The sequence below is a fragment of the Helicoverpa armigera genome, chromosome 20, assembly GCF_030705265.1.
Source record: "Helicoverpa armigera isolate CAAS_96S chromosome 20, ASM3070526v1, whole genome shotgun sequence".
Classification (NCBI taxonomy): Eukaryota; Metazoa; Arthropoda; class Insecta; order Lepidoptera; family Noctuidae; genus Helicoverpa; species Helicoverpa armigera.
The window spans coordinates 3,749,314-4,902,746 of record NC_087139.1 but is presented as its reverse complement, the minus strand read 5'-3'; the positions used below and the strand labels follow the sequence as shown (position 1 = coordinate 4,902,746).

Genomic DNA, 1,153,433 nt, shown 5'->3' with positions numbered 1-1,153,433 from the left:
GTTAGCCAAGAGAAGACGGCTGAAAATATTCTCACATAGGTGTTTAACTGCGCCAATTGCTATTCACCCTGCTTTGTGAAAGTTCCTGCAAAGCTAGCCATTTCGGCGCACCTTGCCAGTCGAACCTGAGACCCCATGCACCACTTGATGAACGAGGCACTAAAGTCTAACTTAATTTGCAGTTCTAAATAAAAATTCCGAATTTAATAATAGAATAGTCTCAAAAGAATACAGTAGTCAATTAGACATCTAAACGAAGCAGATTTATAAGAAAATAAATCCTTAGAAAGGTTTCTTGGAACAAGACCTATTTTCAATAAACTATTTTCTCTAATAAACTTACCTAAAAGTAATTCATCAAAACAAAAGAATACTGAAACCCACGAATCCGCTGCATTCCAAAAGGCTTTGTAACTTTAAAACAGATTATTTGTAATAAAGGAGCGATAAATTAAGCGGCTCATTTGAGCGAATGAATGGCTCGGTAATAGACTGGGAACTGTCGTCGACTCCCCACAAAAGAAAAGTAGGGGAAAGTCGTTTCTTTGTTCTTAGTAAATCGAGTACTGGAGTCGTTTGTCGGCCTTATATCACGCTGATTCGACGTTTATAGCCGACCTGCGGAGTCTAATAGCCACCGTTGATTTGAGAGTGCCTACTCGATTACCTTATTATGTACCGCCTAAAAGCTATAGCATATTATGCTTAATATTTTATCTTGGGTGATAAACTTTACGTGGAATTTGAAATTATGGGGAAGAACTGCGTTTTCTGAGGTAAGTTTTAAGAGTAGCTACTCTTAAAACTTACCTCAGAAAACGCAGTTCTTCATTGCAGGGCACATTCTGATTGGTACAAAATATATACCTACGATTCCAGGTCGGAGCGTAGATACATAATATGTTGACCATTGAATAAATAAACTAGGTAGGAAAATAAGGAGCAATTTATTTATCTCGACAACAGTTATCGCGTACATTCACGTTGCAAATAATTAACTGTCACAAAGATGAAATTATACAAAAATAAGTTCACCTTTTCCTTACCTACTTATAGCCAGTTTCTTCATCACAGTAAAAGCCAAAGTAATGACATAAAGTAAAAGTAACGGTCAAATTCGTTTTTTCAAGGCTAAAGTGACAGCAAAACTAATAGGTAGACAAAACGAATTTGACCATTACTTTTACTTTATGACATTATTTTGACTATTACTTTTGATGATGAAACTGGCTGTTAGTGTTGTATAGGTTTTATACTGAAAATCATTATTAATCTTATTTGTTTTTATTACTTCAGGGATTTACTTTAATTTGCTTTACGTCTATACATGTTTTACCACCTGTAAACTGAATATGACTTAACTTGTCATGTAATTTGTCATAGGAATCATATAACTGTAATTTTCAGTATTTTTCCAAGTAAATAGTGAACCAAATTAAGATTTACATACATATGTACATTATACATAAAATTCATAGAAACCTTATCGTTTTCTTGAAAAATTAATACTTGGAAAACTCTATTGCGTCTGCACCCATTGTAGCATTTTATAACGCTATTAAATTTTTAATAAAAATATATTTTGTTATTCAAATGTAACCACTAAATTGGCCTAGTGGGCAAAGAACCAACCTCTCGAGTATGAGGGCGCGGGTTCGATTCCAGGTCAGGCAAGTACCAATGCAACTTTTCTAAGTTTGTATGTACTTTCTAAGTATATCTTAGACACCAATGACTGTGTTTCGGATGGCACGTTAAACTGTAGATCCCGGCTGTCATTGAACATCCTTGGCAGTCGTTACGGGTAGTCAGAAGCCAGTAAGTCTGACACCAGTCTAACCAAGGGGTATCGGGTTGCCCGGGTAACTGGGTTGAGGAGGTCAGATAGGCAGTCGCTTCTTGTAAAGCACTGGTACTCAGCTGAATCCGGTTAGACTGGAAGCCGACCCCAACATAGTTTGGGAAAAGGCTCGGAGGATGAAATGTAACCACTAAATACAGTTTTTTAGACATGTCCATAAGAAACTTGAAACTCATATTTATTCACTTTACATACATACTCGTACATTCTTGAAATATATTTTCTAAAATTGACGTTAACATCAAATCGTAAAAAAGAACCGCAGTGAGTGGGACGCGAAGGCGAAGTTATTACTTTTGTACGTACCTGAAGTACGGATCGATGTCACCAAATTTTGACTTGAAACTGTAAAAGTACTATAAATTCCCTAAGTTCAGAGACGGATAAAAACAGGGCAGCATCTATCAGTCAAAGTTCGTCGACTAAATAGAAAATTAAAGTGCAATCTCTTGCTCCATTCGTCAGTTGAATATTAATCAAATTTGCTACATATCTAGAAGGAGGTTCAACTAGCTGGTGATTTATGAAGTGTACATTTTTATCGAAACAATCGATCGGATATAGACGGGCCCGGGTGCGTCAAAACAGTCATTTATCATAGTTATCTCACTCAACCACCCGCATTGTCTGGTGGCTGCAATGGACCTCACATACTATTTGTGCTGAAAAACTTTATGTGGTATACTGTATTTGTTTTAGGCTTCAACTTTTTGGGAATAAAAGCGATGAATTTGCTTGAATACAATTTCACAGTCATCGAGCGTGGGTTGATGGCGATATCTCACTTTAGCCTGAGCTTAGACAAAACCCACGTTACCTAAAAATGGGAATCTTAATTTAGTGTTAGTGCGATGTTAAAAATTCCTAGTTATGGCGACATTATAATCATAGGCCACCTACTCATTATCCAAAGGAAATACGAAAACCAAGTATAACAAGGCGATACTTCCAGGACCTTCAAACTAATCATTTCCTAAAAGCATCCCAAAAACTAGATTAAAAGGAAAAACCTCATTTACCGGCCGCCCAATGACAATGAGTTTATTTTCCCGACAAAAACTAATAAACCGTAAGAAAGGGGACATTTCCTTTCGGACATGTTTCGAGTTGGTAACTACGGGACATAGCAAGGCCGATCACGTTTTGCTTTTGTATTTTCTGTACATCATACCTAGTTAGTCCTCTTGAAAGGATATTTCAGCTTCGAAGCTAAAGACAGTTTTTGGGCAAATGTTTCTGACACACGCTATGGAGGTGTCGTCTTGTCAATTTGAAATACGAATTGGTTTTATTTGTACTCCATTTTTTTTCGTTCGGATACTTTTTTTTGGACAAGTGTGGCCTTTGAACATGTTGGAGGAAATCGAAAAAATGATAATAATTTTAGGCTTTAGATCTGTTGGTTGACCATGAAAGAAAGTACTTACCTACTAGAAAAAAAATATGTGTAAAATGTGAGTAACTCAATCTTTACTTGGATAACGTAAGTCAGGAAACAAGCTGAGCTTAGGATTCAATATGTCATATACTACAGGCTGAATTACATATACAATGTAGTGAATAGATAAATTAAAATAAGTGACTGCTAAATATCCACTTGAATATCATGTTAATATCTAAAATTACCATAAAACAATAAATCGAACATCAAAAATGATGAATTTGACTACTCTATTACCCAAAAACATTGACCAAAGATGCCCAGAGGCAGATAACAAACGAAATTTTCTCCTCCGTTACCCAAAGTAGGTTCCGATAAATAACCGTGAGCCTTCTACCACTGATAATAAATAAGCAATTCCTTTGCAATAATTCGCATAAAACTAATGGTTTGAAAACGTGACAACTCAAGCGAGAAGTGGCGATAAAAGTAATCAAAGTGTCGTTAAAATTATTTTAGTACGCCATCGCTGGGAACAATCCCTATACTCATTGAGCTGATGAGTTCAAGATAAACTATATTTACTGGACGCCGTTCAATAGGTTACTGGGAAATCCTGAATACAATTATACGCTTTATTGTAGGCCCTAAATATTCCTATACAATGATTCATTTATATTTCTTTTTTAATTAACTGTGTGCATTCATCCTCCGAGCCTTTTCCCAAACTATGTTGGGGTCGGCTTCCAGTCTAACCGGATTCAGCTGAGTACCAGTGCTTTACAAGAAGCGACTGCATTGTGAGTTAAAAATACGGAAAACGGTGATTTTTGTGTTTGTGTGAATTGGTAAAAATATCTACATATTAAAATTTTGATGACTTCATTCACAAATATTTTATTTTTGAAACTGCATGCAATTTTTTTTATATTTGTTTAGTGACCATACAATTGTACACTATATTAATACGGGCAACAAACAATTGAAGAGGCACGTATGAAACAATTTATTATCACATTTTGTTTTTGTCTATAATACAGTTCTGATGTACCTTGTCATAATGTAGTTTCACTGAAGCTAATCAAAATTTCTACAAAACACTTCATATTATTGAATGTTCCAAACAATTTAGTTTAAGTTACAGTTCAGTTTTTCTGCAACTGCTAATAAAATACGAGCATAAAATTCATGTTGACTTAGCAAATTCACTCGTCCTTATTTGTTATCATAGTCCGTCCACGTAGCACTAGAGGCACAATATAAATACGCTCTTACTAAACGGTGCGATGTTCATATTCATAGGCAATTTCGTCGGGTTTATGTGAGCGTTTAACTCGATTCTCTTGTAAATAGTCGTAAATTCATGGCGGCCTGTACGCGCACCATATCGAAGATCGGTCCAGAGTGAACGTCAAATATTTGTTTCATTTTTTCGTTTTCACGAAACAGTTTTCAAATTTATGACACTCGACTTGTCTAGTGCCCTGGCCCAAGGGGCTTAACCTGAAATGGACGCGCGGCCGCCGCCGAGGAAAATATATTTCCAAGTTTACTGGTCCATAAATAACTGTGGAGTGACGGGGCGATGATAAACTCTCGAGCGAGAGTTCATCTCGCGTCGGTTACTGAATATTGAACGGTCGCACGCCTAATGTAATGCGGCGACCATACGTACAATAATTGTGCTAATTACCAATGTGTGGACGCGCCAGCCGCGCGGCTAATTGGACGGATCACGGCACCAATGATCGTTGTCATTTTAGATACCTATTTAACGCTGGTCTTTGATGGGATATTTAATTAGTGTCCTAATTTTCAACCTGATATAGCAAACCAATGTATTTACCGTACTCACTGACGTGATTTTGACGAAAGACTATCAAACCGTTCTATCAAATAATGGGTGTAAAGTCCAAAGTCGCTCCAGTTATTTTCAAGCTGATCTTAGCAACAGTAAGATTACTGTAAGCAAACATAATTAATACGTACTTCATAAATAATAATATGCAGAAAAGCAAGTTTGTTTAACATTTATTTAAATGTCAGCGTCTGTTGTTTCCGCGAAGTACGAGCGCAACTCTTAACAAGAACAAACCCAAAATGTATAAATGAATTTGTTTACAATGTTGGCAAACAAAGATAGCAGAGTCAAACAATCCGAACAGTGCTATGAACCGAACAAAATAAAACTATTTGGACTAAAGTTAGTTTTTATTTAGCGCAACGGATGTATTTTGCAGCTCTCCAAAGAAACGGTAGTCCACTGAAAATCTGCACTAAATACTGTTTTCAAGTAAAGTTCCTTTGTCTTGGTACTCTTTGTTTACTTTACAATTGTGAGTGGAACAATACAAAAAGGTCCGAAATTCGCTAACAACCTAAGCCCCAGTGGAAGTTTTAATTGCTTCGGAATAAGTCCACACGTAACGGTGGCCTGGGCCCGATTGGACAAGTTCCTCCCAAGAACCTAGCTTCAAGCCATTTGCCTAAAATGTTTCGTTAACCTATGTAGCTTGTGATTTTCGGGGCTTGGTGGATAGAAGTCGTGTTACCATTTCAATCTTAAAATTTCATATGTGATACATCAAATCGCATTAACATTTCTTACGTCACAAAAGTTTGTAATTATAACCACAACATTTACGCGTATCAATATCGTCAAGACCGGTACCGAATCAATAGCAGCTCCTAAATCACTGTTCCGAAAACAACTCAATAAGCTCACACAACCCTTGAAATAACAAAGTATACGGACGCCGCAGGTGTAGCAAGGCAATAAATTCCTAAGTAAATAACTAGTGCATTTATTAACACTAATAAACTTGGTAACAGTTCACCGTCGCCGTCGCATTTACGACGGAACCTGAGTTTTGCAATTGACGTACAAAAATTATTCGCTGTTCTTTTGTAACAGTGCCAACCGCGGAACGCTGTGACTGTTATGAACAGTTACTTTGTGTTGGTACCACACTGTTGCGGTTTGAAGTTGGAACGTATTTATTTGCGTGTGCGTGGATCTTTTGTACGTAATGCGGTTGAAAGATAGATGTGTGTGTCATTCAATTGTTTGTTGATGCCGTGTGGTGCTGATTCTCTTTTTGAATTTGAATGGACGTCATTAATGTCAAGCGATATCATAATTTTCATGGAATTAATATGCTTATAAATTGATCTTCTTATCACTGTTTGTTCCATCAAACATTTTATTTCAATAACGTACAACTTTTAATTTAAAACTTTTTACTCGATGACTAAAGTAAACTTTATACCAGTCCACAAAAATTACATCGTCCCGATATCGGCTACGTTAAAGGGTACTTTTAACGAATTACAACTAAAATACTCAATCTGTTCAAAATTATCTCCGTCCCGTTTTAAATTGATAAAAGATAAAAATCTTTTGAAATCCAATCAAACTGATAATGGATCTCTTTCTGTCAGAAAGTAGACTGAGATTTTTAGAGCAATTTTCTCATTTTGTAAAGTTTTTAATTCATAACGCACATATTTCATGTTAAATCCATTTAAGTGTAGTTTTAACTTTTATTCTAATTTAATAGGACGGACTGCCCTTTGAAATTTCTAGAAGCTTTTTTGTGGCTAACAATAGTTTAAGTGTAATAAAGTAATTGTGTTTGTATGAATTTAATAAAACTTTTGTCTGAAATAATAAACATTAAGCTACGTTTAAAAGTATTCTTCATTAAAATTGCGAACTCTTTACAATTAAAATATGCGTCATGACTCTAAAACGTGGTAAAAATAATAAAATATTTTCATTAGCCTCAATAAGTGTATGCGACAGCTTATTAACTCAATTTCAAAAATCGAACAACGATTCTTTTTTTTAAATGGCTATTTCTTTTTAAAATTACTTTTTCGTCAATCGAACATTCAAAATTCAAAATATGAATTGCAACCAGCCAATCTAGCAATATACCAACTCATGGTTGAAACCTTTATGGTTGTGAGACATCAGGCTCTTTGTGCTGTTGACACAAAGAGATATGCAGGAACTATCGTCTATCGTACGGGATGTGAATTAAAGACGCCATGTCATGTATCTGTCATTACAGCTGCGGCAGATACTATTGTAAGGGGCAAGTTGATTAGTTACGACCAGATATTGCGTATATGTATAGTACCTACAAAAATTACAACGTAGATACAGTAAGCTACACATCATCTTCTTCACCATTTTTATCGTCCAACTGCTAGGTACAGGTCTCCTCTTATACAGAGAAGGATTGAGCGTTAATCACCGCTTGCTAAATGTGAGATTTCAGACTTTATAGTCCAAATTGTCTTAAGATGGACCTGTTTAACGTCGAATAACAAAAAGTTAGCAAACTTTACCCAGTCTAGACTTTAACAATTCTCTTTTTTCTTCATAACAATTACAATAGAGAATCGAAAGTACCACATTGCAGTAGTTAAGAGTGGCAGGTTACGACTGGCAAACAGCTGTGCAAAGTTCACACGTCCTCTAAGAAATACAACCAACCTTATTAGTCCATATTACTTGGATTTCGTTCCTTGTTGCCAATATACTTAGCTGTATTTCAGCACATGTGTTTTGACGATGTACGGTTATTGGGGAAAATTATTTTTAGTCTTAAGTTTACTTTGAAAAGTTGACTGTAGACGAAATTTTCTTAACTTTGAGATGTTGATTTTAGGACCAATCTCAATAATATTTGAGATCATTACTGCCGTGCAAATAAATATGAAGAGATTTTTGCAAAATTATTTCAGTGTTGGATAGCCCACTTACCGAGGAAAGCTATAAGGCTACTTTTTATTCTATATTTTTTTTCATAAAAAACATACGAAAAAAGTCGCACAGAAACCTTTTGTCTGGCACCTCCTTTGTTCGCTAAATGCATTTCCCGCCCAAACGCACTACAACAAACAATCAGCTGATTTTATCATCATGGCGTTTTCTTTCCTTCAACGGAATATTCTGGAAAAGGACAAAAACCCACAAAAAGGAGATACATCTAACCAGATAACTTCTTTAGTAGGTCAATGTACTCGCGTGACGACTTTCGGGTGCAATACAGATAAAATTGTAGTAGGCTGACTTAGATCAGTCTTCGTAACAAATACGATGATATAAGGATAAGATGGCTTGAAATACCGTAGCAACCAATATTCTTTTTACATAATTCATTTCATTATTCATACTTAACATATAAGTTTTTGTAATTTTTCAATTTTGCGCACGGAAGATGCGTGTTTTAGATGCAAATACGGTAATGGTAATGCAAAGTTACATCGTTGAAAAAATCGGAATTATAGACCTTTTAGCATTTCTGAGGTAGCTTAGAAGGAAATCGCTGTAATAAGATTCACAATAATTATTATTTTATCAAATTAATATCTAGCTATAATCTACATTCTTATACGTTTTATGATATTATGTGTGTATGCGTCTATTGTTGCGCAATAAAATTTATTTTCTTTCTTTCTATGAATGTTTTACTGTCTCAGTTACTTCAGGCTCTAGAATGAAATGAACCTTCTGCATAACTTGTACAGTACGTTTTGCGGTGGAGCCAGTAAACATAGCTACTTTAGGTTCAACAATAACGTAGCAAGTTGACTCGTTTCCGCTTTCACGAAACTTTTCCAAGTTACTGGTAGCAACATTACCCACCTCGGATTCGAAGTTACTACCTTTTTATTTTGTTTTATCTGGTATGTTGCCTAAAATGGCCGATACTTTGTCTTTTGTTCGGTTAGTGTTCTGCTAATTGTTCTTTAGGATTATGTAGATACTTTGTTTAATGTTGATGTTGCAAATGAGTGTTAAGGTAAGTTACAACAGTACTAGCGGCGTGTAGGACACAAATATTTCTTCTGATCTAGTCTAACGCTGTAACACTCGGTAACAAATTGAGACTCCTAGGTCACCCGCGAGACTTGAGACGAACTTGCAAACAAGATTTCTGAGGAATTGTTTAGGGGAAAGCTAAACTAAGAGTAAAAATTAAGCTTGTTAATAAAACACAAGATCCACTTTACTTCCCCGGTAATTTTCTGTTTAGTCCCATATTTTGATTTAAAATGCCCATCACTAAGAAAACACCGTATAATTTATTAGACCATAACTCTCAGAATAAAGAATAAAAACTGTAAGCCATGTGTTTTGTCTCGAAAGTTGTAAACGTCAGTCGGGGAAATTGGTGCGATGTTACCCTTGGTTACGGACACCCTGGTACCTAATTTATTTTGTTCTGTCGACCCCACACATTACGTAAGATAAGTTGCAATACATTTGCTGTCTTTATTCAAAGGTTACAAGTGAAAGGAGTCCTGTTGCCGCAAGGGTTCGCTGAATATTGTGACATGTTACGTCACTACTTTGACATTTGTTGTTTGGTGCTGTCAATGAGTGCAACAACCCATGTTCCTGATGAAATTATAAAGTTCACAAGATTGTGGGAATTAATTTTATGTCATCAACTTTAACAGTAGGCCCCATCTGTCATTGAACATCTTAGGCAGTCTTTACGGGTAATCAGAATCCAGTCTTACCAAGGGATGTCCGGGTAACTGAGTTGAGGAGGTCAGATAGGAAATCGCGCTTTGTAAAGCACTGGTACTCAGCTGCATCCGGTTAGACTGGAAGCCGATCCCAACTTAGTTGGGAAAAGGCTCGGGAGGTGATGATGAACTTTAAATACCTAAAACATATATTTGCAATCATCTCTTTCTTTATTACTAAAAAAATCTTAACTCTCTTCCACTCAACTTATTCCGTAAATAAAAACATTGTTGTCAGAGTACCCTGATCGATAACAAACATAAATGTTGTCAGCCCCTGCCTATTGTCTTGAAGATGAACGGACTCATTAGAGCAAGTCACGATGATCTTTGTGAAACCACTCGTTTCTGAACGTATAAGCGATTTTGTCATGACTCAGCGTCTATAGATGTTCAAAAGGAAAGTGGCTGCGACAAAAAAAGGTAAACTTGATATCCTGTGAGGAATGGACTGAAAAAGAGTGAAATGAACAGTCGAAGAATATTGTAATTATTGTTGTTTGAAAGTGAATAAATAATAAATTATTATTAGTTTTAGTTTTGACAATAAATATGCAACAATATTATTTTCCTACCAATAATAATAGGTATGCAGTGAGAACTATTTAACGCATCCAAACATTAAATAAAATATGTAAATAAAAGACCATCGCCAGATTAAACCTTAATATCGCGAAAGTAATACATTTATTTACGATTAAGCATTGCCATTCAACGTGGCAATGCAGCCAGCCTTTTGGGTACACTGCCGGGTGACAGCGATGAGGATCAATTTTTCGACGCCCTGTATTAGTTTTAAGTTTTTTTTATATATAAATATAGTTCATTCAGATTTAGTTCATTTTAAAATATGTACAGATTTTGTTGAAAAATAAATACATTTATTTACAGACCGACTTTATATAAATAAAATAAACTAGCTTTTGCCTTTACAATAGAATTCTTATTGTACCTATACAAATTACAGATGTATTTAGGTACAGTTGAATTTCAGCGATTTGGCAGTTAACAATACCTAACCAATAGATATCTATTTATATAAGTATTGTTATAACAGAAACATTTCCTGGGAACGGTTATTGTTTGTCTAATTTTGAGGTGAATATAGATTTCTAGAATTTAAACTTAAACAAATACGAATAGCATGGAAACGGAAATAAACAGGAACATTTATAAACAACCATACAATGTTCAAGAAATTGATTGAAATTGGAAAAACTCTGTAACAAAATTATAAAGCAGAAGAGTTTATAAACGCGCTAATTTTAAGAACTAGGTACTTGCCTAAGTCCTTAAAAAAACATTTCAATGTAAGATTTGAGCCATTGAAGAAGGCTATAAGCTACTCTTTACCCGGGTACGCGAAATAGTTCCCACGTGCGAATGAAACCAAAAAAAGATGACTTACGTGCTATATTTTTACAAGGTATTTTAATTTAGGAAAATTCATATTTCAAACACTCTTTTTTTTTGTACTGCCAACAAGTATTCTAGGTAGACGTTATATTAGTGAAAAATAAACAAAAGCACAAATATTGTACCATTTTACAATAAGGAGAGTTGAAGCCGCTGCATGTTATTAAATTTCAAGGTCCTCTGTTAATTAAAAACACCACTGTCTAGACGTATTTAGCGAGGTCTGTTAAGATAATAATTATTTTATTAACTAAGTAAAATTTTTGTTTTGTACGAAAATGTTGAGCTTACGAAGACTAAGAAAGGAACTGAAGAAAATTATAGAAGTCAAGCTTATTATGTCAAACATGTTTTATCATTATTTGCCTAGCCTTTTCCAGCTAGAAGCCTGACCGAATGCAGCTGGATACTTACCTACCAGTGGCGCAACTGTGTATCTGACCTTCTCGATTACATAGACAACGGATATCCCTTGATGAGACTGGTCGTCAGACTTTGCAATTTCCGACTATGCGTAACATATTCCAAAGATGTTCAAATGACAGAACAATAGCCAGATCTAAAATAAACGTCTATTAAGCAAACTTATTTGCTATACCCCTTAAAGGATATTTCTATAACTGCAACAAAAACTCCAACACCCAGTCAGCTTAACAATGTTCCAATTAATTTAAAAAGCAGAATTAAAGCGGACATGTCATAAATGCAATATCGAGCGCGCGGTGTATTTCATAGACGGAAAAACCTCATATGATAGGAAATTGAAAATAAATTCCTTTAAGCTTTCAATTACCTCAATCGAGAATATCGAGTTTCCGGAGACATAAATTTAAATCCGTATATCGTTGTAACTTTAGACGTGCCGTGTTACCAGAGCTGTGTTACTGTATTTGTAGCATTTCGTTTGTTTGTGATATTATTTTAATGGATAGTAAATGAGGTATTATTTTTCTAAAGGATAGTTTTCTTAATGATACCTTAATGAGGTATTTTGAGTTCTATGCATGTTATGTACCTATATAGTTCTCTGGTTTCTCTCTATCATGAGTTTGACTCCTTAGATTTAACGTGTAGCTTCATGTACTAACGCTTCAACAAATTCAATAAATTATTACTTAGCCTAAGTAATAGGTATATGTAGATTTGTCAATATACTCCAAAATCATATTCCTCCTTCTGTCACAGTCGAGTAAATATACGATAAACAGCAAGGTTCCAGTTTATAAGCCGGGGTTCCACTAAGTTATTTTCAGCCCGTTTTATAGGCTAGCAATAAAAATATCATAACATTTGACAGCTCAGGGCGCTGTTTGCAAAATATTTTATTGATGAATCGCTATAAAATATTCTCTATCAGTTAGCAGGCGAATATTTCATACACTCACCGAATGGACCGACTCTAAATGTGAGGCAGATTATGTTATAAATGTTCATAAATCCAAAAATAAATATTTTAATGTCATCATGATCATTACGGCTTTATGCCACCAGTAAGATACCTATATATCATAAAATAAGTAGTTAGTGCCCTGCTATGACATAAATCTACATACATTGAAGTGACTAACATACCCAAATACTAAATAACAATTGACGATCAAGCTCCTATAACCTACAAACTCGACACGCACAAAACATGGGTCAGTCCAGTACCGTGACTGGTCAAAAACTTGCTCTCAGATTTAGACGCGCGACTGATTCCTTACACAAATTATTAATGACACGTATTAACTTGTATACTAACTTGTGTTCGTAAGTTGGGTAATGGGGGACTGCAGGAGTCAGGCTTCAAGCCTTCAAAGGGGTCACTTGGTATGGAAATGTCAGGACCACGCATCAATATTAAGCCATCAACTTTGGCTTGCCGGTAAGTTTGTGCTCGGGGGAGGCGTTAACTACCGTGTTTAAGTTAAGGATTAATCAATGTTGTTTAATCCTGTGATATGTGACACTTCATTTTGTTTGATTTTGAGTGATTGGTTATTTTATTAATTAAAACAAATGGTGAGTAAAGTCATAAAGATTTCGAGATTAAAATTACCAAAACGGTTGAGATCTGAAAAAATACAAAACTAGATGAAGATACGCACTTATCGTAGCACTCCGTGGCACAATTTAGTAACCTTGGCCATCATCAATGGAAAACTGCATTTTCCATTAAGATACGACGACTCTTCTCAACTTTTCTCAACTTGCTCACAAAGTTCACTCTCAACTCAAAGCATTATATGATTATTTCTCATATTTACAAGCAAAGAAACATACCACAAACATACAAAATGCAATCTTGCCATACGTATGAGCGACTTGCATTAAAGTTTTCCCGGTGTAAACAAACAGCATATAGATCGGGAAGAATTTATGTACAACTAGCACGGACGAAGAGTAAACAAGTTGACACATAGATTTGTTTACATAGTCGGCTCGTACCCATTACTTGTGGGCACGAAAGTAAGCTTGGAACAAAGTATCGCGTTTTGTGAAACGCCTTCAATTATGCGGTAAGACAATTTAGTTGCAGTATTGACGGTGGAAATTGAAGACGGTGTTTGAAAGGCTGGTATAGGATCGGCTAGAAGACAGACCAAATTAGTAGACAAGAATATTTCCTTGGTTAATACGGTATAGGGAGGGGACAACTATTAAAATCATGATATTTGTAGAAACGTATAATATTCTGAAATCTTAACTTGCTTAGCTTAATATCTTTAGAACCTCGCCTCTGACTGTTAGAAGGGGTACTACCTCCATTATCGCTCGGCAAAAAAGGTGTTTAATGTTTTGTTTTGTCACATTGCGCTGGAGTGCACGACAATCGGCTAGCAGACACCGATAGTGTCTCCTCGCACGCCAGTTACAAATAACACAACGTGTTTCGTGAATTTGGCACAAGTCACAAGGCAATGTCTCTAATTAAACCGGGATCAGATGTAGCGGTTACAACGGCCCACTCGATGCCACGTTTTTGGTTTCAAGCCAACAAGCTTCTTGTTTAAATGATTCGCTTGTTAAGTTTTATGTTTTTATACGGCTCAGGCGGCTAATTATGGAGTTTAACTCTTTCCAGTTTTGCAGTTTTTACTTGGCCCCTTCTGCGAGCGGAATTGCATTTGTAATTGATACGTCACGAGCGGACGTTGCGTTGTTTTTGAACTTAAGTTGGCGGCCATTTGCATTACAAATTGTGTTTCGGTTTAAAGAATGTTAACATAAAGTATACAGAACAACATGACGACGTACAAATACATTAAACATTGTTCGTACAGCGTAAGTCAACATTTACATTAGCCTTTTGGTTTGATGGAAATATAGGTACAAGTTTTTAATTATTTTGATTCCTTCAATTTATGGCAACATAATCACAAGACAGTGCAAGAGTTGTAGCTTGTTGTAGAAATGTAAACAAGTTGTGATAAAACTTTCCATTTTTCAATCAGATTCAAGAAAGATGTTACTATTCAAAATCAGTACATACACCTGAAACCTAGCACCCTTCTTTAATATACCAAACTCGAACGAAACTAACAAAGACACCAAAACATGATCCCAATACAGTCTTGGTCATAGCTTTAGAACTTCCATCGCTGCCTTTGCGCGTTTCTGACCTCATTCTAGGCTAACAAGGCCAAAAAGTGCGGCGGTGCTATTAAAACTTGGAGCAAGCGGTCGTTAGAGCACGATGCACTGCACACTGCACACGATCGAAGAACTTTCACAAACTGCTCTAATGGGAACAATAATATACACACAAATAGCCAACAACATGGATACGTGGCTTTATGAGCTTCAAAAGTCAGTTGAATGCAATCGTATTATAAAGGCAACTTTGTACAGCAGTCCGAAATTTCCCAATTTCGTATATAAAAGTTAGTTGGGTTCATGGCGACAGTTTATGAAGCCAGTGATAGTTATTGCCCCACCTGTCATGTTTTGCGAGGCGCCATGCGGGGCAATCGTTCATCAAGATGACAGGAACGACGAATATTTTGGACAGAGTTGCATGGCATTAAAATAAACATAAATGCTATTTTTGTAACTTGTTGCCGTATTTCTGGATTCTTAATTGGTTATGCTTATACTCTTCTTGACGTAGTAATATTAGGATCAAAGAATACGAAGTAAACGCGTAGGATGTTACCAGATTTAGAGCTAAGTATCTTCGAGTGATGTGCCTACCTACCTAAGTGGGTTTCTAGGGCTTTTAATATTCTGTCAAAAAGGCTTCAAGTAGTTGAGTGTTCAAAAATGTTTAACCTTCTTTGTAATAGTTACCTACATGCTCGTTGATTTTAAGCAATATCTTTTTGGAGTGGCTGTGATCTATAAACGTGTAATAAATGTTAAATTCAATTGTTTTTTTCTTGGTATGAGTGAGTCTTCTTGGTACTGCGTGCGTATTATTGCTTAGAATTTTCTCAGAAAGTATTCTGTGAAAATTGTGTGTACTCCCCACATGGTTGAAAGCCCGATTCTGTTTATGCTAATAAAATTCAAATTAAAGTACCTTTGTAAAACTTAATTTTATTTATATTTTTTAATGAAATGAGATAAGTATCAAAGAATCGGCCTTTTACCTTTGATATGAAACAAATTAATATAAATACAAAATATACCAATAAATCAAAACTATATTAAACACACGATTTACGTAACCCTATATTTAAATAACCCAAAAAACGGGCAAATACGCGCATTACATAACCGTTTCATACTACGACAAATAAATACGAAAACATTTTAACTTAACAATGAAGGTTTAATACGATCGCGGTGGATGCAGCTGCATTTTAATTATAGATTAACCTCCATGCAAACATGGGCTACCATGTAATCATCATTGTATACAACCTCGTTGGTACATAGCATAGCTGTGAGGTCTTGCAGGTTCTACGGGATTGTTCGAAAGAGTTACCGCGGCCCTGGTACATAAAAGGTCTACGACGGAACACGACGGTTTTTAGTCAGTAAGAGTCTGACACTCCCTCACCGCTGCTAACCCACAGCTGAAGGGGTCATTTGATGATTTTTGACGTCGTTAAAAAAAAAGGTCTTGCGGGTGTGATTGCCGGGTCAAGCCGAAATCGCACTTAGAAACTTTCACAAATCAGCCCGGAGCCTAGAAGTTGGTGATTAATACAGTCGTGCATCGGAGAACATGTATGTAAATGTCAGTCCTGCGATTGATCTCTAACCGGTCGTGTTGGATTACGGAATTAACGAATAGCGAGTGCACCTTTGTCTGCGCAAATGCTTGTGCACTATAATATATCCTGCGCAGCTTGCTGGCCTTATTTGTGAACAGCCGCCGTGGCTGATAATCGGCTAGGAGGACATCATCTTCATTGTATACCTTATGTATTTCATTAATTCCCCTGTGACATGAGCTCATAGACTCGCTTTTGACTGACAAAATAGTCATAGTACATAGTTTGTAGTCACTTTGTGTTTGAGTTATTAAATTTGCATTATTATAAGAGCTATTTGGCCTTAGAGTCCGTGGGTGTAATAAAGCTCCTAAGTCTAGAACCGTGGTCTCGTTATTGTTTAAACTATTTAGTACAGTAGTTAAAATAACACTGTTGAGTATCTACAACAATATTTTTAAGAGGTTAACTTAATAAGGGTATCGTTTACATTACCCATAGTCTCAATGCACTGTCAACTCACCCATCTTTGTTGCAGGTTTTTTATATAAGAATGTATCGTAATAATGGTACTAAAACTATCCTGTTATTTCCTTAATTACAAAGAATGAGATACCATACCATAAATCATTTGCTGCGTATCTCACTGTTAAATGAGAATGACAAAACTACTTAACTATGGTTCTTCAGTACTAGAGTCTAATTTACATTAATACTTCATAGCTTTAGATGTCAAGGAAATACAATAATGCCAAGAATAATGTTCAAGGTATATTTAATAGACATACACACAATAAGTTCGTTGACTGGAATCACACGCCGACAAAACTGGCAAATGTCAGCTTATGGGATTATGAATTTCGTCTACATACGTTCTTTATGAAAAGTTCCGTAAAGACAGTTGTTCCCGAAAATTCATATACTGTATGATTAACTTTATCATAAAATTATTTCACCTATTTATTCTAACAATTAAACCAGTATGTAAAATTTAGGGACGCCGTTTAACGTAAGATAAATAGGCCTTTGTATTAACAGCCCACTTAAAATTAGAGCAAATTAATATTTATTTTAAAGGGCAAATTAATTTTATAAATTTTAATGACTACACCAAATTCTTATAAGCCTAACATGATTCATCTTTATATTTTGCAGACGTCACGACCAGACAAAGAGATGCCTAAACAAAATTAATTTTCTTATCCTTTGAGTTTTGTCTAAACAATAATTAAACTTCATTTAGTTTCATAATTAAGTTAATTGCAATTTAAACTAGCAATTACAGGCAGTCCAGTGTGGCATAGCGTAAATTATGGTGACCTAAATAAACAAAAATATTAATTGCGTATTATACAATATGTTATCTTGGTACAAAGATGTTTATCGACTGGAAGAGTACCGTAATTCAGCGAACTTTTCGCTGATATTGGACTTGCTTCAACTTTAATCATAAACCTTTGTTTATTGGGTTTATTACCTCGAGATTACTTTAGTCTCAAAGTGTATATTTAAACAAACTCAAAAGAAGTATATAAAGTACATGTTATAAATCTTAAATACGTTTTCATTAGTGCTTTGGAAGTGGTTACAGAATATTGGCAGATAAAAAAGTTTTTTATTAAATTACGTGGATCTCAAGCCTAGTAACTGTTGCAAGGGTTCTTATACAGAATATCAAAGTTTAATAGCTAGCTTTAGTTATAGAAATGGATCTCAGTGAAAAATCTCTTATGAGTAATGTCCAGCTAACAGTCAATAGTACTTATCCTGCCTCGCTAACAAAATTAAACATCACGAGGTGTTTTATTTAGTCAACATAATTTTTAACTAACTTACCAAAAAATTATAATTCCTCAATTTGTCTGTTCGGTTTTTATGTTCCAAGATTAAGAAAAGTCTGTGAATCTGATGTTATGCTGTGTAGACTTTAATTTTTTTGGTATTCCACACACAAAGTGCGGTTATGCTTATTCTCCATATACGCCCATTAACTGCATAATTAATACTATACATGTAACGTTCTCACTAATGGCAGATCTGTCTGTCCTATTATACGTTTATTGCTAACGTGAAGCCATCGCATTGAGTGTAAAGCGGTCGTTTGAGATTGGTATCTGAATTCCTGGCTATCTTCGGTCTAACAAACATTCTATGTATTACTCGTATTTTTAAGGTAAGTATTTTTAGTATAAGATTGGGATGCCCGCGTAACTGTGTTGAGGAACTCAGACTGCCAATCACTTCTTTTAAAACACTGGTTCTCGGCTGCATCAGGTTTAGATTGGAAGCTGACCCGAACAAAGTCGAGAAATGGCTAGCTGAAAGATCTTGTAAGATGTAGAATTTCACATAAACTTTACACTTATTCTTGAATGTAATATGTAGGTATATATATTCAATACAAAATTATTTTTATTTGCCCCTCTCACTCAAAAATATCAAAGACAAATCAGCTTCTTTTACCTAAAAATTTAAAATTAAATGCAAGCAGCTGTTAGATCATGTAAATCAAAAATTGTTGACAAAGCGATCCAAAATATTAAAAGGTACCAAAGGTACCACATACGTGTATAAATTTTAATAAGCTTCTTATATAAAAAGTGTTGAGCCTTACGAAAAAAAAAATAAGGTGTGTCCATATTGAGTGTAGTTGGTATTTTTACTAAGTCTACATAGAAGATATTTTTACTAGTCTACGTATTTTATCTACATAGAAGTGTACTCCAAATACACAAAATAAAAAGTACATATTCTTTACTCTATGTTTATTTACATACAAGTTTCACGGAAAAGAGAGATTAAGCTCGAATATTCTGCTTCCTAGATTCTCTTTCAGTATAATACTTACTCTTAACATTTGAGTGAGGCTTGCAATCCCGGATTGTATTCTTAATTCCATTTTCTAATTCATGGAATTGTTATTTGGCAAACTTAAAAAGTAAAGAATTCTTTGTACGTATACCAAATATTTATGAAAACTATTATTTAAAATCAAAATTAATTTAACATAATAATGTATTTGTTAACTACAGTGTTGCAAGCTCGTTAAGAACACTCCCATAGTGGTTACAAAAACGCTCGGGATGATGACAGCTGGCAACACCGTCCCGTGCGAGCTGGCCAGGTTGTAGCGAAATGTATAATAGGTAGACTCAATATCAAAAAAAAAAAAGTCGCTTTTGTCACTCTTTATAAGTAACTAGCTTTCGCCCGCGGTTTCACCCGCGTCCCGTAGCCGGATGGTGACAAAAAAATATCCTAAAACCTTCTCCCGGGTCTAAGTTACCTCCCCTCTAATTTTCTGCCAAATCGGTCAAGCCGTTTTCATGTTATGTCGTGATAACGAAAGCGGGTTTCATTTTTATATGTAGGTATTTAAACAATTACGGTTAAACATAAAATTTACATTATTTAAATTAATATTTACAAACTTATGGTCTATAAATAAATAATAAGAAAATTGTCGCATCTAGTATCAAAGCATGCGTGTAACCTTCCCGTGGTTGGGCAAGAGTGGCAAGTGTAGGCAAGTACACAAAAGAGCTAATTGTTAGCGACGACGGGGGCATCAGCAAACAGATACAAAACACTGCCGGTTTTGTTTGCTTTTTATTAACCAAATTCATCCTTATCCGGGCAAACATGTCGCTTAACTTGACACTTTGTGTGAACATGCTTGTGCTTATTTATAGCCATAAATAGTTACGAGGGTTTTAATTATCTTATGTTTTATGGGACCCTTCGATGGATCTAATTTTGTAAAATTGTGAACTACATACGTAAATCTTCCCTTGTCTGCCTGGTTTTGTATAGTCATTATTGTGTCCTACGTTCATCCTTCGCCTAGCCTTTTCCAAACTATGTTTCTCTCGGCTTCCAATCTAACCAGATGCAGCTGAGTACCAGTGCGTTACAAGGAGTGACTGACTATCTGACTTCCTCAAACCAGTTACCCGATAAACCCAGTACTCCTCGGTAAGACTGGCTTCGGACGTTTATCATGCTATATAATATAATATGTCTGCTAAGATGTAGGTTGCTCGATAATAGTCTTCACTCAAGCATGTAGTGGGTATGCCATAATCGCTACACTTGCCAAGCGGAATGATGATCTGAATATGGTCATGGTCATATTATTGATAATTTAATTATGCAACATTATCAGTCCATTTTCTCTTAAAAGTCAACCTTCACATGAATCCATTTTAAACTTTTTAACCATGTATTAAAAATTTTATAACCTATTCCTATGAAAAATATATTTTACACTCCAATAAAAACGCAGAAATTTTCCAAAAAATCCGAAACAAAATTTATCACTCAGGTCTTTGTTATTTCAAACTTCAAAGCCGTATTTCGCAATACAACGCAGCTTTGCAAAAGAAGTTTTTTGTACGTTATAAACAAAAATATTTCCACTGGGTTAGTCAATTAAAACATCAAACGCAAAACAGATTTCTTACTTAATACTTTAATTTCAATTTTTCAACTCGAAGAGTTGCACACTGCAGACTTAACAGTCGGCCGACAGTTGTCCTGATAGCTGGCAATTTTTTTAAAAGAAAATCTTGAGATTCAAATCAAAAACGAAAATGATTCCAATCAGCTTTCAGTCGCTCTGATACCGGTCAAAATACCTTATCTTTGTAATGTGTGTACTACCAGTCGTCTTTAAACTCATTTGTAATCCCAAACAAACTATCGGCCGACTAAAAGTTTGCAGTATGCTCGCGTGCGGGTACTCTTATGAATAAAATTTAATTATGCCTTTTGGTGAGAAGCGATTGATTTTTCTATTAAATTCTGTTTCATCTACATTGATTTCGCCATTTAACATGAAAGTTATAATTGAGTTTCAAAACACGAATCCAGGTAAATTTGAATTCAGTCGCTGGTTTATGGAACTTAATCAGAAATTTTAACAACAACGCTTACACAAGTTTGGTTGAGCGACTACTATAAATTTTCATCACATAATAAGGGCGCAGAAAGACAAATGTCGCCATTACTAACCCTTACTTTTCCTAAAAAATATATGAAATAGTTGACAAGTAAATCTGAAGGATTAATAAAAAAAAGCTAAATTCATAGTTATACCTTCATTGGTTGTAATAGTGGTTCTGATAGACGCTTTTATCGAATAGAATGCTTTTAAACTGTACTTTCATACATCTAAAATATCAATCAGAATTCAGGTTTTCGTTTAATTATCCGGCAGCTAGCTCCATTTTGCCATGCTATGACGCGAAGTCTTGCGGGCATAAACAAAAACATGGAAAGCTCAGCTTAATCCCCTGAGAACAAGGTAGAAAATCCCCTGCAGAGTGTTTAATGTTTTGTATTTTTTCGGTTTTACGGCTGAATGTTTGGGAAGTGCAAGAAAGGAGGCCGTTTATCGCGAACCCGCGTGGGACGTACATGTTACGTAGTAATGTACGAGCCGTGAAAGGTTTACGTACTATTGCGTTTTGTACCTGCAGATTGTGAATAGTGTTATGTTAGAAGTTTCCTGATGAGGTCCGTTCGATGTTACATGCTATGTTTTTTCCTTATGAGTGGAACAAAGTTATTAGGGTTTCTGATGTTGTGTTTCGGGCAGGTAAGCTTCGTGTACACTCGGAGTTGATAACTTTCACCTACAACTATACGAGTTTGGATTTGTATAGTTACATGAAGTTATAGTTTGAACGAAGCTTTTCTACGAGAATGGTAACACATTTATAGTTAACCTGAAAATAAATAAGCAGCTAAATTGATATTTTTGGGTGAGTAGTGTAGTAGTATCATCAAGTTAAGTTTTGCGTGAAAGCGCGACTGATATACAAAAAATAAGGTCCTTCGCGTTTATATTATACGTATCTATATCGTTTAAACAATTTTCTATAACCTGGAACAATTCCCTCGGATATTGATTTAATTCCATTACGTGCCAGAAATTAATGACACAATCCACAGTTCAGTGCGTAGGATTGTCGTTAGAGAGGCAATTAGACATTATATGCATAACCAGGCTTAATTGCGTATAACACAGCTTGTAATGGACAGTATGATGTAAAGCAATCAGACATGGTTTGGTAAACTCTAGTAGATAAGTTGGAATAATAAGCACTGGTAAGAAATAGATGAGGGAATTTAAATTATACCTTTTATAAATAGAAAATATAACTACTAAATATTATAATGCTATTTAAATACTTTTATAGATATTTAGATAATAGATGCCGTTGACTGCAAATTTTTAGTCGGCCAACAGTTTCATCGGGCTCATGGTAGTATGAAGATAAATTGTAGCACGCTCTTTACAACGATTGTTTGGTTTCATAATTAACCTTACCAAAATAAAATGTCAACTATCCATAGGCTGACAGTATATACGACAGAGTACTTGGGCTCTAATACACTGAAAGCGATAATTTACTTGTTTGTAAATAATAAAATAATCTTCAGTGATATTATTATTCATGTATTCTAACTGGTAACATATTATACTACCTGTGTACCATGGGTTCCCAAAATTTAATGTAGATAGGTATGTAAAGCTGACACGTATAGCTTTCCACAAGACCACAGTTGATACCATCTTAACCACAGAGATCAAGAGAGACGCGGTTGTGTTAGTTTACCTCCTTGCATCCAAATAAATCCATCCAACCTATATTTTATTCATACCTAAATACCTAAATTATGAATGACTGTGTTTCGGATGGCACGTTAATCTGTAGGTCCCGGCTGTTATTGAACATTCTTGGCAGTCGTTACGGGTAGTCAGAACCAACCAAGTCTAACCAAGGGTATTGGGTTGCCCGGGTAACTGGGTTGAGGAGGTCAGATAGTCGCTCCTTGTAAAGCGCTAGTACTCAGCTACATCCGGTTAGACTGGAAACCGACCCCAACATAGTTGGGTAAAGGGCTCAGAGGATGATGACCTAAATGATGAAACGAATTAAAAATCATAATTTTACTCGTAGTCTCAATAATGGTACTGGTAACCGTTAGAATTCCTGTATTTTAGAATTTCTGGCAAATTCCTAAAATTCGCAAAACATATACATTTCGCAGATAGATTGTAAGTACCGAGAATTGCATGGTATTATCAATGGTTCTATTTCAACGTATTTGTCGGGTTTAATCGTAAGTAGTTAGGTACCTAGGCAACGTGCAGTAAAGTAGATTGCAATCCATATTGAGTAATCTGTGCAGGTATAGAATATCTGAGTTCAGCCGGCTGTATGAAGCTTTGTTGATGTGTACAGTTGCGACCAATCGCTCACCAGTAATGGACTGAAGGTACATTAAAAAAAAATAAGAGTACAGATTGTGTTGTGAGTTTACAATATGTAATTAATATAGTATTCAAAATATGAAGATCGAAAGTTTATGTTGAACCATTTATCAAGTAACTAATATTGTTAAAGAGAGGATATTGTGTTATGTGATAAAGTATATTTATGTTCATAGAGTAAATAGTTTTATTTTTTTTCACTTTAATTTTTCTGTAAAGCTAAACGTGTAGGCAGACAAGTTAAAAATGTTTAATTAAAAGCTAAGCTCCCTTTTTCTCTTCAAATTATTATTATAAGTAAAATATTAAAATTATAACCATATTTGTCATCGCCAGTACTATTTAATACCTTAACACACACGGCCCGATTGTGCAGAACACCTCGAGGTTTCAGCAAGATGCGTCCATTGCCCAAAGCGTGAACAGAACAAAACCTAAGACCCCCTCGTATTCATAGCCCAACCGTAGATAGATAACCCTCTGACCACAGTTGCATACGCCACTAGTTTCATCCCACAGAGAACGACTAGCAGAGATTTCATAACTCAAAACTTCCTAAAACAGTAGCGCGCCAAAATGCTGGTGTTCTGGGGATGAGGAATGCTAGCTCCGACCTCATATGCCCCGCCCATATTTAAAAAAAATCATATCACCAATCAATCAAGATCATTCTTTGGAAGAGATGTCAAGGAACCTAAATGCCTCGTTAGTTTATCCTTAACGTTTGTATTAGTACGCTACTTGACCTACAAGAAAATCCACCCTTATGACATCTCTCATCTTTCCTTCCTCCGTGTACCATCCATATAAATTAAACATATCAATTTTGGAAAGCCGTTTCGTTTTTATGACAAGTCCGCAAGATTTTTCCCTCAAATGAGGTGCGTTGAGGTAAATGGTTCAATAGTGCGGAACCATACGGTTCGGCCAATACTGAGCATGTGTTTGGCACAACGTAGGTTCCTTTGTATTCATGGCACAGTTTGCCGAACAAGCCGGATTGGGGTAAGCCGATCTAAATGGTAACGTGGTGTACACTGCTAATGTTTTCCTAGCAATGTAGTTATTTTTGCTAATCAAGTGACGGGTTCTTTTTTGTTTTTTGGTCGATAAAAGGAAGAAGGTATTAAGAAAAAAACTATTAAAAGTGAGAAAGGAATACGTTTTTTTTTACTCAATTGCTACACTAGCACAGTGAACAATCCTTCAAAAACATATAGCTATATCATTATTCGAAACAGTTGACGTTTCGTTTCATTTCTTTTACTATTTCGTACTATTATTTCGTTAGCATGACCTTCGTCAATAAAAATGGAAGTTCTTTAAATAATAGGTAGCAATAAATATATTGAACTCAGTTATGCCATATTAAGTCGTACTCCAAAAATCCTAAATCTTAAACAAATCTTTGCCATATATAACCCGTATTGATAAATATTGCATCCATATGGTTCGGGATATTTGGCAGGTAGCTGTGGCGTTATTCCCCATGGAGTGAACTCATGAATATCCACGTATTCAGAGATTGTAGAAAGTCCACGTTTGATACCTGTCATTTTGATAGGGTTTAATGACAGTAAGCTACGATACAGACCCTTTAACTAAGAATTATAATAACTGAATTTCAACCAGTGATAAATCAAAAAAATAATGTGAATCTGAAATTCTTAAATGTTTTAGTAACCAATTTATTAAGACTTTTAAGATAGATTTATTTTTATGTTGTATTTGTCTTTGTATTTGGGCGTAATTATTTGATTTTTAATGCTACTGCATTTAACAATTTCAAACTTGTCACAAATAAACCTTTAAAATTCTCTAACTTTAAAACAAGATACACTTTATACTCATGTTAGAAACACGTAATCCAATAGTGTTGTCAGCACACTTTTTGAAAACCGTTTAATGAGTACCTGACACCAGTCAAGTATTAAGTGCATAACTTAAACAAATCACTTTTATTTTTCATCGAAGTTTAAATTAAAATTTTATTTTAAAGTTATGGTGACAAAGTCACACTTTGATTTAGATTTTATTAATAACTTTTCAACTTTGCAAATTATTATATTTTTTTCAATGATCTATAGTTAAATCAGTATTTAATATTATGCTTATATTCTTAACCAACTTTTAAAAAGTGGGTAAAATATGTGTCTAGAAAGAGATTCCAAAGTAAACACAGTCGATAGACCAGTCGAACACAGTAGTAGACACCGACATCTAGAACCATGTCAAAAGTTTTATTTTGTTGTGAAGTCGGGTGCCATTTTTTGGTAAAAAAGTTGTTAACTATTTACTATAGTCAGTATCTTATAGTATTCAATTATTATGTACTACCTTACTCAAGACGTGAGATTCTCTCATACCTGAAATTCAATCCGCTGAAAACACATTTAATAAATTACACCATTACAAACAAGTTAGTGGTGAATTAATATCACGTCTGCGGCTTGAGGAGCTAAGATAGCACACGAGGGTGTTCTAAAGACAAATCTCTACTCAACAATAATTATTTACTAAGAATATTTATGATCTCAAATAAAACGTACCTAACTTAAGTTATTTTTGGTTTTACTCCACAGAAGACTCGTAATATTTGAATGACGTTTGGTTAGATATGAGCTACATTATTTAGATATCTGGTTATTTCTTCTATTGTATACTATTTGATAATACGAACGAAAACTATGTAACAATATTTTCCAAGGATTTTACCTCCTACTACTTTGTCTGAGCTCCCTTATCTCCCTAAAGAAACTACTAATAATATAAAATGAACAGAGTTAGCCAGACACTGATTAACTGAAAAAAATCTAGCTCAAAAATCATAAAATCCTTTCAGTATAGAGGTATATACTGACTAGACAACTACCCACGCAGGATGCATACAAATAGTCGACAACCAGAAAAAAATAGGCATAGAAAGCGAACTCAATACTTCGGCAGTGTATACAAAGCCAAATTCTTTGCGTGTTGGGCATTCATGGCAAATACCACCGATCGGCTGAAACGCACTTTTTGGAAACCATTTTTGAATTCCAATCTGACCTCGGCAAACTTCAAAAGTGACTGTGCACAAAGAAATATTTTTAGAAAATGTAATAATCGTTCTTACGGAGAAAATAAATAAACTGCCACCATCAGAAGCACACACAACTTATAACTGTCATTAACTCTTCGCGAGGGCGCACACACAAGTTTGAACAAATACCAGAGATAAAATAATTACTGCAATATGGTGGGCACACTCAATAGAGCAAGAGTGGTGACTGCAATAAAACTAACATCCCAGGTTCCCGTAGCCAACTATTTTCTATCATCAGACTCAGCTATTGGAAAACTTTTTCGATCTACTGAATAGTGCTTCGTACGTGGGACATAAATGGTACAGATGGGCTCTCTTTTATTATTCTACACACAATGCTTAGGCAAGCTGAACTGTTTTATTGTTTCGCTTTGATACATTTAAATTGATTACTATTGTTCCTGATACGGTTAATGTTCGTGTTTTATTGCTGCCTAGGATTTAGGTTGTGGGAGTAGCCGAGATTTCCAAGTCGTTTAAAAGATTTCTTTAAAAATCTCCCTCTATTTACGCACTACGTATATTTACTTACAAATCCTAATATTTCCTCTGTCCTTAGATTAAAGGGAATCAATCAATATCAGTGTGCCATCAATAATGTATGTAGGAATAACTTGAGGACGTTGGTATGCAACACGTAATGTGTTACGTAAGCGATGTCGCCGCAGCGTCAGGCGTCCCCGACACGTGCATGTCATTAAGCGTGCTTCATTTGTGTCGATGCCTACAATTGCATGTGCACGCCGATGTAATGGCTCATTTACATTACGCGCTTAAACGCCCACCGCGATTACACCTCCCAATACGTACGAATGACTCATGAAAACGACCGCTCGTTTCACCAATCCCAAACTGATTTCTGCATTCGTCCCCGATACCGACTTAAAAGACCTGATACAGACACCCTCCATCTTACCCTGTTTACTCCCCAGAGACACCCAAATATCAAATCATAGTTACCCAATACCAATGCTGAAATATTTAAAATTAAAATGCTGCTACACTCCTCTGAATTTTGCAAGCAATTTCCACTCTCATGAAAGTCGTTAACGAAATCTAACACATGCGGGACAACGTATAATGTAAATGAGCCATTATGTTACTCGCCTTGGGACACTAAGCGATGCTATCAGAACTTACGTCCATGGATTAGTCGTAGCGATCGGTAACTATTGCTAATATGGCCGCAAGGCGCCCGGTACGCTGGGTAAATAGCAAATCTTTTCACAATATGGTATTACGGGCCGTAAAGTAAGATGTTTCATTCTGAAACCTTACCTTTAGGGAGCCCTGTGTTCTTGGGAATGCCAAGTTAGTAGATGCCGTCGTTTTCAAACCCACTGGCGCAAATAACATTAGCATAGTTATCGAACGCGCCGGGATGAGACCTCCGTAAAGGTCCCGTTGGGGCTGGGACGGCTCTTAAACCCGCTTTTCCGATAATGACTATCGATGATTCTACCCCGAATGCGGCCCGAGCACAATATTATTACGTAGTTTGGCCGTTGTGGGGAATTGCGAAATATAACATGCTCCCGGTATTCAGTTATTTGCGCTGAGGAATTCCTCTTGTGTATCACGCGAACGAGTGCGCCGCTGTTTACCTGGGAACGAATAGATTTTACCTACATATACGTAGCTTCGTGTGTTGTGATTTCAGTAATGCGCTGCCTATTAGTTTTGATGAATTCGATGATTTTGAAATGGTTTGTAATGGCTAATAATTTGACCACTAGGAATGTCTAACAGAGTGATTATTTAGAATTAATGCGTTTACATACCTAAATGAGTGTTATTTATTAGCATTACATTTTGATTACTGCGAGAATCATAAATAAATTACTTTAGCGTTAATTTGTGCTCTTAAAAGTCATGACTTGTCACCATATAATATTATAGTCGTAGTTTTTTTTATAAACTAATCATAATCAGACTAATCTTCAAGACCAACTTCCAACTTCAAAAATAACCATTCAAAACAAACTTCATGGCAAATCCTGAGGGCAAACCCAGGACCCAGCCAAGCAGAGTTGTGCCATCATAACTCTTCACCAGAACCGCTGTCAAAATGACTCGTTCATCTAAATTATCGCGTTTGATTCTACGTGTTTGCAACTAAATAGGGCCCCTGGGCAAGCGATTTGTTTGTGCTGCTCGTATTAGCTCCACTAGTACATATTTGTTTACAGTTATCAAATGTATGGCCACAGACATGTCAATTTTGTGACGAACTATTTTTGGTTTGAAATGTAATTTTCGTTTTAATTGTTTAATTGTTATGGCATATATTGTGAAAGTTATGTGATGATGTATCATATTGGTAATAAAAGAACGTGAATTAGTGCTTTATTTTTGTTTTGGGAGTTTAAGAAATAACGCCCCACCATGGTCGGCTAGGAAAAAACTTACCTGTATTTATACTGGGGCGCTTTATATTCCAGGGTCACGGCAACTCTCTCGAGCAATCCGACAGCCTTGCAAGGAGTTATCTTAATAAAGTCTAAAATGTTGGCGATCGAAAAAAGTTTACTGTTCAATACTAGAAACATTTTTGACACAAGAACACATATTGGGTCAGTGTTAACGATAAACATCTTCAGATCAACGAGGATAAAGAATTTAAATTTTTGTGGCACTTTCTAATTAGCACCAAAGTTTATCAAACAATATACAAATACCAAAGTTTATTAGACATTCCTATTATTTTTGAAATACTAATAAAGACTACTTTTTTCTTTCTGATCAAATGTTGATATCCATTAAGTTACGAATACAGATTGTCAATATTTATAAAATCAGTAATATTTTATCAATTTGAGGTAACTGCCATTGTAACGGCAAATTATTTAATAGCACAAACAAACGAATGGTTTAATTATAAAATATTATTGTTTGTCATTAATATGAGTGTTTATTCAATTAATTGATACGATTTGCAATGTTAATAAACATAAATACGAATTAATTATGATTGATTAAATAGGTAGATTTTATATTGACATAGTGCTAATAAAATAAATTTGATTTTAAGCTCGTCAACGCTAAAAACTGTTTGTGAATTTGATGTATTTTATTTACGTGAAAGTTTTCCGATTGGTCCTTTTATCGAGCTAATGGTAGAGATTAATACAATAACATTTTTGGAAATTTAATTGTATAGCTTTGTAGTGAATAGACGATTAAAAATAGCATTTGATATACAAAACTGTATTGTTTATTGATACAAAAACATAAAGATCTATTCTATATATTTTATTAATAACGGACCTTCATTTTGTGCTAATTGTTAATGAAAATGATAGCATTACTTCTATTATACATATATTTTAACACGATTATATCGTCTGGTTACATCACGAGTAAAAACTATTTGTGCTCCAACCTCTAAAACAATACCTATCTTAGATTCTTTTATAAATTGTTACCATTTACACGCTACCAGAGATTTGTCATTGCTAACACCTTTAACTCGTTCTCCGTCAATCGCAAGATAAAATAACAAACAAACAAACGATTTAGACTGAGAAAAGCCTCGTCTTTGACAAATCCAAACGGATGGTCCCGAACACTTCTACTAAGATGGAAAATTTCCGATTAATAATCTTTTCTTCGCATTAAAAGGAGGCGATGAAATAAAGGATTGAGCCGGCGTGAGATTCAATTTGTTACAATCCTTCAGGAAACGCTTTCAAATGAAACATTTTGTGTTCACGACGAAGTTAAATTGTATTTCTTACAAGACCCGTCGGTGGGCTTGTTTGTATCGCGGCAACTTAACATAAGCCCCTTTAATACTAAATAAATACATTCAATATATTTTTAAACCCATTTAAAATGCCCTGTTTAATGAAATGACGTAAACGTAATATGTTTTTCATTAATTTTCTCAATAACATATTATTTGACGTAATAAAATGCAATTAAAATCGTTTTTAAATATCGTTGCGTACAATTATCGGGTGATCGGTTTATAAGCCGACCTTCCCGGGGAAGTGAGGCGTGGAATATCGTAAAATATTTTAATATATAATAAGAGTAAATCTGCCACCATTTCACTGCTTGTTTGATTAAAATGCGAACACATTTGCGATTCAAATCTTTCTTTTTACTGATCATAAAGAATTCAAATGTTCAAGTTAATATTTTCGACACGTCGGTTTTCGGTGGTGGCGCGTTTTTTTATATATTTTTTGTTCTTCCCTTCCCAGCAGGCGCGCGTGATTTATCCCCGTGTACGCTTCGTTTTATCCTTTACAAGTGTAGTGACATTGAAATTATTAACGCCTATTTAATTGCAGCGTAATATACGAGCCTGTTGGCAGCGTACTGATTTTTCTGTCTTTGTAAAATGATTTACTATTGTGTAGTCACTTTATTTGATGCGGATAAGGATTCGTTTGTATGTATCTACTACTAAGAAGTTATCGCATGTACTTAATAAAATCTAAATAGTAAGCATTGCCATAATAAGTCATTATTCTTAACTTTAAAAAGTCAACCAATTTACAATTACCGACTACATTAACATATCCCACATTTAACTAAAATATATTCCCTAATGCTAATCAAAACCTATCATCATTAAAATCCTTTCTAACTTTACAGGTTACCAATACTTCTTCCTTAAAATTATCAAATTATGATCAAAAAGCACAACTAACCACATTTCAACATCACTTATGCAAAACAGTAACAACATATTTGTATTGAGAGCTACAAATGCAATACCTCTCAAGCAGGCACGCACTCAGGGGTTATTGCTGCCCCCTCCGCCGCACCGCCCGCCCCCTCCGTCGCCCCTCCGATCGGATGAATATGGCCCGAAGGAAATGATGAGAGTGGGCCTGCTATCAGTGGGCCCGTCGCGAAGTAATGTCATCAAAACATCACCGTAATGCGGGGCCATGGAATAAGCGGAAAATGATACTAGATATTTTAATATATTTTTTTTGTTCAGTTTAAAAAAAAGCACGATTAAAATGAGTTTAAAATATGGGAAGTATTTATTCTGGGATTCCATAGACTTAATTTATTGAGACAGTGATTCTTTCTTTGCATGTTTAATTCAATATAAAAAATAAGTAGGTAATCTTAGTGCTACACAAAAAAGTACATAAGTATCTACATAGGAAATACATAGGTACTTTCACAGTGATTATGGTGATTAGTATGTACTGGCTCAATCATTTATAGGTACATTATTTATAAATAGCCAATAAAGCTTTCTTTATAGGTATATTGTGAAAGTTTCCTACTGACTATTATAATAGATATTAATTTTACTTTCTTAAAATAGTACTTCAAGTTTCCTCTTCAGTGGTACCTAAGCTTTATTCAAATACTTTCCCAGAATCAAGTAACAGACTATTTTCAATTATCAGAGACCATAATAAAATTATATTTCATCAAATAAACGGTATTTATGATTTTCATTTCATTTGGTTTTTCGTCGAAATCTGTTCAATATACCTTATATAAATTAAAGGTTTGTGTATTACTAACTTCGTGTACAATACAAAACGGAAAACCCGGATAACTAAATATAGCTTTGATCACAAAAATAAACTAGTCTCGTGGATCAAAAGGAAACTATTCAACTTTAATTATTATTTTTTTTTGTAAAAAACTAAATCGTATCTCTTATGGCCCCTCAGGTTTTTATACAAATATTTATTATGAATTATTATTGAAACCAATTTTGTATTTTATAGAGGTATAAGTTTAGCTTGCAATTTGTAACACTGTATTTGTGATATTATTCATATTTGTGAAATACATACGTTAAGACGCATGTCAATTTCAATGAACTTGTAACTAACATCGAACATAAAGTACCTAGGTCGAAAAATATTATTATTTATACTAACATTTTCCCGCGGTTTCACCAGTGTCCCGTGAACGTGAACTACTGCCCGTACCGAGTTATATAGCCTATATAACTCGGGAAGAGTGTATCTTTCCAAAGTGAAATAATTTTTCAAATTGCTTCAGTAGTTTGGAGCCTTTAGGGTACAGACCAACAAACGAAAAAATGTTTCGTCTTTATTAGTGTACAAGAAATTCAATTGCCTACGGTTTAACTACGGCTACTGCTTGCTACGAAAACTCGTAGCGCTTGCTACGATTGCTATGACTTCTCAGCGTGAAAATTTTTATAATGACACCTGGAAGATACTGCAATTTTTTGCTCCTATAATAATTACGTTATTTATAGTAATAGTAACGTATTTAATTAAACCAATTTCTAAAGTATCTTCCCTACTCATTAATATTTGTTCTCATTTATCATCAATACCAGAAAAAACAGTCCCTAACACAAAATTAATCTCCAAATATTCTCCAAAATCGTTATTTTAATCTGAATGCTCGAATGCTCATAAGTAGAATTTGAACAGCGTTTCACGGCTCGCCTAGCACAATATAGAGATGCCTCATAGTATCAAATTAGCAAAGTCTTGCAGCAATAATTAAACGCTCCCAGCCAAAGTGAGGAAACTGCGTTTGACTAGTTCAAATTAAACTAAGTTATAGGGAACAAATTAACTTGTACAAACTATCTGCTGTACCTTTGACAAGTATTAAACCTACTTTCTTGGTTATCTTGACTAGTGTTTTTAATTAAGGGGAATATATTATTAGAGTAAATTATCTTAGTGTGTAGAATTATTTAATTTTGTGATATTTGAATTTACTTATAAGACATTTTAAAATTCTGGGTAGGTGTCACATTTTTTTATATTTCAATGAACTCAGAATACCGTTGTAAAATACACTGTAAACTTTTAGTCGGCCGATAGTTCTGTTGTGATCATAAATCAGTATGTTTGATCAACTGTTGGCCGACTATTTAGTCTGTAGTGAGCTGGTAATCTAATATTATAAAAAAAGTATTGGAAACATAACTAGACATGGTATATATGCAAAATACCTGTAAAATCTCGTTATCTTAAGTAAAAGTAAGGTCAGGTTGTAAGTATTACTCTATATGAGGTCCAAACCTATTCATATTTATATTATTTGTACTGCCAGCAACTAAAGCGAATTATGGAAAATAAATATCAAAGAATTACAGTATTAGAATTAATTTTGGTCAACAATAAGGCTCCTTTTGAAATTATAACAAAATTGTCAATCTTTATTAATGAACACAGGTACAAATGGGTCTTATATAAAAATATAGTTGAACTCTGAGTTCTAGCAAAGAAATAGGTATACAACTAGTTATAGATAGTTCAACTCAGATTTGCGCGCGGCCCTATGTGTGCGTCGGCTTGTAAATATACAACTTTCATTCGTGTGACAGTGACGACTGTACCTCTTGTCACGCACACAAAGTCACAAAGTCACGCACACAAGGGTTACCCACACATAAGGCCGCGCGCAAGACTGAGTTGAACTTACTATACAGTTCCCGTGAAACAATCATTTCATTTATACTATACTAAAAAATCATATTCATAATAAAAATAAATGTCAATCAATAGACTACTAATAAGCAACTATTGCTTAGGAAAATCTATTTTTTTCAACGTAATTTTAATCAGTAAAAAAATTGGTGAAAATGTTTTTCTTTGCAAACGCTACAGTGTTACAAACATACAGATCGGGTATCTTCGTATTAATTCGGTATTTTTCCGAGCCTATCTCCCATCACGGCCGCATTATATTGAATTGGGTCTCATTCCATTCAAACGTACACCGCGTATAGTTTCCATGTTTATTTATCCAAAACATGTTTGAACTTGTTTTTTTTTTATGGAGTTATGATTAAAGAAGATTATCAAAAATAGGTTCAGCATATTCTAAATATATGTAATTTTGTGATATAAAAAAACTTTCCATCATCTGCCATATACAACCTTTGATTATATAAAAATACTTAATATAACATAGTATTTAATAACATTACAAATATTCATGACTTAGTCCTTTTGTGTGTCTTATTAACTTTAAAAATCTATAAAAACAATGTACGTATATCATTAATTAACTCTTTACAACAAACCTTCATAACTTAATTCGGCAAGTTCGGTGATTCGATCCGATAACACAGTTTTATGTATTACCAATTACTCTCGATGTAATCTCGATTCTAAATTCAGTTCAATAGTTTTGAAATCAGTTTTAGCGTGTATTTTTAATAGATAGGTACATATTGAGAAGTATTTTCACATCTCCCATGCATTTATGTAAACAACTGAATTGCCATTAAGCCAGTTAATTTTGCTCCGCTGCAAAAAAATGAGAATTATTTTACATTTGAAAACTTTCCTTCATTCCCAAATCATTAAAAAATAAACAACTTCAAATTGAAACGTTAAACTGCTACTAAACGTCACTTTATTTTCCCCTTGACCTCCGACCACTCTGCAAATGAGAAAACACAAAAAGACGAAACAGAAATAAACTCAACTCATTTTTATTTAATTTATTTAATTACCTCCCTAAACATCTCGGTCAGAACGTCTCGGTGCCAAAGATAAAAGAAGAAATAAAACGTAAAATGAAATGAGCGCATAAAATTAACATAGAAACTTGAATTTATGTACAGACAGACATAACGCTTGACCGGTCACCGCTACAATGTTGTAATGGATAACTTAATTGCCTAAAGTTGTATATAGGTCCCATTTTTTATCTAAAGTAATAAATTATAGTATTTTCTGAAACTTAAAGTCAAAAATACAAACAAAGTTCTCCTAAAAATTAAGTACCAAAGTTAAACAATAGTATGTACCCCTATGAATCTAACGTAATTTATAACTGACATCAATAACTCAAATATAACTAAAACTGCACTTATCAGGTGTAACATTTGACATGACCAATGAAAATCCTAACAAATGTGACCTCAGAATATCGTATTACTCGGTATTTGAGTAGCAAAAATCAGGCGTAGGTCGTTCTATTTAAAATATCTAGTTCAATCTAGACCAGACAGAAACCCAACCTAGAGAAAATACTAGGTGAATGTTCACTCATTATATCTACGAAATTATTTTGACCTTGGCTAGCCGCAAGTCATTTATTTGGCTACCCCTGGCCTAAACAATTACTATTACAAAGACGCTTTGTAATCTATCCATCTCTAATTAACCATTTGGTTGGTTTAACTGCAATTAAATACTGAAGTAACAAACCATAATTACGAATTAGTTTGAAATGCGGTCTTGAAGATATCATGGTATAATTTCAACTGGTCAGTGAGAGGGTAGAAAGAGAAAGGGAATAGAAATGAGATGGTCAAAAGAGGTTTTCTTTAAAAGATTATAATTAGCTGTATTATGTATATTAGCTTCCATATAAGGGTTTTAAGTTTGGTGTTTATTTATTTATTACACTTTGCACATATGTTACAACAACAATGTACACTACCAGTCAACCTTTAGTTGGAGTGTTCAAGGCGTTTGGGATTGATCTTTTGCTATTAGAAAACTGTATAATGCTCGCTATAGACTATGTATTAAACACATAAAATGCCGAAAATACTGCGAGAAAAACTAGCTTTTACAAATCAACGACCTTGCAAACATCTAAAATTGTTCTCTACAAATAATAAATATGTTTGTACATACATCTTAATAACATAATAATTATCATCTAGTTACACCCATTAAATTCTTAACCACGTTTTCCAATAATTCCCTTTGACATACGAACGGTAAATGAACCCGTGATTATGGTACTTAAACGTATAATATTTTGTATTAATTGGAATAATAATGATGTGGCAAATGTAATCATTGCTTTAATTTCTACGCCTTGTTTCTGAGAATCACGAATGTTTGGTGATAATGGAATAGGTACTCAATTTAGGATATTTATAAGGAGTTAATACGAGTATTTGAGCATCAGCAATTAATAAGAGCATTAAGTACAACTAAAGTGATAGATAATATTCGTGTATGTGTTTAGAAGAAGAGAGAAGTAAGAATATTTAACTTGAGGTAACATGCTCCTTTTACGAGAGTGCTTGAAGAACAGGTTATGTATACTAACATCACAGTCAACTTTCAATCATAAGAAGATATTTTCCATCAGTCCAGTTCAATCCTGGGAAGTATCTATCTAAGTTACCATCAATGTAAAGAAGTTACGACTTTATTGCGGTTAATCTTTAAGATTAAGATGTGAAGTTACTACCTTAGATTTAACAATCAAACATTGTTAATTCTCTTTGAGATAATTCATCATTGTACCTTTGCCTCTCAAATTCTTGCCACTAGATATCACTTCTGATTACATTTCGTAATAGTGTAACCGTAGTAAGGGCATAGAAATAGCAAGGTCACTGTAAAAGTCAACCAAGTGGAACAGTTTAGGAAGTTCTCATCAAATCTCGGGCGAAGCCGAGCGGTTGACCTAGTCAAAGAGACGCTTTAATAACATTAGCCGCCGACGAACCGTGAGCTTAATTTGAATAAATCAAATTTGCTGTAATTTAAACTATATCCTTGCAAAATGTACATCTATTGGGAAACGCTTATATTGCCAAGATGTTATATAGGTAAGGAGTTTTGACGAACAAACCAAGTTAAGTTTAATATTGCTTTACATAGTCTTCACATTTCTGTCTTAATTTGTTTTGGATTGATATCAAAGTTGGAATCTGACGGGGCTTTATTAAACGCGTGTATGCTTTTTGAGAAGGTGTATAACTACCTGTATACTGTATACATTTATACTTGTATACAATTATGTTCGTCGTCAGAATTTCATTTGATGTTGCAAAGCTAAGGAATAAGTTTGTATTATGAAGGAAATATTAATCTTGTGCATATTTAAGTTCGAATCTTGGAATGGATTATACGGACGGGTCTCCCAGCGGTAGGACATTTTGAGTAAAGTTGCAGTCTGATACATATATCGATCTCAGTGGCGTGCACTTGGAGAGGCCTATGTCCAGCAGTGGACTGCGATAGGCTGATGACGATGATGATGATGATGATATATTTAGGTTGTCTAGTTAGCTATAAGTTATCTTGAGAGAGTAAATAAAGTTTGAAGAAGTATTTGTGCAATAATAATGCGCATCACTCCGGGACGTATAAAATATTTATATATACTGATATAATAAAGAGGAAATGTTTTTTACCTGTTTTTTTTTAGTTTTTTTCTGTTTTTTTTTTTAGTTGTTTTTTTTAAGTACACCAGATAGTCTAAAACCTGAGAAATTAATTAAACGGAAAGTTATTCACTTGGGAAGTGAATGAACAGCCCGTATTTATACATTTTAAGACACATCCCTCTGTCACATCCCCATCTAATTCCTTCAGCAATTGCATCGCCCATCTAATGCATCCGTACTAGATTCCATTAAAAAAGGAGTCTTACAAGATAAAAGTTACAAAGTCTTTCGTAACAGTAAAATGGAATCACGTAAAATATGATTTTGTCGAACGTGTCCCTGGATGTACGGGTGTACCGGGTGGTACCTGCAAGTGAAATGCGCTACGGAGTCACGTCACACAAACCGTACCGATAACGATTCCCGGGAAAAAATGCAGAAACAATTTATTTTAAGTTGGGGAATGTAGGGTAGGTGTGATGCGCGTTAGAATGTCTGATCTATGTTTTTTGTTCGTGAAGAAGTGTTTAATTAGTGAAATTGGTAATAGCAATTCGTATAAACGAAAAACTAACAGGAACAAACTAACCGGAACAGAAAACTGAACCATTATTTTATTATGTGATATTTACAGTAGTTACAACTAACTTGTGCTATTTAGGTATTGATTTTGGCAAAAAAGAGAAAACTATTTTCAAACAGCTTGTTTTAAATGATGCTTTCTATATTTTACTTTTTAATGATCAAATACAGTGGTATCTAACTATGTCCTTGAAAAGTACTTAACCCTCATACGATGTTACGTTACGAGCGATGCCCACTTTCGATTTTACATACAAATGATTCTTATTACAATAAGTACATTAACCACATTATAATGAAATTAATAGCAAATATTCTGATCTTAGTAAATCCCACACACGACAGACAAACGTGTCCATCTGCTAACCTGACTCCTGTCAGCACCACATCGCGTCTTTGTTATCATTGTAGGTACAATTTGTGTTAACAAACATACAACTGAACATTATGTTAATAGAACAATAGATAGACTATATCATTATTTTTTATTCATTACTATATCATTATTTTTTATGGAAAAGCAACTTTCAATCAGCTTGTTTTAAATATCTTGCTATCCATGTTTTACTTTATCGGGATAAAATTATATCTAGCAGGTTCGGTTATCAATTTGAACTATTCAGAAGATTTTTGATTTTACATACAAATGATTCTTATTACAATAAGTACATTAACCACATTATAATGAAATCAAAAGCCAGTATTTAGTTCTTAGAAAATCCCACACATGACAGACCAACGTTTCCATCTCCTAACCTGTCTCCTGTCAACACCACATCACGTCTTTGTTATCATTGTAAGTACATTTTGTATCAACAAATATCCAACTGTATATTATGATTGTTTTCACTACGGCAAATTATTACTGAGAATGACTTTATTTAATCTGGCATTTTCACACTAAGTATATTATGTGTGTTTAGTTAATACCTCTAAATTCATGGTTATTTTGACTGATTTTCTTCTACAAGCTGTTGATTTGCATCCGTGCCATAGTCAAGGACGTAATTATACTAATGATTCTCAACCCAAATCAACAAAAAAATTGATACGAAAATTTTTGATTTTAATTTTTTTTCGGAAATTTGTCAATGCCAACTACCCGTTTTCAAACTCGGCGCGTGTGTTACTGGCCTCAAAACTGTGCTGCGCCCTCAGACAAACGCAAACACAAAGCATTCGCAACGATCACTCATGAATTTCATTCATAAAATTGGATTATTTCTGAAATACTATGACATTACAATGACATAAAAAGCAGCGAATATTAAGTAACTATTTCCCGTTAACTGTAATTCCAATTGATTATTTACGTATTTTATGTCCTCCTCCTGAAGTATGGCACAAATGCAAATCAACACCTTGTATTTGTTGATTCTGTGTGCTTGTATTATAACAGTTTATATGAAGTATTGGGAAGTTATCACGAAAATGGTTTTAATGTTTTTGTTTTATTCCTATACTGTTGAAAAGCTTTAATAGAAAAAAAACAAGAATTGAATTGTTCAATTTTGAACTCTATATAATATTTTATTACCTACACAATATAATAATACTCATTGGCTAAAATTTTGACCATCCACTGTTTAAATAAGTTTTATGTGCTATTTCTCAGACTTATTAAAATAAGGTACACACTGAATACAATAAACTCGGTCCCCCACAAGTGCAAAGAGTATTGACGACATTAACTAACTTTAGGACTCAGAAAGAAAAATACTTGAAAGATAAAAAAAAATAGAAGACTGCGCGCTGATTGAATTGTACAGCTGTTGGGTAGTCCTTGACGAAATTATTTCTATTGGAACATTTTGTTCGGCGACAAAGTTAAATTGGATTTCTTATGGTGAAAGACTGGAAGTGTCTCATGAAAGTGGCAACGAAGCGGTCGGTTTTATTCAGCCTCGGCTGTTTTAGGTGTATTATGACAATAGGCACTTTTTACCGTCCGACGTCGACACTGAATTCGGCTTATATTATGTCTCCGTCTTTCCTTCCTTCGTGGAATTGTTTACTTGGATTTACCACGAAGTTCTTATCGTCTGATGGGATTTGGTGTAACCTCTTTTGTTTATTGTACAAACAAAGAATGTTTTTAGATCGCTCTTTGGGTGTTACGATGAGCTACTTTGGTTTGCTTCTTACTTTAGTAGCATTGATTGATGTTAAAAAGGTTATCAGATAATGCTTTGGATTTATAGTGTAGGGAAAAGGTATCAGTACACCTTTCTTGTCAGCAGGTCTTCTGCAATCCCTTGTTAATCCGAGTTATTTACGTCTTTAAATACACTCACAATAAAAGGCTAGGTACGAGAAAAATACCCCAGAAGAGACAAAGTAAGCCCAAATAAAAGGCTGTCTTACACGTAAAAACTGCAAGAATATTGCAAGACAAAACAGAAATTATTACACTACAACTTGTACCCCTATTTTTTTAATTTCGCTAACTTGTGACAATGTAATTGTGGATCGTCTTGGGACGGTATAAAGGTGTATACATACTGTAGGCATACATATTATAAAACGATCCATCACGTCTGTCTGCATTAAACTCAATATTTTACATGTCATTAGATGCATGGGAAAGTTTCAGAGATTTTAGATTATATAGTTATCGGCACGGATATCGAGCCATGACCTTCACCTGCGCAGAAGCGATTTATTGGTTTATTGCCTTATGTGTACAGTGCGCAAAGCGATCCCCACTCTTCCGCCGAGAGCTCAATATCCGTGCCGGTAACTATACCTACCTGTGCAAATAGAAACCCAGTCACTGACATGTAAAGTAAGTAAATGATATTATTCAATTATGAAATTAGACAAAGTACTAAAGTGGCGTCGTTCAAAAGGCCAACCAAAGGTTTAACCAGTTCACAGTAATATACAACGGTACATATGAGTCTATTGTATAGATATTGGGTAGAGATACAAACGACTGCGCTTGGTCCGGTCAAAGTGTGACAGATTGCTTCACTTGCGTTGCGGTCACTTTGAACAATGCCCAACTAAGGTATTGTTAACAATGTATCTATTCCGTATTTCGTACAATACCACGTTTGTCTTTCTTGATTGTATTCAACTGTTAGATCTAGAGAAATAATTATCAATTTGTTTATTGAAACATTATGAGTTTACTTTATTTACATAGTTATACACATAGATAGTTATTACACAAAAATAAACTATCCTAGCAAAACAATAAAAAAAAACATTATCTAAAAAGCGTCAAAAAATTCATCCCCATTGAAACATTATAAATCAATATGTTTTTTTACCCAACTTCCCAAAAAAGGAGGATCTTTATTTGGATATGTTTTTCAAACTTGAACGAATCTTTAAAACATGTATTTTCTTGAAAATTAATTGGAAAAAGAGCTTGGAAATTATACACATTCAGATAAGAAAATTGTACTGTAGAAATTGGAAATAATAAAATAGAAGAAAACATATATTTTCAACAAAAGCTTTATACATTGATCATGTTTTCTATAGCTGGTCATTCGTTTTGCGCTCTGAACGGCTAAGTAATTGTAGCATTTTTCAAAATCTTTACCAGCTGCCTTGATTTTAAAACTCTTTACCTATAATAATAGTCTTTTCAGTATTCCCATTCTTTTGTGGTTAGAATTGAAAGAAAGAATAAATAAACCCTTATGATTTAAAATATGTTTCTTTCTTTTCCGAAATATTTCACCCTCTATCTTAATTTATTCCGTGATTTCAGCCATGGCTGCAAATTTTTATTATTTTTAAGGAGTTTGAATACACACATTTTTAGAGTACCAATTAGGATCGAACTATCTATCACATGTAAAAACTACAACCATACTTTAAATGGCGGCCGAAACAAAACACAATCTACTTTCCTCACAAAAAAACTACATACACATACATACAAAAGAACTACCCCCACTACCACGCCGTAACAAGTGAAGTTGCATACCACAAGCCCGATACAAATGTCCGCCAGTGTGTACAAGCCACAACGAGTAATTTTTCTCTAGCAGCGAGCTCTTAGCTCAGAATCACGTAAAGTATGAATTCACTGAAGCACGCGCAGACTCCTGGACTATTCACTATTTTTACGACTTCGCTTTACGTGCTCGTCTGAGTTGGGTTTCAGACTCAACAAAATACGATCCTCATTATTGTAAGTTTTATGCTGTATGTTTGTTGGTTGTGTCATAATTTTTATATGTGTCATGATACGAAATTAATAATGATTTTAATAGTCTTCTATGTACTACTTCTCTCTAGCCATGCGCCGATTATCATTCTGAAACAAAATATCAACACCGCTAAAACTTTATTTCATAAAATATGTAAACTCTTAACAACAAATATCAAAACATAGTCTTTACCTATTCTATGTGCAGTGTTACATTACAGTGTGGCAGTAAAAACAATGCTGATTCCAACAAACAACGAATAAAACTCGGAACAACTACAGAAAAGTTCGTTTGAAGTCGATGCGACATCCGCATAAAGTCGTCCCGTACCCAGATTCACATAAACAAAATTTAAAACGGTTAGGTACGAAATTTAATCAAAAAATTTAAAATTAAGCCCGAGTAAAACGAACCGACATAGACGGAGAAGTAATTAAAAGTTGAAGCATTTCGCTGACGTTTATTTAATTCCCCTCAATAGTCGAACAAATAATAAAGTACAGGGTCAGCGCATATGTAGAGCAAAGGGAGCGAATCGTTCAATAAATTGTTCCACCGAACTTCCCACAAAGCAGCCAAATTCAAACATTTTGTTGCTTGCTTTACATTTACATAACGAGTAAATACATCAGAAACAAAAGTCATTCGTGAGATTCCGTTTGAGAAATTCTAATTAAATTACAAGCTCACAGGGCTGATACAGCCAACTACAGCCTCCCTTTATCTAAAGTTGCAGAGTTATTTCGACAAATCTGAAGTATTTGTTGGAAAGTCAACCAGATTGTACTAATGCTACATGCGTTGAATTTATGGGATTACGTAGTACATATTTTGGTTTTAACATAGATACGACAAAGGTTCGTATTGTTTCGTTATTCGCATGCCGAGTAAATGAACTTGACATTCAGATATAAATGTGTGTATGAATATTTATGGGTGTGATCCGGGCAGGCGGGCAACCCTCGGAATAGCTGTGGAATACATATTCGTGAACATTTGCGTTGGCCAGCACATATTGGCAGATCACAACAATCGTTAGCACGCCCCATTGTAGTTGATTCCGCACAATCGTGGCGGGCCCTTAGTCACTCGTCCAACTGGTTGCGGTGCCACTCGAACCGGGTCAGATGGCCGAGCGATACGGCACGACTCCGGCCGCGCCTGAACTATGACACTCCGTTAAGGAAGATGGATGTTTCTGACGAATATCATGCACTTAACATAATTTTGTATGGCTAGGTGGTAAATTAGAAGGTGCTAATATATATTATACGTTTACGAATAATTAAGTTACGGAAATAATGAATTTATGGGTGTGTAGTGTTAGTGAATCGATAGAAAATCTTGCAGCCTTGGCGGTCAATTTTCTGACGGGTGAGTGAAGACTGATGTCAACAAGAAAGCAAGCGAAAAGAGACAAACAAACAAATGCAAGATTCAAAGTTCCAATTTTGAGCGACGTTCGTTAATTAGTTGAAGACTGGGACAATGCGCAAGTACGCAATACACAACTCATTTCCAGTAAGAATCCTGAACCCCGATCAATTTGTCTACCGAACTGAGGAACGAGTTTCTCTTTAACAATTTCGTCTTCCTCCTTTATACCTGCTTTGTTCTTTAATTATCTGGGAGACCGTATTAAAAATTCAAAATGAAAAGCCCCTCCCATTTCCTGTACTGTAAATAAATTTAGTTTGTTTTCAAACAAGACTTGGAAACTTTCACTAATTGGCTACATAACAAATTGGCAGTGTAAGTTAAACATTGCTCTGCATCTTAGCTAAGTTCGCTTGACGCGGCACACGATAATAATTTATCTTTCTTACTGATGTTTTTACAAATATTTGAGTTAAGCATTACAGCTATTATCGCGACAAAGCCGAGCCGCTTAAGGGTTAAATCTGAGAGCCTGAAATCTGTTAACAATTATAAAAATTTATGACAAGATTTCGCAAATGCTTACCTAAATCGTGTCGTACTATTACGTAATCGTTTTAAATTCTATGAATTCATATTTGGGATTGCAATTTACATTCGCGAAATACTTATCTGAAATATTTCAACGTATTTGTTACTCGTCTAATCTACATTGTGAATTGGATATTCTATTTAATTTTGGTATTTAGAATTTACGCTGAAAACAAAAGCGTTATTTTGGCTATAGTCGACAAACAAATTTGGCTTATGTTTCCTGGGCGAAATGGTTGATTATACAACTTGTTTGATTGAATCCAGTGAAGTTTAATCCCTAAATAAATTGTTCGGGAGCTTGGAAAAATAGGTTCAGAGTTTCGGCCTGGTGACCAATTTAAATTCAAGAATGTTTGTGCAGTAAACGGGAGATTCAGTGCACATTTTACTGGCTCGCTTTGTTCCAACATGGCCGCGTTATAAAGATTGGTTCACTTAATTTTTTATCTCAGAACACAATGGCGAGAGGGTTTTATAGACTTTGTACTGTAATTAAATGTTATACTCTTTTCTTTTTTTGAACAAAAACATGTCGAGATTTTACGATCCACGATGGTATTTATAGTGCTACTTTCAAAAAGCTATCTAGTGCTTAAATTATTATTAATAAACTGTAAAGTTCTTCTACGAGTCTATAAAAATAATCTCAATGCGATAAGAAAAAAATATGGCTGGGCCTAAAACACTTTTCAAATTGATTTTACACGAAGTCTTCTACAGAAAAGGCCTTTTTACTGCTTAGAATTCCCGAAATACGTTGTAAATTAGGCTTTAATGCGTTTTTGAATTAGCAAGTTTCGGCTGGAGATAATTAACGTATAGATGTCCATTACTTGATAAGAATTACGAAGTTCGCAAACTCGGATCGCTTCGCAAAAACCCGATAGCGGAGTGTCACGTGTTAAAAAAAGTTAATCTAACATTCGATCCGAAAGATAATTCGTTGGACAATTAATTCCAACGGACGCCTGTTTTAGTCTGCGCAGTAAAATTTTAAATTCGCTCAGTGTCCAGACTTGCAAACGTAGCAGAAATGCATTGAATTCTTATTGAAGCACATAAAATGGCCAGGAGTAGGTGCCACCAATTATTCATTTATTTGAGTTGATAAAAATGAAATTATTTCATGTTTTTATTTAGATCTTTTACTTTCGGCTTTGGAAATATTAAGCCCAGAAATAACTTTTACTTTGACGTTCTAGATTCAATTATAGGCTTGAATATTTTCTTTCTAAAATTAGCCTTGAGAAAAAGGCATTTTATATTTTCGGCTTAGTACCTATTAAAGGCTAAAAAAACTAATTTTCTTAATTTCTTGCGTCAGAACTACTTTGTTACAAGTTGGCAAACAAATTGACTTTATCTAAACCTCTTAGTAAATATCACGCGTCTGTTCTCTTTAAATATTATAAAATGCAAAATAAAGATTTAAATCTTAAGAATGTTTATGATAAAACTGGGCACAGCTTTTGTAAAGTTTAATTTTACATTTTATTTTTCATATCTTATCTTCAGAGCCAATAAAGTGAACATCAGTCAAAAGATAAAAGAATTACAATGTCCTTTCAAAAAATTGAAAAAGCCTTCTTTTCAGAGGCGCACTAAATAAATTAACGCTTTTTTTGTATCGAATTTCCAACAGTTTCTTTTAAGTGGAATAACGTTGAAATAGATATTTTCGAGATTGAGAGATTTCCTTGAACTGATTGTATGAGCTTTAATTGAAATATCTTCACATTATATAACATTATTTAGATAAATATGACATTATAATTATTAGACTGTACGGTTGCCATATTTATCCATATGATGTTAACATATATTTATTTTTTAAACTATTGGTTTAAGGAACTTTCAGAAATATTATTTGACAGAATCTACAGATACGGTCATTTGCTATAGTGTGTGTTTCATGTTTCAGATGGGTTTTGCTATTGATTGGGTTTTCCTTTGCCTGCTCTCTAACTACGACTACCTACTATGTTGAATTTTACTTCTTGTCAAACATGATGAGAAATTGGGTTTGTATATCTTTCCATTTGTATTTATTTACGACCTTACTTACATTGAGACTGAAAGGTGCATAAAATAAATAACTTTTCAGACATCAATAACCACAAAAAAAACAATGTAAAATATCTTATAAATAAGCATGTCGACTACAGAACCATAACAGAAATAAATTCGAACGTTACCTATAATTTCCATAATCAAGCAGCATCATTTCACCATCCAAAAAATACAACAATTTCCATCAAACCACTTCAGTTATCTGAACAATACGTAATTACGAGCATACCGTTATCTGGGTACGAAACAGCTGTCTCAGCATTGTTCGACGTTATCTCTACCAAGATATACGCAAGCCCTATCCCTTGAGAAAAATCGGGGGCCCTGTCATTGTGGCGTGGGGGTGCCATTTCTCACGGACGCGACGCGGGGCGTATTACACATGTGTAGACACGGCTTAACTTGCCCGCTGTTCATTATAGTCGTTAAGTATAATTCGGTTCATCTATTTTCGGCTGGTCAGCAGTGGATCGAACAGGTATTTACTGAGGATTTAATGGGATCCTACTTATAGTACGGAATTTATTTTTGGATGTTGGGGTAACTTGTAAAAAAAGTGTTTTTGTTTTAAAAAGCTTTTTATCACACCCTTATTAGTAGTTATAAGAAAATGTGCAATTTTTGCAGACTAACTTTAATTGAATGTCAGATATTTACATAAAATGGAATTTAAAACATCTTTGTGGTACAGATAAATTTTAGTTTAAAACTATAAATAATTTGAAGGTTAAATGAGTATCCAACTCAGTAAGGTTCGTGCCTTATCGCTAAACACTGGCACAACGCTGATATTTCGCCTATTATTACACTAACTGGGTAATTTATTAACCCTACAATAAATTTACAAAACATTTCAGCGTATAACGTCAGGCGAAAACTGTTAAGTGATTATAAAATTAAAATTGAAGTGTAAAAATAATTATGTTGAAGCTTTGAAATCAATTTACATAATTTATGAGTATGGTTACCTATGACCTTTAGTTTATATGCTTGTATAACTTTGAACTATTATAGCTTCAGTTCAGCATATAAAAAGTAAATAAATAATCAACGTAATCATTATTATTCATAATGACGACTAGAGGAATTTCCAGTCACTTATAGAATGCTAACACTTTGTCTGTCCGTCATAGTGTCATCATCTTACACTCTTCATGGATCATGGATCACAGGATCACAGGACAGTCACCTCTTTCTCACTTAAGTAGGCACAAACATCATCTGCAATGGGTTACTAAAACTCGGAAGGATATGCAAATAACTCAGAGTAGCTATATTTGAAAGGTCTATTCGGGTTGTAAAGTCCAAACGAAGGTTCTTAAGCAAACTATAGGTACTTCAAAAGGATGTAATACGATTTAAATGATTAAATACAGAAATAGAATATTTACCTACCCTTCCCGGGTACCTGCCAGTCGGTCGTACGTCGAAATAAACAAAACGCCACAGGTATTTCAAAAAACCGAACGTAGGAAATAATATTATGTTTAATTTAGTTAGTCGTATTTTCTCTAACGAACGTGTTTACATAAAATTAAACAAGCAAACCCAAAATATACATAAGTCAAAAAGGTTTTTTCGATGTTACCAGGCGGGTTTGAACACATTTTGATTAAAATTTCATCAAACTTCGTCCTGTAATATTTTCTGTATACAGGGGGTATGCAAAAATCACAAACCCCGCCGTAAGCCGGCCGCAGCGGCGCGTACGCGCAAACAAACAAATTTAATTACACGCCGAGGTAGCTGTCTGCTATTGAAATTCGTATCAAACAATATTGTGACCCGCATGACAGTATTAACTGAACATTTCAATTTCCAATTACGTGGCCATACATTACGGCGCTCGCATAACGATTACTACGACTGAATTACTGTTAGAAATAGACGTCATTGTTAAACCGAAAGGGGAATTTTTGATATAATCCATGTCAGGACAAATTGCTCATTTAATTATTTAGCGACGGCTGTCTTATTTCAAACGGGTTGTAGGCCGATTCCGTATTCTGATAGAATATCTAATGAGCCGTGACACCTAGCGAGAGATTGTGACGTCACTTCCCGTTCCTTGAAATATTAGCGTACTTCCGCAATAGTCATGATGTTATAATAAATGGCTGAAGTTAAGCGCACTTCGCGAAGACGTCGTACGTACGTAGCGGGTCTTTCAAATCAATGAATAGTCTTCGCGTGTGAATTTATTGATGTAAGCAAGACTTTAGGATGTATGGAAGTACGAATATGTAGTGTGTATGTGTGGTTGTAACTTTTTCCTGGCAGAAACTAGGTACTTGACGAAACTCAGCAGCTATGTAGCTTATCTGTGAGTATCACAATGACATAAGGCTTCTTTTGTATTTAAAGTAAGTAGGCTACCGGTGAAACCACGGGCAGAAGCAAGTTTCTTATAAATAAATTACACAAAATCGGTGATTAAATTCCAGGAATACTTGAACTAATAAAAATATCTTATTTTATAGGTACTTCTATCTTCCCACGCAATCCAATAATATTTTAGCCTTAAAACGTTAATTATACTACGTTTCAGGAAAATGAAGTTTGTTCAAAAATACAAATTGATATCATGTTAACGATTTACTTTTATTTCTCGCCAACGCTATATTTTGGTAATCGAACACATTTTTCCTTGTAGGAACACCTTTTGAAATTACAATAAACACATGTAAAAGAAAATATGTCTGTAATCATAAACTGGAAATAGATTCAAAATTCATATGAATACTACTACCAAATTCCGCCTGAAAAAGTGCCCTCATCATTATTTTATTAATAAACCTACTGCAGAGTACAAACCACTTAAGAATCAAGAATAAATGGGCATTAATCACCACTTTTGTTCTAGTGGATAATCGATTTGATTGTGTGAGTGTCAGTGCTCTTCAAGTAGGGAAATTTAAGTCAAAGTATACGATAATAGAATCCTAATTTTAGAACATGAGTGTAACTTTAAAATGTTACTTTGGTGCCTGAATCCACAAAAGTAGTAGGAAGGAAGATCCTTAACTTAACCATTAGCACACAACGATGACAATGAGCAATTGAGTACTTACGGCCAGTTTCTTCATCAAAAGTAAAAGTTAAAGTAATGTCCAAAGTAAAAGTAACGGTCAAATTCGTTTTTTCAAGGCTAAAGTGACAGCAAAACTAATAGAAAAATTGAATTTGACCGTTACTTTTACTTTAGACATTACTTTGACTTTTACTTTGGCTTTAACTTTTGATGAAGAAACTGGCTGTTATTAGGTATAATATAACATAACCTAACCACCCTAGCAATGTCTAAAAATAAACACATAAAAACAATCCTAATTAATTAAATTACATTAGTACTAAAAGTTTTCAAAAGCTTTTTCTTCGAAAGAAATATCTAATTACTTATTTTTTAATTTTGTGTCGGATAGCTTTCAATTAACTTTGAATGACTTGACATTTCCTAAAAAATATACTTTATTTAACGCTATCATACTCACTTTAATAAAGTAGAAAATCAAATTATGACTGAGTATTTTTTACAGTAAAATAACCAGCTCCGTAGGTAGGTACTAAAATTATTAACTAAGTTTCTCACAAAGACGCCATTTTTGTAATGTGTATCTTCTTGCTCCAAATTAAAAGGCCGGTTATAAAAAAGTTTTCTTAATTCAAATCTTGTAAATTCGAAATATGTTCCTTTCAACGCTATCGAATCGAGATGAGTTACCCGAAGGCAGCCGAAAGTGGCCGAGGGTGCGCGATATCCTCACCTTTGGAAAACATCGTCCAATGCCGAATCAGTGCTCGTTCGCAGTTCCTCGCGAATGGCTGTGAGCTCGTCGGCTCGCCGTAGCGCGCGCGTTTTGACACTCAATAAAATAATCGACTATTTAATCTGTGCTCTGTGACGTAAATATTCTTCACCTGTTGAACGAAGTCTACCATTTTCTTTTTAATTAGTTTTTTTAATTAACTGTGTGTTTTGAAGTAAATTACATTGGGATTTAAATAGAATTTATTTTCTTGACTTTTATAAATAAAAAAATTAGGCTTCTGATTAAATGTATTAGTTATAATTATGTTTATTTTGTTTTAATACATAAAGGAATGGAACACGAATTATGACAATAAATAGGTACGTACATATTTACATTAGTGTAACATGGTAAAGACTATTTTTCATTGAATTTTTGAATTGTTAAGCTTTACAATTACATCAGTCAAATAATTGTTACTCTCAAATTGTTTTAATAAAGCTGTAGCCGTAATTATCACAAAGTTAAGAAAAAATAAAAATACTTTTTAGGTAGATCCATTCACAAAATGTATGTTTTACATTGAAATATTATTTTCACTGCTAGGTATTTTGATTATTTATATTTTGTTTTCTTTTACTTACTTGTCTCACATTACAGATTGCTTCAGAAAATACATATTTTCGATGAGTAAAAAAAGGCTTTCAGAAATAATTTTATTTACGTGTAGTCACCATTTAGTAGCAAAGTTTTCCCTTGGCTAGTAATAATAATTATGAAAACGGATTTTTCGATCATCTTCTGTTATAATTTTATCTTTTAAAATTATGTTGATCTATGTATTGAGGGTTTTCCTGTTGAATTCATGTTTTTGTCGAATCTTTCAATGTAGGTATATCCTATAAGGATAAAAGACAAAACTTACACCAAACAAGTCCACATTGCACTCGAGTGCAACAGTAGTAAAGAAATACACTCATTAATACAGATCTATTCAAAATCAAACAAATACATAGTGATTTTCATATCATCTGTTCATTTAGAATTTCAAAGCATATTTAACTGTGTATTTCAATCAGAACTACGAATTTAATCAAAATAACATAATGACACAATTATCTCGAACCAATATCAATAAAGATTAGAGCGACCAAAATAAATCACGACTATTTTCTTTTTGTTTCAATTTTCTCGGAATAGAAAAGGAGCTTTACAAATAAAGGTGTCTTGCCCATTCAACCGGCTAAACAGTTTCGGAGATTACCTCCAATACAATTTCTGTCTTTGCAGTCGGTAAATATAAACGGTAATACGGTCTTATTGTTCATCCAATAACATTTTCTCAAATTTTCCGTTATAGAAAAGTTATTAGTTATTGTCTCTGGCCTACGTCTTCTAGTCGAGCCGTGGAAGCGTTAAAAATAGAGTACCAACTACCAACGTAATAAAGGGGAGGGTCGGAAATTTTCTCATTATTTATTATTGAAATACTTTAAACGATAGAATGACGGAGCTATTATTAAATAAATGACAGTGGAAGTTATATAAAGAAATCTATTCATGGTGTAAGTTGTTTGTATGTGTGGAACGTTGTCCTAGGTTCTGTACGTGACTTTGTCTTTGTGAACTTTGAAACTGGTTACGATGATATTAATATGTAAAGTTAAACGATTATGTTTTAGAATCACAAGCATAAATCTAGACACTGAATCTTAACAAATATTGCCACTTAAATTCGGTCAGCTTTTCATTATTAGCCAACATTTGCATTCATTTTGTTAAAAACTTTTTTCTCAAATCATACTTCAACTAGTCTCTCTATCTCCCAGGATTCTCACTAGTCAGACTTCTTCTGACTTAAACCCACCGCTGATTCTTCTGAAGCCCTTCATATTCTTGTAACGCGGTTATTCTTTCGAACAATCTCACAGCTTTGGCAGACTTAAACCATAACCTCTTATGGACACACTCTGAGACATGTAATGGTTATTTAAGCCATTCCTTAGTGAAGGATTTCTTTGACAATCCGTGAGTAGGGAGTGATTTAAGTAATCATTAAATGTCTCTGAGTTTGGAGGTAAGAGTTTGAGACTCGTACTTGCGTGGAACAAAACACTCTCGACACGCAGCATGGGAGCACGCGCTTGAAAGAAATCCTTATATGCCAGCCATCGCGGTAGATGTACGAAACGTCACGTGTCCCGGATTTCGAAAATCGAACCCTCCGTAGGCGCAGGTCTGTGAGCGGTGAGCTATGGACGGCTCGCCGTCAGTCAATCTAGAGACGGCAGGCTCTTGGAGACTACAAGTAAGTACGCGGATTCAAAAGCCTGCTTACTCACGGTGCTGGTGAAACCGCGGGAATAGTGTAGTGAAACATATTTCTTTTTTTTTAGTTTGATCATACTTATTGTCACCGATATTGACGTCCCCTTCGAGTTACATAGGTAGTTATTTTAATTAAAAAGTTATAATTTTTTTTTAATATTAATCCGTTGTTTTGTGTTTATTAATAATACATAGTTTGGTATTTTAGTAAGCATCATGGCGAGCCTCATATGATTCGTGAAGAGGAAAAGAAAACGAAATTGAGTAACAATATTAGTCTCCTTAATTACTATGAAAAAATCGACTTAGAATTAGAATTTAATGATAATCCTTGACCTCATTATTAACCGAGTTTCTTACACAATTTGAACGGAATAATAAACCGAATAACTTAATGGAATTGTTACACTGTGATAAGAAATACCGAAGTCTATTATTAACTTAAAACAATTTGATGAACATAATAGTTTATTATTCAAGGAATTGTTGGCTTAGGTAATTAATTTCGTGACTGATATTTATTCGTTCCTCGAATTTTTGAATATTTGGTTGTCTTGGAGTTCCAGACATATCTAGGGTGCCGCCGAAGTACGGTTTCGTCTGGTATGACTCTTGGGATGGCAGACAAATATTTTAAAATGGTGTTTTTTTTTCTCAGGACTTTCCGATTCTTAAAAAAAATGATTTTCCAGTGTTAGGTAGTCCATTTTTGGGGAAAAAGCAATAAGTTACTTTTTTAACATAATTCTGCTTACTTTCCTACGCATACAAGCGTGATATTAAGTTCTAATTCAGAGCAGTTTACGTCGGCTCCAAACTTTACTATTTATTTAACATTTCCTCTAGTACCTACACTCGACCTATTTTTCTCCTTAAATGTATTTACCTAAAATCGACACTTCCCCGGCCTGAAAGCCGATTCACCCATTTTACCCTAACCGGGATACGCGATTTACCTATTATTGGCTTAATCATTGTGCCTACCCGGTTTTCCTTGTAACACAGCTAGCTTATCTAATGTAAGATATTGTGTTGCATTTGGTTTGTTCATCTTTCTTCGTTAGGAGTAGCTCCGGGTGTTAGGAACACATCAGTTTCTATGTTTACGGGGATTTTTTGTAAACGGATTAGGCGAGAAGCAGGTAGAAGGTATAATAATGTGTATGTATTTTATGTTTCATTGGGCTTAGTTTTGTATATCAAAACAATAGGCTGGCAAAGTATTATGTTCATATAAACGTTAAATAATGCACACATACATTTAGACATTTTCTTTCCGTCGCTGTTATTATCTAGTCCATTTTTTTGAAACCTCACTAAAACTCTCCATTATCGCTTAAATAATGCCTTGCATCACACAGCATAACTCTAAACTACGTAAACCCACAATAAATTTTCCCCGAACCCATACTTGCAATACATAAAACTTGATTAACAAACAACTATTTAACACGGAATTCCTGCAAATCGCATTCAATACTTAATGCCATTTCCCGCCTCGCACGCGTTTCGTGAACCTTAGCTGATTCTATTTCACCGTACTTATAACCAACTTTATAACGTAAGTATTTATATACAAACTTCGGAACGATTCAATCGGATCAAAGCGCAACGGAGCATAAAATATTAAATGTGTTCGACTTCGGGCAATGAATTCGGGCCAGTTACTTCTTAATGTCACCTAAACTATGAACTTATCTGCGCTATGAATCTTCATTAGTTGACTTGTTCCTAGCTTCACATAATTGTACAAAATATGAGTGTTTCATACACCATTTCCTATAGAGCATATAGCATGTTGTGGTTTCATCCGATTCCTGAGAAAACGACTTCTAGCACCACTATGTATGAGCTATATTAATGACAAGTTTTATAAATCGTTCAATCACTTGCACGTGAAAAAGTAACAAACATACATACTTATTACAAACTTTCGCCTTCATAATATTAGTGTGATTACACTCCATCTCTGAAATCTCCCCTTATGTAAATCTGCACTAAAACTACAAAATCAGCTCAACTATAATAATCCGGCGCCAAACCAAAATGTAAATATAACTACATCAAAACACGTTACCATACTATTATCAGATATCCTATTATCAGCTGATAATTATTAAAGGCTCCATCGAACTAAATGGCTTACACTAACACATATATACATATATAACAGAATTACATCACATGTAGTATGTGTTATTAATTATTGTTAGAGATAATGGAGGCAGAACCTGCTATGTTATTGCGTTATCTATTAAATTTATTCGCATTTTATTGATAATAATGTATGTAATTTCATTGAAAATGCTGTTAAAATTATTTTAAACAAGGCATTTCAGATTCAAATTCTTTTTCACGCAGATAAAGTCTCATATATGTACTTTCATAGCGAATTCATCTTTTTCGATTACCTGTTTTCCATAAAATGAAATAACAAAAGTACTCGATGCATACATATAGGTATTAGTAGGTACTGTGTACCTACCTACTTAATTAAACCTACTTAAAGTGGGACCAAAAAACCTACAGCACCTATTTATGAACAGGGGGCTAGTAATTTCATATTTTTCACCAAACACACGCAAAATTAAGAGTAAAAACACATAACTGCCATGAATAGCCAGTTCGGAACATTTTTGTTAGCTAAACGAATTTAGGCGTCAAACGGCCATTCAAAAACTCCGCGGATTTTGAACTAAAAACTGAAAAGCATTCGATGTTAGTAAAGTTTACAGCTGGCTAGATACATACGAGGGTATATGTAACTGTGAAAAAGTTACCGGTGCGGAATGGTTAAAAATATATTTAAAATCAACTGTTTCCTGCGTTGTCCCCAGCGTCATGTGAAAACGTCTTTTCGTATCTGGATAAAATGTAGCCTCTCTGGCACGCGGAGATAGTGTAGCTTTTCAATAGTGTAAGAGTTTTGTCAAATCTGTTCTATAATTTCAAAGTATTTCGGTTACAAACAAAGAAAAAACACAAAAACAATTTTTCAACTATTAAATTAAGCCTACAGAAGCACTGATCGATATTGTTTCATACTTTCATTTTATTCAAAAAGCAATTTAGGTATATGCCATTAAACCATACATATTTTCCATTTAATTATAGAATTCCTTACAATTAAAAATTCATTTTGCAAAAATGAGTTCAAAAAAACAATTTGCAATATTGTCGATAACCTTTGCTACATAAGTCAAGCCAAGATTTCATTCCATTAATAGCTTTAAGTAAGATAGATAAACAGAAATACAAAACAACAATCTTTCCATACTCAGTAATCGTGTATTCTAACATAAATATCGTCTTTAGTAAGAAAACAATGCTTTTATAAACCGTCGACATGGCAAATGACAGGCCTCTAATAGTCTTTAATATCTACATGTGTACATTTGATAAAACCATTCATATTTCTCAGTAAACATAGCTCGGGAGTAAATAAATAAAATTACAAGACATATCTATCTATTATGAATTCTGTGAAACTGTGAAAGTCATTGCAAAATAAATACGTTGCGAATATTTTATTGTTATTGCAACTTGACGCTTGTTTTTACAGAAATATCTGTAACATTTGCCTTTTAACAAGAATTCGCATAAAATCATACAGTTATAACAAATTGGTACAAAACAATCCACGTAAGCATATAAAGCTACTAGAGTGATTCTTTGCAGTCTGCAAAAGTCTTTCTAAAATAAATCAAATAAAAATGACATTAATACAGCTTACAACTATGCATTTTTTACTAAACTAGCTTCCGCCAACGGGTTCCTCCACTCCCTGATGGAACTATTTTCTGCACTCGGTTATTTGCGCACATACATATTTATAAAACATTCCAGCTCGGATATATTATGATATATTTTAATTAAATAGCAAAGATTATCACAAGAAGTCTTAAGGTCAGCTTTATCGGTACCTACTGATAACCTTAAAATAACCTACTGCAGTATTCAGTGGGCGATTATGATACAATTTTATATTAAAGGTCTTGAATCTATACTTACATACGACATACAATAAGATATTTTTATGAGCAATATTCAAGAACTGCTCTCACATCTCACAGTAATAATATTTTATTTATTGAATATTCCTATTCGTGGAAAATTCCAATTGGTTGAAATGTCATCGTTTTGTCCGATAGACTCATTCGATATTCGCCGTCAAAGAATCAGCTTAGAACGGGAGTCGTCTGCATACGAATGCAAGCGATAGATAGGTGAAAACCCGATTTTTTGTCCATTGGGAGTTACAGAGCTCTTCGTGAAAAAGTCACTGTAGAAGTAGCAAACCATAGGTATTTTAATTGAAAAATTGCCGTGTAATAAATTTTTGTAAAGACAATATTTTAGTCAAACACATGCTGAGTAGACTTTTTAAAGTTTATTACCGAACTTAGTATTTTGGATTAACATTTACTTGACATTAGCCATTAGTGAAGCCTTCTAAAAATATACTTAACATTCATTAATGTATGTACAATGTTGCCATAGCGATTACACGGTACAATCTGGCCATACAGTAAACTTGTGTCGACTTTTACGTTCGTACGCCTACGTAAAAGTTACTAAGTGAACGGCCTTATAGTTTTACGATCGCGGAAACGGAGCAAAGAATGACATTTGTCATGCAAAGCTATGACGCAAATGAAAAACAAATGCAACCATACAAAAACATGAACGAAAGAAAACATCTGAACTGTTACTTCGTTCAAAAAAACATCCAGAACTTTCTTTCGAAACGAACGACTAGGTACGTGACAGTTTTAATGAAAAGAAAATTAATATTCATATTATCTCAAAGATTTTAAATAAGTCTTGCGAGACTAAAACTGTTTTAAGTCACGTTGCGAACTTACTTTGATCTTTTAATAATGATTAACGTTATAAAACTTAATGTACACCTACATTATTTTTATTTAATATTGTTGGAAGTACCAAATCCACGTGATTCATTGTCATGATTTTATATAATAAACTGCAGTTACCGATAAAGTATAACAGCAGCAGTATAATTCCACGCATTAAGTTTAATAAACGTGACCTCCTAATTGGTGTGCAATAAAATTAACTAAATAAAAATACCTTTGGCATGTAGCCGAATTTTGTTGAACCTTTCGTCCAATGGGAGTGAGTGACGTGTCGTGCGTCCCCGTCATTTGCGTCCGTCACTTAACGTTTGGAGTTGTAAACAAACCCTCGTGGCACAAGATGAAGACAATTACTGCGACCCGCGCCGGCACGCCACAGTACCTTCGTGCTCGACGCTACACGCTTCTACACAGAATTTTTTCCAATCCGAATTTCCCGATACAAACGTTCGTGACTCACTCGAGTCGCTCCTGCCGTGTTGACTTATTACGACTCTCTACTTCTACAACGTCTATATACCGACCAACCTTAATGAAATTCCAAATTCAATTTAAAGATATAGCTACATAATTATTCAGGCCCATTACAATAAAGGATTTCTGGACTTAATGACCCGTTCACCCGTAACGAAATAATATAGTAAGATAAGGAAAATTAGCTGTCTCAAGCTTAATTAAACCGATAATTCAAATTTTATTAAAGTAGAATCGTCACCAAAACCATCTTAATAAGCCAAGGTTTAAAACAAATCCAGGGAGTTTTTCGTAAAATGAAATTAGCCGAAAAAGGCGGCGCCATTAAAATTACATTAGCATAAATAAGAGGAATGCTAATCTAAGGAAAATAAATCTTGGGCAAGAAATAAAAATAATCCTCGTGGCCAGCCGTTTAATGACGTCATGACAGATTTGCTTAGCGGCTTATTTTACGACTGTCGAATTTCCCTTCAGCAGAAAATAAAATGTTCCGCTCGGAGATATGGTGTCGAACAGTTTTGCCGGTGTTAAATATTTTATTGGAACCCAGAAAACCCTCAAGGTTTCCGTTTTAGATAAAGTTGATTTTTCTTTACTGAAATTGATTAGAAACTTTTCTATATTTTAAGGAATTGGCCGAAGGTAGTTCAAACAAAGAGTACCTGGATGAAACATAAGATAACATCAGCATAGCATCTTTGTATCTGTAATGTTCACGGTCAATAGTCACACGACTTATTAACAAAAATAATTACTTTGAGTCAAGCTTTTTGTCAAGCCGGGCACTCTCAACACGCAACCTCTTACTTGTTCCAACGGTAACAAATGACCCGCGTTTTAAATAAAACAGACCTGCCATTTACCGCAAAAAGGTTGAAAGGAAGGGAGTTGTAAAAACTTTTGAATTAAAAGTCAAACGGCTCATTACATTCCAGACAGCCATTTTATGGATGAGATTTATTTTGGTCTCTTTCAAATCATAGTCGTTATGTGAGTCGTATGAATAGATATTTAGAACTTAAATAAAATTCCTAATGCTTGGTATACCTATTGACTATTCTCAAAAAATCATATTTATACTGTGCTTTTTGAGTACTTTTTTCTTTACAAAGTGGAACTAAAAGCGACATATTCGCGTTTATGTTTGCATAAATGCAATAAATCAAATTATAAACACTTTAATGCTGTCGTCACAGAAGTAGGTTTCCAAAAAGGGACTCTCGAGGGGCCGAGCGAAGCCAAAGCAATGCCCAAAAGCGGCCATCAGTTAGAGCAAGTTTAACACTCTTTTATTCTAATTAGTCCGTGGGGGACAAACTCAGAGGGTCCGCGCTCCAAGCCACGGGATAGGAAACGTTGGCATTCCACCCTCCCGGGACACTTGTTTAATTCACAGAGTTATGATATATCTAGACTGTCCTTTTAGCTAATTAAACCGGTTTAACAGAAACACGACACACAGTAACAAAGTTAGCAGCAAAACGTTCAAAACAAGCTTTTAATTTATATACGTTTCTGACAAACATTTTCCTGATACACAAAACGAAGTATCGGCATATCAATGCGGGCGACTAATAAAACAACACCCCACGTCACACGCTACAACGGAAAACTATCGCATAAAAAGTAGTCCCAACAAACCATCTATTACAAATAAACTGATGACGCAGTGTAGGTACGGGTATATCTGCCGATTTCGGCAATTTTCTGTCCTGCACGGCGCCTACACGTATTCAACCGAATTCAATTCTGCCCTCTCAGATATTCCACGTGCACAAAAATAGTCGATTCGGCTCCCGGCCGGGATCGATGGAACTACGCCCTGGAAAAGATGGCGTAATATCACAACAGATGTCGACGACGGTTATGTCAACTGGCCGTCCATTCACGAAACTAATAAAAGATTCAGCATTGTCGTTTGGCCGAAAGAGGGTCCTTCCAAAGCATTGGCGCCCATTCCGCGCGGTGTGTAGCCTCATACCGGACCTTAGGCCGTCATTATCACTGGATATGGTTTAGAATGAACATGGCTGTAATCTCTCGCGTTATTCCTTTTTTTAGGCCCCTTTTGTATTAGTGGTTTTTGTCATATTGGGTGGGAATGTCAATTGCCGTGTATATTGCCTTGTGTGATCATCGCATGAATAGAATTCGAAGCTGTTCCCAGTAAACTGACTAGGTATACATACCTTTGTAATGTTATTACAGCAGAGATTGTGTTTTAGGAATTTCACATCGCTCGGATGTTGTAATTATCATGAATGTTGTTGCTTTGGCATTATACTTCCATTAGGTGGTTTTATAATACATACATCTTATCTTATCAACAAACTCATAACCAAGATGACCAAAAAAGTTCAACCTTCAAGGAAATAAAAATAAATAACATTGACCAAAACAATTGTGAAAACAAAATGCAATCATGTAAAACATCAGAAAAAATAGCAAGAAATATGAGATCGGAAAGTTACAGCATAAAGTATATATCAAATAGCAATTGGCAATTCCGGATAGAAAGGTTCGCCCTATAAAGTACGTGAGGCGGTCAAAAACAAACTTCTGCCATAAATAACCAGATCGGATAAGAGAAGGTACGCACTCAGCCATTTTATATTCAATAAAAAATGAGATAAACTAAATTGTCTTGCGATACAGTCGGTTACAAGATTTATGGGGACGGAACAATATTCATGTTTATTAAAAAGTTATCAGAGTATGTCCCTTTTAGTATGGGGGTCAGACACTTGTGGAATACGTGCCTTTGTATGGGGTATCAAAGATTTCGCATTATTGAGACTCTCTTTCTATACTACAGTCTATGTTCAAAATTAGATCTTGTAAAGTTTTATGTAGAACCTAATTTTGAAGGGTTTTATAACACGAGCTATATAATACGAATTTTATGAGTGTTGTGGTAAGAAAAATTGTACTATAAACAATGCTTTGGCCACAGTTTATGAATCATCTCGAAATATCCATAAAAAGATGCTCTGAATTTTTGTTCGCCACATCAAAAAATACCTATATTTTAACGTATATGGAAACTTAGTGAGAATTTCAAATGCTTTCCAAAAAGAATGTAGATATAGGTATCCTATAAACATCGGCCAATTGAAGCTACTAAGGGTAGGTTACCTACTACTTTTACGAAAGTAAACAAAAATATTTACCTATTTTCCATACTTCTAAAACGCCACAATTTCCCGCCACGATTTGCCAGCCATTACAAAAACGTAATCGAAAAATAAATTTGACATCAGTGTTCCAACCTCAGTGAAAAGTTTTTATTCGCCAGGACAAGGGTCAGAGGCTTCTGTTGAGATTAAAAGACATTATTTACCCGTATATATGCGAAACCAAGCGTCAAACTTTTATATTTCTGACAGGGGACTGAAAACAGACCCTTTGTATACATGTAGCTGTTTCAATGATTATCAACCAAGCGATTGCGTCTGAGTGGCAAATGTACTCTAATTAATTGAAGAGTAAATAAAAATATGTGACTTTCTTTACTCTTCGTCATTTTATACCCGTGTACGAACGTATTTTGTCTAGTACACTTTTCGAGTCCCTAAAATCGTTTTCATAAATAACTTTTATGGAAGTACGCAACGATTATCTGAAGATATTTAAGAATTATGTTTAGTGTGGCGGTTCCGAGCCCTTAAGGCAATAGATAACGCCTTTGTGTATTTTAGTTTGTAACTAGAGTCAGGCTTTATCTGACCGTAACGTCAACTACGATAAAAAAGAACAGTCTTTGCTTAAACTATATTTTTTTTTATACGAATGACAATATAAAAACTGACCAATTGTTTATTTGAGCACGATCAGTAATCTCAATGGAGCACTCAATAAAACCCTCTTTCGCTGTCAAAATACCCACAATTTCGTTCAATATGGAAGTGTTAAAAACAGGTAAAGGATTATGGAGCGTTCTCGCAAACTACGGGAAGGCAATTGACTGGAATAACTATATGGAATATTACATTTCCATTCAGTGTTGCTCCGGGACCAGCTTTTAATATTAAAAACGTACATTTTCCTCTCATTGCAATCATTCGACGAATTATTTTGTACAACAGTATAACATTGCGAATATTACCAGAAATAACTTAGTAACTCGGGGTATTAGGTAACTCAAACAGTTTTTAAGTCGGGGTTAGCTTTTGGTTTTAATGCTCAACATCTCTGTTTTTCATAGAATTGAAACAAGTTCTTGAAATAGAGCGGTTTAACTAGTTATCAAGCTTTGGAAATAGATAGCATAGAATCACACTTTCCTGGAAGAGCTCGGTAGATGCGCAATAAGATATAATGAGTACCAAGTACACCTACATTTAACCAATAATGTAACGTATCATGTAACGACTCAAAAGCAATCAGAATTCACAGAATTCTTAACTTAAGAAATTACTGGAAAAATCCTCATGGAAAAATCCAACAACGCATAACGACAAAATAAGTGTTCGTCTATTAAAATCAAGACTAAGTAGTCCAGTTCTACACGTGCCCCTTCAATCAACTGACATCTAATTGCCTAATCAATGATCAATATATTTATGTACATTTATAGTACGAGGACACTGCAAACTTTTAGTAAGCATAAATCAGTTTGAAAATGAATGGTAGTACGAACGATTAGGTACTTAGACGACATCAGAAATACTTAAAACTTTGAATGGAATCACGAAAAAAAAATTGTCAACCATTGGGTCAGCTGTAGGCAGATTGTTTAGTCTGTAGTGTGTCTCGCTTACCAAAATGTATTTATATGATCACATTTTTATATAGAAAATAAGGCTTAGTACAAAACGCGGAAAAAGATCGCTCACGTAACACTTTATTTTAGTCCGACAAAAGCTTTCGGCGCGTCAAAACAAAAGATTACAATATTGGCGCGCAACGTTTTTAGACGAACGATAAATCGAATGAAAGTCAATTTCCTATTGGGAATGATGTCCGACGTTTTGTTCCGGGCCTTATTAAGCGAGGAATGACAACTGAATTGGTTTGAGACAGGCCTTGTGCCTCCACGTTCCACGGCAGCTGCGGTTTTACCAAAGATCGACTTCCCAAAATAGTTCGTTCGAATCAAATGGTTCAGTTAACTGTTGTATTTTTAGACTCAGGATTTTATGCAGGCGTTTAGTAACAATTCATTCCCTATTTTAAGTGAGACAAGCCTTTACATGCGGTTTCTATTTTATTTCGTACTAGTTCATGTGGTCAAGACATAATTGTGTAAAGTTTCTACACTTTACATTTCTTTAAATTCAACATTGATGGAGTTTTGAGCTATGTCAATAAATCAAATATCGATATGAATTTATAAAATTTATACAATGTGTCCCGGGGATAAGTGACCGCCCGAAATTTTTTGAATATTTGTACAAAATTAAGGATAATTTCTTTTACATTTTTGAAAAAAATCATTAAAAAATTTTTATTGTCAGGCCTGTTAATAACAGGCTTTGCTCTTTTTTTTCAAATTTCAACTGACTGTATTTTTGCATTTGTTTGAAATAGCAGCAAACATTGTTCTGAGCTATTGTAGGAAATATCATGTAATTTATTAATAAATTAAAAGAAAGTGATATTAAGGGGGCATTTATTGGACTTATTTTGAAAAAACTGAAAAAAAGGCGTTATTTTCTTTGAATTTTTATTTTCTTTTTTAGGGTTCCGTAGCCAAAATGGCAAAAACGGAACCCTTATAGTTTCGTCATGTCCGTCTGTCCGTCTGTCCGTCTGTCCGTCTGTCACAGCCGATTTACTCGGAAACTATAAGTACTACAGTGATGAAATTTGATGGGAATATGTGTTGTATGAACCGCTACAAAAATATGACACTAAATAGTAAAAAAAAGAATTGGGGGTGGGGCCCCCCATACATGTAACTGAGGGATGAAATTTTTTTTTTCGATGTACATACCCGTGTGGGGTATCAATGGAAAGGTCTTTTAAAATGATATAAAGTTTTCTAAAAAACATTTTTCTTAAAGTGAACGGTTTTTGAGATATCAGCTCTCAAAGTCGTAAAAAGTATGTCCCCCCCCCTCTATTTTTATAACTACGGGGTATAAAATTCTAAAAAAAATAGAGGTGATGCATGCTAATTAACTCTTTCAACGATTTTTGGTTTGATCAAAGTATCTCTTATAGTTTTTGAGATAGGTTGATTTAACTGTAATTTACGGAACCCTTCGTGCACGAGTCCGACTCGCACTTGGCCGGTTTTTTTCTAATAAATGTTTCATTACATTTTTGTTATGTTTGATCATTTTAATTGATAAACTATGATGTCGGCTAGTCAATAAAGAAAAAAGAATTTAAAAAGATGTAAAAACTTAGGAAATATCTTAAAAAAACTGCAGCACGTCACAGTATTTACTAAAAAAATTAAAAAAATCATTAAAAAAAAACCAAAGGCGGTAAGTCCCAAATATAAAGGAAATTATCCTTAATTTTGTACAAATATTCAAAAAATTTAGGGCGGTCACTTATCCCCGGGACACATTGTATATTATATGAAATTTAAATTTTCAATTTTAAATACATTACTATTATTTATTTTATATGACCTTTGAGAAACATGATAAGGTAGTACCTACAGTAATTTCAATCACATTAAAATATTAAAACAAAAAGCATTTAATTAAATATTTCGTTATAAGTTTGGGTATAAAATAAGTAGGTACGTGCGAATCCATTCGGGATTTCCCGGAATACACTTTAAAGCTCACACTCATTTGTGTCTATATCCCAGCCTTAAAGCCTTTTAAAAAAATATATACATAATTTTCAGATAAATAATCATTAATTTTTTTTTTTTTAAGTTGGCTAGTCGCTATATGCGCATTGCCACCGACAAAAACGGGGAAACTTGGTAGGAATGAAATAAAATTTAGGTAACGGAATTTGGATAGGTATTGGATAGGATTATTCGAAAACTACAGGATATTAACCACTTTAAATACGTATGTTATTCAGAGAGATAAAAGCTACTAAATACATATATATATTGGGATCATTAGTTGCTAGCAAGACAGGGATAGAGGTAGGAAAAGGAATCTTATAGGATAAAAGACTTGATAGAAAAGGTTCGTGATCGAGAAGAGGACAGGAAAAAAACATGTGGTTTAAATCGCCAATCTCACCACATTCGCAAAGGGCACTATCAACGATCTGCAGTCGGGCGAGGTGAAGCTTGGAACAATTATGACCTATTCTCATACGAATTAGGCAACTGGTAGCAGCTTTATTAAAATGTAGTTTAGCGAACCACGGTTTTTTTGGAATGCATGATTGGATACGAGCGTAATAGCTACCTTTATTGATACTGCTATTTGCCCATGATTTACTCCAGTCATCCCAAAGAAAATTCTTTGGTAGACTAGCCAAGTCATGAGCAAAATTTATATATGGAAATAAATCACCACAATCTACCGCTTCGCTAGCCAGATGATCAGCTTTCACATTTCCTGTGATGTTGCAATGACCTGGAATCCACACGAAGGAAACTTGAAAACCTAATTTAATACACTGATATAACAGGCTTCTAATGATTAAAATAATCGGAAATACTGGTTTAGATTTAAAAGGATATTTTTTAATTGCTTGCAATGCACTTAATGCGTCAGTAAATATTACTGTCCTACCCAATTTCATTAAGCGGACGTACTCTAAGGCCTTGAGGAGACCAAAGCATTCTCCAGTAAACACTGAAGACTCAGGAGGAAGCTTAACTTTTTGTACTATATTATATTGGGAGTGAAAACGCCAACTCCGACATTACCAGAAGAAGAGTGTTTAGATGCGTCCGTGTAAATATGATGCCAATTGTCCCAGTGTATGCTCTTTGAAAAGTTGAATAACTCTTTTATACAATTATCATTTTTATTAATGCCTAAATTTAAAATAACATTCGGAGTAAACACTAATGATTCGTAAGAATTGCAAAAAAGAGGAAATGTTATTGATTTATAAGTTGGAGCTTGCAAAGCAAGGTACTTTTTATAGCTAACAACAAGACAGGGAGGTGATTTGTGAGACCAATAGTGAGAAGAGTTGGTTTCCTCTAAAAGAGACTCAAGTTTTGCGCGTAAAGGGTGATTGGAAAATTGTAAGGCACGGAACAAAAACTTGTCAGAAAGATACTGACGTCGAAGGGATAGAGGAGGATCAACCGTTTCGACCTGTAAGGCATTAATTGGGCTTGACTTCATAGCTCCGGTTACAATTCGTAAAGCCTTTGACTGAATAGCGTCCAATCTTTTAAAAGCAGCTAAATTACCAGGTTCTAGTAAGAATGTACCATAGTCTAATACACTTCTAACTATTGCATTATAAATTAATTTTAGTGAGAATGGATGGGCCCCCCACCACACTCCAGACAAACATCTTAATATATTTATTCTTTGTTCACACCTCGCTGCTATATATTCGCAGTGTGGAAGTCCAGAAAGTTTGCTATCTAATATCAGACCTAAAAACTTGACTGATGATTTAACAGGAATAGGAACATTATCATAATATACATACACAGGAGGAGGAAGACGCATCCTAGAAAAAAGTACAACAGTACTTTTTGCGGTAGACAGCTCAAGACCATTGTTATCCATCCATTTCTTTAAAAGAGTGAGACCCGATGACAATGAATCACAGGCCGTTGTAACAGAGTAATTTGGGCAATACAACAGAAGATCATCAGCATATTGGAGCACTTTCACTTCATTATTTAGAGAAGATTCAAGATCGTAAGTATAAATGTCATAAAGTAGAGGACTAAGAACTGAACCTTGAGGGAGACCTCTCCACACGACTCTAGATTCACAAGAATCCTCGTGAGTAAGTTTTATATACCTCTCAGATAATATATTTAAAATGAAATTTACAAGCATTATAGGCACATTTAACTGCAGAAGTTTATATTTTAACATAGAAATTACAACGTTATCGTAAGCCGAAGTGATATCCAGAAAAGCTGAAACTATGGAGTGATTGGAAGAAAATGCTAATCTAATGTCAGTGATAAAGATACTTAGACTATCTAGGGTACTTTTACCACGCCTAAAACCAAATTGACTTTCGCTTAATATTTTGTTACTTTCTATAAACCATTCTAATCTATTTTTAGCTAAGTGTTCCGAGATCTTTAACATTACAGATGACAAAGCTATTGGTCGATAAGATGAGCAGTCAGAAGGACTTTTGTTGGGTTTCAAAATTGGAAGGATATCTTGCGATTTCCAAGAAATGGGAACCTTACCAGAAATTACAATTTGATTAATTAATTTTAAGTAATATAAAAGAGATAAATCACTCATATTAGCCAGAAAAGAGTAAGGTATACCATCTGCACCTGGTGCACAGTCTTTGATTTGGTACAAAACACCTTTTAGCTCTTCTAAAGTAAATGGATTATCGAGTACGCAGGGAGGATCTGATAATGTGTAAGGCATATGATACGCAGATATATTATCTGGGACGTATGGGGGAGCTAATTTATCTAAAAAACTATTTCTTAATTGAGGTGGAAGGCATGCAGTAACCGGTTCAGAGAAAGCTGATCTGAATCTTCTTATGTTGCGCCAAACAAGAGAAGGTTTAACATTTGGTGATATGGAAAGACAAAATGATCTCCAGCCCTCAAACTTCTTTTTTTTTAATAACTTTTTGGTGTCTGAAATTACTTCACATAAAATGTCAAAATTTTCTTCGGTAGAATTTTCAAAGTAGAACAGTTCACACTGCTTTCTTTTGTGTATAGCATCTGTGCAATCCCTATCCCACCATGGTGGCAATGGGATTTTGTTTTGTGATTTTTTATGAGGGAAAAGATTATCGGCAGTTTTTATCATGGCATCTGATAAAGCATCAGCACAAGCCTGTTCATTCCCACTTTGAATTTCAGGAAGGCTAGAAACGATTTTATCCAAGTGTTCCCTATACGTATGCCAGTTTATATCAGTTAGTTTATACTTCAACCGCGGAGGGCGACTGGAATAAGATTTTTGGCTGGATGGAAATTTTAAAACTATGGGAAAATGATCACTACCATAAGTAGAAGGCATAACTTCCCAACTCAAATGCGAGGCTAGTTTATTAGTGCATAGTGACAGGTCAGGTGCACTGGCACCTTCATTTGGAGATGTGCGTCGAGTAGGTGACCCAGTGTTTAAAATACAAAGATTAATATTATCTAACATATCTAATAAAGTACTACCATAACTATTTGTTGTAGCACTACCCCATACTTCATGTTGAGAATTAAAATCCCCTAAAACTATAAATGGTTTGGGAAGAAGAGATAAAATATTTACAAGTTCATTAAAGATTGAAGAAGAAGGACGAGGAATATATACAGAAACGAAACATATACTATCTACAACAGCTGCAATTATGGAGAATGAATTATTATGAGATGGGAGTGAGAAAAGTGAAAATGAATGATGATGCCTGATGAGTAAGGCTACACCGCCATACCCATCAGAACGGTCTTCCCTAAGACAGGCGTAGCCAGGGATCTTAAACAAAGACCCTGGTTTAAGCCATGTCTCTTGTAGGGCAAAAACTATAGGTTTAAAATTATTGACAAGATGTATTATATCAGATTTCTTATTAATTGCGCTTCGACAATTCCATTGTATTGCCTTGGCTTTGTGTTCCATTATGAATATTCTTTTCAGAAACTGCATTAATTACAGTGGCAGCGATGGTCGGTGAGAGGTGTTGAGTCTGGGTTAAAGATTTAATTAGTGCTATGATTAACTCATTTACTGAGGCTGATGATAGATCATCTCTGGGGATGAGAGCACAACCATCTTTTGGTTGAGGCAGACCCCTAGCGAGTTCTTGATGGAATTGCTGATCATAACCTTTTGAAAACTGAGGGGGGGAACGAGGCTTAATAAATACAGTTTTTTTATAAGATGTTTTATTTTTTGTTGGAGAGTAATCCTGAGGAACAGAAGCATTTATATTGCTTGAAACTGTGGGAGAGGAAAGCAAAGCATCAGCATAAGAAATTTTGGAAATTGTGGGATGAAGTTTTGAGGCTTCAGCATATGAAATGCAGGATTTGGCCATAGATTCTTTTATGTTTTTCTGCCTCTCATATTCTAAACATTTCCTGCTAGTGGCCTCATGGAAACCTTTGCAGAGACAGCAATGCAAATTATCCTCAGAGATGGTGCACCCATCCCCAGAGTGACCTTGACCACATTTGTAGCATCTAGGGGTAGATCTACACTGACTTTTTACGTGCCCATATCTACAACAATTATAGCACTGAATAGTAGGGTAAATGTAAAGGTCAACAGCTAAAGAAGTGTAGCACATATAGACCCGCTTTGGTAAAACTTGGCCATCAAAAGTTAATATAACAGTTTCAGTGTTTTTAAACTCTGATTTGCCATCTACAATAGTCTTTCGTTTAATCCTCCTCAATTTTAAAATTTTTCCACAACCAATTGGGACTGAAATATTTTCGAGGACATCATCATCGGACCACTCCTTGGGAACGCCTCTAACGACGCCCATGCGGGTCACCGAGAAAGTTGGAATGAACGCTTTGAAATTTTCTTTTTCTAATATGCTATTGGTAATAAAAGAGTTGGCGTCTAAGTAGGTAGTAAAGGAAACAACCAGACGATTGCGACCAATTTTTTTTAAACTTCCGTTTACTATACCCTTAAAAGAATTCCTCCTTAAAAACCTGCCAAATGAAATTGGGTTTAAGTAGCTATTATCGTTGGGAGCAGTTTGCTCTCTCTGTATATGTACAAGAAATGGTGCCGCATCGGAAGAATTGTATACCAATCTGGCTACCGAAACCGGTTTCTGTGGAGATTCATTTGGTTTATAAACATGAGAACTAACAACAGACGCGCTATTTAAAGGATCAGTTTCCATGTCCACCACGCCACAACTGCAGTCGGACTGAGTTTTCGCGCCATTTTTGCGCCTCTTTTTATTGCATTGTTTGCAAAGGCTGCGTGAGGATACCCTCTTCCTCTTTGTATTAGTAGTACTGACGGCGGAGCCATCAGTGTCTACTCCGGTGTCGTTGTTCGAAACTGTTACATAATGCCCAACTTCGGGCGGCAATGTTCCTCCGGGGTCATCCGGAGGTTCCATTTCATTAAAGAAAAAACTAAATAAAAAACTTACCAAACAGAATTAACACTAACACTATAACTAAACTACAAAATATTACGATAGAATATATACAAAAACTTAATCTAATCCAATATAAAAATTATTTTTCAACTTGAGCAAAAGAAAACACGTCCGCCAAAGTTCAGGTTTCCCGCGCTTTTTTTTCATCATTAAATTGGAAACACCTATGTGAATATCTTACGAACAAATTCAAATAAGTTCTTAAAAAGAAAATGGTGACATCAAAACTGTCAATATTCAAATTAAGAAAAGAAACAAAACACTGGCACGATGCCAGGCAGTGTCAATGAGGTGTAAATTCAAAAGTGTTGTGTCTATGGTCGTGTGATTGTCTGTGCGATGTAAAGGAGTTTGGTATACGATGTGTTCAGTGATGTGGCTGCGGCTGCTGGTGATGCTGGCCGCCTGCTGGGCGCAGGAGGGGGAGTGGAGCGAAGACGCTGAGGACTTAGGTAAGAACCTCATATAATTATATTATACCTACAAATATTAAGGTTTCTAGGTACTAAGTTACGCGCCAAATAACTTTTCATTGCTTAAGTTGGCCATTTGAAGCCTCACGCATTCACAATAATATATTTTTTTAATATGGCAAAGTCACCAGTACACCTTTGGACGAGCAATGCGTTTTGACAAGATCTGAACGAAAAGAGCAATAGGCTTACTTCAGAGGCGCAAAGTTATTTGGCAGGAACTGTAAATGATAAGAAAGTGGGCGGATGAATTAAGCTGAGCAAATCAGTTTCAGTATTACTTCTTTGGATGTCTAATGTTCGCACAACGCAACTTCTATGCACATAAATTCTTAGATCGACAAAACTATTTCAGTCATAAAAGTAATCCACGACAATAGATACCTTTTCATTTGGTATGCAAAGTTGAATAAACACAAATCTAAGTAAATAAAAATAGAGAGTTACTCTGTGTACATCAATCGAATATTTTATTCTAAACTTTATATCCGCTTGTGGGCTGTCTGAGTCAGGCTGTCGGTAAATCCATGAGGATCGGAAATAATAGCGCTGAGACTAACTTTGAATGTATTTTGGTTTCGATTCTATTAATATTCAATTTAAGCAGAGATTCTATTTATCAATTCAATCGAAAAAGCTATTCAGAGCTTTGCAAAGGTTTTATAATTGTTTGTTTCTAAAAGTACAGTGTATAAGCATAATATAATGAATCATTGTTGAAAACTAAACCATTTAGAAATGGAACTGCACACACATCAAATTAATTAAACCACTAACCACAAAATAATGTAAACAAAATACAATCATGACCACGTCATCCCATGTGTAGTACATTCACTATTTGACTCTGTTAAATAACATTTGTAGCAAATATGGAGCTATTATTTCAAATATCTAGTTACCAACACAGATTTTAATGAATGGGAAATTATGGAATAATTAAAATGACTATTTTTACGGCCTTCCCAAGCCGCACCTCACCGTGAATCGCTGAAGCGATCAAATGAAACAAAATCGAACAAACTCAAGTGGGAATCGCGCTCAACCCATTAAACGCGATTGCTTGTCGAAAATGAAAATGGGGAAATATATTTTCGTTTGTTCGACGGATCGTTGTTCCATGTTTTTTGTCTGATTTTTATGCAATCCGTCGGGAGCTGCGTTTACACGCAACAAATTGCTCACTTTGATATTTGATTGAGAGCGCTGAACGTAACGTGTCGCTTCAATCGTACGTAATGGTTACAAAGGAAACTTTTGCATGAACGTTTTCGACGTTATTATCGAATAATCAAAGGCAACTTGAAATTTTATGTCAACAATTTTGCTAATAGTTCGATAAATCTAAATGAGTCTGAAGAGTTTTCAACAATGATTTGTAGTTAAAACAATACCGCAAACACCTCTTGAGGTATGTCTAAATGTAAACTAGAGAGCTGCTCAAGTTCGATTTCTCGTTTGGGTGCCTGCGAAAGGAGCAAAAAGAGCGACCCAATTAAAAAGTGTTCATGCATGGGTGGCTCTATTCGGCTCCAATTTTATTGGAACGATTAATTTTATTGCGAAAATTTCTGGACAGAGCGGAACGAATCGAAAACGAGAGTCGGCCGAGGTGGCTTCAGCGACCTTTTGTGGTCGCGGAATGGATGGGTTTGTTCACTACCGAATCTAATCAAAGGGCACACAGCCGAAAAAACTGCTCGGAGCTCTCATTGTGGCCGTGATGAATGAATTGAAATTTTAATGTAATTGGATATCGGCGATGATCGAGCGCGCCCGATGCCGCTATGTACGACAATAATAAATATCCGCCACTAGATATATTGCCTCGCCCGCAGCGGTTTATTACATTTTTTTCTTGCTCGTTTTATTTAGGCATAAATACGAAGCCTAGACTATGATTACTGTGAGCAAATAAGCGGATCGTTACTGGAAGCTAAAGAGCTCTAAATACTTACATTTAATTCGGCGTTAAATAATCGCTGTTATGTGGTTATACCGCATTACTTGTACAACTAAGGTAATTTGTATGAGTACAAAACCTTATTAGGTAATAAATCATTACTAGAGCGAGTTGAAGTACAAGAAAACACAGCACATGCTCGTTAATGAAAGTGCAAATTATTTGTTAGCGTCATGGCCGCGAGTTGCGGTACAGTCGCGCACACTAACGCTTCTCTTATTACCCGATACACTTGTGTGAGTGAGTGTACGCCCAGTGCTACTGGAAACTTTTAACGGGTACTAACGAGTAATTCCTAGAACCCATAATGTCCGCGTTGACCTTTATTTAGCCCCAAACAAAATATTAAGCGACACTGGATTTCAAGGAATTGCTATGGTCTTGCAAGTGACTGTGAAATAAATACAGTTATTTGAAGAAAATTAGTAACGTTAATTTTACTCTATTGTTTTAATTTTAAGCAATGTTTTAAATATATACTGAGGCTCTGACCACATGACGTCCCCACAATAGTTAGAGTAACAGTTAAACTGAAACTGCGCGAGTACATACGGTTCGGATGAGCAATAACGTGCACATGTGGTGTACAGTCGACAACAGAGTAGTTCGCGCGACGCGAGTAGGTCAGAGCCGGGGCTTGCGACGTGTCTCCACAATAATTTTATTAATATTACCCCCGGAGGCCTGTCACGCGCGAAACAACCGCTCGTATATCTTGAGAGTCTGCGAAAAAATATGATATATTGAGAGAACGAGAGACGAAAGAGCTTTTCTTAGCTTCCCTTCGCGGAGTTTAGCGTCATTTTAGTATACTTGAGTACGTTTTAAGGTTTTACTACACCTCGAAATAAAGTTGCCATCTTCAAATAAAATTAATAGCTTTTCTATCTGTTTCTTAAATAAACTTACAAAGTTCGTCAGCCACGATTGAAGCTATGTAAAATTGTTTTTCATTTCTACAAAAAATCGTTGCGAAATTCTAAAAAGTTGTCAAGAAGAAAGCCCTGAATATTTTTATCGTCCATTTTTGCTTTATGTTTACCGGCACGACATGCTTTGATCAAAGGCCCAACATCGCTACACGTCAACGTACTTGTAGGAGCTTACACTCAAACGACAAGGACGGTAGGTGGAACATTTTAGCCCGCTGCCTGTCATGAAAAAATGGAGCTCAAGGAATCGTTGCTCGTTTTTTTGCGTTGCTCTCTTTAATTATAAGAGAATTTTAAATCAAACCATTCCATCTTTACTTTCTTATTTTAACAAATATACCTTTATTTTACATTACTATGTGATCATACCAGTCGTCAAATAGACATAAAGTCCCAAAGCTAAGGTTTCGAGCGCACAGACTTCAAAATGCAGTTAGTTACCGAGCCAAAATATTCAGATCGCGTCGAACATTAAACGTGCGCAGATTGGCGAGGCTCATACGTGGTGGCGTGTCGTGACATGCCCCCACCACTCATCTGGCCACATTCGGCACCACAGTAATGAGTGGCGCAATTCTTTAGTGCCCTCCAACACGACACAATCTGCGGGCGCGTTATAGCCACCCATTACAACGGCAAACCACCAATCTAATATAATTTATATTTCCGATACATTATGCGTGACATTCAACGTCGAAAGTTGAGGCTTTGTCAGAACAGCTTTATTGTGCTGTTATTGTAAGTCGAACGCCGGTGATATCGAAATAAAGGGGCGGGACAGATTTGGAATTTCATTTCTGTGCTCTTATCTTAACGTGGGTAGGCGTTCGTGTCTCGCTGCCTAGCAGCGTCGCTCTTTTTCTTTCCATTGTTTACAAAAAACTTTTTGTGTGTTTTGTTTCACGACACTTTCGAAATAAAAAGTTTGTATTCAAATTGACGCATCAAGAGCTCGTTCTAATGTAAAACCAGCTAGACGTTTCTATGATGTATACTTTCCAGTAATGCTCACGTAATCCTTTCGATATGTTAAGGTTCACTAAACTTAATAGGAAACTACGAAAATTCTCACGTTTTATAGACCATTTTACCACGAAATTCACTTAGGTAACGAGCGGTAAAATAGAGCAGGTACGTAGTAAAGATTGTTTGATAAAAAACATATTACTGTTTTGGCACAGACGGATTTTATAAATAGCGACAAAGTACCAAGGTTAGTTCCCCCACTATGGGCGATTGAGCATAATTTGTCTACGGCATAAAAACTTACGCAATACATATATCGGGGGCACAATACCTCTTGGGTCTTCAAGCAAATTGATACCCTACTGGCACCGCGAGACCAAGTAATCCGTCTTTATTAGGGTAGTCTTCACACTGAGTAAATTGAAAATTCCTTCTAAGTATGACTGATGGTGTACATTACTTGGCCCCAACACGGTGACAGTTTTTCCTTAAAGAAAAGAAGATTATTTCATGCGGTGTGGAAACGGAGCGTTTTAATATTGCGTTTATTTATATTCATGGTCTCTTTATCGCCTCGAGAAAGGGAAGCCAGGAATCGTAACGATGTAAGTACAGAATAACAGTGATATTCACTTAGGCGTTCTTTTTGCTGGAGTTGTTCGAAGGCGGGACTTGTTACCGGCGTCTCGAGCGACTACCATGAATGTTTTGTGCCGACGACTTGGGGTACCGAAATTAGCTTTCGTCTACTGCGCTGTTCACGTATACACAGGTATGCATGCATTTTAATCTAACGAGCATCACGGCAGGTAGCAAGCTTGTACGAACACAATTTCGTAGATATTACCTAACAAACGACGTGTATTTTTATTTTTTCATTTCTTCTAACAATGATAAAACAAAAATGTGAACAAAATTATGTTTTTATGAAAAGGATTTTCGTGATAAGTTGTCGTCGGCTTAGGCTCGAGGCATATTGAGGTAAATTCAAAATGAAGTAGCGTTGAATATTTCGGTACCAGAGTGACGTAACACAGATAAGTAGCCCACGTACTCCAATCCTAGAATTTATTTGAAATAATCTGATCCTTTCCTTGTACAAGCAATTCGTTGCACAGCAAAAATGCGCTTACTTTTCCAGTTCTACAGGCACAATAAACAGTGTTCAGTATGCTAAGAATTTAGAGTAAAAGGCTGCAGACAAAACTTTCCGTCAGTATGCCTTGCGCTTTACTTATGCGGAGGGGTCGTAAACTCGTAACTTGTATTAAATTAACCAGACGGAAGAGGTAGTATGTATGAGAAAATTCTTGGTGTAATTTACGGCGCTTATAGTATAATTATGGTACAGGAGGGCCGACTATTGAGGGGTACGTAGGAACTTAAGACTATATTATACAGTAATAACGTGCACTAACACGCTTGCGGGGACCCTTAGTTGCGAAGGGTGCACGGATAATGAGGAGCTGAACCTAAAGGAGCAATATGGAACCCTATATAATAGCTAGACTGAAAATTAATTAAAGTTTAACTAAGAAGTCTGGACGGACGAAGCCAATGAGTTGTGATTGGTCGTTGGCGGTCGTTAAGACGATAACTATATCCTACCAATTGAAAACAGGGGAAAAGAATTAAGTTTTCTGGCTTCTCTGAATTATTATTATATTTGAGTTGATGTAACCTTATATGGTTACAAAAGTGGTGTTAAACATTCAATAATTTTGTAGGTCCAGAATGGTGATTGCATTCCATTAGACTTTAGACGTACGCGACTATAATATAGTTGTTATTCTTAAAAAAGTATTTCAGCAACATTCATCAAACTAAAGCCAGCCCTAAAAACAAAATAGAAGAAACAAAACTATTTTCCTCTTAATCTCTGAAATATCGAAAACAATTCAAATGCATAAAACTGTCGAGTTTCTTTAGGCAAAAATATTCGAACAATAGACAGACATTTGGTGATTGGTTGGATTAAAAAGTATTCAACAGTCACTTGCGCTATTTGCAAAGCTAACCCGCCATTTTATTTGGGGAAAATTCTCGAAGCTTTAACGTGTGTCGTTTCGACCGACTTTTGACTCGCATACTGGCAATTTGTTTGAACTGTCATTCTATGACTAAATGGAATGGAGTATAAATGGTTAAGCGCTCTTTGGTTGTCAACAATGCTCAATAATCAATTAGGACCTCCAAAATATACTTTTTGTATATACGACTTAAGGTGCTTTAAACAAATCTGCTACGGTTTTAATGCATGGTAGTATTGTGTTTATATTTCAGAGTGAAGACCAGAATACTACAGTTAAACTTAGACTGCGAGATGTTCTCTTTCAAATAAATAATCACAAATACGCAGTTTCAACTGTTTAAAAAAATACACAGTATGCTCATTAAGTTACCTTTACTCATGATAAATGTACATAATACTATCTTCTATTGCAGCCGTGGCACATATTTTTATAGTATACAGGTATACTTTTTGAATAAATCGGTCAATTAAATACATGTACATTGTTGCAGTGTCGACGGTCGACGTAGACGCAGTGCTGGGTCGAACAGCCTCCCTCCCGTGTGACGTCACACCCGACACTAACGAAGACAGGGTCTACATGGTACTCTGGTTCCGAGCCGGCAAGGCCACGGGAGGCAAACCAATATACAGGTACACTCGCTTTACTACAAAAATATTCATATTGATTACACTGCCTTTATTTGATTACAAATATTGACGAGCACAATTCTGATATAAAATCGAATACTACAAAAATAAATGGATTGATGTATTCACTGTGTACACACTTTACATAAATTACATGAACTTCATTAAAAACACAAAAATGTTAACTCAAACATAATTTGAGCAATCATCAAATGTCGTAGCGCTACGTAGCTACGCGGCTACGAAATGCTACGCAGCTCGTAGCGCCTGCTACGCGTTATCCGTGTTTGAAATTGATTAATTATAATTGTCAAACTAATCATAGTATGCAAATATGATGTTATTATTATTATTTGGTATTGTGTTAGCAATTATAATGCTGTGTTAACATTGGGTATTTTAACGTTTGACTATTGGAATATTGCAATACTGGCGAGATAATATTTTCTGCACCAATTAATTTCATATATATTTTGGTCGCTTTGTGATGGTATCATTTAAACTCAATTTAGATGTCTACGATATTTTTAGACCACAACATGTAATACAAAGGTAACATAACACATTTTCATTTTAACTTAACGTCACACATTTTATCACGGGTTTTATCTGGGTTGAGGAGGTCAGATAGGCAGTCGCTTCTTGTAAAGCACTGGTACTCAGCTGAATCCGGTTAAACTGGAAGCCGACCCCAACATGAGATTGGGAAAAAGGCTCGGAGGATGATGTCACACATTTTATGACAAGTCCCGACCAGATTTTTTTTTATCAATCTAAAAACGACTTCCCACCATTCATAAAAGCCCATACAAACTTCCTATAAATCTACATATTTTTCCTATAGCAAGTTAGTTCGATTAATTGCGTACAAGCTAGTTGGGGCTAGCCTGCGGTCTGAGATAAGCCGGCGTCCAAGACATCAATCATGCTTTGACAAATTTATGTGATTCCGAGAGCAGATCTTGTACGTAGTGTACTGTATCTGTATTGTAGATGAAGTGCTATGAAATATGCTCTCAGAATCGGTTGATAAGTTGCGTTATAAACGATTATGGTTGTTTGATAGTGTAGTGTGTTGTTTTGTCCTGATGGGGTGCTTAGATTTCGATAATACCATGTATCCAACTAAAGTAATATATTGTGGGAATGTGAAAAGTGAAAACGACTGGACCGATTTTGTAGATAATATTTAGTGTGTAGATAGGTGATACATAGGCTACTTTTTATCAACATACCATGCGGGCGAAGCCGTGGGAAGCTAGTATTTTATGCGTTTAATAAAGTATTTAAAAATGTTCACACAAATATTCCAGTTTACTGAACGTCGAGCTTAAAAAGGAGAAAAAAAGTATTTTCACATTAAAAAGTTTGACATCACTTCTAAAAATTAAGGATAAATAAACATGGGTATGACAAATACCTACATAGTAATAAAGATATGTACCTATATACATATCTATATATAAGATAAGCATAAAACGCGTTAGTACGCTATCTCAGACGCAAACTTCATCTGGTGCTCAAGAGTATCACGTTCACATTTCCGCACTGTGATGGCATACAATCCTATTTTACTATCCTCACCTAAACGGGGCAGGCACTATAATATATACTATGGTACCTGCTTTATCGTAAGGATATATAAAATATATATTTTATGTATAAATATATGAGGGTTAACTGCAAAACAGCAAATTACATCTAGCAACAAAAATAAAAAATACACGTTCAGGCATTTTCGTTTCGGAATCAAGATCAAAATTAGAACATCAAAACATTGGCTTATTTTTTCCAACTGTCAAAAACTGTCTCGTGCTATGTACCTAATTAGGGCACACTAGTTTCTCTATATTTCCCAACTTTTCACCGAATTGCGATTCAAAAAGAAACACACAAAAACATTCAAAACCTTAATGACTCGACCTTAACATCAATTGAAAACAGAACCCCAAAAAAACAAAAACAATAATTCACTCATGAATAAAATAAAAGGCAAGTCAGATAGCGAACGTAGAAAACAAAAGGGTGGATACAAGATTATGTTACATCTACAAATACACATTTGCACTAATGTCGGAGTAAATATGAAATATGAGATGGTACACAAAAATGGGGGATTGATTTACTGTAGCCGTCGGTGGCCGGATCTCGGGTAGATGGGGACTTCCGTGCTATAGATACACCGTATGTAATAGGGCTGTGGGTAAGATGTTTTTATGATTAGATACGTTTTTGATATGGAGAGATATTTTGGGTGGAGTGAGATTATATAAATACATATGTTTATTAGGACAAAAAGTATATTTACTTAAAGTACGTGTTCATTTACAGTCACACTAGTAAAGCATACTATGAGTAAACGTCAGCATTATAAGTTAAATAAATATTATCTGTGGGTAGGGTTATCATGTAAATCATACTATATATGTAGAGGCTTTTTAACGGCAACTAGGACATATTTAAATTATCTTTTTATCGACACAAAATATGGAGCTGCTGTGGCTTCTTTTTTCTCAAAAAATCTCCGCAAACACAAAACGAAAACATGACCTAACTTCGAAGCAACCCTACAACTTACACGAATGACCGACTGATACGATTGGAATTTGAATCAATCCAATTCCGTCCATATTTTATTTGTACTTGAGTTCATTATCGAACGAGCACAGTTGAAGTGGATTGAAATATCCGATAGAGATCACGTCGTAACTGGACCAGGTAGTATTCATATTTTATGAAGTTTTACGTTTGTACTGCGGAGATGTCCACGTTATTATTGTTTAATAACATGAGATCTGGTTTTGTATGAATAAAACTTGTTTGGTGCGCCTAGAGGGCGATTCTGATTAAAAGTAATAACTTATATTAGTTTTTCATTCATTGCGAGTTTCATATTGTTAATAGCATTTCAACCTATAGGTACGATTGTTATGAAAAGAAGATGAATCGGTCCTTATGCATGACATTGGTTGAAATAATGCCCTTTACTCAGTGTTAGGCTGACTTTAACAAGCATAGATCACATTACATAACAAGTTTAAAATGAGCGTGTTAATAACATTCAAAATGTTCGGAATCAAAGTCACAACTATACAACATTCGCAGCTAGAATTCATTTTTTAAACCAGCCAGCATTGCAGAAAAAAGGTTGTACAACGAAGTACGTATAGCACAAAATATAGGCGATTAAGCGTTTGGCTCAGACCTAGGCCAGGTATTTCTCGATTCTTTCTAGGTCGCCGACTGACCTGGTTCTGCCAACACTTGCTCTCTAGTCTTTTAGCAACTTTAATTTAGGTTTTGTTTTGCCTGCCAAAGCTACAGCCAAATGCTTTGACTTAATTTTTTTGTGAACTTTCATTGGGACGTGGAAATTTTATCAGGGTTTTTTTTTTAATTGTCGTACGTTTACTGTTGCTTACTAAATTTCCGTATTGAGTATTTAGTACTACTTAACTAGTTTACTGAGGGAACTACTTTTAGCAACCGGATAAAAAGTAACCTACATTTTAATATGATGTGTAAGCTATATTAGAGCCAAGTTTGATCCAATCCTTTTAATACTACGAGGAGATAGTATATATGTATTAGTTTTATTTGCATCTTCATTGTAAATCATTGAAAACTGCGTATGTATAAAAAAAACTGCACGCCATTTTACATGTTTTAAAGCCACATTACAGAATTTCAGCGAAATATTCAGTGAAATGATAAAGTGATAACCGAGTGTTTGTTGAAAACCGAGCCCATCCTTTGTGTTCCGCGTTGTGGACAATAATGACTAAAGGGATATCCAAACTAATATTACACTAGTTTACAGTACAGTTGTTGCCGGGATTTTTTAAGCTGTTGTTGACTACTCATATTTAACCATATTTAAAACTATTAGTACTTTTTTTTTATCAGCTCTAGTTTTTGAGATTCAGCTAAGTGCGGTTTAAAGAGAAAAAACGTGTATTTACCTTAAAGAATATTTGTTTAAAAATTATATTAATTGTTAAGTTCCAAAAAACTTGGCTTTAAAGCTCTTCTCTTATGTGTAGACTTTGGGAAATGGCGTATCAGAGACCAGCAATAGTCAGACATCATATTTACATCCCAGAAACCCTGATAACGTTCTTCCATGACACGTTAATCTTGATGCATACGTTCTCCCTGCTCTGCGCTCATATCTCCTAAATTTTCCGGAAATCTGTCCAGATGACTGAAGAGGAAGTGAGTTTATGCTCAAATTGCATCCCATATCTCTTAATTGTAAAAGCAGGTCTTCGACAAGTTCAACATAATTTTCATTATAATTTTTCAAAATTCAATATAATTTTTATTCTCTGAAAGTTCAGGTGAATGCTGCACTGGACGCTGAACACATGTACTACTTCGGTTTTGACATTTAGCTCGATTTTTGGTGTTTAAGCTGTTTATGATCACGCTACAAAAGTAAGAGTCGTCGAGATGATTTTTCGATTCTTTCCAAATAGTTGGTGTTTTAAGTTTAAAAGTACTTCTTTTACCACTTTTCCATAATCTTAAGTATTCAACGCACGATTTACAAACACAATCAGGAGCCCAAGATTTGTCATTTTTATCTAACAACATTCCAAAATATAAAAAAATAAGTATTTTTAAGCGTCTCTGATGACATTTCTACTCTTCTCAAACACATATTCTCCACATAAGTAACAAACATGGTTTGGATTGTTCAAACAACGCCTCCTTGAACTACTTGTGTTGTAAAAACTTCACATATTTGTATAATTACAATAAAATACGTACTTTAGCGACTGAAAAAGGTTCAGAAAAGAGAAAGTCAATAACAAGTAAAGTCGAGCTACAAAAAAATTTTTGCGGGTGTAATTAATAAAAACTAAACATAAGTGAATGTTACCAGCCATTAAATCCACGGCAACAGACAAAAAGTTTGATTTTGTAAACTAGTGTTATAAATGCGAAAGTAACTCTGTATGTCTGTCTGTCTGTCTGTCTGTCTGTCTTTTCTTCACGCCTAAACTACTGAACCGATTTGTGTGAAATTTGGTACAGACATAGTTTGAAACTTGAGAAAGGACATAGGATAGTTTTTATTACAAAAAATAAAAATAAAAAATAAAATAAAAAATAAGCAGAGAATTAGTTGCATATTTTTTTGCTGGTGGGATTTTTTTAGTTTACTGTGCAGGACAAATGTCTGTGCCTCAGAGAGCACGTAATCACGTAAATGTCGTTCCTGGGCCTAATCTCTCTCCGTTCGTGTCGGATTGCCGTCCCATTAGACTATGATAGTGATGATAATATAGAGAGTGCACCTATGACCTAGCAAATACTTGTGCAAATGTACACTATGACATGTTCTGGGTAGCTGACATCTTGTTAGAGAGAATAGCCAACTTAGTCGATAATCAGTCTGGACGCCGTTATTATTTATTTATGTTTTCTACACATTAAGTGTTTTTTTTTATGATATCGAGATAAAAAAGTTTTATATAATATTCAGTTCGAAGGCTTTTCCCACAGTATATTTCAATACCTACTGTACTTACGACTTGTACATTTATCTATGCAAATACTCGACGCGTTGCGCGGCTTCCGATACACGCACTGCTCTTACACCCGATAGTACTGTGAAGCCGACATTAAATATTAATGGAAAACTCCTTAGGGCTTACTACCTATGTTTCGAGAAAAATGAGAAAAATATTTTGAAAACAGAGTATAGATTTTAGGAACTCATATGTTCAAAGCAGCCTGGATTGCATACGTGTGTCATTCTTGACAATAGTCCTTTATTTAAGGTTTATTTCATCCAGATTTTATTTGTTTATTATGTGTTTTGCGGAGAGACTTGCCTTTAAATTGTGATGGTGACCTGTTGAAAACTCAAATACTTAAAAAAATATATATGCTGATGTCTTTAAAGACGTTGTCTGATGACGTCAGAAGCCAATCAAGTATGCTGCAGGTCCGACATAAAATAACCAGTAACCCATTCCACAGAGATTATGAAAGTGTACAATAACCAATTACCACAGAGTAGTTTAGATACAGAAGCTCCATATTACATGAAACTACTCAACACACCCGGCCCTGCCCGTCCCGGTCATTAATCACGGGGCGTCGTTTAGCCCTATTATTAGGGTAACTGCCGACGGCTTTTAAATATCCTCGTGAAGGTACTATAAACCTTCGGCGTCAAGGCGATAACAGGTCGTGGATTGAACCGTTTGAATGTACGACGGTTCCTTTTAGAATTAACCGAACAAATGCTACGATAGTTAATTTTGTGCTGACGATTTCAATGGTGACCTTGGTATTGAAGGTTTTTGGCTGAATTGTCGCAGGCCGTTTTTTATTTTGGTTGTTGTAGTCAAAGTATCTCTGTTGATTAAATTAAAAAAACACCTCAACGAAAAATAATTAGACGTAATTCTTTCCATCGCAAAAAATCTTCAGGCTTTATATATTTTCATAATAGGTAGGTACTGTATGATTTACTCGATTTAATCAAATAACCTTTATTTGACACATACTTGGATCAGCTAAGTAAAGTCTGAAAGCATGTTGCAGAAAATTTATAGAATGACTTAACTAAGTTAGTGTCAAACTTATTGACGCTAAGTTACAATCAAGTTCATCATTGATTACAAGTTCATTGTGTTTTATGTTGGTAGTTGTTCTTCTATTAATGCCAATCAATTTTTAATGCGCAAATGATGATCGACAACTTTACGAAGATAGTGAGTTACAAAATAAAATATATATGCATTTACTATAATAATTCTTAAAAATCGACGTGAAATAGAGATAAGCACTTACGGAACGTTGCTTCTAACGTAGCGTTTAAGTACTAAGTAACTTATGAACGCTACAAAATTCAGTTTTGCAGTTTTTTTTTTCAATCATAGTAACAATATTAGTTTGAACATCCAATAACACCAATACTCTTATAACCACAACATTTTTACGTCCTTAACATCTGTAGACAATACGAATATAGAGAGAGAATTAGTTCCTCCGCTCCACTTGTACACAAGAGGTTCATCAAAGAGGTTAGTGATGGCACAATGAGTTTAATCCTTCGTGAGGGGCGCTGTAGTGGCAAGCTACAATATTGTTTCAGCCCGGAGGTATATCGCTACTTATGTAGGCTTACCTGTAAGGATGATTTGCCAAATTGTGACTTACTAGCTGTTTTTGGGATGTTTTAGTCGCTTGCTGTGAAAATTAGTGTGGTATAGTTATCGGCACGAATCTTGAGCTCTGACCTACATCTGCGCAGAAGTGATTTATTAGCAAAGAACTAATCCCGATTGACGGCTATGACGCGATGCACTGCGGGCCAATCACCGCTTTAGCCCGCCCCCACGCCTCACTTCATACCACAAAAGGGACCCAATAAAGTATTTCTGCGTTGGTGAAGGTCAGAGCTCAAGATACGTGCCGATAACTGTATCTGGATAAAAAATAGACTATGACACCAATGACATACATTTATTATTGGTAAATATTGACAAAGTCAGTCATCAAAGAGGTTAGTGATGGCAAAATGAGTTTAATCCTTCGTGAGGGGCGCTGTAGTGGCAAGCTACAATATTGCTTCAGCCCGAAGGTATATCGCTACTTATGTAGGCTTACCTGTAAGGATGATTTGCCAAATTGTGACTTACTAGCTGCCATTGGGAGGTTTTAGTCGCTTGCTGTGGAAATCTGGATAAAACATAGCCTTTCTTTTAACGACATCAAAAATCATCAAATGACCCCTCCCACTGTGGGTTAGCGGTGGTGAGGGAGTGTCAGACTCTTACTGACTAAAAACCGTCGTGTTCCGTCGTAGGCCTTTTATGTACAGTAGACCGCACATCAGTGGTAACTGTCATGCACCTTAACTTAATAGTAATAAGTACGATTTTCCTATAAAACTGTTACCACTGATGTGCAGTTGACTGTACCAGAGCCGCGGTAACTCTTTCGAACAATCCCACAGCCCCGGCAGACCTTAGCCTCAAAATATAGCCTTTGACACCAATAATTTACATTTAAAATTGGTAAAATATTTTCGAAGTCAGTCATCAAAGAGGTTAGTGATGGCACAATGAGTTTAATCCTTCGTGAGGGGCGCTGTAGTGGCAAGCTACAATATTGCTTCAGCCCGAAGGTATATCGCTACTTATGTAGGCTTACCTGTGAGGATGATTTGCCAAATTGTGACTTACTAGCTGCCTTTGGGATGTTTTAGTCGCTTGCTCTGGAAACTATATCGCGTATTTGGATGAAATTATAGCATATGATACCAAAAAATACTGTTGGTAAATAATTTTCAAAATCGCTTCAATAGATCCAGAGATTATAACTCACAATTTATATGTTTGTATATTATTGTATAGATGAGAAGCGACGAAAAAGCTTAGTAAAACATGTGCATACCAATAAAATATTAATAAAATCATTTTTGAGAAAAGAATATGCTTAACATGATCGATAGTATAATACTCTTCATAAACCTTCTTATTTATGAATCTTATCTTTAAAAATAACGCTACAATTTCTGTATTATCTGTACCAATTTTATTCTGTTACAAAGCAGTATTTAAAAAGCAGCATCGATTAAAGCGGCCCATTCATCACTGTATGTAAATATAAGAAACCTTTCTTCAGCGTTTCGAGGCCTCGTTTTGACCTTGGGAGGTAACGTGAGGTCAAGGAGATCCTTTTACAAGACTCTATCCAAATACCGAACATGATTATTTATCGGAGTTTAATTTATGATAGTAAATGGTTTTGAAAGAACGAAACGAACATACTCGTATCTAGTTTCATACAATGATTGCATTAGAATAAAGTTGTCAGTGAAAATGCACATAATACCTGCAAAATCTTTTGAAGTTACTTAATGCCTACCCTACAACTACTACAAACTTTTAGTCGACCGATAGTTTGTTTGGGCTCATAAATCAGTATGAAGATGAATGTTAGTAAGCACATTACAAAGTTCTGGTATTATAAAAAGGAAAGACTGAAAAGATGTGAGTCAAGGTTTTCTTTAAGAAAACAATTGCCAACCATCGCGGCATCGTATCGTATCAAATGTTGGCCGACTGTTGTAGCAATTTTCAGGGTACTCTAACGCAATTTAATAAGCAACAAATAAGGCCTATATCAAAAAAAATTGTTACAATAAACACTTTTAACACTAAATGCACACCCCCAAAGAATCTCCTACAATTTTACGCAAGCCTTTAAAACAAACAGTTAACGCATCAAGTTAGACGTAACTGATAAGTTGCCGTGCGCGCTTACTGTTTATTTGCATCTAGTATTTACTGGCTGCTTAGCGTTAACAAGTTCTTACAACTTACGTTAACTGCCACACGCTGTAAAGTTACTGAGATTAGTTAGGCGGGGTTAGAAAGATAGCGACGCGAAAGTAATGTGGTTGCTAATTTAATTATAACTTTTGAATTACTGGTCTATCCTTTCGGGATATGTTTTTCTTGTAAGGTATATGTGCTTATCGAGCGACACATATTGACTTTCATTTTTGAGAGGTTGAATTCTACCGTAAGTTAAAAATTCATTCAAGGTCAAGGACCCTTTTATATTTTTTTTTATTTTACTCATAATCTGGGTTGTTTTTTTTTTACTTAACCTACCTCTTCTAAATATTTATTAAATAAGGAGCGACAAAAAAGCTTGTAAATTGGGTATTATTTTAAAATATACATAGCGACAAAATATACATTGGACACTTTTTGCGATACCTAATGCAAACCTATTCATATACCAACGTCGCAGAGTTTCTTTCATACTACTTAATCTTTTATTAATACACCGAAGTCAAGTTTCTGAAGGTGAATTTTAAATCAAGATTTGTTAGCCATCCTTTATTAATTATTAAAACTTCGCCTTTGTTACCTAATTAAAGTTTTACTTTAGTTACTGCGAATTTAATTTTGAATTACCTGACTTGAAACACCTGTGCTTTTGTCAAAAAAAAGTTCGCTAGATATGTTTCAAGTAGTGAATTGAAAATAGTCTGATTTTTAATTGCCGAAAGTAATAATTAATATATGATCCGTATAGGTAACTGATTCATATTTTCCCTGTAGATGGTGGGCCAAAATGGCTTGAACTGTTACTTGATTTCAACACAAAAGTTTTTTTGCACACGAGATATTCCCACTCCATATTTCACAACAAAAAAACTGAACCAGTACCTAACACAGAAAATCATTAGAAAAAAATAATTAAATACTATCACCCGCTACCGCTCAAACCCTGACCAAGCCCCAACCTTTTAAGTTAACGACGGCCGATAGTGGTATAAGCGGATAAATTGCAAGTATTGTGAAAGTTAAGTAACATCCTGAAGCCGTTTGCTCAAGGGCTGTAGTATCTGCATAACGGCAGGTGATTGGCATAATCACAGCGGCCATTTTGATTGCGGCCCCGAAACCGCCGGCCTGGATTATATACGATATGCTCTGTTTTGATTGTGAATGTTTTTTTTTTGTTTTTGTGAGAGTGTTTTGTTTTAGCTGCTGACTTTTTGGAACAATGCTTTTGTTTGTTTTACCAGCTAACTATAGTATGTGGTGTTAGTTATATAAGTTTTTATCTCCTACAATACTGTCGCATTTTCATTGTTTATATTATTTAGATGTTATATTATATTATTGCTTAATCATTTTTTTGACGATTGTTAACAGATTTTTTGTTTGTGGTATTTCCTCTACGTTATACAGCTTAGAGGCCTTTTTGTTTCCTAATGCTTGTTTTAATGGCTTTGGAAACCTGCTAATTTCGTAAAGTCACACTATAAAATTTCACGATTTTATAGCCACTCACGATGCACTAAATGACTCAACCATCTGCATCATATAGAAAACAGTACCTACCTATGACCGTATAACAGCCGTCTACTAACGAGCTAAGTAATAAGTTTTAATTATTCATTACTTGAACTTACAAATGTTTAATTATGCATTTCCTTCGCTTGACTTCTGAAACTTGGCCGCTGTGACAAGTGGGGTGCAGTGTTTGAACACACTTTACTTACTACCATTAAGAGTTCTTAGCTTTAATAAAAGCTTTAGAGTACACTCTACAGACTTAATAGTGGGCCGACAGTTGGCCGACAGTGGGCGCGATGGCTGGTATTTTCTTATAAGAAACTTTTATTATACTGAGTTTATAGTCGGTCGATCGTTGGTATGTGGTATTACCATTCATTTCCATACTCATTAATGGGCTCGAACAAACTGTCGGCATTCTAAAAGTTTGTATTGTATTCTTAGTGGAATAGAACTTGGAAACCTTATAAGTACTGTTTAAAAGATAGAAGAATACTGGGCTAATTTGTTGAAAGTTCCAGTGATTAATAATTGTGTGTTACTTTAAGTGTCTGTCATTGAGTGTTTTTTCTCAATTTAAAATTTAACTTCATTTTCTTTCAACTTTTTATTATAACATACTAGCCAATTTCCCGCGGTTTCGCGAAACTGCCCAGCCCATACCGGGATTCGGTGTACAAACGAACAAACAAAAGAAGTAAGATTATTACTCATCGCATATCTTTTACTTTTTAACTTAACATTGTCTTGTATGCTTTGCTATTAATAAACTCGTACTCCTCAAATTGATAAACAGCAGAAAGTTTAAATTAAATCAGCTTGTTTAATTCTTGCGGTTAATATATACAGTCTATTATTAGACAACCTACTTTGTAACACATACACACCCGTTACACAATATACATAAGTTTACCAAACTTTGTTCGGTTATACCATCCTTGGTAGCCGAGTATACACCCATTATTTCGAGACTTTGAGACTATGCACTCAATATGATCACAACAGACTAGAAAATCGTTGTTCTTCTGATTATATTTTTACATAAAACTGAGATTATCAAACCATATTATTAAACTACAGAAAGTCTTTCGATACAATATATTTCAACCTTATGTTCTTAGTTTTAAAGTTGAAAATGTTAGACCGGGAAGTTTCTGAGAGTTACTCAATAAGTACATGCTAACTTCTGCCGGTGTTAGTTTCTGAAAGCACGCTAACTTACTGCCCAACCAGTCTTGATCTCATCTTCTTTAGGCGTACTTATATCATGTACATAAAATATACCTATTATCCTTTTAGAAAAATAAACATAGTACAAATCCTTTTTGGAATTCACCTGTCCACTTATCTATGATTCTCTAAATCTAATTTGAATTCCACATTCAAAAAATAGAACTGTCTTTATCTAATACAATTCCAAATTCAAATCAAATAGTATTTAAATAGATCCGATTTATATAAAGACCTCCTTTACCAATTTTCTTATTATAACGACCCAGAGGTCAAAGTGCAAGAGCACTTAAATCTTCGATATAATATTTCGAAGGCGCAAGAATTTCCAAGTTACACGTAACAAGTTTAGAAACAGAGCATAAGTTAACAAAGTTTTTGTGCAAATTGTATTAAATGTGTAACAGCTCAACGTTTGAACGCTTAAATCGATTACATTTGCAATTTGTCGAACAATTTATGTGAGTATGTTTGGCAAGTTCAATTGATCGATCTTTGAGTTAAAAAGGCATTTTTTTTTTTTAACGACGTCAAAAATTTTCAAATTTTAATGACCCCTCCCGCTGTGTGTTAGCAGCGGTGAGGGAGTGTCAGACTCTTACTGAATAAAAGCCGTCGTGTTCCGTCGTGGGCCTTTTATGTACCGGGACCGCGGTATCTCTTTCGAACAACCCGCAGCCCAAAAAGGCAGGTCTCATATTATGTTATAACACTGCTAAAAGTAGTGTAACATTTTGAGTTAATGCGACTAAAATCTGATAACATGCACCTATATTTTTCCGGGGTCCAACTCCCTAAATTGGAAAAGTTATAAACCACTGATTGTCGGCAGCACTAATCATTTCCACATAAAAAATCGTCGAGGCCGGCAATAAAAAGCATAACATAAAATATACAGAAGCCTTTATTAAAGTAGAAATTAAATCATTTTTTATTAGTCAGCCATTATGGGTACAATCTTTCTTCCGCTATGTAATGAGAAACTATAAAATATCAATTAGTAATGCTATTTTCTATATGGTGGCATGTTATTCCGAATGAAGCATTAGGTTCGTGAATAACCTAAAATATTTTTGTGGCCTTTAAAGCGTAGGAAAACATGACTAATCCCAATAAAACCTTAGAAAACCTTTTCGTCGAAGTGTCCAAGAATAAAGTCTACTAGTGGCATGCTTGCGGTCAACATTTGAGCTGGGACAAATTTACACAGCTTATGATCGTTTTAGAAAGTCTACTATGGCTGAAAACAAACAAGTAAAGTGAACATAAAAAAATGTACTTCCTCACGGGTAAGAAGTGGGAGTAATTAGTATACATATTTATTTTATTAAAACTGTCGTTAAGATTACGTTTTTTTTTCTTAAATATAGTTTGTAACACTAAGATTTCAGACTTACAGACAAACACACATGTTTTCTGTACCATGTTGTTATAGAAATGGTGTTAGATACCTACAGTGGCAAGTCAAACTTACAAAATCAAAGAAGTGAAAATGATTAATAGGTACACTATTTTCTCACCGTAAAATTCTCGATATTTACAGAAAATAACTTCATTTGAAAGCAAACATCGTCAATCATGGAATATTTAGGGCATCATTTGTCGACTAATTGTCTACTTATTGTTGAGCTAGACCGGGGTTCGAGTGACAGTTATTTTTAACTAATGATGGGCCTGCTTTGTGTGTAGGCGGTGTCATTTGCCCAAGTGGAGTGATATAAATAGGTCATTGTCATGATGGTACTATAGCGCGTTGCGCGCTTGAATGCCAGGATCCCTGAAGATTCTCAAGATTGTCATAAATAAAAATTTTCAAGAACTTTGAAACTTATGTTTATTTCGACTGGTTGGCAGAATTGACATATTCGGTATCAAAAGTCATACTCTTTTTTCGATCTTTGGCAAACTGCATTAATTTAAACAAAAACATAGGTATATAAAACCTCTCATCCCTATTGTTGTGAGTTTATAAATTGCACGTCTATTACCAAATGCAATTTTGTCCTTATGTTGTCTTAGTACTATCGTTTACAATAACACGTAGGTACTATTCACAACGTGTTTTACCATTTCAAAGCTTTATTTTCATAGCCACTTTATTTGAATTACTTTGGATTTACTTAGTGAACATTTTCCATAAAATTAAGACTAATTTGTATGTGCCCAGACGTTCTCTAAATACCTTCTTCATGAAGACTTCATTTAGACGCTTACTCGTGGCGTCAATTAGCTTTAATAAAAATAAGCAAAAAGATTTTCTTGTTTACTTTTTATCTCTAATTCTGTTTATAATGTTTTAGTGTAGTAGGTATATCCAAAGTATCTTAATACATTCTTTAGTTTGTATATCTCCCCAGACTTTACTCCACCTAGCGCATAGGTACCTAATGTAAAATTGGCCCATCGTATTAAAATTCCTATAACTTTTTCCTTTGCAAAACCTGGGAACTAACGCTAACTCTTCTACATAACCTCGAAATTGTGATATACAAAAAACCGTATGTATACTCCATGAAGTGTATAACGACTGTCACCACTAAAAACACCTCTCTTTTCCAGTTTCGACGTACGTGGCCGGTCGTTCAACAAGGCGCTACAGTGGTCTGACCCGAACGCCTTCGGTCCTCGAGCCGACTTCGCAACGATCGCCCGCCCAGCCTCGCTCACACTTGACACGGTACAGCTAGATGATGAAGGCGTGTACCGATGTCGTGTCGACTTTAAGAACTCACCGACGAGAAATTTTCAGATACGCCTCTCTGTTATAGGTGAGTGTTCGGATTTTGAAATTTTGTTTGGCTTTTGTTTTGTTGTTTTTTTTAGATATGTAGATGTAAGGTTTTACGTTGTTTTGTATCATCAGTAAATACAGGTAAACCTACTTGCATGAAAAAAGTATTTATTTTATTTAAGGCATCCAAAAACCTTTTTTTCTTTTATACAGCAATAATAAATTATCGTGCCCATGCCAACGCTGAAAGTAAATATTGGACTTCATTTGCCGCTGTTACTTAATTTTTACAATTCGAAACAACTCCGCAAGACCGGTCTTTCAAAATTAAAGTCTTCTGCGGAGTTGTCTGGAGCTGACGAAAAATAAATTAACCACTTTAAAACATAAATAAAGTTCTCAGCAACAGACGCTCAAATAACTGCATCAACATTTCAGTCTAAATGTAAAATATATTCCACAGAATTAAATTAGGACGTTAGTATAAAATTCCTATCAACATCGTGTTCACGTATTGCAAGCAGAAACAATAATTTCCCGCGTTAAAAACTACTTAAGCCAGTACAACTAACATTTTCAATTACAGTCTGAATATAATTGCCCCCTAACGAGTGAAACGGTTTCGCAAATAACTCGGCCGCAAAACGTCGACCCTCCAAACTAGAATGGGAATCGCAGCAGATGTTCGCATTCCCACACTGAAAAACTTTAGCGCAAAATGTCTGCTCTATGCTGAAAATTTATAAGAGAACCTTATCTAAAAAGCCAGCCTTTCAGCGGCTTTCGCCGAGCGAGCGATGCAAAACAAAGCTTTGTTAGAGCTCCTTTGAATTTTGGTAAGGAAAATGAGAGGTTACACACGACCCCTACCCCGTCAAAGGAGCGCCGAGTGCTGTTATTACAATAATGTACTGAGATATCACGTTTGAGTGGCGCGATGGAGCCGCGCGGCAGACGCCCAGCCGACGCCCGCCGCGCTATCTCACTGCGCGCCGTACCTGCTGACTCCAGTACCTACGAACCTAGCCAGCGAAGGCCTATTCTCAACTTTATTCATTCGCCGACTCCAATAAAACGCCCTAATCAAAAGAGCTATTCAACAAAATTCAATACTTTCGCATTTGATTAATGGTCTGCTTGTTATCTTCATTACTCTTCAAAAGAAATGTTGTTTTATAGTGTTATTCATTTGGGCGAGTTTTTATTCAGTCTATCATATTTATCAAGCACGTTATAAAATCCGCGCAAAAAGTAAAGTGATTAACTTGCCTGTGTATGTGTGTGTATCGGCTATAGGCGTGCAAAACGTGGAATTGACTAACAAAGTGATTTTATTAACTCCACTGCCCTAGTATGTCGGGCGGCGTTGCCCGACCCGAGAATTTATTATACTCCCCTTATCTACATATGTTTATCGTGGAATTTTAAATTGTAAACGAGCTCCACTTGAAAATACCAGTTCAGTTTCCGCATGAATTTACGCTACATTTTGTTTGGCGCACCGTGTATTTTGCATCAAATTATAATGGCCATGATTCATTCGATTATGCGATTAAAATATCAAGTGCGCACAAACCACAAATTATTTCACTTATGAATATTTTGAATGTTGTTCAATCAAAATCGTAATATTATTATGTGGAGTCAAATACTGATGAATTCGGTGTTCGTTTGGAACGCATTCAAAAATTCATGGCAGGTAGTAAATCGGTCGCGGGACCAATTGGTCGGCATACACCTCTGGTTCATTAGTTAACGTTTAGCGGGCGGCGCAATTTATATGGTCGGCAGTGTAATGTATTTGTGTCTGTGTAGCGTACGTCCGCAGCCCGCGATCCACTTCCGTACGTAATTCTTTCCGAGGCCGGGTTTTGAGTTAAGTGAAGCAATATGTAACAGTTAAGTGGGGGTTGCAGCGGCGCTGTAATCGTAAGTCATCGCCTCTACGACCGCTGTGCCACGCCAAGGTATTGCACAGCAAACCGATATTTCACACTGTTTAAACGAAGGCTCTTTACGACTCTAGATAACTGCTTAAGAACACATGTATGTGGGTTGATTACGTAACCTGTGTTCTATTGATAAAGAGATCCGCATGGTTTACTAGATAGGTACGTTTGGATATAAGAGTACCCACAGGATGGACTTACCTCAAATACTAATCTCCTCGCTTTACATTGTTGAGGTCTACAGGGAAGTATTATATTCCAAGAAACTGTGCAGCCATGATTGACAATCATAATTAAAGAGATAACAGTATCCAATTACACTTGGAAGCCAGGATCCCAGGAGTAATATTCTTTAGTCAAAGATTAACAAAGTTGGGCACAGATACTCGTTCTATAATACGGAATACGGTACGGAGACAGGAAAGTTACTCACATTCTTACGAGAACTGAAAATAAATTCGCTCACAGAACGGCCTAATGGAAGTAGAAAATGTACCTAATATTGTTCCGAAGTTTCGGCTTCTAGATCAAAGTTCCGGACAAAGGGCATTTGAAGGTTGTATAGAAAGGTAGAAGATAAAAGACAACGTGTCTAAAGGAATTTTGAATACGTATGCGCCCTGCTTACGTCTTCATTGTTATTAAAAAATGCTCGCATTCGAGGAAATTCTCTTCCCACGTAAAATCGTTGAGGTTCTTAAAATAGGGTAGAGATACATCATGATTGACATATGCGTGCCGTTTGACGGGAAAGGTCAAGTGAAATCTTCTAAATTCTTCCCTGGAATGATATTTTTAACATTCCTATTACTTTTGTATGTGACATTTGGATTTTAAAGAGCCCTTTTACTTTTTATTTTTGAGGTTTTTTTAGAAGTCCAAAAACGCATATTTATTTGATAAGTTGATATATTATTTCATTCCAAAGACACAAGCCGTGCCATTTGCAAATAGAGCAGTTGGAACTCATCAGAGTACATGAGACAGTTTATTGTTCCTTTGGCGCTAAGTATAACGACGACGTTAATGAGCATTCACTTAAAAGGAATCTTCCAAAAATTTGTTTGCGTCTCAAGTATCTTGATCCATCATATTTCGTGGCAGTTGCCGAGCGCTTCTACAGAAACACGCCCAACTTTCAACTTTGAGAAATGTGATTATGTAGCGAACTTTAAGTGAATTGCTTTACATGAACTTGTGAAACTTAATGGTTCTAATATAAACGGCTTAACTGTTAACTTTGCTTTCGTACAATCTGACTGTGATACTCTGAGACAATTCGCGTAGGTATTCTGTTACTGTACAAAGTACAGTTGAACTTAAATAAGAGGTTTTAATAACGCTTATTTTATTAACAATGGATGTTAACGAAGGCTAATATTGTAATACAATTAAAGCCATATTGTAGACAAGTTCGGATTACCCAGCGGCGAAACAGAACAGAACTTTGCAATTATCGCGATGCGATATAGCGGAACCCTTTCGGAGAGCCTTCGAATTTCTCGAAAACTTCGTCGGCCCGACGTGGAGACGACAAGAATATAAAAAGCAGCCGCCTAGTCGCGGCCCGACGTGCGGGGAAAACGCTTGCCTGAATTAATAAGTACAACACGAAATTTGAATTTAATGAAACAAGTTAGCAGCAAGCAGCTGAGCGTGTATCGATCCTACAACAAATGTACCGACGAATAATTCGCGCCGCCATCGCGCCCTACTGAGGTGTCGTTCAAATTTATGTTAATGCCAAACCGGGTACCTGCCTTCAAAAATGTTTACGTCTTTTTTAACTGCCATGAATATAATCTAAGCGGTATATTCGATACGCTCTGAGCCCCTGTTATGAGTAGTTGTCCGACAATCAATCAAACATACTATGTACCTGGTATATTCGATCCACATTTCAACATATTGCAACAGCACTTGTCTCAGTAATAAATGTCAGGTAAGATCTCCTTTGAATGGGTGTAATATATTGGGCCATCACTGTAAAGACATGTTTGCTAACCGCAGACAAAGAAAAATACTTCACAACTTATCCTAGAAATTCCTAAACAAATAAAAGACAATCTACGCTGTCCAAAAGAAAGCCTGACTTAAAACGATAACAAACAGTTGAGTCAAACGACTGTATAAAATGCTAGAAAATTGCATGTCGTAAAAAGAGTCTCGGTTTTAAGTTACAGCTCATAGCGTATGGACAAATTCTCTACTTATATTAGGGAGTGTCGAAAACTCGTAAAATATAGTAGGTGTACCTAGTAGTAAAGCGGCCCACTATAAAACTGAAATGGGCAAATTACCATGGATTTGTTAACTGAATAATTCTGACAAATAGCAGTTTTGTGGAATAAAATATTCGACGGGGACTTCTGAGAAGGGACTGTCTCATTCGTGTTATTGATTTTGTTTATTTTCACACTCTTATTGGCAACAATCTGTGATTGGATCTGCATGGATACCAAAATACCTCGTAATTAAGTCGATCGATTGCACTCTCAAAACCCGATTTAACATAACATTACAACTGGATACCGTAACCATCTTTACCTACACTCGAGGACAAATCCTGATTGAGCTGCTTAGACTCCACACGGTGCAAACTCAATCCGCCCATGGAAACTTTGGATCTCATGCACTTGCTCTTGTGGTCACTCTGTACATACAACCACAACAAAAAATGGTATATACAAAAATGATAAACACATACAGCTGACACTGTGGTACAGTTGGTAACCCTAGTATAAACTAGAGCTATTTGTGTACAAATAGTGTTCCGCCGGCCGGCTGGCTCGACCCATCGACAGGCACTTTTACAACCGCTAGCGTGTTGCGGCTAATGCATAATTCAACAGCTATAATTTCAGCTGTAGTCTCAGCTATGCGATTTATCGTCGCATCAAACGCGTTATCGCACAACGGAGACCACGCGAATTGATCGTATCCCATGCTCCTTTATGATATATGAGTGGAATGGACGGAGTGCGGGCCAATTGTAAAACATGTTTTATAGCTCGTAGTGATACTAACTAGCCGTCTTTATTTATAGCTTCGATGTGATTATTACTATTGATGAGTTGCGGTTCTTAATTGTCAATGTTACCACTTTGTTAGGGCAGTTTTAACTGCCCTCCTGCCTGGGGGTACTATGGAAAGAAAACCTCGCAGCAATTAATAAGGGCAATGAATCAAAAACAAATTGGCTGGCAATAGTCTGCAAAACAAACGTCATATCGACGCCGACAGTCGTGTTTAATTGACGCCGTCGCCTATGAAATTCCGTTTAAATTGGATGTTGTTCCGTTGGCCACCGATTCCGCTATCAAGGACCAAGTTGCCGAATGGCTGCCTCTGTAATGACTACTAACTAGCCAGGACGGTCGGGCGGCCGGCCGAATTCGGCCTCCGGGGCACGGGGGTACACTTTCGGTACCAATAGTGGAAAGGGCCGTAATTCGGTTTTGCGGTGGTCCCTCTTAGTACGTGCTCCAGAACTATTGTTTTGTTTATGCGACCGTAATTAGTGCTGTTTGTCATGTTACGTTAGCGGTTTTTGAAGTGTTTATTCAGACGTGATACTGGTCATTAATAATAATTTTGTTTGCTTGAAAATATAGGTAGGTACACGTACATAGTTCGTATTTTTGGGTCCATTTTGTAAATGTTTTATATCGAACTGCGGCGATAAATTTTTATGCATTGCTTTGGTGGATTTCGCTTAGAGCTGGTGCGGTCTAGACTAGTCTTAGGCTAAAATATACGGTTAGTATCTTTACTCTGGGGAAGCTTGGGTTTTCTGTATTTACTTAGAAATCTCGCCATATTTTCAAAGTAGATGGTATTACATAAGAATGACATTATCTCGTGATTTTGTTTATTATATTTTGAAATCCATGTTACACTATGCTATCGATCCATGGACTGTATATTGACTATCGAATACTTTCAAACCAGTTAATCTAATAAAGTAGTGTAAGTTTCAATCAATCTCCACATTAACAACTAGTAACATGAGAATTTTTTAAATAACGCAAACAATTTCATCAGTTTCTTGACCAACAAGATCTCTTTAATCGACCATACTTACCAAGAGACACTCCAGAAATCTTAATCCCCCGTTTTTATAGTTTTCCTAACCCTACTCAAAACGCTGAAGTTACATCAGCACCCATTGTTGACATCGCTGCATTATTCAATTGCTCCATAGTATATATTAGTCGAGAGGTTTCTGGTATGTAATAGTGAGCATTTACAAGTGATGGGGAGCCGCAGTAAACGTTCCTTGTCTTGTTAAGTGGGGGCGCCATCTTAGCAATCTATTGTGTAAGGCGCCTAGGAATATATGCAGAGATTGTGTTTGCTTGCAAGTTATTTGGCTATAAAGTTTAGATTGAGTGGTCTATTGATTGCAAAAGGAAAACAACTTAGGACAAAATGAGCAAATTCACTAATATGTATTTAGTAAGTTGAAAAAAAAAAACAAACAAAATCCAGAAATCCGTAGAATATTAGTATTGTCGTATTGTATTGTAAAACACTGGTACTCAACTGCACCCGGATAGACAGTCAGCCGACCCGAACATAGTTGAGAAAACGCTAGGCAGGCAAACGATGTAGGCATAGTTTCTACTGCGAGATATAATTTAATGCAGTAATCAAATTAAACAGTAAGTATAACTGAACAAGTACTACATTCAGTGACACTCAATTTTAAGGGGCGTTGAAATGAGCGAATGTTGGGAGTATAACTTTTCACATAAGTATGATAATCACAGGATTTTACAAACACATACATTCTTTTTAGCTGAGAGGAATGCTCAGCAATGTCGTCTCCGGATTTTTACATTAATGCTCTAAGAGAAAAAAAGAACAGCAAATAGGAAATATTTATCCCAGTATTTGGAAGACGATACATAATAACCTCGGCGATTCATTCCCCCTTTGTACGCAATGTTCTGGCATCTACATAATGAGTATTGTCCTTTATTGTGCCTTCTGTAACTCTGTCTCTGTGTCATATGTTTGACTGTTCTACGGCTTTTATTGTTCGTAACAGCTGTGCTTGTGATCTTTGGTGGTATATGAATAAATAGGAAGGACAGGAAAGAAGAGATAGAATTGAGTACAGCATTATTAAGATGGACCTATTAGACCTATCGGTTGATGACTGAGAAAGAAATATTTAATTATATTGCTTCTAATATTTAATTTTTTAAATAAGGAATACCAAAATTAAAAAAAAAAAATACAAACTTTATTCGCTAAAGCGTGCCAATGGCCTCATCGGAAAGAATGAGAAATTAAGCGGGTAATTTAAAAATGGAATGTGGGGGAAACAATACAGCGGTGAACACAAATTGTATATTAAATCCCTATTGGTCATTTGCGAGCGTTTTCGGAAATCATAGACACTCAATTGTGTTCTCTTTTTTAACAAATTTATTTTATTTATTATTTAAAAAATTTTTGAATCGGAAAAAGACATTCTCAACAAGACTTTTGGCGCGAATATATTTTTAGTGGAAAATAAAATTCCTCACTATTTTTATTTTTGCTTCCCTGTATGATTTACTTTCCTTTGCACATTTAGTCTGTGGAACCGTGTGGATAATAAAAACAAAAACAATCGATCGGATACTTGCCGCGCGTTTGTTCATTTGTTTTTTGAATGAAAATTATGCGTAGATTGTGACAATAATAATTTAAATTCTTTGTTTTAACCTGTCTAAATTCTTACAAGGATCGTGGCGCCTTAAAATTGAGCAGTTGTGTGTAATTTTGCTAACAGTACAATATGGAAATGTCGAAATGATCTAATGATGAGCCAGAAGTATCGTGTCATAGCTATGTATGTATGGACTTGTTAGAAAAGTCATGTAATGAACTTTGACCGCATTTATAAGCGCGTATTTTTCTTGTATTTTTTCATTTATTGCAAGACCTAATGATTATATTGTTTGTTGCAGTGCCTCCTCATCAACTGATACTGTACGACAAATCCGGACGGGATGTGTCCGGAGTGGTCGGTCCTCTGGAAGAGGGCAATGAACTCGTCCTCGTGTGTGAGGTCAGAGGAGGTAAGACTTTAACACTATCATAATATTATTGAACAATAATAAGGAGTAAAAGTACCTAGTAACATATTATTTGTGGGGTACAAACCTACGTGGTATTAGTTCACATTAGTGGGTTCCAGGTATTTTATGATGTTTCTATTGAATTCTTAGTAAACTTTGCCGCTAAGTAAGTCAGCCTCATTTGACGCCTCTCGTATACGCTGTAGCGTTTTGTTTGTACATTTGTGACCAGCGTGAAGTCTAGTACACACCTACTAGTGATTTGAAGAAGTTACACAAAGGTATCACTGAGTATGAAAGTAGGAAAACTATGATGGGGCTATTGACAAAGCGAGTGTTTTTTTTTGTCTTTCCATTACCAGTGAGAGCTCATTTCAGGTACTTATTTAAATATAGGCTAGGTTATTAGAATCCCACAACACAAAAAACGTAAACAGATAATTTGAATTTTTATTAATAGATACTTAATAACTATTAGCTTTCGTTTATAAGTAAGTCTTTAGACTTCTATTTTAGTGGCATAAACAGATTTATATTTAACTTCAAGTGTATACATGGAATTTCCCAGCATTTATATTTTATGGTACCTATTTTTATAAAAAGAGTATCCTGTATTAGGTACTGAACCCAATTTTATTTTATCCGAGTAAAGAAGTAGGTATGCAAATTAAACATTAATCTGTTATTGATGTTTCCCCAGGGAAACTCCTGAAAAAGTATCGGCCTTCTAATTTAAATTATTTATAAATCATAATGGATCACAAAGTGGGGAATGGATACAAAAAGTATGGGAATAAACGAAATGAAAAAAACATAAATGAGTACAATATTTTTGACTGCGTAAGCATATTGAAAACTATTGCTTTTTCATGAAAATAAAACTTAGGTACTCTAAGCCAAAAATCTGTTACCTATTGTTGCAGCCTTTTTTATCGTCCAACTACTGGGCACAGGCCTCCTCTCACACGTAGAGAAATTGAGCCAAAAATATTAAGCCAAAATTGATTTTTTTTTAATACCAGTCCAATAAAGTCCAATAAATAATATTTATTTACAAAACTATGAACATGTTTATATAAAAAGCAAAACCTTTTTAAGGTTTAGGATAGAGCGAGAAAATTAATAAAAGTACAACCAAAAATCTCCATAACATAAATCATATGAATATTGTCCTGTCATTACAAAAATTATGGTCAGGCAACAAACGTTAGGGTGTACCCAATTTTACAAATTAATATTAACCGTCCGCTATTTTAATAGGGTGAGGATTAATGAAGAATAATGGGATACTGGCCACTTCCTTAATGTTTTTCTAATTATGGTACAATATATATTCATATTTTAATGGATATGCTTGGCTGTTTCTCGTAACAATATGAAGCACTCATGATAATTTGATTTAGTTCATATGTAATTGTTTACATGTTTTTAGAAATAATAGACAAGTGTTAACTGTTTTGCAAGATTAGCCAATTCTGATAATTATGAAATTGATATAAAACTCCCAACTAGCGATTGCCCTTTCTGACCTCCCCAACCCAGTTACCCGATATAAAAATATGCGCATAAGAAAAGTAACTAAGAAGCTAATTAACTACTACTAATTATCTACCAATCAAGTTATGACTGGCAGGCTCGACCTCAAAGGGCTCAAAACACAAATTTTTAAAGATCATTTATTATCCTTACCTTTAGCTACCTACCTAACTAAAATGAAAGACACCGTACATACTCAGCTTAACAGCCATTAGGTCCGTACACCCACGTTCCGTTTTCCCAGATTTACGTTACTTTTAGTATTAAAAACTATCTCATTCAACCTCAGACCTTGACTCCATTTCGATACGTGTCGAGCACGGAGCGTGTGTCACGCAGAACGTGTAAAAGCTTTTAAATAGTACTTATACCTTCTAGCAGGTACATTCGCTACTATATTATAGCATAATGTTAACTTTCAAGTAGGTAATTATTGCGTGTTATTTCAGCCAACCATATACCCACGTAACTTTCGTGGGTGTTATTCTAAAATAAGGATCGTTCCTTATATATCATCTTACCCCATAAACGTAACGAACACCATAATAAATAGTCAGCTATCATCATAAATATCTATGTAAAATCACACCACTTACCGTATTACAAACATAAAACTATCAAAGTAAGTACATGTTCACAAATCACGACGGTATCAGTCAAGGAATAAGCATAAGTTCTACCCCAAGTGGTAGATGAGAAATTAAAGCGATTACTTTGATATATCGCTCTTAAACTTATCGATAAGTCACTCTCTGAGAGATCGGCTCCAAATGGCACCCGGTGTAAAGTTATCCATCGCCCCAAGATACGCCAGTGGGGTGGGAGAATGGGCGGAAAATGGCGCCAAAACATTTTGCAAACTTTATATCAATTATCTTTGTGCCAATCTACGAGCTTTTTATTATATTGGGCCTATTTTAACGGATTAATAAGCGTTGAATTTGATATGTTTTTACATTTTAATAATAGTCAAAAGTAAATTTAATTGGCACTGACATAGCGTATGATATAGCTGCAATATACATACACTGTCGTATAAATACCCAAATATATATCTAGTCTTTCTCTGGCCAATCATCGAATAAAAACAAACACAAAAAACAAAATGAATAACATTCCTTTGCTAAACACTAAGGCTGACTTACACTTAGCTTCACTTTATTATTCGTATAAAAAGCGAAAAAGGACGGCGCAGTACTTGAGTAAATAAATAAAGTCTAACACAAACAAAGGGAGATAAACGAATTGAAAGAAGATGCCTCGTTTACTTCATTATGTACAGTGCCAGTGAAGAGACATGTGTCAATTCACACTTATACGTTTGATTGACTATCTACGGAGTCATGCAGTGTATGGTGCCTCGTTTAAGCGTTCCACTGGCCTATATACCTTTATCCAAAAACATTGAGAGTATGTCAAGCGCATGTAGGAAGGTTGCCCCCCTTTTTATCTCCGTCATATTAACTAGTACGAAATCAAAAACCTACGCATTAAAATAGAAATAAACATTGCTTTTCAATCAGCTGTAACCAAATATAAAAACAATATTCGATAAAGTCGAAATACTTAACTTAATTTAAAAATAGACTCAACCTAAATAAAGTAGAATAAGTTAATTGAGTGATGGCTTTTTAATATTTTGACTTGGTACGACTTTATTACTTTTGTTATAAATTATATAAGTGCTTCATCATAATCATTTAAGCATTAAAACCAGATAGAAAAATACTTGGATTAATGTTTTGATATAAATCAGAAACTTCTGTTTACATTCGATTACTCTTGTGTACTCAGATATTGTTATTGCAAGTCTTAGCAAAACTTACTTTGATTATTAAAGTTCGAAATATAAACTTTGAGTAAGATTCACACAACAGGCTTTATGTAGTAGTATCAACAGTTTCTGTAACAAAACTTATAATATGATTCGGAGCAAAACCTTCTTATATAAATCGCAACTAATCCTTGGAGCGCTTAATGTTTCGAGACGGAATTATGCATAGCCCTTGGGATTAGCGGCTTGTCATCCCGTGTCGGCCTAAAACGACTCGGCTAGATCATTTTCATGGTACAATGTGAGGACAAATAGGTAGTCTCCTAAAATGGCTGTACTTTACAAATATTACCACTGAAATTCTAGGAAACTCAAAATTAGTTTGAACTAGCTAAGCACGGAAAAGTAGATGCACTAATTGATCACTACTCACGACAAAGAAGTTCACATTCATCCAGGAGTTTATGCTGTATTGATATACTAATATCAGAACCTAATTATGCAATTCTACAGCTAATTTGGTATGTGTATGTATCATATTGCTCACGTCCTATTTCGCATAACCATACCTTCTAGATACGCAGATTATCGTACCAACTTATCAGTACTAGGAAACTCATTACAAGTTCAGTCTTAATTTAGCCACACAGAAATAACGCTTAGCAATTTTCCTTGTAATCATTGTTTACCTCAATACCTTGATTCGACGGCTGGTACGTCTCACGGTGCCTTCGGCGGAGGCCCGACAAGAAGTTGAGGAACAAGTAAGTTTGGGAGTAAGTGGCGTGGAATGATCAATAGCGCTGGGTCGGCCGGCCGCCGCGATAACGTAATTACAGCCAGAGCCTCGCCCTACGACAGACGCCTTAACATTGTTTCAGGCCCATAATCTATTGGCCTTTTTATGGGCTATTTTTCTTTTGTGGAGTGAATTTAGAAGGGATAGTAAAAGAGTTGTTTATCTGTATCGAAGTTGTTCTCTTTTCCTGTTCGAACGGAAAAGTTTTTGTGTATTTGTTCTTTGACCTTTGAAGTAGCAATAAGGTCGGGCTATTTAGAAAAATATGTTCGCTGAGGGTTTCTGGCCGTTCTCAGTTTAATTGTCTGACCCAATCAAAATCATTATAAATACAAATTGGTGGTAAAATATGAACAGTTTAATTTTCATTCCCTACTAGCATTTTGCAAAAATATGTTTCTCCAACTTTGTATTTCACAAAGATATTCGACTCGTTCGCTTTGAATTCATAAAAGAGTTCCGTAAAATATTCCCCAATCATAGTCAAAAGCGCATTGTTACTGCTCATAAAGAAAATACTCGTATTCCAAGAGATAGCTCTCAACAGCATCGCGACTTGCATTTCATGCTGCGTTATGATGCATTTTTAACCTTTATAGCTACAGTGCATGTCGCGTAACATTTATTTACGACTTGGGGTTGGTAGGTAGGGATGTAAAACGCACGTGGAACTAGCTTTGGCTAAAGTTGGTGAAGTTTGTTCCCACGTGTGTGGAATTGTGATGGGTTGACCCGCTGAGGACGATGCCCTCGGGACTGTATGATATATTATGTGTGACGGTATCAAACGGTGTGTGGAGGATTTCTAAACAGATTCTTGTATGCTTCCAATTTAAATTATTTAAGAGCAATGCTTTCTACAAACTTAGCTTCTTTTGTAGACTACCCTAAAATAAACTTGAAGACGCAAAAGAAAATGCTAATAATTTTTTTTTTACTGTTACGTATATCTTTCGGTTGACATTAGCGCAGCCTTGAAATGCATAATCTCTTTTAAAACAGTTTGATTATTTTTATGTGAATATGTAGGTTTTATTTATCTCACACCCTCACCCCTACGACTTGACCTCTCAACTACAAATACATACAATTTGGAGCTCATACAAAGAAATCATCAAATAATAACCCTCAATTTTTTCCTCTAAAACAAAAACAAGAAAACAAACACACATTTAACTTAACTTACTTCAGCAGTGCAGTTGCTGAGCGTGCTCCAGTTATTAATAACTGGTCATGAAAAGTAATAGGACGATCAAGAAATATGTCCTCAAGCCATTCTCGGAGGCGCACTGGCAGTCCTCCAAAGTTCGTGGCACAACTTGCCTCGGTATATGATAAGATCTACTGGCTGCAGGTTCGCGTGTTAAGTTTTTTTTTCTAAGAAGAACTGTAACATACGTTTAAGCACCTATAGGTACGAGCTTTTGAAAATGTGTATAAAATGAGTAAAAGTTTTTTATGTTTAGTTTTGACATGCGTAAAGTTGTTAAGTAAAATTGAAATATTTAAAATTAGCATTTTGGAAACTCTTGTGAATGTCAAGAATATAATTAAGTTTAATTTTAGTTGCCCATTCAATAAAATAGCTACCAAATAAGTATAGAAAATAACGTACGAGACCACAAGTACCATGTATTCGATTATTATTTAATACTTAACAAGAAAAGCGACGACTTAGAAGAACATTCGTTCCCTCCGTACTTAGTTCACAAATAATATCTTTAATCTAATCCGACGCTACTTACAATAAAAATAACTCTTACACCACATTTTGGCAATCATCAACACGACTGTTCATACCTTACCCTCTTGGCATACTTCCAAACTTTTCCTTTACCATTGCACTTTTCTAGAACCTTCCTAAAATGTTCCTACTATTTGTCGGCAGGTCGTCCAGCGCCTACAGTGATGTGGCTGATAGATGGTACTCCGGCGCCACAGTATGTTGGAGAGAAGACTGACACACACGTGGTGGTGAACCGGTTAGAACTGCCCCATGTGAGGAGAACACATCTCAACACCACGTTTCGGTGTCGAGCGTCTAATACGAACCTCGTTAGTCCTCAAGAGAAGACTGTTAGACTAGAGATGAATTGTAAGTTGTCATACTTTTTTACACTAATCTTTGACCAGTATTAATAAACAAGTGTGCATACTTATGCAATGAAATGAAGGGAATAGAAGTCTTATTGCAGACGCGATTAGTGATGAAACGAATTTTAAAGAGCGTATCTCTCTGAAGAACTATAAATTGTGAGTTACGGAATACACAAAAGCCAAATAACTTCACCAAAATCGAAAGGTATAAACAGTCCAATATCTTTTGAAATAATATGAATGTCAAGTTTCACAAACGTTGACAGCTTTAATATAAGCTCGTCGCCACAAACTTGCATGTAGATATGAAATATTACGGCCTGAATAGTGAACACGAACCTACTTGCAGTCATATAGTGAGAATCAACGGCGACCACAATTTATAAAGTTATGACGTACTGTGGTCAACACATCGGCCACAGACCATTAAAATTTTACATACCTTGCTTTATGTTGCAAGAGCTGGGCCGTATTTTTTTACTTTTTAATGCGATAACGCTCGCTGAGGGCAGGTCTTGCGTGTGATTAATGCTGTATACTGTTGTTAAAAAGTATATTGTTCAATCAGAACATGAACTTCTAGTGTCAAAAGTAGGTAGATATTGCTAGGTACAACTACAAACTTCGTTAATTATACAGCCTGAAAAAAAGTTTGAAATTTTTATGCAAGTATAAAGATATATTTTACTGTAAAACGGTTTGCTGGAAATCGGCAACAAGTAGTAATTATACTCGATTTGAATTGAGAGTTCAAATTACACTTCCGTGAACACAAATTACTGTGCGATTTAAACATTTCTGTTTATTATTTCAGCACGAATTGCAAAGAAACTTGTAGCATTAACAATTCACTTAATGAATCTTTCAAAGCTTTGAAAAAAACTCCGAATAAATTAGAGCATTAAAATATTTTAATGTAAACTTGTACTTTATAAATTACGGTGACATTTTACCCTGGGTACAGCTCTAAATTTTAAACTGTGTCACAAAATTCTGAAAATGTATCCGAACATAGTCCCGGGGCAACAACACGGGTTTGAAGTTTTTATTTTTATTTGTAACTGTGAATAATTTGCACAGTGCGACCGACGCTGGTGGAGATATTAAACAAGCCGGCTACGTTATCATCGGAACGTTACGTCACACTGACGTGCGTGTCGGAGGGTAGCCGGCCACCGGCGCAGCTCACCTGGTACAAGGATAACAGAATATTTAAAAGAGGAAAGGTAAGCATTTTATGAGAGCGTCATTTTTTTTTTCGTTTTTATGTCAGCCTTGCCGTTAATGTGGCATGTTTATGTACACCGTTCGGAGAGTCGGTTTTGTATCGTGATGCCTACTTTTTTACTTCGATTACATAGTCAAGGACCAAATTATAAAGAATGTGTTTAGCCTACCTTCATGCCCATGTAATTTAATAGCCTTGTCAATTTACAGATTCTGTATATAAAAAGTTGTTCCCTGAAATCAAAGTTACACAACTTGAAAAGTATAATGTTCGCCCTGTCTTCACTTAATGACTTCTACTGATAAATACATTGTTCCTAGATAATAGAATCCATGAACGAGACGTGGGTTCGGAGCCAGGTGCAGTTCATGCCGTTGCCAGAAGATGATGGTGTGCAGCTCAAGTGTCAAGCTGACAACAACGCACTGCCTGGACAGAGTCTTGAAGACTCCTTCAAATTGGATGTTGTGTGTAAGTATGAGTTTGAAGTTATGTATGTAGTATTTTGCAGGTAGACTGCCTCGTTGGTCTAGTGGTCGCAAGCGCAGCTGCTGTGTTGAGGTCTCGGGTTCGATTCCCGGGTCGGGCCGAAATCGCTTTATGGGTTTTCTTAAACTTTCACAAAACAGTGGAAGCTGGTGAGAGCACGTAAATGTCGGTCCTGCGCCTGATCTCTTTCCAGTCGTGTCGTATTGCCGTCCCATCAGGTTATGAGAGTGAAGGAATAGAGAGTGCACCTGTGTCTGCGCAAATGCTCGTGCACTATAATATGTCCTGCACCGCTGGCTGATCTCCTTAAATGAGAACAGCCGCCGTGGCCGAAATACTACGGAGGTTAGTAAATGATATAGCTTGTCATTTTCAACAGTGACTATCTCACGGTACCACGCGGGTGTGCGGGGGTTTGAGTGAAAAGTCCTACAAAAAGTGGAAATTAAAAACTGTTTTCCACTAAAAGTGGTAATTAAATAAACGCTAGACTAGTTTTTTATTCGGATAACACATATTTTCTGTGTAACATATTATGTTTCATCAAACAAAAACAAACATATTTCGTATTTATGTTCCACTATTTCCCTGTATCGTAATATAACGTCCTTAGGTAATACACGCGTCTGATGGAGGGATTTCATAGCAAATGACACATTTTCCTGTCCATTCCCGTTCCGCTCGCGTTTTGCCACGAAGAGCCTTTAATCCGCCTCTGTCCTATGTGATACGCATTTTCCTAACGCATTTTCATAAATCAGTTACATTAATTTGTAATTCCGTTTACTTTTCAAGGCTTTTTTGATGAACATACAAAAATAATAACTTCTCAAGTTTTTATCAATACTTTTCCAATAAAAAGTTGCTCTAAGTATATGAAGCTGAATCTGATAAAAACTTTTACTGAAATGTTGTTAAAATACCAATCTCTATGAAAATAATGTCGTTTCTGTGAAAAATCTTTTCAGGGCCCAAGTTTTTGATGGTGCCTTCCTTTTATTCGCGAGTGTTCAGCCAAGTTTTTATTTGTTTCAAGATGCCTTTTATTTCAGCGTTGAACGTTGTAAAGTTCACATACAGTGCGCGAACTTTGTGAATTTTACTATGAGGGTCTATTCTGTAAGATGAGGGAGCACAAACAGTTAAAACAAATACGAAGCTTATGTCTTAAGATGAGAATGTGTCGTAATTGTTTGTACAAATCAACAATCCCGTCTTCGTGCGATGACACAATTAGCGGAACTTCTTAATTCGTTAAGACCCCTTCCTTAAACGAATATTGCTGCAAAATAAGCAATAAAGGAGCTCGGGCTTAACCAGTTTGCACATCTCCAACATCATTACGCTTAATTATTATTGCTACTTAAGCATTCGCTCTGCATGTATGACACACTGCCGTCGAACATGGAGCCACCATACTACGCCCTTCTCTAAGAACAAGATGATATAATCAAATTATAAGTAGGTACATTCTTTTCTGTGGTACATAAATAAGTCTGACGTCAAAGAGAAATCGTTTGGCCATTGTTTGACTTCAAAAGTTTACCTGAACCAAAGTTGGACGCTTTGAAATTAGGGTCAATTCCGTGAATTATAATTGGTTTGTTAATTGTACAGTTTTATAAACTTGAATTTTGCCAATTAATTTGTGATTATTATTAATGCTTTTTCTAGGAGGCCGTGTGTCAGTACTTTGTAACAATAGGATTGGCGTGAGTCAGCCGAAAACCCAAAAAGCTCTCGCGTTCTCTCGTGTTGTTTGGGAACCAGCTGTGTACAGTTACAGCGAATACTCGCAATACCATGTCTTAATTAAAATACTTGTAATTGAAACATGCCTTTCTAGATCTCAAGTTAAATTTTACCTACCAGCGAAAAAACACGAAACACGTTTTAACGGAAAATGTCGGAGATTTTACGAAAAGAAATTCTGATGTAAAAATATTTTTAAAATTCGTAACCTAAGCCCCACTGTAAAAGATTTAAGTAAAGCTGAGCACTTAATTTAAATAAAGTTATTACTAACAACATTTCTAGAAATAACACTAATGATCGGACTTATATTTTTATCCTTTTAAATCTAAATGTCAGCCCTTAATCTCAGATTTTATAATAGAGCTATAAACCAAAGTAATGAATAGAAATCTCGGTACTAAACCCGGCGTACAAATCTTTAGAAAAAGCGACGCTATTTGAAAAAAACAGGTTCCATTTTACTAATGTAGGTAAGTTAAAAAAGATTTATAATGGCAAAGAAAGTTAAACGTATTCGTGTAACGGTTGTACATCCTTAATGTAATGTGCTTATCTTGGTACTTATCTGACGTGTCGGTTACCGTAAGCCGGCGTGACACAACACGCCCGCGGCGCGGCCCGCCGGGGCGAGGCGATGCGTCCCCCGCGGAACTTTGCTCACTGACAGTTTATCCTGCGCTACCAACTTGTTGGGAACTAATTCCGTCTAATTTAGTCTGCGGCAGGCGGACTCACAGACGCACGGCTTACCCGATGCCGTCGACTCCACGGTGACACCTTCCTGTCTGAAGGATTAATTTCGGCTTTGTCTGCCTTGCCTCTGCTTACAGTATGACATGCCGTGTTTAGCCGCTACATCGCCGTAACAGCGCTCAGCTTGTCCTTGTGGTGCTCCTCTGCCGAGCTATTAGACAAGCAATTTCATCGCAGGGGATTATGAATTGATGAGGGTTGTAATACCTCCCAACACTAAATAATTTACCGTACTATCTGTTTCAGGAGCTAAGAGTGGTTTCGGTTCTCAAAGCTCAGCTCGTGCCCGAATCATAAATGTTATTGAATTAGCAACTCTAATTAGCAACAGCCCGAAATATATCTATTTAAACGTCCCCCAGCGCGTAATTTAGTCAACTCATTTAACACGTAACAGGCCCTGTCAACATTTCGGAACAAACAACCTATCTAACAATATTAAAAGCTTGTATGCGCCAACATGAGAAACTCAGTAAAATGTAATTAAAACCTTGTTAGCGCCGGCGAGCACACAACATCAACACTTAACATCCGCTGAGGACTCGCCAAAAACTAATTCGGACTAGCGGGAACGACCAACCCCGCCCTGCCGCCGGATCCGGATCGCAAAACGCTCTAAGGGATTAAGCCGGCTTTACGTAGCCACTGCGTTTACATTCTAATAGCAGAGCATAACTCGACAACTTATTTGTGCGTGAACGGGTCATCCAATACGACAATTGTACCTTCAGTAAAATTTCCCGTATAAAACGCGCTCGTAATTTTTTCTTCGCTCCCGTTGACCATCCCATCAGTCAATCAAAGCATCTAATTCCTTAACGGGTCGGTCGATTTATGAAAGCCAGGAAACGTGCTGACTCTATTACGACAGAGGAAATTAATTTCCAAATATAAATAAATTCTATTTACTTCTGCTCGGCGAACCGTAACGCATTTAGAGCGGAGAGAATTTCGCCGCTCACGGCGTGAATCGTTTTGGCAACAATTTAAACGGAGGAATCGTAAATGTTTATTTGGAGAACGGGCGTTTCCTTCAGCCGCGGGGCGACGTCGTTATAGGTCTTTAATGGCCAATAAAGTGTCAACGCCCGCTCCTTGCCGCAGATAAGTGTTCACCTGAAGTAACAGCTTCCCAGCCGTGGACAGCTCGGAAATGGACCAACAATAACAACAAACCTTTGTCTTGGACCATAATAAAAATAGAATCGTTGTAAAAACAGAGTTCACCAGACGAGCTCAAAGATCTGATGTTATTCTTTTAAACGTAACTTTTCTAAATAAAACCTTTGTCGTGCCTTTGACTCTGTTAATTGGAAGGAAAAATTATTTGTAAAGACTTCTTAAAAACACTTCACTGTTGAAATGTATAGGTATAGGTAGGTAAACAAATTATTATTTTCCGTTGCTGGCCTTGATTCCGACTGAGAAAACATAGGCTTTTGTTGACATTAGGATATAAGCTTTGCATATTTGAAACTACTCTGGGCGAGTACGGTCAAAACCGCGATTACTGAGTAGACCGCAGATCGTTTGCCACAACAATCACAACACGATTTAATACTTATTTGCTCTATCTAGGGTAAACTCGTTAGAGATGGCCATATGGGAGAGATGGCCAATCGAATTATTTTTGGCATGCATAGCTAGATGGCTCTACAATACAGTCAGTACACCGCAAGCCACGCTCGGGAACACAGTGCGACGACGCTGCTGCGCGTATTTATGTTAAAAAGTAAGTAAATCAACTTTTATTTTACAGGGTATTGCAAAAATTGTATAGTGTGGTCATATATTATCATGTAGTACCACTTTTTATTGCATTTTTTTAATGTTTGCTTAGTTTATTATGTTTATCAAATGTTAACGTCTATTCTAACCTCAAAATGGCGCCTGCTAATGTTTAATTAAATCAAAAATTTGATATGGCCATCTCACCCGCACAAAGAGGAGAGATGACCACATAAATTCAGGTTGAGATGGCCATATTATTCTTGTTATGTGAAGTGATATTAATGCGTTTTGTGTTTTGTTACATATGCCAAATAATTATGAGAGAAAAGCCATAGCCACTCGTGGTTGTTGGAGTGAAGATTCACAAAAAAAAAAATGGTTAAACCCAAAGATAAGAAGACTGATACGAAAAGAACGATAAGAATAGAAAACGGAAAGCTGTAAGGCGTATTAGCGAAAGCAGTTCTGATCTCAGTGAACCAGTATTGTGTGATACATCTGACGAAGAAGATAAAGAAAACGAAGCAGATAACTGCGCTGGATGCGGACAAAATTATTATAAGACTCGTCTTGTGGAAGATTGGCTCCAGTGTCTTATTTGTGACAGGTCATCATGAAAACTGTACCGAGTTTGATGATATGTGCTCCAAATGTGGACAGAAGAAGAAAAAAGAAGCTAAAGGAGCCGAATTTCAGGACAAGGGAAAGGGAAAAGGGAAGTCAAGAACTGGTCATCTATCCCGTATAGCTATGGCCAACTTACCCTGATACCCCGGGAGAGATGGCCAATTCTATTTTTTTTTAAAAATTGTTTTTTAATATGTTTTCGAATTATAAAAAAATATTTGTCGTTGATTTTTACAAGACTAATAACTGTTAATTATGATAAGAATAAAAGACTGATTGTAACAACACTTTTTAATTTTTTTATTATGTCTAGATAAAACTATGGCCAACTCTAACGAGTTTACCCTACATATGTTGATTATTTTTGATATGACTGAGTAATTAATATTTTAAAATTATATATGTACTTCCCATTTATTCCTCGTGATTATACCAAAACAACTAATTTCTCGCACCCGGATAATAAGTAGCGTTATGATCTTTCTAAGGCTATAATTTCATTTTAATCAATTTAGTACATAGTACCTATAGTATATAATTCTGAGGCCAGCATTTAGTCTACAGCACAACTCACAACTCAACATGTATGTATATTGTCATAGACATAAATAAGATCGAAAAAGCCAAGATTGAAAGTACCCAAAACGATCCCTTACGAGTAGACATATAAGTAATCTCTATACAGGGTGTGTCGTTCACAATCACATTAAATCCTATCGCATATACATACTTTATGATATTCTATGGCAAATTGTAAAAAAAAATAACCTAATCCATTCAGTGGTTTAACCACAGTAGTCATTTTTCGTTTTTATAATTTACAACATCATTGTGTAAAGCAGAGATAAAGTTAGGACTATCGTACGATTTGATCAGTTGACAGCTGTCAGTTTTCAAGCGAGAATTTCACTTGTTTGTAATGACTGACTTTTATATGGTGTTCTAATTTTTGCACATTTTTATTCTATTTACTTTGTTTGAAAAAATCATTTTTTTTTATTTTTACGTATTTTTCTGTTTTGTTTGTGTTAATCGACATATATTAACCAGTATATTAACGCATTTAATTGAATGTGATTATGAACGACACACCCGATATACGATATTCCATCTTAAATTTTTCTATAACGACCAAAATCATATACTTTTCCTATATACTATTAAATATTTTGTATTTGACAACTAACAATTTCCTACAGATCCACCTGTGGTCTCCCTGTCTCTGGGCAGCACCCTAAATCCTCACGACATCAAGGAAGGGGATGACGTGTACTTCGAGTGCTCAGTGCGCGCCAACCCTAGAGAGCATAGGATATCGTGGTATCATAACGTAAGTATTATATTATTCAACCCCTTTCTCTCACGTTCTTAGTGAGTATAAAGATGATAAACTGGAGTGTAATATAGTAATAACTATGTGAAATGTAGTAGTTTAATTCTGTTGTTTTTCTTATGTATGAGTTTCATGCAAACAAGTTCAAATCAAATATGTATTTCAAAAAGACTAAATACAGGTTCTTATGAAAATTTAAATTATAAATACATTGGTGTAATGAAAAGAGATTTTTTAGAGTCAATTAATTTACAAATTCTGAAGTTAGTAATTTGACACTTCAAGTATCCAGGTAGTGTTTTGTTAATACATTTTTTGACTATCGTGAGGCAGCAACCTTTGGCCAAGCAACGCTTCGTATAAACAAAGGAGCAAGCAATCAATTGGCTGACTTCAGTAATACAAAGTTAATTGGCATCAACTGTAAATAACAAGGAACACGTGTATGTACATTATATCCAGCTTCTACTTACCTGCAAGCAACTAATGTGTATCATGTGCGTGAATTAGTGATAGAAATACGTTACTAATACGCCCCAGGAGGACGATTCGTCTTTCTTTTGTGCTCTCTGGCCCTTTATGATACACTACTTAGAAACTAGTTATTATCTAAACTTCTAAACATATTATAACGGTAATAATATACATGGGGTTGTTTGTTTACATATGATCTGAAGCATCTATGATTTCAATTCACTATTTGCCAGTTCATATTTGTAATAGATTGCAAGATAATAATTATGTTATGTATTATTATTATTCTATTTATTTATTGCTTAAAAGGTACATTTTACATTATAGAAAATATAAAATGTCCAACAAAACTGTATACACAGTTTATCTGTTGGATCAGATTTCTAAACTATTGACTTACTATTATAGGTTCTATTACGTTAAGTTTACAATAATAATAAAATTAATATATTAGTATTATATTATATATGTATTAGTATTATATATGTAATATTAGTATTATATATGTTAAGTTATATAAGTAGTATTAGGAGGTTAATATTAAGTACGTAAGTATGAAAATCAAAGATTAGATAGATATAATCGGAGTATAGATATAGCATAAGTAAGAAAAGTAGTCGGTAGTTAGGTAGTAGCAAAAGTTAGTAGGATAGTAATACAATAAAAAGTTAAGGCAGTGTACTGAGTAGGTGTTTTTTTAGTTTTATCTTAAATCTATTTTTCCTATTTTCGTTTCTGATGTCGTCTGGTAAGCTATTGAGTACGTATTACTAGCTTCTGCCAGCGGTTTCACCCGCATCCCGTGGGAACTACTTCCCGTACCGGGATAAAAAGTAGCCTATAGCCTTCCTCGATAAATAGGCTATCTAACACTGAAAGAAATTTTCAAATCGGACCAATGTGCAATGGTTCCTGAGATTATTGCGTTCAAACAAACAAACAAACTCTTCAGCTTTATAATATTAGTATAGATTTATTAATAAACAAAAAACATATATATAAATAAGTACTACGAACAACATAATGAGTACGGCTTTCATTCATTACCAATGGCTAATTAGCTATATTTATAATGAATGAATTGAGCGTAAATAAAATAATTAATTATGCCAGCTGTATAACCACTGGCCAAGTTTTAACATCATTATTGAACCACACCCTAATAGCACTTATATTAACTACTGGCTTCCACCAACGGTTTTACCTTCGAACCGACTGAAATACCCACCCTGCACTCCCAGTTAGCAAATATCCCATTGCCTTCCCCCATAAATAGGCTCAGGCAGTCATGTAACACAAAAATGTTCAAATCGGTCCAGTAAGCAATTAGCCATTCAAACAAACCAACTCGTCAGTTTTATATTTTCAGATTGAAACACAAAAAGACTTTAGTATGATACTAGCCATCATTCAATACCGATCAAATAAAAAAAAATAGTTTAAAAAACACTAGTCATGTATTGTCATCAGAACTCAGAGCATGTGCAAAATTTCATCCTAATCGAAGACTGGGAAGTGGGTCAAATTAAGATTCAATTAAATACAAGTGAAGCTAATAAAAGCGTATTCAAAAAAGAATAGACAGCAAATCCATAAACCCTTAAACTCTAACAAGATAACAACCATCTAAGATATTGAATGAATAACAAAGTTCCAATTGATTGATACGCCATAGATACTAGTTAACACAATAAAGGTTGTGATGAATTAGATTGCCGTGGCCAGGCGACAGGCTTGATGAATTGCTGGCTGCTTGAAGATCTGTTCATTATCGGACCTCTATAGATTATATCATCACCCTCGTCTAGCGACGGACTTTCGCAATGATGGTTGACGATTTATGTGAATAACTTAATTATAATTTAAATATAGATAACTGGAGGTACATAAGTCACGTATGAAGCCAGATCTCAATAAATTGGGAATAGGTAAATATCAAATTTTCAATTTTATGAAAATGTTTCAAGATGTTATTTAGGTTTTTGATAATTTACTTGTGGTGTCTGATAGTTGTCGCCGGTAGTTGAATTATTGTCTTAAATGAGAGATAGAGGAATAGGTCATCAAACGACCCCTCTCAACGAAGAGTAGATACGCCGCCGCGCCGTCTTACTTTCCACACTTTCACCTTTTTTAAAACTTTAACTAACTTATTAGAGAAACCCGTTTTTTTTTTAAATATCAACTCAAAACCAAAAACCGGCCAAGTGCGAGTCGGACTCGTGCACGAAGGGTTCCGTAAATTACAGTTAAATCAACCTATCTCAAAAACTATAAGAGATACTTTGATCAAACCAAAAATCGTTGAAAGAGTTAATTAGCATGCATCACCTCTATTTTTTTTAGAATTTTATACCCCGTAGTTATAAAAATAGAGGGGGGGGACATACTTTTTACGACTTTGAGAGCTGATATCTCAAAAACCGTTCACTTTAAGAAAAATGTTTTTTAGAAAACTTTATATCATTTTAAAAGACCTTTCCATTGATACCCCACACGGGTATGTACATCGAAAAAAAAAATTTCATCCCTCAGTTACATGTATGGGGGGCCCCACCCCCAATTCTTTTTTTTACTATTTAGTGTCATATTTTTGTAGCGGTTCATACAACACATATTCCCATCAAATTTCATCACTGTAGTACTTATAGTTTCCGAGTAAATCGGCTGTGACAGACGGACAGACGGACAGACGGACAGACGGACATGACGAAACTATAAGGGTTCCGTTTTTGCCATTTTGGCTACGGAACCCTAAAAAAGTAGAAAGTATATAAATTAAACGTTCTATAAGCACTTACATGCTAATCCAAAACTATAATCATAAAACATAGGCGGTACACACAAAACAAAATGTACCAGTCAGCATATAATCTAAATTACATTTGAATAACTTGGGTGTAATCACAACATAAGTTCGTGACCTTTATCAAGCCACATGAAAGCGCCCACGCAAAATTTTAGTTTATTGCCTCAAACATCGATTCCTTCATTTAAGGTGAGTATAGACTACAACATTTTCTGGAGCATTTCTGTGTAATGTAACGTTCTAGCAAATGGTACAATACAGGCAAAAGCTCAGTCTCCAAAGCATTTCCCTGTAATGTAACGTTCGTGCGAATGCTCGGCGTTATGTTACGGTTAAATGCTCGAAGCGAGTGTGCATTTACCAATCTTTCGTCCCTCCCCTTCCGCGTCACCCCGCAACCGCGCATCGCCCGCACTTGGCTCGACGAAATGTTACACCAATATGCTCGTTGGATTGTAAAAAACAGGCGAGCTCGAAGTTTAGTTCGTAAAAGGATGATACACTAGAACATCTCATAGAGCGGCTTGTAGTCTATACTCACCTTTATGTTGGGTATTATAAAGAGTATTAGGATGAGATGTGGGCCGAACTTATGTGTATTATCCTTATAAGTTAATGTAGTTTATTTGAGTATTTTTAGTACACTACACAATACACAATAAACCGTGTCCATTTTTCAGTCTCGACACTTTACTTGCATGAAACTAATTGAAATGATTCTTTGTACTCGCAGCTTAATTAAAACTTAAAAAAAAAACCAAGCCAAAAGTTATTTCATAAACACACTCCAGACAATACTATATCGTTTACTCGTTCATTTATATAACATCAATTACATAATACATTTCACTATATACCCAAAGCACAGAATAAATACGACTCTAGTACAAATACCACTTACACGAATAAGTTCTAGTTCTGTCTCAAGTAATGTTTAACACGACACAGCTTAATAGAAAATAGTGTTGCCAACAGCGTTTACTTAGATTCTATTGACTTTTATCGATATCGATAGCCAAGCTTGTTTATACTGGTCGGCTCTATTTGAACTAGTTTTAACCGTATTTGAATTCGCTGCTTTTACTAAGTCCAATATTGATGTGCTTATATTGTTTAATTTATATAAATACAAAGTTTAGGGTTTGTCCTAGTTTTTGTTTTATCATTGTTCAGCGCTTCAAACAAATTCATTGTTTAGGTACAGATTTTTTGAATTTTTCTACTGAATACTAAAATTCGATCCGGTTTTGTATCGTTTAATAGTGAATAGTTGAACACATGCCTGCATTTATTTGTAAACAGTTTGAAACATTGTTCAAATATTTTAAATATCAAACGCTAGCTAGATATTATGAGCACTTTTTGATTTACATAGTTACATAAAACCCATCATGTTCCTTCTTTAGTCCTTTATGGCCCAAGGCCGCGGTAAGGTAACTCTTTCGACCAATCCCGCAGCCCGAATAATAACATCTGATTCTATATTCTAAATGCGATATCTTTGTCACATTGTCCAGGAAAAGTTGGTGCTCCACAACGTGATATCAGGGATCATCGTGAGCACCAAGTCCCTGGTGCTACAGAAGGTGACGAGGGACCACGGAGGAGACTACTCCTGCAGAGCTACTAACGCGCTCGGGGAAACTGCCAGCCAGTCGACACAGCTTAGTATACAGTGTGAGTAGAGATAAGTTATTTGTTTCAGTAAGGACTTTTTGAGGGCAATTTTACAAAAGACAACCCCTAAAAACGCCCGCCGTATGATATGAGCTTTTGCTGGGAAAAAGAAATTGTGAAACAAGTGCCACGGCAAGAATTCTATGTATCTAGTTTTTTATTTTATGTAAAAAGCCTATATTTCCTTCACATATACTATTTATAACTATATTTATAACTACTATATATATAGTATAACTACCATAATAGGCCCATATCTACCACAATATGATTTTGTCTACCTGTAATCTTTGTCAAAAAAAGCTTAATAAAAATCGTTAAGAGACACAAAAACTGCGATACTTATTTGTTTTATAAACTTAAACACATTCTGTTTTCTTTTTTGGTTCACTAAACACTATATTATATGCTTTAAATCAATAAGATCGTGTCAAAAGCAATGCACCACTTATTTATAAAATGTGTATTTTTATGAATCGCCTAACTTATTTACAAATGCTCTTGATGACAGAATCGAAATACTAAAAGTAAAGTGTTCAAAGTTGCCAGCGAAAATATTTATCAACCACTACAAAGTAGATCACAGTCCATAAATAACACTCTAAAATAAAGTCGACGAATGACAAAAAATAGACTGGCTTCAAAAGTAAAGCACACCAATAAGTAAATTGTTATATAGATAAGTTCTCGCTAGAATCGCGAGTCCTTTGTTTTACAATAAACAGAATGCTAGCAAATTACGTTTCATTTCGCCGGAGGGTTTTCGCTGTCCACTGCCTACTGTATCAATCATTCTCAGAATGATCTTAACGTAGATTTGTTACAGTCAACACGGAGCTACAACAAAATATATTGAATAATTCCATTTACTGATAAACATGGCCGATAAATTACAATAAAGAGCTTAGAACGCCACGTCTCATAGTCGCACTGATGTATGTAATGTGCCGCCGGAATAATGCCAGGATAATGAGTTCTCCGTATATTTGCACAATATGGGTAATTTTTGTGCGAACACGAGCTGTATCAAGTAAAATAAAATTGTGTAATATTCATGAATAGGCGCTAATTACATTATGAAACCGTACAATCAGTACATACGTGTTATATTCACAGACGCTCACGATCGCAAATTACCAGCATTCAGGCGAGCTGTTATTTTTATTCATTTAGGTATTTATACACGTACGTATACGTTGGGAATTTCTATCTCCACATAAAACCAGAAACACCCCATTTTATGGATGAAAGAATCGTTCGTGCGCTTGCTAATGAGCGTGCAATCAGCTGCTTCACCAAAATAGTCTGGCAATAGGCCAGGAAACACTACGGTACAGAAGGAGGCTTATATCCCAACCATTACAGTTCTAACGATTACCAACTATTTGCTAAGTGAAAAAGTCTAGTTAGGTCTACAAAAGTCTGCGAACAATCAATCAATAACAAGTGCAAACTATCATCCTTGGGGATTAATTTGCCAGCAAGAGTGATCAATGCGTCAACAAACAACCCAAGTTGTATAAGTGAGCAGTGGTGAAGGTGTATTTCGGCGCACCCTCGGAGTCGGCGGCCCACTATCAATCATGTTGGAAGCTGGCTCGCGAAGATTGACGTCGTCTCCGTCACCGCAGGCGGCGGCCGATCTGCGACAAATGTACCGCTCAAGCCCTCCCCTGCTATTTGTAAAGGCACCGCTGTACTTTTGCACCGCTCGCTGCCGACAGTTTGTTTCCATTTTATTGATCCTTACCGTCACAAATCTACGGCGAAGAAAATGTACGTTGTTATTCGCACGCGGTACACGATCACTGGCGCCGGTGTTACATTAATCCACATACATATTTTCATATTCCCGCTACAGTAATCCTACCGAGGTAGGGCTGCTTAACGCGAGCAAATATTTGAGAGTTTAATGAAAATCTAAGGCAGCTCGGGAGCGCAGTTTTGCAAGTAGATATCTAAATGAATCACAGTCGCTGACTGCGCCTGCTACAGAGGGGAACAGTTGGCCGATAAAATTTATATATCGTCTAACTTCTGTTATGATTTAACGAACTGTATTCGGGTCTCTTTCAGCTCTTTGTTAATTATAGCATTCTTGCTTCGGAGCTTACAGATGGAATCTACGTTTTATACTACGCTTTGAATTGTTCGTTTTGCGGAATACAATTTAAAAGAATTTGAAATACGTTTTTCCGCATGTAACATTTGTCGCTAATGAGAAAATTCTTACTGAAATTCTGCATTGCAAAGTAGGTTTAATACGAACGTGTGAGTAATGTTGGCAATGCCAGTGTTGATTGCCTACGTATTAATTAGTAGAGTAAGTATTTACTGCTTCCGCGATGGAATCAATTAATCTTCACCTACTTTACGTATGCGTTAGGTTCGCTAATTGCTTAATTAATGAGGATCTTTACTGGACTGATACAAACTAGGAAACTAATAGATACATAATTAGATACGATTTAATTATCTTATTACAAAGTTGATTTCCAGCAGCTTGCGCTAATTAAACAATAATGATCGTATTGATTTACAAACTTTTTATGGGAGGGTATAAAAATTATATCGGTACTTCACACTTATTAAGAACTATAAGTAGGTTATCAACTTATGTATTTAGTTGATGATTTATTTATTTATTTCACATTGCATAGTTTTTCAAATGTAAGGTTGACATACAGATGCACCAGTATGCGCCCACGCATCTCCTCAAGTGTTGGGCGCGCAACTCGACGAGTCTCTGCGTGTGCGCTGTTCAGTGACGGCCAACCCGCCTGACGTCACATTCTTCTGGCAGTTCAACAACAGTGGGGAGAGCCTCGACGTGTCACCACTTAAATTTGGTAATTAATAACGCTTAAAATATTTTTCTGAGTTGTTAACTGTCTAATATAAACCTAAACAGATCTTTCTTCAATCAACGTTACATTACATCAGCTTAATTGACATTACTAAAGAATTATGCCAAACAACTTACAGATAAACTTTCTTCTAATTTGGACTAAATTAGATAATAAGTTTATTTCGTTTCTTAGAGACTGAATGCCTGCACTGAAAATCATTATTTTATTGTCATCGTAATGTTTAGTCACCTGCTTGACTTGACTAGTCCGCTGTTCTACATCTATGACTGGCGCTATATAGAACGAGTGTTATATTATGATAATGAATGACTAATATCATTTGCCTAGGAACAGCCAACGGCAGTACAAGTGAGCTGAGCTACAAGCCTCAGAGCGAGCGCGACTACGGCACGCTCAGCTGTCGCGGCACCAACTCTGTGGGACGCCAGCTCGAGCCGTGCGTCTTCCAGATCGTTCCCGCCGGTGAGTCATAGATACACTCACACTGTATGAGTATCAGCGAGCTGAGCTACAAACCTCAGAGCGAGCGCGACTACGGCACGCTCAGCTGTCGCGGCACCAACTCTGTGGGGCGGCAGCTCGAGCCGTGCGTCTTCCAGATTGTACCAGCCGGTGAGTCATACATACAGTCACACTGCATGACATCAGCGACCTGACAGTCAGCCAGTCAAAGTCGAAAGAAAATGGTGAGGTTACTCTAAACAACAGAGACTATCAAAAACAATACATAACGCCAGAGTATCGACATACCTACCCGTGTCATCAGAGTCGAAGTTTCATCAAACATGATCAGAGTCAATAATCACTATCGGAACCAATACCTAAATATCTCGACGTACATTTACACAATATATTGGAAATACAATGCAATAACTCGAGTATACAGCGGCCGAAAATGTCTGCACCGAAATGAACACTTCAATAAAAGCATTAATAAAACCGCGTGCACACAATTTGAACCAACAACGAGGCCGAACTTGCTCCACGTTTTATAATTCCGGCTTTCGGCTTTCCATGCCCGTGTGCCAAATCTCATAACTCCTCACTGATGACGTACAATTTCCCTGGAACATTGGCACACAAATGAGAAATACGATTTATGTACCAAAATAATTACAACAACATTATTGCTTATTAAATAAATATCAAATAACATTAAGATGCTATACACTATTTCATAAAGGAGAAATATTACTAACCCCTATTCTGAACCAAGTACATTACACAACGCGAAACAAAATTAATCTAACAGCACGTTTCAATTAGAGAAGAAAAATACCAACGGCTAAATTGAAACTTTGTTAAAATATATGAAACTGTACGCGAGCTACACGGAACGTACCACGTCGTGCATTATCTTTTTATTCTCAAATCTCGTTATTTCATAGTACGGTAGCAACGTGCTCTTATAGTTGTGATCCGCACGACTGCAGCAGGAAATATGACTTAGCTGTTGCGGGATGCAGCGAAATAACCCGAAACCCGCACAGTTTAATATCCCCGCAGTTTGTTATAACATATACGCGTTAAATTGTCACCCGCCTGCCATAAGTCAAGGCGAAATTAGTGAGTTTAGCGCTCTCTGCACTTAATTTTCATTTCCAACGCACCAGCCAGTTACGAACAACGAGCATTCCTTACCAGGCTCACTCACTTGACATACAATAATAATGTCGAGTAAGGGGCGTAAACTTTGATTTCTATTACAAGTTAGCTCCAAAGAAAATAATCTTGAAAAAGTTAAAATGGCTTCGAAGATTGTTTAAGTTCGCTCATGTCTAGCATTTTCAGCCACATTCTTGAAATATATGTACGGTTGTCAGAAAAGTTTTTAGTTGAATGCTTTCTGTTATTTTGTTTCATTTGGTATTGAAAATAGAGAGACATAATTACCTAAGTAAAAATTGAATATCAAACTTACTGTAAAACGAACTGTCTAGAACTTATTTTACAGGTCATATTTAAGTAGTGACCGCTTAAAGTTGTAAATTAATGGCGATCATTATCTGCTGGCAGCAGTCAAATTGATTTAAAACTTAGTGGTTCGTATTTCAAAGAGTTTAAAAGGGCAAGCGAAGACCTTTTCATCAAAGAGTAAGATAGGAACGAGAACTAATTCTATAAGACCTTTAGTGTCATTTACAAGGTACAGTATCTTAATGTTATCTTCTTGGTTTGTAACTATAATAGGGTATTTTAGTCTAGATGAGAAAAAAATTAAAAGTGTATTACAATGATTGTTTAGAGGAAAAGCAATCGGGAAATGTTAGTTTCACTTCGTAAGGTACATAAATATATTTTTTATTGCAGTTTAAAGTTTTTAGGTTTTTTTATCTGTCTTTAAACACTACGAAATGTCGCCGCCATGCTAATGACGTCATTACGGTAATAAACAAAAGTGTCAGTTAAAATTTTCAATACATATCAAAATATGTATTACTGACAGCTGTAGTTTTTTACTAACGTAATGACGTCATGACCAAAAAACAATCATGGCGTCCGTTGTGTGCCGCGTTTTCGCGAAATACGCGCGAAATTTGAAATTATGATAAAACAATTAATTTATATTCGTACATAACGTGAGAAAAAAAATTATTTTTAATTTTTTAGAGATATATTAAGACTAAAGAATTTATTTAAGATATATTTCAAAAATGCATGTAATACCCTATTTAATAGAGATATTACTAAATTAAATGGTTTTGAATAGAATTTCTAGCATCTTGGTATTCATAATTGTGTAAGTGTGGAAGTGGATTTAAACCATTCCGGTTAAGTATTTATCTATATTGCGATAGTTAAGATCAGTTTTACGATATAAACGTACGACTTTCTCAAAACACAGGTAACGAAGACAGATCTGTGTCGTATGCATTTTATAGCATCTGTATTTATAGAGGTATAACATTCATATGATGTTCATCATTTTCCGAGCCTTTTCCTAACTACGTTGGGGTCGGCTTCCAGTCATGTGATGTTATCTCTACTCACTATTATCATTGTAACCGAGTCTTTGTAAACGATTATTATTTTTGAAAATATAGAGCTTCTTGCCGGGATCCACTTTTTGGAACCATTCAATTACCTACTGGCTGGGTTTTTAATGACCCTCCAATGACCTTTTTTTAATAAGAACTTATAACATTTAACCTTTTTCACCCAGCTCGACCATCAGCCCCACGCAACTGCTCACTACAAGCTGGTAACACGAGTGCTGACGGGAACTCCTGGCTTCGAGTTTGCTGTGTGGCCGGCTATGATGGCGGGCTACCACAGTACTTCTTGCTGGAAGCACTGGATCCTGTCACTGGGAAGACCAGGTTCAATGGCAGCGTCAATGAAACTGGTTTGTGGGCTTTTTAAATTTTTTTTTTTTTCGTGTAAGGAGTCCTTGTTTTCTGTCTTTTGATGTTTAGAACATGCTATGCGATTTCTTGTTTTTTGTTTTTTCTTGGACGGGATGATGGCTTTTGGATCTAAGTTAGTCTTCTAACTTAGGTGCCATTTTCCTAAATGGAATCGTTTGACATTAATTTTGTAAAAAGAAACATAAAATTTCGTAATGCAATTTAAAAAGGGTCAGAGCACAATACAATTTAGATTTCCACTACAGATGGAGAAGGCCACTAAATAAAAAAGAATTAAATTGCTGACTCTTTTCTTTGTAAGCTCTTGACTTTCAAAGAAACCTGAAAATGATCTAATTGAAGTACCTAAAATGCGACTTTGAAGAAACATTTTGTTAGTTTGCAATTTTATTGTTTCTATTGTTTTTGATGAAAACCCTCATTTAATATCAACTTTACCTCTTACGAATATAGTTTGGAATTTCAAAACTTTTTAACTCGAGACCTCTTTAGGTTCTAACCTTCACAGTTCTTAATTATCTTGCACAGTTAGCGAAAACTATTAATATTCATGTCATATCTCCTAGATGGTCTGGCCATCTTCAAGCTGGATCTGTCCCAACTGTCCTCGGCTGGTCAAGCTTCAGGAGCTACCTTCAACCTGCTCATCTATGCGAGGAACCTCAAGGGAGAGTCCGAGAAGACCCTGCTTGAAAACATTGCGTTTAATGATGCTGCTAGGAGAACAGGTAATATTTTTTTATAATAATTATTATATTTTTTTTATTTCATAATAGATTTTAGGTGTACATAGTTTGTACAATAACAATGTATTATAATTTAGTAAATAAAACGTAAGTTTTTTTTATATTTATGCAAAGATAGGTACTGTAACGATCTCGATTCCTCTTTGCAAGCTAGTAAGTAGTAGTTGCAAGTAGTAGTAAGACTTTTTGACTACCCTTGACGACTGCTAAAAATGTTCAAATAAGAGCCGGTGCCCACCAATTTAACGTGCTTTCCGAAACACGCAATCATGGACGTTAAGCGTTGCTTAACCTTATGATAAATCGGTCAGTGCGGTTGCTACTTAGTATCCAGTTCTTTTACGAATCTGAATGGATATGTATGGATACCATACATAAGGATACGAAAATTGGTATCCACATAGTAAGTACTTTTAAAGTAACACAAGTTTTAAAGCCACATGTGGAATCAGCGGAAATATCCAAACTACAAATATTTACACTAAAATCATACCATCCAAGTTGAACATCGGTTTGGTAAAAGCTGAGTGAAAATACATTCGTTTTAAAATATGTATTTCGAAAAGAACAAACTTTTTATATTTTATACCAAAATGAATATTCAAAAATAACATTATTCATTGTGGGACTGTCATCAAAAATACTGTTCGAGAGATGAATTCCATTATTCAATTGTAAGCTGTGATGATATGCCATTATTGGTTTATTCATAACACGTTTTTACTTGCCTAATGAGGCATAAAACCAAAGCCGAGCCCTTATATTGTATGTAAACGCGTTTGTCATTTAATTGTTCAGTTTTCGATGGAGATTAATGCGCTTTTCATGTCTTAAGGCAATTTTTCGTTAGTTAAATTCGTCTGTGAAGGATAATAAAATTGTAAACTTAAACAGACATCGCGTTATTGTAATAGTTGTAAGCGCCGAGCGCGACAACTTATCAAGAACTTGATTTGTAGATACGTTTTTATTAGAAAGATTTATTATTAAGTCTTTATAATAGCTACTTGACTAAAAATAGACACAACAACGTGTCTGTTCATTGTATAATTATGCTGTTTATTTGTTTACAAAGATTGTTTAAAATCACGAAAGTCTAAGTTCTAATCTTTCAAAGGCAAAAGTTAGAAGCAACTTAGATTGTCGGTACCTACTCTTTAATTAATGCAAAGTTTATATAGTAACAATCCTTAACAAATAACATCAGTATTTAGAATCCCCTTAAAACAACAGTTGTTTAGGCTTTATTCATTATTACCCTCGGCTTTGTTATCGTAACATTTAAATTATATTCATTATCAATTTGAATAATAATATGATCGATCGGTCTGCAAAAAATGTTTGATAAATAATTTTGATTAAGAATTTCAAAGTCAAAGTATTTATTATTTGTATAATTTTGCTTATATAATTTTAATAAAACTAATTATCAAAGAGGTTATTGTGCCAATGACACAAAGCAGTATTAACTTATTTTTATTGGCATAAAAACGTAATCGGTTATAGTTAGCTTGTCATTAAATTAATGAATAACCAGTGCTTTAGTCAGTAGATCAGTAATGATATTTAGTGAACTCTGCTCCTACCTTCATTAAAATAATAATCATTCAGTAAAAATACTAAGCTAGATATAAAAAAAGCTTTTCAAATTCAGAACTAAAAAAAAAACATTGAAATTGAAGCCTTTTTCCTGTGTATTAAGCCTGAAATCTATTTATACTCTGTTTCCATGAACATCGACTCCCAGAGGTCAGGCCTATTGACTTTTACTCTCAACAATTTTTCAATTTTATTCAAATTGACGTTTCATTTTGATTGATCTCATTATTAAACAAATATGATTTTAGGCCTCTATTTGCTGAATTTATTTCCTTACGAATACTTTGAGTTCTTCTGTTCCTTTTAGTTGAAGCACTCGATAATAAATTAAAGATGAGTATTTTGTTTGAACAGTCTTTGTTATATTATGTTGTAATTGAAATACCTACCATGTTTTCGTAGTTATTTCAATAAAGTTGGTGTCAGCTTTTGTAGGTAAATGAAGAATTTACTACAACAATTACCTCTTCTGCCTTCCTCACTAGTGCCGAGTTTGTTTGAAGGTTCATCGTCTCCCAGCATTGTCTCTCGAGCCGTATTTTATACGAAACAATTGATAAAACTTCTAAGTATTTACTCAACCTTAGTTCAAAATACACAATCATTTCACTTTCTATATAATGTACTCTATAAACATTTTATTATATTTTATATATTTGAACATTTTCGCTGTCTTCAGCCAAAAAGCCCCCAACTTCAGACTTGTTTTAATCTACGCCGCACTTAACATGTCATTCCTTCACCAAACAGATGGCAAGGGCGCTATGAGCAGTGTAAGCGTGGGAGTCGCGGTAGCTGCTGCTTTAGGCGCCACACTGGCCGCTGGGGGCGTAGCCCTAGCAGCCCTATGTGCCCGCCGGCGTCGTGCCGCGCCCCCTCACAAGCACCCGCCAGGAGACATGTTGGAGCTCAGCGATGGTGGCAGACGATATGTAGTAGCGTACACTATCAAACCCTCACCGGATTTGAAGACTCCTGATCCGCAGCCTGATATACTTAATGCTCCAGGTAAGATTGTAGGATCATAACAATAACTAAAATTAGCGAATGTATTTTTTAGGCCGATTAAATCACAATTTTGATCTGCTAATTTAATTCTTTCCTGGGGTAGTTATATTTTTCGGCCAATTATTATGTAATGTCAACAAATACATACCTATAAAAATACGTATCTACTTTTGAATACTTTAAGAATCAAGTCAATAATTGCTTTAGCTGGATCTAAATAAATGAGACACTTGTAGCGATGTGTTTTCCAGATGGAGATAACCAACCATCAGCGCCTATTATAGACGAAACAGATGAATGGCCTAGTATACAAGAAGTCAGAGGTATGAATAGAACACTACACAGTACTTCAATTATTTAGGGCTTCTTTTAGAATATTAAACTAATGATATCTTCCTTGCAGGAGACTGGAGTAAAGCTGGTGCCGTCTTCTCAGCAGAAGATTTAGCATTATTAGATTCTACTGGGCGACCACAACAGGTAAGACTATTTCAACAAATAATAGTTATATCACCGTTAATATTCTCGAATTATGTACTGTTCAATGCGATCAATGACTTTGGAGATTACCTATCGTGATTAATAGGTCATGTATTAATAATAACGTTAGTTCATGCATCCGTGCGAACACCTACGCTTTTGTTGAAACTAATTTTAAACACATGCTATTCCCGGAATAGACCCGTCTTAGAATAGACGTGTTTTCGTGAGACAATCGACCATGTTTTTATGCAACTTTTTTCTCCAACAGCTGACTCCAAACAGCGACCTACTGCCCAGTAGACAAGAAGACGTTCTGAACCAGAACTTACAACCAGTAATAGGAACTAACTTTAGGCCTAGCTACGTAGTCACGAACAGTCCTACGTTGGGCAGTCCTAACTTTGTGTGTCCTAATGGGAACTTGAGCTCGCCTTTCGGGAGTCAGACTCTTAGTGGGCCGACGCTCAGTTCAGGGAGTCTTGCCACTTCTACCCTACATAGAAACAAAGGTAAAGGCAATGTGCGAAGAAGGGAGCATGTTCTAGCGGAGAACCTCCCAGGACCAGAAAGTTGTGTGTAAAGTGATGACTACAATGTGCTTCACGGATTTGAATTTCGAACTCTCATGAATTGCAACTAACGTAAGTGGACTCATAGCCTTTTTGTGTAGATTTTTTTACGAATCTAAGATACGCTTGTATTAATTTTGGACGGTTTTGTCAATTTTACACAATGGATGTATGTTAACGCTGTTTTGCCAAATTGAACCAATTGATTTGTTTGTATATTAGGTAACGTAATTTGTAAATAGTTCTATTAGTTTAAATATTTAGCTAACGTGTTCTATAAAGGGGGGATGCCCGTTTTATCTTGTACATTGCTGTTATATTGACTAATATACTGAGCTTGGTAGCGCTCACAATGAATTACGGCCTACATTTTGTGTTACTAATTTGCTCAAAAATTGGGAACTTGGAAAGTGCGAAGCACAAAGTTTTAAATTGTATTTCAAGGTTCCTCATAATTATATTAAATAGCGGAACAGCTCGAAACTTAGTGTTCCGTGCTTTTATTTTGTCCCAAAACAAACGACAACGTTATTATTTGTCTTCTTACTAATTGTTACATCAAAGGCTCATTTAAAATTTGTTATCATAAAAGCATATTGAAACATTTTGATGTTTTTAATTATTTAAAAATACGACTAAAAGGCTTATAGAATCTCCTAATTGATTTAACAAAATCGGTTGTGTGAATGTAAATACTGATAGTTGTATAAACGAGACTTGTATGTATAGATACAAATATTTAACTAGGGTAAGAAGCTTTTGTTGTCAATTTATTTATGTGAAGATTATTAGTGAAATTGTAAATATTGCATAGACCGTGACGATAGACGAAGCTCTTTAGCATACGAGATAAGGGGACCTCTAAAGCTGGTGTAGAGATACAACCCTATAATAGATAATATGTAAAACGTTTTACAACATTGACAACATTCTAGGTTCGAGCATAAAGTTTAAAATAAAATACGTACAAAATGTTCGTGTAATAAATCACAGTCACATTTCGAGAGCGTACCTGCTCCGGTCCTCCGTACGGCGGTTTCCACGTGGAAAAATATTTTCAAGACAAAATATTATCTTTCCTTTACCGTATATTTAAGGGTTAATTGAAATTTATTTTTAATACATCTTTTCTACTCGTGGGACCGAAATTGACTTATTTATTATTTTACAAGGAAAAATCTTTAAGTAAAAGTTTTTGCTTTAATCTGGCGCTGTATTCCAATACCTTGATATTAAATAACCTTTGGTATCTATTTTATTCTCAATCAGAAAATATTTTGGGACGGGTACTATTTCTAATTTTAACGTAGCCTGGTGATGTAGAAAATAAATATACACATATAAAAATAAATCAGCTATTTTACATTGAAACACGTTTTTAGAAAACGCAACATCTAGTTTCCATGGTAACGGTGACTTCCACATGAGACCCCTTATATCGTATGCGTAGAGCAACTCAGTAGTGCCATTTTATAACGAGAGCAAATTGTAAATGTTTCCATTTTGTGTTGATTCTATTATATAGAGTTTAACAAAGAGAACGGTTCATGTGTTACATGCAGTTCGCGTCAAATAAGTTTGCTGGTCTGAAGTTAGCTGCTTTATCCTTTCGCATTTGTTTGTACAGAATTCAGATATTGTCGATAACCTTTGCTTGTCCACAGTTGGTTACTATTACCTAACTTCACAATAATCAAAAATATTTACCGCAGCTAACTTCAGAGAAGCAAAGTTAAGTGGTGCGAAATGTAAGGCGAGCGAACTGTTTGTAGATGTCAGTCATCATTTTATGTGGTCCTACCAATCTGATATGGCAATTTTATATTTAATAAATAAATAATGGTTTATATAACTTTTTTGTTTAATTTCTACCTTCATATCGTAAATTGAAAGTAAAATTCATAAAAAAAATACAAACTTGCCAGCAAAATTATCCATTATTTAGGTAATCCATCTTACAAAATTTACTTTTTCTTTTATTTCAGACTATTTCATAAGAAAATTCTTAACCTAAAGAATTTCAGTTTTACCTGTCTCCTTCTTAGATTCAGTTATTAGGTCTGTATATCGGATTACGTGGCTGATAAGACCTGGCTGGGGCGAGCTTAGACATCGGACGTCTAGACCGAGCTTAAATAACAACCGCAACTCGTATTGTTATTAAATGTTTAATGTTTACACCAGTTTGCTACTAAATGTTATTGTCTTGTGAACGCATTAAATATTATTTTAGCTTTGTTTCATAATGCCAATGAATAAGGTAATAGGTGTACAAAAACATCGTGCCTGCCTAAACCTGGAATTCAAATATCTGGAATCACCGATTCACTAATAAGCAAAATATTCATACTTTTTACTTCTGTCAACATCTAAGTATTGAGACTTTTTTCAGTACTGTACTGCATTAGATAGTCAGTTGGTAAGTTACAGTAATGCTTACGTTAATTGGACTTACTTTAATCAGACTCACTCAATCTGGTCTTCAAGGCTTTATTACACAAATACACAACAAAAAAACAAAACCACTAATCTAAATAAAACAAAACAGCTGCCAAAATAAAGGCCTTTACAGCTTCCTGCTTTCATACGAACTAATTTCAGTATATTAAGTCAGTAACAGCAGATCTACTCATTGCGGTACAAAACTCAATTCTACAGAATAACAAACGCAGCTTCGTTCAAAAACAACGTTTGCTCCGAGCTCCGACCGGCTGAAACTCTTAAAAGCAGGCCGCAAGCTCTTCAAATGTTGACACAAGCCTAACAAATCGACTCTCAGGACCTAAGTAATGTTTGCAGTAAACAATGGCTAATTATAGCCAGCTGAATTATTTAGAATGTCCATTGAAATAAGAATTGTTAATGCTTGTGGTGTGCCTAAATTCTTCTATACTAATATTATAAAGAGGAAAACTTTGTTTGTTTGTTTGGTTGTAATGAATAGGCTCAAAAACTACTGGACCATTTTTAAAAACTCTTTCACCATTCGAAAGCTACATTATCCACGAGTAACATAGGCTATATTTTATTCCGGTATGGGCAGCAGTTACCACGGGACGCGGGTGAAACCGCGGGAAAACGGCTAGTATATTATATTCATACATAAGAATGTAGACGTATCAAGTAAAATATTGAGGGATATTCCTATTTCAACTAAAGTGTCCTAGAGTGGTTGTAATTCGTAATGTTATTATTTTATCATGCCACATGATAATCTCATACGAACCTTCTGAGCGAGTTACTTTACGCGTAAGGATAAAAAATGTCGCAAACTTTCTTCAAGTTTTTCATCTCGAAGCCTAAAAAGACTGACTATAAGTTGAGAATTAATGATAGTAATTAATGTAGCACATAAGTGACAGTCAAGTATATTAGACCATAAGTTTCAGTACCAAACATTAAATAATTTACCCATATCACTAGACTTGGCAACCACAGAATTAAAATCAGCTCAAAATAAATATTATCATAAAACTGACAGGCTTTGTTAGCAAGGAGCTCGTACTAGTCGTACTTACAACAATGTACTGCCTGGAATACCGAGAAATGTTGAAAACTATCTGAAAGTCTCCCGCCTCTATTTTGTTTATGGTTCATAACGAAAGAATTGTGGCTGCTGCATGTATTTTTTAAGTAAAATTCTCAGATCCTATAGTGATAGTTCTGAAAAATGGAATCTAGATGATACGATTTTTCCGTTTCTAGAAAATAGATATTTAAAACCACAGACCTTCTCATATTTTTGTTTTGGCATCAAATTATCCTACTTTCGAAATTAATAGATGTTTCACGCAAGTGGAACTACGTAGGTAATACATACACATTTTTTTCTCAAAACATAATTCTAAGTCGAAAAATAAACTACCAAAAATGACTACCAAATACACAATAAACAGGTACTCTTTAAACACGCTGACAATTCCCCAGTAGTCTCATTTATTTATTTAGGCAGAAGTTAAAGTGTGCGCTTCACGGCAGACGTGTAAACTGCCGGGGCTTGAATGAAATTACACTAAGAAATAGGCTTATTCTCGGCTGCCGTGCTACGAAGAAAAGGTATTTAAGTTACAAAACGGTTTTTTTTTAATGTGAATTAAGGTGTGAATATAAAGGAAATAGGATATTTAATTCCTTTTTTTTATGCAGTTGCACACTCTAAAATAGCAAACAGGTAATTTAAATCTTTTAAGAAATACATAACAATAAAGAAAATTGTTTTTTTATGAGACATTTTTCATCATAAACAAACGATTTAGAAGCAAGTGAGATTAAAAACAGATTACTAAAATAGAATAGGACTAAAATAGCGTAGAATCTTTGAGTACTTATCCAAAATCTACAAAATATAAACTTAGGTAAACGCAATTTGAGCTTCAGCAGGCCAACTTATTCGTCGTGATCACGCCTCATCGCCTTTCAAGGACTGGAATTAAAATGAAGTAACTATGAATGTAACATTATTAATGATTTTAGACGCCTTATTCTCTCGACAGAACTCGCGTTAATGAAGTAATTGAGTCTGTCGACGGCGTTCGTGCTTCACAGATTGATCAGGGATTAGGATTTTGTTTATGGATAAAACTGGTTAGTTTATAGTTAAATTAGTTACTGTAATGTATACCTAGGTATTCAATGTGTTGCCTAACTAAAAAAAATAGTATAAAGGTTTTTGGTTTACTATTCGCTTATAACCTAACCATTGAAACTAACGGACCTATTTCAAAAAATATTTCAATGTTAGGAAGCTACACTACTACCGGATAACAAGCTGTTTGTATCCGGGAATTAGAAGTAGTTTCCACAGGATACGGGAAAAAACCGCAATGAAAACCTATTTTAAAATGCCTATTTTGTAAACAATCGGTCTTATTGTAGCAGAGAAGAAATGGTTTGAGGATTAAGCAACCACACAAGTCAATCGATATAGGCTCGCCTAAGCTTGCTGCGGGTTTCCGTAAATGCACGCCATCCATTTCATACCCAGACTATGTACCTAGTTCTTCTAAAAATAGTAACACACTCAACCTTTCCCGTCCAAAGGCATGATATCCATTTTTGATAAAAAATCTTTCACTTATTATTATCCAACAGAAAACACAGTATAAAACCAAAAACAATGCCACAACAAAATACAATTATACTAAAATTCCTAACACAACCGTATGGAATGTTACAAAATAATTAGTGTGAATTTTCCTAATTAATGTAACATCACTGGCTTTCATTGTGTTAATAACGCATTGTGGCGGTTACACGTAAACCTGCGTGCACACAGCAAACTTTTCAGTCGGGCGACTAAAGAGCGATGTTAGGTTTTTTTTTGCGCCTTATCTCTCTCCGGTCGTGTCGGATTGCCATCCCATCGGGCTATAAGAGTCAAGGAATAGTAAGTGCACCTGTGTCTGCGCAAATGCTTGAGCACTATAATATGTCCTGCGCAGATGGCTAATCTTCGTTCATGAGAACAGCCGCCGTAGCCAGTAATCAGCTAGCAGGACGTCATCATCACTTCCAATGATTTTCATACTGATTTATGAGCCTAAAACAACTATCGGCCGACTAAAAGATTGTAGTGTGCGCGCTCTTACGGTCACTGTTCGAATATGCTCCAAAGTTTGGATGCACTATCAAATAAATGACTGCGGTTATATACTCATAAACTGTGAATTATTGTTTTGTTTAACTATGGGCTATGGATCTGTGTTTCCATCTTTTGTTGGTTTAGTGATTGTAGATTATTGTGACTGGAACGCGTGTTATTTTCATAGTTCTAAGCCTGATTTTTTGCGTGATTAAGCTGAACACATACATAGACATATAATCATAAACATCCCATTCATTTGTTTTATTTACTATAAAGGATTTTTGTTTATTTTTTAATATGAAGGTTTTCACAATTGGTTATGAATCTAAAACTGATTTCATGATTTTAAAAAATCGTTTAACTAATAAAGGACATAAAAAATCCTCAGCCCTGTCACCCGGCTATGTACCCAAAACGACTAATACTACATTTATTTTCAAATGATTTTTTAAAGTTAAAAATACTTGTTATTTCCATTTACAAGAGAAGGCTTAGCCCTATGCAGCTGTCTGCGAACAAACACGGGGGCACACAGTTGACTTGACAGCCTCACAGCTAAGCCTCCCGACGGGTAATGCTGGATGTTTTGAAATGGCATTGCAATTTAGATACTTAATAGGCATTAGTGTTAATTTTATGTGAAAATATTGTTACACAGAGCGAGGAAAATAAAAATAATAATTATGGGATAAATTGATTTCTAGAAAACCTAGCTGAAGAAAAGTTATAAAATACAATAGAAAATATTTTATTTATTTATGTATTATTTATTAAATACTTCTTACACATTTTGTACGACGGCAGACTTAACGCTTTAGGTGTTTTCTACCAGTCTATCTTTAGGCGGTCGAGAAAAAGCAGTAGCAGGTGAAAAGTTTCACAAGAAAAATCCTTTACTGCGATAAAAACCTCTTTCAAAAATCAAATCATCCCTATGACAATATTTTTATAGATCCTTTACAACAGCCTCATATTATTATCAACCAACATTTTACACTCAACCCCTCCAAACTTACCAATAACCATTAACAAAGTCGTAGGTCAAGATTGTTTTCCGAGGGCAAGCTCTGAAGCTTAAGTTGGGTAAACCGCTCGGCCGAGTCGGGGACACAAAGGGACGGAACACTGACATCCACTCACACAGCTAAGAGCAGGTGAACTATGACTTGCAGTGTATGAGGCTAAGCCCACTGTGCACAGAGCATTACGACGGACGTTTTAATTCTTACTTATAGATGTACTCGGTATGTTCGTTTTAATGTGTGTTTAGATATTTATATTCGGGATTCCATAAGTGATCTTAAGTTCATACTATTACGGATAGGTAAAGATAAGTTAGGTAAAGCTTAAGTTGAGTAAACCGCTCTGCCGAGTCGGGGACACAAAGGGACGGCCCACTGACATCCACTCACAGAGCTGAGAGCAGGTGAACTATGACTTGCAGTGCATGAGGCTAAGCCCACTGTGCACCGAGCATTACGACGTACGTTTGTAATCAGTTTTAATGTGAGTCTTTGTTTAGATATTTATTTTCGTGATTCAATAAGTGATCTTAAGTTTACGTCATTATATTACGGATAGGTAAATGGATTGGACTGAAAATACGGAATTAACATTTTACACACGAAATGTACCTACCTTCTTAAAATTTCAAGGCATGTGTTGATCACGATGAAGGTCTTAGACTTCTAAAAAACTTAAGTTAAGTAAGGCTTAAGTTGAGTAAACCGCTCGGCCGAGTCGGGGACACAAAGGGACGGTCCACTGACATGCACTCACACAGCTAAGAGCAGGTGAACTGTGACTTGCAGTGCATGAAGCTAAGCCCACTGTGCACCGAGCATTACGACGGACATTCTAATTCTTATTTATAGATGTACTTATTGTGAAGCTGTGGTAGGATTTAGTGTGTTTGTAATTAGTTTTAATGTGTGTTTAGATTTTTTTGTCGTTCTATTTAGGTGTTTAGGGACAAAATAATTAATTATAAAAAAGATTAAAGACAAACCGCGTTAGTTCATCACTATCAAAAACTTAAACACAGCAAACTTGTCTACTGAAAAACAAACATCCAATTAAATTGCGAAAATCGAACTCAGGGCCAGAGTCAACCATTAATTCAAGTAAAAACAACATTTTTAAATTTTACAAATCTGTACCTTTATATTTTTACATTCAACCAGTTGTAGGTGTTTAAAAACATGCATGTACAGAGAAGCCAGTACTCCCCGGGCAGTGATACCGGATGGAACCGGTTAAAACCGCCGGCTGCAGTAACATTCCGGGTTTAGTACGGAGTAGCTTAACCGGGTAACATCGCTGTGGCTCTTAAAGGCGAATACTACAAATTGTTTTAAAAAGCGAAAGGTAGATAAGCTGAATACTTTAAGTTTTATCAGTAGAACTTTGCATAAGATGTACTTTTGAAATAACTATGCGTAGGTGTGCCCACAATACGGAGTATTTTGTTTTCCATAGCCCGCAGCCTATAAGGTATCAGATAGTAAAAACCTTTCTAGATTACGGCGTAGGCGAAAACATGCAAAGTATTTTTGAGTGTGTTTTAAATATGTTTTTAGGTATTGCTTCATGTAGGTACATATTACATTTCATGCAAGATATATTTATGAACCAACTATTTTGCTGCGGTTTCACCCGCGTCCTGGGAGAACTTCTTTCCGTACCCGAATAAAATGTAGCCGCTATTACTCGGGGATAGTATAGCTTTCTAACATTGAAAGATTTTTCAAATAGGTTCTTTAGTGTAGAAGTCTTTAGGTTACAAAAAAAATAACAACGGTTTCTTCTTTCAAGATAGAAGATATAGAAAGCCACACTCTTTTCTAAAGTTAGACTAGCTTCTGTACGCAACCTATGTACGTATCTACAACAAAAATGCGGCTGTAATCTCAACCGCAGTTCGGAGAACAAGCGAGAAATACAAAAATAATACTCAGAGAAAACAAAAGAATAACACAAGCCACATTACAAGCGGCGCATTGAAATCGAAAACAATCGAATAGATTACAAAAACCAATATTATGATCCGATTAGAGTATCTGCACACTTCAAACTTTGAGTCGGCCGATAATTGCTATGGGCTCATAAATCAGTATACCTAAAGATGAATGGAAGTACACAGGTCACAACTATTAGGTATTTGTCCAGTATCAGACCGGCTAAAAACTTTAATTGAAATCACGATTTTCTAAAAAAAAAAGTGCTTTTATTTATTTATTTAAAGAGTACTACCACATCATAAACATGTTACATTTAAATTAACTTCAACTACTTAATAATAGTTCCTCTTTACCATTTATCTTCATACTGATTCATGAGCCGATCATACTATCGGCCGACTAAAAGTTTGTCGTGTGCTTACAGTGAGAACAGATATAAGAGAGAGAATATTATTTGTTACAGCACTCATGGTGACTATTGGGAGCAGGTGTCGGTATTAATGTGAAGGGCATTCGCTTCCTCAATGTGGCCATATTGGGGATGTATTACAGGGGTCATTTTGATGTACCTTTATATGGATGACGTCACGTTGGGAAGATAGACCTATGTTTTGGCCTCTTAACATTAAATGAGGAGTCTCTTTACTTGCTATCACATTGTGACCACATAATATTATTCGAGAATAGAAACAAACCCTAAAAGAAGCTTCTACCTTACATCCAGAATATTTGTAAAAATCTAAATGAAACGTCGTATTGCTTTTGCTTGAACAAATAAAAGAATACAGGCAAAACAAAAGAACTTTTCAATGGTAATCAAATTAATTGAGAACTATTTCAATAATTTCACTTAGCTTACCAATATAGCTGGAATAATATGTTATTGTCAATGTAGGACGTGTGTGTAGTGTAGGACGTCCTCAGGCACGGTGGAGTGATGACTTGCGCAAGACGGCTGGCAGGAGCTGGATGCGAGTAGCCGAAAATCGATCTCAGTGGCGTGCACTTGAAGAGGCCTATGTCTAGCAGTGGACTGCGATAGGCTGATGATGATGTCAATGTAAGGATTTGTAAGGATTTCTCGTAATCATACTCAGTGTAAACAAGGCAAGAATTATAAAAAAGTTGCCAGTTTACATACAAAGTTACAATTGTTAGCTTTTTTATATGATTCCATATTAAAATGCCCTTAACACGTGATAAAAAGTGTTTAATTTTCCATGTAAACACAGCTCGTTTAATAATATCCTGTTCGTATAATATCTGTTTTGTTTGTCTGTCAACCGTTACGTTAAGCAATTAAAATTCAATTAAAGTTAACACTTGTTATTATGGCAGATTGTTTGAAAATTGCTTTATTGCTATCATTTATCAAACAATTATTTTGTTTCCACGTTCCACCTCCATGGACGCAATCGTAATTTGATGACACTGTTTTGATTCAACTTATTAATTAAATTAAGTTGAGAACTTTTCATTTTGTTACAATATTCGATTCGTACAAATACGCAGTTACAATTATTACATTTCCATTCGATTTCTCTTGATAAGTTTTCGACTCAGTTATTCGGATAAAAAGCTTATTTTTTATCTGCCGTCTTTCACGGCACACAAAGAATATCAACACTCATATCAACTAAATAAAAAAGCGTATTAACATATCTGAATATTCCAGTGAGTCTTCACTATTGCGGATGAAATAAAATAACCCGACAAGCAAGAAAACATGAAAATGTACGCTTAGCTGAATAGATAAATATTTATCTCTAGCACAAAAATATGCTCTTATAATTTCAGTTCTGTGTAAATTCGTTGCCAGGCGAGAGACTCGGAGAGAAGTCATGTTATTTGGATCTTAAATATAAAAATATCATGTTTATGGAGTACAATAGTGATTGTTAGCGATATATATGAATATGTATTCTCAATAAAAGGTATCTGAAGTAAAGACGAAAATCTAGATTCGGTATTTTGTTGAATAGTAATAAAATTATTTATCTGAGAACTTTATTTGATTTAGAAACATTTTGCGCTACGAATATTTTCTTATCTTGAATTTCGAGCTCATTTCTTTAAAACAAACAATCCACTTCATTGAAATACTTGCATCAAAAGATGGTAAAAACAAATAAACAAATTGTCATCTGGAGAGATCGGTCAAAATATTCGGGGCGTTATCTCTAATTGAGAAGGATCCCATCGCTGAGGGATTGGGCTGGGATGCGAGAATCAGGGAATCAGATACCGAGCTCTGGCGGGTGTAGCGTACACATGGAGAACAAAATTACAAGCGGAGATGCCATAACGGAAAATCGCCTAAGAAAGTAGCGAGTCAAAATGCGGATGCGAGGGGGACGAGGACAGTTTCTGTTCTCGCCCTTACACGCCTTCTCTGGACCTGAAATTTTTTGTAATACCAAAAATCATTGACAGACGTCTCAAAGAATCCGAACACCTCTTTAGTTCACTTGTAACTGATCATTTTGGTCATGCCCGTACGTCTTTGACCTAGAAGAAGGCGCCTGACCTACCCGCATTATGTCATCCGCTGATCTTTCCTTACTCCGTGAGCGAACACTTGTTTGATTTGAAGGCTTTAGTCCGAGCTGGGCTTACAACCGATCACTTACAGCCCGAGTCGCTGTTGTTATTAAACATCGAGCGGTCACGATACTCGAGTACTCGAGTACGCGAGTATCGATTGGCGATTCGATTAGATTAATTATAGCGATACAATCGAAGCTTGCATAGTTTAATCTATATTGCCTGCTGATCATACAATGTTAATTATACTTGGTTTTTACTCACTGCGTTTTATTATGCGGTATTAATGTTAGAAATTACTTATTTATAGGGGGAGGTATAATATAAAATTATTTAGATACGGGTATCTCCACAGTGCTACGTATATAATCATCGGCACATCATAAAATTAGCGTGTTCTATTAAAATTAATATTTACGACATTTTTATTACAGAAAAAAAAATCGGTAAAAAAACTTTTAAGTTAAACGGTTTTATCTTATGTGTACTGAAAACTAGAAAATAAAAAAATAGTTACTTACCTGTCAACCTACGTAGGTGGTCCCGGTCATATTAGACTAAAATAAAAACGTGGGGCCCATTAAGTATTGCTGTAGTACTTTTTTCTAGAGGTATAATAGGTGTGGATTGCATGGAGTTACTACAATCGTAACTGGAGATTTTGATAATCAATAATCAGCCGTAGCGGCTTCACCAACGAACGCCGAGCTCACGATCTACCAAAGTATAAAGATATGCTTTGCCATAGGTAGGATTTCACAGGGGCCCCACGTTTTTATTTTAGTTTAATATGACCGGGACCACCTACGTAGGTTGACAGGTAAGTAACTATTTTTTTATTTTCTAGTTTTCAGTACACATAAGATAAAACCGTTTAACTTAAAAGTTTTTTTACCAATTTTTTATTTTCTAGTTTTTAGTATTTAATGAAAATGCCTACCGAATATTCCTCATTCTATCTAATTCATTTAGTGCATCATTATTACACGGTCTCTTACCTGACAATTTATTACAATCTAATTCCTCAATACATAGCCCTTCCAGAAACTTTTTTTTGTAACAACCCCAAAAATCATCACATGACCTCTCCTGCTGTGGGTCAGCAGCGGTGAGGGAGTGCCAGACTCTTGACTAGAAACCGTTTTGTTCCGTCGTAGGCCTTTTATGTACCAGGGCCGCGGTAACTCTTCCGAAGGCCTTGGCCCTGTTGGGCCCCGCTGGAGTTACTGACAGTATATACACTGACAGATACCTACGTTATCCGCCATTTTGTAGCGGCCGCCATCTTGGATTTCATTTTTTATAGTATATTGTATTCTGCTTGTTGAGCCCTCTCATTTGATACAAATATTGATGGGATTGATAAAATCTTAGTTATCCGCCATTTTGTAGAGGCCGCCATCTTGGATTTTAATTGTATATAGTACATGGTATTCTACTGGTTGAGAACTTTCATTTGATACCCATATTGATGGGATTGATAAAACCTAAGTTATCCGCCATTTTGTAGCGGCCGCCATCTTGGATTTAAATTTTTTATAGTATATTGTATTCTGCTTGTTGAGCCCTTTCATTTGATACCCATATTGATGGGATTGATAAAATCTACGTTATCCGCCATTTTGTGCCGGCGGCCATATTGGATTTACAATGTTATTGATATTACTATATTGTATTGTCATCGGAATTAAAGGTGTATACAAAATTTCAGATTAATCGGATGACAGGAAGAGGGTGAAATTTGAATTACTAAATTTGACCCAAGAATGAATAAAACAAACGGGGTGAGCTAAATAAAACCGTTTAATAAAATCTTACTGAGATCTTTTATTTAAAGTCTTTCATATTAGGTATCTTTGCAAAAACTATGGCACCGAAAAATTGTAGGTATTGTAGGTAATTGTGTATCATAGGTACTCGGTATGTCTGGAGTACTGTCAGATGAGAGTGGAAATGCTTTTTTTTTGCAATTATAACTTAAAACAAATGTAACTGCCATTGGCCGATGTTTAATGTAAATAATAATTTTGACACCACGTTAAATGGTTATGATGCATCAAATTCGATGGCATTTCTAACGTTTATTTGTTATAATTATTAACTAATTAAAATCTCTGCTGATTTAATCATTGAAGTCAGTCATTTGATTAGTTTTTATGTGCTCACAAATTAAATTAATGTTAATATGATTAATCTGTTTATCCTATTGGTGAAATATTTAGTTTGATTCATAAATTTCATTAATTGTTGTGTGAACAATTTTATTTAGATAATAATTTAACAGATTAATAAAACAGCACAAGATCGAATTGCCGCCACTAACAATAAATAGCGTGTGCGTGGTAAAGTACTAGACTTTTAAAATGTAAGTCTAATTGCCATTGACTCGCAGAGAAGAAGATTTAAATAATAGCCCAACAAAAAAAAAACATACCACAAAATATTAATTACAACATCACTATAAAATCTACTCATAAAAATAACATTAAAATTCCTAGACAAGACACAAAACGTCTTCGACAATGGACGCTTCGGACCGTCGCGATGCGTAAGAGCTTCCCCGGTCGGCGTCGTAATGGACTAGGGGAGATAACAGATATAATAACTGACATTGTGCTCCGATAGGGCTTCGGTACACCCGGAGAATTTCTTCCATTGCCTCCCAGGATATTTGCTGGAACGCAACACTGGATTTTCAGGCTGGTTTTAATGTATTTGATGACACACTAGAGATGCTGATGTCTTATCGCGGACGACGGAAATATTCTTGTTTGTTATTAAAGACAAAACAAAGGAAGCAACAGAAAATTAAAAAAATAAAAGAGAAACGCTCTATTTTTTGACAAGTAATTTCAATTTAATGTAAAAATAATTGGAATACCTTGATAACATGACTCTCACATTCGATCAGAAAGTTGGCAAAACTTTGCAAATCCAATTGTCAAGAACACGGAAATACATCAAACGAACGAGGATTACGTAACAACACGGAAGGAAAGTTATTAAAAGTAAAATTCTTCTGTTACGATCAAACAAATTCAAAAGACGAACATGACTGGCTTCTCAGTGTGGCGCCCGCTCCCGCCGAGAGCTTGCAAGAACGCGCCCTAATGTCTATGGAGGCCAACAGATGGTCTCACTGCCGGCAGTCATTACCCTTTTGTCTTATATCCTACAACCCACACCGCAATTTCAACTCTAACACCAAAATATTAAGCCCAAAATCCCTTGTAGCAAACGCAATCAGCGGCGAACGAGTATATTATTGAGCTGGAAAATGTTTCAGAACTCAAAACTGCACATTTTCTTTTCATGCAACTTAGATATCTGGGACGTAATGCTACAACATGGTACGTATACAACTTTGAGGTGGGTTCACTAATATTCCCAGGAGAGTTTCAAGCTGGTAAATGAGCTATTGTGGTTTTACTGGAACTGACTTTCCGCGTCTGCACGGAGAGCGTGTTAGAAAATGTTTAGAGAAATATCCTCGTGTTTAAACGTCGATAAACTGCAAGCGCATTATTACTTCAAGTTGATTTATATAGCTTGATATGGATACTTGATACACTACACAAGCTAACACATCTTCCCATAAGGTGTCGAACACACGCATTACCAAACACATTCAGAATTCCCAAGACACAGGGACGATGTTCAGAAAACCATTTACCACGTCTCGCCCTCAAATGGGTCACAACGATCCCCATATTACCCGAAATTGGTCTAATCTTTAGTTATGGTCCCCCACAGGAATTCGCTTTTCAACAAGACTAGGACCGCGACAACGTAAACTTAACTTAGCCGTAAGAATAAAGGAGGATATTCCCACACCGATAGAAATGTATTGTCACACTAACTTCGTATAAGCAGATACAATAAAATGCGTCTGTTTCACGTTTGCCTTCAATATCACTCGGGGGAAAACAAAAACATGAGCACGCCTATACAGATATTCGCCATTTTTGACATTTGTAAATAATGTTTTTTTTTTTGTGTATTATTTGTAAGAGAAATCGAATGGAAGGGTTCCCCTTTAGAGGTAAATAAAACAGAGTTACGCATTGTATCCTTCAGTGCGGACGCACTTAGGGACCGTTTTCTCTAGTAAAACATAAGAAAACGCACGATCATGGCCAACCCTTAGAATATGTACTGAGTCTGAAACTGTCGGGTCTGGACGCATAAACTGGGCCTTTTTATGGGCATTCCTGACCCTTTATATTCAGATGCTGAAATCTCTATCTACTCTGAATCGTAAGTACCTATGTACCTACTAAAACTACGTTCTTGAGAAATTCATGATTCTGTATAATACCACCATTATAATAATGACTTTCAAATCCTTCAAGATATACATACATATAAAACTACATAACATCATCTCTAACCATTACACAGGAATGCATCACATCGTCAGCGATGCTCAGCGAGTTTTCGCCTCGTCCCGTCTCACAGTCCCGCGAGACAGTAGCGTGACGCAAACACGTTATAAACGTGTACTGATGTACGATGAAACATTTCATGCGAACAGGAAAACCAAGAAACAAAAAAACGAAAAACTTAACGAATTTGTAGGATTTTTGAGAAATAAATACAAACTTTGTGTAATACTACAACCTTGAAGGGTTGCCGTATCTGTTTTTAGGTCTTGCAACGCGATTTGCTACTATTAAATGTGGTTTGCTACTATCAATTCATAGAACTTAATGCTGGTAAACAAATATAACGAACTTAACTAAACGCTCTCAAATGCCTCCATACTCCATACCCACTGTGAACATTAAGTAATTTACTCTTAATGTGTGCAACGTTCAGCGCAACACACGTGGAAACCCCTTGAACTAACTCTTTCAAATAAAAAAGCACATCACAACATGTGCAAATACGTTTACGAGCGAACATGTTGAGCTCCTGCCAGCCGACGACGCAGACAACATTCCAACACTCAAGTTATTGAAATGCTGAAGTATTTCTAAGTTTAAAGTGGCGGTAGGCAAGCCTGTACCAGCAAGGCACATGGGAAATGATTACCATATTCAACGCATTTCCTCGGCACGCCGGAGGTAGGCTTGAAGGAAATTATTTGTCATATTAACGTCACTCCGGCTCGAGTTTCGACGCCGAGATGTTAATATATTAAATTATCCTCGGCGGCATTTTCAAGAAGTCATTCTATATCGATACTGTTTGACAAATCGATGTTTGTATTTCCAACGTTTTGTCATCAGACTTCGGAGTTTGGCGATGTTTATGTAAAGCGGGACGCAATTAGAATTGGAAAGTAAGGCAATATCACTCAAGGGAGTTTCGGCATGAAATAATTTGGCACAGAATTTTGTTACCTGCGGAACATCTATTAAGCGTATTACGACACGGCAAGATTTTTTCGTTTTAATTAAACCGCAGTGGCCACACCAAACAAAACCCACGAAGCTAACAAATCAATTTCGCGTCAGGAAATTACTTTGTAAAGTTGAAAAGGGTTGCGCGATACGGTACCAAATTGAAATTCTTTTGTACGCCGCGCCTTTACATGTCCGAAATGTTACCTGACTCTTTGAATCATAGCGCAACAACATTTTTCGATCAAACTTTGGAATACACACTTTTGCTCAGCTATTCCGTATAAGTGATATCAAACGCCCTAACTTTTCAACAATTATGTTTAGATATACAAGGAGATATATCGCGCTTGAAGTTAAACCTCTTGGCTCAAGTGATGCACACAATATTCCTATATAAACGTATAACATTAAGATTTACATTCTCAAACAAACATGATCAAAACATTAACAATAAACAAACTTTTCCATTGTGCGCTGATTTGTGTAATAATTTAATTATGTTTAAGAGATAATTTTGAGCTATTAAAGAAACGAAAGCAAAAAGTTTTGGGTACCGAAGTTCATTAACAAAATAAGCAATCTGGCTAAAAGCACGCACCCACCGAGGTAAAACGCAATTACAAAGTTATGGAGTGTTCTTGACGATTATTTACGTATTATAGAAGAGGACTGGCTATTAGGGAGAGAGGAATTTCAGTAGTGAATGTATCGGGGCACTTCTAGACAATATTAGGTGCGTTCGGTGAAACTTGAGACTAGCCCGGCAGGAGCCAATAACCACACCTCGCGAGCATTACCTACTTCACTCCATATTGCCCTGATAAACGTGAGCTGCAACTTTTTACAACATACACTTTAAACAATGGAAAAGCTTTGATCATACACTATCATACACAAGTTTGAATTATTTTAATACTTAGTTGAGAAAAATTAACAAACAGGTTACATAACTGATGCATTTATTCTTTCACTTTATTTGAAGTATTATTGTAATATTTATTCATTCGTCTTCTTACCTACTTTACAATAAATTTTAAATGACCTCTATAGAACCTAAAAAAATCATGATTGGATTGCATTAGTGACTCATTACAAGATTGTCTAAATATTCGATATATTTAGACAATCTTGTAATGAGTCGAATAGAATACAATACAATACAGATGGACTCAACAAGCTCACATGCTACCTATTAAACTAAAGATATAACGCAGTAATACGAGTATTATATTGATTCACTAACCCAGATTAGGTTTGTAAGTGCATCAGCTAATGCACTCATAGTTGTTCAACAAGTTAGTGGAGTTTCCCCTTATCTTGTTAAGAACATGTTGCAATAATGATAAAATAATAATGTACCACATATGATTTAACAAATAGAGTATATACGTAATAGTCGTGGTGGCCTAGTATACACGATATTATATGGTACTCAGCTGCAACCAGTTAGACTGGAAGCCGACCTCAACATAGTTGCGAAAAGGCTTGGCAGATGATGACTCGTAGTGTCCTACTGGTTAAAGCGTCTGCCCCTTCAGAACGAGTGTGAGAGATCAATTCAAGTAACTTTGACTAGCGGCTCGCTCACTCACTATTCCCAAGCTCATACTCCTGGGTTCGTAACCGTACCAGCCCCTAGGTTAGGCCAGTACCAATGGAACTTTTCCAAAGTACCTATATTTACTATCTCTAACTTCATTGTAGTTTCATCACCAACATTATAAGCTAGAGCATTTTCCATTCCCAATACAAGCCTTCAAAATATATCTCGAGTTTAACAGCCAAAATTTTATATTCATCTCTAATGTTGCGAATATGGAACTCGTTCGCTTTTCGCTAAGAATCGAAGCGAAAGTTGCAAAGCGACGTATTCGATTATCGCTAACATTTGCACACTTTAGCAAACACCCGCGAATAGTCGCGAATCGGGCTAAAAGCGCAACGAGACAAGACTAGTATGTTTATAAACAGAGACACAACTTACCTGCATAGGAATAATTACAATTGTAGAAGAGGTTAATTTGGATATGGTTGATTGATATAAAAATACGGAATAGGCATATGTTAGTTCAAACTTCTCCTCAGTCTTGACTACGTGCACTTTTATCTTAAATTACAAGATTTTTCTCGTTAACACTTCGATCTTTGGTCTAATAGTGTGCAATAAAGAACATTCTATTCTTAATCATGAAGGCAATTTTAGGAAAAAGGTAACTCCGTTAAAAATTAAAGCGAAGGAAACACAAAGGCGAAACATTATCTCCAAACAAATCCTCTCAAATATAACGTCTGCTTACGATTACAAAATAATTCGCAAAGTATACTTGGAAATAAAAGGTAATTATTTTGGTTCGAAGTTATTCATATTCCGTATACGAGATGGAATGCTTGACGGATTATCCCTGGGGTACAATAGGCTTTTGTACAACCATCACCCTTAATTATACTCAAATTGTTCTTGTTATGTCTTAATCCTGTTGAAAACGGCTACAAATTGATAACTTTGTTTGATGTCAAAGCCTCTGCGAAAAGAATTGTGTTAATTCATTCACCTTTTCGTTGTTTCAAATGTTTTGTGAGAATAATTGGTAATTTTGTATTTGAATTATGTATAAGTACTTACCTATTTACATTTTTATAAAGTCTGCAAAAGATAAGAAAAGATGGGCCTCAGTACAGCTAATACGACTATCTTTTTGTGATTATCTGTTGAATAATATGTAAACTAAAGAAAATCATTGTCAACAAGTATTACTTTCTGAATAAATAACTACTATAAGATTTACATAAGTATAAAATATCCTATATTTCGTTGGGCCTTTTGGTCTAGTTTCTTTAAACGAAATGACCACACGTACATCTTGCAATTTTACCACGTTTGCTATGAAACAAAATGCATTTCCCTTGTTTCCTCAGCATCAGTCATCCTTTCTGTCTCAAAAAGATTTTACACAACATTAAATAGATTTCTCGCGAAACATAATCTTTTCATGAGATTTTTTTTTCTTTCCACCAAAGTATAACTTATTTTTAAAATAATTTACAGACTATATATCCTTTCTTTTTATAATCCACATCGATAACCAGATACATTAATTTCTTATTTTTGAAAGCCCCTGCAATAATTTCGCCCAAAAAGAACCAACCTCTACGGACCTTTTATGCAGTGCAACAGTTAAATTCCAAGCTAAGAAATAGAGTAACCAAAGAGAAAGTACACAACAACGTCGGAAGTCCCTCATCTGTGGAATTATTTATCATACGTACTCAAGGCTCCGTCGGACTTGAAATGAAAAGGAAGAGGCCTAAGCAAACAGGCCTGGTTCATAGCTGGTGCACCGCATACAACATTAAACTCCATTCAAACACACACAGCCGCCGAAATAACAATGACCGTAATTTATACACTCGAATTGAAATACCTTGCCGAAAATATGTCCGGAATAACATTATCGAAAAATTCATTAAATCCGTCTGTTTCTAGAGTATGTAGGTCGTTTGTGTGGTCGTATGATGTACTATATAGGTGTACTGGTGGATTTATTGTATAATTTGTCCTGTGTAGTATATATTTTAATTACTGCCTCGTTGGTCTAGTGGTCGCAAGTGCGGCTGCTGAGCACGAGGTCTCGGGTTCGATTCCCGAGTCGGGGCGAAATCGCTTTGTGGGTTTTAGAAGACTTTCACAAAGCAGCCCGGAGCCTGGAAGCTGGTGATTGATTCACCCGTGCATCGGAGAGCACGTAAATGTCGGTCCTGCGCCTGATCTCTCTCCGGTCGTGTCGGATTACCGTCCCATCGGACTATGAGAGTGAAGGAATAGGGAGTGCACTTGTGTCTGCGCAAATGCTCGTGCACTATAATATTTCCTGCGTAGTTGGCTAATCTCCTTACATGAGAACAGCCGCCGTAGCCGATAATCGGCTAGGAGGACATCATCATCATCATATTTTAATAATTAAATAAGATACAACGTTTTAAAAAGTCTGGTCACAGTATCTACTAGAAGGAAGTGAATCGAGGCTACGTGGGGCTACAGGATTGTTTGAAAGAGTTACCGCGGGTACCTGGTACATAAAAGGTTTAAAAAGGAACATGGTAGGTTTTAGTCAGAAAGAGACTGACACTCCCTCACGTTGCAATGATGCGGGTAGTGTCATTTGATCATTTCCCAGAAAATAAACGAATAATAATGTATTTTACCATCAAATATTCAATTAAACAACATAAGACTGAAATTATCTCTGCGTATTTGAGCAAAATATGAGCAAAATTATAACAATACAAGGATGTAATTAAGACTGACAATAATAACGAAGCGACTCACCATTCAACTCAAACTCAACTCCAAAACCATTGAATTGAAGGCAAAGTGACTCCATTAAAAATACTTAAGTAAACTCGTGTGAATAATTAGGCTACAGTGTGTTGCGAATTAGTCCTTTGCAACATTGAGCGTGATCTCCGGCGGCTTAAACGCTCCCCTCGGCAAACATCACTTAACAGCCGCTTTGTTGAATGCCGACGTACACATCTTATGAGATACGTTCAGGTATAAGCCTGACAGTTGAAACAACTGAAGTTACTTATTTGCTTTTGTATGAAACAAATGAAGTTAGGGTTTTTTTTATTTATATTGAGTGGTTACTATAAACTCGTCCAAAAAAAATTGATTTTTGTAAAAATCTTTAAATTTCCAAAGATACATTTAGACCTTCAACGCTTCACAGGTCATGTTATAAGTTATTTTTATTACCTCATTATTCAAAATAATATTACAAAGCACGCAAGCCGCCCACACCTACGATGCATGTCAAAGATCCCAAAATACGAAAGTAATGACTATACTTAACTTATATTTGCATAAGATAATTTAAACATCTCAAAATATCTCGAATAAAGAAGAAAATTTCATTTTTTGTGGAATTTATAGTCTGTACAAAAATATAATTTTGAATGGCAATACTAATAGATAAGGTAGGACATAAAAAATAGTTCGGAAATGATTATTTCAACAAACCAAGAGGAAAAAGGTGAAGTTCACATCAATCCAGTTCCGTGAACCATACAATTTCACTTGAGGAGAGGCTTACGGTCGCTTTTGTGGTTCTTTTATGTATTATTTGACATGCCTCGTCTTGACATGCCGTTACGTCATGTGACATCAAAGAACCCAAAGACCCAAAGACAATGTCTATGGGTACCTCGAGGCTTCTCAGGGCCCCCTAAGTACATAAAATAAATGTAAATAAAACATGTGACGCGACCACTTACGGCCCATTCCCCTTGTAAATACGTTAGCGGCCCACAAGCCGTCCTTGAGGCGTCCCTTATTACTTAAGTAGGCTTATATATAAAATTAATCCGAACCATTTGACACCTACATATATTGTGGGTGCCTCTTGTAAGAAAAAGATTTAAGAGGGTATGCAATCCGCGTTATGGGCGGATATTTAAATGTGTCCTTCGGGATAAACGGTCACGGGTACCATCTATTGGAGATATATCAGGACATTATGTCGTTAAAAAACTGCTAGGAAAAAAAATGATGTGTTCTCCCTCTTTCGTCACTACATTGTCCCACAGTATGTTTAAGCAAATTAAATCGCGATAGTACGTGTTCAAAAATGCAATTACCATACCTAGAGTAAAAGGTTCTCTCTTCCATTTTTTTCAATCGCCGACGTTTGCTCAGGCAAATTAATAAAGGTAAAGAACTAGCACCAACCAATTAAAAATTGAACTCCACTAAAGTTCCACTTTAAATACCAAGCGCAGCACATTTTAGATCCATAATTCAGTACTTTATCGCGTTTTTAATTATAACTTAGTTAATTTTATAGGTTTTCTGTGTAACTTGAGCTAATTAAATATTATTTTAATTTCAGTTTTTATAAGATTTCTTCGGCTTGCTACGTTTGTGTTATAGTTTTGAAATATTTAAACTAAGTTTGTTTTTGGATGGTTTAAGTAACTTAAATAAATCTTAATGAAGGGTGCACTAGATTTTGACTAATTGAACTTAAAATCAACTGCCTTTCATACTACAACATTTAAAATAAATATAGCCAAACTTAAAACTATTATTTGATATTACCGACTTTACCCCACAAAGTTTCTTAAATCCGTTTATAACTCATAAACGCTACGCGGTCGTAGCACGGAACATGCTACGGCGTAGCACGTTGCGTAGCGACACGTGCCGGAGGGCGTGAGGCGTGGGAATTTCTATTTTATGTGACCACGCGGGTAGTTTGTTCTGAAGTACTGTTATTCCCTAGTGTTAGAGTATTTTAATAGCTACGTATAGAATAGTTCAAGCCAATTTTAAGTTCTTGAATTTCTAAATTGCACATGGTAACTTCATTAGTTATCATCTTTCTTTGTCGTCATGAAAAGAAATAAAGAGGCACCATTAGCTAACAGATTATCTAAGTTTTACTATCAACGCAGTAAATATCTCTATTCGAGATCCGTCATCATAAAACTGCGATTGACATTTGAGTTCCGATTTGACGACACACTCAAACAAAATGGCGTTCACAAACAAACATTAACGACAGTAAGATGACTCTGTTAATATAAAGTGCGAGATTTTCATTTTATTACACACACGTTTGTGACGTCACTACGTGAATTTGCAAATGGCCGTTTTACGATTGCAAAACTCGTTTGGAATACGTTTTAGAACTGAAATAAAAAATGTTGACGAAATAAATTTTGTTTTGTGCTCGCTTGTTCAGAATTTTATGTCGTTGCAACCAAGTTGGATGACGAATTAAGAATTTGTTGCGTTTTGTGTTCCGAAATAAGTTTGGCTTTTGTCATTTTGTGAAATAATTTGAATAATAGGACAATTGTAAACCAGCTCGTCGATTCTGTTGTTTGACAACCTGAATTCAAAAATAAGTATTTCCTTAATTTTATTTGACATTTTTTTCCTTGGTAAGTTTTCCTATAAACAGTGTAATTTTAGAAATAACAATTAAACTTCGTCACTTTAATTCCAAAATCAATATCAGAAGCTAATAAAAAAACTCAAGCACCTCACATTAAAGAAATTACACAGCAAAACTTTACACCACTAATTAAAAGCAACAGTTCTTTGTTTCAAAACTACCAACTACCTTACATAGGTACGTTAACAAAACCAGATCTGCAGCACCAACAGATAGTTTAAATCTTTAACACAATGTTATCTGGTCGAAAACCACAGAAGTCGCGCTAACAAGCTCCCCGTCCCGACTGAAGCAAGTTGGGGCAAGTTGGGGCAAGTCAGCCGAACTCACAAATAAGGCCGAAGTGTACCTCGACTACCTAAAGCTGTCCACTTGCCGAGAATTGGGTACTGTTATAGCTGGAGCTGAATTGAGACTAGATAATGCTTTTGTTTACTAACTAATACTATAAAGCTGTTTGCTTGTTTGCTTGATCTCGGGAACTACTGGTGCGTCTTCAAAATTTATGTCAATGTAATACCTCTCTTATCGAGGAAAAGTTACTTTTTATGATCCCGGTACGCGACGTAGTTTCACGAGATGCGGGTGAAACCACGGGCTAGTAAAGTAGTCATATTACAAACGGGTATAATGCTACCTGAAAACTGTTTTAAGGAAGCTAGATAGCTAGTTAGTCATTATCCTAATAAACATAACCCAGGGTGATATTAAAACGACTATGACTATGTATGAACATGGTGAACCGAATTCTTTACTCACACACAGTCATCATACATAAGCTCAGATGCATCCAGTTTGGGAAATGACCTCTCTTTTAGTTTATTTAATGTGCATTTTAGTGCGCATCACACAATAGATCTTGAATAATAAAACAATAGAATGAACGGTTTTATAGCGCAATACGATCTCTTTCAAACTACCTTTGAATGGACTGAGAGAATGTTCAAAATCTATTTCGGGGAATAAAAAGTTTATGTTCATAAAAATGTAAATAGAAACAATCCTTGAAAACAATTAAATATACTTACAGAGCTAGCTTCCGCACGCGGTTCATTAGTAGTCTAGTAAGTACACGAATTCCCTTTAATTATAGATGATTTTATACATCTTTTTTTCTTACACGAACATCGTATCGTATCATACATTTTTCCCTATCCAAAACCTAATTATAATAGTCTTCAAAATAAGATTTTAGCAATAACAACAATCTCAATTGCTTCATTAACTCAAAGGCTTATAGAAAAACTGCTTTTCTCAAACGATGGGTATCTTCCACTACGCGTGGGCGCCGCACACAGATATCAAAGAAACATTCCTACCCTTGATAATAACTATTACTTTGAGAAATACAACTTTGTAGCACTGAAGTTAATTGATCAGCCACCAACGCAATATTGATGGAATAATAGAAAAGTTATTGTGTGGGCTGGGATCTTGCTTTCATCTTCAATAATATACTCAACAATATGAATCTTTCCCTTCATTTGTGGTATTAAGAAAGTCTGACCTATGAGCATAATAATTGGTGTACCTTTTTGCGACATGTGCATATCTCTTTTTTTTACAATGATATCAAAGTAGATGATTATAGTTATTGTATGGATACGCTTAGAAAGTACATAAAAGAAAAGTTACTTTTGTACTTGCCAGGTCTGGAATCGAGCCCGTACGTTTACTACGAGAATTTGTAACTACTACTTTGACCTCCTCACTTACCTAAAAGAAATATTTCTGTGAAATCATTAATTTATTTTATTACGGAAACATGAAAAATTAAAGTCAAAAGAAGAAAACCGAATTTTTATGTAAAATCCATTTCCATAATCCAAAAAGCATACGAAATAATTATAAAAACCGGCCAAGTGCGAGTCGGACTCGTGCACGAAGGGTTCCGTAAATTACAGTTAAATCAACCTATCTCAAAAACTATAAGAGATACTTTGATCAAACCAAAAATCGTTGAAAGAGTTAATTAGCATGCATCACCTCTATTTTTTTTAGAATTTTATACCCCGTAGTTATAAAAATAGAGGGGGGGGGACATACTTTTTACGACTTTGAGAGCTGATATCTCAAAAACCGTTCACTTTAAGAAAAATGTTTTTTAGAAAACTTTATATCATTTTAAAAGACCTTTCCATTGATACCCCACACGGGTATGTACATCGAAAAAAAAAATTTCATCTCTCAGTTACATGTATGGGGGGCCCCACCCCCAATTCTTTTTTTTACTATTTAGTGTCATATTTTTGTAGCGGTTCATACAACACATATTCCCATCAAATTTCATCACTGTAGTACTTATAGTTTCCGAGTAAATCGGCTGTGACAGACGGACAGACGGACAGACGGACAGACGGACAGACGGACAGACGGACATGACGAAACTATAAGGGTTCCGTTTTTGCCATTTTGGCTACGGAACCCTAAAAAGATATGAATTCACAATATTAAACGTGGAAAATGTGCAGTTTGCAATATAACCAGACAAACATAAAAAAGCCATAAGAAACAAATTGATAACCCTTCCCATTGACGTCACAAAAATAACAACAATGGGGACATACGACCTCCGTAATAACATTTTTATTATTATTTGTTTTTATCACGTACTTCTGATGCGGAAATTCCACGTGGTTAAATTTTATTATTCCATCATTTTATTCACAAATATTGGACCATATAATATGCAGATAAAGTAAAACATATTTATGCTCCAACGTATAAAGTAAGAGTTAAAATCTATTTTATGTCCGCAACGATTACTAAAGAATATGGGGCATCTATTCAACGCATACAAAACCAGAGCATCACATTTTCGTGTCGTTGAATTTCGAAAACATAAAATTATTTATATTTCTTTTCTCTGCGAATTATTCGTAATGGCCGCAGCAAAGCTAACCATACAAGTTCAGTACACAACCAAATGTATGTTCGTTTGAACACAAAGAACAAAATGCTAACGACCACTTCTAGGAAAATACCTACGAACATGCTTCAGACAAACCAAATTGTGAAGGGCTACTTAACAAGCCAGCAGATACAATGTCCAACTACTGCGAACGCGGAGAGCTCTCAAGATCGCTTGTTTCTTATTCACTTTAAATAACTTCCCAAACCACGGCAAGAAACAAAAAGATTCTCTTGGATGCACTCGGTTTTCTTGTTTCAAACTGCCTTTTTATTCGAAGGATTGCTATGATTTTTATGAGCTTACTAGCAGATTGTTCTGCGTTAAACTTCGCTCGATATTACAGGCTATTTCGTCGAGGACCTTTGCCGATCGTACCAAACTTTTTGTATTAAAAACTGTTGAATGTATGGAATGGAAATGTTATAAAGTGGATCTCGGATTAGATTGGGTTATTTGGTTAGATCTGTGAACTAGGTCAGTGAATTTGAATAAATAGTACTATTGGGGTTATCGGTTGCCTTACTTGCTTTTGGTCTAGTTAGTTTGACTTTAATGGTCTAGTGGTCGGGAGATTGAATAATAAGCGTAGGCTCTGTCGATGGTAGAATGGAGTCATTGTTTTTAAAAGTTTTGCTACTTATTGGTACTCTCATAAGCTTATTAACAAGTATTCATTGCAGTAAAAATGAAATGCAATCAAAAATATAATCATTCGACTATGTCAATATGTATCAGGTTGTCTAGCGTCGTCGCCACTGCTTAATTAAACTTGCACTGTGGGAACTCGTCTCTGTGCGGCCCGAATTACTTTTTCTCCTCCTTAATCGAGTTTCCCTTATCCTACCTGAAGACAGTTGCTAAGTTTGTTGCGGCTGCCGACTTTTCAAGATAACTTTTATCTGCTGGCTCGAAGCTAAACAAGGCTTTCGTTTTACTGCGCGCCACTGTTGTCACAAAACTTCACTAAACTTAAATTAGTTGTATTAAGTATCATCGACATTAAACGTCGCCGGCGTATGTCTACAGCTATACGTTATACATCCCGACGGTTATTAGATACGCAGACATCGCTCCCTCCTTCATCTCATTTGTAACACAAAAGTTGGCTTAGCATGAATACGTTCAGCGTAAATTATCATACCTGAACGAGGGAAATGGGTTGAAAAAACCCCTATATAAGGAATTTTAATCAACGCTCCCGAACACAGATTATCTTCTTTCTACTAAGTCGGGGAATAGCTACGAATGTTAGAAAGTTATTTAGAAATTGGATTCGACGAAATCGAATAAATAAGCGACACGGGTTTGTGGAATGGTTTTTTTTTCAAATCGCATAGCTTTTCACAAATTTATGAATATCGGCTCTCATACTTTTTTCCTTTAGGATCCGGGGCGGTAGTGAGGGGGGTCTCGTCGACCTTTATGTTCGATCGAGCGCACACAATGTCTGTAATGGCCGCCATTAGGAACATCAATTTGTTCAACCGTGACGCTACACTTGTCGCGCGACTCTATTTCACATGTTCTGTTTAGCACATCGCACTTGTACCATATGATTTAGGGTGCACGCACTTATTGAACTTACATTTTTCCAGATCAGAGACTGGCTTTACACTAATTATCGAAAAAGATAATACAGTAGCAGTACCATCACGAAGGTTAATTAAAAACTCATTTTACTAATTACAAAAAAGACAGCAAAATGCTTACTTACAAAAAAATGCGTTAAGTCTCAAAGTGCCGTTGTATGCGTATTCAATTATCGCTGATTCTAATAAGAGCATCACCCTCCCTCCAATTACACTTAACAGTGAGCAACCTTTGAATAAACTGAGTTTTCTTCTTGTTATTTACAGATTGTGAATCACAATTCAGCGACCAAATGTGGGTTCGTATTTACCCACCCGCAGGTAAACTTCGCTTCCAGTTAAAAAGGAATTCGGGGGAATTTTATCGCTCGTTAGGGACCTTTAAACGCTGAGAGCGTCCGGGCCGGGACCGAACAGTCCGGGAAATGTTCCTCGCCACCGACCCCCAGCTTTATACTTCCTAAGGAAATCAATGGATAATTCTTAGCGCCCAAATGTAACAGCTGAATAATTTATTTAGAACCCTCAATGAAGTTCAGGAACAGTTAATAAACGAGATCGGTTACCTCTAATTAGCCCTGTCGATTCCGTTTTGGTTAATCGACGAGATAATGCATTTGCATTATCTCGTCGATTAACCAAAACGGAATCGAATTAGACTTATTTAAGTCTAATTAATTTTCAAGTGGCAATCTATATTTAAAACGATTTTTCTTTCGATTATCGACTTTTCGGGATACCAAATATTAATATTAAAGAACCGTAGAAATAAACAAATCAATGTTGAGTAAGTACATATATTCAAGTTATAGAAGTACATGTGTGTCTTATATAACCCTGAAAAGCAATCAGTGTGACCTGTAACGAGTATTTGATTGCTGTTACCTCGCTGTCCGGCTGCTATGGACATTATTATTTTTTATGTATGACAGTACCCGCCAGTAAGAAAATATACCACATTTGGTATGAAAAAAGATAGTGAAAGGAATTTTGGTCATCAAATTTTATGCTTACAACTACTTAGAAATTATCTCGTCTTTAACATAACTTCATTACAACTTAATACGACTCAATTTACTCTTAAATAAAGCCTTGAACCTAAGTACCTAAATTGTACCTAATCAAGTAACAGGTACAATATTATTTACTTAGAGCGTTATTAACTAAAATAATAACAATCCAAAACAGAATATTACAGAAACGAAAATGTTCTTAATAAGTTTTTAATTGCATCGCTATCTGTTCTTTGACAACAATGAGAAAATGAAAATATCAAAGTAATGAACTCGGACATCTACCAAGAATTCATAATTAAATGTAGTCGATATTTTTAATGTCTGGGTACGTTTTCCCATAGGAGCATAAGCATTAAAAGCTTTAGCAAGCCAATAACACATACAATATTTGCACTATGTGTAAAACAAACTTCCTTAAATGTAAAAATATCACAAGCCCAAACAAATGGTATCACAAAAAACCTTCATTTCTAAAAAAATATGGCCCATAAATCCAGTATTCGGAAGCGCCGTCACTGTCACAAATAGGTCGTAAAACGAAAACAAAAAGCCGTAACTACGCGTTTACTAACCGATGTCGATAGCGATAAAGTCAAAAAGATCGAAATCACGTCACTAGCCGCACTTTAAACAGGACAAAACCACGAGTTGAGCCATCCGTGAAGAAGCTCTTACGGAGTATTAGCGGACAGAGTACCCTCTGGCCGAGGAATCAATTAGTTTTAGACTAATCATCCGAGAGGAGGGGTCACTCCGCAGGTCATCGGATGAATAATTTGCCAAAGGGTTGAGTTTAAAGGGGCAGTTGAGCGGTGACGCTAGAGACTTTTGACGTTTTCGGCGTCCTGTCTATAGTGATTTAAGGTGTGGCTTTATTTTAAAGTATCGATAAAATTTGAGTAGTAGAAGACCACAGATATTATGATTATCCATTATGTTTTGTGGTAACAAAATGTACTCTCAATATTTTTGTAGATTTAATCAGTTTTCAATAACAATGTAGGTTAATTCCGCATTATGATCAAACACACAAAAGGCTAACACTATATGCACCTTGTGTATCGATAAACATAGATATAGCACGTATACATAATGTAACATAAACTTAGCATATTCAATTACAAACAGTATCGCTCATACGCTCTGCAAGCAACCTAAAGCTAATAACTAACACGCAGTTACCGCGCTCGTATTAAATTAATTATCGCACCACATAACTGCTTCCTATACAATTCGGCACGTAATAATCCCACGTAATGCCCACTAATTGATACGAGATAATCTTTACGCTGAAACAAAAGCTGATAGCACTAATAACTTGGGTTAATCGAGTAACAGAGTGAAGTGTCATTGAGAGTGGGAGGGCGGAGGGCCCTTCAGCCGAGTGTGGCTACAACACTCCCCGCTCGCTCGCTCACAAAGCCCAGCGCTGGGCTCGCTCCATTTTCACCAACTATCCTACTCCACACGAATACCTTAGTAATTTAACTTGTCCACTTCATATTTGACGTCAGTGCTAAACTTTTAAATTAAAAGTGTCCGACTAAAGTTTTTCCTATATATCTGGTATTTTATTCGGAGCTGCGCTTCCATAAGGGATTTAGTGTGTGTCGATATTGGAATTCGTTTTCATTTGTCTGCAGTTTCACGGCTATTTGTTTTATGAGGTGTTAGATATGAGTGCTTTTATGAATAGGCCAGACTTTGATAAAAATAAATGGCAGGTATTATTGTAATTATACAAATTAACTCAACAAAAACAACAAATGAATAACGTTAACAACTAAAAAATAAAGCACAAAATATATGTATAGAAATAATGATGTGTGTGTTGAACAAAAACTGTGTAAAACTCTTTTGTTGAAATAATAACGAAATGATAATATTATCACAAAGGGCCATCAACATAACCCTTTAGAGAGACGTTATCCAGCGCTAATTAGTATCCAGTACAAAGGGAAAGTTGATTGTAAGCACAACATGTTTTTAAAGTCTTTAAAAGTTGGTCATAAGCTCCGCGCCGCGAAACTTTTAATTGTTTTACCATTTCATAAGATGGAAGCTGGCCAAATCTTTGTCGGGTTTGTTATAACTGTGTATATCAATTACGGGTATTTAAGCTGTTATTGTGTTATATCTTCTGCCGTCGCCGTCGCTTTGTTTTTGCTTAATTGATTTCATTTTGGGATTCAAATAAATCTTTTTGGAAATTAAAATTGCCGTTGACAGTCTTCAGTTTTTGAAGTAAATTTTTCCTTTGTTTCACATCTCTTCCTGTCATTTGTCCATCTACATATTACATGGATTTTGATTTAATTAAAAGAATATACTGAAGTATCTGTTCAAAACGATCCTTAACTTAGTTTGAAACTAGCCAACAGCATAACAGTACCTAAGCGTTATTGCAAAATCGACTTAAGTAGACTCATCGTTAGCGAAGCATAACCAACATCTGTCGATGAAACCAAGAAAACTTTCAACATCACAATGGATTTTACAATCAAAAAAACTTAATAAAAAATACTGAAAAAAAATAAAGTTTTCTTATGAAAATATCTGCAGTAAAGTCGGTGGTATCATTTTATTTCATGTAGTTACACTCGGACGGGTGAGCCGAAGGGCTTACCCGGCCCGGTGATAAATGTCCGAGTATTTTCCACAAGTAGATACCGTCTATTTTTAGTGAGAACATATGTATGGGTAATATGCCTGATACTCAATGTGGAAACGTGAAATATTGTGCCTAATCCTGGTCTTATCCTAATGTTTTCGAAATTAATTTTATGTTTGAACGATATTACCTAATAAATAATCAGATCTGGATCTGGATCTGGGGTCTACGAAAAGACACAGAAAACAATCAAAGCTCTAGTGAACTGTCAACTTTTAGTCGGCCGACAGTTTGTTCGGGTAAATAATTAGAAGTATATCTGTATTGTAATGAATGGGAGGAACCACATAACAACGATCAGGTATTTGGCGGCTATCAAACCGACTAAAAGGTTTAATTAAATTCACTATTTTCTCAAAACATTTTTTTTTTCAACTATCGGGCCGATTGTTTAGTATGCAGTAGGCTTTTATCTTTTAAAGAATAAAAATCGGAGAAATATTAAAAGTGTGTTTTCGTTTCGAGTGCCGAACGTAATTATAGTAGACATAAATGTATCTTCAATCGATCTTTATGTCTAGACTGGGTTAGATTTCTAAAGATTGGTAAAGAAACAAAAATCACTTTCCAATACAAACGCTAGTTTCGTACGTAATTTCATACAAGACATGTTGTTCGAACTGCAAATGTTTCGTTCGCGTGCCACAGCCAGCCATTTTACTCCTACACTTAACATTATAGGTAATGGAATTGATATCTATAACATATATGTTTAGTGATTTCATGAAATATTGCTAGGTATTCTGTAAACGAGATTTCTGATCGCCTCTATGCTACCTTTTATAGAAAAGTCCTAGTACAGTTTTTCTTTTGTTTGGTCGTTACCTTTCAAAATTATTAGGTTCCATGTACCATCATATCTATTTAATATGCTTATGAAATCGTATTCGTCCAAGTTTGTTTTTTTTCTACAGTAAATTCCTTTCACGGTCCAGTAGATCCGAGATTTAGGCGTTCAACCAAACCATACAAAAATATTTTTAAATACTGTTACTTAAAAATATTTTAGTATGACGATGAAATACGCTTGTTACGTTAACTCTCACGTGACTGGCTATAGATTTCTAAAAAATGTTTAAAAATAATTTCGAAAAACTAGCCTACGTGGAATATTTTAACTTTTGTTACGAATAAAAAATAATAAACAATAGGTATTCGATTCTAAAAATTGCTTCAATGGCCAAGCTCCATTATCCTTGATTGCTATAGGCTATTTGTTATCCCGGATATTTGTATTTACTATACAAACCTGTGGAAAATGGAATATATACGGGAATATGATATTTTTGTTGTATGCTAAATAGTAAAATTCTAGTTAAACGTTCTGATTGGTTAGGTACGTAGTGGTTTTAGTGCTAAATACTTGGGTTCTATTGTTTGTTTCATATTTAATTCTAGCAACTGTCATTATCACCTTTCAGGATTACTATAATAAGTTGTATTGCTCTGTTAATGTCTGTAAATTCATGTCAGATAATATCAGTTACTTCACTTATTTTCAACAAAAGACAGCAATTTACAATAACTATTCAAGGTTAAAAACTATAAATTATAAGTAAATTAATGTGCTGTCAGAATAGGAAAAACTTACTATGTACCACTTTGAATAAAAACAGCCCATTATCAATATTCCGATAAAAACATAATTTAATTTCGTCCGTAAGCAATATTCTGTCACGTGAATTTTCAATTACTCGCAAATTGCTATTTATGATATAGGCTATAGATAGCGCCGTTAACCGATTTAATTATTTTTTTATACTTTCACTTTGTTTTTTTCTCGTGTCGTGTAATTTACAACATCAAAAAACCTACAAACGTTGACCATTATTTATCTATTGGTATCTTATTACTTATGTATATTACAAAAAATAAGTAACTGATCCAATACAAAGACTTTCACAGCTAAAACTTATTATGACTCCAATAAAGAATGGTCTTATATAATTTTTGTATATACATATGTAAGTATGTGTAGAAAGCTATTACAAGAACACTTTTTCAAACATAAACAGTGATCAATGTGCAAAAGTTTTTTTTTTGTAATATTGTCTCTAAATACTCTGTAGTAACCTAAATGAGCCATCTCCCGTCACTTACAAAACTGCATTTTCTTTCCAAGAAAAAATACTTTTTCTTTCTTCGCAAAAAATGAAACGTGTCACTGTAATGTTCTAATGGTCTGACGTTCCTTCGCACTCAGCGGCTATCGACTAAGCGAAAACTCCGAACGGAATAAAAACTTTTCTTAGTCTTACACACATTATGACAGAGTTTTTGTAACCATCGTCATTAAGTAGGTCGCACAAAAAGTATTTTTGGGCTTCATAAAACAAAACTTAAAATCTAAATGATATCATTTTTGAAATAGAACACTTTATTTCAAAGTTTGGGTATATGAATCTCAAAGAGATCCTATTTCAACACTGATCCAAGACGTGCTAGCCACACAATCAATCACAATAAGAGAGCGATTCTTCATCCACCTGGTCGTAATGCCGCCAAAAATGCCACTCAATTTGCTATTAAGATAAGTGTAATTAATCAAAGCCCGCTCTAGTCAACAAATAACCCGCCCACGCTCACTCATGACGTAACTCCCGACTCAACTTTACGCTCCGCCCATAAAGAATGTGTTCTTGTTATATTTAATAGGTAATAACTCATTAATACCCCGCTAAAACGCTACAATTTTCTCTGGAAGAGATTGTGTTGAGACATTACAGAGGCAGTTAACTGCTACGAGCTATCATTTGAATGGGAAACCATTACGCGTTTATGTTTAATGATTATTTGAAGCTCCTCATAATTTTGCGCCATTTGTAATTCCGCCGCTCGAATGTCTGGTCGTTAAGGATTGTTGCTGCGGTATAATTGTTTTGTATTTTTTCCCGTACGTACTCAGTGTGTCGGACAGTATAACGCAGCGATGAACGGGAAAATAAAAAGTTAATTAACGCTCACAAAGAATTATACTGGCGGCCGGAGTACGTCTCACTCGGCTGTTTGCGTTCTCGACCGCAGCGCTCTCTCCTACAATGTTTTAGAAATCCGTTCGTGGGATTCATTCCTGTCCTTATAATTAAAAAGAAACATGTTCTTCCACTCTTTATCGCCGTATCTTACTTCGCCCGGAGAGAATTAAATCGAACGCTGTTAACGATAATGTAGCTATTCGTCAGTGACTGCTTTAAATCCAACATGGAAGTGAACATCCGTTCGCAATTCCTTTAGCGCGGACAGAACAATAAGTAACGCTTAGTTCCACGTCCTCGCGCAGAACACGGACCAACTACAACTGAACTCGATATAGTATCTTATTTGCGAGTGACACGCATCGGCCGGCACGTGCGAGCGCCACATATTGGACGAAAATTAATCGCAGTGGGAGCAGAACAGCCGGACAATAAATGTCACTGCTTAACGCGATAAAGTAAGGAGAGTCTGGGCCTTTGAACGTAGACGCAGAGAAGTGAATAATTAAACAGATGTCGCCGAAAAAGTGGGATAGGTAGGGTTGTCGCGCGATGTGATTGCGGTGCCAAGTGGGTGCAGCGACCGCTCATAAGTCATCGGTAGCGGCCCTGGCTGGCCGCACCTCGCCCTGCGTCGCAGCAAAACACATATTTCTATGTCTGCGAGCAAGCGGACTCCTTGGAACGGAACAACAGGAGCGGACACAGAAACATGAGAGGTGGAGTATAATAATGTGTCACGGTACATCTCACGAGCTCACTGAGCTTCAGTAAATATAGCGAACATTACCCACACACACACACAGCCAGCGCACGTCGACGATAAACTAATTGCAGTAATGGGTCAACCACTACCTATTAGATTGCTTTTTATTTCAATTCTAAGTACACAGCAACTGTGGCGACTTAAAACGATTTCAGTGTACACCAGCCACCTTCATTACTAGTCAAAAAACGTTTTCCTTTGAATATTATTCATCTAGTTTTTTATTTCATCGTCAATAAAATAATAATAGCACAATTTCAAATCAAAATTAGGTACAAGATAATAAAATCAATTTTCTTTCAAAAGTCCGATGGAAATCTATTATGATTACAGAATACAGTAATTTGTTTCGAATCGAATAATTTGGAAATCTCAAAAGAGATATCTATATTTTCGGAATTCTTATCTCAAATGAGATTTCTTCGAAGTTTTTTCTAACTGAAAGCTTTTAGCCCAATTAAAATCGTTATTCCCATCGAGTTGACAGCGAGTACAAAGTCACGAAATGATCACAAGCTGAGGTAGTTTGTTAGTACTCGGAGTGTAACATCGCAGACGTGTACGAGGCAGACAGTCACATGGTGAGCGCGCCCAGAACGTGTGAACTGAGGTAATTAATAATAGTGCCTAGGTGTGCACACACTAACGCTAAGAAAATTTAATTAAAATGCCTTATTGTAAAAAAAGCTATGACGACTAACGCTTTCAGCATATTTCTTACAGGTTTAATAATAAGTGAAGCTTTTAACGAGCACTTTTAGATGAAATTTAAACGGTAACATGTAAAATGAACATAGAAGGACAAGGGTTGATGTAAAAAGTTTTGCTCAGTTTAATTTAGAAAATCTGTTGATAATGAATTCCACATATAGCTTTATTGCCGCTGTGAAGTGGAGAATACGCTAAGTGGCTACATTATGCAAAGCTGCGCGCGGTGTCGTCGGAGCGCGCGACGAGTGCGGCGCGGCGCGCGTGCGGCCGCGGTGCGGTGCGGCGCGGTGCGGCGCTGGCATTCGCGCACTTTTGTTTCCACAGGGAACCGCGTCGGCATTTTAAATTTCACTGCGATATCCGTCCTTTCGCAGTCGGAAAATTTAAAGTGCGTCCCGCGAAACGAACGCCAGTGGCACTCTGTCGCATACCCCGAGATATCGCCGGATTTACTGGGTCGAAGGCTTTGTGGGGCTGAAATAAAACGGCCCGCGGAGAAATCCACCGCATGTTATTAGGAGAACGCTAGATTTATATCTTGTATTCAATTTGCGTGAGAGCTATTTGTTTGCGTCGGGGACGCGATGTCGTTACGACAAGCTTAACGCGATAACTTTGTTGTGATTAACAAATGATAAGGAATCCATTACGGCTATTATCTGTATAACAAGACTGGGGAATTGTTGCTTAGCTCTGGAACTCAGGGTCATTATCTTTATGAATGTAGGTAAATCACGGGGAAATCTAGTAGATGTACCTTCTAGATCACCGCTTAACGAGATCCATCGACTAATTCTATTCACAAATGATTTAGACAAACATCCTTAAACATAAAAAAATGAACACAGACACCTAACAAACGATGTAGAATTCGCACCTATCAACATTATCGCTAAATACTGCTTGCTGAAGTAGCTTCATTATTCTTTCACGTGACACGAGAGAGTGCCGCGTCATCGTATTGCGAACGCCGAGAGGAGGCGAGACAATGGACGCCAGATATTATTAATGGCCAAATAAATATGAAATTCAATTTTACATTTCATCTAGAATGTTTGTTTTGTACGTAATAATGGATTAGTCGTGTTGGAAATGTAGTTGCTGATGTGTACTGTAGTGTAATTAGTTGTTGTAGGTTTTTTTCTGTCTGGATATGAAATGTGACCTTATTTTTTTTCTATATTTTTATGTAGGAATAATAAATGATTCTCATTGTACAAGTATCTGTAATTATATTTCCATCATACATTAAGAACGCTGATAGACATATGCATTTAATTTCCTGCCTTAAAAATAACCACGCCAAATAAAAACGCTCAGTACTAACACAAGAAACTTTAGTAACAAAATAACTGTCTGAACAATACAAAATACATCAAAACGAATTATTTAACTTTCGGTAATTTCCTCTACAATAAAAATATTATGTTGCCAAAGCTTAAAAACTAAAAGCATGTTTGGGAGTTAGTCTACCAGCCCGATAATAAATAATCACGGATCTTATAAGACTTGTTTCTATTACTCTTATGATCAATCACCAACATGTCACTGAAATAGCATATGTATTTTAAAATTATGTACTTTATCATCAAACGTATAAACTTCAGCATAAACCTCCTACATTAGTTACATTTTGTAAGCAAGGTCTTAAAACCCCTTAAGAATAGCCACCTATGAAGATGTGTTCTCATTAGTATTCATTTAATAGTGATAACATGTTATGTGCGAGATTTGCCAAGATCAAATCAATCAACGTCACATTTACCTATGTAAACAATTTTACAAGCTAAACATCCCTTCAGAAATTACGTATTCATTATTAAAATGTAAACAATGACCTATCGATCATCTGTAAAACATTTTCCTCGTAGCAAGCCACAATGAGTGTTATAATAGTACATTAGTGCTGCGTAACGACGCGAGGGTTCAGGGGGGGGGGGAACAGACCTGAGGAGTCTGCTCCCTCACAGATATCGCCACTTTCGGGGTCGCACAACGACTTATTAATTTAATACGATATCGTTTATGTGAGGGGGAAAATATGCCCCCGAATGAATCGCTGTATTCATTCCTTTCTGATAATTGTATTCAATGTTACTTATTACATCTATACATCTATACATATAATAAATCTGTAAAAAAACTGTGTCTGTACATTGAATATATTAAAAAAATAATAATTGGGTGGGGTTTAGAAACAGTAATGGAGCACAAATCCAAAAAAAAAATTCTGTCTGTATGTCTGTATGTCTGTATGTCTGTATGTCTGTTTGTTTGTACACGCTAATCTTCGGAACCACTGAACCGATTTCAATGATTTTTTCTTTGTTGTGTCAGTATTAAGCCTGGTCAACATATAGGCTATAATTTATCTTCGAAACTTGAAGACCTGATGCAGAACACCAACAGACCAACAAAACTATAAGAGATACAAAAATGGTGCCATGGCAAAAATTGTTTCATATGATGAGCATTTTCAGCTGAGATAATAAATTTGAAGATCTGGAACACCTGATGTGGAACCCCAAGAGCCCAGCTTCTCTATACCATATACAGGTATGACGTTTTAGCAAAAGTTGTTCAATTTGATAAGCACTTTCTATTGACTTATACAAATTGAAGATCTAAAACACCTGATGTGGAACTCCAGGGGCCCAGCTAGACTATAGCATATAGAGGTATGACGATTTAGCAAAAGTTGTTCAATCTGATAAGCACTCTCTGTTGACGTATAAACATCGAAGATCTGGAACACCTGATGTGGAACTTCAAGAGCAATACTACACTTGAAATGTATAGAAATGAATGATATGAAATAGGTATGGTGAATCAAAAAAAGTAATTAGTCCGTCTTTTAGATAACCCTAAAATAATGGACACGTATTTTGTCATTTCTCTCTCACACAAACAAGACAATAACGAAGATATAACACGCTTGAATTTTGTGTTAAGTCACTCCTTAGTACAAATTTTACATACCTAGATGTGGCGTCACGAGCCCCCACTCTCCGAATTTGTTGCATTATATATATATCATTATTATTTCGTATGTCTCTTCCAGACCTCGGGACTACAGAATTCCGAATTTTCGGGAGGCAAACGTGACGCCGAAGCCAACATGCTGAAGCCCTTTCGAGACAACTTTAATGAAATGGTGACACAAAACCGACGATTATCCCTTTATACACTATAGAAATGAACCCAAGGACAATCCCCGGTGGACGTCGTTAAAAAAAAAAGTCAATCCCCGGTTCTGTGCTATACCATTGCTAACTGTGGATGAATACTACTGGGGCTATTGTGATGGGATGCTAATGGACTAGGAATGGGGAAACTACGGGAACTATGGCACCTGCCGATGACAATGTATTAGATACATGTAAAAATGGCAGGTGGAGACTAGGAGGGCAACAGGGACATGAGCGGCTGAAGTGTGAGGATACCTCGGCGGATTTCAAAGGCAGATTACGCGCTCCCTGTGGGTCACTTACCACGAGGCACCTATCCTCCGAGCAGGGCTACTAACCCTGCTCTAGCGATTCCACTCTGGACGGTCAAGCCAAGCCAGAGGCGTGAGACCTACCCCCGTCATGGTTCACTCCGACCGGCCAGAGATGGGGGACAGTATACTCTCCCTGGAGAATTCAGTATATATTCCTCGCGGGGTCGCTACTCCCCGTCATCAGCCTCAAATGCCCTGCGGTGCTTATATCTCATTATTATTGTCGTTATTATCTCAAGTGCCTTTGTCCCAATTATGTTAGGGTCGACTTCCAGTCACGATGCAACTGAGTACCAGTGTTTTACAAGGAGCGACTGCCTATCTGACCTCCACAAACCGGTTAACCGCTCAACCCTACGCCCCTTGGTAAAACTGGTCAGATTTACTGGCTTCTGACTACCCATAATGACTGCCAAGAATGTTCAATGACAGCCGGAACCTACAGTTTAACATCCCCTCCAAATAACGGTCATTGGTATCCAAAATATACATACATAGAAAGTACATACGAACTTAGAAAAGTTGCATTGGCAGGTACTTGCCAGACCTGGAATCAAAGACGCACGCTCATACTTGAGAGATTGGTTCTCTACCCACTAAACCACCACAACTTCCACTAAGTCATCACGACTTTGTCGGCTCAGTAACATTTAATGTTTTTTTACGTAATAATACGTGTAATATTTTTGCCACACACAACATAAATGCGGACTAATTAGAATCACTACTTTTATCCCTATGGTCACGCCTATTGCGCTTCAGTTCTCAGCGTTTTGTTTAGTCTGCTGTGCTTTTGCCGTTGAAGTACAAAAATTAAATATATGGAACGTTTCTAATGGCTATGCGTATTCCGTTGTTTACAAGTCACCGGCCCTTAAAATTCAATATCAGACGATTCAGGTCTTTGATTTTGCTAACCCCGTCGCTGGCATAAGGGACAGGATCCGCGTACGAAGTCGCGGGCAGAAGCTAGTTATACATAAACGGAGCCTACGTATATTGACGTAGAATTTCAGAAATGTAAGCTATTTCAGTCGACAGATTCAATATAAACTGGTCTCGTTAAATACGGGTTCGGATTCTTTTTCTTTCTAATGTCTCACATATATTTGCATTGGAATGTTTCTATTACCATAATGTAAACAAACCAAAAGTGCTTCGTACGAGAAAGACTAATGCGCATAGTTTATTGGAAGTAACATGCACAGTGCGCTTCAGATTACTGGCGTAAATCTTTCAACGTCTGGAAAAGTACAGGGGATTAAAAATACAGTGAGGATGTCTTAAAAAATAAAGCAATAAAGCGGAGGCTTCAAGTTGTCGATGTAGGTGGCAGTATATGACAGGCGTGCTATTCTGCGATCAAGAGGGCGTCATTCCCCGCATCTTTTCCGCGTCATTTGCGCGGGTCGCTCGCTCCCCGCAGCCGCCCCGCAGCGCCCCGCAAGCGCCGCTGCGAGCCGCCTCACACTCGTGGATAAGAAACGCTCCTAATATATGTCAGTGGCGGACCGTTAATGCGTTCTCGCCTCACTGGAGACTCAGCACCAATTTATGCCGGCGACGCGTTTTCTTATCGACATGTTATTACCTAATTCAGCATTTTCACAGTGTATTAAGTTTACCTTTCATATTTTTATCAGCGCAACCCCATAAACCTTAAATGGGTTAATTACACCTACTTAGGCATCTTGTTATCGGTTAAATATGCACCCCCTTTCATAATAGCTTGGTTTTTCTTCTTATCTTTTTAAGTTTTTTGAAAATAAAATCTTTACCAGGTTTCCTTTTGAAAATATTACTGAAAAATAAAATATAACACAAAAAGCCCAAACTAACCGACCTCATCAAAATAAATTATCCGCCATTTCCAGCACACCAAAGTGGCAAATCGGAATAAATGTAAACACATTCGCCCGCAGCATCTAATCCGCGACTCAACTCAAGCTGAAAATAATTTCATCGCATAGTGCAGAGCGGGGCATAAATAATTCCTTTCGGTGTCACGGTAAAAGGGCGCAGCAATCGTTAGGTGCTCACATCAGTTCCACGTCATTTGGCGCGGCTCGGCGCGACCCGGCGCGACCCGGCGCGACCCGCGGCTCACACGCCACTCGAGCACCGAGTGAGCGCTGTCAGTGTGAAGGTCGTTAGTCCGCCCCACCACCTCCACGCGACTTATTGGAAAGAAAATTGTGCTGACTGCTATCGTCGGCTTTTATCTCGTTTGTGACTGGCTTGTTATGAAACCTGAACCGTGTGTGGTCTTTGCTTTTCAAGATTTATAGTCAAAGCCATACAAAGTAGGAGAGCAATTACTTTTTAATAAAAGTCAGGCTCAGCTTTTCTTAACACAAAAATGTGTTTCTTTTATTCTGGCTCAATTTTTTAACTCAAATTATTGTTTAACTCGCATTTTCACTAAAAGTTTCTACAGAGGTAAAAAATCTGTTGAGAATAAACCAAACTTCAGTACTCGCGGTTTAGACCAGTATAAATGATTTTATATTTGGAATATGGAAATACTTTTCATCCAGCTGACCGAGTTTGGCTCGCCTCCTTCACATCAGTAGTGTTGCGAACACTACGCTCCTGAATATTGCATGCGTTAAACTTGTTCAACGCGTAAAATGAGGCCGAAATCGGCCTACTGCGATCATTTTTTTCCCCAGATTTTTATCTTTTAAAGTCTTAAAATATTTTGTAATTGTGAATCCTATTGTCTTAGCTTAGTCCAACTAATTCGTTCCAAAACTACTTAGATAGCCAACTCTAAATTCTATACGCTATTGTCTAAGAAAAACCTTACAATCTTCACCCAGAATAGCTTTATTTCGCAAGATAAAGCCTTTGAAATGATACCACGTCATGCTTGCGGGTTCAAACAAATGACTGAAAAATCCTTCTCTGTTTTTGCTTTCTGCACTGCAAATAATTTCTAGTGCTTCTAGAAACATAAATAAGTCGACGAAATTAAATTTTTCTTCATTAGTCTGTAGGGAAATTGAGCGAGCCTTCATCGCTGAGTGAAATGTATTAGAGTGTATTCATAGACAATGCTAATATACATTCCTTCAGAGACTCTGCTGAGAGAAGCAGGTTATAAATAACTGGCACAATAATTGTGAATATTAGCATTTAACAAGCCCCTAAGGAGACGTGTAAATAGTTACCGCAGAACAAACAGCGAAACATAACTCTTGCGAAACGAAACCAAATTAGCGTCCCATCGCACGAGCAAAAAGCGCGCTAAAGTGCGCACTATTTAAAATATTTTAGGTGACGTCGCGACGCAAAGCGCGCTAAATAAAGCCAAAGTGTCGCAATAACTCGCCGTGCACCGGTTTGTTTGTTCTGCTTTAAGTTTAAATGCGCTCTTGACATAATCCCGGGACAAAGGGGCCCGTGCTCATCTGCCCACAATGGGTGCACCTATTAATTATTTGCCGACAAAAGCCGAGGCGTGAGAACGCGCCGACTCGGAACGATCATCTTCGCGATCACACAAACGACCTAGTGAATATTATGTTATGGGTTATGAACAATCTCGCGCGTAATGTCTGCTATTATGGGCCACTAGATAACTTTGCTCATGTAGCTATGTACGTAGAACGTGTTCGATATGAAATGTTTATGTATGAGCTGGCTGTTCTTGAATTACGTTATATTTATCTTAGATAATGTAGATAATAGAACTAAGAGCAAATCGTGAAAATATGTATGGCGGTTAAGTTTGCTTCGAATTGAAGAATTGGCTTGCAATGGCTTCGCGCTTACGCTATTAGACTGATCAACATAAAACGTGCTACGGTAGCGTAGCAGTAGTCGCTCGCTCAAACACCTACGGCGTGGTCTAGCAACTACGGCGTAGGCATACGTAACGTCTCATTTTCAACATAATAAATACCAACAGTGTAAATTATAATAAAATACTTACATGTTTTGTATAAAATAACATATATGTTAGTCTTTAAGGTATGTATCTATGGGCCAATGTAACTTGAAAAGAAAGGTATTTTAATTTGTATGTTATTTTTGTTTCCCACAAAAATTACTAAGCTATTACGTAATTAAGCCAATAATGAGTCTAAAATCAAACAAAATAGAATATGCCATTCAATTTCAGTGATACACATTTTAGAAAAAATAAAAACAAAGTACGCGCAGTGAGCGCTATGTGGAGCGTATCCGGTTGACCGGAACTCGGCGCAATGTTGCTACATTCTATTTCGTACCTCTGTTTTATGAATTTCAGCCCCAAAAACAATTACTGACATTCCTCTCTCATCCGTGTGTAGGACAGATGCGTTCTCCAAAAGATCATAAAAAATATTTTTTTCCCAATATGCCGTATAAATCTGTGTCAAAGAAGTCACTTTCATTTATTAAATACTAGCTGTATGTGCGGGTTCACCCTCGTTGCAAAGAAATTATTTCCTTTAACTGCATCCTTTGACAGGCTGTAGGCCAGTGTAATATTCATCTAAATCGGCTCGGTCGTTTTGGTCTCAAATTTGGATAGACGGATAGAGTTACTCTACCATTTATAATACATTTATTTTTAAATATCATCCAACGTATTTAGGGAACTTCGCCTCAATAGATTTAGGCCCAAGTTCACCGACGTACGAAGTAAACGTCCGTTTTTAACCAACTTCCCAAAAAGGATTTTTTTTTTCATAGAACAGTTTTTTACTTTATTTTTTCGTTTGCATTGCCATCACCTACACATATCGTCACAGATTGCACAAGATCAGATGCAACTTACATACAGCTCAAACAAGTTTATAGGTGCACACCGGGCGATGTTCCGACTATTTGCATACAATTTAGATCGTCCGATGTCGTACGTCTGCCTATCTGTTGTGGCTGCACTTCAGCTTCAGTTGCAATTGGCTGTGCGATCTTGTTTCCTAGGATTGCGTAGAAAAAGTTATTTTGTAGTCCAAATTGGTGGGGTATTTTGGTTTATAAATGTGGTGGGAAATGATGGGGATGTGGGTAATTTTGTTTTAGATTGCAGGTAAGTTTAAAGTGCTACTGGCATAATTATTTTGGGGGTCGACCTTAAACGAAATAGTCTAACTGGATGCAGCTAACCAGTGTTTTACAAGGAGCTACTGCCCATCTGACCTCTTCAGTCCTCGGGCTGAGCAACCCAAGCATCCAAACACACCTAGGTGAGACTGATTGATAGACTTACAGACTTCAGACTACCTGTACCGACTGCCAAAGATTTCAAATAACAATTATTGGATTCGAAATAAGTACAATAATAACATATCTTTATCATCCTGAGTGGGTACACATATACATACATACAAAATATGGCTGCGGGAACACTCTATATACCAACTCTTAACCAAAAATCACACTTTCACAACAAACCTTAAAAGAGCAACTCAGCTAATAAAACCAACCAATCAATCAGACGATTCAAGATGGCGCCCACCTGCAGACACTTTCGTCCGTCCAACTCATCACAAACTACTATAAAGTTAAATTAATCAATCAAGACACTTTATAGCGGCCGTACAAGACCTCGCCACTTTATAAGTGTCCTTAGATTTCATTGCGCACTATCGAAGCGAGGTATAAATTCCGATCGGATTCAATTAGTTCTTACTTAGCTACCTACACAGATCTAAAGAAATATGAAGAATACTGGTAATATTGTATGATAAGGTCAAGCTTTGTAACTTTCTAGACTTATTATTGGCATAAAACTTGAAGAATTGCACTAGATTTTATAAGAGCCTAGATATTTATTTATAACAGTGAAGTGAAGTGACGTAGGCTTACTTACATTAATAATAGTTCAATACGTCACTTAGTTCTAGGAGTGGCCTCATATTTTTAAAGCAAATTAAATTCTATTACTAGTTTGTTTTCTACGTTCAGGTAGCGAGCGCATCTCCAAGTTGTAAATAGTAACCCAATTTTCCGTCTCAACATAAAAACAACACACCAAACTACCATTTAAAATAGAACTTAATCACCGTGAAAAAATAAAAGTATCCACGAGCACATATATTCAGTGCTGCGAACTAAAGAGGCTGCATTAAACTTTGATTGGCTTTTCATAGTCGGGGGCAGCGTAAGAGTGCTGTTAAGTTTAGTGGCGCCACAAATCGCCTGCTCATTGCTGGCGCAGAACGCCCATACAGTCGGACATAAACCTCCACCACACATGTTACAGCCCCCGGCTTCTCTTACACGTTAAACCCCACTTTTATCATTCCTCCTCGAATAGGCACCTCGGACGCGAAAACGTATTTCGTGCTCAGGGTAATGAATGGTTTTATCTTAAACAGATCACCTATTCTAACACGTGGGGTAAGGTATAAGAAAAATAAAATGTCGGGCCAAAGGGATCGATTTTCCGCAGACTCTCATTACATTGTAAGCGACCGTATCCCTTCAGAATTCCGAAATTCTTTGCAAGGATTACGTTTGCCAAATGTAGATATACATTTTAATGAAGGTATTACTCGGTTAATGCTTTATTTTTATCATTTTTACTGTCCCTTTCATGCAGCTTAGCATGCAATATATAAATTGGAACTTTGTAAAGGCTGCCTACTCAATTACGTTTACGTAGTTTTATTATTAGAGTATCTACTATCTAAACCTTGTCTTGACATCTCAATATTGAAATATAACGATATGTCAGCTTCATCTGATGTAATAACATCGTCCTAAATTACTTCCCTTGAATGTCAACTTACGATAGAGAAAATTACGAAAATTTTAATAAAAAATAACAAATTAACCTTACCTCTATAAAAAATAATGTCTGCTACAAAATTATCTCGTCGTCTCCAGCAACTTAAACTAACAAGAAACGGGCGAAGAAATCATCCAAATTAGATTGAATGTTATAGGGCAATTTTCAATTTAAAAGCCGCGGGAGATTTTATTACGTAACTGTATAACGTTTATTTTATTACAGGTACAATTTCGACAGTCGCCGGTTTTCCCTTTTACCGTGTTTATTAATCTGGGACTAAATAATTTGTGAGTAAAATTTTAGCTTGAACTAATTATGCCGCTGACTGTGATAAACTGAGATTAGTAGCGGCGCTGTAGAGTTAACGCTGACCATTCGGACGAATTGCTCCGATGTTTACAACCCCTGTAAAACGTAACCTGAATTTTGGGCGCTGCGATAGCGTTTTACGTCAGATTGAAAAGCATTCACTGCACGAAAACACCTATAAATACTGAGATTCGTTTTTTGAAAACTCGAACAGTCCATGTTTAAGCCATAAAACCACTGTTTTGTACGAAGTGAAGATTTACTTGAAGTGCACGCTTCAATCAACATTATGGACGTTTAATTACTCCATTAAGTTCAATTCTCTTTTATTGAGCAAAAAACAACGTGATGATACTATAAAACAGACTGGCAATTCAGTTCCAATACAGCAACCAATTAACATAAATATATCTGTGCGATTGATGCAAAAGCATTACCTTGCTTTTAGTCAAGTTGGGTATAAACTTAACCGGCAACTGATTGGCAGAGTCCGGGCAGGCTGGCCGAGTAAAGCAAACTTGCTTGGTTTCCACAACTCCACCTGGGTGTAATCTTTAATAGAGTTCTCTAACTTCATAATACTTTGACTAGCGACTGAAACTATTAATTTTCTCTTCGCACCCGGAAAAATGTCTCGGAGTGACTCACAGCCGATGCAAGTTAAATTAACTTGATGGAGTGAGGATTTTGTTTCTTAATTACAATCGTATAATTCATTAAAAGTTTTAAATGTATTACGACGCTATAGGTACATCCAGCAAACGAATGTAAAACAAATACAGAGCTACACAATATGAAATCCGTTTTCCATTTCAGGAAAATCTGTGTCCATTCCGCAATGTTCGTGGCTAAATCTACTCAAAATAAGAACAAGCTCTCTCAGATAGCAGTTTCGCGGTTCTGCGCCCTCCGCATGTAGGTCATATCGTCACCTGCCCTCTAGCTATTTGAGCTAAGCAAAAAAAATAAACGCCACTTTTTCTACTTTCATCAACAAACATGGTGGTATTTTTTCAAGTTCATGCGAGCTCATAACGGGTGAATTCCCAGTTATTTTCAAAAGCCGAGCAACAAAATGTAAATATTCATGAGTTCCGCGCTGCCTAAGTGTGAGAAGTCGTAACACTTCATTTTACGACGTAATAATATTTTGTCCACGATATCATAACCGATTTATTATTTGTAACAAAATGGCTACAAACTTTCGCTATTACGTGTAGTTGACATCGCTTTATACCATTGGCCTAAATTCTATCCCCCGAATCGTGGAATATTTCGTCGGAATTTTGCTTATTGGAAATAAATCCTGGATGAAATAGGATCATACCTATTCAGAGGCAGCGTCGGTGTGTACGTAAGCAATCACATAACACACCTGTCGCTTTACGCATTTTAAGATTACAATTTATATCGTAGTAGATGACATTAATAACAATAATGTAACCGCCATACTTTATCAGTTTACGGGAGATATAGAAGCAACAAGTTTATTAAACTTAATTTAAATGCAGTGGCTGTAACTCGGATATTCAAATCACTTTACAAGGAGGAATTAACATAAATCTGCTTACATTTATATGCGTTTAATAAAGTATTATGACTAGACAATAGAACAATGGTAGTGTAATCCAAACAAAGTGAAGTTCATAATGCTCATAGCGTAGGTACATTCATAGTCAGCTGGCACCTGTATTCACAAAAGGAGTAAGCAGGAGTTGTGGATGAGCGCTAACGTTAATTATTCAGCAACAAAGCAGTCAGGTATTTAATTTACGGAGCTGAAGTTAAAGACAGGTGCCTGATCGTCTTTATTAGTGTACAATGAACAACGTTCGTAACTTAACACACCGACAGAATGACAATTAGGTTAATTTGGAACAAGTGGTTGAAAAAGCTAGCTTAGTTAGTTATTTGTTTATTTGAAATTTCCAGGTAGCTAACAGCTTAGGAATATCCGCATTGATTGACCAATCGAGAGGACTCATTTATTTATTTTATTTTTATTTGTTCCTTTGTTTCAGGCAACTAGGGCCCATAAAAAATACAATGTCCGCGCTGTCATTTATTTATGTATAGCGCAGTCAATACGTAGATGGGTCTCTCCGTTATTCGGAGAACACGAAAGGCAGTGTTGTGGGATGCTTCATTCGCTTAGAATCCGTCCACAAGTTCAATAAAGCCTGGGCAGTTGGTGAAAAGATCTAAGAATATTCTAAGTTTCAAACTTATTAAATAATTCTACTTTTCGACAAATAAGCTATCGAATAACAGCTGAACTGCCAAATTGTCGCTATCACAGTTAAGCCTGCTGATTTTGACAACCAGCTTTAAAATGTCATTTTAGCCACATCACCTGGCTGTGAGTTCAATGTGTATCTCAATAGACCTGCTCATTGCATTGACAGTAATAACACAATACGACACAATTCGGATGTCTATTATGTTGCTTATGTTACAAATGTGACAGTCTGTATGTTTGTTAATCAATCAGGCGAAAACTGGTTAAATAAAATTTTCAAACTGATATTATGTAGACAGATATATTCTTTGTTCTATATATCAATTATTTATTTTATATAATCTAAATATTTAAAATTTTAGGTGACACCATCGGCGGTCTTATCACTGAAAGTAATATTTTATCAACGACCTTTATATAGATATTATGAAGTATAGGTAGTAGGTAGTGTAGTATTTTCATTATATAAGGTGCTTTAATATTACCTGCCAGGACTTGAATGGGGGGTAGTATTGCGTTTATAGGTTACAATAGTGAAGAAATTTCGTTCCCCGGAACAGTCAATTCAATTTGAGACATTAAACAAGTTAAATTAACATTGGCTCTACTCTGCATAACGTGGTTCACAAATTACGTTCGTAGTATCGCTTCGTCAATGAAAACAACTGCTATCTCTTTCTATCTGTTCTGTGAATGAAAACTGAAATCAGCTGACTAGTTTCGACTCTACCTAAGAAGTGTTTAAAATGTGTAATTACTTACCAGATAACGCATTCTTCCAAAAAACTGACGTAAATAAGATGATAAACTTCCCATCACACTTAAAACAGGCTTTGGACTGACAAGTTAGTGTAAAGAATCACATTTGTTTAAACTATCGATAACGATTATTATCAAATGACGATAAATTACAATTAAAGTCGCCACACGTAATTGTCGCTCACATTGAAGACACGAGCTGCACCCCTGGTACTCGCAAGAGGATGACGCCGGAAGAAATCCAGCACTTTCTCTTCAAGATGGGCAGAATATGGAGGCCTGCCTACGTCAACGGGTGGCGGGTCAAACCGGCAGTGTTCACTGAACCTGTACACGGCATTCAAAATGGTGTGATGGCTCACTCGCACACCAAACCTCAGCTGAAACAAGTTCACTACATGCGCAGATACGGAGTTAGACTCGCGGTAGCACAATACCATTTCAAGGTATTCTTTGTTGGAATACCGTCTCGGAGGCATTTTAAAAGGTAGCCGCAAACCGAAACCGCTAAAAAGCTACTTCCGAGCGTGCGGGCGGCGGGTCGCGACTAGCGAGCGGTCGCGGGCGGCGGTCGGCTGGCGCGTGCGACGAACGGGTGAGGGTGGGGGCGCGCGGGGCTGCGGCTAGACAGACGGTCGTCAACGCGCAGCCCCGCGCGCCCCCACCCTCACCCGCACTACCCCGTTCGTCGCATGCGCCGGCGCCAGCGCCAACGCCAGGCCGGCGGGGCTGCGCGTTGACGACAGTCTGTCTAGCCGCCGCGCGCCGGCGCCCGCGCCGTCTGATAAGTATGGCAACAGCATATGATCGGCGCCGCCGCGCTTTTTGCGAAATAAATTGAAAAGAATACGGTGAGGAGCGGCAACGCGGTAACTCCACTGGATGGTTGTATACTAATAAATTAAGTCAAATTTATACGTATTTTGTTTTTGTATGAAAAAAATATGACAAATAATCAATTATTTATCTTTACTATTGTGATCTATAAACGCAATACTACCCCCCATTCAAGTCCTGGCAGATAATATTAAAGCACCTTGTATACTAGCTTTTGCCCGCGGCTTCGCTCCCGTCAACTGACTTCTCTACTTACCCTATTTTTTTTTCATAAGAACCTTCTCCTGACAATAACAAACACAACAAAAAAAGAATTAGCCAAATTGGTCCAGGCGTTGTTGAGTTATGCGCTTACCAACACATTTTGCGATTCATTTTTATATTATAGAAGATAATGTCTAGTAACACATGCATTCACAGAAAATCGAAAACGAAATCGCAGGCAGCAACTGCTAAAAATATTTACAAAACATGCAAAAATGTAAAATGACCTATAAATAACCGTAATGGTTGTATTAATACAGTTGAAAATAGCAATCATTCGTGACTCGTGACTAATAAGGGCGACACACGTTTCTAGGTTTTATTCCTCACTTTAATTACGGACTATAAAGAAATTAAGTACCCGCATTTGAAACATACGTTTAAGAAGGAAATTACAATTACATACATACAACATATATTATGTAGGTACGAGTAAATAAGGGAACTGTAAATAAATGGTCGTGTTTTGTTTCAAAGGCTTGTTTCATGAATGGAAAGTAGATAAGGTAATTACTTGTACTTTGTACTGAATTTGTTTTTTAGAGAAAGAGGATTTAGCTACCGAAATTGAACTCAACATACCACTTTTTCTAGGTATTTTTTCAATCAAGAAACCTTACCGAGAGTCAATAATCCAAGAGTCACTCAAAGACTTTTTAACACTTATTTATTTCGTTTGTCCAAACTGAAATATGTGACCTATATGTTTTTAAAACTCATTAAATAAAACAGACAAATAAAGCAATGCGTAAACGTTTTCACATTTAAAAGTAATTACAACATAAACGTGTATATTTAAAGGATAGTTTAAATGACAATGCAGCCGGAGCACGTAGGAAAAACCCGACAGTTTTTCTTCACACCGTACATTAATCACTTTGGCTGCAAAATGCAATTCTGTACATTCGCTTACGTTAATGTCTTCTCGGTTACACAAGTCGTGTTGTCTTGCTTAAATGTAAATAATTTATTATTTCTTATGCTACGTTTACATTGCCGATTTCAAATAAAGGAAGTTCTCGGTTCGATTTGTATGCTTATGTGTGTATGTTTGTAAGCTTAGAAGAAGAAGATTTTAGGTATTTATTTTCCTCAAAATTATAAGCCAATGCCTTACTGCTTCACCTAGGCCCACAAGCGCTGTTACAACATTCCTACCTACAGTTTGCCTGCTCAAAATCAGCAGATAACTGACTACACTTACGTTCATTGCGAATGCGATCAGAATAGTCGTTCTATGCCCTCACAAATAACCATTAACATGTTCAATAAATATTGTAACAAATAAAACTCCTTTTATTGTAAAATATTCTCAATAACTTCAAAACAAAACCTTCGCGCTGCACTCATTTCTTCGATACGAAAACAAAGGACATCACCATTCTTCTTTACTAAAGAAGATAAAATATCGTTATATACGGTTGTATAGCAACCGTGGAGAACAAAATGATAAGCGGAGATATCGTAACGCAAAATCTCCTTAGAAAATAGCGCATCAAAATGCGGATATTCGGGGGACAAACGTTACTAATTTCGCCCTTACATGCCTTTTATAGAACGAGCCCATTATTTTCAATATAAAATATCCGATAAATAAGACCGATCTTTGACTTAGTTTTGATTTGACAAAGAACCCGAACGTCTCGTTTCTAGTATCTGATCACGCCCACCGTACGTTGCTTGACCTACAAGAATGCACCTGACCTACCTTCCTAGTGGCATCTCCGCTATCTTTCCTTCCTCCGTGATAGCAACAAATTCTCTTAGCAGGTTAGAAAAGAAGGAAAACACACCACGTCCTGAAAGTTTATTATGTCCGGACTATGTGTCATATCATAAAAGTGTTGCTGTGTACATGTATGTAGTAACAATTTTCAGTTCATTGCAAATACATTTTGTGTATACCAGTATATACTATGTATACTGCATATCGCTTTTACAAAGTGATAAATTTTATACTTGAATTGGCACGATATTTGTAGAAACGATTTTTTTTATTGATTGACTAATGATCTACATGTAAAAAGCTAAGACAATATAATTGAAACTATTTATTGATAATATATATATATATAATGAATCAAGTAATTAAATGATAAACATTAATATTCCATTAAATACTACTTTAAATAAAACGTATTTACACAAAGCACATAAATAAAACCAAACAAAAGGCATACAGGCAACAAGGCAAGGCACGGGACACATTCTATCTAATTATCATCTAACCTTATCCCAATTTCAGTCCACACCTCTCTCATCATCTCACAAGTGACATGAATACTTTCAAATACTCATTTAAGATCCTATAATATTATATTCTGATCAAAATCTATACTAGACAAGACAGAGTGATCGTAAGCCAACAGTGCGTGAAAACTCCAGCTGCCCAATCATTTGCACTAGATTAGCCGATTGTGCTACGAATGGATCGACTGACTTCTTTGTCGCGATTGTCATTTGTTGAAGAAAATTGTTCTCTAGTCGCCCGTGAACTTATGTATTTTTTATTGTTTTGGAATATTGTGTGAGAGAACCGGCCAAGTGCGACTTGGACTCAAACAAGAAGGGTTCTGTACCATTATTTAAAATGAGCAAAAAATCACGTTTGTTGTATGAGAGCCCACCAAAATATTTATTTAATTCTAGTTTTCAGTATTTGTTGTTATAGCAACAACAGAAATAGATCATCTGTGAAAATTTCAACTCTCTAGCTATCACGGTTCATGAGATACAGCCTGGTGAGAGACGGACGGACGGACGGACAGAGGAGCGAAAACAATGGGGTCTCGTTTTACCCTTTGGGTACGGAACCTTAAAAACCACATCTATGTGAACAAGGGACTTCAGTAATGAATATTGAAGAAAATATATTTTGAAAAAGTAAAGAGCTAATTCGTATTGCTTACATTTGCTACAAATAAATAACTCATTCATCAAAGAACTTGAAATGATGTTCAATATAATTAAACAACACTAAATCGTAATAACGTGCACATGTTGTACTTACGCCCTTCAATACATTTCAAATAAATTAAATAGAGTACGAGCTTTGTAATATTATATTTTATCATGAAATTCGTAGTACCACAGTGAATGGATATGAAATAATTTTAATGACATGTAATAGTTGTTATAATTATATTCAATCATATATTTGATTGCAAATAATAATTGTTACTTTAGGTAAAATTATTTGCTCAAACGTTGAGTTGCACTCAAATAAATTAAAGTCGTTGTTCTGTGAATTGGAAAGATAATAATTTTGTTTTGAAATAAAGAAAAAGGTTGAAAACATTTCAAGCCGACCGAAACGTCGAGATGTTAAACAAGAAGGCTATTTTTCAGTCGTTATTTCGAGCAGCAATTAAGTTATTAAGCGTGTGGGCACGAGAGCGTAAGGGAGCGGGAACAAAGGGATGCTTTAAAGGAGTCGCGACGCGCGCACCGCTGCCTCTCCTCAACGCGCACACAGAAACAAACGCTGCATGAGCATACTACCCTTCTACACCCACACAAACATAAACAGAGTACATTATATCAAACCACTTCGTTATTAATATTAAACGAAAAAATTGCCAATCTAAATCAACATTCATCCCAATACTTTCATATTTATTTACCAAATATCTGAACAATACAAATGCACACAGATTCAACCGAAGTTTAATCAAACAAATGAAAAATGAATGATTAATAGAACGAAACATTTTATCTCATAACAAACAGCGAGCTTCATCCATTAATGATTCTAATGAACAAATCCAACAATACTAATAACAGTAGAAATGCTTCGATCAGAATGTTGAATTAATTCTATGGAGACGAGTGTCCAGGTAAAGCCCATTATGCAATGAGATCACAGAGCTCGGTGCGCCAGGTGGCGGTTGTAGCACGTTTTAATTCGATCTCGTGACGAAAATCTTTTAACCAATTCGTCAACTCGCTTACGTAAAACATTTTTGTATCGATTCCTCGTTTTCTATAGGGCTAATGAGGGGTAGATACGGCTAGAGGCGTATGTAAGCGGCCGCGTGTTTACCGCCCCTGACGCGCGTGCAAATCGAATTATCACTACAAACGGACTGACGGGTTCCAATGTTAATTGTACGTTCAAATAATCATTATGGGGGACGGTATTTACAGTACAGATTCGAAAACATTTCGTCGACACACAATTTTGTATTTCGTATTTATATTGGCCAGTGTAAAGATTTGTTAAATCGACTTTATTCTGTTTGCCGCCGTAATTTTATTCGGACGTTTCGTGAATAAAATTAGATCTCTCATAATCTTATTCGTGCGAATTTCTTTTCATTTGACAAATTCACCTAGAGTTGTTTACTGTGACGGCTGTTCATTCGCTGGGTCCTCGTTAGACGTGAAAACATCTCATTTGTAAGGATAAACGTTATTCGTTTCGCTGTATTTTATCTCGTGATGTGGAAGCGGGGTTTATTTAGTGAATATTGTAATTACAGCGGCACAATGTAAGACGTAGTGCAGACAGACGGCGACGCCGACAAATGATTCACAAATCACGGTGAAGTTGCGCTGCTATAAAGTACGGCACACTTAATGGTTATGCACAGTTGCACCGTGCACACTAAACACGATGAATGACCTCGCGTTTAAATGCACTTTACTGGAGACATCTTAACCGCCTGTAAATGAATAAACTTGCTACTGTTGCTTTATGACACTTGTATGGTAATGAGACGATGTAGAATATTGCCTTTGTATCTCGCGTCCGACTCTACTATCGATCCAAATTATCTTGAAATATTCATAACCATAATATGTATTCGTTGTATAACATATTCGGGTACCATAAGTCTAAGTCAGCGACTGAAAATAATAGAACTTAGTGAAAATCTGGTGACGTAAGTAAAGATTATCCGCAGTAAAGCGTGCACTAATTACTAAACTCGACAGCGGGCCGGATTAACCTCCTCAGCCAGTTAACTAAGAGGGTAATATGTCGACAAAATAAACGGCAATCTGCTGCGATTCGTCTCCCTGATCTAGTTTGCGAGGACGATAAACTGACCAAACAGCTAACGAATCCCGCTTTATACATGGATCCTATTTACTATTTCTAAGACTTTAAGAACCAAGCCTCGGACGCGTTTTACGGAGATTGTAAAAAAACAAATGAAGCAATTATTCTGAGAAAATAAATTTTGTTTTATGCCCTTATTTTATTCTTTTGGATAATTTACCCTCTTCTTTTGTCCGAGCGTTATCAGTCCCGGCTTTGAGCAAGGTCCACCAGACTAATAATTCACCGAACACCGAAATTAATATCGTAACTTATCAACATACTCTACAGTCCAGACATTTATTTATTGGGCCGTAGCAGAAAAATCTCCACCACAAAATATACACACGAAAAGCCTCTCGCGAGCAAATGGCATAATAAGTAGAAGAATGTGTGCGAATGTGTCATAATTCAACGTTGACAGGTCTCGGCGGCGGCGGCGGAGGCGGGCGGCGCTAGTGCTGTGACTCGAGTAGTGGTGTACGCGGCTCATTTGCAGCGCCTCGTGGCGAGCAATGAGTGATCGTCGCACGAGCAAGCGGAAGCCGCTCGGAGGAGCGACGCCATGCCATTATCTGCACAGTTAATGCCTTTTGTCGGAGCTCTATTCACATCGGAATAATTAATAACGGCGTGCGATTGTGCCTCAACACCCCGCGGCCGAAGCTCCTAGATTACGTTAATGTTGATTTCTTAAACGTTTCTTTAATTCTATTGTTTAAGATTCATTGTGTGGTCGCAATTATTGAAGAAAATACTGCAGCTGACGTATTTCATTCGCGGAAATTTCAAGTATTAATCACTATTACAGGAGTTGAATGGACTTTTCCAACGAATTTACTGCTCGTGGAAACTGAAAAACTTTCAGCCATCAACAAAATCGGCTCCTATATTCACCTTTAGGATCGCTCAGATCGAGCTATAAATCGGCGCTGGTGATGCAAGTGGCTGACACTAACGGAGACACAACTCAAAGTAGTATGTCAGCGGCGACAACAGTGACGGCCGCACAAATGTAAATTCGCCGAAATAAATCGGTGACGACGATACCTATCACCAAACTCCGCACGAATTGAGGAAAAAGATCCATTTAAATGTAGATTGTCTCCGGTAATACTTCCATTTGTTTTTGTCTCGGAAGCCTGAGATACGATTGTAACCCTAAAGCAGTTTCGTGGTCTCGTACGACTAGCGCCGCGCCCGAATACATTCCGCTTTGCTCGCTCCCGCTAAACCTTTACACCGCGGAGGGAAATAACAAAATGATTGGTTCGAAGTTTACGAATTCACGTAAACCGTTTAATATTGCTTCGCTAAACGTTCCTGACCAATAAAAACTTCTAACTCATAAAACTGAAAGAGGAGTCGAAGGGGCCTCGTAAAAACTATAACATTGGAGGTAACAATCAATTTTGTATACGTGGCTATATGTATTATGTATTATGGATGCTCAGAATGTGTGTGTAAAACGACCATTATGTTCCCGATGGCTTTTTAAAAGGCTTTTAGGTACACATTTGTAAAGGAAGCTCATTACTCGAAGACAAAAGGGAGTGATGGAACACAAACCATGATTTAAGCACGATAACAGTATTGATTCGTGGAAATCCAATTACATCGTTACACTGAGCTTGAAGTAATATTCACTGAAGTGCTTTGTGATAAAATAACTGTAACCTAAACATAGTTTGCTATTCGTATACTAACTTCAAATAATTATTTTCGTTCCAATCAATGCGAAAAAAAATAGATAAAAACATTTTTTTTTCAGGATTTGATCACAAAGCCTTATTGTTCTGATGGGCCAGATTTCGTGCCTATTTTATGGACTTTTCCGTCCACACGTGAACCGCCTTGTAAACCAGTCTGATGTTGTAACCAAATTCGCTCTGACCAAAGGGTGAAAATAATTAAGCATTCTGCGATCAGTTGTTTCCTTTTTCACTTTAGTTAAAGAAGATTTATTTTTGTGGTTTATTTTTACAGCAAATAAATTTTCATATAAAACAAATTCGTAGAGTTCTCTTTAGTGTAAAATCCTTCGATTGTAGATACAGCGGAGTTCTTTATCCCTTACCTTATAACTCACAATGAGAGACAAAAATAAATATCAATCTGCAATGATTGAGAGTAATGCGGCCATTGCATTGGACTCGCTTTATTACCAAGCTTCTTAGGGTTCCGTACCCAAAGGGTAAAACGGGACCCTATTGTTTTCGCTCCTCTGTCCGTCCGTCCGTCCGTCTCTCTGTCACCAGGCTGTAGCTCATGAACCGTGATAGTTAGAGAGCGGACAATTTCACAGATTATGTATTTCGGTTGCCGCTATAACAAAAAATACTGAAAACTTGAATCAAATAAATATTTTGGGGAGCTCCCATACAACAAACGTGATTTTTTTGCTCATTTTTGCTCGATTTCGATAAATATATACTTATATATAGAATATTAGTTTGGATGGTACGGAACCCTTCGTGCGCGAGTCCGACTTGGCCAGTTTTATTATTTGTCCAATGTATATTTACGCTTTATTGTACAGTACAGAGATCGATGAAATTTGCAGTTAAAATTAGATCGAAATAGTTTTAAGCTTTTCCTAGAATCGATTCCATTAATTAGCAGTATCAAATAGTTTTTTGTTAGAGCCATGTATTCATATTGTTTTATGATGTATTTAAAAGGCTTGAGTTTTTTCACCGGTTCTGCATGAAATTAAATATTGAACTATAGACTTTTGAAATAATTATTTGATGTTTAATCGAACACTAAAACAATAGAGAGTATTAAATCCTTCTAACGAGGTGGCAAGTTGAGTAAGTAGATTGTAATAATGGGTTTGCCAAATATGCTCATGACGGTCCACACCTAACCTTTTGACACCAACACCATACGAAGTAAATGTTAAAATATTAGCACAGCTCTGAATCACAGCATAACCTTTCAGCCGGCATTTGGTAAAATAAAAACAGTATCCAACCAGATATTTCATATTCCATTTATTGAAACGCGAAATGAAGAAATTGCTGAGCATTACACAGCCGCATTCAATCCATTTGCAACCAAATTGCAGTTCGTTCGTTCTTGTAATGAGAGCTGGCGGGCATGCCAATGTACTTCGTGACTCTAATAGACCTTAATACTATCGTTGCTTAGTTAATTTAACCACATTTAAATACAACCGCAGTTTAATCCGTATTTTTCAATGTTCGTAATTTACTATGTGGGTTAATTTAAACAGTTTATTGCTAGAAATAATTTGTTTTAACTGCTTATTATGGACAGTTTTCGAATTAAACGAGAGTGAATTGTACATTAAAGTGATGTATGCGCGTTAGTTAAATTAAGTTAGGGATTGTGTGTGGCTTTGGGGAGACGAAAACAAACACTGTTAAATATAGTTCCCAGTAATGTATAGGCCAATCAAAAGGTGTTTCCCATGTAATAAATGTTGTTTCACATGTTATTTATAATTTCATTCATCAGATTGATGCACTAATATAATGCTAGACTGCCATCAAATTAATCAAAGAAAAGAACAATCAAATCGCAAAAAAACAACGCCTCGACATTATCACATTAAACAAGACAGCAAAAAAAGTACTTTCAATCACGTCATCAACTAAGGAAGTTTGCTAACGAATACGAAAACTCTTGAAAAGCTCTTAACCAGCGTGGAAAACATAAACCGGGCACACGGGCGCATTTTATAAAGTTAACGGCAACTCGATTAAGGAAGCAGTCAAAGAAAGTTGGCAGTAAGAGCGAAGTTTGAGTGGGAAGAGCCTGATTGAATTGTACGCAACTTAACGATACATCGCATGCCACCGGCGATATATGACGCGTAAAAATACGACTTTTAGTGTTATTGGAAAACGTTCGACGGCGTCATTATGTGCGCTCGACGCTCCGGGTGACACCAGTGTGCAGTCTGCTCGGCCAATCGTGCTGTCTTCTTATTGTAGATACAGTGTTTAATAAGTTTGTGAGTGGATTTTATAGAGTTTTAAAGATAATTAAATTAGAAAATCTTATAAAACTTAAATAATAGGCTGATAGTATATTTTTGAGGGTTCTACCATCAATCTCATCTACTTCTTTTCAACTTCATATGTGAACTTGACTGATGAAATTACCGGCTTGACGGTAAGTCTACACACCAACCACCAGCTTGGTGTGATAAAACAATCAGTTCTAGTCTGCTAATCCTAACTTGATAAAAGAAACCTAATGGCATTTATCAGGTAAGAACCTAACTCTAGATTACAACTTAGACCTTTTCTAATAAGCTGAAACTATCCCTGGTCTGACCTAATTAGTACTTAGGTGTTACCGTGGTAACACGTACCTGTGTCAGTTGGGTGTTTAATATTCTACACTTCACAGGTAAAAGGAATCTAGTTAGCACCTTTGGATTGATTTTAGTTCTACTTAAAAGCAGTTAATCCGAATGTGCTGGTTTTTTCTTTGAAGGTAACCGAACATTTTGCAGGTGTTTTGGTAGAATTGAAAACAGTCGTATCATGGTTGTACCCAAAAACATTTATGATTGTCCCGCGTTGTATAGGTAATTTTCATTAAAGAACTTTGCCACTCCGAAATATGGCAGAGTGACTTCATGATGAAAAAAATTTAACCGATTTCGAAAAAAATTGAAAAGGAATACTGTTGACTTGTAACAAAAATTTAATGTTTTTTTTAGAAACTCTAATCGGTTAACTTTTTTCACAGACTTTTTATTTCTGGTTTCCTAAGGTTTCTTGAAATAAACAGTCGTCGAAGCGAAGTTCGACGAAATTTAATTTTCAGTGCAAATTACTTCGTGTCTATAATTGAGGAAACCTATGCGATTGTACACAATTATACATTCTGTGCATTACATTTTCATTATTTTTATTTTACAGTTGAAATGACCACCAGCCTTAACAATAGGTATCGAGTTGCCCAGGGTTGAGAAGATTATAAGGTGGTCGCTCCATGTTCAGCAATGGCACTGGAGATTGGGAGCCAACTCCAACAGCAGATCATTTTTAGAGAACTTGCAAAACCAACAAAGTCTTCACAAGAATCATTAATTATGACTTTTATTACTTCAACAAAACATAATTTACTATACATACATATTATATCATTCATGTATTATCTCCAGTGTACCCCAGAGAGCCGTATTTTGGGATCCAGTGTTATTTTGGTACCGCGACGGTTCGTTAATGGACCCTCGCAAGTTCATGTTAAATGTTCTTAACTTTAAGATGATAGTAATCGGTTGAGCTCGTGTGCACAGTGTTAAGTTTCAGTGTTATATTTAAGACAATGGCGTGTTGCGTGAAGTATAAATAGAGATGAAAATAATGAGTTGTGTCATTATTTTTTGGGGAGTTTGTGTAGGTAAAATGTGAGCCGCTAAAGTCATTTTAAAAAGTATATGATTCATGTAAATTATTAATTAGTTGTTTACTGAATAACTAATTAACGTATTTAACACACAAAATTCTTGTTACAAATGCCAAGACCTATTTTAAGCTGTAGAAGACCAAGCTATTTTTATAAATAAACATCAATCATTTAATACCGATACACCTACAAATCGCTCATCAAAAGGAGTGCGATACTATTTATATCAGAGTTTGTATACATTATTGAGGCAGGTGTGTAATGTAACGTCATATTCAATTCGATATCACGGTAGATAGCATCGAGTAACGACCTCGTAATGCCGTGTACTCGCGCATATCATTACCAAACAACCTCTTTGGGACTACAAGCCACTAATTTCTATTAATAACTATCTATCGAACACTATAATGTCATTGTTAACTAAATTACATAAGCCGTACCTGTACTACATAATTTGCATGTACTATGTATAATGGAACATTGCGCGCTGTTCTTGTTATTGGCCATACAAGCCGACTTCAATTAATTACCCTTGTCCAAATATTAAGCTGTTGTGCGCTCAGCCTACAATGGGCCGCAAAACATACGATATACAGGTGCATTCAAATAATATTCCATTACCGAAGTTTTGGTAAATTGCATGTGAAATCGATGATTGAATATGTCAGCGCAATCCGTATTGCGGATGCTTCACACAAACAAATAGCTTGTAATCAATCGTATTATTTGACTGTCGCTTTGCATTCTGTTCAGTAAATGAATGTATGTAATAACAATGTAACGTGACAATTGCGGGCCAACTGTTTGTGCACCGTATTAATACCTACGTACACGAGTGTTTAAAGTAATGCTCATTGTTTTATGTTTCAATGTTTGTGCTGTTTTATGGATGGATACTTCTTTTGCGAATAATTACGCGCTTTAATACATTGTTTCGGTGATTGTGTTGCCTTACCTTCTGTTTTCAGTAGGGGAACTATTTATCCTAATACTTTAGAGTCACATAAGTCCTTCATAGTTCTTGAAATAAAATAAGCACATACACGTCTTAAGTTAATACCGATAATTTGTTGTAGATATACAAGACACGGGTACAAGAGGAGATAATGACTCAGGTCACCTATCACCCAAACACTTGAATCTACGAAGATTGCGAACTATGCGAAATTTCAGCGACGCTCACAAATAATATTAGAGCGGTATGACGTCACGGAGGGCTCTTGATCTGAATATAGAAGGGTTGGAACTACTTCAGTCCTCCGTCGAGGATAGTTCCACTTGTGGTTGCAAACAAACATTATGTACTGTGGAGAAAGGTAGACTACAGAGCAATCGGTGTAGCGTGATAAGTTATTTGGATTTGAAAGAAAATGTTTTTAACTATGTGTTAGTAAGTAGCTATTGAAACTGGCTTGCACCTTGCGCATACACTATTCCTTTTAAAAATATTTTTGTAATACGGTTATGAAATAAAGTTTTACAGAATTTTGGAGAGCATAAGTGATTTCAACTGAAACAAAATAACACGACGAGGTTTTTGAAATGTTAAACTTTATGCCAGTACATGCTTAGGTAATAGGAAAAAAATATAAGACAAATGTTCACGGTAACTCAAAATAATGCTTAAGATCACACAGACTTCAATTTTATAATAAAAGTTCCTACAATTATTGAGCATCCTTAAACATTATGGTAATTATATATAAACAAAGAAGTGCAATAAATGCATTAAGTTCCAATAAAAATGCAGCCAACGACCCGAAAGTGGACTATCAAATAAAAGTAAGAAGTTTGTTAGCGAGGTCATCGCCTCATATCTCGCCATCTGCCATCTGGTCCGGTGTCACCGCTCCTATATTGCTCTGGAACTTTCTATGAGCTCATATCTTTGTAATATCTTAATACTGAAGCTACTCAAGTACTTTGTGCATGTAAACTTATTATGATCAACGGGAGTTTGCGTTGGATGAGATGTGAAAGAAAGGCTGGTTTGACTTTTCGTTTTTTGCTTGCGTATAAACTGTACTCGTGTTTTGGTATAAGTGCGTGGTTTTCCGGGAATTATTGATGTACTTAGTTAAGAAATAGGCGAGGATAAAAGTTTAATTATCATGACCGAAAAAAGTGATGATGGGTTTTCTACACTGAATACCAGATTAGACCAGATTTATTTAAAAACCCACATTGAACAGTGGGCTTAATAAATCCCCACAATTTTTCCTTAGCAACGTTTACTGAAATTAATAAATAAAACCTTGTAACAATTTTAATTCTGTAACATAAAAGCTTTTTATAATTTGCTAAATTAATATAACTGTGTAAAATCATAGGGTTACGTTGTATTTCGTGACTTATGAGGCATAGTCACGTTTGTACATAATACAACCTCTATAAATTGGTACGCATTTAATCCATGTTGGTGAGTAACTGGTCGGAATACGAGTATTTTTAAGTAAAGAAAACCATATGGCAGGAGAGACTGTATCTTCTAAAATCACGTAAGCAGAATGGAAAAAGAAGACCAAGAATTTCATGGCGGCGGAAAAAACATATACTTAACGGAATCACCCAAGTAGAAATTTGGAGGATAATAAGAAAGATGATGGAAATGCATTACGTAGGTACTTATAACTGGAAAACCCGTAATAAAATATTGTGAATATCGTAGGAATGAACTTTATTTTATTTACTTACCAAATATTCTGAATCTGAAGAACGTGTTTTCAATACCCCATTAGATTATCCCAACGCAAAATAATCGAGTTACTCCTTTTAAAGCGGAACATAGAACAATTTTAACTTAGAGGGTGACAGTTTACGGCTGCGTAATGTAATTTTGCATGTGTCAGCGCGTCAGTTGGGTCGTCAGTTGGGTCGTCACGTTGGCAGTTGGCACATGGGCCGACATCGCCAAGTATTCCGTTTAATTGTTTCAGGATTATGCACGACTTCTGTTTCACTTTAACTTCAATGTTGTATTTTATAAAGTAAGTGCATTTTCAATAGGAGTACGATCATAAATGTAGGTTTGCAAAAAAGTGTTAGTACTTAAAGCTTCCTTATGTATCATTCTGTGTATTGGTAAATACCACAAGAAAATTCGTGCATTAGGTTTTGAGTTTATCGACGGACAGAAACGTAATATCCTAATAATATGTAGTGATTTAATAATTACTTCAAGAACCGGTTAATCTGATTCAAGATTTGCATCATTATCCAACAGAAACATGTACCGATTCTACCCAACTATTTCAAGTCATTAAGTGATAAGTAATCTAAATGTTACATAAACATAAGACATAACTATGACAGAATCACAAAAAAACAATTAGCAATTAGAACCAATTTTACTTTTAGCAAATCAAAGTAAATAAATAAAAAATATGTGCTTACACATTGGGACATTGGGCTACCGTAATTCATAACACCAAATACAACAGCTAATTTGAGTAACAAGCAAACTAAACAGTAAAACTCACATTTCACCTGCATCTAGGGACATAAGGCAAGACCCACACTGCAGTTATTATACCTCGTTTGTGTTAAGTGGGTGCTGCGATGATCCGGCTTAGCGCTTTATAATGAGCTCCCAAGCGATCGTCTTCACGCACGGAGTAAGGAAAGATTACGGAGATGCTACAATGCACGTAGGACAGGCGTTCTTCTAGGTCAATTTGGTGAGCATGACCAAAACGATCAGTTACGGTTTGAGACTTCTGTCAACGATTTTTAGAATTAAAAAAAATGGTCAGGTCCAAAGAAGGCGTCATCATCATCATCTACCGAGCCTTTTTCCCAACTATGTTGGGGTTGGCTTCCAGTCCAACCGGATTCAGCTGTGTACCAGTGTTTTACAAGGTACATTCCCCTTGGTTAGACTAGCGTCAGATTTACTGGCTTCTGACTACCCGTAACGACTGCCAAGGATGTTCAATGACAGCGGGGACCTACAGTTTAATGTGCCATTAGAAACACAATCATTGGTGTCCAAGATATACTTAGAAAGTACATACAAACTTAGAAAAGTTACATTTCCCAAAGAAGGCGTGTAAGGGTGAAAACAGTAGCGTTTCTCGTCCCCCGACCACCCGCATTGGCGCTACTTGCTTAAGCGATTTTCCGTTATGGCACCTCCGCTAGTGATTTTGTTCTCCATGTCTTCAGCACATGTCCTTGTCTGTGCCACATAAATATACCACCCTGTATCATGTTAGAGGGTGTTCAGTGCGAGCCGTGAGTTGTGACTTGTGACCCATTTTATAGAGATACAATGATTTTGTGATATTTTTGCTTTAGAATTCAGGATGTTTAGTTTCGTTTTAAGCTCTTTATTATGGATGTTTTCGATTTTCAAAATAGTTTTATTATTTGGCTTGGGAATTTTGTAGTATGTTTATTGCTATATTTTATGAGCTCTCTCTTAATCACACATTACATATCACAAAAGTGTTTCAGTACATATCACAAAATTATGAATTTAAAATGTACAGCTTTATAGAAACTCACCGGGAACTACATCTTAAGTACTACATAGATATATGACATATACTTGCACAAAACCTATGTGTTAATATTGTCTTAATACGCATAACCATAACAATATTGCTTTACATAGTTTACATCAACAAGCAGCGATTTAGTATCACTGTCATGTTGTATGTAACCTAATTAAGATAGTGTTATCGTTACACGGTATCTTAGATGGCCGGATTAATCGTCCGATTACGTCATAAGTTATCAATTAATGTCACAGGTATTCACAGCCAATCTAAATCTATGTGCGGTTTTAATTAAAAGCTTAACGCTGATAAGAACAAACCTACCTAGGTAACTATTGGAATCTACGCGCATGTCTGCAAGAATAAAGTTTAGGTTACTGCTAAAATATTCACGCTTATCTAACGCAACATAATGCAGCCTATCCCGGAAACATAACACAAAACTAAAAACCATCATAATCATAAAAATCAAATTCTAACATTTCATACAACGCGCGCATTCCGTTGCCCATAAAAATATATTAACTCCTATAAATTTAGCATCGTCAGCGATTTATTTGTCGCTTAAGCGATACGCTCTCGTCGCTCGTAAACAGGGCTCATCAAACCAGCTGGATTACTGCCGACATGCAAGACCGTATCCCGGGAACACCTCCTTTATTACACTGGAAAGAAATGACACTGGAGAAGAACTTACAACTATTCAACGCACAATCTACGCCCACTGCTACTCGATAAATCAGCTACCATACTTTCCATTTAAAATAAAAGGTTTTGACATGAATAATTCCACGAGAGCCAGTCCGACCGGCGGCTTACCGATCACCGATAACATAAAGTTACCATCCGATGTCGCCGAGTGTAATCGATTATTATAACCAATGAAACTCAAATGCAAATTTGTATTGAAAGATATTCCATTTAAAAGAAACGATGAGAAAACATCTCCGTGATGGATGTTCCCGCCATCGAGGCTTCGATTACATTTGACGAAATGTGATATACGAAGCAAAATGCATTAACATTCAAGCTGACTCATCCGCCGACTAACAACACGTCGAAGATCGGAGATAAAATATGTACCGCGGGTGTTTGATTAACCATTATACACACGGAATGACGTAAACACTTCCTATTCATGTAGCACGGGCTTTATGTGTTTGGAAAATAATAAAACTTGTAAGATAAATATCCATGAAATATGGTGAAGACATCGTCTAACTGGCAACTCTGAATTCGCGATCCAGCGTAAAAGTTTAGAACTTGAACGAGATGGCGGAGACTAACGACACTTTCTATAAAAAGGAGGAATTCTTTTCATTCAGTTTTGTTGATTTCACTCGATTTTGTCAACTTTATACAATAGATTTTATCATAATTTAGCAGTTTCGAAATTTTTGAAATATTATTTTCAAATCAAAATATCATCCAAACCACTTATAGAATAATTAGATTTAGGTATTGATCATCCATTATGAAAACTTTTATATCACCACTGGTTAAATAACACACGCGATGTTTCGAAATAGTCAACCAAGAGAGCGATTGACATAAATACAAAAGCTAACCTATAAAAATCAACAAAGAATCCAGGTACTAAAGCAACAGCAACACAGTAACAAAATTAAATAACTCTTTGTGCCAATCATCGCAATATCGTAACAGCTTCCGACAACTATGTCGCTTGTGTTCGTCATAAACATAGATTAAACATTAATCCCAACAGGCCATTATTTTGTTAGGTACCTAATAACTTACCTGACAAAGGAGAATGACAGCTTTACGCACCCTACCCGGCTTTTCCCACTAATTGTACGATGCTTTTCGTAATCATCTACAAGTAGTACAAGAAGGGTTGGCAAAACATTATTAATTCAAGCGCATCATTCGTATAAGTAATATTGTTTTGGAAGAATGTGGGATTTTGTATGGTTGGCCCTCTTGTTATTTAGCCTCACTGGGGAATGCAAGCTCCGAAACTTTATAATTACTTAGCAAAGATTAGTGAAACGATTGCGGACGTTTTGGTTGGACTGTAGCCGGAGGAATAATATGAATATGTGTGGCTTAACTGTGTCCTATCTTAGCAAGTGACACTACAAAGCGAGGCAAAACGTTTCACATAATATAGGTACATATAGTCACATAAAAATAAATGTACTTATTTGTTAAAAAAAATACCGGAAATTCGTCACATTAAATTAAGGAGCATTTCCATGTGAAAATGTAACCACACCTGAAATACTCGTACCATAGAAATGTTATTTATGAATTTCACGAAGTATAAAATAAAATGTACCTAGTAGCATGTCGATTTTCTTCTATAATATTTTCCCGCGTATAACAAAACATGTATCTTACATTTTCCGTTGAACTAAGACCGGGTAGCTACGCCCACCACGTCGGAAGGACCTATCTCGACATCACTCGCAACGTCGCTTATCTCGCGTGATATATTATATACGTTGTTAGCGCACTTGCTACTCGCTTATTATTCCTACGTGTAATTGTAGTATTACGACCAGTCTACATTTGCTGCTAGTTTCACTAAACGACGTTCACATAATACACGCCCGTAAAGAAGTTACAGTCAGATGATGCCTTCTGACGTCGACATATTTTAGAGATATTTCCAAGAGCTGTAGAGTTTATGACGCAAAAGACGTAATCAGACAGCTCCACGTATTTACCTTAAATCATGCGGTATTGTCTAAAGTAATGGCAAAATAATGTGAGTGCCGGCTGATTGCCGACAGGTGCACGCCTCGCCTGAATACTAAATACGCTCAACGTATTAATATATACGACATTCAGTTCAACATTCATTAGTTAGCGTTTCATTTCATTCGAACAGCTTTCCCGCGGTAAACGACGTTTTGTTCTACAATAATGTATTCAACGCTGAAGCAATATTAATGTTTCAATAGAACAGGAATAGAACAACGCTGTTGTACCCACATTCACACGTGTTGACACAATATCGGATCAGTACTATTCCATTGACATGCCTAATTATTAATAAGATTATAAGGTATTGAGGTCTATATTCTGATTGTGCCTCGGTTAACTCATGTTTCATTATGCAAACATATAACAAGCATGCCGAACCCGACCACGAGTTTCCAATTATTTTGAAGCTCCAAAGAGTCCGATACTCCTACCCTATTAGGTAAACTATAATCCCGCCTGTATAACACAGGGGTGAACAGTTACAAGGGAAGAAACTCCAAGTACCGGTGGTGGCCCAATTTTTGTAGAATCGTAAACCCGTAAGATTTAGTGAACGGTCAGAGTTTTAACGAGGGCCTGTGTCCTCAGTCCTCCGCCAACCCTCCTCGCCGACGAAATATAGTTTTACGACAATCGCTAGTGAGCCATTAAACAATTTTCACCGGCGCCCGGTTACAATGTTTATGCTTTACTGCCCCGCTTTGTGTAAGAATAATGATATCCGTAATGCATTTTGAATTTTATTATCTTATTGGATAAAGTCCAATATTTATTTAATGTGCGAAATTATTAATTCTCTTGGCGTTCCCCCCATAACATCGAGCTAAGTTAGGGATATAAACTGAAGAACTATAAAGATAATTTTAAAAATTCCTACGTAGAGTCGCTTCACCAAAGAATGGATTTATTTTGTTCCCAAATACCGAAGAAGAGAAATTGCTTTTTACCTCTATTACAATGACACTTACGAAACATGCCACAACGTCTATTCCTAGAAGTATGACATTACAACAAAACTAATGAACTACTGTCACGGGCGTCATCACTCACTGTTATTAACAAGTGAACCTTTCACATTTAGAACTTCTGTTTTCTATGAGCTCCTGGTATATTTAATGATGTACGAGGATCAAACTGTAGTATTAAGCTTAGGTTATGTGATTTTAAAAACAAACAAATCTGAGTGAATTAAATTGATGTAAGTCCGGACCATTTAATTGCATTCTCAAAATATTTTTACGCGACATAAAAATCCAGTAACGCAACAGCGCTTAATGTTTTGAAAATTTTCATGCAGCTCCTAACTTTAATTTAAATATTCTGAAAGCATGAAGCTCTTTATTCAAAAGATTACTGGTTACATAAAAAGGTCACGTGTCACGTGTATCAACACTTATTTAACACAAAAGCTTATCACTTAATGCAGCCAGCGCAGATGAAGACAATAACTGGGGAGTCGTCGCGACAAAACGGCACGAGATAGAAACCTCTCGTCTGTAACAATACGCTTTGTGTCACTCCAATCTCAAAAGGATATTCGAATGTATTGAACTCGGGAGAATTTCACTCACATTGAACCATTCAAGGGAATCTCACGGAAATTCCTCGTGAAATTTTCACATAATCCAACGCAGCACGAGGACAACCCCCATTGTTTAGAAAAAAATGTGGATATTCAGCTGGGACCCTCCGAAAATTCTTACAGAAAAACTGGGCCGAGTTGGAGGGTTTTGTTAAATGTTGAAAATGGAATGCGCTCAGAGATATGGCTGTCGAGATTATGATTTGAGAACACGTGCAATGGTAGCGCGTGCTCTTATTCTGTTACGAGTATCCCGAGATACCCTCGCCGTATCGCAGTCGGCACGGGAGCGGCAATATGTTTACAAGCTGTGCGACAATCGTCCCCGGCTGAGCTTTGTTTAATTAAGATAACTTTCCCACTCACATTAATGCGCATTAACTCAACGAATGTCGCCCACAATTAAAGCAACGCCCTAAACTTGTGAGCGATAAAATAAAGTTAGCGTTTGAGATACTTGACGTTTTCTACGATACACTGCGGGTTTATAACCTGATTTTAGATAAGTTATAGAAAAGATTAACAGAACAATGCTACAAATCTAGATTTTATGTAAACTTTGGTTGTGTCTAGAATTTAATTATTTCAGGTTTTATACAGCTTTTGAGTGAGGAACCGCTTAAGACTTGTAATAAATAACTTAAAGCAGCACAACAGCATGGACCTGATGAATGAAGTTCAAACAAAAAGTAATACTTGGTACAACAAACGCTCAGCCGGAACACTTTGTCGGGGAATTTCTTTGTGAGTGTCTGCCATAACAATAGTACTTCATTCAAACATTATTTTCTCATACAATTTCGCGAAGATAGTAGCGCCAACAATTGCTGGCTATTCACGATTCGTTACAGAAGATGTTACAAGTTTATCCAGTGGAGAACCATGCAATATGACATGGCTATAACGATAATTCTACCCAAAGCCCAATTTATACGAACATCTGTTATATGAACGACGTCTATGAACGTCTATACTTGTTATAAATGTATTAGTAGCTGGATATAATTCGACGTATTGTTAAATTCGTATTGTATTTTGGAAAATAGAGTTGTAATGTCTTGGTTTTTATCGTTTTAAGAAGGGTTATCTTTTTTTTACAAATACTACCCCACACCCAGGTATAAAGTGATCTGTGTACTTTCTCAGGCTTTTAGACTTAGATAACTATTTTATTTACATTGGTTTAGCAGTTTAGGCGTGAAAGCTCGACGGAAGACAGACAGAGTTACTTTCGCCTTATAATATTAGATAGTAAGGATAAAGTCGTGTAGGTACTTAAGTAATACTTAGACATCATAAATAAGCAATAGCGGTGTTTTTTACTCGTGTTACTAAATTCGAGAATTTAGTTTTAATTTCCTTGAAGTCTGCATAAACGAGTATCTAGAGAATTTACACGTGCGCACAAACATGACTACTCGTATTATTTTGGTTCCGCAGAAATGTCTATTGAACTAAAGTTTCAGAACTTTGATTGATATAAATAGTTTTCGTTGAATTTAGGAGTATTTGTAGCTTTTTCCTCATACTTTTATTCTATCTTATTCATAGAACGAGCAATACAATACATATAAGGTTTCTGCTGTGCTTGGTCTATCTAATTTGTCCTGGATAGAGAGTCACAGTAAGGTTTGGTTTGTCCAAATATTGGCCTGATGCCGGTTTGTGAAAATACATGAAGTATGTAGTAAGTTTTTTTGTTTAGTACTATCTCTATGCATAGTTTTAAAAACGACATTTAAGACTTTTAAAAGTACTGTCGATATCACTACAAGAATTGATATCGACAGTATTTTTATTACACAATACTTAACACTATACACATGGACTTACATGAAGTAGGTCGTTCAGAAAAATAGATAAAATAGGGGTAAAACTAGTACCAGACTTAAAAAGGTTTTTACAAAAAGGATCCCCAAAAATTCCACTTCAAAATTACCTTCCAATTTATAAAACAGACTTATTTGTATTAAGAGCTCTCAGGCGTGGATTATGTGAATAATTACTTCTTAAATATCATAGCGTCAATATTATTCATACTTTCTGTTTAATATAACTTAGAATTAAGTTTTAATTCGCTATAAGCTTTGCTAACTATCGTGCGTGATTAATAGGGTACTATGCTGAATTTAATTATTATTGTTTGCTGTTGTTTTAATAAATAATCATATTTTAATGTTTATAGGCTGGGAGTGAGGGCACTGTGAAGCTTATCGCAGGTTCAATTATCCCACTCAATTTATTATTTTATTTTATTTAGAATTTTAATGTACAGGGTATTGACAGTCACTATACTGATCTGTTTCTATTCGTGAGATTAGCGTCTATGATAAAGTAAAAAAATATGCTTGCTCTTCTGATTTATATTAGGCAAATCTATTTTTTTGAAAACGAAACAAAAGAATACAAGCCTTTGTTCTTAAACTTTTATTTGATAATTTTTAAAAATAACACGTAATGCACAGATATCCGAACTCATTCCTATCTTGAAGCGTTCTAACAAGGAAAACTCGTAGGAAACTCGACAGCGTCCCGCGGGTGAAAACTCCTCGATTTAACTAAATAATGTTAGACGTGATAAAGTCACAACGACTCCCTACTTCCTAACGCAACCCCAGCAATTTTCCTTTCCCTAATCACCACACTCCATACAAAAATACAACTAAAAATTCTTGGCAACAATATTAAATATTAAACATAATTCTCTTTGCGAAACAAACGACATCCCGAGAAATGATAAAATAGTAAATTATGTGGAGGGCTGAACACCTGCATAATGTCCCCGTCAATCATACAGGTGCGTGAAATTGAATCTCATGAGCGCAAATCACACAACCCTCTATTACCATACGCGATGGTGTCACTCACCTCTACGAAAACCGACAACCGAAAACCAACCATATACCTAAAGAAACAAAGTCTAGTTTGTATCCACAGATGAATTCTCACTGTATGATAAACGGACCGTATTCGCTCGTAATATATTTCATTTTTGTTTAGGGCAGCAATTTCGTCTTTAGGTTAATAATATACAGTATAGTCTGTGTTTAAGTTGTTATTTCTTATTTGCTTCACCTCATTCGTTCGTTCATTCAAAAGGATTGCTGTACCACGTGACATTCAATGGTGCCTATAAATATTTTTTCATATGGTATTATTATAAAAATAAAATTAAACGAACAAACATAATTAAAAGCGATCAGACCGATAAACATGCAAAATATAATTTATAAGAACATAAAAAATAAATAAAAATCAAATGCACTTTCTTATACGTAGCGCTGTTTTTAAGTGTTTGCATTATAATTTCCATTAATCTGTTAAGATTGCTATTTTAAGCACTTTTTTCAAAACGAAGATAGAATCAAATGTTTTAATGCCATCGATTAATTAAGTATATAATTTTGAAACTGACGTCATTTAGACCTGTTTTTTGTCACTTTTACGAGTTACTTATGTAGAGCACACACATCTGTATTTTTATCACTACACATTATGTGCAACTTGAGTAATATCTGTCCATAGTTCGAAACTGGGCGCATTTTATTAATCGCATCCTATTTCAACTACCTATATTTTGATTTATAAAACCTTCATTTTATTGTATAACCATGTCAATATTCAACCGATGCCCTAGATTTAACACTAATTTATTTCTGAAATAAATACGTTTGCCTTCACTGCAATTCTGATGATCAGTCGACAGTTGACACTGCATACAAAGGCCGCGTGTGTGTTCTTAAAAAAACATTATTATAACTAAAAATGTACACAACAAAGCGGCTGAATAACGTAGAAACTCGTTTAATAACGTTTGGTGATCCGTTCAAGTGCACTTCCGAAGTGATTGTTGTTATTACTGGGTGCCCGGGAATACCGGACTTCTACTGGGAGTTCGCGGACCAATTGCACCGTTGTACTCAACTACCTGTCTGCGTTGTTGGTAAGCGATTTTTGATTCAAACATTATTTGTATCCTCTTTAGCTCGGAGCAATAACAATTTCGAGCGAATACTCCTTGCTGTATTGTATGTATTACTGGCCAGCATTGTTGCGTTGTGTCGACGCTTTGAAATTCGAAGCGAGCTGTAATCAGGACACGTGATGAGTTCGGCTATTATACTGCAGTGTATTAATGCGGTTTTATGTCTGGAGAAAGGCCAACGTGATTGACTTGCATGTGTAACAGATGATACGGCTTGACCGACGTTGAATGGTGGAGATAAGTATGTGAAAGAAAAACTTGCAAGCATACTGCATTCAGTTAAAAGTGAGTCGAGAGATGTAAAATATACACTGCTATAGTCCGAATACAATTTTCGTTCCACGGACCACGACTATATAACTTAAACCCTAGATCTAGGCTAATGGCTACCTGTAAGAATGTAAATCTAAATGGCCCAATCTTATTGTTCAATCTCGTAATCAATCAATAATAATCGTAATTATTTACATATTTTTCAGGTCACGCTGGTCACGACGACATAGAATACCCGAATGCTGCCTCAAGTAAGAGCCTCTACGATATAAAAGGCCAGATAGAACATAAATTGGATTTAATAAACAACCATTTCGATAAAAAGAAGAAACTGCATCTCATCGGACACTCGATCGGAGCCTGGCTACTGATGGAACTCCTACACAAAAACGACCATCTCATAAAAAGAATATCTTCAGTTAACTTATTATTTCCAACGCTGCAAAACTTCTCGGAAACCAAAAATGGAAAACTCGTAAACAATTTTATAAGATACCTCCACGGAATTATACTTTTATTTTTGTTTATTATTCAGTTACTTCCATCAATTAGACTGGTCGGCATCAAAGTTTATTTGTACTTGAATTCATTACCTTCGTATTACGTGAAGCGAGTAACGATATATCTTAATCCTTTGTTGCAAGAAAAATCTATGCTGTTAGCTTATGAGTCAATGGGGAGGATAAGACAACTTAATACAGCAGCTATTAAGAAAGTTAAGCATATTAAGACTAACATAGTGTACAGTACACAAGATGAATGGGTACCGATGCATCACATACAAGATTTGAAGAACTTAGTACCTCACTTCACGTTCAAACAAGTCAATGTAGATCACGCCTTTGTTTTAAAATCGTCTGTGCTCGTTGCCAAAGTTGTGAGCAATTTAATTTTAAACAATGGTAACCGTTCAATACGTAATTAAACACTCGAAATAATTAATTGAGTTGTTTGAGTTAATAATTACTGAAACAGTTATTTGTACGTAGATTTATAATTAATTTATAATAATGTGTACAGAATTATTGTTGGAATATAAAGTGTAAGTCAATATTTTCTTTTTTTATTGTTTTGATTCGTCGGTATACTGCGCTTGTATGCAAATTGGAACGCATACGTACTTCATACATGGGTAAGCTCTACTAAGCTTGGCGTGAACTTCAGCTGAAAATACTATAACTGTATGGAGTTCCAAGAAACTTTAGCTTGTATTATCGTTTAAGATTTTTACTGAAAATGTATTAAATAATAACTGAAAGAAAATGTTATTACTCTGCTATTTACTTATATACTCGTAATATTCTACAGGTACTCATAGTTCTCGTCTTTTAAATCAATGTATTTTTGGTAATTTCTAGATTTTTTTTCCAATTTTTTTTTATTAAGCGCTTGCTTATATCATAGCATTTTAAAGAGAAGAAAGACACTTAAGTTTAGACTTTAAAAGACATCTACGATGCAAACTGTAATAAAGTTTCTCAACAAACATAGTTACTGGAAGATGAATAAAAGCGTTTGATAAAGTTGGATCGCAACAGGTCCCTTCGAAGAGAGCATATTGTCAATTTCCCATATTGTGAAGTTCCAAACAACAATTGAATCGGGGTCCCGACGTCTCGCCTTCAATCGGATCTAAAGGACTTTATCTGCGATATAAAACAGAGGTAGTTCTGTCACGTAAATCTTCTATATATAGGACGTAGGTACGCGTGGTGAATCCAATATATTTTCAGCATATAGAGTGACTTTACATATAGATGTATGTATGTAGTTGAAATACCAGATTTTGATATTTTTATCATTTCAGATAAGTTTAGAGATTTTAATTAATTATACCAATTTATGCAATTGCTGAAGATACCTCTAGGTTATCGACCTTTTCAATGTTAATTACGTACGTCATTTATTAATTTGCAATTTTATTTTAATTTATTTAAATAAAATTGTTTTAATTTATTTAAATAAAATTGTTTCATTTAATTTAATATGCTCCATTTTTTATTCTATAATGCATTTACAGATCTACCAAAATCTGAGTAAGTAAACAGACCTTCGGAACTCTCCACTTACCACAAACACGACTAGAAGCGGCAGAATCAATAATGAATACAGTATTCAATTGACTGGGATCTGTGGCGGTGTGGACGCCGGCTTACATATCGCAATGGATATGCTAATGCTGTATGTCCCGAGCCGATTACACGCAAACCCACTTGCTGGTGCGTCTTGATTGTTAGCAAGCATCCTGTGCTTAGATAATGCTACCAACTGGAAACGCCAATACCATGCTTTCTCTGCCTCTAGCTCTGCCAAAATTACGAGAGCACCGCACATACGATATGTACATGTATGTACAAATTTTCGCTTGAGTGTGTCAATTTTGGCGTACGTGTGTAACGATGTGATCGAAAGAGTATGCTATCATTTTTTGTAGTGTTGTCCCGCCTCTCGCACTTTAATTGGTAGACTTTTTTGCATAGAGATTTGGGCTCAAGGTGTGTCCGGTTGGTTAAATGCTCTAAGAGCCTATGCCAGCTACACTTGACTGTATGTAAACGGACCATGCTAGTGATGCGCAGTGGAGATAGTGAATAACGATGTTGCGGAAAACGTATGGAAATTAGCGTTTGCGGTTTTGTGTTAGTGATGTAATTGTTTTTATTTTGTTTTGTTAATTGATAGTTGTTCCTATGAAATTGCAATTTTGTTTATGGATAAACTAACAGAAATTAGTATTTTACAGTGGCAGTTTACAGTCGCATTAACTTAAATCATAATCTTAAATTGATTAATTGAGAAGTTCACATGTTTTTGATACATAAGTAGGTATATTATAAAATTACTACATCAGCTGCATGGTGCACCGAGAAATAACATGGTGTAATATAACATATTAACATTTTTATTTACTCTTCATAACCCGAGCTTTAATAACGTTGACAAAAATAAAAACAAAATCCAGCATACTATCCTCTTTCGTAGGTATCATAAGTTTCATGCCAGTGACCAGCAACTATATGAAAAGTTTAGTCAGCAAAGAGGCGAGTGTGGTTTTCATTAGACACCGTCATTTGCATGTTATTCATTAGCCGGCAGAGGGCGTTGCGCTCGTGGACAGAGCACGCCCTCTATGCACGGAAGTGGTCGGAAAAGTACAACGTTCTCTGTTTGACCATGCCACACTGGCTTCACTGGAAATGTCCGTAACAATTGTACGTACTCGGCTGAAAACAACTTTTTGTTTTGTTTTAGGAAAGCAGCATTTATTTTTTTATGAGACCGTATTTGACAAGGTAAATGGCATAATAAAAACATCTTTTTAACCGTCAAATCCGTAGCGGACCCCAATCGGGGTCTGAACATCAATGTCACCGTAAGCTCGGTTTAGACCCCAATTGGGGTCTGCGAATCAGTCATACACTTTCCTAATTATTTACGCTCATATTTATTTTATTTCCAATCAAACCACATTTGTGAGTACTAAATAAAATAACTAAATAAATTTAAATTATTTTTACGCATTCAAACCTTTCATATTTAGCATCCCGTTAGAAATATACCTTTTTAAAATCCAATCGTAATTACCGGGAATTCTGATCGAACTCGCCATGTTTGTTTACATTAGTTGTTTTTTTAAATTTGAAGACGCATAGACAAGATGGCGACGGTGATAGAAGTTTTGCATCGAATGATCCGATTCGTTAAAATAAAGAATCGATTTAATAATTTTATATTATAATATTACTAAATTGCACTTTTGTATAGGTACTTACCATAATCTGAAAATAAATTAGGAAAAGTAAAATGACTTAATTTATTTTGAAAAAAATGCTAGAAAATGGTAGTATGCAGTGGTAGAAAATACGTTGTAGCCGGAATAAAAAAAATCTTCGGTTTTTAGGGTTTCTGAAGACGGCAAATGAAGACTTATTTATTTCTTCGGGTGTTTTATGTGCAGGATTCCTGTAGACCTGCCAAACTTAATGGCGATTCGTTACTTCCAACTTTTTAACTGAGCGGCAAAGCTATTTGACGAGAGCCGTAGTTAGGTGTAGTTATCGCAAAATTTTATGACGATTTCATTGTTTGAAAGGGCAAATAGTTCGCTGTTCATCGAAAGCTGGTCCAAGATGGAAAGATGGCCGCCGCCGACTTATTTTAACCGACTTCCCAAAAGCGGAGGTTCTCAATAGGGTATTACATGCATTTTTGAAATATATCTTAAATAAATTCTTTAGTCTTAATATATCTCTAAAAAATTAAAAATATTTTTTTTTCTCACGTTATGTACGAATATAAATTAATTGTTTTATCATAATTTCAAATTTCGCGCGTATTTCTCGAAAACGCGGCACACAACGGACGCCATGATTGTTTTTTGGTCACGACGTCATTACGTTAGTAAAAAACTACAGCTGTCAGTAATACATATTTTGATATGTATTGAAAATTTTAACTGACACTTTTGTTTAGGGGAGAGCGGGGCTGAAAGTGCCGGGGGTAAATTGTGCCGACGCGAATATCTCAAAAACAGAAAGAGATAGATATGCGATCGTATTGTGTCGCGTAAGGCCTAACAGTCGCGCACACGCGGCTGCCATTTTAGTAGACCGAGTCGTACTGCATGTGAGGGTCCTCCAGCGCCACGTAAGTAAATATTTTCGTTTCAATACTTTTTGGTCTCAAGCTAGCATTTTTCGTGCTTTTAATATGTGAGTTTTTGTAAAATGTTTGTTATTTATCCTAGTTTGTAATTTTAATGCTTTGTGTACAGTGATTTTTATATGGGAGACAAAATATCACACTATCATAAACGGGGTAAAATGTGCCGTTCATGTGGGGCTGCTTGTGCCGCGGCACAACCAAACCCTAACCAACCTATATTGTTTCAGTATTGTTTATATTTACGCGAGCTATTATGAAAGAAAGAAAATATGCAGTTTCCAGCCTCCTCAATCAGTTGATAATAACACAGGAGATAAAAATGCAGCAGTTTTCTCACCAGAGCTAATAAGACCACTGCCTAAAGCACCTCCCCGACTAATTGGACATACTAAAGCACGTAAAGAAAGACAGCTGTTCTTACGGACACTCCAGAGAAAAATGCTTTAGCAGAAGAACAGGCTAGTAAAAAGAAGAAAAAAGAAAGCGAAACTAAAAAGAAGGTTAAGGGAAAAGGGACGGGAAAATGCAAGGGAAAGTAAGAAGAGTATTGCAAGACGACGACAGTTCTGATGACGAACAAGAATGGTTCTGTATCATTTGTTGTGATGCTTATTCTAACTCTGCCCCTGGAGAACAATGGATTGAATGCAGAGAATGTAAGAATTGGGCCCATTTGCAATGTATTGAAGATGAAGAAAACCAAGCATGTGTATGTCCTAATTGTTATTCTGATCAATCACCTGGAGAGTAACTAGTTTTGGCATATTTTTTATTTCTTAAAAAGACTCGAGACTGATTAAAAAGTTAATAATTTTGGAACATATTAATAATTGATCTCATTCGCATAAAAATAAGTACAAACTATTGATTAAAAATACGTTTTTATGTTTGAATAATTACATAAGAAGCTTCCTTGTTTTTTTTTTATTGTAATACTTAGTATTATACAATTAAACTTTAAAAACTGTTGATTTATATTAAAAAATATAACGAATAAATATATTATTATAAAACTGATGTGTTTTAATTTCCTAATTAATTTTCATTCATATAAAACTCCCAGCATTATCAACGGCACAACCGACCTCAGCTACGGCACAACTTGCCCCAGATTGGGGTTGGTAGTGCCTTGCCGCCTCTGTATAAAAAAATCGCATTTTCATAAAAACTATTAAAAATGTGCAAAATCTGAAGTTAAATTCGTAAAATAGAATCAGAATCCGAATCTTAAAAGGATTTGTCAAAATCGGCACTTTCAGCCCCGCTCTCCCCTACTACCGTAATGACGTCATTAGCATGGCGGCGACATTTCGTAGTGTTCAAAGACAGATAAAAAAAAACCTTAAAACTTTAACCTGCAATAAAAAATATATTTATGTACCTTACGAAGTGAAACTAACATTTCCCGATTGCTTTTCCTCTAAACAATCATTGTAATACACTTTTAATTTTTTTCTCATCTAGACTAAAATACCCTATTCGACCGTTTTTTTTTGTATGTTTGTTACGCGATTACTCAGCCATTTATTTATCGATTTTAATGATTCTTTTTTTGTTTGATAGCGTATACTTCCGAGGTGGTCCCGTTATCATCAGGTCAGGATCTGATGATGGAACCTTGAGAAATCGAGGGCGACTTTCGAAAGTTGCAGAAATACATAGGTTGAAATCTTATCACTCAGGTGTTTGCCTGGTAGCACTATTCAACAGTGAAGGTTTTGAGCTGATCTGATGATGGAGACCAGTGAAGTTCGAGGGAACTCGACAACTGAATATTTAAACTTTCTCGTGTTTGTGCTTATATTATTCGTATTTACGAGGCCTCTGCAACAGTGAAGGAGATGGAGACGAGAGAAGTTCGGTTGTCGAGATCCCTCGACCTTCTCTGGTCTCCATCATCAGGTCAGCTCCAAACCTTTACTGTTTCATAGTGTTATCAGACATACATCTGAGTGTCAAGTTATAACCTTATCTATGCTTACAATTTTCGAGAGTTGCCCTCGATTTCTCAAGGTTTCCATCATCAGATCCTGGACCTAATAACAAATATGGGGAATATACCCTTTCGACCAAAAACAAACATCCAAATTGAGAACCACCTCCTTTTTGGGATTCGGTTAAAAATATTTGGTGACTTTAAAATCAATCAATTATTATTAGGTATTGTTTCTCATCATCAAATAAGTACATTACTTTGGTAGTTACAAATTGCATTATATTTCAGAACACCAGGCTTACCCTCATCATCATCATCATCATCAGCCTATCGCAGTCCACTGCTGGACATAGGCCTCTCCAAGTGCACGCCACTGAGATCGATTGAAGTAGGCTAAATACCTCTATGGCAGGCTTACCCTCCGCCGAAACAAAAATCTTAGAATTGTTCAGAAATAATATCTATAAGAATAAATTAAAATTCCGTAATAGGTAATAAAAATTCAATTAAAGTTAAAAATTATTACGAATGACGCAACACCAAAATAAATAATACATATAAAAATTTAATGCTAAAAACTTTCATAAAACTTAAATATCTTTTTTCTTAACAACAAAAACAAATTGAACCTATAATTTAAAATTAATAAATAAAATTGAAATAAGTTGCTATTAAAAAAAAAATATATAAAATTGGTATTCGATTATTTATAATAAATATCCGATTTAGGTATCGAATACACACCGATGATTGAAAAAAAAAAATAAAACTCTATTCCAAACTCTACTTGTCTGTGACTTTGATCTTGTAAATATTGTTCATTTTTATTGTGTATTTTATGTGCTGATTTTTAGTTATTGAACATAAATAAGTGCACGAAATGTATTGCAATGGATTGAAAATGTTATAAATATGATGTTTGTGTTGTGTTTGAGAAAGTGATGCGATTATTTATTGGTAAGTTTTCACCAAATTTGAAATGCCTAACTTTTCGATAGACTTAAAAACACCGTAATTATTATATTTTTCTGAACTAACTGACCCCATTTGACCTTTGCACGTTGTTGTCAAATAAGTGAGCTCTAAAGTTATAGGTAAAATACTTCTAATCAGGCATTACGGACTTAGAATTCATGTGTTGAAAGTTAGTACAAATTTTTTACTTCCATGTCGCGATTCAAAATATCCCGCCGAATCAACGGTATAGTCATATGTCAAAATCTTGTCGAGCAGAGGGGTTAATACGCCATGCTAAGAACATTCCACATTCAAAAAAATAAAGAACAAAACAATTCAAACATTCAAATTTCGAATGCAATTTCTGCTAACATCGCACACGGCGCTCTTCTGATTTCCTTTGTAAATAGATTCGCAATCGTGAAAAATCGCAATAGACTTCGGAACGCTTCTAAAGTAAGCTTAGACGAGCGAACTAGTTGCTCAAACTCCATTCCTAGAGGGTAACTGACGTTTAGGCATCGTAGAATGCAATAACAGAGTATACGTGGTCTGTGGCAGTAAGTTTGAGCGGTTCGCTGCTTGCAAATGACCGGCCGTGGCCTAGCAGGCATCTCATGAAACTGTCATCGTAACAACTTGCTTCGTTTGCTAAGTTTCAAACCGCATTTTTGCTTATGTTTACATTTTATGTTTATGTTAAAGGGTACTTACCTCTGAATTCTGCTGTTATTGTGATACATATATATGACATGTGGATAGCTTATTTAAAATGTGGTACATTGCATAATTCACTAACCTGTGTTGCAGGAGCGGCAACGTCGCATCGCAACAATATGCCGGCAAATCAAACGCGGCTATCTTATTTTAATAGCAATTAGGTCCATAATAGCTAATAAAATAAGTTTCATTTTGCCTTGTTAAATATTCTTACTTCTTTTAGTTTAAGGTTTTGAACTAGGAACGGCAACCTTTATTTTGATTGCTAGCCGGGGTCATTGACTTGCGTACTTTATCTCTGCTGTGTCTCTGCTTTACACTAATGTTCAAAATTATGAAAACGAGAAGTAGGTAATTCCTGTGGCTAAACTACTGAATGGATTTGGTTAACATTTTAGTATATGTTAAAGGATTTAATGTGAGTAGGAATTGTTGAATTAAACATTAAATCCTATCACATAAACTTTAAGGTATTCTATAACGAATTCCAAAAAATACGGTATACCGTAAATTCTGAAAGTATACTTAATGTAAACAACATTTAAAATAATCAAGGAAAATCACGCAATAAATCAGTCCTTTTCAATTTTCAAATATTTCCAATGTTTTATTAACATGAAACGGCAAACTGTTTTTATGATTTATTTATGTTCCCAGGCCTACTATTAAAGTAATAAATTGTAATGATCATTAAAACCTGAGACACGCAATAGATTAAAAGTCAAAATTAGTTAAGCAGTAAGTTTATAACAGCTTTTATTGTGACGAAGTTATTAAAAACAAACAAATCAATGTATGCCTGGTTTTGAGTAACTTTGTGACATTATTTTTAGTCATGTGCCTTTGTGGGCGGTTTACCTCTTCCTTTTTCCATTCAAAAGTAATAGATAAACCGTCCTTTGTTCGTTTTGGTAATGATATTCGAATTTCGATTTTTTGTAGAGATGACCAACCTAATTCTCTCTGGATGTCTGCCTGATTAATTTAATGGCAACACTTGTCTCATAAATACACAGTTCACAGTTACACAGTTCGGGAAGTTGTGCTTGTTTTCATTATTTCTGGAAATCAAGTACTTACATAATTAATACTGGTAAACATTATTACTGCTAATAGCAAAAAAATATATAAGTATATGTTTCTCGATTCCACTTCAAAGTTGGAACTATAGGTACCCGATACAGTCACAAAGATAGAACGTCGTCTGCATTCAACTCCTGGTATTTCAATTTCAGCGCTATTCATAGTACGTACGACTCCTCAAAATATAATCGCTGATGGAAACCTCTGCAAAATGCAAGAAATACTCCTTTGATTCGTCAGTCTTCTCTCGAGCGAACAAAAACGAACTTTAATTAAAATAACTAAAAAAAGGTTAAGACACTTGAAAGCTTATGGGATCAGATATTTATTTGAAGGGCTCTGGTGAAATGAGCAGTGCTTTGATTGCGCCTGCCAACGTATCTGCATCACAAAGGCAAGTCTTTTTAATTAGGTGACTATTCCAAAGTCGGCCCGCATACAAATGAACGAAGATTGGAGCGATTTCGAGGGCAGTTCGCATTTTTCCTTTGACGGTAAATTTAAAGGTGCCACAGTTTGTTTTTGTACATAATTGAACGGAAGGGTCGATTTGTTTTTGGATTTTCGAACTCATTAAACGCCTCATAAATCCTGGTATAGGTAGGTGCTGTAGGGTTACTGTTACTGTTCACCTACATAGGTACTTTACGTACTATATGTTGAACAACAGATTACAGCCAACCATATTTACGGTTGAAATTATCAGTCAGAAATGCAGCTAAAGAAATTAATGTGTGGCATAATGCAAGTTGACTTCTCCTTAAAAAAACTAACTTCTTTCTGCACTTTGCAAAAATTCGCAAATCAACACTCCGTATTGTGTGAGGGCGAACAATATTACATTAAAATACAATAATCTGCATATTGAGTTACAATGTCGATAGATCACATTTCTAGGAAATTCTATACCTACATTATTAGTCTACTAATGGTAACTGTATCAAATATTATATTAGGTATCGAAAATTACATAATAGTTTAGATATCAATAACACATAGAGTCATATTACAACACAGTGACTAATAACAATACTTGTTTGAACTAGCATTTGATGAAAGTGCTAGGTATCCACGTGAATAACACCCTCCCTACCATTTCTAAGTCTGTGGTTGCCTTTTCATAATCCTTAACTTCACCAAAAATCTATTGGCAAAGCTAAAGGTACTGTTTCAGCTATGTCGAACTATTCAGACCCATATTTCACAACGTCGAGATTGCTGGCCACTAAGTTGTATACGTCAGTTCGGGCAAAAACTATATTTACTACGTGTGCAAGGATGTACCGCTTCTCTAGGAATAACTTTAAAAGATTAGAAAGTTTGCCTCGCGGTCGGTGTTGCCCTGTTCCATCTCTCGGCGGACGCATTACGGTACTACCAACCTAATGTTTACACATAAAAATAAAGTCACAACATTTGTTAGTTCTAGAAGTGTCCTTTTACACAGGTACGTGACTTACTACCTTCTGTCTCTGTTGTACATGGCCGTAACCAGTACAGTTCGGTTTAGTTCGCTTTTACGCGGATGTTACGATAGTGGAAAAAGGTGTTTCCGTTTGACCTCCTCGAATATCCTGCTTTTAGCTCATTGTATTTTTTAACCCTACAGTCCTTTTCCTGTTAAGTCAAGAAAAAACAACACGTTTCCTAAACTAAGAAACATATTATTCTGTAGTAACCTCTTAAGTTTGTCCTGAAATGAAAATAAAAACAAATGAACAAAATACTGGAATATAAAATTGAACAATAACACTATCTAATTTGAAGAATATTTCGTGAGGACACTTCATCTCAAGCCAGTCCTACGTAGTAGAAAACAATTTGCCTGAGTGAGCTGCTCTCACACCCACGTGCCTTTCTAGCATTATTGCATCTTCGAGGAGCGTGGAACCTTCATGGTACGCTAGACTTGTTCATAATATTGCAAAGTAAAACTCCTCGCTCATAAATTGACGTCTTCAGGAGTCGGCGAATGGGCGTACACTCCGTAGCTGCGATGCGTGAGAGCGGTGCACATACAACTTACACTGTGCAGCCAAAACAATAGGTCAGGTTTGTAAATAGAAGTTTGATTATCAATGCAACATATGAAGGGATTTATTTTAGTAAACTGGAATTTGCTAGTCACTACTTACGTAATTAGGAACTGTTGTAATGCCGACAGTACCGTACAAATGCTGAAATCTCATATTATGATAAATCAAACAAAAACTCATAATAAAAAAAAACATTGACGCAATTTCTTTAGCAATATAATGCTTATAAACTATTTAGATAGGTTAAAGAAAGGGAAAGTTGTAACCACTAATACTTCTGCGCATTTTTGACAACATGTCAGCCACTCACAGTTTTTATGTTTATGCTGCTCACAGTCGGAAACGATAAGAAAGCTCTACACTGTCACTGTATCCTTACTCCTGCTCGGTTTATATTTCATAAATGCCAATACAATAGGGCTTTAAAAATCTCTACAAAGAGCGCTTCATTGCCTTTCAATACTTATTTGAATGATTTTAAAATGTCGACTGGCTTTTCACTTTGAATAAAAGGAAGTCTTACAAGTGCAAATTGTCTAGACTATTCGGAAATACTGTTGTAATTAACTCGATAATAATGGCGGCTATGAAAATAGTTTTAATAGAAGCTTTAAATATAAATTTTCATTGAAATCTATTTTCATGTATCGCTATAAAATAGGTTTAACAATTTTATGAAAACTTGGCTCTCGTCAAACTGGTGCACAGCGATTCACAATATTTATTAGTACCTGTAAAGAACATGAGCTGCACATCAATAAACCGTCGGGTATAAAACCGCAATAACATCGTAAATCAAACAGTCGTCAAGAAAATGAAATGCTGAGTCGACGACAGTCGGCATGCATCCGACATATTGATAACAACGATCATAGCACATCAGCGGAACGGATCCAATCCAATAATGTAACTTGGGCAATAACACGCAGGTGAGCGGATTACCGTTACCCACACATCGCTTGCGCATATATCAATATGAAAGATAAATAATTGTCTTCTCCCCCTAAAATTGTCTCCGCGGCGACGTTTATTGGTTTGTTTGCGAAGAAACTTGGCGCCGTATTCTACCTGCGTTATTATAGTTAAGCGACTGCTACATTTATTGACTGCCGATATTAAATTTGCCTTTTTTCATTTCTCCCTCTCTGGCTATTATTTTCTCGCTGGAAATGACTTAGCGCTGTGCGAATGCAAATAAACTACACCTTTGTGTTTTGTTATTCGGACGTGAAATAATTTCTTTTCTTTCTCTGTTGTTTTGTGTATCTTTCTTACAAGACAATCGTTTCGCTCACTACTGAGCTTTTTATTTAAAAATGTTAAAGAAATGAAATGCATAATTGAGTGTTATAATATCATAGCTATTGTATAAGAGTCCTCACTGTCTGTTTATAAATTCAAAGTTATGCTCTGCGACTGCTTTTATTAATGTGAAGCCTTTCTTTGTTTCAAGCATTTTCGTATCTTCATTTTAGACTTGTATTTAAAATCGACTTCAAGATAAAGTCAAATAACAAAATATTGTATGACTGAACAAAAATAAATCATAAAACTGGAATTTAATTGTTTATCGGGGTGAGTAAAACTACGGGACGGAGTATAAAGAAGTTAAATAAAATAAGGTTTCCATGGGGAGGTGAGTACTGAGTGAGACGTCCAGAAAGTTCGGCAGGTTAGCGATAAATCGGAATTTATGTGGGCGCCGCTCCGCTCCTGCACCCCGCCGCCTCCCCGCTGCCGTCCCGCCGACGTCGCGCCGCGCTGCATAACAACACGCGTTAAAAGCATTGCTGCTCACCCTTCAACTTACCTACATCACAATAGTTTAGATATAAGCCTGAACCCATTTCATTAATTACTTTATAACATGAGCTATCTGTAGGTACCTATTAAATGATAGATGCCGAGAAAATAGCTCTGTTGTTTACTTGCTTTGTAATGTTCAAATTGGCATTGCTATCAGAACATGTATTTTATGGATTGTTGCTACGCCGTAGCATATTGATAGGCCTACGCCGTGTAAGAGCTCTGTTGCTGATGAATACTCGCGTACCAGTTTTTTATCGCTATGAAACATGTACCTAGCTATTATAAAAATAGCTGAATTTTGTGCGGTTATGTAATGATTCCTTTGGGCACACTTGGTCTATATTCGTAGTTTTATTATTAATATTTATTACATAAAACTCAATATTCGAGAGGCACATGACACACGGGAATACTTCAGAGCCGTCACGTTTGTAACCAATATCAGTGTGTGAGTAGCGGACAAAGTAGAAATATCAAGATGTCGCGACGTGCCCCAGCCTGCCTGACCGGAATCAATTGATCACAAAGTACTGACTGAAACAATAAAACCATTGCAACTGGTTGCTAACTCGCTGTGTAAATACTTACTTTGTTCCTGTGTCCGATATATCTGTCACTGTCTAGTAGCTACACAATACTGCAATGTATGGTTGGTTGGAACACAAACATGGTAACAATTTTTTTATTCACAGGAGATTGCACAATATGGCTTGCACTTAATGGCAATTATTCTTATTTAAGACCAGGTCATAAAATTGTAATAGAATTCTTTTCCAGACAGACAAGCAGATGTATTGTGTGCCTATGTAAATGCGTCGTCGTGATTCACACCAGCCGAGGTGATATCCAAGTTGTAACGGGAAGGACTCCTTGTTTTATGTATGAGGCCTTTTCAATTCATTTGGACGATATACTCTTGTACCTTTGTCCCTTCCGGGTCAGTTATTTATTGCTGGTATTTCGCACTAAATCTACCAAGTGCGTGTATTTTCATGAGGAGCCTCCGGTCGTCGACGCAACCAATACAAACGACAATCTCGTGGCTATTGTCCTCGTTCGGATTCCTGAAGCGGCTGAATCTACATAACTAATACACGCCCCTGCCAAGCCAGACACAGATGATACCAAACGTATGTACCTACTTTTACCAATCAAGCTTCTGGAATCGTGTAAGATTAGGACGTAACAGAGCAAATAAATTGAACACCTTACAGGAGCCGACACCTAACATCTGCCCTTGAATTATAGACGCGCTCAGCGCGCCGTCGACGTCGCCGACGCTCCAGTGCATAAGAAATTGCTCAAATCGGAGGTACGCGTAACCGTTTATTCATACAGCAACAATAAAACGCTTCATTGTTCCAAATTGTCATTCATGGCGGGCTGCATCTAACTATAAAGCAATATAAAATATTGTGCGACATGAAACTTCATGGTAGTACATAATTTGAAATTCATAACACGTGCAATCGTGAGCGCCGTTCAGCAAAATAGGAAGTGTAATAAAATATTTCTGACTGAAATGCTATAACTGAAATAGAGTGCATGCGCCGTAAAATTCACAACACCGTGGCATCCTCACAATACTGTGATATTTTTATTGCTTTACAGCTCTTCATATTAATAGACCGTATTTTATATGCCTACGTGTACGCCCAGTTTGGAAACGTGATCGAATTCCAAGAGGATTCCCACAGCTTCGTTTTATATTTACCTGTTATGGGGTATAAATAGTCAATTGAATAACCACTAGTAAATATATGCAGTTATAAACAATAATATCAATTAAGTAACATATAATACAACTACAGTGCACATTGCACGGGTGCCACGACTAGGAACGACCTCTGTACGAGTACTTTATTTGAACAGATGGAAGTGTACACGTAAGGTAAGGATTCCCTTCTCCGCCAATATGTTTCAATTTAAACTAAGCCGCTTGTCGATACGAGCTCGCTCCGGAATATCTTCCGATTCCGACTGGATTCCACGATAACAAAAATAATGTTGGAAAAAACTACCAGATAACAATACCTACACCGTATTTGTAAATAAAACATTGGTGAATAAAAGATATCGAAGCGGCTGTTGTTCCATTTGCGTCATCTACAGGGGATGTCGAGCTTTGTTTCATACGTAGGTCATAGAGTCAGAAAAAAAGGTAAAAAATAACGTAAAACTTAAACTATGCTAAATCTGTGTCCTCTAACAGTTCTGCATATATCTTGAGTTCTAAATTGCGAGGCTTTAACGTTGAACTTTGCTTGAGGAAATAAAAATTTCGTAGGACAAACAAGCAATCAGTAGCATTTGCGAACTCGCGCTAAGCAAACACAGAGCGCGGGCCCGCCCGTCCAAGTGCTTGTCAAAGACTGTACCAATTCTCCTACTGTATTTTTTTAACCAAATCGTATCGGACCATCCTTTAGAAGCTTTGAGCACTCTTACTTGTTCGTAAAGAAGATAGAACTGAGATAAAACTTAGTTCTACTGGTCACACTTAGTTTTATGGTGAATTTACTGTGATTTAGTATTTTTTGGTATTTCATTGTATCTACTTATTCATATACTTTTATATATTCCTATATTTTTAGCAAATAGGGCAGGGACATTATAAGAATATAACCTTGATGTTTTTTAACTCGTAAGTAATTTAAATATCATCACATTTCTTTCTTTACTTTCCTGGATATAATCCCGGAGGTCGATAGCATTGCTATACGTAGGCAATAGCTAGATATAGCCAGCACACAAAAGATTGTTCTGCTTTGACTGTTTCGAAGGAAAGTTTCGGACTTTATCGCAGAGAACTCAGTGAATCAGTCGAGTGGGGACTATTCATGCGTGAAGGTAAAAAGGATTCGGTAAACAACATTTCTACGATAAAAGTGATGGAGGATTGTATTTTTGTACATTTTATTCGGTGCGATTTAACGCTATCTCCTTTGACTAAATTGTCCGCAAAGTCTTGACTAAAACTATACCTACATAAGTACCTATACCTTTGCTGGCATCGTCGTGTAAGGTTAGATCCTGTTTTGAACTCCCGGTTAATTTAACAAACATCATAACTCATAATAACACGTTACCCGTTATTAAGTCTCATGGGAGTAATAAGTTTTCTCGGCGACTCTTCCTTCGCTGTTGAAACGGCAGTTAAACCTGATAATAGACTGTAAATTCAGCTATTTAATGATAATAAGATATTATAGTGTACATGAAAAAATAAACAGCCTAGATATATATATATTTTTAATGTAATTGAAAGATGTGCCCACGAATAAATGTAAAAGAGCATATACATAGATATTAAAAGTGAAATAAATATAACTTGAATGTAAGATGTTTGAATTTCAGGAGTGAAAGTGGTTAAAAGTGTACATGTATGGCTATTCAAAAAATGCATATAATATAGATTTCTTTTTACAGGGAATAAAAACAGAGAGTGGCCCCATCAATTTCCAAATATTTTTATTGTACTAGGAATGCTATGCAATCTGACCTCTGCATCCCGGAATAGGGAATATCGGTATCACGAAGTTTTTCACGAAAGGCTTCTTCTATTTTTATTCAGATGATTCTCAAAGGTGAGCTATTTAATCGGTGCTAGGAAAAAAAGTGATACCGCTAGACTCAAGTAATATTATCTACATGGAGAAAATATTGTAAGAGCATAATATGGAAGCAAAGATTAGCTTCACAAAACACAAATACATCCATCACCCGCAATGAAGCCCATAAAATTCTAATTCCAAACTCATACAGCCATAAAATCTAAAACGCACACATGCACACAACACATACACACATACAGGTACAAAACCGAATAGATTACGTTTCGGACGCGAATATTTCTGGCGGTACACGGCGGCAATGCGTCAAACGGCAATAACGTATTTTTCAATTACCGTGCAATTTCCATGAATCATTTTGTGCCGTTGAGCATTCTGCCGAACTGCCGCGATCTGCTGACCCAGATTGTAAATGTTTGCGTACACCTAGCACAACGCCAATTTCATGTTCAGAAATGCATTTGCTGTCTTAATTAGTTATTGATGGCGTTTGTTACGTCAATTGTGATTCTCGTCATGTGTGCCTTTTGCATTTTAGTGGAGGCTTTTCTGATAAAATTAACACAGAATTACGACAGCAACGATACTATTGTCTCATATTATAACTTCTGTGAAAATGAAAACATGCGATCCAATAATACAATAAATCTAAGTAACAAATCCAAAATTAACTTTAAAAAGCCGGCAATCAACCAGAAGACCGTTTTTATTTCTAGAACTAACAAAAGAGCAATCAACACTAACAATATACATTCACAAGTCCAAAGGAAGCTATTGAACCATAACATGGATATAGCACTAATTAGAAAGGCAGTCGATAGTGCGTTATGCCATGAATTGTTGCCAACAAAGCGACAACGCTCAAAGGCATCATCATCTTGTATAGCCCACCAATATTTATCAGACCCAGCTTCCCACACCACGCTTATTGAATTAATTTCTCATTTTAAAACCACTTATCTCCCGAACCAACAAGTTATTGTAAACAATTACCCATAAATAAATTTCCAGCCCGTAAGTAAGTTGAAGATTGGAAACAAAGGAAATCGAGTTTCCCACCGACACAAGTTGAGCGCGTGTAAATGTAATTTCGCTACAAAGCTTTTTGCCGAAAACAGGTAAGTGAAAAAAGGTTGTCTTTTTAACGTTTACTTGTATGTCAATAAGTTACGTTATATTGGTTTGAACTGCTCATCGCGATTGCTTATGAAAATATTTTACTGCTTTTACCAAATGTACGCATGGGTACTGCAATTGATCTTATTCTAAGGGAGTTGGTGTTGCTAGATAAAAATTACATTTCCCATTATATTTTGGTACTTCACTGCCTAGTTCTGCTCGTAGGACATTTCAAGGCACTATTGATCGTACACAACGACCCAATACATCTTTGAAGCACAAACAAGTAAATAAACGTGACTAATTACACCATTAAGATCCAGAAATTTGGTCCTAAACTGTCTAATATCTTATACACAGGGAGTTAGTTTACTGGATCGTTACAAGTAGCTTTCAAGTCATGAGGGGAATCTGATTACTAGTACTTACTCACTTAGGTACTTGGTGCTAACTATGTCAGCGCGTTAGCCAAAACGCTGGAAGACGATAAGTATATAATGTATGTATAGAAAACGGGCAAGTAGTAAGTGGAAATCTCCCTATATAGGAGCATTATATAGCAGTATAAACTCGTTGACTTTTAGCAACAATAACTGACACGATGTTATTTGTATGAAAATTATTCGTTTCCTACATATAACGTGTTTGATGTGGTCGGTGCTACACACCGAAAATTTCGTCGCCCTTTTATTTTTACTCGCCAACAAAACTTGAAACGTACATACATACTCAACTTTATGACCAAAAGTTGCATATTTTATTGCAACATTTCTACATCTGTAGCAACATTTTGGACAGAGCAAAGACGGTTTTGTAATAAATTGTAAATAATTTACATAACACAATGTTCGAGGTAACGAAGGACGAAGGCGAGGACAGTTATGAAATGAATAGGTATAACTAGGTACAGCTCAGCACTCTGCTAGAAACTTGTTTCATTAAATTTAAATTTACCGTCTGCTTATTAATTCAAAGAAAGACTCGACGTCGTCGTGAATTCAGGACTGGGGAAAAAACTTCCCTCCATTGATACGTTTTATTGTTCCAATTTTGGGTATCGCGGATGATTTTTAAATAGCTCGCTAATGTATTCGAGATTCTTATTCAGTTCTTTCATTTCCTACCTATTGTCAACGATTTTCTTTTTGGCCATCACTTTAGGTAAGGCAATGAACGGTTGATTTATTATAATCATTTCATAAACCCATCGGAGCGATCTCTTGAGAAACATAATCTTATCAAATATCAAGACAAGGTCTATAAAAATAATCTGCATTTACGTGTAGATTTTCACATCAGCACATTTTAATACTTCTACTTATAACATCGAGTTAACTCGGTTAAAAGTCCCTCTCGGTTCCTCCAATTAATTTCGAGACTAAGTAAAATATTTTTTTTACATCGAAAGGATCTAGATTGCCCAATTAAAAGTTTAAGCTTATTACTTCCAACGCCCGCCTTTTGAATACGTTTAATTATTTTGCTCTGACTCTGGTCTATATTTGCTAGCAATCGTTTTTATAGTGATTTCGAAATATTGTTTTTGATTTTGCATTTTAATAAATGTCATTACTGTTCAGCTATTTCAATTTATGGATGAGCTGGAATTGTTAGCCACAGTTTTTAGTCACGTATTTGTGTTGTAGATTTTATATTTTAACTGGAGTATTTTTTTTGGAAATAAAGTCCGTCATGCGTTTTGTGACATTATTTATAACTTTATAGCTAATGCGTATATGGTCTTATTATCTGTTTAATAGTAATGACTGGTACTTATAAGTATTTTGTACCAACCAATAAATCTAACAGGTACATTATAATTCACCTAACGAAACATCTTCACCTAAAATGCACACCTACGAAAACATTTGCCACTCGCTAAACCATTACTATTGACCAGTTTATCAGAGGTTGGTAGTCATAAGTGCATTTCCCGGGCCGGGCGTATCGGAGCTAATCGCGGCAGCTTCCTACCAACCTCCGGAAATTGGCTCGCCGACTCATCCGCTGAGAGGACATGTGATCCAACTGGTCTTGTTTCTTGCATATTTTGAATCATACAATTTCACTTGGAAATGGACCATGAGATATGGAGTTTCATCTCCGTTGCCACGTTACTGGTTGGAAAACTAGGGGGTAGGTTGTGGTGTTCGTATTGAGAACATAACATTTTCGTCAATTACTTTAGTAATCTTGGCTGTAAAAATCTCAGTATTAGGTACCTACTTATAGACGACGTCAACATCTCAGGATTTGCCAGCTTGATATATTATTAAATAATAATAATAAATATCTTATATTTATTTACGATTTTTTATCAATTTTAGTTGTAAGAAAGAAAAAGACAGTACGTGGATTTCATCACGACAATTGAAGCAGAAAGCATAAAATCTTCATTTTAGTTCTTATTTACATCATAGCGTATAATTTCAAATTTTCCCTCACAATTTTACTATCCCACCATGTATACCCGAAGCCCTCGGAGCGAATGGTGTATTAAGTTTAAAGTTTATAATATCACATAAGTAGTGGCAAGTTGCGGGACCGGCGCGACATGCACTAAGCAAACCCATTTCCTTGACAACTTACAGGGAGCGACTTGCTTTCTTACTGGCTTCCGAACATGCTAACTTTACTTTTGTTATACGTGAATCTTTGGACGTTTATACAGATAATAAATGTGAGTTAAGCTTTATTTAAAGTGAAATATTGTTACTTAATAATACTTAGTATACCTTAGTATAATTATGGTAGGTATATACAGTCCCTAGAAGTGGCAAATAAGTTCAAACCATAATAGATATAGAATGTATAAACACTTATAAAGTAAAAGATTTTGTTTCTCTCTGATCTCAGGAACTACTGGAACGATATGAAAAATTATATTAATGTTACATATTATTCTCATTTATCGAGGAAAGCTAAGCTTCTAATATTTTCCACGGGGGTCTAGAGTACCTAGATCCCACCGTACATGAGTAAAATTGCTGGCGTAAGCTAATTATGTTATGAAAATAATAATTAATTATAAAATAATCTAATCATTTCACACACCTAATTACGTACTCGATTTGATTTTGCGATCGTCAAATCTTCTGTCGATTCGATACCCGTAATTAGTTTCGAATGCATAAACAAGTGAACGGGTTTAGTAGTCCAATTAGCGTCGATCGTGTACATACAATGATTTCATTAAACATGCAAATTTGCGTCCATAGTCACGTATGGCATCGTAATCGGGAGCCTGGCTGTGTTATTGGTTAATAAACAAGGGTTTATTTCCATTAAAGGTTTCTCTTTACATGCTATTCCTTTGTGCTCTACGGCTTCGCTCATATCTGCTGCACATAAACGTTCTTTTTTCAAATTTTTTGATGATAAATGAGGTCGTGAAAGGTTATGCCTCCTTTATGCCAATATAAAAAAAAAATGTAGCTGCCAAAGACAACATACATAGAGCATACAATAATCGTTGACATATGAAATAATACTAGCGGTTAGAAAATAAATAGAGCGCGAGGGATGGACAATACTTATCTGTACCAAATGCGGTTATTGTCTTCCATAAATTATCCAGTGGGCCAGAACACAAGGCGTATGGTAACCAAACGTAAAATTTTCGATTATAGTCCCTTTAGCCGAGGAATATCTTGACAAATACCCTAATAAAAAGGCTGGCCGCGCACCCGGGACGTTTGGAAAACCATTTACAAGGTTTATCGTCGCCATGGAAATAATAACTGGAGCCGTTATCGTCCTAAATTGATCTAATTTAAAATTATTGTTATCGCGAACCTTTTATTTTTATTAGGTAGGATCATAATATTTTATCAGTGGCCACTCACGAAATCTTGTAATGTGGAATCTGAATGCGATACATTTGTGCCCGGTTCCGATTCTAATTCGAAATTGCAATGATTTCCTTTCTCATTATTTATATATTATATTAGTAGCATAGGGCCCATTCCAAGTAAGACCGTTTTTGGAAAGATAAACAATTATGGAACAACCCTGAAGTAAGAAGATTCGGTTATAAGTTACTCTTTCAGTTAATTTCTTTTCATCTTTTGATGTTAATTCATTTTGAATTCTCCATAACTTTTGGGCAAAGAAAATAAGACGTCCGCTTCAGGTCAAACAATATTCAAGGTTAAAAAACCTCAGCGATAATTCTATAGCTAGGTGTACCTACTCATGCTCAAAATTAAAAGCAAAATATTTTGATTGCGCTAAATATGCCTTGGTTCCTTCAACCTTTTACCACATACAGTCAGCGAAGCATACAATCATCGAGACGGGTAGTTGGGGGACCTGTGCCGTCGACACGACACTCACACCACGTTCCCCGCTCCTTTGATTGACGCTGTGCAAGCCGCGAACCCAGGCGAGGCTCCCCAGACGCAATAATTGCCTTCGAGACGAGAAAACATTGCTCCAGCGATAAAACATTATTTGTGTGTGACAGGCTTTGTAGTAGAATGTGTACCAGCCATATCTCAAAGACACCCGTTGTAATTAAGTAGACAATGAGAGTTCATATTTGGCGGTGGGCGGGATGGGGCGGCCATTGTGCTCAGCTCGTTATCTGCAGACCAGTCTTTTTGGCTTTGCACAACAAAGTGGCGGCCCCGGTTTGCGGCTGAAACTGTTTATTTTATAAGAAAGCCTAATGATTCGACAATTGGCTACAGCTAATGTTGACATGCGTGCTACTCAGTACTAAGTATGAATATGACAGCTTAACTCAGACAAATGAAGCGCGACATTTATTTAATGGCCGAGAGTAGGTTTAGTTGACAAATGTAAAGAGAAACAATAATTATTTAACGGCGAATCCAGAATTAATCCCGATAAAGTTCTTTCAGCTGAGCAGCTAATTCTGAAGGAAATAAAAACTTTATTTCTTTCATAAAACAGATACAAAGGACGAGATTATCCGGATTTTAGGGCCGACATCGATTCAGCGGCGCAGAAGGCAAACATTCGTCTTTTGTTGTGCGTACCTATTGAAGTTTGGGTAATTAATTATACCAGCGGCCGTCATTTTGCAGATTCACTTCTCCTATAACGTTCTCCGCAAGATTGACTGATTAGCTGCCTCACACCACTAGTGACGACCCTTCCGTGTTTCTGTGAGGCTAACGTGGAAGCCAGTAACATAAGTTTTCTATACATATGTAAGTGTATACGCGATATGTATTGATATCATAAACCATTTTAGTGGATAGTTTTAACAAGAATTAACATTAGTTTTCGACAAATGGCTACGGTTTGTTTGAGTACTAATCTGTGTAGGTATATGAAAATTGTCCTTTTTTGTCTATATTCTACGGTACAACAGAGCATATAATAACAATTTTGTCCACCTATTTCCCGCAACAAAACCACAGCAACTTATCAAAGCCAGGTAGATACGTAAAGGAAACCGAATATTGAAAAATACAAACGGAAAACTGCGTGCTAGCTACGTCCGGGGCAATACCTCACTGGCGCAGATACAAAGTAATTGGTGAAGAGAAAAATTACACCAGAGAGAAAAGCGGCGTGTTTAAAAAATAATAGAAAAAAAGGAATTGCTTCTGTTATAGTAGCAGGGAACAAAAGGCCGGTTTCATCTATTCCCGACAATGACGTGCCCGTCCAGTCGCCGGCGCGCCGCGTCCGACTCGTAAACGGCACGTGTACACACCGACATTTTGATCAACCTTAACGATGCCGCTTTTTTGGTGAACTCTTCAATTTGACCGAAAATTCCACGTGAAAAAAGATACCAAACGCGTTTCGACAACACTATTAAAATAGTTCAAGATGGTGTGCACAATTCAAAATTACACTTAGTTCAGATATTCGACAAATAAAGGCAATTTCAAGGTGTCAAGTGTCCGTGAGATAAGATCTTTTCTCGGAAGCTGGTCGCCGCCTGTGAGGTCGTTACCAAGTGTCTCGCTGGGTTCAACTTCGCTCTACTGAACTTTGATTATAACGTAAAATAAATTCGTTAAGTAACAGTCTTGAATTCATTCTTGTGCAATGTAACTAGTGCGAACGTCTTAGGTTGTTTTAATTTTACATTATAGAGAATCAAACGAGAAAGAAAAAGGATATAGCTTTACTGGGTAAGGCCATGTTCAAGAATTGTTTTTAAAACTACTGTTTCATGGAGTTTCCGTAAAGAACATGCATTATTTACGAGTTGAAAGTTCACCCAGGTATTGTTTCTGCTGATATTCTTTTATCTATTCATCTTCAAAACTCTCCGTATATCATGCAGCTAAAACCACAATTTTACACGAACTAATCCTAATTAATATCCTGCTCGACATCAAATCTTCTAGTTACATCATTTGCCCAGCGTTTTCCCAAGTGTGTTAGGGTCACCTTCCAGTCTAACCACATGCAGCTAAGAAATCTTCTAGGTACAATATTCTAGTAAACGTAGGTAGAAAGATTTTATAAAATTGCTAGGCAGACGAAACGGTTTAGTACCGACTTCGCACTTTCAAAGTTTTGGTAGACAGCTGTTCGCGCCGAACGACCATTAAAATCCACTCCTTAACTTAAAACCGGAGAAGTGTGAGTCGGACTCATACATTGAGGATTCAGTACAATGCGTTTTATTAAACGCATTGTACTGAATCCTCAATTTTTTACAGAGGTATTCCTCTGTAAAAAATAAAAGTAAAGGCTTAGAAAATTAATGGAAACGACATAAATAAATAGCCATCCATGACTGCAGATTTACAGCCAGTTTCTTCATCAAAAGTAAAAGCCAAAGTAAAAGTCAAAGTAAGTTACTTTTACTTTAGACATTACTTTGGCTTTTACTTTTGATGAAGAAACTGGCCGTAAATATAGTATCAACTTTAACTTCATATATCTACGCATTCCTGTGATAAAATATCGTGAATATAGACAAACGGACAACGAAGTGATCCACAAGAATTTATTTTTTCCTTCAATGGTACTGACCCTAAAAATGGAAAATTACTGAATGATAAGACTACATTTTTACAGAAAGCTAATCAAATATTTTTACACATAAAAGATGAATGTTATCTCTCATCTTTTAACTGGATTCTTTATCTTTTATATTTTTTCGAAGCGTAACGGATGTTTCATCTCATTAATAAGAGTTGTAGGGGCTGTTGTCATTCCGAGAATTTTAATCAGATGGAATATGTGCTAGTGAAAACATTGGAAATATTTCCGCCCCATGTGTATGAAAACATACTGATACAATTATTTTCAAATGAAATCTTCCCAGTTTTACGATGGGACGTAATAAATACTGAAACAAAGAATTTTTCATTTCTTTCGTATATGCGAGAAACTTCTACCTATAGATTTTTAAGTAATGTCTTTTGAAACGCGTGACGCTTCTCAAAAAGATAACTCCTTAAAATCTTTAACGTGGTGTAGGTAATTTGCGTCTGTCGAAAATATGAAGGCAAGGCCCACATCAAAACAGATTTGAATGGAACGCAAAATGAAGGCAGCAGCCGCGCGTCCGAGATAACGGCTCTTCAAAAAAGGGAAATGTTAAAAACAAAATTCAAAAGGGAAAGAGGAAGTAGGTACCTAAGTAAATTATAAAAGTGCGACGAGAGCCTTTTGTTTACGAGCCGCTACTGTCAGTGCTCCGCCATTTTCAGCCAGAGCGACCGCATTCACAAACAGACTGCCAACTTAAGATGACATAGTTAGGTTTTTTTGTCAAATCTCCAGTGCCTCCCCGAACAATACTCTACGCTACTTCTTTTATCTAAAATCATAAAGAAAATATTCTCAGCGTATTTTTTTTTCCTGATAAGGAAGTTAAAAACTCGCTTAACATCACCTATTTACTTGCAGGTGTAAAATATAGGTGCTTACGTAACCCGGCAGTCGTGATGAAAGCCAACTTGGTCCCCAGATACTAAAAAGTTTACGACGTTACGTAGGCATATATAAGCATTCACTTACCCAGGTTTTTGTAAAACTGTGGAATTATTATGAATTTTTATACGGCTACAAAAAGTTATATTTAAGTTATATTCTTAAGAGGAGTACGTACATAAATTAAGGGGCTTGAGCAAAGGGCATTGTTTTATACAACTCTGCTGCGTTAACCACTGGGTATCAATTCATGTATGATGAAGAAGATAGGAACATAAGGTACACTAATGATCTTAATAGCTTCTGCCAGCGGTTTCACTAGATTTACTGAGGGTACTATAACTTCTCCTCCAGAAACTGGCAAGTCTCTTCAGAATCCATTCAGTCCTAGTTTTTCCGTGAAAGAAAAATCAGCATCTATGTACACATTCATACGTACCTACATACAAGCCGCGCTCGACAATCTTTTAAAAAGATTTGTTTAAATAATTTGCTCAATATTCATAGCAGCAAAACCTATGTCCATGTTTCCAGAACAAATTAATACGAGGCGAAGTCGGCTCCTGATTCCTCAGTCCTAAGGGTGGCGGGAGGGTGGACACCGAGTTTTCATTACAGTCCCCATTTGCATGATATTCATTACCTTCATATATATATTCATGTTATTTCAGGATAATAAATGTTTTTACTACCTATTTCGTGGTCTTATTCATGGGAATGCATTTTTGTTTTTCTTTTATAAACGGTGTTGTGATAGAATGAAATCATTGCCATTTCAGAAACAGTTACGCTTTTGGATTCATTCCTGAATATAATAGATATACACTAGTATTATAACGCTGAAGAGTGTGTTTACTCGAAGGTTCTAATCTCCAGGACAGTCCAATGAATTAAAAAATGTTGTCAGACTATGAATACATACTTACCCTCTGATAGCTAAGGTTAAACAATGTAACCTGCTCAATAACTCTACACCCATCTCGATCCTACTTGGTTCAAAACTTATTCAACTAACAGAATTAATAGACGACATGTACACATAAACTGGAGGTAAATTGCATTAATTAATTACAATTACATTTACTACGCAATTCTAGAATATTGTATCCTAAATGATTGACAACAATACTGCATATTTCATATTGTTGTATTACACTTCGAGCCAATGAAATGAGGTCTTTACCAATCATTTTGAATTACAGGTATATTTATATTATTACAACCAAAAAACTAGTTGAAATTAAATGAAGAAATTGGCGACTATATTGAAATATTTCGTCAAATAATTACATGATCCTATTAAAATAACATTGAGAATTCGTTATTTATCTGACCCAAATAATCAGCTTTAAAGTGTATATCATAGTTATTCGAACATCGCTTTAATCAAATAGATATTCGAATATTCAGATATGGCATGTACTCATGTTAAAATACCAAACACAGCGAATGTAAACACAATGATCGGAGGCACACACTGAGCGTATCCATAATATTAATATTAATTTCAATTTGCACAAACACAAGCTCAGGATTACGTTAAGTAAGCCCACAGAATTACTACGACATTTTATCCAAATATATATTAATATGGAATGCCTACTGGAATATTTACGTAGGCGGTAGTATTCACGAAAGTAAACCGCTGTATTTTCAGAAGAAAGCCCGTTGAAGCAATCTTTTATGCAGAAAATTGGATGATTGAGGGTTTTTTGTGTTAATATAAACAAAATGTATGGTTGTTTGCTTAAAGATGAATAATGTGCATACAAAAATGAACTTATATTTACTTATCACACGAAATACTTTGACGTGAAGAAATTCTTCTTAACGAGCATAATAATAATTATTTATTTTTTAACCCTATATTGTAGACTCACCGTAAGTATCAGGTAAACAGACATACTAACACGGTAATACATGGTAGCAACACATGCATTATATGGCAAATACCACAGACTGCCACGGCTTTATGCTGGCTCCTTGAAGCATGCCCATCCCGTGGCACGCGCCGCAAGAGCTTACAAAATCATCTTTCACGGCATAAACAAATTAAATATATATGAAGTTATACATACAAAATGAAGACTTGATGCTTTTGAAAAGACAACAGTAGGAACTGTTGCGATAGACAGACATCTATGTACATGTATCGGTCTATTTCGTGGAATTCTAGTGTCTTGACGGAAACTCAATTTGCACTGTGGTCAGTCAATATTTGTGTCAGATATTGGTAACAACCATAATCCCCAATTATGCGTATTTATCTTATTGGGTAGGTACACGGAGGAGAAAAGACTAGAGGTACCTATGTATCTCTCTTCTTTACCTTCGCAAAAAAAACAAAACAAAATAAACTTTTATTCAAGACGTTTTTCTATTTTTACATGATGTATGTGTAACTCGGTATAATTAATCTTTGATCAGTTTTGAGCCTGTCAACATCTACAAATGTGAACAGTTCTTTATTGGCATCAAACAATTGGCTCGAATTCAATGACCTCAAGTGTATTCTTCGAAAAGAACACTGAAGCTAAAATACTTTCAACAGCAGAATACAAGTTTAAATACCTCTTAAATTTTCCTTTACCTTTTTCTCGTAATCAACGAGTGTTGCTAATTCATTACGTTTTCCCATTAGCTTAAGAGAAATATTAACATTTTACACTATTGGCTGAGTCTCCGCCAGCCTTGCTTTCCTTTATTAAGTTTATTCTCTTCAAATGAGTATAATTTTATACAAGTTTCTGGAATTAAAATGTTCTGTTGAGAATTAAACTGGGTCGCGGAATGATGTTCTTTTTTTAAACGTACTTTGTTTCTTTTTCTTAGGTGACCTGTGCATCGGAAAAGTCTTAGCTGATGTCAAAATAAAAAAAAAATGTGACTCAATATGGTTTTAAGAAATTACTGAGCGAAAGTGTTATTAAAGTTGTTTTCATCATTTATATTTCAAAGAGCCGATGTTTACTTCGTATTATTAAAACAATCCTACTGGTCATAATTGTCAGAGACCTTTTTGATATTTGTATTAAAAATAGTTAAAAGTACATTAATAAAGTGTTGAATTTCCATAGGTATTACAAATGAGCTGTTTTGATATTTAATATTGTAATGACTATTTAATATTATTATCTTTATCGCCGTGAAAACAGTAAGCAATAAATCCGCTGAGCCAGATATTTTGGCTAGAACATCTACATACTTACTTGCAAATGTTTTAAAGAGCCTTTTATGTCATAGTGCATTTTATTTACACATATTTCTCCCCTAGTCTGCACAATGTTACTTTAGATATAATTCTACATAAATAGATACTGTTACGATAGACATACATATTTTTTATAATTGTTGTGCCCAAATAGATCATTAAACACCTAGGTTCCTAGATTTTAAAGCTAAACCGTGGTATTAAAATGATTATATGTTATTAACACCAAGTTGCGTGTTTGACAATAGTAAAAAACTGAATACAGGAGAAACAACTTTATTACTAAGAGATAATCAATAATTTAACAATAAATACAGTTTAGTGACTGAACTTTTAATTTAAATTGGCATTGAACCTGTAAAGAAAAACGGACATATGTAATATTATTTCCGAAATAGAAATTATCGCGAATCTTAATGTAGAAGGATCCACAATTCCTGATTCATTAAATAGATTACAAAATAGACATTTTGAAATGAATAGGTTATAAAAGAGTAGGCATCTATGTAGGTATTTTTATCATTTATTTTCTTATATAAATCAATAAACGTTTTAAATTGTGTAAAAAAATAAATAATACATACAAAGCTACCTATAACAAAAGTCCAAATGGCTTATCCTATCAACTGCGACCCATATACAACCATCGTCAGGAATTATCCAGGTTCTCGTCACTGTCGGTCTATTATTCTAAACTCACCACCGTTAGGATGTATTGGCAGAGACAGCTAAGGGATTTGTCACACCATGTTATGTAGGCCTACCTACCTACCTACATAGGTATAGCAGCGATATATGGCTGAACTTGGATTCGATTGAAATATGTTATTTCTATCATAAAATGAACTTCGCGTTTTAAGAGTACCTAGGTACTAATTCTAATCAACTTAATTAAGATTCGAATGTGTTTCTGATTATTTGCGTAGGTGGTTTTACCACATCTGCAGCAGTCAATGACAGTTTTTTTTTTTTTTTTAGTCCGCATCAAAATCAATTCAAACGCGATATAATCGCGCACAAAGCACAAACATGCATGCATCAGGTCAAACTGAGAACCTCCTTTTTTTCAGTTCAAAATTTTCCATTTCTTTATAACCGAAATGGCTAAGTACAAACCATAAAACTCTTTTAAAACTCATATTCCAGCTTTCTAACTAGCCATAAAATCGTTCGAATAGGAATCATAAAGAATGCAAAAACAGCCGAATGTGGCGAAATCCGGTAAATGTTGCCGTATTTTTGGGCATTATTTTGCACCACAGATTCACACTACATTCTTCTATGTGACGTTACGTTAATTCAATGATGGCGGCTCCGCTGGCCATTGGTGTCAGGACCTCAATTTTTTAATCGCTTGTGAAAAACCTATCTCGAATTTGCAGCTGCTATTAAATTTAAAACCTGGACAATGTAATGTTTTAGGTTTTTTACCATCAATGTTTTGATTAATATACATAAAAATCATCAAATATCACAATAATAGGATTATTGATAACTAATTTCACACTCGTACGAGTACAATATATAAATGAAAATCCGTTGTTAAGTTCCGAAAATTCTTTTAATCCGAATCATTATTTCAAATCACAATCATGAAGAAGTTTATTTGTGTAAGAAAAATAAATATAATTTAATCGACCACCATAACCGCCCCAATGAGTAATAGCAAGGACAGAGGTATTCTTAATTCCCGAACTAGTCTCCAACACAAATTAACGACGATAAATTGCTTTGCAGTCGAGCATAACTATTATCAGTATAATAACTTAAACTAAATTGCCATTAGGTGCTATCCCTTGCTTAGATATTCACTAACGCGTATTACCAATTTGGCAGAGGCCGTTTATGATTATCATCAGGCATTGGGGTCGGATGGCCAATAGTGCTTTGGGAACAAATTGGACAGGGCCGCACATCGGTGGCTTGTGGCAACAATCCGTTAGTTAATGAAATGCCACGAACACTCGTAACGTCAGCCAACGTCACGCCGCGTCGACAAATCGCCCCACAAATACTTGTACCTATAATATCTATGTGTGATAAGTTATTACACGAACGTTGTGTGTTGAAATCTGTTTGGATACAACCGCAGTGCCATGGGACGCTGCGTTAATGGACACTGGACGCTTATGTTAGTTCACACGATCTAGCCCACAAATTGTATGAAATTATTTGGTTGTGTAAGCTGAAAACATTTTCAGTTCAAATGGGCAGGCTTCTCAGCTAGAGCATGTTCAATACTAATCAAAGATCCTGTAAAATCTGAATAGTAAGATTTATGCGCAGACAACACCCGTTATCTGTCCGTTCATTGAATTAACGACTTTATACAAAGTGTAAAACTTTAAATTAAAAGAACGACGTAGTTTTACTTGAGTATAATAGTTATAATTACGAGCAGATATTTCAAAGAAGAAAACAATGAAACAATGGCTTGGACTTAAATGTATGTATTTAGAAGGTTTAGAATTTAATTTAAACAAGAGGCATCTTAGAAAAAACGACAAAAAACCTCCAGATTTCATTAAATTACCTTTTAGCACGCACGAACTGTTTTGCATCCATTTCACATTGCACAAAATCGAAGTTCTAAAGCAAAGCTGATGGAAATATTCAGTTGATCAACTTTACTGCCTCCACAAGATTCTTGGGCCTGAAATCACAGATCATCTTTACGAAGGATCTTCAAGTCTCCCCAAAGCGTCATTTCGCATGCATCAAAATCACAAATCGGCTTACCAGTCACGGCAGGTTGCACCTCGCACCGAGGATAAGTCAGGTGCAAGGCGGTGATAACGTGTGCGATGTTTACCCGGTATAAATCACCAGTTACCCGGGTACGAACCTGCTTGCTGTCAATAACAGGCTGATGCGACGCGGCGGCTAAATGCAGATTCGAGCTTGTTTGCTTAGAGCCACTTTCCTGTGAATTCGGCTTGCTTACTAGGTAAATAGGTTAGTGTAGTGGTACTTCAAGAACGTTGTTCCTGAGTAGGTATTGTTTGGTTCTATTTATGCAATGATGTACTGAATATCAAAACCATATCAAATAGGATCTTAAGGTATCATAGATGTCAGATGATTCATATCGTTTGTTTGAATGATGTCCTATTCAACTCACGTCTCATCAGAGGAAAGCATCATCATCCTCCGAGCCTTTTCCCAATCACGTTGGGGTCGGCTTCCAGTCTAACCGGATTTAGCTGAGTACCAGTGCTTTACAAGAAGCGACTGCCTATCTGACCTCCTCAACCCAGTAACCCGGGCAACCCGATACCCCTTGGTTAGACTGGTGTCAGACTTTCTGGCTTCTGACTACCCGTAACGACTGCCAAGGATGTTCACTGACAGCCGGGACCTACAGTTTAACGTGCCATCCGAAACACAGTCAATGGTGTCTAAGATATACTTAGAAAGTACATACAAACTTAGAAAAGTTGCATTGGTACTTGCCTGACCTGGGATCGACCCCGCGCCCTCATACTTGAGGTTGGTCCTTTACCCACTAGGCCACCACGTCTCATCAGAGGAAAGCAAACCATGACAAATAAAAATGCCCTCAAAGGAGGTCTTATAGCCTTTTAATGCTAAAGAATCACATTCCTTTGGTTTCCAGCGCCGTCAGCACATTACCGCCCACCGCTCACGTGACATAGTAAATCGAGGTGTTCCAAAGAAAGTTGGCCGGAGCGGATTACGGCCGCCGAATGAAAACGGGCTGCTAATGAGCATAGCTAGTTAATTGCCGCGAGGGCGCACACTATTCAGTTAAGCATCTTGAATGCTGATAACAGCACAATGAAAGCGTACTGCCAAATTAAAATAAAGACAGTTGAAAGTTAATACTACAAAGGTGTTTCACTTTAACAATAGATTTAGAATTAAAATTGGGATTCAAAGAATAGCTTCTCATTGAAAAAGTTTGGTAGTTTTTAACGCTCTATTAGTTAAAGTTTAAAACGATTATTCACTCGGTTAAATGCATTTAAAATTAAGTTTTGAAACTTTTCTGTCTCGTTGCCTTCTTAAAGTAGGTAGGTAGGTTATAGAGGACTAAAACTTACCTTCTTTTCACCAAAATGAAGAAATAATTGGGTATTATTCCTGACGGCAAATTGATTTTATAAAAAGAAAGCCAAGCTTTTCAACTGTTTGATGAAAACTGAATATCTAGCCAATCCGACAGACATAATTGCCATTACGACATGAGGCCGGTCAAATGAAGATATCGGTCTGGGTGTACCTATTGGAATAAGATCCTAATATCGCATGCAGGTTCTGCTAAAGAGGCAGCACGCCTACGCACAAAAGCACTTAAATTACACCAACCTACCCGCTCCTACGTACGTAACGACAAAACCCCTTTGCGGGAATTACGAGTCTGGAAAATAAGCTTAAAATGACGCGAATGAGATCTGGCAGCCACCCTTCAAGCAAATTACAATCTCAAAATTGAACAAAATTGGCACCAACTTTGAAACTCGACTATAATAATTTGTTGAAACCAGTGCAAAACATCCAACAAGAAACGATAATGACCGAACAAAATGTTTACGCAAGAAATTGGCATTGACTTGGCAATGTTTGGCAAATAGGACCTGCGGCCGGCGGGCCCTGCGTGTGACAGGAAATCTAATAACCCTTGAACGAGTTCTACGTATAAATTTCTTACACAATCGCTATTTGCTTGTCCCTTTTGGAGGTACTCGTGTATATTGTCGGAGGACTTTACACATCAGGGGTTTACGGTATACATGGATAAGCTTATACATTTTGCTAGAACAAAACCTTTTGTCTTTTTATTCGTTGATTCTTACAATCTGGGCCCATTTGAACGTATGCTTTTTTTTACAAAGCTAAAAACTTAATAAAAAGGGCGCGTGTCTTTTACCAACGACAAGGAAAATAATAGTATCCAAATCCAAAAACCATACTTTGAATAGGTTTAATTCAAATACGCCACTCTGGTATACCCTATGTATTTTCATAAGTTATGGAAATACATAGGGTATAAGTATTTAAACTATGAATTTCATATCTCATTTACTTACCTGCCCCACCCAATACAGCATGCACCAAACAAGTTGTATCTCTACACACAATCCCATCTAGGTAGGTATGTTCCTATCTGTATAGGTCCTGAAGTTTATGGGCTACGTGCGGTGTGTGTTTAGACAAATGAGTAGCAAGGCGAGTGGCCACCGGGACAGGCCCGGACTGTGCCTCGATATTCGCCTCGCCTTGTGTCAATACATTCACGTCACGGCACTCGCAGACAACCTGAGACCTAGGTACATTTTGTTTTACTTTTAGTTAGATTTAGATCGAATTAGAGTTGATAGATTAGAGAAAAGTGCCTACTATGGTAATTTAGGTACATACCATAAGTGTTTCCCTAAGGGTAAGTATATAAGGCTCGATGGACCTACACCTACCTACAATATACAAGATACCATAATACACCATTATAACATCAGTTACAACACACAAGCCCACGTATCCTGAACATATTATCCCAGCGAAACAATGTTGATAAAAGAATTTCTCTGTTCACGGAATGACGTGTCCCTTGATCGTAACTCATCCCGACCTTCTCATATTACTTTCATATGTAGCAGTAGGGTTTATACCCAACTTACTAGGAGACTGATAAAAACCGCAAACGATGCGTCATCAGGATAACTAACAATATCCTTACGACGTGTTTTACTCATTAGTCATTATAATGTTTAAAGTTGACGATGCGTTACGAAACGTTTTTATGAACAGTGAACGTGGCAGAACATGACAAATTGGGTATTTACAAGTGTTGGCTGAAACAGCTGAAGGGTCGTGTAATATTTTGAGACCATAAAAAAATAATTTTTCATATAATTTGAGTGTAAATACTCTAGTACAACTCGATTTAATGCCATTAGTAGTAGGTATACAAGGCACTTAACATAAAATTTTACAATATTCCTAAAATAGGTTCATATTAATAAGTAGGTGCCTGCCTACTTTATTCATATTACTATATCCATACTTTAGAGTTTGGAGTAGCGCGGCGGTCACCGCCGGTGCCGGACGTGCGAGCAGGCTCTCCACAGTACCTGGCGTGTCCGCTGGAGGGCGCCACAGTGTCGTGCACAGTGTCGCACGGCGGCGAGCGCCGTCGGTAGCGTCGGTAGCGGATACCTCCCGCTTTATACGTAGAATCTGCTCCGGCGAAGATGGCACACCAACGCTGATAGGCAACCGGTAGTGGCGGATTCGGCGGGGCAGTGAAGTCTTGTGATAGGCTTAGGGCGACGACAGAGGTCAAAAGTGCTCGTCGGCCATTCACTGCATCCGAAACCTTCTCCAGTCGTGGCGGTTCTCCGTTCCACTGGGAATAGAGGGTGGAGGACGAGAGAGTGCGTCTGTGTTTGCGCAAACACTTACGCACTTAAATATTTCACGCGCAACTGACTGCTTCTGGTTACTGGATCCTGATAAAAGACCTGCGGCGATGGGCTGAAGTAGAGAGGTTGGGTGGTGGTGCACACCCGGCTTTGTCTGAAGCCTGCACGTATGGCAGCCTAAGGAGAGTGGTCGTTTCTGCACTGCACTTGGGACAACAGTGCGGATTGGGCAGCACCTTAGGTGATGAAGCAGCCCTATTTAGGGAGGCACTGCTTCCCCCGCTCAGCCGGGGAGGGGGCTAGAAAAGGTGTCCTAAAAAAATGCTTGTCCCGTCAAATTGGGGGAGTAGCAACCGCGGCTGCTTAGGCACCCCATTACTCGCGGTCGACGTAACAAGAAAAATAAGATAAAAACATCATTTATGACATTTGGCGCATGGAACGTGCGTACATTAATCGATAATGACGGAAACCTTTGCCCGGAGCGTAAAACTGCTGTCGTAGCACGTGAACTTGCTCGATACAATGTAGACGTGGCAGCTTTAAGCGAAACACGCTTAGCTGACCAAGGCGAACTCGAGGAAATCGGCGGTGGTTATACATTCTTCTGGAAAGGAAGACCCCAAAGTGAACGAAGGTTAGCTGGCGTAGGGTTTGCCATTAAATCCACCATCGTAAAAAAGCTGCCAGAATGTCCACAATACATCTCGGACCGCATTATCACATTACGCCTTCACCTACCAAACGACAACTTCCTGAATGTGATAAGCGTATACGCACCAACAATGAGTAACGAGGACAGTGTCAAAGATCAGTTTTATGAAGAACTTTGCCAATGCCTTACCAGCATACGTTCAAGCGAACAAATACTGCTGCTAGGCGATTTCAACGCGAGGGTTGGCAGAGATTCTGAGTCGTGGCCGGGCGTGATTGGAAATAATGGTGTGGGCAATATGAATAGTAATGGACAATTACTACTCACACTCTGTGCCCAATTCGACCTCACCATCACAAACACTCTGTTTAGGCTTCGCGACAAATTCAAAACCACCTGGATGCACCCGCGTTCTAAACACTGGCACCTCCTCGATTACGCGATAACGCGACGAAGGGACATCTCCCAGGTGCATATCACACGCGTTATGCGCGGCGCGCACTGCTGGACAGACCACAGGCTTTGGTAACTAAGTTGAGACTCCGCCTTCGTGAACCACGAAGACCCTGCAGGGCTAAACCAATATCTCTCAACTTAGATCGACTGGATTGTAAAGATCTTCAAGAAAAATACCAGAAAGGCCTAACAGATGCGCTAGATGTGTTTGATGCCCAGCAAGGTGACTTAATATCAAAATGGAAACAGATCTCATCCACCGTACTGGCTGTGGCTACGGAAACCATAGGATACAAAAAACGAAACAACGAGGACTGGTTTGACCAGAATGATAGGGCCCTAACTGAAGCATTCAAACAGCATCGTGTACTCATAAAGCGTAATGAAGGAAATCATAAATCCAGTCAAGAAGTCCGAAGTAGTGGTGATTCCTTAAGGAAATTAACGAGGAAGATGAAAGATAGATGGTGGCTTGAAAAGGCAAAAAAGATACAGTGGCTTGCAGATACCCACCAACTAGGCGCTTTCTATGAAGAAATGCGTAAGTTGATTGGCGTTTCCATAAAAAACTGCACTCCGTTAAGATCCCTAGATGGTTCCCAAAAGCTCACTGCTAAGCAGGATATACTTGATCGTTGGGCAGAGCACTTTAACCACCTGCTCAATGTAGATCGATCAGCAGATCTTGAGCATATAAGGGGTATCCATCCTCTGCCGCCGAATGAGTCGCTTGCTGAACCACTAACTTTTGCTGAAGTTGTTCAAGCCATCAAAGAGCAGAAAAATAAAAAAGCAGTTGGCGTTGACAACATCGCCGGAGAACTGCTGAAATACGGAGGGGAGCAACTTCATACTTACATCTGGCAAAATTTTTGATCGCATTTGGAACGAGGAAACAATACCACCTGAATTTAAAATATCCCGTATACAGACACTGTATAAAAACAAAGGAGACCGTTCCGACTGCAACTCCTACCGGGGTATATCGCTCCTCTCTGTCCCTGGGAAGATATTTGCCAGAGTTCTTCTCAACCGGCTTTTACCAGTCTCCGAAGCCATATTGCCAGAGACTCAGTTTGGGTTTCGACCTAACAGGGGCACCGGCGAAGCCATCTTTTCCATCAGGCAACTCCAGGAAAAAAGCCGAGAACAAGGCCAACCTTTGTGTATGTGCTTCGTGGACTTAGAAAAAGCTTTTGACTGCGTGCCGAGGGAAGCCCTCTGGACTTTACTGGCAAAATTAGGTTGTCCTGAGAAGTTTGTGAGAATGATTCGCCTTCTGCACGACGAGATGACCTGCTGTGTTACCTATAATGGTGACCAGTCAGAGTTCTTTCCTGTCACCTGTGGGGTCAAACAAGGTTGTGTGCTTGCGCCAACACTGTTTGCTCTCTACTTTTCTGTCGTTGTCAGTGAAGCACTCAAACAAACTTCTGCTGGAATCAAAATACGTTTCAGGACTGATGGGGGACTTTTCAACCTGGCCAGATTAAAAGCATATACTAAAGTATCTCATGCTCTTATAACGGAGATCATGTACGCTGATGATCTGTGTTTTGTTACCAACTCTGCACAAGAGCTCCAGAACCTGATGACTAACCTTCAGGAAGTCTGTTGTCGTTTCGGTCTAAAAATCAGTGTTAAGAAAACTGAGGTAATGGCAAGCGACTCTCAAGGAGCTACAGAACCTATCAAGGTAATCATTGGCGATACTGAACTGAAGCAAGTGAATACCTTCAAATATCTGGGCAGCACAATTACATCCAAGTGTGACCTTGATGCCGAAATAAACCATCGCATTGGCGCTGCATCAGCTGCTTTCGGTAAATTACGAGCCAAGGTCTTACACACACATGATTTGAAGCTTTCGACAAAATCTCCGTTTACAAGGCCATAGTCCTCCCAAATCTTTTATACTCGGCTGAAACATGGGTCCTCTATCGGAAACATATACGGGCGCTGGACCGATTTCATCTAAAGTGCATAAGAGACATTCTGAAAATCAAATGGTCGGATCGGATTAGAAATACCGAAGTGCTACGACGCGCGAATGTCTGCGGCATAGAAGCGTACCTGATGCGGCGACAGCTCAGATGGTGCGGTCATGTTTTACGCATGGATGATGATAGGGTGGCCAAACGCATCTTCTTTCTGAACTCCAGAACGGCAGACGGAAACAAGGTGGCCAGTTCTTACGCTTCAAGGATGTTCAGAAAAGACACATGAAAAGGTGCAACATTGATCCTCAGAACTGGGAGACAAAAGCCATTTGTCGCCCTGAATGGAGAGGCCTACTTAAAAATGCGATCAAAGATTTTGAAGAGCAAAGGAAATCCGCACTGGATGCGAAGCGTGATGCTCTTAAGGCTAAAACACCACTAGCCATTCATTATAACTACGTGGACGGTATCCTAACGTGCAGCCAATGCTCGCGCACGTTTACACATAAAATAGGGTACTGCAGCCATCAAAGGGCGCATAGAAGAGCTGATCATCCTAGTTCTTCTCTCAATGATAACTGAAAGCAGTCACCATAGCCGAAATCGGCAGGGAAGTATATATCCATACTTTATCTACGTTCTTAGAAAGTCCTGAGCCAGCTGTGAAGACCCCTGTATAAGTAACATCTGAACTATATTAATTTAATTAGTTCTTGAAACCTGTCGACTCTTCTCCATTTCATTTCAGGTGCATTCGGCGTAAGTAGGTAGGATACTTAATTTCTATACCTCCTAAGGTGTATTTTAACTAGAAGTGCCACAAATAGTTAGGTATTTGAATATTGAAAAGCATTTTAAATATGTAATGACACATTTTTTCATGAAGTTTTTCAGAAATTTCCTAATAGCCCACTGTCTTTTTTTTATTTTTATTTAGGAATGGAATCTGTTACTTCGGCCCAAATTAACAGCGTCAAAAAAAAATTAAATTCCAAAATATATGCGTGCCATATCTAGTTTTAAAGTCAAAGCTCTTTCATCGGACCCTTTCGTTAATTTTATATTATTGCTGAAATGGTGATTTCGTTGTTTAATTGAATATTATTTTTCTTAATTATGTGCCATCTATCTACAATATCAAGTAACATATTGTTTTAGTGTGAAGACCTTCGTATCACACCTACTGACATTGGTTTTTGTATGGGAAAATAGATGGCGCTAACATACGCATTGAATGAAATACTAACCTACAAAGTTACGCAGAAAGAGATGGAATACATAAATTCTCGTAAGAGCAAGCGAATAAAAATATCAATATTGAACACGAAACACAGTCACTTTGTTTCTGACGTTGGAAAACTTTGTGACGTCATCATAAAGCAGCTGTTTTTTTCCTTGCGTTACACTGGTTACACTCTACTGTGAATATGGCTAATAATTCGTATTATGGTGAAAATAGTGATGTTGCAGCTATATTTTTTGATTTGGACAATACTCTAATACAAACAAGAAAAGGGGACACGAGAGCCTGCAATAAGGTAAGATTTTTCTTAAAATTAATGTTGTGACATTGCCACGGTCATGGATTTTAGTTCGGAACGAAGTGCGCGCGCTGTCATCGTGGTATATCGCAATCAGATTTTACGTCGTTGGTTGGACTCGCTGGTTTGCTTGTTGCACCCCGCGTGTTTAGCGTTCACGTTCCAGCGTGTGTTTAAAAATAGTGTTTCATAGTTGGAGAACGTGAGCTCGACGTCCAGATTTAGATATTTTGGAAGAGAACTCACGCTAATTATAAACGTGATGTAGATCGAGCCGCTGTCGGAACGATTCAACTACGGAGCCAGCGCTCGCTCAGTGGAGCGCTCACTTCTGCGCTTTGTGACCGCGTCGGGTGATTTTCAATAATGGGTGATATATCGGAACCGATAAAGAAATGTATACTAATACTAAAAGCCGCCAAAAGCGACACGGAGAAATTCGCGGCGCTGTTTATGGTGACAAAACTTGTGAAGAGTAAGGACTGCCAATCGCAAGCTAAGAAAGCACTCTTCGAAGCCATTGGATTCAAGTTCCTGAAGAAGCTGCTAACCAGTAACTCTGTGCAGGATGACTGCCCGCCATCTGTGTACAAGTCAGTCGCCCTCTCAATCCTTACCACCTTCTGCAATGATCCTGAGCTTGCTACACACCCTGAAATGCTTGCCAACATACCGGTGTTCCTTGACATAGTGCAAACATCTGAAAGTGAAGACTATGATGATGACCTTATCATTGTCAGTGAAGCTTACACGTGCCTGCAGTGCATTGCTGAACATGAAGCCGGTCAAAAGGCTCTCATTGAGGTTGGTGCCATCACTAAAATGTCAGAAATTTACTCGGTTCAAAGTTTCCAAACTGATGAAGCTCTTAACATTCTTGTGAAGCTGGTGAGCAGGTATGGCCCTGCAGCTTGGGGAGATGATCCAAAACCTTTCCACGCTCTGGTTAATAAAATTGCACTAGACTTTGCCACTGACCAGTCCGAGCGCAAGTTTGAATTAGCAACTATCTTGAGTGCCCTTCTCTACAGCTGCAACAAAATTACTGTTGTACCTACCTCTGCAGAGGAAACATGGCCACAGAGTATCTACAAAGCCCTTCATGACATTCTTACCAGCAAGATTGGTAAAAATCAAAGGGATCCTGCTCTTAAATTGGCTGCAAATGTTGTTGATCTGCTTGGCATTGAGTGGACCTTAAATGATGAGGAAAACCCCAAGAAATTTTTCCTATTGCTGCAACAACTCTGTGCCATAGAAGTAAGAATGCAGTTGGAAGACAGGAGTTTCAAACAAGCTTATGGAAATGCTGAATTGGTGACAGCTTGCTTCATTGTATTAGAGTTATCTATCAACTATATGGCCACAGACCAACTGGACTTGGAACAAAAAGAGAAGCAGTCTGTTTACACTGGCCTCAAGGGTGCATTCAATGCAATAGTGTCTATGTTAACTAAAGTGTTTAATGACAAGAACAGAGACAAATTACCTGATGCTGAGAAGGTGTATGTTTGTGCCATGGTCAGAGTGTTGGTGGCTTGGATTGCTCAAGAAACAACAGCCATGAGGGAACAAATCTACACATTGATGCCCTTCATGTTCTCTCTTGCAAATGACTCCTTCCATGCCTACAGAGCCAGGAAGATGGCTGAGAAGACCAAGTCTGAGGGTGAGGCTATGGACACTGATGTTAGTCTGATGGGACAAATTGATCTTCTTCGCTTAATGTTGCCTGCACTGTGCCACTTAGTAGTAGAAGACAAGGCTAGAGCCATAGTATTAAATCTTAAACAAGAAGATATTTTATATGAAGCTATGTGCTTCCATTGGTCAATTGTACATTACAAGAAGCCACCCGTACCTAAATCGGAGAGGTTGAAAGTTATGAATCAACCCGCCCGTGAACTAGACCCTCAAGTATTAGAAGATATGAAAGATTCTAGAGCAGCTATGGTGAGCCTTTGCAACATTTTCATGAACCTCACAGTGTTGGCTCCTAAAGTGGTTGAAACCAGCATGTTATTCAACACCCTCCTCAAGTTCATCTTTAATGACTTACCTGAACTCAAGGACATACCTGAGAACTTAGTACTCCACGGACATCTGGCCGTACTGGGCTTACTTCTGCTTAAACAACAAGCTAGCAAAGTGAAGAAGAATGACTTCTCTATCTGCAGATATATCCAGTCCACAATCAGATTCTTGTGGGACGCGTACAACATTGATGAGTCAAATGATCCCAGTGCGCTGGTAGTATCAATGAGCTATAAAGAGCATTGGAATGAAATAGCTGACTTGTGGTTCTTGGGCATGCAGACTATGAGTGGAGTTCTCACAATGGTGCCATGGATATCTGAGTTTGCCATTGAGAGTGGATGGGCTCAGGGCATCGCTGAAATGCTTACCAAAGTTAAAGTTGGTACTCTCCCACCCAATGTAAAGTCAGCCTTTGAAGACTTCCTCTGTAGGCTAGTAGATTCCAATGAGAGTGTTATTCCAGTCCTGAAGAAAGCTGGTGCACTTAAGATGTGCAGGAATCACAGATTAATGGAATTAGGCAAAAAGTTGTTTGGCGATTAAATTGTTATTTGAATTAATAGGTAGGTATAATACCTACTTGTTTTTATACACACAGATTACAGTGTAATACATTTTTTCTAGGATGTACTTAAAATTGATTTTGTAATTACCACACAGTATAAGTCTAACAATTACTTTCAGTTACAATTGTTTTCAAGAAGATACTGTACATAAATTTTAACAAGTTTGTCTGTAATATAATTTGACTGGCTACTTTTTTTTAATAACAATAACATTGTTTGATATTCAATAAAGTTTTTGATATTAACTGAAGCCTTCTTTTTATTTTATCTAAAATTAAATGAAACCACCCAAATAACATGTAGAAAGTGTGATACTACTAAACAATTTATTCACTTTTTTGGTGTGGGCACCAAAGACTACACAATGAGACAATTACCATAGACTACACAACACTTTAGTACTGGACACACAGTAGCTACAATATAGGTACAAAATGACATAAAAATGTTCATGTCCCAGCTATTATTTTATTAGACGAATATAAGGGAGAGTAACTCATTAACAGCGCGGTATCAGTTTTCACGCGCACTGTGCCAACTGCCAAACGGCAGGTGAGTGAACGACGCCACGCAGGGATCGATGACCCCTCGCTATTCCTGGAACAGACACTTCCTTACGTCCAAATGTCATGCAGCATCTTGTGGAGACTTTTCGCTGAATTACAGGAAATGTAAGATTGCTTATCTTATAAGCTGAATTAGAACAGAACACACAAATACCTCCCAAAGTAGGTAGGTACATGTTACTTCTGGTAGAGACAGCAAAAGTGAATCTGTCTTGCAATAATTCACGGTAATCAAATTATTCAACACAATTATGAGTTAACATTCATTGCCGCTACATAAGCAGCGCATTAGCTTAAAATTACATCACACACTTGCATTTTTCTCGCTTCCGAACTAGTTTTTATTTTTATTTAGGAATGAGGTCAAAACCTACATTGTTGTAGACATTTAGTAACACTAGTAACAGCCACGTTATAAATAATGAGTTGTTGATGTACATAATGCTCGAAAAGTGTAGACACATTAGACTACACCTACTCTCTAGCTAGCGTCTGGCCCAGGCAATATGTAAATAAATACTTACCCATTTGGACAATTCCAATACAACCTAAGAATAGGTACCATTGTAAGTATTAATTTTATTTTCCTGGCTTGTATAAATTAGGTAAGATCTTCGGACTCTACGCACATGACCAGGCCACGTCAGAATTCTAAAAAGCCGAATGAACTGTACCGTAACACGCCTATCGACATAAATATCTAGGTACTCAATACACGAATAGTTACCTACTTAAAAAGGTATACTTATATTGCCAATCAGAAAAAATAAATATAAATGGGTTGATATAACCTGTACAGCTAAATTATTGATGGAGGTGCAAATATGAGCACTAGTTCCATGTAAATACCCCCCTATAATTTGGTCCTACTTTTGGTCTAACCATTCCACAAATTGTCCAGATTATAGAGATTCTGCAGCAACAATATGGGATGACTGAAGAAGCTGCAGTGGAGAGTGGGACAAACTTTCTTCGCGCCTTCAGAGCCCGACCTGACGATGACACATACGCTCTGGATGAATGGCCCGCTCACCTCTGGCGCAACTGCCTGCCAAAGAACTATAGACATATCGCCAGTAAGTCCTCTTTTCTACTTCATAATAATATTTCATTCAGAATTCTGTAGACTGAAGCTATTTAGAGATAACCTTTATCATATTTAAATGAAACGCTATGAACCTTGTCACGTGTACTAAGACAGATAAACAACATAAAATTACCTTGAAATTACATGTTATTCCAGCCCACATATTTCTCAAATTTAGTCAAGACCTGCGTGTTATTAGGTACGGTACATTATGTCGTTTGGCACGAGTATAATCCTTAATCCTGAGTAGGAATTTGTCAAAATATTTCCAGCGATTTATAAGCGCATAAAGTTTGTGCACCGTCATGCTCTATTCCGTTTCAGTGTCAGTAGAACTCGAGGTAACATAGCATTAACAACCCTGATGTAATGTTCATTTCGTGAATTGCACAAATTCTAAACTCGAAATTCCTTTTAGAATCTTTCTCCCTTTAACGAATAGTGTTTTTGTTTAATCCACAGTCTATTCTCGGTGATGGCAGTTTTGTTTTGTGTACTATGTGACGACTCAGGGAAGGGTCCTAACTTCTCAGGCAAGCCGCATTAAAAGCTTTACATGATTTAGATAAAGTTCAGATCAGAGTGGGAGGTGGAAGGTGATGTCGTAATACAGAAATAAGCTTGTACAATAAACAAGACATCTTTCTTCCTGTCTGACTCAGACCTACATAAAATCAGTGCCTAATTATGACTTATAGACTAATGGACACCTACAATCACATTGTTTTACGTCTACTATGTGCCAAACGGTGACAAAGAGAGTATGTCGTCTATAAACGACATGTTCGTACACTTCGACGAAATAGTTTTTACGATTAGACTTGGCAACGGGCCTAGAATGTGAATGCACTTCTACGTCTGCTACGTCCGAACGAAAGTACGTACCTGCACCTACTTTCAATGAGTAAGCAAAACTGAAGAGTACGACTATTCATGTAAACACCCAACACGTATATTGCGTGATGATATATTTTCATCATCTGCGTAAAATGTTACCATCGTTGCTAGGCGTGGGCGTATACAAGAGATTTATAAACGGACAGTAGCCACAGCTATAAATAATTGTAAAAAGACACCAGATTGTTAGATGAATGGGAATGACCGGGGCTAATTGTGAAAGTGAAAATAGAATATTCTTTTTCTTTGCTTCGAACTTGTAGTACTAAATGAAAGGTAGTTGACGGCTTGGTGTCACAAATGATAGGCCACAGAAAGGAAGGGATATCATAATGTCTTGAATTCGACGCCTGGCGTGCGCCAAAGTGTTTCTCAAACATTTGTACACAATTTATAAACATTTCATGGCGACTCTCACGTGTTTGTGGCAAGTTTAGATACTGCCATATTTACAGCGATGATTCTTGTGGTCCTATACTTGGATTTCCTGTACGAATGATATTAGACTGTTATTTTACACGCAAATGATCTTCATAAGCGTCCAAAGTCTAATAAAATACTGTTAGCAACTATGTAGCGTTTCCCTAGATTCATAGAGAGGAGCATTTGAATCCAAATTAATTCAGATAATTTTGCGTCAGTGTCCAGCATATTTAAACAGAAGGGCAATCTCAGCTTCTAAACCACCGGACCTGGTTCCTACAGAAAACTACTGCATAAAATTTTCGTAATATCTACAAATGTTATTTTGTTTCTATTACAGAAAATATATCAACCGAATGGGTAAAATTAAGGTTTCAGTGTTTGGCTCTAACGCACGAAGTAATACATCTGTTGGAGACACTGCGGTAAGTTGCTTACATTTTACAGTATTATGTGTTATGAAGAAATATTTACTACATATCCACGGATATCATCACACTAACAAATATTTCTCCATGATGTAATTTTATGTTATTTATAATTTGTAAATAATTTTAATTGGCAATTTCTTCCCTGTTTTATAATGACTCATGGTTCTATTCATGTCAATATAAAACAAAGAAATTACTGCAAATTTAGCGGACATTTGAGTTCTAAGAAGTTGTAAAGTTTAACTTTGATAAGAAATAGTTTCACGACCTTTGTCTAACCCTAGGGGAATTGCAGGTACGGCAATCATATTTAAATTACTTTATTTTAAATTATAATTAATTTACACCGTAATGCTTGATCTCAGAACAATATCACCTGCTACCATTTAAATTGTGCATGGTGTTATGTGGTACTAAATTGTTTTGGTCATTTTTCAGAAAAGTTTCATGTATATCATCGCTCACGTCCTGCCCACTACGCATTTCACTAGTATTACGACGTATTAATAGTTTGTTTTCGTTATCATTGGATCGTGCATGCCACATAAGACTATGAATAATCAGCGCAATACTGATTTCTCAATATCATAGCAAAGTCAGGACCAAACTTTGTGGAGGCATAACATTACACTATAGACTAGCCCAAAAGCAGTATATTAACAGTAAATATAGAAATCACAGATAGATAAATAAATATATGCACTGAAAGTAATAACGAATAATTCATAGATGCCTTTGCAAATGTATTGGGCTGGCTTTGAGCGCATGTTGCTAATAAATGACTTGTTTTTCAACAGTTCAGTTGTTGCTCAACGAGTGAGTTAACTCAGGGCGCGCGCGCAACACTTAGGTTTGAATTGTATTTGTAAAATATATGAGGGAGTACATCACGGCGAAGGTAATACATTACCTCAGAAAATTCTGTTACACAATGGAGATAGTTTTGGAATCTTTAGCAAATGTATCAATATTTACTTTAAAATAATTGGAACTAAAGCTTATGTCAGAGTTATGTAAAGTATCTCCATTGTCCTTTTAAACCTTGATAACTATGCTATTTTGAGATAACATTGAGAATTACTAAAATAACCTAAAACATTAATTTATTAATTTCCTTGCTCAACATAGCATTTATCCCTAGCTCGTAAGTTTCTATTTCCTGTGGAATTTATATTAAAAAGTATGAATTGCACTTGAAGTAATGTAACCATTTTCATGATGTGTATGGTATTTTAAATTCTCTTGCACAAACTGCAATAGTTGCTTCCTTGACATTGAGTATTTTATGCGATTATTTATTGTAATCACGAGAGTCGTTAACAAGTAAGCTCGTAAAAAGCTAGTTATCGTAACAGTAATATTAGTTGGTTTTATTAGCGGTAACAATTGCAGTAACAACCGTGCAAGACCATTTGGCTTTGTTGTATCATGTGCTGAGTTTCAGCATGAGAGGCAGCTAGAAATAACAAAAGGCTGGTGAATAAATGTGGACAGGGAGGATTACCTTCTCGGTCTGATCACGAACGGGCCGTCTCGCGCCCAGTGGCAGAAGATTGAACGCCTGGGCCTCCGCAAGTACTTCGACTGCTTGCTGGTGTCCGGAGACCTGCCGTGGGAGAAGCCAGACCAGCACATCTTCCTGGAGGCCTGCAAGATGCTCAACGTCGAGCCTCGCATGTGCATCATGGTTGGAGACAAACTGGAAACTGATATCAAGGTCAGTAGACAATGCACCGAAATGTATTTGCAACTGGTGGATGAATGAACATTATAATGAAATTGATTAGTGTCAATTCTCAGTGAATCTGTTATCATGCAATACATGCCTTGCGTGTTTAACGAATATTTCAAGTTCAAGTCATGAAAAGTTTGCGTTTTGTACGTAATACCTTATCTGTTAAAAAATAAATTGTATTACGCAAAAGATAAAAATAATAACATCGTATATACTTGTACTTGTACTTAAACCAGATAGTCGCCATAGCAATGTCATTGTCGCACGTCGATAAGCAACATGCCTCTTTGGTAGGCACGAGCGCTTCTATTTTACGATGTTGAGTCCACGCCAACTCATAAAATTGTTTGAACTTGCACCGATTCCAGGGTTGGACACAACAACACGCGATGATGGATTGACATTAAGATCTTGAAATATTTGAGCAATTACAACATCAACAAGAAATATTATTATTAATACAGTTTGATTTAGGAACTTGTTCGTCTTTTCAGGGAGGAAAAGAAGCTGAACTAGGTGGCACCGTGTGGATCCCGCTGCAAAAGGACATGGAGTCTTCAGACCTACCGGACTTCACGATCGACAAAGTCACAGAGTTGCCAGAAGTGTTACCAAACTCACCCAAACTGAAACGCTCCGAGCACACATCTAACATAACCTGCTGATAACTTACTTTTCGATGGCTGTAATATTCTACCTTTGGCAATGACTTTTTGGTACACGCAATTTTCTAAACAGTATTCGAACAAAGTACAAAATTTTGTTTTCAGTACAAATGTATAGGGTTTAGTTACAACGTTTAAATATTTATGAAGCATATGGATGCTATTACGAATTTATCTTATGCACAAGTTACCATACAGCGCTTGCATGATCCGTCTATACTTATCTAAGTATTAACAATGTTGAAAATATTTATTTTTCTGTCTTCTAGGTAGGAATATAAACGCCTGATTACTTTTAAGGATTGAAAGAAGCATATTTAATGCATATTTTTATAAAGAGATTTCAAATATTATTTTTTAAGTTTTGGTTGTACTCTAAGGAAACTTCTTAAGAGACTGTCTTATATGTGATACTGATAGTTGTAAATGTTCCTTGTAAGATGTCTTGCTCGGTTTGTGGTTACTGATTACAATTATCGAAAACTAAATTATGAAACGGGAGTTATGTCACATGGGTGCTCACAAAGTGATATGGTTCTAGGTGTTGTGGGTATATTTTTATCATTACCATACATTTTCGTTTAGAGTTAGCTTGTAAAATGTCTGTAGACTGATATGTATATGGTGTACATATTGTGTATATTCCTAGTTGTTCCTTGTAAATCTCAAACTTTAGTAGATATTGACTAGTCTTATGACAAAGTACCTTTGGTAGCAAACTTCAGCTATGCTTACCTGTTAATTATCAAAATGCCTATCTGTGCCATTTTTTGACTACACAATACCTTTACTTACAGGTATTACAAAGTTTATTAAAGTTACATTTTGACAATACTCTAAAATTTTGCTTAAATAAAAACATCCCATTATCCTACATTTTGGGTAAATACATGCAATTATGATCATTAGAAAGTTAATAAAGATCATTTGGGTATAAAACTTAGTTTCATTTCAAATAAAACACGAATTAAAACCGATTTCTTATGTATATCAAACTAATCACTAGTAACATTCACTACCTATAAGTATTTTATAATATAATTAAGCTGTTCTCAACATCTTGGCTTCTCGTTTCTCTTGTAATGCCTTCTTCTGTTCTTCTACAATCTTTTTTCTTTCTTGGAGGAACTCACCATATTCCTGCAAACAGATCAAATTCCGATTAGATTTTAGAAAGACAAATACTGAACCCAAAGGGTGTCTTAAATGATACTACTTCTTTTGTGGAAGACATTACTAGGCAAGAGCCATGGAAATCATATGAAATACAATGTTGAACACATTTTCTATTATTTGTTTATAACTTACTAAGATAAATAAATATTGTACTAACACAAGATTTTCTTTACTGTATGTAAGATACCCTCTACAACACAACCAAGTTATATATGAAACTAGCTTCCGCCCGTGGCTTTGCCCACATACAGTTCAGTATAAAAACGGTCAAAGTCTGTAAACGTCCAGGATAAAAACTATCCTATGTTCTTTCTAAAGTTCTCCCTCAGGTGAGTATCAGACTTTTACTGACTAAACTCATTGTTATTTCTACTGGAGCCCTTTGAGTACCAGAGCTGCAGTAACACTTAAGATCTTGCAGCCCACATAGTTTAACCCTAACAAAATCGTGAAATATTATAGAATAGTACCTTAGGGTCCAATTCTTTAACAATTTCTATTCCGCAAGTTCTTGCAGTGGCAATCAACATGACACAGATCTCCTGTAAAGATTTCCATTCCAGGGGTGGATCTTGAGACTTTATTTTTGCTATCTCGTAAAGATGTTTGTATGTTATTTTGCCACTGGTTTCCTTGACTGAAAAATATAAGAGCAATCATTAGTGGTAGGCGGCATTTACAAGTACTATATTATTCATTCATTTAAGTCATAGTTCACATAATCATCATCACATTTCCTTGAAGTCTCTATTTACTATATAAGCAGATCAAATGAACAATAAGAAAAACATAGCAATCAAATATTATAAATGAAAATTAAGAACTATGTATAAACCACCAATAAGTATAAATGGCTGGCTCTCTGCAAATACTTACCAGGTTCCATAGCTCCTCTACTTATGCCAGCAGCTTGCTTCAGAAAATATGATGCTGGAGGTTGATGTATTACAAGTTGGTAAGAACGATCAGCATTCACTTTGACCCTCGTCGGCAGAGGTATTCCTTGCTTTATATTAGCAGTACGCTCGTTGAAGTCCTTGCAAAACGCTGCTATATTGATATTACGCTGAAGTAAATAAAAATATAGGTTATGATTACAACATTGGTTACCTTACTATTATCACTTTACAAAGAAAACGTACGTACTTGACCAAGCATAGGACCTAAAGGCGGCCCTGCTGAAGCCATGCCAGCGGGAATGTTGGTTCGCAATTTCGTAGAATGATCAACTTTATCTGCTACTTTCTTCATGGATTTTAACCGAGCCACCGATTTAGACATTGTTATAAATTATAATCAGTTCACCGCCCGGAAACTAACTTTTGTAATGCTATTATGGAAATCAACACTTAACTAAAATTATTCATATAGTATTGCAGAATTCAAAACAAAATTAATAACCCCAGCACTAAATGGAAATTCTGGTTTTGATCATGACAGGACGGCAGGCTAGACAGATGATTTTGACATGAGATAAGCTTATTTTCCTAACGATTCTGATTATTATGACCTGAAACGCACCCCAGCTGAGTTTTGGCAATAGTGATGTTCCGAAAAATGCGAAAAAAGGCGGGAACCATTGAAGTGGAAAGGCGCGCTTTTTAATTTTTAAGCAAATTAAAATTAAAATATTAGGTTTTTTCGGGACTATATTTGTAAATAATAGTGTGAATATAGTGTAAATAAATAATTGTAAATAAATAGTTGTAAATATGGGGAAGAAGAGGCGGCGGAAAGATGATCTCATAGATGTCCCTCCAGACGTGAATCGGCCTGAGTCCGTAGATTCGGACTCCGAACTTTCGGTGGTGTCGGCATGCTCCAACTCCAAAGTCGAGGAGTCTAAAGATAAATATGCCATCTACAAAGTCAAAGGCTACGCACGGAAGTATCCGGAGGACTGTAAGAAGGAGGAGTTGGTTGTCTTCCTTAACCATATTGACGAAGGCAGGACTTTTACTGACAGAGATCGTATGGCTCTATCTAAGGGCATACGGGAGCATGGTGTGTCTGGGGTGATGCACTTGCGAAGCATTAATAGATACAAGGTTGGCGTCACTTTCGACTTACCGAACAACGCAAATATGTTCCTGAAGAAAAAACTGCTGGAGCAATTATCGCTCAGAGCGTCTATTCCTGCTGGTGATACTGAGGTCACCGGGGTACTCACTTCAGTACCAGTTGATATGGCAAATAAAGAAATTTTTTCGTTGATTGGTAGTTCAAAAAATGTCATCCAGGTAAGGCGTTTCATGCGCAGGGTAAGAGGTGATGGAGGTAAGTTCTCTTTCGTTCCTACACAGGCAGTAGCGGTTACTTTGCCTCAACCATCTTACCGCAATACATATATTTGGATTCTTGGCGGCATGAGGTAAATAAATATATCCCTCCTGTTAAGCAATGCCTTAAATGCATGCGATATGGGCATATCGCCAAATTTTGTAAAACTCGGAAGTCTGCTCGATCTGTTCTGAGCAACACAATTTTAAAATGTAACGTTGCTCCGCAGGATGCCAAATGTGCAAATTGCAAGGGCAATCACATTGCAATATCTTCAGCTTGTCCAATTAAAACAGCAGGTAGAGGAAAATAAAATAAAATCTCGAAACGCCACTTATTCAGACCTTTTTAATGTGAATTCATTCCCAGCTCTAACGGCACGCAATATTGACACGCAAATAAATAATCTTATGAAATCAGACAAATTTATAAATACATTAGTGGAAACACTTACGAAAATATTAAGCAATAAACAAACACCCATTAATTCAATGTCGATTAAAGAAGCTCTCAAATCAACTTTATGTGATAAATTTTCTTCTGCCTGTTAATGGATATTTCGGAATTAAATATTGTCCAATGGAATGCACAAAGCTTAAATAGTAACAAACATATATTTATTGACTTTCTTTATAGACACAATATTCATCTGGCAATCATTAGTGAAACGTGGTTAAAACCGCAACACGATTTTAAAATTAAACATTATAATATTGAAAGAAATGATATTGGTAACAAACATAATGGTGTTGCAATAATCATTCATAAAAGTATTAATTATACTCAAATTAAAACCTTCTGTGATAACTCATTACAAAATATTTGTGTTAAAATAAAAGTAAATAACAAAGAGTTATGTATAGTCAGTCTTTATAGTCCTTTGAATTGTAATCCGCAATTCTCAAAGGAAAAATTGGATCTATTAATAAAATCTATTCCTGAACCTTTCATATTGGCTGGTGATTTTAATGCTCATCACACATCTTGGGGCTGTGGCTCGGACTCTGTGCGTGGGCGCAGTATTCTACAGGTTATTGATGATAATAATTTGGTTCTGCTCAATGATGGTCAACCAACTACTGTTGGCTCCTTGACTTGGCGTCCTAATGCGTTGGATTTGACATTAGTTTCATCATCTTTAGCGCTGAATTGTGAATGGAACGTACATGATTGTCCTCTTGGTAGCAGTTATCACATCCCTGTAATCATAAAAGCAGTGATTAGCAATAATAGTTACATTAACAACAGTCATTATTCTTCTAATGTTGAGCATTTGCCTGTTTATCCAAATTACAAATTGGTAGATTGGAAGAGATATACCAGTAGTGTTGATGAATTGCTATATGATTTTGAAATCGACAGTTTACGTATTACTGACACATATCTTAGATTTTGTAGCATTTGCGCACAGCAGCCGCCAATTCTATAGTCAGTTCTGCACATTCTTCCAATAGATCTTGTTGCATTAGAAGTAATAAGCGACCTTCGCTTCCTTGGTGGAATCAAAAGTGCGCGGAAGCTGTAATAAACTTCAGAAACGCATATGTGGAATTTAAAATAATCCATCCGAAGAAACTTATTTGCAATTTAAAAGGTTACGGGCAGTTAAAAACTGGTTTTAAAAACAGAAAGGCAAAAAGTTGGTTTTCCTTTGTGAAACTTTTAATAGATCTACACCGATATCAATAATATGGAAATTTATGCGCAAATATAATAAAACATACAATGTCAGTGGTCATGAAGACGATACATGGATTTTAGATTTTCTTAAAAAATATACACCAGATTTTGTCCCATCAAGTGAAAAAATTTTCACTTCTGGTTGTAATTCTAGTAATTGCTACATGCTTGATCCCTTTACATTGCAAGAGTTGATGGCGGCTATAACTTCCAGGAGAGATACCACATGTGGTCTTGACGGAATGCCGTATATACTTTTCAAAAAACTTAATATTTCAGGTTTAAAATTATTTCTACAAATTTTGAATTTGTTATGGGAAAATGATATTATACCCCATAATTGGAAGGTTGATTGCCTAGTACCCATTCTAAAACCTGATAAAACTAAAATGAGTCCTGATTCTTATCGTCCCATAGCTCTTACTTCTTGTGTTGGTAAATTGTTTGAACAACTGTTAAAACAACGCTTAGAATTTTATATAGAAAAAAATAGTATCTTACCATCAAATCAATTTGGTTTTCGTAGGAATCGTTCCGCTCGTGAAAGTATTTGTCAACTGCAGCTTGATATTTATAAATCCATAACAGCAAATGAAAATCTGGTTGGAGTGTTCTTTGATGTTGCAGGTGCATTTAATAGTGTAAATATAGATATTCTATGTGATGAGTTATCACAGATAGGGATTCAGGGAAAATCATTAATTGGCTATCAAATTTCCTTAATAATAGGAAGTATTCGTAAAATTTAATAGGCACCTTTATGGTCCTAGACTATCGGCTAAGGGAGTTTGTCAAGGTGGAATATTGTCACCTTTAATATTTATATTGTATATACATAGATTAAATTTAATTTTAGGGGCTCAAGTTAAAAATCTACAGTTTGCAGATGATCTTGTGGTTTATTCATCTGGGAAGAACATTTCGCAAGTAGTTGAGACAGTCAATGTTGCATTAACACATTTGCACAATTACTTCTCTTACCTTGATCTCACTATCAATCCATTAAAGTCCAAAGTAGTCGTTTTCGGCAAGCGGAATCATAATTTACCCGCTGTGTTGTATCATAATTGTGCATTACCCAGCTCTCTTGAAGTTAGATTTTGGGAGTTATATTTACACACAATTTGTCCTGGAGTAATTACATTAGGAATATTGTTGCCAAAGCAAATAGAGGTTTTAATGTTTTAAAATCCTTGAGTGGAACTTACTGGGGAGCAGACCCAAAAATATTATTATTGTTATATAAATCTTTAGTACGTAGTCACTTTGAATATGGTTTTTATTGCTTTGCTGCAGATTCAAAACATGTAAATAGTTTAAATATTTTGCAAAACAAATGTTTGCGGGTTATTACTGGGGCATTCAGAAGTACTCCTGTGAACGCTTTGCAGATTGAATGTAATGTTGCACCTCTAGCTATTCGTTTTGATTTCTTATTGGAAAGATTCTTTCTGAAGCTTTATAGTGTTTCTGGTAATAGTCTTTTAAACAATCTTGTACATTTAGCTACACATACTACTTTAAAACCTTTTTATATATTACAAAGTCTTAAAAAATTTAAAGCTTTTATTGAAAATATTAACATTCATCAATCAAAACATATCCTGCCTTGTTATGAAGGTTCATTTAGTAGTAAATTTCCAGCTATAACTGTCATTATAAAGAAGAGAAAGAATTGTCTTCTAAAGAGGATGTGTATAATATGTTGTCAGAGTGGTCAGATCACAAATTTGTATATACTGATGGTTCCAAGAATGATAGAGCGGCTTCTTTTGCTATTTATGAGCCTACTTCAAATATCGGTATAGGCATGAAAATTGACAAAATGCCAGTATTTTACAGCTGAAGCTGTTGCAATCTTGAGTGCACTGAAACATATAAAAAAATCCAATTTAGAGTCTAGTAAATGGGTCATAATAAGTGATAGCATGAGTGTCCTACAAAATATAGCAAATAATAAATTCCATGCTAACACTAACTACATTATTCATCTGATTAAGGAAATGTGGGTACAATTGATTGAGTCAAATATTGAAGTTCAATTTGTATGGGTACCATCTCATATTGGCGTTAAAGGAAATGAAAAGCAGACTATCTTGCCAAAAAAATTGTCGAACTGGAGGATTCAATTCCCAGCAGCGATAAAAGTGTTTCCATACCTTACACAGATGTAGTTAGTCTCTTAAGGCAACGCATGTGTGAAGCGTGGGGGAGACATTCATATAATTGTGTGCACAATGAAAATGTGGGTTCATGGTTTAATACTCTCGATGTCCAAGTTAATACTGTACCTTGGTTCTGTAAAAATAACATTTTTTTAAATAGGAAATTTTATTCAATTATTTGTCGTATGCGTTTTGGTCATTGCAGATTAAATTATCACCTTCATCGTCTCAAAATGGTCAGCTCAGCATATTGTGATTATTGTCAATTGCAAAAGGTTCAAACACTACATCACATCTTTTTTGAGTGTTCGTCTTTCAACATTCAGCGCCTTGTGTTGTCGGATGAGCTTCTAAAAATTTACAAAAATCCTGAAATGGTCCCGCTTAGCTTACAGGAGTTGCTTATGAATGCTTCAACTTATATATATTTGTACAGATTCATATTGGAAACAGTTAATGACATTTAAATGTTCATAAAAGTTAGCATTACCTTTGTATATATAATTTATATATAGTTTTTTAAAATATTCTATTATATTTGTCTAATTTATGGTGTATATAAATAAATAATAGCATATGAATAGGGGAAAAAGGTGAAACCTTTAAATAACATCAACTTGACGTAAAAAATACGTTGACACTGTCTTTAAAAAAAAAAAAAAATTGATATGACTTGACATGAAATTATGCCTTTAACGGCTGGATTAGGAAAAAAAAACCTGGATAATAAAAGAAGACAATGACTTGACAAAAAATTATTGATTTGACATGAATTAAACACGTATGACAAAATTTTTAAAAAATATTACGAAAGAAATAAATACCTACGAAAGACTAGGCAGTATGGTCGAAAGACTTTAGCCTGCCCTATGGGCAAAAAAAAAAATAGTGATGTTCCTTTTCGTGTTTTCGGATATCTTTCCAAACTTTATGTTATCCAGAAATTCTGGAATAATAAAAATATTCGACTTATTTTTAAGAGATCGTCTTTCTTCCAAAAAAAAAAATAATCCTTTCTTCGTTATTTTTTATTGCTGCGAATACAAATTCAGCTGATGACGAATCTCACAAATCGTGTGTGTGTTGTCACTTGTCAGTTTTGCATTTGTCACCACTCTTTGTGAATAGTGAATAGAAAATAATTTATATTTTTATTTTATAAATTAAAACGTAGCTATAGTATCCACATCAATAGTTATATATTTCTAAAGATTATGGTATTTTGCACACCACTTATAGTGGATTGCATGGAAAAATATGTGTATATGTCGTGAAAAATAATTAAATAGTTCATAATGTGGTCGTTTTTCTCTCGGGATCCTACGAAGGATTTCCCCTACGAAGTAGGAGATCCTGTGCCTGGATTAGAAGACAGAAGCGTGTGGACTCTGCACAAGGGCAAGAAGAGAGGCACGCAAGATGAAGTATCAATATTTTTATTCGATGTTCAGAAGAATTCTGAAACACTTTTGACATAGCTAAGGCCTCCTTAAAGAAACTAAAGACTATGAGACACCCTAGCCTTTTACATTATTTAGATAGCTGTGAAACTGAGAAATTTTTATATGTAGCTACTGAGTATGTAGAGCCTCTAGCCACGCACCTAGAGCAAACAAAACTTGTAGGCCCACAGAAGCAGCTATTTCTTTCCTGGGGCATATTTCAAATCACTGTAAGTAATCTATGTATAATTCCACCAGAATGTCAGTTGATAAAATAGGCTCATTCATGGTCAATTATCTGATTGCATCATCAATAAAATAATGAGCACAAAAGTTTGTTGATAATTTAATTGATTCTTCACTGTGATTGGTCAAACATACAAATCATTTTAACAGCCATAATAATCTTTGTTCCTTTTTGTTACAGAGAGCATTATCATTTTTAAATAATGATGGAAACATGAGGCACAATAATGTGTGCCTGTACGCGGTTTGTCACGCTAGCGGGAGAATGGAAACTTGGCGGCTTTGAGTTCCTCACAACCCAAAGTCCGGACACTGGCAACTCTATACCTATTAAAATATTGCCAGCACTTGAAATATATGATCCTCCTGAGAAGAAGGACCCAGTCAAATTAAAAACAGTCACCAAGTGGTAAATATAGCATTACTCGTAATTTAGCCAGTTTTGTATTGTTTATGCAGCTGTATCTGGTTAACAATTTAAGCCTACCCATATATATATAGTTATATATAGTTTGTATATGTATAGTATAGTATATGTATAGTTTAGGCTAGGCAGATAATGTATTATTTGGCAACTTTGGTGTAGTTTATTTCTAGCTGAAGACTGTCATAATGTCAACAAATTTTTTGTTATGATTTATTATTGATTTATACAATACTTCAATGATGAGATATCTTTATTTCCCATAAGAATTACAATTCACTTACATGAGAAAACTTAAGAATATATTTACAAACATTATTGGTTGTGTTCAGTAACAGAGTTAACTACCTTTTAAACATAACACACATTAAAATAGTGTGTGGATAGACAATACATACTTGCATAGTTAACTACTAAATATACAGTACTGTAAAAATTTATTTATTTATTTTAAATACTTTTTGCACATTGTACAACAGTGGACTTAACGCCTTAAGCGTTCTCTACCAGTCTACCTTAGGGTGGTGGTGAAATAGAAGTGGTAGGTGGTGCAACACAATTTGAGCATCAGTGGAAGATAACAAAAATATATATTTATGCTTATATGAATATAATAAAAATGCTAATATGTTCTTTCCCTTGCTATAACAGTTCATCAGACATGTGGGGTTTAGGCTGCCTAATATGGGAAGCATATGACGGGCCCCTAAAGAACCAGCCTGCGCTCAAAACTACTGACAACATACCAAAGCAGCTATGCACGTTATATTGTGAACTGGTCAGTGCCAATCCTGCATCGAGGCCAAACCCTGCTGATATCATTACAAGGTAAATAACACCAAAATGCAGTTATATATACTTTAACAAGAGAGACTTGAAATATGTTACGTTAAGGTAACACAATACATTAAGATCCTTACATTCTCAATTTGTGGGTATGCATTAAAATACAAAAAAATTATTTATATAAGGATACTCATAACTTTTACGTCTATTTCTCCAAGAAGCCTTGTTTAAAAACAAACACCTCTTGGTAGCCTGCTATAAAATATAGCTATGTTATTGTAATAATATTATTTTTGCAGAATATGTGAACATATTTTAATCTCTCGTAAATCTATTATTTGATCACACAACTCCATTTTAATTATGTGAAAATAATCCTTGTATGTGTTTCAGGTGTAGAAAAATGGGTGGCTTTAAAAATGACTTGATAGACACAATGCTGTTTCTTGAAGAGATACAAATAAAAGATAAAGTGGAGAAGGGCAAATTCTTCTCCACGCTCAGTTCTTACTTGGACAACTTCCCGGAATCTGTGTGTGTTCATAAGATCTTACCACAGCTGTTGACAGCTTTTCATTATGGAGACGCTGGGTCATTTGTTTTGGCTCCCATGTTTAAGGTATTAATACTCATTCAAAAAAACTTATTGGTACAGATAAAACTTTTCATTGTAACTTTATTCAAATACCTATGCTAAAAATACTGCCTCTAAAATACATAATTGAGTTTGTATAAGTATCAGAAAATATTGTAACAGCTGTTTAAATGTAACCATATTAAAGAAGGTACATATTGTAAATAACATATTGTGCACCAATATATTCCATAAATATATCAATAAGTTAAATGTTTCAATTGAGAACAGAGTTAAAATTTGTTTTTTCTTGTTTCAGTTGGGTAAACTGTTAGACGATGCTGACTACCAGAAGCAAATAGTTCCATGTGTTATAAAACTCTTTGCTTCCAACGACAGGACAACGCGTTCTCGCTTGCTGCAACAGTTAGACCAATTTATTATGCATCTACAAAACTCTACTGTAAGTATTTTTTACTTACTTTTCCCACCAATTTGGTGGGACCTAAGGCACCAAACTCTGTCACCATGAAACATTGCTCAAGCACACAGATACAAATTATAGGTCAATTTAGGTCTGAATCGGAATTTAGGTCTAGACCGCAATCGAATTTTATGAAAACCATACTTACATCCCACATGAAAGAAACATACTGTAGTAAAAATCTGATCTTCAATGAAAGATGTACTACCAAATTGCATAATTGTTCATTTCTTTGTACTAACTCTTGGTATTGAGTGGCATTCAGTAAACATAAGTACGGCAGACTGAGCGCGATATCTAATACGGATGTGTACGTAATTCTGTCATTGTTACACTGGAAAAAACAATTGATAAGCCACTTACGGTATGCGTCATTTACTTTCGTATGAGCAAATATTACACGTTGATGCAAAGTGCCGGAATAAATTGTATTTAAAGACAAGCAACATAAATTGCATTTTATTTAAATAAATGTTTAAAAAAATCTGTCACGTACACAGTACAGACTTCTGAATCTGCCACATAATTAGGCATGTGACCTACAAAACATAGCATGAAATAAAATTGTTTCTTCTTTCTTTTCAATCATCGTTAAAATTGCAGGTAAACGACCAAATATTCCCCCAAGTGGTTCACGGGTTCTTAGACACAAACCCCATCATTCGGGAGCAGACAGTCAAGTCGATAGTGCACCTCTCCTCTAAGCTGAACTATAACAACCTCAATGTGGAGGTGCTGCGTCACTTCGCGAGGCTGCAGGCTAAAGATGATCAGGGGGGGATACGGTATGTTATTACTCCTGTCTTATGTAATTTTCCCTCAAGTGCAAGGGGTCCTAGGTTTGAACCCCATCATTCGGGAGCAGACAGTCAAGTCGATAGTGCACCTCTCCTCTAAGCTGAACTATAACAATCTCAATGTGGAGGTGCTGCGTCACTTCGCGAGGCTGCAGGCTAAAGATGATCAGGGTGGGATACGGTATGTTACTTCTTCTGTCATATTGAATATTCCCTCAAGTGGTACACGGCTTCCTCGATACGAACCCCATCATTCGGGAGCAGACAGTCAAGTCGATAGTGCACCTCTCCTCTAAGCTGAACTATAACAATCTCAATGTGGAGGTGCTGCGTCACTTCGCCAGGCTGCAGGCTAAAGATGATCAGGGGGGGATACGGTATGTAGCTTCTTATATCATATCTAATTTTCCCTCAAGTGGAAGGGGTCATAGACACGAACCCTATCATTCGAGAGCAGACAGTCAAGTCGATAGTGCACCTCTCCTCTAAGCTGAACTATAACAACCTCAATGTGGAGGTGCTGCGTCACTTCGCCAGGCTGCAGGCTAAAGATGATCAGGGGATACGGTATGTAGCTTCTTATATCATATCTAATTTTCCCTCAAGTGGAAGGGGTCATAGACACGAACCCTATCATTCGAGAGCAGACAGTCAAGTCGATAGTGCACCTCTCCTCTAAGCTGAACTATAACAACCTCAATGTGGAGGTGCTGCGTCACTTCGCGAGGCTGCAGGCTAAAGATGATCAGGGTGGGATACGGTATGTTGTAACTATTGTCATAATATTTAACCAGGAAATAAAAAAAATTACATTTTCTATGTTTCTGTACGAATATTATGAAGACGATGTGGTTTTTGTTAGCTCCGACATTTAATTGATTTGAAAAAGCTTTCATTGTTTGAAAACAAAGCTATCCCCGAGTGACATAGGGTTCACATAATCTGGCTATGAGGAAGCAGTTTCCACAGTAGGCGAATGAAACTGCGAGACAGCTGTTAAAAAAACCCTCTTTATAATATTTATTTATTTATTGCAAAATATATACTATTACAGATATGCATCCTTATCCTAGCTAAACATTTCCCTGTTAGGGCGCAACAAATTAACTTAATACTAGATAATTAGGTAGCTTTTTAACATTTATCAAAACTATTCCATTTCCAGGACAAACACAACAGTATGTCTAGGCAAGATCGCTCAACATTTGCACCCACAAATCCGGCAGAAGGTTCTAGTGTCAGCGTTTGTTCGCGCCACAAGGGACAACTTCCCGCCGGCCAGGCAAGCGGGAGTGTTGGCTTTAGCGGCCACGCAACAGTACTTCTTGTTAGCAGAAGTCGCTAATAGGGTGCTGCCTGCTCTGTGTCCTTTGACTAATGACCCGGAGAAACAAGTAAGTTTTCAATAAATAGTTTAAAACATAATAGTTAGTTACTAGTAAAACATAATTACTCCTTCATTTTAACATTAAGCTCGAGAGATGCGCGTAACCACGCGCGTAGTCAGCGTAGTAACCATGAGTTTAAATGGATGTATGAGACACACACCGCTTGCGTAACGACGCGCGTGTCTACGTTACGCAAGCGGTGTGGCCTGTCTCATACATTTCCATACATTACAACTCATGGTTACGCCGTAACTACGCGCGTGACTACGCGCGTGGTTACGCATACGCATCCGGTCTGCTCGAGCCTTCATATTTGATACCTACGTAAAAAAAATGTTAAAACTTATGTGACTTTTCTGCATACTTTTATGGAAGCCCTTAAATAATTCAGGATATATGTTGTTGGAAATGAGAAAAATCTTCGGTTTTTATTAAATGAAAAGATATAGATAAAAACATATTTTTGTGAATAAAACATGATGGTATTCACAGGTACGCGATGCAGCTTTTAGGACTATCAAAGGTTTTCTCGGCAAATTGGAGAAGGTTTCTGAGGATCCCAGCTTGAAAGAAGGAATGGGTAAGTTGCCATATTCTTAATCTTGCCTTAAACTAATGGTCTAATCGCAAATTTTGTGCAATCGTGACGTTTGAGTTTGCTCAACTTAGCGCATTTGCGCAATAGGCTAGTTTCCTAAAAAATAATAATTAGTCCGTCTTGTAGATTGGCCAAAATTAAGCGATACGTATTTTTTCTTTTTTAAATTGGATCAGAACTTGTTAAGATATAGCGTGTTAAAGTTGAGTGTGACGTCACAAGTTGCTACAATTTTCAGGACACTGTGACGTAAAAGGCCCCCACTCCTAATTTTTGAAGTGTATTATCTTTGTCATTTTATGTTTAATTAAAAAAAGAAAAAATACGTATCCAATATTTTTTAATTATCTAAAAAGCGGACTAAATATTATTTCATTATTTCGACCCTGGAAACTACCCTATTCACTTGACAAACTTTTGAAACTACATCCTTAACTGAGCCTCTTTCTAAAATGTTAAATCTCTTTAGAAGTTATAATTGACACGTTTTTTCTAACCCCTATTCCATCTTTAACTTTCTACAGAGGCAGACGTACACACAGCGACTCCGTCACTCAGTAACGCAGCAGCCACGTGGGCCGGTTGGGCAGTGACGGCCGTGACTGCCAAATTCTACCGTTCTCATTCCGATACTGCAAGAGTGTCGCATCCTAAGTCTGTGCTGTCGAAACCTGGTTCTTTAGGTAAGTTAAGCAATTATATTAAAGGAACAATGTATTGTTAGAAGATTAATTGTGATAAAGTAGTAGAATGATACTTAACTGTTTTCTAAATATCAGTGTTGTTTTGTATACCATTCATATTTCAATTTTGAAATATGTATTTCAATTTTATTAAATCTACGAAAAGGTTATCTTGCAGAGGCAGCTTCCAAGAAGAAATTGTGAAGCACAAAAAAATCTCACTTGTTATGAAAACCTTTAATAAAATAAGTTAAATAAGTGTGCTGGCGAACAATTCAAATGTCGAAGGGCCCTGTCCGTAAAAAGTTATATAATTTTTTTCTCATTTTAGTGAAGGAGAAAACATATAAATACCTCCCCTTTTACAGAACAACCGTCATCAAGCAGTATGTCGACGACTACATCATCAGTAACGTCGATGACGTCACTGGAGCACAGCGAGTCGGCGTCAGACTACGATCCCGATCACTGGGACATGGCGGCGTGGGGCGAGATCGACTCTAGCGCAGGTATGTTGTATATCCGGGGCTGCGGGTTGTTCGAAAGAGATACCGCGGCCCTGGTACATAAAAGGCCTATGACGGAACACGACGGTTTTTAGTCAGTAAGAGTCTGACACTTCCTCACCGCTGCTAACCCACAGCGGGAGGGGTCATTTGATGATTTTTGACGTCGGAAAAAAAAGGTATGTTGTATATCAAGCAGTATGTCAAATTGATAATAACTGGTATTAAATTAACTCTTCATTGTTTCGTGAGAAACATTCTAAACCATTCAATTATCTCAAAAAATATATTCTAAAGTTTTCGCTGTGTATCATCACTTATATTTCTTAATTTTATGGGCCGCTGTTTTAAAACAAAAGGAAGGAAATATAAAATTTCTTGGTTAGGTCTGATATTCTTTATTTCATTAATCACAGATATGTGTAGATAGCAGCTACGATAGTAAAATGATTGTAAAAATAGAAATGATTATTTTTCCGACCCAAATATCGACCAATAGAATTGCACCATTCGACGTCACGTGGTACAACCTACATGGTAATAAACTGATAATTTTTTTTGAATATTTTCTCTGGTCGTTGCTACGTCAAACTGACAGGTTGTGGCCGACATTTGGGACGGAAAAATAATCTCCCACACGAGCTTCATAATTATCTGGCATTTCCCTCAAGGTTTCTGCAACAATAAAGTCGTCAAGTTTTCAGGAAATCACTCGCGCTTCGCGCTCGTGATTTTTTAACCTGAAAAACTTGACTCCTTCATTTGTTTGCAACGAACCTATCGGGAAATACCCGATAATTTTGAAGCTCTTGTGGTATTATAAGTGAAAATTGCACTAGTTACTTACACAATAAAATCACAAATATTATACTGATTGACATGATATTTGAATATAAGCTACACGAATATTTTAATTTATTCTAATTGTACATATGTATTATCCTAACGAGACATACAAAATTGTTAGTGCTATTTTATAGCAATTAAATAATAATATCACTCATTTTCTTGGTTTTCACAGCTCTCAGATGGCAACCTGAAACAAAATAAATACATCTTATTATTTAATGTACTTGCGATTATATTACTTATAGTAACGTTAGACGAAATAACTTTTTCGCTCGTTTACTAAAGAATCCTAACACTATAAATGCGCAAGTAACTTTGTCAGTTTGCCCGCTGTCTGTCGCCCTTTCACGCCAAAATTACTGAACCGACCCTCACTTAACGTATACCACACAGATAACCAAGAGCCTGAGACCGGACGTAGGCTTTTTCCATCCGGTTACGAGAATGTACCCAGAGAATGTACGAGAAGGTTAGGGGATCAGCTAGTACCAGAATTACATATTGATTTCTGTCGTTTTATATAAATGTCAGTATTTCACAGTTGTTACAATGAATTTCTATGTATGTGATAGGTACCGGCGCGAGCGCAAAGTCCCCGCCGAGCAGCGGCAGTGCGCAAGCGACGCCGGCGCTGGCCGCGCTGTGTGAGGACGAGTGGGACAACGAGGAGTGGGGCGAGCTGCAGGAACAACCCGTGTGTAGCAATATTGTTATTTTTGTTTTCATTATTTGTTTGAGAATGTTGGATATGGGTGCAGGTGAGGCGAAGAAAAGACGTGTTTCCTTGACGACTGTTATATTTCGAATGAAAGAATGTACGATTGAAGTGAATATTGAATGATTGAATTTTTGACGAATGATTTAGGTAGGTATAAACTATATATATTTGTAAAGGAGGTATTATACGTACATGATGATATTCCAACATAGAAGGCTAATACTCGTGTAAAAATACGTTGTTATCAGTGGGTTTTAGTTTTGTAAACTGGGTCGTTAGATTTTCTGACTGTAAGGTTTCTTCATCTTAAGTTATTCAAAAATCTTATCAAAAAGTATGAAGTTTTGGATGAACATCTCATACTTTTTTATGCATTTATATGTATTATCATCTATGAATCTTTTTTATATGCAAACTCATTTTGTCTTTTAAGCATCTTTCTACCATATCATCTTCCTTAAAATGACTTTTTGGACGTGTTATAAGAAAGTTAATAACACACAATTCCAAAGAACCAGTACTCACAGTGTCCAATAAAAGACTTTGGCCTGACTCGAAATAACAAAATTCTAAATTCCACAGTGCGCAGAAGCCGAGCTAGCGAGTCCATCGGAAACGTGGAACAACTCGCAATGGACGGACCCGGTGCTGAACAACGCGAACGCGACGTACGTGCGCGGCGGCCGCCTCGAGCACCGCCCCGCCGCGCATCAGAACAGCAACGACTCGCTCGGCGGCTGGGAGGATACGGAGTTCGAGCCTATTGAGGAGAATGTTGATGGTAATTTAAGCTTAACTATAACTTTAATATATTATTATATCCTATATATAATTACGGATATAGATGTTTTATTTCTGACTGAGCCGTACTTGCATGTAAATGTACATGCACGTCTTTATATAATAAGTACGGTCCTGCGCCTGAACTCTCTCCGGTCGTGTCGGTTTTCCGTCCAATCGGGCTATAACATGTCCTGCGCAACTGGCTGATCTCTTTATATGAGAACAACCGGCATGACCGATAATCGGCTAGGAAGACATTTTTGTGTACTACAGATGTTTTATTTTACGGAAGCGTGTAAGCCCGTGTGTGATAAATGTACCTCTATTTACACATTGCGTATTTGCGACTCCCGTTGTACCATAAAATTGTTTCTGCACAGTGTTCCACGCGATTTTCACATGTTTGGCGAGAGCTACTTATATTCAAAAGGTGTTTATTAATTCACAGAAAACAACGCTTCCAAAATGGACGAGATGCGAAGAAAGAGAGAGGAAAGGAAGCTTCAGAGACAAAGAGAGATGGAAGCCCGTCGTTCAGCCCGGGGTCAGGGGCCCATGAAATTGGGAACTAAGATCACCACCGCGCCCCCACCCTTCTAGTGAAACTGCGCTTACGCATACACGGTGAACGATACTTGAAAAATAATCTTTTGAATTTGGGACTTTTTTCAAAATACTTTTTTGGATGTTGTCTAACTGTTAATTGAAGAGATCGCTACATTGGACTTAAAGGGCCTTACTACAAAAACTTTAAACCCTGTTTTACACTTGTCTAATAAAATTTTGGCTGCAAAATGAACCATATGTCAACGTCATAATTTGACATTTTTTTAGACAAGGCATAAACTGACGTTTAAAAGTTTTGGTGGTAAGACGGGATATGTTCTGTTTAGTCATTTTTGAGTGCTTATCTTGGATTAGGGATGGCAACACAAAATTATATCGAGGCTAATGAAATTGAGTAAAAATGATTTTGCATAAAGTAATGTATAACTGGTTATGTACTTGAACATCCAGCAAAATGAACTTTAAGATATTTTTAAATTGAGCAAATTACCCTGAGATATCTCGTCGATTAATTTAGTTGCCTTCCCCACTCCAAACATTCCCAGCATACATCTCGATTATTGGATATTCGATACTCTTCACATTTTTGTTCGAAAACGGTTCTGACTAAATCGAATGCAGATATATGACCAACTTGAAATGTTTAGTTAAAAATGTATTTCTCTAGATTAAGTTTTGCTTTATTTATTTTCTACATTTATCACTTAAATTACATACATTCAAATTGTATTCTTTACATATCTATCAACTTGCTGAATTTGACTACAATTATTATATTAGGCTCTACAGAATTCTGACACAGAACCATTTTTTTATTATTGTACTATATCTAGCTATAGTCTATGGATGAGTTTGGTGACTGTTTTTATAATAAATCAAAAGAACTGCTACGACGAGATTTACAAAAATATTTAATGCCTATTAAAAACATGAAATAATAAAAAAACATTGGTATTTGTTCGGACTTTACTGCAACGACCCCCGCAAACGTATAAATGGCTTTTGGAAAATATTATCGTATATATTTCACTTTAACTAAACGCTATTAAAATAATATATAACTCTAATTTAAATGCATTAAAATTCAAAATCTGGTGTAAAATTAACAGATATATGAACTGCCCGTAGATCGCTAGGTGTGGGCACAGCCTTAAATAAAAAAAAAACAAAATAATTCCATTCCATCGATTGTGAGTCGGTTACGTCAACATAGTGTTCTGATTGGTCGACATTAGGGAACAAATATTGTAAATTGATATGCACCAAATATAGAGCGCAGAAGTGAGACTAGACGCCAATAAGGCATAAAGTAATATTTTCAAATTGTTCGTAGCGAGACATTCGTAACGCTGTACGGTGATTTTTGACCCTGAAGTGGTGATTTTTAACTATATCGAGATATGATATTGAATTTTACAACTTTTGTATAGTGACGTGATTAAGTCGATAGGTTATCGATATTTTGTGGACATCCCTAGCTGGGCTTATGCACGTCACTATAAAAAAGTCGATGATACATAATCGATTGCCATGTTTTCCTCTAGCTTGTAACTATGCGTATTGTATTCAAATAAATGTACAGATATTGAAAAAAAAAATGAAAATGCTTTTTTTCCTGTGGTGATTATGGGATTTGTGCAATCGGCAAATGAGGGTGTCAATTCGATGTAAGTGCTTGTATGGCGAGTGAATGTTTTATTGATTAAACCGGTACTTGAAACTGTGGCTAAATTACTTGCGACACATCAAATATGTTACATACATATGAAACAGAATAGATAGATATAAGTCATAAGTATACATGTTTGTCTATTACTTTGATTTAAATCGATTTACTTTCACAAAGCTAATTCTGGATATCTTACCTACATGCTACTGATATTATAAATGTGAAATTTTAATAAGATGATGTTTCTTACTCTTCGAGGCTAAAACTACTGGATTAATTTTGATACCTATGAATATAACACAAATGTCTACTACTTTACTTTTTATCCATCCGTGGAATGCAGTTCCCTCGGGACGCGGGTGGAAGATACCCATTAAAACACCTCACAATTTCAAGTATACGGTATTCCTGACACCGCTCGTATGTATAGTGATCGCTATTTTATATGTATTATAAAAATATATATAAGTATATACTTACAATATGAAGTATCAGACTGGATCGGTCTATGATTTTATTATAATGTATTTCGCATTCTACATTGTACTTATTTATGTATTTTGTCAAGTGTAATACAGTCAAGTCTTTCACAGTTTTACAATATCTTTCCAATTTTCCCTTACAATCCATTTTACAGTATTATTCTTCAATAGGTAAACAAACTGCACAGACGCCTTTACATACAAACGCACAAGAAGCAGATATAATATATGTATGTAAATATATTTTCAAGACATAACAGATACTTCTCTCATGATATACAATTCTATTTTATTCATAATTTGAAGTTAATAGGCAGACAGCTTGGCATGTACCACTTCCATGATTTTAGATTTCCTGGCTCCATACATTGGTTCCAACATTCCGTTGGTACAAATGTTGGAGCCAGCATGGAGTCGGCTTTAGAAGTATACTTTATTTTTCTGACCGTCGACTGCAGGTAATTATATAAAGATGTTTATCGTACGAAATGAGGAATATTATTGAGAATGTTGAAATTAGGGATAGGAACTATTCTTAGACCAGTTTTATTTTACTGGTATATGTTATAGATTGCGATGTATGGAAATCAGATGTTTAGAAAGTGTTCGCTACTAACGCTACAGAATATACGCGGATAAATCCCTCGATACGAATTGATACTGTAATTGACTATGGTAAACGAAATTCTTATTCTATCCGCTAAATTTACACTTCTGTAAATAAAACATGTAAAAATGGCAAACTTGTTTTTATTTCTTTCGCAACTAGCATCCCACTACATGTGATATCTAGAGTGTGCTTTTGAAATAAAACAAAAAAATAAGCAATAATGGTTTAATAATGCAAAATGTTAGTAACACAAATGTTAATCTCTTAACTTACATGTTTTAAGTACATTTCTTTCTCAAAGCTAGCTTTGTATATTAGTATTTGTTCACATAGTTAAACTTAGCCAGTCAAACTTCCTCTTAGCACAGAAAATATTAGCACAACTGACTAGGTTTTAAACCAAGCATAATCTACAATTACAAATAAATTGGCAACACATTTAAAAATAAACGTTAGTATTTAGCTTTTTCATACATAATGTACTCTTAAAAAGCAAAACAAAACATTAAAATCATTAAAGCATGAAGCTACTTCTAAATATAACAAAAAAGGTCTTATGCGCGCTCCGATGATAAAACTACTTCTAAATTATGTGCTAGGATATCCATAATCAATTGGTCACCCCATCAAACATAGACATCACTTGTAAGTAGGTGATCCCCACTTTTGATGGATAGAAGAATTGACCCTGCGACTGTAACCACGCGAAAGACAAAACAGAGACCACAACATATCCAATGAAAGAGCAAATAGCGTGACGCAAGTGGTATATTTGAAGTGCTTTTAAATGCAAAGAAAAGTCAATAATATAAGTGAAAAACAAAGCCAAATCTTAAAAATATTCAACAAAATTTTATGACGAGCAATCAAGAACAATCTAATAAGGTAGTTACTTGCTTTCATAAGTTGCCCTCAATTTGTGTCACGTTACATTATGCCTCATAGAATTGTCAACTATAGTAGGACATACAGACTCGTTTGCGAAAATTGTGCGTAGCGCTGTATGTGCTTATTTCTCAATACACAATGTTAATTACGTAAAAAAAAGGTAATAGTCGTTAGACACCTTTCTAATCATTGTGAGGTCACGCCTGCGGAATATCTACGAAACGTGATACGAAGTTATTTTAATGGGCAAATAACGTGAAGTGCATGTATTTCTTTAAATGCGAATCGCATAAAAATAATAATTCGCATTATATTATTCTTGCCTTGACTGTAGCATATATAGTTTCAATGTCTACAACAAAGCGTAAAGCCTTCTTTTATTCAAATTGCTACTATAAAATATTGACGCAGGTGTGGTCTCACCACGCACATACAACAATATTAGTCTGTAGAAATAAACACAACGGCTCACAACAATAAGTGAACTATTCAAACAGTTCTAAAAGGCAATTATTGAAAGACAACGAATGCACAACCTTGGTTCACCTTTAATGACGTAAATTGATAAAACATTAGGGTGCGTCTACACGGTGCATGTAGCTGGAGCAAGTTAACATGCGCAAGTGACAAGAGCACAGGTGGGCATTTTGCTTTGGTACATGAGCGAGTCGCTGGACCCGCACGTAACCTGCGCATGCAAGCAACTTGAACCGTGTAGTTGCACCCTTAGGTACACAGTGACGTATTTCAGTACATAGAGATAGAATGATGGGTGCTGACTGGACGTGCCGTGATGTCTGCTCGGCCCCTTGCGTACTTACAGTTTAGAGCGCAGGTCGGATGTCCCAGCGGCTAATTGTCAAGATGGATCCTCGAACCTGGGGAGAAGAGAAACAAATTAAAGTATATAGACTTCTTTTTTATACCTCCAATTGATGAAGAGGACATCTATCATGTTCCTTTCACAGGGATAACTGGTATTACAAAACTTTTAATAATCAAAGGAAACTGAAAAACTCAATTATGGAACGATATTAGATACTTGAAGGAAATCAAATTCCTGAATAATATTTATAACTTTTTGCAACGCAAATTATTCTAGTTCGCCTCGACTGGTATTGATAAATCAATATAATAATAATCTCCTAATCTCTTTCCAGTCGTGTCGGATTGCCGTCCCGTCGGGTTATGAGAGTAAAGGAATAGGGAGTGCACTTGTGTCTGCGCAAATGCTCGTGCACTATAATATGTCCTGCGCAGCTGGCTGATCTCCTTAAAATGAGAACAGGCTCCGTAGACGCCATTGTAATAATAATATTCTTACCGCATATTCATAGCGTTAGAGTTTCCAGGCTCGAGCTTATAGCCGAGCGTCTCGTAAAACTTGATGAGTTTGTCCTTGCAGTCCAGAGACATTTTGTAGCAGCCCAACTCTTGGGCCAGTAGGGATACTGTCACTACGATTCTGAAAAAATAATGAAATTACGTGGAGGGCACCTAATAATAACGAGGTTCAGGGCCGGACTTGCGAGGTATGGAGGCCCTAATTGTTCTCAAAAACAATATTGAAAGTTGAAGAATTAGTATTACATACCTTTTGCCGATTATATAAAAAATAAGGGGTTGATCTAAGTCTTTCTTTAAGAAGTTGATTGATCAGGATCTTGTGTAAATATATTGTTTAAGTATTTTACTTTCATTCTACTATTTCAAAGTTATACTTACAATTTTCCCAACTGCTTGCCTCTGTAAGTATCATTGACCACCACGTCTTCTAGACGACCTCTCTGAAAATATACATTTCAAATGTCACTATAACTTCAACCAGTTATTATATTAATGAAACTAGTTTAGGAATTATAAATATGCTATGGTACTGGTTGTGCGAAATATAAACCGGTACTTAACTATGTATTTCGAAATACAACCAGGTTTTTTTACTTAAACGATAATTAATGTAATATTTATTGTCTTCTCTGTACAAAATATGCCAATTTCAAAAATCTATTATGGCCCGTGTCATATAAGATTTAAATCGTGTACAGGAATTACAGTTAAGGAGTCCAATACGTCACTTTTTTTTGGCATGCACGGTGCATCATGATTTCTTTAGGATGGCGGGTTAAGGAATACGAAACAATTCATCATCATCATCCTCATCCCCCGAGCCTTTTCCCAACTATGTTGGCGTCGGCTTCCAGTCTAACCGGAGCGAACTGCCTATCTGACCTCCTCAACCCAGTTACCTGGGCTACCCAATACCCCTTGGTTAGACTGGTGTCAGACTTAGATACTGGATCCTGACTATCCGTAACGTCTGCCAAGGATGTTTAATGACAGCCGGGACCTACAGTTTAACGTGCCATCCGAAACGCAGTCATTGGAGTTTCGAAATACGAAACAATTCATTCGTTATAAAATAGCATACCACAGCGCAGTTGTGAATGAACTTCTGTTCGATGGTGAGCGTGGCGGCTCCGATCAGCTTGGAAATGCGCGTGTCTTCGATCACGGTCACGTAGTACCCGCCAGACTGCTTCATCTTTGTGAAACGCTCTGAAACAAAGGCTTGGGTTTCGAATATTGCACTTTTGAATGTTTTTAAATAGTTAATTTTATTATAATTATTAATGTCGACTTTCTAAGTATAGCTTGGACAGTAATGGCTGATAAAAAGTGAAGGAAAACATCTTGAGGAAACCTGGACTACAAAGTCTGAAATCACCAACCTGATTAATGCTCAATCCTTCTCTGTGTGAGAGGAGGCCTGTGCCCAGCAGTGGCAGTGGGACGATAAAAGGCAGTAACATAATGTTTTAATTTTTTCAAGCTGCTAAGAGCAGAACCAGTTCTGTTTGAATTTTTAAAAAGTATTGTAGACAAAAATAAAGCTCCTGAAGTTCAAGATTTCAACCATAATAAGGAAACTTAGATTAACCAGCGACACAAAATTATCATCTTTTTTAAATACCAGTTAATAGGCAGGTCACGTGCTATTTTAAATACCAAAGCTTGAATTGTCTAAAGGTCATTCTGGGCCATCTAATCTAATATTTATTGGAAGACTGACCCCGTGACTTTTAAGAGGTAAAGCCTAGCCTAGCATAATATATTTAGGAAACCTTAGCAATAGAACGAAGTTGAGAATTTAAAGCTCTTATTAAATGCTTACAAGGGCATTTTTATCAAGTCACATTGTCCGGTCAATTTTTTCGCATAATTGATTTGCTTCTGTTACAATACCGTCTTAGATGTAAAATAAATAAACCAGCCGAATGAATTTCAAAAATAAGCCTAATTTACTAAAACATAAGTGCTAAATCCGCATAAATTGTCACCGATGTAAATAAATATCAGGAACTTGAGGCGTACAAAAAGGTCATTATCATTGCGGTTCCGTCAAGGTCGTCCGTTGAAATGCCGATAAGTTTCGCATACCTACCGCTATAACCAGTTTACTAGGACATCGTATTTGAGCACGATTTTATCAACTCTCGTGTTTGCCAGTTACGCAATGAACAATAAAGATCTTTCTGATTTGCCCCGTGAATGCTATTGATCTATCAAAAGTAGGTATTTCTAGATAATTTTGTTTACTATTTATATACCTCTCGTAGATTCGCGACATGATTTAAATATAATAATCTCTTAAATTTAATCAATATTTTTTTGGGTATAAAAGTATTTTTTGGGGGCCCAAAGGGTTATGGCCTATGACCCGACACTCGAAGTCTTTTGACTGTCTACAGTGTAGACAATACACAGTACATACCTAATGTATTTTCATTAACACTAGTAGTCAACCACCTACATACGGCTCTGTGGCATTTGAGAAGTATTGCGTATGAAACATGTTGAGGTAACTTTTCAAACACAGATTGCATAGTTTGGTATTTTTCATTTCATACATTGGTCACGCTCAGTAATTACGTGCAATAATATTTTGATACAGATTACGATAATTGGAACAATTTTAATTCTTGTGCCTGTTTCGCACCTCGTGTAATTTGTGTTCTAGAAAAAAAGTTATGTTGTCTTGCTGACTTACACGTTGAAAGTATTAATTCATACACTAGCTTATTTTATCTACCTCTACTCAACTTGGTAAAGGTATTCTATGTGTAATATGTTTTAATAAACCCATGCCATAAATAAACATTATTTATGGATCCACCAGGTAACTTACCATCAAACTGTTTCCGTGTGACATTGCCCACACTGGTCAGCTGTCCAAGCAGTTGCAAAAGCCTTTATCATAATCAGATCGCTGCAGAGGCCTCACTATCATCCAATCTTCACCAGGACTGGCCGCACTGATTTTAGGCTTGAATGTTGCTGGACTTTGTCAAAATCCAACCTCTTCAGTATCTCTGGTGGATAGAGGTACTCAGATGGCTTGCCATCCTGAAATGAGGTTGTATATTAAAGATGCATAGCAAAAAGGCCCAGTGCTATAAGAAAATGGTGGAGAATTCTTTATATTAGAGATTTGGAGAAGTATAAAGATATTTTACCAAACATTCTATAATAGCTAAATGATTATTATAGATAACAATGGACATCTATAATTAATTATTCTATCTATCAAAACCATATTTAAGGCAAGAACAGGAAAAACATATTATTATGCTATTTGACAACTTCAACAACTTTTATACAAGAGTTAAGCCCATGAAAGTTGTTCTGAGTATACTAATAACTGTTGACTAATAACTAAATATATAATGAATACTTCTTTTGAATTCAGAAGCTTTGCCTTAAATATTAATAGCTAATAAGCGATATTGTTGCTATTATTTTTTGAATAAAAAGACATTTATATGTGATACCTAGATTTACTACAGAATTTGAATAAAGGTGATAATAATATTATTCGCTTTACATTTTACAAGTTATCATAATTCCAATATTGGCAAAGGAAGAATGTTCATATTAACAAAAAGGAAACTTGTAAACAAAAAAATAATTTGTTCTTATCACTAAGTATGAAACCAAATTGATAAAATTTTGAGTGCTATGATATTCATCATTGATAGCAGATATAAATCATTTCCGGATTTTGTCCATTAGGTCCCTGATTTGAGTTGTTATCTTATCTGTAGATTTTACGATAAAAATAAATTAAATTCATTTATTTTTAGAGAAATTAGATAAACTAAACAAACAGAAAATTAATTATTATGTTGCATTTAAACACTTACCGCATTGTTATGTTTTTCCATGCCCATTTTCACTATAGCTTGCCGTTATATTTTAAACAAATATTTTTAGTACATGCTTATTTGAGCGAGGAATGCCCCGTTCTCTACGTAAAACAAGTCTATTTGTGTACGTGGCGGTAGTATAGTGGAACGCGCACTTCTGTTTCGTCAGAAATTAACTAAATACTATGCCACGACAAGCGCACCACGCTACGAGAACTATGTCCCTGAATATTCTTTAGAATATCAAACAAAAGTGAAAGTAATCTCGTCTCGCCACATATCACAAATTCATAACTCAGCGGGTGTCACAACTGTCAATTTATTTTCTAGGTGTCAACCAACAGCTGTATGTGATAACAGAGAACAACCATTATGAATTAAATCATTTAGTCGATTAAAGAAAAATCACATAACTTCTTTAATTTATTAGATGTCATATTATTGTATTCACTGTTTGTGTATTGTCAGTATTTGTCACCGATAGCCACTATTGTGAATCTTCTTGACACTTAAGCATAGACTATTTCTTAGTCGATTTTAGAATTCTGTGGGCACGTTATCATCCCTTCTCTAGTTGCTCTATGTTTATGGAAACATAAAAACAATATTTTGATGTGAATATAGGTTAGGTTGAAGTTATACAATGTATTTGAAGTAAAAAAAACTATATTTATTACTGTAATAATGTGTTAATTTGGTGAAAGATAAAGTAAAAGACAATGGCATTGTGTAAAACCAGCATTTTCATAAATATAATTAGAAACAATCGACATTACTCGACTTTATGTAAAAGTCTAACTAATATAAATAGTTTAAATTATTCTAAGCCAATATTAATTACTTCACAACGCTGGCTGTTTCACGAAAGTTTCAGAAAAGGTGGATATGATACAGAAAAAAAGGTATCAAATTTGGAACATTTGAAAAATGGTTTTAAGGAATTGAAGCAAGAATTGAAATTGTTTGGCCAGGAAGTGAAAGAGTTGATAATAACAGACCCTCTTCTTATTGCTAGACCAGGTAAGATAACAATAAAACTAAGATAGAAATAGAATTTAATTAACTAGGATACATAGTACTGAATGCGCCTCATTTTTTCTTGCTGCCATTTAGTTATTCTCAAATTATGATTACCAAATTTTTATAGTGACAATCGAAAGATTTTCCCATAACCTATCAGGTTTATTCCTTTACCCCACAGTCGGGAATATTTACGTAGTCAGTTAACTGGTTCTCATTTCCAAAAGGTAGTTATTTGGCACTTGATATCAATTAAAAGGAGTAATGTTCACCCCTTAACAATTTTTAAGCAATTGCTAGACTAAGCAATAGCCAAGTTTTTAAGACTGGTTATTAGAAAAGCCAATACATATTTCCTACATACAGAATTGTTTCTTTATCTACCGACCTACAGTCGCACTATTTTTACTGATACATGACTATCTCGTTTTTAAATAATTGTTTAGAAAGTTATTTTCAGAAAGAAGCTGGCTGCATACATAAAAACCATTGTCTAGTCTTATCTAGTCCTGTGGTTGAAAGACATAAAAAATAATTGTCAGTTGTCCTGTGTTAACATGTGATAGATCTATTGAAAACACTTGACTATGACCCCTACATCGATTTTCAATACTTAAAAGTTAAACCAAAGGGCCAAAATCAAAACTAACTCTGCAGTTTTTTAGAAGCTTTTTGTCTTTTTCTTAGATTTATTACTATTATTTTACTATTTCTAATAGTAGACTGTCTATCACAGTGAAATCTCCAATCTAACGGCGCGGCGCGTCGCTATGAACCGAGTCGATCCATTACACATTGATCCATACAAAATTTTCAACCTGGTCGGTGCAGCCGTTTACGAGGAGTTTTTTTTTACTTGGCTGTAACTTTTCGATGTATTTGCACATTTATGATTCCGAAAAACAAAATAAAATTAGTTGATTATATGAAAAATAGGCATTGCATTTAGTGGACTTTATATTTAGTCGATTTTTTATTATGGTCAGGTCGGCCATGTTAAACCAAATTTAATCTGTGGCACATACATTCAAAACTCAAATAACCGTTGAATTCGTTGAGCTAAGAATAAATTTGGTTCTTTTTAATTTGTTTTTGTTGATCCACAAGTTTTATTATTAGTCTCCCAAGCCCGATCTATAACTATCGGACTGTGTTTTCTAAATATATACTGGTCTCCACGATTAGAACGGGCGAATGTTTTCAAATATTTTATTGAGTGACTCTTCGTCTTTTGTATCACCTGATAAAGGTATCAAAACCATTTACAAGAAATTCCAAAACTTTTTGGGTCGTGGAGCAGAAGACAACAGTTCGAAAATTAATGAAGAAATGTTGTCTGTTGGCGGAAATGCAACTGCATCTGATGACAGTTTCATAACACCAGTTTCATCGGTGGGCGATCTTATGGCGATGTCACCAAAGAGATCCAATGATGTTTCGGAACAGAGGAACGAGACCAGCGATCTCCTCACCGGGTCGGACTTCGATAGCATCTGTGATGTAACTATGAAAGAGGTGCCAATGTCAGACGATATGTTTATTGATGCCACAAGTTTAGATTTTCTCGTGAAGTGTGCCGAATCTAACCGCAACCATAACCACATAGATCGGGGCAAGGAAAGTTTATTTGTGAAGTTCGACCCACTGTATGCACGTCAAAAGCTTGAAGACGCGAGCTCTGTTCATACAGATTCTGCAGCGGACTCATTGGAGTGTGATGTGGGCTACGAGACAGGCAGCACAGTGTCAGTTTACACTGATAACAATGTGATAGCACCAAAACAAACGCAATCCGCAGGTGCCATGCCTTCTCTGAGCAGAGATAAACCCATGCAGGTAGTACCACCAGTTGTTAACAGTGGAGCTCCAAAATCTGGTTGTAGTCACGCTAGATCTACACCAGGGCTGATGCGCAGCGTCTCTGCTATTCTCACCCCTTCTAGAGGTGTGGCCACTGAGAGACTCATTAGTATATCAGGTAGTACTCCTCCCACTGCAGCACCAAGAAGTCCTCGCTATCACAATTTTACAACCCAAGATGTGGATCATCTTCACACGCTCAGAATTATTTTACAAAAACAAGAACAAGAAGTATTGCAGCTTAGACAACAGAATAGGGAATTAAAGAGTACATTGCAAGATATGGAACACAACTACAACAGGGTCACAGAAGATTTGACATCTAAAGTTAAGAAATTGACTGATGAAAGGGACCATTCTCTTCAAAAGGAATTAAAATTACAGCAGCAAATCAATGATAAAACTATGAGCAACAAACAAATGAGTATTGTTATGGAGGAATATGAAAAAACAATATCTTCATTAATAGAGGAACAGCAGCGGGAAAAGATATTGAACCAGGAAACCTTGGAAAAGGTTACATCGGACAGAGACCAGGCTCTTAACCATCTCAGTAATATGGAGAGTTCTTTTAATGATCTGCTTACCAAGTACGAAAAATGCAAGAGCGTAATACTGGAAACAAAAGATAGAGAGAAGATGTATGAACAGAAAATGTCTGAATACCAGGCGGCTGTCAAGAAATATGAGGAGCTGTATGGGAATCTGAAACAAGTGACATCAGATGCACTTTCTAAAGCTAATGAAACTTTAGAGAATCTCAAGAAGAACTATAATATTGAAGTTACAAAGTTGAATGCTACTGTGAAGAAGCATGAAATTACTATAGCTTCCCTTCAGGAGTCCTTGGTTCAGAAAACAAGAGATAATGATGAACTGATGAGGTTATATGATCAGCTCATTAGTGAAGTGCATTAATGTCATTCAAACAATTTATCTCCATTTGGTGCTTTCATTCTTTCCATGCTTATATGTTAAACAGGCTGCTTTTCTTAGCTGACTTTCTCACTGTGATGAATCTCAACTTTTTTTATCTTAAATTATTAGTTTTAATAGTATTATTTATTAGTGTTTAGTTTTAACTTTTTGTGACATTTGTTTGTTTAAAATTTTGTGATTATGTTTCTCTTATTACATGTTTATGACAACAGTATTAGTTCCTGACTTTAAAATTTTGAATACATTGTTTACTGTATTAATTTGACACTAAAATGCTAATGTGTAGAGAAACTACTAAATTCAATACTAGTGACTTATCAATAATATCCAGACAATAAAATAATTTTATGCTTCCAGATAAGTACACGTTCTATGCATGCATTGTGTAATAGTATTAATAAAATAAAAATAAACAAAATGTTTCCATGTGATAAATTGATGTTTCATAGCAGCTATTTGTAGCAAGGTATTGTTATGTAGGCAGGGTAGATTTATTGGTTACTTAAAGTACCTAATACAACGCATAGGAAACCACAACATGAGAAATGGAACTAAAATATTAAATCATGTCAAAGATTTAACATTCTTCTAAAACTCATCATGTGGTATTTTGTGCCAATATTCCTAAAATTTTAACTTTTTCCCTCCAATAGGCTGTCATATTTATATCTTTCTATGTTATTTATTTATCATTTAAAATTGCCTCTTTTTAGTATTAATGTACATGCCATCATAAGTTTTTAACAATCCAGAGGTCATGAACATACATTCAAGGTGGTTGGGTGACTTGGCGACTTACCTAATGCTTATGACGCTTTGTTTCACCTTATATTATGAACAAAACCGAGAAACTCACTATGAGAATGATATATTCATGCCTGGTCCCACCACTTTTATGTTATAACTTAGAAGTACTGATCTGTATTCCATAACATAGATTTTAGACTTGTTACGCTAATTGTAGGGTGTTGGTAAAAGCCCTCGTATTTCATTATGTTAAATACTTGTGTAGTAATTGTCAAGAATAAGTCGTAATTTTTTTCTGTTTATTTTTGTGTTCTTCAAGTCCATATTATGTGCATTTTGTACTTAGATATTTAATAAATTTGTACATTAAATATTTCCTTGTTTTATTGAAAAATAGTTACAAATCATCCTCTGAAGGAGTCACCCGGTCATCATTTATGCTAGGATACAAAAAAATACAACCATTTGACGAGACATTAAAAATTCTTTCAGTCAATCTAGTGGGTGGAGTAATTATTAGAATAAATGTTCATGTTCATTAACAACAATTTGATAATTAAATTCCAGGTGAAACGGACCTCATCTGGTGTTTCAACGAGCCGGGCGTGTTGGACAAGTTCGTGACGACCAGCGACAGTGACCACAATGAAGGTTTCAGTAAGTGCAGCCTGGAAATGAGCAGTGCGGGCCGAGCTAGATTCCATGGCTACCTAGACGTCAGGGTGCCTAAGGACGGACGTATCAAAAAGGCGGGATATTGTGCCATGAGGTCCAAGAGAACCAGAGTAAGTTAATTACTGAAAACTATAGTGGAGGTGGAGAAAATATAAAAACTAAATTGAAAGATACAGATCTCCTAAATGCCGCTGAAAGTAGGTTGGATATTACGACGAGGGTGAATTTCTTTTTTTGTTTGCCATTCCGATGCTAAGTATACCTATTGTACAGGTGAATTTGGTTCAAGTCGCATTGCGGGATTTTTACATCGACTGCTACTACTGCATTACTGACCAATGCAATTAGCAAAGGCAAGATTACATAGAGCGCATTGCAGTGCTAACCTGTAGATCCAATGCGATTCTTGGTAAAAGTAAATGGGGTTTTATTCAAATAATGATTGAATTGTAATTGTTTTACAGAAATCATTCAAGCGCCCTGCAACATTCGACTGGAATTTGTATAATACACTAGTACTGAAAATCCGAGGCGATGGCAGATCCTATCTACTGAATATATCCTGTGAAGGGTACTATGATATCACATGGAACGATATATACCACTATGTGTTATATACTCGAGGTGGGCCTTACTGGCAAATCGCCAAGGTGTGTATATTTATGTATATGGAGATAGTTGACAAGACGCGATGTGTTCTGCATTAGCAATGAAGTAATTGAGTATATTAATTACGAAGTTGCTAGATATGAACCTCGCAATCGCTTTATAGTTAATGTTATAAAACTTTATGCTTTCTTTTTAAGAAATGTTATTATATTTTCAGATACCATTCTCCAAATTCGTACTCGGCTCGAAAGGCCGTCTACAAGACAAACAGAATAGAATGAGATTTGATAAAGTCACGCACTTCGGTATATCGTGCGGAGATAAGATCAACGGCCGATTTGATTTAGAAATCGAATACGTAGGTAAGATACATACCTGAACAACAGTACCTGATTCGTAACACTGGTTTATCTTTCTAACTTAGAACTTTCAATTGAAACGTGATCCTCCTTCCGAACGAAGTCGGGTAAAAAAATATGAAAAGGCAGGTGTACCTCTACCTCGGTGTTAAAAATGCTTATAATAAAGTATTTAACGAAACAGTACCTGAGCTACTCACGGCTGTAGAACTACAATCTTGAATGCGGTCTATTTCCAAAATATCCTACACTGTTTAAATGGCTTTCAATTAGTGTCTATAATAAAATTTTATATAATTTCAGGTTTGGAGTTTGATCCAACACATGAAGAAGAGTTTGCATATGAAATGTACAAAACAGATAAATATATTGTTGGAGTTTAAATGTTGTTATTTAAGATTATAGAATAAATAAATAACGTTGGTTTTAAAAGTTCTGTTAATTTTCTTAAAACCTCTGTAATATAAGCAAGAGAAAGAAAAAGTTCAACAAGTAGGTACCCCATTTTTTCCTTGCTTGCGCAAGGGCCTGGATCTGCACTTTCAAAGGTGTTCTTTGCTAAATATTCCTGCCCTGCAGATAGTGTGAGTGAAGCGTGCTAATGGCCTACAAAAATATTGGAAAAAGAACAACTGTTATAAAAAATATAAAAATGTGTTTGTATTGACCACCTAGATTTATAGTTCTGTGTTGAGGTATTTATTATGCTTTCGGTGTATTTTTTAGCTGGTTGCTTTTACAATAAAACGGCTGAGCCGATTGAGATGAAATCTAGCATAGAAATGCGTGGTCTACTTTCGAAGATCTATCCTATGCCGAGAGTCGTTTAGTCGCGGACGATATCTTATCTAGCAACAGCGGAATTAAAATATTCCTATTTTAGTAGGTTTAAATAGCAGTTTTCTCAAGGTACAAATTACTTATTACAATATAACAAGAATAACTTGAAATCTTATTTTAGGAACCTTTTTACGACATTTTATTATTGTTTAAGAACTGTTTATATTTTCAACATCCTAAATATCTCAGATGTTTTATTGATAAAAAATTCAAGAAAATGAAAGAAAAGAGAATACACATTTTTGGCATTCCATTCCTCTGAAGATTCCTTATTCAGAGTGAGTTCCATTCCATAAACGAATCATAGGTACGATTCGTGCCGTCTTGCTCACACGAGCATAATTCTTCATTATGCTATCCCGTTGTCAAAATTAAGAACAGTGATTTCATAGACAAAAATGGCTAACGCATCTGTGGCGTAAATGACCAGTGTTTCCACATCGAGGGGAACTTCCCCTTTTGAGGGGAAATTAGGGTCAAGAGGGGAGAGAAAAGGGGAAAGACTATAAAAGGGGAAATTGCGGGAAATCGTAGATAAATCCTTTCGGAAGTCATGAGGATTTTCGCGTATAATAAATGATGGCTCTAACTGCTACATGATTGGTGAATTTTGACATTATCTATCAACGCTATGCCAAAAATATTCAAGCATGCAGCACTCGGACGAACCTCACAAGTCACGCTGGCGTATTGCCATCTAGAGGATTTTTCATACGCGAAATATTATTTATGGACTCTACCGTGGACTAGCTAGTGTGTCACCGTATAAAAGAGACTGCGACAAGCGACAACACGAGCTGGTGGCGTATACTTAGTATACTTACCCTTATTTCAATTCTGTTTGAGGCCTAGAATATTATTGCGCCTGTACGACTGGCGCGAGGAGGCACAGCGTCGGGGGGAAACCCCATTGCCGCGGCAAGTTCTCGCGCAGCGGGTGGAACTCCGGCGCGATCCGGTGGCCTGGGTGGAGTGACTGTCGCAACCCAGTGCAGGGCACGCCACCATAGTGGCGGTAAGTCGCCTCTTTGAGGAGTGGCTCGGGAGGAATCACGGCGCCCTCACGTACCGCATGACGCAAGTCCTCATCGGACACGGTTGTTTCGGGATGTACCTACATCGAATCGGTCGTGAGGAGGCGCCCGGGTGTCACCACTGTGCGGACAGCCCCGAGGACACAGTTGAGCACACAGTCCAGGAGTGCCCTGCGTGGGAAGGACACCGCCGGGTCCTCGTCGAGGCTTTAGGCGGCGGCGACCTTTTGGGGGTGCTGTCGTTTTGTATATTTGACGTGAAAAAGTGCTAAAACTAGCCTTGCTTCAATAAACGTTTTGACTTTGACTCTGACTTTAGAGAGTTCGTACCTCTCATCCCGGCCGCCGCGCCAGACCAGGTAGACACCACGGGCGCCGGGTGTCGCGATGTCAGCAACCCAGCGGGGCCCAACAGGGCCAAGGTCTGCCGGGGCTGCGGGATTGTTCGAAAGCGTTACCGCGGCCCTGGTACACAAAAGGTCTACGGCGGAACACAACGGTTTTTAGTCAGTAAGAGCCTGACAGTCCCTCACCGCTGCTAACCTACAGCGGGAGGGTCATTTGATGATTTCTGACATCGTTAAAAAAAAGGCCTAAAATATTATGTGCAAAACTGAATGTGCTGACAGCGTAAACTGATTTGAAATAAAAAATAAGTATACAACTCCAAGTTTTTATTATAATATTTCTGGTCAGTCTGACCTGAAAACTACAGCAAAATAATTTTTGAGGGGAAAAAAATCCGTAGAAGGGGAAATCTGAATTGCCGTGTGGGAAAAGGAAATCTTTCCAGTGGAAACACTGTAAATGACTGATGTCATCGCCGTGATCATCATTCACGTTCATCGTTATTTTCCTGTATTCTGAAGTGATGTTTATATAAAATCGAGTTTATTTCTATACAAAAATCTTGTATAATTGTGTATAAGGCTTTTCGGTCATTGGTAGCTTTACATTGCTTTACGTCTCAAGGATATTGCGGTAGGTTATCGTATGCAACCAACGTAAATTAAAACTTTATTGTTCCTATTCATTGCACCTTGCGTGGGATGTTGACCATTTCACATATTTTAACATTCCTGACTATATTTTACAGTCTAGCGGAATAAAGCTAGTCATATTGGACAAGATTAATTTATATTAATCTAATTAAAAACTTGCTGATATTGCGCAAACCAGTTAGTCTTGAACAGTGACTTTTATGGTGCTAAGTGATATTGCAATCTGTCAATAAAACGTTTATGTACTTTCAGGTGAGACGATGTGAACAATAATAAATAAAGGAAACTAGTTCGGGAATAGTGAAAACAGTGTGTAGTACCATGTCAGGTACAGAGCAGAATATAGTGAACTCAATGCAGCAATTATCTGTGCAACCAAACATAAGTGGTCCTACTGAGAAACCTACGCAAGTTGTGACGCCTGCAGTGAACAGGAGTCAGCAGCCATCCACAGCAAAGGTAACCCCTGTGAAGGCTAACACTGTGTCCCCAGCAATAGCCACAATAGACCGGCTATTGAGCCTGGGAGCCAACATCCCACCTCCCCCACCAGTGATCACGCGGCAGTCAGACATGGACCCCCACACCATGGAACAGTTGCGAGCTGTCAAAGAGCTACTCACAGCTCAGGAGGAAGAGGCACAGAACCTTAGAGACATCAACCATGAGTTACGAGAAAGATTGGAAGAGTGTGAAACGAAAATCAAAAAGTTGTCTGAACAAAATGAAGAATATGCAGAAAAGGAAAAAGCTCTCTCTCAGCGGGTTGCTGAAAAAGTAAGAAACAATAAACAAATGAGTGTTGTCATGGAGGAATATGAACGCACCATATCTTCCCTTATTGGGGAACGAGAAGCAGAGGGTAAAAGATGGACTGATGAGAGATCTACCCTTGTTAGAGAACGTGATGAAGCTGCTGCCCATCTAGCTTCTATGGAACATGCCTTCAATGATGTGCACACCAAATATGAGAGGTGTAAGGTCATCATCCAGGGATACAAGAGCAACGAAGAAATGTTGAAGAGAACAGTTGAGGAAAACAGTGATGCTATTCAGAAACTAGAAGCAAGATATGAGACCCTGCGGCAGCATGCTATGCAGCAGCTGAACAAGGCTAATGCAGAACTTGATTCTGTAAAGAAAGCACATCAAGCAGAGATTCTTAAATTAAATGCTATGCTTAAGAAGAGTGAAGTGCATGCTTCGTCCCTGCAAGAGTCTTTGGCGCAGAAGATTAAAGATAATGAGGAACTCACAGCTATCTGTGATGAATTGATTAATAAGGTTGGTTAATGTATTCTAATCATGATACTTATACTCATTCAACTTTCATTTACATAACTAACATGCATTTTGTATTTATATGCAGTTGACTATAATAATATATTAGTGTAATAAGTAATATTATTACACATTGTGAACTTACTTAATGAAGCTAGTACTGTTACCAATATCGGAAATTAATTATTATTTTTTTATATAACAGTATGTGTATAATAATTTTAAATGTACTGTGCAATCATTTAATTTTGTCTGTTTTTTTTTTGTACATTTTTTAACATAACTTTAAGTCTTAAGATTTTAATTCCTTGTGACATTGAACAGTGAATTTTCTTTTTAAAATTTTTATGGTGCCTGACTTTATTTTTGTACATTTTATGTGCTCACATATTCGTCGTAAAAGAAATAAACCCCACAATGTAAAGCCTATTAGTATCGGACCATGCTTTTGTACCATTTATAAAGAATTTCTGAACATATTTTCATAAGATTCATACACAATGTAAACTTATCCAAAGATATGGTTACAGTCTGGTGTGTCTCTGACATCTGTCCCAGGAGACTAAGGTCAGGATAACATTATGGTTACTACTTTGTTAGTTTTCTGAACTAAACCTAGCTGCCATATTTAATTTTGAACTTTCTTTATGTATAAAAATGTAGGTATGTAAAGCTATAAGCGTGCTTAAAGTATAATTTAAATAAATTACTTGATATTATTGTTTATGATTAGTGTTAGCTGTTAAACCTATCAGAATTTGCTGGACTAATAGTTAATGATCCTCTAGTCTTTGATCTTTTCAAATTGGTTACAGTTACTTTTTTATGTTTATTTAAACTTTGTAAAAATATATGCAAGTAGATCAATAAAGTTAATAAAACAGAAGTAATTTTATAACAGAGCCCCCCAATCAAAGCTTATTTTCGCTATGACTATCTTAAATATTAAATAATTTACAATTGCTTTTCAGCTTTTATAAATTAGATTCATGAAAAGCAAAAACCAAAAAGTATAAGTCATTTAAATAGTATATAACTAGAACCATTGGACTTCAGTAACTGTGTTAATTTATTTCTTGTAAGTACATGAGTATTTGAAACTTAGACATTAGTATGTGCCTTTTGAAATTAAATCTTCACCATCCATATCCATTCAGTCCATGATTTGATAATCATAAATATCTAGACACCTAAAACTAGATTAATTTCCACCTCTAGCCTAGCCTAATGCAGTGCTGATATGTAGTTTTCTAAATTGTAAACTTACGTTTTGGCCTGAAAGTATTATTTAGTGGATGAGGTAAAATAAAATTAACCCTACTAAAACATGTTACATTTTATCCAAACATATGACATTCCACATTATTTTTGTAGATCTTTAATCCTAACAAAATGAGACTGCAACAACCACAGTCGAGTAAAAGACCATGTTTCATGTCATCTACATTCACAACTATGCATCTCATGAGAATCCCATTAAGCCTGAATTCTACATTACAATTTGTTTTGTCTAGAATAAGCATAATTTAGTTAATATTTACTATTACATATTTTTTATATCTTTGATTTTTCGCATAAATTAACTGCAATTTATTCGTATGAATAGAAATTAAAAATAAATTGTTTCCTTTTGTAATTGGTTTATATTTTTTTCTACATTATTCCTTAATTTCCTCAATCCTCACATTCAATCTAGAACTTGAACCAAGGTAATAAAAAATGTAGGTTTTGTATATCAATAATTTATTTACAGTTTTCAAAATATTATCATTAGTTAACACTTAGCTACAAAACTAAAATTTCATGGAAGACTATACAAATACAAAAATGATTGTACAAAACAAGAAGGGTGTTCAATTTACATGTTTCAGGACTTGTTCTTCAAAAATTTATATGTGTCCTTACTAACTAAATAACTGAGTGCTGAGACTATTGTTGATGCAGCTGTCACTCCACACAGGGCGTGAAGAGCTGGGTGGTCCACATAGCCAAACACTGGAGATGCTAGTGTTGTGCCCACCTGAAATATCACAGATTACATCAGTTTGTGTAATTCTATTCTATTATTATCAGAATAATAAATATTATTGTTATCTTTTCTTTATCTCTTACAGCACATAACTTGAATACTGAATGATAGGTAAACAATATATTTGTTCAACAGGGATATTTGAATAGAAGCCTTCTGAGGTGTTTCGAACAATGGTTAAAATTGGTTGTGACTCACCAGTAGAAGCTGTATTGCAGTGTTGACTTTACTGATGAATGTGGGGGCCAATTGGGCAGTCGCATGAGTCACATCAAAGTATCGGCTCAGTGTTCTCTGTAACAACATGGCAGGAAATTAGATTATTGATAATAAAAACAATATTATGTCTGATACAGCATGGAGAGTGTATACCTAGTAATAAAAGGTCTCAAAGAAATGATAATTGTTTGATAGTATTATCAGTTTTTGTGATACAAGCAATAAAATACTTACTGGAGGTGGTAAGCTCATGTATCTGATGACAAAGCCAGCTACAACCAATGCCACATCTCGGCTAACAATCAGAAGGGTAAGTGAGAGAGGTATCAGGTTCTGATAAGTCAGTGATATGAAGAGAGTGCCTACTAGGACCTTGTCTGCCATTGGGTCAAGGAAAGACCCCATTTTTGTTGATTGGCCCTTCCAGTTTCTGGCTATCCATCCATCTAACTGTGAATCAATCAAACAGTGGTTAGTAAATTACTTCCATTGCCATATGAATAAATAAAAATATGAACAGCAACACTAGATTGAAAGTAAGATTGAATTGTGAAAACAAATGATTTTATTTAGATGGGGCTAAAAGACTGCAAAATGAAGGTAAGAACAACATAGTAGCAGTTTTTGTTCATTTCTTTACATAATTCAGTAAAAAAGGCTGCAGATTCAATATCAATGATCTCTAGGAAACTTGGCCTTTATTTCAGCACGTAAACTTACCAGATCAGTGACACCAGCAAACACCAATAAACCCAGTGCAACATTATAGTCTTCTTGGAATATTGTGTATCCTAAATACGGAGACATTGCTATTCTTGTGAAACACAAGATGTTTGGTATTGTGAACACATTCTCTTTCTGTAACAAAATAGTTATTGTAGTAAATTCCAGTTCCAGTAAAATAGTCAAATCTCAAGAAAGATATACTAAGGCCCAAGTTGATCGACAACATTGAAATTGGTTTTCAGTTTACTATGACTTTTCAAGTTTTAAATGTAATCAGTTGTTTTATGAAGAACTGATGTTTATGTTGTTGGTGAACATGGGCCTTAGAAGATATAAAGTAAGAATGATTGGTAATTTCATGAATTTAGATATTATTTACCTCTACAACTTCTTCAATCCTCTCTTTTACTTTGGCTTTAGTTTCAAGTATATCTTTTATGATATACTCTTTCTTCACTCTCAGTTTCTGACCCGTTACTTCTTTTTGATGCTTTATGTCCCTCACAATCTCTTCACCCTTTTGTCTAATCCGGTGTTCTGTATCCTTCAATTGGTCTTTTTTGTGTTCAAATGCATCTTTTAGAGCGTGCGCTTTCTTCTCTAAGGTTAGGAACTGTTTCTTTTCATCAGAATAATATAAACATGACACGGACGAAACCTGTACAGGATGTCTTATCCTTCTTCTAGGATTAGAAAAGACTGTAACATATTCTCGGAGAGAGACAGAGTATTCTCGAGTAATATTGGGCCGGTACAAAAGCGAGACATGTTTTATGAAATTGCATCTTGTCAGTAGTTTCATAATAGCCGTGTTACACACCACTAAACAGTGATCGAGTTGATTTTATATGAAAGAAGTTCGACATTCGCTGTAGATACGAAACTGAAATTGTTACTATTTACTTGTAAATTGAGACAGATACGAATTTTCGGCGAAAATAATTCGCCATAAATTTATTTGTGATCTGTCACTGTCTGTCAAAGTTTCAAGTTGATAATAATGTCAACAGTGTTGCCAGATGAGGATCTAGCATTCTCCCCAAATCTCACCCAAAATCCCCCCAAAATGTTATTGTTTTGAGAAAAAACCCCCAGTTATTAGAAAAATATTTATAATACAATAATTTATAATAATTTAGCAATTGCTTCCATGACTGGATCAGCATCCCCACTTGCGTCATCGGCTGCAGTTCCATACATTTTCTCCGAGTTAAATCTCATGAGCATCTTTGAAGTTACTTTAAAATGAACACATCCTTCCGGCATTGGAAATCTTACACTCAAAATAGATTCGGGTGTGTTGATGGCTAATCTGTTTCTCAATTTGTCTTTAATAATCGCAACTTGCGAGAAAGCTTTTTTATCGTTCTCCGCACGCAGCATTATTGTGGTAGTGTGTGTTGTTTTTATGCGTGGTTCTATGGTGCGTTCATTAAGTAGTGAGTAATTTGTTCGCGTTCAATCATAAAACTTTTTCGAAAAATCCTCCAACTCCCTCCAAGCCAATTTTTAATCCCCCCGCTGATCCCCCCAAAGGATTTTGCCCCCCAAAAAATCCCCCGTGGGCAGAAAATACCCCCAACTTTGGGGGGAATCCCCCCCATCTGGCATCACTGAATGTCAATAACCTTTAACCTTTTGCTTGAAAAGTATGTGAGTAGGAAGCATGTAGGAAGTAAGAACTTTTCATCTGCATCTCAGAACTCTGTTTACTTTGTTGTGATATTGACAACTTTAGTGCCTGTAAAATGATAAAATGATATATTCAAAAAGCTAATCAGGTTCAGTTTCGCGAAAAATCTAGTAAGAAAATGATTAAGGTGCATCTCTACGAATAAAATTGCAAATGTCACTAACGTCAGTCATATGGTTTGACAAAAAAATGACAATGTCACTGTCGAACAGCTTGTTGAGTGTTTTGTGGTTTTGTGTTATTTTCAGAGTTCGTGAATAACTTCGAATGTTATGAGTATTTTTCTGCTGCAGCAAATAATATTTCAGTGATTATTTCGATTAAAAATTGTTTTATAATGTCTTTACCAGCATAACCACGCATGATTGTTTACAGAAAGGTATGTTTGTTATGTTTAGTTGTGGTTCTTATTTTTATGTTTATTTACATAACGTTGAAATGAACCTCGATAGCTATTTATATTTTATTGATAATTGAAGTAGAGCGATGTAATGGTTACAAAATACGTGATAGATTCAAAACAGAGACAGTTGTATCAGAATAATTGGTAGGTAAATAAGCTACCCTAATCTTATATTTCTAGATGTCGTTTGTTACTCTTTGTCTGCTGATTGCATTGCACTGGTCTTATTAACTAGTTACCATATAACCAAACATCTTGTATGTATAAGTTCAAAACTTACAGCATTTTCTTAGAAATATTTAGAAGTACAAAAAAAAAATCTTTTGTATACAATTTCTCCAATGTGAAAAAGTTTTGAATTGAATTAAGAATCGCATTATGGGCCTCTACCTCATAGTAACAGCTAAATGGGACATGTCAATGACTTGTGACCTGCAGTTCAGAAGCACAGATAACAAAGCATAATAATGATTTATTTACTCAACAAGGTACTCATTATATAAGTAGGAACTGTTTACCTAAGTTTGTGGGCACACAATTTGTTTTATCAAATATACGGAAAGATTTGGTCTTCCTGTGAATACTGGCTTTATGGTGTAAAGTTTGTTGATCTTTGTATTGCAATTGTTTTGGACACCTGTTTTAATACTTTTAAACAAAACAATAGTGTAAATAGATAGGCCTCTGTAATTGATCAATTGTTTAGAATGCATATGGACTATATCACTACATATTTTTATGTCAATCGGCAACAGTCCGGTGATCTGATAGAAGACTGAATTGCTAAATGTTTTTTTTTTGTTTTAGAAAATAAGAAGACTCCACCATGAAGGAAGAAGAGCTGACATACAAATTAAAACTCCTTGATCAACTTACAGGAGAAGTTTATGATGTAAGTTTGATAATACAATATCCTATTTTACTAATGTGAATTATTTTGTCAAAAAACATATATCAAATTCTTCTTTCCAGGAAATTTTACAGCTTTACTATGACATAGAAGAATCAAAACCATGCAAAGAATTTAGCAATGACACCATAGAATTTTTGAAACTAAACTTAAAGAACAATCCTGTGACCACAACAAGCATACTATCCTACATACAACAAAATGCTCACCAAGATGATCCAAATCTCAATAAAATACAAGTTCTATATTTGGACATCTTGAAATATGAGCTGACCGAAACAAACTCTATGGATAGACTCACCACATTGATATCATTAGTTAGATGGAATGATGCTTTCTTGCCCCAATTTGTTAGTCAGATACTGCAACATATTTCTGAGGAACATTACAGACAGTATAGAAAGCAGATCTTACTAAGCCTCATACCACAAGAGAAGCCAGAACTTTTGCATATAACTGCTGATCTCATGCAAAGGAATGAACCACAAAAAGAGTTCAAACTGACACCAGAGTACATGCTTGAACTGTGTTACCAGGACAGAACACACTGGCTGCTCAAAGCTGCCCAGGTGTACAAACAACAGGTTCATGACATGAAGAATGTCACATTCAAAATTAATAATTTCACCAAACAGATTTTAATCATGGTGCTCATTGATCTCACAAACAGTGCTGAAACATTTGATCTTACATCTCTGGTCCATCAGCTTACTAATATATTTTCTATTTTGGATACCTATACTACTGCTGATGACCATCTACAATTTTATATAACAGAAGTGAAAAGAGAATTGACTATAATCAAGTTTTGTTTGGAAAACAATTGTAAAATAATGACCACTTCAATATTTAGTCAAGTATTGGCACAGAGTGCTTTAGCTGTTATATCTCAAGTATGTAGGCTTTCTAAAGTAGATAGATATAAAGTATCAAGACTTTTGAATACAAACAATGACTTTATAGCTGAGTTGAAATCTTTGAAGAACAAGATGACAAATAAAAATCAAGAGAAATGTGCAACAAACTGGGACATAATGACGTATAATAGTTACTGTGCTATTACTAAAATAATTGACACAATAGTGAATTCATCTGAAGGTGTGGAAGGTAGTCAGGGCACTGTGTCTTCTCTGGATGAGTTGAAACGTCTTGTTCTGTCTATTCAACCTCTTCAAAGCTGTATTGAAGTGATTGAAAACATTTTCTCATGTCTCTTCATAAGGTACGAATATTTCTCATGTCATGAGCACACTCAGGACAACCCTTGTGGGGCTCATTCAGATTGTTCATACTTTTATGCAAAGAAACAAACAGCTAACTCGAAGAGCCCTAACACTAGCAATGCAGGCTTTATGTGCAACTCTTATACCACACAGCTTGTGCTGAACACTCTAAAACTGTGTTTGGAGAAATTGGAGGAGAAATTAGAAGTTGATAACGAGCATGAGGTATCTTTGAGGCTGAAGAAGTTGGTGAAAGTAGTGAACCATTCTATATGGAAGCTGCAGTTGGTTTCGACGTTATCTCCTGACACCAGTCCACTGCCTTTGAAGCTCTGTTTGGACTATGTAGAAGTTGATGAGAGCAGCGAGGACGAGGCTAGAGAGATGGACTTGAAGGTGTTTAGAAAAAAACCTAAGACTAGGAGAAAGAATCCGAACACTAAACACGATGGGGAACAAGTTATGTTTGCTTCTACTGTGTCAGATGAAAGTGAGTAGTAAATCAGCTATTAGTTTCCATAGTTTGGGTTCATTCCACAGTTGTTTATTAAAAAAAAAAAAACAATTATTTTTCCAGCATATCCATCAAAGAAAGGCAATGGCATAGACTTCATATCAATAATGTTGGCAAAACCTACGAGTCTTGTCGCGCTCGCGCTTTACCATAATGACTTCTCCAAAGCTAATCAGATATTAGAGGTATGTATTTTATTTTTTACGATCTTTTATTTTATACAAATATGTATAGCAAGCTCGAACTAACGTAAGCTGTTCTTATTGTTAGTCCCGTTTTGTCCGCGTCATGACGTCGCGAAAAAATTCGCGCCACCATATAAAAAGTAGTCTGTAGACTTTCTCGATAAATGGGCGACCTAAACATTGTTTTTTTTAATCAAAACAGCATCTAGTTCAATCAAACTCCTTAGCGTGTAATATTACACATAGAATCATGGATGACAACCTGTACCATTAAGAATAAGTAATAAAACGAAAGCAAAAAAGTTACATATAGGTAGTTATGTAATCTACAAAGTTTTAATGAAATGCTCAAACTCTTCGTAACACTCTCTCTCTCGTTCAGTGGGCTCATAGTAAATTATTCCAGACTTAGTTTTGAATATTCCTGGTGGATATAGAACAACGTATTTCTTGGCTTCCTCTATTGTCTGCCGAGGCTTGAAAAACTTGCAGCGGAGGCAGCAACAACACCAACCTTCGAAATAAGTAGATCAGGGTTAATTTGATTATGTGACTAGTTTTCACTCGAGTATTATCGGTGACTAGATGTTTCTCTAGATTTCGATCACATCCTGTGGAAAGTGCACGTATCAAGATAAAATATCTTATAGAATTTTTCAGATCGATTGAGTGTTTTAGTAGCCTTTTATCTTTAAGGTAAAAGGCTGCAGGCAACCAAAAAATCCCCAATCATATCATATCATATTTTTCTAGGCCCAGGGCACAAGCAAAGAGAAAAATCCTCTACATGGTATTAGTATAAAAAGAATCAGTTTTCGTGTTCGTGTACCTACAACGGCAAATGGCACATGTGTAATTTAAAACCTGCCCGTAACTTCGCCCCTTATCATTGCCGTAAAATGAGTCAGTGGATCTACATAGAAGCGTCATGATACCGTCATAACTATCCCAATTAGTCACAGTGACCAATGTTTTTATTTAACACCTAATTTATGTCCAATACATTCTAATCGCAATTTCAACACAGAACCCAGGGAACTACTATCTATATCCGGGCTAAAAGCCTGTCTATAGCGATATTCTGACATGTAAGAAATAATTATTCATTGCCAAGTTTCATCAAAATCAACCGCTTACGCATGAAGAAGTAACAAACATACATACACATTTTCAGAAATTTCTCGTAATTATTTGCGTGAACGTGAATATAATGATAGTATGATTAGAATAAAAGTATGTACGTTTTTTCCTATCCATTCCTTAAAAGTTATAATTATAACGCATAGGTCGGAAATCCTTGACCGTGTTTGTTGTATAGTTACTTATTTACTTCCTTTGTTATTTTTTAATATATCCATTATTGTGCCCTTGTCCATGCTCTACAATAGGAAGTTCCTATTACGAACCTACTCACCGTTCACGCTCTATTGTCACGCTAAAAATATAAATAGAAAATATGGTGACCCATATTTATCAAGAAACATCCCGTCTTATAACGAACCCATTGTGTATTATTATAACCATTTTTCTCGCTTTGAATAATGTCCTATGCACCTTAGCAAAAAAAGCATATCTCCATACCTACAAAGACATTGCTTTTGGTACATGCGCGGGTCACTGGATTCGCACGTTTTTAAAATGCATGTAACCTGCGCGAGTGCAAAGCTACTTGCACCGTATAGATGCACCCTAACCTCTTCAAAGAGTTACCCCGGCAACTCAATACCCCTAGGTAAGGTAAAAACAGTCTGGTCTCTAGATATACAATATTTAATTTATATCAGTTTGTGAACGCGTTATCAATGTACAAAATAACGCATATTAACTTTTATTATAGGTATAGCTAAAAGCTTAGTTGTTTAATTAATTAGTATTGCGGACTAACGACCTACGTGAGCACTATAACACAGTTTATCGGATATTTTTCCTTCATTGTAGGCAACTTGTTCTCAGATAATTATACAAAGTATAAACTCTAAACAAACATGTTTATATAGATGTACCTAGGTACTAGACTAAGAAGACTAGCTGTTTCTGTGTTTCATCAAATCCTGAGGGAAATGAAAGCATATTAAAAAAAAAGACTAAATAATTCTTCTTCAGGTTTCAATGAATCGAATGACCTTACAAAATTATGCCCTAAGTATGCCCTCTTCCCTAAACGTTACTTTCCTTGAACATCAATTTTCCCGAAAATCCAGTATTCATATTACCTAGGTCCGATTATGAAGGTTTTATAAGGACTCACCTCTCGTACACCACAGAGGTATAGCAATGACCAGATAGACAATAATCCAAACCCCGAAGATACTCCAAAACCGCGCTAGTACTTCGTTCATCGACTGACGTTGTTCCATGTAGTCTTCATACAGGCACTTCAGTGCTTCTATTCCTATGCCCCTTTCTTCTGAGCAGTTCGTAGTGGGGCTTATCAAAAATATTCGCTTTAGCGCGGGAAATGTTCCGTATTCTGATACTTCGAAACCTGAAAATAAAAATGGTCGAATTATATAAAGTTTAAAAAGAAGATTTTGGAGAGTGGTCAGCTATGTAGTAGGATTCATTGAATCCGCCTGCGACCCGTTTTCTCTTCCTTTTATATACCAGGGCCGCGGTAACTCTTTCGAACAATCCCATAGACTCGGCGACCCGTTTTCTCTTCTCATCTAAAAAGTTTTTGTATATTTTCTGAATAGCCCGACTAACATTCGCTTCAAGTAGTATGGACATAATGATTATCCAATTATTATCGTTCGTAGTTGTATTTAATAGTATCGTTTAATCTTGCGTTGCAACTCGATTTTTTTTTTACTTTGGTGCACGAAACTCTCTAAGGGTGAGTTGCACCCGTTGCACCATTAAACCAAACCATAACCAGCCGTGTACCTATCATTGATCAAATCGGCGATTTGACATTTTCAAATGATTCGGTCATCGTTATTGTAGTTAAATGGTGCAACTATCCGTAAGCGTGCGAACATTTTACTTTGGTTAATTTCTATTAGTGTTACAAAGAGAGCGTGCAATGTACCTGAGTTTCTCATGTGATACGCATTGCCGGACAGAGATTCGCTGTCCGCTTCATCATAATACTCGTTTATTAATTGATCGTAGTCGTATTCAGTTTCGTAGTTACGTTTTATTTCTCTTTTTATGCTTGTAGTGGCAGGAAGCTAGAAATTAAAATAACATTCGTAAACTTACACACAATAAAGGCATAATCCTTTCTTCTGAGTCATGCTTCCTTTCAGACTTAATAAAACCTTTTTTACCTTCTTCTACTTAAGAACAAGTTGCCAACATCTTAGTTCTAGATCAAACACAAGTGTATGCATCAAAATTTGTATTCCATGCCGTTACACAATATTTTTGCAGCATATTAAACGCATCAGTAGACTGGGGCATTCTTTGAATACCAATTAATTTAAAAGAGATAAATAAAGACCTGTGATATTAAAAAAATATTTACTATAAAGATGAATACAATGTTTGCTTTATTCACTGTATAGAGAAAGGCAGTTTACGCATAACTGGTTCATGCGACCGTTGGTGCCAAACTAACACCTGGACATGCAAAATACAAAGACTGGCTCGGCTGTAAAGAAAATACGATTCTTTTTTAAAATGTTGGATAAATATAAACAAAAGTAGGTTGATTTGAGTCGACTGTAGTAAGTCAAATGACGTTCCCTCAGCTCCCAGGGAAACTTTCCCATACCCTGATGAAATAGACCAAGCTAATGTCACTATTCAGAATAGATAAATAATTTTCAAATTGGTTTCGGGGAATTCACCCTAAAAGCAAACAAAACATAAGAGATCTTCTCTATGATTTTAGTTTAGATTAACAATTTGCCTGTATCTTGATCATGCCATAATAGGAGCGCTTCTCCCAAATTTCTTTTGAATAACTTCGACGTCATTTAGATACTTACTGTTCCTATATAGGTGGTCAAGACAGTGTTCTGTTTGCTCTTCACCACTATAATCGGCAAGATGGCTGCTTCGAAAGATGTTTCGGTAGTTTTTGGTTTTATTTTTGGCGCATATTTGTAATGTGCCTTTCTCGCCATTCTAAAATTAATGTAGGAGATTGTATTAACCATGGAGTAGATAATAAAATTATGTTCATAGTCAGACACCAGTCTTACCAAGGGGTATTGGGTTGCCCGGGTAATTGGGTTGACGAGGTCAGATAGGCAGTCGCTCCTTGTAAAATACTGGTACTTAGCTGCATCTGGTGAGACTGGAAGCCGACCCCAACATAGTTGGGAAAAGGCTCGGGAGATAATGCAGATAGAATGATGCATAAGTTTGCTACTCATGAACTTCTTAGTTAAATAGATAGGCGACCCAGTTTTCCAATTGCAACACCAAAATTGTCCACTTCATTGAACACAATATGACACAACGTCAACCATCCGTCATAACCGGTTGGCGTTCGTTGAGGAAGGCCTACGTTCAACAGTGGACGGCAATTTTCCGATATGATGATGATGAACAAGTATATAAAAACAGTTTACTTATATATTTCTCTGAATTTCCCCGCCTCTTTCTCTAATTTGAACGGTTTTAATTCTTTTTTGTGTATCATCTCGATATCATCCGCTGTGATGACGAGATCCACCTTGTATTTCTTGTTGTCTTTCAGCAATACGTTGAATGTGTCTTGCATAAGAAAACCGTTTATATGTATTAGCAGTATATTACTCAGCCCTAATGCAATTAACCAAAGCATTTTTACTTAATAATACAACATTTACGTGGTCAAGTTTACGTATTTGTAATAATATTTACAACTTTTTGACAGCTGACATCTCTAAATTACTTTTTTTAAAATCATTCCACATAAACTTTTTTTTGTCGAATAAAAAGGTTGACTTACCTACTTCAAATGATTAAGAATTAAGTAAACATCTTATTTATTGTATTATTTATTTGCAGATGTTCGACTTGGCGGACTCCGAAATTGCTACAGAAGTAACATTTACAGAGCACCTCCGTAATTTAATAGCTAAGATCAAAAACATAATTTACTATAGAGATGATACTCGCTACCCGACCAAAGAACTTTCAGCGTTATCTGTCGTGTCTACTGAAGTTATGGGCCTAGTAGAAGGGTTTCTGGCTTCGAATCGAGCTCCGAATTCCTTCGACATTATAGAGTTAGGAGCCCGCCATCCGCACTTGCAACTATATAACCATCAAAACGCTCCTTTCATCAACGCTGTTGACATATTGCTTAGTAGTGGCCTAAACAGGGAGATCACGTATGGCCTTATAAATGTTGTAGAGAGGAAACTTGCCGAAGTTAGGAGCTGCACAGATATTGCAGCAGTTAAGAAAACCAACTACATACGCTTTGTGGAAGACATAGCTAGTGTCACATTCGAAATATTTGGGAACACAGAAAAGTCATTTAACTTTATCGACAATATCTGTGGACTGATAACAGACTGCAGAATTCCAATAAAGCATAAAGAGTTTTGTAAATTAAACCAGCTTTCTAAGGAGTTAAGACAGTCTTGTGAAGACCTGATAGAGGTGGTGACTCCAAATGAGTCTGTTGAGCTAGACCACAGCCTGCTGCAGAAATATCATCAGATCTATATGAACGTAGTCGCTGCTTCTGACAAAGACTTGTGTAACATCAGTGAGGTGTCTCGCCAAGGGAGCAAGAAAGCAAGAATACCTTATCTACGAATGTGTTACATTTACTGCAAAACTGTGTCCCAGTTGGAGCAGGAAGATAATAGGTCTATAGACAGTGGCTCCGACGTGCCCTATTTCGCAGTCCTCGAACGACAGCTACATGACATATTCGGGAACATGATAAACAATAAAGAGATTCCGGTCACCAATTTGGAACCCATCTGTAAAAAGCTAAATGTAAATCTGATACCGAAACTAATACTAAACTTCTGTCCTTCAATCACATTAGCTGGGCCTCCTAAAGAGGCCAGCGAAGTTAATTTCAATAATTTACTTCATGCTGTGTACGATTATAAGAATCCGGAAGAAAATCTGTTTTTGGATCCCGTCACCAATTTTGCTCCATTACCTCGTGCCCCCGATACGCAGTGCCTTACCTATGTTGTATTACATAATTGGGTCTTAGCTCATATTATAAAAAAAATCCATACGTCTCCCAACGAAAATAGCTTACAGCAAAGTATGGACGCTCGTACGAAATGCTTGAACAACTATATGGAGTTGGATCGGTTCAACTGCACGAAGGATTTGTTTGGTAACAACAAGTATTTGGCGTCCCTTCACACTACGGTTGACTTAGACAAGCTATTCCTCTTCATGCCACAATTGTTGGAGTCGGGGAAGATTCTCAAATGTCTCAATATCATAGACTCGCTTTCGGAGCGTCAATTAATGTGTAGCGCGAATTTGTCTAATCTGAGGGATTTGATTCTTCTCAAATTGGCTACGAACCCAAAGATTCCTAACAATTGGAAGTATTGCCAATACTTGAAGTGTCCGGAGCTGAAGGTGGATTTAATTTTGAACAACTTAAGCGTTTGGCCAGCGGATGGTGCTCTCGAAGTTTTGGACTATCTCCGTTTTCTGCTGAACCAAGACGCTTTAGATGAGGGGTTGTATGAGAAATGTTCAGATTGGATAGTCAAGATACCTTTGTATGATCAGGTACGGTGTATATTTATCAAAAATGAGTATTTTATTTGAATATATTACTAAAGTAATTAGATATTAATTACAGATAGCGGCAATAATGGGAACGAACCACTGGTACACTATTTACGAAAGATCCATTGAAAATCCGGAGAGCGTTATCGAAGTCCTCATGGATAGTCAACAGGTGAACTCATGTTTGTTTTTCGTTCAATTATTCCCTAAAATGTCTATTTACTTAAACTTATATGGAAAAATATTTTGCTTCCAGTTTAAATTATGTCTGAGTGGGCAGATGCACACGAGGTGTCCGAAAACATGAAGAATTTAATAGTAATGAATCTCTTGCGCCAAATGTTTGAATACACAAACCAAGCCACTCCAGAACTCGTCCACCAACTTCTACTGAGACTACCAACATCTCAAGCTATGGACCTCATTCAAGACGAGATGTCCAAAGTACGGAACGTCGAAATACTCCAAGTTTGTGTAGACTTCATATCAGAAAACTCTTTCGACTGGAAGTCATTCGAAAACATCAAAATAGGACTCCAAATTATGCTCGAAATCGATCCGAACTGTCGACACATGTTTTGGGACCTAATTGAGTCTCCTTTACTCATGATTGAACAGTTCCTAATGAACGGGAAATTGGATATGCTCGCTAACATAATAAACAAGATATCCCCAAGCCTGAAAAAGGACCCGAGTGGCGACAACCTGTACTACAATATAAAATCGATTGAGAGTTTAGTCATATCTCGGAATGCTGTCGATGCCTTACTGAGATTTTATGCCGAAAAGGCTCTAGATATGAGGAATCCACGTAACCTTTGTCCTGTACCTCCAAAGCCATCAGACGACTCTTTACTACAGTCGATAGATTCTATCACCCTCGAGGCTGCAAATATGCCTTTTACGATGCCTGAACAGGTTCCAAGCAAAGAGCAATGGGCTGAGGACTACTCGACTGATCGATGCATGCTCTGTCATACATCGATGTTTTCCATGATCATTCGCAGACATCACTGTCGGCGATGCGGTCGGCTTGTATGCCACGCTTGCTCCCGACATAGGATGCAAGTCCCTACGTACCCGAGCGGGGTCAAATTCCGAGTTTGTGACGACTGTTATACTCAAACGATGAATAGAAAGGCCAATTCTGAGCATGATATGATGATGAGTAGTAACTCTGACTCGGCCGGTAGTGGGGTTACGTGCATGGATTGGTGTCTGTCTACCAATGCTAATAAGAACGATGCGGTTCGAACGGAGTTTAGCTACGAGTTCACACCTAATGTCACGCTGTGCTTGTCTATTATGAAGATGCATTCTATTAATTTGGACTATCCTAGGTGAGTTTACGTTCCTTTGTTTCTCTGTGTAAGAATCGAGTCTTGTTCTCAAAATTGCTATGACCTTTTACTCCTCTTTCAGTCAAGTAAATTGCTATCGAGAGGCTAGCGAACAAAAAAAAAATTCAAACCTCCTAATTGAGAACCTACTCCTTTTTGGGATGTTGGTTTAAAAATCGAATATTTAACTGTTTCCCATTACAAGCTGATATGATCAAAAGTAATATAAGCTTTTATATTTCTATCTTTACAGCTCTACACAATATTTTATTGAATTACAGGTTCCTGTTAGACCGCAGTGACGAGGTAGCTCGCGAGTTGTCTCACGGCGGCGACGCGCGTCTACTAGTCCGTGCGCGACGCTCGCTGCTCCTAGCAGCAGCTGAACTGTACTCCAGGACTCCTCAAGATGCTGTGTGAGTACATAGACAAAAGTATTTAGGTACATACTTGGTAATGAGTATAGTTCATCCGTGATGGAACAAAGCGAGATTAGGTAAGTAGTGTTTTGTGTTTTTCAAATAAAAACCGACTTCAAAAAATAAATATTTTTTATTGCATCGATTTTGAAATCTGTGTCTAGTTGATGCAGTTATGTTTATTTTGCCGTTCGTTTATTTTTGTTTTCTCATGGATTAACATAAGTACAATATTTGTTATATTGGATGTTCGTTCGATCGATGTTGGTGACAACAATGACGACATAATATTACCTAAGTTTGACAGTCAAATACGCGCTTCAACGAGTTCCGCCATACATGTGCCTGCTCTTATTACATGATGTCGTTTCAGTATGTCAGGCGGTCGAGCAGTGGTGGCAGAAACAGGCGCACTTCACGCAGCTCGCTGCTTAGCCCACGCGGACGCTATGGCCACCCTCGTCACGCATCAGGCTCAACACCTCGTGCCGCATCATGGCGCACATCCTAGTATGTACCTTCCTTATTTAGTTAAATTCCTCATGGATATGTTGTACTGTTAAGAAAATCAATGTAAATGCTGCTTTCTAAAAAAGTGTTTATGGATTTTGCTGCCGATTTTATAAAGATACATACATTTTCATAAAGATATACAACAGATACACAACTTAGAAATTTTAAATTTTCTAAGAGCCATAAGAGCTACGCAAACAAACTAGACCTTCCAAATGCTTCCGCTGTAAAACACAGTATTTTCATCTGCAAAATCTTATTTCAGGTCAAATAGTAAGATCTCTACTCGAAGCAGAAAATGGGAGTTAGCACTAGAAATTGCAACGAAATCAGGTCTCGCCCGAAACAGCGTGCTAGCCGCTTGGGGCAAAGCGTGCCTTAAAGCTGGCTGTTTCAAACAGGCCAGAGAAAAATTCGCACATTGCTTCAAAACGCCTTAAACGTCTGTGCCGAGGTCACAGAAGACTGCGAATTTGGTCGAGAAGCTTCGGAATCTCAGTTTATTAATAGAAGATTGCATAGTATGAGGTACTCGGAGCGAACTAGTTCCATGTCCAGTGTTCAGTCTGATGGACGGCCTAGGAACAACCCGCCGCTGCTGAATGAGATTATATCCATGCTGGAAGATATGAACTATCCTGTTAACCAACAGTTGCTGAATAGAGCTGAAACTATAAAGGTGAGTGAATTCTCTAAAGATAGAATATACATAACATCAAAAAATTAACCATTTTTAAACCTCAAGATCGATAAATTTAACCCTGTATAAGGCATTTTATTATAGAAGCTCTTGTAGGTATATAACTCATCCGATTTCAAAACTTTTTTTTTTTTTTTTTTCAAATTACCAATAATTGTCTTAAACCAACAATAATCTTATTCCCAGACCACAAACGAGAAACTAACGACACTAAACACCAACAAAAAGAAGATTCAACTCAGCGAACCAGCTCTAAACATTATGCACACATTAGCCAGCGTCAAGAAAATCAAACAGGGCGACTATAGCGACTTCCAGACTGCCACATTACCTCCCAAAAAAAGTCTAGCCCAAGGTCTATTAAGAAGAAATAATAACCATAATGAGCCTAAAATAGACCACCAACTTAAAAGACTGGATCCATTCTTTTATAAGGAATGTGTGTATTACTTGACAAACTATGGGTCCCATACGGCGAATATAGCGTTTTATATGAAGCATAGTAATTTGAGTGAGGTGATAAAGTACTGCTATGACAATCTGGTCGATAAGGAGACTTTCACGGATTCGGTGTATATGGAGTGCTTGAAGAAGGATAAGGTTAATGATTTGTTAAAGGCCATGACTGATATTGATAGCACGCTGGATATGTGGGCGGTAAGTGCAATTTTGATAATTATTTATTTGTATTATAAATACATTTAAAACTTGAAGTATTCGATTGCTACTTAAGCAGTCGAATAATTCAAGTTTCAAGGATTAACAATTTTTTGAAGTCGAAAATCAACAAAAGTCAAGACCACTTAAAATTATTGTCGCATTGCTGGGTACAGGCCTCCTTTCATATGGAGAAGGATTGAGCGGTATTTAAAAAATATATACGTAGGTACTGCCAGAAATAAATATATACTTTTGTTGTTGTGGTATTCAATACAATGTCCAACAGCTAGCAAGCTCTAAATTGAGTTCCCAACATTATCATTTTAATACAAGAACTAACTATAATTCAACTCAAATCCCACAGGAATACATAATGCACATCTGCCGCACACTAGAGATGTCGAAACGCCTAGAAGCGCTATACGCCGTCCAATGCGGCAGCGGGCAGCACGCCCGCGCGGCCGCCACGTGCGCGCTGCTGTACGCGCGGCCCGCGCCGCAAGCCGCCGCGCCGCACGCCGCCCTGCATGCGAGGCAGCACCATCTAGCGGCCGCCTTGCACCATCTAGCGTTACTAGTTCCTGCGCCTACTAGTATGTAGCTCTGTTGTTCTTTTTTTAAACCTGACTTACATGTGTTCTAAATTCGAAAGTGAGTGGGTAAAACTTTTTGCGGTAAATGGCATTTTGTGTGGAGATGGTCTGATGAGTTCCTTCTGTACGCTGGCCTTACCGCGGGATCATTAGTATTCATGATCATTAGTATTCTGATCTTTTTGCGGTAAAATGGCATTTTGTGTGGAGACAGATGGTCTGATAAGTACCGTCGAGACTCAGACCAAACCGTGGGAACATTAGTACCTATTGATAGATCTGCTAGATCATCATCGAGTTTGGTCTCTTAGAAAATAGAAAATTCTAAGCAAGTTTGCAATTAGTACCTACTTAACCAAAATACGGCTGCTCCATATGTTAAACAGTAAATAATCAGAAAATAGGAACATGGACAAAAATAAATAACCCAACTATTCCATACTAAAACAGAACTTACCATATTTTTTCAGAAACGAGTGATGCCCGATCCTTCCACTTCAACCTAGACAAGGCTACCATAGACAATTTAATCACGACCATAACTCGTCAGATCGAGCTCGCTAAATACCTAGCATCATGTGAAGCCAGCGGCAGACTGACTGAAAGAGTTCTCAATGAGGCCATTCCTATACAGAATAGAAAGGAGTCTGAAACGTCTGATATACGACCTCTGACGCTGTTTGGGTCTAATACAGATAAAATAAGGCTTGTAGCTGTCGTGTTAGCGAGTGGGCCTTCCATTGAAGTTGGTTATGAGTTGGCTATCAAGTGAGTCTGTACCTACTTCTTTATATTCATAACATATAAAATAATTCGTAAATATACGTTTTTTATATTTTATTTTTCTAATATGCCAACTTTACAAGTCACCAGCACATGTGGCTTTTAATGATTTTAGATTCTATATCAATGAGGATAATGTCCATAACAGTTTGACAATGAATAATGCTCTACTTTGCAGTTCTCAACCTTTGTTAATTGTCTATTTCCTTTCAGAATCATAACGGAACATAAGCTGGACTCGATGAACATTTACATCCACGTAGCAAGGTTTCTGGTGAACTCCGATAGGTTCATAGAAGTCAAGACTTTAGCTAAATGCATACGAGCGTCTAAGGAAACTGCAGCTAGGTAAGATATACCACTTTTTATAGGATTTAGTTCTCTTATATTGACTTAATATTTGTTTTATATGAAACAAGCCGTTGCCGGCGGTTGTGGCCGCAAAACTACTGGAAGGGTACTACTTCCCCACCAGGATAAGCACATGTCCTTTCTCAGGTTCTGGACTTTCTGTGTACTATATTTCATATAAATCAGTTAAATAATTTTTGTGTGATATAGTTGACCTTAACATTCATGGGAAAAGGCTAGGCAGATGATAAGTAGTTTTGGTGTAGAAGTGACAAAAGATAGACAATTTCTTTCACATGTAAAATATTAGTAGGTAATAAGATACCTATAAATATTTTTTTTCCAGTCTAATGAGCGACCAAGTACTGGAGTCCGGAGTGAGCGCAGTGGTGTCCCGATGCGAGTCCCGCGGGCAGCTGTACGACGAACAAGCTGAGATACTCATAGCCGATATACACAGCGTTACTATAAAGGTTAGATACTACATTCATTATGTATTATGAACTAGGTAACCTTTTGTGATAAGAAATCTGTATGCTGCTAGCTTGTTATAAGTTTGGTATGTAGGTAATGTTGCGATTTAATAATTAATTAGTTCCTACCGTATCGCCTTATTTTTTTAAAGTTATCTGTAATATTATTAACTTTTAGTACCACTCCTCGTTTTTTGGGTTTAAAGTTTCCTCTATATAGGTACCTAGTATTAGAAATATGACTTGACGATTCAGTAGGTACAACACTTCAAAACATATTATATTTTTTTCGTTTCCAAAATAAATTTTAAAATATGATCAGTTAAATACATATGATGCAATTTACCTTACCATACACCAAAACTCTATTTAACTTAAATCTAATTTTTTCCAGATATCATGTTACCTAGTCTGCCGTAACGTAAGTAGCGCGTATATATTAGCCGCGCGGAACGACCGCACGAATGATCTCCGTCGCGTATTGCAAGAGGCGGAACGACTCGGCAACGATCAAGTCAGGAACGCTTGCCTGAAACGACTCACCTCTAAAAACGTACTATAGCATCAAGGAGTTCCTATGCCCCTATGTCAAAATTAGTGATGCCCATTTTCATAGACTGTAGCTACCTCCTTTTTTGACGAAACCCCTTTAAATGACACGTAGTGGATACAACAGACATGTCCTTTAGTTAGTTTCTGTTTTACCATCACTTACCTGCCTAAAGGTTAGGTGACAAAATTGTTTCGAACGAATCTTTAAAGGGCTAGACGCTAGTTTTACTATTTTTTATTTAATAATCTTATTCTGTCGGCGGTGTTGGTGAAAATGAGCATCAGTGGCGGCGTAGCATTGGATGGCACCCGGGGCGGACGACTACTTATTGAGCACCCCCCCCACCCCAAAAAAAAAAACTACAAAATATAATTACGTAGTAAAAAAAGTCATACAGAATGAACACAAAAGTACCCAGACAAGTTTGACAAGTGAAGAAGGCGCGAGCGCAGCGAGCGCGAAATTTTTGATATTTGGGACGCAGAATTAAATCAGAGAAAAGCACCACAAAGTATACGGCGCGAGCGCAGCGAGCGCGAAATTTTTGAGTTTTGGAACACGAAAGTACTCAAAAAAGTTTGAAAAAAAAAACGACTGAAAGCAGCTGCGAGCGTCGCGAGCTCAAAATTTTTTGATATTTGGGACACAAAAGTCCTCCACCTCCGCTTACAAATAGCGCCTAAATAACTTAGAAATATTCACAGTAAAATGAATTATTTTATTGTTATTTTTGAGGACTCTCTAATTTGACTCAGAATTAAGTACAAATTAAAAGAAACCGTGATTGAAGCGAGCCTCAGTTGTTTTTGCTACTTCGGTGCTTTAACTTTTTGCTAGATTGAGGATTCAAAAAGTAAGCGCGGAACAAACTAGAAATGAGAGAAATCCGCGAGCGAAGCGAGCGAATTTTTTTTTCTAACTTTGAGGAATTAATTTCGTAAGTAATCAGATAAAAGCAAAATACAAGAGAAGGGTGACAGTCGGACTGAGGGGTGACCGCCTCGATGTCTCGCACATGCATTGTTGTAGTTTTGTTTAAAATTTGAATATCGCGCAGTAAATGGTAGTGAACCTAGGCAGATTAGAATAGCACCCTTAGTGACTTGTCCCATCTGCCCGCGCCAACCTGGTCATGCAGGTATGTGCCGACCGAGATGACACCCCCCGAGATGTGGCACCCGGGGCGGACCGCCCCCTCCGCCCCCCCCTTACGCCGCTACTGATGAGCATAACTCTCCTGTTACCTATCATAAATGTAAATAAAAATATTTTAAAGAATTTATGTTGAATCAAAATAATTAAGAAAAAATATAGTTTATGAAATACAGATGAATTGACTCGATAATATAATTTTGTACTGTATAAATAAATGGACAGTCATTGGCCAGATTGAAGCATTGTTTTTACGTAAATAATGTATGACAGTCAAAACATTTTGGTAACCTCGTTTTATTGTTGGTACATACATACATTAAAATAACATTATCATGTAATGAATTGTAATATTTGGGTATTCAATGTAGGTGCTTGTATTTTATAAGGAGCCTATAATTTAAAATATGGGATTGGACATAAAATTTCTCAAGACATAGGTATATGGATTATGGCTATAAAATTAAATTTTGCAGCTAAATAAAGCATTTGTTAAAAGTATGTGTGCCTGTTATTGTATGTTATCTTTTTACAGTTAATTAATCAAACACATTAAGGTTAATAAACATAGAAGAAACAATAATTTGATAGTGTATTGTGTAGTAATAACTCTTTGACTTGGTGCAATAAAGATGCATTTTTATATGTATGTGATAGTTGACGATATGCAAATGACAATTTGTTTATTGCATTGTATAATTATTAACAAATTAAAGGACAATGGGCGATTCCGGTCCAAATGTCCACCACGAACGAGACCTATATGGCTAGATAGCCCGTTAAATGTAGAACATTTTTTGTTATGAAAGTAAAAAAAAATATAATGCCAGAAAAAGGATATAGCAAAATCAAATACAACATTTTACAGATTTTTTCAATTTCATTTTTTCAATTACTTTTCGTGATGTTCGATTTTCGTACTTTCTGCAACTTCTGACAAAATAGAATTGTTTATTATTAAAGAGAAGACACCACCAGTTACCGCTGGAACCAGGAACCGCTGAGTATATTCAAGCACTTCTGGCGCCTCAATTGGTTAGTGATTCTTACATCCATCGGGCAAAAATATTGGCTGTTTATATGCAAATGTGTCTTACTCATCTTAGTTTTAGATAAAGTGCGGAAATGGAAGTGGAATAAAATAAAAAAATATAATGATAGCATACAAAAACTACCGAAAATTAGAATACATTTTTGGCTATAACTTTTTTTTTTGCATTGTTTTTTTTTACTTTCTTAGTAAAAGTTACTCTAAATTAAGTGGACTATTTAATTATATAGGTCTCGTTCGTGGTGGACATTTGGACCAGACTTCATACATTCTTGCCCAATCTCCTTTATTTATTTGATCATTATTGCATGTATAATTTGTAACCAGTATTATTTATTTTCAAAGTGTTCAGTTTTGTCTATAACTATGTATTGAAGTAAAATTGAAATAAATAACTATTATATTTCGTTAAAATTAAAAATTGATTCACTTGTATCAAATTATAATATTTAAAAGAAATTGATATTATTTTGATTGTATTATTTACAAAATGTATTGGTCTCATAATGTGATATCAGTGTAATTGTTAACTCATAATCTTCAATATTCATATTCTAAATAAAGTTTTTATATAACTCCCTATATTTTTAATTTGTTCACCTTGTACATTTCTGTATAAATAATAATACAATAAGTACTGCTGATATAACTTTATTGGCAGAATGTAACACAAAGTATTAAAAGATATTAAAATCGGGTGCATTGGACAGATGGTCAATGACTTAGCTGCGACTGCATCACTAGCAATTGCAGGCAAGACCAACTCTTCACATCTCGGCAGAGAGAAGAGCGCACTTCAATGGACCTCATCCTACGCGCTAGGATATCACGGTGGTGTATTAAATAGCAACTTCACATTTTGTTCATAACACTATATTGCGCACTTAATTTCAGTCTTGACACATTGTCTGCTTCATCTCATGCTTACTGCGTAGCCATAGCCTTTTTCTTTTGCTTTTTTAAACGTTTTAACCCATTCACGCTTGTTTTCAGTAAATTAGAATACGCTGTACTGAATATCTCCACGTCTCGTTGCTCTACTACTGTTGATATCTTTTTACTCCTTGATTGTGCCCGCACCAAACATTTGTATTCTGGATTTTTCACTACCGGCTTTCCATCACGAGGTTCTGGCTTAGTGCGACCATCATCTAGAAAATAGTAAAAGATAATGAATAACCACTCAATACCAACATTATTTTAATACATGTTTTATCACTCAAGACATCTTAGAACACTTACATCTTTTCATAGTCATTGTAACAGATCCCGAGGCTCTTGCTTTTTGAAACAATTTTGTCAGCTCTGCAAGAAACTGTAACCAAAATGTTCGCTTTGAGATAGTTCAAATGTGCGAAAAATATTGCAGGTGAATAAATGCTTACCTCATCATTACCCAGTAGAACCATGTTTACAGATATATTTCAGAGTTGTTTAGTAACATATGTTATCTTTTTGTAATTGTGAACTTTTATCTGAGGTACGAGTAGCACATTTTACGAATAAATTATTTGATCCATTTGACTCGTACGATACGACGAGAACGGGACACGTTGACAAGACAAGACAGTTTTGACGTTTCTTTTTAATGTTACCATTGTGAACAAAATTGAAACACGTTACTTGTGATTGCCATGTACGGACTTGACTCTGAACCCCGATTCGACTATAGTCTGTTTTTTAATCTCGTAGACTAAATTGACACTTGCAAAATGTCAAACTTTCTAATAATTTTGCTAGCTCTGTGGTGCAGTGTTGTACTTACGATACCGGTTCGTTGAATCGTAACTTTTTATCTATAATAGACGAATTTAATATTCATTCAAAGTTTTATATTTAAAATTCACGTACGTACACATGGCTGTACGACGTGCTACAAACTGCCAGGGATATCGGACCACGCAAAGCCATGCGTAATCATCAAGGATAAGCCCATTACTTCAGGATGACTTATTGTAAAAAGTTACGATTCAACGAACCGGTATCGTAAGTACAACACTGCACCACAGAGCTAGCAAAATTATTAGAAAGTTTGACATTTTGCAAGTGTCAATTTAGTCTACGAGATTAAAAAACAGACTATAATTTACTTTTGAAACAAATTAAAGATTATTTCAATATTATCAAAAAATGGAATGATCATCCTGGCGTGCCACAATCTAGTCTCAAACAAGAAAACCTCTCGAAAATCCAATAAAAGATACAAGATTAAAAAACAATTATGAGGTCCGGTCTTTGAGCAGCAGTTTAGTAATGTACTTACGTTTGTGAGGCTTTACGGTATGAATTATATTACAAATAATGAAGCCTGTAAATATATAAAACTTTACGAAAAAAACAAATACAACACATACTAGCCACTGTTAAAAAATTGGTAATTGGTGGCAGTAGTTCCGGAGATTCTACTTTACATTTATCATGCGTGATGGTCAAATATGTACGTAGGTAACTACCCGCTTGAAGCGACTACTATTACCTACGGTCGAACCATTGGTACACCTACGAGTAGTTGTCAGGCTCTTAAATATACGAATAACTAGATTCGTAAAACTCGCCGAAGATAAAGAATCCACAGCTTACAGGTACTTACCTACTGCTCTTTAAGGCAGGAGTGAGTTTACCATGATGTGACCCATCCTGCATACACGGATCAACCGCTTTAAGATTTATGGTCGGTCAAAATATATTATTAGCATAACACTCTGTTGCCCATTTTTCCGTAGTCGGATAATAGATAAAATTGACTGACAGCAAATATACCTAACATATTCTAATCTCATCATCGTAAACATAAATAGGCAACGCCGAACGCAGACGCCACACTCGAGACTGCATTCATGAGTATTATCTTTACTACAATAGTACCTACTAACAGTAACATTGCAAAGCGCGGCCTCGCCAGACAGTATTTCATTGAGAACATCGTGTGACACCCGAATTTTCCATTCATATTTCAATTAAGATGTCCAGTAATGGTAAGAAGATATAAACAACATTTAAATAATATCAGTTAATTTAATATAGCTTAGGTACGGTGTGTATCAGAAATAACTAGTTTCCAGTTCATTTTAAGATCAGCTAGGTATAATAAAAATAAATATTTACACTGTATATCTTTCGAGTACGTGTGTGTTTACGAGTTAAAAGAGTATACGGACTGTACCTTTCTCTCTGTAATGTGTCCCTCGAAATAATATTCTTACATTGATTTTCATAGGTAGGTAATTAAGGTGTTAACTAATCGTTCGTTAAAATATTTTACGCGTTTAGGCATAGGAACTGGGAACTAAGGTGATTGTTAGCTAACTAAATTAACACTATCTAGGTAGCAATAACAACTCAATGTACATAAGTCGTATGGTAAACTAGTCGTTTTCCAAAGTTTTCCGCTCGTCCGGAACTACATTCCGCACCCGGGTAAAAATAGCTGCGTGATAGGTAAAATCTTCAGATCAAAGAATCAATCAACCGTAATTTTATACAACTTTTAAGCAGATCTATCGCCGGCTGTATCGCATTAGCGCTTATAATTTGTAGTCATACAAATCCTAGGTCCTATAAATACCGAATTTGATGAAATTTCGTATTTTTTATTATTTGTATTCAAAATGCGTTTCCCGTCATAAAACTAAGAGGTTGTGTACTTAAATAATTGCAGGTGATATAAGTAGGTACCTACCTACTTTATTAATTACTATTACTCGAGTGTCTAAAAGCTTGATATTGCCATATAATGCCATAAACATACTTTGTTAAACTATATTTACAATTAAGAATCACTAGTGCAACCGACTTTATTTTTGATAGGTTATCAACACGGGTTATGAATCGAGCTGTTTACATCTACATATTTCGTAAGAAAGTAGCTAACTTATCTACCAATTTAGTCACAACAAGCGAATTACGTAATCAATTCTAAAATTAGAACTTGCACCTACTGCCTTCCTAATCAATTCCATCTGATTTATATGCAACTAGCTTTCGCCCGCGGCTTCGCCCGCGTTGTGTTCAGTTATATCGCGTTTCCAAGAGTACTCTTTAAAAGTCCTATGTTCTTTCTCAAGGTCAAATCTATCTCTGTACCAAATTTTATAAAAAATCAGTTCAGTGGTTTAGACGTGAAAGCGTAACAGACAGACACACAGAGTTACCTACATCCGCATTTATAATATTAGTAGGGATTACATAAAATTGATAGTTTTTAACAACAGCAAAACAGCTGGATCTATCAAATGAATTGGCCCCGAACAATTTATATTGAGGACTTACATTGACCTTACAGCAAGTGCGCATAGTGGTTGCGCAATTTGTAACTGCGTTGCTTGCTTAGTGCTCCATGGACTCACATGTAATTTCATACCCGTACAATACCTAACGTAATTAATGTCCTCCCAGCAAAAAACTAGGTTGTGGATAGGTGGTTAGATGCCAAGTATTTTATGGGTCGTTAAGAGGACTCTGCGATAATTTTCGACATTTCCTTTTCACATGTACCTACCTATAAAATTATATGTACATTCATTGGTCCAACCTTATCCTAGTCCCACAATATTTTCATTTAAAGTTACCTAGTTACCGTGTGTTCATTGTTAATGTTCTCTCCTAAGTGGCTGGGCGATATCACAGTTATTTATTTTATGGTGATAGGCTGACATCAATTAATGAATATTGCTGGTGTTATTTTTACAAGTAGACGTTGTTAGCAATTCTAGAACTTTCAGTGTTTTAATATAAAGTTATCTAACACTGTGGCTATTTGTTGAAAAAATGGATCGTCTCAAAATAACATTTTAATCAGCATTTAGAGGAAGTCGATAAGATTAAGCTTCTAAAATTAAATTTAAAACAAGATGAGACGTCTCGCACAAGTTAGATAATGTTTATCCAAATGCTTGTTCCAGTGTCAACTTATGTGACTGCCTCGATAACGGCAGCAGGAGTGCTGGGAAGCGCTTACTGCGCGTACCGCCTCTACCAGAACTATCAGGACAAACCAACGAAACTACCAGAAACATGGACGCAAGTCGGAGTTCTGAAAACACTCAGCGTGTTCCCGATAAAGTCATGTGCACCTATTTTGTTGAATCAGGCTGAATGCACTCTTCTGGGGCTGAAAGATGGCTGGCTCCGTGACAGGTTGGTAAAGAATAATAAGAATCCGCAAATATAACGTAATAAGCCTCCTATGCCTTAAATAAGCAATTTTGCGTAAGACTTAGGTCCCACTTCGCAGTTTAACGTTTGACCCGAATTCGCCGATATTGGATAGGTCCTCCCTATAACACTGAAGCCGGTGATATAGGAAGAAGGTAAAATAACATGACTGTAATCATTTTCTTTATTTATTTACAGAGTACTGATGGTTGTCGATGAGAAAAACAATTTTATAACAGCCAGAGTTTATCCAGAACTGTTTGGTGTGGTACCTACTTTCAAGAGTTCGGTTCTCACCCTCAAATGTGCAAACATGGAGCCAGTTAGCGTTAATCTCGCCGAGGTAGGTTATGATTTGTTGTGACAAGCTGAAAACACAAGATATGTATTTACGATAACATTTTGTTTTCGGCTGTAGTTATATCTAACCTACCTAACATTATCTATCACCTTATCTAGACTTATTACTATTGATTACTGAAAAAATGAGACAGATACAATCGTTAAGTCGAGGGTCTTTCAAAAATAGGGATAGATAAGTATTTTATAAATGTAAGCTAGGTAGGTAAATAATCTCTTATAGTTCGGCCGTTCAGAGAATGCGTTCCTGACACCTATCAGTTAGTCAGGACTAGTGATGGGCACAACATAACACTAAGTTCGTTACCGTTCCCCCAAAATAAACCGCCGCATTATTTTAAGATTATTTTCGTTTTAAATTGGCGGAATCATTTAAAATTTATATTTTAGTTATTTAAGTGGAAACCAAAAAAAGGTAATATTCATATAATAAAATCGTTTTATTTATTCTTTGTTACAAAGTTACAATCTGTATTTCTATGCAATAAAGTAAGTACATTGGATTGAATGTGCGTACAGAATGTTAATCAGACTCCGATTCGCTTGAGGAGGTGGTGTCTTCATCATCATCTTCGCTTACGTGTATATTACGTGTATATTAGGTATTATCAATAACAGAATCAATCCTGATATCTCGGTCAAAATCTTCCTAGCGCACGAAACGACAACAAATGACTATTTAGCGTCACAAAATGACGGCCCATGATGCCATTTGGGGTTACCATTTTCAACCTAAATATAGAAATGCTACTTTCTTTCGCGCGTTCAGTTTGATCATAGTTTTATTTTTATATTTCATAAAAGTTATCCTATAGTCCATTATTTTCAAATTCTTAAAAAGAAAAACAAAACGTATTATTTTATATTATAAGTATTACTGTATAAGAACCATCAACCAGAACAGATTACGATACTTGCCTGTTATTTTTAGCACAGCACTACAAATATAAAGCGCTGACATAACCTTGTAATAGCGCAGTATAGATTTAGAAAAATATTGTTTACCAAGTTATTTGACACTCAATTTGGCACAAAATTACAACATTCATTGATTATTATTGATATAATAATGTTGTTTTAATGCTCAACAATTGTTAAAACGATAAACAACCAGCAAAAATATTTTTATCGTACTGCAACGCCATTACAAAGTTACGTCGTCAGTTCAATCGCGATGTGTCAGAAACGCATTCTCTGAGCGGCCGAACTATAGTTATATTTAACTATTAATCTGTTTTTATATGAATTTCAGGTGGTGGCTACACAAAAGCGTACTAAAGCTGTAGTATGGGGTGACCCAGTTCCTGTCTACCACTGTGGCCGTGAAGTCAGTGAATGGTTCACTAAGTAAGTCAGACTGTATCAATTTCTAACATTACTAGTATTGTAAATGTCGCAGAGAAATTAACGCTACATTATTTTTTTTTACATATTATGATGAAGTTAACATTGCATTTTACGTGATTTCACATGACTCTGCGGGCGAATCTATAAATAAGCACACAAGTATATGACGCAGACGATAATACATATATAGTTTATCAAAATTACTTCTTATCGTAAACAAAATACTGGTTGACTTACCTACTTATTATAAGTTTGTGTTCCTAGAGCTGAAAATAACTAAGTTTAAAATCAAGATAAATTCCAAGAATTGTAATCAATGCATATTTTTTCCAGATTGATTAATCGCAATGAAAAATACAGCCTAGTCTATTACGCATCTGAAAATTGTCGTAAAATGGTGGTCAATGCTGATAAGTACTACAAATTTGGAAAGAATGATACGGTAAGTAATCACATGAAAATAAAAATGAAAAGTTAAAGGTACCTACATATCTGACTAGAGACAAAAACTAATCAAGTGCGAATAGGACTCGCACGCGAAGGCCTCCATAGCACTATCTAGGTAGGTATAAGACGTTTAAATAATCATGTTTGTTGTATGGTAGCAGTTAGCACCCTAAATATATCGTACGAAAGTGAAGTTTGAATAGGTAATAGGGTTTTTTCTTACTTTATGGGTACTACTCCCAAAAGTACCCAAGTTCTTAACTACCGCACATTAACAGACGCATAAATATATCTACATCAGGATAGGTACCTGCATATTCCAACTCCAACTAATTCTATTGGAAATCATGTCCAACAAAGGACGTTTTTCGGCCGAGATGATAATGAACTAAATTAAAAATGTTCTAGGGTGCTTTCCCAGACGAGGCATCCTACCACCTCATCAACGAAGCATCGGTGGAAGATCTGGACAGCCGCGTGGAGAACACTCGCATCACGTCGGAACACTTCAGAGCAAACTTCTTGCTCACTGGTGCTAAGCCCTATGACGAAGACAACTGGAAGTTTGTCAAAATCGGCGAAAATATTTTTGAAGTCATAAAGCCTTGTATGAGGTAAGATTTTCTATCTTATTTTATAAAAAACGCTCAAAATTTGGTGTTTTATTGGGTCCGTGGACCAGTCAAAAAGAATGCTTATAAGGGAGGAGAGTAGATAAATTTCGGGCTTTTGATATCGAAGACTTAAATATTATTATTTTTTTGACGATACGTGATTTTACTTTCAGATGCCTTTTGACTACTATCGATCCAGAAACCGGAATACGTGACCCCAAAGTAGAACCTCTGACAACTTTAAGAAAGTAAGTTTCCGATTAGACATTTAAGATTTTAGTTGAATACCTACATAGATATGTCCAGCTAGAACCCCCATGTGAATGTTAAGGACTCAACTCTCTAGAGTGATCTGCAGGTTTAATCACCTTACCAGCCCTAACAAACGATGACTTTTCACGATTCCGCCTGATGACCTCTGATGTAGAATTACAACTACGCCGGCTGGACATGCCTTCAACTTCCAGACTCCGGGCTGCTTTGAGAAATTTTCTAAAACCCACAAAGCATTGGCGACCACCAATTGCTATCAACGGGGCAGTGTTATACCTAGTACCTACATAAACGACAGTACCTCTTTATGAACCTACAAGGGCACTGCCCGCAATAAAGCTGTTAGAGACAATTCCAAAATGATTATGCTGATTTTGTGTCCTAGGTATCGTCTAGCGGCGACCCCAGCTGAGCGTAAAGCGGCAGGAAACGCTCCACGTATGGGATTACAGATGACGCTACGAAGCGGACCAGGCGGATTAGTCTCAGTCAACGATCCAATTTATGCTGCTTAATTTTTCATTTTTATACTTTAAGTTAATCTCCAGTGCCAATTCTCAATGTTTTAAGATAAAGTTCAAGGAAGATTAAATAAAATTTGACGATCGGGATTGTTTTATTTTTGTTGACTGAATATACTTAGCAGAAAGGCGAAGCTTTCCCTGTCCCGTCCCGCGCCGATGACAACAAACGAAGAGTGAACACTGAGAGCGCCCGGCGCGGCGCCGCGACAGCTGACAGCGTGACTTGTGACTACATTCGTTCGTTCACCATACCAACCAAGTCTACCAGTGTATTATAAAACTAGTTAGCTTTGCTAGTACCATTGCATCGCGCGACCGCGACAGACTTTTGCGTCATAACGTGTGAAAATTTCACAACATATTTTCTGAAATATGTCTAATAACGGTAAGGTCATATTATTCTTAATCAAATTGCATGTAAGAACATTCCTGCCTGCGCGTGTTATCTATAAAAGCACCGTACTCACTGGTTATTGATAAACATAACAAATATTATATTTACCTACATTAAAATGACCACTTTTTGACTCGTTATTTATGTTTAGACAAGTTTGGCTAGTCCAAAATATGTGAAAAAAATTAACTTGCATGTATAATATATTATGAACGCACCTGTTTAAAGTTTATGGACTCGAAAATGTATTGTTGTTAATGGCAATTTTTATGCGATTCGCTAATTAACAATAGTAGGATAAGGAATTTGAATATTTTATCATTAATTTGTGACGCTTACATAGAAAAGTATGCTAACTTTAAAAGTTAATAAACTGTCCTACCTACCTTTAACTTTGCGTTAAGTTAATTATGTTGTTAACACTTTTCTGACATATCAATTATTATTATCACAGTAGCTTCTTCACTTGGTTGAGTAGGTAGGTACTTATTTACAATACAAATATATAGATACATACATTATTTACTTTGTTATTTACAATACCTAAGCAGAGTATACGATACAGGCAATAACAAAAACACCTAGGTACCTAATATCTATTTTTAGGTTAAGTGACGATTATACTCTTATCACAAGGTAGAAAGTTATTTTCTTTTTTTAATAAATAAAGAAGTTAACTTTATTGGTTTGAACAAAAAAAAAGAGTTTAGTAAAGAAGAGGCGCATACATGACAATTGACCTAAGAAACAAAAATAAATACGATATAAGTGTTATGATGATATTATAATATCTTACCGCATGATAAGCGAGTTCTTATTTATATCGATGACTTTTTTCTGAATTATGGGACTGTCATGAACGGACAGATGAAATGAATCCAAATGAGTTCTTACTCAAAATTTTCTTTGGGAACCCTGATAGCACTTACTATATTTATCGCGATGAATTAGCCAGATCACATAATTGAGCGACTTACTGACCTCTCCAATCTTAATGACTATTAAACGGCCATGGATACCTACGCAATACATAATATATCTTCTCTCCGACTCATCTTTAAACCCTAAATAAAATAGTGTTATCTTGTCACGGGGAGGGTAATATTTTGTAGTACGTACTTACAAGTCGAGGTGTATTGTTTTGTCCTTTAGGTGAGACTGACACTGCTTATCAGGGCCCCGATTCTCCTAAGTTAATAATGTCAAAATTGAATAGAAATCGAATCGCAATATGATCGTAATAGCAGTTTTAACCATATCGGGCATTCTGCTACTAATAAAAGACCAATCGTATTCGATTGACATTTGATTGGTGTGCGATTGGCCTGCTATTTTGATGATTTTTTGGTCTATACGGTAGTTTGCTGTACAATGATTTTGCAATCGTAAATCATTTGCAAACAAAATGATTCATTATTAAATGACAGAACAGGATAAAAACGTTTATTTCAAAGAAAAAATAGCGGAATGCCACATACGCTTCAATCGTAATCGAGTCGGGATTGGATCTCAGTCGAATCGAGTCGAACGTCAATCGAATTGCGCTTAAGTAAAATTAGGAGAATCGTGCCCCGGGTTACTAGGCGGGAATGCGTTTGCATCTCGCCTACTATTTAACTGGTGCATTCAAGCCAGTAGGAGGTTCAACGTTTGCTTGATGTAGCTATTTATCCAATGGTTTTTTCCAGTTCCAACTTATGTGACTGCCTCGATAACGGCAGCAGGGGTGCTTGGAAGCGCTTACTGCGCGTACCGCCTCTATCAGAACTATCAGGATAAACCAATAAAACTACCAGAAACATGGACGAAAGTCGGAGTTCTGAAGACGCTGAACGCTTACCCGGTGAAGTCTTGTGCACCAGTTTTGTTGAACCGAGCTGAATGTACGGCTATGGGGCTAAGAGATGGCTGGCTCCGTGACAGGTTTGTAAGCAATTATTCGCCTGGGTTATGACGTACCTAACAATCCAATACTTTCTAATGTTGTATACTTGCAAGGTTGATACAAAACACTGCGCTTTTTTGGCAGGGTATTGATGATGGTCGATGATCAAAACAACTTCATAACAGCAAGAGCTTTCCCTGAAATGTTGGCCATCCAGCCTTCCGTCAAGAGTTCAGTGCTCACACTAAAACATCCCAACATGGAGGATGTTAGCATCAATTTAGCCGAGGCAGGTGACACAAGTCGAAAACAAAAGATATTTTTACAACGATATCATTTGTTTTCGCCATAATGTTGATGCACTTATTATCAAGAGAACATTAATTGGGCACATACTGCAATTAGGTATTTATCTATCAAGGAGAGATAACAGTATTTAAGTCTGGATTAATTGCACGACCGAATGGTGATCGCGTACCGTCAGCGCAGAAAAAATAACCCGTTTACAAAAATATAATCGTAATATTTACGTAAAATACGCAATAAAAGGCGCCTATCATTTTCATTTAATTAGAGTAGAGTAGAGAAAATGTAAAGAATAATCGAGATTTTTAGGGGCCACTGGATTCCTAACATTTACGCAGGTACTAACTACATATACCTACACTACTTAGGTATTTGTAACTTTCAGGTCGTGGCTACTCAAAAACCTAAAATTTCAAAAGTATGGGGCGATCCCGTACCAGTCTACGACTGCGGCTGGGAACCAAGTGAATGGATATCCAGGTAAACTATTCGAATGCTTATTCCTTATCGTATCGTTAGTTATGTGACCATAACACGGCTTACATAACATGAATTGCGCTCACGCGTTATCGATACCTATAAAAATTACATAGACGACGAATAGCTGAAATCTAAAGGGGTTTTCTACTAGCAACGCTGCAAATGTTCGGGCTATTTGATAATATTGTTTTTAAAGAAAGCATATCTTTGTAACTTTAAAACATTTTACAGGTTGATCGATCGCACCACACAGAAGTACAGACTAGTATATTATGCGTCAGAAAAGTGTCGTAATATCAGGGCCGGAGCTTCCTTTAAGGTTTATAAATTCACAAGTAAAGATACGGTAAGTTAATTCGAGGTACATTAATTATTAAACATATGATATAAGTACTAGCTAGTGTCTGTAGGGTAGTATTACTACATACCTCATTTTTGCCGTTAGATAAAAAATAAAATGTTTCATAAGCCTTAAACGTAAACCTACACTATGCATTAGCCAATTTAAAACATGGGTGTGGTACCTATATACATTGTCTGTAGGAGTTAACATAGAAATGGAAAATTTTCAGGGAGCGTTACCTGATGAAACGTCTTACAACTTAATCAATGAGGCATCGGTGGACGACTTGAACACACGCCTGACAGGCTCTCATGTCACACCATGCAACTTCAGACCTAACTTCGTACTTGCGGGAGCGAAGCCCTACGAGGAAGACAATTGGAAGTTCGTTAAAATTGGCGAAAATGTGTTTGAAGTCATCAAGCCTTGCATGAGGTAAGATTTTGAACTTTGTGATTAAAATATTAGTTAGTTCTTTGATTAATTCTTGATTTTATTTCAGATGCGTTTTGACAACCATCGATCCTGAGACTGGAGTTCGCGACGCCAATACGGAACCTTTGACGACTTTGAGAAAGTAAATATAACAACCGTATACTTCAGTGGTGATAGAGTGCGAAGTCCAAAAAACAAACGTGAAATTAACAAACAATACTTTTTTCCAGGTATCGTTTAGCCGAGACTGCTAGGGAACGCAAAGCAGTCGGAAACTCACCTCGAATGGGAATACAGATGTCCCTGCGGAGCGGATCAGGCTTAGTCTCTCTCAACGATCCTATTTACGTTGCATAGATTTGATGTTTGGGGCGGTTTTATTTTGTGTTCGTCATTCGTATAAAATCTCAACTTTTTAAGATTAACAAAAAAAAATACAAAAAAAATTAAGTGGAGGATATTTTTAATACTGGCATATAGCTAATTAAATGCGTACAATTTGTGCCGAGATCTTTTTGTCTTCGTTGTCACTGGCTATCAGTAGACGAGCGAATGTTCCCCCGCCTGTTCCCTTTGATAAATGTTCCGGATTCACCACAACGCAGCCATTTACATCCTGGAAAATTATATTATACATTTAATTAATTTTCCATATAATTTTCTTTGAAAACTTCTTCCAGTACAAAACATTCGACAAATGATACAAACCTTGACAAAGTATCTGAAGTTAGAGGGCAGAACTAAAATGTGTGGTGTGCATGACATCTGCGCGTGCGCAGTCCATAGAGCAGCGTCTACTGCCATGCCCTGCGCCGGCGGCCATAGCGGGTAGTAACTCTGCTGCATCAGGATATGGCTTGCTAGCCGTGATAATTTGTCGCCACCCATGCCACTGTATTCGATACAAAAAAACATGTTAGACGAACTTACAAATAGTAAAATATGATAAAGCAAAATAAAAACAAAGAACATTTACGAGGAAATCTCTTCTTGACTAATGTGCATGAGGATGTCTGTGCTAGTAACCCCAATGACTATGCCATTGATGTTGAGTGTGCACGGATCAGGCACGAAGTGTATATTTGTATGTTTCCGCCGACTGGGGTATGCTGGCGTCGGGTAGATGTTCACGTGGAATGCGTCTTTATTACTTGCAACTATGTATATCTTTGTATATGGGCTAGAAAGAAAATAAACATTGAAATACTATACCAACGTTATAACCTCAACTTTTGCAGAAGATATAATTCTTCTTATGGCTTACCTAGTGTTACTTAGTTCACCTAAAGTATCAATTAATTTGTCAAAAAACGATTTAAAAGTCTCGGCCATAGTATTGTCTTTGACTTTGGTATGTTCACTGTCCAAAAATGGTCCCGTCATTATAACTAGATGAGGTCTGTGTGCAGTTATGTATGTTACTAAGTCTTTTAAAGGCTCATAGGCCATGTTGTCTGAAGTGGTGTAGGGTCCTGCTGCTATCACTAAGGACAATTTACCTGGAACACATTTTGAAATGAAATGTTTCAGAACATAAGTGGTCTAACATTATATCTCATGAATGAAGTTTGTGTCCCATTGTCTTTATTCCCCTCGAGGGATCAATGGAAATAATACAAGATAATTTCTCTTTTCATACCATTTAAAGTATTCATTATATCGGCTTTATGATCCGCTATTGGAGGCGATGCGTCGCAAAACACCTCGTGAGCCACAAATGTGTCACCCCGGGTGTTCACACCTCGCATCACGACGGTCTGCCCAGGAAATAAAGAATACTGCTTCACACTGCCACAAAAATAATAATTTTATAGTTTTTGTTGCCGAATGAAATCGCAAATAAGATGTATATTTTGACCCAAGAAAATTATACTGTTGAGTATATTTTTGCCAGTGATAGTAGATATACAGACTTATCCAGATCCACAGGCACTGCTTGACTGAGCGATTGGTCCCAAGTACCCTGTAGGACGACACTCTTGGGGTTGAGCCTTGCGTCGGCGTCACACTCGATACGACCGGCCACCGATACTTCTGCCTGTAATTTAGTTTTCGTAGAAAAGTATTTGTATTTCAAATCCATAAATATGATACTTTAAAATATTTTTATGGGAATATTACAGCTCTATCTACCTGTGTTTTACACTTGACTGATGTAACCTCAGAGATTCCACATTTCTTCATGATACATTGAGATAAGTAACGAATGTTGTTATCGAACGTACTAGCTTTCTCATGAAGCAGTTCAAAGCCAAACCTGTAATAGAGTATTACATTTTAAACTTTAGTAGCAATTGGCATCTTGAAAATATTTATGTAAAAATGACTATTTATTGGTAAGATGGTGCCAGTTGGGGAAAAGTTACTGAAGCTGAACTAAAGCAGGATATATAAAAAAATGCGTATGGTCATAGGGATAATCCTTCACGGAATAATGAATAATTTAAAAACACTCCAGTCCATAATCTTCAGACCCCCAACGTTAGATCAGTTTGATAGTACCATATTCTGTTATTGAACTACATAAAGCTGCCAATTTTCATGATGCTACAAGGCTGAATTACTCTCAAGAATTTGGTCACTTGGGACTTGCCACTTATCAAGGATTATTCCAAAACATGCAAAGGAACTATTATGTTGAGCAAATATGGATTGGATATGAGAACTATGGACACATGATGCCTGACTCTAAGGCTGCCTATCCACCGGAGCGGAGCTAGGCTGCGGAGTAGAGAAACTGAGAATTATATCAATTTCATTAAGTTTCATTGCCTCAGCCTTATGTAGAAGTAGGCTTCGGCGATTATTGAACTTTGACAGAGAATAATTTCCTTCCTATCAATCAAAGCCCAGAATTGTAGCTCCAGTTTTTTTTTTATATTTTTATGTGTTACTGCACTGTTTGTCCTGTATACTTACATTGCCTTAGTATAAGTTTCACCTTCATCATTAGGTACTTGTGTAATTTTCAAATTTAAAATGTCATCAGGACCACAAGGCTCGGCAATACTTTGTAATAACTTTTCATCACCATAGGAGTGCACTACAGCACCTACATTTGTTCTAGACGCATATTTTGCAGAACCACTGAAATAAAAACTTGTGTTCATTTTGCACATTCACTAATGCACAATTATATTGCCTTGGTAGCACAAAAATGTGTGGGTGGACCTATAATTTGAGAAAAAAAATGTTTAAAGCTTTTAATTATTAATTTAACAACTTATCTACTGGCAACTTCTTAACAACCAGGTTGAATGTGTTCCCTGTGATGCAAGTGAGATCTTGAATAACATAAAAATATAGGCAAAATCAAGTGTATTACTAGATGAAGCCAGCACTTTTCCAAATCCTAATTACCAAGCCAAAGTCCACACACATTTCTGCAACCAAGTTAAGCAAAAAATATATAGCTACATATATTTTTTGAACTTACACTGTTGGTGAATAAGTGGCAGGACATAAGTCATTTGTCTGATTAGGTGCAGATTCAATTTCAACTTTAACTCTCTGAAAATTATTAAAATAAGATATAACAATGGTAAATAACGAATGTTATCATAACCACATTATTATCAAATCGCCTGGTTCAAATAATTTGACATGTTGGTATGTCGTCAAAGATACAAAAGAATTGAGAACCTCCTCCTTTTTGGTAAGTCGGTTAATGTTGAAGCAGATTAAGTTGATGGCTGCAGACGAGTATGGATCTAGTCATGATTTGTTGTGAACATGAACCAGAGGCAAACTCGCCCACAAATAACATCAAGTTATTTCAGCACTTGCAAGTTTACAGACACTTTATATACCTGTACAGATAACAATTGAACAGTACAGGCAAACAAAAGGCAAAATTGAGTAAAACAATTGTAAATTGTGCAGGTCAGACTTTTAAGTTACTATTGGTTATAAAACTACCTTAAATGAAAAATTATTACATGTTAGAAAACAAATTGCTAATTTGCCCATGTTTAAGTATCAAGTTGCTATACTTTTTATTAAATTGATGTAGAAGTGTATTCACTCTTCCCGCTGTCCACGTTCTCTGCCGAAGTTACCATGCAAGCACTCAATGAGTGTAGATCTAGTCACAGGTATATTGTACTGTGATACTAGACATATACCCATTAGGTGCAAGCAGGTGATACCAGCTTCTTTCTTCATTGTAGAAATTAACATCTAATGCTTTAGTATAAAAAAAACTCCTGTGATTTGATGACAAACATTTAAAAAAGTTTTCCAAGTACATTTCTACCGCAGACGCCTACTCAATGTAACAGAACAAACTTTATGATTACTGTGTTAGGGTTAAGTTATAAGTTTTTATCAAGTGCTAACAACTCAAAACGAAAGGTCAGCATTCAGCAAGACATAATTATTACCTTTGGTGTTGTGGCCATATAATTTGATAGAACTTCATTGTCTGATCTGTATCACTGCTAAGGATCAAAATTGTTGATGAAACACAACTCATTATAATCAACGTAACATTAAAAAACAAACAATCGGCAATAAGCCGTTACTTACATGGGCGGCAAGTAATATGACAAGTTACAACGGCAAGTTACAAATACTTTGGTAAATAATGAACACGTGGAGCATGCGCTTTAAAAGGATACTGAACTGAAGCGGGCGCCCCGTAAACCGTCAAACTTGTGCCGGTACCCACTTGTCCGTTTTCTTTAGCGGTAGCGTTGAAGCGATTCGCCGACCGCTTGGAAAATTCCTTTCTCACAAATATATCCAAGTTATCCAAATTCGGCGCTGCTCCGTTTAGATGGTTTAAACTGAAGGCCATCCATTGTTCTATGAAAGATTCAGCGTCGATGTTCAATTCTTCGCATAAACTTACGCCTTAGAAAAAGAAGTGAATAATGAAACAACCTTGAACATTCATTTTGAAGCGGCATAGAGTTTGTCCCAAAACTTTTGATAAAGTTGATGAACAGATTTATACATAACTAATTTACTTATCGCGTAATGATTTAGGTACTTACATTTACTTATAACTTCTTTATGTACATCTAAACCGAAAAATTGAAATTGCTCAGTCACCAATTCTTCGGAAGCCATTTTCTGTAAATTGAATTGAAAGAGCGAATGAAAGGAAAGGAAGCAAAAGAGCGCCAACGCCAATCAAAAAGTTTGCGTGTTTCTTTAAAAGTTTTGACCACAGATTAAATCGTAGAGTTTTTCTTTTATGCTATGGCAATACTAATGTGAAAAAAATAGTAAAACAAAACGAAGTTTCCAACAAACGTTGTTCTTTCTTGTAAAAAAAATAACTTTGCAACAAAAAGAAGATTTAAAAAATTAATTAAGCTTATTGCCTTTTTAACTTGGTACCCGCGCATATACAGTGTAAGTGCATATTTAGTTCGATTATTCATAGTGATAATTTCTAATTTAATTTATCGAATTTAAAATATCTAAAACATTGCATCGTTTGGGCATTTGTTTTTCCCTGCCCCCACTTCTATTTTAGTGTGCTGTGGTCATACCAAAACTTTATCATTACTTATTAATAATAAGTATGTGCTCAGATTTTTTTGATCTGAGAGTATGTGTATGAAAAGGTCATGCCTAATTTACTTGGGACGTCTTCTTTCCTCCTTTTCTGTACCCCTTATGTTAAACCCTTATGCACTCTCCCTCTAAATTCTATTGTGTACTTGTCCACAAGTACTGCCCTCTCTTCAGTTCTCCCCTACTTACTTGCTTATGCACTATTCTTATGCTGCCCTCTATAATGCTCTTATGAACAGAACATAATATTTTTGACCATATGGTATGGAGGTGCCCAGAACCTCTTTAACCAACTGCCAAAAAAGGAGGTTGGAGATCTGTGAATATTTTTTATTGACTAGATCTGCCCCTAGTAGAATGTTGGTGGTTGTGTGGACTCGAAATTCAACAGGTAGGTACAAGAATTGAATTTCAAATTGGTTCAGTAATTTAGGAGCATTTACTGTCAAACAAAAAATGTTTTCTTTTTATTATTTTAGTATAGATAAGTAAATATGAGCTCTTTAGAATCTTGGAGTCATCTTAATCATTATATTATTTTTCTCATTAACTGATCTCAATAGATTAAGATTTTAGTCCCGGCGGAGGGTAAGCCTTGTGTTCTTATACGATTAACCTACTACAGACACCGGTCTCTGTTTAATGGAACTTGTACTACCAAATACATGTATTATGATGATGAGAAATAAATAATGACTGATAATCACTGTTAGACACTACTTCTCTAAACAAATGTATTCAAAGTAGTTAAAAAACCCTTATTCAGCTTTTTCTTTTGAGGACCTAAATAAAAATGAAAGACCAAAATCCTTTTTTTGAGTAGAATATGTTTATTTACAGATTTGTGTTGCAAGTAACTTAAATTAATAAAAAGCTCAAACATTTATCTACCTATGTCTTTTAAACATGGTTGCTGACAAAAATATGACTGTTAACATGAAGTATTTTAAATATTTTAACAATGAATAGAAGTAAAATTACTATACTTCATTAATACATAATATTATGTTTCGGTTACAGACATTTATAATTTGATTGCTAACATAAATAATGATTGTAGACATGTCTTAACATTTTATGAGACACAGTGTCAACTATTTTACTTCAACATAGCATATCCGAGCGTAATATCATGTCCTCTGCACATGTATATGGAATTTACATGATGGCATGGACTGCACTTCGGCGGTGACCACACTGTTGATGCATAAGTTAGCTAGTCCACCTCGGATTAATCCACATGTGTACGCTACATACTGAAACAAGTACAAACACTAATTTCTAATCCATCAATTGCATTATAAAACAAAAATTAAGTAATAAGATTAAATCGCACAAAACATTTAATTATACTTTGAAAGCACTACTTACTCTTGGAGCATATTCCAGATACTGATGACCATTAGAGAAGTTTGTAAGGAATCTGAATGCATTATCTTGTAATACATAAACGCCTTGATGGTTTGTTCGCAAATTGTCTATTTGTTTTTTATATATACATGTCCAAAAGTCTGTACATATAAACTTCATGGTATCAAGTTCATCTTTGAACCTAGGCCATTCTCTAGTTAGTCTTTCCATTATTTTATATCCTGCTGCAAATCCGATATATTCTACTACTGATAGATCCACCTCCTAAAATCACACAAGTTAATGTTTTAAATACTCTCAATTCATATTATGGAAAAATGTTGTGGAAGTATACAGGGAAAAAGGTACCTTTTTATCATTGTTAGCATCCTTCGATTGTTCAAGAGCATAGTTTATTATTTCGGAATGTAGTAGTTCAAATACAATATCGTCAGCCATTGGTCTTCACTAAAGTCCTCCCATAAATGAAAAAGAACTACAATAATTTTAAAATAAAACAAAACACCTTTGAGTATTGAATTAAAAGATTTAATATTATCTTTTTAATTAGGTTTTTAGATCAACAAATGAATCAATTAATTATGTTTTTAATTTTAGTGCTTAATAAACGAAGGAAAATGGTCATTGGTCAACAAATGTCGGGATTGAAGTTGACATTTCTAGCTAGTCAATGTCAGCCAGTAGGCCCACAGTATAATAATGTGTTAGTCCTAAATCTACTGTTGGTTTGTTATTCTATAAATACTTATATCCTAAAGTTATTAATATTGGTTGCGGTATTTTAACTTATGCCGCATCTTCTTACAGAGTAAAGCTGTAAAAAGAATCGGATAGCAGCCGTGACTAATAAGGGTACTCAGTCTTATTCCGCGCCTTCCCATCGCATTACAAAAGGTGACGTTAAGCCGTAAAACCTAGGTTCCCCATGCCTCCCATGCATAGGGATCACGAATACCTTCATTTAAGTTCCGTGATTTTTATTGTTTTCGAGTTATTGCCAACTGTGCAATTGTCTGTTTTGAGGATTTCCACGTTAGTGACATGAAAACGCAACCATTTTTTCTTGATGGATGTTTGCGTACGTTTTGGTTGAAGATAACATGAATCTTACAAAAAAAATCCTTCCTTAGTTGTTCCTAAGTAAATGTGTTTTCATCAAAACCAAAATCGCGGGAAACCAGGACCGGTCTTCAATTCCAACTATCTTTCGATATACAAATCACGACAAGTCCACATTCGGGTAATAAACAGGACTCTTATCTTCTTGCAAGCCTATTCCCAACTATGTGGGGACGGCTTTCATTGTGAATGCAGCTGAATATCAGTGTTTAACAATGAGCGACTGCCTATCCTCTTCAACCCAGTAACCCGGCCAACCCAATACCCCTTTGGTAAGAGTGGTTGTCAGACTCACTAGCTTCTGATTACCTGCAACGACTACAAAAGATAATACAGCTTAGACTGCCCTCCTCCGAAGCACCGTGACTTTGATGGGTTTGTGTGGTGATGACAGACTCAATGATAATGAATCGCAAGCATTCTTAGTCATCTCCATTGCAGTCATATCCTCGCAGCATTTTGTTGTAGAAGCTTATTTTATGTGCATTATTATCAAAATCCAATGTACCTACTTAAGGGTTTTATACTAGGAACCAGAATAAGCATTAATGTGATAAGTATTAAAGTTCATTACTTCGAGTCGATCAGCTGGTTCACTTGCCTTGCCTACTCTTTCGGACATTAAATTACTATTTTAATATTATCTATGTATGGAATCCGATATCAATATAACCAATATTGTTTTCCATGAATCACCATTAAAGTTCTCAACACCACCGCGCACCGACGTAATCGGTTGCGTATTATTAGGCAACCCTAACTACGTCAGCAACAGCAAGTAGTAGTAAAAAAGTAACAATATAAATAAATAAATAAAGATGGCGGATTGCGTCTTCCGTACAGTGCTCCGTGGTACAATGTGCTTTTATGAAGATTTCAAATAGCCTGAGTGGTTCAAACATTGTGATTACTGTGCGATTATTCATCTTTTTATATATTTTTTTTACTTTTTACTGAGTAAGTGTATTTTTTTTATCGCAAATGGACGGAAATAACATCGCTATAAAAGATGGCGATTCGACGCGACCTGCTGACGTTGAAGCGCCATCTGCTGTAGAAGTTCCAAAGCCGCAATTTGAAGGACTTGTCAGAAAGAAAAGGAGGCGCGGGAAGTCTAAACGAAAAATAATGAAACCATTTTCTAAAATACCGTGGCAGGATCGGAGGAAAAATGAGAAATCTAACAGAAATAACAGGTTCCGGAAGATTGTGTTGTCAAAAACTCAAGCACCGTTTAATAACAATCAATTTCTAATGGAAATACATAAACCTGAACCTGAAAATTCATATATTTTACGCACACCGTCAGCACGAACCCGTGATTCAAGCTTCAGCGTAGACTCAGAAGATAACTATTTCTTTTCACTACCCGAAGACGAAGAGGAATATTTAACAAAGGAGTTTTCAAGTGTTTATGAAGATGCGCAAAGTGAACGTTTGTCAAATATGTCAAAGAATGACCTTATTCAAGAATATCTCCTATTGGAAGCTAAATATGAGAATCTTGTTAAAAGGACGGAACGTTCTAAAGCGAAATGTGTTGAGGAAGACAATGACATCACAGCCACTGATAAAGATGCTTCCTTCACTGATAGGGACAGCATGTTGACAGACAGAGACACTTCAGGCACCTCCATTGGGTCTAGTGCAGTGGACGACCAGTCGTTTAGTGAATTAATGCAGCGTGTGAAAGAACAAGAAGAACAGATACAATCACTTCAGATGGACAATGAAAAGTTGAGGCTTGAAAATGAACATTTAAGACAGCATTCACAGGACTCATCAAGTGCAGATTCTGAAAGTGACAGTTCATCTTCATCAGATAGTGACAGCAGCTCCAGCAGAAGTGCAAGTCCTGTAGCAGAGCCAGTGGCTCTGGACTACATTGTTGAAAACAACATAAATAATGAAAATTGTGTTCATGTTAATGGCCAAAATGAAGAGACTGAGGGTTCAGGGGCCACATATCCGATGGTTAATGGCTGTCATGATTCAAATGATTAAATCAGTATAATTATATGTAAAGTAGATCATAGGTAATTGTTAAGTTCTGTAAAAATGTTGGGACAGTATTTATCTCTATCCTGCTTATTCCTAATTTATGCTGACTTCGTTTTGTGTTTAGAGTGAGTGATTTCTATATGACATGCATTTAGTGACCTGCTTGATAAACTAGCACCATCCTGTACAAGTACCCAACATTCTTTCCTGTGAGACACTGTGGGAATGTAAATGTGAGATCTCATTTTAGATTTAGTGAAATTATTCTGTGATGTCCTTGTGGATATTTTATCAGTAGTAAATAATGTAATAAATTGTTTTTATTTGCAAAAAGATCTCACTTTTATGTTTATACAGTGGGACATAATAATAATAAGGTTGTAGTTTTAAGGAAAAATGTTGTAGTGAGTAATCATTTATTTTGTACAATTATATATTCTTATATTTTATGGTTGCTGTTGGACTTGTTAAGGGTGTTAATTTTCTGTGTTTTAAACCAAAATGAATGCGTCTAGTACTTTGTAGAGTTAGATATTAGTTTTATATTATTTCTAAAGCCTAAACTTATATATTTTTATTATTTTAACAGGGATTGTAATGATTTTCTGCTATGCCATTAAATACAGTAATAAGTCAAATGTTTTCATGTCTTTGAAATGAATCCTTTGTATGAAGACCCCAAACTATACCTAACTATTATTAGAATATTTTTGATCAAGTTAGAGATTTTTCTTGGATTTAGGCTCTGGATTAGTACTGTAGATATCATAGCATCATTCTATCATATTCCCATACAAACTACATATTGGGACAAAACAGATATTAAAATTGCTGTTTTTAAATATTGGTGTACTTGTTACAGCACTAAACTGGCATGTCAGTTCATGTCTCATTACCATCATTATTGATATATTTAATATTATAAAGAGGAAAACTTTGTTGGTAATGGATAAATTCTAGGCTATATTTTTTCCCAGTATGGGCAGTCGTTCCCACAAGATGCGGGTGAAACCTCGGGAAAACAGCTAGTTATTGATATAATACTAAATGAGACATACATATTTATTTGTTGCTTAAAGTAACAAAGAAATAAGTTATGTTATTTGAATGGTTTTATTAATCATTTTATTCATATAAACTTTGTAAAGAGCTTTATAAAATTATAGAGAGAGCTTATTCTATGCAATAAACTTAGTGTGCGTTCGCGCAGCGGAATGTTGTTGAATTTAAAGATTTTAATTATGCAGATAATTAGTGTAAGACGTCCTATAATTGTGTATGGTAAATAAAAATTTGTGTATGCAGCCATTGTGGAGAAATTCACCAAAAACAGATTCCGCTGGGCGAACGTTGGCGAACGTTGTCCTGGCGGAACTTTTTTAAATCCATAGACTTTAGAAGAAAAGAGATGTGTCCGAAAATTAGTGTGTATTTGTGTATAATTAATTATGTATGAATGAAATCAGTGCATGCATAAACTTCGGAGAAATTCAAGTTTCCGCTACGCGAACGTTTGGCCATTAGCTAGTTTTCATATAAAGCGCTTACATAGAGAGCTGTAGATTTTTACATACGTTGTTTTGAATTTGTTTATATTTGTTTAAAAAACAGATTTAGAAAAAGTCGCAGGGTTTAAAAGATAAAAATATAAACGTAAAATACACTTATTAGGTCTTAGTTCTTAAAGTATGCAGTTTGGGGTCTAGATTTTCACGTTTACACAAACCTTGTAAGTGTCTCCAACATGTTGCCAAGTATCAAAGATGTTCCGTTAGTAATTAAAAAGTTATAGGATATTTTACCATGAACAGATCACTGTTTACAAAGCAGTCGAATATCACGACGTTCTAAAGGAATTGCATGGTAAAATGTATGCCAATAATTAGTTTAATCATTCAACTATTCACTTGCAAAATTTCATGTCATTAAATTCAGTAATTAAAGAAAGACAATAAAAATATCGAAACCCTACATAATCATACATACATTTTACCATGCAATTCCTTTAGAACGTCGTGATATTCGACTGCTTTGTAAACAGTGATCTGTTCATGGTAAAATATCCTATAACTTTTTAATTACTAACGGAACATCATTGATACTTGGCAACATGTTGGAGACACTTACAAGGTTTGTGTAAACGTGAAAATCTAGACCCCAAACTGCATACTTTAAGAACTAAGACCTAATAAGTGTATTTTACGTTTATATTTTTATCTTTTAAACCCTACGACTTTTTCTGAATCTGTTTTTTAAACAAATATAAACAAATTCAAAACAACGTATGTAAAAATCTACAGCTCTCTATGTAAGCGCTTTGAAAACTAGCTAATGGCTAAACGTTCGCGTAGCGGAAACTTGAATTTCTCCGAAGTTTATGCATGCACTGATTTCATTCATACATAATCAATTATACACAAATACACACTAATTTTCGGACACATCTCTTTTCTTCTAAAGTCTATGGATTAAAAAAAGTTCGGCCAGGACAACGTTCGCCAACGTTCGCCCAGCGGAATCTGTTTTTGGTGAATTTCTCCACAATGGCTGCATACACAAATTTTTATTTACCATACACAATTATAGGACGTCTTACACTAATTATCTGCATAATTAAAATCTTTAAATTCAACAACATTCCGCTGCGCGAACGCACACATAAACTTACTAGATATAATCTAATTATTTAAAATATTCAAAAAAATAATATGGCAACTAAAAGACTAAAAGTAAGTTGGTTGGTTGGTCACTCAGTTGGGAGCTTGAGTATTTATGATTGTTAAGACTTACGAAATCTTAAAATGTTATCCCCATTCATAAATTATTCCCCTGGAATGTTTTCCCTTCTGAAATTACTGACAAATTATACATCTCAACCATTAATAATATACTAGTTAGTAATATACAAAATTCTCAACTGGCTTTCTTATCCTTTTTCTTTTTTCACTTTTGACTCGGGAGCATTGGGATTGGCACCCTTATAGAATTGTTTTAGTAAAGCCATAGCTTCAGTGGCCATTAAATTTCCAATCAGATTATAATTATGTTCATAAAAATTACTGATATCTAATACAGTTTTTCCACCAAACCTGTCATTGGCACATCCATACACAACTTCTTTAACACCAAGGTTGCTGAGTGCAGCCGCACACATAATACAAGGTTCTACTGTAACATAGACAGTTACATTTTTAAAATACAATCTGTAGTCAATATTGTTGACCTTACAATATTCTATTACATAATCAATACAATTAATTTCGGCATGTCTTGTAGGATTGTGAGTAGCATTAACACTATTCCGAGATTCAGCAATAATATCCGATTCTATGACAAATACACAGCCAACTGGTACCTCTTGAGCTGCTAGAGCTTCTGATGCCAGTTCTAGAGCTCTTTTCATAAAATCGACCATTTTTAAAATTGACTTAATTCCTATAAGATTCTTTAACTCTAATGGAATATGCTTATGGAATATTGAGTATTACAATCTTACTTTAACTGCTAGTGAGAGGCATGCTCATAATATTGCAGCAAATTATTGTCTTGAAGAAATTTCGTTGCTGTTTCATCCCAATTGTTATTGTGCAAAACTCTTGGGCTGGGATGTGGTAAGTAGAAGATCTGAAACAACATTAAAAGGTATTTTAAGTGCATGGCTGATAAATTAACCATGAATGCAAATAATATAATTTATTGATTTCCATAGTTACATACCTGAATAGTTTTGGAGGAAGGATATTTTTTCAATGTTTCCTTGGCTCTAGTCTCACAGAATTTCCCAATAGCAACAATTTTTTCAACTTTGTACAGTTCAAGAACTTTACTGAAGACTCTGTCACATATGTTGTATAATTCTTGTATTTCACCTTTCTGGAAATTATTTATACATAGGTAATTATCATTTTCCAAGCCTTTTTCCTGACTATTTTGGGGTTGGCTTCCAGTCTAACTGGATGCAGCTGGGTGACCAGTGCTTTTTATTATTGCAAATTATTTATACATAAATTAATGCATAATCCTTTGGATTGATTAAATAATTTGTTGTATTTATATATATAAAATTCTATTCTAGGTATTTTATTTTGTCTAGGGACTATACTCTGTACACTAAAAAAATATGCTATAAAGATTATGTGTTAAAACAAATGCAGAAAAAAATCATACTTTGAACTCCCCAGGGGTCACATTGCACCCTGACTTGGTCATCCACTGTTGGGGCAGGTAATTGTACACAAAACTGGATTTAAAGAAATTGTCTGGTGTTCCACATAAATTTTTGAATAGGCCCCAAAATCTTTTACCACTGACCTGAAAAAAATAAATTAAAGGCTGAGCAAGAAGTTACTTAGAAGATAGATAGAGTTCTGGGTTGGCTTGTTATAACTTACTTCAGATCTGGTGCATTCAAAACCCAATACAGGTCGAGCTTTAATTTCAGAAGGTGGTTTGTTCACAGGTCCAGTTATTCCCAGCCAACTGCTCACTGCATTTATTTCACCAAACGGTACCTGTTAGTAAAATCACAGTTACACAAATTGAAAATCAACCACGACTAAAAAGTAACCATAGTTGTTGCAGTTAGAGAAGAGTTATTATAGAAATTGAATAATTGAGATGGTCCTTACTCCAGTTTGAGACATTCCATAAGGTCCAGGATTCATACCAAAGTAAATAATAGGTTTTGGTGAGTTGCAATATTTTTTCACATACATTTCAAATGTTTGCCTCGCATATATTGTAGGATTATAAACTGCTTCTACTTTTTTGGGAATTTCAAACTGTTCGAGGGAAAGGTTTAATTCGTCCGCTAAATTTAAAAATTCCTCGCTTATATCAGGAGAACTTTTTTCTTGTAAAGTATTACAGAAAAATGACGATACGACTTCTGGTTCCATTGTATTTTCAGTATTTAAAATTAGTCAACACTAATGCTCGGTGTTTATAAGTAACTAAACTGCACATTTGCTGCTACATTTTATCGCTTCCTGGATACCGGATGGTAATATACAAAAAGTAGGTACCTACATAATTATTACCATCATACATTATAATCTGCACATGAGCCACTAGCAGGAAAATAAACAAACCTATAATAGCAGAAGTCAGAAGGTCGTGACCCGACAAGTACCTACCTACTCAGGTACTCTGTGGACTCTCCAGACTGACATTGACATTTGCGATGCTGAAGATGTTAGGAAAAAGGTGCTCTTTGTTTGGATGGACAGCTCAAACCAAACAGCGTAGCGTAGCACAACAGTGTTGAGCGTCTTCCGTCTGATTACGTAACAGAACTTTGCATTCCCGTCCCGCATTTCCATGCTATTGCTATCATTTTGACAAGTAAAAACTTGACATTGCATTGATATCTTATCATCGGCAGGAATTAATTAATTTCTTTGATTATTTTATCAAAGTGAACCTTTGTTAGATTTATCATAGTGTCCCATTAACTGTTAAAAAGACTAAAAGTTGGCAAATTACCCTGATTGTGCCCCTTCCTCATTAGTAATCGCAAATAGTTTTATTTCAGACTGCCACAGACTCATAAAATGCTACTAAAGCACAACCATTTTTTATAAACTGTGGCTGCCCCATGACAGCCAAATGACAGATTCAATGTTTTATGTCAATGTCATATTAACGTCATAACAAAGAGAAGAAAACGCGAGGTCGAGCAATATTGTTGGTTCTTGAAATAATTTGTTGCCTTGCTTGTTGTGTTGTGCGGTGCCGGGTATAACTTGGCTCTTTGATATATTTTTAATATAGATGCATTGCATTTTAAACGTCTAAATGTCTGCACTAAACGAAGAAATTGTACGCAATCTTATTGGAAATTCCAGCGTACCATTAGTATTCCGTGGCTTTGTACAAAATTGGTCAATATGCCAATGGAGTATAGATAAGTGGTGCTCAGTTTTTGGAGAAAAAGAAATACCTTTCAGATGTCTGAAAAGGGATTTTTTGTCGGATGAACCTTGCTGGGAGAGAAGATGCTCGGTTAAATCAATGACTTTTAAAAGTTTCATAGATGGTTCGGCATCGAGTGACGAATGGATGTATTTTGACTACAAATATCTTTATCAATGGTTTAATGGAGACGATGAACTGAATAAGGTAAATATTTATAAAAAGTTTGGCATTGTGTGATGTCATAAGCAAAACGTTTAAGTTATTAATTATTAACTATAGTGGTAAATTGTAGGGAGTTTCATGGGAGCAATTCGGATACTCCGACAAGGGTGCTTCAGACGCGACGCTGTGGGTCGGCAGCAGTGGCGCGCACACGCCGGCACACAAAGATACCTATGGTGTTAATATTGTCACTCAATTATATGGAAAGTAAGTAACAAACCTTTTTGTGTTTCTATTTTAGACAAAAAGCAGGACACTGTCAAAAAATGTTTTCATTCTTTTCAGAAAACGTTGGATTTTATTTCCACCAGAAACAGGTGGATTGAAACCCACTAGAGTGCCATATGAGGAGTCCAGTGTGTACAGTGAATTAAACTTCTATTGCCCTAACAATTTAGATGTCTTCAATGGTGAGTAACAATCTACTAACCATTAAGGATTGGATCACTTTTGCAAATAGGTTTTATTAATATGGATCTTTTTGTTCAGGTTTGACAGGTGGTCGCACAGTAGAGCTGTCAGCTGGAGATGCCTTGCTGGTACCTAGGGGATGGTGGCATTATGTGCAGAATGTGGACCCTGTCAATATTGCACTCAATATCTGGTTGCCCCATGTATGTTGAATTTTTTTTTTGTTTTCTCAAAGCCATGCCTCCAGATGAAAAGTTGCTTATAAATGAGCTTATGATAACTCTTTGGCTTCATAATATTGGCATTAAGGGACATGGCACCAAGCCATGTCCCCAAATGGCTAAGTTTATTAAAAAAAAACTTGTATACATAGCAAATTTTCTTTTTTTTATTTACAGGAAAAAGATGGCTCAGCAAGAGTGTCTGAGGCCCTTATAAAAATATTTGTAGCACAAATATGTAAGGATTTGCCACAAGAAACTGCTAGGCTTCTTGTTAACCCAAATGAAGTAAGTGCCAAAGAATTACTAAATCAATCTCAAATTATAAATTGTAATCATAAACAAACATTTCTTTAATAATTCACCCTTATTAGGGCTCATTTTGAGTTTCCTAAGAATCACTCTTAAAATGAAATGAAAGCCATCATCATTGCACAAAGCTACCTATACTTCTTATAAGTGTATGTTTGCATTACTGAACCTGACCTTTATCCAAACATTTATTATTAATAACATAATATCTAATATTAGCTCTGTGCTCATCACAAATGAGTCAGTGGCATTGTGTGACGTCATATATGCCATTTACTAAGGAGGAATGTTATAATGGTCTCTGGTAATTAGAGGATATCCTCAGACCATGAAATTAATGAGCTAATGAGTTTAATGTAGTCTGTATCTATTGTATTGTAGAGCATAATGCAATGTCATAGACAACAATATGTTTGTAGTTTATTTGAGAAATAATTTTTGAGCTTCCTAATCCTTAGTAATGTTATAGATCAAATATTTGTTTGTTTCTTACTTTTAATGGTTGAATAGAATAACCAAATTAATTTGATTTAAAAGTATTGAGAGTGGGTTGAAACCTGAGTGAAGGAAGGACAACTATTTCTGTTTGCATGAAGCAGTTCTCTGAAGAGAGTTAAAAGACGAGGAAAAGCATAAATATAAATACCTAGGTCTTTATCATCTAAACGACACTTCAATGTTTTATTGAGGATAATAATATTTTTTCTTACGAAATCTTTTAAAAATAATCCTGACGACATCTCACATTTTACCTAACTCGGTCCCAAAATCTCCGTGACTCGATAATTTGAAGCGGAAAATAAATATTTTATTACAGTACTTATAATAGGGTAACAACGTTGTTTAAATCATGATAGATGCTGATGTTGCATGCACAAATAATTAGCGGTATCAAACGACTTTAATAACAACGGCGAAAGTGAAATCTTGTATGTTCGTGCATCTGAGATTACAAGGCTAATATTAGGACTAGACTTAATACATCTTACCTAGCTAGACAGATAAAATCTTCAAATACGAATGCGATTGTAGCGTGCGCTTTGTTTTAAATTTGTGTAAATAATATCTCATTGCCACATCGAAAGCTAATTTATGCTAAGCTGAAACGTGTTTATGCTCATTTGTAATTGTTTGGTCAGAGTCAAAGCCTCTCTTATTTCAGTCCCGTGTTCCTTTTTTTACGAATGTAATATGTTTTCAGGACGACATAGCGGATACACCGTTGTCTGTGCTATTTTTACAACTAGACACAGTTGCGAACGCGTATCTTGACAACCGTCGCAAGCTGCGGCGTGCCAAGCGACAGCGCACGTGCGACGACGAGCCGGCACACACCGTCAGCGAGGAATACGACCTGAAAACATTACTAGAAAACAAAGCTAACAACTTAGAAATACCAACAAACATCACTAGTGAAGAACTCGTTAAGTTAATCAAACTGAACCTCTCGGAATACACGAATAAGGACAGGCCTCTGTGTGACGATGAAATCGATGGCTCCACGACAGCCCTGTGTTTGACTAAAGCGATTATCGATTCGTATAGCGATGCGAATGTTATCGATTTGGTTAAGCAGAATTTGTTTGCTCGCTTGAGCTAATTTGTAACGAGTAGGTATTCTCTACAGACTGCAGATAAGACTATGCTATAGATGTTCTAGTCTTAAGTTGATCTTTTCATTTTATTATAGAGTAATTGTCTCGAGGAGTATACGTATTAATAAGCAGAAATGTATTCAAGATTTCACTTATTTTAAAGATATATAAGAAGTATATTTCATAGACGTCCTCTATGATTTTATTTATTTAAGAATACAACCGCAAAGTCTCTGCCGAAATAAATACGCCCATATTTGCTATACTGAGTATGCTATGCGGTAAACAAATTAACATTGACGTTCGCGTTCCTGAAACTGAACAAATTGATCGGATACACGATAAGCGAAGTTATTGGCGCATGAAATGCGTGTCGGTGAGTGCAATAGACTATGTAAACAAGAAATAGGAAGAAATTTTAAAAGTTGTCTCAAAAATTATTTAATTATTTATTGAAAACCGTTCCGGTACCGTAGGTTGACTGGACTTGATAGTACTGGAAGTGTGTCGTGCGTCATCATATATTTTTGGAGTGTTAAATAAACGACTGATGAGTAAACTCCGTGTTCATGTAGGAGGATAATAGGTAGATAATTTGTCATGTACTGTAAGTATCGTGTTCTGTATAGGTATTGGGAAGAACTCGTGGCTAAGTCAAAGCCGTGCGGATCGATCGACCATCAGCTAAAGCAACGCTTGGCGCGGTCGGTTCGTGCTATAAATTGCTGGGTCCCGACTGCCATTTGAACATCTTTTACAGTCGTTATGGGTAGGTAGATGACAGAAAGTCTGACAACCAGTCTTACTTAGGAGTATCAGGTTGCCTGGGTATGGATTGAGGAGGTCAGATAGGCAGTCCCTCTATGTAAAACACTGCTACTCTACTCAGTTAAATCTGGTTAGACTGGAAACGGACTCCAACATAGTTAGGAAAACGTTAGATGATGTAACGTGTTGGGTATGTGAATGTGATAGGTACCTTCAGGTGTTCAATGCAACTTGATGTGTCTGATGTATAAGAACTACATTACCTACTGTACTTAATATGAAACAAGTGTATAGTATTGTGATATTAGAATTACAATCTGTAAGATTTATTTCTTAGAAATATAACGTGATTATTTTACTGGAATTTGTGTTTTTATTTTTTTAACTATCTTCTTACCTCAGCTTACATTTATTGCAGGACTTTGTATGGAATAACAATTCCGTTCTCGGTGCCTTCCTGTTTCGTGGGCTTCCACGTCAAATTTATTGAACTGATTTGAATGAAATTTGGTAAACAGCCAGTAGAGTCTGAGAAAGGGCATCGCTTAAGCTACTTTTTACTCAGGGAAGTAGTTCCCTAACTTCTTAATACAAACGAAAATAAAAATCATGTAAGTAAATATTATTTAAATTTATTTAGAACAATCATGATTTCTTAGTCTTGATATAAGAGCGGTAATAGAAGTCCGAGAAGAGAATGACCATAAACAAGTTCTGTGGGATGAGCAGATAGGCGGGTTCGCGCGGGAACGCACATTCGCGCGTCACCACTAGCGCTATGAAATGCACGAACAGGAGCGTGAATTGCAGCTGTGAACATAAATATGACGAGTTAATACAGAATAGGGCCCAGGTTCACTGGTAAGTGGTAACATAAACGTCAGTTTTCTTAAAACAACTGTTCAAGTACTATGAATCTAGAAAAATCTATGGAAAACACAACGATGGTTAGCACGATAGTCGGCCAATTCCTTCAGTAAGGCCAAAACTCAAGCTCAGCAGTTTTACTGGCTATTACTATCTAAGTATTAGGTACGCAGACTTGTTGTGAGTTAGCCTAGCCCACCAGGCAATAGCCATTAGGCTAACAGCTAGGCCCGCAGGTCTAAGGGACTGGCAATCAGCAAAATAAAGGTATGTAGTACCTATATCGTTAAGTTTTCGTTAACGTTAACATTTTGTTTATAAAACACTGCTCATGTCTGGTTACATCGTAGGTACCTACATGCGCGGTGTTCAAAGGTTAAGCGAAACGAATGTTAAGTTTTTATGTAACGTAGTTAGCCAAGTTATTGGTGCTCTTTAGGTATTATCAATGATACCTTAAGAGTAAGTACCTAGGTAGATCAGAAATAAGTTGAAGAGGGATCTTCTCAATGCTATAAGAGCTTCAAAAATCGCGAGCAATGGTCTTGATCTAGCCAAGACATGCATCACAATCGGTACCTAATAGTCTCAATTTTTACTAGGTAGGTAGGTAGGTACTGTAAATATTTGAACTTCTGCGACACCTCTTTGTATACGTACGTAAATGTAATATATACCTACGAAAGTCGGTACGTACCTACATGTCGTCCGAAATAGTGTTAATGAACTTAGTTATATTCCTGCATAAACTAAATGTTTGTAAACGCTGGGAATGTTCTTAATTAATACGAACTCAAACAATTCTATGCGCGTATAAATAATCACGATAACGGTTTACGTCAGCCGTAAGAATGTTTTTTTCACGATGCATGTAGTCACGTTAAGCTGTTTGTCCGGCTATTTTGCCGGTTCCCAACCAGGGGGGCATGCCCCCCTTGGGGGGCGTAGTGGAATACCAGGGGGGGCCGTAATCGGTACGTTTAATTTTCGGAAATAGTACAAAATAGTTAAAATTCATGGTTTTCAAGTGAAGATACATATATCTTCTCTTATTAGATCCTTAAAACATAAATATCTACAAATATCTGTATGGAACTTTTTGTTTTTAATTTTAATGCAAACAAATAATATAGTTGTAAAAAAAATGGGTTTTTGATATTTTTAAACTTAAGGGGGCATGAGAATATTATTTTTGAATTGGGGAGGCTCAGTGAAATAAAGGTTGGGAAACCCTGATATAGATAATTTTAACTATTCAGTTCGGAGTTAGTAATTTGGTAACCCCGGTATTGGTTACCATTAAGCCACAGCAAGTAGAAGGTCGTCAGCTGCATCTAATTAGAGCTCCATATTCTTAGATGGGCACCAGAAAGCATTGATGACTTACGATTTGTACTTGAGTGACGTGCTTCTTCCACCAAATGGACTGTTTGTACGAGTCGTCCCACGTGGTCAGCAGGTAGTAGCCGTACATGATGATGTGGACGATTGAGTTCAAAGTCACCAGCATTGTCACGTGCCCTCCTGTCGAAGAAGTTAATAGGTTAAAGCACTTTCGTAAGAATGTGCATTAGGTGCATAGGTGCATAGGTGTCTACACTACCTACGTTCGTCGTGGTATGTTCATGCCAGCAGTGCCAAGGTACTAGGTATGGTATGTCAACAACGGGTTCCATAACTTTTGTAAAGTCTCCCCTTCGATGCCGAGGTGGTATTGCCCCAAGTAGGTGTTGCGAAACTAATTTGGTTTTTGGCAACTATGTAGGTATCTTCTTGGATTAGTAGTAGGTACCTAAATACCTAAATCATTTAATTCGGAATGCGATAGAAGCTGTGGACTGCAAGTTTTAATAAAACTCTATTGATTCTACGAAGTCGTCAACATTTGTTATATGTGCGGTGACAATAGGGATTAATTAATTGATATGACATCATAAGTTTCATTTAATCTCAGGTTGTTAATTTAAGTTTACCTACCTAGATTTTTGTTGTAGTTATCTTTTTATTATAAAATCACAAAACATACAGTTTTAGGTACATACCTGGTAACCATTTGACGATGCCCCATGCAACTGCCACCATACCAAAGTGATGGTACACGTGTAGGAAAGTAACTTGATTTTGTTTCTTTCTCAGCACGAAGAACACCTATAATATAAGCTAGTTTAGACATTTAGGTACCTAGGTATGCGGCCCATTACATATTTTGTTGTGGGGTACCACCCACCGTACCAACGTGTCATGAAGTACCACCAAATCTTGCAAAAAAATTAAATAAATTCCGTAGGTAGTACTTATTTATTTGCAAGAGAAGTTCTAGTTTCTCCACACTCGGTCTTAACAAAAATTTTTGAAAAACAAACTGCCTAGTCTCCTGATAAAGGCTCTGAATGCGTTAATGGTAGGTATCTACATATAAAAATGATCTTTCCGACGAACAGTTTGTGCTAAATGTTTACTTAATGGAAAGTTATTAAGCAATTGTTACCGTGTCCAGGAGATCAACCAGTTTCATAATAAAGTATCCGTAGCAGACACTCCACGCGTACTCGAGGCTTAGAGGTCCATCGTCGGCCGCTTGGCAAACCAGAGAGTAATGATTCAGCCATCCTAGGGTCAGACTCTGAAAATACATTAGTTGCCAGTAGTTAGCCCAAATTATGTTGCATAATGACGTATTGGTCTCAAAAGGGTCATCGGTGCATTGTAAGGGTCGAATTAAAAGACGGTAATAATAAAATATCGAATTGCAATGATATGTGTTACAAACTTACAACACGATACACAGAATGGATTTGAATCATAGGAAACTACTAATTCGTTTGAAGAAATACCCCTTAAACATAAAGACTAATTAACAATGTGGTCGGATTTGCAGTTTCGTGTTTTTTTAAATATCATGACGCAATCAATTGAAATGAAAAGACTTTGTTTTAGAGATTTTTGAAATTAATAGCAGATTTTCAGGCATCCTTTTATAACAGAAATCTATTTATTATATAGATAGAAGAGCAAAAATTCTTACCTTATAAGCGATAAACGCGCATCCTACTATTTGTATGGCATTATAGGCTGCTATAATACTTCGCAGGTCGTAAGCTGGTCGCTTGCTCATATAGTCTGGCAGCCACCGAAACACAGCGGCTAAATAAAACAGCATTATGCCTAGCCCCGGCCATGGCGTTCGCATCAGAAACCAATCTTGCGTCCTGGGATCTTAACAAATCATTTTTTTTTCTGAGTAACTAATTGTTTTAAAAATGTATCCATAAAGTAAATTAAATGTATGTTTTAAGTACCTGCGATGTCATCATTTAAATAGAAATATAATTTCACTGCACCTCCCAATATAACTGACATAATTTCAACGGATTATCACTATACTAATTATGAAATGCTGACTACACTATCGACCGGCTAACAGCGACACGTTAAACTAAGCATGACATGAAACTTTACGATACGCACCCTGAATAGCTATTTAAAATAAATTTTACATTAATTTCAATACCAATGTAGGTTTGCATTTTAATAGTAGCTGATCTTGTGAACTCTCTCCAAACCCAACTTCGGTAGCTTTGTTAACTTCAAACGCCTTTTTTTGCCATTTGTAAAATGGTAAGGATTATAGGGGAGGGTAGGATATTTGTGCCGCAGGTATTTCATATTCAGAAAAATAAAAAAATGTTGGTGTTATTAATTGAAATAATCTGTTTTTTAGCTGAAACACATAGAAAGTGGTGAAGGGTGGGAATTTTGGGAGCTGTCTTTTGTATCTCGTTGGATTTCATTAGTAGGAAATTCTGAGGTAGTATGATATGCCCCCAATGCTCCAGAATTGGTAAAAATAATTCATGCAAGTCATTAGCCGCTAGAGTGGTATGATGCCCAAAATAATATGAATCAATCAATCATTTTTTATTTATTTTCTCATCATCAAGTACAAGAATATCATAGTACACGTTTCATTGGATATAGAGACTGGTGTCTGTGGTAGGTTGATCCTGTATTACAGAACACCACGCAAACGACTGACGAATGTCAGTAAACATTGTTGACCTCAACTTTTTACCGAAGCAAAATTAAAAATCGTGACGGCAATTGAATAACATCGCATTGTTCTATTATCGAATCAATTGTAAATGAGTATATACTTGAATTAATATCAATTGTCACGTGAATAGAATAGAATCATTTATTTGCCATTAACATGTGTATGCATACATAGGTACACACGCAGGTGCATGTATTTAAGCTGAAGGTACGATTAAGTAGATATGTGCTTAAAATCATGCTTGCCACTTGCCATGGCATGCAAATATTGTAAAATTAATTAGGAATTAACAAAATATAAAAGAAAGTAAATATAGAACTAAAAAATAATTAAAAAAACTACTGAAACGTTTTCTACATAAAATCACATATTTTTTAATCGAGAAACTGAAATCCACTATGGCCACGTCGCATAAGTCCATATAGTTTTGTGCGTAGGTACCTATAAATGTTGATATAATAGTAAGTTGTCATCTACTGGCCGTTTTAAAATAAATTAATACATTATATCATCATCATCATCTCAGCCATAGGAAGTCCACTGCTGAACATAGGCCTCCCCCTTAGATCTCCACAGATACCTGTTGGAGGCGACCTGCATCCAGCGTCTTCCGGCGATCTTTATGAGATCGTCTGTCCACCTTGTTGGTGGACGTCCTACGCTGCGCTTGCTAGTCCGTGGTCTCCACTCCAGCACTTTTCGACCCCATCGGCCATCTGCTCTACGAGCAATATGGCCAGCCCATTGCCACTTCAACTTGCTAATAAGGTGAGCTATATTGGTGACTTTAGTTCGTTTATAAATTATACAATAATTATTAATTATAAATTAATACATTCGAAATGAATTAATTTAAACGTCATGGTATAATATCGGTGTAACAACCTATCATGCATCTAACAGCCCCTGCTTATAACAGCTATGTTTTGACGGATTTCCAAGAAGTCAATAAAAGACAATTAGTGTTCATTATTTGTAACTTTATTATAATTGTATGATAGTATTTAATCATTTTAAGAAATATTAAAAATAAAGCCTATTTCTTGAAGGGGAACTCGGGGTGTTTGTCGATGCCGATGAAGAACGCAAAGTCACAAATGCGTCCAGCTTCGCCCCTGTCCAGCGCGGCTAGCTCACTCATTTCTTTTTCACTCAACTCAAAGTCCCACAGTGAGATGTTCTGTGAAAAAAAATCAATCATAAATTCAACGGGATACTTGGATACTTTCGTTATTTTATAATTTTTCAAGAAATTTTGAAATGAAGAACCTGCCAATGCCTATGGTGTTGGAGTACTCACCTGTTTAATGCGGGCAGGGTTGGTGCTCTTGGGGATAGCGGCCAGTCCTCGCTGCAGCGTGTGGCGCAGTAGCACCTGCGCGGGAGTGCGGCCGTGCGCCTGCGCGATGCGCGCCACCACCGGCAACTGCAGGAGGTCGGGGTACTCGCGCCTGAAACGAATCACGGCTCACTCTATAAACTGTCTTTCTGTATAGAATAGTATACAATATCGTACCGTACCTATATATTTACCTGTAAGTGTTGTTGATTTTGAAAAGGAATTTCTTATCGGAAATAAAATCTGCTTTTGGTGTTCAACTTACCCTGTTTTAGCTGCCAACGCGTCAGCAAGGGCTTTAGATCCAAGCGGCGAGTACGCTACTAGGGGCACGCCTAGCTTGGTGGCGGCGGCCAGCAGGTCGGGCTGCTGGCACAGCGCGTGCACCTCCACCTGCAGGCAGGCGGGCCGCGCCACGCCGCTCACGCGCGCCAGCTGCTCCGCGTTAAGGTTCGACACCCCCACGTGCCGAACACGACCAGACTCCTTCAATTTCAGTACTGTCTGTAAACACAAGAATCTCTGTACAATTTTCTTACTAGGCAAATCGAAGTGGTACACAATTTTTGCGCTATCTTACCACTATAAAACTTTAAGGTTTTTTCAGAAGAACTTCTCCTGGTCCCCATATTTTATTTCTTGAACTGACCACACGATTAACGTTGATGTGATTATGTGAAGAATCATCTCTGATTACCAAAGGTTTTTCTAATTTGGTGCTATTTCGTGTAGTCGATATCGTGCCAGTGGTTGAAGTATTGCTGAATTTTTTGGGCACTTTTAGGACTACTACATTATTCTTTTTGTTTCTAAGCGGAGTTTTAGAATGTTTGTCTTTTATTTTTCTTGCTAAAGTGTACATCATAACTTGAAGGACACTAGGCGACTTCTTATTTTTTCGAATGCGATGCCGCATTTTTGAGCTGTATACACTTACTGATGACGAAACTTTTGAAGCAGATCTGGTAAGTATTTGAGAGATAATTTCCAGGCTGTGATTAGATTTTAAACTGTACTGACAGCCGAAGTCATATGAATCTCTGTTGAATGCGCTAATGACGTGTACATCTGCCCGTGCACTCGATGCGACCGTCCCGGCCTTACACAGGTTGGTGCATGCTGCCTGTTGAATTCCTACACTTTCCAAGTTTTTCGCCCCTTTATTTTGTTTTCCTCTCAAACAACAGAGAAACAGTGTTGTAAATATGTTTTTTGAATTTTTTGTTGCATGAGTGGGTCTTTTTTTTAAAGGAGCGACATTATAGCACTGGCCAAAAGTACGTGTTTTATTAGCTGGGGCAAAAACTTTGTTGTATTCACTGTGCATGTGCAGTGGGTGGTCTTCATGTAAATAAATACACTGCAAGGAAGGCTCACATTTACCTTGAATTTTGATGAAGTTTTCAGTTTTGATAACGTCATTAGAGTTCATGTTGTATTTGGGTATATTTGAATCTAAGTTGGTCTTAGTAAAGTAGTATACTTGAGTATGGTCGACTCCATTATCGGATATATTTCTGAAAGTTCTATTTCTTATATTCCTGTTTGGTCCTTTTGGTACGTTGGGGACCCGTGGTGCATTAGGTGCCTTCGGTGCGTTAGGTCCTCGCGGTGCATTTGCTCCCCGCGGAACATTCGGACCCCGCGCATTTGGTGTATTCAAGTTACTTTTTTTGTTTTGTATAGCACTTCCAACATTCGGTACTGTTTGCGGCCTCTGAGCATTACCTTTTCGATTTTTCCATTTTTCTATACACAATCCACACATACATATGGATTTGAAGTAATGTTTACATTTCTCTTTTATATTGCTTGTCTTGCTTGAGTTACCAACTTTTCCGAATTTTGTCATGGTAGATAAGATTCATTCATTATGTGTTTTGCCTTCTAAGTAGGCCCGATTTGCTCAGAATCTTATTCATATTGATTAATCCATCTTAGAAGAAGTTTTTGCCGGTAAATCAGGACGGTCTATGCATTTCATGAAATAATTCAGCAATACTTTAGTTATATTAAAAAATTAACACATTGTGCACCCCAAAATGACATATCTGTCCAAAAAATCTCAGCTGTCATTTTGCTTTATGTTCTGCAAGTACGTAATGCAAACTCTTTCTTTTTCTGCTATAAGTATTAATTTATTCTAAGTCAAATGTTTTATTTATTGGTGCTTATAATATATATCGCGTTTTTATAAGAATTCCGAAGTACACCACAAACTATTTTGGCACAGACCTTAGGTGTTCTTCTGGGTTTTGAGCTTCTATGCAAATGTATGATACTCATAAGAGAAGCATCTAAGTCTATATTGTCAAGAGCGTTGTTGGAGCAAGCTTTCAAATCGATGCTTTCATAAGATTCCGCCGCACTCTGGTTGCGGTATGGGGCCATGCCGTCGCTCCCGCCGGTACAACACGGGCATACTAATCTTGGAAAAGTGACTTTGTACCATGCCTTTACTTTAGTTGATAGAGATTGCTTACATTTTAAAAACGAAGCAACTGACGTGCCTACGTTCTCCGTAGATATATGAGACGCTTGAGGGTTGTTGTCTTTCGGGAGTCTATTTAATTGATCGCTATCTAAGTTGAAATCTGAAGCGGATAATTGACATACATTTCGTTTGAATTGCTTTACCTTACATTGTCGTTCTGTTATAGGTGAATTATACACTTTTGACCAATAGTAGGACTGCGTATATAGATGTCGTATATACTTTGGCAGCTCTCTGTTAATTTTTTGAGACTCAAGTTTGGGGTCTGATGATGTTTTCATCTTTTTATTCTTGAAAAAATGTACACTAGCCGGCTGTTGATAACTGCAATCTTTATAAACTTCATCACTGCGATATATTGCATTTATGTTAACTTCTTTTATGTTTTCATGATGCCCTTGTTTGATAGGGCAAGATATACAATTGTCTGTATAGGATACACCCATATTCGCAGATTGTTACTTGATATATTCACAAGAGGAAAAGTAGACTATTTGATGAATTATAATTTGGACTTGAGTATATGCATAAAATTTATGTTTAAGAGACTGTTTCTTTCAAGTAAAGGCCATGATGTGTTGACGTGTGGTTGCAGGCAACTGTCAGTAATGTAACACCCGTCATTTAAGTTTAGTATAGAAAATAGTTTACCTTCCATAGTTCAAGTAGGTTAGTGGTGTGGTCGACCTTCATGCTGCCGTCTGGGTTCTTGGGATGCAGGTCCCCGGGCACATGTTCGAATGCAAACGGTGTGTGTATCAGGTAAAGGTCTATGTAGTCAAGATTGAGGTCTCGAAGTGACGCGTCAAAGTATTCCTGAACCAGTTCTGGTCTGTTGCCTGCGAATAAACATGGTGGGGTTCGGATTATTATTTGTGCCGTTTACTAACAAAAATATTGATAAACTGCAAAATTAGCTGTGAAATTCGAATCGTTATTAATATGTATGACATTAAAATAGTGGGCGTAACCGGTCCGATTTGGTATTAACAGTAAATACCTCCTGGCGGCAGTTTGGTGACGACGAACAACTGTTTCCTCCGGGCAGGGTCGCCTCCGATCCAGCGGTTCAACGCTCGGCCTAGTGCCGCCTCGTTCTCGTAGGCCCGGGCTGTGTCGAAGTGCCGATAGCCCGCTTCCAGTGCTGCGTCTACTGCCTTCTCCAGCACCTCATCTGAAGCCTGTGTGTAGATAAAATGTGTGTGCTTCATTCCTGCTACTCATTACACAGATACTATTGCAAGCAAAGGTACACAAACTAACAGTTGCTTAATCTAGCGGCCTGGGCCTGAAGTTGGTTGACACTGGGGTGATAAAAAGTTATGTTTTTAAACAAGATCAACCTATGTTATCGATCTCATTGTTCGTCCACTCAATCTGTTTCTAAGCAATTTCATTATGGTCATTGACGTTTATCAAAATTCACTTTCAGTCCATTTAGATGAAATTTTCAACTAAAATAGGATTTAGGAAGACGCTACAAATTTAGGACAAAATTGTAAACTTTAAAATAAGCAGTTATGTGTAAAATAACTTTAGAACCAAATGGCTAGTCAACATTTTGAAGTTAAGACAACAGTGGCTGGTCCTGAATAATATTGTGTCAGTTGTGTCCTAATGACTTCGCAGCCCCCGGAACTATGTCAGAACAGTGAACACTGCGTGAAGGACAAGTGGTCCCAGGATACGAACGCTTGCCGGGCCTCCACGTCCAGAGGCTTGTCGCACTCCAGCGGGGATTGCGACGGCAGCGGGTCGATCTCATTCTGTAGTGACAAGTGCTCTTGTAACTCACATAACATGTTTTTCCCGGAATATTGCGAAGTGCCTTGTATGATACGCTCCTCTACGGAAATTCATCGAAACAAATGGAACTTTTTCAAAAAATACTTTAATTTTCTCAAAAAAAGAAAAAGCAAAAAAAGTTCACATAATAAAAGTAAGACAGATCAAAACGAGAATGTAGAGAATGCAGCAAAGTCAAAAGAGAAGACATAAAATAGAAGATCTGTACTTGGACAAGGAATTTGTAAAAGTTGTGAGATGACAAAAACATACTAACGGGAAGTTAAAATATATCGGTATGCTTGTTATGTTGTATGTGACCTTCTGGCAATATTAAGCTATTATTTATTGTGTACTATTTGTGAACATTTAATAAAAACTTAAGCTTAATTACAATACTATTTATTTTTATAACTTACTTGCCAAGTGCCGAATCCAATTCGCGGCAAGCGATCGCCGCCTTCTAGTTCAATGTATTCGGGGATAGACATTGTAGTTCTAGTCCAACACCACTGATTTTATTTAATAATGTTAGTTTGTCTGTGTTTATGGTGCTGAGAATCAAAACACAATGCGAGTGAGCGGCCTAGGCGCTGCGGTTTGGGTCGGCGCCAACCTTGACTGCTCACTGCAATTTAGCACCGGTACCGGTTTGTCATAGAGCAGATACGACGATAAACAGTTACGTTGGTCTTCACATCATTTTGTATTCATGGCAATTGCCTCTGTGAAGCAGAACAAGTTGGTCACATTATTATGGTTTTGAAAATGTTTAATTGAACGCGTCTTTTACGGGAGTCAATGAATTATTTAGATAATTAATGATTGCAGATCGTTTATTTTAAAGCTAATAACGAACATTGCCAAAAGTGACTGAACTGTATGCATTATTATGTATAATGTAGGTTTGTATCGTAAAAGACTTGTATTTGGGTAATATTGCAGGAACAAAGTATGCTTGTTTTTTCCCTAACCAGATACAGCATACAGTACAATGGGTGTAACATCTGCCCCCAATAACATCCTTTATCATCGCGGTGAATCTTTGACAAACCAACTGCAATGTTTACAAGTGGATAGGTAATTGTTGGATTATACGATTCTGTTTCTACAATGTTTGACAATAATATAATGTGGTACTTGAGTTGTTGCATGTGTTGTACTGTCAACGCACTTTATCACAATACAAATTGTTAGTCGCAGATAATTGTAGCTATTAGTTACGTAACTGTAATTGCAGTTTTCATTATTTTGTGGCTACTGTTAAACAATATTCTGTTCAACAGGGAACACTTAGGTTTTTTTATTGGGTACCTACCTACAAGCCAACAAAATAATCCGATTTTTTCCTATAGGTCTGTTCGTGTACCTACGTAGATGACTTATCTTGAAGTACAGATCTTGGTCTTTAAAAAGACATTAGGAAATCCACTTCATAATTTAAAAAATAAGCTAAGTAGGTACCTAGTCTCTCGATGTTACCCACGCAGTCAAATCAAGCAAGTATCTATCACAAAAAAACTTGGCGCAAAAAACAGGATTTATTATAAGACGCATATTACATAAGTTTCTTATCTAATGAGCTATTTAGCTTAAGTAACGTATTGCGTAATAGGGAATTCTTGTCATTACGTACTTAATTACTTATTTATAGCTAAGTGCTTTTGTCACTAAAACTGAATAAGATCATTATAGATATACACAATTATTTAAGTACAAAGTTTTTCCATTCCCGAAATCGAACATGATGCGATACCTACTATCTATTTACAAAATTAACATATAAAAAATTAATAAGCTATTGCGAAAACATATCATATTACATTTCGATTAATCTACAACAAAGGCAATTATAATAGAAATACAAATTAATTTTCCCACAAACCCTTAAAGTAATATCATCCTTTTGTGTACAAACAGTATCTCTTTACCATTCAATTTGCGAAATGTATGAATGAACTAGCGTCACAACACTCGTGAGCTCATTGGTGCGTACAACCCGTAGGACCTCATAGATTGCGGTCACTGATAACACCCCATACATCCCCTGAATGTAAGGCGGGGTTTATTAAAGCCCCTCCCCCTATTATCCGCGCTATATTTTAAGGGTAGCAAATAAAGGGATCGTTTTAGTCGTATTCTACTTTAGTGGCCGGTGGTCATGGATACGTCTCCGGTGCAGTCAAGTGCGAAGTGTGGCTCAGATTTCAGTATTGCGCGGATACTGAGTACTGATAGCAGAAGAAGTGATAACGTAGAAGTTCCGGATTGGTTGTGTTGCACTCGGTACAGGCCGCCTCGGTTACCACGTAAGAATTCGAATATGACATTGAAATTGCATGAAAATAACAGTTTTGAAAGCAATTTTGTGTGAAGTTATTTCAATTAGCACTCCGACCGGTTGATTTACTATTATGACTAAGCACGGAAACGTTAAGATGCTGGCCTACTTCCTATTTTACTAGGGGTTTGCACGCTAGTAGTATATTCTAGAAACATAGCATGTCGTCTCTAAACACGTATCTCATGGAGGAGAGATAGGTGCACCTGGTGCTTCTAATGAATTCAGGTTCCACAAAATGGTCAATGTAGAGTTAACAGCCTTGTCTTGATAACGTTGCTAGACTCTCAAATAAGTTTGAAAGTGACTATGCAGGTCATCAATTTTGTCAGGAACGAACTTAACATCGCGTTCTAGATCATCTGTCAACTTGACTATAGTTATGCCTAATTTGATGCTGGTGCAACATAGGATTTTCTTCTACATGGTTATAATCACTCACCGCATCAATCGCGCACCGCTCAACACCAGGGGCCCGATTCTCCTAATTTTACTTAAGCGCCATTCGATTGACGTTCGACTCGATTCGACTGAGATCCAATCCCGACTCGATTACGATTGAAGCGTATGTGGCATTCCGCTATTTTTTCTTTGAAATAAACGTTTTTATCCTTTTCTGTCATTCAATAATGAATCATTTTTTCTGCAAATGATTTACAATTGCAAAATGATTGTACAGCAAACTACCGTATAGGAAGACCAAAATCACCAAAATAGCAGACCAATCGCACACCAATCAAATGTCAATCGAATACGATTGGTCATTTTCTTAGTAGCAGTATGCCCGATATGGTTAAAACTGCTATTGCGATTCGATTTCTATTCGATTTTGATATTATTAACTTAGGAGAATCGGGCCCCCGGGCGGGATAGACACGCTTGCGTGTGCTGCAGTGCCGATCCTTATTGTCATCATGCAGATTTCTCAACAAAAATGCGCGGGTATTCAGTAAATGAGAGGCCTATCTTTTCACAGCAACGTACAAGTTCAATGATGAGACACTCTACGTAAGCATTTCACTTAACAGCGTACCGTAAAGCTCCAGCCATCACCCATACTGAACTTAGATATCTATTTGGGCCTAATTTGACTTTTGTTCGTTTGCTTTCACATGAATGCGGCGAAACTTTACTTAGTTGTTCTATGTTAAGATGGCTGAGACGATTCGTGCAGTGGTTCCATAAACATGAGAAATGGGTAGTCTTCAGACGTAACGGTGTTTCAACAAAAGAAGTTTTATCTTGAAGACGAGTTCCAGTCTCAGTTTTTGCTGCAGGTGCAGTGGGTAGTGGCGGGGGCCGCGCCCGGCGGTCGGGGCGGCACGCTCGGGTGCCGTTCACGGCAGCACAAGCGGCGGCGCTGGAGGCCGCGTATGCGCGCGCGCCGTACCTCGCGCCACCGGCCTTGCGTGCGCTCGCCGCAGCCTTGCAGCTACGTGACGATAGAGTGAGTGCCTTCCGGGGTGGCAATTGTCACAGACAATGTTAAAACACCTTTTTTCATGATCATTAAGTTAATTGATCTTTACAAACAGTCGGTGCTAGCCAACTACCACCCTTAATCTCAAGTGCTACTTTTAGCACCTGCTATCGAGGTTACTATGTATGTAGCTTCCTAAACAAACAAATGTTAACGAACTATCGAGGTTCTTTGGTTGGAGTGTAGGTTCTTTCATTAAATGAAAGAAGCTTGATGTGATGGGAATCATGTCATCACACGTAACAAAAATAGAAATTCATTAGTTTTTATTTTACTTTGTTTAAAGTTATTAGCTATGCTTACACGTGACATCTACCTATTGTATGCAAATGAACTTAGGTACATTTTGATTCGTAAAACGACTTATGTTCATAAAAATGATACCTACTAGGGACGTGAAAGGAAGGTTGCATTTTACAATCACAAAAAAGTAGCGGTTCCTGTCAACAATTTATGATTTTTGGTTTTCAGATAAAGATTTGGTTTCAAAATCGTCGTGCAAGAGAGAGGCGTGAGAAATGTTCTACCATCGCTCCACCGGTAGCCGTGACGCTGCCTGCGACTACCACAGCCCATGTCTCGTTGCTGTCTCCTTGGACTACCACCAGTAACATCCATGGCAATCAGTATAATATAGCTGTTCAGCAAAGTGCTGGCGAATCACCCCAATATGAAAGAGATAGAAGTAATTTGAGCGTTTCCTCCTGGAGTGTGTCTACAGATGAGGATAGATGCGACTCGCCCTTAGACATAGAATCTATTGAAGACTAGTAGGATAAGAAGACTGACGAACTTGTCAGAAGTAAATTATTGACGACTGTATGGATTTACCATTTACTGTGATATACGACGATGATTTTATAATAATTATGTGAAAAATATATAAATTATAATCTATTTCGTTGATTATTTTATTAACACGGCCTTTATTTTATAATCTGGCAGTTTCCTATGTCATGGTTTACTGGTAAGCTACTTTATGTTAGAAAATGATTGCCATCCATCATACAGACAATCAACAAACAAATATAAAATTAATGGCGGTATTGAGAATCAATTGCAATTTATTTTACGGTATGGTACTTGTACGAAGTAGGTAGGTATATCAGAAAATAAAAGATAAAATATATTTTTTAAACTTTTAATTGTCCTATTAATTTTAATCTTTTTTATTTTTTCTAAGTACATAATATTTTGTAAGATTCACACGATTAAAGAAATAAAAAACATAAATTATGCTATTATTTATGGTTCTGGTTATAAAAAAGACGATTACCCATTATGCATTTATATAAAGTACTTAAAATCAGCGAAATTATTATACAGCATTGCATTGAATTATTAAAAAAAAAATTATTTGACTTTGATGTGACTTCTATGTATCTACCTATATTATTTTTAAATAACTTCTATGCTTTATGTACGCCCTTCAAACTTAGAATAATTAAATAATTTGAATACAATTATGTAAACAGATCCAAGAGAGAGTTGTGTTAAAGTGGATTTGTGATGATGCATAGAGATTATGTGAATTATGTATAGATCAATAAACTTCGATGTAACTAACTGTACAGTTCTTGCCAAACTTGATGGCGTTTCTGTCTACACCGCTCTCTGATACAATAAATAGGTTTCTGCGCAATATTTCACCCGATGTTGCGAGCCTGCATAAAGTTTAGCGGGAAAAGTCTCTACTACATTTTACACTTATATTCTACTCGAGCAACTAGCAATCTATAGTCATCATTTCTATAATCTTTGAATCCAAAACGATTGCTACGGCAGTGTAAAAAAATATCAGATATAGTCTTCTGTTATCAATAACATAGTAATTTGTGAATAATAAGCATTTTTCTAAAGACACACTTGCAAGAAGATTCTAAAGTTCAATTCAATTACACTAAAGTCTATGAAACAAGAAAAAAATGCGTCACACTTTGAAGAAAGAAGTTCCGAACAATTAAATTACTGTCTATGGAACACGAATAAAAAGAGTCACACTTGTAAGAAGTTTCGAACTATAAATTAAGTGTCTATGGAAAGTTCTTTGAGTCACTAGTGAGTAGTTTGAAGCAGGGGTCATTGAGTATTGACCACTTGTACTGCGCGCATGCCATCACTGAGGGAACATTTGTCTTCGGAAGATTCACCGTCGGGGCTGTCTGTCGACTTGCTCAGGATCTCGTAGTGAGCTGCTTCATCTTTGGGTGGACTCGTCTCGTCTAAGCTGTACCTGTAGATAGGAAAAATTGAATTATTTACTTACATAACAAGAATTAGGAGACATCGGCAAAGGATCTTGCAAAGATTAAAAAACTACACTTGTTTAATCGTGTTTTTCGACAAACCATTGACATTGATATTATCCGATATTTAGATTGATTCCATTTAGTTTGAGTTCAATCGATTTCAAACATTATACGACCTTTGATAATAGAGAAACATGATATTTGACTGATGAAAATGAGATTGAGGCGAACGTTACCCTATCACGCTATTTCAGCCGTGATCTGACGGCATCATTTCACCCCTTTTAACTTCTACGTCACAATATTTATCAAATATCACCCAAATTGGTTTAGCCAGCTTACCGTGAAAGCGTAATAACTTTACAAAATTTCAATAAGAGGTTAGGTTATCTCAAACTGGGTTTAAAATCTTACCCGCAAGCTCTAAAGAAGGCGGACGCGGAGGGGTTGTGCGTGAGCGCCGTGAGTCGCACACAGCGCATGCGCGTGGCGTTGGCTAGCTTCTCCAACACGATGAGCACCCGCTGCCCCAGGCCACGTCGCCGTCCCTCCGCCTCCACTTGCACCTCGTAACTGAAACATTACAGAGAACTCGTTAGACAAGTCAGTAACATCCGTATATTATATAGGTATTTTTTTACTCTAAATATCAAAAAGCTTTGCACCTTCCACTGGTATTTCTCCAGAAAACGCTGTTGTAAAAAATGTGCATAACAAATAATTAGGATTCCGCAATCCGACAAACTGACCATACCATTGTGTTAAAGTTATCGGCACGGATATTGAGCCGTGACCTTCACCTGCGCAGAAGCGATTTATTGGTTTAATGCCTTATGTATGTGTAAAGTAAATATACTCTTCCGCCGAGAGCTCAATATCCGTGCAGGTAACAATACTAATATATTATGTTTGCAAAGCGAACAGTGAAGTAGTTCCCATTTGGGAAATGCTGAACTCTTCTTATCCGGACCTACATGTATGGTTATTACTCTGTAACTATGTAACTTTTAGCACGTCCCTACCCAGTCCCTTTCGTTATCTACCATATGTTTTAGCGGTAATGAAACATGTAGGTACACGTAACACAGTAATAAAGACGTAAGATAATAAATCACTTCATTAGCGAGTGATCGCATTAATTACTTCTTAAGAACAGAATATCAATGGCTCAGCCGTTTGACCTTATTAGCGGTTACTAGAATCTATATCCTCTTGTACCTACTACGACTAGTAAACAGATAGTGGGAAAGTTCGTTAACTGTAGGACGCAGGTGGATTAATTAGAAGTCAAAAGTAAAGATTACTTCAGATATAGCGGTACGGTTAATGGCACTGAGCAGATTAAGAACGCTGTTTTGTTATTGCTCATGTTAAGTCCGGGATCCAGAGAGACATGAATCGTTCGAGTCAAGCAATGCTGGACGCTGCCCGTGTTTCAGAAAGCTGTCATTAGAACATCGTAGTCAGAAGTCAGAAAGTCTGATAGCACATATACGAATTTTGAGAAAAGAAACTAAAAATTACCAACGAGAACCTAATAAAATTACTTTTTGGATTTAAATAAAATGAAAACAATAGCATAGCAAAAAAGATGAAGTATTTGTAACGACTTACATGTAATAAAATTGTAAGGGTTGTGGGCACACCCTAACATGTAACAGAATTCTTTAGCCATGAAAATAAATTATATTAAACCTGCCAGGAACGGGGGATTCTGAGATAAATTTTTGGATTATATCGTTTCATTTTTTTTGTCGGTTACAAAATATTGTGCAAGATTTTTTTCCTTCAGCTAGGTAAATAAATTCGATTGACATAAAAAACATGACACTCCCGAAACTTTAAATGCACTGAAACTGCACATAGAACTCTTATCAAATTATATATATTTTTAAACCGAACTTCAAGATGACTCCTGCGCCGGAAATCAAACAACAAATGAGATATCTCGAAAAAGTTTCGTAGAAAGTTTCCTTAGTGCGAGGGCGGAGATGTAGCGCGGTAGGGGACACCCGTAGCTACTGTTATCTGAGGTGACGTACGCCTTTATCAGCAGTAGGGAGTTCGGTGGTTTCAGGCTAGACGGCCTCGCAAACCGAGCCGAGCAGCAGAGAGATGAGGGCGCGGTTCCTATGGCTGGTCCTCCTGTGGGCCGTGGCGGCGCGCGCCGCTCGCCTCCTAGCCGTCCTGCCCACCAACACCAAGAGTCACCACGCCATGTACGGCCGACTACTCGAGGCCTTGGCCAGGAAGGACCATCAGCTCACAGTGGTCACGCATTTCCCAATGGTATGTACCAAATGTAACACGATAAGTAAACTTTATTTTTTTGATCAGTGTATTTTTGACTGGAAAATAGTTATTTGCAAGGGATTTTCACATTTATATGGATAAAATCCCAAAGTAAATATGCCACTTCCCATGAGATATAGCAATGGAAACAAATAAATAATCATATGTATGTGTATTCTTATAACTAGTGGTATAAAACAAATTGGGACAAGGCATAGCTTATGAAAATAATTTTAATGAAAAAAAAAACTAATTAATGCTAACAAATCTTAAAAAGTAATACTCGTGGATTGTATGGGGTTTTCTTCCTGAGTGAGTTGATCATCCCCTTCTCTCTCTTTAATGCTATGTATCCCACATGATGGTGGGGTCAGCTTTAATAATTTGTCTTCTCCACTTCGCTCGATCATCCCCTTATTGGTCGAAAATGGTCAAACGAGTCTCGGGCAAATAGCATCAAATTGTAAAGAGACCCCAAAAATCAGATTTGTACTTATAAACCCTTTGATTGTTGACGATGAAGGTCTAGTCAGACCTTTTCGGCCTGACGGTTGCGGTCCTCAGGCTTTCACTTATAATAAATCTCAGGAGTCACACTGCCAGGAAACATACTGTTCTAAGATTCCAAAATATAAATTGAAAAAGCAAATAGTTTCCCGAATTGCGATTGATATTAGAATATTTTATTTTGAGCATTTTATAACTTTCTCGGACAGATTTAGACGCACGTCGTGAATGCGGTTTATATTAATCAAATACAACGCTATCGAAACATTGCAATCTAGTACTAAGGCTACTATCCCACTGGCGTTTTATGAGCATTGATGCTAAATTAAAATATTCATTGTTGAAAATTCTAGACTTTCACATTGTTATTCGATTTTTTAAGCGACTTCCTAAAAAAGAGGAGGTTAGGGTTAATTCACATGTTTACCCATTTGTATCCCCGCAAGTATATGTATGTATATGTATCTTTTTTGTCATCGATACTCTTTTTACCACTTTTCCCAATGACATAAGTAGTATTACTTTACATAGTATTAGTACATAATTTATTGCGATATAAGCTTCCGAATACGTATACAATCTTCTTCGAGATATAGCAAGATTTAAAGAAAAATTGTTAAAAATTATCATAGAAAAAATAGTTTCTAATTGGCAAACATGATAACACTTTGTCTAGTTCGATTTTTGACAACCTCTCTCACCTCTGATAGAGAAAACATTTGCCTACAGCGTTTTCAGTTAATCGCCCTGTTATCTAGTCGATGAACTCAGCCCTTAGACCTTTGTAAACTAGCCGTAGCCAAATATTCATTTGCTAGTTGCGTGGTGATAATGGCACATGAACCGTGAGTCATCCTCAAACTTTTCCTACAACTATTTGCTATCACCAATCTATGCCAATACCTATGAAAACAAAGATATAGTTTAATTTGCTAAAATTATAACCTCTGGAAAAGCAACAGATATTTGATCTGAAATATTTGATGATTCTGATGTCTACATCAGCATTTACTAGGGCATAGTAACATAGGTGAATGCACAATAATCTAGTTTATTCAGATTAAGCCAAACAATAAGCGAAAAGTGAATTAACGGTCAAGGAGATTGTGCATTCAAAATAATACTAATGAACTCAACACGCGGTCTCCAAAGTGCGGACTTCATTCCAACGTAGGTTAGGTCGCGGACAGAGATAAAACTGTGTTTACAAAAAAAAGGTTTAAATACAATTAGTGTACAAAAACAAAACATAACATTTGAACTACAAATAAAAAAAAATTGTGTTTTGCACCAGATTCGTCTCTATTTCTTCAGAAGGACACATCGTTTACTAGACTCGAGCTACCTAGAAAGTTTCGATTGAGGCAGCTTAGGTTTTGTGCTTGACGTATGAATAGAGCCTATTGCCCATCATTGAATCTTGAATGAGGTATAGAATAAAGGGGTCTAGGTATAGTAATCTGTGGTCTAGGTCTAATCAGGTATAGGTCTAATCTTCCTGTAATTGTTCCTGAACTATCTATATGGTACCTTAGGCAGTAAGATGGCAAAAAGAAATGGAGTATAAATGTATTGTTTATACCCGACTGCAGTATTATGTAGGTACGCATGTGTTGTATAACTTCTGTCCGCACAATCTTGTTAAGATAGGGTCCACGATTTGCTTCATTGACACCGATTTGGGACGACATAGGAAGCTCTCCTTCGATGCGCAATAACAACTTATAAACAACAGTTGAGTTTTAATAACAACTCTAGCGTACAATGATCCGGATTCGTCAAAACAATCTTGATATCTCCAAAATGTTGGACCAATGACAGGTACTGGTTGAAATTAGTCTGTTTCTTAGAATCCCTTTTGAAGTTACTTGCCGATTCTGAAGGATTCTTTAAATATAGTATAACATTTTTTACATTTTGAAATGCATTGAGTACCTATGACTGTTATGCCTTTGGTATAATTCACTTTATAACGGTAGCTTGTATACGTAAAATTAATTATACTCTAATCTGTGACAACCTTGGATGGAGCTTATTTTTTTCAAAAATGGTATTTATCTCGGAGAGCCTATTGTTATAATAACATTTGATTGCTTTGGTCTGTCTCGTCTGTCTGTCGTATTTATCATTGCGCGATATCATAAGTATGGTCTACCGGGTCGTGCTCGTGAGCAGCGTGTCTCCAAAACATTAACTCATAATAACGCCGGCGAAGATGTTTTGTTAAAATACGTCACGTTTGATAGCACTATTTTGACCTACTCGATTACTCCTATAGGTGTGTACTATCAAACTTCCTATGTAAAGCCAAGATATGAGTTCCACGTAATGATTTTTCCATATCTTTCTTTTCAGAAAAATCCACCTCCGAACGTGCAACAAATCAGTCTCGCTGGGACCATACCTGAAATTACTAACAACCTCACAGTGCAACATGATTCCATCAAACCTGATTTCATTCGGAATTTGGAACAGATAATGAAGGAGTGCGTTGACGCATGTTCCACCGTTGCTAAAGTGCCCGCTGTCAAAGCACTGCTGAACTCAACGGAGACCTTCGATCTCGTCATTGTAGAAGTGTTTGGGAGCGACTGTTTTCTCCCTCTTGGCAAAAAGTATCAAGCTCCTGTTGTCGGTCTGCTATCAAGTGTTCCCCTGCCATGGGTCAATGAACAACTAGGTAATCCTGAAGCAACATCCTATGTGCCATCGTACATGGTTGGGTACGGACAACGAATGACGCTTTGGGAAAGATTTGCCAACACAATGGCGGTGATCATAGCCAAGGTGTTATACAGATACAAATCTCAGATTCCATCACAGGTTAGTAGTGTCATTTAGACCATTTTTAAGACACTCATTTCTTGAATAGTTAAACGCATTTAAAGAACCAGTGTGCTGACCTCAGACGACTCTTCAAAAGCGTCTCACATACATAGCTTTTTCAGTGATTTTTAATGGAGTATTTCTGTTGCAGGCAATATCGGATCGGTTATTTGGCCCCGGACCGAAGTTGGAGTCATTAGCTCAGAACTACAGTTTGGTGTTGTCCAACAGTCATTTCAGTATCAATGAAGTCCGTCCTCTAGTTCCTGCACTGGTAGAAGTCGGAGGATTGCACTTAGACGACGCGCCAATTCTTCCTCGTGTAAGTATCTACCGTCAATTATTACGTCTAGCAAATAGCGGCTTGATTAGCTCATTATTCATCTGACATAGGTACATTATAGGTATTTCATCAGTCAATAAATCACCCCTAATGCACTTTAAACATTGTTCGTATCGGCGGGCGGCATGCGGTAGGTGCACATATCGTTCCCAAGTCACTGGGTCACTCAGACCGCGTGTCCGCGTAAGTTGAACGATTAAGCAGGTTCACATCAATCTGTTATCTCCATGACGCCTCGTGCTGCAGTTTCTAATGCTATAGGTCATTAGGAAACTTAACGCTTTGTGGGTGAGGCTCCGGGCAGGTGAAATGTAGATAATCTCTTGATTAGCCTAGTATATAGATCGCAAGTAAATTATTGTAGCCGATCTGATTGGTTGTCATGATGGAGGGCAACTGAAGAAACGATGGATGGTTTGTGGGAAAGACATGGCTGGAAGGAATGTTACTTGTGACATGACGGCAGACGTAGGAGACGATCTATTTGTAAAGAGATGAGCATCGAAAATGTTCTTTTAATTTCCAGAACTTAAAGATAGACATATTTATCTTTGTATACTAATTAATTAACGAAACAGGAAATGCTTACACAAGTGTAATTATACTCTACAATCTAATTAATTGCCGGCTGTGGATACCGTAGTCTCAGTAAGAAACACGAACCCATACTCTAGCGAGAGATGTCGACTAATTAAATGCATAATGATGAGTAAATAAACAATAATGAATCAATATCGAAGCAATTAAAAGCTTTACAGGAATAATAAAATGATGTCAGAAAAACAGCACATACAAACAAACAAATAAAGTTATCGACTGCAGCACCATTCGTACGAAACCTTATGTTTATTTCTTCAGTGTCCAACTTTTGAATCGACATAAACAACAGTCATTCATTTACTAGATTCGTAGAACTTCGATTCAAGAAACAGATTTTAACCTACATTTGAAAGCGCAATAGAGGACCGCCTATCTCCCCGACCCAGGACCTAAGACCCTCCTGACAACAGATAGTGCAAAGGATGATTAATTAAACCTTACGTTCGTCATATTGTTACTGCCGCATTACACCAAAAAATCATCAAAAGTCATTCAAAATCATTAATAAATTAGATATGAATTCCAAGAGTTTCTAGTTAATTTGTAGCTAATAAAATTTAATTATTTTCATAGCAAATGCAGAAACTGCTGGACGCATCAACAGAAGGCGTGATCTACTGGAGCTTCGGATCCATGTCCAGGATAGAGACCATACCAAGCGAAACATTGGCACAAATATTTAATGTGCTGTCGGAGCTGCCTCAGACGGTGTTCATCAAGATGGACCGACGTATGCTCGCTAGGAACCTGACCGTGCCTGACAACGCCTACACAATGGACTGGATACCACAGCATGCCACTTTATGTAAGTAGTTAGTATGTACTTATCTACTTCATTTCATTGTTAATATCAACCAAAGTGGACCCCTGTAGGTACGTCGTGATAGTCCTTTTATCAAGTTTTGTGTACAATGCTGTGATAAGCACGAAATTATGCGATCAATTAATACTTACAACAGCCCGTCAACACATGTTTTTATTATGACGCTTTTATTGCCGGTTATCATCTTGTGATGACAAACAATTCTGAGGATAAGTGTTTCCGACAGGTCACCCGAATGTGAAGTTGTTTATCTCTCATGGAGGTCTGCTGGGGACGCAGGAGGCGGTGGCGTGTGGAGTACCGATGCTGATGGTACCGCTGTATGCAGACCAGGCGCTGAATGCGAGAGCCATGGCCGACCGGGGCGTGGCAGAAGTAGTCACACTCAAAGATATGGACAAGGACGCGTGGAGAAGAAGTCTACGAGCATTGCTCACTAATCAAAGGTGTGTATTTACTACTAGAAATACGCAATATATGAACTCTTTATCACGTCTCTTGCTAAATCCACTAACTAGCGAAGTTTTCATGAGTAGGTTATATGACGATGAACGTTGTGAGACAGATGTGGGCTCCATCGTTGGAGGTAGTACTAGCGACAGTGCGATAACCTCTACTGATACGATACGGAGATAACTGGCCAGACTACTCTCATTATCATTGTATGTGACAGCCGTAAGAGAAAGTTGCTGAGGGCAAAGTTCAGTAGTAAAGTGACTAAGTTATTATTTACACGACATATTGGTCATGCAAGAAAAAACATCTTATCCTTCTTGATTGCATTTCCTTGGTTGCCAGGGGAACACATATTCAATTTTACTGCGATTATTGTGATCATAGATTCTTTTAGTTTTTTACAAAAATATGACTGTTAAACCCTTCGTCAGTCGGGAAATTTCTTGATTCAGAAGTTATTGAGAAGTGATTAATGTTATCAATTTATTTGTTTCCAGGTACAAAAATAATGCAATAGATTTAAAAAACATATTCTTGGATCGGCCAATGAAGCCTTTGGACATGGGAGTTTACTGGATAGAGTATGTCCTGAGGCACAGAGGGGCCGCGCACTTGAGGTCACCAGCTCTCGACCTCACCTACCCGCAATATATGCTACTAGATGTAGTAGCATTAAGTACTGCCATAGCACTACTAACCATTTTTATACTACACAAACTGTTCAGGTACTTGTGTACAAGATGCATAAAATGGTGGCCAAAGGAAAAACTTGTCTTTGAAAAGAGACTGTTTAAAAGAAACATTAGCTTTTTCTTATGTATTCTATGGAAGTATAAGGTGAAGACGAATTAATGAGTACTATGTACATAGATTTGTTAACTCATTGTATTATATAGGTGTAATGTAAATATTATTTTGTAAGCTGTTAGGTATTTATAAATGTATTTTTATAGTGTAGTAGAATACATGTAATGAAACCTTTAAGTAACTGTTACAAGGATTCTGGAACTTTTGTATTGACAGAGGAGACAAGCCGAAGGACAGGAGAGCAAACAAAGTTTTCTCTGTACATTAACTCTACATTTGCACAGCTTTTAATTTACTTCATAAAATATCAAGATTTTAGATATATCAATCAATCAATAGAGCAAGAAATTCCAAAATCCAATTATGTACAGCTTGTTTTAGACAAAATGTGTCTTTAATTAATACTATTTTCCAGTACTTCTGTTTTGATAAAACAGGTTATCTCACCATCAAGTCATAGTCAGCAAAGTTGAATTAATTTTAAGCCTTTTACTTAATACCAAAGTTATTTGTTAATCCTAGTGCCAACCTAGTATTAGACAGATAATTCTAGCTTGTCATTTGTTAAGACTTTATTACTTAATCTTACATTACTAAAATTTAGTGTCTGCTTGTGCAGTGCAGAAGTTAATTCATCTAAGGACAAAAGACTACTAAAATAATGTAAATGTAAACCTCATTAAATCAATTTAAAAGAAATAAAATATTTTCTACTATAATATAAAACTGTTTTCAAATTATGGAGTTATTTATTTTAATACTTATAGTACCATAAGAATGGTTACAATATAATAAAACCTACTTCAATAAACTACTTAAACCTTCTCCTGAGTATGACAAATACTATGCTGAAAATCGCATCAAAATCGGGTAAGACAAACATGCAACAATGGTGCACAAACATACTTACATACAGGTCAAACTCAGAACCTCCATTTCTTTGAATTCCGTTAGAAATATATATTTGACTCACCAATAAAGTACTGGGTCTCCAAAATCCATATCAAATCTGAAATGTGAGAATGCCAGGAGCGTGCCATTCTTCTCCCTGGCAATGAGGTACCATGCTCCTTCATCTGTCATCTCCTCTACTTTGCGGTCCCGGTTCCAGCCCCAAGCACAAGTTTCATATCTGCAATCAGATGATGATATGATTATTTATTGATTTAAACCAAAGGCCTAATGCCAAGTTGTTACGCTATACAATGACTACATCAGCAAGGTAGTCAAGGGATTTTAGAAATTTTCACCAAGCAGCTGGAGTGGGGAAGTTGATGATAAATGATTGATACACCAGTGCAATGGAGAGCACCATCCTCATTTTCTGATTGCTAAGGTGCATAGTATGGTTGTGAACAGTTATCATCATCAGCCGTATATGGGTTGTATAACAAGAAGTCTAGTTGGGACAGTGTGATGCCTTTGTATTTTGGGTTTCATAAATGTTTACTTACAGCCGTTTCATATTCCTTTCAGTCAAGTCAATCGCCCACTGAAGCACATTTTTGTCAAGTTCAGTGACGCGCTGAATGTACATTTCTACTTCTAACTCATTATTCCGGTACACCAGCAGTTCCTTGCACAGAGTAGCCATGTCTTTCAGTTTATTCGCCGATGTTACACTTGACATTCCATCTGCTATTTTTCGCTGTTCCAGCTTCCTTGCTTGGCGCTTTTCTTTGTTTTTGGTAGCACTAGCTTGAGTTTTTTTCTGGAAGATAAGAGTCAATGCTCGGGTGAATATCAGATTCGTAGCTTAATACTTAGTGGCGAAAACAAGTTTAGTAAATACAGGCTATTCAATTTTTGTAAGAACGCGATATGATTGAAAACACTTACCCCCATGATCGTGTGCTTTGAAAATTTATTGAATTTAGGTTAAGAAATAAGCTTGTATTCTTTTTGGCGGGAAATAACAACGATAATCTTACAAATCGAATACAAATTGCCCAAACAATCACATTACAACATTCAGAAAGCCGTACATCTGTCAATTTCTTTGACACTTTGATTGATGACAGTTTCACTCAAACGTCACAACAGAAAGCTCAAGATTCAATCTTGTCCCGTGTTCTATTTGAGCTAGAGTGATTTTTGAGTGAAGTGAACTGAATTTCATTTTTGAGTTATAACACGCGAATTCGGACAGCTAAGAATAATTTTAAATATACTGGGAATTATTTTATAAAGCTCTAATATGGCATCGCATCGTCATCAGTGTGGCACGGCACCATAATATATGGCAACTCGTGCGGGAAATTGAATCGAATACCGCGAAGTTTGAAAAACCTATGACAGTGAAAAATCAATATTATTTCGCGAATATTCTTTCATCTTTATTTTTGTTCCAGTAGCAAGGCGATTAAATATACAATCAATAAGTGTGTAGAACTGTGTAGGACTGACTTTTAATATTAATATAAATCGGACGTTCAATAAATTGGAATTGGTTAAATATTTTTTTGGCTCTTGGCCAAATTTTACTGCTGTCAAAGTTTCACTCAGGTCCAATTTATGCTCAGTCTCAGAACTATCAACGCGCGCTCGTTTTACAGAGCCACACGAGCCACAGTTACCTGGAACTGCTATTATCACAATACAATTAGAAATATGAAATTTGTTAAACTATCTCACACAGGTGATTTTATGCCTACACTTGGCTTAGGAACATGGCAGGTAAGTAACATAAACATTAAGATGTTCTAGCACTTAAAATTAGGTAACTATATGTAATGTGTTGTTTTCAGGCTGAGCCACATGTTCTAAAGTTTGCAGTTAGTACTGCATTAGAATTAGGATACAGACATATTGATACAGCATTTAATTATAACAATGAAGAAGCAATTGGTAGTGCAATTTCAGAATGGATAGATGCAGGAAAAGGTGTACGGTCTGACTTGTTTATAACAACCAAGGTAAGCACATAAATGTACCATCATTATGATTATGGTTTTTGGTGCAAGTTTGTCATGTAATAATTTTAATTTTACAGCTACCACATGTAGGCAATAGGGCATCAGATGTGGAAAAGTTTCTAAATATACAGCTGAAGCGACTGCAGACTCCTTACGTGGACTTGTATCTAATACATGTGCCTTTCGGTTTCAAATGTGATGAGGCTACATTAACGCCTAAGGTTGGCGGCGATGGGTCCTATGAGTTAGACATGGACACAGACCATATTGCCATATGGAAGGTATGACCTTAGCTTCTAATATTACTAATATAACTTTAGTGCTTTGATTATAATATAATCAGAGTTTTAATGTGGATTTATTTACTAACTCTGAAATGTTTTGTTCTGTATTCGTCAGGTGCAATACATGCATGCATGGTGCAGTGCCCAATGCAATTTTCATAGCAAAGACTTGTAGTATTATTGCCAAGAACTTATTTTTTTTACAAGTCCGTGGGCCCACAGGTATTTATCAGCTAACAAAGGCATAATATGCTAATTTTTGTTTTAGAAATTGGAAGAATGCCAAGAAGCAGGTCTCATTCGCAACATTGGTTTATCTAATTTTAATGAGGAACAAATATATGAAATTATGAAGTCTGCTAGAGTTAAACCACAAGTCTTGCAAGTAGAACTTCATACGTATTTCCAGCAAAATGATTTGCGCAACTTTTGTATGGAGAATGATATTGTTTTAACAGCTTATGCTCCTCTTGGCAGTCCAGGAGCAAAGACACATTTTGTTACCAAGTATAAATACAGGTAAATCACTAGGTACATACCTACTAACGTCTATCGCTGGCTGCGTGGCTGATCACGATATATTCAAAAGCTACTGCACTTGTTTGCGGTTTTCATCAACCGATATTATTATTATATTTCTTAAAAGTATGTAGTGTAGTAGTGTTCAGTTTTTATTTGTGTTTTAGCCCCAGCGTCTTTCCCGATTTGATGCAGGTTCCTGAAGTGTTGACAATGGCAAAAAAATACGGAAAAACGCCTGCCCAAATATTGCTGCACTTTTTAGTACAACAGAAAATTGTTGTCATACCAAAGAGTACCAACACATCCAGAATTAAGGTAATTCACGATACTTAACCAACTTTAGCGTGAAAGTAGTAAGTCTTCTGTGTCAAGGCTAATTAATGCGTTGAGTACTTATATACTTCACAGTATTAAGTTATAATTAATTATACGATGTTTGTGGTCCTTACCGGTCGTCTATTCCAAGCAAAGGAAGCTTTATAGATTATGAAACAGCCACAAAATACAACTATTTTTTTGTCCGTTGTTTTAGGAAAACATGGACCTTTACGATTTCGAGTTAACACAAGATGATATGCACACTCTATATCGATTGGATAAAGGGGAAAAAGGAAGGATTTTCAACTTCCTATTCTGGAAAGGTGTGGAGAATCATCCAGAGTATCCGTTTAAGCAAGTCAAAGAGAAGATATCTGCTGAGAATATTTAAGACGAAGTAAATTTCACCATTCTTTTCTAGTCAAATGATACCTATTGTGCTTCAGAAGTTTGCTATCATATCACAAAATGCTTTAGGCTTTAGTATTTAATGTGTTGATATCAAACTGCCTTAGCTTTAAAAAGAATTGATCAGTTATAAACTGATTTAAACTTATTATTACGTACTTATATTACATTACCACCTATTCTTTGCTGTAAGCGGGATTATGTTAACAATAAATACAAGTTAATGAAAACTTGAAAAATTGTTTTTTATTTTAAAGATTACACAAGGGTTGTACAAAAAAGTGTTGAGATTAAACGACAATAACGAAAATAGTAATAGAAAAAAGAGTTATGAGAGCCTGTAAAGCATTTTTCTCTGCAACCTATGTTGTAACTCTCCACGTCTTATCATGGTGTGGATAACTTTTATAATGGCTCTCTCGGGATACTTTTGTTTTAAGAAGTCCTGAATGATTGTTTGTTCAGAGACTTGAGAACCGACTGCGAACCTGCGCTTTAGTTGCTTTTCAATGCGAGATAGCATTTCATGATCTTCTTCGGAGGTAAATCCTTCGGCGCCTAGAATTTGATAGAAACGTCATTAGTTGTAAATTCAAAAGCTAAATTAAAACATAATTTTAAGAACTTAGGCAGTTGTCCCACCAACGACGAGAAAATGACTAACTATCGGCTATTTCCTCGCTCAAGAAACGTACAATAGATATACTTTCCAAGTGAACAAAAGAGATGCATATACAAATAGTTGATCGCTGACTGTTCACACTGCCGGCGAGCACTCGCTTCACTAGTTTGTCGCTGAGCGACAAAAGCTATTTAAGATAACACTCGCTCGGCGACACTCGCCAAGCGTTTAGAACTCACGCCGAGAGAGCAACCAGTGGTCATTTCTCTACAGTGCGCATCTAGCGAGCGAGTGATGCGAGTAATCGCCCGCCTCACTAGCACACTCGCTTATAGCCGAGCTACACAAATATCGGAACTACGCACTCGCTCCCCGCGTCTCGTTTACTCGTTTCTAGTTCTAGCTCTACTCGTTACTCGTTAATCGTTGCCGGTGAGACAAGTGCCTAATAGGCTTACCAGCTAAACTTCCAGTCATGGCTGCATCTAACGTAGAAACTTGGAACAATCTGAGTGCCTCAGTGACATGCACTTCTGTGGCGAAAGGCTGTAACTGCATCTTGGCTAGAGATTCTGAAATTCGTACTATGGCTTCTAGTTGTCTGGAAATAAAATAAAGTAAATAAAATAAGAATGATAACGCAATTTTAGGCTTAGGTATAATAATATTATTCCTTGAAACTTGTAATTTTTTATAATATTCATTAATATCAGAGTAGGCCTAGAATACGTCTAGTGGTAACATATATGCGATTGCCGTGCACCAGATCTCGGGTTCTATTCCCGGGACGGGCCGAAAGTTTTAGAAACTTTCACAAAGCAGTCCAGAATCTGGAAGTTAGTGATTGATACATTTATGCGGAGGAGTTCGTCGTTTTATCCAGGTGCTGGAGGTAGTTCACTCGGAATAAGGGTGGCCATAGATAAAGTGTGCATCGTACCTAACAGTAATAGGTATAGAGAGTCTCTTGTCGATCTGTCGCTCGTGGTGCAGCGCGCCGGTGCGCATGAGCACGTAGCGCGCGCGCAGCCGCTCCGCCGCGCCCGCGCCCAGCCGCGGCCCGCAGCGCGCGCGGCAGTACGCCGCGTAGCGCCGCACCAGCGCCAGCGGCAGCTCGCCCGCCGCGCTCTCGCGTTCAGCACTGTCGCCGCCCATGTGCACTGAGATTATGTGCTTCGCTAGCGTCTGCGGAAACATTGTTATATTAATATTAACCACATTCAATATAACAGCTTGTTATGCTAATTGATCATTTCATAGGTTCAAGACAAAATTGAAACATTCTGTATTTTATGCACTGGGTTTACATGAGCGGATTATCCGTTCGGTTCTGCAAGAGCAGATACACCTAACATTTACCGAAAGCCCGACTTTTTTGAACTGCGGAATTTCCCGCGCTTATATGTCAAATCGAGCGTCAAAATACGCTCATGTGAATCCGCTCTAAAGTAGGAAACATAAGAGACAGTGAGTGTTATACGTAGGTACAACTAAGAAACGCAGACACAGTATGACGCAGCATATTTTACTTACAATGTCCCTGTTTTGATCGTGTTCATCCTTAACAATGAATATCATGTCGAATCTTGATAGAATAGTTGGCATGAAGTCAATATTGTCATCGGCTTTTGTGTCGTCCCATCGACCGAACACTGAATTAGCAGCTGCCAGGACTGAGCAGCGAGAGTTTAAAGTCGTAGTAATGCCAGCCTGTAATATTTACAACGCAAAATTAATGGGTAATAAAGGTAATATATCAAATATTTATTTATAAGGTTGAGCTATGCTGCCAATTTGCTCTTAAATAGAACAGGTGAATGTCTGTAGTTTACCTTAGCAATAGAGATAGTTTGCTGTTCCATAGCTTCGTGTATAGCGACTCGGTCGTCTTCGCGCATTTTGTCGAACTCGTCTATGCATACGACACCGCCGTCAGCGAGGACCATCGCGCCTCCCTCCATTACGAAGTTACGCTGTGGAGATAACCATGTTCATACATGTACACGTAATGTTCATGGGAAAACTATAACGAATTAACCATCGCGATCTGCTTAGCCTTTTCCTGACTACAAGGGGGTCGGCTTCCAATCTATCCATGTGGCTGAATACCAGTGTTTTACTACTTAGTGGCTGCCTACCTGACTGCCTCAGCATGGGACCTTCCAAAACACAAAAGATAGCAAATTAATATTTACTAATTATACTTACGCTGCCAGGATCCCTGATAACAGAAGCAGTAAGACCAGCGGCACTGGACCCTTTGCCTGAGGTGTACACGCCAATAGGCGACACTTTCTCCACAAACTTCAGCAGTTGTGACTTAGCAGTACCAGGGTCACCCAGAAGCAATATGTTGATGTCTCCTCGGCGGGTCAGACCGTCTGGCAGTCTTTTTCGAGATCCTGTGGAAAATAGATGTTTATGCTTTGTTACATTGCTCATAATGCTCATGAAGAAGTCGTGCTTGTGTGCATTTCAAATGGTAGTCTTTAATACAATATTTGAGTGTTAATAATACAAACGCTAAGCGAAGTTATTTTACTTTATCTCACAAAAGCAAATGGGTTGTGAATAAAGGAACGAGGAATCATGTTAAGCTGCGAGAAAAGGGTAGGTAGTTTAACTTAAACTGTTTAAGCAAACCAACACTTACCTCCAAACAAAAGACAGGCGATAGCTTTCTTCATGTCCACAGCTCCGAACACGCTGGGCGCTATCGACATAGCGATACGCTCGTATATGTCGGGCGAGGCTGCCAATCTTCGGAACTGCTCCTCTTCCTCAGCGGTGAAGGGTTTCAACCCTCCAGTGACGCCCTCCTCAGCTGTTAGACCGACTGCGCGGAGGTAGGACGAGCGGACACCTACCGAGCCTTTGTCGCGGCCTTCTCGCTGTAAACGCATTTTCTTGTTAGGAGACTGTATTTTTGTCTAACGTTACGACTTCATGCTTATTGTAGTTTCGAAACATTTGTCTGTAGGGCTTTTGCAGGTAAACATCTAAGCCAATTCGAATTGAAAGACTTTTATCCTGAATTCCTTATAAAAATTACACAGGCACAAGGTACATCAAATTTATACTCACTCCAATTTTAGCAATCTTCTTAATAGAGTATATGCCGAGCACAGTGACTCTAGCGCCGGGAGCCACGCGCTCGCACAGCACGCGTTCGCAGTATACCGTCAGATGGCGCGGCATCTCTCCCTGCGGTATGCTCTCTGGGGCTTCTTGCAGTTTCAGTACCTGGCGACAGCAGTGGGAAAAATAAGTATCAGTAATTCCCTGAAGTTAAAACTTTGTAATATCTATAAGAAAAGCGAACAAGGGTAATTAGAAAAGAAGTGCACAAAGTGCTCTTTTTTAAATGAAGTGGCACTGATTTAAGTAAAAATGTATAATTACTATGTGATAGTGTTAGAGCCAAATGAAATAAATAAATAAATTGTTATTTAGTAAATGTGACTGTACCTGATAATCAATGCACTTGCATTTGTCTGGAATGATGAAGTAAGGGTCTAATGGGCACTTTGGTCGACCAGCTTGTTCCCTGTGAAAATGAAAATATACTTTTAGGGTTCTGTTGAAGTTTGGTTAAGATTTATTTCTCTTGAATCTTGTTTTGTTAAAAAAAAAACATCCAAGTAGGTACAGGTTGAAACCCCAGGAAAACAGCTAATTCTTAGACAGCAATGGGGATGAAGTTTTTGACTCTTTTTAATTTCTGTTTTATTAGGATCAATTTCATTTAATTTATAATGAAAATAATTTTGGTATATAAATATATTAGTGTATGAATTGGTAGATAAGTTTAAGTGTGCCAAAAAAAAATGGTACAATAAATTATTAGTATTAATTGTTCTTTTATAATTTACAACTTACGTGTTGCACTTCCTGGGCATGACATATCCTTCGAGTCCAGGCTTGACTGGTAAGTTCGGGATGATGTTGCGACATGATCTGCACTGGATTGATATCTTTGTAGCCTTTGCTTTGATGCCTGATGCGGATATTACTATACCAGGAATTTTGACCAGCCTAGATACTGTTTCAGACTGAAAAGATAATTTATTTATTCAGGGTAGCGAACAATTGTTTACAATTTTATTTACAAAACAAAGGAACACAAGAAATAAGATAAAGATGCACAAAACTCGTACAAAATCTCTCTTACCAGAGTTGTGATACCAATTGTGCAGTGAATGATAAAAGATGGTTAATGATAGCATAATAAATCTTAGTTTTTAATTATGTAAAGGTATTATGCATTTAATTTCAAGTATTTTTAAAATTAATAATAAGAGAACTTACTTTGAGCTCTCTCAAATTAGCAGCATGTGCATCAGAAGTCAATAGAACTTGTATGTCTTCCACTTTCTCTTCCCCCTCAGGTCTGGGAGCAGTCAGCTCATCAGCTAACTGCGAATACAAACACAAACTTTGTTTATATACTGTACTAGCCGTTTTCCTGCAGTTCCACCCGTGTGCCGTGGGAGCTACTGCCCGCACCGGGATAAAATATAGCCTATGTTACTCGCAGATAATATAGCTTTCTAATGGTGAAAGAATATTTAAAATCGGTCCAGTATTTTTTGAGTTTATCCATTACAACCAAACAAATAAACAAAGTTTTCCTGTTTATAATATTAGTATAGATATACAGGGACAAATTCATGTGGTCAGTTCAAAACAAATAGGATGGTAGAAAGAAATAATGGTCAGAGACTATTACTTTTATTGCTACAAAAACATTCTAGTTTAGTAGGTTACCTCTTTAGCAGCTTCTTCAAGTATGGGTAAATGTTCGGTGGGTTTCTTATATAATTTCTCTGCCAAAACTTCGTCGAAGCTGGATAAGTCTTCAATATTTATCTCAACCCAGTAGTTGCTCAAGTTGTAGTTGCGTTTTAAAGCATCTCTGAAATAAAAGTTTAAAGTTAGTTTTAATTCAATATGTGAGACATTATATAGTTGGAGAGACAAATTAAACTGATATTCACCTGTATTTGTAATTAAAGTTGCCGGTGTGAAACTGTCTAATGAATTCTTTGAACTTCTTTTTTACTGCTTGTAGGTTAAGTTGATCTTGAGATTCATTCTCTTCGACGCCAAAATTGTCGGAAAAGAAAACACCGGGATCATCAAATCCTTCCATGTTTACAAATTACTAATGTTATGTTTTGGATTACAAATAATTTCGCAGGGAAAAGCGTAAATAAGCGTTAGCTTAGCACAAGTCTCAGCAAACACAAGCCGGAATTTGGCGCGTAATTTTGACAATTGACATTGACAGTATCTTCGGTAATCGGTATCGGAGACGTTACTCTGCGTTCCGTTTTACGCGCTGTGTATAATTTGTATGGAATCGTCTCATTTAATATAATTATAAAATAATTTGAATAAATTATTCAACATTTTAGGTAGATCGTTATTTTAATTTAATAATTTTGTATACCAGTTTGATTTTTAATGTTTATGATATAAAGAGAAGGGCCATGGAGTAATACATCGTTGACACAGTTTTGGCTCCAAATTCAAAAAACTTTTATCCGTTGCTATGACAATAATTTTGTTTATTGTAAACAACTTCGACTTACTGAAGAATTTATAATATTAGCATTGTTTATTATTTTATTTTATGAAAATGGTTTAATTAAAAACTATTATTGTAAAATATAAAGATTGTGATCCAATAAAACAATATGGGTGACGTGAGTAGCTTTATTGCATATTGGCATTATTTTCATATATTTTAGAACTGCCTCAAACGCTGCTGATTTCGTAATCACTATTTGTAATCGTTTAGACGAATTCTTATTTATATTGTGATTTCAGAAAGAAGAGGTTGATACTCGGTTGGAGTTTTTGAGTGAATATTTGCTAAAAACGCTTAAACAGAAAATCGACAAGTGGGCAAAGTTTATTACTGGTGATGAAAGGGTCAGTATAATATTTAGTCAGCATTGCTAAGATATTTATGAAAGTCATTCTACATCCATAGATTCAGGGTATCTTTAGATTAATAGGAAGATCAGAAATGATTAGCTTCTAAATCTTTATTACAGCACATACTAATGAGATTCTTCGATACGCCGAAGTATGAACTACTCGTATTTCGTATGAACACGGCCGGCCTGCTAACATGTTCTTTGACGTTCCCTTCCATTAGCAGGGGTAAAATGGTGTATTTCCTAAGGAATGTTCAGGAGAAGATCACACAGGCAAATTTTAGACAGGTAAGGTATTCGTAAAATTGCGCATGATACCCACATGATTATTTATTATTAAACAAATAAGTATAGTTATCGGCACAAATCTTGAGCTCTGACCTTCAGCTGCGCAGAAGTAATTTATTGGGTCCCTTTTGTGGTATGAAGTGAGGCGCGGGTGCGGGCTAAAGCGGTGATTGGCCCGCAGTGCATCGCGTCATAGCCGTCACTCGGGATTGGTTCTTTGCTAATAAATCACTTCTGCGCAGATGTAGGTCAGAGCTCAAGATTCGTGCCGATAACTATAAGTAGGTTCGTTTCGATTTCTAGGCTTTGACTATAGGCGAAATGTCTGGCAACGTACTCATGGACATGATGGTGTTGGCTGATGAAGTGATCGGTCCTCTCCTATGTAACCCTGAGAACCAGAAAGGATGGCCGAAGATAGTTAAGAACGACATGATGAGACATGTAAACGAGCTTAGGAATTTGATGTACCAGGTTTGTACGTTTTTGACGACGTCGCATGTTACGTTACATAAGTGTAATATGGCTTTATATACCTATATATACCTAATCGGTCGTTCTAAATTTTAGTTGAAAGGCGAAATGTCTAGTCAAGTGTTGCTGCCTATGCCAGCAGGCGTGGAGACCATTTTCCACGCCGAGGGTAGGCTGAAAGAAAGGTAAGTACTGAAGCTATGTTAAGCACAAATTATAGGGAGTTCTTTCTTAACCAATTTCGTGTAACTTCCGTGCTCGGTTGCAGTGATGGAGAAGACGTGGATTTGTACTTAAAGACGAACATTGAAGGAGCTATAATAAAGTGGGCACAACAAGTTCATGACCTTCTGGCTGAGGACTCTTACATAGGTAACAAATACGGCTGTTACAGCCATGTCACTGTCTCGATAAAGTATTTAAATTTTTGGAGTTACTTATTTGCTTAGTGTTGCTATTTAGTCAGGAACTGATGGCATGCTTAAAGCTAGCTAATTGCATGATAACCTGTTTATCAAGGAGTCTTCACAGAAGTTTCCTATGGTCATACTAATATTTAAAAAAAACCTTCGATAGCATTCAAAAGAACAAAGTTCCCACTGCCCAGCGCTGACATAAACTTCTACCAGCAACGTCTGAAGAACTTGGAAGGCATTTACTCGCAGTTGCGTGATCCTCGTGTCAAGAGAATGGCGCACTACCTGGAAGATACGCGCAGCGTATATCTCAGCTGCTTCAAGACCATGCTTACTAATGTGGTAGCGGGTGAGGCCATTTTTTACTTACTATCACAACTGTTTGCTGTAAACTTTATGCAGTTCTGTAGAGCAAACTTAAGACGGGGGTCCTAATATTTGGACACAAATCCCGAATACTTCCATCCTTTTAATTTTGCACTAGAAAACCAATAGTCAGTACGTATTATCTCCAGACCAAAAAGATAACTCGTTCGATGTTCTTCAGTTTAAAATCTATAGGGTCTTCATTGGTAACTAAAGCTATAGACAATATTTGAGTCGAATAGATCGTATAATGTAATTATTTTATCAATGGATACTTTCAGCTATCGTCGAGTGCCGAGATATTTATGTCTATCAGAGACCTTTAACATTTCATTTCGAAACTTTTGAGGCAACCGAATTTACTGATGCTAAGCATTTGATTCGACCGATGATTCACTGTATCGGGCTACTGTGGGGAAACTCGAGATATTTTTGCAGCGTGGAGAAACTTATACGTACGTACTCATTCAAAGGTTTTTAGAAATAACTAGCTGGTGCCCGCGACAATATGTTTACAAATTGTAGCCTATGTGTTATTCTGATGTATAGATAAGCTATATTATTGTAAAGTTTCATTAAAATCCATTCAGTAGTTTTTGCGTGAAAGAGTAACAAACATCCATACATCCATACATACAAACTTTCGCGTTTATAATATTAGTAGGATTTAATGCAAAAACATGATGTGCTCACAATCTTAATTGATTTCAGCTCTACTTCGCGAGGTCTGTAATCTTGTAATACAGCAGAGCTCGAATTGTATCGATCCTCCGTCGATATTCCAGGGAGAACCTGATGAACAGCTGGTCAAAATAAGAAAGTCACTAAGTATTCTGAATCATTTTCTGTAAGTACTTAACTACACCCCATTGGGTGTATTACAAAAAGTAATGAGTAGGTATACCGACTAATTAATGCATGGAGAGCCAATCCTACCTTCGGAACGCCTAATCACTGTGTCTCAAGAATATAGGTACTTGGTTTTGGTTATACCCACTTGATTACAATACATATTAAGTTTCCATATAAAAAACAACTTATGGAACCTAATGAGGAAACATGATTTTCAGTGAAACATACGAGATGAACCGCGATAAAGTCCACACTTTCTTCCCTCCCGGTGTGATGCCGGTACGCTGGGCGTTCGACTTTGACCGCGTCTTCTTTCGGTTCAACGTCTACATGAAACGTCTCAAGATGATCGAGAACATTCTAGAGGCTACCGTTGAGATTATGAAGTTAGAGAAGGTGGAGTTTTGTGGGTTAAGAGGGAAGATATTGAGCACTGAGTGTATGAAGGTGAGAACTTACAATGACACTGCCACAAAACAGATGCAAGGGATATCATCGATCTGTTCTGCTGTTGTGCTTGTTGTCTACTAGTGCTAGTTTGACTGTGATTATACTGGATGATATTTTTTTAACTCTATGGTAGATTTTTTAATTTCTAATTACTCCTGTGATAGTGTAGTCCGTCCCGCTTCACACACCCGAATTTAAAAATTGTACGGCGTATAATTTAATATTCATCTTATATAAGTAACAAGGCTAATTTATCAGGTCCTAGAAGATTACTCGCTGAAATACAGTAATTTGGGCAATATAACGTATGACCCAGCTGACCCAGAAGACGAATCCTTCTTGCCAGACCATGACGAGCACATGGCAGTACTTGAGGATACAGACAGACGCCTTGCATCACTTTTCGCTCAGGGCCTGGACGAGTGCCATAACTTGGAACATTTCTTCAAGGTACAAAAATCACGCTCTAAGGAAAAAGTCCTTATATTTTCAGCTACTTGAGACTAACCTGATTGACAACTTTGCAGTTTTTCCAAATAATTGGAGATCTATTCCATCGACCAATCATTAAAAATGAATTGAAACCCAAGCTTCCGAGATTACTTGATTACATGCACGCTAATTTGGATGCTGTGAAAGAAATATTTGACGAAGAAATGGCGGTAAGGCTGACAAGAAAAAAATTATAATGCCGAATGAACGTAAACAGGTGGATTTTTTTTTCTAAATAAATGTTCTCTATTTTTTGAGTTCAGAAGATAACAAAGGGACCCGAAAGACCTATGGTAGACCCGTATCTCCCTCCAGTTGCTGGTATGCTTTGGTGGTGCCACAAACTCCGCAGAAGGATTCAAGCTCCCATGGAAGAATTCATTATGTTTGAAGATCCGTAAGTGTTGTTCTCTGGAAGACATTCCTGTTAATAATGAAAATTGGAATCTTTCTTAACCTCCCTTCCACTTTCTTGAATACCAAAACCAATAAACAAAGGACTGTTTTATTTATGTAGCATAATAGAATCAGAATATGCATTGTACGTGAAACAAAAGACGAACGAAATGTTGGGCTACCTGAACGTCGTGGAAGACAAGCAGTTCAAGGCATGGTGTGCCACCGTGCCAACTATCTGTAAGACCCATCTTGCCAAAAACTTGATATATAGGGACCCACCCTTCGTAAGGAATAACTTCAGCCCAGAGGTCAGTTACATTTTGACGTGAAACACGTTAACTAGAAGAGTTTTGATTATGATTTTAACTTTAATTGATTTACAGTTATCGATGCTATTGCGTGAAATACGCTACATGAAATATTTGGATAAGCAAGGCATTCCGCAAGACGGTCTTGATCTATACGCAAGGAATGAGAAGTTACAGGTGATATACGCAATTACTTGTGGTTCAAAGTATAAAAATCTGTTGATACTCAAGATTATTTAATAATTTTATCTATCTTTTTCAGTATGATATGAACCGCTTGAACCGCGCTATCGCGTGGTACAATGCCATTCGCGAAGGCAGCCATGAGACAGAGGTGGCACTCATTGAGAAGGAAATCTCTGCCATTGATCAACTTTTGGGACGTGGCGTTGAGGAACTCACTTGGAATGATGATTGTAAGAGGAAGTTAATAATTTAAATAACGATTTTTTAAAATAATTTGACGAATATGATAAAGTTCATAATTTAATGATACAGTTACCGATTGGATGGCGGAAGTGTACACAGCGATTAACACACTGCAAGAACGTGTACTGACGGCGCAGAACAATGTGAAGCGAGGGCTAGCGAACATCGAGTCTTGGGGCAATATCCCTCTGCATAACCGCAAGACGAATCCTGACAAACTGGAGCTATTGGCAGTTAATGAACGTCACCGCAGATTTTTAAACAGGTGCACTTTTTGCACTTATAATAATATGCACTTTTTGTTTGTTAACAAGTTACACATAGATCGGGACAATAATTATACGTTACAAGTAAAATAAAACCACATACATCCTATAATTTTAATAAATTCTTTACGTTTATAGGCGAAATAAAATTCTCGAAAGTCACAAGGAGTTCCAAGACATCTTGGCGGACAACTACAGACTGTTTTTCAATATAAAAGATGCGGAGGAGGTATCCACTTAATATAATTATATTTTTTTTTCCCGAACACCTTAAATCACGCTAGATGCATATCAGAGTTTCTTTTTAGGATATAATTGAAGAAGAGACCTTAGAGGAAGTCGACGAAGCCACGTTGGATGAAGAAGAGAAAGCAGCAAGAGCCAGGAAGTTACAAGAGATTGAAGATCGACGCGAAGCGGCACGTTTGGCAAAGGAGGAAAGAGAACGAGAGAAGGCTGAGAGGGATCGAATTACATTTGAAAGACGGGAGGCGCGTCGCATGAAGCGAGAACTCAAAGCTGCTGAGAAATTGGACCGCGATGCTCGACGAGAATTAGGTACAAGTATTTATAGTAGTCCACGTTTTAGAACCTCTTGAATTTAAGAGGATCCTTGCACTAATCAGTTATTGCTATTACGTAGGAGAGGAAGTAGAATCTCCAGCAGAAGAAGAAGAAGAAATAACCGATCCGGAAGAATTGGCTGATATCGAAGCTGAAAGAATTGAAATGGAAGAGGCGGCCTTCAGGGCAGAACGTTGGCCAGCCTACGTGAAATATGTTGACGCACTTGTAAGTAGTCACTTTATAGTGTGAACTACAAATGTTTAGAAAAATATTTATATGCAATATAATTTTGTGCGTAGGTTTCGAAACAAATAATGAAAGCAGTGCAGGTCAGTTTGGATCTGTTTGAGGTACAGACTAATTTGGAAACGGGACCGCGAACTGCTTTTATGGAAGTCATTGCGGAGCTTAGGGACCCAGGTAATTTTCCTTTTAGATTCGAACGTTCTTACTTAGTTAATAGTAGAAATGACGAGATATATTAGTGTTTTTTTCCACTCTCACGGTAAAATTGTTGAAAGCATTGAATTTGATAATTTTGATATCGGAGGTATTGTGGTTCAAATAAGCGGTATCTACGTGAAATTTATTATATCCTTTTCGTCTTGTATTTGTTACAAGTTAGGTCTATCAAGATGTAGGTATTATCTACTAAGCTAAGAAATGTTACGTTTCTTAGTTCGTTTGGATGCTCTTTCCAGATATATTTTTCACCCCTTCACTTGACACTGTCCAGTTAGAAGAGGATGGTCTCTACTACACTCTCATGGAAATGATGAAAGATATGTTTCTACAGACTACATTATTCCCGAGGATAGATCCGGTTGTCGTCCCTATAGCTTCCTATGAAGGTACATAATATATTTAATATGGTAGACAAATAAATCACATTTTTAAGGTTTTTAAACTTAAGTATCTATATCAAATTGTTTGTCACCACTATAGATGATTTGATTGCGGAAGATGCTATGATTGATCTTTACCATGAAATATTGAAGAGAATTGAAAATAGTATCAATGATATAGCTTCATATTCTTCGGTAAGTAATTTTTAAAGTACGTTAAGTTTTCGTTGATTTTGTTAATAACGTTTAGTAAGTAAATAACGTTTTTTATAGAAATATGAAAAATACACGCCTTTGTGGACAGAAGACAGACAGGAAGTTTTACAGGCTTTCTTAAAGTACGGCCGGTCTATTACTCCTGAAGAGTTTGATAAGTATAGGTATGAGAACCAGTGTGATCCCCCGGAGGTTAAGCCTACTCTCGAACAGTATCAGGCAGAGGTACCTATCTACTATTGGATTATTTTGTATCACCATTCCATTAAAGTTGTCTCAAAAGGGCTTCAGCGTGTTGGCTTGAGCTCCACGTTCACCTCCCAAAAATCCGGGACTCTGTAGTCCCGAGGTCTGGAAGAGACATACAATTGTAATAATATTGCATTGGAAAATAATGTCACGAGGTATTGTAGTAAAAAGGAACACATTAATATAATAGATAGCAGTACCCCGTTGTATCATATGTAGCATTTTTTATTCGTAATTTATTTTTCTTAAGGAATCATTGCTATGGTAATTTTCAGATTGACAAATACAACTCTATGTATGATGAGGTGGCGGCCCTGCCTTCCGAATATCTTTGCAACGGCTGGTTACGGCTGGACCTCAAGCGGTTGAACCAAGCCATCATGAATATCATATGCAAATGGAGTAATCTCTATAAAGAGAATTTGAAAGAGCACGTGCTTAAGAGGTGAGATTTTCGTATACTTCTTAGGTAGTTATTAGGTTTTGATTGCGACAACTTTGGCTAAAAACTTTCATGTTTTGTATTCCTTCGAAAAACTGCTTTCTAGGTTTTGTGTGATTATAAAAGTCTCTTCGAAAAGTCGGTAGACATGAATAACAATGAATGGGATTTTGGACATCGGTCGGTTTAAAAGAAATCTTTAACTCTTCATAGATTAAAATTTTACCTACATACATAATATATTGTTGCTTTAGCCTGGACGATCTGGAGACGTTTATCGCGTACGCTTCAAAGGAGTTATCAGTGGAACTAGGTGAAGATGACTACGATGGTCTTCTGAAAGTGATGGGAGTTCTGAACGAGGTTCGCGCTAAAATGGACGCGGATACCGACCATATGTTCGAACCACTGCGCGATATCATGGACGTTCTCAAGGAGTATGGCGTTGACTTCCCTGAAGAGACGTACGAACAGGTATCACTTGAACCTTATATTTGGTAAATAAACATAGCTAAATGGGTTAAAATATTATCAAAAAGAAGGAGGCTTCAAAGTGTCAGCTAACAAAAACACAAGTTGATTTTAATATATGTTTACAATTTCAATGCTTTCGGAACACCAGGGTGAGACGGAGCATAAGTACTCTGTGCATACATTGGTAAGGAAAAGTACTCAAGATCAAAACACTTTTACTTATAGAAAACTTGTTTTACGCTTTCTGCACTTTTGACTATGACTTGACTGATCGTGCTAAGCACAGACACTGGCAGGGAGTTCAAAGATTCTCTCGATTAGAAAGATATGACTAGTCAAAACAACACCTTGATCTTCGCACCTCACCCTATAAAACTTCTCTTTTTAACCATTCTCCACATAATTTTTGATTTACAGTATCACATACAATATCATCTTCATCTTACAGTACATCTTCCTGCCCTGTTCCGAAGTCATTTGATCTATAAAATCAATAAACAAAACCATTTATCCATTCAGCTGGACGTACTGCCGGAGAAATGGCGCAACTTGGTGAAGCAAGCCACGGTGATGAAGAACACGGTAGCGCCCCTACAGGCAGCTCAGGCGGCACTCATTGCCAAGCGAGTGGCCCTCATCAACCTCAGGCTCAATATGTACAGGGAACAGTTCAAGAATAAGGAGGTATGGTATACTACTATACTATGTAGTGATTTGCTTGAAATATGGTTAAAATTATAGGTCTTATAGGTCTTAAAATACAATTACGTTTCTTCATAAATATCTCGCCTCATATTTAGCATGCAAATTTAATATGAAAGGGCTTAATTCTCAATTATTTATATCAATCAAAAACGGTAACAAATGAAATGGTTGCATTCATAATAAAAACAAATGAGCACATTTTTAAACCGTTAAAATTGAATACACAGTAACTATCACAACAGGTGCTAGCGACTGACAAACCAACCGACCGTGTAAACAAGACAGTTACCATGGTAACAACAATAGCTTTTCATGTTTATGGGACCCTAGTAAATTCGCTCGAAATCCTGACGCTTTCCGAATCGGTTACGTCACCTTCGACGTCATCTATCGCTTGACTACGAATTGCCGTAGCCCGTAGCGGCGTAGCAACGTGTTAAAATGGCGCCGGATTTCAATTTCGTTTCATGAACTTTTCCGAAGTTTTTAACATACCTACTTTTTATCATTAAAACTACCATGGATGAACGGGTTTAGAAATTTTTTATAACGTTTCAGAAATAAATAAAACTTGATATGATGAATAAATGTAACTTTTTAGGTCGTTTTAAAGTTTTTATCGTATGCATCAGAAATAAACGCAACATAATTTTATCTCCATCCCTTTTGCTCATATTCCGAGGCGTTCTATTGTCCCTTTCTAACGACTTTCCCCCTACCCCACATGAAAAGGAAATATTCCACCCTCACTCGCACGTTTTCCATACCTTGACAATGTGGTTGCGATGAATCTTCTATTAGCTTATGCAGTCCTAGTATTTTGTTCAGAAAAACTGAAGAATCTCGCAACTATTACGTCATGGTTGAGCTGATGACGTCATTTGCTGTATGTTTGTGTTTAAATGCCATCTATGAGCTATTGTAGAAACATTTTGTGGACTCGAATATTTACTACGGAAAAGCTAGTAGAAAGCTCTGTTTCGTTCTACTACCCTTGTACCTAAGGCCGAAGGACGTTCAGCTACGAGTATCCAAGGGCAACGACGTAGCTGCTACGGTGCTACGAAGTTTATGCTACATCATACATGGCGTAGTCGCATGTCATCTGAAATTTGTTTTTTAATATTTTTGAAATACGCTACGATTGATTTGGTTTTACTTCAAAACTACATACAGACTGAAAAAAAATGAAATATATTATTTCTAAAAATAACATGAAAATTTAATGCGAGGGATACCATCATTAAGTACTGTCGAGGTCCATACATAAATTGCAGACAGATCTGTTACCACCCTCTATACAGGTTGCCATAGGTCTTACTATATGAAACAAGTATGTCGGTATCGATTAGCTACCAAGCACTTGAAACCAATCACTCCATCTCGCTCGTTTGACGTTTTGCATTTATTGATTAGCCTGTGAACGTGAAGGGGTGAGGGGCAGAAAGTGTCTATGTGTGTGTGCTGAACACGAGTTTCCACGTTTACTTATACCGCTTACATTTTATGGTAGCCTAGTACTTTTGATCCGAGCGGTAAAAGACTTCGGCCTTTAGCGCCCCCACGCTGAAGGCCACGTGTTTAAGGCGAAATACAAAAAACCTTAAAGATTCCATTTAAATATTAGGTTGCGATTCTTCAACTTATAAACCATAATCTTATTGACTTTTTTATTAAAAAATAAATACTATTACATATGTATTTTTAATAATACTTATACATTTTCATTTGGCTGGCCTCTTGAATTATTAAGGAAGATATAACAAATGTACTCATTAGTTACAGCAACGATAAAAATATGAAAGGTTTTACGATTAGTTACAGCAACGATTTTACTTTGATTACGATTAGATGTTCCTCGAGGCATGCAAAGAGCCGTACAGGAGCATCGACAAGATTCACCACGAGCTGTTGGGCTTCGAAGAAATACTCGATGGCTTGAAGAAGTCATGCGGACTGTTCGACATACAGCCGCCTGATGAGAAGAACCTGAAACAGTGTAGACGAGAACTTAAGCTTATCAAGGTAACAAGCGGTTAATTTTTAAAGTTATATAAAATTCTGTAAAAGTTTCCGTTGACAAATAAACGTAGAATAGGAGAAAGCAGGGTTCCGCTTCTAGGGTTCCGTAGTCAACTAGGATTTTCTATAGTTTCGACAGCTATAATCGGGAAACTAGGAACCCTATACTGAGCGCGGCCTGATATGCTCTTGGCCGGTTTTTTCTCCGTACGCGAAAGTGTTATAAGGTCCAGATCTCACGAGAGCGATATTTATTTGATAAGATATTTAAAAGAAACTGATGACGTTTGAACTTAACAGCAATTATGGGATTACTACTACCTGGTGATGGGCACTATAGAATTCTGGAAGAAGTCCCCATGGAAGAAGATAGACGCTGATGGTATGGACCAGGAATGTAAGCGGTTCACCAAAGATCTACGACAGCTTGACAAGGATATGCGAGCATGGTGAGTGAGAAATAAATCTCTTTCTTGTTGATTTGACACTTACGCGAATATAAAAATAAAACTACTTTTACGAAATATAACTCTTTTTTTTTACTGGAACTGCAGTTATAAATACTGTGTTTATTTTATAATAGGGAGCCATACGGCGTAATAGAATCAACAATAAAGAATTTGATGACATCGTTGAGAGCCGTCACCGATCTGCAGAATCCAGCTATCAAAGATAGGCACTGGCTAGAACTGATGATGGCTACTAAGGTAAAATAATTGAAGCATGTAGTATGAAAAGCATGTTGTACCATTTCTGTAAATAAGCATTTCAAATTATTCGTTGTATTTTTTATTTAGAAAGCAGTTCATTCGCACGTCATGACCATCAAAACTAAGCACTTCCATAATCCATCATCTACTAGTAAGACCAGTAAAAGTTTAGATGACATTTTAAACGAATTCAAATCATTAGAAGAATTCGATGTAGATGTAGATAATCACAGTGCCAATGGAAGCAAAGAAGAATATCACCAATATCTGCAAATCCAAGACTTCAGAAGACCAAAGTTGCAAGAAGGGAACAAAATAAGTGCATACAGATTTAAAAGATCTTATACAATGAATGAAATCAAGCAGATGGGTTTCGAACTCAAGCTCGACAGAAATTTATCACATCAGAAGATTACGCATCACCCTATAATATTATCAGAATTTATTTTGTAGATAAATGTACAAACTTAATCTTAGTGTTTAGCATTAGATTCACCTAAGTAAGTACTTTATTCATGTATCAAATTATTCATAGCACTTCTAACTAGAGTCATCACAACATTTCTTCTCTTGTAGTAATTTTCACAGCTTTTACAGTCAAAACGATCTCATTAATTAGTTGCTATATTCTAAATACATACTTCAGGTTAAGTTCTCCCTTGATGACGAGACAACACTGGCAGACTTGCTTGCACTTAATCTCCATAAGTACGAAGAAGAAGTAAAAACTATTGTGGACAAATCAGTCAAAGAAGCCGCTATGGAGAAGACCCTTAAGTATGTAAAATAAACATATAGTGAAGTATTAATATTTGTTCCAATTTAGGACTTTACCTAACCAATTACTTTGTTTATAGGGAGTTGGAAGCTACTTGGGCGGTCATGGAATTCGATTACGCGAAACACGATAGAACAGGTATCAAAGTACCAAAGGCTAGTGAGGAACTGGTTGAAACACTTGAGGATAACCAGGTGCTTTTGGCTAACTTCTTATTATTTGCGTTATTATTCGCTAAACTACATGGTTACTGTTTTTATACATCCTTACTAGATAGAAAAGTGATTCCAAAGGTTTTGCAATTTGAAAAACTAATTTTCGTGTTGGGTGCCCTGTGATAAAATGTTTGTTTTTAAAAATATTTGTATATTTTGTCTGATACAAATTGCAGTAGTTGACTAAAAAGTATCTTTATCATTATAGAACCAAGTACAAAATATGATGTCATCCAAGTTTGTCGGATTCTTTGAAATGGAGGTAACAGAATGGCAGAAGAAACTTGGCACTGCTGACGCGGTAATAGCGCTATGGTTTGAAGTGCAACGTAAATGGCAATACTTGGAGAGTATTTTTGTCGGCTCAGATGATATCCGCTCTCAATTACCTGAGGACTCAAGGAGGTTTGATACTATTGACAAAGACTTTAAGGTATGGTAAATCTCCCACATATGTTTTAAGCATGATTGCTGTTATCTTACCTGTTATATTTGATTGGTTTCGGTGTAGGAAATGTTAAAAGATATAGGAACAACCCCCAATGTCATAGAAGCCACCAACAAGCCTGGTCTGCAAGAGAGCCTGGAGGTGCTGATGGAAGGACTGAACTTGTGCGAGAAGGCCCTCAACAATTATCTGGAGACAAAGCGTTTGGCATACCCTCGCTTTTATTTCGTGTCCTCTGCTGATTTACTTGGTAAAAATAAAGAATTATATTTTTCACTTCCACTAGTTTCTTGTCTCTCATATTAATAAGAGACAAAATCCCAATCTAATCACTTTTATACAGATATTCTATCAAACGGCAATAACCCGCCAGCGGTGTGTCGTCACTTGACGAAGTTGTACGATAACTTGGCGAAGCTCGTGTTTCCCAACGAAACTAGTAAACAAGCATTCGAGATGATTTCAAAGGAGAACGAAGAACACGTGCCATTCAAAGCACCCTGCTGTGATTGTTCTGGAAAGGTCCGAACTAAGTGAAAATCTTATTATCCTTTATTGCACACACATATATTTAATATGCACACAGTACAGAGAAGATATGTACAAAGTCGAGGATTCTATAACAGCAAACCTTAGAGCGATAGAGAGATGCGATAAAGTAGTTAAGACAAATAACAATAAACTAATCATTAGCCAAAAATATATATAAATATCAATATTCACCATTAGCCAAACGAGAACAACCAGATATAATATGTCTGATAGACTCACCCGGATGGTGACATGCATGTAAAGCGAGGGGGAATTGTGGAATCTGAGGGAGTACAACTCTCAGATTCCATAAACCTGAGATCACTCTCCGCAAACGATACATATAAATACTTGGGTATGGCGGAGGGGTTAGGCATCAATGTGGCTGTCATGAAACAGTCATTGCGGGAGCGTTTCTTTGGCCGCCTGAATAAGGTCCTAAAAAGTTCCTTATCAGGCGGCAACAAGGTTCGCGCCTATAATGGTTGGGTCATGCCAGTCCTGATGTACTCCTTCGGCATACTCAAATGGACTCAAACTGAATTGGATGCCTTGGATAGGAGAGTCCGCACACTGCTGACCGCAGAACGAATGCATCACCCACGATCGTCGGTGATGAGACTGTACATCCCACGGAAATGTGGAGGCCGAGGCTTTTTAAATGCAAAGACGCTCCACAACCGTGAGGTGTGCAGTCTCAGAGAATATCTTCTCAAAAGCGACGTGGGTATGCATCGTGATATGGTAGCAGTGGACAAAGGACTCACCCCGCTATCGTTGGCAAATGAGAACTGGCGCAGACCTGTGGTACTAACTACCCATAATCGCAAGGAAGTATGGCAGAGCAAACAGCTACACGGACGCTTCTTCGGGGCTCTTCATGGCCCCGATGTAGACTTCAATGCGTCCGTATCTTGGCTACGCTTCGGTGACTTGTTTGGAGAAACCGAAGGGTTTGTATGTGCAATTATGGACGAAGTTATCCTTACGAATAACTACCGGAGATATATCGTGAAAGACGGGACGGTTGACATATGTCGGGCATGTCACCATCCGGGTGAGTCTATCAGACATATTATATCTGGTTGTTCTCGTTTGGCTAATGGTGAATATTTGCACAGACATAACCAAGTGGCCAAGATTATCCACCAGCAGCTTGCTCTGCAATACAACCTTGTAGACCTTGAGGTACCGTACTACAGGTATGCGCCCGACCCAGTTCTCGAAAAGGACCATATCACATTGTACTGGGATCGATCTATCATCACTGACAGGACTATTGTAGCCAATAAGCCTGATATTGTGGTGATAGATCGATTAGCGCGCCGCGCGATGATAGTCGATGTCGCCGTTCCGCATGACGAGAACCTTGTGAAAGCTGAGAAAGAGAAACAAATAAAGTATCTCGACTTAGCGCACGAGGTTGTCGCCATGTGGAGTGTCGACACGGCTGTTGTTGTGCCGATTGTCGTTACGGCCAATGGTTTAATAGCCAAGAGCCTCGACGAACACCTCAGGAGGCTCTCGTTGGGCGGCTGGATCAAGGGACTGATTCAGAAGGCAGTACTCCTTGATACGGCACGTATTGTGAGGAGGTTTCTGTCTCTGGGACCCTAACCGCCGGTACCTTGGACCCTGTGCCCGATATCGGTGGCAACCTATTTTTTATATTTTTAAATGTTTTTTATTTTTATATTTAATATTTAAAAATGTAAATTATATGTTAGAAAATAACTAATCAAACATCTTCCACTTAAGTGCTTAGGTAATAATGCATCATTTACGTATTGCATCGCGCGGTGATACATGGACAGATTTTGATATATAGGTATTTTTGTAGGTACTTATATGCAATTATTTTAATTTAATTTACCATACCAACTTTTACACAACTGTGAGTTGATTGACAAAGTGCGCGGTTAGACAGTAGAGAATATTAAACAATAAACTTTAAGTAATCTTATTACAGGTAGAAACGTGGCTGAACCGTGTGACCGATTGCATGCGATTCACTCTGCGTGATATTTTTGAGCACGCTGTTAAGTCGTATGAAGACAAGCCAAGAGATGAATGGGTTTTCGATTGGCCCGCGCAACCAGCTCTTGTTGGTACCCAGATCTGGTGGACCACTGAGACTAACCAGGCTTTTGAGAAACTTGAAGAAGGTAGGCTTTATTTGGACGAGGAACGATATTGTGTTCGCCCTTATACGCCTTTGGGCCCGACCATTTTTTTTAAATAGCAAAAATCGTTAGATGTCTCAAAGAACCCCAAACGCCTCATTAGTTCACTCGTATCTGATTGTTTTTGTCATGCTCATCGTCCGAATTGGACCTCAAAGAAGGCGCCCGATCTACCTGCAATATGGCATTTCCTTACTCCGCAGCCACACCGAATGTCCCCCTTTAATTACACTGGTCAACAAATTATAATTTTTTTTTTGGTGCAAAGGTGAAATATACAATTTCTTGTAGGATATTAGATACGTAATCGAAGTCCAGAACATAAAGTTGCACTAGCACGCAGGGATTTAGAGATATACCCCTCCTAAAGTACCAAAAACGCGTTTTTTTATGAAATTTGATGTCATTTTTTGGGGACAGCAGAATTTTATAGGAATTTCTAACTAAAGCATCATATAGTACTACTTTCCCCGCATTAACCCCATTTTAATTTATATTTTTGCGAGTTTTATTTCCCGATATATACCATTTTATAACTAAAGTGGAGTTTTTTCATACTAACAGGCCAAATGAAATATAGGGAAGATCGAACTATCGTAGCTGTATACATATTTCATGAAAATTTAAACTCTTAACGTTGGAAATAAAAATGAATTTCAATCGGGAAGAGTGGTACTATATAATGCTATAGATAGAAACAAAAAAAACTATTTTGCTGTACTTCAAAAAAATCGTCAAATATCGTTAAAATCGCGTTTTTGGTACTTTAGGAGGGGTATATCTCTAAATCCCTACGTGCTAGTGCAACTCTATGTTCTGGACTTCGATTACGTATCTAATATCCTACAAGAAATTGTATATTTCACCTTTGCACCAAAAATGCTGTTGACCTGTGTTATCGATAGAGTAGTTAGAAATCCGTCAATCAGTATAAAATCTTACGAACAGACAATAAAATAACCTTTCAGGTTACGAGAATGCATTGAAAGATTATCAGAAGAAACAGATCGCCCAATTGAACGCATTGATTGTTTTGCTACTGGGGGACCTGACTGTCGGAGACCGGCAGAAGATCATGACAATCTGTACCATTGATGTACACTCTCGAGATGTGGTCGCCAAGCTTATCGTCGCTAAGGTGGAGTCGTCTAATGCTTTCCAGTGGCAGAGTCAGTTGAGGTATCAAAGATAATTTTATACTATAGATAGTTCAACTCAAATTTGCGCGCGGCCCTATGTGTGCGTCGGCTTATAAATATACAACTTTCATTCGTGTGACAGTGACGTCGTCCGAGCATGACGTGTTCTTATCGCTTTTTGTTATGGGTACAGTCGCTTACGAAAATACTAGTTATTCACGGAGAAATTATTAAGGAGTCAGGTAAAGCGTTTCAAAAAATGAAACAACATTCAAAGCTTCTTATTAAATTAAATATAATTTTCTCATACGTCTTTTCAAATTGACTTTGACATTATCTAAGAAATAAATAAGGTGAAATATCTAAAAGATGAATTAAATACTTCTTACATATTTTCTAGCTCGGGGTACGCGCACAATAAATAAAAGTGTGGACTAAGAATATAAAAAGAGGTATAATCTAGTATAATAATGTAAACAAAATGTGTGGGGAATTTAAAAAAATTATATTGCTTTGCATAATGTCGACCAAAATAAGACGAAAATAATGAAACTCATAAATGAACGTTTAAGTCAAATTGATGAAGGGATGTGGGGTAATACTTGTCGACATAATTATATAAAAGAAAAACGAAGATTACTATAGACATTTTGACATGGAGTCAGAATTTATAATTCACCTTGGAGAGTAGCGAATCCGAAAATTCATCATTTGATTTTTCAAGTAGCGATTCATAATCATTATAAATAAATAAACATTAAATTACGTAATAACTGTTTTTCTTTAAACACCCGTATACAACCCCTAAATAACTGTATTGTACCCGACTGTACCTCTTGTCACGCACACAAAGTCACTGTATATGTACAAGGGTTACCCACACATAGGGCCGCGCGCACGACTGAGTTGAACTTACTATAACGTTTTGTATCTCAAGAAGGATTTTGTTAGTTCGTTATAATTAAAACAAGAAGAAAATAATTTGATTTGTCAGCACATGTAGATGAGTGCTCTAAATTATCTAGGTCTCAAGCCGCTATGAATGAGAATGCGCATACACACATTTTTTGCAGGCATCGTTGGGATCTTGGTGTGGCTAATTGCTTCGCGAATATTTGTGACGCACAGTTTCTGTATGATTACGAGTATCTTGGAAACACGCCTCGGCTTGTAATCACGCCTTTGACTGATCGCTGTTATATCACTCTTACTCAGGTATATAGACTCACCATCTTTGATTATGTAGGTGCCATCTGTGTAGGTAAAAGATTTGCTTTTAATTGAATAATTCAAATACATAGGTATTCACAAGCCTTAGTTAAATAAATGCACACAAATAATAATTCAGATTGCACTGAAGAAATAAGAACTTCTGGTAGAAAGCATTTCTAATTTCGTCAGAGGTTACAAAGACCGGCTAAACGCTTCAGGAATATGACGCATTCTTTAATGTGATCTTCACAGAGTTTACATTTAGTGATGGGAGGAGCTCCAGCAGGTCCTGCCGGTACTGGCAAAACTGAGACCACCAAGGATTTGGGAAGAGCTCTGGGCATCATGGTCTATGTGTTTAACTGTTCTGAGCAAATGGACTACAAGTCTTGCGGCAATATCTACAAAGGTCTTTATTTTAAATATCGCTTTCGTATGTCTTCTGCGTCTACTACATTTCTGTTTATGTATCTTATAATTTAAGGTCTATGTCAGACCGGCGCATGGGGGTGTTTTGACGAGTTCAACAGGATCTCGGTAGAGGTGTTATCCGTAGTGTCTGTGCAAGTAAAAAGTGTACTCGATGCCATTAAAGCCAAGAAGAAGAAGTTCGATTTCATGGGCGAATACATTACTCTTATACCAACCGTTGGAATGTTTATTACAATGAATCCTGGATATGCTGGAAGGACTGAGTTACCTGAGAATTTGAAAGCATTGTTCAGGTAAGTTACAAAATACTTTAAATTGGAATGTTTACTATCTAATTAAATCTTTCCCGAATTTTAACTACTACTAACTTATCACATTAATTGCACATTAGGCCCTGTGCTATGGTGGTGCCGGATTTCGAATTGATTTGCGAAATTATGTTGGTGGCTGAAGGCTTCCAGGAAGCTCGTCTACTGGCGCGCAAGTTCATCACCCTGTATACGCTATGTCGTGAGCTATGCTCCAAACAAGATCATTACGATTGGGGTCTTAGAGCTATCAAATCTGTGCTGGTGGTAGCTGGTTCTTTGAAGGTACAAACATGTCGAATGAAATACATAAATTATCAGTCAGATGTTCATAAAAAAAAAAATATACACTTTACATTTTCTAGACTTTTCTCTAAAATCGGTTTTCGATAAAAAAAAAAAATTCTCTATCTGTCATACAGAGAGGTGATCGTTTAAGACCTGAAGACCAGGTGCTGATGAGAGCGTTGAGAGATTTTAATATCCCTAAAATCGTGACTGACGACATGCCAGTCTTTATGGGATTGATCGGTGACTTGTTCCCGGCACTGGATGTACCCAGAAAGCGTGACATGGACTTTGAAAAGAATTTAATTGATGGAGCTTTGTCTATGAAACTTCAACCCGAGCCTGGTTTTATTTTGAAGGTATTTAAGAAACATTCGATTCATTAATTTACAGGACAAAAATCTTGGTACCCAGCCTGTTGCCTGTGTGTGTAAATGTTACGTTTTTTTCTAGATGGTGCAATTAGTGGAATTGTTTGCAGTGAGACATTCTGTCTTCATCGTCGGGTTTGCAGGGACTGGCAAGTCTATGGTGTGGCAATGTCTCAATCGTACTTACTTCATGTTAAAACAAAAACCATTTTACAACGACCTTGACCCTAAGGCCGTGACTAATGATGAACTGTTCGGTATCATTAACCCAGCCACTCGAGAATGGAAGGATGGTTTATTCTCGACCATAATGCGAGACATGGCTAACATGCCTGGCGATGGACCAAAGTGGATCGTGCTTGATGGAGATATTGATCCTATGTGGATTGAAAGCTTGAATACACTGATGGACGATAACAAAGTAAGAAGCATCCTAGACAGCGCTGTTTTAAGTGCTAACTGCAAAGTTATTTACTTTTATATTTGATACACAGGTGCTGACGTTAGCCAGCAACGAGCGAATCGCATTGACGAAATCAATGCGGTTGCTGTTCGAGATTTCCAACTTGAGGACTGCCACTCCAGCTACTGTGTCACGGGCTGGTATTCTTTACATTAATCCTCAGGACTTGGGATGGAATCCGTAAGTGGTTTTTTGATAAAATTGGATACAATTTAAATGCCTGTAAAAGTACTTAGGTGTAATATAGGTTTCAAAATAGATATACGTGCATAACAATTATGGTATGTATTGTATTTACTATGTTCTTTTTGCCTACCAAAATGGATTATAAGTACTCACCAATTCTTGTTTCCCTTTAACATTAACAACGAAAATTACGTCAAACAGGTTCGTAGCTTCATGGATAGATACAACTAGAGATGATGATTCAGAGAAAGCGATGTTGACCGTGATGTTCGACAAATACATACCGTCATTGTTAGAGTCCTGTAAGAAGTACAAGAGGATAACACCACTTACAGAGCTACAACAGATACAACTCACCTGCTATTTGCTTGAGTGCTTCTTAAACAAGACTTTGTTACCAAGTGACTGTCCTAAAGACTGGTAAGATCACACAAATGAATTTTGTTAATAATAGAGTAAAGAATTATCGCATGTGTTTCTGATAATTTGAAATATATTTGAAGGTATGAAACCTACTTCGTGTTCGCCGTGGTTTGGGGCTTTGGTTCCGCTCTTTTCCAAGATCAGCTGGTCGACTGGCGTAACGAATTCAGCAAGTGGTTCTGCAATGAATTCAAACAGATCAAGTTCCCGTCTACTGGCAACGTATTCAGTTTCTTCATAGATCCTGAAACTAAGAAGTTTTTGCCTTGGTCCGAAAGGGTTGAAACCTTCATGTTGGATCCCGACATCCCACTCCAGGTGCATGCCTAAATTGATTCTTAGATTTAGGTCAGACTATATTCAGCAGCCATAACAATTTACTCTATATATTTCTAGTCATGCCTGGTGTCGACATCGGAGACAACTCGCACCAGGTTCTTTATGGATTTGTTGATATCAAAGACGAAGCCAGTGATGTTGGTAGGCAGTGCTGGCAGCGGTAAGACTGTGAGCGTAGCCGCCAAACTGAACTCCTTACCTGACTCGTATGCCATTACTAATGTACCACTCAACTTCTACACTACATCAGGTGAGTTAACGAAGCTATCGAAGTTTTTCCATTTTTATTTAATTTAACTGTAAACCGCGATCGAGATGTTGATCATGTATATACCCAATGAGCCAAAAAAAATATGACTAATTACAGAAATGATTCAGAGAGTGTTAGAAAAACCTTTGGAGAAGAAATCGGGCCGTAACTTTGGTCCACCGGGCAGCAAGTTCATGATTTACTTCGTAGACGATATGAATATGCCAGAAGTCGACACGTATGGCACTGTGCAACCTCACACGCTTATCCGACAATTCATGGATTATAAACATTGGTAAGAGAAATAGCAGCTAGGATCAATATTAAGCAATGATATACTAATAAATTCCAGCTCTTCCAAACGAACTATTTCCTAAACGAAACAGTTTGTGCTCAGCTGCATCTGGGTAGACTGGAAGCTGACCCCAACCCAGATGATGATGTGAATCGTTTTTTTGTGTTGATCAGTTGTTTCTTAATAAGAATGATATTTCAGGTACGATAGACAGAAGCTGACACTGAAAGACATATCGAACTGCATGTTCGTAGCCTGCATGAACCCGACCGCTGGCTCGTTCACTATCGACTCCCGGCTACAGAGACATTTCTGCACCTTCGCCGTCAGGTAAAACAACATTTTACATTAAAATCTTAATATTGAGTCTTTTTAGGCCACAACTCTTTAAGTTTCAAACTTGATAATATCACTAATATTAGTAAGTTCTCCTTCAACATAAATTCTAAGGATAGTGTAAATGAACACAATTCAAATATCTATTTGAAGCGATATCAGTGATTTTGTTAACATATTCTGTGGTTACCAGTTTCCCTGGTTTGGACGCGTGCCACCACATCTACAAGAGCATCTTGGGACAGCACTTGTCCAACTCGGCGAACAAGTTCGTGCCTCAGGTGTATCGGTACACTGAGGTGCTGGTCGGCGTAGCTCTAGCGCTGCATAATAAGCTCTCTAGCACCTTCCTACCAACTGCCATCAAGTTCCACTACATATTCAACTTGAGAGATCTGTCTAACATATTCCAGGTATAAAGATTCTTGTCTTTTTGTTCTTGTACTTGTAGAATAGCAATATGATAAAGTGAGTTGTGCTTTTTGCTTAAGTTCCTATGTTTTGGGTTGATATCTCTGCTTGTTCTGCTTCCTGTCCTTTTTCAGTAGGTATCTTATCAAACTCGAAATGTATATTTATAAATCTTCTTAGGGAATGTTGTTCACAACTGGAGACGCAATAAAGACGCCTTCAGAGCTCATTAGACTGTGGATGCATGAAGCGACACGCGTGTACTCCGACAAACTAGTCGACTCAGCTGATAATGATACGTTTGGCAAACTTATTATAGAAATGATTAAAAAACAGTGTGAGGTAAGTCAGTCTTACGGTTAACTTGCTTAAATAATAATTCGTATGTGGATCCTCACTTCAGTATTTGTACAGGATTACGATGAAAATGTGATATTGGAGAAGCCTCTGATTTACTGTCACTTTGCGGAGGGCATAGGTGACCCCAAATACTTCCCGATCAGGGAATGGAATCAGATCAAGAAGCTTTTAGATGAATCTCTGTCGGCCTATAACGATCTCGTGGCAACTATGAACCTGGTGCTGTTTGAAGACGCCATGTTCCATATTTGCAGGTAGTATCAACGAACCACCTTTTCACTCAGTTTGCCGAGCTAGTAAAATCTACCATTCATTATCTTATACTAAACTTCTCATGAAGGATCAACCGAATCCTGGAGGCTCCGCGTGGTAACGCCCTCTTGGTTGGTGTAGGCGGTTCAGGCAAGCAGTCACTGTCCCGTCTCTCGGCTTTTATATCTTCGCTGGAAGTGTTCCAGATACAACTACGCAAGGGATATGGCATCAACGATCTAAAAGTCGATTTGGGTATGTAAGGAGAATAACAAGTTCATACAATGCCAGATGGTCCGTATTGCTTTCTTATACCTCTCATTATTCCTACCAATTTATTATGGGTGTTCTTATTGGTCACAGCTGCTCTAAATATGAAAGCTGGCTTGAAGGCTATCGGCAACATGTTCCTTATGACCGACGCACAAGTCTCGGAGGAACGATTTTTGGTGCTCATCAATGACTTGTTGGCTTCTGGAGAAATACCGGAATTGTTTGCTGATGAAGAGGTTGAGAACATCATCAATGGAGTTAGAGGAGAGGTATGGTTCTAAAATCTTACCAGAGCTACTTAGAATGAACTTTGAATTGAGATATTTACGGTGAGTTGCACCATTTAACTAACCGAACCGAGATTCAGTTGTCAAATCGCCAATTTGACGAATGGGAGGCAAGTACGCGGTTGGTTATGATTTGGTTATCGTTTTAGTGAAATTATGCAACTGGGTCTTGGTACACAGAGCAAACCAATAAGTTTTTCTTTAACCAATATACAAATTATTATTACAGACTAAAGCAACTGGTGTGCCAGATACACGAGAGAACTGTTGGAGTTTCTTCATCAACCGCGTCCGGACTATGCTCAAGGTCAGTCAGATGGTGGTTTAAACGAATTATATGAATTTAACCGTATTTCAAAGATATCTCCTTCTCGAAGTTGGTATTTTGAGATTATCTCCATATAAATTATGACAAATTTCGAACTCTAATCGAAAATCAATTTATAGATAGACTAGAATCAGAAGCTAGTCATTATCAGAAACTGATCAGTTCATACTGTTAAGTTATTTGGTGTTCAGGTGGTGCTATGTTTCTCTCCCGTGGGTGCAACACTGCGTATCCGAGCGCGCAAGTTCCCCTCCTTGGTGAACTGCACATCCATCGACTGGTTCCACGCCTGGCCGCATGAAGCCCTGCGCTCTGTATCTAAGCGTTTCATTGCTGAAGTCGAATGTCTACCGGTAAGCTTGCTAACTTATTAATCTGCTGTTTCTAAATAATTCTAAGATCCTTCTGCTTTCCAAAAGTTTGTAGGAGCTGCCTCACTTTTTTTCTTTATTTACAGGAGCACTTAGTAGATCCAGTATCACTGTTCATGTCGCACGTACATCAAAGTGTGAACACTATGTCTGAGGTTTACTTCCACAATGAAAAGCGATACAATTATACCACTCCAAAGACTTTCCTCGAACAAATTGCTCTGTACAGCAAACTGCTTAATGAAAAAACTAAAAATTTGAAGATGATGATTATACGGCTGGAAAATGGATTGGAGAAACTGGCTTCTTGTGCTGGGGATGTCGCTGTACTGAAGGTAAATGGAATACTCGAATGACTCTTGTTGTGACACCAAACTATTCAAATGTGATGGTACTAAAAAAAGAGTTTTTTCACATAGGTGACTCTAGCTGAGCAAGAAATTATTCTAAAAGAGAAAAACAAAGCAGCTGAAGCTCTCATTGAAGTCGTTGGCGCTGAAAGTGAAAAAGTGTCCAAAGAAAAGGCTTTCGGTAATTTACCTATCTCTATACGTCGCTCTGTGCCTACACAAAATAATATATTTAATTAACTCTTGTTAATTACTTACATTTTTCCTAACCATAATTCAAAACCCCTACAGCCGCGGAAGAGGAGAAAAAAGTAAAAGTCATAGAGGAAGACGTGACAATCAAAGCTAAAATTTGCGCGGATGACTTGGCTAAAGCCGAGCCTGCGTTGATAGCCGCTCAGGAAGCGTTGAATACGCTGAATAAGAACAATCTGACTGAGCTGAAGTCTTTCGGTTCACCGCCTGATGCTGTAGTCAATGTGTGCGCGGCTGTGCTCGTACTATTCGCTAAGAAGGGCAAGCTGCCCAAGGATAGGTCTTGGAAGGGTTGCAAGGTTTGTCATCCAAAAAATATTTCCAACTATATACATATTTGTCGATTAGGAATTTTCTATGTCGTTAGTAGTAGTTCCTAGATATCGTAATGTTATGGGTTGGTAATCTCGAATCGAGTGATTTTCTTATGGATTACTTATTCAGTATTTTATTTCAGTTGATGATGGCAAAAGTGGATCAATTTTTGAATGATTTGGTGTACTATGACAAAGAAAATATTCATCCCGACGTCGTTAAGGTAAATTGATGTAGCCGTTTTGTCTTTACTTACAAATAAGCTGTGGTATGGATATCCAAGGTAGCCATAGTAGGGTTGCCAACCGTACCACTACTATGATGATGACACTACTTATGATATCATATGAATTCCACGTGGTGACTGGGTTAGCATTCTTACTGTGACCGTGCAACATGCCGAATTATTATAAGTTATGTATTTGGGATCATTGTACCAATAGAGAAGAATGCAGCACTAGAATTCCCAGACATAATGAGCACTTATTCCCAGGCAGTGCAACCTTACATCAAGAATCCGGAGTTCAACGCTGAGTTCATAATGTCGAAGTCGGCGGCCGCTGCCGGTCTATGCGCTTGGGTCATCAACATCGTGAAGTTCTACGAGGTGTATGTCGTCGTCGAGCCCAAGCGCCGAGCACTCAACGCTGCTAATGCTGAGCTGCAAGCCGCCAGGGACAAGCTGGCCTTCCTCACTGATCAGATTTCCGTAATTATCCATACTTTTGGTAGCGTTAACAAAAGTTCTGGGTTCATTAAGCTTTTAAAGGACTTTAAATTGAAGTGTTTTTTTTATATCTGTTATTTAAAGGAATTGGTCTTGTATTATATCGTTCAAAACGGTATCAACAATATATTTTCAGTAAATAATGTCTATCATATTTTTAAAGACGTAAGAATCTGGCTATGTCTGACAGGAACTTGAAGCGAAATTGGAAGAATTGCTAAAAGCCTTCCAAGAGGCAGTGAATGAGAAGATGAAGTGTCAAGCTGAAGCCGACGCCACTAACGCTACTATTGACTTAGCGAACAGATTGGTTAATGGTCTCGCCTCTGAGAAGATCAGGTCTGTATAACAGCTTACGACACTGAATGGTAATACAAGTACATAGTTTGGATAAATGGTTCTTAATCGTTAATAGGTATTTAGCACCTTCTTTTAAAGAAAATGATAGAAACCAAAATGCGTGATAAACAATTTCTCTCGGCATATCGACAAGGGGTCCATAAAATTAAACTACCAAAAAAAAAATACTAATTTCAAATACATACAATACATATGTAACAAAGTGTGTGCTAAGTATGAACGTAGATGGATGAAGAGAAAGACCTACGAAAAGATGGATGGATTGCCTGAAAGATGACATGAATAGGAAGGAAGTGAGTATCAGTATGAGGAGTGACAGGGGAAAATGGAAGAGGGAGACCCCAAATAAAATTGGGAACAGGGCAGGAGGAAGAAGAAGAAGACATATAGGTAAAAGGGCATCTGATTACTCTTTATTGTATGTTTAGATGGTCAGCGACGGTGGTGGACCTCAAGGAATCGGGCGTAATGTTGCCGGGCGATGTGTTGTTGGTCACGGCGTTCATCTCGTACGTGGGCTGTTTCATGCGCCGCTATCGCATGCTGCTCATCAACGAAGACTGGATACCTACGCTCGCTAAAACCAATGTACGTACTTTTGGTGTTACTGTACTTTTACCTGAGTTATATTGAGAAAATAGTCCTAAAATGATGAATAGGCAATTTAATTAGAGTTTGTGATCACAGAAGATCATTGCATGACCCTTTTTCTATATCATTATACAGCCTAAAATCGAAATGACGGAAGGATTGGATCCACTGTCGATGTTAACGGATGACGCACAAGTGGCCGCGTGGAACAACGAGGGCTTACCCACTGATACCATGAGTACGGAGAACGCTACGATACTCACCAACTCGGCACGGTGGCCGCTCATGATCGATCCTCAGTTGTAAGTGGAATAATTTTTAAACTTTAACTACATACTTAAAAGACCAGTATCACACTTAAAGTGCTCGCCGCGTCGCTCCCGTAGCTGCCATTCCGGTGTGCCTCGGGCCTAAGGGTACCTATATCCAACCCTTGATGCAACTGACAGATTAAAATGGTAATATCCGTTTTGTCCCTTCATGTTATCTCTTGGTTGTTTTTAAAGAGGATACTTTCAGTTTACCTTCAGTATTGGTTAGGTGTCAAAATAACACAAAATGAAAAGGTTGAACATCGATAACAACTACTGAAGGGTTGAAGACAAAAACGGAAAGATCTCACTTCACTAAAGACCGAGTTTATTTAAGTAACTTGTGAGGATGATAGATTATAGATACCATTTTTCTACAGACAGGGAATAAAATGGATAAAACAGAAATACGGGGACCATTTAGTGGTGATCCGGCTGACACAACGCAGCTACATGGACCGCATCGAGCGCAGTGTCAGTAATGGAGATATTGTAATGCTGGAGAACATTGGAGAAACGGTGGATGCTGTGCTTGAGCCTCTGCTCGGTAGAGTACTCATACGCAAGGGAAAAGTTCTCAAGGTGATACTCAAGAACTCTTCAATACTTCTCTAACATTATCTGGATTTAAAACTTGAGCTAATATATCCTTGGACAGAAGTTAACTTTCTACTGGTCCATCTAAACATAAAATCTTACTTTTCCAGATAGGAGACAGGGAGATAGATTACCACCCGAACTTCAGATTCCTGCTTCAAACCAAGCTTGCTAATCCTCATTATCAGCCTGAAATGCAAGCTCAGTGTACTCTTATCAACTTTACTGTCACCAAAGATGGGTGAGTGTATTTATAATGAATTACCAATATATATATATAAAGTTACTTAACGTAATAATCAGAAAAAAAGAAAATTGAATCTCTATACGGAGGAAGTAGCACATTTTGACATCAACATGTTGGGAATATTATTTGCAATGGCGCGTCATATTACTCCTACGTTCTCCCATTTAATTTTAAATCTTGTCACACACAGTCTAGAAGAGCAGCTTCTTGGCGAAGTCGTAAAAGCTGAACGCCCAGATTTAGAAAGCTTGCGTTCAGGCCTCACGAAACAACAGAACGACTTCAAGATCACTCTCAAGACTTTAGAAGACGATTTACTGAAACGTTTGTCATCTGCTGGGCCCGATATACTGAGTGACTCGGCGCTGGTAATCAATTTAGAGACCACCAAGAAAACTGCTGCAGATATTGAGATAAAGGTCGAGGAGGGTAAAATAACTGCTGTCAAAATTGACGAAGCTAGAGAAAGATACCGGTGAGTAAGAAGTGATGATGATAATAATGCCCTACTAGCCGATATCAGTCACGGCTATCAGTACCTGGATAAAATATAGCCTATGTTACTCGTACAATAGTGGGATTTGAAAGAATTTTGCGACGCCGGTCAGCTTCAGAGCGTACAAACAAACAAAAAAAAATCCTCTTTATTATATTAGTATAGATTAAGCACGAGTTATTACAGATAAATGTATGTCTTACCAGGCGTGCCGCAGCCCGAGCTTCCTTACTATACTTCATCTTGAATGACTTGTACAAAATAAATCCGATGTACCAGTTCTCGCTGAAAGCTTACAGCGTGGTATTCAAAGACGCGCTAGCCAAGGCAGACCCCGCTGATGAGTTAGAAGCTCGCGTCATGAACTTGCTCGACAGCATCACTTTTGCAGTGTTCGTTTACACCAGCCGAGGGCTCTTTGAAAGGGACAAGTTGGTTTTCTTGTTCCTTATAACGCTACAGGTAAGTAAATCATCCATCTAGCTTTTTCCCAAAACTTTGAATTCCCAGAATTTTGGTTTTTGACTACACGTAACGACGATCAAAGACGTATGTTGTAACAAATATACCTGATCAAATTGTGTCAAACTGATAATGAGTGTAAGCCAAAGTGCATTCTTGTGAGTATTCGCTTTTTAACTGATAAAAATGATAGTTCAATTAAGAAAAATCGCTTTCCTTTTTGGACAGGTTCTTCAATCAGAAGGCAAAGTGGATCCAAGGGAATTGGACTTCTTGCTCAAGTTTGCAGTAGCACCAGAAAATTCGCCATACAACTGGCTCACCAATATCAGCTGGGGAGGAATCATTGCGCTCTCCAAGATGGACGCCTTCGAGAATCTCGACAAAGATATCGAAGGTGCAGCCAAAAGGTAATGTTTTTTTTTACAGATCCTGATATGCTTCTGAATCTGATGGGTATGCTTTATCATATCAAGTAATTGAGACAAAATCTATTATTTGTCTAACAGGTGGCAAAAATATACGGAGGGCGAAGCGCCAGAGAGAGACAAATTGCCAGGTGAATGGAAGAATAAGTCATCGTTGCAACGGCTTTGTATAATGCGGGCGTTGCGTGCTGACAGAATGTCGTATGCTTCAAGGTACCATCGCTCTTCTTTACGGCCAAAGAAGATATTTAGTTATTGAATTGGGAGTAAACTTGATTATTTTTAATTATTCTAGTGCATTTTGTGAAGAAAACCTCGGTACAAAATATGTTGAGGCCCGAACTCCGGCGTTAGACAAGTCTTACCAAGAAAGCAATTCCACCACGGCCATGTTCTTTATTCTGTCGCCTGGAGTCGATCCATTGAAGGTAACGATTGGTGTAGCGTATTTTGTTAGGATTTATTAAACACGTGCATTTTTTTAAATATTTCAATGTTCTTGATTTTTAGGATCTGGAGAAATTAGGTCGTGGCATTGGCTTTGCCCCTGATAAGAAGAATTTCCATATTGTATCTCTGGGACAAGGTCAAGAGGTAGTGGCTGAAGAAGCTATGAATATCGCCTCGGCTAACGGCCACTGGGTTATCTTGCAAAACATACATTTGGTCGCCAAATGGCTTGCAGCACTTGAGAAGAAAATGGAAGAATGCTTTGAAAATCCTAAACCCGAATATAGGTAAATTTTATCGTAAATTCCGTTTACAGGTAAATTATCATTTTTCAAATTTATTAATAAATTGGTTTAAAAAAGGTTGTATCTAAGCGCTGAACCGGCTGGTGATCCCGCTTACCACATTATACCCCAAGGAATCTTGGAGTCCGCTATCAAAATCACTAATGAGCCGCCTATCGGCATGTGGGCGAACTTGCACAAAGTAAGTTTATTTCAGTAAAAACTTGGATTCGTTCAGTTAAAACTGTGCATGTGATGAAAATTTCATTTAATATTAATTCCAGTCGCTGGACTGCTTCAGTCAGGAGACGCTCGAGATGTGCAGCAAGGAAGCGGAGTTCAAATCTATTTTGTTTGCCCTGTGCTATTTCCACGCTGTCGTCGCTGAGAGACGCAAATTCGGTCCACAAGGATGGAACAGGTATTCAACTGTAAATGCAGAGAATTGCTAAAATTGTTTATTGATTTAAGCTCAAAATTATTGCGAACTGCTAATCTAATATTGCTTCTATGCACCTTGAAACTAAATTCTATAAAACCAAGATAAACAATCCTTCTAGGGTGTATCCATTTAACTTCGGCGACCTGACAATTTGTGTGTACGTCTTGTACAACTACTTGGAGGCGAATCCTCGCGTGCCCTGGGAGGACTTGCGCTATCTCTTCGGAGAGATCATGTACGGCGGACATATCACCGACGACTGGGACAGGCGCCTCTGTCGCACCTTCCTGCTCGAGTATATGCAGGCCGAATTGGTCAGTAGAAAACTATTTATATATCTTTTTATGGATCCAATATGTTGAGGGTGTTAAAATTCGCATTTAAACTTGTGTATTCAGGACTGCAATGATATGTATAATAATATGTGGTAAATAATTGTCCAAGTGTTTGAAATAACGCTCATTAAATGTATTCTTAAATTAGGTAAAAGAACGTAGATACCATCTTTGTTTTTTTCCATTCCAGGTGGACGGTGAGTTAGTTCTAGCTCCAGGCTTTATATCACCGCCTAATTCAGATTACGTCGGCTACCACGCCTACATTGACGACTTCCTACCGGACGAAACACCGTATTTGTATGGATTACATCCCAATGCTGAAATAGGATACCTTACCACCGTATCCGAAAGACTTTTCAGGGTATGCCATAAAGCGTGTATTTGATAGGTTCGTGATTTAAATGCAAAAATGAAAATAATAAATTAATAAAACTTACATTTTTAAAGGTGGTGTTTGAAATGCAACCTAGAGATACCGGCGCGCAAGCTGGAGGCGGTGCCAGTAAAGACGAACAGGTATCATTACATATGCTCTTAAACATAGTGTTTTGAAGAAAATGCGTAATTTACAATTATTATATCTATTAAGGTGCGCGCGATGCTAGACGATATCCTGGACAGAGTACCAGAACCGTTCAATCTACAAGAACTGATGGGCAAAATTGAAGAGTTGACTCCATTCACAATTGTTGCCATTCAGGAGTGTGAACGTATGAACCGGCTCATGGGAGAGATTAGAAGGTCTTTGAAGGAGACGGAATTGGGTCTTAAGGTAGGACATAAACGTTTTAAATAATGCATTTGTTTTCGTCTCATCACTCATCTTATTTCCAATTGTTGCTTGCCATGTTGTCATTTTATTACCATGTTTTAGGACATTTTTTGGTTATTTCAGACTTTATAGTTCAGGTTTCCTCAAGATCTTTTCCTTCACCTTTTTATCAGCCGTTGGTGTCCAAGGTATACTTATAAAGTATATACAAACTTAGAGAAGTTGCATTGGTACTTGCCTGAACTGGAATCGACACCAACCCGCATTGAGCAAGCTTGGTGATTAATGCTCAATCCTTCTCCGCGTGAGAGGAGGCCTCTGTGCCCAGCAGTGGGACGATAAAAAGACTGTAACTTTAAGAGAACATTTTTGCATCGAGTTTCAATATACTTACATACCCTCAACTTAGTGGCTTTGAAGAAAAGTCTCTATCATGATATCTAAGCCTTATTGACTACCTACTTTTCTACTTAGGGTGAGCTGACCATCAGCAGCGACATGGAGAACCTCATGGAGTCACTATTCATGGATCATGTGCCAGATGCATGGAGCAAGCTGGCCTATCCCAGTCTATTGGGGTTGGCCGCTTGGTTCTCTGACCTCTGCTTGCGATTAACTGAGCTGGAAAACTGGACTGGTGACTTTAACGTACGTGTCTACTTGAATATTGGAGCTATTTGAGTCCTATCACAAAGTACAAATATACGCTTAGTGCTCATGCTCATACTTGATTGTCGGTTATTTCTATGATCAGTTTACGATTACTAGAAACTATATTATTGCTATCTCATGTTTTAGAATAGTACCTATTATGAAATATTACTTTCTTATCATTTGCCTCTATCGATTCTTCTTTTTTTTGTTTTATTTAAATTAATTTTATTTGAGTTATTTGAGCGTTGAGCGCACCTGTAAATAACTTATTTACGCAGGACTAACCATAATTGTAAACTTATATATGCGAAAGTAATTGTAAATAAGTTGTTGGTGTGCCTTGTAAATAAATAAATAAATGTTTCGGTCAATTGGGATTTCTTGAAAATTGCTGTATATAACGATAAACAAGGAACAAAAATTGTGTAAGTCTCGATTTTGAGAAGACGCAAGCAAAGTGCGGATGTTCTGTTACAGTTGCCGCCCGCGGTATGGCTGGCTGGGTTCTTCAATCCGCAGTCCTTCTTGACCGCCATCATGCAGCAAACGGCGCGCAAGAACGAGTGGCCGCTCGACAAGATGTGCCTCAACTGTGACGTCACCAAGAAGAGTAGACAGGACTTCAAGTAAGCAAAGCTGCTGAGTAAATACATAGAACAATAGTGTTTAGTGTAATGATTACTTAAGTCACTCCTTAGTGACGGAATGTCATACAAATCCTTCACTAAGGAAAGGCTTAAGTAACCTTTAAATGTCTCTGGTATATGGCCGAATTAAATAGAAACTTCAAACCGAAAAACATATTTATGTATTTTTAGACTAGTAGCGGTCGCTCGCGACTTCGACTACAAATTTTAAGACCCTTTTCTTTTTTTTAACGACGTCAAAAATCATCTAATGACTTCCCGCTGTGGGTTAGCAGCGGTGAGGGAGTGTCAGACTCTTACAGACTAAAAACCGTCGTGTTCCGTCGTAGGCCTTTTTTATGTGGGCCGCGGTATCTCTTTCGAACAACCCGCCGTCAAATTTAAAGACCCTCACTTCTAAAACATTACTTCCATGCGAACTATCAACCCCTGTTTAACCCCATAAGGAATAGATTTTGGTAAAATCACTCCGTTATGCATGTCTTCCCTCTATACAGAACCTACCTCCTTTCAAGGAGTGTTTATAGTTTCTGAGATTTCGTAATTAATCATCGCGTGCGTAGTATTTCATAATGCCCCTGTTTCCACCAGTGCCCCACCTCGTGAAGGCGCGAACATCCACGGTCTTTACATGGAGGGTGCCCGCTGGGACACCATGACGGGCGGCATCGTGGAGTCACGCATGATGGAGCTGTTCCCCATGATGCCGGTCATCTTCGTCCGCGCCGTCACGCAGGACAAACAGGACACTCGCAATGTGTACGAGTGCCCCGTCTACAAGATTCGGTAAGACATTTGTTGATTGATAGATAAAAACTTTCAATTGTGACGAGATACAAATGTTGTCATTGTAGGGTTTTTTTTTATGGGAAATCATCACATGACTCCTCCCGCTGTGTGTTAGCAACGTGAGGGAGTGTCGGACTTCACTTCACATATGACCAAAGCACGCTGAAACAGCGGAACCTGTATGCATTATATAGAACCAACTAACTATTAAGTACTTCATATGTTTTCTTTGGATTCTATGGTGGCACATACTAACGAAAACATAATTTAACATTGTTGATGTTATCTTCCAACAGTATGCGTGGACCGACTTTCGTGTGGACTTTCAATCTGAAGACCAAAGACAAGCCGACTCGCTGGACCCTCGCCGGAGTAGCTTTGCTGCTGGGAGTTTAAGGGTTATATTCACTTTAAAATCATTGTGTAGTGTGTTTTTGATTCAGTGTTGTGCACGACATAATTATGTGGTATTTTTCTTAGGTTAATAAATATTTATTTATATCCACCTAGTTTTTCTTCATATATACCTATTCAGTCCAAAAGGGTCCAAAATTAACACTTTTGTTTCATTGTTCCTAAGCAACTTTAGTGTCAACTTTGTGGGAGTAGGATGTAGGTATTAACAACAATAAAACTATTTCTCACTAATTTAATACTGTTGAGTATTATGTCAAAATACTTTGTGCAGACAACAATCGTCGTTTGAATTATAATCTTCAAGATTGTATCAGTGCATAACAACGCTTTAACGGGAAGACTACACAACATTTAGATTCTTATATCTATGTATAGACATTATTGCAATAGAGACTCTTTTCCATATACATTATAATATTTATACTTCTCTTTCGATTTATAAAAATAAATATCGCTTTTTCACAGTGGACGGCTTCGTTCAGTCTAATCACTTGAATCGTTATTTATATTTTTAACAGCATCTTGCACTTACATCATTCTTACTTGATAGCTGGCAGTGATCAGCAGGAAATTGTTTTTATAACGTAACTTTTATCAGAATCATCCAGTCCTTACACTCTTGGTGTTTAACGTCGCGCTTGGAGAAGAATTGTCATTGTCTGACGTCGGCTCTGAACCTTTTACAGTAAAAGTGACGTAGTATCGTTTGTTCTTATCCAGTTTCTCTGCTGGTAAAGCTATTAACTGCTTCTCGGTTCCATGGGAGACTTCTAGCGTGACGTGCGCCTTACCGGTACCTGGTGGCGGTTTGGAGTTAATTTTCGGAAGAAATCCTTTTGACTTGGAACTCGGCCCTGCTGTTGCAGGTTTCGGCATTGTGTGGTGATTCCATTTGTACGGTACTGAAACGATAAAGAAAATATGCAACATGGTCTTTAATTAATCGGCAACCTTTTCTTTATTGAAGAAATTACGACCATACTTACTGTAAGCTGAACATGGTATACCAGTATATGCATGAACTGCATGGAAACATCTATGGGTCTTACTAGTACAAAGACAAGGGTTATCAGGAATAGCACTCATTTTATAGAGCTCACTTTCTCCGTAATCAAAATCAAAAGGCTTCTCTGGCAGTTTATCCAAATGTTTCTTGCCACTTTTCTGCAGTTTTCTCAAACTCTCATAAAGGAATTTCTCAAAACTGCTGAAGGAAAAATCAGGGGTATTGTATGGACCCAACCCAACGTTAGCTAAGCTAGATTTATTGTATTCGTCGATGGCTCTTTTTACGAGGACTGCTTCATTTGCTTTGCTTGTTCTAATTTGAAGCCGCTTGAGTTCCAGTAAATGTTGGAATATTTTTCTTTCGCAATAATACCTGCAAATATAGAAAACTTTAGCACACATACATTTTGGTTTTTAATATTCTTCATGAATGAAAAAAGAATGCTACAAACCTTCTCATATTGGTCTGGATTCTCTGCGTAACCGACTTCATATCAACGGCGTTTTTATCTCCTGGTTTTCGAACCGGTATACGACTGTCAGATTTGCCCGAGTATCTACCACTAGCGTTCCTTTGTTGGTAATATGCAGCAAGACGAGGACTTGTAATTCGGCGCTGAATAGCCCTAGGACTTGGTTCAAATCCTGAATCCATCAAACCACTAGATTCATAGCCTCTTTCAGAATTTTCACTTTTAGATCTAATAGTCAATCGACTTTTCGTCCTGCCCTTCTTTCGAAACCGTTTCCTTCGTCCATTTGCTTCACTATGGCTATAAACCTCATTATCACTTACACTGGGAACTCTACCTAAGTAACCATCTTTTGATAGCCTGTCACCATCAATTATTTCTCCATCTTCCAAAACACCATCACCATCTGTTTTTACAAATGTTTTCTTGAGAATACCAGTTGTCACATCAGGTGCACTTGCTATATCCGATAACACTTTATAACTTTCCGTTTCGTAAATACTACTCTTTCGACTGCTGCCTTGGCTTTCTTTTGAGGTTTTTCTGTTTCTCTTGGGCGATGACTGCGGCAATGCCAAATCGACATCAAATTCTTCTGACAAATTCTCCAAGATAACTTGCTGAACAGCTCGATCACTCGCGAGAACATCATCATCAAGAACCGAGACCAAGCCTTTATCATTGCTTTGAGCATTTTCAGTACTACTGCCTGTTGTAGATGCAAAGTCTTTCCTCCTCTCTTCTGAACTCATTGCGTTACTTTCGCTGCTGTCTTTTTGTAAAATGCTATCTTGTATTTGTTTATCAGTTTCTGGATCTAAGCTGTGATCAACAGACTCCCCCATTAAATGGTCAACTTTGTTTTTAGATTCTTCGCTATCAATTATGATATCTTTATTTGAAAATGATACCGCCGGAGAAACCTTTTCCTGGGTTTCTGTTTGTTCAATACTAGGCACGTCGCAACTTGTCTTCAAATTTTCTGATTCATCTTTTGTTGGTGATGTCTTATCATCCGGTCCCGACAATACTTGAAATGACTTTCTTCGTGTTAACTCTAAAGAACTTGGAGGTGTCTTCAACTCATTTTCTGTAACTTGATCTTTTGGAGTTTGCGCTGGTGATTTTATATTTTCTGAACTCTCGGTTGGTTTTGCTTCAGATTTTTCTATTTCTTCGTTTTGCGATTCGTGTTGTGTTTTAGTATCATCGGGTAATTCCTTGTCTTTATTAGAATCTTCTTGGCTTAAAGTTTTACTTTGCTCTTGATCGTTTTCATTAGAGGTTTGTTGTTGGTCTGCGGTGGGCAAATCAGATGGTGGGGGTTCTTTTTTAGTTTCAGAGGTTGGGGCTTCTGCACTTTCATCTTTAGGGGCCTCTTTATCATCGTCTTCAATCTCTAGTTTTTCGCTGTCCGGTTTGGTCTGTTCTGTCATGTCTTTATGTGTCAACGATAAATTGGTTGTCTCAATGGATACATTGTTTGAAGAATCAACTGTTACATTTAATTCAGAGTTTCCCAATTGACTTGATTGTCGTTCCATATGAATTTGAGCTTCAGTTATAATCATATTCGTTTTGACTGACAGAGTATCAGTTTCAGTCTCACTTTGACCTGCTTTTACTAACTTATTTTCTTCTTTGTCGTTTTCCGATTTAATACCATCAGTTTTCGTTTCAAAATCACTAACTACATTTTCGTTTTTTTCTTTACCCTGTAAATGTTCTGTTGTTTTATATTTAATTATATTAACACTCTGTTTTTCATCATCATTTTCTATATGGATAGATGTTTTCTTTCCTTTGCGTTTTGTGCTTCGTCTCTCACTCGATTCGGAACTACTACTCTCAGAAGGTGAGCTAGTTTTTCTTTTGCTACGCCTATGGCGTCTGCTTTTTCTCTTTTCTGAATAACTTTCTGAGTCTGAAGAACTATCCGAACGAGATCTATAACGATGATGTTTCGCACTACGCCTATGTCTTCTGGAAGGTTCACTCTTTGACCTATTTTTCTTCGAACTTTTATGTTTACGGTCGCGTGAATCTTCTCTTTCATATCCCTCAAATTCAGTATCGTATCCATCACTAAAGCTTTTTTGCGTATGCATGAGTCTTTTTCTGCGTTCTTTATGGTTATTATTTTTATGTCTATGTGGTTCTGACTTCTTCCTCACCATCTTTTTTCTATTATCGGTAGAAGAATCATTCGATGTGTCACTACTATCTTTATCTTTTATTCTTCGTCTTTCTTGAACTGGGCTAGATAGCTCAACAACTTCCCTCTTTTCTATTCTTATTCTATCATGAACATCAATTTTTGTACTCGTGACTCTTCTTGTTGGTAATGCAGTAATTGGCGCTCCATCTATTACAATTTCAGTATTGGCTAACTTAGATGCAGGTAGACCACCATGCATTTGGAGATATTTAGCCGTAGATCGATGCCCCCGACTGGTTGCGCAATCTAAAGGCGTTAGTGGTTCGTTTTTTGAAGATCTCGCTACTAGATTAACTTCAGCGCCTCGATCCAACAACAAACGGCAGAGATCTGCATTATCTGTAGCTGCTGCTATATGTAATGGGGTACGACCTTCATGATTAGTAGCATTCACTTGAGATGGCCGACCATCTAAAAGCCACTTTACCAATTCACGTCTTCCAGATGCAACGGCTTCGTGTAAAGGTAAATCACCCTTTGAATTTCGTAACCAAAGGTTGGCCCCTCTAGCACCTGAAAGTAAATAGAAAAAAAAATACATTATGAACGAAATAAAAACCTCTTTGATAAAGAAACTGATATTATATAAAACTAACCGAGTATCCGTACAGTTTCTATTTGCCCTTTAGCTGCCGCTGTATGAGCTGGACTGCGTCCTCTTCTATCTTGTCGGTGGGAGTCTGCTCCGTGCTGCAAGAGAGCTGATGTTGCATCTGCGTGTCCTAACGCAGCCGCGTAGTGCAGTGGAGTACAGCCATGCGAGTCGGCCACATCCACACGCGCACCACATAAGCCAACTAACGTTTCTAGAGCTTCCGTATGTCCTCTAGCTGCAGCGCAGTGCAGAGCTGTCAAGCCATCCCTGGAAATTATTTTCTCAAATTAGTCTATATACAATTTAAATCTGACATGCACAAGTTATTACAACAAAGTTCTGCAGCCATTTAGAATGAAAGTAGATCCTTTTACTAGGCAGTTGATGATCACGATCCAACATTAAAGGAATATCCGTACCTGTCAGCGTCATCAACCTTAGAACCAGCCTGGTGCAAAGCGAGCACTGCAGCCGCAGAGCCAGCTGACGCCGCCCACAACAAGGGTGTTCTGCCATCAGCATCTCTCACGTCCACACTTGCTCCACCTTCCTTCACCAATGCCCGTAACACTTCTAATGCTGCTCCTCTACTCTGTTACCAAAAGTAGAAACATCATTAAGTCGGGTTGAGTACTACACAATCACGAACATAGAGCTCTTTATGTTGGTCCATTACCTGATGATCGGTGGCGGCAGGGGCCCCGCACATTTGCGCGGCGTAATGCAGCGGGTACCCGCCGTGCTGGTCCGGGGTAGCTGCGTCTGCGCCGGATGCAAGCACTGCTCGCAGCGCGCCCACCTCACCGCATACTGTTAACAAATATTCCGTTCAAAAGTGACTCATTAATTGGAAAATAGAGGCAGCACTGTACTTACTGTACGTACTGATTGTTCTCTATTAGCCAATAGACTCAGATCAACTTGATTGATATTAAGCCTCATATTATTTGACACGTGAGTGCATATTGTAGCGAATAACAACAGTACATTAATGAATATAGATAATAATTATCAAGAACGCGCGATATCAGGCTCCTAACCTCGGCCTTACCCGTCAACTTGACCTGCATAAAACATTAACTCGTCAAATTAACAGTCAGTCAAACTCGACCTTTCAGTTACAAATTCTTTGAAAACTTTAGTCCTAGATATTGGACTGCGATCCGTGAGAGTTCAAGGGCCTGACCTTGCCGGCCGCTCAATACCATCGGACCGGACAACCCCTACTTCCCCCTAAAATAGAGACTAACCTAGCCACCACCGTCCCCGCAACACAGGTACGATTACTCATAACAATGCGGCATTCGAATAGAGCTTACGTAGACGACGATATATGTAGTATCTAGAATTATTATGACCTACGTATCTTGTGGGTAATACCACAACTGCTACGAAAATAATCATCATAAGATAAATAGCGATCACGATGAAGTGTATTTACTTATTTGTGCTATACCATGTGTGAGGAAAAGAAAATACCGTAGAACATCCGTCGGTTCTCGTCACATAGTCACAGAACGGAACTCGACGTGACCTCCGCCCATGTGTTGCATGTCATCGTGATCTCTGCTTTGCATAATGCACACCTGAAGCGATGCAACCTTGCTCAAATACTATTTACAGCATGCCCCTGTTCTTCACTCATACTTTCACCTTGCATGGGGAACAGATTGCTTCCCCAGACATTAGCATAACTTGATTTTTTTTTCCTTAGTGAAATTTCTTCAGACCCCTTCAACTAGCTGTGGGTATGGCTTCTACTTATTTCTTACCTACTAGCTTTCTAACACGCAGAATTACCACGATAAACGCCGGGAAATCACGCAAATATAAGGAACCATTACTTTTATTATACCAATAGTCCAAATAATAAAACATACTAGGTTTAATTTAAGCCTGCTTATCAACTCTAACAAAACACCACAAATATTTTATCGACCCTTATGTAAAGATTTAAAGCCACTTAGGAAGTCAGATTGTGCTTGCAAGGACATCGGCTATAGGAACGGCACTGCTGGCTCAATATTATGTAGATTAAGTTCACGGTGACCACTCCGAAGCCATTTATAACTAGCTTGAAGGTCAATTGTAACTACTCGGCACTGATGAAATTTGAAGCTCTGTTACTTTGGACTTTAGTCCTTAATCCCTATTCTGATGCAGATGGCTCGGTAGGTCTGCATTTCCTTGATACTTGTTAAATGACCATTGAAGAGATACATGCCTATAGATAGTTCAACTCAGATTTGCGCGCGGCCCTATGTGTGCGTCGGCTTGTAAATATACAACTTTCATTCGTGTGACAGTGACGTCGTCCGAGGATGACGTGTTCTTATCGCTTTTTGTTATGGGTACAGTCGCTTACGAAAATATGTACTAGTTATTCACGGAGAAATTATTAAGGAGAAACAACATTCAAAGCTTTTTATTATTAAATATAGTTTTTACTTATTTTCGTCTTTTCAAATTTACATTGACAGTATCTAAGAAATAAATGAGGTGAAATATCTAAGATGATTTAAATACTCCTTACATATTTTCTAGCTCGGGGTACGCAGACAATAAATATAATAATGTAAACAAAATGTGTGGGGAATTAAAAAAAATTATATTGCTTCGCATAATGTCGACCAAAATAAGACGGAAATAATGAAACTCGTAAATGAACGTATAAGTCAAATTGATGAAGGGATGTTGGGTAATACTTGTCGACATGTAAGAAAAAAGAGAATTGCTATAGACATTTTGACATGGAGCCAGAATTTATAATTCACCTTGGAGAGTAGCGAATCCGAAAATTCATCATTTGATTTTTTAAGTAGCGATTTAGAATCATTATAAATAAATAAACATTAAATTACGTAATAACTGTTTTTCTTTAAACACCCGTATGCAACCCCTAGATAACTGTATTTGTACCCGACTGTACCTCTTGTCACGCACACAAAGTCACTGTATATGTACAAGGGTTACCCACACATAAGGCCGCGCGCACGACTGAGTTGAACTTACTATACCTACCTAAAAATAGTTTGAGCTATAACATGAAATCAATTAATTCCTAACAGTGTCATAATAGCAAGAAAGCAGCGACAAATAACTTCATAAGAGGCATATGACTGGCACGAGTGCGGTGGGTAACTAATTGGCTCGCGTGCAGCGCGCCGCCGTCAGCTCGCCCTGATGGCAACCACGAAGGCAGCGCTGTGCCACGCGGTGCTTCAGTGACACCCCTTAGATAACGACTCACTCCGAACCATCTGTTTAAGTCACGCCTGAGGCAACACCCTGCTCAACTAAATGATTTTATGTTGGAAAGTTCCTAAGTATCTATGAATATAGGGTAAAATGGCAATGCACTTTCATTTTTGCACTTCATTTCCGTTTTCCATTTCGCACGTAATCGGTTGAGTGATTTTCAAATAACTGCAAGTTACCGGTAATAACTAGATTTCATCAAAACCGCCTAGATTCAACTGGTTCACCTACATTTACTAAGGTCGTCTATTCGAGATTTTTAATTAAAATTGAGAACCTCGTAGAGATTTAACTGTATTACTCACCAGTTGCCCAATGAACAACAGTATGATGCTCATCATCTCTTGCATTGACATCAGCGCCGGCTGCGAGCAGCGTCTGCACCAGCGGCACGTTGCCATGCACGACGGCGAGGTGTAGCGGCGTGAGGCCGTCGGCGTCTCTCGCGTCGGCCAGCGCCGGCGCCGCCATCAGCACGCGGTCTGCGCAGGCCGCGCGCGCAGCCTGGGACGCGCCCGCGCCGCTTGAAGCGCAGTAGTGCAGCGCACAGCGCAGCCCGCGGTCACGGACACGTACCGATGCTGGCTGTGACACCAGAGACTATATTATGCTATGTTCTATAGGCCTCCGCCAGTGTTATGAAGTGGATGCGTAAAGCCATTCTGGCGTACAGAATATGGATATATAAGAATATGATGTGTGTCATTTCACATGCCCCACGGCATACGTAAAAGTGGAGACGTAATAACATTACTTCTGCTTTTTACATTCAGGTTGTAGAAAATGTCGTGTAAAAAAGAACATTTCAAGATTTTGTTAGTTTTTGATATATTGACAGGACTATGCATGAATTGAAATAAATGAAGACAGCCTATTGATGCTATTGACGATGTAGTGCGTATGTTCCAAGTGGAATGTGATTTAACATGATTAATTGTCGATATTCAAAGACTCAAGTAGTCAAGTCTATTCAATGGTTTTGACGGTTGTTCGACCGGAGTCGTTAGCGAGGTGAGGTGCCACCTGTCGTGTTACTAGACAACAGATTGTAATCGTCCGCGTGGCGTGCATGTGAGAACGATTTCTTCTATGGTGCCAGTCAATTCTAAACCTATTGATTGATTGCCTCCCCTCACCCCGGTCTCACTGACTCGCTGCGTGCTAATGCATTTCCTTCAAAACATTACAATCCTACGGCATTGTCAACATACAAGATTGAGGTCATTTTCATTATATCAAACCATTTACTAATTTATTTTGTGGTTCATTCAGTTGTGTTGTAATACAAATCGTCCAGGCAATTATTAACTTTCTACGTAACTATAAGAATATCATGTTCTACATAATGGCTTTGTAATGACACGATGTTTCGTCAAGTAATTGTTATAAAACATTGGGGGAAGTATTTGAACAGCGCAGCAGGCGCGCGTCAAGGGTTGTTTACAGACAAGGAGTCAAGCGTTCGACGAACGAGGAACATCGCGTGTTCTACCAACTCATAAAACATTGAAAGTACGCTTTTCCATTTCTTGCATATACGATAAACTGGTAGTTTACTGACCAAGAATTCATGACTGACGTTGATGGAGCGTCAGAATTCGTTTTATACTATTCTTATGTGACTAAGCAATGAACCATTTAACTGCAAAGTGCCAAGCATCATGATCTGCCAAGATCTTGGGTGCCAATGTTATGATTATGAAGTATTGTTAGCTGAATGTTTTCATCTGGAAGTTGCAGTCGCTTCACTCACGTCCTTATTGAGTATATCAACGACTGCCTTGTAGTCAGCCTGCTGGCAGGCGTACATGAGAGGCGAGCACCCCTGCTGCAGCGGCGCGCTCACATCTCCGCCTTTCTTCGAACCCTCCACCTTTTCACGCTTGATCTTTGTGCTCTTGTCAACCAGATCTCCTTTGTGACGGCCCTTAGGTTTCTTGAGGATGCTCGGGATGGGCTCGGCCCGGCCGCTGGTGGCGCGCTTGTCCATAACAAAGGTGTTAGTGAGTGCGGGCGCGCCATGTGCGGGCGGTGTGCGGCTCGCGAGCGGGCGCGGAGGGCGCGGGCCTCAGACTGGCCCTCGCGCGCGCTGCCCGCTCGGACAGAGGAGGCGCTGGGCGGTGGGCGCCACGCAACGCCCGCCGCCCGCCCAACACCTAATCTATTAACGTGCTCAAAGCAGGTCACCGTTTGCCTACTGTATAGTCTAAGAACAATCGTAACTTGGGCTATATGTATATACGGTTGCTAGCGTTATAGCCTTTTGAATGTTATTGACATCGTTTATATCAATAATTTTTTTCTGTCTTTCGGATAAGAGTAGGCCAGCCTATCATTACTCTGGGGTCAAATTATACCAGGCATTTGCAGGCCTTATACTTAATGCGTGAACTTTTCTCACAGTTAGGTTAGGTAGTAAGGTTTCCGAAGTTATCGCGGCCCTGGTACATAAAGGGCTTAAGAAGAAACATAGTGGGAATTGGTCAGTAACCCAACAAACAAGCTACTCTTATAAAATTATATGTTTAAGGTCTAATTTCTTATAGTTGCTTTAAAATCGCTTTCATTATGTCAATGTTCCTTATTATGGCACAATATAAGAAGATTTGGCTAATATTACCTTTACTCTTATAATTTGGTCGGGTTAACCATAACAAGTCCAAATTACATGATTATAATAAGGATTGAAAATGTGTTATTCTCATAAGCGCATTTACAATGCTTTTAAGCCTTATAATATTCAAAACCTTATAAAAGCTTTTCATTTGGCTAACTGTTCTTATAATAGTAATGCATAAGCTAACTATGATACTTTTACACTCATAGGAGCATTTCATAAGATGTCTACCCAACAAACAATATTCTGCATTTTATATGGTCTTTACAAGAATGAACGCAATCCATAATCACTTACATAGTCATTAAAAAGGTCTTATTCTCTAGATGGTCATATTAAAATATTCTTATACCACTTCTACTGCTACGAGTATAATACTACAAAATGACAACCCGATACCAACAAATCACTTGAGGGTTCCGTCAATGATTTTATGGAAGATGACAATGAAGTACAGGAAATCAGTCAAGAAGAATATAACGGTAGTGGTAGTGAAGAAGACATAAATTTTCAACTAAATTTGAGTTGAATAAGGTGGATATCGGTGGTGATGTCAAAAACTGGGCAGTAAAAAATTATATTTAACAATGGCTTTGAGTGATCTATTAAAAATATTACAATCTTTTTATTAAAATATCTATTTATTTACATTTACCTAGTAATAATTTTTTTCCATTGCTAGGTATTGAAATTTTTTATTACTACTGAGAAATGTGTAATAAAATTATGGATTAAATATTCACATTCATCTTCAATAAAGATCATAAATCAAATACTCTTTAAAATTTTGACAAAACAAGAAGGCGAATAGTAGAAGCAAAACTTCTATTTTTTCACGACCAATCACAAAGTGTGAAGGTATGTTTGACAAAGTCTGATATTTGCAATGAAAACATTTTCTTCGTACGATAAAATGTGTCAAATTCCATGGCCATCTCTTGTTTTGGACAGTGAGGTCTTCTCCGTAAATACGATCATCGTGATAATACCTAAAATGTAATATAGCTAATATTAATAGATACAGCTATGGAATGATGAAAGGAACCCTAACGGTAGATAAAATGGCGATAGCAGATGGAATAAATGTTGCCATTACAGAGCTTATAATCTTATAGATTTCTAATAGACGTTGTGAGAATGATATTACCCTTGTAAAAGCGTTATAAAAACATGCCTTAATAATTATTCCCATTTTTACGTCAAAACTACTCAAATTCAAGGGAGCGTTGATATAATTACACTTTTTGCACCACATTTTATCGTACGTTTGAATTCCCACACAGTTTTCTCAATAAACAAGCACAATATACTCTCGGATTCAGGTACCTACACTAAAAAAATATATGAAATTAATCATGGTTCTTGTTTTCTTTAAAATACTCGTTGACGATGCCAAACTGTGAAAAATCACTCAACAAAACAAAAAACTAGAATTTGTCTTGCCGCTATAAGTTTTACTCTCTTGTTGCTCGCCATTATAAAACATGTATAAGGTTGGTTGGCTTTTTAAGAGCAAATCCTTTTGCTTTTATTAGATTGACTCCCTTATCGCTTGCTATAATAAAGTACATATAAGAAAAAGAAGCTGACAATAAAGCAAATATAAGGGGGGTTTGAGGTTATCGTTCTTGTAATTTGTGCCCAAACGCACCCTTATTAGCGTTAATACGGCTCTTATAAGAAATTTATTTTTGGCATTTTTAGCCACTATGAGAGGATTTTTTGTTTGTTGGGAAGTGTCTGACAGCCCCTCTCGCTGCACCCATAGCGGGAGGGGTCATTTGCTGGTTCCCCATTTAAACCTGTACGAGAAAACCCACCAGCAGCCAACATTATGATCGCAGCCTTAATTATAGAACTTTTTTTATCTTGAAATATTTATTTGCCAAAGGAAACCATAATATTAATAACAGCTATATTTTCTTTATATCGACCTTCAAAATAAGCTAATAATGGTGCAAGATCTGAATCATTTCACCCTTGAACTACACGGTACTGTACAATATTGCGTGTCCGTATGGTCATTAGTAAGGTAAAATTATGCTCATGTATAATGTCAAAAGTTGAAGAATCACGGCTCTAATACCTAAACTACGTACATAATCATACATTTATGTGCAACACCGGTGTGAGAGATCCAAATGAACATAAGGAAAATATGTTTATGGATCACAAAATCTCCGTAACTTTACATCAACTTACACGTAAGGTTTCAACCTAATGCTTGATACAGTTTCTAAGGCACGTATTTTAAAAGATTTTTCACACAAAATGAAAGGTGAAACGGGGCTGGAAGGTCGTGTCGAAGACCTACGTTTATTGGGTTGACAAACATTAATATCGGTACCGTTACGGTTTGTGTAATAAAATGTTAGTTTTAGGTGTTCTCTAAGACATCCTTTAAACTGAAATAATTTATCCGCAGCTGCGACATAGCTAGCACAAAGTTTTGTTTTTGCTGGCAAGAACTTTGAGGTATCAGTTCACAATAAGAAGACCACTGCTTTCATTCCTAATCGCTGCATTATTTCCTTGCTTGCAAAATGCCAGTTATAAATTCAAGAGTATCGTCAATTGCTGCGCAATAAGGCAGTTGGGATTTTACAGTTCAGTGTAAAAAAGTTATCACAAAGTCAATTTATTTACCTATCAGTGTAAAAACCAGGGTCACTATGCGTCAACACTACTACGCCCTGTGGGTTTTGGGGGTTACCATGACTTACAGAATTACATACAGAAATGTTCTTCATTTCACATTTGAACACTAGGCGAACTGTTGAACTTTGTATGCGGTCATTTAGGGAGACTTTCTGAATAAGTTTTCGCAACACCATTTGACTAGAATGCATGTGTCTGCGGTTTCGACTGAATGTGTTCGTATTATAAAAAATGTGAAGAACCAAAAAAAATAACCATGATCTTGAGCATGACGAGGTTTCAGAAGAACTTTTCAAAAAGTTATGAAATCAAATTCTTGAATTCCATTCCCCACTTTCTTATCAATTTTACAAATTGCTATAGGTATCGGCCATACGTCAATACAAGATTTATCAAATCTACACGATATTATGTGAGTAAACAATGTGCAGTTACTTGAATGAATTGACCTCTATCCCTGATAAGAATTGAAGCGACATGATAAAGAACTTATTTTTGTGCAGGGGTCATTTCGGCAAATATAGAATCCTTTTCGGCCAATCCGTACCGCCCGATTTCAAATAAACGAAATAAAACTATTGGTTTGATAGGAAGTGAGATCCAGTGGTTTGGTGTTACCATTAAAGGGTGTAAGTAGCGCAGGTCTTACCGAGGGATGCGTGACGTAAGCTCGACACGCCATGACGCCGCCCTGCGACCCCGCAGCGCTGATTCTAATCACACTAACATAATTTACTACGCGACTTACAGATGATTTTGCGCGTGATTCACCTGATAAAACTTTTCAAGGAACTTGATTAATCAATAGCACTATAGCAATATAGGTACAATAATTTAGTCATGTTTGATGGTTTCCGGTAGGGTTTGATTTCAAAAGCCATGCTACCTGATGTAGGTAAATATCATCTTTCTACTGCGGCTGGTCTACCAGATTCTACAACTGCTAGACTAGAACTTTTTTTTCATTAAAAGATTGTCTACCGCTGTTTCACTAAAATTCTTGTAGAATTCTTGCGTTCCACCTGGATTTCTGAGGATAAATATTCTAAACACCCATTGCAGGCTGTTTCACGTACCAAGTGGGCTAATTTAATCCTTTTTAATCGTCACAAAAGGTTACCAGTAATTTATCACGTCTCTACGTGCAATGTTTGAAGTACCTATAATAATAATTGCTTTATTAATTGAGAATTATCTGTGACAACTGTTAATTAACTACTTGGTCATCGACTCCATCTGTCTTAGTAATTAAATTGCATTTATTGTATTCTAAATCGATTGTCTTTTTTTTCTTTAATAAATTTTCTTGTTTTTAATCGACTTCCCATGGAGGAAATCCTCCTGTTCTCAATTCGTCAGAATCTTTTATTTTATATCAACAAGGGCCTATAGAATTATCGTTAACCTGCTTAGTATACCTATTGTTGCTAAGTTGTCTCCACCGACGTTCGCTTGCATACAAGCTCTGCACCCAGGCCTTGAATTGGTAAACAGTTCCGTGTCAATATTTCGTGTCAACGACAATGCCTTATAAACTAGCATAGATAAGCCGTATTTCCTGAAGGGATTAGCAGACGTGTAGCCAGTCTAGGTAAGGTTCAGAGCTAAATAAGGTTTTGAGAGGGATATGTTGAATCTAAACTAAGTAAATAGGGTATATGCACACAATTATCACCCTTTCAACTTCCCTACCGTAGTCATGAATTATTTTAAGCCTCATTATTTTGTTTCCTAGTATGATGCATTTTATTCAATTAGTAAACACAATGGGTGTTATTTTTAGCCCAACAAAGGCGGATAATAATACAAAAAATTATTTATATCAGTACTCAACTAATTTTTGGGTAACAAACAGGAAAAATATCTGACCACAAACAGACCTTATCAATGTAAAACAAATTGTTTTCGTAGTTATATACATATGTCGTTATTAAACTTAGAACAATTAAAAGGTCGTAAATACTTCTACGACATTATGTTACTATTTGATAGACCAAACGCGTTACATACTTCACGCCTAAATTACTCGCCAAATTACTTTCCACTGGCAGTAACTACTCTCTCACGCAACCCTCAAGGACGTATTTAAAATCATTCTCGTGCTTTTCCGTAGTTTCCTTACATCTGAGGCAAATTTGACCCACTGCCCTCGATATTAACAGAAAAGGGCCAACGTTGTTGTAAAAATTTCATTTGTGGGCTTGTGGCTCATAATTAAGCAATGCCTACGATTTTATTTTAAGCTCGGCCTAGACTTGGCTATGAACCTATTTACGTACTGACGTGCTTTCCAGCAATGAATGATATCATTGTTAATAGATAACTCAAAACATGAAGGTTTTTACTTTATACTGTAGGTATCGTAGATATGTTTTGAGAGTAGCTAGCTAGTACATAAATCAAGAAGCATTAACGTACATAATATAAGTCCAAATCCAGACGTTTCACAAAAAAAACATCTTTATCTATAGGCATTTCCAGTGATCCTATAGGAGAAAGGGGTTATCGGTACCTAATTGTAAACCACTTAACTTTATGAACAAATTATCGGATTTTTCAAATGTGTTACGTAGGAGTAAATATATTGAGAAGTAGGCCGTGTGTCGACCTGGTTTATCCTCACGATATTTACTTTTCCCTCGGTGTGCGAAGTGTCAAGCTCTTGACTGACGCCAGTAGAAAGTGCGCCGTTACAGCTGCAGTGTAATTCATCATGTGCACCTACGCTCCGCAATAACATGCTATCGAGCAATTAATGTCGTTCTGTTTCAGGAAAATCTTGTAAACATTCGTGCTTTTTTAAATTATTCAAATACCACGATTAAAGAGAAAGTGCTGCTGGCTATTGTGAGTTCCTAGAATCTCTCATGAATAAAAAGGAAAGTGGGCTCCCATCGCTTTTCATACTTTAAATACCTAGTTATCTACTCTCGCATAACAGGACCTCTAGTTCAAGTGGTTCAAGATATTATTAACGTTATTTTGACACCACTGCACATGGAAAAATAAATCTCTTTATTAAATGTATTCATACTTAATTGCGTATCATTATTTAGGCACACAATAATATAATTCCATTTATAATTTGATATACAATTTTACCATACTTAATTGCTGTGCACGTATTTCACAAAAGAGCATAATTAAACATTTCAAATCTGGGCTTTAAACGAATAATTATGTAAATTAAAAACGTAGACTTTTAAGTGCACATTCTGAGCTATCGAGCCAGTAAGCCAGCCCAGTTCGTTAACACATTACAAGTACAAAGAGCTTAGCTAAGCATTTATTGCTCACGAACAAGTGGCCACTACTCACAAGTACCTAAGCGTGCTGCATTATTGCGACTTTCAGACATATTTCAGTCAACTCCATTAGGCGATTCCATCGGTTTATACATACATAAAAAAATTCCTACTCAATAAGTCTACTAATAACTGATATTAATCATGTCACGGGTCATATAATAATATTTCCTGCGGCTATTTCCCACGACTTAATAAACTGGGTAACCTGTTGTAGATTAAGAGGAAATAACAGACCGGTAGGCTGCCACAACAAAAATCGGCGAAGGTCGTATCGTCAGTTAATCAGATCGAGTGGTGTGGTCAGCGGCCAGCGTCAAGAATATGGGTCAACGATCAATCGCGATAGGAGCAAGCTCGACTCCACTTGCGATTATATGGAAATTAAACGATCAGCCGTCGCACTGGCCACTGAAGCTACACCACAACCAACTTAAGAGCCAGTTTTATTGCCGTGGCTACTTTAAAAATATAGAGTAACAATTCTTAGAGCTTTTTATTGCCAGCATATTTCATACGTATTTTTCTTTTATATTTTTGCATGCGCTTTAAGTTTATTAACTAGGTCATTATATAAAACTTACCACATTTCAGCTGCATGTTCTTACGTGGTACGCTTTCTAGGAAGGTGCACTTTTCACTTTGGAAATGTTTCAAACTTTCCACCGAGCCGTCAATCAACCTTAACCTTCCAAAACACGTATTGCTACTAACTTGTTACTATGAAACACAATGCTATTAGGGGGGTAAGTAATATTTCGGTACCGATTTTATCATCAGTCGATAATGGTGCGTGCAGACAGCCACGTCGATGTCCATTGTGGTAATTGGTAAATAAACGCCAATGACAGGGACATGGTGTGGCCCGATGACGGTGGAGTCTCCATGACTACGGGAGCGACGCGCCGCGCGTTGCCATAGCCGACGACAGCCGGCGCCGGCCGCCTCGTGCCATACCGTGCAAGGTTAAACGGATATTACCATGCCTCAACTACTTTTGGGGGATTTTGTAACTTAATTATCGCGGTGAATATATTGATTCTCCTGCATTTTATACACAGTTTTTATGACACTCTTGCATGTTTCACAACACAGAATTCAAATTAGATTTTAATTTTCCAAGCTAGTTTACTAAACTGAAAATCGAAACGCCCTCATGAAATTTTGCGTGACAAGTGCGCTGTTAATCCGGGTATTATGTTTTTTTCTCAGAAATTATTTTTCTAAACAATAATAATTACGAAAAGGTAGTTGTCACGAAGAGAATAATTGCTGCAGAATTTAGAATAATATTTATTAACATTCATCCTGCAATAGGAACACATCTTCCGTTAACACTTCTCTTGCAGCCGGGTGGACACTTCGGCAACACGACGACCGGTCGGTCACCAAACCTGGACAGTAAGTTGATTCGTTCACAGTTGGGGGTCAACGTCGTGGCGTTGATGGTCAGAACTGCAGGAGGCCACAAGTGATTGCATGGAGCGGTCGTCGACAGCGGCTGACATTTCCCGTTGAACATCACTAACTTGTTGATAACGCAGGGATTTGTTTCGCAGAGGGGTATTGCAGACCCTTGCGGTAAAATTAAGTACTGGCCGTCTAGGCAGGGACCCTTCGTGTAGGCTGCCCAGCAGGCGTCCGACTTTGGGTGGTATAAGAAACCTGGAAAAAAACAACAAGTCACATACCTACCTAGAATCAAATCAATTTGGATATCAAATGAAGGGAACGAATACTTTTCCAAAAAAAAAAAAACGTTTTCTGTGATGATTTCTTAAAAAAGGGGCAGTTGTCTACATCACCAACATATTTAACGTGGTCGTTAAGTATGTACATTCGTTTTAAATCTAGTTAATCTTGATCAGATCTGTGGTTACCTGGCCTGCAATCGCATATCCAGTCATCCTTCTGGTCTCCAGGGTAGTACAGCTCGTTCTCCGCACACATCGATGGGATGTAGACAGGTTGTCGGTTCTGAAATAATAACGGAACATAAATCAGCTAAGAGTGGGTGAATCTGCACCTCAGAAAGAGAGAAGGTAATGGTAGGTAAATCCTCCACCGCATCTGTTTTTTTTGCGATAAACGAAAGTAAGTCAGTAAGCGGTGCATATGCGAAGGGTAGTATAATATGTAAGTATTTATCTCATTTTTAAAAGACTTCCAAAAAAGGAGGACCCTTAAGAGGCACCGTTCCATTTATTTTTGTGTTTTTGGAAATCGGAAATCGGGTCAGTTGCTGCGAGTTCATTTGCGACATACCCAGTTTGCATTTTCATACGAATTAGGTACATGAAACAATTGTTTTTGATAGTTCATTAAAAGAACCTCTAAACCTTAGCTCTCGGCAGCTACCGCTATATCCTCTTTTGGAACAGAACTCGCAAGCAACACCAAAGTTCTATTGATCTTGTAAAACCTTATTTAACAAACGCTTATACTCGTTTGAGGAACATATTGTCAATTACTATGACGATCTATGTAAACATAATTAATAGGTACCTAAGCTTGTTATTCATATTTGCGCTTATTATGATATCATTGGACAGGGGCCTTTCCTCTCAAATCTAAACAAAATCGCCAAGGCGCCATGTTCGCCTGCTTTCCCTTTTAGTGTATTTATGGTTTAGTTCACATACAATAAAAACGTTACTAAAACTTCACCATGTACCTAAATCATAAACCCTACGATGATGAATTATGAAAAGCTCCAATTTGTTAATTATTTAGCTATTATAGCATTTGCATTCCAAGCACACGTTATGTATGAAGAAATGCGTATTACAATTATTTAACATCTACCCTCAACTTCGCGTTCGTACAATTAATTGACCATTCATGTAACAATACCTGTTTAATAAAAATTAAAGAAAATAAAGAACAAAAACAAGGTGTGAATGACTTCAATGTTGTAAATAAAACGTGATTATAGAGATCAGAGATCCATGACCTACGAGTGATCAGTATTTTAAGGTCACCGGCGATATTTACTGTAATTGTACAGCTGTAATTCATATCCACCATACATTTATAATGAACATTGCGATAAATATAAACACGCTATGCACACTTCCATACACACGCTAATCCTTTAAAACAATTTAAAATCAAGTTGTGGTTATATTTTTTGTCCAAAAACAACAAACAACAAAAAACCTTACTGCCTTTGTACTAACTATTGTTAGAGGATAAATTAGAAAAAAAAAAACTTGACATAAGGAAAATACATTCCTACTTCGCTACCTACCCAATTTACGTGGAAGAATAAATTGTTTACGCAGTTAAACTAAGAAGTTAAATCTGATACTTACGTCCTTATTGACTAAGTTAGGATCCTCTTCCGCCTCGGGGAAACCAATTGATCCATTTAAGCTAGCGGCGAATATTACACTAAATAACGAACATATTACCAGTAAACTTTTAAGGGAACACATTTTTAAATAATGTTATTTTTCTAGTTAATAGTTTGACCACTGTGATGCTACACTAACTTATGCAGTAACATGAATGAGCAATTGACTAGACTATGTAACAACAGTACGGATTTAACGAATATTATACGAGCTCTTATATGCAGTGCGCGTGAGCAACTAAGTTCTTCCGAGATAAGTTCGAAGCTGTACCCATAAAGTAATCAAACGTCATGCGTACAAATTAAAACGGGTTTTCGATGATAAAAAAACTGTAGAGTATTAAACGTAAAATCCGCGGAATGGATCTGCGAATACGATGACAAAAAAGACGGAAACAGGGGATCACGCTTGTCTATAAATTGTTATTTATATGGGAAATTATTGGTTTTATTTAAGTTTTGTCACTGTTTGCATTTACATACTTATTATTTTCTATAAATTCCGGCGGCGGTTACAGCCACTTCCTGTGGGAAATGCTTCACCAACCCGATTGAAAAGCTTTGAAGTTTATAATATAACTTATTAGATAGGATGGCAGGATATTTTTTAAGAATAGATACATAGTTCCATGGTTCGGCTTCCAATCTAGCTGGATGTGGCTATAAAGTTACCTGACTAATCCGATACCCCTTTGCAAAGCTGGCTGCCAGACTTTTCGGCTTCCGACTACCACTGCCTTTGATGAAGAAGACTTACCTACTTCCTTTAAAAGTCATAAAATTGCTATTAGGTAGCACCGCCCGTCTGAGATTAATTTATAATTCATCATCCTCCGAGCCTTTTCCCAACTATGTTGGGGTCGGCTTCCAGTCTAACCGGATGTAGCTGAGTACCAGTGCTTTACAAGAAGCGACTGCCCTGCCTGACCTCCTCAACCCAGTTACCCGGGCAACCGAATACCCCTTGGTTAGATGAATTTATAATTACAATGAATCAATTGCTACGTAATTGATGTTATGTTTATTAAAATGGAAAATAAAATATTCTAGTTTACTGATATTTGTTTTATTTATTGCCAAGTTCTCTGATATCATATAGGTCTGTGCGACTACGTATTTACCTGCTTTCCTACCTATGGGATTGATGTTTGCATAAATAAATCCATGGTTACGACTTAAGAAATCGACAGAGGCGAATATACTGACTCGTTTGGTTAAAAGTCGAAACCGTTGTTAGGTAATATGTGGAGATATTTTGGACGTTCAGAATAACTCGCAAAATTAAAAAGTCCACATGATAAAGCTCTCTATCGAGTAAGGCTACCTACTTATTATTTATCCGATTACTTGGAGTAGGTTGCGGTTGAAACCGCTCGCAGAAGCTAGTGAAGCGTATTTAAAATGCGCATAATGCAAGCCCTTTCATTTGGGGTTTCTCTTTTAGGAAGGTTTAGGAAGTTGCAATTATATAAATTTAAAATTACCGGGCTTGGCCTGATGTTCATAAAGGCTAACCACAACCGAGCGTGTCAACCAGAGTGCCTCGCAAGAGTTCTGTTGATTTTTGAACACAGAACGAATGATTGCAGATGAATAAGCATTTACAATATATTTGTTTATACGTTAGGCTAGGTTATGAACATTTTTCAAGATTTGGGAATTGGATAAACAAAGCATTCGATTTAGAAAAGCTGTTCGCAGTTTTGGAATAGTTTGACGCTGAATGCTTTTTACGAGCATAAAATTAAATAAAAACATTTATCATTATCGTTATTTTAATCTGAAGATTCTTGAATGAACTTGAATTAAAATAGAATAAGGTAAAGATTGAGGCATTATGTCAAAATTTCATTGCCTGTTGACTACGTATTTAAAAAGCACGATACGTTCTGTTCTACGCGTTCTGGCAAATGTTTCAAAATAAGATTGTGAAATTGAGAGTTACTTGGTAAAGCAGTATAAAAGTTACCACTAGTTTTCATTACAACTTTTATAAATTGGAAGATAAAATATTAATTACTCCTTAATGTGTTTAAATTTCACACTTGTCATAAGGACTAAAGCAACAGTACTTTTACATTACAAACGTAAAACGAAAACGCCTAGTGTTTACGTCAACCGAGATTTTTATGTAAGTGAAATGTCAAAATGGGAGTGAAAACTTAAAGAAAACAATGTGAAATTACTGTATTTTTTATTCTGAGAATGAAAAGAATCTACGTAATGACGCTATAAAATAACATCCGAAATGTTTACCAAGAAATCTCACCAAGATGTTAAGAAATCGACAGTTAAAATACAGGACTCCAAAAAGGATTCAGCAACCCGACTAAAACACTTAAAAATCGTTTTAGGTAAGGTTTTCTTTGGGTTATGGTTATTTGTAGGGTGGATAGAGAGCTTTAGAAGGTTTTGAAATGAAATGTGTATATTTTGTCGCATCAACATCCATCACATTCCGTACATGCTAATTAGTCGCGAATAACTGTATTATGTTGATGCGCCTCAACTTACTGTGTATTGTACTGACATACAAGTGTTTGTACTCTTATTTCTTTTTTATTTTTGAATAAAATATAATCACTAAATGTATAGTTCAATTTGTTGTACAATATCTATTATGTCAATATCATCCTGAGGATTAGTTTGTGTTTATGAGATCATTCTTCATTTCTAGGTTAATGCGTTTTTCTTATTGTCTCTTAAAAATATAATTGTATTGTCACGAAACTCGAATATTAACAAACAAAATAATCCTTAGTTTCTGATCTAATCATAAAGAATACTTGTATTATAAAAATAGAAGATAGAAACCCATTTATTCCAATAATTCATTTAGTAGTTATTCCAATATTAAATGGTATGATTTTGATAATAACGCTTTCCTTTTAATGAAACATCATGACTTCTTTTTCAATTCTTTTCTACTAATTAAACATAAACATTGATTACAATTTTGCTTTTGTGTTACTCACTATCAAATGAAAATCTTGTTCAAACCATGACAAAGCCATTTATTTTAAAAGGCACATAATTCAATGACCTCTATAGTGAATGCATGGTTACCATTGATGGTGATCGTGTACAGGCAGATTATTTGGTCAATACAATGTTCTGTCATATGCACAGAAAATTGTTAAGTATTTTCCTTGCATGGGGACAACAAACTTTAGGGTTTTAAATAGTTCATCCTCCTATAATAGCCAATAATTATATTGATATATAGGTACATGTTTTGATTTGTAATACTCTAAATTTAATAGCATTTTCCAACTATACTCATACTTACAATAGTATGCTCATACTTGTGTTTAGAACTTAATTGGAAATCCAATCCAATTCAATATACACCTCCACCATCCGCTGACACATCAAAATGAATTATGTTCAGTAACTTTTGCAATGTTTAGTGTCAACAAAAACTGTAGATAAGAAGTCACTTATTGAGCTGACAATCAGCACTTTTTGAAGATCAAGTACCAAGTTTCAGCAGTAAACATATTGTTTCAGAACATTTTGACACTGATGAAGCCAAAAACTACTTTGAAGGGAACTTCAGCCATGTCTACTTTATATTGTACGACAACTTCATACAAGCTGAAAATAATCTGCGGCAACGAGGTAATTATTAACTCAAGAGTATTATCTTCAAAGTGCTGTTGTAAATAAATGTTATATAATTGTAAGATATTCTAACTTTCATGTTCTGAAGTATGACTGAGTGAATGAAAGAACAATTTCCTTGTTACAAGTACCTGCGAGAGTGATGCACAGCCATTTCAAATAACTATTAAAACTGGATAACAAAAATATTCTAAACTAGCTAATGATTAAATAATTAATAGGAAATATATATTGCTGATATAATTTCTTGACATATAAACTACCACTATACCAGTTACCACACATATTTACTTATTATTTTTCTGTTTTTTGCGGTACAGAACTTCCATTTCATCTCGGTGAGTTTTGGGTGTTTTGATCATCAGACAGTATCTCATCTTACATAATCAACCTTTGGATGTATCAAATAAACTGGTTAAATAACGTTAAAAGTTTTAATTAGGAAAAAATAGAAATTAATAGTGAATCATAATTTTTTTCTTTGTTAGTTTTCCACCAAAACTTTAACATTATTTAACTAAACCATATGATAGTATCATTTCTCATGTTGACTTTGAATTTGGTGTTTCACATTGATCCTGGTAGATGCCATTATCTTATCTTCATTAGATTAACCATCAAGATATCATAAACACTTGGATTTGTCATCATTTGCCTTTGGATGATAAGCATGTACTGTTAGATGTATTGACTGCCAGGTTTCACTATAACATAGAATAAGTTTGGAAATAAATCTATTTACCACAGGCCCTAACAAATACAGGATATAGACATAACAAGGATAACTACTGACAGATAACTATAACTCGTCTGAGTCACGCCTAACCAGATAATATGATGCTAATGGGTTGGACAATATGAACATAATAGTATTTTAATGGTCATATTAAACCGACATTGTTTCCAACTTCATGTAACATTCATATGGTAACTTCATGTAACATTGACATGGTAATTGACTAATATCTTATGTATTCTAGTCCACAAAGCAGGCAGAGAGGAACTAGAAGGGGCATTGTCCCTTCTAGACAAGGTATTATGTCTTCTGCCGGAGCTGATCGGGAAGAGATGGCAGTTACACTCATTGACGAGAATATTTTCGAAACTCCTCCATAGCGGGAATTCACAGAAATTAAGAGCAGAGGCTATAAGGTAACTATAGTAACCACTACAATATCTGATTAAACAAAATTAAATCAGCAATGAATATGAATAGTTAAATTGATGCGATGTTTCCTTTTAGATATTTCCTGCTATGGTACCAAGCACTAGGTGACAATGCTCCGAATGAAGTCCATAAAATGTTCGCCACCCTCGTCCCTGGCATGCCTGAGCCCGTTATATTACCAACTGGATCTCCCCTTAAGCCAAACATTACGTCGAACGACACCCACGGCTCTGGCGACTTCAGTATAGAGGACATTATGCATCATCCGAACTTTAACTCTGCTGTAGATAATGCTAAGAAAGTTGTGGTAGAACAAACACCTACAGGTATCATGGGGAAACTCGCTAACGTGTCAGCTTCCATATTCCATGATACAAATGCCCTGAACCCAGTCCAAAGTGTGGAGATCCAACCTCTTCTACCGCCAAGTGCTAACGAAAAGGCCGTTGACAATGAAACTAAATATTTCTTTGAAATACTTCTCGACGGAATGGCCACGTCGGTAACGAAGATACAATGGAGAGACAGATGTCACGCAAAGGCAATGAGATGTTTCGCATTTCTACTGGAGAAATTCAAGATTTATTATTTGCCTGTTATATGTCCTCAGTTTAATGTCAAGAATTCGTTGTATAAGCCTAATTTAGGTAAGTCTGCTATTCTAGTTATATTCAAGTGATCTTACTAAACTTAACACATATTCAATATACTCTTCTTTCTGTCCACAGAACTGCCCGTCCAACACAACATTCTAGAAGACGACTACGTACTATGCCGAGTGACGTTAATCAAATGGGTGGCCAGCTACGCTCACTTCATGAAGAAGCAGGGCAGTGACGGTGGCCAGCCTTCGTCCATGACGAGTACGGGGTCGCATCTGCCTCACTCGAACACCCCGACCCCGGCGACCTCGCTTCACCATGAGGAGGAAACTTCGTTCACTGTGGGGCACCCGTCTGACTCCAGTAGAGCGTCGTCTCATGATTCCGCTTCTAATACTCCGCATCCCAGTTTGGAATCAGGTTTGTGACTTCGTACTGTCGTTAAGTCTGTGGGAAAGTTAACAGTAGGTGGAAGGTGTGTTCAGTGATTGACCACATTGGTGGTTATTGACAACGACCGCTGATGATAATAACCGATTCTCAATCTGTTTCTAAAATTAGGTAGATCAGACGCATATTACCTACTAATGACGATAAAGATACTGTAATAAATGTCCCCTAAATATGGTCATCTCAGTCCGTCTTATTTCCATGTTTCGTAGATTGACAAGAAATTACTTCGATACCTGCACGCACACTGAACACATTATCAGTTACCAATTATTTGCCCCTTTTTCTATTCTATCGACTAAAACCTTCGTTATCTCCTCTCCCCAGGCTCAGGAGTATTCGAAGAGCTAAGCTCAGAACTGGTAGTGCGCGACGTGCTATGCTGTTCATCGCGTGAACACGTGGACTTCACGATAGAGGTGCTGCGGCAGGCGTTTCTACTGCCCTTCTCTCATGCTGCCGCTGTGAGACGCGTCATAGCGCTGTATAAGGACTGGATACAGATGAATGTGAGTTGATATTTTTTAAATTCAGAATGGGTTATGTTCGTATAGCGAAAACAAGTCTTGATACGTGAACGGTAATATTTCTAGAGTATTTTAAAGTCTGTAGTGACCGACCTACCTTATTTATATTAATTTACTTTAATATGTTTTGTATTTCATATAGACCTGATACAGGTGCTTAAGAAACGTCAAGCTAGTTGCACGGTTTCAAATAGTGGGTCTTATGGAGAAGAACCGGCAAGAAACTCCGTAGACACTATTAAAAAAAAAAGAAATGTTTATGTAATTTATTTCGTTCTTGCTTCGCGTTCGGTTTTAATAGGGAGAGAAAATCATCAAATGATTCCTTAGGGAGATGCTAAGGAGCAGCAAAAACTGTCGATATTCTTTATTTGCCCTTAACCTCTTGAATGCCACTAATTAGAGAACAATAGAAAATCAATTATGTCTCGCGTATATGTACGCACCGGCATACAAGGGGTTAACGGTGACAAAAAATCAAGAAACATTTAACCCCACCGAAATACCTAAAAGCATGTCACAATAACCCCAGTCAATAAACCTCTTAAACTTTCTCCCATAACACACAGTTCCGATGGCATATCATAGTGCTTCACGCTTGGCTGGTCACGCACTGAATGCCCGTGAAGCGAGTCGACAGGCGTCCCACTGCGTTGGATATGCATACTTGATTCAAAACATTAGTAATGCAAATATCATCGATTATGTGGCTGTGATTTATTGCCTAGATTTTGTTCTATAGGTATTAAAAAGATGGTTTTAATCCCCCTGTCTTTTGTATTGAAGAACAAAAAAGGCACTTACAATTTAAATCTTCTTTCTGCCCTGTTCCCAAGTCATTTGAGGCGCAATATAAATGCTGATTTCTAAAGGTGGTTTCTTTTGGCTTAGAAAAGTTATACTTGTTTATCGATGCTTGGGCATCAGATAATTTAATAAATAAAAAAATATCAACATAGGATCATGCAATTTGACATTAGTTACTATCTATTCGTTTTCAGAGTTTCATTCTTCATCCATCCGTTACAAGCATCAAATTAACCTGCTACTTTCATTGATCCCACAGGTAGCGGAAATACCCCCATTCCTAGTAGAGAACACGTTCGAACAGCAAGGAGGCGGGGAGCCGGCGATACCGCCGCGGCGCCTGCGCAATGACTCGTACTTGGGTGCTGTTGGACGGGACAATGTTATGGTGCGAGCGGGGTTGCAGGTAAAATCATTTTATTTTTGTATACTATATAAACATATGGAATTTATTGTGTATTCATTATTGAGAATATAAATTTGACGTAATTTGATAATTGAAAACAATATCACTAATGTTATCGATTAGTAATAGTATCGATTTACGAATATAAATTAAAAAATCTATATATTTACTACTTTTGGCCTCTATAATGCTGACTCAACAAATTATGTTCGATATGTAAACTGCTATTTCTCTACCACCCAAAGGTAGACTGTGAGAAAACGCCTAAGGCGTTAAATCCGCCACTGTCCAAAAGTATTAAATAAATAAATAAACGACAGTAATTCGACTACACTAACTGCCTCAATATTCTATGTTGCATTGCACACAAGAGTGAACAGAATCAAATATCTTCTATACCCAAAAAATATTTTATTTCAGAACGTGTTACAAATATTCATGACGCAAGCGGCGAACGTGTTCCTAGCATCAGCGTCGCCGGTGGCTCCTCCTGGCGCGTTGAGTCAACAACAGCTGTTAGAAGAACAGACAGACACGTGCAAGCGAGTGCTCAATATATACAGATATATGGTCATGCATGTCGCTATGGATGCTAATACTTGGTACGTACAGCATTAAGAACATAAGAATATAGTGAGAATATGTTTTCAGCCCCGAAAATGAAATAGACCCCTCACTTGAGAAAATTTTGTTTTATAAGCGCAAACGCCAAAATCCGGTATGAACCGGATATCGAACTCAATACTCCTTCATCCATCCCATTTATTTAAGAAATTATCTCATGTCAAATCATATGGTAGTTACAATGTGAGACTTCTTTTCAGGGAGCAGTTATTGCTAGTTCTACTACAAATAACTTCATTGGTGCTAACGAAAGTGCCGCCTAAAAGGAAACAGGAGTCTTTAGGTAAGCACTCAATCAATATTTAATCTTAATTAATTTCTCTTCATAAACCATGGAGAACAAAATGACTAGTGGAGATGCCATAAAGCAAAATCTCCTATAATTATCTCTCTAAGAAAATAGCGGGCCAAAATGCGTGTGTGCGGAGGACGAGGGACGTTACTGTCACCGTCCTTTATACACCTGCTTTGGACCCGATAATTTTTTGTAAGTGCCTGAAAGAAGGTTCTCGATTCGACAGCATATACATATATTTTTAAATCATTTACGTTGCAAGTAGGCCGTGCAATATAACATTCACCTATTTTTTTTTTTTTTCATATTTCGTCTGATCTAAATGTTTCTTTTTTTCGCAGGAGGTTTCCTAGCCCCGGCCTTATTTCAAACTCTGATAGTGACATGGATCAAAGCAAACTTGAACGTCGCCGTGAAGCCGGAACTGTGGCAGAACTTTATGGAACTGCTCACTAGGCTGACGCACTGGGAGGATCTGATCAAAGAGTGGGCGGTAAGTTCTTCTTTTTAATAACTGAATATAGCGCCTTTTCTGATATTCTTTAACCAAGTGATGACAATGATATACCATGATAGTGTATCTTCCCAATTATATGGGAATTGGCTACCAATCTAACCTTGATGCTCAGCTGAGCACCAGCGTTTCACACGGATCGACTTCCTAACTGACCTCCACAATACAGTAATCCAGGAAACTTGTAACTGTGAGACTTGGCGACTGTCAAAAATACATACAAGTGGCAGCCGGGACCGGTTAACCCATAACACGCTTTTCGAAACACTGAGGAAGCAAACATTGCTTAACCTTATTTTTTAACAAATTAAAACATGATTATTAAAATTTATTAAATGTTTATGATCCTTTAGAAAACAATGGAAACCCTCACCCGCGTGCTAGCTCGTCACGTGTATTCGCTGGACCTGTCGGAGAGTACGAGTGCAGAACGAGGCCGCGGCGGCAGGAGGGTGGCGGCTGCACCGGCGCCGTTACCTAGGCCTGCGCCCCATCATGCTGCTGCTGTGCTGACTACGCATAGTACTAGGACTCCTGGTATGTATAGCAAGGGCAAAGGAAAAAATGTAGTTATGAAAACTGACTGTTTGAAAAAATAAGCCAAGACGGTAGCCATAAGAGGAATATTGTCTGGTGGAAGAGTTGTCTAGTTTCTTAGATATGAAAAAAATATTGGAAAAAGTTATTTTACAAACTATACCAAGTAGCATAGCTTGATTCAATAACTATAAATAAAAATTCAATAACTATAGTTTGATATAAATATGTTTTCCAAAATTCCAAGCGAACTAACTTCTTAACTTACTGCTAGAGAGTAAAGAGACGTCCAGCCAATTGAAAAAAAATCTTAATATTGTTTTTATTTGCACAGGAAAATCACCAAAATCCGGTCACGAGCCTCACCCTCGCAAGGAACCCGGCAGCACACGACGACAACTCACTAGATGTCGCAGTGATCCACATTTGAGCAAACATGCGCAAACGCACACGGGTATGTTGACATATATATCTTCTTAAAATTGCTTAAAATATAATAAATGTCTTGTAATCTGAATAGTACATTAAAAAAAAAACTATTTTAAAATAGTATTAAATGTTTTATTCCTCTTTTAGATACCAAAGAACCAGTAAACGAGAAATCGAGGAGGTGGTATTCTTTAGACTCATTACGGAACTCGACACATGAAGAGAGAGATTCGGCTAGTGGTACGTTTTGTCCCAAAGGGATTTTATACTCTATTTCAAAGTCATAAAGTACATTTTACAATGTAATATTTCTTTTTTTAGGTTCACGTTCACCCTCGCCCGCGCCATCAAGCGGCGTAGAGAGTAGTTCTATCAAAGATTCACCGTTACAGATCGATTTGGCTTCCGATGGCGGAAATGTCGGTATGTATACAAAAAAAACTCCTTTATTTAAATATTGTGATTATAAATAATAAAAAAATGTGGCTATAAAATTCTAAACGATTTTGCATGAGCTTCTTGCTTGCTGTCTGTACCGATGTGAATTGTTTGCTTCTGTGAATTTACTGTTGTCGCAAATGTATGCTTTTGTAAGCTACGTTGTAAATAAAGTGCTTTAAAATTTTTGTAAATAATACTAACCTCTTCCAGCTATCAGCGATCAGATGGTTGCGCAATGTTGCGCAAACCTTTCTTCTTGCGCAACATTTTGCGCAAACAGAAAACAGCAAAACTTATCATCTGGTCTGGCTTGACTAACAAAAAACTGATAATTAAGTGTTAAATGTTTAGAGATAAATGTATTAAGGTATAGTAGGTTCATTGGATCTGGGTATAGCAGAGTGGACGGAGAACGAGGCGGGGCTGGGCGGGCGGGATGAAGGCGTGGGGGTGGTGATGGGCGGGCGGGCGCGAGGCTGGCTGCCCGACGTGGCGGCTGTGCTGTGGCGCCGCATGCTGGCCGCGCTCGGCGACCCCAACCTGCTGCGGGACCCGCATGCCCACGCCAACCTCTATAACTATCTTATACATCTTAATAGCACGCTGTTGAAGGTAAGACCCTGCCTATATAAACTTGATTTTCTAAGCGATAGGTTTTGAAGGGAAAAGAATATAAATGAAAATATAGATTAATGTGATATAGTTTGATAACACACCATTTTAAATGCAGTGTAAAAGTATACGTAGTTGGAAGGACTAGTTGTGATACCTACTTTCTGGTATCGTCTATGAACTATATATGAATGATGAAGCTAGTCGTTTTGTCTTTAAGTCTTTACTTAGTCATGAGGTCTTCCACAATGTTTGTTTGAACAAATGCCGTTTAAGAAATAGTAGCTGCGTCACTGATTTCAGCAGAATTTTATCAGTAGATGTAAATGCGACATATTTTATCTAACGACAATAGGGTGAATGACTCATTGAAAAGAAATATACTCTTATGTTTTATCTTCGCTATCTGTCATCTCCTTTGTTTGTGTACAGCCTCCAATACGATAAATATAAAATGGACCTACGTACTTACCAACACATTCATCCATGTACAGTCATTGACATAATACACGTTCGTCTTACAAATGTAGTATGTGCTGTGTACTCCATGTTTCATATTACATTTTTCCCGATATGTATTTCTGATGCCTAGAGATTCAAGCAACTTTTCTAAGTTTGTATGTACTTTCTAAGTATATCTTAGACACCAATGGCTGATAAAAAGGTGAAAGAAAACATCTTGAGGAAACCCGCATTGAGCAAGCGTGGTGATTAATGCTCAATCCTTCTCCGTGTGAGAGGAGGCCCTGCAGTGCCCAGCAGTGGGACGATAAAAAGGCTGTGACAGTAGAGATTCAAGCAAAAATGACATAACAAAATCCATAAACATCACTGAAGGAAATATGTATAAATAAAAAATAAACCATCACCAGCTTATCTGTATAAAACAATATACCTAAATTATTTATTTCGTATTGTTCTATGTAGTTGTAGGTATCCTGTTGATATTTTTGTATATGCCATTGTTATGATAGAAAAAATTCAGTCATGGACTTCCATAGTCTCTGTGAGGATATAATTGCGGTTAGTGTCTTTATTTAAAACAGGTTATTTTTTATACATATTTGGCCATTTTTTTAGAGAATTACTTATCATCTATAGCAATTTCTTTATCGAATCAATACAAAAACAAAACATGTAGAAAGTAGGTCACAATGAGCCATGAGTTATTTTTACAGTGATTCATCGAAGTACTTAGGTGAATATTTACAAATTAAACCTTCACTATATCAGTCAAAAATATGTTTGCGTCATTGATTAGTTCTGTCTACACAGATGTTGCGTGCTATTTCAATGTCATATAGCTACAACATACACACTTGTATGCTCATGACACATTATAAGAAGAATTGTACACCTAAAGTATCAATTTTATGACAGTACGTAGTACAAAAACTGCTAAATCAAGTTCATTTACCGGGCTCCCACGACGCTAACAAACAATATTTACCTGGAATTGTACACGTTTAAAACGTACAAATTGAACCGGTATCGTGAATAAACACTTATGTAATGAAATCATGACATTCCGACCGAAGCCATCTGTTAATGTTTATCACAAATAATGGCACGCTGGAGTAAGTTATCAGTCGATATCGGAACATGTTTGGCAGATGGTGTAATAGAAAGATCATACGCATTCATCTGTTATTGTTTTTATAAATAGGATTTTTATTGTTCAGTCCGCATGCTTACTAATAGTTCGCTGGCCAGGATTCCGTGAATGGTGTTATTGAGTTTGTGCGACCTGTTGTCCAAATCGAAAGTATTTAAAAACTGCCAATGCGAAAGAAGAGCAGGAAAAAGAAGACTCCTCAGGAGAATCAGGAAGAAGGAGGTTGTTTACAAATATTTCTCGATTTATAAACATACGTTGAGGGTATTTTGATATCGAGAGCGGAAAGTTCACACATTAACGGTTGTTTTGACAGTTAAGCAACGTAAATTCGTCGCGTTTCATGTTATTCGTTAAAAAGACAATATTTTTAGTATGGAATTTAATAAAAATGAGGATTACGTGTTGAATAACAATAACGATCCACATCAGAAGTCTTTCGAAGACGGAGACAATTCAGAGGCAGTGATGTTTATTTGTTTTGTTTTTAAATAATGAAGTGTTACCTATGTATTACGGGATTTGTTATATGTTGGTGGTGATACATGGTGTTTCGGATGGCACGTTAAACTGTAGGTCCCGGCTGTCATTGAACATCCTTGACAGTCGTTACGGGTAGTCAGAAGCCAGTCTGAGACCAGTCTAACCAAGGGGTATCGGGTTGCCCGGGTAACTGGGTTGAGGAGGTCAGATAGGTAGTCGCTTCTTGTAAAGCGCTGGTACTCAGCTGAATCCGGTTTGACTGGAAGCCGACCCCAACATAGTTGGGAACAAGGCTCGGATGATGATGATGGTGTTTTTACAGATAAGTGCGAACCAGACTCTCAATGGGAACACGGAGATCCACGTGCCGTTCAACTTGGTGGCGGGATGGTGTCTCGAGGCAGAGGCGCTGCCGCCCTCGCACAGGTCTGTTATTGTTTTGTTTATCCACTGATTATTGTTTAGCATCTATTGTTCTATACCGATGAATCGGCATTAACATCATCCATTATAAATCTATTCGATGTTAGTATGCGATGCAATGGTGATACGCGCGATTAATGTTCCGCGAACTAGTTAAAATTGTTCTAAAAGAGGTGGAAAGTTTGAAATGGTGTAATGTGTCAGTCAGTCAGTCATCAGTGGAACAAATGTGTGAAGAATGGAATGGAGACGGAAAACAGATCGCTTAACTCCGTTCGTATTATTTACGGTAGCGTTTGTGTATTATTAAGGTTCCGGAGGCTTTTTGAAAGTGATTTTCTGGTTTTGGACAGTTCTCCAGTGATGTAGTTTAACGATAAATCATTAATCATCTGCTTAGCCATTTCCCAACTTTGTTGAGGTCGGCTTTTGGCCTAACCTTATCGATAAATTATTAAAATATGTAATTCTTTCCTTTTTGGTCAGTTTAACCTTTTGGATTTCAAATAACCTTACTTAAAAAAAATATCGACCTCTAGTTATTGATTATTGTAGTGGCTAAAACCCCTAAGATGACCCAGTGACTCTGTGTTCTTTTTAGTCAGAACTTTGCCCAAAGTTTGTATGCAAATGTTAGGCACATAATTTCTAACTTGCACATCTCTATTGTCCAGAGCGGGCAAGCTCCTAGCACTACGCTTGTTATGCGAGTCGACGCAAGCGCAGGGCCCGGGCGCGCCGTCCTCATGCAACAACCGCCTGCATCTCGCGCATCTGCATCTCTACCAGCGGGCGTTGCATCATGGTGAGTTTGTTAAATCACTTGAATCATTAAGAAATTATAAATAGGTATACTCCATAACCTTTTATACCTATAGTTTAAAGACAAATACTAAATCACCATTATGTTTAACACTTCAACCTTTTTCAAAGGAGTCCAGTCCTATTTATATTATTGTCTTGGACCTCATTCCCAAAAACAGCAAGCGAACGAGTCCATCTATTAAAGATTCAAATTATTTTTACTTAGCTTCCTCCTACTCAGGAATCCGCATAAGACAGGAATACGCAGAACAATTAAATTTTTTTTTATTATATCAAGCCGAAACTTTTTACATAGCCCGAATTAAAACTTTCTATTGTAGGTAATAAGCTAACCCTGACTATGTATTAAGTATTTTTGTACCTGAACAAGTTACAGTTCAATGATGTCCTTCCCAGGTCTGACCGGCGAGGATCGTTCAGTAGTGGACGTGCTAGTAGAGCACGCGGCGCCGCGCTACCTGTCCCTAGCGTTAGACGGCTATTCCCTACTACTGCTGGACTTCGTACACGCCTCCACTGTGGTGCTCAACTCCTCGGACATGGGGCCTACGGTGAGTTGTGGAAGGTTCTAGATCTTGAGTGTTTAGATGGAGATCCTGTGGAGCTGGAAATGAACAGGCTGTTACTTCTCTGCTTTTAAAATAGCTATCAAATGGGTGGCTTTAAGTTCTCTTACAGTGGTTTAACTAACGTCCCGTGGGAACTTCGATAAATGGGCAACATAACAACAAACACTGAGATTTTTTCCAAATAATTTAGTAGTTCCTGAGATTTGCTACTTCTAACAAACTCTGCAGTTTGACAATATGAACTTCACACTCAAAAAAAACATTAAAATAAATTAGAGCTATGCTATTAAAACGGCTACGCGTTAATATACTGGAATCGAGATGTCGTATGTTACGGTTTCTTATTATTTTTAACAACATTCTAATTTCCAACAAGAATGTATAAGTATTATGTTGTGAGATGTACAAATAATATTTGTATAAAATTCTCCCCATTTTATATCAGTGTCCCCGCACGGCAGCGGTGACGTTCCTTGGCTCCCTGCTGTCGTTACCCGACGGCCTGATGAATGCGCCCATGTTGCAGCCCTACCCGCACCAATACAACACCGTGTCTTGTCCTGACCTTAAGGTATGTGTCTTTGATTTAATACATATTTACGGAATTATAGCGGCTTTGAAGATCGAAATCGTTTACTCAAATTAGGCTTCTAAATCAGCGCTTTTCGAACCTCAGAACAAAATACATTTAGGTACAAGACAGCTTCAAAGCGCCCATGGGTCAAGGGTTTCACCTCATCCCATGAGTTTATGCGTGTAAGCGGCGCAAGCGCAACAATGTGTTTTTTTGTATTTCCTCATGCATACTTTTACTTTATTAAAATTAATATTAGTCATTGAAGTTTCATATAATATGAATGTCTATATGTAATATCAATATGTTTGCCTTATTTTTATCCCGTTGGATTATTCTATACTTAAGGTAACGTTTCGATGTGAGCGTCTTTAGCGTCAGTAGCGCCGCGATTGTGACGTTACGATAGTGACAGATAGATGTCACTGTCGCGGCGTTGCTGACTGCTATAGACGCTGCGTCTGTGACGCTTAGTTCGAAAGGCTACTTTATACTACTACACCAAAATTTAAAGTCACACATCGCCATATTCTTTCAACAGGAGCATGTACTCAACATAGTAGTGCGAGTATGCCGGCGGGAGGGCGGGGCGGCGGCGCGGTGCGCGGGCGCATGCGCTCTCACCGCGCACGTGTGTCACCTGCTAGCGTCGCGCACGCACTGCGCGAGGCTGCCGGCCTACGTCACGTGTCTGCTGCAGATGCTCATGGTGAGTCTAGCATAGACATTGTGTTCCTACTACGTGTAGTAGTGCGAATGTGCCGGCGAGAGAGCGGGGCGGTGGCGCTGCGAGCGGCCTCGCATCGCCGCGAGATGCCTCGCATCGCCGCTGGCAGCCGCGGGCGGAACCATCAACAAGACGCACGAGGCGCGCGGTCGCTCGCGGCGTCGCTGCCGGCCGCTGCCACTCGGGACTAACTAATGCACTATGCTATAAACAAAATCCAGACTTATATTTTTACTACAAGTACTTATGTACTTTGTATTTCACAGTTCAGTTAGTACTTAAATACGCATTTTTATCAGCTGTAACAAAGTCCACGGAAACATCTGCTTAAAAGTATCGAATTTCAGTTCGTCACAATTAGTACTGATAATATATTCGTCATCACACCAAGTATTGTTATGGTTTTACCGCTAACAATATAATGTTCGATAGTACCAAGTGAAAGGAGTTTTTATGTCTCAGCCAGTCAATTAGCATATACATTCTACAATATGCGCAATTTTTCTCAAGAAATTACGATTTTGAAATCGCTTCGTGCCTATTCAATGTGATGTCTACGTGATATGTGGCATCAAAAATATGCGGGAAAAAGACAAATTTTATGGCTATATTACTGCCACAAATTGGCAATAAAAATGTTATTGTATTAAAAAACTAAGATTGGTAAATTCCTGAAAATAAAATATAATTGCGAAATGAATCGTAAAAATCTCTCAATCTAGCTTAATCGAAACTTTAGCAAAAAACACGTTACCAATGACTTGTAAATTGTTCACAGATGAAAAATAAGAACATCGCGAAAGTGGTGAGCGACTGTATCCTGGTGCTAGCTGATTATACGGACCGAATTGTTGAAATGTATCCTGGGCTTGCCGGTAAGATAACTATGTAGATCATAACTTTAAAAAATACACTTCTGTCTGTATAAATAGAGTGAGAATTCAGTACCTTTAAAATTATGTAATTCTTAAAAGTTTTCAAACTCAAGCAAAGACTTCGGGAATTTTGTATGCCTATTTGAACCATTTCATACATGTTTTAGATAAGTTTAATATCATATAATTTAAGAAAAGAAAATCAATTTGTTGTCCATGCCAATCGCAAAAAAATGGTGAAGACTTTCAACCTACTAATAAATTATTTTTTACCCCAGGTAAAATAATCAAGTGGATATGCGCATGCCTAGCGCAGATCTCGCCAAGCAGCGCTCGGGACACAGTGAAGCCACTGGCGGGCTCGTTGCTGCTGTGTTTAGCCGAGTTCGCAGTCAGGTGCGGACCCAACTACCTGATGCAGGAGAAGGATGGAGAACAGTCGCTGTTGCTTATGATATTTAAGGTTTGTTGCTTTAAATACATTTTTGTTAAGTTGATATTATATTCTTGCGGCCTTTAGGCCTAACCTCCACCAAATCGGACTGGAGGAGTTTTTAAACAACCTATTGTAATTTCTCTGCTATGGGAAACCTTTGAAGAGGTAAAGACAAGCTATTTAGGTAAGGCTATTGGTTATTTGAAAACTTCTTTGCTGCGGCTTGGTGGAGTCTGGGCCTAAAAGTATTTAGATTTTTGCAGATTGTTCCATTCAACTTCGTCTTTTGAAAGTGTTTTGTGTAAATATTTATTATAGGATTATCAAATAAAATCATCAAAAAATACATTGTATTACTGCAATATATTCATACAAAACTGTTACGAAAAAATATACAAACGTTGACATTACAAAATAGTTAACAGTCAGCTGAGTGTAGTAAAACCTACACAACCGCTTAACAACATGTTTGTTCAAACATTGGCCACATGAATGTTAAGACATTCTATTGTGGCCAAGTTTGTGCAAACCACGGAGGAAGGAAAGACGAGCGGAGATGCCATAAGGCATGTAGGTCAGGCGCCATACTGTAGTTCACGCAACTTACGGTGAGCGTGATCGGTTACTAGAACTAACCACGCATTCGGGTTCCTTGTCATATCAAGACGAATCTATCGAAGATTGGTCTTTATTGATTAGTGCTTTGGATTTAAATAAAATGGGCGGTTTCTAAAGAACTCCTCGTTCCCCGAACACCTGCATTTTGGCGGGCTACTTTCTTAACAGACTTTGCGATATGACATCTCCGCTAGTCATTCTCTTCCGTGGTACAAAAGTTGGTGCCTATTGCTGGGGCTGCTCAACATGCTCCTGGGGCTGGAAGCCGTGCTCGTCAGCTACGAAGGTGACGGTGTATGTCAGGCCGTCGGTACCAATGTACTTGTAGCTGCCGGACACTTCGAGAGCTTGGTGGTCGTCGCTGATCTGCTTGAGGGTGCCTTTCTCTTGGCGTGATGTACCGTCGCTTGTTTCGAAGCTGTAGAAGAAAGTTTTAAAATTAATTTTAAGAATAAAAAAAACTGGTGCGTTTTAATTTTAGGAGATGTAACTTAGTGGGGTGTTAGCTCATTGGGAGAATTGGCGATTTGATATTCCAAAGACTATTATTATCTCTTATTCCATTACAATGCACTATGATAGATGCACTTAGTACAGATTGAACACATAAGCTAAGTCCGAAAGAGGTGTGACAAATCCTTGTAAACTGTATCTGTGTAGGGAGTAGTTTTCCCCATATCGTTATTTGCAAAGAAAATTCTAGAGAAGGCTATAACTTACTCGAAGGTGTACCCATCGTGGGACACATCAGCGTCTTGCTTGAGGATGTACACAGGGTGTTCCGCGGGGGCTTGTCCGTGCTGCGGGGCGGCGGCCGCTACGGCGAATAGGGCGAGGGCGACGAGTACCTGATTATAATTAATAAATAATGTAATTATCAATAAAAAATAAATTCATACACATTAAACAAAATAGACTTGATAAAATAATTATTGTATCGATCTTCAAACACTGAAATCCTTATACTCACGATCTTCTGCATGTTGAGAATGTACGAGTATTTTGAGAGGAGATGAAACGGCTGAAAGCAGCTGTTGACTGTGCCCACTCAAACTACACCTGCCGTTTTAAACCCAAACCTCTGACCGGTGACAACACTATTCTTTCGTACGTAATAGGGTGCTAATAAATAATATAGCAACGTACTAAGAAACTGTATGGTGATTGCGTAAACAATTGTTTGTTCTTACAAAATGCGCTCGGGCTATCTTGTTAGCGAATTTACATGAGTGGTGTGGCGTTTGACCTATTTTTTGTGGAGAGGTTATATGGTAATAGACATATGAATCCTTAATTAAGTAGGTCCTTGTTAAGCTAAAACTTACACTCTACCTACGTCTTATAATATTATTGTGTTGGAATAAATGATATCATATGTGTATTGTCTGCTTTACATAAATAGAAATGTTAGCACTTTCTTTTACACAAGCAATGGAATCAAAATCAATGAAGTACTTACATATTCGTTGTATATATTTACAAGCTCAAATATTGTTAGAATAGACTACTGTAAAAAATGCTAACATACATTTTGGCGCTAGCCTGAGCTAGAAGACGACCCCAACATGGTTGGGAAAAGGCTCGGAAGAAGACGATGATGGTACATTCGGGCGCAAAAATCCATCCATATTTTTTTTGGAACTCTTTCTAAAAAAACACTTCATAATTCATTAACAACATATTGTTTGATTGCAGGTGCTCTACGTAGTAATGAAAGGTACTAACGGATCTGATATCGAAGGCCTATCCCTACCTGTCGACGAGGACTTTGACCCCAACATTCAGCTGGACAACCTGGGACCCAAGACGTCCCCTTCCTCTACCATAGACGTCAAACTATGGGCACAAACGGTAAGTTGTTTGGACTATTAGGTAGTACTTGATGGTAATTGTAAAGGTAAATAGAGTAGGTTTGCTTAATGTTTACAAATTGTACCTAATATGGATCGTGGCATTTTAGTTTGCGAAGATTATATAGGCGAAATCGATATTAAGAATAATTTAAGATAAGTCAATGTGTGTTAAATTATGTTACCCCAAATTAAACATCAATATATTTTTATAAAGAGATTCTTTAAATTGCTATTTTCGTCTAGAAGCAACCGCGGTGTAGCCCTTGTTTAAAATATGTTTAACAAAAAGTATCGATACAAATTGAACGTCACTATCATTACCACAGATATGCACGCAACTAGTGCTATTCCTGGGCCACTGGCCTCTCTGGAACGGGTGGCAGGTATCATCGTCAGTGTGCGAGCAACACGACAGCCCCGCGCTGGGCGGCGAGCTCGGGCCCGCGGTGCTGTCGGCGCCGCACGTGCAGATGTTGCGTCTCAGTGACGCCACTCTAGCGTCGCTTATAGAGCTGCCCGCGCTCGATATGCCGGCTGCCACTACACCAGGTAACATACAATGTTGTTGAGTATATAAGTGTGCCAGCAACACGACAGCCCCGCGCTGGGCGGCGAGCTCGGGCCCGCGGTGCTGTCGGCGCCGCACGATGCAGATGTTGCGTCTCAGTGACGCCACTCTAGCGTCGCTTATAGAGCTGCCCGCGCTCGATATGCCGGCTGCCACTACACCAGGTAACATACAATGTTGTTGAGTATATAAGTGTGCCAGCAACACGACAGCCCCGCGCTGGGCGGCGAGCTCGGGCCCGCGGTGCTGTCGGCGCCGCACGTGCAGATGTTGCGTCTCAGTGACGCCACTCTAGCGTCGCTTATAGAGCTGCCCGCGCTCGATATGCCGGCTGCCACTACACCAGGTAACATACAATGTTGTTGAGTATATAAGTGTGCCAGCAACACGACAGCCCGCGCTGGGCGGCGAGCTCGGGCCCGCGGTGCTGTCGGCGCCGCACGTGCAGATGTTGCGTCTCAGTGACGCCACTCTAGCGTCGCTTATAGAGCTGCCCGCGCTCGATATGCCGGCTGCCACTACACCAGGTAACATACAATGTTGTTGAGTATATAAGTGTGCCAGCAACACGACAGCCCTTTCTTCACCAAATCCTCTTCACTGCATTATATCTAGTATTTTTATTGAATCTTTCCAGGCCTAATGACGTCAGAGAAGCAAGTGCGAGTGCTACTGCGTGACATCGCCGGCAAGGCGTGTTGGGATGCATCAGCGCTCTACTATGACCCCTCTATAGCATCGTCTGAGACCGTGGAACCACTTGAAATGCCTGACAGGTATGCTACTGTACAACAACATTATTTAAAAATAGCTTCCGTCAGCGGTTTCACCCGTGTTCTGGAAAAACTACTCCGCGAATCCGGGTAAAAAGTAGCCTAAAGTCTTCCTCGATAAATAGGCTATCTAACATCGAAATATTTTTTTTTATCGATTCAGAAATTTATGACATTGGCGCGTTCCAACAAACTCTTTAGCTACATATAATATTAATAGTAAAGGTGGCACTGTTTCTTTTTTAAATTATGTTATGTTGTTTTGTAGTATGGAATGTCCAAGAGACAACACTCTGTCGTCCCTCCCGCCGCCTCTGCCTCCGGATCTATTGCCAGACTACAAGAACTGCCCGCCCGATAAACATCAATTGGATCATGTAAGTCACTTTGGATAATATTTTCTTGTATTTGTTCAAAAAGCTTTCTGGGACTTCTCTGGAGCATCAATTTTTCCCAGAACAAAATACCGCCCCGCCTATGCACAACAGTTATTTTTTCCAACATAACAGTGCTTTCATACCAGATCAGTTTCCGCTCGATTCTTTTCCGCACGACACATGCCTAGCGATAAAAAACCTATCGTGCAGTTTCGCGTATCTTCGTTTGAACGGGTAGTTGTCAATTGTTATTGCGCGTATACGTATCTACGATCCACGAAGAAAAATCGAGTGAACAATCCCCTAATGTAAAAACGCTGTTAGTCGAGTTTAGTCAAGCTTTAGTTTACAAAACAAGCTATATGGTCAACGAGAACTGCAATTTTTTTCCTTCCAGGTATTAGCATACATCGGCCACACTTCCCCAGAGGTAGTGTGTGGCAGGCGACTGGACGAGGCGGGTCCGTCGCCGCTGCCGCCCGGCGCGGAGGACGAGCTCGTCGCCTCCTTAGTAGCTCACCGGAACAGTGAGCGACAGTACCTCGCCACCAGAGATAGGTAAGTGTAGAGGCATACATAGAGCACACTTCACCAGAGGTAGTGTGTGGCAGGCGACTGGACGAGGCGGGTCCGTCGCCGCTGCCGCCCGGCGCGGAGGACGAGCTCGTCGCCTCCTTAGTAGCTCACCGGAACAGTGAGCGACAGTACCTCGCCACCAGAGATAGGTAAGTGTAGAGGCATACATAGAGCACACTTCACCAGAGGTAGTGTGTGGCAGGCGACTGGACGAGGCGGGTCCGTCGCCGCTGCCGCCCGGCGCGGAGGACGAGCTCGTCGCCTCCTTAGTAGCTCACCGGAACAGTGAGCGACAGTACCTCGCCACCAGAGATAGGTAAGTGTAGAGGCATACATAGAGCACACTTCACCAGAGGTAGTGTGTGGCAGGCGACTGGACGAGGCGGGTCCGTCGCCGCTGCCGCCCGGCGCGGAGGACGAGCTCGTCGCCTCCTTAGTAGCTCACCGGAACAGTGAGCGACAGTACCTCGCCACCAGAGATAGGTAAGTGTAGAGGCATACATAGAGCACACTTCACCAGAGGTAGTGTGTGGCAGGCGACTGGACGAGGCGGGTCCGTCGCCGCTGCCGCCCGGCGCGGAGGACGAGCTCGTCGCCTCCTTAGTAGCTCACCGGAACAGTGAGCGACAGTACCTCGCCACCAGAGATAGGTAAGTGTAGAGGCATACATAGAGCACACTTCACCAGAGGTGTGTGTGGCAGGCGACTGGACGAGGCGGGTCCGTCGCCGCTGCCGCCCGGCGCGGAGGACGAGCTCGTCGCCTCCTTAGTAGCTCACCGGAACAGTGAGCGACAGTACCTCGCCACCAGAGATAGGTAAGTGTAGAGGCATACATAGAGCACACTTCACCAGAGGTAGTGTGTGGTAGGCGACTGGACCAGGCAGGTCCGTCGCCGCTTAATAATAAATTACCTACCTCCCTGTTTAGTCCAAGGTTAAATTAGTACCTCCTGGTTTGTATAAATAGAGATAAATAAATCTGAATATATAGAGGGTATTTTAGCCTGAATTTATTGCACCGAAATGGAAGGGAAACGTCCTTTATGTCAGTTGTATAACGTTTGAACCTAATAGTCAAAAGCGGTATAAACATGGCCTTGCGGTTTGAGTCGAGTTGAATTAAGATCCCTTTTTCTAAGAACTCATAAGTAACTCCAATATTAGGCTGCAACTATGCATATATTACAATCCGCTAGAAAACTACGTCAGGGCTGTGACGTATCGTATCATAAATCCTAACTTACACATTGAAACTGTATTTACACCCTCTCAATTGCAACCCCCCAGCACATCAACCAGCCTCGAAGAAGAGGAGACGGTATCCCTCTGGTCCCGCGCGTCGTCGCGTCCCTTCGGCGTGTGTCGCGCACTGGCGGCGCAGCTCGGCACGCTGGCACCGGCTAGACGCACTCACGCGCATCTGCTGCGAAGGACTGATCGGTTGTTGAGGGAGCTCAGGAACTTGGATGCGCAGAGGTAATGGAATCACATTTATGATCATAATTTGTCACAGCATTGTCGCATACCATTAGGTGAGTGATAAAACACGAGCCATCACTACATAGTATAAAACCAAGTCGCTTTTTCTGTCCCTATGTCCCTTTGTACGCTTGAATGTTCAAAACTACGCAACGGATTTTGATGCGTTTTTTTTCAATAGATAGAGTGATTAAAGAGGAAGGTTTATATGTATAATAACATACATTACATAGTGGGGAAATACTGTTACCCTGTGCGAAGCCGGAGCAGGTCACTAGTACATACAATAAAAAAATATGAGAGGTGTTTTAGAATTTAGTAAAATAATAACACACTAAAATAACTTTTGATTACTCTTAGCGACTGTAAAAAATGAATAAATAACAGCCAACTTGTATAGATGCCAGCACAGCAAGCTACTAAAATCTGTTTTAGTTTATCCTCAATAGATTTTCAACTTTACCTCTAAAACAAAAGGTGCATGTTCCCAATATTGAGTTTAAAATTTTAGAGGTAGGAGTACCTTGATGTATTACGTCTTATAATCAATCAAGACCGGAGCTGCTGTCGATTATTCACATCGATTAGCCACAAACTCTCCAGTTGTACATTTGTATAACCATGTTCTTTTTCTTCAGATGTCGCGAAACGCACAAGGTAGCAGTGATATACGTGGGCAAGGGTCAGGAGACGCGCAATGAAATACTCTCCAATAGGTGCGGCAGTCCCGCGTATGAAGCGTTCCTTGCTGCACTGGCTTGGGAGGTATGTACATGTTACCATATCATATGTAATAAATATCTCAATGTATGTTATTTATTGACATATCTGAAGATTTCTTTTTTTTTTAATACACATAAGAGACATTGACTAAGGTTATTATATATTGTCATAAATTATAGAGTGCTATTTACTTGTTCTTTTTATCGACTGAGCTACAGGTTTAATCACCTAACAAGCCATAGCGTCAGAGTTATCTCAAATCCGCCTGACTGACGGCCTCTGACGTGGACTATTTACTGTGGTTTTCAGTAGTTGGCAATATTATACTCAAAATGGATGACGGTTTAAATCCACAAAGCGCAGTCATGGTCGGGTTTTTGATTTTACTAACGTTCATATACTTTACTGTTTGTGACACAATTTATAGACTCGAAATTTTCTACTTTAAATATAAATCAAAAATATCGATAAAAATCCCCTACACTATTTTCCCTCACTTTCCTCGTTTTATTCGCATCATTTCAATTGTATATCGCAGGTGGAGTTGGAAAGTCACGTAGGCTTCACGGGCGGTCTGCGCGGCGGCGGCGGCGGCGGGGTGTCGGCGCCCTACCTCGCCAGCCTCACGTTAGAAGCACTGTTCCACGTCGCCACGCGCATGCCTGCCGACTCGCCTGATGCTATACTTAATAAGGTGACGTTATATTACATCTATGAGAGACTTCTTTGAAGAAATAATTTGTGTTCGACAGTACGCATGGGTATGCTGATGTTCGAGGAAAATGTAAATCGATAATAAATTGTGAGTTCGAATCTCGAGCCTCGATAATCCGTTGTATGTCGAAACATAGACATACGCGAGACAATTGAATTTCTATTGTTTTATAATTAACGATATTCAAGCAGTTAGCAATTACGTATATATGTTTATTTGTAATGCGAGAGTGATAGTAATGCAGTGGTAGGTATTATACACTTTTTCAACCGTCAAAAGCAGTCGTTACGGAGCTTGTATCTTCTAGATCGTAACTAGGATTTTTGTTTCGACATATTAATTTGTTATCAAGAATCAAAAGTTTAATTATATATCCCCACAGACTCGACACCTGGGTAACGATGAAGTCCACGTGGTGTGGAGCGAGCACTGGCGGCCCTATAAGCGCGACACGCTGCCCACGCAGTTCTGTGACGTGCTCATAGTGCTGTACCCTCTGCCCGGCGGCCTGCTGCGCTGTACCGTGTCGCGGAAGCCGGACGTGAGTAGTGATGTGCCGTGATATCGATACTTATAGTGGGCCGTACAAGCGCGACACGCTGCCCACGCAGTTCTGTGACGTGCTCATAGTGCTGTACCCTCTGCCCGGCGGCCTGCTGCGCTGTACCGTGTCCCGGAAGCCTGACGTGAGTAGTGATGTGCTGTGATATCGATAGTTATCGCGGGATTACCGAAAGTAGTAATGCTGTTTTAACTTCAATAGTGACGGATGGCAAAGGTTGAGGTAATGCGTAATTAGTAGTTGTATTCTAAAACCATTGTCTTTATAATAATAAATTAAAAACATATTTTTAATAATTTATAAATTAATATTTTTTTATGTTAAATTTTACGCCAATATTCGCAAAATTTTTAAGCCAAAATATTGCGGATGTGCTTTATTTGATGTGAGCGTTTTTATAAACTGAACAAAACCTTATAAATTCTCAATATATCTGTATGATACCCGTAGGTGTGCGTATTCGGCCCGCTATGGGAAGAATGCATCATCCGCGTGAGCTGCGTGGCCGCCCTGGTGCGCGGCGCGGCGGTGGCGGGCGGGCGCGCGGTGCGGGCGGGCATGGCGCTGTACCAGCACGCCTACGCCGAGCGCTCCCGCGAGCTCGACGCGCTCGTGCGAGCTCACACGCTCCCCTCCACCTTCGAGACCTTCGTGGAGCGGCTCCGCGACCCCGTCCCTGCCACCCAGCCGCACGGTAACGCCCCAACCCGACCCACTCGGCGACGACAACTCACTTAGGTTTTACCCTTTTTTTTATTTTGTACGTGTACATTTTTTTGGGGTATATGTTCATTGGTTGGGTTATAAATGGTACGCTTATTTTATGCTGCGATTCCGAAATTCTATGATACCTAAATAAAAATAGCTTTTTACACGTGTCATAATCAACCTCCTCGTAATTACCAAGTACATAGTGATTTAATAACATCGAAATCGAAAAAAACTGCACGATATTCTACGACGAATTGTAAAAATAAATACCGAATCCATCCAGTGGTTTGGCCACAGGAGTCATTTTTCGTTTTCATAATTTACAACATCATGTGTAAAACAGAGATAAAGTTAGGAGTTTTTTTTTTAAATTTACTTTGTTCGAAATAATCTTTTTTTATTATTTTTGCGTATTTTATTTTTTTCTTTGTGCTAATCAACATATATTAACCAGTATATTAACGTATTTTTAATTTAATGTGATTAGGTACGATACACTTTGAATGTTAATTCATGAAATTATAAAGATAATTTTGTACTGCTTCCGAATGGGTCATGAATGGTGCGCTTATTTTATGCTGCGATTCCAAAATTCTGTGATAAAAATAGCTTTTTAAACGGGTATCGTCATCATCAACCGCCTTATATTGTAATTACATTGTAGTTAGTGATATATTATCGACATCGAAAAAAACTGCCACCTAACCTGCTTATACTAACCGTAAGTGTCGCATTGTGTGTATTTTACTACTGTATGGATTAGCAAAATATTAATGAGCATTATGTTGTGGTAATAGATCAAGGCACGGGTCGGCTGGCGGCGGCGTTGCTGGACCACGGCGCGAGCGCGTGGGCGGGCAGCGGCGACACGCACGGGGTGTCCCCGCGGCCCTCCAAGCGCCTCGGCCCCTTCAAACGGCCCCCGCACAACGCGCACCCCGCCCCACATACAGCGCCGCCCCTAACCGCCCCGCCCCCGCTCTCCGCGCCCTCCTCCGCTCCTCGTCGCAACCGGTGAGCAAGCCCTCACGTCGCCAGCTTTCTACATCCTCCGATATCAGCCAACGCAGTCTCCGGCAGTCGTACTTAGCTTCGGCAAAGATTCACACGGCGAATACTCATACATTCACTATGTAATTGTACGGGCTTTTAGGACGTAACAAACCTGTCCAATGCGTTCTTCATATAGCATTGTCGGTGCTCGAGAGTCACAGGTGGCTCACTACATCCAAACGCTAAACGCTATGGTGCATAACTCGTTACTTGTAGTACTCGAGATATTGTTAGACTTGATCTGTTTTTACCTGACACTTTTATAGATCGAATACAATTACACTCTTACCGAAAATAAAGTCATGGACAAACATTACTTGATGAAATTGAGCAAACGTGATATCTTTATGGTTTTGTCCACGCGGGTCAATGTTTCGGTCTCTTTACATCTAAGATGCTATAAACCTGAAGGCCAGCCGCAGTCGAAATGTTCTGTGAACGTCTCCGCTCCGTATCTTAGTTAATTCGTCCATCGAGAGATTATAGCACTAACTTAACGGACTTAAAGGAATTTTCATGTACTTAATATGTTATAAGCTTTTAATATCTGTAGAGTCTTGCATTTATAATGTAATGTACATGCTTGCTGTTAGCTTGAACCGTGCAGACTGTAGAGTTGAAATGTTCAAAACATTTTGACACATATTTTTATGTAAATGTCTTGTAATAAGCGAACTGTAATCAGCAATCATTCGACATTACATTGGTGTTTTCTGTACATATGTAAACTAGTTTTAGAGCTTTAACTGTTGTAGGTTTGTTTATACGATACTATTTATTTGCATAATTGAGATTTAAATCGAGTCCCATTCGTTGTTATTATTTATTTTGTAGAGAGGACGTATGTTTATCAGGCTAAAACGTACGCGATAGAAACCAGGTAAATTTATATAAGAAACATGCGTAGTTTCATGTCATTATTTCACAATATATCCTACACATACTGCTCTAGTATGCTTTAAGTGTTTCAGGAGTTATGAGCTTTCTTTTCCCGTCCCTATTTGTACATTGGTATTTTTTTGTAAGAAATTATTTTCCAATTTTGAAATGACCTACATTCCATTCATTTGTTTGAAAGTAATTTCGGATGTATTATTCTACGCGTGAACTGAGACATCGTGGTGATAATATTGTGTAACAATCGACTTGCATTTATGGTTTACCTGTGGTACTCACGACAACTAATCTGATGCATTCCAATCAAAATATTTTTTGAAGAATCTGTATTGTTTCTCAGTATCTCTTAGATTTATTATTCATTAAAATAGTTATTATTATTTATTAATCTGAATGATTATTTCCACATTTTAATTTTAAACAGTATTTTTATAGTTGTTAAGACTGACACAAGATTATGTATTGCAACACTAAGTATTAAAATGTTATATTTTATTAAAACAATGTGGTGGTATTACTTATAACTTATTACAGCTAATTTATTATTGCTAGTATTTGTTGATTGAAATAGCTTCGAGAATGTCACTTATAATAAGTAATCCAGATATTAACCCACAGACATTATCTAATGTAACCAAATTTTTATATTTAAAATGATGTAAAAATAAAGTTTTGTTAAACTTTTCAATGCGTTTTTATTGTTTAACTCCCTAAAAACCCCTTAAACTTAAAAAAAGTTGTGAATATCAACAAACACAAAGTGAAGTTTAAAAATTTTATTAGTTTTGTCCTACTGTCTATGTCTTAGGCAACTTGTACATTCCTCCTTGTAACACAAGCTGATGTGTTCTTACTTTTGTATCCAAGAATTGCCTGAGCTCTTGCAGACTGCATTCTGTGCCCGGGGCTTGAGAAGCAAACATCTTCAACATCTGGTGAATTCTGTCCAGTGGCAAAGAGTCTAGGTTTGTCAGCATTCCTACAATGTAAGACCAGAAGACTTGTAGTTCCCCTTCCCTCTGGTCATGAGCTGAAGCCATCACACTTTCAGTCTCATCATCCTCACAGATCATCTCCTGCACTTGATTGGTAGCCACATTAGCCTTGTTCCCATCAGAACCATCTACTAGAACAAAGAGGTCTGAACTTTTTTCAGTGATGAGGCCCATTGATTGCCAGTATGTAATCTTCCGCCTCAAAATGGTGACAGGCACTTTCATAACTTGGTGAAGTTCATCTATCGTCCACTCGGGCTTATCTTGAAAGTGCATTATCAAAGTAGCATTAAATGGCGAAACTGTTAAATCTAATTTCTTTTCCCCAATTTCTATTTCTATGTTCACATTTCCCAGATGTGGTTTCCAATTTAATGTCCTGTTCCCTTTCAATGCTTCGAATGATTTGGTATATGCCTCTAGATGACGCTTTATTTGTTCAGGTAACTCCAAGCTCTCATCCTTGAATGGTGGCCAAAATTGTGCTGACAATATCATTGCATTAGAAGTAAACTTCTTATTTAGAACTTCTATTTCCTTGTCTTGTTGTATAAGAGCATTAATTCTTTTGGAATCTGATATATCTTTCAACATTACTTCACAGAAGTGTAGTTGAGATTCTCCAAACCTTAATTTAAGCAACTCCAGATACCTGATTTCCTTCTCTGTGTTTATAGCACTTTGCGCCAACAATCTGTCAGCTAGCAGAGTCCTGTACTCATTAACAAATAATTCCTTACTGCCATACACATTAACAAGCATTGATATGATGTCATTGGCCCTTCTGTCGCTTGAGTCTACACTAGGATCAGCATCAACAGGGTCAGGGTTCCACTCATCCCACGCTTCATCTTTATCATTATCACCATCAGCTTCGGCTGCAAACTTGACCAATTCCTCAGCGAGCTCACTGCCTGCTCCTTCTTCAGTCAGACTACTGACAACACTGCGCACTGTATCGTCTCTATTCCTCAAGTAATTCCGAACAGGCTTTGTTACTGTTTCAAGTATAACCCCTGACGGATCAAGATGCCTCAAAGCCCTTATAGTAGTAACATATGCAGTTAAAATATCAGGTGTATTTACACCAGGGTGCAATAATCTTGTTTCCAGAGCACTTTGCAAGCTCTTACATAAAGTAGACCTTAGATCAGTCTTTTCCAAACATATTTTAATATCATCTACTGCAGGCTGTGAGTCTGGGTACTCTATAATTATATTAAAAAGTTGATCTATTCTTAATTTGGTATAGCTGTGATACAAAAAATAACTTAATTTCTGCTTAAACTTAGATATAGCATTCAGGGTATTTTTATCATCAGGTGATGGTTTTGATGATCCCCCACAATATATCCTAGTGAGCCAAGACATAACAGTAGTGTCAAGCCAGGTTTCTAAAAATTCTATATGTGACATATCAAATGTGCCAGTGCAAAGCTTCTGAATGTGAGATTCTATTCTCATTTGTATGAAATTTGTTAACACTTGACCTGTCAGTCTCTCAAGCAATTGCAGCTCCATCAGTTTCCGATTGGTGTCATGGAACACCTTGACTATGTACATACAGTTACAGTCGGAGCACTCATTCTGGCATCCAGAACACATGACATCTTCACCCATGTCAGAGTTTTCGTACTCATTATCAAATACATTGAAAGAAACTTTGTAGAAGCTGTTAATGATCACTTGGAAATCCAATGGTAATTGAGATAGTAATGTTGCTCTCACAAGTTGTTTGAATCCTGAAATAATATCCTTTTCGCCGTAGATAGGTTTATTGTCATTGCAGCTATTGTTTAACGTGGTCAGTTTCTGTAGCATCCCTGAGAAGTTGGCCACGGAGTCATACAGGTCGTTCACAGCAGATTTGAACAGCTGAAATCCTTTCACATCCGCTTCTACTTTAACAAACTTTGACCAAAACGAAGGTGCTACATGTTGCCGCAGATATTTTTCAATATGAACTAAAACAAGATCACGTATTTTGATCTGAATTCCGAGGCCAACAATTATTTGCTGAACCTCATCATACTCCGCGTCGCCACAGTCAGTGAAGATGGTGTCGTTGAGGATTGGAAAAGCATAGTTTATCTTGTTCCAGTAAATTTTTAATTCTTCTTTTTTATACGACATTTTGCAGTTTTCGGTTATAAAAACTGATTCCTTCTAACATGAACAAGTAACAACAACAAACGAAAATGAGACCGCATTTGACATTGACAACCAGTAAATATGAAAATGACAGTGACATTGCAATGAGGCCTAAGTTGCCAAAGAAAAAATTCATTCAACAAGTTAATACAAAAAGTAAATATTCCTTCAGACGTCCGTGGAATTTAAGGGTCAATTCACACTGAAAGAGCAGCGACCGGCAGCGGCCGTAAGAGCACGGAAAATGTAAGAGCGCGGCGCGATGCGGCGCCGCGCGGCGCCGCGCGGCCCGCCGCGCTCACGCTCAATCCCTTGCAATTACGGCCGCTGCCGGCCGCTGCCGGCCGCTGCTCTTTCAGTGTGAATTGACCCTAACACTAAATCCACTGACCGATGATTTCCATATGGTAAAAAGTAGGGATACCGGAGCCTGCCGGAGCCTGAAGTGTACAGAGGGACGGAATACGGATCCAGCCGATCGATCCGACAAAAAAAGATGTCATCAATGGTTGAAAATTCATTTCTTCTTATCATTCATGATTCAGATTCATTGAATAAGTATAACAGGGACTATATATCTGGGGAGTACATCAGAGAGTATATAGGGAGAAAACAAGGCAGTATAAAAATAGAATACATCAGAAAGTATATAAGTGAGTATTAATAAGGTAGTATTTCTTATGCACTCCCTCTCTGTCATATACCCCATTATGTAGTGTACCTATCAGTTTATGGGGACCGGGGACAGTACATAAAAAGAAGAATGTACTAATGTCATGTATACAGTGCTCACAACGTGGATCAGCCACTGCACTGGTGTAACAGAATTTGTGTTATTGAAGAAGAAATATACTCTTTTACATGATCATTGATATTTGACTAACCCTACTGTTTATCTTATCTTACAGAAGTTTTATGTACCTAAACCTTTCAGTTGTTTATGAGAGAATGAACAGTTTCAAGGTAAAGAAAATTATGTTGCAATAAACTCTCTCACACTTCTTGTCCCAGTGTCTAAGAGGATGATAAATAAAATAAAATTTAAATGTTAAACTTATAATTAGACTTATTTGATAGATAAACACATCTTATAATATAGGTTCTGGTTGTTGTGTGAGAAGGAGGCCAAATCTCTTCTTGATTATTATTCTGTGTCTTGAATACTTGTCCTCTGGTGAGAAGCGGGCTGAAAAGATAAAATAAATAATAATTTTAGAATATAAGGACAGAAGCACAAATGCAATTTAATATGGATGGATGTAAGAAACAGCTCTTTTTTTCAGAATATCATATAAATAAGACATGTTTTAGTTTACACTAAATGCTAACTTTACAAAAGCAGCCCACAGAAGGGTGCTGGATTTTAGTCCGCTTTCTTAAAGAAAATTACTTGCATGGATTGAATATTTACCTGGATGTGCAGATATTGTAGGTTTTCCATAAGGATCAATGGTCTGTAAACAGAAAATCAGTTTTAAGTGTGTCACACATCAAATCAGGAAAGTGGTCATTCTTATGGTCATAGCAAGTCCGTAGCATATCAACTGTTATATCATCAATTACATTTAATGAATTATAAAGGTATAACGCACAAAATTACTGTTACCTCGAGATAATACAAAAGTTAGAAATGGGGTTTTACAATAAGAGTGGTGATATTAGTAAACAAACACGTGAGTTGTAGGTTATAAAAAATAAAGCATTAAAACTTACCGCCAGTGTGTATTGCCTGTCACCCTTTTCGTTCAAATAGTATCTAAGATACATTTTGCTGTTGTTGTCTTTCGAAAATTCAAAATATATCCGAGATTTATTGAGATTTTGAAAAATCTGTACGACACACGCTCTCAAACAGCAACAGCTCGTAAACGGGAACCACAGGTTATATAGAATTGTCAAAATGTCAAAGTCACTGTCAGCCATTCTGTCAACAGTGTCAAATCTGGACGGTTCCAGTTTGTCAGTTTGGTTTGTTGATGGCAATTTGTGATTTAACTTTTCATGGATTGTTTTTATGCAGCGAGTTTGGTGTAATTTACGAAGTCATTTGGTAAGAATGGCTAATCTTCCGCCGAGAAAAGTGTCCTCTTCTAGTAAAGCAAAACAAGATGCTTCTCCTCTTCAAATACTCTTACAAATGGGATTTCCCAGACACCGGGCGTAAGTAAAATTTTTATGTTCCTCAAACTAATCTATAATTCGGTAAAATTAATGTAAATTTAATGCACGAAAAGACCTATAGTAATGCATGAGGTTTATCTTCTTTAACTCAATTTTAAGTTAGATCAAACAAAGCAGGAAGGCCCTTGGAAACGGATAATAATATGTAATTCAATTTAAAATGAACTTTATTTTTTCTTTGAGGAAGTAAGTCACGGACATAATTGTCCCTTTTCAGACTGAAGGCACTATCAGCGACTGGCAATCGCAGTGTCCAATTGGCATCTGATTGGCTTCTGACTCACGTAAATGATGCCCATATTGATGCAGATGAGCCCAGAGAGTACATCTTTTACGCTAGCCCCACAGGGCCCCTGCTTAGCCAGCTGCTGGAGTTCTGGGACAAGTCTAAAGAGATCTCTGGTTGGAATGGAGCACACAACTTTCCTCCACATATTACTCTGGTTTCATTTTTTAAGGTAACACTATTTTCTAAGTATTTTAATTTCTCATTTTGTACATCTAAGAGCCATACTCTAGCCATAATTACATGCTTAAAAAGGATACTTGCACAATAAATAAAAATACTTGGTGCAGGCTCCAGACGAGACTTCGCTCCAACTGGGTAAAGCAGTGAAGCATGTGGTGGAGAATGTGGGGGATCCTCCTAACTGCCCACTAAAGCTGGAGCCCTATGTGTCACACAACTTCATGGGCTTGTTCGTCTCAGAGGAACATGCTGACTACTTGAAAAGAATCGCAGTGCAGTATGTTAAACAAGTGTCCTCAGTATGTAAGTATTGTGAATGATATTTGAACCTTTTTATCTATTTATGTGGAACCAGGAACATTTAAAGAAAGTATTTGTCTGTTTAATTCATTATTAGAACATAAAAGTATGTGCAGGTAAGAAGACTAAGTTGCCCAGAAATTGGCCTTTGTCACAAAGTAACTTAACTTTCTTTTATTTACTTAAAGGAGTTAACACATATATGAAACATATTTCTTAAAGGTGAATGTTACAGTTTCCCATCATTATACTTATGTAGGTCCTACACAATTTCCTTGTAGCAACTAGCACCTGTCATTATGTAGTGGTTAACATTCCAACATAACATTATTTTATAGTGGGTGTAATGGTGGATACGTATGAACATCTGGATGCACTGGGAACTTGTTTCCCATGGTGTACCATGCCTCAAGAGAAGCCTATCAAATGTAAGAGTGTTCTAAGTGGCTTTCTGTGCAAATCTTAGCACTTTAGTTTTTAAATGTTATTTTATTTGCCTTTTTAAATAGGCTGTTTCTTGATGTGGCTTTTTTCTACAAAATTTTAGCACAAAACAAGAATTAAGTTAATTTTTTCATATCACAAATCCCATTATTTATTTTTTAATAAAAATAAAGCATAGATTCTTCACCTATTTATGTTCATTCACTTGTTCTTCCTTTGCCAGCTACGCTTTTTTAATAAATCATTTAACCTTATTTTAATTTATTATTTTATTTATCAGCTATTTTATAGGCTAGAGAAGTAGAGGACTCCTTGAGCATGTTCAACGGCTTTCAGGTAAATACTGTTTTGTTATGTTTTAGTTAGCTATGTAATATAATTTTGCATGCTAGATATTTTTATTTGTATCTAGTTTTAACTGGTTAAGGTTGTTAGGGGGGTAGGATTGTAGTATTTATATTTACTTATTTATTCATTTAAATGAAAAGATTGAATTAGATCATTGAGGGTCTTCCTAAATTAATGCTTATATGTGATAGAGGTGTCAGAGGTATGGCTCAATGCAACACAACTTATGTGGGTTTATGCAAGGTAATCTGACTAATCTGGATTTTCTAAGGGTTCTGGTGTTACAGATGTCATAACTGTTATTCAATAAAATACATACCTATAAGTTATTTATAACACAGACAGTCACTAGTTATAACTGATATTTAAAATATCTGTTTGTTCTTCAACAGATAGTGACCTTCATATTTATAGAATGTCGCCATGAAGCGAAACATGACTTGATTCTAAGAACTCATTGAATGAATCCTTCTTGGTATGCTCAATAGCGGCTTTATAGCGCGGCTCTTATTTATAATTGGATGACATTCGTTAAGCGACATTAAAACATAAGATATAGTTTGGGTTGTGTGCTCTGATTATATTGTACCTCATATGATTCGATGAAAACATTTTTTGCACTTTGGTCCTACCTACACCTTATCGTTAAAAATAAAATAGGTAATTTTAGTTATTATGTTAGACCATACCGCGCGGCTAATTGAAATGCGTCTTGAATAATATATTGAGATATCAATTAAAATAATCATAATCGAAGTTATAGTAATCTCTTCCCACAGGGATAGGACCTTTTGCTTAAAACAGTCGTGATTTTACATAAGTTAGCTTAGCAATTTATGGCATTGCTGCAGTGCGTCGAAATTCAACGATAGCACGCGAAACTTGCAAGGTCTTTTGAAATGTAATTTAGGATTCAATGGTAAATGAAGAGAGCTCAAATTCTTGCCTAAGATCGGTGCGCCGAAAAAAAAATTAATCGTTTTAGACGACGTCCGTTCGCATAAATTCTACAAAATTATGGGAGCTTTCATCCTGGGACCAATTTTTAGGCTAATTTCCTAATGAAACACCTTTTTGCTAATTGAACCCATTATAGGCAGGTCTTGTTTTTTTATTTGTAGCTTTGTTCTGACATCATTGCGTAGCTTAACCTTTAATGTCCCTCTAATCGATTTCGAATAGTAGAAATAGAACATCTACATAGAAGTTTTGATGTAAATGTTCCACCTTCCTTAGGACATTCCTTAATAACATTTTTGTCCAATCAGCGATAAATTTGGAAGCTCACGTGAAGTCGCTTCACATAACTCTGGCATACCACTTCGATGTCGCCGCGTTTGATGAGCTGAAGAACTTGGTGGATAATATGCAACCTGTGGACCATTCCAGCTGGGAACTGAGGCTTTATTCCAGGGACCCGCGATTTGCTAATCATCAGGTAAATTAAGATCATTTTCTTCATTCATTACCAAAATTACTAAGATGTAAGCCGAGAATGAATAACGCTTAAAAAATCTCTACTAGTGTGCGAGAGGTGAATTTGCGCTATTCTTCAACAAAAGCGATGATTCTATTCCATATACAAAAACAATACACAAATGTGTAGGTACAAATGTTTGTCGAATTTACTCCAGGAACAGAGTTCAATAGACTGATAATGCGCGACTTTTTTACTAATGCCCCTGATTAAACACAAAAGAACAATGACATTCCTACGCAAAATTGCTCTTACTGGAACAATAGGAGTCACATTTCAATTACAAAATTCCCACGGTTACTAAGGTGCATATGTCAATGAAGCCATATATCGATATCGGATTTTGCTTATTTATCGATAAATCGTGTATTTTATCGATAACACAGGTCAACAGCATTTTTGGTGCAAAGGTGAAATATACAATTTCTTGTAGGATATTAGATACGTAATCGAAGTCCAGAACATAGAGTTGCACTAGCACGTAGGGATTTAGAGATATACCCCTCCTAAAGTACCAAAAACGCGATTTTAACGATATTTGACGATTTTTTTGAAGTACAGCAAAATAGTTTTTTTTGTTTCTATCTATAGCATTATATAGTACCACTCTTCCCGATTGAAATTCATTTTTATTTCCAACGTTAAGAGTTTAAATTTTCATGAAATATGTATACAGCTACGATAGTTCGATCTTCCCTATATTTCATTTGGCCTGTTAGTATGAAAAAACTCCACTTTAGTTATAAAATGGTATATATCGGGAAATAAAACTCGCAAAAATATAAATTAAAATGGGGTTAATGCGGGGAAAGTAGTACTATATGATGCTTTAGTTAGAAATTCCTATAAAATTCTGCTGTCCCCAAAAAATGACATCAAATTTCATAAAAAAACGCGTTTTTGGTACTTTAGGAGGGGTATATCTCTAAATCCCTGCGTGCTAGTGCAACTTTATGTTCTGGACTTCGATTACGTATCTAATATCCTACAAGAAATTGTATATTTCACCTTTGCACCAAAAAAAAAATTATAATTTGTTGACCAGTGTAATTTATTTTCAATTGTTGTTGTCAGGTGTACAAAGTGACTCAAGGTTACGCGCCGAACGCGAGCGATGAGCTTGAACTGGTGCTCGGCGACTATATTTATATCGAGGAGAAAGAATTCGCCAACTCGCCCGACGGATGGGTGCACGGCACTTCCTGGCTCACAGGTCGGTGCTGTTTATCGATAACATTCTAACGATATTTTATGAATACGGGTACTTAAGTGTTTCCTTTGCTATTAGCACTTGGAGGAGCAGCCCTCCAGCCCTGCCTAGCAAATATTTAACCTGAATTATTCGTGTGCAGTTATATGTTATTGCGGATGCGGTCTGTCCGTTTGATACCAAGAATTACCAATACCAAGAAGTTATTCTTAGTATCAAACGTGCAGACCGCATAGTACGCAATACCGTCATAGGCACCAAAACCGGAATTTTCGATGTGGACCAAAAGGCAGCTGAATTAAAGTGGAACTGGGCTAACATCGTCACCCAGTGGCTACCACAGGATGGCCATCGCATTCGGGGTAGGCCCCGGAAGAGATAGCGTGACGAGCTGGATGCCAACAACTCTGATTGGTGGAAGACTCAAAAGATCCAGAGGCGTGAAGACAACATGCCTTTGCCCAGCAGTGGGACAATACAGGCTAAAAAAAATTGAATATATGTTATTGTTGTGCGGTAGTAATCAGAAACAATCACCATGGTGCTCATGAACTGCTTAACAAAAGACTTGAATAATATCGATCTGAACTCTAGATAAGACTACGTATTTTTAGCCCGCAAATTCAAGTAAATATTAGCATGTAACGGTGTCACCTCGCAGTACGTAAATACGTATACTTAGGTACGACACGGTACGCATTCGGTTATCAATAGCCAACGTATTACATCACAATATAGTACTCTAATTGGAAACACGAAATTACGCGTAACGAACTTACCTACATCGATTTAAACTTTGCATTTGATAAGGTTTTCAGTTGTGACTTCGCCTTACAATAGTTTCATTGTATAATCTGCTTAAAATGAGCTGAAATAGAGTACCCTTGATAGCGGCAGACCAATCGTGGCTTATGCGACTACTGTCAGCTGTTTTGATACAACGATTGTGATTATTTCGTGTTCAAATTGGAGTCATTCGTTGGTTTAGCTCGCCTAGTGGTCGTATCTAACTTGTCTTGAAATACCGGAGTGGTTTGTGATATCGTTTGTCGCGTGACGTGTACAATGACGAGGATAATCAACACTTTTAGATTGTTGAACTTGAAAATTGGAGGTTAGTGCTATGTTGTGTAATGTTTGCTAGCTAACTTTCAACCTTGTGGGTGGTCAATGACAGTTTATTTTGCATTGAACTACACCTGATTGACTTTATTAAATAGTTATCCGATTCAGTTCAATGCTTAGGTAAACGGTGTTTTTGTTAGTATTTGTATGAAGAGCTATGATACTTCAAGATTACTATCTTAGAGATAATGAATGGTCATATAGATGGGTTAATTATGATTCACAATTAAAATACCAGACGATAAAGGTACTAGATATGTAGGTACATCTACTTAATCCAGTTAATATCTTATCTTATAGGATGTGCAAATCTTAGATTAATTATTCCATATATAAAAGATGTAGTGCAATTGGAAGTGATTTGTCTTTAGACGTCAGCCTAACAGGTAGAACTGGAATTAGTATTTTTCTTCAATCAACTTTAACTGTGTATATTGTAAGTAGACTTATTTTAAAACTTCATCTTTGGATTACCTACATTTGAGTGGATTATTTTTATCAAATTATGTACTAGTTCTAAGTTATATTTGCTATAAACTTGAAAATACCTTTCGTGACCTATATTCTGTGCAATTTGTGTTGAAAAACCGGCCAAGTGCGAGTCGGACTCGTGCACGAAGGGTTCCGTAAATTACAGTTAAATCAACCTATCTCAAAAACTATAAGAGATACTTTGATCAAACCAAAAATCGTTGAAAGAGTTAATTAGCATGCATCACCTCTATTTTTTTTAGAATTTTATACCCCGTAGTTATAAAAATAGAGGGGGGGGGACATACTTTTTACGACTTTGAGAGCTGATATCTCAAAAACCGTTCACTTTAAGAAAAATGTTTTTTAGAAAACTTTATATCATTTTAAAAGACCTTTCCATTGATACCCCACACGGGTATGTACATCGAAAAAAAAAATTTCATCCCTCAGTTACATGTATGGGGGGCCCCACCCCCAATTCTTTTTTTTACTATTTAGTGTCATATTTTTGTAGCGGTTCATACAACACATATTCCCATCAAATTTCATCACTGTAGTACTTATAGTTTCCGAGTAAATCGGCTGTGACAGACGGACAGACGGACAGACGGACAGACGGACATGACGAAACTATAAGGGTTCCGTTTTTGCCATTTTGGCTACGGAACCCTAAAAAGTGTTTAGTTATAAAACTCTTGGAAAATTACAATAATTTTGTTTGAACAATAGTTAATCAGTGTAAATAATTAAACACAGCTATAATCAACCTTTGTAAAGTGAACAGTGTAAAACGCCTTGTAGACTTTCCTCTAGACTACGAGTCATAGTAGTCCATAGTTGCAAGCAATGGCGTGATGACGTCACAGTCTAACTCGCGGAGTTCTCACCAGCCGTGCACATTGTTGTAGGAGTCAGTGGTTATTTGCCGGCCGTGTTTACTCGACGCACTGCCGAGTCCGACGCCTGGACGCTACACCGAGCCATCTCACTTGGAAACAACAACAGTACGTACATATCCTAATATCTAATACTAAAACACTATTAGCACTATATTAATCAATAATAATAATATAAGAAGTGCTTGTTTACGTGGTAAGAACGGCCGGCCGTTAACTCACGTGTTGTTTTCGACTTATTATTATTGTTGTTTAATATTTTAAATGTTGTGAATGTCACGGTAGGTATCATGAAAGTGATAGTGCTTAGGAATGAGTGATAATGTATGTTAATGTAAATAAAATTGATTCTGACGCTAATTCTGTGATTTGTGTTTGTGAGCAATTTTGAACTCTGCGTGTAGGGAATAAAGTTCAATGTTAGTGGAATGGTAGTGATGCTAGTCGGCATCAGGTTTATTGCCCCAAAGTTTTTATGTCTAGGATTTTTTGCGCGTCTGTTTTGGTGTTCTTTGTTAGATAGGAAGCTCTATCCATGGCTGGGTAACTTTTGTGACAAAGGAAATTTATTTTGGAAAGCGTTGGAGCTCTGTGATTGTAAATACTGCTCAAATAGTTCAATCAGCGTTAAAATACGGTAATTTTTGTTGTTGTTCCAAAGTTTACTTACCAAGAAATTGCAAGTCAGTGCTTTGTTTTTCCTGAGTTAACAGAAGTTTAATATTACATACCAATCAATGACTAGAATTTAATACTGTGTTTATTTTGTTTCTTGTAAAATATGTGATTAGTTTTCCTGACTTCTTTATCTGAGAGGGTTTGTAAATAATAGAAAACAATAGATACATACCTTTGTGGTTACAACCAAGGTAGCCGTTAGACAAATCTGCTCTTTGTACAGTCACCTTATCGAACCGCGGTTATTGACAGTACCAGCAAGATCAAATATTGTTTCAAAGTCTCCAATTCTCAGATAATAACGGTCAAGATTTTAACAAACATTTCTCGTGATTTTCTTTATTATGACCGGAGTGGTCGGCTAAGCAGGACAATGAGAGCGAGTCCCAAACATTTTACATTTATTTTAATAGTGTGTTCCATTGCAGGTTCGGATTGTAAGTCAGAATCGGATTCTAATACAGACGGAGAGATGACTACTAATTATCCTCATGAGGACGCCACTCAGCTCGGACATGAGAAGTCTGAGGAAACTTACCAGGAGTGGAACAAGTACTGGACTGCTGTGCAGTTGGATAAGAGCGATGGAATACTGAATATAACGCAAGGTGAGTTCTTTGTGATAAATGTATGGGATGAGACTCACTCGTAGTAGCTTCCATAAAGTCCCCAGAGATTTCTGTTCTTATGTTGAGTTTTAAATTGTAAAAGTGTCGCTGTATTATTTTGGACAGATCGAACAATATAACACGATATAAGGTCTAGTGAGTTAATAATACGAATTGTGGTTCTTTTTCAGGTATCCCAATTGAATGGAAGTCCAATGGAAATAAAGTGGAGGGTGAGGCAGATGTGAGTATTCCTATTTTTTACTTACATAATTATACAGTGCGTTCCTTTGACGAAGGACATATTTAAACACATGCTTGCATGATAGGTACGAATAAACATGAAAAAATTGAAATTTTACTAAAGTTTTGCAACATGGTTAGTTCTTATCAATGTTTAATTTAGGGCTGTTAAAATATCCCATCTGATTGATAGCCCCAAGCTTAAGCTTAGTTTTCAAGGTCACTTTATCTCCCTGCTTTTCAAAGCATTGCTGCAACGTCGGCAGCTGTCGCAACCCCTCTGGTACAAATATAGGTCAAGGATAACATGAATACAAATAAAAGGTACAGGATTATCGCTTTTGTGTCACCCTAACATGAGTGACCAAATGGCCAGTGAAAAAAAACCGTTAATAGTCCGGTTTACACCGGTTTTGGCAAAATTTTGGAGAGAAGATTTTAGCATATTAGGTAAATCGGAAACTAGGACAGCCAATCCGACATGTGGTGTATAGTGTTCTCAGAATATGTAAAACCACTATTTTTATGTTCTGATGCTCCATATTCGTAAAAGCAACAAACAGTGACATTATTACACGTCTGTCAAAATAATCAAGATAAACCAACAGGCAATAATTTCTAATTCCCTCGAGTGTTAATTCATCAATTTATTGATTAATAAAATCTAGCAATTCACGCATCACGGTGAGGTCATGCGCCGATTGTGCTTTCTTTGTAGTCGTGAACAGCTGAAAATCACACCAATTTAGTGTACTGATAATAAATCTACACGATGTATGCATTTTGATAAGGGAAGGGAAGGGAATGCCGATTAGGCAAAGCGAAATCAATACCTACCTATTATTTAGGTTTCTAACTGGAGGAATATTAAAGCGACTGATATGGATATGTATCAAATTCATACATGAACATTAAAGTACCTACTGCAGTCATGCAGGTGATGCAATCATATCTAACATTCGGTCATATTTTTACGATTCAATGCAAATTTTACTAAAGTAAACTTTACTTTCGCCGGTCGCCGGAAGACGCTGGATGCAGGTCGCCTCCAACAGGTATCTGTGGAGATCTAAGGGGGAGGCCTATGTTCAGCAGTGGACGTCCTATGGCTGAGATGATGATGATGAAACTTTACTATACGCAAATTCCGTAACTATGAACTGTAACAGGACACTAATTTGTAAGTCGTTGCCACATTCGGAAGTCATATAGAATTTCTAATGAAGATATAATTTTTAAAAGATATATGAGGTGATTGATTGATGGTATCTTTTAAAAATGCAAAGTCAACTTTACAATTAATCTGAGGTTTTTAAACTCTTATCACATTAAATGAAATAGGCTTTATTACTGACACTCTTGTAAACAACGCTACACGAATTAGAATGTAGAACAGTGATGCCTAATTAAGTAGTGAGTATGAAGGCGATTTTTTAAATCGCATGCATAACATGTTTTGAGAAATCTGTGATATAATACCTAGATAGTCTTACATCATTCATTTAACATTGATCATTTGCAAGATATGAAAACTTGGTCCTGATTCGGAATTCCTTTGGAGTGATTCAGGCCGGTCATCAGGCATTTTATTGTGTCCAGAACAATGAAAAGCTTTGGGGTAGTGCAGATCAATTTGAAGCTTTACAACAATAGTAGACCATAAAAACACTAGTACTCGTCTGCATCCAGTTAGACTGGAAGCCATCCCCCACATAGGAAAAGGCCAGTAAGATGCAACCATAGTAAATAATGTAGCCATAGAAATGTCCAGAAAGGACATACATATGAAGTCTAGAGCAATCATACTATATGTAAACCATTGTTACAGGCCAAATCGTTGAACGAGAAGCATCGCCGCTGGATATTCGCCATGCGCCACGGAGAGAGAGTAGACTTGACTTACGGACAGTGGGTGCAGCACTGCTTCGACGAAAACGGCACCTATGTGAGGAAGGACTTGAATCTGCCGCTCAAGTTGGGTGAAAGGTACGTAATCACTTACCTAGTGGTTATTTAATCACTATATTAAAGTGCATTTTTGTGTTTGTACTGGAGTGGTAACTTTCCAGTCGCTTCGCCAGTCTCACCAAGGGGTATTGGGTTGCCCGGGGTAACTGGGTTGAGGAGGTCCGATAGGCAGTCGCTCCTTGTAAAGCACTGGTACTCAGCTGAATCCGGTTAGACTGGAAGCCGACCCCAACATAGTTGGGAAAAGGTTCGGGAGATGATTGGAGTGGTAACTTTCGTGTAACCTTCCTTGTTCAACCTTACTTTGGGAAATAATCGTCTAGGTACATAAGTCCCAAATAAAGTGAAACCTTCGACTATTAGAGGATAAATTTTATATTAATAAGAGGTAACCTTTCCTTATTCGGACGTTTATCATGTTGTTTAAAATAAGACATAATATTCTATGTCCAAAATATAGGTAGATAATATCACGTGGTGGTTCTACTGAATATTTATGGAGTGTAATTGTGAGAAGTTCTCCAATTAGCTTCAATAAACGATATTTGATTCTCTTCGCAAGAGTTCGCAATGACTCTCAATCTGAGTAAATTAATTTGATCGCAGTATCTCTTCTAGATTCTGTATAAGTAGGTAAACTTAGAAGTGCACCATGCCCATAATATCATGTATTCTGAAATCCAAAAGTATTGCTCGTCTTAGCTAAAATGAGGCGACCCATATTACCCACTGCATTTACGATCCAGGGCGCACTTAAAATGTAGTGAAAAGATAAGTGTCAAATGTTAAGTGTCGATCAATTTGCGGAATAAACTAATAGTCACGATGCGTCGACAAATGCATATTTAACATACTCATGCTTGAGTCACGAGACTTAAATCTGACTCATATCTTTTGTAGCAATTATATGTATTATCTTATATATATATGTATACATGTTAGACTATATCACGTTTAACAACAAATACATAAGCTAAGGAAAAATCCACGATTTCACTATTTATGGTTCTAAATCGTCACCATTGAATATGGTTTCTAATCGCTCCTACATACATGTACCTATGTAATCAGGTTTTGCCAAGATAAAACCTTTTTTATCATCCTTAATCACACATTTCCTTTTTCAAACTAAAAAAAACTACAACCTATTTCATAGTTGTCTGCAATTATTATTTTTAGTTATCTACAGTTTTATCAAGCAGCTGCATACCAGCTAAGCATCCGGTAGATTACACTCTCTAACGCTCTGTATGTTTTTATAGTAACCCTTTCCTGTTTCTGTGCGTAATTCGTGGGTTTTAAAAACCTTATTTTATAAAGTATGTATGGTTACTTTACTATAAAAATATTTTCCGGGGAAAATATATGCATTAAATGATATAGTTGTAACCAATAAGTGTGATAAGATAAGTTATATATATCTCAAAAAAGATAATTAAGTCTTTCTAAAAGCCTATTTCAAAAAGGGCAAAACGAGTTCTATATTTTCTGTTCCATTCCAGGACCGGTGGCAGGGACTCGTACGTGAAAGATACGCCGCTAACGCGGGTTGGTCGCTTTCAAGCGCAGCTGGTGGGCGAAGGGCTGCGATTGGCTGGCGTGCCCGTGACGCACGTGTACGCGTCAGCGGCGCTGCGGTGCGTTGAGACCGCGCATGCCTTGTTAGAAGGTAAAGTTATTAACATTATCTTGATGGAATTTCTTTATTAGCATGCTTTTAAGGTAACAATGCTACTGTGGTGGAGAACAAAATGACGAACGGAAATATCACAACGGAAAATCTCCTAAGAATGTAGCGTCGCTAATATGCGGATGTTCTGGGAATGAGGAACGATACTGGCTACCTACCTCATCTTTGAAACCCGAACATTCTTTGTAAAACCTTAAAATGTTTGTTCGTTCACAAATTGACCTTTTTTGTCACGCTTACCGTACGTATTTGACAGAAAAGAAGGTTCTTGAATTTCCTGCCTCATAGCATCTCCGGTCATCTTTCCTTCCTCCGTGTCTACTTGCTCTTATTAGTTATCATTTGTAAATGCGTGAATGTGAACTACCACAACATATTCAAATCAAAACGATATCAATGTCTATTCGAGTGGATCCAAAGTGCACACAAATAAACAATCTATTATTTACTAACATTAGATAGTATCAAGTAGTCTAATATAGTCACATATCAGTACTTAACACAATTATGTACTTCAATTTATCAATATTTATGTGCTATAAATAATTATAACGGCGTCCTAGCCGATTGTCGACCACGGCAATTGTTTTCATATAAGGAGATCAGTCAGCTGCGCAGGACACATAATAATGCACAAACATAAGCACAGACTCAGGTGAACTCTCTATTCCTTCACACTCCTAGTCCGACATGACGGTTGTCCGACACGACCGGAGAGAGATCAGGCGCAGGACCAACGTTAGCGTGCCCTCCGATGCACGGCTGTATCAATCACCAACTTCAAGACTACGGGCTGAAGTTTCTGAAACTGACAAAGACCCGAAACCACGTGCACAGCACTCGCACTGTACAACTGGACCAAATAAGCATTTTAAATATATTTAGCATTTATTAAAGCATTATAGTATATTTATGATTTCAGGGTTGCAAGCAGGTCCGTCGGTGAAAATCCGCGTGGATCCGGGGCTGTTCGAGTACAAGATGTGGCACATGGCTAAGGGCATGGCGCCTTTCATGACGCCCGAGGAACTGCATAAGGCTGGATTAAATGTGGACTTGCAGTAAGTTTATAAGAGAACTTTTATAAAAAGATCACGTTGTCGCTCATAGCGTCTGAAACTTTATATCTATATTAAATGTATGTAACAGACGATTAAACGATAAGTTCGATAACTTATTAATGTATGCTAAAAGACGTCGCTCTGCATTTCCGGGTAACTCTTAGGTATTATCTAGAATTTGCAATAAAAAATTTCTTGATTTTACTTTTGAGTACCGAAACCTTGAACAATTTTAACCCCATTTCCAGGTACAAGCCATACGTGGAAGTCGATATCAATACGACTGAAACATTGGAAGAGTATTACAAGCGAGGAGAGAAGGTTGTGCAATCCGCTGTCAGGGATACCGAAAAAGACGGTAAGAACTTGCGAATAACGATGATAATTTATTTTTCTTCTTGTAGTACTACACTTCCCTTGAAACTAATGCCGATGTTTCGATAAAAGCAATTCTTAACAATCACTTCTAAAATATGTACAAATCTATACACCATTTGAATAGCCGTTTCAAACAATGTAAACAATCTTTATAGAAAGAACTCTATGCACAAATACATTAAAATCATGATGCAATTGTTATTATTGTAATAAAACATGAATGTTTGAATAAAAAGTCATATCAAAATGGTTTACCTTAAGTCAAGTGCCTACGCACTCAAATGGATTGTAAATATCTCATTTATTTCTCAGGTGGCAACATAATATTCGTCGGGCACGCAGCGACACTGGACATGACAGCCATTGCTCTGAAACGCCTCTACGAGAACAAGACGGAGTACCCTCCGTACCAAATCCACGGCAACCTGCTGAGAGTGCCATACTGTGCCCTCGGGGCCATGAGGGACAACCCCTTCCAAGTTGTCTGCCCCCCCTGCCCTCCTTCAATCAACTCCAGCTCAGGACGCTTCGACTGGAGAATGCTCCAAGACCTATGAAGCAACACTCAATAGTACGAATAAAATATTTCTTGTGATATACGTGTAATCAATCGATGTTATTGTGATTTAGGAATTGCATTTTTTTTTCTTTTGTAAGTTTGCTCTGGAAAACGTTTTGGTATAGGTTGGTAATTGAAACCACCCTTTGTTATTCTTTACTTGCTTCCGCACGCGTTTTCACCTGCGTCCCTAGGGAATTATTCCCAATAAATGGATAAAAAGTAGCAGTAGCAATAATTAAATCCATTCAGTAGTTTTTGCGTGAAAAAACAAAGTCGCATCAATTCTTACAAAATTTCACGTTTATATTATGCTCCCTTTTCGTCTCAAAGTATCTAAAATAACCTTCCATTTTTGATCTTTTGGTTCAAACGGTAGCGAAGGCGTCTTCCATGAGCAACATTTAGGTTGTAGATTATGCTTACGGGAATTTCTCATACTACAATTTTCCGTATCGATAAACGACAATGCTGATGTGTAGTCTCTTTCCATATTTGTCTCGAATTATAATTATCGTGCTATTTATCGATAACCTGTTTATTGTTTAAACAATATACAACCTTTTTTCAATGACATAAAGTTGACATGGAAAGTTTTTCTCAGTGTGCATCCCGTAGGCATATTTTTAATGTTTATTTTTTTAATTAGATAATCGAATTTTCATATTTGATACGTTCATTTTTCAAATGTTTTTTCATACTATATAAGAATAATTATTTTTTGTCTATTTACCTTAGCTTGCTTTTATCATTCCTGGTGACTATAAAACAACTATTAAAGTATTTAGAAGTGTATTTTAAGATAATATTACATTTGTAACGTAAGTAAACATGATTCCTCTTAACACTAAATAACTAAGGACCTGCTTTCAAAGGAATGTTTCTATTTTTGTGTCTAATACACTACTCAGTGGTATTTTAATATTTTATGAATGTTACACACTGAACATAATTGATTGTAATTTTATTAAGATCAACATTGCTTATGTGCACCATAGTTGCTATAATATTAATTTATCGATAAGTACACTATTTCGTTTCAGAAGGTTGTGTCTTTGTAATATTGCTAACATGTTGCCTGCGTATGATAAGTCTCAATTTGGTCAAACAGTTTAATCTAATCTGTGATTAGTAAAAGAATGCTACTTTTAGCAGGAAACATGTTAGCTAAATATTATTTAAAACCGACAAAACTTTCAAAGATAGTATTTTTTGCTTGTTTTGTTCTAGTCTTAAAATCATTGTTGTTGTCCACGGCTAACCACGCTCCCTGTATCTAATCAAATACTAGACAAATGGCATATCTAGTGTAATGTGAGAGTACGGGTACACTGTCCCCGTAGCCTACGCTAGCTGATGTACATACGTTGTATAATCTGTGTACTTATGTACTTCGTCGGTACCTGTGTATTTTAGTGAACTGTTTACTTTGTATGCCTTATTAGACTGATTAGATATATGTTCATTACACTCGTATTAATGTTGATTATATTTGTACCTGTATCAAATTGGGTAAAATAAAAACGTCTTTATAAATCGTAATGGATAATTTTATTAACACATTTTGTTCATGGCCTCAACCAACATTGAACTTTTTGGGATATAAATATTACAATATAATATTAAAAACAAACTGACATTAAGACAACCATAAGTTCCAGTAGTATGATTCTATGTAAAATAATTCGGAAACGTCGATATGTTTTGTATCGATAACTACTCTTGACTAGAAAGACGAAAATGGGAATACATTGTGATTCATAAAAAAGAAATGCAGAACAATCTTACATAAGCCGAGATAACAAAATGCAAGTCATCACTCTCTTAAAACAAATATTAAGTAACATTGAAGGCACGATTTCCTGTAGCACCGAAGATATTTTAATTGGCACTATATTATGCTACAGTAGACTATCCACTCAACACAGAAGTTCTATGCTAGCAAATGGCCCTGATAATACGTCATTTATATGCTGTTCCGACGAAATATAGGTCTTTGGTCAAGTTTCGAACTTGCTTGCATAGTACAAATATCGAGTTTGATAGTCTATATTACTCAAACCTTTACATCGAGATCAAATTCAAACAAAACAGGACCATTAATCAAAGAAACATTTTCACACACTCACTTACTGTTATCATTATTTGAATAATTCAATCTCTCAGATATGACCTCTTCAACAATCTTCTGGATCATCAATCTATCTTCAGGTTTCATATCTTCGGGTTTCGTCTTATCGTCGTAAATTTTTCTATCTATTAATCTATGTATAACTTCTTCCACGATAGCGTCTATATTCTCGTTAGTTTTATTTGGAACGTCAGCTTTTTCAATTATTTCTACATTCTTTTCTGCATCATCCTTTTCTGTTGTTTCAGTTGCTTCTTCAATATCTTCTTTTGGTAGTTCTGGGAACATTTCCGCTTCAGGTATATCTCCTCTGCCATCCTTCTGATCTAGTTCTACATTTATATCCGATATTATAGTTTCCGAAAGCTCATCGGCGATATGTTTATGACGTTTCATAATTTCTTTTAACTTTTCTTTAGCTGATGCAACCACTTCTTTTCGTGTTTCTGTTTTAATTTTCTCTATTGCTTTCCTTTTTCTTTCTTGTCTAAGAGCCTTCAAATCATCAAAAGCTTTCTTTGCTTTAGGCAATTTCGTACTGCTATCCTCTTGAGTTTCCAGTTCTTCTTTAACAATAGGTTCCTGAACAAGAGCCTCTTTAATTTCCTCGACAATATCATTTTCAGCTGGCTTGAATTCGTCTTCTAAACGGGACTCCTTGCTGTCTATAATGCTATCATTCTCAGAGAGCTCTTTAACCTTGATAGGTAACTCTTCTTTACTCGCCTCAGAACTTGCTTCTTTTGATGCCAACTCTTCAATTGAATCGTAGTTGATAAAATCGACTACAGTTTCATCACTCATTATTTTTTCATCCACTTTTCTACGTATACTGTCGAGAGATTCCACACTGTGGCCTAACGGAAATTCGCGGAAATCTTTTCGCTCTAATATGAAAAGGGCTGGCTTTGTTTTTATTTTTACTGGTGGCATCAGTTTATAATTCATGGCAACTTGAGAAAATGATTCTACACTATCTAAAATTGAATGTGTGGTTGCAAAAGATTTGAGGTTGGAGGAATACTTGCTTTTAGCTTCGATTAGAAGATGAGTATAGTCTTGTAGGAGTTCTACTGGCAAAGATTCATTTTTGCTATACATCCATCGGTCATTAATTTGTGTGTATCTTGTAACACCAGTTTGAGCAGCTAAATTGCAGATATGTACATGGACAAATGGCTCGTTTCTTAAAATTTTGTGGAATCTGGAACACAAGTTTAATATTTTAGATATTTAGTATTACTTTAAACTTCTATTATTTGGTTATTAAAGTAGTGAATACATACCTAGTGATTGCAACTCCACCAGGGTAGTTAGTCATGGCCACCAAAACAAATGCTAATGATATGATAATGTTGCCAAGTATCACAAAAACTGAGCCCCAGAAGAGCAACTCGAATATTGGTGCTTTCGTTCTTCTTACATATCTGGAAAAGAGGTAAATCAATAATTAAGATTTTCGGCACATAAAGGGTACTACATACACTACGGTAGATCCAGGACAACTGATCTTACAATAGGTATTCTTACATTTACGTATGAATTTTAAACATTTATATTTAAATGATTTCATCAATACTTTTTTTTTGGTTTGGCTAGTAAATAATCATCATACTCACACATAAGAGCAGGCGGCCGCCGACGCCATATTGAGCAAAGGGAAGACATAGATAATGAACCGCAGCTCCTTATGCGGTAGGAAGGAGTACAACAGTATATACACGAACGCCGGCGCAGCGAACTGGATCATTCTCCGGTCAATGTACATCCCTACTGGTATGAGGATTAAACTGGGGCCTAACCCTCGAGGGAGGGCAGAGTAGAAGTACCAGAGAAATGGTGATGTCTGTGATGTAGTTCAGGAACTTACAAACTTAACTTTTCTGTTATTGGGGGTTCAAATATACATATGTTAGAGGTTGTTTACTAACCAGAGAGTTTAAGAAATCAGTTGACTCATTCTGAATTATTCTGCTGTGAAACTAGCCTTGAGGATGTAACGGATGAAACTTACTTTTCAATATATATGTAGGCACCTACAGACTTTTTTATACTTTCCAAAAGGTAGTGCAGTAAAATCTTATGATATTTAAAAAAAGGATACACCCCAGTCAGAGCTCTTGTTCAAAATGGTGTTGTACCAGAAGACTTCAGCTTCAGGCCAGAGCAAGCGGCGCCAGAATATTGAGTCCACTGCCACAGTGAGGGTCACCAGCCCTACACCAGCAGGCACGGCTATCTTGAATAGACTGTGAAGGAAACAATATGGTACGTATGGCAAATGATGAACATGACATTTTGTTATACTAATAAAAATGGGACTGGACGAAAGTCTTTACACCATTTATCAGAATCTATACATATAATAAAATGATAGGAAAGTGAAAACTGTACATTGAATATTTTTTTTAAAGAATACCTGGGGGGTGATCCATAATCGATTCTGAACCCAAATATGTAGTTTTTAGAATTTTTGTCTGTATGTCTGTTTGTCTGTATGTTTGTCCCGAATAAACTCAAAAAGTACTGCATAGATTTAAATAAAATTTTGCATGACTATTACCTGGGGGCCGGTTCAACACATAGGCATATATTATCACGCTATCACCTACGGGGGTTGAGCAATGAACGATTAAATAAACGAAATTGCCCACGCAGACGAAGTCGCGGGCAACAGCTAGTACTACAATAACATAGTATATATATAATCAGGGAGAAGCAGCCAGTCTAAGAGAAAAGAAGATTGGTGGCTTACTTACGTAGTTATGTCAATCTTTTTGAAATACAGGTCTATGATGAGGAAGAGTCCAAACAACATGGCTAGCTCTGCTCGGAATATGATGATTGAGGCACCAGCACTTATTATGAATTGCTTATGTTTGCCAGACAACCAGCCTTCAAAAGCTAGTAGTACTGAAAAGAAAATATTTGTAATGACAAAAACGTGACCGACATTAACTAACATTGTAAAATATCAGTTGAATCATTAAAAATAAATTTGCCCATTACTAGTTAAGAAATAAAGCACAAAATTGAGTGTAGCTAGTACACATTAAAAAAAGCCATAAAGTAATATACTTAATGGACTTAACTGAACTGAATACAATATTTTCTTACTTTCATAAGTGCCTGTAAGACCATGCAGCTTATTAAAATAACTTATTGAACAGATATCACACTTACCCAATGGTAGCACCATGATGTTAGGTAACGGCCGGCTCATATAGAACATGAAATGGTACTGTGTGACCGTGATGAGGGTGTACCACCAAGCATACGTGCTTCCGAACTGCTTCAGCAGAGCATTCCGCAGTCGCGCCCATGCTCCTATCACTGTTAATGCTAGCACTAATCGCACTGCAAATAATGTTCATTTTGTATTAACATTTTCATCTATATTAGCAAATTTTAATGTTGAATGAACTTTTAATATACTTATTTTAAGTACACGGTCTAAAGTTATTATTTTCCACTAACCTACATATTGCATCCAAAATTTGTTGATTCCAGTAAGATGAAAGAATGACACTACAGGTGCTGAAAAAGCTGATATTACTAGCGGACCAATGAAAGTGCGCGGCACGACGCCCGGGAACTCATTATGATCGTACTGGAAGAAAATAGTAATAAATGTATGTCTATAGGAAGCGACTTATGGATCCAAAATTAGAATTTGTAGACACCTGTGAGAGGTTAAGTCGGTGATATAAAATGTCGTGTGTGGCTTGAATGTTGAAACTTTCTTCTACTTTTGTAAACGGACATAGTAACACATGTAAGCTGGCGATAATATAAAGTAATTGGACCATTTCTTATGATAAAACCAACAACAACAACCCATCAACCCATAGCTCTAATTTCAACTGACGAAAAATGTCATAACAAATGTCAAATCAAAATCAGATGTGACGATACTGCGTGAAGCGTAGTATTTAGTCGATTATAGTTGTAATTTTTAAAACATCTAAAGTGTAATTCGTATCAAATGATTTGACTGATTTTTGTAACTCAGAGAATTAACTGATTACGAGCTAACACTTACCTAACTAACAACTACAGTGGTTTAAAATAGCAATAAATTTTCATTAATATTTATTACCGAATTGACAACAAAACGTAGTTTTGACAACAATCGTCAACAATGGTGGAACGGATACCGTGACATTTTATGGCAGTATTCGTTTTCTGATACGAAAAATATCAATAATGATCAATAATTCACTTGAAATAACCTTTGCGATTATATTGCAATAATATTTCGCTTAATCTTGACATAAAACATTAAGAATGTGTGATGTTTGTTCGGAGTTTTCACAGCTTTTAGTAAATTGTAAGTTACATTGTTTCGAAATTTAGCAGACCATTTGTCTGATCTCTAAATCCACTTTATTTGGAAATCCTTTGAATACATTCTCGTCTAGTTTAGATAAATAAGCCCTTATTTATTGTGGGCCGCTATGAAATAGTTCCAATGTGTTTTAGGTGAATCCAGGCTTACCGACGATGTGTCCCAATATCCAACAATAAGCCAATCTGAACTGGAGACAGTGCTAAACTATATTCTCTCATGGCCACAAAGGTAAGATAATTAAAGTATTTGTAAACACTCATAAATTTTAAGTCTCCCAGCTGCTGGAGTTTGGCAATCAATGTAGGTGACTGTGTGCTTTGTTAGACCTTTCATACTGTGATGTCCTATGATCGTAAGTTGTACTATGTTATGATATTGCTTGAAGTTAATAGTTCAAAGTATACTCAATTGAAATACCCAGTTGTTGAATAGTGAAAACTAAGAAGACACAATGTAACCTATCACAATAGGGCAAGTCATTGTATTGGTAAATATAAAAGTGTATTACAAGTATTCACACTTTGTTTTAGGCAATGTATGTGTTGCTATCGGGATGTGAAGAACTTTGAAAGATTCTACCTTGTAGTTCAGAGTATACTGTGCTTATCTGTGTGCCAACTGAAGCAGCTCAAAGATGAACTGATAGAAGCAGCTAAAACCGCCCCGGCACCTGCACCAGCTGTGCCACCTGACAATGCACAAGACAAACAGAAATCTGAAGAGGACAGCTCCCCCACCGCTGAGGACAAGAACAATGAAGAGAAGGAATCTCCAGATGAACCAGATGATCCTGCTGTTACAGCTGACACTTCAGAAGACCCCAAAAATGTTGCGGCACCTTCTACTTCAACTGAAGACCCTGAACTATGGTCTATGCAGCAAAAGGAAAAGCTCATGCACATTGTGTCTAAAGTGTTTCTCCTCAACTTTCCTCTATACTTAGCCTGCAAGCACTCAGCACTAAGTCGCTTAGATGACCTCTCTGCTCAAGAAATTTCTAATTTAAGTTTATATTGTGACTTGCATGACACTGAGATACCAGCTTACTTACTGCGAAATGTGAGCTTATTCTGCAAGTTAGGTGGGGTTTGTGCAATGACATCTGTGTTTGAAAGTGCCACTCAGGCCACTCTCCCATTGTCTATGGCCCATGCAATAGTGGCTGCAGTTGGTAACCTGAAGCTGTGGCTGAACTTCAGAGCTGTATCACAACTCTTCATGCCATTGAGAAGCAAGATCTTAAAGTACATGTGCACTTTGGAGGACAAGGATCTGAGGGTGCCGGCAGTCAAGTCTATGGCAGGTAAGTTACAATATTGTATCACTTAACTATTTCCAGGTTTAACTCAATGATAAACTTAGTTTTTTTTGAGAGTATTTGTTATGATATGTTTCACAAGTTGATGAACAGAATATGTATTGATTTTAATTTTTTTTTAATAATTAAATAAGAAGACTCTTTCTAAGAATAGATACACTTTCCTGTAGTAGTTTAGGTTTACTGGAAAAGACAGTTACAGCTATGAAAATTCTTATTCCAACAGATTTCATGTGGGGCGCAGCAAAGGAGCCTTTGGACGTACCCCTAACATTTGATGGGGATGGGCTAGCACTAGCTTTCAAGTACTTCAACAGCAGTACATTGACGATGCGCCTAGCCGGCGTGGCGCAGATCAACGCGCACATAGCTTCACACAACGAGTTATGTGCTGGGGAGTCAGCGGCTGACGCTGAGGTGGCTGGACAACAGCTGGCCACGTGGCTCACTAATAATAATATCATTGAGCATCTGTTTGGACCTAACTTGCATGTGGAGGTATGTAGAACAGTGCTAGAGTTCATTCAGATTCAAAATACATGCACTGAGTTCTCAAAGAGGATGGGACATTAACGTTGTTTCCTTCTTTCAGGTGATAAAGCAATCTCATATGATCCTGAAGTTCCTGGCGGTCGAAGGTCGCGTGACTCCGGAACACGTTGAACTGGTATGGGCGGCTGCTCAGCTGAAACACTGCGGTCGTCAGGTGTATGATCTGCTGCCTGGCTTCATCAGGGCGTTGGCGCCGAAACCCTGTGCTCATCTATACAGTCTGCTTTGTGCGTTGCCGCCCAAGGAGCATACTGAACAGGTGATATGACAGTTCTTGTGGTTAATTTTGGTTAGCTTGTATTTTGATATTTATATTTTTTTTTTTACTACATTAAATGGTCTACTTTCATATAGGCAAATGTAATACTCGCGACGAAAACATTGGTTTAATATCTCATGTGATCAAACCATGGGTACATACTGTCAATATAGCATCATTGGAAGAAATGTGAGAGTTTTCTGACATTTTAAGAGCAATTACCTTTTATATGTTTCTTATAAGTAACATAACATAATGAGGAAGATTATTTTGTAGCCTAATATATATAATAACTCGATACAACTATTTTATTTGTGCAGAGTCTGTACCTAGCATCAGCATTAATGCGCGCGATGTGGTCCCGCGGCGCGTCAGGTACGCTCGGCTCGGGCACTCCCACCGCTCTAGCGGATGAGCCGCCGCTCCGCCCGCCGCAGCCGTCGTGCAAGCCGCATCACAACTCCTCGTCTGAAGCCAGCGTTAGCATGGACCAGACCAACTCCGATGATGATCCTGTGAGTGACTGATAAATGACAATATGATGAAACGTATCTATATATTTTTTTATTATAGCTATTTTAAAATGGTTCATAGTTATAAGGTCAAAAGTTTCATAATAAATAATACCATTTGAATTCTAAAATAGCCAGTGTAACTAAGAAGCATCTAAAGTTTTACATAGCAATCAATATTGAACTACAGACAGTTGAGAGATGTACTTTCCCTTTTTTTTTATATGAACTGACTTTGAAGAAATATATAGGGGGACTGGTAATTAGTGACTGCTACTTCAGAACAGCTGTCTGAAAATTCGGGCAAAGTTCGAGGTTATTTGAATGAAACTAATGAAAATAATAAAAAAAATCTTTTAGAAAATTGTTTGTAATCATGAGTAGAATCATATGTTCCAGTATCGGTCACTAGTTAACAGTCACCCTCTATATTTAACACTTTTAATCTATAACCTTTTTTATCCCAAGTGCGAGGAGCTAAGCACATCGGGCGAGGAGGCGGGGCCGACGCCGCGCAAACAAAGTAAACATCAGCGTGACTTAACTGGTAAACATATACCCACAATACATTGTCACGTGGCATCCAACTGCTGTATACATGTCGCTCTTGTGTTGCAGCCGAACAGGACTGGCTTAGAGAGGGGGAGGAGTTAACCAAGAAGGAGTGTCCGACGCTCAAGTCTTGCCAGAAGTAAGTGCTCTTTTGGAAGTCTATACTGTCCCATTGCTAGGTAAAAGCCACAGAGGAAGGAAAGATGAGCGGAGATGCCATAAGGCATGTAGTCAAGCCTCTTATTTTAGGTTGACCTAAACGGTAACGCACGGCGGGCGTAAAAAAGCGATCAGTTAATATTAAACTTACCGAGGCGTTCGGGTTCCTTGAGACTAGACATCTGTCAATGATTGGTGATTTGGGTAAAAAAATGGTTGTGTTCCAAAGAAGGCGTATGAAGGCGGTGCGACTTAGGAGATTTTGCGTTATGACATTTCAGATAGTCATTTTGTCCGCCATGGGCCTCCCCCATACTTTTCCATCCTTGTCGGAAGCGAGCTGTTGCCATTGGCGAGGGAATTGTCCAGATCTTCTTGCAAGCGATTTCCTAGTCTGTCATTCAGAAGTTTGAATAGAAAAAATATTTGCAAATAATGTGGGTGCAATAAAAATGTTTTTAGACAACAGTCAACAGATGTTTTAAAACTACAGTTTGAGTTCCTTGTACTTTCTACCTTAAGTTTGTAGTACTTCAGTTGTAACTAGATCAAGGTAGTCGCGGCCTTTCGCTTTGATACGCTCTTGTGTCGCCTTATGTACTCAGACTAAGTATTTTATATTGCTGTTTCTATTGTTATGAAATCAATGCTGTGTCCAATTTTAAAGTGTTTGTTGATGTTATGTTTTCTAATTAATAGATACTTTGTTGCTACAATTCTTTTAGTAGTTTATGGATGACATGAGACTCAGTCTGAATTGAACATTTTAAAAATCTAGTTTAATCGAAGCAAAACTGTAATTACGCGAACATACAATAAAAACGCTGGTAAATTAAATTTCGAAAAACAGAACGTCGTTATATCACATCAAGCAACTTCACCGACACACATCACACATCGACTAGACATAGTCTAAAACTAAAATGAACAAATACCTACCTGAAGGGATAAAAACAACAGTGAAACAAGGCTTTTTATAATAATATATGGAATTTATTGTTACTCTCAGTACACCATGTTTTTAAGTATCAAACAAAAGACATTACTTCTATGTAAAGACTAGCAGTCAGAGATAATTGACCATGACCAACCATAAAGGAGGTATTACATTGTATAACATGATCTTTTCAACACCTATAACACATCTGTTTGTCCATCAGACGTAACAAACGCGCCGGCAGCAGCGGCAGCGCCAGCAGCGGTGCTGAAGAACTCCTGCGCCCGCGCAAGAAGAAGTTTTACAAGAAACGCCACAAGCCAGGCAAACCCAAGCATTTCCGTGAGTGCATGGTCCATACACCACACTTACTATGCATTTGTTTCTATTTTATATAGTTTTTTTGTAAGGTAGGGAAGTTGAAATTGTACCATAATCGGCTGTTCCCAATATTATCTGTTAATTAACATGCTTAGTAGAGATACAATTTTGAACTCATCTCTAGTAAGGATAATAACAGATTGATACAATATTGAAACGCGATTTACCCTAAGGGTACGTCTACACGCTGCATGGAAGCTGGAGCTAGTTAACATGCGCAAGTGACAAGAGCACGCGGGTGGGTATTTTGCTTTGGTACATGCGCGAGTCGCTACGTTTTAAAAATGCATGCAACCTGCGCATGTGCCTCAACATGCGCAAGCTACTTGCACCGTGTAGTAGATTCACCCTAATCTGTATTGCCGTTACGATAATAAACATTGGAAATCATGTTCATGGAATAAGTATTTCTTTATAACTTAGGATTGTCTTATTTATACTGTATGACTAAAAATCCAAGTGTTACTGTATTTAGCAGCAGCACAGTTGAAGACGGCAGATCTAGCCGAGTCTGTGTCCGAAGTGGAAGAGGAATCCTCAGGCAGCGACACCGCACACTGTCAGTTGATCTGCGACAATGTTGATGCAAGGTGAGTCTTATTGTCAAGCGTATAAGGACTATATTTGCTTGTACGTCAAAGTGTGACTTATGACTTTTTGGTTCTAGTTTAACTACGTTCAAAACTGATAGTATGTGTATTGAATAGATGTTTATCATTGTTTGTTCTATCAATTTTTGGAATGAAGCTCGACACCTGCCAAATAAATACTAACTATTATTCATAAAGTACCTAAACTTTTAAAAATACTGTATCATTGTTGCCAAATTATTATAATCATTCAGGAGTCTTTACATTAACACTTTGTTTGCACAACATGTGGATAAGGTGCGTCTAGGAATTGGCACTAACGCTCCCGCCAACATATCACACATGCTAGTTATGCCGAACATTGGCGCCAACATCTTATGTGACTAGATGTCCGGAATATTGGCGCCAATATAATGTCCAAAATATTGGCGACAACATATTGGCCCAAATATTGGCGGTTGAAGACAGGGTAAAACAAAAGAGTGTCACACAAATATGGCTGTACCAATCTCCACAGGCGTATAATGGAACTCCGCCTAATGGAGAGCTACAAGCGTCGCGGGGCTGCCGGCGAGGAGGAAGAAGGCAGTGCATCATCAGCTCTCTCCCCCCACTCGCACCCCCACCTCGCTGACTTGGATGAGGATGATTCAGCCTGTGAGGAAGAACTTGCTAGGTTGGCTGCGCAGGTAACACTCTTGTCATATCTCTGTGTTTTTATAGGTGTGTGCTTTGGGTTATAAGCGTCGCTTTGTACTTCTCAGAAAATTAACTTTATTGCATTTCGGGTACATTGTCACCAATACATCCTAAAACCATCTTCCTGTATCCTACATTATTTAATAATTTTTAACTTAAATGAAACTGATGCATAGTTATAACATGGACAGAAATATGTATATAAAAGTAACGCCTTTATTCTCAGTCTAATATCACAAAAAATACAGTATAATACAATATAAATAAGGATAGCTGTTTTTTGAAATGCGCTGCGCGAATGAGGCTGAGCGCATTTTCTCTCGGGCTTTGCATGTGATATCAATCAATCAAATCAAGTCTTGCATTGGTAAACTTTTTTCAACAATATGCGAATTGATTTGTAACTGAAGGTCTACGCATACCGGGACGGCATTAACTGAATTTGCAGGCGGTCATCCCACACTGGCCGCATAGATACTATAGCATTCTACTTGCTAGACATCTCGTATGTTGTTGCCTGATCGACACATTGGAATTTAAGTCGTAGTTCTACTAGATATCTTTGTATTTCCTTTTGTGAATCTTCTGCCATTTCGTCTCTGGTGGTAGTGTGGTGTGCCTAGGCTTTGAATGTTATAGTATATCTCTAGATACACTCTTTTGCAAAAAAAACGGGCACCTATGCGAAATCTTAGTTTTAAGGACTTTGCGTGTATCTCAAAGGGTTTTAATGATTGTTGTATGTTTCTAGCATCAAAAGGGTTAGCCGAGCATACGTGAGAGTGTATTCTAAATTTGGATTGTGTACAATTGCTAAGAAATTGGTTAAACCTTGTTTTGGACTTATTGCTGGCAGAAAGTTCGTCGGTGTTTTGAAAAGTTTTTGAAGTGATTTTCAGGAAAATGATAATGCAGTTTTAATAAATAATTAATGTACTTTTTAGTTAGATCAAAACATTTTTGAAAAACAATGCGTATTTGATAAAATTTTCACCTGCTCTAAATGGGCTATACTAATGATTGGTGGTAATGTTAAGAGGTTCGGTATTTTAGTGTAAAGCGTTCCATTGTTTAGATATTGTACCCACGTGTTTTAAAATATCGCTTTTTCATAAATAAACACTATTTAGAAGAGTATCAGTACCTTTGGCTGCGATAAAACCAATTTAAAGTAAACAGTGCCCATCACAACTCGTCTCCTATAGGACTTTGACATTTTTAAAAGTCTTGAAATTCTACAAAATACAGAAAATAACGCATAGACTGTGAGCACGAGGTCTTAAGGTCTCGTAATTACTGATTTTTAAACAACCTCGTCTCTTGGGAAACTCCGTAGACCTCTGAAGATCTATGAGTCTGAGCGTTCAAATAGCGTGTTTTCATCCCACGCATATTTTATTAAATAAACTTGCCTACACCGAGATTTTCTGGCATCTACAGCACTTTCCTGCTTAAATCATAACAATAATTGGCTAGCTGCTCATTTCTTAAGAAACATACGTTTGGCCAATAATTTTGAATTCTTGACTCCCTTTCAGCTAAATCGTTGTTTAGTAACCCGATACCTATGGAGTTATCGAGAGCTTCAACGAGGCAATAATTTGACTTTTTAGATAGCTTTAACCCTCCTCATCATTTTTCATGTGGTTAATTTTAACATTTATCACTAAATTTGGTATTTTTTCAATGTCAAAGTCCGATAGGAGACGGGTTGTGATCGGCACTGCTTACTTTAATTTTGTTTTGTCGCAGCCAAAGGCACTGATACTCTTCTAAGTAGTGTTTATTTATGAAAAAGCAATATTTTAAAACACGTGGGTACAATATCTAAACAATGGAACGCTTTACACGAAAATACCGAACCTCTTAACATTACCACCAATCATCAGTATAGCCCATTTAGAGCAGGTGAAAATTTTATCAAATACGAATAGTTTTTTCAAAAATGTTTTGATGTAACTAAAAAGTACATTAATCATTAATTAAAACTGCATTATCATTTTCCTGAAAATCACTTCAAAAACTTTTCAAAACACCGACGAACTTTCTGCCAGCAATTAGTCCAAAACAAGGTTTAAAAAATTTCTTAGCAATTGTACACAATCCAAATTTAGAATACACTCTCACGCATGCTTGGCAAACTCTTTTGATGCTAGAAACATACTACAATCATTAAAACCCTTTGAAATACACGTAAAGTCCTTAAAACTAAGATTTCGCATAGGTGCCCGTTTTTTCTGCAAAAGAGTTTATTTCAATATGTGTTCCTGTTAGGCGCAGTGCCTGACGGCGCAGTACGCGAGCGCGGGCGCGGGCGGGGCTCGGGCTCGCGCGTCGCCGGCGGCCGCCTGCGACGTGGACGACGTGTGCCGCCCCGGGAACACGCTGCTGTGGGACCTGCTGCAGGACGGCGCCATTGTGAGTTGTACGCACATACAGCGCATGTGAAATCGTGGCCTAGTGGGTAAAGAACCAACCTCTCAAGTATGAGGGCGCGGGTTCCATCCCAGGTCAGGCAAGTACCAATGCAACTTTTCTAAGTTTGTATGTACTTTCTAAGTATATCTTAGACACCATTGACTGTGTTTCGGATGGCACGTTAAACTGTAGGTCCCGGCTGTCATTGAACATCCTTGGCAGTCGTTACGGGTAGTCAGCCAGTAAGTCTGACAGTAGTCTAACTAAGGGGTATCGGGTTGCCCGGGTAACTGGGTTGAGCAGGTCAGATAGGCAATCGCTTCTTGTAAAGCACTGCTACACTGGTACACGTCAGCTAAATCCGGTTAGACTGGAAGCCGACCCCAACATGATTGGGAAAAGGCTCGGAGGATGATGGTGATGGACAGCGCATGGTGACGGCGCAGTAGTGACGGCGAGCGGCACGACGGCGCCAGTGCCGATGGTTTGGTCATAGGCCGCATACCTATTGAAAGCGCCTGGCGACCAAACAATTAGCATTGGCGCTGTCCGTCGTCAGCGAGAAGACACATGTAGGTACCTTTTGGAGCGTACCAAGGACGCGGTAACGGTCATCAATCCCACAGCCTCGGTATTTACATATTACGTACGTGGGATGTATGTAATTTTCAAGTTGAAGACATGTCTGAGTAGTTTTTGTGATGGAGTTGGTAAGTAATTTAAGTAAAACTTAACGGTGTTTCAAACCTATACTTATGTAAAGACCGTTACAACATACTTCGAAGGTATCTAAAAACCGACAACAATATCTTGGTGTTAAGCGTATTTAATATTATAAACAAATTTTAACTTTGTGATTCGCCCTTAGGAACAACTGGGAGAGGGCTTGGCGCTTGAGGCGGAGAAAGCTCTCTGCGCTCTGTTATGCTTTAGTACCGACAAGTTCATCAGGATCAAGTTTATTGAGGGATGTCTAGACAATCTTGCCAATCACAGGTAAGATTCCAACCTGTTTTCAGCTATACCTATTTGCTATATTTTACAAGAAATGTGTAGTGATGTGTTTTTTTTTTGTCTCAGATCTGTCGCAGTGTCACTGCGCCTCTTACCGAAACTATTCTCATCATTTCAACAGCTACGTGGCATGGATATGCATCAGGTAATGCCATGAACTTAATAACAGTCCACGTCAATATATAAAACCATTCGTTTTCTTAATGAATCTTTAATTTAAGAAATGTTATGAGATACATTTTTATTTGTATTACATAGTACATAATCATGTTTTGGACAAATAATCTTTATTCACACTTTTTTCCTGAGACTTCTGGAGAATTCATAATATTTGATTATTTTTATACTTTATTTGTTTTTTTTGACGTGACAACGTCTAATAACTCGATATTACGGGCTGCTTGCACGAAAAAGTTGACGTCATTGTCCCGTTACGCTCGATGTCTCGTTCCGCAACCGAGAGCGCGGCGCGAACGAGAGAGGCGTGATCGGCTCGAGTGGTTGGCTCATATAATACTGTCATGTATGCCGATGTCACGTCAAACTAGAGTCCGTAAGCGGACTTTAGAGACAACCAATTTTTTTTTTCAAAAATTTTGGCCTTGGCTTTGATCAGTGGTAATGGTGGTGTCCAGGTGGTGATGTGGGCGGAGCGCGAGCGCGGCATGATGCGTCTGTTCCTGGAGGACCTGCGGCACTACACCGCCGCCCCGCGCCCCAGCGACGCGCCGCACTACGCGCACATCACCGAGCTCACCGTGCGCCTGCACTTCCTCACCGCCATCTTCTCGCCCGTCGGCTCGCCGCAGCACTTCAGGTAACATCACCAGCAGCACAGTAGCGACAAGGCACTACACAGCGACGCGCCGCACTACGCGCACATCACCGAGCTCACCGTGCGCCTGCACTTCCTCACCGCCATCTTCTCGCCCGTCGGCTCGCCGCAGCACTTCAGGTAACATCACCAGCAGCACAGTAGCGACAAGCACTACACAGCGACGCGCCGCACTACGCGCACATCACCGAGCTCACCGTGCGCCTGCACTTCCTCACCGCCATCTTCTCGCCCGTCGGCTCGCCGCAGCACTTCAGGTAACATCACCAGCAGCACAGTAGCGACAAGGCACTACACAGCGACGCGCCGCACTACGCGCACATCACCGAGCTCACCGTGCGCCTGCACTTCCTCACCGCCATCTTCTCGCCCGTCGGCTCGCCGCAGCACTTCAGGTAACATCACCAGCAGCACAGTAGCGACAAGGCACTACACAGCGACGCGCCGCACTACGCGCACATCACCGAGCTCACCGTGCGCCTGCACTTCCTCACCGCCATCTTCTCGCCCGTCGGCTCGCCGCAGCACTTCAGGTAACATCACCAGCAGCACAGTAGCGACAAGGCACTACACAGCGACGCGCCGCACTACGCGCACATCACCGAGCTCACCGTGCGCCTGCACTTCCTCACCGCCATCTTCTCGCCCGTCGGCTCGCCGCAGCACTTCAGGTAACATCACCAGCAGCACAGTAGCGACAAGGCACTACACAGCGACGCGCCGCACTACGCGCACATCACCGAGCTCACCGTGCGCCTGCACTTCCTCACCGCCATCTTCTCGCCCGTCGGCTCGCCGCAGCACTTCAGGTAACATCACCAGCAGCACAGTAGCGACAAGGCACTACACAGCGACGCGCCGCACTACGCGCACATCACCGAGCTCACCGTGCGCCTGCACTTCCTCACCGCCATCTTCTCGCCCGTCGGCTCGCCGCAGCACTTCAGGTAACATCACCAGCAGCACAGTAGCGACAAGGCACTACACAGCGACGCGCCGCACTACGCGCACATCACCGAGCTCACCGTGCGCCTGCACTTCCTCACCGCCATCTTCTCGCCCGTCGGCTCGCCGCAGCACTTCAGGTAACATCACCAGCAGCACAGTAGCGACAAGGCACTACACAGCGACGCGCCGCACTACGCGCACATCACCGAGCTCACCGTGCGCCTGCACTTCCTCACCGCCATCTTCTCGCCCGTCGGCTCGCCGCAGCACTTCAGGTAACATCACCAGCAGCACAGTAGCGACAAGGCACTACTTTAATGCCGACAATTCTCGCCGAGAACGATCGATCTACATTGTTTGGGTACAGGCTTGAATACGCGAGAACCCCTGCGAAAACAATCCACAGTCTCGTTCACGCCATTCATTCACGGAGATTTTCGGCAATAGTGTGGAGTCGCCATAACGAAGAATAGAATATCGATAAAATCGACTGTCAATAGGGTAGTGTCCAGGGTCGAAATAATGAAATAATATTTAGTCCGCTTTTTAGATAATCAAAAAATATTGGATACGTATTTTTTCTTTTTTTAATTAAACATAAAATGACAAAGATAATACACTTCAAAAATTAGGAGTGGGGGCCTTTTACGTCACAGTGTCCTGAAAATTGTAGCAACTTGTGACGTCACACTCAACTTTAACACGCTATATCTTAACAAGTTCTGATCCAATTTAAAAAAGAAAAAATACGTATCGCTTAATTTTGGACAATCTACAAGACGGACTAATTATTATTTTTTAGGAAACTAGCCTATTGTTAATCACTAGCGTGCGTGGTCGTGTCAAGACTTAAAAGTTGTATTCAGCCATTGTAAATACACATGTAGTTGAACTTGGTAGTTGTATTTATAATGCTTAATCTCCTTTGCCTTCACAGAGAATGTAAAGAGATTTTTTAGCATACAAAGTATTTATTAAATTATTATGATTATTCCCACAGACTAACAGTAGAGCAAGTGGAAGAACTTTGGCAGTGCCTGGTAGTCCGCGGGAGCAGCGAGTGCGCGGACTGCTTGTACTCCTGGCTGCTGTCACACACCAAGTCCCCTGAACAACACGCGTTGGGCTTAGATGCCTTGCGCTTCCTGTATGTCGAGAAGATGCCCACTTTGGATCCTGAGGTATGTGGCTGCATAGAAAACATAGTTAATGGTAACTTTTTTATATGCATTGTAAATATGTGCATTGAATTAAGATGAGGCGGTATTTTTAATATGGTGTGTTGGATGTAATGACGTAGTAGCGATAGTACGTACCTAGTAGCACTGTGATGATCGATATAAAAATATATTTAAATAACATAAAAAAGTCTACGTTCCGAGAATTTTTTAATATTTAAAAACTTTTCCACAATGACAAAATAATAAGCAATGTTCACAAGCAATTTCATTGGTAAAGTGTAGTAAGAGTCTTAATTCGACTTTTTGCACTGACCTCAATCGAGTTATGATTAGTACGTAATAAACAATGTAGGTAGCTCAAATATATCCTCGTCCAACCAGGTAAGATGCTCTATCTCTATCCCATGGATGTTGTTACTATATATTTTCTACTCCCATTCACAGACAATCAGCATAATGGGCTTAAGCCTGTACCAGCAGCTATGCAACTTAGCTCGCATGGCACTCGGCACGGGCGACTCCCGCGACGCCGCACATCCACACACATTAGCTATGGACCATCTGTGGAAGATCGCGTTAAGGGCCAATAGTACTGGTGAGTAGTTGTGTAGTCCCAGACGGGCCTACCAGGCCTACCGGGGCTGCGGGATTATTTGAAAGAGTTGGGGTGGCCCTGGTACATAAAAGGAACATGATAGGTTTTAGTCAGAGTCTGACACTCCCTCACCGCTGCAAACCCACAGCGGGACGAGTCATTTGATGATTTCCCATAAAAAAAGTACTTGTGTTGTTAGTTTTGATACTTGTTTGTGGTACGGGCGACATTTCGTCAAATAAGTATTTACTATTCATGTGCTTAGTCTTTGCCCAATTATGTTGGGGTTAGTTTCCAGTCTAATCGGCTGAGAATTTTTTTACTATTGTATATTATAAATACCTCGCAAAGAATATATTTAGTTTTTCATCTGTTATGTGTCTCGTTATACCAAATTATAAAACCATTATGTCGATGTGCTAGTCATACTTATACCTTCACCCACTTTTGATTTAGACGAGAAACATACGTCTTAGTAAACTATTTCTTAACTTCCAATTATATTGTTCTCTTCCAGACGTATCAATGGGCGCAATCCAATACCTAAACAGCTACTACATGGGCCAGCAACTGCAACAAGAAGACGACTTCGTAGCCAAGTGTATGTTCCACCTATCCTCGGCCGCCGAAAGACTGATCACTAAGAAACACACGACGGACGGCGAGGGCACGTCAACCATGTGCGAAGAGGAGGCCAAGGAGAAGACGGTCGATAAACTTAATATCTATGAACATATGACGGAGGAAGCGGCGTTGCAGTGTATACAGAGGGCGTTGTTGCTGTTGAAGACGCATCTTGATACTTTTAAGAGGAGGTTAGTTAGTACATAGTATATTAAAATGTTGTCAATTTTTATGTAAATGAAACCACTTAACAAATAGTATTATAGCCATTATCTATAGATATGCCTTATACTTGCGCATCTTTCTTTTGTTTACAAATTTAATGCATTTCCCATGCGTTCTTTACCATAGATCTCGAGATTTTTTACGGACCGATTAAAACGCCATGGATTTGTTACTGAAATATTATATTATGTCTTACCCACTTGGCGACGGTTTGATAAAGTCGCCAAGTTCGAATTCGAAGCGCGGCCACTAGGTACTGCTAATTGTCTTGGCAATCTTGCCAAGAGTAACCAGGCCGTTACTGCTGACTTCTTCGCCCTGGTGCTTTAATGAGGCAGAGATCTTTCTCGACTATTTACAATGAGACTTACATAATACCTATCCTACAATCATACTATACATCATACACAGATACGCCTACCACCTCCGTCGCTGGGCGCTGGCAGAGTCAGGTGCTTGGGAAGGCACGTGCGGCGGCGGCGGCGGCGGCGTCCGAGTCACCTTGCAGCCGGCCGGCGCAGGGCCTAGGGCTTCGCTGGCGTTACACCATTCTGATTTAGTAGCCCATTTACGCGCCCATGTGCATGTGTGGTGGGAGAAACAGGTAGGTTACTAATAAAAATAAGTTTTTATCATGCATTGACCCGTATATAACCTTGAAGAGCAACATATAATGTTGGCATTATGGGTTTACTTCTATGTAGACAGGTTGTCTCTGCCACGTAATTCCATACAAATGTAAAAGAGACAATTTTATATAATGGATTTTCAAACATATCTGCTGACATTATCTGCTGGGACTACTATCCAGCAGTAAAGATAAATTGAACTAAACATCGCGAATAATCTTGATACTATTTGAAAAAGGCAAAAATGGGATATTTTAAACCAGACAGAATATCAGGTATTGAAACTAATGATATCTGATTAAAAGAATTTTGTAATTACTACAGTAGGATGAAAAACTTAACGAAGATTTCTTCAATAAATCAATATTATCCACAGATTCAAGGCGAAGAAGGCGTGACAGCGCTTTCAACAGATGGACCGCTGCGTATGATCACGCAGGGACAAGAACTGACCATAGATTATGACGAGAGGACCCTGTATGATATGGGCTTCAAAGATAATCAGGTATATACTCTAATACATTGGGTCTATTTACACTATTGTATTTTTTCGTCACTTAAGAAAACAGATTATCTTTGACTAAAATTACAAAATATATAAAAAATACAGAGTATTTTTGTCCTTGACAAAGTTATTTACTTTATTTATGTATTTATGCCTTCACTACAGCACTTATAAATGTCAGGAATAAAAAGATTGATTTTAGTTGCCTTTTACTTTTTAAAGAGTAGCTATGGAGAAGAATGAGCAAGAAAATATTTTTGTGATTTAACACTCAAATTGTATACAGCTCGTCTAAAATTCTGCAACAATGGCATATTTGACAAGCAATTGAACCATGTAATACTAAATCAGGTGTTTTAAAACTTGCTTCTATTTCTCAGTTGGTATTCGTATCAGTGGGGGTGGGTGGGCGTGGCGCGTGGGCGGAGTGGCCGTCGGCCCAACCCGCGCCGGCACGAGCTCGTCTGCCCACACTACTGCTGCTAGACCCCACCTACTTCCACCATCTCTTCACGCTGATGCAAGCGTTGGGACAGATGAAGGAGCCTGGTGCTAATGGGGTAGGTTTTATTGAAGTAATAAGTCCTTTAAATCTTTGCTTTTTTTGAGATTTTATTACATGTACGCAAAAGTAACCTTTATTGCAAATTGTAATTTGTTTTTTGGTGATTCAATTATATCAATGTAGTTCTGGTGTCTTTTATGAGATTTGACATGTATAACTATTATAGATACCGTCTAGAGCAAATTTTTACATCTTTATCTATCAAAAACTGTTTACAACAAAATAAAACCGACTCCCAAAAATCCTGACAAGCAAAAAAAAAAATTCTAGAAAAAAAATACTAAAGATCCCGACGAATTGAGAACCTCCTCCTTTTTGGGAAGTCGGCTAAAAATGGGAGAAGAAATTTTCTCTAACCATGAATGTGTATTTTAGGAGCCCGTAACCCACACAAAAGCTCAACTCCTATCCCGCCGAGTATGGGACATACTACAAGCCGTGCCATTGAACCCGACGCTACTCGAAGCGTTCCAAAACCCAACAGAGAGCAAGCTACCAGAGTTACTTGACCCCACGAGTCCTCAGAAACTCATGTATTCCCTCCATATTATTGATAAGCTGAGCTCAAGTAACAGTGGTACCCCTAATGTTAAAGAAAATACTGTGAGTACACTCAGCCCTCTGGTCACCAATGAAAAGAGTGAGGAGGAAAAAGCCGCCGTAGAAAACTGGAACGAATTGTTTATTAAGAAGGGGGGTTTAAGACTGCTGTATGATATTATGATGTCTGGTGAGTGTTAATTTTGTTATAGTAATTCATATCAATGTATCGAAATTCATTCGTTTCTTAATCTTACTCTGACAAAGAGAAGTGAACATTATGTTTAAGACGCTAAAGTCGAATATCAATTGCAAGACTAAACCTAGCTTTACAGTCATGAAATCTGTTTTTGAAATAAACGTTTGTTTTAGGAGTATTACAAAGGAATGATGACAGCGAATGGCGACAGGATTGCCTCGCGTTATTACTGCAACTATTGTGCAGGATCGGCACGTTGCCCTCTACAGATCCCGCTCAGACACCTAAATTGCATCCGGTAAGTAGAGCTGTCAATTATCGATAAACCGTCAGTTGCACAAAGCTCCATTAAAATTAAAGCTTCATTAAACCTATTGCTAACACTTTTTATCTTGTTGTCAAAGAAAGAGTCAGCAATAGATTTAAAGAAGCAACTGACACAAAATCTATCGGTATCGGTAGATTAAGCTAAGTTCGAGAAAATCGATATTTTTAATTCGATGTTTTTATCGAATTGTTTTTTTTTTCGTTTGTTCAAAATTTATCTGATGCTTTAGGAATTATATTGTTAACTTTTGTTTGCAGTCTTTATTATCATTGATGAGCGTGGAAGAGACGACAGAGCGATTAATATCGATACTATGCGAGGCGGCCACGTTGAAGGAACCCACCACTTACAAGACTGGATTCTGGGGGAGGGCACAGGTATGTCACTTGATAACATTGCAATGTACCACTAAATATACTTGTCTAAGTTTGTTTTATCATATACCGTGTCCGCCGTGTCCAAGGTTTCAATTCAGTATCAAACAGTCCTGTTTGATTATCGTCGAAAATGGTAGATATCTCTTTCGGACGGATTTCAGACGGATATCTCTTTCTGCCGGGTCCCATGGCCTGAGGCCAAATGTATATCTATAAGGACTCAACCGCGTCTAACTGCATTTCCTCCATGTTTAAAAAAACAACTTTGCTTATAGTTTAATATGTACTTATAGGTGGTTCAGCACGCAATGCGTATGTGCGTGTGGTGGGCGCGTGGCGGTGGCGATGCCGTGGCGCTCGCGTGGTCACTGCGTCGCGCAGCGCCACGACTCCTTCTTGATGATGCTGATCCCGCGGTAAGTAATTGTTGCAGTTGTTTTAGATAATAATCAACGTCCTGAAAGGATCATAGAAAGTTTAGGAAAAATATAATATGGTCCAAAGGCTGGAAAGATCCTTGAAATATATTGTTGCTTCCTACTTCTTTCTTTCCACCCTTTGTAAATGTGGTTTAAAGTGTGACGTCTATTGCAGCTTTAGTTGGCAAGATCGGAATTTCACCTGGACAATGATTTAATTATAATACAAGGTGACTTCAATGATACTCGATACTCAATTGTTTATTTGCATTCTATATGCTATCATAATATAACTCTTGTCGTATCGTCGTCACAACTCTGGCATATATAATCTTGACATCGACTTTGCATCTCTTCTACTTAGGTAGAATGTGTGAGACTCTACCAAACATAAAGTACCTTATTACTTATACTACATTCTGACAAATATTTTTTTCTTTCTTTAGGTCCGTCGTGAAGCCGGCAGCGCCCTCTACCGCCTGTGCGCAGGCGGTGAAGTGGCAGTATTAGCGCCACTACTGCAACTGCTGCTAGAACACCTGCCGCGAGCTGCAGACATGCGTCCCCATCCCCAGCCCCATCACCATCACCACCACGATGTTAGTATTGCCACATTCTATCAGGTAATTGTTTGAATGGTACCGTTTTTCTAATGCAGTTGACAGTTGCTGTCAGTCAGCACATCAACGGTAATTTCCCTAGAAAACTGACCACTGTCAACTGCACAATACATTAGGTACCTCTAATAATTGTATTGTCATGTCAACGAGGGATTTTCTCTTAATTTTTTTCACTTATTTTCCTTGGTGCTGGCTAGATGGTACTGATCTTGATAGGTCGCATAGCGAAACATACGGTAAAAAAAAACAATAATTACAAAAGTAGAAAGAAGTCAGTTAGATTTCTATCCGAATGTCCCGAGAGCAAGTTAAAGCTAATAACAGATGGCGCTACCACTCTAAGAACCTTTGACAAGAAAATCTAGAACTTAAGTTTTACACCCAAAGCCCAACTAACGAACCCAAAATACGACAGCGTTCATCATAGGGTTATATCTCCACAGGTCGTGCATCATCACGCCGAGGAAGGTAAGGAGCCGTACGGGCCGGCTTGTCGAGATTACTTCTGGCTCGTGTGCCGACTCATTGATGGCTTGCCTGAAGACTTCTTCAAAGGTAAAAAACTGACATATTTATTTGTGATAAGAAAGTATTATATTAGGTTTCACTTGTAACACATTATTTTACTGGAAACATTCTATTTTGTAGTTGCTAAATAGCGACATGTCTACACACTATTTCTTGTAATCACAACATGTAAAATATTATTTACCACAATTGTTTTGCATCATTCATGGATATAGGCAAAAATATACAAACATATGCTCGGGTCGAGCTATCGTTCTCAGTCGTAACATTTGGATCCACCTTTAGCATATTATTTCTGCTTATTCAAAATCATATTTGTGTTATGTTTACAACTCCCAGCCATCTCTTCATACTCTTTTATTCGGCATACTTTGTTTATTTTTCTAAACTGTTATTCTTCCCACAGAGGGTGCCACATCAGAAGACAGCGGCGCCCCAGACCTAAACGAGCTCTGCGAACAAATACATTCGTCGCTAGACAAGCGAGAGATCATAGAGCGCCGGACCGAGCCCTGCACTCCTGACGACGGACTGTACGGGCAGCTCAGCCTTCTCACACATCTGGTTAAACATCCTCTGAGGTTCAAGATGTCGGAACAGGGGACTAGGACGCTGGAAATGGTGAGTTGGTGTTTTATTTGGGAGGGAATGTGGTATATAATTTGTTGGAGTGTGTTTGTTGAAAATTCAGAGGAATAAAGTAACTGTCTATTATCACGCTGGCTTGTTTTGTCAACGCTTAGTATAGTATTAACTATATGCAAGCCCTTAAGTCTTTGAAGATTTATCATTATAAAAACCAAACTAAATAATTGAAAGTTGTCACAATAGGCGGTCTTATCGCTATATGCAAACGCTTACAGAGAACGTATAAAAATGTGCTTATAGTATTTTTGTTGACAGTGCGTCCCTTGTGTATCCAGTATTTTTATAGGAATTGATATGTTATGATCACGAAAGAACCACGTATATAACCGAAATACACCATATTTTTTCCTCCCCAGGTATTCGGCTTCCTATTCGACGTGCCGAACCCTGAAAACCGTAACTTACCCAAATGCAAGTCTCAGAAGTCTCGGTCGGCGGCGTACGATCTACTCGTGGAGCTAGTACGAGGGGCGCCCGACAACTACATGGTACTGCACAATAAGCTCATGGAACATCATAAGCCTGGTGAGTTGGTTGTGGATTTGTGAACTTATGGATAGTATGTTGTTTTATAGGTACCTACTGGTCGTAATGTTGAAGTATCGACTATACTATACCAGCTGCTTTGTCTCCTAACATAGTGGCTGCCCAGACTGTCTCATCAATTGCTATAGCTGAGCGTTTAATGTAAATTGATGAATGTTATCGGTTGTACCTCATTAAGGATATAGTTCTTGCAGTAGGCTTTGCATTCTCTACGATCTTGAGCTTAAAGTAAATAGTAAAAAAGTAATAAAATAAATACTTACTATCACAACTGACAACGAAACCCTTCGTAAGCGAGTGCAACGTTCACTTGACAGTTGTTCATCAGCGTATCGTTTATTGAAATAACGAAGCAAATAAGTTACAAATACCTATGGATTAAACAAAGTTACTACTAATATGATATGTACCATCTACATCCCAATCACTTCTCACTCAAAAACCCCACAAACAAACCAAAAAACTACAACACTAATAAAATTCTCCTTTCTAAGGCTACTGTTTGGACGCAGGTCCTCAGTCCTCCTACCCTTGGGACTACTGGCCGGCTGAAGAGTCTCGCTCCGAGTGCGGCTACGTCGGCCTCACGAACTTAGGAGCCACGTGTTATATGGCGTCGTGTATGCAGCACTTGTATATGATGCCGCAAGCCAGAGCTGCGTTGTTGCAGGCGGATCCGGCTGCTAGCAGGCATTCCGCGACTTTGCATGAGATGCAGAGGATGTTTGCTTATCTTATGGTAAGTGGTGGAAGTCTTGTAATAGGCATTTGTTTTGTAAAGCTTTGTTAATGGTCGGTTTAAAACTGGAACGTAAATCTTTCAAGTAGATACAACAATAGGGTTGTTTCCTAGTATTCAGTCAATTAAAAATTTGTATATGCACCGAAAGTTCACAAAACTAGAAACACGTTAAGCTATATTATATTAATAATAACTGACCACATAATTTAAAAAAAAATAATGAAATTTAAATTTATCGTCTATTACGTCACGCCCTTGAAAACGGCGAATCGAGTCCGATGTCGTCACTTTACATTGACAATGACAAGTATTTGACAGTGACAGTCTATGACAGGTATAAACTGAGAATTGATGTGATGTTTTCTTTAGTTTTTATTTGTATTTGAGCGAAAGAAAGTTAGAAAAGAATTATGGAGAAAGGATTTATGAAAGCTGATAGTTTTTTTGTCGCTCAATTCTTTGCTAATAACCAAGATGACACAAATATAACCTCAATAACAAACACAAACTTTACGTTCCTTTGCACAGTTTTATTTTATCGCGTACACAACTCAAAACATTACAGGTATTTTCTTTTGTGCCCAATGTTTAAAAATAATGTAAATGTTTAAAATATTTGTTTTTGTATCTATATTATAAGAATACATTGTTAGAATTTAAAAATCAATGACTTCTTTCTAATTAGTTTCTTCTCTTTAGATGTGCAAAGTGTAAAGGAACACATAGTATACTGTGACGTCACAGTCACGTGATCGAGCGTTTTCTGGGCAATGTTTTAAGAAAAATAGAAAAAAATCGAATACATAAAAAGTAAAGAGATTTAAGACGCAAAATCATAGGAGGGGTGATCTTTAAATTATTTAGAAGCTATTTAAATAGATTTTCGAAAATTGGAAACAACCCTATTGTATTAGAAATCTAAAAAAATATTGCTTTTGTTTTGTAAAACTTTCTAGCAGTTTAAAAGTGATTCGTAAGTTACGAAAGTTGCAGATACGAAAAAAAATTCAACTGAAATCTAGTACTTTCTACCAAGTAATTAACCCCTGACTTTAATCGCTACCTTTAGGTCTATTTATTCAATTTCCTCCAGGAGGAATCCTTCTTATTTTACCTGATAGTTATTTTGGTCAATTCACACTGTCACTTCCAATGATATTATATATATAATCTGAGGTAGATACGTTTTACTGACGTCTGCGCGGCGATAAAAACACAAGCTGATCAGCTTGAGTGAACTCAGTCCGTCCTGCGGCTGGCCGTGATGCGAACGTATGTTTAAGCGAGAGTTTGGTGTATAAAAATAAAGAAAAATGCCTAGTTGTGTGTTCAGAAAGTGCAACACTTATACTGGGCCTGCTGTAAAATGCAAGAAGGATGTGTCTTTTCATTTGTAAGTACCGTATAATCTATTTAAAACAGAAAATCATAAATTTTATTTTACTCAAAAATCACTGTCGCGCTGTTGCCGCTTTGACATCTACACGAACGAGACAAATAGTGCGTTGCATGTATGAGTGACAGAGAGCGCGCGGTGTTGTCAATTCGAACGATGCTAGAGGATGTTGGGGTCATATGGCTACAATATTGTTTTTCACCACCAGTATTTAATAATATTATCCATAGTAGGTAAACACAACAACAACAACAGCATTTGACTTTCAACATTAATTTCTATTTTATTTTAGATTTCCTAAAGACGGATTAATGAAAGAAAAATGGGTACAAGTGGTAAGAACACAACGACGAGAAGATGATTGGATGCCAACGACATACTCAACTATTTGTTCTCAACACTTTCTGGAAAGTGACAAGTACCTACGTTACGAAAAAAACAAACAAACAAAGTTATCTTTTCTTTGAGTTGGATTTTTTTTTTTAATAAAAAATTATATCTTTAGTTGGAAATATATTTATTTAAACGTGTAATAAACCTACCCTACCTGTTTTTTTTAGATCTACTAATATTAAAATTTGTAAATAAACATTTTTATTAAAAAATCTGTCTATTTTCTTCATTCTGCTTTCTGCGTACCTATTTTTCCCCAGTTCACACTGGCAGCCGATGCAACGTCATTGGCTGTCGTTGACAATTGACACGTGCACAATATGTTTATCTCTTTTTGACATTGGGGTCCTATATATCTCTTTCATCTTCTGACTTACTCAATGCTAAAAATGAATTGGCTTAGGTTCTTGTAGGTAATTACTAAAATGTCGCCATTTCTTTATTACTTTACAATGAGTATGACGTCTCTATTGGTAAAACCTCATTGGTCACTTCTAATTATTTACTTTTACCAATTTCTCGTTACATTTTACCAGGAAAGCGAACGCAAAGCGTACAACCCTCGCAGCTTCTGCAAGGTCTACCAGATGGATCACCAGCCATTAAACACGGGTGAACAGAAGGACATGGCGGAGTTCTTCATAGATCTCGTCTCTAAGCTCGAGGAGATGACTCCTGAGTTGAAGAAACTAGTCAAGACGCTGTTCTGTGGGGTGCTGAGTAATAATGTTGTGTCACTGGTAAGATGTAGTTTAGTTATTCTAGTCAATTGTGTGTTTTATTAAAAGTATACACTAATAAACCTATGTATATCGATTCGAAGAGTGAAAGTGTCCGACGTGCTGAACTCGTTTCGTTCGGCGCATTCGGCTCTGATAGAGACGACCCATAAAACGACTATTGCTAAGAAGTTGCATTCTATCCTGTCGTCAAGGATGAACAAAAAAGAAAATAACGATTAATCTTGTCTAAAACAAAGTTTTAGTTGTTAATTTTTCGTTCTGACGTTATCCAGTCAGTTGAATTATGCAAATTAATTAATAAAACTTGTTGGGACTATATTTACAAACTTTTGTATCCTTAAATATGCTATGTTCCCCACAGGACTGCCCCCACGTATCGCGAACTCTAGAAGAGTTCTACACAGTCCGGTGTCAGGTAGCCGACATGCGCAACCTTCACCAGAGCCTCGACGAGGTCACGGTCAAGGACACTCTGGAGGGCGACAACTGCTACACCTGTTCCCAATGTGCGGCCAAAGTGCGGGCTGAGAAACGGTAATGTCATGTTGCATTTTGAACTTTATTACTTAGACATAAGGTACAGTCTTGAAGGATCTAGGGGGTTACGATCAAGTACACTTCAGAAGAGTTCTACACAGTCCGGTGTCAGGTAGCCGACATGCGCAACTTACATCAGAGCCTCGATGAGGTCACGGTCAAGGACACTCTCGAGGCCAAAGTGCGGGCTGAGAAATAGTAATAGGATATTGTATTTTTAACTTTATTGCTTAAGGCATAAGGTACATTTTTGAAGCATATAGGTCACTGGCAAAGACACTAAAGTGCAGTCGATATACAAAGTGGTAGGTACTTTATGTAATGGGTATAAGGTATGATTTCATTGCTCTGCCTAGCGTTACCTTAAAAAAAAGAGTCGGTTTCCAATTTAAGCAGATACAGCTTGAAATAACGCTAAATATCTTTATAATATTCTCAGGGCATGTTTCAAGAAGCTCCCCCGCATACTCTGCTTCAACACGATGCGGTATACATTCAACATGCTGACGATGCTCAAGGAAAAGGTGAACACGCACTTCTCGTTCCCCATGCGGCTGGATATGTCCGGTTACGTGGAGAAACATCTCATGCCGGCGCAGTATCAAGGTAAACATCTAGTATAACTTGTTGATTTCTGTCATTTACCCGGTTATATTAATATTATCTAATATATAACCGCGATATAAATCGTAAAGGTAGTTTTATTAATATGTCTAGCATAACTGTTATTTTGTTTAATAAGCTGTTTTGGTGAATTAGTTGAATGAAATAAAATGTAACTTGGTGTGGAGGAAATATATGGGATTGATTTATCCGAGTGCATAAAATAGGATAGTCTTGTATTGAATATAAAGCACTGTATAGTAAGTTCAACTCAGTCGTGCGCGCGGCCTTTTGTGTGGGTAATCCTTGTACATATACAGTGACTTTGTGTGCGTGACAAGAGGTACAGTCAGGTACAAATACAGTTATTTCGGGGTTGTATACACGTGTTTAAGAAAAATAGTTATAACGTAATTTAGTGTTAATCTTTTTATAACGATTCTGAATCGCTACTTGAAAAATCAAATGATGAATTTTTGGATTCGCTACTTTCCAAGGTGAATTATAAATTCTGACTCCATGTCAAAATGTCTATAGTATTCTTCTTTATTCTTTTGTACATGTCGACAAGTATTATCCCACATCCCTTAATCAATTTGATTTAAACGTTCATTTATGTGTTTCATTATTTCCGTCTTATTTTGGTCGACATTATGCGAAGCAATATAATTTTTTAAAATTCCCCACACATTTTGTTTACATTATTATACACGATTACGTTTTTTTTTTTACATTCTTAGTCCACACTTTTATTTATTGTCCGCGTACCCCGAGCTAGAAAATATGTAAGGAGTATTTAATTCATCTTAGATATTTCACGTCATTTATTTCTTAGACACTGTCAATGTCAATTTGAAAAGACGTATGAGAAAATAATGAAAACTGTAAAATGTTATAATAAAAAGCTTTGAATGTTTCATTTTTTGAAACGCTACCTGACTCCTTTGAAACATTTTCTCCGTGAAGAACTAGACATTTTCGTAAACGACTGTACCCATAACAAAAAGCGATAAGAACACGTCATCCTCGGACGACGTCACTGTCACACGAATGAAAGTTGTATATTTACCATAGATATAATATTACTAAACAAGATTGCGCACGCTCAAAATATATATTTACGAAAATGAACTCTATTCTAACACAATAAGGTACTAAATTGGTTGCATAATACACAGAGGCAAATCCGAACCGAGAGGGATAGTTCGAACGGAGGCTGTTTGTCTCTTTCTAACACCTTGCCAGCATAAAAAAATGTTGTGATCAAAAGTTTTGTCTTCCCAAAAAACAATTGAATCACATAAAATTTGTATCTTATTTTAACAATTGTAAGTCAACAAATTAATAACTATCGCATTAATTTATTCGTATTTATTATTAAAACATAAACAACATAAATTTTTATTTTGCTTTTTTTTATTTTCTAGCGGTAACCCTGAACATTCTTGGCGCGTAATCAGCATTTAAAATTTTGTTTATATTTTTTGTATTAAATCAATTTAAACTACTTAAATGGGGAAAAAGTGTTGCGTTTATACTTGTAAAAGTGTATCCTATGGTGGTTGCAATATATCGTTCCACAGGTTAGCTAATAATAACATTTTCGTGAACCAAACAACTAGGGTGCCCATGAATTCTTGTAACGAGTCAAAATATGGGTGATGGATTTTAAAACTGTTGTACTATTGTTATAGCTTCCCAAAAAAAGAAAAAAGGCGACATAAATGGCTCAGCAGTCTATATATGAAGTAGAAATACAAAAAAAATAGTCTTCACTTCGAATCTTCCTGCTTTTATACTGCTAATTCCCGCTAATTATTAAAAGTCTTTATTAGTATCTTAAGGTCACAAACTGCGTAAGTTAAAACTTCAATACCAATCTGTGTTTAATAATCTTAGCAAAATTCGGATTTGTCTCACATAGCTTAATCTCATAGTCACCCTATTAGAAAGGGACAGACAGCCTCCGTACTAACTGTTTCAGTCGGCTCGTTTTTTGGGTTTATATGCGCAGTCCTGTTTACTAATATTATGTCTATGATATTTACAAGCCGACGCACACATAGGGCCGCGCGCAAATCTGAGTTGAACTATCTATAATTAGATGACAAGGTTGTAAATAGTATTTTAAAATGTATATTAGTTTGTATATGAAGACTATTTTAAAATTTCTTGTAGTTTCAAATAAGTGTATTGTTTTCAGAAGAGAAAAATAAGTTAGCAGAAAAGAAAGAAGGCGATGCTAGTCCGACAGCAGCTGAAATGGAAGACAATTCAGAATTTGAAGAGCACTATGAGTAAGTAACCGAATTCTTTAGAATACTTTGCCTGAACTACAATTTATAGTGGTATACCAAGTAGCTCTGTCATTAAAAGGTCTACAACAAACGAGAATTGTCCGCGCAAAGATGAAATTGCGCTTACTGAAATTTTGCGCAATTTATTATTTTTGCGCAAACTCGAAAGGACCTTTACGCAAAATTTTCATTAGTTATTTTATAATCTCCCTTCTAGATACGAGTTAATAGGCGTGACAGTACACACGGGTACAGCGGACGGCGGTCACTATTACTCGTTCATTCGCGACCGGGAGCATGAACATCACGACCGGTGGCTACTGTTCAACGACGCGGAAGTCAAGCCGTTTGATCCCGCGCATATTGCTGCTGAGTGCTTTGGTGGGGAGATGACGGTAAGTTACAAAAATTGTTCGCTTTTATAATTATCCCTCTAGATACGATCTAATAGGCGTGACGGTACACACGGGTACAGCCGAAGGCGGTCAGTATTACCCGTTCATTCGTTCATTCGCGACCGGGAGGTGGATGACGGTGAGTATATAATCAAAATTGGTCGCTTTTTATAATTCTCCCTTTAGCTACAAGTTAATAGGCGTGACAGTTCACACGGGTACAGCGGACGGCGGTCACTATTACTCGTTCATTCGCGACCGGGAACATGAACATCACGACCGGTGGCTACTGTTCAATGACGCTGAAGTCAAGCCTTTTGATCCCGCGCATATTGCCGCTGAGTGCTTCGGTGGGGAGATGACGGTAAGTTACAAAAATTGTTCGCTTTTATAATTATCCCTCTAGATACGAGCTAATAGGCGTGACGGTACATACGGGTACAGCCGAAGGCGGTCAGTATTACTCGTTCATTCGTTCATTCGCGACCGGGAGGTGGATGACGGTGAGTATATAATTAAAATTGGTCGCTTTTTATAATTCTCCCTTTAGCTACAAGTTAATAGGCGTGACAGTTCACACGGGTACGGCCGACGGTGGTCACTATTACTCGTTCATTCGCGACCGGGAACATGAACATCACGACCGGTGGCTACTGTTCAATGACGCTGAAGTCAAGCCCTTTGATCCCGCGCATATTGCTGCTGAATGCTTCGGTGGGGAGATGACAGTGAGTAAAAAACATTTTTCTTTCGCTTTTTATAATTCTCCCTCTAGATACGAGTTTATATACGTGACAGTACACACTGGTACAGCCGAAAGCGGACAGTATTACTCGTTCATTCGCGACCAGGAGGTGGATGACGGTGAGTATATAATCAAAATTGGTCGCTTTTTATAATTCTCCCTCTAGATACGAGCCTTATAGGCGTGACAGTTCACTCGGGTATAGCGGACGGCGGTCACTCGTTCATTCGCGACCGGGAGCATGAACATCACGACCGGTGGCTACTGTTCAACGACGCTGAAGTCAAGCCGTTTGATCCCGCGCATATTGCTGCTGAGTGCTTCGGTGGGGAGATGACGGTTAGTAAAAAACACTTTTCTTTCGCTTTTTATAATTCTCCCTCTAGATACGAGTTTATATACGTGACAGTACACACTGGTACAACCGAAAGCGGACAGTATTACTCGTTCATTCGCGACCGGGAGGTGGATGACGGTGAGTTAAAATATGGTTCGCTTTTTATAATTCTCCCTCTAGATACAAGCTAATAGGCGTGACAGTCCACACGGGTACAGCGGACGGCGGTCACTATTACTCGTTCATTCGCGACCGGGAGCATGAACATCACGACCGGTGGCTACTGTTCAACGACGCTGAAGTCAAGCCGTTTGATCCCGCGCATATTGCTGCTGAGTGCTTCGGTGGGGAGATGACGGTTAGTATACAAATAAGAAAAATATTGTTATTGACGGTTTTTAGTCAGTAAGAGTCTGCCACTCCCTCTCCGCTGCTAACCCACAGCGGGAGGGGTCATTTGATGATTTTTGGCGTCGTTAAAAAAGGCGCTTTTAAACTTTTCTGAAGTATTTATTTATTAACTTATGTACACACAAACATAGTTAACAACATATATAATATTGTTTTATTATATATGATACAGTATTGTTTTATTTCTGTCCCATTTTAACTCCGGCAGACATCAACACTTATCAATGGCTTATAAGTAGTTAAATTCCTATGAAAATATTATTTATGTTCTCCAGAGTAAAACCTACGACTCAGTGACGGACAAGTTCATGGATTTCTCGTTCGAGAAGACGAACAGCGCGTACATGTTGTTCTACGAGTGGAGCCCGCCGCGCAGTCAGCGGGGCTCCGAGTGCGGCCAGCAGGAGGAACCACAGGTATGAACATGTCATATACTGAAAGCCACAGACCACTTCAGTGCCCAGATCCAATTTACCAGCCGTGATATCGAATCACCGCGTGATTTATTGTTTTGTATACCTATTGTTTTATGTACTTTGTATTAACTGAGAAAGAAATTTCATCTTTATGTATAAAATTGAGATTGAGTTATTCTTTTGTTGCACCCAAGAACAATTGTGGAACTGCTACTTTAAATTGTCTTGTAAATACAAGACAGTCACACATTGGCATATACTTAAATAGAGAGCTTTCATTTTGTATCAATATACACTATTTCTATTCTCTTCCCATTATTTAATAATATGATATCTTACCACAAATATTTCCCACCAGTCATCAACAGCAGAAGGCGCAAGCCCTAGCTCGTCAATAGAGCGTCGAAGCAGCGACACGTCGCCCTGCATCAAGCTGCCGCCCGACCTGCTCAAGTGGATATGGGACGACAACATGCAGTTCTTACACGACAAGAATATATTCCAGCATGCGTATTTCACGTAAGTTTTACCTCAAACATCTTCCACCAGTCATCAACAGCAGAAGGTGCAAGCCCCAGCTCGTCAATAGAGCGTCGAAGCAGCGACGCGTCGCCCTGCATCAAGCTGCCCCCCGACCTACTCAAGTGGATATGGGACGAAAACATGCAGTTCTTACACGACAAGAATATACTCCAGCATGCTTATTTCACGTAAGTTTTGTTTATACAATATGGCAACATTTGGCAATATAAGATGGCGGCAGTGAAATGGTGTTGCCAACAGATTTTTTAAATAATGTTGTCAGTGTTTTCTACAGTATGCGCCCCTATACAGAGGTCCTACTACTTAGGTCCAAGTTCACTGATAGCACAAAATGACAGTATTCTTAAATAAACTGTTTACTGTGAGTTATTAAACAGATGTTTTAAGAAAACTTGACGTTTTCGCAGTCGATGAACATAGGACTCGGTAGTTTTCCTTACAAGACCGTTTTCTTGTTCCTGATCACTGTAGTGTCTTTTGTCAGTGTGAACTATATATTCCAATATATATAAAAAAAAATAACTTCAAAAATATAATGTTACGAACTAAAAAGTCTTCAGCGGTAACCGGCTAACTTTTTCCACAGGTTTATGGGTCAAATGTGCAGTTCAGTGCCGCAGTCGCTGATGACGCTGAGGCCTGAAGTGACGGAGGTAGCCGCGCGGCTCTCTACTTCATTCTTCATCGAGACTTTCATTCATGCTAAAGAGAAGGTAGGATAGGATTTCAGACCTTCTTTTGTTTTGACTATCTTGGTTTATGTGTTAGAACAATGCTGTGTTTGTTTCGTACTACCTATTGCACCCGCATCTCGGGGAACTTTCTTCCCGCATGCTGATATCAAAGTAGTCTATTATTATGTTATTCTAATATACAAAATATTATAAATGCCAAGTTTCATTAACATCCATGCTGTTGTTTTGCGTGAAAGGGGAACAAACATCCATACATACATTCGTACAAACTTTCGTTTTATAATATTGGTAAAATTATTTTGCTAACCAGCATCACATTGTCTCTTTTAAAATAGTTTGAATAAAATTTTTCATAGCCAACAATGGTGTCCTGGGTGGAGTTGGTGACGAAGCAGTTCAACGCGTCCGCAGCAGCTTCGGAGTGGTTCTTAGGCCATATGGCGGACGACACGTGGTGGCCGATGCAAGTGAGTACACTGCCTAACATAGATTTAGGACCCCACTACCGTTTCATAGATCAGCAATGGAAAACGAACACTCGAGAGCTCCCTAATGTATCAAACAAAAATTTTCATAACAAAATCCGTTATATTTTAAATGTACTATGACCAAAATCAAAAAAACACTATAAACACCGGATTCAAATTGAGAAAAGTGGCACATATTTACATGCACATGAAAAAGTCAGCCAATTGAGATATTTCATTTTCGCCTCAATGGAACCCCTCGACTGCCGATCTATCTACTATTGTATATCTATGTTATGTTTTTAACGAGTAGACAGGATTAATGGTTTACCAATGAGTAGTTTCAAGATAATCTTGATACTTGGAATTTAATTGTCTGTTTTGTTTCAGGTTTTAATTAAATGTCCGAATCAGATGGTGCGGCAAATGTTTCAAAGACTTTGTATGCACGTAATTCAAAGGCTGAGGTAACTAATACCACCAATATCTTCAAGAGTAAATAAAGCTTTATAAGCTTGGAACTAAAAAGTAATTGATGTGTATTTGTTGCAGGTCTAGTCATTGTGCCTTGTATCTACAAGGTATGGAAGAAGGCGAGGATAATAGCAAGTTGGGTGAAGCGAGTTGTGTTACTAGGTTTATAAGGATGTTATTGTCATTGGTAAGTTTAGCATAGTACATAATGTGAAAATGATAAATTAGTACATAGCTTTTATGGCTACGTGGCGTAGCAATCGTAGCGACCAAGCGCGTAGCACTCTACTACGAGCTACGACTGTAGCTAATGTGTTCGAGTTAGATACAGGTTCCTTAGCAGATCGCTTAGCATAAAAACACTAATGAAGTTGTAACTATAGTCAGCGATTTTTTCAATAAATCTAAGGCAATATTGATGTTTAAAATGCAAAAACAACCATTCTCAGCGTAGAAATACAGTCTTCTTTGCCGTAAACATGTCGCGTGTTAGGCCTACAGAAACCAAAAATGTTTATTTTCAGATGGAGAGCGGCGCTCGATCTCACCTGCGTCACCTGACGGAGTACTTCAGCCTGCTGTACGAGTTCAGCAAGATGGGCGAGGAGGAGGGCAAGTTCATGTTGCGCATCAACGCCATCTCCAGCATGGTCAACTTCTATCTCGGACAGAATGCTACTGCGGTGAGTAATTACGTTTTTAAAGGGACGGTAAATAGCTTGAATAGCTTTAGAAATGTCCTTAAGTTAGCACCACAAATGGTGCAGAAGGTTCATGGGCTCATCCAATAATCACATAACAACTGGAGCGTATATTTCACATGTGATAATAAATACACGATATCTCGAACAATGTTCTCGTCTTTCTTGCTTTTATGATATTTCCGATTCATTGTTATTTTGAGACTCACATACTCATAGTCGATGACAGTCCATCATCATACGCATTGACTGTTATAATAAGTAGATGCAATTGTTTTAGGCGGAATCTCCAACCGAAGAAGCCGGTGGAAGCGGCAGTGGGAGTACAAACGCGGAAAGTGGTGGTGACAAATTACGTCCCGGAGCTCTGGACAAGATGGTCGCCCTGGTCGCGGGACTGGTGGAGCGGTCGCGGGACGCCGCCGGACATCTCGCGTTACTGGAACCCGATGCCAGGGCTTTGTTGCATGCGAAGGTAGGATTCAGTATAACAATAGGTTCTATATTCAATGAGTAAAGTGGTGGTGACAAGCTGCGTCCCGGAGCCCTGGATAAGATGGTCGCCCTGGTCGCGGGACTGGTGGAGCGGTCGCGGGACGCCGCCGGACATCTTGCTTTATTGGAGCCTGATGCCAGGGCTTTGTTACATGCGAAGGTACTATGACGTTTTTCTTCAAAAGTACAAACTGAATGCAGTAACAAAAAGGCATGTTTCAGAAAGATGTACCCGAAACAGGTTATACATTGCATTCATTTTATTTATGTCCCTTATATAACCAGCACGGCCGCCTACCGCTCGGCCGAGCAGTCTTGGAACTTTTGCAAACCAAAGTCAAAGGTTTTCGCAAGTTTAATATTTCTGTTCGATCCTTAAACACATTTTAGCATGCAGCGTTGCTGACGCGACGGAGAAGTTATTATATAAAGTTTTATATTGACTAAAGTGCCTTTTACGTAGCAACTATTAAATAACCGTTGACATAACCCTAACATTTTGTTGGTCAGGGGTTTCCGTTCATCTACCAGCAGACGCGCGACTGCCTGAACCTGCAGCAGACGCGGTCGCTGATCTTCGCGCTGTGTCGCTGGAACGAGCCGCTCGCACAGAAGATCGTCAACATGATCTTCCAGGCGATCGCTAAACATTCAGAGGTATGTGAACTCTTGGTATAAAATGTTTGTTATCTTACCAAGGAGTATTGGGTTGCCCTGGTAACTGGGTTGAGGAGGTCAGATAGGCAGTCGCTCCTTGTAAAACAGTGGTACTCAGCTCAGGTCATCTTGCAAAAATTAATCTTCTTTTAAAAACTCTAATATCATTGAAAAAATGTTCTTATAAGAATAAGTCACCTACTTAAGCTCAATTTCACCACCAACTTGCACAAGTGTTTTTTTTTTAAATCAGCTGTTTACTGTGAAAATTAAACTGACTTTTATGATGTCGTTGATTTTGGGCTCATACCCACTTACTTGGGTTATGTCTAGCCTGTATACCTAATATTATCGAATAATATTATTTTTCTATCATTTGCAGAGCTGCGGTCCATTTTTTAAGCTGCTGACGCTGCTAGTAGAGGGTAGCGGCGGCGGCGCGGGCGCCACGGGCGGCCTGCCCTGCTTCACGCAGCTCGTGCTCGCGAGGCTGTGGGATGCGGCCGACGTGTGCCCGCATGCGGCGCTCGAGTGGCTTGCTTTGCAGGTAGTTATGATTAGTGGGAAAATGTTGCAAAGATGTGTACACTGTACAGGATGTATTTGCCTGTCTTGAAGGTAGGAATGTGTGGGATAAAAGGGAAGGGTGTAGAATGCCTTAAAATTGTGATGCATAGTCAGCTGAACAGCGCCTCTTGTTCTCATTAAAAAAATATGTGTCTATAAAAAAGTGTTTATAATGTGTCGTCAAACAGTGTATGTGCGAAAATTCTTCAACTTCGTCAACTAATAACCCTAGCGAAACTTCTGTTACTGCGGATTTCAACAACTTAGAATTGATGACTGGAGATTGAAGTTTGGTACTACCTTCATATAAGTAATGTTAAATTCCTATCTCAAATGAGCAAACCAACAGGTTACTAAAAACCACCTTTAACAAAATTTTGTTCCCCAGGTCCCCCGCAACAAAGCAGCTCACGCCTGGGCACTCCGGACAGCTGAGCGCTGGGTGGAGGCCCAGCTCCTCGGCGCCGCCGCCGCCCGGGTCCGCGCGGCCGCAGCCCTGCTCCTAGTGGCACTAGTACCGTCGCAGCACTTCCGCGCCGGGTACGCCCGCGCCCGCCCCGCGGCGCCGGCGCCTCCGCATCACCCGCATGCCCCGCATGCGGCTCATGCAAACCATGCTAAGCTGCCGGATACTGCGCATCATACGCTGCATCAGGTAAGTTAACTTATAATGGTTTATGGTAAAAAATGAAATTTTATTATTTGATACGTCTTTGATACATGTCGTTCTCAAAATAGTATGTATGGCATTATCTCTAATCTGTATAATTACTTTTGGGAAAATAAATGTTTTATTTATTTATTTATTCTTATTTTTTATTGCATTCGATAATGCCCAAAGAAAACAATGCGTAACTTCTTATATTTCGGCGAATGTGTGATAATTTTAGCTATGTCTAACGATACTCAATATTACATGAAATTCGAGCTATTTGTCTACCATACAATCTTTACTAGGCTAGCTTATAAACAACAAAATCGTATTTTAATCCGTTATAAACTTTTTTAGGTGTACACAATGCTACTCGGCAAGCTGAAAGCGGCGCGCAAGTACACAGATATTGCGGTACACGGCACTATGAAGCTGACGGCGTACTTCGGCGTCATGTCATATTGCGTCGTCAGCAGGGTTGAGAAACTTATGGTGAGTAACCTATGAGAAATATTAGACAAAATTAATAGTTAAGATTTTGTCACTAATGCATAAATCCCTAGACACCTTAGTGCTTTTCATTGCAATCAATAAGAATGGAAAACCTATCGTCAGTTTTCTTAAAACAATTCTATGTTTTATTACGTCAAATTTTCAAAAAAATAGTGGTTTTCAGAAAACTGACGCCTATTTATTCGGCGAACCTGAGCTTTAGTACAATTCAAAATGTCTTTTGTATATTTAAAGTAAATATGAGAACAATAAATAATTCTTAATATTATTTCCCAGTTCGGACAATACTTCAACGATCTCTGGGAGCTATACCACCCGGCGATCTCAGAGCCTTCAGTGGCGGTACACCCGAACAAACAAGCGTTACTTACATTCTGGCACGCGGTATCCGTGGACTGCCCCGAGAACGTGCAGCTGGCGGTAGCCAACCAGCGCCTCACCAAACATATCGCTTTTAATTATATACTGTGAGTATTTAAAATTCATTAATATGGATTATTTTTTCTTCCTTCACTAAGGCTGCCTGTCAGCCGCCGAATGTCAGTGTCTATGCAGAAACGTTATAATATTATAATATAATATAATAATATTATATAATAATGTCGGGACACCTTTTCACACACGGTCGGTTATCCCCATGGTAAGTTATTAATTAACTTGTTATATACACATATACTTAAAAGTCGACTAAATGTTTGCAACAAATAAAATAACTTAATACATAACGTATCTTCGGTTAGCTGTGAACGAAAAAGTGAATATGTATGAAATACAATAAACGGCGTAACGTTCCCTCACATTCCACAGCTGACAGTCAGTTTGGTTTGAACTCGGCCTTATAAGCCAGTCAAATAGTTTTGCGTGGGTAGTGAGTCTGATTAGAATGAACCAACAATACATTTATTTTGATTATCATTGAAATGATATTGCGAAAATGATACCGATCTGCATGTTAAAAAAAACTTGATAACTGAATACATTAGTATTCCGATAGTGTCTCTTATCTTCAAGTTGTATGTTGTATGAATTGGCGCGGTATTTCGTCACGTTTGTCAGTGGGGATATAGCTCAGTGGTAGAGCATTCGACTGCAGATCGAGAGGTCCCCGGTTCAAACCCGGGTGTCCCCTAGATACTCTTTTTGCATTTTCTTTCTTAATTTTATTTTACATATTGTTTTAGTTATTTTGGACCATACTTTAATTATTGTTTGGCCCAATAACCCAAATATTCGTAACTTTGCAAGACTTGTTCGTGAAAATGACGCGATAAGAATGGCACTATAAGTTTTATACCAAGAAATATTTTGTAAACTAAGTTGCCATTTCTTACCAATACATGATGTTAACGAAAGCCAATAAATATGAAGAAAAATATATATTTTTTTTCCAAATAAAAAAATACAAGATTTGGTTAGACCATTTTTTTTTTTTACTATCAACCAATACTTGTTTTTTCTCTCAGTGCCGACCACGAAGACGGCGAAGTGGTAGCATACAACCGCGCCATGCTGCCGCCGTACTACGCGCTGCTGCGGCTGTGCTGCCGCCGCTCCAGCGCCTTCGCGCGCTCGCTGGCGCAGCACCAGAACATACACTGGGCCTTCCGGAACATCGCGCCGCATGCTCATCTGTACCCCGGCGCTGCTGATGAGCTGCTCAGGTACGTTCATATATTAGTTTTTGTAATGTTTATTAGCTAGTCATGTGTATTGTCATCAGAACTCAGAGCGTGCGCAAAATTTCATCCTAACTGAAGGCCGGGAAGTGGTTCTAATTATGTTTCCAAAATTTTCTTACATACATAGTTACGAGTGCAGCTAAAAAAAACATATCAATAAACTAATATTTTTAACTTCTTGAAACATAGCCAAATGTTTAAACATGATCTTCTGGATTGGTATTATAAATATAATCGAATTTATTTATGTTTTGACATGTGCGTGAAAAGAAATAGTTCAGAAATTCTTTCTGATTGATTTACAAACCCTTTTTGAAATCTCTTCAGTTTCTCTTCCTATTTTAATCAAATCCTATATCATATTTTTTTATGTCTCCCCACCCAGACTGGCCCGCATCCTAGCAGCTCGAGGCGGCAGCACAGGCAACAACGGCAGCACCAGCAGCGGCAACAACAGCGGCAACGGAGCCAGCAGCGGCAGCGAGTCCGCCGACGGACGGGAGGCGGCCGCCTTCAGGCGAAGCACCCTCTCCGCTTACTTACAGGGTGAGCACATAGGTATCATAACTTCCAACCACTAATACTTGTTGTCGTAGCTAGTTCGATGTTGTATGTAATAAACCTTTTTGTTTCGTTTTGAGAGTCGAGCATTAAAAAAAAAAAAGACATTCATTTGAATTGAGAACTTTCTCAGTTAAAAAGAGCATTGATTGAAGACTCTTTTCTGGCAATTTGGTGTTTTGAAATTCGAATAGTTGCTGAGAAGGTTTTCGCTAATGAGGTGTTTTGCAAAAATGGTGTTGGGCTCTCAAAATCTTATGTGTGTGTTAGTGGCATGTATTAGATTGAAATTATATTTTTTTCGGTTACGATTCCTTTTTTTTTAAGTAATGCGCTGTATAAAGTGAATTCAAGATTAATAAATATAAGAAGGTATAATGTGGAATTTTATATTAACTGCATTATATTTACTACCGAACTTTCTACAGCGTTTGTTAGTAGTTTGTTCGTATATGTGTGTGTCGAGCTTGTTGTAATCATTGCTAAAAAAGATTTACTATTTTTCTCCCCAATTAAAGTTACGAATTTACTATTTTGTGGGTTCGATTCCCACACATAAGATAAAAACTAATTACAATTACAAATGGAAACTTGATTTTTTTTCGTAAAGTCCTAAACTATACTTGAAAATATCCCCCATATTTATTAAATTACTACTTAATAAAGCAGTCGAGCCGTGTTTAAAATCCAGTGTTTTTGTTACTGCAAGCGTTACCCGCAGGACTGAACGGGCGGACATGTTGGACGACGCTCATATCCGCGTTCTGCACGCTCGTTGAGAATGAGGACGATAGACTTTATGTCGTTTATAATGGAGGACTGCAGATGACTTTTGAAGTGAGTATGAATTTGATATTTAAAGGTAAATTGTAATTGGGAATTTGGCTATCAATTAATGTGCTAAAAAGTTTGATGATTGATTTATTGAGTTGAATGTAATATTTTTTACTTCTTAAACTTTTAGGTGTTAGTTTCAAACATTGTTAATCTTTCACGCCAAAGATGTTCGGGAAACATATTGATTTCTGACACTTACGCGAATATTAGACATTTAAATAAAACTACTTTTACGGATTTTATCGCGGTTATATTATATTATTTAATCCCGACGTTTCGGATCCTTTACAGCATCCATGGTCACGGGCAGACTAAGGTGTTGGTCGTCTTGATATATTAGTTACAAACAGCTACCCTACATTTTGTTAATTATTATTGACAATCCGATTCACGCAAAACGAGCTCACCGTATCCTTAGGTCGAGCAGTTGTAGGCTTGGATTTTGATTTAATAGTTTCTATGATGGGATTCCAAGCAGGTGGTATGACCCAGCCATCTTCTCTATTGAAATTTGGATGTTTTTTAATTTCAATAGCCTCGCGAATCATCCTAGGTAGGAATCGGTTTTCTTTTGCAAGGACTTGTGGTTTAGTTTAGTAGTCCGTGAATCGGATTGTCAATAATAATTAACAAAATGTAGGGTAGCTGTTTGTAACTAATATATCAAGACGACCAACACCTTAGTCTGCCCGTGACCATGGATGCTGTAAAGGATCCGAAACGTCGGGATTAAATAATATAATATAACCGCGATAAAATCCGTAAAAGTAGTTTTATTTAAATGTTCGGGAAACGTTAATCAATCATTTAATCAAAACTTTAAATAAAGTCTTTGTGATAGATTTCTATAGAAGTTTCTTTACTATCTTCGATTTTTAGGCAGTTGACAATAAGAACTACTAAGACTGTTTATTGACGGAGAATAAAATAATGCCAGACATGCATGATTGATGTAAACTTCTTTTATCAGAAAAGTCACTATTTTTCAAATCATCCCATCTTGGGAGGCAGTCCAGCATTGGAATTCTTCGATTATTACCAGTTTTTTAACTTAGATCGACCATTTTCAAAGTTAAATTCATTAACTTGACATTTTACTCGTCCAGGCATTACACAGCCTCCACGCAGTCTACGTAGAAGGCGGCGGCGCGGGCGGTTCCGCGGGGGCCATCCGCGCGGAACTAACAGCCGCACTCCGCTGGGCTCGCGCACTATGCCGCACGCTGCGCACGCGACGCGACGCCAAGGAGGCGCGGGCGCTGCTGCTGGCCTGCAAGGATTGGCCCGAGTGTGCCCGGCGGCTGCTCACTATGCTTAACTTGCATCATAGGCATAATCATTTGAGGGATGCGGCGTTAGGTGAGATGTTGGGTTGATACTATTTTTTTACGCAATACTATTATACAAAAAATCCATTTTATGTGGACGATTTATAATATTTAGTTTAATTTCGATACTTTACTCGATGTAATAAATGTACTTGATTTTTTTGCGATTCAGAATGTATCTACATAAGTAATGTCAACTTACATTAACTAGTGGGTTGATATGACACACGCACACAATTTTGAACTCTATTGCTTACGCGTTGAATAATTATGGTAAATGTCATAAAGTCGATTGTCATATTATAAATTCGCAGTCATATCTTGTTGATTTTGAATTTAACCAAAATTGAAATTTTACCCCAGGCGTACTCCGAGAAGTAGTACTAATCGGCGGGGGCGCAGCCCTGGGAGCCCTGGTCCCCCTCGCGGCCGGGGCGCAGTGCGGCGCGCGGGCGCGGCACCCGCACGTGTGCGCGCGCGCGGGCGACAAGCACGACGCGCGCGACAAGCGCGACCTGCGCGACAAGCATCGCCTGGCTGCGGCTTATAGGCCGTACCATAAGTTTATTGGTATGTATGCGCATATAATATCATACTTTAATTAGTACCATGTAACGTCAAAGTAACTAATATTTCTGCGCATCAATTTTTCAAACATTTGCGCAACAATAAGTTGTCACTGAACATTGCACGAAATGCTGCGCATAAACCACATTTAAGTATCAGAGTGGCGGTTAGCTAGCTGACAGCAGGTTTGGAACAGATTTAAATTATGAAAACAAGTGTGGAACTTTACTGGGAATTTAATTTCGGCAACTCGGAATTTAAAATTGTATTTTAAAGGCTCGAGCAGACCGGATGCGTATGCGTAACCACGTCGTAGACACGCGCGTCGTTACGCAAGCGGTGTGGCCTGTCTCATACATTTCCATACATTACAACTCATGGTTACGCCGTAACTACGCGCGTGACTACGCTTACGTCTACGCATACGCATCCGGTCTGCTGGAGCCTTAATACCTACTATTCTTGTGTAAAACTTTTCCCTCATTGTTCATACTTCACTTCGTTTAACATCTTAACCAAACAAATAATTCCCATTATTACATGTAATAACGGCTGTTTGTGGTATGTACAGACACGTGCTGCCGCGTGGGGCGGGCGGCGCGGTGCATGTCGGAGCAGCTGGTGCTGCTGTCTGCGCTGTGCGCGCTGGAGGCGGTGCCGCTGCGCTTCAACTACTTCGCCGCCTTCTGGCGCGACGTCGCCAACGAGCCCGTGAGTACTATATCATACAGACACGTGCTGCCGCGTGGGGCGGGCGGCGCGGTGCATGTCGGAGCAGCTGGTGCTGCTGTCTGCGCTGTGCGCGCTGGAGGCGGTGCCGCTGCGCTTCAACTACTTCGCCGCCTTCTGGCGCGACGTCGCCAACGAGCCCGTGAGTACTATATCATACAGACACGTGCTGCCGCGTGGGGCGGGCGGCGCGGTGCATGTCGGAGCAGCTGGTGCTGCTGTCTGCGCTGTGCGCGCTGGAGGCGGTGCCGCTGCGCTTCAACTACTTCGCCGCCTTCTGGCGCGACGTCGCCAACGAGCCCGTGAGTACTATATCATACAGACACGTGCTGCCGCGTGGGCGGGCGGCGCGGTGCATGTCGGAGCAGCTGGTGCTGCTGTCTGCGCTGTGCGCGCTGGAGGCGGTGCCGCTGCGCTTCAACTACTTCGCCGCCTTCTGGCGCGACGTCGCCAACGAGCCCGTGAGTACTATATCATACAGACACGTGCTGCCGCGTGGGGCGGGCGGCGCGGTGCATGTCGGAGCAGCTGGTGCTGCTGTCTGCGCTGTGCGCGCTGGAGGCGGTGCCGCTGCGCTTCAACTACTTCGCCGCCTTCTGGCGCGACGTCGCCAACGAGCCCGTGAGTACTATATCATACAGACACGTGCTGCCGCGTGGGGCGGGCGGCGCGGTGCATGTCGGAGCAGCTGGTGCTGCTGTCTGCGCTGTGCGCGCTGGAGGCGGTGCCGCTGCGCTTCAACTACTTCGCCGCCTTCTGGCGCGACGTCGCCAACGAGCCCGTGAGTACTATATCATACAGACACGTGCTGCCGCGTGGGCGGGCGGCGCGGTGCATGTCGGAGCAGCTGGTGCTGCTGTCTGCGCTGTGCGCGCTGGAGGCGGTGCCGCTGCGCTTCAACTACTTCGCCGCCTTCTGGCGCGACGTCGCCAACGAGCCCGTGAGTCACGTCATCATCCAGGAATTCATTTTAAGCAATGCACAAAAAAAACTGGTGGTCCAGAATCATTAACAGAACATATCTGCATCATCAGTACAAACATTTTTTTCATTATTTTGTCCGCTCTATTACCTACGCGTTGCCGCCGTGCCTACTATGACGACTGTGACCGTACAATCGGTTACAAAATAAACATCTTTCGATATCAATAACTTTTCTTTTTTGTACTAAAACACAACAAAATAAAAATATACGTATCTATAAAACTTATTTATCTATAAGTTGACAAAGTTTGCGCACTGGATGAAATTCATTCCTGTATAGTACCAAATACATCATCATTTACCTTACTACCTTTTCCAACTATAGTGAAATCGGCCTCTCGACTAACCAATTACGGCTGAGTATCAGCGATCCACATGGAGCGATCAAGTCTCCTCTAGTCTGTTACTCGGGCATCAAGATAACCCTTGGTAACATTTTTGACCCGACATTTGGGTTCCTTTGGTTCCAAGCATGTAGTAATATTCAGAACCCACAAATTGACGTGCTTACTGAAACACGGCTATTGGAGCAACTCGTTATACATGGTCATTATACATGGTCACCCAATCATGGACCAATCCCGCCTAGTATTGATATGACCGATAAGCCTATGTGGGGTTTACTTAGCCACGAGCTACTCGATCTATATTTTATGTTAGTCGTGTATTTTATTTTAAAAATATTATTTTGCAGGCCGACTCGAAGTTGGAGGAGATGCTCCTAGAATGCAGTGTGGCGACGGAGTACGTAGATGCAGTGTTGTTGGATGAACGCGAGTCATTGGAAGACCCCGTCATCTACCAGTTCATGCAGCATTATTATCCTAAGGTAATTTGTCACTTTTTATCGATATTTAAAAAAAATTGCGGAAAATTCGGCAATATAAGGCTTACTGGCTAGTTTTTTTAACAGGCTAGTTTTACCGGTTTGATAAAGGCTTTGATATCAGGAATTTACCTGACCGATAAGCTATAATTTTTGCTAGCACAGGTAGAAATTATACGCAGGCTTCATCTAGTAGATAGCATTAACTATTTGATACCTACTAGTGAAACCGAGTCATTGTTTTCGAATTCATTCGAGATTATGTCAGAATATTAAAGCAAGTTTTTTTTTTAATTACGATTCCATCACTCGATCATTCGATTACGAATTCTAGCATTTATAATATGATAATTTAAATATGATAGAAGGGAAATATGTAACCACATTACAATATTGGGATTTTTTACCTATTGATAGATGATGAATTAATGATAGCTGTATTTTGTGCTACACAAATAAACATATTTCCCGTAGCTGGGCGGCAGCGGGTCGGCTGCAGGCGGGTCTGGCGCGGGCGCGGCGGAGGCGGTGCTGGAGGAGGTCAACAGCCTGGCCGCGCGGGCGCCGCTGCGCTCACTGCTGGCGCCGCTCCGGGCGCTGACGCTGTTGGCTGCGAGGGCACCGCTGTCGCCGGCGAGAGCCCGGGAGCTGCAGCGGGCTACTAGGGCGCTGCGGGCTAGGTTGCAGCATGCTACAGGTACGTGTCTACTTTCATGTCATCCTAACTGAAAGTACCATAAATTATGAAACGAGTCTTTGCTCCGATCGTAAAGCTGAAATTGTTTAGCGGAGCTTAGGTCAATATAATTGCAAGTGATGAAGGGTCCGATTATAAGGCTGATTTCGTTTAGCCATGCGCCAAATACAACAGGGGGAGCTCAGGGCAATATAATTGCAAATGGTAAAGAGTGGACATTGAAAAGTGCTGTTTTAGAACCTACTTTGAACCAACCCTTTTCCAGTGATATTTTGATATATGAATAAATTATTTGATTTGATTGATTTTACAAAACATTTCAAAATTGTATTATATATGTTACGCAACGATAACAAAATGTATCATTACAGAAGAAGAAAGTTCAGAACCGGAGAGCGGGTGCGTAGGCGGGCCGAGCACTACAGCGACACGCGGAGGCTCCGGGTCGGGCAGCTCCGGCGACGAGGCGTCGGAGCCCGCCGAGCCCGACAGCGAGCCCGACGAGGCGGCGCCGCGCGTCACGTGGCTGCCGCACCTCGCGCACGCGCTCGACGCGCTCGACGCGCTCGTGCCCGCCACCGCAACCGCGCAACCCGAACCTTAGGCTATATAAGCTCCCCCATCCGCCCCGACCAACTTTACTCCTCAACTTGTTTAAAACTGGCTACGTTAATTTTCACCAAAAAAGAATGAAGTAGTGAATTAGTAAAACTCTTTTTTTGGCAAAAGATTGACTTTAAAAGATTTTTTTATCTGTACAAAAAAGTGGTTAATGCCAAATTGCGTTTGACGACAATGCAAGTTTTAAATTTGTGAAATGATTTTCAGGCAAGATTTATAATAATGTGTAATCCATTGCTACACAAGCATTGCAAGCGTGAATTGAACTTACGAAAAAATATTCTAATCAACATAATGTGGACACGCTACGCAGGACTGCATGATCGAATGACGACATTGCCATAAGCGTAGCGTGCCTATTATGTATGCTACGCCATCGTAGCCAATTCGTAGCAACGTCACGTGCGTAGCGAAACCAGACATCAAGTGAACGGTGTCTTTATGCTCAACTCATCTTGTTTCTATTAAAAAACTAAAAAAGATCTGTATACCCACAGAAAAAAGTATCAAATTAAAATAATGTACACTTAAAAAAATGTGTTATACAGTATGTATTTCCCAAAATGCGTTGCATAGACTGTTCTATATATTATTATTATTAATTTTAAATTGACAACTCATTTGGAAGTGCAAATGATGTGAGATTTTTTTTTATATGTTTCGGTTGTTTTCTAATATTATGTGTAAGTTAAATGTATATACATAGATTTGTGATTGTTGCGTTTCAGTAAGTATATTTTGTAATTATTGTTTAGTTAGGAATTGGGATAATACAGTGATTTTGTCTATCGGTATTCGCGTTTCGTTTAGGGAAGTAGAAAGGAATCTTGAAAACATCGATGTTTAGAATACATTCCAGACGTATCATCACAACGCAGGACGACGTACTATTAGTATATTACGAAGTATAGTATTGACGGTGTCTACTCTATGGCAGTCTCTATCCTTATACTTCTTGGATACAGACTGACATAGACAAGGCTACATAAAAACTGCATTCGCTAAAAAGGAATCTTTATCGGATAAAAATTTAAAACACACAAAAACGACTATATTTGACATCGATATAATCTTATTTTTATCGATAAAGCAATTTATCTTAATGATATTTCTTTTAAGCGAGTGCATACTTCCATCGTGCAGTCTCACAAGGTACCACCAAATCTAAAGACTCTAAGTACATTTCCACGAAGCAATATTAAGTTTTTTTTACATTCGTGGAAATTACTCAACGCCTTTAACATTAGAGTTATCGACAAAATATTAGTGTAACAACGTAAATACAATTTTATTGATATGGTATGAAGAAATATTAAAATTGAAACTAAACATGACTGCATCATCTCTTTAGAATTAAAACCTCATTAGTACTTCTTGGAAACATACATTATGTTTCACAGGACTACTAGTTGTGATGCCTTTGCTTTTATTTATTTAATTTTAAGTTTACGTTAGCCAGAGTTGGCGGCTATCAGGACTGTAGTATTCCTATATTTAAAACTTATCTTAAATTAGATGGTGTTTCTATGCACACAAAACTAAATTAGGAATGTTACGGTCAAGTTTTATATGTGACTCTCATTTTACCTGTGTTGAATTGAAAAATATAGTTGATACAATTTTGATAGGTGGTATAGGTATTTAAAATTCCTGCTTCATACAGTTTAAGTACTTTCTGTAATAGTGCTAGGTGTTTAATATTTTATTTTATTCTGTTTTCATAATAATCTTTCACGTGAAATAAATATATGCTCATGTAGTGTGAATGTAATTTCACTATTGTACTTTATATATCTTCTGTTTTATAAAACTCGTAGACTTCGTATATAAATAGATATAGGCTTTCAACTGACGTGCATTTCTTACTTAGTGTCTGTAATTATTATATAGTATTTGTGTGTGTATGACTGTCGCAAAATTGATATTGTATGTCAAAATTATAATTATGTACATTTAGGCTGTGAGCATTTTGTTAATTTATCTTAAAATATTGTAATCTAATTAGTCAAAAAATACCCCACCCCGCTTATAGTGTCTATGTATGAAAATGCGAAATGACAAAAGAATCACCCGTCCAGGCGCGTACTTTTTATTTTATTGGCAACTTACCTTCACAAATTAGTCAAGTATGTTGTGATAGTTGGATCTACAAGCTCTTTCTAATATAGTGTCTGTAAAAACATTTTATCTCAAATTTTATATTTACGTAATATAAAAATCTTACAACATTAATTCAATTTTAACTGCTATAATAGGTGTTTATTTAATTTAAATATAATCTTTCATTATAATCGTATAGGTGGCGACACAGTACCATATACACTGCCGAGTTCAACAAGGTTTTTAATAGTAATTGTAAAACATATAATCTCACGTAGTAAATACGGTTCATACGAATTGTATAGAGGCGATTTACCTGCAGATATCGAAACCTGTCCATTTTATATCTTTATAGTGAACACTAGCATGATCTATTTACGCTATAGTCCATCACAAGTATAGTTGTCATTTAGAATGTTTAATGTGAAAAATTAATGTTGTACGTAATTCACCAATGTATTGTATTTAATGGTCATTTCTCGAATATCAGATTTGTACACGCGTCCCACTAGTTGTGTGTGGCTACAAATAGCAGCAAGTGGATTTTCTCTATCGAAAGTAAGCAATAAATTCGACCTACACGAATTATTCAAAAGAATAGTGTCAGTTCTTTTAACATAATAATTTGTATTTCATTGGTGTACCTACAATTATTGTTATGTATTTTTATATTGAAGGTATTGTGTTAGATTACCGTATTGGCATGCGGGGGACAGTCACTGGGCAGTTTGCGGGGGTGTGAAAGTAAAGTGGTGCTATCAATCTGATCGGAGTGACTGGAACATAAGACAAAACGTGTATTTAAGTTTGTCCTGTTTTTAGAGCTTATTAATATATACAACTTAATATAAACTATGCTGTAATTATCTTTATTAATTTTAAGGTTATAATTTGTTTGTAATGAGATGTGGCATATGATGATCGCAAGCGTTTTGTGGTACTTATTGTGGTCACGTTGTACCCCATTTCGTTTTGGCTTTGAATTTGTGTATTATATTAAAATGTGTTGCCGAAACTAGAGTTTCGGTCGAATATAACTGTGTTATTGAATACAATTTGTGAAAATTAATGAAAAATACTGTAAATCGGACTGGAAAGCCAAAGTAAACAGTATTTTATACGAGCGTTTTTTATTTAAGTAAACCCCTTAAGACCCTACCTACTCTATTGTAAGACTGAAGGTAAACATGATAATGAATTGAGAACTAAAATTCAGACAGGATCTCCACTGAAATTCTCAAAATTATACAGAGACCAAAAACCCACAGCGAATTCAGCCCGTCCCGGCAGAGCAGTCGCGCTATCGACAACTAGACCAACGAAGCAGTCAATGCAAGTATATTGCCCGCATAAATTAATATTGAAGATTACACAATTATTTATAGCGACAACATTTTTGGTCGTGCACGACTGGAATTCGTCGTTTGGGCCGGATCAGCGTTCCGGGAATAGTACCAGCGGTTTTAAATGGCTGTAAATTTGACCTTGTCAACCTACTTATTGGCTATGCGCATTTTAAAGCTTCCAGTGTCTCTTACAAACCATATGCTGGATCGCAAACCACATCACCAGCTAGAACAATATTGTCGGCCAACAGCATACATCCAGAATACCTCATCTTGCTGTGTGGATACCCTCAGGAATGTTTACTTTATATTTTAGCATTCAAGTTATTGGTACAGGCTTGTAGCCGGTACAAGCCTACAACCACAGGAAGAGGTGTTTTACTGGTTTATCTCACCAGCATCTACATTGAAATGAAACTCCACAAATTAATTTTAATTTTTCATTTTTTTTATTTGCACTAATTTGTTTTTGATTTCAACAGGTAATGTTTCTTTGGCTTTATTAGCACAATCTAAACAAAATGTTTTTTTATAAAACAAACTACACTCTTTGTTGATACACACAGTGTCACCACATTCTGAACAGTCAGATCCAAGGACCAGTATTTCTCCTTTGCCTGGTGGACTAAAGGGGTCCTTCATCACATAGCTTGAGTATTTAAGGACAATATTACGAGAAAACGGTGGATGAGTTCCTTTGTAGTTGGCTTTTTCATCAATTCCACATGAAGTACATTTAAAATCATAAACTATCTGCACAGGCTCTTCTTTTGGTATTGAAGCATCCATACTGTACTGAAACAAATTAAATTATACGTTATCATTGATTGTGCAAGACATTGCAGCCATCATCAAGACTCCATCTGCAATAATGAATGATGATGTTATACATATATTATATGTTATTTTGATGTACAATAATTAACGTCTGAAGAAAAAATTTGATGGTATAATATAACAACTATACTAATAATTTCTGTTTATGCTCATTAGTGAAAAATGCATACCTAAATTTGAATGCATCATTTGGTTTCAACTGCCTCAAATTCAGGTTTAACTATTGTTAACCTTTCCTTAGTGGCTTCCATAGGCCACCAGAACGGCTTTATTATTTCAACTGGGGTCTTCCCTACAGTTAAAGTTTTAGCTTCTAGAGCCTCTTTTATCCTAACTAAACCTAATCCGACGTCTTGCACTCGACTTTTTAATTTTCCTACTTTGATTTGTGCAGGTTCAGAGGCAGCCCAGACTGCAGCATCCTTTTCTAACTCTTCCTCGCTGCTTATATTTTTGAATACTATAGGCATAATTCTTTTTCTTACAACACCAGTATGGTGAATACGAGCAGTCAGTTCTTGACCAATGTAACACCCTTTATGAAAACTAATTCCATGGAGATAGTCACAATTAGCTTCTAGAGGAAAGCAAGTGCCAGGGAACAAGTCTTCAGCCCCCTCACTCACACCTAAACTATACTTCAATGCTTGATACTCTTGCTCATCATCTTTGATGACAATATCTTTCCCAAAAGTATTGTGAAGATCCAAATTGGCCACATCTGTTGATGTTACCAGTCTGTAGCCAAGCTCCCGCAATCGTGGATCCTTGAATAAAGTTATGTTAAGCTTCTCTTGTTCATGGGATACTTCCAAGTCTGGGGGTCCTATTAAGGCCCACACATTGAATAGACGGCTGACATCTCCAATTTGAACATCTCTTTTCAATTTATAAATTTTAAGATGTTTTTGTAACAAATTCTGAATGCTTTTATCGCACTCTAGCATAAATACATTCTCTCCTGCCCATTTGTGTACCAGGGTATCATACAGAACTCTACCCCTGTTATTCAAGAACATGGCGTACATGGATTGTGCGCCAGCATCTTCAAGATGCTTGATGTCATTTGTTATTAGACCTTGAAGAAATTGTCCAGCTTCAGGTCCACTGACTTTAACTAGGGTACGGCTTTTTAAAGGGTATAACACTTTCGGAGTCCCATCTGTAGAGAATGACAACTTGAAGAAATTTATCCTAGACCATCTCTCACCTCTAGACCATCCGGTTTTAAGTGTAAATCTGTTTACCCAACTTAATATCATTGTTGGAATTTATAAATAACCACTCTAAACATAAAAAAAATCTAGAATTTCACAACCTGTTATATTTTGGTCAAAATTTTCACATTTTTCTTTTGTTTCTCCTAGTCTTTAGCGGTGACAATGACACATGACGAATGGATGGATGAAGTTCAGTCAATCAGACAGTTTTTGACAGATTCTATTTTTCTGGACTTTTGAGTAGAAATAAACATGGCAGCGAAGACTAGAAACTAAACAGGGAATGTCGAAAGCAGAGCGTATTATATCGTTTAATAATGTTTACCGAAAAATTTGTAAAATAAATTCTTTCAAGAAATAAGATAGGTACATTCTTATCTAGGAATAATGAATTCCTACTCCGGTTCACTTGAATTCGTGCTTCGGTTCACTGGTGGCGGTAAATTCAAATATAAACCTTTTTTTATGTTTTACCTCAGCTAACATTTAATATGAAGCGGACTATTATATCGTTTGCGTATTAAAATGTAATCTGATTTGCTGGATTCGCACTTAGCTGCGATACAGTATAATATTAATTCCCATCACTGTTAAGCAATTTTGATACGTGGTCAGGTACAGTGTTCATAGAAAAGTGCCCCTGGTACTTCTGGTAGTACTGTTGATAGTACTAAGGGCAACAAACTGAGCAAATGAAGAAGAGAAGGGTTGCCTGAGGGTGTCATCAATATATTCAAGTATTGGTATCACCATCAGACAAATCAAGTAAGGTGGTCGGGAACCTTCTCTGAAGCTTATCGGCTGGGGTGTGGGGTGAGGCAGGGGGGATTGAGCTCCCCCACACTATTCAATATTTATGTAAAGGAGCTGGTCCGTGAGCTTAACAACACCGGTGTTGGCTGTTCTATAGATGGTCAAATTGTCAACAACATTAGCTACGCCGACGACATGGTGTTGTTGAGCCTATCGATCAGTGCTCTGAGGAAACTCCTTAAAGTCTGTGTGGTATATGCAGAAGAGCATGGTCTGAAGTATAATGCTAAAAAAAGCGAATTACTGGTGTTCGGGCGAAGCGCATGAATGCATCATGCGTACCGCCCGTGACACTAGGGGGAGTTGCACTACATCAAGTTACTCAATTCGTGTATCTTGGCCATGTTGTGAATGAGGAGCTAATAGATGATTTAGATGTGGAACGGGAACGCAGGGGGCTGACGATTCGATGCAATATGCTGGCTCGCAGGTTTGCAAGATGCTCAAAGCCAGTAAAGATAACTCTTTTCAGAGCATATTGTCAAACATTTTATACCTGCAGCCTGTGGACCAGCAACACGCAGCGAGTCGTCAGTGCCCTGAGAATCCAATACAATAATGCTTTCAGGTTGCTGATGGGACTGCCTCGCTACTGCAGCGCATCGGCGATGTTTGCAGAGTCGAATATAGACGGCTTCCATGCCATCATCAGAAAAAGAGTAGCATCGTTGATGCGTAGGGTGCGGGACAGTTCCAACAGCTACCTGAGGCTAATAGCTTGTAAGATTGAAAGTCCCATATGGAGGCATTGGATATTATTACATACATTAAAATAAGCTTACTAACATAGATCTTAAGTATTATGTATTACTAACAAAATATGGACAAAATAAGTCTGAAATAAAGAATTTGAATTGAATTGAATTGAAAATGAACTATTATTCATATTGTCGAGATTTTAAGAATATACCTATCTATGCATAGGTACCTACGGCTACATATCCTTACCTATATCGATATACGTCGTCGTCATAGATGATGCACTATTAAATTAGCTAGTCGTCATCACTAGAACAAAAGACAGCGGGATCAGGGGTCAAGCTTGAAATAAAAATACCAAAGTTTCCTTATTAGTGTTTCATTACATCTGTTGTCCAACAATAAAATATTTAATACCTAAACTTAAAAATAAGCGTGTTTCTTCTCAGAGACATGATACTTTTAAAACCGTCTGCAATGACTTCAAAAAAATCTAGAAATCAATTGAGTAGAGTTATAATGGAAGTCAAAACAAATTTATTCCTGTTTATTAATGCGTTCTTGTGATGTGTACGTCATCTCGATATCTTCAGTGTCCCGCGGCGTCTTGACTGGGGTGACAATGAGAGAGGTGGGGACGGAGTCCTGGCCTTGCTCCACGGAGGCAGTCACCAGCTCAGTGGTCACTGTGGGCTCAGACCGCATCGACGCGTTGTCACGTTTGCTAGGCGAACTTTGGTTAGACCGTTGATGATACTTTTGACTCTTCAGCAGGTGTGGTATGACTTTCTGTAAATAAGTTAAAGATGACAATGAACAAGTCATTAGGCATGTGTACAACAGTTCTATACCTACACTATATGATTCAATATTCATATGTTCAAAGTACAAATGAAATAAATTGGTGACTACCGACATCGGGAATAGGGACCAAGCTACTGGTGGTGTGGTTAATGCCTCCTGAATCTGTCCCTTAACCTAGTCGCCACGAGATATGTATTTATTTCAATAGCTGCAGAAGCTAGACTGGATGGTGCGTGACTTATAATTTGATTGTTTAATCAGTCTTAATTTAATAATTAGTGTTTTATTTTGTAATATAATATATTAAGACAAGGCTGAAGAAGGAACAAAAAATAACCTGTTGCGGGTCCTTAGTAAGATACACATCAGTGCGCCTAAGCACGAAGTCCGGGGCAGCGAGGCAGCGTGCCAGCAACAGCGCCGCCGCACACGCCCAGCTCGCCAGCACGCCGGCGCTGGCGGCCCGGGTAGCCGCCGCACGGCTGCTGAAGCCCCACGTCGCGTTCCATCCCAGCTCTAAGAACGGGTCTGCTGATGAACACCTAAAATATGGTTTGTTAGTAAGGCATTCTACGTTCAAAGCCCGGTCTCTTAGGTGGGTTGCACCATTTAATTATATAATGATAATCATGTAATAGCCATTGGTCAAATCGGCGATTTGACGGCTGGATAGGTAAGGTTCGGTTGGACCGTAATAGTTAAATAGGAACCAGGCATAATCTTTCCTAATATTTAAAACGCGGCGTGTAGGAAGTGTAACGCGTGGAAATATTGGTTGTTTTTAAAGTTTCGGAAAACGATTTTTCAACTAAAGATTCTTCATGGATTATAAGTATTTCACGTACCTACAGATCAAGATAAAGTATACCTACGTAGTGGAATTACTGACGTCGAAGAAGGCTGCACAGAATGCGTGTAAGCCTCCGTTGGTCAAAGTGAAGCTGTGACCAGTTACGCCCACCATCACCAGAGCGAATAATAACGCGGGGGCTAGAATACGCCATGGTTGAGGTAATCTGAAACGAATAAAGGGGATAAGTCAGTATTAGTGCCAATTCTAGCCGTAGCCCTTTAAAACTTATTAGTTAAAGATTAAACACAAAGCACTGCAGTATGCTTGAGGGACGCAATCGTACATCGTTCATTGCTCACCCTAAAAAAAAAAGTTTTTTTTTGTTTTCTCTGCAGCTAAGTAATTAATTTTGGTGAGAAAATAACTGCCATTTGAAAAATGTGTTTATCTTTTAATTAACGGCGGCGTTTAATTATCTGACAATTCTGACATCAAGTTAACAAGACTTTTTAAATCTTCCGTATTGTGACCTCATTGGACAATTGCCAGCCAGTGAGCCCAATTCCATGTTGTTCCAAATACAACGTGTCTTGTTTGTTGTTAATTGTCTTGTCCAGAATTTGAATGATTCCAATATTTTATTTGTTTAGTAAATGATCGCGAACCATTATGAACACAGAACTTGTGACAGAGACCCGATTAATCAGTTTCGAAATTCAGGTTTGCGCGGGATCAATCCCTTGCAATATTAATTCGACATTAACAAGGTTCCCAAACAGGCGGTCTTAATTTGTGGGCCGCTACAACATGTGGGTGTTTATAAATAAATTAACTACCTAAGAGTCGTCTACTAACAAAAATATACTACCGCTACCATTGCTATTTTCCTTGTTGTTGTTTTCCCTATATATTTCCTATTTAAAACTTGCCGTAACGTACCCAGCCCGGGCGCGGCCTCCCCGAGGACACATGGTGAACATAGTGATCCATACTGCCGCAAAGATCATGGACATCAATGGCGTGTACTCGGCGAAATCGCAGTCATTGTTCGTCTCAAACAACGTCCTCGATACGTCCAGTACTAAGCGATGCGTTTTGTTTTCTGAAATCAGTTTGTAAGGGAAAATTAGTTTCAAGATTATAGAAATATCTAAAGGGATATAATTATATCTGAAAAAGATCTTATAACCACCATAAGGACTATAGTAGAATTGTACCTTAGATTCAAACCATGCAGCTACTAATAGGCATTTAATGATTCACTAAAATCTATCTATCAAGATCACTTAGATAACTAATTTATTACAATCAAATCCAAATGCAAAAAAAACGTTAGTAAATTTTGCCTCACAGTTAGTTAAGTAATGATACCTAAATCTAAAACAATCCACACTTGATGAAAATCAGACAATACATTTACTTTTGATTTTCCTTTTCTCGAAGAGTGTTATTGAGAAGTGAGTGATCCATGGTATACCCACGTGATGAGACACAGGCCCTTGATAAGAAAATACAAAAAACTTGAAAATATAAAAATAACTCCTTATACCTCCTACTTAGAGACAACTTAAAATATTGTTTCCAAAATTAGTACCTAAGTATGAAAATCATTTTGCACAGTGCTCGTTATGCCATTAGGTATTCGCATAAACATTAAGTCGTCTGCTCATTTAAAAAAAGACTAACCACTATAATTGTTTACTCACCAGTAAATATCTCGTTATCTACTGCTAGAGTTTCAGTTACAGCCGTGTCATTGTCAGGAGTCTCTCTCTTAACCTTGCCACTGTCATCATTCTGGACGGGTCCATTACCTTGAGCATCATCAGTTGTATTCTTAGTTAAATCATGGTATTCATTATAATTCTGAGGGTCTGCAGCCTCGGGCAGCTCCACGACTCGGAACTCCAGTTGACGAGGATATAGAACGCAGTTACCGTCCACCAATTGCATCGTATTTTGTAGAAATACGTAATTTGTGATGCCGAAAACGGCAGCACATACGTATAAAATTAAGTGCCATGCTGGAAATGAAAAAAATATGCATTATCTACTGACTGAATAGATACAAACAAAATTATGATGATAAACTTGAATTACAAGAACTGCTAAGTTGCACTAGGATTATACAGGAGCCAGAAACGTAGAATGTAATTCAATATCAATTCAGGAACCCCTTCCATTGTATTGTGACACGAAGTTTTTTTAATGTTTTGAATTAAACCGGTCTCAAAAAGGTGTGGTGCGGGCAGACGTGAGGTCATTCTGACATAAGACCGATAACCGATGAGTACATTATATGATGAGTACATACTCGACACGCTCGTTATCCGGTTGATTGACTTTACGATTAGTCTTTAATATTCCGCTAATTTTCGCGGCAAACAGATGAACTCATTCTCTCGTCTCTGGATTAACACTGGCAGGGAAGCGAGCTAATGGGCAAGAACGGGTCGCTAGTGAAATAAAGCGATGTTTATTTTCTCGTTTGGTGAAGTCTGTGTTTTAAGACAACCATTTTTATCAATGAAATCATACTATTATTTATAGGAATTCCGACTACACAGTTTATTGTTCATTTTATTCATTTGTGTCAGTTTATTAGGTATAAACCATAAATATTTTGTTTGTTTATACAAGCACATGTGCTATCTAGTATTTTAGTGTCAGTAACTATATAATCGAAAGTATTTTTAGTTCATACGTATCTTATCTTATACGTCTACTTATTTCAAAAACTAGTTCACTGATGCATTATTGACTCACGTTTAACGATAGGTAAAGATAACGATACTTATCTTTAAAGTTAGTAAAATACAGTATTGCAAAAAAATTATGCTGGAAAACCCATATAAATAGTAAGTTCCGCTCTTACCCACTTAGGCTACAAGTGGGTCGCTCAGAACAAACACTTTTCGCTGTCTCTATTTTCTTCTCAGTAGAAAGAACTTTACTAATGAATGTTCCAAACTTTTTTAATTTTTGCTACTGGCCCCAGTATTTCTTAATCTGCTCAGGGCTTGGACTTAAACTAAAACTTGGACTGCAATTAGCTTTTCCTCACCTTTCCATACGCTGAGTTGCTTGGAGGACTTCTCCTCCAAGTCGTAGTAGTCATACAGTAGTATCGTCATATTCGCTTCACTCCATGGTCATGGCAACTCTGAAAAATTATATTCGAAATCATTATTGAAGGGCAGCGGCGGCCCTAGCCATTGCGAGGCTACGTGCGGCAGGTCTTATGCGAGGCCCTTTGTCCTACGTAGGGCTGCCATTTCGAATTTCGCCAAACCCGGAAAAACGTTTAAAAAACCCGGACATTTGGCGTAAATCGCATTTTTTCCCCGGACGAGTCCGATTTTTTTTTTAAACAAAACTAGACCAAATTTTTAATATTACCATATACTTAAATTCAATGAGGTGCTTCCTTACATGAAAAGTCAGGGCCGTCTGTAGCTCATGTAGTACCTAGCATTGAAAGATTGTGACTTAATGTATTTCGAAGGTCATATAGAAACTAGGAGTTACCTTCTTGTTAGTAATAGGACTTTAAAACGGCGCTACCTTTTTGATAGGTTAGACAAAAAATACAAACAACTGTAAAGTGAAGTTGCCGCGAGCGTAGCGAGCGCGAAAATTTTTGAGTTTTGGGTCAGTAAAGCACCTAAACTTGTATAATAAAAAAAATCCGCAAAGTGAAGAAGCCGCAAGTGAAACGAGCGCAAAAATTTTGCGCTCGTTTCACTTGCTTCGTTTTTTGAATATTGGGATATTAAAGTAGCTAAATGTAAAAAACAATAGTGCCAAGAAAAGAAGCCGCGAGCGAAGCGAGCGCGAAAATTTTTGAGTTTTGGGACACTTCGACTTCTGCAGCAAATGCTTGTCTATTTGTAATTTTACAAGGTTAAACTTCCATGCATGGCAAGCAATCTCATGTATACTATGTTTTCAACTCGTAGTTGATGAAGGCGAGGCTATGAATTGGCTTGGTTGGTGGATTTAACGATTGTTATTGAAAAACCTGTTTGACTTCTTATCCTCTTAAATCGAGTGATCATCCTCCGAAATCTGCTGGCCCTAGGAATGTATGGCTGGGTTATTCGCATACCCTGCACCATAGGTTAAGACGGCCCTGTGAAAAATGTTCGGGTTTTCCCCGGACACTTCTCACATTTCTTTTCTTGGATCAGATATATATATTTTTTTATATTAGTGTGGGTTGTAGCGCGAGGCCCCCCCAAGCGCGAGGCCCTGTGCGATGGCACAGTTCGCACACCCCTAGGGCCGCCACTGTTGAAGGGAATTGGCAATCGTTATCGTAATATTATCGTTGTTGGTGTAGTCTATAGACTACAGTGACTTCTAGCTGTTAAATGGGGTTATATAGATGTCCTGTGAAAAAATACTTTAAGATATTTTATTACCAAATATAGTTGAGGTTTTTTAATGTTTTCCAAATTTTCCTCTTTACAATAGTGTGCGAATTTAGGACATCGATTAATTGGCAGTTTCAGTTTGACACGCCAACTAATGCTGTTAATCATATTACTTTATTAAGTAGATCAGCTCATCAGCCATTTGTTACTGTCGGCCAATTAGCGTATTGAATTCGGTAGTCCCCAGAGACGAGAATTTACGATCACAATTCATATTTTATATGGTTATTCCTTATAGTAACGAAACTTCGTGTTTTGCCAAATGTAGGACAGTTGTCGAGTAATGAATATCGACTTCGTTGAACACAATTGATGCCTATGGTGGTTTTAAATTAACTGTTTCGCACACCGGGTTATTTTTATCGTTTTACGTTGTACGAAATGGCGTTAACCACAAGGCTGTTTGGTATCCTTGTTTTTAATGTCGTCAATGTTTATGCATGGTTCTGGAAAACATGGCACGATACACAGAAGCTTTTCTTTCTAATCTTTATTGAAGTATCTGAAAGTTGCCTGCATTGGAAAACTCATTAATTTTCCAACATTTTTGTGGAACTAGTGTTGTTTTTCAGTCTTTAACTTTAACAACTCTGTAATATAGAGATGACATAAGGAAAATTCCTTTTCTATTGAAATTGAAGCAGGAAAGACTTATTGTTTTAACACGTAATATATTACGTAGGTATTGTTTTAATTCCAGACATTATTTGATTCGTACACACCGTTAAGAAGCCTATTATTAGAACTATAGAACGTTATTATTGAAAGTTTATTGTTAGATTTCAGCAGCGTGACCGATCTTGAGTTTATTAGCCCGCTACAGTCTTAAACATTTTTTTTAAATACCTACATAAATTAATCCGTATTCCATTTTCCGAACAGACCTACCCATAATGCAAACCTAGCCATTGAATGTACCTAAGGATTGAAAATCTGTACCTAATTAATTAAAGAAACAAATGGAGTCTATGGTAGCTAATTATGCGCATTGAATTTAATCATTTTTGTCTCTGTTTGAGATAATATCTGTTTGGATGCTTGTTCGGGCGTCAGTTTGTTTCCAGAATTATAAATGAATGATAAAGGTCCAAGGGCACAGGGACTGGTTAGTTAATCATGGGGAAATATACTCTAGAAATAGCAACAGGAAATACCGACACAACTAGCCAGACGTTCATGAGTTATTTATTGGACAAAAGTCATGTTATAAAACGTGTTTGCTTTTAATATACAAAATGCGTTTATTCATAGACTGAAAGAATGGATGTTTGGAAGAAAGTAGACTTTTGAAGATGCCGTGGAAGCTGTCAGTTACGTCAGGTCTTGGTAATCAGAATATATATTAAGATCCATTTTATAACAAAAATATGGTAGAAAATCATCATACAATAAATTATTATCAATTTAAGATGTTGGTGTTGCAATATTGGATTTTTTGCTGTGGCAACATTATGAGCAGGTCGTGAAAAAACGGCTCTGCAGATAAATTTTATTCTAAAATATAAATCTAGTGCTAATTTAAGTTAATTGTGCATTTAAAATAGATAAAACTATCAAATTATTGTTAAACTTAGTTTTGTTCTCGTGTTCGTGACGACGTTTGCAATTTCAAACAAGTTTATAATCAGCTGTTCAATGTGCCGGCTGTCAAAAGGATAAAGTTTGAATATTACTTCAAACCCGGGGAGTATAGTGTTTTTATTTTAATTACATTGTAGTGTACACAACATTACACCAACAATACACGCAACCCAACGCAATACACGGCTCATTGTTATGAGCTACTGTCATTGCATTGCACACCGGCATAGTTAGTGTCTCATTCTGCCTTCAACTTGTGAAAACAGAATTGAAGACGATAACGCTCGCCTACAACACACAATAACATTACAAATTACTCTGCCACCAATCAATTTTTCTGTAAAACCTTGACATTGCTGACCTACAAGATTGTACTATTTGATTGACCTATTTAAAAATTCCCAACTTTGTATATGTTGTTTGCCACACTTATGTTTTAGCCTAGCATTTTGCATAAATGTGTAATCAATATCTAATTGTTGCGAACCTTCCATATCTCATACTTTCCACTTTCTTTATTTATAAATAAATAAAAAACTTACCCTCCATTGTGATAAAAAAATATAATCTTATAGTCCACTTCTATATTTTACAAATTTCATAAATCCCTATCCCTTTACAGTCTACTTCCTTTGTTCACTAACACACTCATCAACATCTTTAAAGCTATTTTTTCACTTTTTAGATACTAACAATACAACAATTAGAGATGATGACGCGCAGAGCCACAGTCAAAGACATGGAAGAAAAACTCAGAGCTACACTGAGGGAACTCGAGTCAACTAAAACCTTGTGCAAGCAGTTACTCCAAGAGAGAGATGACAGTGAAGTCGAAGTGAAGAACATAATCGACAAAAATACCTCCCTCAAGAGTGAGTTGGCCGAGCTGCACATACAGTACATGGATGTGCTCGACCAGCACACTCAACTTCAACAAGAGATGTCCTCGTTCCATCAGTGCAGTGACACCCATGAAGTGGCTTTACAGCGCATCACAGAATTAGAACAGGAGTTATGTAATGCCCATAAGGCTATATCTATACTAGAATGTGGTAAGATTAGTGAACAGGTTACTAACACTTGCAACCTTTTTGATGAGTTAGTTGCCTGTAGGTCAAACAAGTTGCCTTGTAAGTTAGCTGAAACTATTGATTTGACTGGTGATGATACCATTCCAATATGTCCTGTAGTTATGAGTCATAATAAATTAAAAAAATATATTAAAATCAACAAGTTTATTAGACGGTCAAAGAGATATTTGAAAAAACAAAATCTCTTAAAATTAAACATTTTACTTAGAAAGGACCGTGTTAGCTTAACAAAGACACTAAGTTCCTGTACTGCTGAATTAGAATATTGTAAATCTATGTATGAGATGGAAACTCAGCAGCTTCAACAAGATTTAAAATACAAGGAGTCTTTGCTAAAGGATATTTTTAGTAAATATGAGTCTTCTCAAGAACAACTAAGCAAGCGGTTATTTGAGGCAGTGGAGCTGATGGACCTGGTGAAGTCCAACACGGAGAGGTATGAGTCTCTGACAAATAGCCTTTCATGTGATGTTGCAAGCCAACCATCACCTTCAATACCATTGTCTGAAATATCTGTGCCTACACCTGCTATACAGAATATTCATATACAAAAATTTAATACTTTGCTTTTCACAGATGCATTGGGTGCTGGCTTTGGAAAAATTTTACACAATTACCTTAGCCATCACTTTACCAATCACAGTTACCATGACATAACTTTTAAGCAAATTGTTGAGAAAATTGGCAGTACAAAATTAGATAGTAATTCTATAATAGTTCTGTTGTTAGGTAGTAGTTCTGGTACAACAAAAGAGGACATTGTGAAGGGTATTGACACCTTACTTAGTTTAAACATTGGAAAGTTAATGTTATGTGCTTTCCCCTATTCTGATAGTTTTTCAGAATACCAAAATAAGTGTATATTTAATTTAAATAATACATTACACATGTTGACATGTTGTCATAGTGACAAACTTTTATTTTTTGATACTAATAAGTTTATTAGTGATTTTACTTTGATTAAGGGAGCTGTATCTGTTCCTGGTAGTTGTAGACATAATATTGCTATGTTGATAGCATATAATATTGACAATATTATATCTAATATAATGAAATGTAGGTTAGGGGACGAGGGTATGCTGTATAGTTATACTAACAGCACACTGATAGATTGTTGTATGATGACGTCATGTACGAAGGGGGGTCCACAAATACTATCTACCACCACTACCACCACCACCACCAATATGTTAGAACATTCTAATCATATTGAACACGCCGGTGGCATAGATTCTTCTATGCAAGTTATATCATTTGTGGAGAAAACTCCTGATATAAATAATTTAAACTAATTATTAAGACAACAGAAGATATTCCAGTATTTAATAATTTTAAAGATAGAAGCAAGTTATCTTCTGGCGACTTAGTTAATTACAAAAATCACAGGAATGAGCAACATATTTTAAAACTTTTCAATCAAAATATTCAGAGTTGCTCTTCTAAACTTCTTGAAATAGAATTAGTATTAGAACAAACCAAGTTTGATGTAATTTGTATTACAGAACATTGGCTGAAAGATTATCAAGTAGAATCTATAAATTTTGAGAATTATTGTGTAGCTAGTTACTTTAGCCGGAAATCCATGATACATGGTGGCTCCCTAATTTTAGTCAAAAATCATATTAAATATAAAGTAAGAAAAGATATAGTTGATATGTCAGTGGAACATAATATTGAATTGTCCTGTGTTGAGCTAGATAAGCATGTGATAGTGTGTGTCTACCGACCACCGCAACACCAGAATCTTTGTGTATTTGACTCTGTCATGGAAGATGTCTTGAAAAAAGTCAGTAGTAGTAGTAAGTCAGTCATCATATGTGGTGATTTCAATATTAATATTTTAGAAAATAATATTATAAGTTCGAGTTTTTTAAATCTTTTCAAATCATTTAATTTGCATAACGTTTTTGAAGAACCTACTAGGGTAACACCAACTACTGCTACTTGTATAGACAATATTTTTTGCAGCTGTGAGTACCTGCATAAGTCCATAGTGAATTACTTGCCATCTGATCACAGTGGACAAGTGATCACTTTCCACACTTACTCTCCACCAGAGAAAACAAAAATAAATTTTAGAGAATATACTTCAAAAAAAATCGATAAACTAAATCAGACTCTAGCTGATAAACTGTGTGTACATAGCTTCAATCTTAAAAATCCAAGTGATATTTATGCCGATTTTTCTCTGTATTAAACGACCAATTCAACTTAGCTTTTCCAGTCAAAACTAAAATTATTAAATCTAAGTTCTTATTTAGTGACTGGGCAACCCGGGTATTCGTAAAAGTAGAGAAAAGCTGTTTGAACTTTATGGTTTAAAGCCTTATAACGCCGATCCAAGTTTCCGTGACCACGTCTCAAAATATTCAAAAATATTTAAAACCGTTTGTAAACAGGCAAAATCTATTCATATTAGAAATAAAATAAAATATGCTGATGATAAAATAAAACTACTTGGACAGTAATTAACAACGAAACAGGGAGACGAAAAGTTCGAAAAACTGATTTAAGTCTAGAAACTGATAAAGGTCCCATCAGCAGTAACCTTGAAGTAGCTCAAGAGTTTGAAGCATTCTTCACTAAAATACCTTTCGAGACGACAAAAGCACTAAATTCTTCCACCACCGTGTCTATCGATCTACTCAAAAAACATGTTAAACCATGCTCTTTACTATTTAAATTTCAACATACCAGCCCCGAGGCTATTATTAAAGCCTTTAAAGATCTTAAAATAAAATCAACAGAAGATCTGTGGGGTATGTCTGTCAAGGTATGTAGGTCAATTATTGAAACAATTGCACCTTATTTAACTTACATATTTAATGTTAGCGTAGACCAAGGAGTGTTTCCTGACTTAATGAAACACAGCAAAGTAGTTCCTTTATTCAAATCGGGAAATAGTAAGGAATCGAATAACTACAGACCCGTTTCTGTCTTACCGGTTCTCAGCAAGGTATTTGAAAAGTTGATGCTTGAACAGATGTTGCGCCATTTCAATAAAACTCCATCTTTCACAAAGAACAATACGGTTTCACTAAAGGTCGCTGTACAACCGATGCTGGTGTAACTTTGATCAAGCACATCTTTAAGGCTTGGGAGGAAGCTGAAGACTCTATTGGAATCTTCTGCGATCTCTCAAAAGCGTTTGACTGTGTAAATCACGAAACGCTTTTGCGAAAGCTAGAGCATTACGGAATAACAGATACTTCTCTCCAGCTGTTAAAATCATATCTAAATGGTCGGCAACTTAAAGTTCAAGTAAACGGCGTAAATTCACGAGGTTCAGTGATGGCAATGGGCGTACCACAAGGTTCTATATTAGGTCCGTTCCTCTTTTTAGTTTACATAAATGATTTGCCCTACTTATTTGATAATCAACCTAAAATGGTGTTGTTTGCCGATGACACTTCTCTTATTTTTAATATTGATCGACGTAGACGTACCTTAGACGACGTAAACAATTCCATTCTCCAGGTTCAAAATTGGTTCAACGCAAATAACTTGGCTCTTAATGAAAAAAAAACAAAATGCATTCGTTTTTCATTGCCAAATGTAAAAAGTAGTGAATGTGACATTATACTTAATAGTGAAAAACTAGAATTTATAAATCAAACAGTTTTCTTGGGAATCACTCTTGACAAAAAACTACAGTGGGGACCCCACATTACATCTCTTGCGGGTCGTCTTAGCTCGGCCGCCTATGCTATTAGAAAGATGAGGCAGCTAGCGGACGTACAAACAGCTAGACTGGTATATTTTAGTTACTTCCACAGCATCATGGCGTACGGCATTCTGCTGTGGGGACGAGCTGCTGACATTGAATGCATATTTATCTTGCAAAAGCGAGCTGTCAGAGCTATGTACAACTTACGTAGTCGTGAATCTCTTAGGGAACTGTTTAAAAAAATTAATATCATGACCGTACCTTGTCAATTTATTTATGAAAATATCATGTATGTTAGGAAAAACTTACATTTGTTTGAAAAAATATGTGATAGACATAATTATAACACTAGAAATAAAAATAAGATAGCTATCCCGCAGTTTAGATTATCTAAAGTACATACATCTTTCATGGGATATTGTGTCAAATGTTATAATAAAATACCAGACAACATTCTGGAACTAAATGACATGCGGTTTAAAACTCATATAAAAGCCACACTTTGTAAGCAAGCATATTATAAATTAGAAGATTACATTCAAGATAAAAATGCTTGGAAACATGCTGGTCCTGCTCCATAGGACATACTGACAATATCTAATAATTAATTAACAAATTAAAATTACACCAGCAAATAAAATTGTATTCATCTTTTGATTATTTGTTTGTAACTTTGTACCAAAATATAAACCAATTTGTAAATGTGAACACCATGTAGCATTTTAACTGTCACTTTATCCTCATTTGTCTTTGCGATTCTACATGATCTTCGCATGCTTTTTACTGTATGTATCAGTACATACAAATTGTAATACTGTATTATTTTTAAAAAGAGTAACCATGGAGTTTCTTGCCCGTTCTTCTCCATAGGAAGCTACTTTTGGAATGGGCAACTAGAATCAAACTTAGTTATAATTTTGACGTTCATAAGTGCTTGTAAAGGCCTAAATGAAATAAATGATTTGACTTTTTGACTTTGACTTTGACTTTATTGGTACTTTTACTATCGATATACCATGTTGAATATTCGTAGGTGCCTCGGAAAACCTGGAGGAATGTACTTCTGGTAGGATTGGTGCAATAAATAAATCGACGATATGTTTCAACTACAGTTGATTTTATTTGTCACCATTCCTAAAATAAACTGAAGATGAGTGTCTCGTCGCGTCAAATTCGAGGTAAGCGTATATAAACAAGATATTTAGGTATTTGCATGTGTAATTATTCATGCTTAAGTTATGATCTCGTCCATTTGACCGGAAAATTAGATTTGTAAATTAACAATACCAAATGAGCAATATCCAAATATAGTAGCAGACTGCGGGTCTTTCAGTAAAATGATCAAAAGAACACGAATTAGTTTTGTCTGCCGTCAAATGCCCATGGACCGAATACAATAAGATCAATATAGGTATGTATATGTACAATCACGTCATTCCTATTTACTAATTTAATGTATTGTATGTGATATTTTGGAGCATTTGGTACAAAATATCGGCGTCTTGGTTCAATACACGGCCGAGGTCACCCAGTTCGAATGTGATGTGTATTTCGTTACTATGGTCACTGTTCAAGTTTATTGGACACCTATATTTAAGCATTACGTACGTATACCTCTGTATACCTATAGCCTCTACCAACTAACAGTTTCTGCCTAAATTACATCATGTTTTAATTTGCACAGGAATCTTCTTTTAAAAAATCAATTTTCAGTTCCGACACTGAAAATGAGTCCTACCTAGAAATTTTGCAAGTTTATTTCTGAAGTCGTAAATACAAATCATTGGTCATGAATCTATTCTGAGATTAGGTGTTTGACAGAGGTGATCGGAGTTAACGTTAATGACCTCATCTGCATAATATGTGTGAGCGTGAGATTCGTCAAGGAAGATTGTAAGAAGGTAAGGCAATCGGGGGATGGAATGAGCTTAGTACACGATTTTAAATCTAGTGGAATATTTTAGTTAGGGTCTTAATTGTCTGACATCCAGATCGCCTGACGATCAGATAGATCAGGTCAGATAGATGGCGGTTTGTATTTTTCTTAGGAACATCTTCGTAATTCATTTTGTCTATCAGATAACTTGACCGGTGCCGATGGTACCCTATGTGAAGAGGATGTGGAATATCATTACGTAACGCATCTATAGGTGTCCAGGCACATTATACATATATATAGGTAATATATCGGGTGTGTCGTTCACAATCTCACATTAAATGAAATGCGTTAATATACTGGTTAATATATGTCGATAACACAAAGAAAAAAGAAAAATACGTAAAAATAAAAAAAATAATTTTTCAAACAAAATAAATGGGATAAAAATGTGCGAAAATTAGAACACCATATAAAAGTCTGTCATTACAAACAACTGAAATTCTCCCTTGAAAACTGACAGCTGTCAACTGATCAAAACATTCGATACTCCTAACTTTATCTCTGCTTTACACATGATGTTGTAAATATTAAAAACGAAAAATGACTCCTGTGGTCAAACCACTGAATGGATTTATTTTATTTAGGTTATTTTTTATACAATTCGCCATAGAATATCATAAAGTATATATGATAGGATTTAATGTGATTGTGAACGACACACCCGATATAATGTACGTCTACCGACATCGGTATCCTTGCTATTTACGCATTACGCGTTCACAATAATAGACTTTATGTTGATAAATATTGAATAATTTCCCTTGAGGTTCTACTCCAGTGAATTATTGGCGAGAATAAACATACTTTATGCAATACAAGGCCGCGTTTATTACCTATGTGTTTTAATGAATTAGTTTTATTAGTGCGAGGGAGAGAAAACACGTAATTCAATAACTATATCACGTTGTTAGCATCATTATTCGTTACTAGCTGGTGCCCGCGACTTCGTCTGCGCAGGTTTAGTATTTCGAACAATATGTTTACAAATTGTAGCCTATGTGTTATTCTGATGTATAAGCTATATTATTGTAAAGTTTCATTAAAATCCATTCAGTAGTTTTTGCGTGAAAGAGTAACAAACATCCATACATCCATACATACAAACTTTCGCGTTTATAATATTAGTAGGATGGTCATTGCTGATGTTGGATATGCCAAGCTTTTATAAATCACTTTATATGGGCTGAGTAAATTAAGCCTTTCGACCACGCCATCTAGATATGGATCTTTTAAGTACAGCTGTAGTCAAAGGGAACCTAGAATATGGCCATGAATTCATAAAATTGCGATCCTCGAACTGGGTTGTGAAAGTCAGAGAACCAACATTCGGCAAGACTGATGGCTACAAATATTGTAGACTTGAAAAGGCATTTCGTCTAGCTAAAGATTATGGATAACGTTTCTTATAAATCGTGGCTCTCATAGTCGAGTCTACATAGCGAAAAAAAGGAATGTCGCATTACGTGTATTTCCATAAATTACCGCTAGTTTTATTAGCATTCTACTTCTATTAGCAGTCTTTATGTTTTAATATCTTCTCATATTATCTATATCACATCTGTTTTATTTTGTGCCAATTAAACTATTAAGTATTTAGTTCACTTTTACTTGTACTCTTTGTTCAACATTTGACCCACCAGCGTCTGTCAAACGTCGTCAATCTATTGCTTAATACCATTGTTAATGTTATGTTGTAAGGAATTAACAACAGATTTAAAACATTTGATTCCCAAACCATGACCTGGGATCATAAGTCGAGGCCTTGGGCACATAGCCACCTCACAGATCTAGTTCTCACAATTAGCTAATCTATCATGTTCTCATGCTCCTATTCATAGACAATTATTATGGTCTCGTTTACCTCATGTTAATCATGACATCATTCGTACAGTTAATTTTAATTATCGAAACACTATGAGACATAATTGTTCGAGGATTAATTAATTTGAATTTATGACTTTTTCGCATAGAAACGTTAATTAAAAACAGATGGAATGTGATACTTTTTACTTAATTATGTTGTTTGGATAAAGTTTGTTAAAGTTCTCTACTTATGCTGTTTTAAAGAACATTTTAATAGATAGTTCCAGCGGACAAACTTCTACTGAAAACTATTAGAATTAGCGTATTTTTAATACTTCCGATTCTCATTTATTTAACTCCAGAAAGAACTAAAAAGAGAAACAAAAGTAATCTGCCAATCTTCACCTTTGCTTGACGTATTGAAGCAGTATAAAATCCATCAGTCAGACGGGATGACGTCAATAAAAACAGGTGTTCGACCTCAGACGGATCAGAAATACAATCCATTACCATCTCGCCAACAACAGATGCACTTGCCGTCAACAGCTTGGGTATAAATTGCAATTTGAAGACGTCCATCTTGAGCGGTAGGTACACTTGAGAATACAAATGAAATACTTGGATCCTTCTAATGTATGGAAGAATCAATGTTCCGATTAAGAATTTTCCTTGATTCAGAGGCATAAAAACCCTGTAAGAGCTGAGGGAGCTGAGGGGCTCCATTTGGAAAACTGAATTTCAGAGGGTTTTGTTATTTGGTTCATAAACTATTTTTTCAAAAGGTGATAGGTAAGTAAGTCACGCTATTTTATTAGGTGATAAGAGTAAAAAGTTTTATTTTGGAATACCTAGGTAGACATTTTATTCTTCTCTCTATTATAGTTTGAATTGGAAATATTGGTAGATCTACACAAACGTCAGGATTATTTGAACTTTTAAGTTCCAGGTCATCGCATATATTTTGAGTAGACAGACAAAAAAAACGATACGTGACAAACGAATGTTGTTGACTGTATAAGTATGTGTTGTCGTCTCGTAATCTCGTTCACGGGGATGACGTAATCTGTGGTAATACTCCCATTTAATATTCTGTTCTGCCACGCTTCGGCGCAGGAGCACGGCATATGCGGACTTCATTGTTATACAGTTTATACTACGTTAAACTGTTGATATTTCGTGAAACAGTTTAAATATGGAATTGATATGCGTGTGTGCCAAGTATCGGTTGGTTTAATGGCAATGATAAGATAAAAAATGCAGCGCGCCGTTCAATACTGATTAAACTTTATTAACAGTTCTCTCAGATCAGTACATAACTGAAATGCATGATAATGATATAGGTACCTAGCTGATCTTTTTTTATGAAGACGTTCATAAATTATGAACAAGATATTGATATTTAACAGTTGAAAATACAACACATTACCCCACCATCTGCACTTTCAATTAGGATAACCCAATTAATAGAGACAAGTCGGAAATACCTATTTCGGTAGCTAATTCGATCCAGTTGATTTAGAAACAGCTTTATATAATTTCTAAGATCTTTTTTAAGATCTATAAAATACCTACATATTATTTAGCAGTCTACAATGAAATTAAATAATGTCCTGATTAACTTAATATTTTGTTTGGCATTGTTTGATCAATAATTCAGTTTATGTTCCTGAAATGGGGCCACAAAACCACAGAAAACTACGTAAATGTTTGATGTGGCAAATAAATAGTAATTGAGGAATTGCTGGATGGGTCATTAGGCGTTTAAAATTAATAAAGTGATTATGGCGTGTTAAATTAATAAGTGTTAAAAATGCCATTTCTTCAAGAAATGATATTCTCATGACGAAGAAGTGATGAGTCTCGTTGAACCGGTATTTTTGAAATATGTAGATATCTAGTTTTTTGGCCTCGTATTTATTAACTAGATAATTTCTTAAAATTCTGCATGTGAGTGAATACTTGTGTCTAGGACCATTCTTTAGAGCTTTCAGATAATATGCTTTATATTTAGTTAGTAGATATGTGTTTGTAGTTTTCCTACCCCCTTACTTATAAAAATCTCTAATCACCTTCTTAGCAACATTTTAACTAATCACTACTTAAATTCTTAAGTAGTGATTAAATGTTAGTTAAGACATGCTAAAGCAACGTTTATAAGTAAGACTTTTCTTAAATAGCCCTTAAGTACTACTTATTATTTAATTCACGTTTATAAGTAAGGCTGCTAATATTTATTACATCAAGGTTTAGCGAAGTCTCAAGTCTCGCCACGGCCGGCCTCCAGACAACTGAAGGTCAAGGAGTTGGAGGACAATTGACTACGTAGGACCTTCTTGCGAATTATGGAGATACCCTTACGAGGTCACGCAAAACAATGAAGCCTGTCGCATTGTCATAAACAATTTTTTTAGGATAATTCAACTCATTGCAGTGAGAATTTTCTCATGTCCACATTGAATATTATTGGAGCGAAATCTATGGATCTTTTAGAATAAGTAGGGAAAAGATCCTGTTTTACCTTTTACTTCCTCGAAAAATACTTATTGAAGACGTTAGAATTCGTTTCCATATGCTCTACATTTTGGTGAGGAATCTAGATACAGAATATAGATGCTTCTCTCAATGAAGATGCGGATTCTGCTCACAGCGAGATCAATACTGCGTCTCAATTAATATCAACTCCGTAGGTAGGTAGTTTGAATCCATAATTTTTTTTGGACCCCGTAAAGCTCAATGAATGATTTATCTCATTGTCTCCGTGATACGCTCTCCGATCAAGTTTTTGCCAACGTAGTTTTTTATAATAACAAGCCATTAAAGTTCGTTCCTACCTTATCTAAAATAGTATCCGTTCCAGGACGATATAACACCGATAAGTGTTTCACAAACAAATCACATTTTCATTGATAAAAATATATTTTGTGACAATAAATTGTTAGGAATTTTCGTATCAGGGAATACACTCACACGATTATTCTACTACGCATGCCGCGTTGACTGACTCCAATAGAATTCAATTCTATGAGATAAGCTGTTTTAGATCCGGAGCTTGCGTCTGTGGCGAATGCGCGGTCAGAAAAGAGACAAAGGGAAAACACGAGGAACGAAGGCTACATAAGAAGGAGATGGCGATATATTTATCAGCTCCAACTGTGTAACCTCAGAACTTTTGACAGCTTTGTTTACGTGACGTAACCACATGATGTCATGGCAACGGCGCCATTTGCCATTTTCTTGGTTTTAGCGCGGGTTTTGTTTTGTACACAGTGAACTACGGAAATAAGGAAATAACTTACTGCTTAAATGAATCCAGCTATGATTACTGCTGCAATGGCCAAAATAATCTTTCCCACATACGACAGAAATCATAATTCCGATCTAAATGTAGATTTCTCTTATTGATTGTAACGTAAGGATAAAAAAATGTTTCTTCACACCATAGAGGAAAATGATTCTAAATATGTAATTTCCCATGTAATCTCCTATACCTTGCGCATTTGGAAGTCTTTTTCCTCTGACTATAATATAGCTGCCTTTGTTAAACAAACTTAGGTATTAAATAATCATAGAACCATTACCACGGCATTTTTGCTTGGAATTCTCCGAAAGCTTCTTATTTTACTATGTTATTGTAGGTGTTGTTTTATGGGCACTAGGGTCAAAAGAGAAATATGAGCGTGATGTTTCTAAAAATATAATTAAACTTTATTGTTACTTTTTAATAAAAACGTTGTTCATAAACCATGTAGATGACCTATTTAGATAATTTTGATCTGACTTTACGTCTCTTTCATACATATAAGGAGTATAAGGACACGTTACAGTCGCATTGCACCAAGTAAGTCGGGTGTTTCGTAACTAAGAAACTGGGTTTATTAGGCTTGTACAGATTTTATCACATTGAGGCACTCCATCGAAATTATACGGTGCCTTGTAGTACTGTCATAGCAATGTATAGGTGCAATTATACGCTACGTCTTTCGTATTCATTTCAATAAGGATTTGGTAAGATTGTCAACTAATGGTTCTTAATGTAGAAGGCTTTTGTTTTTACTATAAAATCAGGTGTCATCACTGCATGGACGAGAGAGGAGAACATTAGGAACAAATTAATTTAGTGTAGATATAGATCTCTTTGGATTAATGAGGACTAGCGACTGAATGCGTTACAGGTACCTATATGGTGTGTTTCAAGTAGTGTTGAAGAAAACATAAGATTGTCATTGGATAGTAATTTATTGTACAAAACATTAATACAAACTTGGACCCAAAGAATGCGTGGGTAGCTACTACTCGCTACATGAGGCGCGTTCCATGAGTCTGACATTCAACACTTAACATCGACGGTTCAACAACTCCATATATTTCCTTTTACATTTAATTAGTCTCCTAGCTAGCATTGCTAACTCTTGGAACCCGTAGAGCAGTAAGCGACATCGATAAAACAACATAGGTACGTATTCTTAGAGCTAAGACAGCGAACAACATGCCCAAATAAGTAATTTCTAAAGTAATAATAAAATTAGGCCAAAGCATCGATATGAGAAAAAATATGGAATCGAAGCTCCGACAATCTATTACAAATATCAATACTTATACATACTCTAAAATATGCGGGAGATCCTCATAGCAAGAGGCGATTACAATATTTTTTCATGATTTTTTATACAATGCAACAACCATATGGGCAGAATAATGAATGCTCGCCTAAAGCAACATTACTTGTGTAAATATTACAACATATACTTAAAACCGACCAAAACGATCTAATCCGTTGTTAATTCGCCTACTTACTAATAAATCTTACTTTCATAATTATCACCTTAATCAAGAACATTTCCCAAATCTACATCTGGGAAATGGCGACGAAATTTCGTTATAAGCAGTCTTATCCGAATGTAATAAGCTGATGGTCAACAAAATACATATGGCCTGACACAAATAGGACACCTGTCTGAATTGGCTAGGCATTTCCTTAAACAGTCTGCGTGGAAGAAATGTGCACAGGGTGTTACACGCGCTGACTTCATGGTGCCCAAGCACACTGCACACACATCCTCTAGAGTGGCCAGCTCCTCGGGTGTAGCTCGCCTGAACTTCGCCAAGGAGCCACGGGCTTCTTGGAGCTTCGCAATAGCTTCCCCAAGCCTATGTCTCCCATGAATAAATACACATACATAAAAGAGGAGAGCAGCTAATCTCCACCGCTCGTACCACGCTAACGCTGGCACTAAGGGAATGGCTAACGCTGTGGTGATGGCTCTAGCCCAAGCACCGAAGTACAGCAACTCCATACCTTCTAACCTCTCTAATTTTAGAGCAGACAGACCAATTGGCCAAAGTTCCAGGAAGGTCCTCTCTGTTAGAAGGTAGTACGTGCCAGTGATGGCTGTGTATAACGCTGTGGGTTTGTAATGTTCAAGTCCTTGTTCCAATCCTAGAGCGAGGAGAACGAATGTTATGGTGACAATGAAGGTGACAGCTTTCGTCCATTCTAGAACAATTTTCGTGGCTGACATTGCAAGGTGCTTGACCCTGGAATGGCGGGTGACGTTGACGTAGGGTGACCAGTCTTCTTTGGTGCAGATCTCCCGGACGTAGCTGACGGAGTAGGTGACCACGTTGTAGAACATTAAAGAGTAAAGGCAGGTCAATCTGCCTTGAGAGACGAGTAGTCGGTCGCAGGCTGTGAACATCAGCAACTGTAACGAAGAAATTATACCATTATAATACTGTCTATTGCAGAAGTGGCACGAGCAAAAAAAATATGATGTTTTTGTCGAAAAACCTTACCTGTCCAATCATAGTTGAGAGATTGTTCATCTGGAGGAAGAGTTTCTCAGCTCGTTCCACCGGCGCGTACGCAGCCTTCATTACACCGAGCACGCGCGTTACAGGCGCCCGCAACTTCTTGGCTACCTCTGCAACAAAAAATATATCTCTTCTTATAGACTCAAAATAAATCCTGCCAGTAGCAAATAGCCCTAGTACGCGAGTAACTACTAAAACCTTTTATGTTATAAATGCAGTAGCAAATAGCCCTAGTACGCGAGTAACTACTAAAACCTTTTATGTTATAAATGCAAATAGAAAATCTGATAATTTTGGTACCCATATATCGTACCTGTAATTTCTCGGTAACCCATAGGCTGTAGGTACTTTTTATTCATGCACATAAAGCGTTAATAAATTTCAGATTTTACTCTTACTTTTAATTTTTATTGCAAAAATGTATTAAAGAAATGACGAAAGTCCTACCTACCTAAACAAGGACGGGAGATCTGCACACTATCTCAAAATGATTTATGATTTTACTCAATTAATTAATTTAAAAAAATAATAATTAATTTTGTTACTAAGGAGAATGTACTTCAGACAATGTACGTGGGTGTTTGTCCTCAACCTGTCACTCCGGATTGTCCACCAAGTTAACTCCTGACAGTCTCAAGAAGTTTTCCCTCATTTGCATATTTTTTTCTTAAAGAATATTATTTAATGTTATTCCTATAGAAAGAGGTAGAAAATATGGACTGAGAATTCGAGATAGTGCCAAGAAATTATTTAGAAAAGTTAAGGATTTCATTCAACGTTTATTAATTTGAAGGGGAAGAAAATACTATGAATATTATGGAACTCATTTTTGTTTTGTTTCTGGGACTGGACTTAAATATAGGTCTGTATGTAAAACATACACAAGTAAGTAATAATTGTGGGGATTAGCACATAAGATGGCTACCTTTGTGAAATAAGATAAATAAATAAAATAAAAATATGTGTTTTGAGGTAAACTATGTAGGCCTAACAAAACATTTTTTGTTTCTCGCAGATCAAAAAGATTGCACGCAGACTAGAGAAATGGAAACAAACAACTCTTTGAAAACTAATATTATGACTGAATTCTATCTCTTGGTTCTTTTACAGTTAAAATATACCAGTTTGAGTAGCTGACCAGTACAATGTTGAGTATAAAAGGACCCCCATGGAACAAGGGTGGTCAGTTCAGAACATCGCTTCATCAGCTACATCCACCTTCCAACTCGTTGTAAGGCATCTGGTGAGTTTTTCCTACATTATACAATTATTTTATATCTAATTAATTTATCATTATTAAATTTCATTTTTCTAATAATGTACAATATCAGCAATATGCTATATCCTTGCACACAAAAGTAAGTATATCTAGGTACATTTTACCAAGATGTTATACACGATATATTATATCTAATTCAACTGTGCATGTCAAGTTTGCATCTGGCATCATGATCTTTTTCAACGACTATTGTAACTAAATCTGATCGCACCTTTACCGTGCCTATATACTACTTATTATCACACAGGCACTTCATCCGATAACCAAAATAATCAAGTAAAAACTGCACACACAAAAATCGTGCTTCAGATCACGTTTCAACTGATAGAAATGTGCACTAAACACAAAAATAACACCTACTAAATAAATGTAACCAGGTATCTTATTATAGTCACATGGTTTAAATAATTAGAATTTTTCTACTTATCTTAATCGTTTGTTTACATCAGACAATGCGTTTCACGTCTAGATTTACAAAAACAAAAATTATAACGCATATTACCATAATAAATGGTTTGTCATTTTGCGCATCTGCTCTACCCTTGAGGCACAAACAAAATTGTAATTTAAATTCGTAAATAGTAAACATGATTGTGTTGACTATACATTAGTGCGACGCGAACCGCTTTTTAGTAGAAAGTATTCTATCAAGATAATTTAAAATAAAATCAAAATCATGTCATCAGTTCAAAATACTGCAGTTATTAATTTAATCAGTGACTCATTTAGAAAGATCAAACGTGCTATAAAAGGCATACAATGTACCTACATCGTGCATGCATGACTTATAGCAACAAATAACAACGACATCTCGAGACGCAAAAGGTCGGCATGCGGCCTGACTTTCTTTGGTTGGAAGCAATGATCGTTCAGTCTGTAGTCTGTACATAACACATGTTCTTAGACGCAGAAAATACAAGTAAACGAGACTGACGCACGCGCACTGGCGACTCGCCAGCTTCCGTCGCGCGTCTCCCCATTCAGCTTCTACTCGACAATGACCTGACTTTTCCACATAAATATAAACTCAAGACTACAACAATAACATTGATTGTAGTCATTGGAATTAATTATAGCAAAAACGAATGTTGGACGATTATCCCTATATTCAAGATATCTTATACAAATAAAATAAACATGTAATGTTATAGAGTCCAACAATTAACTGACTGAAAATATTAATGATGTGCTCCTTTGTGAAATATTAACACAGCTTAATGTCAATAACCTGGCTGTCGATGACTTTCTACAAGAGAATGAACAGTCAGTTTTTGGAACTAAACAGTTTTTGCAAAATTATGCAACTTTTTAGACCGTGGGCGTCTGTTTACGTCAATAAGATTTTCTTTAAAAATAAGGTAAACAAAATAGTCTCATTACTTGTTTTGTTTTCAAGATCTTCATTGTATTTTTTGTTTATGTTTATTGAAGTGTACCTACACTTTTTGAATTGTCCACATTAGCTAATAAATTAAAAATGTTTAATGTTCATTCCATGTATAAAAGACAGTCACTTGTTTCATTATAATTTATGATTATGAAGATCACTTCTGATAAACAGTCCTGAAGCTAAAATACCCATATTTTACTTTCAAATGTATCTATCCAAGACATTAGAGGTTAAAGTGTTAGCGGAGTTCAGGCGTGAATTATTTCTAGAACGTTTTCAGTCAAGTACCTTGCTCTGAAAATGTTAAACATTCAATGCACCGTACATTATTACACCACGTTATGCATTTTCCTACGTCATGCGATCGTGGAATCTGGAGCCATTATTTCTGTCAATGACGAGTGACAAACACTTGAAATGGGGCGTAGGTCGGGAGATTGGCACACCCCACTGTTTATGCCAAGATATTTCTGATACAAAACATTGTGTTTACTTTAACTTCTTCTAAGCCTAACACACGATCCCGTACGTCAATAACTCGTTAGCTATTTTGTTGGCATGGGTTGTTTTCGACACATAATGGATTTCCCTTCCTTTTCGTATTATTTTTCTGAGATAATGCCAGATTTCAGTTTCCGATCGGATGATATGTCCGAATTATAAAATGGTAGTGATAATACATTTACGATGACTACATTATTATATTGCTATCCACATGCATCTTGCCAATTCGTTCTAGTGTTCTAAGTGCACTATTTTTTCCAAATTCAAATACACGACCGTTAAAGAGTCTGCCTCCAGTTATATCGACCTCATTAGAAGTACAGAGTTTTCTCACAAGCCAGTTCAACGTTCGTAATTCAAACGTACCTTGAGCGAGTTTGACCACGGCAGGGTACCACCTCGCTGGGTACTTGTAGTTGGCGGAGATGAGCACTGGTACCACCAGACATGTGTACGCTGCCATCAGCCATGCTCCGCCAAGAGCTACCAGGAGCCCCCGGGGCGCCCAGTATGGCAGTAGCAGGACCAGTGATAGGAGCCATACTGTAATTTAAAAGGTGGATATGTTAATTATCAGGAAGGCATTTCTTTGTAGATTTTCTCTATGTTACCTACTTATTTTCATATTACATTATGTTGACTAATTAACGTTGAAATAGCCTGGATATGCCTATGTCAAGGAAAATTAATGTTCATCATAAATATTAGAAAAAAAACACAGCCGTATTTTATATACAAAAACACATATACAAAGGTATATGTAAAACATAACGCTACAGTCAGTGCACGGTAAACAATTATTAATAACGTTCCAAAAATAAAACTTTCGAAGCCGCTGAAAATAAGGCTATTCAAAAGTATTTTTCTCGAAGTTTCCTTGTGAAGCACCTAAAGCAAATTTTATGGTTTTACGTCAGCATCGCTCATGCTGAAAGCACTCATTATATTAAGAATATATTTTCTGAATGCGCAATGGTTATTCCACGAACTGCCTACTTAAAAGAGTTTGATATATCGTAGGTTGCTTGTTATTAGTTTACAAATGCTTCACTGAGACTGACACACAAATATCTTCAAGACTAATACGAGAACATGCCTGTTTTTCTTTGCCAGGAAGTAGTATGGTCGGAGGTTAATTTTTTCGTTCTTAATTCGCCTATTACTAAGACTGAGGTCTCGTCTTTGTGCGATTTATTTTTCGTCAATTGTTGATTACTGTACGGATATAACTAATTTCAGCAATGAACATGTAGTTTTCGCAAAAGACATAACAGTCGAAGTATTTGAGTATCACTATTGAATAAAGCAATTTATATTAGTGCTACATTCGTAGCTGTCATATAGTCTCCTCGACCCACTTCTCGTTATGTACTCACGATTGCAATGCCGTAAAACTAATATTTACGGACTCATTTATTATTCACAAAGTACTAATGGAATTTTAGAATGTTAGCCACAACTCCGCAAGCGCTATGAAATATTTAGAGAAATGCTAAAATATGTAATTCATTGAAGTCGATAAAAACCCGAAAAATTCTGATTTATTATAATAAAACTTTGATTTTATACCTGGCGAATGCACCATAATAATTAATTAATTAATATTAGAAAACATTGCTGCTTCAAAATAGGTAAGGACGTGAAAATAAAATAAAGATTGCGCTACGATGAGAGGTCCTGCTACGACGTAGCCCCCTGTTGTAGCCGTAGCACTCGTAGCAAGTTCGTAGCTTAAGCAAAAGACACGAACAAAGATGGATACCGCCTTGGAAGTTATGAATTTAGATTTAATGTATTACATAGAAGTTTATTTTTACATCGTAGTTTAAATTCGTATCTTATTGTTATTGTTTACATCCGCCCTGTACTACGTAGGTATTGATGAATGAAAACAACCGCATGTAGTCTAGTCGGAGTCACCATATTTGTTTCTGTCCGACATTATTATTTCAAGGAGCGACATTCTATTGAACCATTTTTGAATTCTAGAGGAGGAACCAAAAATCGATTGCGCAAAACTTCATTATTAGAATATCGACAGACTTATTCTCTGAAAACTCTTACTACCCATATAACCATGAAGGTATGGAAGCATCATTCCCCGACCAACATTGTTGGAACCAGTTGAAAGCATGACAGAGCAAGATATGCCAGAGCAGCCCTCAAACACGCCACATGTTGTCTGCACGTGGAACTGACAGCTGATATGAGTCAACAAATATAGGAGAATAAACAACAACATTAATACGTCTTTGTGTACTAAATAAATATTTGGAATTAGTTGTCTAGAATGGGACATGTTCAAAAAACTCTTTGAAATTGTAGATGAAAGCATATTTTGTATCACTAATCTTTTGTTCTCATAATCGGAATGTTCGTTCACATGTTTACGACAACAACCACCCTATATTGGAATACGTTTCGCATAATGAGAACTTTAATTACCTACATATAATCTTAAATTCAAATGAGTGTATTAACTAACGAGCCCTGCAAAATAATTATAAACTATAAGCCTATTAAACATAATGACATCGATTAACATTGGCAATTTAATGATTGCAATAATGTCCTACTAATTCTGATAACAAACTTTTTTACATTTGCCTTCATGTTTGTCAATTCAAAATCATTATTTTGATCAACAAAAAAATATAAACTTACAATTTTCCTACTTACATGCATTTATTCTATCCACATAACTGAGAAATAATGTCTCTATTATAGTTTTCTTGAACGCAAACTTGCTTACCAATATTGGCGAGTTTGTCCTCCGATTTGATCGTATGAATCTTCGAGAAAGAATCACTCCTAATGCGCCCGCGCACTCGCGATATCATTCCCATTTTGAATGCAAATATGTGAAGAAGTTATAGAAAACCACTGTTTCTTACAACACCACAAATGTTTTGGAAAGAAAGTCTTTTAAACGATTATTTTGTACGTGGAAATAATATCTGTTTGGCCTTGTTGCCTCTGTAGTCTTCGAAGTGTGTCACATGAATGCGCATTTAGCAAGCGGACGCCGGACGTTTGGGCGGGCGGCGCTCGCGCAGACAGATCTCTGCCCCCGTACCGACTGATTGCGAAATATAAAATTACAGCACTACATACATTACTCTCCCATAACACTTGGTTGATATTTTGCACAGAACATTGCAAGATATGTATTTGAAACACGCATTCTGAACGATTTTGCGTTTTGCTGCGCCCACGTCATTCTGCAATGACGTTTATTTTTAAATTTAATTCTATGTCACTGACTCGTGAATCGGAAATTATTATGTTTTGATTTCTATATCTGCCATTTTTTTGGAAAAACATGGACACAAAGACTTAAATGCTTACCTACAGGAATTCGGTTTCAAATAATGTCTCTACCGAAATCCTAATAAGACAGATTTGATTTAGGTGGGTACTGTCGATGGCAATGTCCGAAGTCCGAACTTTGAACTCTTATAGGATGATTTTATACAGAATTATTTTACTGTAATACATTTTAGGATGTTATACTTTTAGGATTTTATACTTTCCGTTTTAATAAAAAATATCGTGCCAACAATGTTATTGTGTTAACCCAATCCGGAGCACGTCGGAAGAACAATTATCTCCAAGCAATCAGCTGAGCTGATCATCACATGTTTCTTGTGTACCTACAACTATATATTATTAGCAAGTCTGTAATTCTAGATCTTGTGATAAGAGTTGCCTATGTAGACAGAATTAGATCGGTATACGTGAGGTTTTCCACGATGCTTATATTTAACGGAAACACATGACTGTACTCATTATTTTAAACCTGAACACTAAGACGTGGGCAGAGCGTAGGCTGCTGCAAATAAAAATATAGACACGGTTTCCTTAGCAAAGTAAAAATGATGTGCAGTTTATTTATGCTATTTTGAAGCTTTTGAATACAAAACAAACGCAACTTCAAAAATGTTTTGTATAAGAAAATCTATGTTTATCTTGGGTACCTCTGACGCAAATGTGAGGAAAATAATCGCGAGGAAATCTGAACTTAAAAATGTTTGAAAACTCAAATCCACATTTGTGAGTGTGCATTTAGGTACAAAGCTACATGTATATTCTGAAAGTCTTTGATCTGGTGCAGGACAATCACCTACTTACTTACGTATACCCCTTCTCTTGGTAGTTCTATTGGTACCTACTGTTTTTTACATCGCCGAATAAAGTAGGAAGAAGTATTCCTCCTACTGTTTCTTTTGAGATTCTTACATAAGAAAACAATATTCTATGATGGTTTTATTTTTTACTACATTCATACTATACAGTAGAATACGTCATTCGTTATTCATTCATGCGCCATCTCTGAGATTTCGTAAAAATAACTATAATGATGTTACAATAATAGATCATGATTAAATTCGATGTAAGTTAATATAAATGTTTACGAATCACGTTCCCTTTAATGGAACATTCAGACACCAATAATCATTATGTATTTTGAGAATATTTCTCATGAAATACTTGGAATTCTTTTCAGAGAAAATTGATTCGCTTAGGAAAGCAATATTAAATTACATTTAGAGAAAAATGAGATAGGTCGCACTAGCTAATATTGTTTCCAAATTGTATTTAGTGTTCAAGTATGAACGTATGTACTACAGAATAACAACCTACTCTAGCTTGAAGCTGCTAAATACGTAATAGGCATTATGTTTGGGTACACTTTTAAGGAAGAGCAAATACTGTACAAAATAGATTAACAGATAAATATAGTTGCCTGCTTACTTAATTGATTCTAATTTGTTTTTTTGCATTGAGATCATTAGATGATTGCCTCATAATAATTAAGGTTCAAAAAAATCACAATAAACTAGGAAGATATTTGTTATACACGACAAAAGAGCTTGTTAACTTAAATGGAGTGGAGGTTCCTAGATTAGGCTCAGATTACAAAAAAAAACCCTTGACTAACAAAAAAAACTTCTAACTCTCCTACTGCGGGTCTGCTGGAAGAGATTTCTTTAGAAATAAGCAGTACCTTTGTTCTATTTTATGTTACTTCTTCTTCTTTCGTGTGTGTTTACTGTGTGTACTTAAATGGTTTAATAAATTTAAAAAATCATGGGGTATTTTAACCAAGTTTTTTTTATTTCAGAACTCTCCACCATGCATACCCTTGTGTTTCTGATGCTCGTCACCTACAGCTCTTGTCTGGCACACTACAGAGGATCCTATGAATCACGGAACTACATTACCAGAGAAGAACCAAAAGGGTAATTATGTGATTATTTTATTAACACCTAGATATGCATGGACTACATAATTAATACACGCCTATGAATAAGTATTTAATTTTAAATGAAATGATTCCTTATCGAAGTATAGGTTTGTTCCCACTAGTTCAACGGCTAAGTTGGACATAAAAATATACAGTGAAATCATCACCATAATAAACTAAATGAAGATAAAGTCGTCTGCATTCTGTTAGCTTTGACAGATTAGATTAGCAGGCGTGAACAGCAAAGAAACCCTGGCCGCCAAATTTCAGCCCTTACAACTAGGTTTTGGCTCGAAGGGGGGTTGTGAGGCTGCGGTACACGCCCTTTCCACGTATGTAAATAGCGGGAAAGGCGAGGTCATCCTTAAGGTTGACATTAGGAACGCCTTTAACTCCGTAAATAGAGATACCTTGTTGACGGAAGTTAAAAATGAAATTCCAAAATTATATAAATTTCTTTGGCAGTGTTATAGACATTCAACTAAATTACTCTATAAAGACAAAGTTCTAGATTCGGCCGTCGGATGTCAACAAGGTGATCCTCTGGGGCCTGCCATTTTCAGCTTGGCTATTAACCCTATTATTCGACAGCTAAATTCTAAATTTAATGTGTGGTACCTCGATGATGGGATACTAGGAGGCGACGCAGATACTGTAGCTGACGACTTTAGATTTTTAATACAAAAATTCGACTCCATTGGCTTACAACTAAATTTATCAAAATGTGAAATCTTCATCCCTGATAACAACCAACAAGTCTTTTCGAAATTCCAATCCATAGCTCCAAATTTGACAGTACTAGAAAAAAGTTCCCTTCGCCTCCTGGGATCACCTATTCTCGATGAGTCCTTCACCAGTTATATTAACGAGAAAATTCAAAATTTTAATGATGTTTCAGAGATTATACAAAATCAGTAAACATTCGGCCTTCACTTTGATTCGGTACTGTTGTTTTGGACCAAAATTTACTTATATTCTTCGCTCCTCACATATATGGAAACACCCACAAGTTTTGGACAAAGTTGACCAAATTATCAGAAGCACCCTCACCTCCATCCTCAATGTGGCCTTGGACGATCGAGCCTGGCAGCAAGCTGCACTCCCAATACGCATGGGAGGTCTCGGCGTCCGCAAAATTTCAAGTGTTAGTTTACCGGCATTCCTCTCCTCGGTTCACAGTACTGATACATTAACCAAAAGATATTGTCGTCTTCTGCACTGGTTGATGTTGAAGTACCGTGTTTGACCGATGCGCTGGATGCCTGGAAAATGGCTACTCCCAATACGGATTTGCCCGGCAACCGCTGCTCTCAGAGACAATGGGACGGGCCGCTCTGTAGCACTATACGGAATAATCTATTAAATACGTGTAATAGTGCTGCTGAGCGTGCCCGTTTGTTGGCTGTGGGAGAGTGGGAGTCGGGCCTCTGGTTACAGGCGATCCCGTCATCTAGCATAGGCACTATGCTGGATGACACAACGTTCCGCATCGCTACATGCTTACGGTTAGGCGCTCCCTGTGTTGCTCCGCATCGCTGCCATTGCGGTGAAGCCGTCGACAGCCTCGGGCACCATGGTCTGTCGTGCTGCAGAAGTGCTGGTCGTATTGCACGGCATGCCAGCATTAACGACATTATCCGTCGTGCTCTTTCCACCGCCGGCGTGCCAGCCGTGTTAGAGCCTAATGGACTGGTACGTGACGATGGAAAGAGGCCTGATGGTATGACGTTGTTGCCATGGAAGTTGGGTAGGCCCTTGGTGTGGGATGCAACGTGCGTCGACACCCTGGCGCCATCGCATCTTCCCTGCACGGCAGGTCATGCTGGTGCGGCTGCTGCTTCTGCAGAGACCACCAAGCGGCGCAAGTATAGTAACCTTATTGGGAACTATACTTTTGAGCCGTTTGGGGTCGAAACGCTCGGACCATGGGGCCCGAGTTCGCGGTTACTTTATAAGGACATCGCGAAAAGGCTTGTCGACGCTTCGCGTGACCAGAGGGCTGGCTTATTCTTCGGACAAAGAATTAGCATTGCCATTCAACGTGGCAATGCAGCCAGTCTTCTGGGCACGTTTCCGGAGGACAGTGATGCGGAGGAATACTTCGACGCCTGATCGATGCTCTTTTATATTTTATGTTTATATATATTTTGTATATAGTATTTTATTTTTAGTTTTGTATAAAGATAAGTAGTTTAAGTTTGTATATATGTATAGTGTGTACGTTAGTGATAATAAATAATATCGAATTGAAAAAAAAAAAAAACTAAACAAATAACTATTTATTTACTGAGTCTCTTATCAAAAAGCCGTTAAAGACCGATATAATTTATAAATTCCAATGATAAGGAACAGACGTCTTGAAAACGTCTTGTCGTTGCAACTGATAACTCGAAAATCCCCGATTTCAAAACAAGATCTTGCCAGATATGAAAATAAATAATCCTGACTCAATGAGATTCTATTCTATTATTATAATGACAAAAAAAAACTTCAAATTCCGCTCGAAGATACTTTCCATTCATTCCGTTTTTTCAGTGTAATTATTAAATAATAATATTGACTTTGCAGAGTGCTGATCGAATGCCCCGTGTGCCCCTCGGAAGGCTGGGATGCCATCGAGGAAGTCTGCATAAAGGAAGGCGACAAATCCTACAAATTGTGCCGATTCGGTACCTACATCAACACAGCATGCAACAATCGTCTTGACTGCCTCCGTGTAAGTTAGAATGTCTAAAATATTTTATTTAAGCTGATATCCCTAATAAGTTTCACGAGGTTAACCCATGTAAGAGCCTGAAGGCGCGGCTCCACCGCAGTGCACGCTGTGCACGGACACGCGGCGCATTTTAGCTGCGTGTACTCATTTGTTTGACAACGTGGGTCTACGTTTCCACTGAAGTACCCGAATATGACCCACGACTATGTATAGCGTGGCACGGTGCACGGGTAGACCCACGCTGACAGCGTTGAGCTACGTAACCGCTTACAACAACTGCTCTGCGATAACCGAGCTGTACATACCTAGTCGTGGGTCTTATTCGTGTACTCCAGTGGAAACGTAGACCCACGTTGACAGCGTTGAGCTATGTAACCGCCTATTCGAGCAAGCCACGCGTGTATCAATGACGTCAATTCATGCGTAGCCTCTCCGTGGGTTGCAGTGGACACAACCACATACATTTTCTTACAAAGCGAAGCTTAATACACGTGCGTAGCCTCTCCGTGCACCGCGGCGGAGCCGCGCCTTCAATCAAGAAACACTGAGCTAATAATCCAAATCAACATTACCTTTATCATATAATTATACTTTCCTAAATAACCCTTTCTATGATCTAATAGATAGGTATTATCTTTTAATCTCTAAAAATGATTTCCTCTCCAGGGTCCTCGTGAAAAATGCACCGAGAAACACGTATTCAACAGATCCAACAAGAAGTGCACGTTCGGCTATGAATGCAACCAGAAGGAGGGCGTGTGCACCGGCCCTGAAAATCGCCCTGAAATCTACTGGCCATACCGTTTTGGACTCTACCCCGACCGTCGCAGCTCATCAAAAGGCACTGCTGAAGAAGCTTTCGAAGATATGACCAACTAATTATAAATATTGATCTCTACTCTTCTGATTACGAAACATTCCACTTTTCTGATCTCATTTATCTAGTCATTATTTATTACGCTTATAGGTACTTTGTTATACAACAGTCCTGATGAAAGGATCTCAATAATTATGATTTTTTGTACGAACTAATCTGATAATATAACTTATATAAAAGCATTGCTGACTTGTTATTGTTTTACTTATACTCCCTAATACCTTTATTAAACCTACCAATTATTATACCTAGGCTAGGTAGGTAACCTAGGTACTTGATTTCCAGTGGGCACTTCAACTGGTAGAGAGAATAAGTTATTATTTTTGAACATTTCTGACTTAATTAACATACCCAGTTACCCAGCTATGCCGCACCGTAGCAAAATATATTTTCCTATTTTATTCAGTTAGTGTCAATGATTTGTAAATCCCCGGCAAAAATATTTAGAAAAAACTACCACGTTGACTTCAAGTCTTTTTGCCATGGCTTTTTGGCATACATTATTTACCATATTGCTAATTCAATAAATATTATCTTATTAAAAGAATACCGGACTTAACTTAATTTTAATGTTTATAAATTACATGAAAAATAAAACGAAAAGCACGCAAATTTATTTTCTAATATAGTAACCCAGTTAGTTTACTCCTCAAAAAATCCTCACGGCCGGGCGGCCGGCCCTGTTTATCGGCAAATCAAACTTTTGTTCGTTTCATTCAGCTTCGGCGTTATTTTGTTTATACATATTTTTGGTTTGAAGCTATTAGCTATGACTTCAAAAAATAATGCTTGGCTTTTGCCATCTAATTGATTTGTGGTTTACGTGATAGTAATATCATACAATTCGAGGATTCAAAGATAATTGCTTCACTTTGTAAAATTAAAGTGTTGAAAGGCGAACCGGAATAAATAAAATAATAGCTTTCAAAATGAATACTTGCCTTGTGTGTTCCGCCAGGGATGTGGAGCCCGAACATTTTGCTACAGAAAAACACAAGAAAAACAGTTCTCTCAAACAATTTGCTCTAAACAAGTAAGTCTTTGTTTGTTTATATACATTTAAGATAGTGCTATTTTTTTGCGGCGTCCCATCACCACTTGCAATTTCCTGACAATACATTAATAAACAAAATGAATGCAATGAAAATGTTTAAATGAAGTCAATTTAAGACCTGTAAAACAATCAAAATTAAGTTCCATATTCAAATATACATATTTCGAATCTTCGTGGTATTTTTTTTTAAATTTCGTACTGTTCACCAGATCACAATTTGTGACGAATCGCAAAGGAGTTGCTGCTGTATTCTGTGATGTTAAATCAAGTTTTGGTACAGAATTTGGTAACAAAGATGGAAAAATTAAAATATCTGTAAGTTTTTTTTTCTACCCTTCTGCATGAATAATGAATAAGCATATTAATTAATAGAACACTCAATAGCAATGTACTAATCTATCTAATGTATAATCTTATGTACCACTCTTATCGTGCATCTCATAAATTTTTGGACCAGAAAAAATCATAAAAATATATTTTCCACCTTTTTGCAGGCGAAACCTAATGAAAAAGTGGAGTTTACATTCCTACTGTCCAATGAGAGTAGTATGGATGACCTTTTAATTACTTACATTCAACTGGTTCACAAACAATTCAATTTTGTGATGGCTAACAATCCTTTTGGCGCTGGCAGCAAGCCTCGCCTCCTAGCACCCAGTAAGTTTCAGTTATTTCAAATATTTTTTATCAATATTGATAACTTGCTCTACGAACTAAAGTTTCAATTAGTTTTATTTAATTACATAATACACCAATTACTGCACAACACAATGCTTCAATAACTGACTGATTTCAAAAGCTTCACCGAATTAATAATAGCTACTTACCAGTAGAACAGAACTCTCTTTGATGTTGATAACTATTTCAACATACTATGAAAATTATCAGATACACTATGTTTCAACAATGTTATAACAACATGTACTATTCATGTAATAGAGCAATAGTCTATATGAGGGAAGTACCCGCTGAAATTCAAATCACTTTTCATCTAGTGCTTGAAGTGATAGCATTATTTCCTAGCTGAATTATTCATATTATTTTATTACGTAGTTGAATTTTCTTGTTTATATATTAATTTTTCAAGTTTTAAGTAAAATCATTTTTTGTTTTAGGGAGCAAACTATCAGATAAAATAACAGTGACATTCAGTTCGCCAAATATTGGCCAGTATGAAACTCCAATATTGTTCTACTTTGTAAAAAAGGACAATAATGAAAGTGTTATACTTATGAGAGAAATGGTAAGTTGCACAATTATTCTATCCTTTTTACAGCAAGATTTTTTAATTATAATTCCTATTCTTTATGATCCATATAAGTTTAAATAAATAGATTGTTGAATTCTGCTTGCGAGTTTATTAAATTTGATCAAACTTCAAACAGTAATGTGGCTCCAGGAATCATTATACAAAATATTATATGCATGAACATTTTAATATAAAACAAATAAGGAACATCTACCGAATGCATTTCTAAACAGAATTAATTCATCTATTTTTTTTTTTTATAGCCGTTACTTTTAGAATTGATATAAAGATGCATATTTTATGAAACATTCTTATAGCTGACCCTGTACTGCTTCACTGAGCATACCCAAATCTATCAAGACATCTCATGTTACCCATTGTTGAAAGTTTACATAACACATACCAACTTGATGATCTAAGCATAAACAAGTACATAATTATATAGCCCTAAAAATAAACAGTGTCATGTTACGAGTAGATTTTTATCATGTGACTATTTGTTTAGCAGTACCGGGATCCTTACCAATATTATACCTAAATGCGAAAGTTACTCTGCGTGTCTGACTGTCTAACGCGATTTCAAACCAAAACTACTGAAACAATTTGAACGAAATTACGAATAAACGAGGTACGTAAGTAGTCTAGAGCCTATGCCCTTTCATAGCCCTCCCGCGGGGTGCAGTTCATACCGATGGCAGAAGCTAGTACCTAATCAAAAATGTAGGTATCAAATTCAACAGAGTATTTCCAAAATCAAGTCCTGGTTTAGGCACTAAAAAACAAATACGCGGACGAACCCTTTATTTCCATGAATGCGTTTCAATGCAAGTTTTGGGTCAACCTATTGTAAACACCCCCTCTAAAATTAAGTCCTAAAGCTGACCCCTCTGTCTGGGTCAGTTTAGCGAGTATTATTACCTAGTTCATTATTTTTGTTTTGTTGGGTCAAGTTCATACAAAAGAGTTTGTATGCTTGTACAATGCAATATCGCTTATATGAATAATGTATTAAAAGCGAAAATTGTAAGCTGTGGTTAAGCCGCTTTGGGTAATGCATTTTGATTAAAAACATGATAAGTATCATGTTTCAAATTATGAAATTCATAGTCGTTGGAAACTAGACTAAAAATAGCCAAGTTCGAATCGGACTCGTTCACAAGTTTTTCCGCGCTAAATACCACGTTTTGGCAGCTGCTAAAATAATTAATTATTTATTGCATGCTAGTTTTCAGTATTTATTTTTATAACGTCAACAATAATGATTAGCATATATGAACAACTGTCTAGGTAAATATCAGGTTTCGTGAGACACAGCCTAATAACAGACAGACGGACATCGTAGTCTTTTGTAATATGGTTCCGTACCCTTCGGGTAAGGAACTTTAAACACAGGGCAGGCTCACCGTCAACAAAACCAGGTCTAACATCAGCCTTCGGAAACCAAGTTGCAAAACCTAGATAAATAGGTACAGCCAATGTCATAGGTATGATGCAGTAAAGACCTGAATAAATAACAATTATTGATTCTTGTGTCAGTATTGACCCGGTTATAACTTAACATCATCATCCTCCGAGCCTTTTTCGCAACTATGTTGGGGTCGGCTTCCATTCTAACCGGATGTAGATGAGTACCAGTGCTTTACAAGGAGTGACTGCCCTATCTGACCCCTCAACCCAGTTACCCGGGCAACCCAATTGAAAAAAAACCCCTTGGTTAGACTGGTGTCAGACTTACTGGCTTCTAACTACCTTAACAAGACACCTAAATTATTACACTCACATAAAATTATAAAGCAGACCTTTAATTTTACGTGGTAATAGTCTTACTTGCTCAGGTAGGCAAATTCTTTGCGGATGACTCAAATATCGTCTATTCGGTAAGGTCGGTTGTAGGACCCATAGTTTTTTACTATGTATGTATTAATATTCTTTGAGCTAACGTAACACTTCAAGAAACGTCTTAGATATCACCCAATCCACATATTTAACTATACTTCAAGCCCAAAAACCGTTTCAAGCGCCGATATTGGCTAATGGTCGGTATATATGGTCCATAATATTGAAGGCGTCTTGGCTTTTTTTATTAAAAAAAAAACACAAGACGCTTTTCGTTTTAAGCACGTCCATTATTACTATATCAGAATTATTATTATATATAGTAAATTATTACTATAGCATACTAGCATTACATACTGATAACTAGCTATTGCCTGCATCCGCGGTTAACTCGTGTCTCGGGAGAATTACATCCTCTATATTTTTATAATCTTTCATTATGTTTATGCAGAAGTAAAAAACACCCGCACATTCGTACTTAAACCAACACATACTTTCAGGTGTACAATATAAGTGCAACTATGTATTACGCCCGCGGCTTCGCCCGCGTAGAGTTCGGTTATATCGCGTTTTCCAAGAGAATTATTCAGAAGTCTGGGATAAAAACTATCCTATGTTCTTTCTCAAGGTCAACTCTACCTCTGTACCAAGTTTTATTAAAATCAGTTCCGTGGTTTAGACGTGAAAGCGTAACAGACAGACAGACAGAGTTACTTTCGCATTTATAATATTAGTAAGGATTAATGTAACATTTGAAGACTTAAATATTTCTAGAACAAGGTACAACGTCACGTTTAACCTTGCATCCCTTCGAGTTATTTTTAAAAGCAATCGTATGGTTTCCCGGAAACATTCGGCACACAGTGGTGTATTGTTTCCAATCGTTCGACCTCCGGCATCGTACCGAGAAATGTTAAATTATGTGGATATGATATACATACAAATAGCAAGATTAAGAGTCACGAAAATTTGTATGAAGATCTCTCGAGGCCAATACGAGATGGTCGATAATAATAATAACCACTTCATCTAACTAAGGCCTCTCGTATATGGCACGTTTTACCCTGCAAATCCTCGGTAAATTCTGAAATTGTGGGCACGGTGCTCAGTTTTTGTATAAAAACGTCAAATGAGCCCTACATTAAAAAAAAGATATGTTCTGTACAATAGCTCTAGCCATTACATGGTCTCTCTAGCCTTAAGATTGATATTTTCAATCATAATAATATGTCACTATCACTTGTTGCGAGTATGTTATACATAACAATAAAAGTAACGTAATTTTGGTAATTACTATTTACCTATGCCTCCACGTGATTGATATACTAAGTACTTATGAGCTAACCGGTTTTAGTTTATACTAAGGGACTTCCCCTGCAATCTATTTGTAGACGGTTAGTTCCTATTGATCCGCAGTATTGCCAGTAACGAAACTGTTGGCGGAAGTAAACGAAGTGCTTGAGCAGTGATCGACATACACTAACCGTTCTTGCTTCTGAATTTGTTTTTCTTTCTAGAGATAGGAATTTGAATGTCAAAATAGTAGTGAGATAGGATATTGGCCACGGCCGCTAGTCACCAAGTCAGTCCCAAAAAGAACATAAAATAAGTCCCATATATATTTTTTCTTTACGATATATTTCAGGTCGTATTTGTTGAAGGCAGCCAAACAGTACACGATAACATCATTAGTCCTTACGAAAGAAAAGGCGTCTGGGCTAAAGAACTCATCAAGTCTGCTTCTTCTGAGTAAGTGTATTTTTTTATTAATAAACTTTTTTAAGCAGGTCTTTATCATTGTCTTAACTATTCTAAGCTCGATGGTCTTTATCTCTCGTCAATTAGCTTTGTATTTCCGAAGTAGCCAGTAACTTCACAGTATAGTCCAAATGTACTAACAAAACTCTACAGAGTATGAATGAGTCTTTAAATAGCGAACTTCGGAGAAACATAGTTGTGAATCGCACCCGATCGGCCCAAATATTATCTTAAATCATTTAAAACGTTAAAAGTGTATGAGTGGTCTTCCTAACAAATTTTCTTTAATCACAGTCGCTGCGACGATATGTTCCAAATACCAAAAAATTGCAAACAAATATACGCGACCAACTTGAAACTACCAGAAAAGGCGTCACAAAGAGAAAAGGATTTATCAGCGGATATCAGGTACGTAGGTATAGTGTGTAGTAATATAAAATTCATATGTCTAACAAGACTATAAGTAACAAAATCAGCTCGTCCGTTCCGGAGCTGTGATGCCACAAACAAGTCTAACTTTCACCATCCCGTGGTTTTTGTTTGAACTGTCCAGAATTTAGAAAAAAAATATTATTTAATAGTATTTTGAAATTTATTGCCACCAATGCAAAGTCTCATTTTAAAAGACAACTTATAACAATGATTTCCTAAAAAAACTTATTGTTTCAGGAAAATTTTTAGTATAGGTATCACAAAGGAGAATTATATAAAATTCTTCCACAATGTTCTGTGGTATGAAGAAACCATTATACGGGTCAACATAAAGGTGAGTTAATTCTTATTACAAAGTTAGAATTTTGGATTGTTATCTTGCTCAACTTCTCATTTGTACTGATTTCAACGTAGTAATAACTCAGGAAGTGGTGAATGGTGGGCGTTTTTGGGCTTGCTGTTTTTCAGCCTACTTTGAATAAAATAATTGTGATTTTTACGAGAAGGGGTATAGGGTCCTAATAAAAAAAAAACATATGTCACAAACAAGTATTTCAGTGCGCAGTGTTTTTCTGATTTCTTCAGTAATCTAGAACCTTCACCATTTTTGAATGAAGTTTTCTTTTTGCTTTTGTACAGAAATACAACATGTCTGGCGTGCAAATCGTCGTACAGCACAGTTTACACGGCACCTGTTACAAGCTTGAGGTGCCTGGGCTGGGGGAAAAGAGACCTTCTTTGATGTTAGGTAAGGTTCATTTTCGAATGATGATTCTTAGGAAGCGACGTTTCTAAGGCTTATAGATTTTAGGCCTTAGTTAAAACCTATTTGTTTTTTCTCGTCCTCCACACTCTGGTATGGTTATTTAATAATTCCTAATTAAAAAATAGAGTTATGTACATACATTATTTTTAACCGACTTCTCAAAAAGGAGTGAAATTCGAATGTTTGTATCTAATACATTTGTATAATTGCAGGAGATTTGCTGTTCATCAAGCCACATAACCAAAACGAGGTGATGTTTGGAGCCATCGTTAAAGAGATCAATGACAGTGAGGCTATTATCGGAGATTTGCATCCAAAGTGAGTAACATTTATCATCCTTGTGTAGTTCTCGCCAAAGTTAATGGCGGCTCGTATCTTGCCCTCAATCCGCTGATTCTACAACTAGGAGCGAAATAAGTGCGTTTCTAAAATAGCAAATAATTTTTTGTTGCCAAAAAATCATGTACGTCTACTTACTTATACGTCAGAGGGTTCTAAGAAAAAGCGAGGCTCTGATGACACTGGTTTTTTTTTAAATGTCTTCCTCAAACACCAGTCTCTACGGCGCCCTCACGTATCACATGACGCAGATCGCCTGCCGGGGCTGCGGGATGTTCGAAAGAGTTACCGCGGCCCTGGTACATAAAAGGCCTACGACGGAACACGACGGTTTTTAGTCAGTAAGAGTCTGTCACTCCCTCACCGCTACTAACCCACAGCTTGAGGGGTCATTTGATGATTTTTGACGTCGTTAAAAAAAAAATAACACCAGTCTCTCATATTGGTGGACTTTAGGATATGGCATAGGCTGTTTTATTTTAAGGTCTATACCTACTGGGTAGAGAGACGGTCCGTGTTTCGGAAGGTACGATAAATTTGTGGTTGTCATTTGAACATCTTTAATAGTCGTTACGGGTAATCCTTAGCCAGAAATTATTGTCCAGGTAACTGGGTTGAGTAGGCCAGATAGGCAGTCTCTTCGTGTAAATTATAGGTTTTCAGCTGCATGCAGTTAGGCTGGAAGCCGACCCCAACAAATAGATGTTCTATCGAATAGAAAGAATAAACTATACATATTTATCCTAGTAAAACAAACAACTAAAAGCGTCAAAAAAATCGTTCCCATCGCTGTCAACTGGGAGCGTGCCCAAGAGGCTGGCAGCATTACCTCGTTGGATCGCCATGCTGAATCTTTGTCCGAGGTAATAGCCAGCCACGAGATAAACTATTGTGATTATTCATCAGGTTCTCTCAGCACTACCGGGCGGGAGCCCTGTTCGACGTGCGGTTCTTCATGTCCCGCGTGCCGCTAGAGCGCATGCACCACGCTGTGCACGCCGTCTTCACTGAAGGCCACGAGTGCAGGATCTTCCCTAAAGAGACCAACAGGGTCAAGCAAGTCAAACCCATCGTCAAGTGAGTATAATTGTTCGTATTTACTTTATTTTTGTATTTTTAGAAAATTGTACCTTTTAATCCTGTCTAAATTAGCCAAGATACAGGCTTTGCCTAGTTTGGAGCTAATGATATCATATAATGTAATCTATTGGAAATAAAATTTCTTATTCTTCTTTGCTGCACACTGCAAACTTATTCGGCCGATAGTTTGTTTGGGGTCAAAAATCTGTAGGAAGATGAATTACAATTAGCAAATACATTATCTATACATATAATAAATCTGTAAAAAAACTGTGTCTGTACATTGAATATATTAAAAAAATAATAATTGGGTGGGGTTTAGAAACAGTAATGGAGCACAAATCCGAAAAAAAATTTCTGTCTGTATGTCTGTATGTCTGTTTGTTTGTACACGCTAATCTTCGGAACTACTGAACGGATTTCAATGATTTTTTCTTTGTTGTATCAGTATTAAGCCTGGTCAACATATAGGCTATAATTTATCTTCGAAACTTGAAGACCTGATGCAGAACACCAACAGACCAACAAAACTATAAGAGATACAAAAATGGTGCCATGGCAATAATTGTTTCATGTGATGAGCATTTTCAGCTGAGATAGTAAATTTTAAGATCTGGAACACCTGATCTGGAACCCCAAGAGCCCAGCTTCTCTGTACCATATACAAGTATGACGTTTTAGCAAAAGTTGTTCAATTTGATAAGCACTTTCTATTGACTTATACAAATTGAAGATCTCAAACACCTGATGTGGAACTCCAGGGGCCCAGCTAGACTGTAGCATAAAGAGATGTGACGTTTTAGCAGAAGTTGTTCAATTTGATAAGCACTTTCTATTGACTTATACAAATTGAAGATCTTAAACACCTGATGTGGAACCCCAGGAGCCCAGCTAGACTATAGCATATAAAGATATGACGTTTTAGCAGAAGTGGTTCAATCTGATAAGCACTCTCTATTGACGTATGTACATCGAAGATCTGGAACACCTGATGTGGAACTTCAAGAGCAATACTACACTTGAAATGCAGATTACGCGCTCCCTGTGGGTCACTTACGCCAGAGGCGTGAGACCTACCCCCGTCATGGTTCACTCCGACCGGCCGGAGATGGGGGACAGTATACTCTCCCTGGAGAACTCAGTTTATATAGCCCCGCGGGGTCGCTACTCCCCGTCATCAGCCTCAGATGTCCTGCGGTGCTTACATCTCATTATTATTGTCGTTATTATCTCAAGAGCCTTTGTCCCAATTATGTTAGAGTCGACTTCCAGTCACGATGCAATTAAGTACCAGTGTTTTACAAGGAGCGACTGCCTATCTGACCTCCACAACCTGGTTACCCGCTCAACCCAACACCCCTTGGTAAAACTGGTCAGACTTATTGGCTTCTGACTACCCATAACGACTGCCAAGAATGTTCAATGACAGCCGGAACCTACAGTTTAGCATCCCCTCCAAATAACGGTCATTGGTATCCAAAATATACGTAGAAAGTACATACGAACTTAGAAAAGTTGCATTGGCAGGTACTTGCCAGACCTGGAATCAAAGACGTACGCTCATACTTGAGAGACCGGTTCTCTACCCACTAAACCATCACGACTTCCACTAAGTCATCACGACTTTGTCATCTCAGTAACATTTAATGTTTTTTAACGTAATAATACGTGTAATATTTTTGGCACACACAACTTAAATGCGGACTAATTAGAATCACTACTTCTATCCCTATGGTCACGTCTATTGCGGTTCAGTTCTCAGCGTTTTGTTTAGGCTGCTGTGCTTTTGCCGTTGAAGTACAAAAATTAAATATATGGAACGTTTCTAATGGCTACGCGTATTCCGTTGTTTTCAAGTCAACGGGCCCTTAATATTCAATATCAAACGATTCAGATCTTTGATTTTGCTGACCCCGTAGTCGCTGGCATAAAGGACAGGATCCGCGTACGAAGTCGCGGGCAGAAGCTAGTTATTAACTAAAATAATTATCTGAGATGAACGGTTTGGCAATTTATATTCAGCTGTATACTAATACTATTAACCGAAATATTTATATACTTCATTTCTTGCAGTTTCTTCAACCCGCTAGTGGAAGGCAACTTGGAGCAGCGTTGCGCGGTAGAACGCATCGTGTCGGGGACTGCCGACACTGCGCCTTATCTGTTACACGGCCCGCCCGGCACCGGCAAGACTGTCACTATTGTCGAAGCTGTTTTACAGGTATTTATAGTTAAAAAAGATAAAGAACCAACCGCTCGAGTATGAGGGTGTGGGTTCGATTCCAGGTCAGGCAAGTACCAATGCAACTTTTCTAAGTTTGTATGCACTTTCTAAGTATATCTTGGAGACCAATGGCTGATAAAAAGGTAAAGGAAAACATCTTGAGGAAACCTGGACTATAAAGTGTCAAATCACCGACCCGCATTGAGCAAGCGTGGTGATTAATGCTTAATCCAAGACGATAAAAAAGGCTGTAACAATACAACAGTTACAAACAGTGGCGGATTTACCAATAGGCCAAGTAGGCCAGTGCCTAGAGCGGCAGATTTAGAGGGGCGGCAAATTCAGCAATTTTTTTACAGGTTTTTTTTATAATTGAGTATATATGAGTACACAATCCATATATAAATAAACGATTTATTAACGCAAATTAATAAACTGTAATATATACTTAGGTACTTAGGTGATCATGAATTTTAAAATATTCTAATAGCGTTTCAATAAAAATTCAATAAAAAATCCGCTCGCTTCGCTCGCGATTTTTTCATCATCGCTGGTTTGTTCTGCGCTTTTTGAGTCCTCAATCTAACAAAAATTTAAAGCACCGAAGTAGCAAAAACAACTGACGCTCTACACTGACGATTTCTAAGCTGTTTATGAGGTCCCAAAACTCGAAAAATTTCGCGCTCGCTGCGCTCTCAGCTTTTTCACTTTACACTGGTTTTTTTTCAAACTTGTTTGAGTATTTTTTTGTTCCAAGACTCAAAAAATTTCGCGCTTCTTTAGGTATTATTGCGTCCCAAACATCAAACATTTCGCGCTCGCTACGCTCGCGGCTTCTACGAACTCTTCAAACGAGAGTGGAAAAAAAGCACTGCAAAGCACTGCAAAGAGCAGTGCTTTTTTTCCACTCTTGTTTGGGTAGGTATTTTTGTGACCCAAAAAAATTCTCAATTTTGGAACAGAAAAGTTTTTACATTTTTTTTTGGGGGGCTTCTCAATATGTAGTCTGCCCCGGGTGCCACCCGATGCTACGCCGCCACTGAATCATAGCACCCGAACGAATGAACCGATTTCAATTTAGTTTGTTTTTTGTACTACTTACAGGTGTTTTACGAGCGAGTGTTCTTAGACATATTTGATGAAAATCGATTGAGCCGTTTAAAAGTTACAGAGGTTTTACGTTTCATAGTCGCTGTCATATAAACTTGTTAACATTAAACTCTTCGGTACATAGAGGCTTGCAAAAATAATCTAGTAAGTAACTGACAGAAATATCATTAAGTTCACAATCATTAGAGGCGGCAAAAATTGAATGGCCTACTAGCGGCAAGTTTGTAAATCCGCCACTGGTTACAAACAAAAACATACTCGTGATTTCGGACCAGTTGGGTCTAAAGTTCGGATAGTTGCAAAGTGCATGATGATATTCATACAATTTTGTTGCTAAAACATAGTTTTGTTTTTAAGAAACATAAAAAACAATAATTAATTTTGTAATTGTAAGGCCTAATTGGACTGTGTATTTTTTATTTATTTATTAATTTGATTTACACGACTTCAAGAGTCAATTACATAAATCAAAATAGAAAATTACGTGAAATTAACAAATCGAAAACTTCTGAATTGGTGATAAAATTACGCTTTTTCAAAACCTGCCTCGGGCCTACCTACACTCTCAAACTCAAAATTGTTTATTTCAAATAGGCCTATGAAAGCTCTTTCGAAACGTCAAAGTTAGGTGCACGGTTCCAAAGAGTTGGTCTTATGGAGAAGAAGCGGCAACAAACTCCATGGACGCTCTTATTTTTCATATACTCCCATATAAGTAAATGTATTTTTGATGTGAACATTTGCAGCTGGTGCTAAAAGACCCGAGTCATCGTATCATGGTGTGTACAGACTCCAACAGCGCGGCCGACCACGTGGCCACCATGCTTATCAAATACGCTCATATGTTCAAATCCGACGCCTGGCTTCTGCGTGCTAACTCCAAGTTCAGGGTCTGGTTAGTACATATTTGTATTATTGATCCTCCTTTTTATCCTACCTACCTTAATTCAAACTGTTATGGGGTAGGCTTCCTGTTTACCAGTTATCTGACCACCTAAACTTGCTTACCTGGGCAATCAGATACCCCTTGGTAAGACAACTGACGCCTGCCGGTGTCAAAGACTAAAGATGTATAAATAACAGTCTAAATCCGCAGCTTAACTTGCCTTGCAAGCACAGAAAACTCCTCAGATATTTGGACCTTACCAGCAAGATTGGGAACGGCAGCTTTGCTGGTCCCAATCTGGGGGAGGGCAGGAGGCTACTCCTTGTTTCTATTTCAAACTGGATTCCGAAAACTCCTTTCTTTTTTCGTCATATCTTCTACAATCCCGTAGAATTTTGTACAGAAGATCCGCGTTTACAGGGAAACTCTGCCAGAATGTCTCGTGGAGTACTCCAACGGTTCATGCCGCGCCAACTTCGAGCCTGTAGAAGTTGAAGAGTTCGTGACGTACAATATCGTCATCACCACGCTTTCACATGCCGCTAAGTTCGCTAGGTAAGTAGATAAATTTAATTCTTTCTATTAGTTATATTGTGTTTTATTGTTCCTGTGATGAGTGGGGATGGGGAAATTAAATCTTGCCATATGTTTTAGACAAGTGTAGGTAAAGTTTGCTGAAATGACGCGCCCCGTTACCTCATTTCAGCATTAAAAACAAAATAATGTTGGCCTCAGTCTGTATAGATATTTGAAAAATTTGACCTTTTGTAGTCATTACCCGGAATTTGACGTGTATGCCTGTGTATGCCATGTAAATTCCGTATCATTTTTAGGGGTATTTTTTTACCTCGGATCGTGGTAGATTTCTCACTAAGCGAATCGCATTCGCACCTAGGGTTTCGTAACATATTTTAGTGTGCTGTCGGTAGATGCCGTCAATATAAAGTAACGTTCTCGTTCAGACAATCTCGTTCCCGCGGCATGGCCCACCACATCACGCACCTGTTCATCGACGAGGCGGCGCAGGCCAGCGAGCCCGCCTGCCTCATCCCCGTGTGCGGCCTGCTGCGGCCCCGCGCCACCCTCGTGCTGGCCGGGGACCCGCACCAGCTGGGGCCCGTCGTCATCTCGCACAACGCCGCCAACATCGGACTGGGTGAGTGTCTAGCTGAGTGCCAGTCCACGGGTCCACGGGTGGTCATAACCAGATGCCTTGACTATTTCTTCCCCTTTAAACATAGTTACCATAAGTTAGTAAATAACTTTGACTCGTCCCTTTCAGAGTATGACATCATAATCGTATTGTTCCAGGCACGTCGCTAATGGAGCGGCTGAAGAAGACATGCCCGCTATACAGCGAGATCCGCAACGATCCCAACTATATCGTGATGCTGCGGAACAACTTCCGCTCAAACCCTGACATTATTGAAATACCTGATCGACTCTTCTATAAGGGACAGCTTAGGGTAAGTTTTTATAAAAAAAGTTTTCTAACAGTACAGGTGTTCTTAAAATTAGTGCTTTAAAAATGAGTAAAAAATACGTTTATCGACTACTTTTTGTGTGTGGCTGTTTGAACGATAAAACCTCGCTTATTGGTTTGGCATTCATTTTTTGGAGTTCGATACCGGAACATTTTGTTTTGGATAGCTAAAATTAATCATGTAGATTCCTACTCAAGCGACACATAAATATCAAGTATCTAAAAACTTGCATTTTTTGAAAATTACTGCTACAACTTGCTTTTTTTTTAAAATTATTATCAGGCATTAGCGAAAGAGGATCGCATCAGCAACATCGATATCCTGGGAGAGAAGCAACACAGCCGCGCTGTGGTGTTCCACGGAGTGCTCTCCAAGGAACAGAAGATTGGCAAGTCGCCAAGGTACGTCCATGGTATTTGTAATCTATACTTATGTGATAAAGAAGAAACATTTTTCTGTTCATATTCGTACATGTTAAACTATGTTTTAAATAAATTTATTTGTTTTTTTTTGTATCTGTAAAGGCTCCCAAACTTCTGGACATATTTGAAAATATCTTTAACTGTTGTAAACACTACATTTGGTCGGGATAAGGGAAGAAACTTGTCTTTACTGCGGTAATATAATAAAGAGTAAATACTCGGCTACAAAACTACAGAACTGATTTGAAAAATTCTTTCACAGTTGTAAAGCTACCTGCAGCTTGAAAACAATTGACGAATTATATCAATTGGTAATACAGGCTACATTTTGTTCGGGTTTGGGCAGTATTTCCGAGGCGAGTGAAACAGCTAGTGTTTTATAAATAAATACCTATATGTTTGCAGTTACTTCAACATGTTGGAGTGCGAGATAGTGCAGCTGTACGTGCGGCGCCTGGTGACGGTACACAATGTAGCCATGCAGGACATCGGCATTGTTACTCCGTACATACGACAGGTAAGCCTGATAATACGTATCTCGTTTTATTTTAAATCATAGATCATAGATTTTTAAAATGAATATCGTTACAAAAGAAGTATTATTAACAACATTAAAAACTGAGTACTAGACTTAGAGGGCGTCAAAATAGTTGATCTCGTTATATCCTAGTAGGTTAAGTAGGCAACCCCCTCTATCGTACTTCATATTATAAATGTGTTGTAAGGATATTTAAATCACAACTATTTTTGATTTACCTTTACATAAGCTATTCACTTATACATCAGAATAACAGTTAGGATATTTTTAAATCAAGTTTGGGAAGTATTACCACTCGATTAGACATTAAAATAAAAGTAAAAATACTGAACTTGATCGTATGATTATTTTGAATAGGACCTTAGATTCCTTATTCATCTTAAAAATTTTCGTATTTTTTTTATTTAAAGGTGTACCAAATAAAGAAGTTGCTGAAAGAGATAAGCTACGACAAGATAGAGGTGGGCACGGTGGAGGCCTACCAGGGCAAAGAGAAACGCATCATCATCATATCGACTGTCCGCGCTAACTGCAACCTGCTCGACCACGACGCCAAGTTCCAACTCGGGTTCCTTGTTGATGATAAAGTGAGTTCATACTCTTTACCCTATTTTTTTTGACACACCCACAAACAATATAGATAACATGACTATTTGATGTTCCTTATTGCTCTGTTAATAAGGATAATTTTTGAATAAAAATAAAGATCTGAATAACAGCAGCAAAAATGCGTGCAGCCATTTTTTATAAGTATATCAAGGCTCAAGTTCACCGACCACATAAACGTTGCTTGTCTTGAAACAACGGTTTACTATGGATGTTCATATTCTAAGTTGTCGGTGCGCTTTGGCCTTAACGAGTAATGAAAAGTTAATTTTACATACAACAGCCCATAAATACCTCATATTTGCAAGGTCATATCACCCAGAAATTAACTTGTCATTTGTATTTGACCCTTAAAAATATAAAGTCAATACAAAAAACCAACGGCGGGGTTACAGCGAGCTTGCAGCTATCTAACAGTTGTTGCGCCGTGCCATTGATTAGTCTATCTACTGCATTGTTTATTAACAAAGCAAACATAGTAGAAAGCGATACTCAAAAATAATGAATTTTAATAATATCAACACATTTGTTTTTTCAGCGCTTCAACGTAGCTATAACCCGGGCCAAAGCTAAGGTCATCATCATAGGCAATCCCCTCTGCCTTGAGAAGGATATCAAGTGGCGTATGTACATGCAACGCTGTCGGGAACTAGGTACGTACCACGGATTCGATTCCTTCAGCCTCGGCGGGGAAACCCTTGAGACTGTTGTCGAAGACATCGTCGGTACCATTACCCCGATGCTGCAAAACATCAAAATAGCACCCAAAAAGCGTGTACGCAGGAAGAAGACACAAAAGAAGTAAGTTTTCTAGGTATTGTGGGATGAACTGGCTTGCGTGCACTTCGCGACAAAATAGTTTGGACACTAACATTATTTTGTACCTATTTACACACTAAATAATTTTTGAAATTCATTAAAAACTATTTCTGCAGAATATTATAATATTTAACTCTACCGTGAAAAATCCTCAGTATTGTTTTTTTCTATTTTTTGTCACGCAAGCCAGCAAAGGTTTATCCCTATTATATGCTGTGGATAAATACTGATCAGTATTCCGCAATCAGTGGACGATTATCCACATCATAAAGCATAGTTTACACAAAGCCAACACTGGCTGCCAATAAGACTGGCAACCACCGCTGGCTTGGTATTTGCCCGTTTTTCACGCGCTAACGAAAATAGAGTGCCCTTCTATTTTCTAGCCAGTGACCTCCGCAGGACCGGCGCCAGCATTTAATTTCTTGCTTCGTGTAAACTATGCATATAGGTGTACGTTTGAATTTGGATTGCCATGACTGTCACCAACCCGCCTACAAAGCATGGTGATAATAGAGTAACAACCATAGATTTAAGTTAATGTCAAGCATAAAGTAGCATTTGTATGTGATTTATAAGTACTAGTAGATTTTGAGGTTTTTCAATTGAGACTGTGGTAACATTCCACTTCGTTATACTAATGTAGTTTTGTAATGTCGGTGTTGTCTTGTGTCCTATATACATTATTGTAGCACGTTTGCTGCTTGCGATAACTTGCAAGATTTCCTATTTAGACCTACCTATGTTTTTATAGGTAATGTGTTAGCAACCGAACTCTAGGCTCATATAATTTTAGCTTAATGCTATTAAGTCCTGCCTAAACAAAAGCGACGTTTGATATATTTTTTTTACTGTAAAGAGTCTTTAATCAGTATTTTTTAAGTAAAGGTTAAGGCGTCACCATATTTTTTTATTTACACTAATAAGGCAGCGAACGTGCTACCTCTCCTCGTGTCGTCTCATGAATGTGATATTTTTGTACTTGCTGTCTTACTCTTGGACCATAGAGCAATTAAACAGGAGTTTTTCCTAAGGAAACTATCTGCCGACCATAGGTCATAATGGCCTTAGTCAATTAAGATTCGAAATCGCCAATAAAAAATTGTATGAAAGTTCTGTCTTGAAAAAGAACTAAAATTCTCTAAGAAATAATTTGTATACTTATGAAGTAAAATATTAAAAGGCTCATGTCGATCTTGTGATATCTCGGTGTAAGGATGGTTTACATCAAACTGCGCAATTTACAATGCTTTTGTACTGTTTTGTGATAATAATTAGGAGACTGAAAACCTGTCAAATCAGCCTTTCGCGGTAGGAATCGCTAAGCGTAGTGTTGAGTAATGGATAAAATTCATAGTTAATATCGAATTGAGAATGTTTATTCTAGTAAAGACTGAAAAACTCGAGGGCTGTGACTGCGAAAGCGAGCGCGCATTATGTTCGATGTGAACCAACCAACCCATAGCCTTAAAGACACTTTGATAGCATGCAAATAAAATTGTATTTTTATAAACATTTTTGATTTATATTTTGATTATATAATCTATAACTAGAATTTTTCAAATTAAGGAATGAAAATTTAGCCATCTTTAGGATGATTATTGTTTGATTTTAATGTTCATGTGTTGTATAATGTTGGCCTATATGCAGGTCCTATGCCGTCTCCAGTTTATATGCTCTAAACTTTCTAAAATTGATTGTATTCAGATTTATTATTTGATCGTATTTAGATGATAAGAAAGTTAGTTTAGTAGAAGCCAAGCGCAACAAATGTTTTGGTAAAGTCCAAAATTAAACTGTAGTTTTAGGTATGAAGAATCTTAACCAAAGATTCAATCTAGTATTAAAGCATGGATGTCGTATTTCTAATAATGTTTTATTATTTTTATCTGTGTACCTCCGCATATACAGAGGGGTAAATTTTTTTTTTTGATAATTTTTTATGTGTAGACGCAGAAATGAGATAGGTATTCCTATAATTTTTATTTGCTGACGAATATTGATGATAATTTGCTGATTAATGTCATAATCGATAATCATGATGATGAATCAATTTATTCATTTTTCACTAGACTAAGAATGTAAGATGTAGAAGGTAACATGGTTACAGCCACTATCCATTAAACACATATTTTAATATGATGATACATATTAAAACTTGTTGCTCTTTCGGTGACTACAGGGATATACATGATATATATACCTATAGTATACCAAGATTTTTCCATAAATTCTCCTAAAACTAAACATGGAATTTAATTAGTGGCATTGTTTAAAGCTTTAAGTTTTACGTACAAAATTCCTTTTTGATGCGTTTGTTATAAAAATTCTATTGATTTGTGTGCCATAATTACGTTTGGAATATTATGTTTGTAATAAAAGGATTATATTTACAGTACAATCATTTAAGGTTTAAGATGTTTACATAATGATTATATTTTGGGGATTCAATTATAGAAATATCTTGGTGCTAAATGTATAAGACTTTGAATTTCTACACGAAATAAAATTAGTAGTGTAAAAAAGAAATGTGTTTTATTTACTTCCTGCTCCGTAATATAAAAAAAGGAAATTGCTTCCTCGTCATAAGGTATTATACTAATGGTATCATTGGCATCAATATTATACTGGATCGAGCGGGGCGGGGGCCCAAAGCAATTTTTAGAGCAGCGCCTAGTGGGTTCTAAAAGTAGAGAACTAAAGGCTCTAAGTACTGTAGCCAGCGCTGCTTTCTAAACTGTAAAAACCTAATAATAATTACAGATCTTTCAACAAGTACGGCAATGCATTTATCAGCTCTAAGTATTAAAAAAAAAAAAAAAACTGGGAATACGCAATAGTAGTACTTCACCATGTTTATTATAACCATAGGTAAAAGCCTTCCACCTTCTGTGCTGCCTAATCTGTTCCAGTGCCAGGATTATCCTGGATGTGAAACTGGGCATCCAAAATGTTGGCAGGATTTAAGAACTAAAAAGAAATAATCTGTAGCTTTTTAATCTGTACCAGTGTCTGACAATGTCGGGACGGGAAAAAAAGGCGGGAAACTCGAAGAGCGCGGTTCTTTTAAAAGTATCCTCCAAAATTTTAATTAAATTAATTTGTTATTTGTGCTTAAACATTGTGGAAAACTATTGTAAAATAGTAGAATAGCAGTCTTTAGATGGATGGTGACGTGGATGGGGGTCCAGATGGACCCCATTCCAGGAAGGCGGCTAAGCGGCAAATAGATCCAGAGCCAGAGCAGCAGCAACAGCGGCAACAGGAAAGTAGTAATTTTGCTCCTTTTTTGAAGCCTAATTATATAAGGCAATACCCAGAACATTCAACCAATACTGAATTTAAAGTTTATGTTGAGTCTCAGGATAAAAAGGAGCGAATTGGAAACAAGAGCCCAATTTACCTGAACCACATATTCACATCGGAAATAAAGGGTGTGGTGACTCTGCAGAGAGTCAACGCGAATAAGGTGGTTGTCGTATTTAAACTGGCGAACACGGCTAACAACTTCATAGCCAACTCTGTTTTTTTGAAAAAGTATAATTTAAAAGCATTTATACCGGCAGCCCAAATAGAGAAAACAGGAGTAATCCGTTTTGTACCTACCAATATCTCCACCAAGGAATTATACTCCAAGCTTTCCTCTCACTTCGAAATTATTGCGATACGACGTTTTACAAAGAAGGTTGGGCAGCAGCGAGTTCCTCTACAAACTGTTAGTTTGACCTTTCTGTCTAATAATCTCCCTGATAGTGTACAGTACGATCTATTCTCCTATAGGGTATTTGATTATGTTCCGCCTCTGCAGCAATGTTACCGCTGTTTTAAATTTAATCACTCGGCTAGAGTATGTAATGGTAAGCAACGCTGTAGTTGTTGTGCTGGAGAGCACTTATACACCGAATGTGACAAGCCTAATGAGCTCTGCTGTGCCAACTGCAGGGGAGCCCATTTGGCTGTATCCAGGTCTTGTCCCATTAAAATTCAAAAAATGTTAGAAAAACGCAATAAAATTACTTATTCAAGTGTTCTTGATACAAAGAAATATGAGCAGAATTTTCCATCTTTAACTGAAAATGTAAATAAAAATACAAAATATGTTGTAGATAATAATATAATTAAAACCACACCTGAAAATAAAATTGTACAAAATGTAAATAAACCTGCAGCTTCATCTGCACATAAGGTAGATAGTAGCTCTACTTCTAAGATTAATAAATTACCTGTAGTTCCCACTACACAAGCTCCTCAAATTAATTTAAAAGAGCAATTAATAAATAATAAAGATTTAAACTCAGCAATTATTCGCACTATACTTGAAATTAGCAATAAGGGTGATGGGACTCCAATTAATAGTAAAACGGTTAACGATATGTTACATAAATACCTTTCCTAAGCTTATGGATATAAATAGCACCTTATCACAGTCACAGTTAAGAATAGCACAGTTCAATATACAAAGCGCATATAATAAAAAGCCCTTATTAATAGATTTTTTAGCAAATGAAAATATTGATATCTGTCTTCTAAATGAAACATGGTTTAAAAACAATAGATTATTTAATATTCCTGGATACAATTTACATTTCCGTAATGCAATTAATAACCATGGGGGTGTAGCAATACTAATCCGTCCTTTTTTAAAGTATACACAATTAGATACTCAATTTTATGAAGATTTACAAAGCATAGCTATATTGTTAACTACAGAACATGGTACACTTTCCATTTTGTGTGTTTATTCCCTCCTACAAGTGGGCACATTAGAATTAACAGATTACGAAATATAATTAATTCATTACCTTCTCCTGTTTTTATTAGTGGTGATTTTAATGCACATCATATTGCCTTTGGTTGTGTATCTACAAAAGGTCGTGGACAGCAACTTTATGACATTATTGATGACTCTAATTTATGTATACTTAATGATGGTAATTATACAACTATTCAATATCCAAATCGTAATCCATCTGCTATAGATGTTACTTTTGTCAGTCCTTGTATTGCTCCACTTTGTGAATGGTCGGTTTATGATAATAATATGGGTAGTTACCATTTTCCAACAATTACTTCTATATTACTGAGTGTAGATAAATACAAAGTAAATCCTCCCACAGAAAAATATCTATATAATAAGACAGATTGGAAGCAGTATTGTGAGCTTTCAAAAGACTTTTTTAGTAATGTAAATATGGTTGATAAAGACCCTTTACAAGTATATAATCTTTTCTGTGATAAACTTAACTTGTTAAAAGATACATGCATTCCTAAGTTTGTTCGAACATCTAATTATAAAAGTAAACTTCCTGTACCATGGTGGAATGACAAGTGTAAACAAAGTGTTATTAATTCCTATGAGGCACTAAAATATTATAGGAAGAATCCTGCTATTGAAAATTTCATTAATTACAAGAGGTTAGATGCAGTAAAGAAAAAGACAATTGCTGAGGAAAGGAAAAATGGATGGAATAATTTATGTAATAGTTTCAATAGGACAACTCCCATTAGCAAAATTTGGAATCAAATTAAAATGTTTAAACACAGTAGAAAGATTAATAATAAGTCATATTCTGATACATTCATTAATTCCTTTTTAGATAAATTGTCAGATAAGGGCTTAGAGGTCCCTAACTTAGAAAAATATTTCAATATTCATAACGATAATGAAAATACGAAATTTCTCTTAGAACAGTTTTCATTTCAGGAATTTTCTGCATCTTTAAATTCACGTAAAGATACAACTCCTGGATTAGATGGTTTTCCTTATATTTTAATTAAAAAACTTCATCAGTCAGTCCAAAAGCTTTTCTTAGACATTCTTAATAACTTATGGATTGAACAGATTATTCCTGAGTCTTGGAAAACTCAATGTGTAATACCTATTTTAAAGACAGATAAGCCTCCTGATAATGCTAATTCCTATCGACCTATTTCATTATCTTCTTGTCTAGGTAAAATATTTGAGAACATGATAAAAACTCGGCTTGACTGGTTTGTTGAAAACAATGGCATACTGCCAAATGTTCAATATGGCTTCAGACGAGGGCGAAGTTGTGCAGACAGCTTTGTTTCACTTGTCTCCGATCTGAAACATGCGAAAAATAGTAAGTCAAGTGTAATATGTGTGTTTTTAGATGTTCAAGGAGCCTTTGATAGTGTACAACCAGGAATTTTAGTTAAAATTCTATCAAAACTTGGTATACCTGGTCTTATATGTAAATGGATCTTTAATTTTTTAAATAATAGAACTTTATATGTTAGACATAATAATATTATTCATGGACCTAGAACTGCGTCAAAAGGCACAATGCAAGGGGCAGTATTATCCCCTTTACTTTTTAATCTTTACTGTAGTGAAATTTGTAAATATGTAAATAATCCTGATGTAAATATACTGCAATTTGCAGATGATCTTATTTTTTACTGTAAAAATAGACATTTAGAACAAGCCGCATGTACCTTAAATGATGCTCTATCGAAATTACATATATATTATAATAATTTGGACCTCAAAATTAATACTTCTAAAAGTAGAGTTATAGTTTTTGGCCAGGATTCACCTAGAACTAATATAACATTTAACAATGAAATTATTCCTCAAACAGATAGATATAAGTTTTTAGGCATAATTGTAGATAAGAAACTTTCTTTCGAGTATCATTTAAGATACATTGCCCAAAATTCCCTAAAGGGTCTCAACATACTGCGATGTTTAGCCGGTGTTTCATGGGGTGCAGACCCTAAAACCCTTACAATTTTGTACAAATCTATTGTGCGAAGTCACTTTGACTATAGTTGCCTTGCTTATATTAATATTAACAGTAAGTTTGTAGATAGATTAGATGTAATACAAAATAAGGGTCTTAGGATCATATCAGGTGCTATGTGTTCTACACCTATTAGAGCTATGGAAGTAGAAACAGCAATAATGCCATTATCACTTCGCAGATTACTTTTAGCTCAACGCTTTTGTTTAAAATTATTATCCTCTGACAATCAACTAGTAATGAAGAAAATTTTGCCTTACCCTGTTCAATCTAGTGCTCCTGAGATAACCGGTGAGGATCTTCTTTGCCATCAATATCCAGATCTTTCCCAAATACTCCTGAGAATAAAAAACAACTTTAGTAAAGTATTTTCTGATTCTTTATGGCCATGCTATTCAACACAATTTCATATTTTATTCCAACTACCGAGATCTATTGATGCTTCAGTTTGCACCAATCAAGACCTTCTTAATTTTTTAGATCACAATAGAGAATATTATAAAATATATACTGATGGGAGCAAAGGAGAGTCTCATGTTCGTAGTGCTGTTTATGACCCTCAGATTAATTTTGTACAAAGTTTTGTGTTAGATAATAGTTCTAGTATATTTACTGCTGAGGCATATGCAGTTTTAGAAGCGTTAAAGCACATTAAGTCTTTAGAAAAATGTAAATATTTCTTAATCCTTACTGACTCTCTAAGCTTAATTAATAGTTTAAAAGGTTTAAATATTAACTTTAAATCAAATTACTTGCTTTTTAAAATTAAAACTCTTATAAATAGTCTAAGTAGTATAGGAAAAGAAGTGTTTTTTATGTGGATTCCTTCGCATAGAGGCATTAGTGGAAATGAAATTGCTGATAAAGCTGCATATAATGGAACTAATTCAATAGATGTAAGTATTGTGGTTAAGACTCCTTTTACTGATTGTTATACTGACATCAATAGGGATATAAATGAAGTATGGAGAAGATTTTGGAAAAAAGACCAAGAACAGAAAGGAAAATGGTATGGAAGCATACAAACGGACTTACCTAGAAAACCCTGGTATTATCAGCTAAAGATTGCGAGTAGAGACTTCATTACAACACTGAACAGACTCAGGTTTGGGCATAACACCGCACCCGCTCATTTGAGTAGATTCAACATAATTGAAGATGCGACATGCACTGCTTGTCGAAAGTTTCCAGGAACACCAGAACAAATTATATTTACTTGTGAAGAATATAACCTCCAAAGGCTAATACTTGCAAGCGAGCTTTGTGACATAAACATAAACGATGAAATGTCAACAAATATTGAATCCCGCCGCCTTAACGTATTGCTGCAAAGAAAAGACTGCTTTATGCCGCTATATAAATATATTAAAAATACAATTGGAAAAATATGAGAAAAACAGTAGATATGATAACAAATAAACAAAGGAAAATATATATATATATATCAAAATGAAGATTTGGCACAAAGGCTAGAACGCCATGCCATTAAAAATTAAAAAAAAAAAAAAATGTCGGGACGGGACGTCAAAAAACAAAACTGTCATGAACTGTCAGTAATTTTGTCACCGAGGGGGAGAGTGGTTGTCTGATTTTTCAGAAAATAATTATTTAAAACTCTAATCAGTTATTTACGAAATAAGGAATATATTGAAAACAAACAACTAGACAAATCCTACGTGAAACCCTCATAAAATGGTTATGTAGCCGCATAACCTCGAACCGACGTGCAGTAATGTGTTAGGTTTGTGATAATTTTGTTGAAAAATAGTGAAAATGACTGAGCAAGTAGAATTTGTTGACATCCTCGAGCCGAGGAGGACGCAGTCAGGCATCTTCAGTTTCATGACGAGGAACTGGCATCCGCAACGTACTCTGAAATTGGATAAATACTTCACGCCGCAAGAGCTAAAAGATATCGCTGCAAATTCTGTATATTTAGACGCTTTTATTGAAGCAGTAAGTATTATTCGTTATAATTTGTGTACATTTTATGTTAACATATTTTTTCTATCTGGAAAGAAAATCCAATGTCCAATATATTTTATTTATTTTCCAGTCACCATATTTGTAACATACATTATTTCCAATCAAGTGATTTCTATTTCTAAAAAAATATTTACCGTCTAAAAGATGGAAATATTCTAAAAAAGATATTTGTGTGTCTACGATTAGCGGTAAATCCAGAATTACATACATAAATACTTGTCCAGAAATGAATAGCAATTCTTCTGATGAGGTCTAAATTGAGATTTGATCCACCATTTCTAAACCTTGCCATAAATAATGCATATTTAATCCTCACAATCCATGTTCCCTCAGGAATGTTCCAGAAGTGGTCAGAGCAAAGAAAAGCTGCACCAGGAAGTACACAACTACTTGGAAGAGATGGGCCTGGATAAGAAGATGCACGTCATCCGGTGGATGGGAGTCATATTCCTCAAGATATCATTCATGATGAAGATTAAGATGTTTGTGAACGAAGCTGCAGCTTTTAATGTAAGTTTTTATTCAGTATTATAGTATTATTTATACTCTTAAAGCTTTAAATAATAATGACTTTGTTAACTACATAAATATTCTGTCAAATAAAGGAATGAAGGCATTCCTGATAGAATACTTTACTTACTTTTTACTGAATTGCTTTTGTATACACATTAAATGAAGACATGTAGAAAGAATCCAATAAGATAATAAATGATATTATTGACACCCAAACATATTTAAATAATAAATTAAAATCTGAAGCTAGTAGAGATTTCTTGCAATTTTCTGAAATGTCATCCAAGCTTAATATTGTTTTTTTCTTTTATAGCTAAAGTCAGTGATGGGCAATAATCCAGTTCTGTTCCTGCCAACACACAGGAGCTATGCAGACTTCTGTCTCATGACCTACTTGTGTTATCATTTCGATATTGACTTTCCTGCAGTGGCAGCTGGCATGGGTATGTGATTTCTACTTATCCTTATTACTTTAGTAATTAATGTGAGAAAATTCTTAAATTTCGACCTCAAAAAAAGAGTCAGTGATATCTCGGGGAGAAATATATTTTTTCACCAGTGCTCTAAGTAATCTTCTGAAAGATATCACAGAGTTCTTGTTCAGGGTAAAGGCTATATTGCATAGCATACCAAGAAAAAATAGTTTTTCTGTCAGCCTGGGACTGATGCCTGTTATAGGCATTGCTTCTAAGAATCGGCAGAGAGATTTATAATTTTCGATAATACATAACATACCACATGAACTCAAGCTTGACAATATAGCCAAAGAGCAGTTTCAACTGCACTAAAATTTTTTAAACAAATTGTCGTCAGTTATTGTCATGGAATAAATATTTACGTATTTAAAAAAAACACGTATTTTTTTAGATTTCTATTCCATGGCGGTAATAGGGCGCCGTATGAGAGAAACATGCGCGTTCTACATCCGCCGCACATTGGCCGGCGATCCGTTATACGCTGCTACGCTCAAGCAATATGTACGAACTGTAGTGGGCAAGCATGCTGCACCCATCGAGTTCTTCCTTGAAGGCACGAGGAGTAGGAGCAATAAGAGTATGCCCCCTAAATATGGTGAGTTGGTCTATTTTAATCTTTAATGTGTAAAGAATAAGACACAAGTTCCATAGTAGTTTTACCAAAATATTATTTTCTTCATGTTGATACACTTAACAAAATTTGTAGTGTACATTCTGGCATAAATGTGTATTATTTATTATTATTGAGAATATAATGCTAGAAATAATTCACTTCAGAAAGATATTATCTCTGTAATCAATCACAGTCTAGTCTGTGTATGTTGGAAATAAGATAAAACTAACAATGAGAAATTAATTCCAGATTCTTAAACTAGTAGCACTGACAGTTTTATTGTATCTTTGTGATGTTAAGTTTCATAAAAAAAGACAAGTTTTGATTTCAATCATAAGATTTTGGTTTATTTTATTTAATGAATTATTCATCATCATCCTCCGAGCCTTTTTTCCTTACTATTTTGGGGTCGGCTTCCAGTCTAACTGGATGTAGCTGGGTACCAGTGCTTTACAAGGAGCGACTGCCCTATCTGACCCCCTCAACCATTTAATGAATTATTATGATGAAAATATTACACAAATACGAGAGCGGAAACCGTAGTTTCTTATTCCATAGTTCATATCTTTAGCATGCATAATAATCCATTTCAAAAGGCCATGAGATTCATAGGTTCATTCATAGGATTTGTATGTCATTAAAGTTCTGTAGAATCATTCAACAGTTTCAACACTTCAAAACTTTAGGTACATAACTAGTTACAGAGTTTAATAGTTTGACACAATGTATTTGTCCTAGAATAATAGTTAAAGTAACATAAATGCTATTTATTTATGAAACATAATGAAGTGTTTGCCGTGTAAATGCAAATGCAATTATGTAGAGCTATAGACAAACTTATGACGTTTGTTGAATCTCGTCAAATAATTGTTACCTATATACTTCTTATGATGAACCAAATATTACTACTAGCTAGTCGTGGTGGCCTAGTGGGCAAAGAACCAACCTCTCGAGTATGAGGGCGCGGGGTCGAATCCAGGTCAGGCAAGTACCAATGCAACTTTTCTAAGTTTGTATGTACTTTCTAAGTATATCTTAGACACCAATGGCTGATAAAAAGGTGAAGGAAAACATCTTGAGGAAACCTGGACTATATAGTCTGAAATCACCAACCCGCATTGAGCAAGCGTGGTGATTAATGCTCAATCCTTCTCCGTGTGAGAGGAGGCCTGTGCCCAGCAGTGGGACGATAAAAAGGCTGTAACTGTAAAGAATCTTCATTTAAGTTGGGGCTAATATGATTTGATCTTGTGTCCATCAAAATTCGGAAAAACATACATTTTAGAATTGTTATTCTATGATCAAAATCAGCAAGCTTAGTTTAGTTGATGATGATATTATGGGTTGCATAACTGCTACCTTAATATACATAATTTAAGGTTTTTAACGATAAGTTTGATTATTTACTTGTTCTTTTACCTAAATAAATAAATAAATCTCCCTTAGGTATGTTATCAATGACCCTGGTACCGTACTTCGCGCACGAGGTGACGGACATCACGGTGGTTCCCGTCAACATCAGCTACGATCGACTGATGGAACACTCACTCTTCGCGTACGAGCATCTCGGAGTACCCAAGCCGAAGGAGTCTACTGGGGTGAGTTTTATATAAAGCTGAAATAATGCCACCTTATTATGAAACGTGGTTTTAAAAAAGTACTGGCTTTTGTACCAAGTTTAAACCACCGTCCCGAACAAAGTTAGTGGACTAAACCCATCACTAAAGCGGGTACTTCTTAAAACCACGTTTTATAATAAGGTGGATGAAGTTTATTTTTTTACTCTATCCCGCGCAACCTGAGGAAGATAAAATTAATTAAAAAATCTCTAAGTATTAATCTATCTTCATACCGGATTGAAGACAAAGTCCTTACCAAATTGACAGGAATGATTTAAGTAACTACTATAAAAAGACAAAAATATAAAACATTTATCTGCCGTTGTTGCAGAAAGAATAAATATTTTAAAAGTTTAATTTTCTAAATCGAATAAACTTACCACTTTCAATTAAGTTCCTGAACACTATGTTTATTTTCCGATACATACACACAATAATATGGTAAAAATATCCGTTTCAAGTTACGAAATACAAACAGTGCAAACTTAATATTCTTAAGCTTTGATAGCATAACTAATCTACTGCTTTTGGCACACAAAACCAGTTTGTCTAGAAGGGCGTGTTGTGTAAGAGAAGTTTGTTCGCGACTTGTAAATAAAAGAGGTCAATGTCTTCTCATTTCACATAATCACCTACTTCGTGGATACAAGGCCGTTCAACGCATGTTTTATTAATACGTATAACTGATTAGATAATGTCATATGTGTAACACGTTTTAAATTACCGCGTGGACCGGAAAGTATAGCGAAATTGGCGAATCTGTGTCCTTTCCTGTCCATATCAAAAAACCGGCGAAGTTTTTTAGTTCTAGTATTTGTTGTTATAGCGGCAACAATTATACTTCATCTGTGAAAATTTCAGCTAACACGGTTCATGAGATACAGCCTGGTGACAGACGGGACCGACGGACAGAGGAGTGAAAACAATAGGGTCCCGTTTTTCCCTTTGGGTACGGAACCCTGAAAAGGAGCCATTCCTTGGTTTACGAGCGACAAAACCCTGTCACTTGGTTTCACTTGTCAACTTTCGAATCGTAATTGAATTTGTAAAACCCATGTATGTTTTCGAAAGCTGTCAAAAAAATTCTGCACAGGCTGAAACAAATATATTTTTCAATTTAGTATCCTTGTTAATACGTACCAATTTTTTGGTCAATAAATTATAGTCGCTATCCCGTTCGATCAAATGATACATTTTTCGCTCCACTAAACATAGTGTGTGAACTTGCTAGTACATATAACTTACATAATGAATTGTTCCGGTTGAGTGCCGGTGGACCTACTTCAACGAATTCCAACTAATTACGAACTAGGACAGGAAAAGTCGGCCAGACATTCACAGATGTAGGTATACGTATTAGCAAAATTTTGCATAGATATTATATCAGTGTTTTAGATCATCTTACATAAATAATGACTAATTTTGTTCAAATTGGTTTAGTCTTTTTGCCCTAATTGTAACATTATATTATAGTTCCACCTTATTATAAAACCTAGGTTTAAAAAGTACCGGCTTTATTGCTAGGTTTAATGAGGAAGTTAAGTCCTACAAAATGATGCTTTAAACCTAGAACCGAACCAGTACTTTTAATATAAATCTTTCATATTAGGGGACTTCAAGCATAACTTGAGTCTAGATTCTTTGCTATTGAATTTATTCGTTACGGCAATTAATTGCAATTAAAAAGTACCTTTTGGACTATGAACTCTGAATTGTTACGCCTAATCAGTATGCCTATAAAATAAGCCTAGTAACATAATTATGTAAAATAATCAGATTAAATGATTACAACTAATTATCTTAATCTATGCACTTGACCATGTCATTAATTTATATCGGACATTCGATTATTCTTAAAAAAATACCTCTCATACGGAGATAAAATTATTCGTCAAATCTTGAGTTCTCTCAAAATATTTTAGTTGATAACTGATTGTGATACTATTTTTTCGTCTATTGTCATTGTTAGTTTAGGTACCGTCAATATTTGTCATTGTAAGGTCAAAGTTGGTAGGTATATTGTTAGTCAGAAAACCGAACTTAGTATTAGTTTTGAATTTTAAGTTTTGTTAATGCTAATGAGGTAGACGAAGGTAGACAAATAACAAAGTATTTAATTGATACCTGTCCACAATGTCTATAGAACTGAGTCACCAATAGAAATACCTTTTTCAACTGTTGAATACTACATTTATACTTATCTATGTACTGCGGCTGTAAGATAATGTACATACAATAGCACATCAACCTACCTCAATCTGTCAAATTTCTTCAGAAGACTTTCAGCTTTATCACAATAGTGGAAGGTTAGTATTAGTTTGATAGATTCGGTTAGGTTGACCTGATGTCGTCTATACTTAGAGAATAAAATAAACCATATACCACACACAAACAACCCACTTAGTATTTCTTAGACGTTTTGCAAAGAGGACCTTTGTATTTAAAAGCCTATTTGTATATTATAGGTATATTACCATATTTACTAAGTGCTGATATTCTTTATTTTTGAGTCTTTTATCGTCATTCACAAGTACTTATGAACACATGATCGAGCTATTCTAACAAATTATTCAAATATTATGTGTTATCGCCTCATCTCAACATTATCTCACCGCGAGTATCGCACACTATTATCATGTGCATGTTACTATGAATTATGTTTACACTCCCACTTGAGTTATAGCCTTTACAAGCACTCATCTAACACTTAGCCACTTACAAATTGAAACTTCTATAAAACGTGTTTTATGCTAAAAGGACATCAAGAAAAATCAAGACTTAGAAAATATTCTAGGGTAGACCAAAATAAAATATTAAAACTTCTTTTCGTAACCTTTAACAAAATAAACAACCTTATATCGTCTAACATACCTATTGTCCGCTGATTTTCCGAAAGAATCATCAATGTATTATTTTTTTGCCCGCATTTTTATAAAGTCCCATGCACATAATATGCCACCATTCCCAATCCAATAAGTAGTCACAGAGATTCTAACTTTAAATTCTTCTTTCAAGGGCTTCCTGAAGGCGCTTCACACATTAAACGACCACTTCGGCAACATATACATCAACCTCGGCGCCCCACTCTCCATCAGGGAATTCCTCAAAAACGACACCTCCCACTCCCAAGAAACACTCAAACCTCTAGACATGCAGCAACTCACCCCTGACCAGTTTAAACAAGTCCAAAGCATTGCTGACTACGTCATCACCTTACAGCAGAAGAATACAGTTGCCACAATCTCTAATCTTCTGTCACTAGTATTAATGCAGAGTCTTATGAAGAACGTGCCTTTGGAGTTCGAAGAAGTGCTTCAAGAAGTCGGCTGGATGGTCCAGGAGTTAAGGAATTTGGGCGCCACAGTCTTCGAGAATGATGTGAGGAGTAGCGTGGAGAGGATCCTGGTGGTACATCGGAAGATGATGAGGTTGGATAAGGAGAGGCGGTTGAGACTGATTTCTGGAATTCTGGTGGATTTGTCCAGTGATGTTAAGAAGAAAATGAAAGGTAGGTGAAATTGATATCCGTGACTATAAAAAAAAGTACTGCAATCGAGTCCTGTAAGTGTGACTAAAGAACAAGTGTTATTACTAATTAGACCTTGATAAGTCGTTGGTTAAAACAATAGCTCATTTTCCTAAATTACCTTTAAAACCAATAGCAAACATTATGTTGCGAATTCCTAAAACACATTCGTCATTATTTTGCTGTCATACTTTATCGTACGACAATTAGTTATCATATCTAATTCTCATACGATGTTTATTTGTTTGTATGACGAAATATTTGTGTCATATTTCTTGTCACTTTAATCTAAATAGAAACGCCGTTTCACGTTCAACTTTTCAATTTGAGTTTTTGTTGATGCATGCCCATTTTGCTTGACTTTTTATGTACAGATAAGCCAAATGATCTTATAACAATATGCAATCAATACATAAAATGGTTTAATGTCCTTCGTCGTTTCGTGAATAGTAAAGTGTCGTTTGGTTTGATAAATACAGTATAAGACTCAAGTTGTCGAGTTTAGACGTAAGTCGCGACATATAAAATATAGAAACACTATAAAATATTCATAATCTTCAAAAAGCGGTATTTTAGACAGATATTTACTAACAAAGTTGTACGCAATTAATTTAAAATACTGCTTTATGAATTTCAAATATGAATGATCTTGACCAGGTATGCTAATGAGATCGTGTGTTCGTCACACATCGAATCATAATCAATTCATTCTTGGTTGGTGACTTATCGACTTTATTTTGTAGGAAACGTTAATAAATATAATGTTAATATTACCTACACAAAGTCATATGGTAATTTAATTGAATGTAAACTGTCGTTTTATAAATATTTACTGTGAGATACAATAATAATTGTTTCTGAACATGTTAAACTGGGCCAACTGTTTATTTATTATTTTTACACGATGACGAAAAAAATTAACACTGCCTGGAAACCGACCCCAACATAGTTGGGAAAAAGGCTCGGAGGATGATGATGATTAAATTAATTAACAGTTTTGTAACAAAAATAAATAAATTTAAATAAGTTGATTAGAAAGTAAAAACAAAATATTCACCAAAAAATAGGGTTTATCCAGTTAGTAAAATTATTTAGTTGTTACGTCGAGCCTACAAGATAAACGAATTTATCGAGTCATAAACGGTATTGATAACTCGATAAGAAAGTAGACAGTAATCCTGAAAACTAAATCTCTAATATAAATTTGCGTTATCAATGTTATTCATATCCCACGTAAAGCTTTATCTATGATACATTGAACTCTTAGGCTTTGACCAAATTCTTTACAAATTATTACCGCATCTGATGATGATGACGATTGTATCATCTTGTTTTTCAAACTGTTAAAAATCGTGGTAGAATGTATTTTTTGCAAAAAATCATAGTTAGGTTTTGTTGTAACATCACTAATTACTAGTTCTCCCACTACCTGACATTTACCCGTATATGTATTGTATTGAAAGAATTAACTGTCAAGTTTCATTAAAGTATCAAACACAGACACATATACTCACTCACAAACTTTTGCTTTTATAAATCTTAATATGACTATGTTTTAGGTCACATACTGCAAGCGCAGACGATGGTGGCAGCAGTGCCGGTCATACAGCTGCAGTTATACGTGAACCCCATACTGCACTACCTGGTGCCGCCTGCCATCATCTGCCTCATTGTGCATAGATCTGCTACTGCTAGAGGTAAGTGCCTTACAACAGACGATGGTGAGCAGTGCCGGTAGTACAGCTGCAGTTATACGTGAACCCCATACTGCACTACCTGCTGCCGCCTGCCATCATCTGCCTCATTGTGCATAGATCTGCTACTGCTAGAGGTAAGTGCCTTACAACAGACGATGGTGAGCAGTGCCGGTAGTACAGCTGCAGTTATACGTGAACCCCATACTGCACTACCTGGTGCCGCCTGCCATCATCTGCCTCATTGTGCATAGATCTGCTACTGCTAGAGGTAAGTGCCTTACAACAGACGATGGTGAGCAGTGCCGGTAGTACAGCTGCAGTTGTACGTGAACCCCATACTGCACTACCTGGTGCCGCCTGCCATCATCTGCCTCATTGTGCATAGATCTGCTACTGCTAGAGGTAAGTTTCCAAGTATAAAACTAGCACTTCTGTCATAGAAACTTTACTAGATATTCAACTAAATGACAGATAATATAATGATCAGCTCATAGATCAAAAGACAACTAAAGCTTTATATGGATCAATGATATTTCGTTCGGGCTAGGTCCAGCCATTTATTTACTGCACACAAAATAAAACTTACATTATTGTATAAAAACTGACACTCCTATTTTATTTATTTGTATATTTGCGTATTGTTCAAAAGTCTAGTTTATTTAACTGTTCATAATTTCAGATCGTTTGGAAGCCGATTACCACCGCGTACGAAAGTTACTCAGTCACGAGTTCTTCCACTTGGAGAAGGAAGAACCCAACGTAAGTACCTATGCTTCACATACAATGCAAATGTATTTTTAATTCATTTTTTTTTATTTTGTCATCAGATTTTTGTATTGATGAAAACATATTTTTTGAGAGTCAATTTTGTGACCTTCGAGGACTAAAATTAAATAAATGATTCCTTTGCAGACATTCGCCAAAGCGTTGGAGTACTGCATACAAAACAGCGTTATATCGTATAACGGTGAGTTGTACGCGCTGGGTGAGGACACGAAGCTGCAGTACCTGCTCAAGTGGTCCGTATGGCCAGCGCTTACTTCGCTGTTGAAGTGCGCACAAGTTATGACTGAGGTAAGAGATATTACGAATTTTCGATAATTACCTACTTAAAGGCTTTTATTTAAAGACGAGCTGTTTCTTGCGTTCTGGGAGAAAAAACTTACTCCCGTATCCGGATAAAATATAACTTCCCGATAGTGAAATAATTTTTCAAATTAAATTGGCAGTTACAAAGCCTTTAGGTTAAACTGAATCTTTTTGTAATTAAAGGCTTAGATAATGAAAATATACGTCTAACTAACTTTTAACAATGTCATTTACTTCCAATATTTAGAAGCAGCATATCTTTTTATAGCCAATCCTAATACATACTTGTATGCCGTAATTCTGGAAATACAAAAATATTTTCATTTTTTTTTCCTTTCAGCAATCAAGTTGTGCCCACAAGCAAGCCCTGAAGCTGGTGCAACAGCGGGTTGAGAGTGAGCGAGTGCACCCATACTGCCTCAGTTTGGAAGCCACCGCCAACTGCCTCAATGGACTCGTCGCAGCAAACGCCCTTGTTAGAAATAAAGGGTAAGAAAATATTTTATTTTGGAGATTCGATTCTCGCTATCCTTGCCAGAAAACCATAACTTGGAGATACCATACTTGTATGACAACGACAATATATTTTTCATACATTGTATGAAAACTCTTTTACAAACTGTCTTATGTCAAGAAAAAAAAGTTGAGTTAAAAACCCTTATTTTGAAAATACAGTTCTTCATATACATACAGTTCCCGTCAAATAGTCTAAATTCTCCTTCCGAATAGTGTAGGTGGAATTCAAATGTATTTCTCGTTTATTTCAGAGAGGGCGACATCATTTACGAATTGGTGCCTCATAAAATGCAGGAGTGTCACAATCTAGTCAGTTCTATTCTACCTACATTTAGCGTAGACTTCACGAATAATGCCGTCGTTGTAGACCATAAGGCCTTATCTAGGCTTTAATAAAACATTTCTAGTGTTAAACTAGCGGACAATGGATTATTACAACACAATGGCATACTTAAAATTTGTATTATAGAATTTTATTTGTATTTCCAAGTGTTCAAAAGTATTGAATTTTCGTCCAATTCCAAGGACCCGTGGATAAGAATGAAACGCAAGAAGGCGATTTCGTAACTCTTGGTGGGGTCACCTCGTAAATGCGTGTAGGCACGTATAGTTTAAATAAATTGTGAGTATTAGTTCCCACAAATTAAATTGGGAGAAATAGAACTAAATGCTTTTATTTAGTATTCATGTATTTGTATAGGCAACAGCACATCAAGCTACTACTATCTGTCAAATTTCTTTGATCGAATTTCTACGTTATCTGTGAGCATACGGTTGAATGTTGATTGGGAAAATTTGACAGACCGGAGTCTGTACATAAATGCATTTTTTCTTTGCTTTTACTACGGGTGCAACATTGCGGAGTCTCTTATTATTCGAGTGAGAATACTGGTTACCACTAGTTATTAACATTGTATTATTTATTTTAGCTTAAAGACAGGTGATTGAATGAATTGTTATGTAAATATGGGTTCTGTATATATTAAGTTCGTAGGATTAGTAACTTTGTATGTAATGTTTGGTCTTGTCAGGTTGAGAATACAGGTAAATATTTCTTTTTATCCTTGATACGATATTAGAAGTACATTTTATTTGTTACCAATAATAATTCTTGAAATTATTCTGTGATTATACTCAAATATAGTCACTGCAATTAATATTTTATCACCATATGTATAAATTGCTATTATGGCGAAGATCATTCTAGTCTTATTCACATTATTGCTTGTACTTATTTCTCAAACAAATCTGCAGTATCAATTAATTATGTACTTGAACATTTTTCAGTTAAATTGTGATATTATTTTGCCAATTATATGCAATATTACATTGTAAATATGGGCGATTAGATTAGTTTAGTGTAGTTAGTAAAATTTGGATATTCTTAAGTCGGCCTTCCGAAAGGAAACGAGAGGGTATGTATTCAAATGATTCCGAGACATTTCCATACGAATGACTCGTGACGGATCCTCGTTGCCGAACAGTACTTTTACAAAAGTTATAAGTCAATTGCGAGAAGTAATTTAACTTGATATTGTTAATAAAGGATAACTTGGTCATTTGTACGCTATTTTTAGCATACTCGAGTATTTCCATTTTGAGTATTGATTGGTAAAAATTGCCTACACTTCAGTATATTTACGCATTTTTAACACTGACCTACAGTTAGTATAATTCGTGCATTTGAAATATTATTGTTTATTTTTCAATTCAGTATTATGCACTCAAATCTTAGTATTATTTTCCTCTGAAACGCCATTTGCTAAAAACATTTTGTTTGCCATTTCTTTTTATCAAGTGTTAACTTTGTACATGGACAGTATTTATGCAGTAGTTGTTATTTTATGTTTGTGATTGTAATGGCATAATATTGTTACAGGTTACTGCCAAATTAGTAAAAGGAAAGATTCTATACTTTTGAAGTTTTTTTTTATAAATGATTCCGTGCCAAACTAGTTCTAGAATCTGAACGTTGTGCACAAAGTATGGTATCTTTCCTTTTATTTATCAATGGTTACCATGTTAAGTTTTCAATAAATAAAATTTCGATGCAACTGTTGTTTTTTTAAACGCTGGGCAATCAAGATACATCTAACCCTGATGTCTCGAATGATATGAGATGATAAAGAATATTATAAACATACATACATACCAGATTTCGAGACAGTCTGTTAAAAATAAAACAACAAATTAATCCATTTCAACACAGTCTCCTATATTTACAACGATATTTTCAAATTACATTTAAATGCATGATAATCAGTATAATACAAATCTCACTAATATTTTACATAGATAAAACGTTCAAAGATAAAAGTACATGGAGTACGTATTTTTTAAATTAATTAAAATTGTGATTTTCTTACATATCTGAGTGGCTGAACACGTAAACGCCATTTTCCTTCAAAAAGGAAGTTCCATTTTTTAATTTGATACGCTAAATACGATTTGATTTTAGCACCGCATAAAATGATGTTTAAGTATTCGAGCCATTATTTGATTGGTTATTGAGATCTAAAATAATTTCATTACTTTGTATTGAGTTACATTAGACGGAATATAAAATTGCAACAAATATACGTCGCAGTGGACATTTTTTTAAATAAGTCAAAATTCGGCCTAGGAATACGCTTATAATATGAATTAAATTATAACTGCAATCATTTGTGCTTTAAAAAGAAAAACTAAACGATTATATATTCGTTTTTCGCTAAATAACGTCGACGGAACAATTTGTGAGTAGATACATCCCTAATTACACCATATTAATATGACATGTATAACAAATACATACATGGTGGATGAATATATGTTTATATGATAGTGAACTGTTAAGTATTCACGTGCGCTTATATACAAACCTTAACATTAGACAACTGGCTAATAGCGACCACTTAGTACATAGTTGTCACTCAACTTGGCAGTATTGTGTATACGATGGTAATAAACAGTGATTTTAGATATAAGAAACTACATAATTAACTTAGGATATCCTAAAATACATTCACAAATTCACAGCTGTTAAACAATTTCCTAGCCACTATCAATTGCACGCATTTTATTTAATTGTAAAGTTCTTGCGAGTGGCCCAACACACATCCAAAAAATGGTACATCATAATTCTAAGTTCTTGATCCTAAAATCAAAAATAGTGGAGGTTTTAAAACTACATAAACTTAAAAATAACGTATTTTTTTCTTCTTTAATATCATTTTGTGACATCCGATAAAATATAATATATTACACAAAAATATTTGCAATAAAAACAATGTCAGCTTATAAACTAAATAAATATTTCTTAGTTAGTGGTAAACATTTAAATCCACACAACCGTACGCAATATAAAATAAAATATCGACCCTTCTATACATAAAGGTACGTTTTTAATGCCAGCTGCCGACTGCAACTGCCGACCGCACATGCCTCGACTGAATTATATCGGCCGCAGCTGCACTGTTTCGCATGTATTTACATGAAACCGTTTTGGATTCATGTAAATGGCAGTAATTCGTGGCAGCACATGCAGTCGCCCTCAGACATCGACCGATTTCATGCAGTCGCTGCAAGTGCGGTCGACAGTTGCAGTGGACAACTCGCATTCAAAACGTACCTTAACATTCGTCTTTATATATTTACAGTTCATATTGTAATCTGGGGCAATTTTTGACGAACTGCATAATAAAAATTACATCATCATTTATCATTCACGGACAATAGTTAAACTCGCAACTAAGTTTACAAAAAAAAAAACGAATAAAACGATACCTTAGCGAATGCCACTATCATCATTGAGGGAAATTGTTAAATTCGTTTAAAATAGACGAGCACTGAGATTATTAATATGAGCATTTTTGTGCCAAATAACCATTGGGTTGATTTCAACCAAATATTAGATAGGTCGTCATTACATGACAACATTATACACAGTTTATTTAAAAATTACAATTACTTCTACATTTAATTATGAATAGTTAAACATTCAGTCAAAATGTTGTATTTCCAATCTCCTAAGAGGAATATGTTACGCTTTCATTAACTTTAATACATACGACAATAATGATTGAAAAACTTAGACCATTATTAATTGCATTTCGATACTACTTCTTGTCTTTTTATTTCTAAGTTTATTTGAGTAAAATAATGATTCATTTGAGTAGCTCAAAAACTATAGGTGATCATAGACATAATATGTAGTAACAAGAAAAAATCCTGTGTATGTTTTTATCTATTGAAGTTCAGTTACCTAATATTTGAGTACCTCTTAAACACTTACATATGTTATCAAGTGCGTTTAACAGACGAAATTCGAGTTTCTTCCTTCTCACAACTATTGTAGATAACTAGTATTTCTTATTAAGAGTCTGATTTATGAATACGGACCTCACTTCCATGGGACAGAGCGTGACCACGCCGCTCGGTAACGGGTTCCGTACGTTCACGAATGTTAGAGAACTATCGTATACGTTTTCTGCAGATACATCTACTAAATCCGATATTGGCAGCTGTAAAAAAGAAACCATTTTATAAAATAAAGCTATTTTACTTTTCTTATAAAAGTAAAAAAAACATGAAGAAAATTGAAATATTTTAAAAAATACCATAGCGGATGTTACATTTTTTTTGCAAAATAAAGCACAAATTGCTGTAACCCACGGTTTCACCCAGTCCCAGGAAAACTACACCCCGCAAACGGGTAAAAATTAGCCTACTTCCTTTCTCAGCTGTTTGACTATCGATCGGTGCATTTTGCGTACCTGCAAGACAGACAGACAAGGAATAATTATAGAATTCAAAGTATTACCTGTTCATCTCCCGATTGGTACCACTTGGAGATCTCTGGGCTGCCGTAGCAGTGCTCGAGGAACACTCGCTGTAGCGTCATACCCATGCCGTGCATCACGTCGTCTTTATTCTATTAACAAATATATATTTTTAATTTAGTTGAGTTGCTAAGTTGCTTTTTAACCGCGGGCTCAATTTTGATGATCGAGCAAGCGAAGGAATCTTAGAAGAAGTCTTAATAGAAGGAAGGAAAATTAGAATCCTGAGCGATAGCGAGGGAATCAAAAAAGCACAAGGTGAAAATATTTGCACGCGTAACTTTTCATTCTACCTCATCGAGGAAATTACTAAGATTAAGAACATGGCGCGCGCATGTTAAATTAAAAAGATCCTATAAAAATTTATTGTTTTAAAAACTCAGTTTAAAATGTAATGAGATTTAAAATCGATCTAAAAACAATAAAATAGAATAATTCCACCTCATCGAGGAAATTACTAAATGCAAAAAGAAGAAAATGGCGCGCGCATATGCCTATCAAATTAAAAAGAAGTACCTATTATAGTTCGGCCGTTCAGAGAATGCGTTCCTGACACCTATCAGTTAGTCAGGACTAGTGATGGGCACAACATAACACTGAGTTCGTTACCGTTCCCCCAAAATAAACCGCCGCATTATTTTAAGATTATTTTCGTTTTAAATTGGCGGAATCATTTAAAATTTATATTTTAGTTATTTAAGTGGAAACCAAAAAAAGGTAATATTCATATAATAAAATCGTTTTATTTATTCTTTGTTACAAAGTTACAATCTGTATTTCTATGCAATGAAGTAAGTACATTGAATTGAATGTGCGTACAGAATGTTAATCAGACTCCGATTCGCTTGAGGAGGTGGTGTCTTCATCATCATCTTCGCCTACGTGTATATTACGTGTATATTAGGTATTATCAATAACAGAATCAATCCTGATATCTCGGTCAAAATCTTCCAAAATCAGGTTTTTAGAGCTCTACCTCACTGGGACGCCATGGCGACGTCGCCAGCGGCACAGGTCTGGCTACTTCTGGCATCCAAATGTCGCCAAGTCGAGTGGCCATGGCGTCTCGACAGTCAATTGTTTACGTCGTCGCTCAAGAAATTGCAAGCTGACTGGCGACCACATTGGCGACTGTGTGAGGGAGGTGCGCTTTACCGTGTACATTATAGTGGCTACTGTGGCCACGTCGCCAAGTTGCCACGGTAGCCAGAAGCCACATAGGGAACTGTAGCTCGTGGCCACGCCTCCAATTTGGCGACGTTACCAAACCGTCGCCAAGTGAGTTAGGTTCCATACATTTCAATACTAACTGCTTGGATACGTAGCCGGCGACGTCGCCATTGGCGTCCTAATGAGGCAGGGCACTTAGTCTTAGCGCACGAAACGACAACAAATGACTATTTAGCGTCACAAAATGACGGCCCATGATGCCATTTGGGGTTACCATTTTCAACCTAAATATAAAAATGCTACTTTCTTTCGCGCGTTCAGTTTGATTATAGTTTTATTTTTATATTTCATAAAAGTTATCCTATAGTCCATTATTTTCAAATTCTTAAAAAGAAAAACAAAACGTATTATTTTATATTATAAGTAAAACTGTATAAGAACCATCAACCAGAACAGATTACGATACTTGCCTGTTATTTTTAGCACAGCACTACAAATATAAAGCGCTGACATAACCTTGTAATAGCGCAGTATAGATTTAGAAAAATATTGTTTACCAAGTTATTTGACACTCAATTTGGCACAAAATTACAACATTCATTGATTATTATTGATATAATAATGTTGTTTTAATGCTCAACAATTGTTAAAACGATAAACAACCAGCAAAAATATTTTTATCGTACTGCAACGCCATTACAAAGTTACGTCGTCAGTTCAATCGCGATGTGTCAGAAACGCATTCTCTGAGCGGCCGAACTATAGTTTGTTTATTTAAAGCCTCTTTTATAGACGGAAGACATACATTAAGGAGAGATTTTATCTATTCAAAATCAAAATCTATTCCTTATGGGGTTAAACTAGGGTTTAAATTCATAGTGTACATAAGGATATACATAGGGGAGTTCATAGTGTACATAAGGAAATACATAGGGCAGTTCATAGGTACCGGTTTTTATTGTACGTATGAATAAACAACGTGCTTACCTTAGCAGTGACATGCGAGTGGAAGGCCGCGAGCACGAGGTCGGCGTGGTTGGCGGTGGCGCGGGAGTAGGCCACGCGGCCGTCCTGCTTGCTGGTGTAGTGCATGGCTATGAGCGGCTGCAGCAGGTACTGCTGGGATACGTGAGCTCCTAGTGTCAGCTGTCCTGATGGGTGTTCTGATGGGGTTCGCTTCTGGAATTTAAAACAAAACTTGTAATCGAGAGTGGCTAGTTTAGGGAGTATGGAGTCAGACAAACTGCTCTTTACGGGGTAGCTCTTTCGAACAATCACGGTTTCGGTGGTGCGAAACAAATGAGACCACAAGTGGACAATCTTACAACGGGCTGTTGAGATCCGCAGCTTTTACACCGACCACGATGCTCGAACAAACGCACTATATGATTACTTCGATTCAACTTTACTTTGATATAATCGGAGAGCAATCTAGCACTCACCATGTCATTTTAAAGCTATATCATGTAATTTGAAACTTGTTACTACTTGTTTGTTATGTGCTTCTATGTTTGTTTTTAGTGTACAATAATGAATATTCTATCTATCTATTAATAACAAACGACTTTAATTCTCGTTCTTAATTTCTTACTTTTGCTTTGACTTACCTCACAAGTTTTCTTAGCGTTCTCAATAATAAGTTTGAATGTGTGTCTGGTCCTTATGTTGTCGAGGACACCCTGCACCAGTCCTCTGTTGTCATCTCGACTCAGTCTTCTGTCTTGCATAATCTGGACGAGAATATACACATTTTCATTCTAATTGCATTGAAAGTAACGTTTTTGACAGTTCAATAAAAGTATTGTTATGTATGTAGGCTCTACTGGGTTTTCAATAACACTTTAATTCATAGAAAACTTTGACACAACACAATCTAATAGTAGCGGGATAGTATTGTTACGTGCTTTTTTCATATCTCATTAAAGACCCCTGTTTGGTAATAAAAAAACATCCGAACTTGAACACCACAAGAATACGTTTTTTTTTATTGCTTCCTGTAACTGAAACACTTTTGCAAATCTGTTCAGAATGACCTCGACTAGACAAAAATTCAATCTTCTGTACATAATGTTAAGTTATCAGATTCAGATCAATATATCTTACCTCTATCTGACCAGACTGTAAGGCGGCCATTCCTAGCGGCGTTGAAGTAAGCACCGTGAATCTAAACTTGTCATCCTCTATATAGGCAGCGGCCGGCAGCGGGTAGAAGTTCGCTTGTAGTGGAATCTTCTCGAAGTAGCGACGCTTTATCATCTGTCGGGCAAGTAGAAATTAGTACATATTATGATTTGAGACTCAAGTTCACCGACAACATAAAGATAAGTTTTCTTAAAACATCTATTTCCTATGAATATTCACGTTAAAATTTTCGAAGTGAACAGTTGTTTTAAGAAAAATTGATGTTCAGTTATCGGTGAACATGTTTTTTTTTCTTTTCTCTTGGTGAAAAGTCGTCATATGACCCCTCCACTTTTTGGACAGGCTGAGAACTTCCTTCTTAAGCCTTTGAATACTAGTGAGTCCTACACACAATCCAGCAGCCCCGGTCTTACAGAACTTGGGCTTTAGTCAACGGTATATATCACAGAATAACCTCTGACCTGCATGCCATTAAGGTCTGTATAGAAGACGTCTCCATTCCTGACGGCGGTGCGCAGGCGCAGTGCTAGTTCCAGGTCATCCACCGCCGGGTCTATCAGTAACGTGTTGCTGATCTCCACTTCACTGTGTGGCAGTGAGGGGTTGTTGTGCACTGAGGTCTCATCATCACCCGAGCCTTTTCCCAACTTTATTGGAGTCGGCTTCCAGTCTAACCGCATTCAGCTGAGTACCAGAGCTTTACAAGGAGCGAATGCCTACCTGACCTCTTCAACCCAGTTACCCGGGCAACCCAATACCCCTTGGTTAGACTGGCGTCAGACATACTGACTTCTGACAACCCGTAGCGACTGCCAAGGGTGTTCAATGATAGCACTGAAATCTAGAGGAAATAATATTAAGTGTTACAACTGACCTGCATGCCATTAAGGTCTGTATAGAAGACGTCTCCATTCCTGACGGCGGTGCGCAGGCGCAGTGCTAGCTCCAGGTCATCCACCGCCGGGTCTATCAGTAACGTGTTGCTGATCTCTACTTCACTGTGCGGGAGTGAGGGGTTGTTGTGCACAGCCCAACTATGTCGGGGTCGGCTTTCAGTCTAACCGGATTCAGCTGAGTACCAGTGTTTTTACGGAGCGACTGCCTATCTGATCTCCTCAACCCAGTTACCCGGGCAACCCAATACCCCTTGGTTAGTCTGGCGACGGACTTGCTGGCTTCTGACTACCCGTAACGACTGCCAAGGATGTTCAATGACAGCACTGAGATCTAGAGGAAATAGTGAATAGCAAAGTATTACAACTGACCTGCATGCCATTAAGGTCTGTATAGAAGACGTCTCCGTTCCTGACGGCGGTGCGCAGGCGCAGTGCTAGCTCCAGGTCGTCCACTGCCGGGTCTATCAGTAACGTGTTACTGATCTCTACTTCACTGTGTGGCAGTGACGGATTGTTGTGGACTGAGATCTGAGGAGAAAATGGTTAAATAATACTTAATACTTTTACATATACTTTTTAAATAAAAGAAACAATAGGAACTATAGGTCACAGCTCAAAAACTTGAGATTGCATATTACAAATAAAAATATTCGGTTGCTTCATTTCTTATTATTTTAGACTTGCCTAAGCTTTACTTTCTTGTGGTCAATAAACTTATAAAAGAGTAGGGTTTAAACCTAAATATCAGTTCGTATTACTATTGATGCTCACAGCATTGTTCTGCCACATATTTGTTACAAAAAGTTACAGTTTACAAAAAAAACATATTTTTTCAGATTTCCCAAGCACGAAACAAGTACAGCTAATTGAGTAGGTACCTACCTATCACACTAACATTAAAAAGTCGAAAGTCCGTTTTGTACTTGTAGTAGTCAATAATTGTTTGTTGTAACCCCTATAAATAAAGCCACAACCAACTTTATGGTCATCTTCAAAAATAACGGATTATCGGCACGAACCTTGAGCTCTGACCTACATCTGCGCAAAAGTGATTTATTAGCAAAGAACCAATCCCGAGTGACGGCTTTGACGCGATGCACTGCGGGCCAATCACCGCTATAGCCCGTCCCCGCTCCTCACTTCATACCACAAAAGGGACCCAATAAATTACTTCTGCGCAGGTGAAGGTCAGAGCTCAAGATTCGTGTCCATAACTATACAAATGAACTCACAGCGAGCACAATATCGGCGGCTTTAGGCGAGTTGAGAGCTGCATACAGCGTGGCCTTGTATATGCCCTCCGTCACCACGATCTCGGGGAAGGCGTCGGGCTTGAAGTCCGTGGCGGGGCCGGACGGGATGAATAGGTAAGCCCCGCTGTTGTTGTCTTTGCCACGCTGGCTGTCATATCTGGGGAAATTTGTTGTAACTTTTAATAATGGAAAATGTATAAGGAACAAGAATATTATAACTATCATATATATACAGGAATGATTTTTATTCAGTGCAAAAACGTTGTCAACTTATAGTCAAATAAGTTTTATAGAGACGTATATTTTTATTTTGTTGTGTCTTAGTACAAAAAAGAATAGTAATTGATAGCGAAAGATGTTTATTTTGTTACCAATTGTATGGTCACAGTCATCATAGCAGGCACACAAACATCTTAGTGGAATTTTGTCAAAAGATACTTTGTTTGAATCACCAGACAATACACTCTTTCAACTCCTAAAACCTAGACAACAAAAACTTACTGCGCAAAATCCATATGAACCGGCACAGTGGTGCCCTCTGGTGACACGATAGCTTTAATCAGTCCATTCATGGTAGCCACCACTCTGGTACTGTTGCCAGCTTGTATGGTAATGTCTTCCATGAGACGGGCAGACGGCTGTTCTATGGGGAACATCTTCGGTAGGTCCACTGTCCAGTAGTCTGCGTTGTATACTCGGACGCGAGAGTAGGAGGTGTATCTGGGGGAGTAAAGGTGTTAGTGAAGTTAAGGGTAAGATAAAATCGTGTATCGTGACGTAATATCTGTGAACTACAGCTTGGTATCTGGGAACTACAGCTTGGAATCTGGCAACTACAGCTGGGTAAGTGGGAACAATAACTGGGTAACTGGTAACTACAGCTAGATATTTGGGAACAACAGTCAGGTAACTGGTAACAACACCTTGGTATCTGGTAACAATAACTGGGTAACTGGGAACTAGAGCTGGGTAACTGGGAACTAGGAACAACATGGGGTCTTCTTTTACCCTACTACTAATAAACAAAGTATACTTACTTATTAAGTCTAGTACTATCTCTTAGTGCCACAGTGTAGACAGTGAGAGCTAGCGGTTCCACGACGGCTGGGAAGGACAGTTGGTACTTGTTGGCTGCGAATGCAAGGCGCCGGTCGCCGGCCCCTACTGCCCATATCTCTTATAACATTCTACCAATAAACTAAGTATACTTACTTATTAAGCCTAGTACTGTCTCTAAGTGCCACAGTGTAGACGGTGAGAGCTAGCGGTTCCACGACGGCTGGGAAGGACAGTTGGTACTTGTTGGCAGCGAAGGCGAGGCGTCGGTCGCCGGCAACTACTGGTGATATTTGTGCCATCATCGGATTGCCTTCGGGGTCGAACACCTAGAGAAACAATGCGATTATGTTTCATGTATCTACACACCTTTATAAAGTTAAAAAGTTTGTTGCAAAGTTGCTATCTCTGGAACCATTACCAAATTTTTAAGGAGGTTTAAATAGCCTATACTTCAACAGGCTAAGTTAAATGCCTTACAAGCTTCCAACTTTTTTTTTCATGTTACGACTTTTAACAACCAAGTTGATTAATCAAAAAGGTCGAGGGCTGGCCCAAATCGTGTCTTTAGGTTTATTTTATTATCAAAACTATCTATTTTTCCACCCATCTCAATTCCCACATTTTTCCATTTTATATAAACAGAATCTATAGGTATTCCTTTTTCTTCACCCCACTCACCTCAACATGCGGCGACGAAACCAAAACAGTCATGATCTCATGCCGTTTAAAAGCCAGCGCATTATACAGCACAATCCTTCTCGAAGGTGATACCGCATCCAAAGCTATGGTGATCCTGGTCGGAATCTCGTCATGCGACCGCCAGATGTCGTCCACGTCGAAGTAAATGTCTTCTTGAGGCTGGTCCACTATTAGCGGCTGGTTGAGAAGGTAGTAAGCGGCTTGTTGGATTGCGGATTGGCTGTATTTTATTGCTGTTAGTAATCTGGGAAATAAGTAAAAATGGTTAGAATTTGAGTATTATACGTGTCCGTCATATAGTGTCTGGAATAACTCTGAAGGGTCTCAGACTTTTCTAGTTAACAAACATTCATTTTGCAACCTCTTTCTTTGTGGCATTTTCATATGGCAAGCAACTCATCGACGGGAGTCGAGTGGCCTTGAGACCAATGAGGGTTTTCTCTACTTTTTCTGCCACAGGGTGGCGCCACGTATGCGTCTGGTCCAAACAGCTGTCAAATAGTATGGAATTGTAGGGTCCGAACTTATTGTTTATTGAAATTCTGTTATATTGGAAGTGTTATTGATTTTATTAAGGACTACGGTCAGAATAAGGTTCCGAACTAAAAATTGAGCTTAGAAAGAGGGGTGCAAAAGTCACTGGTGCTAAGGAAAAGCTTGTTGAAAGGCAGATAACGCAATGTACTAGAATTTGTACACAATATGATTTAGTTTTTTACCTACTCAACCGCAATTGTAAAACATTAACGCACTGCTTTAATTATACAATATAGATCACTAAAATCGTTCACGGTTCATAGTAAAGATAAGCACTTTGACGGGTACCAGGACTGGACCTGACGCCTCGGTGCTGCCACCTCGTGGACGCCATTTTAGAAAACCCTCATTGTTGAAAAACATGAAGTTATCTCCTCAATAGACCCACATAAGCATAAAAAGTACCATACAACCTTCTTCAAGTTCTAAGCTACTTCCCCACCACTTTTTTTTTATTCAAAACTTTCTACACATTTTGTACGGTGGCGGACTTTCAGTGCTTTTTTTATCAGTACTTAAGTTCCTACTGACTTCTTAGCATAGTCCTCCCGCACATCGTCCCGCGAGGTGCCGGTGACGCCGTCGTGGTGCTGGAACAGAGCCAGCGCCCGCCGAGCCTGCTCCACGCGGTCTCGCAGCTGTAGCGACATTATGTTGGAAACTACTCCCGCCGAACAAGCTTGACCTGTTATTATTTCTGCTGCCCTGCAAATCGTGAGAAATGAGACATTAGCCACATCAAAATAGATTTAAACTTTTGAATGTACGTTTTGGGGGCTGTCATTTATTTTGATGTGCCAAAAGTATCGATTTATCAGCCTAATTTGATAGGCGCGGTATGCCACCAGTATATACAAGCAGGACTTATATGTGCCACCTCGATGGAAGGTCAGCACCTGAAATGTCGCCGGCGGGTCACAATACTAGGTCATTAACCTCAATGTCTGCAGTATCACGGCCTGCCAGTTTCAATACCTATTTTACTTAAATTGATAACATAGTGATGCAATTCGACTCAGTTAAGAAAACCACGATGTGGTTACGGGATTAAATCACCCCTGTGTATTGTATAGACTCTTTTGTCTACCGAAATGCAACATTCTTAATTTTGAACTATGTGGTAAATAAAATCAAATAGCCAATCTTACCTGACATAAGCCAGCAGCACTCTATCCATGTTCTTATAAAACGGCCTAGACGTGTAATACCCGCTCCAGTAATGCTGGTTCCTATCAGCGTAAGTGAAGAAATCGCCAGAAAGTACGGGGAAGTCGCTGGCTTTCACCTCCGCGTGAACCGCCTTGAAGTAGTCTTGGAGAGTGCCGAATTGTACCTGGAAGACGTTCGAAGTTTAATTTATTCAACACTTTTAATTTATTGGGGAAAGGCACACCCGTAGAGTATGTAATCCCTTTCGGCATACCAGGTCTTGATAAATGGTAGAGAGGGACATGTTTTACGGATGACCACTTGACTCTTGAGACTGCATGAAGGAGCTGTTACGACAAAGAGACATTCGATCGAAGGCAAAGTCAGGGCTACACTTTTGTTCACGTCTTTTCCGCTCGTTTTTTTCTTTTTCGTGAGGACATATTTCGAGTGACAAAAAACTTGTCGCCCGGTTTCACGTTCTTACTTTAAACCGCTGTTGTCAAAATTGTCGCACAGAGCGTGCGATTCGTTATGAACAATCGAACGGAAAATCAGCTAGTGTGAAAACGGTGTTACAGTCCATCTTGCTAAAACTGGAGTCATACGGTATCAAATGTTTTCAAAAAATGGGTTTAGCATAATTTTAAACTTCAGTAGAAAATAGCACATAAATAATCGTCAAAATGACCTACCTCAGCATTCCAAGCATCATTATTATTGATAAAATCGATGAGTATCTCATAGTTCTGGTACTGATTGTCCCACTCGTTGGACCGGTCGTATCGGAAGTCGTCCCCGAGAGGGAACATTACCACGTTACTTCTGTACAGCTGGGCCTTTTTACGCCATTGGTCCAGGATTGTTTGGGCCCTGAAAATTATTTTATGTTTATAATTTCACTGACTTATGTAAAATATTAAAATAATAATTTTGGTGAAATGACAAAAATCTAACAGTCGTCTTGACAATTGATTAACCAAATATAAAATAATCAATAACATACGAACTTTGTAATACTTAACACTGTTTATGTTTTTGTTACAATGTATAATAGGGAATGATAAATAGGGATTGTTTATAAATTAATTGGTTGATTGGCATAGATTTTGTATACAATTTCCTTATACTAGCATATTATTTGTAACTTTATATCAATAACGATTTTACCTTAAACACAATTCTATATAAACAAAAACAAATTGTCTCGTATTTACCTTTCTTGTACATTTTTCTCAGTGATCTTCCTTGGTGCTACACCCCACGGACATGTGACTCCGTTACCCGGCAGTCTTTTGAAGTCAAATTGACAACACACCTACAAACAAGACAGATTTTAATACAATATTACTGCATATTTACATGACTTTATTGCTATACTAATAAGGAGCATTTTTGAATGAAAATAAAGTACTGATGAATTAACTAAATAAAAGCAAATCAGACAACTCGGAATCTGATAGAAGTCTGACAGCCAGTCTTATTGGGTTGCCTGGGTAACTGGGTTGAGGAGGTCAAATAGGCAGTTGCTCCTTGTAAAAATCTGGTACTCAGCTGTCTCTGGTTAGACTGGAAGCCGACCCCAATATAGTTGGAAAAATGTTCGGGAGATGGGATTTAAATAGAAGCAGTAAATATGCATGCACAAATTTTTTGATTTGTATATTTAGACCCAAGTTACGCCAAGTTCTTCTCAAAACAACTGTTTACTTAAACACGTTTTGTTGATTGTGAACTTGGGCCCCAAGTGCTTATTATGATAAATAGTTAATTAACCTTAGGATTAGGTCCACAGGAATGAGGTACGTCGTAAGAATAGAAAGGCATCATATGTGTAAACATGTCCGTTTTACCGACACCGTCTGCAAAACAAAACCTATTGAATTATTGGGATTAGGAACAGGATTTTCAATAGAAGTGGAAATAAAGTATGTATGTATAAGCTGTGAAATGTCACAATTGCTATTGTATTTGGTTGGCAATAGGAAGAGAGAGGGGAAGCGTAAAAATAGGCCATGCTATTTAAAAACATAACATAAGTTTTAAACAACAATATTCTTCTTTAAATCCATTGCTGACTCTTTGTCAACAAGTTAAAAAGTGTAAGCAATACATTTAATGAAGCTTTAATTTTAACGGAGCTTTGTGCAACTGACGGTAAGGACATCTAAATTAGGGACTTTATTCTCTCGGCTCGCTCACTGCTCAAGCTCCTCAAATACATATCAGAAAAAACAACATAAAAATTGAAGATAACATTATTATTATTACATTAACAACAACACTTACCCCACAGTTGCCTCCACTTAAACTCCAACTGCTTATTAGAAGCTAATTCCTTCTTCACTCTATAATGTACCCTCTGTATTACCGAGTTCTCAAAGCCAGCTAACTTGAGCAAATACGGTTGGGTACTAGAGTGACCAAACGGGTCAATGGCCCAAGCATTCTTAGGTATATAGCCCATGTTATCTATAAGCCATTGATGACCAGTTGTCAGTTGACGAATGATGGAAAGCCAATGGGAGTTAGCCTCGTCGTTCATAACCCAACCGCCTGTCACTATTTCTATTTTGCCTGATTTTAGAAGGCTGGAAAGATAAAGAAATGTATATAACTTAAGTGTATATGTGTGAAGGGTGAGAACTGGTATTTTTCGAAAGAATTACGACACATATTTAGTAGGGTGTAGTCTCCGGATGCAATTAAACTTAACTTGTCATTAAAAAATGGGTAAGTTCTTGTTAAATTAACGGGTAATGTGACAGGGTTATATGATGTTTATAATGGCGGCAATAAGGCGCACATTGTAGGGTCCCCACTACCAGCAGTGTACAAACAACATATAAAATTCTAAGAATGATGCAAGCAGTCATTTATTACTGAATCAATTTCGCAAGAGAAACAAACAGTATTCTTTCTGTTGTATTAAGATCAATTCAATTGCATAAATACCTCAAGAACGCAGCCTTATCCTTTTCCGTAGCGTCACTATTCCACCAGAGCGACAGGAAGCTGATCTCGGCCCATATAAACTTCCTCCCGATGCCTTCCGATAGCTTCTCCACCATGTTGTTGAATATCGCGCGCGTTTGCGTCTTGTAGTAGTTCTCGAAAGTCTTTATCCAGCCTGCAATGTTTTGTCAACATTATGTGAAATAATCTCTGAATCATTAAAAGATTGACAGATTTTTTTTAACCGACTTTAAATATGGAGGTTCTCGGTTTCATCTGTTTGTATGTTTGTACGCGACACACGTTTAGCTGAACCGATTGTGATGCGGTTTTCAGCATAGTATTTTTCAAATGAGATCCGATATTGAAGTCAGTTTTATTTTTTGTAACGTCTTTTTTTGCCTGTATGGATCCCCTTTTTAAACAACCGCATATATTTTTACTTCGTTTAGTTTGCAGGAGGTGCTTGGAAGCCTGTAGCATGGAATGACTAAGTTTTTGTTCTAAGTGTGATATAATATTTATAGACAGGCAAAAAGAATTGGATAGATGTAAAAACATAAGTGGTACCTATTGTAAAAAGCTCGTTCATGGTCAGTCAATCGCAAATTTTATTTTAGTTTTAACTAAAATTTTCCTCAACCGAATTTACTTGATCTTTTCTTTAGATGAATTATTATTAAATAAACAATATTTACATAATATGTACTGTTCGTCACGCGATAATACATAAAATTTAATTATTCAGTATTTTACCTAATATCTGGATGCCTAATTTTGCTGTGCGAAACTACATGATAACAGACCACCTTATCTTGTACAGTGTAGTTCAAAATTAATGAAACAAACAAATATATTCCTATGCAAATTAACAAACTTGCAAATACTTATAGATGCCAATTTTTTTTTATTTTTAAATCCTAATATGGTTGTAAAAGCTAGCGAAACCAAACTGAAAATGATAAGTGTACATGGGCATTGAAACATTTCTCAATATTTATAACTCAGCCTGTAAGCATGTTTTTTTTTTTTAAGTCTAGTTTAATTTCCACAGAAAAAGTTTGATATCAATAGATAAACCGTCAAATTAACACATGTTCGGTACAAACACACCTGATGATCGTAAACTTAATTATCTTTATCGTATTACAAGAGGCAAGATAAGCGACGTCCTTCGGTTATCTGCGCGAATAATACAGCTGTAATTTATAATGCGTGAGAATGCGTGTCTGACCCTCAAATTCTGGTCGAATTTGGATATCATCTTAAGATATAACAAATTACATCCTCATCAAAATAAGGAAGTCCTTATCAAAATAAGAACTGTTACTAAGCCAAGAATATTATTAAACTTTAAGACAAAAATCAGGTTCTTAGATATCCTGCCGGGGCTTCGGAATGATTCGAAAGAATAGCCAAGGTCCTGGTACACAGAGGGCTACAGAAGGAACAAAGGTGGGTTTCAGTCAGTAGGAGTCTGACACTCCCTAGCACTACACCTATAGTGGGTGGGGTCACCCCTGATGATTTCCCACCTCAAAAAAAGAATTGAAGCAAGATATTGCAGTAGAAACTAAATTAAGATTGTATTAAGGAAGCACTATTCACCTCCCCACTCAGAGACATTTAATGATTACCTAAGCCATTCCTTAGTGAAGGATTTGTATGACATTCCGTCACTAAGGAGTAACTTAAGTAATCATTAAATGTCTCTGAGTCAGGTCAGTCTTCATCAGTTACTGAGTCACATCAAAATACATACACCACGTTACCACGCAGTATATTAAACCATTTATTTAGGTGATTTAGGTATCCAATAACGAATCTATATTACGATTGTAGTTGACCGTTCTAAACACGTAAGATTTATAGTCTCTGTGGCAGTGATGCGAAATCACGTTTGATTTAAACTTGGCTAATGTGGCGTAGCAACAAAAGGAAATAGATAAACAGCTCTTAAAATGACGAGCAATTTAATGAAAATGCACAGTTTTATTGCATAATCATTATGAAAGCTTCTTTTGGAGATTACGTACTTAGAGTAAAAATGGTCCTCTATTACTAAGATCCCGCGTTCATCAAATTGGCTATCTAGCGCTGTTTTATTTTTATTTTATTAGAATAGACAAGGAGGATTACATGAACAATAAGAATTAATGAAATATCAGGCAATTTACTCTGGTATTATTTGTATTATTGAAATTTTTACTATTCTAAAATTAATTCTTAGAAAAAAAAACAATTAATACTCTAACAGCATTTGCTTTATTGTATTGGACATATGAATGTCTGCATAGAGTGGTTCAATGTACGGTAGGTATATATTTAAGACGTCGTCAGAATTTTATATTTATTTTTTATTTAGCTCGGCGCTATGGGAAGCACTTCCCGTTTTATAGCTTGGTAATAAACCGTTAACGTTCTGAGTACTACTTATCATTAGGGACGCACAGATTTATGACAAAATCAAGTGATGATTCGCTACAGTCCCACGCTTTTAGTACTTACATTCAATCTATTTTGAGTCACAATGTTTTTTAGAAAGTGATTTTCGGTTCATGGACATTGAAAATGGACAGTGCCTTTCATGAAAACAGTCAGAGACAGGCACTGTTTTTATATCATTGCTTGCGTTTTCCTGAACTGTTATTTTAAGTTCCTGTATTTTTCCTTTCCCTAACCATAGGTACATAGTACATCTATGGTACATACTTCAAATTCCGAATAAAGAAATATTTTATATTCACTGAAATAAACATAATATTAATCCTTTATATATCGGGTGTGTCGTTCACAATCACATTAAATGAACGTCCTAACTTTATCTCTGCTTTACACATGATGTTGTAAATTATAAAAACGAAATATGACTTCTGTGGTTAAACCACTGAATGGTTTTGTTTTTTTTTTACAAATCGCCGTAAAGTATATGCGATAGAATTTAATGTGATTGTGAATGACACACCCTGTATATTAGTAGAATGTTACCTGGATCATTATGCGAATGTGGCACAATGAAAACTTTGAGCTTATTCTTCTGACTCCACTGGTCCTCTTGATAATCTATTTCCCAACCCTGCTTCCAGACACCGCCGTCCAGATCATCAAATAAGATTCTCTCATACATTGACAGCATCTATAAAAAATATTTACATAAAATTCAAGGCACCTTGATGAATAAAAATAACGCTTAATAGTATGGAACTAAAGTTGAATGATGAACCTCCTTTCTGGGAAGTCAGACTCAAAAAAAAAGTCGATTAAAAATCAATGTAGCAAGTTTTTGTACTATCTACAGTTCTACACCAACGTATTGTATGGTATAGAAGGATGTGCAAAACCAGCAGAAAATAAAAATGTGATCACACTTTAAATTGATATCCATATACTTTGCAGTCTCTAAACTTTTGTGAAAAATTGACTGTATTTGTATTTTTACGGCGACATACAAGTTGCACACGCTCACATGCTACATACAACATTTTCGATTTTATCTTTATAATTGCCTTATTAATACTACTGATTGGCTTAAGATAAAAAATAGCTACTGAATAAAGTACCTACTATTATCGGAATCAATTTCACTTTGACATTAATTTAAAATTAGATTAAATACAAGCATGAATTTTTAATTAGGCACATTTTTCATTCACGCAGCTCTTGCTAGAGTTACGATCAATGAATACCAAGTATATTACGTTCCTGCATCAATATGTTAGGTAATATAAGTTTGTCAATTTGAATGGCTAAATCATATTTTTTTTCTTCTAGCTTCAGTTGTCCAACTGCTGGGCAATATTCTCTCTCTATTAACTAGCACAAGTACAAAATAAGTGCTCTGTCTAGGGAATAGATAGTTCTAAATAAAACAGTACCTGTATATCTGTCTTGGGTACAGATAACTTCTGTATGGGACACGAAGACTCGTTGAATGGAACTCTCATCTTCGGTGGCTCATCTCCAACTGCCTTAACTTCTTTAATCTTCTGCGGTTCCCGGTACACAATCTCTTTGGGCCTCTTCTGAGGAGGATGGTACTCCTGAGACTGTTCCACCATCTGGTCCACGGCAGACTTAATTTCTCCGACAACTACATGGTGCTGGTTCAATTCGTTCTCTATATGACGCAGCTTGGATTCAAACGATGACCATTTTGTCTAAAATGAATGGATTTTACTTTATCAGGTACATGATGAGTGTAATTTTATTCTCAAAGCTTATTTATTATTTATTTAGTAGATGGAACTATGGAGAATTAATTGACCACATTTATTTACAGAGGGCATACTATAACATTAAAGAGTTTCTCGATGAAAAATATTAGATTTTATTTGCATGCCATGGCAAATGGCAAACATGTTTTTAAGCACATATTCAATTGTACCATCTTATATACATACACCTGCGAAGGTATTTTTGTATACATATGTTTATGGCAAATAAATTATTCTATTCTATTTGTTATTGCACCTGATACATAAATAACATTTTTCTTATTGATTTTAAAATAAACATTGCACATAACAAGATGAAACAATACCTTTAATAAATAGCTTGAGAATAAAATGGGCATAAAATTAAAATTTGGTAATACAAAACTTATAGGCCCTAATGATCTATACAAATATAATGAAGACGAAACATTTTTTTATAGTATCCTGAAGGCTCCGAAACTACTGAAGCGGTTTGACTTTTTTTTAATTGTTGGAAAACTAGACTCTTCCTGAGAAACATAGGCTATATTTTATCAAGGTATGGACAGTAATCCCACAGGATATCTGTGAAACCATGGGAAAACAGGCTAGTGTTTTATACATAAAAATCAAGGAAGTTGTTTTACATAAATAATGAAAATCATAAAATAAAAAATGATGTAAATTTGTAAAAGAACTTACTTGTGTAGGTTTGAAAAAAAGAGAACACTTTATTTTCAGAGTACCAACCAAATAATTATGAATTTTGAAGAATGCCAATTTTAAGTGGAAATAGGTAACTGTATAGTTTGTACAACGTTATTGCTTTGATAAGACTTGTTTACGTGTGGCAATTTTTTACATATTAAATTGTTCAATACCATGTTGTTCTTAACTCAACTATTGACAGGCTTAGAGTAGCTTGTTAAAGAATTATTAAAGAATATGACCTTTTGTGGGCCTAATAGTGATGTTGTGATACCAGAGATGATTTAAATAAAATAAAATGTTATAGATGACTCACAGACTTGCTGGTGAGTGTGCTGACCTATTCAAGAGTAAGAATCACACAATATAACATACAATAATATAGACATCATCATGCTCAATAAGATTAGAAAGTAACTTGTAACTAGTTGCAAAAAATACTTACATCAACATCGGGTGCTGGCTTTATGCTTGGCAATTTGAAACTCAAATCGGTCACCACATACAGTATAAAAATAAACGCAATTATGCATGTTGTCCAAAACACAGCTGATAATCTTCGGATCCTCATCTTTCTACCTAATAAATAAAAAAACAATGTAATCGGACGCAGCAACATGACGAGTTCTATAGTTATTACTAACAAAACTACATAATTTTGTTTTGATAACTAGAAGCGAACTTCAGATGATCGTTAAAAATCTTTACCAATAAGCTTGCAGTAAAATACAGTCAAAATACAAGACTGAACCGTAGTAGAAACACGTAAGGCGTCCACGACATTTGGTTTCCAAAAAGCCGGTAAACTATTAATTGTAATGTTCCTACAACATTGATAATAACAACAAATAATTACCTTGCTATCGCAGTTATAATTCTGGCTGTTTATACTGTTTTATGACACGAAAACATAATTCTTTCACCGCTTACAAAATATATGTCGCTTATTATGACGTTTAGTGCTAAATAATTGATAGATAACGACGGTGTTGACACTTAATTTACACATGTCATTATATGGTTTGCTATCGAATATGTGAAATCGATTTGTAAACAACTCAAAGCAAAAATAACCGCAGCTACTATCTACCTAAGCACATTGAAAAGTAATGAACGTTTATTAAACGAAAAGCACATACATTTTCTTTTGTGCTCTGGCCACACTTTCTCTGACATTTTATCCGCGTCAGACTCCTGTCAGACTGTCATATCATTTGTCATTGCTGCGCTGTCAATGTCGTTGCGGATATTCTCATTTTTCAAACAAACAGACGAAGTGAATAATTCAAATTCAGACACAAAACATTTTTGCGTGAAGTAAAAAAAACTATCGTAAATCAGTTATGAATGAAAGTATGAATTTAGTTTTGTATTTTAGGCTGGTCATGCAGATTATAGGGGAAGGCGCTTATTTGAATAAACAAGATTAAAGTAATAATTTCCCAAATACAATACCTACCTACTCCCAATTAGGGCATGCAATACCGGTTAACCGGTTTTGTTTTTACCGGTAAATCGCCTATTTTTACGAGTTTTAAATTACCGGTAAAAATAATATGAAACCGGTAATTTACCGGTTTTTACATTTTTCTGATAAAATATAGCAATTGTTCATTTAACGTCAAATCTTTGTTATGTAGCCTCAATATAATGTAATGTTGCATACATTACGTATTGTAAGTGTTAAAAATGCTGTTTTTTAGGAAAGTAAACTTGTGTGTGTGTCCTTAACTATCTCTAGGTTAGATACAAATCTTCTTTCTCATCTTAATTTATAAAATCTAAACAAATTGTATTCATTCGTTTATTTTGTTTATCCTCATAGCTGTCAGCTCATACTAGGTACAAATGTAGCTAATGCTTATTTTACCTACTCTATGACCTTACTGAGCAAGGGCTTTTACTTCACCACCATGCGGACAGCTCTGAGGACTCGGTGGAGCAGCACAGTCCAGGTGTGCACTGCCTGGGAAGGGTACCGCCGTGTTGTCGTCGAGGCAATAGGCAGCGGCGACCTTTCGCGTCCTTCCCTGGTTCAAGCCATGGTCCGGAGCAAGAGGGAATGGGAAGCCGTCGCCTCCTTCTGCGAAGCAGTCATGCTCGAGAAGGAGACGGCGGAGCGACTGCGAGTAGCACCTCTCATCCCAGCCGCAGTAGTGGACCAGGAAGACACCACGGACGCCAAGGGTCGAGAGACGACTCCCGGCCACCGTAGACGTCGGTCTGTGGGCGGTGAGTTCGGGTGATAGACAACAGACCCGTGTCAGCGGCGCGCGTTGTTCCACGGGCTCCTCAGGGAGATGTCAGCAACCCCGGTGGGGCCCAACAGGGCCAAGGCCTGCCTGGGCCGCGGGATTGTTCGAAAGAGTTACCGCGACCCTGGTCCATAAAACGCCTTCTAAAAACATGGGTTTTAGACAGAAAGAGTCTGTCATTTGATGATTTGCCATAAAAAAGGGCTTTCACTTCAATGAAAAATATATTTTTTCTCCTGAATAGACATCTTCCTCTTCGAGTTCGCAGATTTTCATGTCATTCATTACGAGACTCAACCACCACGGTTTCGGCCTGCCTTTGCGTCTTTGACCGGGTATATTGAGATTGAGTATCACATTCACACTGCCGATGTCATCAGGCGTCACTCCTTTTTACATGTCCGTACCATCGCAGCCGTTTCTCTTGCATTTTGTCGGTGACATCGCGCACGGATAGTACTGACATGTTTTTTGTTACAGCCCACGTCACAAAAAACGTTTACCACCTTATACTTTGCATATTTATTTAGTTTTTGCTTTAAGATTACCCAATCTTATTGTTATAATAACACATTAAAAAAAAAATACAAAAATTACCGTTTTACCGGTTTACCGGTAAAAATATTTTTATTACCGAATTTTTACCGGTAATTTTTGTTTTACCGAAATTGCATGCCCTACTCCCAATACCATGCACTCTCAATACCTTGTCTATAAAATAAACTAGATTTTATGAAAATTAACTATGTCTGTTTAAGCTTAAAGCTTTAGCAACAAAAGGCACTGACATGGTTACACGACAACTGCATATTAGGTATGCAAGATTCATAAATGTGGGGCATTATGTAACTATACCAAGTATTCAACGGCTACACCGAAACACTAACTGTTCATTATCGACATATGATTTCAGTATGCGGTCGGTAGTACCTATATAAAAATAAAGTCTGCATCTATTGAACATGCCTTAGAAAATTTATCATATATAAATTATGGTTTGAGAAACAAAACAGAAAACTCTAGTACGATAAGCTAAGGCTTAAAACTTTTGAAGGGACAAAAATATTATTACAATCATTGGCGTATCTCATAATTTAGTGTGGTATTTGTTTACCGGTACCGTAACATTCAGGCTATCTATCGTATCATTTATGGCTGATTCTAATGATGAATACATAGTAACTTTTATATTATTGTGACTCAGGTAACATATTAATTACGAATTATTTTCGAAGTACAGGGGAAAAAGAAGTACAAAAAGTATTATTTTCTCTGAGAGTATCCGAACTCATCCAGAAACCTTGTTATCGATTTTTGTAGAAACGTCAAACTAATTTGTTTGTGTGTGAAAGATGGCGTCAAAGGAGTCCCTGGACGTGAGTATTAATTATTTTCTTTGGATTTTCACTTCCGTTTTGAGTTTGATTGAGTCTAGATAACATTCAATATACTAGGGAATATTGTTAGCAGAAACTTGCATTGATCGATGCCTTTAAATCAGAACTAGTAACTGTAGAAGACCACGCCCCTGCCGTTGGTTTCGTTTTTAATTTGTATTTGGTCGTTTTTATAGAATTATTTGATTTCATGTAAAGAATAACGTATGAATTTAACGCACAATACTTTAACAATACATCTTTTAGTCAATGAGTTTACAATTTAGATATTTTTAATTCATGATTAGTTCTAAACTTTAATTATGCATTAGGAAAACAAACCGGCGTACAGTAGGTACGTATACAAATTACAAATTGGGGAGTTACCTGCCAAAACAGGTTTCTCATAATACTTAATTTATTAAATAATTTAGGATCACAGTAATACTGAGCATTTTATTATCTAATTAGAAAAAAAAGTCTCATTGCAGTAGTATTGAACAAAGGTTTTTATTACATTACCTGGTACTTATTGAGTAGGTACCTACACAATCCAGAAACTTATCAAAAAAAATATGCAACTACTCTAGTAGAGAATATAGTCACCATAACCAGTATATTACATGAGTAATTTCAATTTCACTAACAATGAAAATTCAGCGAACCCCAACATAGTTGGGAAAAGAGCTCGGAGGATGATCAATATCAGCTGATATAGATAAGGGTCTGTCTGGATTAGTACTACTGAGTCTAACTCTTAATTAAATTGATCATAATATGTTATGTGACAATGTAGCAGCTAACTCTTACTCATGATTTTCTGAAAATGATGATTCTGAAATAACCGAACAGAAATCTGAGCTTTGTACCCCTTACCGCATGCATAGCCATATATGGATGCCAAACTTTATGATTTTCTTTCAGATGATTTTATACATATAGGTACTGAAAAGAAATCTTCAGCGTCTGTATATGGCTTTGTTTGCAGTAAGGCTTTAAGTAGAAAATTATCTGTTCTATTGGATGATCAGTAAGACATCTCAGAAGGACCTCATCACCATCATGATCTTCAAGACTCATCTACAGTCCAACAACTTGAATTTCCATGTGGTTTTCCATTGTTTTGTAATTTTATATTTCCCACTGAATTACTATATTTATATTTTAGGAGATTCTAGACTTGACTAGTACTATGTTGATAATTTTATCGCAACATCGTCCTAGAATGTCTAGATTTAACTCTTACAGTACATTATCACATGCAGGAAAATGGGTGTGGTCATCAGGTACTCAATAGATAGTCCCTTTAAAATCTGAATTTTACAGCAATATTTTATAACGCCTGCAATAAAGCAATCATTTCAGCCTCGAAATATTTATGTTGTGCTTTGACTTGTAGCCGTATTTCTGATGAATACTTGATTACTTTATTTATTTATAACCGACTTCCCAAAAAGGATGAGGTTATAAATTCGGATATTTTTTTATTTATTTTTGTTTGCCCTCTCAGTCGTTTTCTGGAAAGCTACTTACAATAACAGTCCAATTTACTATGTACAATGGTATATCATATCACTGTAGTTTTAATCCTATAACTTAGAAAATGAAATGCCGAGGTTTCAATAGTTGCCAGTAGAGGGGTCCTTTCTCCTTTGTTCTTCTTCCACTGACTGATGAAACATCGCAAAAGTGCGGGAGTGCAGCCTTGCGTGGTGTTTAACGCGGTTCGATAACGGCCGCCTCGCCAATTGAGCGCATCCGCATTTGTGTCAAAGGACACAGCACGCGCTCCAAGACGAGCTCATCTTCATCCAAGGTTACCAACACATCCGTAGGCGAAATACTCCACTGGATACCCACGTACGCTAGCTTTATAGCGGAAAAATACCGGCGAAATTTTGCTCTGCCCCTCATATAGCATGACCTCACGTATCCTATTCCTTATTTAATATAGGTTCTCTTGTTGTTTTCATGTTGTTATACAGTTACTAAGTGATGTTATTAATCAAGTCTGTTGCACCCAAAACCTAATACCATAAAATAATTATTAATTCAGTTGTTCCGGCCCCAACTGAACAATTTGTTATAGCGAGACTGTGACACAGAGGAGCTCTATCCTGATAGATTAATAGTATAAATCACTCATTCAATGTCTAGTACATACTACGAGATTTGCAAATTGTAAAGTAAGGTTACTTCCTCATGTGAATGAATTGATGGACACTAACCAGGGATCGCCGGCTAACATATGAATAGTTGGCCTTCCACACCCGTACCAACATTGTGCCATTCGCATTATGGCTTATGAATGAGTGCGCCTGAATAGTCCGTGCGTCTCATTTTTCAGCATCATTAGTGGACGTACTCTCCTATTCAAAAGATTTTCCCGCACATCGTTTCATGCTCGGTGGTACTGGAAATATATTTCCCCCAGCGCGGCTACTTCCACCAACTTGTAATCTATTGTACCCCATTCCAGTTAGCGCATAAGTTTCGCCTAATTCCGAAAGTTTTCCTGCCCCACATATAACACAGATCTCGACTCGTATCTTTTAGCGCCCGTAATAGGCAGTCGGCTGTGAAATTAGAAAACAGCCTTGCGAATATGGGGCACGTCAAAACGGAAACCCTTTTAGAGATAACTCGATTCAATTCTCAGAGATCTCCAGAGTAAGTTCATTAGATGCAAACCCGTTCAGAGGCAGTGTGAATTGCACGTGCCAGGAGAATTTCCATTTACAGCCCCGCCCTTAACTGTTTGATGGCGAATCAGTGCTCTGAGTATTTACGACGAATGTCATATATCACACTTGCAGTCGTCTGAGAGCTCGTCTACAACAGGCTAACTATAGAGTGAGGCTAAGGTCCTGCACGATGCTGACGCAAGTAGCCGCACTTCCCGCAGGATGTCGGGAATGAGAGCGTGTCCTCATAACTCCTGTGCTGTCGTGGGTGGCGTTCGTCGTAGACATTGTGTAACTCCTTGTCCTAATGAGGATATTATTCAGGAGTATCTAAACATTTGCACAGAAACGCCGCGCGCCTTTTGTAATGCTTTAATTACATCGCTGACGGCGGCCACCTCGTTAGTTCTCGACGAAATAACAGACAGATTGTTCCATTAATTAAATTGAATCATCAGTGGCTGATAAATACGTCTTGTCATTTATCTTACAAAAGATTTGTTATTGCGAATACTGTATAATTTTGTAAATTAAGTTTTCTTAATTTACACAAAGCGTTGCAAATCTTTATCAGCACTTTGGCGGACATAAGAACAACTACTAGGTACGTACTAAGTAGTTTGGCAATTAGTTTAACATATCTGGCTCGATAATATCGGACCGTAATTCTGTATTCAATATAGGCCTTCTGAAAAAGAAGAGAAGGAAAGCTTGGCATTGTTCAGTAAATTGCGTTACTCGCCGAAATATTCGCTGCTTATTATTTTTCGTACATAGCCTGAGGACTATCCGGAGCGATGTCGACTTCAGAATATCGCCGGCGAGGCGTGAATATTTATCTCGGTTCCAAGCCCGTCGAACGTTGTTACTGGCAACATAATGACCGCCACTTTAGGGTGAAATCTCTTTCGACGGGAATTTTCTTCGACCGAGAAACTTTTTAATACTGAAGGTCACGCTGCTAAGTTGTTAAATATTTCATAAGGGATTGTTGGAATTTACTTAATACGTAGGTATATTTAGACGTCTGAACCAGTTAGCAACAGAAACAGTCTAGCTATTACTTTTAAAAGGGTAGCAAAGCACTGAAGCTGTTACGGGCGTGGCTAACAGCTTGTATTTGTTACATAAGCTTCGCGGCGTACGTATGTATCGGAACTTATAAATTTTGCAGTTATGTAGAATTATAAAGGGTAGACGTTGCGTGCGCTAACCTGGCCGCGATAAGTTGCCCCACGACAAAGAATATTTTGCAAAGTATACTGAGGCCACTGGCAGGGGAATAGGCTCGTAATGGGGCGCACACAGTAGGTACTAGGTAGTGCTTCGTTATGACAGATAGGGATCTAGAAAACCCGATAGTTGTCGTACGCCTAGCAACAAAGCTCACGTGATTCATGCCATTTTAATTTAATGGGAAACTCCTTTAGAAGTTGCATTGTCGGTAATTCATTTAAGTTGCTTCATTACAGTATTTAATTCCTTAGCCTTAATGAGTATGGCTAAGTAATCTATTGTAATAATGTCGGCACCTGCCCAATTTTAATTAAGCTTAAGTTTCTAATTACTTACGAAATCAATACAGGGCAATGACTTCCCTTATTTTCATGGAAGGAAATATACGATGCCTTATTTTTATTTATCGTGTTTTATAAGTATAAACTTGCCAATATGTATGTACGTAGTAAGCATGTCTACGAGAAAAATACGCCCAACTTACGTCGTAAAAGCGCTTTTATTACCCGGTTTATCTAATATTTTCTCCTTTCTTCTCTTACTGCGTTCAGGTATCTTACATTAACTGTTCGCTCGATATCGTCAAGGACTGTACCTACGTACGTGAAGCCAGTTAGAATTGATTAGTATTTCAAAGGTGCTGGCTTTCGTGATGTGCCAACATTAACCAAGAATTTCTATGAGAATTAAAAACGGTAATATATGCCGACTTTATTTATTCTAGTCGCTGAATGTGGTTCAAAGATGTCTTCGACTATTTTTGGTGTCGGTGAAACCAAGGATATCAAAGCTCGTTTCGTAATAGGACGATGAGCCTTGATGCTAGTGTAGTTTTAATGCTAATTTAAGTTATATTTGCGTACACAGCTTTACGTAACAAACTAAGAAAAGAAAAAAAAGAAACAGTGTATATCTACTGCGGCTAATAAGCTTACCAAATTCGCTGTAAGATTTTCTGAGACTCTAAGTAGATAGCATCATTTTTCGCGCAAAATTCAGCATCTCTTTCGTGGCTCCTCAGAGATAACGTTTTGTGAGAGCAACTCATAGCCGGGAATATCACCTTTTGTTAACGTTAAGATATGGTCTTCGGATGTAACCGTCTTTTCCACGGTAATGGCATCTTACATATTTTTCTAGAAGGTCAAAGGGACAAAACTGATAATTTTGTTACGTGGACACACAGTACAAAAAATAGATTTTCTCTACTAAGCTTTTTAAGGCACTTCAGTAATCGATTTTGTGGGAATGTCAGCAACAAACTTCTAACTTTCGACCAGAACCAATGCTTTTACTGAAAAAAAAAAAGAACCGGAACGTTCGATATCGGTTGTTTTATTTTTGCCGTCTCGTAATATCCTTCCTTTACTTTCTGAAATGGCGAAGTCTTCATCTGCCCAGCTTGACTTTGTATAGGATTACCACGATAAAAGTCTTGTTCGGAAATGTCTAAAGCTTTTTTATTTCGTACAACTCAACTGAAGCGAAAAATGTTCGATCATTCAGACGATGATAGCCGCGATCGTTTGTATCGATTCTTTCATCGTATCTCAAAGGCCTGCTTCTAAAAAGTCTCGTATTCATTAAAAAGCCGTTTACTTTTAAGTTCATCTTGATATCTTTATCGATCGACTTGAAATCTGAGATAATTTTAGTGTTAAAATATTTTCAACAAGGCGTGACTAAATATTTCCTTCCTAAACTATTTATTATGTATCATCTGCGAAGAAAATATAAAAAAAAAATAGATGAGATCTCCCAATATTTTACGCCACATGTCTATTTCCACACAAACTGACTGAAGTGCAATAGAGTGTAGATAATCCAATTTCTGTCACCCACGTAATGCCGCAGAAAGATAAAGTTCGGCTTGAAAGCTTTCATCTATTATGAGGAAACATTTTCCATGACGACAAATTCACAAAAGACATTTAAAAAGTAGTTTAAAAACTAGATCGGCAATCCATATAAGACCTGATTTAAATCGAGGCAACTTATTTCTGTAATGTAACAAAGCACACGCTACGGTTTTCCCGGGCAGTTAACTTGGTGCATTGGTCGCTAAAGAGGTCGCCATCGATCCGCCCAGGTCGAGCTGCAAGTTTCATAACTTAGATGCACTGGCGCCAAATTGTTACCAATTTCTGTTTACGCGTTTCAAAAGCCGAGCCTTAGGAATAAGCACGTTTGAACTGCTTCCAACTTTTATGAGAGTCATTAATAATTATGACGAAATGTTGTTGTTTGGACTTGTTATCTCTATTTTAATTAGGTTGTGAATAATTCTGTTTACTCGTTCCTTTTTTAGTCTTCCTTTTTTGGCTTTCTATAGCAGTCGTAGTAAAATTATATTGTTAGTATTTTTCCAGCTCCATTTCGCAATCGATGGCTTACGTAACAATGATAACGAAGTCGGTCCCACATTGTATCATCCATTATTCATATAAATCGTGCCTCGTACAGGGGATGAAGGAACTGGTCAATGGTCATGCGTCAACTAATGAGCACTCAACCAGTTCCGTTCCTGAAGCGAAGCTGTTACTGGCAACCAGCCAAGAAAATACTCGTACTAGTGTGAAGCATTAGTATAAGTTAATCTCGAATAACGATACTAGCAATTCATTTATTGGAGCTTGTTTTTAACAAGAGATTAGCACATAGTAATTATTTTCGCACGGTGTGGTATTAAGTGCGGCAGACTGAATTACTGCTACTACTTCTGATATATAAAGGCGCTCGTAAACTAAATCGATAGAAGTATTCCGATTACGGATTATGTGCACTAATGTGCAGACACTCTTGGTTTTTGCCTCCTTTTGGTTATCTCGGAAACTCTTATCTGAAAGCTCTTTTACTTAAGAGGTCAGTACTGTGACGAAACTGAAGAAGAATGTATTATAGTGAAGGTTTCGCCTTAACACATAAAGTAGATATTACCTACTTTAGGATATTCTAGAGCGCTCGTGTAGCGCGATGCACGTCACTTCTGACCTCTTAGGTGATTTACTGCAAATTGTCAGTGTTCAGTCTGGCACGCGACTTATGCACTTAGTATTATAGTGGTTTCATAAGAATATCAGCTGTCATGAAGATCATTTTACAAGCATTTTTATACATTTAAACTCCACGTGGATAGAGAACTTTATCCTGTCAATTAAGCTACTTATCACTTCTATTAAACTCCATGAAAATGGGCCACTTTTCTCCAGTAAAAACAATGTCAGCAGATCAATAAGGGATTCTAGATGAATTGACATTTCAAAGCATTGTGGCCGATGAGTTTTACTTATTATGTTGGGGAGACAATAAGCCACTGGAAATTGAATCATATTATTTGAATGCTCTTTGTTTTTGTGTCGATTGGTTGACTTGTATTAAGTTTGTATGCTCCAAAGGCCATAGGTGAATTTAATATAGTTTTATGTCTAAACTAAACTGGTATTAACCCGAAGTTCTTACGTAGAGCTTCGCTGCAGCGCAGAAAATAAAAATTTATGGTGCAATCCTTTTTAGGTGCGATATACGTGCGCGTTTACATGTGTGCAAGGTGAAATGGGTTGTTAAATTATCTTATGAGGATAGGGATGGGAAGTGAGAATCCTACTGGAAAGATAATGTCCAGAGTAATATTGCTTGACAAATGCTTTAATTTTTCGTCAGTTCGCTGCAAGCTTTTGTAAAGCCTGTAAAACCAGTCGAGATATGAACATAGTGCTTATATTACTTAATTAGGGACAGATATCACATCACACCCAGAGAGTTTCTAAGCTGCGAAAAAGAATCGTATAGTTGCCTTCCAAAAATAAATGAAAGAAAATAAATCTGAACAGGAAAGAAAAACTGAAGACTTATCCGTATGCTGGAAAATTCCTGTTCAAAAAATATCCAACTTATGTCCAGGATTTATCTGAAAGCCTTTCACATAAAAATGACTAAGTTCTTCCACATAAAATAAGTATAGATAGAACATTTTCTAAGGTAATCCCGGGGTTACCCGAGGGTTCGCTAGGTACGTAATACACGGGCAGGTAACATTCCAGAAGATTCCATTGGGCGTGCCTAGATATACCTAGCTTAGAACACAATGTAGGAAGTAATGGACTGTAACAACAAAATTACATAGAATCTCATGTCGTAAAACCTGCTTCAATTAAGGTTTTGTTTACGAAGATTAAATAACTTGTGATGGAGTGGAAAAGCGGAACCAATTAAGCGCGTGAAGGTCAGTTTACTTTCCCGATTAATATTTCTTAGGGGAGCGCCAGCATAAACTAGGCTATTAATAGCGCCTATACTATTTACTCAGCATCTTAAGTACCTACATAATATTATGTATCAAATCTTCTATTCTAGAAAAATATGTATAATTCATTTTAACACCAAACTGAGCCACACCAAAGAAATAAAACCTAAGAGCTTAGAAACGAAGGTAGCATCTTCCAAGTATGTTTACCCTCGTGATATATCTTGGAGTACAATAGCGTTAGTGGGGCTTTAGAACAACGCTATTCATATCTATTGTTAACAACGACTTTGTAGAACTCAAGTGCTGCGCAACATTCCAGTCGAGAAAACATTTAATTGGAAACTTGTCGAGCGGTGTCTTGTTAAAGGTGAATAAGTGGAGTCTAACTCGCATACGTTTCCAACTCTGATTAAATAACTCAATTAAGTTCCAGAAAGGGAAGTTAAACGAAGAAATTTCGAGTTTGATCATTGCGAGCAGTCGTGTGGCGGAATAATCTTGTTTGTAAGTCGCCTATACCTAAAGCTGCTCAGTATTCCAAATTACGTTTGTTCTAGAACTTTCTTACATATATGTACAGAGTTATCCTGGTGGGGTTGAGAGCTTCGCCGATGTTATTCAAATGTTGCGATTTCATTATGCAAGTAGCTCTCGCGTACATTGTCATCCTTGCACGTAGAAATAACCCCTGTGGGTAAACTAGATCCAATGAAACATTCAGTAGTTTTCTTCGGAAATGAAAATTTTATTCTTGTAACATTTTATTTTGTTTTCTTTTTAAAATGGTATGAGAATGATCTGACTATACATTAGGCTCTGACTGTATTCATTATTAGAATTGAACCTTTTTAAACCGTCGAAGTACGGATAATCTTATTAATGTTCGTAGCCGTTGTATGCCTACGAGAAATCTGGCGTAGCCCTAGCAATACGATTTTAAAGGCATAGCCTCAATTATTTTAAGACCTTCCACGCAATATAAATACTTATGGGCTTAATTTTGACCTTGGCACAGTAAACATTATACAAAATATGCCTAATTATTCTGATGGATCTTTTGATACACGCACAGACGCATTTGTTTGACCCTCCTTTTTTGTTGTTAAGTACATTGTTCTCCTTTTGGACAAAGATCTCCCCATGCTCTGCCATCTTTCATCATCAAAAGAACAAAGTTTTCCTATTTTCGTGAAGGTAATACGAAATAAACATTACCTACGTGTAAAATATTTTCAGTATGCGCTCGTATTATATGTATAAATCAGATTGGCTTACGAATCCGACATACCAATGTTCCGTCTTTCTATTTCGGCAAACATTTTTATTATCAGATTATACGGGTTCGAGGATACTCGTAGCGTGAAATGGTCAGTTTTTCAGTATTCTGTAGCAAAAATTGCCAAAACGGAACGTTTGTACAGCGATCCCGACTTTTGTCTGTTTGCCTTTTATAGCGGAGAGCGTTCACGAAAACCCGGGTTGAACAAAAAAAACCTCACCGTTTTATTTATACGTCTCAAGTCGAAACGAAATCGAGCATTTTCATCTCAACTCCTCCTTCGTCAGATAGGAATGGATCCATCAAGGTATTTTAGGCGTTGCAAAATTGTCAATTTATATGTAAATGAACGCCGCCATTAGGAGCTTCCAGTCATCGACCATTTTCAATATCTGTGTACTTAAGGTATCGATTTCCAAGAGTCCGTAATGTATCTCCGGTAACCGTACGTTCGCTGTATCGACAAAATGGAGGACGTTTAACCTGTAGGTATATAGCTAGCTACTTACCTTTAATTAGCAGTGTCTGATACCTTACGTCGAACTTTTAGTAGCTGTAAGAAAGGTCATAGAGGTATTGCGTGTCGCTGTTCCAATATATTCGTGTTTATGACTGGGGTTGCTGAAGAAAGTCCTTGAAACAAAATTCAGGGTATCCTTCACAATGGGCTTATAAGGTTACGTGCGTGCTTGTCATTGACACATTTACTAGTTGTACAATATTGCCTAGTCCCATCATGTGGCACACGAGTAAGGCTGCGTTATATATATGTATGTAAAGATGCGTTTTATTTTTCGTCTTACCTTTTTGCTGGCCCATCGCCAAAGTTTCCTTTAAGAAAACTATTCGTGTGCTTATCAGTAAGCTCACTCCTAGCTGTTCGACGTTACGAAGTTTCTGTTTTCTTACGGAAATATGCTGATGGTTTCTTTCGAATAACACTAAGATAAGCCCTTAAAATATCAGCCTGCATATTCCAAAACATCAAAATCCATCCTGCCAATCTACTTGTATGCCTGCAACATTAATAAAATGCCGACTAAAATAAAATTATCCTGGCACAGTAATTCACAATAATAAAACGATAAAGAATATAAAATTTAAAAATTTAATGCATGAAGAAATGTTGTAAAGCATTTCAGAATTGCCATTGTCACAAAGAATATTTGATTTGTGGCCTGTTTGTGCCAGAGAGAGAATGCCAACGCAAGTAATAAAATGTACTATACATTCCTTATCCGAATATTGCCCTGCATTATTATGAATGTTCCCCTCATTTTATAGACATTCTACACAAATTGGCTTAGCCTAAAAATATTCATTCGCCCATCCATCCAAGAAGTTACAAAGGCAATATTAGGCAGAATAAACTATTTTTATGAGGTTTTATTCAAATTATTACGCACTTAACTAGCACCATATTTTCCTCTACGATCGGATGATGAAATATTCTATAAAATATCTGAAATTCAGCAAGGAAAATGGGTGCGGTCCGGCATCCTACTGCAGCCTTCTAGAGACAAGGTTTTTAAAGGCAGTATTGTGGTCTCTTTGTGAGGTAGATACCCTAATTACATAATTTTACCGTCTCCGGGGAGTGTAGAATTTCAGACTCGTGCAAAATTTCCTACAAAAAAGAAAATACTTTTTTCGTTTTCCTTTTATGAAAAGCATATTCAGTATCCAATTACGTAAGGAGAACAGCTTTTTCGATACATATCAATTTTGGTTGGCCGACACAGAACCGAATCAATTCGACCGATATCTCAAACTTGAATCTAAACGGCCACATTTACACGTGATCCTATGAACTTAAAACGTCAAAACGGGAACGGCAACGTCAGGCAGAGTCTGTGCCAAGATGGTAGCCAAGATATCCGTGGAGGAGAGCGCCTCGAGCTTTTTCCCCGTACATTGGCCCTAGCATGAAGTGCCCGGCGCCGTATTGATTAGACAGGACTGCTGAATGTTACATAACTACGCGACGCGCCCGCAGACTCGCAGACTGCAAGACTACATTGATTATTATACTATATCGGTTTGAAAAACTTCATCGACCAATTCTATAATACGGACTTATAAAAAATCTGCTGCGTATTACGTTGTTAGTTCAACTTGGGGATTATATACCTAACTTTGATTTCCTAGTGGATTTAGCTTTTCGATAGAGGAGAGCTTACAGTCTTCAGAGAGCTTCCAATCTTAGTTTAATTAAGTTTCGTTCATCCAATGCCCTTTGTAGTAGGAACTGTCATCAGGTAGCTTCTTATCTACAAGTAATTATCGAATAATGCTTTTAGTGAGACCGTTAAGCTAAAATCTAACAACCCATAATTACCCATAAGTATGTCACGATCGTAGGTGGCTGATAAAGCTTTTTCCATAATTGAAGTAAATGCTACCGCACCTAGACTTGATGCGCTGTTGAGTATACAATATACATAGATTCTTTTCAAGGCAACTTATTTAGGAAGGTGTAGTGGTCCATTTCCTGAGTGTGTTATTTTTCTTCTATTTTTTCAACCAAAATAGACAAGCATATCAGAATCGTATATTATAAACTAAACAGAGAGTCTCTCTAAATAAATGAGTTAGTTCACCTCATTGTTACGACATGAGGAAAGAGGGTGGTGATTTAATTCTAGAACGTTCTTACGATTCCGCTGAACGTCTGTATAATTTATGAAGCTTTGAACACGTTCTCGTTCCTATTCCTCATAGTGGAACCTATTTTGTGAGTATAATTGTGCTAAATCAATACATTGACTGCTGCTAATGTCTTTCTATACGTAGTTTATAAATACTTTTCTTATAGTCCTTGAGAATTTTCATGCTTTCATTTTAAATGGGAAATTCAATATAGAAGAAGCACTCAATATATCCATTACGGAATCGAGTGACGTGATACAGTGATGTGACGTGACGCCCACGCTACGTTTTCCGCACAATTGCAATAACACTAAGGGGTATACCTACATGCTTAAAATGTTCGCGATGTACGTCGCTCCTTCAGTTCAATAGAAATTCAATTTATACAATGCAAAGTTGCAAATGGAGATACCGCAATTCAAATCAAATTTCTTCTTTAAAATGAGCTCTGAAATGGTTTCATTTCACTGTACAGGTTTAGAATACAAGTTGTGCCGTAGTATCGACATTTTTATTAACAAGATATTGAAACTGCGAACGTTCACAATGCTTTCCTTTCATTTCTTTGAACTGAAATGTTCTTTCTGTAACGAAACTATTTTACCTCCCTTTTATTTCCATTTTAAATGGCAGGCAACCTGTTATTACGGACTACTCTATAGTGTCTCCGAAATAGTTATGTTTAAGTTCGTCGGTTCTTCGTCGCTCTATAAAAAAGATCTTTCCTCTTTATATCTTTGAATAGGTTTCGTATAAATTCGTCTAACTCTATAAGCTTCTAACTGTATAGTTTCAGTACACAAGTAATTCCAGCTAAACGCTTAAAGTCAACATGGCGAACGTAATTATGTTTGCTCGGGTCTTGTCGGAGACAGTCTGATATGCACGCTCAGCGTGATAGAAACCTTCTGTCTTGTCAAGCTTACGACACGACATGCGTACTGTGTATGCTGCTCCATTTCGCTCACAGAATTATTAATTCCGCAATATTAATGATGGATTTTCTGGCTTAGTATCAAAGACTTTGTTTTGGTTTAATTTAAGAGGGATGTCTAAAATATCAAATCTTCCATCAGGTCTGTTCACTAATTTGTAACGTCGTCTATTATCTATCATTCTTTGATCAGCAATTTAGATCGTTACTGACAAAGGAGGTAAACAATATAAATGCTACTTTAGGATTTACGTACGTATATTGCTTGATTGGCGTGTAAGTAAACGAACTCCGCTGTTCAAAGAAACTCTAAGAACAAGGAATATAAATTTTGTTTAGGTGTTAATCATGATGTTCTACGGTTAATTTTGTTCTATGGTATTAGCAATATTGGTTACATTAGGTGATCCGTGTAATATCTTATCTTAAATTACTGCTAATTGATCTGAGCAAGTATAACTTATCAATTTCGCCCGTTGTGTGGATTCCATATTCTAGATTGCGGTAATATTTCTTAATGAACTGTGAATTAGAAGAATGTAGGTCCACCAACTGGCACGTTAACGTCGTCTCTCGCAATTTTAATTCACAGAATTATAATAAGTTTCTTAGCTACAGCCAGTTTTGAAGTTATTAAAACATGGTAAAATCTTAACTATGAATATTTATTATATGAAACATATCCCAAAAATCTGTCGTACTTTCAATAAAATTATTGGATATGAACCCCCAATACACGAGGAAAATAATTCTAATAGCATCATAATTTACACAGGCAGGTACAGGCATATACCGATATTCCTCACGTGTCTTTAATCTTATTCGTAATCGATTGTATGGCGCAGGTTTATCCGAAAAAATCTGTGCACATCTAACTGGTTATGCATTTCTTTTGCTCTTTAAAGTTCATTGTTCTGTTGACATAAATGTGAAAATGATTCTAGTTTTCTCAGGCCGATTCACCGCTTTAAAGAAGTTAACGTTACAAAGGTCGTCTGAGTTCCATCCTCACTAGATAATTTGGCTAATTTAAATTAACAAACCTAAACAGTTCTCATCCTCTGACTCAGTCTAGGTACGCAGATTACCCCATTGAATAGGTTCAAAGGCCAAAATGAAATCCAGCTTTAACTGCAGTGTGCCCGCCATCCAGTCTTGTGATTGTATGACTAATGCGTGTGTCTGACAACGTATGCATGTGAAGCTACCGCTTTATTGTCATGCCTTAGTGTAGACTTACGTATTGTGTAACATTATTTATTGTTGTTATGTCATGCCTATCATCGGCATTATTTCTTTACAATATTTGTAATGGCATGCAGTTTTTAATCACCCACTTTCAACGAAAAGTGTTAAAACATCCTCCATGAAAACGGCACTCTCATGCCATTGTGAACATCAAAATTTTCCTTTTTCCCCTTTTGATTTATTAGTGGCAGTTTATTGTTTCACGCGACACGACTTAATTAATTTAAAAGCAGGGAGATAACGGAGTATAAAACTAGCGCTTTACGACGCCCACATCCAATTTCTCGCAAACGTTGCTATCCCGCCAGTGCCGCACATAATGATACCTAAATCATTTAGTGTGACAGTTAGTTTTTGTACTGGTGATCTTATCCCTTCTTTTTCTAGAACCCTTTTAACTGTAAGTTATGTGCTCAAAACTATTGCTCGTTTTTCTTCTAACCATTACCGTTTACACCTAAACTACGATCAAACATTTAGATCTCTACCATGCAAATACTATAAAACTTGTATCATTATAATTCATGAAAGGCCCCGTGTCCACTGCTTCACCTGAAGAAATGCTGGGACGTGATCTAATATGGATCAAATACGTTTGCATGTAAGAAATAAAATAGCTCTAGCAATACAAAGTCACATATTACAGCTGTTCTTACAAAGAATAGAAATAGTAAACGACTTTGTACGTAAAAGCTTCCTGCGATGTAGTCTTTACTTTGTCGGAGAAGAAAAAGATGTGACAAGGAGTGAAATTGAAATGAAACCCTATTACGATGATAAAACAGGTGTAATAGATAGCTTTCTCAATCCAGATTCTCGGACAGTTTATTAAATTAGTCAGCAATACAAACAGTAGTGGTGATTATATTTAATAGTAGACCATATCATAATAAAGCGTACGCACTAGAAATTAACTGATTACTATTTTGCGTGACTACTTTAGTGTCAAATGGAAGTAGAATGCTATTCCACAAATGGCTGGTTAATAAACAGCTGTCACTTTTATCTAATCGTTTCATCATTTGACAACTTTTTTCTTTACACTAATTTCGCCATGAAATAGAATTAAGATTTTAGAAAAAAAAAACCTTCCGGAGCATTTTATTCTGAAATGCTGATTCCTTACATGTTCTGGTATTTTTTTTTTAATCTAAAGCTAAGCGTATTACGTCCCACTTTATTTTAGAGTCAACGTTTTCATTCTGTGCGATTTGCAACTTCTACACTCATTTAAAACCCACAGGGAGTGCAGCAAAGCCCTGGAAAAATTAAATTTGCAATTCTGCAAAGCAACTAAGGAGCTTTACATAAATCTCATTTTCTCGGACTGGTGCTTGCTTCGACGATTTGTCAATTCGTGTGACGCCCAGAAGGGCATTTAAATGAATAAAAGATAACTGATAGCTACATAGTGCACTTTAAAAAAGAGTGAAAAAAGGGCGGTGTAATTCGATTCGGACTACTCAGCTCTTTAATCGAGTTACTAATAAAATCCGGAGTGCTCAGGCGCTGATGACCGTGCTCAGGGCAGACGCGAAATTCATTCATACTCGTATACTTCGCCCACGTCCAATTGGACCAGCAAGTAGTTAATTCTGTAATAGGGAACGAACTTACCTGAAACTTTTCCGCTATATTCGCAAACTTCCAACTTAGTGTTTCTTGGAAATTGCTCGTTTCTGTATATGTAGCTACGTAGCTCGTTATCTTAATTAGCTAATTTTAGGACTACGTTATTGTAACGAAATCATTAAGTTGAGGCATTAGAACGAATTGTATTTATTTGAACTGGAACTGAACTGGACTCTGACAGCGTTACAGAAAATCCATTAGGTACAGCGTGTTTTAGACATTAATGTTCCTTTAAACCGAAATTAGTATGCGATGCACGTTCTCTACGGATGACTGGCTTCAGTCTAATCTCACATGAAATTCAATCATATCGTAATTTTTGGATTACGCGGAATCTTCTCGGAATAATAATAAAATTTCATTACTGAACTTAAAACCGTGTATACCGATCCTGATTACATTTTCATATCAGTGTGTGTGTTTCTAAAACGTAGTGCATTGAACTGATCTAAGCGGTGTGGTGAACGGAAATCGCGCGGGGTCTGTCCAGATTCACCGGTGCGGACCGCCTCGAGCGGATTTTACCGGCATTAGCCAGTAACGGTCAAAGGATAATCGTTTAGATTCGGTTAATACTCTCGTATGCACGCGAAGATCCTCTCGAGTCCTTTCAGTACCTTTTTACTGCGCAGAGCAGTAAATTGAATATTTAATTTGGGATTTATGACTCTCTTGGGTGATGACTCATTGTCAACCTTTCTGAAGGTAGATTATTTATGAACACCCCTTCAACAAGGTCAATTTGATGTCAATTTTGAGATAATTTACCCGAGATCATCTTACTTTCAACTTCATACATGTTTATCGTGCGATCTTACATATTAACACCGTAATACCTTCGGCAATATGTTGCCGACGTGAACAATAAAGGCAAATATGCCTATAATCTGAAAGATTAATACCTACTATGTATGCGATAAAAAGTTATATCGTGACTCCAATATGAAGGTAATGTAGCTATGCGGTGCCGTCAGGCTCATAATTGAGTTATGTGGAGCGCGGCAATTCTCACGTGCACTTAACACCGGTTGATTCGCGAAATACCCTGGAGCCTGTTTAACACACCCGACTCGTCGCCAATGCCAGGATTAGCTAATTAGTGCGAAATGAATGGGCATTACGCAACACCGATACTGATATTCATGGATGTACTAAAATCATCAATACCTCAAACATCAAACTCGATTGGAACACAATACATGTTAACCTGCTTATTTTCTGAACTCATTTCAAAATTTTAACATTTTTCTGCCAAGTGTTGCTTGGCTCATTGATTATACGGGGATATACCAGTACTCCAGTACTGTCAAACGCATAACAGGCTTTCGATTTGATTCCCATTTTTTCCAGCGTCGCTACGACAGAAGGGTGAATAGCGAGCTTTGAAATTCAAATTTCCCTTCAGACTAAAAGCTGCAGATGTCAGTCCACAGTGAGGTATTACGCAACGATGCGTACTTTTTTGTTCTGTTCCTAAAAAGGTTTTGTCTCTGACTCGTACCCTGTTTGCTAATCCGCTGAATGTTAATGCAGCCCTCCTGCCGCAGTTCTCAAATGTCAACCGTATAGTCACACAAACATTTTCAAACAGTTAACCGGCTTCGTGGTTAACTAATCCTCTGCTCCATTATTCGGAAACAATATATTTTGTATTTTGTTTCAAAGGGCTCAAAAAAACATAACTGTAATGTAAACTATACGGAAAACAGAGTTGTTAAGTACTGCAACTTGTCGGCGTAACTAATATTATAAATATCGGTAGGACTTTACAATTTATGCTGCAAATTTTGTTGTTTCTTTAAATATTACATTTATCATGTTACCAAAATACCTCCAGCGAACCTTGTTAAATCGCTACTCTTCAATGTTTCCACCAATGGAGAGTGGAGTCGAGACGTGTGCAATTTTTAGAATAGTTCAGAGAACTATAAATATTATCTGCCAGTACATATTGCTAAACTTCCTTCGTCTTCACCTTCAGCCTGTACGCTGAGCCGAGTGAATCAACAGCACAGGCCGTAGCAACGACTATGACGTCCGATGTTTATACTTGCTCATATAATGTTTACTCTGTAATAATTTCATTGACTGTATTTCGTGGAATACGTATTTCACTAAGCAGGGACACGTTTTTGGCATAGGCACGCGTGATCTCGCTGAATCGCAGCTTCTGATCGCATTTCCTCCTCGAAGAACTTAATCTCGTCGAAATTTAACCTAATATCCGCGCGCACGCCTAATGTCATTTGATACGAGAATTCGGCGATTTTTATGGAGGCTCCTTTCGGGATATGCCTTGATCCCAGAGTGGATTTATTGAATTTTCCGTCACCGGAATCGACATCTAGGTACGAAAGAATAGTCGTTTATGTATGTCTTATTGGTACCACTATATTTTTCTATTAAATATCAAAATATTCTACCGTCACTGTATTCAATAAATCTTCAAAATATCGATCGAGATGCCATAGCTTGATTGAAAACACCATTTGACTAATGCTCTAGCTGAGATTTGGAATACCGTCGCCTCACTTCTGCCTGTAGGCAAATCTAATATCGGAAATTGACTCGACTCGACGGTTTATTCACTTTGACCTCGCTCGACTCGGCTGGAGGTGAGGTAAAACTATTATCCCACACCTCAGCGTTAGTGAATCAAGAGCCCCACTGGCACAGGCCCACATCCCACTTTACTATAGCTTCTGGAATATTCCACAGCGGAACACACAGGGTGAATAGCCCCCAACCTCTAGATACATTAACGAGATTATAACATGGAAATTGCACCTTTTCCGTATTTTTTCCTTCGCCGCTTAGAACAGTAGTTTTCCTGCAATATTTTTATTGTTTGCCAATGGTATTGGAGTCACGTTGTCGACGTAAACGCGTTACTTTATTCTGCACACATGAACTTGCTACCTATCATCACATAAGCGTTTGTATGGAAATATTGACGCGACAACAGCAAGCTACTGCTATCGATCACATGTATGTAATTATCTTCTTAAAGGCGGTTTGAAGCGGTGGCAGTTCACCAGCTATACAGTTATCGTTGGTTATTTCTTGAACCAATTGAAGTAGGTAATACTTGCAATAATTATAGAAGTACCAGTATTACAATGGAACGTTCCAGGAACGAACGCACCAGCGTTCGCTCTCGCCGAAAGACGTTGCTTCCAAAAAAATCTTTAGACTATGTATCTAAAATGATTTACGTCGTTTATTTTGTGAGCAAATCAATAACATTCCAACCGCTTCGTGATGTTCTTGACCGATTTTTTCATATCCTACCCTTTGCCTAGCTACAAAGATTGAAATAGACCAAGACCAATAAAAATATGCGTGAATATCATGATTCATCGATAGACAACTTTGAAGAAGGTACCGACTGTAAATTTTCTGAATTCGCCTCGAGAAATTCTACTCTCCACAGACTATTTTACTACTTAGGTATTACACTGATTTCATTGCGTCTATTCCATTAAATATGAGATGTATCTTTCGTCGTTCTGCCATATCGGCTGAACCAGCCCTAAATTACTCGAGTTGGCAGAGCTCAAAACCACGTGTAGCGTAATGTAGCGTACCGGTTTCCTTAGTTGAATATTAAAATGTGGGACTAATCGTTTGTCTTGTGAAGACATGCTATTTCTAGCATTTTCTATGTTAATGGCATGCTACTTTGTATTATTGCCCACTTCCCGTCCAATCCTGTCAACCTAAACCTGAGTCGGTCAAATCGGTGCCAAAATATGCTCATATTTCGCTGTTCATGTTTGTATATTTTGATTATTTTAATTCTAGACCATATACAAGCTTTTTATGACTTCTAAAAGATATTTTTCATCTGTCTTTAGGGCCCATTACTAGCCGTTTAATGAGAGTTAGTCCCCTTATAGTAGCATTTATTTGAGTATGTTTTTCATTTAGATACCCCGGTACCTACTGATTTTTGTTTCCTTCGAAATCGAGCGATTCAAAAGAAAGAGTTTCAGGCTTAGATTTCGTAAACGTTATCTGAAGGTGATACACAATATTGACGTACAAATATTTTACTCTACAATTACGCTTTACTAACAAAATTTGTTAACTATCATTACTACGTAAATTCCCCAAACTGTTTTATGTCTACTAATAGTGGAAGTAAATTCTTTTTTAACAGAATCTCATTTACAACAATCATAGCTTCGGTTGAGAGGAAAAATAAACATTACATATATTAGTGAGAAACAGATCTCTTTGTGAGAAATGTTTGTTTTTACTTATGTATTTAATAGTGTTTACGTGATGAATATCAACTGTATAGACTGCTTTATTAGGATGTTAATCACTCATTTGGTTTAATTGATATCATCGGCTTCTATTTCATGTGCAGATTTTGGTGTGTTTGTCTATATCTTAAACGATTTTGGACTACGAAAGGATTATTTATGATTATGAGGTAAAATAGTTCCCTACGTACGTATATATGAAAGTTTGCGGATTAAAAACATGCTATTCCAACTAATTTTGCCAAGAATTGTACTTCAAGATTCCACTTCAGACTTTTAACCTCAATCTCTTTAAATGCTAGCTATCAAGTGGTTTACAATAAGATATTTGCATAAACACATTTCGCCAACGAATATAATATTTTACGGCATACGTCAACCTTCTTGCTTGTAGACGAAAGTTTACCTTATATCCCAGCGTACACTCAGGCCACGCTATTTCTGAAACATGCGGATTGCGGTCTAGGTATTTTGCCTAACAATAGATGATTTACTATGTTCCCCAAGAATACGTTGCTAACAGATACGAATATGTAATACATCTCTTCGGCTTTGAGATTGATTTCCAAATCCCAAGCGCAGAAAACAAGAGGTATGAAATATTTATCATCTGAATCACTCGTTCGAAAGTTTCCTACCCCAGGCCCATGAACTTTAATGTAAAAAGTTGGTCCAATAATTCACTCAAAATGCAAATGCCCAGGATTCCTCAGAGACCGATCAATTTGTTTTCCAGTTTGTTTTGGAAAATAAAAATAAAGAGTTTTTAATATGATGAGGATTTTTACTACTGTATTTTATTTCCGTAAGGATTACTTCGTCTATTACACCACCCATCCATCGATATCTGCTTGCGTAGAGGGAGGCTCAATTTTCTCACCGGAGATGAACATCTTCAACTAGTTAGCATTCCTCGCTTCATCGGGTGTACTCGTCAGTAATATTTATGCGCCCACTTCAGGCCGCTCCTCGACTCGGAACGCCTCATTATAAGCTTTCAGCGTAGTTTTAAAATTATGAGCCGTTTGAGATAGCGCTGACTGGCAATTTATGGCACCATCCATTCTTCTTGAAGATGGTCACTGAATATCTTGAGAAAGCATTTAAAACTCTGATAATAACCTTTACAGTAGTAGTATAGTCCTGTTTACTGTACATTTTATATCTTTGTCCTGAGTTACGTAACTTGTTCAGGAAAGATCTAGGATGTCTATACGCCTGGGTATGCTAGAATTTAGTTTGCCCAATATATCTTTCCTGATCGAATTGCAGGCTTGTTGTCCCAATTGAGATGTTCATAGTCTTCAGGATTATCTAAATAGTTCCCATATAAGAGGCGATTTGGAAAATAATTAATGTTGGTGGGGCAGTGTGCGAGACGCGTTAGGTAACTGGCGGCGCGCGAGCGAGAAGGAAGACGGCGCGCGCCGACTCCACTATTGATCGTGGAGAATGACGCCCGGGGTGACCCAAATAGAGCCTCCGTGCACCCTCCGCCCCCCTAACCGAGCACCCCTCACTGACACCCCGCCCGCCGGCCGCTTCACGACGAATTTTCATATCAGCCGGTCTTTCACGACGAAGGAATGGCCCGCTGCCCCGACTTTGATACTAATGCTTTACATAATATATCATGAACAACCTAAATTATCTGCGTTTAAAATCTCTTTGTCGCCCTTAACATTTTGATATGTATTTTATATAACAAGCGAACCTTTTGTTTCTTATTTCCGATGCTAATTATAAAGGAAGTCTAATTTAAGTACTACGTTATAACTAAATTTCAGCAAAAAGCCCTCCCTAACCTGTAAACCCAAGCTATAATCTAAAATAAGTGACATAACACGCTTAACTGATTCCAGTTCATGTGATGTTTAAAGCGGCTTAAATTAGATCTTCAAAAGTATCCGAAGTTGAACTTTATTACTTGTGACTACATAATAACAGTACAAAATTAGACTCTTTCAAGTAAAGCTAATTCTAGATGGAACAAAGGAAATAGTTAAAAGTGCATTAAATATAAATTCAACCCCATGCCGTGCCGTGTTGGCAAGGCACGGTAACTGACCTATGCCTGGGAACCACCCTGCCGGTCGGTGCATGCGTACTATATTATTCACGTAGCTGACATATTGCAATTATATTGATCGGCGCCAGTAAATTTTACCTGGTTGTCTGTGGCAATGTACTGCTAACAGACTTATGTAATGACATTTTGTCTTTAGGTCTTGAAATTGTAGTACACCATACAGAATTAATGATAAAACAGACAGGCAGAATAATTGCTCATTGGATTAAACCTTGGGCTGTGTACGGAACTTTCCATATTATGCTTGAGCCTAGAGTTTTCCCCCGAGTTTAATTAATCCTCAGCAATTACGCAGAAAAACTGTTGGAATGCTCACAATTCTAGATCAACTGAAACAATGAGTGGAAAAGTCCTTTTGTTTTACGTCCCAGTCCAGAGCTAGTAAAATGAAAAATACGCGCACAGGCGGGGCACGATGGACGCTGAAATTGAAAAGTGTGCAACTTTGCGTTTTATTGTAACAGGGAGGCATAGGCTGCAGGAGATTGCGAATAAAATGTAGCAACGATTGCTTCAACGCATTTACGATCGAGTTTTTCAGCCGACTGTTGCTAAGTTGCAACGGAGGAAAACATTTATTGCGGTCGTCTGGCTCCAGAAGTAAAATTCCCTTATTTCTATTTAATGCTTTGGGATCTTATTAAGGAAGGCCTTTCATAAAATGTCGTAGGTCAAGCCATGCTTATTATAGCGCCTACCATTTTAGCATCATTATAATTAAAAGCTAATGTTGTTCGAGGGGTTTTGCGTGCCCAAGTGGGGATGTAGGGTCTAGTCGCTGGTTGTAGCGCCGACGATGTGTCTATATTTGCTGACGTATAATTACGCCAGGCCAAGCAGCGTCAAGTACCGGAAATTAATATCTGACAGGTAGCGCCCTCCGTGTCGCGGAAATTTATTCCACAATAAAAACTTAATGCCTTAACATCCATCCACGTCATTTTCACTTTTTGTTGTGGATTGCTCATATCAGTACACTTTCTTTAAATATGAATTTTAAATTCACCCCTGTTTGTAAAGGCCATTCCGACGTTTTTTTATGTAGTAACTATTATAGTAGTCACGCAACACGCGTGCTTATAATGGCGTGTTTGAGTTGGGAAACCCTTATAAAAGAGTCATTGTCACAGCAAGTTGACGAATAGTTAATGACGTCAATATTGTATAATCGAAGATTAGCGCGTAGCGTATGTTTTAGTGAGCGTATCTAATCGAGTAATTGTGTCAAGAGCTTTTGTATCTGCGTGTGATGTAGACAGGAATGACGTGAAAATTGATGAGTTCTCACTCCCTATCATTAATCCCTTCATCTCGAATACCGGATGACTTGTAAAATTTCGAATAAGCTTACATTTACAATCTCGTTTTCAGCCATCAATATCGCTGCAAAAAATTTTCAGCGTATTTTGTTGTATAGTTTCATGTGTTTTCAAACCTATATTTTTAAAATAAAGAAATATCTATGTAGTGTCTAGTGTAGGTACCTAAAAAAGTATTTTATCAGTGTTATCTAATTTTAAACTAGCGAAGGCTGTTCTTTAGCAAGATCGATTCGTGTTGTTGTCGAGTATAATAGGATTATTGGATTAGCTAGTTTAACTTCCTGCTTAAATAATGTTTCCTTATTAGGAAAGGCCGAAAGCGTTATATCTGGACATTTTGTTAAACTAAAATAAAGTGTAAATCATGCAATGAACCGTTTTATAGTTAAACCACAAATATTAATAGACACACCGACTGAATTAGTACATGTTAGGTACTAGTTAAACCGAAAATACTTTTAATACCAATAAATACCCTTTTGATCTCTCTGGCAAAAAACAACAAAGGATTTGTAAACCATTTCGGCTACGTTATGTTATTCCGTAAGGCCGAACATTTTTTTCTGATCTTTTTCCTATAACCTTTCGTTCGCTGATTTATTTATTACAGCCATATTTTTAAGACATCAATCATTTATGCAGACACTAGTTCGCAGTTAGTGCTACGTTATTCATGGCTCGTCCTGGTTTCTAGCCAATCGGATCGATCACTACTTGCATACAGTAAAACGAATGAACCACAAAGAGGCCGATGGCAATTTACTTCATCGATTATCTAAAATTAGCTTCGTAAATGCATCGGTGGTTCTTCGCTTGCAATTGTTTCCAGCAGGTTATTGGAATATTTCAGGAACTTTTCAGAATTCATTGAACCATTTTTTTTTTAACAAAAATATAAGAAATATTGTAGCTTACGTTCGCTCAGGAAGAAAACAATAACTGTAACGCTTATAGATACTATACACACGTATAGTACTTCGCACAAAAGATTTAATGGTGCCCATATAATGTGGCTAAAGCCTCCTTTTTGAAGGTAATGCGGGTTTCTAGTCCGCGATCAAAAGTAATAAATTCTGCGTGTGTTTCAGAAGCTGAAACCCACGGATTTAGCCGACCGGGGTAGTTGCTTTGGGAGGGCCACTGACTATAAAACATTTACGTCTAGAATTTATTTATATGCGGAGGTTATGACATTATCATAATACGAATGCAATAAACCGGACGCAAATGTATTCACTCGCTATAAAATTTATTGGCCGCCCAAATATAAACTGTTGGTTACGTCTGTATACCATACGAGAACCACGAACTTCGGTCAAATATAATCAATAAGTTTGTCACTTTAAATGTCCGTCTACATCTTATTTTGGTGATGATAAGCGCTCTTCCGCGAAGAGTTTGCCCTCGAGATAAGACCGTTTGTCAATAAGTTCTCAATATAGTATTAAAGCTGGGCGCGCCGCCCGCCGAGACGGCCTTCCGTCCGCCTACGTCGCGCGCCCAACCAACAAACGCTCATAAAATGTATTAACGCTATGTTCTTTTCGCACGGGTGGCTATAATAATACCTACCCCATATTAAGGGTATGTGAGACACTCAAATAATATACTTAATAAATTCAGAGTGGTACAAATATTTGGTAGATAGTATCGTTGAACATGCGTCTCCGGAAAGCTGTCGATCAGTAGGGGCTGTCAACGTACCGGTTGTGGAAGGTTACGAGCGGGGCGGTGGCGACAGAGGGCGCCGCGCGCAGCGGGTTGCGCGCGTCGCTGGCAGCGCGGCGCTGGCGTCGTGACGCAGTGTGACGTCAGTGCGCCGTCGGCTCAATACGCGCCGGCCCCACCGTCAGTCGCCGCCCGAAGCAGGCCGCCGAACGTCGCGCCCTACGCGCCTCTGCCATCCGCGCACCTCTCTCATACCGGGTTTTAGTTTCGTACAAAGATGACATAGCCAGTGCCGTGCCACGAGACTACGTGAAAGCGCACACTTTTTAAGTTTTTACGTTGGAACGAGGAAACCGTAACGGTCCCGTTGTTGCAGAACTAGCGACGACCCACCCCACTCCGTTGAGGGAAAGAGGCGAGACCGAGAGGCGGCTTGTTCCTTTTTATCCGCCTTTTCATAAAGACTAGCGAAAATGGGCGAGGTGAGTGCGGTGCTTGCAGTAGTGCTTGCCTTAGCCTTTACAGTAGCGTGCCGAGTCGGCGAGACAGTGCTTTCGTGAAGGTGTAAGTGCATGTCGCAGACAGTGAGTGCGGAAAGGTAACCGACGAGCCCTCAGCTGCTAGCGCGGGGCTCGTCTGCTCGTGAACAGTGCTTGCGATCATCGTCTCATGCCTCTGTGAAACCTCACCACAGGAAGCTATTTGCACGTTACATCGCCTTTGTTCTGATACGAAATTTCGACCGGTCCATTATCCTGTGCACGTAGTCAAAAAATCGTCGTTTTTCTCCTTTTAACCGCTTAAATTCCTTTGTCCATATGAATTATGATTATGCACTGAATGTCATTCATTTTGTAGATATTATATTTTGTATAACGGTTATTTAAGGATAAAATTAATTGCAAAGTAAGGGCGACTGAAGAGGAGCAATGTATCGGAGACGGCGCCGGTCGGGTTGCGTAACTCGCCGTATCGATCTGTGCGGAGAGGGACACTCCGCTCAGTCCCTCATATGCCAGTACTGAAACACTTCCTTGAAATGTCCTGAAATATTTTCATTTACTATTTCACATGAAATGTCCTCAAAAGAAATAGGTTTTATCTTTTCTAGTTGAGATTAAAACTTAGATGCATTCATGTTGCATTCCATGTAATTCGCTTTATCGAACTGCATTTTTGCAGTTCCAAAAATTTTACCCAATATTTTTTTTTCACGAATTGAATCGTCAATTCAGTTAATAGCAATTCAATTAAATATTAAATAGAATTTCATTGTAAAATAGATCTCTTGTAGATTTTGAAAAAATCGGAAAATATTAAATTACAATATTTTAACTTAATTCAATTCAAGTTTAATAATTACTAGATCTCCTAGCGGTAGATATGCTTTGACAAATTGCCTTCCTCCTAATTTCATAAAAGGACTTAATTTATAAAAAAAAAAAACTTATAAAACAGGATTGTAAAAAAACAAAGAAAGAAAAAAATATATCAAATCAATTTAAATCCGCAAGTCTAAACGATTTCGCAAAGCCAGTTCGCATCCAGGAAAGCTGGATATTGATTTCTCAGCGTGCCCTAGTTACCTCACGCCCATTTAGGTCGAATGTCCTGTCTTTTACAAACGTCATGTCCTGATCGCGTGATCATATTACTAAGGCAAAAAGACCATTCCTCACTAGGTGTTCTGAAGGAAGTGGCTAACAGGTTGTCGCGGGAGCCAACCGTGCTTCGGACACGACAACTATAAGAGTACCGAAGGTTTATTAGAAAATTGCCTTGTCATTATGTCATTTAAATCGCATAGAGTACCGTCGCTCTATTGGAGTATTTCCTTTATCCTTTATGACGACAGCACGCATCAATTAGGATGCTAGACGTGGTCCTTGAAGGTGTTTTCTAATGTCTTCTGACTTATGAGTTCTTTGGATATCCCATACTATTTCTTTAGCATGGGAATCTTTTAAATTAAAATCGAAACAGGATTTTAAGAATCTGCATTCATTCATTCGGTTCTTGTAGTCTTTAAACTCCAAATTCGCAAAAAATATTTTTTATCGCAGATGTAACTTAAAACTAATTATCAAGATTTGTTACCATGTAAATGAGGTGGACAGATTTAATTGTAACCGCGATTAATGCAATGCAGTGTTTATGCATTGTGACTATAGGTAACATGTGCAGCAGATTGTCTCTCTGATAGTTGCCACCATTTGTTGCCACGGCCACAGCCACGAGCTACATGCTCTGGTTCCATGTATTACGTAATTACTAAACCATTGCCATCCTTTGCAGTCTTGTCTTAATTACTTCCGTTTTCGGCAATTCCTGGTAGACGTTCTCGGTCCTTCGACGCGATAGGGTCCCACCGTTTTAATAATACGTAAAAGTCTCTCTCAGTATTCGATGATAGTTCTACTACTTACTCTTCAAAATATTTCTCGATTAGCATTTCATTTTGAACTCAAAGTTCAATGATCTATAAATAAAACAAAAGCATACTTATGACTTTATTGTTATTGATTTGTCAATTGGTTATCAAGGCGTGCATAGGTTAGCAAAACATGTCGTGTAATTAGCTATACTTATCTCAGAACATTTTTGACAAATAAATATCAGTATTTTATTCAACTCATGTAACAAGTCATCAAAATAATTTTGTATAAATGAAGATTTAGTGCATCTGCTGAATTTGAAGCCAGACTCACATTGTGTTTGGCATAAATATACATGCACACTTTAAAAAACTTAGCCACTAAAATGAGTCTGTTGAATAGGCTACTTTACTTAAATAAATGCCATAACAAATACTGAACGATTCTCGCTTGGTTTTAACGTAAAGATAAACAGCTTTAAGCGTCTCAATCAATCAACTGGCGCTGCTAAAGAAACATTATAAAATAAATGTAATAGCTATAAAGTTTTCGTGAAGTCTAAGGAATTCAATGTCGACTCGCCCACGTAACATGTTATAGTTCCTTATGCTCGTCTAGATCTCCAGATAGGCCGCGTGAAAGTAGGGTTTAGATAATAATAGTGTTTTGGCACCGTTCGAGGATCGCTCGGCGTCACGGGGATCCGGAGGCACGTCAGCAACGCCGCGTTTCATTAATGTTAAAAATAATTGTCTCATTCACGCGTCACATCTACTACAGTAGTAACCACAAATTTTCGGTGTAAAGCAGTTTTGCGGCCGTGGCAATGAATCTCCGCCGGCTGGCTGACATATGACACGGCATTTGTGTACTATTCATTGACTGAATGGGATCTAATTTGTTTTGGTTTTTTGTGCCATTTTCATTTGGCTCCTCTGTTAAATTGCAATAATTATTATTGTCTTCTCGGTTGTCAGAGTTGAACGGTCCATTAGTAATTTAAACTCCGTGTAAAGCAGTTGTTTTGAGACCGTCGCAATGTTCACACTCCACACTCCCCAAATAGTTCCACTAGTCTACTTTCTATAAGATATTTCTGCGTTAAAAAGTTTTGCTGCACATGATCCCGAAAGTCCCTTCCATAGCGTGTCAATCATCTAGTTTCAAGGTTTGAAAAGTGGGTTAATCATCCCTTTTGCAGACGATCGTCGTTTTATTCTTGTTGGAACCAGTTTCGATTTTCCATCAGATATTCCGGTTTAACCTTTATAGAGATTATAAATGCGGTCGCCGGGGCCCCGGGGTGGCAACCTTGTCTTTTAGCTATTTATGTCGAGGGTAGTGAGCGGGGGGTTGGTCCGCAGTGCGCATGCCCGATGTGCGCGCCGCTTATGTAACTCGGGACACGCCGCCGCACCGCCTCCGTCGCCTCTGCCGCATGTCAGTCCCAGTTTGGCCCCTGCCTTGCACCGTGCGGTGAAAGGCAAGAGCCAACTCGAAAACACCCTATGAATATTCCGTTTTCATCATTCTCTCTCGTGCCACGGTTATATCAACACCACTTCTGTTAACTTCAGTCCATCTTGGTCATTCATTATTCATACGTCTTCCACTCGCAACGGAAGTCGGACTTCTCTCAGTTCGCTTAAACCGTTCCCTATTAAACAATCCATTACTAGTAAAATTTCACGGCACGAGTGCATTTCACAGCCTGTTATTCTAGTTATTCTCGCGATAACCTTCACGGGAATTCAGGGCGCGGTTTAATGAGGCCTGCTATGAAAACGTTCATCAATTATCGACGGCGACGGCCGGCTTGTTTACGGCACCGGGGACGCATTTAGACTTTGTGACATTACTCCCCTTTAGCGCATATAGCGCACTCGTTTGTTACGTAAGAACCCATATCCAGGCAATTTTAACTTTGAGCTCGTCCATTATAGCGTGACTAGTTGGACAGTTAACAATAACAGACACTGACGATAGGACGTATTCCCTGAAGTATAAATAATCTCGAACACTATGGATAATGTGAGTATTCAGTTGAAGTATAATATGTCTAGTATTATACTTTGGTGCTTGAGGTTCTATGTGTGAAGTCGTCCAAGCGTAGAGGTGTTCGCCTGTGCGGTGTCCTTACATACGCTCAGGTTCGCACGCGCAACTAGTTCAGACCAATTGAGCGCCATTGAGCCGTTGGTCCCTAGCTCTATAGAGTACTCGGTTGGCAAGGTTATGCCTCATACGCTCTGTTGCTGTGTAATGCTTTGCAATTGAACGCTTTTCAAATGAATACGTAATTGAATTTTTCCCCACACACCCTTACAAATTGTAGTATATTACATCATAGTTTAGCACAATCATACTTAGATGCAATTTGGATTAGCGCTACCTTTGTCTTGTTTTAACATCAACATGCATTATTTTTTATTTTGATCAAAGTGACTGGATTGCTTCTTGTTTATTCATTGAAGATCAGTATCCAGATACTTTAATATTTTTCTTATACATACATATGTTTTATTCTTGAGCATCGATATTGCATGCATCTTACTTTGTTCTTCATGCATCTCATGTGATTTTTTAAGGAGGATCCATGCGATATCGTTGCTCTTCACTGCCACCCATACATCATGAGTGCATGGCCCATAGGGCCGCCTAGTAGAATGTGTCTAGCCCCTAGTTGTGTTTACAGCATGGCCGTACCGACTCGTACCGCGTCGCCACCATCGGACCCATTAAGGATGATAATAGAACCGCTGACGGACAGTACAAGGTTTTTATTTACATTTCCATCTTTCATTTTAATCTTGCTAAGTGACCAATGACGCCAGCAGTCGCAAGACAAGCAGCTGTCAACATAAAGTATTGCATGGTTTTCAATGCATTTTTATTTCGCATTGCATTTTGTATTTTCATCATTTCGCTTGTATAAGATAAGCGAATAACTGGTCTGTTGATAATGTGTTTTAATATAGAACCGTGATTTGCCTTTGTCACTTACTAATATGTTTCCGATGTGAAATTACAGACACGCCGGAAACCCCCCGCGAAAAAACGGAAAGCAGGAGACTTAGATGATCTCAAACAGGAGTTGGACATCGATTTTCACAAAGTAACACCCGAAGAGCTCTACCAAAGATTTCAGACACATCCAGAGAATGTAAGGCTATAGACAATCAATTACTTTTATATAAATCTATCATTGAGGTGTACTTAATAATTTATTCTTCTTTCAGGGCCTTAGTCACGCGAAAGCGAAAGAGAACCTTGAACGAGATGGTCCAAACGCACTCACGCCACCCAAACAGACGCCCGAATGGGTGAAGTTTTGTAAAAATCTGTTCGGTGGCTTCGCATTATTACTGTGGATTGGTGCTATTCTTTGCTTTATTGCCTACGGAATCCAGGTCAGTAGCAGTGCGTTGTGATGATGCTGGCTAAACTTAAATATTTAAGTGTAGAAGCAGTCCAACTGACCCTGACTCTTTGAATCCCCCAGGCGAGTACCGTCGAAGAACCTGCGGATGACAACCTGTACCTCGGCATCGTGTTGGCGGCTGTAGTCATTGTTACGGGCATCTTCTCATACTACCAGGAAAGCAAGTCTTCGAAGATCATGGAATCATTCAAGAACATGGTACCTCAGTTCGCTACCGTCATTCGTGAGGGTGAAAAGTTAACGCTCCGCGCTGAAGACTTGGTGCTCGGTGACATTGTTGAGGTAAGTAGTTCGTCACAGAAAATATGTATAAACATATGTTAATTCATTTAAGCATGTACCTTTAATAACTTATGTGTAAAATCTTCAGGTGAAATTCGGTGACCGCATCCCAGCTGACATCCGTATCATCGAGGCGCGAGGCTTCAAAGTAGACAACTCAAGTTTAACTGGCGAATCTGAACCTCAGTCCCGTGGCTCCGAATTTACTCATGAAAATCCTCTGGAAACCAAGAACTTGGCATTCTTCTCTACCAACGCGGTTGAAGGCACGGCGAAGGGCGTTGTTATCTGCTGTGGTGACAATACGGTAAGTTGTGAAAATGAAGAAAACAAGAGACTTCGTATAACGCGATTAGTTAACCTCTAGTTATGAGAAGATTAAAGGAGAAGCATCACACAAACACAAACGCCTTAAACATAAATGTATTTACTTTCCAATAGGTGATGGGTCGTATCGCTGGCTTGGCTTCGGGCTTGGACACTGGAGAGACCCCCATTGCCAAGGAAATCCACCACTTCATCCACTTGATCACCGGCGTGGCTGTGTTCCTCGGAGTCACTTTCTTCGTCATTGCCTTCATCCTCGGCTACCACTGGCTGGACGCTGTCATCTTCCTTATTGGTAAGTGTAAATTACCTAAAACTTAATCCATTTGATATTGTTGCTATGTAAGTGCATTGTTTAAAAATATCCGTCTTTCCTCCAGGTATCATCGTAGCCAACGTACCAGAAGGTCTGTTAGCCACCGTAACTGTATGCTTGACCCTGACTGCCAAGCGGATGGCTTCCAAGAACTGCCTGGTCAAGAATCTGGAGGCCGTCGAGACCCTCGGATCCACGTCGACCATCTGCTCCGACAAGACTGGAACCCTGACACAGAACAGGATGACTGTCGCCCACATGTGGTTCGATAACCAGATCATTGAAGCTGACACCACCGAAGATCAATCTGGAGTTCAATATGGTAATTCACCATGTTCAGCAGTTACTTATTTGAGTTTATCATTAGTAATAAGCCCTTACTAATGTTCCTTTTCTTCTCAGACCGCACCAGCCCCGGATTCAAGGCCCTCGCCAAAATCGCTACTCTTTGCAACCGAGCTGAATTCAAGGGCGGTCAGGATGGTGTCCCAATTCTGAAGAAGGAAGTTGCCGGCGATGCTTCAGAGGCTGCTCTGCTCAAATGTATGGAACTGGCTCTTGGTGATGTCTTGTCTATCAGGAAGCGCAACAAGAAGGCTTGTGAGATTCCCTTCAACTCTACCAACAAGTACCAGGTGTCGATTCACGAGAGCGATGACCCCAGCGACCCTCGCCATCTGCTTGTGATGAAGGGAGCCCCTGAAAGGATTCTGGAACGTTGCAGCACTATTTTCATTGGTGGAAAGGAAAAGGTACTATATTTCCCCTAAAGAAATATACAGCATTAAATCTGATCGCAAATTCTAATACTATTATTATTTGTCACAGGTATTGGACGAAGAAATGAAGGAAGCCTTCAACAACGCTTACTTGGAACTCGGAGGTCTTGGCGAACGTGTGCTCGGTTTCTGCGATCTTCAGCTGCCCTCTGACAAGTACCCCATCGGCTACAAGTTCAACACTGACGACCCTAACTTCCCATTGGACAACCTTCGCTTCGTCGGACTGATGAGTATGATTGACCCTCCCCGCGCTGCCGTGCCTGACGCCGTTGCCAAGTGCCGATCTGCCGGTATCAAGGTACGTCTCACATCAAAGACTCGTACATCATTTTCACACTATTTCCTAATCTTGAACTCCTCATAACTATCATCTGTTTCCAGGTTATCATGGTCACTGGTGACCACCCTATCACTGCCAAGGCTATTGCCAAGTCTGTAGGAATTATTTCTGAAGGCAACGAGACCGTCGAAGACATTGCTGCCCGGCTCAACATTCCCGTATCTGAAGTGAACCCACGTGAGGCTAAGGCTGCCGTTGTCCACGGAACTGAGCTTAGGGAACTGAACTCTGACCAACTTGATGAGATTTTGAAGTAAGAAGTCACTTTTTACTCAATAAATGACATCTAAAGCAATATAAACAGATACATAATGTTCTATATGATTTTATCAATCAGGTACCACACGGAAATCGTATTCGCCCGTACCTCCCCGCAACAGAAGCTGATCATCGTGGAAGGTTGCCAGCGCCTTGGTGCCATTGTCGCCGTAACTGGTGATGGTGTAAACGACTCCCCCGCCCTGAAGAAAGCCGACATCGGTGTTGCCATGGGTATCGCTGGATCTGATGTGTCTAAGCAGGTATGTGGCAACACTGGAGTTTTTTAATTTTATTATTTTAGGTAATTGAGTGGGGATGACATTTTTTTTTTCTTATAGGCTGCTGACATGATCCTGCTCGATGACAACTTCGCTTCAATCGTAACTGGTGTTGAGGAAGGCCGCCTGATCTTCGATAACTTGAAGAAATCTATTGCGTACACCCTGACCTCCAACATCCCTGAGATCTCACCCTTCCTTGCTTTCATCCTGTGCGATATCCCACTGCCCTTGGGCACTGTTACCATCCTTTGCATCGATCTTGGAACTGACATGGTAAGTTCGACCTTATTTCAAGAGCGTTATGGTCTATTTAGAGTTTGCTACATTGTCAGAGAGTGGACGCACTTGGTTTATTACATCAAATGAGAAATGTATACAAAGTTAACCGATTCTAAATCGGATTTATAATAATAGACTAAATGTGCTCTAACAATGTAGCATACAACATAACAATTTGTAAACTTATGTAACGAATAATGATATTTCACAGCACTTGTTCATCGGAACAGAAAATTCCTCAAAATTAAAATTTATAATTAAAATTGGCAAAACGAACAGGATCTGTGAAATACACTTATTTTCTATAGATAGTATTTTACTTAAGTATTTCAGCTGAAGTTGACTGGAGCTGGTATTATTGTTTATTTTAAATAAGTGATTGACTTAGGTGCCAGCGATCGCGTTGGCCTACGAGGCGGCTGAAGCGGACATTATGAAACGTCCGCCTAGGAACCCATTTTGCGACAAACTAGTCAATGAGAGGTCTTTATTAAGTGATTACCTACATAATGTTATGTTGCCATATAATGACTACTAACTGGTTTTCAGCTAATAACGTCGCTGTTGTCTCGATATCGTGACGAGTGGGTGTTTTTCTAATGTGTACTTTATTTGCATAACCGTAAAGATCAAATTGCCCTCTAAAATATTTTGCTGAAAATTCCAGTCGTGTAAAAACTTACTATGATACGATTATGCAAATAACCAAATTGTGTTACAGTGTTATAAAAATGTAGAGTCATGCATGATTCTACTAAAACAAGCAGACAAGCTAATAGGGTACATGTCTACTAACACGTATGTCATACCGTGTCTCCGACTGCTTGCTGGAAGTATGTACATTAGGAATGAGGGGATGATTCGTAGATGTGTTCGACCTTATAAACAACTAACATCTTGCTGACATCCTAAAACTACTAGCCATTGTTTATAAGCCCGAGGCGGCAAGTATGTGACGCAGAAAAGGTTCACATAATGTCCTACAGTTAGACAGACACAACACACTGATGTTACCACAGTCATTTCACCCCATCACCATCAATTCGATGAAGTCATAGAACATTGTGATTTATTTTTAAAAACATACCATCACCCATAAACCATACGGTTCATTTTGTATTTTTAAGTTACAAAGAGTTGTCCCGTCTGCCACAACTGAAGTCATCTCATGATCTACATTTTTTGTGTTAATTTTATTTTTGTGATAGTTTTAAGCGTGACTTGTTGCGAGCATACGCTACTGAGCCCGGCAGGAGACGCGGTGTGAGGGCGGTGTGAGGGCGTATGGTCGCACTTGTCGCTATATGTTCGATGTTGTACACATGTGACATGATGCACCACGCTTTCGTGCGAGTGCGTGAGCACCGGGCGGCGGGCGGCGCGTCTGCTCGCCCGCGCTCACATCGCTAGTGTTTGTGTAGGTGCCCGCCATTTCCCTGGCTTACGAGGAGGCCGAATCTGACATTATGAAGCGACAGCCGCGTAACCCTTTCACTGATAAACTCGTTAACGAGAGGTAAAACATCACGAGTGACGAGACTCGTTCAAAGATATTATTCTATCCGCTACTTGCTTGCTACCACGTGTCTAGTCTTCAATATTGAAGTTTGGTTGTTGCCTGCAGTGTGGACGGTGTCCAGTAGGTACACGATTCTAGAACTCTCTGTGTGTGGATATTGAAGGCGACAATCGCACCGCTCCTAACTTTGCCTTGCGATGTCTTTTTATATATTTTTCTATACTAACGTATCTCCTATTTCTTTAACTATGTAGCTTGATGTGGTGATGGAATAACGTGTTTCGACCCACGGCGTCGTGCTCACAAACCAAACGCATTGTTCCATTGTTTATTTGTGGTTTTATTAATATCTTTTCCGCTATTTCTGTGTTCGCGTGTGAAGGTAAGTTTGGTGTCTCCCTGTCTCTGTCATTTGTCTTTCGTGCATGTATGAACACACCTCGACGTCTTTACAATATAACTGATTATTTATTTATTATATTCTTATTGTATTTTGACTTTCTCATTTGTTACCTCTCATATCTCATGACACGATATTGATATCACAAGTGACATCGTTTCATTCGGTATTCTGTCACGTTGACGCAACAGGCTTCATCACACGCATTACTCATGTCTCCGACACTACCGTATACCTACGTTCTATATACTGATAGGTACAGCGACACTGTAATATACTTACATGATATAACATGCTGCTAGGGCTTATAATTTGTAACTTCTTTCACTAGCGTAGTATTTCAGATTATATTTTGTCTCCTCAAGGCTAGTACCAGCTGCCATAATTTTTGAATCTCAATCACGCCAATTTTTCCACTTTTATATTTACTAGCTAATTTATGCGTAATATAAGTACCTACGATAAAATTAGTTTTATGTATGTTTTTGATATTAATTAATTTCTAATAATGCTAGTTGTAGATATAGGTTGCGGCGTAGCCGAGGGGTGTATGTACGTATATTTATTATGTATAAGTACGTGCGTGCTGGTCGCGCGAGTGTTGGTTTGTCCTGATTGCTTGTGTTACCGAAGGTGCCTGCTATATCATTGGCGTACGAGGCGCCCGAGTCCGATATCATGAAGCGGCAGCCGCGGGACCCTTACCGCGACAACCTCGTCAACAGAAGGTTGGCCCCGCACCCACCCGCCACCGGCCGCCGCGTCACCACGCGACCGCCAAGCTTACTAGATCTCATTTGGGTGTTAACACAATGACTAGCCCACCCTTACTTGTACTGCCACCGGCTCCTCGGTGAGATTAAAGAATGTTGAGTGGTGCGGCTACTTGTGGTTCAACAGTACCATTTGAAACTGGATGTGGAAGAGTGATTATGACGATCCGAGCCCCTCCCTTGACCATCGTAATGCAATTGGCTGTCAACCCAATATTATCTAAATTAGACAACCCCGATCCTGATAGATCAATAGACGCGACGCTTTCAGTACATAATACAAAATAAATATACCGAATTCTTCACAGCAACAGTATTTATTTTAATTAAAATCTATACCTTGTTTAAATTTATCTAGATTTATACAAAATTGCCTTAGAAGTCTCTAGAACTAGTCGAGCTAGTACTTTCTATTTCTGTACAATCTTCACTCTTCCATATTTCAATTAGAAATTCAATTATAAGTTAGCGATGCAATTCTGTGACGAAAAAAAAAAGTTTGCACGTTTAGAGAACAATTAGCGAAATGTTTTAGTCTCTGGCATAGAGAGCGCACTAGTGATTATTATTATTGTGTGTGAGTTTGCGTGTTAGCCAAAGTAGAACATAGTGGTGGTCGAATGGTTCATAACTAATATTTTGAACAAACGTTTTTGTTAAAGGAATGTCTTAGGCGACATGGAGCATCTTTTATATTGTAACATTCATTTTATATTTTCTTAAAATGTATTTTATGTATACGTTTTATTTTATGTAGTATATTCGATAGCTGAAGCACGTTTTACTGCAGAGATGTCACGCTACTAGTGCTTCCAAGCTCCACATGATTACATACACCACGGTTAGGCAGTTCTGTACAGCTATCGTTGATCTTCTTTTATATTTATTTTCTCTTCTTGCTTCTTCTTCCTTTATTTCTTATTGATTACTTTACACAAGTGTACAGTTGAGGACTCGCTTGAGCTTTCTTCGCCTACTAGTCGGAAATCTGCATGCTTGTGTGAACCTTCAGTGGATTGCTAGAACCTTAATCCAAAATTGTAAATATTGAATGCTTGAAAAACAGAATACTTTTGTTTAAAGCTATTTAATTATGTATTCTGGTTTTCAAACCACAAATGATGATTGACTAACATGGCCATGACAAATAAGACTGAAACAACATCAACACAAGAAAAATAAATTAAAACTTGAACAAAAAACAAAAGAATATTTTCACATCAATTACACAACAGTCTCGTTTGTCAAGCTTAGGTGTTACTTGCAAAAACTAACAATACACATTTGATTTGGTAAATTGAAATCTGGTCTGATGTCACTCAAAGAAAAAACTTTCAAAGCATAATTACAAAATTCAAAGAAAGCACAATTCAAATTAATGCATGTTTGATATGACTTGAAGTAAAATTTAGAAGGACCAATAGATTTTGTTTGTAACTTCAAGGCAATCTTGTGAGTTCATAAACTGATACCATGTTTGTGTGTATACAGGCTTATCTCCATGGCGTATGGTCAGATTGGTATGATCCAAGCCGCTGCTGGGTTCTTCGTGTACTTCGTGATCATGGCTGAGAACGGATTCCTGCCGATGCATCTGTTCGGCATCAGGAAGCAATGGGACTCCAAGGCTATCAATGACTTGACTGACTCCTATGGACAGGAATGGGTAGGTTTACACTTCTATTGAAATACTTGTCAAACGATGAGGACAAGACGTTGTAATAAGAAGAAGTTTTCTCAATTGTTTTCCTATTTGCATGAGTTGTCATCTTTTTTCCTTTTTAGTTCCTCTCTTGATATATTAAATCCGACATTCCAGACCTACCGCGACCGCAAGGCTCTGGAGTTTACCTGCCACACCGCGTTCTTCGTCTCCATCGTCGTAGTACAGTGGGCTGATCTGATCATCTGCAAGACGCGCCGCAACTCCATCATCCACCAGGGAATGCGCAACTGGGCTCTGAACTTCGGTCTCATCTTCGAAACCGCGCTGGCCGCGTTCCTCTCCTACACGCCTGGAATGGACAAGGGATTGAGGATGTACCCTCTCAAGTACGTATACTCGACCAGTCCGATATCCACTTTCATGGTTCGTTGGATGAGTATTGACGGTGTTCTCGCTCGTCCACAGGTTCGTATGGTGGCTGCCTGCCATTCCATTCATGCTGTCGATCTTCATCTACGACGAGATCCGACGCTTCTACCTGCGCCGCAACCCCGGCGGCTGGCTCGAACAAGAGACTTACTACTAAACAGCACCGACCACTGTCCACACCGTCGTGCATCAGATAGTTACTGCGTACATAAAAGTTCATTTGTGTTCTTATATCAGACTGACAGAGGTTTGCGGTGCCGTTCCGGTATATGTGTAATCGCTGTCGTGTACGCTTCTCACCGCTTGTTACCGCATCGCTCCGCACAGGGGCACCTGTGTCTGTACCTGTCGAGTGTTCTATATTATTCTGATGTTTCATTGCGTAACGTGACCGAGAGGACGCGGCTGCGCTGGCGCCGGCCGGGCCCGCGCCCGCCCCGACCCACCGCACACTTTACACTATCGTTTCTAACGAACTATGTATGTATATATGCACAGTGGAGAATGAACTTGATATTTGTGATGATATAAAAAACATTTTACACATATTATTTAAAATCGTGAATCATGTTATTTTTGTATCGAGATCGTTTTAAACGTTCGAGTATCTCGACTGTCATGCGACAATTTGCTGAATCTTTTCGATATGTTGAATCTCTGGCTGACACGTAACGCTGAGCCGCGTGGTGCCGGCCGCGGCCGCCGACGTCTCGCGCCCGGCCGCGGCTCCGCACTCCGACGTCACGCGCAAGCGGCCGCCGACTCGGATTCATGTTACAGTAGTACGCCTCAGTGACACTGATGACATTATAACATAGATTAAACTAAAACTAATAAAAATTGTTTTTCACATACTTATGTAATAAGTAATAAATTATCGTTTAGCGGTAGTTCATCGTTCGTGAATCGAGTGGGCAGAAAGTATGACGCCCGCCGCGCTCCGTGCTCGGCGGCCAACGAAACGCATTTGTTGTAAAATTAACAGTTAAGAAGCCATTATTATTATTATAATTTAAGTGAATTAGATTTAAGTTGAATTTTTCGAGTGAAAAAAGTTTAGTTGACGATTCGATCGGGTGCATGGTGTATGAGAGGTCGATGTGGAGTGCCTGAGTTTTAGTGTACTACTGCTTACTGTTAGGTAGGTAGTTGAAATTTTGATGCCGTATTTTCAATTGTAAAAGTAGATAAATAAAGCATACACAGTCGCGAACGCTTAGAGGCGCGGGGGGCGGTGCGCTTGCGCCGCTCCGCTACACGTTCATACAGCACTGCCGTCGACTATTGTTCGTTCGTCTCTCGTCAGCCCGGAACCGACGCCCGGCCCGGACCCGACGCTTTTCTTTTCTAAAAATAATCAGATTATTAGCGAATTTTGTCAAATTTATTAAAATAGGCTGCTCATGGTAATTACGTAAGATTTTATTTCTTAATTAAAAGATAATAACAAAACGTAGGGATGCGTAATTAGAAATTTTTAAAATTATACAGTTATGATAGAGTGATCTTGTTTTAGTCGGCACTTGGCCCTTGCGCGGCGCGGTGCCGGCACGAGCGGGCGCGTCGGCGTCTCGCACCCGCCGAGGACCAAGTGGAGCGATTCATTTCAATTTTTCGTAACGAATACATATAACATTATAATAATGGTTACAAAAGTAAAATATAACATTATAGCGACTAATAAAATCTAAATTATATGAAATGTTTATAGATTTAAATGAAGTTCGTTTCTTTAGGGTGACCTTCTGTGCTTGTTTGATGAGAACGATGTACATCTCACTGACAATAGTCGTTGATGATATTATTGTAATGATCTAATCTTTGTAAGCGGTTTGTTTAACGTACACTGTAGAACTAACATTGTTTTGCGTTCGACAGTTCTTTACACCGATTCATTTTATAGTATTACTCTGTTGGCTAGGAGCGCTGTAAAAATGTAAGTGTTAATAAAAAAAACATTTTCAAAATATTAACGTGGTGTTTCATTATTGATTTTTTATATTTTTGTTTGCTAACCTTTAATCTTTTTTAACTAGCAACACAGTTTGTAAATGATAGGCAACACTGGTACCATCACTAAACTGGACCTTTTCACAAAGATAAACATGAAAGCTTAAACATAGTCGTATAAATTCCTATTTTAATTCGAATGTGTAAAAGGCTTTTTACTGCCTGAATGCGTATCAACTAATGTTACTCATATGTAACGTACAAAAACAAAATTTTGAAAATAGAAGTTATGAAATTGGTTAAATCCAAGATAAAACAAAAATTAATTATTTATTATATTATTTCTATTCGACTAGTGAAGTACCTAGTCTTGGTTGTTTTATCAAATAATTTATTTAAACTGCTGTTTTATAATAGTGAAATAAAATAACACCTGCTGCCGTCACTGTAGAGGTAGACCAAGAACAAAATACAACTTTTAGAAAAATAAGACGGAGGCTTTTAATACCTATAGAAATACCTTTTTTTTATATAATATTTGGTAGGAAATGAAATGAAATACACAGCACCTACCCTTGATGGTGTTATGTTTGACAAAAAATCATAAAAATTACTGTTATATTAAACTGATATTAATAAGATTCAAAAACAAATTATTGAACAAATGAAAGATGATATATTTGATCCTGAAAGTGTGATCTAAATATTTTAAAATACACGGAATTTCCTAATAAGTAAATCTGATGATTATCTACAAATCTAAGTTATTAATTTCAAGTCACGATTTGTGTACAGAAAACCTTTAGATACTGAGTAATTCCTCTATTGGAAGCAACGCGCTTTGAATTAAGTCGCCATACATTTTATAGCATCGCATTTAGAACTAATCCAGAAACAAATGACTTGGATTTCTGTAAACAGCGTACCTAGAGGTTTTTATTTCATTTTGTCTCACACGTGTCTGCTATTTATTCCAAAGGGCCATGTATATCCAATAAGAATATATTTACTGATTTACACAGAGCCTGAATAATGTTTAATTTGCTAAAAGCCTTCCTCACTCACTGTATTGTTTATTTTATATTTACATAAATCCTCGTCGGTTTAAGTGTGGGTGACGTGCTATACTGCAGTTCTATAGCTCTGGCAGATCTCCAATGTCCTAATTGCAACATTGCTGCGATGTAGGTATTAAGCGTATGTGCGTATATAGGTGTATGTGTACTCATAGGAATTTCCTTTAATTTTGCGAATTATTTATGGCAGTGATGTTGCCATGTTCTTCCCAATTATAATAATGTAAATTATTATCTATGTATGTACCTTAAAACTAACTCCGTCCTAGATGAGTTTATTAACGCCTTCTAAGTCGTTACTTATGCAAACCTTGTCAGTCTGCTCCTGTCATATTGATGTAGGTACTATGTATAGGTATGTATAACGAAGGGTGCGAGGGCACGTGCCGCCCTCGGCCTTGACGACAAGCTCCTCGAACTATGTATATTTATATAGACACGAAGTACACCTGTATGCGAGGTCCTTCGTCCTATAGCCGCGCAGAATATTCCACACGCCCCGTCGTGCCCCTCGCGTACAGCGCATGTGCACCACTTTGACAGCCCGACCGTGCCAACACGTCCCAATTATTTCCCTCAGTTCGCTTTATTGTCGCATTATATCGAAGGAATATATTCGTCGAATGTTTGAGAGGAGCGTGACTGGCAGTGCGAGCGAGGGCGCGGGAGCTGGGCGCGCAGCGATGCGGCCCGCGGGCTCGCAGTGAGCCAGGATGGTGGCCAACATCGGCGTCATCAACCCGACTAATGGTAAACATGTTTGTGACAAGGTCGTGCTGAAGTTGTTGGCGGAGTGTTGAGCGAGGCTTGTGTGCACAGTGGAGGCGACTGCGTACATAAGCGCGGTCGCGGCGTTCGCCGTGGTGGTGCTGGTGGTGCTGCTGTTCCTGGGCCGGCGCTGGTGCTACGCCGCGGTCTTCAGCCGCAAGTGCTGCGATGACATCCTCGCCGTGAACCCGCGCCAGGCCGCCCCCTGCCTGCCCCTCGACAATGCTCAGTTTGGTAAGCACTAACTCTTTGTTTTGCTTCTGTGTTACTAAGCTACTGTATGTCTTGTCATATCTCATTAGTACGGTACGAAAGTTTTCTTTGTCGCTAACTCAATAGATGTTAAAAGTCACATTACTTATAATATTTTCCTCTTTCAATTCCAAGTATAGAAATAAAAAATCCTTCACCTTTATAAATAAACCTATTGCTATTGATTTTGTGATTAATTATTAACATTTGGATTTCGTTATAGAGCGAAGTCATTTGTGAAAGCGTTATTGTGTAGTACATAGTGGACTAACATTCATTTAGTATTTAATGTACCTCCAAGGGCGTCGTGTGCGTCATCAAGGTCTCGTATTAATTTCTTTATAATTGTTATATATCTAGGTGTTTGTTTACACGCATAGAAACGTAGAAGACGTTACCTTCTAGAACTTAGCGAAGAGCTAGAGTAGTTTAGTTCGGGTTAGGGCATTATTGTATATCGATTGACGTTGTCCGTACGTCTGTGTTGTTATAGATGCTTTGTCGAAACCGAACCATTACCCCGAACGAATATTCACGTTCGAGGCGTCCGACTCGGATGAAGAGCTGCGTTTGCGCATCCAACAGGTGAGACAGTAGACAGTTCGACATTTTCATTTCTTCCGCTCTGTGACTAGTTTCATGCTTTTATTATGTTAATGTTTGCATTCCGAATTTGTTAAGTCTTCATAGAAAAGCGACCGGAATTTATTAGTCATCCACCGTCCGCCGTAATGTCAATTTTGAACAGTTAATAAACCGCTCACTTAACAGCGGTATTTAGGCCAACCTACACATACCCACCCGTATTAACTCAAACGAATATCCGGATTTAAACGGAGTTGCAATAATTTACATAATTTAACTTCCAACTGCGCAATATCCTGTTATCCTGGTTGCATCAGTTGGAAATGTACGAAATTCCTGTATCTGGATTATAAATATAGCCCGCAGATTTGGTTTGACTGAAATCCGCGCGTGAAACGGACAAATTATAACATCGCGGCATTTATAGCAATAATTTCTCATTATTATTATTTAACACTGTATAAATCTCTTCGACGGATAAAATCAGCTCTCTCAGATGGAATAGCTCACGATGAGGGATTTCTCTGGAGAATTCCTCAGCCACTGCGCGATAGTCATGAATTGTAAACGAGATATTCATTAGAAGACCTGATAAGCGCTGCATTTTATAAGAGTTTCTTCACATTATTCACTATCTACGTAGCATTTTAGTTTTACAAAGTTCTATAGCATGTCAATTTTCTTATATTTCGTTCTTTACACGTTTTCTTGTCTGTTTTTACAAATAAATGTAATCACTTCTCACGTCTTAAAAATAACTTGGATTTTTGAGCTGTCCATATATTTCCTTAGAATACTGTGTCTTGCAACACCCACCAGACCTACCTTCAGCGGTCAGGATAACAATTTTAGTAAGACTTTGATCTCTTACAGCAGCGGGATAGCGCCCGACTAACCTGTAGCGTTCATTTGTATCTGTTATCAACGTTCCAAGTCTAAGATGTTGCAGGCCGCAGTATTCCACCATTCATAAACATTTCGACAGCCAGAGACTGATCGTAAACAATCATCGTGCAATTCGAATTTAGATTCAGCACATTTGGAGCAAAGACTATTGAATAGTTACATCGGCTGCGGTAAATGGGTAAATCTTACAGCATTCCTACTTGCAGAAGACCTTTAAAATTGCCAAATCCTCAGGATAAGGAGGAGGTGGAATGCCACTACGAAGAAAAGAACGAGAACGCGGCAGCCGCGAAGCTCGACGTGGAACTGGTAGAGACCAAGCTGAGGGAAACCAGTCTTCGGGAGACCACGCTCCGAGAGACCAGGATCGATGAAGTGGTGCCGAAGAGGACCGAGTATATTCATACGTTGGAGGCTCAGAGCAGTGTTGATAGCGATGTTATTGCTCATAATGTAAGTTCTTATTGTTCTTTCATACTTTAGTCTTGCCATGATATTGACATTGACATGAGTTATTTAATTATTTATCTATTACGCACTTCTAATTTGGTGTTCATTTCTGATTTCTGTGGTACACTGGATTCCCCGGTTGATGTATTGATTCCGTAAATGACCTCAATTTCTTCCATGTCTTTCTATCTTCGTCCTGCAATAAGTCCTACGTTCACTGTTCTATTTTCAATTCTGTACAACCACATTCACATTTATCGTCTACCCAATTGTCATCTTCCACAGGACACGTCCCTCCTCTGTGGCGAGAGCAGCAGTTCCCAAGAGCGCGGCTCGCTAGAGCTGACGTTGCTGTACGATGCTCCGGTGCGCAGCATGACGGTGCACATACTGCAGGCCAGGTCACTGCCGCAGAGGAGTCAAGGACAGATACTGCAGAGCCAGGTATTGTGCTAGTTAGATTGAAGGAGGGAGGAGGTTGATGCAAGGATGGTGTTGTGTTGTCTGAATCAAGACAATTTAGTCAACAAATCCAGAAATACTTTACGGGTTTAATTGCCTCGTTGGTCTCGAGGTTGATTTATGGGTCAGGCTGAATTCAGCCCGTAGTCTGGAAGTTGGTAGTAGATACACCTGTGCATCGGAGAGCACGTACCTGTCACCGTACCGTCAGTCCTGCGCCTGATCTCTCTCCGGGGGTATCGGATTGTCGTCCCATTGGGCTATGAGAGTGGAGAAATAGTGATTACACCGGTGTACGCGCAAATGCTCGTATACTATAATATGTCCTGCGCAGCTGGCCAATCTCCGTATATGAGAATAGCCGCCGTGGCCGAAATCGGCCACGCCATTAATAATTAGATTATTCTACAACACTGTTTCGCCTTGACGATTAATCCTTTGCCATTCAAATAAGAACCTTATTTCTATTTTACATTAGGTGGTAATTTATATATTCCAATTTATAAATGCAATGATTATGGGAACAGTATGTCTTTTCCTTATCCTATTGTTTTCAGGTTCGCGTAGTGCTTTTGCCGTTGAAAAAGCAAAAATACAAGTCGAAAATACGAAATGGCGAAAATCCACAATATATGGAGAGCTTCGTGTTTCATAAAATTAATCCAGGTAAATAGAAAAAAAAAACAGTATTTGAAAACTTTCCTTTTCCTTTTTGGCAAAAATCACGACAACATTTTGTGTTTCATGCTGTATGTTTTATACTTTTGACCGTCATAGTTTAATTATGCTATAGGAAATTTAATTTCAACCGAGCTACAACATAAACATATTTAATCGATTAAATAATTATTCATATATCTTGAACATTTAGTACGTTTCCAGGAATCTGTTTGTTTATACTAAAATCAGTAAATTATGAACACAAACATACATGTCTGTATTTATAGAATTCAATGTTTGTGGCTTCAGTCTTGTCTCTGTGGGGATTTGTATTGAATATTATTATGCTGAACTAAATCTAGTTGCCCTTCAAACTTATTTACATGTAAGTGCAACAGAATACCTTTGTGTTGAAAATTAATTTTAAAATTACCTGAATCTTGGTCATCCCCTTTTGATTCAGAGTTAATACACCACTTATCATCCGTTTAATGAAGATACTAGACCCGAAAAAAATCTATTAGTCCTTCACCAAAATTTCATATACAATAACAAAAATACATTCTTTAGATCCTATATACTACTACAAATCTCTTTTGAAACACCCACAGTATGTAACTCTCAACACAACTTCACAATTTTCTCACAAAACTCTAAATATCCTCTCCCCCCACCTCCAGAGGATGTCCACGGCCTCGGTCTTCGCATCCGCATCTATGGGTGCGAGCGCATGCGTCGTCAGCGTCTACTGGGCGAGGCAGCCGTCAGCTTCGCGACCCTCAACCTGGAGCTGGAGAACAGCTTGTGGATGCAGCTGATGCCCAGGCAACATCATCAGCCTAGCTTGCAGGTTAATAAGGTAATCCTTATTCATTCCTCAAAAATCCTCATGGACTATCTTCCACCTAGGGTCGGTGGAGGGGAAACTTAATTTAATTTGCGTTGATTGCTGTTAAATAACATTGATAAAAGAAGATAGAATGCAATGAAAAAAAACCTTTGGTATTGTACGATTTCACATTTTTTTTTTTTTTATGAAAAATATAGAAGTAAGATGTACAAAGTAATCAAAAGATGATCAAAACGCATTATTGGCCTTCTTAATGCTGGAAGAGACAGACAAGGAGGTCCACGAAAGCATCTTATCTATCTATATAAATAAAAATAAATAATAAATAAAAATCTTTATTTTCTCTTCAATTACAGTGTTAAGTACATTACAATACAGGTTGCTTTTGTAAGAGAATGGTGTCTGTTTAAGGTTACCCCTGTGTTACAGATGTCATACATAAAATGTTCTGAAGTAATAAATATTTATTTACTAGCTGACCCGGCGAACTTCGTACCGCCTTTTCCTTATTTGCTCACCGTTTAGACCTACCCTGGACTACGACAAACATTTTAAAACCAAAATCAGCTCAATCGGCCCAGTCGTTCTCGAGTTTTAATCAGACTAAAGAACAACAATTCATTTTTATTTATACAGATATGTTTGAGCCTCATTGTTTATCAAGTTACTACTAGCCTTTTAGCTTATTTTTTGTATTAAAAAAATACCGGCACATTCATTCTACATTTACTATCACCAGCTCCCAAAACTCGAGCTGAACCACTCCATGACCGGAGTCCTGGCCAGCCCGTCTTCCATAGCGACGGTGACCACGCCGGGGGCAGGCGGGCCCGGGGGCGAAGCCTGTAGCCTGGCCCGGTCAGACTCCGCGTCTTCGTGTTGCAGTGCTAGGTCAGCACCAGAACTGCTGTTGGGCTTGCAGTATAATTCTACTACAGGACATCTTTCTGTGGAGGTGTGTATAACTAGAAGTCTGTCAAAATCATTTCAGAAATGGAAGTTATTATCTGTCAAAAGTCTTATTTACCTGTATTAATAAGATTATCATTCTGTCATCAGCCTATTTATTACTACCCCGTTAAAAATTATATTGCCATCTCTTTGAAAATGGCACACCGACCATACGAACCAAGCGTTGCTTGGAAAAACATGCTGTAAAGCTGTACATTTTCTACTTATAAACTCTTTGGTATATAGCACATGGTGGACTATGTATTTTTATCATTATTATTTCTGCAGTTTACCTTAAAATATCAAATCTTACACCTATTTTCTTTGAACAGAATCATACCTGCCTACCAAATCCTAGCAAAAGAGTGTGTTACTGGTTTTTTTGAGTTAAACATGAGTAAGAGACCTCACAGTCCACCAGCTCACATCTCTAAACAAATTACAGGTAATAAAAGGCACCCACTTCCGCAAGCTGTCCCCCAACAAGGCTCCGGACACGTACGTGAAGCTGTGCCTCATCAGCTCGCTCGGCATGGAGATGGGACGCTGCAAGTCCACCACGCGCCGCGCGCAGTCCAACCCGCTGTACAAGGAGCTGTTTATATTCCAGGTACACTCAAATAAAGAATACAACGTAAACATATTTTTTAACCATATTTACATTTTAATTAAAACCGATTCTATTGAAAAAAGCATAAAAAAATTCGTCTCCATCGCTGTCGTACATAATTTAATCATGTATTTATAATTTTTATAATTCTTGTTATTAATACTGCTACTTATATTCTTCCTTACGTAGTTTCTTTAGATACTTCTTTATGTTCTCCCCTAATAAAGTCAGTTACGTATTCCCCCTATATATGTACTCCCTTATGAACTGCCTACCATATCGCTCCGCCCCTAGATAGGAGAGGAAGGCACTTTTTCACAAATTATAATTTTTTTTTTTATTGTGGCGAAAGCTTCCTATGCGACCCAGTCTGGGAACTCCATCAAATGTCTCTTTTAAACACCATACTTAAAACCGGTCCAAACACGATGATTTCGGATGTTTTTGACTGAACGTCTTCTTCAATATGTTTTGCAGGTAGCTCTATTCCAACTGACGGAGGTGACTCTGATGGTGTCGGTATGGTGGCGGCGCAGCGTGAAGCGCAACGAGATGGTGGGCTGGTTCTCGCTGGGGCACAGCCCCTCCGGACGCGAGGAGGAGCGGCACTGGCAGGAGCTGTGCGAACGACAGGGGGAACAGGTAACTAGCTATCAAGAGAAATAGGCTCTTTCATATGATGGATGGTTTTTTGTTGGATATTTCCCAAAAGCTGAAACTGTAAATGTGACATTTAACTGCAAAATCATCTCCTCCCGAGCCTTTTTTCCAACTTTGTTTTGGGGTCGGCTTCCTAGTCTAACCTGATGTAGCTATGTACCAGTGTTTTACAAGGAGCGACTGCCTTATCTGACCTCCTCAATCCAGTTAACCCAAGACACAAAACAGGTAACTAGCTAACAAGGGAAGTAAGAAATTAGCTCATTCATGGATGGTCTTTTTAGCAGATAGTTTTTTTATTTGATGTTTCCCAAAAGTCCACACTGTAAATGTGACATTGAACTGCAAAAAGAAGGTTCATATTTGGTGAACTTTGATGCCAGCATCAGGTTTGTCTCCTACAGGTTCAGCGCTGGCACGTGCTGCTGGACTCCTGACGCTCGGTGACGTAGCGCGTGGCGGCCGCCCACGCCTGAGCTCTGCCTGACCGGGGACCCCCCCCACCCCGCGCCGCCGCCCCCACCCCCCCGTGCCCGGTGCGTGTTCGCTTTCGTTGTTAGCACGAGGACAGCTTGCGTCGGCGGCGCCGGACCGCTCACCACATGAGTGGTACCAGCGAGTATTCAATCTCAAGTAATTTCTCAAATATATTAAAAGCTTATATTATTATATTACGCATATTAAGTATATTGAACGGGAATTGTAATGTCGAATACGGTATATTGTTTCACGGGAACCTGTTTCTGCAAATACTTGTTTTCGAAAACGTTTTAGAAATTAATTTTCTTCTGTATTTGAAAGTTTGAAGGTTACCGTTTTGTAGTATTTATAATGATGATGAAGACTTGGAGCGCACAATACTTGTGAGATAGAATAATGATACTAGAAAGGATATTTATTGAATATTCATATATTATATACCTTAATGTACAGACGTTTACTCTAGTATATCTTGAATATACTCTTCATAAAAATGTTACTGTAAGGATGCAAACAATTTTGTAACTGGTTCGAATACATATTCATTCATAGATCGGATTCATAATGTGTCATGTAGGTATGTATTACCAGGAACGAGTTTATTACCAGGCACACGGTGAATACCTCCTTGTAATTTTATACACAAAGAACGAACTGAAAGAACATTGATTCGTTCGTGATCTGGTATGGAGTGATACACCGTAAGTTTATAAAATAGTTCGCAGTACATTAATCACAATCCATATAATTCCAATCACTCATTAATACACTCAAAATATATGAAAAGTTTACGTATAAAATAGCTTTTGCATTTTTCAAGAGAAAAAATACATTATTAAATTAAATTCGTTTCAGTACTTCTGCAATAATACCAATTAATATTTCTAATAGGAGGATACTTTTAAATAAATGTGGACTTTAATGTTTTTTCAAAGATATTATGTACGTAGTTACCTTTATTACGAATCTATTTTACTTATAATATTGAATTATAAATTGTTATATGTCATCGCTGATATAATTAAGATTTTATATATATTATGTAAATCCTATAAAATTATTTGAAATAGACAATGTCAATTTAAGACGAACGCACTAAATATTTACAAAATCTATACAAGTATATATGAAGACATTTTTACTTATAAAATAATTATTTGAATAGAAATTAGAATACGAATATACTTATATCTCGAAATTATACATTTCATACAAAATAAATAAATTGCCTGCATGCCTAACGTTGTATTATAAAGTGTATAATAAATAGTTGTAGGCAAAGAGACGAAATATTAGCTTAAATGCGGAACAAGTAGATATGATATGAAAATATATAATAACACCAGTGTAGAGAGTCGAGAATTGTCTATGAAGGTGAGATTGAAAAATCTTTATTGTAGAAATACTTTGTCTATGATGACTTGGAAAAGAATGATTATTGTTGTAATATTAGCGTTTTATATATTAGGGGAACCTATTTGCCTGCAACTGTAAATCTATAATTTTTCTGAAGTCTGTATATTATATGATTATGATTTCAGCAGTTTGGGCACAGCTTAAAAATATGATTTAAATAAAAAATGTTTTATAGAAAGAGACCGTCGCCGTAATAATATAATTCAATGTCGCCTGTCGTGTTGCAATATCTCAATAAATTGCAATGTCACAATTATACATAGTTGTAAAACGATAACACTCAGAGTTGTGTCTCATAATAGAAATACATTGTACATCCGAAATAAGATAAAAGAACAACGTTATTTAAAACACGTGTATAAAATGTCCATTAAAACATAATTATTTCAAATGAATTTTACATAATATTTTGCTCATAATAGGTTAAAACAATATTTTAAAAAGTTCTGATATTCTTCTTTCTCTATTCAATATTCAGATTTCTGTATTTACTCATAATAAACTGGTATATTTTATATTGTAACAGTACATACCTATAATAAAATAGTTAAATTATCTTACTCAAAAGAAATATATTAATTTCTCGAATATTAAACTCAAGGGTTGCTCAGTTTTTGCGGCTCAACTTCGACTTTCAAAATGTCATTTAGCTTCATCAATATAGGCTTAAAGACGACCAATCGACGAATTGTAGACATCACATAAGTTATAAGAAATTTCTTGAACATCCAGTATTTAATATAACATTATATTCATATAGAATAGTTGAAAAGTTTGCTACATGAGTAGTGTGGAAAATTTGTTTCCTCCGACTATCATTTCTTATTTTTATGGCCATACTCTTCATATAAAAATCATGAAAGCCAAAATAGTACCTGCTCTAAAATATAGAAAGTACTAATTAAGTGTCTGTAAACAAAACATATATAACTACAATTATATAAGCTCCATCTGTTAATAATGCGTATTATAAAATGTGATAAGAGATCTGAAGATATATGAGTATATAAAGATATATAAAAAAGTATATATACTGAGTTATTTCAACGAGTTCTGATTAGTATTAGGTGGGTGTACTGCGGTGCATCCTTTATTGCAATGTATGTCTTTGACGTAAAATGTCCGGGTACTTTTGCCCTTTCTAATAAAGACAAGATATTTGAGTGTTCTTAAGTGTGAATTTTAATGTGTATGTAAATGTCGCACACCACACTTGAGTGGAGTTTATAATATTATATATTATAAAAATAAAATATTTACTTCTTTTGCTGTAGTCTTGGAGATTTAGATCTTGACAAATTATAACATTTATTTACAAATATTGTTGATGCAATAGAAATATTTATATTAGTAGAAGATGTAGATAATTTTCTGTGCATATATTTTCAACTAGTATTCTGTGAAGAATTTTGATTTCCATAGCAAAAAGTATATTGTTGCTGACCTGAAAATAGCAATGTATAATATGTATGTATGTATATATAATTTGAGCAATCAATGTTTGATGTGTTTGCGTTGTATACGAGTGATGATAAAAGCACCGTGTATTCATAGATATATGTATGTATTAAAATATTGTTTGGAAATGTCAACAAAACTTTAGAACATTGTTACCTATTACAAAAATATGTAATGAGAATTTCTCAATAAAATCACTTTATACATTTTTCCTATATGCTGATTTTATTTAAACCCATCGGACTACAACAGATGTACCTAGTTTTTAGAATATTCTCAAAGTATTTATTTATTTTTATGAGTTTTAAGTTTTTCCTTTGATATTATGAGTAAAGGCCAGAACTACAAATTTTAAAACGTATTTTACCAATCAAAATGCATTAACTTAACTTTAAATCAGTGACAGCTGCTGATTCCCAGCAGATATACAAATTACAAATTATTTAATTATTCATATTAATTAGCTTTCGTGTCCACAACGTTTTAACATTTCCTATATTTTAATTATTTACTGATAAAACTTAACATTGAAATGCAACCATATAAAAGGGGGAACTTGAAACATTTGAATGTCACAGATTATTAAATATCAATAATGTTGGAGGAATTCTGGCGCGCGTTGCGAGCTTACTGCTTACAGAGCACTGTAGTAGGGCTCAAGTACTTCTACTTATATCCGGATATAATATCAAGGTATTGTCTATGTTCCTCTATATCTAAGGTTGATTATTGCAATCATCAACCTATTAGTTCACCCATTTTGTTTAATGAGTAAGCTCCTACAAGTTATATGACTTCTGAAGCTACTCATAGGTAGGTTGAAGGCCATTAGAAAATTCTTATCTCCGTATATAAATGCACTTAAACCACTGAACTGATTCGATACACAGATAGGAGGCCACTTAATAACCTGGTGCGTTAAGTAGTTCCAACGGGACGGGTGGTACTGTGGCCAATAACTAATATGCTCTTCTGACTTATTTCTTTTTATCGTCTTCGCAGATGCTTTTGGTTGGCCAATTTACTAGTAGCTTTAGGGATGTCGTACACTCTCGCTACCCTGCTATACAAGCGCTTCGAAGAGATGCCGACAAGAGTGACCATTGAGAGCCAGTTTGAACCAGTCGTGAACTTGCCTTACCCCGCCATCACCATTTGTACTCCTAATCAGATGACGCTCACGTCTTTGAAGGATCTCAAAAGGAGTCTTGTGTAAGTGATCTATTTGACAGTTTAGTAGCAAGTTAGTATAGTTTAGTAGTTTCGCCATATAGTACTACCTATAACTCTTAAGACTGAGGCTTTATTGTTTTCTAAGATAATTCGGAAACACGGCGCTAGAGACGCTCAATATTCTTGATTTAAAGCTCAAGCATAAATATTTCTCGAAATTTTATACTTCACTCAATGCCAGTTCTTTATTTAAAAATATATGTTTACAGTGATGGCAACTTAACAATTGACCTGGAGGCCACTATGCCTCTCCTATTAGGATTCCATGAAATTGTGAATAATCCGGACCTTACGGTGCTAAGACATTTAGAGGATCTTTTTGAAGCCAACCGGTATACTGTAAGTATAAAATGATCACAAGTACATAAATACATAAAATAGGTAGTCTAGGTAGTAAGCTGTAAAAGGATTTTTCGTGTCAAAAATTAAGTAACTTAACAAATATGAAAAAAAAAATATAAGAGTACCCACTTTTATTGATACGCCACATTCATTTCTATGCCGTTTGAGAGTTGACTATATGTGGAGGAGACAACTGTTTAAAAAACCTCTAAGTAGGGAACAAAATAAGTAGAAATATCTTCTAATTTATAGATTCCAGAAGTGATGGGAACGTTGCCGCAGAGTTGTGACAGATTCCTAAAGCGTTGTTTTCTGGAAGGAGTGTTGTATGCCAACTGTGCGGACCTGTTCCAACCGATCCTCACCGGTCATGGATACTGCTGCGCCTTCAATAGCTTGTACATGTTTAATGGGAAGAGGTAATTGTATATAATTTACCTAATCTAGGAGCTGTAGAAAATTCTAGAAGATATTAAGACGTACATAAGTACCTATTCCGGTCAGTGGCTCGTCTTAGGGGCGGAGTTATTGTAGTTATTGTAGTCCTTAAAAGTGTGGTTATTGTAGTATTGTATTGTAAGTATCATTATTGAAGATGAGGAGAAATGTATTTGTTCGCATTCGATGCTGGTGCTTTTTAGCCCTGAGACATTGTTTGTCGTACATAAGACGTCTAAAGCAGACAGATCCGTTAATTTGTCCGAATATTTAGTTAGTTATTTACTCAAATAAATAGACAAAAAAAATAAAAATCGGTTCGTAAACCAAGAGGTAAGTACCCTCATCTCTTAAGTCATAATTTTTAACAGTTTTCTTTCAGAACAACCCGCACGTGGTACATGAAAACTACCTACCCAAAATCTAACAGTGGTCCCTCGTATTTCAGAAACATAGCGAAGCATAACTTCGAGAACCGCACGGTGAAACACGCGGGCGTGACGCATGCGTTGGTGGCAGTCACAGACTATGAGGTTGACGACGCTGTGCCTGGCACTCTACTCAACGCTGGAGCTATTCGGGTATTGCACTCATATTTCATATTTAGGGCATATTATGATAGAAATTTACTAACAAAATAAAAAAAATGGTATCAAGGCCACCTGTTGGATATCGACAAAATTAAAAAAAATTGGGGTCCAGGCCGATTGTTGGATGTTGCGGCTGATCCCTGTAAGGAAATTAGCCAACTGCGTAGGATATGATGTCCTCTTTGTCGATGATTGGCCACGGTGGCTGTTCTCATATAGGGAGATTAGCCAGCTGCGCAGGACATGCTCTAGTGCACAAGCATTTGCGCAGACACAGGTGCGCTCTCTATCCCCTCACTCTCATAGCGTGACGGGACACCAATCCGACTCAACCGCAGAGACATGAACGTGCACAAAAAAATCATCAACAAGTGTACCTCTGTGACAAAATGAGTCTTCGGTTCTGATTACCAGGTAATGTACACGGATTGGACGGAGTTCCCGTCAGACGATGAGACGGCCATCGTGGATACGAGAGGGGAGTCGTACCACTTCCTGAGCGCCACCTACACATACTGCTCCGATGAAGTACAGTCTCTACCAGTTTGGAGGTGGGTTTTGAACTTTGTAAAATACTGTTCGTAATAAAAGGGTGTAGGCGGGTATAAATTGGTGGCGTGCTGCCCAAGACCTGGATGGCTCATTGGGGGAGGGCTACTTTCAGCAATTGACGGCAATAGGCTGATATTATGATGATCAGCGTATAAAATATTGACCACAAAGTTAAGAAGTTAAAAAATTTAAAGACTAAAAGTAGCTTTCAATTTGATGTTAAGTTACTGGTGTCTGCAACTTATAGACCAAACAAATAAAGAACCAGACCATAATTCCTTGTAGTTAAATGAGCAAACTCTTGGACTTCTTTAGTTGTTCTCTCTTAAGAAGGAGGTATATAAAATGCGCATTCGCTCGCTTGTTTTTAACGCGACCTAACGTCTTGTAATTTTCCAGTCGCAAATGCTACTTCGAAGACGAGCGGTTCCTACCCTTCTTCAGAAACTACCACAACTCCAACTGTGACCACATGTGCTATGTGGTGGCCGTCAAGCGAGCTTGCGGGTGCTTCCCCGAGTTCCTGCCCAATGTGCGGGCTGACGATGTCTGCAAGATCACCAAGATACCATGCATTATTCAAGTCAAGCGTGAGTTTGTCTTAGATACTTTTAAAGTTACTTAAGTAGGTAAGGCTAGGAGTTTTAAGCACCGTATCCATGGTAAAACTTTTGTTTACAACATTATTCTGGATGAGCAACAAGAAAATTGCTGGAAACAAGTACTTAGCCTTTTATTATCAGCCCAACATCAAACATTTTACTATAAACATATTGCCAGCAACTCAGCAACATGTTGATGCATTGATAAAAAAAACTAAATGCGGTTAAACAAAAGCTAACACATTTAAAATGTATCTTTCTAAGTACAGTTCTAGCCAAACTTTATGGCAGCTCGAAATTGCGCCATTCGCTGCGCAGAAACCATGTCTAGGTATCTGATGGAGGTGGGCGAAGGGTATCTATAGGCCACTTATGCATGCTTGCCTGTGTTCTGTATTTAGTTGCGAGGCGTCATTGAGATTGTCGATAGTATGCAATGGGAAATTAAGAATATAGCAATACTAGCTGGTGCCCGCGACTTCGTCTGCGCAGGTTTAGTATTTCGAACAATATGTTTACAAATTGTAGCCTATGTGTTATTCAGATGTATAAGCTATATTATTGTAAAGTTTCATTAAAATCCATTCAGTAGTTTTTGCGTGAAAGAGTAACAAACATCCATACATCCATACATGCATACATACAAACTTTCACGTTTATAATATTATAGTAGGATTAAGAGTATGTTTCTTGATATTCCTGTGCCCAATCTTTTTGGTTGGTTGACTAATCTTGCTTAACTGATTGATCCGTTTACAATTGACTGTTTCGGTACCAATTAATATTCCGTATCTGGAGCTTGTGATGTGATCATGTGAGATTACATCAGTAATTATTGCGCCTATCAAATGAAATTCGTACAATTGTGGTGCAATATTTACACAATTTTATTTGAGTTTCACATTTGCCCATGAGGTCTTTATCCACCTAAAGATTTGAAAGATTATATCTGTGTTAATAGAAGACCCCGTCTATCTATTGACACAATAGTGGAAATCAATTCGATTGATACATAACATTTTGTGCCATATTTATTTATTTTATTATTATTTATTTTTGTGCCTAGTGGGTAATGGACCAACCTCTCAAGTATGAGGGCGCGGGTTCGATCCCAGGCCAGGCAAGTACCAATGCAACTTTTCTAAGTTTGTATGTACTTTCTAAGTATATCTTAGACACCATTGACTGTGTTTCGGATGGCACGTTAAACTGTAGGTCCCGGCTGTCATTGAACATCCTTGGCAGTCGTTACGGGTAGTCAGAAGCCAGTAAGTCTGACACCAGTCTAACCAAGGGGTATCGGGTTGCCCGGGTAACTGGGTTGAGGAGGTCAGATAGGCAGTCGCTTCTTGTAAAGCACTGGTACTCAGCTACATCCGGTTAGACTGGAAGCCGACCCCAACATGATTGGGAAAAGGCTCGGAGGATGATGATTTTGATCATTATTTTTTCCCATTAGTCTATAGAATATTCTTGCATAATGTTATGAAATATCCAACTATTGCAAAGTCATGATGACAATTGACAATTAGCTATCTACACTCGAAGGTTAATGCACTGGAGAGACCTCACAAATATAATACTTATGTAACAATTTTCCTTGGGGACAATTTACATTTTTAAAGTATTCATTAGGATTAGAATATTCGATTACAGTCTCCAAACCTTAGGTATATGGTCCAGCCAGTTTTACCGTAGAAGGACATGGTTTTGAAGGTCATTCAGGGTGCATTAAAAAGTTTTAAGCTAACTAAACTGTTATTAAGTAATATACTAGTTAGTAATTGTAATGAGAATTAAGCCAGTTAGCAGCTAGCTAGACATACTAACTACTAATGACTACCTTAAATAATTGCCCTTATTTTCAGAGGATATGCAAAGCTGGCTATTTGACGACTATTGCGAGTGTCCTCGTGACTGCGTGTCGCGCAAATATCGAGCTGAGATAACCGTGGGCAACTTCAAAGCATTGAAAGAGGTTCTCAAGAACCCTTAGTATGTACCAACATTTACTTAAATATATTTTACTACATTAGGTAGGTGAGGAGTCTCAAAATCACCCAAATTGCGATGGAAACTAGAGTTTATATTTAGATACCTACTAGCTCTTTGACTGCCTCTGCTCTCTCTGACTGCCTCGTTGGTGCTAGTAGACAAGCGCAACTGCTGTACCTGGGGTCTCGGGTTCGGTAATTACTTCCTATATCCGCATAAAACATTCCTAACCAATAGCAACCGGGAATAGTGCAGCTTCCAAACAGTAAAATAATTTTTCAAATTGTTCCAGCAGTTTCAGAGCCTTTACAATATTAGTAGTATTAGTAAATTCTTTTATAATATTAGTAGAGAGAGATTACTTTTGATATATATTTCTCTCTCATTGTAACTGATGCTTTGTCACAGTGTGGGGTTGAATTTCAACGACAGTACGAGTTCCATGTCATTCTTCTTCACGAACCCGGTGTACGTCAAGCAGAAACAAGAGACAGTCATGTCTATCATCAGTTTAGTATGTAAGTGAAAACTTTGCTTGCTATTGAAAAGCGTACCTACATACATCCAAATTGAGAACCTCCTTTTTGGGAAGTCGGTTACAAATATCGTAATTAATGTTAATGTTAATTTCGGATTAAATTGGACGCCATGAAATTTCAATATTGGATGGGGACATAAGTAGTAGTTCTCGTTTAGTTCAAGACCTATGCATGAGCACAACTTTTGTGGTTTTTAAGACGGCTAACTTTAAGATAATTTTAAAAGTAGTTGGAATAGAGAGAATAAAACGGGCGTAGTCCAGAAAACTGCGTTACTATTATTAGAAATTCACCAAGTCTTCTTGCGTTCACAGCTAACTTGGGTGGCGTGTTTGGCTTACTAATGGGCTGCAGCTGCATCAGCATGTTGGAGCTATTGTTCTTCATCTACATCAGGTTCAAGACCAGCATCAAGGCAAGAGTGCACAGGTGGATGCATGACACTGTCAGTACTAATGGATAGGTAGCACCAGGTAATTTACAAACATAATTTAATTGTATTTTTAGCCATTTGGCTTTTGATCTCAGGTTTTTAGGGCTTGTCAAATAAAAAGCAAGATTCAAGTGTATGTAAACAAATTTATATTTTCAGATTTACATATATATTTTACTACATCTGCTTCATTTATTCCAATAAATTTTATCAAATATATTGCTTTGCTAATTTTCATGAAAAAATACAAAAGTATTCTACAATTGCGTTAAGAAAATCTTCTAGAAAAAATTACATCTCTTATTAATCCTAGATGTTCATATTATGCGTAATAATATTTCGATTGAGTAATAACTTCATAGCAAAAATTGTCGCTTATAAACCATAGGCAAATCTGCACTATTGCACTAGATACAATTCATGCTGGTTCATACAATAAGTCGTAGATTACTAAATAAATACTCTCCGCTCTCGGCGCGTAGACAATAATACTTTAACGGGAATAACTAAACCTAAAGTAACGACATAAACTCAATATTTGGCTTAGATTTTAATTACAACTACGATAAAGCACATGAAGTAATAATTTGGTCTAAGTTATGCATACAAATATATAATTAAATCGTTAAGTGCCCTTACACTAATTATTGCCTTAAACTAATTTATTTTTATTCCAGTGGTATCTACCGATTAGATAAACCTAGGAAACTCATGCCACGGATCCGTAGTATCATAGCATTATGTATTACAATATTATAATAATTGACTTATATATTTTATTTACTGTAACAATTGTATTAACTGTAAATGAGAAAATAGTTAATTTCATGTAGTTAACATTAGATAATGTGAGTATAAAAATGCAGTCTGTGCAGCATGTTGTACGTTCAACGATATACAATATGTGATGGCATGAGTTACAATACATATAGTGTACGGTTCACAATCACTGGACGTATCACAAAAGGCTTAACAATAATTTTACACTACCAGTACCTAATCCAATGGAACGGTAAGACGTTACATCAACATTGAGCTAACTTACAATCAATATATTAATTATTCTTTAAGTAATATTGCTGTTAGTTTATGGTTAACTAAATATTTCGTACTCGTAATTATTGTATTCCTGAGAGTAGACGTAGTAAATGGCACGAGGTTTATTATGACAAGATACTTTGAGGATCGTTCAATAAATACATTTTGTGCCGAAATATTCCAAAGTGAACAGTGTAAAAGAGATCTTTTACATATAACCTTACAATATAAAACGCACCGTCTATTCTAGCCTCGCTAGACATTAAGCACAACACGAAAATAAATCCCTGAAATGCTTCAAATAAAACTCTGTTTTATTTTTTTCGATCACAATTATTATTTCTGCAGAAATACACATCTAGTTATAAAAATATTTTTTTCTTTAGAATGTTATAAAACAGCTCGTAAATTGACTTCAGTAGGGCGGCGAGCCGCGCCGCACTAATTTTAACGATATAAATACAAAGCACAAGTGAGCAAGTATGTTACCTAAAATATAGCTCTCAATAAATAAAGAGAAGAAGAAAGTTTCGATCGCCTCACAGTAGACCGAAGGGAGTACAGAGTAGAAGACGAGAAAGAGTAGGTTCTGTTCCGACGCTCAGGCAGGGAACGTATAAATAGGTGAAGTCGAGTGTTGAGGTGAGTAGGCGGGCGACAGCGGTCAGAGGCTGACGAGGCTGTTGTGCGAGTCGGGCGAGGCGGCGTCGGGCGCGGCGCGCTGCTGCTGCGCGCAGGGGTGCGGGTGCGGGTGCACGGGCGTCAGCCCCGTGCCGCCCTCCATCAGGCTGTCGAAGTTGAACGGGATGCCGTTGCTCGGCGTGCTGATCTCGATGCCCGCTATTTTGTTGTTGCCCAGAGCTTTGCTGTTGTGTAACTGGAAAGAGAATGGAGCTGTTAGTTACGTGTGTAGGTGTTTGGATAGGTCAGGCATGGCTGTAGAATATTATACGGAAGCTTTTAGAACTGATTTAATTTCAAATCAGTTCAGCAGCAAAGCATCGATCTTTTGCAATATATCGATATGGATAGTTAATGACATACAAATTATAGTAAGGATTATGAATTTTACGATTTGGTACTAAAATGTACTAGCTATAAAAGCCAAATTACCTCAGCAGGCGTAAGTCTGAGCGGCACCTGTAAGGAGTTGGGTCTGTTGGGACGGGACAGCACGGGCGGAGTCTCCAGCGACGCCTGCGCCGCGCTCGTCACCACCGCGGGGTTAGCCGCCGACAACATTATTCTAGAAAACGAGATAAAACATGTTAGTTCAATGTCAAAGATATATTTGGAAATTGCAAACAAAAAAACCTAGTCAAGAATTTTTGAAGAATCCAGGTGGTCTTCAAATACTTGAAATATATGAATAACCAGCCTTTTTAATAAATTTGAATGTCAATGAAATCGATTTGAATTTTAAACAATATTTGCTGAATAAAAAAACAGAACTCACTTCTTGTCGTTAGCCGGCGAAGTAAATATATTGTCCAACACCATGACGGGGTCCACTACAGGTTCGACGACTTCGACTTTGACTCTGACGCCGTCCTCGGGGATGTCCGGGTAGGCGGCGTACTCCTGGAAGGGCTTCACGTCAGGCGGACTCGCGGATCGCTTGCCCAGCGGACACGATATAATGTGGCTCTGCAGGATCGCCTCCAACTGCTCCCGATCATGGTTCAATTTGCGAATCTCCTCTTGAAGCGACTGTTTCTTCTCTTCCAATTTCTCGGTTTCCTCCTGCAGTTCGTTTGTGTGATCGAGTCTGCGTTTGCGGCAGCGAGCGGCGGCCATTTTGTTCCTTTCCCTTCTGACCTTCCTGCGTTCTTCTTCTTCGGGGGAGAGGTCAGTGGGGGCCTTGGTAGGTCTCCGGCCGCCCATGTTCCGTCGTTTCGGAGTGGGTAGGCCGGGGCTACTGCTGCTGTCGCCGCTGGCGGAGAGCGGGCCCGGCGACACGTGCAGCGCCGTCGTCGGGCCCGAGTCGCAGTACCCCACCGAATTCAGGATGCCTGGAATTGACGAATAGATTTATGAGTTTGATTCTTAGCAAAAATACTCAGATCTTTTTAGACATATGTTACTGTTACATCCAGATTCTTCACCTTACAAAGTCTTGACTTCTAATCCCATTTTCTGTATGTTGAGTGCTAAAAACAAAATCATCTATCTACTTACTATACATACCGTAGTTGTTGGCGTGCGTGACGGAAGGTGGTACGAAGCCGGCGTGCGTGGTGGGCTCGCTGCGGCAGTTGGTCAGCTCGATGTAGGTCTGCTCGAAGTTGCGCAGCTGGGTGGGCGTGATGGTCGCCGTGGTGCGGGTCGGGACCCCCGATTGGAGGCCCTCTAGGTTTGCCAACTGGAATAGACAAAAGAAATAAATGAGTATTGGATGTAGTTTGCAAATCTTTGAAGTGAATTTCCAAAAAGTCTTCTCTTTTGAAATAGTTTCTTTACGAGAACAGATCAGGATTCTTTACACTATCATAGAGATCCAAAGCAATGATTCTATTCAAACGTGTTAGCTTAACTTATCATCAGATCCGAAATTGTTCGAAAAGTCAAAGTATGTCTGGATTCAAAGTAGGTACGAAAAACTTTTTGTTGTCAGTTTTATTATTGAATAGATAGTTTTGATTAGCATTGGGTAATTGGGCATGTATACTAAAGAAGCGCGAGTGTCAACCAGTTACAACTTGTTTGCCTGAAAGTAGACGAATTAATTAAGTAGGAGGAGCATCGTCATCAGTTTGAGAACCCGACCGATATATTTCATACAAGTTCAACTATATAATTAAATTCACTGATAGTATTTGAAAGTTTGCAATAATTCATTGCAAAAGTGCAATATTTGTTATGCAATATTTATTGTTATGATCTTTCTGTTGCTTCCACATTCCAATCGCAATTTATCAGCAAAATATTTTCACAACACAATATGTATCGTAACAACAACATAACAAAATAACAACTTTATTTACATACATATTAATTTAAACATTCTTCCGTAGTTGTAAATAATTTAGTGCTCTTTAAAATGCCTTTTTTATTTTTATTCCATAGTTTTGTTTATCTGAAGTGTCCGAGTAAGTTTAGTGAAGTGAGTACGCTAATGGGTTGTGCGTTGAAAGCCGACCAATAAATCTGTCACCTAAAAACTGATGCTCTAGTAACAAACGTACTGCTCTCGTTACTTGCGTTGCAAATTACTTGATAACAATTTATTAACATAAATTAATGTTGTTCTAGTTGTACCCATTTGTGTCGCATTGTTAATGAGTTGCTAGCTCAGGGATCCCTTTACTCAATATTTGTGACACCTGTAAATGGCACGAGAGCCAAATGTCTGTTTACACGAAAATATAGAGGAATGTGGAGCACACCGACAGGGGGTAGCGGCGGTGGGCGGTATACCTGCTGGCACCACAGCTCCGTGGCGAGGATGTTGGCGATCTCCAGAGGATCAATGTTCTGCATGTTGCGCTGCTAACTCAACCACGTTTATAATTAGACGCTTACTCTATTGTGTTGCGCTTTTTGCGACGCGACACCTTCGTGCGGTTCGAGTTTGTTAGTCGATTTGTTCGTTATAATCCGCCCTCGCAAAAGTGCAGTAGGTATTAACTACGTGAGGTCGATCCGTCTGTGCACCGGTGAGATTGATATCACGGGACTTTCGTATAGGGGTCGGCGTAAACGCGTGTTTAGGGGCGGATCGTAGGTCGTATGTCGCGAAGTATCGCGTGGAGTATCGTGTGCGCGGGAGTGCGGGTCGTTCGTTCGTTGCGCGCGCGTACGGCGGCCGGCCGCGGCGGATCGCGCGCTACTGAACGCCGCGCCCGCTCACGCTCGCCCGAAATCTTCGCCCACGAGCGACGTCGAATCATTTATTAATAGAATACTCCTCTAACTCCGGAAATATTTCGCATCATTTCGCATCGCACGCGGCGATGGTTACTTATCTGAGGTAACGCTTTATACTCAAAACAAAGCCACTGCACTCTAGCCATCCAAGAGCTTTCAAACAAAGCTTCAGCATTTTCCGCGAGACAATACATTTTCATTTGGCTTCAAAAGTAGGGACCTACATATTTTCAAAGACGGGGTTGCGCTATTTCGAGCTTAATATAGTAGTATCGACTTAATATTGTAGGTTTATGATGAGAGCGGTGACGCCACTGGTGGGCGGGAGGCTTGGTCGGACCTTGTCGCAAGGACGCGGTGGACCCGTGGGCGCGCTCATTACGGCCATAGACGAGCGTCAATACTACCTTAAAAGGAGCGTTGTAAAAGTGCAGAAATAATTTTTGAACATAACGTGTTAATGTTTAACCCAACATAGGCATTTAATGGTTAGTTAAAATTCCGAGCGAGCTTTGTGCAGACTATTAAATCATCGTATAAGAGATATCTGACATAGTCGACCTCGTGCATCAGTGCAAGTGAGGAGACAAAGCAAGCGGCGACTGCTCCGGAAGGCGCTCTGCCCGGTCAATTACTACAATTGCTTAAATGAAATTCGTCTCAAATGCGCGCGCGCATTGTATAGCTTACATGTACGTTAATTGGTCACGGTGCTTTACCTAACAATTAACCAACGCTTTATTATCACATTCTTGCTTGTTAGTCGTGGTCATTTTGTTTTCGGGTGTTTGGATCCCTGTTCGCATTTCTTCAAGCTTCCGTTTCTTGCGAAAAGTAATCGGAGTCTATCGTTTGGTGAACGACAAAGGATTTTGTAAACATGTCACGAATTGTCTTTGTGTTGGAAGTGGAACTTCGGACCTTGCATTTCATATTTCTGTCACAGTTTATAAAGAAATTGTCTCCTTGACCTATAGACTGCGGTGCGTCATTTATGCGTTATTGTGTTATGTCTTTGGTTTTCAGTTTTTCTTGGAAGCCTAGCAGCATTGCCAGTTTGTGGAGCCCTTGCGGGTTCTCGGAGAGCGTAGTACGCGTGTTATCGCTTCTAGCACGCCAATGAGATCACCACTATATCTAGTTGTGACGTATCTACGTACAGCGCTTCTCTGATGTTTTATTCTGTTACACTTTACCATTATTTGAAGCACAGGTTTTTTTCCACATGACAGGATTATTTTATTCATGTGGTTGATCTCAATTAGGGTCTCGTAAATAATGTTATTTTGATTGAAAATAAAGTTTTTAAAGTTCAAGAAGAGCCAACTAAAGGCCATGTAAACAACCCAGCCTATAGATTAAGATTTGCACAATATTTTCACAAGAACGTACATTATGTTGCCATACTTGTTCTTTGGTTGCGAAATGCGGATTTTCTTTTGTCTAACTAGGTGAGGTTTGTAAGTTCAGTTGATAAGGCAAACCGTTATCCGCACGTGTGCCTTCCACATAATGCAATATATCTAATCATGTGTGCAATGTCCACATGCATCGAGTTTCTCGGATAACTGTCCTCACTGACCTAAATTTAATGGAACTTTGGTGCTTTATATTACTATCCATTAGCCATTAATCATCCAGTCACACTTATCTTAAGACTTCTTGAAATGGTACCTTCAGTTTTCCTTCAACAACTGAATTCTATCATTTTCCTTATAGATATGATGGTAAATGATTACATTGATATCTACGACGTATCAGTGTAATCATATGAAAAGGTGTTGTGAGGAAGCGTTCATGTTTTTGTCTATTTTCCTGTAATCGAAGCTGTAATGTCGCATGTTCCCGAAATGATGTCGTCACAGTTTTATTTAGAGCTATCACAAGGCGAGGTTAGCCGCGGTTTTCCGGGAACGTTGCCCGATACTACATCTGCACACTGTTTCGCATTTTATTGTCCAAGTACAAATAAAAACATAATTTTGTAAACTAATCAATGTGTATTGATTGAAAACAGACAGTAATTTCCGTAAAAAAAACTCCGTTTGACTTCTTGTTACATGTTCTGGTTTTTATTTTTTTTTAAATGTCGAATTGCTGCATAGTCTTGGTAAAATGGACCTATGCTTGCTATCCAATAAATATTTAACAATTAATCAACTATCCCAAACAACTACAGCAATATACCATTTATAATAAACAAGCATCAGATACAACCAAACACGAGATCAAAATGTATAAACGTTAATATTGTGTAAACGACTGAATTATTGAATACAAAGTTCAAGATGAAAAACAGATTTTGCATAGCGTTGCCGTTTTAAGCCTCCGAGGTGCAAAAGTACGACGCACTATGTCAATTTATTTGACAACAACAAAGCGAAGGTGTATGACCCCTTAGAATAGTGCGAAATTAGTATTCGGATAACATTCTCGTGTCATACATAAACGGCACCGCGTTTTTATTGGTTCGTATTGTTGTCGATAGCATGAGGGTGGCCTTTTCAGATAGATTTTCTCCATAGATAATATTGTTTGAGATCGTGATTCGTTTGTTGATAAGATGCAGCTTGATAGTAACGCTAAAGTTTTGCAATTTAGGGCTACAATACTTCATTATTTAAAGTATTGATACCACGTATTTTGCCAATCTGGCAGAAGCTTACAAAACAAATAACAAACCACTATAAAAAGATTGAATTGGACCATTAAAAAAAAGAAGGAAGGAATTGCTACAAAATTCGCAAAATTCCTATTGCATTACAGAAGACTTAAATTACCCTAAAAACTTGGCCTATATATGTGCAATACGTGTAAACGCTACAAGGCATGGGATCGGTATGCGCGTCGCGTACATAGAACATGCGCGTGAGCACGTGGCGGCCGCGTGATGCGACAGGTGAAGCACGCCCACCGCGCACAATATTTGGTCACCATTGTAATGGGGTTACAGGCCAGCTGGACACTGCTGATAGTTAAAACATGTCATGCTAGAGATAGTTTTTTACCCCCATTTGCAACAAGGAAGAAAATAAGCGTACTGAAAATATTGCTTCAGCAGTGAGAACAACAAGATCGTTTTGCCAGGGAGAAGAACTGTTACTTCAAAATAATGCAGACAGCACAAGAATATTACCAAGTCGGCACTGCCGTTACCATTAACATGAAAGAAACAGCTAAAAGGGGTAGAATGTTCGAAGTAAACAACTGTCAGGCTGCAGAAAGCTGTCTACCGGCGGTCGTAATCGGCAGCTCCAGCGCACAAAACTACGCATTGTAAAATTCCTAGCACGCCTTACCAAACCTTGAGTTGTTCAAAAACTGACCTCAATTCCATGGAGATACGGAACTTATTGACATCGCTAACCACGGGCGCCATAAAGCACTCCCAGGCTGTTACCCCATCAACTTTAAGTGCCCAGCTATCCGTCAAGAAGTGTTTCTATAGCCGTCTCTTCGTATCTAGTCGGTTGTCTGGGAGCTCATTAACGGAACGCTAATTGCTCATACTAATAGCGACGCTCCGGCGAGTTAGAAAATTCCTTGAACTGATTCTAAATAAAATAAAGAAGTGCTTGTGTTGCATTACTTTATGTGATGAGGATAATTTGGAGCGTATAATTAAATTTAATGCATGTGACTACAGGCAATTTATTTTATGCACTTTAAGTATAAGTGTTGTTCCAGTATAAAATATGAGATTGAATTTATAATACCTTAAAATCTGTGCCAGAGCCAGCAAAAAATCAAATATCCTTGATGAATTGTTCGTCCGGAAAGGAAAGGTGCGCGTCAAGGCTCCGTTAGATAATGATTTAAGTTTTCAGAACGCTGTTTATAAACCTAAAACAAGCAGACTCTAAACTGATACGTTACGTCGACTCAATAAAGACAGTGACGGTCATACCGGTCAATAAAATGAAGTGATCACACATTGGATTGATACCAATAATAGACATTTAACATGTAAGTTACAGCGTATAATAAAACTTTAAACTGTAAAAATAATAAGAGCAACACATGCAACCGATGTGTGGCGCCGCCGACGGCCTGACGCGACATTGACCGCCACCGAGCGAATAATAAAATAAATCGACGCCCTGGCACCGCGCCAGCGTCCCTTCACTTTACCTTTATTGTACGAAACTAACGCTCGAGCGCACACCATCGCTGCACTCGCATAAACATGGAAAGTGAAGTCGAACCTGAGCAGCAATGAATGTCATCCCTACCTAGGCAGCAGTGGAAAATTAGCGCTTGCCAGGACGACGCGATCGATGCACTGTCGCTTTCCATATGCACCCTTCGCACACAGGGACTTTTAAAGGACAAAGGGTTACAAATAATGTTATTGAAAAGTTCTTTGTAATGTTTTTATACCGTAATTCCAAAGGGCGGAGTTGTAACTATAAAGAAAATTAGTCTTTGTTGGCACAAAGGAGGTGGTCATTACTGCGCCTGGCCAACCGGAGTCGACCTTCGTTTTCACGAAAACTGCTCCATTCTGTATTTCTCGGAAAACCCGTGTGAGTCACCGCCACTCGCTCTCTATCGCGGGTCACTACGATCGCGTATTTACATTCGTCGTCGTCGGCTCAATTCAAAAACTCGATTACGTTGAATGATTCATTCTGAACTATGAATCATCACGCGACATTGGTGAAAATTAAAAAATATGAGGTTTCAAAACACGGATTCAAAGAATTGCGTAATGAATATTACGTTTAAAATGATAGACAATTATCGACTGAAATTCTAGAAAACAACGAAGTAACAAAACGATAAACAACTCTGAAAACTTGAGGAATATAATTGATTTAAAAGTAATTTTCTTTTATTTGTGTACATTGTGTGTAATGAGGAGATTATGATGCGCCTTATACTATTAAAGATAAGGTTATCTAAAGCGCTACGTATGGCGCCGAACCAAGGACCGGATATCGTCCGGAAATGGCAAACATTCCGCGCGGCGCCGACGACGGCTAACCGCACACTTGTCGAAAAAACCTCGCGTTTTTTACAGACATTGTGCTACATACAAATATTGTTCTCAGCACTAAACCACTTCTCGATTTTAGGTCATCTTTTGTTTCGTAGATTTTCGCAAAATTTTGGACAAAAACCAGATAATTAAGATTGAATAATGCAGAAGGGCATAACGGGTTATCTGCAGTGAGAACTGTTTTAAATCGGTATTTATTGTTCTGCGCCGATAAGGAACTAGCAGCTGCACGAATGCGGTAGAACAAAGAGGTATAATCCTAACGCGTTAAATGGCAATGCAAATTATATCGCCGAGCTAATGGTTATTGTGACTCTTCGCGTGGTCAGATTACGTACACTTATGTGCATTATCTCGAATTAATTAGCTGGAAGGAGTGACGCAATTACGAAATAAACGTGATGTAAACGCTAAAATACTGTACCAAGCGTAATTTTGACTGAAGCGATACGATTACAACAAAAATACTAATACATAGGTACAATTTAGTCAGACAAAGTCCACACTTTATACCTTAATATTTTGGTCGTTTAGATAAAGTTTGATACGTTAATCGCTTTGGCGTGTAATTTACATTTTATATGGATGTTATCGTAGTAAATCTAAATGATTGGTGGAATATTCTCAGCAGTCGTTTCCTAATAACTTAGTTTTTACAAACAAGGGACTTATCTTGTACTATAAAAGATTGTATGTCCATTGAGCGGTGGTGAATTAAATTAACATCACGTATTATTAGTCGAGATCCTCGGTAACCCGTCGCCGCGTCGCGACTGCCGACTTCAGACCGACGCCTACGCAAATGTATTCCTTGTTTTATTCATTTTTTAATTGCGTCGCCTACATCGTCAGTGAAGAAATGGTCTTTGTAAGTAATTCTCAAAGAGTTCATTTAAAGTTCAGAATCTGTAAAAGTTGACATATGCTGTTGACTTCAGCAAAAATTCAGCTTAAACATTCCAATTCGAAACTTGGAAATAACACGATAGTAGGTACAAAACTGAGAATTAAAGATTCGGAGCGCGATTATAAAGCAACGCCTTATGTGGGTATGGCATTTTAAATAAAATGCATACTAAAGGTTAGGTGAAGCTGATAAAGAGTAAATTCAATGAAGGCAGGCATAAATTTTCAACCAGTAACCTGACTGTCGGTCAGTTGAACATGAACTCCAGCAAAAGTTAAGAGCAAAGTTTACGTCACTCATACAATTTAACGACATAGTGAACAATTTTGGAATCGCAACGCAAAGGTATGACCTGTAATTCACTTTGTCGGTGCAAGTTTGAAGTAACGTTGTAAAACATAACGAAACAGTTATAGAAGGCGACGTACAGACGGATAGTCAGACAAAGCCATTGTCTCGATGCTCGCTGTGTTTGGCGGCACTTATGCTAATTTCTTTTGAGGTACACTCGAGCCTTCATTGCGGACTGACAAAGTGGTTTATTACCTGCGATGTTTTAACTAAAAAGATCGTTAGATTTGATATCTAGAAATGACATAGGAGGCTATTTGGAGAGACAGGAATGCCTTAGAAAGGAACATATCTTCTAAGTACTTCACACACAAAACGTGCAATAAAAACTGATAAAACAATGATGCAACTGCGAAATCAGGACATAAAACCAGACGTCGGGGATCCCGTTAATCTGGTGTAAAGTGGACCCATGCGCACGCGCATTTGAAAGCATTTCGGTTTATCAGTTGGGTGCGGAAAGGCCGCCACTCCGCCGTGGCCCTGGCACCGCCTAGCACCACCCGAGATAATTGTACGCCCATCATATGACGTCACACAGCATTTTGTTGCGTTCAAGGAAAAACGCGTTTTTATGTTTCGACATACAGAGGTGAGGCGTGGAAATTCCAAAATGTTCTCTTCCTCAGACGTAGAAAGTTCTGTTTGAAGTAATTGTACAGTAATACAATTATTTTAGTTCCAGAAGTCACATTCTTTTTAGTTTCAAGAAATAAAAATTGAATTGATATAAATTCTAATTGAAAATGCAAATTTTCTAGACAAGACTGAACTTGATACCAGTTTCTTTAGAAGCATGAAATTAAAATTCATCAAAATAGACTAATTACTACCGATTCTGTTTTTAATATCTGTTTAGTAACATTTTGTTGCTGGCTTCTAAATACATAATAATTGTTTTATCCATCGTTTGTTTGTCCGGGTTACGTCTCAATTTGCAGGACTCGTCCCTTCGTTATCAGCGCAGATAGCGGCATCCCAATCGGTGCCTACACCGGCACTACGCTTATCGCGTTCCACGAACACTTAGCTGCACAAACACTTGCACTTATCGCAAAATGTTTCACAATAGCTCTTCTACAGAAAATACCGATGTAACGGGAACAACATACAAATAATATTAATCCTAACTCGTGATTTTGTCTGTATTGAATTTGTTGAAGCCGCTTCAGAATTCAAACGGGTGTGGATTGAAGATCTTACTCTCTGTTGAAAATTGTTGTAACATAATTGCAAATTGCTGTTTATTTAATTGTTGATTTGATACATAAAGATTCACAGTACTAAATGTTTTTCTAGTCTTGACTTTCAGAGATAAAGAGATAAAACACAAATAATATAGACGTAGTGAAATCTAATATAGACACACTACTGAGTAGAACGAGTATTAGAAAAAATACGGTTCTTTGAACATTTTATTCAGCCCGTAAATAACAAATGAGACGTAATTTCAGATGTAGTCGTAATGTGTGTAGATTCAGCGTCACAAGTTACTACAATACATCAGACAAAGTGTACAATCATGTAACTGACATCAGCTTGGCAGAAGCCCAAGGTTTTGTCAAACGTACTTCATATCCGTGTATCACAAAGCAGACAGTTAACCGATTAGTATGTCATAATTTCTTTCTACGCAAGTTTATTGCATTTGAACACCTGAACAACAAATCGAATTTTCTACTTCTGCTGTGCTGGAATTTTATTTCTCTTTGTTTCTTTTCACTTTGATTTGACGCACATGTCGTCCATATAGATAGACAATATTTTGACTTGTCAACTTTTGACCTTATGATCTTTAACAATAAATTCAAATTAATTTTCAATATAAATCGTAAATTGTTATTATTTTATCAGTATTGTCATTATGATGCAAAGTAATAAAAGTGTGCCTCAATACTTAACTGGTGATATTCTATATGGATGTCTTTAGAAGGGAGACGCATTAAACACGCGACGAATAATAAGCCCGCATAAAATAGATTTTTATACATTTTTATGTGACGACGAGAATAATGCCTCCTGTATAAAACTAATTTGAATAGCGCAACAGGATGCCATATTGTGCATGTATTGTCCCCACATTTGTCTTAAATTACTTTGATAAATATTTATTTTATGTTGATAGCTTATACTTAATCTTTAGTCATTGTTGTAAATAAAGATTTGTTCGTTGATATTACTTCTACTATGACGATTTTGTTTTACAATTTTAATGGTACATCATACAGCATGAACTGTCGCCACCTTTATTTGTTTGAACGATATCTTAATGTCCTAATGTTACTATTGTGTAAAGTCGGCAATCGATGGCGTCAATAGACTAGACTTTTCAGGTAGGTGTCTTACGTTTATCTTATCATCAAAACTATTGTAAATGTTTTGGTCGTTTGAACAATTGTAAGGTATACTAGATTCTCTTATGAGGGATATACAAGTTATAGTTGTAAACATTTTTTGCTGATCCAACTTAGTTACAGTTGCACAAAAATGTTTAGAGTTAAGTGTCAATAAATAATTAGTGATTCAAGGCCTAATTTAGAAAAAATGCTTATCTATGAAAACATTTTCATATCATTAAACAAATGTAAAAATATGCCACAACATAGTACACTATCATGACTTCAAGGAATGATGGGGCATTCAATAAAAATTATCAGCAGCGTCGCCGATAAAATAGAAAGCAAACAATGTTCCACAGTTTTCTTATCGTGATCGCAATACAACCGACATGAGCGTCATTCTAAAAAATTGCAAAGCCTGCAAACTTGCTAGGAGCTATGTCATTTTTGGATATTTATTTATGCGATGTGTCTGGATTCATCAACTCGATGAGACAATTAGAGGCTCACTTACGGCCCACAGTGGGTACAATGGCGATGCAAATAATCGCGATTATGGCAAGGTTGACGTCGGTCGGCGGAGGGTTCGTTCAACTGACCGCGAGCGATGACACGGGGCGCGCGCGCAGCGTCGCGGCGTCACACGAGTGCCTGCGCCGTACCGCCTCCAACACGCCGCAACAACCATCTCAACAGCGATCAGAACGCAAGAACTCATGATGTCGAGGATGATCCTCAAGATCATCTCGAATAACATCATCGTCAACCCTTACACTTACGAGTTCAAAATGCCTGAACATGATATGACGATAATGCAGAAACAATAATGAAGATGACGCAATAAAAATTTAATAATGGTAAACAGTATAATCTGTTTGCGGTAGCGGCATCATTACAAAACGTCAAGGGAATTCCCAGTTTGCATCGCAGCATGTAGGCCTATAACAGATAAACACTTACCGATTTCCTCTAACTGCAATCCAAATAAAACACTTCACAATGCAACAGGAAACTTCATTAATAACTTCAAAAACTTGTCGTAACTTGATACAAGCAAGCGCGATCCCCGCGTGCGCGCAACGAAAACAATCGTTTGACAGATGTCGGTCGGCGTCGGAAAACCCCTCAGAAACTACGCGGCGCAGAGTGTAAATATTATTGCCTCGACTGGACAAAGGTTTTTGTTATCTAAAACTGGTGTCAGCGAGCGTGCACGACACGCGCGGTCAGCGGTAGAACGTGGAGTGAGGCTCGCGCGCCGGCCCCGCCACCGTCTGATAAGCCTGGCGCGACGCCCCCCGGCGACGCCTACGCCCCACTCGGCGCCGCCGCACCAGTGCATCGTAAACACCACCGGCCGCCCCTCGGCACCCGGCACCGGCGGCGCAGCCACCGCCGCCGCCGACCAGACGGGCCCCCGCGCATTATGCACCGCACCTACGCACAATTTCACAACTGCAAGGCACCTCGGCTCGTTGCAGAAAATCAACAACTTTCGATTCCTTAAAAAGACGAGGAAACAGAGACCTGCCAGTTGCGAAATTATGGCGGCAGCCCAGATACCGATGAGAACAATGAGGCGCAAACAAACGCAGCACCTTTTTAGTGTCCTCCTAATTGGGCTGGTGGTGCGTCGGGCAGAAATTCTATATGCAACGCGATCGGTACGTTACATAAACGGAATAATTGAATTAGTGCGAGCATGTCGAGCACGACCAGCCAGGCCGCCGCCACTACCCGACCACTGCACACCTATGGACTCGATCATTGATACTAATAACTGCACTGTATTAAAAGCTAATTACAAAACTTATCTAAATTCGCAAAAGCATAGTAAATCATTCATAGAAGCTGATTCGCTGCTATTCATTTTATTGTTTATGAAGTTATGATCATAGAGGTTATGGTGGAGTCTGCTATCAAATGTGAAAATAAAACAAAGGATAAATATTCTACAATGTGGATCGGCTGACTTTTTTACGATCCACGTAATCAAAAGGAAAAACGGACCATTTATTTAATATGATGCGAAGTGGTTAGCATTGAAGAGATATTATGTTTTTACAACAAGTCATGTGCTATGCATACAAAACAATAGTAACTGAAACACGGTGTTCTTTCATAATAAGTAATCAGAAGCGTGCTACGGACAAAGTTTATAAAAGTCGTGCAATAATCAACCATGCATGTGATGAACTGTTTCCATAAGCGCGCACAGACGAGTAATCAACCATAAATTGGGCAGCAGCGAAAGAGATACATTGAGGAAAATTTTGATTTTTTTGTTTATTTAAACAAAAAATCGGATTAAAACATCATTTTTCATGTGAACATAAGATCAAACAAAAAGATCACAAATGGTCTAAAACTTCATCATCCATGCGCAGAGGGTTCAATGACCTGCTTAGTTAGAGTGCCTATCTACAGCATAATAGATTCTGAACAACTACCTTGTCAAAAATCTTTTAATAATAAATCGTCTCGTTTTCAGGAAATTATCAACATTTCGAATGCTTATGAAGCGATACAAAATGAACAGACAGAAGCAAAATCCAGTAACAACATGACATGCGACCTTTTGCAAATGTATCAGAATTAAGAACTGCGTAGGTGTAGTAAAATACAAAATTGGATTCGAAGAATTGCGGCAAGTAAGCAGCCATTCGAAACCCATTAATTCAGTTATTTACCGACATCCCATGTTATCAAAACAATTTATTGGACGAACGTTCACCGCTTCGGTAAAACCGACTTGGTGACCGAAATAATAACAACCAAAACATAATTATTTAAATGAAAAAAAAATCTGCTTTAAAGATTTTTTTTATAAAAAGATTCGCACAGTATGCAATCTTCGCTGTCTCTGGAGGTCACAACGATAAAATCTTGAGGCGCGTACGCACGTACGAACACGAACATAGAGAACACAAACACCAGACCCGAACATTTGGTTCGTACGTATGGACGGCATATTCGAACACGAACGCAAACACAGTTCGAGTCGAGTTCGCGAACAACAGTCGTGAACTCTATCTTAGTAGCCATGACGGCGCCGTTGGAAGTGGTCGATTGTGAAGTTATTAAAGCGTTTCGAACACCGTCCATACAGAACACACTACAAGGATCGCCGCGAACATGTTTGACGAACAGAGTGTTCGATGTTTGATAGTGGTACGCACGTGCGAACCAAGTTGTTGCATATCATGTAACGCAACAAATTTGTTCGTACGTGCGTACGCGGCTTTGCACAAATTCAATGGAATGACATAAAAGTAAAATATTTATCATCGATAATCCGTAATGGCAAAGCCGACGAAGGAATCTCAAAAAAATGATTTAAATAACATTGAAAACGCAGCCACAGTCGTAAACATTTACGAGTACATTACTCTCAGTAAACTGGCATGCCCGTGCAAATTATCCGCCCGACAATTTATACCACATTGGAGAATTACGTTCTTTGATTAATATTAACCCGAGCAGTTGAACACGGTGAGCCGAGAAAGCAAAACAATAGCGATCAAAATATTTAGAGCACAAAAGCTATTCTGTACCAAACGAGATTGTAGAAGACGTCAGAAAAAACGAGACCCATATTTCTTTGTGAGTTACATAAAATATAAAATCAATGTCGTATAACTCTGTCCATCAACCGAGAAATGTGTCGGGGCGCGTTATGCCCACATAAATAACGAGATTAATCTTTTCAAATAATTTGACCTTTTCATCTGACGAGGGTTCATTAAATAATGGCGTCGGTATTGGTAGTGCGGTTATTGTGCCGTCTATCACGAATTTTGTTGTGGGCGGCAGCAGACTGCCTACAATTCATAGCCCTATTATTCGACGAGTCTTCCAGGGAAGAAATATGATTCTTATGCAGATGATGAGGCTATCTACATTAACAAATTGTAGATAGTTTAATAAGCATAACTGTGTGCATTGTGGATTTTACTTAGCAAAATAACTGTATCTACCTGGACGTCTATTGTTTTAGTCGCAAGTTAAAACATTATGCTATGCAATTATAATTAAGTACATTTAATTTATGCATCAATGCAATAACAAGCTGCGTAGCCAATATCAGGTTTCGAAATCTTTAATTTTCCTTCAAATCCTATTCCGCTAACGGTAAAAAGGTCGATCAAATCTTTTGTGCGTAAATATTTATAACAATAATCTAATGCAATTAGTTCGCCTGCAAGTTTAACTATGACATCTTTTAATAAGGCACTCGAGGCGGAAACGTGGAAAATGTCAGTAATCTACGGAGCGGTAAGCACGATTCTTGCCCATAATCGGAACAAGGACTCTGCAGCTGTTGTAAATATCAGCTCCATGCTTATTATTGTGACGTAATTATTATTGCTTCGTGAAACAAAGAAAATTAAGCTCGCTAATTTATACAGGGAATCCTTTGTTTAGAATTTATAAAAGTTACCTTACTGCACTTATGTAAATGTTTAATTGTAGAGGCAACCTAGCTTCATAATCCCGCGATCAAGATAAATAAACGGTATGGACAGAATGTCCGGCGGAATGCCGTACGAGCCAAACGGGTGACTCATTGGGTACCCGTGGTCAACCGCCGGGATCCTTAACTACCTTTAACGGATCCCGATACAGACAGAACTCGATGCAATTATTGTTGCACCGTTACAATATCTCCAAAAGAGCTCCAAGAAGCAATTTCACTGACAGGCTTTGCGGCATTATTTGTAAATAGGCTTCTCAAAATTTTATGGCACCACATTGTCAACCAATTGTGTTTGACAAAACCAGTGTTGTCGGACAAACCCAACAGTTAACGTAAACAATAGATTAGAAGCCAAAAGCTGCGGCAGAACCGAAGAAATGTTTCTTTTTTTTCTTTATTAGTTTACGCTAGGTTGCGTGCTTGGCTCTTTAAGCCATAAGTAGCCGTAGCTAAAGACGCGATGGGGCGCATCAATCAACCGCGACTTTAAGAAATTCATTTACATTTGGAATGTGTTACCTTATGAAGTCTCATTCATTTTTTTACGCTACATTATTATCCTATCAAACACTAACCCGCTATACAAGTATGCTGTAACCAAAACACAATAATTCTCCAACTGATTTATGAGACAATGAAAATCATGGGAAGATTTATCAGGTTATGTCAAGCATAGTAGAGTTTATGATCGAGGAAGGGGTAAGAATAATACAATGCCATAGACTTTGTACAATATTATCACATTCTATAATAAAACTGATGAGCTTACACAAACAGGAAATTTTAATATCAAACGGATAATAGCAGTCGAGTCGGTTACTAAAATAACTTTATTTGTATCTATTTATTCGTAATTACTACTAAAGACAAAAACGTTTTCCTGTTTCGCCTTAGATTGATGGTCGTCACACTAGTTTGGCGTATTTGTTCAAAACCTTATTTTTATTAAATCTATACAAAAATATTAAGCTTCACACTTATTAGTTTTATAGTAAAGACGACCTTGCGCTGACTTTCTCATGAAATACACAGAATTAGGTATGTGGGAAGTACCGTTTAACGTTTTTCCTCGAAATACTTTATGCTATCGCAAATTCCTCGCTTAAGACATATTTGTTCGCCGAAACTTAGGTATTAATCTTTTTATCTTTCCGCTTCATTTGCATTTTGGTAAAGCCTAATATCCTTCCCAATATTTTATTGGTACATCTTTTAATTTAGATAAAATCAAGACAACAAATGGGACGAAACGAATGCCTATTCCTTATTCCTAGAATACTATTTCTCTTGACAAATACACTACATTTCAATTGCAGACAAATATTAGAGTTTACGATGCTTTTGATACGGATAAACGTCAACATGACATTGTACAACGTGGGTGGTAGGTTATGGTGTGACAAGCTGAACCGGACCGCATGACTTAGCACCACGCGACGGCTACCATGCTCTAACAACTTAATGTGGCCGACATACCTAATCGATTCGACTACAAGCATTTTGTGCAACTAAAACGATTAGGAAAAGAAACAAACACAAGAATAAAACAATACACTGGAATTTGGTAAAAAGCTTCCATCAGTTCCATTAAAGAAAATAATACACAAAAGAAGCTATAACATTTATAATTCAATAAAACTAATTAAGTGGTTCTTTAACTATGATCAGAGGGAACAATATTATATTATAAGCAATCACGATAAAATCTACATTCATTTATTGTTAAGTTACCTTGACTTAAAATTTCATGGTTGTACTTTACAGCTTTATTTGCAAGTCATTATATTTGCTGCAGACACGTAGTCTAGACTTAAGTTACAGTTAAGTATAAATGCCAAGATTTATATCCTAAACTTAGTCTGTGGAATAAATTCACAAAAATACTTTGCTAAGCTGGGCAAGTAATGTGACAACTTTGTCCACCATCCTTAACATAATTTAAGACGTAGAAAGTGATTCGGACCACACCTTTAGCTGCCTCTACAATCTTGTTCTCCCGTAAACCTTGAAAACGGAATAATTGGAAAGCAATGAACACGGAGACAATGGAAAACACTTTATGTAATGGGTCAAAATGGATAACGCAGCCGTGTTATCTTTTAAAGGTAATAAAGAAGTCAGCTTTGGAGTTTATTGTGGCTACTTGTGCAACTGCATAAAACCTCGTTTTGTACCACTACAGCTATCACTTCGTAATATCTTATTGTGTTTGGAGTGCCCAGATTTAATACAGCCAGTGTCCGAACAGTTACAGACATAATACTAAAAGACAAATGAAAGAGTACTACCAAGGAAGAAAAGAATTCATGGCGTGGGAAGATATGTATGCAGTGCGGAAAGAAGTCTTAACTTCAGAACGAAGGCAAAGGACAAATAGTTCTTAATAAGGTAATTTTCTATTAAAATTGTTGCAAGCAGACAATAAGTTTCACATACTACAACCGCGTGCTTTATGCCTGACGTCATCCTCACAGTGCGCGCAGGTGTGCGGGCCGCGAATTTTTTACCTACTTTGGAGAATTGCATCACAACATCTATCCAATGCAATTTATGAACATGATAGAGCTCGTACTGTACCACAAAGGACTATTAAATAAAATATCAGACTGGTTACAAAAACGTACCAGGAATAAAGCTGATCAATTGGATACGCCAAGTGAGCCAGTTACTTAAAATTATATTTTAATTGTGCATGTATTCATTGGATACGTTATGTAAGAACTAGACGAAAATATTAAGTTATGTTAAGTATATTCTATGAATGTATAATCATAAATAGCTTATATCAACATCCAAGTAAAATGTTGGTAATGTAGACATAACCTATCCGAATATGACGCATACATATTTAGTGTTTCCAGATGAGAACAAAAAAGTTAATGTAAAAGTAAAAAAATAAATATAATTTACAGCACGCTTACAGCTAACCAGTAATGGTACAACTATTTGTCATGTCTGTACTAAAAAATATGGCTTACCTACTTCCGATGATTCACTATATTCTTGGAAAACTCTGCGTGTATTAGTATAATGAAGATTATCTAATCCGTTGTTACACGATAGTATCGATAATATCTACTATATTACGGAGAACCACAGACTTGTATTACGCATTTTACTATTAAAAGGACTTCAGAAGATAATATAAAGTTCTGATTTACAACTAAACTGGCATTCAATAATTAGGGTAAAACCAGAAAATTCGCGTAGGTACGATCAAATCCTCGCAATGACTGCGTATAAGCGTCTATTGTCCTGTTCAACGAGACAGAGCTAGAAAGCCCAGACAGCGGTTTTCCTCGACGATATTCAACTAAGACGGATCCCGAGTTCATTACAATTAAAACAAATTGCCTACATCCGGCCCGTATTGACAACAACAGTTTAATAGGTGTTCGTTAATAAAATACATCTGCTCAAGTCAACGAGGTCAATAAATACTTAAAATCAGTTTACACTTCGAGACAATGCATCTGCACGTTGAATTACAGCTGAAGACTTACGTAAAAGAAATAGGTCACCAATTACAGGTTAGATTGCTCCAAATGACAATAGAATAACAGTAATGGTTGTAGTTAATTGTTAAACAATTAAATAAGGCAGGTAAATGGTACAGTGTTGCGTTCTAGCGTGTGGGGATTCCCCAACCACAGGCGAGTTCTTGGAAGCAGTCAGGCGCAGGAGAAATTTCACAAGCACGCGAAGTGGGTCAAGTCAGCCGGACTTGACGTTTTCGCTTCGCAAAGGTTACCATCACCACTGCGCCTGCCCCGCCGCCTGGCAAATCCGGTTGCGCTTGCGCAACTGATAGTCTCGTTTATCAGATCCTAAAAGATCAGTTGTTTCTACAATGAACATGTATTTTATGGACCATTCTAGAGGGATAGGGCGGCTATCAAGGTGTTGAAGTTATCATCATCGAAAGAGGCGGGGATAAGATATCCCCACATATATCTCGCCCCGCCCATGTTGATAAATCTAACAATACGCAACGAAGAAAAACCTATTAATATTCATTGGCGTGTATTGAAACCTTTTAGGTATGATGGTTAGGTATAGGGAAGGCTCACGTAGTAAAGTTACAGTAAGTATTGGGGAAATCCAAGGATTTCATTCATGCATGTTGAAAGTAAACAAGTCTATAACATGACGTCATTGGTAAATATGTTTTCATTTGTTCTGTCCTCTTTTCTGAGTGTTGTTTTTTCAATGTGTCTCCAATTAAAACTAAATGTTAAATGAAATTAATAAAAATATCATGCAACATTATGAAATTACTACTTTAGGTAGGTACCTATCAAGAACGTGTTGCTTAACTAGATGAGTCACTAGAAAAAAAGGAGGTTAAAAACCGAGTATGCCTACATGCACCACAGGCATACGTGACTGAAGACATATCAAGGAAGATATTGGACAACGTGAATACCAATCTAACAACTGTTTGACCTAACAACTTTGAACAAACCTTAACAAAGTTGGTAACATTTCAAAACCTCAAAGAGAATATCCACAGTTTTTATCGGCCGTATAATGATATTAAGTGATCAATAAAATAATATAAAAACTGTACAGTCGTTACATTATAATAATGGTTCAGGTAGCGATGCGAGTTCGTGGAACTTCTCAAGACTCGCGCACTGCGCAGTGGGGCACGATGACGTCATCGCATGACGTCATCCAGTCGGACCACAAATGTGACGTCAGATACGCAGTGATAAGGAGAAAACCTTAGCACGAGACGTGAAATTAAGTCACGAGACTTTTTTTTTATTAAGAACTATTGTATTGTTGTTTTATACATTTTATTTTCCTGTTTGCATGAAATCGTGATACTGCAAATAGAGAAAATTGATAATTATTATCTCTACTGTATTATCGCATAGTGCTATGTTCGTCCTATCTCGAGATAAAGCGCGCGAAACTGTGAGTAGCGCCATCTGTTTCAAACCAACTGAACTGATTACGGCGGTAAATAATGAAAAAAATTGTAACAATATATTTTATTGTGGACGACCATACTGCTCGGAACGTTAACGTTGCGTCATTATCTAAAAATAGGAATAAATTATAGTAGCAATGCGAGTTACAGACAAACAACTCCTGGAACTGCTACTGACGTAAAGATTGTCAAATGTACATATTAAAATACAGACAGGTGTTTAACAATTTCATTTTCTAGAATATTCCATACTAAAGGGAAAATTAACAATGCGTTATTGGACGGTTCATTTACATAAATTTTAATGCAAAAGTGAAATTAAAGTATGTAAATCAGTTCCGAAATAAAGAAAAGGAATTCAAATATTGGCCAACGTGATACAAGTCTCGTTAGATCTAGGCTTCGTCCTTTTCGCACAAGCAACGGACCAATAGCGTTCTAGCCAGTTCCAAGCGACAGGGACCCTATTATTGGTGTCACAACAGTTAAACTATTGTTTTAATTAAATGAGCTGAATTATTTTACACAATAATGAAAATAAAATATTATCCCAAGATTAAAATACTAGAAGGAAATGTATCAACTAATAAAGACCTAGATATTCATGACATTTAAGACAGGATTTCGAATATACTTCAAGGTCAACCAGATAGATAGTAAAAAAAAACTTCAAAGTACATTATAAAACTGACAACAAAAAGTAAAGAGATTGCACCATTCACGCATCGAATAACTGTCCCCAACTTGAGAAAGTTGTTTACGAAGTCACTTCACGTAGTGTCGCGCAAAACTTTGGCTTTGAATGACGCAAAAACAGACGAAAACTTGGGAGGCCTAAAAACTCACCATTGGCTTCTTATATTCATCTGTCTGGTAGTCAAACATGGTAGCGAACATCAGACTGTCGTCTTGCTCGCTGCTGTAGGGGTGGTATGGCACCAGCTGAGACATGAAGACCACTTTCCACTAATATTGTCCAAACTAACGATAAAACTATCCACTAAGGGCTTCAAATGCAAAAGTTCACAATGAAAAGAGTTCGCGAAATTCACGACGCGACAATTCACAATATGATAAGAGTATGAGTCATATGAAGGCTTCTACAAACTGTAGACGTACGCGTAGCTAGAATGTTTTATATCAGACTGAGTCAGTTGGCGCGCTCGTGGCCGGTTTTGTATGATACCAAGCGGCCGCACGGCGCACGCGCAAACAACGCCCCGAAACCAAAACGACGTATGTTCAAACATTTCAACAATTCGCTAACCGAGCCAAATACATTTTTTACGGTTCTTTGAATGAAGAGAAGTTCCAATAATTCAGAGCATAGTTTTTCCATGACACGAGGTGTAAATATTTTTATGCAGTTAAAGAGTATCAGTTGGCAAGAGAAAGAAAACAACTAGTGGGATGACTAAATAATCAGGGATTTCCATTTTCTTTTTATAGAGGTTAGTAAGGAACTGAAGCAATCGAGTTCACAACTTTTTGAGCGCTAAATCTAATTGAAACAAAAGTTTTGATAGAAACCAACATGGTTAAGTAGGCTTAGATAGAAGTACACAGCAAACAAAGTGTAGGTACTAAATATTTTACAGCCACAAAGCCAACAATTATTACTTAAATGAATCATCGAGCAGAACAAAACAAATCGTATTGTATTGGGACTGTTACAATTCTATAACTTTGCAATGGTTGTATGCCAGTCTTAAAAAGTCTCGAAATAAGACGGGAGATCAGTTAGTTAAGGCCATTAACTCAATAATGTCCATCAGAATTCCGAAATAATGAGGTTGTATGCGGCAAACTGCAGCTGGCTGTAGCAATAAGTAACTTATCCGAGGTTCCAATCGATTTGCCCGTAGATATTTAGAACGGCATTTGTTAGAAACGTACACAGTAAGAACTACATAGAATAGTTTGAGACTAAAACATTATTAATCTTATTTGCAGTAAGGATTTTGCTTGACCTACTATCTTACATTGCAAAGAAATTGTTCCGAAACTAGTCTTAATTTTTGGAGTCGCACAACCTTTTTAGGCTTTATATCTTAAAAACAGAAACTTGATGAAGATAATAATAACAGAAACTTGAATTTTGGAATGTAGATTTATCATACATATTTTTATTTCAAATAGGCCTCTGTTCAACAAATTAGAATTGGAGTGATCGAAGTTTTCGACAATCAGGATGAGACATTCTGAATATTCTGATGGGATTACAGCAAATAACAATTTACTGCTCATGTCTTTAGAAGAACACAATCTGTGTATCAAAATGAATTTATTGTTTTCACCTGATCATCACATAGAAATACCAAGATGTTTAATATGTTGAAGGAATTAAAAAGTTATTTTATGATTTCTATCTCGACGACACTAATAGCAACTGGAAACTTTACGCCGACGAAATTGACGTAAATATTACCAACTAATTAATTAATGGAATAAATAATAATAACCAATTAAATGAAATTACGTTAATTACGTATGATTATCTACATATAACGAGCGAATATATAAATAGTACCCACAGTCTGATGTTCTAGTCTATGTTGACAAAAACATCGTATGAATCATTTAAACGATTATAAAATTACAAAACAAATGCTATCTTTCTTCAGTATCGCACAGAACTCCACACTTTTGCCTTAAGATAATTACGCAGCATGTTTATATATTAAAAGAATCATCAGTATAGATTTCAATGTAGATAAAGCACGTGTTGATGTAAATTAAAGACAAATAAATACTAGAGTTAACATAGTATATGACACATCCGTTATTATGGTGTGTGAGTACAGCATGGAAGGAACCACGCCGTCTGATAACCACACGACTGGTCATTACATAAGATCGGCTGATAAACATGACGTCAGCGCTCCAAATGAAACACACCTCTTATCATTTTCAAGGGAAATCGAAGTCAAATCATAAAATACGCTGTATTTTGATAACACCACATGGTGCCCTTTTCCTCAGGAAGCAAACAAAATGAATTCATCGAATCGTCGCTTTCCTAACAATTTGTAGATGATGTCAATTTCAAGCGTGATACAAATATTTTTTTCCATATAATTCTGGAATTTGTTTGTGGACGGTACTCATATCTTATCGAACTTATCAAACAATTTGTTGCAGCACAGTGGTAATATTGCGAACTACGCAATTATCCTTCATCTTTAGACTGCAAATAAAGATCACCTAGAAGTCTTCACCGTGATTTTTAGGACTTCGGGAGATGATGGGACTTCAAGGTGTCTTGCGCAAGGGAGTATGCCAATATTTCAATCGAACCAAATCCAAAGATTGTTCCAGAACAATGATGAAAACGGTCATTAATCAACACACAAGTGTTCAGCGACATAGCATGAGCCTATCGTTAGATCGTGCGAGATAGTTACAAAGAGCGTGAGTCGTTCAACTCCCGTGGCAGTTCAAGGGCCCGTCCTTGAGCAGCAGTCACGCGAACAAATGCTTCCACTAGTTCAGCCCCATTTTCCACGAAAACCGTCGATGTCATGGTTTGAAATAAATATGGTCTCATATTGATATCGTATCGCATCGGATCATTTCTATAATGTTTTTCATTGAAACTTGTAATAACATTTATAACGAATGGTTATAAATTTTATTCTGAAAAGGTCATGGCATTTTCGAAATTATAATTTTCTATTACTCCGAAAGTTAATTGAAAGTGGTCGGTGTTATCAAAAAGCTATTTTTTTCACATAGGTTACAATAAAACCCTATTACGTTAGTTTGTATCTTTTCTTCGTAACAAAATTTCATCATATCATTTAATTTATTCATTCATTCTGCCGATATATTACTGTTATGTTTTCTAAACTTACGACCAATGCTGATGCATTTTTTTATAAAATTATGTACAAAACTTTCTTACTGATGTCTTAACTGAAAGTATGTACATCTTCAGATGCTTGATGACAAAAAGACCTGGATTGGGTGGAATATCATTGTGGGAATGACATCTAAGTCAACAACAAAACATTTGAGCAACACAAAGGAAGTACCAGAACCATATTTGTCTATGTACTCCATCTTGAAATCATTTACAGAAACAATAAATCAGAGACAGTGGAGGTGTGAGGTGCTTGCCCAACCTGAACCCGCGTTAATTGACTTGCTAATCAATGTTTGCGCAGCCCACTAATGCGATACAATTCGATTCTCAATTCCTATTTAGCAGCAAAATATACCGTTGATTGTTTCCGACCAAATAACATGCGTGTTCCAAACAAAGTAAAGGTCAAAGATTCTGTGTAAAAAAAAAAAATATAAAAAAAATAGTTGCCAAGAAGAAGAACATACTGATACCTAGTATTAATTTATCTCAAATTAATTGAATCTAAAACACGTCATTTTATTACCGTCAATAAGTTACAGACGAATAGATAAGTGGGTCATACAGCTCCACTTGGCATGAACGTCAGAGAACATTTAGGTATCGCATATTATAATTGTTTATAATGATGTTGTTTTGGTTATGTCATTTATAGGGCACAGTCTAGTGTTTTCGGCGAAAGACCTAGACTGATTTCTAGTCAATAATTACAATTTATACTTAACAGACCACACACACGACCTATGCTAAAACACAATTTGTAATTTTAATGAGTTAGCGGAAAGATGTTTACTTCTGAAGACCGAACATAATATTCTCGTTCGCTATTATCAGCATTCTTATTCTAATTAGTTAACAGATTTCCTTCAGTTCGTAGAAGTAGATCAAAACAAGCTTAGCCATATAGATTGTAGGTCGTCTTTTTGCTTGTTGTACATTGCATCGCCTTGAGCCAACACATGCCACCGTTGAAGGTCACAGCGTTAAATCGTACCAACCAATTCTACGAACTACGTCTTCTGTTTTAACGATTACGTTATAGAATAATACCACTATAATGCTGAGGATGATGTTTGCAGCCAGTCAATGGTTCCATGATGTGATCAATTTACGTTCATTTGTTTCGAGATTGTTGGTTGGTAGAAATGCGCGTGCGACGCGTGGGCTCGGGACCCGAGTTTTCCTCGAATCGCTGACGTCAGCGCCGAGCGCGGTCATCGCCACTCGACGTTTTCCTGCTATAACCTTTTTCAAACGTGTAGCGGCACCAGTTTTATGGAAATTAAAGTAGTTATTAATGGTATTATTTACCCTAATGTACAGGTAAAGTACCGTTATGTTAAGAGGAATGGACCAGACATTTGCCTTGAACAAAACTAGTGCGTTAAGAACTAACGATTATACAAGTTTCTATCTACATCTTCAGTTGCAAATTGAAACTGTGATCCCGGGGCTGGGCTCGTCAGTTTTTGTGGCAGGCATTCAATCATCGGTAGCAAAAACATAATTGGTGCAACGTGCTATTTTGCACGAATTCAAACTTCTTATGCACCAAGGGTTTCAAACAAACAAAAGTTACTCGTTTGGATTTCTACGCTGAATCTTTGACCTTAGTATATTAGTGGTTAGAATCAAAATATTTTTAGGAGAGCCAAACATACTATTTCCTAAATATTACTTTAATAGGAAGTCTGCGACCATGAAGCTTATTTTGATATTAAAAATGTCTTTTAATTATTGCTATTATTGGTGCTAACACTGGTTCAGGGCAAAACCACGATAAGAGTAACAAACAAGTCGAACGGAAAAGAGGGGGAATACATGCCTAACTAAGTTTACATACATAGTAAGGTACCTACTGTTTTACAGAATGACAATTAAAAATTTGATAGGTATATTTTTGTTATTGAGGCTATATTTTTTTTTTATTATTTTTGTTAATAAGACTTCATCCAAGATCAAAAATGATCCAAATGCGAATAAAATACTTTTTACAAAAATCGAATCTAAAAAGCAAAAATAGGTATACAATACACTTTCAGGAGCATTACTTTAGAAGACGATGTATAGCTAGAGGTTGCAGCTAGGTTTATTAACCACTTTCAAATATTAGATAAACATATTACAGTTACAGCCTTTTTATCGTCCCACTGCTGGGCACAGGCCTCCTCTCACACGGAGAAGGATTGAGCATTAATCACCACGCTTGCTCAATGCGGGTTGGTGATTTCAGACTATATTAGTCCAGGTTTCCTCAAGATGTTTTCCTTCACCTTTTTATCAGCCATTGGTGTCCAAGACATACAAACTTAGAAAAGTTGCATTGGTACTTGCCTGACCTGAAATCGAACCCACGCCCCCATACTCGAGAGGTTGGTTCTTTGCCCACTAGGCCACCACGACTTACTAGGCCACCACGACTTAGATAAACATCCGAATCGAGAACCTCCTCCTTTTTGGTTTTACTTTAAAAGGGTGTTTCTCTTGGTCCTGTAAATCCATTTATCTATTGTCCTGTTGTTGCAATATATTATGGTGTAGTTTCCTATATTATAGGTCATTAACATCAGTAAGCATGCTCCTTTAGAAAGGCAATAGTAAGTTCGTTGTACGTGAACTTCTTCACGTACACCTCTTTGCGATATCTAAAGAGAACTTTGGATATCGGTGGGCAAGATGTGGAAATAAATATATGAAGTAGCATTATTTTTTGTAGCACACACATGTACTGTGTTTATGGCAAAATATTTACTCCCGTCAAAGATCCCACTCGCGTCTAATGGGAACTCTATCGCGCACTCGGATAAAACGTCTTCCGCGATACATGGCTCTATGATTCTGAAAGATTTTTGAAAAACAAACCCTTGAGTAAAACTGAAACATAACTTAATGCTAACTTTTAACCACCTCAAAAGTTTCGTACAAAGCTTCTACAACCCCTACCACTTTAACCCTGGGGGTGTTCCGAGTGAGAATTCGTGATTAGGTACAGTGATTAGTCATCCATAAGTTGCCTTCACTATTTTACTATTTTGTTTAGTCTTATCAACGCAATTTATTTTTAACTCAATTGGTACTTATTGATAATCGATGTAGCACTTATACATTATAGTATTGCGTATCATATTGTTTGATTACTTAAACCAAAATGAATACTGAAACCGTGTTACGATACTATATCCGTTCAACGCAATTATATATAACAATTAAGGATATATGTATACTGAGATTTACATATTGGAAAATTAATGCCGATGTTACGCAATTAAGGAAACACCATTGTTCAAAACAAAATTGTTATCATAACTCAGCAGTATTTGTTTAAGTTGGTACAAGGTACACTTACACGTGTTGCACTTAACAAAAACAGCAAAAGAACTAACAATCACAATATTTTTTATGGTATTTTTATGGTTCCGTACCCAACAGGTAAAACGGGAGCATACCACTAAGACTTCCCTATCCGCCTAACATCAGTTTGTGTTACATGCACTATGATAACTAGACAGTTGGAATTATTATATACTTATTTATATTTCTGTTGATGCTATAGCAAAAAATAATTCAGGTAGCTTGGTGGCTTCTATACCAAATAAATGTGATACCTCCGCAATTTTAGCCCATATTTATAGCGGCAACAGGAACAAGAAAATGCTTGGAATTTTTCCCAAAATATTGAGTTTTTGGTTGTTTCATGGAAAATTGTATGGGACCCTTCATGTGCGAGTCCAACTTGCATTTATATTTTTTTTTCATAAAGGCCCTTACAAAAAATTTTCTAAGCACAAGAACCTATGTCATGTCCTTAGCCATAACACCTTGTCAAAGAACTTGTGGAACACAAATAAATGATATTATTATAAATCAGCCGTAAGTGCTTGTAAAGCCCTAAATAAATAAATGATTTGACTTTGAATATGTTTCGTAGTTTTTCTTTATCCACACATTTTTTTATGTTTCCTTATTACTGCAATAAACCGAATAATTTTACACATAACATAAATAGTAAATTACTGACAATATTGTGCCCCTAAAAGGAGTCCTTTAGCATTTTCCTGTCATACAAATATTTTATGGAAGGAAAAATATTTAACAATAATTTTTATAGGTTTGATATGACAATATACAATGCACCAATTATTTACTAATAGTACTTATAGTATATAGCTATGTATATTTCCTTATGCAGGCAATATCTTTTATATTGGTGATTTTAGAATACTTTCAACTACTAGACAGGACAGAGTCATGAGATGATAATAGATTATGTCAATAAGAAAAAAAAAATGCTTTTAGTAGTGTTTGGCAAGCATAATATTTTTTCTACTTTATTACCTTAATGGTTGGTTTTGAAATAGTTTTGAAAGGATTCTTTTATTTTCAATGTTATTTTAAAAATAATGTACTGTTGAACTTAAAGTATTTTGCTTGTAATTGTTTTCAAAGTGACTATAAGAATATATTTTATACATTATCTGAGCAAGACAAAATGGCAACATCTCTAGAGCAAACTGTGTGATTTCTGCGAATGTTATCAGAACTAAGGTGTAGCACGTTTGCTATGACACAGCAACTAAAATTAAAAACCGTGACTCACACTGACGCATATGAAATATATTTTATCAGCAGATATAAGATAAGTGCTTATCAAATCCACAAAAACAAGTACATTATTAAGATATACACTTTCAGGAAAAATAACAGTACTAAGCCTTGTTTATAACTATTTTTGCATAAATAAAATTATTGTATAAACAAAATACTGTCTATAATTAATTGCTAACTGATCTGCAGGCTAGACTTTTAAAGTAATAGCAAGCAATTTAGTAACATATTGTTACCAATAATGGGAGCAAGCAATTTTCTACTCTATTTGTTGGACTAAATGGTTGGTTTTATGTTGCAGATGTTAGGAGATTACTGCTAATTTTACTAAAAAGTATTTGGCTTTATCAGTCAGTAAACTGGCCATGAAGCATATAATCTTATAAATGTTATGGCGGTCGGTGTTTCCCGCAGTCAGTATTTTTTAATTTCTTTCATTTACTAAACAACTCTGCAAGTAAAAATCCTTTAAGATATGAGAAGAAGGAACGTAAAAACGGAGGAAAGTTTGTTCTGTTTAGAATTCTAAAAAAACAACATTGAATATAAACCTACTAATAGACAATGGATAATACCTAATCATCCTCACACAAGTACTTAAAAGAATGAGTTTGTATTATATAATTTGTATGTTATCAAATAGCGAGGACACTGGCTTGTTTGTTTTCCTTATGCAAGATATTTTAGTAACATATTGTTTATGTTCTTAGAAAATAGTTGACATTGTTTTTTACCTACATACTTATTTAGCAGGTAAGGTAATTTCCTGAACACATAAGAACCTCAGAACACTGAACCTTTTTGGAATTTATGTTTAGACAACAAACATAAATAATGCAAGAAAGTACGTTCCCAAGTAGGTACAGTATTCTTGGAATCAATTGGTGTTATTTTGAATTATAAATCCATGTTGGTGAACAAGGAAGTAATATAAAACACCAAGGTCTTCATTAATTTATACAAATGATCAAATACATCAACTTCATGTTGTAAAATTACAAACTTTTGTTTTGTTATGTCTTTTAAAAAGTCAATTTCTAGATAATTTGTGTATTGCTATTGCCTGTTCATTAGTATAAACAACAAAACAGAAAGTTTCATAATTTAAGACACTCTGAAGTTGTTTGGATCTTTGTTTGTAGATTTATGTCATACGATCAGCATTAGGATTGTGTGCTTACGAAGTTACTCACCGTAAGTAAGGATCGGGAGGTCGGCACACGCACAGAAGAAACGAAATCATTTGTAGAAGAATCCTGCGAGGATTGGCTATCATCGCAGGAAATGTCCGACTGGTTTGATTGACTATCACTGATTTCTAGCTTCATCGTCATCAGTTCAGATTCACTTATGTCCAAGCTTGAACACTAGATGCAATTTACGTAATTTGTACGACAAACAACGCGTATTATCAATGTGATCTAGAACTTCAAACAAAGTTTACAGTTCCGCGTAACTATCAAAATGCTGCGAAGTTTCTTGTGACAGTTCACTAATGACAGCAACGGAATCAAAATAAGGCGCCTTGGATTGAAAAAGATTATCCAACGAGAACACAACAATGATGACTCATCATTGCAGTTTGCACACAAACGATGAGTCGGTGACGTCGTCGTCGGTTTGGGGATGCCCTTCTCTCCTTAGAATTTGTGACGTTCCGCAACAAAACGGCGTAAGTGCCGACTTTTATCATAAACAAAATTACTTTTTGGATATATCGTCATACTTCAGCCTAAACGAAACTGAAGGGTGATCTCATCGTCTATAAATACAAGATCGCGTGATATTCGACCAATAGCAAAGCTTCTTTTTCATGACGTCACTGAAATTTGGCTGAACAAGGTTGCTTGAGTCAGCTGTGTGATACCAAGAAAACTCACTATCTAATCGTTTCAAAATCATAACAATCGTAATTTTGGGGTAATCCTAATTTTAAGTTATATGTTAGGCTCTTAAGACATCGTCTGAAAGGTTACAACGATAAAGTTATATACAATGGAATTTAGTTAGTTTTTTGAAATGATGGTAATTAATTATTTTACTCCACTAGGCGCTTCCTAGACAATCGCACAATATTTTTATTGTAATATTATACGATGATTCTGCATGATGAAGAGCTCGTGGCTAAGCCAAAGTCGCGCGTATAGATCGATCATAAGATTGGCAGTTGTTATGAGTCGGAACTCGGAAACTCTAACAGCCAATCTTACTAAGGTGTATCGGGTTGAAGAGGTCAATCGCTCCTCGTGAAACACAGTACTCAGCTGCATCCGGTTAGACTGGAAGCCGACCTCAACATAGTTAGGAAAAAGCTAGGCAAATGAGATGATTGCACATCATCATCATCATCATCTCAGCCATAGAACGTCCACTGCTGAACATAGGCCTCCCCCTTAGATCTCCACAGATGATTGCACGTTGATGAATTATTACAGTAAGCGAGGCTTTGTAAAGAACATTATTTCTGAAAAGGGCATTTGATTTGAACACGATTTGAGGACGAGCTCTCGACTCGATTTGTATTTTAGTGAAATAGTTCTACTTATGATATAAAAAATAAATATTACTTCAAAAAAAAAACTTCAAATAAACATTACATTACTATAAAAAAATAGTGTTTATTATATGCACCGCTCTAATTGATCACCTAGGTTCCCGCTGTAGGTTTTGAAAATCTAGTTAGTTACTAAAAATGTTGGGAAATTATTTTTATTTTAGTTTGGGTCCATATTAACACTAAAAAAACTTGAACAGCACTATAAAAGTCATATAGGTGTCACTGTCATTCTCTACTAAGTAAACGTCATTTTAAATTCAATTTCGCGTTTTCCAATTTGCCCTGCCACCAGTTTTTCTGTTGATGTGTACCTTTATCACCTATGTTGGTCTTTTTCTGAAACTCATGGCTTCGTACAGCTTCGTCTTATTTTGTATAAAGTCATTCCTGTGGTAGAGTAGTCGTAAGAACCATCGCGATCGCGATTGGGGTCCTGTATTTTTACTACCTGCTGAGAAATGAAAAAGATTATTTTATGTTTTTACCAAAAAGGAGAATAAAAGTGATTTAAGCTATTACTAGATCTTAGAAAAGGCTTATATAAATACATACATGTTAGCCTAGTTGTTAGGTAAATAAGTAAAAGGTATATAAGTTATATATTTCTTGTTATTAAGTCGTATAACCTCCATGATATCAATGTTTACGTTTCTTTTTTGTGAACAGTAAAATGTCTGGGAAGAAGTGTAAGCACTGTGGGTCCTCGGACATCGAGGTGGACCCGGCCCGCGGTGATGCAGTATGTACGAATTGCGGTTCTGTGTTAGAAGACAATATTATTGTAGCAGAAATAGAATTTCAAGAGAATGCCCATGGTGGAGCATCTACTATTGGACAGTTTGTGTCTGCTGAGTCTAAAGGAGGAGCTACAGGTTTTGGAAGAGGTAAATATTACCTTGAATAACTAAATAAAATAAATATGTAGGAAACTTTGGTGTGGTTTGTCCCATAGCCATACTCAATTAGATTGGATCTTTTACATTATAGTGATAGTATTATTCTACCACATACATGTGATACATAGTGATACAGATACTACTTCTAGTAATTAGTACCTAGATAGGTAGCTATTAAAAATTAAATTAAAAAGCTCAAGTAATATAAACTTCTGATTTCTGCAACTATTAATGCCGATCCAATTTTGTTTCTGCAGCATTCAATGTTGGTATCGGCCAGGAGTCCAGAGAGGTGACACTGAGGAAAGCCCGAGAAGGCATCACGGCTCTGTGCCAGCAACTGCGCCTCAACCAGCAGTGTATAGACATTGCCTGCAACTTCTACAAGATGGCGCTGTCCCGACACTTGACTATTGGACGGCCCTCCAGTCATACTCAAGCTGCCTGTGTGTATATGACATGCAGAACTGAAGGCACAGCCCGTATCCTTTTCATATAACACAAACTATGCTTAGCAAGACAATAGTTACTAGTACTAAGTATCTAGATCGTTATGTTTGTCCAAATGCTTTTACATATAGAGCTCTTAGATTTTTTTTAATATTTTAGATGGACTGTTGGATCTTCTTAATAGGACCTTTTTGTTGGAACCAATGAAACAGTATGTCTTCAGGTAAGGATTTTTTGTTGGAACCAATGAAATAGTATGTCTTCAGATAAGAGCTTCCAAAAGTTCTACATTCAAATAGACCTTTAATTAATTTTATTCGCCAAAGATTACATTAGAGAGTAGATGGATAAGCATGTCTGATTTTTCATAAAATAAGTCATACACACTGTAAGATTTTTGATGTCGAAAGATGAAGAAGAAGAGAGCCTAACCATGAGAAGAACTGCTACAGCAGTTGTATTAATGGCCCTAAGTGTCTTTTCTTGATTTTTTTCTTAACTAAATTCCTCCAGACCTGTTGATTGACGTCAGTGATGCAGTACCAATCTGCTGCTACCAAGTCGGCCGAACATATTTCAAGCTATCCAGAGCCTTGTGCATCAACATCCCACCAACTGGTGAGTACCTAGTAAATAATTGTTACTAGTAATTTTTATAGCAACAGTCAGTCGGTTTTGTTACATGCCAGAGTTATATACTAAATGAATTACTTGAGGTACCAACTTTGGACGTTTGAACCAGCCATCCAGCTAGAAAGAATCTTCATTCTTTACCCTCCTATAATAAGCCTTGAGGGGTTTTGAATTGTATAACAATTATGAGGTAAAAATTGGAAGAATTTTCTTAAGATAAACAAAAGTAGAATGCTGTATTTTGTTTGTTCATTGTATTATTCAAGATTTAGAAGTGATAAAAGTTTTATAAATGGATGAGTGCTGACTGAAGCCTCAATTATCTATCACTTAAAGTAATAGGTTAAAACAGACTTTAAAGACTAACCAATTTTTTCATTTTGTATGTAGTGCCTGGATTTTTTTGGCTGGACATGAAGTTTTCTCTTTTTAACTAATTAAATGTTGAGATGTAGTTGTGTTCCTCTGTATGGTGTACTAAAGTGTTGTGTCTTATCACACAATTAAAATGTCCTGAAAAAAAGGAGGGGAAAATGCAAACAACAACAAATTATTAAGTAATAACTATAATATATTGCAATGAATTTGTATCAGAGTAGGTCTAGAACCTACTGATTTATAGAGAGCTTTTACGACACCCATATCACAATCTTAAGGTACGCATCTTAATTGCTAGTCAAGTTCAACAATATACACAAGAACTTTAAAGTTTTCCAACATAACAATTTAACGTCAGGGAATGGTTAAGTACCTATAATAAATTTTTAATTTAAAATTTTGATCAAATATTATCGATTTCTAATGTTCCGATGACTATACGGAATAATAGTTAAAAGGGCGAGATCTAGTCAACTGTCAGTCCTCATTAGTGGTTGTGTTGGCCATTGAAGTGTTGACGGTGGGTCCATAGTAGATGAGTTCTGGTATCTGTCCTCCTTGCACTCCTGTGCCATTTGTACTCTCAGAAGAACAATGGAACTGGAAAGTTACTGTGCCCATATACACTTCACTTAAACCTTCCTGTCCAAAATAACTTAATTCACTCCCATCAAGTATTGCTGAAGCAGTGTAGAAGCATTCTGGCTCAATCTGTATTGGGTTCTCAAAGTAAACATGGAAAGTGTTACTTGATCCATCAGAGAAGAACTTAGTGTTGTTCTCAGCTAGCACTCTGCCCAAACGTTTCAGTTCAATCTTAACATTATAATCTGCTGCTCCATTAGAGGATCCATAAAGTCCAAATCCAACGACAAAAATTCTCTTGTCCACACAAAACTGTATTGAATCACATCTTCCGCGATACCTCCACTGATTACTCCTGTATGCACATGACTGGAATCTGTGGCATATCTGCAATGCAAACAAAAAACATTTTATTAGTCCTTATTTTTTAAAGTGGCAATAAACTATTACCAATGAAGCCAAAACATAAAAGTTACCTGAGCTTTCAGACCTGCTCTTGCCTTAATTGGATATGCTAATAAAGGTTTGCTTGAAGCAGTAAAATGTAAAAATATGTCAATTGTCTCCTGTGGAGTCAAAATGCCAATCTGAGCTGCACTGTTTGCAAACTCTTCTAGTGACATAGTGGGGAATCTTATCAGGTATATGGCACCACCCAACATAACTCTTTTGTTTGTGGGTGTAGGATCTATTTCTCTTCGAACACATTCAGCATGTGCCCACGCCAAAGCTGCCTCAAATAAGTTGATCTCCTTGCAATTGAGTGTTTCCCTTGCTAATACTGATTCTAATGTTGACACATCTATGTCAACAAAGCCTTCTGACGTCAGGGCCATCTCAGCCTAAAATGAAAATAATAATGTGTTATGAAGGTGAAGGTTAATTGAAACTGCAATACAATTTGGTCAAAAGTTTATTCAGATCTATATTTTTAATACATTAAAAATATTACAAAATTGTCATTTAAACAATTACATGCATTACACAACATACATAAAGTATGTACAACATACCATTGCATACTAGATCAAGCAAACTGTATTGCAGTTAATTTACACCATGTATTACTGTTATGACTAGAGATACACATAGAGAGCTTACTGGAATGTGAATTAATAGAAATCTATTTACATAAAATAAAGCATAATATGTATAGCATAACATCCTTAAGCCTAGATCACAACCTAAAATTGAGTATACAAATGCATTTTGTGGCACAACATATTTTAAAATAATTTTACTTTGATAAGACAGTTTAAATAATTTTGATTTCTTTATAAATTCAAGTGTATCTGATACGTTTGATATACTGAGTTTGTCTCCAATGTTACATTAGTTATTGGTCAGAAGAGATCAGTCAATTATGGATATAATATAACAACAATTCGATTTCACTAGTCATTAATTGTAAATACCATGGATATTTTCCATGCTCTCTGGACTAGAAAAATTTCGACTGGACGATTCTGATAGTTCCATCAACAGACTGCTGTAGGATGATGATGGTTCGAGACACATTGTGGCGAGATTCTCAGTGGATTCACATACCTGGGCATCTATAACTTCCCAGCATCTTTGCATCAGTTCTGGTTCCTCAAACAGACGGGACTGGCTGAGGAGCAGGCATGCATTCTTTGCTGTCAGACTAGTTTCCAAATAATTGACACAAGCCTTTGCCAAATGTGGTACAATGTACTTTTTGGCAACGTATAGAGTTGATAATACTGTATCAGCTTCTAGCTGTATTTCATCACAATAAATGTACCTGAAATCAAACAATGATATACATTAATTGGATGATAAAGCATATTCAAATTGTTTACATGACTGTTAGTTGCATACAAAAAACTCACTTTAGAAGTGTAAGAAAAGCAGATGGTTCAACATCGGGGACTTCAATCTCCTGCTTGCATTCTGCTAATCCTCCATAAAACATAGCATAGAACACTGAGCTGGCGGTAGCTAACACATACTTGTGGGCAGGTATTATCTGTGAATGTCCTGGAACATAAACAAAGCCACATGTTAATCACAATTAATTTGTTTGGGGAAGTTACTGATAAAAATAATAACAAATGTTATCAAAAACAGCATGTTCGCTATACAATTAATTACTATGTAGTTGTTATTGTTGTATTATCAGACTAATAAAAGAATTAAAATATAAAAACAACATTGTTATAAATATACATACCAGGTCCTCCAACAATGAATGTGACGTCTGACATGAGCTGGTTATTGAACATAGCTGCATTTCTCTCCCGCACTGTTGGCTTAGTAGCTTGCCAATTAGGGTCTAAAGTGGCTGTGCCCGGCGGCGGGGCGGGGGAGCTCGTAGGGGACGGCGTCGCGCTCGCGGACCCGCACGGGGACGGCGGCCCGCTGTAGCACTGGGACACTTGCGTACCAGTCTCACGTTGCGACACCGTGTGTGGTGGTGACAACGACAGACCACCACCATTGTTGATATTCTCAGCTGGAAAAGAATAAACACCATCCTTATGACATTGTCCACAAGTTATAAATACAACAAGCAACAATATTCAGGTCGCGGGCTAAATAAAATGTTGCGAACCATGACACAAAAATACATTCGTTAAACCAAACAACCGTAATTAACCTATTTGTTGACCTCTACATTCATTTATAAACACTTATTTAAATTGACACATGAATAAATCAATATTTACAATGCTTCGCGAGCTCACCGTTCATCCAAGCGTTCGTTTGCGCTACAGACATGCTAGGGATACCGTCCTGTAACCTTTTCGGAGGTTTTGAAACGATTCTAGAACACAAATTCGACATAGTGATTATGTGACCTCACAATATTTTAAAATTCTATCGCAAACATTTGGGCCGCGAGCTTCTAGGCACTGACGTCAGCCATTTTGTTTGCTGGCAGGCGGAAAGGTAGTGTTGTCAGACAATAACATTTAATACGTACAAAATTGTATTTATACGTTTTTATATTTACGTTATGTTTTTTACTACTCATATAAATTGTAATTTTACTAAAAATAATAAATAATAACTACAAATTTTGTGGTATTAACTAGAATCAGAAAGATAAGGCTAGAGTTTTAATGTTTTTATCGCTTTTATCAATACAAACAAAATAAAGAAATGTATTGTTACAACATGTATCGTGAAAATCACATTATTTTCTGCAATAGTAGAATATTCGATCAATAATTTTTAATTGTGCAGTTATTTATCTGTAGGTAGGCAACACTGTCTGTCTCGGAACCGAGGTCGCTGCGCATGCCAGGCAGAGAACGGGCAGTGACATTTGGTACGTTCGGAAACATTCCCAAGTATGGATTTTACATGAATGCATTCTTGCAAACTACATTTCGTTTTGTAATTTTCAAGGATGAAAATATGAATAAAAATATAAATACCTTGAGCAGGCTGCCGTTGTCGCGGCCGGTAGCCTCTCTGCGGTTCTTGACAGTTTAACTCGGCGAAGCGCCCATCTTCGTCTATCAGACTTTCAAAGAAATCCACGCTGCTGTTCATCGAGGATCGCACGTGCAAATGATACGCATACCCAATGAAACTGAAAACGAATAATAAAGACAACGTGAGAATGTAAATCATTATAATAGGTGTCGATCGGTTAGCTATCAGTCAATAGAATTGGTGTAATTCGTTCCACCAATTGAAGTAAAATAAATGAAAAAGACCAATTCAGTCATCTATTTAATATTCGCTAGGGTACCGTGCAATTCAAATGTACATTTTATTTACCCGACTATAGCGAAAGAAATGATGTATTTACCTAAAATTTTTAAATTTAATAATTGTCAACATAATTTTAGGGTTCCGTAACCAATAGAACATTACGTCTGTCTTTCAGCGAGGTGTGTCTCCTGAACCACGAAATAAAAATTTGGGTACAGCGTGGGTTCTCGTCAATTTTCGATGCGTACGGAACCCATCGCAATCGGCTGCTTTTATTATATCTATATAAATAGCTGTACCCGCCATTCCTACCTCCCGCACCAGGATAAAAAGTAGCCTGTATCATTTCTCAGGCTCTAACCCATTGGTTTGCATACCGTTTAAATTGGTTCTGTAGTTCTGACGTGAATGAAAGACAGGCAGACTCACTTTCGTATTTATTTATAATAGTACTTTGTAACTTGCTTATGTCTTTACTTTGCTTGTGTGCTTGATCATGTTATTGTTAATAAAAACAGTATTGTTTTTTTAACTAAAGGTATTTACGGTAGGTAGTAGGGACACGTTCACATTTTATTAATAACGAAGTAAATGGGACCGGTTTGGTACTATATGAGTTTGTTGGAGCTTGTTCTCTAAAAATGGTATCTCGCAAAAAGTAAAAATATTTCTTACTAGCTTCTGCCAGTGGTTTCACCCGCATCCCGTGGGAACTACTTCCCGTACCGGGATAAAAAGTAGCCTATAGCCTTCCTCGATAAATGGGCTATCTAACACTGAAAGAAATTTTCAAATCGGAAAAGTAGTTCCTGAGATTAGCGCGTTCAAACAAACAAACAAACGCTTCAGCTTTATAATATTAGTATAGATGCGATCTTTTGTTAGGAGGCAAGTCTTGTTGTCCTGAAATTTACAAAACTTGTTACCAACTGTTATTTTTTTTTTGCTATTGTCTCCGTCTATTACTATTACAGTACAGTCAACGTTAAAAGTGTTTCTTTCTGTTTAACATCAAATATATTTTCTATACTCGTGGATATAATTTTAAGAAGATATCTTAATTATTTTATCGAAAACACAATAGCGTTGTTGTTTTAGTAGAAGGAACCATTAATTAACTTATACGATTATGGTTAGCTACACATCGGGAACATGGGAACACATTATCTTACCGTGTATTTTTTTCTTATTAAAAACTGACACAATAGTGTGAGTTTCTCAACAAGATGTAACTTGAAGATTTTCTTTAGGACTTGTTTATATGCAGTTGTTAATTTTCTTTGCAAAAATCACATATGTTTTTTCACAATTATGACCAGACACCAATATTATGCAAATTCGCTTTTTCCTAAAGGACTTTTGATGCTTAGGTAGGTACTGAACATTTGCACATAAACACATGTCTAAAAATAAATAATATACAGTTTAGGGTATGGTCGTTAAAAATCTATTAAATAAGTATGTAGATTGTAAATAATAAACAGCTGTATTGTTAATACTCTTCACTGTTTTTAATTTTGATCAAAATATAGGTGATATCTTACACATCTTGATATCAACTATGGGTGGTAACTTTTGGACTGAATAGATTAATAATACAGATACTATTTAAGGGAAGTTGATAGAGACATTAAATTAGAATAGGAAAGCAGTACCGACCGACAGTGACAGCATGATTTTAAGTTATGCGTATTTTCACGACGGTATGGCCAAGCTGGGGTCAATATCATTAACATAAACAGTATTCTATACATGTCTATTGTCTTTTGTTTTCACGAAAATACCTACATATAAATAAATATGCCGACAATTTGAAGGTGTTTTAGGTCCTCATGTGAAAGTTGTAAGTTTTCCAACTGTGATTTGCCTTTATAGAGCTCTTAGTGTGGCAGGTCATGGTTTTGCATTAAACATGATTGATGGATGGAAATGTCTTTTGTACTTAGGTACTGTTCTGCTATGGTTGATAAATAAACAAATAGCCGTTTTCCAAGCAATTAACTGATGTCCTGCGGTTTCATCCGCGTCCCAGGGGAAGTTCTTCCCTTACCGAGATAAAATATTATAGCCTATTTTCACAGGGGATAATGTAACTTCCCAACTGTGAAGGAATTTTTAAAATCGGTACTGTAATTTTTGAGTTTATCCATTACAAATGAACATTAAAAAATCCTCTTTATAATATTAGTGCAGTAACAATAAAGCAGTGGTTACTTTAATACTGAGATACCTAATTATGCCAAAACAATAAAATTCAATTATTACCACTGCAGGAAGAGAAAACACGAGGATATTTTTTTAATCAGTTTTCCAAAGTTATAATAAAGTTAAAGTTGATCACTGACTCTGAAAGTCATAATGATTGATCAGAAGGTTTGTTACTTTCTCGAGACCATTACAATGATTACAGTAGAAAAAATCGTTTTCAACTTGCAATTACGATTTCTGACCTGAATATGCTGAATTTAATGTGAATTTTGGTTTTGTTTTCGGCGAAGTAATATGGGTAACGGTAAAAAACTTCAGAATTGCCTCTTTTGTAAACAACATTATAATCATTGATTTATATTAATTGAATGAATTGAGGTAAACATTAGTTTGGTATGCAAATAATTGCTTTCTGAGTAACAATAGCTACGAATTACAAATAGGAATTTGGAATGTTGTAGACCTTTACTTTGACTGTTATTGTTAAAGACAATAGTTTAAAAACATTTCGTTAAAAATAACTGGAACAGACTGCACATACCTTTATTTTAATGCGATGATTAGTTAACGGAATCAATTAAATACCTAAACAAAGACAAGTGATTTTGTTCTCAAAAAAAATATATCGTGAACTATCACAGACAAAAAAAGTAAAGTAAGTCTATCTTAGACGCCAATGGCTGGTAAAAAGGTTAAGGAAAACATCTTGAGGAAACCTGGACTATAAAGTCTGAAATCGCCAACCCGCATTGAGCAAGCGTGGTGATTAATGCTCAATCCTTCTCCGTGTGAGAGGAGGCCTGTGCCCAGCAGTGGGACGATAAAAACGCTGTAACATTTAACACACATTTTATCACAGCCAGGCGGCTAAAATGGCTAACGTTTAAGATCACATCACGAATTTACAGTGACAAAACATCGTTTAGTCTATGTCACTTATTTGACATTTGCACAAAAGACCGATTTAAAAGGCTTTCGATTTTCTTAAAGGAACAGATGGAACCTATTTAAAGCCTTACCTTATACGTTTCGACACTTAAAAACGCTGTCATTCACTGTACTTCAAATTAACTATGACTCTATAGTCTATCTATAAAACAGATTAATCTATACTATCTATGTTGCTTGTTTGTTCGCTAAAGGCTTCATAACTATAGAACGGATTTGAAAAATAGTTTCGCTGGAAAGCTACACTCTTCCCCAGTAACATAGGCTATATTTTATCCCGGTACGAGCAGTATTTCCCGCAGGACGCCGGCGGTGAAACCGCGGGAAAGCGGCTAGTTTGCCTTACTTTTATTGTTTGCGCTTTATATTACCTTGTAAATGTTTGTAACGTAACTTGTTTATGTGCCAAAAATAGCAACAATGTTGTTCCCCATTTATTTTAACTTGAATGGCTCACTAACAAAACTAGTTTAAGCCCAGTAAAGTACGAGTAGATTTGCGTGGGGTTCCGTAAGTTTGTATGTACTATGATGATAGCTTTTTAAATAACCAAAAAGTTATATTTTATATGGATCGAGATTTATTTTGTTTTAGATTCTCGGCAAGTTGCATTTTTTTAAAATAACTACCAGTATTTTGTTATTTTATGACTGCGAAGCTTTGATTTAAAAGCAAGTATTTAGATAGATATTTACAGGTCTATGTCAGATCTAAGACCCAAATATTAAATAATGATTTTTTTTGTACGGAACCCTCATATAGAGAACGTTTTGTGTCCGCCTGTACCCAGTGTTATTGAAGTTCGGCGTGGTTCGGTTATGAAATGATTATTATGAAGTGAACTTGTGTGTCAAAATAGTTTCGGTGTAGCAACCAAGTGCGTTGCTAATATTAATGGTGTTTGGGTTGCTTTTAAGTACACGTTGTCTCAAGGTACGTCTTTTACTTATTTCCTTTTGTAATCGAGCGCAGATAATACATACATATGATCGCATTAAATAGTAAGGTTGGCTAGAATAACGTTCCCAGAGGACTTGTTCGTTTCATTCATTCATTTTTCTATTCGTATAGGTAATAAAGAGGAATCATTTTGTTTCTTTCTTTATATTCCATAGGCTCCGAAACGATTTGAAAATTCTTTCACTGCCATTTTTTTACAGATCATAGGTAGTTTGCTGCTCTTACTACTACTATTACTCGATCATAAAGCCATTTCCTCTTGGCCCAAGTTGTTTTTGGTAAACAATTTAATTTCTTCTGCCTCTGCATCAATCAACTATTAAAAGAAAACGGAGGCAGAAGAAAAGTTTTATTGTGTCTCCTTGATCCTCCTCTATCTGAGCTCTACTATTAATACACAATCGTATTAAGAGCCATTCTCCTAAATCTTTCGTTCTCGTGTCAAAAATACCAATGTCCGGTGGTCTCACAACACTAACGAAGTTAAATCAACTAGGCACCTTAGAATAAATAAGAAATAGATCGACCTATCAGAAAAATGGCTGACAAAGCTATCAAGGAAATGCGTTTATGTAAATTCGATAACGTAGATTATGTAGATGAATCTGCCATTATTTATTTATACGGATTACAAAGGCAGCATGTAAAAACACGCGTCAAGCACTAGGAAGCATATTATATCATTGATAACAAACCGGTAAACAAAGAACACGAGGTCGGCTTTGGTGAACAGCCACCGCAGGAGGACTTTCCCCAGCACCACTGGAAGCTTACTAGGCGCCCTGGAACTCCTCCCCTTCATTTCATTCCTTCGGGATACCAAAACCCTTGCAGCATGACCACAGGTTTATCGACAAACTTGTCACAGGTCACAACACTATTTATTACACTATTAACAAACGCGGGTTAACGAACTAATACTCGTGAGTGAACAACGGAACTGTTTTGGTATTTTCGTGTGGATGAATGCGCTCGCGCCGCTGCGTCCGACCGACTGCGCCCGATCTCGCGGCGCGGCTCACGAACACCGGCGGCCCACTCTTGCGCAAGGCCACTAGGGACACCTGCCTCTGCAGCCAACTTGGACTGAGAAAGTAGATGATGTCATAGTTTATCAATGCAGGGCATAATGCAGTTTCTGTTATCGAATTCGTCTTGTTGTTATCTCGATTCGATTGCGAATTGTAGATAGATAGAACACTTCGTTTCCACTTATTTCCTTCATCATGCTTTGTTCTAATGAATCATTTGGTTTTACCAAACATCACGTATGACCATGAGACTCGAAATCGATAGTCTGCGGTTTAAAATTTATCTCTCGGTATGGCTAAATTAAGATTAATATTTTCCTTGTCTTTGCTGTAAACCGTAATATATCTTTCAAACCGGTATATCTATTTCATAAGGTCTTTGTTTTGATCTCACACATGTTTTTATCAGGTTATGCTTGGTTATTTTTATCACTTCACAGAATAGTTAAATTAATTTCTCACAACCAATACGAGCAATATGGTTACCCACAGTGAAACGATTGATTAAATTAATTAACTCCAGTTAGAATTAAGGTATGCGCAATCTAAACCATTCATAAAATGTTAGATTCCTGAGCTATCTGACTAAAATACTTGCGGCATAAGCATTCCACATATTATATTGCAATTAGTAAAACTATAATGGGGTATTGTTAGGTAGCCTACGGCAAAAATGTGTACGCAGTGTTGACGAAATTCTTCTCGTGCCGTGAATTTTATTACGTCTAGCGTCTCCCAAGAAAATATTTCGCCACACACGCACGCGAAAATCGTTGACAGTAGCTAAAATATTACAACGAGAAAAAAGTTGATAAGTATTTGTGTTAATTTTCAACATATTTCAGCCTATTTTTTGCAATCTTGAAGTAGGCGAAGGTGTTCTTGCTGTTAACAATGTATTAAAAAAACTGTTTTGGCTATGTCAGTTTGGGCGAAAAAATGTTGTACGTTAAGTTAATGGCGTTTTTGATGGTTCATAACAGTTAGTTAATGGTCTTTTGTAGTTAGTAACCTCGTAACAAGTTTATGAGGTACGTGTTACTAAGTATCGCAAACGACTTCTGTTGGAATTTATAAAAATACAGATGCAAATGTGCTTTATGAGATGATTGGGAATTGTGGCATAGTTCATCTAGCCTAGATGGACAGAACAGTTTAAACAAAGCAATACTGTGTCCTAGAAATTGGAAAACGTGTGGCACCTTTTTGAGCCTGTAGCTTTGGACCCAAACTTGTATATTTTTTTCAATTAAACGTTTTATTATAGCTTGCCAGACGACATTAAGTCATCGATGTAAACAGTTGTTGCCCTTAAACAACTGCCCTTCTGCGTTTCGTGACATAATTTGGTCCAAGACCCGAAATGCGATTTTGAAAGCAAGCCAAGGTCCGATCGCCATCATTGAAGTATGTGAATTTTATGTTTATTTAATTCACACCTCATATTCGTACGACGAATGAGGTTAGCGCGGGTGGCATAAAGAGCCATCGGCATTCAAGACGCGCGTACGCAGCCTGTAAGCAGACCATATACATGCTATTGCTGAGCGAGATCGCTTTTGTTTTAGCATCAAACACGTTTCGCTGTGGACCCGTTATGTTGTCTGGTTAACAGATTTAAAATAAATAAAAAGTCTCTTACTTATTTATATACCAAAGTCGTAAAACAATATTCGTTGTATCGTTCTACGTTGTCCTATTGGTTACTACGTTATTCTATTCCTTCGAGCTCATATGCAGAATTGCAAAGTTATACTAACTGATGACCGTTATAATGTCAATGTCATAAAAGCGAAGTACCGATTATTTTGACTCCTTACAAAATGTTGATTTCGATGATGTAAGTTAGCCGGTAAAACCTCTCGGATATAACTTGACTCATTATTTGACACTCAAACTAGGCAGTGTCACATACCTATGTTGCATGGGCTTTTCCCGTAAAGTGATTAATTCTAAAAATATTTGCAATCATCGGGATCGAAAACCGTATAGAATTGGTAAAATCTAATAAGCTTGAACAGTCAAGTTGCATCTTGGTGACAGCAGCTAGCCTGATGGCTGGCATAACACGGTAAACTTAATCGGTATTGCCAATATTGAGATTAGGCAATGATTAAAAACATAATGTTAGTGCAAAACAGCAGACTCGTTTTCATATTGATGGAATAACAACATCCATTTAGGTTGAGTAAGTTATCGTGAACTGATTTTAACAAACAGTCAGTTGAATAATATTGCGTCAAATTATATCAGGTTGCAATGCAAGTTATTGCAGAGTTAGATAATTTTTGTGAAGTGTCTGCTCTGATAAATCAGAAAATGAAAGATAAAAAACGGAGCAAGTAAGGAGGAAAACTTCGTATCCTTTTATCTGCAGAAGACGTTGACTGCTGGGAATCCCAACACCAAAACAAATGACCTTAGATTATGGTGTCACTTATTCTAATCCGTACGCGATCGATTCGCCTTATTGACGTGATTCCCATTGTAAACGGCAATAAGGCCATAAAGCTACTACAGGAAAACTGAGGAATACACCAGCAAATCATTGACGAGGCAGAGGTCAATGGAAGAAAATGAGACCCCAAGAATAAAGGTATTGCCATTTCCTTAAACGAAAAGATCCGAGAAGTGTTCACAAAAAATAAACGAAGGAGTAATTGCCTCACATTCATTAAAGATGTCTGAATATTTCTGATCGAATGCGATTATAAATGATGCATTTAAAATAATTAAATAAGAAATGGATCGAATGTCACAAAACAGTAGTTAATTGCACCTCAATCGTCCTAACCAGTCTTTTCAAATCTCTTTTAGCCAAGCCTTGGATTGTCATTCTCCCAATTTGAAAACTATAGTTTAGTTCCGTTCTCGAGTCTAGATACTAGGGACCATGTGTTTTATTGCCTACGAAGGTTTTGTTCCAATCAAAATTTCCTCTTCATCATTACATACAAGGTTGTTTTATCAAACGCTTATTATGATTCATGATTTTTTTACTATTTTTGCAGAACCTGTCTCTAAAAACTTCCGTTTAAATTAATGAAGCTAGTGATACCAGGAAATGGGCAGGCTTTATATCGTCATCTACGATAGCAATCGTCTTGAATCTTGATTGTAATTATCCTTCCTCGAATCCTTTCCTTATCATAGTCCTCGGATTAACTGTTCTGCAGTCAACCATGCTTTAATGCTTTAATGTTTTAAACCATATGATGAGCAGTACTTGTGAAAGATTTTTATGCAACTGGGCCCGCTGCTAATTAATTTGCCACGATTTTTACAAATTCACCTTGAAGTTGTGTTCACTTACGCAAATCGAATCAATCGTTATGTGGTGGACTTTGAGCTCTTTTGAAATTGAAACTGTTTGTTTGGTGGTGGTCACCGAAGTGTAGAACAAGTGTTGTACTTTAGACAAATTAGGATGGAGCTTGCGCGATTTGTTCATGAGTCATACGAAGTTCTTGCTTTGTTGTGATGATAATAGTATTTTTAAATTGTAGTATTTTTTATTAAAATCTGTTGGGAACTCAACCATGGTTTCTGAGTATCTTTACTGGTATTTTATCTTTTACATAAATAGGCAATGTAGGTGTTTGGAAGTAGGCCCGCAAACAGATCACTAAAAATAGGCACCGTTCTAGAAGACATTATTCTTGTTTTGAAAATCAGAAATTATTTCTAGATGGTTCTCCATACTTCATACCTTCTTTGTTTTTATCGGTCTCGCAGTCTTAAGCCGCAGCTACAATTTCTGCACAATTCCTAGACTAGGTACGATGTCTATCGCGTTGCTAATCTGAAATACATGAGGCAGTCCTTGTTAGTCGGAAACGAACGATCTAGCTTGTAAGGTGAAGGCTAGCTATCTATTGTTCTATGCTATATTAGGGTAGTTTCCTAAAAAATAATAATTAGTCCGTCTTGTAGATTGTCCAAAATTAAGCGATACGTATTTTTTCTTTTTTAAATTGGATCAGAACTTGTTAAGATATAGCGTGTTAAAGTTGAGTGTGATGTCACAAGTTGCTACAATTTTCAGGAGACTGTGACGTAAAGGCCCCACTCTAATTTTTGAAGCGTATTATCTTTGTCATTTTATGTTTAATTAAAAAAAGAAAAAATACGTATCCAATATTTTTTGATTATCTAAAAAGCGGACTAAATATTATTTCATTATTTCGACCCTGGAAACTACCCTTTTCTAGACAAGTGAGTTCGGGCTGCATACAAAACATTACTTCCTTTGCTATTAGAGATAGTAGTAGTTCCGACATGTTAACTGTTTTTGTATTAACAAGTTCAAGGATTATGATAACTGTAATTTGATTTGGAAATGTGGATCCTACGTTAGCTGGCGGTAGCTTTAGGTGAATAGAGGAAAAACATAAAAATATCTCTAAAAATAATCATCAGCCGAACGTTCTTGCCAGAATTTTACAAAACTTAACTTTCCTTCAATTTAAAAAGGGCTTACTTAAATGATTTGGTAATGATTTAAGATGACAATAGACAGGAAGGCGTTGAAGTATTCATATTGGTCCAGTAATAAAATAAGTTCGAAGTCTGCTGAGGAATACCTACAAGGTTCTGTATCACAAAATAAACAAGTATTACCTTCTTGAAAAATCCTTGACCCGCCGTAAAAAACTGGATACATTTTGGGTGACTTGCATCTCGTTTTGCAATACTTCGAAAAGGCAATATTATGCGATTTTTATTGAACGCGCTGTTCATTTACGTACTGCAAGGTTCTACTGCAGTGGCCTTCACTGCATGAATACGAATTCAGCATGCAAAATTAATTGTCATTAAGGAGACATTAAAATTATTCTGTTTTGGCGCCAATTGCAGGTTTCGTAACAAAACAAAATGGCTCCTTGCACGGGACTGCTCATTAGAAGTCAATTAATATTCTAATTATGATTCAGTTTTACTGACATTACCTAACTATTTAAGGTTCAAAACCTATGGCTCTTATTAAGTAACGATAGGGTCGAAGACTGGTATTTAACTTTAATTGAACTTGTAATAAACAGACACCTTCTCTTTAAAAAAATATGGCGGAATGGTCTCCAGACTATAGTGTTATACATATGTATCTAATTATCTATATTTTATACAAGATGTTGATTATTTTATTACTATTGCCTCTCAGATCTTGTGAGATGTAGGTATGAATTTGGTATTGAAACTAGCTAATCCTTTGTGATAAAAATGTTGGCCTCTCTGAGTACTATCGAACACAGCACCTGTCAAAAGCGCTACCGTTTCTATGCAAAATGATTTATCCCTAAGAAATATAAAAGTTGTCTAATGACAGCGTTGCTCACAAAGCTTCATTTAGATTAGAAGTACTACTAATCAGCATCATTCTTATAGATAGGATAAAAACTATTAGTACGAAAAAAGGCTAAACCGACGGAAAAGGTAATGTGTTATTAATAAAACTGTTTGTCCTAAAAACAATACTTTGCACACCTTCTTATAAATAAACATGACAACAGAATTAGAAATAGGTACCTATACTAAAATAATTTGGTGTGATTAATCGCTTTTTAAAGGTGTCTGGTTAAAATATGCCAATGTTTTGCCTGATTAATGCTCAATCCTTCTCCGTGTGAGAGGAGGCCTGTGCCCAGCAGTGGGACGATAAATAGGCTGTAACTAATGTTTTGTCTACTATTTTTAATTCTCATTTTCCTTATTTATCTAAATATATACCCAAACCTATTAATTTATTTGCATTCAACATATTATTTCTCACAATACCTATCTATGTACCTACTTTAGTAGATTTACCAAAATCGTTTAGATTTTCTAATGTTTATTTAGTTCACTCACGTGGTCAGTCTGTCCATAGAATTAGCTATGCAAATATAAGCAATATTGCATTCGATTTTAAAAAATGCTCGACAGCATCGAATCTTATCGATGAAGCGTCCAGGAAGTAATTTACGTATTAAATACGTGCAAAAATGCATGCCATTGTTTTAATTCTTACATAAGTTACATTTTCGTGGAATCAATTAATTTACTAAAGAGTTAGTTTTAGTATTGTAATCTTTAACGCCATAAGGAAGCCATTTATTATCGGATACGGATATCCTCGTTATGTTTTACGGTAAGTCAACACCACCTACGTTCGTAGTGGCCCATCGCCCACGACAAGTTGTCGTTAACCCCAGAAATATATTTTACGCAAATGTAAATTTTGTTATTGTCATCAAATGACGTCTTTTGCGTCTAAAATTAAAATACTGGTTAAGTTTTAGGTTGATTTTTGTTTTTTAAATTAAAATTAGCTACTAATAAATAAACTCATTGATTCAAGTCGACAACGTGAGCTCGAAATCTACAAACAACTTCCCTGTTAAGTTCTTTCAATAAACATTAAAATACAATCGTGGGAAATGAGCAGCAATGTACACGACGTCCAATGAATTGATAACCAATTGAATCTTCAAAACAATTTTGCCAGTACCAAACTTCAGTCACGACATTTATCTACTAATACCAATACCTACCAATGTAATTGCTATACGGTCTATAATGTGACTTTTCATACCTGCTCAGTCACGCTACCTCGCGTGAACCCATAAATCTTAAAACCCAGCGTATCTAGTATTCGAGGACTTTACAATACCAACATTAAATGCCAGTGTGCCAACAGGAAAATGCTTGAAGACAAAATTAAGTGTCACACGCAATCAACTGGTTCGTGAGAACAATAGTGTCGTTTGTCTAGTGTGCTTGCTAAACAAGGCTGTGGTTTATAGTCCTGGGTGTAAGAAGGTTGGTCACCTTCAGGTCGAAGCAAGGACAAACTCTCAACGACTTATAACATGTGGTCTTTTCTTTAGGTTTCAATTCTGGTATATGTATATTTTTCATGGGGCGAAAACTGCTAATCAGCATCTGAATCTTACGCTTTTAATTTATCTTTTAAAAATATATATCCCATAATTTTGCTTCTACTATTCAGGCAATCGCCTGCCCTCTAATTGAAGTGTCTCCCGTAACATATCAATTAATTAATAGCTATATTGTACCTATAAAGATTTGTAGATTTCTTTGGTTGTACCCTTTACAAATAGTTGGCACAAACAACGTTCAACAAAACACATTATGCAGTCTACACGGTAATCAGAATCGCACGGTTTTACACCATTACGCTGCAATGTAGGGGCGTTGCGTCATGCCTGCATACCTTATTTATTTAAGGTGTTAGAACGATTCAATTAACAGTGCCTAGGTCTTATTTGGATATCTAATGAAGTTAAATATAGACGCTAGGTAAATAGAATTTAACATAATGCTGTTCGGTTTTCCTCTAAGGCTTAGCTAGGTATTATAATATCTTAACTTTGCATTTACATAAAAAGTTCTCATTTGATTCATCAGACTCGAAACAGAAAATATTGGGGATTAATCATAGGGATACCCATTGGTTCTCCAACGCAGAATTTCAATCATAGAAATAGTCAGTATCTGATTCCAATCGGTTACCTTTATTTTTGCAGATCCATGTCTCTATATCCTGCGGTTCTCATCACAGCTGCAGTTCGCGGAGAAGTCACACGAGGTCAGCATGACTGCGCTGCGACTCGTCCAGCGGATGAAGAGAGACTCTATACACTCTGGCCGAAGACCCTCTGGTATTTGTGGAGCTGGTAAGTTATGGAAACTACCCAAAGATTTGATTGAGGTTACCATTGTAAAAAGTGTTGGGGTTGTCCAAATAAGTATATATCCAACAAAACAGAGATCACTTCTGGACATCTTCACTGATATCATGGGCTTCTTTAAAGAGACGGAAGAAAGACAAAACGATTTGAAGGCTCAACAAGTCACTGAGGTAATTCGATCGTGCCGATGGTCTTAGGACTACAAGAATAATTCAGAACATGACATAAATTGCAACTTAGTTTAGCAGTTACAGACATCCAATTATTTATTGCATGCTACAAACTACATAGATGCAAGTGAATGATAATTTATGAAATAACTAGCTTTTGCCCGCGACTTCGTTCGCATGGAATAGTGACTTCCGGCATATTTTTGGTTTGACCAATAGATGGCGCTATATGTCTGGAATAAATTTTGTTTTTATTTTTGAAATAAAAACTATCCTATGTCCTTTCTCAAGTTCCAAACTATGTCTGTACCAAATTTCACACAAATCGGTTCAGTAGTTTAGGCGTGAAGAAAAGACAGACAGACAGACAGACAGAGTTACTTTCACATTTATAATATTAGTTAGGATGAATGACAAAAAACTGTTTGCTAACTGTATCTGGTCAGTCGTAATAGTTGTGCACGGAAGTAAATTCTTTTATCCGCACAGACGACCCTGGCGTCAGATAATATTTAACTCCTTCTGCTTTGCAGTATTTTTGATTGACACATTTCCTTATAGATGCAAAGATAAGCGGCCATATGCAGTTACATTTGCTGCCTACATGTCGATGTTAATGTTTAAATAACGGCTTTATTATAATCTTGCAGATGACAAATATGCTTATATAGTTTACCGTAATATACTTCAATACTAAGTAGGGTAAGTTTAAAGCGTCATTTGTCAAAAAAAACTGTCTTCGGTTAGCGGTCTTTTCCAGTGAACTAGCGGAGATGACCCGAAGAATCCCGAAGCCTCGTAAATTCACTCGTAACTATTTCTTTTGGTCATGTCCACCGTACGTTTTTGACGTAGAAGAAGGCGCCTGACCTACCTGCATTACGGCATCTCCGCTCATCTTTCCTTACTTCGTGGTTTCAGTTCATTTTGTCATGATAAAAGCAGCCCTTTTCTTTTCCAGCGCTGCTCATAGCGGCTCGGCTCCACGAATTCAACCGAACGCCCGCCGATGTTGTCCGAATAGTCAAAGTTCACGAGTCTACACTACGCAAAAGACTCCTAGAGTTCGGAGACACGCCTTCCAGTGCTCTCACTCTTGAGGAGTTCATGACAGTGGACTTGGAAGAGGAGCAGGACCCACCAGCCTTCAGAGCCGCGAGGAAGAGGGATAAGGAGCGGTTACAAAAGGTAATACAGGCCTTGTATGGATGCCTTTTTTCTTCCTGCCCTCCATCCATCCTCCGAGCCTTTTCCCAAACTATGTTGGGGTCGGCTTCCAGTCTAACCGGATTCAGCTGAGTACCAGTGCTTTACAAGAAGCGACTGCCTATCTGACCTCCTCAACCCAGTTACCCGGGCAACCCGATACCCCTTGGTTAGACTGGTGTCAGACTTACTGGCTTCTGACTACCCGTAACGACTGCTAAGGATGTTCAACGACAGCCGGGACCTACAGTTTAACGTGCCATCCGAAACACAGCCAATGGTGTCTAAGATACTTAGAAAGTACATACAAACTTAGAAAAGTTGCATTGGTACTTGCCTGACCTGGAATCGAACCCGCGCCCTCATACTCGAGAGGTTGGTTCTTTGCCCACTAGGCCACCACGACTTCTGCCCTGCCCTGTTCCCAATTTTATTTGGGGTCGGCTCAATGTGTCTTCCGCTTCCATTTCTCCCTGTCACTCGTCTTACTGACACTCCTTATTCATAGGTATGGATGCCTAAAAATGTTATACCTACTGGTAAAAGGTATAGTGAAAGCTTTTTATAGATTCTTACTGAAATACGATATGTATCAGGAGCAAACTCCTTCAATTAGTACAAATTATAATTTTACTTTATTCTTTTAATATAAAAGCTTAACCTGTTGTTAAGAGGTAAGCATTTGATTAATTTTCTTCATGGGCTAAGTAGACACAATGTATAGTTCCTACTTATTGTACGGTTATTCAGAAGTAAAAGTATTATTAGTCATTGGCACAAATAACGGTTGAAAATCAGTAAAATATGCTTCTGTTACGGCTATTAAGAGTCTAAATGACCTTTGTCCCCCAGATCCACACTGTAAACACACAGGCCATATATTAAAATACTAAACAGCACATTGACTTAATGGATTAAAATATATTTGCAATAAAAAACAGGTTTCATAGTTGTTCCGCATTTATTCATCACCATAACAGACAAAAAAAATGGTACGTCAGATAATGAGGAAATACATATTATTTTATATTATGTGCATAGGTAATGAGAAATAGCGAAGCACCTTCATGAAAATATTTTGAGAAAAATAATGTTTTCTTCATTTTGCATTTAATGAATAAAGAGGTTCAACACAAAACTAATATCACAGATTACTAAATAGTTAATCCGCTAATATTTCTGGTTTTAAATATTTATCTATGCTTTATAGATATTATAACGAGTAAGAAAATGTTTTTTTGTTTGTTTGTAATGGAATAAACTCAAAAACTACAGGACCGATTTAAAAACTCTGTCACTATTGGAAAGCTACACTCTTCGCGAGTAACATGGCTATATTTTATCCCGGTACGGACAGTAGTTAAGTTACCATAGGTAGGAGGCGGGTGAAACCGCGGGAAAACGGCTAGTAATTATAATCATATTTATTTTTCCCATATTTTCAGTTAATGGAAGAAGAGGATGGAGAAAAGGAACTGACAGACTTGCAGAAGGAGATAGAACATCAACTAGAAAACGATAGCAATAGAAGAAGAAAAGTAGCAGCTGTTATTGGGGCATCTACTACTGTGTTAGGAATTGGTAAGATAAGATCACTCTAATATTATATAGGTGAAGGTTTCTGAGTGGGTATGCGCATAAACTCCCAAGCAAGTTTGTTATGTTTGTCAATAGTAACTAGCTGTTTTCCCACAGTTTCACCCGCGTCCCGGGGGAACTACATATTACTATCGTAAATTATATATTTTATGATGTAAAAGGCTCCGAAACTACTGACCCGATTTTAAAATTGTTTTCACTGTTGGAAAGCTACGCTCTTCGCTTATATTTTATCCCGATGCGGGCAGTAGTTCCCACGGGACGCGCGGAAACCGCTGGAAAGTGACAAATACACGATAGACATATTTGTCCAGAACACGAGTAACAGGCATTATTAAATGTGGAAATGTCTCTTATAATTTTCTTACAATAATTTCAAGAAATACCACATTATTTCAGATGAAAATTCACAAGAAGACGCAGAAGCCTCTAGATTTGCCGCAGAAGATGCATTGGACCGCATCGGAGAAATAGCGAAAGACGTGCAATATAAGGAGCCTATAGATGGACCCAGCTATAGTGAAAAGCCGAGACATGAAAAAGGACTAGGTAAGTTTCACTTTTCACTATATTACAAAGCTCAGTTTGTTTGTTTGTACCTACGCTTGAGCGTGCTTATCTCAGAAGCTTAAAATAAATGTCTTTATGTTTTCATGTCAAAAATAAATTGAACTTTAAAACACGGCAGCAGTACTATAACTTTACATAAAGGTACACAAGTTGAACCTTACTTTATCAAATAAAGTTACTTTATCAAATAATATACGTTTAATGTTTATTTTTTTATATCAGAAATACCTATGTATTCCTTTTAGTTTCACAATTCGAGATTATTATATCCATGCACCAGACTGAAAATTTCATTTAGCTTTTGTGTTCTTTTCAATTGAATGTATGTGATTGTTTTATACAATTCTCTAAGCAGAAATACAAGCAGGGTTTTGCTTTTTTAATTATTCCTATTTATTTACCTTTCATGATTTCCAGGGCCAGATTTAGCCGTGATAGGTCTAGGCGGGCCCAGCTCAGAAGACAAATCAGACAAGTTTGTACGCCCAGAACCGAAGCAGAAAGACCTACATAATGCCCACGAGTTGGTGCTTGATCAGAAAGCTGAAGAGTATATCAATTCCCTTATAATGAGTGAGGAAGAGGTTAAGCATAAGGCCATGTTGTGGCATAAGATTAATGCTGGCTATTTGAAGGAGCAGAAGAGTAAGTATAAATGTTATATTAATTTTAGTAGTAAGCGAATGCATAGGTCTCCAGTTTCGTTAAGTTGTGCCCTACCAGGTTCATATTCCTTCTATGTTATAAAAGTACCAACTGTTCTGTATATTATGAAGTTGTTGTAATAAGATTTTTTTCTGATGGCTGGAACATGTTTCTCTATACTCGTACATGTGTCGTACTATTATCGACTTTATGGTCATTGAAATAAAATCTGAAATCCAATTGCGTCTAGTTGCATATGTGAATCCGAAGCTATTTGCCTGGACGATAAAAACGATTATTTGACTGGAAGAATTCCATCTAAAACGGTTCTCTTTAAAAGATTTTGGTGATAGAGAATAGGCCACTTCAATTTCGCAGTCTTTGAAATTCAAAATTGGCTGCGGATGTACTAAATGTGAGAAAATGACTCTTGAAATTCAATAAGTATGTAGTATGGAAAAAAGGTGAGGCGTTTATATAACTTACTTTTGATGACCAACGCTATCAAAATCATTAGTAACAATTTACAATATAAACTTAATTTATAGTCAATACATGTTTAAGTAAAAGAAGAGCTTCGTGCCAAAGAACGAGAGGAAAATAAGGACAAAAAGAAGAAACTTCGCGGTTCTTACAAGAAGCGGACTCCGTGCAACGCAGCAACTGCTGGGGAGGCCATTGAGAAGATGATTGCTGAAAAGAAGATTAGTTCTAAGATTAATTATGATATTCTAAAGAGTTTGGACAATCCAGGGGGTACGGTACCACCTGCAACGCCTAAGCAGACTGTTGTTGTTGAGTAAGTAGCTTTTAGTAGAAATTGTTTATTTTTTATGGTCTCTGTGTCGTTTTTTTTGGGAACCTTTCGAAAGTAATATTATAACGTATAATTTTTCTTTACATATGTTACACCATGTCATTGATTTATGCTGCAAGGGATTTTTGAGAAATACTTAGTCCTATTTTCCATTTTTCTCAGTTGTAAAAAGTATTCTTAGTTATTTTCTTCTGTAGTTTAAATGTTATCCGCTGTGCGTCTTTTTGTGTGAATAAATGGTTTTTATTTCTCCTTTTTTCCTCCGTTCAATTTCATTTTCAAAGTTCTAAAACTGATTATTTTATAAAAATATCATTTTTCTTTCAAACTCCCTTGTTTCAGTTACTAACAACATATAAATATTTCCAGATCCAAGCAAGCGACGCCATCGCCCGCAGTGCCGGCGTCCCCCGTCCCGCGGAAACGCAAGAAGAAGACTCCCACCGCCGCGTCCCCCGCGCCCGCGCCACGCACACCCGCCACTCCCGTGCCGCCTACACCGCAGCCTGTTGCTGGTAAATATTAGCTTCTAGTTTGTGTTTTGTAAGACTGATAGCCGGTATCATCGGTAACTGATAAAGGCTCTGGTAGCTTGTAAGGAACTCGTCTACGATAAGTACTATTATAAGTTTTGGGATGACAGATCACGGTTAGCAATATCTGGCAGAAATTATAAGCAGCCTTTCTTTATCTTGCAGATAACATCAACTATCAGATAGATAGCTTTTGCCGCTGTGTTTTCCTATTCAAATTACTGTTTATATTTTTTTATCGATTACATAAACTTTTAAACATAAACTTTAAGTAGGTATGTAGTTTGGACTATAACAAAATATGGTGGATCCGACGATCAATAATAAAAACGATAATCACTAACACTAGAAAAGTACCTTATAGTTGTTTCCACAAACCTGATATAAAATTAACCCAACCCAATTATTATCCTTTTCCAGACATAGCAGATGATTACGAAGACGAAATAGAACCGGAGCCAGTGGACGCCGGCGACGAGCTCTCTCTAGCCGCCATGCTACAGAACGGACAAGACGACGATTATTATGACTACGAAGAATATTGATATACATAACACAAAACCCGTTGTCTATGACGGGAACAAATTTACTTATGACCATTCCCAATATTCTCTATCTGTTGATTTGCTTCCCAGAGCTTCTTTTTTTAACAATGGCAAAAATCATCAAATGAGCTGTGGGTTAGCAGCGGTGAGGGAGTGTCACACTTTTGCTGACTGTGGCTGCGGGATAGTTTGAAAGAGTTACCGCGGCCCTGGTACATACGGGGCTTAAGAATCAAAATCAATTTGTTTTTATTTCAAATAGGCCTATGCAGGCTCTTATGAAACGTCGAATTAATTGCACGGTTCCAAAAAGTTGGTCTCATGGAGAAGAGCCGGCAAGAAACTCCATAGACACTCTTTTAAAAAAAGAAGAAAGCAGAAACAAAATGTGTTTAAGCAAAACAACAGATGGATAGAATATTGGGATTGGACGATATTTTATTTCGAATGTAGAACTTTCTGGGAAGTCGAGTTATGAGCCATTAATATTGTCTATGGATGCGGCAGTAATAGAGCCTCCTTGCTGCCGAGATATTCCGCAGAAAAACAGGTTGTTAAAAATCCTATGTAATCCTAAAATATTACAATTTGTCATATATCTTTACAGAGCCAGAAATCAGGAAATAAGTACAACATACTCTTTTTTTCTATATAAGTTTTAAGCATAACACATAGTATCAGTTTACTAGGATCTCTTTGGTTTAGATGGGATTTTTAACACTAATGTAATATATGAAGAATGAACTTAAAACTAAAACATAGTTTAAAAAACTAAAAAACACGGTTGACATGTATTGTCATCAAAACTCAGACCGTGTGCAAAAGTTCATCTTAATCTAAGACCTGGAAGTGTGTCAAATTAAGATTCCAAGATTTTCTTACATACATAGTTACAAGTGAAGCTAATATTACATGCAACTGCCTATCTGGCCTCCTCAATTCAGAAAGGCTGAAACTGAAGCCACTGCCGAACATTCGGTTTTGGCTGGAAACCCAGTTTCGGTCGGAATATAGTAAATATCTTATTAAAAATATAAATAATTGCTTAAAAAAGAGTTCAATAAGATATAAGTGGGGCGCCTCAGGATTTGTTATTGTATCGAAAAACAGTTTGACTCGGAGAAATAGCCAAATTCGTTAGTTTCCGATTTTTATAGTAAATAGTCTGTAACTGGTAATTTATTATACAATTTCATAGTATATAGCAGTTTATAGCTTAGCATACCTTTGTTATAAATTAAAGTAAAAAATATGATAATGTTTGAAATAAAATAGCATACACAATATGTACAAAAATGTAATTAACAGCAATAAAACACCAAAAACACAGCCTTATTAAACATATATAAAAGCATAGAATTTTTACCTCGCAAAAATATGATGCAAATTTGAGATACTGCAACAACTTTACACAGTAAAATTAGAGTATTTATTATATAAACTTAGAATAGATATTTTAGATCTAGAGGATAGAATGTTTCGCTAGAGCAGATTATATCTATGTATGTATGAGTATATCAATGTCTAATACTTAGCGCCTGTCGCCTGCGAATTACAATAACCGATCATAGTTTTTCGATAACAGATTGAAATCCATACTAATATTATAAAGCTAAAGAGTTTGTTTCCTTGAACTCAAGCCTTGAACGCGCTAATCTCAGGAACTACTGGTCCGGTTTGAAAATTCATTCAGTGTTAGATATCAAGGACGGTTTTTTTTTAGCCAGATTCGTGGGACGGGATGCGGGTGAAACCGCTGGCAAAAGCTAGTTTAACATAATTTATATGAAACTAATGTAATAAAATTCAATCTCTAATCGCAAAATTACGAATGGATCACTTATTGTAGTCCACAGTAGAACGACATCGTGCCGAAGCAGTCGTGAATCGTATGTACATGCTACATCGCACGAATTTGCTGTTAAACGTAAGCCCAACGCATACTAATATAATTTCGTGCAAAGGGCATCTTACCAGTTTGCTGATGGCTAAAAACGTTTTATATGGAACTGTGCAAATACTGAGTAAAAAATATAGCATTTTTATATGTATCACTGTCGTTAAGTACGTCATGAAAAACCGTTACTTTTTAATAGTTTTTGAATATTGTTATAGAGACCACATGAGCCAACCCAGGTATCAAAATTACATAAATTATGTAAATTCTTCTGAGAACATAGCTAAAGGAGGTATTATAGCTTTGTCATTTGCCTACTTATAATTTTGGGTATCGATAGGTCAGGTTTTTTTGGTCCCGTACCCAGAGGGCAAAACAGGACCCTATTAGTAAGACTTTGTTGTCCGTCTGTCACCAGGCTGTATCTTAAGTGATAGCTAGCTATCACTAAGATAATGAAGTTGAATTTTTCACCAAAAATGATGTGATTTGTGTTGCAACATAATTGAAAACTAGTAGTAAAATAACTATTTTAAGGAGCTACCAAACAAAAATGTGATTTTTAATGATCTTGGTCCGGAACCCTTCGTTCGTGAGTGAGAAACATACTTGCCTGGTTTTTTGTGTCATTATTAATATAATTGCAAAAAAAAAAAATAGGTTTAATGTCAAGTTCGAGGCGTAAAAAACATAGGAGATCTCGTTTGTATTTTTTTTCTTTTATCGGAGTGAAATCATGTTTTTAGGTTTATGTTGTTGTTATTCTAACTATTGTGTAAGTCTCTCGACACAAAGCGCTAGTTTAACACTTAAGTATGTATTACGTGATAAAACATTGTGACAAAATTCACTGCAAAAAAATGTAATCTCGCTTAATTTTGGTCACGTTTCAACGAGTTATTAATATTTATGGAATTTTATTAAATTATTATAATCTGAAATGTATGGAAAATAGGTACAAACACGTACCAACGTTTGGACTGAATTAATTTATTGAAATAATCAAATCTAAACTCCGTTTGAGTAGGCAAAAATATCTGTAATTGCGTAAACAATCTTGATTGACTTTCTATAAAAAAAAAAACAGCTGTTTAAAATAATAATTAAATTGATAAAGTAACTGCTAATATTTACTAACATTGATTTTTAACTATTTTTTTAACACTTGAATAAGAATAATAACTAACTATCAAAATTTTTCATCAAATACATACTCAAATGGAGTATAGATAGTTACAAATAGGTTTAGTATTTTTTTTTTTTTCATTTTTTTTTAATAATACTGTATGTATGCTATCCATTATAAAAATAATTGTTATTAGTAAATACAACTAGAATACTTAGATTTAGTAATTTTAAGAAAGAAGAAACAAATCGTTATTTTACCATGACCGTGTTTTAATTTTAACCTTTTTTGTAATGGACTTGATACTTTTCTGAGAAGTCATGGTGGTAGTGGCCACCCAACGCGCCCCTCGGGGAACTAAAACGCAGGAAGTGTAGAAAATACCTTTTACATTACAGATATACAATTCAGCAATTGTTGGCGATAGAAATATTTAACCAAAATAATTTACTATATGAAAATGTAGTTACATGAAATATGCAAAGTATTGAATAAGATCAATGGATCCACTGTTTGTATTTAATCTAATTACCTATTTACTTTCATGTTAAACTTAATTATTTAATATATTTAGCTTTGAAAATGCGATACACACATATTACTTAAGAGATGTATTAATATTTTATAGAAATCTGCCTTAGACCACAAGTCGCAACCTGACAAAACGAATGCATATTGTTGATGGTAACTTCTGATATATAACAGTGTATTTAAATGAAGCAATAAAGGACCTGTTTGATAAATTAATTTATTTTATTTGATCTTGACTGACGTTAAAGTATATTTTTATTATTAGGAAACCTGTATTCGTATCGAATGCGAATGATCTATTCCTGGACTAGGGTTACCATGCGTCTGGAAATACCGGGAGGTTCTTATAGAGAGAATTCAAGGAGTGAGAAATATGTATCGGTAGTGACACATCATCATAAAATGCTCAGAATCGCAACTGCGCAGGTTCATAATGTTATCGCAGTTTGTTACAATTTAACGACGCAAAAGTAACAAACAAAAGATGATATACAAGTGTAGCTACAGATAAACAGCGATGAGCTTCAGGAAACAATATCGATTAAATTCCACAATAAAATTCAGTATCGATACTTATACCTAAATATCGGCCCCCACTGCGCAACATTATGCACTGTGCGATTACATCACAATCCTGCCACCGCAATGATAATACAAACATTCAGACAGGTTCGAACTTGCTTAGAGCGCAGTTTTTCCTGCCAGAGACTGGAGTTTCGCTGTGTCGAACCGCCTTTATAATGTGACTAAGCAACATGCGTCATGGTGTAGCACTATGCACACTGTGCAACTGTGTGTCTAGTATTGAAACGTCCACAAGTATGGTAAAGTGCATAGCATAAGTATATACGAACTAGTGCTGTTCTAGATGTTTTGAGGCTCCTTGCTTCGTGGCAATCTATTTTGATCGTGAACTACCCTCTACCTACTTATTTATGCGTATTTCCGTTGTAAGGTGTAGGCAGAGAGATAGGCGCTGGCGCCATCGTAGCGGTGATAAAATAGAGGCAGACATTCCTTTGTTTTCAATCAGCTCAGGATTTCTCTATGTTAATATGCTTACCGACCCTCAGTGCCGACCTATAAAAGTTTGAAATAAATTCATATTACCATAAGTGATCGAAACTTTCTACCAAATATTTTATTGATGGTAATAAATCTTGTGCCTTGCCTTGACCCAACGAACTTGTTGAGTTACTTTTACTTGCGTTTTACTGCTTTATTTTTGTAGTCAATAATTTAAGCCCAAGTTTTATAGGAAAAAAAAAACACTAGTCTCTTATTTGTCTCCTTATAATTTGTTATAAGTGAAGAGAAGGCTAACAAACTTTTTGAATAAAGATGATTAAAAATTAATCCGTCTGTATACTTCTTATTGCTTATTTTTTTCCTGTCTAAAAGCGGGTAGTGGTGCAAGATAAGTTTGATTTATTATTCCAATGATTGCCTACAGACGGGACTAAGCAAGTGCTCGCCTGTACAGCACTATGGCACGAGACATGTCGCTACACGACCAGCCGACCCCGGTGTCCGATGCGAAGTCGCGGCAACTGGTTTACTATCAAATTTATTTTGCACCGAACAGTGCGGTACATAAGACTTTACAATACATTCTAGTCAAGAATTCAAGTGATAAAAATTAATATATTCTATATAAAATTAAATTATTATGGGTTTCTATTGCAAATCACAAGAGTATAAAGTCCGTAAGATATCGAAAAGTAAACTTATCGAACGAATTAATAAGACTGACAAATATGTTTGCGTTAAAACAAAGCACGGAAAAGTTATAATAAAATCAAATTACTTACGTTTTTTGATGGATGCCAGTATCAGGTCACGGTTAAAGCGGTAAGTTCTTTTTTATTATTTAAAAATACCCATATCATTAAAATTATAGGTACCTATAGGTACCTACGTATCATATTTGCTCCTTCAGTCAGGCAACCACGATGCGAAGAATATTTTAGGTAATAATTGCGTACCTATACGATTATTGTTTCTTATCTAGACTAGACATTCATAATTTTATTAATATTAAAGAAAAGACACTGATTATGTTCCGTCCTGAATACAAAAGAAATGTAAGTCCTAAATATTGTTACCAACTTATTAAGGCACAATATGAGGTGAATGACCTGAATTGAAAAATATAATTAATTGTGTACATTTTTATATATCGCAAAAGCGCAATCTAATTTCAAATAGCGCGCGCATTTTAATTTCGATCATTTCATTGCGTGCGTTCAAAATTAGTAATTTACTTAATAACAAGCTTGATATTCTCGATAAAAAGTTTACTAAAGGCGCATTTATATATACAGTAAGTCATAACGTTAGAGCGAGGTAAAAAACAAGGAGAGATATAAAAACAAGTAATAACGTAAAGTCCTCTTTTGAATAAAATTGAAGAAGGAAGACAAACGAAGCATACCTTTTCTAGGATTATTCAAGAAATGTGCATTATTGTATGTAAAGCGCTTCCTAGACAGTGAATTAAATTGAGGGCTGCGTGGTGTTTTTTTGGCTACAAAAATGTTAATTGCCAATTTTTTTTTGTGACATTGCACAATATTCTGTATACAAAATACATCGAACGTGGTGTACATGCCTTTAGCGGGCGGGTGCGTTAAGCGAGAATATCAGTCGCTACTACTAAGTCTATGGCAGTCATGTTGGCATAACTGATGCCACTAACTTTGAAATCAAGAAAACTGTATCTGTGATTTGCTAACTATTAGTCGAGTAAAAAGAATCTTAAATGAAAGAATAATTATTTTTCATTTAATTTTCAATTTATAATTCTTGATATCATTTTATTGTCACCTAAAAACATTAACATTCAATATTATGTCCTTTTCTTTTGTCTAATGTTGGTAACACGTAATGTTTTTGTCGTCGTCGGTACACACTGTTGTGAAGTTCGTGCTTTTGTAATCTAAAAACACATTTTAGTTTTAGTTTGTGTTTATGAGATTTTGATGTTCATCAAAGTGGAGTGCGAAATATTCGGAATTAGTGGAATTATGAAGAAAAGTGTGTTTATCGCTTTGTAGCGATGTGTGAATTTTGTAAATTGAATTGATAGTGATATAATAAAATTCATGGTGTTTCCGATATTGTTAGTGCCGTTTGTAAAGTATAGTTTGAATCATAGGGTCCACAAACGAGGAGACGGATTCTATCATGGTCGTAAAACGGTAAGTTATTGTCTACAACGTGGTGCCTTTTACATAATTGCCTCGAAACGTATAAACCCAGCGAGATACGCGTAAATGCAAAATGCTTTGTTTCATGGGTGGATGTTATGCCCTACAAAGTAGACCGAATGTGTGTTATAGGCAATGCTAGTCGAATAGATAGATATTTTTGTTTGTTTATGTTTGGTAGCAATTCGCAGAATATGAAGATTACCTGATTTCAGTGTAAAGTGATGTCGTAATTAAACTGACCATGCGTTTTACTGCACGTATTCAAATGCAGAACGTGGTTACGATGCGTTTTTGTCAGAATTATCGATTGCTAAAATTCGTGCGTTTTATGTTTCGAATGTGTTTTTTTTTGTTCTTATTTTGCACAGACTTGTGTATTGATTTTCGTAGTGATTCGTAAATTCACGTAGACAACTATCTACTGGATATACCTAGCTCAAAAGTATAACCTACCCTTCTACGTTTTTAAATTACTTGATTTTCTTGTGTTCCAATTTTTAACAATAATTTATTGAAACATCGCATGTTTAGAAGGAACACTAGGTAAAGGAAAAGTAACTGTTATTACTATGCCAGTTGAGTATCTGTCAGTTATTTTCTAGTAATGTTGTACAGCTTTGTATGTCAATTAACATGCAGGCCAGACAATAAATGAGGTTCCTTCCTTCCAAACACATACTATTACTTACCTACATTTTACTTTAAAGAAATATATTCAGCCATTGGGTACCCTTAAATAGAAATACTAAAAATTATTTTTTATTAAAAAAATATTTTTATATTATTCTACAACATAGAGGATGTATCTATAGTTAAAAGTAATTTTATCCAAATAGTTGAATCAAATAGAAAACCTGATAACATCTGTCAGTGTAAGAAAAACAAATTCGTACAACTAAGAGGCCATTATGGGTAAAGAAACTCATGATCTGTGTATCAGACAATATCTGTTATGTACCTAAAACCTATCAATGAATCATTAAAAATGGGTCATACTTCTGGTTATTATCATAATCAGCTGAAACGGAAAGCCACAATATTTATTGATAAAAAACTGTCTATAAACTAGCTGTTTTCCCACTAATTTCTGCCCGTATCCAGAAAAAATATAGCCTAAGTTACTCGGGGATAGTATGTATTTCCATCAGTAAAATAATTTTTGAGATCTGTGTATTCGTTCTGGGACCTTTAGGGTACAAACAAACAAAAAATAAAATACCATATTAGTATCTATAGATACAATGAAAATTCAGCTGTTGTTGTTTTTTTTTTTAATATAATTTTGAACAGTAATGTAACAAGAATTTTAAGATAACTCATAGTTTTCCTGTTTTGCTTGTGGGAAACTTCATTCATAATTTACCTCCTAAAATGGTGACAATGGTATCTTGAGATGTCATACTGCATAGCATTTGCATGCTTAGAATATTTTCATATATGAACTGATAATTTTTACGAACAGCATATGAGCTTTCTGCATCAGACAGGAACTAAGGCGTCTGAAAACCGAGTACAGTGTATCTTCATAATTGTGGATTTTTTTCCAGTCATTCAGATGTTTCAGAGCCTAACACAAACCGACAAGCCAGAAAATGTTTCCCCTTTATTATATTATGATAGATAAATCACTGTCTATCAGTCTAACACTTAACAGACTATATTTGAACAAGTACTAACAATCCATATTTTTATTAATGCATGCAAATATTTTCTAAATATGTAAAACTTGTTAGTTTGTTGTGTGTGCATCTGGACCTACATAACTGCTTCTAAGAATGCCTTAAAAATATTATGTTTTGATTGTATAAGTTTGGTTTACTATAAGTACCTATATTATTATCATCTACTGAGCATATTTGTCCCGATTTCTAAATACAAAAATTTAATGATGTTACAATTATTTTAAAGTCTCAATAGGTACCAAAAATCATGGACCTTCTAATTACATACATACATTTTTATGCAAAGAAAATCCCAGTAGTAATGACTTTAACAGGAAATAATCTTTGGTTTAATTAAGTGGCTAAAGCATTTGATCAAATCAACAGCACAGTATAAAAAACAATTGCCTGATAAAACAGCATTCTTATATTCAAAAATAAAATTTAAATTAAGAAAGTTCACTGACTTCTGTATTATTTGGGCTAAAATGCAGGATTAGGAGCTAAAATAAAATTTCACTGTGGCCAGTTTCCAAGTTTTTTTTTAATCATCAGACTATTTCTCGTAAAAACATGACATTAACGTTGCAAAACCTGATGTAATTAATTATAAATACGCACATATTTCGTCATGGTGGGGTTGGGGTCGACACCAATCAATGTCAATCATTCCTTACTTATCAATCAAAGTGCGTATGATTAGAAATTATTTAAGATGCGTCTTTAACATGATGTCCGCCGCCGACATAAGTTCTCATGGTTCTATAATGTTTACAAATGGGTAAGATAACTGTTATAACTTCCTATTAAAAGTCCTGTCTTAGTAGACGAAGCAATCTCGATTTATCAGGTGTAAAGTTAATCCCTTGTCGCGAATTTATCTAACTTTCGCACACAGTTTTGCCATTCTTCTCGATCCGGCTATACATAAGACCTCGAGAGTAATGGCCGCTTGCCCAGGTGAATTTTATTTGTTTAACCTTTCAAACCTTCACATAGTAACCTTCTTTGTTACCGTCTACATTTTTCAATTACATTTCAATGTCTTACAAAAAATATGAAGTTGTAGTTTAGTAAAATCATTAGGCGTCAGATTATAATCGTTATTTTACTGTTTCCTTAATTACGATAGTTATTTAAGAAGGAACTTATTAAATTATACGTCGATCCTTGTATCTGTGATGTGATGGCCTTGCATGCCTCTATTGCGTCGCTAGTACTCAAGTACAGACTGCCATTAATGTTATTCTTACGTTGTTATCTCAGGCTGTCGACGACCTCTGTCTGTGCGTCCACTTTTATGATCCATATCCAAACAAAGGGATCCACACAGGCTCCAAAGTCTGGAAGCGTAAGTCAATTCAATCATTGTTTACTTTCATCGAATACAAACATTTAGCTCCGTCAGGTACTCGAAGTAACGTTTAATAACACTCGAGTTTTATTTTTAACGGAACCTGTGCGACGAACAAAGCACTGGCGTTTGCGTGGAGCCCTCTTCCAACCCTCGCTCATTAAAGTTGCATTTTGGTAGGGCTACGTTCGCGGTTCCTCGCTACGCTGATTGTGCGAAATGGGTCGCAAAACGACTCGATTATATTTTTATGACTCACATTATATTCCCATTCTTCTCAAATGCGATAAAAACGCTCCCGTGTGAATTTTTTACGAGGACAGTTGCAAAACCTTTGGGTATAATCCTAATTCCAGAAATTGTAATACAGTAGGTTGTGCAATGATGACTAACAAATTCCGGTTTCACTTGACTGTTTGCAATAATTAGATGTACCTATAGCTCTGAGTAATCTTAATTCAATGGAAATAAATAATCAGGGTACCTACTTAACTTAGCTTTGTGTTGTAATAATTTAGAGTATTTCCGAGAAGGTAGCTCTTTTACGTTCACAGACCTCACTTGTTATCGCGGTATCGCCGGGTGGTCACTGATCCCTACCCCACATGAATAACATATCTTTTCCATAAAAGGATGGGTTGCGAATTAACCATCCATGGAAAAGAACTTATTCACTACAGAATGTGTACAGTCATGCGGAGTTCCCATTTTGCTATTTCGTTGGAATTGAAAGAAGAGCAACTCAGAGAATTGCAGCATCGAATAGCGACGACTAAGTAAGCTTAGCCGAGACAAAGCCGTGTCTAGACGTCATTATATTTATTTATCAAACTAACGCACGTTCTGCACGTGTTCATTTACTCAAATAATGCGATTTTGAGTACACAGATATTCAACTGTTGCGCCATATTAATCAAAATGGTAAACTAGGACACCTAAATGCCCAAATGTTTTGAATAATTCCGAAATTAGTTTTCTATAGAAATTGTAGGTAGTTCAAGCTAAATGCTTACTCATAAAAGTATACGTAAACCTCGGTTGGTCTGTCACGCTGAGATAACGGTTCCAATGATTCAATGAGAAAAGGAAAACTGTAAATCACACGAAAATAAGGTCATGGTGTTACAGACGAATTTTACGTAGATGATACTGAAACTGGTATTATTCCTTTGCGAGTAGCACTCTTAATTGTGAATGTTTTCTTGGAGTCCGATAAAATTCTTGTTGTAACACAAATATAAACCGATATCACCTTTTCATATCAATTAGAGTTCAGTATATTATAGAGTTTCTAATAGTTTTAAACAATTATTCCCGACCGTTCTTCACTCTTCAACACCTGCTCCCATTAGATACCCCCAGCGTGGGTTCACACCTGCGCGACAGATGTCTTCATCCTGCCATAGAAAGAGGCATTTCTATTAGCAAACTGCCATTTCTTGAATTTAATAAGACATACAATATTTATAAGTTGACATTTGCTAATATCGGAATCTAATTATTAATTAGAAGATTATTTAATTTAATGCACCTGTTGAGGAACTTGAAATTCAGGCACGTGCCATGCGCGCATGTATTATACTATATTATACGCTCGATTAAGGTGTTGGATTCTTCCATTTGATTTAATGGCAAGTGAGCCGATTGAATTCGGCTGCTTATTCGGAAGAGGTAACCTTCCGAATGCTGCGTCCGCGCATCGCCGCATACGAGTGCCGACCTGTCACGGTTCGCTGACCGCATCGCATCACTTGGCCTCGTACACTGCATAGAATTGCCAATTTTTATTATTCTTCGCTGATATTTAAGATTTGTCACATTATATCATTATCATATCGATAGAGGTATTTTATTACTTAGTAACACGGCTTGAAAATAAATCCGGGTGTTATTTCGCCAACAGTTTTTGTAATTGAATAGCACAATTGGTTCAAATAACAACATAGGTACATGACATTGTAAGTGAGATTAAAGATCGAATTGTTATATCTGTTTATCGCAATCGTTAAATCCCAGATTTTGTTGCGTAAAGTTGGTTCTTAGGCCCACGCATAAGCATTTGTCTTATGGCTTCCCCAATCAAGCTGGTCTTTATTTATTGCACTTAAGCACCTGAATCACCGATTTGAGTTTATACCTCTAATTATTTTGTCGGTAAAAAGTTCATGTAATATGTATAGCTATCGCAAAAGTTTAAGAAGAAGGCTACGTTGCAAGATCTTTGAACTAGGTACACTCAAGATTGCGAAGGCGGGACGTTTCTATAGTAACAGTAGAAAAGATGTTAAAACTGTGCTAAAGACCCACTTGGCTTCATTTGGTACACACTTGGTACCAAAAGTGGACTAGAAGGTTAACCACTGGGTCACAATTGCAACGTTAATCACACGTTTATTGACAGCCATATATCGCAATACACAGCACGCAATTGCTGTATTTACGACCACATTGTTAATAGCTGACAGATTTATTTGATAGAATATTCGATTCACAAAATTTTGCTAGCACTCTAAATAAGTAAGAAGATGTAATTAAAAATAACATTGTTTTATTTGTCATGTTGTGGCGCAGTACAAAATATCAATTTACAGGTTAAAATTGAATAAACAATTTTACTCAATTGCGTCGCAATAGTCGCAAAGATTGCGTGCCCTAATCTTGGCTGACGTCAAACGTTCGATTTAATAAAAAAAATACACCATCATCGTAGAACAAAATTGGTATAAATAATGATAAACCGTTACACTACAATTCACTACATGGTTCAACAGTTCATCACGCTTGGCAAACAGAACTCGCAACTTATTTGCTCTCAAGTTTATGTTTATAACCAACCAGTGTAATGAATGAAGTATTATCTTATCGATCTTGATATCAAAATCTGTCTTCATCCAGTTATTAATCCACTACTTAGCTTATATGTAATACCAACTTCCCTAGATATTACAGGTTATGATATAAACGCTTGGATTTCCTCCAGATTTCCGTTCGAATGCAATGTTGATCGATTCGTATCATTGTCATTCATCTCCTCCATATAGACGCAATATCCCGTCATATCGAATTCATAACAGTAAAGAAATCAATCACTTTTCATCGATACCTCTTAGAACATCTCTTCATGTGTGAGCTTCAATGGTGTAGGTACCTTCTTGGTTGTTTCTACAGTTTCCATCATTTATTTAAAAATATACGAATAAGTTCTCGAGTTCTTAAGCTCCATGTTTCTGATTCCATGTAAAGCTTATAATCATGCCATTTGTTGCTAAGTTTAATGCTATTTAAGGGCCATCACGGTAAATACCATACCTGAAACCGTTGGTTGTTTAGCCACGTGCCTTATCGAGAGATATCCGTTTAGCATGCAGGTGTGTCATTAAATCCGAAGCAGACATAAATCGTTTCGTGTCCGGATAGCGTCCATTCAAAGTAATTTCCGCCTCTTGTAAAAAAATGACCGTTGGATCATCGACCGTTGCCCATAGGCAGTTGATTACACTTCATGACTACATTTTATAATACCTTTGCCTATCAATTTTATCTCAGTTCTTTAGTGGATCCTTTAGCCTTTCGGCCTCCATTCCCATAAAAGACTCTCAATTTAATGTCCTTTGTGCCTCAGTCTGCTCTGCAGAGCATTGCACAAAGGTTTATATTGTACTTTTATTACTGCTCTTTTTGTTCATTTGAATGTCACTAAACGATAATTTTAAACTGAATTGTGGTGCAGTAAAAATGAAAGTATACGTAACCATTTAGTAATCTGTGGGATAGGTTCATTAAAATTGATGCACGTGGTACTTGCCTACACGCGAATGGTAACCACTCTAAACAATATTGTTTCGTAACGCAAATTAGATAGGATTCAATCAAATTAGCACAACGGAAAAATGTTGGTAACAAAACACACGAGAGCTTAGATCTTTAGATCGTGACTGTGGATGGTGAAAGTACTGGCATAACAAGAAATTCAATGGAACATTCATAACAAAATGTTATTTTCGTTCTGTTTCGTTGTACTTCATTGAAACGGTGAGTACATACATACAGAACTGGTTTGAGCGCCGTGATCAAGACGCGTCTACATTGTGTAGGTGTAATATAGGCCCTATCATATTGCCTACTATATCATAAGTTTGTCTTGAAAGAAATGAGTCAACGGAATTCTCGTCGTGTAGGAGTGATTCTTCGTAAACTTCCGGCGTTCCCACATTCGCCGCATTTGGTGTGTTGCGGCAAACCGGATGCAACGTAGCCTTTTATCGCCACGTGCTTAGTGTGCCGAACAGTCGGCTCGATAGGCCATCGTCACCCCCGTGACGTGAATCACCTCTGTAGTAGTTCTTAGAAATATCACTACTATAAAACATTACGCACTTACACTGCCATTGTGATCCACATGTTGCTTCCTAATCTTTTACTCAATCAAAATATTTAATTCGATGCGACTTGAATTCTATGTCAACCCCCCAGGAATTTAAAATTGCATGTGGTATCAAAAATTCATGATATTTTTGGAAATATGTATTTCCTTTATGAATATGGTTGACGTCTTGTCGCAATCTCACTCGAACAAGGCATAGTCAGCGGTGAGACAAGCGGAAGAAACATGCGGTAAAAATTACAGTCAGACATGCAAATGAAGTTAATTGTTAGTATCACGGAATCAACCGCCACGTTTTTACGTAACACCTTAAACCAGGAACAAATTAATAGCTTCAATCTAGATTATCTGGCAATCGTTAAAAGAAGTGCGTGTAATTGGTCTGAATCTCGCCGGCTTTGTTTCATAAATTCTTATATTCCGTAATTCTATATCCAACTATCGATCAGTGTTATTTAAAAAGTTGATCGTCTGTAATTGTGGGTCGGCATTAGAAGAGTGTCCTATCGTTGAGCCAGGAGAGAAGGGGGTGGCGGCGAGAGGCGCGAGGGCTTTGACCCCGTGCCCGTAATCAGGGACGCTGTGGCCGGCGCTGTCCTTGCTATCCTCTCCCTCATTCAAATTGTACCATTATGAACGACGCCATTATTATATCTATTCTTTTGTCTGATACTACTACATTGATAAACAATTAATATCTAATCGGTCACAAAACATAACAAAAGCGATAGTTGAACTGTGCCATCGGCAAGTACTCCGACGCAGAAAGTGTGTTTGGAGATATAAGTGGCCTAGTTCGCAGGCCGGCGATAACTTATCGACGATGCGATCGATAAAGCTCTCAAAACGCAAAGTTGCCTTTGTACCAGAAAACAAAATCCTATGATTCCACGTCATACGTCGTTTAATTACTTCATAGACGTAAATAGAGGGTTACGAACGTTTTATTGTTTAATAACTATAGTAAATTGTTAGATTTATGTGGCTTGCGTAAGTGTCGGTGCATCGAACGCAACCGGTTCTGGCGGGCGTGTTCATAATTTACCACTAATCTTGACCCACAGCTGTCTCGGACCAGTTTCTCGGCCTGATGCAAAGGCTTGACCCGTCATATCAATAAGATCTCTTGGGCGGAAGTACATGCATACATAATATAATTTCTGGGTGGTAATCCTGTTGATGACTGTTCCTACGATGCTTGGATTATGACAGCATGTAAAACATAATCTAGCTCTACTTTAAACGAACAGTTTGTAAACGTTGTTGCCACCTTTTATATGTAGATGTTACGGAAATACAACGTTTGTAACTTATTATACACTTTCTTTTGTTCTGTTTTAATGTCAACACATCTTAGCGTGCGCTTTTATTTATAAACCTGTTCGTATTGTTTTAGTGCTGCGGACAGTGCGGACTCACCAATACTGGAGGAAGCTGGGGAGAGCGGCTCGGAACAGAAGCCAAAGCCTCTCATCAAATATGGAGAACTCGTTATACTCGGGTGAGCATTGCTTTTCTTTTGTATAAAAAACTTATCTGTAGCGACATTACATCTTGCATCTGAGATAAAAGTATTGATCTAGACTCATACCTGCGTAATATGGAAAAACAGTTCTATGTACCTAGTACTTAATATTGTTGTTTTGCTACGTGCCCTTATCAGCAAAATATAACCGAGTCGTTGCTGGCGGCCAATGGGGTAAAAACTATTCATATAACAATAGAACAACCTCCAGGGACAAACCCAATTGCTTTAGTGCCGTAATAAACTAATATCCTATTCTGTAATAATATTGAAATTCCCAAAAGTTCTGCGTGTCGGACCCATGTCACCCTCTTAAGGTCCGAGTTTCTTTGTCAAGGTAGAAAGACCCGAAATAATAAAAGAGCATAATAATATTGATTATATTGGTAAGATACTTATCAGATTGAAAGAGGCAACGAACTCTTGTTACATATTAGAATCAGTATGTATAGTAAACTCTTTGAGAGCTCCGTCTAGCAAAAGAGCCGCTTGATAAGGAAAAGATAAATTGTCGTGTCGCAACATTCAGTTGGTTACACGCTGAATAAGGTAACTAATCACATCACAGAAATCAGAATACAATATCAGGAAGAAGCCTGTTTCGATCGCCTTCCAATTATCTTGCTTTGAATATGGTACGATCCGTTGAAACCATGGTCCTTGTACGAGTATGTAAAGAGAAGGGACTTTGATTCTCGGTCTCGATTTAGTAGCCGATTGGGTGCTTTGTAAAACTTTGTATCTCTAATTATTAGCTTCATGGAGTTTCTTTTTATAGTCAATATTGAGCTGCAGAAAACCACTCTTAAAATGCATATTATTTCAGAGAGAATTCAGGTCACCCGCCTATCAATAAAACTGTTCTTTGCTCAGTGACATCAATCAGTTATTTATCATACTCACTTAAAAATCTTGATCAAATAAATGATTTAACGTGCTCCTAGCGTCATACTAGTAGGTAGCTCATTATCCTTTGTCCGGTCATCTATGAGTGGAATAACAAGGTTAGCGTGCGAGTGCAAGGCAGAAGTGACGACCGGTATATCATACGTATAATATCTGCGGTGATACGCAAGTGCAGGCCAGTACATGCGCCAAGGAGTAGAAATAAATGGAGTGGGAAACTTGTATACGAATAAAATTGTAGTAATGTAATTCAATTTTAGATGTCTGAAGAAATACTAAAAACAGCTTTTTATTTTCTTGGTTTAAGCACAGATTACTACAGATACTTCACTCAGTAGAAAACTTCCAATACCTATTACGATAATTGCCTACTCCTTCGCGTCAGCAACCACTGTATGCTAAAATGCGCCTAAATGCTCAAGCGTACAGCAGTGATTGCTTCGCACCGCGCGATCCCACAGTAATCGCAGGGCTGCCTCTTCGGTAAAATTAAATTAACATAACTTTTTATCTATGTTATTGAAAACTGTGAATATGTTCTGACTTTTATGTGGCAGTTAAAAATTTTATCATTTATAAAATATTTAACCAACTAAAAAAAAAGGAGGTGATTAGACATAGGTACAGGCCAAACTGAGAAGTTTGGCTTGTATGGTTTGTAGGTATGTATGTTTGTGCGCGATAATCTCGCGTTTGGCTAAACCGATATCGAAGCGATTTTCAGAAAAGGATTTGTTACATTTAGGAGAACGTTTTAAAATAAGTATAATACTTCTTAGTTTGATGATGATCTTCGGAGATGTTCACTAGAAATGAAAAAAAAAGCCTTAAAAAAAGAGAACCGACTTCAAATAAGGCACAAAGCCGTAAGAAATAATTTGTTTTTTTTTTATGTTGGTGCTAACAGCTGGTAATTATGTTGGTGCTAACAGCTGGTAATTACGAATCGAAAAAGCACCGACATCAAAAAATAAATTATTTCTTACGGTTTAGTGTTTTGAAGTCGGTTCTCTTTTTTTAAAGTTTGTTTTATTATTTTTGTAAGTTTGTTTTGTTTTATATACCTATTGGTGCTGACTGTAGAAGAAACCTAGATAAAACATAATTATATACATCAGTGTGTAGGTAAAATAAAAAAATCTTTAAAGTTACAGCACATAAGGCACCACACGGCATCGTAATGCGCGTACGAACGAACAGCACTATTAGAAGTCGGTTAAAAATTGAACGGCGTGCGCGCGCTTCGCTTGCGAAAACCGCAACTGAATTTGATCCGCCGGCGGACCGAGACCGCTCGGCTGGGCGGTAGGCACTTATAGCGCGCAAGTACATGGAGTGACGGAGGCCTGGTTTAAGTATGTATTTCTAAAAAATATTTTGGCGGAGTTACAGCTCCATTGACTATATACTCTTTGGTTTCCAACTCCATAACACCGTTAGAATAATTCACAGTGCAACTTACATCGAAACGAGATCTTTTTCTGAACAATAGTTTTTGCGCTTGTAAATATCTGTATCTGTGTTTCAGATATTTGCAGCTAGATATATTTATTTATACAGGTTTTATTTTTGACTACTTATACTTCATTAAGTATCTTGTAAAAGGTGCTTTTACATGTGCCACGAAAAGAATGTTTAGTACCTAATAAAAAATCTCTGATTTTGTTGACCTTTCCATCAACGCATAAGAGGATCTTATTGAATTTTTCTAAACATAGATCCTGTGACATTCATGATGATCTTCGTTTAACCTCGAGTGGTTTACCAGTTTAGTGAATGTCACCCTCTAAAAGCCTTAGGAGACGACAGGCGTTCAATCACGTCTCTATCGTGATTAATTGCACTTACGATTTGATATACATGTGCGGGTATCGGTAACACTGCATCTCTTGAACGAATTCTATTACCAGCGTATAGTTTCCTGTCTCGATTTGATTGCAGTTTCACATAAAAACTTTGGGTTTTATAGATCGAGGTGGCCGTGATAACAACTTTGATAATCATAATAATATTGTTGTTTGTCGATGTTTTTGCTTTGTTCGTCTTGTCTACGTAAACGTTTATTTTGTTGTGTTTTGCTCTTTCAAGTCTTAGCCCAAGGCTACGTTTAAGTTCGAAGCAAAATTACATATGCAGCAAGAAGTGTAGAGAACATAATTCTTATATTTCACATACATGATGTCGACATTTTGTCCGTTCTTTGCGTAATTTGAAAACTGATCAGTCGCCCTTGTAAAACAAATAGCTAAGTAGGCAAAAAGTATAAGTAGGCACATCTGAACTGTCGAAATTGATAATAACGCTACCTTGAATGATTCATAAAATGTTTTATTGACTCTCCAAAGACAAAAGAGAGAAAGTAAAGCATCCAGTCCCTGCAATAAAATAGAAAGAAAAACAAATAAACATCAATTTTACGGCGCTGCGCAGATTGTCTTGCAAAACGGTTTGCCAATTTCAATTTAATTAAAGTAAGAACGCTGTAAAAGTGTAACCTCATAATTAAACTTTGATTTTTTATAGTGATAGTGAAGCGTGACCATAAATTAGTTAATTAAATATTGTGACAGTATGTTGACATAATTTTTAAATGCGATTAATATTTTGCGTAGTGATAAAAAAAAACTGTTTAACGCGCAATTTTCCTTGAATGTCTTATCATATATTCTTCTGAATCTAAAGTAAAAGAAAATGAGGTAGTTAGCCTCTATGTCGTTATAATAGTTTATTGTTTTACACAAAAGAGAACAATAATCTCTGCTGTAGACATTTTATCATTTTCTTCCGTGTTGTTTGCAACAAAATGATTTATATTAACATTCCATTGTTTTGTAATTATGCGTTCATCTTTGCATGTCATATTCATTAATATTATGTGTACCTATGTGTGCTTCTTTAGAATTGTATCGGTGTATTTGATTGGCAAGTTAATTAAGTAAATACACTACTTCTACGTCTGTATAAGCCAGCCCTCTGATTGTTTGTTATACAAGCATATTCGAGTAACTTTGCTTGCCTTAAACCAGTGGAACATAAAAGGCACGCAGACTTTAATTATCACTACTAATATAAAATATCTATTAATCAAAATGATTATGAAATACATTCATATTATTTCACCACTTACACAAATAAACTCTTTTGCAAAAAAAACGGGCACCTATGCGAAATCTTAGTTTTAAGGACTTTACGTGTATTTCAAAGGGTTTTAATGATTTTAGTATGTTTCTAGCATCAAAAGAGTTAGCCGAGCATGAATGAGAGTGTATTCTAAATTGGAATTTTGTACAATTGCTAAGAAATTGGTTAAACCTTGTTTTGGACTAATTGCTAGCAGAAAGTTCGTCGGTGTTTTGAAAAGTTTTTGAAGTGATTTTCAGAAAAATAATAATGCAGTTTTAATTAATGACTAATGTACTTTTTTGTTAGATCAAAACATTTTTGAAAAACTATGCGTATTTAATAAAATTGTCACCTGCTCTAAATGGGCTATACTGATGATTGATGACAATTTTAAGAGTTTCGGTATTTTAGTGTAAAGCGTTCTATTGTTTAGATATTGTACCCACGTGTTTTAAAATATCGCTTTTTCATAAATAAACACTATTTAGAAGAGTATCAGTACTTTGAGCTGCGACAAAACCAATTTAAAGTAAGCAGTGCCGATCACAACTCGTCTCCTATCAGACTTTGACATTTTTAAAAGTCTTGAAATTCTACAAAATACAGAAAATAGCGCAAAGACTGTGAGCACGAGGTCTTAAGGTCTCGTAATCACTGATTTTTAAACAACCTCGTCTCTTGGGAAACTCCGTAGACCTTTGAAGATCTATGAGTCTGAGCGTTCAAATAGCGTGTTTTCATCCCACGGACATTTTATTAAATAAACTTGCCTATAATGAGATTTTCTGGCATCTACAGCACTTTCTTGCTTAAATCATAACAATAATTGGCTATCTGCTCATTTCTTAAGAACCATACGTTTGGCCAATAATTTTGAATTTTTGACACTCTTTCAGCTAAATCGTCGTTTAGTAACCCGATACCTATGGAGTTATCGAGAGCTTCAACGCGGCATTAATTTGACTTTTTAGATAGCTTTAACCCTCCTCATCATTTTTCATGTGGTTAATTTTAACATTTATCACAAAATTTGGTATTTTTCAAATGTCAATGTCCGATAGGAGACGAGTTGTAATCGGCACTGCTTACTTTAAATTGGTTTTGTCGCAGCCAAAGGTACTGATACTCTTCTAAATAGTGTTTATTTATGAAAAAGCGATATTTTAAAACACGTGGGTACAATATCTAAACAATAGAACGCTTTACACTAAAATACCGAAACTCTTAAAATTGTCATCAATCATCAGTATAGCCCATTTAGAGCAGGTGACAATTTTATTAAATACGCATAGTTTTTCAAAAATGTTTTGATCTAACAAAAAAGTACATTAGTCATTAATTAAAACTGCATTATTATTTTTCTGAAAATCACTTCAAAAACTTTTCAAAACACCGACGAACTTTCTGCTAGCAATTAGTCCAAAACAAGGTTTAACTAATTTCTTAGCAATTGTACAAAATTCAAATTTAGAATACACTCTCACGCATCCTCGGCTAACTGTTTTGATGCTAGAAACATACTAAAATCATTAAAACCCTTTGAAATACACGTAAAGTCCTTAAAACTAAGATTTCGCATAGGTGCCCGTTTTTTTTGCAAAAGAGTGTAGTTATTAATGAACTGTCTTGTACGATACATTCTGTGTGGCTGCGACATGAAAATGTTACCAACTAAGCCAGGTGTATTTTTGCATTAATTAGTAAGATCTCGCTAATGATCTCGACGTAATTAGTTCCTGAGTCGCAGAAAAAATCAGAGACATTATCTGTAGACACTTTTTTGTGGCGGGAAAACCTGACTTGTATTCAAATTCTCTCTCTGTATCATAGTGGTACGTTACGATCAGCTAGTCAAAGTGGATGCCTATGTAAATAATGATAATCGCCTACAAACTTTGGTTTTTCCAAAATGATAAGTTCTGATAACTTTTGCCTTATTTTGTGAACAATAGTTAAGTAAGATTAACATGACTTCGATTTAAAAAGGCGAGGAAGTGGTCAACAATAATTCCATAACCGGCACGCGCATCTAAGGCGCCAAAAGGGGTCGGAGCGTCTGAGCGGGGCGAGGATAACAATACGCGCGCTAGCTTATAACTAAAAGTCGTAAGCTACAAAATGGTTTTGTAATTTTAATATTTAGAAATGATAATTTAATAAAAATTCCTACTACCATTTTAAAGAGTATGTATGTATATACTCAACTACTAAAAAAGTTAAGAGGCTTAAATCGGTCCCGTTTGCCCATAATATGTGAATCTCTTTTTAAAAAGAGGTATGTTTGATATATTTTTCTCTGTTATAAAAGTTACCTAATCATGTTTCTACAACAAACAAAATAAGGTTTATATCGTGAACTTTCAGATAACCAAGTTGTATTTTGATCCGTTTTGTATTTACTGAGAAAAATTGAAATCCTTGGGGCCAAAAATTCCAATTCGTCCTCTTAAAGTGTCAATGCTTTGTGATCGTATTTCATTTATCTACAATACTCCAGTTATCTATTTGCGTCTATTAAAAGGCTTTTCACGCTATCGGTCATTGTGTTATTAATTAATATTGCACAACAACTATAAGTACTTAAATTAGCTTATATTGTTTTGAAGAGATTCTCATCGTGGCTCTCTCTCCTATCCACCACTTCAACACTTTTGACACACATTCAAATGATTGGCACTTATATAAAAGGCGGTTCATGGGCAAGGGTTGCATTAAACAGTTTTTATAAAAGCTCTCTAGGATGGAAAATTCACATTGTTTTCACCCACGGAAGTTTCCACCCCATGATATAACTTTTGGCACCTTCCTTGCAATTCAGTTCACGCATGAGATTGCTAGTGTATGGGTACCGAATCCAAACTTCAACGTGCGTTGTATTGATTCTGAACAAGTTATCAATACAAACCAATAAATGTCCCACTGAGTAAATGTGCGGATGGCTAGCCGACTGATGACATCACTAAGACAAAGTTGTCTTGTTTAATCTTTATGGTCAACGCTTATAGTGCATACCATGCCTTTTGAGGATTATTTACACTATCTTCCACGTTCCGCATGTCACACTTTCTTATTTATTGCAATCATCATCATAAGCACGCCATAGCTCAAGCGTTTTGATTCATTTCATCCAAGTGCGACAATTTAGATGAAAACATACTGGGAAATATCGCATGACTAAAATTCGAAGACATGAATTATGTAAACTTTTAATTTGGTCCGTGCTGTGAAGTAAAAGAAAAGTTAACACAACCAAGAAAAGTTTCGAGTTGAAAGATGAGGATCTTCGTAAACCTGTTATGTTCACTGCTACGATATTCTTGTTGTGACTTCACAACTAAGTCATTAGAAATCCCAGAATTGACAACAAAAGACTACTTACAAGATAATCCACTCTAATCTAATGCCTTACAAAGAGAAGAATGTTCAGTTTATCTATTCCCCGCCAAATATTACAAGGCCTAGTGCTGATCTGGTTTAGATCCCATTTTCACACCTTATTTACTTAGCGAGCATATAAATTTACACGTCGTGATCATAACGGCGCACTTAGTTTCTGTAATCTACGGCACGCATGTGGATTCTCATAATCACGGTCATGACATGAATTCATAATGTTCGTAGTATATCGAGTTCAAGAACAGCTGACCGCAAAAGTTTCTTATATTGCGTAGAGGTCATGGGCTCGGAACATCTTTTTAGCTTAAACATCACGTCCTAGCAATTTACTTCCAGGTTTGTTCAGGCTCATTTTTGACCCAGATAAATTACGAAGCAAGTGTGATTTAAATATGGAATGAGAGGAAGAGTGGTAATAGCGACGAGGCTCGCATTACTGAAACGTAACTCCGGTCTTTAAATACGCAGCGCATACAAATATGGTGCCCACTTTTCTCGTTTCGACACAAACTTTCTGTTAATCCATTTACGCACTTTACTTACGATACCTACTATGCACAAAAGTATGCTACTACCCACTGCCAAAGTCAATGCTAATTTTCAATGATAATGATATGCTTTATTTATGGCTCCGGTCAAATGCTGCTTGTGTATTCTGAATTTGAATTAATACGTTACATCATCGGCCAACGTCTCTAGAATGTTAGCTATTTAACGAATTATCAGATTAATGGGTTAGTATGTCAGTTTTCATGTTTCCGTTAAAACGAAGCTAGGAGTTTTTCTTTACTGTAGTAGTAAAACAGCGTAACGGGATATTTTACAGTGGGCGAATGGGTTTATAGCTACATGTTGTAATTTTGATGCGTTCCTTTTTAATCGCATCAGAGATGTACCACGACGCGAACAGCGGAAGTAAGTCTGCGAGACGAGCGATGCTGCCAAAATAGCTCAGCTACAACACGATAAAATCATAACAAGCTCAAATAGTTTCTCGTTATTTATTACATCACGGGCTGTGTGGTCCAAACATAATTCACCGGGCCAATTATTACAATATTCTAATAAATTAATTGAATACTGACGGCATAAGCTGTATGGATTCTCCCATGTTTTTTTTATCACTTATAATCTTTATTGCGAGAACAAAGACCAATACTAAACTTATACCTAATTGATATATTCATTTAGCCTGGCGTCAGGCGCAAAGAATTTGTTAATTTGTTTCGTTGTATGCAGGTGGATAACCGTTTACCCGCTATTAATATTCCACTCGCACGTACGTCCAGTACAGTACTCAGACGCAAAAAAATACGTTTTCTAATTCAGTTTTCGGCTAGCATCCGTTAATTACTTCATTTTGACGAAAAATATTCTTAAACCTCGACCTGTACCCGATTTCTATATTGATCGTACTTCGAGAAGTCTCGTTTTGAAGCCTTTAATTACTGATTGTTCGAACTTTCTAGAAAGTTTAAAATGTTAGCTTGTTTTAGTTTACGTTTAATTGAGTATGGAGGTCGAACGAATTCACATGCTCTGCACTAACTTGGCCTTTGTTTTCAGTTATTTGGATACAGTTACCGATCGGTCACGTGCATGGAACAAAAGGTTTTTCACGATATCTAAAACGTGCGGAATATTTGGTCTGCTACTTGAAATGTAATAAAAATATTTATTATAATGTTGATTTCGCTGAATGAAAACTAACGTAAAGTTACCTACATTTTTGTTTTATCGGTGGGTAAATTTCATTCGGTTCAAATCGTAACTGATTTAGTTATCAAGGTTATAAAAATATACACTTGAGATTATTTCATCTTCAAAAATGTTTATAGAAAACCCAGCCTGTTGGCAGCCAGTACTGCGCAACACAATTTATAATAGGTACCTACTGGTATTTCCAAAGCTGGGATAAAGAATAGCGCTGTTTGCAAAAAATGAAAAGATATTTTTAATTCGAAAGTGCCGACTTACCTTAAATGTAATAACGCAAGCGTGAAATCACTTTCCGCAACAGCGATGATACACTCCACTTCCGTAACGAATTTGGAAAAACCAAATATTTATGAAATCAATAAGGAGCATCACTCTCTTTGACCTGTTAAATTGGTGAAAAGGTTTAAGTCGATTTTTGGTAGAATAAAGAATTTTCTAATCAGGCTCTCTGAGCGAAAGTTACGGTGATCACGGTGATAATCCATCTTGAACTCTTTTTATAGGGTCTGTTTTGTCACATTGCAACAACAACGAGAAGAAAACTGGGGAATTACGATTGAAGCACGGAAACGGTGCTTTCCTCAATCAAACCGTAGTGAAAACCCATTAAAAGATTTTTTTTGTCTGAACAGAATTATTTTAGGTATTTCTAAGATTTATTTCACACACTCTTAGTTGTAGGGAAGTTACGCCACAAAGTCTGGAAAGACCAAAATAAAAACAGAATGTGTTGGAATTTCCAACCGTTTGCATACCTGATTTGCGGTTGACGACTACCGTTATTGAGGAAGGACACTTAATTCAATAATGGTATGTTTGATAATAATAATGTGCTATGTATGAATGAATGCATCATTCTCTTCTAATAATGTAAAAAGTACAATTTGGGTTCGTCAGTAAAATGTTAGTACCACATTGTTCCTTAACTATTTTACGACAGCTACATCGATTCAAAACTTGTAACATCTGTCTTTGAATTTAATATCCTTCTCGAAATGCTCCTTACAGATTTCACATCTCAAGTGAATGAAATGAAGCTGAAGCTTCAATATATCATTCCCCTTGTGGGATCGTAATACCCACAGATTCTTGTAATAAAATTTTCATAACTTGGGTTTATATCCTGGGTAGGGAAGAAGACTCGAAAACGATACATCATAATACGTAATCCGTCAAGCCAGCCGTAACCTTCCGAATCAATGGTGATTTTATCCTTTGTTGATCCAAAATATGGGGACCCTTCCCATAAAGCTTATGTGGCGTACTTACAATACTTGAGTATTTTGGTTGGAAAAATGGTTAGAACAACGTTATTTCTGGAAATGCCTCATTAAGAACTAGAGGTAACGTAATGAGTAGTGTTATGTCAAACCTTTTTCTGTAACAAACTCCAGACGTACCGACACGCGATACGTTTGTACTTGTATGAAGCCAACCCGCAGTTCTAAAACCGTGTTTATATTATGATGTCTATTCCGAGCTACACTTTGTCTGTAATTAAGATATACAATGCAATATTCTTGTATTACCGCTCCTCGTTGCGTAAGCATGCAACCGCAATAATGCTATTACACTGAAATGCTATCCCTAGTTTCTTACCGCTTAAAGTAATGCAATCGTATGCCTGCAGGGGGCACCCGGGACTCATGTGTCCGTCATGATCGATTTATTCCTAATAGGATTTTCCAACAACGCGCGAGGCCTTACCGATGTATAAACATTTCTATTTTAAACAAGCGAATTAGAAGCTTTTCTATGTTTTGTTAACAAATAGAATACCCACCTCCATGTGTATAGACAGCACAAACATATTGCCTAACGTTCTGTATTGTCCTATACAACAGCACCGATTTATGGTTACCCGATGCTGTTAACGGAAACAATAGTGCTTTTACTCAATTTAACCGTTTTATTGCTCGGACATAATTCATTGCTTTCCCTCTGGCAATTTCTATATTGTTTTTCTTTCACATTAATATAATAGCTGTATTTGTAGCAATCTGTGACGTCTTTCTATTCTATATTCGGTGACCAAGCAACCACAAATTGTAGACCCCGAGTCCTTTATTGAACTTAATGCGGTTAATTATATTGAATAGGAGTTGAATTTTCCTCTACAATAGCCGCCCGGGGTGAAACCATAGGTCGGAGAAGTTTTGATTGCTTCCATTTAGAACATCAAGGTTAACCGACCGTTTAACTCTGAGATTAACTTTGATTGGCCTTTCCTGAATATTTTATTTTCTTTCAATAAGTTCATAAATCATTAATGATGTATTCAAGTTACTTTGATTACTCAAATTCTTTTTCATAATGGAATTCCTGGAAACCAACATTCAGCGAGACCAAATATGTATTCAATATACTGCGAAATAATAAAAAGAACAGTTGTATTAGTTCAAAGGTGAAAATCAGTTACTGAGCGTGCGGAAACGGGGTTTATCTGATGGGAATCCGCGCGAATAACATTTTAACAAAAACATCTTATGTCAGACAGTGTGTTACGCCGACTTATATAACCAGCACACAAAAGATTTGCACTTGTACAGCTTCCCATGCGTTGAGCCGTCAACATTGTCTGATTTCTTACCGTTTCATAAAAATACCACACTTCTGTGAACTACTCGAATTGAATTACAGCCGCATGTAACTCATGTTTATAGCATTTTAACGCGAATTTTGACGTCATTATTCGTCTTCATTTGACGTGAACTTGTCCTTGCATCAGCTGGTTACTTCACTTTCGCACTAACCTCATAAAAATAACAGTATTCGAAACTAATTGAAGACACGTCACTTCATTAAATATTCAAATTATTATCGTCAAGCTTTTCCTATAATGACCGCAAGTCAAACATATTTATGTGGTTGGTTAGTTGTGGGAGTATAACCTAAAGATACCAGTTCTTGTCGATTGTTCGATTTAAATTCTCACGGAAGTTTAACCTTTCCCATCGACGATTAGTGCATATAATGGCTATAACTAAGTACAACAAGTACCTATTGTTATAATTGTAACCATTGAATGCTAACTCTGACCTAAGGATTCTTTCACAAATGGAAGGTCGCTTTGCTTAAAATTTTAAACATTCTGCTAATACTTCTCACATTAATTACTTCTGGAGATTGTCACTTCAATGTCTTTGTTAAAATAAACCCTGATAAAATCTTGACGAATGACAGAATCTTATATTTTGAAATCTGAGAATAATCGCCAAGATGTTTCTGCATAATTACTTTTGTTATTACCGGTAATCAATAAGAATGTGATTGATGATCGACGAAATCAGAATCTTCAGGTATTTTCCTAAGATGAAAATAACTGACTACCAGATGTTACCAAAGTTATATGCTTTCTTTCAGTTCAATCACGAGGTTATAACAGTAACGATGTTATTTCAGTTACAACGGATACCTGCCTGCCGGAGAGCGTGGTCGCCGCCGCAGCAAGTTCGTGCTATACAGACGACCTTCAGCAAACGGCGTGAGGCGCTCCAAGCACTATGTGGTCAAAACTCCCCACAGCAGCAAGGCAATACTCGATGCCAGCCAACACTCAATATCGTACACACTCAACCGCAGTCAGGCGGTTATCGTCGAATACACAGAAGACCCGGACACGGATATGTTCCAGGTAGGCCAGACGTAGCTTTAATATTTTTCGAAACTTTAGAATGAAAATCACTTATTTTTATGAGCCATTGGACATTTTTGGGGTCAAAATTCAATTCTGCAATATCGCAGTGGGAACGTTTCTGATTGACCTTTACCACCTCATCAATATAATATCGGAGGCCCCAGTGGTTTCACCGTGCTCGGTTTCGTTTTAAAAGTAAAATTATTCTTCATGGCTTGTCTTGCCTTGTCACATACTCGAGACACGTGACTAAAGACATATCAACAGGATTTACGTTTGTCCGGTTTCCAAGTGTGGGTTTTCCAAGTTAATCTTGAGGTAAACGTCGCGCGCTTGCTCAATGGAATAGGCTGACTGATTCTATTACGCATAAAACATTTTAGTTGTTCCGTCGTGTTTTATTCTACTCTCCAATATTGACTTTCGTGATATAAATACTTTCTACTGCCTTCAAGGTTTCAAGACTGGATACGTATTTTCACATGGTTGTTAGATACATTGCTTCATCAGGGGGGAACAAGCGTTATTGTTTTGAAATAATATCACAAGATCCCCTCGCATTGGGTCCTCTTATCGGGCACCAGACGTTGTCTGTTTGCACTACAAAACATCCGAACAATGTGCTACACGAGCTCAAACAATGGGCCTTGATACGCGATTGCTAAATGGGGACGCGTATTTCATCTACACCGACATGGAGACCAACCCTCAATTCGGAAACGCTTTCAAAACTTTACTATGTGCAAATAACAGAACATAGTGGTAGAAAATTCTTTCGATTTAACGCATGTAGACTTCCAGATATCCACTTGGTGATGATGCTTTCTTTTTAGGTTGAAAATGGAAGCTCAACATTTACTGTTTTTGATCCTGGCTTGAAAGTTAGTGAATTAATTTCAGAAACTAAAAGGTCGGCCCGTCATGGTTATAATACTGATTGCAGAATCCTAAAATCGTTGAAGTTTTGCCGACATTTTGCGTTACGTTTAATGGAATTGTCATTATTCTAGAAAACAGTTTAAATAATTGAAAATAGTAGTTGGGCCACATAATAACAAAGGGTTTATTTTTGATACAAAGTGTCTTGCAAAGAATCGAGTGTGTTTGTTGTTATAAATCATGTTGTTTACATTTAGCGTTGCGCTGAGTTGCGCATGAGGCAGTGTGTTTACCCGGCGGCGGGGCGTGTCGTGGCGTCTCTCATATCTAATCGGCGCATGTGGGTTAGTGCCCCCCGGGAGAACAATGCGTTGGTCCCTACGACCGGCATTGATGACTTCAGCCCATGCAGAGCCACAATCACATTATCAGATCCTCTAGAAACACTTAACCGATTATAACTTCAATAACACTAAACACCATCTAAAACAATACTCTGTGATAACGTTATTTGCTTTCGAGTTTATGATGCGTAGATCGTGAGAATTGTAATTCTTCATACTTATTTGAAGAATGCAGTATCACGGCGTAAAAACAGACTAAGTTAACGTTCAGTTAATTCGACTTTAATTTAATAGTTTTGTCCTTTGCAAGCGGAACCTCTCATTATTGCAAGTCTTTAACCGCTCAAAAGCTTTGACCTCTAGTAAAAATCGGCTTTGTTTTTGTATCAAATCGTACAACGTTAATCTAAGTAAGCACTTGACGCAGCGGCACTTGCTAATTTCTATGGAGCGTCGAAGTTCGTTGCCGCCGCGGTCGACGCACTGTTCCACATCCTGTTCGTTTGATTGAACGCCATTTCCATTGTTGCCAACACTTACACATCGCAAACTTGCAGTAAAAACATATACAACTACCCAAATAAATATTTATTGGGCATCGGAAGTGCTCCAAACATTTACATATATCGCGTCATTGTTTACGACTAGATAGCCGCTGTGAATGATATCAAAAGATATCTCCTACTGAAAAACCTTTTACATATTCAATAAGATCGCAAGTGTTGCTCTTTACATATTTTTCTACGTCGTATCTATCTGGATTATATCTTCAACAGAATACATACATCGAAACTTGTTTACGAATGTAAGAAATAAATTGTTTGCATTACAGGGTTTTTGCGTCTTATGCTGAATCGTTTTGTCTGTTGCTTTTGTTATCTGCTGTCTACACTCAGTAAGCATTCACTGATTTGAACAAGGTCTCTGTCTGCGTAAATCATGGAGATGCAATCTTCTCAATTGTTTTAATAAGCTTTAAAACTGCTATAAAATTACCAACATAATACCCAAGGGTATTCACAGTCACACCAAAATAATCTCCTAAATCTCTTCCGGGTTAGTCCAAAGTGTTTAATCGGTCATTGGCCAAATATTCGTGTTAACCTATAAATCTATATTTACAACAAATATTTCTGTTTGACCGAGTTCGTTGTCCTCAGATCTAGGTCTAGCTAGTTTTTGTAAATTATGCTAATGCGTCTTCATGACATGGTCGAGGTGAACGGTGTACAACGGCAATCTGACTATGGATTTTGAGCTCTACAAAACAGGTTTAATGACCAATAACCCACATATCACTAGACTCATTGCTAATAGCTTTTACATGATCTTAAGGAGGACGTTTTCAATTCAATCGATCAATAAAAGCCAATTAAATAATTCCGAAGGAAACAGGAGCTAAAACTGGCCTGCGTAAAATACCCTGTTATTAATTAAATATTTAATTAATTTCAACGTTATATCCTTAAAATAGTTACGTCTTCTTGCTTTTCTTAGTACATGAGCACGTGTGTTATTCCCACAAATATTATTATTTAAAGTTTTGTGTCACTCCTAGTCCCAATCATTAAATCAACAAAAGCAAGTTAATGTATTATATCAACAATCAAAAGGATGTATTAAAATCGTATATATATTAATTCTTCTATCCACGCCACGTGTGATATTGTTACTAAATATTTAGTATAAAAAAATATTGAGAAACCCAAAACAAACAACAGATCGTAATTGATAAATGTCAATGTCAGATGGTTAGCCCACTTGGAATGCCCAAATCGTTACGAAACGCTGTCACCGGTGATTGTTATCACCCGGTAGTCATAAAAATTCAGTGATGCATCATGCTTGCAAGCGCTAACGGGGTGACACGTGACGTCACAGATGACCCGATCCGCATGTCAACGAGGGTGGGGCGTGAGCCGTGACGTCAGACCAGGGGTGGGAGTAAGAGACGGCGTGGTCGGGCCAAGGACGTCGCCGGGCCGACCGGCGCGCAACACCCGCCGCAATCGATACCGTGGCTTGACAACCGCAATCTGCAATCAACTGCCTATCTTCGCATCTAGGCGATCTAGACAACCACTCATCTTGCTCCTGTCTGTTGCTCCTCTTGGCCTAAAGAAGCCATTTTATTAACAGTGGTAGTCTTCAGTCTCCTTGCGACGTGACAGCTATACAACACCCAACCAATTATTATCTCTCTTCAAACTTTTAATTATAGTCTTAATCGGCTGGTTTAAGCGTATGTAGGAATTTACATTTTCGTAGTAAATCCGGATTATATTGCCATCTCATGCATAATCCGATAGAAGGGTTCTTCTTTTAGATTAGGTAGTACCCTCGTACATTCTGTTTGAATTATGTCAGTAGTCGATGTTAGGTTTTATTACGGTTCCCTAGAAAATAACGTTGAGCTTGGGCTATTTGTCTAACGGTCGTTCACCTTCTCTTTTACACGGCAAAAGTATATTTTGCTAGGTACGTGTTCACCCCGCCCCGGTTGCCTTACTTTCACTTATGTTTTATCTCCGAGCAACCTTCAAGATCACGAAGAGAACTGGTTTTAGTTCTCATGAATATACTCTAGATTATGTCACGTAAAAACTACTATTATTATCAGGATGTGACGGTAATAATTAGTTTGGTTATAATATAAAACATAAAGCCACAAGAATCGATTCTTGTGTCAAAGTCAATTTCAAGGCTCTTCAATAACGCCCTCTTTATGATGTTTGTTTATCAAAAGCTGGCGTTCAATATTATCTTCTACGAGTAAGTGATGATAATCCAATAAACCGTAATCACAGTTCAAAATAGCCCTCTGCGGAAATCTCTGCCTTTATCGTTGAGAGTGCAGCCTTGGCCGCCGTCCAGAAAATATCCCGCTTTTACTGGTGAAAGTTAGTCTAGAGTTAGTTAAGAATATTAGTCTGCTACTTAAAAAATAACAGGATTTCCCATATTTCCATTCCGTACAGCTAAGTCTCGAATTTCAATTCTCATATGCAGTGTAATCAAAGGTGCATTAAAATTACAAAGCAAATCAAATAACGTGGAAGTGCAATTTACCGGCGCCGGTGTCGAGTTCATGGCTATCATCGTCTGCGGCACACTTGCTATAGGTGAAACTTTTTCCATTACAGCCAAGTCTAATGCTGCCCTACTATTCGCAGGGAAACCGCACAACTTACTCTCCCGCAGACTAAAATTAAAGCAATACTTCACTCAATAGAAGTTAGAAGGTTGTTTCGATATTGTTCTAAGAACTGAACTTCCTTTATAACAAAGTGCTCTCCAGTCTAAGTTTCCCTTTTATCTTTTAATGAAGTGTTTCACCCCCGAAACATTCGCAGCAGACTATTTATACGGCTTTAAAGTAAAACTTTTTAAATCATGATCAAAGTCCCCAGATTGTGTTAACAAGTTATGTTGTTTGGATAAACAATGCTTCTGTGAATTTATCAAAAAATATGAACAAGAAGATACGAAAGGTCTGGAATCAAAATATGAATTAGAAATGCGTATATTTAAAAGAAATAAATACCAAGTAGAATACAAACGTATAGCATGAAAATACACGTGGATTTTGTCTTGTAAAATATGATGACCTTTGTATCAGATTCGCAGACAATGTGAACTTCAATATTTTGAAGATTATTCACCTAGATGTCTCAATGGGCCGGGGGTGGGTAAGGGTAACGTTGGTAGGGGGTAGCGGCGAGACGGTTCATCGGACCCCGGGATAGGTAGGAGACGCGACGCTCAACTCTCATTATATCTTCTGCGTCTAGACGAAAGATGCTGTTGATCAGACTCAACATGCTCGCACAGATCGTATGTAATTGTTATAACATGAATAGGGTGGAAAATCTCAAATCCTCATGTACTTCGCCCGAATGTTGCTTGTTATTTTGGTTGATTAATCCATGTCGAGCGTTATCGTTATTAATCTTATCGAACGCAGTCATGTTATATTGTTGTTATTATGTCCCATGCTCCTCGGTAAGAGGTGTCGTTAGTGGGTGTTAGTTTGCAATAATTCACAGTACCTACCTAAATAAAAAACCTGGCTTTAGTTCAAAGAATTTCTTAGTGGATTTCAAGATGGTAAAGATCAAACAATTATCCCTCGCTAAAACCAATTCACGCATGGTTAAATATTTTGAAAGGAAACAAAAAGTGAAGTAAAAATTGGTTTGAAAGTATAACGTCTACGTCTGGTCTCGTTATCACAGTTCCTTCCTTCATTAACATGGCCAAGCAAATTGTTTCTTTGTTGTCGTCTTCTAGGTCACTAGGCAGTTGCTGGAAAAAAGAAATGCCTTTCCATTGTCTTCGTTCGCAATTTTATACTGATTTATGGAGTAGGTGAAGTGAAAAATTAATCAATCGACAACATCAGCTGCAAAATTAAATTCTTAATAAACACGTGATTTTTTGTTTGTATTTTAATTATGTACCGTTCTTTGATAGTCACGAAAACTAGTTTTATGTCTAGTAATAGGTTCAAAATGTTATTAATATGGAGGTTTATAAATAGGCATGATTAATATCTCTTTTGGCTACACATAATATACATCGTTATCTCCATGTTCCATATTCCGAGAAGCAATTCCTAGAAGGGTGAATATGGCACTTAAGGTTCCGAAATCGGTAATTTAGTTAAGGACGATATAGGTTGAAAAACGAAACGGGCCATAATCCATAATTCATTCACCACACGAATACTATTATGAGAGTACCGTTAGGCTTGTGCATTTGACCTCCTTGCGGCTCGGCTGTAAAACCGCTTGACACATGGATTGACTTCCTTAAATACTTCACTCACAGTTTATTAAAAAACTTATTACGTTCGATAAAAAAAAACCGCATCCACATGGTATTGTCCCTTGTGCCACTTCCTATACACCTTGTTGATGCTATTGATTAAATAGTGATTCATTTAAAGAACAATGAATAAAATATTGACATAAAAAGATACAAATACAATAGACTCGTATTGTAGTCTAGCTGTTGTAACATAACAAACTATTAGCAATATGTATGTCACCATGGAAGGTCATTATAACTGTATTCTTGTTTGCTTGACCGCATATGTACTAAGAATACCCTTCTTAATACATATGCTGTCAAGCAAAGGTTTCGGTGAGTTATCGGTAGCATATGGCTTTACATCATTAGGGCGAGATTATGTAGATTTTGGATATTTAGGTACTGAGTATTTCTTCATCTCCGGCAGCGCACATCACGGTTTTTTACCTCAGCCCAGTCTTTATTCTCAAAAATGCATGATCCATTAAATCTCATCGGACACTATCTGCACTCTAAAGATTCAGAAATACAAAAACGAATTTATGTGTATGCTATTAAATATTATTAATTTAAAACGTACAACTGTCTAGCCTGTTAGAGTACCATGGTCGAAAGTGTTGGAAATGTCACCACAAGAATTTATTGGACAACAAATCCCCGTTGTAATTTCACTAAAAGCAAAACATAACACGAGTGTAGGGGAACTTAAATGCAATCAAAGTACTTTCACGGCTTGGAACGCTGCTCTGCTTTCATAAAAGGAGCAATTTTATACCTTGGGGACGCTCCAAATTGGGTCATCTGTAGAACCGCTGGCGTCCATCAGGCCATTCCTTTTTTTTAAATACGCACAAGTAAGGACGTTGATAGGATTGTGATTGCCGCCAGCCATCTTGGAATATGGCCTTTGTTCGTGGGACAATGGCGCCGCGAATTGGGATGGCCCGTCGAGAACATGTGCGAATATATGGACAATGGTAAACAATTGGCTACTCATTACAAATTATTGTAGTGATAATTTTAGTTTGTATAGGACATTTGTTTTGTTGTATTGTGTGGCAACGTTTGTTTCCCTACTGAAAGGCCAGTTGTTCGGCAATTTACGCACTTACCATCGCGACTTTAAGGTCAAGCCGTGGAAACAATGCTGAGTGCGACGGCATCTAATGTCTTGTAAGGAGACATAATGTACACACGTTTTTAGATAATAATGTGCGTGGCAGGGTTGTCGCAGTAGAACTTTTCTTGATAAAGTTGTATAAGAATGATTTTTTTACAATACGAAATCGTTGAAAGAATCTTTTGTAAAATGCAAAAACACATTGTACAGATACCCCGGGGCGGCTCTGCTTTCCTCGAAAGTTATGCGATTCGGTAATAATATCAGAATACGTTGTCAGACACGGAATTCCCCCGACGACTCTGCCCCGCGGGTAAAAATACGCATGCATTCACAGTTTCCACATTCGATGATTTAATGCGACTTTGTTGCTGAAAGTTTTCAGAAAAAGATCAAACCAATTTGTTACAAACAAATATCAGGCCACCGGAATTGTTGTCAATTTTCGAATTAGAAATATCCTGTTACTTAATTAATTAATCTTTAACTTTTATGAATCATCATAATATTCGTGAATCAGCATTTAAACAAATTGAAGTTTCCCCACAACGCGTCATAGTGTAATGCCCCAAGTTGGGTCGCATTTTTTTATTAATTGGGGAAAACTTGCATATTAACGCGCTTATTAAAATATTCTGTATATGTATATTGCATATTATTTCTACATAATTATAATGAAGTGCTTGGTGAATGCAATTGGTATGGACAAATATGGAGTTTTTTATACTTTTATTTTATTCAAAGCCAGTGCATTTTTATAGGTACCTGTTCGTGAAAATATGTAGTGAAAATATTAACGAAATGTAGGTATAGCTAAGATCAGATAAAAATTGAAAGTCTAACAACCCAAATATATATTCAAAATGTAAAAAATACAATTTATTTGCATACAAGGCTCGTTAATCACGTTGTAATTAGAAAATAATTCAAAGCGCAACTGCAGCACCGATCATTGTGTAAACAAATTAAATTAATTAATGCTCTACTACTACGCTAGCTTGCGAAAGAACAATGCAACTCATGCGACTAGAACGAAGGATGTCCCATTTCGCGCCATTTGCGTGGGCCGACCTCATTGTGCGCCGGAATTCGTTCAATATCTATATCTATACATCTAATATCGCTACTGTTTGCAACGTCATTAGCTTTGACCAATGCAGCTGCATTTTTGTAACGCACTGTCAGATAGCTATCTATTTGCCATACCAACGTATCATGCAAGCGATGAGCAAAAACCACTAAAGTGAAAAAAGTAAAGTTAAAGTTCATGAATGAAGATCTTTGTTGCAAACGACAAGGCTATGTAACCATACAATCATCTGAACCAACAAGCAAAGATTAGCTAGCTAGCACAGAATACCTTGAAGCATACACCGTACTTTGCATAAAGCTACTTGATTATTGGTTGCTTTGATGGTGAATGTTCCATGCCATTGCGACGTAATGTCTGTGTAGGTAGTATACAATTGGCATTAGCCTTACAGGTTCAAAATTAAACGGAACTTCGCAGTTTCGCAATGTATGTGAAACTATGTAGGCAGGTATCAAGTATTTATATTTAAAGGTATCACGTACGTGATTCTTTTGACACTTCCTAAAACAGCTATCAGAATCTGTGTTGTTTAATTTAATATGCGGTGCTCTGTCAGCGTTAAAGATGGCTTCAATATTTTGTTTTCGTTTGAAGCTGCACGTCTGAGGCTTCTTACGGAACGAGCTTCTAAAACCAACTTTGATTCTGTCAAACAATATACCTAATGGAGGTCAAAATGAAGGATGACGCGTTACGGAGAGATTCTATTTTCTTACAAGTCATGCGTACGAATTCCTTGGCGGACTGCGATATAATGTAATTTACCAGCCAATTCAACCATCTCGTTCAATGCATGTCAATCACTTTGCACCTTTTCAATAGACCTTCCTATTGTACGGTCGACCTACTGTAAGGGAAGCTGCCTATCGACAGGTGACAGCCACCTAGCATGTCGCGAACAACAGGAACTCCGGGCAATTTCCCTACATTCGTTCTTTCATAACCATATTAAAAACCCAAGTTTTCCAAATATAACCACTCTGCGAAGAAGTATACAGCTCAAAATTGTTTGTAAATATTTCGTGAAAATTCAGGTAGCCATATGTAACGGTGTATCCGCATATCTACATGACCAGATGCGTTGACTCGGAACACGTGCTGTAACATGCTTATGACATGCGAGGATATGAGGGTTACTTTTGGAAATAAAAAGTATTCCAATATCCTTCGTGGAATAAGTTTGCCGAATCAGTCGCTCTGATCATCATGCACGCTTCTTTCTATTCACTTGTAGAAATTTAGGCATAGGGGTGTGAACATGCGCATACATAAACATGATACGCTAAGTAATTGGAGCTTTTGAGCTCTTACCACTACGCTAATAACAGCCGATAAAAATCTGGATCATGCAACGGCTCGAATGGTTAGTTTCCTTTTTGGCACGAACCTAATTATGTAGATGGGATTAGACGGAGCCGAATTATGTAGGTTCATTGTTCAGATAATGTCATTTAATTATGCATACTGAATGTTTTGGAGATAGTCATGTGTAGCCCCCGTGTCTTCGCCTACGTCCCGCCTACGGAGCGATCGAATAACCGTCTTCGGTCGCTGTCAAAGCAGGGTGATATATTTCGTACTCAATTACGCATTTATTCTCGTTGTTGTACCTAATTACTGCTGTACAAATTATGGTATTGGAAAAGGCTTTTGGAAAATTAATGGCTCCGTCCAGACGTAAGATGAATTAGAAAATTTAAACAGTCTAAGACTTTAGACATACATAAAGCAAAAAAAGTAACAAGCGGTTTAACTAGCATTTAACTAGTCACTTATGCTGCAGTGATTAGGGGTTTCAGGCTTTTGACAGCAGAATATACAGTTTCTCAGAGAAACCGAAAATTACCTTTAGTGAACAATGCTCTTAACAGTGTTTGTTCTGTACCTGAGTTTTTGTCGCCGCGCTGAGTGCCGAATAACAGGAAGCAGATGAATGCACGGCCAGGTAAATGGCGCCCGCCGACAGACAAACAGACTTTCTAAAGAAAGGATATTTTTGAGAAATGCAATTATGTTTTGGTCTAGGATTTTTTGTAACGCATCTATTTAAAAGATTCGATTGGGTGTTTCGTAGAACCGTCAGAAGATGCTAAGAATGAATTTGCAAATAACAGCTAGGGGCTGAATTAATCAGAACTTCATTCATCAATAATACGAAGTATTTTCAACACAATTCAGTTGACAATAGCAGTCACACGGTGTACATGATATCCACTTCCCTGTTCAAATTAGATTGTAAAGCTAGCGAAGCGTGGTGATAACGCCAGTATCAAATTTATGTAAGGAAATTGCCTTCGAGTGGAGGCTTCATTGGCTGCCGGGCGAAGCACAGCCCCTGTATTAAGGCGAGGAATTGGTCAACAATAATTCCATAACCGGCACGCGCATCTAAGGCGCCAAAAGGGGTCGGAGCGTCTGAGCGGGGCGAGGATAACAATACGCGCGCTAGCTTATAACTAAAAGTCGTAAGCGACAAAATGGTTTTGTAATTTTATTATTTAGAAATGATAATTTGATAAAAATTCCTTCTATCATTTTAAAGAGTATGTATATACTCAACTACTAAAAAAGTTAAGAGGCTTAAATCGGTCCCGTTTGCCCATAATATGTGAATCTCTTTTTAAAAAGAGGTATGTTTGATATATTTTTCTCTGTTATAAAAGTTACCTAATCATGTTTCTACAACTAACAAAATAAGGGTTATATTATGAACTTTCAGGTAGCCAAGTTGTATTTTGATCCGTTTTGTATTTACTGAGAAAAATTGACATCCTTGGCGCCAAAAATTCCAATTCGTCCTCTTAACCGCTCACACCTGCGGTTGCTATATGAATTTGTATGAAACAAGGGGAATGTTTATTGTCTCTTGCACGGCTTCATAATTGAAAATAATAAATTCAGTTGTTTGTTGCCCTAGGAGTCTTCGTATCTGAACAAAGGAAATTAAAATCAGTTGAAGATTTCAAAATATTTTAGTTCATAGTATCTTAGAAGCCAGACGGAAATAAAAGCAAAACCGATTCCCTTTCTAATGTCAATCTTAAAGATGCCTTTGTCATTGAAGCACAATTAAACGTTTTAGACTATTCTAAAGATTACCCGTAGGGCCACGTAGAAATTTTTTTTTTCTTCCAATGGATTCGTTAGACTAGCACCAATGGAAAATTTCTAATTGGCTTATTTATTTAAACAACATTTTTACTTCTAATTATATTACCGCTTAGTTGTGGTTTCTTTATGTACATGCGTCTCACTTATCTGGCTGCGGTCAGCTGGTATCAGTTACAGGCGGCCACTGCATTACCTTACCGATAGCCGGCTCAAGATGGCGAAGCTGACACCTTATATTACAGCTGATTGTAATAAATAAATGTCAGTATCTACTAACGACGTCAGTCCGCTGGCAAATAACAGTACTCTAATCTAATTCCTCTTATTACTCCAGAAACTACACCAGTTAAACAGAATACTTTCATGCTCATTCTATCTTGCAATGCTTTAATTTATCGATAACCTCGCTGGGTTTCTACTGCCTCTTAATCTTGACCGACACGGTTGACCAGGAAAGTCACTGGTCAAGGTAGGTAGTACTTACAAATGGATAAACCGATTTCTAATCAATTGAAAGATCAAACGATCGTTTCAGCATTATCTCTGGATTGATATGAATAGAGAAATAAATCTTCGAAATCGCGACGCAACTATCGTTTGAGAACAATACACATTCGAAACACGACCCGATACCCGTGCGTGATCGGCTCTTATCTCTTTGCACAAGATGTAATTATCGATTGTTTTGGTTAATATTTAACCGTGGCTAGATTAGATTAGTCTTGGTGTTAAGGCATCGACGCACTGGACGCAACTGGCGGCATGTAACGGGATAGTAACCGGATAGCGTGTAATCTCTTCCATCTTTATTCACTCGTCACGCCCGCTGATCCAATTCTGTGGTTTGGAGGAAAAAATATTATTCAGAGTTGCTCAATTGAAACCTAGGCTCAGCCATCGTTATGCAATGAGCTTAGTGTTATTCCGATAGCATTTTGTCATGACAAATTGGACAAATGAGGTTCTAGCTGACTGTTTTCACTCGCTTAGAGCCGGAGTCGTTTAAGGAATAGATTTCTGCAATCGATTTGATGAAAATATTTTGTAACCAGATAAAACAGAGCTCGTGGCTTCGCAATCAATAAATCGGCAACTTGACTTCGTTGTCATTGAAATATTCTCGTGCCTAGGAAAAAACGAGTAGATAACAACTACTACCGGGTGACATAAGAACACCTACTTAAAAATTTGTTTCCGGGTATTCAGTGGACCAATTGAGAGCAACGAGAATCTAGCATACAATATGATTTAATGTATTATATGACGAATGATGATATAATAGAAAAGTGGCGGATTAACTATAAAACCTAATTTGTTAAATTACTCTTAAGAAGCATATATTATCATGTAGGTATGTTCACTTTCTCAAGAACATGGCAAACTATAAAACTACTTACCAAGAAGATACAATTTCCTATTCAACCTTGAATAAAGGTCAGTCGATCGATTGTCATAAAGTTAATTTCACAAGTGCATAATGCAGGGCCTCGTGTACTCGTAATGTATGCGGCGAGGCGGCCCAAGTCGCGCCGGGCTCGTGACGCAAACGCCTCGTCGCCTGCCTCAAGTTACCCAACAGCGGCAATGCGGCGTCGATCACGCTAATCTGCATTCTTATGCTACACTACGATATGCCCTCTGCAATGACTATAATACATATTGCAAACATCGCCATTTAACGCGACAAATTCCGATGTTGACGGATCAACGCCTTCACCATTGTCTTTAGACTGCCAATCTATTGAACATGATGTGCGTGATCACGCGTGTGAACTTATCCGATCATTTTGTAATTTAAATTATTACACTCCAACGCTTATCTCTACCGATTTGTATGTAACCAACTTACTAATCTAAATGGATGTCACGGTTCAAATACGTATTTCCATCAAATCGTTATGCTCGTAAACTCGTCAAGTTATTACAAGTTAATTGAACTCAATCTTACCCAACACCGAGGGAAATTGAATTTAGAGTTTCTCGTAATTGGGAATTAAAAGGTTGCTCCGCGAACGATCTGTGTAAACAAACATTAATTACGGATCACTTGAGCGTTTTCAGCTCTGAAGGGCGCCTTAAAGACGTGAGAATTCTTTAAAATATGTTAATACAACGTAAAGCTTGGTGTTGGTATAAAAATAAAATGATGCTGACGTCCCAGTTGGCTCAAGAAATAAGGCGCATGATTGCCAAACGACAAATAGGACAGCGTTGATGAAATTGTTAAATATTTTGTAAAACAAAAAAAGTTCAAACTAATTTAGACGCGAGCATGAACTAGCTTCTTTGGGTAGTTTTGTGTAGATATTTTTAAAAATATAATATCTGCGCTATTTGAATCCTATTGTTGTTTTCAATATGATGTCCATGTAACCAAAATTTTGAAAGCATTTACGTTCACCACTTCCTCCGGCCTCCATGATGCACTTTAAGAAGCACTTGAGTGGAGGCTCGCGAATGCTTCTCGCCATTGACAATTAGAGCACTACAGTCACTCTTTGGAACGGGTGAGGTAACGCAGCCTTCACACTCCTAGGAAACTGATGCCTGCTGAGGATTTACTCGTTAATCACATTTCAACAAAAAAGCCTTAGTCACGTCCAATTTCCTGAGACTTTTTAGTTACAAAGACATCATGTCTGACTTTTCGGTTTCAACATTATGAAACATCGTCATTGCCAATCGGATCGATAGCTGTAGTCGATCTTAGTACAAACTCGAATAACAATTGTTATCTTTTACTATACGTTGATGATTATTCAAATTGTTGCTCTAGTAAACACGGTTTCTCATTATCAATCGATTTTATCATTAGTACAGCGCTGCGGTTACCTTCGGGAATTCCACTCTCTGAACTCTTTTATCTGTTCAATTGTTTTTTATTTAGTATACTCGTGTGTTCTTGAGTTTTTTATTACACATTTGGTATTTCCGTAGGCGATATTGATATCTTTTATGATTCTTGTAGCGATGAGATACTTAAAGACAAGAGTTATTAACTATATAATTACTTATTTATGTCTATGTATTCTAAAAGAAATATAAATGTTATGTCCCGACTCGTCTTAGTCGAAAATTATGAGCACATTCAGAGCAAAGATGCAGCACTTTTTTAGATCCCTAATCCTGAAGCACATTCTAACTAAGAAATATGAAAGTATTTAACATAAACCTTTCCTTGTCTTCAGATCGGTAGATCATCAGAATCACCGATAGACTTCGTGGTGATGGACACAGTGGCCGGCGACAAGAGTGGAGACACAAAAGTGCTGCAGAGCACAATATCGCGGTTCGCGTGCCGCATCATAGCTGACCGTAACGACGTCAACAACTGCCGCATATACGCAGCAGGCTTTGACTCCTCCAGAAATATATTTTTAGGGGTAAGTGACCTGACCTTTAATGTTAAACGACTAAAATTAAGGATTTTGTCAATGAACTCACTCTGGTGTGTAATTAAGGAGTTATAAGGTCAGAAATGGGGATCCGAATCAACGGCTTTAACTAATCCTTCTTTTGGGGTAAAGGCTCATGGGTGCTGACCCGTAAATTGGTCTTTGAAAGGATATTCATCAATTAATCCCTTCTACAGTTTACGACGAATGTTTCTATGTGCTTTAATTATCTTTTAGCTAGAACAGATTCTATGGTACTGACGTCATCTGTGGGCGGTTATGACGTAGCATCTTCACGTAAATGAACGACTAATGCCAAACGATTTAGTCTTCATTTACTCACAATGAGCCTCCACTTAGATCCAGCGATCTTTTAATGTTGGTCATTCCAGCCAGATTGCTTTTTCGACTAATTTTGTTTGACCAGTTAAATTACTTTAAAGCAACGTTGTTACTATGTTACATTGGCTTCGTTATATAAGTTTCCTAAACTTCACTAACGGAAAAGAAGATTAAGATTAAAAATGATTGATTCCCCCAGCTGATGATTGATATCATAACATTCAAATATTGACTACTCATCTTGTAAATCGATTTAGAGGAAAAGATCAATCAATTATAAATTTAGAGGACAAGGCCTCACTTTTACATCAAAATGGATTTCTCTGGGTTTTTGTGCTAAGTTAGATTTATTAGGTTTTCCTCAAACCGAATTGCCGTCAGCAAAATCTTTATGCTCCGTTAAAAATTCCAGGAAAAAGCAACGAAATGGACAGAGAACCACGAAATAGATGGTCTCACGACAAATGGTGTGTTGATCATGCATCCGCGCGGGGACTTCTGCGGCGGCAGCGCCACCTGTGGTCCGTGGCGCGAGACTTCCGTCGGGGGCGCCGTCTTCTCGCTCAGGGAGAGCCGCTCTGCACAACAAAAGGTAACTTGCGAACCTAAAACTTTCTCAAATGTTCCCCAGTATCCTGCAGTAGATAATACAAACGTACGTAAAAACAGGTGCAAAAAATATCTTGGCAAATGAGGACTGATCATTTTTCAATCTAAAGGCATTAACAATGAATCACGCGGAACTGGCCGGCCGGTACAATATGGTTCCAAGAAAACTTACAATGGACAAATTCTGACCTGTCCAAACAAAAAAAGCAATCAGCTGTCCCGTAAAAAGTTGAACACAAAAAATACAACATCTGCTCAATCGCGTGCCTTTTTATAAGGATACCGACTGGAATGCATCTGGACACTTTTAAAGTAAAGAAACCTTAGAAAAACCCGGACAAATATGGTTCGTAGAATTTCTTAGGAATTTGAAACACGCATGGGAAACACTTGAAATTGAAATATTCCCTCGACGTTTACTTGTCGATTGAGTTGCCGACATTTATTATGCTACATACGCACTGTAGAAGTTATAAATATATTATTGTTTGTTTTTGTAGGGCCTACCCTGTCAAGCGGAGACAAATGTCCTCAGAGACGGAACGATGATAGACTTGTGTGGCGCGACGCTGCTGTGGAGGAGTGCTGAAGGACTTAAAAACTCACCGGTAAGTTGGACACGAAGTTGTTTTTTAGGTACAGTTATCTCCTTTTGCAATGCTAGACAAGTGGTTTTTGGATCACACATAGAAACCAATTACCGAATTAGAATTTATTTGAATTACTTACCCTGCACCAATCTTAGATAGTACTTTTAAACAGTCTTTAAGTTCACTCACAAAAATACTGTCACTGCTACTCTGTCCATTTGTTTGATGGAGTTTCTTAATGAGAGGAGTCATCTATTAACACCTCAAGATTTCTTAAAACTATTGTATACTGTAAATGTTTCGATTGAAACTTATTTAAATAACCTTTTACAAATTCAACAGACAAAACGCGATCTCGAAGCTCTGGTGGACGAGCTGAACGCGGGCCGGCCGCAGTGCCCCGTGGGACTGAACACGCTCGTCATACCGCGCAAGCTGTCCTCGGCCCATCAGGATCTCAACCAGCCCTACGTGTATCTTAACTGTGGACATGTGCAAGGTATGTATCGTAAAAAGTTTTTCCTTCATAGTTCATTACGGATACAGGTGTGATAAAATGAGAGCTTGTAAATACTTATATTGGTTCCGGTCGTATCTAATATTTTATCTATCTACTAAGCAAAACAGCACATAGATATAATATTGGGAACGGTGTTTAGTCTACTAATCGCAAGTGCCTGTTTATAGTGACTGTTATCTTGTAATCGCTGTGGTCAGGGTTGGACGAGTAATTTTCTTAGAAATCTTCTGAAAATGCGTCTTTGATTTTTGGATGCGGTCTACCGCAGGATGGTTTTGGAAACCTATGTTCAACAGTAGACGTCAATTGGCATAGAGTGGACTATGATTGTGGATAAAGATTTTTGAGGCTATATCTATCTACGTGTCATAAAATTGAGAGATAATTAATCTGTTCTAAATATCTATTTACAAACTTAAACACGGATTTTCCTGTATAATTTGAAAGGTTATCACGAATTTATTATTCAATCATGATAAATTTGCACTTATATCAGTTAATTGAATAAATAACTAGGTAATCTCAAATCATGTACCAATTTCTATAAGGCAAATAATGGGGTAAACAGGTACGTGATAAAAGAATAGGTTTTATTTATTAAATGACTTGGGGAAGTATGTTTCTGTGGCATTCCGCTGATAAGCTTATTTGCCATCCCCACGGAACAAATTATTATACATAATTAATAATAGAGCTGCTGGGTTTTTTACGGAATTGGACTTTTAACCGTTTTGGTGTAGTTTAGTCATAAAAATGATGACTAGGATTTTTCACGGTTAGCAACATTGAATATTGGACTTCCCAATTTTAAGTATTAATTAGTTACCTTAACTTATGGTTCAACAATTATTTCATCATTTTAATTATATTCAAAGATCAAAGGTGCAATCATTTAAGATTTTACTAACTCCTATATTCAAAGAATTTACGGCAGGAATGAATTGTACAATTAATGCAATTTACACTGAGTTCTATTTAACTCCCTTAATATGACCATTTGAGCAACAAAATATAATTTATTTAAACCTTATATCTTAACATGTCGCTACTAATAAGTACCAATCATCTCAAATATCACTTATTGTGAACAGCATAAAATAACAAAGTTTATGTCTTCCAGGCGAGCACTCATGGGGAGCAGAAGGCAGCGAGTCGGGGTCCCGGCGCTGCCCGATGTGCCTGACGGCGGGGTCAGTGGTCCGCGTGTGCATGGGCATCGAGCCCGCCTTCTACGTCGACTCCGGACCCCCCACATACGCCTTCAATCCTTGCGGACACATGGCTTCGGAGAGGACCGTCAAGTTAGTATAAGCACAGATTACTTAATAAATTATAAGCTTTACAATTTTAACCGACTTCATATAGGAGGAAGGTCTCCAATCGTCGGAATCTTCTTAAGTACGTTTTGGATAAAAATAAATCACCATCTTCATCTGAGTTTCTTTTCATCAGTATTCCAAGTATTAGTTGGGACACCGATATTATAGAACTGGAACTAGCTTTTTTTTTGTTAATTTTGGTTTATATATTTGATGATATTACTGAACCGAAGAAAGCCACTTTTATTTCCAATGGAAGTTTGATGAAAAAAGGCAATATTATTTCCATCAAAAATCTCACATGGTCAATCCATACAAAATAAAGAATACGATTTGATTTGCAATTAGAAGCATCCTTGACGTGATCGCATAACCTTTTCGATTACTAAACGACAACACACCAACTTAACACAATTTCAAAAATAAAATTGTTCTTTCTTGTCTCCAGATACTGGGCGAGCGTGGACATCCCGCACGGCACGAACGGTTTCCACGCGATCTGCCCCTTCTGCGCCGCGCCGCTGCAGGGCTCGCCCGGCTACGTGCGCCTCATCTTCCAGGATAACCTCGACTGAATCTCCGCACACGCACAGGTAACTACCACCATCTGCCTAGCCTTTTTCTTTACTATGCTGGGGTCAGCTTCCAGACTAACCCAATGAGGCTGAATACCAAGAAAATAATGGTATCCAGAACAATTTCTGACAAAGCTCGTCAAGTTTTGAAGGAAATTAGTTGCGCAGGACATATTTTAGAGTACAACGTATGCGCTGAAACCATGCTCTTCCTATTCCAAATATACTGTGCAGTGTTCTTATTAAATAAATACATCCATCTCTATCAATCAAAAATATAGGACCAGTTTTCGATCGTTTCGTCACAGAGCGGTTCCTAGAGTAATTGTCACCTTTAATTTGGAAGCAACACAGAGGTCCAACAAAGGTAGATAAAAATAATAAGTTAGACAAACATGCACTATGGAAGGACGTTATTGTTCTCATCCATACAATCCAGGATGCAAGTTACTGAATAAACATCGTCATTGAACTTCAAATAAATAATTCATCAAGGCTGAATAAACAAATAAACGGAAGCAGATGTTATCAGTCTAATTGTCAACATTTTCTAACGATATTCAATTAGCTCTAACCAACATGTTTTGTTATACATGTATTTATTTTAATATATTAACTGGATTTACATAATTATTGTAGCTAGAAGCTTATTGCGTATGGTATACCTATTTGAAATATCTTTGGAGGCTGAATAACATGCATGATGCACATTGTACCATCCTTATTTATTACAATGATCAAGAGCCTTATGGCTCATAAATAATAGTAAATAAACAAGAGTATCGACTTCCCTGCCCTAAACTGCAACTGCGTTTTAATCAATCACCTGTCATTCATATCAGTATGAACCTACATCATTTGTATGCAATAAATGCATGCAAAGTAATTAATTGTACGCTGTACATGCATTCTGTAGAATAATACAACATTATCTTTATATATTCCTTCTTATTTACGTTTCTTCTGTGTGCAAAAAAGATACTGTACCATACATATGATTCGAAATAAGAACGCTCGATATTTTTGCAATACCTTAAAAGGCTGTTATAAAATTAAATGTAAATCTAATAATATCTTTATTGGTTGCAGGTCGCCAGCGGCTTACTGACGTGTGCGTACAAGTGCATTAAGGACGTGTTACATGACGGCAGGCGCCAGCCCCGGCCTCGTGACGAGACACTCGCTTGCGCAGCCCCGCGCTCTCACACGCATGGCCAGCCTCCCAGAGAGGCTGACCCATGACAACTAGCGATATCACCCCACATGTGATTACACACACCCTTAGACAATACATTTATTTAAAAATCTTTATTTATAAACTTTCCCCAACATAAACTTATTTATTTCAAAACACTAATTTCGCAATTTCCAATAAAATATTTTGTCATCGAATACTTATTGATAGATAGATTATGAATTGCGATATATTTATTATATTGCCGTTGTATGCAAATGTGTTACGTTCATAAGTCTATGTTTTCGGTGTCTGTATGTTAACTTAAGGTTCATTATAAATTGCGTATAACTATTAATATTTATTTGTTGAACACAACATGTAAGATACTATGGCGGAGAGAAAATTCATGAAATAACAAAAAATATTTAAAAGCTTTGTACATTGCTGTGCTGATTTTATTGCTAGAATTAATTAATAATTGTTGTAATTATGAATGAACTGAATTATTTAATTAATAGATGTTTCGTTTGAAACTTATCTAGAATATAATAATTTTGATTGCACACGCCTCTCAATATTTTTATGAATCCACCTGTGCTTTTTATTCGGTACGACACTATCTGACAGTTTGTGGCGGCCATGTTTGGTGACAAACAAACATTACGCTGAGGCTAACACAACGAGTCGATAGTGTAGTACCAGCCCTATTAATATAAGGTAATCAAATGTAAATATTCAATGTACGTTCATTTCTATACATGGTAGTTAGTAACTTATGTTGGTTTCCGTAGCGTGTGAGCTGTCTAATAGTTAAGTATGAGCCAGCCTTTTACCGGTAGATTCGTATACTACTGCTCTAAGCTTCAAACACTAAGTTGATAATATGTTTAAGATACAAATTATTTTTCAATATGGTCTCATTTCTTATTTGACAATCAACATATTGGGATATATATTATAAAGTATACACATTACATAGAGCATAAGCAGTTATATTTTTTTCGATTTGGTAATCAGTTTAAGCATCAACTATTTTAAGAATATACTGTGGATTGTTATATTAAGAGAAGGTTTGTATTTGAGTGAAATGTTTCTATGTTTAAATGGCTGTTATGTCTAAATATAGAGGTCAACATTGTCTGATGTTGATTGATGTCATATGATATGTGATCGCAGAATGTCGACAAAAAGTGGAAAGATGACTTAAAACTAAGATTATTTAAATTGAATCGGATAGATGAATCGGTTACAATTTCGCAATTGACTACGATTTGTGAGAAAATCAAGGTTTAGCAAGTAACACACTAACTAGCAGTTGTACTATGTTAATGAGCTGTTCTATCCGTCAGATAGACTACACGTAACATAATCGTGTTGCTTTTCAGTGCGTTATTTGCCGTACCACTAGACGTCAGTTCCTATGACATGTAAGATATTGTATGTTGGACATTGTTTCAATCCAAAATACAATGTATCTTACGATAATCGAAAAAAGTCCCAAAGTAATTGCTCGCTCAAATGCGATCTCAACATACAAAATTCTGGCTTCATAAGAAGCAGGTCTAAATTTAAAGTCCATCATACATGAGAGTGTATAAATAATGTAAGTTTGATAGAAGTAGCAAACGTTAGCTTACGGAGTATGAAAATTTAGTTTTTGTACAATTCACTAGTTAGGGGTTACACGTAACATTATTGCCTTTGAGTGATAAATTACAAGACAAAAAACTAATGTGTTATCCAGATGAAATTGTGAACTACATACCGCAAGTGGATTGCACATCGTTGTTTTAGACTTTAATCATAAGATTTTGGTAAAAAATGAATGCTTATTTAAAAGTCGATATAATGTAGTCGTTTAAATCAGCGTAGAGATGTTATCAGCCATGATATGAAGGATGATTTTCAAATAATTTTATTAGTGTGGTTGCATAATCAAAAACCATAAAGCTACTGAAATATTGGACCATACAGTTTAACTTTGTAGCAATGGTAATGTCTGTGTTATATTATAAAGTTGCGTTTCTTGATAAGAATTTGAATTAATTAGCATTACTTTCATTAGGGTGAAGATGTTATCTGGAGAATGTAGTCAGTCACGCTTTTATTTCGACGAATCGTCGCGACGTACTAAAGTTGTGTTTACGAGATAACAGGAAATTCCTCATGTATCTTTGTCATTGCGACTAATGTCTGACCAAAGGTCAAAGCGAAAGTCTTGTAGATATTTGATAATGCAACTATGTACTTTCTACTTATTTACAATTTAAATATAGAAAGTACCTAAAAATGGACTATTAACGTTGAATATCTACAAAGCTTACGTAAACGCCTTTGTTTGTAGTACAATACAGTCTGCGTAACTTTAGTACGAAGCGCACGATAAATACACGTGAAAATTATTAGTGGTCATAAGAACTGAATGCTAGCCTTAATTTTATTTATAATGTGTACCTAAGTACTAGGGCTAACAATAAATCGCTCTTTTAGTTAGAAAATTGACTTGTTGTTTTATTTACGAACCCATATCTTCAAGGGACTAGACATACAAATAGCAATTATAAGAAACTCAACACGTCCACGACGTAAACAATTAACGTTGTTAAACAATTATTATTGATTGTCTGATCACTGCTGTGATTTATAGCCTTATAACTACGCAAAACACTCATAACGTAAATAATTGATAACTCAAATACATACCCACACTTATTTATAATCTCATACATTACATGAGACAAACTATAAAGTCACTGACAAATCGACAATAAAAGAAAAGATTATTGTTCGCACCTATGTATACTAATATACTTAAGAGGAAAAATAAGTGTTTGTACCCACGGGTTGCGGGCGAATCAATTGATACATGAAATAAAATAGTATAAACTTAATCATAAATATATTTACGTTGGAAAATAATCAATCACACACAAATCTACTGCAAGTTCAGTTTAGTAGTGACTAGGATCCGAACATACTGATCGTAAGCAGTAGCGACCGCCAGACCGAGGTGGTCGCGGTTCCACTCCCAGGCGTTGATAGGCTGGGTGCTGACCACCATACGCTGAAGTCGCTTGAGCTTACCTGGTACACCGCTGGAAACTCCTTGACCATCCACGTGGTATCTGTGCTCTGGGTATTCACTGAAAAGTATGAGGAACATAGTAAATAATGTCTGAAATACTATGCAAAGTAAATACGGAACTAAGCCAACCCCAAATAAAATTGGGATAAGGCACAAAGGGGGATGATTATATTGTCATCATCATCATCATCTCAGCCATAGGACGTCCACTGCTGAACATAGGCCCCCCCTTAGATCTCCACAGATACCTGTTGGAGAGTCTAATACCCAAAATTATAATTAGGCTAAATCAAGATGAGGAAATATCTTATTTAGGTAGCTACTCTTAAATAAAATACTTTTCTACCTAAAGATATATGTTTACTTACTATTTCCAAAGAGAGACTTGACCATTGCCAGCACAAGTTATGAAAATGTCACGATTCTGAGGGACATGACGCGCCACCCATATTGTACCACTTTTGCTGGTATTGTCTAGTACCTATGAAAATAAAAAGTTTTTTTATTTATTGTCACACTTATGTACTTTCGTATGTACCACCCAAAGTACTCCCTTATATGCCCCCTACTGCTATGTACCTACTTTCTTATTTTCCTCAATGCAATTCTCTATGTAGGAACTGGGCCCCGATTCTCCTAAGTTAATAATGTCAAAATCGAATAGAAATCGAATCGGAATATGATCGTAATAGCAGTTTTAACCATATCGGGCATTCTGCTACTAATAAAAGACCAATCGTATTCGATTGACATTTGATTGGTGTGCGATTGGTCTGCTATTTTGATGATTTTGGTCTATATGGTAATTTGCTGTACAATCATTTTGCAATCGTAAATCATTTGCAGACAAAATGATTCATTATTGAATGACAGAAAAGGATAAAAACGTTTATTTCAAAGAAAAATAGCGGAATGCCACATACGCTTCAATCGTAATCGAGTCGGGATTGGATCTCAGTCGAGTCGAACGTCAATCGAATGGCGCTTAAGTAAAATTAGGAGATCGGGCCCCTGTATTCCCCCTATTTTCTCTGTTATGTACTCTCTCTATAGGCTCTTTTATATAATCCCCAGATGATTGATAAAGTTATAAAATACTTTTCAGCATCTTTTTCAGTTACTTACTTGAGCAAATCCTTTGGTAGGGTTCTGAGTTCTAACATCAAAAACATGGAACTTTCCCTCTAATGTTGTTGCAACTAATTTATTCATTGGAATGTCCTTGCGATCAAATTCAGTTGAGCATACCTGGAATAATATGTATATTTACTAACCGCATCGAATTTTAAGACCATCACTTCTCATCATCGGGGCCCAGCAGGGCCAAGGCCTGCCGGGGCTGCGGGATTGTTCGAGAGTCACCGCGGCCCTATAGCCTATAAGCCTTCCTCGATAAACGGGCTATCTAACACTGAAATATTTTTTCAAATTGGGCCAGTACTTCCTGAGATTAGCGTGTTCAAACAAACAAACAAACTCTTCAGCTTTATAATATTAGTATATATGTAGATAAGACAATCGATTTTGTAATTTACAATTTTATTTTATTATATCAGGAAAAAATATTAAAGCAACCTTACCCCATTCTTCAAATTGCATTCCCATCTCAGCGACATAGTTCGCAGATCAAACATTTTAAGGTCCCCATTGTCATATCCAGCAACTACAATTCTCTCAGCATCATTGAAAGAGTTGCCAAAGGAAACAGCCCAGCAGTCGCGTTTTGTTTCTCCTTTCATTGGCTGCATGTTAGCTACAGGCTTGCCTCTTTGACGAGGGTCCCAAACCTTTACTGTGCCTGAAATAATATACCTAAGTCTTAGAAAACATAATATACTTTAACTTGAAATTAGACTGTAGGTACAGGCTGTTGACAGAAATTGGTTAAGAAAAACAGCTAATCTCCATTGTAAGAGTATGTATTTTTAAATATTGTTACCGTCTCGACTGCCAGTGACAATTTCAGGGGCACCGCAGTTGTTGATATTGCCTCCCATTCCATCTATAGAGTTGATAATATCTGTATGTTCTTTTGTGATGTACATTTGGCAACTCTTCTCTAAATCCCTGTAAGTAAGAGTAGTAAAATTATGATACTGTTGAAACATTGAGAATTTGGGAAATAGTTGCAGTATTCAAGTAAACTGAACTAAGATACTATGACAATGTAATTCTTGCTAAATAAATGATTTTGCTTCGTTACAGCTTAGAATGGAATCATTATTTATTTCTATCTTACCATATTTCTAAAGTGCCTTTGAAGTCACCAGTTGCTAATCGTCTTTCAATGTCGTTACTAGCCCCAAACGTTCCACATTTAAAAGAGTTTGGCCTTTCTATCTCCTTGATCTTACGGATCTCGCCAGAGTTGATTTCGTAGATTTCTAGCATACCACTTCCTTTCGGCAGAGTACCAATAACAACAAATTTTGCAGAGCAAGGGATCCATTTGCAGTCGAATATGGAATGGTTAATGTTGTGTTCAATATGCGTTATGACTTGGGGAGTATCTAATTCCTCCATGGTAGCTTAATATCTAAACCTTTGTTCTTTCAAAATTCTATTTTACGATAAATCTGATAGAAATCGAATCTTTATAACCTTAAAATGTAAACAACTTATCTGTTGCTATGGCAACTGATGACATGTTTAGTTTTTTCATGAACTAAAGCAGCCAGTCTGCTTCAAGGTATATCCTGCAAGAGAGAATAGATCCTTACCTCCATCATCATCACCATCTTCTTGCCTTTATATCATCTACAAATATATTGGAAATAATAAAACATACTTTTCGAAGACATGAAAATTCAGAATAAATATTTAATATTTAGTGTTTCTTCTCTATGGTATTTTGAGTCTGTGGAAAGAGACAGCTTGTTGATGTCAAGTTCTGTCAATTTCAATTATCTATGGTCAGTCAAATTCCAATGAACTTTAGGAATCGTAACAAAATGAAAGATTTGTTTTTATACTTGTAAATTACGCAAACAAATAGCAGGTTGAATAATTGCGATTGTGTAATAATTATTAAAGAGCAAAATGGGTGACAAGAAATACAAGCAGAGCGTAAGTATCACTGTTAAAGCATACTCCAAAGCTTGCTTACCAATCTGTTAAGATTTGTCTCACGCAAAGGTTTTTTTTACAGAAAGCCGAAATAGCGAAGCAATTTAATCTACCGGAACGGCAGTCTAAAATCACTACGTTGTTAAATCAGGCGGGCCAAGCGTATTGCATATGCCGATCGTCCGACAGTTCCCGTTTTATGATGTAAGATTGATTTTTATGCATTACCTACGCTATTTTGTATGATAAATCAATACATCTTCTGTTTTAAAATACTCTTAAACATGATTAGAGTCTTAAAATTATTTGTAAGCACTACAAAACACTACCTATTTACTCTCTCTACCTATATTCTCATACTCAATGTTTGCACAAATATTTGATCTTATTTGTTCTTTTCAATGGCAGAGCATGCGACGCTTGTGAAGAATGGTACCATGGAGACTGCATTAACATTTCTGAACGAGAAGCAAAGTATATTAAGAACTATTTTTGTGACCGATGTCGGGAAGAAGATCCCACACTTAAAACTAGGTTTAGACCACAGAAGAGAGAGAATGACAGTGATATTGGTATGTATAAAACATATTTTAGATTCTGGACAGTCAGTAACTGCAGAGATATGTATGTACTGGCTATGTAGATATATATTGGCTTGTTCAGCCACAAAAGAAAGTGCTTGCGGCACTAATAACCGCATAGACAAGCACTGCCACAATCATCTGACCAAGATGCTCTGTGGCCAATGATGATGTATGTACTGTAGCGTGCAGCACGCTCAGGCTTCAGGATCCTCGGACATTTCCTTTAAAAAAATCTCCAATATCTTTAAACGTATGTTTGTTATGGCCTGTTGACAGAATTGACATATTCTGTATCAAAACCTATGTAGCGGTACTACAACTTACAACACCGCCATCTAAACATTCGAAGACGCAACTATCATCTACTATCCTGCTTCGCACATGCAGTGTTCGCACGCACTGTGAACACAGACAAATCACCCCGACAACAACTGTCGGGCAGTAGCCCACCGGACAATAACACCTGTCTGGTCGGAGGATCCTCCCTTTAGTGCGAGGTATGATGAGCTTTACTCTCTGCTCTCATACCTCCACACCTAATTTAATATTTTAAAAGAATAACATTAAAATGCTTGTCTGATTCTCATCACCAGCACTTATTAAAACATGGTGACTGAGTTATGTACCTACATTCTCCCCTTATGTTTTAGCTCCCCGAGATGACAGAAAAAAGAAGCGTAAAGAGAAAGACCACTCGGAGAACAAATCCTCAAAGAGACCAAGCACTAAAGATGGCTGTGGAGACTGTCCAGGATGTCTGCAGATGAATGACTGTGGCCAGTAAGTATTAATCATCCATTAATTTCCAGTGGTGTAATGGTATTTCATACATAACTTATCTTTCTATTGATTTGTAAATACAGATTGAATTTTTATATTAGCTCCACTTCAATTTTGACAATGATTATAGAAATCTATGACCATGATTCGCATTTGGTTACTAATATCTGATGACGCTAGTCTCTCATACGCAAACTCTCTCAGAATATCAACACAACAAATTGATGTGCTTTCGTTACTGAAGGAAAGAACAAACTGATTTTAATATGGTCTTAATATTAGATATTCAATCTTTATGTATAAAAAATGTCATGTCTCCTATAGGTCCTAACCAACTTAATCAAAACAGCCACTGCATATTTAATTCCATTATCTCACTTGCCCAGCGATTAACATAAATATTTAGATAAAACTCATAATATTATGGAGTACAATACTTTTGTTCTGTGTGTTGAAGAAATACTTCCCTTTCAGTTGTGAAGCCTGTGAGGATATGTACAAGTATGGTAGCAGCAATAAATTGAAGCTCAAATGTAAAATGAGGTTGTGTATCAAGAATAAGAAGACTTCCAGACAATCAAGGTAAATATGAAAATTACTCAATTGGTCCCGGATGTCATTGAACATCCTTGGCAGTGGTCACAGGTAGTCAGAAGCCAGTCTAACCGAGGGGTATTGGGTTGCCCAGGTAATTGGGTTGGGGGGGTCAGATAGGGCAGTAGCTCCTTGTAAAGCACTGGTACTCAGCTACATCCGGTTAGACTGGAAGCCAGCCCCAACATGTTTGGGAAAAAGGCTCAGAGAATGATGATGACTTAAAATTACACTTGGTGGAGTATACTTTCACATGGTTAAGAACAATATATTGTTTTGTACTTAGATTTATTTGCTCAAAGTATAATATTCGTTTTAACATTTGATATAAATAAATTACAGTTCTCTTTTGATAATTAGAATGTAGGCTTGTTATCTGAGGACGCGATAGTCTCCCAGCACAACTATAGTATTATTTCATAATGAAGCTATTTGAGACGAACTCGTTCCCCCATATTTCCTTCTTCGGATGGGGATCTTCTTTTTCAAATGGAGAGCCTGTTCTAATTTGACTATGAACCTTCCAGCAGTAGCAACAGAATAAAGAAGAAACACCACGAGCGGGAACAGCACGAGCCGGAAGAGTCTCTCGCGCACTTGCAGACGTCAGAGGCGCGGCAGTGCTACGGGCCGCAGTGTACGCGAGCCGCGCAGTTCGGCTCCAAGTACTGCTCTGCGCAGTGCGGCATGCGACTCGCTACTGCTAGGATATACCAGGTATGTGTAGAGAACTACACTAGAATATACATAAATGCCGTAACATTTTTAGTTCACCTGCAGATGATAAATGATAAGTATTAAGGTGATATCCGCAAAATTACAACTTTTGCGCGCAAACATAAACTGGCAGTGTATCCGTGTGGAAGCATAAATTATTTCAGTGGAATCTGGTCATTAGAAGCTCTCAACGGCACTGCACTGCTAGAATCCATATCATAGGAATCTGTGATGGACTGAATGGACTGATGCCTTGGATACCATTCTTGAACACGTCGTAAATTGTAACGTCCTTTTCTAACGTGAAAAGGGGCACAAATAAGTGTTTGGCGATATGATGACACACAAAAATGTACTTTTTTTTTCTTCCCAGGTCCTCCCCCAACGCATACAAGAGTGGTCTCTCTCCTCCTGTGTAGCTGAGCAGAAGAACCGCAAAGCGTTAGAGGTAGTGCGCGGTGGACTGGCGCGAGCTCAAGCGGCGCTGCGAGCGTTAGACACACAGCACTCGGAGCTCGACGCTATAGTGGCGAGGGCGAAGAATGCTACCATTGTGCATACTGATGATAAGGTAACCAATAGTTTAAAAGTTGGGTTTAAATAAAATCAATTAATAGTGAATATTTGAAAAGTTTAAAGCTACCGTTTGTTGAGGTTGACCTAAACTACGTTCAGCAGTGGACGGTAATAGATTGATATGATTTTGGTGACTATTCGAAAAGTATTACCCACCTTTAGCATTAAGTACAAAAAGTTTAAAAGTACCCAACTGGTTATGATAATAAAAATTCAGCGATTCAATCCTCCTGCATTGTCAAATTATATTCGAGTCCAAATTAGGTCACCACCTTAAATTTATTAGACAAAATTGATACTTATCGCACACTAGTCTAATCCCAAAAATTAGTTTTACATGTTACTAGTACAGTGCTATTACTATTCTTACTAGTTTTACTATATTTTTTTTAAATACTCAATTTAAGTTCTTTTTAAATTCCCCCAGGACGCCGACGACGAAACCTCAATGTACTGCATCACATGCGGTCACGAGATTCACTCGCGCACCGCCGTCAAACACATGGAGAAGTGCTTCGTGAAGTACGAAGCGCAGGCTTCGTTCGGGTCTCGGCATCGAACCCGCATCGATGGGCAGAGCATGTTCTGTGACTACTACAATCCTATTAACGCGACCTATTGTAAGAGGTTGAGGGTGAGTTGAGATTTTTAATCATATAATTTTTGTACTGTAGATAGGTAGAATTGATGGGAGGAGGGATGATACGCAGGCAACGAAATGTGGATGGATTGCCTGAAAAATGACATGAATAAGAAGGGAGTGAGTGTCAGTATGACAAGTGACATGGAAGAATGGAAGTGGAAGACAAATGAAGGAAGGTAGAATTTAAGGGTACATAAGCCCGGACAAACAGGGAGTACAGAGACTACATAGGGATTACATAAGGGAAATGCATAATCTGTACTAATATTATAAAGAGAAAAACTTTGTTTGGTTGTAATGAATAGGCTCAAAAACTACTGGACCGTTTTTAAAAATTATTTCACCACTCGAAAGGTACATTATCCACGAGTAACATAGGCTATATTTTATCCCGGTACGGGCAGTAGTTACCACGGGACGCGGGTAAAACCGTGGGAAAACGGCTAGTAATTCATATAGGGACTACGTATTATGTATGTAATGTACTTAGATAAGTGTAAGGTAAGAGAGGTTTCATATTATTCAAAGAATGTTTTTGTATAAAAGTTCCTTCACAAAACAACTGCTAGGAAAACGAACTAACTCAAAAAACTCCACACAAATTCTGATACCCCATTTCCATCACCAGGTAATGTGTCCTGAGCACTTCAAAGACCCCAAAGTTGGGGACAACGACGTGTGCGGGTGTCCCCTTGTCCGCAACGTGTTCAAGCCCACGGGGGAGTTCTGCCGAGCTCCCAAGAAGTCCTGTCTCAAGCACTACCAGTGGGAGAAGTTGAGAAGAGCAGAGATTGACATGGAGAGAGTCCGCCAGTGGCTGAAGCTGGATGAACTGGTTGAGCAGGAGAGGAGTATCAGGCTGGCTATGGCTTCGAGGTATGCATAAGTTAAAAAAAAAAATAGGGATAAAATATAGTCAAATGATATTTAAAAAATTACAACATTAAATGTCTTTTTAGAGCCCATAAAATTCCTTTTTTTGAGTTACTTAACGATAAAAATAATATAAAAAACATGAAGCCGGTTCACAATATCATACAAATATTTCCCTTTTCCATTTTTTTTTTCATATTCTGAAAAAACAACTGCTTTTAAAAATTGTTTATAAATTATTTTATCCATCCTTCAATAAACATAGATAATAATTTATCAATTTTTATTTTCTCCAGGGCCGGAGTGCTAGGCCTAATGCTACACTCAACATACAACCACGAGGTAATGGAGCGCATCACCACCAAGGCGACGGAGAACGGCAAAGTGAAGGAGAGCTCCTGACACGCGAGGGAAGCGGCCTCCGAGCACTCGCGAGACTCGCACACTAGGGAATAGCTGTACAGTTATCATTAAGATTATAGGAATAATATACGCATTTGATTAAAGAATTTGGTTTTATTTTTCTGAATTACTCCCCTATTTGCTTCCTTAAGTACTCCCCCTAAGTCCAACCCCCAAGTCCCCTAAGTTATGTACAACCCCTAAATACTCCCTTATTTACACACCTCTATACTCCTATGTACTCCTCCTTCGTACTCCTCCTTCGTACTCCTCCTTCGTGCTCCTCCTTCGTACTCCTCCTATATACCCCCTACTCCTTTCTCCAGGGCCAGAGTGTTAGGCCTTATGTTACACTCAACATACAACCACGAGGTAATGGAACGCATCACCACCAAAGCGACGGAGAACGGCAAAGTGAAGGAGAGCTCCTGACACGCGAGGGACGCGGCCTCCGAGCACTCGCGAGACTCGCACACTAGGGAATAGCTGTACAGTTATCATTAAGATTATAGGAGTAATATACGCATTTGATTAAATACTTTGGTTTTATTTTTATATTACTTCCGTATGTAATCTCGCGATATATTTCCTTATATACTTTCCCTAATATAAAACGTGGTCTTATAATAGGTGTACCCGCTTTAGTCCACTTGGAAATTTTTGTCTGATGAAAAGGTAATGTTTTAACAGATACCAAAATTGTGTATAAACTCAGTGAGTACCTACTTAGATATTCTTTGTTTTCCTTAACTCTGATTTTTACTAGAGTCAAATTAGATAGTATCAGATTATAGTATAGTATCATAATAAATCTATGAATAAATATTTAATCGACTTACTTGTGGAAAAAACAAACTCCTTCCGGCAGACTCTTCGGTTAAAAAATCTTCAGTTTTGAAGCATATGTAGTGATTGCGATCTTCCTCAGTTTCACACGTAGTACCTAACTATTCAGTAATCTGTGGTTTCACTCTATAAAACCATGACCAGTTTAATCTGATTTTTGAAAGTTGTGGTGTACTACTATACTGCTATATAGGTAGGTACCTACTACCAAACGTAAGAAGTGGCAAATAATAAAAATAAGCACACGTGTGTCTAAGTAGGCAGTTCAGATCTTGCATCAGGGCATTCGACCGACTGTTGACTGTTGAGACCGAACTCGGCCTAGAAAACGATACCTATTCAAAAAAATGCCATTTTACAATGTTCAAATACACAATACACATGTACGAATCCAACTTGTCATAATGCACCTGCACCCAGTAAAACTAATTCGAAGCGCATCGGCTAATCTGTTATTGATCAATGATCATATCGCATTAGCAGGATAGGCGTGACCCAGGGACAGATGGCAGATTGGCTTCGCGCATTGTCCATTGTCCAATGTCGCCGAAATTGACGATATTTGTCAGCTTTGACGCGAAATTGGTGCAGATAGGGTAAATCCTTATTCATGCTTTCATTGAGGGGTTACGAAGCTTATTGACATGTTAATGCTGTATTTTCCAATTGACGGCAAACTATGGTGACGCTTTATTCGCAATTTGGATATTCGCGAAATATCATCACCATTAGAGCACTAGATTTAGTAGGACCTAACTACATTTGCCTGTTCCTTATGAATGAAGTAAGAAATGAATCTTATTTTAGAAGCCCTGAAAAACTAGGGTACAAATGCTGATTGCAGTTCCTTATACCAAACAGTAGGTTCTACAATATGAGGGCTCAGGGCCCTAACTGTTACTGTCAGGTACTGTTACAGCCTTTTTATCGTCCCACTGCTGGGCACAGGCCTCCTCTCACAGGGAGAAGGATTGAGCATTGAGCAATCACCACGCTTGCTCAATGCGGGTTGGTGATTTCAGACTACATATATAGTCCAGGTTTCCTCAAGATGTTTTCCTTTTTATCAGCCATTGGTGTCCCAGATATAGGAACTTAGAAAGTACATACAAACTTAGAAAAGTTGCATTGGTACTTGCCTGACATGGAATCGAACCCACACCCACATACCTACTCGAGAGGTTTTACTCACTAGGCCACCACGACCAGGGCCCTAAGGGAATACCAATTTACCTGCTAAGTATATTGCAATATCGTACAAGCATAGGATATTCCGCCATTCCATGAAACTCTCATTTTAGAAATCGACATATAGCAAAACTGCTTTGTGCACTGTGCAAAACTAAATTTAACTGATCTTTCTTGCCCGTAATTTGCCAGGACCTATGCGGCCAGATTACAACGTAGCTTACTTTACTTTTATTAGGTAGGTACTTATAGGTTAAAAAGGCGGAACCACCTTATATGTAAGTAGGTAAGTACAACGTCATCAGTTACCTATATATACCTAGGTAGGTATATCGATAGGTAATCAAGAATTTGAATTCAACTTAGAACCAATTTTAAGGTTTACGTACCACCTTTATGACTGATTCACGGACTTTACCATTTAAAACAAGCACTTTCTCGTCCTTATAGTTTAATACCAAAATCAGTCCCGACAAGGGCTTTTTTAATTCGTGTCAAATTATGAGATTTAGCAAAACATGTCAGCGTATTACACGCTTCAATTACTTAGTGTAGGGGAGGATATTGAAGTCAGGGGCGTTAGAGCGACCGCACGTGTCGCCGGGGGACAAAATATGTTTTGATATGATAACTAGCTTCACATTGTGCACTAATTGTTAAGGGGACTTTGTTACGCAAGTGTTCTATTTCGTGGTTTGTGTTTTTGAATAGTTCAATTGAAATTAAGTGATTTAAAGACACAAACCACATTAGATGTTTAGAACTGTACTAGCTTACTGGGCTACAAGGCTTCAAAAGAGACTTATTGAGCGCTATTTGTGGGTAGACATGGAAAGAAATCAAAGAGTACTAGGTACCTTCCTTCTAATATCTGCAGGTAGCAGGTGATGATTCACGAAAATAAGTTAAAATCCCGATTCATACAGAACACCAGAACATAGTGTTTTTCTCATTTTATCTACTCCACCTACTATTTTAAGCGGACAACGTCTTAATTTCGAATAATATTGGTATAATGGAGTCCCGCTGAGATTTTAATATCATAAACAAAAAAATACGTAAAGTAAAATCAACTATAATTTCATTCTAATCGGCACACGAGCGTACAATCGCCTTTTCTACGCAAGTGCTCAAATATGTTTTTAATAAGTCGGAACCGTAGATAATGTACAGCATTTGGACACACTTTCATACAAAATAGGGTCGCGAAGACCGGGGTGACTTCGCGAAGGGCAATGAAGTTCGATCGAGTCACGATCTCCTTTTGCGACGAGATGCATTCATGAAAATGCGATACGATGACAATCCGAACAGGGAAGGACTTAAAGGCGAGAAGGTTGTTGGCATCAAACATCCACCTGATATTCCTATTTCTGAAAATTCCGATTTTTTCGTGACCAAGAGCGGGTACGTGAAGGAGTATACAGGGGTAGAATACAGCGTTAATATACAAACAATCCTTGTGCATGGCAAAAGTCGTGGTGGCTTAGTGGGTAAAGGACCAACCTCTCAAGTATGAGGGCGCGGGTTCGATCCCAGGTCAGGCAAGTACCAATGCAACTTTTCTAAGTTTGTATGTACTCTCTAAGTATATCTTAGACACCATTGGCTGTGTTTCGGATGGCACGTTAAACTGTAGGTCCCGGCTGTCATTGAACATCCTTGGCAGTCATTACGGGTAGTCAGAAGCCAGTAAGTCTGACACCGGTCTAACCAAGGGGTATCGGGTTGCCCGGGTAACTGGGTTGAGGAGGTCAGATAGGCAGTCGCTTCTTGTAAAGCACTGGTACACGTCAGCTAAATCCGGTTAGACTGGAAGCCGACCCCAACATGATTGGGAAAAAGGTTCGGAAGATGTTCGGACCACTGAGCATCCAAAATTTTAAGATGTCATCGACGAGGTAAGAGGACTGTTTAGGGGTAGTAACTACATAAGGTTGGATGTGGTGTCCATCACATATAGTTTTCGAGGTATATAGCAATAATGTTTTCAATAACTACCTTCACTTTAGGCGTATAAGAAGCAGTTGAAGTTTTCGATGCCATTATAATTCGTTATCGGTTTTTTTTTGTGTTTCGTGGTATGCTACTTGGTCTAATGGAAGCAAGACACCAATGGTATAGTATTTGCCGTACCAGCTTTATGGCCTGAACCTAGTAATCAGTAACTAACAGTGAAAAAATGAGACGTGATGGAAAGAAAAAATATACCTACATAGTCTTAATATACAATAAGTATAAAAAAGGAAAACATCACATTTCAAAGCGGGTACTTAATTGTTTAACATTTGCAACACAGTGAATCAAAACACTAGAGATTTAGACTCTCGCAAAGAAAAGTCAAACAAAATGAAGATTTTGTTTGTTTTTTGAGATGTTTGAATTTGAAATTAACTGAAAATCAACTTCCTACTACGGTTTAACTGTAATTAAAATGGTCACTCCAACTACATGGACCATACCTACAAGTCAAGATAATAACGACAAAATATACTTTAATGCTTTTACACAATTTTACAATGAAATTCAGGAGCCGAGGTCGATACACAACGCCTCTTGCGCCTGCTGCGACCAATCACAGCTCACCACCCTCAACTCTCCCTTGCTTCAACCAATCAGCTTCGAGAAAACTGACGTTGCTAAAGTTAAGGGTGAAATTGAGACACCGCCAAGGGGATTTCAACCCTGTGACTAAAATTTAAGGTGTATTTTTGTTTGGACAGTAAAATTAATAAAACTGCAATGCTCTGGTATAGCGTGAAGATATAATAATTTGATTTAGTCCATTTTGATGCTTCGTGGCTTCTGGTCGGTCCGGGTTGGTCAGTTGGTCCCTTGTGCTCAGTGAGCGGTTTGATTTTGGCCCGGGTCTGTGCAAAGGTATCAAGATTCATTTCCCGCTAATGTCCTACGGCAGCGAGACGCCGCACGTTTGGAGCAGCTCAGCAGTAAGTTTTTGTCTTCTGTAATTTTTATTAAAAATTTTAAGTTTATCTAGACTGCAGTAACACAGGATTATGCCACACCTAGCATCACAACATGAAAATTTCGTTACCTATGTTATGGTTTTACAGATTTTCTTTTTGCTAATTTCCTTTTTCTTCCTCTAAAATAACTTACTTTCAAGAAAATAAATTCCTCATCCAGCAAAACCTTAATTTTGCATCAATCCATTTAGGTAGGTAGGTACTTCATCTAAACGAAATCTAAGTTTATTTTTTATTTGAATCGTTTTTATATTTTGCATTGGGCCTAAGTTCATCTTAGTTACCTAATCGAGCCTGTTGGTCAGTTGGTCCTCTTATATTCCTTTCGCTACTTATCAATAGATATTAAAAATAATACTGCGTGTAAAATAGTAATAGTGTAAAATAAAAATAGTACGCTTTAGCCTGACCTGCAAATATCATGTTGAGCTAGCTAATCCTCTACCAGTCTAGGTACCTGTACCTAATAAATTCATCATCATCCTCCAGCCCTTAATACCAATTTTATTTAGGTTCTTCGCAGCGAGTTTTCTTTTTCAAAACTCTTCTGTCTGCCGTTATCTTACAAGTAATGTTCTATCTAGTCTTATCGACTTTCACACAATGCATCCATCGTTCCTTGGGTCGTTCTCTTGCACTATGTTCTTCCACATTCAAGCCCAAAACCTTCCTCACAACATGATCCTCATGTAATAACTGTAATATAAAGCTTAATTTGTTTGTTTGTATGTCCAGGGCAGCGAGGTGTCCCCGTACGGTCCGTTGTGGGACGCGCCGCCGGCACCCGTGCCGTATCCCGACATCCTGGCGTTCCCGCCGGCCGACCTGGGTAACTGCTCATATTTAATCTTATAAAGAAATGGTCTAATAGGGGCCGCAACGCAAGTAGTGCTAAGTAATAAGTCTGTTTCAAGCAGATCCGGCAGAGAGTGGTGTTACCTATAAACCTGTACCACCCAGACCGATAGTTGGACCGATAGACTGCTAAAGTTTCCTTGAAGCAGCTTCAAATTGGTTCTATTTGTATTCTTTTGACTTAAAGTCTCTAGAGTGTATTTGTTTCAATAATGAATTATTGTATTGTAACGAACTTGCTATATTAAGATAGTGCGCCTCACAAGTTCGAGACGTCTTATTACCTTCATTTTAAAAAATACGCTTTGCCCAGCTATGGGAGGTTCTTTTAAGTAGAACATTGGTTGAAAATTCTTATTAGACTCTGACATTAATGAACAGAACTGCCACTTTACCTTAAGGAAAGATACCGGTCGATTTAAACATTCTTTAATTCGGCTTCATAACTGAAACTGTATTTTTATTTTTTGGAAGAAGGCTTCATAATTACTTGCAAGATTATTGTCCGTTCCTAATAAACAACCTGCCTGACCAGTGTGGTCGGCGGCTGGGTGCGGCGGCCGGGCCGGAGCCCGGGTCCCCTCCGGCGGCAAGAAGCCCCGACGGCGAGTAGCGTCCGTCGCCCAGCGTCGCGCCGCCAACATTCGCGAGCGACGCCGCATGTTCAATCTCAATGAAGCCTTCGATAAATTGCGTAGGAAGGTTGGTATTCACTACTCAAGATAACCAGTGCGTGTCCGTCCCAGGTGGCAAGAAGGCGAGGCATCGCGTCGCCTCAGTCGCGCAACGTCGCGCCGCCAACATTCGTGAGCAGCGACGCACCTTCAACCTCAATGAGGGCTTCGATAGGTTGCGGAGGAAGGTTTGTATCTCTTCCTTATTTTTGCACATTCTTAGTTCCGTATTACAGAACTCTTCTTAAGTAAAATGCTCTAACGTTGATCTTGATTTAGTGTCATTTTGTTGATTGAATCTAATTTTAAAAAGTGCTTGATTCTGTTGCAGGTTCTGCAATACGGAACTTTAATCCCTATTTAGGTACAAATATCTGGTGTTATTCGTCGTGTCAAGTAAGTGACCAATGCATGTTTTTCTCAGATTTGAACTCTAATTTGCAGCAGCAGAATAATTTACGTCTTATCGTGTTAATGATGACACTCGAGCAGTATGTAAAGTTCAAGACTGTCATGTCATCGCAAATTAATAGACGATGTCGGGAGCTATTTCAGCATATGAAATCAATAAGGGTAGGTAAGGAAATAAATAAGCAAACTATTTTAATTCCTCCTGAGATTCAAGTACGAAATCTGAAAGATGTGGAGTGTAGGACTCCACCAAGGTGGCAATTGAAACAACAATTAAATTAGGTAGGTGTTGTAGATATTAAGTATCTAGTATAAACCTGCGGACAAGTCCCCTTTCTTTTGAAACACTATTTAAAAAGCCATCTACCGTATCAGCAATCATTATCATGTATTGAATGAAACTAATAAAATAACATTCCCATTAGTTAAACACGATCTTACCATACCATCTTACCACGAAGTATCCATTCGAAGTCCCATATCTAATGTCCTCAATCCCACCAGGTACCAACCTTCGCTTACGAGAAGCGCCTCTCCCGCATCGAGACCCTGAGGCTGGCCATCACCTACATCAGCTTCATGTGTGAACTGCTGCACGGTTCACCACAACCCCATCACGCCGCCCATGGCATACACCCGTCACGTCATGTGTTTGATGGTGAAGTGCCTTGGTGCGCTTAGAATGGAAGGTTCTAGAAATATGGTAAACGGTTTTTGAAATGGGAAGTGAAGGAAAAGAGTGTTGTATTCTAGTCAGTTTAGTTGAAGTATTTTGAGTTTCAGAGGTTTAAAATGTAAAGTCTATGAAATTGTCACAGCTTTTCAATTCGTTTTGCCATTTATATACCAAGATTCAAAACACTTTATTTGTACCTTTTAATACCTTTATGTGAATCATTGAGATTTTATGGAATTCATGGCTTAAAAGATTTACTAATTTGGAACCTTGAATACTTTAGTTTTGGATAGCTCCCACTAAATAAGCAAGACGAATATGGCAAGGTACCTACCTATTTTGCAATGGCAAAAACCTCGAAATTTCTTTTGAACATTTTATTGTTTTGTTAACTTTAGAGCTTATAATTTAATTGAAGTTTAATTTGAGAAGAATGTGGCGTCTGCATCTGTATCAGAAATGCAAGCTTCTAGTCATCATAATATTATCTATTACTCTGTATCGACATAATTTATAGTAGGTATAATAATTAATACATAAGTTAAACATAAATGCCTACGTCAAATATAATGTTAACTTTTGTCTTCCATTAGTATTATATCAATAAATATTATATTAATAGGAGTATTCGTTTTATTTATCTAGGATACTCAATTTATTTTGCTTTTCTATAAAATAATATTGTATATCTAAGTACTTACCTAGAATTTTTGATTCTCAAGTTTGAGCCTCACAATTGTGATAATTTCGTAAGTACTAGGTACTCTATTTTTATTACCCGACTTCCAAAAACTATATTACGTTTCAGTGTTTTTTGGATTCGGTTACTTACATATTTATACTTAAGTTTTTTTTTATTTGTGTCATACCTTCAAAGGCGAGGGTAGGGACCTTCAAAATGATTGTAATTATTATGGGGCACTTTTCTACTTATAAAAGCGTCACATTGCCTAAAATGAACAATTGTACAATGCCTGTGCTCATTAAGCAACTTGCATTTTTGTATGAATCAATGCATTAGCTAATTATTTCACGTCGTTATGTCCCTAAACGAGGGCTTTCTCTATTAATGATGACAAGGAACCTATAAAAAGTCAGGGACGGGGTAGTTTTGTAGTTAGTATTGCCTGGTATACCGTGAGTGAAGTTTGTCAAAAGTGATATTAGTGAATGCACAAAATGCGACTGTTTGTGTTAAATGTGAGTATTCCAGAGTATTTAGATTTTTGACTACTTGACTTTGAATTGATTTAATAGTTTAGTTATATTCACTTGCTTACCTTATCGTTAAATTAAATTATCTATTATATCTTTCGCCTATAAACATTACATAATTCACCCATTCATATTTAATTTTGTTAAATAAGTTTTAAATATTGACTTGACCAACTAAATGTCGTGTTTATTCTAGCATTTAATTTGATTTCTCTTTTCAGTGCCTATTACTGGCAAGCGTTGCCTTAGCAACGCCAAATGGACGCGAGAAAAGAGACCTAGCATACTTGAAAAATTTGATCTCTTCAGCCATCTTTGGTCCTCAAAAAATCAACATCCAACAGCCTTCAGTTGTGAAGACAGAGTCTGATTACAAATTATTCCGACTCCCTGGGTATGAAGATGTAATGGTTAAAGTTTCACCGAAAAAGACAGCTGTTAAAGAATTAGTTTATCCGTCGGTGAAACCAGTAAACTTAAATGCTTTCGGATCAGTTATTGGTACAAAATCTGGCGACGATGCACTAGTAGCTGTGAAAGGAGTCGAGAATCTGCTTTCAACCGGAATTTTGTATGGAGGACCTAACAATGTAATGAAAGAAACTATAGCTCCAATGTTTCCTGCATTAAACAAAGTCAAATATGTAGCTGAAGAAAGGATTCAAGCTGCTCCAGTGATTGAGGCAATACCACCTGAGCCACCTGTACTGACAGAGGAGATCCAGCCGTTTGTTGAAGAGAAGGTTGAATTAAAAGTGCCATTCGAATCTAAATATTCGTACAAACAAATGAAAAACCACGAGCCGATGATAACGTATACTGCACACAATAATCCTGACGTCGAATTGGTGGAAACTGTAAAGATGAAGTCTGAACTACCGATGTGTATTAAGCAAAGGATTGATGAAGCTATTGTGTTGGGTGCTAACCCTTATATGCTAGCTCCCGTGCAAGAAATGTATCAGGAACAAACTGCTCCGGTTGTTGACATTTCTTATGGAAAAGGAGAACAATTCTTTTATGTACCTCAGCCACCCTTTGAAGAACGATTTACAGAAAGATTCAGTGCTGCTGCTGCTTTCGGAGTGTTCCCTGAAATATTTAGGCCTTCAAACGATGCTCCTGTTCGCAATGTAAAACCGATGAAGAATCAAGCTATTAATCGGCGTCCGATTGTTTCAAATTCAAACAAAGCTCAAAATTCAGAAGTGAAAATCAGTGCTACAAAAGAAAAAGTGAACGATCAAAATAAGCAAGTAACAGTGTTTTCTAATTCAGGTGATAAAGTAGACATTGCTCAAACATTGGGACCTTTACCACAATATGTCGTACATTCAAGCAAGAAACAGCTTTCTGTACCAAAAGAGAAAGAAGTTAATCAAATGAAACCTGTTCAAATTGTAGCATCAAAAGATAGCGTTGCCAATAGCAAGATACCTGATACAGTATATCAAAACCAAAGAAATCCTAATACAGGGAAAGTTCTACAACAGAGTAAGGATTGGAGAACCAATTTGAAAACAAATGTTAAACAATATATTGTTGTTCCAAATGCAACTAGTGAAGGACTTAGAAAAACAATTGAATTAGCTGTAGATGGTTTACATACTAATACAGTGACAGCCAAACCTCAAATTGTTGCTCATCCTACGGTGATTTCTGGTACCAAAGGACCGAAAGTAAGTGTTTTGAGAGAGAATAAAGCTGTTGTGTTAAAAGAGAATCCGGTAGCTGCTCCTAAAGTTAAACAGTATTCATACCATCAGAAACATGCTGATGGTTCATCAACAAATATAAAGGGAAATAAACAAGGAGTATCAGTAAATATAAAACCAAAATACAGCAACGTAGGCAGAGGCGATATTCCGGATCAAAAATAATGTTAATAAAACAAATGTTATTAGTTTTTAAATATTTATTATTAGATTTACTTAATTAATTAAGTATATAATATTTCTAAATTTAAGCTTGTAATAAACAAATATATAATAATTTAAAGCCTGGTTTTATTTTCGTTGGACCAGAGCCTTCTTGGTCATGGCACAGATTAAAATAAGGGGTGGTTTGGTAAGCAAATCCGTAAACTTATAAATGCAGGTTTTGTATTTAAAAGACATTAACTTTACAAAATGTACCGTAGTATGTTATTGTGAGTCAGATTCCTTCCAACTTTTCCTCGCTTTTAAATCTAGATCACAATATCATATACGGCCATAGACAGAAAACATTTAATTTCAATTGTCTATGCATCACATGCATTCACATTGGCAATATACATCTTTATACATTTCACATATAATTAAACTTTCGACTGACAATATCAATTTTACTATAAGTATTCTTAGAACGCATTATAAATTATTTAGCGTGTAACTGAACAGTTTTTACATATTGAAGTGTCCCGTTGAAATTATCGCTCACATTGACACAAATAAATAAACTTTATTAAGTCAGAATATTTAACATTTATATTACAAATATTACTACACTCAGTGGCAACAGAAGAACATACATACATTCAATATAATACAACGCGTTCTAAATATTTCAGTCAATCAAAAACAGTCACTTTCATAAAGTCGTAAACTCGTAAAACAGTAATGGCGGCGAGGGTTTCCAAAAGCTTACAATAGATGGCGCAACAGTAACTTAATTATTTATTTCTATTCTATCTTTTTTGTTTAATCTTTGAATTTATATTTAAAACTGTACAGTATGGCAGTGAAATAAGAAGTTTTTCTAATTTAGATTTATTTATTTGAAACTTGTATAAAGGTTTTATTTAAAGGTTCATGGTCTAGGTTTTCGAATAGTTAAGTACTACTTTTGTTTATGGCAAGAAAGTCGGTTGGAGAATTATTAAAACAATCCTCAGCTGTTTAACTCCTCCCGTACAATTAACGGCAGATGGGTATATCAGGCGGTCAGCACAAGAACTTTCAGGAGCCTTTCGAGTACCTATGCAAACACTGAAATATCTTCGAAGGATATTAGGCCAGTTTTTTAAATCAGTCGTTTTTTACATTTAATTTCTTAAAAGATAGTCAAGCATAGATGATATGATTTCATAGCCGGTATCGATGGTAAGTGATAAATGTCTCAATCATGTTTTCAGTTACTAGCTTTTTTATTTTAATGTATTCAGGGTATGACAAGATATAACAGCTCCATAGCTCCGAATGTTTGCAGGCGGACTTGCAAAGGCGGGAGAGCGAAGGGACAGAGCCCCCCAACTTATAATTCTTAAGCATTAGACGACACGAGAAATATTCGAAGACTGGTTAAAATGAGTTTGCAGAATGCGATCACAAAAGTAAACCTTCAAATGTTTTTCTAATTCAGCCATTCTATGGCAACTGGTGGTTTTACATTTTTGAACCCTTGCCTTTTCCTGTATGTCAAATATGATCAGTCGTTCAAACAGCGCTCTCTCTATGTAATGTTAGCGTGACGTCGGGGGGCGGAGGCTCCCATCGCTCCCAGGCGGGCTTGCGGCGGCGCTCAGGTGGGGCTGAGTCCCCCGACGCGTCTGAGTAGCCGCTACTGCAGGAGCGCAGGCTGCATGATGCGTGCACTTTGTGCTCTGGAAAAGTTGAGAATCTTTGAGAAATATTGTTTTTGAAATTCTTTGAAGCTATTTGGAAGATCGAGGCCATGTCAGTTCATACCCATAATCCCGATCGCGTACTTATTTAGTTTAATTAAATGTATAAAAGAGTCTTAGATGAAAATATAAATTAATTAAAATCTGTCTTAACAGTCCGAATAGACTTCTTCACCAAATAAACTAGATATAATATAAGAACTTGCCAAATACTTAAGGACAAATCCTTATACTGCTTTGACGTCAATTTATTTTACTATGTAGTAGAACATTTCAGAAAGGCTTCTGATGGCTCAGGCGGATTTGAGAAAGCTCTGACGTTGCATCTTGTTGTGGTGATTAAAAATGCAGCTCACTAGACAGAGGAATTATGACTACCAACCTCCAATATTATCCAGATAGTTCCTCGCCACGTCGTCTAGCTGCAGCACTTGTATGACGGGCTGCGGCTTCGAGCGCGGCCTCCTCGCTAGCCTCACCAGCAGCACTGATGATATGAGGAACACTGCCACCAGTACCACTGCCCCTATTGATATGCCCACGTCTTTTTCCAGGAAAACTGTAGAAATAGAACGGAATTTTAAGAATATAATGTGCTTTGAACGAGATCGTATTTATTGGTAAAGAGATTTTGACTGTGAAGATGTTGAAACATGTGACTAGCGCCATCTACTGAGTTAAAAAGGGGTGAAAATGCCCACCCCTAAGTAAGCGTAACATTTTCCTTGCCACCCCTCAACTACTCTGAATCATGCAAGTGGTTATCAAAACACTCGCTAGATGTCGCGATACCTAAGATTTTAATTAAAAATATGAAATGACATACAAAATCGAGGAAAAGTTGTTTTTACTTTTTAAAGCAAATAGCTTTTGTCATTAACTATCAACCATTAAAAATATAATACTGTGCTTATTTCAAATATAAATGATCGAGCATTGCAAGACTCCTCACACTTCTGCAAGGTTTTGCTTTTACATAATGCCTCATATACCTACTAAAATCATCCTCAGAGCCTTTTTCCCAAACTATGTTGGGGTCGGCTTCCAGTCTAACTGGATGTAACTGACTACCAGTGCTTTACCTACAAGGAGCGACTGCCCTATCTGACCTCCTCAACCCAGTTACCCGGGCAACCCCTTGGTTAGACTGGTTAGGCTTTCTTACTACCCGTGACGACTGCCCAGGATGTTCAATGACAGCCGGGACCTACAGTTTAACGTGCCATCCGAAGCACCTACTAAAATGTACTTAGCTATTTATAATTCAAAAAATACGGATACTCACAATACCACCAAGGCGGTTCGGCCGCATGTAGCAGGGTATCAGTAGGCCTCAGTAGCATGGGTGCTGAGCATCCATATCTATTGCAAGCCCTGGCGCCCGCCTCGTCGCCGCGCCGCACGCTGCCCAGCGCCGCGCGCACTGCCAGCGCACCGCGCTCCATTGCGGCGCCAGACGCTGTAGTAACAATAAAAATTATGATAAATCCATTTATGAATAGAAACCCCTATTTCTCCCGGTCAACGTCCGAAGTGGGACCCCATCCAAGTATGATTCCAGCAAAAACAAGCAAAAGTTTTGAAGGGTGGACGTTTGAGGGACTTTTGTAAATTTTGACGTTCAGAAGTGCAGATCATCCACACTCACCAACACCTCCCACACTGGCGCCGCCGGCAGCCAGCGCCCTGCCGCTGCCGAAGCCCATGCTGGCGCGTCGCTCCAGCACCAGCGTCGAGTTGCTCTCCGACATGCGCCACACTGACACCTCGTAGTATGTAACATCCACACTCACCAACACCTCCCACACTGGCGCCGCCGGCAGCCAGCGCCCTGCCGCTGCCGAAGCCCATGCTGGCGCGTCGCTCCAGCACCAGCGTCGAGTTGCTCTCCGACATGCGCCACACTGACACCTCGTAGTATGTTGCGTTCTCAACTGGAATTCAAGTTGAAAACACTTGAGCACTTTTGTTCCTTTTAGGTATTCTGTAGTTTTAGAATATTACTTTCTTCCGGTATTAGTTTTGAGTATTGAATTTTAAAATTAATTGTTTTATTTTTAATAATGAAATACATTAGCATAGAAATCAATATTTACCTGGCATACACTTCATCTGGAACTCCCCAAACTCGTAAGCAATATCACACTCTTGCGGCTGAGGGGGTCTTAGATGTTCGAAAGTGAACACTCGATCACAAGGTTCCTCTTGCGTTGCTACCCCATTACTGGCTTCACAACTAGCTTTCAAGGTCTCAGCTAGAGGTCCCGTGATCTGATCAAGAGGCAGTATAGGGGACCCTGTGGTTAGCTGTTGGACCTCAAAGCCTGCTGGTTGGAGGTACCAGAAGTAAGTGTCTGGTGCTGGTAACGCTTTGACGATGCAGTGGATTGTTTCTTTGACAAGTCTTATGCCGTAGCCTGTGCATTCTGGTGGGTCTGAAATGAAGAGACCATTGTTTTTACAATTATTGAAATTCCCTTTTATATATTCTGTGGCAAGTCATGTATCAAGAACGCAGATTTTTAAAATGAGAAAAAAGTCCCTCGTTTTATTTGAAAAAATGCTCCCTATTTCCCGTGGATTCTCCTTTGTCCATTGGGAAGGACCCCCTACACCCATGTAAAAGGTCATCTATATATCTAGGGATCACTTATTTTCATAAGAATGTAACTAATTGGCAATACTGTATCTCTCCATGCATCAAAGCTAACAGGGTGGGCGTTATGGGGCCTGTCTCTTGTTTTTGAAGTTCGAAAAGTCTAAAAGAGTAAAAGATGTATCAGCCTAATTTGAATAAACCTTTTTGATTTTGAAGGTAAGACAAAAAATACTTACAAAATACAGTAATAAGTATAGTATCGGATCTAGTCTCGCCGATGGCGTTGACAGCTGCGCACGAGTATCGTCCCGCGTGCGCTCGCGTCGCCTCTTCCACCAGCAGCTGGTGAGATGAGACCAGGTCACCCCATATACCACCGGATCTTATTTTAATATCCTGTAATATAGAAAATTCAGGCTCAAATTCACCGATAACCACCATTGAAACCACTATTAGCTTTGAACATAAGACGATAAATCATAGTAATTAGTTGCTTTAAGGAAACTGCCGTTTTTTTTGTCGGTGTACTTGGGCCTGAAACTTTACCCGATTATTTTAACTGAATTATAATTTAAACAAAAAATTGCATTTGCCTGTAATTTATGATGTGAATATTTTTGGTTTGAGACCTTTATTTGAAGAGACCGTCTAGCTAGCCGACCTCAACATGGTTGGGAAAAAGGCTCGGGAGATGATGACGATGAGACCGTCTAGCTAGCTAGAGCATGACCTAGTGAGATATGTGATATATCGTCAAGGACCTGTATTCATCTAGGGTTTGCACATGAATTGGATTTTCAATACTTACATTAAAATACCACATAAACTCTTCAACGGGCGGGTTGGATCTGACGTCGCACTCCAACTGTAGTGAGTCTAACTCCACTACTTCATTCAGATTTCCATCGCCCAGTTTTATCACGTCCACCATTGGACTATCTGAAACCATAAGAAAAACATCATATATGCCGAGCCTTTTCCCAACTATGTTGGATCGGCTTCCAGTCTAAACGGACGCAGCTGAGTACCAGTGTTTTACAAGGAGCGACTGCCTATCTGACCAATCCAGTTACGAAGGCAAGCCGATACCTTCTTGGTAAGACAGGTTGTCAGATTTTCTGGCTATACGTAACATAATACCTCTACTAGACAGAAATAGCACTCAATTAGTTAAATTGTTTCTAAATTCAACATTTCATTTAAAAAATTTCGTGAGCTTTATCAAAAAAGAAAAAAGAATTAATTATGTCCTAGACATTTAGACTGAAAAACGAATTTCCCACGAGACATAATTCAGTCTAACACTAATTCACAAAAAGTGCTCAAAATTGAAACCTTGAATTTCTTCCAAATTACTAGATGAACTATTTAGATAACTTGTGAACGTAATGACATTAATGACCTTGTAATCAAAATGGAGGTGCTATTACCGATTGTATGGTATGTAGGCGAGATTCTCATAATTATCTCCTTTGATAATACTAAGGTGGCTTACATCATAGCTTAGCATAATAATTATTCTTGCTTATATTAAACTCATTGTAATTCTTAACGTATAATTATGAAAATCATTTTTTACTACATTATTCAACATAAGGTGTAATTTTTCTTAATTTGTGGTTAAAACTTTAAAGGTTTTCTTTTTTGTAAGGAATTTTTGTGTAATTTTCTGGCACCCAACGTAAGTCCCATTTGGGCGCCATTACCTATCTATTTGATCTTTATGACTATCAAATTCAGTATATTTTCAAAAACTGTTGTACAGAGACTAATTATTTATTACTAATATCTTATTTCTCCGGTTTCTTTCGAACCATGTTATTATTTATCTATTACCATCCGTAATACCCGGATCTACTCGCATCCTGTGCGCCCATTCTTTACGAAAGTTAAACCCCGTACGGGGTAACAAATGATAACCCGTATCTTTGGCTTCACATTATGATAGACTGACAGATTTACTTATTTTGTTGAGCTTCACATTCTGATAGACTTACATACTTTTATATATTTTATTACTGAATGAAAACTTACATGTAACATTAAGCGTAATAACATCAGCCTTGGAGCCCCTGTTGGGTGCCATCACCGGGTTGGTGGCGACGCACGCGAGCGTCGCGCCGTTGTCACCGATAGACGGACTAAGCTCTAGGTACGATATCGCTGTTAGAGATGAGTTGAACCAGGTCTGAAAAGAAAGAAATAAAGAAAAAATATTAACTTTACATAAATTATTATTTATCGAGACTTTTGGCACCACTCAAAAAGAGTCAGCTACCACCAGCGGGCCCCACCAGAGCCAAGACCTGCCGGGGCTGCGGGATTGTTCAAAAGAGTTACCACGCCCCTGGTGAAGAAAAGGGCTTAAGAAGGAATATGATGGCTTTCAGACTTTTGGAGCCATATCGTTGAGAATCAGTGTTGTAAATGGAGCTCCATGCTAATAATCATTGTCAGACTTTCTAGCTTCTAACTACCCATAGCGACTGCCAAAGGTGCTCAAACGGCAGCTGGAACCTACCAATTTAATGTGTCTTCCGAAATATAGTGGAGGTTGGTATGATCGATCGTGTCGTAGTTACATAGCCAAAATAATTGTGTTAACAATATAAAAGAATTCACTTTGAACGTGGAAATAAAGAGCAGTAGACAATACATTAGTTGAATATTACAGAATGTTTCAATCACTTAAAATAATGAAATAAAATTACTGAAACATAACCTAATATTCTGGCCACTGCATTTTTAATACGGTAAAAGTGAATTACAGAGGTATAATGTTTTCTATTGCCAAGTAATTTTCTATTATTACTAGTAGGTTTACACAATCTATGGGAAAATGCCTTTGATGGCTTGATCCCAAGATAAAATTAAATTACAACGCAAATGATATTACGCTTTGGGAATTAACAGGATTAGTTTTATTATTAAAAGGAGATTGGATTTCTCAATTTGGGTTTAATTTAGAAGTACATTAAGTAAATTCACTTTAAACAAAGAATACTAAAGGTTAGTTAGAATTCGAGTACTTAATTGAAGTTAAACGTAAATGAGTTAGGAAAACATAAGAAAACCGAAAAGCAGAACTTAAACGAACTTAATTATTTTTGATAAAGCCAGTTGAAAATAAATATTGGTAAGCCAGTATTGGTAGTTTCGAAATCGTTATTCATTTGTCAAATGAAACCATCTTTTGAGTCTACTACTGGGAATTTGAATCAAGAATACATGTTCTTAAAATAATAATTCGAAACTTCGTATGTAGTTCGAAAGTTGAAAATTAGAATTAAATCCTCATTTGTTTACAGCCTCATCAAGGCGTACATTCGATATTTCAAAACTCACACACACATACACAAATCTCAATACACATACAAGTTGTCAAGCCTGTAGTGTAATAATTACTTTTTTCCCAAACCTACATAGTTTCCAAAGCCTAAAAGGTCCAAATACCCGCCAACTTCACAGCTACCCTTCTCAAGAGTCCTTTGTCCCTTACGTACGACACAAATCATAATTTTGTCGAACTAGCATCTTACTTGTTAGCTTGGCATATGAGATGATTGACACGCGCTAATTACCTGAATCTCGTCACTTAATTGATTTTCTCTTTCCAGCTTCCGGCTGCACGTTTTTGTGAGCATAATTGCCGAATGGTATGGTCGTTAATTAAGTGCTCGTTTCTTTGTTAATTTCATTTTTTTTAATCGTTCTATACTTACGCTAAGTAAGTAGGTACGTAAGTACGGCCGAGGAAAATGTATGTATTTTTGAATATTGAATGAAAACTACCAACAACAGAACTCTAGTCAATATTTTCTGCAAAGTTTCATTTTGCAAACACAAGGGATGAAAAAAGATAGAATACGAGTAGCAAGCACTTTATCAAAGGAGCGCTTATTATTTAATTTTGAAGGTAGTTGCTGAAAAGTAGGTATCAACTATTGAACTACGCACACATAAGCAGTATCTACAAAGTATTCTGTTTAAAATTTTGACTAGCGTGAAGTCACTGGTAGACAACTTCAGAGCGGCAAAGCTAACTGATGAGTACTGGTACGAGTACCTACTGATATATATTTTTTTAGTTTCATCTCGCAGTTCAGTCAATGAGGTCGTGTACTGCTTCATCATCCTCCGAGCCTTTCTCCCAACTATGTTGGAGTCGGCTTCCAGTCTAACCGGATGTAGCTGAGTACCAGTGCTTTACAAGGAGCGACTGCCTTTACAGGAGCTACTATCTGACCTCGTGTACACGTTCGCGTGAGCAACGTCTTACAACGTCGTATTGATATAAGTATGAAAAGGCGCAACGTCGTACGACGGCCTCTAGATTGTCACATTTATTTTGACGGACCATGTCAGACCTATGTGGTGGCGACAACGTTTATAGACGTTGGACGTGAAATAACGTTGCGCCACATAACACAGATTATAAGACTACGTATAACGGCGGGACGTCTTAAGACTTGGTTTAATTTTGTATGGGAAAAAGGTGCGCCACAGTACCAACATTTAAAAATACCCGACTGCACACTAAAAAAAGAGTAAAACAAGCCCCACAATAATATTGATCAATACAACTTTACTGAATATAATTTATAAATATTGATGGAAAGCATCGCAGGCGGGGACCAACAGAGGCTTATTTATAGTCATTTCGGTTGTGCACCATTTAGCAGAATTTTCGTTGGTGGCGGTCAAGGTGGTCCCCGCCTGCGATGCTTTCCATCAATATTTATAAATTATATTCAGTAAATTTGTATTGATCAATATTATTGTGGGCGTGCTCTTTTTAGTGTGCAGTCGGTATTTTGTTTTTTTAATAATAATTCTTTTATTTATAACTTTTTAGCTGTTTTTATTTAACGAAAATGTTGTAGATGTAGAAGACTATGTATATGTAAGTACCATTTTAAATTATTTCGACGACATTTGGCTTTAGATTACGAGTGATGTTACTCCGCAACATAAATTTACCGCCAATGCGACGTTCAAGACGATCAAGACGACGTTCATGCATTTGATCAAGACGACGTGATTGTATCGCCAAAAGAATCGCTTTTTGCTTGCTAACGCATGAGTTGCTTTGCGTTGACGCAGAATTAACATGTTCCCGTGGGAATTTTGAGAAAAAACGTATCCTATATTAATTACTCCCGTGATTGAAATGAATCTAATGATACCGCATACATATTTTTTTAAAGGGAAATTTAGAAAAAATATCCCGTGGGACTTTTAGGATAAAATGTATCCTATGACACTCCCGTAATCAAGACAAATCTAACGATACCTCATACATCAAAATCCATCAAGCCGTTTAGGCTACAGGAGGTCACAAAGGAACAGACATACATACATACTTACATACACTCGAAAAACATTACCCTCCTTCTTTGGCAGTCGGGTAAAAATGAGACTGCTCACGCGAACGTGTTAACCGACACTTTTTGTAAATTATTAAAGATCGTCTTAATCTCACCTGATTACTATGATGCTTAAGGTGCCTATGGTCGAGCCACCATGACAAATGGTAGTACCTAGTAGGAATTCTGTTCATACATTATGACCAGCGTGAAGTCACTAGTTGCCAACTTCAGAGCGGCAACCCTATTTCACGAGAACTGGTATTATTATTGAAGGACATCTTAACAAGTCTAACCTGATTACTATGATGCGTAAGATGCTTATGGTCGAGCCACCATGACAGTTCGGGCTGCGGGTAGGAGCCGCGAGCCGTGCACTGCGCGAGCGCAACGCCCCCCACTCGTAACGCGTCACCCGCCGTGCCGCGCACCCAGTGGATTGACACGTTGTATGCTGGTACTGGAAGTTTTCAGGATAAAATTATATAAGAGTTCCTCAAGTTGGAATGTTTAAAAGCAGACTTCCAATAATGAAAATGCTATCTAAACAAAGATTACTGTCTTCCTATTTAAGGTCATGGCACACATGAACGGCACGACATAGAAGGGCGCAGCTTTGTTAGGTAGGTAGCTCGCTGTCACGCCGAAGTTGACTTTTGATATTGACGTTACGGGTTGGAGGTGCACCCTGCCATGTTGTTCGTGTATGTTATGACCTTTAGTTAAAATATAACGTCAAAGTGCCATAACCAGTCATCCAGATCCATTATTTCAAGAACAAGTGTAGAGGTATGTATAAAACTATACGTCAAACATAATGTATAAAAAACTTACAATACAATTCAACATCCAAGCTGGCAACAATAGGTGGCGCTAGATGCGTGTTCGAAGCTCTACACGAGAGGGCTGCAGCATTGTCTCTGGTTAGAGGAAGGTATAGCTCGTTCTCTCTGACTGCAGGGATCTCGCTGTCGCCATCTGAAGCGTCTACCAGCGTGTCCCCGGAGTACCAGCTTATCCGGGGCGGCGGACGACCTGGAAACATAGGCTTTTTATAATTCTTTGTTGGGGTTACGGGATTGTTCGAGTTACCACGGTCCTGGTACACTAAGGACTCCAGGCGGAACACAATTGGTTATTAGTCAGTACAAGTCTGAAGTTTGTCCATCATCATCATCTGCCTATAGCCTTTTCCCAACTATGTTGAGATGCAGTTGAGTACCAGTGTTTTATGAGGACCGACTGCCTATCTGATCTGTTTCACCCAGTTACCCGGACATCCCAAATTTTACAATTTCGGAGTAGTAAAGACGCCTGATGTAGGCATTTCTTGCCATAAACCAACAATTGTCATAGGGGGTGGTCCTATGTTGCCAAAATTTTGAAAGTTATGTATCTCAAATAGTAGGAGCAAAGCTATTGTCATCTACCGAACACAAATCAAGCAATTGGGATACTCAGGAACTCTATTATGGGAAACTCATTAAAACTTAACCGGATCTTCCATTCAGCTCAATAGCTACATCATTCAAATTATTTATTAATAACCTGTTTCGATGTCGCTTTACTATCGATTAGATCACTTTCTTCACCAAAATCGAAATTCACCAACTTTATATATTATCGTATATCTCAGAAACATTTATTCCATTCCAGAAACGAGGGTACTCCGCCAAAAATGAAGCGGTAACCGCCCAGGAATGTGGGCTAGTGGAAAAGTTGAGAGTTCGACCCTCTGAATTACACCCGCACCCGCAGTGACGGACCCTACCCTCGCATAAACAGAAACTTATTTATTCGCGTTAGACCTGAAGGAATGTTTGTAATGAATACACGTTTGATATGTGGACCGAGGCCTTATTGTGGTGGAAAACGGGTGAAGTGGGGTGAATTAGAAATGTTTAGGCAGCATAGATATCTAGGATTTGCTATTTCATACCTATTTTATAGGCTTTAAAGTAACTATTGTAGCTTACGCGATATTTTGAAGAAACATGCAGAAGAAATGTTGACGTTTTCTTTTTTAGAAAATAAGTTGGAAGTATCCTTAGACCAAACTAAGGATAAGTAAATGTCGTAGGTAATGTAAACACTTGACAAAAGATTACATTAACAAAGAACAAATAGACTCGTCATTAAAAACGAAACCTCTTTTAAAACGTAAGCCCGTACTAAAAATCAATAAACCTTTTTCTAAATACACTACTTTCTCAAAAGGAAAAAAACGAACAGAGTCCTAACGACAGTTTTAAAAGAAAATACTTTGGGAACAAGTTAAACCAACTAAAACGTAAGTGAAATAGTTGTGTTTAATTGATCTTTTACCGAGGTCCCAGGAACGTGGAACTTTTAAAGGAAAAAGTCCCAAAGCGCATTGCTAACATCGGGAACATAGTTTTTCTAAGAACGCTGCTTAATTAAGAATCGGATGTCGTTAACATGTAATGAAAAATATATCGAATTAAAAGAAATCGAGTCAGCTTCCTGCTGTTACCTTACGTATTTTAATTAATTTAAGAGTAGGTACCCAGAGTACCCAGCACATTACAGACTTTTAGTTAGCCGACAGTTTGTTCGGGCTGATAAATCTGTATGAAAATGAATAGTATAACAAAGATCAGGTATATGGTCGGTATCAGACCGGCTAAAAACTTTGATTGAATTCACGGCTGTCTTAAAAAAAAACCTACCATACTGTGGGCCGACTGTTTAGTCGGCCCACAGTTGGCCAGATGGTATGATGGTATGATGGTGGATGGTTTACTCCGCTGGTACTCTAAATCTCTTATTTTAATACGTTGAAGGCGCATGAGCTCATTAATTTGTCTAATGATACTATAGAATTAGTCCAAAGGGAGCGAATTCTTGATTTCAATTTGTTAATTGAGTCTAGTTTGCCAGCGGCTGTGTGAGCACTGAACACATTAAATTATAATTTTAATATTAATAAGGAGAGTATTATATGCTATTGAAACAATAATTACAATGTTCAATTTGGTAGTACAAAATATAATGTAGTCTGATCAACAATACAACGCCTAAGATTATTATTAACTTGTGATTTATTTGTATTATTAAGTGACACTGTTATACCTTTCCTACCTACCCTTTATGAACTAATAAATATTTTTCATTTTCATACTTAAAGTGAAAATTTACAAAATTAACTGTTTAATTAATAAGAGCATAATTGCACCCCCTTTTTTTTAAACAAATAGGTAGGTAAGTAGGTAGCTTTATTACCCTACTGCGAGTAAGCAAAAGGGTAATTTGCCCGTTAATTCGTAGATTCATGTGTTACAATTATCCTTTGACACACTGCTCTAAGATCCCATTTCGAATTAATTTATATGAACAATACAAACTAAGTAATACAGATTATACATTTCAGCTGTTTTGGTTAAATCGCTGAGTTTGTGGGTGACAGCGCTTAACCTCGTAATTTGACGTTTGTAAATTGCAAGTTGCAATTGCCTTTCCAGTTAATTAGTTGGTACCATTGAATGTAAATGTTTACACGGATAATTTCGTCAAAAATCACGCTATTGTTGCTTTGCTAGCTTAAAATCAGAATTTGAATGGCTTTTAAGACTAAGTTTTGCATATTTTCACCATTGTAGGCGATTTACATACGACATTTTGAGTGGATTTCATAGAATTTTGAACAAAAAGAGAATCGCTTTACCGCCAACCGCGGCGGCGCGCGGTTTCGTGTGTGATTCACCATAACTATACGATTGTAAATCTCTTAATTCTCCACTAAAAGCATTTTTTGGTGGGATACTATGAAATGAGACCGTTACGGGTGCAGCGTGAGGGAGTGTCTAACTTTTACTGAATAAAACTTATGTTCCTTCTGCAAAATTTCGTGTAACAGGGATGTGGTAACTCTTTCCCACAAAACACAGAACAGTAGAATCCCACAGATTTCGGCCCTGAGGCGCCCCGTTGCGTCTCTATTATAACTTAAACTTAGGGGATCATAAATATAGTATGTTATAATCGTAACGCTACCGAGAAATGTGTACAGAATATTCTAGAAGAACAAAAAAACCTTACCTCCTATGACAAGACAGCGTAACACCAAGGTGTCTCCATCGTGGTAGGGACCGACTCTGCCGACCACTTTGTTGCTCATCTCGTCCATGAAGAATGGTGGGCTTGGAAGCACTACAAACAGAAAAGAAATATGGTTATATGTAGATAGATATATAGATATACTCTTTAGTATGCACAACAATTAAAAATCAACAAGAACAAAACAGAAAATTTTGAAGTCGGTGACTCAATGGGCGGTATTATCGCTAAAAGCGATCTCTCTTTGGATGGATTGAGACAAAATAACCATATTGCAAATAACCATGTAGGTACAGTTGCTACCAAAGACAATGGCGGTTCGTAACTAAATTCAGACCACATGTATTTGCATGTGGCTTATAACGCACCTTCGTCAGTCGCTGATGTCTATGGTTGAGCAATACTCTGTGATGTTAAAAAGTTTGGCGAGACCCTAGATAAGTATGTAAAAGTTTTGCGAATTAAAAAGTGTGAATAGAATTTCATTTCTTTATTGCTAACATACGTAATTGAATGGAGAAAATAAATGAAACTAGTCGAGGTGTGAAGCAGAAAACACTGAAGTTTGTAATTGGTTACGTACATTTTTAACAATTTTTGTGTTCCATTTTATTGCAACTTTATTAAAATAATTTATTTCACTTGGGGCTTTAAAAGCACGCACGAAAGTTAAAAGAAAGACTTCCTATGAAAATAGACAAGAAACTCTATTTATACTCTTTTTAAAATACATATAGTTTTAAGCTAAAAGAATACCTTATTGCGACGAGCTTTGTCATTTCATTTGTGCTATTTATAAGATAGAGAATTTAGAATTTCAGGTAGAATTATTCACGGGACTGTTGTATAAAAGAAACGGATAGAATGTATTCAAATATTATGAATAGGTTTAATTAGCACGAAAAGTGTTTTTCATTGCTAGCCGTTGGAAATATTTCCGATACTCCGTAGGTATCTCTGCACGCAATTTACTCACACCATAGAGGTACGATAGGTTTGTAGATTAAACCGTAATTCTTATATAACAGGAAATCTGGCAACAACGCAATATATTTCCTCACCATAATTGACATTTATTACGAACTCAGTTAGTCAGGTGTAGTTATAACTCCAAGGTAAACCGGCTCCCGAATTTTTGCATTACCTCGCCTTACGACGCCCCCGGGAGTATACAGGGGTGGTTAAATTCGTTCTATTCCGGGAAATACACATCTCCATCTGAACACCCAGGGGTATCAGGATCTACAGTACTTTCTGAAGTGTTTACACGTCAAACCTACGTTTTTAAGGGCTTGTGAGAGTTTTGGCAGACATCTGTTTCGAGTCAGCTAAGTTTTATTGAGGTACGCTCAGTGGAAGTATTCTGGTCTATTTTTATTTAAGTCTTGAATATATCTATTTAAATTAAGGTTATATACTAACATCTCTGCCTGTCTCATTGGATTTAGGTCGGCTTAGTTTTATTGAGATCTAATTGTGGGTAAAAGAAGTATTTTGGCCTATTTTTTTTTAGGTCTTGAATATACTTTTCTAAATTGGCGACTTCTATCTACCTTCATCTCTATTTTATCAGGAAACTGCAGATAAAATGCAATTGTACCTTATATGTTATTTATAGAGCCATGAAGTCCCCAACTCAAAGTTTGTCTGGCACGATCAACTCGAGTAGACGGTAGGTACTGCTGCTTTGCATAGTCAAACTTCTCAAGTTGGTCAGCTAGATATATTTAACGTGACTGGGGAGTCTTGGATGCCAGTCAATAACTCTCTAAACTCTCTACTGTTAGCATCTATTATTATCTATGGATATCGATTTCATAATAATGCATATGATTAAGTATCTCCATTTGTACTCTGGTTGGCAAATTATGAGATTCCTCTTAAGTAAGTTTTTGTAATTTGAGCTTAATTACGCACGCCGACTCGGGTTCCGAAAGCCCACGATGGATCGCGACTTTTTTTTGTGTAAACAAATTTTCTTTATAACTGTTAAATAAAACTTTCATTTGGGAAAAATATGTAGCATTATTCCGTCAAAAATATTAATGTGTGGGATTTCCGCAAAGTGACGTCTGATTCCATAATTTATAGGATAAGGATACTTAAGATATGTAAGAATATATATGTAAAGTATACTACGTATAAGTATATCGTGTATCGTGTAGTGGCATTATAGGTATCTATTAGATATAGTATAGTATAGTCTTAAACAATGTCTGTGTCTACAAAAGATAGGCACAATATAAGTACGCCCGCATCGCTGTCAACTGGCTTGAGTCTAAAAGGCTGTATGTTTATAAATGTCAATGCTGATGTGCCTGAAATAATGGCCGAATTCAGTCCACTGAAAAATCGACCGACTGCCGTGATGTTCAGAAATAGAAAATGTCGCTGCGAATATCTGATATCCCGGTGGATGCATTTGGTTTATTTGTAGAATACAATAAGATATTACTAATACTATACATGGGAAAGCTTGTATGTGGATATTTGTTTCTCTTTCACACATAGATAGATCATTACTAGGTGTAAAGAAAAATAGTTATCTACTCTAGTACTTTCGTTAGTTAGTCTAGTAATTATTTACGTACTCTACCTCTGAGTACTAATCTCCGTCTTTTGTTTCCAGTAGGTATTATTTTGATTATTTTCGTATTAGTGGTCAAAATAGTCCCTTATTATAGTTAAATTAAAAAAATGTACTGTAATTATAAGAAGTTTATTTAAAAGAAATAGCTACTTACTGCAAATATCAGGTTTCTTAGCATTAAATTACCCGTAAGATTACTTATGTGGAACTTAATTAGCTTTCAATATTTGCTGTGCGACGGCGATGAAACGCACGTTTCATCGCCGTAATTATTTTCATACCTTAAGACATTTTTTTAATTAAGAAAAGATGCTCATAAAAATTAAAGATTATAGCTAGTATCTACTACATACTTAATTAACTTATCTACAACATGATTTGCTCACCGATATACGTAGAGATGATATTTTATTTCGAGCAAACTTCTTGCAATAAAACTGATACTAAGAAAAGCGTCTCTTGTAAATACGTAAGTTATCGATTTTATTTCTATCTAAAATATAAAAGTCTGTAAATATATGCAAAATATGCATCGTACAATGTACCTGCAATATGCAACGGACAGCGCGCTTTTCGTCCCAGATAAGTGAATGCAGAATCACTGGGATTCTCAATATACTGCTTTTGCAATACACATTCTTTAATTCTAGCTACATTTACAAAACTAGCTGTTTTCCCATGGTTTTACCCGTCTTGTAGAAACTTCTTCCTGTGCCCGGATAAAATATAGTTTCCAACAGTGAAATAATTTTTCAAATCGGTGAGGTAGCGTTTAGGGTACAAACAAATAGACAAAAAAATATTCCTCTTTACTATAGCGTATGAAATTACAAAAGAAATTATAAATGAAGAGCCGCTCGACCAATATTGTGCTAACTTCATAAAAACTATCTACTAAATAAATAGTCCGTACAAAGCCTAAACAATTGATTAGGATAGGTGAGACCGTTCTTGAGTTATAAAATTATGAACAAGGAAAAGTAACATTATTTTTTTATATATTAGAAGATAGATAAAAGAAAAGGAGTAATTACTCATACAAGTATATATCTCATCCCAATCGAATTTTCAATACCCTGTAGCATAATACTCTCAAAACATGAACCCCAGATATTATTAGCATTTAATATTAATACAAAAATGTCGGTTCCTCTGTATCTACGTTCGCCGGAAGTCATGATGTTCATCTCCCAAAGACTAACATTTTATTCCTTTGTGCATAACAAAGAAGGGATATCTTTGAAAGCTTTTTTTATAAACAGGACTAATGTATCTCATTGTTCTATCCGTGTAGGGTGACCAGGATTAAGTCTTTATTCGGGACGGAGTACTTTTTTGAAGTCCGGTCTTTCTTTGTTTTGGGTTTGGTTAAAATGTTAAGTAATATGTGATCTTAAGTTTAAGCTTGTATTACTGATGTTAAGGTTAAGATGGGTTAAAACTTCTATGTATTTTATAGAGATTCCTTTTGATTTAAATGCTGAATATACAGTCAGCTTAAACAAAGCTTAAGCTAAGCTAATGCTAGCTGTTGAGTGAGCTTTTTTTATTAAATAAAAAGTATCCTACGTTCATTCTAGTACCACCAAGAATATGTGTAAGTACAAAATTTCATGATGATCGGTTAAGTAGTTTTTCCGTGAAAGCGTAGCAAGCAAAAGGACTTTAGTATTTGCAATATTAGTGGGATTTTTTTCCCTTTTTATTGTTCATGTTTGTGCAAAACTCATAAATTGTATATTACGATGTCTTGGACGTATAAAAAGGAGCGACTGATACACATAAGTAGATAGGAAACCGTCTATCATGCGACATATTATAAGAGGGAATAAAAGTCTTGTCCCAAAAGTGATAGATATGACTGAGGATGGATAGAATACAGGAAGGGACCACGTAATGGATTGAGACCAAAATATGAGTTGATTTGGAATAACCTACGAAAATGGTTTTATTTTGTGATAAAATTAAATATGTGGTAATATGAGGTCGTTATTTTTTAATTTAATTACATGTGTAAATGCAGGTTCTAATTAACATCAATTTTAAATGTAAAGTTTTAGTTAGTCAACAGTTTTATCTTAATTATATTTGTAAACAACTGTGTTGAATTTGCATAGGTAGGTATACTATGAATTTAAAGTCGGTAATTAATTTACAATTCAATGTAATGGTTGGTTATAGATGTACTTACCAAGTATACCAAGTTCTCAAAATAACTGCTATTGGAAATGAATATTCATAACCGAATATTAATTGGTTGTTCTTCAATAAATTTATAATCGTAATTTGTAAACTTTCGCCATAAGTTTCCGAAACGACTTCAAAACTTTTGAAGCCTGAAATAAATCCAAGAAAATCTAGACTAATGGGGATCCTACATAAATGTATTCGTTCACGGCCGATTAAAGTTACAAGACAAAGTTTTTTCCTTTGCTAATGCGGTGAGAAACGTTCATTCATCGTATATCTGTACGATCCGTCTGTAGTACGCATGCGTCAAAATAAACATGTCTGCCAGTGATATTTCCAACATGTTTTACAAACAACGTATTATAAACGATGCATTATTTCCCTGTTAATTTTGGAGGCGGACATAAAAACAAACGGAAGCCACCTAAAAATACAATTCTTTAATAATGTGAAATATATTTAGGCACTTCATCTGCAAAACATGTTTTTAACCCCAGTACATGTTCTACCATCGTAACAAAACATCGCAGAAATAAGAGCGCAAAATAAATCTTGCTGGCAATAAAAAAAATAATGTGGGGTTGCTACAAGTGAAAACAAAAAGCTCCCGATGTATTCAATTCCGCGGCAGCGCTCGGCGAGAACGCACGTCACTGGATAAATGATTACTTTACTTTCGAAGTCATTTTTTACTGTAAGTATGTGGCAGAAAGATAAAACCACGGCCCTTATTACATCCCTTAGAGATTTATTAAGCCGTATCAGGTGATCAATTTTAATGCAAATTTGTTTTAAAGAAAATATTTAGGCTAACGAAGCCCATAAATATTGAGCAGGATTAAAATTGGGCAGAGTTTCGTGTAAAATTATACATCAGTAGATATCTAGCTAGACTAGAATTTAATTGGTGTCTCTGATGCTGAGATTTCAATGAACGTTGAATATCTGGGTCGTGGGCTAACAGAAGAATAAGTAGGTACGTTCATTTTATATAATGTGACCACAGAATTAATTTGTTTGTCCTTGGTTGTTGATACAAGCTGTAATGAAACTTAATTGGTCAGATTTTATGATGTCATCACTTGGCTCAAAGATCGAGGACTTACTGTGGACTTATATAACCTTTCTATTCTGACATACGTGATATGGAGTTTACGTCAAAATTCAATATTTAATCGCAAAACAATCGACAATTAGGTAACAGAAAACTACCAATAGAGGTTCTTCAAAAACTAATCGTATTATTTTAAGTAAAAGTTTCTGAATTTATTTTAAGTAAAGTTTTTTTAAGCCTTGGGACAAGCTGCCTAATTGACACATTTCTTGGCACTTGGAAAGTGCATGGACTAATTGAAATAAATTCTTGGTCTTAAGTCAATAGGATTTTTAAGAGTTATTTTTTATCATGTCAGTAAACAAATAAATATTAGTTTTTGTACAACTTATTAATTTATATTATTAAGAGATTAAAGGTTTCATATTTAGCGTTGCAATAAACACGTGTATAATTTATTTAATTCCTTCTAAAATGAGATTATTAGATTTCTACATTAATTTTCACAGCGCACATAATTTTTCTATTTATGTCTACTTTACAAGATCTGATAGGCAGTCGCCTTATGTAACACAATACTCTGTCAGTTGCATCCGGTTGGAAAAAGGCTAGGCATATGATGATGATGATTCATATCTCCTTTTTAAGCTAATATAAATAACAAGAGGTGTCTTTATATAATTTAAGACACTGTCAAAGCTATTAATTCAAAAGATAAGGCACTGTTTGTTTAAGAATTTATTAAATCACCCGTGAGTTAGAAGTAAAATCACAAAGATAAATGAAGGTGTTAACTGTAATAAAAGGTTCTATCTAGACTCTCTTTACTTTTAATTAAAGCGTACTGGAGGGCTGTAGTTTCAAAATGAAGTGATCTACGGATGAAACCCGAAATACGTATCTCATTTTTTCAGCCTTGATAAGGGTCTTACTGACACATATGGACCAGGCTCTGGACTTTCTATAATTCCATGAAGGTTTGACCCTAAATAGAATCTGTTGAAAACTAAATAACTAACTTAGAAATAGTGCTGGCTGGTTCAGTAATGAAAGCCGATATTTTCAGCGTTGCCAGTGGTCTGAAGTTTAAACTATGCTACACAGGTGGTCGAAACGCTGGTCATTAAGAGTTATTCATTCCCACGTTGAAAACTACTTTTTTAGTAGTTTTTTTTTTATTCAACTTCTCTATGGCACCTATTTGGTAGTCAAAGAACGTTCTATAATCAAATTATGAATCATCTTTGGAATTTTTGCGAGCTTTTTAGCGCGACTATTAATCCTTTTAATGGAACTATAATTTTAAATGGTAGCTATTCAATTTTTTTAATATGATTTATGCATATGAATTTGTATAATAGCAATATCGATATTTGCATATGGATTATGTGTTTTTAGTAATGGAAATATTTGGTCTTGTGCTTAAGTATTTGGCATTAAAACCACGTTCCATCGAGTAAACTAATGATGATATAATTTTTAATTTTTGTTCGTGTTTAACAAAATTAATGTCCTTTCAACTTTCAACTTTGGACATCATCTGTCATCGTGATTTTGACGCGACAACATTGTTTAGTTTTGCTCCGGTATAATAATTATTTTATGTGAGTTTGTGTAAGTTTTGAAGTGAGTGACTGTTACTACTAAAACATATTATATCTTTGGACATAATTATGGTGTTTGTGTCACAAATTACCAGTGATACAACCATTTTTCAGCATAATTTCTAAATAAAATTTCAGCTTATTTTAATTGTCAAAGTTGGCATTTGTCATTTTTTTCTTCATAAAAAAGTTTCTATAAATAATGGAAAGCGGTTGCGACGAGGAGGACGGTAGCAGCTGTCATTCTAGCTCTGTGACCTTACGAGCTATGATACACAATACTGATGGTACGTCTGATTTAGAGGAGGGTGACACTGAAAGCAATTTGAAAGTTGGGAATAAAAGAGGCAGAGATGATTCAAGTCCGGATGATGATATACAGAATGGAGAGTTCATTACGGTGGGAAAGCGTGGTAAGAAAGCTAAAGTTACTACACCGCGTTCTGGATTTTCTCCAGGAAAATCGTTCGTGAGTGATAATCCTGAATATGTTGAAGTATCGGTTATATCAAAAGAAGTCCTTCCGAAACAGATTGCGCTAGCAAAATTATTAAGTACTGAGAAAATTCCGGAAATAATGAGGATTGTTTACAAAAGTCCATACAAAATTTTGATTAGATTTAAAAGTAACTATGCTGCAGATAAACTATTATCTTCTGCATCTATCAAACAAAGAGGATGGGTCTGTAAGAAGACTAATGAGGTAAATGTTTCCTACGGCTTAATTAAAGAAATAGACCTCGATCTGGATGACAATAGCATTAAGGACATACTAGAATGTGAGGTTGATATTTTATCCGTAAAACGTTTAAGCCGGAGAAACGATGAAGGCAAATGGGTTGCAAGTGCGAGTATTCGCATTTGTTTTCAAGGTCCTGTTTTACCTCCGTTTGTTTTTGCGTACGGTATGAGGATGGAAGTATTGCTTTTAATTTCCTTGTTACCCAGTGTTCAAAATGCTGGAAATACGGACATATTAAAGCATTTTGTCCTAATAAAAGCAGATTTGTCCGAAATGTGGTGGCGAGCATGACAATTGTGAAACAATTAATTTTCAATGTGTTAATTGTAAAGGAGACCACATGTCTATGGTGAAAAGCAAGTGCCCGGCATTTTTACGTGAAAAAGAAATTAGAGATATAATGTGCAAGCATAATTGCACATACAAAATGGCTCTTATTAAAAATAAAGAAAATAAGAATGTAGTAGTACCTAGTCCGAATTTATTTACTGTCGATGAATTTACTAGAGCCGAGGTAAAGGCTGGAAAATCCTATTCAGATGTTGTCAAGCAGTCATTCCTGCCTACTGAAAATTCGGATGAAGATAGAATGTCTCCTATTCTGAATTCGAATAAACTTTTGGTTCGTTCTAAGAAGACTCTCAAAATAAAATTACAAAAGTCAAGAAAGGCAGGCGTAAAAATTAAGATGCCCAGTTGAGGATGAAGAGATATCGGAATTTTTGACAGAAAATATAGAGAATACTGAGTCCCAATCAGGTGATAAATCTCGTAAAAAGCATGATTTCAGTCTAAAACGATTTTTGAAGAATATAAAAGAAATTTTCAGTGGAAACAGTTGCATGGAAGCCAAAATAATAGCAGTTATAAAATATTTTACTACAGAATTAAAGTCATTCCTGAAGAGTTTTCTGAGTGTTGATTTTTTGCTGGAGGTACTAGGGTGCTCTAACAATGGATAAGAACTTCAACACAAAAAATAGAGTTGTTACCATTCTACAGTGGAATGCGAACAGTTTAAGCCCTAAAACAGATGATTTTCAATGTTTGTTACTACGGGAAAAGATACACATTGCTGTTGTAAGTGAAACTTGGTTATCTTCTGACAAATCTTTAAATATTAGTAACTATAACATTATCAGAAAGGATAGATTGGATTCCTATGGAGGTGTATGTGTTATAACGCATAAATCAATTAAAGTCTTGCACAGAGATGTTGTACATCCAAATTCTAGTATTGAGATGATCATCGTCGAAGTTTTTAATGTGCCTGGAATAAAGAACATTATTTCAATTTATTGCCCCCCCTCATCTATTACTAATCAGTCCGACTGGCATTATATTTTTAACAGATTTGATAAAGAAACATTAATTGTTGGTGATTTTAATGCGCATCATATAACCTGGTCAAATAAGACTGATCGACGGGGAGAGATGGTATATGATGCTTATTTTGATAAAGATTATTTGTGTTTGAATGATGGAAATGCTACAAGAATTAAGTCTGTTAATGGATTTTTACAACAATCTTCTCCAGATGCTTCATTTGTTTCTACTGATCTAGCTACAAAAATGTCTTGGGAGACTACAAATGAGTCACTAGGCAGTGATCACATCGTAATCAAAATGAAGTACGGTTATGAATCTGTAAATAATTTCATAAAGCGACGTAACTTTAAGCAAGCTCGGTGGAGTGAATACCGCGAAAAATCGGAAGAAGCGTTCGCTAATGTAGATCTTTCGTTGAGTGTTCAGGAATCTTATAACTTATTTGCATCCAAAATTGATCAGGTAGCTGAAGAGACAATTCCATGGATTAAAATCTGTCAGGATCCTACAGCAAAATTTGTACCGAAACCTTATTGGACTTCAGATTTGTCTAAGGCCGTAGCCGAGAGACGCTTGGCATTGGCAAAATTAAGACGTAATCCTATTCCAGATAATTATGATATGTATATGGCTAAAATAAATTCAGCCCGAAAATTGGTTGGCAAAGCTCGTTCTACGGGCTGGAAGGAATTCTGCACGAGTATTGATTCAGAAACATCCGCGTCAGAGATGTGGAAAAGAATGAGATGGGTAAAAGGTGGGAGGTATGGTAACCGTTGTGTTGATTCTGACAAATGCAGAGAGCTATTACAATCCTTGGCACCTGATTTAGCTTGCGAGGAACCACCACTTTTTATGGAGGGTTCATGTGCCATGGAAGAAGATATAACATTGTTTGAATTGTTAAATTGCTTGAAGCACAAAGATACGTCGCCAGGCGTAGATAATATATCTTATTCTATGCTTTTCAATTTGTCTGTTACAGGTAAAAAGTTTTTGTTACATATATATAATTTGATACTACAAACTGGTATAATACCAAACCAGTGGAGAAGCATAAAGGTAGTTCCGATTCCTAAGCCCGGTAGAGACCCCAATAGTTCTAATTCCCTGCGGCCTATTTCCCTAATGTCTTGCCCATGTAAAGTATTTCATGGAGTTTTACTGAAACGTCTTGAATGGTTCGTAGAGAAATCATACCTTTGTCTCCTTCCACTATTGGTTTCGTAGGTCACGCTCGTGCTTGGACAACCTAACACGGTTAATATCATCCATTCAGATTGGGTTTTCTAAAAATATGGCCACTATTGCATGTTTTGTTGATATAAATAACGCTTATAATAATGTAAATATTAATAGAATGATTTCCTTGTTAAATAGAATTGGGGTTGGGGAAGCTTTGTACATATATTTTAATTATTTGAGTCAAAGGTATTTACAAATTGATACGGGAATGGATGGTATCCTAGTAAGACAGGCAAGTGTAGGTTTAGCTCAAGGTGACCCATTATCTCCTCTCCTGTTTAATATTGCAACTATGAATATTTGTAAATCAATCACTAGCTGTAATGTATCACAGTATGCAGACGATTTTGTTCTCTATGTGTCTTCAAGTAAACATAATTTAGATTCAGCCATCAGTCACTTGTACACAGCTTTAGATGTTCTTGTTAAAAATTTAGGTGAGATGGGATTATTTTTGTCGGAATCAAAATCAAATGTTTGTCTGTTTAGTAGGTCTAGGTGCTTAACGAATGTCCGCATTAGTATTAATAACAAGGAATTGAAAGTTGTTGATAAAATTAAATATCTGGGGTTGTGGCTTGATTCATCACTTCGTTGGGGAGCTCACATAAATGAGACATGTGAGAAAGCTTACAAATATTTAAATATTCTTAAAACTTTAGCTGGGAAATCTTGGGGCATTCATCCGAAACATTTAAGGAGACTGTACATCTCACTTGTTAGAAGTCGAATTGATTATGCTAGTTTTTTATACGGTAATAGTGCTAAGACGCATTTGTATAAACTAGATGTTTTACAAAATCGTGCATTAAGAATTTGTGGTGGTTTCATTCGTTCAACACCTATTTGTGTGATGGAGAGTGAGCTCTGCGTGTCACCACTATTTGTGAGGAGATATTGGCTAGCCTGTAGGTCTTGGCTGAGGTTGAGCTCCTTTTCCAATGATGCAACTTTATCTTTATTACAAGAACTATCTGTTTTGTGCACCAATGCATATTGGAGGAATAAGAATGAACCCATTTTGATTGATATTCATAATAAGTTCAATAACAATATTGTGCATAAGTCCCCTATATTAGACATGTATAGCTTGGATACTTGGGTATCAAATATTAATATTCGAGATTGTGTTATTTGTAATGTTGACGAATTAGGTGTACCAAAGCGTTCATTAAGTGTTCCAAATTTAAGAATGTTGATTTCTAATATGTTTAGTTGTAGATACGATAGTTATTATTTTATATTTACCGATGGCTCTAAAAGTGTTCATGGTGTTGGCGCAGCATTTTTTGATGTCCAAACAAACACTAGTATGAAATTTAAATTGTGCAATGACGCTTGTATCATGAGAGCTGAATTAACGGCTATAGTAGAAGCTTTGTCCTATGTTCAGAGTTTGCCGTATAAGAATGTTGTGATTGTGACCGACTCCAAGAGCGCTTTACAGCATTTGATCCGTTGTGTATCCGGAGTTCGAGGCATGCCGATTGCATACGAGGCATTAAAGAGTATACAATTTCTTCAGAAACAACTTGTAAATATTAAAATTCAATGGATAACTTCTCACATAGGTGTCCGGAAATGAAATGGCTGACAAGCTAGCTTCCGAGGCTATTGCTGATGGCATAGTTATTCCCGGTGACCCTTATTTTACTGAGCTTATTCCTCACATGAAAAAGTTTTGTCATAATTTGTGGGAGGAACATTTTAGTTTTGTTACAGCAAGAAAAGGTCTGTGGTACAGATCTATTCAGCATGATCTGCCTCGAGCTCCTTGGTTTGACGTGGGTAACATGCCGAGAGAACTTTTAGTGTTAGCATTTAGAATAAGGTCAGGCCATGTGCCTGCTAATAGGTTTCTGCACTTGATGGGTGTGAAACCATCTCCGTTATGCAATTCCTGCACTCATCAAGTAGTGGACGACTTATATCACATTCTGTTAGAATGTTGTGCATTCGACGACTTGAGGCTACAGCTGTGTACGGCGGTCGGTGGCGATATGTATAGTGGTGGAGTTAATGTTTTGCTTGGGAGACCTCTCTCGGAACAGAGTGTTTCTATCTATAAATTTGTAAAAGATGTGTTTTTGAGGAGAGATTCTTTTTAGTTCGTGTATTTTATTATCAGTTTATTTTAATTTCTTTTTTCATTCAATCCTCAGTTAATTTTTTATATTCTGTTTCGGGTTGTCTCTCAAGTAAGACGTGGGATTTGCCATTGTGCATGTCGCCATCGATTATATCGAATGGCTCTGGCATCGAGTCTTTGAATGCACAATATTTAATTCAATTCACAAAATTTTTTATTGATTAATTTGTATATAGAGTTTATTATGTGTTTTTTTTAAATTTAATTTGTGTAAAACCTTACGAGGCTGGCATAACGCAGCAGCGTTTAAGCCTCTAAAAATAAAAGATTTAAAAAAAAAAAAAAAACTTTGGACATATAAAAGTTTAATCTGGCTACAGTTCATTTCCATTACATAATAAAGGACATGAAAAAGTTATCCAAACAAAGTTTGGGTTTACTTAACTATTAATAGGTGGTTCCTATATAACTTTACTAGTCGTAGTTTCTAAATATTAAGTTATCTATGGTAGTATAGTTATTGAATCGTTTTGAGAGCTTAGGTATATACATTATTTGTATGAACGAAAATTCTTTTGTTTAAATTATTTGTATCAAGCACATGAGATTTTGCATTGTTTCCCGAAGCCTCGTTTAACGGCTTTCAAAAATAAGCCGACCCCTATTTTCTGGATAAAAAATCAACGTTGCCATCCTACGTGACAATGCTGACAACCTTTTGGACATGTAAGCCGTTGACAGCGATGTGGATGAATATTTTGTTGCTCAAGTTTTTTGGATGAAATTGTATTTTGGTAGGGTTGTGGCCACATTATTCTTGCTGAGTATGTAGGAGAAATTAGCTGTGGCCGGCAGTTTTGATTGTGTCCCATTGGATTTCATGCACCTGCATAAAAAGTAGCCTATTGCCCTTAGATTGCGCTCTAACACTGAAAGAATTTTCGACATTGGAGCAGTCATAGTTATCATCGTCATCAACTTTTTTATTATCTCACTGCAGGGCAAGCGTCTTCTCAGAACAAAAAGGAAAGAGTTAATCACTACGCTTACACAAAGCAGACGGACCAATAAGTAGCTCCTGAGATTAGCAAACAAACACTTCAGCTTTTATTAGTGTACATTAAAATGTCAACTAAGTAACTTAATTGAGATTGATATAACATAAACAACAGAAAATCAGACCCAACTTCGTAGAAGCGTGACAAGACATCTGAAAATGTCAATTTACTTTGTTTTACTTTCTGTGTTTCTAGTTTTTTCAGGCCTATCTTTGTTTGGATCAGACCAAAGCATATCTTCTGCGTAACTATCTTAAATATTGATAAGCCCGCCCTTGATATACGTTCGTTCCTTGTAAATTATTTATACACCCCTCTGTCTTACTCGACAACTGAATCCATCTATATTTTATTTATGAATAAAAAAAGTAAATGTTGGTTTGTTTCTAAATGAGTAACATGATACTCTTCTTAAATAGCCTTGACATTTAGGTATACTTTGATTTTCTAGAAAGGGTCTTAACTTCTAAATTTTATTAATGAGCCTGTTTCTTATACCTTTAGGACTGTATTGGTGAACTGTTTTGGTAATATGTACAGTACATGAATCTTACTTTTGATATTGTACTTGCAAAAGTTAAGATCCCGACCCCAACATAGTTGGGACAAGGCTCGGAAGATGATGACTTGCAAAAATTAAGAACCCTGCCTGTCTCTCGGGCTTTCATGCCGAAACTACAGAACTGATTCAAACAAAATCCGGTGCATACATTGTCGAGAACCTGAAAAAAGACGCAGGCTACTTTTCATCCGGGTACATGACGCAGTTCTGGCAGACGTGGTCATAATTAATGAGCAAGAAGTCAAACAATAGAATCTTCTAGAACTTACCAACTACAGTGACATTGATGCCCACATTTCTGGTGGGGGAGAGTCGGAAGTCGACCCGGCAGTGGTACATCGCCTGATCGTCTTCCGACAGCGAGGATATGGTGATGGAAGTCGGCTGGGAGTGAATGTTGGCTGTCAGTCGTGCAGTCGTGTTGAACGATGGCTCCGACCATTGCTTGTCTGGTACTTCGAAGCTGTGAAAAGAATTGTGTGTTAGGCTTGTATATTAGGCATCTTATCTATACATATAATAAATCTGTAAAAAAAGTGTGTCTGTACATTGAATATATTAAAAAAATAATAATTGGGTGGGGTTTAGAAACAGTAATGGAGCACAAATCCAAAAAAAAAATTTGTCTGTATGTCTGTATGTCTGTATGTCTGTATGTCTGTATGTCTGTTTGTTTGTACACGCTAATCTTCGGAACTACTGAACGGATTTCAATGATTTTTTCTTTGTTGTATCAGTATTAAGCCTGGTCAACATATAGGCGATAATTTATCTTCGAAACTTGAAGACCTGATGCATAACACCAACAGACCAACAAAACTATAAGAGATACAAAAATGGTGCCATGGCAAAAATTGTTTCATGTGATGAGCATTTTCAGCTGAGATAATAAATTTGAAGATCTGGAACACCTTATGTGGAACCCCAAGAGCCCAGCTTCTCTGTACCATATACAGGTATGACGTTTTAGCAAAAGTTGTTCAATTTGATAAGCACTTTCTATTGATTTATACAAATTGAAGATCTAAAACACCTGATGTGGAACTCCAGGGGCCCAGCTAGACTATAGCATATAGAGGTATGACGTTTCAGCAAAAGTTGTTCAATCTGATAAGCACTCTCTGTTGACTTATAAAAATTGAAGATGTAAAACACCTGATGTGGAACTTCAAGAGCAATACTACACTGTCTTAAAACGTATAGAAATGAATGTTATGAAATAGGAATGGTGAATTAAAAAAAGTAATTAGTCCGTTTTTTAGATAACCCTAAAATAATGGACACGTATTTTTTCTTTTCTTCTTCTCACAAACAAATAATAACGAAGATATAACACGCTTGAATTTTGTGTTAAGTCACTGCTTAGTACAAATTTTACATACCCAGACGTGGCGTCACGAGCCCCCACTCTCCGAATTTGTTGCGTTATATCTTATTATTATTTTGTATGTCTCTTCCAGACCTCGGCACTACAGAGTTCCGAATTTTCGGCAGGAAAACGTGGGGCCGAAGCCAACACGGACTAATTAGAATCACTACTCTTATCCCTATGGTCACGTCTATTGCTGTTCAGTTCTCAGCGTTTCGTTTAGGTAGTCTGCTGTGCTTTTGCCGTTGAAGTACAAAAATTAAATTTATGGTACGTTTCTGTTGTAATGGCTATGCGTACCTATTCCGTTGTTTTCAAGTCAACGGGCCCTTAAAATTCAATATCAGACGATACAGATCTTTGATTTTGCTGACCCCGTAGTCGCTGGCATAAGGGACAGGATCCGCGTACGAAGTCGCGGGCAGAAGCTAGTTTATATATAAGTCTTATAGGTATAATATTATAAAGAAGAAAGATGTTTTGTTTGTTTATTTTAACAGATTAGAAAAAACACACTGTTCGGAAGCTACACTATCACCGAGTGACAGGCTATATTTTATCCGGGTACGGAAAGTGGTTTCCATGGAACGCGGGTGAAACCACGGAAAGCAGGTTTAATCGAGGGAAACAGCCAGTTCGAACAAATTTTGGGCTGAGTAAGAACGAGTCGAAAATGAAAAATAATGAATGACTATAAAGTTTGTGAAAATAATAAATAACGTTTCCCTTATACCCTGCCAAGTCCTTGTTTTCGTTTCAGGGAATTGCTTTGTGTTTGGAAAGAAGCATTTCTATACGATTTATAGTCAATTATAACTTTGCATGATTAAGCTCGATGAGTATTGGTTAAACTCATCTGTCATATGCGAATGACATCCAATTAAATGTATTAACTGGTCAGTAATTATTGTCCACAAGCAGTGAAATGAAACCGATTCATATTTGTGTTAAATAAATATTAAAGCGGAGTAGCCTTTTAAACTCCCAACTACATATAGTTAGAGCCATCGTACACTGCTAAACTTTCGGCTGATGGTTGGCTGGTAATTTATTGTATGGAAATCCAATGAAACTTTGTAGTCATACTGTACTTAACAATGTAATGTGCGCATTACCATTCACCTTTACACTGATTATTCCGATCAGACTGTCGGCCGACTAAACTGCTGTGTGTACTGGCTCTTAGTCAGACTAAAAACTACTCCCAAGTTTAAAATTAAACTTTAACTATTGGTAACTCAAAGCCGGCAGTGTAACACTTTCCTGCTTTTTTTCCAAACACGCTAAAATCGTTGCAAATCGGAACTCAGTCGGTAACGTACTATTTTTGTTTCGCTCTCATTCCGTATTTTTGTTTGTGGTTCTGCTTAGTCTCAGTACTAAATAAATAATGTAAGTTTCTTTTCCGTTTGATTGTTTGCGCAATTTCAATAGTGGGTTCCAGAAACTCAATTTGGATCGTAGATGTGATCAATTCTGATAAAGATTGTAATAATATAAGACTTGTGGAGACCATCATAAAATAAATAACAATAAAAAAGTCTTTCATAGGGTTTTATAATTACATATACCCTAAACTTACATGATTACATAAAGGTTACAATATTGGATCAATATAAAAAGTCATAATTTGGCTAGTTTTTCCCGCTACATTTTACATAATAACAGTATTTGATCTATTTGATTCTGCATTTTACAGTAAAAAATTCACAAGCAATTGTTAATTTAATAGTTATATAATATTTCATTTTTTACCTTCTATCGAATTTTAGATATAATAAAATCAAATATTAAGTATATTAAACTTATGTGAGAACATTACACTTTTGTAACACCTAGACGTGAAGGCAACGGTGCCCGTAGCAAGGTAAATATTCCTGGCTCAGTCTCGTGCAATTTTGGGCTAGCTTTAGTAAATACGGCGCAATACGTCCACGGGTAGACTTCCTTGTTTTACGCTTTTCAATTCGATTTTTCTCATAGACCGGCTTTAGCGCCTATGCACACAACGTTTTACTGAAACGGCGCGTTTTTATTGCACGCCAGTTTGTATCGTCTACGAAGGTTCTAAGTTTTATTTTCTTGTGAAATAACCTGTGTGTTTACATTTTAGAGGAGGTCGTGGTTAAGTGATAGCCACTCGGTGCAACGATCGGCATAAGTGATCTTCTGGGTTAAAAGGATTTCCTCCTTGTTTCTGAAGGTGAGTTAAATTGTGGGCCCCGGTTGTTATTTCTTCATGACAACCGGGGCATTTATTATCGTCTTTCGCTGATGATTGCCAGGTACTAGAAAGTCCTAAATCGTACATGTAGAGCGTTTCGGTTTGCCGAGGTAGCTGGGTTGATGAGGTCGGATGTACAGTCGCTCCATATAAAACATCGGTACTCACTGGTACTCCGGTTAGACTTGAAGCTGATTTTATGCAAATACCCTACCCATTTATACCCATAGACATACTATGGGATAAGGCTAAAAAATCTCTGCAAATCTGAATGAATGATATCTGAAAAGGTTAGTTAGACGATGATGTTACCTGTATATGGGCATATTATTCTTGTACCACACGAGGATCATGAACTCATCGTCGGAGGAGTCAGGGGTTGAGTCGCAGCGCAGCGTGACGTCACCGCCCTCCAGAGCTTCCACGTTGGACACTGGACCTGAGGAATAATGACATTTAGTGCGGATTTCAATAAACTATCTATCTTTTGTTTAGCTTACAAAAGATAGATTTTGACCACTGTTACTACACCCGGACAAAAGATTGCTTATGTCTTTTCGTGGGCTTTAGACTATCTGTGTACCAAATATTGAAATCGGTGCTGTAGTTACAGCGTAAAAGCTGGTCAGAAAGAGTTATTTACGCTTGTGTAATATCAAGTTAGGATGTACAGAAAGTTATATTTCATACAACTCATGTAAGTTTTTACAATATCTTATCTTAATAATAAATGATTCATGTAAGTAGTTCTTTTTGCACTTATCTATAGGTACAATTTAATTTAGAGTCCCAAAATTATAGTTAGCTAATCGTAAATTTTGGGTTTGACTATAAATCCAAGTGACTGTCACGCATTACAGACCTGAATTGTGTTGACACGAAAAAGATATATTAGCCAATAAATCTACTAGAGTACTTCGGATTGTTAGATTTATTTTGAACGAGACAGAATTTTCTATTGTCGCTTTATCTGACAGTCGCGGTTCTTAGCTGTCATCCGATAAGGGACCCCAAATGGGACCCGAAACTTGACTTGGAAATTAAAGGACGAGGTTCAATCATCTTATCATATTTTTTTTCCTATTTTTACCTCGAGGATCAGGAAGACTATATTTGTTGTACCTCTAAAATTAATTTACCAAAATAATGAGAATTCTGAACACTAGTAAGTTCCACTTGACATTTGAAGTAGCCTCTTATGAAAACGATACAAATAATTATTGTTCTATTTTTATATTGTGAGGCCAGACTTCGGGTTATTTTTGTGCCTTTCATTAGTTTATCAGTTCTATGTATATAAAAATTAAGTCACTTTTCGTTGTAATTTTTAACTCAAAAACGGGCTCACCTATTGAAATCAAATCTTAAGGCTTTGTTCGTACCATTAGTAGATGGTTTATATTATGTGAAGTATTATCTCGGTGCGGGCAGCAATTACCACGGGACGCGGGTGAAACAGCCAGTACGCATAAAAGGATATATGTACTTTAACCATTAATATTACGACGAGAGGAAAAGCAAGTTATTTATTTTTTTGAAAATCTTAATTTTATAAACCTTACCATCAACGCCAGGTATAAAAGCATAGCCACCGGTACAGATGAGAAGGAATATGTATATCGGCGCCGGAGTGGGGCGCATTCTACGGCCCATCCATGCTCCCGCGCTGCGCTCTCATTGGTCGAGGCAAGCGCTGGACACGCGCATCGGTCACAACTTGCGCCACGTCACCTAAAGGACTGACGTATACTCATGGTTTTTGGAGGTATCTGTAAATAAAAGAAAATTTTGTCGTGAAATAGGGATCATTTGTTTACAATAATAAACCTCATAAAGAAGAAACATTTTTTGTACCCCAAAGGATCCGAGACAGTTGGACCGATTTGAAAAATTATTTCACTGTTAGGGTCAATTCACACTGAAGGAGCAGCGGCCGGCAGCGGCCGGCAGCGGCCGAAATTGCAAGGGATTGAGCGCGAGCGCGGCGGGCCGCGCGGCGCCGCGCGGCGCCGCACCGCGCCGCGCTCTTACATTTTCCGTGCTCTTACGGCCGCTGCCGGCCGCTGCTCTTTCAGTGGGAATTGACCCTTAGGCTATATTTTGTCTAGGTACTTACGGGATGCCATAAAAACCTCTAAAAACGGTTAGTTATTCATTTGTTTTAAATTAAAAAAACTCAATGATTGACCAACTAGCTAAACAAAGTAGGTACGGAGGAAAACAAGTATGAATACCCTTATCAGGGAATTCTTGGAAATTCCTAGGGAAACAGCCGGTTCGTTAATTAACAACCCTTTACTTATATTGAGGCGATATCAGTTTCATTCAACGAATTTCAATTCTAAAAATAACTTTCATACACTGATCAATTATTTTCTATACGTCTCATCTATTTACTTAACAAGTCTAGAATAACTGTCTAGACTAAATTGAAAGTTAGACATTAGATCTGTCGTCCCAATGGATCAGGTGTACTTAGAGGTCTGTCAAACTATGTAATAATTTATTAGGAGATAAGTACGTAGGCTTATACTACGGTCAGTGGGTTGTCCAAAAGTTCTTTACGAAACTTTTTTACACCATCGTAAAACTAAAAGGGTGATAATGTGCTTAACTAACAAATGTAAATGCTGTCCGTTATTTTCGCGTGAGTAAAACTGGACTTTGCTTATTTCAGTTCGTTACAAATGCAAAAGTTTGTTTTAAAACAAGCTGTATACTCGTGAAAATGTGACATTCATATGACAGAATTGTGAAAGCATAGTTTTAGGTGCCTGAATAAGTTTGTAATGCCAAAATGGCTTACAGGGTTGGGGATCACAGTTGATGTCAACTTTTTTTGGAAAAAAATGGCCGCTGTGACGTCATCTCGTTAATGGCGGACGGGCCTCTGTAACGCTTGATTACTACGGATTAAAGATTTTCCGACTACAGCAAGTCATAATTATGATAATCCTTGAAAAAGTCGGGTAAGGTAGACAGTTTAGTTGTTAAATGTGATATTAAAATTATAATGAGCCAGTGTTTAAGCACTAACAAATATAATCCTGGTTTTTAGTTTTAATAACTCTGTTTTTGAAAAAAGAACAAAAAAATATGTTCATATTGAATAAATAAAAAATATTATTTTCACCGAAAAGTTTAAATTTTTTTATTCCAATAAAAAAGAATATAGCATAGGAGATGTATTACAGATGTTTATTTTGTTATTAATATTTACAATACATATTTACAATAAAAATCAAAAACTATCCTAGTAAAACAAACAACTAAAAAGCGTCAAAAAATTCGTCCCCATCGCTGTCAACTGGGAGCGTGCCCAAGAGGCTGGCAGCATTACCTCGTTGGATCGCCATGCTGATTCTTTGTCCGAGGTAATAGCCAGCCTTCTGGTCACGAGAAGCGTCAACCAGCCGCCTAGAAAGATCTTTAAATAGAATGTGGGCATTCGGACCCCACGACCCGAGGGTTTCAACCCCAAACGGTTCGAAAATATAGTTTCCGACAAGGCCACTATATTTCCGCCGCTTGAGGTTCTCCGCAGCCGCAGCGGCAGCAGCAGCACAGCACGCAGAACTTGGAAGGTGTGATGGCGCAAGAGTATCGACACAGGTTGCGTCCCATACTAAAGGCCTACCCATCTTCCAAGGGAATAACGACATGCCGTCTGGTCTCATATAGCATAGTGTATTTATTTTAATAATCATCAATTTTTTCAGTCAAAAATTGAATTATTATTAAAACTTTTATCTTTCAGTTTTAGCATACGTATTTAAATTAAAAACTCTTTGCTGAAAAAAAGTGAAAAGCGCGCGTATTTCATCCGGTGCCTATTGAATTAAAATGCTTTGGTGAATAAGTGGCAATTAACCGTATGGTACCTATGTCATAAAAAGCCTGGAATTTATTAAAAATAAACGAATTTATAAAAATATCCGAGCACCTTGACCTACTTTGGTTTGACTAGAAAATTCATTTTCAAGATCGGTCATAATTCCATTGTTTGCTTTACGAAAATTGTTGATCTGAAGTTAATTATAATTAATTGTGCTTTTGTTTGATATACTAGAATGCTGTGGAAACCGTATTAATTGTTATTGACATTTAATATTGCTAATATTGAAAATACAGTCTGTCTTTTTTCTTATTAGAATGACATTATTGATATGAATCATTTCGATTGGTCATTTCAAGATGCTACTGTGACTGTCAATTCAAGGATGGGTGATTGTTTAGAACTAAATGTATTTTTTCTATCATTACAGGTAAGTAAGAAATTCGTCCCAAAAAATAATTAATGTTAGAAACTTTATCATCATCACCTGCCTAGCCTTTTCCCAACCATGTTGAGCTCGGCTTCCAGTCTTACCGTATGTAGCTAAGTACCAGTGTTTTACAAGGAGTGACTACCTTTTCTCTCTAGAGGTACTGTGGCGGAAAAATATAAGCTATATTCAATTTCATATCGAGAATAGGTAACTACAAAATGGCTCCCGATCTAGTGAATAAAACACGAATGTATGCTGTATGCACCATTTAAAACCATTGTGCACTGAAGCTGATATTTTATTGTTTCACAAGCTGAAAGGGATTTTGCCTGAAGGCTACAAAGTTTCAGCGTTGCACGGCTCGTTCTATTTGACTTAATGTATTACAAACTACTTACTAGTTTTGGCTCTATAACTATGTGAAGCTGTTTACAGCTGTTTTCAGCCAGTTAATAAATAAGCATGTTTTTACTGTAACTTTTTGATTCTTTTGACTGTTTTTTTTCTTCTCCTGGCCATTATTTTGTGTTTTAAATAGTATTTAGAACAGAAGTCATGTATTGTAAATACTGTATTTTTTTTTCATTAAAACTCTGTTTATCGTTGAATGTAGCCATATATTTGAAATATACGCAATAGGAAGACAGCTTTATCTCCCTCCTCAGAAGATAATTAATTAGCAACGTATCTACAAGTAAGTAATTAAAGCCTCTGGAAATTACGACAAACTGGCATGGAGACTTTATAGGACATGGCACAAGATTATGTTATCTTATTGTTTCAAAAGTTAATTTTAACTGACATGTTGCTGGTATATGCATATTCAGACTCAAACCACCATAACCTCTGTAGAGGGACAACAAACCTCTTCTGTTGATTGCGCAATTTAAATTTAGAACGGAATTCGCGCTTTTAATAAAAAACAGATTGCTTTGCTCTATGTATTCCACATTCAAATTAGGTGAAACGAAAAAGGTTATTAGTTTACATAAATTAAAACTAAAGTAAGTAAATGATTTATCAACATTAGGAGAAGGAACAACATAACATTAATGATAAAGTTATAATTTTAATTATTTATGTGTTCTAAATTAATGTACACAGGCGGTTTAAATGTCAGAAGGCGTTATGAATATTTTATTAATTTCGAATATTACCGCGCAGTGTATAATATTATATTACTAGCTGGTGCCCGCGACTTCGTCTGCGCAGGTTTAGTATTTCGAACAATATGTTTACAAATTGTAGCCTATGTGTTATTCTGATGTATAAGCTATATTATTGTAAAGTTTCATTAAAATCCATTCAGTAGTTTTTGCGTGAAAGAGTAACAAACATCCATACATACAAACTTTCACGTTTATAATATTAGTAGGATATTAGTAGGATGTAACGTATAGTATTAAGAATAGATATATCTTGATAGGTGGCAAAACAACGGGCCAAGTTGGACATTAATTGATGTAAATGCTAAACTGGTTTAGGCGTGGTCTTGTAAGCGAAATGGTTGATGGTAAAAAATGTGGTCGTCGACCGAGAGATTTGGACCTTAATGGCCGATCTGCTGTTGCTAAGATTTGATAGGATTTTTCCGTAGTAAATCAAAGTCCTATCTTTTAATATAGTGCTGTTACACTAGCGGCTTTTGTCGCGTGTAACGCATTTTTCTAGGCTTGATATTCAGATGAATAGTTCATGTTAATGGATGGAAAGTAATTTTTCACTAGTAAAAATTGAAATTTTAATAAATTTATTGCATTCGCGCATTTTAGGGTAAAATGTAAATAAAAAAGTGAATTTTAGTGGTAAGAAGTAAAAGAATAAATACATTTTAGAGTAATTTCTATTTGTTATACCTAGTTTCAATCATCACATTCACATCAGAAATCTAAGTACGTATTTGAATATTGGAATCGTTCCAATTTCAAACAATAAGACCATGTTCTCTTTTTAAATTATTTTTTTAATTAAACAAAAAGTCTGCCATAGAAAAGGTTGCAAGTAGGCACACAACACATGCTGCCAAAAACCTTTGAATAGCTACACATTGCGTGTTCGTTAATAAAGTTTTACTAATTATAATGTGTAGACGCTCATACGACCTAATTAAAATGACACATAATTAAAAAAATGTTGTGTTTTTTCAACACTGTTATAAAAATTGTAAGGACACTTTTTTCGGTACGAAAACAGAATTTTTTGCTAATTATTTCAGCAATATTTATAAACAATCGGGACTTAGGCTGCTCGCCCACGTCCGATATATCGGTGACTGATTGTTTGTAGGAGAACTGACAGCAGTTATGCGACGCACACGTCTTACAAAAAGTCGGTCAGAAAATCCTAGAACGAACTTCGGTGCGTCGGAACGTCGGAAAATTGGCATGATTTTAGTTTTATTCCTACAAAAGCGAAAAAGCGTTAAAGGAAAAGACCAGAATGTTTATAAATACGTGTAATTGCGAAAGTTCGAAAACCTTTCCACGATACATCAATCGCAAGTCTAACGTAACGTAATAAATCATTTTATCATACACCACTTTAATACAATTATAGATAGTTAAAGATGACAGATAAGCCAAGATTTTGAAGTCACGAACTTATTACCGTTCGTAAAACAATACATTAGCATAATCTGATAAATTGAGATACGGACAGACGTATTTACGAGCTTATCACCTTTAATTTTTAGGGATCCGTAATGAAAACTGGCTGTTTAAAGGCTTTACTGCCGATGTAGACTTATCTATTAGAAGGCTTCTTCAGCAAAACATTTTATGGAGTGCAAGCGCTAGACAGTAAATGAAATGTTGGAGATTTTTCACATGTTCCTAAGCTAAAAATGATTTCTAAAACAATACATACAGGACATTTTCTTAAAAATGTTCACTCGTGAGGTTCATCTCGTTTAAAATGTATAAAAAAACATTCGAATCTCATGTTTTTCAATCGGAAGATACATACATTTCAATCAGAGGATATATAATTCCTACTACGGAACTCTTCGTCTGCTAATCTGACTCGCACTTACCCGTTTTTTGCATACAATGGATGTCGTGAGTCGTATCAAGATGGAAATTGGATCAGCATCTGAATCGTGAGCCCTTTGTGTAATCTTATATGTACGTATGTGTGTGTAAGTAATATGTTACATTATTACCATATGATAACATGATATAATAACAAGAAAAGTTACCTTGTTAAGCGTTTAATAAAAACCTAGTTATGGCAAAATTTATCAGTCACGGAAAGTTTCGGTTGATGCAAAGCTTTGAACGCGCTAATTTCTGTTGCTAAAGTTAAGTTATATATGTGCTATCCATTAGCAACATCAATAAACTTTTAATTTTGTACATAGCATAGCAACGGCTTATACCGGATTTCAATAACCTATCGGAGATTTCCTTACTAGAGAAAGAAGCCCTATACAAGCGATATATTTCCTATCTCTAGTATAGGTCAGCAAATCGACAGACAGGTTATTGAAATTCGTTAACCGATTGCAAATGCTAGTTGAAATAGTACTTCGAAATCTACATAAGACTTGAGGCTACGCCTATGAGTATTCTGCCCAAACCTGGTGTTATGTTATGACAAATATTTATGCAAATCTCATTCGTAAACCCAATTGTGAGGGCGCCGGTGCTTGCAGATTTGTTCACGTGTATTCCACAGATACCTGCCCAGATTCGGAGTAGACCCTTATTCATGAGCTCTTCACACGAGGTCACCTCGAATTATGCTCGAATAGTCAGTACCAGGGAGAACAAAATGTACAGCGGAGATGTCATAACGCAGTCTCCTAAGAAAGTAGCGCGCCAAAATGCAGGTGTTGGAGCACAAGGAGCGTTACTAACTCCGCCTTTATTTGCCTTGTTTGGAACCGGCACATTATTTTCAAAATAAAATCGCCAATCAATCAAGACCAATCTTTGACAGATGTGTTAAAGAACCTAAACACCTCATTAGCTTAATAGTAACCGATTATTTTGGCCAACCGTACGTTACTTGACCTACAAGAAGGCGACTGACCTACCTACCTTATGGCATCTCCACTCATTTTCCTTCCTCCGCGTCTACACTCATAAAAATGAATGTCATTCAGAAAAGGGATTATGTAAAAACAATTGTAGGTCACGCTATGTCGTTCCCGCGTTGCGAGTTTAAATTAAATTTTCTAAAAAAAGGTTGAATACGTAATATTTGATTTAGGTACGCTGATACTTTCTAGGAAATTGAGAACTATTTTGCACGTAGTTCCCCTCGAGTTCTAGGAGATGAACGTATTGAAATAGTTTAACATTAGTCTCCGTATAAAATTAGGCAGAAATGACTGTAATTAATTGTCCACGTATCTACTAGTTGAGAAAGTTATTTACCTATTCTGCGTTACTGATATTTTAATATACATCGCTTTGTATAAAAAATGGATAAAATTTACGATTTTGAATGACGCCAATCACAGTCACGTAGTAGTCACGAAATCTTATTTTTGCTTATTTGTTTATTTCTTATTTTGCGGTACCTATTTATTAAGCTTATTTTATTTTATTTTATTTTATAAATTATTATTAAGCGGGTAATGAATCTATTTCACTTTTTATATTATTTAATTTTGTCTGTTTTCAATTTAATCTTATTTCAATTGTATGGATCATGTAATCTGGATTAAAAATGAATTTGAATGTAACAATGTAACTCGGCATCAAAAAGGGATATTTTCCGAATGAGCATCATTTATAAATCCAACATGATCGAGCACTGATTCCCACCGTAGATACACACAAATATTTGCATGTAGCAACACTGGTGCGGGCCTAAACGACGTTAATTGTCCAGCGTTAGGGTTGCCACACTTCATTACTGTTTGTTGTGTGCTCATCAAGCGCATATTTTACAGTCAACATGATGAATGGACGGACATCAGTCCAACTAAACTGAGTCATTACGCTTGGGCGTATTTCCTAATATTATCTCTTGGATTACACTTGCCGAACTGTATGGTGTTAAGTCAAGGCTATACTGTGGGCGCACGGTAATGATTTATTTTTTTAATCTATTACGCAATACTTATCAAAATCGCTTTAAGTCCGATTGATGCGACTGTTTTCACAATCTATTTCTTTGTGTAAGTTGACAAGACAAGGACGGCCATTAAATAAAAAAAGAATTATAGGTACGTACCTAATCTACAGTTTGAATTATGTTGTTGATAATTTGTCTACTGTTGTAAGTGTCATGTATTTAAATTAAATAAGATTGATGACACGTCGGCGTCGTTAAGACGTATTAAGAACAGACATTATGTTTATATTAAACTGTTCCGTGTGTGACCAACTTTACCAAATAAATTTAAAATTGCGCATCCTGAATGTATTAAAACTTCATTTGACGTCTGAAGTGTTAATCTATTTAGAGACTAATTATACAATCGGGATCTGGAACAATGGTACTCAAAATTAAGCTCTAGGTTGATAACTGTAAGATTCATTATTCCTTGTATCTTAAATTTCAAACTCAGATTTATTATTCTTTATGTTAATGTAGGATATTTTAGTGTGCCTATAAAATAGAGTGTGTATCAGTATTCTTAGCAAAATAGTCATTAACATACCTTAAATGGAATACTGTTATTTTAAGCACTGTGTTAACTTTATCTGAAATGGTTTTGTTTTTCATATCAAGTTATGTAATTTAACGGACTGACGACTAGAACTTGTTTTGGTCTTATTTGTGGCAAAATTCGACAGATACCAAAGCTTATTTACATTTTGACAAGACTGCTGTTGTCTTGTCTACAAGTTAAATCGTGTAGGACGATGTTATATTTCGTGTTTCGTCCAAAATTCTGCGGCATTGTCCACCGAACTTGTTTTGGAAAACATGGTGGAAGATAACATTTACCCAGGCGGTAGAATGTTCTAGATTTTAGCTTCCAGCTGTGACAATGCTAAGTTACTTGTATAAGGTGCCTTGGAAATATAAGTTAGTTATTTTGTGGATGAATGATAGAGGAAGGAGAGGGCGAAAGAAAACGGATGGATAATGATAACGAAGATGATATGATTGTAAAGAATTACTTGTGTGATGACGTCAGGTAGAAAAGAATGGAAGAAAAAGAGGATATGATACACTAAATTATAAATTCGGTTCAGAGGATGACTTTTATTGACTTCATAGGTATTCTATCCATACATCGTTGCTAAATAGAAAGGTAAAACAATAATTTCTGCTCCATAAAAAAATAAAAACTGCTGAAATCTAAAATTCTGTGATATTCGAGATTCGGATTTAGGAAAACCTGCATTTTAAATACCCAGAATTCGATATATGTAGGTGTGTAAATGTTATTCACTATTCAACTCTATTCCATTATTACGAAATTCTAAAATTTATCTGCTGTTTTGTGATTAGAGATTGGACATAATTTGATGTCAAAATTCAATCTCTAATCGCAAATCAACGGATCGACAGGTTACAGGAACCCAACTTTGAAAAGGTAAATAGTTTAGTTTACATATTAAATCCGTTGAAGTCTGGACTTGTATCCGTAATTTTCGGAACGATGATAAATGAAATAGGGGCCAGCGTTGAGGTAAGCCAGCATTCCTCAAACTAGTCTAGATTGATGATCCGTCAGATGTACTCAGACCGTAAGCATGATATATTTTAATACCAGATGTTTCCCATAGTTTCAGCCACGTACCGAGGGAGATTTTTGCAGTTGGATTTAAAATAGCCCACAACCTGCTTTAAGGTTGTCACCACTCATAACAAATGTGTCAATAAAAATATTTCTCACAAAATCTTGTAAATAGAAATAAGCTGTTTACTATACTGTGTCGCATAATATTTCGAGCTTAATTTTTTCAATTATTAATTTATGTGTCTCTTCATTTAATCATATTTTCTTCGTTTTGTTTTTAAATTTTAAATAATTTGTTGGCTTCTCCTCACCTTTGCCTATCCGTTCTTGGAGAACCTTTCATCACCGCTCCCTTATTCTAATCTATCTGGGGTTGACGGATCATGTATTTCCCTCCAAAGATTCCCCCCAGCCGTCATCAGATTAATTTATCAAGATGCCCCTTTTCTATCGAGATTGTCTTTCGTTGATATTCTTACGGTTTTGGCAATCTTACTCTACCTTATAAGTATAATAATATCTGTTTACATTAATACCTATTATAAAGAGGAAAGATTTGATTGTTTGACATGAATAGGCTCCGAAACTATTTGACCGACTTAAAAAAATATTTCACTGTTAAGAAGCTTTAGCTGAGCACCAGTGTTTTAGATAGAACGACTGCCTACCTGACCTCCACAAACCTGGGTAACCCGACAACTCAACTTGATAGGACTGATTGTCAGACTTTCTGGCTTCTGACTATCGCTATACTACGCAGGGTGGAAGCGTGGTGTCTCTCGCTATACTACGCAGGGCGGTAGCATGTTCCCTCTTGCAAGTGGTAGGTAGACATGTAGCCCTTTTGACAAAAGCTACCGTCAGTTTTGATGGTACATAATTGCTTACGAATTCTCCCTGCCATTTATTACCTATGTATATGTGGACTATTCCTTAGTTTGAATAAGTCACGTGTAAAAAGGGTTCATCAATCTTTTTGATTTCAGAATATAAATTGGTGAATAAATAATGTCTACTTTAAAGTTAAAACAGATCCGATATCTAGTAAATTAAATATTCTCTGCTTTTAAAATATTGATATTTTATTGTACCTAAAATAATAAAACGATTTTATTGCTTTCAATATTGATATAGTTTCTAGTAATAAAAAAAACATTAACTAAATCTTTTTTGATTGATTCAATAAAAGTCGTTTTTTTATAGGAATTAACATTATGATAGGCTGCTCAGATTACTTTGGAATATTTTTGACACCAAGTTTTAAATTATTCCGTTTAAAATAACTCGGTATAATGATCTGTTTTTGATGTTTTCGGTAACATCAGGTTTAGTATCTCAATTATTATTTTATTATTTAGTAGGTGAGTAATAAATAATAATTATCCAATTTAATTTAAAGTATTGAATCGGTAATATATTAAGGCCCAAGTTCACCGACAACATAAACGTTTACTTTGAAACTTAAACTTGAACATTCTTAATAAACAGTTGTTTTAAGAAAACTGACGTTTAGGTTAGATAGTTGGTGATCTTGGTCTTAAAATATATTTACTTGCTGTTAACAAATAATAAATTCAGACTCCACCGCCCCATATTTAAGCAAGCATAAAAAATTAGCAAAGTTTGTTTTTTGCAAAACCATATCATGTTTTTAGAGCAAGGACATATTTCACCATTCGTAGCAGTGGTAAACGTACGGTACCTATTTCGCAAATAAGTATGTTAAATACCTACGTTTAAGTAATTATTGACAAACAAACTAACCTTCATTCATACATATAAGGAATTAAAATACAAATGATTGGTTTTTAGGTTACCGTACCCAAAAGGTAGGTAAGACCCCTTCCGCATCAAAATTGGATCAGCCAAACTCGAGATAATCGCACACAAACATACACACTTGCCAGTCAAGCTGAGAACCTCCATTATTGAAGTTGATTAAAAATGTATTTATTTACGGCCACGGCGGCTGTTCTTATTTAAGGAGATCAACCAGCTGCGCAGGACATATTATAGTGCACAAGCATTTGCGCAGACACAAGTGCACTCACTATTCCTTCACTCTCATAACTTGATTTGACATAGACTACATATAAAAATACCGACAGATTTTAGGAATGAAGCTGTGAAAATGATTATGTTATATAAGTAGCGTTTCTTCCGTACTATAATTTCACACTCTTCAATGACCATAATGCCTCTAAACGTTGCTTACGACTTCAGTGTATCCTATTGAATACGGTAAAACTTAGCCTTTACAATATTAATTACGTTTACATTAACCCTACAGTAAGCCTGAAATGGATTAGTAACAACATTAATAACAAATCAATTTAACAGGATTAAAATTGTAAAGGTCAGACAAAAGCGAATCCACCTAAAAGTCTGCCTACTCAACCATTTTTAATTACTTACCTTTGAATAAAACATTTTTGAGGAACAAAGATTTATTTAAGTAAATAGTAAAAAAGAAATATCCCCGCTCTTGGTCCCGGATCTAATCGAATTAATGTAAGGATTAAACGGAACAATAAATCTTTTTAAGTATAAACCTGGTACAAATAAATGTTTGTATTTACTTTTGAACTTAGTATAGGCTTTGGTCCCGGCTCCGGTTGGATAGTATCATCAATTTATCTCAATATAAACTAACTTTGTAGACAGTAAAGGAAATCAATTTAATTTTCTACTAGAATATAGTTATCGGCACGAATCTTGAGCTCTGACCTACATCTGCACAGAAGTGATTTATTAGCAAAGAACCAATCCCGAGTAATGGCTATGACGCGATGCGCTGCGGGCCAATCACCGCTTTAGCCCGCCCCCGCGCCTCACTTCATACCACGAAAGGGACCCAATAAATTACTTCTGCGCAGGTGAAGGTCAGAGCTCAAGATTCGTGCCGATAACTATACTGGTTTATTGCTAACCAAAAACAAGTTATTTCTTTATAGTATTTTTGGTCATAGACAAACTAAACCTCTTTTTATTTCAGAAGTACACAGATTACTTAACATTTTATTTGGAGACAACTCTAATACATTATCTGTGGACCCTTGTATTTCTTCTTTATTACAAAACTTTTTATCTGGGCCAAACAATGTACTTATCGAAAATAGCCGATATTTATTGGGCAATTAGACATAAATTTGTTTCATCAATTTTAATTTCTCAACGTATAGTTGGGAGTCGGAGTAATATTTAATGTTCTAACATATTTATAAGGGTAATTATCATAATATTACACAGACTTCCGTAGAAGTGATTTAGTGTATGGTTGGTACCCAAAGGTATCTACGTGAATGGTTTAAGGGCTTGTAGCGAAACTTCTTGTTGAGACAAACGGGTTTGAAACTTACGAGGTGCTAATGTGTTTATCAAAGTTTTAAGTTTCTGCGGAAGCCTTTACAATATGCTCTACATTACCATCGTTTGAAGCAAACGGTACTAGCGCAACCCCCAAGTAAAACCGCAGAATACAGTTTTCACATTAACAGATTTTTCTCTCGGTTTTTCAACGTACCACACATTTGACATAAAAAAATCTGTCGCACAGTTTCAGCTGTCATTGTTTAAACCAGTAGTTGTCAATTGTTTTCTGTCAACCCACACCAGACCCAACGGAAAATCCGCAAGTCTAAAACCGCCGCTAGAATACCACAAATAAATCAACGTAATATAATCCCAATTACAATTTCATTACCATAACACGTCACTAATTAACTAAATAACTTATTAAGATTTAACGCACGTCAACACGTTTCTAATCTAAAATTACCATGTCAAAACAAGTTAATTATAATTTATATAATAAAACAGTAGACTAATAACACGGATTTGTAAGCACAATTGAATAAAGAGTATCCGCATACTGTAGACTAAAAAGTCGGCCTACAGTTAACGTACGTAGGCAATATTTTTTTCTAAAACACGCTTACATTAGCTTCACTTGTAACTACGTATGTAAGAAAATGTTGGAATATTAATTTGACCCACTTCCCGGCCTTCGATTAGGATGAAATTTTACACGCTCTGAGTTCTGATGACAATACATAACTGGCAAAGAAACTTTACAAAAAGAGTGATTTTTAGTTTTTTTTTTTAACTATTCATTTTTATTTTTAAGGAAAATCTTGATTCCAATCAACGTTTTCAGTCGGTCTGATACCTGCTAAATATCTGATCGTTATAATGTGCGTACTACCATTCATCTTACAACATACTGATTTATGAGCCCAAACAAACTGTCGGCCGACTAAAAGTCTACAGTTTGCGGGTAAGGTAAAGCCCGCGAAATGTAAAATTAAATTCAAGACAAAAGATTGCGTCTGTAACAAGAAACTTTGTAACGAAAAGGAGTTTTCTTTTGATCATTTTCTCGTAAAAGTTGATATTATTTTCTAATTTTTGGGTCATTAGTCACTGACAAGGTCAATTATACATTAAAAAGAATATTACTTATATTACATTTGCTGCGGTTGATTTTTGAGTTCCCATGTGTTAAGTACCAAAAACCACTTGTGTTAAGGGGAACCGGATTTCTGGCTACCAGTTTTACCATGAGGTACCGTGTTACGCAAATCTTGGCCCGTGAAGGTTATGATAGCATTCTCTCCAAGTAGTAGATGAAGGGATTTTCGCAATACTTTTTATTCATGCGAAACATGTTTTTTTCAATCTAATTTTAATTAGGCTTTTATCACATATGTGTTGGCTACACTTGGGAAATGTTAAATTATATGCTGAAGCTGAAGGTTTGTTTATTCGTTTGCTTGAATGCTTAGGAACTACTGAACTGATTGTGTTATCGATAGGTCATTTAACGCTGCTTTTTTGGGGTTCCGTACCCAAAGGGTAAAACGGGACCCTATTGTTTTCGCTCCTCTGTCCGTCCTTCAGTCTATCACCAGGCTGTATCTCATGAACCGTGATAGTTAGAAACTTTAAATTTTCACAGATGATATATTTCTGTTGCTGCTATTACAACAAATACTGAAAACGAGAATTGAAAAAATATTTTGCGGGGCTCCCATACAACAAATGTGTTTTTTTTTGTTTGTTTTATAAATAATGGTAAAGAACCCTTCATGCGCGAGTCCGACTCGCACTTGGCCGGTTTTTTGAGTGTGAAGAGTAGTTTTCACGGGTCACAGGTAAAATGGTACGAAAATACACTATGACAGTAACGGTTCAAAACTCAACCCAAAGCTGATTAGTTAATAATTAACTACGTCATTACATTATATCGTTTGTGTTATTAAATCAATATTAAATTAATGCCTAAGCTCGCATTGTTCCGATGTTTATTTAATGAGGATTGTCAGGAATGAATTTTGGATTTGAATAGATCGTTGTATGTTGTGCCATAATCATGTTTAGCATAATTATGAAGTTATTTGAACTACTAAACATAATTCATTATAATGATTAGGGATAATAGTGGTATTTGAAATGCATATGTTGATGTATGAATTGATAAATATGTTTCTAATATTTGGAGTTTATTTTTAACATAGTTGGGAAACATGCTCGGGAGATGATGATGATTTAGACTATTTACAGTTAATAAATAGTCTGACTACCAGTCTTATGAAGGGACATAGCGTTGCTCGGGTAACTGAGTTGAGGATAGCAGATATGTAGGTAGTTGCTCCGTGTAAATCACAGGCAGGTACCTATTAGGCCGTCTGGAAGCCGACGACAACTTAGTTCGGAAAAGCTAGGCAGATGATGGAGTCAGTCAAAGTTAAACTCAAATGCTTGGTAATGGTAATTGAATACCTTTCGCGTCCTTTAAATTGTAAGACAGAACTGCGGTCACCTTTTGAAAAAAAAACAAGTGTCTAGCTAAAGTTTAGTTCACCCACTTTTTCAACCACAACTTTTTTTTAAAGGAGTATCATTTTTCAAAGTTTTTAAGAAACTTTTTTTTTTAATAAAACGCCAAAGCAAGGTCAAACTTTTGTTGAATTAGTAACAAAGTTCATAGGTACCTAACAGATGAGGTGTACGACCTATGACTCATTTTATGCAAACTAGACTACTAAAAAAATATGCAGTGTAATCTATCAGTTGTCTGTCCTTCGACATTAACTAATGTGAGGACAATAAACGGACAGTAAGCGATTCGATATACTGATGATAGGAGTGTGGTATTTTATTTATATGACGTATCACAACACAGTGAGTCATCAATTTAATTCATGAAAATTAATTTCATCGGTAGGCACATTTATAACTATAGGAAGTTTCTTGGTAATGTACAAAGGTCATCATATTATCTAGTTAAAAATACAATCTCTCCGCACGCGGTTTTAACCGTGTCCCGGGGGAATTACCTCTTGTACCCGAATGAGGATAAAAATTCTATGTTCTTCCCTGAGTCTACGCTACTTCGCTCCAGTTTTCAGCCTAATAGCTTGAGCCATTCTTGAGTTGTAACTGTCTGTTATCAAGTTCATCGGTATCAAGTAGATGTTTATTATCACGTTCGATTTCAATAAACATTCACAACCATCAAACTAAATAACAAAAAAAGGTCCCCATTTACCAAAGCAACGTTCAAGTTTCCACATATCTACAATGTTCTGATCAAAGCCAAGGTTTACACGCTTTCCCTAACGAATGTACTGGGGTGAAAATATTTGTAGTTACCAAACAAATAGGTAAGAAACGAACGAACTTCCTCCTCTGTGTGCTGAGGATAAACAATTGGAAAATGGCCGATGTAACACACCAGGAAACAACCCTTTTTTATAGGAAATTGTGTAACAAAAATCACAGTTCTTTTCGGAGATATATGTACATGCTTACATACATAGGAAGGGGTTTATGATATTGTATCATCGTCAGCCTATTTAGTGACCCACTGCTGGGCATAGGCTTTCTCTCACACGGAGAAGGATTGAGCGTTAATCACCACGCTTGCTCAATGCGGGTTGGTATCATTGCATAATGTGATACAAATAAAAATAAGAACAAATAAGGAACCCCTTCGGATAAACTCATTACACATTTTTGTTTATCGAAGGGGAATCTAAATGGTAGATACATAAATACTGAATCAAATGAGTTCCGACTGCTCATAGACTATACAAAATAACAGAAAGGATAAAGCGTCAGGGAGTGGAAACATTTACACAACTTTATATCAATTTACTAGATGTATACCATAGCTCTCTCTATCTGCCTTTATTTTTTTCTTTACTTTTAACATACAAGCAGGTTAAATATTTAATAAGCCTAATATTTTTCAAAGCTATGACTTGTATCTAGAAAAAGGTCTATCAAAAAACAAAGTCTATAGCTTCACACGTATACGCAGTAGACACAAGCATTCAAAACAAAGGGAAAACAAAAGAACAAGAAATAGCAATTTGTGGCACCATCAATGACGATTGAAGCATGAATATCGCTCTGTCATTGATCGATGCTATTTACGTAAGTATCACGCCTTTCCCCAAAAGGATTGATGGAGGTAAAACCGTCCTATTCAAATTGAGCTTTATTAAAACCCATGGAACATACGACGAAAAGAGGGGCTCGTGGCTAGCTGCCGTACGGGCTCATGGCTCATAAGGTTAAGTGACACGTCGCACGGTCGGTTAGTGGATGGGTGACCACCTTGTTTCGGAAGTCACAATAAATTGGTGAGAACGGGCTGTCATTTGAATACCTTTGGTAGTCATAGTGGATTGTAGGAAGCTAGAAAATGGGACAACCAGTTTTATTGAAAGATATCGGGTTGCCCAGATAACTGTTGAAGAGGTTAGTTAGGTATTCGCTCCACGTAAAGCACTGGTATTCAGCTGCATCCAGTAATACGGTTAGACTAGAGGCGACCCCCAACAAATTTGTAAAAGGCTGGGCAGATAATGAGAACATACGACAGATGTACAAAGTTGCAGCTCTAAGTAGGCGAAATCATAAAAAACGAAATACTAAGAATTTTTGAATTAGGTCATTTCGGTATGGCATGTAGTGGCTGCCAAAAGGATAATGCCTTGAATAAAAAGCCGAGTGTGCACTATCGAAACCTGGCAAGTTCCAATACGATTTTTTCATGGCTGAACTATTTTATGAGTGCATTTTAACATGAATATCACCATTTTATGAGTGCATTTTGGACATACATTTTATATCATTGTAGAGCAAGTATTAGAAGCAAGTCTATGTATTGTATGTGTTATAATACCATTTAATTTTTTTTTTTTTATCGCAAACTCGATACTTTATAACTTGTATTTTAGACAAGGGTAACTGGTTCGCGTGGTTTTCGCACCCTTCATTATATCTATTTATTATACTGTAAATGGATATAATTTTATGGCACATATACTTTATGTAAGTATACCTATGTGCTGTTGTTTAGGTTGGAGTGTGAAGAGTCAGTTAGTTTCCGATAGATATGTATATAGCATCATGAAAACTCATGACAATTCCTTTTTTTAATGCTAGTCACTGCGTGAATTGCTCCCAAATTACGTTGTAACACTTACGTTTACAAAAAGACTTTTATGACCTTACTACAAAAACTTAAACATCTGTTGAACACTTGTCTAAAAAAAGCTTGGCCGCAAAAGAGACCTTATTTCAACGTCATAATGTGACATTTTTTTAGACAAGTGTTCAGCAGACGTTTAAAAGTTTTTGTAGTAAGGCCATAAAAGTTTTTTTGCACGACTTTAATCAATATAAATAAAATTACTAAGCTTTAATAGAACATTCCAGCCAGCATCTCAGTTATAAAAGTTTTGCCAAAAGCTTTATGCAAGTATTTTGTCTCAGCTTCTATCTAGTAATCCTCTTAGCTCCTGAGCTGTGACCTTTTTGATGAACTTGCTCGTCTTTCGAATTCCTTCAAAAGGATTTCTATTTCCTACCAATAACTTTAATAGAGGGATTCTTTACTTATCGGCTTTTTGTCTATCACGCATATATCTGTCATTTTAGGATTCATTTTTTATTTAAGTTGAATCTGATTCGACGTTCTGATAAGTATGAAGAATTTCATGTGCTAAACGAGGGGTTGCAAATATGGTGTAGGAACAAAAGCATAAAGAAATAAATACTTTATTGTTACCAAACTGTGTTCTACTAGTTTACAGTTCTAACCAAAAATGAAAAGCTATTATAAAGTTCCATTCTTCACTTCCATTCTATTTTGAAAGTGTATAAAATTACCTGTAATTGAGAGTTTTGTTAGTCATGGAATTATGTAACTAACTAAAAGTAACTTGTGTATACTTAGGGACCTACTTACGACAAAAGTACAGGTTGTTAATTGGGCCAGAATCAATATTACCTTTCAGCTATAAAAAATGAGGTGGTCGATCAAAATGAGTCGGTTGTACACCTACTTATTTGTTTTGATAGTTACCACCTCCTGACACTTCTTCTGACCCAAATGCTTGCTTGTACATATTTCATTTCGCACAACGATGAAGCATTGCCATTTTAAGCTGCATATGTGTGTATATCTCCTTTATTTCAAAACTTCCTCACCAAAAAGGTAAATGTAATATATTAATAATAGGTATTACAAGCAAAGTAAACAAAATTATTACCTAACTCAAATCTTGAAAGCGAAAAAAAGCCTTGATGGTAACTCAGGTAGGCCGTAACGTAATTTACACCGCCCAAGTTAGCAGATAAGTAGTTTTTTTTCGTTTATTATCATGAACATTGCGCGAAAACGGCTGATACTTTTTTAATAACGATCTTAAGAGGGTGCCCGGAGAATATTAATTTTGTTTCTCAGAGTTTCGGAGCAAGTTGTTCCTAGCCTGAGATGTTTATTAGCTTTCTTATGTTCGCGGTTGATGAAGTTGGTATAAACTATTGGGGTGCCACCTAATTTTCTGTTTGTTGGGGCCTAGTTTGTTGCATGATATTCTGTAAGGATCCAAATCAACGTTCTTTTGTTATTATATCTTGACGTGAGTACGAATGAAGTGGTGAGTGAAATATGAATGAGTGTTGAATTGACCCTCACAGTCAGGCAATATAAGATAGTTTTTCTTCACAATAACCGCTAACTAACGCAATATTTTCAACAATACGTATACGTAAAATATCGGTAGTCACCGGCCATTCTGAAGGACCTACAAATGCTTCCATTTTCGGTCTTTGCAATCGTAATAAGATCCACAGCTAAATAATGGATGGGTGAACGAACAGTGCGACGGTGGCGCCCCCAATCCCGTAGCAAGTGAACTAGTTGTACAACAGTTACCGCCTTGATACAATACCTACATGATTGGACAAATGGCCAACGAGAATTTTGAAGTAGTCATTTAAAGCTAACTGCGTTCTGAAGGATATTACGCTCTATGTAAACATCAAATTCTATATTAATGAGTCAGTTCTTAACTATAGCATGTTCTGGATATAAAAAAGAAGTTTGCTGACATAATGTGGATGAATTAAAAAAGAAAAGAATATTATTTTTTGCTTCGTCGGAGGATCGAAATCTGCTTTCAGAAAAATTCGATCAAACAACATTTTTCACCGTTTTATTGTTGGAAATATATGTAGTAGACATCCTATTGTTTTCGAAACTTTAGAACCACAAAAAAGGTTTACCAGGTAAGCTGCTGACCGGCTTTTCGCCAAACTATACGCTAATGGTCATTTTTCATTTTCAGTTTAACTTTTCCGCTTTTTACTTCCACGCTGGTGAATGTAAAATTGTAAAAGCTTTGCTGTGCGTTGCCCTGGAAAACAAACCATTATGGCCTATGGTTAATGGAATTCCAGGCTACTAAGCTCCATGTTCTGATTCTCGTCTCCGATCTTTTACATTTTATATTGGCATAGGCCTCCTCTCATATAGGAAATAATGAACAATAATCACCATACTTGCTCAAGGCAGAATGGGGATTTGACACTTTTGACTTTCCTCAGGATATTTTCCTTCACCTTGGCTCAGGCACTGGTGTCCAAGTTACACTTGAAAGTACTTTAAGACATCTTGTCATCATATACTTATTTGGTACTCCAATTACATACATATTTACTAAGTTCTGAAAGCGGATGCACTGCACAAACCCGAATAAAAAGTAGGCGATAAATGGGCTATTCCTGAGTGTTAACGATGGAATTAGTTTTTGTTATTTTATCTTTTGTATTTTTTACCTTTTGATTTTTGTTGTAATATTTTTAATTTCATTAAACTAATAAATTGACCAACGAGGGCGAGGCTCGTACGCATTCCGAACTCCTTGCAGTACTGGCTGCAACTAGCTGTTTACTTTTTAGTTCGTCTTTTGTTTCTGTTTTTTGAGTTGTCATCGCGCCGTCTCGCAGCGAGCCGCCCTCTCGTTTTTTCTCGACTTCTTTAACTAGTTGTTTAATTTAAGGCCGGGTTTTCCCTCTTTCCCGGTGATTACCGCAAACTATTGATACAGTCCACCTCCCACCGAGCACATCCGTTGGTCCTTCGAGCCGGATCGTTCCAGCAACTCGGATGTTTCGTACACCGCCAACTGAGAAAAACAAAATGGTGAACACGCGAAGCGCGGCGCGCCGAGAACAAGAGGCTGAAAATCCTCCGCCTACTAATGTAAAGAAGTCTGAGGCAAGCAGAAGACCATCGGTAAAATCTCCTTCTGCGAGGTCCTCGGTGAAGGCGAGGAGGGCACAATTGATACTCGAGGCGGCGGAACAAAAGGCGCTTCTGAAAATGGAACTCATTGAAAAGAAGCTGGCTGCCGACCTGGCGGAGCTGGACAGCTGCGGCTCGCAGTCGCTAGCTGATGGTGAACCTGGTGAAGAGGAAAATGCGTCTCGGATCGAGGAGTGGGTGAAGACACAGCGCGTCACTAGCTGTCACGACGATGCGCTGCGCCCGGCACAACGGCAAGACGCTGTCTTGCAGCATTTGGATAACGCCGGCCCATCTCAGCTCGGGAACGTGCAACCAAACCAGAGCGGTACTGACGACGGCACTATGCACATGCTGGCATGTGCGCTTAAGGACCTCGCCGCCGCCACCGCAACCACCAACGCCAACCAGGCAGAAACTAAGCTGCTTAACCGACTGACTATGCCAAAAGACTTACCGAAGTTTGACGGTGACCCGCTTGATTGGCTACAGTTTAAGCAAGCGTATGAAGAGTCTTCTCAAGTCTGCAAGTTTAGCGACCGAGAAAACTTATGGCGACTAAGGAAGTGTCTGCTCGGACGTGCTAAGGAAGCAGTCACAGCGCTACTCATCGGCGCTACCTCTCCTGATGTCGTGATGTCTGCACTGCAGCTACAGTTTGGAAACAGTGATGTAATCATATCTAAAATATTACAAGACATCAATAAGCTGCGCCCCATAGCTCACGACTACCAGAAGGACATTGTCCCATTCGCTATCAAAATCCAAAACTGTGTGGCAGCCGTCTCTGCGATCGGCTGTGAAGAGTATCTAAACGGCATGACGCTGGTGTCGACAGTGTTATCAAAATTACCAACAGTGCTAATATCTAAGTGGACCGATTATAGTTTTCCGCTTATCAAACTAAATTCAAAACCTAAGTTTATAGTACTATCCGAATTCCTAAGCCTAGAAGCTCAAAAAGTGACACAGTGTAATATAAATTTGCCGAATATCATTCAATCGTGGACAGTTAAAAACAATATTTACCATACAAGTAAACCAAAGTCGCAAACTGTGTTATTTAATTACAATGATAACAAAGACGTTAACAGTGATTTGTGTGGATTCTGCAAACTTTCTGAGCATGCGTTACCCGACTGCAGCAAATTCAAGAAAGCTTTGCGTAAAGTTCGCTGGAGCTACGTGAAACGCAGCAGAGTATGTTTCAAATGTTTATCTGCACGGCACCGCCAGAGTACGTGTCCCGCCGCCGTGTGTGACGTCACTGCATGCGGACAACCGCATCATCGCCTGCTGCACTACGTGCCGACCGCTACCGCTGAAGAGGTCGTCGCCCCAAGCACGGCGACACAATCTGGTAGTGAACCAATTGAAGTGGTAACTCACGTTAAGACGAACGGCAACGAATGGTCAGTGCGGTTGAAGGTGGTTCCTGTAATGATTCACGGACCTAATGGCGAATTCCGTGCAAGCGCACTGCTGGACGACGGCTCCACAGTCTCAATGATTAGCGCGTCGTTGGCAGCGCGCGCCGGTTTGCGCGGGCGTACACAAACCATGCGAGTTCGTGGCGCATGGGACAAGAACGAGCTAGTGTGTGCGGCAGAACTAGTGGACTTAATCGTTTCTAACAAACTCGGTGAAAAGTTTAATATAAGTGCGCGTAGTGTCAACGAACTGAGCTTGCCAGAACAAAGGTCAGTGAACTTTCAGTGCGAGACCTATGACCACTTACGCGATATTAAAGACGATCTGTGTTTTGCGTCGTTAAAACCCGACTTACTGATAGGGCAAGATAATTACCATTTAATATTTCCTTTAGAGACACTGGTAGGCAAGCCAGGCGAGCCGTGCGCCACCCGCACACCATTGGGATGGTGCCTGCACGGCAGAGTACCGGGTACTCAAACTGAGCACACAACGTTGTGTATGTCGGTCGTGGCTACTGCCGATGTCTCCGCGGCCGCCGAGCTGCATGACGACGTGCGACGTTCCTTCACGCTGGAGCCAATGGGTGCCTCACCAGCAAAGTATCAGCTGTCGGCTAATGACCTCGTCGACCTTACGTGCGCTACGAGCAGCGCTACGACCGTAGCGGACAACACCAGTGCTACGCCGCTGTCGACGACGTCGCACAAGCAAACTATTATGAAGCCGACCATGCTAAATATAGCAGATATAGCCACACGAGAAGACTACGATTGCTCGGTGTTACAAGATGAGTGGCTACAGGGTCCTACCTTCTTGTATAAGCATCCGGAATATTGGCCGCTAGATGTCGTTGAACCTGCGAACAAAGAGTTATTAGAATGTGTAACAGTAATTGATAACACCCTAGAAACCTGTAACTTACCTGTACCTGAACCTTCACGCTTCTCTTCATGGCTACGCTTGCTACGGACAACAAGTCGAGTACTTACCTTCGTTGATAACATTATCAAGGCCATCAATAAGAGAAAACAGATAACTTCCACCTGTAATCTGAATGATGACGTGATGGACAGGGCTGAACGCTTACTAATAAAGCACTCACAGGCTTTATCATTTGGAAGAGAGATTAAGCTACTTCAAGCGTCTACGGCACTACCTACTTCGAGTAAGCTACTTACCTTATCTCCGTACCTAGATGAGCACGGAGTCCTGCGATGTGGAGGCCGCATCAACGCTGCTCCTGAAATAACTCCAGATGTTAAACAACCTGTTATACTAGATGGTCGCAGTCACATTACTCAGCTGATTGTGAAGCATTATCACCAAAGAGCTTTCCACGGCCACCAGGAGATGGTAGTTAATGAGCTGAAACAGAAGTACTGGATTGTACGTATTAGACCTACTGTTAAACATGTTATTTCAAAATGCATGCTGTGCAGAATCAGGCGTGCACAGCCTCGACCTCCTCGAATGGGAGACTTACCTGAGGGACGATTGGCGCATCATCAGCGTCCCTTTACCCACACTGGAGTGGACCTGTTCGGACCTATGGAAGTGACCATAGGACGCCGCCGAGAAAAAAGGTACGGCGTGTTGTTTACCTGTCTCACTGTGAGGGCTATACATGTTGAGCTCGTAGGAAGCCTTACTACCGATGACGTCATAATGGCTCTCCGACGAATGGCAGCCAGACGCGGGTGGCCGCGACACCTTTACTCGGATAATGGTACAAATCTGAGAGGCGCCGACAAGGAGTTGAAGAAGTGTGTCTCCGAATTGGATGAGAAACTCTTAGCTGACGGAGTACAGAGTTACAGCATGACCACTACATGGACGTTTTCCCCCCCTGCCAGCCCACATTGGGGTGGGGCATGGGAGCGACTCATTCGCTGCGTGAAAAACGCACTGAAGGTCGTGCTGAAAGAGCGAGCACCTCGAGACGCTGTTCTACAAACTCTCATGACAGAGGTTGAAGTGATGGTAAATAGTCGGCCCCTCACCCATGTGAGCGTTGAGCCGAACACTGACGAGGCATTAACACCCAACCATTTCCTCCTTGGCTCATCCTCAAACCTACCGACTATGGGCACCTTTGATGAGTCAGATACATTCTTGCGCAAACAGTGGAGGATTGCTCAGCAGCTGGCTGACTCATTCTGGCGACGGTGGGTGAAGGAGGTGCTGCCGGACATGCGTCCGAGAAAGAAGTGGCAGCAAGAGCAGAGGCCCTTACAAGTGGGTGACCTCGTTTTAATTGTCGATCCCGCATCCCCACGAAACGTTTGGCCACGCGGCATAATTCGAAGAGTGATGCCAGGCCAAGACGGCCGCATCTGAGTCGCTGAGGTGCAAACAAAGTCGGGCATATTGCGACGACCGGTAGCACGAGTTGTGTATATAGCTATCGGGAATGAGTGCTGACGCACTGGGGTGGGGGATGTTAACGATGGAATTAGTTTTTGTTATTTTATCTTTTGTATTTTTTACCTTTTGATTTTTGTTGTAATATTTTTAATTTCATTAAACTAATAAATTGACCAACGAGGGCGAGGCTCGTACGCATTCCGAACTCCTTGCAGTACTGGCTGCAACTAGCTGTTTACTTTTTAGTTCGTCTTTTGTTTCTGTTTTTTGAGTTGTCATCGCGCCGTCTCGCAGCGAGCCGCCCTCTCGTTTTTTCTCGACTTCTTTAACTAGTTGTTTAATTTAAGGCCGGGTTTTCCCTCTTTCCCGGTGATTACCGCAAACTATTGATACAGTCCACCTCCCACCGAGCACACTGAGATTAGTGCATTCAAGCAATTAAACAAACTCTTCTGCATTATAGTATTATAGTACGTAGTTTAGATTATGTTTGATACCTCCTGGTATTTACTATTCAATCAGACTTCGGTTTTGCGGTGTACATCTGCCAATACTGCATCAATTGATTGCAGGTTGCAAGTAAATGCGACTTGGCAAATATAAACGCAGATCAGTCTCATTGGCCGCCTAACCACGCAAACTGATATTCTAAGCTGCAAAGTCCACCAAAGTGTTTAGCTTTTCCTATTAGAAATATTACATTTCAGTAGTAGCCTGGAGTTTACGTTTCGCCCGGTTTAATGGTAATAGGTTTGTGTCACGCCATATGGGACTTCGCACGCAAAATATGCGCTTTGTCGAGGATTTGCGGAAACAATCGCACATACCTGGGTAAGTGCAAATCTGCGAAATCTAGGGGTATTCCAAATTGCCTTCTCCTGTTTAACTTTTCAGGGAAAAAAGGTGTGATGTTATGATATTGTTGTCAATTTACTAAATTCACAAAATTTACATAAACAATCTGACTTTTTGGCGCAATGTTGTCGAACTGTAACCAAGGATGGGATGCGAGACATCGTCGTTCTCTTGTCGAGCCGTGTTCTGCAGTCTGCGATAAACTTATGTAAATGTGACCCAGTTTGACTGCCGATCTTATTTTAGAGATAAACTGTGATAGCGTTAGGAGATCAGCAATAAATAAACCGGTTAACTCCTGTCTTCCATATTGAATAGCGTCAGAAAACATGCTGACAGATAAATTCCAACTACCTTTTTGAACACATTTTATTTTTGGTATATTGAACGTTTTAAGTTACATAGTTACGCAGTACAATCAATAAGAAAATACTTAAAACAATAAGAGAGTACAAAAGCAGAAGGAATAATTATTTATCAACTCCTTGAAGAAAAGTATTTCAATTTCATTGCGGTAACTCTATTGGACTCAGACAGAAGTACTTACGTTCACTACGTGGAAATTATAAATCTCTTAGAAATAGGAGTTGGAGAAATACTTTATCACGACCGCCAGGATAGCTTAGCCGTATCTAATCAATTGTGACGAGGGAAAGTTAGCTTTCATTCATTATTGAGATGATGGAGTAAGATAAAAATAGTAGCAGTCGCCCTTAAACAAAGGGAATTAATCATTAGATTAGCATCGAACAAGATTCAGGTAATTGAAGGGAAATGCCGAGGCAGGGCCAAGGGTCACTGCGGTTCCGGATCGTCTTCTGGTTTCACGGTGTATTATTAATCGTGGGGCCGCGAAAACAGGGGGTTTTTCCTTGTGAGGTCAATCAATCAAAATTATTTATGTGTTTGCGATGGTTTTAAAGATTTTTTTATATTGGTTTTGTTTTTATTAATGTTGATTCTGTCTACAGTAGTAATTTGAAGCATTTAGATGAACTTGACTTTTGTGCGGTTTTCCTTGCAATCATTAATCACCTAAAAAAATACAAAGTATTTCACGTAAAGAGCTTAAATAGGAAATTTAATTTGTAAATTGTATACCTTCATTAAAACGACTAGGTACATCTATTATTACTAGGTACGTAGTTAGTAACACAAAACTACCAGCACATGGAAAGAAACCCTTGCTAAAAACGTGATTCGAAATCGAGATAAAATCCCAAACTAGATTTAGCAGTATTTGTAGTTCCCTCTAACCACGGTTCTACAAAAAAGACAAATTGAAAGGATTTAGGTGGTTTGCTTGGAGCGAAATTTTCTCTTTTCAGTGGTCAAGGCTTTGACAATCGTATTTATTTCAAAGTCTATTACAGCTTTTTTAGACAGGCAATTTAACAGTAGGTATAGAAAACCTTTTTTTTTTAACGACGTAAAAAATCATCAAATGACCCCTCCCGCTGTGGGTTAGCAGCGGTGAGGGAGTGTCAGACTCTTACTGACTAAAAGCCGTCGTGTTCCGTCGTAGGCCTTCTTATGTGCTAGGGCCGCGGTACCTCTTTCGAACAACCCGCAGCCCAGGTATAGAAAACCTGCAAAAACTTTATTGATGTTCTCTTGTACCAGCATGGTATGTGTATAACTACAATTATTGGCAATGCTAGAAGGCGACAAGGTAAACAATATAGACTAGCACAGGTTCTAAAAGTCATGAATCATAAAGTACAATCTTCAATAATATTATAAATGCGAAAGTAACTCTGTCTGTCTGTACCGATCTTAGTGAGGTGTACGGATAGTCAAGACCCTGAGAAAGGACATAGTCTACTGCTATATCCAACTATGATAAATAGTATAAACACAGGTGTGGAACTGCGTTTAACAGATAGTTCATCGTCAGTTGAAAATAAATATTTTCACGAAATTCATATTTATATAAAAACGAATAAACTTATATCAAAGTTTAAGAAAACGAATGCTTTCTTAAATTGAAACTATTTGTTATACCAAAGGAGCTAACATAAAGGATCGCTGTATTTACTTAAGTAAGTTCAACTCGTACAAAGGAACGTGTAACGAAGAACTTATCAAAAGAAATTAAAAGTTAATAACTTCAGCACTTATTACTTATACTTTAGTTTTTACTTTAGAAATATGAGCTTAATTTTAGTGAAAAACTTTTAGTGTAGAAGATGTAAGAATTATTACTAATCTTTCAGTATTAATGTTATGCATATTAAAGTTACTCTTAATACCAATGCTTTTAGGTACATAAAAACATACCGACTCTTTCTTTAAGAATTCGGTTAAAAATCAATTCATATATTCGGTCCAAAGGTTGAATCAATGAAGGCCAAACCTACCTACTCCGTTTGCATGCATCGGTTTCCTAAGTGAAGTCCCAGTGTAACTGGTTTAAACGGCACTTAGAATTTAATATCAAATCCGTATGACCTGCAGGCTTGGAAAGCACTTAGCCGAACATATCGGTATTTTGGTACTGTGTCCAGTTAGTCTTATGAAATGGGGAGCCCATATCTTAAACCGGTCTTTACTAATATATATAGTAAAGAGGATACATTTTGTGTGTTTGTAAAGGCTACAAAACTAGTGAAGCGATTTGAAAAATTATTTCACTTTAAGTACCGGGTGCGGGAAGAAATTCCCCCGGGACTCAAGTAAAACAGGTAGCATCATTTATAGTATTTATCGAAAAAATGCCTCGGCAAACGTAGTGTAGGACGTCCTCAGGCACGGTGGAGTGATGACTTGCGCAAGACGGCTGGCAGGAGCTGGATGCGAGAAGCCGAAAATCGATCTCAGTGGCGTGCACTTGGAGAGGCCTATGTCCAGCAGTGGACTGCGACAAGCTGATGATGAACGAAAAAATGAACCTAAAAGTCAGCACTAATAAGCAAGAGCTATGCCACTTACAATTTGTACTCCTTAAAGACTTAAAGACTTTTTGGAGCTCACATACTTTGTACTTTCTTAATTACTATAAAGTTTTACATGATGGTTCACAAACGATATTGTATTGTGTTCGTAATCGTTTTGTGGGCTACATGGGCACATTCAAGTAAAACTTACTATAAGCATTCTTGTAACATTTCCCACAAAGTTTAATGAAAATGTAGTGTTTGTTATTTCAGCGGTTCCCTATTAAAGCTCGGTTGATGTCCCTGATGAAATTGTGGACGAAACCGAAAATTCAATTGTAGTGTTAATCGGATTCTCTCTTGAAAATTACAATCAAAATGTTGACCCTTTATGAAGCACTTTAACCACTTTTTCTTTGTCTATTTTACGGATTTTTAATTTCATTTTGTCTGACAAAAATATCAACGTATTTGAGTATTCAAATCTCTGGTTTAGTAGCCCGACGTTGTACGTGATCTCTCGAAAGATACTGGTCAAATAGAAACCTTTTTATGCTTAATAATTTTGTATGCTTAGGTAACCCGTATCTTAAATTTTATATACCGATGGGATCATTATATTATTTACGTAATAACAGTCATTATGTTTCGAGAGCATTTGTTTCTTTATTACTTTTGACGGTACTGTGGTACAGGGGAACTTTTGCTAGGAGTTACTGAGTAAAGTGAGAACTTGATATGCCACTAAACAGAACTGTTTAACTATTTATCTGGTATCTGGTGAATCGCTGGTGAAGCTTGGGAATTTGTTGAATTGTATTATGTGTATGATTGTTCAAAAAGCTCAGAAGATTTAAAAGAATTTCAGGTTTTTTTTTATTATTTGCGAGTCAGAATATTTATACCACAGAACTCTAACTATTATCAAAATTAATCTTCAGAACAATAAAACATCCAAATGAAGAAATAATAAAACATTATCATTTGTCATAAAACTACTACAAATGATACTTAGAATAGTTTTTATGTCCCAAATTAATTGTCAGTCTAGACATGTCGAAACTTAACCTTTAATAAATAAAAGGGACATTTTATATTGTAATTATCTGGACCCCGACAGTTTTATGTTCTTTGGAGACCATAAATATCTTGTAAAGTCAAGTAGGTAAAACCTCCTGAGTATCGATCTATCGAAACTAAGAGTATCGATAATCTACTTACACTTTTAAGACTGAAAATTGTTGGGGCAGGTGATACGATAAATCTTCGTCACACAGTCTTATTTATCGCATTAAAATATACTTCCTAAACATGATTTTCTCGTAAAAATCTTCCTGCTTTTCATTACCATATTTACATCCCTAGTAACTTAATCGTTTCTGTATTCAGAACATGTTTTCCGTTTATTATTCATGCCATTTTTCAAGTAACACCATCGCTTTTGGCCTTCCTCTCCACATATCCAAAAAATCTTTAAAGTATGCCAAGTACATCAGTATGATAATATCAGACTCGCTATTCTTAAGACCTTCCTTAAACGTACATAACATACAAATTAGCCGTTTGATTTGTGAACTTTACAGACTAACAAAATATATTGATTACTACTCAAGCTTTGTAAACGTAAGACAAGTTCACCGCTTATCAGAGGTTTCGATCTCCGATCTAAGATAATATATCTACATAATTTGTACACCATATCTTCCTTATCTCATTGTTAGCAAGACAAAGTACACTCCAGAATTTCAAATTGTGTTTCGAAGTAATCGAACTTGCTAAGTAGGATAAAAGTTGTAGATGTTTTGAAAATAAATTAATGAACTGTTTTATGTAAAACAAGGTTTCCACCCGCAATTTGTTGGAATATCCGTTTTTCTCCCTCGCAAGCGCTTTTAAGGAATTCATTTCCTTGTATAGTAAACTATGTTATTTAAGGTTCTGTGGTTTCGTTCGCACCCTAAGGGTAAAAGTATACCCGGATAAAAATGATGTCCGCATTATATTAGGTCTAAATCGGTTCGACCACTGCTATTACATAAGTATATATCTACACATAACTTACATTAACATTTATTCATACTAATAAAGCTGAATACTTGGTTTGTTTGTTTGAACGCTAATTTCAGCGGCTACTGGACCGATGCGATGTAAGAAATTCTTTCAGTGTTAGAAAGCTCATTTATCAAACAAGACTATAAGATATTTTGAACCGTATGAAAAGATTAGATCCCACGTGCCACGGGTGAAACCGCTAGCAGAAGCTTGTATGTTAATACTAAGAAGAGATTTGAGCCGAAATTAGGTTACCTACATCAACCTTGGTTTCCGTCAGTCATTTGTATATCTCAGACATTTGCCGACAGGTATAAACTCGGAGTGGTTTTGGTAATACAGCTAACAACAAGATTTACTTGACTGCACCTTGCCTTACTCAAGGGAACAGACTTACTAATGATATAGACTTTCTTGACTAGTGACAAGCCCCGGCTTCGGAAGGATTCCTTTCTCGGAAAATCGTGTGAAGAGTTACATTATAGATCAATGAAAATTCCGATTTCCTCGATGTCATTCACGTCCCGTGGGATTTTCCCAAACCCTGATAAAAATAGCCTATGATAATCACAATTGAAGAAGCTTTCTATGGGTGAATAATATAATTACGGGTATACTTCTACAACCTCACTTGCTGCATATTTTACTAACCGATCCATCCGTTGTTGTAGATTGAATTTAGATAATACCTTTATATACCTAAGTATAAATTATGTCTTTTATCCGCAGTAAGTGACACAAACTTTACCTCTGTGGAATAATACTTTAGGTTCAGTAGTTTCTGAGTTTATCGAGGACAGACCACATAAGTACGCGGCTTTAGTTTTGTAATAATGAAGTGATGAGTAAATAACTTTATGCGGAACTATACAAGATGAGTTCAAAGAAATTAAAATGAATAATATTATATTTTTTGTTTGACTTCCAGTCATGACATCACATTCTTGTGTACGTCCCTTTAGATTGAACATGACTTTTCAATTTTCAATATTTATTTATGAGCCGATACTTATTATTTTTATTATTTTCGCTTTGTTGTAGGTAAGTATTGCATTGTTTATGTATGTATTTTGATTAACATACAATGAGGTTATGGGTTTATTTGATGCTTTGTTTTAAATTATATGTTATGTTAGTTTTATGTAGTAATTTGACCTTCGCAGTTATGGTAAGGTTATGTTACTGCATTGAAAGTTGATTGATTATTTAAGGTACCTCCGTAATTTAAAATCTATGCTACTATAATAAAGACAAAATATTTTTTTGAACCAATTTAAAAAATTATTTCGTTCTTCGAAAGCTTCACTATTTCCTAGTTCCTCAGTACGCGGGTGAAAACGCGGGGGAAAACGGCTAGCAGTTAATAAAATTGGAAACTTTTGATTATAATTAAATATTATTCAAAATACGACTACACTAGGAAAGAATATCTGGCCAAGGTCGCCGGGAAGCAGTGGATGTGGGTTGCTGAAAACCTATCCAAAATGGGTAACCTTGTGGAGGCTTTTGTCCACCAATGGAGGTCTTTCGGAAATAAAAATGGCAAAACCACGATAAAAGCCTTAATTTTGTATTCGTCGCAAGCACGTTTTGCTAATATATTCTTAGATTCAATTCTAGGGTCGGAGAAAGTGTATTAGAGGGTTTACATGTAGCCGTTTTAAGTAAAAGCCCGGGGTCTGAATTTGTGATCAGTTGTCCGGGTGGTAGTAAGAACTAATTTAGGTATGGAAAGGGACCGACATGTCTAGTTCTTGTCGCGGTCACTTACATCCAAAGGGAACCCCTTTCTGCACTCGGGTAAAAAGCTATAGCGTAGCCTTTGTCAATTAGTGGCCTATCTAACACTGTAATATTTTTCCAAATCGGTCAAGTTTTTCCTGGGCAAACAATCAAGGAAACTGATATAATATTTGTACCTACATATATTACAGAATTACTGTAAGGTTTTACCAAACTCCGTTCAGTTCTTTTTGCGTAAAAATGTAACACATTCATCCCTACACTTGAAAGACCGAAACCGCGAGCAACGCTAGTAAATACATAGTTCGTATCGCATAAAGTATGGTAACATATGTTTTATATTTTTGTATAGGTACTGTACCTACTGAAGTCACCGTATTAGACATCCAGGGACATCCCATTAAAGCAGATTACCATCATTGTGTCCAGGGAATATCCAATACGTCATCATAGTAATTGTGTGTCTGTATGTCTGTGTGTCTGTATGTCTGTATGTGTCAGTGGAATGGCTGTCGGGTGCCATCTTATTTAGATTAGCAGCATTACAACCAGATTGCTTGTGCATGTCAGATGTTTGTCAGCAGAAGTGGGGAATACGAGGATTTCTTGGTAAAGGGTTGCTTTGGTTTTGAGAAGAATAAATGGGATTAAAATGTGGTTGCATAATGATAATTGTGTAGGTGTTTGTCATCTTTCAATAAGGCATTAAATATATGAGTCTGTAAGGTATACATTACTGACGAATTTACATAAGCTATTTAGGAATAAAAGTTCAAGCATACAAGTAAACTGCATAATTAAAAACTTCTAATCCAGTAAGTCAGTTACTGTATCAATTAGAGCATAAAGGATTAAAAAAATAAGTCTAAAAAAACACATGAATAATTAAAACGCATATCTAAATGAACTTCCATTAACCTTTGCTTTTGTCTATCTATTATTTACAACGTATATTTTACTACCAAATATAGAATTTGTAAACACTGACACCCACTGTGGCCACAGATGTAAACTAAACTGTGCTATTTAAAATTAAACTCTATTGTTTATACAATAATATTTACTTTCCTTTACACGAGATATCTTTGATATGAAATTAGGATGCGAGGAAGTGTCGACTCGCGATCAAAACCCAGTAATTGCATTGAAATGTAATTTTCTGCAGATCAAAATTGACTTGTGAAACTGGATAAAGTTTGCTTCGGAATTCCAAGTAGTATTGGCAGATACTTAAGTATATAGATAGAAAGAGTCAACGAAAGTAACCTTTTCTTAAAAATAAGTTTGTGACTTTTTGAGTTTTGCTGTCATTTATCATTTTAATAGACTGTATAATTTGTTCTATTTTTAGAAGGCTTTTGTTTCAAAGTTCTTTATATAAAATTGACATAGTGCAAGGTTATTATAAAAGTCAAACGAAGAAGATTGGTATGTTTGCGAAAATTTTCAAAACAGTAAATAAATAACAACAAAGTCTTCGTGCTTTACGCGGTTTTAGCAGTGAGCCGTGGAATGTTGGAATTGTGAAATTTATATTTCACACTTAAAAGGTTGGAATTCTCTGAAGTTTGGAACGAAAGGTCAAGGGTAAGTTTCTTAGTTCACAAGCCTTAGGCGATATAACCTTTAACTTGCTTAAGTGTGTACAAGCCTTATTAATAAATTTAATTATAAGTTCGTTGCTTTCAATAGTTGTACACGTTTACACAAAGAACAAACTTTTTGGAGGCAGTTTCTTGGTCCTTCGGGGTTGTTTTTATTTTTCTTTTCTGGTCCTTTAGTTATTTTAAGGACCACCGCTTGTGGTTCGAGAATAAGTGAGTATTTTCACCCGGGGCTTACAACCTGCCTTACTGAAGAAAAACAAAACAACATCTCTTGAATTGTTATTATCGTTCTTTTACATTCAGAACAGAATTTTGTTTGGTAATCTTAAAGACCAAGTAGATAAGTATTTGACAATATTTGGGAAATCAGTTATGCAAAACTTACGAGACGTTATTTCCCAGCAACACCGGCTATAAAATATGATTAGCATTTTATGCAGAGGGAATTAACACTTACCTACTTCTATGGTTAGATTGAAATTGGTCCTGAAAGGGAATAAAATAGTAAGTAACAATAAAATAGCGTGTGAGTAAATATTAATATGACGTCTAATAGATAGGAATGGACGTGAAAAATAGGTCTACTTATTGCCTCAACCCTAAATAAATAGGGCACACAGCAAGAAGAAGTCCTGCTAATCTTTAATGTCACGTTAATAAAGATCCTCCATCAACCTATAAAACAAATAATCGCGCAATATAAGAAGTCATTTAGCCACTCACATATCTTTAGGTAACTGCTAGAAAAGGATGGAATGTCTTGAATAATATATAGCAGGAAAGGAAAAGGTAACGCCATCTTTCACGGTGTGCACATTGAGTGCCAACTTGCGGGATTGATGGCTAGCTATGGAGAATTTGTGGTCACCCTAGTGGGGAGTTTAAGCGCAGTAGTTATGAGAGGATTAAGGATAACTTTGTGGAAGCGGCTGGAGAAAAAAGTTTTATATAAGTGAGGCTAGAAATCGGGAGTGATGTAACTTTTTTTTGAAGAGTTATGTCGATTAAGTCTTTTATAGCACTATTGATGTCTACATGAAAACTACTTTTTTTAGGTAAATCCTTCAAGAGTTTTGAGTTGTTGGTGAATTATTAGATATCGGACCCTGAGCGTCAGGCTTTCACTGACTAAACCCACTTTTGTTCCTTCTGAAGCCCTTTGTACACCAGGGCTGTGATAACTCTTTTAAACAATCTCGCATGCTCATGAATTGAGGCTCACTCTCTCTCTCCTTCATTAAAAGTAGAGATAGTTAAGTCTAAACCTAAAAACGTACTACAAGTAAGCAGCTACCGTATAGTTCGTGGTAGCTCGGATGTATTGGTCGACCGCTCGTAAACGGTAAACAGAATCGCTTTGTATGTTACCGACAAACTTCAATACAGTTACCGCCCTTTAGAAGTAGCTAGACTTGTTTCAGCGTTTGTAGTTAGTGTGTGAATAGTTCTGTATAGCGCATTCGAAAAAAAACTACTTAAGAAAATATGGTTTATGCTTTTAATATTTTTGGCAAACGAAACTAAACACTTCCCAAAAAATAAACAATCAATTTCAAATTAAAAGCACGTTTCTCAGCAACTCGTTCGGAAAACACGTGTCTGAGAGCGATGGTCCTCTCAGGCGACGGAGACCTAATCTTTTCATAATGAAATTCTGACGACCCAGTCACTCACTCCAGGGTCCTTGCTCCTGTTTGTGTACTTACATCACACCAATACACGATCACTTCCCTGCCCTCTGAAGATTTGAAGCATTAGAGTACGGCACTGCAAACTTTTAGTCGGCTGACAGTTTGTTTGGGCTCATAAATTAGTGTTAAGATGAATGGTAGTACGCGCGTTATAAAGATCAGGTATTTAATCGGTATCAGACCGATTGAGAAGTTTGATTGGAAGATTTTCTCTTAAGAAAATATAGCCACTTATCTGGTCAACTGTCAGCCGACTGTTTAGTCTGAGAACTATGTATAGCTTGTCTTATTCATACTTCGACGCTAAGTGCTTTCCTGGTTTCAACTTTACAGATTTTTATGAAGCCCACATTGTCATTATTACCCGGTTTTACTAGAATTCGTTGCCGTAAAAGCTGCAGTTTCCTTTTCGAAGTAATTTTCTAATAATCCATTAGAGACTGGAAATTGCCAACTGGAGAAAATTGTTTATAAACAACTTTTTACGGTTTTTAGTTTAGTCAGAAAAAGGCTGCGTAGACTAGTAAAGAAAATTGATGTTCTATATTTTTTAAAGGATCTAATGTCGAGTATGAAGTTATGAAGCTAGGTATGGTTCCATATAAACAGCCTAAGCATAATTATGATAATTTTACACGTGGCTTTTGACCCGGAAATATGACTAACATACATAAAAATGTTATTCCTACAAACCAAAACCACAGCTGGTAAAATACGCTATGTCAGAATATCGCTATGACTCACAACATAGATCATTATAATCGCTTTGATGGCCATAGGTGTTACTAAGTAGACATTTTTGTAAGTCATAATTCTTCTTAATTCTGATGTCTCAGCCCCCGCATATTGCAGACTAAACGGCCCGTCAATAGTTGACATTATACTTGGATGATGTTTTTTTTTAATGATGATCGTGAACGCTATTAAACTTTTAAATCAGTCTGATATCGGTCGGAAACCTGATCATTGTGAAGTGAGCACTACTATTTATCTCCGTACTGATGTATGAGCCCGATCTAATTAAGTATCGGCCGACTAAAAGTTTGCAGTAAATATCACGTGCAACCACCGTGTGAGAGGAGGCCGCAGCCCAGCAGTGGGACGATAAAAAGGCTGTAACAGTAACAGTAACTTAAGATAACCGTCCACTATATATACTGGAACTTTTGTAAAATATTTCCACTCCTACACCTACGTAAAACAAACGCGAATCAATCAATTACCCTCCCACATCTTTTCACCCCATATTATCCCTAAAAGAGAGACTGACATACATACCAATATTTTTTCCATTAACGGCTGCTTCAAAGGAAGTATCACAGTGCTTGCAAAGTAACATGAAACGGTCATATCTTAGCTAATAGCGACGAACAAGCCCCACCAAGTTCTGAACACACGTGGTAATCGGATACAGACCAGGCGGAGTCGCGGGACGTGACTTTATTTTGTATCCTGACCGTTTTTGCAAAGGTTTTATGGCTAGAATAACTTTGGCTTTTGGCTGTGTGTTGCTGGTTGTAGTTTTGTTCTGAGAAAACTGTCTGAAAGCAAAACTCTGTGTCCTGATGTATCGAATGCTCTCTAGTAGACTAAGAATAGTTTCCAACAATATACTTTTAAGTTTTGATCTTTAAATGTGCATTCAGACTTACATATGTAGTTATAAAAATATGTTTATTGTGGAGCCAATTAGAATAAAGTTTCCATGGCAAATTGTAATAATTTCATTTTCAGGTGGTGCTGAAAATGAGTAAAGATAAATTCACAACGAAATAAGTAACTTGCAAAATAACACTAGCAAAGGTACCATATGGATATATAAAGATAGGTGTTCTCACCCAGTTCTATAATCTACATACCTACATAATTAATTATCTTTAAAATCAAAGCCAACTCGCTTAAAGATGATTGTTTAATAATTCTATGAACTCGTACCAGTGAACTGGTTGCCTAATTTCCTATGTATTTTACGATACCAATAAATGTTTAGTGTTTTATGGGTTTGGAAATCTAAAAGTAAAATTATTAATAAATTCATAGATAAGGATATTAGCTACACCTATACCTAGATTTGAGTAAATCTAATTTACACATATTTCACATAAAACGGATACCACATTAGTCTATATGGTCGTTATTTTTTTATTTCTATTTTATGCGAGAAATATAATACACATTTTGTTTTTATGTGTATTGGTGTAAAAATAAAAGATTTACATAATAACCGAAATTCATTGTTCTTTTTAATAATATGACGTGACGAATTCTTGTGAACATATAAGTTCTTAAAAAAAGTGTCCACGGAGTTTTCCGCCTACAGAGTTAAAAAAACTTTCTTTCTATTAGTAAAATATTTTTTCAAAATCCATATAGTACCCCATACAACCTTTACCTATAAATAAGATTCCGTCCATTATAATATGTTGTAATAAAAAAATATTGTACGGAAAAAAACTAGCAGATAGATATGTTTAACTGTTTAACATGTCGAAATTAATACAAAGCTTACCCAAATTAGGTGCGGGTTTTTATATAATCTCATTTTTTTTCTTTGATCTTTACATTAAAACAACGTCCGTTTTTCTAATACATATCTACCACAAAAAAATATATCTCGTCTTTTTGCTAATGCTAATTTACTGGCTGTTGATGCGGATTTCACGTGACTATTAATAATAATATAATTTATATTTATTTTATTCAAAGTTTTTGCTTTGATTATAATAATTTGTCGGATATGGTTGTGATCTTTTGTTGTATTGTCACGCAAAAAGTCATTTCGAATGAGCCGGTATTCTATCTCGCTCATTACTGCGGCTAATTATGTTTCTATCTCGCTTACTCACACGGCAATGTTTGAAAAGCATTGTTTCATTAACTCTGGCAGGTTTCACAAAGTTTTGATATTTATGCTCGGACTAACAAGTTATATTTTATTACTCGACTTCTGGACTAACGCCATAGAATATTAATATTATATTTAGCACATTTAATTGGGTATTTTGTCTTAAAAAATGCTGCTTTCAGAAAACATCTTCATTTAGAGTACCCGCAGATTGAAAACGATTAGTCGGCCGATAGTTTGTTTGGGCTCATAAATCGGTATGAAGATGAATGGTAGTACGCACAATACTAAGATCAGGTATTTAGCCGTACCAGACTGACTTAAAACTTTGATAGGAAAGCAAGATTTTCTTCAAAATAAAATATGTTTTGCCTACTATCGGTCAACTGTTAGCCGACTGTTTAGTGTGCGGTCTGTAGTATCTTAGGTTACGAGCTTGTCCGGCTACGTTGTACTTTTTTAATTAAGTTTGGGCTATTTTTTTGTGGAAGAAAGAAAAATGATTAAGGAATTCTCGGTAATTACTTGAGCTAGCTATCGGTGGCGACAGCTGAAAATAATGGTTAAGGGTTGTTTCGAAGATAGTTCTCGTTTTGTAGGTACAATGTACTATAAAATTTTGCGACTTTAAGAAAAGAGGTGGAAATTGAGAACTGACAATATTAAAGTTTATTTGACAGATTAAATTAACAAGGCACCAAAAGGCGGTCGTTACCCCTTAGGGCAAAAAACAGTAGGTGTTACGAAATGTATACCTGCTAATTTCAGCTTCAGGTAGGAAATTCTCTAAGGACTACCCACAGCGACATTCCGCTCTCCACAAAGATATAAAGTCCCCAAAACGTCGACAAATAAAAAACTTCCTACCAAGCCCGGAATTATTGTATAAGTAGCACCATTTCTCAAACGATCCTCCCTACGTACGGTCGCGTAAAAATGTTTTACTCAAGTCTATAAAAGATACACAAAGTTGCTTAGGTATCACAAATCATATTTATAACTTTTATAAGTATTACCTTATAACTTTGGCTGAGGTCAGCGTCTGGGTGAGCCAATAAATCTCTGTGGACATTATGGTAATGTTGGCGGCCACATATTGGCCCAATATTGGTTCGTTTGGTCCAATACGTCATCGAGTCAACTGTGAAGGTTATATATGTTGATATTAAACCGTATTGGGGAGCCTAATTTAAATTCCTTTTGCAACTATTGTGAGAGAAGTGGTTTGGAGTTATTTGATCGCATTTCACTGTTAGGAATTAGTGAACGCTTTGAGAACGCAGAGAATCCTCAATTCTGCTATTGAATGTAATGATCGCTTTGGAGGTATCGTCGTATCGGAAATGGCATTTGCAGTTCTACCTATTTGGTAATGCTGTCTTTCTATCTCTATTTATTTGTTTTTATTTCTATTTAGATTTTCTATTACTATTGAAGTACTCAGGGACCTAGATAATATTTGTTTCTTTTCGAATTTAATAAACAATAAAAGTTTTGCGCATAGCTTCTATTTGCAGGAAATTAATTTTGCAGTTGATTAGGCAAAGCTTTAGTTATGTAATAAGAGAAAATGTATAATTACTAATGAACATTGATAGGAAAAATCTTCGCCGAAGCAGAAATTGAATCCAAGACCTTAAGTTTCACATTTTTCCTTATGGCCTATTGTGCACAACAAGACTCTCAGACATTTTAATTATTAAAATTTAAATCCGTTTATTTCTCATTCTGTATATTTCGGTTCCCCACCCCTTTCATCTCCCCTTCAATTGAGGGGGTGTTACGATGTTTCATTAAGATAAGTATTAGTATACGAGTATATGTAAGCAATAGCCATCTATATTGGGACCTGCAACATATCTGCTGACAATTCTCTCTCGAATACGACCAATTTAACCACGTATGGGGCTCATGGTTAAGAGCTGTATTGAGCCACGAGCGTTTAGGTCCTCTGAATCGATTTGGTCAGACTGTGCTTAAGATTCCTGTATCGAGTCCTATTCATTCAAATCGATAAGATTACTCACTTTGCTCATACATACATACATACATAATAATGATGATGTCCTCCTAGCCGATTATCGGCTATGGCGGCTGTTCTCATGTAAGGAGATTAGCCAACTACGCAGGACATATTATAGTGCACGAGCATTTGCGCAGACACAGGTGCACTCACTATTCCTTAACTCTCATAGCCCGATGGGACGGTAATCCGACACGCCTGCGCCTGATCTCTCTCCGGTCGTGTCGGATACATAATAATACATATTTTTAAAGAAAATCTTGTTTACAATCAAAGTTTTCAGTCGGTATGATATCGGCTAAATACGTGATGTTTGTAATGTGCGTAGGTACTACCATTCATCTTCATACTGATTTATGAGCCCAAACAAACTATCGACAGATTTAAAGTTTTTGTGTCTTTTATTTATCTACTAGCCGGTTTCCCGCGGTTTTACCCGCGTCCCGTGGTAACTACTGCCCGTACCGGGATAAAATATAGCCTATGTTACTCGTGGATAATGTAGCTTTCGAATGGTGAAAGAATTTTTAAAAACTGTCCAGTAGTTTTTGAGCCTATTCATTACAACCAAACAAACAAACAAAGTTTTCCTCTTTATAATATTATTGTAGATATCAAGCTCTCTCTATGGCAGAAAATCTATTTAGGAATTCGTTGAAATAATATTAAAATCTAGAACTGTGACAAATTAGCAATTAAAAACCAGATAGTCTGACAGAGATTAATTTCCGTAGCTTTCCTACTGTGAGCTAATGAATTAATGTAAGATTAATAGTTGCTTATTGAATTTTAAATAGAGGCAGAATAAGGTTTTCAAGATATAAGATATACTAATTGTTATTTAAATGCCTCATAAATATTTGTAACTATTTAAATTTTCGCGAATTTTGTGTATGATTTTTTGTATAAACTTAATAAACAGCTTCAGTCAGCTTTGCACCTTTGATAACTACTTCGTGTACCCGATGAAAGGTGCCTATACCTTTTCATTGATAAATCGGCTATCTAATACAGGAATCATTTTCAGATCGCTCCAATAGTTTCTGAGATTAGCGTGTTCAAATAAATAGTATACCTAGATTAAACGCGTATAATTTGGTGTAAAATTAATTTGTAACTGAGCCCTGGTGTTCAGAAATTAATCTAGTTCAAATCGTGCAGTAAAACATTGATATTCAACGGAAAGTAAGACAGAAAGCCAACGAATTCAATATAACCTAGTTCAGCTATAACGTCACATTTTAACCTTATTTTATATCACACTCAATATATTTGCTCACGAAAATAATATCAGCGAGTTTACTCAATAGTTTGCTATGTAAACTGTATGCTTTTAGCCACAATGTCTGCTTACCCCGCGAGTGAAAATACACCTTAATAGTCGATCCATATGTCTATCCATAGAGATAGAGATAGAAGTGACATTAGTCCCGGCTAATGTCCAATTCCTATCTCTAATAGTCAAAACAACGGATAGATAGAATATTGGGAACGACCGTAAATGTCTATCAATGTCATCAGTACAGTCGCAGCCAGAAATAAGTGACACAAATTGTCAGAACAAATGCTATGATTTATTTTGTTATTGTGCCAAAGCAAACATTTTTAACTATGTTGATATTAATAAGTTGGGTAAAATTAAAACAATAAAATGCCTGAAGATGTTATTGCATGCCTAAAGTAAGGTGAGGAATGCCTTTGAACAAATTTTCTCCTATTTTTTTATTGTTTTCGCGGGGCTAAAAATACAAAGGACTTTTTGATAGCATTGTGTAAAACTGGACTCAATACATGGTAAGTCCTGTAAGACCTGAATATGTAATATACTTTCAATCCATTGTTCATAGTTTTCTCTCTAAGTCGTCACCACTCATGAATTTTATATGTCACAATACTAGAATTACTTATATTACAAATACTCAAGGTGACAAATAATTACAAGAACGTATACTAACGACCTAGCTCACAGTTTTTTTCTGACAAATGACTGTTATTTGATCTAATTGTATGTACAAATTGCGACGACGAGGTTTCTTAGGTTACAGCGTTGCCAAATATTAGTCTTGCCTCTGCAGTTGTTTAAATATGCATGATCTTAATAAAGCTCCAGTTTCTTCAGTGGCTTAACGAGCTTGCATTGTATTTTAATGCATTGAATCCTTTTAGATATTTTAGTAGATAAAAATGTAATTATTTTAATTTACATAATTCATAAAAGTAAAGTGGTCAGCTATTTTTGTCCCTGACTGTATGTGATTATAGTAGGAGGGTCATTACGGTGCGTTCGTAGCAACACTCGTAGCAATTACGCTACGGCCTACGCGCGTAGCAATAGTAAATTACAGTTCCTTTTATAATAAAACAATGTTCCTATTCAAAGATAAAAGAAAGAAAAAGATAATGTATCATCTGTTTATCATTCCGAGCAAGTTGTTGGAGTTAACTGAGCGCAAAGCGGTGGGCTGCGAAATACTGCGAATATGTATCAATTTGCTTTAGCTCTCGTAATATATGGGGCCCTGGTACCCGAACGTGCGTGTTTGTTCACGCAAATTGTGCTCGTCGCCTACAAACCCTCATTACACACAGTTATGTACCTGCAATCCTTTTTTATGCAAAAACAAACACTTGAAATTAAAAATACAAAGGCCTCTAAAAAGTTTTCTTTGCTGTTTTTGGATTCTGCGAACCACTTTGGCTGTTAGTCATTCGATCTGCGTTGAAAAAACATCCTTAGTAAGATGACTCAGTATAAAAATACTTGTGAATGACCGTTGACAAGACGTTTGGTCATTTGAATTGCAAAAAAACTGCCAATCAGCATTCAATGAATAGAAACAATCTGGCTAACATAACGCTTGTTTTTTTCGGCACAGATACAGTTACACTACAAATAACTATTTACCTAGCCTTTTCCTAAATTGAAACTTTTTTTTAAATTCCTATGTAACGTATGCTGAGTACCAATGTTTGTTTTGAAAAAGTAACCCATCAGATCTCATCAACTTATGTAACTGTTACCTACTAATAATAATAAAATAGGTTTTTATAAACACTTGGCAATGAAAGATTTTTCTCAGTGTAAGAGGAGGCCTGTGTCCAGCAGTGTGGTTATAAAAAGGCTAATGATGAGTGAAGGATTTAAGTTATTTGAAAGACAGGCGGAGGTCTGTTGATTGAACTCAGTAGCGTACCTATTCTGGGAGAAATATACATATAACCAACAGTAGGTACGTTGAAAGTCTTACTTATCAAAATCTCACTCTACTATTTGCAGTTAAGATGAGACTTCACGCAATATACCAATCATATTGGCATCGACAAGATAAACATAAATAAATATACACTAACGTGAAGAAAACCAATAAAACTTTGCGTGGCAGGGGAATCGAATCTCAGACCACACGCTCGACACACACGCTAGCTACAACTAGATGAATTTAGTGTTTTTTGTTGCTATTTTAGCAAAGACTAGCTTCTGCCAGCGGTTTCACCCGCATCCCATGGGAACCTCTGCACGAACCCGGATAAAAAGTAACCTATAGCCTTCCTCGATAAATGGGCTATCTAACACCGAAAGAATTGTTCAAATCGGTACCAGTAGTTCCTGAGATTAGCGCGTTCCAACAAACAAATAAACAAACAAACTCTTCAGCTTTATAATATTAGTATAGATTAGCTTTGGCTAGAGGTTCCACTCGCTAGCGAGAGAACTATTCTGGGCACTTGGAAAATAATCTTATACTTTGGCATCCTCCATAAATGGGTTATCTAACAATGAAATATTTTTCAAGTTAGTCTAGTAGTTCCCGAGATTAGCGCGTTCAAACAAAATGTTCGGCTTCATAAAATTATAAGAGATAGGTACCATAATTTGAAATCATTTCAACAAAATTAAATCTCAATTTCACGTTTGCGAGCCACTGCTCACTAATTTAAATACAAAATAGATTACCATAATGAAGGAGTAATAAATTGAAAAGATTTTTGAAATAAAGCCTTTCATTCTTCCCTTTGGGCTCTTTTGGGGGCTTTTGGACCTCTTGGCCCTAATTTGTGATGGCATTATGAGAAACGACCCTGCAGATAAGATACTGGATTTTATCAGTGGTGTTAAGTCATAGAAATTATTGTATACTAGCCGTTTTCCCGCGGTTTCACTCGCGTCCTGTGGAAACTACTGCCCGTACCGGGATAAAATATATGTTACTCGGGAAGAGTGTAGCTCCCAACAGTGAAAGATTTTGTTAAATCGGTTCAGTAGTTTCGGAGCCCCTCAGGGTACAAACGAAACAAATAAAACTCTTCTTTATTATATTTGTATAATATAGATTGTATATTATGTAAAAAGAGCGAGCTAGAAGATTAAAATTCACAGATATTTTTCAAACTAATTCACATCGTAGACTGGTCTGTTCTTTTTATTAACAAAAAGTAAACTTAAAGTTATTACAATATTTAAATATCAATAACCCGTCAAGCATTATGACCTTTACAAGCTAACTTGAACTATGTTAAACAAAAAGTATTTATTTTGCATATTAAAAGGTATTAATAGCTTCGCTGATATGGGAGTGTACTGACTTATGGAAAAATGGTAGTAATTGCCTAGGGAATTCATTTGTTTTTTTAGGCCAGCTTGCACCATTACGAAATGAATTTAATTACATACAAGGAAATTGTTACAAATAAGCAATTTTTATTACGATATTTATTTAATATTTACCGTTATCAAAATTAATAGTATACCTAGTATTACATAAACTATTTTAATCTTATGTGGTTTTTTTAAGAAGTCGTAATAATGTCTGTGGTGGGCTTTATAATCTTGCTTTGTAAAAGAAGAATTTGAATTAGGAATGGCTCATTCAAGTCAACCTATTGTGTGCAAGCATTTGTGGTTAAGCATTCCAAATTCAAACATCGTTTAAAACGTTTCAATACAGGCAATTATTTCGAACAAATGAACAAAAAAAAAAACGAACGTGCAAACTCCTTGCTACTTCGAACTCAATGAAAAATGAGTCTACATATCGCCGTCAAAAGTAAATTACTCGAGTAGTTTTTAGTAGTTTTCTCCACACATCAGTAACGAATTAAGTTCAGAGATTGTTAACTATCATTAGGCGACTTTGGCCCACAAAACTGTGCCCATTTCACCCATTGCAGTAATGACATTCTAAGAATTTCGGTATAATTGTACCCAGCAAATCGGCTCTGCCAATTACATGGAAAATGTAGAACTAGTTTTTGCTTCAGTTTTTATTGCCACCATAGTTGAAGCCGGATACTTAAGACATACCTATGTTAAGGTTTTTGCTGCAAACAATATCATGCCTCATTAAGGACATTGTTGTACAAAATTTTGATTGGAGGAAAAAATTGTGAAGTGTCATGTCATTTGAAGTGTTTCCTGACTTTTGGGTGACAAGTTTTGTCACAGTTGCTAATTAGCTAGACTGAGGTGTCATTCATAAGTTTCCTATCGCCAAAAAAATTAAACATGAAACACTCATAAATATGTGTCAAATGTCTGTTTTACTTTTTTTTTATAATAACATCATGAAGGTTTAAATTGAAAATGTTAAAACATAACAGACATTTCCAAATTCGAAGTGCACCAATGCATGAACGGAGACTGGTATTATTTTACTCTCTGCATAAATATTTTGAGAAAACGTTATCCCTCCACAATGCGAAAGCGAACTCAGCTGTTGTATCAAATAATACGACGCCCGTACGAAATAAGATACTTAGAGAAACATCAATTACTTACATTGCTTAATAAATAAACAACGTTCTCTGTTCGGCAGACTTTGTTTGTGTTCATATCGATTTTCTTCAGCAAACGTGATTTTGTACGCAGAGTACGCGCACAGTTCAAACTTTTAGTCGGTCAATAGTTGGTCTGGGCTCATAAATCTGTATGTATATGAATGGTAGTACACACGCAACAACTATCAGGTATTTCTTTGGTTTTAGATCGACTAACAACTGTTCATGATTTTCTAAAAGATTTTTCCAACCACCGGGGGTCAACAGCCGGCCGGTAGTTTAGTCTGTATAGTTATCGGCACGAATCTTGAGCTCTGACCTACATCTGCGCAGAAGTGATTTATTAGCAAAGAACCAATCCCGAGTGACGGCTATGACGCGATGCACTGCGGGCCAATCACCGCTTTAGCCCGGCCTCGAGCCTCACTTCATACCACAAAAGGGACCCAATAAATTACTTCTGCGCAGGTAAAGGTCAGAGCTCAAGATTCGTGCCGATAACTATAGTGTGCGCGTATCTTATGTTTAACTTTCAGAACAATACAAAGACACTACTTATAGTCCGAAATAACAACGTAAGTACATAAAACAAGAACATAAAAGCCCTATTAAAATAAAAAGCGACTGTCGTAAAAAACGACTTTGGAAAAGATTTTTACATAAAAGGGTAGGCTTTCCTATGCAGAGATAGGCCCGTGAATACAGTTTGTGAAATGCCCAGTATTTTTATTTATTTTTTTACAGCTACTTGGTGTTGGAGGGAAAATTGTGTGCTATTTAAAATAGCAATAAAAATATTTTGAATTATATTTTATTTATGTAGCGTATAAAAATGTTGTTTTTTTTTTCAGTCAAGGACATCAAAAATAAAAGTTACACGAATATTTTTTTGGGTATAAAATGTGCAAGTTATTTTATTTCGGAGGATGGGCAAATGACTGTGTGATATGACAGATATAACTTATAATTTCGTTTGTAAGTATAAGATATTAACTAGTTTCCGCAAGCTATTCGACAATTTAGCCCAGATTCTATTACAAACTATTTCAACATTTTACATAAAGTTTTAAGCTTACCTATGCACACGGTCATTCCTGTGTCGGTGTCTGAATTATCAAAATTCAAAGAGAGAAACTTTCCTCATTAATATTATATCAGTTAGGGTATTCTGTTACGTGTACATATATATATTAACGTATTATACTACGTATTATAACTAGCTTTCGCCCGAGGCTTCGCCCGCGTAGAATTCGGTTATAACGCGTTTCCAAGAGAATTCTTCAAAGTCCGTGATAAAATCTATCCTATGTTCTTTCTCAAGATCAACTCTATCTTTGTGCCAAATTTTATTAAAATCAGTTCAATGGTTTAGACGTGAAAGCGTAACAGACAGACAGAGTTAATTTCGCATTTATAATATTAGTAGGGATAATTCATGAGGCAAACATGTTGATTGTTGGCACACCAGACTCCATTACAAAGATAATTGTGAACTCCTGAATAGTTTAATGAACAATGGAAATTTACTGGCAATATTAAAGACCTACATACATGTAGTATTTGGGCACTAAATTATACATCTAACCTTAATGATTTGGAATCAAAGAGAATTTGTGGCAAGTCTGACTCGGCTTTTGTTCAAATAATTACACCTGGTTCAAATTACACCTGTTCATTTGTAAATAAATCAATTTAGGTAGCATTGATATTGAATTTAAATTGAATTAGGTACTAATGGAGAAATGTATCATGTTTTAGGTTGGATTTAAACAAATTGTAGGTTTAGACTAACGAGTATCAGAGTTGATTAAGCGTTGCGTTGTTTTTAATAAGCATATCTTTACTTCTATACAAATATATTTATACTAATATGATAAGAGGAAAAAAATGCTTGTTTCTATCGTAATGGCTCGGAAGCTACTGAACCGATTTGTTTTTTTTTTTCACTATTGGAAAGCTAGACTATCTCGGAGTAACAGGCTAAATTTTATCCCGGTGCGGGCAGTAAACAGAGAAAACAAGATTGAGTGGTTCGTAGCTGTGTACGAGGTTAGATAGTTCTTGCCTCGGCCAAGCCTTGGATGGGTGACCGAAGTCAAAAACAAAACTGCACCACTTACTACAAACATTCCCATTCAAGTTAATATCCAAATCAAATCAGATGGAACCAGTTTTATCTAGTTGTCGATAAGGAAATAGTTTCAGTTTCAGGGTAATTTAACCTATCCGATATGACAGCATATGGTGTCTCGACCCCTTCTGCAAATGGCTCATTCTATTGGACCCTATGGATTTTGTAATAGGCCACTTAGACTTATATGATAAGGCTGTAATTTAGGCCTCAGTTTTATGAGATAGAAAATAATAACACTTTAGATTACTGGCGGGTACACACAGCAAACTTTTAGTCGGCCTTGCTTTTGGGCTCATAAATCAGTATGAAGATGAATGGTAGTAAGCACATTACAAAGATCAGGTACTCAGCTGCATCAGACCGACTCAAAACTTTGATTGGAATCAAGAATGAAAAAACAATTGCCAATCATCGGGTCAACTGTCGGCCAAACCAAAACGGTTTATGTTAAGAGCGTGTACGTCAACCGCGCGCCATTTGGCCTAAAATGGTACTTTTCAAACCACTGTTTCTCAGTAACTACTTTTCCTATAACTATGTTATTTTTTAATAACGCAAGGTAATTTCACTGTCTATATAGTTAATTGAACATAAATTTCAATTTGTGTAGTTTAAATACTTAAAACCCCTATAACGTAACAGATGTTTTATAAAATTCCCGTTCAGCGTCTATTTCGAAGCTTAAATTCATGTGAAAACAGTGGCAAATCTAATCATATTTATTTTTTTACTCATAGACGAAATCCCCATGCCTATAGTTAGTTGAAAACATTTTTTGATTTAGGTCTCTATCTTTGAGAAAAAAAAAATTTAACAATGTGAAAAATTGTGAATTTCAAATGCTTTTTTTACCTATCTATCTTACTTAATTTAATATAACAATTATTTACTATAGTAATATAACTCTTTCTTTAAAACATAAACTTTATATTATAATTTAATCTCTCGTTTTATTTTTTATAAATTATTTAAAACTACTATAAAACGCTGCACGCGAGTCAACTCAAACCAGACCGCCGCAAGGCTTCACAGAGAGAGGACGTGTCGCTCCGTCACATCGCGTAGGGTGAATAACCTCTGCCGTGGATACCGAGAATAGAGTACATTTCAAGCGCGACCAACAAATCTTGATACATTACTATTTTATTTAAAGCTCAATTTTGAAGCATATTTTTTTTTATCGATTGAGTTGAAATTTTGTTTGAATGTTCAGTTTTAATGACAATGTATGATTCTATATCCAATATGGCGGTATACCCAAGATGGAGAAAAAAATGTTTTTAATGCATTCCTACGATATGGGTATCAAATGAAAGGGCTTGCTATGAATAACTCGAAAAAAAATGTGTCGCGAGTCTAAATCCAATATGGCGGACTCCTTAGGCTAGAAATCACTTATTGCAGATGTCTGTTACCAATCGAGCTATAATTTTTTTTTTTTTTTCTATTTGGATGTACCCAAATTTTGACTTTTGATCTCGAATAACTTTTGAAGCATATAGGATAGATAACTTAAAACTTTATTTGCAATGGTAAACCCAAGCTCTTCACCAATATTTGGCTTTCCGGCAATTGTTGTTATTTGACCACAATTTTTCGGTCTGGATGGACTGGACCATTCATATAAACAATCAATTTTTCAAATCGGTCCATGCGTCTTTGAGAAATCGAGAACAATCAAATTGAGAACAATCACAAAACAATCTAATTGAAACCTCCTCCTTTCTTCTTTTGAAATCGGTTAAAATACAGAAACTCTTAACATTGTCATTAATCATCAGTCGACTATTTAGTACTGTTGAAAATTGTATGTAATATACAGAAAGTCCTCAAAACCAAGGTTTTCATAGGTGCCCGATTTTTTTGCAAAAGAGTGTAAGTATTAACGACTTATTTTCATGCTTTTATATTTTAGACATCCATAGACTTACACTATTTTCCCGCTATTAACTATTTACTAAATAATATATTTTTTGTTCTACCAATTTCACTCGAAAGGATCAAAATGGTTTGTGTGACTATACGTGAAGTATGATAGGCACGCACACAGCCGCGACGCTAGTCTGCGCGGTTTTTTGCGTTGAATTACCTAAAGTTGACATCGCGCGCCGAGCGTACACGCTCTTAAAATCTGTCAAATCTTTAGCACTCACAACCTATTTGGTATGTTTTCAAATGTATAACATCATCATCTTGGTATAAAAAGATTTAGATGTCAAATCTCTTTTCAAGGAAAACAAACTTGCTCACAACTTTAAAGTCCCCAAATCCTGCGTCAGAACACTTCAATCCAACACTGCAGTGCAATTAAGTTTACCACACGTTAAACTTTGTAATCAAAATCACAGCACGAATATTGTCTAGACAACAATGTAAATAAAAACTAGCAAAGCCAAGTTTGTTCTACTTTCCACGAACAATCTTGCCAGCCAATATAGCGAAAACTTCCCTCAATAAGCTTAAATTCCCCAGAAATCGTTTTTACGACAACGACGAACAGTTGAGACTATCTTCTATTCGGTATAAAAACCTCGTCATGTTTCGTTAATTAGAAATATAGTGGTTAGAATGACCTCGCACTTTGCGTGACCTTGAGACGAAAATTGATTCACCTAAATGAAAATAATCAACGCGTGTGTAGGTATTATTTTTCCATTATAGGTATTACTAACTAGTTCTGTCTTGATCCTGGAACTGTACTGTATCAACTACAGCATTGTTTTTATGCCACTCATGGATAATCTCGTAATAAACTAAATAGGAAATTTCTCATTAAAACCAAACAACATTATTTAGCTGTTTACAATTCTACTTAAAATATAAATCAATGGAAATACCGTTTCGCTATCAAAACCATATTTGTTAATTTCCAAGATGTCTGCCGCAGTAATTTGGCGCGAAAAAAAACACCGTTATTTCAAGTATTTCGACCTGTTTTGAGTGATTCACGGATACTACCCACAAGGATGGTCATCGACTGTTTTATATATTCGACTTATGTCATTAAAATCACCATGACGTGCGTCATACCATATGAATATAACCACATAACATATAATGAAGGCTTGTACTAAGTGTATTATAATAGATCCGGGTATGAAATATTATAGAAAAAAAGCTAAATTGAAGATTCTTTCAAGCATTTTTTATGTTAATAGTAAAAGGTTAAGTATTAGTTTGGCAAGCCTACATACCGACCATGGGCTCGTAAGATATTTTTTTTTATCACAATATTACCAAAGGTCCTTCTATATACTTACCTCACATGGATTAGAAATACTTTGAGCATTAAACCAGTAGGTATTATAATATACATATCTCCCATATAAAACCTTAGAGAAAATATTAAGCAAAATTTATTTCATTTTAACAAAGCCTGTAAAATAATGTAATACACGAGTCTGGTAATAAAATACTCTTCCTAGTTGCTACGTACACTTGGGACCAATGAATCCAGGTCAGTTCACTACTACGAAATCTTTGCAAGTACTTAAGTACCAAAAGTATGAATGCGAGGTCTTTACGATATACGAAGTACCGTTAAGTTAGTGTTTAAAAGTTAAAACATTAATGGCCTTACTACAAAAACTTAAACGTCTTAAAACTTGTCTAAAAAAATTGTGGCTGCAAAATGAACCATATGTCAACGTCATAATTTGTCATTTTTTAGACAAGTCTTAAACTGACGTTTAATAGTTTATGTGGTAAGACGGTAAACATTTGAAAACATACCAAATAGGTTGTGAGTGCTAAAGATTTGACAGATTTTAACATAAACCGTTTTGGTTTGGCCGACAAGGCAATAGACGCAAAATTAAAAAGAATTCTCAAAATATTTAATTTAAATTAACAAAAATACAGTAAAGTACCTTAACAGCAATTTTAATCAACCTTTCTCTACCTAGTAAGTTAGATTTCAACATAATTACACTACACTTGACACCTTACCATTCAAAAATATAGATCATTAAGGTGAATTTTGAGCACAATAATAATATAAAAAGGCGTTAGATATTGTCAAAGGGTAGAATCAGGCTACATTTCCTGTCAACGTGACCTATTTATAAAGGGTGGAAGGGACCCCGCAATGGAAACTGGTTTCAGGAATCGAGTGTTTCTGCTTTATATTATACTCGGTATTCTTCATTTTTTATTCACACTGTTTATGACACTTTTTAGTGGAGACTGTAAAATTTTTCTTTGTTGTCTTTTAGTAATTAAGTATCTGTTTAATGTAGAACTGCTGTCTATGTTGAAGTTTCTTTATTTTTGAATGAGAGGAAGAAAATGTCTATTATTTACATAAAACAGTGTTTTTTTTTAAGTTTTGTCCTTGGTTGTTTGTTGTATTAAACAAAGGCTTTCAAATGGCGAAGAACGATGGAGATATTTGTAAGTATCATGCCTTTACTATTTGATATTGTTTCTACTGTTTGCAGAAACATATATAGGTGACAATATATCTATAGTAATATAATACAGAGGAAACATTGTTTATTATTTAATTTAAAGGCTCCGAAACTACTTAATCGATTTGTAAAATTGTTTACTGTTGGAAAGCTACACTATCCCCGAGTAACATAGACTATATATTATCCTAGTACAGGAATAAGTTCCAACGAGACACGAGTAAAACCGCGGTAAAACAGCTAATAACATACAATATCATATATGTTAAAAGTACATAGTTTATGTGTAATAAATCCTTATCACACTATACTAAGCTATGTACCTCTAATAACAGCTACCTATAAGTAAAACAGAAACCGCCTAACGTCACACCATTGTATACATAACAAAGAGTAAGAATAATAACAACAGATATGACAGTATGAAGCTTCTATTAACCTCATTAGTCATAATAACATAAGTGTACAAAAGAGCACTTAGCTAAAGAATTTATCACAGCCTGTCCTCTAGTAAGCATAAGCTTCGAAGAATGTTCATGTCTTTTGTAAGTCTATTATCATTTTTATGAATAAAAGCCATTTGTGTTAATGTGTTTTATGTAGAAAATATGACATTAAAACATCAGGCATTCTTCTCGGAATATTTAGACTTAGATTAGGCACTAATTTTGCTTATATGTGCTTAATTTACACGTGTTGGGAGTTGCCAAATCATCATGATCTTTCGAGCCTTTTTCCAAACTATGTTGTTATCGGCTTTCAGTCTAACCAGATGTAGCTGAGTAGGTACCAGTGTTTTACAAGGAGCGACTGCCTATCTGGCCTCCTCAACCCAGTTACCCAGGCCACCCAATACCCCTAGGTAAGACTGGTTGTTAGACTTTCTGGCTTCTGACTACCCGTAACGACTGTCAAAGGTGTTCAAATGACAGCGTGCTAATTACACATGGTTACTCTATGACAGAGAACACCGTAAATTGATTGTGAAACTGAAATAAAGCAAAGCCTTATTCACATGTTGATTGCTTGCTATTCCTTATTAATTATTCATGTAATTACTATCAGTCCTCTCATCTTTTATTGAGATAATTTTAAAATTCCGAAATGAGAGAGTTAATTTCAGTATTTCGACTTAAATTTTTACGAAAATCTCATTTCGAATCCGAAAGTCGACTGTGTATTGAATAAACAAATTAAAACATTTACAAGGCATATTCATATTTTATTGTTTTAACATTTTAAAAGAGAATAATTAATATTTAATTTTTCAGTAAATATGTTCCAATTGAATGCCGCTGGCATGAAAATTTAAGATCTATTTTAAAAAATATAAAATTAAAGTGAATAAGAGTGTATGTAGGTATGCATCAGATAAAAAACAGTGAAACTTAATTTATCTACAGCTTCATTTACACTGCATTGCATAAAAACCGAGGCAACTTATCGTTACAAAGTAGTATGTATATTTTCACATTAGCCAAAGGGCAAACAGGTACTTAGATATTTTATAGCCTTTCAAAAATCAGTTTCTAAACCACTATTATTTATTTATTAGATACATAAATCTATAGGGAGACAGTAAACGCGTCCAATATTGATCAAATACTCCATTCAGAAAACTATTTTGTAATAAAAACGACTACAGTTCGGGGCTCAATGAAAATATGTATAATATGTTGGCGGAATTTTTATATAACGTATTCACGGCCTATGATTTATTAGACTTTTTTATCTAACTCTGTTTTTTTTTGTTCAAAAACTTTCAAGAATTCCGTAGGTATAGTTTTGGCAGCGATGTATAAAGTTTATTATATGTATGTATATTCAAAAGGCATAAAAGGCTAGGTTGAATTTCTGTGGTGGCTTTTCAATACGTTTACATTATGTTAAGTATTCCCCTTTGGGGGCTGACATATTTTTGATAAAAGCACCTAAATAAAATTAGAAATAAAAAAGTGTGGCGCTTCTTCTAAAATATGTATACAGATAATATTCTTTTCTATTCTACGGCTTTAAAAAATATTGATGCTAAATAATACTGGTAATTTATTCGTACATTGACTGAAAATTAAGTGGGTGTATACAATCTTAGCCGTGGAACCCTACAAAACAGTAGAATGACCATTCCACCGAGTAAAGTATGCTAATAAAGATTTCATTATAATAAACGTTTATAAAAACCGACAATATTAGCATAATACTCAACAAAATTATATTTAATAACCGACTCGATGGTTCGTTGGAAGCCATTAATTCGTACTTGTCCACGACTTTGTGAACTCAAGGATTATTTACACGACTTTAGTCTTTAGTGGGGTTGTTTTTTATTACTTTGAGTGTAATATTGATTCAATAGTATTGGTATCAGATTTAATTTCAAGGAATTATTTTGTTTATTGTATTATTTTACTTAATTAAGATTGATTTTACGCGAAGTTGGTTTAGAAAAGAACAGCTCTCTAACGTGACGATCAATTGATCACCCAACTATTGAATTTCCATCACGATAGTAAACGAAGCATGACCGTAAAACTATACACAAAACTGTTAACAGAGCCTCAAAATATTGTACCTGGCATATGTCACATCCTATGAAAGGTAAACAAGCAAACTAGAACTCAAACTAGTTAGTGGTTTGTTTACACGGGTCGAGTAGAAAAGCCGCTAGAACCTCAAGCTTAACCAAGGAGTGAACGAGGCTTCATACTTAATTACGTTCAATACGTTGTACAATATTCTATCGAAGTGATTAATGATAACTGTCAATCAAAAATGTTATTTATTTGAACTTTTATTTGTGTGAAATATTGTGATAGTCTTCGCAATGTTGGATCTGTTGTAGGTATTTTTTTTTGTCATCAAATATGGCGGTGTGGATTGTAATTTTGGTGCTGATTTAATTATTATGTAAATAATTATGTTTTGGTTACATTTGGCAGTCGTTTTGGGTAGTCAAAAACCAGTAAATCTGATAACCAGTCTTACCTGGGGGTCTTATCGGGTTGACCACGTGACTGGGTTGAGCTGCATCTGGTTAAATTGGTAGCCGACCCCGACATAGTTGGGAAAAGGCTGATGATACGCTTACTGTGTGGGCTTACTATAGTGTGTTTTTCTCACACAGATAAAGATGTAGGAGCCAATTTATAGACTTACAAAATGATAATAGGTTATGTGCGTGTCAATAATAATACACTACTGTAATTGCATGTTGCAAAAAATAGATGCCGGTGGGCCAAAGTATATTTGATTACTCTAATAAATCAAATCTGTAAGAGACTAACTGTTCCTCACAGTTTCTGTCACGTAACAGCGGTACTATTTTTCCGCAACCGGGTAAAAAGCACTTTAGACCTTTCTCAGACTTCAGACTTTCTAAATAGAGGTTCAGTTCATAGTTTTGGCGAGTAAACCTCACAGACTGATGGACAGGCAGACAAACAGAGTTAGAGGTATTTTAGCTTTATAATATTAATGACGAAGTAAGTATTAGATTTCTATGATTTCCTTAATCATTTACAAAGCCTATGATTTGTAACTGCCTCTAATTGTCAGTCGACACTTGGTCGTGGAATAAAACCGGTAGTTATATCAGGTATTGACAAATAATTACATAGTATGCTGGATAATGCCCGTATTTTATGTAAATTGTACTAGAGCTAGGTGTTTGTACCAACCCAGATACTAAAACTATAAATGAGTACTTCCTACTACATGAGCTTTTGATAATATAAACCTAGATAGTAAAAGGTGTAGAATCTAGTTTTGTTTTAATGATAGTGGGTACAAAGGTAGTGCTAAAAGGTAAAATGCTAAAGTAGGTAAAAAGTACTCCATAAAAAAGTTACAAGACATATACTTATTTTTCATGACTGAATGTATACTATATCACACCCCAAAAGCCTTTATATTTCTTTTTTGCAATCTGAAGGCTCCGAAACAACTGAAACCATTTGAAACTCACTCACTGTTGGGAAGTTACACTATTCTCGAAGACATATATGTTATTTTCATCCGGGTATGGGACGCGAGTGAAACAGCTAGTAAAGAATAAACGTGATCCGGTCCTGACGTCTTTCAGTGACTAAGCTAGAAAATATAACACCCGAAAAGAGTTGAAAGACTTACTAAATTACGGTTCAGTACTACTCAATAGTCGATTAGGCACATCGATTAGTTAACTCGCCACTCCATAATCGAGAAGCACTTACCATTCGAATCAAACAGCCTATTAGGGCCATACGTCTAGACTCGCCTTACATGCGAACTATCGAATCGGATTTTCGTAAAAGCTTATCGATAGTGTAGACGTGACCAAGTTAAATCGATTTTAAAGTTTCCACCTTCGCAGTCAATGATCGATTTCACGCCCTACTTGTGAAAACTTGGAACTGTCTTTCAAAAGTAACTTTATATGGTTCCTATAGTGAGTACACAGCGAACATGCAATCCAGTAAGCCAGTTACTTTGTTTGTTAGAACATTTTGTTCCAGCTGGATTCAATTAAACTGTGTTTGTTTTGTTTTTTTTTTACATAGAGAATTACGTATGTTTGTTTACCTATATAGAGTGTTCGTAGTAGATTAAATTTCGCCTCTGATTTCGACTGTGTGTAGAGACTTTGCAAATATAAAATGTATGTGTATATGATGGCTGTTCCTTCGTGTTTTTAGTCGCACCATGAGAAAATTGCTTCGGATACCAAGGTATAAGTAGTTAGCTATATCCAAGATATCTTGTTACCGAATTTCATCGAAAACGGTTCTGCGTGAAAGAGACTTTGTTAACAAACTCACTTATTAAATACATTTCCCATACATTGTTTTTACTACTAAAGATCTAAACTACGTACTCATGTTAATCTTATTTTACCCCAAATTAAAGTTCAATAACATACCTATTAGCTCCAAAGATGACTCCTTGATGATGTTCTGAAATTGAAACAAAATTGCAAATTAATGAATTATCGGGCTTTCGGCTGGGAATTGGTTGTCGGAGTGGATATTACGAGATGTATCCGATTATTGACAGAGCTATCCTAGAGTTATTACAGTGTATCTGACTATCTGTAGTATATCAAGGAATAAGGATCGATCTTGTGTTAACTCCATATCACATTCGTGTAGCACGATGAGAATTTGACTTTGCTAAATATTTATTTATTTATTTATTTATTTTCCTCTCTTACAACTATCCTTACAGATTAAATCTAATTCGATAGTGTAACTTAATTCTATATATACATAATATAACTACTGGAAAACCATTTCACTTAAGGACGCTTTTACATTTCTCACTCGCTCAATTTTAGGTAAACTAGCGGCAACACAACGACATTGCGCTCACACACACATACAAGCCATTGTTGGCCAGATTTTGTACATCACTCAACAAAATTTGATACTTGCAAGATTTTTTATATTATATTATTTTTTTTCGACTATAACTAGTTGTAACTTAGTGTTTGTAAAGGGTTTCACGCTTATTGATATGATGATCTTTAAATTTTGTGTGATGTGTTTGTCATCGGATTAAATGAGTACTGGGGTATTCAGCACTAAGTAACCCCTCTATACATAAGTATTTTGGAAGAAAATAAAAACAGTTGTGAGAAATTAAAATGTAATAAAATAAAAATAAAGTAAATAACCAAAAAAATCATCATCATCCTCTGAGCCTTTTCCCAAACTATGTTGGGGTCGGCTTCCAGTCTAACCGGATTCAGCTGAGTACCAGTGCTTTACAAGAAGCGACTGCCTATCTGACCTCCTCAACCCAGTTACCCGGGCAACCCGTATACCTAGTCTAACCGAACCCGGATACCCCTTGGTTAGACTGGTGTCAGACTTACTGGCTTCTGACTACCCGTAACGACTGCCAAGGATGTTCAATGACAGCCGGGACCTACAGTTTAACGTGCCATCCGAAACACAGTCATTGGTGTCTAAGATATACTTAGAAAGTACATACAAACTTAGAAAAGTTGCATTGGTACTTGCCTGACCTGGAATCGAACCCGCGCCCTCATACTCGAGAGGTTGGTTCTTTGCCCACTAGGCCACCACGACTTTTATAAATAACCAAAAAAATATAAAAACAAAATGACAAAATTAACATATTTTTAAGAATTATTTTTAACGGTTAATATTTTTCTTGAATGTGAACTATGGTCCCTAAGGCTCATAGACCTAGTGTATCGTGGGTCAACCAGTCCTGGAAGTAAACAGGTGTTGTAGAATTTAACTAAATTTCCTTCCATGTTTTCCTTCCAGAACTGGTCGTCTCGTTCCACAAATGCATATTTTATCATTGCCAGTCCATACGGCAAATACGCATTGGTTTTGACCAGTTACTCGTAACTGGTCCTGAATTTGGTAATACCATTTGCTTTTTTTGTTTATTATAAAACCCTCTGAGGTGCATTTCCAAAAGTCAATCCAAAAGTCAAAAAATATCAGAATGGCTGTCACCTTAGGATGCTGAATATCTTTAAAACCACGAGGGTAGCAATTGGTAGCAACTAATGGTAGCTGGTAGCAATTAGGTAGCAACTCTCTATATGTATTTCGAGAGGATCGGTGATTTGTGACGGCGGTCTTGATGCAGACTATTAAAAACGGTTGTCGTGTCTCATTTGTAGTGTTTCCATCATTAATTATGAATTTTAAAAACATTAATTTATATAACATGAATTAAAAAACATTAATTATGAACATACACACACTCATACATACATACATAGCCTGTCAAAATCATAACTCTTCTTTAGCTTTACCGTAAATACCTAAAATGTGTCATTATTTTATTTCTTAACTCCAACATTTTTTTTTGGTCTATATCCAAATTTTTTAGGCCGTGGCATCTGTAAAAAAATTTACTATTTCATTAAAAAAAAGTTCGCCGTCATGAAATAAATACACATTTTCAAAATCACAACCCCCAAAAATCTTTTAATTGATTACTCATAATATCAAATTATTAAAAAAATGTGCCCGCCATTTTGAATTAAAAAAATATTACTGTCATTTTAATAGGTATCTATTATAGGTATATATTATACAATTCTAAAAATAAGTACGTACGTAAGTACGGCCATCATACAACATGATGGCCGTACTTACTTTTGTTTTGATCCGAAAAAGTATCAACGTATTTCAGTCCCAGTACACAAATCGTTACACTCTTTATCATAGATGTAGCTCTCTTCGTGCTGGGGATCGATGACTTTGAAATAAAATCCCGTTTTAAACACTTATTACAACTTTTATTTCAACAACTTTGGCTCGTTCGTTACACTCAGTACCGCGTGGTTGCCTCTAACACCGTTCATTCAGTCCCTCTCTCTCCCTCCTTCGCTCACTCGCTCACGCCTCCCTCATATTCTGTCACGTTCCATTCCACTCGACATTCATTCCCACATTCGGCCGTCCTGCACTCATGTCTGTCCTCAGACATACACCAAATCTTATGTACTAACTAGACTAAAACATCATAATAACCACTACATAATTGAGTTAAATAAAATAAACTGGAACCATACTCTACAACAACCTAATACACATAACTACTTCCTACAAGACAATCTTGTTTCTGAATTTAAAACATACAACTCTACATTGGCAAAAACATTTAAATGTTACTTCGAACTTAATACAATTTATAGGTTTAGAAAACAAAATGTTTAGTTTTACATAGAAAAATAACATAGTAAATACTCTGGTACAGATAGCCCTACGCCATGGCACTGTGATAATGAACGAAAGTTAACCCTCCTGAAATAAGAACTGCAATAATAACCTGCGGAGTAAGGTGACTGCTACTCCTCCAGCATCTCGGCGTCACCGTGTTGAGGCCATCTCTTCATTTGGTCAGCTGAACTGGATGAACGCTGGGGACCCTCTACAGAACTATCAAGTTTCTCTACGTCATAGCGATCCTTACGCTTGCATTTCACCACTCTATAAGGGCCTAGGTATTTAGGTTTCAGCTTCAACCCTGGACCGAACTGTGTTCTTTTAATCGCCACTAAATCACCTTCCTTATACTTTGAACTTTCCTTCCTCTTTCTATCATATTGTTTTTTATTTTCCTCTTGTATCTTTAGAATCTGTTCTTTGGCTTGCTGCCTTATCTTCTCTCTATTTTCATCATATTGTAGTGTATTTTCTTCCTGTAATAGTTGTAGAATTTCCAAATCTTCCTTACCCTTCATTTTACTCCCATCAGTAGTTCAAATGGTGTTGTGTTTATGCTTCTCTGGAAAGTAGAGTTGAGTGCCCTCTGCACTTTGCTTACATGCTTGTACCATACTGCAGGATTCTCCAAACATAGTTTTGTTAAAACTGGAATAAGTATTCGATGTACTCTCTCCACTTGGCCATTACCACGTGGCACACCAGTAGTAATCTTTACATGAGATATCTTTTCTTCTTCACAATAACTCTTAAACTCATTACTTGTAAATGCCGTTCCCCGGTCTGTTATGAACCGCCGGGGGTTCCCAAATATTTGCTGATGAATCTGAATTTTCCTTAATGTCTCTGATGATGAAGTAGTTTTCGTGGGAAACAGCCATACGAACTTCGTAAACCCATCTATCACCGTGAGTATGTAGTTGTATTGCTTTCTTGTCTCTGTAAGTGGACCAATATGGTCTAAATGCAGGGTATCAAATGGAACACCTCCTTTCTCTATCGGATTCAAGAATCCTTCCTGTTTTCCTTCCTTCCTTGTTGCTAGTAGGCAAGGAATGCAACTCAATAAAAAATCCTGCATCTTCTTGTCCACATCTCTAATGTAATATTCCTTATTCAGTAACTCTTTCATCTTAGACTTTCCAAAGTGACCTTTGCTGTGTACTCTGTTAATAATTTCTTTCTCCAAACTTCTTGGCACTACAAACAGCTTCTGCTCAGTCTTATACAACACACCATTTTCTAACCAATAATCGTCGTATGGACTTCCTCCTCTCAAAATTTCCTTTATGGCTTTTATGCCATCATCTTGATCTTGTGCTTGGCGTAAACTCTCCTGCAGAGTAGTAACCACTGCCACTGTTGGTATGCGGCTCAAAGCATCTGCATGCTGCATCCTGGAGCCCGCTCTGTGCTCCACTTCGAAATCATATTCACTGAGCATGAGGACCCACCTGGCTACCTTGGCTGACAAGTCTTTCTTCTTAAGTGTTAATTCAAAAGCCTTACAGTCTGTGACTATTTTAAATGGAATACCATAAAGGTAGTGCCTGAACTTCCTGATACCTTCTATGATGGCTAGTGCTTCCAATTCGTAGCTTGAGTACCGGCTCTGAATGTCAGTTGTCTTCTTACTCATGTAATGTACTGGGTGTAAGCCTGACCCTGGATGGTGTTGCATGAGTATTGCAGCCAATGCTACACCTGAGGCATCGGTGTGCAATTCAGTCTTCAACTTCGGATTGAAAATCTTCAGAACAGGTCCGCTAGCTAATTTATTCTTCAGTGTCTCAAAAGCTTTTCTTTCCTTATCCTCAAATATGAACTCTGTATTCTTCTTTAATAAATCAGTCAATGGCTTCGCCACAGAAGCATAATTTTCAATGTACTTCCTGAAATAGCTTGTCAATCCAACAAAACTGTGCAAGTGCTTGAGGGTTCTTGGCTCAGGGTACCTTATGACTGCATCCACCTTATCTGTACTCGGCCGTACTTCTCCATCCTTCACCCTGTGGCCCAAGTACTCAACTTCACGCTGCAGTAGGTTCGCCTTTTCCAATTAATCTCCAAGCCATAATGTGCTGCGACTTCTAGCACTTGCTTCAACCTCGATACAGCCTGAACTTCATCCAAGGCTGGAATTATAATGTCATCGATAAATATGATTAACACTCCTTGGGAAATCAAATTTCTAAAGATTATACTCACAAATCTCATAAAAGTCTTGGGACAGGTGGACAAACCAAACGGGGCACGGAGAAATTCAAACTGCCCGTGGTGAGTGACAAATGATGTGTACTTAATAGACTCCTCGCTGACCTTCAAATGAAAGAACCCACTTTTCAAATCAAGTACACTGAATACCTTAGCTTCCTGCAATTTGTCAATCAGATCATGGATTACGGGAAGTGGAAATTCATCCTTAACTATTTTCTTGTTGACCTGCCTATAGTCCACACAGACCCTAGTCGAACCATCTTTCTTCTTTACTAGCACTAAAGGACTGGAGTAATCTGAGAAACTCACCCTCACGATGCCTTTATCAAGCCATTCCTCGATTTGATCTTCCACTACCTGTTGCTCCATAAGTGACAGTCGTCTGGGTCGCTGTCGCACTGGGATGTCATCCTTCAATACAATTTGAAGTTGGATCGGGGCCTCTTCCTTATACAATGGCTTATACTCCTCAACACATTGCATAACCTCACTCCTTACTGCTGGATCTTGAATGTGATCAACATTGACTGCTACACATCCTGGAAAACAATCAATTTGACCAACCCATTCACAACAACCAATGGGAAAAAACCTAATACCCCCTTCATTCATTACCACAGTAACACGACCCAGGAACTCTTGACCTATTATTACGTCGTAGGGCATCACCTCTGGTGGAACTAAATGAAAAACTACACCATTAAAACACTGATTATCAATCTCAAGTCCCACAGAGACGCTGCCCCTTGATTGTATTTCACTACGGCCTAATCCAGACATCGTTAACGTTTCACTCGCCACTTCGGCGTTCAACATAGGTAAATACAACAAAGATAATAGGTTCACATCACTACCTGAATCTACGAGAGCATTTAAAACTGTATTATTAATTTTAATGTCTTTTACCGGCTTCCGAACACATTTGTTTACATGCGTGATGTTAACGTTTCGATCTTCGTAACTCGTAGCTGTCACATTTACAGTGTTGACATCTGTCAATGTCAGTGACGTTTCATTGTCTATGACCGCGCGGACAGTCTCGTTTCCGCTTACTTCGTTCACCGTTCCGAACATAGCCGCGGGTCGCTTGGGTCCCAACTTTCCGGCCTCCCCGGAACCGGAAGCCCGCCTCCTCGGCCGCCGTGAGCGCCGCTGCCGCCTGCGCCCGCCATCTTGGCGCCTGAATGACCCGATGCCGATGCTGTAGCCGTAGATCTCATCGGATTTACGGGACACTGGTTACGAATGTGACCGAACTGATTACACCCAAAACACTTCAATCCGTTTTTACACACACCCGCTTCATGTCCCATGTCACCACAGCTATAGCACCGCCTCGCCGATCCCGATGCTGCCGAGGACGCCTCCGCCGACCTCGCATGACCTTTTAACCTCTCGGTTCTCTTTTCTCGCTCCCTGGTTTTGACTTCATTTTCTCATAGAAAGCCAGCTTTTCCTTCAATGCTGGAAACGTGGTCACGCCGTACAGAATCACCTTATTGCTCTCGTAATCGTCGATGCCATCCACGATGTACTGTATCGCGATGTAGTCGGAAATTTCGCACGCCGCGCTAGCTCTTTCATATGCAACATGTACTGATAATACGTCTCGCCTTTTAATTTCTTGCGTGCCGCCATTAGCTCGTGCATTTCCTTGACGTTCGCGGTGTCTGGAAATTCCTTCACAAGCGCAGCCTTGAGATCGCCGTAGGTTTTGAATGCCTTCTCGGATTTTAACCATAGCTCAGCCGTCCCGGTGAGTGACCGGCGAGCTACGATCAAAGTTTGTTGCGGCGTCCACTGAAATATCTCAGCGTTATCCTCGATGTCTTGAGCCCACTTACTCGACGAGTAAGATTTGTCGTCTCCGCTGAACTTCTCGATGAGCCCCTCTGTGAGCCCGAACGCCACCGGCGCCGCTGCAGTCGTAATCGTCGTTGATTTCGATTCCATCGTGCTCCGTAACTTCGTAATTCAAATTTAATGGCCGCCGCGTCGCGCCGGCCGGTGCGTCGTAGAAAACTTCGTGGAAATTCGTCGTTGATCGATCCCGGACGAGCCCCCAAAATCTGTAGCTCTCTTCGTGCTGGGGATCGATGACTTTGAAATAAAATCCCGTTTTAAACACTTATTACAACTTTTATTTCAACAACTTTGGCTCGTTCGTTACACTCAGTACCGCGTGGTTGCCTCTAACACCGTTCATTCAGTCCCTCTCTCTCCCTCCTTCGCTCACTCGCTCACGCCTCCCTCATATTCTGTCACGTTCCATTCCACTCGACATTCATTCCCACATAGATTTTACGTATTTATTTTTTCCGACAAAGCGATACACCCATGCTTCCACGAGCGCGTCTGAGCGCGGAATGACGGTCCGAGACGTGCGCATTGCGAAAAAATGTATGAAGAAATTTGAGAGTGATTTTATAATTTATTGTAAATTATAAAGTGGTTTATGTATGTCCAAAAAAAATAGCTGAACGTGTAGAAAAATACATTAGCTGTAATTTTTTTATTATTGGGAGTTATAAATCAACTCCACATTTGGGTTACACGTACTTATTCAGACTCCTTTTTTTGTACTTTTTTATGATTCTTCCGGCGGTGAAAACGAAATTGTGTAAAAAAAAAGTATGGAACTGTGTAATTCTAATGCATTTAACGTGGAGATGAATAAATTACCTTTCATTTAATACCATAATATTGTCAAAATTTTAACTGCTTATGTGTCAAAATGGTACCTAAAAAACATTGATATTTGCGAGAAACCGAGCAAGCGTCCTTAATAATCTAATTCTATGTTTTATAACTAATAATAAATACTGTGGTTCTTTCAAACTCGCTCAGTGAGCAACAAAATAGGTCAATTTCGTTTGCTATGAGGTTCATGGTGCGGAGTGCGCGCGTCAGCGGTGCCTCTCCGAGCAAGTTAGTGCGCCCCCGCGGCACGGCCAGCAAGGGCGGCCGGCGCCGTCGCCACACGTATCTGTCCGGGACGCACACGCCTACTTGCTCCAGAATATCGGGGTTGTGTATTACACCTCTTAGCACTTTGACTAAATACGATATGAGTGCCAGTTCCCTCCTGACTCTCAGCTCGTTATATCCTACCATTCCCAGTATAAACAAAGTGGGATACATTAAGGGATAGAACGGGTATACCCCGTAATACCTCATATAAAGATACCTAATAAACTTGTTTTGCACTCTCTCCAACATAATACTATATTTAGTTTCATGTGGAGACCAGATGACTGCGTTACATTCTAAGTGACTTCTGACTAGAGCGTTGTATAATGCTATTATAACCTTAATATTAGTAAAATTATGTACCATCCTAAGAGTAAAACCTAAATTCCTAAATGCCTTTTTACAACAATTCACTATGTGATCACGAAACACCAACCCCGAGTTAAGGCGAACCCCTAAGTCCCTGACCTCTGTGACTCTAGGCATCGGTGTTCCGTCCACCTTATAATCACAGAGGACAGGTTTGCGCGACCGAGAGAAACTAATAGTCTGACACTTCGACACATTGAATTTTAAAAGGTTCTGCTTACTCCAGTTCACTACTCTGTCGATATCCTCCTGAAGCACTTCACAGTCCTGTTCGTCGGTAATAGCTAGGGACAGTTTAAGATCGTCAGCAAACAGTAGACATTTTGCCTTTATAACTATCTTTGGTAAGTCATTAATCATTAGTATAAAAGCTAAAGGTCCAAGATTACTGCCCTGACTAACTCCAGATCTTGTAAAATACGGTTGTGATGTACGCCCCGCATAATCAACATATTGCTGCCTATCTCTCATGTAGCTGGCAAAAAAAGTTAGTAAATGTGGTGTAAAACCAACGGCCGCTAACTTTGAATGAAAGAGGTTGTCTTTCGTGGTGTTGATAGTTTTGTATAGACATACGATATGTAGAACTCTTAGGAATCAGACGAACGGTTGCTGGCAAAGAATTGAACTTTTATTCATAAAACTATAGACTAAAAAAATCATATACCACTGCACAGTCCCAATGCATTTAGTTAGCACTTTAAACAAGAAAATAACAATAAGATTTGTTTTGGCTAGGTTTAATGAACGAAAATAAATTTTGACAACCCCTACTTGCAATTACGACTTTAATACAGATATCAGAATAATTCATGATGTTTATAGGCTCCTATTGTTTTGTTAAACCCACAAATTGGGCACATTTCAATTCGGATAGCAACTCCAACAAAATCATTACGAACCCTGATAGATAAGTCCCTACCGCAAAAAACACGAATAAATCTTTTTTATCCATCAAACTCAATAAATTTTATTTCAAACAACAACAAAGAGACACTCACACAAGTAAACAAAATACTCAAAAAACATGAAACCACGTTGCTTAATACAAAGCAAATCATTCGAGTATGAAAATATGAAATATATCAAGAGCGATGTATCATGGCCGTTGAAAAATTATACGCTGACAAGCTAGGACATTCCTTTTATACCTATGATGGATTAGGTACGGGGGAAGGGAAAAAAGGGTTTGAAATCAACCTTGAGAGATTTTGATTGGATACCAATCTAAGAGTGGGCAGACTGTAAACTTTTCGTCGGCCGATAGTTTGTTGGGGCTCATAAGTCAATATGAAGATGAATGGTAGTACGCAGATTACAAAGATCAGGTATTTAGCCGGTATTAGAACGACTGAAAACTTTGATTGGAACAAGATTTTCTTAGAAAAAAAATATTGGCATCCATCGGGTCAACTGGTAGCCGACTGTTTAGTTTGCAGTGTACTGTAAAAGTGAGTACTTTTGCGGTATAAAAATCACACAATATTGGAAAACTTTTTTTTGTATTTTGTCAAGGTTTATAAAGTAAAGTAATTTTATTTTACATACAGAGCTCTTTTATAACGTGACGTGAAATGATGATGACACGAAATGTCTTTAATTTTCCTGGTAAATTATTTCGCAGTGCAGTGGTACAAAGGCCTGATTGAAGGCCTGGAACCAGATGTGTTGGAAAGCCAACGGACTCATATTAACGAGTTACCTACGTAGAAGACACGTTTATGTACCATTAATACGACTACAACGTCGATTATTGTCTTACCTCCCCACTCAGAGACATTTGATGATTACTTAAGTCACTCCTTAGTGACGGAATGTCATACAAATCCTTCACTAAGGAATGGCTTAAGTAACCATTAAATGTCTCTGAGTGGGGACGTTACTATTGCAAATAAAAAACTAACTACTTATCTAATGCCCGTTTTCACCGACAACATAAACGTCAGATTTTCTTAAAACAATTGCTTACTGAAAATTTGACGAGAAAATTCATAGTAAACAGTTGTTTTAAGAAAACTGACGTTTATGTTGTCGTAGAACTTGGGCTTTAGTCTTGTTTTCTTTTCAACTAAATAATAAATCATCCAAATTCTGAAAACTAGTTCGAATTTAATAAGTAATTGTCAAACATTCAAATACAATTTTCAACAATAAAAATCTTAACGCAAATAAATTGGACGAACATAATATTTTGTTTTAGAAATTATAGAATAACAAGCATACAATTAAACGTTTTGTTTTTGTATAATTAATTGTAGCTTGTATTGTATTTAATAAATAAACATGCTTTTATTTCAAAATCTAATCTCTGGATTAAAATTATAATCAGAGTGACTAGCTAGGGTTTTCACTAATTCAGTAGTAGCAGATTTGAAAATGTATAGGTGTAAATTTTTAACCACGGACTGGTTAAGTGTAACTTATTATCCCATTCACCTTCTACCCTAGCAAACAGGCTACTTAATTAGTGTTTAAAAAGTTTTAGTCGGAATATCAAATAATTAATACAACAAACTAAGAAGAAAAATTAACATAAAAGATGCGTCACGCGATCACACAAAGTTTAAACGACGAGAAGAGCAAAAAACCTCAAGAAGATAAAATTTCAAAGTGACGGTAACATTCTACGTAAAGGTATTCTAAATGTCCCACAAGTAACCCGAAAGTCAACGCTATCTAACCTCAAGAACCTACGAATATTTTAAAGTTCATTCGCCAACAAATATTTTACAAAGAGTAAATTGTTTTCACAGGAAATTGTTTTCCCTGAAATATCTCTGTCTTTTGTATTCACAGAATTTTTCATTGATCACAAAAAGGGATGTGGGTAAGGTTGGGTAACCTCATTCAGACATGAATAACTCAAAATTAGAAGTCAAATCCGACCTTAAGATAGATTTAAGACCTCACGAGGGCCCTCTCTAGGGTAGTGTTGTGGGAAAATCAGAAAACTTTTTACTCTGTGTCTAGTGTTTCGAAGTAGTTTCGTATTCACCGGCCCATTCCAAAAAGGTTCGTAGCATACACAACTTTATTTCATATAGCTATAAAGGCGTATCTGCGCTCGTAAAAATATTCTCTTTGTGAAAAACGTTTCGCTGTGAAAAACCTATCGAATAAAACACTCGCGAAAATAATTAACTAAAAGCATCCAACGATGAATAAGATCGGTATTTGCAGTTCCATTTTACGAATATGCAGTTTGAATGGGGGAAACATGTCAACAAAATATGTACAAGTTTTAACAAGTTGCTCAAAGTTCGGCGATGAGATACGAGTTCATATATTCTGTTGTTGAGGGCTCGACATCTAATTATACGCAATCATGTTATTTGATATACAACAACAACTAGCTATTGTTCGCGATTGCTTGGATTTCGGAGCGAGAAACCCGGGATAAAAGGCATCATACGTTTGAAAAAGGTTTCTTGTGGTAAACCATTGTATACAACAATGTAAAGTTAGCCTAATCACGTAGTGATTATAAAAACTCTCACGTTAACAATATCACTAGAAAAGGAAGAGTTCAATGCTCTCTTGAACAAATATGCGAATTAAATCAGAGCAAAGTGATAACAAACAAAATATTTTTTGAAAACACAAAAATATGCTAGGTACACACTATATTCATAATTTATTTCGGCGTATCTTCGCCATTTTTTCGCTCCATCTTTTTAGTCGTAGACTCTGAAACATTTATTTAGTCTGACAAGCCACGCATCTGGTCTGCAGTGTCGTTGACATCAAACAATTAGTTGCAGGACTACGCTGACAAATTAAAAATTTAAACTAAGAGCCGGCGACTAGCGGCTTTGAGAATACGAAGCGACGTTTTGTAACTTCATTTGCTTTAAGATACCCGTATAATGAGGAAATTTTATAAAGTTACACAAGAAATTGTATTCGCTTCTTGTGATGTTCTTTTGTTTTTTGAATGAGTAATGCTGATCAGGAAGTGTCTTTTCTGTGCTGTGTTTATTATGCTCTTTGTTATATTTACAAATAAAAACAACAGCAAAACATAGATATAACAGCTTCAACCCAGAGAAGGTTCCTAATAGAATAGTGACATTTTTATTTACTCAGTTACATGAAAACATCCATTTGAGAGATAGGTACTAACAAGCAACTAACTTATATATCAAATACTTAAGTATATATTCCTACGTCCAAAACTCAAGAGCAACATTCAATATCTGCTAATAAGAAAACAAAAAGCTTTCCATGTTATTTATACTCACGTTATGTCAAAACATTTTTAATAGTCACGTCGACCCCATAAAGTGAATGAATTCTGTCTATGTACAGAGTAAAATATAGAGTGGAAGTATTTATTATAACTGAAATATTGCGTGAAAACAGCCAAGGGAGGTAAAAGGGGAGAAATAACTATACATTGCGCGAAGAAAATTGTCCCTCGTACGCATATTAATTAAAACTCCACCTGCTTTATCGATATAAGTTAATAACAATATGTACGGAATACGTAATTAATTTATGTGGCGCCGGCACAATCAACAATTGGCTTTGCAATGCTGGCGCCCTGGGAATCGTTCTCGGCGCCCTAGTTTAACGAATTTACAGCGTACTTCTAAATCTGGTGACGTATCTATACTAATATTATAAAGCTGAAGAGTTTGTTTGTTTGTTTGAACGCGCTAATCTCAGGAACTACTAGTCCGATTTGCAAAATTCTTTCAGTATTAGATAGCCCATTTATCGAGGAAGGCTATAGGCTACTTTTTATCCGGGTTCGTGCCGAGGTTCCCACGGGATGCGGGTGAAACCGCTGCCACGAGCTAGTTCATGATAAGTTGGTACCAATAAATTGTGTAGTAAACAAAGGAATACCCTGTATGACATTTATTTAAGGATATTTGTTCAGGAAATGACAATATTTATAAGAACCGCGTACCTATTGATTTATTTGGACGGTTGTTGGTAAATATCATAACACGTGCCCACAAAACACTTATTTGATTTATCAAACTATTTTTATATAACCCAAATAAAAAAGACAATCAAAGAAATGACCATCCATTCTATTTCAATCACTCATTTCACAATTCAAGGTCGCTAGAGTGGTGCCCTACAAATCGATAGTTGCTTGCTACTAATCTCGATAGACCACAACTCTATTCCTTTGGGATGGCGTGCCATGCATTTTCGAACTAATAAGGTTAACTGTTGCTTAGTCTAGTAAGTTGCCAGCGTTAATATTAGAAATAGTTCATAGAGAATATCTTATTAGACGACCAAGTTTCGTCCACTGGGTGGACCTTGTTATGCATCGTGACGAAAAGTCTTTAAAGTCACTTTATTCCCGCGTTGTTTTTTTCTTGGGGTTGTCTTATAATTTCTAGGATAATATTAATTGGGTTGATAGCTTCAACAAGAAACTGCAACGTACATGACAGACTGTCGTGCTCCAAAGAGGCCGCAAGTCTCAATCTCAAATCATCAAAACAGATTTTACCCCTTCGCAACATACCCGTTTATCATATCGACCTTTGAGTCGCAATTAAGATAAAATCGCGAGAACTACTCTAACATAAGTACTACAAAACTGTGTATTATATGTCAAGAAGACGTAGGTTGCGTGCCTACTCAGCGGTCGTGACAAAAATATTACATAGCTTTGTCTCTCCGTCACAAACAGTAATGATGTGTCTAACAGGACAGCGAACAAAAAATTGATGTTTTGTGCCTATTTGGAGGCTTAACTAGACTGTGATACGCTCTTTTTGAGAGCACTTAAAGACTTTCTACTAAGTGTTCTTTTGTCACAGCTATATCAAAAATATAAGCATTAAGAAGCTAGCGTTTGATACGCGAAAGAATTTTCAAAATATGCCTATTAGGTCCAAAGATATTGTATAATAAACATAGAAACAAAAAGATAACACTTCAGATATCAATACAGATATGCCATTTTGGAATTTACAATATTACCTTTACCTTTACCTTACCTTTTCGCTGCAAGATTGAAATGATGTAACTGCCATCGAAAGTTCACGTGTCGTAACATTTTGGGGCTACACTCTAGTTTCTTACGTAATGGTTAAGCTGGTTCGCTATGTATTTTTAGCATATTTTAATGACATAGACAGTTTGTCATGTAGTAGCTATCAATTTGTTTACTTTGCTGACAGTTTACGTACTTTACACACTTTGAAAAGCCAGCTTAACAAGTTAGAAAATAATAGTAATATTTTAAGCTTAATAATTTGCTGTCCTCGAAGTTTATTCTTCACATTTCATCAAATTGACACGCAATAGACACGAGTTTTACTTAATGAAGATAATTACTTAACTGTTCCATTAATCAAGAGTTGATTTATAGTTTTTTAATAGATTCCACTATTCAATGTCACACATTATAAGTGAAATACTAATTAACCTTTACGCCTTCCAACCATTTATCAATCGTAAAAGACTTAACGATAAGCAATCAGACATAATTCTTTACAGTTACAGAGTTTTAATTAATCTAGCATTGAAGTTCTAGACAATTCGTGCTTGACCAGTAACACAATGAAAGAAAATTATAGTGTAAGTGTACCTGCGTTAATAACTACAATTCATTCGTTCACAATCCATTCTTACGGACTTAATGATGTGGGAAACAGCTCAAAAATGCACTTACATTATAATAAGTTGGACAACAATGTAATAACGTGTTTGTAGTCGTTGGAAACGCATATATTATGTTAGTACTGAAAGCAAAAGAATCTAGTTGACAGGTAAATAATGAACTGGTGCTTAGGACTTAATCTAGAATTCTGTGTAAAAGGGATGGTATTATACATCTTGCGTAGCATGATATCTTTCTTTAACTTGGATGAGAATTGCTCTACTGCTATATGCAAATATTCTTGGGTACTGTCATCATTGGGTAATTTAGAAACAGTCACTGTTCGCAAAAAGCTCTAAGCGTAAAAAATAGACCGATGATTCGCTACGGCGTCCATTCAGGCAGGATATCAGCAGGAATGACTTGCAGAAATGAGGATAATGGTGTTTCAAAAAAGGTTTTACCACTCCCAAAAGCAATACAAGAGCTTGAATTAATTGAAGAGTAAACTCGTTCAATTAATTATCTAAAACTGGATTGGTGGAACAATGAATAAACTTGTGGTCAGGTCTGTGTACCGACCTATTCTGCCAACAGTACCGTAATATAGATTCAGTGAGGACAATTTATAATGAATTGACGTTGTTACGTTACCACTTACGACACTTCAAACGAAGGCCGTGTTAGAGGAACATCAATTTAGTACAAACCGCGGCAAACATTGCTTAACCGCGGTGATCTATCGATCCTATCTTACGACCGCCCGAGAGAAAAATAATCCAATACTGTCGAGAAATTAGTCGGCAAACGAGCGAAAGCTGCTTAGCTTTCCCGAAAGTTGTTTCCATCGATAATCGATAACATTAAATTTTAGTTAAGACATTTTATTTGAGTTAAAAATGCGTTAAGTGATTTATACGGCGTTCTTCGTTATTAATCTTGATTCTGACGCCCCGCTTTGAGATCAAAGATTCCGGTCCTATTGAAATAGCCCGTAGCCCTTTTTTACGATGAGCTTCCAAATTTCTAATTAATTCATCAGGTCGAAGCATTATATAAACATTATTGCGCATGTTTCGACACTGTTGGGCTGTTGCTATCGAAATATCGGCACGCACGATCGTATTTTATTACGACTGATTCAAATAAACTTGGGTTTTGCTGACTAAAAGAGACTAGACATTTTGACATAAAGGTTATTCAACTCTCAAAATCTCAAGCAAATACTTACCAACCTAATATCAGACACGTTAATGAATAAGATTTCTTCCCGAGTAAAGGGTTCACCGAAGCGCAAAAAGGGTATATTTATTCCAATTTTATTGTGTATCCTAGATGTAATGTAAGGATTCCAGGAGCGCTGAGTTATAACATATTGTAGGAAAGCGTGAAATAGCGTCACAGAATTCCGGCACCAAATTCATGGTTGTAGTGAACTTGCGATTTTATTTGACATTTCATTCTGAAGGTAATTATACGTTACCCGAATTAAGCCATGTATTCACTGAGTTTCAGAAGCAAAATCTACGTGTTTCTGAAACAAATAATTGTGTTTCAGAAACATATAATTTTGTTTCTGTGGACGATGTGGACGGCAGAGTTTCCGAAACATTGTTGCTGTAAACATCTACGTGATGTTTCAGAAACTGTGTATCTGAAACATTGTTTCCCAGTGAATACATGGCTTTACGTGAACATGTTTTATTATGTACGAAGTCGTGTTAATGCTGGTGGGAACTCGGTTTTAGTTAGCTGACAAACCTTTGTCCTCTGGGGGGTAGTTTCAGCTTATGGAGGTCAGGCTCTCGTGTCGAACATACAGTTTTACAGGTATGACAGTTGGTCACGTCATGTGGACGTGGATTCCTGAAGGAACAGCCTGTACGGGGTTTTTGCAGGATTGGTAAAAGTTTTAAGGTTTTTACTTCGTAGAGGGATAAGTGCCTTGAATTAGTTTACATTAAATTCCGAATAGGTTATCAGTCAAGCCGAGTCTTATAACGTATTAACGTAGGGATATTTTGTCTAAAATAAGTCAGTTATATATCGTAAGCTTCGAGTTTCCTTGACTTATCGAAAGGAAACTTATCTCTTACGTTAATACCCAGGATCGATATTTCAAGTGATACTGAAGAAACATCATGTCACGCTTCAACCATCTCGGACTTATAACCCTTCAAAGTTTATAACATTCGCGCTTATGACCAGCACACCCAATATAGCGCTGATTAAAACCTGCTAGTTAAGTAATTTTTTTATAGCCTACGGACATACTTGACCTCTTTGATTGGTTACAACAAAAAGTTTGTCAAAAAACCTGAGGATTTAAGGCCAAGGTAACTACCATGATGAATATTGTATATTCTGACAGTCACTTGTTTAAAAAAGCCGACCAAGTGCGAGTCGGACTCGCGCATGAAGGTTTCCGTACCATTATTTAGAAAATTAACAAAAAATCACGTATGTTGTATGGGAGACCCCAAAATATTTATTTAATTCTAATTTTCATATTAAGTATTTATTGTTATTTATTGTTATTTACTGTTATATATTTATTTATGAAAATTTCAACTCTTTAACTATCACGGTTCATGAGATAGGTACAGCCTGGTGACGGACGGACTTATGACGGACAGAGGAGCGAAAACAATAGGGTCCCGTTTTACTCTTTTTGTACGGAACCCTAAAAACTAGTTTTGACCTCTCCTAGTATTGTGATTTGGTTGTTATTTTAATGAAACGAGTTTGATAGAATGATATAGCTCAGATGTGGCTGCCGGAAATTGTAATAGTGAGCGTAACAGAGAAAGTATCGTTAAAACATAAGTATTTAAGTGTTTACAATAATTTGGTTAACAAAACTGAAGGAAATGGTATTTTTTATTTTGTGTGAAGATTTTTCCTTGTAGCTGATTCTGAACTATTCTACACAGTCATTCAGAAGCCATTTTACTTCTTAGTGAAATAATATATGTATTATGTATAGTTTGTATAGGTACCTAAGTATTATCAAAAACGGATTTTATTTAAAAAAAAAAAAAAACTATTCCTAGGTACGGTAGACTGCACATCAGTGGTAACTGTCATGCACCTTAACACAATAGTAATAAGAACGATTTTCCTATAAAACTGTTACCACTGACCTGAAGTTGACTGTACGCATGATCTTTAAGCTTTATAAGTTGTTTAAGACCATACGTTAAGTTTTGCATAGGTAAAAAACGCGGGCAATTCCACAGGCTTATATGAGTTAATTTCATAACACAACCCTTTGGGCGTTTCCGATATAATAGCTATTACCGAGAGATAACATTACAATTGATTAAAGCTAATTACAACAACACTCGGCTTCTATTAATTTCCAACTATTGACACAACTATAAATACAATAATGTTCCAAATAAAATATGTATTTAGTTTATCTGTACACTGCAGACTAAACAGTCGGCCCACAGTGGACCCGATGGTAGGCAATATATTAAAAAAAAAATCTTGGTACAGTTCAAAGTTTTCAGTAAGTCTGATACCGGCTCAATATATATTTATCGGCACGAATCTTGAGCTCTGACCTTCACCAAGTAATTTTTTCGGTCCCTTTTGTGGTATGAAGTGAGGCGCGGGAGCGGGCTAAAGCTGTGACTGGCCCGCAGCGCATCACATCATAGCCGTCACTCGAGATTGGTTCTTTGCTAATAAATCACTTCCGCGCAGATGTAGGTCAGAGCTCAAGATTCGTGCCGATAACTATACCTGATCTCTGTAATGCGCGTACTACCATTCATCTTCATACTGATTTATGAGCCCAAACAAACTATCGGCCGACTAAAAGTCTACAGTGTGTTGTTACTCATATTTAGTGACTTGTCATGCGAACTAACTGGGTATTTGAATTATTAATTACGTATTTACGGTCATTCACATAGAGTTATTGATAAAAACTGTAAGCTAAAAAAGGCCTTTAATTATGTAGAAAACGTACAACAAGGTTTTTTTATCTGTGTAAAGTTTTTCTTATTATGTTACTTGGTTATTGATTTTTTTTCGATCGATCGGCTGTGATATTCAAAGTAATTTCCTGAATATGATTATTATTACCTCTTAATAATCTCAATTGCTCTACTGTCTCAGGCGTCGTCCTAATTGGGAGCGATCGCACGATGGCGCGATGCGTTTTTCATCTAAGATGTCGTCCTAATTGACAGCGATCGTAGGATGACGCGATGCGTTCTCGTCGTGCGACGAGTTCAAACATACAGATTTCATCAGAGTGTCCTATTTGAACCTCGCAAGTGAGATAGTGAGATCGTGAGATGAAAAACGCATCGCGCCATCGTACGATCGCTGCCAATTAGGACGACGCCTCAGTCTACTGTATCAGCTGTAATAGAAGTAGGTACAATTTTTCATAAATGGTCATAGAGCCTTTGTCTTCACCCTTCAGTTCATAATTAATATTCTCTTATTAAATACTTGGTTTTGCAGTGTGTAGTTACTATGTACTTAAGTAGATACTTTACTTGCTTACTATGACTGACTGTAAAGTAAAAAATGTTTAAACATATGGACAGTTCTGTCAAGAACTCTTAGTTTTTTTGTCGTATTCCGCAAATTTTGCCCTCAAGCACATAGCTTCATAATGATCTCATCAGATTTCCTGTTTGACTTTTGTACAAAAACTTTGAGTTGAATTTGATTGATCTCTTCATTTTATAAAAAAAATATATTATTAATAGATAAACTATCATTATAGAGATTTGACATGTTATTATTAATTTCTATTTATCTTATTCACACTCACAAATTCCACAAAAAAGGAGACTAAAAAAATTATGATTACAGGTTAGGAAATTTGGCATCAATATGACCTACCATAAATCCTTGAAAACGTAAACAAGCCCATGAACTTGAAAAAGTCATAATTAATATAATAATAAAGAGGTACCTTCACAAAACAACAAAATAAGTACACGTTAGCGGTTTATACCGTGCTTATATATAGGGCTGTCTCTCTAACTTGCGGAGGGGTAAACGAATACTCGCGTCTCGCTAAGTCAAATCCACGCGGATTTATCGATCATAAGCTTAGCTTGGCTCGTCTGTGGACGGGTGACCAGCGCGTCATGACGACTTCTTCCAAAGCCAAGGAAGGAAGTCACGATAAGTTTGTGGGTACCAGGTGTCATATGATCATCTTTGGCAGTCGTTACCTACGTGTTGTTAGAAGCCAGAAAGATTGACTACAACCAGTCTTACTAAAGAGTTGCCCAGGTAACTTGAGGAGGTCAGGTAGGAAGTCGTCCCGTACAAAACATTGGTACTGAGCTTTAAAATGTTAGACTGGAAGCCGACTAACATAGTGTGGAAAAGGCTAGGCAGATGAATATGTGTTAGCGGTTTAACCTGCGTCTATAAATAGGGCTGTCGCTCTTGTCTGCGGACGGGTAAAGTGCTGGCCGTGTCTCGCTGTTGGTTTGTTTACACTGTGTAAGCTCCGGTTGGCATGCTGAGGTAATGTGCGACCATTTAATGAAAATGTTTTTGCTTTATTTTTATGTAGTTTTTTTTTGGCAGGATTTGATAGGATACTTTACAATTTTCGAATAGCTTCCTTCATTGCTTCAGAAATACTTTAATATAGTTAAATCACACTGTCATTTATTTTTATTTGTCAATTGTATATTTACCAATAAAATATTGGTATGTAAAACTATTGGCCACAAAATAAGAACCTTCAATCATACTTATACTACTAAAGTAAACTTAACTAATCCTTGAAAATTAGACACGATTTCCAATTACCCAAAAAGAACACTTTTATATTACTCACTAAAACCTTGTAACTGCCATTAATTGAGTAATCTGTGACATAAAACAATATTGGAAACTGCGACAGCCCTAAAATGAAAAGAGCTTTAAAACGAAAGTGCTAAATCGATTTAATTTTAATTTGAACTTCGTGTTCTACGAAGTATTAAGTAATAGAATTAAGTTATTTACGGCTTCATAAGGCTGAAAAGTTTTATCAAGTAATTAAGTTATTTTGATCGTATTTAAATATTAATTTTGCATCTTTCCGCGGTTTTTGAATTGGGGAACAAAGATGGTGGTGGAAAATGTATTACGATGAAAAACTTTAAGTACAATAATCCTATTTATATTACAGACGCGAAAGTCTGTAAGTATTTGAATATTAGTTCCTCTTTCACGCAAAAACTACCACATTTTTGATGAAACATTGCAGTAATACAGTTCATTTATTAGAATAACATGTAGGCTAGTTTTTATCCACATTCGGGAAGTAGTTCAGTCAGGACGCGGGTGAAACCGTGGACAAATGCTAGTATCATGACATACAGTTTATCTCACTCTCATGTTAGTGACGTTACAAATCAAATGTCACAGACACTGGCGCGTAACGCGTACGATAATGTCAGCGTACATTACGCGTAATTAAAGTCTTAGCTCACCTGTATATTTCAGTACGCACTGTTACAAATGAACTGATGACTTCGTAAAGGTACGTTTCCAAGGCCAAGGTCCGTTGGAGCTGCGGGATTGTTCGAAAGAGTTACCGCGGCCGGTGGAATGCCTAAGAAGGAACATGATGGGTTTTAGTCAGTAAGAGTCTGACACTCCCTCACGTTGCCCACCCACAGCGGGAGTGGCCCTTTTTCCCATTAAAAAAAGGGCGACTGCACGTGCTGCTGATTAAAAAAGATTACATGCAAATACATACAAACTAGTAGTGCAGCTTCGGCACGTGCGATCCACAGCTCGTTTCGAAAACGTACCTTAACGAAGTCACCAGTTCATTTGTAAACCTAATAACAAAGAGATTAATTGATTGAATCAATCATGAATTGAGCTATAATTTCATTACAGTCAGTTACTTTTTACTCGGCGAAGCAAGAATTGATCACGAAGCTCCCTCTTTTTTCAAGACGCTCCATTTATCAACATCGTCTGGTATATTTCTAGTATAAAAGGAGTTATAGATGAGGTTAATGCAGTCATTATTTCTATTATTGCTGTTTTTATTCAATATTTTTCTTGTGATTTATAAGATAGAATGGAAAATGGATGATGTGGCACAAGGGAGGTCTATTATGTTTATGATATAGGTGCTTTAGTTTTTGATGGCCTTAGCTAGAAACATAGGTTGATGATGGTGATGTAGTAAGATATGTTTTTACTTAACTGGCTTTGGGCCGCGATTCCACCCGAATCCCGTCAAATTATTTACTTCACGCATTCGGATAAAAAGTCGCCACTTCGATAAATAGACAGTTTTTCAAATCCGATCAATATTTCCTGAATAAAGCGCATTGAAACAAAAACAAACTCTTCTTTATAATGGTTGTATATAAGTCAGATCGAAGCCCAAAATAGCGAAACTTCTATCGAAAAATTCTGTCTAAAACTTATAAGAATATCGACAATTTCAATACCTATTTTCCCAACAAAACGCCGTGCAATTGAGCGCACAACAGGTTGAAAAATACATAGCTGTTGACTTTTTAAGCTTCCGTGTGCCCCTGTCCTAAATCAGTCGTTTATCCGTAATGCCGGTAGCACATGAACCTGTAATAATTACTGTTGACAAGGCTAATCTGTGTAATACCTGTGTTATTTCATCTCGTGTGTCTCAGCTTAATATGGCGTTAAGCCTCACGTGCTAGCGTTTGTTTTTACTTCATAAATTAATACGTGACTGGTTAGATATTGTGTCGTGTAGACTGGCCTTTATGAATGAAGTATAGATTATTTTTACGTGTGTGCACTTATCCTTAAGTTTTTTAATTCAAGTGAAGTAGTTTTTAATTATTACTGTAAATGTCATCTAAGTTAATAAGTTAATAAAAAGGCTTTTGAGTTTGATATTGCATTTCTCAGGGACCGTCAGTTAGGAAATGCCGACCCCAGCGTTCTTAAAATAACTTGACGTGACTTCAAAGTGATGTAATGCCCAATTTGCTTAATAAATGTTTCCATTTCATTGATTAGAACACAATGCAAGAAAACAAGTTTCGAAACTGAAAACCACCTTTTTGGGAAGTCGGTTAACAAGCCGAATGAAGTAAAGACTTCATTATTCTTTTATTCATAAAAATCAGCAATTTAATTTGAAAAGTTAAATTACATTTCAGTCTCAACTATCTCTTTCATGAACCAGCAGTTTTGCGCTAAGCTCAGAATAAAGTGGACTTAATAAAACCAAGCTTTTCAATATGACCTAAAAATAATATCGCAAATAGGCCACTCTATAAATACCTGTCCTGCGATTCTATAAAATTCGATCAACAACTCGCATTTCACTTCGATTCGTAATGTCATTTCATACTTTAGGGGAGGTAGGGGAGGGATGGGCACTTTTTCACATTTATTGCATAAAAAATTCAGATTTTACAGATAATCAACTTTTATTGTCATTTCTTATGTTTGGCTAGATAAAATCAAAGAGCTATCCTAAAAATTACAAATTGTTTCAACATTACGAGATATTTAAACGGTTTCAATAAAACCGTCGACACGTCAAAATTTTGTTTAGTCTGACATGCTTTAGTTGGTACTCACGTAGTGTTTAAAGTTACTTTTTGCTTTTTATAGGGTTTATCGTTTATAACTTTTTGTCATAATAATTGCGTACTTTTTTGGGTCGGGGGTTTTTTTAAATTTATAATTTTATTTTATTTCATGGTTTTTTAAAGGAGCTCCTTAATTTTTCCTTCTTTTTATGATGGGTTCGCTATATGCGATCTCAGCCAAAGGAAGCTGTTTAACAATCCTCATGACAAACTGGCTCTGGGAGAATTGCACAGATTGAGAAACAATAAAGATGGACCTTTGTTGATCCAGGGTTATATATCATTCTAGGGTTTCATCCGCCACATCCCATTTCCAGCATTAGGTTCTCGTCAATTAGAAACATGAAGAAAACTAGTCAAGACAAATTAAACGAGCCCAAACTCGATGGGTTTACTAAAAGGCAGTTCAGGGTTACGTCTCCTATCTTCGTGTCCTAACAGCAGACCAGCTCAGTGGTTCCAGAAGACATTAGTATTTCAAATTTTAGATCCCACATATGCTTGCAAGTAAACTGAGCGTGTAACATTCCTATCACACCTAACAAACGAGCTGATGACCTTGAAGACCTGAACCGATTTCCACCAAACATAGCTAAGAACACTCCCGAATGACATTCCTTTTAAACAAAAATAAACCGCATTACAATCGGATCATCCGTTTGGGAGCTACGATGGCACATACACACACACACACACACAGACACGTCAAACTTATAACACCCCGTCGTTTTGCGTCGGGGTTAAAAGAATGGTTTGCGACGGGAAATTCTTAAAGATTTAATATAACGAGCAATACAAGAGGTATCAAAAGGTTAAAAATAAAATTAACAGCTGATAAATATGGAGTCCCTAGATCAAGTTGGCAACGGTACCTGAAACAAGATTCTATAAAGGATTTTAGCGCAGATTTATAACCTCACAAATTTTCACTGAAGAAGAAGAACAAAATTTACAAATTATACATTACATGGTATGTCCAAGCCTCCCTACCATAGGGAGCATTGGACACTTTGACTTAGTTTATAAAAAAATCGGTAAAAACTTAACTAAAACGGTTTTATCTTATGTGCACGGAAAACTAGAAAATAAAAAATAGTTACTTACCTGTCAACCTACGGTGGTCCCGGTCATATTAGACTAAAATAAAAACGTGGGGCCCATAAACTATTGCTGTAGTACCTCTTCTAGAGGTATAATAGGTGTGGATTGCATCGACTTACTATAATCGTAACTGGAGATTTTGACAATCAATCATTAATAATAGAAAATACACATACCTTTCATTAGTTTTCTCTTTATAAGGATCCGAAACCGCAACAAAATATTTAAGTACTTTTACGAGTGTTTGTTCTTGACAACTCACAGAAATGACAGAAAGTCTATGGATGAACACCGTTACCAGTCGGTAACGTAAACTACCCAATAAAAAAAAAACTATGATCAAATCAGAATAAAAGGACCCCCCTTTTATTCTGATTTCATCATGTCTCCCAACTGCTCATCTCTCCCCTACCTCCCCTATAGATAGACAGATTTTGGCAGATCTGTCAAAATCTCGACTTTAATTTAGTTCAACTTGTCAACACGCTCGATAGTGAAGCGCTAGTGTAGTTTGACAATGTCAATCACGAAACTTTAAGGTAGAATTCCGTGGGTCGCGATTGTCGCAGCCGCGCGCGACAAAAGTCAACCTATGAAAATGTATGGCACCGCTGCCGAGGGCCGCGACAGTCGCGCGCGGACGACGAATTTCGTGAGCCGCTCGCGGCCGTACGCTTCTCAACATGGTCTAGCGCTTAATAACATCTATAGAATTTTAGTAAAACCAGAATTAAATTGTTGACAATGCCGCGAGCAGCTTACGAAATTCGTCGGCCGCGCGCGACTGTCACGGGCCTCGGCAACGGTGCCATACATTTTCATAGGTTGACTATTGTCGCGTCCACGGAATTCCACCTTTAGATCGAAGTCGAAGTGAGAGTGATGTCGAAGTGAGTTGTGATATTTTATAGAATCGACATGCTGGAACACGTATCCAGCTAAATTACGTTAACAAAAGCACAAACTTATTTCAAAAAGCGATTATTAAATAACAAACTTTTCTTAGCTATTAACTCGAGAAATGTAGAAATATATTTTTTTCAGTTTCCATAAAAAGCTCGGCTAATGAAATTTCATGAATCTTGGAGTTGAAAAAATCTTTATTGAACAAATTAGGCGGCCAAAGTCAATGGTTATTATTTGACGTTTCTTTTAATTATTCATTTGTTTTTGTTTATTTTTCTTTCTATAGAACGCTATTTAACTGGAAAATGAGAAAAACTTAATTAAGTTTTTATGAATTTAAGCCTATATAGGCTACTATAGAATCTATTCTATAGGTCTATCATAAGGTTATTTACATACCTAAGGTTGTCTGAAAGAGATCGCTCTTAGCGATAAGACCGCCCATTATGTCACTTACCTACATTTATTAATCTATTTATCAATTATCTATGTATAAAGCTATAGAAACCAGAAATTGTCTTTTAACAGGTAGTCAGAAGCCAGTAAGTCTGACACCAGTCTAACCAAGGGGTATTGGGTTGCCCGGGTAACTGGGTTGAGGAGGGCAGTCGTTCCTTGTAAAGCGCTGGTACTCAGCTGCATCCAGTGAGACTGGAAGCCGACCCCAACATAGTTGGGAAAAGGCTCGGGAAATGATGAACAAGAAATTCTCTGTCACTGTTTCACAACAGTTTCATCTCGCTTGAGCCATAACACATGACTAAAAACCATTTACTAAAGAAATTAGTGTTTAATACATATTACTGAAAAGCATAGGTAGATAGTGACTAATAGAACAATGTAATTACAGCAGTATTGCAAATTGTTCAAGTCACATTAACGCGATTAGCTCGCGACAGCGCACATTGCACTGTGGCCCGTGTTTACGACATCGAGTATGTTATTGTACAGAGTAAACTTTTGTACTATGTAATGTGGCATTTTGTTAAAAATATAAGGTACCCCGTTTTAACCGCATTTGAAATTATAGAGGAACCAACATAGTTGTGTTAGAGAATGTAAGAAATAATATTAATTTAATTCAAATTGGAAGTTGCCGGTGCTTAAATTCTGATTTGACGTAAATTCGGAAGAAGGCGACAAGAAATATTTCATTTACACCAAAAATAAAACATAAAATAGATAAAGAGCAATCACACCAAAAATCAAATACCTCTAAATCTATTACCTAAAACACAAACCCCAATAGAATAGCATAGAAATCAAAGCTAGTTTTGCGTAAGCCACAACCAAAGCTCATTTAACTATTCACAGAATCCGCCCTCATTACGAGGTATTGTGACAAATATTCCGCATTGAGTGCATCAAATCTGCTAGCTTCATATTACTGCTCTATTATATTCACGTTATTAACGTTGATAATACGAACAATCATACTACCTATTATTTGTTAGTTTGCTACATATACCTATGTAGTATGATTGTTCGTATTATCAATTTATCCATAACGACGAATCATTATAGTTTAATAAAGATTATTATTTTTCCAAACACGGAGTAGTTTATTTAGTTCATCTATTTATTTAGACTTTTAGATATGTATATGTTTTGACTAGGCCATACCAGTTTATCCTAGAGTGTGCGTATTGATATTAGGATCAACTAGTTTTGCCTAGCCTAAACTGGTCCGTCCTATCGGGCTTAGGACAAATTAGTTTGGACTAGGCTATACTAGTTAATCCTAACGCTTATAGGAAGAACTAGTTGAGCCTAGGCAAAACTGGTTTATCCTAAAATCGGGTTTGGCCGGTAACATATATATATTTATTTCGAATTTCGGCTATAGCGGTGATTAGCCCGCAGTGCATCGCGTCATAGCCGTCACTCGGGATTGGTTCTTTGCTAATAAATCACTTCTGCGCAGATGTAGTTCAGAGCTCAAGATTCGTGCCGATAACTATACCCAAGTAATACGTAATTACAAGGTTGAGTTCTAACACAAATGGATAGATCTTTAATGAACAGTATCACGCTACATAATCATGGCTAAGGTTTGTGGCTAACTGAATACACTTGCGGTTGTCTCGACATATCACTTACAATCATATGCATATCTTATGATATTAGCCTTAGACAGTTTAATTGTGATTGCCTTCGATGTTGTTTATTCCGGTTTGTGTTACGAGTTAATTATTTAGTGTCGTTGTAATGTGTATTTGGAGTTATTAGCTGTTAGTTATACTTTAGTTTAATGTACTAATTACTATCTACTAATCTGTAGTAATAATAGCTGAAGCTAAAGTGTTTGTTGTTGTTTGTTTGAGCGCGGTAATGTGATGAACATTGAGCCGATTGGAACAAAATCTTTCAATGTTGGTAAAGGTTCAAAGTTTGTAAAGATAAAGTATTTTTTACTACTTATTATTTACATTACATTTTATTATTACATAGTACTACCTATTATGATGTGACGACCCACCTCACACATCACATAATTATTCCACAATTTTCAGAGATTATTGAACAAACATAAACAAACCGACTGTACATAATATGTATTATTATTTCAGTAACAATATGTCGGATCTTGTTATGATTTACGAACATAAACATAGAAACACATATTCCTTTGTTTGTAGCTTTACAGAGTTAAACACTATGCTTGCTACCAAAACCGAGTTTTGGAATTCTAGCACTAGTTTTTACAACTGAATTCACCTGGAATTCCTGCATTGTTAGGTAAAATTTACAATGCTATATAGAGCTTGTGATGAGATACGAATCAGTGAATGCAATTGAATAAGGAAAATGCGTTGAATTTTGGTATCTCTCTATTGTTCTGTAGATACCTATACACTTCGATGGAAATCTGGATCAATCTATAAATTCGCAATCAACATTCAACCTTATAATTAGAAGATAGAGTTGAAATCTGTTTAAATAAAGGCAGATTGTAGTAGCTTGATGTGCTGTTCAGAAAAGGATTTTTCTTTTACATCAAAGATATTTTCATCTTTAAATATTTGGCTATCAAATGGCCTAACGCTGTCGAAACGACCGGTGCACCTTTTTAAGGTAAGGTTTAAGTGCGGAAAAATCCACGTGAAACTAAAATCTATTTTCCCGAACCAAACTGACTTCACACGAAGTACTTCCAAAAAAAAAATAACATTTTAAAAACCCCATTTTATTTTACACCAAAACCACAAAAATAAACATTAAAATTCAATATTTCAATATGCATTTGCATATTTCCTCTATATTTCTGAAGAACTGAAAGCGATCAAAAATGTATTAGGAAATCGACACGTTTTGCAGCAAAGTGTGGTCTCCAGGGTGAAACGCCGGCTTACTGCGCACCTGAACCGAAGCCTGAAAAATAGCGCCATGTCAAAATGTATACAAGCACGTATACATTTTATTTCGAAAATTTTTAGATTTCAAAAAAGGTGGATCGATTTTGTTTTTGATTATGGCTGTTATAAAGGGTATAATGGGTCTGGACCCTATTACTAACACTTCGTTGTCCATCTGTCTGCCACCAATGTCTGGCGAAATTTTCACGGATGATTAATTTCTGTAGCCGATTTATAAGTTAAGTAACCATTCTCGCCATGTAACAGTTTAATTTGTGTCTTAAAAAAGAAAAATATATGTAATAACATTTATGTACTAAAAACTAGAATAAAAAAAATGTAGGAAGCTACATCAAACGTGGGTTTTGCTCTTTTCATTGATACTGTACGGAACCTTTCATGCAAGACTCCGCATCGCACTTTACCAGCTTTATTAATACATGCATCTATAACAGGTTTGTCTGCCTCGTTGGTCATAGCATAGTCAATAAGTAATAACTTGCCAATATACAAGTCTATCACGGCCGAAACGTCGGATAAAGAGAAAAGGTCGTTATCATCCTTCTAACCTTATCACGATTTTATTTGGGGTCGACGCATCATGTCTTCTTCTTCCGTACTCTTCCATCTGCCGTCATCTGACAAGTAAAATTCTTTCTAGCCATGTCGACTTTCACATAATCTAACTATCGCTTTTTTGGTCGTCCCCCTTTGTTGTGGGAAATCATCAAATGATCCATCCCGCTGTGGGTGCAGCGAGAGGGAGTGTCAGACTCTTACTGACTAAAACCCATCATGTTCCTTCTGAAGTCTTTTATTTACCTACCAGGGATGCGGTAATTGTTTCGAACAATCCCGCAGCTCCGACAGTACTAGGTTTTATAGGCCTTGTTGGATATAGACAATAACGTACTCTCCAATACATGAGTGTATCACTTACCGACCATAGTCTTCGGGCTTCTTCCACCCTCGATCACGGTAGGTACAATTTAGCCGAAACGTTTGGTAAAGAAAAGGTATTCTAAAGGTACCTTCATAGTAGTATATTGCGATAGTAGTATAGTAGTATTAAAGTCTCGATTGTTAATAAATATACTTTGTAAAAGTGTTTGAAAACCCACGAAGTGATTTTGACCTATGCTAGGAGTCGACGAGGCCTCGACCACAGCAGTCGCTCTATACGTCTTCTAGACATACGACAGTCGTAACTATAATCTCCTTAACCCAAGAGTTTGTCACATACGGAAATGAAATACTCTTTTATGCAGTAAATGTTGTCATAAAGATTATGTTTATGTAAGCAGATCGCGATATATTACATTGTATAGCCAAGCATGTAATAAGTTACGGGCGTACTCGAGAGGTAGCTTATACTTAGAACGTGTAAATGTCATAATTCATATTAGAAACGTTATATTATCATTTTGCGAGTTTTCTTAGTGTTTTTTTCAATTTGATACATTTTTATTTGTATTAGGTAAATGATTCTTATAATTTGATCTTTAGTTTTTATGTCACATATTGACATAGTACCTGAGGAATTCATTTGTGGAGCTACGGGATGGTTCGTAAGATTTACCGCTGCCCTGGTACATAAATGGCTTAAAAAGGTGTTTCAGGCCGTCTGACACTCACGCCGTCCCTAATATGTAGTCATTTGTTTACGACTGATGATTATTAAGTTCAGTATCCCTAAGCTTTTTGTAACCTATCAATTATTTAGGTACAACAGTTATAATAAAAGCAATCTACCATAAAACTAGTTCTATTCAACTACCCAGTATTCAGCTTTTAGTTTCCAATTTATTATTAATTCAATATAGCTCAGCCATAAAAGTATTGGTTTAAATCGCTGTTACGCTTCTATGAGGCAATTTTCCGAAGATATTTTCAATATAAGTTGGAAAGCTAAAGTAGTCTCATTGTGATCTTCATCGGAAACTTGGAGTAGGTTGGGCTGAAGTTTCAGCGCTTTAAAGCGATACTTTTGCTGTATTGAAGGACGATGAGTGGGAAAGACTGCTATATTACTTACATGTTTGTAAGTACCTCTATACTGCACTAAGTTCTTTAAACATTATGTTATAGTTGTTTCATCTCACGAAAGCTAGTAAGATATGCTCGTGTGTGTAAATCTACATGCACTTGTTCTTTGTATGAGTAAGCTCAAGAGCGCTCAGTTGTGACCGAGAATCAATATTTGACTGTTTGTTTGTACCGTCAAAGCTCCGAAACTACTGAACTGAATTGAAAAATTCTTTCATTTTTGTAAAGCTACACTCTTCCCGAGTAACATAGGCTTATATATTTTAAGCGGACGAAGGAATTAAACCACTACTTTGTAATCTTAGATAAGTAAATGGTTAGGTTAGTCTATCTAGGTTTATGGAGCTACTTATTAATATACCTAATAGGTACTACATCAAACAGTTAATTGAGCCTTTAAAATCACCGGACATTTACGGAAATAATTAATGCTGCTTTTACAATAAATAACTCTAATTTAATAGTGGTCGTATAATGGTTTCTATTTCATGAAATATATCAATCAAATATATAATATATAGAGACATAAAATATTAATTGTTTCAGAGAAATTAAATAACCAATTCATATTCATTGGACGTATGTAAACTTGGTTCATAATACAATATCCAATTTTTGATTAAAAACCTTTTGAATCCACATTGTTAATTAACCTACAAAATATTGTTTTATGAAAGTGATTTATTTGTGTTGTTATATATTTTTGTTATCTACAATAATTAAAGGAAATACGTCACATATATGTTTATAGATATCAAAATATTCGGTCCCATTTTCATTTTAAAAGGCAAAATGTGAGAAGACAGCTTTTGCAATTTATCAGTACAATAAGTGGGCTTATGACAGTAATATTAATGTATTTACTGGACAAATGAATATAAGCCCGTGAATACACTAATAATATTAATTTGACTATAGCTGACCAGTTATAATTAAATAGTATCCTGTCGCCATCTTAGGCTTTGACACAATGAAGTCATAAGTTCGAAAGGGTTGTAACAAATGTTTTAAAATTATCAGATCCACTATGATGCATAAGCAGTTGTTCCAGATACTTTAAGTCGTATAGTTATATATATTTCAGTTGCATCTGAATTCTGACCTCAATATAATAAGGAAAAGGCCAAGAAGGCGTTGATTTACAAAACGCGAGAAAACGTGCTTCTGTGAAAACTTGGACTTTGAACTATGACCCTGCAAACTATAGACTGAACTATCGACCGATAGTTGAGCCATTAGTTGGATGACAATTTTGAAAGTAATCGTGATTGTGATGAAACTTTTTAGTCGGTCTGATACCGGCTGAATAGCTGACCGTTGTAATGAGCGCACTACCATTCATCTCTACACAGCTTATGAGCCCAACCAAACTATGGGCCGACTGAAAGTTTGTAGTGTGCAGCTCTAACTAAATATTAAAATGTGTGTTGTGTTGTGAAGTAGTAAACAACCATATCACGTAAACAACACTTCCTCGTATTTTTAAAACCTTTTAGTTTTCGGTAGTAAATTATGAAAAAGTTTGTAATGCATGTTCGTAACTACTAGCGAACTCAAAGGGTGTGAGTACATTAACTTTTTATCCTCGTAGTTAAAACTAACGGTTTATTGTGGCCCTGCCTTTGTGCTTAATTACTTAATTAGGTCCACAGAGCGATTTGTATTGAATAATTAATGTTGGCGTCGAGTTTCAAGCTAATCCAGACAACATTCAATTTTAATATTGTATGAATTACGTACATATGTTGTTATGTCAACTTATAGCTTTATACACTGAGTCGTGTAATTGGGTCAGTTGTTTAAATTAGAAATGTTTTAAAGTGGAGTTGTGGACAACTGAAAATAACTATATTTTTACAAGAATATTGTAAATAGTGTAGAGAGAGTTAGAGCGTGTTTCCACAAGCCTGAAAATATTAGGTACTAAATATAGACTAATACCTAATCAAAAAATTTTACAGTTTTGTAACATTTTATATCCAAATTCCACAGAGAAATTCCGATTTTTTTGCTGACCGAATAATTTTGCTCTTAAGTGTACTCGCAATAATTACAGGCTGTTTATGAAGAATGCTTAAGATTGTGATCAGGTAAAGTTCCTTACAGTATATAAATGTAGGTTACGCATAATGTAATATGTCACGTAGCATATATGACGAATTAGCTCGTTCATACAGTATCTAATTTCGCAGGTTAAGTTTTGTCAAAGTGAATTAATTTTACAGAATTAGTGGTTGGGCTTATAGTCTAGACTGTTGAACATGAAGTACCTACTACCACATTTTTGAATAATTCTTTGACTGTTGAAGCTTCACTATCTAAGCATGGGCGAAATCCTCAGGACAAGGGTAAAACCGCGCTGAACAGTAATTATTATATTTTTGAAAAGTAACCTCATTTACGGTCGTATCTATCTCTATTATAAAATTCAGTTCGTATTACAATGTGCTTACGATACGACTATGCAGCTACCAAAAAGATTTCATATTTTTTTTATTTATAAATTACCCAGGTCATTTTACAAATAGCGTAGAAAAGTTGGAGACCTAATCAAAATCCTAATACTTAGACAAAAGTAAGAAAATTGAATACAGCGCGCGGCAGGACGATTTTTAACCGTCACAAGGCAACATTTTTCAACCACGAACTCAATTTTTGGATCGCTAGTGCAAAAGTTTGTTGAATGGGCGTGCATTCCGTTGAGAGGTTACTCTTAGCGAAGAGTTTCCAATGAAAAACTATGTGTTTGAAAGAAAAACTAACGAAATAGGAGCAAGCATTGGATAGAGGGAATTTTTGAGTGTTGCCAGAATAAAGGATCAAATATCGCTACTATTGAAAACAAAAAAAGAATATTCTTTCTTTCCTTTCGTAAAATTTCTAAAAATAGAATCGCTGCATATAGGTAACGGTCCTAGGAACAGAAAATACACACAGGAAAGTCAAAATAAAATCGAATTCAGTTCCGTTATACAAAACTAAACAGCATAGTTCGATCCAGCAATTATATTCAGACCTCTAAATGAACCAGTCAAGTTTTTCTCATTATACTAAATTAAAATGTTTGATCAGATAAATCACTCATAATATCAGAACAAACAACCCAATATTAAAAGACGTTAAAGCCGAATTATGCATAACTGCAGTGGCGATAGGCCATTGCTTTCAGACAGTGACCCAATTCCAATTGTTTTACTAAAGAGAACGTACACGACAGCTGACACATCCGAGTTTTTACCCCTCACCCCCCAAACCCGACCCGCACAAGAAAGTAATACAGTTTTAAATCACTACCCCACTGAATATCGAGAGAATATGAAAATGTTATCGCAACACTATTAAAGGGAAATTCAATATCGAATTTATGGTTCAACACTACGAGCTACGGTAACTAGAGGACGCATAATGAACGCTCGGAAAAGCTTTCAAAAAATGCAGCCCTCATTAATAAAAATATGTTCAAAAACAAATGAAAGTGAAAGACACAGTGCAAAAAATGAGTAATTAAGTCACCGAGTCTCTAGTGAAAAATATTTTCTAAATAAAAAGGTTCCTGAGTTTGATAAAAATAATAAAGTGGAAAATTTAAAGTTGTCGTCTAACTGTGGGTCATAGTCTGTCTGAATGGAGCGCGATGCCGGGATGCCAGGGACGAGAGATAACGCCCCTCTGAATAAAAGATAAAAACTTTATCTTGGAATGGTGAAAATCTCTGCCATTTGTTCAAATACGGACAGATCTGTGTATTTCATTTGTTTTATGCAAAATTGTGTTATTGTTTTATTCGGTCAACTAGTTTACATTTTACGTTCCCTTGTATATGAGTAAATATATCTATACATAGATACTCGGGTCGGACCAACTGGTGTTCGACAACGGGTTTGTAGTTTTCTACTTATTTTCCTTAATACTTGAGATATTAACGTAACTTTTTGGAGCAGTCACAATGCCATTGGGTTTATCAAGTGTTTATGATAGATACGTAAAGAATAATAATGCAAGACCTCTATAACTCCACGAGAAATAGATAATCAAATACAAAATAGTTTAGCCCAAAATAGACAAATTTAGGATAACAATAATTTACATATTATATTTCGGCATAGTTTTTCGATCAGACTCTATTTAATCCCACGATGAAACGAAAACAAAGCACTTTGCCAATGTTTTTGTATTATTAAGAAGGGTTCTAGGGTTCTCAAAAAGGCACAAAGTACCTGAAAATATAAATATAACCTTTACGACAAATAAGGACGATTATAATACAAAAGAGTTTATATTTTTTCCATTATTTTAAGACTCTTACAAGTTTTTCACTGCTAGACAAGAATTTTATACGTGCTAGATTGTATACATAGAAAAAGCTATCGGATTGTTTGAAAGAGCTATTCACCTAAGTCAAGGAACGTTAGGGATTTCATAAAGAATAATAGGACAGTCAGATCTTCCCCTTCCATGCCAAAGCCTGAATCGGCTGCGGGATTGACCGAAAGAGTTACCGCGGCTATGGTTCACAGAGCTTCAACTGGAGGATAAGCTGTAGCAATACAAATCTGACGTTCTGGCACCTATAGCGGGAGGGGTCATTTTATAGAGTTCCACCAATCAAAGAGCAGGAAAATACAAGCCCCAGAGTGAGATGTATCATCGTATTATGACGATTCCTAAAATAAACAAAAAACACAACACATTACTGTTATGTGTGCAGCCGGCTAGACGTAATCAAACAACCTCAGTGAGCGTATGAAATATTTCGTGAGACACGACAATGTCTGTCTAAGTTAAGCACGCAACTGAAAGCCTACTGAAAAACATTGAAGGACCTTATTGTCATTATCTGTCTAGCCATTTCCTAAAGTATGTCTTGGTCGGCTTCCAATCAGTGTTTTATATGGAGTAACTGCCTATCTGGGCAACTGAACATCCCGTGGTAAGTCAATTTCTAAGCTCAATATAATGAAAACATAGTCTCGAAAGATGGAGCTATAAAAAGTTCAAACTGTAACCCGATTTACTTTGCGATTTACACTCGTGTCCTGAAGGCAGTAAGAAGTTTGGTAATTCACGCACCCTTTGTGTTACCAGGATAAAAAGTAGTCTACCATCTACCAATCCTCACAAAATTCCTCTGAATCGACTAAGGTTTTTGATGGATTTATTTACATCTCTCTTATTTATTTACCTCAAATTATATTTTAAAATAAAGTAAATCTATATTTACATAAAAAAAGAAAACTTAAACCTAATAACGCTGTCACCCGGCAGTGTACCCAAAAGGCCATGTAGTTTTATTATTTTATATGAATTTATAATATTTTGTAATTTTAATGGACTTTTAATTATTAAAAAATAAATAATATCTGAGAAAAGTTCGTCGATCGTAAAACTGGTAGGTAGTATGACATTAACCTGCGATGGCATAAAGTTCACTCGTTAGTAGTTAACCTTGGAAGAACATCAAACCCATTTATAAAGAAACAAACGTCGTTATACATATTTAAGGAAAATCATTGTGTAAAGTCAGATGCATATCAAATAGACATATTTTTATCATCATCTTGTAGATAAAAGCTTACAAGGACCTTATGAGAACGCCTCATCTAATCTCGTCAGTTACAGACTTAGGTAGGTATATTACGACTTATACATTAATGCAGTCTAATATACCAACCTACTTGCCTGTTTCTGTATATGTTAAGCAACTATGAAAATCTCAACTGCAAAGTTGTTAAACTTGAAATATACCCATAAAACCAACTCTTTGAGTAACATACCATAATTTTTTACCCTTTAATTAAATAGCTTGCAAACCTTCATTAATATCTTCCTGTCCTTCAAATATTAAATATTGTCTACATTCATATTTCAATGTAGGTACAAGTTCACTCAACAAAGCTCTTAGGTACGAACTAATATAAGAATATATCGACATCGACAAGTTACATCACTATTCATCTTTAAAGATAAGACTATAATTTAGTAGAAAAGGTTACTAATTTAAACCATTCAGACACATGATTTGCACAAAAATGTATTTAAGAAAATAATAAAGTCAACATCTTTTATTTATATTTTCTATAATACATAAACATGTACCTAAGTATTTTATTAATGTAGGTATTTCGATTTTATAATGTATAGTATTTTAATTTTTAGATATATAGGTATGATCGAATTATACGTTGTGAGATAAAATACCAAAAAGTTCATTAACATAACCAACCTCATTTTCAGCACGTTTTGCGCCCTAATAATCGTAACCATAAGTTAGATAGACGTAAATAGCAATCCATAGATCAGCGGGGATGTTCGGGGATGCAATTAATCCAGCTTTCAGTTGCATTCACCCCATAAAGTTAAACGCGCCAACATTCGTTTTATCGCGAAATTCAGATCATGTAACTCCACACTTTATTGCAGTCAGCGAAACATGGCAACACTAGGTATGTTATGTACTAGGTACGTTAATGTAGTTCCCAAAGTATGCGAACTTAAGTAATTAAGCAAACATTATTAATTATATCGAACGTCTATCATTAAGCACCCACTCGCATTAGTGAAATTAATCTCCTCCTAAAATGTTCGAACAGTTTATAATTTATCAATAAGTACCAACAGAAATCGATACCACATTAAAATAATTACTAAACTCTCAAATATTAATAACAAGTTCTAAAAGTATTTAGAGTAGAGTACTTACTTAAAAGTAGTTAGTAGACAATTTGACACGAACCAAGGTAAACCACACCAATAATTCACACAGTTGATTGAATATTTTCAAAAAATAAATATTGCCACAAAATTCATTCATCCATAAAAAACAGAATTTAATTCCAATTTATTCACATGCACTGCAAACTTAATTGTTCGGTCACACAAACTGGCACAATATTTTTTAGGAATGATTTTTAATTCGAACGCGGCGTTCGTATTTCGTAAAGCACGTTCGGGTACGCAGCGGCACGCGTGCGTCTTGGCGCGCAGTCGAAATCGGACTGTCCGGCGTGAAGCGTGGCGTATTCAACTGAGTCATTACAGGATGAGAGCTATGAGAATTGAATGAGACGGCTATTATTTTAATAGATTTGTGTCCAGCTGAGCGTGTAGCAGGCTGGACGGTGGGACCTGTCTGCGGGCGTGTCAACTATGTGAGATATTTGCATAGCGGAAAGTGGCCGCGGCATAAATAACGCGATCGTACGGAAACAAGGGGTCTCACGATAGGAAATATGTTTCGCTGAGTGTACTATCTTGGATGCTTATTTGTTTTTATTCCGTGTTACTGCTTTTTTTAATGCTGTTTTGGTTTTCGTTTTGTGCGAATTGGATATTTCTTATTTACTTGCTTTTCGTGGTACAAATGTTTTTTTTTGTACATAATTGTAGTTTTATTCATAGGTTAGGTAATTTTAAAATTACTAAAAAATAAAAAAACATGAAACTACATAACATTTAGGTAGAAAAATGAAAAAACACAAACGTAAGTAATCAGAGCCTTTTATAGGGAATGAATATTGAATATCTACGTTGCAGAGTTTTTTAGATTACTAACCCAATTTTTATTTTATTTATTTATTACATAACCCTATTGAAGTAACCAAATAAAAACCGAAAAATCCGGATACAAAAGGAAAAAATCTAGCAATAGGTATACTCAAGACACATAAAATCTTTTCACTAAATAGGTGCTGTAAAAGACATTGTCAGCACTTCAGGAGCTAAAAAGCTTTTTGCAGGCCCGACTGGCACATACCTTCATACCTTCTAAAAGCATGCAGTCTTGTGCCAAATATAATGTTACAATAATCCAAGCCTGAAACCGCAGCCTATTAGCCTAAAGAAAATATTAAAATGTTAATTTTAAAAATTTTCATCCCATTTTCTTTCCTTCCAGCGAAGTTTTTATTTTCTTAATTTAAAACGTAGTACGATATAGGTTATCATGAAATATAAGAGCAAAGGTTGGATGAAAAAGTACGTAATATTATTTTAAAATTGCATTTTGTTTTTGCATGTTTTTTGTAGTTTTCAGAAGTAATTTAGTGGAATATTATACAGCTTTTTATCTCTATGATGTAAATGTAGTAAGTGAAGTGCTACTAACATAGATTTAAGTTTTATTTACTAACAAGTTTGTTATGTATGTTACTTTGTAAGGTATGTATCTATGGGCATTGTTGCCTGACTGTAAAAGATTGAAAAAATATATATATTTAGGTGAGCTTTGGCGCCCTGTAGTTATGCAATGCAGGAGACTACTAGATTGGAAAAAATATACAAATAACGTTTAAATTAAGATATTCAAAACATAATTATTTCGTAAGAACCTGATAAAGCTCTACTTACATGAAATAAAAACTTCTGATTTTGATAATTATAATACTAAACCATAAAAAAGTACTTAATTAAAATAGTACTGCTATACTAACACATAAAACTAAAAATTAATGAAGGCGTTGATATTTGACACTTTTAATAAAGATGGCGATAAAAAAATTGAATGGAAGATGTGTATGATAAATGCTCGTTTAATTGAGCCGTATAAAGGTGCTGGGTTGAAGGGCGTAGCGAAAGGGAAAAATTAAAATAACCAGCTAATAGCTTTTCAAGGTAATATTTAATGTATTATTTATAATGAAGCTGGTTTAGGCAGATGTCAGACGGGTTGTACATTTTGACAAAATGCGTTGTTCGTAAACATTTTTGTGTGATTGATTGATTTGTTAATAAGTCTGTAGTTCAATATTATATAATAGGGGGAAGTAGAAATCGTTTTTTGATTCCATAAAAAAATCTAAGTTTTCGTTGATTTCGTTCGAAAAAAAGAAAGAAAAAGAGGAAGAATGATAAAAAAGGCATGATAAAAAAATACACCATACATATTATGATAATTCACTGAAAGACTGCAGCTTAAATAATTAGAAAATGTATTTATATATTTTTTAAACTTGCTCAATAAAAACGCAATGCCGATGCGGAACACGGATGCCTCCGAGCTTTTGCAAATGTGTGACCACCCTTACAGCTTATTAATAACTTCAGTGCGTGCAGAGCTTGGTGTGTTCGTTCCTTACTTGTACATGAATACTAAAGTACTTAAATTGATTTATTCCCAAAAGTGCCTCAGAAATCGTTCCATACATTAATTCCCAGGAGTTTCAAGATTTGCTGAATATTATCGAAATGTCTCGCTATACATAGATATCAGTCCAATAGTACATTAACTTTAGTTAAGCTTCTCGCGGCTTTTCCTAGTAGTGACCTTATGAAGCAATTTTTCGATAGACATGATTAGTTTTTAGTATGTATAATTGATACAGTTTTAATAGGTTACAAGATTTTATTAAATCGATTAAGTACCTAATTCGCCAATCACTCAGAAACAGTTGTTAAAAAGACGAAAAATCGGCTTGCCCAAAAGTTAATTAAAAGAACTTTGAAGACGTTATTACAATTAATCGTATACGAGCACAAGCGTATTTACGGGCCAAAGGTCGTTCAACAATAAAACCTCCTTAGAACGTACCTATTTGCAAGATCATAAATGGTCAGCTGTCAGATTTAATTAAAGTGCTTCCTTTTTCAAACGCAATGGAAACGTGATCAAGTGCCAAGCGTTGTTAGAGTTCGCGGGCTCCGAAATTCCAAATTCAAATTCAATTATATGAAATAGAATCACATCTTTTTTCTACCGTAGATTCGTACCTTCATATTAATTGGAGTAACATTCAGAGGATATTTAATTTTCTATTCAAAATAAACGGTAAAGAGAAAAGCGTAAATACACTAAACGCGAACCCTTTCAAAGCCCTTGGGGATTCGTTTGTTAAAGAGTAATCAACCTGTAAGTCCTATTCAAATAATAACCAATCGCTCTAAATGAGAACGGTATTAAATAGTAACAACAGCTTCAATTAGCATTCGGTTCGTTCACCTCATTGAGTGAACGGTAAGTGCCTCTATATCTGTTGTCCTCGATTTATCTACAAAAGTGTGGCTAATTGGGTCTTAGTGTCAAAAAAACCTCGGTTTTCTCTCGAGATTGGAACACTGCCCGACAAATGATGATTAGGCCGCCTAAAATTGGGAGACCTAGCTGTCATTCACCGATGCGAGTATGTCCAAGATTTTGGTATGTAACGTACAAGTCTTACTACATTAATCAATTGACGGTTGTAATGTCACTTTATCGAAACACATCACATAACAATCAGGTGTAGCATCAATAAAATAAAAAACCAATAAGTGGTATTGACTTCAAACGAGGCCCCGCAGTAACCACGCAGCGTGAGGGGAGCGCGACGTGTTTAGCCCAACCGCAAAGTTATTTATCGTTCCGGAATGGGAATTGTCTTTTGCCACTGCGTCTCATTGTCACCCTAATCAGTTGTTGTTGATTCATGCGTACTGGAAGTGGTAAATTGTAATTAGGATATTGCTAGCCAATAGGATTGCAGGATTAGTGAGTGTCGCGGTGTTTGGAATTATTCACGTGATTGATTAACTGTAGCTGATTGTTGCTGAGCTGATTTGCGGATTAATAATAATCGCGGCGGTTCGCCGGATTACACATTTGCGTCTACGCGGCTTAGGTGCGATCGCGAACAAACATTCGTGGTAATTAAATGAGTAACTAATTACATTTACGTGTAATGACGAGAATTTAATGCTTTGGGAATGTTAGCGCGTAAAATTCGTCTCGTGCGGGAACAAAGTTCACGGTTGATACAGCCATAACGCCAACTGACGCGAGATGCTGATAGTCGTTTGCTTCACACAGTTACACAACAAATATTCAACTTATAATCCAGCATTCTACATGCCAAGCACGGGTTCACGATGTTTTGACAGTTGCGCGGAACAGATTAGCCGATACAACTTTAGTTTAAAACGTGCTACTACGCTTGAACTTACTAATTTCCCCGCAAACTACAAATATACAGATCACTATAGCAGGTTCAGTAAAAATAAAGGTATATACCGGTTGTGTCAGGTAAAAGCGGTAAGCGAAACTAATTAAAAATCGGTCGATTTTCACGAGTGGGTCGTTGGAGTGTATCTTTTCGTCAATTAATGGTCATGCGCAACAGGGCATGGAAATAAAACGCGTGTTAAGAGTGGCATAGCACTTGTTTTGCGAGTGGCGACAATCTTTTACCACCGGCAGTCTGAAAACTATAGTATGAAAAAAGAATGCCGTTTACATGTTTCTATGTTTGCAATGACTTACCATCGGCTGTCTGAAAACTATAATATAAAAAAAAGGAATGCCATCTATGTTCCTATGTTTGCACTGAGGAACCACCAGAATATAACTCCTTTTGTCAATTTTGTTGTGGCATGTGTGTCTTCCATTCGTGCAGAAATGGCTTGAGCTCTAATCCATTCAGTTTGCTACACGTCACATGTTAGGTTAGTTAAAATGTTTTCTTTACATTAAGAATAGAATATATCTTATTATGTAACTGTGTTTATCCCTAATCAATAAATAAATAGTCGTAACATAAGACTAACATAACACAAATTAAATGCTTTTAAAAGACGGAAAGTATTAGAATGATTTCCCAAAACTTTGAGCTTTGTACGATGACAGAACAACTTTTTCTTTTTATAGTTCGCAACGGATCATTAAATTCTGTGTTCGAGTGAATAAACACCCTTTTTTGGTGTGCCGAGTCATGATGGATGTGTGAAATTATATATTGTTCGTAATATATTTTATGGGCCATGTAGAAGGCTTATTTAATTCTCGAAGATTTGATTACAGTCATCATCATTCTCAACTACGTAGATCATCATATTTGCCTAGCCTTTTCCCAACTGTGTTAGGTACTAAAAAGAGACTGCCTTTCTTACCTCCTCTACCCAGGTCTTTACCCGGGCAACCCAATACTCCTAGGCAAGACTGGTGGTCTGCCTTACAGGCTATGGTTAACCGCACCGACTGCCAAAGATGGTCAATGACAGCAAATCATCTAGGTATACTAATATTATATAGCTAAAGAGCTTATTTGTTATGTTGAATGCAGTACTCAGGAACTACTGATCCAATTTGGATGTCAGTGTTCGATTTACCGAAGAAGGCTATAAGCAACTTTTTCTTTAAGCGTGGAGTAGTTCCCATGGGCAAAATCGCAGGTGAAAGTTAGTCTAGATAAAGGATACTTTCCGTACATAAAAAGGAATATTGATCGCCTTATTCGCGGTATATTGGCGATCCCAAACCTCAGAGGTTTTCCTCAAGTTTTCTAACATTATTTTCCTTTACCGCCAATCAGTAAAGTCTAACACAAACTTAGGAAATACATTATATGACTTTGAAACTGTTACCAGGGTTTCAAGCTACCTGTCCTCCTTGGGCCCAATTTCCCCTACTTTTTTTGTAATCGGTCGGTTAAACGACGACTAGATTTTTTAACGAAGTGAGAGTTTTTGGAAATCCTACTTCTAGTCGGCTGAAATGACTTCTGTCCAACCTTTTTTTTGGGAATGATCATGGTTTTAGGAATCACCATCCTCCGAGCCTTTTCCCAACTATGTTGGGGTCGGCTTCCAGTCCAACCGGAGCTGAGTACCAGTTTTCAGCTGAGTACCAGTGCTTTACAAGAAGCGACTGCCTATCTGACCTCCTCAAACCAGTTACCCGGGCAACCCGATACCCCTTGGTTAGACTGGTGTCAGACTTACTGGCTTCGTGGTTTTAAAAATATAAGTCCTAAATAAAATGTTTACCTTCAAGTATTGGAGTTTCTAATTCATGATAAACAGCTGTTTCCCTTAATCGGACGTTTACGTAGTCGGTGAGACTAACCCAAAATACATTTACGTTTGTTCTCAGGGATAGTACACTAATCTAATTCAAAACTTATGTACTAACTTCCTTCAGTAATTTGTTGGGAAAATTGGATTATAAACCGTAGACGCTGTTAATCCTTTACAAGATATATAGTATTATAATTAATTATTACCTTAACCCTTGTAACTTACATGGTACCCTATTGGAGATAGTTTCAAGGTCTTTAATGCCTAGACTTAGATATAAGTTGTTAGTACAAATATGGATATATTGTCTGTTATCTATGCCTGCTAATTAATTCTGCAGAGTTGGTTTGTTTGCTTATCCCATGAACTACTGATCCGATTTGTTTTTTTTTTAGTTTCCTCAGGAAAGCTACTATTTATCAGAGTGCAGTGAAGTTAGTTAACCAATGTGATTAAAAATCCATAAATATTATGAGATAGTTCGCCATTTTCGAGGGAATTTTAGAAAAGTTTAGACGCAATTAATAACTGTGCAAGTGTGCGAGTGAAATCTCGTTTTTATAATCTGCTCCACTTTTCCTGAAATATCAATATCCGATGAAAAAGCAACCGTTTTTCTGAGTGCCGATTTACATTATTCCTTCTTTCATTATATTTTCTCCTTTTAAGTCTGTTTATAAATAAATTGTATGCTTACAGATGCTCTACAAATTACCTTACAGAAATTTACTTATTATTTTCTTTTTCTCCGAAAATATAATACATTTTCAGTATTTCAATATATCATGCCACTTTTCATGTACTACTATTTCCATTTTTTTGAAGTGCATTTCCCCTAGAAATATTATATCCTATAGATAAGGTAAGGTATTTAACTTCCGCTAGCCATCTAAATTCAGCATTTTGCCTGTCTTTACATTATCCCCTGGTTACATAAGCCAGATTTATCCTGGTGCGGGAAGCAGGTCTCTCCCACGAAACACGACATACCCCGCGAGAAACAGCTAGTCTTAAATACAATTTTTCTCTCATCCCTTTTACTATTTATTTGATTTTGACAGACAGATCCTAGAGAACTGTTTCCAAAGAAAAACACGCGGATTCTAGATTCAGGTCATATCCAGCTCACTGTCAAGATTGATGGGGATGGCCTCAGTATGAAGGGATGTGTATATTAATGATGTTCGGACTACCTAAGTCCACTCTCTTCGCCTTGAGATTAATGTTCAGATTGTTTACTTGGTATTAGGTAGTGTAAAGGAAATGCATAAAAACTTTATTGTGTTTTTAGAGTGTGTGTGTTCTCATTAAAAAACAAGACAAAAAGACACATCATTTCTAGTACTTAGGCACATTATTTGGTTAATTTACGGAGTTCCGAAAGTAGTATCAGAACAACCAAAGAAAATCTTTCTTTTGTACTGTCACTTTATTTTAGTTCGTATTTTTTATTTTTATAACTATAAAGTAGTTTAGTAAGTATATTATTTATGTATTGTTGAGTGGGTAGGTAAAGGGTTACTTACCTAATTATGCAATTAATGTTGTTTTGAGTATTAGAACCTAATAACATACCTACAAATAACTGCATTACATCACATTTTACTGCATAATTACACAAAACTCAAATGTTCAACGTAATAATTATAGTATATTAGATAATATATAGCTTCATTACGCTCACATATATTATCCATTTTAATTAAATAACATAATAAAGTGGTTTGAGTTGAAATCCGATTTCAAAACAAAATAACGCGACAACCTTTTAATAATATAGGTTATGCAATTTATCTAATGGTTGTGATCTGATTTCATTTGGTTATCCAATAAAATAATTGAAGCGTTATATTTTTCATGGTTATCCAATTTATCAGATTAGTTTAATAAACTTAAAATATAGTCACGCAAATATGAGTAGTAATATGGTTCTATGATGTATGCTATACTAGCTTTTGCCACCGATTTCACCCGTGTCCTGTAGGGACTACCGGGAGAAAATATAGCCTATGTTTCTCACGAAGAGTGTAGCTTTCCAACAGAGAAATATTTTTCTAATCAGTTCAGCAGTTTCGGCCATTTTTATATGTAAACAAACAAAATAATATTTCCTCATATTAATATTTAGAGGAGATTTGTCCAAAATAGGTACGAATATTATATTAATAGCAGCATGGTAATACTTCTGAAGAGCTTTTAATTTGAGGTCTTCCCTATTTTTAGATGTGCAGGCTTTTAAGGATATTCCCTTAGGAAAAAATAACAAAACTATAGGTTACCAACAATATGACGAAATATAAATAAATTAATTGAAATTTAAATTCATCTAAAATTAATTAGTAAATATTTAATTATTCATTTGTAATATTTAAAGTGTGTCAAAACAATTTAACAAAAACATATTTCGCCATAGATACGAATGGTAGGTAATTAAAATAAATTCATAGGTGACACTGTTTTAATTTATTTCTGGAAATTATACATAATTTTATGTTCCCTTTATTATAATTATAAGCTCGAAGAATATATGACATAATTAAAATTTAATATAAAACTATTATTATTTAAAAAACCATAGAGTTCGAGGTTGCATTTCAATTTTGAATATTTTGACTGTCTACGTTTTGAAATATGGGCTCATAAAAATACATACGTGTACAAAAATATATGTTTTGACTGTATGATTGCGATTTACGAGCGTCTGTCGTCGTTTCAAAAGGTTTTACAGTATGCCTTCGCGTGCTGAATTTACTGAAAACTATCTTGGTATATACTGAAAGCACTTTGCTGAAGGGAACGAACTTTTACTTTATTGGAATGTTAGTATATAAAACAGAAATGATAGATTGCAAAGAAGGTTTAAATAGTTAGATAGTCTGGATAAGAAACAAAAGAAAATCGATGCATTTACTGTAGGTATTGTTTTTAAGAGATACTATTGTGATACAGAATGCCAAGTGTCTAAGAAGGTATCTAAGACAATTTGTAACAAATCATTAGGTACAGCTGTTGTACTTCAAGAGTTAGGTGCTACTGACTGCTTTAAATATTCTTTTTTAATATTGCCTTATACTTAAGGTTTTGCTGCGTCTACCAATGGGGTGGAGAAAAATCATAATTTCAATTATTTAATGAACTATTACGAGAAATGGTTATAATATAAAAAATCCCGGAAACCAAAAAAGTGCAAACTTTAATTCTCATTTTACTACTCGAAACTAGTCTGACGGAATTCTTTGCCGCTTCCATATTCTTTACATCAGCGCCCCAGTCAAAGACAAAAGAGGGTGGCCATAATGAATGAAGTGGTACTGAAACGATCGCTTTGGGAATTCCCACTGGGACAGCTGGGAAGAATAAACTGATGAAATGAGGCCCCGACAGTTTTACTGGGCTATTTTAGCAATTTATGCGTTTATAAAGGTAACTTAATGCAGGAAAGACAGCCCGTTTTTATTGGATATCTGAATAAATGATGCGCCACCTGCGTTTAGAAGTAGAATAGTTGTTTTAATCCAGGTTTGAGTTTTGGACGGTAATTACATTTTGGTGGACAACGTGGCAATGCTGCCAATCTATTGGGCACAGTCTGGCAGGTTTTTTTGGATTTTAAGTGTAAGTAGTAATTTTTTTGCCATCCAGCGTGGCAATGCAGCCAGAATTTTGAGCGCGATCCCCGCTGACAACGTTTTAGTTTTTTGATATACTTATAGTCGTAATTTTTATCTCTACTATTTTTTTATAATGAAAATAGAAAAATGTTTTATAATTTTGTACTTATATATTAGGTATATCATAAAATTGATTTTAATTCTCACATTAAACAGTCTAATACAGATCGGATAAAATGTTGCAAGCTGTGTGATAGAAAAAAGTGTTACAATAAAACACACTTGTATGTTATAATATGGCTGGAGTTGGTTGTGTACTGTTGGGGACTTAGTCTTTAAGTTTGTGTGAAATGACGGTAGTTAGGTATGACAGCCTCACTCCGGGCTATCTGAAGGAACTGGAGACAGTAGGTACTTCGATGTACAAGAATGTTGTTCAAGTAACGTATACGTATAGATTTTAAAATTATATTGGTAGCTATTACTTATAAACATTTCATGCTTATTAATGTTAGAATTGCGAATTATAAATGAAAGGAACAAATCTTACTTTTAACCAGCTGCGGGATGTAAGTTATTCCCTAGCCTCGAGAAATCGCGAGAAACTGCTAAAAATGTCCGAGTAAATACATAACATATTTTTTTAATAAAATAAGTTTAATGTAGGTAATAATCGTCGCAGCGAATAAAACATTTATGTAATTTCAGTTTTCAACAGATAAATAAATCTTTATAGAATAAACATCCATATTTCACAGTTTCGAAATTTATTAAACTGGGTACAACGTAATATTCAATAAAATTATCATTTGAGAATATCAAATTTCTCCGTAAGTAAGGATTTTCGCATCAAAGTGAAATCTGAAACAGAAACAGCTATATATTAACGTTTTCAAAAGGTTTCATATCGGATCAAAAACTCTATTATGTCTGTCCCAAGTTTCTAATATTAAATTTAAGTTAGTTGCTTTAGAAATGTGACATTTGTATCTAGGACTTGGGTACTAATTACATATTACATAATCTTTATAAAATTTTCCTACTTTACTTGAGTCGTACCTTTAATGAGTCACGGTTTTAAATAGCAGTTTCTGATATGAAACGACTATTGGACTATTGCCTATTGGAACATTTGGCAGCTACAGGGCCATACGAAACTCCTTGGTAAGGATGGTTGTTAGACTTTCAAGATTTTGGATTCCTCTAAGAATTAAGATTTTCCTAGCCCCTAACTAAGGTGACCGAAGACTTATAAATAACAAATAATTTTCACACAGAAGAATGTATTATTTTTTTTATTTTTATTAAATGGTCAAATCTGGCCCACCTGCAAGATATAGGCACCTTTTGGTCAGACGTTACGGCCTTGGTGCTGCACTCGCTCAAATGCATATTTTGGGCCATTTGTCCCCAAGGAATCTACTGGGAGTCAAGTGCCCCACTGAGGTAAATTCAGATACAATTAATGGACAACGATTACTATACTATTGATGGATAATGCTCATAACCACACAAAAATAAGATACATATGTTGTACCTAAGTACATTTTATAAATAGGTTTAGTTTAAAAAAGACAACAGTTACATGTAACACGACGCGAAACGACTCCGTTCACTGAATGTTAATGTACCGAACACATGAGCACAAATATATCTCGCTTATTTCACCAGGAATACCTAATTTCTTTGAACTTCCAAGGAATATTTCGTTTACGAATACTGGCAGAAGTTTTCTCAAATGGCACGCTTGTTTTCTTATGTATATTGCCATTTTGCTGCCAAAGCTTGGCGTTTTTACTCGAGGAGTATTTTTCTGTTGCCTCTGTATTGGTTTTGTAAATACTTTTCTGGGTAATATTACACCAAATAAGTGGTTGGAATGGCTCATCATTTTTTGTAGGCCTGGAATGTACCTTTACAACTTTTCACTGTTATATAAGTTTTTTCATAATGTGGAAGTTTGTTCTATACCTAAATATAAATCAAGAATTCATTGCCAATGAGTCATCTAATACTTAAGGATTTTCTGATGAAAAGTCCTGCAATTAATCACTTGACGTTAAACTGTACCGATTGCTCGTGACATCTTTCCTGCCAAAAAGGCTATGTTGCTTAAAATAGTCGACGCAAAACATTTTGTACGTATTTACCCAATAACTACACTCTGAATGGCAAATTCAGTTCTCAGGAAAAGCGTTTTGACCTAACTTTCGTTGCAATGTTAAAGAAAGTTTTCAAGACAATTTCACGAATAGAGCTCAAGCTGAAAATGTGTTAGTAAAATTAAACTGCAACTCAGTTTAACGTCATAAATTACTGAATGCAGTTATCATTACAAATGTGATGTTTCTACATTTAGCCTATTAAAAATGGCCAGGAAACGGTTTCTAGGGTTCCGTACCCAAAGGGTAAAACGGGATCCTATTGTTTTCGTTCCTCTGTCCGTCCGTCCGTCCGTCTGACACCAGGCTGTATCTCATGAACCGTGACAGTTAGAGAGTTGAAATTTTCACAGATAGTGTATTTCTGTTGCCGCTATAACAACAAATTCTGAAAACTAGAATAAAATAAATATTTTGGGGTGCTCCCATACAACAAACGTGATTTTTTTTTGCTCAATTTTGCTCTGGTACGGAACCCACTCGCATTTGGCCGGTTTTTCAAAACCATTTCTATGTCGCAGTCAGAATTTTAATTTGGAAGATAAAACGGCTAGGCGTTTTACATAACTGCGGCATTTGCTAGTAAAAGGACATAACGACGTGATTGCGTAGTTTAATCCCGTGATTCTGTTCTTAGGTCGCTATTTGAATTCGGTTTTATAGCATACGACTTAATAAGGTCACATTTCGTGATCCTCTTTACTTGGTCTATGATCAAACAAAGCTTTTAAGTGTTTTCGAAAAGGCGGCACTAGTGTAAGAACCTTTGTAAGTAGTTTTGGGTTGAGCTTCTTTTGTCAAAACCTCTTTTGAAAGAGTTAACTTAATCTTTCGGGCTACAGAATCCATTTTAACAACAATTTCATGATGTTTGATACTTACCTAGTAGAAATCTGCGAAATGAATCGCAATGTGGTTTCATTGCTATTTTGTTGTCGAGATATTCTAAGAAGAACTTTTTACCCATTTTTACCCATTAAATTTACCCATTTTGATATTTCATATTGCTGAAGTAAAACGTAAACTGTTATAACATTTCAATGGGACACAAAACATAGGTAGGGTGTGACTGTTTTTTGGTGCAGTTGACCATTCTGTCAGTCAGTACAACAAATGGTAGTACTCCTATGCCTACTTTGAAATCGCAAACAAAAAAAAATGTGACTAACGAAGTCTACCTAAGAATACCTACTCAAGAGTAATCTCTAAGACTTTAATTATTCAACGTAAAAAAACACAGTAAGAATCTGATTAGAATGAAAATAGTTTCAGGACCCGTAAACCATTTTAAGTATTCAAGTATTCAGGAACAACGAAGGAGCCAGGCTTAAAGGTAGCTACGTGCTGGAATAACTGTTTTTATTTCTTTAATAGAAAAGAATTTGTTTGTAAATAGATCTCCTAGAAAAACCTTACCGTCTGAAGTATATTTTCGTTGAAAAGGTTGAGTGCCCACGAACACTTGAACTTGTGTATAGGAAGATGTTTTGACTTCATGTAGAACTTATGCTGTGTGAAGTTAAATAAGTGATGCGTTTGTAGGTATCTGTTAAAATTAATATACTTTATTTAAAATATTTTTCTTTTTTTTCCTTTCCAGTTTCAAACATAAATTATACTACCTAATCCCAAATAAATACTTCTTCTAATAGGATAAAAATAGCGGAAAATGGGCTATTTAAAACTTTCATTTTTTTATCGGAGTAGAAGTTCCTAGGATTGGTGCCTTTAAACTCTTCAGCTTTCTATTATTATCCTTTATGTACCTGTATGTACGTAAAGGTTTTGCTATAAATATGTAAGCTACAAATATAAGCTCTATAAATGCGGTTTTTAAATTCAGAAATAGTATTAGGTATGATTACTTACTATCTACTATCGACTTGCACGTTCATTGAGAAAGTGTCAAGTCGAAAATAAAGACATAGAACCCATGATATTGCAAGATCATTTTCGGCAGAACCAATTCTCTATATTTTACGGGATGTCAATGAAAATGGCTTGTGGTTTATTGCACACTAAGATATTACTGGATGGTGCAATATCTCGGAGCAATTTCGATAACAAGCCTCAATTGGTATAATGGTTTTATCTCATTTCTGTGTGAAGGCAATTTGTGGTCAGAACCGACCTTTTTCTTTTGAGAATACCGAGAAGATGACTTGTATATTAAATGGTAGAAACGGTTTTTGAGGAAAATGTGATATTTTATTATTACTTGCTCGGTCACGTGTGGAATCAGATTTCTCGTATTTTTTTTTGTAATATTTAATATAGCCTGGTATGTAGAATTTATAGTTTTGTCGGTTTTTGTACGTTGGTGGGCTGATTCCTGGAATACTCTTTACTCAGTGTACGTTTGCGCTATTAACATATTTAAATTCAAAATCACTGGAATATTAAAGTTAAAAATGTATTGCCAAAATTAAAAACTCTTTAATATTTTTTTTTATAATCCTGAAAATAAGTGGCTTTTAAAATATATAAAAATTACACTCATATATCAAAACAACAATAAAGTAAATACAAATATCGGTAAATTAATAAGTCGTTTCAGACAGTACAGATAATTTATTTTTTACGATACTTACCTATTCATTTCACCTGTGTCCGACGTACGAATGTATTTTTTAACTTCAGGACCTGTCTTGAGAATATTCATCATCATTTAGTGTTTTACAAGAAGCGACGCCTATCTGACTTCCTCTTCCTAGTTACTCAGGCAGCCCAATACTCCTAGGTAACACTGGTTGTCTAATTTACTGGCTTCTTACTATCCGTGACGACTGCCAACAATGTTCGTATGACATCCGGGACCAACAGTTTATCGCGCTTTTCGATACACGGAGCGTTCATCCAAACCCATGATTGGCTATTAAAATGTAGTTAGTTATCTGAAAGCTATAAGATACCTGGATACCCACTTCAGTAACAAGATAGTAAACAGCGTCAATTACGACAGTTAACGCTTTGGCACTCAACGCATCAATTTTGTATAGCTTAGCCAGCTTACCTTAGGGCTGACCATTCGAAGATTCGAAAATATTTTTAGGGACTGGTGGTGTCTTTAAAACAGTGGAGAAAGAACTGATAGTAAGTGTCATTCTAGAAAAAGGGATATTCATCATCTTTCCCAACTATGTTGGAGTCAGTTTCCAGTCTATCCGGATGCAGCCGAGTACCAGTGTTTTACAAGAAGCGACCGTACCCGTTACCCGGCCAAAAATACCCTTAGGTAAGAGTACTGTTTTTCAGACATAGTTGCTTCTGACTATCCGTCACGACTGCCAAAAGTAAAAGCAATATAGCCCCTTTAAACTACGACGAAATATAGGGATTCTTTAATTAGTATTGAATAATCAAACAATGATGGTTGAAATACCTACAACAATCACAATTAGTTCTAAGATTTTATGGCTTCTGAATACCCAAAACAGATGAATGAATAAAAGGCAGCCCGCACTAACTGCTTACCCAGCTATGCCTACATTTCCGACAGACGACCACCCGTAGACAGACCGTAAACGGCTGTAACTTAGCCACAACCTTTTCCATATGTATTTACATGGGTTATATAACAAAACATAAGCTTATGATCTCGCAAAAACATTTACTTGTACATTCACGACACATATCCATCTTGCCACTAACAAATGACACTATATGACATTTCTAGTTTGTCTTTTGTACGACAAAGCATTTGTAATTTCTCCGTTCACCGCGACGGTTAGTCGCCGGCTTACGTCCGGCGAATTTTCGGTATGGTACGGCAAGGCATTTGGGGTAACAAATAAAAATGTAACTTAATAATAAGGGAGTAAAGTTGAAATTCGACGTTTAAAAACGTAAACCTTCTTGGCAAGAAGAGAAAAAAAAACGATCGCAAGTTTTTGTTTAGTCAATTTCCATACTTTTATTTTCAAACTGTATTTCCATGGTTCAGGCTCATGTACATGGCTCAGTGGCGTGCACTTGGAGAGGCCTATGTCCAGCAGTGGACTGTGATAGGCTGATGATGATGATGATGATGATGATGATGATTTCCATGGTTTCACCCGCGTCATAAAATATAGCTTATGTTACTCGGCAAGTGTGAAGCTTGCAATTGTGTAAGAATTTTCAAAATCGTCTTAATTATATTAGTTTAGAAGGATTAAATTTTTATTCGCTATCTAAAAATATCTTACCATTTCGTGCCGAAAATGTTCTACGAGCCCTTATGTGACAACCCTAGTATATCGTGTTCCTAACTCCAAATGCACTGATCGCATTTTAATGGCGTTCTTTAGAATGTAAATGCGGCAGTCTAACTAATGCCTTGTTTAAGTCAAAAACGATGCGTTGTCCTTACTACGAAGTATATTATGTACTGTAATCTATGTCCTCACGAAGGTTAGTCGAGGTACTTAATGCGAAAGTATAGTACCTATATCGTTACTGGTAAAAACTTTTATCGTCCAGCTAATGTACTGTAATGTATCCATTTTCGTGTTGATTACTCCCAAAAATAATAGTAAATATTGGTACCTTTAAACTTGCTGATAAATAATTTATCATTATGGTAATCCATAAAAATTCACATGGATGCATTTTTATGAAAGACCGGGTGTATTTTTTAACGACAATTTTACTAACATATGTAGATTAGATATGAGATTCATAAGTGCTTTTTATCTAACCTCAATTAAAATCGAAGATCTAATGAATTAAATAATATATTCACTCATTACTGTGATAGACAACCAAAAACATGTTAATCCGATAAACCTCCATACTAGTCCAATATCTGTTAGATGATCATTTGTTACCGAATTAGGATCCGCTTGAACCAGCATTACTAATTCATAACAAGCGAATTCTAAGTTATTATTGGAATCAGTGGAGCCAAACTTTTGAACACTGATGCAATATTCGGGGCGAGAGTGAATCCAAATAAATTCTTCTTTTGAACCAAATGAATATTCATATAGCGTTTCGTACTAATGGAAATAAACGCACATTCATTCGAAACGACCTTTGTACATATATATTACATATACTATATACTGACCGGGTCAAAATATTACGGACATTTTTTGTCGCATAAACAGAATTTTTTGAATGAAATTAACATTGCGTGATGGTGGTATCAATTACAATTTGTTTTGTAAAACGGAACGTATTCGTTAACAATGAAATGGGACATTAAGTTTCCATTTCTGTTGATGCTAGCAGATTTTTCGATGTTGAAATTAAATGTAATTTTCGCTTTGTTAGAAATATTTTCATATAAGCCATAGGTATAAATGAGCGCAAATAATGAAAGTTCTTGTTGTACACTGGCTTCACAGAAAAGAAGTCAAATTCGGTCATAAAAACAAAACAAAAATCTTATAAGTATTCCCACTGGCCTATATTAGAAGCAATTTGGCAAGGACGCCCCAAAATAAATGCCCCCAAAATAAGTTCACAGTCCACGAATAAATGTGTCAAATCATTGTCAACATAAATATGATGGGCCGCTAAACTAATGGGCCCCCGATCGCAAGCAAAACGTACTTTTCTCGAGATATTGGGGGTGCATGAACCCCTGAACCCAGTGTACCCGACGACCCCCAACTCTCCCAACTATATTCGGCTTATTTCCACAGATTGCCTATTTGTTATTTTATGTCACTCAAAAATGTAATGTGATTTGAATGTAATATCATTTTCTGCGTGATTTTTTACGACTTTCAGCGGAAAAAATGGAATTCGGCGTTGATTGAAATGTGGAGGGTAATTAGAGCGAGGGTGATGTAAGCAGGCACTTAATTATTTTTTATTACACGATACATAATAAGTTTGTTTTTATACAGTCATGATATTGTAATAACAACTTGATTTACAAGTCTATATTAAGGCAAAATTAGACTGGAAGCCGACCCCAACATAGAGGTAGTTTGGGAAAAAGGCTCGGACGATGATGATTAAGGCAAAATATGTTCTCAACCAAAACGATCTAAAAAATCAAGCATAAATACTTTGCCAACTCAACACTTCGGTTAACCAAACTTACTTTTGTAACTTACTAAACTATTACTCCGTTCCTACCTTATAAACTCTGCTATTCCACTAGTCTATAATCGATAACATAACTCACAAACTGAATTTACTGCACTAATATATCAAATAGTGCTGAAAATTCTACCCAAAATGGTCTCTGAGCTACTCACAGCATGTACTATGCATACGATTCAAATATTCGATTCTATAAATTCAGAAGCCAGTCTGACAACCAGTCTTACCAAGGGTTGACCGGGTAACTGGGTTGAGGAGGTCAGACACGCAGTCGCTTCTTGCAAAACACTGGTACTCAACTGCATCCGGCTAGACTGGAAGCCGACCCCAACAATGTTGGAAGATAATAATATTCTGGGAACAAGGCTCGGGAGATGTAATATTCGATTCTATAACTGCTGATCCCACTCGATTCTAAATCGAGATGTTTAAAATAACTCCGTAATCAAGGTGGGATTCGATTATTTCACACATTTCGAGTACACAAACTAGGGACGCCTACTTTGATCAGTCTCAGGGCTGTCATTATTTTTTTATGAATTTCGAGTAATAACAATTTAAAAGTAAATTAGTTCGAGTCAAAAGTGGCGAAGGTTGCGGTTTTCGAATCGGACTTAATTGAAATTTAAGGCAGGTTGCACATGAGAGCGTTTGAGTGTGTAATTTTTTTGTATTTTTTTCTCACGGTCGGAAAGAAATTGTGTTTTGAGCTTACATTGTTTTTGGCCAATTTAAAACTGTAGCAGATACTAATCTACGTTAATGATCGTTGGTGCAGGTCCTAATTTCAGTTATCAGTTGGCAATATGCTCTTCCCCTGTATCATGGAGACAAAAAAAAATACTCAATTATGTATGTACGTAGGTTCTTATTTATCTGAAGTTAATTCTGCCTCATCTTTCAGGTAAAACAAGTCCTCAAAAACGTCACTAAAAGTTCCTCTTTGCAGGTTATAAATTCAAGAACCGTTCCACGACATAAAGTAACTTTAATTTCAATACCAGAAAGAACTTCATCTGGCGAGCCAACATGACTTGAATCGCGTTTCTACAACTTTAAACACGTACGTAGAACAAGTATTATCCTAACTAGTTTGAAACTTTGTTTTAAAACATTTCAAACAATATAAGTATCAACTTTGGAACAAGTTGTTTCAAATAGAAACGTTTAGTTTTAATTCAACTGAAAATAATTCGAACTATAAATATTATTGTAAATGTAGAATTATTTTTGTATGTTTGTTCGGCTTTCACGCCAAAACTGCTGAATCGATTTTAATGTTTGATACATAGACAGCCCGATAAAGGACGTGGTATATTTTTGTCCAGGGTGCGTGAAGTAATTCGCTCGGGACGCAGGCAGAATCTCCAATTATTATTCTACAATATTAGCTTTTCCTTTCTTTTTTATAGAAGTTTCCAAGTCCTTCGCTTCCTCATTTCGTAGAAATAGGCAACCCTAATTCCTCGTCTTTCGTTAATAAGGTAAATTCCTCAAAGTTTTAACTTAATTAAAGTTTGTTGGAACGGAGTTTACAGTACAATTCACACATTACATTATTGGAAACTTTTTTATAGTACCTTAATACTGTGTGCTACCAATTTAGTATAAAGCATGGAGAACAAATTGAGAAGCAGAGATAACATAACGCAAAAATTCTTAGAAAAGAAGGCCAAAATGCGGGTGGTCGATGGACATTCTTTGTCCATCGACCACCCGCATTTTGGCGCTTGTTACTAGCTCCGATCTTACACGCTTTCTGTGCAACTCTCCTATATTTTTCAAAGTAAAATCACCAATTTCCGACTGATTAGTTTTAATTTGACAAGGAATCCGAACACCTCTTTACTTCTTGTAACTGACATACGCCTACCGCACGTTACTTGACCTACAAGAAGGCTCCTGACCTACCTTCCTTAAAGCAACTCTGCTAACATTCCTTCCTCCATGGTACAAAGCAGATGTTTCCATATGAAACCGTCGTAATTACAATGTTACCAGTATAAAAGTCGAATAAAATATTGTGAAGCGGATACGTAAATGTTAATTAAGAAAATAAACAAATCGTGCACTTAATGACCCATGGGGATCGTGTTTTATTTAATATCGATATTTGATGAGTACCTAATGAATTGTAAATAACAAAAATAAATGCTTTTGAAAGCATTATGTTTTATGTAACAGTCATATTTGTGGAATGTTATGAGTAGAATTTAATGTTGTGTGTTAGCCAAAGAAGCTCAGTGTCTAGGTTTGTCAAACACACAGACTAAGATATGATGTTAAGAAATAATGTTAGCAAGATTAGAAGCTTGTATGTATTTAAGTCTGTTATTGCAGATAATCCCTGCTAATATTATAATGGGAAAGTAACTTTAACTGTCTGTCTGTCTGTTACGCTTTCATGTCTAAACCACTGAACTGATTTTAATAAAATTTGGTACAGAGATAGAGTTAACCTTGACAAAGAACACAGGATAATTTTTATCCCGGACTTTTGAAGAGTTCTCTTGGAAATGCGATATAACCGAACTCGATGCGGGCCAAGCCGCGGGCGAAAGCTAGTATTTGTAATAAAACTTGAAACCTTATACGCTCCTATTAATATTTTGTAGGACTTAATGTAGTCTACAAAAAAAACTTCCATTCACAAATAATGTACTTAATAATCCACTGGGCACACTTGTATTTGAGAAAAAGGCTTTTATTTAACATTCACAACCTCAACCTTTTTATATGAAATGCTTATTCTGTACAACGAGGAGGGTTATCTATTTTTATGTAATTTTGATGCAGAACAAAATCATGGAAAATATAATATATAATGTCGGGACACCTTTTCACACACGGTCGGTTAGCCCCATGGCAAGTTATTAATTAACTTGTGTTATGGGTGCTAACACAACTGATAAACTACACACAGCTACATATATACATATTGTAACACCCAGACCACGGCCAACAAGCATGCTCATCACACAAATGTCGACCGAACCGAGAATCAAACCCGGGACCTCACTACTTCCCGCGCTAGGATAAAATATACTTTACTAGCTTCGCCCGCGTAGAGTTCCGTTATATCGCGTTTCCAAGAGAATTTTTCAAAAGTCCGGAATAAAACTTTCCTATGTTCTTTCTCAAGGTCAACTCTATCTCTGTACAAAATTTTATTAAAATCAGTTCAGTGGTTTAGACGTGAAAGCGTCACAGACAGACAGAGATACTTTCGCATTTATAATATTAAGTGGGGATTCCTATGTTATCTCGATGTATTAGCTGTACTACAGCAAAGTTTCAAAATTCCTTCAGTAGTTTTTAGTGAAACAGGACAAACATCGATATAGATACAAACCTTCGCATTTATGATCTAGTAGGATTAGTGGGATGCCAAAGAGAGGTGGAAAAATCCATTGTAAACATCCCTTTGTATTTGCTTGTCTGTCTTATTTCTTCAGTTTCTTTGTAAAAAGCTCAAAGAGTTACTGTCAACATTTTATTATGGCACAGTCTCGTTTCAATGGAATACAACGTTCTTAGAAGAATCTCGGCGTCACAGATTTATTTGCAAGCTAAATATTTAAATTATGCCTGAAGAATTACTTTACACTCGCTCGAAAGGAACGTATGTCGTATAGGTACCTATCTATCTTTTGTTAAAGCTACATTTGTTTTACACAAATTGCACAGTTGTATAATTTTGAATCCTTTCATAATTATAAATATGCAAAAGTAATTTTGGTCTGTTTGTCTGTCTATACGGCGATAACATCAGAACTATTGAACCGATTGAATTTTTTTTCCTGACATATTTTAGTTCGGTATATTTTCATGCTTTCTTACCGATGAACGATTAGGATTTAAATAAAAATTGGTAGGCATACAGGTCGGAGTGGGTAAAACAGCGAGCATAAAATTATTATTCCACTTGACATTTGCTACACATTATCAAATAATTTTTCGAGTGATTCCCTGTAATTTTAACGCCTTATTATGATGAAGGAACCAACGTAATGTCACACTAAATAAGTCATTAACAGTTTCTTGTAATATTAAACTTGGTTTAGCTTATAATGAAAAGGTTACACCTACGACTGAGGGCTAAATTAGGCACAATATTGTAAGTCCTTTTAATAAGGCTTCGCAATAATTTCATAAGATTTTCAACCTTTTGCAGAAGACATATGGTTCTTTTTTCTTATTTGTTGCTCGTCAATAGGTACACTATACTACCTATTTGAATATTTAATACTTTTCCACAAATACTCAGCCATTTAGTACCTAATACGAAGTCTATCTTTGTTTAGTTGTGCCGATCAAAAAGCACTGACAATTCCTCTATACCTACTGACTTTTTCTTCAGAAAAAAACGTGAATAAATCCGAGTACAAAATTAGCAGGTCATCCAATATTGATGAGAGTGCTGAACTAAGCAATGAATGCCATCACCAGCGAAAGCATTATGACCCGAAATCCATGCTCAGAGTTCGATCTACCGTCCTTTGACAAATGTACGCAATAAACCACGCGTCGCTACAAATTACTTATTTCAGCTCAGTTTTTCCGCTCAACGCCATTTTGGGTTAGGGCCAGCCTAGGGATAAGGGTTGCTAAGCCTGCTATTTATATTGGACGAGTATCCACAGAAAAAACTACATACAAATGCTTCATATTGATTATGTTGGCTGAAAAGTGAGGCTCAGATATAGTCGTAATATATAGAGTGGTTTAACTAAATATGTTCTTTTTTTTAATATAGCTACTGATGATAACCAGTTTCTTGGTTATTAATAATTTTGTAACAGCAATTATATTCTAATGTATTCGTTAAGTGACGGAGAGGGCGAGGAGTCACGTGTTCACGGCTCATTTAACAACGCCCCTTCCGTAAAAGTGGAACCAGGACCCGTGCGTTCAAATCATTTCGATTTAAGCCTATCATCCTTCTGTAATTTTAGCGAAAGCAAGCAAAATAAAATTCTACCAGCTTCCGAAACTTGGGTTCTTCTGTAAATAAACAAAAAACAATCGATCGAAGTTTCAAAAGTTGCCTACCACAACTAAATTCGGTCCCGTTATTTCTGCCGAAATAAAGTTTGCAATCTTCTTTAAATTCTACCGACTTTACAAAATTTCTTTCGAGTCGGTTTCGTCTCTTACTAAGCAAGCATAGAGATTCCTAATGTTATAGATTTTTGTAAACTATGACTACACATAAGAGCTTTGACTTTGACTATTTTCGATCAATCTATACTAATATTATAAAGCTGAAGAGTTTGTTTGTTTGTTTGTTTGAACGCGCTGATCTTAGGAACTACTGGTCCGATTTGAAAATTTCTTTCAGTGTTAGATAGCCCATTTATTGGGGAAGGCTATAGGCTACTTTTTATCCTGTTACGGGAAGTAGTTCCCACGGGATGTGGGTGAAACCGCTGGCAGAAGCTAGTGTTTTATATTCTCAATTTTGCGGCCTTTTTCGTGAAACAAGTTGAAGGATGTCTGCTAGGGTCATGAAGTTATAGTGAGGTAATCTGGGCCGGCTTATGACGAGTAATGGTCACCCGTATATTGTTGTAACAAGTTTATTTTCGCATCGTAATTGAATTATTGTGGGATGAAACACCGGTGAGTAAAGTATGAAGTAATTTTTCTGGACGAGATTTTGGTACAAGTTAATAAGGTGAGGAAGTGAGTTATTTGATTTGCTGTGTGGTCTTCTTCATCATCATCTTCGATGTATCGTCCCATTGCTTGGCACAGGCTTCGTCTCACACAGAAGAATGGAGCGAAGTTTTTTTTATGCCCTAATATTGTCCTAAGAATTAACTTAAATATTAAAATAGAGTGTTCTAGCAACTTTGACATATTTTAAACATCTAGATAACCTTTATCTGCACTTGAAGTAACCGTGCATTACTCTGTGAACAACGCAACAGAAGTCTTGTAAATCCCAAATAAATATTAATGGGGATCCTGGGAAGTATATATTTTAAAACTCGGCACCTACTCTGCTGGAATGTTGCAAAAATGGCTATAAAGCCTTTAGACAGTTTCATCATAAATCATCTACGTAAAATTACGTTGCACCGACGTGGTTTTACACCTTATATTTACAACGGTTAATCTTTCATCTTTCCTGCGAGACTGGTGGAATCATACGAGTTTGGAAGCAAAATTGGGAGGCGTTTACCCAGCAGTGAGACAGTATCAGCTAAGAAAAAAATTCCGAGGTAAAGTACCTACTTGCAAAAATCCCACAGTTTATAAGATCGATCGTCTTTCTTTTTATTTTCGCTTAATCGAGTCAAGTTGGCCACGAGTTGGTCGGAAGATTATCAGCGATCAAGGTAAGGGGACGCCAGTAAATTGTGCACCAGCTTTTTAAAAAAGTGGGTGTCAGAAGTCAGACGGCCGATAGTGCTAAGCTGTGCAGATTTATAGGACTGTAAAAGTATTTCAATTATTCTTAAAGCGGTTTTAAACTGAGCTGTTTATTTCGAAGTTTCTTTCGTGGATTAAGAACATCAACGTTAGTGTTCTTTTAGTGCCCTGGATACTGCAAATTTTTAGTGGGCTGGTAGTTTGATCGGGCTCATAAATTAGTATGGAGATGAATTATACCGCGAAAACAATGATTAAGCTCAACTTTATGAGCCGAACCAAGCCAAACCTTTAGACAAAGCTAAGTTACAAAAAAAAGAATGTATAATTTAAATAATATGGTTTCATAATGAAAAAATGTGTCTTCAACAAAATGCTCTGCTTACAAAACTGCTGCACTCTAAGGACCGGCATTGAAAACGACATACTTACATACTTATTCCAACATAACGTTAATTCCCATTAGTTTGGGGACCGCCGCCGACGGAAGTGAGACCGCGTTTCATTAATTTTTTACTCGCTGACCACCATAGAGCACTTATCCAACTGGAACTGCCTTGGTCTCAAATCATTATTCGAAAAAGTCTGCCAATTTACGCTTGCCAACGCGGCCAATGGTGAGCTATCTCACTTATGTAATTTCGATCACATAGTTGCATGCACACGACAAAATTGTCTAACTTGAAGCACAAACGAGCTTGATCAAACATCTTATGTTGTTGCAAGGTAAGCTGCGGCGTGTCCAGTTGTTGGAATTCTCTAAGCTGACCACCTAACACGGCCAGAGTCACTTACTTAGCGTTTTATTTTTATTGTATGTGAACATCCAGATAGTGTTTTGTTTTGTTCTTTTGTTATTTTGTGTTACTATGTTACCTGGCTTTAGTTTGTGCTTTGAGATATTTTTATAAAGTTGATTGTACTACTTCTCCTGACTTCACTACTCAAAATATAGTATTTTAGCTTTAATAAGTTTCGATCTCTGGAATGGAAAGTCCTTGGCAATTTTACCAACGGATTCAATTGTGACTATAATGCCGATGTCAAGTGGGATTTTGCCGCCCGTTTACACCTGTCAAAACCGTCACTGTCATCAAATAAATATTCCGCGAATCTCACATGCGAAATAGAAACCAAGTCATTAATGTTGTATTGTGCCTATATTTTGTGTGTTAACCACAATATAGAACTTTTGTTGTATTATTTAAGTATGTAATGTCAGATCAATGTCACTGTCAAAGTTTGACAGCTGCTACATTCGTCGAAAATATAATACGGATAGCTCTTTTTAAAAACAATTTCAAACAACAAAGAATGACAATAAGGCACTTCAGAGCGCAATAAAGGAAACATCGTGAACAGTACACTGTTATGAATTTTAAAGAGTGTGTAATGACTCGGAAAAAACAATTGCTAGTACTATCTGTCAAGCTAGACTCGTACCGAGAATAACGAGAAAACTCTGACATGGAGACAGTAAAAGTCGTATTTAAATGGCAACTGAGCGTGACTTACATCCTTTTAACACTTTCATTTATCAAAAATGATTTTCTTAAAGCGTGTAGGTAGTTCAACTTATATAGTAAATTACGTATTAATAGTGGGTATTTTTTTACGCATGTCTGGTGAGTGACGGCCCGCTCACGCTCCATTGCAAAACCGCTGGAAATAAACGTATCGCCGCGAGGCAGAGCTCGTGCCGCTCCCGTGTCGTATCGCATCCTTACCGCTGTTGTTGGATAACGAACTGTAGTGATAATCCATCCGCGGGTGTGAACGTGACAATTTGTGTGTGTGTGTGTGTGTGATCTGAAGACTGCCATCAGCCGCCATCTTGTGAAGCCCAACGCTGGAGAGCCAGTTACGTGAGTTTTTCCTGATTACCTACATCGCTTGTTTACCTTCTGACAATAACCAGCCCAGTAGCCATCCTCTAACCAAAAATACAGTCCACTGGAATTAATTAGTTTATTTCCAAACAATTTTTAGGTATATACCAGCCTTATAACACCTCCTGGGCCGCCCCTGTGTGCGAAATACGACATGCCGCTCTCCCTATTGCTACTTCTACCGCTATCAGTCGTCTGTTGGTTATCCTTTAGCACGCTGGATTCTTTTTTCAAAATATTCTATGAACAAAAATGACTTCTCTACAGATTTATTATAGGTTGTAAACAATAATTTGAAATCTCAATATACAATTGAGTATCATATTATCATAATATTCAGTATGTAAACTGACCTAGTATCAGTAAATACTAATTTATTTACTAGTATTGGCCTTTACTAATCCTTGGATTATATAATCCACGATCAACGATGAATATTTAGCATCAGGAATGAGGTGTATAAACTGAACATTGTAGCTGGACCAGTTAGGTAACTGTGTTAAAGTTTTAGCTGCAAGTAGTGACGTATTTAGGACATGCGGTTGAACTAGCTAGACGAAACACTAAGGTGAAGTAACGACGTGTCCTGTCTTTTGTCAAAGGAATAATCTACAAAGAGAATAATGTATTGAATAAAAATATGTTATTGTGAAGAAATGTACAAACATTTACAATTAAAAACGTAAGTACGTAATTCAAACAAATGGTTAAAGCACAAAGCTGATAAAAAAGCTACTTACAAAATTGTCAAAGATTTTTATAAAGGGTAGGTAGGTACTTCCATTTATTTATTGAAAACAACATAAGTAGGTACTGTCTAGCATCTTTGACTACACAAACTACCCGAACTATACAGATCATTTGATTTCGAAACCCTTTAACCTGTAGGTATAAATTGTTACTCAAAATAAGCTTTTTAATAGTCTCAAAAAGCCCTTTGTTCCATTATTTGACAATCCCAACCCGTTCACAAAACAAAAACAAAATCTAATCAAAATCCTTTTGTGTATTAATTATTTATTTTGCAAAGTTAAACTCGCAAAGAATGTCAAAAAGACTCTCAGACTCAATTTACTACGTAAAGTTGAACAATGTAGAAGTTCAAGGAAAACGGGGGAAGTTTGTGACGTCACATTGCACCTAGCATGGCGGACTTCTTAAGCTGGGTACTCACTTAGCAGTGTAGCACGTAACCTATCAGATACGGTATCGAGTGAGTACGTAGTCACGAGCCCGCTGCGAGCCGCTCGCGCGTGGAGCGCTGTAAGCTCGCAGTGACCCGCCGAGTGGCGGTTTCCCTGCGAACACAAAGGCGGCTCGCAGTGTGCTCGTGAGGACCGTGGACGAGCCGTACCCACTTGCAGGTTGATACCGTATCTGATACGTTACGTGCTACACTTCTAAGTGAGTACCCAGCTTTAGATTGTTAATGGAACGTACAAACTTCAAGTATGGATCGCGGATTGATGCTAAGTAGCTCGAGCTTAAGTACACCCACGTGTAAGGCTAAGTGTGGGCGAATTTAGGTGAATTCCTCGTTTTGCAACGTATAGTGTCGTAAATATAATGAAGTACTGATTTCACGTTTTATGGATGGTGTTTTTTATGTTGTTTGATGGCAAACAAGCCGACTGCCCACAATGTAGTCAGTCATTGTTAATGGACTTTTGGTATTACGTGGCTATTATTTTGTATAGCTTCCGCTAGCAGTTTCATCCGCGTCTCGAAGGAACTACTTGTACTTCCGCAGCGTTTTTATTGTGAATATTGTGATATACATTACAGTGACTACCAGGTTTATCTATATATTGCAGGCTAGACAGATAAGCTATATTACTGCCAAGTTTCATCAAAATTCATCCATTAGTTTTACAGCGAAAGTGTAAAAAAAATACAGAGGCATACAAAGCTACATACAAAAACTTGTCGTTTAAGAACAAACCATCAAATGCTACTAAAATTGTCCCATAGAATATCTCACAAAATGGTGAAAATCTGTATTCCACAATGCAGTTATCCAGTCTGTCAGTTAGCAAGACCTCAACACTCTAGCGACCGTCATGATCGTTGATTGCGATTGAGGCGCCGGCTTTGTTGAGGTTTGGCCTGACCCTTTGTCGCATAACTTTAGCCTGCCTGAATTTAGATCTAGACATGGAGTAAGAATAGACTAGAATAGCATTTATTTCTTAGTATATGGTAATTCATACATTCAGGTCTTACAATATAAAACAGTTGCGCGGAAAAAAATATGAGCGGAGATGGTGCGATTATCGGCCATGGCGGCCGCTCTATAAGGAGATTAGCCAACTGCGCATGATATATTATAGTGCACAAGCATTTGCGCAGACACAGGTGCATTCACTATTCCTTCACTAGTCTCATAGCCCGATGACACAGTAGACCGACACCGACCGACATTAACGAAGATACCATAATGCAGGTAGGTCAGGCACCTTCTTTTAGGTCAAGTTCTTGGTGGGCATGACCACAACGATCAGTTACTAGTGAATCTTCGAGGTTTTAGGGTTCTTAGAGACGTCTGTCAACGATTAATGATATTAAAAAATGGTCCGGTCCAAAGAAGGCGTATAAGGGTGGAAACAGAATCGTTCTTGGACCCCCCGCTCACCCGCATTTTGGCGCGCTACTTTCTTAGATTTTTCGTTATGGCACCTCCGCTAGTCATTTCGTTCTCCATGGACCAGGATTTCAGCTATGCTTTCACGTGAATCTGAAAGGTATCTGACATTTTGAATGCTCGATTAGTTTTTGCTGAAAATAGAGATTGTTGAATGAAATGAAGATGGCTTTTTTCAGACCAATAACAATGATAAATGTAGCTCTAAGTACTATTATTTCTTGGTTTGTATTTATTTTTCTACAGGTAATGCCGCGGGCAAAATTAAATCTTTGAAATACCTTTGTTTCTTTCTCGGAATCCTCTACAGAATAACAGAAACAGAAATATCTTTTCGAGTTCGTTTTTAAGTAACACTACAAATGGTTTTTATAAGTCTTAAATTCCAAGAAAATGCTCTCTCCCTGAGCTGGTGTGTTTTCTGTACATTTACGGAATTTGTGATGCTATACGACTTAATGCAGTTCAGAAAAATAAGCGAAAAATATAAGAATACCCTCTGATCTTAAAATGTGTAAGCCATTATTACATAAACTTCAGAAATAATGTTTCGTATATAACGTAGTTTCAATCTTTACTAATATATAAAAAGTTGAAGAGTTCATTTTGATTGGACGTGCTAATAGGAACTCCTAGACCGGTTGGGAAAATTCTCCCAGTAGGTATTAGACATTGTACCTAACTTTATCATCATACCCCTTTTCTCAATAGAGTTAGACATTAATTTACCTAGATACCTAGGCTGAGACTACAACCGCAACAATAGACCAATACTAAGCCCTTTGTTGGTTTACTGCTGCCCTTGATTTAAATCTAGTGGTCTCAATTCAATTCTCAGATACCTATAGCAGAATGTTCACATTACGAAGTATCTTTCAGTAACACCTTGCAGTCTTAATTTCTGGCAACACCTTCTTATATCATGAACAATAAAAAAACCTGGCAACATTAGCACAATAAGTTTCCCAGAGACAAATAAACCTGTATAATATCGCGAGCAGTAAGTAAGGCTTAAAATACTATAGAATGTAACAAATAGAGCTGAATGGAGGATAAAATAAAGCTATAAATAACTCTCACACAGCCCCATTCAAATTACGTAGCGTGTATGAGCCGTAATAAACTACTCGATGAGGTAACTAAGTAGAGAATGCAGCGCGAAGATATTTATAGCTGGGGCCATGTGTAAAATTATCTCTAAAAATCAAAATGTATGAACATTTCATCAAGGAATATTTAAAAAAAATCGGATTCTGTTTTCAATTGTATAACGTACAAAAGAAATGGATTGATACGTTGAAATTAAATAAGGTTATTCCGAATAAGCATTGTCTAGTTAGGTTATTAAGATCTGAGATGTGTCTAAAGAGTAACTCAACAAAAAATCATCTTAAATAAATATATTCTAACGAAAAGGATCGCGTAGCTATCACTGGAACTCCACCCCAATATAGTCGCGGCACGAAACTGATAGGTTAATGCTGGGAGTCTGACCTGCGATATATTATCGACTCGCTGCGACGCTCAATCGATAATCGATATCGAGATGTTTTAGTGTTGTACCACACCGCGGCATTGTGGAATACAGGTAGTTTGTGTGTCTGACAAATAAACACTGTCAAGATAAAAAATACAAGAGAATTTTGTGAAAAAAATAATGTTGGGACAGGAAAACTAATGTGTGTGTTTGTTTATGTCAGTCGTAAGTACTTAAAGTCCCTTTTGATATGGAGGTGGATAGTATGAAGGTTGAATTGAGACATTGTAAGCGGTAAGCACCTCTTTAGTAGGTTTGTGGTCGTAACTGTATTACTGAATGTGTATTAGTCCTAATGCCCAGGATGAGGGAAATAATTATTAAGTATTGTTATATATATTTATTTATCTTCATAATAATTTTATCATAGTTGTACAAGGAGCAATTGCATTCTTGCTACTTAGTTGTAATTTTTTGGGAAGAAAAAAGTATGTTCTTATATTGTACTCATATGTATTTACCTATCGGTTTAACTGTAATCAGAATAAATTAAAATTAGCATTTAGGTACAAATTTTCTAGAAAACTCTGGTTCCATTCCCCTGGAGCTGTACATACGATCAGCCTTTGTACATTATTTTTTTCCTTCATTATTTGTGATACACTTTTCCGAGTGCAAAATAAAGTATATCATGTTGTGTTGTGAAATGTGAGCGGAATACATAATACGTTTCTGTTTAATGTTATTTTTTATGTTTTTCCTTATTATTTCAATGGATTATAAAAGCTTTTCAGTTCGCTCAAGCGTCCGGTCCGTTTTTCCGAGAAAAAAAATCCTTTGTATAATTCCGTTCCAATACATGGATTACTTGTATGCTAATTATTGAACCGATAATTACACATATGTACTAGCTGTTCTCCCGCGGTTTTACTTGCGTGGGAAGTACGGATAAAATATAGCTTAAGTTACACGGCTATAGTCTAACTTATCAACAGTGAGTGAGAATTTCTCAAATCGATCCATATTTCCGGAGCATATAGGTACAAACAAATAAAAAATATTTTGCTATTTGTTACACATATTAGTATAGAATACTAGATTTGGGAGCAAATTAGTATCGGTTATGATAGAAGTTTGATTAATGCACGTGAAACTATCAAAAGTTATTCCAGGACCAAGATTTATTTATTAAATGCTAAATGTAGGGAAAAACCTAGCGGCAATAGACTCGACACCAAAAAAAAAACATCTTAAAAACGACTTATTAGGTACACCTACTTTCTTCTCAATACAAGAGACCACCAACAAACTCAAGTACAGACAAAGCTATACAAAATAAAAGAAAAACAATAAAACAAAATGAATAAATACAAAAAAAAATACAAAAACCTGCGGGACGCTCTAGAGTAACTTGTAATTAATTATCTTGGTCACATCACGTTAATTAGTTGCTGTTACCCTGCTGTTTTTATTGAGCCGACAATTGGTACTACTACCTGGGGCCCGATTCTCCTAATTTTACTTAAGCAACATACGATTCACATTCGACTGCGATCCAGACACTGCTCGATTACGATTGAAGCGTATGTGGCATTCCGCTATTTATCCTTTTCTGTCATTCAATATGAATCATTTTGTTTGCAAATGATTTACGATTGCAATATTGTAGAGCACACTACCGTATAGACCAAAATCACCAAAATAGCAGAACAATTGCAAACCAATCGAATGGTGTTGGAATACGATTGGTCTAATAGTAGCAGAATGCCAGATATGGTTAAAACTGCTACTGCGATCATATTGCGATTCGATTTCTATTCAATATTGACATTATTAACTTAGGAGAATCGGGCCTCTGACCGACCACTACATGATTATAAATAATGTTATCTCTTATCAGTAGAAACAATGGCGTGTATGTTGCACGCACTTAATGTCCATGTAAGTGACAAAGAGTACCTACTTCTATATCTACGCTGAAGTGGCTTTTTCCGCGGTTAAAAAGGAGCAAGTAAAGTTGTATTGTGATTGTACTTAGTTGGTTTTATTTCCTTGAATTCGATTATGTATTTTATTATACGTGGTCTAAGGCGTCGTCCTAATTGGGAGCGATCATACGATGGCGCGATGCGTTTTTCATCTCACGATCTCACTTGCGAGGTTCAAATAGGACACTCTGATGAAATCTGTATGTTTGAACTCATCGCACGACGAGAACGCATCGTGTCATCGTACGATCGCTGTCAATTAGGACGACGCCTTAGATGAAAAACGCATCGCGCCATCGTACGATTGCTCCCAATTAGGACGACGCCTAATGGTCGCAAGCGCGACTGCTGTGGTGCAAGAAGTCTTGATTCCCGGGTCGGACCGAAAAAGCTCTATGGATTTAAGAAACTTTCACAAAGCAGCCCATAGTCTGGAAGTTGGAGATTGATACACCCGTGCATCGGAGAGTACGTTAATGTCGGTCCTGTGCCTGATCTCTATCCAGTCATCTGATTGACGTCCCATCGGGCTATAAGAGTGAAGGAATAGTGAGTGCACCTGTGACTGCGCAAATGCTCGTGCTCTGTAATATGTTCTACGTAGCTGGCTAATCTCCTTATATGAGTACACAATTCCAGTACCAGCAAGTAAACCGGAATTTTTAATAATAATAACATTAAAAAACTTTTCTATATTACCACTTTTACTTTAACAAGAGCAAAAATTCCATCCAAAGGCTCCCACGTGTATGCTTCAACTCCGAACTTCCCGACAGTATAGGAAGCAAATTTCTAATAAATTAAGCAAGAATAATTGATTAATTAGTTCGTTTATTTAGGTCAAACAAACGGATCGATGTACTCAACGTATTTTTGGAACCTGTCCTTCATAATTAGAGGCAACCTTAGAGCATACAAACAAACGGAACCGCCATGGACACAAAGATCTCTATGACTGATGAAAAGGTTCAATAAAAGCGGTGTCTGCGAGGCATGCATCTTATTGACAGTGTTGCGACATTCTTGTATTTTCGATCACAGCGTACTCACACACACGCCAAACATAAGCATAAACTTGATGCAAACACTGTATTTACGTATTATTATGATTAGCGGTCTTGTACCTACCTTTGTCATAGGAAAAGGCTCGTCAATGGCGTTTCCAGTTAGGTTAATGCTCTAAGAAGGCAACTCGTCGAACGAAACTCACTAATTTGTTGACAGTAGTGGGTAAATATTTTTAAAGACTTCCCAACCGACAAGCGTTTTACCTACTAATGAAACGGTCTACTTATTAAAACTAATTTGCGTTGAGAGAGTAATGCTTTCGATACGTGCTTTGTATACTTAATGACTACATGATACAAGGGTTTTTTTAATGGGAAATTATCAAATGACCAATCCCGCTGTGTCAGACTCTTACTGATTAAAACCCACCATGTTCCTTCTGGAGCCCTTTATGTACCAGGTTCACGGTAACTCTTTTGAATACTTCCGTACACCGGCAGGATATAAAAGGGTCTTGTAAACATTTTTTTGTAGTTTTTCATATCGCTTGCTCCTAGCAAAAAACTCATTCTTCTTCTTGTGGCTCTCTACAATTCGAGGTTAGTCAATACACATACATATCGCTCTAACTATCTTTGCAATCCTGGAACTAAAAAGTTATTTGCTCTAATATTTTTTAAACAATAAGGCAGAGTTGCACCCATGTAACAGTAGGTGGGCACTGGTAACCAAACCATAACCTGTATAACTAATATGTATAAGTCAAATTGCTAAATGATGCTACTCACTGTAAGTGTACTAGATACTTGTAATCTCGAACTTATTATTGCTATGGAAGCTACTTGGTAGGTACTCGTGTTACTAGAAAATGTTGCTAACTCACTTCTATCATTAGGATAATTTGAAAAACTTCTCTTCCTCTCAGCGAATTTGTGTTATCATTGGTAGAAGCACTTACAACATTATTTTGTTTCTTCATAATACCTACAACATAAAGAATATTTGGTTGTATGAAATATGTAATTTCGTAAGATATTATTATTCCGTGTAGGAATTACCTGTGGTTCAAATAAGGCATTTGTTTAAGAAGAGATCGTGGATAGGATTTATATTAATAGCATACTATATTTTGTTTGTCAACTCTTTATGATGTTGCTAATACATATTTTATACCTATCATATAAATATGCTAATTTCTAGACAATATATTTATGGGATACCATGTAAGGTAATTCTTATATAAACCTTATTTATCCAATAGTATTTTAAGAAATAAATATTATTTTGGCTTTCATATGTTTGAAAAATATCGATAAATATGTCCGTGAAACGATTAGGCAATAATATTTGTTTTCTTTGTATAAGTCAACCAAAACTCTATGTAAATATTTTCCTAAACACAAATTACTTATTACGCAAAATTCGAGACGTAAATTCAAATTTCGTAACAGTAAAGATAAATGCTTGAAAACGTCGCAAAGAAAATGGAAATACAACCAAAAATTAATAGGATTCTGATGGGAAGCAATGACAAAGGGGGTCCTTGAATGGGAAGCTATAGAAATGAGAGTAGTCAGGAAATTGCTGAGAAAACCTCCGAGAGGAGGTAATAGGAGGTTTATAATTGACAGCGAACGATCATCTACAAATGAAGCAGATTAATGATCGCACTGCACAGATAAATGAATGCTTGTTAACGTCGGTACTTTGTTAACAGAAAAAATGAATACCTACTTTATTCATTTTCGTCAGCTGATATCTTTGGCACAAGCAGCTCAGTGGGAGAGAGCATGACAATGTTCTTTGTTATAGCATTTTGATTCATATGCTAAGGGAGCAAAGTCTAAATTGGATGTACTGAAAAGTTCCGTCATAGGATGGCATGTATCTCTGCCTGAAACAAAAATTAGGCTTAGCCTTCTGCAAGACTGAGTTCCCAGACAGGGCTAGACACCACTCATTTCCTCACTAATTAAATCTATGCTATTACATAATGTCACTTCGGATAATAAGTCTATGTTTAGGTACTTGATAACCTAACATAATAATATATTTTTGTAATCTGTAAATGCAGTTATCTTTTAAGCTGTCTCCAGCTGCACAAGACAGCTGGTATGTTCACTCGTATCACACCACTTTCTGTTATTACGTATTATTCTTGTCTTGAAGAAATATAACACTATTTTGTGGACGGAAAAAATAATGTATGTTCTGTTTCATGGCTAAATGGTGCTGCATGATTTTAATCGGAATGCTCTTAATTGCGGATTTTTTAATCGCATCTTAAGCTTAATAGATTATAGAATTATAAAACATGCAGACTAAACTGTCGTTAGTTAGCCTGAAAATTGGCTGACAGTTTATTTTGAAAGGTAATCGTAAACCCAATCAAACTTTTGAGTCAGACTGATACGTTCGACTGATCGTTGTAATATGCACACTATCATTCATCTTCATACAGATTTATGAGCTTACTAAAACTATCAACCAACCAAGCAAAGAATTAAAGTAGATATGCTCTTGTATGATCACAACGTACGGATGCATTGGACAGCCTAAATGGCCAATACAAGGAAGTTTGTGCAGTCTGGTGCAGCTCGTCGGTTTTCTGATTACACGCCCATATGCCGCCTACGGTAAGCGACCGATGCAATTCTGCAGAAAACATCTTGCTTGTATTCTTGAGATTTGCTTATTTAATTAATTTGCAAAATATATTTTAATTTGTTCACTTTTATAAATTATTTTAAAGTAAGCAAAATCTATAATATTTACATAATATTTTGTAATAGATAGAAAGTACCATATCATGTCCTTTCTTAAGTTCTAGACTTTCTAAACCAAGTTACATTTTAATCGGTTTAGCAGTTTCGGTTTGAAAACGCGAATGGCAGGCAATGTTTCTTTCACATTTATAAGTAAGAATGTCAATACCCAAATATTATGTAGGTTATTCTTTCGTCTCAATCATCGTAAGATTGTCTGGAAGAGATCGCTCTTAGCGATAAGACCCATTATGTCACCAAAAACTTTAAAATTGGTGTACCTAATAAAGTATATCTTCTATCGTATTATCTACAGTGCTATTGCGTCAAACTTTATCTGTTTACAAAACAACTAGGTATTTATAGAAGTAAACACTAATGCCTTAGTAAATTCTACAGCAGCTGACTGTAATTTTAATTCCATTTATTCGAATAAATTTGTAGTACAATTAAATAAACATTATCGTATTGTTACGTGAATACTAAACACTGAACAGAGAACATTTCGGTGGCAAAAGTCGCTAAATGTGTCCGCAAAACCGAATTTATTTCGTTTAACGATCTTTTGACTTTGCCAAAAGTTTCCTATGTAGTTAGTTAAAAAGCACGTTTTAAGTATACCTATATTATTATACAGCTGTTTTCTTCACTGTTAGACGGCCCATTTATCAAGCAAGGAAGGAAAAGTATCCTAACATTATTTTTATCCGAGTCTGACAAGTACATAACATACTTACCTTCGGAAACGAGTGAAACTGCGGGCAAAACCTAGGTATATCATAAAGATAATACAATAATACCAAACAGATTTCAGAATATTATTAGAACAGAACATTCACTCGAATATATCCATGCTATTATTAAGAACAGGAGAACTAATTAAAACATTATCAGAGTTTCATTCCGTTAATTAACAATGATATTTCAAACACACGTTTCAGCTAGAGGCTCCATTCAGATAAATACGTTTAAATTGAATGAACTGAAACTACCATTAGATTACTCTCACACTACAGACTAAACAGTCGACCGACAATTGACCTGATGATAGGAAAAAATATTTTTTCGTGATTTTTTAAAGCTTAATGGCAAAGATATTGCAGACTAAACTATGGGTAGGCCCGAAAGTTGATTGACAGTTTACTTAGAAGGAAATATTTTTACAATGAATCCAGTCAATCTTTTAACCTATTATGTACAATTGATTATGTTCTTAATAAATAAACAGCCGATAGCTGGCCTGGTGCTTGGCAAAAAAATTAAAGGAAAATCTTGGATTCAATCAAAGTTTTCCGTCGGTCTGACACCGGCTAAGTACCTGATCTTTGTAAAGCGCGTAGTATCATTCATCTTCATACTGATTCATAAGCCCAAACAAACTGTCGGCCGACTAAAAATTGGCAGTGTGTGAATACTCTTAGTATTGAAATAGCTCAATCCTTGGACATAGACATTAATTGAAAATGTTACCCTTTGTTTTATTTCTGTTGAAGTTTCTGAATAGCAGATATTACTCGGTAATAAATGTAAAAATGGAATGAAAAGGGCTCTTGTTCGGGGTTTGTTATAGTTGGGATATTTCAAACGATGGGTTAGTACCTAGGTTTTAGATTTGCTACATGTTAAGCCTGATCATGACAAGTTACTGACAATGTGAGGTTTATTCTGAGAAAATAAATGCATAAATGGAATGTACATTGTACATATATTTTACTCTATCCCACGTATGGGCTATTTTAAAAAGTTACGGAATCAGCAGTTTCACACTAACGGATTTTTTCTGTAACTGATTTTAGTCAGTTTTTCTAGAATTCAGATTCCAGAATATCTGAAATCGGCACAGTAGCACAGATGACTAAACAGTTACTACGTAAACAGTAGTCACAAAGATTGAAAACACAAAAAACGAAGAAACTTTTCCTCTTCATAAAACTAAGTAGGTAGGTATCTATAGATTGAATTGTCAGCATCAAATTAATAAAATATCTATCTATAAAGATACCGGCTTGGAATTTAATCCAGCCATCGACATCAATCACGATTGCTTTAATTATTGAATAATGGAGTCAAAGTGAATTAGACAAATTAATCTGGAATAATATTTGGAGGGATTACGAGTAAACCCGTTAGCGTCGTGGGCTGTTGTCACGATTCCGAAAGAAATATGTTTTGATTACACGAACTATGTTCGAACATGAATGAGTGAAGATTTGAATGTGTTAAATTAAATAGTGCGTCGTATTTTCTTGTCGTCAATGGCAATGGTTGTAATAAGATAAAGTAAATAGCTCAACTGTTCTTAATTCATGGGTAAAAACTAGTTTAACGAAAGTTATCGTATGATAGTTTCACTGTTAAATATAGAATACAACGTCTAGGATAAAACGAAGTGAAGAAAATTGTGTTCGGTAATCATCATCTGGCTAGCCTTTTCCTATGTTGGAGTTCCAGTATATCCGAGATTCTCGGTTCTCAGTTCTAGTGTTTTACAAGGAGCAATCGTCTATCTGACCTCCTCAACCGAAATACCAGGGCAAGCCAATACCCCTAGGCAAGACTGGTTGTCAGACTTACTAAATTCTGATTATTGTTCTTGCTGTTCGGAAATGATATACACATAGGTATGACTTTACATAGAGGAAACTGATTAGAAAAACAAAGATTTTTAAATCGCAGATTATTCTCCTGTAAACCCGGATTATTTGTTACATACTTACTGCAGTATTTTCAACACGCCAACTTTTTGGTTGTTTAGCGAAATTAGATCTGGGTGTTCGTTAACTTTTATTAATATTTTGTTCTATATTCATATTCTCCGAAAAATATGCCAAATCTGTGCCAAGGATTTTTTTGATTAAACAATATTGAAATACGAATACCTTTTGACTACTAAAAATATTATACAACAGATATTTTTACACAGTCGATAATGTTTTATTTATAACAAAAATATGCAGACAGTTATTTATTATTTACAAAAAAAATATACTTACCCAATTGAATTGACAGTTGAACCCAATTCTGCGTTAGGTAAGCTCGCCATTGTACATAAACTGTCTGTATTCTTTTTATGTATTTATTGTTAAGTATGCAATAAAGAATAAGAATAGAATACTTATATTATATAGGCATGTTACGCAGACGACACCGCGGGCAGAAGCCAATATTAATATATTAAAAAAAGTTATTAATGATAATAGTTATTTCTTCCGGGTTTAAGTTGGTTGGCGGGATATATAAATCATAATCCGGGTCTCGTTCATTAATTTTAAGCACTTATGTGAAATTGAAATGGGACAGAGTTACCGTTGCTTTGGCCCTTTCTAGAATTTTCCATAACACAATGATTATCTAATGCAACCCATTTGCATATTAAGTAAACATTTTAATAAATCTGTGAACGAAATAAAACCTATGACGGTTCCATAGACAATTGGCAGAAATTAAAAAAAAGAAAACACTACTCTCTGTTTTACGATCCCCTGCGTATTGTTTTATCGTCGTAGTAGAAATTCATAGTTGTAGAATATATTCTATGCATACTAAAACATAAAAACTACATGTATGCGCTTCACGCCTTCTTTTTATATGCTGGTTAAAAATAAGAAGCTCTTAGTGGTACAAAATGTGACCTAGGTAATCTTGCGATTTCGACCAGAAAAGACAGACAGTAATTGTAGGATAAGACCAAATAAATGCTACTTAAATAAAGGTTTATGTATACTAAGTACCTACTAACATTTTGTGGTCTTCTTCTTCTTCGCAAGTCCATGGAAATTAGTTTTTGGATGCCCTAATAAAGGAATATATCTTATAGTGTTTTACTATTTTCTTTCTTAGGAGCAGGTTTTTCAAAAAAATTTCAACCTTATCATAATATTCGAAGGTTAATGTTCGATTGTTATTTGACAGATTTGGTTAGGTTGACCTGCTGGCGTCTGCACTTTACATACTTATTATTTTCTTGTGATCGTCATGCCAGGCAACTACAATACTTCAAAAACTAAGTTAAGCAGTGAGTAGGTACAACTTGAAACAAGTCAATTTACTTGAATGAGATTCCAGTGTAGATGGAAGAAAAATAGTCACTTATCGGTGCGGCCAAGTTGTAAGTAAATTGTAGAAATTGGATTACTTAGATAGAGTCCGACTGGAGAATTCTTGTCTTTTGTAAACTTGCCGTGGCAATAAAGAATTAGTTCGAACTACTTATGGCGAATAAGGGTTACAAATAGATAGTTCCAGGTAATTTTATTTAATCTTAATCACAGATTAGATTACTTAATATATTCTTTAACTTATCGGCATATTATTAGTTCTTTGCAAAAGTTTAAATATGTTTTTTTTTTTAATATTTATATTAAAATTATAAACAGCAATATTCTCTTTTCATGACGGCTTATAACTACGAAAAATAATTAAAAATTGTTTGAAGCCCAAACTGACTCAATAAAATAATGAAATCCTATAAATAATACTCATATAAAAATATTTTAAATAAAGTATTAAATTCTTCTCTATTAATAAAATGAAATTTTAATTTACAATTTTATTATAAATACTTAATCTTTAATCAAACATTATTTTTAACCCTTAAGATACCCTGATAAATAATTTAATATGCCTTAATAACAGGTACAGTGACGCACATAAATAAAAGAAGAAGCTTACACTCGTCCACTGGGCCACTCGGCCACTCGCCCACTGGGCCGTAATTAATTTTTAATTACTATAAGTGATGATAACTGCTGATGCTTCGGGAATTCATTATGTTGGCTTGTGGAAGAACATTATAATTATGAAAGCTTGAATATAGGGCTGGTAGGATTAAGTAACTTATCAAATATACTGTAAAAATATTTTTATTGCCATTTTATTGGCCCTAAAGAAATGTCAGTTGCCTAAATTGGTAAAACGAAATAAATTTATATTATGTTATTTTTTAAATATAGTCTAGTAATTATACTAGTAAACGTACTAAATATTCAATTAAAGAAAGAAAAGTATACGAATAGATATACCCGAGAGAGCAGCAGCTAATTTAGTAACATTTTCCGTAGCTTTCTTTTTCCAGCTAGATTTTCTAAGCCTTGAAAATAATGAAACAATATTATTTTGCCTAATATTGTAGCTTGAAAATGTTTTAACAAAACTATTTTTTCTTCAGTGTACCAATCTATTCTATTTATTTTTAAGTCTGGTCGAACATATTTTCTTATTCTGTCGACCCTGGCAACCCTGTCTAAAGGGCACATCGAATCTACGAGTCATCTCAATTTGTGGTCTTATTTATTTTTACTGGCAACCCAGTCGTGTTGCAAGGATCCTTCTACTAATGACTTTAATTGTAGGATAAGATGAAACATTATTATGAGAGACAGAAATATTTTTAGAAAAAAATATGTTTTGTTGCATTGTAGCATTATCTCTTGGTAGATATAAATTGTGGTATAATGCACTAGCATTCTATATTAACATTATATGATTACGCTTCAACATATTTGACAAGAAATTAGAACTCTCTTAGACTCTTGTTTACGTAGTGGCAACCGTCTTTCCATATAATGTACTAGCAGAACGACTTCTACTGAAACCGTCTTCATGAATGACTCTATCTTTGATATAAATTGCATGAAAATGTTACAGTATTTTTTGTGTTTACTTACCCAAACACACATACTGACATGCGGAAGACTTAGTTCAGTAATATGTTATGAAGTATCGGATCTATTTATCTCCCCAAGATGAGCTTAGTTTAACCTTTAACCCGTATCTAACCAACAGTTTCCTTTCACGGTCACTCGCTACTTACCTACATAAACAAATACTCAAGCCCGAACCCTTTTTCCGTAACCCTTGGCAATACAACTGCTTTCAAATGTAGATCCATTGTTGAACGTGATGAAAAAGTACCCTGGCATGCATGAACAAGCCTTTTTTAAAGCTGTGTACGAATATTGATTGAAAGTTTTTTATTTTCGTTATTTCAATCGTCCCAGTAGTCCCGAAAATTAACGTTCTTTAATTTAACTAAACAAAGTTACTGTACATCTTTTCGACACTGGTGGATTTTCCTCTCAGTTTCAGCGCGTAGCAAAACCGAGCGTTGGTATATGATGATGATGATGTCCTCCCAGACGTGTCCGCTCATGGGCCCGGTAGGGACTTGCGAACCCGAATTTGTTTTTAAAAACTCAGTCACATGAAGCACAGTAGAGCTCTCCTTTTGCATTATAAGTGTAGTTATACGACGGCTTAGGACGAGTGAGAGAAAAACCAAGCGGAAATTCCACCAGTGTGAAAAGGCTGTAAATATAGATTCCTACGATCCAAACATCGCATCTCAGTTTAGCTTATTTCCTAAGCCCCATGTTTCAATTCACCCGAGCCCGGTCGGGTTTTGGTTACGTTTTCATTTTTCTCATTTTATTACAGTATTTGGTTAATGAGAGTCATGTCGTAAAAGAATATTTTTTTGCTTACCATTAACTTTAAATGCGGTCTAAGTCTTATAATGATTCCTCGCGAAATTAGATGGGAGAAACGAGATGATGTTGTAATACCCACTGAATAGAATTTTGCTGCTCACAGAAAAATGTAAGGTTGGTATTTTTAGATACATAGAGTCATGAATATCTATGTATATTCCCTGTTAAATATATTAGAAACAATATATATTTTAAGATCTGTTCTTACTAAGTTCATTAAGCCAATGTACCTACCTATATGTGAGACACAATCTACTGGTGGTAATAAAATTTCAATGAAATATAAAAATAAAGGACAATGGGCAGATTGGTATACCCCACCAATAGCAATGTCATATATATCATTGGATAGGCCTTTTTATGTAGAACAATATTTACTATGACAGCTTTGCTGAAATGTTTGTCCGTTCTGAGATATAGATCAAAAACTGTGCAAAAGTTATAACTAAGTAATCTATTGATAACTCAAGTTTTTAAAGGAAAATCTAAGAACTACTAAGTGTAAGTCTTGTATGAAAGAAAATCAGATTACAGTATTGATTAGCATCAGTTTTAAGATTGTTTGTTATCTATATCTCAGAACGGACAAACAATAGAACAAAGCTGTCATAGTAAATGTTGTTCCAGTTAAAAAGACCTATCCAATGATGTATGACTTTCCTATTGGTGCGGTTTCTCACTACGCCCAACATCCAGTTGGTACAATAAAAGGTTGAAATGCTACATAATAGTAACAATTATGGATCCTAACGGGCACAGTAGTACTTACAAGACTTAAAGTTATTAGTACTTAGATTTTCCTTTAAAAACTTGAGGTATCAATAGATTACTTAGTTCTAACTTTTGCACAGTTTTTGATCTATATCTCAGAACGGACAAACATTTCAGCAAAGCTGTCATAGTGAATATTGTTCTACATAAAAAGGCCTATCCAATGATATATATGACATTCCTATTGGTGGGGTATACCAGGTCCCATATATTTGTGCCCATTGTCCTTTCTAGTTGACTTTTGACTGAACCATTTTTCTAAATGAATAACTGAGATGCTCAAAACGTTCAACATTAGGTACCTACCGCTGTTTGAATGAATTCCTGATATAACCAGAACGCTGCACATATATTTTTATTATCTCTATTTAAAGTCAGACACATGCGTAAATAAATGCATCTCACGCTCTAACCCAAAAAAACACTATGTTGCGCAGGCATTCACTATAATCTAAAACCATAGATAAACACAATTAAATATCAATCAAGAACCAGCCATAGAAGCGTTTAATTTGGAAGAAAATTCTTCAAAGATATCGTTATCAACCGCCAATGAGCCCGATGGGTTATATTTCACGGTTCGTAATGAAATGGGAGATAAGACCGTCACCTATGGCGTTCTCATGGCAAACGTAACATTATGGAGCTAATAGCCAAACACGAGCGCTGTTTGGTCACACAGTTATATCAGATAGAGCCATTAAGTTTGGATGACTTCCAGTGAAGGGAAACCATGATCTTGTGCTTTTTTGGGATACAGAAAATGTTTTACTAGTGACTGTTTTTTTACTCGACTTTTCTCAATGGAATGAATATTAAGTGTGTATTGCTTTGGCAAGCCTAAAAACCCTAAGCGGCTTGTTACACTTAGCTTGAGAGATGTTTTTAGATTGGTCTTAGGTGGGTAGGTACGCTAAATATTTTTTTCATTAAGCACCAACAACACTTTTTTTTTTTAGCGACGTCAAAAATCATCAAATGACCCCTCCCGCTGTGGGTTAGCAGCGGTGAGGGAGTGTCAGACTCTTACTGACTAAAAACAGTCGAGTTCCGTCGTAGGCCTTTTATGTACCAGGGCCGCGGTAACTCTTTCGAACAATCCCGCAGCCCCGGCAGACCTTGGCCCTGTTGGGCCCCGCTGGAAGCACCAACGACACTAGCAAAAAGGATTTACAATAAGAGTACTGGTGTAGTATTATGAATATCGATAGGTTCATAACCAAGGAAAGTAAAGTTATTCAATAAAAATATCTATTTAAAACAGGCAACCCGATTGCTTCAAAAAGATAGAGATAAGTCAAACAATCGCAGTATCTAAGAGGTCCCAACATTTTATCGATTGTGTTTTTGATGACATTTCCTGCCGTTTTTACACATTTTATTTGGTTTTCTCAATGTTTTCCCCTTAGAGATTCTGTTCGATGTTTGCAAAGAAAAATAAAACAGTTAAACTTTCTGCGGGAAGTTGCCATTTTGTTTTCGAAGAACTTGGCGGGTGGTTGTCATGAGGCCCTTTGAGGAAAATCATATTTGATATTTATGTAAGTAGGTAAGTTGCGGTAAGTAGATATTTTTTAATATCTGGTATTAGGAAGAAAAGTTATTACTGCCAGCTTAACGACATACCTACGATGAACAAAGGGAAAAAATACAAAAAAATAAAAACGTACATATTTTTATTTTTTGCTATCGTATGCGTTGTAAAAAAAGGGAATCGCAGAAATTCCCCAAAATATATGTATGAATAGTGAAAAAACTAAATTTCATTTCAGGTTTTGGAACAAAAAGAAATGTATAAAAACCGGCCAAGTGCGAGTCGGACTCGTGCACGAAGGGTTCCGTAAATTACAGTTAAATCAACCTATCTCAAAAACTATAAGAGATACTTTGATCAAACCAAAAATCGTTGAAAGAGTTAATTAGCATGCATCACCTCTATTTTTTTTAGAATTTTATACCCCGTAGTTATAAAAATAGAGGGGGGGGGACATACTTTTTACGACTTTGAGAGCTGATATCTCAAAAACCGTTCACTTTAAGAAAAATGTTTTTTAGAAAACTTTATATCATTTTAAAAGACCTTTCCATTGATACCCCACACGGGTATGTACATCGAAAAAAAAAATTTCATCCCTCAGTTACATGTATGGGGGGCCCCACCCCCAATTCTTTTTTTTACTATTTAGTGTCATATTTTTGTAGCGGTTCATACAACACATATTCCCATCAAATTTCATCACTGTAGTACTTATAGTTTCCGAGTAAATCGGCTGTGACAGACGGACAGACGGACAGACGGACATGACGAAACTATAAGGGTTCCGTTTTTGCCATTTTGGCTACGGAACCCTAAAAAAGCTAAAATACGAAACCTCATTGTAAGTTTTCGATGGATAGACAGATAGCAACATTTTGCAAACGCTATTGGACACTAAAGCTTTCAAATAGGATTGAAAACAGGACTAACAAAATGTTCAGGATTAGAGTTATTGATGCCGTTGCAAATCAGCGCTGCATCGCTAACTGCAGTGCTGTTGCAGCGCTTTTTTTCTATTTCAAGGAATTTGTAAAACAAGGGTACCTATGTTTTTTAATTGGAGATTGGCGTTGTGGTTGAGTAATGGCTGGCTGGCTATGGGAATAAAGATGAGAACATGAAAATACCTGGTCTTTGGAATCTTTATAAAGGCGAAAAACTTTTATTTTTTGTGAATGTTTTTAATGGATAAACTAAAAAACTTCTGGATCAATTTTAAAAATTCTTTCACTGTTGGAAAGCTGCACTCTTTCCGAGTAACATAAGTTATATTTTATCCCGTTACGGGAAGTAGTTCAAACGGGACGCAAGTGAAATCGGGGGAAAATGGCTAGTTAACAATAAAAGTGACGGTCAGTCTGTCATGGGTGATGTAGTAATGATATGAATTTATGTACAGTGAATTGAATGTAACACTATAACATTTTAAAATACCAAACATATTTTTGTGTTGTCAATTTATTAGTAGGTACATATGTACTTACATAGCCTGACATTTGCATATAGGTAGTTTTATTCAACATTGTTTTTTGAACAGGAGTTTTAAATAGGATATCGCTTTTGTAGAAAAACCTTTCACAATATTAATCAAAATATCGTGTTACCTACATTTTGTTTGTTTTAATTTTAATATACGTAAGCTTAATATTGACAGAGTTTGTAATAACTGAATGTTTATTTGATGTCTGTGATATTTGAAGTTAAATTAATATTTTAATATTAAAGTCTGAGTTTGATCCTTCTATGTATAGATATATTCGTTTTCCACGTGTTTATAATATGACTTTACTCAGGTTATTTTAAGGTATAGAGTCTGAACCGAACTGAATGTTTTAAAGATATAAGAGACTCTTTGAAATGGTAACTAAAATCTTTATTGCCTAAGACTTTACTAAGTAAATAGTAGAAAACCAATAAGTCACGGTTCACAACTTAATACTTTGACATTCTCAGTTTATCCCACAAAACAAGCAAGCGTACCCACCCTAGTTTACCGATATGCCAACTACAAGATATCGAACGACTTTCTAAACAAAACTATTTCTAAAAATATTATACAGTATCTCCGATATAATACGCTCGTAAAAGAACCGCCACTTTGATGAATAATCGAAAGGGTCAAACACAAAATAAATACTGTTTGTCCGAGTAGAAGTAAAGGTTGTATTACACTTATCTGAAATCTTGATCCAATAAGCGTTTGGTCACTTGACCACTGCATATATGTATTGAAAACACCGAGATTTGACCGAATTTTGAATTGATAAAATGTTTTAAGCAATCAATCGTTTCTACTACTTATTTAATATTTATCTAATAAATTCTATTAAATAATAAATTATAATAAAAGTAAAGAAAAAAAAAATTACAAAGATTTTTGACAAGTGTGATATGACCCTCACCAATGATGTTTATCTTTAGATTCCCGTTATATAATGTGCTTTATTTTTGTATGAATCAGTTTTGTCCAAAACCGGGACTTAATATTGTTTGTGGTCTATGGTGGTTTTGATTTTCGAATTGGTAACAAAAGCGTGTTATGACTGATGGGAATGTTAATGTGTGTATGTGTGCGAGGGAGTGAATGTCTCTCTGTGTGCGAGTGTGTAAGTACCTTTGTGTATCTGTGTATCTGTGTGTATATATTTATATGATGTACCGAATTACCGACTGTGCCGTGAGGAAACGGTATGACGTTTGTTTTACTAATGCGCTTGATACCAAGTCCAGACTGTTTTTTAGTTTTCAAGTCCTTTTGAGTGCGTTGCGTGTAGACTATGGGTACCTATAGTTTTTGTTACACCCCGTGGTTTATGTACTTCGAGTGCCTTTCGCTGTTTCAAATGTATCGGACGTCCCCTATCGGGCACATTTTTTCGTTCCGCAAATTCTATTCGCTTTCAATCATTGATGGTTTATGAAAATCAATTTCATTCATTGTGAATACCTGGTAAAAGTAACTAGACTATTAATGGTATTTTATGTATAGCAAAATGCATTCCCTTTTCAATCTACTTACAGTCAACGTTTAATGCAATTTTCAAATTCTAAGAACGATACAGTCGGCTGTATGTAAAGGGCCTAACACGAATCGAGGTATTCAATAATGAATGAATGTCCTCCAAGCCGATTATCGACACGGCGGCCGTTCTCATATAAGGAGATCAGCCAGCTTCGCAGGACATGTGTGCACGAGCATTTGCGCTGGCCCAGGTGCGCTCACTATTCCTTCACTCTCATAGCCTGAGAGAGATCAGGCGCAGGACTAACATTGACGTGCTCCTCAGACTCCAGTCTGCTATTTAAAAGTTTCTAAAACTCACAAAGCGATTTCTATTCGACCTAGGAATCAAACCCAAGACCGCGTGCACAGCAGTAGCGTTATGTGACAACTAGATTAAAGCGACAGTTAAATAATAATCAAATTGTAATCACTTAATGGAGGCCCCGTATTACTTAAGCACACAACAGCTTGTGACATTCAATTCAAATTACACATCAATGTCGTAACAGACCACACAAGATATCAACGCAATCTGACGCTTTTCAAATCGGCCATTTTCACCTCGCTCTTTTACCTCACACACAATTTAATTTCAACCTTATCTACCAGGTCATAGAGTTCAAAACCATTTGTCGTGAAGCAGTCACTTCAGGTTTGTAATTGGTAAGCTACCGTTGGCTCGTAAAATAGGGCTTTCGGAGTTTACGGCCTAATTAAAGCACTTGAATTAACAACCTTAAGGACATTCGTGATAGTTGACACTTAATTTCAAATTGTTCTGTTGCATCATTAAACAATGTTTTAAGTTGCTGTGACATACGGTCGTGAAGGTTCAAGGACTACCACGTCCCAATATTATATCTACCAATTCATTGATTTGCTTACTGGAGATACATTTTGACATTGAGTGGCCTAGTGGGCAAAGAACCAACCTCTCGAGTATGAGGGCGCGGGTTCGATTCCAGGTCAGGCAAGTACCAATGCAACTTTTCTAAGTTTGTATGTACTTTCTAAGTATATCTTAGACACCAATGACTGTGTTTCGGATGGCACGTTAAACTGTAGGTCCCGGCTGTCATTGAACATCCTTGGCAGTCGTTACGGGTAGTCAGAAGCCAGGAAGGCTGATACCAGTCTAAGTCCAAGGGGTATTGGGTTGGGAAAAAGGCTCGGAAGATGATGACGTTCTGATTAATTCCTATCTTTAGTGCTTGAAACAAAAGATAGATAGAATATGGGAAATGGCCGTGAGCTGTCAGTCATTTTATGGTTTTTTGAAAGGATCGCGTTGATGGGGGCACGGTAATGCGTATTAAATTGCTTAATTTGATATTAGATTATAATTGACGTTGATAAAACGATGCAACTTTATCGATGTTTGTGGAAACTACTATATTAGTGTAATATAAACAATACATAGTGTTTTGTTTTGTCATAAAATAATTCTGATTTTGAACTGTTGTTCAATCTGTGTACTTATCTAAAATAAAATCGTGTTAGTTGCACCTCTTATAAATAACTCAAGAATCGCTAATCAGTTTTAGCTGGAAATTAGAGGCACGCTAGTTTTCCATCACCCGCTTAGGGGAATTAGTTCTCTCTGGACGAGGGTAAAACCGCGGGCAGAATTTAGTTATTGTCAAATAACTCTAAATTCGTTTCAAAACCATGAGAAATATTTCTCTTATACAGTAGTTTAAAAGCTTAACCAAATTTTGATAATTCTGATTTCTATTCATATAGGTATTGGTGTCATAAATACCTAGATGATTGCGTTTAAATTAAGCAGCAGTTTATTCAATTATGGTTAATATTGTGTGCAATAAAATAATTGGTACGTTCAACACAATTTGAACATTTTATGGGTGTTAATGATCACGTTTAATATGATGATAGGAATTCGCCTCTAGCTGTCTATTCAAATGAGTCTATGACTGTAATAAAACCTAATTATCAATAAGTGAAAAGAAGAATAGTTACCTAGAAGTATATGATACATATAAAGTGTATAATAATTATATAGTTTACTAGCTTCTGCCAGCGGTTTCACCCGCATCCCGTGGGAACCTCTGCACGAACCCGGATAAACCGGAAAGTAGCCTATAGCCTTCCTCGATAAATGGGCTATCTAACACCGAAAGAATTGTTCAAATCGGACCAGTAGTTCCTGAGATTAGCGCGTTCAAACAAACAAACAAACTCTTCAGCTTTATAATATTAGTATAGATTATAGATTGTATGCGCTAATAAATAGTTGAACACGTAGACTAACATGATAAGTATATCTAATTCTGTTACGTTTTACATACAATAAAAAATCGCAGCTCGACTTTCACATATGTATATATCTACCTATGTAAAATCGATGATTAGATAACGAAACGTTTTCCATAAAAAAGCATGTTCAAACAAAACTTATAGCTACCGATTGTGAATAAACGTTACGTAAATATACATTATTTCCACACAATTTTTCTTTGACACCAAACGACAGATTTTATGCGATTTTTCGGTAGTCTTTCGAAGACCGTTCTAATAATCATCAAATTCAAACTATAACTAAAAAAAAAACAAATATTAAATTCAAATAATTTTCCTACAATTTTCCCATAACACTCAAAACATAACCCACAAAATGCTATTAGTGCATAACCTGATAACATGCAATGGTATGTCACCATGGGATGACATGAATCATGAATATAATCCTATTACTGTAACTTCAGTGTACGGCGGATAATTTGATTTCGTGGAATGACTGCTGTTTAGTGTTGCCAACTGGTTGTGAGCTTTCTCCCTAAAGCAATTTAAGAAAAAAGATTAAAATTCCTGAAATTCAAGTATTATTTTTTAAGCTTAGTTTTTGTTTTCAGTATTTATTTTGTGTATTTTAAGCATATCGAAATATGTAAAACTACAAACTTAAAACCGGCTGTCATAGAACAACTTTGGTAGTCGTTACAAGTCAGAAACTCTGCCAACCAAGGATACCCAGGTTACTGGGTTGAAGACATTAGACAGGCAGTCGCTCCTTGTAAAGCATTGGTACTCAGCTGCATCCGGTTAACCTGGAAGCTGACTCCAACATAGTAGGGAAAAGGCTCAGAAGATGAAGATGGGAAAATGCCCTGATATTATCATCATCACTATTTCACCGTGTCATAATTGTTTGATAGAACCATGAAGCAATGGTTCTGATGACATATTTCAGTGGTCAGAACTAATATGGTCTGCATTTGATTATAGCTAACCACAATTTAATAGAATGCTTAATAAATAGCGCTTGAAATAGTTATTTCAAATATTAATTGCGAATGTATGTTTATGATTGATGTCTCGCTTATTTCAGTTACTATTATTATTTATAATTAATTGTGTAATTCAACATATTAATTTATATTGTGGTCAGTTTCACCTGTTAATTTTCAAAGTCTCTGATAGCCTATCAGGAACTTACATGATAAAGAAACTATAGCTTCTGGTATCACATGTTTCGAATAGCAATATCTGGCAGAAATTATAAGCTTACTTTATGCGGCAGATATTATTCTGTCAGATAACTAACTGACAATATATTGGTAACTAGTTAAACCGGGCTTAATTTTTCAATAAGCACTCCAGTTTCTTAATAACAAACAGCAATTCATAAATGTAATTAATATTTAACTGGCTGCCCATGAAAGAGGAGGTCCTAAATTCGGATTTTTATATTCTTTTTTTTATGTTTTTAAAGCAATACCCAATCAAAAATGGTTGCGAGTATCCGAATTTTTCTCATATCTAAACTGTTTTATGTTTACGATATAGATAACCGATATACGTTATGTGTATAACAGTTAACTATCTCGTTGTGAAAGCATGTTTTTTTTACATTTTACATACCTTTGGATAACGAGAAACATTCTAAAACCGTGCTCTGCATACATCTGCTTAATTATCAGTATTAAATATCTTTGAATTCAGGTTGCATACACGACTAATAGACAGCATTTTGTAAATATTTTCGTGTACTTATTAGATTTTTTTTCAATTAAAACGTGGTTAATTAGAGTAGAAGATGGTATTTTGTTGGGAAATAGATAACGGATTTGAGATGCCTTAAATTGTAACTTTGAATTTAGATACTATAAATATTATTGAGCAATATACTTCACATGTTAAATAGCGTCAACGCATTTTATATATGTAAAAATGTAGTTAAATGAACGCAAGAGCATACTTTTGCATTAAATATATTATACCACATAACACAACTCAAGATAAAACAGTCCAAAAAGTATTTAGCCTCACATTTTGACAGATAGTTGACAGCTGTCATTGCTGTCAAAAGAAGTGGTGTGAAAGTAAATAAGTACTAAAAGTAGTACAATCTTTTACGTAACTCGCGATCCGTCTAATAAAACCTTTACGGGCGAAGTAAGAAACTTACGATATAAAGTAAATATTGAACAAAGTCTTCGGGGCAAAACAGTAAGTGGCTTCTATTATTTATTCTGTAGTATTAGGTTGTATGTTAGTATTTGTTTTGTGGAGTAGCCATTGCTGTGATGGCCTCTCTGGGACGTTTTTGTTGTTAGTACTTACCCAAGGATAACGGCCGGCGTTTTTAGTACCTGAGCTGCAAATAAGTGTGTCTAGAGACTGATAGTGACGTTTGTGAGTGCTGATTGTCTTTTTAATGCTTTCTTTTGTTTTTGTGTGATGACATTTTGAAGTGCCACGTGGTCAATCGATCGAAAGGTTGGGCAAAGCTTGGCGCTGTCGGTCCGTGGATAGGAGACCATCTTGTCATGGCGAGTTCCTCCGTGTTTCGGAAGACACGTTAAACTGTTCGATCTAAGCAGTAATTTCAACATCTTTAGCTGGCGTTACTGGTAATCAGAAGACAATAAGTCTGATAACCATGTCTTAGCAAGATAGGGTTTCTCCGGTAACTGGGTTGAGCGGGTTAAATAGACAGTCTCATGTAAAACACTGGTACACAGCTGCATCTAGTTGGACGGGAAGTCAACTGAAACATATGTAGTTGGGAAAAAGCTGAGCTGATAACATGTTGGTCCCTTCTGCTGATCTGTTCATTGTTAACACACTATACGCTGTTCCATAGATACCTACAGTTAAACGTATATATACCGATACATGTAATTACACTGACGCGTCAGAACCGGGAATCTAGGACACGTCAACGCGACCTGGTATCAGACATATTAGCCTACAACTACAACAATGCACTTTAATTTGCATCTTTCTGGAATAAGTTATTTTTGCCTTCAAAGAAAAGAACGATTGATAGATGACGTCAACTTTGAGAATGCCCACAAAGTTACAAGGTTCCCTTTAAAAAAATACACTAGGTAGGTATATGTAGTACATGTAGTAGTACTATAATACCTAGTATGTTACATACTAGATAGCTTTTGTATATTCCAATATTGTTAACTCAAATTATTTCACGGAATGGTGACTTACTGGGTATAATCCATTTTACTTGATATTTCATTGTTGTAGTTGTTCGATCTATGTATGTACAAAAAGTACTTTGGAAATGTAATAAAGGAATGTTCTGCAGATTAACTTAACTGTCTATGCTTGTCTGCCTAATGAACCCGTGCTAACAATGTCCATGGAGTTTCTTGCCGGGTCTTCTCCATGAAACCAACTCCTTGGAACCGTGCAATTAGCCTGACTTTTCATAAGAACCTGTATGTAGGTTTATTAAAAAAGAATACTCTGACAATATTTGAATGCGTTCGAGATTAAAGAGAATAATAATATGTTGTAGTCGTTCTACTGTAAAACCATACAAAAAATACTAGTTTTATTTTATGGTGGTAAACTGTTCAAACAGCTAACTATTTATTTAATAGGAATGGACCATTTTTATTGATACTGGCTATCATTTGCGGTGTCACGTTTTGAATGAGTAAATATTGTGTGTCAACTTTTTTTTGCCCCATAAAATCTGTAGGTTTGTTATTTTTTTAGGCGGATAAAATATTCGTATAGATAAAGGAAATATATGATATTTTTAAATGCACTGATGAAATTAATAAATAAAAGCAGATTTTAGTTTAACAAACGTGTTATAATGAGTAGAAAATTATTACCACAGACAATGAATACTTAGAACTAGTGATGTGAACACACAACAAGTAGTGTTGTGTCAATCGACAAAAGAAGGGATTAGAATTTTAAATACAACACTCTTACCAAATTAAAACCCTTCTTTCAAACATTAAAAGATAATTGAGATCTTTACAATTCAGGTACAACATTAAACATAATGCTTTGGTACATATTTAACTTTAAATAATAAAATCTGAGTATTTACTCTTACCTAACAAAAACACAAGAAGATAAATGTTATATAAGCAAAACTAGAGAACAAGTGGATGTTTAACCAATCCTATCTTATTTCTTAAGAATTGAAATTGGTCTCTAGGCAAAGCTTTTGTAAATATATCTGCATATTGCTCTTTAGTAGATACATATTTTAAATCTATACATTTATCAGCATATTTTTCTTTAATGAAATTATATCTTACATCTATATGTTTGCATCGTTTGTGATAGTCCACATTTTTAATTAAACACATTGCACTTTGATTGTCCATATGTAAAGTTACTGTATCTTGATTAAATGCATTAATGTCCATTAACAATTGTTTTAACCATAAAGCCTCTTTTGTAGTAGCACAAGCCGCCATAAATTCGGCCTCAGTAGTTGACAAAGCTACACTCTGTTGATTTTGTGTAGCCCATGTTATCGCGGCTCCATTTCTCATAAAAACATATCCAGTCAAGGATCTCCGTGTTACTGAATCTTTGGCATAGTCTGCATCACTATATGCCAGTAGGTCATTATCATTTAATGATGAATAACACAAGCCATAATGTTTTGTTTCTTTTAGGTACTTTATAATTTTCTTGACAACATTCCAGTGTGTGTGATCATAACTGTTAAGATATTTACTCACCAGACTTACTCCATACATTATATCTGGTCTGCTTACTATAGCCAGATGCATTAGGCTTCCAACAGCTTCTCTGTACTGGATATTCTTGTCTGGACCATCTGAGCTTTTCTCTAAAGTAGTATGGGGGTCAACTGGAATGATGTTACCATTAGCATTTTGCATGTCAAATTTATACAATAGCTTTTCAATATAGTTTGTTTGGTGAATAAAAATAGATCCTTTTAACCTCTCTATCTGTAGTCCAACAAAGTTCTTAGGCTCACATTGTTTCATATCAAAATTCTTGCATAATTCAAACATGACAATATTTAATGACTCTCTTGAACTTGATAATAACAGTCCGTCATCAACATACAAAAGTAAGTATACTATGTTATTTTTCACATTACTTGTGTACACACATTTATCTGCATGACTACTTTTGAAGCCAAATTTCTTAAGTAGGCTATCAAATTTGTGATTCCAGCACCGTGGTGCTTGTTTCAGACCATAAAGAGAGCGATTAAGTTTACATACCAGATTTGGTGATGTTTCCAGACCTTCAGGTATTGCCATGTATATGTCCTCTTTTATATCTCCGTACAGGAAAGCAGTTTTGACATCAAACTGAACCATCTCCAAATTGTGTTGTGCAGCTTCTGAAAGCAAAACCCTAACAGAATCATATCTAACAGTAGGTGAAAAAGTTTCCGTGTAGTTTACACCATGTGTCTGAGCACATCCTTTGGCACACAATCTTGATTTGTATAACGGACCAGATGGCAGGTCTTTAATTCGAAAGACCCATTTACAGCCAATTATCCGCACTCCTGGTGGTTTTTCCACTAATTGCCAAGTATTGTTTTCTGCGTGTGCTGACAGCTCATCTTTGATAGACTGCTTCCATTTTTCTGCATATATATTATCTGAAGATATTGCTTCCATGTATGTTTGAGGTGTATCTTGTTGATATGAAACATCACTTGTGCATATATAGGAATTATTTTCTTTATTCCTTCTCATTTTTGATCTTGTCATGATATTTGAAGTGATTTCATTTACTGGACTTAAACTATTATCTGGTTCATACAATGATCCCTCATCAGAATGAAATGAATCCTCACTGGTTTCATTTTCCTCAGATGAATCTTGTGACATTTCAGTATTGTTAGTTGCATTTTGATGAGTAACAGGTTCTGACTCTGACAGTGGTAGTTTGACACAATTTCTCATCATCAAATTTTCAAAAAATATAACATCTCTACTAATCACAATTGTCTTAGTTTTGGGATCAAACAGCCTGTAACCTTTGGTAGATTCACTGTAACCCACAAAGATCATCTTTGTTGCTTTTTTATCTAACTTCTTCACTTTTTCTTTGGGTATATGAACCATTGCTTCACATCCAAAGATTTTGATATGGCTTATGTTAGGTTTTTCTCCAGTCCAGATTTCTTGTGGTGTTAAAAATGCCAATGCCCTTGTTGGGCAGCGGTTGGTGATGTAGGCTGCTGTTGAGAGTGCTTCGCCCCAGAACTGCTTCTGTAATTTGGCATTAATTAACATACAACGAGCTCGTTCCATTAATGTACGATTCATCCTTTCTGCCAACCCGTTCTGTTGGGGTGTGTAGGGTACTGATGTCTGGTGACAAATTCCATATCTAGTTAAATATGACTTGAACTCGTTACTGAGATATTCTCTACCATTATCTGTACGAAGAGTCTTTATTGATACATTAAGTTGGTTTTCAACAATGGCTTTAAATTCTTTAAATTTATTAAAAACATCTGATTTGTTCTTAATGAGATAAACAAATACTTTCCTGGAAAAATCATCTATGAAGGTGACAAAGTAGCATGCACCTCCAAAAGACTTGACTTCTATTGGACCGCAAACATCTGAGTGTATGAGTTCTAGCAAGGCCTTTGCTCTGGAACCTTCTGAAGGAAAAGAATTTCTTGTCTGCTTACCTTCTAAGCATGATACACATATATTTTGATCTTTATTTCCAAATTTTATTCCAGTACTTTCAGACAGTTTGTTTAGATCTTCATAATTTAAATGAGCCATTCGTTGATGCCATAGATAAAAATCATTTCTTTCTGTTGCAGACAAGTATGCTGGAACACTTTGTGTATGCAAACGGTACATATTATTAATTAACTTTGCATATGCCACTTGTTGCTTGTTTTGGTTAAATATTCTACAGCCTCCTTTGTCAAATTGCACTTGGCATCCATTTTGTATGATTTGACTTACAGAAAGAAGGTTTGTAGCCAGTCCAGGAACATAAAGAACATTCTTTACAACAATCATCTCAGATTTGCCGTTCTTATTCATAACATATATGTTTACTTTTCCACATGCTGTCACATTCAGTTTCTTGTCATCAGCTACTTTAATAGTATTAACCGGAGGTGGTATTTCATCATAGAGCCAGTCACGGTACATTGTAAGATGCATTGATGCTCCTGAATCTACATACCAACCATTGTCATTACTTTGTGATGCAGAAAATACAGCCACATAATTTGTGTTCTCATTTGACTTCTGTTCCTGTTTCTTTTTGTTTCTACAATTCTTGCTAATATGTCCATACCTGTTGCATATATAGCACCTCGGACCTCTGTTAGATTTATTTGAGTTATTAGAAGCTTGTTTGGCATTCTGAAAATTATTTTTACTTTTGTTGACATACAACACTGAAGTATCTTGTTTTCTAACATCTTGCAGAAGCTTTGTTTTAACTGAATCAGCAGTTATAGCCAAACCTGAGCTCTCCAATGCCATTATCATCGGTTGGTATACATCTGGTAGCCCGGCCAGTAATAGGGTACCTAACCATTCATCATTTACAATGAAACCGATGTTCCTTAGCTTATGAGCAGTCGTCATGATGTTATTGACATACTCCTCAATACTTTGGCATCCATCCAATGTCGTGGTAATCAGTTCTCTTAACAAGCCCACTCGGCGAGTTAATCCGTTGTCATCAAAGGCTTTGGCTAGATTATCCCACACTTCTTTTGCTGTTTTAGCTTGCTGTATGTGGACATAGTTAATAGGATCCACTAATAAGATTATTTTTGTTCTTGCTTTGGTATCCTTTTTCTTGTCAATTTCACTACCTGATACTGGTTCAATGCAAGTCCACAACTCTTCGTGTTCCAAATATGTTTGAACAGCAAATTTCCAGGTCGGATAATTATTTCTTCCAGTCAGCTTTTCTATCAGTATCGATGCATTATTTGACGACATTATTTGCTGATGAAGACAGTCAAAGACCGGCAACCACGTTGTTACTTTTGCGGTTAAGTGCAACACTTTTATGTAAAAAGTTGAAGATTACTTTTATTTATTCTGATTTCGACAAATACTTATATTTTGCACTAATCAGGCGGGACTGGGCCCATAACCTGATGAAATTAATAAATAAAAGCAGATTTTAGTTTAACAAACGTGTTATAATGAGTAGAAAATTATTACCACAGACAATGAATACTTAGAACTAGTGATGTGAACACACAACAAGTAGTGTTGTGTCAATCGACAAAAGAAGGGATTAGAATTTTAAATACAACATGCACATTGTTTATTAAGTGGTGCGTACCACTGACTAATATTAATTAATAGATTAACATAATATAAATAAATAAAAGTAAATATTACCCATAAATAAAAGTAAATAATAACAATAAATAAAAGTAAATAATACCAATAAATAAATGAGAATAATGTCAATAAATAAATGTGAAATATAACATAGGTAATATAACATATAAAGGTCGCCGGAAGACGCTGGATGCAGGTCGCCTCCAACAGGTATCTGTGGAGATCTAAGGGGGAGGCCTATGTTCAGCAGTGGACGTCCTATGGCTGAGATGATGATGATGATGAATATGCGAATTAAAGTATTATTGTGATTAATAAATTTAAAAGGTAGTAATAAAGTATCAACTACGATAAAAACATCAAATCAAATATTTAAGTACTCCATTTTAGTATATTGTATTGAGGAAAGCCAGGGGTCAAGATGAACCCTACCACATCGATGAACCAAATAAAGTCCTTTCTTTCATCCAAAGAGTCCGTATGTCACAATACAAGACTTTTATTTCCCGAAGGTTTGTTTGCCTAATGACATTTTAATGACTTGGACGCTGTTTCAAGTTTTTTTACGGCCGCCGGCTATTCCAATAGTAAGACAGACCAAACAAACTTTGAATCGGTATTAACATCTTTTGGAACCGAATATTGATTTGTAGAGCTCGAACAGTGAGAAAAGTCCGTACTGCACTTGAAGTCATGAGGTTTTAAAAGTTATGAACATAGGTAAACTAAGGATGTAGATAAAGCAGGTAGGTAGGTTCCTATATTGCAATTCCATAAAAAAATATAAATATGTAAGTGATTAAGAGGGATGAGAAAATATTTAAGTATATAAAAGTAAATAAGTAAGTAAGTAAATATTTAAGTATGTAAGTAGCCACGGGCCCTATTAGTCTCACTGCAATAATCATTGGAGTTTTGTTCGTTAATTCAAAATCTTTATATCCATATAGGTAAACATCAAATTGAGCTGGCCTCGGTAGGTTCCTACACACCTACTGCGTCATTTTAAGTTTTTAACCTTCTGTATAACCTGCACTATAACATCACTCACTTTCCATTTGTACAGCATCTAAGCATTACACGCAGAAGCATCATTAACTCGTTTCCAATAGAACTTGTAATTGATTTCTAATTAACTTCAAACAACTCGCTTTATTTCGGTAGCTTTCACTAAACTTCGTTTGTTTGAACCCAAATGAATTACTTAATTAAATTTTAAATCAAAAAAGTTTACGACGCTGCTAGTTTTGTGGTAATGGATCAATGGGTTTCATGATTTATTATCTTTTAAAACCAGATGACTATAAACTATTTGAATTAAATGGTAAACGTTGAAACTCGGCTGCGATTTAGTAAGCTACTGCGACACATTTGATCACGTAATTAATGTGATTTCTATTATATTCTCTATGAGAAATAACAGTGGATACATTCAATACGGGATGATAAATAATACTTACTACATTTAATAAGGGAAGTTATATGATAAAATATACTACATATTTTATTCATTTTAAGTTCTAATTATAGTTACACAAGATAAGTTACATAAGATAAGCTTCAGATTTATAACGGATTTTAAATAATATGTGTGTTTTATATATTGTTTACCTCTACTACGATATACCTTAAAATTCTCTCATACCTTATATACATTTTTGCCAGTAGGTATTAAGTCAGTTCTAATTTTAGAATAAATATCTTACACTGCCCTTTCCTAATCAGAATAACATTTAAAATTAGAACAGATATAGATATTTCAGGCAGTGGTTTTCAGCTGTCAGATAACAGTCGTTTCTAATATTAATTTTCATTCTATCTTATCCGCAATAATACAAAAATAGCTTTGACCCGGTAAATATATATTCCCGAATTAGTAAAGGATAGCTATATATTATATACTATAAAATTTATTTAGATGTTTAAGTATTTAGAGCCAAACTTGATTGGGTAAAAATGTATACGTACATTGCCTTTGCCTAATTAGTGTCCAATGCCACTAATTAGGGAACTTTCGCTTACAAAGACATCATCATCCTCATCCTCCGAGCCTTTTCCCAATCATGTTGGGGTCGGCTTCCAGTCTAACCGGATTCAGCTGAGTACCAGTGCTTTACAAGAAGCGACTGCCTATCTGACCTCCTCAACCCAGTAACCCGGGCAACCCGATACCCCTTGGTTAGACTGGTGTCAGACTTTCTGGCTTCTGACTAACCGTAACGACTGCCAAGGATGTTCAATGACAGCCGGGACCTACAGTTTAACGTGCCATCCGAAACACAGCCAATGGTGTCTAAGATATACTTAGAAAGTACATACAAACTTAGAAAAGTTGCATTGGTACTTGCCTGACCTGGGATCGAACCCGCGCCCTCGTACTTTGAGGTTGGTCCTTTACCCACTAGGCCAACACGACTTCGCTTACAAAGACAATGTGCATAATATGCATTTCGACAAACGAGTTTGTCTTACCCGCTTTCTTGAGTTAAAACATCTGTTTCGAGCTATGTACACAAAAAAACAAAAGCGTACAGTCAGTTGTTTATTTATTCCACACAACAAAAAGGCCAGCAATATATCCTCATAAGTGTAACTCAAGTAAACTATTCAATTAAAACATAACCCAGGAATTATGTGAACCGACCTTAACAGTTATAACAAAAGTTTAGGGGAGGGTTCAAAGTGCTATCAAAGATCGGTCGACCGTCATAACTTGTTTCATGATAACATGACAAATTGCTAGACATTGTAAAACGAACATTTTGGCTTCGTTCCACTTTCAAAAAGGTAGTAAAATATATGAAAAAGCCTATGTTTTAAAATAAAAACTGCTTTATTGGCAGTGGACTGAATTACGGCTTTTATCTGTGTACTTACATCTATTTTTAGAAAAAAAAAAAACAGGGATCCAACTGTTTTAGTTTTGTTTATTTAAAAAGTAGGTATATATTTTTAAAATAATCCGTTGTGGCCAGACGATGGCTGAATCGGTTGCGGCAAAAAAATAAGACAAAAATCAATGAATAATAGGACGAAATTAAAGCTAAGTAAGGGTACGTGCAATGACGCCAATTACATTAGCTGAAGAATGCAAATAAACTGCAATAAAGGAAACTGAAGTGCTAAACCCTTTAGAGATGGGTCCATTAAAACCGATTAGACCAACCTTAAACTACCGTCAAAGACTTCCACCATCATCAAATTAAAATTCCAAATAAAATACGAAAGGGTTACCAATTAAAGAGATCCTAATTATGTTCTAAGCTTAACAGCCTATCAATTTGGTGATAAACGGCTGTTTTTGCGGCTTGTTCCTATTTACTCCAAACCCATTGTTTTTCCGTTAGCAAAAGTTATCATACATTTCTTCCAGTTCATCATCATCATCATCTCAGCCATAGGACGTCCACTGCTGAACATAGGAGATCTTAGAGGATCCCTTAGATCTCCACAGATACCTGTTGGAGGCGACCTGCATCCAGCGTCTTCCGGCGACCTTCTTCCACTTGGGTCTAAAATATAGAACAAAATAAATAAATTAAAATATATCATCAAATTTTTGCCACATGGCTCCGAAAAATGTTGTGTATCGTCAGCAAAATAACGTTCTCTACTTAAAAAAAAATTGTAGCTCGGAGGAAAGATTTTGTTCTTTTTAAACAATAGTTATTTTCGCTTTGTACCCGTTGGGAAGGAATTTCTAGAGCAGGTGGGAACAAGCCGTTTTTGCTACCATCTCCCGCAGGCTGATCTGTCGTAAACCACCATGGATGAGGTCCTAATTTCATGGAACAGCCGTAAAGAAACCGCCAAAGTATTGATTTCTTGCAAGTCGTAATGCTGGGTAGAAATAAAAGGCGTTCGTAATGATGTTGTTTGCAAATTGATTTAAATTGATAGTCTGTGCAGGATGGTTAACTGGTTGGGTTAACCTTTCGGTTTGTGAATAGAGACTGCTTTCGGTTTTGTGATTTATATTGAATTGTAGTTTAAAGGGAACTTGTGTCTCTATGAAACATGTCATCGACTATAGAGAAGTGTTAAAATCTTGTTCTGAATTGTTATACCTATGAGTAAGCAAAAGGTAACTTTTTACTACCACTAATCAGCTTCAGTCCGCCATTTTCCTGATCCACTGCAAGTAACAGGCCACTTCTTATATATACTGAGAATTAATAAGCGTTAATCTCTTACTAATAAGACTTGAAGTATTGTAACTAATATGAATCTAATAAGCAGACCTTCACCAAGCTTGTCCTACGTCATTAATGTCCCCACATCAATACAATCCGTTTAAAACTGCAGTCCAGCATTATTGGCCTATTGACAACGGTCCAACTGGTTCCCAGCCCACGCATACCTCACCTTACTTTGCAATTTATCACCTTTACTTAAAAGCGTCCGAACATCTTTAGGAAATTGACTTGACTTGCCAATTCGAAGGCTTGTTTTCAATCGATTGATGGACATGTAGGTACCTACATCCCGTATTAGTTTCTTCTAAGAGGCTGAATCTTGGGCTTGAAATTAAACGCAAAAGATTTGGATTCAAATTGATAATGATACCCAAATGTTAAAAATTGGTTTAAAGTTATCGTTTGATACTTGAACAAGTTCTTTTCTCTTGTGGGTTTCATATTTTATTTTACATTTATTCATTAAAATAGCACCGGCTAATACTAATTTCTAGACTAGCTTTCACTCTCGTCCCGTGGGAACTATTCTGCACATCCGTATGACAAGGTCCTTCCCCGATAAATGCTATTACAACTGAAAGAATTCTTCAAAACGGGCTCGTTTAAGAAAACAGACTGATCAACGCTTCACCTCTACAATTAATTAAAAGGTCTAATATAATTTTGTGCTTACTTCTTTAGCCTTAAATCGTCGCTAGATTGTCGACAGAAAACCTTAGCATTTCTTTCATTACCCACTACAACACCCAAAAGACATCTTCCACTAGGAAGTACCACTAAAAACAAATGAAGATACTACATCATAAAGGAATGCTTTTACCCACGATGACGTCACTAAGGGAACGGTACACAATGGCTTGATAGGCAATATTATTTACTCGGTAGCTTTGTTTAACACGAGTTCCGAGGCCACGTGTTTCGAGGGCCACTCGAATTGTCCCTGTTATTTGACACAAGTGGAAATGACCATTGGGGATCCGTGAATTATTTTTAAAGGCCTTTAGATATATTGTTTTGTTATGACGGATGATGCAACTTAATAATACATAAAAAAGATAGGGTGAACAAAGTATACCTATACCCACTGCCATTATGCCACATATAAATTAATAAATGGTTGAATTGTCAAATTCGTGGCATCATCACATGGAATCACAAATAGAGAAAATTATCTTAGATGTTGCTTAACAAATTTTGTGTAAATATAATTTATAAAAAAGAAACAATTTAAAGGCACAAAATCCCTCAAGAATATTTTACAAAAAAATCGAAGTTCACTATCTCATAATTCACAAACTAAACAGCCTACATAAAATCAAATGTGTCTACGGAACCCAACGCCACGGTCGGTATAGCACGCTATATTATGGGATATTTCTTATTTATATAACCAACAAGCGTGTCCCACGTTATATAATACCAGATGCTATGCGATAAGAGCGCCCATTAATTCTTTTGATGATCAATTTTCCGGAACGTAAGAGTTGTGAAAAATGACATCACTATGTGAGATAATATTAAGTTGTTTGAACGTGGGTAGTTAAATTGATTGGCTGTTTTTTATGTTATTTACATGGTGTGCTAAGTTTTATATGAGTAATCGTATAAATAAGAGAAAATTTTGCTCATCAATTGGGAGTTTTTTTTTTTATGGGAAATTATCAGATGACCCCTCCCGCTGTGGGTTAGCAGCGGTGAGGGACTGTCAGACTCTTACTGACAAAAACTCATCATGTTTCTTCTTAAGCCCTTTATGTGCCAGGGCCGCGGTAACTCTTTCGAACAATCCCGCAGACTCACCTTGCTTAAGAACGAAGTTGCAGACAAAACAATGACATATGTACATCCAAATTGAAAACTACTGCCTTTTTACATCAGAAGAAATAACATGTCAAATCCAGAAGTTAATTGCATCCTAAAAAGAGTCTCATAAACAGGATAAATAAGCTATAAACTTCTAAAATCATAAAGATAGGTACTTATTGGTAAAACCTCTTTTGAAAGCTGTAGTTAGTTTTATGTCATTTTCTGCTGGCTAAGAAGACTTATATTACTTCTGACTTATATTATCTCTATATCCATCTCTCCGGTATAATAAAATCTCATAAAACATGAGATTTCCATATTAACACCATTCGCCCATTACCCTTAACATTATCCACAGACAAACAGAGTAATAAGGAACAGATAATATAACAAACATTAATGAGGTACTTAGCCAACCATAATTACCGACTTACAATGTAAGACCATACGTTATTACTAAGTTTACGGCCACTTTCTTCATATATACCGTCAAAATATTCACGTATTAACTATTTTATTGATAAACGGTGTTCATAAAATGTAGGTTTCCTTAAGTTAAGCCATTAAAGTGACCATATATCAGCTATGTTTGGTCGTATCCACATTATGCGGCGACTATATTCATCACTATTTATTGTGTACTTAGGAATAAATATATTTTGAATTTGAGTATATTTTGAATAGTGAATGTTTAGTTAGGTAAAATCGATATCAACCTAGGTATTTGGGCTTACCTTAATACCTACTCAATCTTCAAAAGGTTTATTCAAATTAGGTTCAGCAAAAAAAATAAGATCAGCAATTTTCGAAATACATCCTCAAAATGCCCACCCCTCACCACTTCCCATGAGTTATTACTTGAAGAGTACAATAATTAAGCTAAGTTTCTATAAGAGACAGTAGCCCAATTCTATCAATTATTTCTCAAACTACATGATACTTTTTGTAGTCAAAAAACTTGAGCAGCGTCGAAAGCAGAAGCTAGTTCAATAAGTCGGCTTAATGACCGCCTCGTTGGTATAGAGCGGCCATTGACCATTCATACTGCGGGCGACGCCGCGGGCTAAAGCTAGTTTATAGCATTAGTTTGGACAATAAAGGCTCTGTTATAAACATGCACGATCATAACGCAAGGGACAGAATGCCTCTTGGTAAGTCTTTGAGCATACAGCCAACAGGAGGCACCAAATGCACAAGTCTCTATAAGAAAAAGTTTGCTAATTTAAGTGAAGGGGACGAAGTAATCACCTACCTAAACCGCATTGAACAAACGCGGTGATAAACGCTCAGTTCTTCTTTATGTGAATGGGTAAAAAGGCTGATAGTGATGATGATGATAGGCGAGGCAAGGCAAGAAATAGTGCAGACAGCTCACTCATGCTTTTTCGATCACGATGCCAAACACGAACTTGAAACACATATGATGCACATACCTACAGTATGGCCGGTGATCTCGTACTTTCAGCAGAGGAGAAGGCTATGGCTTTTCCGGTTGGTCAAATGATCATAGCTATAAGCACATAACTTCGCTTTCACTTAGAGTGGATGATAAATCTTCAAGTTATTGTCAAACTGTTTATTTAGCCACGGCCCTTTAAACCCTTGTAGACTGGACACTAAATTGTTGGCCAACACTATAAGACAAACTTTTTACTAACTAATCTCCCATGTGCGCTCTACCATATATTGTCATGATTAAAAGCCCGATCAAACTATCGGCCGATTAAAAATGGCCTTTCTGTCGGTTTAAAGTTATTGTAACGAAGCTTCTAAGAATGCTTTTATAATGCTTTCGATTGCAATTGTATTGAAAAATGTGATGTTGATAGTCATACTATTGTGTATAATGTTATTTTTCTCTGCTACCGGTTTGCTTGAGTGTATTGGAATTTCAATAATATGATGTAGAGGTTAGGTACTTACTGGTTTTCCAATTTGAAGTAGATTGTTGTAGGTAGATTGCAGTTTCGTTTTTAGCTGAACAGATTTGGTTACATTGAAATAATAGTGGCTATTGCTGTAAAATGATATTCCAGTAATGACGACTTTGGCGGTTTTAAATGTCCTTTAGTTATACAATATAATAATCGCGCGCAACTGAAACTGAAATAAATGAAACTTTAAGAATTTTCGTTTATGTACAAAACATTTTTTTGGTTCTTAGTTAATAAAGTGATCTGTCATGATAATTGCTAACTTTTATAATACAAAAAATAAACATTGATTAACTTCTGTCAAGTTAATCAGCGTTTTTAAAATTGACAAAAAAGGGCAACATTTTTTATAGCGGTGTCTTTAGTTTTCCAAATACGTCTGCCACACAAGTTTATCCACATTGGCAGGTTACGAATTAACTGCTCGTCGCGCCCTTTTGTGCTCTTTTATGTTCTACCATTAATTATAGAAGAAAAATAATAGTTTTTGTCTGCGTAAGGGAATCGAATAAATTGTCCGTCCAACTAGTCTGTTTCCAAATCAGCTGGGGTCAGCTTTATTTCGAAATTTATACGATCTTTTAAAGTAACAATTCTTTACTAGGCGCAGACTTTCAAAAATAGCTTATCAAAATGAGTTCTTTAATGTATCAAATTGAAATTTAATATATTTTAATATATGGTTATAAAGCAGGGTATTGATCAGAAAAAAGAAATAGTTTTAGTCTATACTATTGCTTAATTATGTAAACCTGAAAAGTTTCTCTGTTCGTTTGGTTACACGTGCTAATCTCAGAAAATACTGGTCAAGATTAGGAAGAAGATTTTTTTCGTGTAAGGTATACCTATTTGTTCTTTTACGCGAAAACTTTGTAAAAGCTTCCCTAAACCTATATTGAAATAGAAGTTACTACCGTTGGAAAATGATATTCCAGTAATGACGACTCTGGCGGTTTTAAATCTACTTTGCACAATAATCGCATGCAACTGAAACTGAATTAAAAGTACCTTCATATATTTTGTTAAGAATTACATAATACTTTTTAAAAACCCACTGTACCCCATGCCTACACCAGTGTGACCAACAGAGCATGAGAGTGAAAATTCGTGAGAAAAACGGGTCTCTTTAAAAATGTTGTCTATTATGGTCTTTTATACATATAGTAACACCAGGCCTCCGTCACTCCATGTACTTGCGCGCTATAAGTGCCTACCGCCCAGCCGAGCGGTCTCGGTCCGCCGGCGGATCAAATTCAGTTGCGGTTTTCACAAGCGAAGCGCGCGCACGCCGTTCAATTTTTAACCGACTTCTAATAGTGCTGTTCGTTCGTACGCGCATTACGATGCCGTGTGGTGCCTTATGTGCTGTAACTTTAAAGATTTTTTTATTTTACCTACACACTGATGTATATAATTATGTTTTATCTAGGTTTCTTCTACAGTTAGCACCAATAGGTATATAAAACAAAACAAACTTACAAAAATAATAAAACAAACTTTAAAAAAAGAGAACGGACTTCAAAACACTAAACCGTAAGAAATAATTTATTTTTTGATGTCGGTGCTTTTTCGATTCGTAATTACCAGCTGTTAGCACCAACATAAAAAAAAAACCAAATTATTTCTTACGGCTTTGTGCCTTATTTGAAGTCGGTTCTCTTTTTTAAGGCTTTTTTTTTCATTTCTAGTGAACATCTCCGAAGATCATCATCAAACTAAGAAGTATTATACTTATTTTAAAACGTTCTCCTAAATGTAACAAATCCTTTTCTGAAAATCGCATCGATATCGGTTTAGCCAAACGCGAGATTATCGCGCACAAACATACATACCTACAAACCATACAAGTCAAACTTCTCAGTTTGGCCTGTACCTATGTCTAATCACCTCCTTTTTTTAAGTTGGTTAAATATTTTATAAATGATAAAATTTTTCAACTGCCACATAAAAGTCAGAACATATTCACAGTTCTCAATAACATAGATAAAAAGTTATGTTAATTTAATTTTACCGAAGAGGCAGCAATCACTGCTGTACGCTTGAGCATTTAGGCGCATTTTAGCATACAGTGGTTGCTGACGCGAAGGAGTAGGCAATTATCGTAATAGGTATTGGAAGTTTTCTACTGAGTGAAGTATCTGTAGTAATCTGTGGTAACACAAACATAAAGTTGTTAGTTAAAACCAGTCACGCCAATAGGTTAAGTGTTCGTGACATCGCCGAGACAGTTATCGTCTCAATTTATTAACTTTGAATTAATTGCGTTACATCTGCATCACTTTCTACTAATATCAACAATATTTATATTTTTTAGTTTTAGGTTTGATAATAGAATAGTTTTTAAGTAAATGTCAATATGAATTGAATAAAACCTAAGTTATATTTTTAGTAACTTTTTGTATATAAGTAATGTAAGTTATATTATAGAAGTTGTAATTTGCTTGCATCAAGTATTTCTTTTAGATGAGGAAGAAACCACGAAATAGCTAATCTTTCTGATAAAGCTGAAGAGCTTGCTTGTTTGAACGCGCTAATCTCAGGAACTAGCGGTCCGACTTGAAAAAACTTTCAGTGTTAAATAACCCATTGATTTAGCAAAGCAGTGTCTTTTTATGGTGGGATGCCAAGTTCACACAGAACGCGGGTGAAACCGCTGGCGGAAGCTAGTCCCTACTAATATTATAAAAGCGAAAGTCACTCTGTCTGTCAGTCTGTCTATTACGCTTTCACGTCTAAACCGCTGAAATGATTTTAATAAAATTTGGTACAGAGATAGAGTTGACCTTGAGAAAGAACATAGAACGTTTTTATCCCGGACTCTTGCAGAATTCTCTTGGAAACGCGATATAACCGAACTATACGCGGGCGAAGCCGCGGGCGGAAGCCAGTATCATATAAAGCACGTAAAAATAATTACATCCATCTTTCATGAAAGCTTCCACTGAAATTAAGTTAGTTCAGTCCTTACATTAGGTCGCTCTAATAATATAGGGTACGTACATAATTTTCCAATTAAGTTATGATAATTCCTCAGTAATTGGTATGAAAGACTATCTTCTATAAAATTAATTAAGATTTATTTTCTAACGGACAATTCAATTAGTTACCTTTAAGGCAGAAGATTGAATTTATGATGAACTTGAGATAATAAGATTTTATAATAATTCCTGTAGTAAAATACTACTTTATGATGTTGAAGGCGAAATTTCACGAAGAAATTTATCAGTTGAATATAATTGGAAAGTAACTCGAAGAGAAAAAGCCAAAATTGTCAAAATTGTCAAAACTTCGTCAGAATATGTTGTTCTTGAACTAGTTTTCTGTAACGAAACTTCGTCAGGAAACTTATTTCTGACTCTTGTCAAGATTTCATCATAACTTTTGCAAAACTCGGTCAAATAATAGAGGAACTGCAGCATATTTGGAATACTGCAGGTAACTTGGAATACTTCGATATCTAAATATATATAAACGCCATCTGAGTTTTTATGCCGTAAACATAACGTCAAACGATACACAAAGCCATACAGCATTAAAAACAGGACGCCATCTTGACATTGCGGCTACCAGCCCCCAGCGAACGAGACGCCTGATTTGAAAACTTTTTCTGTAAGAATGCAATCAGTGGTAATCATTTGCTGTGATACTCTAAATCTTTATTGTAATTATTTTAATTGCGGAGGAACCTTGTTAGTTTAAGATATTACTATGATTTGGTGAATATTTCTAGAATTAAAAATTTGACATGCAATTTTAAGTTAGGTTGGTGTGTTGTTAATTTGGAATACCGTGTTTTTTTGCTTTTCAGTTTTTTTGGGAGTCGGTTTTATTTTTTTGTAAAAGTTTCTTTTTTTGTAAAGAGCCAATGACTATAAAAATATTAGAATTCTATTAGTTTCTAAGAAAAAGTGTTAGCAATTTTCAAAGAAAAAAAAAATGAATATAATTTGGAATACTATATTCCAAATTATCTGCACCCTAAGTCAAATCACGTTTTTGGAGTATTTTTAGTTTGATAGGCATTTTGATAATATATCTGGTATTTTTTATATTTGATTGTTCTCATTATTAAAGTTTAATATTTTGACAATAGTTTAATGTATTTTTTATTGAGCTATCCCGTTTCTCCTTCAATTTATTTTCAAAAAACAAACTGGTATTCCAAATATGCTTCACTTCCTCTAGTCTTTTTTTTTTCAGATTATTTCAAGTATTGACATAGGTCATCATTATCATATCAGCTAAAAGCCGTCTAATGCTGAACGTAGGCTTCCCCCAACAAATACCAACCATCCCGGTTATTGGCAGCTGGCATCCATCCACTACCCGAGACCTTCTTTAAATCGCCACCGTGCACCAGGACGACCTACACTACGCTTAACCAAACAGACATAACTAGTTAAGTCAAGTAAATAATATTATGTACATCAATTCAAATCAAATCAATCAATCAAATTATGTTTTTTTATGTACTTAGATGCACTAACGGTTGAATACTGGAACGTTAGGTACTTAATTTAAGTACTGCTCAAATCACCCTACTTATTTCTGTCACATTAACGTACATTTCTGCGACGGATATACTTTTAAGTAGAAGTTAAGTAAGTTCAAGTATCAGAAGTTAGAAACATAACTGTCCTACTGGCGCAGTCGCAAAAGAGGTAATCCACGGCGCCAGGGTTCCTAAGAATTTACTTTCTAGGACTCAAACCAGGAACAATTACAAACAATTGAGATAACCAGATGCCCTGAATCTCTAACTTCTTAGTATGAGCCGATAGCATCGTTTTATATTAGCACAAATTAACTAACGGGATTTTAATGTACAGCATTTTAGACGCAATTGCTTATCCTGATGCAGAAAGTTCGAGAAATAAAGGGTACTTTCGCTGGTTTAATCTTTTAAATTAACTTCGTGGAATTCTGCTGCGATTTGGTCTTAGAAACTTCAGCAGATCAAATAAGGAGAGGAAAACAAATAACCAATATTGACTTCAGTGTATGTCTTAAAAGTAAATAAGTAAGTACCTAAGAGGTACTTACTTATTCACATAAGTATGTGAAAAAGATGAAACAGCATTTACCCTAACATTATTACAGTGCAAAAGTTAATCTACCAACAAATTCAAGTTACACTATTTTACTTTTACCAATTGTCAAGATAAAAGTGAGATCCAATATAATTGCGCCCTATAGTAATTTTGTTTCACGTGACATACTCGTGGCACTAAGATCAACAGAACTATAATAATCACGGAATATCACCAAATAACATCCAACCAAACTAATGAAAGGATGAATAAATTACATTTAATTACATTAATTGACCAAAAAGGCTCAGTTCCAAGGAGTATGAAGTATTTCGTCTTATATGAACTTAATAACTTAATTAAATATAAAACTAAAAGGTATGAGGGATCGGGGACCGTTAAAAGAAAACCATTAGAGTACTAGCAGACTACAAACTTTTAGTCGGCCGACAGTTTGTTTGGGCTTATAAATCATTATAGATTCGAGGCTGAGGAGAAATTACGTCCCTGGTCTCGTCGAAATATTCGCATAAGGACATGAGAGCTGCCCTGAAACCGCTCTCATAATATTAAAAAAAAAAAAAACAAAACACAACAGACTAAAATTCGGTCCACTCAGTGGCTTATTGTTCTAGGACAGATTGCCATGGTGAAGAAAAACAAAAAACATTATAAAGATCAGATCGACTGAAAACTTATATTGGAATTAGGTTTTAATTAAAAAAAAATTACTTACTATCCGGCCAACAAAAAGTAGCTGACTGTTTAGTCTGCAGGGTACTCTAACTAAAGGTATGGGGAATTGGGCACCGTTGTGGGAAACGTTTAGGGGACACCATTAATCTTGTTTTAGAGTAGGTAAGTGTTTTCGGCTTTTAGTAGTTATTAATTGCGACATCATAGTTAGGAATGGGTATTGCAAATTTCAGACGTAACAACAGTGTGTTTTGTATGGAATTTTATATGTTTGAACTAAAGTAAATAAAACATTGCGATCTGCAATTTAAAAATGAGACCTTTACCTATGCCTATGTTAACAAATAAAATTGATATATTTTATTGATAGATTTTAAAGAAACTGGTATAAAACGCACATCAACACCTACCTTTTTAAATGTTTTGTCATAATATAACACAAAAAACTGCTCTTTCTTGATAAACCTACTTATGTACCTGCATTAAATTTTCATCTGTTAATTCAGATAAATGTAAAAAATAATCGTTAACCTTAGTCGCCTAACTTTGATCGAAGTGTGTTTGTTTTCCTATGAACAATATATTTTTTTCATCAACAAGAATATTTCTAACAACTATGTAGGTCCTTATGTACGTTCCGTATATCTAGTTCAATTCAATCACCCTTCATTTTCAATTGATATCAGTTCCAAGTAGCAATGCTAATCATTGATAGATACGATTGACAATTGATATCCAATTAGTGCATCTCGTCTAATGTCATCAATGACATAATACGTCAGCGGTCATTATGTAGAGTAGCCAGACATTGTTGCACAAAGCGGATAATCTGCATATTGTATCATGTTTCATCATCTGTCTAGCCTTTTTATCAACTATGTTAGCTTCCAGGCTGAGAACCAGTGTTTTACATGAAGCGACTGCCTATCTGACCTTCTCAACCCAGTTATCTTGGCACCCCGATACCGTTGATAAGACTGGCTGTATGTATACGTAACGAAAGTTAAAGATATTCTAAATGACAGCCGGGACCCATCAATTTATCGGCTTTGACTTAGCCATGAGCTCTGCAAATTGTATCGTGGTTGTTGTTAGGAAATAACTTATGTAAATTATATTTAGAATAAGTAAAACAGACTTTAATTAAAACTTTTTGTTCTTGCCTGTATCTTATGTTCTGTTCAAATAGCGTGTTTCCCGATTGCTGGAACCTAGGAGTATTTCAGTCAAGAGTGAGAGTTTACTTAGGCAAGCGTGTTCCTTCGCAGATCACCATTATCTCCCACCGTCATGTATCAGTCATCAGACTTGATAAGCATATAAAAGAAATAGAGAAGGTCACTACTATTCGTCCACATTAAACAGTCCACAAAAAAAGTTAACATTTCGAAACTACCAACAGAAATATAAAAACCTTCGTGCTTATCTGAGGTACCCAAATGAAACCGAGAACCATTTCCAATTAAAATATTACCAAGGAAATATTTGTTTGAACTACAAATAACTTGTAATTATGCGTGATGTAATAGTAATGAAAGCTCGTTATACAACCATTAATATTGTTTTTAGACCATTTCATTATGGTTTTTAATGTTTTGACTGCGTTCATAATTACGGGAATTGCTGTATTTTTTTTTATTTATGGTTCGTTCGGAAATTATTTGTTTGTTAGTTTTAATTGGGACTGCTTTTGTGTGAATAATAAATATTTTGTAATTTTTAGATATTGTTATTCGCTTTAGCACATAATATAAATTGTTATAAAAATACTATAGTGATGACGTGGATGCGTTTAGATTTAAAAAACCGGCGAAGCTACATGCGGGAGTGTTGAAAGAATAGCATCTATAGAAACCAAGTACAACAAAGAAAAACAAAAAAAGGCATGTGCATTAGGAAAATACGTTTTCCACCGTCACTGGAAAAATAACATAAAATTACTTCCTTCTAGAAACAAAGTTACTGCTGTAACGTTTTCAAAGTAAAACCAATTTATGGCGCGAAGTAATTAAGAGCGCTATTACAAAATCGAATCGCTCAGGTTTAGGTAAATTAGACGATAGCCGGCAGCACTTGCGCGCGTGTGCGTCTAGTGAAATACGCAACGCACACCTGCGGACCGCTACGCGGCACAAACAAACTTGAGACTTTGCCACTTTTTTTCCGAAATAGTTCATTGGTTTTATAGTTTATGAAATATTATTTGTACTGATGAATTTTAAAACCTAGAATAGCTCGATTGAGTTACAATAAACAAATAATCGTTTACAATTTTTAAATTATTTAATCGACAACCAAACTTTTCACCATGTTTATCAATTAGGTATAAGTAATTGATTTATAAAAAAACTAAAATCTATAATTCGTCTTCCATGAATTGTATCTTCATTTTCCTGCAACAATAAAAACTAGGAATGTAAATAGTTTATTAAAACAAATATGTCTGTCGCCAGTGACAAAAAATACTTCTCATATTATTTGTACTTGTATCCGATTGAGTCTGATAATCTGAATTAAATATGTTTTCATTATCCTGCAAGAATCAAAGATATCCAATAATATTATTATGCAACAGCGAAACTAACGACGATGACATTTACGTACATATTTCTATATAACCAACATCAAAAAAAGAGAACCCAATCTACCTATAACATTTTCGCATTAGAATATCATGGGCTAATACTTATGTATATTACATTTGAATCAGATCATTATAACTAATAAATAAATTAAAAACTCACTAGTATCAAAACGTGTTAGATGCGTAGGTTGCGCTATATTTTTCGAACTCCGGCGAGTTCACGCGGCGCAACAGCGAGCGATACGTCCCTCCTCGGTAAGCGCCTGGCGCTGACTAAAGTTGAACACCGCGCGTATCAAGATTTATATTGATTCTTTGCATTGCAAACAAAAATTATTTTAAAATGTTGTTTTACTTTTAAATAGGCCATTTTTTTTTCAAGCTTTATAACAATACCACCTTAATTATTAAATATTTTTTATTTGAATTTGGATTATACTTTCATAGATAAAAAATATAGTTTTGTACGGAAAATTGTCAGTAACTCTCAGAATTATAGAATTATTTTTGGTGTATTACTGTATGAATTGTAATAAATTGGTGTAAGCAAGCACAAGTACAAGATATAGTTGTATCTTGAACATTTTTATAAATGGTTAAATTGCTATATCCTCGGAGTACTGAAGCATCAAAAGATCCCCAAAAGCAACATTTTATGAAACATCCTTTGCAGAGACAAAGATTTTACTGATGTACGTGGACAAATTAAAATATTTATTGAAAACAGCCCCAAGATAAATGATCAAACTTTCTTAATCTTATTTTTGTTTTTTTTTTTTGTGACTATATCCAAAGCATAATGACGCATCAAAACTCGTATAAAACTCGAAAATTTGTGATAGCCCTCTTAATATTGACGGCATGGCACGGCACGGTATTTAAATACAATGCCTTCAAAACAACTTTGAAATGGCGATGCAATGAAAAATAAATATTAAGGAGTTTCATAGTTTTCAGTAGTCCTGAAATTAATTGTTAAAGCTTTATTTGTTATTGGTTTACCAGCTTTAAAAGTGTTAAATAATGCAAATGCCCAGAACTACGGTAAGTTTTCGTCCGGTTGCCTGAAGTAGGTCCACTTTTTGTGGGAAATCATCAAATGACCCCTCCTGCAGTGGGTGCAGCGTGAGAGAGTTTTACTCACTAAACCCTACCAAGTTCCTTCTGGAGAAGTCCAAGAACAGGGCCGCGGTAACTCTTTCGAATAACCCCATGGCCGAAGGTAGGCTTCACGGGACGTGTATGAATTTGCGGTGTGAATTAACTACACCAATACACTAACATCATATGAAGATAAAACACCAAACAAAAGTGAAACTAAGAAAGAAAGTATTCTAATTGAAAAAATAACCGTTGTATCCCCAGTGATTAATTGACAATAGAACTATAAACGTCCATTTTGAATGTATCTATTAATCAAAAAGAAATACTTAAGCACGCGTAGGTTATAAATAGCGACTGACACATTATGGAATTTGAAATTAACATACAATCGTATATTATGTTGGTAAGAAAGTATGTTAGCAACTTGATGCAATGTAAGCTTGTACTGTACTGTCTAAACGAAGCATAAATTGATTTTATAGACAACAATTTGAATTTGGACAATGTTGTAATATAATATTAATCAATTTAAAATAAGAATTGAAAACATTCGTGTCCTTTAAAAAAAATTGAGCCTTTAAGTACTCTTGGTGAAAACGTTTTAGAGTAAGGAAAGTTATTATTTAGATTTTGTAGCACTGTCTAGGGTTAATGGTAAAGATGGTTTATGATCAGGGAAACAACAAGACAACGGCCTTTCTTGGTTTTCAGTAAACTGAGAATTTCTCAATTTTAAGTTTGGTAGTTACTTACGGGCTTTGATTGCAAAAACACTGGTGCAAAGTGGGTTTAGCTTTCGGCAGCTAAACCCACTTTTTCTCAAACCAGGCTGCCGACTTTAAAGTTTTCTCATAAGACCAAGTTTGTATATCACGTCACACTACAGAAAAAGCCTAAGGCACACAGTCCACTACAGCGCAGCGGAGAAGTTTTTAAATAACCAATAGGATTTCTTTATTCAAGCATCTTGTTGCCACGCATTCATTAGTACCCCTAATTTTTTTTTGTTGGTTCGAAAAAGTCTCCGCTACGCTTTGGTGGACTGTAAGCCTAACCCTTGTAAACAAACTATAGGTATACTTTGTACCTAAAAGCCACAGCATTAAATTAAAGACAGGAGATTAACCAAACCCCTTTGACGTTCTTAGATTTCCCATTGAGCGCTGAAAAACATTCCCCGATAAAAAAATCTCTAGTAATTAGCTTTGTAAGTGAAACTATGTAAATTAGCCTTTGTAACAATGTTCCGTAAAAGCTCTTAGGCTTAATTAGTACCGTTATCGCTTCGTCGTGTCCTCGTTCAGGTAAAATATTGGCTGAGGAACGAACAAGGGGAGCCATTGTGATATTGATCCTTCTCATACTTTGGGCTTGAGACTGCAATCACATAGTTTGATAAATTCCGGTACTGTAAGCTGGTAAAGCGAGCCTTAGAACTTGTTAACTGGATAATTATTTAAATTAATAGGTATTATGATGCTGAAGAGTTGGTTTGTTTACTTGAATGATCTTTTTTTTAACGACGTCAAAAATCATCAAATGACCCCTCCCGCTGTGGGTTAGCAGCGGTGAGGGAGTGTCAGACTCTTACTGACTAAAAACCGTCGTGTTCCGTCGTAGGCCGTTTATGTACCAGGGCCAGGATCTCAGAAAATACAATAACCCATGTATCAAGGAAGGCTATAGGCTACTTTTTTCTGGGAACGTGGTAAAGTGGTTCCAACAAGATATGCGTAAACCCACTGACAAAAGCTAGAGGCTTCAAAATAACAGCTTAAATAAGTATACACAAAGTTTAATTAATTTGAATCTAAATAAAGTTTTAATAAACATTCTTTGCAAATGTGTGGACTTAAAGTTGTAAATTAATTCTAAACATAATGAATTATGTTAGGTTTGTAATTAATGAGTAAACTAACAATTCAAATAGTGTGTGCATGTATTAAATTCTAAATGGAGTCTTTGAAACTGCTAACACTGCTCGTACAACAAGAAAATGGTCATAAATTGTTAAAAACTCTAAAAAACTTGAGAAAATCCTAACACTAGGACCTGTTTTAAACCTTAGAAGATCGCTTGCATTATTACCAAGACCCTACGTTTATCTTTCAACAAGATATTAATGTTTACAACTCTATTTTGTATTCTATTCTTAATAGTCCAACCACGGAGGAAGGAAAGATAGCGGAGATGCCACAAAAAAGGTAGGTCAGGCGCCTTCTTGTAGGTCAAGCAACGAACGATACACGTGATCAGTTACTTAAGCTAAAGAGACATACCATTTCCTTGTCAAATCAAAACCAATCTGTCAAAGATTTTGTTTTAGGCATTTATTGGCACACCAACCATATTTGGTCTTGATTGATTGGTGATTTTTATTGAAAACATGTGTTAGGTTCCGTAGAAAACGTCTAAGGGCGAAGCTAACTAGCTTAGGAGATATTGGGGTATGACATCTCCACTAGTCATTTTGTTCTCCTTAAGTCCAACAGAAAATATGCAGCCAATACAAATGGCTTGTGAATTAAATTTACATAATTAGAAACATATACTTATCTCGTCTATCGTTTTAACAAATGCTTTCTTTTATAGCTGAATAAAAGTTTTTTTTTATTAGAATATGTAAACTGTTTGGTGATTTCTTTGGGAAACACGTTTGTTTGTTTATTTATAGTGCAGTATTTATTTGTGTAAAAGAAAATAGCTTTTAAAGAACACGTTTACGTAAATTTTCGTAGAAATTTAAAGAAATTGGTTCGTATAAATAATGACTCAATATGTTATGTTTATTTTGTAGCTTATTAGCCATATTGTTAACTATTTCCCGTGGTTTTACTGGCGTCTCAAGGAAAGTACCTAGTTCTCTCAGCCGGATAAAAAATAGGCTACGTCCTTTCCAAGGCTCTTGGCTTAAGTCCATATGTGTAACTTTCATTTAAATCGGTTAATTTATTTTTGCGTGATAGCCTGATGGAGTTACATTCATGTTTATAATATTGGTTAGTATAGTATTATTTATTAAAAGGGTTTCCTTTGGGGATGCCTACGTTTAGCAGTGGACGGTAATTGACTGAAATGATGATGATGATGAAGTATTACGTTGACCTAAATATTACAAAGTAATTATTTTGTAGTCCACTTTTATTGAGGTTGATCAAATATTGGACCAATATGGCGTACTAGCAAATAATATGAAATTATGCGTTCCATAAAAACTTTAGTAGATATTGTAGTTACCTTTTACATTGTATTTTGATCAACAAAATCAGTTATTAATCACTTCACAAGCAATAAATTACTATGTATTACAAAGTACTAGTAATTAGTGCTATAATAAATTTATTCAAACAACATTGTTTGGTATAATTAATAAGTTTATGTGAACGTTAAATAGTAGGTGCCGTTGACCACCGACGTTGTTAATTTATTCAGATATGTTACCTAGCATATTGTACCTACTAAGGTAAATAACGGTATTTGTTATAAAACGGTTTTACAGTAACGTTAAGGTAGGTTAAGGACTGCCCTTATCCTAGTCTAGGATAATCCTAATCGATGTCTGGATGGGCGACCGAATTGTATGGAGTTATTATGACCTTCCCTGGATTCGAAAAATAGGTCTCTACATAAATGCTTTGTTAAACACTTTTTAGGCTAAAATACTGTTCTTGTACATCGAACATACATAACTACATAGGTATTTAAAAACACGAGGCACAAGAAAGAGGACGATTATTCCGCTATAAGGGATATAATTTCCCTAGATTTTTTATACACAAACTTGAAATCAAATTACCTAAATAACTTTAATGATTTTACAAGGTAACTTATGAATTTATATTTCACGGTAAGTTAAGCAACCGGTTTCATTCCCTAGGGGTGGAAGTTCGATTCAACCCATGGCGAACAAAATCAACCCTTCTGCGATCTACGTCATGCACTATGCCCTTACAAGTTATGGGGATAAGGGTCGTATCATTGGAGCAGTCAGTTTTACCAGATTTTAATCATGTTAGGAAAGGTTGCTCTATTTGGAGTTACATTATTATTGACAGAGGATGTAAATTGTTTGGTATAAATAGGACTTTGAAAATCTGCTTTATTATTCAAGAATTTTATTAACAAACTGAAAAAGAAACTAACGTTTTTAGTACCAGTTTCTGAGCACCTTAATCAGTAAAGTATGTTTTCATTTTCTCCAAGAAACGACCAGCTTACCTATAAGTTCTGCCAAAATTATAAAGAAGACTTGGAAAATCCATTGGACCAATCAATGGAACCTATAACTTCATTGTTAAATATAGTCTATAGACAGGCGTTATGCACACCTAATACCCTACATTCAACCAATGTAATAGTTAAATATATGGCGCATTATATTCCTATGAGCTCCCCAATGCACAACCGCGCGCTCCTATATTTTAGACGTTAATGATAATTTTAAGCATAGCGCATTTCCCCCACCATTTACCGACAAACGCGTACTACCCACAAATAAGTATTATGCACTTGCATGTGTAGCAACTAAATAAATAGATACCATTACACGTACATTTTGCTATTCTAACTATTACTAGATATTTTATTTATTTATTTTTTTTTTTGGTTTACCAACAATTGTATACACTGACACAAACAAAGAAACAAGCAACAAATAAGAGTAAAGTGTAACAACCACTTACAGGCAAACACTGCATGCACACAAATCGTTGCCGTAACTTACAATTTTAAATACTTATAGGTATATAAAAAGATAACAACATAAATTAAAGAAATTAAACACTAGGTACTCTAAGATAACAAATCCTTCCCAGCGAGACAATGCGGGAAGGGAAAGGAGCTCAGTGATCGGGGAGATACTTGTGAAAGCTGGCTTTCAATTTTCCCAATCCATCAAAGTGGAGGTCGATACGGTCACTGCAGCTGTTAACAACCCCGCAAAACCTCGCGTAGGGAGAACTTGCACCCAGAACAGTTCTTCTCTGCGGAGGACATAGTGGTGTTATAGGACTGCGAGGAATTCTCGAGGGGGCACGGAAGCCGATTTTTTTCAATAATGGCGGACAGTCAATTTTATGGGCCAAAACCTTGCAAACAAACATTGCGTCATTCAGACGTCTGCGTTTGTCTAGGGTAACCATATTAAAATACTTTAGCCTATCCTTATATGAGCGTATTTTTCTAGATAAACCATTAACAAAGGCCAAGTGCCCTAAGAATCGTTTTTGGATACGTTCAATACGCAATGAGTGAGTAGCATAGTGTGGCCGCCAAACTACGCTACAATATTCTAATATGCTTCGAATCAAACTGTTATATAAAATTATTTTTGTTTTGTAGTTTCTAAATTGTTTTGTGTTTCTGATAACAAAACCTAAAATTTTAGAGGACTTTTTTACTATATTATCTATATAAAATATTAAGACGTGTAAAATGTGATTTTTATTTGAAATCCGTCGGCCGGGGCTGTGGGATTGTTCGAAAGAGTTACCGCGGCCCTGGTACATAAAGGGCTTAAGAAGGAACGTGGTGGGTTTTAGTCAGTAAGAGTCTGTCACTCCGTCACGCTACTGATGATTTCCCATCAAAAAAATAATAATAAAATTCCAGATTTTTCCTTAAGATTTGCAGAGACAATTAATTAAGAAGTTAACAAGTTATGTAGAACAAATAAACTCGTATTTACTAGATGAAGTGAACTTAATTAGTTTTGTAAGGATTCCCAGAGCCGAGGTACGGAATAATATTTATGAAAGAAAGTGGAATTACTTTTCTTTGGTCCTTTCATGGAATCCTATGGGATTGAAGTCGTAGATCGGACGAACCTTTTATTGGGAGTATATACAGTTAGATGATGAGAAACTAGAGAGTTTCAATAGACAGATAAATGAGCCTTTGTGGTTTGGTAAAGCCGCATTGATTCTTGTAGCGACGTTTCAAGTTACATCACATAATTTGTTAAGCTTTCAAAGTTAGGCTCAGATTTATATATGTATAGCAAATCAACATTTTGAAAATGTTTATATATTTTTGAACCAATGCTTCAAAGAGTCAATTTAATAGTCGATCTAGGATTTAAACATGGAGCAATATGTTCAGCTATATTTTTATGTGCCTATCCCATTTATGAAGCTTGCTTTTGCACCATAAATGAACAACTGAACTGAACTATTAAAATCACTCATGTCAACTATATTTACTTCCCAAATAGCACAGTTGTCATAAAGGTAACTACAATAAATAAAATACCATTTCATTGTATTACAGAACACAAAAATCTATTTCAAAATATCTAGAGCGAATCCAACAAACCCCATACTTATGCTTAAAAATTGCATTGCAAACCTACATAGTTGAAGATCTACAAAAAACCTCATATCTGACAGATGCCAACTATTATTAAATAGCGATTAAAATAAACTTAAACATACGTCATAACTTGTTATTTAAACTGGTCAAATAACGATGCAGTTTCATAGCTGGGGCATAAATAAATGGAATCTGAGTAATAATACGCTCGCATCGGCGCGCGCGCGCAGTATTTATTACGTTTATTGCGCATGATTGTACTTCGTCTGCGGGATTATTATTACTGTTCTTTAGTGTACGCATGTCTTCTACTTCATCTTGCCCTTTACTTAAGTAGCTGTATGCTGGTCTTATTCTTTTTCTAGACGTTTTTAATTTTGTGGCCCGTTTTAAAGTTAATTTTAAGAGCTTGGATCGGTCGATCATAAGGTTAAGCAATGCTTGCCGCAATCGATCCTTGGATTTGGTCGTGATCAGTTCTTCTTTGTTATATTGGTGGGTCCCGTCTGTTATTTTAACATCTTTGGCAGTTGTTACGCGTAGTCAGAGACAGAGTCTTACCTACTCAGGGTTATCAGATCGATGTTGAACTGGGTTGCAGAGGTCAGACAGGCACTCACTCCATGTAAAACACTGGTACTCAGCTGCATCCGTTCTCACTCCATCCTGCCCTTTAAGTAGCTACGTGCAATTTTTTATTCCTTTTCTAGACCTTTTTAAAGCTAATTGTAAAAAGGCTCATTTACTTGGCGCCTTCAGTGATAATGTGATGGCATATTTGTTTTTTCTTTATGATTAATGTTCGTCTATGGAACGTCTTGTGTGGTCCTTGTAATTAGTAAGAAAATGATAGCCTTCATTGGTTATGGTTTTTATCAGTGAGGTTTTAATGATTGCTTTTTAATTTTAAATCGACAGGTGTAATTAAAATCAATGTTAATACATTTGTCGTCAGAGTTCATAAACCATTCAACCAGTTGTGTTGAAGGTTTTATGTTATGAATTTGAAAAGACGTGCTGTTTGCAGTTCGTTAATAGTTCTTTCAATATGGAAGCTAAATATTGTATCTGTGGCTAAAGTCATTCTTTTTACAAAAGTTAAACAATTTCGATTTTTTTAAAGTATTTATTCGAATTCCCAATCAAATACCAACGCTTCAGTAAGCAGAATTTATTTCTTAATTGCGATTTACAGATTTTCAAGTAGGTACGTAACAGGTGTACTTTTACCGATTCAGTAGCTATGCAAATTATGATGCAAATTATAATTATAATATAAAAATATTGCTTCGCTTTTTCAAGTACAAATAACTCTCAACCAGTCTTTTTATGTAAACCTTTTCTCAATTAAATTAAGTGTTCCTGGTTAGAAGAACAACGTTAGTTCAGATAAAAGTATTTCTTAGGTAACTTTCATATCTTTTTATGGAACTTGTTATTTTCAGAGAAATAGGTAGGTACTATAAAAGGAACTGAAATCCTTTCAGTGTTGTTTTCAGATCTAACGTACAAGTCTAAGGAAATATGATGTAAAACGCAAATAGTAAACAGATGAGATTTATTTGAAAAACATTACGATATTCTCTTGTGAATGCGCTTTCTAACATAGGTACATGTCTTAAAATTCTATTTTTTTTTCCTTGTAGAAACAAACTAGCATTTTACAGCAGTCAACTTACTTACTATTGATTAATATCAATCACAGTATAAAAGTACAACCACGGAAATCAATAAGTACACACATCATATTTTTCCACGTCATAACCTTACTGCCTAATCACGGCTTATTTACAAATCCACCGTCAATAAAGCTTATGAATAACCCACACTTTTTACGCCCCAATAAAATTACAGGGTTGTTGTTCAAATCCCCAGGGTTTCTACCCCGGCCCGGGTGAATCCTGGCCACCTATAAGTTCAAATACCGCTGACGCATCAAGGATTGATTCCATTCGGCCTTGTTTGCCCAGTTACAACAAAAAGTACCCTTTTTCACGAAAGAAATGTTATATTTCTGTCCGAGGTCGTAATATGGTTAGAACGGATACTACTCTATTACTCGAGGCGATGGCCTAAAACGTTTTTGTGGGAAAGTAGGTTCTACTGTGGGAAAAGCCACATTTTCACTTATGCAAATATTAAATTGAATTAACCAGCCAAGATGTTAATATATCAGACATTTAATGAATATTATATTCTATTCAAATGTAAATACCTATGTAATTTGAATGAAAAAGTATTTTTCTGAATAGAACAATGAAAAACAAAAGACTGTTAAATATAATTTCCCCGACATTTGCAAGTTGCTATCGGTCTCGGCTCCCTGTCATTAATTCTCAAAAAAGTTTGCTCGCAAGGGAAAATGCGACGCTACAACTAACTTTTTCATAAAAATATAAAAAGCATTTTCAAATTTCGAACTCAATAATATGGCGGTACAAATGGAATAATTAGACCTTTGGAATTTTATTTTATTTTAGGCAGATGTACATTGAGAAAATTATAACCTCTTAATATTTGAAAGCACTACATAACTGCTGGTTAATGCCTTTTAATTATAAAACAAATGAACAGCAACATGAGTACATTTATCATTATAATTTCTTCTTTGGACGTTCTATCAAGTTTTATGATACGCGTTCACTAAACTGACGGATTGATAAATAGAGAACACGATAAATGAAAAACCAGTTCATTCAGTACTCAACAGGTTTAAATACGCTTTACTTCAGCTCGTAAAAGATCACCGCACTAAATGCTCCATTTGATTATAAAATACTTAAGTGGGCATTAATTACTGTTTGGAAGTTACCCGACGACCCCTCTTTTAGATTTAATGATGAGTACAGATTAAACTACTCTTTTATACTGTAGTTTCACTATCATGACGGTGCTTCTGATTCTTCTGAATAGAATACTTGCTTCTTCTTACGGTCCTCTTGAAACTTCAGAATTGCAAAGTTATTTGGCTAACTATATAATCAATAACTGCCTCGTTGGTTTAGCTGTCGCAAGCGCAGCTGCTGAGCACGGGGTCTCGGGTTCGTTACCGGGAAGGGCCGAAATCACTTTGTGGGTTTTAGAAACTTTCACAAAGTAGCCCGGAGCCTGGAAGTTGGCGATTGATAGACCCGTGCATCGGAGGGCACGTTAATATCCTGCGCCTGATCTCTCTCCACCTTGCACCTGTGTCTGTGCAAATACTTGTGCACTATAAGTTGGCTGTAATCTTCTTACATAAGAACAGCCGCCCTAGCCAATACTCGGCTAGGAGGACATCATAATCAATAAGCAGGGAGTTGGTAGGTATTCTTGTAACAGTTTTGGAATTCCTTACTAAGCGATTGCTACATTAGGCTCCGTGTTTTGTGCATACAAATCGTGCAATGGAGCAGAAATTAATGTAGCTACCTCAACAGTTGATTTAGGTAAACAACTACATTTGTAGAAAGGCCAATTTTTTACTGGAGAAAAATGAAGGATTTAAGTACTCATCACCATGGAATTCATTTTGATAACGATGTATTTACATAGAGAAAGATACAGGACTCACATACCTAAAATAATGTTTGAAATATGGATATCTAGCCTTATTTAAAGCACAGATATCAAAAATACTTATCCTAAACATACACATACTTTCAGAAAGAGTATTTTTATTGCTCAATTACCAGTCGTCTGACTACCCAATTACGGCTGAAATTAAGTGACTTTACGACACACAGATGATATCCATTGATATGATGAGCAATTCATTATCAGGTTCCAAGCTGCCGCCGGTGCTGCTAAACCGATAGTGCTGTTAAGTGGATTAAAGGCCGGTACACATAGGAAACAAACACGTGAATAGTTTTGTAAATTAGGTGTATAATTTTTATACATAGTGTTTATGAAGAACCTCATAATCAAAGTGTTTATTTATTTTATTTATTTTTATTTGTATTGTTTGTATTATTGTGTTTGTATTATTTGTCAGAATAATGTTACAAAAGATCTTAAATTTATTACATGTCCCAATTATTCTACCGTTTTCGGTGTACAAATACTTATAGACTACGGATTATACAAATACAAAATTACATAATATTTTTTAAAAAATACAAATTATCTATACATATAATAAATCTGTAGAAAAGTAATTTTTGTACATTGAAGAAATTGACAAGAAAAATAGCCAGCATGTTAAAGGATAACTAACAGAACCCATTTCCATCATTTTTGTCATTTTTGTCTGTTTGTCTGTTTGTTCGTTCGGGATTCACGTAAAATCTACGAATTCAATGCAGACAATACTTATATACAAAAATTCTACGTAACTTGGGGTATTACTTAGTTTTTGTTTCATCGAAATCGATTCACTCTATCAAAAGATATGATTAATTTTGTGAATTCAAGATGTAAAATATTACGACAAGCAATCTGTTCGTCAAAACTGAGCATTTGAATGTTGTACTTATATTAGTTGATCGGCCTATTATTAACCTTTACACAGAAAATCACACCTTCATAAGTAACTTCGGAAGAAAAAAAAAATATGAAAATTTTGTTTAGCCAAGGTTAAAGTAGCTCCATCTGTGGTAATCTGTGTTAAATAAAATACATAAAAATTTGTCAAAGGAGCAAGGTGGTAAATGACAATTAATTACCATACATTCTTTATAGAGGATTATTATTTCAACAGATGGAGTTGTGTATTTTCCGTAATTCACCATATTTTAACACGTAGTGTAATTTTTCGATAGACATTTCAAAAGTGTTCGTCAGTTTGCCGTGCCACATCAAAATCCAATTATAATTATTACTTTGATGAAAAGAAAATTAATAGTTCTCAGCCAAATTTAAAACGGTGCCATCTAAATTATTTTTTGAACATTATGTCAAAAATGATGACTTTAGTGGAACAAATAATTATCATTTAAACTTACAGATGGAGTTCATATCAGGATTTTTTCATAAACATAGTTTAGCTTATCTTCCACTAATGTGGTGGCCTTAAAACAAATTACTTTGAGTGAGTAGTATTAAGTAGACCTTAATTATTTTTTCTGATGCAAAATATGTAAACTTAATCCTAGAAGAAATGAGGATCTATCTCTCGCAAGCGCTGCTAAGCGTGAGGTAGGTAATGTAGGATTCTGTAGCTTTAAGAACAAGCCCAGATACAAAGTGCAGATAAGAAATGGGAGCTTTCTCGATTTAATACCATACACACGTAAAATGCTTTATGCGTCTGAAAACGTACAAATTACGCGCCGCATACCAGAGACATGCTTACTTTCAACTTCTGATCGCAAATACACTGTTCACGATTACGAACAGTCTCAGTAAGACCCGAGCCAAGTCTAAAAAAACACCTTTTATATAAAACTACGTTTGATGTCATTTAATCACAAAGACAGAATCGTTCTCTGTTGCAAATCCTATCCACCTATATCCTATCCTAATCCAGAATGCATTGCAGGTGTGCATTGCACAAAAACCAATGGTATCCTATTCGAGAAGTCAAAAGAGTTGACCTGCCAACGTCAGCTTCTGCGCTAAGCAAGTGTTCTTAATAGTACCATCAGAATTACATTCATCGTTGAATGAGGTGAATGAATTTTCAGAAACCACAATAACAGTAGGAGCCAAAGCGTATTATCGCTTCATCGAGCTCTGATTGGCCCCAGGTGACCAAGTCAGGTCTGATTTGTTCGTTCATCAGATCTTTGAAAGTGTTTCGGTGGATACTACTGTCGTCCTGTTTACGTGTGACACAAAATATCTAAATATATAAAACTCAAAGGTGACTGACTGACTGACTGACTGACATAGTGATCTATCAACGCACAGCTGAAACCACTGGACGGATCGGGCTGAAATTTGGCATGGAGGTAGATGTTATGACGTAGGCATCCGCTAAGAAAGGATTTTGATCAATTCTACCCCCAAGGGGATAAAATAGGGGATGAAAGTTTGTATGAAACTTTGTCAATTTTAAACCGATCGGACTGAGACTTTGCATGCATAAAGCTACTATGGCGTAGGCAACCCTTAAGAAAGGATTTTGATAAATTCCATCCCTAAGGGGATAAAATAGGGGATGAAAGTTTGTATACATCTTCTTAGATTTGTACACGCTAATCTTCCGAACTTCTGAACGGATTTCAATGATTTTTTCTTTGTTGTATCAGTATTAAGCCTGGTCATATATAATACATATAGGCTATAATTTATCTTCGAAACTTGAAGACCTGATGCAGAACTCCTACAGACCAACAAAACTATTAGAGATACAAAAATGGTGCCATGGCAAAAATTGTTTCATGTGATGAGCATTTTCAGCCGAGATAATTTAAGATCTGGAACACCTGATGTGGAACCCCAAGAGCCCAGCTTCTCTATACCATATACAGGTATGACGTTTTAGCAAAAGTTGTTCAATTTGATAAGCACTTTCTATTGACTTATACAAATTGAAGATCTAAAACACCTGATGTGGAACTCCAGGGGCCCAGCTAGACTATAGCTTAAAGAGGTATGACGTTTTAGCAAAAGTTGTTCAATCTGATAAGCACTCTCTGTTGACTTATAAAAATTGAACCACACCTACACGTGATGTGGAACTCCAGGAGCCCAGCTAGACTATAGCATATGAAGATATGACGTTTTAGCAAAAGTGGTTCAATCTGATGCACTCTCTATTGACGTATAAACATCGAAAATCTGGAACACCTGATGTGGAACTTCAGGAGCAATACTACACTTGAAATGTAGGTATAGAAATGAATGTTATGAAATAGGTATGGTGAATCAAAAAAGTAATTAGTCCGTCTTTTAGACACGTATTTTTCTTTTCTCTCTCTCACAAACAAATAATAACAAAGATACAACAACGCTTGAATTCACTGCTTAGTACAAATTTTACATACCTAGACGTGGCGTCACGAGCCCCCACTCTCCGACTTTGTTGCGTTATATCTCATTATTATATTGTATGTCTCTTCCAGACCTCGGGACTATAGAATGCCAAGAATGTTCAATGACAGCCGGAACCTACAGTTTAACATCCCCTCCAAATGACGGTCATTGGTATCCAAAATATACGTAGAAAGTACATATGAACTTAGAAAAGTTGCATTGGCAGGCACTTGCCAGACCTGGAATCAAAGACGCACGCTCATACTTGAGAGATTGGTTCTCTACCCACTAAACCACCACGACTTCCACTAAGTCACCACGACTTTGTCATCTATTTAATGTTTTTTTACGTAATAATACTTGTGTAATATTTTTGCCACACACAAATGCGGACTAATTAGAATCACTACTTTTATCCCTATGGTCACTTAAAGTACAAAAATTAAGTATATAGAACGTTTCTCTTCGGTCCCTTAAAATTCAATATCAGACTATTTAGATCTTTGATTTTGCTGACCCCGTAGTCGCTGGCATAAGGGACAGGATCCGCGTACGAAGTCGCGGGCAACAGCTAGTATAAACATAAATTTAAATTGAAGGTCAATCTTTATCATGTCAATCTTTATAATTTAGAAAATCATTTACTGAATAAAAACATTTATCCAAGAGCCATGAAAACATTCGTCTTTTAAATTTATTAAATGTAAGCATTCTCAATTCTGTAGGAAGTGTATTAAAAATTTTAATTGCCATGCAGTATACATTTCTGCTATATAAATGTAATTTCTGAGAAGGTACCTGCAACTTCCCAGGATTGTTCTTATGTAGCCGTACTGAGTTGTGCTCTTTTAATGGGAACAAGGAAGAATATTTTTTCACAAATATGCAAATTTCGTAAATATATAAACATGGAAGTGGCAGAATTTTTAATTCTTTGAATAACGGAGTACAAGGGTCTAAATACTCTGCTCCACTTATGGCTCTAATACATTTTTTTTGCGCAACAAATGCTCTATTTATGTCGACAGAATTCCCCCAAATTATCAATCCATATCCATTGTTAGTTTAATAAATCTAGATATTAACTGCACATTACGAAGTGATATATTTTCTTATATTGATTCCAATTATTGTAAAAAGTACTCTCTACTCAAAATTCAAACTGATATGTGTGTAATAACCCTTAAATATTATTGCAAGATATTCCTATAAGAAATGGTAAAACATATACTTACTCAATGTTCATAAGAGAATGTCGAGTTCACACAGTAAATAATGAAAATAAAATAGCACTATTTTCTTCAAATCAGACGTAACTGAAAAAAGGTTTTCTTTAAGATCCAAATGGGACATTATTTTAATGTCAAGATAAGTTTAAGCACGCCATTTTGACTAATTTAAATTTTATGATCATAGGCAGATGGCATCTGATTTATATAAAGACTTGAACTATATTTTATACCTTTAGATTCCACAGATAGCAACTGAGAAAGTAAGTTAAATATTGTAAATGCTGAAATTACCCTTGACGATGAAATAACGTAGGTAGTACCTAATGATAATGATAAATCCTATCTATTATTATTGTGAAATTAAATCTGTCTGTCTGTCTTTTTGTCTGTCTGTCTTTTCTTCACGCCTAAACTACTGAACCGATTTGTGTGAAATTTGGTACAGACATACTTTAGAACTTGAGAAAGGACACACATAGGATAGTTTTTATTATAAAGAAATATAAAAATAATAAAAATACCCTTAACTTCTCGCAAGCCGGTAATGATGGATGAGACAATAGAAAATCAATTGTGTCTCGCGCATTTGTGCGCTTAACATACAACAGGTGAAAACACTGAAAATCCGACTCTTTTCTAGTAAAAACTTTGGATTATAAAAGTCAAAGTTAAAGCGACCAAAAAAACGACATACCTAGAAGCGGGTTATTCCGTCAAAAGCGGAATACTATGGTAACACTATTTTACGACTTTATTCACAAAGAACGTTACCACCAAACCCATATGTTCCCCCCTTAACAAAATAATCTACCAGTTTTACGGAATTTGAACTTTATGTTCTACTGATAAGATACTGTTAAAGAACTTTATTAAGACTATTACCCACCCGCACTGCACACTGAAAACTTTTAGTCGGTCGATAGTTGGTTGGGCTGATAAATCAGTATGAAGATGCATGGTATAGTCATCGGGAAGGATATTGAGCCCTGACCTTCACCTGCGCAGAAGTGATTTATTGGTTTATTGCCTTGTGTGTACAGTGCGCAAAGCGATCCCCACTCTTCCGCCGAGAGCTCATTATCCGTGCCGATAACTATAGTACGCACATTACAAAGATCAGACTGACTGAAAAGGAGTGGAATCAAGACTTTCATTTTAAGAAATATTGCCAGCGGTTGGGGCAAGTCGTTTCAACAGCCGAGCGACTCTTTGTCTGCAGTGTGCTTACTTAACAGATATTGAATGGTAGGGCCATGAAACCAGCGAAGTATGCAGTAGACAGTAGCGATGAAGAAGTGTTTTTGACACGAATTCTTAAGTGTGGGAATTAGAAATATATATACGGATTAGTATTGGATCTTGTGGTTAACTGTTTTGACTAATCGACTTGAGTGTTAAGTGTTTTTGACAGCTTTCATATTAAGTAATTTACAATTCTTTTTGATTTGCTTGGCCAAAGACGATAGTGTAAATTGAACAAAACACGACTTTAAGCATTGGCGAGGTGTCGTAAAGCTACGACGTTAAAGGAGATGCACAGTTATTTTTGACATGATCTATAAAAAAAAGCCTTGAAAATCGTAATACAGAATTGACTTGAAGTAAGTTTTAACATTTAAAGTGATTAATTAATGTTCGCATTTATAGGACAAATTGAAGCATACAGTTTCGCACGCATCCTGAGAACCAATTATCCTTTCCCAGGTTATTATCTATCGACATAACAAATGTCATCTACATTGGTTTAGTAAATTATCATGACAGTCATGATATTTATTACCCATTTGTTTGAGAACACACTGGTACTCTGCTGTATACGGTTAGACTGGAAGCCGACCTTAACATAGTTTGGATACTTAGCAAGTGATATTGTTCGGGAAAATTATAATTTAGGTACTCTAAATAGTGTTAAAATTTTCATCATATTTATGCGAAGACATTAACTACATTGACACTACATGATCAGCATGATTCTTATTTTATGAAGAACTCACTACATAAAGTCAAGAAAATTAGAAATTAAAATTATATACCGCCTTCAGATGACTTGGGAACAGGCAGTAGGAAGATGAAAATATTTAATTAAACGCTGTGCAGCCAAATAATTTCAATAAGAACAAAATATAACTAACATTAAAAGTACACATAATGTTGGTAGCTCTGTGTATATTAAGGTTACTGAAGCATCACATACGCGCAATCTCATAAACTAATACGAAATATCCCATGTTTCTGTAAGTAGATACAACGGTACCCTGCACCGAAATACAGCGGATCACGTTACCTTCAGACTTCAGACATAAAATAAGAGACATTTTGTCTTAAGGCAATGTGTGTATACAACAGACTGAAACTTGAAGATTTCATGTTACAAACATATTACGTACATACTTGTGTCTTTAAATCAGAAATTTTTAGCTTTATAGCTAATCCGATCAATGAATAAAGTTTGAATCCAACGAAACACTTATTAATTAATGCCCCATTTTTAGGGTTCCGTACCTAAAGAGTAAAACGGAACCCTATTGTTTTCGCTCCTCTGTCCGTTCGTCCGTCCTGCCGTCCGTCCATCTGTCCGTCCGTCCGTCCGTCTGTCACCAGGCTGTATGTCATGAACCGTGATAGTTAGAGTTGAAATTTACACAGATGATGTATTTCCGTTGCCGCTATAACAACAAATACTGAAAACTAGAATAAAATAAATATTTTGAGGGGCTCCCTTTCGTGCGCGAATCCGACTCGCACTTGGCCGGTTTTTTTGAAACCAATAAGTATACTTACTTACGTATATTGATTGCTTTTAATTAGCCCTAATTATATAATTATCCTCGTCTAATTATAGTTTGCATACCATGTTAATACAGGCTGATCCAGCTCCACCGTAACTTCCATGGTGTTCCCATCATTAATTATTACAACAACGGGAAGCCAGTATCCACTTATCGGAGCTACACGCAACTGCCTAACGCACTTACCTGTCTATTAACAAAACCAATTTGAACCTTATGGCTCTTAAAATAAAGGTCATCAACGTAATTCAATATTGACCAAAATTTTCACGGGCAATTTCGACCTTATTGCTTTGGAAATAAAGGTGTTTTATTCAGTATTAATTACTGTAGATAAGTGAAGTTAACAAGGTGATAAAGTCTGTTGGCATCATTTCATGTTTCGTTGCGTTTCGAGTGGAACTAATGGCTGTAGGCCTGGGGTTTGAGTCCTGGTTGTTGTATTTTTATTTTTACTGTCGGATCATGGTGTGTAATGAGTTTAAAAGGGATTAAAGAAGTTTTAGTTTTATTGTAGAACAAAGCATGGTTAATGTTTGAACAGTTCTTATGCTCGTTTTATTTTGATTTCTTCATGTATTTATTATCCCTTTACATTATCTTTAAGTATTGAATTACGTTTGCTAGTTTGATATTATGCTTTGCGAAAAGTTACCTAAATTGATTGAAAGACGTAGCAAATCCCTAAGTAGAACTAGCTAGAACATTTCCTAAAGTATAATATTTAAAGATAATTAACAAAACCAATGAAAGACGTAAGAATGTTACAGCTGACTATATTCCCACTGCGAGGTACTTACTGAGTGTAAAAATCAATTGAGAAAACAAGTTGAGTTACGACTACTCATAGTTAACAGAATGACGATCCTATTTTCACACGAAATAACCCTTTTCTTGGACTCTGAACACTGTTGTAAAGTAAAACTGTATTGCAATCTATACCTTTTTAATAATATAACAAAACGGTAACATTTCTTTGTTTGTTTCTTTGTACCTTTGTGTCTTTGAAACTACTGAACTGATTTGAAAATTATTTTAATGTTTGGAAGCACACTATCCCTCAAGAACATCCCTACTAATATTATAAATTCGAAAGTAACTCTGTCAGTCTGTCTGTCTGTTACGCTTTCACGTCTAAACCTTGAGAAAGAACATACGATAGTTTTTTCCCGGACTTTTGAAGAATTCTCTTGGAAACGCGATATAACCGAACTATACGCGGGCGAAGCCGCGGGCGGATGCTAGTAAGCAAAATTTTATCCCGTTACGGACAGTACGTCCGTACTGCGGGAAAATATCTAGTAGTTATTAAAATGACAATAATATTATTGTCACTAAATAGCCCTTTCGTTCTAAAGGGTTCAGACCCTATTATACTAAATTGCAGTAAGTATAGCAAGAGAGGTGTGAACAATTGGTATAATTTTAATTCTGTCATGATTTTTATCAACGCTATAAAAATAACTATCACTGTTATATTGAACTATGAAAATAAAAGCGATAGTTAGTGAAATGGTTCGTTCGTCTGCGGTTTTACGATACCAATGACTATTGTTTTTATGGATAAACCGATAGATATTAGTTGAAAATTAAGTTTCTCGTTAATGTTTACGGTTTTAGTGTGTTTTTAACTTTCATTGATCAATATTTTTTATTTAGTTTTAATTTTAGGTTTTAGGTCAGCTACGTGAACTAGTATATAAATTAGTCAAATCATTGAAGACTAGTTTATAGCATATGAAATAGGTCAATCTTTGGTTGCATCAAAATGTAACTAAGTATGTGCCAATCACACAAAACTCAACGAAACAACACAAACACTCAGACATAAAGTAGCTTAGGTATAAGGTCCTCCAGGCATTGGTGCTAAATTTCATTTGGAGTGGTCCAGCGATTTCGTGCATAAGTAACAAAAGATTTACTTCCTCATTACACTATGGTCACAAGATCAGTCACATTACTTTCATTTCATTTATTAAAGACGTTTGTTTATGGCTTGCAAGTAATTCTAGATTCAGAAGTAAGTAAGTAGTTACATTGTAAATAACCCTGGTGATGCTGAGAACGTTGCGATGTCAGATCGCAGTCACTTCACGTAAAATATTGACGTTCGACGGCATCCAGCTAGATCGGCAGTCGACCTAACTATAGATTACATAGGCACAGTTTCACACAAGTTCCTGTAGTGTAGATCTCATAAAGTCAACATTTCAATTCTTTGATCACCCTAACAAAACCTTTGTAAGAGCTCCCTCACAAAACTGATATGGGCATGGGGCATGGTGATAATAAACTCAAAAGTTTTTGTAAATTCACATCGCACCGCATCGCAGTTTTGTGTGGGCGCAACAAACGTGGTATTATTGAACAGCCTAATGAAAAGGTTATGTTTGTAAAGATACTACTTAATTAAATGTCGGTCCTACACCTAATCTCTCTCCAGTCGTGTCGGATTGCCGTTCCATCCAGCTATGAGAGTAGGGGAATACTGAGTGCACCTGTGTCTGCTCAAATGCTTGTGCACTATAATATCCTGCGCATTTGGCTAATCTTATCTGCATGTATGAGAACATTCACCGTTGCCGATAACCGGCTAGGAGCACATCATCATCTTTTTTTAAGTTTCTTTACATGCATTTAAAGGCAACACACGCAGACCTAAAGCTAGAACAGTCATAATGCAACTCACTGAAGCATTTTACGGGTTACCGCCTGAGTGGAAATTCTTCATCCAAAACTGTTCCTGGATTTACGTACGTGTTTATTACGTTTTCGAGCTCAGTTTAAGAACAACCGTTCCTCTTGAAACTTATATTACTTACCACCTTATCTACTAATACTTACAGTTCATACTTAGTAAGGGTGGATTAGCTAACCATTTTAACTACATAATATAACGATAACCATACCATAATTAGGCGTCACAAAGGCGTATAGGCTGGTTATGTTATCATTGTAGTTACACGGTGCAACTGACTTTTACACTGCTCCCATAAATTACAGTGAAAACTGCAATTTAAATAAAATAAAATGATGCTACTAAGAAACCAAAGTCTTCTTCATAGTCAATATTGTACGAACAAAACATAACTGAGCGCGCGGAGCATCAAATGGTTGTTTTCAGAATAGCAGTTGTTTTGAATGCTAGCAATAGCGACATTTCACTTCTACACTATACTGGGTATATATATATATAGGTAGGTACTTATTTTATGTGAATGTATTTTCAAAGTATTGAAAGAACAAAAGTTTCTTTCATAAGCCGCTACAATGCCCGTTTCCTGCGCAGACGCGGCCGTTGAAGCCTAAAAATAATCGCAAAGGAATTTATTTACAGTTCTGTAAGTCTCGAACAGTAATACATTGTACATTGGTTACAGAAATACGGAATAGTGATGCGAAAATGTGGTCGATAGATCGATGTGCTTATCGATACATTATTTTAATGCGAGGGACAATCATAAAGAAACATATTCAAAAATTTTCCCAAAAAATTGCAATTTACAAAGTATCTAAGCAGATAAAATTCCAGTAAGTTAATGAAAACGAATGAACCTTACCTACTCATTAAAGCTTATGATATCATACAAGACATGGTGCACAAAATTCTCATAAAATCGAGGGACATCGTTTCCAAAAAATATCGATACTTTAAAATTCGAATTTCTACAAAGTACCTCTACCTCATAAGTACCTTAACATTACTACCTATAATTCAAATTTTAGTACTTAAACAACAATGCTTTGAAAATAATAAACATTAGTACAGTCAGCTGCATAAAGATATGGCAACAAAAATAGAACCTTTATTTTATAAGACTTCTTCACCGAGCGAGTCCTTTTAACACTGGTCTGTTCTCAGTGATATATGGTTAGCCGTACATTAGTACCTCGTAAACCAAAAATATTAACGTTTTCGTTTTAATTAAGTTTATTTAGAATTTATAGTTTAAAACCGTAGGCAGTAAAACTAAGAATTCTGTGGAAATTCTTAAGATTTTGCTCTTGACAAAGAACTAAGAAGTGTCGTTAAAAGTTGTTGAATCTTTGCGTTTAAATAATATTTAAGAGTTGGTATCACACCTTGAAAATGACAGTTTTGCAAGATAGGACGGTACAGGGGGATCTGTTTAATCTTGCTGACAGTTTAGTGTACAAATCTGGAGTGATAAAATCTTTTTACAAGTAGTCATATTTATGTTCATCTGATTAACTTACAGATATAGGAATGCATAAATCAAATAGTGCTTTTGACTACATGAATCATATAGCACTTTTGACATTAACCGTCTTACCACAAAAACTTTTAGACATTCATTCATCAAAAATTTACAAAGCTCAATATTCATACTATACCAAACAGTATCTCCCTTAGTTATCGACATACTTCTTCCCTGTTCATTTGTTTACATTCCGTTTGAATATTCGAATAATTTCATTAAATTAAAACATACGACAGCACATCAACCAAATTTCTTCTCTAGATTTTCAACTTTATCCCAATAGCGGAAGGTTCGATTGGCAAAAGACAGATTCGGATAAGTTGACTTGCTGGCATCTGTATCATACCAACTTTAAATATTTTTTTTTTAATAACATAAATAATTAACCATCTAACAATAACCCAACACCATTATATTTCGTACAAGCTAATGATTCGTGTGAACAACAGCCGCTATTTCTCGAGTGCCGCGTCAAATTCTCCGCGCCCAGTCAGCTGTGACCACAAACATGGCGGACGCACTTGACCCGCGCACGCGCATGTCCGCGCAGCCAGTTCGGCACCTAGCTGTACTTGAAATTTTAATAATAATGTGAGAAGATGTGTTTTTTTGATTGAATATTTTGTTTATAGTGCTTCAAATACTATCTATACCTATGTAATGATGTAACTTCGATGGGGTTTTTGTACTTTGTCAAAAAGCTGACTGAAGTCATAGTTGTCTAGACATATTTGAATAACTTAAGTGCTAATTTTTATAATGAACGACGCTAACTTTTTAGCGGTGTTTATCTTTAAAAAGCTATGATTTTATGTTTAAGTGAGAATAACTTTTAAGCACACGTTTTATAAGTTCTTTACAAGTTTTATGCAATGCTATTTAGTTACTTAACGGTTTTTAGTAAAATTGCGTACTTAGGTATCATAAGCATTTGAAATAAATATTTTGAAAAGTTATAAAGACCAATCCCGCATATCAGTTTGAGGGATCAGGACCTGACACTGGTGCATAGAAACATTAGGTACTTACATAATTAAACAACCAATTTCAACACCTGTCAAATATTGTTTTATCCCCTAAACGAAGACGTATTCACTAATATGTATTAAACAATGGCATATAATTAGAGAAATTAGGGTCATTTCGCCTGTTCGCGACCATCGCCCAGTTCGCGTCCATTTTGCCGATCTCCTTTAAAAAAACTTCGAAAACAAGATAATTAACACACCAATCAAACGAAAGATCATTACCGCTAATACGTTAATGTATAAGAGGCACGCACAGATAGACAAAAGTTCTGTGCGTCCAACCAATCCTTTTAGAAAAAATAATTAGTCTAGGCTCTTCAACAAGAAAGCGCAAACACGTTGAATTTTAGATAAAAATTAGTGTGCAGCGGCGTGTTTGATGGTAAGTTTTATATTGTTTTATGTGAATTTTAGGATAGATAGCTATTTCTACAGTTTAATGATGAATAAAGGTGTAATGTTTTTTATGAATTTGGTAATGTTTTTTATATTTAACGAATAAAATAAGGTGGACGCGAATTACTACATCGAATTTTACAAAACTTCCACATTGCGTCCACAATGGACGCGAACTAAAACTATCCTCTATACTAATTGCGTCCACTGTTTTCGTTAACTACTTGCTTATAAAAAATAATTAAAACATGGGTACTGTTTAATATATTAAGATTAAACAGTAAATTTTTTAATTTTTTTTTGTTATTTTAAATTAAAAATCAACACTTTAAAAAAATAAAAATAATTTTTCTCAACATTGGTTTAAGTAACTTAAAATTAGGCAATTAATTTTGCAACTTGAAAAATAAACAGTAATCAGTTCTGTTAATTTTACCCTAAAATCACAGGGAAAGACCCGCGTTGATTATAGTAAGTTTTTGGCCAAATTAAATTAACAAAACAATATAACAATTTTGTCTAAACATACAACTAAAAGAATTGTTGAGTCAATAAATTATCAGACAAGGCATATTCTTTGAATATTTTTTTTATCGATTTATTCTTCTCTCGAATATCATTTAATGCTTTCTTTAAGTCTTCTTCTGTGTATGTTGTCTTTTCCTTCTTTTTTCCTGTATCCGAAGAACTTATCTTAAATGAAATTACTTAATATATTAAGATTAAACAGTACATTTTTTTTATTAAGATATATACGTGGTTATAATTAAATTATATTTTTTTTATGAAGATATATACGTGGTTCTAATTAAATTATAATTTTTCTATTTTTTTATTAAGATATATATATATATATACGTGGTTATAATTAAATTATAATTAAATATTTAAATTATAATTATAATTTAATTATAACCACGTATATACCTTAATAAAAAAAATTACTGTTTAATCTTATTTTAAGTTACTTAAACCAATGTTGAGAAGAATTATTTTTATTTTTTAAAGTGAATTTTTAAATGATGATAATGTTGACTTTTAATAATTAAGTTTATTGTTAAATAAAGAAATTGATCTAATACAATCTTTCTTTACTAATTCTTAAAAAAATCACCCCTATATTCCTTTTCTAAGCTACTGGACGCGAACTGGACCATGGGTGGACGCGAATTGGATTTTGTGGACGCAAACTGGGTAAAACGCCTAATTTTGAGGTTTATCGATTTAAATAGAAAACGTAAGATATTTCTAATACAACTGAAAGTTAATCTTAAAATAGAGTAGGTATATAAGGAATACATTACACAAATTTGACATGGAAATGAGTGCTGGAGCATTTTTATTATCGCCGTCAAACTTGCCAACTGCACTAAATGGTCGCCAACAAGCGAAATGACCCTATATAGACACGTAAGTTCATTTGAATAGACATGATTGCTACCAGCTTCAAACAATAGAACTAATTAACAAACAGTAGTTCATAATACACCAGTTAACTTCATCAAATTAATCCGAGACCTACAGTATACAGTTGTAGATTAAATTTAACGATACTTTTATTGCAGCTACCCCAACAATGGCTGATATAATCATAGGTTTTACTCCGACAAAGATAATTGTGCGCCCCTATTTACGTATAATATGTATCTCACCGTTAATAAGGAAAAACCTTCAGCCCTCGAAACCGTAAAATTGTACGATAATGGAAGCCAGCTATAATCATTACGGTACACTTAAACACGGAGCAGCAGTTGTAATATCTTAGCCAGTACGTGCTAAAATACCAGAATACAATTTGCGAACCAATACAACCTCGTTCGGAGCGAATAAGCTGTTATTTATTAAGTGTAACTACAGGCGTTTGCAGTAAATCAAAATGTCCATTTGTCGATGCTAAACTGTGTATTTTGAATGGACGTGCACGGTTTTGAAAATCACAAAGTTAGACTAAACTCGTCGGAACATGTTATTCTGAGAAGGGTGCCCATAAACTCTTGGTAGGGCGGATTGTTCCTTCCAGGAGCCGCGACTTCCCATCTCGCTACGAAAGTAAAGGCGTTTTTATGGGATAACAAATCATTTTGGCTCTTGTGTAGATAACGCCAACAGACTCATGCATAAGTAATGTAGGTACATACTCGAACTATATAACGATAATGTTGTCAATAAATTATGCAGTAGTTTTAAATCAGAGGACTCGAATACTAAATTTAATAAGTTATTTAACACACTTTGTCTAGAATTTAATAAATCATGTCCTATTAAGAAACTAAAAATCGACAATAAATTAAAATTCAACGAATGGTGTACAAAAGGGATTAGGATAAGCAGAGATGTATTGTATAACCTGTATCGAGAAAAATCAATGACATCTGATAAATCTTTTCATGATCATGTACGGAACTACTCTAAGGTATTCAAAAGTGTATGTATTCTCGCAAAGTCTAAATCAATTAGTGATAGAATAACTAAATCGGATAATAAAATAAAAACCGTTTGGAAAATAATAAATGCGGAAACGGGTCAAATTAAAGTCCGGGATACTGAACTATCGTTAACGATTAATGATGCAACTGTGTCGGAGAATGTGCAGGTTGCTAACGCGTTTGATAATTTTTTCTCTAATGTACCTGTAGAGGTTACTAAATCACTTAACTCGTCCTCTACACTTGCAGAGTCATTACTAAAACAAAATTTTACTAAAGAAGTACCGGATTTCGGATTCCATTACATAACTTTTAATACAGTAAAAAAAGCTTTCAAAAACCTTAATTTAAAAAAAACGGAAGACTTATGGGGCATCTCTGTTAAAGCCCTGAGCTCCGTGATTGACAATATTGCACCAATACTCAGTCAAATATTTAACTCGTGTATAGATGAAGGCACCTTTCCTGATTTGATGAAACATAGTAAGGTCATTCCAATATTTAAGTCAGGTTGTAAGAAAAATCCGTCAAACTACAGACCCATTTCTATTCTCCCGGCTCTAAGTAAAATATTCGAAAGGATCATGCTTGATCAGATGTTAAACCATTTCAACTTAAACGATATACTGCACGACCGTCAATTCGGCTTTACAAAGGGTAGGTCCACTACGGACGCAAGTGCGCGGTTAGTCACTCAGATTTTGGAAGCCTGGGAGAGTTCGCAGGATGCCGTTGGTATATTCTGTGATCTCTCCAAAGCGTTTGATTGTGTGGACCACGATACACTAATTTCTAAGCTGAGACACTACGGCATCCGTGGAAAATCTCTTGAACTTGTCCGGTCTTATTTATCCAACAGACAGCAAAAAGTGGATGTCTGCGGCTCAACATCTTCGGGGACAGTTGTAAAAATGGGCGTGCCTCAAGGCTCTATACTGGCACCATTTCTGTTCCTAGCTTATATAAATGACCTTCCATTTGTGTTGTCTGATATTTCGGATGTTATTTTGTTTGCGGATGACACTTCCCTTGTCTTTAAAGTTAAGCGTAAGAACCCCAATGTTAGTCACATTAATGAAAGCCTAGAAATTCTCTCCAAATGGTTCGCAGCCAACAATTTATTATTAAACGCTTCCAAGACTAAATGTCTTAAGTTCTGTTTGCCTAACGTCACTGCGGTTGAAACAAATATAATGCTCGATAAGAGCAAATTAGAGTTAATTAACAGTACAGTATTTCTGGGCATTACCATTGACAGTAAATTGCAATGGGGTCCCCATATATCCTCCCTATCAGGGCGACTTGGTTCTGCTGCTTTTGCAGTCAGAAAAATCAGACAACTGACCGATGTAGCTACGGCCAGGCTTGTATACTTCGCCTATTTCCATTGCGTGATGTCATATGGCATTTTGCTATGGGGGGCAGCGGCTGATGTCCAATCAATTTTTGTTTTGCAAAAAAGGGCGATCCGAGCGATCTATGGCATGGGCTCTCGCGAATCTCTTAGAGAATTCTTTAAGGAAATTAATATACTTACATTACCTTCCTTGTATATTTTTGAAAATATTATGTTTGTTCGCAAAAACATCCATAAATTCACAGTTAAAAGTGACATTCACCAAATAAATACACGTAACAAACATAAATTAGTGGTTCCCAAGTTTAGGCTAACAAAAACAAATAAGTCGTTCTTAGGGAATTGTGTACGTTTCTATAACAAGCTACCTAAATGTATCCTTGATCTCACGGATAAAAGTTTAAGAATGTAGTTAAAAACATTTTGATTAAAAAGGCGTATTATAAAATTCAGGATTACATTAATGACAGTGATGCCTGGCGTTAAATTAATATTGTTTTTTCTTTTTCTCTGCACATGTGGCTTCCCCGGCGACCATGGGCACGGGAGTGCCTCCGCCCAGACCAGCCAAGCCCAAGCCAGCAAGACCCCAAATTGTATTATATAATGACTTGGTTACCCAATATATTTTTTCTTTGAATTGTATAAATTATTTTTCCAGTAACGATTGCACAAAAATTATCTTGTATAATTTATTAATACATTTTTAGCTCAATTTGGATTGTATAACATTCTCAGGACTAGATAGAAAACTGTATGTTTGTAATTATTTTTATTTTCTTTTAAAAAGAGTGTCCATGGAGTTTCTTGCCGGTTCTTCTCCATGAGACCAACTCTTTGGAACCGTGCACCTAACTTTGACGTTTCGAAAGAGCTTTCATAGGCCTATTTGAAATAAAAAATTTTGAGTTTGAGTTTGAGTTTGAACATTTTGTCCGAACAAATTTATGGCCTCCCAACCGAATGCATTCGAGGCCAGCTGTTAAAATTTGGAAAACAAAATAAAATTTGATCGTGGAATATTAATAAGGGGCAATTAATAAAACGAGGAAATTAGTTATTTTTGAATAAATATTCGGAATTTATTTGATTTACTGTTGTGGCTGTTGGCAAGTTGTTGATATTTTGTATGAGTATATTGATGGCACAAAGCGACACGATGTGAAAAATGATAGGTCTAAAATTACAAGCAGAATCCAATTTCTCAACATTTAAAATTGTAAACCCAAGTACTGGACTGAAACAACAAAATAATGAAATGCTTTTCAGAATAGTACACCCACATACATAATTATTATGCTCTATTAAAAATAGGATACCAAAATCTAGATTCCCTAAAATCACCAAAATAGTTTTACGATTCAAAAACGTTGTAGGCGGCTGAAAAGGTGCAAACTCTTCACTGTACATTTTCCTACCCTATTATTTCAAGAAACGAATTTCAATTTTAAATAAGCATACCTTAACCTTTTGGTTCTTCCAACACTCGATCACGTTATTTTCTGAGGTCTCTACAAACCATTTTTGGTACAAAGACCTAAAATAACAATGGACCTGGGCTTTGTTACATTAGTGCTTCAGAACTACTTGTATGTAAAGGTTAAATTATATCATTAGGTATAGTAAAAACTGTATCTCAATGAACTAGAATATGATATATTTTTGGTATCTACCTCTATTAGTGAAAGAGAGATACCGGCTATAGCTCTTCATTAGGTAACTAAACAAAACATATAAAGAGGTACCTACTGATTTTGAAAACCCTTTTTCTATGAGAAAGCCACGTTATTTATAAAATATTTCATCTTGTTACAGGAACTGTAAACATGAGAAATTATGTGAAACAAGTAGTAGCTAAGTAATTCTTAAGAATTGACAAGAAAATCTTATTCAGCGTCTTTGTGTATTTAAATATTTAGTTACCAAGATGTAACTGATTTCGCGGGAATATTGTCAATCAGTCACTTTTTCCAAGAACCAACATTTCTTATGAAGTTAATGCGAAATCAGCCTAGCAAATCTTATAAATATCTTCGAGTTCTCACTACAGAATATTACATTAACTTGTCAATTCCAAAATAGAAACCGAATTCCCAAAAATATACCTCACACCTTTACTGCTCTTTCGCAAAGAGCATGCTTTCGTTCTTCCCATGATATGAAAACACCATCAAACGATTTACCTATCCAAATATTGCCCAAGCCGAGCAGTTTTAGATCACGATGTGTGCCACACTGATGTGTACGAAACTCCCCGTAAACAACATATGCAGGTAAACAAGCCGATAGTAATGGCTGCTGACAGATCTCGGTTATGTAATGACCTTTTTATGCCTTACGAAAGGGTGGAGAGATGTGCTCGTGTGTTCATAATAAGGTGTCTTGTTTTTTGATTAAAGAATTATCCTGTTGGCTTTAAAATTCCATATCTGTGCGAGTCACGGGGATTTAAGTGAATGCTGATACGAGAGCATGTTAGGTTAGGTTAACCTACAGCTTACTCGATAAGAAGAAGTGGTTTAAGCTATACCTAATAAACTTTCTTGCATTGTATAATTCTGTGAGCATACTATTGTTATATAATAGACTGTTTGTACTGTGACTATATTACTTTTTAAAAAGAGTGTCTATGGAGTTTCTTGCCGGCTCTTCTCCATGAGACCAACTTTTTGGAACCGTGCAACTAATGTGACGTTTCATAGGTGCCTGCAAAGGCCTATGTGTAAAAAAAAAAAAAAAACCTCTCTCAAATGCGACCGTCCAGATCTAATTCCAGGAAATGAAGCTCCATTTTTAAGCTATAGGTACGTTTGTATGTATGTTTTCTCAGTGTAGCTTGAAAATTGTTAGGTGAAGGGAAAAATCGCGTAAAAATCTCTTCTGTTCCTTTGTGTGTGTATGTATGCAAACACATAGTTATGGTAAATAAATGATTCTATTCTATTCTAGTGATCCAAAAGGGGAATAGTAAATGTCAAATTATAATTTTTATGTTTTATGTATGACTGATGTCAAGTTGTACCTACGCAATAGATTAAAAATAGGACCTCTAGTACGTGGAATTTGCTAAATAAGGTTAATAGAGAAGATGCTTCGTGTTGCCATTTGAATGAACCCCGTTGCGTGAAGCAGTTGCTCCCTTTCATTCGTACCATCAAAAGACACCTGACATCAGGTCGAGCTTTAGAATACTGAACATACAAATCAAGATAAAAGTGCCAACTTCTGTGACTAATTGGCTCATTTCGCAGAAAGACGCTATCCAGTTAGTAGCAGGGTTAACTTCCAACAAGCATATTTAGGTAAGAAGCTTATGAAATACATTTTCAATTCTATTTTCCTGCTCAGATTCTCGCCATTTATTACTGAGTTTATAAGATCAACGGAGCTATTTATTTTCTTTATAACAAAAAATAAGATATTTCCATCTTCATTTCACACAAGCTGTTGACTGCAGTTTTACCGGCATCCCGAGAAAGTATTACATGTCCGAATTAAAATTCTAATCCCTTCAAGCAACCTCAACTCAAATTAGTCCTGTTTTTTTTTTGAGTTTGTAGAACTAGCGAACATTCAAACACACATTAGATAATACATGTAGTAATTGGTAGTCACATTGATCAATTTTAGTATTAGTATTATATTGAAATCTGTCCTATTCCCCGTGGCTCATAAAACTCGGGAACACCACAAGCCCCATACAAAAAAAAAATGACAATCGGACAATCGGTTCAAAGTTTGACTGCCCCCGGATGAGCGGACAAGCCCCATGGGGCCAATTAATAGTTACCTCTGTCATCGGCGGGATGGCGGTGGATGACAGCAAACATCTGTTCCCGTCTATAGGGAATATAAACATGATCATACAAATTATTGTTTTTTATTGATCTTTTAAGATGACGTTAAACAATGATGCCCTGACTCCAAATGATATAGGGATGAAGGCACGGAATGATGATTGGTATTGCATTTGAACTTTTTAGAGATTTTTTTAAATTATTGTAGAGAAAATATATATTTTTTAAATTTTACACTATTTTAAGTTATATAAAACATAAAAGCAACAAAGTTTTAAGAATAACTATCATAAATACCTATAAAAAAATATATTTTTAATCTATATCTTTACCCTATTGTTTTGTATTTTTTCAGGTACTGATAAAAGAAGAACCGTAGGTTATCTTCAATTTTGAAAACGGCAAGACTCGTGACACCATAATAAGCCATTTTACCAAAACGATAACTTTCTTAAGACATACCTAATATACCATTTATTACCAAAGTGCAGTTTTCAGACGTAAATACAGAACCAAGAATGTTATTGGCTATATATTTTACTAGACAGAAATGGTTTACTGGCAAACTCATAAATTGCGCGTAAGCTATATAATATTGGTGCTATTTGTGAACTCAATTTATTTATCCCATGACTTATGGGTATGCGAAGCTTAATTTGCATAGGCAGAAATAATATAAGGGCATATATTATTTACAATCTGTTTTATATAGACTTAATATAGGTTTCTTTGAATATTATGACAAAACTACATGACTTATGGGTATGCCAAGCTTAATTTAAATACGCAGAAATAACATAAGCATATATATTATTATTTACAATGCGTCTTATCTAAACTTAATATAAGTTTGTTTGAAAATTAGAACAAAAATCCTTTCTGATGACTTGCGTATAAATAATGCCTAAGTAAACATATATTATTTATTCCAATACAAAAAAGGAAAACAGAAAGGGTTGGTTCAGCATTATACTTTAAGGAAAAGCTCCGATTCACTAAAAACAGACTATTTTCCTGCTTACATTATACTTTTTTCAAGAACGAAACCTTACAAAAGTATAACTGAAATAATGCCTAAGAAAGCGCCTTATTTATCACTGTCAGTATAAAAAATAAAGACATTACTAGACTCTCAAAGAAATTAAACAGTTAGTGTGCTTTTAATTAATGAAAATTAAGCTTTAAGCGAGGGCAGGCTGAAAACTTGCAGGATCCGACTTCCGCAAACAACTTTCATTGTGCAAATAGACAGCTAGAGAAACTTCAAAAGTTTGTTACTAGGGAAATGTGCAATTTTAGTATTTCTTACACTCATTTAACATATTTATGAAATTATATAAGATTTTATTTCAAAGGCATTTTTTAAGGTTTTTAAAAGATATAAAAATAAAATATTTTAATACTTCCGATCCTGACAGCGATGCGGATGAAGTTTTTGATGCATAATTTTAATTCTTCCTTTATTATTTGTAAATATGTAGATTTAATTTGTAATATTTCGTCTAAATATCTAAGTAAATAAAAGCACTTTTAAAATTAAATCTTAAAGTAGATTCATCACCCACTATACTTAGGTATATGCTATAAGTATGTAGGTAGGTACGTGTGTGTAAATAAAGCTTGGAATACTAATAACAGTAATTACATTGCATCATTAAGAATATTACACTTCTAATGCATGGTATAAAATGCAATACTAATTGTATTTTTTACCCACCAAGATTATATACGATAGGTAGGTAAGTGTGATTCTAGCGATTTCAGCGTATGCAGTAATTATAAACCTGCTTCATGATTGAATTTAATTTCAACTCAATAGCTTTAGTTGTAAAATAATTTAGTAATAGCTAGGTGTTCGATAACGGTGTTGAAATTATGAATAATGAATTTTAATACTTACAGCAATGAATCAATTAACCTCAAAAGTAAAATAAAAGGGGACTTAATTGAGGCTAGGTTACGAGTTTATTATTTTAAGCTAAGTCAGTTTTTAGTTTAGTTTTAAAAATCTTTGTAGTCCAGTAAATATCTATGCAAATAAATCATATTTCAAGATAGTTTGAAAAATATTGTAAGAAAACTAAATGGGGTATATTTTATACGACATACAAGAAAACATATAGCTGCATATCTTCACTTTTAAGATATTATTCATATCAAGCGTACATGGTGCTTTTCGGTCGGTAAAACACATTTTTGTAGGTACACCTATTTCTGGTGACCATAAATTTCGTGAGTCCATAAAAGTCGGTAGCGATACTCGTTACATAAAACTATGATGAGGGACCAAAATCGTATTCAAAATGGAAGAAAAAAGATATATACGGTTTCTATAGTGAACAGCTCGTAAAAGGAAAGGCAATATAGTTGAAAACGAGTTGCCAGCAATATAGTCTAAGAAATTACTTTGTAATCGGTTGCATGTTAACTCTTTGACTCTTTTGACGCTACCGAGGTATGCGTCGTAAAAGATGGTGCAGGTGAAAATGCACTTTATTCACAGTGCTTTAAGTTTAAAATAAGGAGCTATAGCTTATTCTGGTGTTCCGAAGAATCAAAAAGGATTAAGCTTTTTCTTTGTCATAATAAAGTGCTTTAACTTATCTGTTAACTTGTATTTGATTCAAAGACAAACTTTACTTCTAAATGATGATAGTTAATGAATACTACACCACTTTTCCTTTCGACAGAAAACAGACAGGACTTAATTAGGAACTTAGTACTATCTTGGTATAAATAACATGGTAGATTAACCATCAAAACAACTTCATAATAAAACTTGAGAGTCTAGTTGAAAGCTAAAGTTTCCTCTTGTTAAAAATCATTGTTCTTCAACAGATTGAAGTTATTAAATCTAAGTGATAGTCTTTATTAGCTTTCTGAGCCGGTTCGCGCTTACGTCTTATTGTAGGAAAGTTGGTTTAAAGACGCAGTTAAAGGAACTTAGATTGTTGCTTTCATTATTTATCTTTGTTATCAAAAAGGATGTTCCTTGACATACTTATGCATATTCGCAATGAAACCGTGGTTTAAGTATTTTTATAATTTACATATTAGACAATTAAATAAGTTTATTTTCAGGCTGCATTGGTCCAAAGATATATACCTTAAAAACTAACATACATATTACATACATATTATATACAAAATGGTTAATAAATAAAAGCTTAAGCTTAATCTATGTTAGTAAATATATTATGGAACATATATTATGCTGATTGACTTAAAAGTTAATATCCTAAATTATCGTTGCAGTGAAAATTCCAACACAAAACAATAGCATAGTTCGCTGTCATTAAAATTGACAGAATTCACTTACAGCAGAATAACATCAATTACACAAATCACTGGTATGAAATATTTGCTTGAATCCATAAACTATTCGACATTAAAAACAATTACAAGAGCAAAACCATAGCCAATAAAATCACACATAAATCCGCATCATAAACATAACTCTAGTACTTATAATTACGGAACAGACGTTTAAAAAAGACTAATAAACTTCAGTCACTGAGGAAGGAAACATAGCGGAGATGCCATGAGGCAGATAGGTCAAACGCCTTCGATTAGGTCAAATAAGCTACCGTAGGCGAGATCGGGTGCTAAAACTAACGAGACGTTCGGGTTCCTTGTCAAATCAAAACCGAATCTTTGAAAGATTGGTTGAATGGTGGTTTTATTTTAAAAATAATGACAGGTTCTACAGAAGGCGTGTAGGGAGGAAGGTAGTACCTACCTAGTAACGTTTTTGGCGCGGTATTTTCTGAGGAGGGTGTGCGTTATGGCATCTCCATTAGTCATTTCGTTCTCCACGAATCCAGTAACTTGCCAGCATGAAAGTTTATTACAAAATAGGAAAAATAAACGTTTACTGGCATTGTACGCGGTAATCGAGGAGCGGGGCAGAATAAAGCAATTAGATCGCTTGATACCATTTAAAACCATCGTTAGAGCTGGCCAATTTACCATGTTTATGAGCCAATGTGAACATGATGAAGTATGGCTGCTAACCACTCAATTTGAAGATCTGACGATGAACCGAAGCTTGGTAATAGGGAAGTTAGAAAATAGATGTGTGAAGGGAATGCAGTCATAAATATCTAAGGATTGATGGTATACCTTAGGGTAATAATTTGAGCTACAAATCTTAATCTGAAGTGTTGTTACTGCAATCAAAAACTGTGGAGTTGATTCTGGTACTTTTCTTAGTTATTCTTGTGTTTGTTTTTTTATGGCTTTGGTGAATTATGAAAACTGTTTTATATAACTGTTGAAAGATTGTATAACCAACCATTTAAATAATATCAGTGAGCTTTGCAATGTAGATAAAGACTTATTCATAAGCTATCTATTTCCATCATAAATCTATGCAAAGAAGCCAAGTTATGAGACAGACATTGAATGCGTTTTGACTGATTTATGAAAATTGTATTTCAATCATAATATCAAGTTTCACTTTTGCTTTCAATACACGTTTTATTTACATCGCTGTTGAAATAAATTGTCTGCGCAAGAGACCAATAATTGGTTTACCACTTTAAATTCCATAGTACATATTTAAAATTCAAATAATGTTGTAAAATCGATTTCTTGACACAATTCTATCCAAACAAAATTTTGTGATTACTATCATTGGCGTGTAATAATTGTTGGATCTAAAATATCAAATGTCAAATAAAATAGACTTCGATTCAAAACCAATACGTGACTACACGAAGTAAACACAAACCAACTAACACTCTAAAACTGCGACCATAAGGTTGAAAATGGTCTGCTTTACGAATGAAAAATTTCCAATAGACATTACTGGATTATTTGATTTGAACAATAAGATTATTTGTTAATTCAGTTCAAATATGTGGAGTCTTGTGTTAGTTTTCAAGTAGTTCGTGATTACGTACACACCTTACATATGTACGGTTAAAACAAATATTTACTTACCTACAATTAACTTTTTACTGAGAAACTGAGATCATTAAATATGCCACCAGCTTTATTTATTCTTAATGTTCTTATTGCTTCATATGGAGTATAGTACGTGTGTTGACTGCCTTATTTGTGTTAATAGCGGACATAATTATCATTTACGTTGATTATTTATTAGCTTGCTCATCTAGAAGATGCTCTTTTTTCCTTGTTCAAATATATATGCCGAGTTTTGACAACATCATAAAGTATTTTTTTTTATAATTGAAAACCTTCTCTTACTACATCTGCACACTACAGCACCGCGATAGGTACTTCTTACGTTTGACATGTTGAAATAAATGTTCTTGTGAGAGAAAATAATAAATGCTGTATCAACTGTCAATACAAAAGAAATATAAAATGCATAGAATACCTCAGTTCTATATATACACCCATATCTAGATATACCTATCTATAACATACATTGTGTCAGTTTCGAAACATTGATAACTCTCCTTCAACATACGTTCATAATTAAACTTTTAAATAACAAAAAAGCTACAAAAAATTGCCACAACAAATCCTAGGAGCCTGTGATCTACGATACTGCAGCTGCACCGGGAAGGATTGACGCAAAACACAAGTTGGGCCAACTGCCAGTTTCTGAAATACTCATAAAAAACCAGGTGCGTCTGGGGAAATATATGGGTGTCAAAGCCTTTTGATCGCTATGGCTATGCATTTGTATTGCCTGACTTGACTTGTGAACCTAGTTTGTTGCAATCTGCTCTGTTTGTGACTTTCTTTTGAATGGTAAAATGTAGCTAGAAGGATACTTTGTAAAGCTTTTGGTGTTCGTAGCTAAACAACGACAAATTAGCTCTAGTCAGCGATTCGGGTAAAACCCTATCGAATTCTAAAAGAAAAGAAAATGAAGAGTGCATTCGTTGAACACATTTATTTAGCAGGAGATAAGTAGGTACCTACTATTTAGGACAACATTTTCCAAGCAGGTATGTTCTTCCTTACATACATAGGAACACGCCTGCTACGTTCGCGTATTTTGAGAGCTAACTGCACTAATAAACTAAATGCTTACCGAACCTATAACTCAACAACCTAAAATCCCACAGCATCTCCCAAAATACCTCCCCGCCCTCCTTTCCCAAAAAACGCCACGCCAGAAACTTCTCAGAGAATTATGAACAACACGAACAAGAAACGTAAATAATTTACCTCCTTCCACAACAAACCACAGATCGAGTATCGAACATTATAATTAATCCCCAATAACAAAGTTTTGTTTGAATAACAGATATTTAAATCAATAAACGTTGGGCCCTTCTATTAGAGCTGAGGTACCGATAATTATCAGGCATTTTGAAATTAATTACTAAAGAAATGCTTGGCTGTCAATAATTTATTGGCTCTTCGATCACGGTTGAGTCGGAACGAAAACCTTATATTGATTATTCAAAATATTGTGGAAACAAGGACTTAATGAAGGAAGCAAAATGGTGTTTTGATAATCTGACACAGCGATAGCGGTAATGTTAGGCTTTACAAAAGAAATTCAGTTTTAAAACTATTAGGTACTTTCTTTCTTTCTTTCTAAGTATCTCTTAGACACCAATGACTGTTAAAAAAAAAAATTAGTGTCTTACCAATGACTGTGTTTCGGATGGCACGTTAAACTGTAGGTCCCGGCTGTCATTTGACACCAGTCTAACCAAGGGGTATTGCCCGGGTAACTGGGTTGAGGAGGTCAGATAGGCAGTCGCCTCTTGTAAAGCACTGGTACTCAGCTGAATCCGGTTAGAATGGAAGCCGACCCCAACATAGTTTGGGAAAAAGGCTCGGAGGATGATGAGGTACCTATAGGTAGAAAAATGAGCCGTCCATGTCTCTAACAGTCAAGTTATTAAAGTACTTCCTCCTCATCAGTAGAAGATCTTCGATCCCAAGAACTGATCAACACAATCACAAACCACCAAAAAGGGTGAACCTCACAATAATGACAGCAATAACAAAGCCATCAATAAATCGATACTTACTGGAACTATTCAAGGAAACTTCACAGTTCCTGAAGGCGATGAACACGAAAATAATAATCGAATCCATAACAATCAGTTTACGCCTGTTTCCGAGTAATACTCCTAATATCAAAGTTTGGACCTTTGTCAGGAACTTGCAAGTTTTCGCCAGCGTTATTGTTCCGATAAATGAAAACTTTAGGAAGCCTCCCCAATTGAACATTACACTACGCTTGAAATGAACAAAAGTTTTCGTGTTAGTACTGTTATTGCTTATTTCAATAATTGTTTTATGGTTTAGATTATTAGCCATTTGCAAATTGTCCAACGTTCCAAAACGTTGTTCAAAAAGCCCCCTTGATCTCCCATACAAAGTGCGATACAAAAATCAAGCATAATTATAAAGCGGGCGTAACTTAAGTAAGTATTACTTACTTTAAAATTCATCTCATAATCACCTTTCACAACCACGCAAAAATTTTAAAAAAATCTTTATTAAAAACTTAACCACGACCATACTTTTCGAGCTTAATTAAATTTCCAAAAAAAAAGGATAGTTACGATAACAATTCTCTTTACACCTTCCACGTTGTTCGTTAATGATTATACGTTAAAACCATGGTGTTATCGCGTAGCCGTCGATTTCTCCCGGACCCCCCATTACTCGGGGCTCCGAGATCGTTAACCCAGGATCAGTTATTATTTCAATTACTTCGACAATAACGAGGGAACTATCTGTTGTTATGTTTTGATTGTATATCGAAGGTTTAGTCTATTATTGTTAAAATAACACTACAGGGCAAAGGCCGGTGAAAAGGTGAGTTCACTCCGAGAGCGATTTATTATATTCTTAGACTTCTTTCTTTACTTCTTTCGTTCAAGTAATAGCCAAAGGTTCCTTGAATTCGACAAACATTTACAAGTGATGGGTATAATTTACAGTAAGTACCATCCTTTAAAATTAATTTTTTGGTCTAAAGCTTACCTACTTATATGAGAAAGTCATGTCTACACAAATATTGAATTGCTAATTAAGTATGTTTTTGATTGTTCATATATCGGCAAATGTCCCTATCACTACAAAGCAATAACAACTAGGTATTTATTGGACACACGAATATTTTTTCCGCACAGGAATCGAATTTCCGCTTTGCAGTGGAGCAGCGAATAGCTACGGAAATCCTTCATGTCAAACATAGACAACATGATATTCGTATCTAAAACAGTTCACAGCGAATTTAGGACACACAATTCGAAATATTTATTTCATTTCAGCCATTATCTAGCTGCCAGTCACTTTATTCCACTTATCAGACTTGTTTTTGCCACCTATCAGGCCATGTGACAGCCTGATCCGACGTTTTTAGCCGGTCAGGACGGAAATCTGGCCGAAACTAGAATTCCAAATTGAAATAATACCAAACAGCTCCACATCGCTCGAAGAGACACGATATCTAAATATTTATATACAATAAAATGTAATGATACGTCTCTATTATTGTGTGGTATACCATAAAAAGAGAAAACACGCCAACAACAAGATATAATGAAAAGCGTGTGTTAATACCCTCTTAAACGACAAAACCCTATATAATTTGAACCTTAAACTAACGCAACAAAGTCGTATTTATTCCAAGCCGCAACGGTATTTACGTATTTATGCAACTGAGTGTCCAAAACATCATCACCTGTCAATATAATTAAAAAGACAGCATTTCACGGGCGATGCCAGATGAAAGGGCTTGTTAACCTGTCGGCGGGGGCTCATTAAAACGATATTTTATCGTAACGAGCGTCCGTGTAAAGGAAGGTTAAATATAACGCTGGATGGTAACAAAAGGTTAATATTTTGACACGAGATAAGTACGAGGTGCAGTTAAGTACGAAGGAAATTGTTTCAAATCATCAGTTTGATGGTGATTATGGGGTGTGAGGTGCTGGCAAGAAGATAGTTGCTTCTGATCCTTTTCTAGATAATCATTATGATTTGTTTAACAAGGTAGGTACTTACAACTCTAGCTTTTGTGTTAAACTACATTACATGTTTTCGTACTGCATTGAGTAAAGTGAGAAGAAGTATCAAGGGTTTTTACAAACAATAGGTTAGGCACACGCGTATCATAAAGTTTAATATACATTAATAACATTTACCTAATTCCCAAAAGCTTGTTTTACTCGTGGAGGAAAGGATTCACTCTGTATGTCTGAATTTAACTCTGGATGGAAGGGTATGATCTTTTTCCTATTAATTTAATTTACGTAAGTATAACATACTTATTTTTGCCTATCCCTACAAATAAAACCAAAAATAATTATATAAACAAACGTGCATACAAAAGTACAGATATTACATAAAATATTATTTACATAACTTAAAACAATTAACCCTAAACTGAGGCGCAATTAAAGCAATCAAAACAGTTTAAAAAACAAATCATCATGAACTATTACAGCCACTTTAATGGTATCTTCATGATAAATATGTAAAACGTAATATATTTTTACTGCACACCTGCCCTATGCTGACATTTGAAGCAAATGGCAGTTTCAACTTTTAAAACTCCGTAATGACTTTGATATTATATGCTAACAGCCTTCGCATACCGCAAACTTTTAGTCGGCCGATAGTTTGATCGGGCTCATTAAACACTAGATAAATGGCAGTGCGAGCATTGCAAAGATCAGGAATCTGGCCGGTATCAGACCGACCGATAAAAAGTTTGATAACTAACGAAGAGGCCAGCTCATAGCTATAGTTACACCTTACAGTTTAACTGCAGATTTCAATAACCTATCAAACTTTTTTTGCGATTACAGATCGAAAGACGTGTATATAGATCTAATGACAAAATTCGGTAAGAGATAGGTTATATAAATTCATCGTCAGTCTGCAATATGCGAAGGCTCTAAACAAACATTATGCAAATGTTACATTTCAAGCATTTAATTAAAGTACTCCGATAAAGTTAATAACTAGAGATAGGGCTAAAATATTCATTGTAAAGAAACAATGGGACCTTTTATAGAACGAGTTTAAATTGATATCTTCACAATTCGTTATTAGGTTAATGTGTACTTTAAAAGTCATTAAAGTGTTGTTCGGAAGGAAACTCAAACGATCGATATCCAATTATTCCAATTAATTATTATGTACTTCCAAAGATATCCATGATAATTTCAATTTTGTGAACGGTCTTCTATAATGGAACTAATTAGCCCTTTTCTGAATGGGCCAACGCTTTGTTTTAAAACAGATTTTGTCACAGCTGAAGCAAATAATCATTAAAAGTTCTATACCTTACAATAACTGGATAACTCTTATATATTTTTTTACTTATTTCACGAACCTTTTTCGGGGGCTTTGATTTCCAGCCAAAAACCACGATAAGACTTAACATAAAACCTGACTATTAATCTTTCAGTCACGGGAAGGGGAAATAAATACATCATTGGCGAATTGTTTGTTTCCACCATAATGTACCATGGTGTTCGACCTACATCCTTTGTACATTCATCAACATACGTCACGAAGCTATGATAAAAGTCACACAATTAAATTTATGGTCCACATTCCTGGAATAGAGATATAACTCTCATTGATGTAACAAACGGACAAGACCATAGATTACGTGGAAGTATGAATTTGATGTAGATGAAAGCAATTATGTGGGATTTGTAGAAAGAAGTTTGTAAGTCTATAAGAACAGCTAGAAATAAATAGTATAGAATATATGTATTTACAGATTTCTTTGTAATGAATAGGTAAAAACAAAATCTTTAGGTACCTGTCTTCTTACATTAGTTAACAAGTGTCGAATGAAAAAACGTTTTGTAGGTAATAACGAACGAAAAAAACATTACTAAAGGACTTAGCTGATTGTAAACCTAACTGCCTGTCTTCTATGCCAAGCTTTTATCTTGGAATAAAGCCCACAAAGGAATGCATTAGTTTTTTTCACTTTTTATTCATTCAAAGTTGGATGTATTAATGAAGCGTTCTATAAACTATTGATACTCCAACGTCAACAAAAGCCTGTGTGGGTTGATAAACTTTCACTGGGACCTATAGAGTGTTGATTCAATTTTGTTTGTCGGTACAGCAACACTTTATTGTGTAAACGTTTCAACCAAAAGTTTATGCTTTGTTTAGACATTGCATTCCACAAAATTCGGTCGATCGAAACAATGCAGCGAGAAGCCTGGCACGTTCAAAATCAGAAATGAGAAACTTGAGACTTTGTTTCTCTGCTTAGGTAAAGTTGTATATCGTACAAGGGCAGCAGGAATAGCGATTTATCCCAAACCTTTAGTACCTACCAACACTTTTTAACATAGGTATCTCATTCTCATACTTATTATTCTCCACATTATTGAACGCTCCGAAAAAAATATATTGGAATGCACTCAATTCCAATCCCATTTTCTCAGCTCATGACTGATAATTTTCCCCAAGGCATGATTAGATTCCACTTTTAAATCTGATTTCGAATTTGGAATCAAATAAATTTAAAAATAATCAAATAAAGTTTTATCATATCAGCCAGCTAGACTTTTAGCAAAGATTTGATTCCCTCCAGCCTATTCTCATGATTCAAACTTCGAAGATCAACGGCCAGCATTAACATTCCAATTTTAAATCATTAATAGTACAAACGACTTGGATATTCCAAGTTCTAATGCCTCCCAGATGGATTACTCTCGAGTCCAGATCTACAGATAAAAAGTCTTTGTAATTTATTCGGTACATTACGTTTTGGATTTTGGACGAAGTTTCGACAGAGGGAGCCGAATGAACGATCTCTTTACTTAATATTGTTTTAGTACTGAAAATATTTTTTTGTATTTTTAAAAGCTCTGCTTTATAAAATACGGGAGGTTTTGATGGAAATAAACTTTTTAGGCGTTACCGAGAAATTCTCATTACAGGACTCAGTCAGGACTGTATTATGATTCTGTCCATGATTTTCCTGGAAGTCAGGTGGTCAAGTAGGTACTTCAATTAATGTAGATATTGACTTTCTTTTGCATAAAATTCATCCTGCCAGGTCAAGTGCGCATAAAAAGCCAAAAACATTTTTCGTACTTTCAGTAGGTGTTATTATGATTGCGTTTAATTTTTTTATTGAGCAAATTGATCTGATATTTTTAACCTAAAATAGGTACATAAGTACCTACAGAATTACATTGTGTGCACGTGTATTCAATAAAAAACCGGCCAAGTGCGAGTCGGACTCGTGCACGAAGGGTTCCGTAAATTACAGTTAAATCAACCTATCTCAAAAACTATAAGAGATACTTTGATCAAACCAAAAATCGTTGAAAGAGTTAATTAGCATGCATCACCTCTATTTTTTTTAGAATTTTATACCCCGTAGTTATAAAAATAGAGGGGGGGGGACATACTTTTTACGACTTTGAGAGCTGATATCTCAAAAACCGTTCACTTTAAGAAAAATGTTTTTTAGAAAACTTTATATCATTTTAAAAGACCTTTCCATTGATACCCCACACGGGTATGTACATCGAAAAAAAAAATTTCATCCCTCAGTTACATGTATGGGGGGCCCCACCCCCAATTCTTTTTTTTACTATTTAGTGTCATATTTTTGTAGCGGTTCATACAACACATATTCCCATCAAATTTCATCACTGTAGTACTTATAGTTTCCGAGTAAATCGGCTGTGACAGACGGACAGACGGACAGACGGACAGACGGACATGACGAAACTATAAGGGTTCCGTTTTTGCCATTTTGGCTACGGAACCCTAAAAACGCCTACTTATGTATCATAAAATATCGTATGACGTAAATACACCCTCAATATAAATTGTATTCGACCACAAAGTTACAACCGAACTCATTCATTTCACCTCATTATTTCCTGTTACGAAAAAAAACAATACTACGGATATAGATCGTAATTTTCTATCCGGACTTACAAAACTTCATTACTTTTTCTTCCTGGTTATTAAAAACAAATTATCCTTAACTAAGGCATAGTATCTGTCTATTCGGCTTTCATGACAAAAAGTCTAAACCGATTGAAATGAAATTGGGTACACATACTAGGTACATTATAGAGCCTGAGAAAGGACATAGGCTACTTTTTATTTGGGTGCGGTAAGAAGTTTCCTAGGGACGCGAGTAAAACTGTAAGAATTAGCTGGAAAAAATATATTTTTGTTAGTATTTTGTTTTTTTGTACTTAATTTTATTTCAATATTAGCTTAGCCAGTGTTAGCAAGTGTAGGTTTAATAAAGTTTAAGGGCGAATACATGTTCTTTTACATAGGTATAATTCAGTATTATTCTCTAAATAAAACATTTCTGCAACACGAGGAAAATAGAACAACAACTACTTTCGTTTTCAGTCTCCTTTTTACTTATCAAAGCTTTTCCCTGGAAAGCGTAACCATTATTGTTTTTGGTTATTTAAACTATTACCAGTTATTATGTCTGAGTAGTTGTAATAGACAATAGGTATCTATTCGTGTTCGTGGTCGTTGATAGAGTGACAATGCAAAGTGGTCTATTTTGAGTACCCTTCCTTTTATTTGTCGACCTTTTGTTTTATGAAGAACACTAGAACATTAAAACCTATAACGACATTGTGGGATGGGCTCATAATTTGTAGACAGGGCCTAGGTATGTAGGTACATAGGCCCTGTCTACAATTCAAATAAGTTCTTAATAGCAGTACCTACTGTTACGAAGAACTGATTTGAATGAAATTCTCTTCCAGTTATGGTAACGGACGGAACTTGTCAGAAGGTAGACGGCCACTTAGAAATAGGAATTTTCAATTGATTCAAATTACCTATCTTTAGGTACCTATTGGTACTTACTTACTTAGGTATACCTAAAGCTCACAAGTTGCTTGGTTTGCTCGTATGACCGCGTTAATCTTGAAAACTCGCCCATAACGGGCCTGCTGGAAGAGATTTCTTATGAAATAAGCTGTGCCTATTGTACTATGTGTTCTATTTTTATCTTCTTGTCTGTCGTCTATGTGTGTACATAAACTATTCAATAAATAAATAAGCGACTGGTCCGATGTAAAGAAGTATTTCTGCGATGTTAGCATATTCATCGAGGGATGCTCGCTACTCTATACCTACTAAGCTTTTTTACTTATGTTTTTCAATTAAATTACAACTGCATCATTTATTCCAAGTATTTATAAAATGAATTATTTAAACTCTCCATATAACCTATGATATCTACAATACGCAATGATATAGTAATCAGTCATTTATAAGTAAGTACCATAATTAAACAGAATTAACATTAATATGACAATCTGCATAATCCTTACTCATTAACAAAATGGTATTTATCAACGACATGAGAGCAGACATTGAAGGATGGGTTTTGTGAATATTATGCGGATATTATGCATATTTTATTTAATAAAATATTGGGTGTTGTACCTAATTAATTTGGTATAAAATACTCACGTATTATTAACGGATAGTTTATGGAACATCATTCAGCAGATGCGGCCAACAGTTGTTTTAGGATAGCAAACAGTTGAAATTAAATGCAGTTTCAATTATATTGACTAAGTATTCAAAATCTTCTGATTATAGGTACTTTCTCCAGAGGGGATATATACTTACATATATCTAGATCATCATCATCTCCCTGCCTTTACCTACTTATTCCATATCTTTGAGGTCAGCGCAGCATGTTTTCTCCTTCCATTCTCTTCTATCTGCCGTCAACTCTCGTTCATTTCCCACAGGAGCAGTGGGAGCTTTGGGCTACGCTACGCCCCACATTCTTACATATGAGTGCCTAAATAAAATTCCCTAATAGGCTTTGTAGTTAAAGAAGATACCCAACTGTCGGGTAGATGATCATACAGGTTACACCTTACTCCTTATCCTAACTCTCAAGCAAAACTATAACCCCCTAACCTCTATTCAATGCCTTCCAAAAACAAAACACGCGTCAATAAATACTCCCCGGAATTGTTTTCCGTCCTAATGGTAGGGACAGATCATCGGCATGACAGCAACGACACTTTGTTTACACACGTCGATCGCGTGTGACAGTAATTTATTGCGTAATAAGCGTTCTCTACGCGGGAACACGTCTACAAAATGGTTGCCTTTCGTGACGCCTACAATAGGATCATTTAAAGTTCTGGAACCGCTATGACTGCAACATATTGGGGTAGTACATCCTAACCATACAAAAGAGTCTGTCAATGTATGACAGCTCAACTCAAAACGGAAATAGTGACAGCTCAACTCATTCCATTTTATTATCACACTAGCCGTTTTCCCGCGGTTTCACCCGTGTCCCGTGGTAAATACTGCCCGTACCGGGATAAAATATAGCCTATGTTACTCGTGGATAATGTAGCTTTCATATGGTGAAAGAATTTTTAAAAAAGGTCCAGTAGTTTTTGAGCCTATTCATTACAACCAAACAAACAAACAAAGTTTTCCTCTTTAAGTATAATATTAGTATAGATTATAACTCAAATACGCACTCACAAAATTGACAAGAAACTTAAGTATACTTGACACACATGTACCTAATGTCATGACATAGGTAAGGTTGATATAGGTATAGGGTTACCATATCTCAGGATTTGTCCTGAGATTTCAGGATTTTTCGACTCTTCTCAGGATTCCGGCCGGATTTAGCAAATCTAGTCATAGCTCAGGATTTTGAATAAAAAACAGGTTACATTTTAAAGATCTCTCTTATTAAACTACTAAAAATAATCTTCTTTCGGTAACAATTGTAGTTTAAATCAATACTTATGTATCAATTTAAAACAAACTTAAAATAACCTTCTTTTGTTAATAGTTGCAGTTAAAATCAATACTTATTTATCGAAGTAAAACGAACTAAAAACAATCTTCTTTTGAGTGCGATGTACGGTAGACTGCACATCAGTGGTAACTGTCATGTACCTTAACTCAATAGTAATAAGTACGATTTTCCCATAAAACTGTTACCACTGACCTGAAGTTGACTGTACATACAAGCTTGCAACGCGTCTCATAAAACGCGTGCGCAAGATCCGCAGTGTATACAACGATAATAATACGTTTTTGAGAGAAAATTCTCATCTGTAGAAAATCTCAGGACTTTTCCATGGAAATCAGGCCTTTTCTCCGGACTTTTGATTTTTTCATCTGGTAACCCTATATAGGTATAAGTATGACTGATGCTCTTGGACCTCTGGCAGAAAGGAAGGCGTGTCCGGTTGGTTATCTGAACTCTGAGCCCACAACACGCGAAACCATTCTTTGTCATTGTTTTCTATTATTTTTCATTGTAACAGTTCAATTTACTCTCAAGTATTGATCGGCTCTCCCTTCCTTATCAAAATTTTGTTGATTCCGAAGATCGGCCTGTCTGTTTTTTTGTCTATTGTATTTTAGGGTTACCTAATATTTTTTGTACAATAATGTATCGGATAGGCATGATACTTGGGAATATGAGGTAGTCTGATTGTCTCATTGTTGATTTGCATTCAAGATCAGTCGTTGTAATCTTTAGGCAGGTACTCTAGCAGATGATTGCTTTTTTTCAATTAGTTACTTGGGCTAGTGTCCCAATAACACAGGCTAAATGCTACATCAACGAAAGGAAAATAAGTATTTGTTTAACACACCTATATACCTGTAGGTAAATAGCTATTTCAGCATATATCTTGGTCTTCATTTAATCCATTCATTTAGAAACCGAGACACTTAAAGGGGTCTACACACCAAAGCCGCTGACCCGGCGGCACAGCCCGGCGGCACGACTGCCGCGGCATGTGGTGTTCTAGTAATTGTCAAACACTCTATGAAAGCCGGCGGCATGATTGTACAAAATACGGCCGCCGGGCTGTGCCGCCGGCATCAGCGGCTTTGGTGTGTAGACACCTTTAGAAATAGACCTACTTAACAGAAATGTGGGATATATTTACAAGTAATTAGTATCGTGATAACAGCCACAAAGTAACTATTGAAATGTAATACAATGAAGTATCTTAACTACATTTAGCGAACAGGCGCGACAACCGCGAGCCTAACTAAACAATAAGGCTCTCCTACGTCCGATAATCGGTAACAGATTTTTTGTAGGAGAAAAATAAAACACACTGATAGGTATAGTGCAACGCACACATGCTACAGAGAAAGATTCGGTCAAAAAATCCTAGTCAGGACATCCGACAAGGAATCGGCCCGATCATCTGTCCTACAGAAACACAGACGGTTCGAGCACGGACTCCCGAATAAGGGCGTGTACGCGTGACAGATTTTTTGGCACACGGGCTATGCCGTGCCTAGTAAACGCGTAGACCAAGCCGAGCGGCAAAATCCACTACTGACGCTATATTTACGAATGTTATTCTAGCGGAAACCTTCCCCGACATTTTTTACAATAGGCATCTCGACATCAGTCGCTCAGTTTAACATCCCTTAGATCTATGTTGTTTGAAGAATCTTTGTTGTCAAAAATAAAATCCTTGAAAACGAACAAGGAATATTCTCTTGAATTTTTATTCAGAATTTTATTCTAACACAGACTTAACAACCACCAATTTGGAGCTGTGTTCAAATCGTTTTTCTTTTTAAATCACCAATAAAATACAGGTAAACTATCTAGCTGGTACAGGTACAGTAGGTATTTACCCAAAACAAAAATGTGAAAGACTGCCAAGTTCGATAATATGGGAACGCTTCGCCTATAAAAGAAGTGAGATCTGAATAAGTACCAAGTTCCATACACATACCTCAGTTAAAAATAGTTACTTTTTAATGATGCTACTTGGCAAGTTTTCACACACCTTGTTATAAACCTACTAAATGCAATGAATCAAGTATTTAATTTTCTATTAAAACTTGCCAAGTAATCATCATTAAAAAGTAACTATTTTTAACTGAGGTATGTGTATGGAACTTGGTACTTATTCAGATCTCACTTCTTTTATAGGCGAAGCGTTCCCATATTATCGAACTTGGCAGTCTTTCACATTTTTGTTTTGGGTGGGATTTCATTTATTTTTGTAAGGTTGGTTATTTTATTTTTTTCATATGACAAAGTTAGTTAAGGAAATGACTCATTTATACTATCTTTCAGATTTTTTAATATGCACGCTTCTTACAAAGAAATGAACTAGATTTACCAACTGACTGACATGACATGTTATCATATATTATGTTTGTGGATCAAAGTTACACATTCGTTATTTTCGAAAGTGACTCACACTTGGCCGTTTTCAGATTTTTACTTTACTTTGACTAAATACAAACCTTTGTAACGAATTTCAGATCGGTACGACCATTCGAAGATATATTATATAAATATAGATAAATTTAGTTCGTTTTAGTTCCTTAGGGGTATAAAACACCTTCATTATTTTAAAACCGACTCACACTTGACCATTTTCAGATTTTTCCCTTTACCTTGACATAAAGACCTACCTCCATGCCAAATTTCAAGTCAATACGACCATTGGAAGTGGTCTAGGTTTTTGATGAGTGAGTCAGTCAGTCAGTCAGTCAGTCAGTCAGTCAGTGAGTGTATAGTAAAAATAGCGATTTTCTGACGTCAATATCTCAAGACCTACAATAGGTATATTAATGAAATTTTGTATTTTAGATAAGTGAGGGGGTCTCAACAGATACTTGAAATTTGATATGCGTAACTAAAAAAGATTTTGAGTTATATGGTGTTCGAATTTGGCCCGAAATGGTTCGTGTAATATAACCCACGGCCGGTGTGTCACTTTTTTTGCTCGAACTTGGCGGACACACTGCCGTGTGTCTAGGTAGCAAAACTTTTATTGATTTGATGATACTAACAGAAAACAATAAAGTACCTATGTAAGAACCAGACAGGTAAATTGATAATAATAAACATTAGTACATTGTGTATCTGATATCTAAAACTATTCCTCAATACATTTACCCAACTGTAAAATAGTTGCTACAAATAGACAAAGATAAACTAATTGCTTGCTACATCAAACTTGCACTTAGGAACAGGCTTCCAGAGATAATATGGATATTTATTTAAAGGCTTCTAGATACCAATGCTGTTTGCATTACATTTCAATCGATAAACATATGCTAGCATATGCAGATGTATTCAAACGATGTGTATAGCTAAGAATGCAGTTTTGAATGTCCTATGTGTATGAATGGATGCTGATAACATGTAAATAAGACAAGTTTCTTGTTAGCAAAGTTTTCTGTTTGCAGTTTTATCTGTTTGTGATATTGGAGCTCAATTAATTGATGATGTCTCTGGGCCCCTGGAGAAGGTACAGGTCGAAAACACTAGTTTCTAGTTTCACCCGCATCGAGGGATAGGGTACTACTTTTTTTATTTTGTGCAGAACCGTAATATTTTGTAGGTAACATTGTCTCCAAACTTTTGTAGATCACTAAAGTCGGTTGTCAAGTCTTAATCTCCACTCATATAAACTTGTAACCCAATAAACGAACCATAAATAAAGTCCACGCCACCATGACTAATATTGCCACCTGGTTGCACTTGCACCTTCAAACCTGCTTGTTCAGCTCATTACAAACGATTATTATAAAGAAATGTGCTACAGGAAATAATAAAACTTAGAAGATACGCATCTGATCGAGTTATATCGCCATAAATATGTCTGACAGGTAATTAGAGTGACTTTTGTGATGAAACGCTCGTGGCGAGCAGATAATTAAATTAGTTGTAGATAAATTGGTGATAGTGTTTTTTCTTTATTGCTTCAAGTTATGCCGAAATTTAGACCACTGTGAACTGAGAAAGTTTTACTAAGGTTATAATGTGAAGAACAAAGAGATTAGGAAGCAAAAGATTGACATTTCTGGAGCCTACAAGTCAGTATTTGTACCATTTACAAACGCTCTTTGGCTCTTTGTAGAAATGTGGTTTGCGGTAAAACAATTTGATTAATGGGTGGTTTACAATAGTGGATGTTTTAGCTGTGTGTATCTTCAAATGCATAACATAAATTAGTACTATCCTACAAAGCGTAGCTTAAAAGTAATGCTTTAGGCCCAAGCTTAAAGGTCCGTTTTTCTTACCTGAACTGTGATTAATAAACATGTTTTTTTTTTTTAAACAAACTGACGCTTATGTAGTCGGTGCACTTCGGTCTATACTTTGCTCAGCGTTTTTTTCACAACAAAGAATGCCCCGGGCAACTTTAAACTAGTTAGCACTTAGCTATCCGTAAAAGCAGAGTTTTACTACAAGTGGCTATTAGCATATCTGCAAAACTAGGCTATTTTCCAGCGGCTAATAAGTAACCTGTATCCTGTATTGCATGTCATATGGCTATTAAGATATCTTAAGCTCCCTATAAAAACACCGTTTATGGCTGTTGATACCTCTATCAGTAATTTAGTAAAGACTTTAATAACTATCTAGAGAACAGTTTAAAAGCTGGGTTGAAGCTAAAAATAAAGTAGCAAAACTAACGTAAGGCTATTTTTGGCTACGTATATACCTTGCTTACTGGTGGAGAATTAAACAGATATTCTTTTAACGGTGGCCCAGCTTTAATCAAGTATATACATATGTATATGCTACCTACATACTAATAAATTCTTAAGTATTATTGGCCAGTATCTGTGCACCTTTATAGTTTATCGGCGGTTTATGTAATAATTTTCCCATAACAATTGTTCGTATCCCGGGTATAGGACAGTTTCTGTAACACAAGATTAAGTTTTCAAAAAAAGCTTCCAGTACCGCATTAAAAGCAACCAATTAATATGAAAAGCCGTCAGATTTCCGATTGCCATCTCACATTCTGACGAAGAAATACAGGACCTCACATAAATAAACACCAATTGAGAACAAAATTTGCTCCAGAATTTGTAACTGAAATAGAGTAACTACAGTCTGGGTTATATAGACTGGGTTAACAGGCGTCGAATACTTAGCCGATCCTTTTGTTTAGTATGACTTCAATTCCTATCAAGATTCTCCTGTTCTGTTGTAACTTGGACCTGGCAATCTGTAGATAATCAAATATGAACGCATAAAAAATAAACATACATATTTTTTAAATCCTATTTGCCAACCTTTCAGGCAGCAATGAGATTTGCATTTGATTACCGTATTATTCGTGTATTTGTTTTTGTTTGTTTATGAAAACAAATATTTTTGCTTTGCTACAGTCGATTAAAAGGTGTGAAAAATTAGCGTTTTAATTAACATTTTAACTACTTACCTAAATTAGTAAAGTGAGTACTTAAATATTCACATACCTGGCTGTGTGTGTTTATTTTGGTTAGCAAGTCAAAATATTCTAAGTACTGAAAATGCCTGAAAACACACCTCGTGTTGTTACTTACATAATTATCGCTCAGTTGTTACTACGGCCCGTAAAATTGCTATGAATAGCGAGTTTGTAGTATTTACTCGAATGATGTATGGCGAACCGCGACTATGGAAGGCGCCTACAGTCTATGGTTTGGCTTTGTGAGAATGAGTGATTGCTTGCGTGATATGCGAAGGGTCGGAAATCGTTTTTGGCTAATGTTTTTTTGTAAAATAAACTTGGTAAGTATAACAGTTTTAGGCAATCCTTATGAGGCGACAGGGTAACTGTCTATAAGTTTTAGTGACTAGGTAGGTAGAATCAGTGATTGAAAATGTTTGTTAGGAGGAGAATAATCGTTGTAATTTAATTTAAAAATATGTTACATGAACATACCAAACCATTCAAGGCATTGTTTAAAATAGACCAAACAGATACCTATGTAGGTATATGTTCCAATTAAGCCCGTACCTAACAGTGAAGCTTTTCTAATGAGTGCAACTATGAAGAAGAAGGGCTTTTACAACTGGTTACCTTCTACCTATAGCTTTACTTCTGCCTAACCCATTCCCGTTGCCGTTGGTATGATTTAACGTCATTAAGTTATAAATAAAAAGTGTATTTTTTGCATCTTACTGACAGCCGCTATACAGCCTCTCCAAAGTTTAAATTAATGGCATTCATTAGAACCCGCGTGTTTCTAGCACCAATGCAATTATACCGTGATTTATATACCCCATTGGTGCAGTTTGTTAATTAAAATAATTAACAGACTGGTGGTATTTCATTTGTATACCCCTACCCAAGTATCTATACCTATTCAAAAGGAACTCATTTAAGTGAGGAAAGGTTGGCCCATATCTATGTTAATTAAGAACTGACCTAAAGGTAAAATACAGAGATTACCGACACAGATAGGTAGTCCCTAATTACATAATTAATCAATAACTGCTCCACAATCACAAAACGAAATCTTAAGTTTTAAGATGGCCACCTCTAAACACATGATGGATCACAGATAAAAATAATAAGGGCATTCTTCTCATTAAAATCACCTATTTGTCACTGGCCAGTTCGGACGGTTGATCAATGATCCAACGAGTCCCGTGATCCCATCCGACAAATGGACCATAGAGATCTCAATCGCATAAGTAATGAGTCCCGGTACGATGCATCAATAGGTAGATACCGGGTACCTTCCTAATTTTATCTTCACCGAGGTTTTACCCGGCGATTATAATAAAATAAATATTACGTGATAGGTGCCTACCTAACCCTAACCGAATGTGTGGGTCACATTTTTTTAAGTTGTGCTCCTATTTAGGTACCTATATCTGTCAACTCATTTATTACCCTTACAATATTGTGGACACCCACTATCGAATTGGTTGTAAACTGTAATGATAGTGTGTTTGTTTTTAAATAAATAAAAATATTTCAGATCTAACTTGAACCCACAAAACTATCTAATAGTGTGAAATGAAACCACGGAATGTACCTATCTTGTTATTTATCACTAGCCGTTTTCCCGCGGTTTCACCCGCGTCCCATGGTAACTACTGCCTGTACCGGGATAAAATATAGCCTATGTTACTGGTGGATAATGTAGCTTTCGAATGGTAAAAGAATTTTTAAAAACTGTCCAGTAGTTTTTGAGCCTATTCATTACAACCAAACAAACAAAGTTTTCCTCTTTATAATATTATAGTGTAGATAACTTTGTGAATGGTGCTGCCATCTGTTCTTTTAACACAATACTGCGTGAACATTAAACGATGTCAAAACAATGTGACGTATCTCTAAATAAAAATGCAAATTTTAAGAAGCATATGTAAAAAATATATATCGTGTAAACGAAATTAACATTGCAGCTTTAATATTTGGAATTAATATTTCATTTGCATGTTCAGTATCGACATCTTTTGGTATTACTACACAAACATCCGGCAATCCTAGCTAGCGCCATCTTTTGTTGCTGTTTAGTAGTATTAGTGACACGTAAGATTGTTTTTGTGTGTCTGTTGCTAAAATATGATTGGTGATTACAATGTACGGACCAGTTTCTAACCAATCAAACGGCTAGTTTAATATTAATTCACCGATATAGGAAATTGACCATAGAACCAAGACCAACTTCTGTAATAAACTTCGTTTTTGATCTCGTGTTTCTACTGTGCAAGTTCACGATAACAAAGTGCATTTTTAAGTGTAGTGCATTGTAAAATGACCTAAATTGTGATTAGTGAAACTTAATTGTGGTGAATGAACAGACAAACCAAAAAGGATAACGTGGAAAGCGATATGATACTCTCCTTAGCAGTGTTCTAAGATTGTGTTCGTATCGCGAAGTTTCATAATAGTGTCGAATGATAAAAACCGAAATGTCTACGAAACCAGCTAATCAGAAAAGGAGGTAAGTGTTTATAATTACTTAGGAGCTGTGTTTAACATAACCTAGCTATTAAGTTTAATGAATGGTTGCTATCTGTTTTCGCTGTATCATTTCTAAATTTTCCTGTTAACTTGGTTGCCAAGTGTCACTGTATTCATTGAACTTTCTCTTTGATTTTTGGTTATTTGAACAGATTATATCATACACAGAAGGCAGGTTGACCTTGTAGAGGTACTAATTACAATGTTTTAACAATTCTTGTCAGTGGTCGATGCGGCGCAGGTATTGTAACGGGACCCACAGTACCATTCTATTCCAAGTTTCTTTTTACAGAACTTGTTTGTGTTCAACATTTCCTGTGATTACATGAAGGTTGGTGATAAAAAAAACGACTTCATTGTAAACAAATTGGGTTGATAACACTGATTATGAGCTACTTCCCCATTATCATGGTTATTTTTTCTATGGGAGCCATAACAAAGGGTTTTGGTAGAGTTTTTCTACCATGTAACATGTCTCTTTAATTAAGTTTGATAGGTTGTACAATTTCACAGCAAAATTTACTCTAGCAACACTAGGCTCAGAATAAGTTATTTGCCGAAATACCCAAATACATTTGCCTAATTCAGGTAAGACTACTTCTGCTACGGACTCTACAACTGTAAAACAAAATTACACCAAAATAAATATATATTTTGGGAATATAATGATGGCATGTGTATTGCATCATCAATTTTTAGCCCTGATTTTGTGCAGCCTATGATAAAAATATTACTCTGCATTGTCTTTGGTAATTCATGTTTCTGCGATTTGTCGATCCCAAAAATTACAAATCATATTATTTTGAAATTGAGTTTCAGAATCAATTTCAATAACTGACATAGTTTGTCTGTTATTATTAATGAAACATAAAAGTACTTAGTACCTGAAACAGAAAATAACTTTTTCTTCACTTCGCCATGTGCTAAACAATAGACAAAAATGGCCTACAACATTAGAATTCATGAATTTTAATGAAATACAATACTTACCTACTCAATTTGACATTGTGGTGTCATACTGATGTAGCATAATAACACAACAAATAAATCTGATGCAGGACCCTATGTAGCAAGGTGCAAGGATATGCTGACATGAATAAATAATAGAATAATTGATAAAACTTCTTTGTCAATCATTTACTTAGTGGATTATATAGCTGGTGAAAACAACTGCTTGTTTTTTAGGAAAATAATAGTGAGTAATTTGGGTAGTACATGTAGGTAACTTTCAAGATTTTTCCTTAAATTGATTGTTGTAATTTTGGGCTTATATATTTGTCATCAATACAAATAAATATAGTTAGGTCAGAACTTACCTCTTATATTTTAATGTAATTACCAGATATACCTAGTAAGGAAATTACGTAATCACATGTTTTTATTTAATGGAAAAAAGAAATCCCTCGAATTTTAAATACCTACTTATTTGTTCAGTATAAAATCATATTTATTCAAAATCAAGTACATCAGAAAGTTCGCAGACTTCAGTTCCAATAGTGATCATTTATGTTAAAAGTAAGAAATTAATAAGCTGGCAAATAAAGTCTCAACAGCGAGTTACATTGGCCGCTCTGTTGGAATATGATGACAGGGGACTCCAAATCTAGCATAGGAATTAAAGGAGTGATAGCAGCAATGCATAACGCCTCCCCTTGCTAGTAAAGTTAAGCCAATTGCCAGTTACAAAATCACATAGAGGATCTCACTTATGTAGGTATCCTGTGTGTGATTTTATATTAGAACCTATCAGGACAAAATAGCCCCAAATGCCCGATTACTTGATGATTGTCTTAGTTGAGTAAAACCCCTGGGAATATAGTCTACGTCAGCTCTTAGGAAGGTCAACAGCCTTTGCAAGAAATAATGCTAATTTGTCTGACGTCATGGACACGCTTTAGCGCTAAGCGGCGCTCATTCATTAGGCGCCAACGTCTTTTTCTAATAAGTAGGTATAATAAATACTACGAAAATCCATAGGTATACTTACTATCTGCAGTCTCGGATTTCCGTCTCAGTTTCCTCATGTCCAAAGTACCAATGAAACATAAAGTTGGCTATCATTAAACTTTGAAACAACATGGAAGGATGGGATTTCCACTCAGAATTAACAAAATACATATTAGGGACATATACCAATAAACACACATATACCTTAAAATGGAGGTTAAACAGAATTTTTGATCCTGGACATAACTCTTCAACCATCACAGAATAAATTACTTTTTATCATATATCTGGATCTCCCCCTAGGGAGTTCAAACGCCCGTTGGGGCGATCGTTGCCAATTACCAATTCTGTAATTTGCCAATTTGTTCCTGCTGGATGCAAAGGCCTGTTGCACATCCTCGTGGAAGAACAGAATAAACGCCCAGGATTGTGTGGATACTATCTTATCTGCGTTTCGAAAAAGAATAGTCTTTACGCCGTTTAATTAAAGACGATCCTCAGACATCAACAATAACACTCTGAAAGCCATAAAAACGATTGGCGCCGCGCCATTTTCACTGTTTGTTTAACCACTTCCAAATAACAAAAACACGCGGTTTTCACTTACTCATGCCCAGACAGAAGAATTTATCATTAAGAAGTCTACTCATCCACACACAACTGTGTTAAAAAATACAACTATAATAATTTCCCAAAGGGATTCTTTGCTGACATTTCATTTACTTACGAAATATATCTCCCAATCATTTCCTCTTAAGTCAGTAGACCTTATTCCGACTTCCGATGTAATAAGGATATGGACATTTATACAGTTTGCATATCAACAAAGCTTAACTTCAATTTAGTATTGAGAGGGACAAATTACGTGACGTCATTTGGAGGCCGGGGATTAAGCGTGATTGAGTTTATTCTGGTACAGGAATGAACGACCGAAACCAAACTGTAGATGATTTTTGTCTCACAGGTTGTGTATGCTGTAAGTTCTTACGACCATATGAGTAAACGATGAAAAATCTATACTAATATTATAAAGCTGAAGAGTTTGTTTGTTTGTTTGAACGCGCTAATCTCAGGAACTACTGTTCCGATTTGAAAATTTCTTTCAGTGTTAGATAGCCCATTTATCGAGGAAGGCTACAGGCTACTTCTTATCCCGGTACGGGAAGTAGTTCCCACGGGAGCGGGTGAAACCGCTGGCAGAAGTAATTTATATTATAGAAAGTTATGGTCAGGAACGATTTCCAATCACGTCGTTATTTCTACGTCTATCTACTTTCTTGTCTTTCTTAATTACGTTTAGTCCCATCTTGATAGTTCTGCTGCCTATACAATTTATTAATAATTTAGTAATTTGACAAAGGAACCACAGACTTTCTAGTTACTGCAAACACAGGCTGGCTAATAACTTATTTTCATCAATTTACGAGAATTGAGATAAATTATCTTTTGGCTGAATTACACGTTTTCTAGGTTATTGGCAGCTGAGGTTTATCTTTAAGAGTCTTTTTATGTATTCCAGAAACAGATAAAATCCGTGCAGATTTCAATAAAGTAATTGAGAACGGACTTTTTATTTATCTTACTTAATGGGCGTTTTGCTTTGTTCAAACATACAGTAGGAGGTAAATTAGCAAAATTGATATGCGGGGTCATTAGTATTTGAGCTCAACATCATACCAGATTCATGGAATTTTGATAATTGATGTTACGGATGGGGTAAATCCCTTGCATAAGGCAATCCCAAACTACTCAATATTATTGGTTCTTATATTCCGGTTTTACGCCGAACATTTGAAGGATGCAACTAAAAGCATTTCAATCGATACTTAAATTATTATTAATCGAATGTTACGTTTGGAATGATAAACATGTTGAGAAGACCTTCTGATGTATTTTTATTCTTAGTACTGAAACGTATGGAAAATCATAGTCAATGTCTAACTTTATACTTAGAGGATTTACGTCATGCACTTCAAAAAAACTTAAGTACATGACATATTATTAATTAATTGTAATAAATATTTTATTAAAACGTGACAGTCTGGGAAAACTAAGCTATGACGTTAATACTGATCACTATTTACATATAATTATATCCTATAATTACGAGTAATGAAATAATAGATATTTATACAACAGAAATAATGCAATTTGCATCCAGAAGCTAGGCAGAATTTTCCATATACCAGTAGATAAATTTTGATATTCAGTTTCCTCAAAATCTTTTTAAGTTTTCACGTGAAATACCTAGTAAGAAACATCCACACATACGTAGGTACATCCAAACTTCGCGATTATGATATTTTTGTAATGCACTTTGTTGTTTTTTGGTCACACATCACACAAGACGAAAGGAAACGTTGAACTTTCTCTAAAACTTGTTGTTATGTGCATTTTTATCTAAAAATACCTATAATAAATAATTCCTGACATTAATCAAACGAGACTTATCCCGAAAGTGGGGCACAAAATAGTAAACACTGCATTAACGACCCTTTCTATTTCACAATAGATACATTTTCCAGCCAATCATAAAACAGGTCAATAAGCAAAAATAGTTTTCTTGCATTTTCCTCGTGACATTTCTCCAGAAACATTTCCTAGTATTATTTTAAGCATTACTAATCGTTTGTGTTTATTATTTGTTAACGCTTTCTCCAGAATACCAAGGAATTCAGTCTCACAGGGACCAACATTAAAGAAAATATATTAAAACCACAGTACTTACTAAATTAAAGAAAGTACCAACTCTCAAATGAAATCGACCATTACATCGTAGGCACCTAAGATTAGAATATTTTATTAGAATGGACGCCTCAAAAATAAGTAGTCCTACGAAAGAACCGGCACGGCGTCGAATTTATCACAATGATCTATTTATTTACTGCGCAAACGCTGACGACCGTGAACTCTGTTTGCGACTGTAACATGTTTTTTTGATGGCTCCGTCCGATTGAATGCCACATTCGGAACTGATAATTTGTCAAAATGTACGTGTAATTTCTTCAGATATATATATTGAGCTGGTTTCTAAGTACAATTAGTCATCCTAATATTACTAGGAAATGTTTAAAAGTTTGTAAGAAACCCAATATTTGTCAGGTATTACATAACGGTTTCAAATTAGTAGAAGTAGAAACAGAAGACCAATTTCTAAGTAGACGGTAGACAGGTGGACTAATTCTGCCGTTAACTTGACATAGCTTCAAGGTGCTGGGATTTCGAGAAAGAACGTCCAAAGTCCAAATGGCACGGCAACGGAAAAGTCAAATGGGACGATTATTACCACAGCAAACTAAATTCTTTACACATGACTACAAATCAAACGTTATAATAAACACAATTTGCAAACCTATCAAGATTTCAAAGGATGTAAAGGCAAATTATCCAACTGACGTTTTACCTACTGGTCTAAAGTAGTAATTTACTTTAATGATACATATGTTGTTACAGCACGCAAGTGCAATTGTCTGTATCAAATGCATTCTGTTGTTATTCTCGAACCAGTGTAATGAGTAGGAAACTTACAGGAATATAATGTGTCAACTGCGTTGTAGAAGCACCATGCTATTTGAAGGGAAGAGGAGGACCAGGAGATTACTATTAGCAGGGCTGGTGACTAGTAAACTGCCTTGTGTGGTCACAAACGCTATGCCATGCACGGGTCGAAATTACTGGGGTTACAGAAACATTCACAGATAGAACAGAATCTGGAAGTAAAAAGACACGCAAAGCCGGCGTCAAAAACTGTTATCTCAAAGTAGTTGTTGTGGATGAGAAGAAACTCCGAAACAAGAAATAACTATCTTGTTGACTGGATCTAGCAACAAACCATTTCGAGATGCATTGTTAATTTTCAAAGTCAAGTGACTAGGTTTTGTTGAAACGCTTGAAGGAGCTTTTATGTGCATCGGCCTTGGTGACTAAAACACTAATCTCTTTATAAATATGAAGAGGTAGATATTGTCAAAAGTGCAAGCACATGATAATATATTTTGTTATAGGTACTATTCATTCCATCATCGACTCAAATTATTTTTTTCTTCTCCGGTGGACCACACATTGCTTCTGACCTACAGCAGCGGTCACAACATATTCCAAAACACAGCAATATGATAAAGAAATCAGTTCCTTATCATCGCGAAGAAATGGAATTTTGTGAAGACACGTGATAGGCGATAGCTAATCTGATGTTATCAACATTTTAGATCTACTGAAAGCTTGATATTGCTAGACATTTTGTCTTTTTGTAAGCATTTAAAACATTTTAATTTATTACTTAGATTGTGTCCTTAAAAACAAGAATTTTATAAGAAACGAAGACAGCTGTTATAAATAAGCAGATTTAGTTATATTTTTTCTGGTATTAGTTGCCGTTTTCATTTCTGAAATGAAACGCAAGTTCCATTAGTCAGCTAAGCTTAGTTTAAAAGTTATTTGTTACTGTTATCAAAATGGCGTCATTGATAAGCCTGATATGAGATTTGCTCTATCTAATGGGGTTTAGAGCAAAAAAAAGTATGACACAATTGTGTAATGACTGTATAACTGGTATAATGTTATCATACACCTTGAAAGAATATAATTAGCTTACTCTTAAATGCTTGGGACTTAGAATAATATACAGCGAAGATCAAGTCAGACATGTGTAGAAAGAGACTTTGCCCAAAAACATCAACATTTGAAGATGACGCCATTTTAACATTCCATAATTTCATGGCGTGAAATCATCGAGTTTGATAAGTTATGTACCCCCTTTCGTTTACCTGCAGTAAGAAAGCCAATAATGCGACCAGAAATTGATAAAATGCTCTAGCTGCATCAACCAGTCAAGGTGAGATTACATTCTAAATATAATTGTGACTATCGATTCTTATCCATCTACCTACTGTTGTTTCCCGCGACAACTCATACATCAAAAGGTTCGAATTCGACACAAAAAGATAGTTCACTATCAGTGGTCGACAAGCTTGCTACGTCGTCAGTTTCGTTATTTTGACACTACAATAGATATGACAAGTAGATTGCACCTATTTTTTTACTTTTATCATTAAGAAAGTATCGTGATATCAATTTGATGGAAACCTGCGTAGGAATCTAATTGGTTAACATTCTTGACATGAACTACGTAAGATCTCGACGTTCTAACTTATCTGTTGCAAGGCCTACCTGTTTTCCTTGTACTATATTTTATCTTCCTAGCTTTAAATTTTGTTATTTAAAACATCAACAGCCATTTGAGTCATAAACGGTAATTGCTTTTTAAGTAAACATTGAATTAACTACCATGCTTGATAAACAAGCTACTATTTACAGCGGTTTACATAAAAGATTTAAAACTTGTAACTTTTAGTGATGATAAGCTTGTTTGGCGTACGTCTAGAGCCGTTTAGTTAGCAGCTAATGCTGACCACTATCTGAATACACATATTGTTAAATACATTTATTATAATGTGGGCACACAGATAAACATGTTTAAATTAAACCTTTGTTTCGAATGAGGCGCCCGGCGGCCCACAAACGCGTTGTGTTGAATATCTATGAGTTTTGACGGCTGACACAATAAGCCGAACGCTGCGATACATATTTATGATGCGCCCCTTCTGGTGAACTTTCAAGAAAGTCAGGAAGGCGAAATAAACATTAAGAACACTTGAATTAATAATTCAAGGTTTATTTTTGGAGAACACTCGAGTTTTCGCCTTCCTGAATAGCTTTAGTTAAATCTATAATGAGAATGAAAGAAGTTCATGAGACTGAACCAATGGGCGATAAAGTGTAGCCAATTGAAAACTGCCGGCAGACGTTATAGATCTTGGGAACTTCTTCTGATTGGTAGATCCAATCGGAACAACTCAATGAAGCTATTATGTCTGCACTTCTCATCTCGCATCTGCGGTACAATTTGCGTGGGATGCGTTGTATGCACTAACAATATGCATGCACAACAGGCATGATTCATGATATTTTTTTATGTGACATGAACAGTAATGTTTCTCATTGCAAACAGATTGGGCCGAAAATGTTCAAACTACTGTTTTATTTACGAGTAAATATTCTTCTTCCTTCCCTTTTTCCAAGTTATTTGGAGTCGGCGCTATATGTTTCCCGCTTCCATTCCTCTTTTTGTGCCACCATCATTACATTCTCTCCCTTCTTATTCATGTTCTCATTCAGGCAATCAATTCATCTTTTCATTGGTTTAGGCAAATCAAGGTAAAAGCAGCAGTCTGCTTCTTCTTCCATATTTAAAAAGTATATAATGTATTAAAAAAAAGCCTTGGAGTTTCATATCAGAATGTCTGGCCATGTTCAACAATTACGATGCAGTCGACAACTTGCACATTTAGGTCAGTTTCGTATGACTCCACGTGTGACATATTTAAATTCGTATACTCGTAAATTATTAATTTGGCTTCTGCATTATTTGTCCTCATTCAATTGAGGACTGCATCAAACTCTGTTTCAATTTATTATTTTTTGCTCTTGTTAAAACTACGCATGTTTTAATTGGCAGGCGGTTTTTTTTTTTGTGGACGCCTCGAAACCATTTTGGGAAAATTCTTCAAGCCTCTTATTCAGACTGTCTTGTTGACGTACATCCTGAAGGGGTTAATTAGGACCAAATTGCCCTTACTGGTTAGTTAATGGAGCATAGAAAAGTTACGTGATATTTAATGCTTATTTAAATTTATGTGATTATTCAAAGGGAGTCCAGTGTCTCGCCTAGTCGTGTCATTAACCAGAGAATTGCATCCTGTCGGTGTCGACTTCGCTGGCTTGTTTTTATATCTCCATCGGCAATACTATATTTACTACATGGGCGATTCTCTGTAAGCTCGTAATCGGCTGTCCGGACCGATTTTTTCAATAAATAGTTTAATTCTTATTTAAAAAATCATATTTTATGAAACTTTAACCCTGAAGCTTCACGGGCCCTTTGTTTTTATAACCATAATTACTTAAATTTTTTTTCTATACGTTTTAGAAGCTCGAAAAATACAGTCCCCTGGCTGTCCCTTTCACTGCATTCACACCTAGAAATGCGATTTCCGAAAAACTTGATGAAACTACTTTCACTTAGCAGTTAATATCACAAACAAAAATAATAAAATTATATTATTTTCGTAAAACAAGCACTCATTACAACTTTATTCATTTTAATAAACTCCTGTAAACTTTGTCCTGAGAATTTTAATACAGTCCCCTGCCAAAAATTTAAATCAATATTTAATAAAAACTATAATATTTTACATTCGTTTTATTAGTGCAACGAAATGCAATTGTTGTGAAGTTGGCAAACTTATCAAATGCGGTAACGATACGCCATTCTGTTTAGTGTTAGAGCATCATTTGTGAGGCAAACAAGCGTTTGGGCCGCTACCACACACAGGCCTCTGGTAAATACTTGTATGTATTTTAATTACTTAAATTATCTCTATTTATAGTTAATTGTTACATTATTTGTGCCTTAATTGATCGGTAGGTTCTTAAAAAACTATAAGACATCGGTTTCATAAATATTGTGAAATCTAACTGAAATACACAGTCCTTTGCCAAAAAACGCAACAGGGGACTGTTTAACAAAACAGGGGACTGTGTATTCTGCGTATTGGTTTAATAGTTTTCATGAATTGTTTGTGTAAATTTATTCGCTAGTCTCTTTTATTAATTTAAGAATCAAACTATCATTGCATCGCATTATTTTTTTCCTTTATGAACTTGAATTATATTACACTGGCTGATCGAACGCACTTGATATGGCTCCTAAAAAGAAGAAGCTATCCCGAGAGGAATTACTACAAAAAAAGAGAGAAGCAGAGCGGCAAGAGCGACTGCCCTATCTGACCTCCACAACTCTGTTACCCGTGCAACCGACTTTTTTTAACGACGTTAAAAATCATCAAATTACCCCTCCCGCTGCGGGTCAGAAGCGGTGAGGGAGTGTCAGACTTTTACTGACTAAAAATCCGTCGTGTTCAGTCGTAGGCCTTTAATGTACCAGGGCCGTGGTAACTCTTTCGTACAGTCCCGCAGCCCCAGAGGCCCTATGCCCTGCTGGGCCTCGCTAGGGTTGCTGACATCAACTTGAGGAGCGCGTGGAACTACGCACGCCACCGACACGGGTCTGTTGTCTAAAAAGACGCAGGAACGATGAACCATCTGAACTCATCGCCCACAGACCCAGGCCTACGGTGGCCGGGAGTCGTCTCGCGCAACCCGGCGCCCGTGGTGACTACCTGGTCCAGCCGGGATGAGAGATGCGAACTCTCTGTCGTTCCGCCGCCTACTTCTCGAGCATGACTGCTTCGCAGAAGGAGGCGACGGCATCCCATTCCTCTCGCCCCGGACCATGGCATGTACTAGGGCCGGACGCCCTCGACGAGGATCCGGCGGTGTCCTTCCCATGCAGGGCACTCCTGGACTGTGAGGTCCATCGTGTCCTCGAAACTGTCCGCACAGTGGTGACACCCGGGCGCCACCTCAGGACCGATTCGATACTTCCCAAAACAACCGTGTCCGGTGAGGACCTGCGTCATGCGGTAAATGAGGGCGCCGTGACTCCTCCCGAGCCACTCCTCAAAGAGGTCCCCGCTATGGTGGCGTGCCCTAACCCTGTACCCCTTAGTTCGACTGGTGTTAGACTTACTGGCTTCTGACTACCCGTAACGACTGCCAAGGATGTTCAATAACAGCCGAGACCTACAGTCTAACATGCCATCCGAAACACAGTCTCTTGTGAAAAGTATCATTGGTACTTGCCTGACGTGGAATCGAAGCCGCGCCCTCATAATTGACAAGTTGGTTCTTTACCCACGAGGTCCACCACGACTTTTTCGCCGGCGACGTCATTGGTAAGCAGTTGAAAGAAATGGGTTCTCAAACCAAACGCTCAAAATGGCGAAACACGTCTTTGTATAGTTCACAGCCACATAGACATGAAGCTTAGCGCTCTTCATACTGCTAACATATTAACTTACAACAATCACCAGGAGTTGCTGGAAGATCTATGTTGCGACATATCAAGATCTATGTCGTGTCATGCTTGCGGTAATAAAAACCCGAAATATATGGCTTTTGATCATAGAAAAGTCATAAAATGTGGGTTTCTGTTCACATTCAAAACAGTCCCCTGATGCCTCAAACAGTCCCCTGTCATGATTTTTTGGAAAATCGCTAATAACTCGGAAAATAGGTACAAATTCAGTGGGCCTCCTTGTCTAACTAAATAAATAGTAAATTTTCTTTGGCATAGGACTAGGTTTTTTGTCAAATTTAAAAAAAAATTGCCAGGACAGAATTTGTATGGAGCTGAACGAGCTTACAGAGAATCGCCCACATACATCTTAATAAGCATGAAACTAAAAACTTTAAATGCTATAAGTCACGCTTAGTTACATTTTTTCATCCGGCATTAATCTTCATTATCCTTGTTTAATAAAAATATCGTTTTATTTACGCAATAATCGGACATTGGTCGTGTTAGTTTAACGATTGTCCAAACAGATTACATATACGAAATCGATAATTTTATCACACCTTTGACGTTGAAATATCAAAAACTTTCTGAAACATTGTTGTATACATACATAATTCTAGACTCTTCTTAGCTAAGTGGAAAATTTAATCTTTCATCACCTCTGGTACATCCAATAAAGATAAGTTTCGTTACAAGATTGTAGAAAAATCAATAAATAGCTTATTATCGGTTTTCTCGTTTCGTTTTAAGAACAGTTTAAAACATTCAATATTGAATTCACAAAAAAATTGATAAGGCATTCGATATCAACCGTCAGCTAGACTTACCAGGGTCGAGTAATTCAATGTTATCTAATAATTTTGTTATTATCAAGTTTTTGCTACTATGGCTTTTATCCTCACTGAAGATAAGAACATCTTTGCTGCTATCAGTAGCTCGCTGTTTTTGTACCTCGATGGACTGTTTTGCCGTTCCCTCTAAAACGAATGTAAAATTTCGGATACCAAAATGCTCGTGAACGGATTTGGCGAGCAGTATCCTCAGGGATGCCCTGTCGTGGGGCCCTTTGAGGATGGGGGATGGAAAAAACAGTGCCCGATGGCAGATCAGTGGTCTAGGCAGGCGATGAACTCTCAGTGTGCTTATGGTGATTATAATTCGAATCTTCGAAGTCCCTCAGTGCAGTGTTATAGGAATGTGCCTTTTGTTCCGTACATGCACGAAAATGTGCATCCATACTATCCGGTTCATGAAGTGTATCAACCAGTGAATTATGTGCCCCCTAGCCCTATGATCCACAACCTGCCCTGCAACCAGGAGCCAGCATGGGATTACAATAGCATGTGCTATAATGTGGATGGACAAGCGTGCCAATATACTACAGTTGTTGATTTAGAAGATTTTATGTAAGTTCACTATGAAAACTGCTTAATATTTTATTTGATTTTAACAGTTTCAAAAGCTTAGTAAATAGATACGTTTTATTACTCGTTTTCGTATCGATTTAAAATTTATGGCTGTTAAATTCGAGGCACGTCTCATTTCAATCGTTCAACAAGAAGCAGAACGTGTAGTGTTACAAAGCCACCAATTAGTGAGAAAACTTATGTTGATGATTCGATTGAGGCTATTTAAGCGCGTCACCTGCGTAGACGCAGCGTTCGTTCAACTTGTTTATAGTTTATAACATGCTTCAAAAGCTGTTTTGACTGTTCAGATTTCCGTTGATTTATTACTTACCATGGATATAAACGGCCATTTTAACCTCCTACATATTATATTTCTTAGAAATGCAAAAGCTGATGACGCCTAGTAAAGTGGTAATTCCGCTTTTTCTTTGCTTAGAACTTAGTCCCCGTATTCTTGGTATTAACTTGCACAAAAAGAGAGTTAAACACATCTTTAGTGGCCTACTTTTGATGTTTTGTGCGTTATCTAATCGTGAACTGAATAACTACTCTTATTGGCTTGGCAATAAGGTTGAATATTATGCAAGACTAGAAAAGATAATTAAGTACGACGGCATATGATCCCCCACGTGGTTTCCATGCAAGTTTGATTTTTATTGTTTGAGTAATACATGGATGTACGCCAAAGATTGTATCAGCTGAAAACCGCGTGATTGTTGCTACATAACTTTCCCGGTACATGGCTTTCTCAGATTCTGAACCTCGTGATGAACTAAAAATATACGATTTTCGCGAAGCATTCGGAAGTCACATGAGAATATTTTACGATGTGTCGGATCCCACTCCAATTTTTAGTAAAATTCTAGTTTTTGTGGTTGATATGTTCAGGTATCAGTATTAGCGCCAGCCAATACTGCCATCGATAAATAAAGAAAGACAAATCGTGATTCATCAATCGATAACGAATTTATTTCCGAATCGATTCTATAATCGGCTTTAGAGTTGTCAAGAATCGATAAATGTACGAACTGCAAGCTTCTGCTTCAAAAGTGGTATCCAGCTACGGCAAAACGTGGAGAAGACACGCGTCCTGTTCTCCAACAGTTGATAACGTGACCTCTGTCCAAGTGACCCTTGCAGCAAGGTATCAAGAGCATGTTTGTATGATAACTCGCCTTTAAGATAAACTTTGTCACGTATTTAGGTATCTTGGCTTACCGTTTATTGCTATTTTGACGGCAATCAAGCGTGATAAACAATTAATATAGGAACCTACATAGAAATTCTAATTTATGAGTAACGCCCTAGAAGCATCTTTTTGCGTTAAACAAACTAGTCTTGACATGTTTTCGATGTTTTCGAGATATCGATGCGGAAATGAGACCAGAAATGGAGATCTTGATATGCAACAACAAATTCTTTGGTTATCGTCAATTGCACTTCAAATAATCTACAAAGTTGCTTGAAGTACAGTAGAAAATACCCAAAACATATTTGAGGGAGACTCATAATTTTTGAGACTGCATGTTTTTTTTTCAGATTTATGCAACCGATTTATTTACATACTTAGTTATAAACATAGATATTTACAACACAAAAAAAACTATCCTAATAAAACAATAAAAAAAAAATTCATCCCAAGCGTACCCAAGAGGCTGGCAACATTACCTCGTTGGATGGCCATGCTGATCCTTTGTCCTAGGCATAAAGTAAATAACCACTAGAGAGCGCACTCGCCAATTTTTTCTAAGAACACGACTCACCACTGCGGGCGGGGGGACGCGGCATAATCCGCGGCTACTATTGGTCAGTTCACGGTCGCTACTAAAGGATCGTACTGATCGTAGCCTTATAGTACGCGCAAAATCACTAACTTTTGGCGAGCGTCGGGGCACTGTATGCGCAGTCAAGTGGTTTTATAGTCTTTGGTCCTAGGTAATAGCCAGCCTTTTGGTCACGAGAAGCGTCAACCAGCCGTCTAGACAGATCTTTATAATAGGGTGTGCGCATTCGGACACCATTTCATGTTTTATTTAGTTTAAAGCCCCTTAGATCATTTTGACAAATTAATTAGGAGCCCAGACCTATGCACAGCTATTAAACACGAACATGGTGTTGATGGTTAAATTGGTAGCTTTCAGTTACTTTTATGTTTGAAGAAAAAGTTCGGAGGACGAAAGAGCATCTCATCCAGACCGATTACCCTGTATGCAGAATATTTTTGCAACAACGTAGTTGAAAATATTGATCGCTTTATACGTCTCAATAAAAAGTTAAAGGAAGTCTTAAGTAACAATTACGGTCAAGAAAATGAAATAAACATGATAAATGATATTCGTCGTCGCCTATAATTACCGCCATATTAACTTGATCGAGGGACTAACAAAATGGCGCCCACGCACACGCGTCACGTTTTCCAATGAGATCAATTGGTTTTTAATCACATTATAATAGTTTTTCTTAATCAAAATATATGCACCTGATTGAGGAAAATATTGAAAATAACTAAAAAAAAACAACTGTAGCTGTTGACAGTTTTTTTTTAAAGATTAATGATGTATTAGTTGCTTTAATTGAGTCCAGAAACCGTTTTGATACTTGTAAGACGGAATTGTTTTTATAATTTGATCTTTTATGGCCTGGGTGCGTCTGTTTACTTGTATCGTCTTTATCTATCATCTTGTTTCTAAGAATGCTATGATTAACATCGTTAATGGCATCATATTAATTAAAAACAACATTACCTGCGCCCTTTTGATTATAAACATGTTTCTAGTTTTGTTCTTTGTTCTATTTGTACGAAAGGTACAGCTTTGTTGGTGGTTAATTTTCTGCCTAGCCTTTTCCTTTAATGTATCCTCAATTTATCCATAAGCTTATCACAAAACAATATACATATTATTTACATATGTAATTTCTAAATTAGGTCGGAAATACTTTAATTGATAAGCAGCTAAATGAACTTTATACTTAGGTATTGGTTGTGTGCACCAAAATTATTGGATATTTCCTTTAACAACCTGTTTATTAATTAATTAAGGAACTAACTTAATTTATCGTTTGTTATTGTTGTTATTTTAACACAAATATTTACTAACATCATATGTAAATGTTTTTGAGTTTGTCACGTATTATAGAATTAATTGGTATATTATCTCCAGTTATAAATATTATCTTCAGTTTTTGCAGACCTTGTGTTAATACATAAGAAATTGGAGCCGTTAAGATTCCGGGGTCCTGAAAGCATCTCAGATAAGCGGTAGTCTAGGTATATCAGATTTTTTTTTTATAAATTTCAATACCGAAAATCAATCGTTGAAAGATCTGCCCTAAGTATTAAACTTTAATTATCAAAGTACCGTGAAATAAACATGTTATTTTTTCCTAACTGTACCTACTCAGTACTATTAATATAGAGTCGATGACCATTCTTCAGCCAACAATAAAAACTTGCTATTCGTTTTTTTGTTGTTGCTATGGTATCAAATACCTGAGATTTAGCGATGGCTAAATAAACTTGAGCGTATTTGGGTATTAGGAATTTGCTTGTATTTTCAGCATCTTATTTTTACAGTATAAACCTATTCCATTTCGATAACTTGAGGTTTTATATGGAAAATAGATGCCGTATAATGTTTAGATAACAAACTATGAAATACAACGTCTTTGTTCTATCCATTGTAGACACAATATCCTTAATCTTACTCTATAATCTCGATAACTTCATTCGTATCTATTAAATGTGTCTATTTCGCGTGCGTGACTTGAAACGGATCATGTCTGGCGTTCGTTGCTGAACTAACGTCACAGCAGACCCTCAATTGATAGACGGGAACGCGATTATTTTTGCAATCAGCGCCAATTGTACGTAGTTGCACCTCTATTGGCTTCTGACGGTTGGTTTGTTCCTCGTTGACATTGGCCTAAAAAAACATGAATACCTACGTATCACGTGCTTTTCGGACAGTAATGAGTTCCAGCTAAAATCTGTTCCGAGACGTTTCTGCTTTGCGTTTTTGGCGACACTATCTTTGAAGCTGAAACGATCAATTAAAATTCTGTTACAGATATCTGTAGGTGTAGACGAGCTAATTATCAAAATAATCTGTCGCACTAAAACTTACCTATTTAGTAGTGGATGTACCTAAATAACAATGGATCACCTGAGCGCTAATTTCTGAGAGACCTTCCTTGCATTGAACTCTTGAACTGTGTGTGAATGTGTCAAACTCGTATTTTGCTTGTAAAATTCCACTCTACGATCTGTCTTTCTCATAACGCTGTTGACTATCATTATCTTCCCCTAGTAACCGATTGAAGTTGGAGCACTTAGATTTATAATCATATCTGTAATGTTGCTTTTCACGCTATCGATTTCCTATAAACATTTTTGCTACATATTTATCGTGTAAAACCATCACTCAATCACATGCCCCACTCAATTAGAGCAAAAATGTTTTTCTTCGAGCTACATCCATGCTTCGATCGCGTTTCCAAGAACCATGTTTATTAATAATTCTATTAAGCAATTGTTTACGGCTTGTTGCGCTTAAATTCCACTTGTTCATGTATTTTCCTCAATCTGTTGCATTCTGCCATGCGGCTGTGGGTCTTATCGGTCGCAATACCGAAATTTTGTTTATCGCGCCTATGTAGTTCATATTTATTTACTTTTAATTTTAAACCTACTGTTGTGTAACTTTGTATTGGTGCTTAGATATTATTTCCTTAAGCTTCTTCACCATTGGCAGCATTCATTTTTTGGATTTTTTCGGCCTTGCTCCTCGAACCCTCTTGTGCATTAAAATTCCTGATTTCACTTACAATGTCAATTCATTATGCTTTATAGAGTGTAACTAATTGCTATCAGACCTCATTACATTAATGCGTCTTTTAAAAACAGGTTCTTGGAGACATGGAGTTCTATATTTTTCCGCTCCATACTTTTTATTTAATGACAGGACTTTTATTCGCCAATGCTATGCTCCTTGCGTTGTACATGAAAATTCTATCACGTTCATGCTATCGATCCATATTTATTTGGAATTTTAATAAATAGGTCGTAAGTTATTTTTGAAATAGACTAAGCTTGCACTGGAAGCTAACTTTGCGGTTTATAACAATATTTGCAACCAAAAACTAAGTGTGGTATGCGCATATTATTGCCATTTTACTCAACCCGCATCGGAAATATGTACATGACCTGTTATCATATAAATGGGCATTGTATTGTTAGCATCACCTCCTCAATTTCACAATTCTGTATCGACTGCTTTCTTCTAGTCTAGATGATTCCATTGCACGCTTAAACATAATTTTCTTTAAAACCTTCTGAAAGTAAATACTCATTACAATCACTTATTATGTAAGGTGACATATTGAGCAGCAGTATCCAAATTTTCCTGTACAGTCATAAAAGATTAGTGATAAACTGCACGCGTGTCAAATTACTTCTTATCAACCAAGGCTTAATGCACAAAATTGCACGATAGGTATCAATGATTGCAAACTTTCAGACACAACAATCGTGAATAAGAAGTTTTACTGAATGTACACGGCCATTGTATGAGAGTCGTGAAGCGCCACGAATTCACACGAGCTCTATTGATAAATACATTGTGTCTAGTTTGTATCGGCCATATCGAGCGAATATCTTCATTAATTCTAGACACGTACCAACTTGCGTCAATGAAGCAATTCAATGTTTAGACGTCGTTTCATAAAGTGTGTATGTGTGGCCATATTATGAATTTATGACTTGTTAGTCCAGATTCTAGTAAGAAAACAAGACGGAGTTACTGACCTAATATAAATCCATCTCTCATTAAAATGGAACGCTGTACGTACAGTGTGAGCCGAGCGGTCCAATACCGCTTCGAAATTAAAGAAACTTCGAGAAAAAGTCGACTTTCCAAGACTCGGTTATTCGATTCCACGGAGTTTCGAATTAATACAACTTTGTTGTGTAGGAAACTGTGTAATTTGTATTGCCAGTGGCTTGACCGGTATCGGTTTGTGTTTGAAATGCAAGATAAGCCTCGTATTTACTAGGGATCAAAGTCTAGGGCGTTATTGGTTGACAACAATGTTCGGAACAATATCAGCAATCCTCTTTGTCACTCAGCCATTTTGGACCATAGCGGCTTAGTGTGCAAGCCATGTAAGTATAAAAATCAGGTGCAGACTGTTGAAATCAGTAGAAAAAAATGTCGGCTGACTTTAGAAATGTTGATACGCATATGAGTGATTGGAATACGTTAACTCGGAGTAATTTGATGATTATAACTAAGCAAAATATGCCTCGTATGACAGCCCTAGTCTAATGTGGCGTGATTGTTTTCTTAGTATTGTTTACGTGTAAGAATAATTATTAGGTAATTTGTGGTATTATATTAAATACCTTTGTGATTAAAATAGTGTTGGTGACGTCACATGAATATGATATTTAAGTAATAGGTTATGATTGGAGCGACGCTGGCTAGTCTACATTTTCTTCCGTTCAATTGTTATCAAATGCGATAAAAGTACCTATCGATAAATGTCTATTGAAAGTTGAGCAAGTCCCCTTGGTAACGTCGATAAATTACGTCGAAATCTCGAAATAGTAACATCCATGATTGTTTACATTTTTGCTGGCCTCTGAATACTTAGTGAGTTTTTGAAGGTAACCGATTAAACCCTTTGGACTACCTGAGTTTTTGTACAGTCAATCCGATTTGAATGAAGGACAGGTTAAAATTGAATACGTTAGGGTTGAAAAAAAGACCATTGCGTTGTCGGGTTTCTATTTATGAAAAAAAAAAAACTAGATTGTATTTGTATAACGGCCTGTTTCTTTCTCCTATGTCTAAAACGAAGTATCGATGCTAAACACGTCGCTTTCAAACCGCATCGCTCGTTAAAAAACCAAACAAACGGCTAAAACATTAGTTTAAAAATGCATTTGTGACGCATTTCTTAAATGCGCTATTTGGAACAGCGATAATATGGCCGACGGCTCTAATGACAAATTAATGGAATAAACTTAAAATTACTGAGCACACCAGTTAGTAGATTGCTATAGTAGTGTCTTGTAGTCTCTGCGAATTGTTTTAAAAATATATTTTTCCTTGGTTGGTGAATTTAATGAGCTGTGACGCGAGGTAGCAAAAATGTGCATACCGGGTGTACCAGAGGTGGCTGACGATAAAGATAAACTGTGTGCTATTAAAAAGAGGTAGATACATACTTATTTTTAGTGGCTTTAAGTTCGATCAACAGTGATAAGTGCTTTTAAAAAACAGTCTCGAATTTTCTCGATTTTCTTCATCTGTTAAACATTGAAATATAAACAACAAATCTTTAATAATTAATTATTGAATGGCATGCAGATAATTTCTTTGTTGAATGTCTGCGTGCCGGTTTCAAGCGTGATGTTTTTGCCTTGATTGAGGGAAAACAATGGCCACCAGATTTGCTCTATTTTGCGATGAGGCTGTTCTTAGCAGCATACTTTTACATTTTTACATTTACTTTTCTGTGAATTACAGCAGTATCCGTATGATATTTATGGTGTTGGGTTTTTAGATAAGGAGTACATGTTATAAGAATTCAATTGAAGGAATGCATTGATAAGCGAAGAGTATTTGGGACAACAACAAGTGCAGTTTATTTACTGACAAGCGCTCCAAATATCTGTATAAATCCAATATTCTACTCCTTTATGTATGGAAAGTCTTATAAATTAATGAACCATAACGAATAAGTGTGTTTTGTATAAACGATGCTCTCGATTCGCCCGTAGCGAAAGAAGTTTCAGATTCGTCAACTAGTTTGTCTAAGTTAAAACGAGCCTGCGAAAAAACAAACAGTTTTCAAATTAGTTATTAGCCACTTCGTCCACTGAGTTTCTCTGTACATACATCTCTAAAAGCTCTTAAATTGAATCCCTGAAAGTTCCTATATTTTCTGCTGCAAACCATTGTTCTCAATACCCTTTTTCTTTGTCTCAGGAATAATGAGAAGCGTAAGGAGAAGTCGCGCGTGGCAGCACGATGTCGACGTACAAAGGAGATGCAGATCTTCGCAGAGCTGACTGCAGCCCTGCCCGCCAGGAAGGAGGAGGTGGAACAGCTTGACAAGGCTTCTGTCATGCGCCTGGCGATATCCTACCTGAAAGTCCGGGATGTTGTGTCTTTGCGTGAGTATTTAAAGGAATGGATATGTTTTAGGGTCCTACAGAACGTTCGAGAAGGGTCCGACTGGCTTCAGCATTTCCTAGAATAGTTGCATATTTTGTTGAAGGGATGCTCTCCCGATCGTGGATCGATTAATCGCTGTGGACGCGTTTTGCACTAGCTGTTTCTTACAAAGCAACTGAGACAGAAAAAATAATAATTAGTGAAGATATCTAGAACTGACTGAAAACGAGTCAGTTCTAGATATCTTTGCATACAAACTTAGTCATATACAAGTTAGGTACCTATATCTTATTCAAAGTCTGTCTGTATCACACTCTACACAGCTGATTGCTTTGTCTGCTGTCACAGTTTTTGATTAACGTCATAGATTGGTAGCCTCTGCCCCCTATTTCGCTATAAAGGTCACACGCAGCTCCGGCTGCTACCGAAAGATAAGTCTCGATTGTAAAATAAAACCTGCAATAATCATACAATCAATATTTTAATATTTTACCTACATTTTAGTGCAATTGCTTATCAGGCAGACAAAGGCTCCTATCGTCATATTATACCTACCCACAAAATTGTATGCATTGATTAAGTATATCTCTAAGATACCGAACACAGTATTGCCAATGAATATTGTACTTTTTGACTTGATTTGATAGCAGGTGTTTAAGTATAGAATTGATACGCAAAAATTGTGTCTGGTCTAAAGCGATACAATGGTTTCTAGGCTAGATAAAGGAGCCAGGTAAAAGAACAAACTTAATCATTAAGATAGGATACTGTTATTGCATAATACATTTTCTATAGCGTAGCGTAGTCAGTTAAAAAGTTCCCTCTGAGGAACTTTCACTTGGTTTCCTCGAACGCAGAGTTATTACCAAACAAAATACATAACACAATCGTTGAAGACTGCTTCATAGTGCATATGAATAATGTTCATGAACAGTACAACTCAAAAATGAATGCTAGGCTTTTTGCTTATGTTCCAAAAATCAGACTAGACAGTAGCTAAGTATATTATGTTGGACAAGATTAAAAACTTTCATAACACCGTACCTAAGCATGATAGATTATTGACTTTGATTTATTATCTGTGTAGACCTGTACTTTGACCTGGTCATCAAATGACGTTCTAATTAAACCCTCCTATTTATTAATATTGTGTCGTGGGTAATTTTCCTTGTGCATCGATTAACATAAATAAAATTTTATAACATGTTCATACACATTTCAATAAAGTACGCAATTTTTGGAATAGTACCTACCTGAAATACTCTGCGTTTCTTAACCACTTCACTGTCCACGATGCAGACACAATAGTTAAACAATCGGTGTGTATCACATATGACTTATGGGACAGGGAAGTTATTAAAGTCAAAAAGTTTTCAAATAGACTGATTAATATAATTTAAAATAGGCTGTTCTTGATTTCCTCTTTCCCATTCTTCAACATTGACATCCTTAACCCCTTCTTAATCCCCATTTAAATTTTAAACCTGAGTAGGTTTTTCCCCGTCTCCCGTGTTGCTGTATGAGTAAGAATGTTATGTTCTGTTCAGGCTAAACTTTAACCTTAATTAATACACAGGTTTTCATACCGTATGTTATAAATAAAATGAGTCAGTCAGTCAAAGCTTAGATAAGTCGGAGCAAGACCTAAGTCGTAAACATTGATCATTTTCTGCTGTTTATTGTTTAAGTTACAGTACCTAAACACAGCACAAAATTGAGCCCTCAGCAAAAAGTTTTAATGATAAGTTATTCTTAGCACAATCACAAAAATCTGGCGGTATTTTGTTATAGCCGCCGAACTATCAAAAATAAACAACAAGACAGAATCATCTCTACTAGATCATCTCTGCTGTAGTGTTAAACAGATTCTAAAATTGCGAGTCACATATCAAATGCAGCAAGTCTCCAACATAATCCTAATTGTTGATACTTCTAAGGTCCTAGAACGTTGAACTTTGTTGGCTTAGACGCAACGATAATAATTAAATTAAACAATGGCTGTCCGTTACTGGATAGCAGCCAAGTTGCGCCACACACAACCCATACATTTAATAGGAATTTACTACTAACATTACCTGATAAATGCTATCTTAATCTTTGCCTGCACAATTTTGAACTGTACTTACCTATGTAGGGCATTCTCTAATCCAACAGAGAAGCATTGTTTTAGAAATGTAGTTCATTGGACTAAGCTAGTCAACAGTAGGATAAACTTTGACCAAAATGAATCCAAGAACTGGTGGATATAAACATTTTTGAGAATTTCAGTTAACTTTGATCAGTTTTTAGGACAAGGTTTACGGAAAAAAAAATACATGTATGAGCTAATACAGTATCATTTAAAATAACAATGTATTCAGACTTTAATGCATTTAGCATTAGAATTATCATCAACAATAAGGTTGTGTTTACGAATATGGATTACTCGTCCCAGTTTCCTCTTATTGCAAATAATAAAAACATTTTTTGCTATGCAGACCACAGTCAGACTTATTTGCAAGTATAGCACGCGCGGATTTTATTTTACATGGCCCAGCCACGCGCTTGAAACCGCATTGACGTTATAACACACAGCGTGTTCATACAAATTGAATTGCATCCTTGATTTTTAACTCACTTTTTTCACTTTAAAATGCAAATTTTACTTTAGCACCTTTTTAATGCGGTACGTGTCCCGAATGATGTTAGTTCAAGGTTTTTATTACACAAATAAGATCGATCTCATGGATATCGATCGGAACAAAATGAGTCATTCCTATATTACGTCATTAGTTTTTCCTATGGGATTATCCAGAATAATATCCCTTGGTCCTTGTTATTCTTAATCAATATTAATACATAGTTCCATAAATTGGGGAAAACCAGGCTGATCATTGTTTATCGCTAGTTGCTAGGAACGTGAAATATTTTCTGAGCAATCAAAGTCTCTAAAACTTTTTATTGCCTGAAATGTATCCAGAAATAAGCGGAGCGTTAACTCTGTTTCTATTTTGGTTCGGATTAACGTCCTCCATCCAAATTCTAGCAGTTTGTTGGTAGATGCAAAATTATTTAAATATGTAAATATAGCTTATTCATCATCCAGCATGTGTGGAATATGGCAGTTTTAAGTAAATTGCAGCTCGACCATGCATGAACGTGATTTATAAACGTTGGAATTGTAGCTACAGCTGCATTGCAAACGTCCAATTTGTCCTTTAATTGATAAGGACCGAATGCCGCTGCTGGTGCAGTTTGCAAACAAGGCTATTTCAATTTAAATGTGATGAAAACTCGGTCAAACAATGCTGAAATGCTCTGTACATGTCATGATGAGAAATTGTCGGCTCCCAAAATGCTTTTGCTTTTTGTATTTGAAATGAAGCAATCACCCCCATTTTATAAGATAGCTCTTTTCAAAGACTGGGTCTATCTTAAAATCCAGAAACAACGGAACACTATTTCTTTACGCCGCAACATAATATGACTAATCTCTTCTCCTTATTGCAGTTCCTGAGTCGGAATCTGAACACCCCAAGATGCAGAACCCTGAAGGTATGGAGGAGGTGTCCACCGAACTGTCGTACATGAAGGCTTTGGACGGATTCGTACTGGTGCTGTCCCAGCAAGGAGACATTGTGTACTGCAGCGAAAACATTGCTGATCATCTGGGCGTTTCTCAGGTAAGAACATCTTAAAGTACGAACTATCGTAAAGAGGCATACAGAAAAGTGGCCTAGTTACAGACATTATATGAGGCTTACAAGTAATGCCTAGGCAAAATATAAATCTATCCATTCGTAGCTCACTTCATGTTATCCAAACAAGAGTAGAGTTGAGCAGAACCACAGTGTCTGTAGTGGTGGCCAGCAACATACCCTGATGCGTCTCCCAATTGAATCTCCCAACTTCTCACACTCCTGGCCGGCTAGTTCACACGACACTTCTATGTATACTCCTTTCTGCTCCATCGACGGCTTGTATCTGTACCATCCAGTACTTCTTTACCCATATTCCTGCAACGTAACAACCAAGTGATCCGATTCTAAATTTTCTTAAGATTTAACAGATATTAAAATGCAGCTGATAGTGTAAAACGGTTAATATTAGGAAACTGTATAACATACAAGACGTTGATATCAGATTAGATAGTGGTAAGCCCTCTTGACCTTATTAAAGGTGCCGAAATTTTCGGTTCTTAACATCGAAGAGGCGGCATTGAGCTATCCATATCAATTAGATAGTCTACTAGATTTTAAAAAGATTTTATTTGCAGTTACTACATAGATTACCCATGTACTTACCGTCCGCAATTTCAATCAACTCTCTTATTTTTTTCTGCTCTCAGGAGGTCTATTAACGTTTAGTTGGAAGCAAAACAACATTTGAGTGTCTAATATTAAATGGGCTACAAATAATAATACGACTACAATTGTAAATCTAATAATGTGTTAAAGAATACTAATAATAAAATTATCATCTGTAAAGAAAAAATCCATAAGGAAATCGGTACCTATAACTGTAATGAGCGTAACGGCGCGTGCCGCTAACCAATTTAATTAAATAAGTAGAAGTTGTAAATTAAAAGGCGTTAACTAACGCGTCTATATAATATCTATTCTATATATAGTCTATACCTATAGATAGATACAGTACGCCTACATAATATAGAGTACAAACAATACTCTAATTTAGAGTACTTATGTTTGGCAAACCCTAGACGCTTCTGTGATGTTTTAAAATAAATTGCGGTAAAAGTCAATATCAAAAGGGAAAGTAACTAGGCGAACATAATTTGACCGCAATATCTATTAAAAACTTAATTCTATTCATAACAAACTGAACTAAATTAGAATCTGTTTATTTTCTAGTCTGGTTCATATAAAAGCGCAAACATAATAAAATCTATATTTTCTGGGTTGCTTGCGTAGCTCCAGATTACACCTGTGTATCTGAAAAAGTAATTTGCACTGATCTTATCACTGTGCTATCTATTTCAAAATCACAATATACATAAAAACAAATTAGATATAAGCATAATAATATTGCGTCATGATGAAAATTATAATTACTCTGTTATGTTAATACCGGGTTGCCCGGTTCACTGGGTTGAGAAGGCCAGATAGGCAGACGCTCCTTGCACTGGTACTCAGCTGCATCCGGATAGACTGGAAGCCGACCCCAACATAGCTGGGAAAAGGCTCGGCAGATATTGTAATTTCATGTGTTTTTACTATTGTGTACCCACCCTACGCCTTACGGGATTGTATAACTTCAAAATGTAGTCCTTGCTCTAGCGTTATTTAAATTATGTAAGGTTTTATCAAAGATCACATAATTTTTATTACCCCTTATACTATTTACTACAATTTGACGTCAATGTAAAATCGTACGATTCACGAAACATTTTTTAAGTACAATTTGCCAATGCGATAATCATAGATAATAATATTTTCCTTGACTAAGAGCTAAATCATCATGACGGGACTACTTTTTGTGATTTTTCAAAATATGCTATATTATTAAACAAAAATCAAATGCTGCATATAGTAATTTCGATTGTCTTGTAAGGTTTTTGTAGCTGACTGTACATATTTTATTTTTAAATAAAAAGTACCTATAATATAAAAGGTTCCGTCCACAATTACGACCCACATAGAAGATCAAATGATTTAAATCGAGGACAGACTTTTTAAACCTTTTCAAAAATGATTGAAAGTGCTTCTCGCAATTAGGCTTTGGTTAACTAATTTGATTAAAGCGCTTAAATTGGATTGAATTTAGAAGTAAATGTAGAATCCGCCTATTTAATCGTAATATCGTTAATCAAAGTATTTTGAGGGTTTTCCCTATAGCGGCTTGGATTTATCTTCCCTTGTTTCTATGAAGTGAATGAAACGCTCAAAATATTAGGTATCGTTTTGAATTTATCTTAGATTTTGTTTCGTTTAAGTATGAGGAAAATTCCGTTTTCTTGAGATTAGGCATAATTCTCCAGACATGGATAAGCTTCGTATGATTCTTATCTGTCTTGAGAGGAAAGGACATTTGTAGTGTATTTTAGTTACTATGTCGAAATACACAACGAAGATGAAGCTTTTGCAAAATAGATGCTATTTCAAAGTCGATTAGGCACATTTTCCCAAGTAATTATGTCCGTATTTAGATCTGTTGTTTAAAAACAAAAGCAAGGCAACATATTGACGTTGTTCTTTTATTTAATAGAAACAAAACAAAGGCTAGTCAAGCTACCAATGTCATGGTTCAAATGGCTGCCTTACAAACTCGTTCAACCTGTTTGGTTATAGCAGCCATTTGTATTTGTCTCAGTAGCATTTTAATCCCAACATCGACTTCTATACGTAACTGATAAATGATTTTGTTGCTTTTGTTGTGACACTGACGTAAAATGTAATCTATACTAGTTTAATAAAAAAGAAACCTTGTTTCTTTGTTGAACCCTAAAGACTCCAAAACCACTGAACCGATTTGAAACATTCTTTCATAGTTGGAAAGCTACACTCTTCCCGAGTAACATGGGCAAATTTTATCCCGGTACGGGCAGTAGTTCCTAGGGAACGCGAGTGAAACCGAGGGAAAACAGCTAATAAAAGATATAGGTATGAACCGAAGTGAAACAGGTAGTAAAAGATAAAGTTATGATGCTCATGAGCATCCGTGTCGCCTGTTAATTCGAAAAACAGGTGTGGCATCGTATTTTCCCAAATGGATATGATGAGATAAACAATTACGTCTATGTGTAATCATTAACATCATCATTCAAGGATTAAAACATTCCTCATTTCATGCACAGATTATTTTATTTTCAATTTTAATCAATACGCAACTTATATCCGCAAACAAGTGGTGTTATCTGTCTTATCTGACGTAATATTTCAGTTGAATAACAGCCCTTAAGGTCTTAGTCATAAGGGTTTTAATGTCTAGAGCGTGGAAAGCACATGGTTTGACACGAGTGTTCACTAGAGACGCGCGGGCGCATGTAGGTCGACGAACGTTCGACGTCATTTAGGCGCGAATGGAAGATTTTGTATGTATAGGTTATGTTATGAACCTTTGGTAATATAGGTTATGTGTTACACTTATAGATGAATTCGACAGTTTTAGTGGTTTCAAGTTTGACGACCGCTGAGAATTCTGTAACCCGGTGCTTGATATTATGGGGTGTTCCCCATATGATAAACAGTAGCCTATGCCTTTTCTCAAGATCATGGCTATACTTAAATTGGTTCAGTAGCTTTGGCATGAAATCGCCACTCACAAACAGCAACTTATCCTTTTACATTGAATTAGAGATGAACTCTATGGTAAATTTTATTGCATGTCTAGTGCGTTTTAACATCTGTGTAGCCTCAACCCGCATACTACCATTATAACATGAAACAGGAATCCGAAGTAGCATTTCCAGAGATACTTAATATTTAGGTGCATTCCTTGGCTTACCGACTAACTGCTGATTTCAATAATCTGTGTAACCGCATGTGCATAGCAGAGATAGAATTTTGACATAAGCCTCATATACGTAATGTCTAACTCTAGTAAGAAAATCTTAAAGACAACTGAAATCTGCTCTGAAACGAAGACAACTCTATTAATTTTTTGTATGATAACTTTTTCTAATCGTAAAGCAATGTTTTGTATACATACGCATTTTACACTATATTAGCATACAATTACATTTTCTGATGACGCAGAGGCGCCTAGATTAATACGCATGGCGACGAAGCGTCAAGACATTCATTCTTAGAAATTAGCTGTTTGTTTTCAATTTGTTGGCAAGCGTTTTTATAAGGAAATAGGGGGTTTTGTGGTCAAAATGCGGTGCTGTTGCATTGTTTGACGGGTTCTACAACCTGATTTATTGTATGATCTATGCTGCATGCTGTAATTATGACACTGACAGTCCTTCTGAAATTCATGTTAGAAATGTAGGTGAAAAAAAAAACAAAACATATAGGTGAAAGTTTTCCACCACAGTCCACAACAGGTTCAGTTTTATTATTTTTATATAAGTAGAATCGAGTGACAGCCTGGTCTCGGCTAAAATAGTGTAACCTCAACTTTATTGTATTTTTTATGTTGTTGGGGTGTCATTATTTCTTCTCTGAGTATATTCAGCTATGAATACCTAATTTTTTATATGTCAATTAAACTCATATAAAATCTTATATCCCCTTAACTTCAGATGGAGATAATGGGCCAGAGCGTCTTCGAGTTCAGCCACCCTTGCGACCACGACGAGATTCGCGAGGCTCTTCGTTCCACCAGCTCAGGCCGCCGTGATCTGCTGCTGCGCCTCAAATGCACCCTGACTAGCAAGGGGAGGAATGTGCACCTTAAATCTGCTTCGTATAAGGTATGAATTTGATTGGTGATAAGGTAATAACTCTCTAAGCTAGCATGCGTGATTCTTGATATGATGAGGGTCTGATCATCCAGAATAGGCATTTTGGTGTCCTAGGTAGATTTATTCTGGATAGATGAAATAGAGTCCCACTCTTCATAACACTCGTTAAACGTTTAAGTTTCAGTGTTTATCAACAACTTCAAAATAAGATAGCACATAATGTCTCTGTATTGTAGAACATCCAAAAATACTATCTAATAAATTGGAAAATAGCTTTAGTTTGTCAACAAACATTGCTGATACCATACATTATTCTAATCAAACGCGTTACACCTTAAATGGTATAAAAATAAATACATTGCAAAAATGGCGAGTACCCTTTCACGACACCATAAACCTTGGCTTGTAGACGTCATTACATTTGAAATGATGAGTCATTCATACTTATTGTCACAACGAGGTTTTATATGGACCGTCTAGCCCATTATTTTAATCCTCATTATAATTGCATATTGCGAAATCAATTAGTATTATGCGCTTATGGTTAAACTGTACATTAAATTTTGTTTTTAGTACAGGATGTTTTTGACATCTACAAATTTGTACAAGGATAACAGCTCGTGTGTTAATTAATAAGTATATAAAATACCATTAATTTTAATGTGGAATTACAAGTTTATTGCAAATCATCACACATGTAATGTTGTTTATATTGTGGTCATTAAATATCTATAAACTTTAGCCATATAAATGTAAAGTTATATGTAAACTTTGTGGAATCATTTAAAATGAGACCGAAGCTGTGAAAAACGATAAGGGCTAACTAAGGCAACAAATTGAAAATTTCGTCAGAGAAATAGTAATAGTGGGGTGTAAGGCATTTGTGTAACTTGCCATAGATTAAAATTAAATGGAACTGGAATTATACGTTACACAGAGAAAAATTTCACGAATTGAGATAACGGTAACTATAAAAAAATAACATGTTTCTCTATTGATTGAAAAATATTGTGTAATGCTAATTAGGTAACCAGTTCTCGAATTCTTAATGTAGAATTAATTAAGTTTGATAAGCCTTGAACTCTTTGTCAAAAATATTGTGTCCAAGGAAATAAAAAAATATTACTTCCTAATGTATTATAATAATATCCTTCTGGAGTTATAAAGTTAAAAGTTTTGAAGACTTTTTTTTGCAAAATAATGAAAAACATTTTTCACCTTCAAACAATATTATTTAACTAAAAAATTGCAATAAATTCAAGTAAGTAAACATTATATAACTCATACATGAACATCTATTTACTTAATTGCCATAATTTTCAACTGTCTTCCAAGTCATTTAAAAACTGCAATAAGTATACACATGGACTTCTAAATGAAGGCCATTTGATCGCGGTTCTAAGTTAAAAAGTACCTACAAATCGGAATATGTAGGAAATATTTTAATTTAAAATTATTTTTATTTTTTTGTAGTTTGGATATACAGACATAAATATGTACTTTGCTACATCCTGTAAGTTTAGTGTAAATAATTAGTACATAAACATGAGCTTAAAAGTCTCACGAAAATCAAGCCTTATTTATTTTTCCCTATTCTTTCTGAAATTCAAGTAAAATTGCCATTTAGAAGCTTCGTAAACTGTAGAATAATACAGAAGTCATTGACACGAACACAATACTATCGTACGATACTATCCTGTGCTGGGTTGCACTATTGCGTAATTTGTTTACGCATTACTAAATTACCCACTAATGTGAAAAGCATTCCTCATGTATTACTCATTTTAGTTGCCAACGATACTGCAGTAAATTTTTATTATACGGGTAAATTTATTGTAGTTAGGTAGGAAATTAAATATTTAATATCGGACCATTATGAGTAATTACATCTAAATACATCTAAAATGTTATTTTTTTGTTTTTGTAATTTTCCTGTCCATGCTTCAGGCGTCGTCCTAATTGGGAGCGATCGCACGATGGCGCGATGCGTTCTCGTCGTGCAATGAGTTCAAACATACAGATTTCATCAGAGTGTCCTATTTGAACTTCGGAACCTCGCAAGTGAGATCGTGAGATGAAAAAAGCATCGCGCCATCGCGCGATCGCTCCCAATGAGGGTTTTCGATACTTTTTCTGCCGCCAGGCGGCGCTTCGTATGCGTCAGGTCAAAACAGCTGTCAAATAGTATGGAATTGTAGGGTCCGAACTTATTGTTTATTGAAATTCTGTTATATTGGAAGTGTTATTGATTTTATTATGGACTACGGTCAGAATAAGGTTTCCGAACTAAAAATTGAGCTAAGAGAGAGGGTGCAAAAGTCACTGGTACTAAGGAAAAGCTTGTTGAAAAATTTGTTAACACAATATGATTTTTTTTTTTATTTACTCAACCTCAATAGTTAAACAATAATGCAGTGCTTTAATTATAAAATAAAAAAAACACTAAAATCGTTCACTATTCATAGTAAAATAAGCACTTTGACAGTTACCTGGACCTGACGACTCAGTGCTGCCACCTCGTGGACGCCATTTTAGAAAACCCTCATTAGGACGACGCCTCAGGCTTCTCAATGTACTTTGCATGATGTTATTATTTTAAAGAGTTATCAACAACAATAAAAGTTCAATATAAATTCTGATAACTAGTGGGTATTTCAAAATTGGTATCCAGGGCCAAGAATGAATCAAGGGTCCAATTAAGTGGATCATTGAGGTAAAGGATCTCATTATTAGAAATTGAGGTCTTGGTCTAAACAAAGATTACTTCTACTTAACAAAATCCCCAACTTTCTCTTAGGAACTATAGTGCATATAACCTTGGTAACGAGTATTATATGCCTATATTGATTTAACCTAGAACCAAGCTGAGGTTAGGTAATCATTTATACCGTAAACTTTGTCAAGCATTTGGCAATGGACCAGAACTTATCGAAACTTTCTAGAAGGTTGAAAAGTTAATCATAGTGTAAATATTACAAATGGTAAATTATATGTAAATTCCTGATCATCAATCAATATTGCAGAATTTATTTTCTAGAATTTTATCACGGAAAACAAGCATTTTATTGTCCTGTTTCCACCTGTGGAATCTTTGTTACTGCTTTTTACCAGGACTGACTGGGAAAAGGTTAGGAAGATCTGGCACTATTTTAGGTTGAAAAAAAATCTTTTTGTTTACCTAAAACAATGTTACATTACGACCGGGTTACCACAGAGGGCGCTCAAATGAGTCGCCACATCGTGATTCAAGTAAAAATTGTGCAAAACAGCTAATTATAATGATACTAGTTATTTCTCGAGTGAACTGCCACTATGGGAACATTGGGAACCAGGAATAAATGTAAACTAACGAATTAAATTTATTTTGTGTTGTAAATATCTAGGTATGTATATAACTATGTAAATAAATAAAAAACATCCAACACGAATTAAATGGCTTTCTATTTGAAAAAGAAAGATCAGTAGATTCAGAAATAACTTCCCACAACCTCATACACTTTTGGCATATATTTACAAAGTTAGCATAGATGAAATTAACAACTTCTTATCCTCTATTTCTTGTACACAGGTGATCCACATAACCGGTCACATGCTGATGCCTGGTGACGACAAAGCCGAACGCAACAACAACGAAGACAAAAAGCCAGACGCTGATGATAAGAAGGCCACCAGGAATGGAACCCTGGTGGCTGTGGGCAGACCCATCCCGCACCCATCTAACATTGAGATACCGCTGGACAGCAAGACTTTCCTGTCTAAACACAGCTTGGATATGAAGTTTACTTATGTTGATGAGGCGTGAGTACAAAATCTTATTATGCATCTGTTTTTGCTGGTTAAAATAGCCGTTCAATGAAATAGCTAGTCTGAACAACGCCATTTAATCGCTTGTCAAGTTTTATAATTGAGGTGTTATGTACCAGCGGGGCCCAGCAGGGCCAAGGCCTGCCTGGGCTGCGGTTTGTTCGAAAGAGATACCTACCGCGGCCCTGGTACATAAAAGGCCTTCGACGGAACACGACGGTTTTTAGTCAGTAAGAGTCTGACACTCCCTCACTGCTGCTAACTCACAGCGAGAGGGGTCATTTGATGATTTTGACGTCGTTAAAAAAAAAGGTGTTATGTAGCTGTGTACAGATTGAATAGCTATTTTAACCAGTTGGCCGCGACGTATCTACGATGTATAGAATAGAATAGAATCATTTAGTAGTGAGTCCTGTTCTCTCTCAAGTTATAAATAACGAGCAAAACTTGAATATGTAATGGGCATTGGGCAATGCTACGCGCGGGTCCCTTGGCAAAAGGTTTCTTAAGTGGATTATCCAAAGGAACAAGACCTCTAGATCTAGATTGCAAAGTAAATAAATGAAGGCTAAAAAGTGTGAGTGATGAAGCAAGCGTGTGTTTTGTAGTTTCTACATTTTTTAATAAGTTTAATAAGTGGTTTTTTAATAAGTTAGACGTCAAAAAGTTATGATATTGATGTGACACGTTTTTTCACAGTATTTATGTCGACAATATAAATAGTTTATGCAATTTTAGAAAATAAACTGCCCAAATATCGCGTATAAGATTTGCATAATTTTACCGGACCGAAGAAGAAGATAGGCTGTTTTTCGCGCTTATTAGTGATTTGTCCTTGCATTAAAAAAATAACAAATCATATATCTTGCGTACAACACGTGTAAGCTTATGTTTACGAAGCTAAAAATGTGATCCTTCCCGGTTACGGTCAGATTTCACCCCAGAACCAAACATAGTACTAGTTCTAATTTTACCACGTTCCAAAAGATGGCGCTGTTACCAACTCCGTTATCCTCAGTATTACCTGACCGAATTTAGGTTGCGCGTCGCCTATTGTGTTCTAGTATTTACGACGCGCAACTTAACCCAGCCGTGTAATATCAACAAAAATATCACCTTCAAATGTATTTTGTAGGTTAAACATGAAGCTATTTCGCGGTTTTGTACACAGTCCGCGATAAACTGACGTGGAAATAGTTTGATGCTCGACTAGCTCCTTGTTTCTATGTGTGGTGATATGTGCCAGTTTTTGTGATAACAAATATTGTGTTTGTGTTCAAAATAGTTCGTAATTTGTGTGTTTCTGGTTCTGGATTCTGTGAGAATGGCGGGATATTTGAACTTAATAGCTGTAAGTAGTATTTTGGAAGGATACGTTGATGTTAAAGCTTGATATTGTTAGGAATTGATGTTTTGGAGTCGTTAAGATGATGAAATATTGGGTATGTGCAAAGGACGACGATGGGAGTGGCGGTAGGTCATTCAAGGTTATCTATGTAGGTACCGGCAAGCTATACCAGCATGGGTTTTGCAGGTCACATTGGGGGTGACCTTTGGAACTTTATGGCTTCCTGTGGCCTAATTTTAAAGATGTGTGAACTATTCGTTGTTTGTTATCGTTAAACGAGTTTGTGGATCACCTAATTTTGAATGTTAGGATAATAGCAAACTATTATTTACTTGATTTAAATAAATCTTAATATTTCTATGTATTCTTGTTTTGGTATTCTTATTTCAGTATTATGCCTGATAGTTATTTCCAGAGATTTACTAATATTTTGCAACATTTTGATATCATTATGAAATATAAGGCTAAAAATATAAGTTTGATATAAAACTGCAGAAATATATTAACAACCCATTTCAAGACGTATCCATTTCCGTCTAAAAATAAATATCGTTTAATTAAGTGATAATATTTCAACGAATTTGTTCCAGGTTGATGAACACGCTCGGTTTCGAACCCGAAGAACTGGTTGGCCGTTCAGTGTACGAGTATCATCATGCGGCCGACACCGGCTCGCTGGTCCAGCAGTTCAAATCACGTAAGTAATTAATCAATTACAAAAAAAGTTTAAAAACTTTTTACTTAAGCCAAATTTAAAGCAGCGCCCTCTGTTCGAGACGCGAGTAAAGCAGCGCCAACGTGCTTGTGACTTAGTTACGTGTTGTGTCAACAGATGGCAGCACTAGGCTTGAAAGAGTTTTCTGTCTAGTTTTCCAAGCATTTTAGATTTCCTTTCTTCTTCTTCTTCTTAGCGTTTATCCCGTCTTGTGACGGGGTCCGCTTTTTTCTTCTAGATTTCCTTTCATAGTGGTTATTTTCGCTAAAGTGCCTAGGAAAAAAATCACTTAACTAATTTAAAGAACCCAGATTGGGAAGGAGGTAGCTACACTTTTGATACACTTTACATTAAAAAAAGATTTTATATATGTCATAGTAGTGAAAACTTGCCTTGGGCACTAGTCAATAATTCAGTAGCCTTACTGTCTCTACATATTAACACGTTGTAACATGTGTAGTGAAAAGATACCAATCTTTATCGTTTATCTTGTAATTATTCCTATTTTCGATCAAATGGCCCCGATACTATGATAACAGAGATAAGTTACAGCTATTCTAGAGCAATCGTCACAATCGTATGTTTTAGTGCGTAAGCAATTGCATAGTTAATTTAATTAACCGGATAAGGATCATAGTTATCTAGATGTTATAAAAACATCCATATTTTATCTATATTTTTTTTATGAATATAATAAATGGATGGTCCTTTATTATGGGATTAGGACTAATGCTTGCCTACGTTTACCATAACTGCGCAAATACTTGTAAATATTTTCTTTCCTTTAATTTTTTCCGCTTTTTCAACAGACTTACAAAAATTGGAGGTTCTCAATTCGTCGGAAACAAATATTATTTTTTACATAATGTTTTGCAATGTAATTGAGAATGAGGTATAATTTTTGCGGCTTATCATTGCACTGTAGGTGCTATGTAATTTAGCCTCCCAGATTAAGTTTCTTAGTAAAAAAAAAGTTCTTAAGTTCCTTATTTCTTCTCGTTACGGATAGTTTTCAACGTAGACATAGTTGTCTATAGAAAAATATATAAACATCCGAATTGAGAACGTTCTCTTTTGGGAAGTTTTTTTTTTTTAAACCAGTAAGCTTTAAAATAAATTAAGGAACCTTTAACCCACTATCAAGTACAAGTTTTTGAACAAAAACCAATAAAAGTAATGTCAGTTGTAATTCCGAGTAGCAGTTTCGACAAATTGTTCAGTCGAACTGGATGTGTGCTCGAACCAGACCTCGAACCTGTTTGAGACATGGCCCTCATGACGTGATGTAACTTCCGAACCTTTTTTCTGTCTGTATTATATTTATTACGAGCCATTTTACTTGATTGTGAATTCGATTGTCTTAATTTTCAAGTAGAATCCCGTATTTAAGAATTTTCTTAGTGAAACTGTTGTAGATAGTTCTATGTCTTGATTTTGTTACTTCAACTTTGGCTAAGATAAAGAAGAGCATTTTAATCATATCTGCTAAGTTAAGTCCCGTTGTAGATAATTAAAGTCTCTTTACACTGAAACTTCTAGTAGTCATCTAATGGGCATACCTACCAATCTATCATAGTCCTATTAGTAACTGCACTATATCATTGATGACATTCGTCATAATATACCTACTATAGTAGCAGGTGGTACAGTTGAGAAATTATTATCCCATTGATTTTCTTACACTGTAAGTACCTAACTGTATACCTACGTGAAGCAATTAGGTGCCTACTACGTCTTGCACGTGCTGATGATTAAGCCGTTAAGACGAGGAAATGACAGTCGGCTGACGGCACGGTCATATCAGTTTTATGATCAGCAAACCGTTGTGTAGCCGGTATTGTTTTATGTTGTTGTAGGGACATATGGCTTTCCAAATTAGTCAGGAATTATGGGCCTAAAGGTATTCTTTAATTTGTGACCTTCGGGCTTATTGAAATAAGAGAATAGGATGTGGTAAGTGTTAGGTATCTTCCTTGATTTTTAGGCACACTTCTTCCAATTTAGGTATAGTATAATAGGTAGGTACAGTAGACTGCACATCAGTGGTAACTGTCATGCACCTTAACTCAATAGTAATAAGTACTATTTTCCTATAAAACTGTTACCACTGACCTGAAGTTGACTGTACTTAAAGAATTTTGTAGGACACGTGCCTTCTTCATAAAACAGTCATTAAATCTTGACCGTGAAAGCAAATCTATTTTCAAAGTATAACTAAAACTATCGCCAAGATCTTAAAGATGAAATAATAATCGTTTGTTACGGTCTCCAACGGGAGCCTGTAATGGTGCATTCAAACGAGACGTTATCGTAAAGCCGCGCATTGAATATTTATGATCCGCCATCTTGGATCAATAGCGTGCAACGGAACGTCATTTTTTAAACGTCACAAATAGAGTATTGATAAATGAGGTGATATAACTAAACGTAGTCTATTCGAAAATGTTGAATACGTTTATAAATAATTTTATAATTATGCATTCAAATAAACAAATAATGTAGGTATCATGTTAGTGGTTGCGTTTTCATGTTGACTTGTGGCATCTTTATGAAACCTAGGTATAGTTATATCCTAAAAACAATGTATCATTAATTATAACATTTACCAACATACTTAAGTTTCTCTGAGCTCAAAAAGTAAAACCATTTCTTCTGATTTCCATGGAGTAAAAATATGTTACCTTAACATAGTTTCGCGTTCTAAGAACTGAAATTCAATATTGGTAAATATTTTTCAAAGAATAATAATTGTGTCAAGTCATCGAATTGTTGGAATTCCTCAATAAAGTACTGATTGCGTGCTAAGTGAAAGGTTTCGTAATTATTTTTCGCAATATAAGGATTACGGTAAACAGAACTTGCTTTTCAATTGTTTATGACAAATATTATACGTTGTGAAATACCTGTATTATTTATTGTTCTTAGCAACCTCAAAACAAACACTTAGTTTTTCCTCCACACGTTTTCCTTAGATCATTATTTGCCTGTACATATATCTTACCTACAAGCATTGTTTTACTTTAAAAACAGTTTACATTATGGACACGTCAACAGTCAACACGTAAAAGTCGTATATTTTAATAAATTAATAAGTAATTGTGTTGCTAAGCGAGTAGGATATTGTTTTGTAACGTCAACTCGGTCGGCAAAATTTAATTTCATACGTTTCAGGAGACCCAAGGGCGCGGTAACGTTTTGAGGGATTTTATATAACTTTGCTTTGTTCAATTAATTGCTGAGTGATTTTGTGACTTAAGTATAAGTTCTAATGATGTTTCAAACTTTAAATTTTCTTTTTTTGTGAGCAAGTTTCCTTATGATCATTAGGTACCGGTTAATCGAACACTAGACATTATAATTTTCCTTAATGTACAAAAATATACAAACCGACCACCAATACCACTGAATATCTACAAATAACACCTGTTACAAAATATACTATTCTTAAGTTATGCAAATAACAAATCGTTCTTACGTTAGCATTTCTAATTCTGAACATCACTATTATGCTTATAAAATACCTATCTGTTTTTTTACGTAAATAGAATCGTGTTTGAGAATTCGGCTTCAGCATGTGTGATGAAGGGGGGAATAAAAATACATTTTTATTTGGGCCGGCGTTGGTTGACACTGACGAAGGTCGCCTGACTGACCTAGGCCGTGTTTAGAAGCTGATAATGAGGTTATACGATATATTTGCCAATTTTAAATAGTTCATCGGGCCATAATAAGTGGGCGGAAAATTGCTACTCAGCTTGTTGTTTACATCCGAGCTGCATTTGTTTTTTAGATGAGAATCTGTCTGCGAATTCGTCTTCGCAATTCTTTGGCGTGTCTTGACCGCAACTGTGCCATCCACATGAACATTATTCTTGTATTATCCTGTAATTCAGTTTTTGATAGTTAAATATAGAATAAAACATCTTGTAAAGCAGTCTTCCAGCTGCCCGAATTGAACCCCTCAATGTAGAAACAATTGTCAAAGTAACCGAAATCCCAGCTTTGCAAGAAGTTGGTTTTATAGAGCCGTTCAGAAAGCACTCAAGACAGTTTCTGACTTTGATAAAGTGATAGCATTTCCAAGGGTCTTAAATGTCAATTAGCGCAGCTATTATTTTGCAAGCGGCACGAGGGGGGTCACGGACGTTCGTCAAGTATTCGCGCCTCGGTAACAGCTGATCAATACTGATAATTTAAATAAACTGGTAGCTATCACGCCACTCACACGACTGCTGCGCGTGATAGATAATAACCCACCTACAACTTCGCACGTGTTCCGTGTAAACACCTAAACAAATAATCATAAAAAACTAACAGCCAGTAATTGCCAAAATAAAACTGAGTCTTATCCAATTGAACGCTTGTAAATCTTAGCCCATCCTTTAAGTGGACAATAACAAAATGATCCTAGATAAGTCCCCCTCCGGTTGAACTCCCAGTCACATGATGTAGTTGAAATAAACGTTTTATGACGACACACATATCTGGATCGCTCGCCAACGTTTGTTTATTACAAGATGCAAAACTCCGAATCGAAAACACCTCACGTTTCATCATGCATGGAGTTTTTAACGTACATCGTAAATCATTGCGAATTCTAGTTTTATCTGGTTTATTGTTAGTACTATCAAGTAATATACTGATAAGCGAACAATGGGCCGATTATAATGCAATAGTTACATGTTCACGTTTCGATCACGATTCTACGTATAATTATTAGGCCATGAACTTGTGAACTGAGTCATTTCAGTCATTTATCCTTTTCATTGGCGCATCTGCCAACTTTCACCTTTATAGTTTTATGTAACGTGCCTAATAATATAAAGCACGTGCTTTTCTGTGTCTGCATTCCAATGTTAATAAAGATGAAAGGGAAGGTACACACGTGCATAACATTTCAAAATAGCAGCAATTCCATTCTGATTCAAAAGATCACAGATGGTGACGGATATCGGGAACGTGCGTAAATTAACAAGCATCGCCTTGGCTCAATTGCCCCTTTTGTACATGTAATTGCTAGCAAATGGTATTGATTAGCCTGAAGGTAACAACAACCAAGACGATACAAATATTAGCAAGAATATTATTCTTTGAACAACACTTCCGCTATTTAATTTTGGCAAAGTCAATCAGCAACACGCCAACGTGAACACACAATCCAGGAAACCAGTTTAGTTTTGCGTAATTTTTTTGTCCACACCACAACACGAGAATTGGCATACAGCTGAAGTCAGCCAAAAACATCTTTAGAATCAAACCACCAGACCTTCGGGCATCTATGAGAGGTCGAGGCGGCGTTAAAAATATCGTTCACACGTAACATATACGTCATGAAAACTTGCCACTAAACAATAGCGTGATAAGGAAGGAATTTACAAAGAAGCGGAATACATTAACTTTCACGTTGACCATTGATGTAATAGATAATGTAGTGCTTAGAATTAAAATATTTAAAGTCCAGCTTAACTTAGTATTCTGCCAATGTTCCAGGTTGGCATTTTCAATAATTCTCATATCCAAAACTCGGAGGTGCCTTCTTTGCGAGGATTTTTAATAATGGTCGGCAAATATTTGATTTACCATTAGTATTCTATTTGGAGACCGAAATCTGGACACATGATTTTCTATAGAGCATTTTAATTATTCGATTTCAATGCCAGTTCAATTGGTAATGTCTTTTAGCATTTGTTTCTATTGTATCGCAGGGCTTTTAATATGTTGTATAACGTGACCAGGCGTACAAATACCGCATTATCCCCGTTCACTGTTACGCCAGGATTATTCAAATCAGCAGATTCCTGTCCCATTCCATAAAGTATAAATTTTGTATGACCAACCTTTTCTAAAACAGTCGATTCTCATAATGATCTTCAAAATTAATTCGATTGTCTGGTAAAATTTGGAAATATCAATGATAAAGGAGCGTATGCAAATGATGTCGTTAAGGAAAATAATAGACGAGTTAAGACTAAATCCACCACAATAATCAATTCAAATTAATTCACTCTGAGAACTGGCTATATCTCGTCTATAATAATAGATCATATCATTTGAAATCTCGTTTGGCGCTGTGGATCCAGAGGACAATGTAAATTGCAGCCCTAACATCCTTTACAAGTGAGCCATCGACCCATGAAATTGTCAGGCCGCATTGAAAAGGTTTTAGATGGAATTGGATGTATTACAGTACACGACATGCACCGTAGATTCACAACGAATTCCAGAGAGTTTAGAAACGGGAGCAATACCTTATTAACTAACAATCTAACCGCAAGGTTTCATCTACTTTATGATCTAGCAGCTCTGAAATGTTAATCCAGTTGAAGTTTCACACTAGGCAAGACAAAACAACATATTTTGATTTTATTACTACCCTCGGTTGATATCAGATATCTGGCTTCTGGCGACTATTTGGCAGTTTCTCATTTCAGTTCAGAACGAGATAACAAGCGGCAGCAAATTTTACGAGTGTCCAGAATTGTTGTGTGTCGCCCCGGGAATATTTACGTGCGACCGCCACTCACTGGATTTTTCTAGAGCTTGGATAGTTTACGACTTCAGAGAGATCATGTTATTTTACTGCAGGATAGACCCGCCAGAATGACGTCTTATTTATAAAATCTATATTGCTACGATCTACAATTCCAGATATTCGACTGCGTCCTTTAAATTATATCGCCAAGGGGCATTCACCTTCCAGAATACACGCGCCTTTATAAATCACGATTATATTTTAATTTCTCGCGAACAGTTCGTTGGTTTATGTTTTAACAACTCTCTAATCTCGATCTGTATTGTTTCTTAACGTTTATAGCTAGGAGAAACGAGTATTGCGGTCAGCTATACCGCATTACATCGCGACAATTACGGTTTTCTGGAACTCATTCGATTTTATTATATTCTAGTTAGCTGCCTATATTGTTGGTTCCGTTAAGCATTTTCCCCGATAACTACTTAATGTAGGGATGGGAAAATCGCCATTCTAAGAATACTTGGAATTTGCAATTTTTAATTCATCTCGTTAACTTAATTTATTACTGCCGTTGCGTTTAGAAGTTATCACATTGCCCTCAATTACCTCATTTTTATTCAACTCATTCAACGTTGATTAATTTAATTGCTCATAAAGCTTGGTTAGTTGTGGCATATTCATAAACTGATAAACATTTCTTGAATTAGACACAATTTCTCGTCGTAGCCACTTTTTGTTGTATAATTTAATATTCCTAATTGAGAATTTTGCAAAATCTCAAATGGTTTTGTTTACGCAGGCATTCCAAATGTCTGGAGTGATAAATTTATGTGCGTACACAATCATCAGATTGTTGGTCGTAAAGGTTGCGTGATATGTCTCGGCACCATGTCGTTCAGTTTATTAACTCCTATCCGCTTCTTTCCCAAGAAATAAACATAAAGCAGTCGCAAATATGAATGGTTTTTCTTTATCGTCAGTTAAGTTTATTGTGTGATTGTAATTGTTGATAATTGTATTAAGTCTTTTGCTGCCATCAGCTATTTCTTTATTTTTTGTCAGTTTAATAACCTTATGTTTCGTGAAATATAGTAACCTATTTACTTGTCTAACCACGACGAGGACCATAATTGAGGGACATGAAATTTTTCAATCTACCTCATGGTACGTAACTTGCTCATGCAAATTTTGCAAACCATAATGAAAACTATCTGCATACGTCGGTAAAAACAACATAAAACGAAATCAGATATGGACTAGCTGAGCTCATGAATAATATAATGCAGAGGTACCCACTGAAATTTTCATTACTTCACTCATTCTCGGAGCATTGACTCTTGTCTCAGGTTTATTTTCCTGTCCCACTTAGGAAACTGAGCAGAATACTCACTGTACCCATATTATTAAGCTTAATTCGCTCCGGGAGCAAAAATGTTTTACAGCATTATTCAACCTCAATTCTCTGTATATTTTTTAGTGCTTTTTAATGAAGAACTCTGTCATTGGCTTTATGTGCGCATTAACATGTCCTTTATAATATTTTATGTCAGTAGAAATTTTTATAAAGTTACTAAGGCCATGCCATTTTTATGTATGTAGTTACCTACTTAGGCTTTGTCATGACTGTCATCGTAAACCTAATTTTCTGAAATATTATTCAATAGCAATAACTGTCACTATTCTATAATTAATTAAAGAGGGTATGGCTGAAGAGATAAATGTCGTTAATTAATTAAGTTGTGTTTTGAAAACCTGGTGAAGGTTGTTAAAACAAACTGACCCTAATAATAAAGTTATCTTTCACGGAAACGGCGACTGCTACCACGCACGGGTCATGCACAATCGATAATCTCTTAATTATGATCTCGCAAACATTTTTGTTTTCATACATTGATACATGTTTTCTATTGATATTAAACTATGAGACGGTGATAACAAGCTTCATGTTCCGGATCCATTAGCACCTCCGTGTTACTTGCGTGTGATCATCTGTATAACAAACATAAATATTGATATTATTATCTCTTATATTAGTTTTGATACAAATAATGATTTCGAAACTCTCACGGCTGTTCCTACCTTAGTTACAGTAACAGTTATCAAATAATGAAACATAATCTCTATCGTTGAATCATTGCTTGCTATTAACTTACAATGGGAGTGTTCTACGACTGCGTATTTCATTATCTAATCGCTTACTAACAGCTGATAAGCACGTATTACTAAACCCTTTAGATAACCTGCAACCGGGTTCCTATGCAAATAAGCTACCCTCTTTTACACTTCCTGGTGAGAGTCCATCTTGATTAAATCTGTTTTACACGATCAGCATCCATAAATTAAAACTGACGTATTTATAAAATTACTTGCGTATCGTTCTTGTTAGTACTTCATTGTTTACGTTTACATTAATTCCTGTAACATTTATTTTTAGCCAAAAATACAAACAGATTTATATCAACACTATTTTGGTTGATATGATGATTATTTTATGTAGCCTGATCGTATTAGAGTGTGTTTTAGTGTTAATGCCATTGGAAGCCACACGCGCATTAGCTACATCAGTAATCCCCCTATCTAGAACCGTATTGACTGATTGAATAGTCTGCTTCGATTAATTGTTAAAGGTATACAACGCGTTAATAACGTTAGATTTTACTCGAAATTAGCTTAGTCATAAAATAATACCACTCCACCAAATCTGGGAATAATGGCGTCGCGATCGTAAAACTTAAGCATCTACACTGTAGGTCCTTAGTATACTTAGCTAAACGTATTCGCCTCGCAGAAACAGCAAAACCTCTAGTCAAAGCGTCACTATCAGGCGAGCTCGCATTACACGGCCCTTGGTTCGACGACCCTGGTCTGGTATTCGCAATTTATAGCTCCATCGGAGTTCGTCGCTCTATCTTTTGTACCAACTCCTCCCTTTTTTCGAATCGACATTTCTTGAAACAATTAAATGGCACTTAACAGTCGATACTTCAACAAGAGGTCCTTTATCTTTTTTTCCAATCAGAGTTTCTGTTTTCGCAATAAAAGTTTCACTTCCACTATTAAAGTTTAATGGGCGTTCTTGCGATCTAAAAGGTAATTCATGTTACGGAATCCTATAATATATCTTATGGGCCAATAAAGATTTTTTTCAATGAATTCCCTCTAGGCACCTTCTCAGTGGTATAAAAAATATAGTCTAGGTACTTCAAATATATAAAGTATGCCGACCTAAGTAAATATTTGGACTAGTTTTAAGACATTCTGGAAAGTTATGTTTGCTCAGGACGTAGTTTGCGTGTGTAAGGGTTTGCTATTACAGGTACCTACGTTGGCTTAGTGGGCTACCTTTTATCCAGTTCAGACCATCAATTATTCTGAGGGAATAAAAATGTTCTCCTAGCTATATTTGAAGTGCATTGCAATGTTTATTGCAAAGCCTTAACGTCTCCATTTAGCAGTTTCATTGGCTTCGCTTTCATGTCCCTTTTCATAAAACGTTTTATTCCAACTTTGTACAAACGCTTGACTTACTACTGCCGTGCTGCATTTCTCATTTTCACGAACTTATTTGGCATCATTCACAAGCCGTAACTCCAATAGCCTGCATTAGATAGAGGACATTGCAACAATTTGTGATTGTTAATTATATCATGCACTTAAATTTCGGTTGCAATAAAATTTATTCCTTTGTTTTTAGAAGAGCTGTTGCTAACTGGATTACTGGCGTTAGTCCAACTATTCTGTTTTCAACCGAACATGCGAATATTAGCATGCATTGGCGTACGTTTTTAATTAAACGCATCCACTTCGATTCATTCAAGTAACCGCAAATCAATTCGTTCACGTATTAAATTGGTTTCTTGAGCTGTTACTATGCTCCATTGAAAATAAGAGTTATCTATAAAAATATTTGACTTCAATACTTCATTACTCACAGCACAGTTCACTGAAATAAATATCTTATCTCGTACGTGAAGTAAAGTGTATTAAGTATTACAAAATTTCTTTCGCGATAAGGCAATCAGCCGTTGCTCTTTTATCTGTCTGAATATTTCGCGTGACTCCTTTTCTTTTGGGGTTAAGTCTGTGAAGCACGCTATATCCGTTTCTACTAACACATTCCTGACCGAAATGGTTTTCTTGTATCCCGGGTGTGGACTCCACTTTATATGTATTGGAAATTGGATGTTCCTTTGAATCAGCGCTGTAGAGCTGTCCTTTTAGATGGCACTCTTATTGGCTTATATTTTAGTAAGGTTAATAAGATTTATTTAATTCTTTGAATTATGGTCTCATACACACCTTCAACACATTAATCTTTTTAACTTAACCAAGCTAAAGTTAATTCCCTTGATTGTACAATGGGGACCAATTCATATTCTACTAAGAGTTACAAATACTTGAAAACCTTGCTTCAAGTGTCTCGTGTAACATTCAAATCATAAAATGTATCCTGAAAAACCATAACGTCATCTGCTATTTATGTTGGCCCCACATCCTTCCACAGACTGAAGCTGGTTTTCCCATTTATACAAAACACATCCCGCGTACTCAAAACAACTTTAAATATCTCTGAAACTATTTCTGTCTCAAAAATGTTTGTTTGTCTTTTATGTGGTACATTACATCGAGTATGGCATGCCATATATTCGCAAGTACGAATCGTTCGTGGTTGCATAAATAAAAGTGTAGCAGACGATAGACAAAAGTATGCATACTCTTGCATACGTAACAGAGTAGACGCTCGCGCGTCAGTAAATGCGAAAGCTCTGTTAAATTAAAGGATCGCTCCAGAAAATTACATTACTTGGAATTGTTTGGACTTAAAGCAATTTGTGGCTATTGTCTTGGATTTGGAGTAAAATATAAACCAATTTTCAAATCCAGTCTACTAAATATTCCCAAGGGTTATGCATTCATTAATTCATATTTGGTCTCTCTGGAATTCTGATACTTAATTTTGAAGTCAAGTTTTAGTGAGAAGATATTACCCGTGCTCAGAAAGCTTACGATCAATAAATCCTACATTTTAATGCACCCCACGTGATATTAAACGCACTATTAATCAGTGTTCTCTAGTTTTATCATCCACAATCCACATCCTCAAAAAATGTTCGGCTCAATATCACAAAGAGAGAATTAACTGGACCCAAGAGAAATGCCTTTATTACGATCCTTGCTCGTTGTGTCGATGCTATTAATCTTTATTAGTCTCACTGCATGGGACCAAATGCCGAATATTGAACGATCTCGAAGAAATATTCTATCTTGTTATATCGAACCCGTGTGTACATAAGAAGCAGTGTTGACGTAAATCGAAGGTAAAATCGCTTAAAAGGGTTTCGTGTTGTATGAGAAAGCGGAGCCTGGTATCGAGGTCATGTCTAAGATAAATGACTGAAGTGATATCGTAATTTTGTCACTCGAGTATCGGTTAACAATCGATTGTTCATCTTATTACAGCATAAAGCAATTTATTAGACTATTTTGGTGCTGAGTTAAACAGATATTGTTTTCCTTGGACGCAAACTGTTTATGTTGTCGTGCTGGAATGTATGTTCCAGCCAGATTACTAGAATAATTTGTGGAAACATACCTACATTACGTAATGTACTTCTTACCATGATAAAACTTCCCCGCTGTATTAACCTCCATACATAAAGTAGTCCCTTTAGACACGGTAAATCTCCAGATTTATTACTGGAATCCATGTTTTATTCATATTTGTATCCTGTAATTCAATACCAATTTATGACCTGTTATCAATGCCCAATTGGTGCGCGAACACCGATTTTATTCAATTTAAAACGTAATTGGCAGAATCACATGATATTAGTTCCCCCGAGCGTTCTTCTGGCGTCCATATGAATATCTGCAACAAAGTTATTTTCGCTTCTTATATCATCGAATGTGTAATTCTGAAGATATTTCGCGTGCTTTAATTTTTTATCATAAATTCTTCCTTTTCTTTTGTTCTTGTTTACTTTAACATCTAGCTTTGTGTTGTGTGGTCTTTAATTGCGTGCATTTCGTATATGTTTTTCTGTTATAACATTTTATTCTTCGTTTGTTACTGCTGCTCTTATGTTTTTTTTTTTTTTGTATTTTTGCTTGTTACGTATTTACTAATAAGTTGTGTTATTTCTTCTTTGTAGAGTATCATTCATATTTTATTTTGTTTCTAAGTTCAAAGACTGATTTTATACTCATTATTGTCAGGGAAATTTTTACTGGATTTATCTGCTTCGCACAACATTAATAACTTTGAAAGGAAAAAAAAACCTTTTCAAAATCTTATTTATTATCATCGATGTCCTTGAAAGTGATTATTACAGTTGATTGCAGATATTTGTGAAGTCTATCGTGCGTTTTATCACGTATAATCGGTCGTGATTACCGCTTACGATGACGATAATCAATTCTGCTGATCTAGTTACAACCTGCCAATATTTGTGTTCCGAATTGATAATCACCTACAGAGAAAATCTTCGATCTTGGTGACAACAGAATATCATGCTTAACAGATTTTTACGAGGGACCCTTGGTCATAGCAAATGCGCTGACTGTAACTACATATTACCTATGAGCACTGTCTGCCAGAATAGCATTAGCTTATGCACCTTACAGCTCCGCGAACACCGGTCGATTTGTTTAACATGACACGTTGCTAGGCAACAATTTTTCACAACCGGCGAAATTTTGGCTACCCATAGCTAATGTATAAATATGAATTTAGTGCTCTAATGAAAAATAACATGTTCGAAATTACATCAGCTTTTCTACAAACGACATTATGCTATAATGACTGTCCACACAATAAACACCAACATACAAAGGCTTAGTGTCCACACTAATCGATAAAAACTGGTTATTGACCTATACCATCTTGTTGCAGTGTTCTCAAAGGGACAATGCGAGACTGGGCGCTACCGCTTCCTCGCCAAGACTGGCGGCTACGCCTGGGTCCAGACCCAGGCCACCGTCATCACCGACAAGCAACAGAAACCCATCAGCGTGGTCTGCGTTAACTACGTCATCAGGTAGGCCTAGATATAAGTCGAAATTATCAATTTTCACCGTGTCTTGTGTTTTTTTCAACGGATTTCCAGGAATACTAACAACATTTTCGTTTAATAAAGAAATGAGCTTTCTCATATTTTTCCTCAAGGTAAGTAACATTTTATGTTTTTTTCTTGTTTCATTTTGTAAGTTTACTTGAGGTTGGTCTATCGTCATATGTTTACCACGTAAGTTACGTACGCAATAACGGACGTAATATCCGTTGGCGCCCATATCTTTCACGTGAAAGCCTTATCGCGCCGGCTCACCCGCGTTTACGGCACTTTCACTAATTTAATAACTATCAATTTACGAATTAACTAAGTTAATTAGTGTCTGGACTATAAAAGTAGGACTGCAATAAAATGGACTATAATTTTCCTTGGAAACGTCGTAAAAATATTTAGGTACTCGGTACATAACTAGATTTTTGTGTGTTATGTAACCAGGCCGAGAAGAGTAACATATTGAAGTGGTTCTTATTGAACACTTTTATTGCATAAACTGTTAATAATATTGAACACGCTTTTATTTTTAATAGTTCTTCTATAACAAACAACGCCATACCGAAAACAATAGAATTGCAAAATCACTAGTAAGACTTTATGATACATATTTTCTATATACATATAGGTCCATCCTCTTTTGTTCCACCATCATCTTGAGTCGTCTGTCCACCTTGTATGGTGCCTTGACTTTTCCTCGACTCGAGGATACAGTCAACTACACAGTCGATCTTTCTCACCAAACTATCAATAAGCAACTTCAAAGTAATCTGATATCCTTGTCATCTCGTAACTTTATCGTGGGTGATATAGAATGCAGAATCTTTGCTGTAAGCCCAACAGATAACGCGAACAAATCCTTTGATGTTACGCGCTGGTATTTTCCGTTCCATTTCCTGACCGACTCAAGCGGTAAAGCAATTTGAAGCTCCATATTAGATACTTTTACATTCCGATATTGGTTTATCCACATTTGTTCAAAATGCGACTACTTGTCTACTTGTGAATCTAGAGACGCATTTAAGGGCCATCGATTTTTTGTAATCGATTGAATACGATATTAGGTACACCAGTTGTTTTGGTCTAGGTATGCTAATACGTTTTCTGTATCTTTTAGCTAGACATGAATGTATACGTAATGAAAACCAAATTGAAAAGCTTTCGAATGTGTCTCAGTAAAGGGAACAAACAGTTTCGTAGCCGGAGTTGTTCATCGTCAAACTTACAATGGCTTCTTAGTAATATAATTTCGACCAACACCTGGCGTATTTGCCGTGTGTCAGGGACAACCTTTTGGCGTCCACATCGCATCATCGTACCTACGGTACTTGGCACAACACTAGGGAGTTACGTATCGATACTTCTCTATTGTTACAACATCTGTAAACAAATGCGGAAAGATAATTGAATCATACGATCTATATTCAGTTTTTGTTATTTACGTTTCAAGTGCTCTATTGTTAATGGCTATTCGAAGTCACTAAATAAACATCACGTTATCATCATCATACTTTGTATCAACTTCCCTTGATCTATGACTCGAAAGATATTGTCTATTATTTGTAGGCAGCTTGTCTCTTATATAACTTGATTGCGACAGTTTTGATACAATTAATTTTCTTTGCTATGAGAATTGTGAAATCAAAGGGACCGCATAAGGATTCATCAATGAGTACTTTTATAACAGTTATATAAAATGTTCAACTTCTAATTTTACAGGCTTCTTGGCTCGTTTATTTTTTAAGGTAATATTTTTACAGCGCTCAGATTGTAAATGCAAACCAACGCACGTTGACTTTATTTTATCAAAAATATATTAGTTTTCTGCTTGATCAAAAAATCTTTATTCCATTATTTCCTGTCCCATCTTAAATCTTCAATCTAACAAAGTATTTCAGCGAAGTGAAATTGTCCGTGGGAAAGAATTTTCCGATAGCTACCCCCGCGATTGACTGATTTGATCCAGAGAACTTAATACCTCTTACTTAATGAACTGCGAATGTAATATTCTTAGAAATTCAACAATCTACTACAGTACAACTAAAATCCAATTATATTTATGAACGTCTGTCATAGTCATAAATGACGAGAACATTTCATTTTGGTTTTACGACGCCGTTCCTCTTAGCTGTTACTTTGTCACTCAACTCCAGAGCCATTTCTAACAAGAAAATATTTTTACCAAATGTTACAGCTTTTGTTAATGGGATTTGTTCGTCAGAAATTCCGAATATTGCGTACTTTTTCTTTTGACTACGGCCATTCGCTATATTATTCAATTGCAGTCTCTTTTTACCCTATTCTGAGTTGGGGGTCTTGAATTTGAAATTGATTTTCTCTATTATTTCAGTAAATCCCATCGCGTTTATGTAGTCCCTCGGCCGCTTGAAAGCTGTTAACATTTTGAGGTCACGCAGATTGTTATACGTTTTTCTCTCTTTCCGCTTCCCTTTAAATGCGACCTTTTCCGTTTCATTAATTTTTTGTAGGTTCATCTGAAGGTTCTGTTGTGGAATTTTCATTGCAGTCTATTTTAAACTTGGTTTTGGCAAACATGTATAGCTGGTTTAATATTAGATGAATATTATTCGAATTTGTAGGTGATAAAATTAACATTACTGGTTTCTTTCGTCCAAGGTCAAGGAGGCAGTCTTCAGACGTAATGGCTTTGTGAATTTGTAAATCTTCTGTTAGCTTTCGTTCTGTAGTGATAAATTATTCACTTGGGAACTACGAAGCCACGTTCAAGAACCTCGATGGCAAGATAAACTTTGTGTTAATACAACCTTTGTACTTTATGTTAAGTACTTAAACATTACCAGTTGAGGTAAAAAAATTATTAACCAAATCAGTAAATGGAAATGTTATATTCATACAAAATATTCCGCGTTTCTTAATATGTTCAGAGGTCAGATCTTTTTATCTTTTACATGAACAAGACGGCGTGGTCTATAAACTTGTAAACCATGAAAAACATTCGGTTTTTATGTTATGATAAATACTCTTATCAGTTCCGAACGTGTGTATCGCGTTTGTTTTCTTTTTTTGTTTTACAGTACGCAATAAGCATAAAACTAAAAGCATATACTCCTTGCAGAACCAAAGCAACTGAATTAGAAAAAAATGTCTAAAGAAATAATCTCATCTACAACACCAAATTACAAAAGCTTCACTGTAGTATTCTTAAAATTTCTTAATTGCGGGTCTGCTTTAAATCTATTAAACATAGTGGTGCTAGTAAAACTAACAAAACCTTTTTGGGAATGCAATTAACGTTTAAATGGTCCATTTGTCTTTTTAGCCCACTGCATCGGTATCCACTGCTGATGATGTTATTTCTAAAGCTTATACTTCTCTAGCAAATTCCTTTTCTTTCTTCATTGTTAAGCCCTTGCTCGAATAGAATCTTCTAACGCAAATATCTCTTTTGAGTGTTTGAACACGTGCCAATCATCTACCAGACCTTCCTCAACCATTTTCCTTAATTATTAGACTTTATTTCGTCTTGTTTCATCCGCTACAGTGTTATGTTCATTTTACCATCAAAAATTTTCCTCAAACTTTATTACATAGTCAGACTTATTATGCCAAATCTCGCAAGTAATGGACTTTATAATTCTCATTCATTCAGAACTGAGCTGGTCTCAGGTTGATTTAAGCATAATCATTCAAAGTTTGCAATGACAATAGCAGAATCATCACATAAAAACCTTAATGCAAACATCATTCATCAGACTGTAATTTTAATGTCAAGGTGTTATTCTTGTTTGAGAATCATACAAATTCAGCTTTGTTAATAGCAAAACTTCATACATACATGATTGATAATACAATTCATATTAGGTTTAGTTTTCAGTTGTTGAAACATCGTTTCAAAGAATTGAGGTTATGCATAATTTGTATTCAACGTAACATTAAATACTCATTTTAGTATCTTTGCATTCGTAAGCACTTTTATCGAGTTTGATATGACAAAGACAATTTTTGCATCATCATGCATGCATTTGTGGTAGTGTCTGTAGTAAAATCATTTCTGCATTATCACTTGTATTATAGTAATTACCTTAAGTACTTCATGTAGGTGTACAAAGGTTGTTTTCTGTGACACTAACTCACGTTTCACAACTATCCCAAGTTTTCTAAACATACTTGACCTACGAATACGATTAGAAATTGCCATCTCCGTTAATTCTATTTCTTACACCGTTATCTTCAAGTACTAAAGCACTAACACATCTTTAATCACATTTATTATATAAGTCTCAATTAATTTATGGTCATTAATTAGTTATTTGTACAAGTTATTGACTATTAATTAAATTGGTGACCATTAGTTTAAATTGGCGGCCTTATTATTAGGTATGTTGAACAACTTCGATGGAAAATTTATCTTATCTGTGTTGACTGCAGATAGTGTACCGACAGTTAATGTAGTAGCATCAACATCAGATGCGTTTGGGGTTATCTTGGGTGTGCGTTGCTATGCCATATTCTCCTTCGTTTATAATTTTCTAATTTATGGAACACTAGCTTTTGCCCGCGACTTCGTTCGCGTGGAATAGTGACTTGCGGCAGATTTATGGTTTGACCAATAGATGGCGGTATATGTCCGAAATAAATTTTATTTTTATTTTTGTATTTCTTTGTAATAAAAACTATCCTGTGTCCTTTCTCAAGTTCCAGACTATGTCTGTACCAAATTTCACACAAATCAGTCCATTAGTTTAGGCGTGAAGAAAAGACAGACAGACGGAAAGACAGACAGACAGACAGAGTTACTTTCACATTTATAATATTAGTTAGGATTGTTTTTCATACAAACATTCATTCATACATACAAACATTTTTCATTCTGAAAAAATATTCCTGTGTAACCTAAATCTAATCAGGCTATTGATAGTTAAATTCTAAATCTAACATATGATCTTGTCCTATATTATGATGCATTACTTCATAATAAATCGTGTCAAGTTGGACATAGAGGTGAAGTGAATGGTCCACCTGTTCGCTAGACATGATCTAATATGTTATGCTAAGCCATTTGCTCGTACAGGGTCTCGGGATTTACTACTTGTGCTTGCGTTTGTGAATTTTATATTGAGTCACATTTACACTAACACATTTAGCTTTGGTCCACCTTTCCAGTTAACTACGTAGAGTACGTACCCTCTCTTTGTCATTATTAACCTGGGCAGTATCATTGAAATGTTTCTTGATCAACGATAAACTGTTAACAACCAATGTAATTGCTTTGTGAACGTGAGCTTTAAAATGCAATGTTGTTTATACGATCAAGATAATAAAGAGCCTTTAAACAGGACCTTATCAACGAGATCGAGTACATGGCAACACCTGGACATTCACATGACTTAATATCTTTGTCGTGTGTTACTGCACCGCAATTTATTTTCACACCGCATGTAGGTCAATGCAAGAACACGTAACTGTATCCACTGTATATGAAGGGACACACCTAGATTTTTTTCTATAATTAGAATATAATCGTGTCTTTAGAACGATCGATGAGCTTTGTACCAAATTAAATTGATGAATGGGATATGTGTACCAAAAAATATTGAAAATGAAGGCTATATTTCGTTGCAGCCATAGAGGCAGGAAAATTATAATATAGCCTGACTTGGTTTATACGATGTTCTTAAGTTTTCCTGTGTGTTCTCCCCATCATAATTACTCTAACTTTGAATCATGACTCGAGAGTTCCGAACCGTAATTTCAATAATATTTGCTTCATTATCCAATACTCTGATGTCATGTACTGATTTAAATGCTTTTTTATCATTTGATGTAAATCTATCGCCACTTGCCTACGAATCACACGATTCATAATGATGGTCTTCTTCGTCAATTTTGCACACGTTTATCATCTTCACAAATACAAATTCGGTTGAATCGCAATAATTTGTTTCATCAAACGTTACATCATTGTTGAGTGTTAATGGCGTAGTCTTTTTAACGATTGAATCTTATCTTTTGTCCAAGATTTTATTGTTGCCTATTTTTTGCTTCAGAGGAAAAATTCAATTGCTTTTTTTGTCACGAAAATATAATGTTCTACGTAAAGGAAAATACTGAACAAAACGGTAAACAGTCTCTAACTGTTATTATTAATATCTTTTCATTTCATTAGCAGATGGTGCACGAATACAAAAGAAAGTCCTATTAAGGTTGTTTTCGTTCTCCATGTGAATTTCACGTTGTAGCAATATTGCCTGGATAGTATGCGCAGCTCTGCGGTCGTCGGACGGTTTATGCAACTCTGGGCGAGTGCACCGCCTCCTCCCACCCCAGGTCGTTCACCCCACCTTCCTACTACCGAGTAGGTACATAGGTACCTACATTGCAATTTTAGTTTAAGCTTGAATGAGGCGCGTGGGTGTCCCGCTCCCGCCGTTTGTTCCTCAGCTTCTGACATAAGCTGAAACCTCTCGAAACCTTTTCTTTGCAGTGTATTTTTAGCATTTGTTTCATGAACATTTTCAGTTTTCCATTTCACTTTTGCAATGCTTCGTATACTCTTTTTAAGACTTTCTGGATTTTCATCTTTCGCATTTTCCTTGCTTCAATTATGATTCTATTTTATCTTAGTAAAAAGAAAATTGCTACTCTTCAATACCTAAGTAAAAGAGTTAACTGTGAGCTTTAAAGCCTAATGGCGGTGAATATTACAGATTTAGGAAAAGGCCTGTGATATATCGTTACGCCACCTTCACTTGTGCTAAAACAAGATTTTATTTATTTCATGTCAGCTACGGCGAAATCACTTAATCGTTTCATGCTACCATCAAACCTCGCCTCAATGCAATACCGATCTTGAGGCTATTGTAATAAAATCAAATTTTCGTCAGCAGGAGCACCCATATAATTTGCAGACCCGTATCCAGATCGCTTGGCCTAATTCAAAAATACTGCATATTGATTTTAGTAGGGGCATGTGCGCATACATGCCAGCGTTATTTTAAATTACGTCTGTAACTAATATCTGGTATAACCGGTTCCCACTTTTTATGAGACGAATCAGACTTGTCATTTCAAAGTCGACGACTAATTCTAAATAGGCGCCTCAGGCTATTGTGATTGTCTATTCCAAGTCTGGTTTTGGCTCCAAGATTGCCAATTATTTTTTTATGTCGCTTATCTAGTTCTAAATAGAAAGTCGTTGATACGATTGCTGGGCGATCATAATGTTTTATTAATAACGAGTAAGTGTGCATTTAAGTACGCTATGCACGTGACATAATACTAATATTGATTTATATTTTGACTTCCAATGAATAACACCTGGCCACTACAAATAAAGCTATCAATATTGATGAATGGGTTCACTGACTTCAAGAAATGTTCAGAACCGGTTCAAATAATATCCTTATTGTTTTAGTATGTATTTCAGTTTCAAAAGCTACATATTTTGGAATCATAATTGTAATATTAGAATTGACAGTCTATTCATAATTTGACAATTCATTTGTGTTGAAAACAATGTTGTATTTTGCTTATAATGTTTAACTAGCAAATACGTTAAAATAATAACCATTTCAACATATTATAGTGTTTAGTTGTTATCACGTAATTACTTAATTGCAGGTTTAACACACCTTATGTCTAGTAGTCTATCTATACAGATACTCCAGTTTTTTTATGATTATTATTCATAATCCTCATAAACGCCCCATGTCATGTCAGCTTCTAGAAAATTCTAGTTATTTGAAAGATTCTTTATGTCCCCAAAAATTCACTATCAGCAAAATCTAGCGAATCATTCCATTTTATGGTTTCGACGAGTCCAATTCGTTCTAACATAAAACCTTCATAAATCTCACCATATGAATAGATTACATGGTTTTTTGTTCGAAATATTTGATTTATTCTGACACATATTTGTAGTGTCCGGGGTTGTGATTATTTTTTCACCATTGTCTGTTCCTAGAAAGGCTTACATTTCTATCGCTTCCTGTTTGTTTGGTAATTGATAAGATAGATATGTTTCCGAGGATTATTTTTTGTTGTCAGTAGTATGACACTTGGCTTTCGAATTCGTATCTGTAAAATGTATTGTGGGTGCTCTCATTCTGCACCGTTTTAAAATTCGTGATTGACGGCCGAAATGGGAGTGCACCGTTGTTCACTACATAAACTCGCTTCTGACATACGATATCTTTATTATAAACTGTAACAAGCGTTGTTTTAAATCAATCCATGATGTGCGATCCGTATTCTGTATGTGCAACGTGATGATCATCATCACACATTGTTATTTAAGTACACTTGTAAATGGAAGGCATAATTATATCCATTTGTCATGACGTGTAGGTAGTGAGTATTTATTCGTGTCCAGTGTTATTTTTACATTTTAAATAATATTGTATTTATGCAATACTTGTTCCTCGTATGCATGAATAATTAAACTGCGGAATGATTCTTTCCTGTATGTATTGTAATCTAGTTTAATATCGAAGTTCTGTTCATTCAACATTCATTCGGTACCCGTCACTAAATGCTGTACGACAGTTATGTCTCGAAAGCACGATGATGCAAGGTGTGTGCAATGGCGTCCGAGTCACGTAGCCTGTCAGAACTGCCGGAGCCGGGGGTGGGGCCGGGTCGACGGCCAACAGGCGGTCTCCTTTGGCCCTAATTGCACAATAGCTTGTAGTTCGCGAAACGCACCGCGAATTTCACGAAATGCAGCTAAGTTGTTGCTGACCGACCAATTAGAGCCGCCATCTTAAATGCAACATGCTAACAACTATAATTGTCAGCCATACCCTTCCAATTAATACTTTCTAAGAGGATTTCCATGTTGTCTCCAAGTTTGTAATAAGCTCGGATATGAATAAAGTTTGATGAAAAGTGGAACTCAAAAGCTGGGATAGGAAAGCGTTCAGTCACGTAGTACAAGCTCTCGGAAGTCGACTAGCAACTCCCAAAAAGTTAGGAGCCGGTGAATCGATTTGAAAACGTTTCTTGAATCACGTACGCACCAAAATTCTCTAAACATGTGACTAATCTCACGGCATAGACGTAGTGCGACTATTATTTTATGAGAACCTCCTTGCTGAGTATCAGGAAAATACCGGTTCCTATTTATTCTGATTTATTTTTAGCCGTTGCTGAGGTAAACGTGACTCAAATAGCGCAATGCTGTTGTTTACGTTGCACCAAATTATATCTAATGCTGGTGCAAAAATTACTTATAATAACTACCATGTATTTATATTAAAATGTTATGGTATTTTTACCATTGATTTCCGGTCATTACATCAGACTATTACGACAAGTTGTAAAACGGACTAGTCATCGCCGCGCATGCTCTTTCATTCAAATTCACGTACGCCGGTGAACAGTCTCATAACTCAGAAATACTTCAAACAGTGCACTAGATTTTGTCCTATTATATTGGTTGGCAGCAATTATTATAATTCAGATATAACAACAATCCCATTGAAGTGACAATATTGTAACGGGATATTTGGCAATGAAAACAAATCAATTGAATTTCGTCAGCAGCGCTTAAACGCTGTACAAATTGCTGTGTGACAATACAATAAATCATAATATCATAGTTGCATACCATAGTGGCACCGGGGCCCAGTAGCTGGCATCGTCAGGGTCCATTAGAGCGCGGTGTTGAGTTACGCGGCTAAATTGTGGAACAACGCGGCTTCATCGTCCAAACGTATCGAGTTTCGCGTCTGCAACCGTTGATGGATTGGCAAAGTGAACCTATTCATTATCAACAAATACCTTGATTAAGGCAAGTGCTCCACGTGTTCTACTAACGAAGCTATTGTTCGCCTTCTTTGTTTCACATACACGAAATTTAATTAAGAAAATCTTATCATGTACTTAGCTTTTTCTATTTCTGGAACATGCTCATTGCTCATGTGATTCTTACAGAAATGGTTTTCTGACGTTAAGTAATTTAGCGTGCCTGCGATTGAATAACTTGATAACATTGTCGTATGAAAATTCGCTATCCCAGAATGTTGTTGTTCAATTCAGAAGAGATGTCTGCAAAGTTTTTTTTAAGAATTTTATTTCCACACAGCTCATAAAATTGAATCAAACATTTTTATGGCTGCGAATTTTTATGTGTACAATTTTGGGTCTGGTAATGGCTCTCTTTAAAGCAAATAATGCCATAAATTCGTCAAGATTTTTCTTATCAAACGTACCTATATGTGAAGGCAAAAAGAATCCCGAATATTTTTTACACATTAAACATTTTTGTCTATTATCCAAACGTCTCCTTGCACATCAAAAACATGAGCAAGTAACGATCTTACCCCATATTTAAGCACAAAACTTTCTTCTTGCTTTTATTTCGGGTTAGCACAATATGTCTTCCCTTTCCATTCTTCTCTGTCAGTTAACCTACTTAATCAAATGGAAGTAGAAAAATTGCTGGAAATGGCCTGTTTTACACCGACGTTACACAATCGCAATGTATGACTTCTGACACATCGTTGCATATAGATAAGTTTGTTTAATTAATACGATAGTGGTACTAAGGAGAATACTTGACGATGCACTGATAAAATTCAGGATTAAGTCATTCGAAATGTTACTTAGTGCTCAAACAGGAAACAAACCACGGTTAAATGTGTCGTCGTTCGTTGGCCTGTCCGGGAGCCATTGTTCTTAAAATAAGTTCTGCTGAACTTATTTAATCAATTACATGGATTCAAGCGACAGTTTTCAAAGTTTGAATTCGATTTTGAAACTAGGACATGCTTTCTTTCTGAAATGTTGGACATTTACAAATGGATCTTGTTCCTCTGCCGGGGAAGTTTTGTTACTATGCAGTTATGATCTCATACTCCTTATCAATTGTTTTATGAATGGGATCAGCTATCAGGGTCCTAAACATCCCGGCCATGTGGTTATCACTCGTAGGTAAAGTGATATCGCGTTAACCTGATCGTGATAGGCTTCGGTAGATTCACCGGTGCTTCGTGAACTCGATTACGAGTCGCGTGGCTGCCGAATGAACGCACCGGCTATCCTCAAAAATTTATCATCAGTTGGTATCGCGCGACTGTGTAATGTATGTGTTTAGGTGGGCCGCGTCACGAGTGCGCCGCCGCCGCCGCCGCGCGTATCATTCGTGCTACAGACTTCGACGCAAACGTACACCCCACGCGGCCACCCTACCGCCCCCGACGAACTCGCGCTCCCGATCAGCTGTTCACTGTACATTGAGTAACACGCCGGCGTCTCTCAACATAGACAAACTTGTTTGACAACACATCGTTACACCTAACGCATCATGGTAAGGATCAGTGCCATGTTTAGTGACTGTGATAGTGCATAAATAGTGGATGTGCCTCCTTAGTGCCTGTTTACTACTTCGTGATCTAACATCAAAATATTCTAGTAGCAAAAATCATTAGACTGAATCAAAACGATAGTGATTTACACCAGTGACAATACGATAAATACTTAATATCGGAGTCTTAGATCGATTAGATTTAATGCGAAACATTTCCACTAACTCATTTGTCGTCTATTTTTCGTTTTCAATGCACACAGAACATCTTCTTATATAATATTGATTCTTACCTTCATTTTGTGAAAATCGATTACTTCTCAGAAACGAATACTTTACTGGGGTACTGCATCGCGTTGTGTTTATTTTGTCGTTTGTGATAGAAAGAAATATTAGCAAAGTGTCGTTTAGTATTTTTGTGTGGATGCATTCCCGGAGCTTGTGGCGAGTGCGTTTGCGCTGATGCGCCGTGTCAGTATGTTGTTTGTGTGAGACCCGCTAATTTTAGCGTCCCCGTCCCCCGCGGCCCGCGGCTAGGTTACATAAGCGCGCCACCGAGCCGGCCTTGACTCCCGCGCCGCACTTCTCGCTCCTCGATTGGCAGACCGATGTGCTGATTCTTCTACTTGATTTAATTTAAACGGCCGAGATCTATGAATTACAAAATTGATAAAGTGCATTGTTAAATCGTACCTACTAGCTGCAATCTGTTCCTTGTAAACATCTTTTAACTCCTCGAAGATCGTTGCTCGGTATCCTTTTTGCTTTTCTATGTTGATTTTTCAATTATAGTGAAGTGGTCACACCGCTGGTGACTTGCAGTTTCAGCACACATTGTTCGAAGCACGCCTGTTTAGTCGAACGCATGGGACTATGGTAATTTTATGACCCTTCACGACGACGACGCTCAATATAATATTGTATGAGCCCGTACACAATTTATCGTTCCAAAATTTCCATTTTTCTCACCGGCTTCATACCTATTTCTCTTGGAAAGTTGGCGTGTATTATTATTAAAATGCTGAATTATCTAATCTTATCTGCATCATCCTTCGAAAAGGTTATAACCAAATATTTATCAGCTGTCGCGTCTTCTTCGTCTGGCAAGCTTACCCTTTGAAAATTATGAATTTTCTGTCAGTCACAAATAACTAATTCATCATCTATGTGTTGGTTAATTGAAGGAAAACATTAGCACTGCAGTAAAATTTCAACTTAGAATTTTCCATAGTGTCATCTATGTATTCCTTATAGAGTGATGTATTTAAGACAATTGATGTCCAATGAAGCTGGTGCGTGTACCGTCACGCGGCAACCTCGACCGTGGAACATGTAATTGTTGAATTGCGTTGCCCATTGAACGGTATCACGGCCAAGGTTACCCGAACAGCTGTTCTCTATTTCTTTCGTGTCCAAATATTTTAGTTGCGCAACGTTAGAATTATCGCTATCGTCGTAATCTAGTTTTATTTTTGTATTTTATGCAATGCCTGAGAATTTTATCTGGTTATCAGCAGTTTTGTTGTAGGCAAGCATAGAAAATTGTTTGACATTAGGTGTTGTGTACTTTACATTATAAACGAGTTTTTCTTGTCTAAAAAACATACACAGTATCAGGTTTACGGTTGCTAAGAGTCTTAGTAGTACGTGAGATGATTTTGTATTTTATGTCCTGTGAGTTTATTGTCTGATTCATTACTATCAATAAAAGGTTGTGTATTTAACACTTTGCCCGCTTGACTATAAATTGATCCAAAACATTGTTAGACCGTGACTTTTATTACCATATCTAAATTGATTTTTATAGTTTCATAATTTTCTTCAATGTTGTTTTCTGGCCGATGGAACTGAAGCATAGCAAAATTTGTTGTTACCTTACGTGACATAAAACCTGTTTTCCATGGGAGGAATGTAGACTCATAAAAGAGGTGGTATTTCGGCGGCGTCTGATTGGCATCAGACGGATCTGAATCTAAAACCTTCAATCGATAGGGACCTCGTGGTGCGCGCGCAGTAATCCCTTCTCGCGCTCCTAGTGAATGGCCGGTCTGGAGAAAACAAGGGGGCTGCCTGCCTAAGGGGTGCGAGGAGCAAGGTCGTCAGCAAGGCCGCACTTACTACCATCAATATATCTCTTTCCCCCATCTAACATCGCCCACCACACCCATCTCACTCGCACAAATTCACTTTCAAAAACATTGCGTAAATGCAAGGACCAAATAAAACACCCTCCAAGCACTTTCTGTCTGGCCTGCGTTATATTGTCTGGTTTGAAACGTAGTTTGATACTGTGACGTCATTTGTGCTAGGCATTTAACTGTTTGGGTTGTAAAGATAAACCAAAACTTCCGTCACTATAAATAAGTAAACTCATTACGAAAATAGTCGCGTTGTATGTCGAGATGTTCGGCGCAGAAACTGTCACCTTTGTTTATTTGTAATCTATCGTTAATTAGTGCAAATTAAGTGTAGGTAATACGTTATTTTCCATCGCAGGCATATTTATAGTGTCAATGAAAACTTGAACCGTAACTATTGTCAACAATATTTTATCTTCCAACTATTTGCATATCAATATCTGTGTTGATTTTGATAACATTGACGCAAATGTGTTCTACAGGGGCAATCCTTAGGTTATCTGATGAGGGATGCTCATTAATTAATCTCAGTAATTTAATCTCAGGCTTAATAATATGGCTAGTTAAGCTGTCAAGTACGTTATGCGTATTTGAGAAGAATTGAAACAAAATGCATCAAACTCTAAATTAAAATAGACACACGTCTACTCAGCTAAGCAAGCAGAAGCGCATTTTTCACCCATTCAATTTGTCTTCATTCAACATGAAATTTCGATTTAGCAGCATTTGGAGCCAAATCGAAATTTCATGTAACCGAAAATTCTAAACAGTCAATAAGTTCTCCATTTCACAGACAGGTGACGTTAGCACCAACAATTTGAAAAGGAGCTTCAGTTTTGTTATGATACTTGAACCGCGATCTTAGCGTAAAACCCACCTATAGTAATATTATTAACCTAGGTTATAGTCATTTTGCTTCCAAACGCATTTTCTTTGCTAATTACCTACGTACTTTGTTTTTAAAGCGCAAACAAAATAGATTATCTAGTCTAATACATAACAATGTTTTGGTGGGATCTCCGTTATCAGGTATCGCTTCAGAATGGTCAAACGGGAGTCAGCTGTGGTACCGTGCGCACGCGTCTGTTAATGTCTCTTCTCTCAGTTTTATTTGCTCAGTGCAGTTTGTTGTGCTAGTAAAAATAAATCTATCATTTACTTAACGTGTCAAACCTTGCTCTCAAACATTGAAATGTAAATTTTTCTCGGTCGCTCATTGCTTTGTCAGGTCTGTACCAATATATTTTTTTATTTATTCATCAGAATAATATCATTAGTTCTTTACGTTATCAAACTTAGTTTGCTTATCTATTTCAACGTTTTCCTTACTATCTTAGAGTTATTTTGGTAATATTCACCAAACAATATTTTTGTATTTTTCTGTAATTTAATAATTTTCCTCTTGCACTCAGTGCAGTAGTTTAACGTTCGTACCAATTTTATCCTGTGACGATTTCCTTAATTGCGGTTTTGAATCATGCGCCTATGCAGAAAACAATCATCTGCAATACGGTAATTTACATAGTCTAGACGTGGAACAAATTAATGTTTATCCATGTGTACCCTAACGTGTAAGATCGAGCTCGTCTTTAGAGTAGTGTAGCCTTGAATACTGTTGACTGATTACGCGCTATTGTATATCTTACACCGCGACTCCGATTTGTTCTAACTAGTGTTCTTATGTAGCTGTATTCACACTTCCCGCGTCTTCACACGTAGCAAAACCGATTAACACTGGAATGTTTGATTCTCTCTTAACTAATTACCGTGCAGTTTACATTATAGTCCATTATAAGGAGGCACTTGTATGACATACATCTGATTTATGTGTTAACGTTTTTCCGATAGACCATGTCACCTCATTGCCATTATGGCGTAAGCCATCCCGCCCCGTGGGGCATTGTTTGTTATCTATCAATTGTGTTGTTTACAGTGGCATCGAGTGCAAAGATGAGGTGTTTGCCGCACACCAGGTGCAGCACGCCGATCTGAAACCCGTGCTGGCCCCGGCAGCGCCCGTGCCTGCTCCCAAGGCTCTCGCGAACGAGCCCGCCCCCAACGGCGCTATAGTCGCCATCATTACTCCTGAGGAGAAACGCCCTATACCCGTCACAGAGCTTATATTCGCTCCGCGAAAGAAAGAAATGAACAAAGGCTTTCTCATGTTCTCCCAAGACGAGGGACTTACAAGTGAGTGGCACTCGAACTTCCACAGCTTAGGTATCCGTTGTTGCTTTATTGGAATTCTATCGCATGACAAGGCTTTCCACACAATAATGTCGGTGTTGTTTACAGTGCTTAAAGACGAGCCGGAAGATCTGACGCACTTGGCACCCACCGCTGGTGATGCTTGTATACCTCTAGAGAACAGTCCTTTCGACATGTTCGACGAATTCATTCTGAGCGATAACTACTGCAGTCTGCTAGGAGATGACCTGGCTAACGGATCGCCGGTAGACTCTTTAACGCCTGATTCACTACTGTTGTCTTCTCCTGAACCACAGGTAAACTTAAACTAGATTGCAATATTGCTTATTATATTAATGCCTCATTTTCTTCAAAATTCTAACAATCAATATGTTTCAGGAAAATGAATCATCATGCGAGCAGTCGTCATTACTCACAGAGCTGTCACTAGACGCTTTCGACAACAGATCAGATAATGACATAGACGATGGGAACTCCCCATTCATCCCGGCGAGCGATGAGCTGCCGGTATTGGAGCCGGCGGTCATGTGGGGGGCCTTGCCCGACAGCGTCAGCATGGCGAGACCACAGCCCACAGAGATGCAGACTACGTCGCCTGCGCCGGCGCTGCAACGCTTATTGACAGCCACCACCACGGGCCCCCCGCCACAGGATCTCATAACCAATATTTACTCGGACCAAGGTATTAATGACATCACGAATAAATATATTACTTGATCTATTATGGTCGTCATTTTCTACAACATAATGATTGCCAACAGGTCTAATACCAAGGAGTGTTGCATCATGGGAGACTGGAATGAAAAGAGTAATGAAGGAAGAGCAGGAGCCGTGTGCGAAACGTATAAAGCGTAGCCCGTCCCCGGTGCAGCCGGCGACGCCCACGCAGTCGTCGAGCGTCCTCATGAACCTCCTGGTGAGCGGCTGCGACGTCGACGCCGGCTACATCTGCATGGTGCAGTGCCGGCCAAGACAAAAAGCAAAAGCCTGAGGCGATCGCCTCCACCACTCTAAATAAACTGTGATAATGCGCGTCCAGTGTTCAAACTATTTGCCTGTAAACCAGTGCTATCTCACAGAACTTTACTCTGGTCGGTTTAATACGAATTAATGTTAATACAGTGCCGTCGATACTTGTGATATTACCGTATACATGTACCAGTATCTGACTGAGAATCGCATTGTAATGGGGGTCCTACGAGACAATAAGCGTCGCGTCGGTACGAGCCAGATTAAAGTCTGCTAAAGCAGGGCTATTTAACCGTCAACGACCAGTCGGGGGGACTTAGTGCTAGGGCTGGTTAGTTTAGTTAATCTTCCACGGTCTTGCAATCTCGTACTTGCGCCTCGAGGCGTACCAGAATTAGTTTTAGATGTGTAGGTATAGCATACCTACGTTTTAGTGTTAATGGTGTATATTTGAAGCAATCGATTGTTGAGTTTAGTGGTTAAGTTGATGCATATCGTGTTGGTTATGTGAAGTATCGGTATCGTTCCTAGGTTACTTAGTTACCGCGAGAGCCCGCCGCGCACTCCGTCTTATGTTCGTAGCTGGAACCGAGTCAATATTAATAGTTTTAATATCAACCCTGTACTCAGAGGTTATCGCTATTTATTCGTTACTGTAAGCTATGTTAGTTGATTACAACTAATCTTATTTTTCACATCGATAGAGTTAGCGTCCAACATAGTCAGATCATGTTTTAGAAGTATTGTTCCGATCGTTATGTATTTTATTGAGAGTTTATGTAGCGTGCGATGTTGTCCCAGGCAGTTCGACGGTCGATGTCTCAACAGTTTCCACTGCCAAATGATACAAAGTACAACTTAGAACAAAGTGTAGTTGTGTTGTATTACGGTTTATGTTCGTCTCTTATACGGAATATTTGGATGCCTTTACACAGTGAGAATGTATTTATGATAGGAACGAGTCATGCAACGATGAACTATATTCTAAGCAATCATAAGATACTCGAACTTTAGATTACTATTTGCTTGGCAATTGTCGTCGCAGTACACATATTAATCAAAATTTAAAAGACGTAACATAGATATCATATGAATAATCGTCGTTGTTATTTTAATATATTTATAGTGTGTGTATATGGATGATGTGTAATTAGAGGATATATGGTTATTTATTTTTCTGGAGAGAAATAAATATTGTGATGTTGAAAGAAAATATCTAAAAATAAAAGAGACAAAAAATAGTTCTGGTTAAAATGGTGCACGTTGATTTTTTATTGCCCTGTGTCCTATCCTTGATATCCTGACCGAGTATTTGCTTTAGCGAAATAAAAACTATCATGAAGTGCTCAGAAGTTCTGACTACATAGATTTTGGAGCATTTGGACAAATAAGTCCTTACCTACCGAAGAAGACAGAAATTCTATTATTATTCAAACCACAATAGAATATGTGCAAACAACACTTATTAGCGAACTATTGACGCATATTCAGCCATTCTAAGTATTCTGTACAATTTAAACATTTTTACTAATAGTTCATGCAAAGACAAGTTAAACATAAGTATGCGTATTTGTTTTGGAATATTTTAGAAGAGCCAGCTTATTATTTTGATACGATCTAAAAAGCAAAGCCTAGGCTTTAACCAAACACGCCAGAGAAACCATTAGTCTACCCCGAAACCTACTAATTTCAGAATACATTTGGAACACAAAGCCAAAGAACTTATACTTTACGTGTTAAATTATAAAATAACAAGTTTATTCCATCAATAAATTAACATATAGAAAGAAAATTACGTATGACCAAGTTACAAGTAAAGGGTCACATTTTGGACAAGTGTAGATTCTTGTAATGATAGACTAATTGAATCACGCAAGATATCATTTTAAGAACTTAAAGAAAAATGTTCTGAAGATGCTTTATTACTAGACAAAGATAGTAGAGTAAGTGATACATTGTTCAACCAACCTTCAAGTTGAGTTATCTCTCATTCCCACCGTACCGGTCGCTGCCAAAAAACTAGTTACCCGAATATCAGACCAACAGAATTATTAATAAAGGCCTCATTGCCTTGCAAGCTCTCGGGAATTTAATTCTAGCAAACACGTATAACTTCCAAGTTAAATTGTTACTGGATAACTTTTTTGCGTCGAGACGAAATTGTTTGTGGAAGTCTTAAGGGCAATAACTAAAAGGAAAAATCCCTTCTAAGCCGACCCTTTGGGCCTTATGGCCGTCCGTAGATAGCGTACTATAAAACGACTGTTAGGGGCCCGACTTTGGGTATCTTATTGTTTTTTTTATCCCGTTTTACTACTGCGCGTCTAAAACTTTTCCTAAGATCAAGGTCTGGCTTAGCGTCACAGATTGGCCACATGATAAGATGGGGAGAAACTTTTTAGGTGCGGGTCTAGCATGATATATGGACTGTTATGATCCAAAGTTTACTCCCGATAACGTACTGACGTTATGACTGTAATATCACGCTGTATTACGTGGTAAAGTTAATAATGATCTCTTGACAGAGGAGAGCAAGATGCCCGAGAGATAAGGTCTCGATAACGGATGCTGTAATTATGGATAGTGAGGGTAAAGCTCAGATTTACCCACACACGATTACCCTGGGCGTGATTGAAACAAATCGCTCTTCTTACTTAGTTTGGAATTAGCTACCTACTATAGAAGCGATATAAACTTGTATGCTTCTTGAAATAGAAAGAATATAAACTAGCAAGTATGGTATTTAAGGTTTACGGTTATTATATTATTTATGATAGTAGGTATTATAAACAAAACTTTACTTTGATATGCAAGTAACTTTTATGACAACGTATTTCCATAAAAAGTTATTTATATGTACCTACTGGAAATAAATAAGTTATTAACTAGCGGCGCGGAAGTCTTACTTACCTCAGTTTAATTTTTTTCGTTGGATATGGTACCTTACTGGTTCTAGATTGTGGTCAGCAACTAAACCAATTATAACTCAATTTAAAATCTTATTGACATTGAGCTTGATAGTTTGGTGTCAAAACCTTTATTTATCCGCGAAAAAGAATTGATTGAACTTCAAACAAGATATAATGGCAAAATATCTCAATTCGTTTTTCTGACACTCGCTCTAATAAGTCAAGCAAACAAAAAGAATGGGATAGTAACAAGCATAAAGTTCAAACACACAATACTCACATAATACGTAGTTTTAAACATTTGAATTACTAAGCAACCCACTGCTATTATTAAACATTCTGCCAAGAAATGTTTTCACTTAAAATCTTATAATCGAAGATTACTAGAACTAGGAATATGTTCAGACGGAGAATGCAACGTAAGGATGACAGCTAACATTATAAGCAGTTCACGATGAATGGCTAGAATATCATCCTATATTTTCTTTAGTGTCATTTCTTTTTTTGTTAAGTTTTGAACCATACAGATTGTTAACTAGCTAGCTCTGTTGTATGCATATAATATACTTACCTAACGCATAGACTGACTACGATTTGTGAAGAAACGTCTGTTGAAGATAAAGTGCTTCTAGAAAGGCAGATGAAACGACCGAAAATACTAGAGTTGATAATTCAAAAAATCAAAGTCCCTAAGCCCGCATGCAACACGTTTATTAATATTAAAAGCACATAGCATGCACTGTTAGTGGGTTATTTTATATCGATCAACTTTCTGTCGCTACTTCGACTGCAATGCACCAACATGACGACCTGTCAACGTCAAATTGTGTTTAAGCACTTTTGAATTAGGCCAGCATCGACATGAAATGTCAAAGTAAATGGTCGCTGGTTAAACGGACAAATAAATTGATCTACAGTCAAATAACAGTGGTCAGAATAAGCTTTTGTATGAACAAATAGTTCATGTAGACTCGATAAGAAAAATAGATGTCGAAATAAGAACAAATTGGTCGTTAAAATCTGCTCACGTTGTGTTAGTTAAAATTCTTACACAGCTTGAGATGAGACAAGTTAATCTGAAACGAGATGAGACTCTTTCGCAAAAGCCCGTGCTAAGTTAAGACCTAGATTTTGCAAAATTTCGTAATTTATTGCCGACATCCCAAAAAGGAGAAGGTTCTCAATTCTGTTGTATGTTATTAACAGGATGATTTTGCATGTCTTTATATTGTGTCTCAGTTCTCTTGTTTACATAGAACTTTCTTAGATCCAGTTCGTTGATATCAGGGTCGACTTTTCAAATGCCAAGCAAAATTAGTTCAAACGGTAGCCTTAAATCAAACATACGAGTACAGAACTACTTTCTCATTCTTACCGTTACTTTAAATGTCAGCTGATATTTAAATATTAATTGTGTAGTCCTAAGAATAGTTAGAAATAACTAGAAAGTAAGCTCCATTTAAATTAACAGAACTAGAATTGAATAGAATTGCATTTCGTCTATGCACGCTTGGAAAAGCATTTCTACGAACTAAATAACAGCTAAAAGCAAAAACAATACAAAAGAAAGCTACTGCAGACAGGAGAAATTCTCTGAAAAACTGTTACATTTTCACAATTGAGTTAATTTTAATTCCATAGAAACAGAATTCAGACTTAGTCAAAACTGTTACCAAATACAAAGCACAAAATACAAACATTTTTCCTCGGTTCATCTTGTTTTGTAAAAATGTCGTAAATCACGCAATTTACGCCGTATATATCTCTATATACGTCATCAGCATCTACCTACATGTTCATATGTCTGAAAATATACCTAGCACTCACCCAACTTGTTTACTACGTAATGTTTGCAAAACAAAGATTGTCCAAATGTAGCCAGCTTCCGAGATTATGTAAATGACGAATGTTAAGTGGGGCATTTGTTACAGCTAATGTTTCAATGTCAAGGCTAAAGCGAATACTCGGCTCTTCTTGTTTAACGACACCAATATAACGTGCACCTTTTTATTTGGAACTTTTTGTGTTTATATCGGTTTTTCCAGACATAGGTCATCGTTGCATCTCGTGAATAATGATAATGTCATTATGTGTTTTGAATGAGAAAATATTCTGTGTACTAATACGTTTTTTGTTGTGTTTCCAGGATCTGCAGCAGCAGCTGCCACAGCAAATCCCACACCAACCAAATTACCAACTCGTCAGGAACCCCCAGACTATCAACCAGAACGCTAACCGAAATAACATCCCATTGCCTGTAATAAACTTACTACAAGGCATACCAAACAAGCCAATAATACGTTCAAACACTCCAATGAACAATGTTATGCGCACGAACATTGCTAGCCCCATGTCTCCGTTGAGCCTCAACGTGAGCCCCATGTACTCCCTACCATCCAGCCCCAACAGCTACACTCATAGCCCTGCCATGAGCCCAGCCCAGAGGGACCGCGTCATGAGCCCATACTCCACTCCTCAGTCCATGTCTCCGGTTGGTAAGTTCCAGCAGTACAGCCCTGGCAGCAGGCTGATGTCGCCGGTCGGGGTCATGAAGGGCTGCGACCCATATCTCACGACCAAAATGCAACCGAGCCCAGGCTTCCCGCTCCAGACACCGGACATCATGCTGGATCCTAGCGCGCCCCTCACCACGACGGACTTCTGGACCGAGTCCGATATGCTGCAGGGCACGACCGACCTGCTCACCGCTTTAGACGACGTTAAGTTAGGCTAAGTAACCTCGCGTGTCAATGAGTGATTGAAGAGTGATTTCTGTATTTCCATTGAAACAGTTGTGGATTGATTGAATACTGAAGTTCAAGTGTTTTCTTCCACCATTTAAACAGTTGAAATAACGTTTTAGAATTCAGTTTTTCACACAAACATTCCAATAGAAATGTTGTTACAAATGTTTGTTTCAGAAATCACTCGAATGAATGCAGGGTCGCAAAGGGTGTAAAACAATATAAGCCAAAGGGATTCCATGCGATGTTTCGCTGTAGCAGTCACGGGGCCGACGCCCACTTGTTTAACATTTTTCGTTAATAAAAATCTTAGTTTTCATAAATGTACAGACATAAGTTGTTATTAACTTAGTAAAGTTTATTTAGTATGCGTGGAATCCTCGGCAATGCAACGATGTGACTTAGATTAACAGATATTCTATATTGTGTACGAATTTACATATTCGTATTATGTATTTGTATGTCTCGAGATATCTTTGTTGGATGTGTGTGTGGCTGTATCATAGTTTTAGTGTAACTATATCTATGAACGATCTGCACTAAGAAATCAAGGCAGAATTTAATGTTTGGACTTGATGCCAATATTTTTTAGACAGAAGTTATTGCGAATTTTATACGGAGTTTTGTACTAAAATGTATTATGTAAATAAAAACCTCTAAATTGTTTTTATTAACATTTCGTTGTTATTTCTGTCTTGCTTTTGTTTGCAGATGCTTCGTAGACATATTGTGTCAATAAAGAAAATTGGATAACGGTATTCGATATAGTTTCATATAATTTTGTATTATTCGGCATGGATTCATTAAAATATTATTCATTTGAAATAATTCTCAAAGGAGTTTCGTCGATAAAGTTAAGTAAAGATGCTATGTAAGTTTTAATTTATACTTTATGATCAAATCGTATACTCATTTAGAAATTAAGGGATCATAATCTTGTATACTTCTATTTTCTGTTTTCCTCAAATCATTTAACAAATATACTATTTATTTATTCGCTATCACTGCCTATATGACACATTGAACAGTATGTTGAGGCGCGATTGAAATCGACTACGACGATTTTTAATCGATTTTCCATCGATGCCTAGTGGTCCACGCACACTCGAATAATATTATTTATATGTTTGTTTAATGACAATTAAAATAAGAGACAATCATAAACGTTCCTCTATTTTTGTCAGTGAAATATTTTACCAGAAAACAGATTATTTCTTTCAATATTAATTTTAAGAGTTAAAAATGGAGGGAAACTTGATTTTTGCCAAAAAGATTTTTTTGCTGAAAATAGAATACCGTTGCAATGATTTTACCGTAGACAGTTTATTGTAATTTTACCTAACAATAGGTAGACAGAGCTGATAGTAAAATGTTTGTAGCAAACGACAATGTTTGCGCTACATGCCGTACATAATAAGTACAATAATATAACCCTCTACCATCATATTACGAATTAATGCAATTATTTTCTTATAATTTAAATCTCGGTAGATTAATTATTTACACATAAATATTTAGCTTAAAAATAATCTTAAGATGGGATTGTTATAGATCGATTCTTGATCAATTAAATTTGGTTTATAAGAGAGAAATATAGAATTTCAAATAATTATATGAATGTACGAAATGAAATATAAATGTTTTATGTAAATTGTTCACCCAATATTACCATACTTTTTTGACCATAATTTCGTTTCAGTAAACTAAGTATAATTTTAGTGTGTACGATTTCGTTTTTAAGTTTAATCTGATATAAGATTCTACTGCCAATTTTCATACTTATGTCTGCACTTTATTTTGTGTTGTTTCTGTTCAAATATGTTTGCCTTCTTTCAATCAATGTGCCATAGAGTTTGTAATGCATTTTACAAATTCTTTAGCTGTGTCTTCATGATATATTCGTCCAATTCATCTCGTAAACGATTCACACCAATTTATATAAATACATGAGAAAAGAAAATGTAAATATAAATCAAATTGTTTTATATATTTAGAGAATAAATTTCTGTCATTGAAAAGGTACTTGTTTTTAATTATCTCCTGCCAATTTTACGAAAAAGTTTAGTTGACTGAAATAAAGTTTCCTGACTACTGTGTGGCCTGTAATAATGAAGACTGAATGGTCTTCTGTTGACCTACCCTCTACATATAGGCAAATTAAAGAAAATAATACAATGATACCCTGATTTAGGATTCAACACGACTCTAATCAAAATGGCTAAGTAACGTGGGCAGTACGAAGATAGTGAAATACCTCTGCAAATCAAATATATTGCAATCTTTTGACAAAAATATCTAAAATTAAAATATAGATGTAGCAGGGGCAGAGTGGGAACAAAAAATGTAAGTAAGTATCATATCTAACAGATTTAAGAAATTGGCCCCTGATTTACGTAAGCATATCTTCATGTATTAAGCAGG

At 36.7% G+C, this 1,153,433-nt stretch overlaps 58 protein-coding genes, 2 long non-coding RNA genes and 1 other non-coding gene across 92 annotated transcripts; 32 read left to right on the top strand and 29 right to left on the bottom strand.

Annotated features, from left to right (window-relative positions):
• The first annotated feature begins 67,425 nt into the window (after positions 1-67,425).
• Positions 67,426-131,593, top strand: LOC110378599 (hemicentin-1). Its single transcript, XM_064039687.1, has 17 exons — positions 67,426-70,644; positions 77,050-77,191; positions 91,822-92,030; positions 99,906-100,016; positions 106,014-106,220; positions 107,303-107,448; positions 107,771-107,921; positions 114,005-114,135; positions 118,939-119,098; positions 121,786-121,947; positions 122,296-122,430; positions 125,132-125,314; positions 125,903-126,064; positions 128,432-128,689; positions 128,941-129,012; positions 129,093-129,169; positions 129,441-131,593. The coding sequence occupies exons 1-17, from the start codon at positions 70,554-70,556 to the stop codon at positions 129,750-129,752; spliced, it is 2,709 nt and encodes a 902-aa protein (XP_063895757.1). The 5' UTR covers positions 67,426-70,553; the 3' UTR covers positions 129,753-131,593.
• A 71,733-nt stretch (positions 131,594-203,326) lies between these two features.
• LOC110378606 (lipid droplet-associated hydrolase) lies at positions 203,327-205,012 on the top strand. The gene is made up of 2 exons (XM_021337942.3): positions 203,327-203,607; positions 204,129-205,012. The coding sequence occupies exons 1-2, from the start codon at positions 203,430-203,432 to the stop codon at positions 204,845-204,847; spliced, it is 897 nt and encodes a 298-aa protein (XP_021193617.3). The 5' UTR covers positions 203,327-203,429; the 3' UTR covers positions 204,848-205,012.
• A 38,665-nt stretch (positions 205,013-243,677) lies between these two features.
• LOC110378594 (N-acylneuraminate-9-phosphatase) lies at positions 243,678-253,226 on the top strand. The gene is made up of 5 exons (XM_021337928.3): positions 243,678-243,877; positions 247,951-248,125; positions 249,797-249,881; positions 251,382-251,604; positions 252,117-253,226. The coding sequence occupies exons 1-5, from the start codon at positions 243,767-243,769 to the stop codon at positions 252,285-252,287; spliced, it is 765 nt and encodes a 254-aa protein (XP_021193603.1). The 5' UTR covers positions 243,678-243,766; the 3' UTR covers positions 252,288-253,226.
• On the top strand, positions 243,965-246,733 carry LOC110378593 (neurochondrin homolog). The gene has a single exon (XM_021337927.3). The coding sequence runs from the start codon at positions 244,247-244,249 to the stop codon at positions 246,458-246,460; it is 2,214 nt and encodes a 737-aa protein (XP_021193602.3). The 5' UTR covers positions 243,965-244,246; the 3' UTR covers positions 246,461-246,733.
• Positions 253,227-253,254: 28 nt separating the features above from the next.
• On the bottom strand, positions 253,255-254,914 carry LOC110378595 (large ribosomal subunit protein uL11m). Its single transcript, XM_021337929.3, has 4 exons — positions 254,610-254,914; positions 254,340-254,529; positions 253,934-254,100; positions 253,255-253,427 (listed from the first exon to the last, which is right to left on the bottom strand). Exons 1-4 carry the CDS (start codon positions 254,742-254,744, stop codon positions 253,329-253,331), a joined length of 591 nt encoding a protein of 196 aa, XP_021193604.2. The 5' UTR covers positions 254,745-254,914; the 3' UTR covers positions 253,255-253,328.
• A 1,158-nt stretch (positions 254,915-256,072) lies between these two features.
• LOC135118288 (uncharacterized) lies at positions 256,073-258,111 on the bottom strand. The gene is made up of 2 exons (XR_010277483.1): positions 257,925-258,111; positions 256,073-256,942 (listed from the first exon to the last, which is right to left on the bottom strand). It is a non-coding gene; the product is annotated as an uncharacterized LOC135118288 (long non-coding RNA).
• A 1,145-nt stretch (positions 258,112-259,256) lies between these two features.
• On the bottom strand, positions 259,257-260,240 carry LOC135118287 (uncharacterized). The gene is made up of 4 exons (XR_010277482.1): positions 260,079-260,240; positions 259,807-259,938; positions 259,583-259,721; positions 259,257-259,291 (listed from the first exon to the last, which is right to left on the bottom strand). It is a non-coding gene; the product is annotated as an uncharacterized LOC135118287 (long non-coding RNA).
• Positions 260,241-260,665: 425 nt separating this feature from the next.
• Yata (yata) lies at positions 260,666-272,695 on the top strand. Its single transcript, XM_064039878.1, is given in 15 exon segments — positions 260,666-261,052; positions 261,055-261,260; positions 261,458-261,519; positions 261,521-261,685; positions 262,352-262,528; positions 262,880-263,105; positions 263,380-263,523; positions 264,148-264,329; positions 265,507-265,735; positions 266,222-266,309; positions 266,852-267,010; positions 267,379-267,519; positions 268,938-269,059; positions 269,666-269,864; positions 270,315-272,695. Coding segments are annotated over 15 exon segments (2,421 nt in total). The 5' UTR covers positions 260,666-260,883; the 3' UTR covers positions 270,467-272,695.
• A 1,688-nt stretch (positions 272,696-274,383) lies between these two features.
• LOC110378614 (probable glucosamine 6-phosphate N-acetyltransferase) lies at positions 274,384-279,615 on the bottom strand. Its single transcript, XM_064039879.1, is given in 8 exon segments — positions 274,384-274,960; positions 275,407-275,547; positions 275,808-275,869; positions 276,511-276,638; positions 278,269-278,325; positions 278,328-278,429; positions 278,432-278,486; positions 279,284-279,615. Coding segments are annotated over 8 exon segments (591 nt in total). The 5' UTR covers positions 279,311-279,615; the 3' UTR covers positions 274,384-274,941.
• Positions 279,616-279,868: 253 nt separating this feature from the next.
• On the top strand, positions 279,869-285,927 carry LOC110378591 (complex I intermediate-associated protein 30, mitochondrial). Its single transcript, XM_021337926.3, has 5 exons — positions 279,869-280,306; positions 284,420-284,637; positions 284,992-285,177; positions 285,354-285,498; positions 285,799-285,927. The coding sequence occupies exons 1-5, from the start codon at positions 280,006-280,008 to the stop codon at positions 285,876-285,878; spliced, it is 930 nt and encodes a 309-aa protein (XP_021193601.3). The 5' UTR covers positions 279,869-280,005; the 3' UTR covers positions 285,879-285,927.
• Positions 281,150-283,435, top strand: LOC126056236 (uncharacterized). The gene has a single exon (XM_049848501.2). The coding sequence runs from the start codon at positions 281,501-281,503 to the stop codon at positions 283,082-283,084; it is 1,584 nt and encodes a 527-aa protein (XP_049704458.2). The 5' UTR covers positions 281,150-281,500; the 3' UTR covers positions 283,085-283,435.
• A 2,250-nt stretch (positions 285,928-288,177) lies between the features above and the next one.
• LOC110378590 (transforming acidic coiled-coil-containing protein 3) lies at positions 288,178-291,287 on the top strand. Its single transcript, XM_021337925.3, has 2 exons — positions 288,178-288,350; positions 288,623-291,287. Exon 2 carries the CDS (start codon positions 288,692-288,694, stop codon positions 289,661-289,663), a length of 972 nt encoding a protein of 323 aa, XP_021193600.3. The 5' UTR covers positions 288,178-288,350; positions 288,623-288,691; the 3' UTR covers positions 289,664-291,287.
• Positions 291,288-291,377: 90 nt separating this feature from the next.
• On the bottom strand, positions 291,378-293,619 carry LOC110378586 (probable cardiolipin synthase (CMP-forming)). The gene is made up of 5 exons (XM_021337921.3): positions 293,005-293,619; positions 292,620-292,757; positions 292,134-292,349; positions 291,879-291,974; positions 291,378-291,671 (listed from the first exon to the last, which is right to left on the bottom strand). The coding sequence occupies exons 1-5, from the start codon at positions 293,425-293,427 to the stop codon at positions 291,519-291,521; spliced, it is 1,026 nt and encodes a 341-aa protein (XP_021193596.3). The 5' UTR covers positions 293,428-293,619; the 3' UTR covers positions 291,378-291,518.
• Positions 293,620-294,479: 860 nt separating this feature from the next.
• Positions 294,480-312,450, top strand: LOC110378585 (zinc finger FYVE domain-containing protein 26 homolog). The gene is given in 19 exon segments (XM_021337920.3): positions 294,480-294,697; positions 295,529-295,613; positions 295,694-297,344; positions 297,432-297,553; positions 302,498-304,210; positions 304,284-304,382; positions 304,467-304,476; positions 304,479-305,550; positions 305,832-305,966; positions 306,343-306,479; positions 306,748-306,774; positions 306,777-306,908; positions 306,911-307,161; positions 307,369-307,839; positions 308,207-308,435; positions 308,906-309,203; positions 309,432-309,566; positions 309,916-310,042; positions 310,437-312,450. Coding segments are annotated over 18 exon segments (6,843 nt in total). The 5' UTR covers positions 294,480-294,697; positions 295,529-295,547; the 3' UTR covers positions 310,605-312,450.
• LOC135118316 (uncharacterized) lies at positions 297,880-302,306 on the bottom strand. The gene is made up of 5 exons (XM_064039949.1): positions 302,077-302,306; positions 301,489-301,627; positions 300,585-300,726; positions 299,802-300,038; positions 297,880-298,067 (listed from the first exon to the last, which is right to left on the bottom strand). The coding sequence occupies exons 1-5, from the start codon at positions 302,289-302,291 to the stop codon at positions 297,880-297,882; spliced, it is 921 nt and encodes a 306-aa protein (XP_063896019.1). The 5' UTR covers positions 302,292-302,306.
• A 983-nt stretch (positions 312,451-313,433) lies between the features above and the next one.
• Positions 313,434-314,376, bottom strand: LOC110378617 (signal recognition particle 14 kDa protein). The gene is made up of 3 exons (XM_021337957.3): positions 314,184-314,376; positions 314,041-314,113; positions 313,434-313,949 (listed from the first exon to the last, which is right to left on the bottom strand). Exons 1-3 carry the CDS (start codon positions 314,205-314,207, stop codon positions 313,723-313,725), a joined length of 324 nt encoding a protein of 107 aa, XP_021193632.2. The 5' UTR covers positions 314,208-314,376; the 3' UTR covers positions 313,434-313,722.
• Positions 314,377-315,594: 1,218 nt separating this feature from the next.
• LOC135116545 (mitochondrial amidoxime reducing component 2-like) lies at positions 315,595-321,599 on the top strand. Its single transcript, XM_021337956.3, has 8 exons — positions 315,595-315,773; positions 317,700-317,934; positions 318,151-318,295; positions 319,565-319,659; positions 319,993-320,101; positions 320,515-320,720; positions 320,894-320,968; positions 321,379-321,599. The coding sequence occupies exons 1-8, from the start codon at positions 315,761-315,763 to the stop codon at positions 321,506-321,508; spliced, it is 1,008 nt and encodes a 335-aa protein (XP_021193631.3). The 5' UTR covers positions 315,595-315,760; the 3' UTR covers positions 321,509-321,599.
• A 143-nt stretch (positions 321,600-321,742) lies between these two features.
• LOC110378616 (mitochondrial amidoxime reducing component 2) lies at positions 321,743-325,863 on the top strand. The gene is made up of 8 exons (XM_021337954.3): positions 321,743-321,902; positions 323,600-323,834; positions 323,941-324,085; positions 324,488-324,582; positions 324,814-324,928; positions 325,155-325,360; positions 325,428-325,502; positions 325,591-325,863. Exons 1-8 carry the CDS (start codon positions 321,890-321,892, stop codon positions 325,715-325,717), a joined length of 1,011 nt encoding a protein of 336 aa, XP_021193629.3. The 5' UTR covers positions 321,743-321,889; the 3' UTR covers positions 325,718-325,863.
• Positions 325,809-330,516, bottom strand: LOC110378615 (DNA polymerase alpha subunit B). The gene is made up of 12 exons (XM_021337953.3): positions 330,358-330,516; positions 329,980-330,214; positions 329,743-329,788; positions 328,797-328,870; positions 328,280-328,447; positions 327,494-327,617; positions 327,274-327,398; positions 327,000-327,148; positions 326,625-326,859; positions 326,337-326,540; positions 326,069-326,252; positions 325,809-325,976 (listed from the first exon to the last, which is right to left on the bottom strand). Exons 1-12 carry the CDS (start codon positions 330,431-330,433, stop codon positions 325,845-325,847), a joined length of 1,752 nt encoding a protein of 583 aa, XP_021193628.3. The 5' UTR covers positions 330,434-330,516; the 3' UTR covers positions 325,809-325,844.
• Positions 330,517-331,693: 1,177 nt separating this feature from the next.
• Trs33 (TRAPP subunit 33) lies at positions 331,694-332,913 on the bottom strand. Its single transcript, XM_021337948.3, has 3 exons — positions 332,606-332,913; positions 332,258-332,521; positions 331,694-332,142 (listed from the first exon to the last, which is right to left on the bottom strand). The coding sequence occupies exons 1-3, from the start codon at positions 332,693-332,695 to the stop codon at positions 332,017-332,019; spliced, it is 480 nt and encodes a 159-aa protein (XP_021193623.1). The 5' UTR covers positions 332,696-332,913; the 3' UTR covers positions 331,694-332,016.
• Positions 332,914-333,825: 912 nt separating this feature from the next.
• Positions 333,826-336,019, top strand: LOC110378609 (protein HEXIM1). The gene has a single exon (XM_021337945.3). It carries the CDS (start codon positions 334,358-334,360, stop codon positions 335,378-335,380), a length of 1,023 nt encoding a protein of 340 aa, XP_021193620.3. The 5' UTR covers positions 333,826-334,357; the 3' UTR covers positions 335,381-336,019.
• Positions 336,020-336,476: 457 nt separating this feature from the next.
• LOC110378611 (tRNA-specific adenosine deaminase 2) lies at positions 336,477-338,792 on the bottom strand. The gene has a single exon (XM_021337947.3). The coding sequence runs from the start codon at positions 338,790-338,792 to the stop codon at positions 338,304-338,306; it is 489 nt and encodes a 162-aa protein (XP_021193622.1). The 3' UTR covers positions 336,477-338,303.
• Positions 338,793-338,871: 79 nt separating this feature from the next.
• On the bottom strand, positions 338,872-340,497 carry LOC110378610 (single-strand selective monofunctional uracil DNA glycosylase). Of its 2 annotated transcripts, none has more exons than XM_064039945.1 (5): positions 340,406-340,497; positions 339,769-339,888; positions 339,545-339,688; positions 339,095-339,250; positions 338,872-339,001 (listed from the first exon to the last, which is right to left on the bottom strand). In XM_064039945.1, exons 1-5 carry the CDS (start codon positions 340,424-340,426, stop codon positions 338,882-338,884), a joined length of 561 nt encoding a protein of 186 aa, XP_063896015.1. In that variant the 5' UTR covers positions 340,427-340,497; the 3' UTR covers positions 338,872-338,881. The 2 variants fall into 2 exon arrangements, with proteins under 2 accessions (XP_063896015.1, XP_021193621.3); XM_021337946.3 differs by lacking the exon at positions 340,406-340,497 and adding an exon at positions 340,006-340,389.
• A 523-nt stretch (positions 340,498-341,020) lies between these two features.
• On the top strand, positions 341,021-345,180 carry Hspbap1 (HSPB1 associated protein 1). Its single transcript, XM_021337944.3, has 6 exons — positions 341,021-341,497; positions 341,586-341,722; positions 341,801-341,925; positions 342,005-342,129; positions 342,325-342,435; positions 343,661-345,180. Exons 1-6 carry the CDS (start codon positions 341,174-341,176, stop codon positions 344,057-344,059), a joined length of 1,221 nt encoding a protein of 406 aa, XP_021193619.3. The 5' UTR covers positions 341,021-341,173; the 3' UTR covers positions 344,060-345,180.
• Positions 345,181-345,438: 258 nt separating this feature from the next.
• On the bottom strand, positions 345,439-349,197 carry LOC110378596 (very long chain fatty acid elongase 7). Its single transcript, XM_021337931.3, has 6 exons — positions 348,989-349,197; positions 348,715-348,905; positions 348,178-348,312; positions 347,732-347,837; positions 347,077-347,213; positions 345,439-345,632 (listed from the first exon to the last, which is right to left on the bottom strand). The coding sequence occupies exons 1-6, from the start codon at positions 349,047-349,049 to the stop codon at positions 345,468-345,470; spliced, it is 795 nt and encodes a 264-aa protein (XP_021193606.2). The 5' UTR covers positions 349,050-349,197; the 3' UTR covers positions 345,439-345,467.
• A 1,509-nt stretch (positions 349,198-350,706) lies between these two features.
• On the bottom strand, positions 350,707-356,001 carry LOC110378600 (aldo-keto reductase family 1 member A1). The gene is made up of 6 exons (XM_021337938.3): positions 355,781-356,001; positions 354,577-354,757; positions 354,228-354,415; positions 351,348-351,586; positions 351,044-351,194; positions 350,707-350,923 (listed from the first exon to the last, which is right to left on the bottom strand). Exons 1-6 carry the CDS (start codon positions 355,850-355,852, stop codon positions 350,780-350,782), a joined length of 975 nt encoding a protein of 324 aa, XP_021193613.2. The 5' UTR covers positions 355,853-356,001; the 3' UTR covers positions 350,707-350,779.
• A 1,476-nt stretch (positions 356,002-357,477) lies between these two features.
• LOC110378607 (homeobox protein engrailed-1-B) lies at positions 357,478-360,027 on the top strand. Its single transcript, XM_049848683.2, has 3 exons — positions 357,478-357,670; positions 358,980-359,149; positions 359,654-360,027. The coding sequence occupies exons 1-3, from the start codon at positions 357,523-357,525 to the stop codon at positions 359,951-359,953; spliced, it is 618 nt and encodes a 205-aa protein (XP_049704640.2). The 5' UTR covers positions 357,478-357,522; the 3' UTR covers positions 359,954-360,027.
• A 282-nt stretch (positions 360,028-360,309) lies between these two features.
• On the bottom strand, positions 360,310-372,092 carry LOC110378602 (N-alpha-acetyltransferase 40). Its single transcript, XM_021337939.3, has 5 exons — positions 371,925-372,092; positions 371,540-371,796; positions 371,059-371,217; positions 361,846-362,004; positions 360,310-361,415 (listed from the first exon to the last, which is right to left on the bottom strand). Exons 1-5 carry the CDS (start codon positions 371,928-371,930, stop codon positions 361,262-361,264), a joined length of 735 nt encoding a protein of 244 aa, XP_021193614.3. The 5' UTR covers positions 371,931-372,092; the 3' UTR covers positions 360,310-361,261.
• On the top strand, positions 363,440-370,712 carry LOC110378603 (UDP-glucosyltransferase 2). Its single transcript, XM_021337940.3, has 6 exons — positions 363,440-363,720; positions 366,586-367,053; positions 367,208-367,378; positions 368,573-368,804; positions 369,049-369,268; positions 369,776-370,712. Exons 1-6 carry the CDS (start codon positions 363,547-363,549, stop codon positions 370,128-370,130), a joined length of 1,620 nt encoding a protein of 539 aa, XP_021193615.3. The 5' UTR covers positions 363,440-363,546; the 3' UTR covers positions 370,131-370,712.
• Positions 372,093-372,467: 375 nt separating the features above from the next.
• On the top strand, positions 372,468-374,768 carry LOC110378598 (1,5-anhydro-D-fructose reductase). The gene is made up of 6 exons (XM_021337933.3): positions 372,468-372,761; positions 372,833-373,000; positions 373,078-373,281; positions 373,553-373,803; positions 373,971-374,121; positions 374,339-374,768. Exons 1-6 carry the CDS (start codon positions 372,600-372,602, stop codon positions 374,513-374,515), a joined length of 1,113 nt encoding a protein of 370 aa, XP_021193608.3. The 5' UTR covers positions 372,468-372,599; the 3' UTR covers positions 374,516-374,768.
• On the bottom strand, positions 374,757-380,404 carry LOC110378597 (DNA replication licensing factor Mcm5). The gene is made up of 13 exons (XM_064039698.1): positions 380,152-380,404; positions 379,922-380,069; positions 379,463-379,570; positions 379,034-379,206; positions 378,623-378,701; positions 378,239-378,397; positions 377,808-378,045; positions 377,363-377,556; positions 376,987-377,127; positions 376,688-376,864; positions 376,095-376,339; positions 375,613-375,755; positions 374,757-375,090 (listed from the first exon to the last, which is right to left on the bottom strand). The coding sequence occupies exons 1-13, from the start codon at positions 380,304-380,306 to the stop codon at positions 374,861-374,863; spliced, it is 2,190 nt and encodes a 729-aa protein (XP_063895768.1). The 5' UTR covers positions 380,307-380,404; the 3' UTR covers positions 374,757-374,860.
• Positions 380,405-380,731: 327 nt separating this feature from the next.
• LOC110378604 (dynein beta chain, ciliary) lies at positions 380,732-414,558 on the top strand. Its single transcript, XM_049848680.2, has 82 exons — positions 380,732-380,862; positions 380,987-381,091; positions 381,217-381,387; positions 381,691-381,861; positions 381,958-382,046; positions 382,130-382,233; positions 382,438-382,626; positions 382,925-383,098; positions 383,355-383,490; positions 383,714-383,942; positions 384,204-384,395; positions 384,473-384,607; positions 384,701-384,834; positions 384,955-385,144; positions 385,220-385,321; positions 385,407-385,560; positions 385,643-385,838; positions 385,978-386,068; positions 386,148-386,397; positions 386,483-386,631; positions 386,706-386,826; positions 387,108-387,257; positions 387,352-387,446; positions 387,525-387,692; positions 387,992-388,161; positions 388,413-388,632; positions 389,152-389,316; positions 391,189-391,362; positions 391,660-391,808; positions 391,943-392,066; positions 392,716-392,846; positions 392,927-393,041; positions 393,271-393,495; positions 393,574-393,760; positions 393,854-394,032; positions 396,011-396,206; positions 397,193-397,403; positions 398,437-398,578; positions 398,828-398,984; positions 399,060-399,300; positions 399,399-399,600; positions 399,738-399,962; positions 400,057-400,395; positions 400,469-400,617; positions 400,825-401,043; positions 401,127-401,364; positions 401,443-401,635; positions 401,753-401,930; positions 402,132-402,260; positions 402,460-402,679; positions 402,858-403,019; positions 403,092-403,291; positions 403,378-403,544; positions 403,653-403,831; positions 404,079-404,156; positions 404,369-404,530; positions 404,635-404,883; positions 404,968-405,079; positions 405,190-405,452; positions 405,611-405,691; positions 405,962-406,177; positions 406,386-406,534; positions 406,984-407,143; positions 407,282-407,448; positions 407,838-408,039; positions 408,165-408,295; positions 408,492-408,776; positions 409,004-409,259; positions 409,488-409,669; positions 409,769-409,900; positions 409,983-410,115; positions 410,198-410,424; positions 410,500-410,623; positions 410,706-410,842; positions 410,982-411,177; positions 411,389-411,562; positions 411,649-411,717; positions 411,791-411,973; positions 412,448-412,621; positions 413,105-413,253; positions 413,866-414,060; positions 414,360-414,558. Exons 1-82 carry the CDS (start codon positions 380,854-380,856, stop codon positions 414,457-414,459), a joined length of 13,776 nt encoding a protein of 4,591 aa, XP_049704637.2. The 5' UTR covers positions 380,732-380,853; the 3' UTR covers positions 414,460-414,558.
• A 148-nt stretch (positions 414,559-414,706) lies between these two features.
• On the bottom strand, positions 414,707-424,516 carry LOC110378589 (uncharacterized protein). Its single transcript, XM_064039738.1, has 8 exons — positions 423,786-424,516; positions 422,338-422,617; positions 419,451-419,584; positions 419,194-419,366; positions 418,776-419,041; positions 415,941-418,692; positions 415,467-415,861; positions 414,707-415,382 (listed from the first exon to the last, which is right to left on the bottom strand). Exons 1-8 carry the CDS (start codon positions 424,020-424,022, stop codon positions 415,081-415,083), a joined length of 4,539 nt encoding a protein of 1,512 aa, XP_063895808.1. The 5' UTR covers positions 424,023-424,516; the 3' UTR covers positions 414,707-415,080.
• Positions 424,517-431,881: 7,365 nt separating this feature from the next.
• LOC110378588 (uncharacterized) lies at positions 431,882-434,207 on the bottom strand. Its single transcript, XM_021337923.3, has 3 exons — positions 433,927-434,207; positions 432,493-432,589; positions 431,882-432,277 (listed from the first exon to the last, which is right to left on the bottom strand). The coding sequence occupies exons 1-3, from the start codon at positions 434,047-434,049 to the stop codon at positions 431,916-431,918; spliced, it is 582 nt and encodes a 193-aa protein (XP_021193598.3). The 5' UTR covers positions 434,050-434,207; the 3' UTR covers positions 431,882-431,915.
• A 1,859-nt stretch (positions 434,208-436,066) lies between these two features.
• On the top strand, positions 436,067-463,120 carry LOC110378587 (probable Rho GTPase-activating protein CG5521). The gene is made up of 34 exons (XM_064039598.1): positions 436,067-436,321; positions 437,478-437,588; positions 437,912-437,929; positions 438,572-438,743; positions 438,835-439,406; positions 439,488-439,781; positions 440,139-440,320; positions 441,405-441,551; positions 441,972-442,153; positions 442,376-442,458; positions 442,812-442,963; positions 443,338-443,521; positions 443,856-443,975; positions 444,098-444,190; positions 444,272-444,373; positions 444,789-445,003; positions 447,424-447,527; positions 448,199-448,329; positions 448,746-448,900; positions 449,364-449,489; positions 450,034-450,201; positions 450,998-451,094; positions 451,373-451,557; positions 453,844-453,999; positions 454,328-454,550; positions 455,207-455,345; positions 455,611-455,719; positions 456,117-456,277; positions 457,596-457,772; positions 458,414-458,540; positions 459,037-459,192; positions 459,596-459,754; positions 460,226-460,469; positions 461,284-463,120. Exons 1-34 carry the CDS (start codon positions 436,216-436,218, stop codon positions 461,502-461,504), a joined length of 5,571 nt encoding a protein of 1,856 aa, XP_063895668.1. The 5' UTR covers positions 436,067-436,215; the 3' UTR covers positions 461,505-463,120.
• Positions 452,166-453,130, bottom strand: LOC126056289 (endocuticle structural glycoprotein ABD-5-like). Its single transcript, XM_064039844.1, has 3 exons — positions 453,119-453,130; positions 452,869-452,996; positions 452,166-452,566 (listed from the first exon to the last, which is right to left on the bottom strand). Exons 1-3 carry the CDS (start codon positions 453,128-453,130, stop codon positions 452,374-452,376), a joined length of 333 nt encoding a protein of 110 aa, XP_063895914.1. The 3' UTR covers positions 452,166-452,373.
• Positions 463,121-463,207: 87 nt separating the features above from the next.
• On the bottom strand, positions 463,208-465,659 carry LOC110382931 (anaphase-promoting complex subunit 2). Its single transcript, XM_021343645.3, has one exon. It carries the CDS (start codon positions 465,562-465,564, stop codon positions 463,234-463,236), a length of 2,331 nt encoding a protein of 776 aa, XP_021199320.3. The 5' UTR covers positions 465,565-465,659; the 3' UTR covers positions 463,208-463,233.
• Positions 465,660-466,622: 963 nt separating this feature from the next.
• Positions 466,623-467,455, bottom strand: LOC110382930 (H/ACA ribonucleoprotein complex subunit 3). Its single transcript, XM_021343644.3, has 3 exons — positions 467,296-467,455; positions 466,994-467,036; positions 466,623-466,768 (listed from the first exon to the last, which is right to left on the bottom strand). The coding sequence occupies exons 1-3, from the start codon at positions 467,347-467,349 to the stop codon at positions 466,671-466,673; spliced, it is 195 nt and encodes a 64-aa protein (XP_021199319.1). The 5' UTR covers positions 467,350-467,455; the 3' UTR covers positions 466,623-466,670.
• An 85-nt stretch (positions 467,456-467,540) lies between these two features.
• On the top strand, positions 467,541-483,233 carry LOC110382927 (ecdysteroid-phosphate phosphatase). The gene is made up of 15 exons (XM_064039596.1): positions 467,541-467,742; positions 467,981-468,221; positions 468,340-468,535; positions 468,871-468,960; positions 469,294-469,296; positions 470,593-470,762; positions 471,876-472,014; positions 474,519-474,614; positions 475,613-475,792; positions 475,984-476,036; positions 477,864-478,021; positions 479,506-479,672; positions 480,616-480,754; positions 481,003-481,112; positions 481,445-483,233. The coding sequence occupies exons 1-15, from the start codon at positions 467,597-467,599 to the stop codon at positions 481,687-481,689; spliced, it is 2,133 nt and encodes a 710-aa protein (XP_063895666.1). The 5' UTR covers positions 467,541-467,596; the 3' UTR covers positions 481,690-483,233.
• Positions 483,220-487,721, bottom strand: LOC110382926 (dol-P-Man:Man(7)GlcNAc(2)-PP-Dol alpha-1,6-mannosyltransferase). The gene is made up of 8 exons (XM_049848862.2): positions 487,506-487,721; positions 487,300-487,432; positions 487,006-487,179; positions 486,582-486,735; positions 485,927-486,071; positions 485,442-485,668; positions 485,109-485,249; positions 483,220-485,026 (listed from the first exon to the last, which is right to left on the bottom strand). The coding sequence occupies exons 1-8, from the start codon at positions 487,629-487,631 to the stop codon at positions 483,817-483,819; spliced, it is 2,310 nt and encodes a 769-aa protein (XP_049704819.2). The 5' UTR covers positions 487,632-487,721; the 3' UTR covers positions 483,220-483,816.
• A 212-nt stretch (positions 487,722-487,933) lies between these two features.
• Positions 487,934-534,704, top strand: LOC110382932 (ubiquitin carboxyl-terminal hydrolase puf). The gene is made up of 57 exons (XM_064039750.1): positions 487,934-488,152; positions 488,305-488,401; positions 488,704-489,476; positions 489,718-489,989; positions 490,084-490,302; positions 490,623-490,817; positions 491,283-491,361; positions 491,433-491,505; positions 492,686-492,804; positions 493,319-493,433; positions 493,951-494,122; positions 496,407-496,550; positions 497,419-497,546; positions 497,631-497,709; positions 498,200-498,381; positions 500,348-500,528; positions 500,973-501,123; positions 501,641-501,938; positions 502,384-502,576; positions 502,978-503,106; positions 503,487-503,666; positions 504,047-504,401; positions 504,584-504,708; positions 504,996-505,115; positions 505,409-505,531; positions 505,981-506,133; positions 506,598-506,709; positions 507,089-507,303; positions 507,687-507,855; positions 508,389-508,615; positions 510,944-511,147; positions 511,512-511,684; positions 512,127-512,293; positions 514,494-514,587; positions 514,805-514,982; positions 516,751-516,891; positions 517,250-517,410; positions 518,021-518,147; positions 518,486-518,596; positions 518,987-519,063; positions 519,149-519,257; positions 519,595-519,753; positions 520,052-520,246; positions 520,777-520,923; positions 521,306-521,470; positions 521,879-522,145; positions 522,500-522,634; positions 522,932-523,122; positions 524,119-524,316; positions 524,720-524,880; positions 525,617-525,732; positions 526,839-527,091; positions 527,424-527,630; positions 528,199-528,338; positions 530,035-530,169; positions 530,641-530,863; positions 531,235-534,704. The coding sequence occupies exons 1-57, from the start codon at positions 488,110-488,112 to the stop codon at positions 531,465-531,467; spliced, it is 9,888 nt and encodes a 3,295-aa protein (XP_063895820.1). The 5' UTR covers positions 487,934-488,109; the 3' UTR covers positions 531,468-534,704.
• Positions 523,713-523,784, top strand: Trnac-gca (transfer RNA cysteine (anticodon GCA)). The gene has a single exon. It is a non-coding gene; the product is annotated as a tRNA-Cys (tRNA).
• Positions 534,705-535,555: 851 nt separating the features above from the next.
• LOC110380433 (putative transferase CAF17 homolog, mitochondrial) lies at positions 535,556-537,288 on the bottom strand. Of its 2 annotated transcripts, none has more exons than XM_064039749.1 (2): positions 535,938-537,284; positions 535,556-535,725 (listed from the first exon to the last, which is right to left on the bottom strand). In XM_064039749.1, the coding sequence occupies exon 1, from the start codon at positions 537,027-537,029 to the stop codon at positions 535,953-535,955; it is 1,077 nt and encodes a 358-aa protein (XP_063895819.1). In that variant the 5' UTR covers positions 537,030-537,284; the 3' UTR covers positions 535,556-535,725; positions 535,938-535,952. The 2 variants fall into 2 exon arrangements, with proteins under 2 accessions (XP_063895819.1, XP_021196098.3); XM_021340423.3 differs by having other exon boundaries at positions 535,582-535,720; positions 535,938-537,288.
• Positions 537,289-538,872: 1,584 nt separating this feature from the next.
• LOC110380437 (uncharacterized) lies at positions 538,873-557,708 on the bottom strand. 2 transcript variants are annotated; one of them, XM_064039748.1, is made up of 7 exons: positions 557,581-557,708; positions 543,161-543,259; positions 541,803-542,120; positions 541,036-541,198; positions 540,176-540,319; positions 539,641-539,845; positions 538,873-539,288 (listed from the first exon to the last, which is right to left on the bottom strand). In XM_064039748.1, exons 2-7 carry the CDS (start codon positions 543,228-543,230, stop codon positions 539,037-539,039), a joined length of 1,152 nt encoding a protein of 383 aa, XP_063895818.1. In that variant the 5' UTR covers positions 543,231-543,259; positions 557,581-557,708; the 3' UTR covers positions 538,873-539,036. The 2 variants fall into 2 exon arrangements, with proteins under 2 accessions (XP_063895818.1, XP_021196104.3); XM_021340429.3 differs by having other exon boundaries at positions 557,445-557,638.
• Positions 557,709-558,830: 1,122 nt separating this feature from the next.
• LOC110380435 (uncharacterized) lies at positions 558,831-566,695 on the bottom strand. Its single transcript, XM_021340424.3, has 4 exons — positions 566,350-566,695; positions 563,964-564,140; positions 560,407-560,534; positions 558,831-560,315 (listed from the first exon to the last, which is right to left on the bottom strand). Exons 1-4 carry the CDS (start codon positions 566,441-566,443, stop codon positions 559,527-559,529), a joined length of 1,188 nt encoding a protein of 395 aa, XP_021196099.3. The 5' UTR covers positions 566,444-566,695; the 3' UTR covers positions 558,831-559,526.
• LOC110380436 (uncharacterized) lies at positions 561,539-572,620 on the top strand. Its single transcript, XM_021340425.3, has 4 exons — positions 561,539-561,667; positions 568,723-568,840; positions 571,414-571,561; positions 572,228-572,620. Exons 2-4 carry the CDS (start codon positions 568,734-568,736, stop codon positions 572,438-572,440), a joined length of 468 nt encoding a protein of 155 aa, XP_021196100.2. The 5' UTR covers positions 561,539-561,667; positions 568,723-568,733; the 3' UTR covers positions 572,441-572,620.
• Positions 572,621-573,088: 468 nt separating this feature from the next.
• On the top strand, positions 573,089-591,570 carry LOC110380439 (uncharacterized). Of its 2 annotated transcripts, XM_064039729.1 has the most exons (19): positions 573,089-573,471; positions 573,702-573,807; positions 573,987-574,149; positions 574,608-574,735; positions 578,223-578,326; positions 578,630-578,743; positions 579,005-579,101; positions 579,407-579,515; positions 579,746-579,851; positions 580,779-580,949; positions 583,026-583,173; positions 585,033-585,181; positions 585,593-585,727; positions 586,135-586,328; positions 586,484-586,638; positions 586,939-587,057; positions 587,484-587,595; positions 588,027-588,203; positions 588,761-591,570. In XM_064039729.1, exons 1-19 carry the CDS (start codon positions 573,368-573,370, stop codon positions 589,025-589,027), a joined length of 2,658 nt encoding a protein of 885 aa, XP_063895799.1. In that variant the 5' UTR covers positions 573,089-573,367; the 3' UTR covers positions 589,028-591,570. The 2 variants fall into 2 exon arrangements, with proteins under 2 accessions (XP_063895799.1, XP_063895800.1); XM_064039730.1 differs by lacking the exons at positions 573,089-573,471; positions 573,702-573,807; positions 573,987-574,149; positions 574,608-574,735 and adding an exon at positions 578,014-578,159.
• A 5,846-nt stretch (positions 591,571-597,416) lies between these two features.
• Positions 597,417-608,241, top strand: LOC110380443 (dihydroxyacetone phosphate acyltransferase). Its single transcript, XM_064039808.1, has 11 exons — positions 597,417-597,764; positions 598,128-598,304; positions 598,621-598,750; positions 599,175-599,378; positions 600,843-600,994; positions 604,031-604,523; positions 606,101-606,238; positions 606,918-606,997; positions 607,151-607,312; positions 607,668-607,816; positions 608,095-608,241. Exons 1-11 carry the CDS (start codon positions 597,582-597,584, stop codon positions 608,234-608,236), a joined length of 2,010 nt encoding a protein of 669 aa, XP_063895878.1. The 5' UTR covers positions 597,417-597,581; the 3' UTR covers positions 608,237-608,241.
• Positions 608,242-610,037: 1,796 nt separating this feature from the next.
• On the bottom strand, positions 610,038-630,536 carry LOC110380432 (alpha-mannosidase 2). Its single transcript, XM_064039712.1, has 21 exons — positions 630,281-630,536; positions 629,870-630,003; positions 628,399-628,680; positions 627,512-627,659; positions 624,524-624,698; positions 623,858-624,159; positions 623,345-623,430; positions 622,786-622,886; positions 622,264-622,441; positions 621,568-621,752; positions 620,951-621,124; positions 619,862-620,126; positions 619,337-619,509; positions 618,626-618,844; positions 618,104-618,281; positions 617,241-617,399; positions 615,937-616,089; positions 615,441-615,563; positions 614,821-615,012; positions 612,645-612,755; positions 610,038-612,345 (listed from the first exon to the last, which is right to left on the bottom strand). Exons 2-21 carry the CDS (start codon positions 629,993-629,995, stop codon positions 612,184-612,186), a joined length of 3,492 nt encoding a protein of 1,163 aa, XP_063895782.1. The 5' UTR covers positions 629,996-630,003; positions 630,281-630,536; the 3' UTR covers positions 610,038-612,183.
• A 2,365-nt stretch (positions 630,537-632,901) lies between these two features.
• Positions 632,902-673,758, top strand: LOC110380431 (sodium/potassium-transporting ATPase subunit alpha). Of its 12 annotated transcripts, XM_021340413.3 has the most exons (18): positions 632,902-633,055; positions 658,690-658,795; positions 663,384-663,464; positions 663,720-663,851; positions 663,928-664,098; positions 664,191-664,412; positions 664,501-664,719; positions 664,854-665,034; positions 665,120-665,377; positions 665,458-665,807; positions 665,884-666,135; positions 666,219-666,430; positions 666,515-666,698; positions 666,777-666,992; positions 668,420-668,514; positions 671,182-671,356; positions 671,510-671,742; positions 671,822-673,758. In XM_021340413.3, the coding sequence occupies exons 2-18, from the start codon at positions 658,787-658,789 to the stop codon at positions 671,940-671,942; spliced, it is 3,111 nt and encodes a 1,036-aa protein (XP_021196088.1). In that variant the 5' UTR covers positions 632,902-633,055; positions 658,690-658,786; the 3' UTR covers positions 671,943-673,758. The 12 variants fall into 12 exon arrangements, with proteins under 12 accessions (XP_021196088.1, XP_021196092.1, XP_021196084.1 ...); XM_021340417.3 differs by lacking the exon at positions 663,384-663,464 and having other exon boundaries at positions 632,903-633,055; XM_021340409.3 differs by lacking the exons at positions 658,690-658,795; positions 668,420-668,514 and adding an exon at positions 667,387-667,481 and having other exon boundaries at positions 632,918-633,055.
• Positions 673,759-675,129: 1,371 nt separating this feature from the next.
• Syt14 (Synaptotagmin 14) lies at positions 675,130-684,038 on the top strand. Its single transcript, XM_021340430.3, has 11 exons — positions 675,130-675,561; positions 675,631-675,813; positions 676,325-676,416; positions 677,557-677,775; positions 678,058-678,216; positions 678,792-678,900; positions 679,575-679,753; positions 680,484-680,699; positions 681,141-681,305; positions 681,783-681,947; positions 682,370-684,038. The coding sequence occupies exons 1-11, from the start codon at positions 675,525-675,527 to the stop codon at positions 682,400-682,402; spliced, it is 1,557 nt and encodes a 518-aa protein (XP_021196105.1). The 5' UTR covers positions 675,130-675,524; the 3' UTR covers positions 682,403-684,038.
• Positions 684,039-687,152: 3,114 nt separating this feature from the next.
• Positions 687,153-691,072, top strand: LOC110380427 (sodium channel protein Nach). The gene is made up of 5 exons (XM_064039646.1): positions 687,153-687,313; positions 687,781-687,913; positions 688,337-688,473; positions 688,874-689,064; positions 690,945-691,072. The coding sequence occupies exons 1-5, from the start codon at positions 687,159-687,161 to the stop codon at positions 691,070-691,072; spliced, it is 744 nt and encodes a 247-aa protein (XP_063895716.1). The 5' UTR covers positions 687,153-687,158.
• A 1,097-nt stretch (positions 691,073-692,169) lies between these two features.
• Positions 692,170-725,081, bottom strand: LOC110380441 (transcription factor kayak). Of its 6 annotated transcripts, none has more exons than XM_021340436.3 (5): positions 724,627-725,081; positions 695,260-695,443; positions 694,538-695,093; positions 694,222-694,327; positions 692,170-693,958 (listed from the first exon to the last, which is right to left on the bottom strand). In XM_021340436.3, exons 1-5 carry the CDS (start codon positions 724,765-724,767, stop codon positions 693,746-693,748), a joined length of 1,200 nt encoding a protein of 399 aa, XP_021196111.2. In that variant the 5' UTR covers positions 724,768-725,081; the 3' UTR covers positions 692,170-693,745. The 6 variants fall into 6 exon arrangements, with proteins under 6 accessions (XP_021196111.2, XP_021196109.2, XP_021196110.2 ...); XM_021340434.3 differs by having other exon boundaries at positions 694,195-694,327; positions 724,627-725,062; XM_021340435.3 differs by having other exon boundaries at positions 694,195-694,327; positions 695,269-695,443; positions 724,627-725,054.
• Positions 725,082-726,211: 1,130 nt separating this feature from the next.
• On the top strand, positions 726,212-754,571 carry LOC110380428 (transcription factor IIIB 90 kDa subunit). Its single transcript, XM_064039768.1, has 12 exons — positions 726,212-726,576; positions 726,657-726,874; positions 727,144-727,368; positions 727,850-727,954; positions 745,293-745,442; positions 746,589-746,815; positions 748,279-748,414; positions 748,832-748,981; positions 749,420-749,647; positions 750,212-750,446; positions 750,834-750,979; positions 751,418-754,571. The coding sequence occupies exons 2-12, from the start codon at positions 726,661-726,663 to the stop codon at positions 751,540-751,542; spliced, it is 1,941 nt and encodes a 646-aa protein (XP_063895838.1). The 5' UTR covers positions 726,212-726,576; positions 726,657-726,660; the 3' UTR covers positions 751,543-754,571.
• On the bottom strand, positions 728,520-737,741 carry Lute (lute). 3 transcript variants are annotated; one of them, XM_021340404.3, is made up of 7 exons: positions 737,431-737,741; positions 732,337-732,494; positions 731,127-731,408; positions 730,786-730,933; positions 730,481-730,697; positions 729,409-729,774; positions 728,520-729,319 (listed from the first exon to the last, which is right to left on the bottom strand). In XM_021340404.3, the coding sequence occupies exons 1-7, from the start codon at positions 737,535-737,537 to the stop codon at positions 728,825-728,827; spliced, it is 1,773 nt and encodes a 590-aa protein (XP_021196079.3). In that variant the 5' UTR covers positions 737,538-737,741; the 3' UTR covers positions 728,520-728,824. The 3 variants fall into 3 exon arrangements, with proteins under 3 accessions (XP_021196079.3, XP_063895811.1, XP_063895812.1); XM_064039741.1 differs by lacking the exons at positions 732,337-732,494; positions 737,431-737,741 and adding an exon at positions 731,623-731,868; XM_064039742.1 differs by lacking the exons at positions 732,337-732,494; positions 737,431-737,741 and adding an exon at positions 731,641-731,867.
• A 2,113-nt stretch (positions 754,572-756,684) lies between the features above and the next one.
• LOC110380426 (protein pellino) lies at positions 756,685-802,401 on the top strand. Of its 3 annotated transcripts, none has more exons than XM_021340398.3 (10): positions 756,685-756,947; positions 767,104-767,208; positions 779,779-780,010; positions 794,561-794,755; positions 795,522-795,701; positions 796,219-796,326; positions 796,651-796,807; positions 797,949-798,129; positions 798,596-798,740; positions 799,812-802,401. In XM_021340398.3, exons 1-9 carry the CDS (start codon positions 756,766-756,768, stop codon positions 798,720-798,722), a joined length of 1,467 nt encoding a protein of 488 aa, XP_021196073.3. In that variant the 5' UTR covers positions 756,685-756,765; the 3' UTR covers positions 798,723-798,740; positions 799,812-802,401. The 3 variants fall into 3 exon arrangements, with proteins under 3 accessions (XP_021196073.3, XP_021196074.1, XP_063895715.1); XM_021340399.3 differs by lacking the exon at positions 756,685-756,947 and adding an exon at positions 757,980-758,296; XM_064039645.1 differs by lacking the exon at positions 756,685-756,947 and adding an exon at positions 760,683-760,750.
• A 382-nt stretch (positions 802,402-802,783) lies between these two features.
• Positions 802,784-805,619, bottom strand: LOC110381250 (dynein axonemal assembly factor 10). Its single transcript, XM_049848448.2, has 6 exons — positions 805,224-805,619; positions 804,924-805,051; positions 804,565-804,782; positions 804,110-804,232; positions 803,353-803,465; positions 802,784-803,042 (listed from the first exon to the last, which is right to left on the bottom strand). The coding sequence occupies exons 1-6, from the start codon at positions 805,505-805,507 to the stop codon at positions 802,835-802,837; spliced, it is 1,074 nt and encodes a 357-aa protein (XP_049704405.1). The 5' UTR covers positions 805,508-805,619; the 3' UTR covers positions 802,784-802,834.
• A 266-nt stretch (positions 805,620-805,885) lies between these two features.
• Positions 805,886-811,320, top strand: LOC110381249 (CXXC-type zinc finger protein 1). 2 transcript variants are annotated; one of them, XM_049848446.2, is made up of 10 exons: positions 805,886-806,050; positions 806,133-806,254; positions 806,459-806,622; positions 807,285-807,414; positions 807,889-807,996; positions 808,539-808,725; positions 809,099-809,296; positions 809,729-809,935; positions 810,573-810,820; positions 811,114-811,320. In XM_049848446.2, exons 1-10 carry the CDS (start codon positions 806,024-806,026, stop codon positions 811,217-811,219), a joined length of 1,497 nt encoding a protein of 498 aa, XP_049704403.1. In that variant the 5' UTR covers positions 805,886-806,023; the 3' UTR covers positions 811,220-811,320. The 2 variants fall into 2 exon arrangements, with proteins under 2 accessions (XP_049704403.1, XP_049704402.1); XM_049848445.2 differs by having other exon boundaries at positions 805,887-806,050; positions 808,536-808,725.
• A 4,725-nt stretch (positions 811,321-816,045) lies between these two features.
• Positions 816,046-819,357, top strand: LOC110381252 (protein Fer3). 2 transcript variants are annotated; one of them, XM_021341523.3, is made up of 4 exons: positions 816,046-816,201; positions 816,976-817,069; positions 817,842-817,957; positions 818,685-819,357. In XM_021341523.3, exons 1-4 carry the CDS (start codon positions 816,157-816,159, stop codon positions 818,859-818,861), a joined length of 432 nt encoding a protein of 143 aa, XP_021197198.3. In that variant the 5' UTR covers positions 816,046-816,156; the 3' UTR covers positions 818,862-819,357. The 2 variants fall into 2 exon arrangements, with proteins under 2 accessions (XP_021197198.3, XP_021197197.1); XM_021341522.3 differs by lacking the exon at positions 817,842-817,957 and adding an exon at positions 817,631-817,797.
• A 2,611-nt stretch (positions 819,358-821,968) lies between these two features.
• On the bottom strand, positions 821,969-951,049 carry LOC110381251 (cell adhesion molecule Dscam1). Of its 2 annotated transcripts, XM_064039814.1 has the most exons (16): positions 950,619-951,049; positions 912,998-913,031; positions 855,336-855,542; positions 854,086-854,212; positions 850,450-850,643; positions 835,700-835,810; positions 832,475-832,675; positions 831,937-832,100; positions 828,309-828,462; positions 827,083-827,213; positions 826,511-826,670; positions 825,772-826,110; positions 825,475-825,609; positions 824,961-825,098; positions 824,058-824,234; positions 821,969-823,654 (listed from the first exon to the last, which is right to left on the bottom strand). In XM_064039814.1, the coding sequence occupies exons 3-16, from the start codon at positions 855,424-855,426 to the stop codon at positions 823,488-823,490; spliced, it is 2,289 nt and encodes a 762-aa protein (XP_063895884.1). In that variant the 5' UTR covers positions 855,427-855,542; positions 912,998-913,031; positions 950,619-951,049; the 3' UTR covers positions 821,969-823,487. The 2 variants fall into 2 exon arrangements, 1 of the variants encoding a protein (XP_063895884.1); XR_010277489.1 differs by lacking the exon at positions 821,969-823,654 and having other exon boundaries at positions 824,094-824,234; positions 824,961-825,134; positions 825,324-825,609; positions 950,619-951,048.
• Positions 951,050-1,080,162: 129,113 nt separating this feature from the next.
• On the top strand, positions 1,080,163-1,153,030 carry LOC110377451 (hypoxia-inducible factor 1-alpha). 5 transcript variants are annotated; one of them, XM_064039794.1, is made up of 12 exons: positions 1,080,163-1,080,474; positions 1,100,822-1,101,009; positions 1,104,500-1,104,672; positions 1,109,196-1,109,366; positions 1,112,926-1,113,155; positions 1,115,100-1,115,206; positions 1,128,589-1,128,733; positions 1,144,116-1,144,402; positions 1,144,478-1,144,686; positions 1,144,769-1,145,072; positions 1,145,152-1,145,306; positions 1,150,415-1,153,030. In XM_064039794.1, the coding sequence occupies exons 1-12, from the start codon at positions 1,080,428-1,080,430 to the stop codon at positions 1,151,000-1,151,002; spliced, it is 2,604 nt and encodes an 867-aa protein (XP_063895864.1). In that variant the 5' UTR covers positions 1,080,163-1,080,427; the 3' UTR covers positions 1,151,003-1,153,030. The 5 variants fall into 5 exon arrangements, with proteins under 5 accessions (XP_063895864.1, XP_063895865.1, XP_063895862.1 ...); XM_064039795.1 differs by having other exon boundaries at positions 1,080,166-1,080,474; positions 1,144,116-1,144,372; XM_064039792.1 differs by lacking the exon at positions 1,080,163-1,080,474 and adding an exon at positions 1,092,319-1,092,827 and having other exon boundaries at positions 1,144,116-1,144,372.
• Positions 1,153,031-1,153,433: the final 403 nt, after the last annotated feature.

Bases quoted from the DNA above. Each gene is read 5' to 3' on its own strand.
- LOC110378599 (XM_064039687.1), top strand. From the start codon at position 70,554: ATGTGTTCAGTGATGTGGCTGCGGCTGCTGGTGATGCTGGCCGCCTGC. The intron at 100,017-106,013 runs GTAAGACTTTAA...ATTTGTCGGCAG, and splicing joins CGTGTGTGAGGTCAGAGGAG to GTCGTCCAGCGCCTACAGTG. The intron at 129,013-129,092 runs GTATGAATAGAA...TCTTCCTTGCAG, and splicing joins TAGTATACAAGAAGTCAGAG to GAGACTGGAGTAAAGCTGGT.
- LOC110378606 (XM_021337942.3), top strand. From the start codon at position 203,430: ATGTACACAACAAAGCGGCTGAATAACGTAGAAACTCGTTTAATAACG. The intron at 203,608-204,128 runs GTAAGCGATTTT...CATATTTTTCAG, and splicing joins ACTACCTGTCTGCGTTGTTG to GTCACGCTGGTCACGACGAC.
- LOC110378594 (XM_021337928.3), top strand. From the start codon at position 243,767: ATGGCTAATAATTCGTATTATGGTGAAAATAGTGATGTTGCAGCTATA. The intron at 248,126-249,796 runs GTAAGTCCTCTT...TTTCTATTACAG, and splicing joins GAACTATAGACATATCGCCA to AAAATATATCAACCGAATGG. The intron at 249,882-251,381 runs GTAAGTTGCTTA...AAATGTGGACAG, and splicing joins CATCTGTTGGAGACACTGCG to GGAGGATTACCTTCTCGGTC.
- LOC110378593 (XM_021337927.3), top strand. From the start codon at position 244,247: ATGGGTGATATATCGGAACCGATAAAGAAATGTATACTAATACTAAAA.
- LOC110378595 (XM_021337929.3), bottom strand. From the start codon at position 254,744: ATGTCTAAATCGGTGGCTCGGTTAAAATCCATGAAGAAAGTAGCAGAT. The intron at 254,530-254,609 runs GTACGTACGTTT...TATTTACTTCAG, and splicing joins TAGGTCCTATGCTTGGTCAA to CGTAATATCAATATAGCAGC. The intron at 253,428-253,933 runs GTACTATTCTAT...ATCTGTTTGCAG, and splicing joins TTAAAGAATTGGACCCTAAG to GAATATGGTGAGTTCCTCCA.
- LOC110378591 (XM_021337926.3), top strand. From the start codon at position 280,006: ATGGCATTGTGTAAAACCAGCATTTTCATAAATATAATTAGAAACAAT. The intron at 284,638-284,991 runs GTAAGTTAATTA...ATTGTTTTACAG, and splicing joins TGAGGTCCAAGAGAACCAGA to AAATCATTCAAGCGCCCTGC. The intron at 285,178-285,353 runs GTGTGTATATTT...TTATATTTTCAG, and splicing joins CTTACTGGCAAATCGCCAAG to ATACCATTCTCCAAATTCGT.
- LOC126056236 (XM_049848501.2), top strand. From the start codon at position 281,501: ATGTTTTCAAATATTTTATTGAGTGACTCTTCGTCTTTTGTATCACCT.
- LOC110378590 (XM_021337925.3), top strand. From the start codon at position 288,692: ATGTCAGGTACAGAGCAGAATATAGTGAACTCAATGCAGCAATTATCT.
- LOC110378586 (XM_021337921.3), bottom strand. From the start codon at position 293,427: ATGAAACTACTGACAAGATGCAATTTCATAAAACATGTCTCGCTTTTG. The intron at 291,975-292,133 runs GTAAGTATTTTA...ATGTTGTTACAG, and splicing joins ACATGAGCTTACCACCTCCA to AGAACACTGAGCCGATACTT. The intron at 291,672-291,878 runs GTGAGTCACAAC...GTGATATTTCAG, and splicing joins CTGCAATACAGCTTCTACTG to GTGGGCACAACACTAGCATC.
- LOC135118316 (XM_064039949.1), bottom strand. From the start codon at position 302,291: ATGCTTTGGTTAATTGCATTAGGGCTGAGTAATATACTGCTAATACAT. The intron at 301,628-302,076 runs GTAAACTGTTTT...CATTAATTTTAG, and splicing joins AAATTCAGAGAAATATATAA to AATGGCGAGAAAGGCACATT. The intron at 300,727-301,488 runs GTAAGTATCTAA...TTTAATTTCTAG, and splicing joins TGACCACCTATATAGGAACA to CTTCCTGCCACTACAAGCAT.
- LOC110378617 (XM_021337957.3), bottom strand. From the start codon at position 314,207: ATGGTTCTACTGGGTAATGATGAG. The intron at 314,114-314,183 runs GTAAGCATTTAT...TTTTGGTTACAG, and splicing joins TTCTACTGGGTAATGATGAG to TTTCTTGCAGAGCTGACAAA. The intron at 313,950-314,040 runs GTAAGTGTTCTA...ACTATTTTCTAG, and splicing joins TACAATGACTATGAAAAGAT to ATGATGGTCGCACTAAGCCA.
- LOC135116545 (XM_021337956.3), top strand. The intron at 318,296-319,564 runs GTAGGTTATGAT...TATGAATTTCAG, and splicing joins TTAGCGTTAATCTCGCCGAG to GTGGTGGCTACACAAAAGCG. The intron at 320,969-321,378 runs GTAAGTTTCCGA...TTTGTGTCCTAG, and splicing joins CCTCTGACAACTTTAAGAAA to GTATCGTCTAGCGGCGACCC.
- LOC110378616 (XM_021337954.3), top strand. The intron at 323,835-323,940 runs GTTTGTAAGCAA...CTTTTTTGGCAG, and splicing joins GATGGCTGGCTCCGTGACAG to GGTATTGATGATGGTCGATG. The intron at 324,583-324,813 runs GTAAACTATTCG...AACATTTTACAG, and splicing joins CCAAGTGAATGGATATCCAG to GTTGATCGATCGCACCACAC.
- LOC110378615 (XM_021337953.3), bottom strand. From the start codon at position 330,433: ATGGCTTCCGAAGAATTGGTGACTGAGCAATTTCAATTTTTCGGTTTA. The intron at 329,789-329,979 runs GTATCCTTTTAA...GCAGTGATACAG, and splicing joins GGGGCGCCCGCTTCAGTTCA to ATCAGACAATGAAGTTCTAT. The intron at 326,541-326,624 runs GTAAGCCATAAG...TTTTCTTTCTAG, and splicing joins GGTGAACTAAGTAACACTAG to CCCATATACAAAGATATACA.
- Trs33 (XM_021337948.3), bottom strand. From the start codon at position 332,695: ATGGCTGACGATATTGTATTTGAACTACTACATTCCGAAATAATAAAC. The intron at 332,522-332,605 runs GTACCTTTTTCC...GTGTGATTTTAG, and splicing joins ATGCTAACAATGATAAAAAG to GAGGTGGATCTATCAGTAGT. The intron at 332,143-332,257 runs GTAAGTAGTGCT...TACTTGTTTCAG, and splicing joins ATCTGGAATATGCTCCAAGA to TATGTAGCGTACACATGTGG.
- LOC110378609 (XM_021337945.3), top strand. From the start codon at position 334,358: ATGGACGGAAATAACATCGCTATAAAAGATGGCGATTCGACGCGACCT.
- LOC110378611 (XM_021337947.3), bottom strand. From the start codon at position 338,792: ATGGTCGATTTTATGAAAAGAGCTCTAGAACTGGCATCAGAAGCTCTA.
- LOC110378610 (XM_021337946.3), bottom strand. From the start codon at position 340,275: ATGGAACCAGAAGTCGTATCGTCATTTTTCTGTAATACTTTACAAGAA. The intron at 339,689-339,768 runs GTAAGTTATAAC...TATTTTTTTCAG, and splicing joins TTGAATGCACCAGATCTGAA to GTCAGTGGTAAAAGATTTTG. The intron at 339,002-339,094 runs GTATGTAACTAT...ATGTTGTTTCAG, and splicing joins CTTCCTCCAAAACTATTCAG to ATCTTCTACTTACCACATCC.
- Hspbap1 (XM_021337944.3), top strand. From the start codon at position 341,174: ATGTCTGCACTAAACGAAGAAATTGTACGCAATCTTATTGGAAATTCC. The intron at 341,498-341,585 runs GTAAATATTTAT...GGTAAATTGTAG, and splicing joins GAGACGATGAACTGAATAAG to GGAGTTTCATGGGAGCAATT. The intron at 341,723-341,800 runs GTAAGTAACAAA...CATTCTTTTCAG, and splicing joins GTCACTCAATTATATGGAAA to AAAACGTTGGATTTTATTTC.
- LOC110378596 (XM_021337931.3), bottom strand. From the start codon at position 349,049: ATGTCAGTTATATTGGGAGGTGCAGTGAAATTATATTTCTATTTAAAT. The intron at 348,313-348,714 runs GTAAGAATTTTT...ATGTATTTTCAG, and splicing joins GCGCGTTTATCGCTTATAAG to AGTCTGACCCTAGGATGGCT. The intron at 347,838-348,177 runs GTAACAATTGCT...CTTATATTATAG, and splicing joins TGGTTGATCTCCTGGACACG to GTGTTCTTCGTGCTGAGAAA.
- LOC110378600 (XM_021337938.3), bottom strand. From the start codon at position 355,852: ATGTCTATCCCCGAATACATTGAACTAGAAGGCGGCGATCGCTTGCCG. The intron at 354,758-355,780 runs GTAAGTTATAAA...ATCTACACACAG, and splicing joins TTGGATTCGGCACTTGGCAA to GCTTCAGATGAGGTGCTGGA. The intron at 350,924-351,043 runs GTGAGTACTCCA...TTTTTTTCACAG, and splicing joins ACCCTGCCCGCATTAAACAG to AACATCTCACTGTGGGACTT.
- LOC110378607 (XM_049848683.2), top strand. From the start codon at position 357,523: ATGGATACGTCTCCGGTGCAGTCAAGTGCGAAGTGTGGCTCAGATTTC. The intron at 357,671-358,979 runs GTAAGAATTCGA...TTTTTGCTGCAG, and splicing joins CAGGCCGCCTCGGTTACCAC to GTGCAGTGGGTAGTGGCGGG. The intron at 359,150-359,653 runs GTGAGTGCCTTC...TTTGGTTTTCAG, and splicing joins TGCAGCTACGTGACGATAGA to ATAAAGATTTGGTTTCAAAA.
- LOC110378603 (XM_021337940.3), top strand. From the start codon at position 363,547: ATGAGGGCGCGGTTCCTATGGCTGGTCCTCCTGTGGGCCGTGGCGGCG. The intron at 363,721-366,585 runs GTATGTACCAAA...CTTTCTTTTCAG, and splicing joins TGGTCACGCATTTCCCAATG to AAAAATCCACCTCCGAACGT. The intron at 367,054-367,207 runs GTTAGTAGTGTC...TTTCTGTTGCAG, and splicing joins AATCTCAGATTCCATCACAG to GCAATATCGGATCGGTTATT.
- LOC110378602 (XM_021337939.3), bottom strand. The intron at 362,005-371,058 runs GTGAGTCAAATA...GTAATGTTTCAG, and splicing joins GGAGACCCAGTACTTTATTG to TTACGAGGTGCAAGTGGAGG. The intron at 361,416-361,845 runs GTAAGATTTTAA...TCCTATCTACAG, and splicing joins GCCTTCTTTAGAGCTTGCGG to GTACAGCTTAGACGAGACGA.
- LOC110378598 (XM_021337933.3), top strand. From the start codon at position 372,600: ATGCTCAGTCTCAGAACTATCAACGCGCGCTCGTTTTACAGAGCCACA. The intron at 373,001-373,077 runs GTAAGCACATAA...TTAATTTTACAG, and splicing joins ACTTGTTTATAACAACCAAG to CTACCACATGTAGGCAATAG. The intron at 373,282-373,552 runs GTATGACCTTAG...TTTTTGTTTTAG, and splicing joins ACCATATTGCCATATGGAAG to AAATTGGAAGAATGCCAAGA.
- LOC110378597 (XM_064039698.1), bottom strand. From the start codon at position 380,306: ATGGAAGGATTTGATGATCCCGGTGTTTTCTTTTCCGACAATTTTGGC. The intron at 380,070-380,151 runs GTGAATATCAGT...CTTTTATTTCAG, and splicing joins AACTTTAATTACAAATACAG to AGATGCTTTAAAACGCAACT. The intron at 375,756-376,094 runs GTACGATGCACA...TTTTATTTCCAG, and splicing joins TCTATACCTATTACTGTTAG to ACAACTAGAAGCCATAGTAC.
- LOC110378604 (XM_049848680.2), top strand. The intron at 383,943-384,203 runs GTGAGAACTTAC...CTAATTTATCAG, and splicing joins TGAGCACTGAGTGTATGAAG to GTCCTAGAAGATTACTCGCT. The intron at 409,670-409,768 runs GTAATGTTTTTT...TTTGTCTAACAG, and splicing joins ATCGAAGGTGCAGCCAAAAG to GTGGCAAAAATATACGGAGG.
- LOC110378589 (XM_064039738.1), bottom strand. From the start codon at position 424,022: ATGGACAAGCGCGCCACCAGCGGCCGGGCCGAGCCCATCCCGAGCATC. The intron at 419,367-419,450 runs GTAATGGACCAA...TTTTGGTAACAG, and splicing joins CTGCCGCCACCGATCATCAG to AGTAGAGGAGCAGCATTAGA. The intron at 415,862-415,940 runs GTTTGTAGCATT...CTATATTTGCAG, and splicing joins ATCCAGACCAATATGAGAAG to GTATTATTGCGAAAGAAAAA.
- LOC110378588 (XM_021337923.3), bottom strand. From the start codon at position 434,049: ATGTGTTCCCTTAAAAGTTTACTGGTAATATGTTCGTTATTTAGTGTA. The intron at 432,590-433,926 runs GTAAGTATCAGA...TTATTATTTCAG, and splicing joins CTAACTTAGTCAATAAGGAC to AACCGACAACCTGTCTACAT. The intron at 432,278-432,492 runs GTAACCACAGAT...GTTTTTTTCCAG, and splicing joins GATATGCGATTGCAGGCCAG to GTTTCTTATACCACCCAAAG.
- LOC110378587 (XM_064039598.1), top strand. From the start codon at position 436,216: ATGTTTACCAAGAAATCTCACCAAGATGTTAAGAAATCGACAGTTAAA. The intron at 439,407-439,487 runs GTAAGTCTGCTA...TTCTGTCCACAG, and splicing joins GTTGTATAAGCCTAATTTAG to AACTGCCCGTCCAACACAAC. The intron at 460,470-461,283 runs GTAACGCCCCAA...TTGTGGTAATAG, and splicing joins CCCTGCCACCCAGCCGCACG to ATCAAGGCACGGGTCGGCTG.
- LOC126056289 (XM_064039844.1), bottom strand. The intron at 452,567-452,868 runs GTAAGTTATAGC...TTTCTTCTACAG, and splicing joins CACGATGGGTACACCTTCGA to CTTCGAAACAAGCGACGGTA.
- LOC110382931 (XM_021343645.3), bottom strand. From the start codon at position 465,564: ATGTCGTATAAAAAAGAAGAATTAAAAATTTACTGGAACAAGATAAAC.
- LOC110382930 (XM_021343644.3), bottom strand. From the start codon at position 467,349: ATGTATCTTAGATACTATTTGAACGAAAAGGGTGACAGGCAATACACA. The intron at 467,037-467,295 runs GTAAGTTTTAAT...TTCTGTTTACAG, and splicing joins ACAGGCAATACACACTGGCG to ACCATTGATCCTTATGGAAA. The intron at 466,769-466,993 runs GTAAATATTCAA...TTATCTTTTCAG, and splicing joins TACAATATCTGCACATCCAG to CCCGCTTCTCACCAGAGGAC.
- LOC110382927 (XM_064039596.1), top strand. From the start codon at position 467,597: ATGCAGCGAGTTTGGTGTAATTTACGAAGTCATTTGGTAAGAATGGCT. The intron at 467,743-467,980 runs GTAAGTAAAATT...GTCCCTTTTCAG, and splicing joins GGATTTCCCAGACACCGGGC to ACTGAAGGCACTATCAGCGA. The intron at 468,222-468,339 runs GTAACACTATTT...TACTTGGTGCAG, and splicing joins CTCTGGTTTCATTTTTTAAG to GCTCCAGACGAGACTTCGCT.
- LOC110382926 (XM_049848862.2), bottom strand. From the start codon at position 487,631: ATGGTCCAATTACTTTATATTATCGCCAGCTTACATGTGTTACTATGT. The intron at 485,669-485,926 runs GTATCCTTTTTT...ACTACATCACAG, and splicing joins ACAAGAGCTCTGACTGGGGT to ACATCACCATTTCTCTGGTA. The intron at 485,027-485,108 runs GTATGTATTCAC...CTTGTGTTCCAG, and splicing joins GGTGGAGTTGCAATCACTAG to ATTCCACAAAATTTTAAGAA.
- LOC110382932 (XM_064039750.1), top strand. From the start codon at position 488,110: ATGTGTGATGTTTGTTCGGAGTTTTCACAGCTTTTAGTAAATT. The intron at 506,134-506,597 runs GTTAGTATTGCC...ATATCTCCACAG, and splicing joins ATCACCATCACCACCACGAT to GTCGTGCATCATCACGCCGA. The intron at 507,304-507,686 runs GTGAGTTGGTGT...TTTCCTCCCCAG, and splicing joins GGACTAGGACGCTGGAAATG to GTATTCGGCTTCCTATTCGA.
- LOC110380433 (XM_021340423.3), bottom strand. From the start codon at position 537,029: ATGATATTAAGTTGGGTAAACAGATTTACACTTAAAACCGGATGGTCT.
- LOC110380437 (XM_064039748.1), bottom strand. From the start codon at position 543,230: ATGACGATACTACTGTATGACTACTACGACTTGGAGGAGAAGTCCTCC. The intron at 540,320-541,035 runs GTACGTTACGGC...TATTCGTTTCAG, and splicing joins GGAGGCCGCGCCCGGGCTGG to ATTACCTCAACCATGGCGTA. The intron at 539,289-539,640 runs GTTATTTTTTGT...ACTTATTTACAG, and splicing joins TTACTAAGGACCCGCAACAG to AAAGTCATACCACACCTGCT.
- LOC110380435 (XM_021340424.3), bottom strand. From the start codon at position 566,443: ATGGGAATGATATCGCGAGTGCGCGGGCGCATTAGGAGTGATTCTTTC. The intron at 564,141-566,349 runs GTAAGCAAGTTT...TTTAAATTACAG, and splicing joins GGACAAACTCGCCAATATTG to TATGGCTCCTATCACTGGTC. The intron at 560,316-560,406 runs GTAAGGTTTTTC...TCTTCGTTACAG, and splicing joins TCTCAACTATGATTGGACAG to TTGCTGATGTTCACAGCCTG.
- LOC110380436 (XM_021340425.3), top strand. From the start codon at position 568,734: ATGCATACCCTTGTGTTTCTGATGCTCGTCACCTACAGCTCTTGTCTG. The intron at 568,841-571,413 runs GTAATTATGTGA...TTGACTTTGCAG, and splicing joins ACCAGAGAAGAACCAAAAGG to AGTGCTGATCGAATGCCCCG. The intron at 571,562-572,227 runs GTAAGTTAGAAT...TTTCCTCTCCAG, and splicing joins ATCGTCTTGACTGCCTCCGT to GGTCCTCGTGAAAAATGCAC.
- LOC110380439 (XM_064039729.1), top strand. From the start codon at position 573,368: ATGAATACTTGCCTTGTGTGTTCCGCCAGGGATGTGGAGCCCGAACAT. The intron at 586,329-586,483 runs GTGAGTGTCTAG...GTATTGTTCCAG, and splicing joins CGCCGCCAACATCGGACTGG to GCACGTCGCTAATGGAGCGG. The intron at 587,058-587,483 runs GTACGTCCATGG...ATATGTTTGCAG, and splicing joins AAGATTGGCAAGTCGCCAAG to TTACTTCAACATGTTGGAGT.
- LOC110380443 (XM_064039808.1), top strand. From the start codon at position 597,582: ATGACTGAGCAAGTAGAATTTGTTGACATCCTCGAGCCGAGGAGGACG. The intron at 600,995-604,030 runs GTGAGTTTTATA...TCTTCTTTCAAG, and splicing joins AGCCGAAGGAGTCTACTGGG to GGCTTCCTGAAGGCGCTTCA. The intron at 607,817-608,094 runs GTAAGAAAATAT...CGTTTATTTCAG, and splicing joins GCCCTTGTTAGAAATAAAGG to AGAGGGCGACATCATTTACG.
- LOC110380432 (XM_064039712.1), bottom strand. From the start codon at position 629,995: ATGAGGATCCGAAGATTATCAGCTGTGTTTTGGACAACATGCATAATT. The intron at 620,127-620,950 runs GTCAGTAGGAAC...CTTATTTCCCAG, and splicing joins CGGGAGGACTATGCTAAGAA to ATTACTAACAGCAATAAAAT. The intron at 612,756-614,820 runs GTAAGCACGTTG...ATTTGTTAATAG, and splicing joins ACTCGCATGTCACTGCTAAG to AATAAAGACGACGTGATGCA.
- LOC110380431 (XM_021340409.3), top strand. From the start codon at position 633,032: ATGGCGTCAAAGGAGTCCCTGGAC. The intron at 665,035-665,119 runs GTAAGTGTAAAT...TCTTTCCTCCAG, and splicing joins CGCTGTCATCTTCCTTATTG to GTATCATCGTAGCCAACGTA. The intron at 666,136-666,218 runs GTACGTCTCACA...ATCTGTTTCCAG, and splicing joins GCCGATCTGCCGGTATCAAG to GTTATCATGGTCACTGGTGA.
- Syt14 (XM_021340430.3), top strand. From the start codon at position 675,525: ATGGTGGCCAACATCGGCGTCATCAACCCGACTAATG. The intron at 678,901-679,574 runs GTAAATAGAAAA...CCCCACCTCCAG, and splicing joins GTTTCATAAAATTAATCCAG to AGGATGTCCACGGCCTCGGT. The intron at 679,754-680,483 runs GTAATCCTTATT...TACTATCACCAG, and splicing joins CTAGCTTGCAGGTTAATAAG to CTCCCAAAACTCGAGCTGAA.
- LOC110380427 (XM_064039646.1), top strand. From the start codon at position 687,159: ATGGGAACGTTGCCGCAGAGTTGTGACAGATTCCTAAAGCGTTGTTTT. The intron at 687,914-688,336 runs GTATTGCACTCA...TCTGATTACCAG, and splicing joins TCAACGCTGGAGCTATTCGG to GTAATGTACACGGATTGGAC. The intron at 689,065-690,944 runs GTGAGTTTGTCT...CCTTATTTTCAG, and splicing joins ATGCATTATTCAAGTCAAGC to AGGATATGCAAAGCTGGCTA.
- LOC110380441 (XM_021340434.3), bottom strand. From the start codon at position 724,767: ATGACGATGAAGCTAGAAATCAGTGATAGTCAATCAAACCAGTCGGAC. The intron at 695,444-724,626 runs GTGAGTAACTTC...TGTCTATTCCAG, and splicing joins CCTCCCGATCCTTACTTACG to TTGGCAAACCTAGAGGGCCT. The intron at 694,328-694,537 runs GTGAGTTCTGTT...CTCGTTTTCTAG, and splicing joins TCGCCGGCTAACGACAAGAA to AATAATGTTGTCGGCGGCTA.
- LOC110380428 (XM_064039768.1), top strand. From the start codon at position 726,661: ATGTCTGGGAAGAAGTGTAAGCACTGTGGGTCCTCGGACATCGAGGTG. The intron at 727,369-727,849 runs GTATCCTTTTCA...AAATTCCTCCAG, and splicing joins CAGAACTGAAGGCACAGCCC to ACCTGTTGATTGACGTCAGT. The intron at 746,816-748,278 runs GTAATACAGGCC...CCATATTTTCAG, and splicing joins ATAAGGAGCGGTTACAAAAG to TTAATGGAAGAAGAGGATGG.
- Lute (XM_021340404.3), bottom strand. From the start codon at position 737,537: ATGAAGGGGAGGAGTTCCAGGGCGCCTAGTAAGCTTCCAGTGGTGCTG. The intron at 732,495-737,430 runs GTTTGTTATCAA...ATTCGTTTTCAG, and splicing joins CTCGTGTTCTTTGTTTACCG to TTTCATTGGGTATGCGTATC. The intron at 730,934-731,126 runs GTATGTATATTT...TTTATGTTCCAG, and splicing joins ATTCATTGTTGGAGGACCTG to GACATTCACAGATAATACCT.
- LOC110380426 (XM_021340398.3), top strand. From the start codon at position 756,766: ATGGGTTTCTATTGCAAATCACAAGAGTATAAAGTCCGTAAGATATCG. The intron at 756,948-767,103 runs GTAAGTTCTTTT...GTATTGTTTTAG, and splicing joins ATCAGGTCACGGTTAAAGCG to TGCTGCGGACAGTGCGGACT. The intron at 794,756-795,521 runs GTAAGTGACCTG...TAAAAATTCCAG, and splicing joins CCAGAAATATATTTTTAGGG to GAAAAAGCAACGAAATGGAC.
- LOC110381250 (XM_049848448.2), bottom strand. From the start codon at position 805,507: ATGGAGGAATTAGATACTCCCCAAGTCATAACGCATATTGAACACAAC. The intron at 804,233-804,564 runs GTAAGGTTGCTT...ATATTATTCCAG, and splicing joins AATGCAATTTGAAGAATGGG to GTATGCTCAACTGAATTTGA. The intron at 803,043-803,352 runs GTAAGTAAACAT...CATACTTTTCAG, and splicing joins CAAGTCTCTCTTTGGAAATA to TGAATACCCAGAGCACAGAT.
- LOC110381249 (XM_049848445.2), top strand. From the start codon at position 806,024: ATGGGTGACAAGAAATACAAGCAGAGC. The intron at 806,623-807,284 runs GTATGTATAAAA...CTTATGTTTTAG, and splicing joins AGAGAATGACAGTGATATTG to CTCCCCGAGATGACAGAAAA. The intron at 807,415-807,888 runs GTAAGTATTAAT...CTTCCCTTTCAG, and splicing joins CAGATGAATGACTGTGGCCA to TTGTGAAGCCTGTGAGGATA.
- LOC110381252 (XM_021341522.3), top strand. From the start codon at position 816,157: ATGTCCTACGGCAGCGAGACGCCGCACGTTTGGAGCAGCTCAGCA. The intron at 816,202-816,975 runs GTAAGTTTTTGT...TTGTATGTCCAG, and splicing joins ACGTTTGGAGCAGCTCAGCA to GGCAGCGAGGTGTCCCCGTA. The intron at 817,798-818,684 runs GTTGGTATTCAC...CAATCCCACCAG, and splicing joins TCGATAAATTGCGTAGGAAG to GTACCAACCTTCGCTTACGA.
- LOC110381251 (XM_064039814.1), bottom strand. From the start codon at position 855,426: ATGGGCCGTAGAATGCGCCCCACTCCGGCGCCGATATACATATTCCTT. The intron at 850,644-854,085 runs GTAACATCATCG...TTCTTTTCACAG, and splicing joins AATAATATGCCCATATACAG to CTTCGAAGTACCAGACAAGC. The intron at 835,811-850,449 runs GTAAGTTCTAGA...TTCTGTTTGTAG, and splicing joins CATCAATGTCACTGTAGTTG to TGCTTCCAAGCCCACCATTC.
- LOC110377451 (XM_064039791.1), top strand. From the start codon at position 1,092,430: ATGCTCGTGAACGGATTTGGCGAGCAGTATCCTCAGGGATGCCCTGTC. The intron at 1,092,828-1,100,821 runs GTAAGTTCACTA...TCTTTGTCTCAG, and splicing joins GTTGATTTAGAAGATTTTAT to GAATAATGAGAAGCGTAAGG. The intron at 1,144,403-1,144,477 runs GTATCCGTTGTT...TGTTGTTTACAG, and splicing joins CTCGAACTTCCACAGCTTAG to TGCTTAAAGACGAGCCGGAA.